The following is a 1,153,433-nucleotide window of genomic DNA, read 5'->3' as shown; positions in this document are numbered from 1 at the left end:
ATTGCTAAAAGTCAGATTACTGGGTCAAATGGGAGTTCCATTTTTAATTTTTGAGGAAACTCCATACTGTTCTCCACAGTGGCTGCATCAGTCTGCATTCCCACCAGCAGTGCAAGAGGGTTCCTTTTTCTCCACATCCTCGCCAGCACTTGTCTTTTTGTTGATTCGTTGACAATAGCCATTCTGACAGGTGTGAGATGGTACCTCATTGTTGTTTTGATTTGCATCTCTCGGATGATTAGTTACTTTGAGCATGTTTTCATATGTCTCTTGGCCTTCTGTATGTCCACTTTCGAAAAGTGTCCATTTAGGTGCTTTGCCAATTTTTGATTGATTGTTTATCTTCCTTTTGTATGTGTTCCCTATAAATTTTGGAGATTAGACCCTTATCAGATATAACATTGGCAAATATGTTCGCCCATGCAGTGGGCTTTCTTGTTTTGTTGATGGTTTCCCTTGCTGTGCAGAAGCTTTTATTTTGATGTAGTCCCATTTGTTTATTTTATCCTTAGTTTCCATTGCCCTAGGAGCTGTATCAGCAAAAATATTGCTATGAAACTGTCTACTATTTTGCTGCCTAGGATTCTTCTAGGATTTTTATGGTTTCCCATCTTACGTTTAAGTCCTTTATTCATTTTGACTTTATTTTTGTGTATGGTGTAAGTTGGTGGTCTAGTTTCTTTCTTTTTTTTTTTTTTTTTTTTTTTTTTGCATGTATCTGTCCAATTTTCCCAACACCATTTATTGAAGAGACTGTCTTGACTCCATTGTATGCTGTTGCCTCCTTTGTCAAATATTAATGGAGCATAATGGCTTAGGTCAATTTCTGGGTTCTCTGTTCTGTTCCATTGGTCTATATGTTTGTTCTTGTGCTAATACGAGGCAGTTTTGAGAACAGTGGCTTTGTAGAATAGATTGATCTCTGGTATTGTGATCCCTCCAACTTTGTTCTTTTTTCTATGGATTGCTGCAGCTATTCAGGGTCTTTTTTTATTCCAAATGAATTTTTTAAGGATTTTTTCTAGGTTTGTGAAATATGCCATGGGGATTGCATTGAATCCATAGATTGCTTTGGGTAGTATGGACATTTTAATGATGTTGATTCTACCAATCCATGAACAAGGTATATTCTTCCATTTGTTTATGTCTTCCTCTATTTTTTCAATGTCCTGTTTGGTTTTCATTGTTTGCCAATAAAGGAGAAAGGTACTTTTAAAATTGTAAGAGTACAGTAAACCACAGTGAGTCTAATATAACTTAGAATGTTAGCATTTATATTCTAGAGTGTAGGTGATATATCTTAGAAAAAGTATGTAAATCAGGTATATATGTTGAAATCAATGCTTGTATATGATTTATATTTAATTTTGTTTCATGTAAGTGATTCTTGAAATTTTACTTCAGATTTGCTTTAAGCAAGTAAAATGTGCAGTGACCAATGTAAAGAGAATGATGATTTTTTTTTTTTTAAGAATCAGGCATGGCCTATTCAATAATTACATTTTATGGGAAACTTTTCAGTGGCAACCTAAATAATATCATTTCTTCCCATGCATAAAAGACTGTCGTTTAAGCATTTCAGAGCTCCAAACCCATAATAACATACATAACTCACTCTATGTAAACACTCCATTAATACATCTGGTATTATTGGTGTACCTATTGCTATAAGAGTACTAATACCCTCACATAATATCTACACCAAAGTTGTAGTCTTCTAACAAATAAGTATTAAAGCATGGTGATGTACATAAAAGAAATAGTGCCAACATACTGTCATTGCAAATACACAATTCATTTTTTATTTTTAAAAGTCAAATATTTATTTAGTCACTTACTTTATCATTTTTATTTTTCAATTATAGTTGACATACAATATTATATTAGTTTCAAGGGTACAAATAGGTAATTAACAATATATAATTTATTAAGTGATCATCCAGCTAAATCTAATACCCATCTGACACCATACGTAGTTATCACAATATTATCGACTAAATTCCCTTGCATCCCCATGACTACTCTGTAACTACCAATTTGTTACAGATTAGTCACCTTAAATGACCTAATAAAATAAAAGAAGGTGCCGAAGGTTGCTATTCCGGAGGATAAGACATTCAAATGCAATCATTTAAACAGTGCATTAGTTAAATAAGACTCACATATTTGCAACATCTGGTAGCGTGCAAAAAGAGAAGACATTGATGTAGATCTATGCTGAATAAGGCAGTATATTTTACTAGATTCAGAGCAGGGGCTTTGAGTAAGACAAATGTTCTTTCCATCCTCCCCTGTTGGAGGTAGGCCAGTTATATAACCTTTTGAAGTCAGTTTTCTAAGGTATAATATGTGAAGTGAATAAAACTAACAAAATCATTAAATTTTGGTGAACATTAAATAAGATAACATACCAGGAATCTGGAAAATATTCTCTCCCATTGTATATTCTCAATAAATTGTCATTGCATATATAATCTTGAGCATAATATTATATTTCTGACCCCAAAGTCCTTAATGAGGAACATGGAAGACATTGATATCTGATATCTCAGGTTCTTGTTACACTAATATTTATAACTTTTTAAATTTACGTTTATCTCAGGCACATAGGACTCAATGAAAAGTATAATATTTCTTATTCAAGTAATATTATGAAATTAATTATTAATTCTAGAAAAAGGTATAGTATTTGTTTTTTTTGATAACTGATTTAACTAGTCTAATATCCTTAAGATTCATCCACATCATAGAGGTTACAGAATTTCCTTCTTTTTTCTCTGAATAATATTCCATTGTAGGTATATAATATATTTTATTTTGTTTATTCATTCTTCCATCAATGGACACTTGGATTGCTTCTACCTCTTGGTTATTATGAATAATGCTGCTATTATCATGGTTATTTATCTTTGATATTTTGTCACAGTTCAAAGTGGTTAATATAGCAAATTTTATGTTATATGTTTTATGCCATAATTTAAATAAAAAGATATATAGCCCACATCAAAATTTATTCTCTTTGTATACTGTTTAGTGCAAAATATTCAAAAGTCTATTCATCAAAAAAGGAATTTGTGACAATGGAAATTTATAAGCATGAAAAGTCAAACTGACTAATGAATTGTTTCTCATACTTAAAAAATATTTACAAATTAAAATCTTAGCAATATGATCATTTTACAGTTGTTTTCAGGATTTAATATTGGGAACTTGATATTCTAGGACTGTTCATAATATTTCAAATATCAATGACACTCTGTGAAAAACTGCATTAAAATATAATGCGATATTCAAACAGTGCGGTAGCCATCTCCTGGGAGGCACTATGACATGTTTGAGATAAGGACTTGAGAGAAGCATTGCTACATTTTTATTTGTGTTTAGATATTTTATAGAAATGACACCTTTTTATATTGGTTGTATCTAATATTAAATAAATTCTGCTATCCAAAGTGTTATGTATTAAAAGTGAAATATCTTCAGGTGGATGTTAGTTGCTTCTTTTTTAAAGTTCTTTTTGAAGATTTTTTCTTAACACCATAATATGGCTGAACGTATATATGAAAATTAAGTTCAATTATTAATATGTATATAACAGGAAAACCTGGGACATTCCACTGATCTTAATAGAAAGAAGGTTCATTTCACCAAGAAATCAACTCTCTTTAGAATAAATGTGGTAGAAATTGCATTGGATTGAGACCCATGGACTTTGGGTTTTTATTTCTACTCAGTCAACCATTAAAGTATATTGTGATTGCTAGCAAATCCCATACAGCCTTGAAACTCAGCTTCCACTTTTGTTACCTTATTTCACAAGAAAAGTTGATAATCAGAATAAAAAATCAAAAAGTATTTGAAACTTCAAAATGTTAGAAATTATCACTAGGGAAAACATGACCCATTTGTCTTATTTCATGATTTATTTGACCAATTTTCTTGTTGAGCAGGATAGCCATTAAGTAATGAGTAACTAAATGATTTCAGAGGATGGTGAGTTAATTTTTCAAAATGTCTTACGATTTTGGTACTTCTTCAGTTGAGTGAATTGGTCATTAGCAAATTCTAAGTAGCCAAAGGCATAAAGCAGAACCACAGTAATTAGCATAATGCCTGAGCATTGTGGGAACAGTGCATTTTTGCTGGACCAATATTAGTTGTAAATTTAAAGTATTTGTATTGGGATAGCAGGTGTAATTTTGGGAGAGTGTAACTTTACAGTTGTTTTGCTTTTGAAGATATAGTAGTGATGCAACATAGTTTCATAGGGAAACAAAACACAGGAGTCAGTGTTATACAGACTTCAGACTGAATCTATTTCTTTTACAAAACTCATGACATGAGAAAATAATTTATTTATTTAGCTCTTACTTATCTACTAAAATAAGAAATGTTATATTTAGAAAAAATATGTAGCTGTAGTGTTATTAAGCTATAAATTGAAAGCAACCATCAGTTGTTTACATCTATTGAAAAAAGTATTTTGTAAAAATATATGCCCATATCATTAGTCGGCTAAAATTTGAGGAAGTCCCTTTGAATTTTTATGTAGCTCTGTTTTTACAATATTCTATCAAACTTATAAAGAGTCATGTTCACGGAAACCGGTTTGGATCAGTGGATAGAGCATTGGCTTGCGGACTGAAAGGTCCCAGGTTCGATTCCAGTCAAGGTCATGTACCTGGGTTGCGGGCACATCCCCAGTGGGAGATGTGCAGGAGGCAGCTGATCGATGTTTCTCTCTAATCGATGTTTCTAACTCTCTAACTCTCTCCCTTCCTCTCTGTAAAAAATCAATAAAATATATTTTAAAAAAAGAGTCATGTTCTAACATAATCCAGTGGCACATAGACAACCTCATCCAAGAGATGAATACTTACATATCAAAAGAATTATTAGATTCTGTTAATTAACTTTTCTATAAATCTTATGAATCTTTGTGGTAATAAACTAAAAGCATGAGGCTGGAGATAAAAGAAGTAACTTTAGATAAAGTAAAGCATTGATGTTGGTGAATTTAACAGAGATTCTAACATCTGGAAGTGGTTGTAAATACTTTTTAAATTGGTCAACTGAAACTGTTCTAACAGTAACCTTCACTAAATAAAGCTAAATGCCAAAAATATTATAAAGGACAAAATGAAAACTCTTTATGAAAAAGAATTCTGATGGATTTAAAATATTCAACCTGATCCCCCAAGAGGTTGATTAAGGATATTCCATTAACTTCCTGAAATTATACCATGATTTTTATAAATTATATTAATATTTATTTGGTATAGACATTATTAAGGAATTAATAGAATATCCTGGAATTATGTGCAAAGAGAACAGTAATCCATAAAACAATACTGCCTCCTTGGAACTTGAAAAGAATGTATACTCTGTAGTTGTTGGATGGATTATTCTATATATGTTAGTTAGTTCAACTTGATTGATAGTGTTGACAAGTCCTTTATAAACTTGATGATTTGCTGTATAGTCATTACATAAATTACTAAAAATGAGATATTTAAATATATAATTATTAGAGGCTTGGGGCATGAAATTCATGCACTCAGGGGGTTCTCTCAGCCCTCCTGTGCCCTCTCGCAGTCCAGGACCCATCAGAGATGTCCAACTGATGGTGAGAGGGCCTAAGCTGTCAGTTAGACATCTTTAGCACTGCTACGGAGGCAGGAGAGGCTCCCACCACCGCTACTGCACTTGCCAGTCATGAGGGTGGCCCAGGGCTTCTGGCTGAGTGGCACTCCTCCTGGGGGAGCACATTGACCACCAGGGAGTAGCTCCTGCATTGAGTGTCTGCCCCCTAGTGGTCAGTGCATTTCATAGACACTGGTAGTTCTGCTATTCGGTCAATTTGCATATTAGCCTTTTATTATATAGGGTTATTATTGAATGGTCTGTCTTTCATTTCTGTCAAGTTTTGCTTTATCTATGTCAAGGACCTCTTTTTAGGTAAGTATGTGTTAAAGATAATCAAATGTTTATGCTTTTCTGACTCCTTTGTCATTGATATATATCTCTTGGCCTCTGGTATTATTTCTTGTTTAAAGTATATTTTTCATAATAACAAAAGTCCCTTAGCTCTCTCAAAAGTGTATAATTTGATAAGTTTTGACACGTGTTTAACCATGAAAGCAACACAGCAGTAAATATTCATCACCTGAAATGTTTCTCACGGTCTCTTTGTTGTGCCTCTATTTGAGCCCTCCTAACTCACTTCCCCAGACAACTATCAATGTGCTTTCTGTTACAAAATATTTGTTTGCTTTGTCTAGAGTTTTACAAATGTTGACTCATACTGTATGTACTTCTCTTTAATTTTTGACTGACATATTTCACTCATCAAAATTATTTCAATGCCCTAACCAGTTTGGCTCAGTGGATAGAGTGTTAGAGTGTCGGCTTGCAGACTGAAGGGTCCCAGGTTTGATTCTGGTCAAGGGCATGTACCTTGGTTGTGGGCAACATCCCCATTAGGAGGTGTGCTGGAGGAAGCTGATCAATGTTTCTTTCTCATCGATGTTTCTAACTATCTATCCCTCTCCCTTCCTCTCTGTAAAAAGTCAATAAAATATATTTTAAAAAATTATTTCAAGAATTATCCATGGTGTTTTTTTGTATCAACAATTAATTTAGGGGGCTGAGTAATATTCTTTTTGTATTGATATTTTTAGAGAGAGAGGAAAGAAGAGGAAGAGAGAGAGAAATATTGACGTGAGAGCAGAACATTGAAGGGCTGCCTCCTGCATGGCCCCGACTGGTGATCCAGCCCACTGCTCTGGGCATGTGTGCCTTAACTGAGAATCCAACCAGCAACTTTTTGATGCTTGGATGACACCCAACCAACTGAGCCACACCAATATTCTTATTCATAATATGGATGTAACATAATTCTTTATCTATTCACCTAATGATGGATATTTTAGTTGCTTCAATTTCTGTCTAATACAAATAAAAGTGATATGAACATTTGTAAACAAGTGTGATAATAGACATATGTTTTTTTCCTTACTCTGATTAATTCTGATAAGGGTGGAATTATCAGGTCATTTGGTGGATGAATGTGTAGTTTAAATGCTTTCCAAATAGGTTATACCATTTTACCTTCCCATAAGTGGTGTATGAGAGTTCCAATTGCTCTAACTCCTTTATTATAATTTATATAATCAGTCTTTCAAATATTAGCTATTCAAATAAATATGTAGTGATACTTCATTGTGGTTTAACTTGTATTTCCCTAGTGACTAATAATATTGACCCTCTTTTTGTCCTTATTTGCCTCCAATATATCTTCTTTGGTGAGTTATCTATTTAAATATTTGTATCCGTTTTTAATTGATATTGTTTTACTGATTTTTTGAGAATTCTTTAAATATTATGAGTACAAGTACTTTATTGAATATATGATTCCAAAAATTATCATCCAATGTTTTGTCCTACCATAACCTTCTCTTCCCAGTGTCTTGGTACTGTAGTTGTTAATTTTTATAAATTTTATTTTAATATATTTTGTCCACTTTATTCATCCTCAATTTAGTTCTCTTATTCTATGTAAAAGTGGAAATTCTTCAATATGTAACTTAGTTTATCTCAGTTGCTGTGTCTTTTCTACAAAAGAAGGATGTACTTCTATCCCAAATTTTCTTTGAATGTTGAAGCTGATGACACCACACGTACAAACAACAAAGATTATTATACAATCTAGGATTTCTGGGGAGAATAGTGCAAGCCTTTTCAGATTATCCAAAAATGGCTTAGGAGAGCAAAGAAGTGAAACTTGCTTGGGATTCTTATTGAGGTTAGGGGTAGGACCAGGGTAATGGTTCCCAGGTGCAGGGTGCCTTGAAATTTGTATGGCTTGATTCTCCTGCTAACCCCAAAAGAAGCAGCACATAAGCTTTTATCAGCTCGCTAAAATATGAAGCAGGAAGGGAATAGGAAGAACAGAGCTTAAAAGCATTCATCAATCAAACATCAAAAATAAATCTATTTCAGAATAATACTAAGTGAATTCCAATTATGATAAAATATATAAGGTGTTTTGCATGTGTAGGTTAATATCATCAAGTTCAGGTGCAAAGCCACCCACCCTTTTGGGAACAAAGCAGGACTTGGAATTTTGTCTCCATTCCAATACAAAACTTTCACCTTCCAAAAAAGGGAAAATGTGAACTAGCACATGTTCTGAGTGCTGTTAATCACCTGATTTAATACCCAACAATAGCTTTTGAGTCCTATTTTGTTTAGAGATGTTAAGGGGATGGAAGATAGGAATGTCAGCTTTGATGAATTTTTCAAAGAAAAAAAAAAAGATGTTCCAAAGACACAAAAGAGCATAGACAGGTTTAAATCCAAGCTACCAGAGAGACTCTTTGATACATATTTCCATTTTTATATCATACCTGATCTCCATGACAAAGGAAAACGATAAAAACAGTTCTTAACATAATCCTAAGTGTATGCAACAAACAACAGAAATGTAAAATATGTAGTGCAAAAAATATTATAGAACTAAAAGAAGAAATAGACAAATTCAAAAATATAGTCAGACTTTTAGCAACCCCTTTAAAGAACTGATAGAAAAACCAGATATAATATTATCTGGAATATATATGGACTCAACCACATAATTAATCTTTGGGATCTAATTAATATTTATAAAATATTATATCAACAACAATAAAATACATATCCTTTTTAAGTGCCCACCAAACATCTACCAAGATAAACTATTACAAAAATCTCAACAAATTTAAAGTAATTGAATAATAGACAGTATGTTCTTTCACACCAAGGAATCAAACTAAAAATCAGTAACAGAATGATAATAGGAGAATGCCCAAAAACTAAAAAATAAAATACACACTTTTGAATAATTCATGGCTGGAAAGGAACTCTGAAGGAAAATCTTATATTATTGTAAACCGAACAAATGAATATACTTATAGAAATTTGTAAAACATAAAAAGATGGTGCAAAAAAGAAATTTTATTATTCTAAATGCTCATGTTAGAAAAGATGAAATGGCTCAAGTATATAATCTAAGCTTCCACCTCAAAAACTTTGAAAGAAAAATGAATATAAACTCAAAGTAAGAAGAAAGAAGGGTCTAATAATGATAAAAACCTTTATAAGATCTACATGAGGAAAATTACAAAGCCATGATAAATGAAATCAAAGAATAAACAATAGAGAGATATTCCACGTTCATGGATAGAAAGGCTCAATAGTGTCACAATGTCAGTCCTTCCCAAACTGATCTATGGATTCAATACAAACAAAATAAAAATCACAGAATTGACAAACTGAAGCTAAAGTTTTATATATAGACAGAAGACCCAAATACAGAATACTTGACATACAACCAAGAATGAAATTGGAGGACTGATGAAGCTATAGTAATCAAGGCAGTGTGATATTGGTGAAAAATGATCAAATAGATGAGTGGAACAGACCAGAGAACCACACAAACATAGTCAACTATCTTTAATAAGAGCAAAGGCAACATATTGAGGCAAAGATGGTATCTTCAATAAATGGTTCTGGAACAACTGGACATCTACACAATAAAAATAAACCCGAACACAGATCTTAAATCCTTCACAAAAATTAACTTAAAATGGGTCATAGACATAAATATAAAATGGAAAATTATAAAACTACTAGAAGAAAACATAGGAGAAATATAAATGACTTCAGTGCCCAAGGTGATAACTTTTTAGATATAAGACCAAGATGTGATCCAAGAAAGAAATACTTTATAAACTGCACATTATTAGAATTAAACACTTTTGCTCTGTAAAATATGATGTCAAGAGAATTGGAAGACAGGAAAAAAAATATTTTCAAATAATACATCTGATAAAGGACTCTTCCAAAATATACAAAGAACTGTTCAAACTAAATAATAATAAAAGAAGTAACCTAAGAATGGGTCAAAGAACTTAACAGGCACCTCACCAAGGAAGATATCCAGATGAAAAATAAGCATATAAATGATGCTCCACACCATCCACATCAAATATCATCAGGGAAATACAAATTAAAATAAAACCAAGAATACTGACATACCAAGTTCTGGTGACACACAAGAACTTTCATACATTGGTGGAAGATAGTTGGCAATTTCTTACAAAACTAAACATACTCTCACCAAATGACCCAGCAATTATATTTGATATTCACCCAAAGGAGTGGAAAACTAATGTTCACACAAAAACTACACATGGATGTTTATAGCAGCTTGATTCATAATTGATAAAACTTGGAAGCAACCAAGATGTCATTCAGTAGATGAAAAAATAAACTTTCATACATCCAAAAAATGGAATGTTAAGTTCTAAAAAGAAATGAGCAATATTACCATAAAAAGACATGGAGGAAACTTAAATGAATATTACTAAGTGAAAGAAGTCAGTCTGTATAGGCTATATACTGCATGAATCCAACATTATGGAAAATGCATCTCAAAAGGCACAACTATGGAGACAGTAAAATGACTCGTGGTTGCTGGAAGGGGTGAGGGGAACAACGAATTGTTAGAACACCGACTATTTTTAGTGAAAATACTCTGTATGCTACTATGATGTCATTATACATTTGCCCAAACTCATGGAATGTACAAAACCAAGAGGAAACCCTAATGTAAACTACAGAATTTGGGTGATTGCTACTAATACTTGTAAATGTAATGAATGTAAGTTGATCAGCTTTAACAAATTTTAAAAAAGAACAATGCATTTGATACTGAAAGGAGGTCAGTATGAAAGGTCATACTGAAAGATTTACACCTATGGAATTGACTTTTCTGCTGGGACAATGCAATGACCTACTAAAGGTTTAGTTATAGCAAACAAAGAGATGTTGGAGTTATATCTTATGAGAACTAGTGTGTATTTTGAACCTATACTCATTATTGCTGTTCTCTTCATGGCCAGAATATGCAGGTCTGGAATTCACACTGGTAGAAGTAAGAGCAACACCTTCTGCATTTTATTCATTTTCATCATCTTTATTGAAGAATAATTTCTGCACAATAAACTGTGCACTTTTATTCCAAAAAAAGCAGAAATCAATAAAATGGAAGGCAGAAAAGCAATGCAGCTTTGCAATGCAGCTTTTCTGTCTGAGGAAACAGTTCTTTGAAAAGAACTCTATATGAAGATTTCTCAGATAACACAAAACAATGATCCATAAAAGAAAAAAAAAACATTAATATTGGACTTTATTAAAATTTTTTAAAAATGACTCATGGATGGTCTTCTTAAGCAGGTGCAAGGTCAAGCTATAGAATAACAGCAAATATTCACTAACTATGACAAAAATCCTTAACTAATTTCCTATATTATGTCTACCCTGGTTTATCCTTAGCAAAGATTATATATTTTTTCCAGCTTTAAAGAAGTTTGCCAAATAAACATTGTATATATCTAGGGTATAAAAATATGTTTTCACCTCTTTCTCTCCTTTGTTTCTTGATTTCCCATTCCATGAATCTTGGTGCACTTGAGCTATTCCACAGGTCTCTGAGTGTCTGTTTATCTTTTCCATTCTTTTCTAAAGCTTGCAAACTGCCTCAGACAGTAAGCTGGGCAAAGTAAGACTCACCTCTTTCTCACTCCAGTATTTTCTACCTGTTGCCAAGTGACAGAACACTAAAACCATAATTTCATTATTTCACATATATTGTCCGATTTTCTATGTGTGGGTGCTGATAGGATAATTCTGATAGCAATTACTGATACTTAGGCCCATTTCTTATTGTAAATATTCTATACTTATCTTCTTTCTCCATTCCAAAACAAGATAACTGTATTATTTCACCAGGAATAAAATACATGCTTCTAGAAATACAAAACAATAACTCCTTCCTTTAAAACAAATACATAACTCCACATTCACGCACAAAAGTATTACATATATAATTTGAGTTGAATTTTAACTTTCTTATGGAAAATTAAGGGTAGAAGCATTATATAAAGGCAAAATTGGCACCTGTGAAATAGGCCGATTGAAATTTCACTTCAGCCCTTCAAGTGAAAAACACACAGAAAGAATAACTGGTGCAAGTGATGTATGTTTTTTCCCCAATGATTTGTGATCCTGTGGCTCCATTGATTTCCTACCATCTGATGTTACCACTCTTGAACATAACACACCTACCATAATGGCACCATAATAATTACATCCCACTGGCTTATCTTACAATGCTTTCACCTGGCTAGTCCTTCATTGTTACTTCCTGCTGAGCTTTTTTTCCCAGCATTTTAAATTCCCCACTGTCTTTATTAAAAGTTACTGAAGCTGATAAGCAAAAATATCACTTCCTTTGAAAAGAGCTTTTTGAGGCTAGTAAAAATATTAAATCTTTCATTCATTTTTTGGGGGGGGCATGGGGGGATTCAAACTAGCTCAATATTATTAGCATAAATCTTTCTAATAAAAGACCTGTTTATAAAATATATAGTAGTTTGAGGACCCAGAACTTTGGGAAACTGAGGTCTGTGTAATATTAACTTACACTGTGGATAAAATAATACTGCATAGAACACAGGAGAATGGCTTAAGATAGTTGCTCATCAATAAAAAAAGTTAGTGTAAGGTGTACCACTATCTAAGTCCAAATCCAGCTTTGGGGATTTATATATTTATGTTCATCTTAATATAAATAAAATATTAACTAAAAGGACAAATCACAAAAGGCCAAAAGTTCTCTTGAAGACTTTCCTGTGAAAAAGGACAACTTACAATAGAATTTTATTCAAGCTCCGGAGACTTTTTTTCTTAAGAACAATTCAGTAATATTACTAGAAAATCAGCAGACATATATAACAATTACTCCGTCCCTACAATGCTATATTCAAACAATAGAAATATTTAGGCATTCTATTTTTTGTAACAGCTTTGTTGAGATATAATTCCCATATCATAAAATTCACATTTTTAAGTATACAATTCACTGTTTTTTAGTATAATCGCAAAGTTGTGCAGTCATCGGAATTCAGAATATTTAATCAACCCCAAAAGAAGTCCTATACCCATTAGCAGTCACACTCAATTCTCCATCCCTCACAGCCACTGGAATTGACTCATGTACTTCCTGTCTTCTATGGATTTTCTTATTCTGGGCATTTCATATAGATGGAATCATACAATATGTGGTCCATTATGTCAGGATTCTGACTTTCAATCTGTCCCCATGTCGCAAAATTTCTACCTACAAAGTATACTTTAATCTTTTCATGTCTCTCCAGCAGTACTACTGGAGATCATTGTAAACATCATAATGTCTTATACAATTCACTAGATTCATCTATTGTATTATTTTGTTTATTATCGTATTTGTTTACAGGCAGTGTTTGGCACTTCCCGATAAGCACAGTGTAAGAGAGGGAGGAACAGAAAGAGGAGGCTGAGGCTTCTCTCTTCCACATCCTGCCAACACTTATTTTCTTGTCTCTTATATAAGAGCCATTCTGACAGGCGTGAGGTGATCTGTATGTTTTCTTTGAGAAAATGTCTATTTAGATCTTCTGCCCGTTTCATAGTGTTTTTTTTTAATTTTACATATTGTATTATTGCACTATTACAGATGTCTCCCACCCCCCTTTGCCCACCTCCACTCAGCCACCGCCCCCCTCCCTTGGCCTCACCACACTATTGTCTGTGATCAAGGGCTATGCATATATGTCTTATAGCTATACCCTTCACTGTGCTTTATCCAGCCTCCCCACAGCCCCTGCCCTCTGAGATCTCTCAGTCTGTTCCATGCTTCCATGCCTCTGGTTCTAATTTGCTCATCAGTTTACTTTGTTCATTAGATTCCCCATATTAGTGCGGTCATATGTATGTGTCTTTCTCTGACTGGCTTATTTCACTTAACATAATAATCTCCAGGTCTGTCCATGCTACTGCAAAGGATAAGAGTTTCTTCTTTTTTGCGGTTACATAATATTCGACTTTATAATTGTACCCTAACTTGTTTATTCACTCATCTACTGGTGGGCACTTGGGTTGTTTACAGATCTTGGGTATTGTAATTAGCGCTGCTATGAACATAAGGGTGCATATATTCTTTCAGGTTTGTGTTTCAAGATTCATAGGGTATATACCTCAAAGTGGGATTGTACCTGCATCATGTGCTACATTGGCTTACACATAAGAAGTGGAAAGAAAAGATGCTGTGAATACATATATGAGTGAATGAATGAGTGGATAAATGATTGCATGCATGACTGGAGGATATATCCAGGCTTACTGATGTCTGTTACCATAGTGCTTTTTCTAAATGTAAATCTAGCCATGTCAATCCCAAGCTTAAAAATCATTGACTTCATGGCTTTGTATATGAAGCCCACATAATTTGGAATAAAAAAATACCTATTGCATCAGTTTCACCAGCCACTCAGATACCCTGTATTTAGCTTATACTCAATCATTTGATTTTTTTCTTAAGACACCATTTTATTTTATTTATGCTAATACAACCATAGCACTTCTTCACAGTCACTTCTTGAAGGAAGTTGAACAGAGTGCATATCTCTAACATAGGCTGTTGATGACTATTATGATTTTGGTTCTTTATTTGCCTCCTCTGCTTCTCTTTGGAAGGTCAACCTTTCCAGGTAAGGATGGAGTCTTTGTATGCCCAGGGTCTTGTAAACTCCTCTTACTCAGTGTATTTAATTTTTTATCATTAACTAGTAGCCCGGTGCACGAAATTTGTGCACTGGGGTAGGGAGGAAAAGGGCCTCTCAGTCTGGCCTTCACTCTCTCCAATCTGAGACCCCTCAGGGAATGTCCAACTACCTGTTTGTGCCCACACTTTTAACAGATAACAGCTCCATTGTTGTTTCTTTCTTATGCTTAAAACCATTGGAATTAGTAGGTATTCAAAGTGTGTGTACATTTTGGGGGGACACCCTGTATATCTCTAGTCAGGGGTGAAAGAAACCAACAGCAGATTTGGGACCCCCAGAAAGGGAACCTCGCTCACTCCCCACATGTCTCTGCACTTCACTTTCCGCCTTCATGGGTAGCAGGAGAATCAACGTTTTCTCTCATTAATTTGGAAAAGCACGTCCTGTCACCCGCTGCCTGGCAGGAGTGCGCTAGGCCCCAAGCAAGCGAGGCTCAGTCAGGGCAGCCTTCGCTCATGGGTGCTGGCACCCAAAGTGCACATTCCTCCTCTACAGTCACCCTGACTATCCCACTGTTTCACTGAGAGGACGAATTCCTCTCCACCTCTGGGATCTTGATCTTGAATGCTAACCGAAGGCACCTCAGCGAGGGCCACCCGCACCCACCAGGTGTGTCTGTCTGCATCTGCTCCCGCCTCAGCACCTGTATTAACCCCCTAAAGGTGATCTCGTAGCTGCACTGGCCTCCGTGGGAACAGGGCATCACAACTCCGCCCTCTCACTGTCATCTCACAGGCGCCCACCCTCAGCAACCCGAACACCCACTCTCCAAAGGATGTGAGCGCATCAGAGGGGATGTGTGCACATCCTGTGGGGGTATTAGGCATGCTGGGTTGATGGAAGTGTGGTGGAGAGGCGGGGGGAACTTGTGCATGCCTTGGTTTGCAACTGTTGCAGGCGCAGGAGGGTGACAGTGTGCTGGGGGATGTTAGCACGCCAGGGGGGGATGTGCACACCGGAGGCCTCTGGCTTTGCAGATCCGCAAACCTCCGTGGTGCGGCCAGGAGGACGTCAGTCTGGCCTTCCAGGGTGGCTGTCCCTGCGATCCTGCACCTTCTGGGCCAGGAGGCGGAGCTTGCGCAGCCACTCCTGGGCACTGATAGCCTGCAGGCACTACTTCAGCTCAGCCTGCAGGCTCCACTTGGCGTGCTCACAGCTGTCAACACCGCCATGTGGGGAGTACAGGCTGCCCTCCGCCGGCCTGCCTCCCCTGTCCAGAGGCTCTCTGTGCTGCTCACCTGCCCAGAGTGACTGGGGCTGGGTGGAAGCCAGGCGTCCTGCCCTGCCCATCCCCGGCCGATCTGCCCCTGTGCGAGCTGCCGCCCCGCCGGGAAGGGTCAGGGATCCGGGTCCCGGGACCGCGGATAGCCTCAAGCACTGCCCCCCGCCTGCCAGGTCACGGATCCAGGTCCAGACCGCAGACAGCCTCAAGTGCTGCCCCCCGCCCGGCAGGGTCACAGACCTGGTCTCTGACCGCGGACAGCCTTGCCTACTGCCGCCTGCCTTCAGTATGCAAATTAGCCTCCATCTTGTTGCTTCAGGGTGGGGGTCCCCACTGGTGTGCCTGGCCAGTCTGGGTGAGGGGATGATGGCTGTTTGCAGCTGGTCACACTCCCTTTAGGTGGGGGTCCCCACTGGGGTGCCTGGCCAGTCTGGGTGAGGGGCTGAGGGCCGTTTTCAGGCTGGCGAGCGACTGAAGCTCCCAATTTCTCCTTTTTTTCTTTCTTTTTATTCTGGGATTTATTCACCTTCTATGGCTGTCACTGGACCTGAGAGCCGGCTTTAGCTCTGAGGCCTGGCTGCAGCTCTGAGGCCTGGCTGCAGCTCTGAGACCTGGCTGCAGCTCTGAGACCTCAGATGCTGAAAACAGGGATCTGGGTTTGTTTGGATTCTATAATTGAAACACTGTTGTGATCCTGCTGGCTGAAGCCTGGCTGGCTGAAAGCAGGTTTCTGGGTTTTATTTAACTTCTATAATGGCAACATAGTTGCTTAGAGTTGCAGCTCAGAGGCCGGCAGCAGCAGGCGGGGAACGTTGGCTTCCTCCATCACTGGAGCAAGCAAGCCTCCTGTTTGCTTCAGCTGCCTGGCTGCCGGCCGCCATCTTGGTTGGCAGTTAATTTGCATATCACCCTAATTAGCCAATGGGAAGCGTGTTGGAGCTACGGTTAATTACCATGTTTGTCTATTATTATATAGGATAAGCTAAGACATATAACACATAAAAAAATGTGCTATTACTCTCAGGCATTTGCACAAGATTTACTTTGGGCTAGACATCATTGAATTAAATGTCTTTTTTTTCTTCTTTTCTATTTTCAAGTATCCAAACAGTTAAATTGTAGAACCTACTGTTGAGTTCCTCTGGTGAATTTTTGTCTTAAAAATCCTTACCCGAGGACATTTTTCACTGATTATAGAGAGAGAGAAGGGAGAAAGATATGAGAGATAAACATTGATGTGAGAAACATCAATTGCCTCCTGTATATGCCCCAACCATGGATCGAACCTGAACCTGGGTTGTGTTCAGACTGGGAATCGAACTTGCGACCCCTTACTGCCTGACATGACACTCTAACAAACTGAGCCACACCTGCCAGGGCTGGTGAATTTTTTAATTTCAATTATGCTTTTGAACCCTAGAAATTTTATATTATTATTTCTTTTAATTTTATGTCTTTGTTGCTATTCTCTATTTGTTGAGACACTATTTTTATAGACATTTAATTTTATAGATATATTTCCTTTAGTAATTTAACATATTTATGATAGCTCTTTAAAAATATTTCTGTAATAAGTCCTACATGAGTGCTTCTACAGGGACAGCTGGCTTAGGTTTTTTGTTTGTGTGTTTATTGTTTACTATTTGCTTATGTTAAGCCATAATTTCCTGTTTCTTTATGTGTCTCTTAATTTTTATCAACTGACAGGCATTTTAAATAATAGTAATTTTCCCAACTCAGAAAAATGTTGATTTTGACCTATTGTTTTCATGTTTCTCATTGTATTTATGAAGAACTTCCAGAAGCCCAACTTATACTAATCTGAAAATGCTTTCCCACAAAGTAAACACTTTAATTGACTAAATTTTACATATAAAATAATTTCACTCAATTATCAGACAAGAGGTTTATATGAAACATTATGTTTCAGATGGATAAAATCAAAATAACATAAAAAAAGAAAAAGATTCTGCTGCCTTTTTTTATGTTTAGTTGAATTCGTTGGGGTGACATTGGTTAATAAAATTATGCAGGTTTCAACTGTACAGTTCTATAACACATCATCTGTATATTGTATTGTGTGTTCACCAATCAAAGTTAAGTCTTCTTTCATCATATTTATTCCGTATTTACCTCTTCTATCTACCCTCACCCATTTCCGCTCTGGTAATCACCATATTATTGTCTGTGGCTATGAGTTTTTTTCTTTTGTTTTTTTGCTTAATCCTTTCAACTTTCTAACCCATGTCTCTCAAACCCCCTTACCCTAACCCTAACCCTAACCCTAACCCTAACCCTAACCCTAACCCTCTGACAGCTGTAAGTCTGTTCTCTGTTTCTATTTCTATTTTGTTTGTTAGTTTATATTTTTTTCAATATATTCCATATATAAGTGAAATTATATGGTATTTGTCTTTCTCTGACTGACTTATTTGCATAATACTCTCCAAGTCCATCCAAGCTGTCATAAAATATACGAGTTTCTTCTCTTTTATGGCTGAGTAGTATTCCATTGTGTAAATGTACCACCACTTTTTTATCCACTCATCTGATGGGCATATGGGCTGCTTCCAAATGTTGGCTGTTGTAAATAATTTTGCAATAAACATAAGAGTGCATATATTCTATGGAATTAGTATTTTGGGTTTCTTTGGATAAATCCCTAGAAGTGGAATTGCTAGGTCATAAGGCAGTTCCATTTTTAATTTTTTGAGGTATCTCAATATTGCTTTCCACAGTGACTGCACCAATCTGCATCCCCTCCAACAGAGCACAAGGGTTCCCTTTTCTCCACGTTCTCACCAATGTTTGTTGTTCTGTGGTGCTGGGGTCCAATCCCAGCAGGTCCAGGGGTTCCCAAAGGTATAGACAGAGTTGGCGAAGAAGGAAGGACACGGAGACAGTGTTCAGTTGATCAGCAGCCTAGCCAGGATCTCCAGCCAGGATCTCCAGCCAGGATCTCCAGCCAAGTTCTGGTCTGGATCTCCAGAGAGGTTCTGCTTAGGATCTCCAGCCAGGTTCTGTCCAGGTTCTCCTGCCAGGTTTAGTCGCCAGGTTCTAGTCAGGTTCTCTTGCCATGTTCTATAGTCAGGTTCAGTCCAGGATCTTCAGCCATGTTCTCTCGCTAGGTTCTGTCTCTAGGTTCTGTTGCCAGTTTCTGTCCAGGAACTTTTGCCATGTTCTCTCCAGCGAAGTTCTCCTGTCTCTAGGTTCTGTGTAGGTTCTGTCTTCTAAGTTCTGTCTCCTGTTGTCTTGTTACATCTGTTTTTATACCAGTTGATTCAATCCTATCAATCTCTATTCCATAGGTTAGGGCATTTCTTATCTCCATTCCAGGGAGTAAAGCTTATGTAGCTTAAGCATGATTGTTCGTAGTTAAAGTGATTAATTACCTGCCTGGCACTTAGTTAAGAGGTTTTATTCTCTCCCTAACTTCAGGGGAAAATCCCTACCTGGGGAAACAACCTTTCTCAGAGACCTTGGTTAAAACACATAGTGCTAAGAAGGTGAGCAAACATATTAAGACCAGTATGCCATATATGCCAGGTCCCTTGAAACAGCAAGGATGGACCGGCTCCTGGCACTGTGGTTTATTGATGAAAGCTATTCTGACAAGTGTGAGATGATAGCTCATTGTGGTTTTAATGTGAATTTCTCTGACAATTAGTGACATTGAGCATGTTTTCATATGTCCAGTGTACATCTGTATGTCCTCTTTGGGGAAGAGTCTATTCAGGTCCTTTGCCCTTTTTCAAATAGGATTCTTTGTTGTTTTGGTATTTATAAATTTTAAAAAATTCTTTATAGGTTTTGGATATGAACCTCTTATTCTCTCATTCAGTCTTTCATCTTTCCATGTTGTTGATGGTGTCCTCTGCTGTACAAAAACTTTTTAGTTTGACGTAGTCCCACTTGTTTATTCTTTCATTTGTTCCTCTTGCTTGATGGAATACTAGTATATCAGAAACAATACTGTACAAGAAATGTCTGAGATTTTATTTCCTGTTTTCTTCTAGGATTTATACAGTTTTGAACCCAAACATTTGTACTTAAACATTTAAGTCCTTAATCCATTTTGTGTATGTTGAGAGAAGGTTATCTAGTTTAAATTTTTGGATGTATCTGTCCAATTTTCTCTAAACCACATGTTGAATAGACTATTTTCACCCCATTGTATATTCTTGCCTCCTTTGTGAAATATTAGTTTACCATACAGGTGTGGGTTTATTTCTGTGCTCTCTGTTCTGTTTCATTGATCTATATGATTGTTTTGATGCCAGCACCAAGCTAGTTTGGTTACTGTGGGCTTGTAGCATAGTTTGATGTCATGTAGGATGATTTCTCCAACTTTTCTCTTTTTTCTTAAGATTGCTGGGGCTATTCGGGTCTTTTGTGGACCCATATAAATGTTTGGAATATTTGTTCTAGTTTTGTGAAATATGTCTTTGGTGTCTTGATGACAATTGCATTGAATTTATTGATGGCTTTGTGTAGTGTGGATATTTTAATGCTATTCATGAACACAAACTGTGCTTTCACTTATTTGTACCTTCTTAAATTTTTTTATTCAGTGTCTTATAATGTTCTGAGTACAGGTCTTTACATTCTTGGTTAAATTCCTAGATATGTTATTTTATTTGATGCAATTATAAATGGGATTGTTATCTTAGTTTCCTTTTCTGATAGTGCATTATTGGTGTATAGAAATCCAACTGGATAATTATTTTGTATTATTCTGCTTTACTGAATTCATTTTTCAGTCCTAGTAGTTTTTTGGTGGAATCTTTAGGGTTCTCTATATACAGTATCACATCATCAGCAAATAATGACAGTGTTACTTCCTCCTTTCCAATTTGGATGTCTTTTATGTCTTCTTCTTGTCTGATTACTGTGGCTAGGACTTCCAGTACTGTGTTGAATGAGAGTAGTGAAACTGCCATCCCTATCATGTTCCTCATCATAAAAAAATAGCCCACTGAGTATGATGTTGGCTGTGGGTTAGTCACATATGGCCTTTATTACATTGAGGTATATTCCTTCTATTTTCACTTTGCTGAGATTATTTTTAACCATCAGTGGGTGCTGGATTTTATCAAATGCTTTTTTCAGCATCTGTTGGTATTATCAAGTGATCTATAGCCTTCATTTTGTTTATGTGGCAAACCACATTTATTGATTTGCATAAATTGTGCCAACTTTGTCTGGTCACCTGTTTGGAGCTACAATGCGAGTCACAGTTTGTCTCTGCCTCTGCTGGGCCTGGGTGTGCATGGAAGGACCAAGCTGCGCACCAAGGCCTGCATTTACCAGCACTAGGCCTGGTGGCAGGTCAGCAAAATTCCTGAGGCTCCCCCAAGATCCACCTCCACCTCCCCCTGCTTGTGTGTTGCCTGTTAGGCTCAGTCACTTAGGGAGCCTCTGAGTTACTAGAGTTGCATAAGATAGGTTCTCAGTGAGTCACCATATTGATACAGGTTTGAACTCAGTGCCAATGCTGGATCTGAGGCCACTCTGCCAGTGTTGATGCATATACCAAGACTAGCGGCCACTTGCTGTGTGCTCATCCACCTCGGTGGTGAGACAGGGTCTCAGGGAGTCATCTGGGGGATTCCAGCAGCTTATCAGGCCCAAACAGACCAAGATTTGCCCGTGTGATCGGACTGCTCTGCACCGTTTGGACATGGGAGGGAAAAATGGCCCCAACCTATAGTCACACAACTCAGTCTGTCCCAGATTCCGACAGGAGGCTGATCTGAGCAGTGCAGGGCTGTAGTAGTTGGGAGGATTAGACTAGTGGCTATCCCATGAAGGGGAAGTGCCAGTCAGTTCAGAGGAAAGTGAGAAATGACCCCCATCCCCAAACCACACAACTCAGTTACTGATACCCTATGAGTCTGCCCTATACATCTACACACCGGCCCAGGGAGATGATTCTTCATCAGGGTGCATGTTCTGCAGGGTGGAGCTACAGGGAGCCCAGAGGGTAAGCCTATTGAATTCTCCCCGGATTATTCTGTAGGGATGAGAAATGCTCCATCCGAGAAAGATGGCATCTGAGATGTCTGAGATTTTGCTTCCGATGGTTTCTTCTGGGATTTGTATGGTTTTATGTTTACATTTAAATATTTTATCCATTTTGAGTTTACAATGGAACAGAACAGAGAACCCAGAAATTGATCCAAGCCATTATACTCAATTAATATTTGAGAAAGTAGGCAAGAGTATACAAAGGCAGTCTCTTCAATAAATGGTGTTGGGGATATTGGACAGGTATGTGCAAAAAAATTAAACTACATCACCAACTTACACCATACACAAGTATAAATTCAAAATGGATAATAGTATTCTATGATTTATTATCCTGACCCTTTCAGGGGTTAATGGAATGTGTTTTATAAAAAACACATTATAGTCATGTTTATAGTGACCCATAAAATGTCTGCTAATCTAATAGAAATAATGACAGGTTCCCTTGCAGTCTACCTAGGGCGTGCAATGCAGTACAATTTAAATTAGTCAAGCAACAGCTGCAAACCCAGAGAAATGAAATCAGATACTGTGCAGGATGATAGCTTTATCTTGATCTGAAGAGCTTAATTGTGAACGTCATTTATTTCTTCAATTATTATATTATTAATGTAGATGCTGCTTTATCAGTGAATTCTGGAAATATCCTTTCCTTCCTTTGGCTATTTTAGTGACCTTGCATCTCAGAGAATGATTCAAGTAGCCCAAGATTCAATTGAAAATCCGAGTGAAGAGAGAGCAACAGGCAAAAGCATTCTCATTCCAGCAATCCTGAAAATCTTCAGGGAAAGAAGTCTTCTTTCATTTCCTAAATACTAACCGTGATTTTTATTTTATCACAGGTGGTATTTAATTCACCTGGCGGTTTCTGTTCTAAGCCAATCTGTAACAGAGCTAAAGCTTCACAAACTGCACAGAAAGGGGTTAGAAAATACTTAGATTGCTATAATTTATGAATACTTAATTTGAGAAATCTCAGAGTAATGTCTTTCTTTTTCTCTAAGGAAAAGCATAGTTTATTATGGTGACTTTGATATTTTTTTAAATACTGTGTTTTTCCTATTTTGATACTGTATATTAAATGAAGATAAATATTACAGCTATATATAATTATAGTATAGTCTCTCTGCTATGTCCCAAGTAATTTTGATGAATTTATAGCTATCATTATATTATCGTAAAGTAGAAATACATATGTGAAAATGTAACAACATAATTTAGATTTATAAAGATTGATTTTCAATGGCTCTGCTTGAAAAATCTCAATATTTTTTATACAACTGAATTAAATCAGCCACATTTTAAGAATGCCATGTATCCAAGCAATCGTGGTGATCAAATGTCAAAATGGAAATCTAAAAGCCCTTTATCGCAAAACTAGAGGCCTGGTGCATGACATTCATACACTTGCGGGTAGGAGTGTCCCTCAGCCTGGTCTGTGTCCTTTCGCAGTCCAGGAGCCCTCGGTGATGTCTGACAGATGAGGAGGCAGGTCGCTGCACTCACCCACCATCAGACGGGCTTGTGGCTGAGCACCACTCTCCCTGTGGGAGTGCACTGACCACCAGGTGGCAGCTCCGGCATTGAGCATCTGCCCCCTGGTGGTCAGTGCACATCATAGCAACCAGTTGTTCTGCTGTTCGGTCAATTTGCATATTATTCTTTTATTATATGATAGCTTGTTTATCCAAATATATGTAAAGTGATGTTGAAACAAATAACACCAGGCACCTGAAAATAACCACAATTGGGAACCTTAACTTTGTCACTATTATCATTTGTCAGTTACTTGGTTTTTGCCAAGGAACCTTCAGATTTTTTACTTGAATCATGGCATAGTTATGCTGAACCTAAAAATATTGACCTAGAATAATAGTTTTGAAGAATAATTTGCATTATTAAATGCATTACTTAAATTAACTAAGAAAATAATTCATTTAAAAAAAAAAAAAACCCTAGAAATAGATCATTCACTCTTCTAGGATCTATTTAATGATATATTTTGTAATTTTAAAAATAAACTTAAATTCAATAAACTTGTCTTTCTATTGGGGAATAAAGTAATTTACTGTTGAAGTTACTAAATAACAAAGCATGCTTTACTTACTACTGTGCTTGTATAGTCTATGCATGTCCATTTTTATTTTTTTGTGTATGTATTGTTAAATTTCATATTAATTAAATAATTGCCTAGGCAGTTTGTGATGATGATGTTTAGAACTAAGTTCATTTCTCTAGATGAGTCAGTAACTAAATTAGACAAATGTTTAAGAAATTCTAAAACTATTTACTAAAAATTACCTTATAGTTGAAAAGGAAATTAAATGAGAAATTATTTCACATCAATTTCAAAATATAATAATTATATTTAATTTTATATATGTGTATATTCACATAAATATATGATACTGTCATATATATGTTTGTTTAAATTATTTACAACTAAACTATAAATTTTTAGAGATTATCAAATTACTGATAAATTATTAAACTAATTGAGAATGAAATTCACCCATAGAATTTATGATCTGAAAATAAAAATAAAACTATTAAAAGTTTTTTTCTGCAACTAGAAATGCTTTCTAAGTCACTTCTGTTACGCAATACAATTTTAAAATGTCCTTATATGTTTCAGTAACAATGAGTATAGTAGTGTGAGTGTTATGTGCTGTTGAGTGGCTCTGACTCCTGGCCACCCTATGAATGAGGGGTGCCCACAACGCTCTGCCCTAACAGCCCTGCTCAGCTCCTGTAGACTCATGCCTGTGGCTTCTTTTATGTGGCCAGTCGCTCTCCTACTTGGCCTTACTCTTTCCCTGCTGCCTTCTGTTTCTCCCAGCATTCATGTCTATTCCGAATACCCCTGCCTTCTCATCATGTAACAGAAGCAGCTCAGCTTCCGTTTTGTCCTTTTTGACTCCAGTGATGTATCAGGCTCAATTTGCTCCTGGACACACTAGTTCATCTTTCTGGTGGTGCAGGGTGTCCATGGAACTCCCCTCCAAGGCCATAATTCAAATGAACTCATCTTTTTCCTATCAACCTCCTTCACTAACAAACTTTCACATCCATAATGGCAACTTAGAGTATGAGGGTGTGGATGGTCTTGGCTTTGGTCTCTAATGACACATCTTTGCTCCTAATGATCTTTCCTGAATCTTCCCTTAAGCCCTTCCAAGTCTTAGCCTTCTCTCGATCACTTGGCTGCAGTCTCCGTTTGACTTGATGACTGAACCACAGTAAGCAAGATCTTGGACATTTTCAGTGTCCTCGTTGACTATATTACAGTTGTTTATTTCTTCTATAGTTATGATTTTTGTCTTCTTGATGTTAAAATACAGTTCTGCTTTGGCACTTTCTTTCGCTTTTATCACAAGTCAATTTAAATCATTATTACTTTTTGCCAATAATATGGCGTCATCTGCATGTCTTAAGTTACTGACATTTCTTCAACCAACTTCCATTCCTCCTTCCTCAGAATTTAGCCCAATTTTTCATGTGATATGTTGTACATACAGATTAAATAAATATGGAGACGTAATGCTCCCTTTGTGACACCTTTACCTATAGGAAACTATCTTGTCTTTATATTCTGTGCTGACAGCGGCTTCCTGCCCACAATGCAGGTTACACATCAGGACAATGAAGTGCTGAGGCACGTCCATTTCTTTCAGAGAAACTCACAGCTTTTCATGATCCACACAATCAATGATATTGCTGTAGTTTATAAAACATAGACTAGAAAAGAGTTGACATCTCTAAATATTTGTTGTGGGGCAAATTTCTTTGCACTAAGATATCAGGTTAAGTACTATATCATACAGAGTTTTCCAGAGAATTAAAAATCAAAGGATAGTAATATGTGCATATATATAATCATAACATATATAATACATATATATATACAAACATTTATATCCTATGCATATATAATACATATGTAACATGTCATATAAATAATATACATATCCTATACTATATAATACATATATATGCATACACATTAGTTTCCTATTGTATCTGAGTATAAATAACCATACATATCTACTCCTATTTTACATGTAATTATGGTTATGAATATAGACATGAATATACATATAGATTTATTTTTAAGGAATTAACTCATGTAAAGTGGTAGCTGGCAAGTCTAAAATTCATAGGGCTGGAAACTCAGGCAGGATTTCTCCTTCTGGAAACCTTAGTTTTTGCTCTTGAGACCTTCAACTGATTGAATGATGACCATCCACATATCAAGGATAATATTCCTTATTGAAAATCAACTCATTTTCTTAAATGCAATTATATGTTAACCATATCAAAAAACAGCTTTCACAACAATGCCTAGACCGTGTTTGATTAAATCACTGGGTAATATAGTATAGCCAATTTGATATATAACACTAATTACCACATGTACATACTTATGAATGTAATGTATCAAAGTCTAATTACTTTAGGCATAGGTATGTTTCCAATCTTAATTATTTACTTTCATTAGATGCTAAATAATTTCTGCAAGAACAGCAATGAAGGACATAGAAAAAACTTTACATTCGTGGTTATTGAGTGGGCCCAAATTTTTTCAGAAATCAGAACATAATACATATAAAGAATAGTATTTAAAGTTTTGGATCAGATATGAGTTCAAAGGTCAGTTCTGCCAGTTGGTAGTAATTTAAGTTTGAACAATTTGTGTGATCTCTCAGAATTTAGTATTTTCAACTAGAAAATAAATAATATATCTGTCACATGATGTGTCCAGCACATTGTAAGTACTTCCTATAATTCATTGGCTGCAGTCTCAATGTTTTTGATTGGGCAGGAAAGTGTTTTATTTTGTAAATTGCATTTAAAATAAACCAAAAGATGTGTTTATTATTTATAATTCATGACCCTTCTACCACTACCTATCACCCCCTACTTTGTCTTCTCTGAATCAGGTAGGTTTTAATAATTGGAACATCAGTTTCCTACGCACAAATGCATTCTCAGTAAAAAGAACTTTTAAATTATTATTAATTATTGGCTTTGAAAGAGCCAGGGCTGAACTAAGTAAATTTGCATGCAAATGAAGGACTAAGCATAACGTGTTTGAAGAGGCTGAAGGCTGAAGCCAAAAGGCTGGAGGCTGGGAAATTGGACTGAAAATACAAAGGAGAGAGAATTAGAAGAGATCAATTTTGGTAGAGGCGAAGTGTTTTATGTGACTTGTTAACCATTATTACCCAATATTGCCTTCCTCTAGAACACATTCTCAGTAAAATTAACAATTTTCACTTGTTCCCCTAGAAAATAGTTTATCTTAGCAGAATAAAGACACCTGCTGAATTATGCTCCAACATTGGTGCCAGGTAGTAATAATGGTCACGATAACAGCCCCTCTGCTTCTGGAGAGGGGCTGCCCTAGCATTTTCATGATAATCATTTGGCCCTGGGATGAAAAGAATTAGGGTAAATCAACAAAGGGGCAGCACATCTAGATACAAACCTGATTGTGTATACAAGAGTCGTATGTGGAAGATGCTATTTCAAATAATTGGATGAAAGCTGAGTTTGTTCAATTCCATCAGAAGAAACAGAGATCTCTTGGGGGGGGGGGGTGACAAAGGCTTATGCCAATTAATTTCAAAATGGATTATAATTTTCAATATGTCATAAAAGCTATCGTAACACTGGGAGACAATCCAAGCATTATAAGGGTAGGAATGTTTTCCTGTCATGTTTATTGATGTACTCCTCATCCTGGAAAAATATCATGCCCAAGATTGGTATTTAGCCAATATTTATTAAATGAATGAATTAACTTAATTAGTAACATCTTAAAGCATACATTTTTAGTTTCTCAGATTATTTATTCTAAAATAAGTTAAGAATAGCCAAAATTTATCCTGTAGCAATTTTTTAACAGCTCCAGATAAAAAGTAAGTGGCTTTTGACTAAAACAATTTCAACAGAATCCACTTCTATCCCATGTTATATAGAAAAAAAAATGTTTTTCTGCTTTCTTGGTCAATCTCTAAGTAATCCTGAAAACAACTCATAGACTCTTTAGAAAAACATAAAGAAACTGCCAAATTTATGGAGTGCAGAGTAAAATTTCTGTTAACTTATAGACAATCTGGAAATTTAATTAATATCATATTCCGTTAATAGACAATTAGGCTAGCTTTTAGTGTACATTTAAAAATGTGGTTAAGCAGGTCCAAGGGGGAGGCTGTGTTGCAGGGCTGGCCGTGGTTCTGAACCGGCCTGGGCAGCCACCCATGTCTGCAGAGCTGCCTCCAGCAAAATGCTCGCGTGAGCCGTTTCACACTGCGTTTTGTTGTTTTTTAAGAACTAGAGTCGCCCCAGATTCTGTCCTTCCGAGGAAAGGGAGGGGAAGGCTAGAGTTTTGCACAGGCCCTTCGAGGAACTAAGCAGCGCCTACAGAGAGGGCGCTACCACTGGTCCCAGGGGACCTGGCTCAGCCCGTGTCCCTGTAGGTGTGTGCCGGCTGCTCAGGCTGCTTCTCAGCTCTGTCCAGGGTAGGACACGGGAGAGAGGGCCCTTGGGCTGCTGGAGCAGCTCGTGCTGTGATGACAGCTTTAAGGACAGGACACCGCCTGGCAGAGCTCCCGTCTCAGGACCTGGAGGCCAGTCTCCTGGGAAGAGCTTTACTGCTCACTTGGTCGCTTTCTGCACCCCCTCGCCTCCATCCTTGGGCCTCACTGTTCACTGGCTTCTCTTTTCCCTTCATCTCCTGAATCTTTACTCTGGAGTCCTGTCCTCACTCTCCTGCCCCATGTGCTCATCTGCTCTGCTCCCCCCCCCCCCCCCCCACGAGAGCTGCTGCCCCCATCGCCCGCTGCCCTGCAGGAGCCACACGCTCGCTGCCTGAACACCTGGGAACCCGACCAGACCCTCCCACCTGATTCGGGGGTCCGCTGCTTGTCTAAAGCAAAAAAGGTTTTCTCATTGTGAGACTCCACAGAACAGTCCTGGATGCTGTTACAAACTCAAGGTGTGCCCTCCTGGTGATCCTGACAGAGCGACAGTGCTTGTTTGAGGAAAAATAAAAACACGGGGTCACCTGCTCTCCAGCCCTTTTCTCTGCCCTGTATTTTCTACTCCCCGCCCCACCCCAATAAGACAGAAAACACTAGAATTTATTTATATGTATTGTTGTAGGTCTAGGTGAAGGAAGGAAATGTCCCACTGCGCTATTTATAGATGCGTCTGACTGACCTGTGCAGGAAGGCCAGGAGCTGCATGTGACCCTCCCTGCTTTCTCCGCCTCGTGTGCCCAGCTGCGGGCGCTTCCCCCCGAGACATTTCCAGCTGGACTCGGGCAGAGAGTAGGCCCGGGCCTGTTGGCACCCCATCCCTTCCTTGGTCTGATTAAATGTAGTCTTTACTGCAGAGGAAAAAAAATAAATATAAAATAAAAAAAATAAAAAATAAATAAAAATGTGGTTAAAATCAAAATATAACTAAGAATGGATTCAATTTTTCAAGGTATGTTTTATGAAAGTAGTAAATTGATGGTCTTAAAGAAAATTCAGAGAGAGTAGAGCATTTCAAAATAGTGGCAGTGAAATGAGAGATAGATAATTAAGGGATGAGTTAAAGTTAGAATTCGGAGCCGTCACTGGGAGCTGAAATGAAAGGAAATGCTGAGCCCTCCCTCCAGGCTCAGCATCATTTCCCAGCAGCTCAGGGAACCAGCCTTCTCACAGCAGCAGCAGCAGCAGTCTCACCTGGTCGCTGTGAGATGAAGCAGTGTTCGGGGTGTGCCCCAAACCAGGGTGCCCTTAAGCTCTGTAAGGATTTCAGGGAGGTTCTGAAACAGGGCAGATGTGCAAATGGAGTAGCCTAATCAAGGAGTTCAAATTGAAGAAGTTATTGCTCCTCACCGAGTTAACTTAGCAGAGAAATATAACGGCAAGCGACATTTTAAAGTGTAAAGCCACTCCTTGGACTTCTGCCCTATCATTAGTGGCTTCTTTCCTTCAGAATTCTAAGGGAAGAGGGTGTGCTTACTGTACAGAAGCCCATTGACATGGGATAAATTTGGGGGCTGGGCTGATATTTGTGTTGCCTCCTTAAACCAGCTTTTGTAATGTTATTGCTTATAATTTATTTAGGATAAAGTAATTTTCTTTAAAAATAATCAGTTTTCTGGTCTCAGTGTGTGTATATGAGGGCTTCTTTTTGTTAATCATATGAAATATCTATACCATTTATAAAAGATTTATACTTATATTTTATAAATTAAATGTATTCTTAATTATATATAACTAGAGGCCCAGTGCATAGATTCGTGCACCAGTGAGGTCCCTCGGCCTAGCCTGCTGGGATCGGGCCTAAACTGGCTCTCTGACATCCCCTGAGGGGTCCCAGGTTGCAAGAGGGTGCAGGCCAGGCCAAGGGACCCCACCAGTGCACGATCGGGCTGGGGAGGGACTACAGGAGAGCTCTAGGGCATGCTCGGCTCATCTCACCAAATTCTGATGGGCCAGACCCCAGCAGCAAGCTAACCTACTGGTCAGAGCATGTGCCCCCTAGTGGTCAGTGCACATCATAGTGACTAGCTGAACGGTCGAATGAACAGTGGGACACTTAGCATATTAAGCTTTTATTATATAAGATTATTAATTAATTTAAATAAACTTTTGAACCTTAAGATTTAAGAAAATAATATACCATGGATAATACAGAAGGCCAAAAAACTACAACTAAAATTCCTCAGATAATTTATGACAGTGTTCTACACTGGTGGGGAATTCCTCCCCACAACACCAAGAGCAGAAGAAATTGCTGGTACACTGCAACAAATAAGTCAAATAATGCTGGTGCTTTTTCTGTCCACTCATCTACTGATGGATAAAATAGCTGTGATACATTTACATGAGATACTATTTGGCTGTAAAAAAAAGAAGGAAATCTTACCTATTTTGACAGCATGGGTGGATGTTGAGCTATTATGCTAAGTGAAAAAAGCTAGCCAGAGAAAAACTAGTACCATATGATTTCAGTTATATGTGGAATCTAATGAACAAAATACATTAACAAATAAAATAGAAACAGAATCACAGATACAGATAACATACAACTGTCAGAGGGGAGGGGATTTGGGGGCCTGAATGAAAAAAGGTGGATGAATTAAGCAAAAAGCAACCAAACTCAGAGACACAGATAATAGTACGGTGATTACCAGAGGGAAAGGGGGCTGGGAGAGATAAAAGAGGGAAAAGGGGGTATCAGTGATGATGTGATGATGGGATAAGACTTAACTTGGGGTGGTGAACACACAATACAATGTACAGATGATGTATTATACAATTGTACATTTGAAACCTATATTATTTTATTAACCAATGCCACCCCAATAAATTAAATAAAAATTAAAATAATGTTTGTGCTACTTTATAAGAAATACATATCTAACTGTTGAAGATGTTTTATATCATTTTAATATTTCTAATATCAATGTATATAAAAGCCCAGCGACCGGAATGGCAGAATGACAAGACGACCAGAATGACCGGTGACTATGATGCACACTGCAGCAGCCAACCAGCCTGATCCAGGCCCTGATCAGCCTTCCAACCCCTGCCGGCCCGACCCCCTACTTGCCCCCAACACCCTGATCTGGGATGTGGCTGGGCTGGCCAACTGCCTGCAGTCCCTCCTCTAGTTCTAATATAAAAATGCCATTTTAAGAATCATTTAAAGAATTATACAACATTCTGAATTTCAATTTGCATTATTTTCTAGTACCAAAAGAAATATTGCCATATAATTATTTTAGCCTTCTCAGTTGTATATACATATTTCTATACCAAATTTCTTTTCTGCTCCTTCAGGGAACCATAAGTTATCTTATTTCTGTAAACTATCATCCTCTATGAATTAATTTGTTATCACTTAATATCAGTGTTGTTTACTTTTCTATTGATTAAGCTGGTCATTTCCTCCCAGGGTAGCATGTTTATTACTAATTTTATTTTCAATTTACATTTTCGTATTAAATCCAATAGTTCAAAAGAACTGAGGTAATTTTTAAAACCAAATACTCTTACTACTGAGAAGTTATGTATTAGTCATAAAAGTTTTGCCAAGACCGGACGAAATTGTAATAGAGAGTTAACTATTTAAAATGGGTTTTTATCATGAAAAAGTTCATGAATATAAAAGAAAGCACAATACGTGTGCTAATTATAAATATTAACAACAAAGACACAATTACCCCATTACCCAATAGCCAGCTTGGGAGATAGAACATCTCTCATATTTGAAGGTTACAGGAGACCTGTCAGGACATTGTTGGCCCCTGAGAGATAAATAATATCTCTAACTTTTAGTTTATTTTTCCTTACTTATATATAGAATATTAGCTTTGTCTTTGTTTGAATTTTATATTCATGAACCCTACTGTGTTTGGGTATGACAGTATATTAAATGAGTATTTATCTTACTACTTAAGCAAATTTATATTTTTTTATAAAAAAGAACTTAAAACTTCAACATTGATCTAAATTAATACTAGTCTTTGGAGAAAATATTCTCATTAGTCCATACAAACATCTGCCAAATACAACTTAATACTTGCTGACATGGGATTGTATTCCAAGTCTATTGTCTAAGGACATCTAGAGTCTTACAGAATTAAATTATTTGGAGTTATAAAAGCATAAGAAAATGGTCAGTTAACTTAGGTGTAAATTGTAACCTATACTGAGGGGTGAGGGAAAGTATGAGGTAGTGAGAAATAATATTTGAGCCCTAGTGAAATGAATTGGATTGTGATTCTACATTTTCTGTAACATAATGAAGTAGAAAAAATAAGTTAATTGCTTTGACTATTATCTAACCCAAGCATGTCAAACTCAAAGGCTAACACGGACCAAATAAACAAGCTTGGCCCCCCTCCCCCCAAAAAAGCTCCAATTTTCATAGAAATGTCGGTTTATTTTGATAGAGACATGTTGGATACAAAGGGCTGAAATAAATGAGTAATCGTTAACATAAAATAATAAAACATTTTAATGAAAACTACTATTTTTTGAACGTTAACCTACCAGACACTGAATAACTGCACAAATTAATAAGCGTAATACAAATAAACCTGTTTTCCATGTTATTCGAAAGCAAAACATTTCCTGTTGCGCACACCAGACAAGTCATACAAGACTGATGACATGGCAATCAGGTGCTAAAAGGTTCGCGGCTAGTACTAGTGGAGAGAAATGGTGCGCTTGCGCATAAGGAGCATAGGGAAATGAATGCAACACGATTACAGTAATCAGTCATTAGCGAACGTTGTAGTTCATTATTAATAATTATGTATAACAGAATATTGTAAAAATTAAGTTACAAAGTTTTTATTGAAACATTTCTAACATACCATTATACTGGCTGGGCTGAAAAAATATTCATTTCGGGCCTCATGCAACCTGCAGGCCACAAGTTTGACATGCTTGCTAACATAACCTGAAAAATTTTAATATCAATAATTGTATTCTAGTATTTAATTTAATCTGAATTATTTATTAAGTATTTTAAATGTAATTCTCTAAAATGTTTATTATGAAATATATGACATAGAAAGGCATAAAGAATGTGACAATGAGCATCCATATACCCACTGCCTAACTTAAAAAGAAAAAAAAACACAGTACATTCAAGTCCCCTCTACCCTCACTGCCTCATCACCTCCTAGTCCTTCTCTCCAGAGTTAATCATTATTCTAACTTTGATGGTTCTTGTATTATTCCAGAATCTTTTCTTAAGAAAAGAAAGAGAAAACAATAAATCTAAAAAGGGAACAAACTTGATTCGAATGTCATGAAGCTGTTTGCAGACATTTGCCAATGGGAAGTGGCTCAATGTGGCGGAAGTGAAGGTGTTTGTCTTGAGAAAAAGCTGAAATGTAGCTTTATTAAGTAGAGGAAAAGAGAATTTGGCTGCACGATACAAAGGTTCTGGTCTGAGCAGATTCCACAAGGTCCCTTCTCTTCTCTGTGATCTGTCAGGGCCAACTCAGGGGGTCTTCCTATCCATGGGGACATGTGGACAGTGATGGCTTCAAGGAGCTGGCTCCTCCTATCCAGCACATGATAATTCCCAGTCAGTCCCAGGAGGCAAGGCCAGAGGGCATGGCTGTACTCACAGAACTGCTACACAAGTAAGCTCAGGTTGACGTTTTCAGGAGTCTCCTACGATTATTTTAAAACACCTGAGCAAAACATAGGACAAAGGGCCGTGTAAGCAGTGTTGTGTGGCAGATGGAAGAAACCTTTCTATGGAATCTTGGTGGGTAACGGGAGTCTTATTAGGTGCTGTATGAAGAAGATGACACGCTGCCCCCATGGCCTGTCCAGTTAGTGTGGATAAACATTCCTGGGTTGGCTAAGAGTTCATAGGTGTGGGCCCAAGAGTAATCAGCTGAGCATGGATCAGGTTGGCTGGCAGCAAATCCTGTCTGTATTCGGCACAGAAGGAAAGAGCAGCGGTGAAGCAGGCCATGGGCATTAAATATTTCTAATATTTTTGAGTACCTCTTAACTTGTAGGTCCTATACTAGGCACTGGACAATCAAACATGAGTCTGAGCCAAAAGGCAGAGTTGGGCATAGGTCTTGCAACCTAGCATCAGAGAAAGAAATTAGCCAAGCAATTATGTAAATAATTATATTCATGTAAACTAGGATTGGATTCTCAATGAGATCTGATGTGAGGTAGTAAGGGAGTAATCTATATATATAAATCCCTAATATGCAAATAGACTGAACAGCAGAACAACCAAACAGCCGGTCGCTATGATGTGTGCTGACCACCAGGGGGCACGCGCAGAACATGGCAAGCATTGGCAGCAGGCGGTAGAGTGTGGAACATGGTGGGTGTCGGCCATGGCAGGATGGTGGAGCAGGTGAACGGGGGTGCCAGACCAAGGTGGGGTACTGGTCACCGTCACAGGGGCGAGCTTCTGGTGGTTCCTGAAAATTCTTTGCTCCTGCATGGGAGTGGCGGTGGTGGGAGCGGGGATGCCAGCAGACAGGGGACCAGGGCTATGGTGTGAGGGGCTGGGTGGCAGTGTGGAGGATGGGCCGAGACCTGCTCCTGTGCCCACCGCAGCCTAACGGCCCACAATTCCTTTCAAGGTGCACAAATTCATGCACTGGGCCCCTAGTATAAAGTATGTCACTAAAGCTGAACAATGAGAGAAGAATACTAAAGTTTACATTCCATCACTGGTGTAATAAAGTATAGAGAATTAAGTTTAGCCTTTTATTCTAATCAGCAGTTTTTATAGTCACCAAAACAAAACACAAATAAATCTCAAACTAGCTATATAGTCTGTTATTTCCTAGGCTTTGAAAACAAAATTATAGGAACATTAAGGAATTATCTAAATAATCCAACCAAAACAAAAAGAAGAAAGAAAAACAGCTCTCAAGTCCTTGTCAGACAATAAAGGGGAAATTTTAATTATTTTTAGCAATTATTATATTACTCAAGACTAGATTTTGATTCAGATCCTCACTCCTAATAAACTTCCATCTCATAAATTTCTATTTATGTCTAAGCACTATGTATTATGCAAAATCAAATAAAAATCTATAATTTGGAAATAATGATAACAAATAAATTATGTTTAGTAAGGCAGTATTAATTACAGACTTGCTAGATGCAGTCATTTAATATCAGTTGAAAGCTGGACTAGAATATTTACATAAACTGAAATCTCAATTTACGGACTTCTCATGCTGTGATCATCACTCCGGGAATGCTCATTTTTCTATTTTCCCATTATTTTCCTGTCCCTCATTGTTCAAGAATATTCTGTAAGAACTATACTATAAAGTCATCTTTTATAATGATCACAGAATGATTTATACATGTACCATTTCCATTTTTGTTACAATGATCATAAAATCAATAGAACCATGTTGTTCTCTTGAAGATAATAATGATAATTGGTCAGACAATTTCAGTATCAATGTTACATGTCATCTTCTTTTAGAAGGGTAAAAATGAGACTCCATTTATTTTAACATTCTCTTATTAGAATCATGGTCAATTCTCAATTTTTTCTTTTCCATGGCAGCAGTAATATTGCAAAAATAGAAATGAGGACAACCATGATTCAAGATTGTGAGAAGGATTTTGAAATGTATACTTCTGAATTTATTAAATATTGACGGAATGATACATTAATTGTAGGATACATATGAAATGTCTGATTTCACAGATGGTAATCAGAATAAGAAAGCTGATTATGTACTTAATTCTTGCCCTGCAAATGAAGAAGAAGATTTCTTTAAAGTATATGAGTTGATAATATTCTAGAAAAACATAAATTCACAAGATAGAAAAATTTGCTTTAGTGTAAATCAATTCAAGAACAAGGTGGTTCTGAGAGATATGCATTTTTTAAATTATAATTTAGTTGACAACAATATTTATCAACTATCTACTATATAAAAAATACCTGTCAATGAGGTATAAAAGAAAAACATAAAATTAAATGCCCCCCTCCCCCCATAAGTAGTCTATGACCTGATACATTATACATGAACAAATAAAATCTGAATCTTTGGGTTAAATAGAGGCAGAAAGATCAGAATACATGAATAAAATTTTGTCACTGTTCAAGATTTTATTCTGTAAAGTCAAGTAAAATTGTCATTATAATGCATTGTTTTTGTTGCCTACATATTTTCTCATTTTATACGCATTAATTGCATACTATATAAAAATTTTAAAATTCGGGAAATAAAAGAAAAATGTGATATGATTGTTATCTAAGAATTGCATGGGTGGAATTTATCTGCTGCTAGCAGGAGTGGGGCTCTTGGGGCACCACTGGAATAAGAATTTCCAGAGCCCCTCCATGGGAGAATAAAATACTGTAGAAAGGTTTATTTGCATGGAATGATGTCCCTCAGTCTCCAATGTCCCATTTCCTTTAAACTGGTCCTGGAAAAGGTGCAGCTAGGGATCCAGCAGAGCTAAAAGCAAAGCCAATGTCCAGTTTCCATTCCATGGTGGAGTTGAGTCTGGCACAGCAGCAAACTAATTGTAGTCCCTCAGTCCATTGTGTGTTGGATCCACATGGCTGTGGGCCACGTGGCTGAGTGTGGAGCATGAGAGCCCTGCAAGCCAGGAGTCAGGTGGGAGCAGCAAAAGCCAGAGAAGCAGGGGACTCCTTGGTTCAGGAGCTTATATGTTTCAGATTTCCTGCCATTGCAGTGGCCCTGTCTATTCTGGCCAATGACCTACTCCCAGGTGTGACTGACAGCTAATCACCTTTCCTACATCATTCAGACCTTACTGGGCATGTGTCTATTCTTTTATTGTCTAGTCTCTTCCCCCTAGGATCTGTGGGGAACAGATCGGGGGAGTGTTAAACTGCAGTTTTCTGGCACAAATAGAATGCCTATATTATTGCTTTCACTTTGCTCCTTTCCTGTGAATTAATTAATAACTTGGTTAATTACAATGGATTCATGATCATGTCATCTAATGAGAATAAAAAGCTTGGCATAAAAATGGAATATTAACTTCCATTATTCATTATTACAAATAATTTTGTTACACAACAGAAGCTATGTTTAAGAAAGAATGACAATGAACAGTGCAATGTATGTCTGATAAACTATTCTATGTATAAGAGATTGAAAACAAAGTATATAGGAGATATAAAAAAAGTAATATGAAGAAACAGAAGTGAATGGCTCACATTGGTTGTGCTATATTCAACAAAATTATTCCTAACAATAAATAATAACAGAAGGAAGAAAATAGAGATGAAGAAAAAAATGCAAAGATAAAAGGAAATAGATGAATTTAACTAAAATGTTTTTAAAATATTTGTTTTAACATTAAGAAAGTTACTTCAAACAATAAATTCAATAAAACAAACATAAAAATAAATTTATGTCAAGTTTCAACTCTGACATGTAAAGAGATTATAAGTGATCAACCTTTTTCTTCCAATAATACAAATCTGAACAAACTAAAAATCAATTACTTTCACTGATATCACAAGGCAAAACACCATGCAAAAATCTGAAGAGATAGGTTCAACCAGAGAGATACAGCCATGATCTTTTTACATGGAGCAGACACTCCAGATATAAGCATCTGTAGGCATGCTTGAATGATAATTTTGATGAGTTGCTGGAGATTAAGTGAGGATTACCATGAGAGTGAGAAAACCCTGATTGGGGGAAGAGGGTAGAGCTGCAGTCTAAGAGGAATTCCCACAATTTCATTGGTTATTCTTGCAGGATATTTACCAGTGAAGTTCCCAAGTGAAGATCTTAGAAAATCTCTTCTTGGTTCTGATAGGAGTAGGGAGAGAATTACAAACATAGTAAACAGCGAGCAAGGACATAGAGAATACTACAGCTAGGGAAAGGGGTAGGTGGTGTAGGTGAAGGTATACACCAAGAGACACTAGCGAAAGTTATAGCCTGAGATGCAAACCCACTAAAAAAATGGATTTAATCATAAAGTTATTGCATGCTTCTCCCCACACCTGACCACCACATCAGCAAGAATCTAATAACATAAAAATAGATTACAGCTGAAAGAGCTTGCGGGAAACAGACTCTCTCTGATAAGTAGTATCCAGGGAAACAAACTCAAAAAGGAAGACTAAAACAAGGCCACTAAGCACCAAAAACTACAGAAAACATTAAGCTTAAATCATAGCCACATTAAAATAAATCCTCACCCCAATTCTCTACTTATCTTAGTTCTGTTGTCCTATAAAACATGCCTGGTTTTCAAAAATATTTACAAGACAATCCAAAAGACCAAATAAAACACAGTGTAAAGAGACAAAACAAATATCAGAATCAGACTCAGATATGATTCAGATATAAGGATTATCAGACAAAAAATTAAAATAACTGTGATTAATATGTTAAATTCTCTAATGGAAATATGTATACATCATGCAAGAACAGATAAACAATGTAAACAGAGAAATGGAAACTCTAAGAAACAATCAAAAGGAAATGCTAGAAATCAAACACACTGTAACAGAAAGGAAGAATGCCTTTGATGGATTCATCAATAGACTAGACATGCTTGGTGATAGGTGAATACAAACTTCCAAAATTTAAATTTAAATTCAAAGAGAAAAAGGAATTTAAAAAAAGCAAGAACTCTAGGTCAATATCAAAAGGGTAACATACACGTAATTGGAATGCCAGAAGGAGAAGAAAGAAAAGTCGAGCAGAAGATATAATGAAGTAAAAAGTGGCTGAATACTTTTCAAAAGTAAAAACAAAGAGCACTCACCCTGAGAGTACAGAGCACCAAGTATACATACCAAAAAATAATTAAATAAATAATACCTAGTCATATCATATTTAAACTACAGAAAAGTAAAACCAAAGAGGAAATTTTGGAAAACAAAAAATATGTAGCTATACTAATTTCATAAAAAATAGATCAGAACATTTATAAGGAATAAAGAGAACTCAGTAGAATGATAAAGGTGTTAACTCCATTTAAAAACACACAACATAATCTTAAATGTGTATGTATCTAACAAAAAATTGTTGAAATATGTAAGTCAAAACTGATAGAACAACAAGGAGAAATAGACAAACCTGCTGATAGTTGGCAACTTCAACACCTTTTTGTCAGTAGTAGTTGGTAGATTGGATAGGCTAAAAGTGTGTAATGGTGTAGATGACTTAAATAGCACTATCAATTAACTTAATCTAATTTAACACCAATACAGTGCTCCCTCTAGTAATAGAATACATATTTTTCTGAAACTCATGAGTAACATTCTCTAAAATAGACCATATTCTTGGCAATACAATAAACCTTAACAAGTTTAAAATAATAGAAAACTTACAAAGTATTTTCTTCACTGACATTGGAATTAACCTAAAAATCAAAAACAAAAGATAGGTGGAAAACCCCCAATTACCTGAAAATCGGACATCAAAGATTCAGAAAAAAACATTACATAATACAACACCCATCCAATCTAATCTACACTAATAAAAGAGAAAAATGGTAATTGGCGTACGACGCTACCCTTTTCATTGGCTAATCAGGGCTATATGCAAATTAACTGCCAACTAAGATTGGCAGTTAACTGCCAACTAAGATTGGCAGTTAACTGCCAACAAGATGGCGGTTAATTTGCATATGTAGGCACAATGCAGGGAGGCGAAAGGGAAAGCAAGAAGAAGCCCCCTGCCACTGACAGTGATCGGAAACCCAGGGGGGAGCTAAGAGCTGGGGGGCAGGGCAAAGGCCCCCCAGCCATGATCGAAGAATCAGGCACCTTTGCCGCCCTGGCCAGTGATAGCAGGAAGTAGGGGTGGAGCCAGCGATGGGAGCTGGGCAAGGTCGAAGTTGGCAGTCCCGGGAGCTAGGGGTCCCTTGCCTGGGCCTAAAGCGGAGCCCAGGATCGCGAGGCCGCTGCAGCTGCGGGTCCCCTCTGCCCGGGCCGGACACCTAGGCCAGAGGCGTTAGGGCTGGGCAGGGGCGGAGCCTGCAACCTCGGGGAGCTGGGGGTCCCCTGCCCAGGCCTGACACCTCTGCCGGAGGCCTCAGGCCTGGTCAAGGGGCCGATCTGGTGATTGGTGATCGGAGGGTGATGAGGGTCAACTCCTCTGGCCGAGGCATCAGGCCTGGGTGGGGGGCGGAGCCGGGGATTGGGGGGATATGATGGTCCCCTTGCCCAGGCCTGAAGCCTGGGTCAGAGGCGTCAGGCTTGGGCAGGGGGTGGAGCAAGCGATCAGAGGGAGATGGGGGTCCCCTGCCCAGGCATGATTCCTGGGCCAGAGGCCTCAGGCCTGGGCGGGGGTCAGAGCCAGTGATCGGGGGGAGATGGGGGTCCCCTGTCCAAGCCTGACACCTCTGGCGGAGGCATCAGGCCTGGGCAAGGGGCCGATCAGGCGATCGGAGGGTGATTGGGGTCTACGCCTCTGGCCGAGGCATCAGGCCTGGGCAAGGGGCAGAGCCAGCAATTGGAGGGGTCTGGGGGTCCCCTGCCCAGGCCTGATTCCTGAGCCAGAGGCATCAGGCCTGGGCTGGGGGCAGAACCAGTGATGGGGGGAAATGAGGGTCCCCTGCCCAGGCCTGACGATCAGGCGATTGGAGGGTGATTGGGGTCAACACCTGAGGGCTCCCAGTATGTGAGAGGGGGCAGGCTGGGCTGAGGGACACTCCCCCCCACACACACACCTAGTGCACGAATTTTGTGCACCGGGCCCCTAGTAATAGATAAACATGGTAATTGATCATACCTTTGCTACACCTCCCATTGGCTAATCAGTGCAATATGCAAATTAACCGCCAACAAAGATGTTGGCTAATTTGCATACTGAAGGCAGGGCAGGCCAGCACGAGCCACCATCCGGGACCCTGTGTGCTGCCTAAGACCCGCCTCTAGCCGGGACCCCCCTGTGTGGCCCTGGGCAATCGGCCCGAGGAAGCTCTATTCTTGCAGGGGCTGCTGGGGGGATCAGAGACACAAACCTGCAGGCCCAGCACCCAGCAGCCCTAAGGCCCACCAACTTGGTGCTGGGGCCTGATCAAAGACACAGATCTGCAGCCCCAGCACCCAGCAGCCCTAAGCCCTGCCATCAAGCTGCTGGGGCTGGTGGGGGTACCAGAGACACAAACCCACAGGCCTGGCACCCAGAAGACCCAAGGCCAGCCACTGTGGTGCTGGGGCTGCTGGAGGCCGGATGAGAAACACAACACACAGGAGGGCCTGGCACCCAGCAGACCCAAGCCCTGCCACCATGGTGCTGGGGCTGCTGAGGGCAGGATCAGAGACACAAACCCTGCGAGCCCTGCACAGGATGGGTGCTCTGCTCCAGGCGAAGTGCTTTCCCTCCAACCCTGCTCTCCCTGGGAGTCCTGTGTGGAGGGTGCTCTCCATGGGAACCCGAAAATCCGCCTCTGGGGCGATTGTGCAGCAGCCACGCCTGGTGAGCCATGGAGAGGGTGACCTACCCATGCGGATGTGTACACTCGCGGAGGCCACGCAGCTGCCATAGTTGAAGTCGTCCTTGCTGTAGGAGCGAGGGTAGTGGGAATCAGAGTGGGCCAGGTTGGCAATGGAACCCCAGCTCCCCACCGAATGACTAGAGCACACGGTCCTCAGTCACTTCCTGAGCAGCAGTCAGCCCCGACCGGGGATCAACCCGAAACCTAAGTAGGTGCCCTGGCAGAATGGAACCCAAACCTTTGCTGTAGCAGAAGAGCTCCAACCCACAGCAGGGCCCAGGGCAGCTGGCGAGTGCAGCAGCGGTGGCAGGAGCCTTCACAGCAGCACTAAGGAGCAGCAGGGCGAGCTGTAGGAAGCAGCAAGCAGTGGGCTGTAAGGAGGGAGGGGTCCCGGACTACGAGAGGGCACAGGCCGGGCTAAGGGACCTCCCACCCATCCCCAGGGCATGAATTTCATGCACCGGGCCTCTAGTTCATGATAAAAACTCTTAGCAAACTAAGAGTAGACAGGAACTCACTCAAATTAATAATGAACATCCACAAAAAAACTATAGTTTATATCATACATAGTGGTGAGAAAGTGGACACTGTCCCTCTCAGATTTAGATTATGAAAATATTTTGAAGATAGAACTAATAATGATTTCCTGATGGATAGATTATGAAATATGGGAGGAGTTTAAAAACAAAGAATTAAGCAATTTTAATTTGGCCCACTGAAAAGAGAGAGTTGCTCTATACTAAGGGTTACCTGTCCACTGAAACCATCAGTTGTCATGACTGTAATCTTCTCTGTTTGTTTAGTCTCTCATCAGGCTCCTCATCAATGTGTGACCACCTTTTCATATTATTTCTTTTTTAAAAAATGTATCTTTAACTCCTGTCTTTATTTATTGGGGATTCTGAAGAGATACTGTGGGAACCATGCCAGAGTATACCAGATGTCCAAGGCCACTCTGAGCATGGGAATCTTAATCAGGATGTCCAAGGCTAAGATATTGTCTGCAGTTGCAAGGACACAGCAATCTAGACTGCGTTAGCATGCCCTTCTATAACCCAAATGATTGATGCCATTATTTGGGGGACAGCATCTTTAGTCTAACTAGTATTAAAATATGTTACTAAGGCTGCTGAGGTGAGTGGGCTCAGCTACAACTGCTATGTGAGGCTGTAGGTCCAGAGGCAGCACGTGGCTGCTCAGATAATGGCTGTAGGGACAGAGGCTACTTCCATGTAGGAAATATGTATTGTTAACTAGCCAGTGTGGCTACCTACTGTATGGGACTTTACTTTGAAAGACTGTTTTTTGTCTAGTAGTTCCTTGTTAGCAATGGCTACATGGCCACTAGCTTCTACAATAAAGACTTTCCTATATACCCACAACTTCTCATGGCTTCTCTGTCTACCACCCAGCATCCAAGAAGGTCCAGCCCCTGGCAGAGGGACTCGGACACAACAGTTAGCATAGTGGAGCAGCATAAAGTAACTGAGTTCCCAACAGTTAGTACAGCAAGCAGGGTTCAAGGAGGAACGTGTTGGCAGGATGGAGCAGTGCACGCTTCCACAGATGCCCAGTAAATGTTTATGCTCATTTACCTTTTGAATTGGAAACTCAGTTGTTTTCCTTTAAAATATAATTTTGTTCATAGATTCAAAAATATATAAACTTGTCAAAGCTCATAAAATTACTAGTAAATACTTGATGTATAAGCATTTTATAGTATGTAGTTATATTTCAACAAATTTTATTAAAATAATCTGGTAAAATAGACAGCAGGCTTAGTAGGACAATAATTATTAAGCTCAAGATAATTCACCAACATGTAAAGGGTGTCCCAAAATTCATGCAAGATTTGAATTTTACACCATTTGTGCTGTAAAGTGCTGCCAATGGAAAAAAAAAAAAAAAAAACATAGCGTGACAGCTGACAGTTCAGGGTTATTAAAAATGGAGGGCTACACGAAAGAACAACGCGTTTTCCTTGTTGAGCAATATTTTTAAAATAATGAAGTTTGGCAGCTACAGGTCGCAATTTTCATGCAAAATATGGTCAGAATAGTGATTTAACTTCATCAACTGTGAAGAGCTTAATTAAAAAATTTAGGGAGACTGGATCAATTAGTGATCTTAAACACTCTGGCCGTACTTCAACAAGTCATTCAACACAAAACATCGAAGCAGTTCGTGAGAGTGTTGCTGAGAGTCCAGGGACATCAGTTCGGCACCGTGCTCAAGAATTGGACATTTTGAGAAGCTCTCAGAGGCCATTTACCCAATATGCTATTCCATACATAATCCTATACTGTATACTTTATGAATCAATAAAAAATTTGCAATTTTTAAGTATAAACATGTGTTTTCTATCAAAATTACTTCTTGCATGAATTTTGGGGCACCCTTTATGTATTGAGTTAGAAGTAAGTTTGATAAAATAATTATCTTTTGCTGACTTCTCAAAAAGATCAGAGTAATGGGTAAAACTGAGGAGTCTCCTCTCAGAATTAATAGAGAATTTCCGCATTGACTTCTGCACAAGAGTGGTAACTGATAGTTCAGATGATACATGGTCACTCGACTTTCAAGGCTCTGCCAACATAACTCAGTTGAGGAACAGTAAAAGTAGTCAACCAGCTTGACTTATTAAATAAATATAATCCAACATGCAATGCTTTAACTTCAAATTGCTTATGAAGGTAACATTGACTTGCTTATGAAGAAGCATACTGGTAGTCAGCGCACGTCTAACTCCCAGTCAGTTGAACTCCTGCCCATGGGGACAATTTGCATATTAGCCATTTATTACATAGGATTAAGTCTTGTTATATAAATGATCCCTCTAATACTATGCAATGTTCTTCATTTTCTTGGATAACAGTCCATGTTCTAGAAGGCTGCTTTGTCTGAAATTAAAATAGCTATTTCAGCTTTCTTTTGATGAATTTTTCTTGACCTCTTTACTTTTAAGCTATCTGTGCCTTTAAATTTAATGTTTCTTGTAGGAAGCACATACTAAGATTGTGTGTGTGGGTGACGGGTGACATAAATCAACAATCTCTGTTGTTTAATTCACATATAGAAACTTCATATTTAAAGTGATTCTCGTAGCAATTAAATTAAAATCTAGCATCTTGCTAGCTACTTTCTATATAGTCTATTTCTTTTTGTTTCTATTCTTTTTTTTCTACCTTTTCTTGGGTTAATTTACTATTTTTAAGAATGCATTTTATCTCTATTTTTTATTCATTGTTGCTACATTTTAAATTTTTTAAATGTTCATTCTAAGATTGTGGAGAGAAGCTACAGCATTTGGACAGGTTCAAGCCTGTGACTAATGAGAGGGCACGATCCTCTTGTGGCAAAAGCTACGTGCAAGTCCCAGCACAATTATAGCCAAAGGCTATAGTTGCAAGCTTGACCTTATGGTCTGAACCTGTAGCTCCATGTGCCTGAGTGATATAGGCTGTGGGAAGTGCAGCAAGTAAACAAAGCTTGATCAGGTGCATGTAATTGAGTAGATTCCAAACTCACAAGAATGTTGTAAACATCTTGACCATGCTCTTACTTTGCCTCGTGGAATCTGGTTATAAAATAAAGACAAGGCTTGCAGGCCATGGCTCTGTCGCTAGCTCTCTATCTGAGCGGACATTGTCCCACCCAGACCCAGCTTTCTTCTCTTGCCTGTCTTTTCTCATTCCTTCACCGCCCCCTCTCAGGCTCATCATGCTGGCGGGGCACATAAGATTACAGATAGACATCTTTAATTAGAGTGTAACTTTAATTACTATTATACTGATTCAATTCACATGTAGTGTGTTTCTCACAACTGAATATTTTCAATTCCTTCTCCCATCCTTTGTGCTATTGTTGCTATACATTTTAGTTTATGTATGCAATAACCCATAACACATTGCTGCTAATTTTGTTTTAGATATTTAATTTTAGAGCAAATAAGAAAATAAATTTTATTTTATCCTTAATTTTTAGTCTTGTTTCTCATCTACATGTATATCTATGTAGATTCAAGTTTCTCTATAGTATGTATTTGCTCTGTCTTAAAAGTTTTATGGCACAAACCTACTGGAAACTAATTATCTCAATTTTTATTTAAGAAAGTCTATCTTTCAACTTTATTTTTAATATCATAATTTCACTGTGTGGGTAAAGAATTCCTTCTGGTTCTTTAAGCAGTTAATCCAATGTCTTCTGGCTTGCATGGTTTCTGACAAAAGTCAGATCTCTCACCAAATTGGTTTCTGTGAGTACCAAGTAGAGTCTCTACAGAAAAGCTGGTAGAGTGTGCAAATTCTGCTTTATTTTGGCTTCTAGGCCTTCCTTTTTCTTTCATCAGTTCACAGTTGGCCTGCACTAATTGTTACTATTGCAGCTGAATTCTTTTTATCATTGCCCTTCTATGTCTCCCAGTTCAGTGGTCATATTCCTGCTTCTCCCTGCAGGTAATTGCCTAATACATTGAGTTAGTTGGTTGCCCTGCATGCTTTTCTCTCAGAAAATATATACTAATTTATATTTCACAATGTGGAAAATTCTATGTAAATATAAGTGGCTTATCAATCCATAATGGGTTACTAATAGAATTCACTAGCACTTGTTATGACTATTAAGTCATTCAGATGTGTCACTTAGCTGTAAAATTTTTAGCAAACAAGTCATTAGTATGGTATACACTCTTGGATGAATGGGGAAAAGTGGTTCTTTTTTGTTGTTAACCCAATTATAAATATGAACTTCATTTTTCTGGATTTTTCTTATTGTTATCATGTAATCAAAAATTATTTTGGCCTTGTTGCACATTCTAAAGTTAAAGTCCAAATTCCTTTAAAATTGGGAAACAAAGGACTCAGCTAAATGGTTGCTCACTAGATACCGAATTTACTTTTCCTGATTCCTTGAAAACTGCTTTTTAAAAAATCAATACCACTGGTGAACTTAAAATAAAACAAAGCTAAACAACTTCAAAAACCCCAGCCACATTCACAACTAAGACAGAAATTTGATAAATTAGTGCTAAACAAAATTACCTACTGAAAGGCGCGCCGCCCGCCTCTCCAGGCGGTGCGGGAGGAGGAGTCTGGCCGCTGGGCTCTGGGATCCCTCCGCGGCCTCCGGCCTCCCCGGAGCCGGTCCGAGTGTCCGGGCCGGCTGCGTGGTGGCCGGGGGCGGGCCGAGGTGTGGGGCCGGGCGGCGACCGACCACGGGGGAGGTCATGGGAGCGGAAGGCCTCACCGCCTGGCTCTTCCCTCCCTTCCCCGTGGTCGGCTCCCCGCTTGCCCGCGCTGGGGCCGGGGGTCCATGCGGCCCTTGGGGCCCGGTCGGGGGGGCTGGGGCCTGCGTGGGCCAGCCGCTGGGCCCCATGGGGGGGCATTGGCTCCCCAGCCCATGGCGGGAGCTCGGCGTGGGCTGCCACCCGCCCGCTGCCCCCCGGACCGGGCCCAGTGCAGCAGCGGCGGCAGCGGAGTGGGGCGCGTGCCCTAGCTCGGGGAGGCCGCCATGCTGCAGTGCACCGGCCCCATGGGCGGGCCTGCTCCGAGCGGATGCCGCTCCTCCAGAGCTGGGCCGCTCCACCGGCCGCACCCCGTTTGCTGGGCCTGTGCCGCCCAGACGCGCTGGAGTCCCAGTCTGCCCGCAGGCCAGCTGCGGGGGCTGTGCAAGAGGGCCATCCTGCCTTGTGGCGAGTTCGAGCGGCAGCAGCAGGAGCCAGACAAGGACTGCGCCCTCCATCTTGCCTTGGGTCCTCCATCTTGGGACAGAGCCACGTGCGCCCTCCATCTTGCCTTGGGTCCTCCATTTTGGGACGGTACCATGTGCTTCCTCACGGGAAGAAGCCGCTACTAGCCACACCCAGGATTTCTCTGGACTAACCAATAATAATCAAGGGAAGTGCACGCCATCACTATGACCGACTTGCGCCTGGCCAATCAGCGGGGCCCACAGTCCCCTCTCCTGCCCTCACTCCACCCCCCTTTAAAACCCCCTGTCCCATCAGGTCTCTCTCTCTCGGCCACTGGAGCTTACCGTTGCATCGGTGAGTGTGGCAGGGGAGCCAAACCTAGGTTTGAAATAAATGACTCTTTGCTTTTGCATCGGACTGACTGGCTCCCTGGGGGTCTTGGGAACTTTGAATTCTGGGCACAACACCTACGTGCTATACTTTTTTTAGAATTTTATTTCTTACCTGTGAATAGAGAACCTAACACTTTAAATGAGGACTTTAACTGCTCTCAAGTATCTAAAAACTCTTTTACATGCTTAGCTGGTTGTCACCTCAGTCTCACAGTGAAAAATGTTGTCAATCAAAACATAGACTGTTTTTTTTTTTTTTAAATTTAGACATTGCTAATAAAAATAGGAATTGTAGAAAATCAAGCTTTAGGCAAGAGATTCTTTCTGAAAGAAAGAAATCATTCCGAATACCTTTTGAAAACAACATGAGCCATGTCTCTGTTATGTACTGCTCATTATACTCTTATGAAATTTCAAGAAGGAAGAGCACAACACTAGATGGAATGAATCCTTTCAGGATTGCTCAATTGAAACACAATTTATAATATGATATTATTGTTGGAATTAATTGATCTTCCACTTCCAGGGAGAAAATAAATGCATCACTGATTAATATAGCATTAGCTTTCTTTGTACTGTTTAGACAATGGCTCTCTTCCACTTACTGAATTCACAGAGATAAAATGAAAATATGTTCAATGTTGAATGCTACATAAAAAGAATTAGATATGATTACAAGAGTGAAATATAGTGTTTCAGAAATGGATCTCATTGTTTCTTTCATTCCCAAATACAAAAATAAGTCTTGCCTTAAGGAATTATCTAAATTAAATATGCTAGGAATGAAGAACTGAAAAAAAAATTAAGTGGAGAACTATTATTATTAATCTACTTTTACTTATTCTAACATTTAAAGAAATAATATTTGATTAATCTGGACACTGTTTCAGAGTTTAATGTTTTGGAAAAGAAATTAAGCAGTCAAATTATGGGTAGAATTTCATAATTGTTATCATAAATTAGGTTTTACAATGTAGTGGACACTGTCTGAAAGGTTACATATGCATTGTTTCATTTCTGTGAAAAGTGTAATATTAGTTCATTACTTTTCAAAGTGGCGAGGGTTCTGGTAAAGGAAAAGGTTGCTATGGCAAGGAGATAATATAGACAATAAGTACATTTGAAGGTGGATGTTGGGAAGGTCAGCATTCTTTGACACTTAAAATAACATGCTTTTTTAGATTGTGAAGGAAAATTGTCACCTCACAAAGGAAAAAGTGCTTCTTTTTTAAAAAATATATTATTTATTGACTTTTTACAGAGAGGAAGGGAAAGGGATAGAGAGTTAGAAACATCGATGAGAGAGAAACATCCCCTACTGGGGATGTGCCTGCAACCAAGGTACATGCCCTTGACCGGAATCGAACCTGGGACCCTTCAGTCCACAGGCCGACGTTCTATCCACTGAGCCAAACCAGCTAGGGCAGGAAAAAGTGCTTCTTAAAAAAAACAATTGCATAAATAACCTAAGGTAAAACCAATTCTCAAGTATTTTTGGGGAAAAAAAAATAAGGTTATGTCTGGCTTTCACATAGATAATATTTTAAACAACTAAAAATTTGATTTCCAATCTGGCATTTTTTTTTATAAGTGAAACAAATCAGGTAGATTAAAATGGTATTTTGCAGTATGGGAAAATATCATGAAAGCACTGTACTCTGGCTTTTCTGATACACACTCATTACCACACCACCTCTTTGAGAGGAATTTTGATAAGTTCTGAGGGGTTACAAAATACTGATCTCTAGAAGTTTGTGTTTTAAGAAACAGACATACACAAATAGATAACATCTTGAGAATTTAAAGGGCAAAAAAAAGAGAGAGAGAGAGAAAGAGGTGTGTGTTTCAGTTGGGATGGCAGAGCTTCACATGATGAATTTATGAAACATCTGTAACTACTATAGATAGGTCCCAAGTGAGACCTCAGAGCAACTGAATGCAAATGTCTGAGCAGAGAGTGCTGTAGGCTCTGTAAAACCAACAGCTACTTCACAGTACGAGGAGTCAAAGTAAATTTCAAGAATAGATAAGAGGAGAAAGAAAAACAGATTATTTTGTTGTAGGAGACCCTGGCAAGGACTTAAGGTTCTAGCCTTGAATTGTATTTTTCTGAAGGTTCTTAGTTGTGGTAAACATATCTAAAGGTTGTATGCTACTACATTTATTTGAAAATTAAACTGAGCTACATAAATTTACTATAGATATTATTGGATTTGAAATGTTTTGGCATATTCTCATTATTGTATCTGATAGATAATTTTAAAAAAATAATTTGGAGAGCTCCATTTAAATTAAAACAGTTTTGTTGTTCTGAAAGAAATGTTAGATTTATGTACAGTGTACAGAGCTTGGCAGCTATCTTCAGGTTTAGTATTTACTATACTCCCTAAAGTTTCACCTATCATTATTCCATGATTAAATTTGTAAGATTTTCAGCTCTTAATTGTTTTTGTTATTTTCGGTTAGTGTTCTAGAACTGTATAAAGTCCAAAGTCTAAAATAGGGTCTAAACTAAGGTAAGAAAATTCCTTAATTATAAAGTATACATATGGGGTGAGTAGAACAAAAATACCTTATTAAGAATATACTCATATTTATTTATGGGCACAATAGGCTTATGAGTTCTGTTCGATTAGAGAAGGAAACTGTACATACACTTTTTCTTTTCTCTTTCACAATCCCTTGGACATCAGAACCAATCTAGATTAATTTTTCTGACTCTCTTTTTCTTTTCTAATGGGGAATTAATTCATTGAGATTGAGAAAAATTCATATTCCATATCATCAAGGAGAGAAAACAAATATATAAAATCATAATTTTCTATTAGAATGAATCAAATCATATTGAAATGCCAACCAAAATTTCATATTTCTTGATTAGCCAGTAAAATAATAGTAATTAAAAAAAAGGTGAAAGTATGCACTATGATTTTAGCTTCCCAGAGCGAAGAGCCAATGCTAATGTAATGAAAGATGGACTCGCAGTCATAATACAGGGTTGAAGCCTGGTATTCTTTGGTCATTGAATGACTCTAAGTCTGTTTTCTCACTTGCATTGTTCACAGCACATCATTTGATACCTTCTTAGTAGTTTCATTGTAGATCTTAAATAAGACATGTAAAGTTAAAGCACAAGGAACCCAGGGGGATGATGCTTCTTGAAAACGTTTGTGTAGGGAAGTGAACATAATCATTTTTGAACTCCTTCCTTTTGTTATTAACATTCATTTTGATTTCCAAATTTGTTCTTATTTCAAGTCTTCAAAATTGGAAGTATAGTATTTTGTTGTGTTTATCTTTTTCTCTTATGTTATATGACATTTATTCATGACTATTTTGCTCTCAAAAAAATTTACAATCTCAGCTAGTGAAAGTTCAATGCAAGTGATACATCTGTAACAATTAATTTTTACACTGCACTGGTAAGAAGATGCACCTTACCACCTGCTCTAGACAGTGATTGAGTATCCTCGCACTACTTTCATATTAATTAGGGAAGTGCTCAGCAAATGAGATAAAAGTAGAAACCATTAAAAAAATGGTTTTATCTGGGATTGGGTCTGAGAATGAGAAGAGATGAGCATGCATTGCTTTAAATTATGTTTTTTTGTGTGTGTGTTTTTAAAAAAACTTTTCCATCTGTATGTGTTGTTACTTTGACAGAAAATAAAATTTAAGAATAGTATGAAAAAGAAAAAAAAATATCTTTCTTATTATAAAACACGACATCAATGATCAAGTGGCTTAGACTCAGCACTTCAAATATTATGTTTGAAAGGGTCAGTATTCCAAGAAGCGTACTGTTTATGGGGAGGGAGGAAGGTAGTTTTGTCACAAAAATACAAAAATTATTGTGAAGCTTCACTGTTTGGTCTTACCTGTTTATATCCTTAATCTATTCAGAAATAGGAAAAGGTGGAAGGATATATATTGAAATTTAACTCACTTTAACAATTTTATCACCTACTATGTGTTGCACATTGTATTTTGCTGAGTGTTAGGGATACAAAGATGGTCCATGCCCCCTAGGAACTTAATAAAGAAAAATATGGGAGCTATGCATTTGACATTTTATCATCTGTATTCCATGCTACCTTCAGAATTCCACAGAAGCTTTTACCTGCTGCATGATAGAATGAGTCGGGCAGAGGGGAACTGTAATAGACGAGATGGTCACAGAAAGGAGAGAACTGATATTAGGGGAGCTGAGCAATACCTGAAAACTGGGAAACTGGCATCCATCTAAAGAACTAAGAGAAGTTTTAAGAGCGGGAATGCCAAAGGCCCTCCCTTATTCAGTAACAATTTTCCTTTCAGGGAAAAAGGAAGACCAGAATAGCAAGTAGTGAGTCAACAGAAGGTTGTTTGAGAGGAAGTCTGAGAGGCAGCAGAGTCAGGCCTTGCAGGACCATAAGTAGAGTAGGTTCAATGTAAGGCATAGATCTACTTTGGCTGTAGGATTATGTACTACCATTCTGGTCCTGCTACTGATAATGGACCCTCCCCACAATACTCCACTCCCTGCCACCCTCTGCTCATCCTATAATGCATCTTTGTACTTCCTAAGATGAATCTTATATATCAGGTAGCTCACTGAATTCCGTCTGAACAAGAGCAGAGGATTGGGTTGTAATTGCAAATAGTAAATTGAGGCCATAATGTAAAAAGCATTGAAGACATAAGCAAAAAGGCATTAATTTGAGTACTAAGCATGTCATAGGTAGGTAGGAGGAAGGTGTCTTTGGTATCCCAGGAAAGATTTTCAAATTGAAATAACAGAGGAGTAATTAAATGGAGATTAACTATAAAGTGAGATAAAAGTAAAAGGCATAGATAGAAGTTAAACATTAAATCAAATTTTTAATCAATTGAAACGGAGTTTAAATGTTAAGGGATAGATCTTTAAGCACATACATGTGTAATTAGATATAAAAAATTTATGCAGGAAGGAAAGTATAATTACAATAATCCAATAATTATAATAAAATGATTAATATATATATATATCATGGAATAGTTTATAACAAATATAAAATATAGTAAGACTTTAACAAGCAGAAGGATGAGAGAAGTAGCAGAAACAGAGTCCCTGCATTAATTAAAACCCAGTACAATGTATTTGCTTTATTCAAATTCACCAAACGGTTATTAAATGGGAAATGATTGCATATAAATGTCAATATAAGAAGCAATATAATATTTTAAACTTGCAATCAAAATCCATTCTTAAATTTCAGAAGAAGTACACATTGCTGGCAAGTAATATGTTTTGTGATCATAAAACATTTTAAAGACTAAATATGATAGAGCACTGGTTATTTATGTCTCTTCTGAGTTTTACCTTGATGCTATATCCCATGTACTAAAATTCCTTGATATCAGAATAAAATTAAGTTGACAGCAAAACAATATTAAAACATCTAACCTGCCGGAACCGGTTTGGCTCAGTGGATAGAGCGTCGGCCTGTGGACTGAGGGGTCCCAGGTTCGATTCCGGTCAAGGGCATGTACCTGGGTTGCGGACACATCCCCAGTGGGAGATGTGCAGGAGGCAGCTGATCGATGTTTCTCTCTCATCGATGTTTCTGGCTCTCTATCCCTCTCCCTTCCTCTCTGTAAAAAATCAATAAAATATATTTAAAAAAAAAAAAAAAACATCTAACCAACTTCTCTTGAGTTATGTGTGGCTTTTTGTTGCTGAAAGTACTGATGTTGCAGTAGAATATGATCCAGTTCCCTTTCCAGTACAGTAGGTAGAGTTTTACTTTATCACCAACTCTCTAGCTTCAGCTGTTTATTGTGAAAAAAATTCCTTTCAATGGCTAGCTTGTGAACAGTCAAAAACCAAGGAACAAAACCAAACAAATTAGTTTTCATGGGGATGAAACACATGTTTTTATTTCTCTCTTGGAAAATTCTAACTAATTAAAAACAGTCATAAATTATTTAATTGAAGTAAGTTCTACAACTAGCTCAGCTTCAAAAAGATGAAGCATAACAAAGGAAAGAGGATTGATTTGGAATAATTTTTGACCGACTTAAATGCCAGAGAAATAATGACAATCTCATGAGTCATTGGAGGGTATCATTTGAGCACACTAGAAAGTCATTAAATAAGTTATTGTATTCTGAAATTTGGTGCACTAAATTCTATTAGAGCAAGGGGACATGTAGTTTCTCAGAATATGTAAGAAATAAATCAAACCAAAACTATTTACTGCAGTATTGTGCTTATATAAAAACTGGAAATTAATCCAATTAAAATGTCTTTTATTTGAAAGTAATATATGATAAAAAAGGAAATAGTGAAGAACAAGCACATTTGTTAAACAATCCTATCTAATAAAGAGAAAATATGCTAATTAATCCTCACGCTGTTGCAAAGATGGTGGCACCCACAGCCAATAAAAAGTGAAAATGGAATCCCAGCAACAACACAGCACTGGTAACTCTTACGCAGCCAGCTCTGGGCAGTGAACTTCCACTGGACAGAGAGGCCCTATAGCCTCAGAGGCCAACCCCAGAACACTGCCACCCAGAGGCTGACCCACAAACTGACTCTGTGCTAAACACAAAATAAGGCAGTCTGGGAAACAAATGCGGCTTGCTTTAAAATAAGGACTGTGGTTTACAACACAGAGGAACAGGGTATCGCAGGGAAACTCAACACTCTCCTGAATACCTGGCAGGTCTAAGGCGAGCCACACTGAAGAATAGAAGAACCAAAGGACCTTCACTACTGCAATATTTTTTTTTTCTTTTTTCACCTTTTAACTAAGAAACCAATTTTTTTTTCTTTTTTTTCTTTTTTTATTTCTTCTTCTTCTTCTTTTTTTTTTCCCCTTCTTTTTTCCATCACCTGATTTTACCCTTTTAATTACTACCTTCTTATTTTTAACCAGCATTATTACTGCTACCATTTTACCATTTTTTTTTAAAGTGCCATTTTATTTTCTCTTTATTTTATTTTGGGATTAGTGTTCTCCATTCTATTTTCATCGTTATATTATTGGTTGTTTCTAGTTTGCATTCATCTCCAGGGAGTTGTTGCTGGAATTTGTTGGGATTAATGGCTGTTCTATAGGAGTATTCTCCTCATATAAAAAAGTCTCTTCCCCTCTTCCACTTCATTCTCTCTTTTCGCTCTTTTTTTTTCTTTTCTTCTCTTTTCTCGCTTTTATTTTCCCCCCTCCTTTTTCCCAATTTCATTTTTGTACTCCTTTTTTTGGTCCCTAATTTTCTTTTCTTTTTTCTCTTTTCTCTTTTTCTCTTCCTTCTTCCTTATCCCCTAATTCTCTTAATTCAGGTGGTCACCTTTATTTGGGGTTATTAATATTGCGAATATATTTGTGTATAGTGCCTGGTACGTGGTGCCTTGTTGTGTTGTATTTTGTGCCTTTAAAACAACGCAGCAGATCCAAGCAACAGCAACCTCCTGAGCACCACACCCTCTGCTAAGGAACAGCAGCTGTACGTGAAACCTTGCCCCACCAGCCAGAAGAGCCACCACAGCTGTGAACAGCACCCACCAGAGGAGCTGCTGCCAACGGAAGAGCAGCTGCTACCGCAACCGCCCGAAGAGCAACCACAGACCAAGGAGTCACTGCCACCAAGGGAGCAGCCACTGAACGACTCAACGTCTAGATATGTCAGCGAGATCAAACATGGGTAGACAAAGAAACCCCCAAAGGAAAGAGAAGGAGGACTCTCCAGAAAAGCAGCTAAGTAATACAGAGGCATGCAACATGACAGAAAAAGAATTCAGAATAAGGGTCCTAGAGTGCGTAAACCGGATGGAGGAAAAAATCGACAACCTCTCCAAGAAGCAAGAAGAAACAGATGAAAAAATCGATAACATATGGAAGAAGCTAGAAGAAACAGATGAAAAAATCAACAACTTAAGTAAGACCCAAGAAGAAATGAAGAGTGATATAGCTGCAATGAAAAACTCCATTGAAAGTATCAACAGTAGACTAGGAGAAGCGGAGGACCGAATTAGTGATTTAGAAGACAAGGAAGCAAAACACACCCAAAATGTACTGCAATTGGAGAAAAAAATGAAAAGACAGGAGGAGAGCCTAAGGGAGCTTTGGGACAACATGAAACGAAACAACATACGAATAATAGGGGTACCAGAACAACAGAAGGATGAACAAGGATTAGAAAACCTATTAGAAGAAATAATATCAGAAAACTTCCCTGAGGTGGGGAAGAAAAAAGTCACACAAGCCCAGAGAGTCCCAAACAAGGTGAACCCAAAAAGACCCACACCAAGACATATCATAATACCATGGCAAATGTTCATGACAAAGAGAGAATCTTACAGGCTGCAAGAGAGAGACGGAAAGTTACATACAAGGGATCTCCCATTAGATTGTCAAATGATTTCTCAACAGAAACACATCAGGCCAGAAAAGAATGGACGGAAATTTACAAAGTGATGCAAAGCAAAGGACTGAATCCAAGAATACTCTATCCAGCAAGGCTATCATTCAAACTTGAAGGGGAAATAAGAAGCTTCACAGACAAAAAAAGGCTAAGGGAGTTTATCACCACCAAGCCAGCAATGCAAGGAATGCTAAAGGGACTGGTATAAAAATAAGAAATAAAAAGCTCAGAAAGAAAACAGCCACACAAAAACAGAAATGGCTACAAACAAGTACCTTTCAATAATAACTTTAAACGTAAACGGACTAAATGCTCCAAACAAAAGACATCAAGTGGCTGAATGGATAAAAAAACATGACCCATACATCTGCTGTCTACAAGAAACCCACCTCATTAGAAGGGACTCACACAGACTGAAAGTGAAAGGTTGGAAAAATATCTTTCAGGCAAATGGAAAGGAAAAGAAAGCTGGGGTAGCAATACTTATATCGGACAAAATAGACCTCAAAGTGAAGGCCATAACAAGAGATAAGGAAGGCCACTTCATAATACTAAAGGGATCAATACAACAAGAAGATATAACCCTGGTAAACATATATGCACCCAATGCAGGAGCACCCAAATTCATAAAAAAACTCCTGGAAGATATCAAAGGAGAGATCGACAACAATACAATCATAGTAGGGGACTTTAATACACCACTGACAGCACTGGATAAGTCCTCTAGACAAATAATCAGCAAAGATACAGCAATCCTAAATGACTCACTAGATCAGATGGACTTAATAGACATCTTCAGAACACTTCACCCGAAAGCCAGGGAATATACATTCTACTCAAATGCTCATAGGACATATTCAAAAATAGACCATATATTGGGTCAAAGGCAAAGTATCCCCAAATTCAAGAAAATTGAAATCATAAAAAGCGTCTTCGCAGACCACGATGGCATAATATTAGAAATAAACTACAATAAAAACAACCCAAAATACTCAAACACCTGGAAGCTGAATAGCATGCTATTAAATATTGATTGGGTTACCAATGAAATCAAAGAAGAAATTCGAAACATCCTGGAAACTAATGACAATGAACACACAACAATCCAAAACCTATGGGACACAATGAAAGCAGTCCTGAGAGGGAAGTTTATAGCTCTACAGGCCTATCTCAACAAACAAGAAAAAATGGTAGTAAATCATCTAACTCTACAACTCAAAGAATTAGAAAGAGAGCAACAAGAAAACCCCAGAGTGAGCAGAAGGAAGGAGATAATAAAGATTAGAGCAGAAATAAATGACATAGAGACCAAAAAAACAATACAGAAAATCAATGAAACCAAGAGCTGGTTCTTTGAAAGGATAAACAAGATTGACAAACCTCTAGCCAGACTCACCAAGAAGCAAAGAGAGAGGACCCAAATAAACAAAATCAGAAACGATAGAGGCGAAATAACAACAGACCCCACAGAAATACAAATGATTGTTAAAAAATACTATGGACAGCTCTACTCCAACAAACTAGACAACCTGGAGGAAATGGACAAATTCCTAGAAAAATACAACATTCCAAAACTCAATCAGGAAGAATCTAAAAATCTCAACAGGCCACTAACTATGGAAGAAATTGAAGCAGTCATCAAAAAGCTTCCAGCAAACAAAAGCCCAGGACCAGACGGCTTCACAGGGGAGTTTTACCAAACATTCAAGGAAGAACTAAAACCTATCCTCCTCAGACTACTACAAAAAATTCAAGAGGAAGGAACACTTCCAAGCTCATTCTATGAAGCCAGCATCACCCTAATACCAAAACCAGGTAAAGACAACACAATGAAAGAAAATTACAGGCCAATATCCCTCATGAACATAGATGCCAAAATCCTCAACAAAATCTTAGCAAATCGGATCCAGCAGTACATCAGAAAGATCATACACCATGACCAAGTAGAATTTATCCCAGGGATGCAAGGATGGTACAATATCCGCAAATCAATAAACGTGATACATCACATAAACAAATTGAAAGAAAAAAACCACATGGTCATATCAATTGATGCAGAAAAAGCATTTGACAAAATTCAACACCCATTTTTGATAAAAGCTCTCAGCAAGGTGGGAGTAGAAGGATCATACCTCAACATAATAAAAGCCATATATGACAGGCCCACAGCCAACATCGTACTCAATGGACAAAAACTAACACCATTTCCCCTAAGAACAGGAACAAGACAGGGATGCCCCCTCTCACCACTCCTGTTCAACATAGTACTGGAAGTGTTAGCCATTGCAATTCGGCAAGAAGAAGAAATAAAAGGCATCCAAATTGGAAAAGAGGAAGTAAAACTGTCCTTATTTGCAGACGACATGATATTATACATACAAAACCCTAGAGACTCCATCAAAAAGCTACTGGACTTAATACATGAATTTGGCAATGTAGCAGGATACAAAATTAACCCCAAGAAATCCGAGGCATTTCTATACACCAATAGTGAACTTTCAGAAAGAGAGATTATAAAAACAATCCCGTTTACCATCGCACCAAAAAAATTAAGCTACCTAGGAATAAACTTAACTAAAGAGGTAAAAGACCTCTACTCAGAAAACTACAGGACGTTGAAAAAAGATATAGAGGAAGACATAAACAGATGGAAGAACATACCGTGTTCACGGATTGGTAGAATCAACATCATTAAAATGTCCATACTACCCAAAGCAATCTATAAATTCAACGCACTTCCCATTAAAATACCAACGGCATACTTCAGAGATCTAGAACGAACTCTCCAAAAATTCATCTGGAATAAAAAAAGACCCCGAATAGCTGCAGCAATCCTGAAAAGGACCAAAGTAGGTGGGATCTCAATACCAGATATCAAGATGTATTACAAAGCCACTGTTCTCAAAACTGCCTGGTACTGGCACAAGAATAGGCATATAGATCAATGGAATAGAATAGAGAGCCCAGAAATCGGCCCGAACCAATATGCTCAATTAATATTTGACAAAGGAGGCAAGAACATACAATGGAGCCAAGATAGTCTCTTCAATAAATGGTGTTGGGAAAATTGGACAGATATATGCAAGAAAATGAAACTAGACCACCAACTTACACCATACACAAAAATAAACTCAAAATGGATAAAGGACTTAAATGTACGACAGGAAACCATAAAAATTCTAGAAGAATCCAAAGGCAACAAAATCTCAGACATATGCCGAAGCAATTTCTTCACTGATACAGCTCCTAGGGCACTTGAAACGAAAGAGAAAATGAACAAATGGGACTACATCAAAATAAAAAGCTTCTGCACAGCAAAAGAAACCATCAGCAAAACAACGAGAAAACCCACTGTGTGGGAAAACATATTTGCCAATGTCATATCTGATAAGGGCCTAATCTCCAAAATTTATAGGGAACTCATACAACTTAACAAAAGGAAGATAAACAATCCAATCAAAAAATGGGCAAAGGACCTAAATAGACACCTTTCAAAAGAGGACATTCAGAAAGCCAAGAGACATATGAAAACATGCTCAAAGTCACTAATCATCCGAGAGATGCAAATCAAAACAACAATGAGGTACCATCTCACACCTGTCAGACTGGCTATCATCAACAAATCAACAAACGACAAGTGCTGGAGAGGATGTGGAGAAAAAGGAACACTTGTGCACTGCTGGTGGGAATGCAGACTGGTGCAGCCACTATGGAAGACAGTATGGAGTTTCCTCAAAAAACTGAAAATGGAACTCCCATTTGACCCTGTGATCCCACTTCTAGGAATATATCCCAAGAAACCAGAAACACCAATCAGAAAGGATATATGCACCCCTATGTTCATAGCAGCACAATTCACCATAGCTAAGATCTGGAAACAGCCTAAGTGCCCATCAGTAGATGAATGGATCAGAAAACTGTGGTACATCTACACGATGGAATACTATGCTGCTCTAAAAAGGAAGGAACTCTTACCATTTGCAACGTCATGGATGGAACTGGAGAGCATTATGCTAAGTGAAATAAGCCAGTCAATGAAGGAAAAATACCACATGATCTCACTCATTCATGGATAATAGAGACCATTATAAACTTTTGAACAATAATAGATACAGAGGCAGAGCTGCCTCAAACAGATTGTCAAACTGTAGCAGGAAGGCCGGGGAGGGTTGCGGGGCAGGAGGTAGGGGGGTAAGAGATCAACTAAAGGACTTGTATGCATGCATATAAGCATAACCAGTGGACATAAGACATTGGGGGATAGGGGAGCCTAGGGGACTGTCTAGGGCAGGGGGATAAAATGGACACATATGTAATACCCTTTGTAATACTTTAAGCAATAAAAAAAAAAAAGTGAAAATGCTAATTGACTGCCACACCCTCACAGATGGCAGTGCCCACAGCCAATAAGGAGGGAACATGCTAATTGACTGCCACACCCTCAAAAATGGCGGCACCCATGGCCCCGCTGGGGTGTCAGGTGCACAACAAGGTGCACAGCAGGCTCCGCATGCCTGCCTCTGGAGTCCCCCAGTCCTCTCAGTCTCCTAGTCACCCAGGGCCAGCCCAAGGCACAGACAAGCTTCAGATAGCAGCTGTCCAGCTACCCAGGGACACCCGAGGCTCAGGTAACCAGGGCCAGCTGAGGCTTGTGCTGCCGGCAGTGGCAACAGCAGAGGTGTGATGGGGGCATCACCTTCCCCTGATCGCCGGGTCACCTCCTACCCCTGAGGGCTCCCGGACTGTGAGAAGGGACAGGCCAGGCTGAGGGACACCCCTGTGCATGAATTTTGTGCACCGGGCCTCTAGTAATAGAATATCAACTTTCAATTGCTCATGTCTGTCTAACTACCTTACAGAGTAGGACTTGAGTTTAAGAAGAGTCCTTGTACCCCCAAAAGCCAGGTCTTGGCACCTGGCCTCTCCTGTCACCTGCCTTGTTCTTGGTCCCTAGTTACGTTCACCTGTGTGGCCCATGAATGTGCTCCAGGCCTGTGGAACTTATCTGATGCAACTAGGAAAAAGAAAACTGGTAAGGTATGTGGAAGATTCTATAAGTTCTGCCCATTTCTTTCAGCTATTGTCCTTTTTTCTAAAGTGAACCCTTAGCCTTCACTACTTTTACATAGCTAGAGGGCAGAAATAGCTCAGAAATATAGATTTTGAATTAGTAATTAAGCAAAGCTTGCAATATTATTTTGGTGAGACCATAGCTTGGGTGAATGGGTTCTAGCGTTTAACATGAATTGTCTTACATATAACACAACACTATTGTCATCTTGTCTCCCCCTGTAGTCTCCTATGTTTAAACTGTTGCTATTTCCATGACAAGTGAGAATATTATCTGCACAAAAAAATTCTCATTTTTAAAGCAAGCACACCTCACCTAGCTAAAAACAATCCCTTCATTTACCTAAAACCACCAGAGAATAAAAATAAAATAGGGTGGATGGGACAATTTGATATTTTGACATCCTACTTGACTCAAGATCCAAGATAACTGAAGATCTGACAGTTAATAAAAGAGTTTTGAAAAGTTGGATAAGGTCAAAAAAATTAAATCAGATGATAATATTTCGAGAAAGTATCAATTTCTGTGGATGGCCATTTATCAGAATGGATTGACTAAATCCAGTGAATATGTCCAGAATATAAAACAATGAAAAAAATGCACAGAAAAATACAATGTGATTGTTGGAAATATTTTTTCAATACATTTTTTTCATTCAGGATATTGGGATAGAATTTATACCAAGAACAAACATTAATGTTGTCACTACTTAAAAAAAACAAACAAAAAACATTGGTTATATTTTTTCTTTTTACTTGCCAGAATCTGAAGATCTTAGAAAATACATTTTATTTTACATTTTTATTCTTCAACTGATTGAAGTGTAGTCATCTGTTCTAAGTTTATAAAACGTATGTCTTTAATCAATATGTTCTTGTTATACATTCACTGTGTGCTTAACACTGGAGAAACATGCACACACATACAAATAATAAAACCTTAGTTAACTAGAATTTTTTAAATTTCTTCCTTAATAAATAAGATAACTTTTAAATAAATGATATCTGTATATTGCTAAAGGGCGATATCTATAAGTATCAACTTTTACAATTCTAGAAATATAAATATGTAAGTTGACTTCATTTAATAGAACTTATAGTGACTGAGCACATTTACTAATATTTATATTACTTCTTTCTTTCTTAGAAGCCAGGAAGAAGAATAGAATAAAATTTGTTAATCCTTATCCAAACCTAGTTAAGAAAATCAGGACAGTTCTTCAAGAAATTTGTAATTTGCTCAAATTTTTAAAAGTTCATGGACAGTAGAAAACTTATATAGAAGTAGAAATGGTTTCACAGAAAAATTCACTGTTGTTGAAAATTTTTCTTGATTTTCTAAGACCTGTGTAATAGCACCCTTTTTCTTGGTATGCTTCTTTTTTTTTAATCAATAGAATTTGGGTTTCTCATATTTGATTCTAAATCCACTTTAATTGGCTATCATATAATGATAATAGAAGGTAAGATGCCTTTTAATTGTGTCATCATTAAATAAAACAGACCACAGACCATCCAACCTCAGAAGGAAGGCGGGAGAGCAGGGGGGAGTAAGAGATCAACCAAAGGACTTGTATACATGCATATAAGCATAACTCATGAACACAGACAGTAGGGGGTGAGGACATGTGCCATGGGTAGGAACGGCCTGGGAGAGGTCAATGGGGGAAAAAGGAGACATAGGTAATACTTTAAACAATAAAGAATATAAATTTTAAAAAAGAGAGAGAGATGAAACATTCTTATACAATAAAAAAAAAAGGGGAGGTTGAAAAACTTCTGGAATCATCCAAATAAAACACTAATAACAGCACTAATGAAATGAAAGGGAAGGAGAGAAATTCAGAAACAGGAGTACTGCTTATGATTTCTTCAAATAACATTTAAGTTATATCTGCTATTAATAGATTTAATTAGGAAGTAATTATTAACAAGCTAGAAAGAATGTGATGCAGTTGTTAAATGCAAGGAGAATTTAGAAGATAAATAAATCACGTATTTACAATGTATAGGAAAAACTACTATAATAAATAACACTTGCAATATAAAGAATGTACAGCCTTAGCTGGTTTGGCTCAGTGGACAGAGCATTGGCCTGAGGACTGAAGGGTCCCAGGTTGGATTCCAGTCAAGGGCACATGCCTAGATTGTGGGCTCAATCCCCAGTAGGGAGCATGCAGGAGGCAGCCAATCAGTGGTTCTCTCTCATCATTGATGTTTCTATCTCTCGCTTCCTCTCCCTTTCTCTCCAAAATCAATAAAAAATATATTTTTTAAAAGAATGTGCAGGTGTGTCTTCTCTTCAGAAAACCGAAATGGCACCATCCTTGGCTCCTGCTTAAGTGGAGAGTTTGACTTGAGGCCAAGGCCACACATGATGCCTCTTCTGAGCTTTTTGAGAAACTGTCTGAGATCATCTATGGCCTTGGCCTTCAGAAGGCTCTTGAAGAAATATTTGAGTGGCTATCAAAGACTATAGTGACTGAAAAGAAAAACATCAGGGACTTAACAAAAAGTAAGAGAAAGTAATTGAAACTAGAAGAAATTGTTTTCAGTAATCCCATGAATGACGTGTTTCAAACCCATCAAAGGGATCTCAAGGTGCAAAATGGCCTGCACATCCCTGGTATCAGTGGCAGAGGCAGAGACAGCTGGAAGTATAGAAGGAGCAGAGATCAGCACATATACCAGCTTCTGTTTACCTGCCCTCCCTCCCCCCAATAATTCTGTGGTCTAATTAGCAAGCCATAGAAAAGAATTGGCTCAGGGTCCATTAAAAGCATGGCAAATAAGTTGATAACCTTGACTTTTGTTTTCTGAAGCTGGTCACCTTATATACTTTTAATAAAGTAAATAAGGTGACCTTATTTAATAAAGGGGTCTTATTTAATTTTTTAAAATATATTTTATTAATTTTTTACAGAGAGGAAGGGAGAGGGATAGTCAGAAACATCGATGAGAGAGAAACATCGATCAGCTGCCTCCTGCACACTCCCCACTGGGGATGTGCCCGCAACCCAGGTACATGCCCTTGACTGGAATCAAACCTGGGACCCTGCAGTCAGCAGGCCGATGCTCTATCCACCAAGCCAAACCGGTTAGGCTAATTTTAATTTTTTTTTTTAACAGAGCTATGTGACTATGTGAAGTCTGGTCTCCACACCTCACCCCTGTCTTGGACAGGATTGTGTTAAGGAATTGAGCAGAAAGAATAAACATTCACAACCCAGAAACTCACTGTAAAGCAAGAGGCACAGGACAATGAAGGAATAGCGGAGCTTCATTACATAGAAAGTCCTGCCAACAGGGTACAGGAAGGTTGTGTTCATGTACTTCAAGAAGAAGAGAAGAAGAAGGAGAAGGAGAAAAGGAAAGCACGGAGGATTAGACACAAGAGGAGGAGGAGAAAGAAGAGGGAGAGAGGAAGAAGAAGGAGGAGTAAGAGCTGAGCTGTCAGAGAAGAAATACAAGCATGAGCCACGCATGGACACTGAACAGAGCACGCACTGTATACGCGGGCGAGGGCATAATGATTTTCATAACTAAAGCAATTAACATTGGGAAGCAGGTCAAAGGCATCTCCTTGCTATTAATAAAGCTATTCATTACCATTTCCTAGGTAGGGAGTTGTAAGGTAAGTACAAGGAAAAGTCATAGGATACTAGGTCCTCAGTGTGGATGGGGAATTTTGGAAGTCAACAAATTTAACCTCCTGCTAGATGCTTGTACCTATCAGAGATTAAACTTGCAGCTCAGTGACTGGAATAAAGAAAAGTCTGTGATTTATTCATGCCTTAATGATTAATGCAACACAATTATGAACTCAAACAAAAGTAGACTCCTCCCTTGTGAGAGCCTCAAGTTTCATAAATTAGAAATATCATAGTAAAATGAGAAATATTTGAACAAGTTCTGTCTGTCTGAATAATCAAGACCTCACTCACTAGTCATTAGTTTGATTCATGAAATTATTTTATGAATTTATCTTCCAAGAAAATTCACATTTCAAAACTCCAAATAATTGATCATTCAGAGACACCCCAATTCAACATAACATGTGAATTAGCAGTGCTTTGGAAAGAATGCATTGCTCCCTGGGCTTGGAGACGTGCTTCTGCCAAATAGACTAACTAAGGAAGAATTCGGAGGGTGAACAAATCATGCAGTAGTGACACAAGGTAAGGCGGCAGGCTTAATTCTCAATATTAGTTAGAAACCGAAGGAGTGGAATTTAAGGTTTGCTGTTAGAATTTAAACTTTACAGAGAATATAGTTGAAAGAAGCTATATTTGGGGGTAATTTTCTGAAAGAAACAATACATCATTCTGCTTTGTGTTATATCTCAGCATTGATTATCCTCAAATTGCCACACACCCTCTCATTACACCTTAGCCAAATACACAGATTCAAGTGCATGCACACCACACACACACACACACACACACACACACGTCCGCATGCTACATACACTGAATTGCTTTAACTGTATTGCTTTTACTGATTGTATGAGGGCATAGGACTAAATTAAGGATTGAAGTGAATCTTGCTAGATTTTATGTGAAAAAGCCACTAAAGTTGAACTGTCCTCTACAGCATTAACTTTATGAAGATTCTTGGGAGAAACTTATTTATGATCTTAGTATCATGAATATTTGTGGTTTTTCATTAGTGTGCTTTAAAGTTGGACACTGTGAATTATATATCTGATCATCTTTCTCTCTTAGCATTGCCTAAAAAAAGCTTAAGATTATTGGGGTTCTACTGTTAGAAAATATAAGTTGTCATAGCTTACATCAACACTGGCTCCATGTAGTACCCGCATTTGTTCCCTACCAAGTTCTTTCCACCTATTTCCAATGTTTGGAATCTTGTGTCATTGTAGCTACATTAAACTCTTATAAACCTACTTTCATTGAAAAACATCTTTTAACTAAAATCAGAGATGGAAAGAAGGCAACTTTTCTAAAAGCAATGTTTTTCATATAATTGATGATGGAGACTGGGAATAATACTTCACACTATATTAGAATACAACAATATATGTAGGAAACACTTTTTACAAAGTCAATTATAAAAGTCAATAACTTAACAGAGTTTTCCTTCCCTTTGTAAAGAAACTAGCTACTTAGAGAAGAGCTTCAATCAAAAACAAATTTTAATTTTTTTTAATTTTATTTTAAAATTAAATATTATTTTGTTTTAGTTTCAGGTGTACAAATAGTGGTTAGACAATAAAATACTTTAAGAATTGTTTTAAAATCTGACTTACGTTTAACATAATTACACTAGAAGTAAACTTATAGACTTATGTTAGACCTATTTTTAATAATTTAGACACAATTTAATTAAAAAGAATATTTCTTCTATGTAAAGCCCTGATCAAATCCATAAGAAGCTCCCTTTTCTTAATTTTAAGTACTCACAAAGACAATGGGTACATCTATTCTGCAACTAGCTTGTTTTTAAAAAGCATTTGCTTACACACATACTGGTATATCAATATTTGGTGCTATTATTTTCGTATTACAGTTAACAGAATGATTTCCAAATAAATATCAGTGAAAACTTGTATTCAGTCTAAACATCCTCTGGGTATGTTTATAGTACTAACTAGAGGCCCGGTGCATGAAATTCCTGCATGGGGAGGGGTGTCCCTCAGCCTGGCTGCACCCTCTCCAATCTGGGACCCCTTGGAGGATGTCCGACTGCCAGTTTAGGCCCGAAATTGGGCCTAAACTGGCAGTCGGACATCCCTCTCACAATCTGGGACTGCTGGCTCCTAACTGCTCCCCTGTTGGCCTGATCACCACCTAACTGCTCCCCTGCTGGCCTGATCACCCCCAACTGCCCTCCCCTGCCTGCCTGACTGCCCCCAACTGCCCTCCCTTTCTGGCCTCATCGCCCCCTAACTGCTCTCCCCTGCCAGCCTGATCGCCCCCTAACTGCTTGCTCCCTTGTGCCAGACTGATCTTGCCCCCTAACTGCTTGTTCCCCCGTGCCAGCCTGATTTCCTCACTAACTGCTTGCTTCCCTGTGCGAGCCTGATCTCGCCCCTAACTGCTTGCTTCCCTGTGCCAGCCTGATCTCGCCCCTAACTGCTTGCTTCCCTGCTTGCCTAATCACCCCTAACCACCTCTGCCTCAGCCTCCACCACTGTGACTTTATCTGGAAGGAAGTCGGACATCCGGAAGATGTCTGGTTGACCTTGTCTAATTAGCATATTACCCTTTTATTAGTATAGATTTTCTAGTTTCATGAAAACTATCTCAACAATCACATTCCCTAAAAGGAGTTTAAAAAACTCTTTATTAGGATACTTAAATATATATGTATGTTTTAGAGAAAAAAGTATGTGGATAATGATGTCTCACATTGCTAACTAAAGTATCTATGATTAATCAAAAAGATTTTCTAGATATGGTAAAAAAAAATACACTTGATAGTGGTAATTCATCTGCTTGCCCTAAGAGTCAGACAGTGTAATAAATTATCATTTGGTAGTGGTATATCTTCTCTAGGCCATGAGTGCACCATATATAAATTTTACTAAAGTAAAAGACATTCTCAGATCTTGTTCATCTCATATAATGAAATTATTTACTGTGTATCTATAGGCCTTTAAACTTCTTAGCCTGACCCAGGTGAAACATTAGAAGACATCTTTCTACCTCACATAGGGCGCTGTGGCAGTAAGCTTATGAATATTTACCAAGTAGAAAAAGAAGATATGGTTTATATATTTATTCAATGTCCACTTGCTGAACCATTGGCCCCATGGACACATAAAATTTGAAAACATGTGCCTTTATGATTTTTTGCAAGAGAAACTTCTAGATATGAAGTTTGACCTTGCTGAGGTTACTTTTCTCTCTGCATTTTCCACCCTTGATAGAGTTAAATGATTGTATGACCCTAAGAGATGATGTCTTAAAGACAAACTGTTTCTCAATTATTACTGTATGAATACATGGCAGCTATGCTCTTTAAAATTACTTTTGCAAACTTTAAATTCCAAGATTTAGAATCTGGCCAGCAGTTGATGCTGACCATGACTACAAAAAGGGGAAACAGCAGACTTGTTTTCTAAGACCAAGAGTGAAGCAGGTTACATTTACTCAAGAATCTGCCAGTACTATAGTGTATGCATTTCGTGGTTCCCTCTTTTTCATTTCTGGAATTGTACTTGCTCTTTGAAAGCACCAAATTTATTCCTCAAGGTGACATGTCTATAAATGATCATTTGATCAGTGGGTGAAATGTCTACAGAAGAGGTATCCAAAAGTTCAGGGTTAACTTAATATGAAAATTACAATAATACATCCAGATATTGGTATTAGGATTCCAGTTTGAAATAGCATTGCACACTCTTACTCTTAGAATATTATGAAACATTAGGCCAATAAATTAACTCATTTATAAAATAGATAATCAAATAAAACAATCAAACAATATAAGGAATATAATCTAAACAACAGATCTCAAAATTCAGTGAAATAAGGAAAAATGTAGAGTTTGGGAATGAAGCAGGGATTGGAAGCTCACTTCAATTCCTTAAATCACCTCAATTTCCCAAAGCGATACTGCAAAGGTGGCAAAATTCTTAGGATTCTAATACAACCGTATTGTCTTTACCTGGCTGCTGTATTTTAAATTTTTTTATTGAAATATATTTGACATATAACATTGTGTAAATTTAAAGTATGCAACCTGGTAATTTGTTACATTTCTATATTTACTATGATTCCCATTGTAGTGATAATTAGTAATCCTATCATATTGCATAATTATCTTTTTAGAAGGAAGCTTTTTAGGTGAATGTCAGGGAGACAACACCAATAAGATTCATCGGTCTCATTGTTTGCTTTCTGGTATTTGACTGTCATTATTTAAAAGACACTGGCTAATATTGCATTCACTTGGACTGGGCGATTGCTGGAATCAAACAATATTTGCAAATAAAGATATCTTACTAACATTTATAATAAATATGCTCACTCTACCATAATTTAAATATAATTTTTGCAATGTGATGTTCTTAAGAATTATTTATAAATCATATATCACAAAAGATTTATGTACATGTGAAGAACTATAATATATCAATAATAAGCAGCAAACAATCTGAAAAATAAACAAAGTATTTGGAAAGACACTTAACAAAAGAAAATATAGAATCTATATACATATATATATATATATATATATATATATCCTATCTAATAAAAGAAAAACATGCTAATTAGCGTATGACTGCTACCCTTCCCATTGGCTAATAGGGCAATATGCAAATTAACGGCCAGCCAAGATGGCGGCTGGCAGCCAGGCAGCTTGAAACTAACATGAGGCTTGCTTGCTTCAGTGACGGAGGACTCCAACGTTCCCCGCCTGTCGCTGCAGGCCTCTGAGCTGCAACTCTAAGCAACTATGTTACAAATATAGAAGCTAAAAAAACCCCCAGAAACCTGATTTAGTCCGCCAGGCTTCAGCCAGCAAGATCGCAACGTTGTTTCAAATACAGAAGGTAAACAAAGGCCAGAAACATGCTTTCAGCAGCGGAGGCCTAGGAGCTGGAGCCAAGCCTCAAATCTAAAGCTGGCCCAGAATAAAAAACAAAAAAAGAAAAAAGGAGTGGTTGGGAGCTTCAGTCACCCGCCAGCCTGAAAACAGCACTCAGCCGCTCACCCAGACTGGCCAGGCACACCAGTGGGGACCCCCACCTTGAAGGGTATGTGACCAGCTGCAAACAGCCATCATCCCCTCACCCAGGCTGGCCAGGCACCCCAGTGGGAACCCCCACCCTGATCCAGGACACCCTTCAGGGCAAACCAGCCAGCCCCACATGTGCACCAGGCCTCTATCCTATATAGTAAAAGGGTAATATGCTTCACAGCACCGGGATCAGCGGGGCCGAGAGGCCTCCCAGCACCGGGATCAGTGTGACAGGGGGCAGCGCCAAAACCCCCTGATCGCCCTGCGGCTCTGTGTGTGACAGGGGGCGGGGCCACAACCTCCCTATCTGCCTTGCTCTGTTCGTGACAGGGGAAGGCACCCCAACCCCCTGATCAGCCCTGCTCTGTGCCTGATAGGGGGAGCTCCCCAGCCCCCTGAACACCTTGCCGCTCTGTGTGTGAAAGGGTGCGGCATCCCAACCCCCTGATCGGCCCTGCTCTGTATGTGATGGGGTAGAGCCATGACCTCCCCATCGGCCCTGCCATGAGTGTGACAGTGGTGGCTCACCAACCCCCTGATCCGCCCTGCTCTGTGCGTGACAGGGGGAGCTCCCTAACCTCCTGATGGGCCCTGCTCTGTGTGTGACAGTGTATGGAGCCCCAACTCCTCTGATGGGCCCTGCTCTGTGCGTGACAGGGAATGGCGCCACAACTTCCCCATCGACCCTGCCTTGAGTGTGACAGGGGATGGTGCCCCAACCCCCCAATCGGCCCTACCCTGAGCATGACTGAGGGTGGCATCGCAACCTGCTGATCCGCCCTGCTCTGTGCATGAGAGGGGGCGGTGCCCCAACTCCCCAATCGGCCCTGCTCTGAGCCTGACCAGGAGCTGCACCTAGGGATTGGGCCTGTTCTCTGCCCCCAGAAAGCAGGCCTAAGCCAGCAGGTCGTTATCTCCCAAGGGGTCCCAGAATGCGAGAGGGCACAGGCCGGGCTGAGGGACCCCCCTTCCCCCCGAGTGCACAAATTTTTGTGGACCGGGCCTCTAGCATATATATATATATCTCCTATCTAATAAAAGAGAAATATGGTAATTAGCCATACCTCCGCTACCCTTCCCATTGGCTAATCAGGGTGATATGCAAATTAACTGCCAGACAAGATGGCAGCCGGCAGCCAGGCAGCTTGAAGCGAACATGAGGCTTGCTTGCTTCAGTGACGGAGGACTCCAACTTTCCCTGCCTGCCGCTGCCAGCCTCTGAGCTTGCAGTTTGAAACATTGTTACAAATATAGAAGCTAAACAAAACCCCAGAAACCTGCTTTCAGCCAGCCGGGATCTCAGAGCTAGAGTTGAAACAGTGTTTTGATTGTAGAACCCAAACAAACCAGATACCTGGTTTCAGCAGCTGAGGACTCAGAGCTGGATCCAAGCCTCAGAGCTAAAGCTGGCCCAGAATAAAAAAAAAAAAAAAAAAAGAAAAAAAGGAGCGGTTGGGAGCTTCAGTCACCCACCAGCCTGAAAACAGCCATCAGCCCCTCACCCAGGCTGGCCAGGCACCCAAGGGGGACCCCCACCCTGATCCAGGACACCCTTCAGGGCAAACCAGCTGGCCCCCACCCATGCACCAGGCCTCTATCTTATATAGGTAAAGGGTAATATGCCTCCCATCACCGGGATCAGCGGAGCCTCAAGGCCTGCCAGCACTGGGATCAGCATGACAGGGGGCAGCGCCCAAACCCCCTGATCGCCCTGTGGCTCTGTGTGTGATAGGGGGTGGGGCCACAACCTCCCTATTGGCCCTGCTCTGTTCCTGACAGGTGAAGGCGCCCTAAGCCCCTGATCAGCCCTGCTCTGTGCCTGATAGGGGGGAGCTCCCCAACCCCCTGATCGCCCTGCGGCTCTGTGTGTGACAGGGTGCAGTGCCCCAACCCCACCCCCCATGGGTCCTGCTCTGTGTGTGATGGGGTAGAGCCATAACCTCCCCATTGGCCCTGCCCTGAGTGTGACAGTGGCGGCGCCCCAACCCCCTCCATGGTCCCTGCCCTGAGTGTGACAGGGTGCGGCGCCCCAACCCCCTGATCCACCCTGCTCTGTGTGTGACAGGGGGTGGTGTCCCAACTCCCCTATCGGCCCTACTCCGTGAGTGACACGGGGGAGCTCCTGAACCCCCTGATCGGCCCTGCTCTGTGAGTGACAGGGCGGAGCTCCCAACCCCCTGCTGGTCTCTGCTCTGTGCATGACAGGGTACAGAGCCCCAACCCCCCTGATGGGCCCTGCTCTGTGAGTGACAGGTGGTGGCGCCGCAACCTCCCCATCGACCCTGCCTTGAGTGTGACAGGGGGCGGTGCCCTAATCCCCCAATAGGCCCTACCCTGAGCATGACTGAGGGTGGCATCACATCCTCCTGATCCGCCCTGCTCTGTGCATGACAGGGGGCGGCGCCCCAACTCCCCAATCAACCCTGATCTGAGCCTGACCAGGGGCTGCACCTAGGGATTGCGCCTGCCCTTTGCCACCCGGGAGCAGGTCTAAGCCAGCAGGTTGTTATCTCCCGAGGGGTCCCAGACTGCGAGAGGGCACAGGCCGGGCTGAGGGACCCCCCTCCCCCTCAAGTGCACAAATTTTTGTGCACCGGGCCTCTAGTATATATATATATATATATATATATATATATATATATATATATATATATATATATGAAAAAGCTTAATATGCAAAGTGTCCCCTCCAGAGTTCAACTGGGAGACCCGGAGTTCGATTGCTCGCTATGATGTGTGCTGACCACCAGGGGGTGGCGCAAAACAAAGGAATGCCCTGGCCTGCAGCCGGCAGCTCGGGAAGGGAGGCCCTGGCCGGCAGCTTCCAGGTACCCTACCCATGCACGAATTTCATGAACTGGGCCTCTAGTAGGGTATAAGCATATCAATTTAAATAGTCATAAAAGAATTGCAACATTCAAACCAAAATGAAAACTATGGTCAAACTCATTAGAAAGATTAAATTAAAAAGATTGACATTACCAAGTGTTGATGAAGATGAGGAGCAAGTAGAAATTTCATACACTTCTGCTAAGAATGCAAAATGATACAACTGTTTTTGAAGTTTGGTAGTTCCTTATACGGTTACACTTCCCAATATGTCTCAATTATTCTACTCGTAGATGTTTAGCTAAGAGAAATGAAAACCTATGAACCCTCAACCTTCTATTTAAACATTCATAGCATATATATATATATATATATATATATCCATTATAGCCCAAAACTAGAAACAGCCCTGACAAACAGCATTTGAATGGATAATCAGAGTGTGAGATGTATATAATGCGACACTACTCAGCAATAAAAAGAAACTGTTCATACACATAACAGTATGGAATAATCTCAAAAACTTATGCTGAGCCAAGTAAGCCTGACATAAAAGAATATATGAATGGTTTCATTTATATGAAACTAGAGAAGAAAATTTTAATGTAAAGTGTCAGAAATCAGATGAGCAGTTGCTTAGGTCTAGGACAGTGATGGCGAACCTATGGCAGGCGTGTAAGAGGTGACATGCGAACTCATTTTTTTTGGTTGATTTTTCTTTGTTAAATGGCATTTAAATATATAAAATAAACATCAAAAATGTAAGTCTTTGTTTTACTATGGTTGCAGAAAACTTCTATATATGACACGGCACCAGAGTTAAGTTAGGGTTTTTCAAAATGCTGACACGCCGAGCTCAAAAGGTTCGCCATCACTGGTCTAGGAAGTGGCATATTGATTAAAAGATAACACGAGGGAACATTTGGGGTGATGGAAATATTTTACATCTTTTTTTGCGTAGCTATGTAAGGTATAAACCTGTCAAAACTCATTGAAATACACCTAGAACATGTGTGTTTTATTATATGTAAAACATATACAAATTTTATATAAAACACCATTTATAATAGCATAAAAACCACAAAATCCTTAGGGATAAATTTACCACAGGGTGTGTAAGACTCCTACACTGAGCACTTAAAAACATTGCTGAGTGAAATTAATGAGGAATAAAATAGATGAAAAAATACAATGCTAATGTTTTAGAAGACTCAGTATTGTTAGGATTTAGATATTTTTAATTGATCTATAGATTTAATGTAATCCAAAAAAAAATACAACAGGATTTTTGGTAGATATTGACAAGCTGATGTTAAAATTAAAGTAGAAATAAAAAAGATCTAGAATAGCCAAAACAATCATGAAAAAAGTACAATGTTGGAGAACTGCTACTACCTGTTTTCAAGATGTAGTATACACATACATTAATTAAGAGAGCATAATACCGGCCAAAGAGAAATAGATCAATGGAAATACGTTGAATCCAGAAACAGATATGTCACATGAATGATCAATATGCAGATGAAAAAATGTTCAACATCAGTCATCAGGTAAAGGTAAATCAAAATCACAATGACATACCTCTATACTGGCACTAGAATGTCTAAATTTTATTTATTACTTGAGGCCCAGTGCACAAAATTCATGCATGGGGGAGGCGGTCCTTCAGCACGGCCTGTGCCCTCTCATAATCTGGAACCCCTTGGGGGATGTCCAACTGCCAGTTGAGGTTTGATCTGTGGGGATTGGGTCTAAACTGGCAGTCGGACATCCTTCTCACCATCCAGGACACTGCATGCACCAGTGGCCATACTTTTCATACAGGTGAAAGGCATCTTATTGTTGTAGGGGCAGCTACAATTTTTTGCCCTGATTATAAAAAGTAGTACAAGACATGATCCTTCTGAGGCAGTAGTACCATTTTCCCAATCTTATGGGTGGAAAAACTGAAGCAGAGAGAAGTTAAGTAATTGGCTTTGTCACACAGTTATAAGTGTCAGAATCAGGGCTGACCACCAAATGTGCAAGCCAGAGTCCATGCATGTCATCGCTGCATCATCCTGTTTTTTTCAGTGTTAGAGTAGCCTTGCCAGGTTTTAATTTTTAAATCTAAGAGACTGTTCCCAATATAGAGGGTAGGGTTCCTAGGCCTGACTGGTGATCAGGGCCGATCTGTGGGGTGACTGGAGAGGCAATCAGGGGACTTCCGCTGGCACCTGCCTTGGCTGGCGGCCTGGTACCACCCGCTTACTGGCCCCACCCCCCACCGCCACTGCCACCGCCAGTCACCTCCCTCTGTGGGACGACCTTGTGTGGGGCAATTGGGGCAAGCCCCACTCACACCTGCCTTGCCTGGCTGCCTAGCATGACAAGGGGCAGCTCCTGCATTGAGTGTCTGCCCCCTGGTGGTCAATGTGCATCATAGTGACCAGTTGATCTGCCGGTCATTCCACAGTTTGGTTGATTTGCATATTAGAGTTTTATTATATAGAATTTTTATTTTTTTAGAATGTCTAAATTTTAACAGACAACACTGAATTGTCCACAAGGCTGTAGAACAACCAAAAGTTCTGATATATTAGTGATAGGAGCATGAAATGTTTCAACCATACTAGAAAACTATTGGGCAATTTTTTATCAAGTTAAACACACATTGACTCTATGATGTAGCCATTCCACTACTCAGTGTTTGCCCAAGGAAACTGAAAATGTATGTCCAAAAAATTCTTGTCCAAGAATGTCCATAGCAGCCTTTATGTATTCTTGAAAATAAATGCTACTCAGAGATATATAAAGAAGAAAATTTCAACCAATGTGCCACAAGAATTTTTAAAACTTGCAATACATGACTAGTCTGGGGCACTGACCTCTTTTCCCTTAGATTGTAAAATAAAAATATAACACAGCCAGCACAATAGCCTTCCTATGTAAATGGATCAAAATTATACCTATTTTTTGTCAGATCGAAAAAAATTTAATGTATTTTTTGGTGCGCCCCAGAATTTTAATAATTAGTTTATGTGCGTCATGAGATGAAAAAGGTTGAAAAGCACTGATATAAAGAAACAAACTACTAAAACATTCAGCCAAAGGGAGGAATCTCATAGACATCATGTTGAGTAAAAGAAACGACACAAATGTTATACAATGTATGCTTCTATTGATACGAATTTCAATAGCAACCAGAACTAATCTATGATGATAAAAATCAGTTAAATGGTTCCCTAAAGTAGAAGGAACTGTGGGTTTTCAAAGGAACACAGGCAATTTTCTGGGTGCAAAGTAGTATCCCAAATCTTAACTGGGATGTTGGTGTACAAATGCGTGTATTTGTCAGTCTGTGAAGCCATACTTTTAATGTCTATGCATTTCATTATCCATTTACACCTCTTTTCTTTTAATAAGGCAATTTTTAAGATTCAGTTCCTTTAGATTAGACCCGTGGTTGGCAAACTGCGGCTTGCGAGCCACATGCTGTTCTTTGGCCCCTTGAGTGCGGCTCTTCCTAAGCCTTAGGAGTACCCTAATTAAGTTAATAACAATATACTTACCTATATAGTTTAAGTTTAAAAAAATTTGGCTTCCAAAAGAAATTTCAATCATTGTTCTGTTGATATTTGGCTCTGTTGACTAATGAGTTTGCCGACCACTGGATTAGGCAATACCTGGGAACCAACAATAGTACAGAATTTACAGCATAAAATACAAGCAGTAAGGGGAGCTGGAGCAGCTCCACTGGAAGTCAGGATGCTGTAACAAAGAGACAGAACTCCTTAAAAGTTGCTGCCTGCCCCAGCACTGCCAGGAAATCACATCCACAGGCTGGGCACCCTGTGGTGCAATAATGAGAGGCAAGATGGCTCATTTCAAAAGGAGCTGAAAAGTAACCCTCCATAAAATTTTGCTGAATTGAAATAACTTTAACAGAATATGAAGAGGAGAAGTAAAGTGAAAACTTAATAAAAGCCATAGTTATGCATGAAATAAAAACATTTTTTTCAGGAGATGTATGAACATTTTTAACTTTCAACTAACTTACGGTTAGTAATCACCTTCAAATGTTGATCTTATTATTTAAAAAGAATATTCATTAACTCTTCCATAATAAATGTTTATCTAATTAACATATATGGATAAAATTGTACACTGAGTCATGAAGAATTACACAGTTACAAGATGGCTTAGTTGAGGGCAATAATAGTACTGTATATTTTATTTTGTTTGGAATTATTTCATTTTATTTATCAAACTCTGAAAGTTTGTGAACCTTTTAAAGTGCCCATGCCTAATTTTTGTTCAGTATTATTATTATCTAGACCCCACTTCCTTTCAATAACTGGAATAAAAGTCATCGAGGCTGAGATTTCCTAAGGGGCAAAAATTAATTCATACATACTGAGGCTTCTCTGTTCTGATGGAATAAATTACCATTTAATATTTAGAGCTGTTGACCAATAGTGAAAATGAAATAAAAGATGAAAAAAGCACTACAAAAATGTGTTATGAACCATAATATATACATTAAGAAGGTTAATATACACACATATATTTACTGTTCTGTCAGCTAGTAGGGTCTAGAAATAACAATACTCCAGTATCAGTGAACATACAGATTTGAATTGTTAATATCATCCTGCAGGAGAAGGAATCAAGGCTCCTTTTAGGTAAAAATGCTGATCCTAGGAATGGGGCGGGAACTAATATGAATTTGGAACTTCTAGTGCCAGAAAATAGGGAATCCCTTTTTAAAAAAATCCCATAATGAGGAAAATATGTCAAATGGACACAGGAACCAACAGAAAGAGCTCCCAATGGCCACAGCTGGAACAATTTGAGCACCAAAGTGAATAAAGTAATATTGGATTGTGACCCAAACTGTAAAAGAAATAGCCATGAGTTCATGTTAACATAATGAAATCATTGAATAAATAAATGGGGAGTAGAGGCAGATTTCTATCAAGAATTCCAAATAATGTATGTACACACACTTGCCCTCAAAAAGAAGCAGCATATCTCCCTACTACATAAGGGTGGGCTGCATACAGAGGCTTCCCTCCAAGGGTGTAAAGTAGGGAAATGGGAAAAGGATGTGACTCTACAGTGAAGAAAGATAACAAACACTCCTTCAGCCAGGTGATCCAGTTTAAGGTCAATAGTGATGAGTCATGTAGATAGTTTGTACCCTTGATAAGATGTGATGCAAATTGCCTTTTACTTCTGTGGTTATCCTCTCAAGAAAACATAACTTCAGTCTAATAAAAACAATTTCAGATAACTCCTAATTCAAGAATATTCAACAATATACCTAACCAGTACTATCTGAAGTTGGTAAAGTCATCATCCCTCCCCACCCAGTGACCAACCCCCCCCAAAAAAGGAAAATCTGAGAAACTATAACAGCCAAGAGGAAAGATATATAATGTGGGATCCTGGGTGGGATTATGGAAGGTAAAAAGAATTTTAGGTAAAAACCAAAGGATATCTGAATGAAGTATGGACTCTAATAATAATATATCAATAATGAATGGTTCATTAGTTACAAATGTACTTTACTAATGTAAAATGATAATAATGGAAACTGGGTGTGGTGTATATGCAATATATCTGAACTCTCTTTGCAATTTGTCTGAGAATCTAAAACTATTTTAAAATAAATTTATTTCGGGGGCGGGGAGAACTAGGAATGCTGCTTTAGTGGGGGAGCTGCCCCATGGCTTGTCCTTTTTCAACATTCCTTTTTGATTGGTTAGTAGGTTTGTGTGCTTGTTTGTTGGTTGGTTTCTCCCAGCTATGGTTCAATGGTAATTGCTCAAGATCAGGTTTTGCACCTTAAACTTTATTTCAACTTATGTGCTTTTAATCAGAATAGCTTATTTTGAATATGCAGAGAGCTTCTCAACCCTGCCTACATATTGGAATCTTCTCTGGAGATCCTAAAATTCCCAATGCTGGGCCCTGCCAAGGCCAGGCAGAATCTCAGGTTGGGTGGGTGGGACAAGAATCATGAGTTGTTAAGCCTGACCTGCATAGCTCAGTGGTTGAGCATCTATCTATGAACCAGGAGATCATGGTTCAATTCCTGGTCAGGGCATATGCCTGCCCAAGTTGCAAACTAGAACCCCAGTGGGGGGTGTGCAAAGGCAGCTGATCAATGATGCTCTCTCTTTATTGGTGTTTCTATCTCTCTCTCCCTCTTTTTTTCTCCCTGAAATCAATAAAAATATGAATTTTTTTAAAAGAGTTGTTTAAATCCCCTATATAATTTCAACATGAATGCAAGAGTGAGAGCCATTGTGAGAGCCAGTATGGTAGATAAAGCTTTAAACCCCTATAAGCCTTAATGTGGAAGTGAAGCTGATTGTATGGGAAATGCATATAGAATTTTGCCTGATCCTAATGGTAAGCTTTTGCAACTCTCAATAAAAAAATTAAAAAATAGCCCTAACCGGTTTGGCTCAGTGGATAGAGCTTTGGCCTGCGGACTGAAAGGTCCCAGGTTCGATTCTGGTCAAGGGCATGTACTTTGGTTGCGGGCACATCCCCAGTAGGAGGTGTGCAGGAGGCAGCTGATCGATGTTTCTCTCTCATCGATGTTTCTAACTCTCTATCCCTCTCCCTTCCTCTCTGTAAAAAATCAATAAAATATATTTAAAAAATAATAATAATGAAAAATAAAAAAAAAATAGCCCTAGCTAGTTTGACTCAGTGGATAGAGTGTCGGCCTGCTGACAGAGGGTCCAGGCTGGATTCTGGTCAAGGGTACATACTTCAGTTGCAGGCTCCTCCCTACCTCGGACCCTGGTTGGGGCTCCTGCAGGAGGCAAGCAATCGATGTGTTTCTCTCACATCAGTGTTTCTCTCTGTCTTTCTCTCTCTCTTCTACTCTCCACTCTAAAAATCAATGGAAAAATATTCTTAGGTGATGACTTAAAAAATAATTAAAAAAATAAAAGAAAATGAAAAAGAAAACAACCCACAAGCACAAATGAGAACAAAAGAAAATGCTCTACCATGTCCACATGTTAAGGGAGAGTGAAATAAGAAATGCTTATTTTAAAATTCCTCTCTCTCTCTCTCTCTCTCTCTCTCTCTCTCTCTCTCTCTCTCTCTCTCTTTCATTACTTGACATAATTAGGGAGCGGTATATGTCTGATTTCTAAAAGAGCAAAAAATCAATCAGAGCTCAAATTACTGAGCCAAGAAGCAAACCAAGAAAGTAGAAGGGAGCACATAGCTTAGTTCTTTAAATCATGCAGAGGAGAGCACATCCCTCAGGTTCTGGTCCTAAATGTAAAAGTTATAGGTCAGTTGTGAAGTTAATAAAAAAGCCTCAGATACTGAATGCCAGGAGTCACCAAGCAGTACTGAGGTTACTCCATCTGAGAAGGAATGAAACTTAAGCTAAGACACTTAGCATTAAAACGGAAAAGGAGGTAAGATAATGAACGATGACATTCAGCTTTAAACAAAATGAGAATTTTAACATATTTGTATAAATCTTTGTAAGTGTGACAATTTGATTCTACACATTTTTTTTCACTGTTTTAATTCAGGGATGACTTGTGTCTGTGACCTTTTCTTAGAAAAATGAGTGTCACTGACTAAATAGTGACTAGAGACACTAAATGAACCTATATTCTTAAAAGTTGCTTATAGGTGAGAACAGAGTTTATGCATATGTACATCTTAGTATACAACCTGCTTTTTAAGACAAAGAGTTTTCACAACCTGTATCTGAAACTTTTTAGCTGAATAATTTCCAGAAATCACTATACTGGGGTTGATGTAGCTAACAAATAATTTATCAGCCAATGGAATCGTCTATTACTATGGTACATTCACTGGCTCTTTAAATGCAGCCTTAAAAAGTGCCAAGAAAAGAACCACTAATTATCTGTAAACTCAAAATGGCCTTTAAACTTTCAAAGTAAATTGTTCTCAGGGGGCACACTTGCCCTTCCAGCTCCAGATGTTCGAAACTAACAAACTGCAAGTGGTCAGGTAACTCCTGAGAAATATGACAAATGGGAGTTAAAATCAGTTTAGGATTATCCTCCCTGAGAATATCTTCTCTCCTTTCTGCTAGGTTTAGATTCTATTTAATTAGTTATAAAAGAGCTAGAAAAATAAGATATTTTTTTCTTTCCTTGGTACATTAGATTGTGATTTTTCTGCCCCAAATCCATTGCCTACCATCCACCCACTGGCTAGGTCTCAATAAATACTTTATAAATTGATCACTGACTGCAAAAATGAACATATTGCTTTCCCTGGCTCAATCTTAATCCAAACTCAACAGTTTGGCAATAAAATATCTACTATATGCCAGGCACTATACTAGGTTCTAGGGATACAGAGTCAAATAAAGGTTTTCTGAACACATTGCAGAAAGCAACTGCTTGCCATAACATATTCATAATAGTTCCTAATCACCAATAGCTGATGGCAAATGAAAATTTCATTTGTACCTACCTCAGAAAGGTACAATTGAAAAAAAAAACAAAAACATTAGAACTGCTTATGACTGATCTATTGCCAATGTCACTATAATGTGCTGGTTAAGAGCAAGTGAGTTCAGATTCTGACTACTTTGCTAGCTCTGTGTTTTTGATCAAGTGTCTCAGTGTTTCTAGTTGAGATTTCCTAATCTGTGAAGTAGGGAGATAAGATAGTGAATGTCTCACAAAGTGACTGGACAATGCAACAGGATCATCTCTACCTAAAACAAATTAAACCCTTAGTAACAGCTAATACTAATATATTCAGTGATAGTGTTAGGGGGAAAGGCATGTAATAAGAACAGAGCCACAGTTGCTGAATAATTACTCACCTTACTAATTATAGATAGGAGGGTTTGTTGTTGTTTTGCAGAAACTGGAAGATGTGCTACAAGAAGGAAATACATTTTAAAAGTGGACCACGGTCAGGGAATGCTTTGACTCAGTTGCTGTTTGGACCCTGACCCCACAACCCCTTAAGGGAGTTTGCAGTGAGAACACTGAACTTCTCTAGGCCCCAGGAATGGCTGAGCTGTTTGTAACATCACAGAATATTAGCCACCTTATTATCAGACTTTGAGCTCCTAAAGGCCAGACTACAGACTCTACACTCCCCTTTCCATGTTACACTTGCAGCTGCAGGTAGCTATCTTCTCCCTCATCCTATGTAATAAAAGACTAATGTGCAAATTGTCCCCTCAACCAGGAGTTCAACCAGGGGGTGGGGCTGGCTGGCCAAACTCCTGTGTCCCTGCTACCAGGCCGGCTGTGCACAAATTTGTGCACTGAGTCTCTAGTCTAATCTAATAAAAGAGAAACATGCAAATTGACCGTACCTTCGCTATGCCCCAAGCAACGCCCACCAGCCAATCAGAGCAACTATATGCAAATTAATCCAACCAAGATGGCGACCAGCAGCCACGGAGCTGGAGCAAGCAGGAGGCTTGGTTGCCCCGGCGATGGAGGAAGACAAGCTTCCCACCTGCCCTTGCAGGCTGTGGCCTCTGCTAAAGGCAACAAAATTTCAATTATAGAAGATAAATAAATCCCAGATACCTGTTTCCAGCCAGCCTCCACTGGGAGCTTGGGTGGCTGGGGCTGTGGCCATCCTGCAAACAGCCATCAGCCCCTCACCCAGGCTGGCCACACCCTCATGGGGTGAGGGTCCCTGCTGGGGGGCTGGGCAGCCTGCAAACAGCCATCAGCCAATCACCCAGACTGGCCAGACACCCCAGCAGGACCCCCCACCCTGAAGGGGCTGTGGCCAGCCTGCAAACAGCCATCAGCCCCTCACCCAGGCTGGCCAGGCACCCCAGCAGGACCCCCCCAACCTGAAGGGGCTGTGGCCAGCCTGCAAACAGCCTTCAGCCCCTCATCCAGGCTGGCCAGGCACCCCAGGGGGGATCCCCACCCTGAAGGGGCTGTGGCCAGCCTGCAAACAGCCATCAGCCACTCACCCAGGCTGGCCAGGCACCGCAGCAGGACCCCCACCCTATCCAGGACACCCTTCAGGGCAAACCAGCCAGCCCACACCCATGCACCAGGTGTATAATAAAAGGATAATATGCAAATTGACCCTAACAGCAGAACGACTGGGAATGACTTGTCACTATGACACACACTGACCACCAGGGGGTAGATGCTCAGTGCAGGAGCTGCTCCCTGGTGGTCAGTGCGCTCCCCCAGGGACCGGGCCTAGGGCAGCAGGTGGACATCCCCTGAGGGGTCCCAGACTGTGAGAGGGCACAGGCCAGGCTGAGGGACCCCCCTGCCCCGAGTGCACAAATTTTTGGGCACTGGGCCTCTAGTGTGTATATAATCAGCCAACTGGTGGGAAGGAGAGCAGATTTTTGTGGGGGACCAACGGCTCTCCCATTCTGCCAGCATTACTGGAATAAATGCTCATTTATGATTCAGCCTTGTCTCCGCTTAATTGGCTGAAGTAGTGACAGGCAGGCCAGATCCTTTGGTTGTCTGGTTACAATAGGGCCAGAATTTCAAAACAGGAGGATTCCAGGGTGGTGATTTCTTTGCAGTTAGATGACACCAGTTTGAGGCTGTGTTTACAAAGAAATTTGCATAAGGTTGAGAAAGTGTTCCTCACATCAAAGATAGAGGGAGAAAACTGGCAAAGCTCATGGGGTATGTAAATGTTGCGTGCTGTCACCATTATTTATTACTTTATGTTACCATCTCATGAGTGAGGAAAATGTCATGCTGAACTCTGTTAGTTGCCAAAATTTCCAATTTTTAATATTGTGAAAAGAGAGTTGATGATGAATATAAAAAATATCTCCCTTCATTCTCCTGACAATTTTAAAGGAAAATTCTAAGGAGTATGAGAAGCCTCAGTAGGAAATCTCACCATCAGCACTCATTCATCCATTCATTTATTCACTCATCCATTTGTTCATTCATATGTAGAAGAGTAGTAATGTCTATAAGGTACATTCATTGAAGAACACACATTCTATCTCACTCTAGTGCCCTCATAATGACCAAATTAAAGCCTAATTTTTGAGAAACCAGATTCTCTTTAAGCCTCCTACTAGGACAGGAAAGAAAAACAGGTTGCTGAATAGGTTGCTTCCTGAAAAATAAAAAAAGACAATGATAAGTCTGTCAGTGAACAGAGACTCCAACAATAACTGTGATTGCATGCAGGGAGAAGGGCCAAGATAGAATTTTAAATTAAACATAGTTTGAGTTTCTTGAATATTTTTAGAATATTTTGCATAATTAAGTATAAATGATGAGGAAGGTGGGAAGGACAAAGACGGTCAGAAACTACAAATCGAAATTTAAAATTAATAACTGCATTACAGACCCAAATGTGGTTCGTGTAAGTGTCCTGTGGCACAGGAGTGTCTCCAGTGGGATCACACCACTGCAACAATGCCTGTCTCTTCACTTTCTAGTTGTGGAATCATCACTTGCCACAGTGTTATATACACAATTTCTGTATTTCCATATACATATATTTAATATATTCTACTAAATACATGTTTTTACAATTTTAAGCTGTCCACATTGCCTTGCGATTCACTTCTGAACCCTATCACTCAAGCAATGAATTATTGAGGATTGCCAGCTTAGAGCCACCATCACCATCACTCAAGTGTACCCGGAGTTTTCCAACATTCTAAACTCACTGTGCTCTTCCCGGGACACACTGTGGGGCCTCCACTTTTAAATGACAAGATCTGAGCACAGCTGGCGCAGCATTTGCAAACCTCTGCATTCTTCGGTGGCTATTTTCCCCTGTTGCCTGCATCTTGTTAGCGCTGTGCCTGCATCCACACCGTTCAGGCAGTTAGCACAGCGGCTGTTATTCTCTGTTACCTAGGCTCCTGCTATGTCAGATCAACTCTGAGAAAAGGGCTGTGCCTCCATTTTATCACCCAGGAACCAAAAATTTAAAAACATACAACCAATTATTTGAAGTCTTTTCCAAGGCTTATAGGATGGGCTCATTTGCCCTTCCCAATTCAGGAATAGTGCTTAACTAAGGAGGACAGGTCAGGTCAGGGCTGATCAAAACCAAAGTTTAGACAGGAAGAACCAATTATGATGACTGCTGGAAGGGAATGCAAGATACCAGGGAAGCGGTTTTTATTATTTTTATTTTTTAATGTGAGAGGATTATAAGTAAAATTGCCTTATAATCCACAATTTAGAAAAAAAATTGTTATAATTTCAAACATATAGCCCCTATGTTATTTCAAACAACAAAACAAAGGTTATGTTTAATATGTATGCAATGTATCAAAGAGTGATACAAATTTATTTAAATTAGCAAGGGAAGATGGAAATGTCTGTTATGGATTTAGATACAGTTTTGATTATAAGAATGTTTATTTTGGAAGCTAGTTATTTTTGTATTACATGAAGTTGAGATTAAATAAAGATCTTTGGAATGTTTAATTAAATTTGAGTAAAGGATTTCACCTTCACAGGTAAAGGTAAATGTATGTTAAACATTAGTTCTCAGATATGGCTGCTGCCCTTTGGAATCATTGGGGAGTCACTATAAGAGTAAAAACACTATCGATTAAATTGTCACTCATCATAAATTGTAATAAGCACCCCAATATAAAAGAGGTTAAATGTGGAAAAATACATCCCGAACTGATAATAGCTGTAATGTTGGCTGTAGAAGTTAGCAGCCAGGGCAAATAATCTAATCAAATATTTTCCAGAATAGAAGAAACGTATAGTATAGTATAGTATAGGGTATAGGAATAGTGAACATAAAGCCAAAATAACTGTGAAGAATCTCATTTGTATCTCCAACTCTGAGGATCTAAAGGAAACACCAATGTCTAACTAAAGACTAAACTAAAACTAAACAAAGGCTAACTAAAGCAATTTTATGACACTATTTAGAGAAAGAATGCATTAATTTGTTGCTTCTTGTATGTGCCTTGACCAGGGATCAAACCTGCACCTTTATTGAATAACTTTAGAAAGAACAAAATATCCCCTTCAAGTCAATAAATCTATTTAAATTATTTAAATAATAATATAATAGTGGAAAATAGGTAGATATCATTATATTTTGTTAAAATGTTACATGCTTGTATGAATGTTATATTATTAAACATAACACAATAATTTAATATCTAGCTAATTCCATTTAAGATGTTAGTTATAAGGAACAAAATCTCCAAAAGCATGAATAACATTATAATAAATATCATAATAACAACACTTTGAAGAAAACAAGCATCAGAAAAGAACTGGATTAATCTCACCCTTATTTAATCTTTCACTTGTACTAACAGTTGGTTAAATGAACCTTTATTTTGTTTTATAAATGCAAGATGTAAATGAAAGGTTCAGAGTGGGCTGGGGTTGCGCACCTGTGGCATGAGGCCATAATACAGTGGTTCTCAACCTTGGCTGCACATTAGAATCACCTGGGAATCTTCTTAAAATCCTCATTTTGGAATGAGGCCCAGAAATCAGGATTTTAAAACGATTCCCAGGTGATTCTAATGTGCAGCCAAGGTTGAGAACCACTGTCATAATGTATCAAAAGAGATTTTATTCCAGACACCTGGGTGCAGGTGGGCTGAAACCGAGAAAGGCATCAGCAAAGTGAGCAGGCAGAGAGAGGTTTTTATTAACTTTCACTGGCTGCAAGCTGCTTTGCTGATGAAAGGGTTCGGTCCGTTCTTGGTTCCTCCTAGTGTCAAATGGCTAGTGGTTATCTGGACTATGCAGTGCTCAAGGCTGCAAGCTTTCTGCAAGATATCTGCTAAGCACAATAAGTTTGTCTCTGTCCTTTTCTATTCTCTTTAATCCTTTCAGTAAACACAACAAGACAACTTGCATAGAATAGTGCAGAGAATTTACTAGTGTTTTTCCAGAATTATAATTTCAAATGTTTAAATGTGAATATCTGAAGATTTTAATAATAAAGTAAAATAATGATTTTAAGTAAAAATATCAGATTTATCCTTATAGAAGTTCACTCTACAGTGATGATATTTGGCTTTGACCTTGGTTTTGGCTAAATATTTATGCTAATACTTGACCGTCTCACATGGGACTTAGTATTTAGAGATCCCTCTATTACCAGTATGTGTGTATGTATGCATATACATATACTTGAATATATTTATATTTAAATGTGTATATATGTTTACATATGATGTGAGTTTGTGTGTGTGTATATATAGAGAGATAAATACATACATACACACACACAGAGACACACACACACATATATATGCACACATAGATCGATAGAGATGAAACTCTGGAAAGTTTTGTAAACTTTGAATTATAAATATCTCTGCAAGGTGCCATCCGTGGAACTTTTGTTTCCAGTATATATATATTTTTATTTTGAGCGTTTTATTTTTAGCGTTTATTGCATGAGGAAAATTCAACAAAGGGAAAGCACGGTAGATTTTGGTTTTAGAAGGTGAAAGCTAAATTCTTCTTAGGGATCTTAGAGCATGTTCACACTGGCGCAATCGTCCAATTAAGACTGAGAGTGAGGTTAAATTCCATTGGGGCAATGATTCAGTTAATGACTCTGTGGTCAGCATAGCCTTCGTTTAAGAAACACAGGACATGAGCCTGTTTCGAAAGGGGAAGGAGGTCAGGGCCATCTCCTCAGCAAACCAATTTAGAAGATTTAAGCGAGCTGTTTCACAAGCCAAGGAAGAATCACTTTTTGAAAAATTAGCATTTAAAAGGAGAGAACACTTAATTAGTACTGGACACGAACCCCAGACACAGACTTAATCACCAGAGAGAAACAGCGCAGTGAAGTATTTTTACAGGAGGATGGCTGTTGGAGTAGTTCAGCATCCTTATCATGCCACGCACAGATTATTTACCAGTCACACCATGCTTTCATTTACTCATTTCTTTAGTCACTGTGTAAATATTTATTGAGTGCCTAATACGACCAATAAAAAGTCTGTCTGCAGTCACCAATACACACACTTTATCGTGTGGGCCAGGCATGAGGAGGAGGAGAAACCAGGAGATGGATGGGTATTTTCTGCAGCAGTGGGAACTGTAAGATCCAAACTACTATTTGCAGTCATGGATTCACACCAATCTTGATTAGTGATCCACAATCTCTTTCCAAGGACTTTAGTTTCATTGTGTTTGTATCATCTTGGCTATTAAATGGCATCTTTTTTGTAAAGCAACAAAACAAAACAACAACAATGAAGCACTACTCAGTCCTCATGCAAAAATCCAGATACTTACTTATATACCACGAGTAGGACTATATTGCTAAGCTCCAGGAATATTTACTTTGCCTCTAGAGTGACACGAAAATCCAAAGCAAGCCAAAGATACTAGTGTTAAATTCTTTGGCTTCCTTCCTTCCCTGACTCCTACCTTATTAGTCTGGCATTGGATTTGCAAGGATAAGCAGGTAAGGCCTTTTTATTATTTTTCTGCATCACTGGCAAGTTCATGGAATGAAATGGATCTGTTTTCCAGAAGAGGAAAATCAGAGCCCTTCGTTTCCCTCCACTTTGAAGCTGCTCACGCATGAGGCTCCTATTGACCGTGCATCTTTCATTGAAACAGCGACTCTGGGTTCATTCCGGCCTCTGAGATACAGAACAGGAGGAGAAACATGCGAACTCTTACCAACATTGGTGATTTGGTTTTTAGCCACTGGATTCATTGTCCTTATAGACTGAAATTAGGTGCATTTCCAGAGTTATATAATACAATTTGTGAGAATATAGATTTGTAATAGCATTAATTCCAAATTTTAAGTTCATTATTTTTAGCTAAACAGTATTACTATATTGAAGTTTTATTGCTACATTACTTTCTAAAGTACTGAAAGTCGTTTAAGGCTTTCCTGGGATTCTGCAAAAGATAAATTATTTGTGAATTGGCAGGCTCCGTATTGATCTACTTAGCTCCATGCCGCTGAAGCCCGTGGAGTAGTTAATCTCTCCCAGAATTTTGGCCTGGCCCCCAATGCTGGAAGCAATCCTGTTCCTGGACAGGAAGATAATAAAGGCCTTTTATCAGTAATCCATGAGATCTGAGCTGCTTCTCCTGCTCTGATGTTCTAACTTCTTTCTAGTAAATGATCTCTTGCTTCATTCACCTGTATCAAAGGGAGTTATTTAAACCTCATTTCCAATAATATACTTGTCTTTCTTATCTCCTTTTATCTAAATAGAGTGGAATATCATATATTCAATTAGTTCATGTAATTTTGATTATGTGTGTGATTTTAAAAAGTACCCTAACTTTTTTACATATGTACTTTCCAAGTATATATTATATATAATGCATATGCTGTACATTATTTTACATATTATCTTATGTAATAAAAGACTAATATGCTAAGTGTCCGCTCTTCCAGTTGGCTATTCAACCAATCAAAGCATAATATGCTAATGATATGCTAAGACCACTCAACTGCTCGCTATGACCTGCACTGACCACCAGGGATCAGACACTCCGACCGGTAGGTTAGCTTGCTGCTGAGGTCTAACTGATCGGGACTGAGCGAGATAGGCCGGACATGCCCGGGAGTCCTCCCATGTTCCCTTTCCTGCTGGCCAACCTCCCTTGTCCCTCCCCAGCCCCAATCCTGCATCGGTGGGGTCCCTCAGCCTGACCTGAACCCTCTAGCAATCCAGGACTCCACGAGGGATGTCAGAGAGCCAGTTACAGCCCGGCAGTGGAATGACCAGTCGCTATGACATGCACTGACCATCGGGGGCAGACCCTCAACACAGGAGCTGTCCCCTGGTGGTTAGTGCTCTCCTACAGGGGGAGCGCCGCTCAGCCAGAAGTCGGGCTTGTGGCTGGTGAGTGCAGCAGCAGTGGTGGAAGCCTCTCCCTCCTCCGTGGCAGTCAGACATCCCCCAAGAACTCCCAGACTGTGAGAGGGTGCAGGCCATGCTGAGGGGACCTCCCCCCCAACCCTCACCCAAGTGCAAGAATTTCATGCACTGGGCCTCTAGTTTATAGACAAAAATCAATGTATAAGGTCATACAAGTCAGTTCATGTTCACTGTATTTTATGAGTTGTATAAGATATTGTCAAAATCAATGTTGACTAATTGAATTTTTGCCTAGTGTGCTGAATTTAGAACCTAACTTGTAACATATCTTCTGTATGAATTTTCTATTGTTGCTATAATGAATGACCACCAATGTACTGGCATAAAACAGTGCATATTTTCTATTTTACAATTCTGTGGGTCAAAGTATGACAAGGACCTCATTAGGCTAAAAGAAAAATGTTTGCAGGCTGCATTCCTTTCAGTACATTCTGGATTGGGTCTGTTTCTCTGCTTATTCCAGCTTCTATTAGTGGTTGCCCACATTCTTTAGTTAACAGCTTCCTAATATCTTCAGAGCCAGCAATGACAGTCTTTCTCCCATTGCATCACTCTGACCTACTCTTCTATCCCTCTTCTACTTTTAAGATCCATTTTAATTATACTGGACTCACCCATGTAATGAATGATCACTTCCTCATCTCAAGGTCCATTCCCATAATGATATCTGCAGAGCCCACTTTGCCATCTAAGGTAACATATTCCCAGGTCTGGGAATTAGGGTATTGGTCTCTTTAGGAGTCATTATTATGCCTACCACACCTCTACTGTATATTTCAAGCAATATAGTTGCTGTGGAAACTGTATCCTGTCTTGCCTTCCATGAGAACTGATGTAGGTCATTGCCCCTCCTCAGCTGAAGACACATTCTCATAGCAATGTCTCTTGTGCTTTCTGCTGAATTTCCTTGTTCACCAGCCTGAGCCACTTCCCAAGGTCTGCTGTTTAGAACTCCTCAGATCACAGACACTGTCCCAGAGGGGTCACAGGACTGCAGATCCTCCAGCATGGGAAGCGATCTTGCTGCACCTCCATTCCTTGGACACTTCGATAACGTGTATTACAATCAACAAGTTTTCTCATTATCATATTCCAAAACTTCTCCATCAAGCTCAAACCTCTGTTTATGTCACCTCTGTCATGGTCACTGTGATGTGCCTCAATTCCTTTTCATTGTAGAATCTGTAGCTCAGCTGCTGAGAGTACGGTCAGCCACCACCATTTAGTTGTCAGTCCCTAATTCACCTCCTGCACTTATGCAAATGACTGATTGACATGAGGGGTATAAAGGCTTGGTCATCTCCGCTTAACTCAGCACTCCTGAACGTTCATCCTAGTTCCAGAGCTCCCCATGGAGCAGGCCAAGGCTATATTTGCACCTCCATCTTGGACTTCACCCTCTATTCCATTTTGCTCCATTGTTTTTGCTTCCATGGGGTTTGACCACAACAACACCCCCTTAATAAACATTTTGCAAGCTACTCTTTGTTTTAGAGTTGGCTTTACAGAAAATCAAAATAGAAAAACTCTCTCAGAAAAAGAGTTACCTCCCATGTTAATTAATATATACTTATCACTGTCATCATAGGTTTCAACCAAATATTTTTTCTCTTTATGATCTTTCATAACCTCTCCAGGAAAATTGAGGTATTCTCCTCAGGCTCCTTCATAAGACGCTATCATAAGAGGTTAAATACTAAATTGGAAAATATTATTATTCCTTTTTACTTACCACAATGTATGTTCTCTGAGAACAGGCATTGTATCTCTCTTTTTTTTTTAAGATTTTTTAAGTTGATTTTGAGAGGGAGAGGGAGAGAGAGGGAGAAACATTGATGTGAAGCAATACATCAATCCGCTGCCTTCTGCACATTCCCTACTGGGGATTAAGCCCACAACCCTGACCAAAAATCCAACTAGCAACCTTTCGGTGCAGAGGACAACACCCAACCAGCTAAGCCAGAGTGGCATTGTGTCTTTAATATCGAACACAGAATTTGGCATAGAGATGCATAATAGATATTTTTAATGATTGCATGAATTAGTAGCCTCTTCTGCATCCATTGAAATCCCATTTTAGGTAGGGTTCATAATATTAGTATTCACACAGAATCGCCCAACATATCAAATATTCATTGCACTAAATATGTACTCCACCCATTGTCTACCCTAGCCAATCATTTAAGAAAATAAAGAGTCCACAGGCCAGGTTAGGTAGATTACAGTTCTATCACTCAGAATTCTTTTTTGTAATTCTTCTACCCAATTGCATTTATGCAGTTTTTCCCTAGTTCTTTCTCACATTGTCTTGCTTGCCTGTCTATAATGGTTGCACTTAGCTTTGGTTCAATAATTGGGAAATGGTCAAAATCTGTAACACACTATCAGTAATAGAAAAGTGGCAGTAAGTATTACTACCTATGAGTAGAACTGGAATTCTTGGCATTCTTAATGGGTCTGCTTCCCTGTAAAGGAATTGTCGGCATGTAATCAGTTAGAGTGGAATACCAGAGGGAGTTCATTTTGCCCTCTTAAAAAAAGATCTCAAGCCTGTAGTTCACTACAACTTTTCTCTATCTCAACTACGTAAGAATCAGGAATTGCCTTCAATTTTCTTATGTAACAATTGACAACACACAGAATAACCACGCCCAGTGTAATTAATCACTGTGATAGAATTCTTTCTTATTATGTTTATCCCCACACCTTCCACTCCATGGCATTACTTAGTTCCTTCTCCTTGACATGCTTATTGTATCATCTGACTTCCACAGCACTGTTAACGCTTTATTGCACTTACCTTGTTTATTTGGGATCTTAAAATGGTGTGTTGAGATCAGGGAAGTTCAGGAAAGCTTTAGTTATCTCAGTACCCGCTATTTTTAAAACTTCAAAATGAATCCAAACTCTAAGCAGAGCTACAAGCAGAACTTCCCTTTTTATGGAAGAGCCAGCCCTTTGTGCGCTTGCTGGCGGCGGCCTTGAAAACTATACAGTTCTATCCAATTAAAAAACGCACCTGGCATGGCATTGGGTGTATCTGAATATTTTCATTCATGATTCCAAGTCTGAGTTCTCCTGGTTGGACTTTGATCAGGCTTCTCTCCTAGTTTAACATGGAATCCAAAGCATCTAAAAAATGTCCATACCAGATATCTGGGAAGTATATGCTCCATGGACTTTCATGTCAATGTTCTCATGGCAGAGCTGTCTTAGTGTTGTCAGCATATTTACCTAAATTGTAGGTGATTATTCTGAGACTAAACTTCAATTCCAGCCTAAGTGATAGCATGTCTCTCTTCACATTGTTCCCAAAGTTCAGGAATGTTGCTGTTACATTTGCCTGTGCATGTGTTACAGAAAAACCGGACAAGAACCAAACAATGCTCTGAGAGTTTGGAGTTACACTTTATTCACCGCGGCAGGCTCAGGGAAATGAATCCAAATTCTCAGCAAAGCTACAAGCAGAACTTCCCTTTTTATGGAAGAGCCAGCCCTTTGTGCGCTTGCTGGCGGCGGCCTTGAAAACTATACAGTTCTATCAATTAAAAAATGCACCTGGCATGGCATTGGGTGTATCTAGTCTCTGGCCTACAAGGTCAGACAGCTAAGTTTACCTCCCCCATTATTCAAGCAGGCTAGAAAGCAAAGTTATTTTTTTCAGAATAAGAGGCCGTCCAAATAATAGCAGAGAATTCCAAACAGTAGTTTTACAGAATAGGGGTTTTCCTTCACACATCGGCATATTTTGAAATGTAAAATGTCAAGCTAAGTAAACCATAAAAAAAGAGGCAGAATAATATGTGTTGGGTAATTTATATAGCATGAAAATAAGATCTAAGATCTACAAACATAATAGAATTTCTTGTATATAACTTAATTATTATATTGAAGTATTACTTGATAACTAAAGTAGCATCAGAACTAGAGGGAGATTTAGGAAAAGTAGAAAACCTAATAAACACACTTCCTATAATGGAATTTATTTAGACAGAAAAACACTAAATTATTCAGAGAAATGGCAACCAGAATTAATATACAAGATTGAGAATTCCTCCAGGTGACATGAAATTATTGTTGTAACATTCAGAGTGTTTGGACAGAGAGATGATTTGTTGTGGAATGAGATAGAAATGATGATGAAGCTGGTGATGAATGATGTGGAGAAATCCTATTTTTCCTCTTTAAAGATGGTGCTATGGATGGTATTACTGACTTCTGAGTATAATAAGGATGGTCTAAAGTAACAATTGGTGACCAAAACTCTCTCCATGCTGAGAACAAATCTGCCTTACTGATTCAGTCTGCTCATAAAGGCTTTGTAATAGGTAGTTTTCTCTTTTAGATTCAGAGACTACATGACGCCTCTTCAAAGCAGACTCCTCATTTATGAATTGTGCATTTCAGAATCGCACAGTCCTGAATTATTGCAATAAGAGTATTCAATGATGTTCTTATATCTGCACAAAAAGAATTTTTCAGCATAAACAATGTTTTTTTTAAAAAATCAGGCATGTAGCTTCAAGTTTGCTTTTGGATTCCTTGTATCATATTCCAGCTTAATTGAACACCCATGATTAGATTTATAGAACACATCAACTTACTGATTTAAAATAAATTCATTAACACAACTAATCTTGTTGGATAACACCTTAGTCAACTGTATCTTTCTCAATTGCTCAAGGACAAGCAACTTGGGAAGCTATATTCACAGTAAGCTGTCTTGGAATAACACAACATTAAAAGATTTTTAAAAAAAAAAAATCAAGATGCACTTTGGAGACATCTTTTTATTATGTCCTCTTAGAATAATAGCAAAGCAGTGGGAATTTAAGATAAAATATTATGTGAAGTTGTCAGTGTGGGTAGCTACATGTTAATAAAGAAAGGGAGCAAAGGATATCAGACATTAAGAAGCCTAATCAACTGGGGAGTTGAATTGGACAATGAGCCTGCTTCCCTAGGAAGTTGTAGCTTTCGTAGGCTCCCCGGGGACCGCTGCATAGGGACCCAACCCTTGAGAAGCAGGAAGGATCATTACAGGTCATTAGCCAGGATTTTAGAGGGAAAGATAAAAACAGCAGGAGAAATTCCACAGCTGGGCCCAGTAGGAGCTAAGATGGTGACCATAGAGGCCTGAAGGTCTAGCCTGAGAAAAGAATCAGATTGGATAAGGGACACAGGACCCCAGAAGATCTAGGAAATGGAATGGTTAGGGGGAGGACCCAACACAAGCCAGTGAAAGATTTGGAAGTTGATTGGAGAGTAGTCTCTAAATCAGGGGTGGGCAACCCCTGGCACACGTGCCAAACATGGCACACCAGTAACTTTTGCTGACACGCGAAACCCTCTCTTATAATCTTCCATTTACAATTTTTTTCTTAATATCGACTTTTTATTTTTCAGATAAATTCAGTGTAGGTGCATCTTAGATAAATAAATAATTTTACATAACATGTATACATTAAAAAATAAATGTATTTTTCATCATCATATACTGTGTTTTTGTCGCTCGAATGAATTTTATTATTTCTTCAAGGTTCTTCACATACGTACACCTTAAGAGACATCAAGTAGGCGTAACATGTTCTCAAAAAATTAGGGTTGGCACGCAGAAGAATTTTGAGTCAGAGATTTTGCTGGTTTTGGCACACACTCACAAAAAGTTTGCCCACCCCTGCTCTAAATGTTAGTTATTTAAGCAAATTCTCTAGTCCTTCCCAAGAAATGCTCTAATCATAGTGTTAGGTAGGAAGTTAGACATGAGCAGCTGGGATGGGGCCTGCGCTGGGGTCCTGACAGTGGTGGGACCAACTGTCTTCAGACTGCCTTTCCATGGGCTGCCCAGCCTCCAGAAGGGGCAGGTTATGAGCCAGTTTGTTCTTGGCGTAAGCTCAGAAGAGAACAACATGACCTCAGTGCGATCTTACTAGGGCCCTGGACTGATTATAATAAAGTTTGCATTGTGGTTTTGACCCCCACCCCCCATATAACCCTTTTCTGTCAATCATCCCTGAATGCAAATGGAAGTCTCCACCTAAAAAAATCCCTCATTTAAACCATATAACCCAGGAGTTGGGGCCATTATCTCTCTCCACTGGCCTGCTCTGCTTGGAGTGTATCTTCAATAAGCCCCACTTTGTTTTACTTTCACTTTTGTTGACCTTTGAAAGGGCGAGGACTACGCCCTCCATCTTACCCTGGGTCCTCCATTTTTGGGCAGAGCTATGTGCTCAGCAAGGCTTCTTTCTGGAAGCCCAAGCCTCTGCTAGCCACACCCAGGATTTCTCTGGACTAACCAATGATAATCAAGGGAAGTGCACGCCATCAATATGACTACATCCTGTGTAACGAGACACCGACTTGCGCCTGGCCAATGGGCAGGACCCACAGTCACCTCTCCAACCCTTACTCCACCCCCCTATAAAACTCCTCTTCCCATCGGGCTAGCCCTCTCTCTGCCACTGGGCTTACCATTGCATCGGTGAGTGTGGTCAGGGAGCCGAACTAGTTCGAAATAAAGGACTCTTTGCTTTTGCATCGGACTCGCTGGCTCCCTGGTGGGCTCTTGGGAATCTTGAAATCTGGGCATAACAACCTTGAAGTATTTTCTGTGTGGATGACAAAGAATCAAGGACTCCGCCGGTAACCCCAATCAGTAACAACAGCAACTGTAATTTTAAATGATAGAAACTAGTCTTGATTCAAGAAAGAAAGGAGCCAAAGGCAACACAGGATTTAAATTATTATCGTTTCCTCAATTTGTATAAAGCATTGCCAGGATCTCTTGGTCAGATACACCTCTTACTTCTAGTTCTAGTCACATTTTATAATTGAAAAAGCTAGTTCTCAGACTCCTCAGTATTGCTTACCCATGTGAAATTGTAAAGGAAGCTGGCTCCGCTCCAATCATATCGTTTTAATAAAATCATTGCAAATAATTTTGAGCTTATATCTCTCTGTAGCCCTCAAAGCAAGGCACTGGTCTTCTCAGACCACAAATCCTATCATGGTTATTGAGTTAATTCTTGACTGTTAACTACCTGCACCCAAATAGAAGAAGTATGTGCCTATCATTTTACATTTTATCCAACCCCAGAGATTCCCCCTCCTTCCTCCTTCAACACCCCCCCTCCAACTTTGCTTTCTCCTAACTCCTTATCCATCGCCAATGGATTTCATGTAACCCACTTACATCTCCTCTTTTGATTGTAATGTATAAAATAAGGTGCAAAACTCCCATTCTCCGGAGCATTATCTCAATCCTCAATCCATTAAGATTCTACTTCCCAGCATCTGTCACAGCTTTTGGCTCAAATAAACTCACAAAAAAATTCTTCACAGGTTTGAATGTTTTTTATGTTGACAGATTGCATGCATTAATGAAATGTAACCATAATGATTGAACCTCTATTAAGTTTTAAGTACTTGACTAATATTATCTCTTGTATTCATCATAACAATATTAAAAGGTTGGTGTTATTATCCTCATTTCTCACATTGAAACAAAACGTTGAAACAAAACAAGACAAAACCCCCCAGGCTCTGAGAGTTTTGACAATGCAGTCAAGGTTTAGCTGCTAATAAATTGTAGTGCTGTCCTGTGAACAGCCCATGCTCGCCCCTCCCCCCAGCATCTGCTAGCTTGCTTTTGAAAACATTGATGCAACTGACAATTTCACTGCATAAGTGCTTTAATTGTCCTAGTGTTGTATATTTCCTCACCCTCACCTAATCCTACAAGGCATGCCCTTAAAGAATACTAGATAATGGATACTTTTACAATCTTAGAGCATTTCCTGAACAATGGAACATTTCCAAGGAGGCTCACAGGCTAGGCTGCCAACACAAACAAGCCTGGGCTATGGTAAATGGATACTATGGGTGCAATTTTATAACACTGGAAATGCCAAGATAAAGTTGAGATTGGCTTATTTATGCCTTCAATTGAGAAAACTAAAGAGATTCTAACAGCACCAAGTGTCAAGAAAGAAAGTAGTTAAAAATGGAATGCAGCGATAGAGGTAAGCATGTTTACCTGTCGGGATAGCTGTGGACACCTCTGTGATATTGCCAACTAATGTGACAGGATTCGACTTTGCAACATTATTTCAAATGAATTATAAGAATTCTATCTTGTAATGCAACTGCCATTAAGAAAAATAAAGGACATACACTAGGTTATTTATACTAGGATGTCTGAAGATGTCTTTAAGCATCATTAATCTATTCATCAGGTACTGAAAGTTACTCGGAAGAGGATTAGACATGATCATATAGTCACTCTGCTTTATGGTGAGGAAAAGGTCAGGGGGTCCAAACCCATGACCAAGGGATATGCTGGGGGAGGAAAGGTTACTCTGGGGGCAAGGTCCTTGTTTTCCCAGTTTTGCCTCTTGCTAGGCGCCAGAGGCTTTCCACCCCGATGAATGTTGTACCTGGCCCATTGTCCTTGCTCTGCTCATGTCTGTCTAACTGGCTATTCACATTATGAGGTTGATGGGGAAAATGAGACATTTTTGGGGGGCTAGCAATATGAATCTGTGACAGTAACCTAATGCACATTCTTGTTAGCCTATAGTCTAGTCCAGGGGTGGGCAAACTTTTTGACTCGAGGGCCACAATGGGTTCTTAAACTGGACCGGAGGGCCGGAACAAAAGCATGGATGGAGTGTTTGTGTGAACTAATATAAATTCAAAGTAAACATCATTACATAAAAGGGTATGGTCTTTTTGTTTTTTAGTTTTATTCATTTCAAATGGGCGGATCTGGCCCGCAGGCCGTAGTTTGCCCACGGCTGGGTCACTGCCCCTTCTTTAATTATCTCGTCCTGCAAGACCTGTTTACCTAATGTACTACCTCCATTTTAGAGAGGCCATAAACCATGAACAATACACAACCCCCAGAGAGAGTTATCAGTGCTGGCACCAGGCCAGGCCTTGAGATGTGGTCTCACTGCCCCCATCCCAGCACATGGGGCTTTTTGCAAAGCCCACGAAAGGTCCGGAAGTATGATCTATATTTGGGGGACAAAGAAGCCAAAGGGTATAAAGGGAAAGCTTCCTCCATATTGGTTTGCTTGGGATTTAGAGAGAAACAGCCTCCCCTGAGTCCTGTACTAGTACGTGTGAAACATCTGAAAATAAATGTGTGTTTTTTTTTCCTGTGCCTCTGGTACTCCTGCATATTTTTCAGTCACCTGGTAAATTCTGTAACAAGGTGAGACAAATTAGCATCAGATTTTTTGAGAGCTACGAATGACTCTAGATAGCATTTGTTATAAAACCCTGCAAGAATAATCCAGGTGTTGGGAAATGAGCGACTACACTAGAGTGATAACAACAGGAATCACAAATCAGGGGGACTAATGCAAAACAGAGAGGTAAATCTGGCATAAATATTAAAACTAATAAACAAAACAGGTCTTGCAAAACAGGTTTTAGGGGCTAGTGCTAAGTGCAAAGGAGTAATCAATGAATTATGTGAGTTTTCAACAGCAATAATAATGATATTGAAATGTAGAAGCCAGGGGAGTTACTTTACAACTGAAATCTAAGTAGTAGTAGTCAATATTCAGTAGGAAGTTTGAAATGTGTGGTCTCACCCTAGGAGGGAGGTTGGCAATGAAAGTACTGATTTAGGAATTTAAAGTAATGGTTACTAAGCCAATCCAGCTGCAGTTACAACAATACAATGTGCACAGCAAGTGGGAAAACAACAGCAATCGCTTGGGAAGTAAGAATGAGGGAGAGAAATCAGAGAGGTCTAAAAGAGCCTAACTAAGCATTGTATCAAGTGAGAAGAGTGTTTCTAACAGAGGCTGGTTGTCCCCCAAACTCACAAGAAGGAGGCTATTCATTTTCAATCATTTATTTTTCCTTATATACATTTTGTAACAAAATAAGGCAAAGAAAGTGGCTGAACTCTGACATTCAATTTGCCCTCCTGGAGGTTCTTTCTGTCTCACTTGTATTTTCAAATCCATCGCCCTGAGTCAATGTTCTCCCTCCTCCTCTGTGTCCTTGGTCTTCACTGAGCAGTGATCAAATAATAAGCCACATTTTGCCTGGCTTTGAAAAGATCATTTATTTATTCATGTAATCACTACTTTGTAAGTCATATAATTAGATGAGGACAAACAGAAGTCTGAACATGCTGCTTAGACTAGACCTCTGAATGTAATTACTTATGATTTCTTGATTATGGCTGTTCTTTTCCCATCTGTATCCCTCCTTCTCTATTGGCCTGACACACAAAAGAAATTAAATTACACTTCAGATAATTGATACCTCTACTTATCTTGGCAAAAGAAGGAGGACATTTTATGTATTTCATTACAATGTGAAAAAAAGGTACTATGATTGAGGAGGTAGAAACTATCTCATCTGGGCTTTCTGTAACTATTCTGATGGTCGGAAAGCCTGTTATTAAGATTTTTCACACATCCAAAATACACACATGCACACAAATATATTTTGTGATTACTAATCAGAATATTCCAGTCTCTAATAGAAAACTAAGACCTCAGTGCTATGTAGTACTTAGGGGACAGATGTTGGGGTCTTGTGAAATATAAATCCCAGATAAGATATCTAATCTAATAAAAGAGAAACATGCAAATTGACTGAACCTCCACTATGCCCAAAGCCACACCCACCAGCCAATCAGAGCGACTATATGCAAATTAACCTAACCAAGATGGTGGCCAGCAGTCACGGAGCTGGAGCAAGCAGGAGGCTTGGTTGCCCCAGAGATGGAGGAAGCCAAGCTTCCCACCTGCCCTGGCCAGCTGTGGCCTCCACTCAAGGCAACAAAGTTTCAATTATAGAAGATAAATAAATCCCACATACCTGCTTCCACCTAGCCTCCACTGGGAGCTTGGGTCACTGGTGGCAGTGACCAGCCTGCAAACAGCCATCAGCCCCTCACCCAGGCTGGTCAGGCACCTCAGCCTGACCCCCACCCTGATCCAGGATACCCTTCAGGGAAAAACAGCTGGCCCCCACCCATGAACCAGGCCTCTATCCTATATAATAAAAGGATAATATGCAAATTGACCCTAACAGCAGAAAGACTGGGAATGACTGGTCACTATGACAAACACTGACCACCAGGGGGCAGACGCTCAATGCAGGAGCTGCCCCCTGGTGGTCAGTGCGCTCCCACAGGGGGAGCCCTGCTCAGCCACAAGCCAGGCTGATGGCTGCCAGTACAGCGGTGGTGGTGGGAGCCTCTCCTGCCTCCTCAGCAGCGCTAAGGATGTCCTACTGCAGCTTAGGCCTGCTCCCCACTAGCAAGTGGACATCCCCGGAGGGCTCCCAAGCTGCCAGAGGTATGTCTGACTGCCAGCTTAGGCCCAATCCCCCGGGGAGCAGGCCTAAGCCAGCAGGTGGACATCCTCCAAGGGATCCCAGACTGCGAAAGGGCACAGGCCAGGCTGAGCCCCCACCCCCCCATCAGTGCACAAATTTTTGTGCACCAGGCCTCTAGTTTATGGTATAGAGAGGAAGGTACCCGCATTACTTGTTAACTTTATGATGGTGTTTTTTTCCTTCACCTAATGGGAATTTATCAACATCAGATGTCTCCTGGTGATATTCAAGTTTATGTGCAGAAAGCATTGAATGTGTGTTTTGATAAATACTGGTTTTTAAATGGGGATTTAAAAATACTTAAAAATGAAGGTCTCCCTACCGTTTCTGGAAGTTCTACCATATCAGATCCTTTCCTTGGGATCAGAGCTTTCTATAAATATAGAGCTAAAAACGTGGATACAATAATGGCTTGGGGCATAGAAATGGCTTCAAATTTCATCTTTACTGGGGAAGCTCACTTTAATTTTTAAATGCCTTTAGGTAAACCACTTAAACACTCAGCCATGCCAATGGCAAGTATCTTTTGAACACACTTTCAATATTTTGTGAGTCCGACCCCACCAAGACAGAAGCCAGAGTTTGCTTAAAAATACCATATGAGTTTGTGATTTAGAAAGCTTGAGAGAATCACTCAAAAAAATAAAAGATAAAAAGAAGAAGAAGAAGAATTGGAAGACCATGGCATTGAACAGATTCCAGGTTGCTGGAGAGGGTGGTGGTGTGTTGTAGCAAAATGAATAGCTTCCCACAGAGCACCGAAGCCCAGCAACACCATTGTGGCCTCCTGACACAGTGCCTGCCCTGCAGCCCGTGGACAGCAGCTCCCAGGATCAGCACGCCACGTGGCTGATATTTGGCTGTGGTTCTTGGTGGCATAACTTCCTAGCCAGATTTTCTGCTCCCCCTACATTTTATGCAAACTTTCTACTACCTTTAGCAAATTGCTTTTGGTAACTTTGTTAGACTGAGTTCCGATGTTTATAAGAAGCCTGACTGAAATACATATTAAGGAACTTGCAGTTTCTCATGCCTGCAGGCTAGCATTCAAATCTCAAATGCCATTGAGAGAATTCTTTTTAGCAAAGTGAGCCCAGTATAATCCATTAGTGAGTGGCAGGGAATTTAATGATGGGGATTTGCTCTACCCCCTCTAGCTATATCCAGCTCTAACTCTTGGGTCACACTGATACACTGGCTCTGGGGTACTCCAGCCTTTTAATTTATGAAAGAAACTGGACATACATTTTATTTATTAAAACCTTCCAACTCTATCAATATTGGCAATTAATAAAAATGCTTTAAATCATGGTAGGATTCAAGAAAACATATCTGTACTAGAGGCCCAATGCATGAAATTCATGCAAGAGTAGGCCTTCCTTCCCCAGGCTGCTGGCACCAGCTTCCCTCTGGCATCTGGGACCTGGACTTCCCTCCAGCCGCTGGCAGGCACCCAGGACCCAGGGTTCCCTTGCAGCCCTGGCTTCATCTGGAAGGTCATCCAGAAGGACATCTAGGAGGACGTCCAGTCTAGTTAGCATATTATACTTTTATTATTATAGATATTCTGAGTGGGGTTTGTGGGCTTCCAATTTATGAACCTAAAACGGTTCTCATGCTATTCCCCTTTTCTGTGATGTTCAGCTGAAAGGACCCCTTCTTTAGGAATTATTTTCCAACCACCACTCCATCAACTGGTAGCAGGCAATGGAAGCCAAAGAACCAGACACAGGAGGGGAAGGTGGGGCAGGATTAGCATTATATTGGAAGACAAACTATAATTCTGATTTAAATGACATTTGATTGTTTTCACATAAAAGTGGAAAGTATGGGTCATACTAAACGTTTTTTTGTAAATGTGAAAACAAAGGTAACATGAATAAAAAGCCTGGAATTATACACGTACATACATACACCCACGCTAGGGGTAGGAAGCAGATGTTGTTTTTCTAGGGTTAAAAATAGAGATTGAAGAAAAAACAAATTTACTACTTCATATACCTGAAGGAGTGCATTAATAAAGAAATAGAGTCCGTATTTCTTGTTGACCGCTGCATCCCTAGTGCCCCCACTGAGTAGAAACTCAATATTTGTTCAATCAATTATCACTTATTTATGAGTATATTTCAGAATAAAACGTGCACACTCTACTGGAAGAGCCATTTTGTTTAGGTAGAATTATTGAACAGTAGTCATTCAGAACCAGAGAAAAACTGAGATATAATCCAGTGCAGCTATACCAGTTTACCTGTAGGAAATGGAATCATAATGAAATAAATCAACTGCCAAAGTCACAAATATTTCCATAGCAAAGCTCGATCACAGCCCTGACATAGCTATAGAGCTGGAGTTTGTGGCATAACTTATAAAAATAAGCTATTTTTTTTTAATAGCCATGTATTTGTATCTTGAACTTAATGGCTTTTGATGGATAATATAAAAGTCAGACACTTTACATATGTGCAATACATTGAAATATACACATACATTACCATATGACTTTTATTTGGGTTTGCTCCATTTTAAGAAACTATTTTACACTGTTAGTCTATGTATTAGGTTTAAACTATTAGAGTTTATCTACATCAATTTTGAAAAAATATTTTTTGACACAAAATGTCTTGTTGGTAAGAATGTTTCAGAGATTTTCTGAAATGCTGTTTAGTTATGTCATACCTGTGCTCTCCTGTTGATTGCTCCTGTTCCAGATGACAGGAAACAATTTCCAGCCATGCCCCTGCTACATACTTGTGCATGAGATCCCACTCTACACAGCCAAGGGCCCATGCAGGTGATTTTATTATATAAAGTCCCCATTGTCATATTCTCCAGGGACTGTAACATCACCTCCACTATCAATTATTTTCACAAAAGTTTTATAATTTTAAGTTGTATATTTTATATTTTTTCCCACATTGCTAAAATCTAGGTAAATCTAGATAAATGCCTTCATATAAAAATTAAACACAGGTTGCTTATTTAAGAAGTTTGCTGAAAAGAAAACATCTTGTGATTGCTTGTTGCTACCAATGATAAAATAACACGATTCACAGAATAGGATAGGTCTTAAAGTTTAAAACTGGTTTAATATGCCAATGACTTGAACCTTGAGCAAATTAATTCTACTCGATAAGCCTCAGTATTCCCAATTGTAAAATATTGATAAAAGTACCAGTATTGCTAGGTTGCTGATACGATTTTAAAAAAATGGATTCATTTAATGGATTCATTTTACTCGTACCAGGAGGCCACAATACACAGGGGATCCCAGTCAGTAGGCAACATGGAGAAGTGGGGGAACCAGGAAAGGGGGACACCAAGCGTGAGGTGGCAATGCCCACCTTCGCCTGGGAGGAAATTCAGAAGCACAACCTGCATACTAACAAGTGGCTCCTTGTCGACCACAAGGTCTACAACATCACTAAATGGCCCAACCGCCATTCCGGGGAGGGATGGGGGGTGAGGAGGGCACCAGGTCATCAGGCACTACAAGGAGGAAGATGCTACAGTTGCCTTCCGTGCCTTCCATCATGATCACGGAGAGCATCGCATGGTTCACCATCTTTTATTTTGGCAATGGCCGGATTCCAACTGATATCATGGCCTTTGTCCTTTCTACCTCTCAGGCCCAGGTTGGCTTCACCATGATGCCAGCCACCTCTCTGTCTCCAAGAAGTCTGCATGTTGCCACAATGTCTACAAGTCCATCACTGGCCCTTAAAGGTTGCCTCCCCCAACTGGTGGAACCATCGCCACTTTCAGCATCATGCCAAGATCAACATCTTCCAGAACGATCAGGATGTGAACATGCTGCACGTGTTCAGCCTGGGCAAATGGCTATCCATTGAGTACAATGAGAAGCTGAAATGCCTGCCCTACAACCACCAGCAAGAGTATTTCTTCCTGATTGGGCCACCGCTGCTCATCCCCATGTACTTCCAGTACCAGATCATCATGACCATGATCATTGCAAAGACGGGTGGACTTGGCCTGGGCCATCACCTACGTTCCTTCTGTGGCATCCTGGGAGCCATCTTTTTCCTCAACTTTATTAGGTTCCTGGAGAGCCACTGGTTTGTGTGGGTTACACAGATGAATCACATCGTCATAGAGATTGACTGGGCGCCTGCCACCCTGGGAGGGATCCAGAGCTATCGCATTTGGAAACCTAGCCCACTAACCAATATTTAGCTTTGGGGCAGCACAGGGCAGGAAAAAGCTCAGAGTGGGGGCCTTTTGGGGAGGGTGTCTTGTCCCCCAGCTGTGGCCAGCCAGGAGGGAGCAGTATCTAGTGTGACAGGCCTTCGGTTTTTCGTGACAACTAGGCCCCTGAGGCCCTGCAGCAGACAATACAGAGGCCCAAGGAGCTACTGTCCCTCCAGAGGCCAATGGATCCACAGAGAAAGAATCTTAATTTTTATCATGTTGTTCTCCTGGCCCTAGATTTTTTGGAAATTAAAGAGATAGTTTTATTCTTAGAAAAAAGTTTAATAAATGCTATTGAGGTTTTATTTCTTTTTTCTTTATGTACAATCAACTACATGACAATCACACTCCTATGTCACACCAGTTCTCTTTTCACACCGTAGTTGCTTGCATCCCCAGCGTCTGTCATACTGTCCCTGTTACACAGCAGCTTTACACTGCAGAGGTATCGATCTGTTCAGCTCCTGGGATTCTGACCTGCCGCAACCTGCATGGAGAATTCAGGATGACTTGTAGGAGGGCCTAAGACACAATGAATACACTATACAATAAATATAAATTTTTCAGGCATGGGAACCAGGTAGAAACCTCCTTCACGAACAGGAACCAAGAGTCCGGGTCCTGTCTGCCTTTTATTCACTTTGAATACACATTTGCCCTTTAGCAATGCATACAGGCACATCAAAGGTAAAGTTTGGTAAACAATGTAAGGATTATCAGGTCAGGAAATGGCCTCGGGCCATCTCAATCACAGCAGGAGCAAACTTGTGCTGATTTCACCCCTGCTGAATAGCAAGGTCCATTGGCCTTCCAATGTCTTTTATGCTAATACTGTTATGCTTTGGCCTCCGGCACTGACCGCACCCCTCCCTGACACAGCAGACAAATTCAGAAACAAGTGTAGTAGAGAAGTGTCTCACTACTTCTGATATGTTGTTAACATGAACCAAACCAGGGACAAAGCAAAAACATGGAAAAGGACCTATGCAAGAGGGGCATAGAGAAATACATTTTAAAATATTGTTGATAAACATTTTAAGCCAATGCATATAATTGAATCAAGGCAATAGACCTCAAGTTGTTTAACATATTTATGTTATTCAGCATTTACACTATTCTCTAATTTTTATGCTTAAAAAAGATTTTGAAGTACATGGTTTTGCCTCTATTCTTTCTTATTGTTTCCTTGAGATTGTTTCCCTGGAGTAGAATTATTGAACCAAAAAATATGAATGTGTTTACAGTCTTGTAACATATTTGCATGGTGCTTCCCAAAACTGTTTAACCATTTATGCCCCTTCTTTTTATGAATGTGTGAGAAAGCTTCTTTCTCTGCATTTTGTCCACATTTAGGAATTATCATTATAAATTGTTTTAAAAAATTAATAGGAAGCCCTAGCAGGTGTGGCTCAGTTGGTTGGGCTTTGTCCCATGCACCAAGAGGTCATAGGTTTGATTCCTGGTCTGGGCACATGCCCAGATTTCAAGCTCAATCCCAGAAGGAGATGTGCAGGAGGCAGCTGATCAATGTTTCTCTTTCATCAATGTTTCTCTTTCATTGATGTTTCTCTCTCTCCCCCTTTCTCTCTCTCTAAAATCGATAAAAACATTTTTTTAAAAAATTGCTAGGCAAGAAATAGTCTGAATCATATATTAGCCTAAAATTCCTTAAGAACTGATTCGTTAGAAAATTCTTAAGATGCCTAGCAATCATGCTTTCCTTCTTTTCTTATGAAAGGTCTTTTCTGGATTTTAGACTAGGATTTTGATATTATGATAAATTAAAAGGTAAAATAAAAAAGTACATCATATAATTGCAACTATGGAAAGCACAGCATGATCACACACACACACAAAAGGCTAGAAGCAAACAGAATTGGGTTCTGTTTGTTTTTCTCTTAAATTGCTGTTATTAAAGCTCCCTTAAACTAAATATTCCATTCATATAAGATTTTCAGCTAAAAGAAATTGAGTAAAACTTTTAAAAGTAAATGTTAACAAATATTGAATTTTATATTTTTCACAAGGCAACTGTGAACATTTTGTAAACCACAACTATTCTAACAATGCTAATTTTATATCACTATCACTACTAATATCAATGACAATAATATTATGATGATGCTGGAACAGTTGTTAAACATTACAACAAATGAAAAAAACAAACACAAAACTGAAATTAAAAACTGCCAGGCAACTGTACATCACACAATTTAAAGGAGGGGGGGGAAATATTACCTGAAGATACCTTGGAAATTAACTACATAAATATATAATATACAAATGAGTTAAGAGGTAATCAGAGCTGAATAATCACTCTAATCATGTATAGTAAAGCATGCTTTAAGGTGCTTAGAAAAGTAGTCAAAGAATAAATTGCAATATATTTGAGATTTTGATATTGAAACATTAAATCTTTATTTGGGCTCTCTAAAAATTTGCATACTAATTATAAAATTGCGTTTAATCTCTATACACTGCCAGCTGTTACCACACAATGCCCACTCCTGTCTACAACCAAAGGGAACAGAACTTACATTTTCTTTTTCTTTTTAGAAATGTTATGTGAGCAAATGATTCATTCCCTCAAAATAAATTTAATGGAATATAGGTTTGATTCTAAAACTGATGTTTCTGGGATTTTATGAGGAAGCATTCTCTCCCTCCCCCCACACCCCCAACCCTACTATTTCTCTTCTAAACAAAAGACTGTTTATTTTAATTATGTTACTTCCTACCTACCAAAATGCCCACAGGTAGGAGATGGGGAGATTTCTGGCAGGAGGGAAAGGAGAGATTCTGAGAAGGAAAGGTAGGCAATTAAGTGGATTTTTGTGATAATGATTATGCATGGATCGTTGATCTCAAAATGAAAGAGACAACAATTGTTTCAAGTAAACCTGCATGAAGCTAATAGGACTATAGTTTCAATAGTTATTTTAGAAAGATGACTTAACTTTCCATGCTTGACTGCTATCATGGCTCCCCAGGACATCACAGGGCAGCACACTGAGCCCCATTTGTCTATTTGAAGAGGAGAACACAGATCTGGCTGCTGGTAGAACTTGTCACATACCCACTGGGGAACCTTAGCGTTTTAGTTATTCCATCATGCATAAAAAGCCTATATGTTCTGAGCAAGAACATAATGAAAGCTCAAAGAAGATTAAAATATTTCACATTTTGAGCCCTTGTTCTAAAGATAACATTTCCCTTGAGCAAGTTTACATACTTAAAATAATTGTGATGGAGCCAGTCCAACTCTAATTAGCAACATAAACCTCTGTTAAGGTTTTATTTAATGGATTGTGCCTAATTCTTTATAGGATGCATTTCCTAGGTAACAGTGAGGAGAAACCTTTAAGGAATGTGTTATTGTTGTTGTTTTTTTATTCTGGTGAATTAAATGAATAAATAACTTATAAACAGAAGTCCAAAAATCTTAAGACATCTATAGATGTAAAAGCCTAACATGCAAATTGTCCCCTCGGGAGTACGACTGGGAGTTTGATAAGAATTTTGTGCACCGGGCCTCTAGTCCTTTTAATAAAAATTTTTAAAAAAATTTTGCTTAGGATCAGTTTAGTCATATTCAAATAACAACCATAAATCATACAAATTTGTTTTTTATATATGCAGTATAAGAAATAAGTATACATAATACATGTCATGACTTCTAAATAAATGTATATCAATGTGAGAAGAAAAGAAATTAGTTGGAAAGGAAAAGGGGAGGAAATGGGGGACATCTGTAATACTGTCAACAAGAAAAACAATTTAAAAAAATTAACAGGAAAGAACACCAAAGATAATAAATCTAGCCCAGTTTGCTAAGTCTATAGCAAATGACCAGTGGCGAATAAACATAGATATAGAAGAGAATAGAGAAGAGCAAACAATATCACAAGGACATTGCTGGACTTGCAACCTAAAAAGTGAAACAGTCATTATCCTTCTAATGTTTAGTAACTTCATTCAAATGGATGAAAAACCCCACACACAAAATCCAGTATATACGTGGTAAGTTTATTGTTTTTGTTTCCTCCTGTGTCTCCTATGTTTAGCATGAACATTTTGAAGTATACTTTATTAGTGTAAAATACTGCTAATTCTTTAAAAAAATAATTTTATTGATTTCAGAAAGGAAGGGAGAGGGAGAGAGATAAAAATATCAATGATGAGAGAGAATCCTCCTGCACGCCCCCGACTGGGGATCAAGCCTGCAAATCTGGCATGTGCTGTGACTGGGAATCAAACTGTGATCTCCTGGTTCATAGGCTGACGCTCAACCACTGTGCCATGCCCGCTGGGCAAAATACTACTAATTCTGTGATAATATCTCCTGTCTACTTGTTTGTCAAGAAGTATATTGCCTACCAAACAAAAACAGAGACAAAAAGAACTGCTGTAAGGTTAAAATTTCTCAGCTGGAAAATCCTCCCTTTGTGAATTTTCATTCAACCTTTTATTTCTTTTTTTATTTGAGCTTGTCACCGTCCACAGCACTCAGAATATAAATACAATCAATTACAAGTAGAAAGACATTCTTCAGAGGTCCTGAAGTTTTAAGAGTATTATTTTTCATATAAATCCCCAGCAGAGTTGATCATTAAAATTAAAAATTTATTTAGATCTAATGTCTTATATTATATGTGACCCTTGAGCAAGTTTCTTCATCAGAGTAACAGCAGAAAAAAAATTTTTTTATGTATCATTAAACACAAATACCAACCCACTTAGAACACATATTGCCATAGTATCTTTAATATTTCTGTCAAAATCTAAAAACAGGTAGTTAATTTTTTTTTGTCCCAGGAAATCTCCAAATGACTATTTAATCCCAGTGGACTGTACTTACCAATTCTAATAATTTAGTAAATATCATTGTATTTTATTTAGCTAGAGCAGTTTTTCATTTTAAATCAATTAACCCAAACAAAAATGACTTTAAATAGGCCAGACCCCAAGAGACTTTACAACCACTCCCATCATGTGTTCCAAATTTGCTTTACATGTGATTATATTTGTGTGTGTGTGTGTGTGGGGGGGGGTTGGACTATTTTTATGGCTGGTGAGTGGATTTTTGTACTGTAGTTCATATGAAGATATTTTGGATATCTTTCATGGACATATGTCGTCTTTATGGAAAAGAGCATTACTGTGATGTTTTTCTGTGAAAGTTACATTAGAGCAGGAGACTGGGTACACGGTCCGGTTTCAGTGTCTGTAAGCCTCTCTCTTTTCTGGGATGTGCTATCAGTGCTTTGCCTCTGGGGCAGGGAATGTTCTGGAAGAAAGGCAAGCCTGACTTTTTTTCTGTGTGCCTTAAACAATTCTTATAACTCTCTTCAAAAAGCATGTTAATGATGTTGGAGGAAGACTTCTGATAATTCATTCCCTTTGTTTTTATCCCAGGGAATAAAATGTTACTTGGTTGAGGCAAGTGTAAGTTTTTCTACAGCTGATGCTTTTTTTTTTTTTTAATTAAAAAGAAAAAAAATGCCTCAAAAACAAAGTGGCTATTTTAATTATGTAGAATTCTTGTGGCTTGTTTCTGCTGAAGTTAAGAGGAGATTCATTCCTTTTAAAACTGAATTCTACAAGATGGGTCCAACAGAATCATGAGTCCTTAGAAGCAGAGAACTTTTCCTAGCTGTGGAAAGAGATGCAGTGATGCAAGGGTCAAATTAGTGCAACATGAGGAGGACTTGACTCACTGTTGCTGGCTTTCAAGATGCAGGAGAAGCTGGAAAGGCCGGGAAACAGATTGCTGCCTAGAGAATCCAGGAAGGACTGTCGCCTAGCAAATACCTTGCTGTTAGCCCAATGAGGCCTAGGCTGGACTTGCAGAACTGTAAGATAACAAATGTGTGTTAATAACTCACTAAGGTTATGGTAATTTCCTATAGCAGCAAAAGGAAAATTAATGCGTAGGAGATCTTGCAGCCTATAAATCCATATGGCAAAAGTGTTATTCGATCAGTGGCACTGAGACAACAGGTTAAATCATTTAACAAGAGGCAAAATTATAGATTTCCGTGTCATGCCTTACAATGACAAAATCCATATCAATTATGAAATACAACAACAACAGCAAAAGAAACCGTACAAATTCGAAGATAGATGTAAAGACCCATTTGTTTTTCTCTTAGGATGGATAGATTCTTTTAAAGCACAACAGTAATTTAAAAAATCATAAAAAAAATAAAACAACAGTCCATGAAATTTGTAAAGACTGGGCATCAAGAAACACTGTGAGTAATACCAAAAGCTAAGAAAATACTGGGGGGCGGGGGATAAATTTTAAAAATATATAACAAAGGGTTAGCTTTCTTTTCTTTCTTTTTTTTTAAATATATTTCATTGATTTTTTTTACAGAGCGGAAGGGAGAGAGATAGAGAGCTAGAAACATCGATGAGAGAGAAACATCAATCAGCTGCCTCCTGCACATCTCCCACTGGGGATGTGCCCGCAACCCAGGTACATGCCCTTGACCGGAATCGAACCCAGGACCCTTCAGTCCGCAGGCTGACGCTCTATCCACTGAGCCAAACTGGTTTCGGCAAGGGTTAGCTTTCTTAATAGGCGAGGATCTTATATAGATGAGTAACATCAATATTCCTAATTTAACATAGTCAGAGCCATAAGTAATTCATTTGCAAAAGAAAAACACTGTGAAAAAGAGTTAATCTTGATTAATTATCAATTCTATGTTTGTGAACTCACCAACTTCCTAACATGTATTTGTAGCCGTAAAATCCACCCGTGTGACACCCTTGCAGTCATGTGTGGCCATGTGTACAGCAGCGAACATTTTAAGTCACCAGGTGCCCATTTACAGCTGAAGTTAAACCGAGTGAAGCTCTGCCTTCTGGGGGGCAGGCAGCTCTCATACTGTAGACAAGCATGGCCCGTTTAGTGCCACATTTTTCACATTTGGGGGCTTTCTGTTGGTGATTTCCCTATTTAACATGGCCCTACAAGCATAACATGGCCCCCAAGTGCTGAACTACTGTCTAGTGTTCCTAAGTACAGGAATTATGTGCTTTATACAGGGAAAATATGTGCGATAAACAAGCTTTATTCGGGAAGGTCAGTTGTAGTGCTGTTGGCAATTTGACTTCAGTGTCAATGAATCTGCAATATATATTTTAAAAGATGTCTTTAAACAAAATCATATAATAAAAAGATTATGTAGCCTGGCCAGTGTGGCTCATGGGTTGAGCATCAACCTGGAAACCAAGAGGTCAATTCCCGGTCAGGCCACATGCCTGGGTTTGGGGCTGGATTCCCAGTAGTGGATGTGCGGGAGGCAGCTGATCAATGGTTCTCACTCATTATTGATGTTTCTATCTCTCCCATTCCCTTCCTCTGTGTCTAAAAATCAATAAAAACATATTTATTTTTTAAATTTTATTTTATTGTTTAAAGTATTATGTCTCATTTTTTTCCCCATTGATCTTCCCCTGGACTCCCCTACCCCACCAGCACATGCCCTTACCCAACCCTCCCAGTGTCATTGAACAGACTGTCAAATTACAACGGGAAGGCTGGGGAGTGATGTGGGGGGGGGGGGGGGTAAGAGATCAACAGAAGGACTTGTATGCATGCATATAAGCATAACCAATGGACACAATAAAAACATATTTAAAGATAAAAGACTTTGTAATGAATAAAAGATTATGTAATGACCAGTTGATAAAAATGTTGTGAGCACAGGCTTGCAGAAAATGAATTTTGTGCTTCCCCCTCAGAGCAGTGTCCCCTAGTTCAGTGTTTGTAACAATTTTATAGAATCAACTACCAAGAACAATGAGAATTGACTGTTTAAACACTAAGGAAAATATCCACTCTCACTAGTAAATCAAAATGCAATTAGCACAAGTAAAACATTTTAAATTTTTGAAATAAAATTATTTTCTTAAATACTTAAACTTATGTAAAAACTGGTAGACAAGTTATGCAGATATACACTGTGTGACAGTGGAAACTGGCAAAATAATTCCATTAAAATGATTACTTATTTACAATAGCTAAAATCTGGAAATAGCCCAAGTGCCCATCCTTAGATGAATGAATAAAAAAGCTGTGGTACATTTACACAATGGATTACTATACAGCTGTCAGAAAGAAGGCACTCTTACCCTTTAAGATGGCATGGATGGACCTGGAGGCTATTGTGCTAAGGGAAATAAGCCATTTAGAGAAAGGCAAACATCACATGATCTCTTTATGTGGAATTTAATGAACAAAATAAACTGATAAACAAAATAGGTCCAGAGGTATGGATGCATGCAATAGAATAACATGTCTGTGTGTGGGGGTGGAAGGGACAAGAAGAGATTAACCAAAGAACATATATGTATAGATGCATAACCCATGGACACTCACAATAGCATGGGGAGGGTCTGGGGTGTGGGTTGGGTGGCGGAGGGAGGAGGGAGCAAAAAAGGAAAAAAATGGGAGACATCTGTAATAGTGTCAACAATAAAATAAATAAATAAAATAATAAATTAAAATGATGAACTAAAAATCTTTATGCCCCATGATACAGTCTAAAGATGTAATCAAAAATGCAGATTAATATAGGCTTCTTTAATTCCAGCAATATTTATCAAAATAAAATTGCAACTTAAATAAATGGTTCACAATAGGGCGGTATGGTACATCTATACATTATAAATTTTAGAGATCAATAGAACATGCCCATTTTATCATTTTAGTAAAAAAGCAAATTACAGACTATACTCAATATACCTAATTTTCTAAAAAATATACATGTAATACATGTTACATGTTTTATATATAACCTAAGAAAAGAAAATATCACAAATAATGATGCTTTAAAAAAATAATGTTATTTATGACTAGTTAAAGTGACTATGAGTGATTTTCTATTATTTTTAAATGTCTGCGTTTTCTAATTTTTCTTCAGTATGCATACATTTTGAAAGACATTCCATAGACCTATTCATTCCTTAATAAGCCGAAGAGTCACTTGTCGGAACATCAATCTGAAGCTTCGTTAAACTCCTGTGGCACTTAGAGAGTGAGCTATCACTCTGAGTTTATCAGGTTTTGCATTTTCTAAGAACTGAAAAGCATACGTGGTGGTATCTACATTATTCTTCCCATTTAAGTATTTCGGGTGATATTCCCTACTGATAATCTGTTATTACTGTTGTTGTTGTTGTGCTTGCTTCTGTCCATCTTTCCCTTTTCAATATTTGGGAAGCACTTTAATTTAGGTATATACGCCACATAGAATTGCTTTTGCTTCATAATCAACCTTGAAAATTATTTTTATTTTGATAGGAAATTTTCACATATACATTTATTAACATTACTGGTAATTTTCTTTTCACTAATATTATTTAATATTATGCTTTTTTTAAGCGTTGGTTTTGAACAAATCTTAATATATGCAAGAAATTTTGTAATTTTGTTATAGTGGTTCTTTAATATGCCATTTGAGCTTTTTTTATTAAACAGTATCTATGTCTTATCTATTATATAAATAACTAGAGACCTGATGCATGAAATCCATGCAAGGGGCTCGGCCCTCGCAGCCTCGGTGGCTTGCCTTGGACCTTGCAGCCCTGGTTTCATCCCCAAGGTCGTCCAGAAGGACATCCAGAAGGTCGTTAGATTGTCCAGTCTAACTAGCATATTATGCTTTTATTTTTATAGATTGTTGAATTAATCTGTCTTTGCCCTCTCTTCTCCCTCCTTCACATCCCATTTAATCAATAGTATTATTTTTCTTTATATTTACCTTTGTATTGTTAATGTGCTTATATCTCTACAACTAGATTTGTGAGCTATCACCTATGAGGCAATCAGGGATATTATCCTTCGGAATAATCCACCGTTATCACTTGTACTATTTCTATACTTGCTGGATTTTATAGCACCTGCATTATAATCAGTTCCCCCAGTGTTTTGTGTTAGATTTGCAGTGAAATATATTTGGACCATTAGCTGAGTTTTCTTTTAGAGACTTCTTGTTTGGCTGAAGTTTATCATCAAGTTTATCTTCTTTTCTAAAGAAGACCTAGTGCAAGCAACATTCCATGAGGTCTTACATGTTCAAAACTCTTATGGTTGTAGCTTCCATAATGCAAACATGAATTGACTTGATATAAAATGCTTGGCTCACACATCCTTTCCTTGAGTATATCATAAGTGTTCTCTTCTGTTTTGATTGCTTATTCTTTTTTTTAATTTTTAAAAATATATATTTTATTGATTTTTTACAGAGAGAAAGGGAGAGGGATAGAGAGTTAGAAACATCAATGAGAGAGAAACATCGATCAGCTGCCTCTTGCATGCCCCCTCCTGGGGATGTGCCTGCAACCAAGGTACATGCCCTTGACCAGAATCGAACTTGGGACCCTTGAGTCCCCAGGCTGACGCTCTATCCGCTGAGCCAAACTGGTTAGGGCTGATTGCTTATTCTTAAGTGTAGGGGAGAGAATCGGATCTATGTTGCCTACAGGTTTATCACAAGCTCTATATAGAAAATTTTAATTTAATAAATTGTATCTTCAAAATAACAAACTATTTCTGATAGAAGAAAAATCACAAAGAAATGCCTCTGACAAGACAATTTCCCTTCAGCCTGTTCTCAGAGGAATGGCTTCACACGATGCTAACAAAAAACATGTATTAGAAGCACTCACAGAATGTGAGCTAAAATCACAATTGACTTTCCTCTATTTAGATATTTGCATGAAATAGTGTTGTCAAAAGAAACTATTGTAAAATTTGACCATAACGTGAAAATTCTGGCTGTATTATCACTTGAAATATGCCTTTAAATGAAATACACTTCTAACAAATATTCCCTCTCTAGCAAGCAAGTTAAATTGTTGTTGTGGCATCATACATTCCAGTAAAAAATTAAAGGTTTCTGTTAGGAACATCTGTTCGTGTGGATAAATTGACAGGCCAATTGACATCTACCCAAGAATTTTGATCAGCTCAAGGGTAAAATTAGGAAACTACTGGCCAAAATGCACAAGTTATCATTACAAACAACTATATTATTGGGGAGGTAGAGCATTTTTTAATCTGATTTTTCATATACACCAAGATGCAAAAACTACTCTTAAAGTAATACTGTGACTTTCTTTCTTGTCACCCTTCCTTTACATGACATTCCTATATTTCAGCCCATACACAATCACAGGAGTTATATTCCTCAGATGTTATTTTGCATATTGAAGCCTGACTCAGAAATCACTTATTGAATAAAAATTAGACTGCTCAGTATTTAATACTCTACTCAGGATGATACCAATCTATTCCTTCAATTGTATCTCTCCTTCTTTTTCTCTTACAGTAGACAGACCTCTTCTAAAGGTCTCATCATTGCTCACGGAACATCTAACACAGTTCTGTCTTTGCTTTTATTCTTTCTTGTTTCCTATCCCTAAATTACTCTTCAGATTTTGTGCCATCTCCTTCCCCTTCTCTCTGTGAATATCCATCATTGAAATGAGCAGCCAGTATAAATCTCACAACTTCCGTGAAATTGTGTCTGTTTTGATATAATACCTTGACATTCTGTAAGTACTGTTGAAAAAACAAATAGACACTAGATTTGGTAGAGAATTACTAAAAGTAGGGGATATTTAACGCTATAGCTTTGACTTATATATTATGCGTCATTGTTTTTAAATTTCACAGGAAAATAAACTATGGGAATTTTACAAGTAGTAAAATTTCCAAGGTTTTACACTTTTATTTAACACTAGAGGCCTGGTGCACAAAATTCATGCATGGGAGGGGCCCCTCAGACTGGCCTGCACCCTCTCCAATCCGGGAACCCTCGGGGGATGTCCAACTACCAGTTTAGGTCCTGCGGGATTAGGCCTAAACCGGCAGTCGGACATTCGTCTCGCAATCTGGGACCGCTGGCTCCTAACCGCTCACCTGTCTGCCTGCCTGATCACCCCTAACCCCTCTGCCTGCCTGCCTGATCACCCCTGTCTCCCCTGCCAGCCTGATCACCCTTAACTGCCTCTGCCTTGGCCCCTGCCACTGTGGCTTTGTCCAGAAGGAAAGCAGGACGACAGATAGATGTCCAGTCAACCTGATCTAATTAGCATATTACCCTTTTATTAGTATAGATTTATTAGTATAGATCCATGGTCGGCAAACCGCGGCTCGTGAGCCACATGTGGTTCTTTGGCCCCGTGAGTGTGGCTCTTCCACAAAATACCATGTGCGGGCGCACACGTACAGTGTGATTGAAACTTCATGGCCCATGCACAGAAGTCAGTATTTTGTGGAAGAGCCAGTATTTTTGTGGAAGAGCCAGTATTTTGTGGAAGAGCCACACTCAAGGGGCCAAAGAGCCGCATGTGCCTCGCGAGCCATGGTTTGCTGAGCCGCAGTTTGCTGACCACTGGTATAGATCATTCAATCAAATAATGGCCAAATGGGTTTATTTTAAGAACCAAAGAACTTATATGCATATAGGCATAACCCCTGGACACAGATAATAATGTGGTGATGGGAGGGTGGGGAGGAGGATGCAGGGTGTAGGGGGCCAATGGGGAAGAAAATGGGACATATGTAATACTGCCAACAATTAAGATAAAATTTTAAAAGAACCAAAGAATTTTTAAATTAAGAAATCTATTTTATATATTTATTTATTTATTCATTAAATCTTTATTGTTGACAGTATTACATATGTTCCCTTTTTTCTCCCATTGACCCCCTATACCCCGCCCTCGCCCTCCACCTCAGGCCTTTACCATCCTATTGTCTGTGTCCATGGGTTATGCATATATGCAGACAAGGTCTTTGGTTGATTACCTCCCCACCCACCCACCCTTTTAATCTTCACCCAAGGATATTTCTTCCACTGATTTTTAGAGAGAGAAAGGGAGGGAGAAAGAGAGAGAAAGACAGAGAAGCATTGATGTGAGAGAGACACATCGATTGGTTGCCTCCCACATGTGCCCCAACTGGGGCAGAGATCTAATCTGCAACAGAGGTACATGACCTTGACTGAGCTGCTATAACCACTGAGCGAGCAATCTGTCCAGGGCCATTATTATATTTTAACATTTCAATAGATCAAAAGATAATTTAGTTATGTCTAGACATACTAAAACAGTTTATAAACCTAAAATTCTGATACTAGCTTTTCCTAAATTAGAAATAGAAGGCCACTTTATTAGCATTTACCTCAAAACAACTGTAGATAAATGTCACCAAAGTTATTGATGATTTCCTGATGGTGTTTCTGATAAATTAGGGACAAGATAAGAATGCTGATAGCACAATTTCTAAAAACATTTTTTTCAGAAGACCTAGACAATGACTTTAAAAGAATAAAAATAAGAAATTAATGTGTCCTAAAGGAGATGATAAACATAACTATTTGCAAGTAAAATAATTTTCTGCCCAGAATCCTAAGAATATTACTAAAAATATAATACATATTAAAATGGATAAGCAAAATGTAATAGCTCTCCATTGTATCAGTGAAAAAAAATAGTTGCAAAATATAGGTTAAAATTTACAATATAATAACAATTTAACACAATTGAAATATAAGTCAATAAGAAAAGTGTATAATAGAAAAGAGTATAATTGCATGAGAAAATACTCATTCAAAGAAAAAAGTGTCAGCTTAATCAAAGAAATATCATTGTTTTGTTTAAGTAATTCTACCCAGTGTGGAAATAAACAGAGATCACCCAATGAGAACAGCAAAGGCTGTTTACAGTGTGCAGAGCTTCCTATAACAAGAAAGTCAGCTACCATCACTTGATTGGTACAGTTAATGATATTGGGCCATGTCCATAAAATAGAATTCAATTGGGCCATTCATGAAGATGATAATTTTGATATAGAAAGATGATCAAGTGAAAATAGCATTATTACAGTGTGATCCTATTTTTTCTAACATGCATATATGTATATCTGTGCGTAGAAAAAGTCTAAAAGGCTATCTATACCAAAATATTACCAGTTGTTGTCTCTGAATGATAGAATTACAAAGTGGTTTAGTTTGTGCTTTCCAGTAAACTACAAGTATCTTTCAAAGAAAATATATTACTTGCATAATCATAGAAACGCTTGTAAAACTGGTTAATAAAAGGCAAATGGTTTTTGGTCTGGGCAGAGCAACCTGGTAGAATTTCAATTAGGAGGCTCTTTTATCTATACCTGGAGTAGGATTGTGGGTTTTTGTTTTGTCCTCTTTATATTATCTATATACACAGGGCAGTATATTTCAGTAAATGCTCCTTCAATCTGGCTGCTAGGTGTAATTTGAAATCCAATAAAGCGTGAATACATAAATAAATGAAGTCAGCAGCTATCACTTGAATTTGGCTGAGACGCAAAGGCAGGCAGGGGAACTGGAAGCTTTCTAGTGGAAAAGAATGGAGGCCTTCAGGCATGCCCTGTTGGAGACGGTTGGCATGAGGAGGTTGCAGGCAGACTAACAAGAAGTGGTGTTTCCTATCCCATTGGCTAGGGCTGCATATTTTGCTTTCTCTAGTTGATTCTGAGTTGACAGCAGGGGCAAAAATTAGGGAAGCTCTCAACTATATTAAGTAAGTCCTAAACTTTTGGGGCCAACTGCTACAAGGTTATTGTTGGGCTTCCTAGGCTGTTTTTCAGACATAGACGTCTGACTTTCTACATGTCTGATTTACAAAGAGTAGTGTGGCTTCCTGGGATAGTTCCTGGGGATTATGGGTCAGAGGTAAATTTTTAGATGTTGCCTGTTCATTGTCTGATTATATATCCAGTCTGTCACCAGTACCACGATATTTGACTAGGAATAGAACACTGATATCGGCAGGCATAAAATCAATAAGGAAGAAAACTGGATATGTTACATTGAAAGCATCAAATCCATGCATACTTTTTGAAATGGTAATTCCACATCAAAGTTATGCTACAGAAATTATTTATGATGCACATATAGGCACACTTACTGCAGCATTGTTTAAAGTAACTAAAATTAAGAAGAGAAAGCTAATGTCCAATAATAAAGAAAGGAGGAGGGTGGGTTGAATAAATTATTAATTAATAACAAAAATAGTATTCATTTACTATTATTATATAAAATTATTTAACAAGAAAATTTTAATGTAAATTTTTTAAAGTATGTCTTTATTGATATTAGAGAGAGAGAAAGGAAGAGGGAGAGAGAGTGAAAAAAAAAATCTGTGTGAGGGAGAAACATCGATTGGCTGCCTCCCATATGTACCCTGACCCCGTATTGAACCTTCAACCTGGGTATGTGCCCTGACCCAGGAATCAAACCAGCAATATTTGGGTTCATGGGATGACAACCAACTCAGCCACACTGGCCAGGGCAAAATGTAAAATTTATAAGCAGTCTAAAAAGCAAACTACAAAATTTCATTATAGATAAAAGAGACAGAGATTGAGAGAGAGATAGTGAAGGGAGGGAGAGAGGAAGGAAAGAAAAAGGGAAGGAAGGAAGGAAAGAAGGCAGGAAGGAAGGATCAAGATTATGTTATGTTCTAAAGAGATAGTAATAATCGTGCATTTTAGTAGATGAAGTGGTTTTACTATTAACTAGGCACTCTTCTAACCATTTTACTTATATTAACTCATTTACTTTTATCACATTATAAAGAAAATTCTTATTTTATAGATGAGGAATCTTAGGCCTAGAAAGATTTTTTTTTTTTCTAAAGGTTTTTAATTGGTTTTTAGAGAGAGGAATGGAGAGGGAGAGAGAGAGTGATATATCCATGTGACAGTGTAACATCAATCAGCTGCCTCCTGGCCGCCCCGTAGCAGGGACGGAGCCCTCAACCCTGGAATGTGCCCTGCCTGGGAATAAAAGCAGCTACCTTTCAGTGCACAGGCGGACACCAGCCAACTGAACCACACCGACCAGGGCAGGCCTAGAGAGATTTTAAAACTCGCCAATTAAGTGGAAAAAAACATCTGTGTGAGAGAGAAATATCGATTGGCTGCCTCTCATATGCACTCTGACCCCTTATTGAACCTGCAGCCTGGGTATGTGCCCTGACCCAGGAATCAAAAAATTAAAGAACAAATAAATAGTGCATTTGACTTTTAATTTTTTATTATTTGACTCTAGATCCTAGCATGTAATTTTTATTTTATTTTATGCTTTTCCGTGTCAACCAAGTGTTTTGCAACTGTATTTTAGTTTCACTCTTCTTTAGAGGATATTTTTTTGAATGAACATAAAGACTTTTCTCATTTCAAATATATTGTGCTAATTAATACTCCTTAACTGTCTATTTATGATAAGTAGGGAGCTTTCTAGAAACATATATTTTAATATTGCTATATAGTGCTTTTAGTATAAATAATAGCTATAAAAATTAAATAATATATAGAATTACACTTAATAATTGTACATACATTTAAAATTAAAGGCCATTTCCCTGAAATATATAATTACTAAAATCATAATAAATGACAAATAATGATTAAATAATAAATGAATAAGTGGAGGTATCTATTAATTAATAATAGTTAACTAATAAACTGATCCTATGGGAAGCCTGTAACATTAACATAGTATAATATTGATATTTATAGCTTTTGGTGACATTTTAAAGTATAAACTATTATAAAATGCAATGGTTTGTACTTACTAAAATTTTTAAAAAGAAAAGCGCATTAGCCACTTGTCCTTGACTTACACATTTTTACGAGTAAATAGGGCAACTGGGATAAGACTAGCAATGATTTCTCTTTATTATCTTTGTCTCAGTTTTGCCATAAATATCAATAGCATTCTAGAGAAATATTACTGCATGCTCTGGGGATCAGAAAAAGGTTAAAAAAATGGCACATGATAAAATAATTATTCTCCAAAATGATAACATTTTAGGAAGAGGGAAAATATACATTTTCAAATACACATACATTTAAGTTTTGTAATATAAATAGTTTAAATTAGATTACTAATTTTAATATGATATGAATGTTTTTATGAACTGATAAAATTTCTGTAATCAAAACATTTTTATTTTTTCTTACATTACCTAAAGAACCTTAAGGGGGTAAACTATTGAATTATGTGTTTATACTAGATAAATTATTTAACGTAAAAACATAATATAATAATCAAACACAAAATTGAAAGAGTTCTAGTAGGAAATAATGTAAAGAAATATCCAATAAAAGTGAATAGCTGAGTTATAAAAAAGCACTGCCTATTTACAATTATAATTTGGTCTTACCTCCATAGGTTATTATTAAGACAAAAATTGGGCATAAATTACATTTTTATTAATCTTAGAATAAAAAAATCAATGATACCAGAAATAATTAACCACTTATTGTTTCAATTCACATTAAAATGACCACAGTAGATCTCAGTTCATAAATATAACTTACGAAATACTCTGACCCTTAGCTTCAATCTCATTCAGGTGAAAGGAAACCCCATCTTGCACTTTTTAGTGGACAATTGAGATGATCACATGGTCTCAGAAAATTGTGAAAGCAAGTAATACAATATTTTTCAAACCTTTGAACAAAAGTTAAATAAAATTTTATTGGAGATATTTATCTTACTAAAGTTGTTCAGCTCTATTAATACATTTATTTTTTCTAATTTAATAAAAAGCTACATACATCTCACATATGCAATGCGTATGACCTACTAAAAATTCCTGGCCCGCGATTTGAAAATTGTTGCTCAAATGGAATTATATGGCCCCGCTGCTATTACAGCATCCCACCTGCAGGGGTCCCTTGACATCCAATGGCCTTGTAGTTCCTGCATTTCTGTAGGGGAAGGGCATATTTGTGGAGGTTCAATCACCTGAAGTATATCATGTAACTAACATCCTTGACTTCCTACTGCCTAAATTCTCAGAATTTTCTGTTTAACGTTTCCTCAGCAGACCAGGGAAAGCACCTTTCCCTTTCCTCCTACTTCTCATAAAACCACTCTGGGCCACAGTTTACAGAACCTGTAACAGGCTCTTATCTTGGGGTTTGACTTTCATAAAACATATGAAACATGACAAATTCCTGAGGAAAGGCATTAGAAAGTAGCTTACCTACTGGGACAGGAAAATATGTGAATGATTAAATTGGAGATATCAATCATAATTTGAGAAATTCAGTCATTTAAATTTTCTACGATTTAGTCTCCATTTTTATTAATGAGGTTCATGAACTCTTTAATAATCCAATTTATAAAGTTTGACTAATTCCTTCATTCTAAATAGCTGAAGAACATATACATAGACATATATAAGAATATATGAATATATATTTTATTTATTAATATATTGAATAATGAATAAATAGCAGCTAACAATACTCACAAATTATAGAATCAGCCATATATATATATGAAATCTTGTTACTATTCATGTAATGTTGAGTCACTCAAGCATTTTGGTGCTTTTTTTTTGTATATGTAAGTTGGGAAAGTATACCTAGACTAAGTGGGTAGTGATTTAGAAGATTAAGTAATATATTATATATGATTCTTACTGTAGTATTTTTGAGCTACATGAATGATAGCCACCTCCAGCTCATCATCCTATCATCAGTATTCTTATCATAATCCTAAACATTTCTGCCTATTTATATAATCAACAGGCTTTTTTCCTAATACATATCAGGAGTAATTAAGATATAGTGAATAAAATTATATACAAAAGGAAAATCTACAATCACAAAGCAAAATATCAATCTATCCTGGAAAGATAGACTACATTTCAGAATGCCTGAACAACACACTAATGCTTAAATCAATTAAACAATAAAGAATTCACTTTTAGGATCTAACCTCTCTAAAGATCTGGCCAGAAGCCTGAGTCTCCATTTACTGAATTGTTTTTGAATGAACTCTAGTCAAGCAAGATGCTCTTAGAGAAAAAAGAGCAAGATTTCCTGATAAAATAAGTTGGGAAATACTGTATTATATCTCATTTGGACAGTAACAAAGCATAGTAGTCTATTAACACTTCTGAGAAATTATTCAGTAAAATACTATTTAATTGTATTTATCCCTATACCATTAAAAAACCATTTGACCTTGAAAATCTTTTTAACAGACATATAGATCAATGGAATAAAATAGAGAGCCCAGAAATTGACCCAAACCACTATGCTCAATTAATATTCGACAAAGGAGGCATGAACATACAATGGAGTCAAGACAGTCTCTTCAATAAATGGTGTTGGGAAAATTGGACAGACACATGCAAAAAAAATGAAACTAGACCACCAACTTACACCATACACAAAAATAAACTCAAAATGGATAAAGGACTTAAACATAAGACGGGAAAACATAAAAATACTAGAGGAATCCATGGCAGCGAAATCGCAAACATATGCCGAAGAAATTTCTTCTCTGATAATGCTCCTAGGGCAATGGAAACTAAAGAGAAAATAAACAAATGGGACTATATCAAAATAAAAAGCTTTAGCACAGCAAGAGAAACCATCAACAAAACAACAAGAAAACCCACTGCATGGGAGAATATATTTGCCACTGTTATCACTGATAAGGGTTTAATCTCCAACATTTACAGGGAACTCATACAACTTAACAAAAGGAAGATAAACAACCCAATCAAAAAATGGGCAATGGACCTAAATAAATACTTTTCTAAAGAAGACAGAAGAAAGGCCAAGAGACACATGAAAACATGCTCAAAGTCACTAAAAGAAGGAATACTACGCTGCGGTAAAAAAGAAGGAACTCTTACCATTTGCAACAGCATAGAGAGCTGTTGGAACTGGAGAGCATTATGCTAAGTGAAATAAGCCAGTCAGAGAAAGATAAATATCACATGATCTCACTCATTTGTGGAGTATAATGAACAACATAGAATGATGAACAAAAATAGAACCAGCGACGTAGAAGCATCGAACTGACTGTCAATCCTATGAGGGAAGGCAGGGGTGAAGGGGTAAGAGATCAATCAAAGGACTTGTATGCATGTATATGAGCATAACCAATGGACACAGAAAGTAGGGGGGTGAGGGCATGTGCTGGGGAGTTGGAGCAGCCGGGAAGAGGTCAATGGGGAAAAAAGGAGACTCATGTAAAATTTTAAACAATAAAGAATTTAAATTAAAAAATATATAATCTTAGTAAGTATTGTACATTGATACTATGAAGGTGGTTAGATAAAGTGAATGAGTAATTTAATCTAATAAAAGAGAAACATACAAATTGACCACACGTCCACTATGCCCAAGCCACGCCCACCAGTCAATCAGAGTCAAAATATGCAAATTAACCCAACCAAGATGGCAGCTGGCAGCCACGGAGCTGGAGCAAGCAGGAGGCTTGTTGCCCTGGCAATGGAGGAAGCCAAGCTTCCCGCCTGCCCTGGCTGGCTGTGGCCTCCACTCAAGGCAATAAAGTTTCAATTATAGAAGATAAATAAATCCCAGATACCTGTTTTCAGCCGGCCTCCACTGGGAGCTAGGGTCGCTGGGGGCCATGGCCAGCCTGCAAACAGCCATAAGCCCCTCACCCAGACTGTCCAGGCACCTCCGCAGGACTCCCAACCCTGAAAGGGTGTGGCCAGCCTGAAAACGGCCCTCAGTCCCTCACCCAGACTGGCCAGGCACCCCAAGGGGACCCCACCCTGAAGAGGCTGTGGCCAGCCTGCAAACAGCCATCAGCCACTCACCCAGGCTGGCCAGGCACCCAGGCAAGACTTCCCACCCTAAAGGGGGTGTGGCCAGCCTGAAAATAGACAGCCCTCAGCTCCTCACCCAGACTGGCCAGGCACCCCAGCAGGGCCCCCACCCTGATCCAGGACACCCTTCAGGGAAAACCAGCTGGCCCTCACCCATGCACCAGGCCTCTATCTTATATAATTAAAGGGTAATATACAAATTGACCCTAATAGCAGAATGACTGGGAATGACTGGTCACTATGCCACACACTGACCACCAGGGGGCAGACGTTCAATGCAGGAGCTGCCCCCTGGTGGTCAGTGCGCTCCCACAGGTGGAGCTCTGCTCAGCCACAAGCCAGGCTGACAGCTGCCAGTACAGCGGTGGTGGTGGGAGCCTCTCCAGCCGCCTCAGCAGCGCTAAGGATGTCTGACTGCAGCTTAGGCCTGCTCCCCGCTGACAAGTGGACATCCCCAGAGGGCTTCCAGGCTGCCAAAGGGATTTCTGACTGCCAGCTTAGACACAATCCCCCAGGGAACAGGCCTAAACCAGCAGATGGCCATCCCCTGAGGGGTCCCAGACTGTGAGAGGGCACAGGCTGGGCTGAGGGACCCCCCCGAGTGCACAAATTTTTGTACACTAGGCCTCTAGTAATTATTTTAATATTTAGTATCTGTATAATTAAAAATGTATTTTTTCCATGACCCATATAAAAAGATGAGTAATTTTATAATGATCCCCACATTCAAGACAATATACAATTTTGGGTTTCTTTTTGTTTGTTTTTTAAATATATTTTTATTGAAATTTTAAGAGAGGAAGGGAGAGTGATAAAGAAGTAGAAACATCAATGAGAGAGAAACATTATTGATAGGCTGCCTCAGACATGCCCCACCCTGGAGACTGAGTCCACGACCCAAGCATGTGCCCTGACCCAGAATCAAACCTTGACCTCTTGGTTCCTGGGTCAATGCTCAACCACTGGGCCACACAGGCCGGGCTGGACAATATAAAATTTGAAACCAATTTAGAATATTAATCCATGGGTTTCATATAGTTACAATTTATAACACTGCTTTAATTACATAGAATAAAGTTGCCAACTTAAACATGACACAACCATGAGGTACACATGACAATAAAGCACATTTATGCTAATAATTACAGAAATTTAAGCACATATGTTTTTATGTGTGAAAAAAAACAGAGTCATTCAGTTTTATATTATCTAAGATTGAACTCATTAAAAACCAATTTCAGCCGATTTTACTTTAATTAGCTTTGTGTTAATATTTATCTTTAGTAGACATTAAATAAAACTGGTTATTTTATCCCTGGAAAAGAAAATTTACAGCAACTCTGTGGTGCTTCAACATACAAATAACAAAACATTAACTATAATAAAAAAAGATTTAAATGTAATCTGGCTTTTTATATAGCTCAGTAAATCAAATGAGATGGACTATGTTGGCAATCATTGATAGAATTTCATTATTTATGGAGTGCCCAAAATGTTGCTGTTTCCAGATGTATATAGACAATAGCAATGTTTATATTTATTTTCCTGTAATTCTTTCACATCTTTTTTTTTAAGGCATGCATGTATTCACTCTAGGAAGGACACACGATTTTTCACAGCTATTCAACTCACACATATGATATCTAGAGCAAAATTTAATTCTTTCACCCGGCCGTTGTGGCTAAGTGGTTGAGCATCAACCTATGAAATAAGAGGTCACCGGTTCCATTCCCAGTCAGAGCACATGCCCAAGTTGCAGGCGACAGCCAATTAATGTGATATTTCTATCTCTCTGTCCCTCTCCCTTCCTCTCTCTGTAAAATTCAATAAAAGCATATTAAAAAATACAATTCCTTCAAACAGGCATAACATATATCTTACATATTTTAGATTATCAAGAACTTGCACTGAAATTCTTCACCAGTGAGTACTTCTTACCTCAGCAGCCTGTTAGCCCTTTCATCACTGCCTTGACACTGAAGGAAAATCAAAGGGAAAAGTGCCACTCTGCTCCTCTGATAATTTCTAGAATTTCCATTAATGGGCAAGATATCTGAGAACATTGTCTCCCACTTCTTCATTATAAGGGTGAGTCAGTGCATGTGTGTGGGTGTGTGTGTGTGTGTGTGTGTGTGTGTGTGTGTTGCCTTAAAAGAAAGAAGTCAGGAGGCATAATTTCCACAACACAAGAATTAAAATCAATCTTCTCTATGAAGTACTTGAACCTTGGACTTAAGTGTAAATCAACATTGATTAAAAAAAACAATTGAAATCCCAAGAGTGAAGAAATTTTGCAAGATCACTTCCCTGCTCTAAATGAGTTGAAGTTCCACCGCCAAAAGAATCTACGCCAGGGCATGGTGGCAATACACAAATGAAGAGCTGTCAGAAATAAAAAATTTTCACAAAAGTAAAGCCAAGAAAATTTTAATTTACAGGGAAAATGAAAAGGTGGTTTCTAAAACAAACAAAAACACAAGCCTGTGAGATTTAGTGCTATTTCTTTAAAGATTTTATATTTATTAGTGTGCTAAGAACACTTAACATGTTTTACCCTCTTAACAAAATTTTAAGTGCACAAAACAGTACTGTTAACCAGACAGTGTGGCCCAGCAGATCTCTAGAACCTTTTCATCTTGTATAAGTGACACTAAGCTGTTAAAATGAATTAGTAAAGTTATAGGTTGTGAGCACTTTGAAAGCAGTAGAATTTATGAAAACCAAAAGCATATTCATTAAGAACATGCAATTTCAGAAGAGGCCTATTAACACACACACACACACACACACACAGACACACACACACACACACACACACACACACACACACACACACACACCAGGGTTTCTAGATTAGTGGATCAAAGAACTGTGGTAAAAACAATTTCTCTGAATTTTAGCAAAGGATTTCACATGATTCTTTAAATAAGGGTGAAGATTTGGTTGAATGCCTCTTTCAAATAAGTGGATCAACAGCTTGATTTACTTAGCAAAGAGGCATTTTTGGGGACTATGTTAGGGCCCATTTTTAGCCTTTCCTTGATCCATTATCAAACAAACATGTATCACATGACTGCTGTATGCCAAGAAATATGCTAATCGCTTAGAAAATGGGGACATACCATGAACTGAGGGAGACTCACAGCGTAATCAGAAAATTACAGTGTTGGGAATGACTACAGATGAAAGTGGGGGGAATTCAAGGAAAGAACTATAGAAAGTCAGCTTCTGGACTGAGTTGAATGAAAGCAAAGTTAGATTATTGGACACTAAGAAGAGAGCCATGGAGAGGGCGAATAAAGCAGGACAGAGGATATACTGTTCACTCAGGAAATAGTGAGGAAGACATAAAGCACGAGAGAGAAGGTGGTAAAGAAAGTGAGCCTAGTATCAAAATAAGAATCTGGAAAGAAAATGTGCAACATAAAGCATGCTAAGAAGTTTACCCTTCATCTTGGAAGCTAGAGGAAAATATGAAAAGATGATAAAGATGGTATCTGTTAGTTTGGAAGATTAATTGGATGGATGGACACTTGAAGATGGGAAGCTGGAAACACTACTTACTGCAGCTGTGCAGTTAGGAAAAAGACTTTGAGGATGGAGGGATGGAGACATGCTTTCAAAAGACAGGTTGATGATTCCTTCAACAAATATTTATGGAGCCCTGACCGGTTTGACTCAGTGGATAGAGCGTCGGTCTGCGGACTGAAGGGTCCCGGGTTTGAGTCTGGTCAAGGGTATGTACCTTGGTTGTGGGCACATCCCCAGTAGGGAGTGTGCAGGAGGCAGCTGAATGGATGTTTCTAACTCTCTATCCTTCTCCCTCTCCCTTTCTCCCTGTAAAAAATCAATAAAATAATTAAAAAATATTTATGGAACATTTGCTATGTGTCCTGGGCTAGGTGTTGGGGCTACAGTGCTGAATATCACTGTTTCAGTGTTCTCATTCTTGCTCTCCCATGGGGCAACACTGCCAGGTGCCAGGTACTGTGCTGAAGGCATATAACACATTATCTATTTTTATTTAATCCTCATACCAACTGTGAGGCAGATATCATAATTCCCAGACACTAAGATGAGTTAAAAGAGGCTCAGCAAGTTAGAAGAGATCTGTTCAAGATCACTAATGATTATAGAGAGGAGATACATGTGGCTCCAAGATTCCATATTTTCCTTCAGATTCGTTTACAAGATGCCAACACAAAGGTTTTGTGAAGCAGGTTTCAGCCAGTAAAAGAGCATTCATTTCAGTTCAATGGAGGGATAACAAATTAGTTCAAAAGGAGAAGCAGAGAACATAGACAATGAATGGGAGGTAGTCCGGAGATTAGTCCTCACAAGAAATTGTTACCAACCCTAGGGCTGGAGGAGCTAGGAAGAGAGGAGGGACCCTTGCACAGCTGAGTCGGGGCTAGCTCACTGGTAGCTGGAACCACTAAGGAGTTACAGCCATTTTTAAAGACAGAGGAGTAGGTATTTCTCTCTTGGCTTCTCCCTTTCTTCTAACTTTCCTCCAATCTTTGCCCCGTCCCCAACCAGTGACTCCTGGTGGCTGATCCTAGCCAGAAGCATAAGTGAGGAAAAGAAGTGTGCAGGATTGCCCTTACACCCACCTCTTCATGGAGCTTGGCCTTTATCCAGAGATGTTTGAGAATGCATTAGTCATTTTCTTAAAATAGTGAGCAGTAGGTTAAGATTCGTGTTTTAGCTAGATCACACTCCAGTTGCAGTGTGGATAGAGGAATTGAACAAACAGCCAGGGCAGCAGCTGGAAGACATCTGTGATAGTTCAGAAAGGAGAGTGGACTCTCCTGCTATAGGAGACCACAACCCAGGAGGGAACAGTGCACAGTTGAAGATTAGGTTGAAAAGAGAAGGCCATGGATTTGAAAAATAATTGAATTTAAGGTGCTCTGCAGAGCAAGAGTCTATAGTTTCAGAGTTGTCAGAAGGGAACATTTATATTTTAAAGTCTTTGCTTAAGATAAATAATAGTTAAAGTCATGAGTGTGGTGGAGACCATTTCGAGTGAAAAAAAGAAATATAATGTCAAGATGTCCCCAGAATTATACAATCAATTCTAACTAGCGTAAGGAAAATCAAGTAATAAACCTCTCCATAATATTTTGTAAAAGTATAGCTTGTGTGAATCAATGGGCATAGAGCAATGGAGGTGAGCTAAGTGGTCTGTGAAGGGCTCTCTTTTGTCCATCTAGTGCCACTAATGGGCAGTGAACTAAGTAAAAGCAGGAAGCTCAGAGAAAGTGGATAAAATCTTAACCTTTTTAAACAGAGACAGGGTAGTACCCAAATATGAGGAGTGTGTGACATATCTATCCTAAAAGAAATAAATTCCTTTCTGAAATTTCTTATTTGAATATGATTCAACAGATTTATATTTCTGTAGATAAACTAGATAATGTCTGTACTTTGTCCTATAGATAAACACATGTTCTATAGATCTGGAGAAATTTTAATTCATATTTTGATAGAATCAGTTAATATAAATCAAGAATTTTATCTATCAAAGATATTAGTATATGTAAAACAGGTGTTAATATATGTGCATATGAATATATACCATTAAAGAAGTTTGCCTAGAATAATAACAGGCACTGATTTGAAATGCCCTACAATAATCTGAGGCAGATATATGCAAAAAGGTATGAAAAAATTATTTCTCATTTCAAAACATTTTACATATCATATATAAGTAACACCTGAAAATTACTGGGGGAAAAATGTAGAAAGTTATATATTTATAACCATAATAGTGAAAACCAGAAATTTATCTATCTGATTACTTGATGAATCACAGAACATTTAAAAAAAATAAAAGGGGAAATCATCAGCCAAAGAAAACACCCTTCCTATCAGAGCAGTTTTAAAATGCACTAATATGCAAGTTATTTATATACACCACCCATACATATATTTTAGGAACTACACAATATCTTAAAAGCAATCACAAAATCATTCTTTAGCTTAATCCTCATCTGCATTTTAATGATTTCAAAATACAGCCACATTATAGGGGTTGAGGTTGCATATTGCTACATTACTAGTTTCATAGGATTGTGGTTTTCTATTTTGGTAGCAATAAATTCTACTAAACAGAGCCATTAACAGCATTTTTATAGGGTCAAATGTAGCTGTGGCCCTAGAAGCGTGGTGCTAAGTAAAATTGGAAGGCTACTGTGTTACGCCCAACTATTTCTTAAGGTATTAAAATCAGGTCTTCCCAGGAATGTTGGAATGTTTTCATGATCTTTTCTCCCTTTGACAGTTCTAGCTTTCATGTGGAAAGTTGGAAAAAAATGGTTACTGAAGCTTTCACAAAGTTTCAAGTTCTCATTAAAATATGAGATTTATAGAATACAGCAATCTAAATTAAAGTTATTAAAACTAGGTGGTGAGTAAAAATACTCATGATCAAATTTAGAAATATCTATAATTATGATTTTAATATGCACAATATATAAAGCATATTTAATTAATAAAATTCTACAAAACTTGTATTCCCTAGTTCTTCAAGAATGTGTCAAAGATGAGTTTTGTCTTAATAAAATGCAACGCCATTAAATATTACACTGTAAAACCATCCTTCAGCTCAAGAAATTGTCCTTTATTCACCCAGGCATCATTTAGGTTATAAAATATGCTATAAGTTTTTTACACATATATGATTTCCATCCATGAGCATAAAAAAATGAAAAACTTGCCCTGGCTGGTGTGCTCAGTGGTTAGAGGGTTGGCCCGTACACCAAAGGGTCAAGGGTTTGATCCCCAGCCCCAGTTGAGTTGTGTGGGAGGCAACCTATAAATGTGTCTCACACGTTGTTGTCTCTCTCTCTCTCTCTCCATCCCTTCCACTCGCTCTGGAAAACAATGGAAAAAATATCCTTGAGTGAGGATTAGCAACAACAACAACAACAACAACAACATGAAAAACCTGTGTTAACTTAAATTCTCTATTTCGACTCTTAACTTGGAGCATGTAAAAAGAACATTCTCCTTGGAAATAGCAGAGCACATAATTATATCCTAAATATCTTACACTGCCAATTAGGCTTTAACATAACTTGGAAAAATACCTTGGGTTATTATTTTAGTTTGCTTAGCAAACTTGTTTTTAATAAGCAAAATGTGTTTATTTAAATGCAAATTAGAAGAAAAACCCGAGTCAAATTTTATATACATGATTTCATAGCTACTGTTACTTGGGATGAGGATAAAGTTAGAATGCAAGTTCTAGAAACCGAGTTGACAAAATAATATTCCTTAAGTAACAGCAAAAGTGGCACACTGATATGATAAAAATCTTGAAGGGGATATGTGAACAATTCCTTCTGCATTATTAGGAAAGAAACTGAGGTTCAGAGAGATCAAATGTTTCGCACAATATGACAAAACTCTTAAGTACAAAACAAGTCAGAATGCCTGACTCCTAGTATAAGTACCTTGAACTACGGGAGGACAAACCACCTCCACACTACTATCTCCTTCATAATTACACTGATTGGAATAGAATGGAGTGTACAAGTTATAAGAGGACAATTAAGTACTCACGTAATTAAATTTTAAAGAAAATTTTAGACATTATTTACAGCATTCAACTCAAAACAAGCAAAATTACTCATAGAATTATAGATACAGACCCTTGTCTAGAAACAAAAGTGGTATGTTGTCTTAACCTCTGTACTTTTTCATTATGAGAGTAGGTGCTCATTTTTTACTAAATTTTGTAAATTGGTTCTTGCATTAATTTTCTTACTAAATTATACTTTAAAGAAAGCATTTGTTTAGAACCTGACTTTCCAGCCCAGCCAGCATGGCTCGATGGTTGAGCATCAACCTATGACCAGGAGGCCAGTGCTCAACTCCTGATCAGGGCACATGCCTGGGTTGCGGGTTCGATGACCAGTGTGGGGCATGCAAGAGGCAACCGATCAATGATTCTCTCTCATCATTAATGGTTCTACCTCTCTATCCCCCTCTCCATTCCTCTCTGAAATCAACAAAAAGATATTTAATAAATAAATAAATAAATAAATAAATAAATAAATAAATAAAATCTGCCCTTCCATCTTTTTACTTCTTTTGTTCTATACCTTTCTTTGCTACTCAAAACATAAATATTTCAAAAAATGGCCAATCTGAACATAATTGACTACAGTTTTCTTTAAATGCATGACTTAAGCATAATGATTTTGGTTCTGCTTATATTATTGATATGTGCTCATTCTGAAACAAATGCAAGACTAAAATTTCAATAGGTGGCTGATAGCATTTGTCCTGCATTTTCTATAAAACTTTTCCCCATGGATCCTAGAGGCATTTTTATAAAACAATTTTAATTTTAAAGTATTTTATTTTTGTGTTCTCTTCTTCAGGATTTACAATAAGCTATGCTTTCATTGTGGTGTCTCTCAGGATATGCTCGCTTTTTACCTCATCATAAATTTAGATAATTCATTCCAATACAGTAGAACTTAGTAGATTTTTAATGTAAATAAAACATTCTTCTCTTTAAAGTCCACCAAAGTCTAAAGTTTTTATGGGTGTTTTATGTGTCTATCTATGAAATCTGTTCTAAGATCTGTTCCCTAAGTCTGATCCCTCTTTGTCAGGGAAAAATATGTTTTATTTGATTAAGTTATATTTACATGTGTCGGGTATATAAAGAAAATCTGCAACCTATTTGCCAATTCTCCAAATATTCCAAATCCAATTTTATAAATTGTTTGTTATGCAATCCCTACTAGTTTCCCCACCTACTTCAGTATTGTAATAATCTTATGTCTTACACACCCATAGCAATGAGAAAGGAGAAGAGAGATAGGATAACATTCTCATCATATTATTTGATTACTGGTTAACATAGCATTTAACTCAACTTTCCAAAATTAAAACGGAGGATTTCAATATAAGATTTCTATCTATGGGCTATCCACAGTCTCTTTCAGGAGGTCAATTAAAATGTTAACTAATTAAAAGCACCAGATACTACCCCCTACCTTTTAGAATGGCTCTAAAACTAGAGTGACCATACCAAGTGCTGGCAAAGATGCCGAGAGAAGATTCATACGTCATGGATGGGAATGCAAAGTGGTACAGCCACTTGGAGCAATAGTTTTTCAGTCCCTTGCGAAGTTAAACAAATGCTTACCATATGACTTAGAAATTCCATTCCTACACGTTTGCCTACGTGAGAAGAAGCCCTCGTTTCTGCCAGACTGTACACAAAGGGCAGAGGGAAATTGGGGGACTTCAAACTGTTCTATATGATGATTATGGTGCTGGGTACTTGAAAGGATGGGTTTGTCAACACTTACAGAACTGTACACTAAAATAAAGGTGAATGTTACCAAATATATATTATAACTTAATAAAAATATGGAAAAATTTATCTGAGGTAGTCTTGGAATTGGTATAGTGGAGTAAGCATAATTGAAATAAGTTCCTGTTTGGACACAGATTCGGCTCTTTGATAGCAGCTTGGCCCCACCAAGTTACTTAAAGTATTTGATCAACTTTCTCATTTATATAAGGATAGGTTTTATTATTTTTCATAAGTTTATCACATAGGCTTATCATGAAGATAAAAACAACATCACAGATGTGAAAGTGTTTACAATGAAGGGAGTACTCAATGCATCGGATTTCCTAAAATAAGATTAGGATGAAGAATCTCTACCATTATCTAGAACCAATACGAAGAACTACGGTGTTTAAACAAAAATGATGGCCTCATAATACATGGCAAATATAAAAAATGTTTTGGTGAAATCACCTACATTTTATTCAAGGGCACCTAATATGTGGACACTGAGTAGAACCAGAAAAGCACATGAGAAGTGACAGTATACACTGAGTGGCCAGATTATTATTACCACCTGACGCAAATTAGCTACAATTTCACACTGAAGTTGCTAGAGGGCCAGACCATTATAAATAGGGAAGCAGGTTGTTTACCAGCACAGTAGAAGTTATTTTTTTCTGAAGATATGGGTAAACAATGCAATTTAACTGTCTTTGAATGTAGGATATATATAAATATAGGCTTAGAGGGGTGGGCAAACTTTTTGACTCGAGGGCCACAATGGGTTCTTAAACTGGACCGGAGGGCCGGAACAAAAGCATGGATGGAGGGTTTGTGTGAGCTAATATAAATTCAAAGTAAACATCATTACATAAAAGGGCACGGTCTTTTTTTTTTTTTTTTAGTTTTATTTATTTCAAACAGGCCGGATCTGGCCCGCGGTCCGTAGTTTGCCCACGGCTGGCTTAGACTAAAATTTACAGGATTTTATTGCAGAAAACAGTTATGCTTTATGTGTCCACAGAATCTGACGCTTAATGTTTTAGAATGTTTATCATCTTTTTCAGAAAGAAATGTCTGTATTCTTAGCTGCCACATGGAAATCTGTATACTAAGTGATTTGCTATTAAACAAATGAGCTGGGCATTCATTTAAATTTTTAATTGCAGTATGTGGTGACCTTTAAGGCTCCCCTTTCCATCAATGTCCGCATGTGTGAAGCCATTGATTTCACCCTGCCTTGCTTCAAGGAAAGCAAAGCAGCCCTGGAGTTCATGATTCTGAACTTGACACAATGAAACTTTTTGTGTTTTCTTGTAGCAAGTTGCAGCTACTGGGAAGCAGGAGAGTGCATTTCACAGCACACCATGTGGCTTCCACTGGTTTATAAATAGCATGTGATCCTGGCATTGAATTTAATATCGAGCAAGTCAAACATTTCATCGCTGAAATATCAAGTGAGTTAATATAGCTACCCCAACATCCAGATTTTCAGTATTTTTAAAAGTTAGCTTAAACCCCCAGTGAGATAGTTTTACAAGGCTTTTCATTATTGTTCCAAACCAGTATGGCCCTGCATCTAAAAATGCATTTAGCAGTTTCAGAAGATACAATTTCAGTGTATAAAGTCTATCGTCTTTCTATATTCTGCAACAAAAATTCATAAATTAAAAAGTTAAAAAATAAAAAGTACTATGTAATTAGAATTTAAAAAAATCTTTAAGGGGATAACTTTAACAAAATATGTGCCATACATGTTTAATAAAATATACAAAATATATTTCTGAGAGAAATTTTAAAAAGCATAAGTAACTGGAGATATATAAAAACATAGATAAAAAACTCAGATGGAACAAATGAATTAAGATTTTATATATAAATAAACCAAATAATTATGAAAAACAGCAAAAAAATTTACACCATATGATTTTAAGACTTACTATATATATTAGAAAATTTATACTATATAATTTTAAGACTTACTATAAAGTTATAGCAATCAATGCAATGTGTTTGATGAAAAACATATATAGGTCAATTAAACAGAAGAAAGAACCCATAAATAGACCCTACATATATATGACCAAAATATTTTCAACAAATATACCAAGGTAATTAATTAGGGAAAGAACTGTCTTTTAAAAGACAATGATGAAACAACTGGTTATCTATATGCAAAAATATAGATAAAAGTACTGACTCTTATCACATAATATTGAAAAATTAGTTCCAAGTAAATCAAGGACCTAAAAATAACTAGGAAAACGATACATCTTCTAGAAGAGAATATTGGAGTAAATGTTAAGTGGCTCTGGGTGAGCAAAGATTTCTTAAGTAGGATACAAAGTGTAAAGTGAAATTCTTCAAAATTTAGAAACTGTATTCTTCTAAGGCACTGGTAAGAAAGAGAAACAGCAAACCACAGAATGAAAGGATGTAATGCAACTATATATCAGCAAAGAACACGTATCTAAAATACATAACCTTTACAACTATAATAAGAATTCAATAATTTTACTTTTAAAATGTTGATTTAAAGAGATATTTTACCAGAGAATATGTAGAAATGGCAAATAAACACATAAAAAGATATTCAACATCCTTAGTTATCAAGGGTATGCAAATTTAAAATTAAAAAATGCCACCATCCACACACTAGAATAGCTAAGATGAAAAAGATTGGCAAAGGCAAGTTTTGGAGAAGGATGTGGTGCAATTAAAACTCTTACACATTGCTGGTTATGAGGTAAATGGTACAGTAATTTTCAAAAACATTTTGAGGGTTTTTTGTAACGGGCTAGATCAGTGGTCGGCAAACTCATTAGTCAACAGAGCCAAATATCAACAGTACAACGATCGAAATTTCTTTTGAGAGCCAAATTTTTTAAACTTAAACTATATAGGTAGGTACGTTCAACTTTAAATTCAACTTTAAATGCATGGTTTTCGTCTTCCATTTTTCTTTGCTTCTTCTTTGTAGCCATCTCAAACAGGACACCTAAAAACATGTTTCATTTTATAATAATGAAGCCACCAACACAAAAGAATTACAATTCTTAAATTGATGACAAAAATACCTCTAGGATTTTCAGCTGGTTGGAAAAATACAGGTAACTTTATGCTTCGAGTAGGTACTTTTGTCACCCTCGCGCGATTTGCTGACGCGACTAGCACTAACCACTGCACTGAGACTGCTGACTGACTGGCTCACTCAACTCTTGCATGAATCGTGAGCCTCCCCCGCACTGCGTATCCCGCAGCCCCGCCTGCACCGCGTCTCCTGTCGCCCGACCTACCGACACCCCCAACTTCTTCTAACGCCACTTCTTCAAAACAGACTCGCCCAGACCGAAAACTAACTTCTGCGCATGGGCCACGAAGTTTCAATCGCACTGTAGTGAGCGCCCACACGTGGTATTCTGTGGAAGAGCCACACTCAAGGGGCCAAAGGGCTGCATGTGGCTCGCGAGCCGCAGTTTGCCGACCACTGGGCTAGATTCAGAGGAAGGAGGGGTAAAAATTGGTGGAAGAAATATCAAGAAGTTAAAATACTCCAACAAGACCATCTTATTGGCAGAAAGTGGCAGTGATTTGAAATAACTTCTGATGAAAGTAGAGCCAAAGTGGATTGCATTTTAACATCAGGAAGACAAAAATCATGGCGATAGAGGCAATACACAACTTTAATACAGACAGCTAAGACATTGCAATTGTTAAAGGTTGTGCTTACCTTGGTTCAGTTATCGATTCAAACAGACAGTGTAGCCAAGAAATCAAGAGAAGACTGAGACTCGGAAAGGCAGCGATGGAAGAACTGGGAAAGATCCCCAGGCGCAAAGGTGTGTCATTAGAGACCAAGGCTAAAGTCATTGAAACCCTCCTGTTCCCGATCACTATGTGTGGATGCGAAAGTCTGACTGTGAAGGGATCTGATGAGGAAAAAATGGACTCATTGGGAATGTGGTGTTGGAGGGCAGATCTTTGGATACCCTGAATTGCCAGAAAGACAAGGGGGTCCTAGAAGAAATTAATCCTGAAACATTGTGGGAGGCAAAATGACAAAACTGAAGCTATCCTTCAGGCAAATTGTGAGAAGGCAGGGTTCTTTGAAAGAGACACAAATGAAGAAGGAATTCTTACCATTTGCAACAGCCCGGATGGACCTGGAGAGCATTATGCTAAGCGAAATAAGCCAGTCCAAGAAAGATAAATATCACATGATCTCACTCATTTATGGAATATAATGAACAACATGAATTGAACAAAAACAGATCCAGAGACAGAGAAGCATCGAAACCTCAGAGGGAAAGTAGGGGAGGGTGGGAGTGAGGGGGAGAGGTCAACCAAAGGACTTGTATGCATGCATATAAGCATAACCAATGGACAGAGACAACAGGGGGGTGAGGGCATGAGTGGGGGGAGGGCAATGGGAGGGGATAAGGACACATATGTAATACCTTAATCAATAAAGAAAAAATTTTTTTTAAAAAAGAAAGAAACACAAATGTTGAGAAAAATAGAAGACAACAAGAAAAGAGGAGGACACATATGAGATGCACTGACTGTATAAAAGAAGCAATAGGCATGAGTCTACAGCAGCTGTTGAGGATAGGACATTGTGGACGTCACTCACTCATAGCGTCATCAAGAATCAGAGCTAACCCAAGGGCCCAGCAGTCCACCACCTTCTCCAGAAATTCCACTGTTAGGTTTTTAATGCAAAAGGAAAATATATTTTCACACAAAGAATATACAGTGGGGCCTTGACTTACCTGTTTAATTCGTTCCAAGACCAAGCTCATTAAGGAGCTTGTTAACTCAAATTACTCTGTCAACTGAATGCAAAAAATCTGCTGAGAGACAGCTGGTATCTCAAAAAACTCGTTAGTCGGGACACTCGTAAGTCAAGGCCCCACTGTAAAATGCTTAGAGAAACATTAGTCTTAATAGCCCCAAACTGGAAAGAATCAAATGCCCATCATCTGATATATGTGTAATCAAATTAGGGGATGTCTAAAAAATAGAACATTACTCAGCAATAAAAAGATCAGACCACTAATAGATGCAATAGCATGGATGAATTTTAAAAGCATTCTGAAAAAGGAGCCAGATGCAAGCTATATGACTCCATTTACAGAAAATGGTACAAAAGGCAACAGGATAGCGATGCAGAGCAGATTAGGATTGGATAAGGTGGGTTTGGTAAAGTTCATGCTGGATGGGAGGAGGCAGCCCTGGAGGGTCACTAGGGAACTTCTGAGGGTAATGGAAATGTTCTGTCATCCTTGCGGTCATGATCACAAGGCAGTACATGTTCTGCAAAATCATTGAATTACATGGTTAACATTGATAAATTGTGTAAATTACACCTTAATAAAGCTGACAAAAACCATCTACACTAATAAAAGAGAAAAATGGTAATTGGCGTACGACGCTACCCTTTTCATTGGCTAATCAGGGCTATATGCAAATTAACTGCCAACTAAGATTGGCAGTTAACTGCCAACAAGATGGCGGTTAATTTGCATATGTAGGCACAATGCAGGGAGGCGAAAGGGAAAGCAGGAAGAAGCCCCCTGCCACTGACAGTGATCGGAAACCCAGGGGGGAGCTAAGAGCTGGGGGGCAGGGGAGCTAAGAGCTGCCCCCCAGCCATGATCGGAGAATCAGGCACCTTTGCCGCCCTGGCCAGTGATAGCAGGAAGTAGGTGTGGAGCCAGCGATGGGAGCTGAGCACGGTCGAAGCTGGCAGTCCCGGGAGCTAGGGGTCTCTTGCCTGGGCCTAAAGCGAAGCCCACGATCGCGGGGCCGCTGCAGCTGCGGGTCCCCGCTTCCCCGGGCCGGACACCTCGGCCAGAGACGTTAGGCCTGGCCAGGGGCAGAGCCTGCAACCGCGGGGAGCTGGGGGTCCCCTGACCAGGCCTGACACCTCTGCCGGAGGCCTCAGGCCTGGTCAAGGGGCTGATTCGGTGATTGGTGATCGGAGGGTGGTGAGGGTCAACTCCTCTGGCCAAGGCATCAGGCCTGGGTGGGGGGCGGAGCCGGGGATTGGGGGGATAGGATGGTCCCCTTGCCCAGGCCTGAAGCCTGGGTCAGAGGCGTCAGGCTTGGGAGGGGGGTGGAGCAAGCGATCAGAGGGAGATGGGGGTCCCCTGCCCAGGCATGATTCCTGGGCCAGAGGCCTCAGGCCTGGACGGGGGCCAGAGCCCGTGATCGGGGGGAGATGGGGAGCCCCTGTCCAAGCCTGACACCTCTGGCGGAGGCGTCAGGCCTGGGCAAGGGGCAGATCCTGCGATTGGAGGGTGATGGGGGTCAACGCCTGAGGGCTCCCAGTATGTGAGAGGGGGCAGGCTGGGCTGAGGGACACTCCCCCCCACAAACACACACACACACCCAGTGCACGAATTTCGTGCACCGGGCCCCTAGTAAAATTATAAGGACTCAACATAGCTTTGTTTTTGTAAGTTAGAGCTATTGACATCCAACTTTTAAAAAACATGTATGTTAATTTATTAAAAGCAAATTTTCTGTAAACTTAAAAGTGCTCTAGAATTAACAGTATATTAATTTAAAAGTGTATGTTGTATACAGATATCACAAAAATAGAGAAAAGACATATTTTGCTATCTTTTAAAAATAAGACTATTATGCTTTACCATAAATATATATTTTATGGCAAAAACTGTATATTTCAAAACAAAATTAATTCCATGAAAATAACATCGTTTTACATTTTTGCAAATCTCTGTAGTGGCTGTCTCAACAGGAGACAGCTGGAGTCTCATATCTACATCTGTATTTAATTTGTTGCAATATGTTTATTAAGAAAATCTAAGTCTCACATACGTATGTATTTGAATAGTGAGAAATATTGCACAGCTTTTCCAAGTGCTAGTTTCTTAAACTGAGTGTCAGTGTGTATTATGAAACCCTATAAATTAACATTCTGTACGGTTGCATTGCTTTTTAAATGGATCTACTACCCATGAAGACAATATCAAATATTGGCTAAGATATAAAGCAATAAGAACTGGTAAGCATTGTTGGTAGGAGAAATAAAATTATGCACACACCCTGGAAACAATTTGGCATTATTCTTTTAAAATTTTTTATTTATTGATTTGGGAGAAAGAGAGAGAAACAGTGATTTGTTTCTCTTATGCATTCATGTGTCGCTTCTTGTATGTGTCCTGACCAGGGATGGAACCTGCAACCTTAGCTTGCAGATCTGGATGACGCTCTAACCAACTGAGAGACCCAGCCAGGACAGACATTACCTTTTAAATCTGAACATGTACAGGACTTAGAAAAATGCCCACACTTATGCCCAAACACAGGTATGAAGATAATCACAGCAGTATTGTTTGTAATACCAAGAAACTGAACGCCTTTCAAATGCCCATAAAAGAAATCCATATTGAAACCATGTAATTTTTTGCAAAAAATCATAATATGCAACATGTAGATATATAGTATACCATGCAATTAATTATCTTTTTTCTTTTTTTAAATTTAAAGTTTTTATTGTTTACTAAAGTATTACATATGTCTCCTTTTCCCCCATTGACCTCTTAATGACTCTATACACTTGTCTGAATTATTGATTCCACATTCTTTCTTTCTATCATTCCATTAATGTCTATTCTAAGCAAACACAAGCCGTGCCTTATTTGAAATATGCCCAGAAATTGTACCACAAATATCCATTCTTGTGAAAACAAATAAAAATCAGAAGCAAACTAATAAAATTATTCATTCTACTCACACTCTTCTCTTTTTTCTTCCAAGTGGCTCTTTTTAGAGCCTTGTAGGTTCATTTAAGTACTGGTAATACAATGCAGCATTTATTTTCATGACTGCCCTATCAAAAGTAGCAATCAGGCAGTAACAAGAGACTCTATATTTTCATGGCATCCTTTCAGGTCATTGAAATATAATAACTTTGAATTCCAGCCTGATTTTCAAGGTCAGATATACAGCTCATGAAAACGACATATTTATAGTTCTGTAATAGAATATTTGATGTTATACAGAAAAAATTACATGTAGGACTTTATAGGGAACTGTCATAGATATATTTTATTTAATAAGATCCATGTTGGTTGTAGAATGATAAAGAAGAATATTATATAATATTCACACAGCCTCTGTGAAATGATCACAATTGCTATTTGGGCAACATTAATGATTTCTTTTTTTATTCTGATTCCCTATCCCTTAATTTTATTTTGTGTTGGGTTAATGTCTCATGCTTAAGACAACTTTTTAAAATAGTTAATGCACCCCACCCTCATTTTAAAAGTGTCTTTAGGAGTCATACATTTTGATTGTAATAATATGCTGTGTTATGTCAAGGATAATTGTCATTGATAAACTAACATTTTTGGAACCCAATAAAAAACCAGTGGTTTTATATAAAGTGCTCTAAAATGAAAATAATATGTGCTCTTTAATGGACAGTACAACTTTTATTTCTTGTGTCTCAATAATAAAATAAGCCAAAATAATTAGAGATTATAATATTTTGCCACCAATAGGATAAACATGCTACCTATAATAAATTTACTGTTATTGGTTATTATTTTTATAACCAAAACAAAGAAGATATATCTAAAATATCAATTTTATATCAAAACACTATAATTAAAACATTATATCATTAAAAATAATATTATTCTTAATTACAGGATAGCTACATATTTTATCTTTGATGATTATAGATAGTAATAACAAATGATAAATTACCTTTATGTTCTCCATACTCAAAATAACTATCCAAATATATTAAATGTCCAATACTAATTATTTAAGACGTATTAAACTTGTGGCCCTTTTGGACTTGACACATGTTGGCCATAAACTAGAAGACTGGAGACCTAAAGGTCGAGAATGACTGACTACTAGTATATCATATAATTCTGAGTCAAGGGGGAAAAGTTATCAGAAAAAGAACGCAATCCATAGTTATTGCCGCTACCTCAAATAAGGAATGATAAGACGCTAACACTTAGATCAGCCATGGGCAAACTATGGCCAGCAGGCCGGATCCAGCCCGATTGAAATGAATAAAACTAAAAAAAAAAAAGACCATGCCCTTTTATGTAATGATGTTTACTTTGAATTTATATTAGTTCACACAAACACTCCATCCATGCTTTTGTTCTGGCTCTCCGGTCCAGTTTAAGAACCCATTGTGGCCCTCGAGTCAAAAAGTTTGCCCACCCCTGACTTAGATGCTAACAATTCTAAAATGTTAAAGGATAATTGATCTACTTCTTACTAATACAACCAATAATCTCAGTCTTTCAAGTTAGGGATGCTTGTTATAAGCTTCCCAGTTCTTCCATGATGTCCCTACAGTTTCCCCTAAAGCAGTGATGGCGAACCTTTTGAACTTGGCATGTCAGCATTTTGAAAAACCCTAACTTAACTCTGGTGCTGTGTCACATGTAGAAATCTTTTGATATTTGCAACCATAGTAAAACAAAGATTTATATTTTTGATATTTATTTTATATATTTAAATGCCATTTAACAAAGAAAAATCAACCAAAAAAATGAGTTCGTGTGTCACCTCTGACACGCGTGTCAGAGGTTCGCCATCACTGCCCTAAAGTATGACTTGTCATCCCTGAGCTTGTTGGAATTCTGGCTTTCACCCAATCACTAGTGGGCACCAGTCACATAGACAATAATTTGTAAACTAAACTGCAGAAGCTGTATCTCAAAGTTACATAAACTAAACTGAAATGGAATAAGGTTGGAGACAAGGTTATAGAAGTCAGTGATTTCAAATTTATGCTTGTTATAATTATGTACTCCATTCTAGGTTTAAGTGAAACAATTAATAATTTCCTCATTAGTGTCACAAAAATATTATCTGAAAAGTAAAGATTTATCTACTAACAATTATGCACTAATTAAAAATGAACAATGTAGATGTGCGTTTTTCTAATTGGTATTTCTAATTTGAATAAAATAAGAGGCTAGTGCATATAATGCCACTACAAAGGTTTTATCTGAGTGCAATCCTATATAATAAAAAGGTAATATGCAAATTGACCCTAACTGTGGAACAACCAGTTGCTATGATGTGCACTGACCATCAGGGGGCAGATGCTCAATGCAGGAGCTGCCCCCTGGTGGTCAGTGCACTCCCACAGGGGGAGCTCCACTTAGCCACAAGCCAGGCTGACAGCTGCAAGAGCAAGCAGCAGTGATGGGAGCCTCTCCTGCCTCCTCAGCAGTGCTAAGGATGTCCGGCTGATGGTGTAGGCCTGCTCCCCCTAGGGGTCCTGGACCTAAGTTGGCAGGTTGACATCTCCTGAGGGGTTCCAGACTGTGAGAGGGCACAGGCCAGACTGAGGGACCCCGCCCTCCCCCCCCCCCCGAGTGTACAAATTTTCATGCACCTGGCCTCTAGTTGAAAAATAAAAAGCTTTAAAATAAAGGCAAAAGAAAGACATTTTTCTGGATTTTTAACTTCTTCATTATAGCCTTCTTTTATTCTTTACTTTTCCTCTCTGCCCTAACTTTCCACACGTGCTGAGTGACAAAACAAACAATTATAAACTTCAAGATATTCCTACACATACATGATAGGGTAGAAAAATGACATAAGGCTGGAGAAGGAACCATCATCTCTGTCTTGATGTAATTCTTACTGGCAGTAGAAGAAGTGCAACATGAGGAATGAAGTCCCAGTGCATACAGAAAGTGATTTTCCAAGTGGGTTACACTTACTCCTGAGTAAACTTCCAGCACTTGACCCTCTGGGGTAAATATGAAAGGTCCTAAATAAAGAGCATGACATAGGAAGAAAAAATAACATGTTTAATTCCTCTCTCATTGTTTCATTTTCTATTTTAAAAAGTAAATACAGTTCCAAAATTCTACTTAAAAAAGAAATTAGAATTTTAAGTCATGTCAAACAGTATTTGTTTTGCTAATAATTTCTTAAATTCAAAGACTTGTATGATGGTGTTTCATCTACTCATTTGTGTGTAGCTTTTCAAAGAGTATAGACTTGCAAAAGTCAAGGCGCATCTTGTGAAAAAAGTAAATAAAGTGGACTCAGACTTTATAATAAGTATATAATTTTAAATAAAAGTGTAAAACCATAGGATACATAGCCATATATTTAAAAGGCCTGTTGAAAAATCATGACAATTGCTAAAAATTAAATAACAAGCAAAACAAATTTCGATCTGCTTATCTTTCACACATTAATTAAATTCTTTGGCTAATTTAGCATACCACAGTAAGTTTTTCTAAAAGAGTATATATAAAATTTGCCACAGAAAGATTTTCCTTATCCCAAGAGACATAAAAATAAAATTTAATGCATCAGTAGAACATATTTTCCAATGGACTTACTATAGCTCCCCTAAGAATAAGGAACAGTTTGATAGCTTAAATCCAAAGACTGGGATGATATCCAAGATGGGAGGATATAGGAAAGCAAGATGTAGGACAAGTGTTTTTGTAGGTTGATATCATGCCAACATCCTACAGAAGTCTCATGTGTTTTTAGTTCATCAGAGCTAGTTCTCCTGATGCTCACAGAAATCTCTGTATCTCTAATCTATACTAATAAAAGGGTAGTATTCTAATTAGACCAGATAGACCAGATTTCCTCCAGACAAAGCCACAGTGGCTGTGAGGGCCAAGGGCCAGCAGCATGGGAGAGGCAGCAGTGCAAGAGAGGTGGTGGCATTGGCTGGTCCAGTGCCACAGCCCCTTCAGCAGAGGCAGCAGGGGAAGGGGGTTGCATGGTCCAGGTCCCAGTAATGCCCTATCCACAGAGGCAGCCACAGAGTCAGCGGAGCTGGCCCAGTCCCAGCACCATGCCTCCGCAGAGGCTGGACGGGGTGCAACCTGCTGTGCCTCAACCTCCCACAGCCCCTCCCCGAGCCAGCCTGGCCCCAGATCGCCCCCCACTCACTAGTGGTTGGGGAGTGGGGCCAGCGCTAAGAAGCCAGGGCAGAGAGCCCTCAACCATGGTGGCCAGCAGTGGCAGCAGCAGCAGGGCGATGGGGACAGCGCCTTCCCCTGATCAGCCTGGTTGCAGAGGGAGGCCAGACTGTGGGCAGCGGGCCTAAGCCATCAGTAGGACATCCCCTGAGGGCTCCCAGACTGTGAGAGGGGGCAGGCTGGGCTGAGGGGACCCCCCCCTCAGTGCACAAATTCCATGCACTGGGCCTCTAGTCATAATAATAAAAGGATAATATGCAAATGGACATCACGCCATGACACTGTAATGACTGAACAGCAGGAGGCTGCATGCCAGGCAGGTGTGGGTGGGCGGGGTCTTGCAGCATCAGTGGGCGGGGACTTGCACCAGTCTGGGACGTGAGGCTGCCTCCCTGCCAGCACCAGGCCAGGGGACATGAAGAGCAATATTAAAATATTTCTTCTAATTAATTCCCTTTTTTAAAAAAATAAATCTTTATTATTCAGATTATTACAGTTGTTCCTCTTTTTTCCCCCCATAGCTCCCCTCCACGCAGTTCCCAACCCACCCTCTGCCCTTACCCCCCCCACTGTCCTCATCCATAGGTGTACGATTTTTATCCAGTCTCTTCCCACACCCCCCACACCCCTCCCCCTCCCCACCCCCCAAGAATTGTCAGACCACTCCTTTTCTATGTCCCTGATTCTATTATATTCATCAGTTTACTCTGTTCACCAGGTTTTTTATTCACTTGATTTTTAGATTCACTTGTTGATAGATATGTATTTGTTGTTCTTAATTTGTATCTTCACTTTTTTCTTCTTTCTCTTCTTAAAGTATACCTTTCAGCATTTCATATCATACTGGTGTGGTGGTGATGAACTCCTTTAGCTTTTTCTTATCAGTGAAGTTCTTTATCTTACCTTCAATTCTGAATGATAGCTTTGCTGGATAAAGTAATCTTGGTTGTAGGTTCTTGCTATTCATCACTTTGAATATTTCTTGCCACTCCCTTCTGGCCTGCATAGTTTCTGTTGAGAAATCAGCTGACAATCGTATGGGTACTCCCTTGTACGTAACTGAATTTTTTTCACTTGCTGCTTTTAAGATTTTCTCTTTGTCTTTTGCCTTGGCATTTTAATTATGATGTGCCTTGGTGTGGTCCTTTTTGGATTCCTTTTGTTTGGGGTTCTCTGTGCTTCCTGGACTTGTAAGTCTATTTCTTTCACCAGGTAGGGGAAGTTTTCTGTCATTATTTCTTCAACTAGGTTTTCAATATCTTGCTCTCTCTCTTCTTCTGGCACCCCTATAATTCGGATGTTGGTATGCTTGAAGTTGTCCCAGAGGCTCCTTACATTATCTTCATATTTTTTTGATTCTTTTTTCTTTTTGCTTTTCCAGTTGGGTGTATTTTAGTTCTTTGTATTTCACATCTTTGACTTGATTCTTGGGATCCTCTTGTCTGCTGCTGGATCTCTGTATATTATTCTTTATTTCAGTCAGTGTATGCTTAATTTCTAGTTGGTCCTTTTTCATATCCTCGAGGGTCCACTAAATTTATCGGCAGTTTCTAGAAAATTCTTGAAAAACCTTATAACAGTGGTTTTGAACTCTATATCCAGTAGTTTGCTTTCCTCCATTTCTGTCATTTGTGATCTGTTTCTTTGTCTTCACATTTTTTATGCTTCCCTGTGTTGGTAGAGTGGCTTTCTGTGCTAGGTGTCCTAGAGGGCCCATTGGCTCAGTCTTCCCAATTACCTGAGGTGGACACTCTTGGTGCAACCCTTTGTGGGCTTTGTGCACAGTCTTGTTGTAGTTAAGCCTTGATTGTTGTAGGTATCACTGGGAGGAATTGACCTCCAGCCCAATTGGCTGTGAGAATCAGCTGCGTTTGCAGTGGGAGAATTTCTGTGCTGAAGACACCCTTATGGGGCAAGACTTGCTTCAGTTGGGCTTTGGTGCTCACTGAATCTGCCCACTGAGTGTGTCCCTTATGGATCTGAGGAGTTGTAATCTGGATGGTCCCATTCTGACCACTGGGTACACAGGCTCTTGGATCTCTAAGGAGGTGCTAATTTAGCCTCTGCCTGAGGCTACCCAGCAGGAGCTATGGAGAGATCTGAAGGTTCCTCTTCCTTGTTTGGGTTTTGGAGGTGCCCAAATGAGGCCCAGCTCGGGTGGGGCGGGGTCTCAGGGAATCAACGGGGTGGAGCAAACAGCTATGGCTGATCCTCAGTCCTGCCCTAAGAAGCCCCGGGTCTCAGTGTCCCGCAGTAATCGCTGCAAGCACCTCTAAGAGAAAGCCACCCTCGAGTTCCGCCCGCTGCCAGACAGTCCAGTTTCTCCCCGTATGAGTCTGGGTCCCCAGAGACTCACCCGGAACTGGAGTCAGGGCCGTCGGGAGCTTGTGCCTCTCTCCTGATTGCAAAAGACACCGGCGTCCTCCATTGCCAGCCTCTTTTCATGCGCTTGAGCCTCCGTACCTTTGCACCTTACTTCTGCACCTCCTCTGAACCTCAGTGTGCCTTTTTCATTCCTTCTAGTTGTAGAATTTCCACTCATCCAGCCTTTATGTGGTTCTGGATGATGTCTGTTTTGTCTTTTAGTTGTATTTTTGAAGTGGTTGTGCGAGGCAGCAATTTCAGGTGTTTACCTACGCCGCCATCTTGGTTTCTCCAGGTTCTGTCTAATTCCCTTTTAATGTGCATGAATTTAATGCACCGACACTAGTTGTTATATAATTGTAGAGGAATATCACTCTGCTTTGATGTAGCAAATGGAATTTTTTCCAGCAAACTCTATATCTGGGTTCAGTTGAAACAGCTGTGCAGCTCTGGTGTGAGCCAGACAAAGGCAGACCTTTAAAGTGTAGACAAAATTCTGTGCTTTCTAAGCTCCTTTGAAACAGAAAAGAAGCACTTTTCTTCCAGATATGAATAATGTGATGTCCTCACAAGGTCATTCTCAATAGAACCAAAAATCAAGTTGCAAGGAGATTTTTTCCACTTTTCTTTTATGACAATCGAAATATATGACTAAAACTGAGCAGAAAAAACATGGTCGTCATCTGTGTTAAACTACACTCATTCTACCCATAATGCCTCTTGCATCATCAATTTATAAAGTCCTCAGTCATACAATACAGACCCTGGAAGACAGGAGGCCCTTAGTAAATATGTGATAACTTATTTTTGGATTACTTTTTAAATCATATTTGCTGAACTAATCTTAAGCATAAGCAAAAAATTATTTCTTTACTTTAAAAAAATATGGATATTATTGAATGACCCCGAAAAAAAAAGATGGGAGAAAATTAGCACTCATATGCCCTGCCTAACAAGCTTCTTGATTATTTTGTTATGCTTTTTAGTATTAAAATTATATCTCAATTAACTGAGAACTCAATTAAGCCACAAGTTATATACTTTTTAGAATTATGAAAATGGATGTAATGCAGGCCTGAAGCCCAAACAGCCTCATGTGGGAGAGAACAAGTATATCATAACATTAGATGACAAGGACTAGAGGAAGGTGTAGGCTGGTCAGCTTGGAGCATGTGTAAGACCTTGAACCAAGAGGTGCAGAGTGTCATGCTGCAATCCATAATCCTAATTAGTGCGATGCAATGAGAACATGTCAATACTAACCTAGAGTGTTGTTGAGGTCTTAACTCCCAACCTGAGAATGTTCATGCTCTCTATGAATCTTTTCTGGAAAAGTTTGTAAAGAACTTGGAAACGAATAGAGCAGTGTTTAACTGGAGACTAAATTTTAAGTAAGTCCTGTCTACAGATTGGGAAATTATCCTCACACATGTCTACTTGCCTGGGATTCTTTGTATGGTCGGAAGGGCCCCTGGCAGGAGGACCTTTTCTCTTTGTAGCTGGGAGACAGGGCACAATTTCCCCCCTTCTATACAGAACAGAGAACTCTCTAGAACTGAATGCATCCATGGAAGGATGGGGAGAAGGAATGCCCACAGTAAAGCAGCAGCTATCTTCTATTGAAGATCAAACGTCTCTATGCAAAGTGACCTTGTTGGAAAGAATGTGTGAGAATACCAAGTCACACCTGTGAGCGGGAATGGGGGCATTTTCCCGGTGGCTAAGGACTGAGAGTTGAGTTCTAGGAGGAGGAGCCAAATAGATAATTGCCAAAGTTAAATGTAACCTTATTTGTACCCGTAAGCTAGTGGTAGCTGGGGAAATTAAAGTTACTTTAGAAAGATTCAGATAAAACTTTATTTCTTTCATTAATTTGCCCAGGGACTTAATTAGATAACTGAAAAAAATGCAGTTGCAAAAATGATATCAGAATACCAAAGGGAGTGAGCACAAGTGGTCTCATTTCATTCACTCCGGGGAGCAGCAAACAGAATGCTTTTCAGAAATAAGCATGTATGCGAGTATCAGCCAAAGAAACAATAAAGTACCTGGCAAATGAATGTTTGCCCTCTTTGCTAAAGAGTGCACACACACACACACACACACAAATAAACTTCCCTAATTCCTTCAATTGGTGGATCTTGACTTTGTAGTTAAAAGGACTTTTATCTCTTTTATTTCTCTTTAAATCAAGATATTAGGTCCAATAGTATCAGATTTTCATACTAAAACTGTCTTTTTGATATTTTATTAAAACAGACTTCCGAGTCATAAAGGATATTTTACAAATTAGGACAACCTGAAAAGTTTTTATTTTACTCAGGATATATGTTTTTGTGGACTAATAAGAACTCACAAAGTATCCTATGGCACTCAAGTTATCACATATGTAGTAAAGGGGGAATTAAGACAAATTATGATGTAGCATATTTCTGATGACAAATACAAAACCCAGTTGTCATCCTCAAACATCGAGCTATACCTAGTATGGCATCTGCAAGTTTTGCCAATCACATTAGTAACAGGCGCAGAAAGATTTGTAAGGAATCCAAGGCCACAAGTCTGAACATCCTGACATGTGAGCATCTCTTTGACAGCTTAGAGGAGCTACCCTTCTCCTATGTGAGCAGATCCTTAAAGCAGCTCAGGTAATAGCATCAGCTCACACACACTCTTCTCTACCTTTTCACCACCTGCAGCCTGAAAGCACCTTTTAACAGCTCCTCCCAAAAGACAGCAAGGGCCACCAGCAACAGCATGCTGCCAGACAACCCATTCACAGGAGAGCCACTCAGCTTTGCTAGCTCTAAGGTATTGATTTCACAGTTATACCCAGAGGGTATTTTTGGAGAAAAAAATACAAAAAGGTAGGAGATGTATGCCATTCCTACTCATCTCCTCATAGTTAAAGAAAAAGTGTACTGAGAAAGAAATGGAATATATGAAAACTTTTAAAAAAGGAGAGAAATAAATACATATAGACATGTCTTGCAAAGGGCAAAAATCCCTTTTCTTTTAAATAAGTGATCAATATGTTATACATATCGCATTTGAGATGCAAGATAGAAGGGACACAATAAGAAAGCTTCTATATCTTTGGTATTGAAGATTCATTAATACCTCCTCTACTTCCATCTTTCATCATGAAAGGAATCTCCAATATATTTTTCTTATAGAGATGGCTACCTCAAAGCATCTTTGGAGTAGTAAAAAAATATTATGGCCCTTGCCAGTTTGGCTCAATGGATAGAGCATTGGCCTGTGGACTGAAAGGTCCCAGGTTCGATTCTGGCCAAGGGCACATGCCGGGGTTGCGGGCTCCATCCCCAGTCAGGGGCGTGCAGGAGGCAGCCAGTCAATGATTCTCTCTCATCATTGATGTTTCCATATCTCTCTCCCTCTCCCTTCCCCTCTGAAATCAATACAAAATATTTTTAAAAAATAAAATATTATTGCAGAAAAAATAAAAATTATCGAGAAATACTTGCTTTGTTTTTTAAATAATCTCTCCTCAAGGAAGAAAGAGGGTCAACATTTATTTAAGACAATTGGAAAGAGCACCTGGCAAAATATTATAATGCTTTTAGTAGCAAAGTTACAAAGAGAAAATGTTCTAGTGAAGTACAAAGCCAATAAAGATCAATGCAATTTGCCTTTATTTATTTGAGGAAAAATAAATCACAGATAAAACCTCCCTTATTCTGTTCTCCTTTGAAGATTTGTATGAGTATTTCATTGAATTTAAACAAGAGGATTTGTGCATATAGGAGATGACATTGTTTAACCACTGTCTTTGTATATTTATAAAAGAGAAATTGGTGACAATTTTTGAGTATCATGGAGGGAAGAATAAGAAAGAACAGTTGCTTATATCGCTTTTTATAATAAGTACTTGGGAGGCGTTTTGAAAGGACAACCTTTCTTTATTAATGAGTGAATATGGTCTAATAAGGTTACTGGAGTCATAATATGCATGCCTGCTGAAAATGGGTAAGCAATAAGGTCCTGATGAGCCATTTTTTTGAAAGAGGTGTATCTAAAGGTCACTGAGTACTGGTTGGAGATCATGTCTATCATAGAAGAGGATAATTATTCACTAGCTTCAGTATAACTACAACTGTTCCTGCAAATGGGCACGTAATCAGAGGCATACCTCTTTCAGAAAACAGAAATACCATGCGTTGTAATAGAGATCATCATCATCATCATTTTCCTCTTCTTCTTCCTCCTCCTCATCACAAGGGCTACCAGGTATTGATTTTCAATTGAGCTAGCACCATACTAAAGTGTTATCATTTTTGTTTTAGTTCATCTCCACAACAATACCAACATCTTAAAATTTATTTTCTTTTTATTTTCTCCAAAGTTAATAAGTGCTGGTCATTGTGGTAACATGACTCCTAGGAGGGTAAACTTATAGACTGACTTGGAATAGTAGATGGAGATCCTGAGTTTTATCTGACTAACACTGGCTGCTCAGTGTATTTCAAGTTGGCCAAACAGGACATGACAATGGCGATTTATATTTAGAGTATTTGTATAGTTAGGTAATAGTTCCGAGATCAGAGTGCCTGGTACATATTGATGACTTCCAGTGTTTTAGCTTGAAAATAGTTTTCTCTTTCTCAGGCACAAAAACATATTGTTTACACAAGCAGTGTGGGTACCAAAGACTATTCCAAATACTATAGGCAGAACATATATGACCAGAAAATTAGTATGTTCTCTTGATTATATACTCACCACAAGTTACTAGGCGGACAACCTAAATTGAGATGCACAGGAAGTACAAAAAGCACACCATGTTTTTAAAATTCACTTTACAAATTAAATAAAAAATCTCATTAATAATTTTCTATTGATTACATGTTGAATGTTAATATTTTGGATATGCAAGGTTAAATAAAAGATAAAGTTAATCTCACCTATCTCTTTTTACTTTTTAATGTGGCCAGTATTTAAAATTAAATATGCCACTCACATTTGTGGCCTGCATCAATTTTTCTTCGACCAAGCTACATAAGCTGGGTTTAAGAAATATCTCAATGGTCCTGGGGGATACATTAGGATGAGACTGCCTAGTTCAAATGATAATATGTAAGTCGTTATATAAAGTCAGAAGTATTTAAATAAATCCTATTTAAGATCATACACATAGTGAGTCTTTATTTAGTCTGCACATTTTTTAGTGGAATTGCCAATAACTTTTACTGCTGGTCTTCATTCTCTGATTCCTTCCTTACACTTTGTAGCCTATCCCCAACTAGCCATTCACAGACATGGGTCTTGATCAGGAAAGAGTGCCAAAGAGAAAAACTAGAAATGCAAAATGTGGTATAGAAATATATATGTGTGTACATACTTATATATAATTTATTAAATATATTTATTATGTATTATATATGTAATGCAAATGTTAAATGTGACATATATATTTATTTTTTAAATAAGTGTTATCTATTGGCTCAGGTGATAAGGAATTTATTAGAAAGCTTGGATTTTAACTGCTTACCTATTCTCCTGAGGTTTAAAGCCCAGCTATTTAACCCTTAAACCCCAGACGCAAATCTGGCCAGTACCTGTGTGTATTTGAGGCGCTCCCCTTATTCTAGAAGAACTTGGTCTCTTAAGAACAACTTATCTTTAAGAGACTTAAGTCTGCCTTTTGCGAGCTATAGGCTCTCATATCCCTGCATCTCATAAGTAACCCCAAACATGAAAACATATCCCACGGGAAAAGTGGCTTTGTGTTTGGGGCTCTCGAAGTTTCATACCTATCATATCATTTCTGTGTAACTACCAAAAGCCTTGATGAGCTTTTTCTCACAGAGACCCCTCTATGTGCATCAAGCCTCAAGTTCACGATTAAATAAAACTAAAGGCTGGTGGTTGTCAGCTCAGCTTAAAAAGATCCACCTCCCTGGAATTTCAACTCCTCTTGTAGTTATTGTTTCCATAACTCTTTGCTGTCTTTAAAAATATGATATCTATAATTCATCAAGCTTGTTCTAGGTATTCCAGGGAGTATGGGTCTTATATCACGGCATCTTTTGTCCTACTCAGAAGCAGAAGTTAAAACCTGATATATCCTATCAAAGCATGATAAGCTGACTTCATCATCATTGAAATCAGAGACTAGATCTTGTCTTTCTTGTTTGGCATGTAGAAGGCATTTACTAAAATCTGATAAATTAATAAATGATTATATGAACAAATAACAAAATGGGCATCCTATTTCTTTAGGACTCGATTTTACGATTTTACTCCAGAATAGAACTGATTTGAATTCTGTATCCTCCAAAAGCAGGGTTGGACTTTGGACACTAATATAACCTCAAAATTTTCTGCTGTATTATTAATACATTTAAGCAGTACTTATGTGGATTGAATGAGAATATTGCATGGTAAAAATTTAGCAGAAAGCTTGGCACGTCACAGGTGCTCATTACTTGGTAGTCATTCTTTTTTAAAAAATATATTTTGTTGATTTTTTACAGAGAAGAAAGGAGAGGGATAGAGAGTCAGAAACATTGATCAGCTGCCTCCTGCACACCCCCTACTGGGGATGTGCCTGCAACCAAGGTACATGCCCTTGGCCAGAATCCAACCTGGGACCCTTCAGTCTGCAGGTCGATGCTCCATCCACTGAGCCAAACCCGTCAGAGTGCTTGGTAGTCATTCTTACTGTCAAGATACGTGCCACTCACTAAAATGCATTAGAATCTTGACAGAATTTTTTCAGGTGAGAGTCATCCACCTGGTCTAATAATTCTCTAAAGTATTCTGATTTTTTTAGCCTGGGATTTAAAAAGTACAACAAATGAGGTTAATACAGAGTGTTAAAATCGATGTTACTAAATATAACATTAATTAAATGGTTAATCTAAGCAATTATTTTTGTGCAACTAGTCATGAATAATACATGGTGTGATGCTAGTATGATTTACTGCATTTACCACATCGCCAACTCCACTTTATAAGCCAGATAAAATCTACCAAAGTCTGAGAAAGGAAAATGTTTCTCTTCTGCTCTAGTTTTTATCTACCTTTTCCTTCATTGCTCATTACTCTTTTTATTCATCACTATGACTCATACATTCTGACAAAATGATTATTACTGTTCATGAGAGTTTTAATATCAATTAAGGGGAACTCAGTCTTTCTGTTTTTCTCTATTTTCATATTTCCAGTGCAGACTGTGCATCAACTGTGCATCAACTGGATACTCTGTTTCTATTTGTTCTTACACAGGAATCATATATATATATATATATATATATATATATATATATATATATATATATATATATTACTGGCTGCAGAGTAGTGGTGAGAAATTCAAGAAAAAGAGGCAGAGTGTGGATTTGAAGATCCACTTTAAACTGTGTGGTTTTTCACAAGTTACATAACCTCTCTGTAGCTTAGTTTCAACATCTGAAAAACCGGCATGAAAATAGTAGCAAGAAATGAGATACCCACAAGGATAGCCCTGTGTTCTGTTGGTGAAAATGTAAAATGGTATAGCAGCTATGAAAAACAGTATTCTGCTCCAAAAAAAAAATTAAAAATAAAATTACCATATGGTCCAGCGATCCCATTCATGGATATATATCCAAAAGAATTGAAAGTAGAATCTCAAAGAGATGTTTGACTATCCATATTCACAATAGCCAGGAGGTAGAAGCAAACGTGGTGTTCATCAACTGATGAATGGATAAACCAAATGCAATGGAATATTATTCAGCCTTAAAAGGAAAGACATTCTGACACACGTTACAACCTGGATGAATCTTGAGGACATTATGCTAAGTGAAATAAGCCAGCCACAAAAAGACAATATGATTTCACTTATATGAGGTATATAGAGAAGCCATTTCAAAGAAACAGAAAGTAGAATGGTGGTTTTCCAGGGGCTGAGGGAAACAAGAAATGAAAGATTATTATTTAACTAGAGACATGGTGCACAGATTTGTGCATGGGTGGGGTCCCTCGGCCTGACCAGCAATGGGTGGGGCCTATCAGGTCATCTTGCCCAGTCCCGATCAGCAGGACCCCAGCAGCAAGGGTTGGAGAGTATGCCCCCTGGTGGTCAGTATGCTTCATAGCAACTGGTTGAGCAGTGATCAAAGGGTCTGCTGATCGATTGGGTACTTAGCATATTAGGCTTTTATATATATATATATAAAATTTCAGTTTGGCAAATTGATAATTTTTTGCAGATCGGTTGCACAATGTGAATGCATGTAACGTAACACTATTGAACTGCACACATAGAAATAGTTAAGATGGCAAATTTTGATATTTGGTTTTTAACCACAATAAAAGTAATTTAAAAAATAGTATCTAGTTCCTGGGGTAAATGTAAATGTTAAGTAATAAGTTAAAAGTAAAGTGCTACGTTAAAGAGTAATTCCTCAAACATTGTAAGTACTCAATGATTATCAACTATTATTACCACTTTAGAACTGAATTTTAGCTATGTGCACCATTTCTATTTTGTCATGGCTTATAAACACTACTGAGAAAATGGATGAATTTTATACAAATTTGCTTTTATAATGGAAGAGTGTTTCTAGGTTACTCCATCCAGGAAGTACTGGCCTTGGCAGACATGATTCATGGCTTAATTCATGATATCAGGAACCTCTCGTTCTCCCACACTTGCATTTCTTTTCCTTTGAGAAAATGTTTTCTTTATTTTCTTAAATGTATGTCAACAGGTGTCAGGGACAACATTGATGGATCTTGAGAGTGTTATGCTAAGTAAAATGTCAGTTGGAAAAGAACAAGAATTGTATTATTTCACTCATATGTAGGGTTTGAAGCAAAAACCAACAAGTGAAGAAATAAAAACAAACTTGTAGATACAGACAACAGAATGGTGGTTACCAGAGGGCAAGACAGGTTCAGGGACAAAGAGGATAAATGGGGTCAAATTCAAGCTTACAGAAGGAGGCCAGGCTTCAAGTGGTGAGAACAAAGAAGAGTATAGTTGTCATAAACTTGTATACACTTGGATTTTTGCTAAATAATCATTTCATTTCTCTTGTGTGTAGCTACAAAAATGCATCTAAACTGTATAAAAACATAACTCATAATATATATTTTCTGTGTGTGTGTTATTTTTCCAAAATCACATTGGGAATTGAACTTAAATGGTCACTTCCATACATTTATCTGAATATTATTATTCATAGCAATGTGTAGATAAGAAATGTTTATTTTGATTTTAATTCCTACTGAGCTATACTACTCTTTTTCAAGTTAATAGTCGTTTTTATTGGAAAAACAATAAAAAGATTAGCATTTACTAGTACAACTTGGAATGGACATAAGTTGTAGTTTCTTAAACAGCAATGCTGATGGTTGCGCTGAAGCCCACAGCCACAGCCTACCTCTTCTGGCCCCAACTCATGGTTTAGAAGGTTTTATAAACAGAGTCTAAGATGCTCCCTTGGTAAAAGTTTCTTTTAAAAAATTGGTGTGAATGGTGATAGCCTGACACCCATTTTGCTCTAGTATAATGCAGACAATGCTAAGCCAACATTGGTAGGGATGCCACCAGGATGTGTCACCGTCACCACAGCTTGGGGCATGTGGAAGTACAAGAGGGACTATCCTGTTGGTGGGGCTACGTCCACACAGTTTATCCTTCACCCATTTTTCTACACACATCCTGAGGTAAACCAATTTTAAATGGGTTTGCTTTCAGCAAACCAGCTATGACAGTTTATACTAACAAACTGAACTAGAACCAATTAGAATAGGTTTTGAATTTGTTTTTTCATTTTTCATTTTTAGTGCAAATGCCTGACTGTGTTCAACTGTCAAGCCACATGCATGAAAAACTGTCCAGGCCAAACAATGCACTAATCATTAGCAAATGGAACTGGAAGGAGTCCACTAAGTTCCTTATCATTAAGGTAGTACAAGGATTTATACTGTCAAACTGATATGTGGTTTGATATCTAGGGGAAAGGACCACCAACCATTTCATGCAGATTTTTTGCATGTGGACTGAAGGTACTCTTGACATTCACTTTTGCTATAGAGAAACAGAATGAGTGAATGATTTATTTATTTTTTTGCAAAAGGTAAGTAAAATATTTAATTTGATTCTTCTGAGGGTGTGGGAGGAATTGAAGTAGGTCTTTATTTTGTCCTCATCATCTGTATGAATTCTTTATAGTTGATTTGTCCACCTCCATCAATATCTCCTTCTCTGATGATTTCATCTACTTCGTCATCTATTAGTTTTTCTCCTAAGTTTGTCATAACATGACATACTTGTGCCGCACTGATGCAACCATTGCCATCCTTGTCAAAAACTTGAAATGCCTCGCGGATTTCTTCTTCACTGTCTGTGATACCATTATAATAACCTGGTTATTATTAACAGAAAAGGAATAAAGAGGAGACTAAGTAATATAGGCATGCCATGCCCTGGCTGGTTTTGCTCAGTGAATAGAGCATCAGGCTACGGACTGAAGGGTCCCAGGTTGGATTCCGATCAAGGGTACCTGCGAGCTTGCCCCCCATTAGGGGGTGTGCATGAGGCAGCCGATCAATGATTCTCTCTCATCTTTGATGTTTCTATCTCTCTCTCCCTTTCCCTTCCTCTCTGAAATCAACAAAAATATATTTAAAAAAATAACCTGCTTATTATTAACAGAAAGTGAATAAAGATGAGACTAGGTAATATAGGCATGCCATGCCCTGGCTGGTTTGGCTCAGTGGATAGAGCATCAGCCTGTGGACTGAAGGGTCCCAGGTTGGATTCCAATCAAGGGCACATGCCTGGGTTGTGGGCTCAATCCCCAGTAGGGGGCATGTAAGAGGCAGCCGGTCAGTGATTCTCTCTCACCATTGATGTTTCTATCTGTCCCTCTTCCTTCCTCCCTTAAATCAATAAAAAGATATTTAAAAATATACATATATACTAGTAGGCATGCCATTTATACAGCTTTGTCAGGAAACTGCAGTTAAGATTCTCTAAGTCCGTCCCCCCAGAATCACCGGGGGAAAGGACTTGATGATAGATACATGCCCAGTAAGATGTGGATGACAAGGGAAGATGCTTACCTGTCAGTCATATCTGGGAATGAGTCAGTGGCCAGAATAGAGTGGTGACTGAGAGCATGGGGAAGATTTGATATTTAAATTCCTGAACAAAGGAGACTTCTCTTCCTCTTGCCCTTCCTGCTTGCCTGTGGTCCTGGGACTCCTATTGCAGGGACCACACTCCCTTGCATTCGCCCATGTAGCTCAGGGCCACATGGGACCCACACAATGGACTGATGGAATGAATCTAGCCGGATGCTCTGCCGACTCAACTCTACCATCAAATGGCAGCTCTGGACACTGGCCCAGTGTTTGGCTCTGCTGAACATCCAGCTGCATCCTTTTCAGGACTGGTTTAAATACAATGGGATTTTACAAACCCAGAAATGTAATTCCACGCCAATAAAAACCATTCACTCTTCTGTGTGGATTTTAGAAAATTCATTTTCTGAAGATATCACAAGAGCCACCCACTGATTGGACCCACTGATTTCTCCCTCAACATCTGTATCTTTCCTTTTTCTAGCCATCATAGTAAAAAATTCTGGGAAGTCAATGGCACCATTACCATCAGCATCCACTTCATGGATCATATCCTGCAATTCGGTTTCCGTTGGGTTCTGACCCAGGGACCTCATGATAGTGACAAGTTCTTTTGCTGTGATGGTGCCATCACTTCTTTTGTAAAATAGGGAAAAGGCTTCCTTGAATTCAGCAATCTGTTCTTCAGTCAGTTGGTCAGCCATGGTGGGAAGGAAGAAAGGAAGGAAGGAAGGAAGGAAGGAAGGAAGGAAGGAAGGAAGGAAGGAAGGAAGGAAGGAAGGGCTGTGGTGCATCCTCCGCCATGCCTCCTGCACTTCCACCCTACTGGAGACTCCCAGCCCAAATGCCCAAGGTATATTACTCTTGACCATCTCCTTTCTCTTTGCTTATACAAGATTGTTTATGGAAAAAAAAAAAAGATGAAATCAAGGTTGAGGTATTTTTCATGTTTATCTAAATTTAAGAAAAAAATGGAACCATCATGCATAGCTGCGATTTCTATCATGATCTGTTATTTTTATATGTAATGGCAGAGTTTGTAGTTTTGTCTTGTCTGCAAGCTTACCAATACTGCTTTTAGCATACAATTGAGAATTGCTTTGCCATCCTTTCCTGTTACCATTTCCATAAAAGTGTGTACTAGCCTGCTGTCACTCTTTAGTCTGTTGCCACTAAACATGTACATTGCTCTGAGATATAAATCTTCATCTTCAGGGGTATAATGGGATGTAGATGGGTAATCTAAATTTTTTAAGATGAAAAAGCAAGTAAAAACCTATTCCATAAAATCTCATGACATGTTGTATACCTGAAAAAGAATTCTTATGGAACCCCTTCATCATGGTAGCAGCTGTGATTGCAATCATTTTTAAATGATGTATTCTACCTAAAGGGGTTGATCACATACTTTATGCAAAATTAGAGTTCCCAAATATATTTACTTGTCTTATTTTGTCACCAGGTGAATGAAAACGTATCTGGTGCTCTTTATAATGGCTAAAACAATGCCATACACTTCATCATTGTAAAACAGCTTCTGCCCTTGAAGCCTAGCCTGAATCGCTATGATCCACACGGTGGATGCATTTCTCCCCAGTAACAAGCTATAACTACATGGAATTGACATTGCAGCTTTTAAAAAATATATAGTAATTCTAGAAGGAAAGTACCACAACATAGTAAAGGCCATATATGATGAACATTCAGCCAATATTATACTCAATGGCACAAAAATGAAAGCTTTTCCTTTAAAATTAGGAATAAGACAAGGATGCCCATTCTCACCACTCTTATTCAACATAGTTCTGGAAGGCCTAGCCAGAGCAATAAGGCAAGAGAAAGAAATAAAGGCATCCAAATTGGGAAGGAAGAAGTAAAGTGTCACTTTTTGCAGATGACATGATTCTGTACATAGAAAACCCTAAAGATTCCACAAGAAAATTATTAGAAACAATAAACAATAAAGCAAAGTTGCAGGATACAAAATCAATGTATAAAAATACACTGCCTTCTTGTATGCAGTGAAACTTCAGGAAAAGAAATGAAAAAATAATTCCTTTTGCAATTGCAAACAAAAGAATAAAATACATAGGAATAAACTCAACAAAGAACATGAAAGAGCCATACCCTGGAAACTACAAAGCATTATTAAAAGAGATTGAAAAAGACACAACAAAATGGAAAAATTCCCATGTTCATGGATTGGAAGAATCAACATAGTTAAAATGGCCATATTACCCAAAGCATTATACAGATTTAATTTAATCCCCATCAAAATCCCAATGTCATTCCTTAAAGAAATAGAACAAAAAAATCATCAAATTTGTATGAAACTCCAAAAGACCCTGATAGCCAAAGCAATCTTGAGAAAAAAGAATGAAGCCAGAGGTATTACACTACCTGACTTCAATTTATACTACAGAGCTATGATTATCAAAACAGCATGGTACTGGCAGAAAAATGGAAATGGAACATAACAAAGAGCCCAGATATAAAACCACATGTTTATGGGCAGAATATGTTCACAGAGTAGCCAGGAACACACATGGAGTAAAGAAAGCCTCTTCAATGAATGATGCTAGGAAAATTGGAAAGACACATGCAAAAGAATGAAATTGGATTACAGTTTGTCCCCATGTACAAAAATTAATTCAAAATGGATCAAATACATAAAAATAAGATCTGAAACAACTAATTACATAGAAGAAAGAGTAGGTACTAAACACATGGCCCTTGATCATAGAGAACCTGTTGTGAACTTGACCCCAAAGGAAAGAGAAGTAAGCGCAAAAATAAATGAGTGGGACTCTATCAAACTAAAAAAGCTTCTGCACAGCAAAGAAACTGACAACAAAACAAAGAGGCAGCTGACTGAATGGGAGATGATATTCACAAACAATAGCTCTGTCTAAGATTTAATATCCAAAATACATAAAGAACTCATAAAACTCAACACCAAACAAACAACCCAATTAAAAAATGGGCTGAGGACCTGAACAGACACTTCTACCAAGAAGACATACTAGTATGAACATCCAATAAGTATGTGAAAAGATGTTCAACCTCATTAGCAATTGGGAAAATGCAAGTCGAAACTATAATGAGATACCAGCTCACATCTCTTAGAATGGCTTTTATCAATAAGACTAGAGGCCTGTTGCAGGAAGATTCCTGCAAGATTAGGGCTTTCTTGGGCCTATTCCTGTAAGAATAGGGCTTCCCTCCCATCTCCGCTGCCTTGGCTATGCTCCCGTGTCCACTGCCTCAGCTCCATTCCAGTCTCCGCTGCCTCGGCTCCCTCCCTTCTCCTCCACTTCACTCCCTTCTGCAGAGCTTGGCTTCCTTCTACGCTGTCTTTAGTCTTCGCTCTGCACCTGCATATGCAAATTAACCATCTTTGTTGGGTTAATTTGCATACTCGCTCTAATTAGCTGGTGGGCATAGTGGAGGGACGGTCAATTTGAATGTTTCTCTTTTATTAGTGTAGATAAGTAAAAGTAAGAGTTGGAGAGATTATGGAGAAAAGATAACCCTCCTTCACTGATGGTGGGAATGTAGACTGATAGAGCCACTATGCAAAAACTGTCTGGCAATTCCTCAAAAAATTAAGAACAGAGCTACCATATGACCCAGCAATCCCTCCCCTGGGTATATGCCTGAAAAACTCAAAAGCATATTTGCATCCCTATGTTCATTGCAGCATTATTCACGGTGGCCTAGATATGCAGACAACCAAGGTATCCTTTGATAGAGGACTGGATAAAGAAGATGTGGTACATATACACATCTGGAATACTACCCAGCCATAAGAAAAGATACACCTTTAGAATATTATGTTAAGTGAAATAAATCAGGCAGAAAAAGCTAAAAACCATATGATTTCATTCATATGTGGGATATAAAACTGAAACCCGTGGACAAAAAAACCACAGGGTGGTGGTTGCCAGAGGGAAGGGGGTGGAGGTGGGTGGGGTGGGGTGAATGGAGCCTAATATAAGGTGACATAAAATGATTTGACTTTGGGTGGTGGGCACACAGTGCAATATACAGATCTTGTAACATGGAAATTCATACCTGAAACTTATTAACCAATGTCATCCCAATAAATTATGATAATATTCTGTTGTTAATAAATTTGAATCAGTATGAGAATGTGATGTGTTTTGCTTTTAAAACATTTCTAGAGAACTACTAGGTTTTCTCTATCTCTTCACTCATAAACTGGAAAAAAATAAAATATTTCTGTTGGGTTGAGGACACTACTCTTTTTTTCATTTTGAAAAATATAACAAGGTAATAAAGGCAATGTGTCTATTACATGTCCAGTCTTTGTTTTGGGGTGTATAACTTCAACAGAGAATGTTCTTGCTGCATTGATAGAATCATAAATTTATTCTGAAAGTGTTCACACTTAACTATGAATACATGATCCACTCCTGTAAGAATGGTCCACATCTTTGCATAAATAAAGTTAAGTGTTCCTATTGCTGAATTTTAGCACTTACTACACTCAATTTTCTTTGGGCCCCAACAACATCTATAATAATAAAAACATAATATGCTAATTAGAACGGACAGCCAAACGACCTTCCGGAGGTCATTCCGGAAGAAGCCGCTGCTGCAGAGGCCGAGGCAGAGGCAGTTAAGGGCAATCAGGCAGGCAGGTGAGTGGTTAGGGACGATCAGGCAGGCAGAGGCAGTTAGGGACAATCAGGCAGGCAGATGAGTGGTTAAGGACGATCAGGCAGGCAGGAGGCAGGGTTAGGAGCCAGCGGTCCCAGATTTCGAGCAGGTGCAGGCCAGGCTGAGGGACCCTCCTCCCTCCGTGCGTGAACTCCATGCATCAGTCCTCTAATAGGTAATAATGTGTCTGTCTTTAACCACATTTTACAGGATGTCTAATTCTAGAAATCCCCAAATACCCTCCTCAAGCACCTAAGGCTTTTTTATTTTTTTTATCACCTACCATACCCTACTTGGTTGGAACCCCAGAATTGCCACTGACTGCTGCCATTTCCTTCTCTGTGATTTGGATTTGGATTTAAATTTGCTTTCTATCCACCCCTGACTCTGACTCTTTATTGGCAGAGAAATCCTGGTGAGAAAGCCTGTGTAAGACAACCATCACCTATAAAACTCTCAAATGTTCAACTGTCACACAGATTGCCTACCAAGCCCTGATTACCCATGTTGCATATCGCAGCTCCCTGTGTGCAGAATGGCCTAATTCTGCTCCTCTTTTGCTTTGCTTCTGATTTCAGGTCAGTTATTTTAGATCTGTTCCTAGAGGCAGTTTTCCATCCTGGTTTCTGATCTTCCCTTCCTGCTAAGTTTCACGGATATGAATTCCCTTCCTACCTCATGCTTACCCTTGTCTGGTGGCATGAACCATAAGGATAACACATTGGGACTGGACTTGAAGTTAATGGTTCTATCATATATTTTATGCACATAGATTGTGCTATTTTGCTAAACAGAAATTACATGTATTTATATTATACTGTATTATTTTTTAATTCTTGCAAAAGGCATATTAATAAAGCAATGAATAGCTAAATTTCCAACTAATAATGAAGTTGTTTACTATTTTTCCTTATAACTTCATAACAACATTCTTATGGCTAATCTTATGTTTTATTAATGAAATCTTTAAGTCTATTATACACTAAGTCTGGGCTTCTAGCAAGGCCTCCGTCTACTAGCCTATTTTAGATACAAATCCCATTTTGTCCTCTTCAAAAGCATCTGCTTTCTATCATCTCTAATTTCATTTAATATATTTTATTGTTTTGTATAAATGCTACATTGCTTATTATTAGAATCATAAAATAGCTATCATTTATTAAATATAAACTTGGTAATACCATAGTCATTTAATTTTCATAACATTAAGAGAGAATTATTTTAAATGCCATGATATAACATGGGGAAGCTATAAAATTAGAGAGATCAATTTCTTATCCCGTGTCACTGGGTCAGATTGCAAAGATCATGCTCCTTCCTCTCTCCTATCCCCTTTTTAAATAAGCCTGGCCACTTTACCCCTGTTTTATCCTGTTTGACACCTATCATATTTATTCACAGAGCGGCAATTACTTCAAATCCGTGTAAGTGCTTCCCTAGTTATTTACATCTGAGAGAATGGGAATGGGAATACACTACAACAAGAACCAGACAATACAAAGAGAAAAACTTAAGTTTGTGCTTCCCATAGTATCACTCACCTTTAGTGTTGGAACCCCTTTCAAACATCAGCACATGTTGGGACCTTTATATTGTGACAATACCGTCAATATTTACAGCAAAAGTCAATGTCTGGCTAAAATAAAATATATATTTTATTACAACTTTCATGTTTGTGTGTTTTTTTGATTAATGTAACGGGGACAGCACACCCTAAAAAGTATTCTCCAAGAATTAACCACTTAGTTCTGTTGTAGGTGTATTTTCTTTAATGAGTCACGTGTTTCTCTCCTAGGGTCCACGTTATTTATGTGCATGTGCATGTGCATGTGGGTGGTCTGGGGCCAGGCATGGAGGAAAGAGATCAACTGCAGAAGGACTGGAAGGAATGAAGATGAGGGGTCTGATTGAGACCTTGATTGTGGTGGTTATGGTACAATTCTATAAAATTACCACACTTAAGATAAATGGATTTCATTGTAAATATATTTAGTACTTTAATTTGAAAATGACAAAATGGATATTAAAATATAAGTAAGGTAAACAGATATGATATAGCTCAAGAACAACATTCAATGGAGTAAATTTAAAGATTGAATTCATTTTATTAGGAGATTCATGCATTGGGCATGAAATAGGATGGGTGGTGTCTTAATCTTCTCAGGCTGCTATAATGAAATATCACCAATCGTTTGAGTGGCTTAACAACAGCAATTTATTTCTCACAGTTCTGGAGGCTGGGAGGTCCTACAGCAGGGTGTCAGCAAGGCAGCTTTCATTCCGGGTCCTCTCCTCTCGGCTTGCAGGTGACCAGCTTTTCCCTGGGTACTCACAGGACCTCTTCTTTGTGAAAATGTGGTAAGAGATCAAAGCTCTGTGGTCTCCTCTTACGAGGATACTAGTCCCATCATATTGTTATCAATGGGGTGCCCGCTGGGTCCCCACCTGTTGCCAGTGGAGGTGGAATTGTGTGTCAGAAGGAAAGGAATTTTCTGAGACTCACATGGGAGGATGAGTGATACTAATTTCTGTGGAATTGAACCCCTGGGTTTCCAAGGTTCCATTTCCCTCCATCCTGCTATGGGAAAAGTCCGATCTTGTCTTCAGCGGGCCTAGGATTAAAGCCACTGCCCAGCCTTAGCCGGTTTTGCTCTGTGGACAGAGCCTCGGCCATAGGAATGAAGGGTCCCCGGTTAAATTCCAATCAAGGGCACATGCTCTGGTTATGGGCTGGATCCCCAGAAGGGGGCGTGTGAGAGGCATCCAATCAATGATTCTCTCTCATCATTGATGTTTCTATCTCTCCCTCTACCTTCCTCTCTGAAATCAATAAAAATATATTTTTAAAAAAACAAAACATAAAAACAAAGCCACTGCCCAGAGTTCCTGCTCCATATTAAAGCCCAGTCCAGTCCAGCATCTGGCTAGTTTAGCTTGTGCTCCCAGCTGCAGTCCATTGTGTGTGGAGTCCACCCGGCCATGGGCCATGTAGCCGCTTAAGGCTCCAAATACAGCCTCAGTGGGCATCAGGGTTTCAACATATAAATTTGGGGAGGACTCAAATTAGTACACAGTACATGTGTCAAAGTGTATTTTTTCCTGCCATTGTTTCGATTTTCTGTCACTTTTTTCTCTTATCTACTTTTCTTGTAAAAAGTAATGCAAAACTCTTAAATTATTTAAAAATTTTGCATACCATCATCTAGCACAGAATATAGAACTTTTCCATATTCTGGAGATTTCACTCATATTTCATTCGGGGAAATTTACCCCCTTCCACAGGCAACCACTTTCAGACTTCAGTTAAGGTAATGTTTTTGAGATACGGCTGTGTTAATGCGTGTGTATTCATATACCATTGTTTTTCATTCAACATAGTGCTATTGACATTCATCCATGTTGCTATGTACATCAGAATACATTCTTCTTCATTGTTAAGTAACACTTAATTGTATAAATATAACACAATTGTTTATTTGTTTTCTAATTGATGGATATTTGTGTTGTGCCCAATTTGTGGCTACCGCAAATAAAGCTAGTATGACCATTTTGTTTCAAGACTTTTTGAAAACATATATATCATCATTTCTCCTGGGTAAATACACAGAAGTGGATGTGTAAGTGTTATTTTGTAGAAATGTGTTTCACTTACAAGAAATTGACAGTTTTCCAAAATTGTGTACCTTTTGGATAAGCGGCAGTGTGTGGGTGTTCTAACTGCTCCATTTTTTACCAATATTTGCTATTGGCAGTCTTTGATTTTAGTCATATTTGTGTATTTTCATTTGTTTTCCCTAATTAATCATGATTAATATCCTGTCATGTGCCTATTGGTTTTGTATATCTTATTTTTTGAAGCACCTATACAAATCTTATGCCTTTTTATGGGGGGTGGGAATGGCTTTTCTTTTTAATGTTAACCTGTGAGAATTCATTATATAGACTAAATACTTTTTATAGACAAATCCTTTGTCAGCAAAATGTAATGTGAATCTTTTTTTTTTTCAGTCTGTGTCTTGTCTATTTTTTTAACGGTGTGTTTTAATTCAATGAGTTGCTTTGTCTCTGGCAGCCAGGTTTAGATTTTTGCCATAGAGTATTAGACAGTGCAAAGGTCTTGGCAGTTTCTTGGGAAAAAGAAGGGCAGGTGAGGGGAACTCGAGGGAGGATGGTTTGCTCCAGATTGATCCTGGAGAGGTGGAATCACTTCTGTTCAAGCTGCCATGGCCTTAAGTCAGTGCTGACCTCCTAGGACTACCCAAGAGACCCTCAGTGTGGCAGACAAATGTGCATACCTTCCGATACTGTTGCGTTACTAATAAGCTTACTAGTGCTAAAGCACTGATAATGAAATGGCAATATTTAGTATTAACTGATTCTTGTATCCATACACTATAAATAAATAAAGTGATATGGAAGTTTGTTTTTCAGTAAACTTATTTCTTTCTTTCAAGTCACCACAGAGAATAAAAGAATGTGAGGTACACACTAGTAGTAAACAATAGATTTTCTGGGATTAGCCTTAGCCATAGAAAGGCTTTTTCTCATGTATAGCCCTGGCCACAGCTGAATTTGCCCTTTGTGTCCTCCAGGCTGGACTACTGTGAGGAATTCTAATTAAGGGTTTCTTTCAGAGCTCCTTCCAAGTTTCCCAGAGTTGCAACCAGAGGCCCGCACAGCAGAGAGCTTGTTACCAGCCTCTCGTTGCTCACAGGGAGCGCCCTGGGAACAGGCGGCAGTGCTGCCTCTGAACAATGCCCCCAGCTATGCAAACTTCCCAATGTGCTTCATCTGATATTAATGGCCGAATCAAAACTCTTATTTACTGAAAAGCCTTCCAGTCTCTGATAGAGAATTTAGAAACTTTCAAAGAAGCCCTTATGGCACCTAGGGCTTTTCCATTTTCTATCTTTTATTCATTTCAATTTGAAAGTCAGGATCAGGTCAGCCTGAAAAGGTAAGCTTACATTTCTCTCTCTCTCTCTCTCTCTCTCTCTCTCTCTCTCCTTTCCCTCTCTAACCATAGTGACTGCTACGTATTTATTCTCCTCTTAAAAACAAACAAATATACCATTAGAACAATTAACCTCAAATAGACATCTCTTTGAAGTACCTACACATGAAGTATATATACGCTTATGTTTAACATATAAATATATATTATCTTATCCTATATAATAAAAGCCTAATATGAAATTGTCCCCTTGGGCAGTTGTTCAACTGGGAGTTTGACCACCCATTATGATGTCCACTGACCACCAGGGGGCAGCGCAGAACATGGTGGCATCTGCAACGCACTGTGACCTCTCACCAGCTACCTGGGGGTGGGGGGTGATGGAGACAGAGGTGCAGTGAGAATGCGGGGTGTCCGCTGAGCTCACTCTCATTCCCCCTACTATCTTCCCCCAGGACACCAGGGCTCGCGCCAGGGAAGCCCCTGCACTCAGGTACTGGGTGCCCCTAAGGAGACCGTCCCGCACCTGCATGGTCTCTTCCAGGTGAGCCGGACTGCAGCTGCCGGGACCACAGGGACTGATGGGGCTCCCCGGGGGTTCACACAGGAGCCAGTCTGCGAGGGAGCTGGGAGAGAACGCGTTGCCCACCTGGCTTCCATGCGGCATCACTGGGCAGTCCCAAGGCCCACACTGCACCCTGGCCCGTGGAGTCTGGCTGCAATCACTGCATCTCCGCATGGGGACTCAGACGCCATGATGCAGGAGGAGGGGGAGCACACGGGGGCTCAGGGGCCCAGGTGCTGCCCAGGGCCCAGAGGTCAGCTGGGACCTGCCCTTCCACACCAGATGCTTGCACTTCGATCACCGGCCAGGCCTAGGGACCACAGCTGTGTAAAAATTTCATGCACCGGGCTTCTAGTGTACACATAAATGACAAATAGTCAACACTCTAAATTATAGCCTCAAGAAGCAGAAATTAATGATGTTGGTCATAACACATTTTGGTATAGCTATCCCATTGAAACTCCGAAGTCCTAGGACACAGACAATTAAGTTAAGTATTTATAGACTATGCCTTGCTCAGCCCTTCTCTGAACAAGGAGAGAATAAATGCAAAGTAAAGCCTGTTCCCTAACAAATATTTTAAGGTCTGCTAACAAGATGTCATGTGCACAGTGGAGTTCTATCTCAGCTCATCGCCTCCTTCACACTCAGTCTGATGCTAATGAGCATTGCAGTGGCCCAGTGTCAGTAGCAGGAGCTGGGAGAATAAGGAGTGAGTGTACTAGATGATGGAAAATTTTGAGTGAATGGTTCTTGACACTCACATTATTACTTGAGGTTGTTGTATAGGAGCACACCCGTATGCTGTTTGCAACAGAAAACGCAGCTTAAGTTAGCGAGGTAGTTCATTTATCTAAATTCACAAGGTTATTAATCTTCTTTGTGCTTTTGAAGTAAACAAAGCATTTTAGCCCACATATAGACTACTAACTAAATAGTATGTCTTTCATACTTTATATTTGTAAAACACATCACCTATGGAATGTCATTCAATCTGCTTTACATTATTTTTTTTTCTTTTTAATGGAGAAAGGTGAGGCTGAAAGAGATTCTACAGGTCTAACTTTTACAAAACTTGTAAGTATCGGGCTATGAATTAAAAAAAGCTTTTAATCTGTATTTATAACTATTTATATAATCAAACTCTATAATATTCAAATAATAATGCTGCTGCAGGAAATGGGGTTCTTGCAGTGTCACAAGGAAAATATTCCAGGAGACCCATGTGTGGGAAATTGTGGCCAGGTAAGATTTATTTGTTGCGCCAGATGCAAAATCAAAGAAGTTCCCCTGGGTTTCCAATGTCCCATCTCTGCCCATCGTGCCATGGAAAAAGTCCAATCTTGCCTTCATCAGACCCAGAAATAGGGCTAGTGTCCGGACATTTTGCTCCATGCCTAGGCTAGTGCACTCCAGCCTTTCTCACCATCCCACTAGCTTAGCTTGTTTTCCCAGCTGCCCCTTGGCTGAGCCCACATTCAGAGTCCACACAGCTACTGAGGCAGTAGGTGACTGCTCATCTCACATGATTGCTATGGAGAGAATACGCTAAGGAATGGGGCAAGTTTGTGTACTGGGTGCACTTGTGTGTGTAGAGGGGAGGGGGTTGAGAGAGAGTGAACTCTTTGTTAGCTGAGATTATATTATCTCAGGATTGGGAAGGACCAGGAGCTTTTTCAAAATGACCAATAAACTTCCCAAGCTTTCACAGGCTTATGATGGGTCCACCCCCCAACCAATCTATTTTATTTCCCCAGGTTACACTGACAGGCTTTCTCGCCATCTTGATTCCCATTGCACATGTATTTACCACCCCCCTGATTATTCTATCCCTTCCCCCAAGGATCTGGGAATGGATCAGTATCTCCCTAGGGATTGTGTGAAGCTTTCATTTCTTGGGGAAGCAAGCAGGCTTGTGCTCTCTAGTTGATTATGCGTAATAATGCCTGATTTCCTTTGTTCCCTTCCTTTATTAATATATAGCTACTTATGCTAACAATAGTAGTGCTGAAAGCTAGGTCTTCAGTAGTTAAGATGCTGACAAAGGGAAATATCAAAAATCAGTGGGTTTGGAGTTAAGAGAACTGTCCATACAATTGCACTGTCCAGGTCTGACAAATGGATTTAAATTCCTGGAACTGGTCAGGTAGATAGGCCCATTTCTAAGAAAGGTGCATTGTTGAGTAATGTGGAGAGCAGCATCCTGGGGCAGGGTGAGGACTGTGAAGGAGTGGAGAGAATAGCTAAGAGTCTGGACCTCATCAGAGGTTTTAAAGCTCAGGAGAGTTTTCATCCTAAAATGATATTAATAATAACTAAAAAAAGAAGTCAATTTGTATGGAAGCTGGCCATAGAAAGTTAAGGAAGGAGAAGGTATTCCACATGCTTCAGTATGAATAGTCGGGAAGTGAGAGAGGATGGGATTTTAGATATAACAATGTGGTAAAGACACATCATTTAGACATTTGTTTCTTAATTTTTGAATCCTGAAAAGGACATCAGTAAAACTTGATTAAAGTTCAGTTTATTAGATTTACTATAGTAAAGGAGAACATAACATTGAGAGTTTTAATGTTCTCCAAATGGGAAGTCAAGGCAAGGCATTTGCAGAATTTCAGGGACTGAGCTGGCTGTTTTTAAGGTGGTCTTAGAAAGACTAGAAATCACTCAGAATTTGGGAGCAGTTAAGACGCCCTAACTTTGGACACATAGAGGCAAGGGTCTTGAAGCAAGTCATGATCACGAAGCTGTTAGCCTCGATAAGTAATTTGTTTAGTTGGTTCATACTCTTATCTTCTAGAAGCAGGTATTTCCTGAGCAAGCAGCTAAATTAATTGTGCTTGGTTCCAGCATAATTTAACATAAGGACAGGGAATTATCTTTAGTTTAGTTCCCATAGCCTAGAAGAATTGAATTCCAATGTGTGTGTGTGTGTGTGTGTGTGTGTGTGTGTGTGTGTGTGTGTGTGTAGGGAGAGAGAGAGAGAGAGAGAGAGAGAGAGAGAGAGAGAGAGAGAGAGTGAGAGCCTCAGGAAGAGGCTGAAAATTATAATTTAATGAATGTGAGCAGTCATCATTCCCCTAATTATTCCTGAAAGTTACTGAGAAACAAAATATGATCCTGATCCTTCAATTATCTCAGTATTGTATGCTGAAGATATGATTCACATATTTAAAGTATTTTTTCCTAAATTCTAAATTATGATGTACAACCATAAATAAATTGATTCATATTATGTTCAAATGAAGAAATAAAAATATTTTTAAACCCTAGAAGGTTTAGGGAATTTTCAAAGACCAATTTCCTATTAGTGATTTTCACCTTGCGTGTTGACCCATAGAACCTCATTCACTCTACCAAAGCATGTGGCCTTGGGCTTCAATGTGCTGCCTACTGTGGTCAAGGGAAACCCAGGAAGGAAGCAGGCATGGTATCTGGCCTTAGAGACTCCAGCTAATTAGATACAGAGAAGGGGGAGATGTTGCCTTAATATGTATAACCATTGTAAGTTTTTGCAAAGAGTCAGACAGAAATTCTTCATAGACAGGCAGATTTAGTTGCATTTAAAACAGAGGTTTCAGGCACATTAAAACAACAATATACAGCATCATACATTTCTCTACATGCTTTTGCTTCTTGCTTAAAAATACATGAAGGCTGTATTTCATTTTTTCTTATGGCTGAGTATTATTCCATTGAATATATGTACCATTCATCTGCTATCTGTGACAACATGGATGGACCTTGAGAATATTATGCTATGAGAAATAAGTCAAGAAAAAAACTAAGAGCTGTATGTATGATTTTACTCATATGTGGGATATAAAACTAAAACTCATAGATGCGGGCAGCAGTGTGGTGGTTGCCAGGAGATGGGGGAGGGGAGAGTGGAGGTACGGGGACTGGAGTGGGGAGGGAGCCAAGTGTATGGTGGTGGATGATGATTTGACTTTGAGTGGTGAGCACGCAATGCAGTGTACAGCTTGTGTAGCATAGAAACCCATATTATCTTATTAATCAATGTTAATAAATATAACATAAACATAAATAAATAAAAATATATGAAGGAAATTTATTGGAAAGTGTAACAAGCACCAACCAAGTACTTGATTGAAGATTATGATGACTTGATATTTTTATCAAGTATTTTGACACTTCTCTGCTAATTGTCCAGGGCTCAAATATTATCTATCCAAAGCAGGGGGTGAGGGTAGGGGGAGAGATAATCAAATATTTTAAACATTATAAAGTGTTGTTGTTTTTTATCCACAGTTGCTTCCTGAAAAAGAAAGAAAAAGCTTTACATGTGCTCTTAAATTAGGAAAACAAGTAACTGGTAATATATTACTTTTATTCCAAAAATAGAAGCCTGGATTGCTTAACTACATTATTTTTGCATAATTTCCCATAGAATTCTCAACCTAGAAGGTTCTAGTCAGAAGCCTTTGTGATAAAATTAGAAAGTAATACTGACATATGTTTTTTAATTAGAACTGTGCAGAGGTAGCGTAACTGCTTTGTGAGATAATGACATTTTGTCAGTAAATTTTGTGAATGAATGACTCTTAATCAACCAAAAGAAATTCCTACATTGAAAGATTGAAGTAGATGACATTTAAAACTCTTAGACTTTCCAAAAGAGGGTTAATACCAGGACTAACTCTCAAATCTTGTTATATAAGTTGGCATGACTTTGAGACAATGTAAGGAATGGAAAAATACCAGGTGGACAAGATTGACTGTGGCTTGACTCGCTCATGCATCTGCGATGTGCTGGCAGGTAGGCTGGGCCTCCCTGTTCTAGGATAACCCATTCCCGTTATTGGTTGCCTGTCCATTAGGAGGATGAGTTAATTGGGCTAGTCCAGGTTTGATCATATGGAGGTGGCAGAGCTCCAAGAGGAAGCAGTAACAAACATGGCATCTGGAAACTGCTATTGCATCACACCTGCTACATCCTATAAACACACGTACATCACAAGACCAACCCGGTATTGAGGGGTCAGGATGTAGACTCTAACCTCTTGATAGGAATTATGACAAAATGACATGTCAAGAAACAAGAACACAGAGAAGGACAGAGTTGTGTTATTCATGCAGTCAATCACAGTGGTGATATAAAAGGCCTCTCTGGGATGTTTAGAATGGGACCACCTTAAAAAGAATTGTCTAGCAAGAGAAAATAGGTTGTATTAGTAGCAAGAGAGTAGAGTGTGGAGACTATTGAAATAGTTGATGTTTGGTTGGCCTAGTGTGATAAAATAGACTTAGTAAAGAAAGAGTAGTGGCAAGAAAAGAAACAAGTGTGCCCAGCCAGTGTGTTTCAGTGGTTGAGCATTGACCCATGAGCCAGGTGGTCACAGTTCCATTCCCGGTGAGTGCACGTACCTGGGTTGTGGGCTCAATCCCCAGTCGGGTGTGTGCAGGAGGCAGCCAATTGATGTTTCTCTCAGCAATGTTTCTATCTCGCTCCCTTCCTCTCTCTCTAAAACATAAAAAATAAAACATATTTTAAAAAAGAAGAAACAAATGTAAAGAATTGGGTAGATATTTGGTTTTCAGAATAATAAAGTGCTTACTAAAATTTATTGTATTTTGTTGAAATTTACTAAATTTTATTTAACTATAGATTTAATTAAAGTCCATTTTAATTGGAAACTTCCTTAGTCAATTAATCTATATTTAAATTTGGTTGACTTTATCATGGATTTAGAGAAGCACTGAATATCAGTCTTTGAAAAAGCCTTCAGGGTCTTCTAATTCAATCTCCTTGCTTATCAGATGCAAAAGTAGCATATACAATTCAATAATACATAGACTTGGTATTATTTTAACCCACAAATAAAGAGCATTGAGCTTAACACAGCAGAATCCAGAATCAGTGGTAGTAGAGACCCGGTAGTTTCCAATTATGTGTTCTTAGAAGTATTGTCAGGTTGTGACTAAAAGGAGTCTACAGGTAATATAAAATTGAATTTTCTTCATTAACTTCAACTTTTTAAGTCTTTAGTAACTGATCTGCCTGTTATCCTCAATTATAATATTTTAGAATGGAGGAAACCACAGGAAAAAATCTAGTCCAGTTGTTTTAAAACTGTTTTTATGGCTTCACAGCTATGCCCTATGTGCTGCAGAGATGGCAGGACTGTGGACTCGCTCTAGAACCTGGAGCAGTTCTCCCATTACCCATCAGACATACAGGGGTCTAGGGTAGGATTTTTAGGTAAGTTTTTTTAAGAGTACAAATGCTTTTGAAAAAATAAATCACACAGTGTCTAGTCCAAGACACTATTACATGAGGATATTAAACAGAAGTATACGTTAGGTCACTTGCTGAAGCTAATAGAGGTAATTGTTGGCAAAACTAAGGCAATGATTCTTTTTTCCAAATTCCCCAACTTCCTCTACTTTGAGGCAGGCAGAAGAGCAATAGAGCAGGGAAAGGAAGAAAGTAATGAATGGTATTCAAAGGCAGAACACAACTCTCAGATGATTGCCTGAGAAATATGGAAATGCGGCAGAAGAACACACATTTGTTATGTAAATAGAGTGTAAATAGATAGATGCAGTTATAAACACAAACCATTGTATGTGAATGTTACTGATCATGCTGAGTGCTCTCATTTTACTATTACAAGATGCAGATCTTAGGATTCAGCTCGGTGAAAAGAAGTCATCTGTGAATCTTTTAACATACCCAATTTGGCCTTATTTCCTTCATCAGATGTGATCAGAGGGTGGCTAATCAGTGTTCTGTTTAATCAGGTATTCTGATTACTCATAGCTGTACATATTTTACAGCTAATTAAATCTTCAACCATTAAAATTCAAGTAAATACTTTCAACACTAAGCCTGTATCAAACAAAATATAATTTTTCTTTGTTGAATCAACAACTCTAAATAGCCCAGGGTTATTATGTTGGGCTTCATTATCATCTTATTGCTGAATTGTGAAAGAGCCTATCTGAGTTCCCAGTCTCCAGAATACCCATGACGGGCAGATTGTGCATAAAAGCAAAAGAACGAGAGAGAAATTTCCCTTTCTGCACATCCTGCATAAAAATTCCTGTTTCTGTTTATAAAATTTACAAACTTACAAATGTTCATTCTGGGTTGTAAATAAAGAGTGAGGAAGAAGCAGCCCATAGCATCTTGGTAGTTAGGAAGGACAGATGGCGTTAACCATGGGAAAATGCTTAGAATACAGAAAAATAAATTGTTACATAGAGAGGGCTCTGTCTAATACAAATGCTTGGTATCATGCAAATCAATGAATTTTTATAGTATTTTTTTTAAATTATCTTTATGTTTATTCTTATAGTACTTTAAAACAGCATCTATTAAAATTTTAGTTACTACGATTTAGGAAATAGTATAACAAAATTAAGTCATAAGCAAGTAAAATTAAATATTCATTCCAGATGTAAACAAAAAGTATAATTTAGTAATTCTCAGTCTTTTTTTTTACTCCTTACCTGAGGATATCTTTTCATTAATTTTTAGAGACAGTGGAAGAGAGAGGGAAAGACAGAGAGAAATATCAATGTGAGAGAAACACATCGATTGGTCGCCTCCTGCAGGAGCCCCGACCAGGACCCGGGCCTGGGAGGAGCCTGCAACCAAGGTATTTGCCCTTGACTGGAATCAAATGCGGGACCCTTCCATCTGCAGGCCGACGGCTCTATCCACTGAGCCAAACCAGCTAGGGCAGTTTGGAACTAAATTTGAAAAAGCAATGTGATCTCAAGGAAGACAAGTTTTATTAAAACTATATTATTCAAAGAAGCAGAATTTCCCCATGATTAGACTATAAGCTGTTAGGAAAACCTCAAGGCAAAAATACTTTTCAAAACCAGTTTCTCCTACGAGGTAGATACAAGAATGATAGGAAGAAGGTTTAAAGGTGGAAGAAGAAAAGTTACATGTCATTATTTTCAAAAATTAAAAACCGAAATTCTGGTGGGGTCTTCATAAATTGCAAAATAAGCTTATGTCCAACAGCATGTCTGTGTGCTCATGCACAAATGCTTATGTGTATGTCTTATGGTGGAGAAAAGGTAGAAAAGAGGGGTTCCATTTTTTCTGTACCTTACATTTGTCCAGAATTACTCATTCACTCAAAGAATGTTTATTGGATGCCCACATTGCGTCAGCACTGTACTCAGCACTGGTATACAGCAGTGGATTTCATTTGTGGGTCAGTGTCGTGAATCAGGTATCAGAGAGGGCTGGATTGCCTTGTGCAGGGGTCCTCAAACTACGGCCCGCGGGCCACATGCAAATACAAATATTGTATTTGTTCCCGTTTTGTTTTTTTTACTTCAAAATAAGATATGTGCAGTGTGCATAGGAATTTGTTCATAGTTTATTTTTAAACTATAGTCCGGCCCTCCAACTGTCTAAGGGACAGTAAACTGGCCCCCTGTTTAAAAAGTTTGAGGACCCCTGGCCTTGTGATTGTGGAGACCTCTGTCGGCACCTTTTTATCCACAGTCATTGCTACAGCTCAATATTTACAATCGGTATAAAAGCTTAATGATTTTAGAAACAGGTTCCCCAGATTAGACACTTTCTCTGTCATCCTCCAGTTAAAGTGCCAATAGGAATACCAAATCTTCTCTACATATAAACACAACTTTCAGATTCCACATAGAGCCTGATATCTTGCTAGTCATTTTTATCTAGGCCATTGGTCTTCACAAAATTTGTTCATATGCCTTCTTAAAAGGATTTTCAAAACCATGTGTCCTCAAATAAATTTAATTTTGAATCCCAATTTTGTTGTTGTTGAGCTTTTGATTTCATACAAAAAAATGTCTCTCAAGCTTTGTGGAGAATCCCAAATTTTTATCACAGGTTTAAATAGTTGTAAAACTTCAGTTTCTTTGGACTTGTACATACATGTGTCACATGCTCCCCATCTACTACAGAGAATTAACACCCACCATCTAACATTTTAAAATATACAAGATTAAATTTCCTTTTGATGGTTACAAATTTTATACCATTTCTTTTTTCTGTAACTCATATTTCTGTTCCACTATATATTAATGTAATACATTTTTATTCTTAAATATTTTTGTTCAACTTAATCATGCCAATGTGTTACCTAACTCTAGTTACATAATATATATGTCACATAATATATATTTTCTTAATTCTCTTAAAATTAAAGTATGTTATTTGAAGTTTACTTTCTTTAAATTTTTCAATTTTACATGACCATAAGGCCCGAATATTTTCAAAAAATTCTTTAGAGGTTGAGTTATAATTACAGCAATCACTAGTGCATGATTAATAAAAACATAATTATATTACATAGTATACTTATTATAAAATAAAACAAAATTATATTGTATATTAATTTTAAGATAACTGGGCTTTTTTATAATAAATGAAGGTGCTATCAATTAATAGTATTAAATTGCTAGAATATGAAAGAGTTCAGTAGCTATTTTATTCCTCCCTAATAATTGCCTTTAGTTGTGAGAAATCTTATTAGCAAAAATAAGTTAATGGGTCTGAAAAGAGTATTGCAACTAAATTCTTTGAATTATATTCCAAATTTCATCTAGATACCTTTTATCAGACTTTATTTTAATGATCTATTAGTGGATAGTTTGATTGGTTCCCCCCTTTAATTCTGTAGAAAAGAATGCAATAAAAATACCTGATTTGGAGCATGATTGTTACAGGTCATTAGACTCATTCAGTTTTTGAAACTAACACTTTAGTGCTAAGATTTTTGTGTGCCTTGAGAGACATGTCTACCTTTTGTGCAATAGGAGAGGATAACCCCAGTTTGGAGACAAGCAGACTTGTCTCTAACTGACCTTGCTCTCTTTCCTATGGCTGCTCTGAGAAGGTATTACTAAATAGGCACCATTAACCCCATCCCTTCCAATATGTGAGAAAACAGTGAGAATATTATTATGATGGAAATGGAGACAACAGAAGAAATGAGAGTGTTTTCAAAGCATGATGGATAGTATCCTTACTAATAAAGGGCTAAGTAGTGGTCATGCCATCACGCCATCACAAGATGTCTGTGGCACACAGCGGGTGCACGCAGGTGGGCCGGGCTGGGCTTGACGCTGTGTGCGCAGCAGGGGACCTGCCTAGGAGTCCCGCCTCCTCCCAGAGTTGGAAGCAGATCCACCCTGGCTGCTTGAGGCAGTCCCTGCAGGGATGTTTCAAGGGACCTGGCGTATATGGCATATTGTTCTTAATATGTTTGCTCCCGGCTTAACAGCTATGTCTTTTAAACAGAACCACCTCCCTGAGAAAGGTTGTTTCCTCAGAGGGGTGGTTGGTCGCTTTGATCTTTGCTTGGAGTGACCTCCTTCAGTTGCTTCCTTGTAGCTTAGTGGAGCAATAGAGTAACCTCTGAATGGAGATGGGACACCCCCTGGCCTTTTGTATAGAATGGATAGGATTGGGACCAAATAGTATAAATACAGATGCTAGATGACAATAAAAAAAAAAAAAAAGAACCTGGCTATGATGATCACCTGAACACTGCCTCCGTGTCATTCATTCTTCACCGACTCTGTCCACACCTTGGGGAACCCCTGGACCCGCTGGGGCTGGACCCCAGTATCCCAGTTCCACGTGCGGCTGGGCCTGGGGACTGAGGCCAAGACCCAGGCCCGGGCCAGCTGCGGTCGGCATGGTGGCTGCTGGGAGTGCTGGGTCGAGGCTCAATGGCAGCTGGCAGTGGCAGTAGCAGTGGCGTGATGGGGGCATCACCTTCCCTTGATCCCTGATGGGCCCAGTTGCCCCCGCAGAAGGAGGCCAGAGGCAGCAGCAGCGAGGAGGTGAGAGGGGCGATGCCTTCCCATGATTGGCCTGTTACCTCCAGCAGAGGGAGGCCAGACTGAGGCTTAGGCCCTCTCCAGTAAATAAAATAAAATTTTCAGCTTTTTTAGCCATACTAACCTCATTTCAGGTACGTAATAGCTGCACCTGGCTGGTGGGAATGGGCGTGGTCAGTGTGGCTGTAGAACTAGTCCGTGACAGCGGGAGAGCTGCATTAGGCAACCATCAAACAGGTGGAAAGCCAGTTTCTAATTTTTGTGCAACAGACATTGGGTTCTTTGTGATACAAACATCGTATGAGAAATATGAACGGTATATGATTCTTTCCTAATAGAAATAATAAACAATTTGTACTAATGATATTACTAGTAACATCTTTTAAATCCATGAATATAATGTGATGTACGGAAAGATGGGATTTTGTAATTTTACCCCAGGGCCTGCCAGTTAATAAACTTCTTAAATTGAGCAATTTACACCTTTACAAATAAGAAAATGTCAGGTCTGTCATGTTTAAAATCAATCTCATTATGTAAAAGTAATTTGTACAAAGGTGTTCCTCTAATATTGAAAAATAAGCAATTAGAATGCATCATTGTAAAAATAATAATGTTAATTTTGACTTTAAGGCTTTAAATTATATATATATATATGTTGATTATTATATTATAATATAGATTTATTTTATTTAGAAATTAAACTTTATGTTTGACATATGTACATATGTTAAGTGAATATTTTGATAAGTTTTGACAAATGTTTGGCTATGTAACCATAACACAGTCAGGTTATAAAATAGTCCTGTCATCCTGAAAGTTCCAATGACCCCCTTTATAGACAAGTCCCAACCAAAACCCGTCCCTAAAGACCATTGCTCTGCTTTATATCACCGTAGATGAAACTTGTTTTATCTGAAGTTTCATATAAATGAAATCATAAAGTATGTACTCTTTTGCATATGGCTTCTTTCATGCAGCATGTTTTAAAGAATAATCCACGTTATTCATGCATTAATAAGCAATGGCTTTTTATCCTGAGTGGCATTACATTGTATAACACAATTTTGTTTAACTATTGAGAAGATGATTGACAGGGTGTTTTTAGTTTCTGACTCTTTATGAATAAAGCTGTTATGAACATTTAGACACACTTTTAAAAAATATATTGATTTTTTAGAGAGAGAGAGAGGAAGGGGGAGAAAGAGAGAGACATTGATTTGTTGTTCCACTTATTTATGCCTTCATTGGTTGTTTCTTGTATGTGCCCTGACCAGGAATTAAACCCACAACCTTGGCTTATGGGATGAGATTCTAACCAACTGAGCTACCAGGCCAAGGCCTGCACACAAGTTTTTAAGTGGGCATATGTTTTCAGAAGTCTTGGGTAAATAATTATGAGTGTGTGCCACGCCAGCATAGCCAAGGGTGACCCTGAGAGGGGGCGGTGAAGAATTAGAAAAGACAGACAAGAGAATAAAACTGGGTCTGGGTGGGACGCTGCCCTCTCTGATGGAGAGACAGTACCACGGACTACAAGCCGTCTCTTTATTTTATAGCCAGATTCCACGAGGCAAAGTAAGGGCGTGGTCAAGATGTTTACAACATTCTCGTGGGTTTCAATCCTACTCATTTACATGCACCTGAACTCTATCAAGCCCACATCACTCAGGCACATGGGGCCATGTGTTCGGACCATAGGTTCAAGCTTACAACTACAGCTGTTGGCTATAATTGTGCTGGGAGGGCCCTGCCCTCCAAGCTGGGACTTGCACGTGGCAATGAGAGGACTATGCCCTCTCATTAGTCCAAGGCTTGAACCTGTCCAAACACTGTAGCCGCTCTCCACATGAGTGGAATTTCAGGATTACATGATGTTTAATTTTAAAGACTATCCCAAGCTATTTTAAAAACTGGTTGTATCAGCTTCATTTTCAACAACCATAGCTGAGACTTACTTCTTTGCAGTGGTATCTCCTCTAGCTTTAATGCACATTTCCCTCAGGACAAAAGAAGACTCTTCAATGCTTACTGGTCATTTGTATACCTTCTGGGAAGTACGTGTTGAAACTTTATATTAGATTGTTTGCCTTATTCAGTCATTAATGTTCTTTATACATTCTTTACCTATTCTGGATTCAAATGGGATATAGTAGTTGTGTAAATGTTATCTCCCAGTCTGTGGTCTGTTGATCATTTTCTGTGGCAGACCTGCAGAGTGTCTCGACTCAGCGGGACACCACCTTGTTCCTCCTGATGCTGGGTGGGTGGCTTTCTAGGAATTAGGGGGGTTAATTCTGAGTAAATCATATCTATTCCACATAAATATTTCTATGTTTATTAAGGAGTTAGAAAAAATGTTTATTTAATTTTCTCTAAAACAAAATAATTCTATAAAATATTGTTACCTATCCAGTTTCCTGAAATGTTCTACTTAGATAGAATTCCCGATATACTTTTAAACCATTACATCTTCATAATTGGATCAATTTCATAGACTTGCATCACAGAAGAACTGTGACTTATACTGCAGAGTTTACCATTAGGGACAATTATACCTCACAGTGAAAATTACAGTAGGATACAACAGGCACTAGCTTTTAAGCATCACTCAATTCACATCATATTAAAACCATACTAACAACTTACAAAAAGCCTAGTTGTTCTTAAAATTTGTTAAAAGTCAAGCCCTGCTAAAACTAATTGCTTGTAAATATTTGCAGCACATCAGTTTTTCAGGCTTGCCATACTCTACAATGGTTCAACTTCATTAAGAAGATATTAAGGTCTCTTTTATAGAAGTAATTAAATTCAGTTCTCAGTTGCATATATTTCTTTTGCAAGATTAATTAAGATGTGATAACAGAATGCTTTTTGAATAGGCCTCATCAGCTCTATATGGTCATCAAGGGACAAAGCCTGACACACATGAACAAAAGCAATAGCTTCCCATCTAGTGTGATTTGAAATGTGCAGAGCAGCACATGCACACCCCACCCCCACTGACTCCACCAGCAGAGCTGCAATCCAGGTGCTACTCACATACAGGGCAGGGCAAAAGTGAGCTTACAGTTGAGAGTATGCAAACCATTATTTAATTATTGTATAGGCACAACTGTAAGCCTACTTTTGCCCCACCCCGTCCCTGTATTCCGTTAAAGAACAAAAGCCCTTTGTGGGAGATGTAAATGTTACCTGAGAAGTTATCATCTTAAGTCCTTTTATAACCATCTACTTCTTTTTAAATTGTTAATTAAACTCTCATCAAGACCTGTGAGATTTGCTCTTAGCAGGGGTAAGTTTTGAAAGGGATAGATGTCCAGAGTCTAGTGGAACAAGCACCTCTGGGCACTGTAGCCATAAAGGCTTAGCATTTAGGAGCAGCTATAGAAGGCCTCTCAGACAGAAAGAACAGAATAGAGGATACAGAAGGATGACTTAGGGACTGCAAAGTAAATGTCCGATGCTTCAAAACTGGGGCATATTTTGCCATTGCAAAGATATTACAGAATTTTTTTTAGGAATGTTTATGGATTCTGATATTCAGTCTATGTATATGTAGGCCAATAACAGTTGAGCAGTTTGATGTAACATTTACATGTTTACTTCATATTTGATTTAGTATTTATCCCATGTTTGAGCTGATGAAATTGCCAGGCCACAGAAGAGATAGCAGTTTGCTATTTCCCACCACAGGCTGGCTGCCCAGACTCTGCTGCGGAGAGGAGCCTCCTGACCCATCTGTTTCTATTACACAGGTATCTTATGTGCTTGACGCCACTTAACACAGATGTGTATTACTGAATGGAACATATCCTTTCTCAATGGCAAACATACACAGTATCGGTATCTGGATGAAGAAGAATGAGACAAATGAGTACAAATTTTGTCTTTAATATAACTTACTTTTTTCAACCAAATAATTTTCTGTCCTTCCTGCTCTGCAGAAAGTTTGAAATGTGGCTGTTGGTTCAAAGGAAAGGCGAAGAGATGCTACCATGTCTGTCTCATTTCCTTCCTCACAGGGCGGCTAAGAAGGGACTGAAACCATAGCAACTTCTGCCAGGACCGCCCCAGGCACAATAATTTCATAAAAAGCACTCACGTGCACAAGCCGCCTGCTCAACCCTCACTCGTGGCCACCCCTCCTCAGTTCAGAGTAAAAGCAAAGCAGCTAAAGTCACTGTCACATTCAAACTGTGTGTTGTACTGAGGTGGGTGAGGACCAGTTTTCTCCCAGCATCACAGGAAAGTGATAAAGCCATGACTTTTTTGGAGGAGAGAGGACTTAGTAGGATTCAATAATGATGTTGGTCATTCTTGTGAGTTCATGTAAATTATGATGCTTTTTGCTATTTGAATTGTAGCATACAGTCAGAAGGTGAAAGAAGAATGTTCCCATCTTCTTTTCCTGAAGGCAGAGTCTTATTATCTGCAGAGTGGATAGGAGAGAACAGGATGCTCTGAATCACTGGGAGAGAAAGACATAACTCGGAAGAACTTTGTTCATCTGTAGACACATTCTAAAGTACTTGTGTAAGCTACTGTTGTTTACAAGCCTAAAACAAAAATTCCTAAAATGCAGTCTGCTCAGTGTGGGTACACAAACTTCAGGATCAGTGGGAGTTTTCTTTCTGGGTGGAGCCCTAAAGCGACAGACAAAATGTATTCCTAGAACAACAAGGACAACAAAAGGCTGTCAGCTGTACAAGCAAAACTTCAGGACAATAAAGCTGCTGGGCAATCTGCTGATGAATATTTATTTAGAAAACTAGCCGGCTTCCTGGGTGTGGCCTGAGGGGATCGGCCAAAACCTGCAGTCTAACGCTGCCTGCCGCTCCTGCCTGCCACTCCCACTTATCCTGGCCCTGCTGTGCCTGCCACGGGCTCCAGCCCAGTCAGCCCCGATGGGGAGAGGCTCATGCCAGGGGTCCTCAAACTTTTTAAACAGGGGGCCAGTTCACTGTCCCTCAGACCGTTGGAGGGCCGGACTATAGTTTAAAAATAAACTATCAACAAATTCCTATGCACACTGCACATATCTTATTTTGAAGTAAAAAAACAAAACGGGAACAAATACAATATTTGTATTTGCATGTGGCCCGCGGGCCGTAGTTTGAGGACCCTGTCATGCCCCCACAGCAACGCTCCCCAGCCATGAGCCCTGGGTCTGGCACCCATCCGTCAGCTGAGTGGCACTCCTTCTGTGGGAGTGCACAACCACCAGGGGGCAGCTCCTGTGTTGAGCATCTGCCCCCTGGTGGTCAGTGTGCATCATAGTAACTGGTTGATGGGTCATTAGGTAGTTAGGTAACTTAGGCTTTTATATATATAGATGTGCTCTGGGAACCCATATTAAATGTGTATAATTCTCAAGATACTGTAACCTCTTAGATACTGCCACTTGGACTCAAAACCTGTTCCCATAGACTCTACTACTCCATCCAGACATGAAGTTGTCAGCCCAATTTAATGAGTCCATCCAAATATAAATGTCTTTGCTCATTTGTCTTTCTTTCTATGACATTCTTCTGGCTGCTTAGGCATGCTGTGACAAATTTTATTGTTAATATTTTTTATTTACTATGTAATGTTTTGCTCTAAAGAGTTTGCATCCATTACTTGATTGTCACAACAATCTTATTAGATAGGTGTAGTTGCTAAGCTCATTTTATAGTGGAGGAGGATGAACAGCAGACTGAATAATCTTGCTAAAGTCACACATATTTAGAAGTATCAATCTGGGTAAAGAACCAAGGATTATTTTATCTAAATTACCACACTTTGCTGCCTCTGTAGTACCAGCCCATGATGGATCAACAAGTAAAAAGTTGGAATATTGGTGTAGTATAGTCTAAGATCCTTACTGAATATGAACATGATTATTCATCTGATAATAGACTCAAAAGACATGTCTAACAGTGACTCCTGTCTGAAAAGAAGTATATATTATGTTTCTTAGGGATAAAGACATCACAACATGTTTTCCCAATAAGGATGAAAACAGAATAGCCTCAAAAATTATTTTGAATGGGAAAAAATGAGGTTTCTAGTTCAGCATGTAAGAATCTTAGAAATCAGCACTCCATCCTAACAAGTAAAAAAAGTGGAATAAATTAAAAAAACAGTATTTTTTCTTAGATGTGTAAGAAAAGTGAAATCACAGGGCAAATTTCTACTCCCCAAATCGGAGCAACTCACAGGTGAATACAGAGAATCCCAACTTAACTGGAGCAGAAACCTAGGAGCAGAAACCAGGATGGAGAAGCCTGCATTGTAATCAATGAGTTGCTGGCAGTTCAGTGTAGACATCGCTGATATTTAAAATACTAGGGGACCCAGACATAGGAGGCCCACACAGTTGTTAGTTTTATCTCCAGGATCTCTCCTAGGTCTTCACAGGGAACATCGAGAAAAATCCCCTTGTACTTCTGGAAAGAAGAGGGGGAAAATGACATCTTAAATTGCCAGAACACCCTGTTCTTCTTAACAAATTCTGACCCCAGGAGAACTATTTAAGCAGAGCCTAGGCTACTGGAGTATCATCAGAGCCTAAATAAGGTGAGAGAAGGTAAATACCCAACTCCACCCAGCCCTAGCCTTCTTATCCCACCTAAACCCAAGGGGCAGTGGACGGGTAAGCACCTGTGAAGCTCACAGTCCTGAATACAGGCTGACTAATTACAGGACTACAGAATAATTTTCCTCCCCTACATCATTAAAGCTATTTACTTACAGCTGCTCCTTTTATTCAGTGCATTATACCCATCTATCAAGAAAACATTATAAGGCACATTAAAAAGCAAAATATAAAGTGTGAAGAGACAGAATAATTATCAGAACCAAACTCAGATATGACTAGAATATTGGAATTATCAGACCAGGAATTTTTTTTTAAAAACCCTATGATTATTATGCTATTGGTAAAGTAAAACAGCGTGCAAGAACAGATAGGTAATCTAAGCACAAAGATGAAAATTCTAAGAAAGAACCAAAAATAAAGGCTAGAGACAAAATATTTTGTAACAGAAATAAAGAATAACTTTAATTAGCTTGTTAGACTGTACACAACTGAGAAAATAATGTGTGAGTTTGAGGATATCTGAATAGAGAACTCCCAAACTGAAAAGCGAAGAAATAAACAAACAAAGGCTAAAAAAAAACCTGGGACAACTACAAAAGGTGTAACACACATGTAATGAGAATATCAAAAGGAGAAGAAAAAAGAAAACAAAAGAAATATTTGAAAACATTCACAAAAGTTGACCTCCTATTAAGGTATAGTAAGTCATCAATTAGTTTATCAAAGTATTTAGAAACTTTTTTCTTAGTTGGATTTATGAATTTTATATAAGGAAAATCAAGGAATTGGTTTTATTGAAGGGGACCTGCAGACCTCTACCCTGACCCCAGCTTGTTTATCCAATCAGATAAATTAAGTAGGAAATGTAAGTACATATTTTAATTCGGATTAAAGTTATTCGAATCTGCTGAGCCAGATTTTTGCTTCATTAGCTGAACACGGAAGAGAATGAGCTTTCAGGGAATTTTGTTTTGTCTCCCCTAAAATGTACCTAAAGAAAAATTACTCAAAGTCATTAAAAATCAAAGGATAGGCCCAAGGAATAAATACTGGGGCAAGGTCGAATACTACAAACTTTGGTACAATACCAAGTTCAAATTCAGAGCAAAACACAGAAAACAGTTTATAAAATTTATGTAGAAAATAGTATAGATGACATTATGTGTTCATGATATAAAAAAAAAGAAGCTAATAACATAATTACAGATCAAAAGAAATGAACAAAGATGAAAACCCTACCATTTTAAAATAATGAATAACAGTGATGATGATGGTGGTGGTGATGATAAACACTAGGAATTAAAAAATATAATTATAAAAAGGAATTATAAAATATTATAAAAAATATATAAAACTTTTCGTCTTAGTTGGGTTTGTGAATTTTCTATAAGGAAATATAGGTCAAGCACTCAAAAATACCTATCATTTAGTTATTGTTCTATATGTGTTGACTTTTATTATAAATTGATGATATAGATGATGTTCACTATGAGAAAGTTGACCATCTTATATCAATTTCTGATTGGCAAGTCTTGTTTCAACTTTCCAACCTTGCTAAGAATCAGAAGTACTTTGATAATTTTTCCAGAATCTTGAATGTGCCCCAAACAGAATGCAGCCCAGAGGGACCTGTTGTTGAACAACAGCATGTGGGCTAAAACAAAGTGGTCGGCAGTACATTACATTTTCCTCCTTCATTCCATTTTAATTATCCAATCCAAACATTGTTCAGTTATACATACATATCATATCATATTTTATTTTTATATCATTTTAGATATGATCCTAGATATTGAGTTCCATGAGGGCAAAGACATTTTATTTTTAACCTTTTATCTCTCACAGTTAACCCAGCCTCCACTAGGAGGAAAGAAATGTTAAATTTAAAGTAAATAATGAATTCCATGTTTCAGTAAGAAGAATAACTCTAACTTGAGAAAAGCATTTGCTGTTTATGAAGAAGATACTGACTTCTACATCTTTATCCGTGTGGTGTGGACTCTGCAAGGGAAACCCATGTGGGGAAAGGTGAGGCGATAATCGCCATAGACATCAACCGGAAGGGCAGGTCTCTCTGGGCTCCCAGCTCTTCCTCCCACCACAATGTATATGCTGAGACTGGAAGATTCAGAGGGCCAGGTACCTTCAAATCCTTTCCTCACTCTCTCTATTTCACCTACTACAGTTCCAGCCACCTAACAAGAGCTTGGCAAATATTAATATGAACAAATAAAAAAAGGAATAAATTCTGACATTGATACATGCATTCCAATTCTCATTCCCAAAATAGGTTAATGTGTCATTGACTCTTTCACATAAGAAGCTAACTTTGTAATTAACTCATCTTTGGAAATACATCTAACTAATAAAGTTAAAATTTGCATTAAGCTCATAGATGAAATTATTTTTTTATTCTCCTACATGTACTATGACACCAACTTATTTGGTCCTGTTGTCCCTCTACTTTAGACTGTTTCATAGCTCCCTGATGCCTTTACCCCTGATCTGGCCCCAGAGGTCATCCTGTGACAGGCTCAACTCTCTGGCTTTTTAGTCCTTGCCACTGGTGATCTCTCTGCTGGAATTACCACAGGTATTTGTAGAATGAGTGAATGCATGAGGTAGGTAGTAAGAATTTAATTTTCTGGTTTTTGTTGTGTTTTTTTTTTAAAAAAAAAAAAAACCTGATCATTCTGTAGGTTTTTAAAATGCCTGTATCTTGAATTTTGCTTATTAACCATTTCCTTGTGCATGAAACAACTTGCACTTCTTTTCCTTTAAGATAAATATTGCAAACACCAATTCTAGTTCATTATGTCACCATGCAATTACCTTTCTTCTTCACAGCCTACACTGTGAAGTGATATTTCAATGCAATTATCAGGAAATGTGAGAGAAAGAGGGAACTGTCTGACTGGGCAACAGTGTGGAATGGAAGGAGTCTCCGGGGATTGTGACTGTGATGAACCTTCTCGGGGATGCTGCCAGCTCACATTGCAAAGGACTTCATTGTGTGACTTTTTTCACTGTTTTTAGAGCAGAAATTTGTGAATAATTAGGACACCAAATATTGGAACAGAACCATTTTGACTTAAACTTCCCATTTAAGGGTAGAAATAAGTTAATTTTGCAAAGCACTGGAATGTGTTTTGTGGCACTTAGTAAGATAAACACATTTAATTAAAGCTTAAATATAGAATATTCATAATTGCCATAAATTAAAGCAAGTTGGCTGCATTTTTATTGTGATAAAATACTCAGCAAGTGCCAATCTCCTGGAGGTGAACTCAGGTTGTAGTACAATGAGCTTATAGTAGCTTGCTTAACTTTAATTGCTATTCTAATTATAAGAAAGAAATATAATGCATGTGGATGAGGCTAAAGAACATGTATTGGTAAAATCTCAGGTTATAGAATCAAAAATGTACATCACTAAATAACCGAGTCCTAGAATTAGATATAAATGTGTCTTTCTATGTAATGGTGGAAACTTGATCTGAACATGGTCCTGATTAACTCTAAACAGCAAAACCTCTCATATATTATTTTCATTAAAGTATAGACCTTATTCTACCCTGAGTTCCACTTACTCATGTATCGGTAAGACTAACAGTCTGTCTAAGCTGAGAATTACCAAGGCTATTTTTTTCTGGTTAGAGGAAGCAGATGAGCGAATTTAGATGATAAGAGTAGTATTAGCAGCAGCAGCAAAAGTTAATGTTTATTGGACATATACCATATGACACTTTTCCAAGAATTTTATAGGTACTAACTTATTTCTTCTGTTATATTACTTTCACAATAATTCCTTGAAGGTTATATTCTTCTTCTTCTTTTCAAGATAAAGAAACTGTCTTCTAATTTGCCTCTGAGTTTGTAAGTAGGCTGTGAACCAGAGTCAGACTCAAGAGCCTGCCCTTTTAACCATTACACTGTAATTGTATCAGCGTAGATATGTTTAACTTGGCCATGAAAAGTTAACTTATTACAGGCAAGTTCATAAGAGAATGATTTGTAATTCAGGTGGTAATTCATTATTGGATAATAAAACATACTAAACTTGTCAGGAAACTGTGGGAATTTGATCAACATGTGGTTCTTTCTGAAGAATTGGACACAAAATACCAAATTAGGTTGAACCCTAATTGCTTTCTGAACATAGAATCAGAACAAGGCAGATGAAATATTACTAAGGATATGCCTATGAAGTTTTAGTAGTACTATCAATAGGACCTTTACACTTGGAGTATTTTAAAAGAAATAGTACTGTCCATCTATTCGTCTATGATGGTTTCCGATAATCTTTTTATAGCTAGTATAATATTTCACCCCTTACAATTATGCATTTGTCTCTTCTGATCTCTTTAAAATAAATAATTAGAGATTTTCTTTTACTTCCTCATTTGTAAATTTTCAATTCTGGCAACAGAATCTATGAATCATTTTTATTAACAATATTTTTAAGTATTATTGTCCTTGACTCTAATTTTCATAGAACAAAAAAAATCAAGTTATGCTTCTTAATACCTTAGAAAGTCAATATAACTCTATAGATTCTGGATGAAATTCAGAAAATATTGAATATGAAAAATAGAATTAAAATTATTCTGAAATACAAAACCAAATAGCTATTAATTATCAAACATTTATTAATGACTTAGTCTCCAAACTTATCTAAAAAGTTAATTAACAGAAATTATAGGAATGCAAAGTTACAAGATGTATCAGAAGTGTAAACAATTCTATTTAGTAGGATATCACCAAATAATGTAAAGCGCTAATTACAGTTCAAAATTCCATGCTAAATTCTGAATCACCTCTGACATAGAGAGCATGTGGTCTAGTAAGAGGAATAGGAGCAACAACCAGAGAAGGGCCAGTAACAATGTTGAGATTATCATTAATTTCTCTTCCTTCTAAATTTAGATACACTTTTCAGAAGCCTCTATGGGCTTTCAGGAACACTTATTAATAATTCTAGCTATTACCTACAACAGTCCTTTCAATGATTGCTTCTAGTCATTGACTTTAACACATTTTGTTATCATTGCCAGGTTTGCACTTTCTGTTTTAACCAATATTTTTTCATGTCATAAAAAATATATCTATTATTTATATAAAACTGAAAGCTTTGGAAAATGTTAAAGTACGAAATTTAAAGCAGCCATATTTCTTTAACCAACACAAAACAAATTCAAGGTATTAATATATTTCCTTTCTTTTATATTTAACTTAAATGCTTGGTTTATACTTCATATATTACAGTTCGGGCCTAAACCGGCAGCCGGACATCCCCCTTGCAATCCGGGACTGCTGGCTCCTAACTGATCACAGGCCTGCCAGATCGCCCCCAACTGCACACCCCTGCCAGCCTGCTTGCCACCTACTGCCCCCCCCCCCGCCAGCCTGCTCGGCCCCAACTGCCACCCCTGTTGGCATGCTTGCCCCAAACTGCCCTTCCCACTGGCCTGATCACGCCCAAATGCCCCCCATTACTGACCTGCTCGCCCCCAACTGCCCCTCCTGCTGACCTGCTTGCTCCCAACTGGCCCCCCTGCTGGCCTGCTCACCCCCAACTGACCCCAACAGTCTGCTCACCCGCAACTGCCCTCCCCTCCTGGCCTGGTCATCTCTAACTGCCTCTGCCTCAGTCCTGCCTTTGTCTGGGTGGCAGCCAAGGAGCCAGCTGGGGCGACCAAGGAAGCCAAGCCTCCTGCCCTCTCTGGCTGGCTCTGTGGCTCCAGCTGGCACCACCATCTTTGTTGCATCAATTTGCATATTCCCTCCTTATTGGCTGTGGGCGCCACCATCTTTAGCATGAAGTGACAGTTAATTTGCATATTACTCTTTTAATATATATATATATATATATATATATATATATATATATATATATATGGAATTGGCTTATATGAACATGGAGGCAATTTGTTTCACTTCTTATTTCAACCTAGACTCTTTTTTATGTCGAGTTGCTAGAATTCTGCTTCTATTTATTCTTTATACCTTAAATGTAACATATAATATGTTAAATGTGTTTAAATTTTACTTTTAATTTGTTTAACATTTTTAATAATTTTATGTGTAGTTTTAATTGACTATATTTTGAGCATGAAGTTCCCCAAGGGAGATTATCTCCATTTTATCCAAACTTTGTAGAATGCGTAATGTCTGGCAAGTTGTCAAAATAGTTAATTATATTCATAGAGTGTGGATCTGTGTTAGCTTCAGTGTTATTTTGTGACACTCGTTGACATTGTCTACATTTTTTATTGAGTCTTTTTGTATTTTTAGCTCCCTGTTCATAGCCTATGTAATCCATGCCACACCAGCTACTTTTAGAGATGACATGGTCAATAAAGGCAAATAAAACTTTCACAGAAAAAATGTGCAGAATTGTCCAGCCATGTGGCTCAGTGATTGAAGTTCAACCTATGAATCAGGAGTTTGCTGTCTGATTCTTAGTCAGGGCACATGCCTGGATTGTGGGCCCGATTCCCAGTAGGGGCCATGCAGGAGGCAACAGATCAATGACTCTCTCTCATCATTGATGTTTCTATCTCTCTCTCTGCCTCTGCCTTCCTCTCTGAAATCAATAAAATATATTTTTTTCAAATGTGCTGACTAAAAAGGATGCTCATGAATGGATATGGACTAAGAAAGCTAGACAAGGGACTAACTAATCTGATAGCAGTTCAACCTACCTCTAAGAAAAGTAAAGGCAAAAATAAATGAACAGGCCTACATTTAACTAAAAAGCTTCTGCATAGCAAAAGAAAGTGCTAACACAATAAAAAGCCAACCAACTCAATGGGAGAAGATATTTGCAAACAGCAGTTCTGGCAAGGAGTTGATATCCAAAATATGTAAAGAACTTATCCAACTCACCACCAAACAGACAAACAATTCAATTAAAAAATGGCCAGAGGAGGACCTGAACAAATTCTCCCAAGAAGACATAAAAATGGCCAACAGATATATGAGAAGATGCACAACTTCACTAGCTATTAGGGAAATGTGAATAAAAACTACAATGAAATAGTACCTCACTCACTTAGAATGACTATTATCAACAAGGCAAGTAATAATGTGTTGGAGAGGATGTGGAGAAAAAGGAACCCTCATTCACTGCTGGTGGGAATGCAAACTGATACAACCACTATGGGAAACAGTATGGAGGTTCCTCAAAAATTCAAAATAGAGTTACCATATGACCCAGCAACCCCTCTTCTGCATATCTATCTGAAAAATTTTAAAACATGTATTAGCAAAGATATATGCACCCCTATGTTCACTGCAGCATTATTCATGGTGGCCAAGACATGGAAACAACCATAGTGTCCTTTCTCAATAGATAATTGGATAAGGAAGATGTACATAAATTCAATAGAATATTATTCACCTGTAGGAAAAGATAAAATACTGCCATTTGCCACAAAATGAATAGACCTTGAGAATATTATGCTAAGTGAAATAAGTCAGTCATATGTGGGATATAAAACTGTAAGTCATAGACAAAGAAAACAGTATGGTGGTTACCAGAGGAAAGCGGGGGTGGGGTGTGGAGGAGGAGTACAGGGAAAAGGGAACAAAGTATATGGTGACAGAAGATGATTTGACTTTGGGTGGTAAGCACACAATACAATATACTGATCATGCATCATAGAAATATACACTTGAAAACTGCATAATCTGATTAACCAATGTAAGCCCAATACATTTAATGTTCATAGCAATGTTATTTACAATAGCTAAGATCTGGAAACAGCCCAAGTGTCCATTAGTAGATGAGTGGATAAAAAAGCCATGGTACATTTACACAATGGAATACAATGAGACTCTGAAAAAAAAAAAAAATCGCTTACCTTTAGTGACAGTGTGGATGGACCTGGAGAGTATTATGCTAAGCAAAATAAGCCAGACAGAGAAAGACAAATATCACATGATTTCACTTATTTGTGGAATCTAATGAACAAAATAAACTGACAAAATAGGCCCAGAGGCATGGAAACATGGTACAGTACCACAGGCCTCAGAGAGGAGGGAGGAATGGAGAAGGGAAGAGATTAACCAAAGAACATATTTGCATAACTTATAGGCACAGACAATAGTGTGGTATCTGCTTGAGGAGGGGCTGGGCTGGGTGGAGGGGATCAAACAGGGGAAAATTAAAGCATTTCTAATACTGTCTACAATAAATACAAATAATTACTTAAGTACAATTTTTAAAAATTTAAAAATAATAAAATGAAAATAAAATTGAGAAGTATCATAAAAAGAAATGTTTTGTGGATAAGCTCAGAGCTCCAACTTACACTGTACCACCATTATCCTGTTACCTATCCACCCTGTTTCTTCTATTCAAGGAATCATCAGAAACTATCTCAAAATAATGTGTCCTTATTGTAAGGAATTTATGTTTAAAAAAAAATTTATGATTCTTAAGGAAGAAAACTTGTACCCGAGAGAACAAATGGAGTTCTATAATAATGTTCAAACTAATAAAATACAGATCGGTCCTTCTGTTTCACCTAATTATGATCTCTAAATTTCTCCATGGGTGTGACTTTCTATTCTTGTGTTTGGTTGTCTGTACATACAGGTGTCATTTGTTGTTGATGCAGGCTGTGTTTACTAAACTCCTATGTGTAGTAGGTGAGACATCACTGGAATTATTATAAAACTAGAGGCCCAGTGCACGGATTCATGCACCGGTGGGGTCCCTCAACCTGGCCTGTGCCCTCTAACAATCCAGGACCCCTCGGGGAATGTAGTAGTGCCTGAAGCAGCAGGAGCCTGGGGAGGAGCTCGAGCCTGGGCTGCTAGATCCCGCTCATCCTGACCCTGCTGCGCCTGCCTCGCTGCCACTGAAGCTGGAGAGGCTCACACTGGTTCACTGACCACCAGGGAGCAGCTCCTGCATTGAGCATCTACCCCTTGGTGGTCAGTGTGCATCATAGCTACCCATCGCTTAGGTTTTTGATGGTCAGTGCTACTTGGTATTTATCCCATTATTTTTCCATAGCTTGCACTGTGCTCTCTGGAGTCACTAGGAAGGAGACATTTTTCACAGCAGCGGGCCTTAGTGAAATTTAGGAAAAGATAGGTCTCCACCGAGGCAACAGAGGACATCTGATCTCAGGGGACAGCAGATTACCTGCAGACCTTCATCTTAGAGGAAAGAAAAAACATTTGAGAATGAGTTCTAATTCTTCTCTTTATTTTATATATTTGCGTTTTCCTAAAGAATATTGTATAACACACTCCATCGTTTTTAAATCAATTAATTGCTCATGCTCTTTCACAAGTCACTGAGACTTCATTCTCTCCATAATATATCTGAAAGCAATATACAAGAACTTTAATTCAGTAGGTATTCCAAGAAAAATGGTTGTTTCCTTTGATGCTTAAATAAAGAACCCAAAGCCAAGCTGCCAGCCCTTAATGCGTACATAAGGAGATAGATATGGCTATAGGAAAGCCAATGTTTGAAATGAGAGGTTATTTATGTGCCACGAATTGATGTTATCAGGAAATGATCCTGCAATAATGCCTCCTCCATTTTATTAATGCCTGACACTTTACCATTAGGCCTCTGATTGTTTTTCTTTTTTAGTTTAGATGGAATAGAAGTTTCCTACTGCCATCAAATAAAGTTCAAATGCCTTGCATTGGCATATGATGTACCCACGATGCAGTCCCTGCCTGTCTCTTTAACCTCCTCATCCATCTATCTCTCTCACATTTTTTCCATGCTCAAAGGAATCATATAATATCCAAACCCAGACATTTATGACCAAAACAGAGTACTAGTGACTAATTATGCCAGGACAATAGGTGTGAACTAGGATGATCCCAGAAAATTCAGGAGATATTGTCACCATGTCTCTTGCTCTGGACATCATGCATCACTCATAATTTCCCAAATGCATCTCTCTGTCCCCACAGCCATATCGCTGATCATGCCACTCCTTAGGACTGAATTGCATAATCTCATCTTTGATTCAACATACCCGTACAGCAAATTTGCCTCAAGTTCTAGTACAAGGGAAGCCCTTTCTGTACCACCACTGTGCCGAATACAAGGCCTTTCAATGAACAAATGCCGTGGGAATAAGTTGTACAGCATCTGTCCCATTATAAATTCCCAATAAATAAATACGGAAATACACTCCATGCATTTAGAATTGTGATTCACCTGTCTCAGAGTTTTGATAAATTGATCTCCTCCATGAAAGAATTTTAATAAAGAGAATGAAAAGAAATGTGGGTTTTAGGTGCCTTGCAGAATAAAGAAAAAGGAGCAACATTTTCAGTGGAAAAGAGTTCAGAAAAATAGCATTAAGCATGAGAAGACTTTACCTTCTTCCCAGTTTCTGCAGGGGTCCGGACCCATCCGAAGCTGTTTGCTAGGTTCCAGGAGTTGGTTTATTCTTAGAATGAAGTGCTTCATTTTAATTGAATAAGCCAAGCACTCATTTTGCATTTAGAATAGATTTCTAAATTAATTTTTTCATTCCCTCTTGTCATCTGAAAGCATCTAAGGTAACACAATTTCCAACAATTTAAAAACAAATGGTTTCAATTCAACTGGCCTATATTTTATGCCTTTTAAAAAATTAGTGGCTATCACAGCTCAATGTGCCAAGTGTCAATCTTATCAAATTTCTCAGTGCCTAAGAAAATGAATGTAATTGCTTCTTCTCTATGATGCGTTGTACATAATTGGTTTCCTATCACAAACCAGCTGGAAAACATTCACAATTCTGAAAGAAGTCTGCATTTGCATGCAGATCATAGGCTGCATGTGTATTTTCACTTTAATGTAAGTTGTGACAAAAATAAAGTTTTGTTTACTATAAGGAAACTAACAAAAACAATACTTTTGAAGATACATATATATACACACACATATATATATAAACATATATACATATATATGTATGAAGATACATATATATACCTATATATATAAAAGCCTAAGAAACTAGAACGACTGGAACGACTGGTCACTATGACATGCACTGACCACCGGGGGGCAGATGCTCAACACAAGAGCTGCCCCCTAGTGGTCAGTGCACTCCCACAGCCAACCTCCCCCAGCCAGCCAACTTCCTGTGGTCCCTCCCTCTGGCTGGCAGGCCCTAATCGCCAGATCTGGGCTGAGCCCCGGGCTGGGACGGGAAACTCGGGGTGGGTGGCGGTGGACATGGACCCTTTCCTGGGGGGGGGGTCCAGCTTCCTCCTTGGGGCCAGCAGCTAACCTCCTATGCCTCATCCCTCCCCCCAACCTGCAGGCCCCTATCAGCCCACTGCCCTCCCACCACAGTGGCAGCGAGGGAAGGAGGAGGGGGCAGGCAGGGAACCGCAAGGTGGCCGGGCGCCAATGATGGTGGCGTTGATGTCCATTCATTACGTGCCCATCCCGGCAACCGTCGCCTCCTCTCTGGCCTGGCCCTGATCAGCCTGCCCCTGATCGGCCCTGATCACGAGCCAGGCCTAGGGACCACACCTATGCACGAATTTCGTATATGAGTCCTCTAGTATATGTATAAAGCTATTGAGGTCAACTATATAATGTTTCTTTGATATTTTATATCTGCAATTATAATCTCATGTTACTAAAAATGTTTTAACATAAATAGGGATGTTAGAATTGAGATTTAGATATTTCCTGTAACCATTTAGAAACACATGTAAAACATGCATTCCAATACTGATATTTATTCAACTAAAATTTATAGAGCACTCGCAATTTGTCAGAATATGCTGAGTGAGAACTCAGACCCTGTATTTACTTAATTGTACCCCTTCCCCCCATCATGTTGACTACTAGTATGCTGGAGAGATCTCAGATCATGACACAGGGGAACCAAATAAACTCACCTGTGTAAAATGTACTACTTATCTGCTAGGAGCAGAAGAGTGGACTAATGGAACCCGCTGCTGTCCCGTGGACCCATCACTGTATTTGTCCAGAGCCATGCTTCACATTGGCTATTTCCAAAAAGGACCTCCAAAATGCCCATGTGGAGACTCGTCCTGTTGAGGACTTGGGTTGAGGGCTCCCCACTGGCCTGGCTGAAGTTTCTTAGAACTCTGCTGCAGTCTTACACACTTCATATACTGCCCTTCCTTCTCCTCTCCTCCCTTCTTCATCACTGCCTATAAGCTCTGTCCATCTTCTCCTGCTTCCTCCCTTTTGTCTTCATTGGCACTTCTCCCAATAAATATCTTAAACATCTAATTTCATTTTGTCATCTCAGAAACCTCTGAAAACACACTGGATTTATATTCCCAAATACTATTTGTCTTCAGGCCCTGCTGAGTGGAACAGAACAAGGTGCAAACCTTAGAACCTTAAGCACCTCTTTCTTTACCTAGATCCCCACCATGTTTGAGCAGTTGCATGCTGTGTGCTCCTGCCTCCGGGCCCTACTGCCACTGTTTACTTCCCAGGTACATCAACATTTTGCAGGTCCATGGCCTTGTTGAAAATCTGGTAAAGTAAAATCTGTCAGAGTAAAGAACACTTGCACACAAATATAATATGTTATGCACATTTTCAGAGGTTTTGTGTGTTAAGAACCTATAACTAAATGTTATTTTTTTTCTGAGGAATAAAAATGCTATTATAATTATGCTTAACTATCATTTTATATTGACAGGATGTTATTAAGATAATTGGTGAAATCTGGACAAGTTATATACATTATATAGCAGTCCTGTATCAATGTTAATTTCCAAACGTTGATAATTATACTGTGGTTATGTGAGAGAATATACTAGCTGATAGAAAGATATATTGAAATAATTAGAGATTAAGGGGTCATATGTTTGTAATTTACTCTAAAAAATTAGGGAAAAAATTGAATGTATGCAAGAGAGAGAGAGAGAGAGAGAGAGAGAGAGAGAGAGAGAGAGAGAGAGAGATGGCAAATATTCCAAAATGGTAATATTTGGGAAATAAAGGGTCCATGGGCATTCTTTGTAATCTTGTAGCTATCTAAAATTTTGTAGCTCAAAATTAAAAATTAAAAAAAAAAGAATCTTAAGTGATAGCCAAAAATGTACTTAGTATCATTTTATTTGAGGTATATGAGACCAATCACCTCCATTCATTACCTTAGCCAAAAATATACATTCTAACATTGTCACTACTGTATTCTAGGACTTAATAAATTACAACTTCAGATAATAATTATAAACCCTTAAATTTGCCAACTTTAAAATGAGTAATTAGAAACAAAAGAACAAATAAATTCACAAGTAAAAATCTCCAATTGCTAATTATGTTCAGATTAATTAAGGTTCTAACTAATAGGCTCATCTTTAATCAGTAAGCATATATGGATGAAGATGATTGTGTGTCTGTGTGTTGAGTATAAGAGAGGCAGAGACTTTGTGACTCAATCATAGCATTTATTGTTCTTCTCTTTCTCAGCTTTTGTTCCTTAAGCTCTCAGCAATATCTCTTGGCACCATGGGGATATCACTGGAACTTTTCCCATGTCTGGCATCTATAAGGCAGATGACTATCAAAATTACATAAATTCAAATCAAAATAGAAAAAGAGAGAGGCCAAAATTGTGGAAGAAAGGGACTGCAGTGTTTACTAAATAGCATGACCTGATACATGAGAACAACATAGGAACACACACAAAGGGCTTGACTGAAGATTCCTGCCTGTTAATTAGGGAGGACAAAAGAACTCCCTTGATTCTAACTGAGGCCACTCTCAAGTAGCCAAAACCTGTCTATACTTATCATTTCCATAGAGAAAATTTGTTCGATTGACACACTTCTCTATGCTCAAATTATACCATAAGTTCTCAATACATATGTTCACACAAACCAATCTCTGACTATTCTTCTTTTGGTTGCTCAAGGGCACAAAGATGCCATGAATTCTGGAAAGAAAATTTGGAGATAATTTAGCCCAACCTCCTCCCAATGCAGGCATTTTATATCAACATGAACTATTGTTACTGAGAATCTACTTTATAATAAAGTTAGAAAGTACAATTTTTACAGAAATACAGGTGTTACAGTGAAACAAAATCAGCCTTTGTCTTTAAAAATAATATTTCTTTGTAGTTAGAATATATATTAAGAATCCTTTTTTAGCCCAGCTGGTATTGCTCGGTGGAAGAGTGTCAACCTATGAACCAGGTTCCATTCCTGGTCAGGGCATATGCCTTGGTTGCAGGCTTGACCCCAGTTTGGGGCATGTACGAGGCAGCCGATAATGATTCTCTCTCATCATTGATGTTTCTATTTCTCTCTGCCTCTCCTTTCCTCTCTGAAATCAATCAAAATATATTAAAAAAAGAACAAAGACTCATTTTGTAGGTGATATAATTAACCAACACCAATCTTTTATTAAGATTTACCATTGATACACACACGCATGAAGAAGGGTGTTCTCAAGAGATTAAATCAGTTATTCTTCAGGGGGAAAAATAAAAGCACTGTTTCTGTGCCAATAGCCCTTTTCTTGTATTTTGCCATCCAGAAAGTAATGTGTCACTCTCCACACATCCTATCTTTGTGGCATTTTGGAACTCTTCAGTAAGAACTTTGAATGTGAAAGTAGAGGTAATGATGGAAGGGCCAAAGTCCATTGATGGTACCAAACATACAGGAAAGCTAGAGTGTAAGATGATATGAGATTCAAGAAAACTCATGTCTCTCACCTCTAGCAGCTTACTGGAAGCAAATACAATCAGTAATCAGAATCATGAGCCTTAGATCAAAGTGAGATTTTTTTCCCCAGCCAATGGTTGAAGAGGCTTTGTGAGAATCACCAGATAAAAAGAGCTTCATAACCACCTCACTTCACCTCCAACACACACACACACACACACACACACGCACACACACACATTTCCCCAGCCACAGGAAGGCAAATAATTATCTGTCCTCCAGTGCCAAAGACCTGATATATTAGAACTCTCTTAGTCTTTTATTTTTCATACCTTAAATCTCTTATTTTGAGAAGTATGTCTTATCCAAAAGAAAATACAGTTATCTTTAAATTTTAATGAGATATATATTTGTTTAGCACCTTCCTAAATAAAGTCCTCACTTATTTATTCAAAATAATTTGGAAATATTGAGATTAGCTTTAATAATTAAGCATGTCCAAACAAGAGATGCAGGGAATTGGAGAAGAGTAGATCAGCGTAACGCAGTTCATTGACATTTGGTAGTCTGGAGATCAGCTCAGTTTCAGTATTGCTATCTGAACTCAAGATTGATTTTTTTGTCTCTCTTGAATTAACCTTCTCCTATAACTCAATTACACTTGATATTCAATATTGTTTTATACAAGTTTCAGGTGTACAGCATAGTGGTTAGACATTTATATAACTCACGAAATGATCACCCCAATTAGTCTAGTACCCATCTGGCACTGTATATAGTTATTACATTATTGTCTATATTCGCCATTCTGTAGTTTATATCCTATGGCTATTTTGTAGTTACCAGTTTGTACTTCTTACTCCCTTCGCCAGCCTCCCACCTCTCCTCCCATCTGGCAGCCATCAGTTTGTTCTCTGTAGCTATGAGTCTGTTTCTGCTATATTTGTGCATTTATATTATTCTTTAGATTCCATATAAAAATGAAATCATATGGCATGTATTTGTCTTTCTCTGTCTGACTTATTTCACTTAGCATAATACCCTCTAAGTCCGTCCATGTTGTTGCAAATGGTAAGATTTCACTTTTTTGAAATAAAAAAAAAATGAAATGAAAACACTAAAACAAATAATAGTCTATTCAGACAATGGACACATAGGAATATTTTAGTTAACTGCCCCATTACTTTAAAAGAAAATATTTCCCTGAAATTGCACATAATGCTAACTTGAAAGAAAAGTGTGGCTATGATGCTTTAGCGAAGAGATTTGTAGCCTAGTGGATAATGCAGATAACACAGATGGGAAAACTAGCCTGCTAGTTGTCTAGTTTTCAACCTCAGGCAAATTTCTACAGCTCTACATGCCTCATTTTCTTTGACTACAAAATTGAGATAATACTGGTTCCTAACTTATAAAGTTATTCTAAGAATTAAATGAATAATGTATTAAAGCACTTAGCCCAGTTCCTGGAACATAGTAAGTTTTCAATCATTGTTATTATCTTTTATTACTTAGCTTAAAGAATTTGAAAATTAAAAGCCATGTTCATATCTGTTCAATAGGAAAGAACCAATAATTATTGAAAAGCAATTCAGTACTTAACCTCTATTCCTTCCTCTTCTATATACAAGACTCATTAGCTCCTTAACACAGATAAAGAAATTGATAACTTTAAAGGCTCAGTAATCTGCCAAAGTATCAGAGAGAAGGTACAACAATGAGGATTCAAACTTAGGTCTTTTATACCATCTCACATTGCTTTTCAAATTATGCTCGAGATCAAGATAAAAATTATCATAGACTGAGAATATTTAAGTGACATATTTTCTTAGATGTGAATTTCAAAGTCATAAATGTATTTTTATATCATCTCCATGGAGTTTTACAAGGGTCAACTCTGACATAACATAGATCCAAGACAAAGGTTGTGTGGCTTCTTTACTGTCATCATTTCTTCCCTTCTCACCCTTTTCATCCTAGAAGAAAACATGAAAAGAAAAAAAAAGAACAGGGAAGAGGTGTAAAGAAGAATAAAGGATCAGCAGCTCACTCTCTGCTGGTGTTGAAGAAAGACAGCCTTCACAGGGGGTGGCTGGACAACAGACAATGCTGGGCTGGGGGATGAGGACTGGCTGCTAGAACCTCCTTAGGGAATTTGCTGTTGAAAATGGTTTATTGAACTGCTCCATCTTCTGGAGGCTTGGTAAGCAGTAGAGTCAAGTTGGTGTAGTCAGACTCTCCTTGGTGGAAATCACAAGCTTATCGGATCCTCCACGCCCTGGTAGTAATCTGGACGTCCTACATGGAGAGACAGTTCTTGCTGTTCTCTCATCCCTCTGCCAGGACTGAACACTTTATACAGGTTAGCTGAATACAGTGGGTGAAATAATTGTACTCTGTGAATGTGCACACACCCGCAGGCATGCACTAACCGCACAAAATAAGGTGCACACGTGCATGTATTTGTGCAGATCACATCAGTATGTCATTCCAAACTCTTTTTCTGACCATTACCCCCTGGAATGGTATTCGGACAATTTTTTTTTGTACACTGTCTGGGGTTTTAGGTACAATGAAATATTTCCCAAATGTAAAAAGAAATTTAAAATTAAATTTCTGTCTGCTTTTTTATTGTTAAATAAATTTTTTAAATATATTTTTATTGATTTCAGAGAGGAAGGGAGAGGGAGAGAGATAGAAACATCAATGATGAGAGAGTATTATTGATCGGCTGCCTCCTGCACGCCCCCCACTGGGGATCGAGCCCACAACCCGAGCATGTGCCCTTGACTGGAATTGAACCTGGGACCTTCCAGTCCCCAGTCCAATGCTCTATCCACTGAACCAAACCAGCGAGGGCTGTTAAATAAATTTGAAACAACTAGATGGATGATGACCAGATTTGCATGGTGTGTTTATAGAATAGGACATGACAGGTGCTCATGACCCTGTTTCAGGTTATCCTAGTAGACACGTCAGAGAAACAAGCTGTCATTTTTCAGAAGATGGAAAATATGCTTCTGAGGTGTGCCTCATGGTCTACAGTGACGTCCATGCAAATCATGATGTCATGGACAGAGAAAACTAGCAGTGATTTCAGCTACAAGCTCCCAATTGGAAGTCTCAGTGGCTGATACTCCAAACTCAGTTGCTGGTCTGTAATTGAGCCTCTCCTCATAATGGACAGGCCTCTACAAAGGTTATGGAAACACAGACTTACTTACGGACGGTCAATGATATTCTCAAGAAAAAACAGGGATCCCAGGTACATGAATAATACAATTAAAGTTTACATAAAAGAAATCATGTTATTTATACCTACAAGTTTTCGTATCTTCCACCATGATGTAAAATATCATTTTGTCGGACACTTTTCTGAAGTCATTGGCTAACTCCCTCCTTCTCACTTCTCTTAGGATTTGTGTCTGGTTTGCCCACTTCATACAGGATCCAATTGAGAAAATACTGGTCAGAAAGGAGAGAGGGAAGCTCTGAATACAGGTATAGTTTGTGATTGTGTGATTCTAAACAAAATAAAGGCACTCTCCAGCTCCCTCTTGACCTACAACTTCGCAGTTTTGCTTCAGCAAAATTAGTTATTGACACCTCCAGAATCTTAGAGTATTTGTGAAGAGTAACGTACATTTTCAATGTAGATTTTTCAGTGCTAAACATCTGCACTTGACAAAAAAACTTCTGAAAATTCCTCTCTAAGTATCTCCCTTCTCCAAAAAGTTTCCCACTAATTGCAGCTACTTGTTAATCGGAAGATCTCCCTGCTTTTAGCACCGCTGTCTCTCCCTCCTTCCCTGCACCTTTGGTAAGCACACAGTCCTGATGCTTAGCTCCTGCGGAGTGTTCTCTCCTGGGCACCTGAGAGAACTGTTTTTCTCACAGTAAGCAGCCTCCTGCCATCAAAGCACTTGTCTCCACCCACATCCCTCACAGTCTCCACTTCTATGGTATTCCTAGTCCTAAGAACATTGCCCTTGACACCTCTTGAGCTAGTTTCTGAAAAAATGCTCTTGGAGTACACAGCATTCTTTGTTTCTTAAATTTTTATTTTTTGCTGGTGAGAACACTTACCGTGAGACTTAACCTCTTAACAGATTTGAAGTGTACAACACGATATTGGTAACTAGAGACACAACGTTTTACAGCAGATCTCTAGAACTTCTTCACTTTGCATTACTGAAACTTTCTACCCATTACTTAGAAACGTCCTGTCTTCCCCTCCCCCATCACCCAGCAACCACCATTTATTTTCTGCTTTTATTAGTTTGATTATTGTAGATGCTTCATATAAATGGAACCATACAGTATGTGTTCTTCTGTGACAGGCTTCTGTAACTTAGCATGATGTTCTCAAGGTCCGTCCATCTTATTACACAGTGCAACATTTCTTTCTTTTTTCAGGCTGAATAATATTCCATTAACTGTATACTTCACATATTCTTTATTCATTCTGTACAGCTTTTAGGTGTTACCACACCGTGGCTGTTATAAATGGTTCAATGAACTTGGGAGTGCTTACATGTCTTTGAGATTCTAATTTCTTTTCTATAGGATAAATATACAGAATTGGTATTGCTGGATCATACAGTAGTTCCATTTCTAATTTTTGAGGAACCTCTATACTGTTTTGCATAGCAGCTTATAAAGCATCTTTTCTATCTCTCCTAACTTTTTAAAATTATGCCATATGACAAATTTACCAATAAGCTTCTAACAGCAAAATGTAAATAAGTGAATGTGTATTATAAGAATACTAGAGGCTCGGTGCATGAAATTCATGCACCGGGGGCTGGGGGTCCTCAGCCCAGCCTGCACCCTCTCACAGTCTGGGAGCCCTTGGGGGATGTCCGACTGACACAGAGGTAAGAGAGGCTCCTGCCACCGCAGCTGCACTTGCCAGCCGTGAGCCCAGCTTCTGGCTGAGTGGCGCTCCCCCTGTGAGAGCGCACTGACCACCAGGGGGCAGCTCCTGTGTTGTGCATCTTCCCCCTGGTGGTCAGTGCACGTCATTGCAACCGGTCATTCTGCCATTCAGTCGATTTGCATATTAGAGTTTTATTATATAGGATAGAGACACCATATATTTCTGTACATTGTTTGTTACATTCATTTACTCAACATGTTAGACTATCAAATATGTGACTGGCACTTGGTAAGATTCTGGAAATACATGAACAAAAATAATAAAAATATCTGTCCTTATGGAACTTCTATTTTATTTGGGGTGTTTAGGGGTGCTGGTAGTAAAATATAAAGGGAAATTTATAGTATGCTAGGGGTGAGAAGTGCTTTTGGGAAAGAGAAAAACCAGATAAAACAAATGCCTTTTCCTTAATGTCTGGTGAGCATGACTACTTAAAATTCCCCTTTGCATTCTCTGATTCAAAAATTGGAAGTGCAGGTCCTTTAGGCATGCTGATATTAAGTTCTGATGATTTCTTTATGAACTAAATACTAAAATGTAGCTTTATTCTTACACTAAGAAATATACCTTATTTTTATCTTAATAACTTAATATTAAGATCAGAGTGTATGTAGAGCATGCTTTGTAATACCTTGAGTGAGGGAAAAAAAATATTCTGTGTTCTTAGACAATCAAGGATTAGAACTTTATTATTCTTCCTTCCTGCCCACCCCACTTATGCTGCATATTGATTCTGGGCACCACTGTCACATATGCTCTCCTCAGTATCCTCCTTCCAGGGTAAGTCTATCTCTTGTCTCACCATGGAAACTCTTTTCCCTGGATTTCTTAAGATCTTTATAAGCTGCCCTTAAACTATCTGAGAGTCCTGCTTATGAAGCTACACCAGCCAGATCTTTCTCTCCCCAGTGAAATCTACCATATTCTAGGTCTTTCCTCCTATATTTGCTCTCTTTAAAATGTACCTGGCTTATCCTAACACTTGAAAATTAATCTAATAAGTTTTCAATAGCTAACATTAGATGAATTCCGCTATGGAGATTGGCATTTTAATCAGAAACCACTATATATACAATTCAGTGAAAAGGCATTTTGCTCTAATGGTGGCATTCCTGCCACCATGGCTGACTACTTGGCAAGATATTACTGATTAATAACCTGAATCACTATGCAGCTGGTTTCCTTGGCAACTAGTGCAGTGGTGCTTCCTTGAAGTGTTTCCCCCAGTCTGAACTTTGACATCCTTGAACAAAATTTGCTTTTATAAAGACATTGGTGAGATTTTCCCTTGAATTTATTAGAAATCTTAAAGCTTAAAGGCACCTTCAAGCTGAAACCGGTTTGGCTCAGTGGATAGAGCGTCGGCCTGCGGACTGAAAGGTCCCAGGTTCGATTCCGGTCAGGGGCATGTATACCTGGGTTGCGGGTATATCCCCAGTAGTAGATGTGCAGGAGGCAGCTGATCGATGTTTCTCTCTCATCGATGTTTCTAACTCTCTATCTCTCTCCCTTCCTCTCTGTAAAAAATCAATAAAATATATTAAAAAAAAAAAGGCACCTTCAAGATCACCTAGTCCAGTGGTCGGCAAACGGCGGCCCCTTGAGTGTGGCTCTTCCACAAAATACCACATGCAGGCGAACACATACAGTGTGATTGAAACTTTATGGCCACACTGAAGGGGCCAAAGAGCTGCATGTGGCTCACGGACCTAGTCTAACCTTTTATTTACAGTTATAGAACTTGAGGCCCAGACAGGTTAGATGACTTACCTGGGGCCCCCAAATTTCCTCATAAGTTGCTTCTTAAACTCTTAGTCCCTCTTTCATGCTTTTTCCAGGTGTAAAAACTATGTAAAACATGGCTTAGATACAGAGCTTCAAGCACTTCCTCATAGTTGCCAATGGAGTAGTGCATGTTCCGAGTTCTCACAGGTGCTGCTGGGCAGCTATCCATGGACTACAGCTTCAGCGGGGCTTGGATTGGACCATGGACAGCTCCCATCACTCAGCATTGCATTAAGTTACACAAGAAGGTCGGCATTTCAACCAGACTTTTAATTTTCAGCAGTCAATAGCCTGAGCTCTCATAGTGTCCAAGAAGTATAGGCATGTAGACCAAAGTTAAGTTCCTGAAAAGTGAGGAAGACACTGAAGGTAGGCTGGTGTTGGGATCAAGGGCCTATGACTTTCCTGCACAAAGAATGCCAGTGAGCCCCTTCCTAGGCATAACAGTGAGCAATGACAGGCCAGGGTTGCTTCTTTCCTGATGTGCAAAATATGCCCCGGGTATTTGTATTATATGAATACAATTCTGAATTACCTAGGCTGCAACTTGTTAACTCAGAGCATTCCACACAACTAATGAGGTCAAGGTCATAAGTTTATTCCTTTGAGGGGAAGTTTAATTTCATTCTGTTTGTGCCCTTTGACTGCACGGGCTTTTTAGGGAGCTCCAGGAGCTTCCTATGACTGAAAGGTAACTGGAGGCTGTGTGCTTTTGTCAGAAAACACAGGATCACTTACAGATTGATACTGGGTTCATTTTGTTCCTGAATAAATCGTTTAATTTATACCCAAAGTTAAGTGAATAGGATGGGTCAGTTTTCCTTTGTTTTAGACAATCATCCTAGTTGTATAAAGTAAACCATCGGCAATAATTAGAAAGAAAAATCTAATTCTAGTTTGTAAGACTACACAAATGCACAAGCATTCATAAAAACATTGCTTCTGACTCCAGGATCACTTTAACACATTTATTTGATGCATCAGAAACCCAGTCAAGATTGACACTACAACTGGATTTAGCAAGTATTTCAGTTCTTTTTAAATGGCTTAAATCAATTGCCGAAGGAGGAGGAAAACAGTAAGATTAGAATCAAAATGAGGAGGAGAGAGAAGGAGAAGGAAAAAATGAGAGTCCCAAACACCTTCTTTTACATTTTCTTCTATTACTTTAGGAGCTTACCTTAAGTTTACCTATAGTTTATCTTAAAGTATATTTCATCTAGTCTCTACTTATGTTATAGTGTTAGGAAGGAAGCCGGTGATATTTAATGACCCAGTTCCCCATAAACATCTAGTAAACTCTCCTGCTAAATTTTTACTTAGCTGTTCATGTGCCTTTTTTCTCCTATGTATATTTCAGAAGTTTATAAATTTTCACAAAACAATCCCACTGAAAAATATACCAATGAATTTCATAAAAATAGACATCTTTATAAAATCAAACTGTACGATTTAAGAGCATGTCTCTGCATTTATTAACATTTACTATAATTCTAAAGTTTTCCTCATTCGCTGTTACGGTCATTCTCATAGTTTGCTTTATACAAATATGTAGGCTTTAATACTTGAATATTACAATGGATTTTCTGTCACCCTAAAATTGCTTTTCAAATACCTGCACACTATTGGTATAATTATTAGCTAAGCAAACTTGGAACATTCTTTGAATAATTATTTGAATGTCTGACTACATAAATGGAGCCCAAGTATAGCTTGCACTCTACTTGGGCACAGCCCCTCAGACACAAAACCAGTACAAAGTCCCGAAGCCTTCACTAAGGCTGCCAGTTTGCATTGCATTTGGGTGAATACTTTATAGCCAAACGAAGAGCAAATATATTTCCTGATAAAATTAGCACAATTTATTGTCTGACAAAATTACCCCTGCATGCAACTGATGTGAAGGTGGCTAATTATAGGTTTAGATAGGGAAAAACATATGCATCTAAATATATTAGAACTTATGCAAATAGAGATAAAGTATAAACAGAGTCAGAAAATTGAAAGGCAGGTGCTCAATACTTTAATATTTGGTGCTTTAATATTTTTTAAAGCAAGCTGACAAAAATGCCTGTTAATTACAATTGGGAGCAAAAAAAAAAAAAAAAAAAAGGATACTTGACAAAAATCAATGCTAACTGAACCTCTGTGGCAGTAAATTTCAAATGAGGGGACCATATAGTGCCGTATCTTATAAAGTGCTTGGCCTTATAAGATAAGCAAAATACATGATTACTGAATTTCTTGAAATAAGCAAAAATAAAAATAGTAAAGATATTCTTCATAAGGAAAATAAAGTCATTATAGAGATGTTAACGTCACAATTTCCAGATTCTAAAAGATAGAAGGCAGTGAAAGAGAGAATGCCCATGGTCCTGGAATGAGCATTTCTGACGTACTTGAGAAATTTAGCCCCTGTTTTCCATCTCGCGTTCCTTTCTCTCTCATTCAGTCTCTTGACCTCCTTACCCACGGCATCTCACAGGCTCAAGAAAACGCAGCGTCAGCTATGCGCTGTACCATGAGGCAACACGTCTGTCCCGAGCTCCTTGTACAGGACTGTCTGTGAGTAGAGAACTGAATTGGAATCCACAGTTTTTGAAAAAGAAAAATAAAAACCTATGACAAGTTATATGATTATGATGATTCACAAACAGCAACTAAACGAAATTGCAAATGGTAAAATGTGTGTACCTCACTGTCACCCTAAGGAGGCATTAGTCCTATTCTTGAATATTACATAACTATTTCCTTGATTGTGGCTAGAAAAATAACCAACTTAAAGGTGCTTAAAGAAATAACAAAAGCAGAGAAAATTTGTTAATAATACAACTGCATTTTAGAAGATAAATGCATTTTAAAACCCAAAAGAGTTTTTAAGTTATGAAACACATCCCTTCACTCTGCAGAACACGCTAAAACAATGTGACTTACTTGCTTCCCACACAAAATACTTCGATTTATTTCATGGTATTACTTATTGAACTGAATAAATAATGAAATGTTATTACCCCTTGGTAAATTAGAAAAGAAATCAGTGTAATTTCCCCCTTTAAAGAGAAGAAATAAGAGCAGTAATGCAGTTTATTAATGAATTGTCTTTATTAGCTTCTCAGAAGGGAGTTCTATTTAAAAATCAATACTATCTTCCAAATTTGCACAATTGCCTGGAAACTAGTATGTTGTGCATGGAGGGTTTTGTCCTAAGAAGTTTTGCCATCATGTAACAGTTAGTGCATAACTTTGGAATCTGACTACACTGTACTCTAATCCTATCGCTTACTTGCTATAAAATCTTAGACCATTATTTTTTTACACCTACATAGGGAAGACAATAATTCATTCAGGTGTTTGGGGGTGTTAAGTAGTGCATACCAAGTGATTATCATAGAAGTTGGGAGATACGTGCTAAATAAGTGACATCATCAACATCATCATACTGACTTTGATACTGATGTCAATATCACTAGTTTACACATAAGGAGAATGAGTCTCTGAGATTAACTGGTCAAATTACATATAGATCTAAGGATAAAACACTGCAGTTGCTAAATTCTTCTACATCCTATAGAGGCAGATTATTAGGTTGTAGTTTGAATAGTCATCTACAATCCACAGCAGCACTTTTTGAGTAAGATATGCAAATTCAAATGTTTATCTGCAAGTGAGCACAATAAGCACCATTTTCTGAGAAAAAAAAAAAAAAGTGACTATGTTATTCCAACCCGGGTTTGTAATACCTTTAGTTTTTATTTATCAGCCCAATTCAGGGTTGAAATGTTAAGTCTCAACTTCCTCAAGTCTCAACTGTCTGCTTTCTCACTTTAAATCTATCATTTAAATAACTGGATAGCAGAGTAAAAAAAGAGAGAGAGAGAGAATAATTCTTTTAATGGGATAATGAGTGTCTTTCCCAAATTAAAACTTGAAGAAGTGCTCGAATGCACCAATGCACCTTTTGTGATGTGTCATGATTCATTCATTTTTCACATTCAATAAATATATCTTAGAAGTCTACTAGGCCCTAGACACACAAAGACTAAATAATGAACAAAAAATCACAATAGACTCAATAGCTCTGTGGTAGAGGTAAGCAGTGTGTTCTACTTCTTTCATGAAGTAAATGTCTAAAGAAGAGCTGTGAACAAAAAGAATATTATGCATGAAGACATACAGATAAGAAACAAAATAGTGTTTCAGAGAAGGGTAAAAATGAAATGGTTGAGAGTCCCTAAATACCAAGTGTGTGAAACAATGGTGGAAACTGACACAAAAGCTATTCTTAAGAAGGGGAGGTCCGCTGGGAGTTCAACCGGGAGTTCGACCAGGGGGCGGGCCAGCAGGCCAACTGCTGGCGACCACCCCCCCCCCCCCCCCCGGCAGCCTGGCCTGATGTGTGCACTGGGCCTCTAGTTTTGTTATGACTATTCAGCATCAAATTAATCACTTTCCTCTATCTCCAGAATAAATAAATTCCTGACAAAATTACCCCAGCCTTTGATCTGCGGGTCAGTCCAACGAACGAGTTGAATATACAATCACATGGATGGGTTGTTAATATTTGTCTTAACCAGTCCAATTTACCTTTGCCTCCAGAACAGGTCTGCTCAACTGCCTGCTGGGGCAATTCTTTATGGAGGAGGAAACGTGTCTAATTTTACTCCAAATTTGATTTTGCCAGGAAATCCATTTAGAACTGTAGATTATTACAGTATTTAATTCACCACTAAATAGTAAGTAGTCTTTATTAAAAAGTAATATATGGTCATTACAAAGGTTTTCAGAAAATTTTAAAGTGTTCAAAAAAGAACAAAATGTCTTTCCTCTACCCACTGCTTCCTAAATTGTTCTACTCAGCTGTAGCTATTGTTGGTAGTTTGCGGTGTATTTTTTTTTTCCAGGACTTCTTCGCATGCATACACAAATAAAGAAAGCATGTGCATATGCTATTTTTAATGTAATTAAACTACATGTAATTTAACTTTCACTTAAAAATATAATTATGCATAATCTTCCTACGGCAAAACCCATAGCTATAGCTCACTCTTCATTAACGGCTCCATAGTATCGCATTGTAAGTATGTAGCTTAATTTATGCATCCAACTCGACATCATTCCTATTGCAATGAAAATCCTTGCATATTTAATGAGCACTTGTGTTTGTCACTCCCTATCAAAATGAAAATCCTTGTACATTGAATGAGCAATTGTTTGAGTAAATTTTATTACAGATTAAATTCCAAGGGACATATATATTTTAGATTTTGAATATCTGCAAAGTCTCCAAGAATTGGTATGAAGCATTTGTATACTTCTGGCAAATGGAGATGATAGTAGTGATTTCCCCATGTTGCAATCACCATGAAATTTAATAAATGTTTATAATATTTGTCAGTCTAGTCGGTGAAAAAGAAGCTAAATTTTATTTCACTTGGCATATTTTAATTAAGTGAAGTGAGTTTTTATGTATATTATTAGTCATTTATATGATGTGTGTAAGATGTGTATGTGTGCATGAGAGAGAGAGAAATAAACTGGATTTCCAGATCCTTTGTCCATTTTATGCAGTAGTTCATGTTTTAAAATAAATCATTAATACTTATTTATAGATTAAGAAAATTTTGCCATGTATTTTGTAAACATTTTTCAGAATATATTGTGTGTGTTTTTAAATTTTATTGACAGATAATCATTTGGAATTTATTTTGTTAAGAAAGATAAAAAATTCATTTCTTTTTCCTCAAAACATACCTAGTTACATTAATTTGTTTTTCCATCTGGGTTTTGAAAACCTATATTTATCATGTACTAAATATCCCATATAAATGGTTCTATTTTTGCCCTCTATTCTATTCCATTGATTTTTCAACCCCTAAGCTATTATTACATGCTTTTAATTAGTACAGCTTAGTATATATTTAACAGGAGAAGTTTTCTACCATTAAAAATATTCTTTGGCTTTTTCTTCTTATGCTTACACATTTACTTATGCACATAAATTTTAGAAAGTTTTAGGAGCTGCAGAAATTGAGAGGAGCCCTTTAAACATTTTTTTAGCCATTAAACAGTTTTTTAATATTAATTAACTCTAATAATAATATAAAATTGAACTTAAGTTTTATGCTCTTTATCTTTCATCACCTGTAATTTATTTTTATTGTATTTATTGCCAAAAATATTTCCGGGAGAAAAAAATTAAAAAAAACTAGTCCTCAGATGGTTTGATGAGCCCTGGTATAGCTGACGGCTATAAGAAGGGGCAATGGGTATGATTCTAGAATAACTCCAGAAAGCTGAGTGTCTATATGAAGAATAAGGAATGGCCCAAGCATGGCAGTGAAGTGCTCAACTCATCTCGGTTTGCCTGGAACTTTCCTGTTTTGGGCACCTGCACTCAGGTCCCAGGAATCTCCTAGGGCCCAGGTGAGAGGAGTTAGAAGCAGAATTAGGCAGACAGGGGGTTGGAAGGAGGAGGAAGCGTGGATGTGACCGTTGGAGCTGAAACCACAAAATGTTTTGCAGAAAAACAGGATGCTTTGAGACAAGGATGCTTTACTCAAGTCAAAATAAAATGTTGCAAAAGGCCAGAAACCAATCAGAGAGCAACACAGAGAGACCACGAGTGGACCTTTAGCAGACATAAGGGGAGAGAGCAGCATGCTTCCAGGGCAACCCACAGGATCCCCAGAGCGGGGAGCCGGTGTTTGCTTGCAATAAACCCCTGCCTTGTTTGAACTCCTCTGGTCCACGGCTCCATTCTTTGATTCTGTGAGAATTCCTGCTCACCGATTCTGGTCTCACAGGCAAACCAGGACAGAAGCAAAGAAGACATCTACTCCACCTTCTTGCTCAATGGTACCAGTTAGGAGGGAGAAAACACAGTTATCACCTTCCAAACTTCTAATTGAGGGATATTCAGTTGTGGGGATATCCCCAACTGGAAGATCAGGTGGCTCCCTTTTTAGTCCCAGAGCACAAGGACTTCCCTTCTGCAGGTGGTCACTGGGACATGCACTTTACCAGGGCGTGCACACCATCTTTTCTCCCCTAAAGATAACAGCATAAGTGCAGTAGTTAGCAATCAAAGTCCTACACTATCACTGACCAAAATATAGCTGATTGGTTAAACAATTAATGTTGACAGACTACTTTAGGTGAGTCCCTTTTAGGATGTTGAATTTGCTCACAACTACCCCTCATCCAAGGTCTAGTGTCTCACAATTTCCAAATCATTGGGTCAGCATGAGAGAGATACACGCCACCCGCATTTTCCTAAAGGGATTTGCAACAGAAGCCATTTAAGTAATTTATAACAAGGACTGTGTTTATGAGCCATCTGGTAAATATATCTTCCTACCACTTGAGAAACTGACCCAAAAGGTGAGTTAAAATGAGAAAAGTTTGCTTGATGAGCTTGAGATTAGAACATAGGTAGCTGAGTGGCCTGAGGCAGCCGGCCGTCAAGCAGTGGTGGCTTGGTGAGACATCGTCTGTTCTAATGGATGCAGCTGTCTGATGGAGTGAATGTTTCTGGGGACTGGTGATGACATCCTGCCCTCTGGATGGTGTTGATGAGACAATGACAGATTTTTACTTTCTAACTTAATTTTTTCTAGACTCCATGGGGACGAGGGACTTGTAGTTTGCATTTGTTATCATAGCATTATCCATTTCACATTTCAACTTACAGTTTCCAAGTTAATCGATGATTTTTTTATCGATTACATTTTCGGATGCATCTTACTCTTACCTCTAAGTTATCTTAAGACGGCACTGTGGTATCAGCTGCCTCTTAGAAGCTTTTCAAAAGACAGGCTTGAGTTGCAGAGATTGGCAGCTAATCCACACAAGCGGTATGGAAGCAGTCTTACAGATTTCTGTCATAGAGAGGAGCCCTGTCTGCCTTGGCCCCAAATTGAATGTCCTATCTTAATACCAAGGTAATTACTTTTCTGTAATTAATACATCCCTATCTATGCCATCCCTGCCCCAGTTCATCTTGTTAAATGGAAAATAAAACTTTAGCATTCTATCTCTCTGATGGCACTTTATGGGTGATGTGGTAGCAGTGCTTCTCAAACTGTAGTATGTGAAGTAGCTGGGAATCTTTTGCAAGCTCATAAGATGTGTTATAACGCACATTCAGTGGAATTGAGGTGGGCCCTGAGATCCACATTTATAATAAGCGTTGGTGATGTTAGTATGGAGACCACAGTTTGAAGTAGCAAGTGTTTCCTAACGCTTTGTAACTAGCACCGTCTCCCAGTATCTGCTTCCTATAGGTTTCACTGAAGCAATGGCTCCCCCCAGGGAAGTTCTATTACTGCTGACATTCCCTGCTGCACACCCTTTCAGTCAGTTTCTTTATGTTTCTTATGTCTTTGAAAAGTTTCTTTTTGAACAGACGGATGGCTCAAGGCAGCACAGTTGTTAGGAATCTGGGCACTGCCATTTAAATGCAAAGTGACCTTAGGCAATTTTTGTAATTAATGTAAAGTCTTCTTTTCCTCAGTTATACAGTGGATGAAATAACAATGATGATAATATTAATTATAAAATATAATTCCTGGAAGTGTTATCAGAATCTGCACATAAAATCCCAAGTATCAATAATTATACATTTTATTGTTATCTGATTTTGCATTATCTCATGAAATCAATAGCATATCTGCCCCTCAATACTTTTCTGAATTCTGAGGCATCTTGTCCAACTCCCCTTGGCTTAAGATGAGGCTTTAGTTCCTCATGAGGCCACACAAAAGGCTTATGTGGTGGTATCTGTAATTAATAAAGAGGTCACTCCCTCTTGGCAATATGTGAATTCCAACCTCAGTTAAACTTGAAACAAACTTCAGAATCTCCTTGACATTCTAGTCCCACTCAAAAGCTTAGGGTATCCATGTGATAAGGGTTAGCTAGCTAGCTCAGTCAGGCAGACAGGAAAGGGGGGCAGTCCAGGGAGGAGGCAAAGCAGCCCTGACCTGAGCAGCTTGGAGAGCCATAAGGCTTAGTAAAACATCTATGGCCAGGACAACTGAGAGAGAGCCATAAGGGAAATTAAAAGCAACCCCAACCTGAACAGATACTAGTAAGATGGATATGTGAAGGATAGAGAAAAGCCACAGGATAGTTGGGGAGAAAGACATACATTTATGGAGGATAAAGAAAAGTCACAGGATACGGAGAAGAAGGAAGCATATTTTCACAGAGGGTAGAGGAATGTTGCAAGATAATGGGGAGAGAGAGAGAGAGAGGGAGGACCCACGTGGGTTTTGACCTTTGAAACTGATATTCTGCAAAAGAATGCCAATCAGAAAAGGCACAGGGTCATAAAATGGGGAAGGGGTCCAATTAGAAGGGAGCATGAAGAGACAAAGAACTGTAGCCTTTATAAACCTTAGAAAAAAAAGGGCCCTGGTTGCTTACTCCCTTGGGACCTGTCCCTACCTGGGAGTTTGTATTTGCTTTCAATAAATTTCCATCCTTTTACTAGCAAGTCCTTTTAGGCCATGAATTTTATTCTTTAAACTTCACAAGGCAAGAAGCTACAAGGGGGAGATCTGCTCCCCGAACCCCATGTTTCACTTGCATAATGAATTTGAGAAATTCCATAATTTTCTAAGGTATAGCTAGTCTGCTTTGAGTTGCTTAGGAAAGCACAATCTTTGCTGACAGCGAACCTGTGATACAAAAGACATGTTTGGCAGATGCCAGGTGGGAGCTGGAAGTTAAGTGAGAGGGTGAGTTAGCACGAGATAATTCTATTTCTTAAAGCGTTTGCCTATGATTAGGTTGATTTTTCCCCCTGTATTGAGCAACTGAAAAAGAACTCTAGGAATGGCTTAATTAATCCCTGAATCATGTCAATTTTATCCTCCACTGGATAAGCACTAAGAACTTGTATTTAATAAAACTATTTTTCTCTTATAGCACCTGCTGAATTCTACCTAATCCAGTAATTTGTATTCTTATTTTAAAATTGTTATAACCAACTTCTAGGTGACTTAGATTAGCAGTCATCCCCAGGTGCAGGAACAAAGAACTGTCTTCCCCTGTAGCCCAGTGCACACTTGTGCTCTCACCGCGGGCAATCTGAAGTTCACAGAGCTGCTTATCTGTGTGCTTCCCTAAGGGCCTCCCTTCATCCAAGGAGAGGAATAGCGTACGGGACCCCAATATTTTAGATGATATGATATTCTGTTTTCTAAAATTTCATCACATTTGGTCACTGCTGTTCCTAGTAACTACAGTGGTCATTTTCCTAAATAAGCAATAAATTACCGGAAACTCAGAGATCTCCCACATCATCTAAAATTAATAACCTACATCACACTTCTTCCCTTCCAAAGACAAATGGAAGAAATGAATATAATTAAATAAGAGACTTTAGAATTTAGGCTGACAGAGCTCACATTGTCTTGATTCATTGAGTAATTAGGGCAATCCTAAAGCAAATGGCTTAACTGTCACAAATTCTCTCTCAGATTTTCTGGGCAACTGATGAAATATGGAGAGAGCTGTCAGCTCATTCATGGGTTAGCAGCCCAACAAATCATTCACATGTAAGATGAAGTGCCGTTTATCCTGCCCTCACCTCCCAGCCAGATTTATACTGAAACCCCACTAGCAAATAAACCCAGGGAAAGGGATTTTATAGAGGTGGGTGTAATAGCCAAGAGAGGAGGCCTTGCCTACTCTTCATATGCAAATGTGAGCTTTGTGTTTGCACCTTACCAAGAGTCTAGCATCCCATTTTTTTTTTTTTCCAAAGGCTGGGAATTCTGGAAGTTAATCTGGTCTAAAACTTACTGTCATTGTATGTATGCTACATAGAACATTTTAATTACTAAGGAAATTTTGGAATCATTTTAGAACAACCTGCAATAATAAGCACCACATTTATCACAATTAGATACCCAGCATATAAAAGGGAGTGTTTTCTTTGGAACCAAAATTATCTTAATGGAAACAGTCATTCATTGTAGAGTTGCCAATAATTTAACTGGCTGCACATTGTTTTCCATAGGAATATTACTGTGTTTTGGAATGTTTTGACCAGCATTTCTTTTTAAGTCGATCGTGAATATTAGTATTCTCTCCCAGGGAAATGTAATTCTTGCATCACTGAAAAAATGTCAGTCACGCCTGCGACTGTGTAGGTACACACAGACTAGTTGACTTTTTTGATGGATTTGTCTACTGTAAGAATTCAAAATGATCCAGCTGGTGCAATTGTCAACACGGCCTATGTATCAAATGTTGTCAGGCCCAATTGAAAAAGAGCACACTTTCTTAGCATTACTAACAGCTACCTTAATAAAGCTGCCAACATTGCCAGATATAGCCTTGTGGTTTCTGAGAAGTCAAAGTCATATGGGCTTTCGTTACACAACTAGAAACAATTAGAGAAATACCACTCAGTATATTATTTGAATTAACTGTTTCCTCATTTAATGCCTGATAAATAATTTGTAAGTATTTTCAGTGCTTGTTCTAGCTTCAATGTTTTGGTTGGTAGGGCAATTTCTCTCAAAGCTGATAACACATTGTTCAACACTTACTATGCAGTTTTTACCATTTCAACATGTGTTGGCTCATACATTGTCTTTTACATTTTCTCTAATTATTACAAATATCTGTTTTTCTTACTGACTATAAGATTAACAATCAGTGTTAATGGCTGTCTCCCACATTCTTTTGTATCCCCAAAGCTTTAAAAAATGTGTTGGTCACAGAGGAATATGAGCTCAATAAATGATAAGTAAATGCAAATGTTGAATGCATTTATGTGTCCTGTATGTGCATTTGCTTCATCAAAGACAACTGCTTGTAATAGTGTACTCATATTCTCCCAGAATACACACACATCCCTGTAAAAAATTACCTAACAAGACCCTTTAACATGCACAGTTATGTTTTTTTATTTAAATAAACATATTGTTTTTCCATGTCAGCGCCTATTCACTTCATTTCATTTAATGGCTCAGAGCATAATATTATGTCAATGTATTATAATTTATTTAACCAGTTCCCTGTCAATGGTCATGATTCCCAGGTATTTTTGCTATGACAAACAACATTATAATGAACATCATGAACATATATTATGGCACGATTTTGCAAGTGTATCTTTAGAGATAATTCCTATGCATAGAATGGCTGGCTCACAGCATGTAACCATTGTTCAAGTTGATGAACATTGACTGTTTGTCCTCCACAACATTTACATACGATTTATGAATGTGCTAAGCGTTCATGGTGCATATATACTCCCCACAGTGCTCATACTGGTATTAACTGTAGCCCAACTAATAAATTAAAAATGTTAGGAAATATCTTTCAAAATATTTCTAAATAGTTCAAATCAGGATTTGATAGAGAAACTTATAAGATTGTATAACTCTGGATCCAGAATTCCTTAAAACTGTATGTTTTTTGTGGGCATCTTCATTTTTCCCCTAGGGATAAAATCTATAGTTTTTATCAGATTTTTAAAGTTTGCAATCACTCCCACCTATACTCATAAAAATTTACCTATTTTTAGGGGGGGGGGGAGAAAAAGAAATACAATAATATGATTTATATATTTTTGCTAATTTAATTGTGAAAGGAATTAATTTTTATTTTTTCTAAATTCTTGATTTTTTTTTTTAGTCTTACTGATAGGAAAAAAGCACATTTCAAGTAAAAGAATCTGACACCACTTTGATCATTATTAAAGGCTTTTTTTAAAACTTAGAAAATGCCAACAATGCTCTTCCCTCTTTCCCTCCATCCCTGCTACAGTCTCCCTTCACAACCACCCATTTTATCCTCCAACCTTTGTAGGTGAGGCTGTGCTTGCTGTTTCCTCCTACTCACTTCTTTTCATCAAAGGTTATGAAAGTATATAAAGTAGACAGTCATCTCTGTGGTATGACTTCAGGATGATCTGAATTATTCAGGATAGGAGGGTTGATGCTGCAGTAACAATAATCCCAAAGTCTCAGTTATTAGAAAACAAGTCCATTCAGGCTGCTTGAGTTTCCTCACTCTTACATATGCCTGTGACCTCTGTGGCAGGGCAACAGAGAGCATGAGAGACAAATGCCAGCTCTTTAGTTAGCGCCTATTGGTTAGAACTCATCATATGTCCCTGCTTAACTGCAAATGTCCTGGGGAATTCAAGAAGCAAGCACACTACTTTAAAGTAATTACTGTCTCAGCCACAAACATCCATCCACCCAGGAATTTCTTAGTTATAAATACCTTACAGTTGTGAATAGCATGTGTCAGATGCTGTTCTAAGAGGCTTGCGGGTGTTACTAATTTAACCCACGTGGAAATCCTGTCAGACATTTGAAGATGGAGTCCCAGTGATGTTGCAAAACTCGCTTAATATCATCTGGAGACTAAGTGGAAGATACAGGCGTCAAACCCAACAGTGTGCCCCCGAGGTCCTGACCTTACCCACAATCCATGCTGCCTTTTTCATCTGTTCAAATGCTGCAGCATGTGCTAATCATACCCTGATCCTGGCCCTGGGAGTCTCATAGCCTCATGAGAGGCACAGGTCACAGCAGTAGGAAGGTATTCAAGGTTAAGAGACTGGCATATCCAAAGGCAAGGAGCTGTGAGAGTGTAGAGACTGGAGTGTAGAGTGTGAGGGGAGGTGTGACAAGATATATGACTGGAAATATAGGCAGGAACCAGAATTCTGAGAGCTGCTTATGCCTGAAATTAGCCATGCCATTTCATTGCTTTGATGAAGTCAAATTCCCCTACAGAAGTAACCCCTCTAGGAATATCATGCTGTTGGCATCCTTGGTGGGTCCCCTCCCTATCAGTCTCCAGGTACCTTCCTTTAGGAAAATACTTTCCTAATACTTCTTGTGATTTTTGGAAATAAATAGTTCTCTTCCACTCGGCTGTCATGACTGAAGGTCACACGTGGGCATGCTCATCTTTCGACCCCCAGCAGGGTGGCCAAAGTGCCAAGAAAGCACTATCTCTTCATTGTTCTGTCTCTTTCCTTGAGTCCCAGGATATTTCCCAAGCCTTAGCTGCCTTACTCCAATCATAAATACTATTATAAAAAAATATCTTCCTTTCTTGCTATTGTAGTTTGGTGTCATGGAGAATACTAACAAGTAAAAATATGCAATATATTAGCTATCCCTTAATCATGAAAAGAAAGATAGTATGGGTAAATAAAGGCCAAGAAAATGCACACTACCTAAAATGCCTATCTCTTTGATTTTAATAAGATTTTGTATTATTTATATATAAAGGAAAGCAGTCTTGTCAAGTTATAAATCAAAAGAATTTTGTAAGAATATGAGGTTGTAGGTGCTTCTCTAAAAGATTATCTCTCGGTGCATCATTAACTGATTTTCTCTCTTACTGCTCATCAATTCCTAAACTGAACACCTTAGCCCAAATAATTAGTGTAAGGAGAAAAAGATTCCCCCCCTAGATATCAGCGTCTATTATACTGGGAAATAGCAATAAGATTTCAAATAAATTCAGAGTTGCAATTTGAATTTATTTAACTTGTCTATTGGCCAGAATGAGTAATTACATTCTCAGAAGACGATGAATGAATACAATTTTTAATAATATCCTTCTGCCTTTCAGGTTTAACTTAATTTTATTCTCTAGTGCATTTATTAAACCACCAAAGACCTAAAAATAATTCTAGTGCATTTCTTCTTCTGCTTTCCAAACATTAAGAACAGCCTGAGCATCTGACCTTTAAGTGCCTGTCCCTGATGCTTTACTCTATGACCTTGGATGACAATGTCACAAAGATGAGCCCTGTGTCATTTGAAGTTTGTGCCAGTCTTTCCTGAACTTACCAGTCATGGAGACATCTCTCTCTGTGGAGCAGAAACCTGAATTGTATTTAGCCTGTTACTTCCAGCCGATGTTTGTGACTTGACATACCCTGCCTTTTATATTGTGCTCTTTGCCTTATTTCTTTTGAACTGTTTGTTAAGAGGGAACTCTGGCTCCCTTGCCATTTTTTCTCTTTTTTTCAGGAGTGCAAACATGACCACACTGTTGGCACCTGGTCTCTCTAAGTCTCAGTTCATTTGTCCAGCGAATATGTCTGACCTTTAGCATTTCTCATTTATATTCTCCTACCTTTATAATACATGGTGAATATATTCTGATCTATGTTACCCACTAAGGACTTTCCAAGAAAGGTCATAAGTGTAAATGCTCAAACTGGGGTATGATTTGGTTTCCTGATGTGTTTCTTCAGATATGAGATGCAACCTGGAGATTCTTAGTGCTGGAAAGGGCTAGCAAATGCATGGAAGCAACAGACACATTTTACAGGGAAGTGAAACATGGCCAGGAGCACATGGATGAATGATACAAAGTCACAGGGTGACTCCAGGTAGAGGTGTACATCAGAGCCCAGGGAGCTAGAATCACTTCCACCTCCACGCCATCCTCTGGAATTGCTCTAGAGATGATTAGACTTTGGGGTTGGCCAGGTTTCATACTCACGTGTGTGGGAATCCAAAGAAAGAAAAGAAGCAGATCCACGGTCCCTTCCAGAAACTGGACAGAGGTTAGACATTCCTGTCCCTTCAGGTCTTATGTGACCTGAGCATGACCAGTCAGATGACTCTGTCTCATTCTGAGGGTTTGAAGCAAAAGAAGGGTCAATGAAGCCTTTTATGGCCCCTGCAGTGGAACGGGAAGTCCCCAGTGGTGTGGTGACAAGGCTTCAGAGGACTAGAGTCCAGCAACAACAGGATAACTAGCGGTGATGCCAGCTACAGCTGTACAACCAGCCATTGGGATGTCCCGCTGTCTCGGCTCGGCCTGGCTTGGCTCTTGCCATAGCCTGTCTCTGACTTCCTGTAGTTTCTGTGAGGTATGCCCATAATTCAACACTAATGTTCCATTTAAGTAGACCAGAGTTCGTTTTCTTATCTGTGACTAATAGAGTAGCTGTGATAAACCCATTAGGGATGCTGCTGCTAGTTTCCTTGGCACCTTGATGGTTTCAGATCTCACTTTTAAAATACATTTTTATTGATTTCAGAGAGAAGAAGGGAGAGGGAGAAATAGAAACATCAATGATGAGAAAGAATCATTAATCGGCTGCCTCCTGCACGCCCCTTACTGGGGGTCAAGCCTGCAACCTGGGCAAATGCCCTGACTGGGAATCAAACTGTGACCTCCTGGTTCATAGGTAGATGCTCAACCACTGAGCAACATTGACCAGGCATGCTTTTTGTTTTTATTATACTTAAATTCCCTATCTATTTCACAGCACCTGTTACTACAGAAGCACTCAAATAGAAATTGTAGCAGGAGGAAATAAAAGAATAAAAAGGGAGAGATGAATAAAAGGGGAGAGGAGAAAATACAAGGAAGAGAGAGAGGAAGGAAAACAGGATCTTCTGTTTTCCCATTTCTAAGGCTAATCCTCCAATAAGAATCAGCAGCTCTGATCCAACAGTTCCTGATTATTTTAGGATCATGTCTCATACTTTATCTTTTTATTATATTTAATTTCCTGCTTCATTGGTTTCTTCCCTATAAACTTTACATGCATTCAGTTCTTTCCCAGTCTTGCAAACAAAGCCTTCCTTAGCTTATCTCCTCTTTAAATTTCTACTTTATTATTTTTTTCTTCAAGTGCAAAGTCTTGAAATATTAATCGATATTTGTGACATAACCATTAATCCTCTACAAACTATGTTTCATCCCTACTATTCTTTCATTTGCTCAAGATGCATTTACTGGGTATTTACTATGATTCAGACATTGTTCTAGACGCTGGGGACACATATCACTCCTTTTTTATAGGTTACTCTGGATGGAGAGAATAAATAAGCAAAAGAAAAGATGCTAATATTCAAAAAGAAAATTCAGTGTCTATACTGAGAAACAAAACTGGGCAGCCCCTGCCTGAGGGGTCAGAAAAGGTCCATATGATCTGATGACTCATAGGCTGTGTGTGTTGTATTGTGAGTGTTGGGAAGTGCCTCATGGAAGCTATGCAATCATGTATAAGGCTACAGAAGTCATCATGCAAGATAGTGTGGGGGTTTTTTTTGGACGAGGAAAATAGCACTTGGGATGGTGAGTAGAAGCAGAATTCAGGATATATTTCAGATATAAAAACCTGAGGACTTAACATATGATCTATCAGATGACAAAATGTGGGAGAGTGCATTCAAAATTACTCCTGGACTTTGGCTTGAGGAACTGGGTGGACATTGTCTGGATGTTGACTAAGACAGAGGAGTCTTGGGGGAAAAGATATTGTGGGTGGCAGATGGAGCACAAACAAATCAAAATTCTGTTTTGTATATTGAGATGCCTATTAGCCACCCAGCTAGCTTTATCAAGTTAGTAATTTTATAGCTGTCTATTAGAAATGCAGTTTATAAATCATTAGCACATAATTTATATCCTAGACCCAAGATACTACATAATATTATCTCTAAGAATAAAGAGTACAAGTATAACACATTTTATTGTGGTATACCTCCATCAGCCAAAAAAGTATAACTTGCTTTATTACAAGGTTCTGGAACTGAGCCCACAATATCTCTGAGGTATGCCTGCAAACAGAAATGGAAAGTGGTCAACACCAAATCCTGGGTACATTTCCACATTTATAGTTGAAGCACAGGAGGTGAGGCCTGCAAAGAAGCCGGTGAGGTAGGAGAAAGATACAGAAGAACGTGGGATCTCAGAAGCCAAGAGAAGAAAAGAAGCCATCAGGCATGTTGAAGGCCAATGAAAGTTCAAACAAGAGAAGGCAAATGACCAGATTACCAGTAACCTTCATTCGCACACACAGTAATGGCCTCCATTAGTGCACTCTCAGGGAGGTAGTGAAGGGAAAGCCTGATTGGAGTGGGCCCAGCAGAGAATAATAAATAAGTGGGAGTAGCAACTACACATCATTGTTAATGTGTCCCCCTAGAGCAGCGGTTCTCAACCTGTGGGTCTCAACCCTTTGGCAGTCAAATGACCCTTTCACAGGGGTTGCCTAAGACCATCCTGTATATCAGGTATTTACATTACGATTCATAACAGTAGCAACATTACAGTTATGAAGTAGCAACGAAAATAATTTTATGTTTGGGTCACAACATGAGGAACTGTATTTAAAGGGCCAGAAGGTTGAGAGCTACTGCCCTAGAGCAAGGGTGGGGAACGACTGGCCCATGGAAATCATTTGGTCTGGCCTTGCCAAGGCATTAGAGGTGAGTTAACTAAATGTTTGACCAAATATAACAGGCTAATCTTTAAGTTGATAATTTTATATGGGCCACAAATGATGTTCTAAATATCCAAACAGCCATTGGCAGAAAAATGGTTTCCCACCCCTGCCCTAGAGTGCGATCTTTGTTGTCCTCCAAACCCTAGCTAAATGCTGACATTTCATTGTCAGTACTCTCTAATATTTTATTTGCAGACTCTTCATGATTTCACCTATTTTGATTTTATGCCAAATTCATACACTTAATTTATGCACTTAATTTCATCTGCCCCCATTAATCTAAATGCAAAGTCTCATAAGCCTCTCAAATATAAGGATATGTCTCAAGGCAGCCTCACACTGACTCTCTGTTCCATGTGGTCCCCATATTGCCCACAGGTAACACTCAAATTCTCTGTCCTGACAAATCTTGGGAGTGGGATGATGACTCATCCTTAATTCAACAATTTCTCCTTTGTCCTGTTGGTTACAGTTAGCTAACTTATCCTTCAACTTTTGCATATATTTTATATGTAGTATATTACACACACACACACACACACACACACACACACACATCCTATATAATAAAAGCCTAATATACTAAGTGTTTGACCATTTATTCAACCGTTTGACCAGTCACTATGATGCACACTGACCACCAGGGGGTAGACATTCCAACAGGTAGGTTAGCTTGCTGCTGGGGTCCGGCCAATGGGGACTGCATGAGGTGGGCTAGACATGCTCTGGAGCCCCTCCTCAGTCCCTCCCCAGCCCTGATTGTGCACTGATGGGGTCTCTTGGCCTGGTGTGTGTCCTCTCGCAATCCGGAACACCTCAGGGGATGTCGGAGAGATGGTTTCAGCACAATCCCCACAGGTACACGAATCCGTGCACCAGACCTCTAGTTAAGAATAAGAAAACGGTCTATTGGGTCTACCACCTCCACTTTCAGGAGTCACTTATCAAATTTTACAAGTGGTCCCAGAGAAGCACCTCTCAACAGTCTTGAGGTGAGGGGATGAAATTCTCCATATAGGATATATTTTCCTCCTTAGTAGTAGTGATGGAGGAAAGGGTGGGAGTGGATCTTATAACACATTGCAAAAATCATCCTCAAAAATGCCCTTTCCCAAAAATCTATAGGACTTTTATACTTAAGATGTGGGGAATGTATTCAAAAGCCGTAAAATCCTGAAATCTTAAAAATATATGTGACTTTGACACCATTTTGGGGTCATTTTATTTTATCTTCGCATCTCAATGAAGATTTTCCTTTAACATTTTTCCATGTCCTGCTTTATAAAGCCAAATTTCTCATTTATTTCACATCCCGGTACTTCTGAGTCTTGATGCTACTGAGCAACCAGCAGCAGAAGCTGAGAGGTAAGCTGGGCAGTATATAACTCCAGAGAGGAAGCTGGATTCAGTACAGACTCTACCACCTTCTTAGTCCCCATACCCGATTAACTATCAAAGTGGGATATTTTTCCCGGAATATATTTCTCAGATTTGCTCTACATCTTTTTATTCAGTCGCCATTGCCCTCTTCAGGCCTTCACTTGGACCACTGACATTCTCTTGACCACTCCCCCCAGTCTCAACCTTCCAAGCCATTTTAACTAGCTTTCAAATTCACATGTCCAGACCTAACTCTCCATCACTTAGAAGTATTTCAACTCTAAACTGCTGCACAAGTTGAGCTGTAATTCTTTCTCCAGAATTATCTCCATTAATCTGATACTAATACTACTAATTTAATCCTACAGTTATATTGAACTGTGGTCTTCATGTAGGGGTAACAGCAGGGCACGTCTTACAAGCTAGAAATAAAGGAAATAAAAGTATCCTCTCATTGTTAAACTATAAAGTCATACCATAATGAGAAAGAGCAGAGAGATCAAAATTCACCTTAATGATAGAGTATGATGATTAATGTGGGCTTATGATGCCAAACCAGAAGAAGTAAAACGGAACTTCTGATAGTAGTGATTGACCCTGTTCATGAGGAGGTAGATTTGCTGCTACATAATGAAAGCTGTGTGGGGTATAGAAACCAGGGACTGGTTCCCTGCTTGGTGCTTTTATACCTGGTGATAACTATAATTGGCCAACCTCAGCAACAGCTCACCCAGGGGCATGCTAATCAAGGCCGCAGACTCCACAGGGATAAATATCTGAGAACTGATGAAAAATGAGGGGAACCTATAATGATTGATAGAGAAGAAAGATGATAAATAGCAATTCCTCAGGAGAAGGTACAGCTGCCCATATAATGTCTTACCCTATCACAGTTTTTTGGGGGGGAGTCATTCTTTCTTTGTCTTTTCCTTTTTCTTCTTTTCTTTCAGAATTTGTAAGTGACCACCAAGTTAGAGTGTCACTCTCAGGACAGATTGGATTTAATGTGGGCCAAAATCAAATCTGAAGGGATGCAAGGGGTTTATCTTCTCTGTCCTCAGTGCTTCAGCCATTACCACTATCCCAGGTCTTACAGTGTCTAATGGACATGTGATCCTACATAAAATTGTCTTGGACCAAGGGGCCTACCTAATGTTGAGGTGGGGGGTCCAACAATGGGCAAAGGAGAAGAGAGCCCACTGGTCCTACCATATGTCCCGGAAGCTTCCAGGCTAGTAGGACACTGGAATGTTTCATTAAAAGTACAATTGAGGCCCTAAATTGTTTGTTTGGCTCAGTGGATAGAGCATCAACCTGTGGACTGAAGAGTCTTAGGTTCCATTCCAGTCAAGGGCGTGTACCTTGGTTGTGGGCACATCCCCAGTAGGGGATATGCAGGAGGCAGCTGATTGATGTTTCTCTCTCATTGATGTTTCTATCCCTCTCCCTTCCTCTCTGTAAAAAAAGTCAAATGACTATCATATTTGACCTTCATTTTTCTTCTTTCCTGTTAATTAATAACTAGGTTAATTACCATGGTATCACCTCCATCAAACTAACTGCTTCATGCCTACTATGGACAAAAAAGGGGGGGGCATCCTATGCCAAGTAACCTCACAGGGTGATCTGATCATAAATTCCTAGCTGGGCAGGTCAACAGGTCTTGTTGGATAGTCACACCCAAAGCATATAACTTTTCCATAAAAGGTTTATATGCGCCTTATGCAAGCTGAACATTGTTTCTGGGCACCTAGGTTAATACACCATTGAAATAATCACCATCCTCAAAAGAGCACAGCATCTTGTTAACTATCCTATCATTCAATCCCCTTCGCTTTTCCCCACCTCCATGTAATGTTCCTTCCCTTCCCTTCTTAACTTTCAATGCACAAAAGAGACTGCAGGACTGTTATTCTCAGGAGCATTTCAGATCTTACATCCCAGCATGTCTTCAGTTTGGCGCAAATAAATTCATAAAAATTCTCTACAGGTCTGGGCCTTTCTTATATGCGCACTTTGCAGGTGGCATGTGGTAGACCGCGCTCCTCTGATTTGAGCCTGGCCTAGCAGTCATCAGTCTAGAGCAGTGATGGCGAACCTATGATACGCGTGTCAGAGGTCACATGCAAACTCATTGTTTTGGTTGATTTTTCTTTGTTAACTGGCATTTAAATATATAAAATAAATATCAAAAATATAAGTCTTTGTTTTACTCTTGTTGCAAAGATCAAAAAATTTCTATATGTGACACGGCACCAGCGTTAAGTTAGGGTTTTTCAAAATGCTGACACGCCGAGCTCAAAAGGTTCGCCCTCACTGGTCTAGAGAGTTTAGGTTCCCCTTTTCTTCTGAAGCATGAGTTCCCTGGTTGTCTCTGTTAAGTCACTCCTACCTTTCTACGTTAATGGAACTGTATGCTGCTCTCTATTACGGTTCTCATCAGGCTGCACTGTCACCCAGCTTGTCTTTCCAGCTACGCCAGGAGGTTTTCCATGGCCTTACCCATCATAGCTTAGCTTAATGTCTCCACAGTTGTATTGTGAATTAAAGAAACCCATTAGCCTTAAGAAGTATTTTCTCCTTTGGTTGAGGCACCTCAATGAAAAAGATGAGAAGACAGGTATGATCCAGAGCATGCACAAGCTAATTTCATTAAAAGGCAGTTCCTAAGCCATCATCGTATATTGCAGACACATTTTTAGAGAGGCGACACGAAATCAAATTACAACAAAATATACGTAATTGGTTTATTGAGAAGAAAACCTGCAAGCAAATTGAGCTCAAAACCCAATATACTTGTGGGCTTGATCTTTTAAATAAAGATTCAATTCAATTACTGGATAGTAACTGTTACTGTATCCCCGCCCCTCCTCCCAGGCTCTATAGTTCTTGTCTTCCTCCTTCAATGCATTTTTCCCTCTAGATCTTATTATTATAGTGTCAGAGCCCCAACTAGAATATAAGCTCCATCCGGACAGCAGTTTTTATGTTTTTGTTTATTATTGAATTTATCAGTGCCTAGAAAAGATTATCTGACTCACAGGGGAACTCAAATACATATTAAAAGATTGAATACATTTAACATGGTAAGCAGCATTCATGTGATGTGGCACTTTGATTTAAGTTATAAAAATAAGAAATAACAATGAAAACGTTAAATATGGTGTTGCCATAGACACGATATGATTTGTGTGTTCAAGGTAACTATTGAGTTATTTTAAAATTAAAACATGTATTCACCCAGTTTTTAAAATAGAAACAAAAGTCACGATTCTTCAAAAAGGATTTGGTACAGGTGCAGTGGTTCTCAACCTTCTGGCCCTTTAAATACAGTTCCTCATGTTGTGACCCAACCATAAAATTATTTTTGGAGAACCAAGATGGCGGCATAGGTTAACGCCAGAGTTTGCTGCCTTGAACAACTACTTCAAAAGTGAAACTAAAAGACGGAACAGACATCACCCAGAACCACAGGAACGCTGGCTGAGTGGAAGTCCTACAACTAGGAGGAAAGAGAAACGCATACGGACACTCAGAGGAGGCGCAGTGCTGAAGTCTAATTCTAAGGTGCGGAGGGCACCATTGGCGTTTTCAATCGGGAGGGAGTCGCAGACTCTGAGCTCCAGATACAGGCGAGTCTTTAGGGACCCAGACTCAAACGGGAGAAACGGGACTATCTGGCTTCGGTCAGAGCGAGTGCAGCTTTCTCTCCGAGGTTTGCAGCGGATGCTGGGACTCAGAGAGGCAGAGCCCCTGGGGACAGGACTGAGAGCCGCCATAACTGCTCTCTCCGGCCCACCCTGTTGATCCTGTGTGACCCGCCCCGCCCAAGCCCTGCACAGAGGCATTTGCCGGATAGCCTCAGGCAAAGGCTAGATTAGCACCTCCCTAGAGGACAGAAGTTCTCTCACTGCAGACACAGCTGATTCTCATAGCCACTTGGCCTGGAGGTCAAACCCTCCCTGGTATTAGCTACAACAATCAAGGCTTAACTACAAGACTGTGCACAAAGACCACTAGGGGGTGCACCAAGAAAGCATAACAAAATGCGGAGACAAAGAAACAGGACAAAATTGTCAATGGAAGATATAGAGTTCAGAACCACACTTTTAAGGTCTCTCAAGAACTGTTTAGAAGCCGCCGATAAACTTAATGAGATCTACAAGAAAACTAATGAGACCCTCGATGTTATGATGGGGAACCAACTAGAAATTAAGCATACACTGACTGAAATAAAGAATACTATACAGACTCCCAACAGCAGACCAGAGGAGCGCAAGAATCAAGTCAATGATTTGAAATGCGAGGAAGCAAAAAACACCCAACCGGAGGGGCGGAATGAAAAAAGAATCCAAAAATGCGAGGATAGTGTAAGGAGCCTCTGGGACAGCTTCAAGCGCACCAACATCAGAATTATAGGGGTGCCAGAAGATGAGAGAGAGCAAGATATTGAAAACCTATTTGAAGAAATAATGACAGAAAACTTCCCCCACCTGGTGAAAGAAATGGACTTACAGGTCCAAGAAGCGTGGAGAACCCCAAACAAAAGGAATCCAAAGAGGACCACACCAAGACACATCATAATTAAAATGCCAAGAGCAAAAGATAAAGAGAGAATCTTAAAAACAGCAAGAGAAAGAAACTCAGTTACCTACAAGGGAATACCCATACGACTGTCAGCTGATTTCTCAACAGAAACTTTGCAGGCCAGAAGGGAGTGGCAAGAAATATTCAAAGTGATGAATACCAAGAACCTACAACCAAGATTACTTTATCCAGCAAAGCTATCATTCAGAATTGAAGGTCAGATAAAGAGCTTCACAGATAAGGAAAAGCTAAAGGAGTTCATCACCACCAAACCAGGATTATATGAAATGCTGAAAGGTATCCTTTAAGAAGAGGAAGAGGAAGAAAAAGGTAAAGATACAAATTATGAACGACAAATATGCATCTATCAACAAGTGAATCTAAGAATCAAGTGAATAAATAATCAGATGAACAGAATGAACTGGTGATTATAATAGAATCAGGGACATAGAAAAGGAATGGACTGACTATTCTTGTGGGGGAAAGGGGTGTGGGAGCTGCGGGAAGAGACTGGACAAAAATCGTGCACCTATGGATGAGGACAGTGGGTGGGGAGTGAGGGCGGAGGGTGGGGCGGGAACTGGGAGGAGGGGAGTTATGGGGGAAAAAAAGAGGAACAACTGTAATAATCTGAACAATAAAGATTTAATTTAAAAAATTATTTTCGTTGCTACTTCATAACTGTAATGTTGCTACTGTTATGAATCGTAATGTAAATATGACATGCAGGATGGTCTTAGGCGACCCCTGTGAAAGGGTCGTTGGACTGCCAAAGGGGTTGCGACCCACAGGTTGAGAACCGCTGTGTTAGAGGGAGGAGACTCTCTTTCTGGGCTGCAGCTCTGGTCTGTGGACATCATCCCTGACCAACTTGCTTCTCTTGAGCCACTGCAATGGGATGAGGTTAGGCATTCCTAGCTTGTGGCTTTAAGAGATTTCTAAGTCGGAATCCCCCTTGAAGTTACTCCTCCTACGTTTCCAGTGTCACACCGTGAAATGCAGCCCAGGATTTTACAACTCGCCGCCAGCTGTGGATCCCACGATTGTTGCTTGACTGTGTCGCTGGAAAAGAGTGAGGCAACTTTTCCTCCAGTCCATCTCCCTTTCGTGAATGAAAGCGCTTGGGTCTCCTGCTTGGTATCATGATGGGTTTGGAAGTACATTCCCCCACCTGAAGCAATCCTGAGCAAGAAATCTGGAAGGGACTTCCGAATTCATCTTTCAGGAAGACAGGGACTATTAGACGCTGGAGAAAATAAATAGCAGTTGTAGAATGCGTGGAGGACTCCAGGTTGGATTAGAGGTGTCAGAAATAACTAAGGTGTTCATTTAAGGGCGACTGGAGGAAAATAAAGAGACTTGAGCGGTTTGTCTTACCTGAAAGCACTTTAAATGGAGAAAGGCAACTCTAACACTTATTTATAAGGTTAGTTAAAGAATTAAATTGAATTTTCATTGGATTCCGTGATAGCTCTTTCCATGGACTTAGCCTATATTTTATTGAATTTCATTCTAAGACCATCTTTTGACCAAATGAGCTTGTCCAATATAAAATATTTCAAAGTCAGCCCGACCTTCTTCTAAAAGATGTTTATTCCTGTTCATTACCATAATGAATAGGTACATATTTCATCTACTTCCTGGGAACAGAGACCCACTGCTTAGCTACATCATAATAATAATTGCAGTTATTTAATGCCCATGTGCTATGCACTGTGGATACATAATCATAACATCATGTGATCTTCACTAACATTTGGGAAAGAGACAATAGTTTCTGCAATTTATCAATGAAGATCCGGGGGGGGGGGGGTGTTAAATGACTTGCATCTGGATAGAAAACCATTTGGAGGCTAAGCTAATGCTCAAAGTCAGAACTGTTTGATTGGTGGTACTCAGTACTCAGGAGTAAGATGCAACCAGGCATATACATCAGAATCACATGCGAGCCTTCCTGAAATGCATAGTTCAGGGCCCATCACAGACTACGTGGGCTCAGGACACTGAAAAAGCTGCCTGTGTTGCTACAGACCTCTGTTGTCTGGGAGGAATTCAAATCCCATCCCTTAAATGCCCATGTGCACAAATACTGCTGAAGGGAGCGGTCCAGGCCATGCATTACTTACCCAGGGCACAGGCCCCCAGGCTAGGCTTCTAGTTGTCCTGTCGCTATTTAGTACACAAGGGGTATAAACGGAAACTATTTTTCTTACCACTAAGGAGTAGCCAGGGCCAAAGGCTTAGGACCACGTTTTGTTTACTCTAGGTGGTTGACAACCAGTCGTCTGGGCAACAGAAGACTCCCAAATGAGAGTGAAAAGGTTATTTTTTGAGGAGACATTAGGTCATTTTCTTGAATAAAGTTCTGGGAAATTAAAAAATGTTAGACTGGTTTCCCTTCCCTTCCATTCCGGAGAGTCACTGGTGCCTGAGCAGCAGACCGAGAGAGGCCATGGTTAGAAGAAGGTACTACCTTCCTGCAGGCGTGCCCTTTGAGCAGGATTCTCACGCTCAGTCACTCTCCTCACCCAGCATCCACCGCCCCAGCTGACAGCAGGAGCAGAAGGGGTGCCCTGAGTCAAGAGTCTAGAAGGCCAGGGACTGTGCGACACCCTCCCCTATCCTCACCTCCCCACCGCCCGGGAGTGGGGCAGCACCTGGAAAGGAACACCCACCCAGACTCCCTCCCTCCCGCCTGCTGACCAGCTGCCTCTGGGAAAAGTCCCAAAGTGTCACATCCCACCGGGATGTGGCAGTGCCTATAGCTCCCCGGGGGGGCGGGGGGGACTGCCCCGGCCCAGCCTCCCTTCCCCCTCACCTGCCTGCTGTGGCCATCGGCCTGTTGGGCTCCTGTCCTGCATCCAGGGTCCTGCACGTGGGGGTGTGAAGTGCTAGGCACCTACGTGCCCACAATAGGGTCTGGAGCCTGCTTTTCAGCACAGGCCGCCTTTTGGTTGGACAATTAGCAGAGGTGGGCAGGGACTTGACCAACCCCACACAGAAGCTTCTCCTGAAGATGCTAAGCTTTCTTGGAAGAAAGGAGCGCCTGTGTTGCAGGGTCTCTGTGGAAGGAGCCTGGGGACCAGCAACAGCCCAAGTGAACCCCAGCTGGAGGGAACGGTGACACGTTTATTCAGCCAGCAGGGATGTTTCCTGCTGATGCACCCAGATGGTACCTTTGAGGGGACCAAGGACACAAACAGCTACTCATCCTCTTCAATCTAATTCCTCTCTCTCTCTCTCTCTCTCTCTCTCTCTCTCTCTCTCTCTCTCTGTGTGTGTGGCTATCCAAAGGGTGAAAGCTCCCTCTGCAGCTCAGATGTTCTCACTCCTGAATGCAAATTTAAGGAATCTGTATTTGAAAACTACTACATGATCTATTCTTTCACTCTGTACCATCAGCAGGAATCAGGCCGAGCATGGTGCCTGAGACCAAATAAAGAAGGCCAAATTATGAAGGGGAACAGAGTGACGAAAAACAAACCCTCATCACATTTTGTACCAAAACCTATTGAGCCATCATGACATGAAACTGGAGAAAAACAAGGGCATTCGAGGAAAGTTCTGGAATACCAACCATGAATGGAGGCAAAGTCATGAATCAAGATTCAACATAGCTAAGAACTCTTTCCTTCGTCCCTCTCTCATCCCTTTCTTCCCTCCCCTTTACCCATTTCCTTCCAATAAATCCACCCATGGAGAGGAAAATAAAATGACTGTGCAGGGAGAAAAAATCTCCCAGGGTGCACTGTTAACAGAAAAGAAAGGTATAAAAATTAGCTAAGCAAAAAGCAGGGAGTCACCTCTGGGAGCTTCTCCCAGGGGAGAGAATTCTAACTAGGGATGACTTATGCAGCCATTGATTTGGTAAGTAAACATTTACTAAGCATCTTCTCTATACTTGTACTATGTCCATAGGAGGCAAAGTTGACTAATTGGCTTAGTTAACAGGGAGGGAAAAAAGTCTTAAAACAAATGGGTGTGGCCATATTTTAAACTGTGGATAATACATCTTGTATTTTGTTTTGTTTTTGTTACTTTAGAGAGAGGCTGCCCATTCCTGGAGGTAGAAAATATATCAGGAAGTAATAAAATAATGAATGCAACAGGGAGGAACATATTGTGCTTCGCAAAACTAGATGATTAACGTTATATTCTCTCAAAGCTAAGGTTTCTTTATGATGGTTGATCAAACTTGTTTGGATGAATCATCAAGCCCAATCAAGAGAAGGAAAGGAAAGGAACAGAATTATGGAACAGAGGTTCTTCTCCCCCTTCCCTGGCTCGAATCATACAACAGGAAGAAGTGACAGGGAAAAGAAAGTTGGGTTCTAGAATTTAAATGCTTGGGTTCTATTCTTATGGTAGCTCAGACTGAGAGTGGGGCCAGGAAGAGTTTGCCAGGGGGATGAAATAGCCTCAATGACTGGCCAAGCTAAATCGTATTTTCAACTCTGTCTGGAGTGGTCAGATACCATGATGGCCAGTAGCACAGTCAGACAGAAGAGGAATGGTTTCCCAAGGAAAGATCTGCAGGACAGATATGGGCACAGGATAAATTGGTGTTAGATGGACAGTCCACCCAGTTGTGGTCTACCACAGCTCTTGCCAAGACATATTAAATTATCTGTCTATTCATAAAAACACTGAAAATATTAGTCCTTTCTAAGGGCTTAGTAAACAGTAATACAATGAATGTATTGAGACTAAATATTAATAGGCATATACAGTAAATGGCCATTCTTAAACTTGAAAATTTTGGTTTTAAAGGAAATTATTTTTTTCAGAAGCATATTAAAAACAGATATAAAAAATTTAATAAGTGGTTTTAGAACAATTGTGTAGCATTCTGGAAAAAATAAAAGTAAATTTTGTGTAGCTTGCAGCATAAGAAAATGGACCAAAGATATAAATGTTGAAATCATAAAAACATGAAATAATTTATGAAAGTATAAAAAAATTATAATGGTGAAGTAAAACCAACCACTAAAAATCTAAAAACGAAAATAAAATGTTGAAAAAATTTAAAAATCTGCTTAACAAAGCTAAAAGCAAAGCCCTCCCAAAAAATAATTTGTTTCTTTCGGAGATAGAGCATTGCCATATCAATAAGAAAGAGTCCATCAATCTAACAGAAAAAAACAAAAAACAAAAACATGGGCAAACAGTTGGAAGAAAGGAGATGGATAGGGAGGGAGAAAGAAGGAAGGGATGGAGGAAGGGGTGTAGGGGAGGAAGGAAGAAAGGGAAAACAAAAAAGAAAATTCCCAGACTAAAAAATGCAAATAATTTTTAAGCACATGAAAAGATTCTCAATTTCACTCACCCCAAAAGTTATGTGAACTCAAGCAAGGATTCAATTTATCTGCTATCAAGAAGCTAAAGGTAATATTAATACCGCACATATTAGCAAAAGTATATAGAAACAGGACTTTCAGACATAGACTATAAATGGACACAACTCCTAGAGAGTCTACTTCAGAAATATTAGTCAAAACATAAAATGCACATTCCCATTGATTGATTAACTCCATTTCTTAAGATGTGTCCTATGCACTTTCTGATATTACGAGAACTGGCACATTTGCAAGAGTGTGCACTGTACTTCTGTGCTGAAGAGCAGAAGCAAAGATTTCACTAGCCTTCAATACATGTAATGATAGTCAAATGGTATGGTGGAATATGAAGCAGTTGTGAAAAACATTTTTAAATAACTGAGTAAGCTCTTTATGTGCTGATATGGATGAGCTATATAGGGGTCACAGTCCCCGACTGAAATGAAATCAGTCTACATGCATCCTCATTTTAAATTTTGTAAAAGAGGCTTGATTTTATTCTGTAAAAACGTGTAGGTTTTGTATGATAACAATTTACATGATGTTAATTTCAAGGTACAAAAGAAAACTTAAGGAAAATTCCCCTTTTCACTTCTATGTCATCTCTCTTCCCTTCAGGCAACCAATATTAATGATGTTATACATAATTCTAGCACTATTTCTAATATATATATATATATATATATATATATATATATATTCTCATTTTTTAAAAAGTAATCATTAGCATTCTATTCAAATGGATATGTATTGTGATGGGTAGAATAATGGCCTCCAAAGATGTCCATCCATAATCCCAGGAATCTGTGACTATGTTAATTTACATGAAAAAAAGGGACATCACAGATGTGCTTACAGTTATGTGCCTTGATTTGGGAAGATTATTTTGGATTATCCACATGGTTTCAATGTGATCACATGTGGATACTCCATGGATTCATATGCACAGTGACATCTGGGTGACTTAGGGAAGGTTCTTGCCTGCCAGCCTAGCCTGGGGAACAATGGATTGGCTATGGGTTAGACCCTATCAGAAGCCCAAGAAATCTTGGAAAGTTAAGAAAAAAGACAAAAGGACAAAGGAGCTTGCTCCCTCATGCTCAGTGACAGGCACTCATCTGTGCGTAGGCCTATTCTCTCTCCACAGCCTGTGGCCTTAAGCAGCCACAAGACCCTACACACAATGGACGGCAGCTGGGAACACAAGCCAAGCTAACCAGATGCTGGACTAGACTGGACTTTAACATGGCAGAAATTCTGGGCAGTGGCCTTAATGCTGGCCATGCTGAGGACAATATTGGACTTCTTCCATGGCGGGACATACAAAGATGGGACATTAGAGGGACTTTTACATCACCAATAAAGCTTTCCACAAAACCCCATCCTCCAGGACGGCCTCAGGAAATTACTTTTCCCACCGCACCCCAGGAATTCTACTTCCACAGATAACATTAGGATTTTCCCAAATGGAACTTGATTATTCCTTCCACTCTAAATCTTTGGATTTCTTCCTCTAGAACAGCGGTTCTCAGCCTGTGGGTCGCGACTCCTTTGGGGGTCGAACGACCCTTTCACAGGGGTCGCCTAAGACCATTGGAAAACATATATATAATTACATATTGTTTTTGTGATTAATCACTCTGCTTTAATTATGTTCAATTTGTAACAATGAAATTGAGGGTCACCACAACATGAGGAACTGTATTAAAGGGTCGTCACATTAGGAAGGTTGAGAACCACTGCTCTAGAAAGAATATGATAGTTAGTTTTGATCTCTGTCCTCCATTATCTCTGATCTTTCTCATTATTTTATTCTTTTCATTCTTTTTAAAAAATTGATGTTAAAGAGATTGAGAGGGAGGGAGGAAGGGAGGGAGGGAGGGAGGGAGAGAGAGAGAGAGAGAGAGAGAGAGAGAGAGAGAGAGAGAGAGAGAATCAATAATTTTTCTTCCTTTTATCTATGCATTCATTGGTTGTTTCTTGTATGTGCCCTGACTGGGGATTGAACCTGCAACCTAAGCTACCCAGCCAGGGCCTCTTTTCCATTCTTGATTAATATAATTGTAGGATAAATTCTGTTGCTTAAAGCTGCCAATAAATATTTCAATTCTGTAACCACGCTTTCAATTCCTTTCAAACCTTTTCTCACTTCTCATTTTATTCCCCATTTATCTCAGTTTTATTGCCTCTTCTTGTGGATTTTCAAAAAGTTCCTCCTGTTGTATTTTCTCTCAGTCTTTCTTTCTCTATGACTTTCTGCTCCAGCTTCATAGATGCCTCACCTTCATTGCCTTACAGCTACGTTTTTAAAGTCTCCTCTAATTACTGATTTACTATTAACTTTTAGAAAGTTTATCACGAAACTTTCACACATTTTGTTGCTCTTTTTATTTTTCTTTCTGTTTAATTTTCTTAAAAGAGATAAGTCATTTGACTATACTCAGAATTTGCCAACTGGGAGAAAAATTGGAGTGCCTGCATCCCTACTCCTTTTCCACTGGGATGTTGATTAAATCCTGTTCTTAGAGTCACAGCTGGGACACAGGTATTATTCCCCTAGCCCAGGTGGCTTGCATGTCCTGCAGATCCACTGGGTCATAATGGAGTCTGTTTGAGCTGCAGTCTCCACCGAGATGCAGGCAACCCAGGCAACCAGGGAAACAGGCTTGGCAGGCTTTGGCAGCACATATTGAGAGGGGGTGACATAAAAGTGGAAAGAAGGCCCAGCTGGCATGGCTGAGTGGTTGAGCATCAACCTGTGAACCAGGAGGCCACGGTTTGAATCCCAGTCAGGGCTTATACCTGAGTTGCAGGCTCGATCCCCAGTGTGGGGCTTGTCGGAGGCAGGCAATCAATGATTCTCTCTCATCATTGATGTTTCTGTCTCTCTCTCTCCCTCTCTCTCCCTTTCTCTCTGATATCAATAAAAATATATATTTACAAAAAAAAAGTGGAAAGGAAGGCAACATAGAAATAATCCCCATAAAACAGAGGAGGACTAAATTGCATGACATTTCTACTGAGTAATCTGAAGATAAATGCTTTTATTTTGATTTTTTCAGCAACTAGCTGTGGAATTTTGGGAATATTGTTTAATCTATAGATTCATAAATTTCTCTCCTTTGGAAAATAAAAATACTTCCCCAAATTATTTTCCAGAATTGTGATCACATTAAACCTAAAATCATAGAGAAAGTAAAATGTGGTTACTTTCTGGAAGTATTGAATCAATAATCATTTATTTCAGTTTTCTCTAAGTGACATCATGTACCAATTTCATTATTTATTTGTTCAATGTCCATCTCTCTTAACTAAAATCTACACTCTATAAAGACACTTTTTGCTGTCTTGGTCTCAAGGCATAAGGGTAGTTCCTGTTCAGTAGTGGCGCCAAGTGTTGAATAAAATAAATGAATGAGCCAGCCTGGGACTGGTTATATAAACATAGTTTATAGTCCTTGACATGCTGAGCCTCACATTAGCCTTAATTCAGGAAATGTAAGTTTAGAACATTTCCTGTAAATGTGTCCAAATGAAAATTCATAAACATAGAGTCATATGTGCTCATTAAGAACATATTCAAATTCTGAGAAACAGTAGACTCAGGGTACTTAGGTCAAGTCCTTTTTTTTTTCTTGGACTAATTTTACTTTGATTTAAGTTTCTAATTTAAAAATCTGCTCAACTACTCCTTAAAAACTCAATGGCATAGTTCACAGACCTAGAACAAATACTCCAAAAATTTATATGAAACCAAAAAGACCCCGAATTGCAGCAGCAATCTTGAGAAAGAAAAAAATTGGAGGGATCGCAAAGCCAGCTATCAAGTTATACTACAAAGCCACTGTAATCAAAACAGCGTGGTAGTAGCACAAGAACAGGCATATTGATCAATGAAACAGAACAGAGACCCCAAGAATCAACCCAAGCCATTACACTCAATTAACTTTTGACAAAGGAGGCAACAATAAAGCATGAAGTCAAGATAATCTCTTCAATAAATGGGGGTGGGAAAATTGGACAGATAGATGCAAAAATGAAACTAGTCCATCAACTTTTAGAAGTACAAATTAGTCATAGTCTATGGACACAGACAATAGACAGGTGGAGGTCTGGGATGGGGTGGGAGATGGGGAGAGGGGGTCAAGCAGGAGTAGTAAAATGGGGGACATCTTAATACTTTCAACAATAAAATAATTTTTTTGAAAAATATGCGTCTTCGCCCAGCTGGTGTGCTCAGTGGTTAGAGGTCATGGTTCCATTCTCAGTCAAGGCACATCCCCAGACTGATGGCTCAGTCCCCCATGGGGGCATGAAGGAGGCAGCAGATCAATGAATCTCTTTTATCATTGATGTTTCTATCTCTCCCTCTCTCTTTCTCTCTAAAAATCAATAAAAATATTTTTTTAAAAACAAATCTTGAAGTTATTCCAACCAATCTTGAAATGAGTATACTAATTAAGTGTATAAAACATATGACAGTTTAATTCCATTTCCCTCCCTTTGTATTCTCATAATTTTAAACTCTACATCTATTTTGCTGTAAACCCCACATATATTACTGTTTTTGCTTTAAATAGTCATCATCCTATGTGTATGTGTATTACAGATGAAATTACAAAAAAAAAGACTTAAATGTAAGATATGAAGCAATAAAAATCTTAGAAGAAACCATAGGTAGCAAAATCTCAGACATCTCTCATAACAATATGTTTACTGATGCATCTCCTAGGGCAACGGAAACAAAGTAACAAATAAACAAATGGGACTCCATCAAAATAAAAAAACTTCTGCACAGCAAAAGAAACCATCAACAAAATATAAAGAGAGCCCACTATATGGGAGAACATATTTGCCAATAATACATCTGATAAGGAGTTAATTTCCAAAATATATAAGTACTCATACAACTCAACAAAAGGAACAAACAATCCAATTTAAAAAAGGGAAAAGGACCTAAATAGACCCTTCTCCAAAGTGACATACAGATGGACAAGGGACATGAAAAAATGCTCAAAGTCACTTATCTTCTAAGAGATGCAAATTAAAATGACAATGAGGTATCACCTCACACCTGTCAGAATGGCTACCATCAACGAATCAACGAAGGACAAGTGCTGGCGAGGATGTGGAGAAAAGGGAACCCTCATGCACTGCTGGTGGGAATGCAGACTGGAAGAGCCATTATGGAAACCAGTATGGAGTTTTCTTAAAAAACTAAATATGGAACTGCCATTTGACTTAGTGACCCCACTTTTAGGAATATATTCTAAGACACCCAAAACACCAATCAGAAAAAATGTATGCACCCTTATGTTCATAGGAACCCAAGTTATAATAGCTAAGATCTGGAAACAGCCCAAGTGCCCATCAGTAGATGAGTGGATAAAAAAGCTATAGTAAATTTACACCATGGAATACTATGCAGCAGTAAAAAAGAAGAATCTCTTACCCTTTGCAACAGCATGGAGGGACCTGGAGATTATTATACTCAGCGAAATAAGCCAGTCAGAGAAAGACAAGTACCACATGATCTCACTCATATGTGAAATCAAATGAACAAAATAAACTGATGAACACAATAGATCCAGAGACATAAAAGCATGGAACAGACTGTGGAATCTTAGAGGGAAGGCAGGTGTGGGTGGGTGGGTGAGTGAGTGGGAGGGAAGAGATCAATCAAAGATCTTGTATGCATATATACATACATGAACACAGACAATAGGGTGGTGAGGGCCTGGGGTGGGAGGTGAAGGCAGGCTAGAAGAGGTTAATGGGGGAAAAAAGAGGGACATATTTAATACTTTCAATAATAAATATTTTTAAAAATAAAAAATAAAGATATATATTACCTGACTCTTGCAAAATTGACTTCCCATATATAAGCTACTGACTTCTTAATGTGCATAATGTTTTTTATGCTTTTCTGGACAAAAGGGACCACATGCTGACCTGACAAGCTCAGGGGAGGCCTGAATGGCAGTCTTGCAAACTCAGAGACCTAAAGTAACCACAAAGGATGGTCTGAAATTAAACGTTAACTAAAGCAGTTATGGTGGGCAGTTACGTCTTAGGCCAGTATCTTCACTGACAAGGTCAACCTTTACCTTAACGGAGCCTATCAGTCTTTTTGCATCTATGATAACATACCCTTGAAATGTCTGGGTAACTTGTAACTTCCTTTTTTCTGGAGCCCCTGGGGTACAACCAAATGTGCTGGGCGCCAGGACAGATACCACAAATTCCTTCATGTTATCATGCTGTTCCTGCACCCACCTAAGTATGTGTCCATCCTTTTACTTTTTATCCAATCCCAGGGGTTCCCCCCGCACCTCCCCCAACCCCCGCTTTGCTTTCTCCGACCTCCCTAATCTATCACCAGTGAATTTCATGCAACCCACCTATGTCCCTCCTTTGATTGCAAATGTAACCCTGCCACTCTCGAGAGCATTATCTCAATTCATTGAGGTTCTGCTTCCAGGCATATGTCAACAATTTGGCTCAAATAAACTCACAAAAATTCTTTACAGGTTTCAATGGTTTTTTATGTTAACACTTTAAATCTAAGAAAAGCTTGAAGATGAGTATCAGACTTACTCTTACAATATTTCACTTTGAGTCCATATCAGAGAGAATGCTTTTGATCTGAATCAAACTCGCCTTAAGTGTAAATGGGTCAGAGTCATTATTAGGCTGGGAAGTTTACAAGTGTCCTTTCCCTTTCTCCAAATCCCACCTGTTCTTTAAGGGAAATTAGGTTGTTGCATATATAAAGATTTAGTAGTTTGATATGACAAAATTATTCTCAAACATAAAGTATCATTTCTACATTAATTAAATAAGATTAACACGTATCATCCAAATAAATAATGTAAACTAACATGTCCTAGAGCCAGATTACTGGGTTTCCAAACCCTGAGCCTCACTTCACACAGTTATTTATTCTCTCTAAACCTCATTCTCCTTATCTGCAATTAGGAATAACAGAGCTTTGCAAGACTCAAATGAGAAAATTCAGGTAAAGAACTATAGCTCAGATACAGAGGCAGAGCTGCCTCAAACAGATTGTCAAACTGCAGCGGGAAGGCCAGGGAGGGTTGGGGGGCAGGAGGGAGGCGGGTAAGAGGTCAACCAAAGGACTTGTATGCATGCATATAAGCATAACCAATGGACATAAGACACTGGGGGGTAGGGGAGGCCAGCGGATTGTCAAGGGCGGGGGGGGGGGGGAGGACACATATGTAATACCCTTTGTAATACTTTAAGCAATAAAATAAATAAATAAATAAAAATTAAAAAAGAACTATAGCTCATCATGATGGCATTTTTGAGTGCTTACTTCCTGTCAGGCACACTTCTATATGACATATGTTTAATCCTTACACCAGTTTTTTTTAAGTAAGTACTATTTCTGTAATCCCCAGTTTACACACGACAAGCTTGAAGCACAAAGGCTTGCAGAGTATGTCCATGGCCAAATAGTAAGGTTAGGATGTGCACGTCTTTAGGGCAGCATTGTTCTGTCTACCACAGGTATTGAAGATGAAATGCAAAGTATTAGTGACTAATCAGGTGAGATAGGAAGAGTACAAGGAGTCAAGGGTGATTCCCAGGTTTGTAGCTGATGGAAATGGATAAGTAGGTTATGACAAGTGTCTAAAAGACAATAAGTAGAGCTATGAGCAAGGGCTGTGGTATCTCAGAGTGAGAAACAATGAACTGCCTGTGAAAATTGGAGCCATTTTCCAAGAGGAAACAGAAATTGCCCTGGGTCTCAAAGGGTTACCAGAAGCTTGCCAGGTAGAGAAATATGGGAAGAATGCCTTAGAAACTAACTGGGTACTGCCAAGGAACATAATGCAAGGTACCAATTCCCTATGCAATTTTAATTTTCTGTTTAATCTGTTTATTCATAAGCCATATTAAAGTGGAGTTTAGCTGGATCTGGAATTCACACTCAAAGCAAATAGTGAGTTATTCCAGGGACACCAAGACCAACATTTCACATTCCATATGCTCCATTTCACTACAAATGAGCAGTTTTACGACCTGACTCCCTCGAGAGTCTTGGAATAGAGATTTAATTAGAAAGCATTAGAGAAACTCATCCTGAAATAACAATGGCAGTGGTAGCCCTAAGAAGACATTACCCTGGTGAAAACTTGGTGCACTGACTGCAGATACTATTAAGAAAATTGATAAATACAAGATTATCTCCTAGCACAATAATTCTGCAATATCACAAGAGGTATTGGAGTATGCAAACTTACCTCAAAATGATTTATTTTTTTAAACAGCAAAAAAGATTCATTCATATTGGGGGGGAAGAGAATTACAATCTGGTACCTGTAGCCATGGCCTTCCATGTGCAAGTCCCTGAGACCAAGAAGGAATGAAAAATATTTTTAAATGTGTTTCGTTTAGTAAAAAAGTAATCTATTGATTTCTGCATTATCTATTAAAAACATCAGGAAGATTGTAGGAGATATAGTAAAACAAAAGTGCTCTACATAAATGATTATTGTTCTCTCTGTAATTATAATTATTTTATTGCAATTAAAATTTGAATTACATTCAATTGCCAGTGTTTATAATAATATTTATAAATATAATATAACTTTTTATTCATAAATGGCTGATATAATTATTGATGATTTGATCCTTATGTTGTACTGTTGATGTACTTTTCTAAGTTGATATGATCTCTTTAGAGCCAAGTATTCATTATGCTAACAGTGCTGATATACATATGTACATGAGGTTGTAATCCTATCTAATAAAAGAGAAACATGGTAATTGGCATACAACCGCTACCTTTCCCATTGGCTAATTAGGGCGATATGCAAATTAACTGCCAGCCAAGATGGCGGCCGGCAGCCAGGCAGCTTGAAACTAACATGAGGCTTGCTTGCTTCAGTGATGGAGGACTCCAACGTTCCCCGCCTGCTGCTGCAGGCCTCTGAGCTGCAACTCTAAGCAACGATGTAACAAATATAGACGCTAAACAAAACCCCAGAAACCTCTTTAGTTCTCCGGGCTTCAGCCAGCAGGATCACAACATTGTAAGCAAAGGCCAGAAACCTACTTTCATCAGCAGAGGCCTAAGAGCTGGAGACAAGCCTCAAAGTTAAAGCTGGCCCAGAATAAAAAAAGAAAAAAAGAAAAAAAGGAGCAGTTGGGAGCTTCAGTCACCCCCAGCCTGAAAAAAGCCCTCAACTCCTCACCCAGACTGGCCAGGCACCCCAGTGGGGACCCCCACCCTGAAAGGTGTGTGACCAGCTGCAAACAGCGATCATCACCTCACCCAGGCTGGCCAGGCACCCCAGTGGGGACCCCCACCCCGATCCAGGACACCCATCAGGGCAAACCAGCAGGCACCCACCCATGCACCAGGCCTCTACCCTATATAGTAAAAGGATAATATGCCTCCCAGCACCGGGATCAGCGTGACAGGGGGTAGTGCCCAAACCCCCTGATCACCCTGAGGCTCTGTGTGTGACAGGGGGCGGGGCCACAACCTCCCTATCCACCCTGCTCTGTTTGTGACAGGGAAGGCGCCCCAACCCCCTGATCAGCCCTGCTCTGTGCCTGATAGGGGGGAGCTCCCCAACCCCCTGATCGCCCTGCAGCTGTGTGTGTGACAGGGTGCAGCGCCCCAACCCCCTGATCGGCCCTGCTCTGTGTGTGACTGGGTGCGGCGCCCCAACCTCCCCCCCCCACCCCATAGGCCCTGCTTTGTGTGTGACGGGGTAGAGCCATAACCTCCCCATTGGCCCTGCCCTGAGTGTGAGAGTGGCGGTGCCCCAACCCCCTGATTGGCCCTGCTCTGTGCGTGACAGGGGACAGTGCCCCAACCCCCTGATTGGCCCTGCTCTTTGCGTGACAGGGTACAGAGCCCCAACCCCCGTCATGGGCCCTGCTCTGTGAGTGACAGGGGACAGTGCCCCAACCCCCTGATGGGCCCTGCTCTGTGCGTGACAGGTGGTGGCGCCGCAACCTCCCCATCGACCCTGCCTTGAGTGTGACAGGGACGGTGCCCCAACCCTCCAATCGGCCCTACCCTGAGCATGACTGAGGGTGGCATCACAACCTCCCCATCGCCCTGCTCTGTGCATGACAGGGGGTGGCGCCCCAACTCCCCAATAGGCCCTGCTCTGAGCCCAACCAGGGGCTGCACCTAGGGATTGGGCCTGCCCTCTGCCACCCGGAAGCAGGCCTAAGCCAGCACGTCGTTATCTCCCGAGGCGTCCCAGACTGCAAGAGGGCACAGGCAGGGCTGAGGGACCCCCTTCCCCCCCAAGTGCACAAATTTTTATATATTACAGAATCATCTAGTTATTATATATTACAGAATCATCAATATGCTCCAGTTTGAGAATAACTGATTTTTGTCTAACAGAAGAAACGAGAGACAATAAATTGTCTTGAATTACTTATTATCATTTATATGATAGGACTTACCTGTGGGCCATACCACTTTGTAATCTTTGTTCTAAACAGCTCTTGCCAATAATTTTGAATTCATAAGCATATTCTGGTGAGGGCCTGAGGCTGACATAGCCTATATTTGAAAAGGAAGTATTTCTCGCCAACTAACCCCTCAATGGCAATTAGGATTTTGTAGGAGAGCTAAAAGGGTACATATAAGAAATAAGGTAGGCTTCTTATGTTGGATGATCATAATGAAAAGTAAAGGGAAAGGATGAAGAAAGTGGAGAGAGGGAGAAAAGTGCAGTAGCACATGCGCACACCCATGACCTATAATACTAGGAGTTATAAATGGCCTTTCAAATTAAACAACTATCTGAGCATCTACTCTGTGCCAGGCACTGAGGATACAACAGTGAGCATATGTCCCTCCATTCACAGTGCTTATATTCCCACTAGAAGCCCAAAGCACAAAATTCCTCCAGAAGGTCATCTGGAAGGACGTCCGGTCTAATTAGCATGTTATGCTTTTATTATTATAGATAGTGTGGAAGAGAGTCAATAACGGGAGGCAATTAGTATTAGGAGAAAAATAAAGCCAGATAAAGATCATAAAGAAGTGAATATTGGGGAATATAGAGCAAGAACTATAACATGAGCTTACTTATCAATAAATTTCACATGTGGAAATATATCATACATAAAATAAACATCACAAAAATAAAGCTTCAAACATGCTTCAGATCAGAGCAAACTGTCTTGCTCTACCCAACTTCACAAACCAAACAATTTTATTATATGATAAGCCATGGGTTACATAAAGTGCTATTTTTAAAATTTGCAGTAAAGATCTATTGTGTTGGTTATGTAGGTCAAGGATCATAAATGCAATGATAAGCCTCCCATAAAAAATATATTTTTGTATCCACAAAGCTTATTCAGTTGACCTTCAGCTTAACCCAAACAATAGAACAGTGAGATTGCTTCTATTAGGCTATATCTTCATGATTTTCCTTAGGTAAACACTAATATCCATCTTGTAGGGAAAATCCTTTAAGGTTTTACTTTAACCCTCTTGAGCTCCTTTACTTTATTCTCATAATGATCTTATGAGAAGAATCACACTCTTAGAACTGTTCCCAGTGAGTTATATAAACTAGTGTAGAACAAGATTCAGAAAGTGTACGTGACACTAAGAACGTATCTTAAACCTCTCGACTTACTAAATTATTTTGAAGGTTAATTGTGATACAATAGATTTCAGTTGAATCAGCAAGAATGATTAATCAAAAGAGCTTATAGTTTAAATTATAGTCTTGTTCCATGAAATATTCCTACAATTTTTCTATGAGACAGGAAAGGGAAAGAGAAGAAGAAAGTAAAAGATGGAATTAGGACTTTTAATCTTAAATATATTTATGTCACTTCCATGTAAAATGCCAAATAAACTTGGAGTTTAAAATATAAAAGAAATAGCCTGGCTGGTGTGGACCAGTTGTTGAGTGTCACCATATGCACCAGAAGATCATGGTTCAATTCCCAGTCAGGACACATGCCTGGGTTGCCAGCTTGATCCCCATAGGGGGCGTGCAGGATCAGTGATTCTCTCTCATCATTGATGTTTCTATCTATCCCTTCCTCTCACTTTCTCTCTGAAATCAATAAAAATCTATTTTTTAAAAATGTAAAAGAAATAATGTTTGCTGTAGTTTTTGTTATGACATATGAAGCATCAAAGTAAATGATTTTTCTCAAAAAGTGAATGATCTAAAGCACAATATAAAGAAAAAAAACATGCATCCCTCGATCAGAAGACTCAGCATCAAAGATCATTGAAAGACAAGTCAGTCTTCCAAAAATCCAAGTAGATGTTTCCATTTTAAATCTCTAATATTAAAAATGATCACTACCCTTGCAAGCTCCAAAATGCTGGATCAATTCTATGGCAGAATGACCTTTTTTAGTTGCTTCAGAAACTCAGGTCAGAATTCTCACCTCATCCATCCTTAACTTTTGCCATCACCATGACAACTTAATGCTGGTTAAAAGGGCAGAATATTAAAGTAATTAGTTCTTCATTTTCCATGTTGAGGTAGTTCCTAATCAGTTCTCTCAGATATGACCACTCAATCATAATATAGTTTTAAATAGATTGGCTGTCTCACTCAATAGAAAATGGGAGTTCAAATGAACCCTATTCCTGTTTGGTCCATTAATAACAATAAATCCACAGCAATATCAGGGACATTATATAGATCCTCCTTGTAAAGAAGTACAATGCATTTCATATTCATTGAAAAACAGCAAAGAGCTGGCTCAGAAGTAACCAATATCATCCAAATTGAATTGCTCAATATAATTATGTCATATAAATATTCTCTCTAGCTAAGAAGCATCTTATTTAGGGCTTTAATTTTAAGCATATCTGATATATTCTCAGGATTAACTTTACTCAACTTTTTCTCACATTAACTTTTTATTAAATATTATTTATCAATGTATATATTTTATTCTCCCCCCCCAAGAAGTTCAGATACAGTATATTAAAGGACTGTGCCTCTTATATAAGAAGCAATTATATGTAGAACCTGAAAAAGCCAAACTGATAGAAATAGAAAGTAGAATGGTGGTTTCCAGGGCTGGGGGTGGGAGAACTAGGGAGATACTTGCCACGGATACAAATTTCAGTTCGAGATGAATAAATTCTGGGTTTATAGTTGATAGTACTATAATGTGTACTTGAAAATTGCTAAGAGAGTAGGTCTTAAATGTTCTCATCACAAAAGAAATGGTAACTGTGGGATGTGACAGAGATAATAAGGCAATGCATAAGTGTACATTGTACACCTTAAACTTACACACTGTTATACAGTCACATGCTGCTTCATGACAAGGATACATCCTGAAAAATGTGTTCTTAGGTGATTTCTTTGTTGTATGACCATCATAGAGTGTGCTTATACAAACCTAGATGGAATAGTCTACTACTGTAAGTGTATGTGATATACTTTTTTAAAATATATATTTTATTGAGTTTTTACAGAGAGGAAGGGAGTAGGACAGAGAGTCAGAAACATCGATGAGAGAGAAACATCGATCAGCTGCCTCCTGCACACCCGCCACTGGGGATGTGCCCGCAACCACGGTACATGGCCTTGACCAGAATCGAACCTGGGACCTTTCAGTTCGCAGGCCGACACTCTATCCACTGAACCAAACCAGTCAGGGCTGTGATATACTTTTATACGATTGGTAGTGTATATAGGTTTGCTTATACCAAATCACCACAAACACGTATGTAAAGACTTATGCTACAAGCTTATCATGGCTACGATGTCACTGGCATTTTTCAACTCTATTATAATCTTCATGCATGCAGTCCATCCTTGACTAAAACACCATTATGCAGTGTACTTGAGATGTCAAGTACATCTCAATAAAGCTAGAATAAAAAGAATCGTTCTTCTGTAGCTACTCAACAGCTTTAAGTCTGCCAAAATCATCAATAATCTCTTTAAATTCTTCCACTCTCACCTCTTAAATTTTCCTCATTAGATTCTACTCCTAGTAGATTTAATAAGGTTTCTCATTTACATCCTAAATGTTTCTGAGCATAATTTTTATTGCATTACTCAATTCCCCCAATGGGTTCCAGTCTGCACTCTATCAATATCTTCCACCACTCCTGCTGAGAACCTTTTGTGGTTGGACCAGCACACCAACCCATTTAGAATGTTCTAATGATTATTGGTCACTTTAGCAGTTTTATGCTTGAAGTCCTGACTTCCAGTCAGATGATAGTTTTTCTTCTTTTCTTTTTTAAATACATTTTTTTAATTGATTTCAGAGAGGAAGGGAGAAAGAGAGAGAGAGAAACATCAATGATGAGCAAATCATTGATCAGCTACCCACAACCTGGCCATGTGCCCTTGACCCCCCTGACCGAGATTGAACCCGGGACCCGGGATCAAATCCAGAATCCTTCAGTCTGCAGGCTATCGCTCTATCCACTGACCCAAAGTGGCGAGGGCAGACGATAGTTTTTCTAAACAGATTTTTACGTTCAAATTTCCAAGGAATCATAATTAACAACATCCAAACTGCTTCACTGGTTTACAGATAATTGGCAATGTAATATAACCTTCAAATTCCAGGCATATAATTTGTTCACTTTGAAATATCAAATTCCAAATGCTTTCTTCTATCTTTATGTATAGTATAGAAGATATAATTCTAGAAATTTACCCATACGTATTAAACCCCTTTCATAGTGCCCTGGCCAGTGTGGCTCAGTTGGTTGGGCATCCTACTGTGCAGTGAAATGCCTGATTCCCAGTCACAGCACATAGGTTTGGGTTGCGGGCTGGATCCCCTGGAGGGGGCATGCAGGAGGCAGCGTATAGATGCTCTCACACTGATTTTTTTTCTCTCATTCTCTTCCTCTATCTAAAAAATAAAAAATAAAAAAATCAATAAAAATCTCTTAAAAATCCCTTTCATAGCTATTTTGTTTTTTTGACTAAAAATGTCAAATACATATATTTAGAGGCAAAAGTCTGCTAAACCAACAATATTACATTTAAGGCAGGTAATATGTTTGCTTGTTTAAAAGTAAATCAATACATATATCACATACATATTCTGGAATAAATATGATTGATTATTGAGGTATCTCTCTGAGTATGTAAGCATTTTTTAAAAGCTCCCTGTCCTGTTTTCCAGTATTCTGACCCATTTTCTAATCTCCAAATATATGTAATTGATTGAGTCCAAGCTTGCTACAGGTGCGTTTGTTGCAAGAATATGTGTTGAAGAAGCAGAAAAAGTCTCCAAATTCAGATTCCTTTATTAAGGGAAAGAATACAAATTATAAACTTAATTTTTGGTTTGTTTGTCACATAGACTTATGAGACTTATGTTTCACAGTTTGGCTATTGAATAGAATTCAATCATAGTTCATATCTGTAGTTGATCCTTAAAGGTGTTTATCTACTCACTACAGAACCGCACATAGTTATAATTCAAACTTCCATAATAATTCCATGATAATTCCATAAGAGCGGAAGTTTATGTTTAGCCCTACCATTCCTCACAATCTATGTTTTTTTCTCTCTTCATGCTGAGCAATTGCTATTGGTTCCTTCCCTTATTCCTTCCTCTACAAATCATCTCAGTCCATTCAGGAAGTGGGATTTGTGCATATTTATTTATTTGGAAACTATAATTGGGAAACTTAAAATGTTCTTTGACTTAGTAAAAATAGTCACTATGTTACCTTCTGCTATAGGCTATTGAACTTAACAAATGGAGGGAGACTTCAACTAAAATAATGTAGCTCTAATAGAGAAAACTTAGGGATTAATAAAGGGGTTAGGGGGTAGGGGAGGAAATTAAAGTATATCCCTCCATCCTTAGAACAAGAAACTTTACTATAAATGTAGCCAAAGCCAATCTCAATCCTACAGCCTGGGACACAAAATACTTTTATTAAATACCTTAGGGCAATTATTTCACTTCAAGCACATTATCATATCTCATGAAAAGATATGGATCATTAAACAATGTCAAGGAATCTCAACTTCATAGATCAAATTTTCACTTGTAAAATGAGGGCAAACATCAGGCATAAAGTAGTTATTATCTATCCTATCTAATAAAAGGGAAACATGGTAATTAGCTGTACCTACGCTACCCTTCCCATTGGCTAATCAGGGCGATATGCAAGTTAACTGCCAGCCAAGATGGCGGCCGGCAGCCAGGCAGCTTGAAGCAAACAGGAGGCTTGCTTGCTTCAGTGACAGAGGAAGCTAATGTTCCCCGCCTGCCGCTGACGGCCTCTGAGCTTGCAGTTTGAAACATTGTTACAAATATAGAAGCTAAACAAAACCCCAGAAACCTGCTTTCAGCCAGCCGGGATCTCAGAGCTGGAGTTGAAACAGTGTTTCGATTATAGAACCCAAACAAACCAGATACCTGCTTTCAGCAGCAGAGGCCTCAGAGCTGGAGCAAAGCCTCAGAGCTAAAGCTGGCCCAGAATAAAAAAGAAAAAGAAAAAAGGAGCGGTTGGGAGCTTCAGTCACCAGCCAGCCTGAAAACAGCCATCAGCCCCTCACCCAGACTGGCCAGGCACCCAATCGGGACCCCCACCCTGATCCAGGACACCCTTCAGGGCAAACCAGCCGGCCCCCACCCCTGCACCAGGCCTCTATACTATATAGTAAAAGGGTAATATGTCTCCCAGCACGGGGATGAGTGGAGCCACAAGGCCTCCCGGCACCAGGATCAGCATGACAGGGGGCAGGGCCCAAACCCCTTGATCGCCCTGTGGCTCAGTGTGTGACAAGGGGCAGGGCCACAACCTCCCTATCCGCACTGCTCTGTTCATGACAGGGGAAGGCACCCCAACCCCCTGATCAGCCCTGCTCTGTGACTGATAGGGGGGAGCTCCCCAACCCCCTGATCGCCCTGCAGCTCTGTGTGTGACAGAGTGCAGCGCCCCAACCTCCGCCCCGCCACGGGCCCTGCTCTGTGTGTGATGGGGTAGAGTCATAACCTCCCCATCAGCCCTGCCATGAGTGTGACAGGGTGCAGCACCCCAATCCCCTGATCGGCCCTGCTCTGTGTGTGACAGGGGGGTGTGCTCCAACTCCCCTATCGGCCCTACTCTGTGAGTGACAGGGGGCAGCGCCCCAACCCCCTGATGGGCCCTGTTCTGTGCATGACAGGGGGTAGCGTCGCAACCTCCCCATCGACCCTGCCTTGAGTGTGACAAGGGGCGGTGCCCCAACCCCCCAATCGGCCCTACCCTGAGCATGACTGAGGGTGGCATGGCAACCTTCTGATCTTCCCTGCTCTGTGCATGACAGGGGGCGGCGCTCCAACTCCCCAATCAGCCCTGCTCTGAGCCAGACCAGGGGCTGCACCTAGGGATTGGGCCTGCCCTCTGCCACCTGGGAGCAGGCCTAAGCCAGCAGGTCGTTATCTCCCGAGGGGTCCCAGACTGCGAGAGGGCATAGGCTGGGCTGAGGGACCCTCCCTCCCCGCCGAGTGCACAAAAATTTGTGCACCGGGCCTCTAGTATATATATAAAACCCTAATATGCAAATAGAATGGCAGAACAACAGAACAACTGAACAACTGGTTGCTCTGACGTGCACTGACCACCAGGGGGTGTGCATGGAACAAGGTGGGCATCAGCTGTGGTAGGATGGCAGAGCAGGTGAGCGGGGGTGCCAGACCAAGGCAAGGTGCCGGTGGCTGTCAATGGGGTGAGCCTCTGATGGTTACTGAAAATTCTTTGCTCCTGCACGCTGTGGTCCTGCCTGATGCTCACACTTGCAGCTGGCACTGAAGCCGCCACTTGCACCTGCAGCCGGCACCCAGTGCTGGTCCTGATCACTCAGTGCCCTCAGCGGATGTGGGCAGTGGCTGCTGGCCCAATCGCCCCTGCGGGCTTCTCCACCTCCCCCTGCTCTTGAGGGGTGATCGGGGCAGCAGCCACCGCTCACACCTGCTGTTGGTGCCACCCCCACTTGCACCTGCTGCTGGCGCGTGTCCCAATTGTTCCTCGCCATCAGTGGGTGTGAGTGAGGCTGGTGCCGTCAGCACTTGGGAGTGGCAGTGGCAGAAGTGGGGTTGCCAGAAGACAGGGCACCAGGGGCCGTGGTGGGAGGGGTCAGGCAGGGGTGAGAAGGATAGGCCAAAACCCACCCCTGTGCCCACTGAAACCTCTTGGCTCACAGTTCCTTTCAAGGTGCAAGAATTCGTGCACTGGGCCCCTAGTTGGTTTAAAAAGATTTAATACGTGACTTTAAAGTGTCATATTGCACAAATGGTAGCAAGGCATGATTCACCTGTCTAAACCATCAGAGTAACTTAAAGTGTATTTGCTTAAGAAAGCATTAGTCTTTTCTAAAGCTTTCTTTTTCACTTTTCACTCTCCCCCTTATTACAAGCATACTTTCGTAAAGTAAAGGAATGTCCTCAGAAAAGTGAAAACAAATTTCTTATAAAAGAAAATGGGAAATAATGAAATGAAAATATAAATTAATAAGTGTATGCTTCTTCACTGATATAGCACATTATATTTCATATGTGTCAGGGAAATCCTGTTCGCTCATGTGAGAGTGATTTCATGAGTGTGGAGGACAAATCCAGCATTCCTTGGTTTATGACCACATCTCTGCCTTGGCAGTCACAATGCTTTCTGCACGTGTGTGTGTGTGTGTGTGTGCGTGTGTGTGTGTGTGTGTGATCTAACCACTACTTCTCCCTCACTGTTATAAGGATTTAAGATATTTAAAGCCCATCTGCATGATACAATATAATCCCCTCATCTTAAGATTCTTAGTCACTTCGGCAAAGATCCTGTTCTTTTTTTATTTTTCCCCCAGGTTGAGGATGTGGATATTTTTTAATTTTATTTATTTTATTTTATTTTGTTTTGTTTGTTTATTGCGAGGGGTGGGATTTATTTCTCAGCTTGCCACAGAGATATATATTGTTAAGATTATTTCCCCAATTCTATGTGGAACCACAAGCCCTACGATTCTGTAATAGAATCTTAGAGTTTATTTCTCCAATTTCCCCCATCTCTCCCCAGCAGAGTTACATACCTAAAATACACCCCCACTTCCTTGCTGAAAGAATCCCACTTTGATTCTGAAGATGATGCACCTGGTCAGACAGAGCCTCCTGCGTGTGGAAGCCAGCCACAGGGCGGCCATGCCCCTTTCCCAGACCTTATGAGTTGCATGGGAGCAGTGATGTAAAGAAAGTCTGCGACAGTCATCCAGGGAAGGACTGTGCTTTCCTAAAAGCAAATCAGCTCTGAAGATGGATGTAGGGGGAGGTAAGAGGTAGGCAAAGGGGGCAGGATTTCAAGTCAAACATTTCGACCCAATTGCTGTTTTTCATTGGATAACACTTTTGAATTAAATTTTAGGGATGTATGATCAAGTTACTGCCAGTAATTTCTTTTGGTTGTGTTTCTAATTTGTATTATTTTTATTCAGTATTGGAATTAAGAGATTATATGATCTTAGCTTTACTCCTCCACTTTTAGCTTGGATATTCTGCCTTGATTTTAAATGGACATGTTTTCCACTGCTTATACTGAGGGGAAATATGTATATCTATGCGATTTTACACTTCACCTAGCTTTGGAAATATGCCTATGTGAACACATATAACTACGATCTATGACAAAGGAGATAAAGAGATTTGGTTTGGATACTGAAAGATTATTTTTATATTACTAAAATTCTAAAGATGGTCCTAAAATTGAAATACCAAACAGAGCTAAATTTTTAAATAATGATATAGTGTTTGTATATTCATAAAGAAATGTGATTTGAATTGTCATTTTCAGAATGAAATCAAATAATAGTAAACTAAAAGATTAAGACAAAATTAAACGCTGTAACAGAGCAGTATGCAGACAACCTCAAGGGAATACAGATACATGCTCTCTTTGTGTATTGTCCTCCCAAAGTTGGATCAAAATTTGGATCAAAAATAATTGGATAAAAATGCAATTATTTTGTATTGCTATGGGATACTGAAGTCCTATTAGCAATCTGGCAATGCTGCTATTTAAGTGAGGGCTCTAGTTTGTGTGACTGAAGAACCATGTCTAATTGAACATGCCTGTTTTGGTTCCTGTTTTCTTTAAAACAATAAAAAATCACTGAGCACTGTCCCCAATGGTAAAAAATCAAATGACGCTAATAAAACAACACTGAAATGACTGGGGACGTCCAGAAATTGCAAGAGAAGCTCCAAAGGGTTTTCATTCTCTGTGTAAGTTGACTGATGTTTAATGCTGACAGCTGTTAAAAATAATGACAAATGAGGACCAAAAATAAGCAGGTAAATGAAGCAAACAAACCGGAGACGCTGAGCTCCTAACAGATGACAAAACATTGACCCAGGTTGAAATCCTTTGAATAGTAAGAAATGCAGGAGGAAGGCTGGAGGAAACGGATTTGCAAATTTCATGAGTTTAAATCCTGAGTTTGTATATCTTTTCCACATTAATATTTTATCCATCTACTCTCCCTCAAGGCGTGGATGAAGTGGCATTAAATCATATACATATTTTTTAGGTAAAGAAGTGTTCACATTTATAAACTCGTCCACAAAACTAGTCTGAAAGGGAAATTGTTCAGTCATATTTTTTAAAACAAGTTTTAGTGCAAACATTCCCAAATAACTGGCAAACTTTAATACTATGCTCCACTCAATCCTGAAACTGCCTAACATCAACAAATACTAAAATTAGAAATCATACCTTACAAGCCTTGAGATTAAAAGAGCATTCCAAGCTTGATTCATATTGAGATGGCTACCATAGCTAAAATGAACGTTGTCTTTCATAGAAATGGCAAAACAAAAGATATTCAGGAGAGCAAATGAATGGTTATATGAATCAATTCAGTATTACAATAGGGATTAGCTATATGCTTCTTCAGTCTGGTCCACATAGACCAGCGGTTCTCAACCTGTGGGTCGCGACCCCTTTGGCGGTCAATTGACCCTTTCACAGGGGTCGCCTACGACCATCCTGCATATCAGATATTTACATTACGATTCATAACAGTAGCAACATTACAGTTATTAAGTAACAACGAAAATAATTTTATGGTTGGGTCACAACATGAGGAACTGTATTTAAAGGGCCAGAAGTTTGAGAACCACTGACATAGACTGTGTTGCCAGGAGAGTGCATCAGATGACAGGTATACATGAGCAGAATAAGCATTTTAATCTGGTCTATTAAAAATAACTTCATTGGAGATAACAACATGTTTTTATGTGCTACATCAAATGTCTATGGCAACACTTACAAGTTTCAAAGTCGTTCTCTCAATATAAAAGGGCCTATGCCACAAATGATTCCTGACTGGTTCCCTGCAGAACCATGAGGAGCATCATCCACTTATCCTAGGTTGCTGAACAAATATTATTATCTATATATATAGAAGGCTAATATGCAAAGTGTCCCCTTGGGAGTTCGACTGGGAGACCTGGAGTTTGATTGCTTGCTATGACGTGTGCTGACCACCAGGGGGCAGTGCAGAAGAAAGGAAGGCCCCAGCTGGCAGCTGGCAGCCAGGGAAGGGAGGCCCCAGACTGCAGCAAGAAGTCCCCCATCAGCCCTGATCGCTGGCCAGGCCTAGGGACCCTACCCATGCTTGAATTTCATACACTGGGCCTCTAGTTTTCTATATATGCCATGATGTCAGAATTGGGAAACCAATAGGTAATCTGATAGAGGATTACAAAATTAATCGACTTCTTCAACAGAACACTGAGTAGCAAGGCCATGATTTGGCTGAGAATGCAAGATTGGTCAGTGCCACTAGTAAGTATCAGTATAATTTATTTTTGTATTTTGATTTTATATCCAACCACCTTGCCTGAAATGCTAATTCTAATAATGTTCTGTAACTGACATTTTGTTCTCTATGAAAAGGATTCCAACACAGCTGATGACAGTTTGGCAGTCTTGTTTTGTTCCTTTATTTTAACAGATTAAGTAGATTCTTTTTCTTCCTAAATTACTAAGCATTTTTATCATGAATGGGTGCTGAAATTTTTCAAATACTTTTTCTATACTTTTTGAGGTAGCAGATTATTTTTACGTCATCTGTTAATATGATGGCTGTCAATTATAGTTTTTTTAAAAATATTTATTGAATTTATTGGGATGACATTGGTTAATAAAATTATATAGGTTTCAGGTGTATAATTCTATAATACATCATCAGTATATTATATTGTGTGTTCACCACCCCAAGTCAAGTCTCTTTCTATGATCATTTATCCTCCTTTACCCTCTTCTACCTGCCCCCACCCATTCCCTCTGGCAATCGCCATGCTATTGACTGTCTATGAGTTGTTATTTTTTTCTTAATACCTTCACCTTTTTCATACAACTGCCCTTCCCTGTCATAGCTGTCAGTCTGTCCTCTGTATCTATGAGTCTGTTTCTACTTTGTTAATTATTTTGTTCATTAGATTCCACATATAAGAAACATCATATGTACTTGCCTTTCTCTGACTTATTTTACTTAGCCTGTAAGTAACCACCTTTGTATTCCTGTAATGTACCAGGCTTGGACATGATATTTAATTTTATTTTCTGTAAGTTCCGAGATTTTTTTTCTTCATATGTTCTAAGGAGTTCACAAATAACTTAATGTGTGTATTGTTTTCTTTTATTTATCATCTTTGCCTATTATTAAAGTTCTAGGTTAAGCCAGCTTCATTTTTTGCAGTCTGCAAGTGTCTATATAACACTAAGCTGACATTTCTGGAGGCTTGATTTATGACCACACGCATGCTCAATTTTCATGCTTGTTTCTTGAATGCTTGAGAAGAACATGAGTTCTTTAAATGTTGCATGCAGGGTTCTGTATTGGGCCATTAAATCAAACTTACTGATTGTGCTGTTCATATATTCAATTTCCTACTAATATGTGCTATTGTTTTTAAGGTGATTCTTGGCACGACAATGATAATGAAGTTGGCAACTTCTCTATGTAGTTTTACCACTATTTGCTTTGTACATTTTGGTCTTCTTAGATATATTTAAATTTAGAATTTTTAAATCAATATAATTGGTTGACCATTTTATTGTTATGTGATTTGTTTCTTACTCATACACAGCCCATTGTAGAAAGTCTTCACCCTTGATTGTATTGTGACTTGGGAGATATAGATTGTTATATTATGGTAGTAACAATTCCTCAATATATGGCTTCCTTGTCATTTCTTGGAGGAATAGTATAAAGGGAAAGATGAAGCTCATTAGTTTCAGCCTGGAAAGGAATAATGCAATTTTTGCTCATATCTCATTGACCAGAATGAGTGATATGGTCACTGAGGACCAACTAGGGTACTCTGCTCTATGCCATTCTCTCTGGACTAGGCACAGGAAAGCTCCTTCGATGAGCATCTTTCATTGTGAATGCATAAAAGGAAAGAAGGAAAATTATATATCAACTTTTAAAGCTTTCGCCTTGAAGTAACACACATTATTTCTACTCACATTTTGTTGGACAAAGGAAGTCGCAGAGCTATGTCTAACTTCAAAAGAAGCAGGGAAACACATTCCTGAGGTGTCCCAGAAAGCAGACACTTCAAAATACTTGGCCAGCATAACTAATGATTAGCATAGTAGTTAAGAAATAATGATTATATGAACTGAGGAAGTGGCAAAGGTGGACATGAATGAGTTCATCCTATATAATAAAGAGCTAATATGCTAATTAGACAGGATTGCGGAACGACCTTACAGAATGACCAGTGGGCAGGGCTGCGGGACCGTGAGGCAGCTGGGGCTGCGAGGGCTGTGCCCTTTGCATGAATTTCATGCATTGGACCTCTAGTTTTAATATATTCCCATATACAAGCAACAGAACCTACTGAGTGATTAGATAATGACCATGGTGACTCCAGTGCTTGCCGGCTGAGATGAGGATAGTGTCAATTGGAGTGATGTGGCAGAGTAGAGAGAAAAATGTTCTGTTCTCAATGAAACAGGAGCTTCAACTTCATCTATAGAAAATAAGGTTAAAATAACCTTGTATCTATTTTTTTTATTCCTTATTCTCATTGGGACCAAATTCATCTTTAATTATACAAAATGAAACCAAAATAATGGGTTGTATAACTCTATACTTGTTTTTAGTTTATGATAAGCATCTGCTTTTAGAAGTTTGGGTACTCAAATCTCTCTAATAAGCTGTAGATAAATAAGAGGAAAAAACCTTAGTTCCTTAACTAGACATACGAGAAAGATGTTTAAAAAAGAAAAATTTCCCCATTGTGCCCAAGGCCACACCAGTGTCTATTGGTGATAATCTTTAGTTCAAAGTCCACTTTTTAATGATTCTGTTAAGAGGTTCTTGTCAGTTTAAATTTCTTGGACGTAAGGTGCAAAGTGACATGTTTTATCTGGCTGTGTCAAGCACATGTTGCTGCTGTCCACAATGCAAAGATTTCAGCAGGGCATGCTTTGCGGAAGACTTCAAGCCAACCAAAAATCAGACTTACCTTTTAGAACAATTCAAATTAAATCTGACAGGAAGTATGACATCCTGGACCATTCAGAGTGCAATTAACTTGGACAATGTTCAATTGACGACAACTTTCACTATGATTATAGAGAGACTCTATTGTATATTAAAACTTCCAGGATCTTAGCTACTCAAAATTTAGGTCTCATTTATCTCTAACTACAAAGGTATATAATTTGACACTTGCCATCAAAACTATTTTTCTTCACATAAAATACACACACACACACACACACACACACACACACACACACACACACAATGTCTCCACAATGCTTACAGAAGAATTTTTAAAAATATATTTTTATTGATTTCAGAGAGGAAGGGAGAGGGAGAGAGAAATAGAAACATCAATGATGAGAGAGAATCACTGACCAGCTGCCTCTTGCACGCCCGTCACTGGGGATCAAACCTGCAACCCACACGTGTGCCCTTGACTGGAATTGAAGCCGGGACACTTCAGTCCACAGACCGATGCTCTAGCCACTGAGCAAAACCAGCTAGGGCCAGAAAAACTTTTAATAAATCCAAAATTGCTCATTTTTTAGCTCAGACCTTACTTTCTAGCCCTATTTCCTCCCACACCAGCACATAGGTAGGTGCACACCAATACAAACACACTGCATTTGGATTTATCTGGGCTTAAACTAACAAAGAAGTTTAGAGTGCTATCAGGACCTGCTCTGTTTCTCCCTTTAGCAATGCCCTCCTCCAGGTGCTCTAATCCAGCCGCCCCTACTCATGGGACAGGCCAACATGCCGCCAGAAGGAAAACATCGCTTCCGTCCCGTCCTTCCGTTATACTAGAGCCTGACATATGTACACCTGACAGTCTGTGAGTCCCATGTTTATGTCACCCTGAGTGACAGATGCGCTCTTTGCTGCACCACTGGAGATAGTACTGCGTTAAGACCTCGGCCGCCTCCTATGATTTTTGGTGTGAATCCTTATTATTCCACTTACAAGATGTGAGTTTGGAAACCAGTTTGTTTGTTTTTTAAATATTTCTGAGCTTTGGTTTCCTCATCCATATGCAATTTTAATGCCAACCTCATAGAGTTGTTAATGAATACTTAATTATTTTTAAATTGTGCTCAAACAGCTACTATTATTATTTATTACAACCACCATGGCCAACACTTGGATGACTATATTTACCACAACTGCTATCACTGCAGGATCATTATCTCATTATAGATTTGGAGAATGATCCCAGTAGCTTTTGTTAAGGTTGATGCATGTGCTGTGTGCCCCACTCTGACTCAAAATTGTATTTGTGAACTATTTTGCCCCTGACTTTTTAAATTCAAATAAAGTTACATTTTAAAAAGGAATTATCATTACAACTCAATTACCCTAGAAAATATGTCTCAGTTTTGTCCTCTTAACTGTGGTACATAAAAGTCTCTCTATTGCATATGCATGCAACTCATTCTGGGCTGCTTTATCTGTATTTCCAGCATAGTTTGCCCTCAACTCCATTTTCAAAGAAACAAATTTAGGGTAGCTTAAAATGAGAAAAGGGGACCAGACGTGAACTAATTTGGGAAGATATAAGAAAACTTTCAATATCTTAACCCAACTAAAGGTTAGGAATGTGTCCAAAAAAAAAGGTCTAATTTTAAATAATGTTCCAATGTTTTCCCAGAAATGGATATTTTAAAACAAAGATAAGATAGAAAATATTCCTCATAAGAGCTTTTATGTAGTTTACATGAAGGGCAGAAAAGCTTAGTATTTTATTTGCTGATATACAGTACCAACACCTAAAAAAAAAAGTCAAATCAATGCTTATACATAGTTTTGCATAATTGTAGAAAATATACCTGAAGTATATTTATTTATAAATAATGTGCAATTGTATTAATGATTTAATATATTAAAATCAAAATTAAAGCTAGAATTATAAAATTATTTTATTGCTTAATTATTATTTTTTAAAAAACATGTCTCTCTTAGACACTATGAAAGAAAATGCTTTAATTTAATTTTGAAAATCAAATAAAACACTTTGTATCCACAAATTAAAGGTTTCAGTCTTAATTCAATTTATATAAATAACTGATTTTAATGGCTGTTGCAGGTGAAAAATACTCATCAGGAGAAGGTTATGTTTAAACTGAAGAAATATTGTCAATTTTGCTTACCCCATCATGATACTAATATTCCAATCACATCCCCAACTTCCGTAAATGTTTGTACTGAAGTTAATCTGGTTAAATTTTACTTTCCTTAATACCAAATACTTGTTTAAAGCTAATCAGTAGATGCTGTCTTTAATATTTTTAATAAGTAAACTGAACAACCATGAAAACATTTATTTAGAAGATTTTTTAATATGTTAAAATTCCACTTGTAAGCTTGAAAATATGCTTTTTTTGCTTTTTTTTTTTCTATGTGTGGCACACGTTTATTTTCAGGAAACAAAACAAAACAAAGCAAAGCATGTAAAGAAACATCACCAAGAAGCCATATCAATAATTTTTATTCCATAACACAAATTTATTTTAAAAACTCCATATTTCCCCATTCACTGTTAAATTTCTGCTGTTCTTTGAAGAGTCAGGTTTTACCTTTAACATTTGCCTGAAACCATACAACCAGATTTCTACATGGAAAACTTTTTGTGGCTCTTATCTGAGTTCAACTCTTGAGCATTTTAATAAAAAGCCGCCAGCACATTTCTAAGTAATAGGCCTTCAAGGTCAGGTCTCATTATAAGATATCTTAAAGATCTTACTCTGTATAAATATTTTGATTTTTTAAAGTACTAATACTGACATAGTTAAGCATTTTGTGTACTGCAGTCTTTATTTTCCTTGCTATGATAGCTTGCCTAAAAGTAATAGAATAAATGCATTTCATGTATGGTGTTATTTCCCAATCTTATCTTCCACTCACTGGGGAAAAAACGGGGTACATCTGTAATATTTTCAACAATAAAGATAAATTTTAAAAAATACAGCCCAGGCCATTGGCCTACTGTGGTTGCATTTACATACATTTTTCTTAAAGCTTTTTTTTGTAAGTCAAAGAAGAATTTACTGTTGAAAATTTATCCAATACAGACATTTTTGAGAGGCTCACAGAAAAAAATCACTTGAATATTTTATTATTTATCAAATTTCCTAAGGTAAAAGTTGTTAGAACTGTGTACTTCCATCCAACAGAATAGCAAAGTCTCCTACTAGATAATTTGATCTATTAGTTGCTTTTTCAAATCTTCAGAAATATTTTCTGTCCCATAACAATATTTTCTGATAAAAAAAATAATTTTAGTTTAAGGTCATATTACTTTTACTAGTGTTGGTGAGTATGTAGAGAAAGTGAACCATCATATGTCCCTGGTGGGAATGTAAAATGAAGAGCACCTGTGGAAAACAATTTGGCAGGTTCAATAAGTTAAACACAGAATTACCATATGTCCCAGCAATACCACACCTATGTTCATACTCAAGAAAATTGAAAGCAAATGTCACACAAAACCTTGTACATAAGTGTTTCTTGAAGCATTATCCATAATAACTAAAGAGTGTAATCAATCTAATACACTCAACTGATAGATAAATGGATTTTTCATAATGTGGCATATCTGCACAATGAAATATTATTTAGCTATAAAAAGGAATACAGTACTGATACATGCTATCACATGGATGAACCTTGATAACATCATGATAAGTAAATAGAAGCTAGACACAAAGGACAAATGTGATCCCATCTATATAAAAAGTTCAGAATAGATAAATCGATAGAGACAGAAAGTAGATTAGTGATTGCCAGAGATGAGGGGCAAATTGGGAGATTTAGACTTTCTTTAAGGATGTTGGGAAATGCCTGAAATTAGATAGTGGTGAGGGTTTTACAGTATTGTGAATATACTAAAAATCACTGAATTGTATACTTTAAAACAGTTTTAAAAACAACTATCTTTGATTATCATCCTTCATCCCTTGTGATGCATTTTCACAATCTTAACTTCAGGAAATATCTCTGTCCAGAGGATCCTGTTGCAATGAAAGATGCTGCTATGGATGCTGAACCATTAAATCCCACCATCGCAAATATAATGAATCAACTTCTCAGAGGAAGGCAATGCTAAAACAGCAGCTGTGAGGATAGAGAAATGACAATGTGGTCAACTCCCAGACATAGAACATCAGTTAACCTTTGCACCAGAAAAATAAGGTAAATGCAGCAATAAGAGGCAAAGGAAAGGTGTTAGAGAAAGAGGGCTTTTTAATAGAAGCAGCACTTAAAGGAATCTTGAAATTGAAGTAAAATGCAATTATGAAGCTAGGAGAGAAGGAAATTAAAAGTGGAGGCAACATCATGAACAAACCTGAAAGAATGAAACTATGAGTAAAGGATATGATGCAAAGGACATAGACTGAGGTGATGCAGGATATGACAACTTCCAGAATGGACTATGAATTTGTAGGAACATCACTCAAACCATAAATTTAGATTAAGTTTCCATTACTATTATTATTATTGTTTTCAGTGTTATTACTATCATTATTATTTTAAGCAAATAATACAAATACTTTTACAATAGCTTTTTTCCTTGCAGAATATCACCATATTTTTTTAAATTTAATTTTATGATTTTTATTTTAACTGAATTTATTGGAGTGGCACTAGTTGACAAAAACATACAGATTTCATGTGTACAACTCAATAAAGCACAATCTGCCCACTGCATTGTGAGCCCATCATCCCAAAGCAAAGTCTCTTTCCATTTCTATTCCCTCCACCTGGGTCCACCTCCACCTAGCCCCGCCCCCTTTCCCTCTGGCTATCCACATTGTTGTCTATGTCTATATGTTACCTATATATGTTTTCTGGGGTGCGGAGGGGGATGACTCTGTACAAGAAAACTAAGATTTTGTTTTTTAGATGTGGGAACCTTAAATTTTTGCAGAATTCCAGGACTTTTATAATTTAAATTCACATCAGTTTTTAGGAAAAACATATTGAATCATTTTGTGTTTTCAATAGAAAAAATTACAGGCAGCTGGGCTTTCTTACCTTATGCTCAACTCAACATCGACAAGATCATATTCTATTTTAGGGAAAAAGCAATTTCAGATGCTTGGCATCCCTTGTTTTGTTTCTCCACTCCCCAGCTGTCCAACCTCCCAGAAAATTATTTACCTTCAAAGTAAGGATGAAACCACATCACTGAACACCTTGAAAGTTAGCCTAAGAAGTCAAATTGTTTACATAATGATATTCAAGAAGATTAAAGAGGAAGTGATATGATTCTACATATGGATCTGCATATACTGACTTAAAAACAAAACAACACAGTTTATCAATGCCTGTTTCAAATGGAGTTCAAAACCACAGGATGTGATAGACTTTGCCTTGGTTTTACTCCTTATAATAATAAAATTGTTATGTCAACACTTTTTCTTTGGGTCTTTAATTCTGACTATCATCAACTGCTTCAGTGCTGGAACACTGGAAATGTAGGTATATCTAAGGCAGAATGATCAGCTGAAAGTCATTTGAAGTCTCTTTTCAAGGCAAAAAATATTACTGCACTATTTTTGTATATGTTCATCAAACAAACATAATTTTGTGTGGTCATTTACTTCAAATCACAGGATTAAATGATCATGCTGTAGCACAAATTAGTCATTTTGGGATGGAGGAAACCAATTGTGTTATAATTCAATGCAGGCTGACAGGTTTAGACCAAAGACTGGTTCCTGAAAATGTTTGCAATTAAGACAATATCTATAAACATGAGACTTGTAATACTTACTTTGAACTCAGCATGGATCACTTTCTCCTGGTGCATATTGAAATGTAGTACTTACTTTTAAATGAATAAATATGACTTCAGTAATTTAGTTCTTGCATCAATGATAATATGCTGATTATTCTTTTAAAATTTTCTTGCTTTTCAATAAGTTCATTAGTTGTAGATCACGGTATTCCTCAGGGTCAGGCACCTACTATAGGCCCCTTACTTTCGCTTTCCTCCATGGTTTCCAATGACATGCCTAAGCATGCCTTGTCATTACAATAATTATGCCTGGCCCCAAGAAGGAGCAGGCTACAGCTTTATGTCCTTTAGGGCAAACTCAGCCTTTTGAAAGTGAAAAGGGAGCAAAGTTCACTAACAAAAACCAATCTATGTCCTTAACCCACATAATGTTCTCCTATTGCCCTGTCCTATTTTGCATGTTTGGTGTTTTAATTAATTTGTTTTTGTTGAATTTATTGGGGTGACACTGGTTAATAAAATTATACAGGTTTCAGACATACAATTCTACAATACATCATATTGTATGTATATTGTATTGTGTGTTTACCATCCCAAGTCAAGTTTCCTTCCATCACCATTTACCCTCTTCTACCTCTCCCCACCCTCACTTCCCTCTGGCAATCACCATACTTTTGTCTTTGTCCATGAGTCTTTGCTTAATGTCTTCACCCTTCTCACCCAGCCCCCAACTCCCTCTCCTCTGACAGCTGTCAATCTGTTCTCCGTGTGCATGAGTCTGTCTCCACTTTGCTAGTTTATCTTGTTCATTAGATTCCACATATAAGTGAAATCATATGCTACTTGTCTTTCTCTGACTGGCTTATTTCACTTAGCACAATACTCTCCAGGTCCATCTATGCTGTTGCAAATGGTAAGATTTCCTTCTTTTTACAGCTGAGTAGTATTCCGTTCTGTAAATGTACCACAGTGTTTTTATCCACTCATCTACTGATGGGCACTTAGGCTGCTTCCAAATCTAGGCTATTGTAAATAATGGTGCAATCAACATAGGGGTGCATGTATTCTTCCAAATTCTTGTTTTGGGTTTCTTTGGAGATAGTCCCAAAACGAGAATTGCTGGGCCATAAAACAGTTTAGTTTTCATGATATTTTGGAATGAAACTTTAACAAAGAGAACATTGCAAAATATTGCACTGTGAAAGGAGCTTTTTTCTTCCGTATGTGTTCTTTAATCAGAATGAACACTTTGAAGCTAGGTAGGAGAAAGTCATGCCCCAGTTTCAACTTGATCTTTTGGGGAAATATAGTACCAACAATCTCCTGAGATGCTGGTATCCAGACCAATTTTTACCCTATTTTATAACACTTACAAATGCCAAGGGACACGCACGGCATCAATAATCATCCAAAGTAATTACATATGGGCATCTAGTACACAGTGCTTTGGGGGGGTGGGAAGAAAGCATCTGGAATTCATATTATCTGTAATTGATACATTCTTTCTTTTTAAGTCATGAATGTATTTTTTAAAACACAATAGAATATGACCTCAAAGGATAGCTTGCAATGCTGGATTGAAGGATTAATTTATAAGGATAAAAATGGGAGTTTTAAATGACTTTGGGCTTATCATAAAGCAGAGAATGAAGAAGTTGGGAAAATAAAAACACGAGGTAGGTGAGTGACTCTGGAAAGACCATGGAAACAGTATTTCATTGTTTATGAACCTCTCTATAATTCTCTGTAAAGAGTAAGCAACTAGCAAAACCCCCAAACCAATGTCCAACATTTACAATCAGCGAGGTGACATTATATCCTCCATGAACTCCAAAATACAAGTGGAGAGAAAACTTCACCAACAGGATCAAGACGTCCGTTTGTATTAGCGGCTGTGTGGGAAGGAGGAAAGAAGCAGAGGTATGTGAGGGATGTAAGCCCAGGAGAACGCCATTCATAATACCAAGGCACTGATGGGTCCTGGAAAGCTCAGCAGAACAGGCTAACGGGCAGGGGCTTAGATAAGTCCAATAGCTTATATAAGGGGTTTTCTGCAAAGTGGGAAAGCTAGAACAGTCTAGATGCTACGAACTCAAAACTGACCAGCAAAGCTCCCTTTCTGAACAGGGATGGACAATGGAAAGAAATTTTGCTTAGTGATTCAAGCAACGGCCCTGCCCATGCACCAAAGGGTCTTGGGTTTGATTCCCTGTCAAGGGCATGTAACCTAGGTTATAGGTTTGATCCCTAGACCCAGTCCTTGCACATGCAGGAAGCAACCAATTGATCTCTTTCTCTCTCTCTCTCTTCCCTCCCTTCTGTTACAGTGAACTACCCTTAATCTCTCCTGCTTGGGTATGTTTTGTAAAATATATATTGTTACTAGAGGCCCAGTGTACAAAATTCATGCACTCTGGAGGTGGGGCGGGGGGTCCCTCAGACCGGCCTGCACCCTCTCACAATCTAGAAACCCTCGGGGGATGTCTGACTGATGGCTTAGGCCCGTTCCCTCAGTCAGACATCCTTAGCACTGCCGCAGAGGTGGGAGAGGCTCCCACCACCGCCACTGTGCTCGCCAGCCATGAGCCTGGCTTCTGGCTGAGTGGCATTCCTCTTGTGGGAGCACACGGACCACCAGGGAGCAGCTCCTGCATTGAGGGTCTGTCCCCTGGTAGTCAGTGCACATCATAGTGACCAGTCATTCTGCCATTCGGAGGATTTTCATATTAGCCTTTTATTATATAGGACTAGAGGCCCATTGCATGAAATTTGTGAAAGAGTAGGCCTTCCTTCCCCCAGCTGCCATCACCGGCTTCCCTCTGGCATCCGGGACCTGGGCTTCCCTTGCAGCACCAGCTTCATCCAGAAGGTAGTCAGAAAGATGTCTGGTCTAATTAGCATATTATGCTTTTATTATTATAGATAAGCCTTTTTCCATAGCTTGGGGTAGAGGGCTGGCAGCTGCAGAAGCAGGATAAGAAGAACTCCCCTTCATCTGACCCACGTCTGCACTCTCCTCTCTTGACTTCCTTGACTGACTCTTGCACCCACATCCTGACCCTATATAGCATACTTTTACCCCATATAAGAGAACCTAACCACCGCCTAGGCTGACACTGACACACTGGTCTCAGCTCACTATGAGAGAATGTAATAAAATTTCTTTTTTTAAAATATATTATATTGATTTTTTACAGAGATAAAAGGAGAGGGATAATTAGAAACATTGTGAGAGAGAAACATCGATCAGCTGCCTCCTGCACACCCCACACTGGGGATGTGCCCGCAACCAAGGTACATGCCCTTGACTGGAATCAAACCTTCAGGCCGATGCTCTATCCGCTGAGCCAAAACGGTTAGGGCAGTAATAAAATTTCTTAAACTCTCACAACGTTTGTTGGGATGGTCCTCTAGGCGTGCAGATCTAAAACCTGCCTCCCTCCCTCTGACTCTCTAAATATCAATGGAAAAAACATCCTTGAGTGAGAATTAACAACAACCAAAAATTCTGGGAATATGATTTATAAAACAGAATTAACCAAATAACTTATGTGCATATATGCATAACCCATGGACACTGACAATAGTTTGGTGAAGGCCTGTGAGGAGGATGGGGTGCGGAAAATGGGGTTAATTTGGGAAAATGGGAACATCTATAATACTTTCAACAATAAAGATAAATTTTAAAAGAAGACAATAGAGAGGAAGGAAGAGAAGATACAGATGAAAGTAGAAAGGTAAAAATGACATAGAACCAGGAAATCTCAGAAAACTATTATAAATAATGCTTCTCTCTAAAGCTGGAGGGAACAAATTTTACAAACACACACAAAATAAGCAACAAAAATGACAGAAGTCAAATCCCATGCAAAATTGTTATAAGAAAAAAATAAGAAAGTTGTTAAAAAAAAAAACACACACAAATATTTTTTAAAATGAACCGGAAGACTTTAATAAATGATACAAGGCATAAGGGAATTTCATTAATCAAAATTTAAAAACTCAGAAATAAGATAACAAAACTCAGAAAATAATTACAAATGAAGGAAACAACACAGAAAGGAAGAATAAATTAGAAAGAATGCAAAGGCAAATGAACACAATAGGTCAGTGATGGCGAACCTTCTGAGCTCGGCGTGTCAGCATTTTGAAAAACCCTAACTTAACTCTGGTGCCGTGTCACATATAGAATTTTTTTGATATTTGAAACCACAGTAAAACAACGACTTATATTTTTGATATTTATTTTATATATTTAAATGCCATTTAACAAAGAAAAATCAACCAAAATAATGAGTTCGCATGTACCTCTGACACTCGTGTCATAGGTTCGCCATCACTGCAATAGGTAATGACTTCAGAGAAGTAAAACCATAAAAAGTCACAAAATATTAATAGTTAAAATGAAATAAATAGATGAAAATGAAGGAAATGAGAAAAATATTGAAGATACATACACACAGATTTAAAATATGGGTAATGGAGGTACCTGAAGAGGAAAATTAAAGCAAGAGCAAAAATACAAAATTATAATTGAAGAATACTTCCCTGAAATTAACACAAAGACATTGAAAGTACATATTCTATTCATACCGGTTAATATTGACTCAGAACGACTAACGCCAAGACATAACTAGCAAAATTATTGGATTTTAGAGGGGAAAAAACAATCACCAAAATAAATACTTTAGTAATGTAAGCAAAAATATTACCAAACTCAAGGGGTTTGCTGCTTTGGGGTGCTCTATAGAAGAAGGACATGTGATTGCTGCAAGGTAGTTTTACTTTCTTGCAGCTAGTAAAAGAGACAGGGGATTCACACTCAAGCTCTGTCACCCTGAAGGGAGGCTTAGCCATTGCTTATATATACTATTTGGCTAATTACTCATTGATTTCTTCTGTGCTGTTGGCTACACTTATCAGCTGACTCTCTGTCAAGCTCACCCTGTTTACAGCTGCATCTGCAAAACACTGTGCTAAATTTTAACATTTAGCAAGAATGCATTTAGTAAGAACTGCCTACCGGTGGTTCTCAACCTTCCTAATGCCGCGACCCTTTAATACAGTTCCTCATGTTGTGGTGACCCCCAATTTCATTGTTACAAGTTGAACATAATTAAAGCATAGTGATTAATCACAAAAACAATATGTAATTATATATGTGTTTTCCGATGGTCTTAGGCGACCCCTGTGAAAGGGTCGTTCGACCCCCAAAGGGGTCGTGACCTACAGGTTGAGAACCGCTGGTCTAGACCTTGAGACCTTTGTCATATCTAACAAAAAGAGTAAGTGAAATAAAAGAGAAAGCGAGGTGTTTGGGCATAGTTTTGGGGTCTAGTTATGTTTTAGGGGCATAGTTATGTTTCTTGGTATGAATGTTAGATATGAGGATGTTGGTCTTATGATAATTCATGGAGCTTTATGTTTGTTTTACTTTTTCTTCTGTATCTGTGTCTTATTTACATTTTAGAAGTAAAAAATAAAAAAAAAGTGAGAGACCCTATAGATCCAGACAGAGCACAGGAAACGGGCATTTTAATATCCTTGACTTTTCTGTCCTGAGTGACATGGTCCCATGCAGGTGCCCAGAACTGAGCTCTTACTTCCAGATCGATTGCCTGTTTCAGTTTTCCTGCTGTCTCTCTAGGCTAGAGACTAGAACATAGTAGGTGCTCAATAAATATGCATTGAACTAATTAGTATCTAGGTTCAAAGTTTTTAACTTCTCTTAACATTTTTATATCTAAAAGATGTTCATGGAATGCTAGCTGAGAAAAACCTGTTCTTTGAAAGATTGAGAAGGGCTAGCCTTGTAATTTGAACTCTTCATCATAAGATACCCATGAAGATGCTTTCATGTATGTGCAGTTCCTACTTTTATGGAAATTTTCCAGATCATCTTTATTATATTACCTTTTGCATACGTAAGTAAAAAAGAACTAATCGTTGTTTGTAAAACTTAGGTACATCAAATGAATACTACTTCAAAATGTCTTTAATTCTAAGCTAAACACATTACAGCTAAAATCCTGGGAAACACACACATTATAGGGTCAGAAAACAACATTGATCAATGGTGTGTAATCATATAATTAAAAAAAAGGAAAATGTCTTATTTCTTTTCAGTTCTATTATGGGAAGATTTATTGTCAAAAATAATGATTTTTTTGATAATCAATCTTCAATATAATGTAATAAAAAAACTTATACAACTAAGTGTCAGGTCCTGCACCAAACAACCACATGCCAGCCGACCTTATTACCTCCAGACACAGTGGCTCCTGACCGCGCGCTCGATGAACTGATGGAACCCACAGCTGAAGATCCAGTTCAGTTATCCGGCAACTGCCAAGATACTAACCCTTTATATCAGGAAATTGAGGAGTTCCTCCAGGAATTCTGTGAGACGCTTGAGTCAACAACTCCAGCTGCACTGGAGCCACAGATCTGCATGCCTCTGACTGCCCGTGGTGACGAGAGCCAACATGCGTCCATTCAGAACCAGGTGATGGCTCCTTCGAGGCCCACAATGATGGTTTCTTCATGTTCCAATATCCCTGGGACAGTCCTTGACCAAAACTCAATAACTCTCCCTGTTAATGCCTTCAATAAGCCCCCTGAAGAACTAAATGAGACTGTCTCCATGGACCAGAAGGTGACCTCCTTTGATCACAGAAAACCCACAGCAACCTCCTGGATGACAGGTGTGACTGACAACTCAAAGACATTGTTCACTGATTATCAAAGCACAACCATCACTGCAAAAAACATGACAATCTCCAAAGAAGGTAGCCAGAAGGAGACCCTCAGTGATGAACAGACTGTCTATGGAGGCCAGATGACCTTCGGTGGGGACCAGACCCTTATGGAGGCCAGATGACCTTTGGTGGGGACCAGACCCGTTATGGAGGTCAGATGACCTTCAGTGGGGACCAGACCCATAATGGAGGCCAGATGACCTTCAGTGGGGACCAGACCCATTTTGGAAGCCAGATGACCTTCAGTGGGGACCAGACCCATTATGGAGGCGAGATGACAGCTCTTAAACAGGGCTATCCAGAGACCTTCATTGGGAACCATACCTTCACTGGGGGCCAGGTGGTAACATACAGCAGTGACAAGACTCTCTATGGGGGTCAGATGGGGACGCTTAAGGGGGGCCAGATGAGAGCCTTCACTGATGACCACACTCTCCATGGAAGCCATATGATGTCATGTCAATCGCCATCATTGCCACACCTAGGATTCCTGTACTGTTCAAGTTCCCATTTGACCCAAGGACAATCCCTAGAAGAGCGCAAGTCAAAACTCAAAGCCCCAAGACATCAGTTCAAGAAGAATCTTGACATTTTAATGCCCTACATTTGCACATACCCGGACTCTAAGAAATCATATTCAAAGGAATCCTATCTCCAAATCCATAACCGCAAACACACAGGAGAGAGGCCCTACAAATGCAATGTGAAGGGATGCACATGGGAATTCGCCCATTCAGATGGGCTCAAGAGACACAACTAAAAGCACAGTGGGGAGCAACCCTACCTGTGTACTCTGTGCGACAGGCGTTTTGCACGATTAGATCACTTGAAGCAGCACCAGAAAGTCCACCAGTGACTACGAACCTGAATCCATCAGCCCATGAGGAAACAAGATTCTCCCTAAGCCTTTGTGTGCTTAGCACCTAGCTTTGTGCCACCACATTGTAGGTGCTTCATATCACTTGTAACCTTTTAAGGTTTTTATTTTTTATTTTCTAAAACATAGAAGAAATAGCCCAGCTGGTGTGGCCCAGTGGTTGACTGTCGATCCATGAACCAAGAGGTCACTAGTTTGATTCCTGGTCAGGGCACATGCCTGGGTTCAGGGCTCTAACCCAGTGGGGTGTGTCCAGGAGGCAGCCAATCAATGATCCTCTCTTACCATTGTTGTTTCTATCCCTCTCTGCCTCTCCCTTTCTTGCTGAAATCAATAAACATATATTTTAAAAAGAAAAAGAACTTATACATGGATATGTTTCTTACCCAGGTGCCATTAGGATTATTGCCATTATTCCCAGTCTATTAAAAGTACATAAAAACAAAGGACCATATACACTGGTAAACATTAACGTTTTCCCTTTATAGTCTCACACTGAAACCTATAACCAGGACAAAATCGTAAGTCGTTCCAATGGAAATACTTACCCCTTTAATAGCCTTGATCACATTCAAAGTTTGGAACAAGTGCATAAATGGATATTAAATGAAAAAATGTTAGAAGCATTTTTTCATAAAGATTAGAAATACTTAAAAATATACCGAAAAATCCTACAAGCTCTAGTCTTAAAATCACTAGAATTATTCAAAGCACAATTACACTTTATGGCATTCTAGGGGGTCCAAGGAACTTAAACACTAAAAGATAAACCTCTACAAGGTGCCTGATCCTCACATAGTAAGCCTTTTTTTTTTCCTCTCCCTAACGTTCATTTATATTTAGATATTGGTTACTGGGTTCAGTCCGAAGATCAAGCAAGTTAAGTTTCTTTCTACAATGAAAAGCACACAGTCTAGGAAAATAATTACAGCATAACAGAAGCCTTTACATGCCTTTGATTACTTACAATTGCTAAAAGGCTGGGAAGGGAAGAGGCCAAGACTAGGACTACCTTGAGTAGTTGCTAGCCTTTGACTTTTCATTCTAAGCAAATTTTCTCTTGCAATTTGTCTCCATCCTGTGTCATAAAAATGATAGACTCACAGAATGACAGCCTGGGGGAAATCATTCGTCTCCTCCGAATGACCGATCCCTTTTAGTAATGTCTTGGCTGTCTGTACATGATTCTGCCGCTTCTGCGGTAGAAAGACAACTCTCATTCTCCCCAGATACCCAATCCACATTTCAAATCTATTAGAATCTGAATTTTTCTGGGATATCATAGATATAACTCCAGTAGCAAAGTAATCGCTGTTCAACTGTATCCTCAGTGAGAATACTGGAACTTCTGATTGACAGTATTTTGAGATTCTGCTTGGTTTTTGTCCCAATTTAGTAACTACCAGCAATAATGCATTAGGTTAAAAATCGCTCCCTAGTGATTTTTCCCCCTGGATTACTTGTTTACTTACCAAATAAATGCGGTCAGAATTCTATTTTGAAGATTGTCAGTGTGCTTTCTGTACTGTATCCTTGACCTTCCATCTAAAGCATCCATCTTTCTGGGCTACATTAGGTTTCTGGGGAACATTTAGAGTAAGAAATGAAGTTATATTTCACGTTTGGCATTCAAAGTAGGATGTTGTGGTCAAGCAATGGTCCTGGAAACAAGGACACTTCCTTAAGAGAAGAGTTTATAGTTTATTTCATTATGTTTAATACATGAAGGGTTAAATCTGTAGGACTCAGCTTACAGACTTCTCTAGTAATGAAGTGGTGGGCTGGGACCAGGAGGTCACCAGGCCCGCCGATCAAAGGGAAGAAAAGGCTAAGGCACAGGTGACAGGCAGAGAAGAAAAATGATAAAACAGCCTCTTTGTCCAAGCCCTGCTATATAAGGCGTAGTACAGCAGTGGTTAAAGAGGCAGGTGGCCAGGGGTAGGCTGATCACACACCACTGGCTTTGGCTTGGACAACTGAACATAGAAGTAACTGAAGGGAAAGGAGGGGTGACCCCACTCCCCATTTCGAACCTGGGGAGGAGGTTCTCCTCATTAACCACATGTTCAGGTTGAAGTTTAACCTATAATATGTTCTGTCGTGTTTCACTCTTCCACAGCTAAGCCTCTCCCATCACCCTGTAGCTCTGATCCAACAGCCAGAACAAGTATTTTAGATCTGTGAGCTTCTGGACTGGTAAAATAAAGAGACTGAGCAAAGTCCTTTGCATACCCCTCGCAATCTAAAATCTGATGAGGGATTCACTTAATTTTTTTTTCTGTGGCTTTAGTTTGATATTCAAACTGTTTCTGCAAAGCCTATATATTCCTTGTATCCCCTTTTTACCTTTTAACAAACAATGGGAGTTAGCTGGATGTATTGAACTACAGTTTGATTTTGTAAGAAAATTATAGAAGTTAGAAAACCATAATTTTTAGTAAAAAAAAAAAACAAATAACATTTCCTCAAGAATCTAATATAGTACAAACATAGAGATAGGTCTAAAATCATATAGACTGCAGAGAAAATAAAATAGGATTTGAGCAAAAATTATATATATTAAAACAGTTATATATGTGAATGTCTAAACATATCTATATCTTACCATCAAAAATGATTTTCCTCTATAAGCCACTTTTTTTGCCATTTGGGGGAAATTTGTCTTATAAGAGCTTTATGAACATAGGGGGAAAGTTGAGTTCCCACCTCTTCCTTTAAAAAAACGCCATTGATTTTATTGATTTCAGGGAGAGGATGCGAAGGGGAGAGAAAGATAGAAACATCAATGATGAGAGAGAATCACTGATTGGCTGCAGGAATCAAACCACAACCTCCTGATTCATGGATCAACACTCAAGCACTGAGCAACACCATCTGGCCTCACCTTTTCTTAATATTGCTCTCTCCATTTCCATGCAAATAAAAGACAGATGGGAATCAAATACTGTTAGGTGTGGGGTTATTTTCTCCAGTCTAATACATTTACTCAGCTAGAACAGCAACTCTTTTTTTCTGAAACTTCTGTATGATTGAATTGTCAGAAATATATATAATCTCTTCACAGTAAGTGATATATTTCACCAAAATCTAAAGGGTTCCTACATAAATGTCTCATTTTCATTTAGTGTTATTTAAGCACATGATTCATTTTCATTATAGCAACAAATGACTCTCATAATGACCCACTTACCTGAAGTTGGGGAACAACTCTGGACTGCTTCTACTATGGGTATAACTCTCAGTCTAATAACATCATTTGTCCTTCTGTTGGACTTGCAAGGAAGAGGAAAAGACAGCTTTCCTGGGGTTGCCATTATCTGCTTCATACTTAGTTAAAATAACACTGTTATCCACCATTTGTCCTAGTCACAGCTAATGTTGATAGAGATATACTTAATTGAAGAAACTGAAGGCAAACTAAATAAAAATTTTATGGAGGAGATAAAGTAGGATTCAAGGTCACAATCTATGCTTGGTTATCATAGAACTTATACTAATAAGATAAAGAAAGGAAAAAACATTAGATAATTTAAAAGAGACACAGCTAATGGGGAAAATTGCCTCTTTTTGGATGATCACCAACAAACACAGGGCATGGTAGAAAATCTCTAGAAATTAAATATTTTACTTACAGGAAAAAAATTAAATAAGTCAAGAAAAGCCATTCAGATCAGCAAAACGAAAACTAATTCAATTATTTGAATGATTAAAAAACAATTACAGACAAAAAAAATTGCTGTTGAAGAAAATTAACAGGCTTCCCCCATATTATCCAGGTTGAGTGGCTGCATTAATCTAATTAATGTATTGATTAATCACTTAGCTGTGTTTTTATCAGCACAGCCTTGGTGTCCTAAAGCCTTAAGCCCTGAGGGGTATACTTTAGTCTCATTCTCTTCAAACTGAATCTTTTAAGCAATTAATCATAGAATGCTTACTTATTATGCTGCATGTAATTATGTCTCAGGAATAATATTATTTGTGATTAAGATGTATTTTTCATGTAAATGAATATACCCAAACTCAACATGATATTTATTTTGGGGTGGGGAAGGGAGTTGGGGGGAGGTGGAAAAGGGCATAGAGGAAATAAAAGGTGATGGGAAAAATAAATAAATAAATAAATAAGCTCAATAAAAAGGACATATTTATTAAATGTTAAGTAACTGTACACTAGCTATTTATTCACTTATGTAATGACCCTTTTTTTTTGAAACAAATTCACTTCAATTTAAATAACTTGTCTGTTTAATCATATATGCCCCTCATTTCCCATTTGTACAGCTTTTAGGGACCATGTATTTTCTATACCCAAATTGCCTTTATTATATTTAATCAGAGAAAGCCAATCCTTACCCCTGCCTGTGTTTGAAAACTCCCAACAAATGCATTTGTATTTTATGCAGCCTGATGATTATCTATCCCCCCTCTACCCTACTAATTCTCTATTCTGCTGTCATACTGTCTCTCTCTCATACTTTGTCATCCTAAAGGACACCAGGCTACTAATTTTAGAAAAAAATTACCAAACTATTGGGATAACAGAAGTGTAAAGAAATACAAAGAATTTATTAAGAATTTTAAAAATGGATATTCCTAGTACCTCTAAATCCTCCTACAAGATAGTGGGCTCTCAAACCCCAATCTAGTATCATTTCAAGAGGCCAGGTCACCAACCACACAGGAGTGACCCCTTCCTTCTGGCCACTCTATCTGAGTTTCTAGCGAGATAATCAAAACATCCACAGAAACCATCCACTTCTTCCCTGCAATCTGCTCTCAAAATTGAATCCAAAATTTCATATTCTGGAGAATATGGAAAATAATAACAGCTTTGAAGATTCTCTTTTTCTTCCACAACTATCCATTTAGACTTCAATAAATACTTAGAACCAGCCCAGCTAGCGTACTCTTAAAGCATTAGAAATTATTTACTAGCTAGCTAGTATCAGTTATTCTTAAAGTTAATAGTTTTATGAATAAAATCAGCAGAAAAGTGTTAAATGAATTTTCATGTAGAGTTCAGTAATATGCCTGAGTTTATAGATGTTTTGCAAGTGTCTTTGCTTAGCCCAATATGTTGGAAATTTAAGATAGATGGGATGTAAAAATTGACTTTAGTTGAATATCGCTGGAATATATGAAACTATTAGTGAGTTCATTTATTATCTAACTGAATATCACATTTAAAGCATCATGTGGGGATTGTACAGGGCACCTTAATTGTTTTAAAGGACAGAAAAATCCTATACACATAAGACAATGAATTGTTCGTTTAATCTTCTTTCCACCCAAAAAAGTAAAAAAAAAAAAATCATAACTTTTGTGTAAGATAGAGAACTGTAATTATTTTAAAACATTAGATGCTTTTGGAAAAGAGCTAAATATGTTGTCTTGATTCCTGGAATAGCATCCATCCCACACAGTATTAAAATTTCCAATGTAGGTGAAAATGAAGTATGGATTATTCAGTGGGCAAAGGCAGAATCTAATAGGGACCCAATCCAAAATTTGAAAATAATTTTTGGTTGGAAATTTTTATGCAGTTATCACAGAATATGATGGGCAAGCCCTAAAACACTCCTGAATGAAATATCTGTGAGAACCCTGAATAGATCAGGTGCAAAGATATTAAGAAAGTATTTATAGAGCACTTGCTTTCTCTACTATGATTATTAGAAATTTTTATGAATCAGATCAGAAAAATGAGGATATTATTAACAAGAAGGAAAATGGTACAGAAAGCAATTTATTTTAACAATGAAGAATCAAAAATGTTTACTAAATATAAATATACTTCTCAAGTATCAAGTTATCTGTTGTGATTGGTTCCCTCAAACTAGTTCACGCTTGCCCATAGTCCACTTCAAGCATTTCTTCTGCTGTAGAGTTACGGTGGATTTTACAATTCTTTTTATTCATGGCTAGGCCTTTCATCTCCCCATATCAAAATTTTCCTGGAAAATAATTTTCCAACCTTGTCCATATCTTGTATTGTTGTGAATAGTTTATTATCCTATACAAGACATGCTGGGATTGTAGCTAGCTTAGTGACAAGCGAGCAAGCTTCCACCACTGCCATACATTTTCTTCGCCCTTACATTTATTTATTCACTAAACAAAAGTTTAATGAATGAGAATGACCATACTGTGGGATTCGTTTTCTGCACCCAGAAAATAAACATGAAAAATATAAGACCATATTTGTTAGGTGGGAGACATCATTTACCAATGGTCTGAATTAGATTATTGATATCTTATTATTAAAGGTATAATAATGTAACACGTTAATGGAATAAATTAATTTTCTCTTTTTTTTCTTTCTATACATTATTTATTCTCTGGTATTCCATCAAATGTAAAATAGGTTTAAAAAGTAGACAGATGTGACTGCTAGGTGGCTGTATTCTGTCATGGCATGTGAGGAACCCAGTACTTAATTGGGATAATCAAACCATCCAGTGCTGTGAAGACATCACATTAGCCCATTAATTGGTATGGCTTACATCTTCCGTGATCTTCAGATTTTTTAATGAAAATTATCTATTAGGTCAACAAAACATCCAGAATTAAGCTGGAACTCCGGGGGAGGTATACTAGCCTGTACACTGGACTATGTGAAACATACTTCAAAGATAGTTAAGATAATAATATGAACTCCTTAATTTGGGAGTCATATCTAATTCTGAGTAAAAGGATAAAATGTGCCACAGTCAAAGGGATGAAATCTTCTCAGTGTAAAATGATCAGAATCACAACCAGGGACACTTACCAAGGATATGATGTCAGAGTGTCAGTGAGATGAGGCTGCTGGGAGCAACTTTTCAGGGACCAGCAGCACTCACTGTGGGTCAGCCACTTTGTGCTGAAAGGTAGACACCAAGAATTTTACCTTAAATGCTGCCATATTGATGTGACAGATTTTTGAATGAGGTCAGTTAAGGATGAAGTACCAGTTATAAAGTGATAAAATATTAAGCGTGGAAAATTGAATGTATGGAAAAAGATGAGTGCAATATCCAATGTATGTCACTTAGCTATCAAAGCTATGGTCTTAGTCCAGAGCCAGAGTGTTCGATCAGCTGGGAGTGGGGGGGGGGGGGGGGAGGGCTGGAGTGGGGTAGGAGGGGTGGTGCAGGTTTCTATAATCTGGGTAAGAATACGTGAGTTCTGCAAATTTAATTTTCTTATCTCACATTATACTCTCATGTTAAAGAAACAGATAAGAAAACATAGTATACCAGTATGTATTAGTATTACAAGTATTTATGGAACAATGGAATTTGCTTAATTATGCATTTAACTTTTTAAAAATCCTCACCTGAGGATATTTTTCTTTTTTATTAAATATATTTTTACTGATTTCAGAGAGAAAGGGAGAGGGAGAGAGAGAGATAGAAACATCAGTGATGAGAGAAAATCATCAATTGGCTGCCTCTTGCACGCCTCCGCCCAGGAATGTGCCCTCACCGGGAATTGAACCTCAACCTCCCAGTTCATAGGTCAACACTCAACCTCTGAGCCACACCTGGCCCAGGATATTTTTCCCATTGATTTTTAAACAGAATGGAAGAAAAGGAGGGGGGGGGCGGAGATAAACTTCAAGGTTAGAGAGGTACATTGATTGGTTGCCTCCTGGCATGCCCCAACTGGCCTGGATCAAACCTACAACTGAATTACGTGCCCTTGACCAGGAATCAAATCCTTGACCCTTTGCCAGAGCTGCATTTAATTTTTTTTATATATAATTTGTTTTAGTAACTACACAACCAGCCATGTTTTACTTAAACCTTTAACATTTTGAAATAATTATAGACTCAGACCTACAAGAATTTGCAAAAACAGTGGAGAGAGGTTGTGTACCCACCACTCAGCTCCCTCTAATGGTGACATCTTACATAAATACTGTTTAGAGCATTGTCAAATCCAGGACATTAATCAGACAGTATAATTAGCTAAACTAAAGACCTTACTCAGGTTTTTGTATTTTATGCACTAATGTGTTGTATGTCTTTGTGATTAATTCTATGACACTTTATTACATAGAATTGCATAGCCATCATTATAATGCAGATACAAAATTGTCCTATCACTAGGGAGTGCTGCCCTATATATTCATATCAGACCTCCTCTTCCCTATCCTCTGCCTGGCAACACTAATCTGTTCCCCATCTGTATAATTTTCCATCTCAAGAATACTGAATAAATGAAATCATACAGAATGTATACTGTGAGAATGGATTTTTTCCCCCCGGTAGAATAATACCCTTAAGATTGAATCAATTTGTCTCATGTATCAATAGTTGACTCTCTTTTATTTCCAAGTAGTATTCCATTGTTTGGATGCACCACAATTTGTTGAACAGTTCACATTGAGGAATGTTTGGGTCTTCTCCAATTTTGGGCTATTACAAATAAAGCTGTTAAGAATATTCATAGACAGATTTTTGTACGAACAAATAAGTTCTCCTTTTCCAGGATAAATGCCCAGAAGTGCAGGTGCTGGCTGGGTCTCATGTTAAGTATATTTTTAACTTTAAAGAAACTGCCAGACTAATTTCTTGAGTGGCTATATCACTTACATTTCTACAAGTAATGCTTGAGGGACCCAGTTACTTTCTAACCTCACCAGCATTTGACATTATCTATCTATCTATCTATCTATCATCTATCTATCTATCTATCTATCTATCTATCTATCTATCTATCTATTTTATTTTAACCATTCTAATAGAAATGTAGTAGTATCTCATGGTGATTTTGATTTGCATTTCTTAATGAATAATGTTGTTGAATATATGTTTCTTTGTTTGCCACCCATATCTATTCTTTGATGATATGTCTATTGAAATCTGCTTATTTTCTAATCGGATTGTTTGATTTCTTACTGTTGGGTTTAGATAAATCTTTATATATTCTGTATATGACTCCTGTGTCTGACATGTGATTTGCAAAATGTTTTCTCTAAGTCAGTGGCTTGACTTTTCATTTTCTTAACATAGTTCTCGTGGAACAAAATATTTCATTTTGATGGGATCTGGTAATTGAGGTTTTTTTTAATGAATTATGCTTTTGGTGTCATGTCTAAGAATTTGTTGCTTAGCCATAGGTCATGCATATTTCCTTCTATATTTTAAAAAAAGTTTTATAGTTTTAAATTTATATCCATGATCCACTATAAGTGAAATTTTGTATAACATGTGGGTTTTATATTACGATTTATTTTTTTGAAATTGATGCCAATTGTTCCAGCACCATTTGTTAAGAAGACTCTCTTTCTTTCTCTCACTATATTGTTTTTTCTCTCTTGTCAGAAATCAACTGGGCATATTTTTTTATGTCTGTATTTTACCAGCAGAAAAGTGAAAAAAGAGAAGAGAGGATTAATGCTCATCCCAGCGACATGGGAGATTGGACATGTGGTCTTTATTACAGGTGGGCATGTGTCCAGATGAAAATTGAGGTGCCTATTACTATATAACAAGAGAATAATGCATATTCAGGGATAACTAGGCATCTCTATCAGAGCAACTACCTTTAAAAACAAAAGCACGCCAGCAGTTTGGCAGTTTTTCCTTCCCATCAAGGGCTGGCAGAGAAATGACATGGCTGAGGTCTCTGGGTGCTGAAGTCCCCCTGTTCTTTGTGCCTGTCTCGCTGTGCAAGCTTTCATGTCTAAGACCAACCCTGTGCCTCTGTCTCTCCTTAGTGATATGCTGATGGCAGTATTCTCGACTGGAGCCTGGTACACCAGCCTCGCTTTCTTTTACGTGATTCTTTCACTCTTGGTTCATGACCTCTACTTCCAACTCAATTCTGATCAAGAGACCCATTTTTAGAGAAAACCATATGTTGTTTTATTTTTGGCATAAATGAGTCTCTTCTAGAACCATTTAATTGTGCGGGAAAAATTTGGCAATTCTACAGGCCTTTGATTTCTTTAGTAACATCTCAGTTTTCTTTTTAACATATATAAATCATTATTTATTTTACAAGGATTAAAAAATGAGTTCACCACATAGCTTTAATGTATTCATACAAGATCCAGCACACTTTAATCACTGTTCCTTTTCATGAAAGTAAAGACACATTGAAATGATCAAAATATTTGCCAGGTGATGCCTCTCTATCCATTGTTCTTGAGCTGCTCACATATTTTGAAATGGGGTGAAAAATATATAAATTACTTCTAGGGTCTTACTGTAATGTTTCAATTTCTCCAGGTAGAAGAAAAACATTCAGACATGCTCCTTACTTCTGCTTGTCCTCTTGCCACATCTATTTTTCTCACTAAAATTTTTTCTTTCCTTTGCCTCCTCATTGCCCACTTTCCAAATATAATATGAAATGAAGATCCAGGCAGTAATTTAGGCAGTAATCAGAAGAGAAAGCTTTATTGTCATCTTATCTCAGACCCACAAAGCACACATATATGTGACTGTCCATCAGTTTTAAAATTGCTTTGTAAACTACTCAACTATTTAATTTTTTATCTTACTGTTATGGTACCCAACACAAAAGCTACCTGCTATAATGATGCATTCATAATTAATTTGCACAGCCATTTCTCCACTGATAGCCTGAAGAATCATATTATTGTTCCCAAAAGCAATACAATGTTTTGCCTTTCACTAGCAAAGTAAGGCAGAATCTACTGAATTCACTATAATCCAATTTACTAATTTAGATACTTTTGTTCCATGACTCCTCTCCCCACCGCTGACATGGACCATATAGATTGGCTATATCTATAGCTCAGGGGTGCCTAGAACATTGGGCAGCCTTCTGTTTTAGCAGAATAAATATTGACAGTGTTAGCATTATCAATAGTACCAAGATGTTCTATTTTGGCAAGGGGCAGGATGACTAGGGGATGAGTGGAATCTGAAATTTGATATTTATTTGGATTGCCAAAATATTTTCACTGAAATCAGATAACTTAGTCTTAAAGCAATCACATCACTTTCTCTACATATTTTTTCCTCTGTTGTAGAGCAACAGGGAATAAGTTGGCTCCTTAGATCAGATTTTGTTGGCTATGGAAACAGAGCTGCCTCCAAGATCTTAGGCTCCTTCCTTCATCTAGAAACCCACTTACAGAGAAAAATGGTCAGTAACCCACCGCTGCGTTTGAACATTGAGACGATTCTGCACAGCAATGTTCTCCTTAGGTCTGAAAATATTGCGATTGATCTGTTGTGAGTGATGCCCAAAGAAGAGTTTTGACCCAAATACTTAAGTGACTATGACCCTCTTTGGCCAATCGGTTTCCTCTTGCTGCTGCTCGGTTCAAACCCAGCCCAATAGACAAGCGTCATCTGTGGGGAGTTTAGGCACTTTAGGCTGGGTCTCAACTTTGTTAGCATTTCTCAGAGAGCTCTTCTTCGTGAACACCAAGTTCTGAATATCGTAATGAGCCTGAAGTTAGGAGCAGATGATAATATAATTTAAGTTTATTGTATTTATACACTGGTGTTTGACTTTGTAGCATTTAAACAAGCTAAGCAAAAATGGGCTTTAAAAACCTTTTTCCTTTTACAAAACAAAGACACATTTCTTTGTTAAGTACTATTAGTAAGTGCTACTAATGTGAAGAGAAATACACAGTCTATTTTACTTAACAGTCTATTTAACCTTGCTATTGCAGTGTTTTTTGTTTTGTTCTGTTCTGTTTCTTGATTTTATTTTTATTTTTATTTTTTTGGTCTTCTGCGATTTTCCAGAAACAGTTCATTTCTTAAATGAAGAGAGAGATTCTGAAAAGCAGTCAGTCCAAACAATCCCCGGAACACACTTTCAAGCTACCAGTCCAAACTATTTGTCACTTTAGGCAATAATTTATAATCCTCCATTAGACCCTGTCATTCTAAATCATCACAGTTTTGCATTTTATCTTGAAAATTGTGTTCGCCAGGGCTGCCATTCAAAGAAAAAAATATACCAAAATGTAGATAAAACCAATCATTCTGTCATTCCCTGTTCTGCATCTTAGTGGAGATGATGGTGACAGATGAGAAGCCTTTGAGAGGAGTATTGCCTCGGCATATCAGCCGAACGCCTCTTGTTTTGCATTGTCAGATAACAATGCCGACTGGAGCCATGGAAAAATAAGCAGGGGCAGGGGCATCAGTGGAAAAGTCCATCACTCAATTTCTACCAATAATAAATAAATGGAGAAAAAAATATATATTCATTACATGGTTGAAAGACCCGAAGCCCATAACATTTAGAAATGCAATTTCCAAACATCCTGTGAGCGTTTTCAGAAGCTGTAGCTGAATATCAATAGGGTGTTTGTTCATCCCCAAAGTCATGTTGTTTTTTTCTCCCCCGTGCTTCAGCGTGGCACATTTCCCTTCCTGACCTAGGTAAACACACACCAGGGCAAGGTGTGGGCCGGAGCTACCCCCAAGCCCACCCGCATATTAGAGAAGAAGGACATTGGAGGAATAAAGCATCTCTCATGGAGAGACCACCCATATTCACATGAGAGCATTTCCAAACCTTCCAAATTAAAGGAGTTTTACTCTTCGTCAGTTGGCATTGTTAAACCAAAATTACCAGTTTTGCACCCATTTTCGTAAAACGTACTAAAGCAGCGGTTCTCAACCTGTGGGTCGCGACCCCTTAGGGGGTCGAATGACCCTTTCACAGGGGTCGCCTAAGACCATCGGAAAATGCATATATAATTCCATATTGTTTCTATGATTAATCACTATGCTTTAATTCTGTTCAATTTATAACAATGAAAATACATCCTGTATATCAGATAGTTACATGACGATTCATAACAATAGCAAAATTATAGTTATGAAGTAGCAACGAAAATAATTTTATGGTTGGGGGTCACCACAACATGAGGAACTGTATTAAAGGGTCGCGGCATCAGGAAGGTTGAGAACCACTGTACTAAAGTGTCCTGGAATGATGGATGTCGGAGAAAGGGTCAGAAAATCATTGAAAATATCGCTTTGCGTTTTGAAGGTTGTATGCTGGGCCTAAATATGTTCATTAACCGCAGTTTTTGACTGAGCTGAGCGGTGGTGGTTCGACGAACAGCTGAGATGGAGCAGTCAGCCTTTGCGAATTGGATCCAGCTCCAAAATCTGGCAACTGAGTGACACATGGAAGCAGAGTATTTAATAGACAGTGGGGACACTTTCAATTTTTACCTAACATGAATGTATTTTCTCTGCCTATTGTTTCACTTTCCTCAAAATGAAAACAGTCCACATGCCTCTCTGTATATCTGTGGAGTATATAACTTTTCCCATCTTAATGTTCACAGCCTCATTCTCAGAACCGTTTCTTACTCCTTGCCGACTTTATAACAAGGAGCAAAATAAAAATTGGCTTCAGGTCTAAGCTCCAGAGAAGTCAGTGGAATCTGGAAAGTAACCAGGATGCTGCCTTTCTGCTTTCTGGCTTCTGTTTGTAACCCCCTCATGGAACTGGGCAGCACACGAACTAAACCTACCTCCCACTGAAGTGAAGGAACTCGCAACTGTGGCGGCGTGGCCAGTTCCACCAGGCCATTCATCACTAAGATTTTCCCAGGGAATGCACGTTTGGAACATTCAACTTGGCTAGCATGTCTGCTGAAAGGTCCTTGGCTTCTCATCTTACTTTTGCCACAAAATATATCTGGGTCAACAGCAAACCAACGGAGAGTATCACAAAATGTTTATGTGTTATTTTCTTGAAGTTTAAGATTAAAATACCATATGAAAGCATTTTTCAGATTAGGCATAAACATAATTATTATTTTCAGTCACCTCAGTAATAGAACATGAGATAAAAAGTTTGTTCTCTTATTTTAAATATATTTTTACTGATTTCAGAGAGGAAGGGAGAGGGAGAGAGATAGAAACATCAATGATGAGAGAGAATCATTGATCGGCTGCCTTCTGCATGCCCCCTACTGGGTATTGAGCTGGCAAGCTGGGCATGTGCCCTTGACCAGAATCAAACCTGGGACCCTTCAGTCTATAGGCCGACACTATTCTCAGAGCCAAACCAGCTAGGGCTGTTCTCTTTTAGATTTGAAGAAATAACAACTCAATTCAATAAGAACTGGACTCTAAATCCCTAAATTCCTTTGCATTAATGTCAAATGTTGGGTAGAGATTTCAAGGAAGCTAAAACTGTGCATATAACCATAGAGATTAGAGAAAGAGGCCCCTCAGAGACCATATGTCTGAAACTCTTTATGGGCGTCGGGGAGGTTGTGAAACAGTCACTTGAGGCACAACTGGGACTCAACCACATTTTTCTCCCTCAAGGAAGCATACCGAAGATATTCATCAGAGAAGAATAGTATTGATTGAGACTCCATTGATGTGATCTTTGTTATCATTTGACCTGGTCTTTATGTAGTTCCGTTTCATGCTACCTCTCAAAAAGCAAAATGAAAAGAATATCAGAAAATATGTTCAACCTACTTGAAAGAACTATTTTAAGTATCTTATCACATTAAATGTGCTGCTGCTTATATAGCCCATGAAATCATGATCTGAAAAGATGCTCTAAGGTCATCTGATTTAGCCCTCTGCCTCTTAACCAGTGAAACACTATTTTATTCATTTTGCAGTAAAACCTGCTGATTAAAAAAGGCTAGCCAGTACCTGAAAATATCTTGTGAACAATTAACTTTGTTGTCATTATAGTTGTTATTATTTCTCTGAGTGTAAGAAGTGTGTGTTCTTAAAGTATCCTATAATTAGGATTTTTCTCCCAGATTTGATTATCTTATCTTCTAATTAGTAGAATTTGGAGAAGTCTTACTATGTTTGTGCCTGCTTTCACTCAGTACTTATGTACAGAATTAGGCTAACTTGTATGTCATTGCTGCTGTATTATATCTATTACATTTAAAAAGGAGTCAGTTTTTGTTTCATAAATGATAAAGGCATTTTTCTCTAATAATCTTCTGGACCTTGCTGTTAAATTATATTGTACTTTATATGAATGACAAGAACCATAAACCTGACATGGACAATATGTTGTATGTTTACAAGATACAGCTATAAGTTAATAAGGTTGGTTGGGTTTGTGACTTGGGAATTCAACTTTATAATTTTATAACCACCCCTCTATGATTATAGATTTATTTCCCCCCAGAGCAGTTCATATTTACAGGGAAAACTGCCCTTTCATCTTCTCAGAAACAGAGTTGCTGTTAGGTAAGTTCAGAAATACAGCACTGCTAATGCTTCAGAATCACCCTATTCCGGAAGCGGGTCAGGTAAGTTGGACTGAACTGGGAGAGCTTTAAGCCAAAAACAATAACAACAAAAAAAGCTGCCAGGGCAGCTACTGATATTTGCTAAGTGATTTTCACTTACTATTCTACATACAAAATCGACCCCTTCCTTATTCAGTCAACTCTCCTCCGAGCTCAGGGAGAGAAGGGTGGGGAAGGAGCTTCGAAGATGTGCTGACCATCCCCATCTCCTACGCAAACAGGCCCTGCTCTACAAAGTGGATTGGAACAATGAGTGGGGAAAAGAGCGAGCATAATAAGTACACTGAGCTCAGGTAAATAGAACTTTAGGACTGTTACCCGGGTATGTGTGTTTAATTGAGTTTGCCTGTGATCAGGGTCTTGGATTACAAAGCAAAGGAGGGCAATGGAGAGTAGCATAGGGAATGGGGTTGGTGCCTCTCGTGGGTGCGGATAAGGCTGACCCCTTTAGCAGAGAGTAGCAGTTGATCACAGAGGATCCTGAGATTATAAAGCCCTGTCTCTGAAGCATCTAAAGTCCTAGGATGCAGGACGCCTTTTCCCTCTAACTGACCTTAGACTCAGAAGTACTTGTTCTGTGTCTGAATACGGCTAGTTGACATCAATATGTTATGGTGTCACTTCACTAATATGGGACGTATTCATGTTAACATTAGGTTACTGCCACCTCCCCACCTCTGACGCTCCCTGGCCGCCTCCAGTTATGTGATGATGTTCTCCATCCACACTGTCCCATGTGGCAGCCATGAGTACATGTGGCAACTTTCAATGAGGCTAGTGCTTCTGAGAAACTGAATCTTTAACTTTAGATTATTTAACATTGAATAGCTAGCTGTGGGGTTGGCCTGGAGAGAGTATTAGTTTGGCAATGTCACAAGCTATATCACTTTGAACTGAGTATAGGCCTCATTGAACCTCGCCTGTGCGGGAATGACAAGAGGGCAACCTGTGAAAATTGACTCCATGAGTGCGTAAGAAATCCCACCTCTAGGGGGAGCTCGAGACCTTCTCTCATGCCTCTCAATTCTCCCCAAGTTTAAAACCAGTTCCTAGTGAGACCCTCCCTACCCAATGAGATCAAGTGTTACTCAGGGTTGAGACTACAGATTAAAGCACTAGCCAGTGAATTTGGAGCAAAAAAAGATAATAGTAACAGCATATGTACTTCTTAATATCCAGAGAACCAACTTGGTAAGGAGGCAATCCATGTCCAATGTCCAGAGGGAGGAGCCTTGCTGGCTATCTCTCACCTCCCACCCCCAGGGCACTCTCTGTATTTTCTTCCCTCTCTGTCTATTCTAGGACAGGATTAAAACATGTAAAAGCTCTAAACACTGAAAGACAATGGTGGTTCGTTCACGTATCGTTATAAATAAAAACATTAGAGATGAAAGAGGGTGAGCAAAGTTTTTTCAAACATGCGGTTACACTAAGCACAATGGTGAGTCTGCCTAAAGGGATGTCTCAGTCTCCATCCAAAGCATTTTTTCTTTTGGTAAATTCTAAAGCTATTGTCTTGTTTTAGAAAGGCCCCTTGGTTTTTTTGGGCAGGCAGCCCAAACCAACAACCCTCCAAGGACAGTGAAGTAAGTGCTTTCTCTTATTCTACCTCTCCCTCTTTTTGTCTCTAACCTTGAATCTGCGTCATCCCCCCTGATATAAAAACCAAAGACTAAGGATAAGCTTTGGAAAAAAGAAAAACAAGTCTCTATAGTTTATGTTGTTCCTTTAAGCCAGTGGTTTTTAAACTTGAGCAGTACATCAGAATCAACTGGAGGGCTTGTTCAATTACAGAATGCGAAGCCCCATCCCAGAAGCTCAGCCTCAGTAGGTCTGGTGTGGGGCCTGGGAATTTGCATTTCTAGCAAGTTTTCAGGTGATGCTTATAATGTCAGCCTGAGGATCACATTTTAGGCCTTGCTTTGGCATTTGCCAATCTCCAGCTGTTAAAGAGATGTTGACTGGGCTCCTTGGCCAACACTGTCTTAGTTGTATGTGTGTGGTATGTGTGTTTGTATTCCCAGGGAACTCTTAGTGGAGCCGCTGTGACTGCGGGCAATAGCCAGCATTTCTGGGTCCCCTGACCAAAATGCAGTCTTTAAGAGAATTTTTCAGTGGTACCCAAGAACAGAAACCAAATACGGCTTCTATTTTCCATTCTCTCTTCTTTCTGTGTTGCCACCTTTCATTAACTCTGCCTTGGTGATCCTATGCCTTTCCATTTTCTGAGCTGTATTGCAGAGTTAGGGATGTTGGCTAAAACAGAAACAATGGTTTCTGTTTTAATGTGTCTGTAAGAGATAAGAAAATAGAACTGTCCCCCATGACATCACCATTTTTTTCTGTGCCTTGAGGAGAGGCAGAACCTGAGATGGTGGTGTGATCTACACAACCAAACTTCCATCTTAAGCACGAAGGAGCTGAGGTTGAATTGAAGGCCTTAAGATGTTATAAAGGATGTGAAGCTGCCCAAGAAAACTTCCTAACTAGAGGAAGAATTAAGATTGAGAACTCAGCGATCACCTGCTCCTGTGGGGATCATCTGTGGATGAGCTGCTCATTAGAGTCCTTTGTGGGGCTTTCTCAAACTTCAGCAGCCTGGGCCTCACTCCTAGAGGGTCTGATTCACTGTGTCTCATTTTATAACTAAGGGACCTCAGAAGAAGTCTTTGATATCACATGTACTGGCGGAGCTGGGTTTGAAATGTACTTGCCTCACCCTAACTAGTTTGGCTCAGTGGATAGAGCGTCGGCCTGCGGACTGAAGGGTCCCAGGTTCGATTCTGGTCAAGGGCATGTACCTTGGTTGCAGGCACATCCCCAGTGGGGGGTGTGCAGGAGGCAGCTGATTGATGTTTCTCTCTCATCAATGTTTCTGACTCTCTATCCTTCTCCCTTCCTCTCTGTAAAAAATCAATAAAGTATATAAAATAAAATAAAATGTACTTGCCTCAAATAACCTGTGCTATTTCCACATCTACTGCCTCTTTTTCAATTAGATGCCACTCACAATCCTCCCCCAAAAGAGAAAAATTCATCTTCATCGCTTTAAAATGGCCACATTTCTGGTGGCTGAGATTGCAAGGGACATGAAATTTTATCTTTCTGACCCTACCACAATGTTTAAAAACTATGGAAACAGGAAAAGTGTATTATGCTTACCTCTTCTATGAGAGCAGTCCACTTTCAAAAACAGTACACATCTCTTAGGGCTCCAAAGACACACTTTATAAAAGTCCAGATGTTCACAGACACTCTGCCATCAATTTCAACCTTGGATAATTGCACTCTTCCTATCCAAGGGCAGTTTCAACAAGATATGATATATTTTGTTTTGGGTTGCTGTAAGTACCAATAGCTCAAGAAGTGCCGTTATAATAACCCACTTTATCCCCGCTAGTGGCTGACCTCCAGGGAGCACAAACATTTTGTTATTAGTCTCTTATTAGTTATCACAATTGAGGTCTTCTGAAGGAGATGGGAAGTCTTTTTACTTCCATTGTACAGATAAAGCAGTCAAGGCCCAAAGGCTAAATGTAACCTCACAGAATCCAGAGCCCCTGTACTTCTGGGGTCAGGGATCTAAGATCTAGAGACAAAAACAAAAACAAAACCCTGCTGTATGAAATATCTGTCCTGTCATCTCTTAACCTAAAAGATAGTGAAACTTTCTTTCTCGCAAATTTGTCAACTTATACTTGACTCACGGAATGACAAAACATTTTTCTTTTTCCTCTCACCTTTTGCTGTGTGTTTTTTTACGTTGCTTTAGGTATGAGCTATTAAATATCAACTTTTAAAGAAATTTAACTTGTATTTTCCTAGGATATAAGTAATCGGCTGTATTCAGAAAAATCTCCTTGGATTTGGAGCTTTGTGAATACATAAATGGGACCTAGGAACTATGCAACTCCACGTATTTCCTCTTTATTCTGTCCTGTCTGGGGGACACGTGTGGTTGTATGTAAACCCTGACAGTCCATAAGAGAAAGAAGCAACTGTAGGTCAGGGCCCTCCAATTTGTTCCCAGAGCACCCATGCTTGCTTCTAACAGAGTGCCCACCCCACCACTCTGAAAGTACCTATTTACTTGTTTGAATTCTTTAAGAGCAGAAATTGTTCCCTTTATCATTTTACCCCAAATACACAGAAAAGAGCCTTCTATGTAATAGATGTGTGTTCTTGATCTATTCCATTTGTCTCTCTAGATGCACTTTCTGTGTTTATACACTGTTCTGTGCCTGGTAGGCTAACCCACATGGAAACCATCAAGCAACTCTCCTGAGATCAACCAGTAGGAGGCATTCATAGGAGATTTAAGGCAGAAGGACAGTGGGGTTGAGGTAGGTCTTCCTTTTTATCTCCCTCTTTCCTGAGTTTCCATGGGTTAGTGCTCTCCATCTACTGAAAGCCACATGACTGTGTTCAAAGACATTTCATGAGAGAACAAAACAAAAAGGCAAACCATTTACATGTCATACGCTCTAGAAACCTGAAATTTATACTAAGCTGAGAGTCAGAAAACTACTTAAGGTAATTGATATAGTTTGCTGTTAAAATACAGATCGATGAGACTTTTTTATTTGTTCTAATGTGTTCACGTTGGCATTTTCACAGTTTATTTTTATTTATCAGTGAAGTATACACATGCAAAGGTGAAAAAGACCTGTTTCAGGCTGAGATTGGATTAGTCATCCTGAGCAGATTAAATATTTAATTGTTCTTTAGAAACTTCCTACAATCTCCCCTAGTCACCTGTACCAGTCTCTGTGGCCAGGGTATACCTGTTAGAGGCACAGGGGACTTCTTGCTATGTAAGATGATTAGATTTCAGGTTATTTAGAGATGACAAATTTTGAATACTGGTTTTATCTTACTCAGTGTCACATTAATAACTGTATGATAAGTCTCAAAGGCACTCACAGATCAAAGATACTTAGATATGAAATACTGCCCAACTTTGAAATCCCACAATATTTTTTAAGCTTTTCTCTAACATCTATTACAGTTGAGAACACAGATGGTGTCTTTATTCCTCCGTGTTTTTTGCAGCCTTTGGCAGGGTGACTGGCATATTGTAGGTACTCAGCCCATAATTGCTGGAATAATCTAAGGGGTCATCTAGTCACACCTTATGATTTAAAGCAAGAAATTTCTGCACATAATTTTTTAAAGATGGTCATATAGCTTCCATCTGAAACTTTGTTATGTTGCAAGGCAGTTTATATCTGCCTTGATAATTTGAGAAAATTCTATCTTTCTTCTAAGAACAGCCTGTATATCTAGCATCATTTATCCTGCTTTTTATTTAAATCTTCTTTTCTACCTTAAAATATGTAGTTATTCTTTTCTTTTTTCAAAATGTCCTAGAGTATAATGATTTCAATTCATGATCATTTTTAAAAGTATGTTTTTATTCATTTTAGAGAGAGAGGAAGAAGAGAGAAAGAAGCATCAATGAGAGAGAGAGAAAAAAACATTGATTGGCTATCTTCTGCAAGCCCCCTACTGGGGATCTGTCCCATAACTTGAGCATATGCCCTAAACAGGAATTGAATCAGCAACTTCTTGGTCTATGGGACGATGCTCAACCAACTGAGCCACACCAACTAAGGCCATCTTCATTTGTTTATACTTCAATTTGTCATTATCTCTCTTTACCTATGACCCCAGATATAAACCTACATATTGGGTCTGATTAGTATAAGATGTGATAAACTCTTTCTCACATGCTCTGAATACCATGATTATCTTAATGCTGAATGAGATTCCATTGCCTCAGAGAGTGAGTTACTACATATTGTCACCTAAATGAAAAGCCAACTCTTAGCATTTTTGAGAATAGAAAGATAGTGGTATACTGAGCCATAGATCATTATCAAAATACCAACCAGAAAAGAGAGCCCTCTTTGAGAGGGTTTATTGAGGTCTGACTTCTTAATAGAGAGAGATTCTGTTGTGTCATAGAGACAAAGTGCTTTCTGGAAAAAAACACATCATAAATATATAAGTTTGTTGTTTTATTATTTGTGAAAAAATGCATTCCAGAGACCATTAAAAAAAAGTTTGATAATAAAAGGAAGTAATGTGGACCAAGAAGAGAGATTATAATATATTTAGGTTTGCATACAGGTCAACATTTTTAGAATGCTTAAAGTATAATTTATAATATCCATAAAGTGGACTCACTTTATATTACCACAAGAGGCCAGGTGCACAAAAATTTGTGCACTCAGGGGGGTCCCTCAGCCCAGCCAATACCCTCTTGCAGTCTGGGACCCCTTGGAGGATGTCCACCTGCTGGCTTAGGCCTGCTCCCTGGGGGATCAGACCCAAGCTGGCAGTCAGACATCCCTCTGGCAGCCCGGCAGCCCTCAGGGGATGTCCACTTACCAGCAGGGAGCAGACTTAAGCTGCAGTTGGACATCCTTAGCGCTGCTGAGGAGGCGGGAGAGGCCCCTGCCACTACCGCTGTGCTGGCAGCCATCAGCCTGGCTCATGGTTGAGCAGAGCTGCCCCTGTGGGAGCGCACTGACCACCAGGGGGCAGCTTCTGCATTGAGTGTCTGCCCCCTGGTGGTTAGTGTGTCATAGTGACCAGTCATTCCCAGTCCTTCTTCTGTCAGGGTCAATTTGCATATCAAGCTTTTATTATATAGAATAGAGGCCTGGTGCATGGGTGGGGGCTGGCTGGTTTGCCCTGAAGGGTTTCCTGGGTCAGGGTGGGGGTCCCGCTGGGGTGCCTGGCCAGCCTGGGTAAGGGGCTGATGGCTGTTTGCAGGCTGGTCAAGCCCCCCCCAGTGGGGACCCTCACCCCATGGAGGTTTGGCCAGCCTGGATGAGGGGCTGATGGCTTTTTTCAGGCTGGCCACACCCCTTTAGGGGGGTCCCCACTAGGGTGCCTGGCCAGTCTGGGTGAGGGGCTGAGGGCCGTTTTCAGGCTGGCCAAGCCCCCCGGTGATGGAAGCTCCTAGCCTCTCCTTTTTTTTTATTTTCTTTTTTGTATTCTGGGATTTATTTACCTTCTATAATTGAAACTTTGTAGTCTTGAGTGGAGCTCAGAGTCAGACAGGGTGGGTGGGAAGCTTGGCTTCCTCCATCGCCAGGGGCAACCCAAGCCTCTTGCTCACTCCAGCTCCGTGGCCACTGCCGGCTGAAATCAGGTATCTGGGGTTTATTTATCTTCTATAATTGAAACTTTGTTGCCTTGTGTGGAGCTCAGAGCCAGCCACAGCAGGTGGGAAGTATGGCTTCCTCCATCACTGGGGCAACCAAGCCTCCTGCTTGCTCCAGCTCCGTGGCTGCCGACTGCCATCTTGGTTGGGTTAATTTGTATATAGTCACTCTGATTGGCTGGTGGGCATGGCTTAAGGCATAGCGAAGGTATGGCCAATTTGCATGTTTGTCTTTTATTAGTGTAGATGATAGCCAAAAGTTAGAATTTAGCAGATTTTGCAAGCCATGTTTACTCCCTGGGAACCCTTGACACGATAAACTATATCTATTTAATTTTTACTCCTTGTTTGACATATAAGGAAAAATCTTGGTGGGAGGAATACCTCTATTATTCATGTGCATGTTTAAATGCAATTCTACTGATTGAATTGGGCTGGAGGACAGGTAGAGTAAGATCAGAGGGGTAGTTTGCCAAACTGAAAAGTAGATGTTATTAGCCCTAGAATTTATTAAATAGAAGTAAATCACCACATGTATAGTATCGACTTCAGAAAAGGCCAAGATAGAGTCTTTATACATATAGGAATGATAAATGGTCATGGCCATTTAAAACTCTTCACTATAATTTCAAAGTTAAAACCTTTATATACGTATAAGTCATCATATTGACAAAGAACTTATAAAAATAGGGCTGAAACTACAATTTAACAAAAACAACAACTGTACTTGAAGTGCATTGTATATGATGGACTATTTACATTAGAGAGTTTCTCCAACTCTACCCTCCAACCCAGTGGTTCCCAAACTTATTGAGCACCAGATCCTCACAGGTACTCATTTAAAAATGCAGGCTCTAAAGCCCCACACCCCGAAATTCTAATTCAGCAGATCTCAAGGAGAGCTTCATCATCTACATTTTAAACCACATCCCTATGGACCCTTATGCAAGTGGTGTTAAGCCCCATATTAGAGACATGGTGGATTAAAAGATCCTTAAAGTGTTTTCATTTAGTTAGTTCTAAAATATCTGTGTCCTCCTGTATGTACCCTTAGTGTGAACTTCTGGGGCTAATGGGTACTAATCAGATAAGAGAGGTGAGGCAGATTTAGGGATTTTTAAACACCTTTATTTTAACCTAATTTTAGGCTTACAGATTTATAGCTTATTTTTAAAGACCTAATTCTTAAATGCTCTTTCAATGATGCTGCAGATAGTGAAATGGTAATATGGGTGTGGTAGGCACATGAGAACTGAGCTTTCTGTTTGCTTTTTGCCTGTCTTGTAAACTATCATGCCCACATCATTTATATAGGCTTTACATACCTTAAGTTAGAAAATGATCACTGTTTATTGATAGCTGGTGTATACTCTTTTGGAGGGGGGAGTATTTTTATCCTTTAAAATATGATGCCAGTTAGCTTAGTAGGTGGAGGGGCCATATCATACTTATAGTATTTAAATTAAGCCTTAAAATTATGCAATCTTAGAACATACTCTGAATATTTACCGTTACATTTTCCATTTAAAAAATTGTAGTCGCTTCTGCCCCCCAGGCCATGGGGCCAGGATTTGGTAGTTGGTCCTAAAGGAAAACCCTTGACTGCATCCTTGACCTGGGACTGTGCCTGGGGTAGCTTTCACTCAATGGTACAGAGGGGGGGAAAAAAGAAAAGAAAAAAATCTGTTGTCTATGCAATTATAAATGGATTTTAGTCAGTCATTAAAAGATAAAAACAATTTAGCTTGTAGGTATGGTAGCAACCTGTGCACAACTTCCAAATAAAATATCACCATTAAATATTTCATTCCATAGTGTGGCTAACATTTGTCCTTCCTGCATATTCAAAATGATTTGAAATATTTATTTAGCTTAATGTGACTTGAGTCCTGCCATGCTGGATTTTAATGTTAACCTTAGAACATATAATGATTGAAAGAAGGAATCACCATATGTATTAATGGTGAAAATTAAGTTAAACTATATTTTAACACACTTGTGAATTTTTAAAGCTAACAACAAGAAGGAACATACTAAGAAGACATTTTCCCTTTATTATTCACATTAAGTATGCCACTTTTGCATTCTAGGCAGAATGAGAGCCATAACTATGGTAATTATGTTTGAATACTATGTAGTTAATATACTTAGAAATTAAATACATTGAAGGTGCTCAATTCTTCTCATTGGTTACTAGTAAAAAATACTTTCTCAACTGAGGACAGCTGTCATCATTAGTTAAAAGTCCCTACTGTGTAAATTGGTATTTAGGTACTTTCTAAAAGGTGAAAAGTGAGGTTTTTCTTACAATAAGCTATTACAGCTTTTTCATAACAGTTAAGACCTATCACATAAATCCTTCTGTGTTCTGATTTACTGATCTACTCCATAAAGTCATTATGGACTATGTTGCCCATCCAGAAGCCCCAGGGCTCCATTAGAAATCTATTTCAGATGTCAGATCCTGCTGATAGAGGACACATGCTCTCAGACCCCAGCTACAATGCATGAATAGGTACAATGATTTTTGAATTTGAAATTTTCAGTTTACAAAACTCAAACTGGGTCTAGTTTTTGCTTCTTAAAAAGCATCCCTTTAGATTGTCAGCTGAATTCTCAATAGAAACACTTCAAGTCAGAAGGGAATGGCATGAAGTATACAAGGTAATGGAAACAAGAGACTGAACCCAAGACTACTCTGTCCAGCAAGGCTATCCTTCAAAATTGAAGGTGAAATAAAGAGCTTTGCAGACCAAAAGAGACTAAAAGAGTTTAGTGCCACCAAACCAGCACTGTAAGAAATACTAAAGGTACTGATGTAAGAAGAAGAAATAGAGAGAAAGAGATAAATATAGGCATAAAGAATATGAATGGCAATAAATTAGTACCTACCAATAATAACCTTAAATGTAAATGGCTTAAATGCTCCAATCAAAAGACATAGGGTAGCTGAATGGATAAGAAAACATGACCCAAATATATTGTATACAAGAGACCCACCTCAGAACAAAAGGCTTACACAGACTGAAAATGAAAAGATGAAAAAAAATTTTCTTTTCCAGGCAAATGGAAATGGAATAAAAGGCTTGGGTAACAATGCTCACATCTGACAAGATAGACTTCAAAGTGAAGGTCATAACAAGAGATTATAAAACCACTTCAAAATACTAAAGGAATCAATACAACAAGAGGATATAACTCTGGTAAACATATATGCACCCTATACAGGATAACCCAAATATATAAAAAAAAAAAAACCTATAGAAGATATCAAGAGAGAGACTGACAGCAATCCAATCATAGTAGGGGATTTTAATACCTCATTGACATCACTGGATAGATCTTTTAGATGAAAAACAACAAGGAAACAACACACTAGATCAGATAGAATTAACTGACATTTTCAGAACATTTCACCCCAAAGCTACAGAATAGACATTCTTCTCAATGACATTTTCAAAGATAGACCACATGTTAGGACACAAACTAAGTCTCTACAAGCTCAAGAAGATTGAAATCATATCAAGCATCTTCTCAGATCAAAATGGAATGAAATTAGTAATCAACTATAATAAAAACACTCAAAAACATCCAAACACATGGAGGCTAAATAGCATGTTATTAAACAATGAATGCATTACCAATAAAATTAAGGAAGAAATAATAACTTCCTATAAACAAATGAAAATGAAGATACAACAACCCCAAATCTATTTGACATGTGAAAAGCAGTCCTGAGAGGGAAGTTTATAGCAGTACAGGCTTATCTCAAAAAATAAGAAAAAGTTGTAATAAGTTATCTAACTCTACAACTTAAAGAATTAGAAAGAGAAGATCAAGAAAAGTTCAGAGTAAGTAGAGGAAAGAAATAATAAATGTCAGAGTAGAAATAAATGGCATAGAGACTAAAAGAGAAATACAAAAGATCAATAAAATCAAGAGCTGGTTCTTTGCAAAGATAAACAAGGTTAATTAACCTTTAACCGGACTCATCAAAAAACAAAGAGGGAAGACCCAAATAAACAAAATCAGAAATGAAAGAGGTAAAGTAACAACTACCTCACAGAAATACAAAGGATCATTAAAAAATAAATACTAAGAATGACTATATTCCAACAAGCTGGACAACCAGGATGAAATGGACACATTCTGGAAAAATACAGTCTTCCAATACATAATCAGGAAGAATAAGAAAACCTGAAAAGGTGATAACTATTGATAAAATTGAAGCAATAATATTAAAAAAAAAACCTCTCAGAAGTTCAGAATAGTTACCTTAAATATAGTAAATTATAAAGCTAAGTGGACATGTGAACTTATCACTAAGTTTTAAATAAGTCCCTCAAGTGATCTTGGCATTTTTTTTTTCTGATTTATTTCATAGTATTTAATTTTTTAAATATTTTTAAATGAGATAAATCATGAACCATAAGTAAAAAATCCTACCTTCTGTATCTGGTCTTGTGATGTACATGAATAACAGATAAACTGCACATTAGAGGCAATTCAGAATAAAAATAAAAACTTCAGCCCAGCCAGCGTGGCTTAGTGATGGAGCATCGACCTATAAGCCAGGAGGTCATGGTTTGATTCTCAGTCAGGGTACATGCCTGGGTTGTGGCCTCAATCCCCAGTGTTGGGCATACAGGAGGCAGCCAAACAATGATTCTCTCTCATCATTGATGTTTCAATCTCTCTCCCTCTCCCTGAAATGAATAAAAATATATATTTTTAAAAACTTCAATCAGATAAAAAAGTTGACACTAACTTGAATTTGTCTAAAGAATAGTTCTCCATCTAAATATGTTTCCCAAAGCTCAGAAGGTTGGATAGCTCTCCTAGTGCAAATAATGCATGACGTACTGATATAAAATACAAAATCAAAGGATTGCAACTTCTTTCATAGCCTTGTGCCTGGTTTCCCAGCCACCGCTATAGTATTCTGTCCTGACTCCCTGTCTGACACCGCAGCTCTGTACAAGCTCTGCACTTATCTGATAGAGGGCTCCAGCAAGTTAACTAATCAATCTTTGTCTTTATCTCATCATCTATAAGCAGGGATAATAATAATAATACCTATTGCATAAGGCTGTTGCAAGAATTATTTCAGTATAATACTTAGCAAGCTGACAAATTAAGAGCTTCAAAATCTTTAACATTATATTTTATAATTATTGTAATTGTTATAATTAGGTGTCTGATCATTCCTCCCTGCTATTAAGCTCTTTGCATCTTCACACAAAAATCAATATATGACTTTTCATATTGCTCTTATTGAAAGAATAAATAAAGGAATGATTAAAGTAATAAAGGAAAGAATAGGGAAAAAAGCAATCCCTTGAGATATAGGGAGATTTTATCCTAGAACACAACATAACTGAAGCAGTATGCTTCTGGGGCCCCTTATTGTTTATGATTTCAGGCCCTACCCTCTTTATTTACTTACTCTCTATTTCAGGCAGAAATATAGTTATGCTTCTTGAGAATGTAACTGACTTTCTTGGACAAAAGGAGAGTCTGATTGGGACAAAGCATTGGGAGGCGGGTAAAGGATAATGTTCCTGGGTAGATTCCAAGGAGCACCATTCACTTTTATTTATTTATTTTTTTAAAGATATATTTTATTGATTTTTTTACAGAGAAGAAGGGAGAGGGATTGAGAGTTAGAAACATCGATGAGAGAGATCGATCAGCTGCCTCCTGCACGCCCCCCACTGGGGATGTGCCCGCAACCAAGGTACATGCCCTTGACCGGAATCGAACCCGGGACCCCTGAGTCCGCAGGCCAACGCTCTATCCACTGAGCCAAACCGGTTTGGCGACCATTCACTTTTAAACAACTCAGAAGCCAAGGGAGTTAGGGATTAAAGTTGATCCAAAGACTCACAGCCATTCTTTGGGGAAAGCAACACAATATCAACAACTAAAACAATAATCAGACAAATTTTTAAAAAGTACTTTTTATTGATTTCAGAGATATAGGGAGAGGGAAAGAGAGATAGAGATAGAAACATCAATGATGAGAGAGAATCATTGATCAGCTGCCTCCTGCATGCCCCCTACTGGGGATCGAACCCTCAACCAGGGCATGTGCACTTACCCGGAATCAAACCTGGACCCTTCAGTTGGCAGGCTGACTCTCTATCCACTGGGCCAAACTGGCTAGGCCTAGGGCAATAATCAGACAAATTTAAAAATAACCACAGAATAACTGAGATAGGGTTCAGGGGGTAGATAAGTGCTGTAGAGATAACCAGGAAGAAAAAGATCAGCTCCGGATTTAGCCTGGAAGGAGCTGAGAGAAGAGAGAAGGGTTTGGTGACATTGGGAGATGACCTGAGGACTGCTGAGCGTATCTCAGAGGGAACAAATGCTTATCCTCATCGTATTTCTTATCCCCAAATTCATCTCAAGATTTATAGTTATTCCAATTAATGATTCGTGTATCTTTAAAAATGTAAACTAATGAGCCTGAGTGGGAAGAGATTTTGGACATTCATACATTAGTATGAACTAGATTCCCCTCCACTCATTCTTTTAGTTCTCCCCATCTCAGTAAATAGCAACACCACCCTTTCCTTTCAGTTATTCAGGACAAAAACCTTGGAACCATCCTTCTCTCCTAGTGTCCATGTAATCTATCAGCCAGTTAGTAGGATAACCTTTCAAAATATGCATAGCATTTAACTACTTTTCACCACTTCCACTACTTTACTCAGCTCAATTCCTGATCATCTCTACCCTGGATCACCCTTATGACTGGTATCTATGCTGCTACCATTGCCTCCTTTAGGCCAATATCTCATTGTAGCACTCAGAAAGGCTCAATTAAAATTAGGCGTCACTATGCAACTCCTTTGCTCAAAATCCTGTAATGGTCTTCCAGCACTCAGGGTAAAATTTACTCCTTTCAATGACCTACAAGGGCTCATGAGATCTTACACTTTACCCTACCCTCCACCTTACCCTGGTCTAGACATGCTCCTGCCATAGGACTCATTGCTATTCCCTTTGCCTAGAATTCCCTTCTCCAGGAGACTGCATAGAACAATCCCTCATTTTCTGTAGGCCTTTAATCAAATGTCACCTTCCCTAGTCACTTTTCCTAAAATTTGAACCCTGTACTTTACTTTACAAATGCTACTTCTCAACCATTTCCTAATCACTTTCTCTAATTTATTTTTTCTCTTCTCAACAGTTATTATCATGCCTTGTATTTATATATTTACCTTATTTACTCTTCATCCCCTACAGGAATACAAATGCCGTGAGAACCAGGGTTTTGTTTTGTTGTTTAGGCCACTATTATATTCTTAGCATCTATAACATCTGCTACATAGCAGGCCCTCATAGATTCTAAATGAAATTAATGGTTAAAGTATCTTAATTATGTGGCATATTGTTTAAAATCCATCTGCAGGAGCTTCTTTAGGGGCTTTTGATATGCATCTTAGATAACTGTGTGTGTTGGGGGTGGGGACGACTTTGACATAGAAAAGCAATTTGGAGTCCAGGCTTCGGTGAAAGGTAGGAAGGTATTAATGAGTCCAAACTGGAAATTGGGAAAACAGTGCCTAGAATGTGTGCTGAGGATATCGGTCACATGGGCAACATCGTCAAGAGGCATAAAGAAATTGAGAACAAAATGAGAAAGAAAAGAAAATTCAATAAACCATATTTCACCTATTTTATAATGTTGCCTCATACAGGCTACTACTTCTTCCTCTTTGCAAATCTGTAAACGTTCTCAAAAGGGACCATTAAGCTGCAGCGCTTCCAATACTCCATTCGGAAGATGGGTTCCATATGGAAAGAGAGTCCCATGGCCCTACACTCACCATTAACCTGCTCTGCAGGCTACAGTGCCAGAGGGAAGTGAGGGGCAGATGGGTTTCTTAAATTCTAGGATATTTGTAGACAAGCAGAGCTCCATTCATCATACCTGTCCCCTCTCCACTCCTGCCTTTTGATTAAGAAGATTTCATTCTTGCTTCTTTTGCCTGGAAGATGCCAGTGGCAGGATCTGAGAACCTTTTTTTTTTTTTTTGGATGGGACAGACTTAATAGACAGTGACAAATAATAGAAGATATTCATGGAGATAGGGTAAATTATCTATGGTTTGCCTTCTTCGGGGATACTCTTAAAAAGGTTTTTTCTTTTTTCTTTTTGGGTTATACTACAAAAAGGGAGAAAAAAATACCCACTAGCGATGACAGTACCGGGGGTGGGGGTGGGGAGGAAAAAGTTACATTTTCACAGATTATTCGTGGAATTGCCAGAAAGGGAACTTTAGCTACCCATTTATTTACACTTACCCTCCATATCACTTATTCAGTTCAGCCTCTGATCTGGAGATATATTAAAGAGTAAAGACAGGAAAGAATAATTAAAACACAGACCCATTCCAGAGCCCTCCCATTATTAACTGGATTATTTTAACATGATTTTAGGTGTATTTGTGATCTTTATTATTCAACTATTGATGATGTAACACTTGAAATTATGGGAAGCAAAACAATGAGCTATCACTCCTCAGAAAAATTATTCAAAACTTGAAAATAGAAAAAATATATTAATGGTTATTCTTTCAGCATGGTTCTGCATTTGAATTTCTATCAACATGGCTACTTTATAGTACAATGAGTAATTTGTTGATTTGTATCCACGAGATTCAAATAATGTCTGTCCAATGGAATAGCCTCAATGTTTATGATTTACTAGAGGCCTGGTGCATGAATTTGTGCACAGGTGGGGTCCCTAGGCCTGGCAAGCAATCAGGGCCTATCAGGGCTATCTTGCCCAGTCCAGATCCGGGGGAGGGACCCCAGGAAGTTGACCGGCTGCGGGGAGGGACTGCAGGAAGTTGTCTGTGGTAGTGCACTGACCACCAGGAGGCAGCTACTGCATTGAGCATCTGCCCCCTGGTGGTCATTGAGCATCATAGTGACTGGTCAACTGTTTGTTCCAGACATTCAGTCGTAATAGTCACTTAGGCTTTTATATATACAGACTAGAGGCCTGATGCATGAAGATTCGTGCAAGGGTAGGCCTTCCTTCCCACAGCTGCTGGCACCAGCTTCCCTCTGGCACCCAGAACTGGGCTGCTTTGCTCCAGTCACTGCTGCCACCCACCTGGTTCCCCGTCAGACTGTTGGTCATTACAGCATTATGGCGTTATGGCCACAGGCCTTTTATAATATAGATTATACTATAAGACACCAAATTAGTTTTATATGTATCTTTAGTATAAATCATATACTAAGTTTAACATCTTACTGGTTCCCTCATTAGTTAATGACTTGAATAAAATCCGTAACTTGTTCATTTTACCTCTGTATGAGTTATATTTTTAACTTTAAAAGTATAGTTTAACAATGTAATACTTTTTGCTAGCATTCAAACAGCATCCTTTATTCTAGTGAACTTCCCTAATGGGACTAACTTCATTGGTAAATGATCTCTCCTTTGCTTATTTTAAAAACTGAAATATTTCACTGATCATTTGTCTTTCCTGTTTTCTATAAACATATCACCCATACATCCAAATTATGATATGGTCAATTCTTGTATGTTCATATGTCCCAATCGATGCTGGCTGTCTTGATGTTGTAACAAGTTATTTGTCCTATTTAGTTTTCCTGAAGCTACTGAATTAAGCAGTAGGCAATTAGGAAAATGTATTTAATAGTTAAAATTTTTTTTTCTAAACTTATCACTCTGAAAGCAGATATAGAAGTCAAAAATGTATGAAACTTTACATTGATAATACACTGAGTTCAACATAAGAGAAAAATATTCTGACTGTCCTAGCAAAGAGTTAAATTAAATGAAATAATGGTACCCAAAAGCACTAACATCATTAAAGGTTATGCTACAAAAAAACTTTAAAAAAAAATGGAAATAGAACAATTATACAAGCTTTGCTACTATGTCTAGAATATGGTACTTTCCAAGAGTGACAGTTGGCAAGGTTCTGAATATTCATAGATATAATTCCTTCTTCAGGGGACCATTTCTTCTAGTTAGGGTCAATTTTTCTTTATTACTCATATCCTCATCAAAGAGAAACCATAATAAAAGCAAAATGAATTATATCTGAAGATTATTACATATGATTAGAGTATTCTACAATTTGTTATTATTTCTTAATTATCCTTTCATGCAAGCTCACTGTTATTTTTAGCTATTTTATTCTAAAAGATGGATAGAAATACTGGCATTAAAAGAAATTAAATAGATGAAATGAGAAAAGTTGGTAAGGTTGTATAATAGAGTTTAGGAATACCATTATTTTTCACTTTCTACTTAATAAATATCAGTGCTGACTAATATAATTTAGAAAATTGTTAATATTTTTCTATGCCATCATTGGTAAATAATAGAGAAAATAGAGGTAAAAAGAAAGAAAATATAAATAACACAAACTTCCCTTCCCAGTGAGAGTTCCTGTAATATGATATTTAATTCAAATAAAAAATGTAAAATCCCGTTCATCTGACATGCCACATTGGTTTGGTAAATTTTTTTATAAACACTAAAAATTGAGGTAGCAATTCAGTTCCTGTTCATGTTCCAATGGGTCATCCCTCAAGTTTAAATTTGTGAGTGTTTTTTTCTTAACAAGAAAATTGGTTTGTGACAGATCAACCATCATTGCTTTAGACACCTTTAAATATTAACTAGTATATGCTAAAAACTTTTAAAAATTGAGATCAGATTTGGCCCAAGGTCACACTAATATATCGCTCATCTTCTACTAGTGACATTTGTTGAATATTACCTTGGGCTACATTTTTAGCATTTCCTCTGGCATGCTGAGATTAGATGTGACATTTCTTGGCCATAATAAAACACAAGGTCAATTCTAAAAAATATAATACTATATTTTCCATGCAATTTTTATTTGCTTATCTATAGTACACAGGCAGTTCATTTTAAAGTATGGGATTTAGGAACCACTACTAGCACATGCTAAATCCATCTCCTTGCCTCCCCACATTGTCACAGCCTATATGACCACCCCTGGAGCCCAGGGCAAAATTCCTGAGAAAGTAACCACAGTGGAGGTCAGAATTCTCCAGCTCCTACAGTAAGAGGCTGAGGGAGTTTATCCTCCCACTGCCTGGGGAGGATTATAGTTTCATCAAAGAGAAAGTTTCCCACTGATATAATGTTATAAAGGATGATTGGCATATGTAAATCCACCACAACTATTATTCGACTCGATTATAAGTAAAATAAGATTTTGAAGAACACAAAACAGGAATCAACTATTTATAAAAGTACTTAGGAAAAAACAACTCATTGGTGAGTTTGTAATAGGAAAAACAATTTTGAAATGCCATGAGTTATGCTCAATATTTTATTTTTTTCCTAAAACCTTAAAAGAAAAAAACAACAACAACCCACCTTTGGCCTGGGAGCCAGCTTTACTCTCATAATCACCCTGTTACCTCCCCTTACCCTGATTAGAGTCAATTAGTAAATGAAAACATGAAAATATACTTGAATTTTGCTCTCTGAAAAACTATGCAAGACTTGTAAAATTCAAGCATTTTCTCAACCAAACATGTATACATTACACTTACTAGTTAAAATTAAGATAAAAATCTTAAAAACCACTAATAATCTCCAATGCAAAGAACGATTACAATTACTTCATGGTACGGCTACTGGTTCTGAGCTACAATGGCACAATAAAATATGCTAAACGTGCAATTATGTTTATTTTCTTTTAAGCTCTTATCTAAAAAGGCACACCTACAGGTGAGCTTAGGACCCTGATTATAGGGTTTATTAACCAGTAATTTGGATTACTGAAAATTTTAAAATAATGCCCTTATTCCTTGATTTAAATATTAACTACAAACAACAAATACTGTTAGAAGAAACTCAACAAAAGGCCAAAAAGCCTTGTCTGCTGATTTCTGTCTGTGTAGGCATCTAGGAAGTGTTACTGTATGTTGAAGGAGTCTGCACTGTGCTACCTCAACTCTCTATTAAATAAAGTGACTGTCGATATTTGGGTTGAAGCTACAGAGCACTTACAGCTCTTTATATCTATAAGGAGAGCAATGAGCCATCCAACCTAACTCAGTGGAGAGAACATTTACTAACAAAATGATTGTAGAGACCCATTGACTTGATGGATTTCTGGGATTGTGTAGAATAGAGGAGCCCTCTATGAAAATGGGAACAGATTTGAAAGCCTTGAACAGGCTCCTTTATCCATCCTAGCATGGTTTATTAGCATGACACAAGCTCCCAGTACTCTCTCTCTCTCTTTAACGACACTGCTCTATGAACCAATGAATGTTTTCATTTGGAAAATAAGAAAGCCCTGACATATTATCTGAACTGTGGTTTCTGTAGTGATGCCAAGAGATTAAATATGCTAATTCTGTGCTTTGAGGAATGTACTGGGTAAGGCCCATTACTTCACCGATTTCAGTGGGTACTGGGCCCAGGTGAGAAAAGATTAATAATACACACCTTGGAATACTTCATGAAGCAAAAGTTCTGACTTAGAAAACAGGAAATTTCAGTGACACTCTGATCTACTTTAAAATGGTGATTTTCATAACACATTTCATCATTTGTTAATTTTGAAACCTGAAGCAATTCCCCTCAAGCTATTGCTTGATTCTTCATAAGAGAAGCCATTATTATGAAAAACGACCACATAAATCTTGATATATCCACAAAATCTTCCACAAATAATTCTCTTTCGTATAGGAATAAAAGGCAGTCTTCTTCATATACACATGAGTGTACAAAAACACATTCTTCACAAAAAAAACGTATTTCCTTGGGCTTAGTTAGGTGACAGCCGAAGTACCAACTGGAGTTTTCCCTGGCTTTAAAACTGGAACGAAACAACTCTCAACATTTGCAAAACATTCCTTTATTATTAGAAATAAATTATTTGTATAAAAAATTGCATGCGTCAACCATTGCATTTATTTTTAGCACAGCCCAGGGCTTCAATCCATCAGCCATTACAAGAAACAGATTCATTGTCTTATACAAGTGAACAATGCGGCACAGGAACAGGAGTTCTCACAATCACAGAAAAATACTTACAGAGTAACATCAGACATGGTTTATTTCAACAGCATTTTTTTTTCACAAGCTAACATTAGTTTTCCGTTTGTGATTTATTTTTAACTGCTCATGAGTAAGCAATACTTTAGCTTGAGACTTCATTGGTTGGATTGTCTAAAATGGGTTTCTTCACTCTCTGTTGTTGATATTTTGGGCTCATGGCTACTTTTTGTTCCTCACAAGATTGACTATTGATTTGATTGACTGTAGTCCAAAGAGATCTCCAGGAGTGAGTCTTGGTGGTGTCATGTTCGTTGTTTGAGATCACATACCAGATTTCTTCATATTGTGTCATTTCCCTGTTTCAGATTGAATGATCGCTGTAGCTGATATATGTTGTCTTGGTAGAGGAAGCTGTTAAGATAAATTAAGACAAATTAATAGTATACAATAATAAATTATTGTTATAAAATGTTTTTAAAATTCAAACTCCATAATGACTATTGTTGTAATATTCAATTTGTACTATGTTACTTATTATTTTTAAACCATGTAGAAGGAAATCAATGATTATAGGAATAAAAATGCTGCAGCAATTTTAATCTCTAAAACAACTAGCCTCACTTATGGTATAGGGATTTAGCAGAAAATTAAAAATGTAACAGTTCTGCTCTTTAATAAACTTGAGTAAAATTTAATTTGTATGTGTATTTTGATTAATAAAGATTTGCAATATGAAAAATGAAAGAACAGATAAATTATCTATCCTGTAATATGAAAAAAACTTATTACAGTCTCAGTGGAATTCTTTGAGTCTGCTTTGATGACCAAAAAGGGTTACTAATTATAATTAGTTGTACTCTGAAAATGAATATATCTTCCATTTTAAAATAATGCTTTTAGACTCTAAAATGAAACATAGTAAAATATCAAGTACATAGAATATTTATAAGTATTAAAGTAAATATGTGTATTGCCAATACATATTTATGATCTGCTTTCATCCAACGGATACAAATGGAGATGTTTAAAAAATAAATAGACTCAAAGAAGGATATTAATATTTAATTATATTAGTACCAACTTACTATAAAGTAAAACTCATTATTGCAAGACTTTTACAAATATATGAATAAGAAAATATTCTAAGTCCAATTTGTACTCATGCTTACATTTCCAGAGAATCTAAATCCAAAGAATTCCTTTGGGTTTTTGAAAGATGTGATGGAATAAATAAATCTCTGTTCTAAAATTCAAATGTGATGTCCTATTTTTCTATGGAATTCTGGAATGAATAATCTGAAGAAGAAATATATGGAAAGAATGCAAAATGTGTATGTGTTTCACTACATAGATCCAATTCAGGATGAAACAGATTTTTAAAGAATAATTTAGTGTTATATGGAGGCTAAATGGATAATATTTATGCTGTCTACAAGAGACTCACTTCAGATCAAAAGATACACACATAGTGAAAGTAAAGGGTTAGAAAAGATATTTCTTAAAAATGGAAATGAAAAAACAAAAGCTGACAAAATAGACTTTAAAACAAATGCTATGTAATAGACAAAGAAAGGCCCAACAATTCCACTTGTGGGTATGTATTCAAAATTGAAAGACGTATACATCTATATGCTCATTGCAGCATTATTTACAATAGCAAAGATAGAGAAGTGATCTAAGTGTCCATCAGTAGATGAATAAAGAAGAGGTGATACATGAATATATATATGACACAACCCTAAAAATGAATGTAATCTTGGCATCTGTAATAACATGGGTGGATCGCGAGGGTATTGTGCTGAGTAAAAGAACTTAGAAGAAGACATTGCCATATGATTTAACTCACATATGGGATCTAAAGAACAAAATAAACAAACAAACAGGAAAGAAACAGACTCATAGATACAGAGAACATTTTGATAGTTGCCAAATGGAAAGGGGTTGAGTGGGTGGGAGAAAAAAGTGAAGGGATTAAGAAATGCAAATTGGTAGTTACAGAATAGTCACAGGGATGTAAAGCCCAGCATAGAGAGGACAGTCAATAATCTATAATAATAAAAGCACCATATGCTAATTAGACCAGACGTCCTTTCAAATGACCTTCTGGACGAAGCTGGGGCTGCAAGGGAAGCCCAGGTCCCAGGTGCCCGAGTGAAGCTGGTGCCAGCAGCCAGGGGAAGGATGGCCTACTCTTGCACGAATTTCGTGCAACGGGCCTCTAGTATAATAACTATGTATGGTGTCAGAGGGGTATTAGATTTATTAGGATAATCACTTAGTAAGTTATGTAATGTCTAATCACTGGGCAGTACACCTGACACTAATATTATATGCCAACTGAATAAAAAATAAAAAAAATATTTAAAGTAAAAAAAATGAATGATTTAGTTTTTGAACATTGAATAAGGAAGTTGTAAAGCTCTTCCTCTTAAATAATTGGCAATCAGGCTCATTCCATTTTAGTGGACATCACTCTGGTGATTGACCAGATAAACTCTTACTAGAGCCTGAGATCATGCCAAGTTCACCATCACTAAGATTAGCATAGATAGCCCAAAGAAGTGCTAATATTTTTGCTATGTTTAATATCATTGAATATTATGAGCTTCATGCCAAAAATAGGTGACATATCTGCTTATCTTATCTATATTGTTCTAGGTGATTTTTGTGGCACAGTGGAAAGGAAGTAGATTTTAGACCTGGTTTTAAATTATATTGTTTCTTGCACAATAAGTAAAAAAAGTTCACTGGTCCTCAGTTTCATCACTGGTCAAAAACATAAAAAATTGTGGTTTTTGTTTTTTGTTTTTTTTGTGAGTATGGAAGCAGATTTGTGAGTATGGAAGCAGAAATAGGTTTGTGGAGGACCAGCTGGTGTCTTAAGGAATGAATACAGAATCCTATTCTACTTATCTTTCCAAGTGAAACATAATAATTTTTATGCTTGTTTGCTTTATTATTTTAATTTCTAATTTATATAATGCTTTCAGATGCCTCTAAATTTCTTAAAAGAAAATAAAATCTTCAACTATGTTTTTGAAGGCCTTTCATAAAACTTTGTAGGCAAGATAAAGAAAAATTGTCATAAGAGTTAGAAAATAACCCTTAAAAAGGTTGTTCAATTGCATGCCTTACTCAATATATTCATCAGTAACTAAAAAATATATAAAATATTAAATTCATGGGTAGCTAGAAAGAAAAATTATGGTTGAAATATAAGAACAATTCCCAGAAAGGTCTTGGGGAAGATGATATTTAGATGTTTAATTCAACATAAAATGATTTAGATTAGACCATCTTTAAGGATAATTCCAACTTAAAGCCCATAGCTAAAGATCCATACTTCATTTTTTGAACTCCTAGAAGTGATCTCCAGGGGAAAAGATGATAGATAGAATTCTATTGAGAATTGAGACTATAATTTACAAAGGGAAAGCAATCTTAAATTTTCTAATGTTTAGAAAAGGGAGTTCAGGGCTCTGACAACCAATGACTTAGTCAACATGAAATCAGTGATAAGCACAAATCTTTCAAATGGCAAGGAACTTTATCCCAGAAGTATTACAAAGTGAAATTGATCAAAGATGTACAGATGAATTAATAGAGAGAATTTTTACAGAGGTAATGAATATGCTTATGTGAGAAAAATAGTTGTAGAGTACAGCAACAATGAATTTCCTGCGCACACCACACTGTGCCCATAAGCTAGAGAAAGCAGATCTACCTTTAGCAGTCGCTGTTTTCATGAATTATGCATGAACATAGCCTAAGGAATATCATGTGACAGTCTTTGTTAGTTGGATACAGTTGATAAAATTCATATATATCAACTTTGTTTCTAGCTCCCTTCCCAAACTTTTAGGAAACAACAGGACCCCTTTTGTTTGGCCTGTAGGATTCTGCAAATTTAGTAACACGGACCTGATGGTCTCCTTTCCAGCCTCACATTACTTATATTTTTTCTGCATGGTGAAGCTTTAAAACCTTAAATATGCGACCAGAATTCCTGCATTAACAAGTCATCATTAGGATGAAGTTTCTACAGATAATGGACTGGTAGAGCTGCTCCATGGCCACGGAGGAAAAAAAAAACCTGCATGCATATCATAAATCCACAGCTAATTTGTCAGGAAAAAAATCCCAAGAATAGAACCATAGTCATAATCATCAAAATCCTCAACATGTTTATAAAAAGAAAGAGGGTTGCTAAAACAACAGTTTTTGAATTTTATGTCTTCTCTTTTTTATTAACCACAGACCAATCTATATTTTCATCGCAACAATGATATATTTACCTTTAGGTGGTGATTTATAGTTTACAAAACACTGTCATGAATGTCACTGTCACTTCACTGTGGTGATTTATCAAAAGTCTGGTAGCAGAAAGTATGAGAATGCAGCAATATGGATGCTGTATCAGTGCATTAATCAGCCCTGGATTTATTGAGAATAGACTCCACCCATTTCAAGAGGAGGTGTTTCAATCTGAAGAGGGATGGTACTAGTTAAATGGCAAAGGCCTTTCTAGTACTTAATTACACTTCTAAAGACATAAGACATACTTTTAGAAGACATATTGCATTTACATATTCATGCTATTGAGACTTTTAGAGGGTTTGTGATTTTAGAAGACTTTTGACCCCATTAAAACTATTGGTACATGTAGTAAAGATAACAGGGACACAGGGGTTCACAATACTAGTCATGTAAGTGAACAAAAGTTAGCAGTGGTTACGTGGAGTGGGATTGTGCAAGGATGTGTGAATGTGAAAACTTTGGGCACAACTTATTCAAACCCAAACTACTCCTATAAAAGATGGATACACTCTCCCCTAACCGATTTGGCTCAGTCGATAGAGCATCGGCCTGCGGACTGTGGACTGAAAGGTCTCAGGTTCGATTCCGGTCAAGGGCATGTACCTTGGTTGCGGGCACATCCCCAGTAGGAGGTGTGCAGGAGGCAGCTGATTGATGTTTCTCTCTCATCGATGTTTCTAACTCTCTATCCCTCTCCCTTCCTCTCTGTAAAAAATCAATAAAATATATTTTAAAAATTGGGGGGACTCTCTCCCCCTCCCCACGTGGGAGTCTGTGCTTGTTTCTCAATAAATTTCCATCTTTTCCTATATAAAAAAAAAAGATGGATACACTCAAATCTCCAAAGTATAATTTAACCTTCATTTAGGTAGTAATTGACTTGGTCTTGATTCACCCTTTAAACTTTCTTTATATTCTAAACGTGAGTATCAACTCCTCAAGAATATTATAGGCTTACCTTCTATACACATCCCACAATTGCAATTTTTCTTATTTCAGAGAAAACAGGGAAATGCACACATGTTATATAATTTCTGTTGATAATGTCATCATCAACAGAAAAAAATGGAAGGGAAAGAAAATATATGGGACTTATTTCTATACTATGGGGTTAGTCTTTAGCAATACTCAACATTTTCCTCTTCAAGAAACCCACTTCTTTTTTGAAAGGTTGGGGAAAAGCTGATGTTTGTTTTTTTCTCACTAGCGTCCAGAGATGAGTCTGAGATCACTGGCATTTTTTCGCTGTATCCTTTGTTGTTCCTATTTGCAACCGTATCATATAAAGCTTTCTGGATTAAGACTAAAAAACAAGCCCAATTATAGATTCTGGTAGATCATAGTGAGAAGTGTCAGTGTTCAAAATGTATCATTGGCTAACAGCAGTTTCCTGGCATTCTACCATAGGTTTTAACTTCCTGCCCTGATGCTTTCAAGGCAGAAAACACAGATAAAATTCTGCCCTCAAATCACAAATATTATACTCTGATTGTGTTGAGAGTAGCTATAGGACATCTTTGGCTAAGAGACCAAATAGGCCCATTATTAGTAAATTGCTTATCTATAATCAGTGATGATTGTAATAATGTTTTATCATAACCCATCCTTGTCATGTCTTTTCTTGCAGTTTCTCAAGGTTGCATATTTGCAGAAAGGTGAATATGTGGGGAGTGTCTGTAGATTTATTAAAAAGTTTATTTCTCTACAAGTGACTACATTTGGTATTAGTGGAGGTAATCTTCACTAGATATGGCTAATAATTCCAAGAAGTCTGATAGTAATTGAAGCCAATAAGTTTAATTAATCAATACTTATCTTCTAAGGATATTTCTGCATATGGGGCATTTAGAGTATACAATCTTTATCTGGAAATATTGATGTTTATAAATCTAGTCAAGACTAGAAGTTGTTATAATAATTAAGTCAGATAAAATCAATTCTTAATCCCTAACCGGTTTGGCTCAGTGGATAGAGCATCGGCCTGCGGACTGAAGGGTCCCAGGTTCGATTCTGGTCAGGGCATGTACCTTGGTTGCAGGCACATCCCCAGTAGTGGTTGTACAGGAGGCAGCTCATCGATGTTTCTCTCTCATTGATGTTTCTAACTCTCTATCCCTCTCCCTTCCTCTCTGTAAAAAATCAAATAAAAATATATTTTAAAAAAATCAACTCTTAATCTTCCCTGAATTTCATGTCAGAAGTACAGAGAATAGGGGATTCAGCCTGCTGGAGGAGTCTGAGATGAAGACGGTAATTTTGCACAGGATTTTAGCCTGAATTATTAAATACACATGTTGTATTCCCAAAAGACAGGAAGCCACTCTAATTCAAATGCCTTAGCTTTTATTTATTTTTGATCTATCTACAGGACTAAGTACTGTGATGTTGGTTACTTTTGTTTGTTAGTTTTAACTATACTCAGCTTTGTGGTATTTTCATAATACAAATCTTCAATCTATTTGCTACTCTTCCATAGGTACCAAGAAGAACTGCATATATCAGTTAAACTCTGCTGGATTACCTTGGTACAAGTGTATTACTATCGTGTGCTTCTTTAGGGCTGAACTGTGGAAGGTAGATGAGGAAGGGAAAAGCACAGTGGTGGTTGTAGAAAAGATTCTATTTTCAGGGTCATGAGGCTTTCAGGCGAGAGCTCTAATTATCTTAATTTATTCAAGGAGGAAAGTCAAAGGAAGCCAAAGAAGGGGACCACTTGGGGGAAACAAGTATTAACTATCATTTAACCTCACATGTCGGTTAACCAGCTTTCATATTTCCCCAAATATCCAAATGACACTTGTTTGTGTAAGATCTTTGATAGTATGTCCCATAAATATTAGGTAGCTATTAATTCTATAAAGAGCAACCAATAATGAACTAGCAAAGATTAAAGATTTGTTCCTAATTATCAAAAGATAATTTTTAAAATATATATATATATATATATATATATATATATATATATATATATTATTGATTTTTACAGAGAGGAAGGGAGAGAGATAGAGAGTTAAAAACACTGATCAGCTGCCTCCTGCACACCTCCTACTGGGGATGTGCCCACAACCCAGTACATGCCCTTGACCGGAATCGAACCTGGGACCTTTCAGTCCACAGGCCGACGCTCTATCCACTGAGCCAAACTGGTTAGGGCTAAAAGATAATTTTTATATTTAGAAGATAGTCCCAAGCTCAGTAATGCCTCCAAAGAGAGACCTGAGTGTCACCCGCTGAAAAGAGACCACGTGTGCATGTTTATGCTCTTCAGAAGAGCCATGAACCTGGAAGTCATTTGGTTAGAACCAAATGGGTCTCACAGCCATGATGGTCTCATGGTGTGCAAGTACCGTCATGCCCCTGGAGCCATGTGGCACAGCCCCCAAGACTAGTAGAAGAATGTTCAACGTACATCTATTAGGAAGTGCTCCCGCTCTTGACCATCGGAAAGTCTACGGATGACTTACTGTTGGTTTCAAGACTCTCACAGAGTTCATTTTTCACCTCGCCATTGGGTCTGCCATTTCCTTTTTGGATCAGTTTGCTTTGCATGGTGGCCGCCGTCACCACAGCCTTGAAGCTCCTTTTGCGTTTTTGAACGTTCTGCTCTGGATGGAAAATTATAATATAAACCTTGGGCATATAGAGCATGCCCAGAGACACCGAAGCACTTAAGCTCATGGACACAGTAAGTGTTGTTGTTTGGATGTACATCTGAAGGGAGGAAAAAAAAGATTAATGTTGGTAAACCTGATCAAAGATAAAGCAAATAACATCATCGTTTTCTGAAATTATTCCAGCTTCTCTGCGAAACTTGAATGAGAAGGTACTTATGGAAATCGCCCTTAATTAGAGTCAAGCATTTCTTTATCCCATCTGCACATGTGGGTAAAGTTGTATTGTTTAGGAAGTCCAATTGTTAAAACAAACAGACAACATATCTAGGATCCTCATTAATATCTGTTCACTCCAATAATACCTCTGAAAATGTAAAGTCGTCAAATTATATCTGGAAAGCCCAGGACCCAAACTAATCATGTCCTTTTAAATAAAGGATCTAAAGACATTCAACTTTGGGTGGTAGAGATGAGTGGAGGTGGAAAAAGGCATAGAGGGGATAAAAGGTGATGGGGGGAAATAACTAAATACACTGTATTAATATTTTGAAATAAATAAATAGAACATTCAACCTCCAGGGTAAATACCTGAACCAGCATCAGGATTGCCTTGTCCTAGGGGAAACGGTTTCTCTTAACAGATCCAAACCATGAGGAGAACTTCAGACACTAGAATGGAGACTGTCCCTGTTTGTGAAATCCTACCACCAGGTTGCTGAGTTTACTGTTCAATTCATCTACCATTAAGGCTGTCTTTTTGCACAAGACCACATCGTGAGCATGTGAATACCCTTCAACAGGTGATAGAAAATATGATTTGTTTCAAAGTTCTCTTCCTCCAGGAAGTCATCAATGATAAATCTTATTGTAATGATAATGTTTTTTTTTAAATTTTACTCTTAATGCCTAATACAATGAAAAATGAAAACAATGGAGTGCTTCACTAATGTGTAACGATGTGATTATAATCATTTATATGAACTTTGCAGTAAATTATATGAAATGTACAACTAGAATATGAACTTTGTTAGAGCCAGTAATCTATATTTTTTCTTATATACGTTGAAGAAACTATCCAAGACTCTAGACAAATAATAACTCAGAAGCTTCTCATTTTTTGGTATGTGAATATCTTCAAGAAAATATGATTTATACTCGATTTGATTTACACAAGTGTACAGAAAATGCTTCCCATGATATTCCACTCTGTCAAACGAACACCAGTAATGGCTACAACACATGGCTGATGACATTTCAAGTCAGGAGCACAATGCGTAGCCTCAGTTGAGCTCATGCATGTTGGGCTCATGCATAGCTGCCTAATAGAGACATGATCCCAAAGCATCTGTCAGCAAAGCCACAAATTACTACATGGCATGACCTCATACTAACTGCCAATAAATGAAACCCGCATTAAATTTGAAAGAAGTAAGGCCTTCCCCCATGGCGACCACGCCTTCCCTGCCTGAGTGAGCTCCTGAGCTCCACAGAATTGGACAAGTCCCTGTCCATCTCCTTTGAACAGGTGGTACCACTGCCCCCTGTCACCATGAGTGAGGCAGGGTTGAGCCTACCACTTCCAGCTCCACCCCACCCCCCGAGTGGGTGCTTGGTCTCCCCCATAATGTGGACATGTGCCTACTGTCTCCCTGTGAGTTTGAGCACTGCTAGGACGTGCCTATGGTGACGGTCCCCACATGCCCTGGCAGCTCTAGTGACAGCAGCACGTCCATCAGCGAGTTCCTGCCCACAATGCCTGACTTGGACCCCCTGCCTGCTGCCCCTGGCACTGCAGACTCAGATGAACACATGGAGAGCTGCCTGACTCAAGGTCCCCAACCACTACCTACCTTGTCCCCCAGCTGCATGGTGGGCCCCCAGCTGCTGCCCCCAAACAGACCAGCTGACAGAGAGCCTAGACCGGTGATGGCGAACCTTTTGAGCTCAGCGTGTCAGCATTTTGAAAAACCCTAACTTAACTCTGGTGCTGTGTCACATATAGAAATTTTTTGATATTTGCAACCACAGTAAAACAAAAACTTATATTTTTGATATTTATTTTATATATTTAAATGCCATTTAACAAAGAAAAATCAACCAAAAAAATGAGTTCACGTGTCACCTCTGGCCTAGACTGTACCCACAAGTCCCTGGCTCGCCCCACCCCCAGCACTGCCAACCCCAAACCCACTCCAGTGATCACTGCCAAGACCAAGGGGATACCTGGGCCAGTCTACCACTCAGTTCCCAGAGCAATCCCAGTGACAAGAGAGATCTGGCACCCCTGCCCAGAAAGTCCCCGGACCCATCCGAGTCAGCCAGCAACGGCCAGGTGGGTTGGAGGCCTCCCCTGGCTACCCTGTCTACCTTGATCTGGCTTACCTGCCCCAGGAGGCAGTGTCTGCCGGTGGGTGAGGAATTCTCAGCAGCAGCCAGGACCAACTCAAGGAAGAGGCATGCATGACTTTCAGGAGACCCTGGTCCCCACCTTCACTCAATGGCCATGTAAGAGTGGTTTTAGGAGACGTATGCCTCGCACCAGGCACTGGACATTAGCCCATGCAGGACAAAGCCTTCCCACTAGCCCTTCTCCCCCACATCCCTCAGCCCACTGTACTGAGTCACTGCATCATAAATAAACGAAGTGCCCCACTTAAAATATTTTTTTTAGAATGTTCTGCTAAACTGTGGACCTGTGGCTTTAAGCCTTATAAATCTCCCTGAGTTTTGCCACCTAATTTTAAGCAACTTATATGCATGCTCATAAACTTTCCTGGGTTGGTTAATCCTCTCTGAATTCCTACCTGTTCTCCAGCTAGCATTGCTGTGCAGCAAATCGGCTGCAGGTAAAGGACATAAAGATAAGGAAAGGATATAGCCAAATATCAACCACACTGGTGAATGTACCAAAGCTGCTCAAATAGGTAACCATCAGCTTGGTCCCAGTAAGACCCTGCAAGTCAATTTAGCTTAAAAACAAACATGCAAAAAAATCTCCAGCCATCAGACAGCCGTGAAATAACAGGAACACCACACCAAATAGCTGGATTATTTTTATGTCTGAATCTGTTGGTCTTGCTAAAATGTAAATTACTAGTTCAAGTAATATATAAAAACACCTTGGTATCTTGTAAATTTTCTCTGCTGCCCTAAATATAAAGGATAATTTTCTTCCATTATTCAACACAGAAATGATTTAAAATCATGTTGGTAATATATGGTAAATTTAATATTGCTAAGTATTAGGCATGAAGAAAATTCTGGAATTCTAGATTCCACATTAAATATATTACTGCAGTCTCTCTTTTCAGCAAACCAACTCATTGGAAGACATAATAAACGTAGACATTAGGATTGAACCGTACTGTGCTCAGTGTTCCAAGCTCTCCATTAGACACGATGCTGTCAAATTACACCAAAATGCTGAGCTTACTGGTGTGCTCTTTTAAAACAGCTTCTGAAAAATTGTAATGTGAATTTAATTCAGGAAAAGCACCTATTCAAAATCATACCCTAAACTCCCAAATCTCACAGTGGCCTATCATTTGTTAGAGGGCCTTGCACCGAAAGTAGATTGAGCTTTTGAACTTCATTTTTGAATGCTTAATATAATGAAAAAGTCATATATATCATAACCCCAATGAAAGCAACAATGACAAAATAAGCAAAGAATAAAAATGCTACCTCCTCTCATTATAGGGGAACTAAATGTTAAATATCATGGCTTATAGGATTCTATCTCCCATATGTATGAAGAAATGGAGAGATTATATTAAAAGATTGAAGGCGAGCACTTAATTTTTTTAAAAAACTCATAGATTGTTGTATACCTACCAAAAATTTTAATTATTTGAGCCATATAAGAAAGAAACGACACCACTTATAGTTTTTTGCTGTTTTGGGGGGTGCGGGGAGGGTGGTTGTTTATATTAGAGATAAAGATGTTTACAGAGACACTTTGGAGTTGCTGTGTGGGTGGTAAGAGCCCCATGTCAACCCTGCTGGTGACAATCCAAACTCTAATAAAACTTCCCTGGCCACTGGACAGCTGTGTGATTTTATTTTCCTCTCCGACCTTTAATTTCTTCCCTATGAAATGGGGGAAGCAATACTTTTCTCATAGAAGGGTTATAAGGTGGAGTGCCAAGCTTTATAAAATGTCTCAAAGGCACAACAGAGTAGTAACACAACAAAAGTATTTGCCCTACGGCTTTGAATCTGAAAGGATGCTAACAGGTATATAGGACCAGAGAGGGGCTTAGAAGCTTGTATCCAAAGCAGACAGTTCTGTTTACTGAACAGCTGACAGCCATCATCTAACTATCTGATGTCAAGAAAAAGGCTTTTGTGATCTTACTTCCAAGTAGGCAGAATAAAATCATGCCCCAAAGTCAATTCTATTTGCTGATGTCAAGGCTATAGTCATGATCTGTGCTACAGTCCTGGAATAACACACTGGCTCTCTGTATCAAATTATAGCTCACTGGAATGTGGGAGGGAACTAGATTAACTCCCTGTAACCAACATAAATCCATTGAAAGATGCAGACAATGGCATCGGATATGTGACTGTAACCTTCTTTCTTCCAATCTTTTTTTTTATGCCCCACCTTCTGCCCCATCACTCCAAAATATTAATACCCGGAGGACGCAGAGTATCTTTTCTATTACATACACTGATGCCCTGCCACGTTCTCTGCCTCCAAGCTCCGTGGACATTTTGATCCTGAAGCAGGCAGATGCACTGAGTAGATTGAAGCGATCTTGGGTTTAGCCAGGGAGGAGCAGGCACAAAGGAGCATGCAAACATGCCATCTTTTCTGAGACCTCTTATAACTCCCTCTTCAGTCTTCAAAGGGTCATCTGTGCACATCCAGGGTCTACGGAAAGCAGGGCATGGCCTGGGTCATTAGAGACTCTAAGGAGAGTGAGGAGGGAGATTATATTGCTAAAGGAGAAAGGTCGGACTTTTATTTAACCGGCCACCTGCACACAGAATTCCATAACTCTGATATTCAAGCTGTTAGGTTTCCAACGCTTTAGTAACTAACTAAGGTAACCAATTCTTACACCTGACACCCAAGGCAGGTTTGTGCCATGTAGTAAGAAACAAATTCATTATTTAGTCTTGACGAGTTCTGCCTGGCCCTGGATGGTTTAGCCTCACTCTTTGCTACAGTAAGCCGGGTTCCATTTGGCTGCTTTGCACATAGTTTCACCAGTTAGAAAGCAGCATTCGTACTTAAAGCTGACTTTCGCTGCTTTTGTTATCTATTCCCTCGTCTGTGTGTCGGCCAAAGTGGCACCTGCATCCAGAAACGATTTTTCCTCTGCTATTCAGCAGGGCTCCAGTGAATGGACTTCAAAACCTCGCTAATTGTTGGAAGTGATTTTATAAAAATTGATAGAGAAGTGTACAGAGAAAGTCTGGAGTTGCCTGATGGGTGGTAAAAGCCCCAAATCAATCCACTATGCAACAGTTCAAACTCTAATAAAATGCCTGGCAATTGGGCATAACCTTAGATGCAGCAACCTGACTCATTTGGCTGAGTCTGGACCCTAATGAACCATCACCAAATCCATATCATATATTTTACCATTGTTTCTCCCTTTCATCAATTCTAAAGGATCCTTCTCATCTCTCTAAAATTTTTACATTGAAGCCTCCAGACATTAGTTTTCATCTATCATCTGTCTATCATCTATCTATCTATCTATCTATCTATCTATCTATCTATCTATCTATCTATCTATTATCTATCTATCTATCTATCTATCTATCTATCATCTATATTACTCTCTTAATCATCACATTTGGAATTATGGCCTTAAACTAGGACCAGTTTCCTGTGTGTACTACCTTTACAGTGGTCCCTTCACTCAGAAGAGTCTCATACTTAGTATAATGACCTACTGTCACTGTTAGGAAATTCTTAATATGTTTTGAATAAAGAGGTTTGTATTTTTATATTTCACTAGGCCCCAGAAGTGATGTAGATAGCGCTGCCTTAGAAACCATTTACCTGCTCGCAGATCCCAGGCTGCCCTCAGGAATTCAACTGTCTTCTTGGTAGCTCCCCTTGGATGTCTGGCAGGCACCTAAGACTAACAAGCATCTGAATCCCATCTTCATTACTACACCTGCTCTTCTAGGGATCTGTCATGTCTTATTAACTCCATCTTTCAGATTATTGAGACAAAAAAACTTTAAAATTCCTTTCTTACAATTGTGATCTATGAAAAATCCTGGTGATTCTACCTTCAAAATTTATTGAGACAGTTCATTTTCCACCACCCCTACTGGTACTACATTAATCCTGCCAATATCATCCCTCATTTGGATTATCGCTATAACGTTCTACTAATTTCTCTTCTTTCACCCTTGTTCTTCTCTGCCTCATCATCTGATTGGTCTTAACACATCAACCAGAATAATCATTCTTTTTAAGGGTCACCCCTACTCTCAAGCTTTACCATGACTCCCTACAATGATGTCCCTACAATGGCTCGTAGGATCCTCCGAACTGATCTGGTTTACTCTTGCCCTCACACTGGCCTCCTGGAACGTACCAAACATGCTTTTACTTTGGAGCTTTATATTAATTAAAGGCTAACTCTGTCACTTCCCTAAGGTCTTTCCTGAACTGTTCTTTTTCAGTGAGACCCTTTCTAAGCACAGCATTAAATATTGTAACCCCCATCCCTCAAGTTGCATTCCCAGCTATATTTTACTCCTTAGCATCTAACATTTTTTATCATGAAAGTCTATATATTTTACTAATTTATGTATTGTCTATTTCCCTGAACTAGAATAAAAACTCCATGAGTATGGGAATTTTTTACCTGTTTTACTGCTATTACCTTAACACCTATAATACTGCCTGGATGATATAAATTTCCTATATTCTTTGAGGTGGTATAGGTACTTATTTTTGAATTTAGTACTTAAAGAAAATAACCCTTATAGTTTTAAGAGGAAGGCAATAAATCAGATTCTAAATCTAGAAACTAGAAAATTTGAGGGCCCCATTAAACCTCAAATCAACATCTAGGTGGAGACAGAAACTCTTTGATAGATAAATATGATGCTCTTTAAAACTGTAAATATGTCAATAATGGGCCATTTTGTTCTCAGCTTAGCAAAAGACAATATAAATTAAAAGTCAGTGGTCTCCACTTTGGTAATATAAGAGCTCTGGGCTCAGCCCTGGATCACTTCCCCATGCAAGAGCTGTATAACTGAGGGTAATGGACTCACACTATTTATAAGCTTCCATGGATTTGCTCAAAGGATTTAAAAAGACAATGCTTGTAATATATTGGCACAGTGTCTGACACATATCAATCAATAAATAATACCTATAGTCATTAATTAATCTTAATCATATTTCTCTATTCATCTTCCTCCATTCCTCACACAATAAAGATTTAACAATTCCGCTCTCAAAATAAGTCTCAAGTATTTTAGCCGTTTTAGTAGTGAGCGTAAGCGTGCGTGGGCGCGCGCGCGGACACACACACACACAGAGGCACAAAGTATTTATTCATAAGTAAATATGCTTTATGCTTATGGGAAACTCTAGAGTCAGCACATTCAAATAATCACAGTCTAATTTCATTCTGGGAAAAATCAGCATCATGAGTGTTGTGTTCCTCCTGTCAGGTAGAAATCAGTGTTGCTAACCCATCCGCAAGTCCTTGCATTGCCTTTCCATTACTGGAGATGAAGGTGGGTTTGCTCTGACCCATTTGCAGCCGCCCATCATGTCACCTTTTGGCCGGGGCACATGTTAGCAAAATAAAGGGTCAAATCAAAGGGAGATGCAGAACAGGGCAGGTTCACAAGTGAGGTTTGAATTCTTAACCTGGGATTTATCGGGAATGGTGGGAACCACGTGCAGAGAGTAATAAAGCATCAACCAACAAGTAGAACGTCAGCTTTGCCGGGGATAGGAAAGGAGAAGGGTAAGGAAATTCAAGATCCTCTAAAGAAGGAAGAATACATATTGGACTTATAATACATGCTTATAATGAAATATGCATGATATTCAATATTTGCATTAATAAATAGTTTATTTTTTTTATTAAAGCCTGGTAGACATTTTATGAAGTAGATGTTTTAAAGTAGAGCATTATTAAATAAAATTTAGTCTACATAAGTATTATTTATAGGAACATAAGAAAAATAATTTCTCAAACAATGATGTTGCCTTTTCTGCTGTGACATATGCAAATGAATATGAGGCCTCTACTTGCTAACTGTTCATTGGTTTCTCTTTTACAGATAATTTTCTTAATGTTTCCTTCTGTGGACTCCTGCTTCAATGCTGCCTTTTAGCTCTTTATCACTTTGCAACAGCATGGTCAGAACTGAGAATAAGAGTAATGGAGATATTTTAATTGTTATGATTTAAATAGTGTCTATTTGAATGGGTACCAAACATAATAAATGGAATATATACATGAAGAGAACAAATAACAAAAGTTTAAATTTTTTCTGAACGAAGCCAGAGAGAGAAAATACTTACTATAAGAACAAACTTTATGAAGTATATAATTATATATGATATATATTACATAGAATTAATATCACTCAAAACATTTTAAAAGTCCTGTGATTGCAGTCGGTTTGTGCTTAAACATACTAATAGCATCTCAACGTTTTCTGATGTTGATTAAAGAGGTAACTTTGGGTATTGTACAATAATTACAATCATAATTCTTACCAGTTATTGAGGATGAAGTATCAGTGCTATGCCAAATATTTTATGCACATATTTCCTCACAATAATCCTGTATCTTAGAAATGGGTCTATTTTGGAGAATTTAAATAACATCTTCAAAGTCACACACTCATGAAGATAAAGCTGAGGTTTTAACTAAGGACTGTCTGACTTGCAAGTCCATATCCTTACCATGCACCATGTGGCTCCCATAGATACACTGAGAGGTGAAAGTATAGGAATAGTATGCCTTGAAACCTCACCAAATCAGAAAATCATCCATTTTCTAATCATCCATTTTCTAATAGAGTTTCTAACATTTCTTAAAAATTTAAGACTCGGTTAAAGCACCTGAATTAACATCTAATTGAGAATTCAGATGGTTCTCTTCAAAACTGCTATTATCAACCATCTACCTTCCTCATAAAAATCCTCACTGTGGATCTTGAAGACACTCTGGTTTTCTTAGAACTATATCTTGTTGAGCTTGCCAGAATCATCTAGTTGGAAATATGAACCTAAAGAGCTGAATAAAGTAATGTTTTAAATGCAGACACTAACAATGAGTTTGCACTGGCCAGATCAGAGAAGTATCTGATGGAACCACTGTCCATCAAGAGGACAGGGGTTCCCTTGAATCAGAAGACACATTGTCAGCACATAGCCACCAGAGAGAGGCTACTGACAACACAGTAGGTAGGCAAACTGAGGACCACAAATACCAAGTGCTGGAAAGACTAATTTCAGTTGCACTGAAGGATCTCCATTCACCCCTTATCCATGGACTGTCTCCGGGAGCCTGACTGTTAACCCTGGTCCCTTTACTAAGGTCAACCCCAAAGTAAGGTGAGTTGGGAGATATGATGTAACTCTGGGAGATATGGTAACTCTGTCTCAAAGGGTGAGTTCCATAACTCCGGGATCATGACTCTCCTCCCTCAGCTGTATTTGTACCTACTCTTGTCACATGCATGCCTAGATCCTGGCAATTCTGACTCCTCACATCACCATTTCTGAGACAACCTATAGAACAGTGGTTCTCAACCTTCTGGCCCTTACAGTTCCTAAGGTTGTGACCCAACCATAAAATTATTTTTGTTGCTACTTCATAACTGTAATGTTGCTACTGTTATGAATCGTAATGTAAATATCTGATCTGCAGGATGGTCTTAGGCAACTCCTGTGAAAGGGTCGTTAGACCGTCAAAGGGGTCGCGACCCACAGGTTGAGAACCGCTGCTATAGAAGGATATCTTTGGGTGTTAGATATTTTATTCTAAAAAATTACATATGAAGGTCAAGGTAGCCAGATTTCTGTGGAGGAAAAACCTCAGAGCTAACATTGTTTTGGACTTTGTATATAGGTCCCCATCATGTCTGATATAGACACATGCGTCTGCCTGAATGCCAGCTATGAGGGAAGCTTCAGGAGAATTAAAACTTTACCCACATATATGATGACCTCCCCAAGTCATCATGCCTACCCAAGGCATGATGCTAATGTCAAACCAGTGATCTGCTGCCATGTGTACTGATCTCGCATTGGCACTAAGTACCGCATGGAAAGATTCAGTCCTTTGTAATAATGATCACTCTCTCATCCTTGCTGTCTAGCACTGGCCCACAGTATGGCTCTCTAGCCCAAGAATGTGGTTATTTTTGATAAATTCTATATTCATGTGCATGATTATTCTATCCCCCATCATTTCCTTAACTTCCTCATTTCCAATGATCTTGTCCTTTACTCCATCTCGAGCACTCACATTCATGACCATAGCTTGGATCTTGAATACTCTTTTTAGTTTCTTATTATAGACTGTAAAAGACTTTGGTTTAATATATTGATTTTGAGTAAGATATATTTTACATTATCTTGTATTTTTCCTTAAGTCATTGAATTTTACACCTAGAATAAATATGGAGTTACGTCCGCAGGCTTCAGTGATGTAAGCATTATGCTCAGGAGTGACAAGTAGCTAATACCCAGAGGGGTGGCTATTTCTCATTTCTCAAACTTCATATTTCTGTGTGGAAATGGCTCGCCAGGCAGCCTAATAAGATACCAGAATTCACGTAAATGTGTGCAGGGACTTTTTGCAACAAAACTGACTTATTGCAAGTATTTTAAATTGGGGCTAACTTTGGCCATACTTTCAATGTGGACTTTTCCGAGTGTGAAAAAGCAAATATTAAATAGTATAACTTTCATTTTACTAAGTAATAAAAAAGTAAATCCAGCTACTATCAAATAAAGTATGCGTAGTTATAATCACTGCTTTATATATTATATATCAACAGTTTAATTAAATATTTTATATTCAGAAAATGACTTTTTATTTCTAGGTTTTTAATGTGAATTACCAAAATCACAACAACAATACTTATTACATTTTTATTGCGAAAATCCTATATCTTAGTTAGATGATGGGTTAAATAGACTTTTATGGATGCCATCAAGACAATTGCCATATGTACTATTGTATGTGTAAAATAATATCTCAAAGACCACAAATCAATAGTAAACAGGATTTTAGAACACAAATTATTCTAAATTTGGAGGACCATCTGGATACTATTATTAAAACTGTGTTCCTAGGAGTAGAAGTAGAGAATTATGTAGACAAATTATTCCATTGGTAAATCTGATACATTGAGTTTTAAGTATGTTCAAACTTTCGATGCTTCAGAATAATTGCATCCAAGTGAAAACTTTAATTGCCATAGAGAAATATCATTATCATTGAGTACTTTCTACTTTAATCTTATGGAAAAATAGTCCTAAACTTTTTCTCTTTTATTACTGCTAACAAACAACTTTAGGTGCCAAGTCATAAATGAAGCAGTTTACTGAGGAGAAAATTAGGAGAACAAAATACTTTTTGTTGTTGTTAATCTTCGCTGGAGGATATTTTTTTCCATTGATTTTAGAGGGAGTGGAAGGGAGGAGGAGATAGGAGGGAGGGAGGAAAAGAGGGAGGGAGGGAGGGAGGGAGGGAGGGAGGGAGAGAGAGAGAGAGAGAGCGAGAGAGAGAGAGAGAGAGAGAGAGAGAGAGAGAGAGAGATTAATCGGTTGCCTCCTGCACATGTCCCAAGTGGGTTGGGTATGTGTCTTTGACTGGAATGGAACCTGTGACCCCTGGGTTCACTGGCTAACACTCTAACCACTGAGCCATGCCAGCCAGGGTGGAAAACACACTTTTAACTGAGGAAATGGGTGTGCATATGTATTAAAACATGTGCCCCTCTTTCCATCTTATGGACTTATTTCTGGGGAGAGCCTAACTCTGACTAAAATTAGTGTAGCCGTTTGACTAGTTTTCAACCAATACAAGCGAAAAAAATAACAAGTGGCAAAGAGTGTTTTCTAGAATTTATTGCAAGAAACCAAGAAGTGTGTGTAATTTCTCCACAAACTCTTTGCCTTTCTGCTGACGGGGTGTTTATGACAGTGAGGTAGTGGAGGGTGGCCAAACCCTATGGAAGAAACAGGGGTTCCTGACTCTATGGAAGAGAGGGCCAGTCCACCAGAAACCTCTTCAGACTGTGATGTGAGAAATAACACTGTATACTCAGAGCTCATACTCTGAGTTATTTTCCTACAGGTGGTGGATTTGTAGTCCCTCAGGCTAATTGCGAGGGTTGGGAAGGGTGAAGGATAATGTCTATGGCAATCACAAAAATGAAGCTGTAATGTTCTCAGACGGATTCTAACAACTGACCTTGTTCAAGTCATTACCACATTCTAACAAAGTGTCTAGTCTATCAAATATAACCGCGAGCCATTCGATTTATTCCTAGGTTCAGTGACCTTGGTCTTTAGTTAGGGAAAGAAAAAACCAAGCTAAGTTTTCTATTAAACTTTCAAGAAAAATCATTTCAGGCACTTTGTGTAATCTTCAGTACCGGAGGGATTCTATAAGAAAGGAAGCTGTATAACACAGCACTTACAAAAGAAAGTTGGGCTGCCAATGTATAGTTTAAAATTCCGCAGTCAGCAACTTAGCACTCGTGCCTGATATACTGCTTTCTGATATGACCTTTTTCCCTCAGCTAGTTCATATCTGACATTGCATCTAACCAAGGTCTTTGACACTGGAAACAAATATTACCAATCTCTGAATACTCTTAAAAATTTAAGCCACAGAATTATCATTGAGAGCACTTTTTCCACAGAGCAAACTTTTGCCAGGTTCTATCATTTATTTATTTTCTTTGAATATTTATACTTTGTTTCTACTGCAAAGCCTTCCCCTGTGTCTATTTTGTTTCATGAATTTCTGTTGTATATTATTGCCCTCAATTACTTACACATCTTTGCCCATGGTCCTGTAATTTTCAGACTCACTCTTTAGGGAATACCTTTCTTCTCTATTCCATTCATGTCAAGGTTTATTATGTGACATGCTTTTTCTTGAACTCTGATAAATTCTTATTTACTTATTTTAAAATTTTTATTTATTGATTTTAGAGAGAGAAACATCATTTGTTGTTCCACTTATTTATCATTCATTGGTTGATTCCTGTATGTGCCCTGATGGGAGATTGAGCCCGCAACCTTGGTGTATTGGAACGATGCTTCAACCAACTGAACTACCTGGGGCCAGGGCCCTATCATTGATAAGTTTTAAACAATGAGCTGTGAAGAGGTATTATATACACAGTGCGTAAGCAGAAGCTTAACAGGATTCAGTGATTGGCCCTTGCTTTTTCTCTCTGCCAAAAGAATGGTATATTTCAGATGGCGGCTGACCTACAGCAACTGTAATCACTGCCATATATTATAGTGGAGAATTAAACCACTGCTGCTTATTACAGCAGCATACACTAGTAAAGGCTGACTAATACTAGTATATTCTAGAGACTCAATGTGGTGCAATTGAAAGGCATTTCTATTTAGAGAGTCGGAAAGCCAAAGTTAAATGCTTGATTTTGGCATACCTGAATGTGGTGATCCCACACCAATAAATTAATTTCTATGAGTTTCTTTCTCTCATATGTAAAACAGGAAAAATTATTCCTGACCTGATAAAGTAACAGGGTTGATTGTGAATAATGTATTTTTAAAAAGTGTTTTGAAAGTACTGAAATAGCACAGGACTGTTGGGTGTTAATATTATGCAGTATCAATATCCTCCCTGAGGTATTTCTGCCTCCAGCTTTTCTGTCAAATACAAGGGATTTAGAAAAATCTTGCTTTCCTGAAGTGTTGATCAGGGGCAAGAAGATGGAATGAAACAAACCAAGCCAGAGAGGTCATTAGATTAGGTCATCCGGCTGAAACCATGATCCGGTTAGGAACTCAAAAGCCCTAGTCAGGCTGGGGAAAGTAAGACCATAAAGTGCTATAGGACATTTTGGAGATGTGATGATGACCATAAAATTTCAATATATTTCCTTATCACTTGCCTAAAATCAAAGAGCAACAACTGTTGCAAATAGAATTAAAAAGCTGAATAACAAGAAAGAGGATAATGTATCTTTTATATAATACTAGGGGCCCGGTGCATGAAATTCGTGCACTGGGGGGGGGGATGTCCCTCAGCCCAGCCTGCCCCCTCTCACATATTGGGAGTCCTCAGGGGATGTCCTAGTGATGGCTTAGGCCCGCTCTCTGCTCCCCTTGGGGAGCGGGCCTAAGCCCTAGTCTGGCCTCCCTTTGTGGGAGGTGACCAGGCTGATCAGGGGAAGGCACCAGCCCCATCACCCCACTGCTGCGCCCACTGCCAGGCACCGCAGCCAGCAAGGTTTTTTCATCAACACAGACTCCAGTCCCTTCACCATGAAAAAATGACAACTTTCTTTAGGCATTTTCAAGATGTGTCTTTCATATAATAATAATTTCTTTATTATTTTTTTTATCCTCACCTGAGGATATGTTTCCATTGATTTTTAGAGAATGTGGAAGGGACAGGGAAAGACAGAGAGAAACATCAAAGTGAGAAGAACACTTTGATTGGTTGCCTCCTGCATGAGCCCTGACCTGGGCCCTGGCCAGGGAGGAGCCTGAAACCTAGATACATGCCCTTGGTCAGAATTGAACTCAGACCCTGCCATCAGCAGGCCAAGGCATTATCCACTGAGCCAAACCAGCTAGGGCAGGATATGACATTTCTTAGCCCTCCAGCAGTGGACCTTTGTTTTTTTGCCAGGAGTGTGGTGAAAAACCCTAGATCACCTTTTTGGATTCTTATTACCCAAGTTACTAAGAATATTACCAGTTGCATACAGGGAGCTTAACCAATGAGCGGTCAGAAAAGGTGTTTCCTCTGTAGTTCACACCAATTGCCGGCTTGCCCACCCCCCCCTCCCCAGCCCCAGGCCTGACGCCTCTGGCCCAGGCTTCAGGCCAGGGCAGGGGGGACCCTCATCTCCCCCCGATCACCAGCTCCACTCTCGCCCAGGGATGACGCCTTGACAAGAGGCATCGACCCCCATCACCCTCCAATCGCCAGATCAGCCGCTTGCCTAGGCCTGACACCTCCGCCAGAGGTGTCAGGCCTGGGCAGGGGACCCCCATCTCCCTCCCATCACTGGCTCTGCCCTCGCCCAGGCCTGACGCCTTGGCCAGAGGCGTCAGGCCTGGGCAGGAGACCCCCAGACCCTTCCGATTGCAGGCTCCACCCCCTGCCCAGGCCTGACGCCTCAGCCAGAGGCGTTGACCTCCATCACCCTCCGATCTCCAGAGGTGTCAGGCCTGGGCAGGGGACCCCCATCTCCCCCTGATCACCAGCTTCTGGGTGGCTTCTGGGGCTTCTGAGGCCGGCCTGCAGCCAGGGATGGCAGCTCACGCTGTCCCACCCTGCCTGAAGTATGCAAATTAGCCTCCATCTTTGCCGGCGGTTAATTTGCATATCGCGCTGATTAGCCAATGGGAGGCGTAGTAAAGGTACGGTCAATTACCATGTTTGTCTATTATTAGATAGGACTGGTGATATATCAGGCTAATTATTTCTCCCTTCCAGTAGTGTTGTTATTATTATCTAAATCTATATTGACCCAGTCCCATGGCTTCTCAATTTCTTGTCATCCCCACTTGCAATAATTTTGTTCTTTACCCCATTTGTCTTAATAATAACTGCACACATGCCAAAGTCTCTTCAAGAATCCCACGCTCTGACCTGGCTGGTGTGGCTCAGTGGTTGTGCATCAACCCATGAACCAGAATCGGTTTGATTCCTGGTCAGGGCACATATCAGGTTGAGGGCTCCATCCCCAGTGTGGGGCGTGCAGGAGGCAGCTGATCAATGATCTTTCTTATCATTGATGTTCCTATCTCTCTTTCATCTCCCTTCCACTCTGAAATAAAATAATAATAATAAAAAAATTCCAAGCTCTGACCACTACCCTACTGTTGCAAGCCTATTCCTTCTGTACAGATGCTAATAATTCTTTGACCTGATAATTTCCTCCAATACACCCATATTAAGCCCTCTCCTATTCCTCTATTTCAGCGACCCCTTTGGTGGTCAACGACCCTTTGACAGGGTCACCTAAGACCATCCTTCATATCAGATATTTACATTACAATTCATAACAGTAGCAACATTACAGTTATGAAGTAGCAACGGAAATAATTTTATGGTTGGGTCACAACATGAGGAACTGTATTTAAAGGGCCAGAAGGTTGAGAACTACTGCATTTGTTCCTTATCTGTCTGAGATTTCATTGTCTGTCATTGAAAACACTGTTAAGCAAATTTCCTCCCCTTCACTATTCCTCTCTTCTATAATTGCTGTGTCCAGATAATAGAATTCCCACAGTTTATATATAACTCACTGCTACTTCTATACCGTTCTCCCGCAGGAAAACTAAAAGTGAGCTTGTTGTAAATTAGCCTCATTATAAGTTGTTAATGATAAGCCTCAACTGCGCCTCAGTGAGCCCTCAATTCTATTAGATTGTCCTCTTCAATTAACTATCCCACTCTTCAAGAACATGAGTAATTCACATCTCTTTCTTTAAAACTGAAATACTTACTCTTCTCCTCACTGTTATCTGATAACTAGTACTTATTTCATTGAGAAAACAGAAAAGATAATTAGAGAACTTCCACACACTTTCATACCACTTTTAGGAACCCACTGGCTTCAGTAATAATTATTCCTTTCTTTTCTCCTATTACTATCTAAAGCCAATTCACCCCGATGCACAAAATTCCATCTCTTTCACCTGTTAAAGGACAGCACTTCTGATAATTACCCTCTCACCTACGTTACCAATTTTACCATTTCTATGGCACTGTAATTGAAACAGGCTATCCTATCCATCTTATAAAGAAAACTTCTCATTCCATAATTTTCAAACATTAAAAAATACCCATATGCATCACTTTACAGTAAAATTCAGTGAAATTGTTGCCTCTATTTGTTTAATCCACTTGCTTTCCTTCTATTCTCTCCTGAACCCACTCCAATCAGGCTCTATAAAAATTGCTCTTTGTCAAGTTCACATCTATGGATAGAGCCCACCACATGGAAGAACATATTTGCTAATGATCCATCCAATAAAGTCTGCTCCAAAATACATCCAAAATATATAAAGTACTCATACAACCCAACAAAACGAAGACAAACAATCCAATTAAAAAATGGGCAGAGGACCTGAATAGACACTTCTCCAAAGTGGACATACTTGGACAAGGGACATATGAAAAATTGCTCAAAGTCACTAATCATCAGAGAGATACTAGTACAAATCAAAACAACAATAGGGTATCACCTCTCACCTCCCAGAATAACTACTATCAAAAAATCAAGAAACAAGTGCTGGGGAGGTTGTGGAGAAAAGGGAACCCTACTATACTGCTGGTGGAATGCAGACTGGTGCAGCTACTATGGAATACAGTATGGAGTTTCCTAAAAAAAACAAACAAACAAACAAAAAAACAAAAAAAACAACTGCCATTTGACCTAGAATATATCCTAAGAAACCTAAAACACCAATCAGAAAGAATGTATACACCTCTATGTTCATAGCAGCATTATTTACAATAGCGAAGATCTGGAAACTGCCCCAATGCCCATCAGTAAATGAGTGGTGCACTATGCAGCTGTAAAAAAGAAGGATCTCTTACCCTTTGAGACAGCATGGTGGGACCTGGAGAGTATTATGCTAAGTGCAATAAGCCAGTCAGAAAAAGACAAGTATCACATCATCTCATTCATATTCTACACAATAAAAGCCTAATATGCTAAGTGTCTGGTCATCTGGTCAGCTGTTCAACCAATCAAAGCGTAATATGCTAATGATACGCTGATGCCACTCAACCGCTCACTATGACGTGCACTAACCACCAGGGGGAGACACTCAGACTGGTAGATTAGCTTGCTGCTGGGGTCCAGCAGATCGAGGCTGAGCAAGACAGGCCAGACACACCCTGGAGCCCCCTGCAGTCCCTCCTCAGCTGGCCTACCTCCCACGTCCCTCCTGATCACGCACTGGTGGGGTCCCTCGGTCTGGCCTGCACCCTCTCTCAATCTGGGACCCCTCAGGGGATGTCGGAGAGCCGGTTTTGGCCCAATCCAGCAGGCCAGGCCAAGGGACCCCACTGGTGCACGAATTCGTGCTCTGGGCCTCTAGTGTAGAATATAATGAACAAAGTAAACTGACAAACAAAATAGATCCAGAGACTTGGAAGCATGGAGCAGACGAACAAATTTCAGAGGGCAGGGAGAGGGGAGTAGGGAAGAGATGAACCAAATAACTCTTATATGCATATATGCATAGTCCATGGACGCAGACAGTGGTGCCTAGGAGAGGGGGAGGGTGCTAGGGGAGGGGGCCAATGGGTGGAAAAAAGGGGACGTTGTAACACTTTCAACAATAAAGATAAATTTTCAAAAATTAAACTAAAAATAGAAAAGAAAATAGCAATTGTTTGCGAGGGTGGTTGAAAAATTGAAACCGTGTGCCCTGTTGTTGGGAATGTAAAATGGTATAGCTGTTGCTGGTGGATGTGGGGTTCTTGTGGTGTCATGAGGAAAAGCATTTCCAGGGACCCACAAGAGAAGATGAGGTTGGGTGGCAAGATTTATTTGGGAAGCAAAATTCATCTCTGTTCGTCTCACCATGGAAAAGCGGGGCCAGAAACAGTCCATGCCCAAGGATCCTGTGCCATATGAAAGCTCAGTCCCAGTCCAGCATCTGCCTAGTTTGGCTTGTGTTCCCCAAGACGATCTGTTGCTGGAGCCTGTGTTTGGAGTCTGGGGCCAATGGCCCTGTGGCTGCTAAGGCCACAAGGCCACGGAGAGAAAATGCGTGGATGCATGAGAGGAGTGCAGGTCACTGAGAGAGAGCGGGAGAGAGAGAGGAAAAGGAGAGAGAGTGAGCTTCTTTGTTCGGCTAGAATTATGAATTTGCAGGCTTGAGGGAATCAGAAGCTTTTTCAAAATAACCAATTAGCTTCCCAAACTTTCACAGGCTTCTGATGGGTTTCATGATCCCTTTCGCAGGTTAGACTGACAGGCCTCCAGGTTCAAGCACCTCCTCTGCGCCCCTGTTACTTTATTGTGCGTATCCTTAGCCCCTCACCCCACTACCCCCAGACCACTCCCCTCCGCAATCCGGTACCTGAGTGGGGAAGGAGGGATGTCACTCCCTTGGAAGGACAATGCTGAGATTCCTTGGGGTGTGAAGCAGTAGCTTCCTGGTGAAGCAAACAGGCCTCTGCTTCCCAGCTGACTATGCTCCACAATGTCTGACTTCCCTGCTCGTTTCCTTCTACTAACTAACTAACTAACTAACTAACTAACTAACTAATGTTGGTAACTTAGCTGCTGTGGAAATGGTGTGGTAGTTCCTCAAAAAGTTAAGAATAGAATTACCATATTGTGGGCAAAAAGAGGCCACCCACTAAACCTGACCAGCCCAGGGGAAGCCTGGTCGGTGTCCTTACAAACACGCAGAGACCTAAACTACCTACAGGGGATGGTGTGAAATTGAGCCTTTCTAACTAAAAGCAGGTCATGGCAGGTAGTTAAGTCCTAGGGCAGTATTTTTCCCTAACAAAGGTCCATCTTCACCTAAACTGAGCCTATCTGTTGTCTTTGCATCTAGGATAACATACCTGGTAAACCTGCCTTTGCAATAACAATGTAATTTCCTTTTTACTAGACCCCTAAAAAACACAACCACCTCACCACAAATCCCCTCTTTGTTACTGTTATCATGTTAATTGCTGACTTTCCTGTCCCCACCTATGTAAAAGAAATATGCCTATCATTTTACTTTTTGTCCAATCCCAGAAGATCCCTCCCCACCCTGCCTGTTTTGGCTTTCTCCTGTCTCCCTAATCTATCACCAATGGATTTCCTGTAACCCTCTTAAGCCTCCTCTTTTTATTGTAATGTATAACATGAAGGGCAAAACTGCCATTCTCTGGAGCATTTTCTCAATCTATAAAGTTTTGCTTCCTAGCAATTGTCCTCAGTTTGGCTGAAATAAACTCACAAAATTCTCTACAGGTTTGAACATTTCTTACATTAATAATATGATCCGCAATTCCACTTCTGGGTATATATTCCCAAAAGAACTGAAAGCAGGTCTCAAAGAGATATTTGTAGACTCATGTTCATAGCAACATCATTCACATTAGCTAAAATGTGGAAACCACCGAAGGGTCCATCAACAGAGAAGTGGATAGGAAAATGTGGTGTATCATACAATAGAATATTATTCAGCCTTAAATAGAAATAAAATTATATGCTACAACATAAATGAAAGTTTGGACATTATGCTAACTGAAATCAGTCAGTTGCAAAAACATAAATAATATAATTCTACTTATATGAGGTAGTTAGAGTAATCAAAACCATAGAGACAGAAGGTAAAAGGATGATTGCCAGGGGGAAGGGTCAATGGGGATTTAGAGTTTAGTGGGTGTAGAGTTTCTGTTTGTCACGATGAAAAAAGTGCTGAGGATGGATGGTGGTGATGCCAGCACAACTATCTGAATGTACTTAATATCACTAAACTGTACTCTTAAATGGTTAAAATGATAAACGGTATGTTATATATAGTTTATCATAATAAAAAACACATTTTTGAAGTTATAAGGGAAAAACATGACCAAGACCAATATTTGTGAGATTACAATTGTGTCTACAAGTTTAATTGCAAAGTAGAGGGTTTTGATAAGTCCAATAAAAGGCTTATGTAGCAATTAATCCCATGACTTTGCTTTACACAATTATTTGACATGGGCTCACATTAAGAAACATATTTGATCCAGGACGTCATAAAATAAAACTTACCGTTAGTACCCTGCACACTCTTTTTCATTCTCTCGTTCAATGCCGGTCGTGAACCAAGAAAGATATTTTGTGACCAATTAAAGGGTCACAGCATCCACTAGGTGACCTATCCAAAATTTGAAACATAAAATTTGGTCCACAGCATACATAACCACACTCATTACCTGTTTCCCAAATTTTCATTTTTCTAAAACCCTTTTCTACAGGGAGCATCAGCCACCACCATTTTGATCTCAGGGACTTTACGGTAGAGTAGTGGTTGGCCTCAACAATAATTACCCTATCAGAAGGCCTCAATTTATCAAGCATTTAGTTACTTAGTGTTTATGATGCACATGTCACAGTTCCAGTACTTGATGGAGAGGAATATTAAATAAGGTGCACTTGTTTTGAAAATAATTCATTTAACATCTCCAAAACAGTGCATAATTAAATTACTGGGTCATACAAATGGATGGAGGCTTTAAATAAGTAACAGCTGGTTACCCCAATGTTGGAGCAACTGTAGGGCAGCCCTTGGCAAGAAATCTGTGCACACTCCACCCACGTAGTATGCTAACAGACCTCCATTATGACTGAGGACAGAGCTGAAATGGAGGGACACTTGGAAAAGCAATCAAACAAGTGCCTGTAGCTTTTAGCATATATTTCAATAGTCTTAATGTGTACACATATGAATAGCAAAAACTCATCTCCCATTCCTGTTGTCAAATGTGTTTCTTGTTTCCAAATGAATTTGAAGTTGGTCATTGGAGGGCAATGAGCATCTTTGTTAGAAATGACCTTATTTTTAAATAGATTTTTAAAAATTAATCCTTACTCGAGGATATGTTTATTGATTTGAGAGAGAGAGAGAAAGATGAGGGAGAGAGAGAGAGAGAGAAAGAGAGAGAGAGAGAGGGAGAGGGAGAGAGAGAAGCATTGGTGTGAGAAAGAAACATCTATTGGTTGTGTCCTGTGTGTGCTCTGACCTGGGATGGAATAGACAACCTAGCTAGATATGTGCCCTGATGGGGAATGAACCGTCAGTCTTCTTGGTGTTTGGGGTCACGCTCCAACCAGCTGAGCCAGGTAAAAATCCCCCTCTTTTTAAATGTAATTACTACTTAAAGACCATATTCAATGCAAACAAGAAATTAAATTAAATTATTAATGACTTTAATATTAGCATAGTGATTTTAAATATGATTATGATAACTGTATTCCAAACCAATCTGATTTTTACTTCCTTAAAACTCTTGAACAGATTTCCATGAAATCAAATTTGCAATAATAACCTTCAAATGTCAGAGTTGGCCTCCATAAAACAAGTGTGCTATTAAAAATAGTAAATAATTGCCCTCATTTTGGAAAGCTGAGTAAAGTTATGTTTACATGGATCTACTGTTAAATGTTTTTTACAGAACTTATTATTGTCACTTGATCCACACGTCAACAATATAAAAGTAAGTTTAATGTATGTACTTTGTTTTATTTTTTATCAGAATTGTTCTCAAGTCATACTGTCAAGCTTTTTGATTTGCAATTTTTTTGAAGGCAGTTATCAGATCAACATTACTAATTAGTCTTTTATTATATAATATTTGGCAATAACTTATTCTCATTTATCAAGCAGGCAACTTTAAATAAAGCAAGCATTTTAAAGTTACAACCATGAATTAGTCACAAGGTCTCTGTTCTCAAGAAGCTTATGAATCAGGAGAGAAAACAGAGACAGAAGAAGAAATGTCACAATGATATGCTACGTGCTAAAATGGAGATCTAGGAGAACAAAGAAGTAGCTGCGTGACCCACAATAGGAGTTCAGCTGGTTTCCTGAGGGAGATATGCCCAATCTACATATTGATAAATAAGTCATACAGGAGAAAGGGAAAAAAAGAGGTATGAAGAGTTTTCCACGCCAGGTAAAGAGCAGAAGCCAAGGCATGAGAGTGTGAAATAACATGGTAGGGTGTAACCTTGGTCCCCATCTATGCTAATAAAAGGGTAATATGCTAATTAGACCAGGTCGACCGGACATTTTCCAGACATCTGACTTCCTTCAGGACAGTTAGGGGGTGACCAGGCCGGCAGGGGGGTAGTTAGGGAGGGACCAGGCTGACAGAGGGGCAGTTAGGGGGTGACCAGGCCAGCAGGGGGGCAGTTAGAGGACGACCAGGCTGGCAGGAGACCAGTTAGGGGGTGACCAGGTTGGCAGGGGAGCAGTTAGGGGGTGATCAGGCAGGCAAGCAGAGGCAGTTAGGGGCAATCAGGCAAGCAGGTAGAGTGGTTAGGGGCAATCATGCAGTCAGACAGGTGAACGGTTAGGAGCCATCAGTCCCGGATTGAGAGAGGGATGTCCGATTGCCAGTTTAGGCCCCAACCCCAAGAGGTCCGGGATTGGAGAGAGTGCAGACTGGGCTGAGGGACTCGCTCCCACCCCCGTGCACCAAGCCTCCAGTCCTATATAATAAAGAGCTAATATGTAAATGGTTGTCACACCCTTGTGCCCTTGCACCAGGGCCCGGGGACCTGAGGTTGTGCCCCCCACCCCAGCGCCGGGCTGAGGGACCTGAGGCTGCGCCCCCCGCCTGGTGGGGCTTGACAGGGGACTTGAGGCTGCCCCCCGCACCCAGTGCTGGGCTGGGGAAACTGAGGCTGCACCTCCCACCCTGCGGGGCTTGACAGGGGTGGGGCTGGCCGGGTCTGGGTCTCGTGCGATTTCAAGGCTCGTGCGGGTGGATGGGGATTTGACTCTGGGTCCTGCGGCATGCCCCAGACTCTGACAGGAGGGAGATTTTGATATACATTTTACTAATTTTCTTTCATCTCTGACATTTCTATTAAAGAGAAAGGGCAAATAGCAATATTAAAATATTTCCTCTAATTAATCCCCTTTTAATGTGAATGATTGTATGCTGTGATGGTTAATTTTATGTGTCGACGTGGCTGGTTAAGGGATGCTCATGTAGTTGGTGACAAGACTTTCTAGGTATGTTGGTGAGTATGTCTCTGGAAGAGATTAGCATCTAAATCAGTAGATCAAATAAAGAAGATTCCCCTCACCAATGCTGGTGGGGATTATCCAATCTGTTTAGGGTCTGAATAGAACAAAAAGGGGAAGGAAGGACAAATTCGCTCTCTTCACTTGAGCTGGGACATCCATCTTTTCCTGCCAATTGAACATCAATGTTTCTGGCTTTTGGGGCTGAGGATGCTGACTTACACCGTTGGCTCCCCTGGTTTTTAGGCCATCAGACTGGAACAAAATCAGACCTTTGACCTTCCTAGTTCTCCAGCTTGTAGATGATAGATTATGGGACTTCTCTGCCTCTGTGATCAGGTTAGCCAATTCCTATAATAAATCCCTTCATAAATTTCTTTACATGTAGATATAGGTATAGATATAGTTATCCTATTGGCTCTGTTTCTCTGGATAACCTTGACTAATACATAAGCTATTGACGATTTTTTCTTTGGAAATTAGAAATATCTCCCAAACTAGATTATAAAATCTCCATAGGTGAGAACTAGCTTATACTTCTTCTGACTTCGTTATAGTACTTAACCCAGAGTTCAGCATATAATAATGATGCTATTAATATCTTGAAATTTATAAATCAATAATTTTAGAGTCAATCACAAATACATATGTGCCTCCATCTATGAAAATGTCTTTATATAGAAAACACTATAGTAGTATAAATTATTTTCCTATTTGGTAATTAATAAACATCAATGATGTACTTAATTAATATGAATATCAATTTATAAAGTGATGTACAAAGTGTAGCATACAGACATTAATGTAGCTGTGTGGAATGGAATGCAAACTGGAGTAGGAGATAGAAAATCTGTATTTAAGTGTTGAACCTAGAAAATCATATGGACCTACAGACACCATAAAACTTATTTGAGTGCCAGTGTCTATAACAGTAAAATGTTCCTCTTGACTGTGATATTTAAATGAGAATTTTATGAGAAATGTTTTTTTAACCAACCAAGCAGTATTCAAATGCAGTATTTCATGTAACTATTACACTGAGGCTTGCACACTAATTGTAAAGCAGTAGCAGGTATAAGATGACAAGATGCACACCATAACAATTAGGAGGACTTAAGACACATAAATGAGACATTTTTGAACATTCAATCTGAAAACAGCTGGGGTATACAAAACTCCATTTAGAGGCTGCCTTGAATATTGGTTAAGCACTGTGTGTGTATATGTCTCACATGTGACCCAGATAAAGCTAAGAGGTTTTATGGTCCAGTATTAGCAGTCTAACTTTTAAAGCCTTAAAGAATAATGAGGCTCTGAAGAGGTGATAAAGATTTATACAGAGCACCACGCAGAAAGATTTCATAAAAAATACTAGAGGCCTGGTGCATGAAAATTTGTGCACTCAGGGGGCTCCCTCAGCCCGGCCTGCACCCTCTCGCAGTCTGGGAGCCCTCAGGGGATGTCCACCTGCCAGCTTAGGCCCGCTGTCCGGGGGAGTGGGCCTAAGCCACAGTAGAATATCTTAGCACTGCTAAGGAGGTAGGAGAGGCTCCCGCCACCACCTCTGCATTCACAGCCATCAGCCCAGCATGTGGGTGAGCAGAGCTCCCCCTGTGGAAGTGCACTGACCACCAGGGAGCAGCTCCTGTGTTGAGCTTCTGGCCCCTAGTGGTCAGTGCATGTCATAGCAACTGGTCATTCCCTTTAGTTCTGACATTAGGGTCAATTTGCATATTACCCTTTTATTATATAGGATACTTCTCTTTCTCCCTTTAACATTGTCCCCTCATCTTCTGTAAGCCTTTCACTGAAAGTTACCCATACCAGCATGCTGTGTCCAATTCTATTCCTCTTTCTCATTCTACCCAAGTTCTCTAATGTAACCACCCCCTCACTTCAGACAGGCCCCAGTAAGAACACTTCTCCCCATTCTGATTACTATTCTCTTAAAATGGTACCACTATTCTGCTGAGTAAAGCCTACCATCTTGTACATAAATTTCTGAAAACTTAACAGTGGAAAGTCAAGCCTTCGAGAGCTTTTGTAGTCAAGAATCACAGCTTCTTAAGAGAGAAAAAGAAAAGTATAAGCAGATGACATCTCATAAGATAAAAATGGGAAAAAGAAATCCTTCCAGACTATGAACTGCACCAGTGGTCAAAGACTGACTCCCATGTTATGCAGATGAATACATAGGGGAGGTAGTTCTACATTTTCAGAGGTCTTAGTGGGAGCGGGGTCTTCATGGACTTCAGACACACCCTTCTCTACCTTGGCTTCCTTTCCTGGCTCATCATGGTATGCTCCCTCACTTATACTTCCAAGTACTTCCTCCCAAAGAAACTTCTTACACTCAAATCTGTGTCTCAGCCTTCTGCTTTCAGGGAGACCCCCACTCAGACACCCACCATCTTTTATGGGACATGCACTACATTCTAGAGCAGGGGTGGGCAAACTTTTTGACTCGAGGGCCACAATGGGTTCTTAAACTGGACCGGAGGGCCGGAACAAAAGCATGGATGGAGTGTTTGTGTGAACTAATATAAATTCAAAGTAAACATCATTACATAAAAGGGTACGGTCTTTTATTTCAATAGTTTTATTCATTTCAAACGGGCAGGATCCAGCCCGCGGGCCGTAGTTTGCCCACAGCTGTTCTAAAGTCTGCATGAGAGGATACATAGTCTTGGATTAATGCTGATACGTTTGGGAAATGGTGATTTAAAGAGATTGACTAGCTTGCCCAAGGCCACATAGCTAACATAGGACAGAACCAGGATGTATCCTTACACTATTCAACTCCAAAGTTGTACTATTTCATCTGTATTATGGCAATGTTGCCAATAATCACAAACATGAATTGAAACATAGTACCCTTAGGAATAATAGTGCAAATGATAAGGGGCATGTGTTTAATCTATATTTAACCTATATATGGTGAAGTTTGAGGTTGGAAGTTCCTAACCAGATTGACTTGAGATTTCAAAAGTAAGCATTGCTCTGTAGGTACTAGTACCATGTTATGGGCTTCATGAAATTATATACCCTTTCACAGAAACTTAATTGCCCTCTTCATAAACTCTACATGATTTTCTCAATGTAGCCCATCTTCTCATTTTATTTTAATGAAATTTAATTCAGGACTATTATAAATATTTAAAAAAAAAAAAACAGGCCTTAAAATAGTGTGCTGCTATTATCTTCATTTTACAGGCAAATATAATGAAATAAATACTGTTGTTTGTCATTTACGTTTTCATAAATATTTTATATGCATCTTAAAGGAGCTTTAGTTTAAGAAAAAGATTACACACAAATTTAGAGTGCTTGCATTCTGTAAGTATGAAAATGTACATGTATAGAATGCAACAACTTTTTGCAAAGACTAAAGTAAGATAATGGTTGGAAATAACTTTAGAAATATAAGAAAGTAATATATCAGTAGATGTGGAAAGATTGTTGCTGTTTCCAGAGCAGCCTTCATACATTTTAGAATATTTTAATCATTCATACAGAGTTTATGTGTTTCCACAAGATCTACTTTCTCATTTGTCTTTTTGAATTATGTCTTAATAGGGAAGTTGACTTCAGAGATGAATAATCAAACAAGTTAATTATGCTGAATCTCCACAAGCCTTAAAATATAATAATTACATAATTAGAATTTATAAAGCATTTTATGTGCCAGGAACTGTGCTAATAACTTTACATTTGTTATCTTCTTTTAATTTAATCCTAACACAACCAGTGATTCAGGTTTTATTATTCACATTTTATACAAGAAGAAATCCAAGATACAAAAGGTGTAACTGACTTGCAAAAAGCAAGTGTTACAGTCAGAGAAAGATAAATATCCCATGATTTCACTCATTTGTGGAATATAATGAACAACATAAACTGATGAACAAAAATAGAACCAGAATCATACAAGCATTGAACACGCTGTCCAACTTATGAGGGAAGGCAGGAAGTGAGGGAGTAAGAGATCAACAACCAAAGGACTTATATGCATGCATATGAGCATAACCAAATGGACACAGACAGGAGCAGGGAAGGGGGGTGTGAGGGAGGGCATGTGCTGGGGGGTGGGGGCAGTCAGGGAGAGGTCAATGGGGAAAAAAGAGACTTATGTAATACTTTAAACAATAAAGAATTTAAATTAAAAAAGAATTAAACTATTCAAACAAATTGGTAATAAGTTTTGCATCAAATATTTACCTTATATTTTATTTCCATATTGATGTAAAATTATAACAGATTTTAAACATACAGAATATGAAAGCCCAGTTCACAATTATAATGCAGGAAGGAAGACATTCCTGGGGGAGGAAAAATCCCCAAGAAAAATTTACTCTATTGATAGTTATGATAGCTCAATATTTTTAGAAAATACTTAACAGCATGTATACAAGTCAAGATTGAAAGTATTCCAAATATTTCAAATAATAAAGTGGGTAAATTTATAAGAAAAAAAAAAAGCTTATGGCCTCCTCCATCCCAGATTTCCTATCTCCTGAAGCCTTGTTTTTGCTACTTCATCTCATGCCAGTTTTTTATTAATATGGTTGGGTATTAGCAACTTTTTGGTAAAACTCAACTATACAGAATTATTTTCATAAAAAATTAGATTTAACCCATCTATTAAACTTAGTTTTATTAAATGACAATCATTAATTTTATAGATCAAGTTGTAGATAGATTTAGGTATTTCTTACACATATATCTCAAAATTGGGTAATTCTGTCAGGTGGTTCTATTTTCCTTGGACAACCTGACGTGCGAACTAGAATTCTGAATGCCCATTCATTAAAATAGTAACACCTAGTGGAAATCACAAGCTTTTCTTTGGAGATAAACCCATCTGAATACTGCCTGAAATGTTTCTCTAACTCCATGAAAATATTCTTGCTAGGATAAATGTGAAACACATAAGAATAGGCAGTCTTTATGGAGAGGGGGAGGGAGCTTTGGGAAGTCTGTTTGTTTATTGATTTTGCTGGACAGGGTTGTTGAGGATTTGTGGTGTGTTCTTTTTTAAAAATTGATTATCTTCATATATTTGAGGAAGAAGCATCTGACTTTAAGAAACCAGGAGCTATGCTACAAAATGTTAACTGCAGGACTAATAGCAGGAGAGACAGGAGCCAATGCCCAGGTACAGAGCACAGAATGTCAGTCACATGGCAAGAGAGGGAAGAACCGAGCAGAGGACAGTGACCATAGACTAAGGCGACCCTGGCTGAGACTGAAGTGTGAGCTCTCCCAGACCAGGAAGAGAGTAGTGTGCACCAAAGGAGTAATAAGATCAATAACGATATGCTGAGAGCAATGATCACCTTTCCCTAAAGAACAGATTTTTTTTAGCAGAAGGTTGCAAAAAATCCCATGGCAGCCTCTGTGTGAAATGAAAATGAGCAGATATGTGCATTAGCTTAGGCTTATAGCTGTGCTGCTTTTGGCGAAGGCAGCCTCACTGAGTGGAACAGGGAAGCTTTGCTCCATCCGTTACTAGATCTGTGACTTTGACGGAGTCCCTAATCTCCTCTCCATCAGGCTTTCTCATTTTCTAAGTTGGAATAATAATGGCCACCTTAGAGTTTTCAACTATCAACTCTCTATGGAGGTCTCCCTAATCTATCTCTAGCCCAGACACCTCCCTCTGGTTGATTCCCTTTGAAAGGAGGAGTGATTTATCTGAACTGGAAGATTAGGCAAAGGCACTAACAATGCACAACTCAGCTACTTCCAGGCTGTCTTTTTGGAATCGGCGGGCTGTGGGAGGCTCATTCTTCTCCCTGCAATTGCTGTCTTGAGGAATGGCATCCCAGGGCGTGACAGACACAGGCAGTCTTAGCTGGCCAGCATGCTCCCTCTCTCTTATAATGAGATTCAAGAACCAGACTCGATGGCCAGCATTCGGCTCTCACATCCAAGCTACATTTTCCAACCAATATTTTCCAGTAAAGAACATGATCATTTTCTTATGTATTTACTAGAGGCCTGGTGCACAAAAATTCATGCATTTGAAGGTGGGGGAGAGGTTCCTCACCCTGGCCAGCACCCTCTCGCAGTTCGGGAGTCTTTGGGGGATGTCCAACTGACAGCTTAGGCCCATTCTGGGCCTAAGCACAGTCTGGCCTCCCTCTGGGGGAGGTGACCAGTGGGATGATCTGGGGACAGCACCAGTCGGCGAGTGGCCAGCCTGGCCCCCCATTGCCCCACCACCACTGCTGGTTGCCTCCTGTAGAGTGGCAAGCCCTGCCCCCTGATCATCCCTCCACTGCCCCCAGTCACTGCCGCCTCCCGATTGCCGTCCCCTCCCTCTGCCTGCTGGCACCCGCCTTGGCTGGCCTGGCACTGCCTGCTCACCAGCCCTGTCCCTCACTGACCCATTGTTCTGCCTTTCAGTTGATTTGCATATTAGGCTTTTATTATATAGGATAATTGTATTAATCTTTCAATTACTTTAGAATCCAGAGAGAGGAGCATGGCTGTGATTATCATACACTAAACAAGTCTTTTGATGGAAAATAGTGCAAGTTATCATTTTTTGTATAAAAAAGCAATCTAACCATTAGCTCAAATAGATGGGCACACTGCTTAGTGTTATGTAAACTAAACATCATTTCCAAGAATCTTAGAGAGTGTTTGCCATCACATGCAGCTTAATTGTCAATGTCCTACACTTGATTCTAATGATTTTTAGGGCACTTTTAATAGCCCCATCCATCCACCACATCTTAAATACTCAAGTCTTTGTGTTCATAATTTATACTTTATCTCTTTAAACAAAATAAAATTAGTAAAATATAAACCTGTTGTATAGGGAAGGAGCACAGTACTTGTTTGCAAATGTTTGAATAAGCCCTCCTGAAGAAAATACTTGGGAAGACAGGTAAATGCATACTCTTCTTGTGTCTCTGTTATTTCAAAAAGCTCTGAGTGCACTGTTCATGCATCAAAAGAAAAAGGAAAAACAAACAACAAAATTCTTCAAAACAGAATTGTACATTTGAATGTCGCTGCCACTGATTGAAAATGCAGAGTTTTGAACTGTGCTTTTCTTTTAAAACATGTTGCTATTCTGCGGCCTAGGTTACTAAAAACCCCCAAATGCAATGTTTAAAAATGTACAACATGCAGTCCCTTCAAAGAAAACTGAACGCTAGGAAATACTATATAGTTGACTGAAATAGATGACTGCTGATGGAAAATATGCTCAATTAAGTTCACAGTATAAATAATTTCCTATGAGCATTTACTAATGGACATTTTAGAATAACAGCAATTAACAATCAATTAAATAAACAGGGAAGTGCAACCTGTATATATTGTACAACTGTTTATTGTTTCGAGTGGATACAACCAATTACTAATAAAAACATTTGCAAGTGGTGCTGCAAATTGGAAGGGACTTGTTCTAACCAGGCATGGAACTCAAAAGTTCTAAGCTCCTGAAATATAGCACGGGTGGGGTGGTGGTGAGGGTAGCAAGTTAGAGTAACACAGTAGCCAGAGTCTTGCCTCTTCATATCTATATTTAATTATCTCAATAAAAGAAGGTAAAAGGAAGGAAAGAAGGGAGAGAGGGAGGGAAAAAGAAAGAGAGAGAAAGTGAGAGAGAGAAGGTCTAGGAAGGATAAGTGACATTTCACACATTCCTGACACAGATAATCCCAGGACTCCTGATTCTTCAGCAACAAGAAGTATTGGGGAGTTCATTTGTATTTTTATGAGAAGAGTTCTCTGAGTTTTTTTATCCAAAAGTTTCAACAGTCCCACTATCGGGAAACCAAGCACTCCTGTAACTTCCATTCAGACGCTAGCAGACTCTCTTGAATTAGGAAGGTTTAGTGGGGCCAATTTTCTTGCAATTTTTTTTAGTCTAATATGTCTGAAAGAAATCACCCAGAGATCTGTTTCATTTATGTGATTTCCCTCACAAAATCTATGATCTTGAATAAGTCATTTTGCCTCTGAGCTTTCTCTTGCAGACTGAGAGGATGGTTGCGGGAGAAATTGGGGCACTTGCAATTGTAGAACAATATTTCTCAACTGCTTTTTCATATGGCCAGTCCCAAGGAACCTTTTCTGACATTTTTTTTCTACTCTCCCCATAATAAAGTTTTAACAACACAGATACACTGTATATCTCCTTATGTGTTGAATTCATATTTGTACTTTATATATAAAGAGAGTACCATTTTTTTCTGCTGCACCAAAAAACAATTTTCACCCCCTAGGATGAAAATGCATTAAGTAGGATGATATTAAATACCAGGTACACAGAAGTGATTTAGTAAGTAAAGACAATAGTGATTATGGATCAATTTCAGCATGAGGATGAAATAAAGAGCAGCCTAATGTCAATATCTCTCACCAAAGAAACAAACAAAAAATATCACAGGATATGGAAAGAATATAGAGGCCCAAGTGGGAAATGTTACTAATTATTACATGACTGTGTACTGTCTGCCAGTGCTTTGAACTTAACACCTGCTATTTCATTTATTTTCATAAGAACCTTATGAAACTCTTTTTTAAAGCTCATTTTGCCCACTCAATACTCCTACATCAAGCAACCAACAATCTGCTTTTATTATCTATAAATCTGTGGGGTTTTTGCTTTTTTTTTTTTTTTTTTTTTTTTTTTTTTTTTTTTTAGATTCCACACATAAGTGAGATCACACAGTATCTGTCTTTCTCTGACTGACTTCCTCACTTAGCATAATGACATCTAAAGTCAGTGCATATTGTCACAAATGGTTAAATAGTATTTTATTGCATACACACTCACACACACACACCAATCTTCACATCTTTATCCACGCATGTGTCAATGGACACTACTTTGGTGGTTCCCATACTTTGACTATTATAAATAATGTTGCAGTGAACATGGGGCACATATATCTTTTTGAGTTAGTGTTTTCATTTCCTGTGGATAAATACTCAGAACAGGAATTGCTAGGTCATCTGATATTTCTACTTTTGATTTTTTTGAAGAACCTCCATAGTGTTTTTCATAGTGCTTGCACTAATTTACATGCCCACCAACAGTGCATGGGGTTTCCCTTTTCTTCACACCCTCACCAACACTTATAATTCTCTTGTCTACATAGATGGTAGCCATTCTAACAGGTGTCAGGGAGTGTGACCTTGAGCACTTTTGATTTGCATTTCCTGATGATTAGTGACACTGTGCATGTTTTGATTAACCTGTTGGCCATTTGTATGCCTTGTTTCAAAAATGTCTTTTCATTTCCTCTGCCCCTTTTAAATTGGATTGTTTATTTTTCTTTATTATTGTATTGTAAGAGTTCTTTATGTCTTTGGGATACTAAGCACTATGGTTTGTGAATATTTTCTCCCAATCTGTAGGTTGCCTTCTCATTTTGTTGATGGTTTCTTAGCTGTGCAGAACTTTGGGTTTGATGTAATCCCACTTATTTATTTCTACTTTTGTTGCCATTGCTTTTGAGGTCAAATCCAAAAAAAATCATTGCCAAGACCGATGCCAAGGGGCTTACTCTGTGTGCCCCGCCCCCCCAGGAGTTTTATGGTTTTATGTCTTACATTCAAGTCTTTCCGTGAAAATCTTTAGAGATGAGAAAATTTGGGTGCAGAAAGTATGAATGAGCTGCTTAAGGTAAAACTGTCCCCAACCCAGGCTCTTTTCACTAGCACACTACTACACAACGTGTTGTCTTTAAGCTGCATCAGTCTGAATTTATTGATTTAGGAAGAGAGATTAAGCAGCCATTCTCATTAGATAGGCCCAGTTGGAATTGCCCTACCTGAGCAGTCTCCTTGGTCTGTTAATGTTCTTGCCCCATTTCAATCATTGTAACAACTCAGGAACTTGTTTAACATCTGAAAAATTCTTCTGGGTGGAATGTTTTGTGTCACTTCTAAACACATCACAGAATTCCTACAATTTGTATATGTGACACTTCTGAGTTTCCACCAGAATGGGGATTAAAGCTATAACTACTGAAGTATAAGTGTGAGACTTAAATTATAGGCAATTGCAATCTCTGATACTGAGAGTTCCCTATCATAAAAGAGAGGGAGAAATGGGCAATCAGTTTAGCCGTGAAGGAGAAACCTCAAGGGGACATTTGCCAGTAGAGCTTACGTGGGGACCTCCTGCTTCATGAATGGAACACAAGTTCAAGGCAATGGCCAGAGTGCAAAACAATAGATTTCTAGATGAGGACCAGGAAATCGAGGCTAAGACGAAGAAATACCTTAATCGTGAAATGTGTCCTAGAGAAGACAGGACACAGATTCTGGGAATGTAAAGAAGTTAGTTTAGGTCCTCAAGTGTTAGAGGATTTCATGATAAGAAGTAAACTTTGAGGTCATAAATATTTTCAGAATTTACCACAGGACACAGGAGAGGTGCGTATAGGGAGGAACAGATTTTATACAGAAGCATGATGAATTGTGTTGGACTCAGTAAAAGGAAAAGATGGTGATCAGGGCCAAAGAGAACCCTAATCTCCTGGTCAAGACCACAAAAGCAGAGTGTTACTGCCCTAGCTGGTTTGGCTCAGTGTACAGAGCGTCAGCCTGCAGACTGAAGGGTCCCGGGTTTGATTCCTGTCAAGGGCACATGCCCGGGTTACAAACTTGATCCTCAGTAGGGGGCATGCAGGAGGCAGCTGTTCAATGATTCTCTCTCATTGATGTTTCTCTCTCTCTCTCTCTCTCTCTCTCTCTCTCTCTCTCTCTCTCTCTCTCTCTCCCCCTTCCTCTCTGAAGTCAATAAAAACATATTAAAAAAAAGCAGGGTGTTAGCACTTTGACTAGTTAGCTCAGACTGAGTCTGAGCTTTGGTGAGGCCTCAGAAGATTCAGCTTTCAGCAGAAGGGCACCTCGCCTTGGGAAGCGCCTTCCTGGCACACCACCATGGGCACTGACAACTGCTCTGCAGAAAACACCGGCCCACGGAGGAGACACAGAGCCACCCAAACCGTGGGGAATATGGCACTATTGATTCGTCTGATTCACAAGTTGTCAACTAATATTAAATATATTTTTAATTCTCACCCAATGATATGTTTTTATTAATTTAGAGAGAGAGGAAAGGAGAGAGAGAAGCATCAACGTGAGGAAGAAGCATTGACCCATTGCCTCCCAGGTGAGCCCTGACCTGGGATGGAACCCATAACCTAGGTATGTGCCCTGACTGGGAATCGATCCTGCAACCTTTTGGTGCACAGGATGATGGTCTGACCAACTGAGCCATCTGCCAGAGCATGTTAAATATTTTATAGCATGAGTTAGTTCTTCACTTTTCCACCTTATTTCTGACCTTTTCTATAGCAATTCATACAAGCTTCACTTTGACAGTCCCTGTAAAAGAAGAGCTCTATAATGTAGTCAAGGTGGCAAACCAGGCCTTTTTCTTTCTTTTTTACATGGAATTCGATTGTGGGTAATAAATTATGTGTTTATTTTGTATTAAGTGATGAAAGTAATTTGCTAATTAGAAGAAATCAAAGTTATTGACTTATAGTGAATCTCTTCTATATTTATTATTGGCATAAAATGGGATATCATGACATAAATACAAGTGCATACTTATGTTGTTCCTAGACATATACATCTTTTTCTCAAAAGTCTCTAGGAAAAAATGTATACCTTTTCTCTTTCAGAAGAGTTTATGAAAAATTAATTCAGAATTCAAATTTATTATCATTTCAGATTATGTAGTTGGTGTCTCCCAGCTCCAAATCCACTCTTCTATGTACTCTGGTTTGTAAAGTTGGGTTCTTGAAATCGTTTTCTTCTGGTTTCTGCTCTGTTGTGCCAGTAGGAGACAGAGGAGGGAGCCTGGAAGACAGGTGAGAGAGGGGACTTTCTCCTTCCAGAGAGAGCTCAGCAATGACTGTGACCCCAAAGGCAACAGTTGGCTGAGGCCTCATTTCTGGTCATCACATCTGGAGGAGCCTCATGTTCCCCTTAGTAAGAACTAGCACAACTGAGCAGCGCTCCTCCTCAGAGAAATGAGCTCCAGGCCCAGGAAACTCTGTTCCTGGCTCCTGAGTTAGCGCAAGGACCCCTCCTCAGAAGTCTGAGTCCCCGCTCTCTGAAGGATCCCTCCTCTGAGTCCTGAGATACCGGCTCTGCCACAAACCTTTCTGCCCTCCCAGGCCAGAGTGTCAATCCTAAATCCACAAGGTCACTCCTCCCAACTTCTAGGTTGTAATAATTCTAGTTTGTTTCCTTTGTTTCTCTAGCCCCAGGGAGAAGCAGTAGCTGTATTTAAACTTATTATTGTATGATATCAGCACTTCTTCAACTTTTTATTGGCCAACATCTTTGTAACCAATGCTCTTTTAATTAACTAATTAATTAATTTTTTGTTCATCCTCACCCAAAGATATTTTTTCCATTGATTTTTAGAGAGAGTGGAAGGGAAGGGGAGAGACAGAGAGAGAGAGAGAAACAGTGATGTGAGAGAGACACATGGATTGGTTGCCTCCTGCACATGCTCCAACCAGGGCTGGGGATTGAGTCCGCAAACAAAGTAAGTGCCCTTGACTGGAATCCAACATGGGACCCTTTCATCTGCATGATGATTGTCTATTCACTGAGCCAAACTGGCCAGGGCTATAACCAATCAACACTCTTTTTTAAAAAAAATTCTCTGTTGTAATATGTAGTATCTTTGTGTAGACCAGTGGTTGCCAAACTTATTTGGCCTACCCCCCCTTTCCAGAAAAAAATATTACTCAGCGCCCCCTGGAAATTAATTTTTTTAAAATTTTAATAGCAATTAAACAGAAAAATATATGTATTAATGTTTCTACCTTTTTCGTAAAATATAGTAAAGAAAGGTGTAAATTAGAAACATTGAAGTTTGAAATTATGAAACTATTTATTGAACTCAGAATAGAAAGGTAATACAAAAAAAGTTAAAACAAATGCACCTGTGGCCATCACCGCCCCCCTGGATCGCTGCAGCGCCCACCGGGGGCGGGGGGGGGGGTAGCGCCCACTTTGGGAATCACTGGTGTAGACCTACACTGAACATAGTATTGAAAGGCTCCCTGTAACATAATTAGATAAGCAATGTCAAAAATTACCAAGTTTGATCTATCCAATATTCAACAGCATTATTGCTGTTGCTTTTGTTGTTGCTTAAAATGGAACTGGGCACAGGACTAAGGTTGGCATTTTTAATAGCTGCCTCCTTTATATCTGGGAACTCAATGGGCCTTCAACTTTCTTTTATTTTTCACTTTTAACTGATATAAAAGGTACAGACCAAACCATATATAGAGAGCATTAACCTTAGATTTTCAGTTCAATTAATTTACACACACACACACACACACACACACACACACACGTGTGTGTGTGTGTGTGTGCGTGTGCGTGTGTATCTCCAGATCAAGATATAGCTCATTCCCAGCACCAGAGCCTTCATGTTTCATAAAAAATCTCAACATCAGATGATTCTTTACAAGGAGAGAACAATGGAGAACAAACTCATGTTAATGCACAAGATATACCCCAAAATATTTAGTGAGGTTAATACTAGGCAAGCAATTTGACCATTTCAAAGAAAAATTATAACTGATATGAACATTCTTCCCTCTCCACTATAAATCAAACAACTTTGCTGTTATTTTATAGCCACTGTTTAGGTACACTAAAATGTGTTATCAAGAGAAATCATGAAATAGCATCATTCTTTTACTCAAGAATGACTTTTAGCCCTAGCTGGTTTGGCTCAGTGGATAGAGCATTGGCCTGCAGACTGAAGGGTCCCCAGTTTGATTCCAGTCAAGGGCACATGCCCAAGTTGCAGGCTTGGTCCCCAGTGGGGGGCGTGAAGGAGGCAGCTGATCAATGATTCTCTCTCATCATTGATGTTTCCATCTTTCTCTCCCTCTCCCTTCCTCTCTGAAATCAATATATATATATATATATATATATATATATATATATATATATATATGTTTTAAAAAAAGAATGACTTTTAAAACTCCTTCTTTGGGCCAAGCATCAGGTTAATTCTTAAGGATATCACAATGACTCTAACATTGTCCTTATACTGAGTAAATCTATACTCAAGAAGCAAATGTATACACCTAAATAGGGGTTCAGATTAAGTTTGCAAGAGATAAGAAGAAGGAAATAAACTAGAGAGTTATGGGGCAATAGGTTTGGTGTTTTCCAGGCAAAAAACAGAGAATATGCTTGTCAGAGAAAGCATGTTCAGCAACAGTGGAAATCTAATACGGCTGGACGTAAGGAGATATGGGTTGAGGAGAGATGGTACTAGAAAGTCTGTACCTAAAAAAATGCATGGGGGTTTTTACTAAATATGGCTTTTCATTTTTTTTCTCTTTTATTTTAGTTTCTGAAGAGTAACACTGGATGCAGAATGGAGGCGAAACTTTAGAGGGCAGAGGAAGTTAATGGCTAGAAGATTGATAGTTTTTTGTTAGTTTAGGTACCAGATAAGGAAGACTTGAACTTTCTGGAGATAGCAATCATGAAGAAATGAGGCCAGATCTAGGATCTTTCTGGAAAATTTTGGAATACAGAGATTTTGGTGATAGAATCCATGTGTGGAATGAATGAGATAGAAGAGGCAAGGGTTCCTGAGGTCAGGGACTGGACCCTTAGCAGAGAACTGAAACGGAAAGAAAAGCAATGATTTTCATTTTTGATTTGTTTTGTTTCAGACATGTTAGTTGATATATTCAATAGCAATTGGAGATGCAGGTGTGGTGCTTGGGGAAAGGGCAAAGAACAAAATAATATGTTTGGAAAACAAGATTCGGAAGGGGGATAAAGGAGTTCCCCCATAAAAAATACTGAGCTACAAAAGTAGAGAACTAAGGATAAGAGCACCGAATTTAAGACTAAGGGAAAGAAAGAAGAGCCAGCAAACGTCACAGAGAAGGAATATTCATAGAGGTTGGATGGTTAAGAACGTGGATCCTGGAAACAGACAAGCTAGGTTTATCTTCATTCTTTATCACCTAAGATTCTGTTCTGTGGCTCTGGACCAGTTGCACTCAGATTCCTCACTACAAAAGGGCTTAATGACAACTACTTCTTAGTGAGACTGTGGGGACTCAGTAAGTTATGCAAGAAAAATATTCAGAACAGTGTTTGGCTCATGGTAGTAAGTGAGAATAAGAATTAGCGATGATGATATACCAGAGGCTCAGTTTTTGCTAGTTATCTCAGGAGGTCTTCCTTGTAAAGATTTTAATGCATTGTAATCTAAATTAACCCAAAAGGGAGTAGACTTAATTTTAATTGTGCTCTATCAAAGTAACATGGTGTGAATGTTGGCTTATTTTGTAGACCATTAAGCTATCTGTTATGTTCTCCTTAGTTTTTGTTTATAAAACCATATTTAATTTTTGACCTTTTAAAAATAAATCATTTTACTACTGTCATTTATTCTGATTTTTTCCTAGATGCTCTATATTCTGCTTATATCCAACTAGTAATAATATACTTACTGAATAATGGTAAAGACTTTGTATTCCCTTCACATACTTTATAAAAGGATCTCCATAAGTCCTGCATGAATTATTTATTTTTAACTGCAGGATACTTAGAAAAGTAAATGCTAGCATTTCAATTTTACATTTAAAAAGAAATGACTATGAAGCTGGAAAATAATGTTTTGAGACTCATAGAAAAGTTGAGAGACCATGGCTTCGTTATGGAGGTGCACTGAAATGTTCACTACCCAAAAATTGACCTTCCGGAGCCCTAGAATATCCAGAATTTTCAGTCAAAGAAATAGTTGATCAGGGAACAAAAGTGTCCATCACACATAGGACCACCTATATCATTGATGGCAAACCTATGACACGCGTGTCAGAGGTGACACATGAACTCATGTTTTTGGTTGATTTTTCTTTGTTAAATGGCATTTAAATATATAAAATAAATATCAAAAATATAAGTCTTTGTTTTACTATGGTTGCAAATATCAAAAAATTTCTACATGTGACACGGCACCAGAGTTAAGTTAGGGTTTTTCAAAATGCTGACACACCGAGCTCAAAAGGTTCGCCATCACTGACCTATATGATCATAGCTGAGAACTGAGATCCCAAAAGTAACAGTCGGAGCACTCAGATTAGTTAACTATGTAGAGCCTAAGAAGCATTGGGAAAGTGGTAGTCAGAGAAAGAAGAAAGAAAGAGAGAGAGAGAGAGAGAGAGAGAGAGAGAGAGAGAGAGAGAGAGAGAGAGAAAGGGAGGAAGGAAGGAAGGAAGGAAGAAAGAAAGAAAGAAAGAAAGAAAGAAAGAAAGAAAGAAAGAAAGAAAGAAAGAAAGAAAGAAAGAAAGAAAGAAAAGCAAGCAAAAGGAAGAAAAGCAAGCAAAAGGAAGAAGGGAAGGAAGGCTGACAGGTCAGCAGTGACAGAGATAATATATATTAGAAGCAACAGTGAGTAAAGTACAGATAAATAAAAGAGGAAGCCCTGTCATCATGGGGCTTGGATGGCTCTGGACCAGGTCATATTTGGTTGGACAAGCTCTAGAGACTTGGTAAATTCATCAGGAGATCCAAATACCAAGCCAGGAAGCAGGTACGAGCAGGCTGGAAGTTGGTGTCAGAGAGCATGACATTCAATAAAAGCTGTCACAAAACAGCAGAATGCAAACTTATTACATTGAAAATGAAACTTTTAACATTCACTGTGAGTTTTCTATTATAGTGATTTCCCCATTGATTTATTTTTTCTGTTCACCATATCTATAGTGATGGTCTATATATACAGATTCAGTGATGACTTTGTAGAAAATGGCTGCTTTAATTTTTTATGTCTCAATAGACATAAAACATTGTTTTTCATCAATCATTTTGCCAATCATTTTCCAATTATTCTTCTAATCATATATATGTAATAAAAATAAACTAATCTATGGCATCAATTGATTTTCTCTAGTCTATTTTTTTCCACTAAAATGTTTACCAGTGTTTATAAAAGAGACATAATTTTGTGCCTGAAATTTTACAAAAGTGTGCTGGGAAAGAGCTTCCAATTTCCAAATAACTAAGTGTTTGTTACTAACCATAGTCTAGAATACCAAATTCACCAGCTAGCAAATAATGATAATGGGCAGGGAGCCAAATTATAGAGGTCTTTCCTAGGAAGAAGGAATAAAATGAAGGTGCTCAATTGTGCAGGTATAGTAATTTTTCAGTTTCAAGATTCTGAAGTGGAATAATGAACATTAAAAGCAACTCGTGTGTCACCAATTAGGTTTCAGACTGATGGATGCAAGCAAACCTTTACTAGCACTAAAATCAATCAGTTATATGAACTGATTTATAGATGTACAAAAACCCACAACCATTCGGCTTTCCTTCTCTCCTCACCTCAATTTATTCCAGTGTCTTAATTATGTAGGCTTATTAATTAATCTTACCACTAATTAATATAAATATTGACTAGAGTGGCCCCAATTCAATACCTGCAGTATCTTCTTGAATAGACATTCAGACTTCAGTTCTTTCCATGAGATTCCTAATAGAATTTATATATTGATATATTTTGTCCACACACCTCCAATCTACCAGTGGTTCCTGCTCAATGAAAGGCTCAGTGGATAGAGACCCCTAGACTAGGGGTCACTTGGGAACCCCTCAATATCTGGGATAAAACCATTGTTCCTCAAAATAAATGAACCAAGAAAGGGGCAAGTGCTCAGCATTGCAAATGGTATCTATAGTTGAAGGTAAAATAGAGCCAAACCGGGAAAAATTAAGTAAAGAGAGCTTCAGTCTCAATCTCTTCTTTCTATGTATCCCCGCCCACTTTCTGATGCTTCTTTCAAACATGTCTCTTGCAGAACTCTTGCCTTGGCAATGTGGATTTCAGATCTTCTGCCTGTTTGACTAGAAACTCTTAGAAGGGACTCTTCTTTCTCAGTCAGCCCATTTCCACCTCTGGAAACCATAGTCATAATTTAAAGCCTCACTAATCCATTTATTCAGGAAACGTTCCTCAATGCCTTTCTGTGTGGCCTCTGCTTAGCAACAAAAAGGCATAAATGAAAGCCAGTTCTCCCTTCAAGGAAATAGCAAGGTGGCGGTGAAGACAGATGCAAAGTGATATGCAGCATATGCAGTAAATTACAAGAGCATGACATACAAAAGATACCACAGAAACACTCGGACAAAGGGGGCTAATTCAACCTAAAGAGGTTCTCAATAAAGTCTTCCAAATTACTAACAGTCAAATAAGCGCTTCTCCCTCTTCTAGTTTGCCCATATAATTTTTCTGTGACACTGCATCATTATTAAGAAATTGATTCTGAAGCCAGACAACATGGCTTCAGATCCCAGCTCTACAACTTGCCTACTTTTGTGACTTCAAGCTTTTTTATATATGAATTTCTCCAACCATCTCATTTATAAAGTCCTATATAATAAAAGGATAATATGCAAATTGACCCTAACAGTGGAACAACCAGTCGCTATGATGCACACTGACGACCAGAGGGCAGACACTCAACACAGGAGCTGCTCCTAGTGGTCAGTGTGCTCCCACAGAGGGAGTGTTGCTCAGCCAGAAGCCAGGCTTACAGCTGGCGGCTGGCAAATGCAGCAGTGGTGGCAGGAGCCTCTCCCGCCTCCCCAGCAGTGCTAAGGATGACCTACTGCAGCTGTCAGTTAAAGGGCACAGGCCGGGCTAAGGGACCCTCCCCCACAGTGCACCTGGTCTCTAGTGGAATAATAATAGCACATAACTTATGACATTAGGTTGAAGATTGATTTAACATCCTATGAGATCAGGGGTGGGGAAACTTTTTACTGCCAATGGCCAGTTGGATATTTATAACATCAGTTGCAGGTCGTACAAAATTATCACCTGAAAAATTAGCCTGCTATATTTGGTTAAACATTTAATTAACTCACCCCTAATGCCTTGGCAGGGCCAGACCAAATGATTTTGTGGGCCTTAATCAAGCCCATGGGCTGAACTTCCTCCACCCCTGCTGAGATCAATGCCTGACATTTAATAAATATTCAATAAATGTTGGGCTACAAATATGTAAATTTTCCTCTTTTCCAATCAGAGATTATTAGCATAATTATAATCTTTAGCGAATTGTAATTTCCTTTGGAGAACTTCTCTTTGTTGGCAAAATACAAACAGTGGGGTCTCAAGAACTGCTTCTTAATCAGTACTTTCTCTGCCTAGACTCCTGGATTCTTCTCTTTTCTGGAATCTAATTTGTTTGAATTTGCCTTCACTCTTAGCAGTCTTAAAGTGCCAGCTTCCCTTTTACTGGGGGCTAGAGCAGTGATGGCGAACCTTTTGAGCTTGGCGTGTCAGCATTTTGAAAAACCCTAACTTAACTCTGGTGCCATGTCACATATAGAATTTTTTTGGTATTTGCAACCATAGTAAAACAAAGATTTATTTTTTTGATATTTATTTTATATATTTAAATGCCATTTAACAAAGAAAAATCAACCAAAAACATGAGTTCGCGTGTCACCTCTGACACGTGTGTCATAGGTTCGCCATCACTGGTCTAGAGTAATGGCCATCCCCTGAATGCAGCATCTGTTCCTTTTAGCCATTCCATCATCTGAGAGCATGCCCCCTCTTTGCAAGAAACATTGCTCTGCACAACAACTCCCTTCTTCTTAAAACTCACCTTCTGTGACCCACCCCAAGTTTTCCATGGTCTCAATTTGTTCACCAATAAGCCATTTGTATCAATTAAGAAAGCTATCTCACCTGGGCTCTGGGTTCTCCCTCTCCCAACCTCACTCCTGAATATGAAATCCCTTGTGCTATCATTGTTTTAGTCAGTGATAGAGAGAAGGTGTCAACATGTGAGCATGTTTAATAAACTTCCATCTTCTATAAGTGAGGAATAAAATTACATTTCCAACTTGAACTTTCCTGCCTAAATTTCATGTTTCAGTGTATCTTCATATATTATATATATATATCTTGTGGTATTATAAGAGAACGAGACTTGTTAAAACTTCCATCAAATAAGAGTTGAGAGATAACTTGGTTAAGTCAAATGAATTGCTTCTCAAATAAATAGCCTAGTATGTGTTTTGAAGAATAGATGACATTTATAAGAGAATGTTTAAAGAAATTTTGTAATTCTCGATAACATGAACTATATGGAATTCTGTGCCACTGAATAAATCAGGAACATTAGTGAATAATGATCAGGTGATAATTGTGTTTGCAAGAAGCAACACCATAATGAATGGAGGGCATCTAAGGAAGTGGCACCACACAGACCTGCCCACGTTGATCTACATATGGTTGTCTTCCCATAACACAAACCTTCATGAAGGGACCTCACATTGCCACTAATTGCTAATGATTCCTAATTACCATGGGGTGGGGTGGGGGTAGGACAACAAATGATGATTCTAGAATAAATTTGGAAAGCATATTGGCTCTCTGAAAATAGAGAAGGAAAGTGAATATTTGAGGTTTGAAGTTGTTTTTAATAATTATTTCTTCTAATTTATGGTTTAAAATGTTGAAATAGATATGTGACTCCTGAATAAAAATGGTGACCTGCAAAAGAAATGGAATATTATGGGATATTTCCTTCCGAAATGTTGCTTATGGTGCCAGAAAGATAGACCCTTGAGAAGACAAGTACATCATTTTGTTGAGATTCAGAAAGTATGTACTTGTCCAGAGAACAGCTAATATGATCATAAATAACTTAAATGGAACATGGCGGGGCAGATGAGTAAAAGCCCACATTAAGTTGTGAAATCAATTTCAAATTGAACACATTGTGAACATAAATGTAGTGTAGAAACCAAAATGTAATGAAGTAATAATAATAAGTATTATTGCCATTCATTGAGTGCTTACTATGTCTCAAGTACTTGAAATATATCTAATTCAATATTCCATTGTCCCTTTGGGGTAATTATTGCTTGCAATACACAAACACAGCTTAATTGATTTAAGTCACTTGCTAAAAATCTTATAGCTAGCAAACGGTGCAAATAGTAGTTGAAATCAGGATCATCTAACTCCACAGTTCATACTATAAACCATTACACTGCACTGCCTCACCATGGTCCCTAGACACTGAAGGATAAAACCTTCTTAAATGACTTCAGACACATCTATACATTGGGCATAGGTAAAAAATACAATAAAATTGTCATGATAATACAAATAAGAATTTGAAATTTGTAAGTGCAAATAAAATTGGAAAAATGGGACAGTTATTCCCCTTCTTGTCATTTTGACAATGACAAGACAGAAAGTTTTCTCACACGCGCGCGCGCACACACACACACACACACACACACACACACACACCACTGTACATTACAGGAAGGAAAGGGAAGTCACCTGTAAATTCAGATGTATTCAGCTGTAGCAGTACTGAGGTTACCCTGGCCAGAAGAAGGCAGTAGAGAAAATGCTCCTGTCAGAATCACAAAGCTGCCACAGCAGCACACGTAGCTCCTGCTGCACAACTCATTGGGCTGAAAGCAGGGGCTTTAAGTTCTATCCTAAGATACATAGCAGTGTTCTAAAGCTGTGAAGGACTAAACAGATAACACTGAACACTATCCACGGGTCAGCAGCAACACATTTTAAAAAGACATGGGCTTTAGTTGAAAATAAGCTCAATATGATTCCAGAGTTGACACAGCTTCCAAATGAAAGGTGAAGTGACTTTAGTATTTATTTAAAAATCCACCCAGCCCTGACTGGTTTGGCTCAGTGGATAGAGCATTGACCTGTGGACTGAAGGGTCCCAGGTTCAATTCGGATCAAGGGCATGTACCTCGGTTGAGGGCACATCCCCAGTAGGGGGTGTGCAGGTGGCAGCTGATCGATGTTTCTAGCTCTCTATCCCTCTCCCTTCCTCTCTGTAAAAAATCAATAATAGATATTTTTTAAAGCAATCCATCCAATCTAGTTTCCTGATAGAACCGACCTATGCTATTCCAACCGTTCTTGGCATGCTCTGTTTTATTATGAAACATTTGGAATGGAAGAAACAATACTTAAAGGAATTTTGAAACAGTGCTTAATGTAGAGACAAGGTTCAGAAAGCCATGGTGGCTATTTTCAAATATGTAAAGGATTGATTGATTGCCATGTGACAGTTGGAGGATTAGCCTTGATTTTTTTTTTTTATGGTCCCATCAGTATAACTTCAATAGAGATAAATTTTAGCTCAACCTAAGGAAAGACAACGAGCTTTTAGTCACAGGAGGTGTTCAGGCATCATGTGGACATGCACTAGTTGGCATCAATTCTTGACAGACAATTGGCTCAGTGAATTTAAAATATCTCTCGATGCTGCCACTGTGACTTGTACATATTCCTTCATAGTCCCTTTTGCTACATTTCGTACATATGAAATAGTTTTACCAAAGTTTGAAACCAGTCTTTAGACATAACTAGTTTGAAGACTTCCATAGCGTATACATGGAGATTGAGCCTATTTCTTGGACTCATTAGCTCCACATCCTCCAAACCTGAACCTCTTTACATAGCCAGGGGCCTCCAGGGTTTCTTTGGATATATTTCTAGAAGTGAAATCACCTGGTCATAGTGCAGATTTTTTTTATATGAAATGCAGTATTTGAGAATGGGTCTCTTTTAAAGTAGAGTTTAGAAACCAGCAAGCAAATTTAATTTATACTATATTAGCAACAAATATTACAACCTTTTTAATATTTTATTCACCTCCTTATGATCATTGTATGAAAGTCTCTAAAATTTATCCGTAATTATTCACCATAGGTGTCTGTGGTATATATATCACACACAACTTTTATTTCACCTGTATGTTGGATTTTGCTTTTGCAATGACTGTGTTTTATATTATCATATATCATAACTGAAATTGGCTTAAATTTGTTCTTCAAAATATATATAGCTTAATAACTGAAATCAGATTTGTAAAGATCTTCCCAGTACCCAAAGTCAGTCTACTTGTAGTATTTATTTTTCACCTACAAATTGGTATATATATCCAAAGGCTTATAGGAGTGTACTAAAGCTGAAGCTTTCTATACTGTTGATGCTAATTTGCATTAATACCAATCTGAGAGTGAATAGTATGATCTACAAAAATGTCCTACTTTTGATTTTATAATTACAAAGAATTATAGGAAAGTTATCCTGAAATAACAATAAAAATTCTGCAAAATGATATATGGATAGAGATTGTATTTCCAATATATTTATAATAGTAAAAATTCAAAGGATGTTTGAAATCAAGATAATGTTTAAGTACACCTGGTATATCACTGTCATCCACTAAATGACATATTTCATAATCTTTTTTTAAAAGTGGTTGAAACCCACTTTTGGAAAAAACCATCCTCCTAAACTACAGCATATGCTTTAGATGAGTAGGTTATAAGTGGTTTTGTTTTTCTTTTACTATTTCCCAATTTTTCTACAATGCAGGTGTTTTATAGTATAATTAAAATATACTTTAGAAAGGAGATTGTTACACTAATGAACTTAGAGACTCCAGAAAGCAATTCCTTTTCTTTTTGTTATATAATTGTGTTGAATAACACTAGTCAGGAAAGAATATAGCCAATCTTGTATGTATTGGGTAAATATCCTATCTAATAATAGAGAAACATGGTAATTAGCCGTACCTCTGCTACCCTTCCCATTGGCTAATCAGGGCGATATGCAAATTAACTGCCAGCCAAGATGGCGGCCGACAGCCAGGCTACTGACACGAACAGGAGGCTTGCTTGCTCCAATGACGGAGGAAGCCAGGTTCCCCGCCTGCTGCTGCTGGTCTCTGAGCTGCTAAGAAACATTGTTACAAATATAGAAGCTAAACAAAACCCCAGAAACCTGCTTTCAGCCAGCCGGGATTTCAGAGCTGGAGTCGCAACAAAGTTTCAAATACAGAAAGTAAAAAAAGCCAGAAACCTGCTTTCAGCAGTGAGGTCTCACAGCTAAAGCCGGCTCTCAGCTCCAGTGACAGCCATAAATCCAAGAATAAAAAAAAAAAAAGGAAAAAAGGAGAGGTTGGTAGCTTCAGTCACCCGCCAGCCTGAAAACGGCCCTCAGCCCCTCACCCAGACTGGCCAGGCACCCCAGTGGGGACCCCCACCCTGATCCAGGACACCCTTCAGGGCAAACCAGCTGGCCCCCACCCGTGCACCAGGCCTCTATCCTATATAGTAAAAGGGCAATATGCCTCCCAGCACCGGGATCAGCGGAGCAGCGAGGCCTCCTGGCCCCTGAAGCAGCACGACAGGGGGCAGCACCCAAACCCCCTGATCGCCCTGTGGCTCTGTGTGTGACAGGGGGCGGGGCCACAACCTCCCTATCCACCCTGCTCTGTTCATGACAGGGGAAGGTGCCCCAACCCCCTGATCGGCCCTGCTCTGTGCCTGATAGAGGGGAGCTCCCCAACCCTCTGATTGGCCCTGCTCTGTGTGTGACACGGTGTGGCACCCCAACCCCCCTATGGGCCCTGCTTTGTGTGTGATGGGGTGGAGCCACAACCTCCCCATCGGCCCTGCCCTGAGTGTGACAGGGGGAGTGCCCCAAACCCCTGATCGGCCCTGCTCTGTGGGTGATGGGGTGGCGCCCCAACCTCATCATCGACCATGCCTTGAGTGTGACAGGGGGCGGTGCCCCAACCCCCAATTGGCCCTACCCTGAGTGTGACTGAGGATGACATCACAACCTCCTGATCGGCCCTGCTCTGTGCATGACAGGGGGGAGCTCCCCAACCCCCTGATTGGCCGGCTCTGTATGTGACAGGGATGGCACCACAACCCCCTGATCTGCCCTGCTCTGTGGGTGACAGGGGGTGGCGCCGCAACCCCACAATCGGCCCTACCCTGAGCATGACTGAGGGTGGCATCACAACCTCCTGATCCGCCCTGCTCTGTGCATGACAGGGGGCGGCGCCCCAACTCCCCAATCAGCCCTGCTCTGAGCCCGACCAGGGGCTGCACCTAGGGATTGGGCCTGCCCTCTGCCACCCGGGAGCAGGCCTAAGCCAGCAGGTCGTTATCTCCTGAGGGGTCCCAGACTGTGAGAGGGCACAAGTGGGGCTGAGGGACAACCCCCCCCCCCCCGCCAGTGCACAAATTTTTGTGCACCGGGCCTCTAGTTTAAATATAAAAAGATAGAATGCATAAAGCAGCTTCATTCACTATGTATATGTAATTACATGTAAATTAAGATATTAAATGTATAGCACATCATCTTAACATACACTTTCAAATTATGCATTTATATATTTTTAAAAGGCTTTTAATATCAAACATATTTATACAATTATTATTATTTTTATTAAGATAATTGGTCTTAAAGAATGTTATGCCATGTCTGAAAATAGCAGAAAATTACACAAGGAGTCCCCCGAAGCAACAATGTACACAGGTTTACCCACTGTATTAGTTTCTTATTGCTATTATAACACATTACCACAAACTCAGTGGCATAAAACAACACAAATTTACGTTGCAGTTCTGGAGGTCAAAAGTTGGCAGCGAGTCTGTCTCATTGACCCAAAATGAAGGTGTTGGCAGAGTTGCCTTCCTTCCAGAGGCCCTGGGGGAGCATCGCTTTCCTTGCCTTTCCAGCTTTTAGAGCAGGGGTGGGCAAACTTTTTAACTCTAGGGCCACAATGGGTTCTTAAACTGGACCAGAGGGCCAGAACAAAAGCATGGATGGAGTATTTGTGTGAACTAATATAAATTCAAAGTAAACATCATTACATAAAAGGGTACGGTCTTTTTTTTCAATAGTTTTATTCATTTCAAACGGGCCTAATCCGGCCCATGGGCCCTAGTTAGCCCACGGCTGTTTTAGAAGCTGCCTGCACTCCTTGGCTCAGGGCCCCTTCCCACCTGGCAGTGGCCAGGTTAAACTTTCTCAGGTCACATTATTGCGATGCTAATGCCTTCTTCCACTGTTTCGGTCCGTATGGTTACATTGGACCAACTCAGATAATCCAGAATATTGTACTCATTTTAAGGCCAGTTGAATAGCAGCCTTAATTCCAGTTGCTACCTGAATTCCCCTTTGCCATATAACATACCATACTCACAGTTTTCCATAATTGGAATGTTCGCATCTTTCGGAGGGCTTTATTCTGCTTACACCAACCATTATCCATGGACTTTTATGTATCTATCCAGGGCACACTGGTCTATCTTGATATATCATTTCTTGCTATTTCAATTATTTGTATTGTTAATTAATGTGTGTTTTTTTACCTTATATATAAAGTTTTATTGAATTATTGTATCGAATAATTTGAAGGCTTTAACTTTTTGTTTGTTTATTTACATTTGTCTTATAAGTCTATTCTCATCAACCTAGTATAGAGTTGCCTGACAAAGTATTTTTAAAAACCTATTTAAATTTTAATTTCAGACAAACAGCAAATAATATTTGGGGATGTCATAAATATTATACAGGGCATATTTACACAAAACAATTATTCATTGCTTATCTGAAATTTAAATTTAGCTAAACATTTGAATTTTTATTTACTAAATCTGTCAATCCTAACCTAATATCATTTTTTTAAATTTTGGAAAACAATGACAATATATATTGAGTAGAAATATAAAATGGAATACTTTTTGCTTATCAGCGCTTCATACAGAAATAGAATACTTTAGTACTGTAAATAATAATTTCCCTTTTACACACATTAACAATTCTAAATTTGCTATACTATCCAAGGGCATTGAAATTTCAGGATGCTATGAGAAAGTTATATTTTAAATAGTTAGCTCTTTTTGAATAATATGTATTTTATTGATTTTTTAAAGAGAGGAAGAGAGAGGGATAGAGAGTTAGAAATATCGATGAGAGAGACACATCAATCACACCTCCTACTGGGGATGTGCCCACAACCAAGGTAATGCACTGGATCACAATCGAACCTGGGACCTTTCAGTCTGCAGGCCAACACTCTACCCATTGAGCCAAACCTGTTAGAGAAATAGTTAGCTCTTTTTTGATATTATGCTATGTATAGTACTTCATTTCAATAATGGGAGAGATGATTTGAAATAGCCCAATTATTCAAAAATAAAAGCAAAATACTGAAACTGTGAAATAAGATATGAAAAAGGGGATTTAAGCTATTGAGAAAATGTGAAATTGAGTCCATTTGTGAGCTGCTCCTCATACACACACGCACAGACTCTACTAGAGGAAACTCTGAATATTGTTCCTCTGGGGAGCTCAAAGAGAATGTGTGGGATTATCTGCTAAGACCTCTCATGGAAAACTATGACCCAAATATGAATGCAATTTTTGATGTAGGAATGGTTTCAAATTGGAGTTTGTTCAGATTTTTATGCCTAAATATAAATATTTAGTTAAAAGGATTCAGAAGGAAGCATGCTGCTTCGCACATGGAACCAAACTAACCATACAGAGTGTGAGACCAGCAGTGGAGTGGAGAAAAAGAAAAATCCTTTGGTAAATTAGCAGATCACATAGAATAGCTTTAAATTATCATAATCTGAGAAAGAGAATATGTGAAACAATTTGGAAAAGAAGCCATGTTTTAGGAATTTACATATGAGGGGTTCTAAAGGAAAAATGTTGTGACTTATATATACCTACTTTAGCTAAGATATGTTGCAGAAATTATATCAAAGTAAATTTTGTTATGTAGAAATATATTTGATTGACATTAGATTGAGGCCATTTTCTTCCAGAAAATATATTGTTCATGCCTTTTTATCAAATATTACAAACATAGCAATATTTTAAGAATCACAAGGTTAAAGATTATTTCCTGATAAAATGTATTATTAGAGTGTGAGGAATAGGAAAAAAAACACTTATAAGGAAATAGTGTTATAACATCACCTTTTCTATTTAGAGTCATATACAGTCATTAAATAACTGCCAAAATAATTTTACTTTAAAGTACAAAATCATGTAATAATTGATATTAAATAAGTAGACTCTATTTAACCAGATAAAAATATGAAACACTTAGTGTCTCTTTGGGGCTAGTCAGTCTATACTAAAATAATAGTTAGGTCAGATTTAAGTAAAATGAATATAGACATAAAATGTCCCAATAATTCAAATGCATCAGCACAAAAAGTAGAGAAGGAAAAAAGTGGGAAATCTCAAAATGATTCAGTGGGGTTGGCCACAGGAAATGAAGACTCCTTATCTCACCATCATCACCATCAACAACACTGGAATAACAAGAAGGACTGATTTTATTTAATACTAGAGGCCTGCTGCCCAAATTTGTGTATGGGTGGGGTCCAGCCAGCCCACCCTGATGGGGCCCGATCGGGGGCAGGGCGGGCCCGGGGGAGAGGCCGCAGGCAGTTGGCCGGCCAGCCTCACCCTCACTCCAGCCAGGGCTGACAAGGGGGAGGGGCTGCCCCCAATTGGGCCAGTTGGCCAGCTGCAGTGTGTGTCATAGTCACCAGTCATTCCAGTCATTCCGGTTGCTTGGCTTTTATATATATAGATTTTAATTAATCTTGTCTGCTAAATACTGTTATACCCATTTTACAGATGAGAGCTGAGGCTTAGAGCAGTAACATATGCCATACACCGCACATAGTCCATGGACAAAGTAGGACTTGTATCCTGGCAGCCAGGCTCCATACCCGTTTGTAACCACTGGCTGTACCCACTAAGTAACCATGCTGCCTCCATGCAGCCAGCCTGAACGCAGTTTAATTGCTCAGGGTGCTATGAAAAATAATGCACAATTCATAACTATTGCAAATTATGGTCAGTTAGAATGGGCCCGAAATTATTTTGCGTTAGAAATACGTGCTTTATTTTTCACCAAAATAAATAAGTATTTCTGTTTGCCCTGTAAGATTTACAACCAACAGGAAGAAAACTCAGGTCACCTACACAGTTTCCATACTTGAATTAAGTTAAACTATCATGAATTTCTTTTCAAGAAAATAACAGTTTTCCTTTTTTTCCCATTGCTAAAGGACTTAAAAACACAAGCTTTCTCCCAGGGTTCACAGGATGAAGGAAATAAGGAAAAGTCAAATGAGAGGAAAATGCAAAGGTATACAAGGGAATTTAACTGGCGCTTGCTATCAGCTCTCTCTATAATTTGTCATGAAAGGGCTGCTTGGTAGACATCATTCCCTTCTGTCTTCCTAAGGCACGTGGCAGAACGATTTATGGTGCTGCATTAACTGAAAGTACAAGGGAAATGTGGTAGAAGGGGATAAGGAACTCACTTATGTGAGGTGAAATCAAAATCAATCTCTAATAAGAGATTACATTCCACATCAACTTCTCTGGAGTCATGTTGAAGTCTTCCAGCCAGTGCCCGTGTCTTTCTATCAGGGATACATGATTCGAATGATAAACAAGAAGTAATGATGAGTAGAATGTGCCAAAGTAAAGCTAGGTGATGCTAAATTAGCACAATCTGATGAACTAGGAGATGTCTACTATCAGCTATACTTTATAGCTCACCTTTGTTTTTTCAACCAGAGAGCAAAAAATTTAGAAATTAATGTGAAGTATTGAGTGCCTTTTTCATTTTCCTAAGATATCTCGGTAAAACTGAAGGAAACATATGGCGTGAGTACATGCCCCATAGGGCTTTTTGGAAAAATAATTCAGACTCTGGAACGTATGTGGATGTGAATGCACTTGATTAAGGTTTATCAGTCTAATGACTGCCCCAAGCACATTTATCTTCTAAAATGCGTTGCACATTCATTTGCATCCTTCACTACACAGGCATAATAATCTTCATGTGCATTTACTTAAAAATTAGGTCATGCCTCTGAGTGGTTGACCATTTCCAAAGTAACTGGCGATTTTTTTCTATAATAAGGGCATCTTAGAAGTAGAAAGGAAATCAAACATCCTGGGGGCCATTACATTTCCTAGGCTCAAATATTCCAAGAGAACCTGGAAGAGAGACAACCATAGAGGCTTGATTACAGATAAGGAGACAGGGAATCAGAGGAGATAACTTGCTTTCTCAACGCCACAGAGATAAAGAGACAAGAACCATTTAGTCCAAACATATTCCTTACTGTTGTCTTTAAGTCACTTTCTGGCACAGAGTGACTCAGGCTTGGCTTGAAATGTTTACCACGTTCCTGTACATCTAATTCAACAAAAACCTTATAGTGAAAACTATTTGCAATGTACTTTGGCAGGTATTATGGGACTGGCAAGAAGTGAGATTCAGGAAAAACACATGAGAATTGAGATTATTATGTCTTCTTGAATAATTTCTACCATATACACAACCATAGATGCATAGACTCATAAATGCCCCACAAACAGCACAGGACACAAATCTGGAACTGTAAATAATGGGTGTCCAGATAGAGTACATATCTGTTCAGAATCCTTAATGTCTTGTAAGTTAGAGAAGAATTCATGGGTTAGTTGATTTGGTTTAAAACAAACAAACATACAAAAAAAACTGAGTTCATTGAAATGAAGGGCTGTGAAAAGACAAAAGTTGAAAAATGTAGGTTTGAACTAATGGTCAATAAAAATTATTTTAGTTTCAGAACCCTTCATATCATATCGCTATAACAATTTTATTAGTAATTATTCTGGAATTATCAGTTTATAATCAGTCTCTTCTACTAGAATTCAAGCTCTATAAAGGCAGGCCACCTCTAGCTCAATGGATGCTGTCAACATCATAGAGTGAAAGTGGTAAATAAATATTGGTTGATTGAGTATATATTTAAAAAGTGATAAAGCAGAAAAGTGTATAGAATATCTTTATGGCAGAAATCTAGAAGTCACTGTCAAGGAACATGTCTAGGAGGTCACCACAGAAGTTCCAACTTAGACTAGGAATTTGACCTTGGAAATGGGAAGAGATTTCACTTTGGAAGTGTGATCTAGGGAAAGTTTCAGATGAATAATAACATTTGTTGACAGAGTATTAATAGGGGTGAAAGGAAAAAGGAAGTCTGTATTAACTCTCAAGTTTGGTTTTCTGAAAAATAGAGATGCCATTGGTAGAAAAGAAGACTTTTTAAAAAGATTAAGCATAATGGAGATATATGAAAGAGCAGCTAAAAGCATGAGACTTACAGTCAAATGAGTAGGTTCAGCCCCATGTATACCTTATAGCATCAGTGGGAATGGAAACATTCTTGAGTTAACTTCCCTGCATCGATAAAATTCATCTCTTCAAGATAAAAGAAGATTATTTATACACAAAGAGCTTAGTCTGATTTGGGGGACATAAGAGGCATTCAATAGTTTCTATTTCAAACATAAAACATTTTGGTTTCAGATATCTTAATTTTACAATTTGGGTCTTGGATTCCTTTCATATTTAGGTCCTGGACTGTTTAAGCTCACATTTTGTACATGTGAAGGAGCAGAGATTAAGAAAGCATGAGTGTCCTTTCATAGCAAAAGCCATGTGAGTGATGAGGACTTCAAGGGAGCGATGCCTGGGAGAAAGGCCAGCATCAGGAGACGGTGAGAAGTTGAGCAGAAGGAAGAGATCAAGGAGACAGAAACAAAAAGAGATTCATAGCAATATGGTTTCCCAGCACATCAGGAAGGGAAAATAGAAGATGGTGGTTATCATTAACAATCATAAATGCATGCATGTTCTCTCTATGGAATACACTATACATACGAAGTGAGGTAGAAATAAGTAAGTTAAGGGCTGTCTTATAATCCTATGGTACTCACTGTCCCTATTCATTGCTGTTTTATGTGCCACATTCTACAAATGTTTCATTGCAAGCGTAATTATTTATTTTGTGTTTGTTATTGTCAGTTCTTAACAACAAGCAGGTAAAACAGCCAACTGTTTAATAAGTTATGGTTTGATTCTATGTTTTAGCATGGGAACAGTGTTTTGTGGAAGAAAGTGCAGAGCTACAGTAACAAGCTGCCTGCTGGTGCAAACACGGATGGTTTTATAACAGGCACACCGTCTACCAATACTAGTCTCACTTCAACTCACTTTGTGTGGATGAGCATTTTAGAGAAAACAGCTGGCAGGAGAAACATAACATTTAACCTTTACTTAGAACATGAAATCAACAGCAGCTATATGTGCATGTGTGTGTTTGCATATACTCACAAAGGTTATATAAAGAGCTGTATGCTACAGAATTTGGGACAACAGAACAGACAGCAAAACATATTACATTCCTTGATATTTTTTCCAGAGAGACAGGTGACTGAACAAATAGTGAATATAAAATTCTGATGAAAACATTTAACTTATTGTCATTTTTGACGTTGAAAGATTTTTTTTCAAAATGAGAATTATGTGATTCTTAAACAAACAAACAAACAAACAAAAACCTACAATTAGCACTGTGAGTTGTTTTTTTTTTTTAAATATATTTTATTGATTTTTTACAGAGAGGAATAGAAACATGGATGAGAGAGAAACATCGATCAGCTGCCTCCTGCACGCCCCTTAGTGGGGATGTGTCTGCAACCAAGGTACATGCCCTTGACCGGAATCGAACCTGGGACCTTTCAATCCACAGGCTGACGCTCTACCCACTGAGCCAAGCCGGTCAGGGCTGCACTGTGAGTTTTGATTGGCCCAATGTTCTTCCTGTGAACAAGATTTAGAGCACTGCCAAGATGCAGAACTCTGCAGATTACCTTATGGACTCAATACATGACTTTTCATAAATAATTTTAAAGAGCAACAATAATAGCACAATTGAAAACTGATTGGTTAATATATTACTCGTATATGCAAGGAGTTCAAAGTTATACAAAAATGAGATACATAGTAAAGAAAAAGATATTAAATGCATCTTTTCATGACCATGACAAGCAGAGAAAATCCAGATTACTTGAAAATTTGCCCAAATTAATAGAATATAAAATCAACATCCAAATTTACATAATGACAATGACAATTATATATTTAAATTGCTTTCTTAATCACTTGAAAATAATTTGACTTAATGTCTAGAGAGTTTGCCTTTTTACTTCAGCGATCAAACCTTATTTGAATATTATTTGGCAGATTCGTTTTCTGAAAATTACAATCCACCAGGTGTTCTTGTCCCTGGATCCTTAACTTTGCTTTTATTTACACAATCTGATTTTCATCCAACTTCACTGTTTTAGGCCCCCAAATCCTTCTCCATACTCGGCTAGCTGCAGTAATTAGTAACTATTTTTTTGCTCTTTTTTCCTTTCACCCACACCAGAGAGAAAGCTACCGTCTTTTTTGTGAAGTCTGATTTGATGGAATCCTTGTGGCAGCCACAGAGGAGGTTCAGAAGCACACGCACAGCCACAGAGCAGACAGTGCAAGCACCTCACCTCCCACTCCTTCTCTTGTTCCCGGTTCAACTGGAATTGAGTTTCTTCTTTCCACTTTCACAGCCATGTGCCAAGCCCCCAATATTTCTGCCTGGATTTCTTCAATAATCTTGTTACTGTCTTTTCTTATCCTCGAACACTACAATTCATGACTCACCATTGACAAAGAAATCTCACAAAACGTCAGTGTAATGAGAATAGAGCCATGCTCAGAGAGATTCAAATGCGCTCATGTCCCTAGCAAATGCAGTACAAACTTGGCATAATACCACAAAATGTCTGCCAATTATCAGATGAGACTTATTTTGTAGATAACCCTATAATTTATTGCCCACACGGGGAAATACTTTTCCAGGGTAAAAGGAGTGCCATTAAGAATGGGAGAAATTGCCAAAGCCGGTTTGGCTCGGCGGATAGAGCATCGGCCTGCGGACTGAAGGGTCCCAGGTTCGATTCCGGTCAAGGGCATGTACCTGGGTTGCGGGCACTTCCCCAGTGGGGGATGTGCAGGAGGCAGCTGATCGATGTTTCTCTCTCATAGATGTTTCTAACTCTCTATCTCTCTCCCTTCCTCTCTGTAAAAAATCAATAAAATATATTTAAAAAAAAAAAAAAAGAATGGGAGAAATTGAACATATTGTCACCCAGCTCTCCCTGTGACTATGCTAAACTCAAAACAATTCTTTGGACACAGGTTTTATACTCAGTGCCTTGAAGAAACCTGCTTTCAGCGGTTTCTCTCCACACTTTGAGGTTTATTTAGTTATTTATATTTTTATTGACTTTTAGAGAGAGAGGAAGGGAAAGGGAGAGAGAAATAGAAACATCTATATGAGAGTGGAACATCGATTAGTTTGCCTCCTGCCCTGACCAGGAATCTAACCAGCGACCTTTTGGTGCAAGGGACGGTGCCCAATCAACTGAGCCACACCAGCCAGGGCTCAAGGTCTATTTAATTCCCACCTCCTTCATGGAGACTTTCTTGATCCCTCAAAGGATATGCTGCCTTCCTCTTTTTGCCATTTCTGATCCCAAGATCTCACAATAGGCCTCCATAGTGTTACTCTGCCTTGTAACAGTCATCTGTGTGCTTGGTTTGCCCCCACCCTATTTGACCCTAAACAACTGGACAGCAAGCTTCCTACTCATAATTGCATTTTCCGAAGCATTAAGCAAAGGTCCTTGCATATGGCAAACATTTGATAGTTTTGATGAAATGCTATCATCAGCTGTAAGCTGATCCTTAAATTGTGGCCCTTAAAAATATTTATTTAGAAACGAGGGGCCGGTGCATGAAATTTGTGCGGGGGCGGGGGGGAAGGGTGCACAAATGCACCCTCTCTAATCTGGGACCCCTTGGGGGATGTCCAACTGCTGGTTTAAACCCGATCCCTGTGGGATCCCAGTGGGATTGGGCCTAAACCGGCAGTTGGACATCCCTCTTGCAATCCAGGACTCCTGGCTCCTAACTGCTCACCTGCCTGCCTGCCTGATGGCCTCTAACCATTCTGCCTGCTGGCCTGCTCGCCCCCAACTTCTCCCTTTGCTGGCCTGCTTGCCCCCAACTCCTCCACCCCTTCTGGCCCGATCGCTGCCAGCTGCCTACCACTGCCGGCCTGCTTACCCCCAACTTCAACCCCCCCATCTTGGTCACCCCCAACTGCCCTCTCCTCCTGGCCTGATCACCCCTAACCACCTCTGCCTCGGCCCCGTCACCATGGCTTTGTTCAGAAGGATGTCCAGAAGGTCTCTTGGAAGGTATCCCAGTCTAATTAGCATATTACCTTTGTATTAGTATAGATGACATTAACCATAAAAAGGAATAAATTCATAAATTGTGATAATCAAAGATTTTGAGTCATTTTCACAATACAAAATCACTCACCTATTTCTGTATATAAAAGGTGTTCTCTGTATACATATATACACACCAAAAGTCCCCAATATAAAAATGTACATTTATATTGTCTGAAAAAAGATTTTCTTGGAACTTTCCCTTAAACCTTTCTGTATGCAATGATTTCTATTTTTATTCTATAGATTTATTAATTAAGGAATTAAAGTTTAAAATTTATTAATTAAAACCCTCTGTCACCCTTTCTCCATATCATGATGCTATTCTATAGAATTAACATGCTTGAACAGGTTTTATGTTTTGTTTTGTTGTTCTTTAAATAACACACATATCTCTTGAGTTAGCAATTTTAGATTATATCTGTGGACAGTGAAAGGTGAATGCTTTCTTGTGTTTGCACAACTCTCTTTCCATTGATCCTACTTAGGTGCCTCCTAATTTCTTAAAGTTATATCAAATTATAATATTTACATTCATTTCAGTAGGTAAATTAACATCTCCGTGTTTCGTTTCTAAATCCCTTCTAACAATGTGAGATCAAGACAAAAGCAATCCTTGTATTATGGCTACTGAATGCTATTTCCTTAGATTCATTCAAGTAGCATGACTGGGCTCACAGAGAAGAGATAAATATAATTATCAAAACTTTGCATTTTAAAGGGCAATTAGACACTAGGGTTTAATAGATTCTTTTTACAGTTTTTTTTTAAACTTTTTTTTCTAAATCATATGAAATCAGTTATTCATTTAATCAGATGTACTTTTTTACTTTATTGGACTACATCTAGAATAATTCATATGTAAGGTATGTAGGCACCAGATTTCTTGAGTCACATACATTTTTAGTCTCAATGATTGATAGTTTGGCTGGCTACACAATTATAAGTTTCAAATACTTTCCCCTCAGAAAGTCTTTGCTCCTTGCCTTCAAAAATCCAGGGTAGCAGATGAAGTCAGCTTTTCGTTCCTCTTTCCCTCTAAAAGGCTTGGAAGTTTATTTCAGTTAGTGAAATGTTACTGAGATGAGTGTCTTTTTAGCCTGTCAGAATTGTCTTTCTTCAGTTTTGAAACTTTTCTTCTAATGACCCAAATATGAATGCAATCGATGTTATTATTTCAGAGCATTTCTTCCTCATCTTTTCCCGTTTCTTCTTCTCAGATGTTTATTAGGTCTTGCATGTGTGCTCAACATGTTCTACCATATCTCCTATTTTCTTTGTATCATTTTAACCTTTTTATTTGTGGTTCTAGCTTTTATTTTACCCTTCAGATCTCTACTCTGCTCTTTAACCCTAGCCACCCTATGTCTCAGTCCATCGGTCCAGGTTTTTATTTTCACATTCATAAGTTTAATTTTCAGTATTATTTTTCTTATTTTTTGACTGATCTTTTCCATGCATGGATGTTCAGTATTTTCTTGATTCTCTTGGAATGGCAATAAAATGTCTGTTTTTTGAAAAATCATCTTATATTTTCTGAATTACCTGTTTTGTTTTGTTATTTTTGTGTGTTTTTAAAATGATGCTATTGGTTTTCTTTTGTTCTCATGACATCTTTGGTCGTTTGTGTATAATTATAATTGAAGGGCCAGGTTTGTTGACAAGGATTACTCGGGACTCCATTTTTCTTGGACAGCAGGACCTGTATTAACTCAGTGGTTGTCTTAACTGACTGGCTGCTCTTAAAGATGCAGGGATGCAGGCAGCCAAGTGACTAGGGCCCACCCCTGGGGGAACTTATTCTCAGAGTTGAGAAATTGATCATATTTCTCTCCTGGACAGAGTCTATCTTTTCTATTTCCCACTTGTCCGTGTCTGTCTGAAATAAAATTACTTCAAATTCTGCTCTGTTTCTCTGTGAAGTGTGAGGTGATTCGACCATCAGGTGATTCCCACTCTTTAGGGTAGAATTCTGTAATTTTTACCTGTACTCTCCTTACATGTAAAGTTAGAGCAGAAAGGGAAAGTCAGGTGCTCAACTGGCCCAGTTATTTTGAAATGTAGCTCTTTAAGTAATTTTCTTGATGGTCACTCCAATGCCTGCTTCAGGTCTGCATGTTGACTTTAGGGTTAGAAATGACTTGGGACTTCCATGGTAAGAACCAATGATCTCTCTTGGGCTGTGCTTTCTCGCTTTGAATTTTTCCAAATCTCAGACTGATTCAACTTATTTTTCAGGGTTTCCTCAAATTGTTTTACCCAATATTGGCTCTAAAACTATTATAGCTTGCTCTCTCTCTTTTTTCTTTCTCTACATTTCTCCATCCGCATTTCCTTCCTGTCTTTTTTTTTCTTTTCTTTCCTCTTTTTCTTTCTTTTTTTCAATTTCATTGTTACCGTATAAGGAAGGGATAGATATGTTTATGCCAGCCCATATCTTGAACCAAAAGCCACATTGAGTTTTTTATGTAGTTCTTTTAATGAGGCAAATAAACATGCCTTACATGTATTTTAAATAGCCTAGAATTTATACTAAATTTTCATTAGCTATTTTCTACATTTGGGGTGAGTAGCACTAACCCATGTAAAACTGCATGTAGATACTTTTTAAATTTTTTCCAACATAAAAATGTGTTTTGGTGATAGCCAAAAGAAACGATTTCCGTGCAATCTGCTCTTGTTGGCACCCTGTGCGCTGCGTGAGATATAAGCATATATTGAATCATGGCAAATTCAACTTGAAGTTATATAACGAAATTAGTCAGTGCATTCTGTACAACCTACAGTCTGCGGTGTCATTAGAGCTCTGCCTATATAGAAAAAATGTAAGTCTATTTGTACGACATTCTCCTACACATTTTGAAATAAAGTAATGGTCCTTACTGATTCTGAACATATTCATGGTTTAGTCTTAATCAGATCTAGTACTTTAACATTTTCAATCATATTAAGGAAGTTAAGCCATTTCAACGAGATATATTAGTTCCAGGACTAAGTTCCCAGGTTGACTAATTGTCTAGTTGATTAAATTATTCTAATTTGGGCAAAAAAATTAAAACCTTGCAAACTCAATTTCAGTTTAAAAAAGATGAATGTGAAAGTACCACATTTTCACCAACAACCAGATGTTTGATTCAAGTAGTCCTAGGCCCCGCAGGCTCCTCAGAGCCCCCAAATCATGGGACTCTAAGGAAAGTTCATTGAGCAAATATTTCTTTGTGCTGTCAAATACGATAGGCATCCCCCAAAAGAATTGCCCTACATGTGTAAGTTGGTATTTTTCTATAGCGGCCAAAGGTATAGCACAACCGGGAACGAAGTAACAAGTGTAGCTAAGGCAACATTCCCGGGAGAGCTGCTTAACAGGCCTGTACTATGTCCCGGAATCTCCTTATTTCCCTTTCCTCCCACATCTTCACAAGCATATCATTTTAACTGAGTGCACACATGAGATGTTTTTCTTTTCCAGTTGTTTTTTTTTTTCTTTTTCTTATTATAAATTTGGTTTTTCCCTTCCAGAGTCGATTGGAACAGTCCAGTATAATGGATCTTGTCAAACAAAAATCTACCGCGATATCTAAGATTGTTCTGTAACTATAGTGGGGCATCATGGACCTTCAAAAAGATCAGCTTCACATGACTGCAAGCTGCCAAGGAAAGGGAACACTATACAGTTCACAACAATTGCAAACACGCAAGGTGGATATTGATCATCATTTCTACCTCCCAACATCCTAAGGAATTAAATGTAAGGAGGCAGGTGTGGCTGGAAACTACCTCTAGTCTGATCTGTTCTGAAAATTACTTCCATCGTTGTCTAGGTCATGTTGACACTCTTACCCCAGGTTTCTCAGGCTGTTCTTTTCTTATCGGGACTATTTCTTAAAGTAGGGGTTTTAGTTATTATTTTCAATGCTTGCTACTCTTACTAGAGTTACTCGATTTTAACTTAAATATTTCAGCAGCTGCTTTCTGATGACATGTTGCTTCTTCCAGTATTTTCCGCTAAAGAGAGAAAGGCAGTCACACATTGCCCTGGGAAGAACTCTCCTTTCTCCTCCTCCTCCTCCTCTTACAGATTCTGTCTTCCTCTCTGACTGCTCTACAACCTCAGGAGAGCCCCTCTGTTTGCAAAAAAACACTTCCAGTTGGGGTGCTGCACAAAAATGGTCTAAATGACTGGAGAAACTGAGGCAATTATGTGAATGAATGTGAATGTATTCTACCATTAAACACATGTGTCTTTGAGAACCTATTCTGGTCCAACTTTCTGCAAGGTGCCCAAGATAAAATGGTGAGCTAACCAAATAAGGTCTCTGCCCTCATGAAATGTAGTCTAATAGGAATAATATCCAACATTTATTAATTGCTTATTATGTGTTAAACGGTCTCATAACTCATACATGTAAAACTACTTTGAGATCTACTATGCAGATACAGCATAATGAGACAAGAAGTGGAGGGTTTTGTTTGTTGGTTTGTTAATTTAATCTTCCTGCCCTTTACTACACTATATGAACTCAAATTTGCTCTATTTTGAGAATAGGGCTGAGTGCAGGTGGGGTGATTGCTCTACACTGTCTACATTCTCTCAGCTGGTTTAGCAGAGCCAGGATTTGACCCCAAGCCCTCCCACTCCAGGACTCATGCTCCTCCTAATTCCACTCATCCATCTGTTTCCCCACATTCTTCTGGTCTCCAGTATTCATATGCAGTAAAAGAACAAGGGAGGGATGACATGGTAAACATATCTGGATAATCACATTAATTCTCCTTTGCTTTGTGTATCTTAGATAGAATTAAGGGCAAGTATAATAATTCCTTTTTGCATTTCTCCCTAAATATTTAGCAGTCCTCTTCAGAATAAATGATTGACAAAATTTTAAAAATAAGTGTATATGGCCCATCATTTAAATGAGAAAATGTATCTTTCAGAAAAAAATCCTGTAATGTGGATCACAATAAGATGTATATATAACATTCCCATAATGCCACAGTCTAACTTAAATCATAAATAAGCATTTATATTATTATATGCTTATTGTGCAAGACACTCCACTCACATTGAATAGGCATCTGTATATTCAGAATGTAGTGACATAAATGGCTCTATATAAAAAGACATATTCATTCAGATATACACTGAGTGGCTAGATTATTATGATCGGCCAGATTATTATGACCATCCCATCAGTACTTCATTGGGCCACCTTTTGCCTTCAATACTGCGGCGATTCTTCTTGGCATTGACTCCACGAGATGTTGAAAGGTGAGGCGAGGAATCTGACCCATGCCTGATGAATAGCACTATCCAGTTCTGTGAGATTTGATGGTTGTGAAACCAGCTGCCTGATGGCTCTTTTAACTTTGTCCCACAAATGCTCAATTGGATTGAGATCTGGTGATTGTGGGGGCCACCTAAGCAAGGTAAAGTCTCCCTCATGTTCTTGAAACCACTACTGCACAATACGAGCACCGTGGCATGGCGCATTGTCTTGTTGGAAGAAGCCATCTCCATTGGGATACGCCATCAACATGATAGGATGAACTTGATCAGCAATGATACTTAGGTATGTTGTGCTATTCAGACATTGTTCCACACGAATTAAAGGGCCCACGTTCAAAGGCTGTTAAATCACGTTTTTAACCATATCTTCAGAAAAAAATCACTTCTACTGTCGTAGTAAACAACCTGCTTCCCTAATTATAGTGGTCTGGCCCTCTAGCAACTTCAGCGCAAAATTATAGCTAATTTGCCTACAAACGTCAGGTGGTCATAATAATCTGGCCACTCAGTGTATTATCAGACAGATGCTGCTTACCCTCTACAAATTTTTATAAAAGATTACATGTAAAGATGAGAGGAGGAAATAAAGGGGTGGGAATAGAGGGAGGAGTTGCAGATGACGCCCAGGTTTCCAACTTGGGCTGCTAGCTAGTTGCTGCACAATCCCTCGGAGGGTGAAGGGAGAAAGGCTGGTTGGGGACATACAGGGGTTCTGACATTGAGTTTTCTTTCCTTTTTCATTTTGAGGGTGTTTTATTTTTTTTCTATCTGACACTGTGTTTAAAGCAATGTGCTCATTGGAGCTTGGCAATGTCATAACGCGTGTCTGAAAAGCTTGGTTTTATGAGACCAATTAGAGATGGTAAAATATGTATTTTAGAGATATTTTCCATCCTAATAGCCCCTAACCATCCCTGAGATTCTTTTCCTGACTATTGCATTAATTATATTTGCATATTTTGTCTTTTCAGTAAAATTATGAGAGTTTGTGTTAGTCCATGTTCATGTCTCAGAATGTACACCCTTCCTTCACACCATTTTTCTATAAGAAAAGAAAAAGTGCATTTATATTATGACCTAGTAGAATGCAGCAGTAGGCACAAAGTTAATAAATTATGGCATAAGCTCTATTGGAATAAACATGATTCATCTTGATTTCAAATTCTGGAAAAAGGGGAATGTGCTAAAATTAAAAGGAGTTTCATCATTGAATGAAGACAGAGAGAGCTGTCTGCCTTTGTGAATGCTACTGAGATCCCTTTTAACTTGATTTTACTCGGAGATTTTTCTGAACTATCTGTCAAAATAATTCAACTAATTCTTCTCTTTATTCCTACTTCTCTTGTAATTTCAGAGAGCCCTATGGGGCTAGATAAGTTTTCTTCTGTAGGCATTACTCTAAGAAGTATAATTAAATACATACTAGAAGAAACTTTGCTTTTCCATTGTCTTCCATGCTATAAATTTGATGTCACTGATGTATAGGATGCATAGCTCTCATCTTTGCTTTTTCATCTCAGATCTGACCCCTCACCATCTTCTCTTGCCCTTGAGTCTGGCACCTTCCTGGTGCTGGCAGACATCATGCAGCATTGGCTGGGAACCAGACCAAGCCTCACAGGAAAGCAGACTGACATGAGCTCAATAATTAGAACAATGTTGGACACAATGCTCAATAAGGATCTGCTGAATTAATGGATGCGTGAGCTACCTATCTGTTGCAAACAATTCAAGTTGATAACGGTGGGGCTAAGCATTATAAGTGCGAATGGAAGACTGACCAGCTCTTTGGTCCTCCAAAGTCAATAAATCTTATTTAAAGCCTTCTTTTAGAGACATAAAAGTTTTATTCACTTTTAATATGTGGCAATAATTTTAGCAATGTGAAAAATAATCATTCTCAAATATTTTGTGCATTATTTTGAATAATAGAGACTTTAACAGAGAATAGCAGCTAGCCAATTTCAATGTGAAGTGTTAGGATGACACATAAGTGTATTATATAATACTAGAGTACTAGAGGCCTGGTGCATGAAATTTGTGCACTGGAGGAGGGGTCCCTCAGCCCAGTCTGCACCCTGCAGGATCAGGCCTAAACCGACAGTAAGACATCCCTCTCGCCATCTGGGACCACTGGCTCCTAACCGCCTTTGCCTGCCTGCCTGATCACCCCTAACTGCCTCTGCCTACCTGCCTGATCACCCCTAACCCCTCTGGCTGCTGGCATGATCACCCCTAATCACCCTCCCCTGCCACCTTATTGCCCCTAACTGCCCTCTCCTGCTGGCCTGATGGCCTCTAACCGCCTCTGCCTCAACCCCCGCCACTGTGGCTCTGTCTGGAAGGAGGACCAGATGACCAGAAGATGTCCGGTTAACCCAGTCTAATTAGCATACTACCCTTTTATTAGTATAGATACTTCAATAGCAAATTCTTAGCTACTTATTATATAATAGCTCTTGATGTAGAGTTGTTATAAATTCATCAACTCTGAAACCTACTAAATAATTTGAGGAATATAGTGTTCTGAAAATTCCTAAAGTTGGTGCTTCTTATTGATTTCTTTAGTCTTTGCCATGTTCATTGGAATAATACAAAATAATTTCCAATTACCATTATTTTATCCTTTGTTTTACAATATGCTTCGTTGACTTATTTTGATTCCAAAAGCTAATAAATAAATGGGAATTTTGTCTAGCCACATTCAGTCATATCTCTACAGGCACAGATTTATCTGTACTCATAAATATACACATTGCACTCAGGTTTACAGATGGATGTGCAGCTCCTGCATCCTCAGCAGCACAAGGCAGCCTCCATCCCTGGCATGTTCATGTGCCCATTTCACCTGAAACTCTTGCTATTTCTATTACAGCTCCTCAAGGGCAGCTGCAACTCTGCAGAGTTTTTGTTCTGAGAGACTATGGTTATTTTTTTCCCAATTATCTTAAGAAAACATATTAGCAAAATGCATGTTTTAACTACAATGATGATATCCAATAACTTGATATAGAACCACGATTTTATTTAATCTAAAAATCTAGGCACTGAAGGAATGATCTAAATAAAAAAATAACGTTTTATTGGTATTGTATTTGCACCTCCCACAACCTTGGAAGTCACAATATGAAAAATTAGAGTGAGCTGTAATTTATAAAAAGTAAAGAAAGAGATAAAAAAAGGAAAGGAAAGTTAGATGTCAGAACTCAGAAGATTTTGTTTGGTTAAATATTTGTTAAGCCAAAGTAAACTACTCAGGGCCCTCTTTAGATAAAACAGTAAATTTTAAAAAGGCATTCATAGGTTCAAATATAAATACCACTTAAACTGTTATTATTATTAATTCACATGATACACATTTCCAGAATCTGCAAAAGCATTGTTTTACCCTGACTAGTACAACTACTAACCATATCAAAACAAACCCAATAGACTTTGCGAAACTTATTTTCCAACTCATACATTCTTTCCTCAGTTAAATTTACAAGTTTTATCCTAATATAGTCCCATCTGCATATGCCAAAATATAATCATTTTCTGTTATTAGGGTTAGAGCCCCAAACTGTCTTTCTTTCCTGCTATATGCTCGGTCCCACATGAAATATTCATGGGCCTCCATTGGCCATGCAAGTCAAGAAAGGTGACAGTTCTGGAACCCACAGAAGTTTGCTCTATTCAGCAACCAGTGTGCTGAAGTACATTTTTATCCAAACATTATTGCAGGCCACATTGATCTAGGAAAGGGTGAGTGCTCATACCAATGAGCTCTCCAAATCCCTACAGAGAACGTTTTCTTCTGAATTATTTGGAATTTTAAGAGTCATGCATGACCTCACTTGGAATGGTAGAGACTAGGGAATTGTGCCTGGGATGTCTGATTGCCTCATGATTTTTGATGGTGGAAGGTGGAACAACATTTAAGTCCTCACTCTGAAAGAAGAACTTCCTCATGTGCACAATAAACTGACGGGCTATTTCCAATTAACATTATTTTATCCTTTGTCTTACAATGTGCTTCGTTGACATATTTTGATTTCAAAAGCTAATAAATAAAAGGGAACTTTGTCTAGCCACATTCAGTCACCTCTCTGCAGAAAGATAGCTTTGCTCTTGCTTTGCAAGCTGGCTTGTCTCTAGCATACTACCCAAACCTTGGATTTCATGGTAACGTTAGTTCTCTGCTTTTTTGTACATAGAACCACATACACACATTTCCGTGCATACTCCCTTCACATGGAGATGTTCTTTCCGTGCAGTGGTTTATGTGGAAGAGGTCAGTAGTGGCAAAAGGAAATTCTTTTGAGAGATTCACCTTCTGAAAAGTTATAAACCACTTTGTATAACTTCCCATTGTTGCCTTTTATCCCCACCATCATCCTCCACGTGTGGAAAAGCAATAAAAATTGAGGCTGAAGAAAAACAGTAAGATGCCTTCAATTTCTTTTTGCTGTGGTTTTACGATAAAACCTCCTTCTGTGACTATAACTATCATCTTTATTAAAGAATAGCTTTAACCCAGAGTCACATTAGAACCAGAAAAAGAGGCATTTGTTAGGCAGTAGGTTATCTCTGGGACACTCACCCCTGTGAATCATGTCTGCCTTTTCTCTCTTCCTCTCTTAATTAACATTGGGAAAAGAACAGTTATGTTAGTAGATAACAGAGCTGGAAAGATAGATCCAGAAAGTGACATGAACTATGTCAATCTCCAGCCTTGCCAAGCAGGAGATTCCCACATTAAATATGGGAAATCAGCCTTAGTCAACACATATTCAATCACATATTCAATGTAAAGCGACCTTGAGGGAATTGTGTGTGTGTGTGTATTTCTAAATAAGAACACCACAGACTGAATCATTTGGGGAGAATATAAATGAGCCAAAAGAAAGGCAGGAGAGGATCTTGAAGAAAAAGTTAAATCCAAGGAAAACTTAACAAATACATTCCTTGCACTTACCTTTTCTGCCGACTGAGCTGTACCAAAAAAGATGGGGATGAAGGCTAACCAAATGATGCAGGTGGTATACATGGTAAATCCGATAGGTTTGGCTTCGTTGAAAGTCTCTGGAACACCTCTCGTTTTAATAGCATAAACAGTACAAGTGACCATCAAGAGGATGCTGTACCCCAGTGAACAAATGAGCGAGAGGTCAGAAATGTCGCACTTGAGCACGCCTCTGGCATTCTCTGGGTCTAGAGTCCGCTGTTCGCCATAGTCAATGATGATGTGTGGGGGGTCCACCACAAACCAGACACACACCCCCAGGAGCTGGATGGAGATGAGGCTGAAGGTGATCACCAGCTGGGATGCGGGACTAATGAACTTGGGCGCTGTGACAGATTTCTTCCCCTGCTCAAATATCCGGTGGATTCGGTTTGTTTTGGTCAGAAGGGCTGCATAGCTGAAACACATGCCCAGTCCTAGGAAGATCCGTCGCAAGGAGCATATGATTGTATCCGGTGCTGCGATCATCAGGAAGGTGATGGAGTAACACAGGAAGATCCCTGTCAGGAGCACATAACTAAGTTCGCGTCCTGAAGCCCTCACAATTGGGGTGTCGTTATAACGGACGAAGGTCACGATCACAAAAGTGGTGGCGATGATTCCCAATATGGCAACAAACACAGGCACCACAGCCCAGGGAGAATGCCACTCGAGTTTGATGATGGGGATAAGCTGGCAGGCTGTGTGGTTGGTGTTTGGTCTCTGGTCCAAAGGGCAAAGTTCGCAGGAGAGCTCATCCACCTGGTAGTTGTAGCCTTCACAGCGCTCACAGTGCCAGCAGCAAGGGACCCCTTTCACCGTCTTCTTCCTCTCCCCAGGCTTACAGGGCAGGCTGCAGACAGATGCCGGGTGCGTGTGTTCCCTGCTAGCCCACTGCATGTCTTCCACCTGTGGGCATAAAAAATTAATGAGCCTTCCATTCTCCCCCATTTATAATATCCTAATCCTAGCTAGAGGTTTGTAATAAATCACTGAATGTTGACAGTACAAATACAGTTTACCATCCTAAGAGCCCAGTTTCTTTCCCTGATATTGACTTGAGGAAAGTGTTAAATGATTGGGTCCAATAAATCATTCACATAATCAACTTGATGAGTGTCATTAGTTTCCATTTACCTACTCAATGTTGACCAATCTGACATTCAGAGAAAGATTGATTGACCCAAACAGTTTTAAAGCTCTGAAAACAACCCCATGGAAAGATGTTTTAGCTCTAATCATAGGTATAAATGCCAGAACCCCTCAAACACCGGATTACGATAGAAACACACATATAAATGAGGATCCAAGTCTTTATACTATATTTTCAGAAATTCAAACCACACTGTCAAGTTTGAAAAGAGATGGCAAAACTAGCTACTTTAATCTCTGACACTCCTCGTGTTTTTATGCTGATAATTCTATTAATATTTTGCATCCATTTAAGTTTGAAATACATTTTTCCCAATCTTGCTTTTCCACACTGTGCAGAACACCATGCTGAATGAGACAGCTGGGTGGTAATGTTTTCCACTGAACAAGAGTAGTCTTATAAGGTGGCATAAAGCAGTGAAAGTGGTACAAATGAGGCAGGCCACATTTGTGCTTAGTATCTGCTGAAGGAACTTAAAGTTCCACTTTGCTCTTTTGGATTAAATCACAAAATATCTCTATTAAAATTAAAATGCTATTTTTAGGTGATTTGCCACTATGTGACCTCTTAGCTTGAATTTGTTTACTAAAGGGTCTGGACCCAGTTCCAACATGTGTGAGGCGGAAGTCGGGAGTCTCCCACACGACCAAGCAATTCTGGGACACCAGCCTGGTATCCTCTGAGTCAGCTCAATTCTGACATTATCTACCTGGAAATAGCATCAGGTCCCTCAGGTTAAGGGCTCAGTCCCCAAGCTCAGTACTTGCAGAGGGATGCCAAATCTCCCCAAGGTGGGGTAGAGAATTCATAACTGTGTAATTTCAAACACCCTTTCTTTTTTCTTTTTAAATAATTTTTATTTCTTGAAGTATTACAAAGAGTATTACATATGTCTCCTTTCCACCCCTCTTGACATTCCCCCGGCCCCTACCCCCTAGTGTCTTGTGTCCACTGGTTATTCTTATATGCATGCATATAAGTCCTTCAGTTGATCTCTTAACCCCCCACCCCCCCAAACCCTCCCCAGGCTTCCCACTGTAGTTTGACAGTCTGTTCAATGCTGCTCTGCCTCTGCATCTACCCCTGTTCATCAGTCTATACTGGTCCCCATTATCTGTCCCAACCTCACTGGAGCCATCCCAACCTCACTGGGGCCGTTTCGTCCAACACCCTTTCTTGAGGAAGTAGACATTGCTTCATGTGTCATAAGGGCACTCAAGACCATTCTATCTACCCTGTCTGTTACCACAGAGGAAAACAATCTATCTCAACCCTACTAATTGACTAGTGGGTTTTTAATGATTTAGAAAGTTATTATATTTCCTTATAGGATCCCAGTATGAAAGAAAAAAGTTAAATTTGAAGCTTCTCTCAGAAATATTGAGAAAAATAAAATGTTCCACTTAGTGGCTAACATATTGATTTTATACCAGTGATGGCGAACCTTTTGAGCTCGGCATGTCAGCATTTTGAAAAACCCTAACTTAACTCTGGTGCCATTTCACATATAGAAATTTTTTGATATTTGCAACCATAGTAAAACAAAGACTTATATTTTTGATATTTATTTTATATATTTAAATGCCACTTAACAAAGAAAAATCAACCAAAAAAATAGGCTTGCCATCACTGTTTTATACTGTAAATGGACTCATATAAGATAATGAAATTTTTTTCTGAAGACTATGTTTTAGAGCTAATTATTATAAAACCAAAATTGTATTTTGTTTGGGGCTTCTTAGATCTATAATATTACTATTAAAAAAGGCAGCAAAAATGTGTTAGAAATATTAAACTTCAAGATTGGTAAAAATCTTAAAGGTCAGTCCTTTAGAAACAATGTTTTAGGCACTCTGCATTATCATTCTTATGCAAAATAGTTTTTGCAATGTACTTATTTTAAACATTCTGCAAGAAAAGCATCAGCATTCAAATCCAATGACCTCCTCTCAATTCATCCCTTTTTTTGAAAGACTCCTTTCTTGACATCTTGAAACACTATGACTATCGTTTCTCTCCAACTGTCATGAATGCTGGTTCCCTCTCTTCTGTTTGGTTCCCTTAATTCTGACAATGGTTCTATCCATAATGTTTTCTGACATATCTTTCTCTATCACACATATCTCCCATTCCCTGGCTTCAATCATCATTGCTCTACTTCAATCCTGCTTTCATTACTTGACAACTAGTACAACATTTCTGATGACCTGCTAATCAGACAAAACCAAATTATGAGCAACAAAGCTCATCATATATATATATATATATATATATATATATATATATATATATATATATATATATATATAATGTTCATTATCTGGCCTAAGGAATTTTCTTCTTGATATCTCTAATTTTGTTCAATTGGGTTTCATATCTAGCCTCAGTCATTATATTTTTACTTTGATCCATCCATTGCTTTGTCCAGCTTTACTGAAGTAATTTCTCATAATGCCATTTTTTGAGCACCATCAAGGGTTTGCAATTGGCTGTTCTTTCTCTTCTAATTCATCTTGCACATATAAATCAGGACCAGATAAAAATATTATAAATATATTTTATTTGTTTCCTCCCCTGATAAAAAAATTGCAAAGACTTCTCACGGATAAAGAGGAAAAATAAAAATTGGTAACCTGACTTTAAGCCCTCAAACCCTCGGTCTCAATCTGGCTCTTGAATTGTATATAAAATGCTCATTCAGGAATTATATGCCACACTCAGTTTTTGTATTCATATTTCTAAAATATATATTTTGGCTTTCTTTCTCTATTTACTCCTGTTTTGCCTCTGCCTAAATACCATATTTCCATTTTGGGGCTATAAAAACACTGCTATTCAGTTTCTTATGCAAGGAGCTTAGACATTGCCACTCCATCTTAATTTACAAGCTGAACAGACTGAGAAATCAACACTGCTTCAAAGATCCCAATCAGAGGTGACAACACAGTGCATACTACTGCCCCCAGGACTGGAGAGACAAAAAGGTGAATAGCATGAGTCACTACTTACAATGGCCAGAGACTCTTCAGCAGGAACGACCTAGTAAACCAGTGCTGGGGTAAGAAAACCTGAACTCTAATTGCTTGAGGCTCAGTGTGGACAACTCTTAAGAGGTAAACTCCAGTGGGACTCAGTCATAGGTAATCCCATAATTTTGTGAGATTTATTTGCAGGAGCTCAATGTTGTTCTCACAGCGAATTTGAGAAAAATCTCATGCTTCCAGCAGGGGGAGAGGAAAAGGAACCATTTTGAAATATGCGAGATGACTCTGCTCTTTTTGAAAAGCCTGCCCAAAGGGAAACTAGTTAACGAGCTGAACCTGCTGGAGTATTATCAGACCTTAACTGACCTAGGGAAGGGAAATACCCAACCCCAGCCCACTCTAGCCATTTTGTCCAACTGAGGGGAAAGAAAAAACAGAAACACTTGTAAAGTTCATAGTCCAGACCGAGGCATCAGCTCATTAAAGGACTGAGACCTAACCGAGAACTATACAACATTTCTCCTCCTCCAACACTTTACCACCACAATATAAAGGCCTATTTACAGCAGTTCCTCTAACCCAACACATCTTGTAAAGCTATCAGGAAAAAGTTGCCAGGCATACCAAAACAAACAAACAAATAAACACACACACACACACACACACACACACAACTTAAAGCAACAGAGCAAGCATCAGAACCAGACATGGCAGGGATGTTGAAATGATCAGATGGGGAATTTAAAACAACATATTAAAATTTAATATGCTAAGAGTGTTCTAATAATGAAAGAAGACAGTATGCAACAACAAATGGACAATGTAAGCATAGAGATGGAAATCTTAAGAAGGGACTAAATATACTAGAGATGAAAAAATGTATAACAGAAATGAAGAATATGTTTGATGGACTTGAAGGCTGAACATGACTGAGGAAAAATTGCTGAGTTTAAGGATAACATTATTCATATGAAAAACAAAGACAACAAACACTGATAAAAACATAATAGAATGCCCAAGGATGTTTGGACAACTATAAAAAATGTACCATATGCATATGAGAATAGTGTAAGAGGCCCCTGGAACATCAAGCATTACGCCATGCACATCATAGGAGTACCAGAAGGAGAAGAAAGAGAGCAAGGACTTGAAACTAACTCTATCTGAAGAAATAATGACTGCAAATTTCCCTATCCTGGTAAAGGAAATAGACATACACGTCCAGAAAGCACAGAGTCCAAAACAAGATGAACCCAAAGAGGCTCAAATCCAAGACACATTGTAACCAAAATACCAAAGTTTAAAGACAAAGAGGAGATCTTAAAAGCAGCAAAAGAAAAATAATTAACTACAATGGAGCTCCCATAAGACTGTCAGCTGATGTCTCAACAGAAACTTTGCAGGCCAGAGGGATTGGCAAGAAATATTCAAAGTAATGAAAAATAAGAACTTACAACCAAGCTTATTCTATCTAGCAAGGCTATCATTTAAAATAAAAGGAGAGATAAAGAGCTTTTCAGACAAGAAAAAGCTATAGCTCTTCACTACCAAATCAGTATTACAAAAAGTGGCAAAAACTCTTCTTTAAGAAGAAAGAATAAAAGATAAAAAAATAGGAATAATTGCCTGGCTAGTGTGGCTCTGTGGTTGAGCATCAACCTATGAACCAGAAGGTCATGGTTTAATTCCATGTCAGGGCATATGCCCAGGTTGTGGGTTTGATCCCCAGTGTGGCATGCAGTAGGCAGCTGATCAATGATTCTCTCATCATTAATGTTTCTATTTCTCTTTCCCTCTCCTTTCCTCTCTGAAATAAGTAGAAGCATATTGAAAAATAGAGATAATAAAATTGCAATAAATATATATCAATAATTATTTTAAATGTAAGTAGGTTAAATGCTCCAATAAAAAGACATGAAGTGTCTGAGTGGCTAAAAACAAGGCCCATACATATGCTGCCTACAAGAGACCCACTTTAAATCAAAAGACCCACACAGACTAAAAGTAAAGAGATGGAATAAAGATATTTCAGGCAAATGGAAATGGAAGAAAGCTGGTGGACACTGAATTATTTACAGATTTAACATGGGTTGCAGCATATCTCTAGTAGTAACCAGAGTTTTACTGTTTTTTCTAGAAGCATTTATTTTAAAAGCTAATGAGTTGTTTGGTTTTTTAAATAATTTATGCTTTTTCTAAAAAGGTTGTTTAACTTATTTAGATACAATGGTCCTTGTATCATTGTTATTAAATGCTCAGCACGCTTCTTAGGTTTGTAGATGTCATATTATACCCCAGTGCTTGGCAGTAGCTGGTTGCCATATGCTGCTCCCCTGGAATGCTGAAGGGGCAGCAGCATTGCCCTGGAGTCAGGAGGCATTCCTGAGGGATTGGTTTTAATCTGAGTAAGTATAGGTGCATGTTATAATTTTGAGGGGTAGTAGCCTATTCAAAGGTCCTTGGCAGTTACAACTGATAATCTGCTTCTGTTAGGGCCTTAAAAGTCTTAAAAATTCCAGTGCATTAAGTGCACAGCACATGTGATCATAGTCCAGGAGTCTTTAATAGCTGACATTAAGCTTTTAAAAAGACCTGTGTGCTTCATGTCACAAAACAAAGTAGCAAAACTGCAAAGCCTCCTGCCTTAAAATCACTCCCTTTATTGAAGGTTTTGAGGAGAAAGAGTGGAAGTTAAGGTTTCACAAATGCTTAGACACGGCAGCCACCCCGTGTTCTGGAGACATTAATCACTGCAGCTTTCCCTCCGCTCTTTTCTCTCGGCTGTTAGGTCTTTGGGGCGAGGCAGAAGCCCCTGACTCCATTAGGGCAAAGGCTTTGGTTTTACGCTTTCCACCTGCTTATAAGTTTTTAAGATGGTTCTTTTTCATACTCAAATTTTTAGCCTCTTCACTGTTCTCTAAACACAATGTCATTACATTCCATCAAAGAATGAATAAAGAAATGTACTTTAATTTAAAAAAAATAAGATATACTACCTTTGCAGTGGCATTGTGTTATTTGAAAATAGACTGAGATTAGTTGTAAATGTGCATTTCAAACTCTTAGGGAAATCACTGAAAAAAGTAAAAATAGAATGATAATGATATGCCAAGAAAGGAGAGAAAATGGAATTATAAAATGCTCAATTGAAACCACAAAGGCAGGAAAAGAGTGGAAGACAAAAATAGGAACAAAGTACAGGGCAACTAACAGAAAGCAGTAACAGATACGGTATATATTAATCCAACTATAACAATTATCACTTTGAATATCAATGCTATAAATACATCAATTAAAAGGTAGCCATTGTCAGTGGATTAAAAAATAAGAGCCACCTATGTAATGTCTACAAGAAACCTAATCCTATCTAATAAAAGAGAAACATGGTAATTAGCGTACGTCTGCTACCCTTCCCATTGGCTAATCAGGGCGATATGCAAATTAACTGCCAGCCAATATGGCGGCCGGCAGCCAGGCAGCTTGAAACTAACATGAGGCTTGCTTGCTTCAGTGACAGAGGAAATCAACATTCCCCGCCTGCCTTGCCAGCCTCTGAGCTTGCAGTTTGAAACATTGTTACAAATATAGAAGCTAAACAAAACCCCAGAAACCTGCTTTCAGCGAGCCGGGATCTCAGAGCTGGAGTTGATACAGGGTTTCGATTATAGAACCCAAACAAACCAGATACCTGTTTTCAGCAGCAGAGGCCTCAGAGCTGGAGTCAGAGCTAAAGCTGGCCCAAAATAAAAAAAGAAAAAAGAAAAAAAGGAGCAGTTGGGAGCTTCAGTCACCCGCCTGCCTGAAAACAGCCCTCAGCCCCTCACCCAGACTGGCCAGGCACCCCAGTGGGGACCCCCACCATGAAGGGTGTGTGACCAGCTGCAAACAGCCATCATCCCCTCATCTAGGCTGGCCAGGCACACCAGTGGGGACCCCCAACCTGATCCAGGACACCCTTCAGGGCAAACCAGCCAGCCCCCACCCATGCACCAGGCCTCTATCCTATATAGTAAAAGAGTAATATGCTTCCCAGCACTGGGATCAGTGGAGCTGCGAGGCCTCCTGGCACCGGGATCAGAGTGACAGAGGGCAGCGCCCAAATCCCCTGATCGCCGTGCAGCTCTGTGTGTGACAGGGGGCGGGGCCACAACTTCCCTATCCTCCCTGCTCTGTTTGTGACAGGGGAAGGCGCCCCAACCCCCTGATCAGCCCTGCTCTGTGCCTGATAGGGGGGAGCTCCCCAACCCCCTGATCGTCCTACAGCTCTGTGTGTGACAGGGTGCGGTGTCCCAACCCCCTGATGGGCCCTGCTCTGTGTGTGACAGGGTGCAGCACCCCAACCCTCCCCCACGGGCCCTGCTCTGTGTGAGACAGGGGGCGGCACCCCAGCCCCCTGATCGGCCCTGCTCTGTGCCTGACAGGGGGTAGCTCCCCAAACCCCTGATCGCCCTGCGGTTCTGTGTGTTACAGGGGGCAGGGCCACAACCTCCCTATCTGCCCTGCTCTGTTCATGACAGGGGAAGGCGCCCCAACCCCCTGATCAGCCCTGCCCTGTGCCTGATGGGGGGAGCTCCACAACCCCCTGATCGCACAGCGGCTCTGTGTGTGACAGCATGCAGTGCCCCAAACCCCTGATGGGCCCTGCTCTGTGTGTGACAGGGTGCGGCGCCCCAACCTCCCCTCCCCCACGGGCCCTGCTCTGTGTGTGACAGGGTAGAGCCATAACCTCCCCATCGGCCCTGCCCTGAGTGTGAGAGTGGCGGCACCCCAACCCCTTATCCACCCTGCTCTGTGTGTGACAGGGGGCGGTGCCCCATCTCCCCTATCGGCCCTACTCTGTGAGTGACAGGGCGGAGCTCCCCAACCCCTCATAGACCCTGCTCTGTGCGTGACAGGGTACGGAGCTCCAACCCCCCTGATGGGCCCTGCTCTGTGCGTGACAGGGGGCAGCACCCCAACCCCCTGCTGGTCCCTGCTCTGTGCGTGACAGGGTATGGAACCCCAACCACCCTGATGGGCCCTGCTCTGTGAGTGACAGGTGGTGGCGCCGCAACCTCCCCATTGACCCTGCCTTGAGTGTGAATGGGGGTGGTGCCCCAATCCCCCAATCGGCCCTACCCTGAGCATGACTGAGGGTGGCATCACAACCTCCCGATCCACCCTGCTCTGTGCATGACAGGGGGTGGCGCCCCAACTCCCCAATCGGCCCTGCTCTGAGCCCGACCAGGGGCTGCACCTAGGGATTGGGCCTGCCCTCTGCCACCCGGGAGCAGGCCTAAGACAGCAGGTCGTTATCTCCCGAGGGGTCCCAGACTGCGAGAGGGCACAGGCTGGGCTGAGGGAACCCCCCTCCCCCCCGAGTGCACAAATTTTTGTGCACCGGGCTTCTAGTTTAAATATAAAGACACATGAAATAAAAAGTAAAAGGATAGAGAAAAATATGCCATACTAACACTAATTAAAAATATAAAGAAAGCAGGAGTAGCTATATTAATTTCAAACAGAGCATACGTCAAAGCAAAGAAAATTTTCAGGGATGAAGGGGCCATTTCTCCAAGAAGACAAGGATTCTTAATGGTGTATGAAACTAACAACAAAGTGTAAAACTATGTGAGGCAGAAACTGATAGAACTGCAAGGAGAAATAGGTGAATCCACCATCATAGTTGGAGATTTCAACAACTCACTATTGGAGATGGACAGATTCAGCAGATAGAAAATCAGTAAGGACATCGTTGAACTCAATGACACCATAAATTGACTGGATGTAATGGAGATCTATAGACTTTATGCAACATTGGGAGAATACACAATTTTCTCAGGTCACATGTAACATTTGTGCCCCACTTCTGGGCCACAAATACACTTTAACAATTTTAAAAGAATAGAAAATATATAATGTCTGCTATCAGATCACAATGGAATTAAACTAGAAATCAATCACAGAGAGACAACTGGAAAATCCTAAAATGCATGAATATTAGGCAACAGACTTCTAAATAACATATGGGTAAAGAAAGAAATCTCAAGAAAAATTAAATAATATTTTGAAATAAATGAATGAAAACACAGGTTACCAAAATTGGTGGCATGCAACAAAAACAGTGCTTATAGGAAAATTTATAGCATATTTAAAAAGAAGAAAGAGCTAAAATTAACTATCTAGATTCCATCTTAGGTAATTAGAAATAAAAGGAATTATGTGGTATACAAAACAAAAAGCAGCAAATAAATAAACCAACTCAGATACAGACAACAGAATGGTGATTACTAGAGAGAAAGTTTGGTTTGGGAAAGATGAAGAGGATAAATGAAATCATATATATATTGATGAAAGGAGACTAAAATTTGGGTGGTGAGCACACAATGAAGTATACAGATGTTGCATTAGAGAGTATACATGAAGCTTATGTAAGGTTACTAACAAATGTTACCCCAATAAATTTAATTCAAATAACCAAAAATTAACATTAAATTCAAATTCAAAGGATCAGATTAAATTAAAAGTAAGCAGAAGAAAAGCAATGGTAAGAATTAAAATAGAAATTAATAAAGTTGAAAACAGGAAATCAACAGAGAAAATCAATAAAATCAAAGGTTGATTCTTTAAAAAGATAATTAAATTTATAAGGTTTTAGCCAGGCTAATTAAGGAAAAAAAGAGTGGGGACATAAATGACTATCAGTAATGAAAGAGGGACATCACTACAGATTCCCTGAACATTAAAAGGATAATAAAGGGATACTATGAACAATTTTAGGCTCACCCATTTGATAATCTATATGAAATGGATTGATTCTCTAAAAGACATAATGTGACAATAGTCATACTCAAAGAAAGAGACAATCTGAACAGGACTACATGTATTATAGAAATTGAATCAATAACTGATAACTTTCCAAAACAGAAAGCACCAGTCCTAGATGGCTTTACAATGAATTCTACAAAACATTTCAGGAATAATCTATTTTGGAGTACAGAAGCAGAGAGAATACTTCTTAACTCATTCTATGAAATCACAATTACTCTAATACCAAAACCAAACAACACATTACAAGAAAACTACAGACCAATACCTGTCTTGAACATATATGCAAAAATCCTCAATACGATATCAACCAAAAGACTCCCAAATCACCAACACAATATTAAAGAAGAATAAAGTTGGAGGACTGACACTATCTGACTTCAAGACTTAATATAATGCTACAGTAGTAATCAAGATGGTGTAGAACAGACAAAGATTAATGGAACAGAATGAGGGCTCATAAATATACCCAACTAAATATAATCAGCTGGTGGTTAACAAAGGAGCAAAGGCAACACAATGGAGCAAATATAGTAATTTTCAAGAAATAGGGTTTAAACAATTGGACATCCACATACAAAAAAAAAAAAAAAACACACAAAAAAAGAATCTAGACATAGAGCTTATACCCTTCACAAAACATTAACTTGAAGGGGTCATAGATTAGATGTAAAATACAAAACTATAAAACTCCTAAAATGGATAAGCTAGATTTCATGAAAATTTTTTTTAAAATTATGCACTGTGAAAGACAATGTCAATAGAATAAAAAACAATCCATAGACTGTGAGGAAATATTTGCAAATGTTACATCTAATAAAGTACTATTACTCCAAATATACAAAGAACTCTTAAAACTCAATAAGTAAGCAAATAACAAAATTAAGAAATGGCCCAGAAAACTTAATGGACATTTCATCAAAGAAGATATAGGCAGGGCAAATATGTTTATGAGAAATATGCTCCATATCACAAGTCATCATGCTAATGCAAATTAAAACATGAATGAGATACCTTTATACACATATTAGAATGGCCAAAATCTGGAATTTTAAGGACAGCAAATGCTGGTGAGGATGTAGAGCAATAGGAACTCTTATTCAATACGGATGGGACTGCAAAATGGTATAGCCCCTTTGGAAGACAGTTTGCAGATTTCTTACAAAACTAAGTATATTCACACCATATGATCCAGCAATTGCACTACCTGGAATTTACGCAAAGGAGTTGAAAACTTATGTCCACATAGAAACCTGCAGAGGGATGTTTATAACTACTTTTCCATAACTGCCATAATGCAGCCACAACCAAGATATCCCTCAGTTAAACAAACTGTTGTACATCCAGACAATGGAATATTATTTGGCATGAAAAAGGAATGAACTATGAAGTTGTAAAAAGATATGGAGGGAACTTAAATGAATATTACTAAGTGAAAGAAAGCGATCTGAAAAGGCGACATAATTCCAACTATATGGCATTCTGGAAAAGGCAAAACTATGGAGACAACACAAAGATCAGTGGTTGCCAGGGATTGGCAGGAGCACAGAGGATTTTTAGGGCAGTGAAAATACTCTGTATAATATTAGAGTGGTCAATATATGTTATACATTTGTTCAAACTCATAGAATACGCACCAAGAGTGAAGTCTAAAGTAAACTATGGACTTTGAGTGACTATGACATGTCAATGTAAGGTTTATCAGTTGTAACAAGTGTTCCACCCGGTGGGGGTTTTGATAATGGCAGAGGCTATGCATGTGGAGGCTGGGGGTAAAAGGGAAATCTCTGTGTCACCCTTTCAATATGCTGTGAACCTAAAACTGCTCTAAAAAGTCTTTGAAAAAATAATATTATTCCTTTAAGACTGATTTCAAATGCCTCTTCCATTCACTTGAATTATAAGTGGTCCATCCCTTCTTTCGCCATATAAAATTCTGTTTATATTTCTACGTATTTTGTTTATTCATACAATGTTTTATAATGTACTTTATGTATGTTATATAAATGTTTATGATAATTTCATTATGCTTATAAATTACAGTTAACTCTTTCAGTGGCTTTTAATATCCTTTCTGTCAGGACCTAGAAAAATATGTGCCTTAAATATGCCTTATATTTGGGATCCATTATGTGTTATTTAACCTTCCATTCCACACAAAAATGAGCACCAATGAAATTGTAAATGTACAATATTAAAAAAATCTATTTATCTCCCAATTTTATTGGCATTAAGAAATAAAGGTATCTATATATATAAAACCCTAATAGACCAAACGGTGGAACAACTGAACAATCGGTCGCTACGATGTGCGCTGACCACCAGTGGGTGCGCAGAACATGGAAGGCATTGGCAGCAGGCGGCAGAGTGTGGAACATGAAGGGCATTGGCTGAGGCAGGATAGTGGAGCAGGTGAGCGGAGGTGCCAGACCAACGTAGGATGCCAGTCGCTGTCATTGGGGTGAGCCTCTGGTGATTACAGAAAATTCTTTGCTCCTGCATGCCATGGCCCTGCCGGGCGCTCGCAGCCCCGCTCACATCCGCTGCTGGCACTGGAGCCATAGTGCAGCTTGCACCCTCTGCTGGTGCCCAGCGCCAGCCCCAATCATTCAGTGCTGTCAGTGGGCGTAAGCAGTGGCTGCTGACCCTGATTGTCCCTCAGGGCTTCCCCACCTTCCCCCGCTTCTGAGGGGCGATCAGGGCAGCAGCTGCCACTTGCACCCACTGACAACACCAGTCCCAATTGCTCCGTGCCATCAGAGGGTGTGAGCGGGGCCAGTGTCATCAGCATGTGGGAATGACAGCGGGAGTGGGGCTTCCAGCAGACAGGGGACCAGGGGCTGTGGCAGGAGGGGTGGGTGGGGGCACAGAGGATGGGGTGAGACCTGCCCCCATGTCCACCAAGCCTCACAGCCCACAGTTACTTGCAAGGTACAGGAATTCGTGCACTGGGCCCCTAGTAATTTAATAAAGCAAAAATGCTTTGTGTACCAATACTTCAAATATTGAAGCCTATGGACTTACTCTTCATCATACAAACTTTCCATGCTTAACTATCCAGTTAACCTCACCATTAAATGTAAAAGAAAATGCATAATGACCACATTTCTGAGTACTTACTATATGTTAGTTTTTGTTCAAAGCATTTTAGCTGATTTGCATATATTCAAAAGTTGCTGTTGGTTTAATTTACATTTAAATATGAAAATGTATCTGTTTTTATGTCATTATAATTTTCTAGTTTCCAATCATCCTACATAGCTTAAATCCCTCTTTTTACTGAGTATTTTTAAAATTTCTATCTTTAAATCAACATTGGGGTTTAGAACCAGATCAGGATTTAAACCTCTGTTTTTAAGTTACTAAATATATTTCTTTGAACTTCAGTTTCCCCATCTTTGAAAATAGAACACCGATATCTTACTTCAAATGATCTTTCAAGGACTGAATGGATAAATCCATACAAAAGCCCTAGAACAGGGTAAGTCTAACAGGCACAGTGAGCAACATCATCAACTAACACCACCCTGCACCCCCACCTCTGACCGGGCACCTACTTGCTCTGTTGGTCATGGTGGCTGCTGTTATTCCTCTTCCTAAAATACGTTTGACATCTACGTTACTTCCTGTTTGAGTGAGATTATTTATTTTCTATTTTCTACTCTAAAATAACTATAATGAACAAATTTTAAAAAAAATAAAACCTCAAAAGCTCTATTCTCTGTATAAAATGTATTCCAGAAAATGTATAGATTTGGTATATTATTGTTATAATGTCATTATTGTATGTTTGACATAGTCTGTGTGCTGTTTTCTTTTTGTTGATATCAATTAAATAAGCTCAATGATACTTCTACTTTAGGTCAAATGACTTCTGTTATTCAGAGATATCTGTACACCTGTTGGTGACACAGCTTTAAAAATATCTTTTTTGTCCTTTCAAAATATAGAATATTAAAATGTCAGCTTTATTACTTTGTGTTCCCTGACACAATATTTTCTTTGACCAAAAGAAATTCTGAAAAGTGAATTTGTCATGAGTGAATCTCAATGAAATATTTTGCTTTCACATGGATTAGAATGTGTCTCCCAAAATATGACATTAACTCTAATACATCCAGTCCAGCCTGGTAATCTGAATTCAGCTCAGATATTAAGCTCTTAGAGGTTAACCCAGTTGTATTGATTAGAATATGAAATAAGACTCCATTACATTCCAGCACACAAGTTTGTCTTACTATCTCCAGAGGTTTGTTAGGTGATAATGTTAGTGAAATTGCACACATTTAACTATGGATATAGCTGGAAAGCAAATCAATGACAGTTTATCAATCAAAATATAAGAGTACACACAAAGTCAAGATAAAAGCTGAGTGCATTTTGAATTGCCAATGGTAGGTCAGTTGATTGCCCTCCCACCCCACCCCCAATTTCAAAGCTTATCTTCCACATGCACATGTATAATCATTTATCAGTTTTATACTTCTAGAAGCATATCATAGATCAAATATTCTCTCAAATGAATAAGATTTAAAATGAGTTGAAACAAATAGAGCTCTCTAAGAATGTTTAAGTTTTTGTTTCAATTTGAGAGAATAGAAAGTTGCATTCTTGTAATCACTGAAGGTATGCGTGTAGACATAAGAATATCAAACAATTTGTAGATTAAAATTAAAATATGTAAAATTAAATTTTGGGGAAACCACCAAAAAATAAATCAAATAAAAAGCGGCATGGGAGAAAAGAACAAAAAAAAACAACAAAACACACAAAACATATTAGTATAATATAAGCAAGAAATAGTTTTCTTCTTTTAAGAGGAAATCAGAATAGAAGGCATAATTAATTAATTTTATTATATGTCTTTAGAAGCAGTCTTTTATTTGTTTCTTTTCTGCTTTTTCCCTTTTCCTCTTTATTATTATATGTCTTATTTTCTAAGGTACTATATTATATAACTATGTTTGAAAACTTTAAGAACATCACGTGGTTAATATTTGACATCCTTAAAGAATTCTTTATATCTTGTTTAAGGAATAATAGAATAGATGCAAGAAAAAAATATTTGTGGACATAGATGACTTATTTTTAGAAGAGCATCATAGAAATGAAGAATACTTTGCCTATAACTCAAAATGAAGGGGTGAGAGCAATTAGAATAAATTATTGACCCCACAACTCAAGAAAACACCTACAAACTAAACAAATGCAAAGAACATTAAATTATTTAGAACAGAAACACCAATAGAACAAAACAGATGCAATTTATCTTTTTAAAAGATTCATGGAAAGCTTAACCTGGCCCATGTGAATAGAGCCAAGTAAGGTACAATTTATAACCTAATCCCATGACACTGTGTCAAGTTGCAAGCAGGTGTCCATAGCTAGATGTGAAGAAGCGAAATGTGCAGAGAGTGAAAGGAGCTTCAGATGAATTGCTAAGACCAGGAGACTATCTTCCTAGCTGGATATAGAGAAGGCAGAATCCAGTGGGATCTGGCTAGGTTTACCTGAGCTCACCACTACCAGTTTGTGCAGGCCTGGAAACAGGTATGAGCCAGAATCCCCATCCTGTCACACATAGAACACACTATAGGATTATATCCATTAATTATGAGGAATGAATAATTATCACAAACACCAACACTGACTACACTTGCTGACTTCATATTATTGTCAATTTTTCAAATGATCAATTTATTGTTTATAATATTTTTTTCTAGTTATTATAATTATAATTAATTTTTATATTATGTTGAAGGAAAATAATTTATTCTGAGAGTTTCTGATATTTGACACTTTGGATCATTAAATGAAGACCCTACTAGCACTTTGTTACTGCTCTTCAGCTTTTATAGTTTTATTTTGTTTTTATATTTGGTGTTTCTTTATTTGTATAGCTGCAAATGCCCAGATACTTTATTCCTCCTGGAGTAAAATAAGGGTGAACTGTAAATGCTCTCAGAATGAATTCCACTTTGAACACTAGGTTTGAGTATTCTCTGCTTAAAATTTGCTAATGCCATGAAAAGCAATTTGATTTGCTGTAAAAGGACATGCTAAGGAAAAGTCCTACATTTTAGTCTCACATTACTAAAATAACATACAATGGCTCTGACTATAAAGAACCAAACTAATCCAGTTGGAAATTAAACATACTCTCATCTCCAAAATACTAAAAACAAACAAACACATGAACAAAAAACACAGAGAAACAAATAGCTTTTGTTCAGCCAATGTGGCTCAGTGGTTGAGTGTCAACCTATAAACCAGGAGGTCGGTTTGATTCCCAGTCACAGCACGTGCCCAGATTGCAGGCTCGATCTCCAGTAAGAGGCTAATGATTATCTCTCATCATTGATGCATCTCTCTCTCTCTCTCTCTCCCTTCCTCTCTGAAGTCAATAAAAATATAGTTTTTTAAAAAACAGCTTTCTTTCCATTAGTTCCACAAATAATAGATTATTGGGGGCTTAGATACATAGAATTGGAGAAATATCCCTCTTTGCTAAAATTACTTGAGTGCAAGATAAAGCACTTGGTATCCATGAAATAAAATTCCTCATGAGAGCAGATGCATGTTTGAATAATTTCAGTTCTCAAAGTGAGGACAGTGGTTAAAAACAAAGTATTTTCTGTGGTTTTCAGATTGGCACCTCTTTTGTGAAGCTGCAGAATGGGGCTCAGGATGACAATGAGCTAGAGTTACAATGGAGAAGCAGTCTTCTTTTTTAAAAAGTACCTGCTTTGATAACTTTTAGTTAGAAACCTTTCCTCACTTTCAGAAGGAACCTCCAGTCTTAGAAACATCAATCATGGTTGAGACTATTAAAAAAGAGATACAAAGAAAAGTCTCTAAACATAATGTGTGGGGGTTTTTTTGTTCCCAAAATTCATTTTGCCTCTAAAGAGAGTGTTCGTTCCATTGCATTGTCCTTGGTGTTTTGCTCTAATCAGCTATAAATGGCAAGGCTCCTCATTGCTATCTTTAGTTTACTTAGAATCCATGAACAGACGTGAACAAATATGCTTCTAACCATACGTATTTTTGAAGAGAGGGGTTAGAGGACAGCACGAAGAAGAAATACAAAGGAAAAGATATAATAGAGCCCTGGGTGGCCGCGCCTGGATCTTCTGGGACATTGACTGGAGCGCTGTTTCCTGACAGACAGTAGGTCTCAGCAGTCCTCCTCATTAGGACATTTTAAAAAAGAAAACTGAAATCTTAACACAGAGCCAAGGCAGCCGCATTAGGGTGAGACTGGGCAGTGCTCAGGATCTGGTGCCACAAGGATAACAAATATATAGAAAACCTAGCACTCACATCTGACAAACCCAGACTCAGATGTCCTGTTGCCACCTCTGTGGAGAGGGCCTGGAGCTAAAGCAAGGCACTGTCATATGTATTTGCCAGAGCAAACCATGGCATGTAAGTGGCATGAGTAATGAGCACAAGGCAGTGGGCTGCAGACACCTGGAAAGGCAAAAGGAGACCAGCGCTGATCTTGAAGGAAATGTCAGCTACTAGGAATTTCAACACCAGTTGAAGAGTTTCAACTTTAACAAGACCGAAACCCCATCTCAGCTGCTGTCATACTGGCTAACTCTTGAATAGATCAAATCCTCTTGTGCCTCAATACCATTTGAGTTCCTTCTACAATGCTACTTAAATGTCTTAACTTATAATGAGACAAATGAGGGAGGAAATGTGTTTGGAATCAGAAGAAAAAATAAAAGCTCAATTGGTTTGGTGAATTCTTCCAACTGTACAGGAATATTTGAGGATAAATTGGGACTTTCAGGGCCCCATGTGGTATGAATGTAAAGCAGTATTTTAATTGGGAACGGAAAATGTCAACATTTTTTTTCTGTTATGCAGGCTCAGTGTAAGAGTAGTGACGACTTCAGTGCTTCTGAAAGTGACATGTGCCTCCATTTGCAACTGGATATATTATATTTTCTCTTTGAAATTCTCTTCAATCAGTCTCCAGCCTTGAATAGCAGCACTCCTTATTGTGTCAACAGACATGATCCTTTTATGATCTGAGAAAGTTGGAGCGACAAATGCATTGCCACTTGAAACTTAACCCACACATAGAGAACTGCATTGTCAGAGGGCAAGGCTAATCTGTACAACAGTTACATCCCGTGCTGCCTTTGCCTCACTTTTAAAGGCATGACTGAACTTTTTCAGATGAGAGGACATAAAAAGGTTGGGCAGTGAAGTTTTCAAACACATATAATTTTTTTTTATTTCTCTTTATTGTGCAAAATATTACAGATGTCTCTTTTTTTTTTTTCCATTGACCCCCTCCATCCTGAACTTGACCTTCCCAGGCCTTCACCACTCTATTGTCTGTGTCCATGGGCTGTACATATAAAACCATATAAGTTTTGCTCTACATTAGTGATTATATAAGTCATTAATTTTTAATAAGAAGTCAAGTTAGTAGCAAGGTTTCTAATTATAATGAATTGTTAATATTTAATCTGAGTTAAACAATCCCAAAATAACATTGATCTAGTTAATGGAATGCTAGAGAGAAATAGAGAAAAATTATATAAAAATTATTGTATTCTTGCTTCATAATTTTAGAAATTTTAGAAATATGTTTACATCTTGAGGTTTCAAACAGCTGGCAAGTGCTTTTAGTCAGCCTTCCATTGTGACTTATAAATGAGGCAGTAAGTAAGTGGAAATTCTGCATAGAGATTATATGTCTATCAAAATAGAAAAGAGTACAATGCTAAAACAAATAAAACCACAGATAAGATTTCCTTGTGAAAATAAGCCATTTTTGGATAAGAAACACAGCATGATGAGTAGTTAAGTCTCATATAAAAAATAGATTGCTTTATATAACAGGTTTCTTCAAGGAGACCAAAAACAGTATCAAGAAGTATTGCAGCCCTGGCCGGTTTGGCTCAGTGGATAGAGCGTCGGCCTGCGGACTGAGGGGTCCCGGGTTCAATTCTGGTCAGGGGCACATGCCTGGGTGCTGGACTCGATCCCAGTACAGGGCAGGCAGGAGGCAGCCAATCAATGATTCTCTCTCATCATTGATGTTTCTATCTCTCTCTCCCTCTTCCTTCCTCTCTGAAATCAATAAAAATACTTTTAAAAAAGAAGTATTGCAAAAATTCTATAAGTACCATTTTAAAGTATTAGTATTTCAGTTTTGAAGATAGGACTTAACAATTCTGGGATTGACAACATTTAAGGATAGGATGAGGATAGCACTATTAGTCAATGAAGATGTATCAAATATATATTGACCAAGTTTGCTAAATAGGAATGTTAATAAACTTTACCAATGACTGACAATCCTGTTTTAATCTAATTATTATAGTGGTCTATGACATAATATGAGCTTCCCCATGTTCTCTCCTTAATGTTAGCCAACTTTTCCTCCCTGTGATAGACTCACTACATGATCTGACCCTACCAGCTGTTCACACACTTGAAGAGATTTCATTATTTCACCTGGTCCACCATAATAACTATTATTGCCACCTTCCATCTTGTACCGCCTTATAAAAAAAATTACAAAACAAAAACTAATTCAGGATGCTATATCATATTATTGCCAAAATGATAATATGTTCTGATCAACTAAACATCTAGTCTATAGAGTCTCCCTCATCAAATCATGCATTTTCTTTCATTGTTCTTTAAAGTGAGTGCGTGATCCTTCTTATTTACAGCTGCATAGTATTCCATTGTGTAAAGAAGGATCTCTTACCCTTTGAGACTGCATGAAGGGACCTGGAGAGTATTATGCTAACTGAAATAAGCCCGTCAGAGAAAGACAAATATCACATGATCTCACTTGTATGTGGAATATAATGAATAAAATAAGCTGATGAACAAAATAGATCCAGAGACATAGAAACATGCAACAGACTGACGGAAAAGGAGGCAGGAAGAGATCAACCAAAGAATTTGTATGCATAACCCATGGTCACAGGCAATAGTGTGGTGAAGGCCTGAGGAAGGCACAGGAGGGGGGTGGAAGGGATCCCAATCATTAATGTGTTTTCTGTTGAAAAATATTATAAAAGTGTACAATGTTTTCCCTCATTTCAGTTAACAATATCTATAATAAAGTTTTAAAATGCCGATCAAGTTAAAAATATAAATGAAACAATTCTTCCATAGAATTTTTATAACATTACAATTAAATTTTAAAAAGAGTGAAGCTAGACCCTATGTTGTGGCTTCAGTATTATGGCAATTATTTGTAGCTCTTTAATCAATGGGAAATCATGACAAAGAGGTTTGGATCTATCTAGGATAAGACAGCAAAGCAAATCACTATCAAGATTGATAATATTAAAATGGAACCCAAGAAGTAAGAGCAGCCCTGGCTGGTGTGGCTCAGATGGTTGGGTGTAGTCCCGTGCTCTGAAAGGTTGTTGGTTTGATCCCTGGGCAGGGCACAAGTTGATCCTTGGTAGAGGGCATGCAGAAGGCGGCCAATCCATATTCTTCTCTTACATCAATGTTTTTTCTCTCTCTCCCTCTCCCTTCCTTTCTCTCTAAAAAAATCACTAAAAATATTTTTAAAATAATAACAGAAAGCAGTAAGAGCAAAACAAGATATATAATCCCTGAAAATAAACCAGAGAAGAACAATACCTCTGCAAATTAGCTGCTAAACAGCAATGGTTGAGCCCCATAGTCATGATGCTTCAAAATTCCACTGTACAATACTTCTTTAAGTTATTCTTTTTAAATTTCTGCCCCAAAGTTTAACTTCTCCAAATGAACACACAAAAGACTCACAAGAATCCAATAAGGAAAATTGTCTCTTTTCTCAAAGCAGTGGGCCATCTAAATACAGAGTAGTTTCATAATCTAGTTTTGTTTTGTGTTTTACATAATGTAGCCAATGTTTCTCTAATTTGCTCCCTACAATCAAGCTGGCAAATGTGCCAAGTAACTATTGTTTGCAAAGATTTCCAAGTTGGGTATTTAACAATGGGGACAGTCTCCACGTAACAAAATTTTTGTTCTCCCAAGGTACACTGAACTTCCTCAAAAAGAGACCAAAATGCTGAGAATTTTATTTTTAATTTTATTCTGCCAACAGAAGAAACACTTTGCATTCCGATCAGAACTGCCAGTCAAACACTGACAGACCAGCACTTCCCAGGCAGTGTTAATGTTTTGTCACTAGCATTTGAATGGAGCCAGGTGAGAGCTCTGTAGGAGGAGGCTCTCCTTAGCTGGCTTCTGTCAGGTTGGCTGTGATGATGAAGCAAGGCCAGGTGGTTGCTCCCAGGAAGGTGAGGGAAAGTGTGTCTTCTCCTGTCCCCTCTGATAACATGCACTGTCCAAAATGCAGCCCCATCCATTCAGAAAGGAAAATGTATCCTATTATCAGCTGCAAAGTGTTAGGACTCTATGCTGAAGGCAGAAAGGCAAATTACAGGCACACAAGTCAACCCCAGATCTGCCAGCTTTTCATATCTAAACGATATCAATCTTAGAAATGATACATTTTTGAATTCCAATCCTTAAAATTGCTTAAAATTGCATCAGGGTTCCAAGAACAACTTACTTCCATAAGATAAAATGTTCTCTCTACAGTCACATGAAATGTGAGTTTATTGCTTATTCACTTGGATTTCATAACCAGAACATCCTGACTTTCCTCATAACCTTTCCCAGGCTCCGGGTTCCATCACCTTTTTCCAATCTCCTTGTTTCCTAAAGTTAACTTGATATTTTCTTTTGGTTTCTATTGGTATGTTTTTCATCTTATTTCTTCTCAATCAGGACTTTGCCACATGCACATGCCTCCTTTCTACATCACATATTCATATTTTCTGACCTTCGGGCATTTTATAATTGACTTTGGTTCACCTGCACTCCCCCACTGGGAGACAGTATAGAATAGAGTTGGATGATAAATACTTGCATCCCTGAGTGAAATATGGATCCTAGACATCTGTCAGAAAGGATTTTTCTTAACTTATAACTTAAGGGTATAAAGCAGTAAGCCACTTCAGCTGCAATAGCCAACTTCATTGTATAAATATAAAATACACTAGAAATTAGACATTCAAAATATACTCCTAGAAAGAAGCCCACCCTTCTAGTCAAGGACTAGAAGTCTCTAAAGACATTTTTATAAGTGGTAACAATGAATAATTTAGTTTAACACTATTACTATCTATTGGAAGATTGAAGAGCTCTTGAAAAACACCTTCCTTTACGTGAATGCCACTGAAGCTAAATTATAAAACTACTAAAACTTCAAGAGCATTCTCTGACATTCACTCCAACAGCCCATAAGAATCACCATGACAACACAGCTTATCCTTACCCCATTCCAGGAAAACCAGACATGTGAAAGAGCAAAAATGCAATCCAGAACTCTTTCTGGAAAGTAGGTGTCCAGATAATTCACATCTTCATTCATAAATATCCCAATGAAATCTTGCCTTAAGAACATATGTTCAGAATAAGGAAGTCTTAACCCAGAACTTAAATAATGTTTACAGACTAATAATAATGTAAAAGCAACCCACCCACTGTCAAGGACTAGAAGTTTGCTTGTCTTCTATTTTTTAAAGTCAACTATGGGACAATAAAAGGGAAGATATAGACAGAATGCCCATGTTAAAAACTTAATCATGTAAAAGTGAAAGTCTGACTCCAAAAAAAAGGATTATATTATATACATAGGAAGAAAGAGCACACCAAAGTATATGTGTTTGAATATATTTTTCTTATAAAACAAGTAGTTGACATATATGTCTTAAGATATATGTTCAAAGGTCAGAAGCAGAAATCAAGGCCTAAGTATGTTTTTATCATGGTCACAAAATTTAGTAGAAGAAAAAAATAGAATCTTAAAACAATACCATAGAAAATAAACACTGGGAGGAATAGAGAGTTAAGGATAGCAAAGGTGAACTAAGTCTTTATCTTTCTTATTATAATACCAGTAAATAGCTTGATAAATGAAGAATTCTAGATATAAAAAGTAGTGCCTGGAGTTCACACCAAAAACAAGCCCCATACAAACAACCAAAAGAGATTGCCTTTCTACACTGCATCCAAGGGTCTGGAGAGGTGGGATCAGATCTTCTTTCTTTCCCTTTCAAGCAGTTTTCTAAAGTAAAAACTTCACAACAAATTAAAAAGTAAAACTTAAAACACCATTTTAAATGACACCACCACCATCACCAATTAACCTGGGGACTAAATTATTATTTCTGGGTACCGTGATGCTGTCCCATGTGCTAACACTGAACAGCAGCTGTTGGTTTAACAAATGAACCATTACATCAAAAACACTGCTATTCTTACTGGCAGGACATTAAACTCCTCACCATCGCTGGAGATAAGCAAATTCCCTGACGTTAGCGAGAACATAATAGCTCTTTACCAGATATCCATAGAGAGTTCATCATGACTGAGCGAAGACACTGAGCAGTCAAGTAAATCTGAGCATAGACTGAAGGGATATTAGAAAAGGAGGTAATGAGTTTGAAGATCCTCACGTTCATCATGAACATATTCTGAAGTTGGATGTCAAACTGCCTTTTCTTAGGAACTAAGGACTTTCCCACCTATCCTCTAGTAACAATAAAGCTATAACTGTAGGGCTGGCCTTTGTTTGAAACCTTAACTGCCTGAATCTCCAGATGTTTTTTTCAACTCTGTTTTCACATTGCCATTTTTCTACAACGTTGAGTTTTTAAGTGCTTTATCATCTGAAACCCCCCAAGGCAACTAGAGTCCAATTTCTTTCATTTTCTTTTTTAATTTGTCTTTAATTAGGAACTCACAAAGTGAAGTACACTATTTAAAAAAAAATACACACACACAAAACAGGCTTCCTTTTTTTGGACTACTTTGTAGACTGTCCCTGAGACTATAGCTATTGTCTGAGGCTATTGATTGACTTGGCTGTTAAGACATGGAATTGGCACTTCCTGTGCAGAGGGTCCCTGATGAATACGGACTCTATTAGGCAAGGAGAGCATAACATGACTCACAGTCTTCTGTCAACCCTACTGAATTCCAAGCTCTGTCTCAGAGCTGGCTCACTTGCTTTCAACTTAAATTCTCTGGTGGTTCTTTTCCCCCAGTCAGCTTTGAGCTACCATACATTATAAATAAAACCCGCTACTCGGCCCATGAGTGTTGCCTTCAATCCTGAGTTAAAAAAGAAAATAATAACCGAACTCTCATAATTGAACAATCAGATATCAATGTGGGACTCAATAACATTATATTGGTTTACAAACAACATACTTTTTGACTTTGTAAGCCTATCATACTCCCACATTTATGAGGCACCAACCCTTTTACAGTAACATTCTATGACCTAAGGTACTATTATAAGTTTTACTTTCTTTCCTTGTCTTTATGCCTCTCTTACTCTGGAAAGATAATTTCCAAGTGGAATTTTAGGTCTTGTACCCAAATATATTTCTTTTGTCACCCAATTATTAGCACCCCAGTCCCAGGCCTCCATGCACTCTTCTCCCAGAGTGATGAATTATAAGAAACATGTTGGAGGCCAGTGGAGGCAGCCACTGTGTCATATAAGTAGCTTGAATCTTGATCAAGTGCTATGGCTGAATAGCCGTGAGTAAACTATTTCTATTTTCTGAGCCTTGGTTTCCTCATTGAAAATATGCTTAATGTTTGTAAAGCCATTCGGGTCCAGTGTTATGTAATATTTAAAAACGAAATTCCCGCTAAATTTTGAAAATTTGTTCGACTATTTATAGATGTCACTCACAAATACCAAGGGAAGACTCAATTCACAGGACAGATCAAAATTTATGAAAAGTCATCTTTCCCTGTCGTTTAACGTCTCTAATACTTGCAATTGTCTTCCTTCTTTTAAAACTCTGCAGAAATGCCTCTAAAATCAGCCCACACTGTTATCTGTCTCTTTCTATCTCCTCTCACCTTTTGGATATTTTCATTTTCTATTCCAAAAACTCAGTGAGGATTCTAACCTCACAGAACCAGGATAGAAATTCCCTTCAATATAAGTGCATAGTAGACACTTCTTTCCTTAGTATCAAGGACTAATTACAGATAAACTTGCACTCCTAGCCTCCATCACCACCGAGCTCCTCTAGCTAGGCCCCTGAGGCAGTCTTCTTCAGAAGCACAGGTTGTGCAGTCTTTGAATCCAGGAAAACACCCTAAAGAAAAATCCTGCAGTCACTGTCCCATGGCCTCCAGGCTGATCACAGCTGTTCTATTTCAGGAGGAAACCCTCTTCATAGCTCCAGGCCTATTTTCTTTCTGGTCTTAAATTCCTGGTATCACTGTTGGTTTCCAAGTGTATCTCCTTAGAGTAGAGTCTCCGTCAGTAGAATAGGGCTTTAAGCCATAAATCAATGCCGGCTTCGGTGCCACGCCTTTTTCCTCCATTCTGATTAGTTTCTTGGCTCTTAAGATAGCTTATATCTCAGGATACAAGATTAAAAAGCTAATTTCCAATCGGCAGTTATCTAAGAGAACTCCCTGGGCTGTCCTAATTCATTCAATACTAAATTTTTAAAAAAGTAATCCATACAGTAATGCAATGCCAGATAGTAGATTATCACCCTGGAACACTATTTTAACCTTGGAGTAGTAGTTTTCTTCCAGCTTTGGTAAAGTGTTCCCAGGATAAACACAGATAACTAGTCATCTGGAAATTTCTGTGAATTTTCAGCACTGTAAAACAATGTAATTTCACTCTAATCTAAGATCTAGGTAATGCTTTATACCAAACACACAAAAAACCCTCCTAGGTCTGCCACTTTATATTCCAACACAGAAAACTCAGCTGGCTCAAGGCACTATAGCATCGTGTCTACATACCCCCCAAAAATAATATGGGAGCAACTTAAATATTCACTACAGTTTCCCTGTAATTCCAAAAGATGAATCTCTATGTAACCCGTCTAATCAAGCACAGCGTCTTATAGGCCTTTTGCATCTCTCTTCAGCACGCTTTCTCCCTGATCTGGAAGGGAGGAAGGTCTCTTGATCTCAAGCATTCTCCCTTTCTCTGTTTATCTGTCTCTCTTTCTCTCTGTGTATATGTATCTTTCACATTTAGATCTGCCTGGAAGGCTTTTTCTTTCTTCTTCCTTAACTCTCAAAAGCTCTTACCAAACCAGTCCATTCCTTACTCTATTCTCCTCCCTTATAACTACTAGATATATTCATTTCCTTCTCTGATCTTCTTGTGTAAATCAGCCAAGCATATGTCAGTGATTCCTGAATACCCCTCATGCATAGACCTGACTATGGACAGCAGAGACCTTTCTCCTCAAAAAGGTCAGAGTGAAAAATTCTTAATAGTCTTATATTCATATGGTTCCTATTATAGACACAGCAATGTCATCCTAGGGGGATGATTTGAAGCTAAACGAAATGACATATTTACACAAACTCCTGACATAGGTTTTTAAGAATTGTTGTTTAAAAAAATGAAAAATAGTAACATGGGAAGCAGGATGCAGTTTGGCCAGAATCCTGTATCCCTCCGGAAGCAGCCCCTCAGTCTCCCTCTCCATCCCCACTTAGCATCCTGAAGAAAGAAGAGAAATAGAGAAAAGAGGATAAAGAGTGTCAGAAAAATGATTAGTGGTTTGATTGAGGACTGAGCAACTGGTGTGGAGAGGAACACAGCGTGGCTTAGTGTGTCTGCTGCTTCATCAGCCGAGCTGCACCTCTGCCAGGTGGCGAGGAGGGCAGAGGCAGCCACAGCGCTCCACACCAGCTGCTCGGCTTCCTTCCACTCAACCCTGGGGGAGTCTGGGCAGTTAGGGCAGCCACCAGGGAGCAGCAGCAGATGGCGACCATGCTCCGAGGTGTACATACTCTTGAATGGTGAGGGCTCCCGTCACAAAAAAAAGCAGCTATCTTTTATGTGCCAATAAATATAACCTACTAAAAGGCTGCAAGATGGCACATTCATGGAAAATTAGCATTTCTGAGTTTGGTCTTTAATTTAGTTCTTTAATTTTAGCAGTCTTTTATTTTATACTAGAGGCCTAGTGCACAAAATTCATGCACGGAGAGGGGGGTTCCCTCAGCCCAGCCTGCACCCACTCCAATTGGGGACCCCTTGGGGGATGTCCAACTGCTGGTGTAGGCCCAATCCCTGTGATCAGGTCTACACTGGCAGTCGGACACCCCTCTCACAATCTGGGACCGCTGGCTCCAAACCACTCACCTGCCTGCCTGCCTGATTGCCCCAACCCCTCTGCCTGCCTGCCTGATCACCCTTAACTGCCTCTGCCTGCCTGATTGCCCCTAACTGCCCTCCCCTGCTGGCCTGATCTCACTCCCAACTGTCTTCCCCTGCAGCCCTGATCTCGCCCCCAACTGCCCTCCTCTCCTGGTTGATTTGGTTCTGATTGGTCAGTTTCTATGCCAGTCAGCGTCTCTGGGCCTATCAACGGGATCTGATCAGAAAGGCAGGCCTGATCCACAGCCCCCTAGGCAGTCAGTGCTGGGTCGGGGGCGCAGAGGCCCCAGTCAATGCTGGGTTGCTATGGCACTGACTTCCGGTCTGGTCAAGCCTTTGATTGTAAAGGTTGTTACAACTCTGGCTCTTTATTATATAGATCTCAGATACAGGAAAACTATTAAACTTAGAGAAAATAGTTTTGAAAAACACATTTCTCTCCCCATCTGGCATTACCCTTATGAAGTAGAGAAGAAATGATCATGTGACAAACCTACAAGGGAATATTTTAGCTTCAACTATATTTACTGAGCACCTACTCTGTGTGCCAATTATAATACGAGCATTTTCCATGGGCATCATCTTATGTGAGGTAGATATAAAAAGTTCTTATTCTAAGTAAGGGGAAAACATTCTGCCTCTCACACACATAAATACACAGAGAAACAAAAATCAGAGAAAACAATTGAACATTAGTTTAGTTCTGTTGAAATGAATGCAAGTTCAATTCTGACTAAATTCATATTTATCTCAAAATATGTCAAAAAGTCTCTTGCTTTCTCATCTACTTAAGCTCTACTTCCTCCTGCTTTTTCATTTATAACCATTTACCGACATCCTCTTGATTCTGTTTCTTCAGTGTTCCTGAAAATATGCACACAGGTGTCAAATACATATGCAGGTGAATTTCATCTGTTTCCACCAGCTAAGTGAACTTAGATAAGAAACTTACTGTTAATCTGTTTTTCTTCTATAAAATGGCCATTCTATAGCCATCTAACTCAGAGTATTATGATCAAGATTCAATGAGTTAATAATGTCAAATTTAATTTAGGTGGAAAAAATTCAACTTAGGGAACATTTATTAAAGGGAGTTTCAAAAAACATTAGTTCCACAGCAATGTGATTCAATCAAAAGGGATTCATGGTTATATCAGTTTATCAAACAGGACATCTAAAGCTCACTTCTCAGTCATCCATGATGTACACTAATATATTTTAAGGCTCTGCAAAGTCTTGTAAGAAAAAAAACAAACCAAAAAGTTGGCCTAGTGCCCTAGCTGGTTTGGCTCAGTGGATAGAGCATCAGCCTGTGGACTGAAGGTTCCCAGGTTTGATTGCAGTCAAGGGCACATGCCCGGGTTGTAGGCTTGATCCCCAGTGGGGCCTATGCAGGAGGCAGCCAATCAATGATTCTCTCTCATCATTGATGTTTTTATCTCTTTCTCCCTCTCCCTTCCTCTCTGAAATCAAAATATATATATATATATATATATATATATATATATATATATATATATATATATATGTAAAGTTGGCTTAGCACTCCTACACTTACTTGACCAGAGTACCTTTGGGGGCATATCTGGTGTCTTTTTAAAATCCTGCAGAACCGGTATTCTGAGGAAGGCGTTTGAGGAAAAGCTGACTTGGACAAGAACCAGTTATCATTTTAGAAGTTATTTTAGTCTCAGGTTTCCAACAGTTTTCAAAAACAATATTTTTGTAAAAGAGTCTACCTCCTAATGTTTAGAGCCATCACAGACTCTCAGAAAAATGAACCAAATTGTCCTGTGGGCAGCGGTGCCATAAGGGTAGTAGCATGGTGTTAACTTTCCAAGGCCAATTATTTAACAATCTCTTAAAATATATGAAAAATGTCTTTCTTTCATGTGATGCCCAGTAATTGCTTATCCAGACAGCAGCAGATGTGAAACTACATTTCAGGAGAAAAAGTTTAACATACAAATATGTGAATATCTGATAAAGGGTAGGAAGAACTTGGGGGAGACTCGGGAAATGGACACGATCACTGCTGGAGTTCCAACACATCTACCTCCAAACTTAATGCTGTTTACCGCATGCGAGAAAAAGGGCAATAAAGACATGTGAAGTGATTGCCTCAGTGTCATAAACTGAAGGCCACCAAATTTTAGATGGCACAGTGGGAAATTTGCAATAATTTCACTTCTCTTTTAATGGGAGCACAAGTCAGACTAGCTCACATTTATTGCTGAGATGTGGCCTGTTCGCTACCATGACATCCCTTGATTCTTCATAAACACAGAACTTAGCTCTCTATCAGCATCAAAAAGTGCTTTTCAAATAAACTAGCACTTCTCAAATCATGTTAGTCATTTCTACTTAGCCCTGTTTGAAGTTACTCTATGTAACAGAATAAACTTAGCTTCCCTACCAGAGTCCTGTTTTTAAAAACATATTATAAAAACATGCTGCTGTGAGCACAAAAGAAAACTACTGTCATATAAATCTTTAACATTTTTTTTACATTTTATTAAAATAAGCATAACTAAAATAACCTGACATCATTAACTTCTTCCTTTTTAGTGATATTTTTTCCAGAGGCTATAAACATAAGCAGTCATGTTTCTTTAAAATAAATGCTCCAAATTAAAAATCAGATGCATTATCAATCACATAAGAAAGAATTCTGAATTTTTAAACAGCAGTGAGATTTACCTGTAGCATCACCTTTGCATAGATGAATAGTTGAGGCCTTAAACTTATTAGACTACTTTTTAAATCTAAATTTAAAAAAATAACTGAACAAACAGAAAAACACATTCTAACATAACTTTTACTATCTGAAGTATCCAAGAGGTAATAAGATATCTGAAAGAAATTCTAGTGGATACCTGTACTGGAAATTGAAGCCACAACTATCCTATACTAGAGACCTGGTTCATGAAAATTGTGCACTCGGGTTTGGGGGGTCCCTTAGCCCGGCCGGTGCCCTCTCGCAGTCTGGAACCCATCGGGGGATGTCCACCTGCTGGCTTAGGCCTGCTTCCTGGGGGATTGGGCCTAAGCTGGCAGTCAGACATCCCTCTGGCAGCCCAGGAGCCCTCGGGGGATGTCCACTTGCCAGCAGGGAGCAGGCCTAAGCTGCAGTCGGACATCCTTAGTGCTGCTGAGGAGGCAGGAGAGGCTCCCACCACCACCGCTGTACTGGCAGCCTTCAGACTGGCCTGTGGCTGAGCAGAGCTCCCCCTGTAGGAGCGCACTGACCACCAGGGAGCAGCTCCTGCATTGAGCATCTGGCCCCTGGTGGTCAGTGTGTGTCATAGTGACCAGACATTCCCAGTCATTCTGCTGTTAGGGTCAATTTGCATATTACCCTTTTATTATATAGGATAGAGGCCTGGTGCATGGGTGGGGGCTGGCTGGTTTGCCCTGAAGTATGTCCTGGATCAGGGTGGGGGTCGCGCTGGGGTGCCTGGCCAGCCTGGGTGAGGGGCTGATGGCTGTTTGTAGGTTGGCCAAGTCCCCCAGCGGGAACTCTCACCCCATGGAGGTTTGGCCATCCTGGGTGAGGGGCTGATGGCTGTTTGCAGGCTGGCCACAACCCCCAGCCACCCAAGCTCCCAGTGGAGGCTGGCTGGAAGCAGATATCTGGGATTTATTTATCTTCTATAATTGAAACTTTGTTGCCTTGAGCGGAGCCCACAGCCAGCCAGGGCAGGCGGGAAGCTTGGCTTCCTCCCTCGCCACAGCAAACAAGGCTCCTGCTTGCTCCAGTTCTGTGGCTGCCAGCTGCCATCTTGGATGGGTTAATTTGCATATAGTCGCTCTGATTGGCTGGTGGGCATGGCTTGTGAGTGTAGCAAAGGTATGGTCAATTTGCATGTTTCTCTTTTATTATATAAGATAATAAAAGGGTAATATGCAAATTGACTGAACAGCAGAACGACTGGTCACTATGACGTGTACTGGCCACTAGGGGGCAGATGCTCAATGCAAGAGATGCACCCTGGTGGTCAGTGCACTCCCACAGGGGGAGTGCCGCTCAGCCAGAAGCCCAGAAGCCAGGCTAACGTCTGGCTGTTGAGCGCAACTGATGTGGCAGGAGTCTCTCCCACCTCTGTGGCAGCACTAAGGATGCCCAACTGATGGCTTAGACCTGCCCCCATGACGAGAACATGAAGGCTGGGCTGAGGCCCACCCCCCCCTCCAGTGCACAAATTTCGTGCACCGGGCCTCTAGTTAATTGATAAAACACAAGTCTGAGGATTAGTGAGAGCTCAGGTTAATGTGACCTCTCTTAACTTATGCATTCAAATCACCACAGAACTTCCTTATGTCCATCATTCAAGCCCTTTTGTTCCTTAGCAACATGGAATCATACCCTATCAAATATTTTAAGGAGACTATTTTTTAAAAATTAGTTGATTATTTGATAAACTAACTTTAAGTATAAAATAATGAGTTGCCCATGTTTAAGGAATTTAGTTCACAGTTGCCAAGCTTAAAGTATGTTCTTAAATAGGAGATGTATAAAACATATGCCCATCTCAGTGTCCCTTGAGGTTCCCCTTAGAAAAATGTTACAAAGAGATTAGCCCCAAAGATTTTATAATGGCTTAACCTAGCAGTCATATTTGATTTTTAGAAACTAAAGAAATGGCCAAAATATGCCTGTACCAACAGAAGTGATAGCTACAAAACTAAGCAAGATGAAAACTAATTATAGCAAAGCCTAGCAGAGCATTCAGACAACTTCAGAAGGATAGAGCAGGGACAACTTGGAGGAAGTTTTGGAAGCGCAGTAAGAGTTTTGTTTTAGTGCTGCAGAAAATTGTAGCAGTGATAGAAAAGATGGAAAGGTTAAGCACAAAAGGAAAGAATGTAGGTCTATTTTCATAGACCCAGGTGGTACTACTTTTACATGAGAACCTTTTCCTTTGGGCACCTTTGCTGCATCTATACTAAGTGTACCAGAGCCAAGGTGTCACTCTATGACGTTCTGAGGGATCCGAGATACTTAGTGTAGCAATAAAGCCTTCCTTCCTTATATTTTGACAATATGCTATATTAAAGGGTTAAATTAACTTCTAAACTGTCTTATAAAAATCATTTAGCTCAGTTCTGAGACAAGACATTTCCCTTCCCTGCTGTTTCTTGTAATTCAACAAATATATGCACTCATAGTAGGTTTCTTCATAATTTCTCTATAGGTGTTTTTCAAAATGTGAATGGTTAAACAAATGTTGGTACATCCACACAATAGAATAATACTCAGCAATTAAAAGGAAGACAATAACTTGGACAAATTTTGAGGGAATAATACTGAAAAAGCCAACCCAAAAGATTATATATAGTCTGATTATATTCTTGAAATGACAAGTTTATAGAAATAAAGAACATATTCGTTGTTGCCAGACACTGGGGGAGGCATGTGGGAGGGAAGTGAGTGTGGCTATGTAAGGGCCACAGGAGGGGTCCCCGTGGTGATGGGAATGTTCTGTTTTCTGACTCCACTGGAGAACACATGGACCTACACAGGTAACAAAATTGCATTTAACTAAGTACACACAAGCACACACACATAAATGAGTCAAAGTAAAACGGGGGGGATCTGAACAATATTGATGTGCTGCATAAATGTCGATTTCCTGGCTGTGATAGTACACTGCAGATTTTTTCCGCCTACTTTATTTTGTCATGTTTAAAATTAAATGCATTGGGGTAACATTGTTTAATAGAATTATATTAATTTCAAGTTCACAACTTTATAATACAACATCTGTACACGTTACTGTGTGCACACCACCCGAAGCCTAGTCTCCTCCCATCACCTTATATCTGACCCCCTTTGCCTTCTCATCCTCCCTCCTTCCCTAACCCCTCTGATAACCACAATTCTGTTGTCTGTCCCTATGAGTTTGTTTTACTTATTGCTTTTTATTTTCTATTCCACATATGCATGAAAGCATACAGTTCTTGTCCTTTTTCTTTTGACTTATTTCACTTAGCATAATACTTTTAAGATGCATCCATGTTGTCACAAATAGCAATATTTCATCTTTTTGGTGGCTGAGAAGTATTCCATTCTATATATGTACTATATCTTCTTTATCCAGTCATCTGTTGAAAGACACCTGGGATGTTTCTATGTCTTAGTTATTGTGAATAATGCTGCAAAGAACATAGGGGTGACTATATCTTTGTGAATAAATATTTTCAAATTTTTCATATACATACCCAGAAGAGGGCTTGCTAGGTCCTATGGTAGCTCTATTCTTAATTTTTTTTAGTAACCTCCAAGCTGTTTTTCATAGTGATTACACCAATTTGCATCCGCACCAGCAGTGTGTGAGGGTTCCATTTTCTCCACCCCCTCTCCAGCACTTATTATTTCTTGTCTTATTGATGATAGCCCCTCTAACAGGTGTGATGTGGTATTACATTGTGACTGGAATTCCCCTTATAATTAGTGATGTTGAGTATATTTTCATCTATCTGTTGACAATCTGTATGTTTTCCTTGGAAAAGTGTCTATTTAGTTTTTAAATAAGTTATCATTAGGGGGGAAGTGGGTAAAGAGAACATGGGTTCTTTCTTTCTTACTTCTTACAACTGCAAGTAAATCTACCATTACCTCAAAATAGTAAGTTTAATTAAAACTGATTTATAACAAAAGAATGAAATAGTAGAAAAATTTAGTACTTTTCTGTGTCCTTGTTGTATCCTTGTGTTCTTGCTATATTCCTAGGTCATTTATTTATGGATTTAAAGAAATAATTTTATTTTATGTCTTAACTGCTGAGCTCCTGCACAACTGCACATTTCTGCAACTTCACTTGTAGATAAGAATTTGTAATCTCAGTAAAATGGTATAAGACTTTGAAAAATTCCAGCTTCTAGCTCTATTTTCCTTTCTTAAATAGTGGGAGCTTTGAGGGAAAATAGCATGTTACATTTTTTATTCCATCAACAGACATGTTAACTTTATTCACTTTAGTTTCATGCTCTTATCAGCTACTGACCTCTACCTATAGCTGGAGGCTACATATTTAATTCACATATAATACTTTTTAATCTTCCTTGTAATTCTTTTGTCCATTGCGGATTTTACATAATGCTGATGTCTATTGAGCTTTTAAAAAATACCCTAAGATAGAGGCTTCACATATATTATAGTAAACTTACCATAAGGAAATGATTTTTTGCCAGTTATTCTTCTATTCGAGATTATAATCTCATGTTCCTAACCTTATTTTAATCTTACTTATTCTGCTCATAATGCTAAAATTGCACTTACTTTACTTCACCCGAGGTTAAAATAATGATTTATATATCATTTATTATCACTTATAAATTTATTTTCCCCACAAAAGTCTAAAGTCCCCATCTTCCTTTACCATTCTTTAACATTGGTATAAAGAGGCATTCTTTTACTTTGTGTTATGTTCTTCTTTAAGTTCCATCTGTATCATTTTAATTATTAGTTATTGAAATAACTGTGAAGCACTTGTGGCTTTTCTATTTTTCATTAATAACCATAGATTATTTTAATGCCCTACTTATAATTTCCCTGATATAAATGCTCTACTGAATTACCCCAAGAGCCTGAAATAGATCCAGATAATTGAACCCAGCTTCTTAGTTCCTAATCAGATTAAATCACATTTTATATGGCATAACTTTGTATGTTCTTAAAATAGTAGCATGATTTTTTTCTTATTGTATTGAATGGCCTAGGTGAATCTATATGTACATATATAGATGTATCTATATAATTATTGTTGATAAAATAATACTTTATTAACTAAAATTTATTAACTTTCTTATTAATTCCATCACTTGTTTGTTTGGTTGGTTATCCTACCATGATAAATATATATATATACATAAGTCTTTTTAAATATCTTAGGGAAATAGGCACAAACCAAGTAGATGAATATATAAGGCAGAGAGAATCTGTCAATTAGGTAAAATAAGAAAGAAAATCATTCTTCTTCGTTGTTGCTGTTTTTGTTAATCCTCGCCTGAGGATATTTTTCCATTGATTTTTGGTGTTTTTTTTAGGGAGAGTAGAAGAGAGAGGGAAAGACGGAGAGAAACACTGATATAAGAGAAACATATCCATTGGTTTCCTCCTGCCTGAGCCCCAACCAGGGCCCGGGCCAGGGAGGATTCTGCAACCAAGGTACATGCCCTTGACCCTTCCTTTGGTCTGAGGGCAGTACTCTATCCACTGAGCCAAACAGGCTATGGCAAGAAATTCATTCTTAATCACAGCCTCGACTAAGTAATGAAACAATCTCTTCTCCAGCCAATCTACATTTAAGACGTTCCCTGGAGTTTAGAGCTGAGCATATCTCTACTGGAAATCTCGCTGTACCCTAAAGAATACCAACGTGTGATCTCATAGTATTTCAGACCCTATAAAATTGAGTTTCAAGCAATCTTTCTTCATTCCCATGATGTCCTCTGCTCAGACTGTCCTCTGTTCAGGCCACTCAGGATCACCCTCAGTCCTTAAGTAAACTGTGTGCTTTCCTTCCTCCATACAACAGCATAGGTAACAATCCTCATCTTAATCAATGCAATTCCAACTGGCATTATGAAGTTCTTGTGTAAGCAGGGTAGGCCTGCCACCCAATGGATATTACTTCTCAAAGGTAGACATCAGAAGCTGCTTGGCAACTACAAAATCCTACAGAGTATAGGAAGATCTACAACAGCACAGGCAAGAATATGAATGGTATGAAACTTCTGAGTGTCGGACTTCTCCTATAAGGCCACCCAAATATTAGAATCTTCCTAACCTATCTCCTTGGGGATATTGAAAACCAGTTAAATCAAAATAGTCCCCAGTTCTCCAGGCTCCAAACCAAGATAGAATGTTTCCTTGGAAGTACCAATCCTATCTACACTAATAAAAGACAAAGATGCTAATTGACCATACCTTCTCTATGCCCACCAGTCAATCAGAGCAAGTATATGCAAATTAACCCAACCAAGATGGCGGTTAATTTGCATATACCGGCTGGGAGCAAAGACTGAAGACAACATGGAAGCGAAGCGCTGCAGAAGGGAGCAAAGTAGAGGTGGCAGAGTCAGGAACAGAGCCAAGGCAGCGGAGGCAGGAGGCAGGAGGCAGGAGGGAAACAAGTCGGGTGGCAGAGCGGGAGGGAAACCAGCAGGGCGGTGCAGTGGGAGGGAAACCAGCTGGATGGCGGTGGCAGAGCGGGAGGGAAACAGCCAGGCGGCGGAGTGAGAGGGAAACCAGCCGGGCGGCGGAGTGGGAGCGAAGCCTGCCTCAGCGGGTTTTGCTCCCTTCTCTGCTTCGCTCCAGCCACAGGAAGCCCTATTCTTGCAGGAATCTTCCTGCAATGGGCCTCTAGTTGGCAATATAAATGCTAATAAAAATGGGCATTTAAAATTGACAAGAATAAACACAGTTGGATGCATTAGGAGTTAATGACAGAGGCATATCCTTGGATTCTGCCCCTGAATATTGCTGCTAACCCAGGAGTGACACCTGGGATTGAATCTGAAATACCTCTAAACCATTCCAGCACTTACCACAGCAATAGCACAATGGAGTCACTTTTTTCCAGAATAAATGGATATATAGATGGATGAATGGATGATTTTTCCATGGCTCATATACTCTTCCAACCATCTCTGGCCACCGAAGTCATTTAAAATCCAGCTTGAAGTTCATCTGTCAAGAAACTTGATCCAGTCCCCCAAGTTGGAGGGAACTATTGTATCTTCCGAATTTTTTTTCTTTAGTCTGTACCTGTCTAATTATGCTTTCATTGCAATTAAATTCAGGTATAGCATTGACTTTAATATATTGCAAATTCTTTATATCTTATTGAATCTTGTATTCCTCAAAGGTTTAGCATCCTGCCTGCCATGGAGCAGTCACTGAATAAGTAATGTGTGTACAAGTAGTCCACTTTCTAATCAATAATCTTGAATCATTGCACCGTATTCAGTCAGCATTTAGAAAATGGCATATTATTAATAACTTTTCAACAAATACTTATTGAAACGACTCTGACTTGGCAAGAATGTAGTTAAAATTTAATAATTTTGACATTTGCTCAATGTGTCAAAAACATGAATTTACCAAATGCTTGTTTTCTTATAAATATTGATAGCAAAAATAACATTCCTGAAAACAATAAATTTTTATCTAATAGACAAATATATAGTTTTAACAATGAATCATCTTGTAACAAGGAAAGGGAGCAGAACAAAATATTTTCAGAATAGTGTATAAAGGCATTTATAATGGCATTTCAAGTTCTATTGGAAGGTAGTGAAAGATCTCAGGGAACTAACTTTATCTTCATGCTTTGTAGGAGAGGGAGCTCTTTACATGATGCTTGTCTCAACATGCACAAATGTTACTATAAAAGAACATTTTCAAATGCAGGCAACTTTGCAAATGGGAAAACAGAGGCAAAGAAAAAGTGCATGGTTTCTGAGAGTCAAAGCAAATAAAATGTCAAGTCTCCCTCAAGCACTGTTTCAACTCCTTTCAATTCATTCCTACTTCAAGACTATTTCAATAATCTTCACTATAGAAAAACTGTTTCTCTATGAAATTAATAAATCTAATGATTTTGGTTAAAAACTTTTGATGTTTATCCAAAACAGTAAATATGAGCGGCAAATGAGGAGACTCAGAAATTCTGCCTTTCTATATTCTGAGCAAGTTGAAGAAACATCAGTATAATATGTATTTGAAAGGCCATCAATAGGTAAACAAATCTATTCAATTAGAATATCATGTTATAAATACCATACTACAGGTACATAGGAAAGACAGTTAAATTCCATCAGAAATTTTGCTTGTTGTCAGCAATGAATTGGAATCCTGGAGTCCGTTGGTTTGTCATACCAAAATAAACATTTGAGGACACAAGTATACGCACAGACAAGCTTTCATGCTGTATGCACACCTTTTGCAGTTACTACCTACTCAGAACATCAAGATAAAGGCAGGAATGATTTTGCGAATATGGTGAAATACCCATTATAGGTGCTCCTTAGTAGCCTACTTATACTGGCAAAACAAAACTATTATTACCATATTTATTTAACAGCGAACGTGTGTCAGACAATGTTCTAGGCTGTTTGTGTGTGCAATTTCCTTTAATTATCCCAAGAACCCTATGAAGTAGTTATGATTGTTTCCAGGTAGGTGAAGAACCTGAGACTAAGAGAGGTAAAAACAATGTGTCCACGGCTGTAAGACTCATAAATGGAAAGTTAGAATTCAGACATCATCTTTCTGATTTGAGAGTCTTGTTCTTGACCATAAGGCATCTAATCTTCACTGATTATGCCCATTTAACAGATGAGAAGACTGAGGCTCAGAATTCAGTACCTATGACGTGGCCCACTCAAAAATTAAGTCAGCTTTGCCAGAAGCTAATTCCAGCATGTTATAAACGCAATTAATGCCAGGGGTCTTAATCCAGCATCTAGAAGGGTTTTCGGGAATCTGGAAGGTTCAATGATGCCCTTCTTCTTCCAACCACCCTTTCCAATTGACACTATATCACTAATTATGGTAGAGGCACCTGTGAACTCACTGTCCTTGACTATGTTTATTTATCTTCAAATTATTTACTCGGATAAAAAGAGGAGAAAACCAAATAAGCAAAAACCCATCGCATTCCTACACTAATGCCACAAAAGTGGCTGTGTTTGGAAGAATAAAAATGTGAGCCCTGAGTTATTTCAGGCTGGTCCAGTAACCTTGATCCACCCTCTCCCTGTGGACTCAAAGCAGCATATGGCTGTTCCTTCTCAGTTCTGGCTTTGATGCTTACTCGGAACCTCTAGGTTACAATATGTTTGTAATCACTAATAAGGACCACCTGTCTCTTGAGAAAATCTGCCTAACAAATAGAGAGACTCAATTGTTCCAATTCACTTTCATGAGTGGACTGAGATTACTGACTAGAAGCCCTAAATTATAACAAATAACTTATATTAACTGATTGTAATCACTAAATGGAGAACATATGTTAGCTCCATAAAAAAAGAAAAAGAAACAATAATATTTGGAATAAAAACTGTTTTTGATAAACTAAAATACCTCATAATTTTTCAAGAAAAAGAAAGGAATAACTTACTTATTTTAAAATTCTTTCACTCCACTAATATACAGTATATCAGGGCAAATTTGTTGTGCTCATATATGCTTAATTATACACTCTCTATATACAAAATCATTCCATGGTTGAATTCAGCCAGAAAAACTGGATCTTTGAAAATAAGTAGACATTAGTCCAATAATTGGCTGATAATTGTTTACCACTGAGAATGTGAAATCTTACCTAATAATAGACAAACATGTAAGTTAACTGTCCCTCTGCTACACTCACCAGCCAATCAGGAGAATATGCAATTTAACCCAACAAAGATGGCAGTTAATTTGCATACGTAGGGGCTAAGCAGCGGAGCGAAGACTGAAGGCTCCATCCGGAGCAAAGGCCTGGGTCCCGGGTGCTGGAGGAAAACCAGTGCAGGCAGCCAGGGGAAGGGAAGGCCTATTGCATGAATCTCTTCGTGCAACGGGCCTCTAGTATATTATAAATCTGGTTTAATAGAATAAGGAGAGATGGAGTATAACGTGAGTAGTACCCTTCCGAGTCCCTCAACAACTCTCACCAGATTAGCAACCACTCTCTACACTGCCCTTGAAAAACCATGCACACACCTCCCTGGCTGGGTGGTTCAGGTGATTGGAGCATCACCCCACACACCAAAAATATTGCAGGTTCAATTCCCAGTCAGGGTACATTCCTAGTTGTGGGTTCAATGTCCGGTTGGGGGGCATACAGGAGGCAACCGACCAATCTCTCTCTCCTCTCTCTCTCTCTCTTTCTCTCTCTTTCTCTCTCTCTCTCTCTCTCTCTCTCTCTCTCTCTCTCTCTCTCTCTCTCTCTCTCTCCCCCCTCCCTTTCGCTCTTTCTAAAATCAATGAACATATCCTCAGGTGAGGATTAAAAAACACACACACACACAACAAAAAACATGCACACACCCTCATCAGTGCACCTTCCTCTTTGCGCTAGAATTATTGGTTTGAGTGTCTGTCCTTCTAGGAATGTGAGCTCCCTGAGCACAGGGACCACATAGTCACTCTAGTCCCAACACTTAGCACAGAATATGTGCACAGAATGAACTTAACAAATCCATTCCAAACTAACCACCTAGGTGACAATAAGTAGCCACACACTACTATAAAAAATACCTGTGTATTTATCTTCCATAAAGTTTACTTTTTAAGTTTAGGTAGATTTTCTAAATCATTAAGGGCAATAGTAAAGGCAGGCAGAAACAGTGAAGTGTGGGGACAAATAATCAGCATTTGAAATGCAGAGATTCTCTCTGAACTTTCTAAAAGCAAGAGCCTCTCCTAATAGGGACCTTCACTTCTCACCACACGCATTAGCAGACCTCCCACTGACCACACAGAACCATGAGGCACTGGGTTAATAACAGGTAATATTTATGCATTTCATGTGTGCCAGGCCCTGGACTAAATGCTTCATTTTACTATTTCATTTAATTCTTATTACCACCAAAGAAGTAGGTGCTAATAATGTTTCCATTTTACATATGATGAAAGGGAGGCAAATCACTTGTTTGCTGCCTTGCCCAAGTTCTAAGCAGAATTTTAATTAATCGATCATTTTCCAAGCACCCTCTACTCCACCTTCGAACAGGTGACTGATCCAACTCCCAAGAAAATTTAGTTTTCTGATAAATTCCAGAATTCAACAGAATTGACATAACCTCTCCCCACAGTCTAATTCACTCTCTTTTCTCCTCAGAGTTTCATTCTCCCTGTTTCAGTAAAACAAGACTTCTATCAAGTTATAAATGATCATGACCGTGCTTGAGAGATAATTCTTACAAATGGTTTTGTTGTCTTTTATGAACAATACTAGTAACATGATATAAAGTTTTATAATAAATATATCACTCACAAATAGATGTGTGTATGTATACTCGTGTGTATAATTATTTTAGGTATCATGGTATTATATATTAGTACACATATTGTCAACCACATAATTTTGTTATGCAAATACCTAATCATAAGACTCTAATAGGCAGTTTGGCATTAGTAAAAGATAAAAAAGTAGTTTCCTATTTAGACCTTACCAAATTTTCTTTGTCATATCTATTCTATTTAACATAAGTCCACTTTCAAAAGGGCTTTTGCCAAAAAGCTACTGCTTCTCAGAAGGAAGGCGGGGGTGGGGAGGGTGGTGGGGTAAGGCGAGATTAACTGGAGAACTTATATGCATAGCCCGTGGACACAGACAGTAATAGCATGGTGAAGGGCAGGGGCGGGGGGGGGGGGCTGGTGCAGAGTGGAGGAGGTCAATGGGAATAAAAGAGGGACATCTGTAATACGTTCGACAGTAAAGATAAATTTTTAAAAGCTATTGGTTTTCAGATTGGTGTCAACAACCTGCAGAGTTGTTGATTGTTCGGATAAATGTCAATCTGGGCTGCAGAACAAGGGGTAAGATTTCAGGAGGCTACTGCATACAGCAAAGTGGAGATACATGGTCATGCATAGTACAGCAGTAGTTGAAACAGAAGTTGTATCTGTGCACTATTCAATGCATAACTGTGCTAATTATCAGGAAGCCATTTCAGAGACAATTGATCCTAAATACCCTAGTTTTGTTATTTTTCATCATCTGCTTCTTTTCTGAGAACATGGGTGACTGATGCTGTATAAACATACCACTGAAGGGCTATATTTGGACACGTGGAAGTGAACATGTATTAAAATGCTAAATAGGTGTCTTCTGAGTAGGTTCACACACATGAAAGTCCATGTGTACATTATACACAGAGACAAGAGTGAACTCCCTCCTACCTTCATTTATGGCATGAGCTTTTACCTTTTAGCTAGGATAAGTTGTAGCTAGGAAATGAACTTCATTATTGATTTAGGAAATGAACTCAACTCTCACAGTGTTATGGTAGCTTTGAGAATCAAGAAGAGGAGATACTTTCATTAGAGGAAAGAATGGAATACAAATTAAGACAATAGAAAGAAGAAGAATATGTTTCTCGTTCGTACGAAGCACTTTAAAAGCATCTTATTGCCTACAGAGGTAACACTGCTGCTGTAGCAATTCCTTGGCCCCAAATTTCTGCAAATAGTCCTATATTATAGATGTAGAAGAGATACTGAATGAAAGAATGCCCGTCCTTTTCTGAGACTACAGGAGGTCCCTACTTTATACCCAAAGAAGCCAGTGAGCACTGCTATGGCATCAGGAGCTGTTCAAATGTGAAATAATTCCCTACCCAGTGGTAAACTGCTCCAACCACCCCCGCACCCTGCCATGCCATCACCGCCAGCCCTGTGCCCTGTGACTTCCTGGGTTTCCTTATCCATCAAGTTCAGGATTGGTTTCCTGCTCAGAGCCCCTTATGATTGGTGGGTGTCAATCAGAGGCAGCTCTCCCCAAAGTCCCTGAAGCCTCCTTCCCTAGGAGAGCCCCTTGGAGATGTTCCAACCAGGAACATCTGAAGAAGTTCCTCTGCCCTTCGCCATCCTGCATGCCACCCCCACCTTGTCCCCACCACACCCCAGCAGAAGACAGAGCTCTGTGGCAGTGTGGCACCGGGCAGGCAAATGCTCAGCCGTGTTTGGCATCATCCTCAGGCCCTGAGGCCCTGCTTCTCCCTGCTCTATCCAAGTTGTCCTCACATGACATTGTGTCTTGACAGCACCTGAGGTAAGACAGGGACAGCAGGCAGCTCTAAGGGCTATTAAACAATAGACATCATGTTGGGCATGTTTACTTTCTCTGGTGTTGCTACTGAAAGATGAAATGTTGCCCTAACCGGTTTGGCTCAGTGGATAGAGCATCAGCCTGTGGACTGAAGGGTCCCAGGCTCGATTCCAGTCAAAGGCATGTACCTTGGTTGTGGGCACATCCCCAGTAGGGGGTGTGCAGGAGGCAGCTGATTGATATTTCTCTCTCATCGATGTTTCTAACTCTCTATCCCTCTCCCTTACTCTCTGTAAAAAATCAATAAAATATATATTTTTTAAAAAAAAAGATGGAAAAAAAAGAAAGATGAAATGTAGATCCAGATCAGGATGCACTTCCATCGATCAGATGTAGTGTAAAGGTCTCCCCTTAGATGTGATAAAGATGAAATACACTTATTTTTAAGCCCCAACTTTAGCATTCATAGAATACTCTATTATCCACTCCCCAATCCCTCCCCCCCCACACACACACAGTGTACAAAGACTTGACCAAGTGAGTCTTTCAGAAAAGGGCAAAATTGCCCTAAGTGTATCTATAGTCAATGAAAAGAAAATGAAGTATTTCATTAAATCCCTACAATCAGCTATCTCTACAGACATTTAAGACTTTCTATCACATTTTAAAGTTGAAGATAGAATCAAATCATACATTTTCTAAAAATGTACTTAGGAGAAAATGTATTCTAATAAAGGTTATATGCTTAAAAATAAAGCATTCTTCTTTGAGAACAATATCCATTGGTGTACATTTATGTTGATACTTGCTTTTAGGTGGAGCTGATTGGTCCAGTGCCCAATGACTTTGTACTCTGTACTCTTGTTGGTGATTTGATACTGGAAGATATCGTAGCGCCCAGGAGCATCTCCATTCTCATTAAAAGTGACGGGTGTCCCAGCACTGCCTATAAATGTTCAGAAAACAATGTTAATAAAGTCTTAGTAAGATAGCCCACTGGGCTTATTTCTCTCTAAGAAAGGAAGGTATATAAAAATATATTGTGCATGGTAAGAGATATGAAGAGTTGTAATCCATATAAAGTCAGTCTTGATAGCATAATATCTTCTACATGAAAAGAGGCCCAGAAGTAGGTACAGAGAGAAGACATGCTTTATCGTGCATGTGAGAAAGTAAATGATGAGTATCCAAGTTAGGCTAACAGTTACATAAATAAAAGTGGATGGGCTGAATAGTCAATACTGGCTGCAGAGAATGACAGTTAATGGAGAAGAGTGTACATGTCTTGGAGGATAATAGCTCTTGTACAATAGAAACTACCAACAGCAACTCAAAATGTGGCAGGAAGACGACCCAGCCAGATTCCCTGGAGTTTTACTTCACTCTGATCTGAGCTCCCTTCTGAAGCAGTTGCCCTCTGCAATTTCTCTTCCAAGCCTTTGCTTCCACTACCTTTGCCCAAGAGCATATCCACGTGGACTGCTGTTGGGAAGCTTTCAGTGTGCGAGGAAGTGATCCCTGGGAAGTCTCAACCCTGCTCAGATCATGAAAGTTCCCCTCGTTCCACTGCGACAAGGGTAAGAGTGGGAGGGCAGCAGGGTGCACGAAATGCCTTCTTTTCTAAACTCCCATTTCTCTCGGTAGCTTTCATCTTTTCTCTGAAAAGCTTCTCACTTTTACTTTCCCTCCGATTAACTTTTTTATAATCACAGGTTTTAAGAGTAGAAAGGGATCACTATCCCCAATGCTTTTCCTGTCCCATGGAGCCTCAGTATCTATACAAACCTTCCTTTTCTCTAACAGCCTTCAGAGACCCTTCCCCGCCTCGTCTTATTGCACTACTCTTTGCTATCGGACAAATTCACCTGACACCAACCTTGTTTCTTTGTGTCTATCTTCTCTCCGCAGGCCCCTTCCCTGACTTTCTTCTCACAGCATACGGAATTTAATTTCTATACTGTACTAGGAAGTGTCCCCTTATTGCAATCTCTTTTCCATATTGTATTCTCCAAAAATGTATACTACTAATTGTTCTATATGCCAACTCCATATATTTCCATCTTAGAATGAGTTTCTTATTCTACCTGTGGAGCTTTTAATTAAAAGCAATAATAACAAAATTTTACTTTTAACTTGTCAAACTAAACGGATGACTAAAGAGATGATTATGTTCAAATAAACACAATCAGAATCACACAGCAACAATTAGGGTACGTTCCTAGTATTAAATAAAGAGATGTCTAACACCCTTTGTTGTCTGGAATCTTCCTAAAATTTAAACAGTGTGAGGTCTCTAATGTGGCCACAGGTACCTGGTATTGGCCATAAAAAGTGGCACAGCATGGAAGAGAGAGCACTGGTCTGAGAGTCAAGAGGGTCGTGTCCATGCTAACTCTGCTTCCCCATTTATTTCCACAATGTGGGCTTATCTCTTTTTCTTCACTTGCCACATAGGGACTTAATGAATATGAACATATTTTGAAATCCTAAAGGAGCTTTATGCATTTAAATTATGATTGATAGTTCATATTGGAAATTACTTTATATAAATTAAGAAAGAAATGAGGTATTAGGAAGTAAAATAGTATCTCTCCAAGCAATCGGTGCTGTCTTAGCTACTCCTTAGATACTCATGGGAAACCCATTTGCCCCCCCTGACTAAAACCTTTTTTAACTCCTAGTGGCCTCAAGAAGGTTAACCTTTCAATCCTCAGTTTCCTTATATGTAAAACTAGGGTAATAAAGACACTTTAAATAAACAAGTGCTTGTCAAGTGCCATGAACAACACTTTGGGTATTTAGATGTGATTCTTATTCATTCCATATGTATTTCAGTACACACCAATGCAGAGAAATAGACAGGATGTTGAAAGTTCTTTAAGTGATATCTAGACAAAGGATTATGGAAATTCAAATGGGAAGGTATTCCTGAGTGGAAAAAATACATGTCAGTTATGAATTTTACATTCACATCATTAACAATTCCTGACACTTATATGTTACTTCAAAAATATCAATGTCATATTCTCCATGAATAAAGGAACATTTTATTTTCTCTAACTAAAATCCCCAATGTTGTCACATCCTTCACTGAATGACTATCTATATATATAAAAGGCTAATATGATAAGTGTCCCTCCGACTGTCCAACCAGTCGCTATGACACGCACTGACCACCAGAGGGCAGATGCTCAATGCAGGATCTGCCATGACGCACACTGGCCATTTACAAAGGAACTGCACTGCGGACCTGACGCCAACAAAGTAACACTCAGCTTCCCCCAATTGGGACACATGCCCCCCACCACCTCAGAGCGACAGCTCACCAAATCGCAGCCAATGCTGCCGAGACTCCATGGCACAAAATGTGCCCCATAGCCCAGCCCAGCCCAGAAATGGTCACTGTGGGTGCCGGGTAATGACGTCATGTAGCAACAACTGGTTTCCTCTCCCTAGCGACTAGCCTCCTTGCAGTTTCTTTAGCCCAGGAACACAACTTGCTTTATAGCCAAGTGCAAACATTTTACACTTTAACCAAATGTCTGTGAAGTGTTTTCACATGCCTCATCTCATTTGATCCTCACAGAAGTCCTGGAGTAAGTAGATAGGAGACTTGGTAGAATCCTATTTTCTTTTCATTAGCCAGAAAACAGAGATTTAGAAAATTTAGAAACTTGACACAACTAAAAAGAAGAAATGGTGGACCTTGAAAATGATTTCAGGTTTTCTCACTGAGAAGAATATAGTCAAACACTGCTACAGTTAAATATTTCATCCTTTGTTCTCCCTGCGTGATCTACAATATAACCTGCTTTGTGTTGATATTTACTGCTATGTTGTTGACAATTACCTGAAAGATAAGTTGGGGTGCTTCACTGAGCTGGAAAAAGTTTAGCTGAATCAGAAAGCAGGTCTAATTAAGCAAGTTTATCTATCTATCTATATATAAAGCTCTTGCTGATGCCAGTCGCAGGCGTGTATTTCCATTTGTCATTGAATTTGGTTGACACTTCTATTATAGAGAAAGGGCGAAGAGCAACATTAAAACATTTCTTCTAATTAATTTCCTTTCAATGTGCAGAAATTCGTGCACTGGGTCTCTAGTCTTCCAAACGTTTTCACCCTAATGCTACCCAGGATGGAAGACTACTACTTGTATAACACATTCTCATAAATGTCTCAGAATTATATATAATTCCTAGTCCCCCTACCCCCGTTCCTAGACTTCTTTTCTCCAACTTGAGAAATTATATTGGAAAGTAAGTGAATGAGAGATGTATTATCACAAAAATAATAATTTTTCAACTTAGATACTTCAAATATCATTATTAATAGCACGTTACACAAAATTTGACACTGCATTAAGAGGCAATATACTAAAGTGGTAGGCGTGTGGGTTTTGGAGCCAGATCATTGGGTTTAAATCCCAGCTCTATTATCTCAAGTCAGTTACTTGATTTCACTGTATTTCACTTGTCTAGTCCTTAAAATGAGCTAATAGTAATGCCCATCTCAGGAGGACAGATGAGGTTTAAAAAATTAATATATGTAAAACATTTAGTATATAGTAAGCATTTAATAAGTATTAACCATTATTTTCTCTACTGTGTTATAACAGTGCTGTGTTTGAGATCCAGTGTCTATACAAGAACACAAGCATTTCTTGGTGAGCATATATGGCTTTCCTGAAGCCCCCTTACTAATCTTTGTTCTCCTCTTTCAACACAATGTCCTGGATACTGAAAATCCAATTCTGTAAATTCACCATGCTCTTTCTCAGCTTCCTGTCTCTGCACATGTTATTTTCTGTAAGTTCCCATCCTCCTTCCTCCTAACCTTTCTTCTCTATATAATGCCTCCCAAATGTGACTTGATGGTCACGCTTACAGAAACCTTCAGCAGAATCCAAGTGTCTCTGCATGTCCTATCCTGCCCTATCATAGCACTTGCTACATACACTCCACACACTTTTGCTATTCATCCCCATACCTAACCAAAACATGTATTTGGCAACTATTTATTGAGAACCTATTATGTGCTCAACATTGTGTGGACCCTTGGACTCTCCCAAAAAACTATGGTCTCCTTAATAAAAGCAGAGTGTAACTCTTATCTTTGTAGGCGCTGCACCAAAGACAGTGCTTGATATTGAGTGAGCAATCAATAAATTAAAGTAACACATGAAAGACACACCAACTAATAATATACAGAAAATCCATATATACCCTCCTCATAACTTCATTTATATCACCTCTCACCTTTTATATTGACCAGTGAAGGAGCCAAATCAGTCCCTTTCACACTGTTATCAGTGTGATGCTAGAAACCACTTTTGTGACTTGTTTACTAATCTGATTTCAGATCCTGAGATAGGTTTGCAGTTGAGTATTTCAAACCTTTCACATGAAAAATGAACTCCATTGGCATATTGGCTCTTCTCCAATGATTGCACTGTGGCTCCATGATCTGGAACCACAAAGAACACCCTTGAGTAGCCATGAGGGGCCATGCTTTTTACTTATTTCTACAAGTAGAAATTTAAAAGGCCACCCTGATATTATATATATTACATAATATATATAATAACTTATGCTCCATTAAATTTTCTTGTTTTGTTTTTTTTCCATCCTAGAGTTTAGTTATTTCAGAAGCTTTGAAGGCAATTAATTCCTTTAAACACTTTTTACTCGATGTACACTAGAGGAGAAATGGAAAGAAACAAGCTGGAGTTGTACGGCAGCTTTTATCAGTCAGGAACTGCTCTCAGAGTCTACACATCTTGAATATTTTCTGTTCAATACAAATTTTATGGAAAATAATATTTTTATCAGGCACATCAAGTACTTCAATGTGTTTTTTTAGGAAAAATGATATAGCCAATGAAGATTGTATGTGAAAATGTTGGCTCTGTTCAGTATTATTCTGGGGAACAGTAGGTATGGCCTTGGGATTCAGGGACTGGAGTTTGGTTTCTGGTTCTGCCAATTACCTGTGTGATGTGGGCGCATTACCCTCACTACACCTGTTTTCTCAACTGTCAAGAGAGCATAATAACCCCACGTGCCTGGGCTCTTACAAAGGGAAGGCACTTAGTGGGTGATGGACACATGACAGCTGTGCAGTGAATGGAAACTCTTATCATCGTTATCCATTCCTTTCCTACACTTATGCTCTTTGATCTACATTTTCTTGTTTCCACAACATGAAAAAAGGAGAATAATTCATTCACCTTTATGTGCAAATATTACAAATATATTTATAAGTATAAGACATTCGGTATATTTTCATGTTTATTACTTTCCTTCTTCCCTCTTGCTACAAAGCATTATCTACTTTCCTTTTCATAACTACCTCCCATATTGGGTAAGCAGGAAAAAATTAAGGAAGCTAAAAATGAAGCTAACATAGTAATTTTGGGGGGCCATTAAAAGAAAAATGAGTGTCTGAGATATGCCATTGACCAAAATGCCATAGGAAAGAGCAAATTTCAACAGACTCTCAATTATTCATGCTCTTCCTCTCCTTATCCAGTTAATTTTATTAAGTATTTATTAGAATCAATAAACAGAAGTATATATGTAAATCAGAATCATATCATAGTTTAATTATTTAGGAATCTTATATATCAGTTACTCAGCCTTTGTTCAGTGAAGAACTCAGCATTTGATGCTCTGTATGCATCTCTATCCACACACCTGTTATCACTTCTCTCCACCTCTTTGTCTACTTGGATGACCCAACAGCCTGGCTTCTGTGTTAGCTGACTCCCTCACTTTCAGTTATCATTCCTTTCATGCCTCTTACCACCCACTATTAAAACCACACTCTAAAAGTGGTCTTGTTGAGTAACTATATTACCTCGTAGGAAACCAACTTTCATTCCTTACCCCTGCAACAATCCTATGAGCCCCTAAATGTACTCATTAACTTATCAGCCCAATTTGTCATTAGACTTCACCCCCATGTAGTTTCTCTTCCCTCCTATTCTTGCATAGGTTCTATGATCTTCCTTCCAAATATTATCTGTTCTCTTGTACATCTCTGTCCAATTTTATTTCAATGCCAAATCACAATCATGATTAAACTGAGTTGTGCATATGTTTTTGCCTACACTCAAGTAGCTCAATATTATTTGAGAAAATCATAAAACTTTACTGTCTGGCAAGGCCTTGCCTAGATTTGGGCATGTGAGCTGTTTCAGGCAAAACTCAGAGTGAGCCCCTCCCTAAATTCTGCACATTAGATGCCCCTCTGGCTTCATTGAGTCCTGACCTTTCTATCTGGTCTTACTTTAAATTCATGACCTCAGACTTCAAATGTTTAGTCAACATTGCTCCTGAATTCTACCAAAATTTCCCAATTAGTCCACTTTCCCCCCTTTTGGATGGCTCACTGTTCCATGCCTCACATATCCAACATCTTTCTTCTCCTGTTGCTTCAGCTTGTCCCATACTTTTTCACACTGAGGAAGAAAAGCAATAAGAAAAAAACTCATCACGCAAAACCTACAATTTCCCTGCATCTACCCTGTCATATTATCTCCTCCTCCTATTGGCACATATGTCCCTGATCCCTTCCCTAGTGCTAGACCTCCTTCCATACACTTCCAGTTTCACAGTTAACTTTTCTTTGTTTCAAATCAACAAACTTAGACTGTCTGCAGTATTCTCCTCTGTTTACAAATGAGTTCTCATAGCTCTCATCTTGAAAAGAAAATCAAGTCAGCAAATCTTTTTACTAACCACACTGCGTCATTTGTGCACTCTCAAAAGTAAAGCAAAACTTTTAATTTTTTTAAATATTCACCCAAGGATATACTTCCTATTGATTTTTTTTTTTTAGAGAGAAACATTGATGTGAGAGAGAACATCATGTGGTTGCCTTTCATACATGTCCCAACCAGGGATTGAAATTACCTGACCAGGAATCACACCTGTAACCTTTTGGTATACGGGGTGATGCAACAGCCAACGGAGCCACACCAGCCAGGGCAAAGCAACATGTTTTTGAGTGAGCTATCCTCGCTCTTTCCATTTGCTTGTCATTAACTCTTCACACCATTTGAATTTGAAATGTAACCTCAGCCCTCCGCTGATGAGTGCACAGGCTTATCCAATTACTTGATCTCTGCTGGGTTATTTGGTATCTTAAACTTTATACATGAGACCTAACACTCGATTCTTTTTAGACTTCCAAACACATTTCTCACAGTCTTTTTCCCCTTAGTGAGCAGCTGAGGGCTGTCCCTCCACCCAATCAACTGAAAAACCTAAGTCAAACCCCACATCTAACTGTGAAGCACGAAGAGTGAATGTAAGCTATAAACTTTAATTAACAATAATGCATCGATATTGGTTAATGACTGCAAAATTGTACTACACGAATGTGAAATGTTAATAATTGGGGAAACTGTGTGTGGGTGGGTGAAATATGGGAACTGCCTGTACTAGCTGAGCAATTTTTCTGAAAATCAAAGTTTTTCTTTAAAGAAGTCCAAAAACATAAAGAAAAAAGATGAAATTATTTTCAGTAATACATTTGATGTAACCCAATACTATATGCAAAATGTTATGATGTCAAAACGTAACCAGTATGAAAATATTAATGAGATATTTTACACTTATTTTTACATACCAGGTCTTCAAAATGCGGTTATACTTTATGCTTACAGATCATTGCAGTTCAGACTAGCCATATTTCAAGTGCTCAGCCTTCATCCGTATTTATCAGTACAGGACTGAAAGATTTCATTTCAGCGGTCATTGCTCCAACCCTCCGTTCATTGGGAAGAAGTCCACTCCTGAGCCATTCTGATTCAGCCTCCCTTCCCCTTCAATTGGACTGAACCCCTTTCACTAGTTTCTCCCCTAAAGAGATGTCTGACCTGGGGCTCAGTGGATGTCAGATCAGGAGATAAGATCCTAAAATTAAATCTAAACTCCTCGGTGGTAGAAACAAACAAAAGCCCACGTCTTAGGCAATAACAGAGTCTATCTCCAAAACATATCCTGGATTTTCCCATTCTCTCCATTTCCTCTTCATCTCTGCTGGCCCAAGCTACTGTGATATCTCCCTGAATTCCTAGCTAGTATCCTGTGTTCACACTGAGCAATGACACACCACTCTCTGTTCTGCAACCACAGTGATACCTTAAAACATAATCAAGCCATATGGCCCTTTTCCTTAAAACCATGCAACAGCTTCCCATTCACTTACAATATAACACAAAATGTTTATCATGGCCTTTAACATCTTTTTATTCCTTTAATATTTCTAATTTCTATACTCTATCCACTCTGGGCTTCTTCCAGTTCTTCAAACACATGAGTTTGCTCCATTCAGGATATTCTCTCTCTCTCTCTCTCTCTCTCTCTCTCTCTCTCTCTCTCTCTCTCTCTCTCCCCCTCCCTCCCCTCCCACCACCCCTAATGTTTTCCCATGCAGTTCTTTGCATGACTGGTGCCTTATCATTTATATCCCAGTTTGACTCTCACAGACAGGTCCTATCAAATCACCATATCCAAATTAGCCATTTCCTCTCACTAACAGTTGCTCTTACACACATTATTTATTCCCTTCATGGTACTTACAAGTATCAAAAATATGTGATTTATTTAACTAGTTGTTATACATTGTTATCAGCTCCATGATTGTGGAACATTTTCCCATTATGTTCACTACTATATGTAGCACAGAACATGTCTGAACATTCCAATCCATATTCTCTTTTTCCCGGGCACATACAGAGTCTACATTTCTAGTCTTTCCTGTACTTAGTTGTGCAGCCAAATGATTAGCTCTAGCCAAGGAAGTGTGAAAAGAAGAGATAGATACTACTTCTGGGCCTCAGTCACTAAAGCTCCCTAAGTGGTCTTCTATGATGCTTCCTCCTTCTGGCCGCTAGAATGGAAATTACATCCTGGGCAACTGGAGAAGCTACATGCTAAAGGAGGAGGGCCTGCACGCTCCTGGATTCCTGTGTGAGTGCTCAGAGGAGACTTGCGTTAGTAATTTGTTCATCCATTCATATATTGAGTACTATTATCTAAGTAAAAAACAAACTTCTTTCTCTCAAAATATCTTATTGTCTTGTACTCACCCTTATTCTTGTGATAATGTGAGATGATAAAATGCCTGCATGATGAGATGAAGTGAGGTGAATGATGTTTGCATTGTGGCAAAGCATTATGCTACTATTGATGATATTTCAGAGGGAGGATCATCTGCTTTGGGTGATCCTAAATAATAGAGCCATGATGATGTCAATGGTTAGATTCAGGAGTAGGGGATGTTGATGGCTGGGGATTGTCGATAGTTCAAGGTATTTTTGCTGAAACATTTTGGAAGAACATTGTAATTGGAAGTTGTTGTCTCCTTTTAACTCATCAAAATATTGCTGTAGAGGTATAATCCTTTGGTGATCACACACCCATATGGTTAATGCTATGTTCCATTCGAGGATCATATTCTATAAAATTCTCCTTAAATGTCTGTCAATTTGAATATCAATTTTAAACATGAGCAAATTTCAGTAATGTCCACATTGCTGGTTCTGCTTCAGTTACTTCTTCATCTTCCTCTTCCTTTATAGATGACTCAACAAGTTCTTCCAATTCCTCATTTCAATATGCTCTTCAATTTCCTTATCAAGTATATCAGCAAATTCTTCTCCACCAACTTTCCTTGCTGCATGGATGATCTTCCTAACTTCTCCATTGATCTCTGGGAAGCCTTTAAAATCATTCATGTCTTTCCTCCATAAGTTTTTCCAACAGGCATTTACAGTTTCTGGTTTTAATTCATCCACTGCAGCTGTGATGAATGTTACTGTGTCAGCAATGGTAAATGATTTCCAGCATTGCATTGTGTCCAGATTAAGGTCTGCATCAATTACTGATCAACATGATCAGATACCAGGTGGATGTATATGGCTTTGGCAAAACAAATGAAGCCCCAGTTAAGGTGCTGACGCATTGAGAGGTATTTGGAGATAAAAATACCACCTGGACATTTTCATCGTCATAGCAAACAGATTCAGGATTGCCAGATGCATTGTCTATTATTAATAGTGCTTTGAACCCAGCCCTCTCTATTCCCCATATTTTTACACTTCTGGGATGAAGCATTGGTGGATCCATTCCATAAACAAGTTGGCCGTCACCCACACTTTCTGACTGTGGTGCCAACAAATGGTAGGATAGTTTTTGTGTTTGAGAGCCCATGGGTTACTCTTTCCATGTCTGGCTCTATCCGATGCTCTGCAATGTTGCCACATCGTACCAGAGTTCATCTGCCCTTCAATGTGTCATGCCCCAGTACCTTCTTCCTACTTTTACAAATGTAGGTTCCATTGGGCCTCTTCTTCCAGGAGATCCAGGTCTCATCCCAACTGAAGACTTGCTTTGAAAGGTATCCTTTCTCCGGAATCAATGTGGCGGCCACTTCCTCCACAGCAGATGTAGCATTTTTCAGTAAGTTTTATATTTTTCAGTCCAAAACTATTCCTGGATCTGTGTAACCACCCATTACTTGCACTAAATGGCTGAGTGTCGCTCATTGTGGGGGACCCTTGCTGTAGTCTTCCTATGGGCTCCGTACTTTCTGGTAAAACACGTTGCTGTCAATCAGAACACAATTTCTGTTCAGGTCTTCCACCCACAAATGTAATGTCTTTTCCATCCTTTTAAGAAATGTTTTTTTCTCTTCCTTCTGATTTTCTTTTACTTAATTGTATTTTTCAATTACAGTTTACACTCAATATTATTTTGTATTAGTTTCATCTGTACAGCATAGCTGTATCCATATTAACTAAGCGCTTATCTCGCACTGTGGCCATAACTTTTGTAGTTTGAGTTGCAACAGCAAAACTACCACAAAGTTATTTTTCCCTCTTCACAATTTCACAGATCAAAGGTTCATTCTTACCATAGATCTTAGTGACCGCAGCATACAATTTTTTTTTTAATATATATATTTTATTGATTTTTATAGAGAGGAAGGGAGCGGGATAGAGAGCCAGAAACATCGATGAGAGAGAAACATCGATCAGCTGCCTCCTGCACACTCCCCACTGGGTATGTGCCCACTACCAAGGTACATGCCCTTGACCGGAATCGAACCTGGGACCCTTGTGTCCGCAGGCTGATGCTCTATCCACTGAGCCAAACCAGTTAGGGCCGCAGCATACAATTTTTATCCTATTATCTTGAGAACGTTCACCTTTGCACTTAAAGAAAGCACTGTATGGCTTCTCTTTGGCATATCCGAATCACTAGCATCACTACTCTTTTTTAAAACTGATTTTTAGAGAGAGAAGAAGGAAGAGGGGGAGACAGAAAATTATGCATGTGAGATCCACTGCCTCCTGCACTCCCCCTCCTTGGGATCCTTGGGATCAAGCCCCCAAACCAGGCATGTGCCCTGACCTGGAATCAAACCAACAACCCTTTGGTGCACAGGATGACGTCCAACCAACTGAGCCACACTGGCCAAGGCAGTGTCACTGCTCTTGTGCTTTAGGGCCATTATTACTAAAATACAGGTCACTTGAACATAAGCCTGCCATACCACCACAGTCGAGATGGCTACTAACTGACGAATGGGCAGGCAGCACACACTGCATGATTACTCTAGACAAAGGAATGATTCACATTGTGGTGGGACAGAGCAGGACAACATGAGATTTCATAGTGGTACTCAGAATGGTGCATAATTTAAAACTTAATTTCTGGAATTTTTCCATTTAACATTTTCAGAACTGTTTGACACAGGTAACTCAAGCTGCATAAAGTGAAACCACACAGAAGGGGAAGCTGCTGTACTCAGATAAGCTGACTGAACTTTCAAAATAAGAAAAGGTCCATTACTTAGTAATACACATCTCAGGATGGCAGGTAAACTAGGAAATTGAAATAAAATCTCTTATTAAAAGAGTGACCAGTAAGACTCATAAAATATCAAAGATTTGGTAAAAGGAAAGAATGGAAAGAGTAAGTAATAATTAGACAAGATTAAGTACTACATCTTAAAAGGAATTTGGTAACAAAACCAAAGTGTTGCAATACTCTGAACTCAGTACATTGTTATTGGCTAACAGGAAAACTCCTTCTTATGTCCTTTACCATTCTTTTTTGGGGGGTATTTAATATCTTATATATTTATTTATATACATGACTTCCATTGCAAGTTATTAATTAATCATCATATCTCTAGTAGGGCTTTATTTTTTTAATTTATTTTTTTTAATATATTTTATTGATTTTCTACAGAGAGGAAGGGAGAGAGATAGAGAGTTAGAAACATCGATGAGAGAGAAACATCGATCAGCTGCCTCCTGCACATCCTTCACTGGGGATATGCCCGCAACTCAGGTACATGCCCTTGACCGGAATCAAACCTGGGACCCTTCAGTCCGCAGACCAACGCTCTATCCACTGAGCCAAACCGGTTTCGGCTAGTAGGGCTTTATTAATAATCGTATATGTAACAGTGATGAGCACATTTATGAAAGAGTGGTGTGTGTGTGTTTGTGTGTGTGTGTGTGTATGTGTTCATATATTCCTGCCTTTTTGAATTTTCTGTACTAGGAGGAAGTCTCTGACTGTTTAGTACAATGTCTTGCTGAAACAAATGCTCTTGTCATCTGGATTTAAAATCATCAATTTTTTATAATGAATGCTTATTAGAAGTTTTTAAATTTTGCTTTTTATATTTTCATTTTTAATCCACCTTTAGTTGATATGAGATTGGGATACAATTTCACATTTCTCCTATATTGAAAATCATTTTTTCAGGAATACCCCCTTTCCCAATTGACTGGACAAGTGCCTCCCCTTTATACATAAGTTATATAGAGATTTTGGTCTTTTTCTGGCCTTTCCCTCCCTTTCCATTAATTCCTTTGTCTCTCTTTGACCCAATGTCATACTATACAAATAGTATTGACAATAAGATATTCTTTCATGGCAAATCTCCACTCCCTACTCCTTTTTCTCAGAAGTGTTCTGATTTCTCTTTGCTTTATACTCTTCCATATTCAATTTTACAACCATCCTGTTAAGTTCCATGAAAAATCTTGATTAGATTACGATAGGAAAATATATGGCATCTATAAATTATCAGGAAAGATTTGACATCTTTACTATATCTTCCTACCCATGAGCATGAGTTGTCTCTCAATTGTTTAAATATTCTTTTCTAAGTTTTAATAAAGTCTTATAATTTTCTTTTCACAGCACTTGACTATTTTTATAGATTTATTCCTAGGTAATGAATATTCTCAGATGCTATTGTAAATGGTGTCTCATATTATCTGCTACTTTATTGCTAGTACATAGAACGGAGCTGCCTTTTCCCCCTATATTAGTCTTATCTCTAGCGGGGGGTTCTCAACTGTCCATCCAGGTATATTTAGCAATATCTAGAGACATTTTTGGTTGTTGCAAATGGGGGTGATGTACCTCTTGTGACTGGTTGAAGAGGCTACGGGTGCTACTAAACATTTTACAATGCACAGAACAGCCACTTACAATAAAAGAAGTATCCAGTCCAAAATGTCAATATTTTTTTAGGTTTAAAAAACCCTTGCAAACCTCTCTTATTATACTTCAGCATTTGCCTCTACATTCTTAAATTTATATGTAAAGAATCATATTATCTGCAAATAATTACAATTTCATTTCCCCCTAACAATTCCTATGCCTCCAATCTTTTTTTCTCCTTTTCTTATTGCATTAAGACATTCAATAACATTTTAAATGAACTAATGACAGTGGGCATCCTTATACTTCTCCTAACTTTAAAAGAATATGTCCCCTCTGGCTGGGGAGACTCAGCCAGAGTGGAAATATTTCGATGCACAGGATGGGGCATCATCCTGTGCACCGAAAGGTTGCTGATTCAATTCCAGGTTGCTACAGGCTCGATCCTGCAGGAGGCAGCCGATAAATCTCTCTCTCTCTTTCTCTCTCTCTCAAAATCAATAAAAACTTTATAAAAAGAAAAAGTATTTCCACATTGGTGCTTTTTACAGTTTAAGAAAGCCCTTTGATTTTAAATACACTAATATTTTTTATCACTAATACATGTTTAATATTAGCAATGTCTTCCATGCACCTTTTGAGATAATTTCTTATTTAATCTGTTACTATAATGAGTTATATTTATACATTTTCTTTTTTAAAAAATATTTTTATCGACTCCAGAGAGGGAAAGAGAGATAGAAACATCAATGATGAGAGAGAATCATTGAACGTCTGCCTCCTGCAGGCCCCACACTAGGGATCAAGCCTGCAACCTGGGCATCTGCCCTTGACTGGAATCAGACCTGGGACCATTCAGTCCTCAGGCTGAAGCTCTATCCACTAAGCCAAACCTGCTAGGGCTATTTATACATTTTCAACTATTATGTCATGGAAGCTTGGGATGGATCCAACTTGACTCAAATTTTTTAGTTTGTTTTGTTTTGTTTTTGCATGGTTGGACTTAATCAGCAAAATTTTGTTTAGAATCTTTACATTCATACTCATGAATGAGTTAGAACTATAATTTTTCTTTTTTATAATATCGTTTTCATGTAGGTTTCAGAATTATACTAGCCTTAGAGAATAAATTGGAAAATGTTCTCTCTTTTTCCATTCTCTGCAAGAGTTTGTATAAAATTGTGATAATATCTTCCTTGAAAATTTATAGAATTCACCCGAAATGATCCCAGACACCCTCAAGAGAGTGAATAAGTCTATTGTGGATATGGAATACTGCAGTCAGAATGAATGAATACAGAGACAGCCATAAATATGGATGAATCATAGCAATATAATATTAAATGGAAAAAGGGCAAAAAATACATTTCACAAAGGTATAAGTGATTAAAATTAATTTGTGTGTGTGTTCAGAATACTCAAAATATGCAAAAATGTATTTTAGAAAGTAGGAATATTGATTGTTCAGGAGGAATGGGCAGAAAGTATTTTCATAGGTACTTATTACACTCTTTGCATTGACTAAATAAATAAATAAATAAATAAATAAATAAATAAATAACTAGAAGTGGGTCTTGCATAAATCAATTATAAGCATGTGGCATAAGCCAAATAGCCAAGAGGGAGAAAGAAAAAAAGAGAAATGCAGATAGAAGGCAGAAGAGAAGAAGAAATGGAGCAAGGGAGCAGGATGAAAGGTAGGGCTAATGAATAAAAGAATGAAAGGAAAGGGAGAGCTCCACATTAAAAGCTCTAAAAAGGATGTGCACATTGAAGACAGCACTTGAACTATTGTGTAATTCTGTGAATTAACTGAATGCTATACTTAGCCTTGATATTATGCCCTTGGAGAGTATGAATCCTCCCTGTAGGTCTATGAACCCAAACAAAATAGGTCACATACAGAATTGCCTTCACCCAATTCTCTAAAGCAGCTTTTCTGTATAGCTTTAGGTTTTATATTAGTCAGCCTTCTGTGAGAATTCTGGTTTATAAAATATAACTCTCTGGAATTAGAATCATATTATATTTTTAAGCCTAAAAGCTTAATAATTCACTTTTTCATTATGAAAATATTTTCAGAAGAGTAAAATAAGGCTAAAATTCACTTCTTACCAGTTGAGTCATCATTTTGTTTCTTGCTGAATGTCAAATTGTTCTTTTTTCTTGTGAATGCATGCCTTTGTAATAATTCATTCTCTGAAATATCTTGAGGTACAGTTTTTCAATGTATTTCAGAATTAATATTTTCAAAATTATTGTGAGCATTCAAATATAGATAAAGATGCTAAAGTAGGTATAGAAATGGATAAAATATCAAATTGAAAGGTCTACTCATTTTTATAATAATTTATGTACTTAATTTAGAAAAGGATACCAAATCATTTAATTTATAATGGACCTGATTTTCTATAATTACACAAACTGTCAATGTATATTAGTTCACTGTGATAAATGTGAATTGTCTATGTTACCATGGTGATTTGAGGTGTTTTCATTCTATGCTGAGTGCAAAACAATTTGGAGTATAATTAAAAGAAACAGCCCTGGCTGGTATGGCCCAGATGATTGGCCATCATCCCATGCACCAAAAGGTTGCTAGTTCAATTCCCAGTCAGGTTTCAGGAGACAGCTGATAGATGTCTTTCTATCACATTGATGTCTCTATTTTTCCTCTCCCTCTCCCTTCCTCTCTCTCTAAAATCATGCAACAGATCTCAGAGTAAAGAGAATATGGGAGGTGGGAAGAGATTAATCAAACAACTTATATGCATATTTACATAGCCCATGGACACAGACAAGTGCAGTGAAGGCCTGGGGTGGGGTGGCGGCTGGGTGGAGGGGGCAGAGGGGAGAAAATGGGGGACATATATAATATTTTAAACAATAAAAATAAATTTTAAAAATAAAAAAAATATTTTCTGTTAAAAATATAAATAATTATCATAAAGTAAAAATCTTGATTCATATGTTTTGACCATTATTTAATAAAACAAAATTTTTAATGAAACATTTTAAAAGTTAAAAGAACACAAACATAGATTTAAAAAATCAAATACTTCTAGACCTGGCCGGTTTGGCTCAGTGAAGCATTGGCCTTCAGCCCAAAGGGTCATGGGTTTGATTCTTGGCCAAGAGCATATACCTTGGTTACAGGTTTGATCCCCAACCTGGTCCAGGCACCAGAGTGAGACAACCAATCAATGTGTCTCACGTCGATGTATCTCTCTCTCTCTCTCTCTCTCTCTCTCTCTCTCTCTCTCTCTCTCTCTCTCTCTCTCTCAAAACTAGAGGACCTTGAGAAAGGGGATAGAGGAAGATATAAACAAGTGAAAGAATATACCGTGTTTGTAGATTGGTAGAATTAACATCATTAAAATGTCCATACAACCTAAAACAACCTACGGATTCAATGCAATCCCTACTAAAATACCATTGCCATATTCCAAAAATTTACATGGAACCAGAAAGACCCTGAATATCCTGAGCAATATTCAGAAAGAACAAAATTGGAGGGATCACAATATCAGATATCAAGTTATACTACAAAGCCACTGTATTAAAAACAGCCTGGTACTGGCACAGAAACAGACATGTAGATCAATAGAACAGAACAGAACAGAGACCCCAGAAATTGACCCAAGCCATTACACTCAATTAATATTTGACAAAGGAGGCAAGAACATACAACAGAGTCAAGACAGTCTCTTTAAGGTGCAGGGAAAAATGGACAGATACATGCAAAAAAATGAAACTAGACCATTAACTTATACCATATACAAGAATAAACTCAAAATGGATAAAAGTTTTAAATGTAAGTCATTAAACCATAAAAACCCTAGAAGAAAACATAGGAAGTAAAATCTCAGACATCTCTCATAGCAATATGTTTATGGATTCATCTCCTAGGGCAAAGGAAACTACAGAGAAAAGAAACAAATGGGACTACATCAAAATAAAAAGCTTCTGCCAAGTAAAAGAAACCATCAGCAAAATGAAAAGGGAGCCCGCTGTATGGGGTAACATAGTTGGCAATGATACATCTGATAAAGGGTTAATGTCCAAAATATATAAGGCACTCAAACAACTTAAAAAAAAGACAAACAATTCAATAAAAAAAAAAAGGGCAAGGACCTAAATAGACCCTTCTCCAAAGTAAGCATACAGATGGCCAAGAGACATATGAAAAAAATGCTCAGAGTCACTGATCCTCAGAGAGATACAAATTAAAATAACAATGAGGTATCACCTCACACCTGCCAGAATGGCTACCATTAACAAATCAACAAATGACAAGTGCTGGTAAGGATGTGGAGAAAAGGGAACCCTAGTACACTGCTGGTGGGAATGCAGACTGGTGCAGCCACTGTGAAAAACAGTATGGAGTTACCTCAGAAAAACCAAATATGGAATAGCCATTTGACCCAGTAATCCCACTTCTAGGAATATATCCTAAGAGACCTGAAAATCAATCAGAAATAATGTAAACATCCCTATGTTCATAACAGGGCAATTTACAATAGCTAAGATCTGGAAACAGCCCAAATGCCCATCAGTATATGAGTGGATAAAAAAGATATGGTACTTTTACACCATGGAATGCTATGCAGCAGTAAAAGGAATGATCTCTTACCCTTTGAGACAGCGTGGAGGGACCTGGATAGTATTACACTAAGCTAAATCAGCCAGTCAGAGAAAGACAAGTATCACATGATCTCACTCATATGTGGAATCTAAGGAACAAAATAAACGAGCAAAATAGAGCCACAGACATGGAAGCATGGAATAGACTGTGGAATCTCAGAGGGAAGGCAGGTGTGGGTGGGTGAGTGTGTGGGAGGAAGCGATCAAAGACCTTGTATGCATATATGCATAACCCATGGACATAAATAACAGAATGGTGAAGGCCTGGGGCAATAGTGCAGGTGGGCTAGAAAAGGGAGACATATGCAATACTTTCCATAATAAAGATTTTCTAAAAAGAAAAAAATGATTGATGATTTTAACAACATAAAATTAAAAGTTTTGAATTTCAAAGACAATTTTTAAAAATTAAAAAAAATCAAACTATAGCTATGTAACAAGGAATTTATATTCTCAATATGCAAGGAGCTCCTGCAAATGATAAGAAAAATATAATATTCTAGCAAATCTGCAAAAAATAACCAGAAATTTCTGAAAATAAAATATAAACTATTACAGTAAGCAAATATGCAATATTCCATCTAGCTAATAATAAAAAAAACCATAAATTCTGAATGTTTACATTTGACCTAAGAATAAATATAATAGGTTAAGGTGGGGTAAAATTAACACTTCTATACTCGGCTGATAAAAAGTTCAATTGGTACAACCATTCTGGTGGCAAATTTGCAAGACTTAAAACACCCTTATTCTTAGATCCAATAGTATAATTTTATGCTGTAAAAATGGGCAGGTAACTGTATAAAGATATATTTATAAATAGGTTAACCGTACTATTGTTTCTGTATTAAGATAATGGGTAAAAAGTTGACGATCTAAATAGATACAGATAGATGAATCTTTAGTTCATTTTTCTTTACTACAAGGAAAATAGAATTAATACAAACATATCAATCAGTGCATGGATAAATAATGACATATCTATACAATGGAATGCAATGTTGCCATTCAAACTGTAATATAAACACATATTTTTTAATATCGAGAGATTTCAGGATATATTTTTAATTTGTAAACAATTACACCCACCCACTATTAACAGGCATGGAGTTTCTTTTTGCAGTGATAGCTTAAAATGGTGAATTTTATGGGATGTGAATTATGTCTTAATGAAAAATTAATCATTATCTCACTTTATACTATATATATATACATATATATGCATATATATATGTAGTATGCTATATAGGTGTAATATGGGTAGATGGATAGATAGATCATGAACAGATGATAGAGGATAGATAGAAAAGAATATTATACATGTTTTGAAAGATAAGCACCAAAAAGAGGTTATCTTCAATTAGTGAAATGAGGTTAAAATAAGACCGGGAGGAAATAAATAAATAAAAGTGTGTTTTGGTAAATACTACACTTCATATCAATGACTAATAAAGGGTGTCCCAAAAAACGTATACATACTTTAACAGCTGATAACTCACTTAATTTTCACGTTTAACTGATTTGAAAGAATGGGTGAAGCCAGATTACGTTTGAGTAAAGAAAATTTATCTTGAAGTGCCCCTAGACCTTTTCTTAAGATAAAGTTTAAGGTACAAAACTGGCAGCAGTTGATGAACTGGGGGCATAGAAATACTGAGCATAATGGTTCTTGATGTTTGCTATTCTACTGCTTCACATTATCAGGAGTGCATGGACCAGAATGGTCATCAGTTTGAAAACAGGCATTGAAAAGAATGGATTTATCTCTGTAGAATCTTTTAAAGTTTGAAAATGAACTGTACATTAATCAACACTGACTTTATAATCATTCAAAGTGTGTATGCACTTTTTGGGACACCCTGTATGCACAGATACATTAGCAGATAGACAGAAGCAGCTCTCAGAGCCTGCTAACAGCAATGTTCTCCCCTACACAGTTGAGAAGAAATATGGGACAATCTAGTTTAATTACTCTGATGTTTGCAAGACTGGAGGTTCCCTGTGAAAAAAAGGACAGGTTTCTAACTAAAAGTTAAAAAATTCTAATTCACCAATGAGTTTAGTTTAGGTGAGATAGGTTTGTTGACCTTTAAGCAGATCCTCACTAGTATTCCTGTGTTTTTACCTAAAAGATGTTAGCACCTGGGAAAAAAAAGATACACATGTTCAATAATTAATACCTATCACTGACATTCCTGAAGGTTATGATACTATACGCTCTGGGTCTGGGTCTGTAAATGTAAGCTACTTGGAACACTTATATGACAAAATATTTTTTTATTAAAAGGAAAAAACTTCTGTACTAAAACAAATGGTTGAGGTTGTATTCTCAACACTAATATTCTTGCCTTATCTTAAGTCTTGAAGACCTTTAAATAGTTAAAACCTGTCTTTTTTTTAATAAGCATTAGGAATTGTTATGTTTTATATCAAAATATAATGTATATTAAAATAGCCTCTGTCCTTTAATAACTATATAATACAATATTAAGTGTTGATATTAACCAGGAGTTTCAGTTTCCACGTTACAATTAGTTCAATTTACCTTTATGTCAACTACAAAAGAACAATCAATTCCTCATATTTTTCTATTATGTTTATCACAAGTATAGAAAGGAATAACTCTTTTATCTTAAGATGGAAATGTATGTTTTAATATACTTTTACATAGTTTCCCCCCCCCAGTATATTACTTATCATAGCTTTATACTGAAATGCCAAATAGAAATTAATTTTAAATAAATTTATTGCTTTCATTTAAAAAGAGAAGTGGTGTATTATTCATGACCAAGAGAGAAATAACCTGTTGCCATTTTCAAGTTCTGTTTTATGGAAATACATTGGATTACAAAACTAACTAAGAAATTAAAAGCAGAAGTGTTTTAAAGTGGTTCTTAACATATCTGTGCAAATAAAAGGTCAGTCCAATGGCCAGGCCATCCTCAGCCATCTCTCTTTTTAGCTACTCCTAGCATTCCCATATCCAAGTCGACAGCAGCACAAAAAATAAGTCATAAGGGATATGTGACCCCCACCTTGGGAATTTCTCCAGGTTTTGCCCATTTTCTCCTTCTCATTCATCACCTGAACGGGTTTCCTAATCCCACAGGCTATGAATCTTGGTTTCTCATTTTCCTTGTTTCCTTTGCATTTCAAAACTCAGCTCCAGACTATTTAATCTCAGTGTTGACTTAAACCCCTACAGGGATCTGCCTCTCATATTTGCTGCTGACTACAAACAAAAATTCGTATAGCTTTATCTCCTCACCTAGACCTCTGTGAAGCAGGCCGCTGTCATCCTTGCCCTTCGTATCCCTGCAGGCAGATAGTACATTATCATCATCTCCACTCACATCATCACCGACATAATCAAGCCAGTTTATTTGGACATTTTGGATATGCACAAGCATTAATCTATCCTTTACTTAAGATGATCCATGAGATCTTTGTGATTTTGTCTTTAAAGCAGTGGTGTTAACACTGATTTTCAAAGATGGAATGTTAAGTTATGAACATGAGGATCATGACCAGGCAGCTATTCAAGGAGAGAAGGGTCTAGTGGTAGAATTAGCAAAGTTTTTAGTTTTTATTATTCTTTAAAAATATATTGTTATTGATTTCAAAGAGAAAGGGATAGGGAGAGAGAGAGATAAGAACATCAATGATGAGAGAGAATCATTGATCGGCTGCCTCCTGCATGCCCCATACTGGGGATTGAGCCTGCAACACAGGCATGTACATCGACCAGGAATCAAATCATGACCTCCTGGTTTAGAGGTTGATACTCAACCACTGAGCCATGCCAGCTAGGAAAAGTTTTTAGAATTAAATCTGCCATAGCTATGAGATCTCTGTCCTTGTTCCCTCTTCTGAATGAGGTGAATAACACCCACATGATGACTAGAGTATTAAAACACATGACATTTGAAAAACATAGTATGTTGTCAATAATTGTATAGTCTGCATCTCTCAGTGCCATGTCTATAAATGTAAAATAAATCAATAATTTTGCTTAGTCAAATAACTAATTAACTGAAAAACCTTTTCCCCAATTGATTTACTCAAGAATGTAAAAAAAAAACTGCCAAGTTGACATTTCATTTTCATCAACATGAATTCCCATTTGAAAAGAGTTAATGCCTTATAGCTATTTATATTAATATTGATGATTAATATCATATTTCTGTATTTCATGCTATATTTAGCTAATTGATAAATTGATCTGTTGAATCCCATCAAATTTAAGAAAATGTAATAATCAGAAGCATTCAACCCATCTGACCTTTTACTTTGAGCTTTATTGCCTTGTGAGGCCCAACTTTAAGAGATGTTCAATGCAATTATTTATTCCTATGAATAAAACTAAAATTTTAGCACATTACAGTAGATATTGCTTCAAAAATAGAAAGGATTTTTACACCAGATAGACTTTGTGCAGTTTCTTTTTTTATTTCCTGTTATACACCCCACATGTTAAAAACACCTCCACCTAAAAACTCTGGCATGTTAACTAGAATGAGCACAGAAGGTAAGGTAGCATCTCCAAATGCACAATAAGTGTGATGCATTTGTTCATCATTTCACGCACAGAGAGGAAACTGGGCCCTTTGGATTGCACTGGTTGACACTGGGATCACAACGCACCTGTTAGAGGACTGTCATCCAGCTCAAGCAGGAGTTGCTCACTCATCTACACTAATAAAAGACAAAATTGCTAACTGACCATACCTTTGCTATGCCCAAGCCACGCCCACCAGCCAATCAGAGCGACTATATGCAAATTAACCCAACCAAGATGGTGGCTAGCAGCCACGGAGCTGGAGCAAGCAAGAGGCTTGGTTGCCCCATTGATGGAGGAAGCAAAGCTTCCCGCCTGCTCTGGCCAGCTGTGGCCTCCTCAAAAGGCAACATAGTTTCAATTATAGAAGCTAAATAAATCCCAGATACCTGCTTCCAGCCAGCCTCCACTGGGAGCTTGGGTGGTTGGGGGCTGTAGCCAGCCTGCAAACAGCCAACAGCCCCTCACCCACGCTGGCCAGGCACCCCAGCGAAGACCCCCACCCTGAAGGGGCTGTGGCCAGCCTGCAAACAGCCATCAGCCCTTCACCCACTATGGCCAAACCGTCATGAGGTGAGGGTCCCCACTGGGGGCCTTGGCCAGCCTGAAAGCAGCCAGCAGCCCCTCACCCATGCTGGCCAGGCACCCCAGCAGTACCCCCCACCCTGAAGGGGCTGTGGCCAGCCTGCAAACAGCCATCAGCCCCTCACCCAGGCTGGCCAGGCACCCCAGCAGAACCCCCCTCCCTGAATGGGGTGAGGCCAGTCTGAAATCGGCCCTCAGCCCCTCACCCAGGCTGGCCAGGCACCCCAGCAGGACTCCCACCCTGATCCGGGACACCCTTCAGGGCAAACCGGCTGGCCCCCACCCATGCACCAGGCCTCTATTCTATATAATAAAAGGGTAATATGCAAATTGTCCCTAACACCAGAGTGATTGGGAATGACTGGTCACTATGACACACACTGACCACCAAGGGCCAGATGCTCAATGCAGGAGCTGCCCGCTAGTGGTCAGTACGCTCCCACAGGGGGAGCTCTGCTCAGCCACAAGCCAGGCTGACGGCTGCCAGTACAGCGGTGGTGGTGGGAGCTTTTTCCACCTCCTCAGCAGCACTAAGGATGTCCGACTGCAGCTTAGGCCTGCTCCCCGCTGGCAAGTGGACATCCCCAGAAGGCTCCTGGGCTGCCAGAGGGATGTCTGACTGTCTGCTTAGGCCCAATCCCCTGGGGAGCAGGCCTAAGCCAGCAGGTGGTCATTCCTGAGGGGTCCCAGACTGCGAGAGGGCACAGGCCGGGCAGAGGGACCCTCCTCAGTACACAAATTTTTGTGCACCGGGCCTCTAGTTGTAATGATATGATGGCATGTTTAATTTTCTGCTTTATTGCAATAATATTAGATTTCCTAAATACATATGAGCATATACATATCACAAACTCATAAAACCAGAGAAATGAAGGGTGGTGTAAGGGGTTGAAAGGAGGGGTAATGGAGAGGGGTTGGTCAAAGAGTACAAAGTTTCAGTTACAGAAAATAAATCAGTTCATAATACTGCATTGTATTTTTAAAATTCCTCGAACAGGGTAACTCTTATAAGTGCTCCTATCACAAAATAAAAAACATATTTTATGAAAAGAAAAAAAATAAGAGGGTCTTAATTGTGGTGACAGTTTCACTAGTATGTACTTATCCAACTCATCAAGTTGTATACATCAAATATGTACAGTTTTTATAAAGTGGTTTTTAAAAACTCACTATAGAAACCAGAAACACTTCTCATTCAGAAAGCTGATATCCAATGTTGATGGTGATGACACTCCAAATTTTTTTAACTATATAGTTAAGTTCTATATGTTGTAAACAAATACCTGATAAGAATGATAACAAAAATATTCTTTGGAGTTTTTATGAAGTTATGTTTTTCTTCCTTCTAAATTGTTAAATTCTTTATCCTTTCTGATTCAAGTGTTTTTTGAAATTGAGCTCTCAGAAGTCAACAGAAGCACTTAACTTCATGACTACAAATCCCTCAGTAACTCATGTAAAACAGATATTTTGTATTTTTAAATCCTGAGACTAGCCTAGAATAGTGTGTATCATATATGCTAGAAAGCAAGATCCTGCGATCCCTTTTTAAATTATTTTCATTTATTTTATTTTATTTACTTATTTTTTATTTCAGAGAGGAAGGGAGAGGAAGAGACAGATAGAAACATCAACAATGAGAGAGAATCATCGATTGGCTGCTTCCTCCATGCTCCACACTGGGGATCAAGCCCACAGCCCAGGCATGTGCTCTGACAGGAATCGAACCATGACCTCCTGGTTTGAAGGTCGATGCTCCTCTACTGAACCTTGCTGGCCCAGCCTGCGATCCCTTTTATCTTTATAAAAACAAAGTTGGAGGCTATCCTTCTGTTTTTCATGTCATTTGAGAGCTTGTAGATATTCTGTCTATATATGTTAGCTACCTCATAATTCATCAATTTATTCCTATACTCCAATTCAAATACAAAATGGGAAGTTAGAAAAAAATAACAAAATCACAATAAGTGAAAGTAGCTTTTAAAATTGGCTGCTTTATGGCTTATCTTTCAACAATATGTAACTTTTATAACTACATATCTTTCCATTCATTTTCAATTACATTTAACTTTTGTCACACTAATTTCCATGGTTCCTCGCCATTTCAATGACAACAATGCTATGGAAACAATCTAACGAATAGGTTTCATTGTTACCTTGCAACAACCAATAATCAGATTATCTCATTGTGGAAGGGGAAAAATAAAGTTCGCATTTTCTTGGTCCACAGTCCAGTCTGTTACATATCAACAGAAGGAAAGCACATTCAAGAGCCTATATTCAATAAGATACACCACATCCATTTATTGGCCTTTTAAAATCAAACTTGGGTAATTATCCATACTTATCATAAAAAATAGGAGAAAGCAGAATATCAAATATCAGATGAAAGCAGTTGAATATTAGTCCTAGAGAACAATGCTGATTTTTTTCTCTTAAAACATTTATTATAGAGATAATCATATGTATTATTAAGGAAATTGGAAAGTAGAGATAAGCAAAAGAAAGAGAGGAGAATGAAAGAGAAAGGAGAATATTCATCCACCATCCTATCACCATTTAGTGACAACCACAGTTATTGTTTGAACTACATTCTTTCTCATTACACCTACCACTATCTATTTAGAAAACAATGAAATCAGATTATCTACGCAATTTTAAATCCCTTTTTTCAAACAATACTAATTACAGAAAACTATCTACCAATAAATAAATATCACTAATATTACTTTACTGGCTATATATTTATTTAGTTTATACATATTCCTTAATTTACTTAATCAATCCAAGTAATGGATACTAATTCATATCCAACTATTTGGTCATATAACAATATTGCCAAAAAATCTCTTGTTTTTTTCTTTGTATTAGTCTATTTTTTTAAATGCCTTCATGTGGATTTCCTGTGGCAAAATACACAAATATTTCAAATTCTGATGCAAATAACATCCTTTTAGGAATTTTACATCTAAATAGCAGTGTCTATGAATAAATAGTAATATTTATGTAACACAAAAAAAGCTTTAAGAATTATTCTGGGATGCAAACACACACACACACACACACACACACACACACACACACACACACACACTGTGTTCTCTGGCCTATGGCCTATTTGTGTGCAGTGCTTCATGTACACACATAGCACTTGGGATATTTTTCAAAGACAGATTGAAACCCAGTGGGTCTGGGGTGGAGTCTGTCTGCATTTGTACTAAGCTCCCAGGTGATGACAATTTTGCTGATCTGAAGACCATGCTTTTTTTTTAAGAACAAAAGCCTGCAAGTCTAACCATGTGGGTCTATACAGCCAACAGGGAAAGTTTCACCTCCACATTTGCGCGTCATGGATAGCTAACCTACATACCATGGATCCCTGAGAGTTCTGTAAATGAGCTTTAGGAAAATTTTACAACACTGTAATGGTTACTAAACAGCATGAATATGGAAATGCATTCTGGAAAAAACAAGTATTTTACCCCCAAACTCAAAGGGGTCATGACACTGAATGCTTGTTGAATATATTGTATTGTGCTGTGTGGGATGAATATGAAGGCTGACCAAACTGTGCTCAGTTTTCCATCTACATGCTAGATCCCTCTTCCAAAGTTTCTTCCAAAAAACACACATCATAGTTAGTGGCTGCCATGGAGCAGCTTCTCTCCTAATGCATTCGTGTGACACAACACAGATAATCTAGAGATAATCATTTATTGGCCTAGGGAATAATAATTTTTAAAAAATATGTGAAAGAAATAAAATTGCTCTTAAAGCATCCCCCTCTGAAGCTGCTATGATGTGTGTCGATGTCGGTTCAATACTGTTGACCAGGAATTGCCATAATTTAACTGACTCATAGTTAAAGAGTTGGCAACACGCTCGTGCAGAGGCCAAGCGTTACCGTGTCTTTCAAATTGGGATGTTAGTTCTATTGGTAATAGTTGGATGCACAACTTACCTTAGAGCAGTGGTTCTCAACCTTCCTAATGCTGCGACCCTTTAATACAGTTCCTTATGTTGTGGTGACCCCCAATTCCATTGTTACAAATTGAACATAATTAAAGCATAGTGATTAATCACAAAAACAGTATGTAATGATATATGTGTTTTCCGATGGTCTTAGGCGACCCCTGTGAAAGGGTCGTTCGACCCCCAAAGGGGTCGCGACCCACAGGTTGAGAACCTCTACCTTAGAGAGAAGCACACATTTTGAATTGTAAGCCTATGTTTGAAACATTCATAAACTTTGGGGGAAAATAAAAGAGAAAGAAAAAGAAAAACACTGTTCTTTAGGTACATGTAATCATCAATACAAACTATAGAACAAAAATAAGGACTCTTCCTCTACAGATGGGTGGTGGTGATGGTTGCACACTATACAAATGTACTTAATGCCACTGTTCTCTTAAAACGATTAACATTGTATATTTTGTTAAATATATTTTACCTCAATTAGAAACAAATAAATAAATTAAACAAGCAAGCAAATAAATAAATAAATAAATAAATATGCTGGACATTTCCAGGTGCCAACAAAAAATCCAAATACAGAAAAGTCTTAAAAAGTTGCTTTGCTCAAAAATGCCTGTTTTTCCTTGTACAGAAAATTAGGAGGCAGGACATTAATAGCTCCCTGAAACATGTGGCTAGGAAAGAAGCATTCATCTGTTGTTTAGTCCAAATTTAATTTGGGTAATGATGTTCTCACTGCCCGGAAGTCCCCTGAAGTCTCTCATAACCCCTGTCACGTCCACACTCGATCTGTTTTCAGCAGGCGGTGTGCTCTTTGAGGAGCATTACCATCTGCCCCCGAGGTGGCTGCATTTCTGCAGGAGGGACATGATTCCCATATTTCAGGAGTAAATAATTATTCCCCTGAAGGTTGATGATGCAGATGTACCTGGGAGCACCTGTGGAAGAAATTTAAACTCTTCTAACAGAAGTCATTGATAGTTATAATATTACTAGAGGCCCAATGCACGAAATTCATGCAAGAGTAGGACGTCCCCCCCACCCCCGACTGCTGGCACCGGCTTCCCTCTGGCACTCGGGACATGGGCTTCCCTCGAGCTGCCAGCAGGTACCCAGGCAGGTACCCAGGCCCTGGCCTCCCTCACAGCCCCGGCTTCATCAGGAAGGTTGTCCAGAAGGATGTCTGGTCTAATTAGCATATTATGCTTTTATTATTATAGACTAGAGGCCCAGTGCACAAAAATTTGTGCACTCAGGGGGATGAGGGGGTCCCTCAGCCCGGCCTGCGCCCTCTCGCAGTCTGAGAGCCCTCGGGAGATAACGACCTGCTGGCTTAGGCCCGCTCCCGGATGGCAGCGGGCAGGCCCAATTCCAAGGTGCAGCCCCTGGTCGGGCTCAGAGCAGGGCCGATTGGGGAGTTGGGGTGCCGCCCCCTGTCATGCACAGAGCAGGGCAGATTGGGAGGTTGCAATGCCACCCTCAGTCATGCTCAGGGTAGGGCCGATTGGGGGGTTGGGGCACCGCCCCCCATCACACTCAAGGCAGGATCGATAGGGAGGTTGTGGCGCCACCCCCTGTCACGCACAGAGCAGGGCCCATCAGGGGGGTTGGGGCTCCTTACCCTGTCACGCACAGAGCAGTGTCGATCAGGGGGTTGGGGAGCTCCCCCCAGTCACGCACAGAGCAGGGTCGATCAGGGGGTTGGGGAGCTCCCCCCTGTCACGCACAGAGCAGGGCCCATCAGGGGGGTTGGGGAGCTCCCCCCTGTCATGCACAGAGCAGGGCCCATCAGGGGGTTGGGGCGCCGCCCTCTATCACCTACAGAGCAGGGCCGATCAGCGGGTTGGGGCGCCGCCACTGTCACACTCAAGGCAGGGCCGATGGGGAGGTTATGGCTCTACCCCATCACACACAGAGCAGGGCCCGCTTGGGGGGGTGGGGGCGGTTGCAGCACCGCACCCTGTCACACACAGAGCAGGGCCGATCAGGGGGTTGGGGCGCCGCACCCTGTCACACACAGAGCCACAGGGCAATCATGGGGTTGGGGAGCTCCCCCTATCAGGCACAGAGCAGGGCTGATCAGGAGGTTGGGGCACCTTCCCCTGTCACGAACAGAGCAGGATGGATAGGGAGGTTGTGGCCCCACCCCCTGTCACACACAGAGCCGCAGGGCGATCAGGGGGTTTGGGCGCTGCCCCCTGTCATGCTGATCCCGGTGCTGGGAGGCCTTGCGGCTCCGCTGATCCCGGTGCTGGGAGGCATATTACCCTTTTACTATATAGGATAGAGGCCTGGTGCACGGGTGGGGGCCGGCTGGTTTGCCCTGAAGGGTGTCCTGGATCAGGGTGGGGGTCCCCACTGGGATGCCTGGCCAGCCTGGGTGAGGGGCTGAGGGCTGTTTGCAGCTGGTCACACACCCTTCAGGGTGGAGGTCCCCACTGGGGTGCCTGGCCAGCCTGGGTGAGGGGATGATGGCTGTTTGCAGCTGGTCACACACCCTTCCGGGTGGGGGTCCCCACTGGGGTGCCTGGCCAGTCTGGGTGAGGGGCTGAGGGCTATTTTCAGGCTGGCGAGTGACGGAAGCTCCCAACCGCTCCTTTTTTTCTTTTTTTTTTTTTTATTCTGGGGAAGCTTTAGCTCTGAGGCTCCAGCTCTGAGGCCTCTGCTCCTGAAAGCAAGTATCTGGTTTGTTTCGGTTCTATAATCGAAACTCTGTATCAACTCCAGCTCTGAGATCCCAGGCTCGCTGAAAGCAGGTTTCTGGGGTTTTGTTTAGCTTCTATAATCATTACAATGTTTCTTAAACTGCAGGCTCAGAGGCCGGCAAGGCAGGCGGGGAACGTTGGAGTCCTCTGTCACTGAAGCAAGCAAGCCTCATGTTACTTTCAAGCTGCCTGGCTGCCGGCCGCCATCTTGGCTAGCAGTTAATTTGCATATCTCGCTAATTAGCCAATGGGAAGGGTAGTGGTCGTACACCAATTACCATGTTTCTCTTTTATTAGATAGGATTAGAGGCCCAGTGCATGAAATTTGTGGGGGAGTGGCCTCAGCCTGGCCTGCACCCTCTCACAATCCAGAACGCCTGGGTGGGATGTCCAACTGGCAGTCAGACATCCCTCTCGCAATCCAGGACTGCTGGCTCCTAACCGCTGGCCTGCCTGTCTGCTTGTTTGCCCCTAACTGCTTCTGCCTGCCTGATCGCCCCTAACCACTCACCTGCCTGCCTGATCTCCCCTAACTGATCTGCCTGCCTGCCTGATTACCCTTAAACACTTGCCTGCCTGACTGATTGCCACTAACCACTCTTCCTGCCTGCCTGATAGCCCCTAACCGCCCCTGCCTTGGCCCCCACACCTGGGACCCAGGCTTCCCCCTCCTCGAGCTGGCCACAGGCACCCGGGACCTGGGCCCCGGCTTTGTCAGGAAAGACATCCGAATGACATCTGGAAGACATCTGGTCTATCCGGTCTAATTAGCCTATTACCCTTTTATTAGTATAGATACCCTGTCCCTCATATCTCCTGAAGTTTAGATTAATCAACACTTTTTCATGATGGGAATATATTTTGGGGGAAAAAAATTAATGCATTTTATAGCACACTTTTCCATAACATAAGTGTGTTTAAAATTATATTTTAAAGAAATTATACATTTATATTTTGAAAAAACACATTTATCAGGTGCTAAAACACAATTTTTGTTTTGTAACTCTGGATTGCCTAAATTTCACTGTTTGATTTTAATGCTTTCCTTCCCTTCCCTCGGTTAGAGCCAATTGCATCCACAAGCAGAAGAGGTGTGCCTTGTATGACCCACATGCCTCCAGGTATCTTCCCACTGCTCCAGCATAAGGCAGAGCATTACCGCTATTAGCATAACTATTTGGATTAAGCAGAAGGTTATGTGTAAAATGAACAGGCTCGCTCTGGGAGGTTAACCCACTAACATTACTATATGTGCACGGACAATTTTATCTGTTAATTAGCTCAGTGCAGGATTCTGATGGCATGGTGCATATGGACAAGTCGGTTTCTTTAGTAAAAAGATAGTTCAGAGAATTGGAAGGGGAGCCTGGGTGGACAAGTACAGATGAACAGCAAGAAGGCTCCACAGAACCAAATGGAGAGTCACAAATAGCGCCAGCAGGGACCAAGAACAATTGATAAGCACTGAGCACTACCATGTGCCTAAGATGACATTTACCTGCTTTGTAACTTAGTCTAACTTGCTTCACTGCTGTGTTTGCAGATAATAGTCTACTTCAGAATAAGTCAGCAACATTCCAAGCTAGACACTCTGGAGCTCTCATTCTTTCTCTGGATATTCACGTGAGTGTGTTGTTGTTGTTGTTTTTTTTTTTGTTTGTTTTTTTGTTTTCGTTTCTTTTAAAGAGAGAAAGGGAGAGGGAGAGAGAAACACAGACGTGAGAGCAAAACATCCATTGGATGCCTCTTGCATGCCCTTGACTGGGGAATGGAGAACGCAACCTGGACATGTGCCCCCCTGGGAATAGGACTGGTAACTTTTTGGTGCACAGGACAACGCTCAACCCTCTAGGGCTCATCTGAGTTTCTTTACCAAGTATGATCTTCAACTTCTGAAAATTCTGACATATATCTTTCCTTCTTTCCAATCCCATGACTGTAGCCCTTGAAACCTGACCTAGCACATAAGCTTTCTAATTGGTCTCTTTGGTCCTCCTTCGATCAGAGTGGTGGTTCTGAAACATAGGTCGAATCATTTTATTCAAAAACCTCTGATGCCTCCCTATTGCCTATAGGATAAAGGTCAGTTTTGTTTAGCTGGCCTTGTAAGCACCCTCCATCCTCCTTTGTACTCTAGTCTGGCCTCTCTGCCTTTTCTAATTCACCATGGAATCGCACTGCACAATCTACTCCAGCCACCCTGTGCACTCCAGCCACACATAGACTCCCAGGTACAGCATCCGCTCTCCTAAAATAGCCCGCATTCTTCAAATAGCCTGAAATGCATGTCTGTCTTTTTTTCTGCTATCAGACCCTTAATCCTCTTTCAAGTTCTTGTCCAAAGGCCACGTCCTCAGTTGCTTTCTTTTTTGCTGCCATTTGGAAATAAGTAACATGAGCACTTTGTTTGCATGTTCTTCGTTGCACCAATTTTATTTTATGTTGAAGTACATCTCCTGAGCATGTAGAGCATCTCCTGTCTCACACACTATGAACTGTATGAAGTAAGGCTCTATCCCCTCATCACATGGCCGAGTGTCTTACACGAAACAAATGCTTAATAGCCATTTATTGAACTCATTCCCAGTGGTGTAGGGTTCAAAGGCCCAGAGAAAAGCAATCTGAAACGAGTAAAGGTGCAAACAGAAGGAACTCAGAGACAATAAGTCACAGGTATTCTGTCCGCTTATCTCTTTGCTGCATTGTACCTTCTGCGATAGTTTTCTGAATAGTCTCATTCCATTAGTAGGGGGTCCATAAACCCTTTGGAAATCAGTCTCCAGAAGGACTTGCTCATTTTGGAGTTATAGCCAAGCAAGAGGGGGCACTGGCAGGGGGCATGCCTTCCCCTCCAAGCCTAGGAAGAATGGCAATCCAAAGGCAAAAGGTAAAACTAGTCTAAATGACAGTAGCATGACAAGGGCACAAATCGGAGACGATATTAATACCAATCATGGTAAAAGGAAGAATGTAGCCATATCTGGATTTTCAGAAGCCAGCTCCTACAGTAAAAACTTCGTGCTGAGCAGGCTCAGAAGCTGTGCTGTGAATGCAACCTGCTGGCAGGAGCCCACCAGAGCTCTCTGGTTGGATGAGGTGAAGGATCATTAACCACATGTTGCTGAAGAACATTACAGGTTATAAAACTGTCATCTAGACCATGCTGACAAGCTCATCTGTATTTAAGGCAGAGTCCTCCCTTTGAGAGAAACACACTCATGTGGCTCAAAAGGGGCTGTGCTTTCAGATGTCAGAAAACTATTCACATGTAACCAGAGCACAGGCGCCCTAAGGGAGCAGCCGAAAGGACGTGGCCAGGGAAACCTCCCAACTGCCTGACTCGGAACCTGATACTCATCAGAGGAGTTCATCCCAGACATACACAAACTTTTAAATAATTTAAAACTATATCAGTAAAGTTCATCAGAACCTAAGATAACCTTTGGCATCACTAATGGCTGAGATTCTATTTTACTGGATGATAAGGATGAGAGGTAAAGATATTCATAATTGGCATTGGATTCCATCGGCCCTGAGGAAAAGGGTGTTTTGTGAGACTTAACCAGGATAACTAAAAATAAAATATTATTTCAAACTGAGATAAAACCAAGGTAGCCTGTTTTCTAGAATCATATTAATAAAACAGACTGCTGTCTGAGAGGAAATGAACTATTCTAACATCAATGCTTATTGATTTATGCATGAAGTGGTGTTTTTATATGGCGTGTCTGTATCAGTGTGGACATATAAAAATTTGTATTAAGATATGCACACAAGTATTTTCTGTAGTTTTTGATCCTAGAGGAAATCACTAATAAACTCTCTGAACTGACTTTCTCTCTCTTCTTTTCACTCTCCTGAGCATCCCTGCCATCTTTTGAAACTGGGAGTTGTTATAAAATAACCTTCCTACACACCTTTTTTCCTTCTCTCTCCTGTTCCCACCATCCTTATTTCAGGAGTATACAGGTAGAGAAAAGAGAGGCACTGAGTTATATTTTCCCTCCCTTCTTACCATATCAACCTCATAATAACTAGGTGAATATACTGCTGGGGAATGTGTCATCACATAGTTTCATGACTTCTAACTGAGAGGGTGTTTCATTCTCTGCTATGAGTCAGTATATCCCATTATTATTACTTTTAGCAATTTAGAAAGAAAATTGGTCTAAATGCACCATGAAATGTCTTATCAAATGCTTTATTCCTTATTACTTTTGTCACTTCAAAAAGACTGCATAGTCAACATCAATTTATATTTAATTTTGAATCATACTTTTACAGTGCTTTCTTAGCAATGAAAGAAACCTTATTTTTTCAGTTTCTCTAGCCTAGATCTTTCTGCTTGCTCTCTTTGTCTCTAGTGCAATGATCTGTGACTATTCAATAAAACTGACCGGCTGCCATTCAGAATCCTAAACAAAAAATAGGTCTGCAAATCTGTGAAATAAATTCAGTTTGGCTTAAGCTCTATATAAATTTCATAATATATATTTTAATTGATATATATGTGATTTTATATATATATATATATATATATCATAAACACACACACATAATTGAATACGTTTGCCACTATTATTACTTTGAACAAATTTTGTCACTTAGATCAATTAGGAATAAGAAAAAGACAAGTAATTATTTGTCCGTCATTTACTCCTTCCTCAATGCTCTTCTTTTCTTTATGAAGGTAGTTTCTGACCTATATTATTTTTCTTCTCTCTAAAGAAGTTTTTTTTTAACATTCCTTGCAAGGCTGCTCTACTGGTAACACCTTTCCTTAATATTTGTTTATCTGAGAAAGTTTTTATTTTCCACTCACTTTTGAAGGCTAATGGATCATTTCTCAAAGTATAGAATTTTAGGTTAGGGAGAGTGGGCAGTTTCTTATCCTCTCAATATTTATTTCACCCTCCTCTCTTCTTGCTGGAACCATTTCTGAGAAGTTGGGTCTAATTTTTATCTATATCCTTCTACAGGTAAGATTTCTTTCCTCTGGTTCTTTTAGCATTTATGTATCTTTAATTTTCTGCAGTTTGAAAATGATATGACTTAAAAGTGGGTGTCTTTGCTGTTGTTTTGTTTTGTTTTATGTGGGGGTTTTTGCATTTGCTCTGCTTGGTTTTCTATGAGCTTTCTGGACCTTTGATTTAGACTCTGACATTAATTTGGGGAATGTTTTCATCATTATTGTTGCAAATATTTCTTCTGTTCCTTTTATTTTTCCAAATGGTATTCATGTTACACATTTTGTAGTTGCCCCAGAGTCCTTGAATATTCTGTTTTGTCAGTGTTCGTTCTCTTTGCTTTTCAGTATGGGATGTTTATGCGGTATTGACATATCCTCCATTCAAACATTCTTTCCTTCTGTCTCCAGTCTACTCACGAGTCCATCAAAGGCATTACTCATTTCTGTTACGGTGTTTTCTAATTTCTAGTTTTTTTCTTTTTTGGTTATTTATTAAGATTTCTTACACATTTTCCATCTGTTCTTGCATGTTGTCCACATTACCCAGTAGAGCCCTTAGCATATTAATCAGAGTCATTTTAAATTCCCTGTCTGATCATTTCACCATCCCTGCCGTGTCTGGTTTGGATACTTGCTCTGTCTCTTCAAATTGTTTTTTGTATTTCATTATACCTTAATAGCTGGACACCATCCTGGGGAGGGGGGTGCGCAGAGGGGGTGCAGCTTGCCGTAAATAGGCCTTTAGTAATATGTGGTGAGATGTGAGTCAGGGAAGAGTTTTATGATCCTATGATAAGATCTCAGGTTTTAGTGTGAACCTCACAAATGTTTCTCACGTTTTTTCCTCCCTTAGGTGGGACAGGGTAGCTTGAATAGCTGGTCTGTGTTCCCCAAGTCGGTTAGGCTCTGGCAATGCCAGCAGGTTAGGCACTTTCCTTCTAGGGCAGCCTTGTCAAGAACAGACTGCTCTAGTGTATTTCAACATGGTTCCTTTTCCTCCTCCCTACACTGATTGCACAAGGGAGTATTCTCTGTTATTTACTATGGAAATCGGGCTGGGCTTCTGGAGATAAATCTCACAAAAATAGTGGGATTCCCTCATGTTTGGCTCCCCCTGGAATTTTAACTCTCTGAGTGTTCCACACTGAGCCTCCAGCAAGTCATCATTTCAGGTTCCCTCCCCTGATGCTGGTACACACCATGGCATCCACTCCCCAGGCTCTGCTTCTGTAAGCCATGACACTCAGTATTTGCCTGTGTGACTCTCCAAGCTTGGAGGCCACAGTTTGCCATCTGCCTCTCTCTCTTTACGAATTGTAGAAGCACTGTCTAGTTTTCATCTGTTCAGCTTTTTATGTGTTGGGAGGGAAGAGTGCTGACTTCCAAGCGCCTTCTCTGTGGAACTACAAATTGAAAGTCTCACAACATGTATATTTAGTCCAATCTTATATAATAAAAGAGTAATATGCAAATTGACCAAACGATGGAATGGCAGGTCGCTATGACACACACTGACCACCAGGGTGGCAGATGCTTAATGCAGGAGCTGCCTCCTGGTGGTCAGTGCACTCCCAAAGGGGGAGTATCACTGAGCCAGAAGCCCTGAGCCAGGCTCACAGCTGGCGAGTGCAGCAGCAGTGACAGGAACCTCTCCCACCTTGCAGCAGTGCTAAGGATGTCCGACTGCTGGCTTAGCAGGCCTAAGTTGGCAGTCAGACATCCCCCGAGGGCTCCCAGAGTGCAAGAGGGGGAAAAAAGCTGAGCAATATTAACTGATTTGGTAAAAACAACAATAAAACATCCATAGTCATTTCTTCACCTGACATATTTTTAACATAAGCTGAGCTTTGCAGCTGAGCCTGAAAGGTAGGTGGGATTTGGGGAGGTGAAATAAACAAAGTATACAGCATGAGCTGAGGCACAAAGGCAAGAGAATCCAAGCCATGTCCAAGAAACTAAAATATATGTCTCCTGTGACAAAATGGTTCCTTTTTGTATGGAGAAAAAAATTTTTCCCAGATCTTACTGTCCTTACTTCTGACTGTACTTATTGGCTAAAACTGTCACAGGAGCACCTTTAGCCAAAGGTTGGGTAAGCACATTGCTGCCTCAAAGGTGAACTGAATTGCATACAAATGGATGGACAGTTGATGCTGGGTAGGCACTAGCATTGTCCGCCACACATACAAAGCACTGAATAAATGGTAGCTCTCAATTATTATTACTGTTTTGTGGAGTCTAAGGAACACGTTTCCTACGTAGTAGCATTTCTTTCATCAGTGTATTTTCTACAATGGACCTTAGGAGAAATGTATGTGGCTTGGGTTTGTGTTGAAGATATTTGATGCTCATCCATGTATCACCATGGTGAAGGTATTTTTACTGGTAGAACCACACGTGATTAAACTTAAATTTTTTAAAATTGACTTTACAGAGGAAGGGAGAGAGAGAGAGAGAAACATCAAGGATGAGAGAGAATCATCAATTGGCTGCCTCCCATATACCCCCTACTGGGGAGTGAGCCTGCAACCCAGGCATTTGCCCCCAATGGGAATCGAACCATGACGTCCTGGTTCACAGGTTATCACCCAACCACTGAGTCATGCCAGCCGGGCTGAACTTAAAATTTCTATCCCTAATTGCAATTTAAAATATCAACAAAAAGATGATGTGATGACATAGCATTCAAGGAAAGGACTGTTATACTGAACAAAATAGCAACACAGTGAAAGGGAGTAATTTTTTTAGAGGCAGAATTACAGACGGTCAAAATACAAGAGCTGGAATCAGAAGCTTGTTCTGGTTTTACCAGTTATTTGCTGTGTGACTTCAAGGAACTTAACTTTATCTCCTGTAGCTCATCAGTAAAATGGGAAGTAAAAAGTTCAGTGTGAGGATTAAATAAGTTAATGCTCATTAGACTGCTTCAATTATGTCTGGTCCATAAGAAGGGCTCCTTAAATGTTGGCTATCATTATTACTAATATTGTTTGAAACAATGAATCACTGTAGGGCAATAAATGCAGTCTTGTAATATCTTTTAAGTTCAAAATCAAGTGCTTTCTAATTTCTAAGAAAAAGGTATACACATGTAATTAAAACTGTGTATATATGTATATGTCTATGTATGTATGTGTATGGTTATTAAAATTAAAAAGTCACTTAATACACACAAGAAAGGATAAAGACAATAGACAGAAATTGTCAAATATTTTGGAATATATTGTAGGATTTAAAAAACTATGAGAAGTTCCTGACAGTCATCACGTTTTAATAGGGACTAAATCTCAGTAACTGTCAAAAGCTTCCAGCTGATATGCAAGAGAATCTGTTTAATATCCAGAAATGCATACCTCTATTATAGAAAAGTTGAAACTATGAATTCAACCAAATAGGCAATGCACATAAGACCTGGTGTTCTTAGATATACTTCAAAATGATTCTGTCAATCCTAAGATAAGTAAGAGGTCAAGATGATAAGTATGGGCTTTGGAACAAGCAAAGGTCTGTGCTGCCAAGGTCAAAGATCATGCAGAATATGTAGGCTGTGAGTACCATAAAGGCTTAGACTCAAATGCTGGTTGCAATATAGAAGAATCAAGTCAAATGAAATCATTTTAATGACTGTATAGAAAAGTGAGATTAGTTAAAAAGTATATTGTACATTCAATGTAGCATTTCTTCTCTTCCAGAAATATGCTTATTGAATCAATGAATCTTACATTAGATGATATCTTGGAAAGATGTTATAATTGCACAGTTAGTCCTTAAGGGTTAGCTGTGAATAAAGCAGCCTGAACTTTATTTTTAGAATAAAACTCAATATTGATGTGTTTTATGTTGTGAATTTAAACATTTTAATCATAAATCACTCTAATTATATAAACAACAGCCTCATTCTTCACTAAGAAATTTATTTTCTTCATCATAATCTGGTTACGTTTTTTAAATGAATGTAGACAGAGTGTGAGAACTCACTTCATCCCTTGGATTTTCTACTTTGGGATCTAATTTTCAAAGATTAAAACTGTCTGGTGCCATGGCCATATGGCAGTATTTCCCATGGATAGAAATGTATATCCCCAAGCGCCAACTCTGCAGAAGATGTTTTTTCTCCTTTTTCAAATTAGTCTATTCGATCAAAGTTTCATGGAAACAATTATTGGTTTCCTGTGTATGGCTTACACTTCAATTGGAGTAGATTGTTACCTGAAACTTCCTTATTCTACAACACTGTATATAATACATGCAGTATATGGCACCATAAATCTGCAAATGCCTTGTAAGAATGGGGAAATAAAAATTGCTAACACAGTGAATTATTTTAGTTTAACATTCATTTCTCAAGACAAACTTCTGGTTGGTAAAGGCAAGCATTATGCACTGATGATGATCTTTAGTAAATGAAAATGTGAACAGATTTCACAAATATTTTCAGTTCCACAGGTATTTTAAAGGTGCTCTCTTCTGATGCTAAACATGTAAATCAAGGCCAAATGTCTTGCTTAATTATCCTCAGGAAAAGGAAAATAAGATAATGGAAATGTTTACTTATTTTTCTTTTTTCTTATTCTTTCCTCTTCTCAAGATATTAGCTGCCACTATTTGTTTAAACATATGTTCAGATTACATTGAGTACCAAGTACTTGATGTACCTTTAAAATGTACCTCAGTATATTCAAAGTAAACAAATCCCTGCTGGTGATGAGGGAACAGGCCTGGATGACTTGCTAATGGGTGTATGTAGGTAGACAGATGATAAAATAAGTGAAGGAAGAACTTCAGAAAGAAAGCTGGCCTGGCCCTCTCCAGTGAAACAAATTTCATTTATTGCACTATAACTACCTGTGCATATTTTTGTTTTTGTCATTTAACCGGGAACTTCTACCTCATTGTTTGAACCATATGTTCTGCACAGGGATAGTCATGACTAGGGTCCATAGGATCACACGGGACAATGTCATAATAGAACCATTTTCCCACAGGGAAGAATTATTCTCTGTGAGGACCCTGATGTCTCTCTTCCATGAGGCTTGTTCAGTCCCCAATCCAAACTCCACACTCTACCCAGCACTGTAGTTTTAAAATATCTTTTGGGGGTGGGAGGAATAAGGCAACTCTTCTGCTTAGTATGACTTTAATTTCATCACCATTAACATTAGAAAAACTTCTCTTTTTGGGTAAATTAGACATTTTGGCTTATTTTGCTGCAACCATGCTTGGAAATCTCACAATATTTCACTTTCAACTGGCTCTCTATTAATTGTGCTTAAAAAATATGTTCTCCTGTACTAAATCTCCAACTATCCCTACCTTACTCTTGCCTCAGCTGACAAATATTTCATTGGAAAGAAATAGAAATCATTTCCAAGGCCAACCTATCAGTATTCAAATGTGCATTACTTTGTTTTATGATTGGGGGAAAGAAGAGATGATGAGGGAGGGAGGAGTAAGATAGGAAGAACATAAGGAAGGATGGAAGGTAGGAAGGAAGGAAGGAAGGAAGGAAGGAAGGAAGGAAGGAAGGAAGGAAGGAAGGAAGGAAGGAAGGAAGGAAGGAACCTTCCTTTAATACCCTTATCTTTGTTCAGCTACTACCTTATCTTTCCACTTCCCTTCTCAGCCAAAGTTCTTGAAAGTTACTTAAGTCTCTCTCCACTCACTACTCTATTCCCCTGTACTCTTCAGTCCTCTGTAGTTTCCTCTTTGCATCAGTATTGGAACTCCCTTTCAAAGGTCACCATTTGAGACACTTATCAGAGGATTTCCATGGTCGGTGTGCTGTACCATGCTTAAGAAATTGAGTTCTGGAGTTTTAATAAGTTGGAATCTCAGTTCTATCCCATACTGAATGCGTTTTATGTTTCCTCATCAATAAATGAGGATAGCAATCATTTCCCTCTTCGTGTGTGTGTGTGTGTGTGTGTGTGTGTGTGTGTGTGGTGATTACATTAGACAATCCATGTAAAGCGCTAGATCTTGTATTGGGCACACTGCAAGAATTCTGTGTTTGAAGTTTGTATAGCTGGTAGTACTATAGGTTCTAAATCTTCCTCAGTGATTCTCTCACCTTACACCTCTTATAACAGCACTCCCAGGGGAAGAGAGTGCTCAGTCCCTTACATGTATGGCTGGTGTTACCTGTGCTATAAGCCACCAGGATTTTGCTCATGAGAGGAAGCATTACTGACTTCTTTTGGGTCATTTTGAGGCCTGTTCTTAATGATTAATTCTGTAAAGTCTTTGAACTTGCACATATGTTTAATAAATCTATTTTGGGGCAAATTAGCTATTTTGGCTTATATTCTTGCAAATCCTGATAAACTAGCCAAATTTTTAGCTCAGCGTATTTTTCCTTCAAATCTTAGGATCATATATTCAACTATGCCTTTGACATCCCCACTCAAATATTTCAGAGCCACCTCAAATTTAACACGTGCAGAACTGAACTAGTGGTCTCCTTCTTCCCCATCCCAAAACGCTGCACTTTAGCAAATAGCAACACCATCCACAGTTGCTTACATCAAGAACCTGGAAGCTAGCATTGCACATTCACTTTGTTGACCTTCCACATTTTCCAAGTGGTCAGTTTTGCCTGAAAAGTACGTCTGAATTTCTCCAGTCATTTCTATCTCCATTTGTTACCTCCATAAATCAAACCATCATTACCTCACAAATGAACCAAAACCTCTTATTCTAAAATCCCTCACCCATTTCCCACTTTGCTCTCTTCCCATGCATATCTCCTAGGAAAGTAAATTTCTCAAAAACAAAAGTCATGTCACTCCTTGACTGAACATTTCTCAATGGTGTCTCATTGCTTGCACATGGAGAAAAAATTCAAAATCCTTACTATCACTTCCAAAGCCCTTAACAATTTGGTTTCTGGCTACTTCTTTAGCTGCATCATATACCCCCTCTGCCGTTTATTTCACCAAGATCCTACCTTCCTGACTTCATTTCGTCTCTTCAAAACAGATGGGCTTTTCTGTGTCAGGACCTTTACATGTGCTGTTTCCTCTGCTGGAAGGAAGGAATACCTTGTAACACTCTTGGCATTTTTTTTAATATAGCCAAACTCCAGAGGGACCTTCTTATCCTGGCAGTGTCAGCAACATGTTCTTTCTATCCTTGCTCGCATCTTGATCCGCTATTCCTTCACAGCACCATCATACCTGGAAATTATTTCTTGACTTACTTATCCATTCGCTCCTTTCTTAGTTTGTCTGATTTTCATAAGGATAGTAACTGGTCTGTTTTGTTTGCCTCTACTACTGCATGCCTAGTGCAGTGCCTGACACACAGAGTTGCTGCTCACAATTATTTGTCCAGTGTTTGAATGACTCATTTCCAATAGTCATGCCCTCAATTGCTCTGCAGCTGGTGGTGCTTCCTTTATGGGTTTCTGTCACAGCTTTCAATCAAAGGTTAGAAATGATGGGACTGTCTGGCAGGACAGATTCCATAGTTAAGTACCCTAAACCCAAATCCCAATTTAGCTATTTTCTCAGATGACTACATGCAATTATGCTTCTGGGTCGGAGATGAACTTGTTGGGTAGATACCAGCAAGTTGAGTATTTTGAAACTCCAGTATCTCAAAAATACAAATAATGTCTGTCTCAAATAGAAAAAAAATACTATGATTTAAACAATATCTTTAAAAAATTCTGAACAAAGGATGAGATATTCGAAACCTGATACTTAGGCTGAAGTAACCCTTCAAAGGAAAACACAGAGAAACACTGCTCCCACTGTAATTGCTGGGTTGATCATCTTTATTCCTATGTTATGCCTATGTTGACAATATAGTTCAGGAACTCCATTTGCAAGTTGCTTACAAAATGGTCTTGGGAAGACAACCTCAGGGTAATAATCTTGGGCTTTTAGAAGCCATGTTATCTTCATGAAATTTTTATTTAAATAAATCATGCTATGTTCATCTATGTATAAAAATGGATCCTAACTGTAAACATCTAGATACACTGACAGAGACGAAGGAGGGAGAGCCATGTAAGAGAGGGCTTGCATTCTTTATTCTACAGGTTCAAGATCAGTTCTATGCACCTCCCTCTTCCCAATGTCAGGAAGCACTTCAGTTGAAGAACAGTTTTCCTGGGTGACACATACTTAGCAGTTAGTGATTGGTCACAGGAACACTGATTTTACCTCACGCACTTCATATCCTGAAGGACAATAAGGTCTTTCTGAGGCATAGAGAGGTGTGCATTTTAGGGAGAATTCTCTAAAATGTGTAAGGATCTGAAGGGTTCAAAAGTGGTCAAGACAAATAAGTGATATGTATTTTATTACATATCTCTCTACAATTACTCATGATGAGTCTATGTATGGATGATGGAAGGTGAACCCCAACAAAACAGGTAATTCAAGTAGGGTGAAAGTCATTCAAATCACTGTTAGATTAAAATAGCCAAATAGTGGCCAACTCTTTTGCAACTGTATTGGCATAACTAATTTTATCTCAAATTATATAAAAAATAATGTATCTCCAACAGAAATAAAGAGATAATTACATGCTCATATAGATAAGAATTACAATACCTAAAGGCATGAAATATTACCATAAAATATTGGTACAAAGTAGTTTATTTATTAGCTGCCTCTATGACTTACAATAAAAATGGATTATGTTACATATGGAAACCACAAAGCCAAATAAAAATTTGTCTAGGGAAAATAATGGAATACCTTGTAACACTCTTGGCATTTATTTTAATATAGTTCAGTTTAATAGGGTTGTTTGCTTTGTAATCAAAGAACAATCTATATTTCTATTTATCTTCCTCAGAAGTAGTAACAGAGCTTATGTTGGAAATATCCATGGTGAGGATGAGGGGAAAATAATTGGACCCAGGGCTATCTTAGATGATGCAAAACATATCCTTTTATAATTCTCAGTATATCTTATAACACAGACTATAAACACTGCTAAATTTAAAAGTCACAGAGGCATAGCCCTAGAGTTCATATAGTAGGATTTTAAGAGGATTGCAACTTTCCCTAGAGTCAAGAGAAAATGTCAACCATTAGAATTAAAGTGAACTCTCTCTATAACCATTTATAAAAATAACCAGAGCCCTAAGCAGGTTCATGTGTATTCTAATACTGCCTCTATATCTGGACTTGAGTTGATATGAAATGACAAGAATGATTTTCAAATCAAGTGTAAGACTATATTATGGTTATAGTGAATGTACCTGGTGACCAGTATGTGGACAGATCCTCCAAAACAACCAAATCCCTGAGTTCTGGGCTGGCTTTGCTACTATCAAGTTCTGCAAACTTAATTTTCCTGGATTACATTTCTGTAAATTGAAGAAAAAATAAAATACTTCATCCTTAAAATCAAACTCTAGTTTCAAATTCTTAATCCAAAAAATTATGGCAGATTTAAAAAAAAATATTTAATGGTCTACAGAATTAAAATCAAAGAGACTTGCTGAGGTAAGCAACAAAATTTGCAAAGGACAATGTAAGGCTAATTTTCTTCTGGATTGGGTGAACTTGTACCCGGTATTTATGTGGACTTAAAAACTATAAGTGTTTTTAATAAATTAAACCTAAAATGAAGGCATTTAAAATTATTAGCTGCTTATCAGCAGTTAACACAAAGAACAATGAAGCATGAGATTTTTCCAGTGAACCTTTTCATTAAACTTCCACTAACAATGCCATCATTTCTTCCTCCCCCTGTGATCACACCATCTCCCGGGCACAATTTTAATTTTAGGTCTTAAAACTAGGCAAGACCAGGAAAGCTGAGCAGGCAAATCAAATGATTAAGTTTTACATTTTATAGGTATTTAAACCTTGGCATAACTTAATTAAAGTTAATGAAGAATTTAAAACAGGAGTGAAGATTAAAGCAACAGTAATTGTTAAAAGAAAAATTACTGGTTAGTTGAAAAACTCCAGAAGGAGACACAGGGAACTGAGGCTAATTGTCAATGATTGGAAAAACTGGCTTTGGCACATGCAGGAATTGACCTAAAGAAACAGAGCAGAGGAAATGTGTGCAGAAAAGTAAGAAAGATAAGTGAAATGAAGGGTGCAACGTAGATTTTATTTTCCAGGCAGAATATTGATTCTGCTGAAATGTGCTTTTCCTAAATTTTACACTATCGAAAAAAAGACAATCAGAATATCCTTTGTTCTTCATATTCATTCACTCACTCATTCATTCAACATTATATTCAAACCTCAGTCCATCTGAACATCTGGTTGAGTCCTGCACCACTAAACTCACTACCCACCTATTGAATCCATCTTACCTAATAATAGACAAACATGGTAATTGACCAGACCTTCGCTACGCCTCCCATTGGCTAATCAGCGAGATATGCAAATTAACTGCCAACAAAGATGGCAGTAGGCAGCCACGGACCTGGAATGAGCAGGAGGCTTGCTTGCTCCAGTGATGGAGGAAGCCAAGGTTCCCCGCCTGCCATGGCCTGCTCTAAGCTACACTCAAAGCAACAAAGTTTCAATTATAGAAGGTAAATAAACCCCAGATACCTGCTTTCAGCCGGCCATGGCCACGGAGCTAGAGCCTTGGGTTGCCCCTGGAGATGTTGGAAGTCAAGCCCTGGCCGGCTCTAAGCTCCACTCCAGGCTACAAAGTTTCAATTATAGAAGGTAAATAAATCCCAGGAAAAAAAAAGAAAAAAAGGAGAGGCTGGGAGCTTCTGTCACTGAGGCGGCTTGGCCAGCCTGAAAACGGCCCTCAGCCTTTCACCCAGACTGGCCAGGCACCCCAGTGGGGACTGCCCACCCTAAAGGTGGTGTGGCCAGCCTGAAAACAGCCATTAGCCCCTCACCCAGGCTGGCCAGGGACCCCAGAAACACCCCAGTGGGACCCCCAACCTGAAGGGCAAACCAGCCAGCCCCCACCCATGCACCAGGCCTCTATCCTATATAATAAAAGGGTAATATGCAAACTGACCCTAACAGCAGAAAGACTGGGAATGACTGGTCACTATGACACACACTGACCACCAGGGGCCAGATGCTCAATGCAGGAGCTGCCCCCTGGTGGTCAGTGCGCTCCCACAGGGGGGGGGTCTGCTCAGCCACAAGCCAGGCTGCCAGCTGCCAGTACAGCAGTGGTGGTGGGAGCCTCTTCCGCCTCCTCAGCAGCACTAAGGATGTCGGACTGCTCTCCACTGGCAAATGGACATCCCCCAAGGGCTCCCGGGCTGCCAGAGGGATGTCTGATTGCCAGCTTAGGCCCAATCTCCCGGGGAGCAGGCCTAAACAAGCAGGTGGTCATCCCCTGAGGGGTCCCAGATTGTGAGAGGTCACAGGCCGGGTTGAGGGACACCCCTCCCTACACAAATTTTTGTGCACCAGGCCTCTAGTTATCCTATAAAAGACAATGTAAAAATCAAAACAACTCATCTTCTTGGTCTCAGTAACTGGTTAGTCATTGTGAAACAGGCTTATCCCTGACTATATATATATATATATATATATATATGATTTTTTACAGAGAGAAAGGGAGAGGATAGAGAGTTAGAAACATTGATGAGAGAGAAACATCGATCAGCTGCCTCCTGCACACCCGCTACTGGGGATGTGCCTGCAACCAAGGTACATGCCCTTGGCCAGAATTGAACCTGGGACCCTTCAGTCTGCAGGCCAACGCTCTATCCACTGAGCCAAAGTGGTTAGGGCAGGCTTATCCCTGATTGATATAGGAACATATAATATTTTTCTGGAATATCTTATTGCAAACATGTATTTGGCATCTGAATCAGTGGTGTTGTCTTAATTTATCAAATAATATCCAAAATGTACAGATAATAGAAACTAAGTAGCTGGTCCAAATCTACAAAAGGGTGTTTTCCCCCTCAATCATAAGAATTACCAAACCAACCATATGTGAGTTAACTGAATCCCAAGGAAGATATATTTCCAAAGAATGACACATAGGAAAAATATAGCATCAAATTCACTTGTAGAAAATAAATATTGTGTTCAGGCATTTCTTCATGGTTGGCAATGTAACATAAATAATCAAATATATATTAAATAGTCTACCAGTTATCAAAATCATGAAACGGAGGAGCTTTTAGCCAAGAGGTGGTGTAGATAACTGTAGTACTGGGGATCTCCCACAACCACATCAAAATTACAACTAAACTACAGAAACACTGCCATTCAGAAACATCTGAAATTTAGCTGAACAGAAGTCCTATAACTGAGGATATAAATAAGAAGCCATATGAAGCCTGGTAGGAGGGGTGGAGATGTAGGACAGGTTGATCCCACACCCACATGTGGCAGATAAAAATCTGGAAGGATATTTTGGCTATGGTGGTCACCCCTGAGGAGCAAGTGGTCCTAGCTTCACACCAACTTCCTCATCCCAGTGTTCCAGTGCCAGGAAGAAAGTTCTCCATAACTTCTGGCTATAAAATCCAGCAAAGATTGTGGCTACTGGATAAGAAGGAGGGCTACTGGAGTTACAGGTGTTTTTTTTTTTAAAGGCCCACACTTACTCAGACTCACTTGCTTTGAGTTCCAGCACAGGGGCAGCAGCTGGAAAGGCACCTGGGACATATGGGGAGGAACTGAATTGTTTGACATTAGTGCAAGAGCTGGAGGGGTAGCTTTCTCCCATATACAGAAATGCTAGCAGAGGTCAATGTTCCTTTTCTGGGATGTCCCCTCTACACATACACAGATTTGGCAGGTGGGTACCATATCTGAATCTCCATAAGCCTGGCTAACACTGTTTTCCCAGCCTGGTGATTCCCTGAGACACTGTCCTATCTAGCTTGCAGACCCACTCAAGCCATTTCCAATGGCTTTTCCACAAAAACAAAACAAACAAAAAAAAACCTTCCTTGGCTCATGCTGACAATTCTCCTATAATCTCTCAAACAAGCAGCATGTGGCCTCTTTATATCTTGTACCTCTTACTATGTGACCATAGGCCCTGCACTAAGGGCAATTGGCCTTGGTTTGCAGGTTGGCCTGTTTGGGGCACCTCCAAGCCCAGCATAAGTAGCAGCCATCCACAGATCACTTTGTAGCTCATGTCATGTGGCCCCAATCAGGGCACAGGAAGCACCTATAATTTGTATGTACCCCCAGGAGGCCCCAGAGCCAGCACACCTGATGGACAGTTTCAGACCATGCTGAAGTGCCACCCAACCACTTCCACAAGCACCACATTCAAGGGGTAGACTCAGCAGGTAACTGAGCCCAGCTGAAGTAAGTCCTGATCCATGGGGTGGGCACCCGGACAGCTGATCCTCCCCAATGGTTGAACCAGTTTTTAAAGCTGATTGGCCTTGGGATAAATCCCACCCACTGATGTGCCAACAGCAATCAAGGCTCAACTACAACAGGATGATGTACACAGCCCAGATGGATTGGGGGGATTCACCTGGAGTGCCCAGCTCAGATGAACAGGGAGGCTGTGCCACTGAACCCTACAGGACACCTACTACAGAAGGCCACTCTACCAAGACCAGGAGACATAGTAGCTTTATCTACTATATAGGAACAAACATCAGGAGACTGCCAAGATGAGAAGACAAAGAAACATGTTCCAAATCAAAGAACAGAACAAAACTCCAGAAAAAGAAGTAAACAAAAGGAAACAAGCACTATACTAGACATGGAATTAAAAATAATGGTTACATGGATGTTAAATGAACTTAGAGAAAGACAATATTAACTTAGAGAAAACTTTAGAGCATAAAAAGGATATGTAAACCATTAAAAAACCACAGAAATGAAAGATACACTAAATAAAATGAAAAATAACTTAAAAGGAACTATCAGTAGATCAGATGAAGCCACCAGTGATTTGGAATATATGGAAGCAAAAATCACCCAATTAGAATAGCAAAAAGAAGAAAAAAAAATTAAAAAAATATTAGAATAGTGTAAGGAGCCTCTGGGACAACATCAAGAATACAACATTTGGCTCTAGCTGGTTTAGTTCAGTGGATAGAGAGCACTGGCTTGCGGACTGAAGGGTCCCAGGTTTGATTCTAGTCAAGGGCACATGCCTGGGTTGCAGGCTCAATCACCAGTAGGGGGCGTGCAGAAGGCAGCTGATCAATGATTCTCATCATTGATGTTTCTGTCTCTCTCTCCCTTCCTCTCTGAAATCAATAAAAATATATTTTAAAGATAAAATAAAAAGGGTACAATATTCGCATCCTGGGGATGCAGGAAAAAGAGAGAGAGCAAGAAATTGAAAATCTGCCCAGCTGACATGGATCGGTGGTTGAGCGTCAACATATGAACCAGGTCAGGGCTCAATTCATAGTCAGAGCACAGGCCTAGATTGTGGGCTGGATCCCCAGTAGGAGGAGTGCAGGAGGCAGCCAATCAATTATTCTCTCTCATCATTGATGTTTCTATCTCTCTCTCCTACTCCCTTCCTCTTTGAAATCAATAAAAATGTATTTTTTAAAAATTGAAAATCTATTTTTAAAAAATGATGGCAAACTTCCCTAACCTGGTGAAGGAAATAAACATACAAGTCCAGGAAGCACAGAATCCCAAAGAAGATGAACCCAAAGAGGCCCTCACCAAGACACATCATTATTAAAATGATAGAGGTTAAAGACCAAGAATCAGTTAGATACCTACAAGGGAGCTCCCAAAAGACTGTCAGCTGATTTCTCAACAGAAATTTTGCAGGCCCATCAGAAAGAATTGACACAAAACACTCAAAATGATAAAATGTGAGGAATCTACAAACAAGATTACTCTATCCAGAAAAGCTATCATTTAGAATTGAAGGACAAATAAAGAGCTTCCAGGCAAGAAAAAGCTGAAGTAGATCATCACCACCAAGCCAGTATTATAAGAAATGTTAAACAATCTTTAAGAATTTTTTTTTAATTACAAAAAATAAAAATAAAAACTAATGTGGCAATTAATACATATCAATAATTACTTTAAATGCAAATGGATTAAATTCTCCAATCAAAAGACATACCATGGCTGGAGACAACAAAACAACATAGATTAACTTAACAAAATATTTTGTTGTTGTTTTTTTACATAAAGGAAGCCATGTGTGATGTGCTCTAAAGAATTGGAAGAGAGGAATGCACTTTAAATAAAGGAAGAAGACAAGAAATTGCAATGGGTTATTTGGAAAAGAGTATTTTTATGCTCCAAATAGTGGAATAGAAAATTAAGGTATTATAATGGCAGTGGGAACATACCTAGGGTAGCATTTTGGTTAAATTAGAAAGTGTATGTGAAAAAAATGTATATATATATATATATATATATATATATATATATATACACATTTTTTTTTCTACCCTGAATATCAACATGACATATGTACATTGTTGAATATTTGGAAAATAGAGGGTAAGATTTAAATAAATAAATAAATATTTAACTTTTAACCTTCCATTTAGAGATGACCACTGTTGGCAGTTTGGTGCACTGAATACCAGGCTCTTTTCATATCTACACCTATGCCTTAATAAAATACAATTGAGATGTTATAAATAAAATTGAGATGTTAATACTTTCTTTTCACTTGCCAATATATTGTGTACATTGTCACTTCATTATAATCTTAAAACATTATTTCACAGGCTACATGGAATTCTATTACTTTTAATAATTTCCCTAAAGTTAAAGAGTGAGGTCTTCAAATTACCACTATTTCAAATAAAGTTGTGGATTAATTTCATTGGTTTTACTTAATTTATTTGGTTACTAGCAAGATTGATCATTTTTCATGTTTTGGGCTATTTGCATTTCTTTTGTGTATTGCCTGAAAGTGTACTGTCATTTTTCTACTGAAATATTAAGCTTTTTAAAAGAGTTCTCTATATATTTGAAGTATTTAAATCCATCACCTGTTGCACATATGTATAATATCATTGATTTCTCATTTCATTTATGGTATTTCCGTACATATAGGAGGCTTTAAAATGTAGTTAAATATTTTCCTTCATGGTTTTGTGTTCTTGATTATCAATTTTTGAATGATCTGTTTACTGCAACAACACATACATACTTACCAATAGTCTTTTAGCTAGTTCTCTAAAGGCATAATGAGTTTGAAGCTTGGAGGTCGGAAGCCATTCCTAACCCTCACCTTAACCCTGGGCTCTATTCTGTTTCCCCTTATCTGAGAGTGAATCTGATCTGTGTTTTAATTTCCTCATGATAAAACATGATTAATATCAGTATTTACCCTTTAGGACAGCTAATGGTAATAAATGGGATAATCTATGTACATGGCATCATGCCTGGAATAGAATAAATAGTCAATAAATCCTAAAGATTACTTAACTCCCTACTACCAATGAACATTACTTTGTAGATTATGATAAAAATGAACCTATATTAAACTTTTCAAAGTTTTTGCGACACTATATTTTCAATAATACATACTGAGTCCCACTAATTTGAAATACCACCACCATTATTCGCTAAATGACTACAGATGTTTGGATATGTTTCTAGACTTTTTATTGAAGTCCATTGATCTGCCTGGCTGGTAATGCAGCACTGCTACAATATTAAAATCAGTGTGGCTGAATAATGTTTTCATTACAATTACAATTATGCAATTATCCCTCCAAAATTATTCCTTTTCCAGAAAATGCCATTGATTAATCAATCAGGCTGCCAAAACGCCCAAATTTCCAAGAGAAAATGAACAAAACTATAAGAAAGTGTCATGTTTCAAAAGAGTATCTCACATGTTCCCTCTGAAAATTTGTAGGGAAAGTCCAAGGTGACCTTTTGTGTCTAAATCGGACCTTACCTAATCACTTCCTAGGTTCTATCCAGTAGAGTATAAGTGTACAAAGGTCAACACCAACTGTCAAAAAAAAAAAAAAAATCAGGTCTTTAAAGCTTCCTTGTAAAGACCAGATTGAAGAATACATGGAATATTCCCTAAACCTAGCCCAGGAGCCCACAGGCCCCTGATTCATCGTTGGATGATGGTCAGCCAGCCCAAGCATCCCTGCATTTTGACAAAGAGTAAAAAACCAAACAGAGCCTAGGAATGGATAGTCCAAGTACCAGCTCTTTCTTGTGGTATCTCTGCCCTGGCCTATGCGGTTCTTACGGGCCTCATTCATTCTGTTGAGTAGGAAGCTAATGATAGTGGAAAGAAAGAGGTGTCAGAAGTGTTACTGTCATGCTACTCCTTCCAAGAGAGTAGATTTTAAATCCCCTCATTATGTGCAAAGCATGTGTTTTGATAGATGACTGGAAAGACCTTGACATTGAGTATTAAAATACCATGTCTACATTCTACTCTACTTGAGTTTATTTCACAACATACACCTTAAGACTTTCCAAATTACTCTAAATTTACATTTTGTAATAGATTCTTCTCGTGTTCCTTTACTTCCTCCAGGTATTGGAGGCTTAAAGGAAAATTAAACTGAAAAAGGATCTCTTAATAGAAATGTGTAAATTATGCTGAAGATAGAATAAGCAATGAGGAAAATGCTACTTTTCAAATTAAGTCCAACCATCAAGTAAACTGGGAGTGTGAAAATGACAAGAACCATAGAAAAAAAGTATGACCTTTTAAGGCTCAGTGAGCTAGTGAGAGGAATGTAAAGATGTACAGAGTGAGGAAGGGAGCCTTTGAAAAGTTCTGATAGAGGGAAGGACAAAACCAAAGTTGATATTCTGGAATGGAGGAAAACTCAAGAGGTTTATTAGGCTCGTCAGAAAGATATTTCAGGTTTTCTTCTGCAAATAATTCAGAAAGCAAAGAAAAGGGTGGGAATTACATCTAAAAAGAGCAATAGGAATCTGTAATGACCTCAAACTTCATGATAGAAGGACAAATAGTAAAAAGGAGAATATTTGTAAAATCTAGAATAAGAAAAACTAAAGCACATAATAAGTTAAGGTTTGAAAAAATATATATGGAAGAAAATATATTCTCCTATCTCCCTCTTCCTCCTTTCTTTTGAAATATATTTTTATTGATTTTAGAGAGGAAGGGAGAGGGAGAGAGAGATAGAAACATCAATGATGAGAAAGAATCATTGATCAGCTGCCTTCTGCATGCCACCTACTGGGGATCGAGCCCATAACCAGGGCATGTGCCCTGACCAGGAATGAAACCAGTGACCTCTTGGTTCATAGGTCCATACTCAACCACTGAGACATACCTGCCCAGCATCCTCCTCCTTTATAAAGTGCCATTCAGTCCACCCTGGCCAGTGAGCCTCAGCTGGTTGGACAGTCAGCCCTTGCACCAAAGGTCACAGGTTCAATTCCCAGTCAGGGCACATACCCAGCTTCTGGGTCAAGCCTCAATCAGAAACCATTTCTTTCTCACATCAATGTTTCTCTCTCTCCCTCTCCCTTTCTTTCTCTCTAGAATCAATGAAAAAAACATATCTTTGAGTGAAGATTAAAAAAAAAATTAAAGTGCCATTCAGTTTAAGAAGTACCAGAAAGGCAAATGAGTTTCGTTCCTTGGGGAATAATCAATGAATGTTTTTGGGAGTGTGGCAAATGGGGTACTTCTCTACTTATTCTTGTCTGTAGTAGAAGACAATGTCCATTAAGGATTGTTAGGACAAACATTGGCATGAAGCTAACAGGTGAGGAAATTGTGAAAGGCAATTTCTAATTATGAATGAATTAAAGACTTATCCATGTTTACTTACGGGTGACCATATGCCCAGGTTTGCCTGAGAAAGTCCCTGCTTTTCTGGCCTACTTATTAATAGATCTTCTTTCTCTTTTAAAATTATCTTTATTTGAGCCATAAATTATATAGTCATTTCACATTTAGTTGCTTTCAATAACCTTTGAGCATCTGTGAGAATAGAATTGGCACTGTGAAAGTTGAGATGAGCAGATGTTCTAATTTTCAATATTGAAAAGGAGTATCTACCAGGGGTGAGCAAACTTTTTGACTCGAGGGCCACAATGGGTTCTTAAACTGGACCAGAGGGCCGGAACAAAAGCATGGATGGAGTGTTTGTGTGAACTAATATAAATTCAAAGTAAACATCATTACATAAAAGGGTACGGTCTTTTTTTTCAATAGTTTTATTCATTTCAAACAGGCCGGATACGGCCTGCGGCCGTAGTTTGCCCATGGCTGATCTAGACTAAACAATATAAACTTGATAATCTGAGGGGCAGATTATCATACAGATTTTTGTGATGAGAGAGAGAGAGAGAGAGAGAGAGAGAGAGAGAGAGAGAGAGAGAGAGAGAGAGAGAGAAAGCATCCACTAAAAGGGAACATGATTTTATAAAGACTAAATTAGGTGAGGTCAGTTAATTCATTTTTTATTCAGGCTACTATAGTGCGTGGATTTTCTATAGACGGATTGTGGATTTTAACAAGACCTCAGACAAAGATCCTCATCATGTTCTTAGAGACAAATATAGAAAGAAATATGGATTTTCACTCAGTTGGATAGTTTTTAATTGGTTGAATGACTATTCCAAATAGTGTCGACTAATGTTCACTAATGAACAACATTAACTCTGCCCTTGGCACTGTCCTTTTCAATATTTTTCTCACCAAATTGGATCAGGACATGCTGATCAAAGTTATATCTGACCCATGGCAATAGCAGATACTGAGCCGACAGAGTCAGGATCCAAAATTATCTCATCAGACTGGGAAAAGGAGCGAAGACTTAAAAATTAAATTTCATGGTGAGAAACAATTTCATAGGGAGAAATTTATTTTCTAAGAACTAATTGCACAAAAACAATAACAGGACATGATATTATATAGTAGCACATATGAAACAAAATAAAGGTTTTGTTGGCTGAAAATCATAGTGTTGTGGTTGGCTACTAAAGCATTAATATCAATAGCAAGAGGGACAGGAGGGAGGTGTATCAATTCTACTCTGAGTCCAGCATGTCACACCCAAAATAACATGTCCCACTCCGAGAACCTAAAGCTTAATCAGTATAGTAGCAAATTGGGAACCATGCAGAGAATAGTCAGGATAGTAAATTGTAACAGGTTTTAAAAAATAATAGTAATAATAATACAGATTTGCAATCCTTTATCTACAGTTCTACATTCCAAAAGTTGGAAAACGAATTAGCTCAACTGTTGCCAACTGAAATAGGAGAGGCATTCTGTTCATAGTCTATCCCAACTTACTAATAGTGGCATATTCACATATTTACTTGCAGAAATATGAGTGTACTTGATTATGGGATTCTGTCCTATGCCCCACGGAGGATATTACTTAATATATCCATTTATCATCATAAAAATCCAATAATAAAAATTTAAAATACACTTGGACTCAACTATTTGGGCTAAAGGAATGCGAATTAATAATTTATACTAAAAAAAGGGTAATATGCTAATTAGACCGGACATCTTCCAGACATCCATCTGGACGTCCTTCCAGACAAAGCCACCGAGGCGGTTAGGGGTGATCAGGTCGGCAGGGGAGAGCAGTTAGGGGCAACCAGTCTGGCAGGGGAGGCCAGTTAGGGGCAACCAGGCCGGCAGGGGAGGGCAGTTAGGGTTGACCAAGGGCAGTTAGGGGTGACGAGGCCAGCGGGGGATGGATGGGTGGTGATCAGGCAGGCAGGCAGAGTGGTTAGGGGTGATCAGGCAGGCAGACAGATAAGCGGTTAGGGGCTAGCAGTCCCGGATTGCGAGAGGATGCAGGCCAGGCTGAGGGACCACCCTCCCATGCACGCATTTTGTGCACCGGGCCTCTAATAATAATAATAACAATAATGATAATAATTACATAATAATTGTTATAGTAATATATAATATGAAGTATACAATATATAATTATGTAATAACATTAAAATAATAATGATAATAATAATGTCTAACGTAAACAGCATTATGTGCAACTCTGTGGTCACAGCATCCAGGCCAATAAGGGCATCACCATGGTAGAGGTCAGGCCCCAAGAGCAACAAGTGGCCATGAAAAGCAAAGCAGTAGGTTTTCAGACTTCTGTCTCTTCTTCACCTGCTGGAAGCAGAGTTCATGGCCCCTGTGAATTAAGTGCACCCTCAACATACTTGGACAATTTAGGGGAAGGGCCTCAAATGGGAAATAATGGGTTTATAAGACATACAAGGGTGCCTTGCAATGTGAGTCCCACTGAGAGAGTCATAACACGCACCCGAGTTTGGGACAAGTTCCATGATGTCACACAAGGAGTTAGCTGTACTAGGGACAGGGGCAACTTTCAAAAATGAGCTTAGCAAAAAGATAACATTCAGCCCTGCCATCCTCACAGATGGGTGGGTGAGGCCTGAGTGAGCTGCAAAATTCACGGTATGGCCTGCTATTTATTTTTCCTTTTTTTAAAAAAAAAAAAAAAAAAAAAAAAACTCACCCAAAAAAACATCAATGTGAGATAGAAACATGGATTGGTTGCTTCTTGTACACGCCCTGAATGGTGATCAAACCTGCAACCTAGATATGTACCCTGACCAGGAATCGAACCCGCAACCTTCTAATGTAGGGATATCCCTCCAACCAACTGAGCAACCTGGCCAGAGCTCTTTTTCCTTTTAAAGGGTAAGCTCTTGATTGTCAAATTTGTCATGGTAGATATTGAGTTTTAATAACTGCTGATTAGTTGTTAATTGGAGTGCTTTAATCCCTCCAAATGTACTTCTCCAAATCCCTACATTCAGAACTGTGTCTTGAACATAAAAGTTTTAAGGTGCATGAGTGGGAAAAGTAGACTATATGACCTCTAAGATACTTTCCAACTCAGTGTGTCTTTGGTTTTACGAGATGCTCTGGGGAAGTATTTTGTATTATTAATATTTCCCTTAATCTTAGTTGGCATTCTATTAGCCTTCTTCACTGATAGTGCACAGCGAATAGAAAACTTAAATGTATCAATACAGACCTTTGTCCTCAATTCTATTAACTTGTTCAGTTGAACATCATTTCTACCTAACTCAAACACTACAATTCAATTTCTGATTCTAATTCCATCTTTCAACGCGACAGCCTCTTCCATTTATTTTTTTCTCTTACTCATGCTTCCGAATCCACACAATCCATATCCCTGCTCTGCTGTACTGCTTCCCAGAGATTTGATAATCCCCAAATAGTAACAGAGTAGATTTATAGCTGTCTGTGTCATAACTACTGACGACTGTAAAAGGTAGAACACTTCTCCCTCGTCATAATCCTTAAGTGCAGGTCGTAATGTTTTCTGCGCCCTATTTGGCATTCTTTCTCCCTAAAATAAGTGGGTACACTGTCTTCCTTCAGTGGGTGCTCATGCCCACAAATCTGTATCTATAAAAGCGTTCACTAAGTTTGTACCTATATTCAAAACATCTTAATGGTTCCAGCTTCACATCAACTATATTAAGTCAGGTGCTGAGAGGGTCAATCTTAGATTTCTAGAAAACTGATGAGGTATTATGCACTGTGTTAGATAATGGGAAAATAAATACAGTCCATGCCCCATAACAACTCAAAAAATATAAACTAAAAATAGCTGTAATTTAATCTATAAGTATAATAAAGAAGAGAAGTGCGAAGAGGTCATGTGACCAGCAAACATGAGGAAACATCATTTGTTCTGAGCAAGTTACTATGGCAGCAAGAACAGCTGCTGTTTAGCCAAATTACATGAGTGAAACCCGTCTAGCAATTGCCATTAGGTTTGTACATATCTGAGCACAAAACCTGGATCAGGAAAAATAATTGAAACACACAAATAAATGAATCAGAGTTTTGGTCCCATTTCTAGGCAGAGATCAAACGTTTTCTACTGTGTGCCATCAATGCCTGGATGGATGTGGGTCCAGCTTCAGGGTGGAGGGACAGGGGGATGAAAAGAACTTCCAGGCCAATCACTGAGGTCAAACAGTCTCTTCTTTTTAATCCTAGTGAGCCATGACATGAATGTGGGCAGAGGGAAGAGGAAAAGCCATAGAAGTTTAGGAATGATTAACATTGAGTTGGTCCATTGATTCACTGATTTATCTTTTCTTTAATAAAGATATCAGTGGGTGTCATTGGTGTAAATTAGCAACAGTGATGAAATCCAAACATGAGCAACACTAAGATATGACATTTGACATTGTGAATTTGATCATGGCTCTTTGAAAACAGCTTCTGTGTTTAGGATTTGCATAGATCTAAAAAATATATTAACTTATCCTATATAATAAAAGGGTAATATGCAAATCAACCAAATGGCGGAATGACTGGTAGCTATGATGTGCACTGACCACCAGGGGGCAGACGCTCAACACAGGAGCTGCCCCCTGGTGGTCAGTGCACTCCCACAGGGGGAGCGCCGCTCAGCCAGAAGCCAGGCTCACGGCTGGCGAGCACAGCAGTGGTGGTGGGAGCCTCTCCCACCTCCAAGTCAGTAGGACATCCCCTGAGGCCTCCTGGACTGTGAGAGGGCACAGGCCAGGCTGAGGGACCACCCCACCCCCAAGTACATGAATGTCGTGCACCAGGCCTCTAATATGTTATAAGATAATAGTTGATAGGTAGATATAGACCAGTGTCCTGAATTCAAAGAAAATAATCAAACAATATTGTGAAGGAATCTGACTGAAGTACCTTGGGTCCTGTTGCAACTGCTGAGCAGCTCAAGCTCTTCATCTATAAAGAGCCATTGAAAGTTATATTTGTGTGAAGTTGGGAGAAAAATGTATTGGTCCTGAAAAATTCTCTGGGCAAAAAAGGAAAATAACAATATTGTAAAAGTAAAATATCTTTTAAAAATATATATATATTTTATTGATTTTTTTAAAGAGAGGAAGGGAGAGGATAGAGAGTTAGAAACATTGATGCAAGTGAGAAAAACATCGATCAGCTGCCTCCTGCACACCTCCCACTGGGGATGTGCCTACAACCAAGGTACATGCCCTTGACCGGAATCGAACCTGGGACCCTTCAGTCCACAGGCCGACGCTCTATCCACTGAGCCAAACCGGTTAGGGCTAAAAGTAAAATATCTTTATCTGAGTTTCTTAGAGCACTTTTAAGAAGCAGTTCTGCTCTTCCTGATAAACCAAGAGCACTCCTTAGAAATATTCTACAAGAAAACAAGTCGAACAAACACAAAAACAACCTTTTATTTTGTAAATAATCTTTTAAGAGGTACTCAGCTACCTGGAAAACTTGAAGCATCTTCGGTGTGCTTGCTGCTGCCTTCTTTCTGACTGATACCCTGACTGTGGCTCTGATAAAGTATCTCAACTTCAGGAAGAGAGACAGTTTTTTTCAAAATTGACTCATAGCGGGAGAGGGTAGGCTTCCCATTAAGCACTAGGTATCCTCCACTGTTTTAAAGTTAGATGATAAAAAAATGCTATTGTAACTAACAATTTGAAAACTTTTTTTAAATTTAGAAATGTCTTTATCCGAAACTCTGTGAATCACTCTTATTCAAGCATCTCATCTGAGTACCTTTATCTTTGTTCCTTCAAATTTCTAAAGCTTGTGCCTACAAAGCACTCTGTTACTCTGTTTCTTCCTATTTCCCTACCATTGTATTCACTCAACCTCTCTTATTCATTCAATAAAGGCCAGCCCGGTGTGGTGCAGTGGTAGAGCATCAACCCATGAACCAGGAGGTCACGGTTCAGTTCCCAGTCAGGGCACATGCCCAGGTCGCGGGCTTGATCCCCAGTGGGGGGCATGCAGGAGGCAGCTGATCAGTTATTCTCTCTCATCATTGATGTTTCTATCTCCCTCTCCCTTCCTCTCTCTGAAATCAATAATAAAAAAATCACACATATTTAATTCAATAAAGATTATGCACCAGGGTCCATGGTAGGAACTAGAATTGAAAAGGTGAGTAAAGCATTAATTCCTCCCCTCACAGGGGCTTATTGCCCAACGGAGAACACTCTGCTAGCCCATCTTTAAAATTAGTTCAATAGTTAATTTTATAAAAATTACCATATAAAATGTGCATACCACAGGAAATCTTTCCCAAACTGATGTTGTACCTACTATTATTTTTGGATGCATGGACAAACAATTTAATTAACATCTAGAAATTCCTCTGATGTAAAACTTAAAATGAGGATACATTAGAATAAAAATCACAGAATTTAGGGCAGGAGGGCTCTATAAAGGTTTTTCAGTGTAATGTTCTTGTCTTACTGATGGAAACACTGGTCCCTGGAGAATGAAACAACTTTATTTACTCAATAAAATATAATTGGGGCGTTACCCATATGCCAGGCCCTGAAGTACAAGCTATAAACTCAGTGATGAATGAGACCCACACTGCTTGACTGTGCAATAAATAATTACACAAATAATTTCACTATAATTGTAATAGCTGCTGTACATGAGAGGAAGAAATGCTGAAAGAGTATAAAAGAGTACAAAAACTCCATCTGTGCATTCAGGGGTTATTTCTCTCAAAGGCTCTCCTTAAAGATGGGACTTAAAGAGCAAGCTGTGGCTCACCCCAGCTTGCATAGCTAGTAAGATGCACAACTGGAAATGGAACCAACATTTCTTCAGGCACAAGGAGCATATCCTCTGCTATTAATTGCCAAGTTCCCTACCGGTTGTTACCTATTGTGCACTGACAATGAGCTTGTCATTAGAGGTTTGTCTATGTAGTTTATATATTCGCTCACCTTTAGTCCTGCCTGGCCAGCCTGCTCATCCTTCACCAAGAGTGTTGGCAATACATATGGCCCACACTTCTCTGATCAAGGAGCGCTGATTGTCACATGTTATAGTTTCCAAATAATTGGAACCCATTTTTGAGTTATGTAACCTTCATGCCTTTTATGTCCAGAAAAAAATAATTATTAAATCAAATTTATTTTGTAATAGATGATCATAGAATTGAGGAAATGCAGCATATACACATACATTAAATATGCATATGTGTTTTTTTTCAGTTATTTCTTTCTGATAATGAGGTGTTGCCTCTCCGTGCCAAATAATACAATACATTGAATGATGCAAAGAAAAGAAGAAGAGTTGTTTAGAGTTATAATTCCTATAAATAACCTATTTATCACAATCATCCCATTTTATCATTCTCTATCTGCCCTGGTGTACCACTGACTAACATTATTAGCAATAGCTTTGCTTAAGAGGCTGCCAGGAAAAACAATTTTGTGCTGCTGGCCCAGAAATATCTGTTGCCTCCAATTTTCTGGTAAAATGCAGGTACCACATGTAATAATGAGCAATCCCTCAATGCTTTTCAGAAGAGGCCAGTCACCTGACACCTGGAATATTTGTTCCTCTTTATAAGATCAATTTCCCCTTATTATTTCCTAGAAAAACACACAGAGAGACACAGACACAGAAACACACATGCATGCATGCACCTCAGCTATACTACCATCTTTTCCCTTTTCCCTGTCTAGTTGCCTAAGATAAGAAGAAATATATTTTTAGGATTTAATGAGAAGTGAGTCTGGAACTTAGAAATACATACTCTGGAATTATTTGAAGGGACAATGAGCAGGTTAGACAGAAAGGTCTTTGACTCCTGAATCCCTATATTTATTATGTCTTATCCTCAGCAGGTTCTTGTGTAGAACAGCCAGCCCCTAACAAGTCCCCCTCCTTATCCTTTTAGGAGTCCCCAGCAGGTGACCGGTGTCTCATTATTTCATGAAAGTTGTTCTCTACTGCCCAGTGGCAGCTGCCTTGCCTTCTTCCTCAGAGAGCTGTCCATGCTCTCTACCCACTTCCAGTGACCCCGCCTATTGTGAGAGCTGAATCTACCACACCTGCTCTCCTGATGATCCCAAAGCCACAGGTGCTGCCCGACAATAACATGTTAACATAACATTGCCAACTACAGAGAAAGTACCACACATACATTTTATCCTGGCACCTCTTCCCTATCAGAGAAAAGAAAGGTAGGATATAACTCAAAGATTTGGACATTTGAGGAGTTTTCTCCAAACTAAAGCCATCACCTGTGACAGAGCAGGGATGTATACTCATTCTTAAGTATAGAGTTCCAGGCCTCACACTTGCATTTACTTCCAATTGCTGGATATATATATATTTAGAAGCAAATATAGGAAGAACCTTCTCAGATGGCAAGTTCAGGGACACATTATCTTGAGTGATTACCCCTCCCCCAAATCCATATTTCTCATCGAAAAAGATTGTGTATCCAGGCAGGTATGCCACAGAGACACACTTTATTTTAAAAAATTCTGGAGATTATAATTTTACTTTCTCCTATATTCATTATATTCATTATTTTTAGTAAATTCTCATGGATAATCCTCCCCCACTTTATGAATGCATTTTACTTAAATTTTATGAGCTATCCCAACCCAATATCCATATATATATATATATATATATATATATATATATATATATATATATAGAGAGAGAGAGAGAGAGAGAGAGAGAGAGAGAGAGATGCTAATTAACGGGGATGCCATAATGGGTCGACTGGACAGGAGGTTGTGTGTCCAGCGGCAGGGGTGGGGCAGCAGGGGCCTCCATGCTCCTGCACTGGGGGAGGGCCTAATCAGCAGCAGCCGCAGCTGCTTCAGGGGCCGGAGAGGGGGACAGGGCCGGACCAGAGGGTGGGTGGTGCCACACGATTTTGAATTGCGCGCTGGGCTCCCACTGTAGAAATAAATTCACAACTACTCTAAGCATAAAAAGCATTATTTAAAGCCAGGACATTTTAAAACTAAACTCAATACACTCTTACTAGTTCCCAAAGCAACTTGGAATTATGGCATCTTTCTCAAAACTGATCTTCTTACCCTATAAATACTTGTACATCTGTTCATTTTCCCTCCTATACTATCTGATCCCTTAAATCAGAGCTAGACATCATGTATTGTTATAATTCCAATTCTACCAAGTACCTGATTCATAATAGGCACTAACTACGTGTCTGTCAAAGAGCTACCTTTGAATGAATGACTAACAACTACAGCTTAATTTATTGAAGGCAGGATACGAATCAGGCACTGTGTTGGACAATTTTTATAAATATCCAATTTAATTCTCATGATACCATAAAGCAGGCATTATTATCCCCAATGTGCTGCTGAGAAAACAATTGCTTAGAGATATTAAGTTACTTGGCAAAGGTGACAAATCTCATACATGACAGTTTTAATTAGAACTCAAGGTTGTCTCTTTGAAAGCCTGCACTCTTATTCACTAGAACAGTGGTCAGCAAGGCTTGCCCTGCACTCCTTTTGCCCACCATTGTTTTAGCAAATGAAGTTTTGTGGCAACAGCCTGGCCCATTGGTTTACATATTGTCTCTGGGTGCTTTGGGACTGGAATGAGAAAGTTTAGTCACTGCAATGGAAATGATCTAGCATGAAAGACTGGAATATGTATTATCTGGCTCTTTACAGAAAAATTGTGTGATCCCTGCCCTAAGGTATACGGAAGAAGCAGACCACAGGGCTGAGAGGAGTGTGAAAGAAAAGCCAAGAATCCTGCCCAGGAGATAGTCTTGGTTTCCATATTTGCTAGCTCTACAATTTTCTCCTGCTCTCTCCACTCCAACTGGGTTATTGTGGGATTGAAAACACCGTGGCAAGGCCCTAATTACATTCAACCAGCATTAGGTTAGTGCTGGTCTTGTCTGTGCTGCTGCCTTCTCTCATTTCCATCCCTGTTTGGTGTAATCGTTAACTCCTACCCAGGGAAGCCTCTGGTATTTCAAGATGAGAGCAGCTAGAGAGCTGAGACTTTTGTTAAACAATTAAGGGCAGAGATAAGGTAATCACATTCTTCAGCTATTAATGTCAACTGTGAAAATAGTTTAGAACTGAGAGAGCCTTTCTCTCTTTTTCTCTCTCCCTGGCTCTCTCTTTCCCTTTTACCCACATCTTCAATTCTTCCCTTCATGTATCTACTTACCCGTTAATATACAGAGCTTACTGAGTGTCAACATTCCTTGTATTAAATAAAAGCGGATGCTCCTTTCTTAATATTAAACTAGGCATTTAAATCAGTTACATGTGATATATGGTACACAGACAAGATCTTTTTGCCAAGGTAAGGGCCTGGAAACTAACCACTTTTGTTGGAAGGACTTAGTCTTTGGATGATGGACATGCAGATCCTTCTCTCCCATTCCTCCTTATGTCCGTGAATGCTGAGTTGATAGTAAAGTCCTCCTGGGAGAAAAATAAATTTGGATTGGATGGCCTTTCCTGTAAGATAGTTATTAAACCATTTCTGGGCTTCCTAGGTAACCCAAAATAAGGCCGGCTGGCAGGAAATTGTGATCCCCATGAAAGAAAGAATGTGTTGAACTTTTCACTGATGTGTTCTACATTGCCTACCACAATGCCTGGCATGTAAATATTTGTGAATGAAGGGAAGGTGACCAGGAAGGAGAAAAAGAGAAAGCATGGAATGTGGGAGAATAAATGGTGGGAAGAAAGAGCAATAGGAGATCAGAGAGAAAAACGTACGAGAGTTTTCAGACCACACGCTCCGTAATGGGGGTGGATGATCTAGGCAGAGCTTCTGGACGTAGTACCTGATTCTTGGAGGGGAAAGCCTGGAACCCCTCCTGGCATCGTGGACTTGAGGAAATGGCCCACTTTGCTTATTATCAGATTTGGCTCCCAGTGACTTTTGCTATGACTGGTTTCTTTCCAATATGACACTTTGGAAGAAAATATCCTCATTCACACTCTGATGGGTGTGGTGTTAGGGAGCGTCACAGAATTTTGCACTCAGGCAACACACTGAAATTATCAGGAAAAGGTGGCTTGGCTGTCCCCCATTGCTGTGAGCTTGTCAGAATTTAACAGCACTGGGATTCCATCAGGGGCAGCAAAAGACAGTAAGTGGCCTGTCGAGGGGCAGTGTCTGAAGAGCGTGGCCCAAGGGGTTCTGTTGCTTTCCAGCACGTGGAAACAGGTCCATGGCAAGAGGATGGGTTCATGGGAAAGTGTGACCAATACTGCAGATGCTCAGGATTATTTGGGTAAAGAAAGTCTGGGTAAAGCCTGCATGTTTTACTGTTTTGAGAACTGAGAACCCACTAACCTTGTGTTCTGGGTACATTGCTAGCCTTATTGTGTTAGTCACAGGCTGTTGAAGTCTAAAAGCTTGGCAGTTTCATGTCACCCATGATTGCCTTTCTACACTGTGATCTCATTGGAAAACAGTGCACCAACAAGGCCCAAGATATGTGACAAACCAGCCAAAAATGTAATTGTTTTCATTGCTGAATAGTATTTCATTATATAGACATACTATAATTTGTGTATCTATTCTAGCATTGAAAAACATATGTGTTATTTCTAGTTTGGGTATTATGCAAACTAGAGGCCCAGTGCATGAAATCATGCGGGTAGGGTCCCTAAGGCCTAGCCTCCTGCGCTCAGGACCATCTTCTGCCCGTTCGCCAGTCCTCAGGCCAAATGCCACCTCCGCCACCAGGCTGTCAGGCCGTTGGGATCACCAGCTCATCCCCGGCTGCTCTGGGGCTCAGGCCTGAGGGAAAGCAGGCACCAGTGATTTCACCTCCATTCGCATGCGCAGTGCTGATGGAATGCGTTGCCCGCTCAGGGCTGCTCACACTGGAGCAGGTAGGTCACAGGCACAGGCACGTCCTGCAGCTTCCATCAGCATCTCAAGCCCCAGCAGCAGCTGCAGCAGTGGCGGCGGTGGCGCCAGTGTGAGTGGCCCCGAGTGGGTAGCATGTTCCATCAGTGGCTGGCCTGGCGCACGTACATGAAGATGAAGTTGCAGGCGTCTGCTTTCCTGCAGGCCTGAGCCCCTGAGCAGCCCGGGATGAGCTGGTGATCTCTGACAGCCAGCCCGGTCCTCCCGCCACCCACCCCAATTCTCCCGTTCACCATCACTGATCCATCGGAGCCTGCGGGCCAGGGGCAGGGACCAAGAGGTCAGCCATTCAGCCTGCTTGCCAGTCCCCAGTCCTGCCCCATCCCAATTGCGGGCCAAGGGGGAGGGACCAAGAGGTGCTCAATGCACCTCATGGTGACCGGTCATTGGTCATCATGGTTGTAACAGACACTGGCTTTCTATATATAGAGATTACTACTATAAGCATCTACACTAATAAAAGAGAAACATGCAAATTAACCATCACTCCGCCCTCTGCTATACCCACAAGCCATGCCCACCAGCCAATCAGGATTGACTATGCAAATTAACCCAACTAAGATGTTGGGGGCCATGGAGCTGGAGCAAGCAGGAGGCTTGGGTTGCCCCGGGTGATGGAAGAAGCCAAGTTTCCCGCCTGCCCATGGCCCTGGGCTCCACTGAAGGCTACAAAGTTTCAATTATAGAAGATAAATAGCCCTGGCCAGTTTTGCTCAGTGGATAGAGCGTCAGCCTGCAGACTGAAGGGTCACAGGTTCGATTCTGGTCAAGGGCATGTACCTTTGTTGCGGGCACATCCCCAGTGGGAGGTGTGTAGGAGGCAGCTGATTGATGCTTCTCTCTCATCAGTGTTTCTAACTCTCTATCCCTCTCACTTCCTCTCTGTAAAATATCAATAAAATATATTAAAAAGAAAAAAGAAGATAAATAAATTCCAGATACCTGCTTCCAGCCTGCCATGGCCTCCACTCGAGGGCCTGGGAGCTTCGGTTGCCAGGGGGCAACCCAGGCTTCCAGCCAGACCTGGGCTCCGCTCAAGGCTACAAGGTTTCAATTATAGAAGATAAATAAATCCCAGATACCTGCTTCCAGCCCAAAAGGAGAGGCTTGGAGCTTGGGTCACCAGGGGGCATGGCCAGCCTGAAAACGGCCATCAGCCCCTCACCCAGGCTGGCCAGGAACCCCAGCGGGACCCCCTCACCCTGATCCGGGACACCCTTTGGGCAAACCAGCCGGCCCCCACCAGTGCACCAGACCTCTATCTTATATAATAAAAGGTAATATGCAAATTGACTATAACAGCAGAACTACTGGGAATGACTGGTCACTATGACACACACTGACCACCAGGGGGCAGACGCTCAATGCAGGAGATGCCCCCTGGTGGTCAGTGCACTCCCACATCGGGGAGCTCTGCTCAGCCACAAGCCAGGCTGATGGCTGCCAGTACAGTGGTGGTGGCGGGACCCTCTCCCACCTCCTCAGCAGCGCTAAGGATGTTCGACTGCAGCTTAGGCCTGCTCCCCACTGGCAAGTGGACTTCACCCAAGGGCTCCCAGGCTGCCAGAGGGATGTCTGACTGCCAGCTTAGGCCTGATTCCCCAGGGAGTGGGCCTAAGCCAGCAGGTGGACATCCCCCAAGGGGTCCCAGACTGTGAGAGGGCACAGGCCAGGCTGAGGGACCCCCCCCCACCCGAGTACACAAATTTTTGTGCACCTGGCCTCTAGTCTATATATATAAAAGCCTAAGTGACTGTTCGACCGGTAGTTACGATGCACACGAACATCAGGGGGCAGATGATCAATGCCCAGGCATGGAAACATGGAACAGACTAATGAATCTCAGAGGGAAAGGGGGAGCAAGGAGGGGGGAAATAGATTAAGCAAAGGTCTTATATGCATACTGGAGGCCCGGTGCATGGATTTGTGCACCAGTGGGTTCTCTCAGCAAAGTCTGCAGGGATTGGGCCAAAATTGGATCTCTGACATCCCATAAGGGGTCCCAGATTGCAAGAGGGTGCAGGCTAGGATGAAGGACCCCACCAGTGCACGAATCCATGTACCAGACCTTTGGTTATTTTATATATGTCCTGCTACAAATGGTTGTGTATTTCCATAGAGTCTGTAACTAAGAATGGGATTGATATGCCTGTCTGGTTTACAGAGTTGTTGTGCCAGTTACACTCCCACCAGCAATATATGAGAATCCTTGTAGCTTCAGATCTTTGCTAGTATTTGATATCCTCCATTATCTAAATATAGACATTCTTATAAATGGATATTGTTATCTTATTATGGTTTTAACTTTCATTTTCTAGATATATATGATTCCATCCCATCCCTTGGCTTGCCTTTTCATTTTCTGAATGCCCTAAATCCAATAGGAAACATTGTTTTTTGTGGACGTTTCTCTAGATATATATTCAGAGTATTGTTTGAATACACAAGATGTGTCAATTAAATCTGGGAGAAATGGGAACTCAGAAAAGTTCAGATGAAGGTAAAATTTGAAAGCATACATTCATAGCTTCCAGGAAATTAAGGGAACTTCTCTGAATAGAGAGAAATGAAGGCAGAGCTAAAGAGAACACAAACAAAGCTTCACAGATGATATTTTGGGAGTAAATTAATTTATAAAGGCAGAATGGATCATAGAAAAGCAAAGGATTAAAATCTGATTGCCAAACTTAGAGGAGCTGTCAAAAAAAAAAAAAAGGAAGAATGAGATAAGAAATTTGAAGCATGGTCCTTGATGCAAGTAGAAATTCAGGTCACGAGGGTATCATTAATAATTTCAACCATACCAGATGTGACATTTAATTTCATGTGTCAACTTGGGTGACCTATGGCATCCGGTGATTTGGTCAAACACCAGCCTAGATGTTGCCCTGAGGCATTTTTTAGTTGTGATTAACATCTAAATTAGATTTTGAGTAAAGCAGATATGCTTCACATATGGTTGCACCTCATCCAATGAGCTGAAGTCCTTGAGAGGAAAAACTGAGATCCTCAGAAAAGGAAGCAATTTTGCCTCCAGAGTGGCTTTGGACTCCAGATCATAGTACCTCTCCCCAGCCCACCTGGTCTCCTGCTGGGCGACCTACTCTGCAGATTTTGGATTTGCCAGCCCCTACATTCATGCAGGCCAATTCCTTCAAATAAATCTCTCTCTACAAATGTACACATTGTATTGGTTCTGTTTTACTGAAGAGCCCTGAAAAATACACAGACAATCCAGAAATACTAAATATACTCATGCAAATATGTGGTTGAAAAGTGTAGGAGCACACTTGGGAATTAAGAAAATTGAGGAATTATGAAGCTTGCATCTCAAAACCCATAAGGAGAAATCATGTGTTTAGCATTAAAGTTATTGAGAAAAGTAAGTATTCTAAACGAGAAAAATGATCCCCACAGGAATTGGGGGAGAGTGGTGCATAAAGATTGCATGGGCTTTTAAAGAAGAATTGGTCCCTTGCCCTAGCCAGTTTGGCTCAGTGGATAGAGCGTCGGCCTGCAGACTCAAGGGTCCCAGGTTTGATTCCGGTCAAGGGCATGTACCTTGGTTGCGGGCACATCCCCGGTAGGGAGTGTGCAGGAGGTAGCTGATCGATGTTTCTCTCTCATCGATGTTTCTAACTCTCTACCCCTCTCCCTTCCTCTCTGTAAAAAATCAATAAAATATATTTTTTAAAAAAAAGAAGAAGAATTGGTCCCATGACAGTGGAATGGGAGTCTCAATGAAAGCAAGTACTATGATTCCTCCTTCTTGTCCTATATGCAGCTGAGAGAACAGTATGCTTGGCTGAAGGTATTTTTGAGAAAGGTATAATTATCATCTATTCAGTGATCAATAGGACCTGGGTACAATTCTACTAAGGTAATAGAGTAAAAGAAGTCTACGATTTTGAAGCATATTTTCCCTTAAATATTCCTCATGTTTTAAGTACAGAAGTGTGGTTGTCTTGAGGCGATATACAGCTCAGCTGGATGGCAATGAAAGTGAGTTTACAAGTTGTGGATAAAAAGAATAAAAGATAAATTTGACACGTATTATAGACAATCAGCTTTGAAGTGAGTCACAGAGATCTGGGTTTAAATTCTGTACTCCTTTCTCCTTGCCCTATAACACATACACACGCACACATGCACACACACACACACACACACACACACACACACACACACAAAACCCATGTGACTATGGTATGTGAAGCAGAATTTTCAAAGTGGCCCTAAATGCTCTCTCAGTCCCCTGAGCAATAAAATTTCTAGAGTTTGGAGCTCTCGCTTTTCTTGTTGCTCATCCCCTTGCCCCTTAAGAAGAGAGAGCAGTTAAGAGCAATGCCCTCCACTGGACAATAAACCCACTACATACCCAGCAGGGGTCTGTCCCTGTTCCATCTCTATGGGATGTTGAGAGGCTCCAAGAATGTGTTCCTCTCTTACTCACATAAGCTTGTAAGATTTCCCAATAAAACCTGTTCCTTTGACCATGTGACTTTATAGAATTTATCTCGAGCCCAGTTGCACAACTGTGAGCTGAGACAGGTAACCACCATCCTTAGCTTTGGTATCCTCATCTTTAACATAGGAATGATGCCAACTGTAATAATGAGTTGTTGTGAAGACTGAGCAAGATAATGTGTTTAAGATGCTCAGCACAGGGCCTATTTCATAAGGCTAATAGAAGAAAATTTCGTTATGACTAAAGTAATTAAAACCAAATAACCTCAATTTGCCAATTAAATGATAATGCCATGGTTCTGGCCTCAACAAAATCACTCTCTAGTTGAATAGAGAGTATGTGTCTGTGTGGAAAAGAGGGGTGACTGGGGGGAAGGGTGGATGGAAAGGATATTTACACAAAAGAGGGTCTGGACAGAGGTAGATCTACTCCTACAAACTTATCCCATAACAATTGTAGATTGCTTTTTCACTTGTAATAATGACCCAATATCTACTTTCTTTATGTTTGTGCATATACATACTTCTTATGGATATTTCAAATATGTAAGTCGAAGTCTTTAAATGATCATGGGTAAATCTGTTGCTGTATGACAACCCTGAGAGGAGGTATGTGTCTATAACAGTTGTTGGATTGATTAAACACCATTTAGGGTGGATGCTCTCCTTTGTTTAAGACGATGAGGATGGAAGCTGTGAGCTAGGAGATTCTCTATAGAGCAGGTTATTATAAGGACAATGGCCCAAGGAAAATATGAAAGATGAACTCTAATCCTATATAATAAAGATATGATATGCAAATGGCCATTCCACTGTAAAGCGTAATGACCCAATCACGGATCAGCAGAAGGGTGGGGCAGCGAGCTACAAGCGGGCAGCAGAGAGCTACAGGAGGGGTCAGCACAGTAAGCTATGGGGGCCGGGGGCCGGGGAGGGAGGGGGGCGGAGGGGAGCTACAGGAAGGTGGGGCAGTGGGCGGAGAGCTACTGGAGGGCGGCAGCAAGCTACTAGCAAGCTACTGGCACACGGATTCGTGCACAGAGCTACTAGTTATGTAAATAAAGTAGTCAAAGTAAAATTGAATTCTAGGCCTCAACGTCTGGTATTGGAGCTGCTTCTGAACTCATTGCTCCTGCTCCAGGCCAGAAGCACTGCAAGTATTGAGTTAAAACAATTTGGAGCAATGAGACTCCACATGGGCCCACTGAGATTCCACCTGTGTGTCTGAAAGGATGAAACCGGGGAACAGGAAAGAGAAGGTGAGCATGCAAGCAGGAGACTAAGAGTGGAGCAGATCAGCTCCTTCTTCAAGAAGAGAGTTGGCCGGGTAGAAAGAAGAAGCATGAAGCCCAGCAATAATTCCTACAGATTTGACAACTTAGGAAATTCTATTTAATCAGAATGTAACCCTGTACACTACTCACATGTGTAGGGCCTTTAAAATGGATCCAAGATTAATGAAAATCTTTTTAAAAATCAACTGCTATTTAGGTCTGAGTGTGAAGAAGTGTGGAAAGTTTTTTCTCCCTGGCAGTTGTGAGGGGAGATGGAGAGAACGGAGATCTGGAATTCTGAGGGACAGAGATACCGGCTGGGAGGGGAGGGAACTGGGGATGGAAAAGACAATGCTGCCCAAACCCAAGGCGGAGTCAGGCTTTTCCTGTGAGAGGACATGGCTGCAGGAGTGGGAGGCCTAACAAACACTCTTAGAAGAGCAGCCAGCCCTCTCGTGCGTCTCTGAAATCATTAAAACACCCCAAACACCAAAATTTTCACTTTTACGTTGCCATCTTTAAAGTTCGGCTACAACCGGGTTAAACTCTGGAATAGTGACAGATATACAGATTGTAGAACGAGCTATAAAAACAATGGCAAGGAAGTTCCTTACTGTTGGTCCCAAAGGCCTCCAGTTTGTCACCTGCCAAGGATAGTGACTGCTAAGGCCACTCTCCATGTCCTCGCTGTCAACATCAAGTGACATGTGTTACAGGTGTTGAAAGGGGAGGTGCCAATCTTTGGAACAGAGCATTACTCTCTACCTGGAAGGTGTGTTCAATATGCCACCCTGGGAAGATTTAACTCTTCCAGCAGCACATAATGGAAAAATACTCTATCACTGAGCAATAAACTGAGAATATTTCAGGATCTCAGAGACCACAACCAACATTGCTTCTTCTAACTGCAGAGTATAGCAGTTTACCCGTTTATGCTGCTCTAACTGGGGGGAAAAACACACAAACAAAAAGAAACAAACAAAAACACTTGAAATTTCTGTCTTCCCTACCATAAAAGAGGTCCTTATGTATGTATGTATGTATGTATGTATGTATGTATGTATTATTAATCCTCTCCCAAGGATATTTTTTCGTTGATTTTTAGGGAGAGTGGAAGAGAGAGGGAAAGACAGAGAGAAAATTGATGTGAAAGAAACACATCAATTTGTTGCCTCCTGCACGAGACCTGACCAGAGCCCGAGCCCAGGAAGAGCCTGCAACCAAGGTATGTGCCCTTGACCGGAACTGAACCTGGGACCCTTTGGTCTGCAGGCCGAAGCCCTACCCAACTGAGCCAAACTGGCCAGAGCACTAACTTTGAATTTATTTATTGTTATCTTATCTTAGTTTTTCCTCAGTAGTTGATTTCTATCAAATGTCAAGTCTTAGAAAGTTAAAATAATCACCTTTCAAATATCAATCTTGTACAACAGGTGTAAGATCAGAAAATTAGTAGGTCATACATTATGGGCAAATTCTTTTCACAGCTAATTCTTTGTTTATCATCCTCATTAAATTATTTTAGCTAAAAGAATGGTGCTTCCCTCTCCCTGCCTGACCCTCAACAGGGAAGAGTTGGCTAGAAAAGTAAACAATTTAATAATTGCCTCAAAGTCCGCTAACCTTAATTAGACACACCACCTCCACTAAAGATCACAGTAGTTGTTTACTACAATAACAAACAAGGAGGCAGGAAACCAAAATGTCAACACTGGTAAAAAGAGTATGCTAATGTATTGGCAGTTGGTAGATATAGGAAGTGTTATGTTAACAACATGCCTTCGTGATCCATTTTCAACCAAATCCTTTCACTAGCAAAGTGTATTTTCCTGATTTTGAAAGCAGTAAATGCCCTTCAGGGTAGAGAAAAAGGAGGTAGAGAAAAATACAGGAAAACAATAATAATTAACAATGAAGCTGCCACCCATGCATACTCATAATAAAGGATCAGCATTTTTCTTTCTGTCTTTGGGTATTTACGTAAGTATCACACCATGTGTACGCTTTGCATTTATACTTATAAAGATGTTCTCTTTATTGAATAATTATAATCTTAGTGGCTGTATTAATTCTATTTTATTGACATTTCTTTATCTTTTTAAAAAACATAAAAAGCTTTAATAGAAACCTGTATGCACAGATATTTTTTCATTTCAGATTACTGTTACAGTTTAATTGCTGGAAGCAGTATTTCTGAATCAAAGGGTAAGAAGAGAATAACGGACAAGTTATTTTCCAGAAAGTTTGCTGTATTTTATAACTTATTTAATCTTTTGCCAGCCAGTTAAAAGAGCACTCTCATCAATCCAAAATACTTTTTTGAATATATTTTATAATTCAATAAGTGAAAAATGATGTTTCAAACTACAATGTTTCATCGATTAACTTCTAAAACTTAATAGTTTTCATAAAGTCTAGTATAGTTTCTTTTGTGAAATGTTTCAATCTGTTGTTGACTTATATTTTAGGATCTTGAGGGAGTTTGTTAAAAAATGGATGACCTTAGTACATATTCAATGTGTTAATTTTTCTCTTATATTTGAAGCAAATATTTCTCCCAGCTTTTTTTTAAATTTTTTTTCATAGTGTTTAAGCTTTTTAGTTAGTTAAATTTATTTTTATTTTCCTATGTAATTTTTTCCAGTTTCTTTAAGTTTAGAAACCCTCCCCTTCTACAGATTACATATGCACTATCTACATTTTTAAAATAATCGATTTATGATTTCCATTGCATACAATATCCTGATCTGATCCCACTGGACTTACACTGGTTTTATGGTTTGAGGTGAGAGTTAAATTTGAGTCTTTTTCAAATAAGAAAATGCATTTCCCCCACTAATTAGTAATACCATTCCCCACCCCCAGAAATTCAATTTTAGTATATTCAGGATCTACTTCTGAATAAACCAGGTTGATTTTATTTTTAATATGTTCTACAGATTTTTAAAAAGTACTTGCTTTTTAACTACTATTATTAAAATTAAATGAAAATGAAGCTTGTTAATGAAATTAGCTAACAAAATTTTCCACTGCTGACCAGATACTATAAAAAAAAATCATTGAACCTATCATGTTTAATGGTGCATAGATTTTTCCCAAGCTGGATAACTGTGAAACAGAGTGTAACTAAATGATTTGAGTATAACTGTGATTAAACTTTCCAATGTTGGAAGACACTTTTAATGGAAGCTATTATCTATATTTATAGCAGTTTCATTTTTCACTTCAGCTGTTCCTCATCTCCATTTTTTAATTCTTTTTTTTTTTTGCAATTGATTTGCAAAATATTCCACTAAATTGCCTCATAACTGTCATACCTATGGACAATTCTTAGCATGACTTAAAGTGATCAAGAAAACTCTTGAGTGTTGAAATATACCGTCTTATTTTAGATCTGTATCTCATCTGGGTTCTGCTTAGGCAAACCTAGTTAGAGTTAATGATGCTTTCAGGCATTTACTACTAAATTATATTAGTCTGAGACAGTCAGACCTAGGAGGTATATTTGCCCTCTAGTTCCCTTGACTGGACTAGATGCCCATGCAATTCTTGTCCAGCTCCAAAGTTCAGCCAGAGGCATTTAATCTGACCAGCAATGATCTCTTGCCTTGATAGTGTCATGTAACTTGTAAGTGTAAGCTTAAGAATGGAGAAACAGATGTTGAACCCTAGCCTTTGCCCGCATCCCTGGTCATGCTTAATGGATCTCCTAGGAAAAATGTCATGGTATTTAAGGTTCTGTCTCTGTTCCTACCAGGACTGCCTGGATGGGGGGTGGGGGGAGTTTTGAATGGGGGACTTTTTCGGGAGTGAGAGGAATGGGGTGGGAGGGGAAAGATCAAGATGTCTACATTCAAAAAAACAACAATTTCTAGGCAGATTGGCACATCACGATCTATCAAAGTACTAGATTAGTAATGTATGAAAATATTTTAAAAGAAATTTTATTTTTTATTACAAATGGAATGCAGGGGAAAAAAATGATAAACAGAATGATATCTTCTACAATTTGGGAAATACCTACTTTGTGTTAAGAAGTATATTATACACTAGAGACAGAGGGTTAAAAGATATAGTCCGTGTTCTGGAGTAGCTCAGAGCATGGTGAGCAGACTGACTAGGAAATAGAGTAATGAGAGAGAAGCACTGAATGATGGGGAGCAGATGGAATGAATGCCCAGCTCACACTACGAACTTCTGGAAGAATTCCTGGAGAATGTAACCTATACACTGAGTGTTAGAGCAAGAGAATATCAGGAAGATGAAATAGCATGTTAGAAGGCTCAAAGCTGTGAGAAAATAGCCCATTTAGGGCACTGAAAGTATTCCAGCAAAGGTCTTAATTGATCAGTGATAAGATATGAGAAAGAAAGGCTTTACAGAGCCAAAAGATTAAGGTTCTTAGGTCTTGCTAAAGATTTTGGATTCTATTCTAAGCCAGTGGGACATATTGAAGGATTGTAAGTAGTCGAGTAGTATGATCAGATTTGCATTTTAGAAAAATGTCTCTGGCTGCAGCTGTGTGAATGCAGAAGGCTGGGGACACAGTGGCATTAAAAAGAACAGAGGACTGTTTCTGCAATTCAGGACAGAAATGATAAGGGTTATCTCACTCTGAAGAAAGGTATTAAAGAGCTAAGGGAGGTAAAATATGATTGTTGACTATACGGTTGAGGACACATGGGTAAAGCATGTCTTGGATGTTCCAGGTTTCTGGTGTTGGCAGCCAGGTAAAATGTGACAACATTCACAAAAATAGGGAGTCACAGTGTGAGGAGATTTGATTAAAGGTAGATGTGCAGTAAGCAGTTAGACAGACATGAGCAGAGTGAGGACGATGGGCCAGGCACAGAGGGTCCCCGGGTGGAAAGCCCCCCAGGTGCCTAGCAAAGGATAAATGTAGGGTGGGATCACATCCCCAGGGTGGCCTTTCCTCCCCTAGCACATGTGCTTTGGACCCCTTGACCTTTCCTCCCTAGAGATCACATTTAGGCCTCAGTTGTATTTCAGCCCCAAGCCCAGAAAAGCAGCAAAACCAGACAAGCAATGTCACCATGGCTGACCTCAGGACCAACCGCACTGAACAATGACCCCCTGCTCTGTTGCCCACCAATCAGTCAATGGAGACCTAGACCCTGAAAGGACGTAGCTGGAAAGCTGCTGAATATTCCATTGAGATCTTTCCCTGGGACCTCCCCTAAAACCCTTAGGATGGAAGACCCAGCATGCTCTCCTTCCTGGGAGCACTCCCGTGCCTTTTCCTTTCTCTCTCCCTTTCCTCTGGCTCTCCCCCTCTTTCCCACTTCCCTCTCCCCCCAGCATTACCATTACCTTCCTCACTCTCCAGCTCCCAGGGCCCTACCGTAGCCTCTATAACCCGTTTCCTCAGCCCGTTTCTTCTATGAATTACTTCTTCTGCCTCTGTAATTCTATAAACAAATGCTCCCTATCATTTGAGCCTTGGCTCTGAACTCTTTCGTAGCCAGAACTCAAGTACTGAGGTTTCTGTGAATCCAGGGCCGGTCAGACCCCCACTGGCTAACACCGGTGCCTTTCCCCACCACCTGCAACAGGTGCAATGAGCTTGAGTTACCGACTGAATGCACAGGTGGGCATGCAGGTCCACTTGTCGCCTGGGGTGAGGTGCGGGAGAGGAGCAAGGCACTCAATTGGATGCAAGTTTTAAGGTACAAAAATCCCTCATTAACCAGGGTAAATATTACTGTAATGGAAAAAAAAAATTTAAGAAAACGAATTAAGGCAAAAATCCATGAACAAAATATCAGAATGTTAAATAAAGGCTATGCCACCATACCAATTCACATTGGAGCTGAAGGGAAGATGGGAACACCTATTCTGGTACCTAATAAAGTGGTGACAACTGGAAGTCCCCATGCCTTAAAGAGCCCCGTGATCCAGAGATCAGACAGTGCCAGCTAGGCAGCAGGTTTAAAGGAGGTTGTTTTTGTGGGGTTTTCTTAGGTTTATGGAGGTATAATTGAGAAATAAAATTGTAAGATAGTTAAAGTGTGCATCGTGATGATTTGATATACACATGCATTATGAAAGGATTCCTCCCATCTAGTTGACTCCAAAAGGCATTTTTATTTATTTCCTTTTACTTTTCTTTATGAGAGAAGCAAGTTGAATATGTTTATTTTCTGAGGTTAAAAAGGGCTGGCTTTGGAGGAAGGCTGTTGGGAGTAGGAAGTCAAAGAAGCATAAGGAGAGAAGAGGGCTAGAGAGAAGGAGGTGGAGGTGGGGGCTACTGTACATAAATCAGTGAGTAAGGGCTCAGAACGAAGGCAGTTTCCTAGTAGGAGTTGAATGTAAAGTATTATTGTCTGAATAATATATCAGCACATGTCCCCTCTGCAGGTAATTCATATTTATCTTTTAAGATGTCCTTTATAACATTTACTAACATCTTTCTGCATTTCTCCTTATCCAAGTGTAGAGTAATTAGTATGCAGTACTTATCCTATATAATAAAAGGGTAATATGCAAATTGACCAAACAGCGGAACGACCGGTTGTTATGACGCGCACTGACCACCAGGGGGCAGATGCTCAATGCAGGAGCTTCCCCGTCATGGTCAGTGCATTACCACAAGGGGAGCACCACTCAGCCACAAGCCAGCTCATGGCTGGCGAGCGTAGTGGCGGTGGTAGGGAATGGGCCTGAGCTGTCAATCGGACATCCCCCAAGGGCTCCTGGACTGCTAAAGGGCGCAGGCCAGGCTGAGGGAGCCCAGCCCTCCCAACCCACCAGTGCACAAATGTCATGCACCAGACCTCTAGTTTTCCTATAATCCCAGTGATTTACGACTACCAATAAGCAGTTACTAATGGGAAGATTTAACAAGGCAAGAATAAAGAAGCATTAAAAACACGATTTGATGAAAATAATAGAAGTGGTGCTTAAATGCTGCTGACATGGCTTCAGAAAAGCTCCTCCTCAACCTTCAGGTGGAAATTATACTCAAGGCTACAAGGGCCAGATCCCCAGGTTCACTGCAGTCTGCACCAGGGTAATTTTCCCAGAAAACAGATCTTGTATTTTAGGAATAAAATATCTACCAAAAGAAAAGAAAAAAGGTTAAAAAACAACGCAAGGAAATGCAGTGAATGCTTGTTATTTGGGGAAGGGAGTTACTCCTATTGTTGGAGCTAAGTTCCAGAGGTTTATGCTAATGGAGTAGATTGCAGAACTGCCCAGAACTCCTTCTGAAACATGCTAAGTACCCAGGCTGCCACATTAAAGGAGTCTCTGAGGCTGGCACTTCTCTGGTCATCTTTAATTAGGCAATTCTCTGGTGGAACGCGTGCAGTTAAATTTAAGAGTTGTTTTTCTCCTACAGTAAATGACCGGGGAATTTTAGAAGTACATGTAGTTCCTTACTCTTTGTTATAGTTTTATTTAGAGTAGTTTATTATGGTTGAAAGAAAACAAAATTGTTGTATTTTCTCCCCATTAAGGAAAACTAAATGAACAAATATGAATTTATAGAAAAATTAATGTAAGGGATGATTATCCTTTATATATAATGTGTTTTATCAATATTCAACTTATATTAAGATTATTTTTTAGTTGCATTTATATCACAAAACAACACCAGGCATATCCAGTGCAGTATTTGCTACTCTAGACAGACTCTAAGCCTTCCCACCTCTGGAAGTATTTGGGAGGGAGAGTGTCATGTTATTTCCTGTCCCTGGAATGTCCCAGACTTTTCTGCCGTTTAACACTTCCTCCATCTGATGTTACCTACTTTACACCTTTCTGGATTAACAAACAGTTACTGATTGCTACAAGTCAACGAAGCAATGAATTAATCAATCATTGTGGGCAGATTCTATGTAGCCCCAGTAGAGCCTATTGTAGTGCCTGAAACATTTGCAGTTCGAATAAATACTTACTGAATTATTAATAACATGTGCTTTGCACAAATTGAGATCTTTATTGTAGAAAGTATTTATTTATATTTCATTTTCCCTACATTATAAATTTAGCTTTTGAGAAGGAAAAGATATATTTCTAAGCATCCTGATCTTTACAATCTGGCACTTTTTCTACAAAGGTAAATTAACTTTCTTTTTTTTTTTTCCTTTTTTTTATTTTATTTTATTGCTTACAGTCTTACAAAGGGTATTACATATGTGTCCCTTTCTTTCCCCCGCCCTTGACAATCCCCTGGCCGCCCCTACCCCCCAGTGTCTTATGTCCATTGGTTATGCTTATATGCATGCATACAAGTCCTTTGGTTGATCTCTTTGGATGTGTTAGGAGAAGCTGGTAGATAATTTCTGATGTATGGTTTTATAACAAGACAGGTTGCTGTCCTCAAGGTTTAGTAATCACTAGAACCTGAGGGACTTTTATCTAATCTTAACCTTGCACCTGACTGTCAAGCAGAGCTAATCACTTAACTTCCAGTGAATTAATGGAATCATCTGTAACACACGATTGCCATCAAAGGACTTGAAAGAAAGAGACTAATGATAGAATGACTGGAATGAGGGTAGATTTAAAGATTCGACAATGCCATCAAAATTCATGGCAAAGCCATTTTCCATACTTTCCCTCAATTGTAACTGTACTGCTTTTATGAGGATTGAATTCAATAAAAATAGGCTTATAAGAGCTCTGTAGTGCTATTTTGTATCTGCTTTATTGATGCCAAATGTAAATCCTCTTGCTTTCAAAAATGTAAAATATAAAGCACTTTCAAAATTCATGATGTTTTCATTAGATGCCCAAAGACTGTGAACTCTGATAGACAAAACACACCTTTATGATTCTGGTAAGACTGCTAAATAAAAAGGCAATCCATACATTCCTTTTTATCACCTTCTTCATCTTCTATTTCCTCTTTTATTTTTCTATTGCGTTTTGAATTTGACTTTTATGTTTTTGCATCTTTGTGGTTTTCAACTGCTGAAGCAATTGGAAGGCTTTTTGCAGGCTCCAAGGTGCCATTTTCAGTGTCTGATGGGGTTCTCCCTTTGGTGTGCATCAAACAATTATTTATAGGCTCCAGATAAAGAGCCAGCGTGCCCCAGAAATGCCCTAAGCTCACCCCCGGGGCTTGCTTGCCGGAGTTGGCTGTACCTTTCTAGATCCAATGCATAGTTTTCAGGGCAATGATAAACACTGGCTCAGAGGAGAGTGATGGAAAGTGTTTCCCAGACACATAAGACCCAGGTACTGAAAAACTTATCTTTCCCCGGGCACTGTAACATCTGTCCAGGGTAAGAAAGCATCATTGCACAGGGGCATTGAAGATGTTAACTGAGCTGGTGTTGGGCCCATAACGAAGGCACACATTGTTCAAAGAGTTAACAGTGTTATTTCATTTTCATTTTTTTAAATTTAATTTTTAATTTATTTATTTTATTTTTTCCATCACCATTTAGCTCCTCTTCTACCTCCACCCACTCCCCTTCCACCCTACAATCACCATACTCTTGTCCCCGAGACTTTTCAGGCGGAACCCCCCACAGCTGATATATCCTTCAGTAACTTCAGCGGTTGCCTGTGGGGCCAGCCAGCACTCTCATGCCTCGCACTTGAGCTTCCGTCCAGTCTCAATGTGGCCTCCTCTTTAAGTCCTTGGTTATCAGAGTTCTCTCCAGCTAGTCTTCAGCTGGTTATTCAGGATGAACTTTCTGTATTTTAGTTGTAATTCCAGTTTGGTCCTGGGAGAATGTCAGTGGAGCTTCCAACTAATTTGCCGCCATCTTGGAACCCCTAGTAGCATTATTTTAATCATCCGATTAACTTTAAACAGTGATTGCATTCTGCAGGATTGTGGTATGTTGGAGGTTTGTACAGAATAGACAGAAAAACTGGAATTTCACCATTTCTAGACCACTCGGAACATAAAAATCTGTTTCATGTGCCAGTACCTCAAAGAAATCATGTTGGACCTAAATGAATCAAGAATTTAAGAATTCAGCCAAAACCGGTTTGGCTCAGTGGATAGAGCGTCGGCCTGCGGACTCAAGGGTCCCAGGTTCGATTCCGGTCAAGGGCATGTAACTTGGTTGCGGGCACATCCCCGGTGGGAGATGTGCAGGAGGCAGCAGATCGATGTTTCTCTCTCATCGATGTTTCTAACTCTCTATCTCTCTCCCTTCCTCTCTGTGAAAAATCAATAAAATATATTTAAAAAAAAAAGAATTTAAGAATTCAACTTAATTGAAAATAGGGCTGAGGGAAGGCTGTAACAAAATTGGATGCAGCATATCCCTACATTCTAGCAATTAATGATTACTTTTTAAGAAAACCTGTTTCTATTTTCGGTGTCTGATGGGGTTCTCCCTTTGGTGTGCATCTTTTCTATATCACAGTTTTAAATATTTCTTAGCATTTTTTCATTCATTAGTTCACTCGATTCCCTTAACAACCTTCTCATAAAATAGTTATAATCGACCTTAGAGAGTTTAAAAAGCTGAGGGGAAATAAATTACCGAATTCATTTATTTCTGGTAAAGGGGCCTCTAGAATGCCAGTCCTGATTGAGTTCACCCTGCCCAAGGCCGTGCTCACATCAATCAGCTTTATCATTTGATGAAATTGAAATGTCTACTACATTTATTTCTAAGTTATATTCAATCAAAAAAGCAGCTACCTAAGCTCTCAGATGCCTAAAAAACAATTTGGCAAATTTTACTTTTTTTGACCAATCATAAAACAGTGGAGGATATGACGTTGTATTTTTCCAAAGAGACTTTAAATGTTTATGTTCCTAAGTCAAAATCCTGACCTAAGAACAGTAAAATGTGTTTCTATGCTATAGTTCCCACATTATCCTTTCCTTCCTTTCTTCCTCCCCTCCCTCCTTCCCTTTTAATAAACATCCTATATCATAAAGAGCTAATATGCTAATTAGACCAGGTGGCAGAATGACCTTCTGGAACGACCTTCTGGAATGATCAGTGGGCAGGGCTATGAGGCAGCTGGGGCCATGAGGGCCAAGCCCCTTGCACAAATTTCGTGCATCGGGCCTCTAGTGTATATACAATTAGTAATTAACAAACATTTACAATGCCCTGGGAAATGTGCTAGGCTCTCCATTACAAACATTTTAAAATACAGTAAGAGAAATAGGAAGCAATTAAATGACTCAGTTGATCCCAGCTGCAGGCCCAGAATGTTGGGCTGGGCCTCCTTGTATTGCAACCACATGCAGACATGTAGGAGCACAGTGACCAGTCAATACACATCACTGGATCATTTATAGCTTTTACCTTCACTGATGCTAGTAATTATATATGTAAAAGTACTTATTAATCCTTTACCAAATATGGAATGACCCTCAGAAACTTCTAGCCTTCTGGTTCTCAAATCTAACCATGCACTAGTAGTTTTTACAAGGAATAGATTATTGGGCTCCACCAAAGAAATCAGTATTTCTATGAAGGAAGTTTAAAAAATGTATTTTTTTATAATAAAATCTCTCAATGATTGCTGAGTAGCCTTTTAAAATTGTATTGGGAAAACCTCAGACTGTAACCCTGCTTTTGATTTTTATTATTACAAGATCCAGAATCAAGTCTAAAGAGTCAGGTTTGGTGAGAAATTAGTCATAGAAATACCACCAGTGTTAGAAATACCACCACTGCCCAGCCATTGAAAGATGACAGAAGTAAACAGAGCAGGTAGGGTCTTGCCTTAGGACTCCCCTGAGGCTACCTAAGAGGATGAGTCGGTCAGAGACGGGTGATCATAATAACTAGGCCGACCGTATACCCTGGTTTGATTGGACAGTTCCATTCCCCATTCCCTGCCCATGATTACAGTGGTTCAACCCTGAAGCCAGCAACTGGGACACCGGCTTTCTGATTCCCCAGCTTCCTGGTCAGGCTCATCTGGAGCACCAGGTTTTGGGTGATGTTCTTGGAGTCACTCTTGGAGGCCCAAATTTGGGCTATTCCCAAGCCCTTCCAAAAAAGTGTAAGCACTAATTTTAATTAAATTAAAATAATTTCTGCTATAAATGGAGTGGTTTTGTTGTCTGTCAAAGAATACTTAGTGATAAAGACCTAAAGATTGAAAAGAAGCCAGGTAACAAGTCAGGAAAATAAAATTTAAGCAGAGAAATCAGCAGTTGCAAAAGAGTAGTGAGTTGAAAAAGAGTATGCCTTGTTCAAGGAATATAAAGGTGACTGTTGCTGGAGCAGAGTGAAGAGGTAGAAATGGGAAGGACGAGATATAGTGGGAGACAGATGCTAAGTGGAACTACAAGGGAGTATGTCTAGAAGAGGTTGTAAATAAAAGTCTATAAAAGAATGGTTTTCCATCTAGAGACCTCATCTAAACCAGGTCAAATTGTTTTAGCACAAGAGTCAGGAAAAAACCCTCTGAGCACACTGCACCAAAGCACATATTTTTTATGGTGGTTATTATCAAAGACCATTGGTAATTCCTCTTTATTAACCCTATAACCTCACCCCCCTGTGCTTTCCCCCAAATTCATGAACACTTCTTCAGATCCAGTCAGGTCCGAATTCTCTTGACTAGCTACCACCAGCAAGTAACTAAATAAGACTTTATGATAATCTACAAGCTTCTTATTATGTGTTTACTTCTAACCTAGGACCATAGCCTGAGACCATAACTTCCAGTCTTCTCACTTTGCTGTACCTAGAGAAGCAGACTTGCTCTTCTTTATAAACACACTAGAGGCCCAGTGCATGAGAAGTCATGCACTGGAGGAGGGGGAGGTGGGGGGAGGGTCCCTCAGCCCAGCCTGCTCACAGTCCAGGAGCCCTCAGGGGTGGGAGGTGACCCAGCCATGGTTACCTGAGCCTTGGGTGTCCCTGGGTGGCTGGGCAGCCACCATCCAAGGCTTGCCTGCACCTTGGGCCGGCCCTGGGCGGCTGGAGGGCTGAGGGTGGATCCGGCCGCACCGTGCACCTGCCTCCCTCCTCGCCCCCGCTGGGCTGAAAGGACTGTGGGACTCCAGAGGCAGGAGCAAGGAGTCCTGCCATCCCTGGCGGGGCTGAAAGGACTGGGGGACTCTGGTGGGGCTGAGGGGACTGACACAGCCATCTTCTGGCTATGGGCACCGCCATCTTTGTGATGGTGTGACAGTCAATTTGCACATTCCCTCTTAATTAGATAAGATTAAGGGCATCACTAGATATCATATTCCACAATGCCAATTTCCTTGGTGTGTTAACTTGACAAGCCTATCCCATATATAAGTTTAATCATCAGAATCATCAACATCATTGTGGTAATGGTTGTTTTTATGATTGTCATAGATTGGAAACTGATTACATCAGTCATTCTTTGAACTTTATCTCTACGTAAATATATTTGTGTGGCTGAAATCTTTATGGAGAGAATATACATGGATACATGTGTTGACACACCTACTTCTATATTCATATGTACATATATAGATAATTGTGCATATGCCTAAACAAATATGTGTGTATATCTATATATTATATATATATTTAAAAATTAAACTAACATTTTGTCATAAACGTGTTATTTGATTTTATAGCCACTAAAATATGTAAAACTTTGAAGATTTTACTCTCTGAAAATACTGGAGATCCTCAAAATACTTAAACATTCAACTTTTAAGATAGCATTATTCACTAAAATAAGATTTCTTATTTCATTAAAAAATAAAAACATAAAGAAATAAATATCTTGGCTTATCTAGTCAGGAAAGGTAGTAAATCAAGTAATCAAGGGACTATTTTATTTATTTAGAAATTTTCATTATATTAACTTCAAACTGTTATTTTACAGATTGTCTGGTTTGTTAAAACTCAATGCAAGTAAAGAAGGCCACATAAATATTGCATATATCATAAGGAAATAAAAGTGTCATTATTTTAAGATAGGCGAGAACACATAATTCCAAGTGTTGATACTAAGTTTAATGCTGCTGACAGTATATTTAGTTGGAAGATGCATGCAATAACACCTGTTTTTTTTTTTCTTTTTTTGTTTCAATATCCATGTGAACCTGAGAGAAATTACCTATTACACTGAGAAAAATTATAAAGTAACTGTTTTAGTCAGGGCTATCCAGAGAGACAGAACCAATAAGATGTATATATTTGTATACACAGAGTTATGATAAGGAATTAGATCATGCAATTATGGAGGCTGACCAGTCCCAAGATCTGCAGGGTGAGTCAGCAAGCTGGAGAGCCGAAGGCTGACAGGCTCCAGATACAGGAAGCCAACATTTCAGGTCAAGTCTGAAGGCAGAAAAACATTGATGTCCCAGTTCAAAGCAGTCAATCAGGAGAAATACTCTTACACAGGGGAGAATTAGTACTATTTAGGCCTTTAACTGCCTGGGTGAGGTCCACACACATTGGGGAGGAAAATCTGCATTACTCAGTCTACTGATTCAAATGTTAATACCACCTAAAAACATCCTCACAGAAACAGAATAATGTTTGACCAAATATTTGGGCACCTCTTGGTCCAATTATGTTAACACATAAAATTGATCATTATAGTAGGCCAGTACTCTCTCAGAATAAAGGGTCTTTTGTCCTTACTCAAAATTCATACTTAAGGAAAAAAAGTGAACATGAATAGTTACTGCCATAGAAAGTATAATCTACTCTAACTCTGGTTTAACAAGTAGCATTCTCCTGATATTCTTATTTCCAGCAGCCCCCATTATTCAAGATGCTCAAACCCAATGTCTACCATGTCTACTGCAGTAGTGGATAAAATGCTTAGTATGACCTTTGTCCTTGTTACTTCATGCCTACCTGGAAGTCCTACTGCCAATCTCTCTTCATAACAAAAATCTCTACATTGCCACATCAATCTTCCCCAACACTGCTATCCTCATAACCTTCCCTTAATCAAGAACCGGCAATGGCTCACCAGAGCAGCAAAGGCAGATTAACTTTCACCCCTACAAAGAGGCAATGGCCATTATTCTATATTAGACATATGATTTTAATTGAGAGTTAAAGTCCCCACTTTCAGAATTTCATAGAGCAGTCAGAAAGATGCACAAACTGGCAACAAGGTGAGTCCTCTAATGGCACATAGGGTGTGCCTTCAAAGCAAATTGTCGGCCATCAAGGTGGTGGTGGGGGAGTGTAGAATCAGGGAATACTTCATTTAAGTGATTTTTATTTCCATCACCAAACACTCATTCAGTTTCTCCTTTGCCCTAGGTCTATGCTAGGCATTACATTAATACAGCCCTGAACCTTAGGGAGCTCAGAACTCACGGAAGATAATCTAATAACATCATCTACCTACAAACTGTCACTGTGTCAGACATTGTGCTCGGCATTTTACATGTATAAAGTCATTGCATTTTCCCAATAGTCCTATCAGGTAGGTTCTCTCATGATCTCCATTTTACACACGAGAAACCTCTGAAACAGAAAAGTTGAATAATTTTCTCAAAATCATTCACTAAGTGGGGTGGGTACCCATGCTTTCAACTCCAGAAAATCCTTTGACCACAGAGCCTGTGCTTTTTTTTTTTCTTTTTAATATATTTTATTGATTTTTTTTACAGAGAGGAAGGGAGAGAGATAGAGAGTTAGAAACATCGATGAGAGAGAAACATCGATCAGCTGCCTCCTGCACATCTCCTACTGGGGATATGCCCGCAACCCAGGTACATGCCCTTGACCGGAATCGAACCTGGGACCTTTCAGTCCGCAGGCCGACACTCCATCCACTGAGCCAAACCGGTTTCGGCCACAGAGCCTGTGCTTTTGACCATGAACTTCTACTATGAAATATAGTAAAGGAAAGTTTGCCCAGAAGTGTATGAGAGCCCAAATGAACAGTGAACCCGGAAGTGACTTCAAGGAAAAGATACTCCCTGCATTTTAAGTATTTGTTTGTCTCCACCCTTATCTCCCCCAAACCAATATTCATATTTAATTAGGCCAGGCTTCTGTCCATATTCCCACAGCTAAAACCTTGCTCTCTCAGGCCGAGATAGTCTAGTTTGTCTCTTTTCTAATACTCTTTCTAGCCCACCCATTGGTTTTTCTATTCCATTCCTTTACAGATAATTTCAGCCAACATTGATTTTCTCTTTTCTGATCACACTCACAGGTTACTAACCTGACCACATATGATCATATGAAGTTGGTTATACTTCAACTCTTTTCTCTAAATGTTTTTACATGTATAAATCCTATCAGATTTTATATAACTTTTCATGAATACATCTGCATTCTCTAGGCAAGCTAGACACATAGTAGGTGTTTAATAATTACTTATTGGATACAATGGAATTGGGTTAGGTAAAACTTAAAATTAAACATGAAAATTGAAAAAAAAAAGTTGGTTTTTCTTTTCTAAAAAATAGCCTGCTTTCTTTTTCAAAACAGGTTTTGTTTTTTCTTCCTCCTTCCTTATCTGTAGTCAGTCTTAAACCCATCCCTGACTTTTTTTCTAACTGGTCTGACTTAAAAATCATGTTGGCGGCAACATTTTCCATAACTATCTGGAGCTATGAAGAACTTATCCATAAAAAATGTATTTGACAGCTAAGTTATTTTTTCTACAAAAATGCACTGAAATTTAAAGAGAGGTCTGATAGGATGGTAATATATACTGTTTTTCTACGACACCATTTGCTCCCCCCTGGCACCTACTTATGTCATTCTCCAAGAGGGCCAAAGGTGGGTGCTGCTAAAGTATGACTTCATGATGCATCATGTCCAATATTCCAGCAATCCTTTCCTAAATGTCCCCGTAGCATGTCAGCTCTCACCTCCACCCTTCGGTCACCCACCCTCCTTTGTCCAAATCTCCTCCTATATTTCCAATTCCATCTGTGCCTGTGCCCAGAAACTCCAAGAGCCAAGATCCTTCATTCTCCCTGAGGATGTTTATAAGGATCATCCTACTCCCAGGCACAGAGAGGATATTTGAGAATTTTTTTAGACAGAAGATAATGTATCAGTGAACAGGGAGAAACTGAAGAAATGGGAGCGATTGAGAAAGGCAAGCAGGAAATAGAAGAAGAATCATGAACATGAGTGGAGGGATTGTTCTTAAAATAAGGCCAGCAAGCTTGTTCCTCCATCACTGAACAGGGGTAATAAACATACCAAGAGAAACAAAACAAAATAAAACAAAACAAAAGGTGAAGAGTTTCTTTAAAATTATTTTGAGGTGGAGAAAAGTGACCACATGAATCCTTAGAAAGTCTAAACATTTCCCTTAAAGGAGTAGAAAGTAAGGTTGTCTGCTTGAGAAGTGCAGCAGATATGATAAGACATGAAGCCACCTCCATGAAAAATGTCTTCAAGCACCTATAAAAAGATAATCATTGCAGTGACAGATCAAAGCACAGGTGTTTAAAGGTGTAGTCACCCTGTAGCTCTCAGGCAATTCTGGAGAGGGAAGAGGTGGGAAGTTGATCCTGAAGGCAGGTAATTGTAGAGACTGGACATGGAAATCATTGGCACGACCCCCTGTGAGGTCCAGGCTTGGTAAGATGGGGGTAAAACAGGAGCCTGCTGGGTCTGCACAGAAACGCACGTGTGCCGTCCAGGGACAAGCGTGACGGGAGTGACGGAGCCCAGCAGACACGGCCACCCACTGTCCTCCTTTATGCTGGGAGAGCAGGTCACACCGAGATATACAACTATGGACAAGCTTCCCCCAAAAACGACAATTAGGAAAAATGAAGCAGGTCAATAGACATGCTTTCTCTACACACATATTCAGGACTTATATTTTTCAATGTAGCATTTCTTTCCATTTGAAAGATTGTGACAACCAGCATTCAGAAATGCATGTTTCCCTCTCTATAATAATAAAAGCATAATATGCTAATTAGATTGGACGTCCTTCCAGACAAAGCTGCAGCTGGCGGGGGCCACAGCAGAGGCGGGCGGCAGAGGCCTCCAGCCATGGTGGTGGTGGGCGGGAGCCAGGGCCAAGGCCCTTGCACTAATTTTGTGCATTGGGCCTCTAGTCTTATGTATTACCACTTTACACATTTGTAAAAAATTAAAACTTATAAGGCAAATCATTTATTCAAACTACTAATAGAGCTTAAGTTACCAGTTCTTTGGTTAATATCTGAATTATTTTATGAAAAATCTATTTTCTTAGAAACCATACTGAAGATATAAATGTAAGATTATCTAAACTATTTTCTAACTTCTTGAAATTACTCTTTTTCATAACCTTGTTGGGTGATCCCTTAATTTGAACAGTGATGCCTTTCGAAATCTCAGTGGGTTATTTCTATTTTCTCATTTTTCCAAAGGGAAGACTAAGCTTATCCCATATTGAGGAGTTTAAAGAAAATGCATTCTTCAAAGACCAAGTGTGTTTATACCTGACTAGTTCAAGATCAGGTTCTGGAACAGGAGAAAAGATTTGATTCACAGAGATTGTAGTTTTTCGTTCAGAAATTCCCCAGCCGAGGCTGAGTCAGGGGAAAGAATTAACCTCAGTTCTGGTGAGAGTTCCTCTGCTGGTTTGAGACAGAGGCCAGGACTGTCAGGGTAATGTCCACACTGGCTACCACCTTCAGATTTTCCATTTCCAGTCTCTAGAATTATTTGCCTCTGGGATCAGCTTTGTCGCTCATGCTTCCTATTTTTCCCTGTCCAGAATTTCCTGAGTGCTTCAGAGTTCTACACTGTTACACACTTGTGCCAACCACTTTCATTCAGGCCCTCACTGCAGTGATTAACTTCTTACAGATGCCCTAAGACATTGCCCATGGAGGAAGCTTCAAGTCTTCTTCATAATCTGCTGCACATGATCTTACTTTCTGCTTCTTTAAAGGAAATGTTTGGGCTCTCTGGGGTCATCTTTCATGTAGTTGCTTTTCTCCACCTCAAAACAAAATGAATGTATGACAGATATTATACATGGTTAGAGAATGGCAATACCTGGCTTTTGGAGTCGAATAGATGTGAGTTCAATATGCAGATTAGCCACGTAAGAGGTTAGGAGGCTTTAGGAAAGTTATTTCACATCTGTGAATTTTTTTACCTATAAAATGGTAATATGTACTTTACAAAGTAATTGTCAATAATAAATCAATAAATGAGATAATATACTTAAGCATTTTGTGTAATTCTTGACATACAATCTATAAACTGTCACAGTATTCATTACTCATTTTTAACTTAACGAGTCCTTGCAATACAGAGGCATATTTTGAAAGCAATTATTTCTAACATAAAATAAGTACATATTTATTTTCTCAACTTTATTAAGTGGTCAAAGTTGAAATGTTTACTCAATAAAGTGTTCATCAGTATCAACAGTTTGAAACCCGTAGCAATTCTGCTGCGATCAAATACCAGTAACCCAGAGGGCGGAGTTCAGGTATTGTACTAAAAGGAGTCATAAGAAAGGTCGTTTCCTGGTACTGGCACAAGAGCAGACATATAGATCAATGGAATAGAATAGAGAGCCCAGAAATTGGCCCGAACCAATATGCTCAGTTAATATTTGACAAAGGAGGCAAGAACATACAATGGAGCCAGGATAGTCTCTTCAATAAACAGTGTTGGGAAAATTGGACAGATACATGCAAGAAAATGAAACTAGACCACCAACTTACACCATACACAAAAATAAACTCAAAATGGATAAAGGACTTAAATGTACGACAGGAAACCATAAAAATTCTAGAAGAATCCAAAGGCAACAAAATCTCAGACATATGCCGAAGCAATTTCTTCACTGATACAGCTCCTAGGGCACTTGAAACTAAAGAGAAAATGAACAAATGGGACTATCAAAATAAAAAGCTTCTGCATAGCAAAAGAAGCCATCAACAAAACAACAAGAAAGCCCACTGCTTGGGAAAACATATTTGCCACTGTCATATCTGATAAGGGCCTAATCTCCAAAATTTATAGGGAACTCATCAACTTAACAAAAGGAAGATAAACAATCCAATCAAAAATGGGCAAAGGATCTAAATAGACACCTTTCAAAAGAGGACATTCAGAAAGCCAAGAGACATATGAAAACATGCTCAAAGTCACTAATCATCCGAGAGATGCAAATCAAAACAACAATGAGGTACCATCTTACACCTGTCAGAATGGCTATCATCAACAAATCCACAAACGACAAGCGCTGGAGAGGATGTGGAGAAAAAGGAACATTCGTGCACTGCTGGTGGGAATGTAGACTGGTACAGCCACTATGGAAGACAGTATGGAGTTTCCTGAAAAAACTAAAAATGGAACTCCCATTTGACCTGGTGATCCCACTTCTAGGAATATACCCCAAGAAACCAGAAACACCAATCAGAAAGGTTATATGCACCCCTATGTTCATAGCAGCACAATTCACCATAGCTAAGATCTGGAAACAGCCTAAGTGCCCATCAGTAGATGAATGGATTAGAAAACTGTGGTACATCTACACGATGGAATACTATGCTGCTGTAAAAAAGAAGGAACTCTTACCATTTGCAACGGCATGGATGGAACTGGAGAGCATTATGCTAAGTGAAATAAGCCAGTCAATGAAGGAAAAATACCACATGATCTCACTCATTCATGGATAATAAAGACCATTATAAACTTATGAACAAAAATAGATACAGAGGCAGAGCTGCCTCAAATAGACTGTCAAACTTCAGTGGGAAGGCCGGGGAGGGTAGGGGGGCATAAGGGGGAGGTAAGAGATCAACCGAAGGGCTTATATGCATGCATATAAGCATAACCAATGGACATAAGACACTGGGGGGGGGGGGTAGGGGAGGCCAGGGGATTGTCAAGGGCTGGGGAAAAAAGGAGACATATGTAATACCCTTTGTAATACTTTAAGCAATAAAAAAAAAAAAGAAGAAAGGTGGTTTGATTTTGTCAAGGTTTCAGGCCACTCCCATGAAAGTAAATTACTGTGGCCTATGACAGTCAACATGTGTGAAAGATGACAATACAGGGCTTTGGAACCACGGAGATACCTCAGAGAGGTGTATTCTTAGGAAGCTTTGTGACAGCTGAAGTTTACCCAGGCTGTGATCCACTACAGGTCTTAGCTGGGCAATTTTCTCTGGAAAAGTGCCACACAATTCATCGGGCCTCTGGGGAGCTGGGAAGTTACAAATAGAGACTTGAGGAGTGGGTGGATTTTTTTTTTCTTCAAAGCAGCAGCTGTTAGGATAAAAGGCAATCTTGAGTCTTTAAAAAAAAAAAGAAACCCAAGGTGTTTACTGATTTCTGTAGCAAGTTCTATTTTTCTCTTCCTTTACTTCTTCTCTTTAAATTCCAATGTTATATTTTTTAAGCAACATTCATAACTCTTACATCTCCCTGATTTGTCTATAAATCATAAATATATCCTCCCTTATATTGTCCTCCCTTCCTTTCCCCCTCCCTTCTTTCTTTCTCTCTTCCTTTCTTTTCACCCATCTATTTACCCCATTGGATCCTCAAAAGCTACTTCTGAAATAGTAGGCGGATATTAGAGCAATTGTATTTCTTATGATAAATTACCTTCCTGACAAGGGTACTACTATATGTGAACATAAATTTGATTTTTATGCAAAGCTGTCATTATATAATTATTTGAAAGGGATAATATAAAAAGAATAACTAAATGACTTCTGAGACCCCCCTACCATCTTTAAAATTCTAAGATTTCGCAATTCTAACTTTAAGGAATACACTGATAAAATATAAAACTTTTAATGGTTATAAAATTTAGGGAAACATTATGGATCCCTTATATAAAACTAAATTTAATATAATATAGTAATACTGCCTTGAGCAAAGGTAATTCTTATCATGCTTGCCTTGCTTTTTACAAATGAGGGAAAAGAACATTTTCCCTGGATGGGCGTGGCTTTTTTATTGGCATCTCTGATAGAGTTGGGGAGACTCAGAGCTTAGAGGTGGCTTTTGGGTAAACTGTTTTGTGAGTGTTCGTTTTGCTGCCTCTCTTCACTTCTTCCCTCTGGCAAAGACAGGGATTAAAGATCAGTGTGTTGGTCATTCCACTGTCATCAAAATATAAATTGTTCTCTGCTCCCTCATCAGCACTAACAGCTTGACCTTTAACCCCAGTGGTATATGGGATACACCGGCCTTTAAAATATTCGGACCAAATTTTATCCACCGTGATTTTTCTTTTTATCCTTTGATCTGTTACTATTTCTTCACAATGTCAAAAGCCTCAGAGCTTGGCTTGAATGGTGAACAAATTCAAAGGCACACAATTTGGGGTCTGATCCTAAATCTACTCAACGAAAAATCTTTTTAGTTCTGACTCAAACTCTGCACTTTGTCTTATGATATTTGATGTGCAACCACCACTAAAGCTTTTTAAAAGTGCACATAATGAGATTATAAAGAAAAGAGACTGATTTCTTGTGCCAAGTGTACTATAATATAATGTACGTCTGTGAAGAAAGTGTCCTTTTGTGACCCCTTGGGACTTTAAACACGTTCTTTGCTGTTGTCATTACCCAAAGCATTTATATGGGAGTTCTTCTTTGGCACTGGCTTAAAAAATAGTTTCTTAGGTCCATCAGAAAATCAGCATCGTCAATTGATTTTCATGGGACATGCAGTTGGCCTAACATTATTTCTTCCGCTCATTTTCTTTTTCGGTGTCTCTCTACTAGGACTTGTCCTCTCAGGCTCTCCTCACCTATTGATTCACTTTCACTTAATGAACATTCATTTAGAGATAAGCTCTAAGTCTGTGAATAGGGCTTCCCTACACCTGTGTTCAATTGCACTTTCAAATAGTTCCTCTTTCTCCTTCCACCCCACTCTCTAACTTTTAAAAAGAAAATACTGGTAATGGAGCCTCTCTTCTTTTCTAGGCTTTACCTCATTTTGTAGATCTTATTATTGTTTCGATCTTTTTTTCATTTTTGAGAAATAGGCCCAAACCTCTATCATCCTAGATCTGAAAGGCTGAGTGGGACCAATGGGCTCCTTAGGAGAAGCATTACAGGACGTGGCTAATTGACACATGTACACCTGACAACACTGTGCCCCTGAGTGGGTATCATGAACTATCAGAAGACACTGGACCATCGAATCCGCATTATACTGTATTTCCTTAACTTCACTCCTGAGTACCATGCTTATTATGTTATTTCCAACTGGACCTTTATCTGAATGCCCCATGAGGAATTCAGATCAACATCACATAAATTAAACAGGTTTTCTCTCTACAGACCTGTTCTTTCTCTTAGTTTAATTATAAAACTTCCATCACTGAAATGATGAGCGATCCTAGACTCTGTTTTGATTCTTCTTCCTCTGGATGAGCATTACCAAGTGCCACAGACTCTATCTTCCACATAGTTATTAAACATGCCCCAGGCTCTGTCTCTCCTGCTGCTGTTCTCATCACTCACTGGATGTTTGCCATAGCATTTTAGTTCTTCTTTTTCCAGGCTTATCTCTCTCCAATCAATCCCCCATGGGGCTGTGAGAATGATCTTTCTCAAAGTCAAACTATTCATATTACTTAATGTCTAAAAAGTCTTTTTTTGCTCCTTATGGCCTTCAAGATAATTTTCAAACTCTTTGCCAGTGCTTATGTTTAGCTAATCCTACCCTGTTCTCACTAATTTAACCAAGCTCAACTGAGAATGCATCCAAGACAATAGCTTCTCTCTTCTTGCCCTCATTCTGTTTTGAGAAGTCCTCTGATGTATTACAATAATAATATGCGGTTTGTTTCTACCACAGTATTATCACTTCATAAATGTTCTCCTGAGTGAATTTTACAATCCTTAGGGACAGGGCTATCACCCAGTTTTTGGTACAGTGTTTGTGGTAGGCAGAATAATGCCCACTCCTGAAGATGTCCAGGTTCTAATCCCAGGATACCGTGGAAATATTACATCACAAGGCAAATGGCAATTAAGGTAGCAGATGGAATTAAGGTTGCTAACCAGCTGACCTTAGAATAGAGAGATTATCCTGGGTTATCCAGGTGAACCCAATGTAATCACAGGGTACTGAAAATGTGGAAGAAGGCAGAAGAAGAGCTCAGAGTAATCAGATGTGAAAGGCACTCCATTGTTGCTGTCTTTGGAAACTGAGGTAGAGAGCCTTGAGCCAAGGCATGTGCATGGCTTCTAAGAACTGTGTAAAAGTCAAGAAGACAGAATTTTTCCTAGAGTCTCCTGAAAGTAATGCAGCTCTACCAAAATCTTGATATTAGTTTAGTGAGGCTCATTTTGGACTTCAGATCTCAGGAACTATTAAATAATAAATTTGTGTTATTTTAGCCACTGAGTGTGTGGTGATTTGTTACAGAAGCCATAGAGAACAAATATAGTATTTATTCATCTCCCCCATTGATTCAGACAATAATATATATTCTGAATACTATTAATTAGTAAATAATATTAATATATTGTAAATATATGCAACTGCTATACATTTTGTATAGATAACATTTTCTTTATTTTAAATTTGTTCATTTTGTAAATTTCAGGTTTACTTAAGGCATTAGACATGAGAGGTAAGATGTATAGAGAATTCAAGGGTAGAAATGTTTATGAATATATTCCCCAATGATTTTTTAAAGCATTAAATAGATACTAGTAGCCATACTACATAGGCAACAAATAATAAAGACAGAGCAACAAACACACAACAAGAATAAATAATGGCATGAAAATGGGTCACAAGATATCTGTCCATTTATTCATTTCAATTCCTAAGAAGAAAATCCATTATAGACCTGAAGCCCACTGAAGACAAGATTGAATCAAAGTTGCCTTTACTGGCTAGTTCTATAAGATATAACAATAACTAATATTTACTGGTATCAAAATCACCTTATAAAGCCCAGTCCAATCCCTCTGAATTAGTTAAGATAAGCTAGACTGAAGAAATAATAGACCCCAAAATTCTTTTGTCTTAAAGAACAAAAAAAAAAGTTTTCCTCATGTAATCATTTAGGGCCAGTGTTTAGGGCAATAGGGCTGCTCGCTTCCACACAGTCATCAGGGACCCAAACAATGATTCTTCGCCTGTTCAATATGTGGCTCCAAGGTCATCCTGTTTTTCAACATCAGTCAGTCAGAGGGAGGAAAAGCATAAAGAAGTATGTAGGGGAGGTTTTTATGCTGAACTTCAAGTGGTATATACCCACTTCCAAAGAAGGGAACTTGGGTCATGGGCGCACACTTTCTTATAAGAGAGTCTGGGAAACAGAGTGTAGCCTGTGTCATACAAAAAAGGGAAAATCAATTGGTGGGCAGCTAATAGCCCCTGACACAGTCCTATAGCATGAAAAAATAGGTTAATGACTGGCACTAGTGCAGAGAAATGAGGTCTAAAGAAATTGGAAGGAGAACACAAACTAAAGAAATTAGTTTCAGGAAGAATCTCTGGCATCTACCTGAAGATTCTTTGAGCACTGAGGGGTAGGATTTTCTCCATTTTCCAGCAGAAGGTTCTAGTAACCTAATTGTGTGAAGAGTCAGGTCTCTTCTGCAAAAGGACACTTCCCCTTCATGTGGAAACTGAAACTGGGATCCTATATGAATGAGTGAAGTTAGGTTAGGCGACCCATCTTGCAGGCCCGCCTTTGAGAGCACTTGACCCCTTATTAAGATAACTTTTACCTTTTTTCCTTAGTAAGAGGTAGATTGAAGGGCTGGCTATAAGAGCTCTTTCCCGGATCCCTTCTAGGGCTTAGATAAATGACAGATGAAAGAGGATCTAAAACTGCTGGTGGCAGTCAAGAATATGGTGGGAAGGAGTGTGGGAAAGATCATCACAATTATGCCTCCTTCATGAAACCTCCTACAGTTCATTTCATGTATTTTTAAAAATTCTGTCAAATGATGATTCCCTTTTACTGTTAACTGTTGGCTTTAGCTGAAAAATTTCTGCATATCTGGAGTGGCAACCAGCAAAATAGGCCAGGGGTGGGAAACGGAGCACCCACAATCCCCCACTACTGAGTTAAAGAAGAGTAAGTCAAGCATTGAAGAGCCTCTTGGATACTAGAAATCAGAATGCCACAGAAGCAGAACAGTGGCCCAGGAATCTGTAGTAATTAATGCTCAGCTTTACTTTAGACAAGAGGATATCAACAGATCAAAAAAAAAAAAATCAAGGGAATTAGTTTTGTTTGTGTTAACAGCCACACTTTGGGCAGCTTTGGGCTCATAGTTGTGGGCCACTGGGAGTGCAGTTACAATGAAAACAGTGGTCTATGGAGGACCTTTAATCCTGTCTGAATGAGGAGAAAGAATGCCAATGTCAGGGGGATTTTACTTTTGAGAGTTTACGAGAATTTTACAATTAACTATATCTTAGTGTGATTCATCTAACCAAATTAATTTTCTCCTAAAATCTACCTAAGTTCAGCTACCCTAAGCAGCAGGTGAAAAGTGGGAACACTGAATAAATTGGGGTAGAACACAGAGTGACAGGAAATGTTGATGAGAAGAAAAAAAACAAAGATATGTTCATTTTATTAAAGGAAGGGCCTATGGATTAGATCAGTGGTGGCGAACCTATGACACGCGAACTCATTTTTTTGGTTGATTTTTCTTTGTTAAATGGCATTTAAATATATAAAATACATATCAAAAATACAAATCTTTGTTTTACTATGGTTGCAAATATCAAAAAATTTCTATATGTGACACGGCACCAGAGTTAAGTTAGGGTTTTTCAAAATGCTGACACGCCGAGCTCAAAGGTTCTCCATCACTGGATTAGATACTGCCTTGGTGTCCAGGAGTTCACATTTACATGGCAGGAATATATGTTTAAACAGGTTTTAGGAAAGGTGGTTAAGTAAATATCTTCTATGTTTCCTCTGCTTGGAGATAGCTTTTATTCAATACAGACCTACTTTCAGGAGTTGGAGAACGGAACCAACTCAGTCACTGGAATGAGTTCTCTTTAATGATACATATCAGACTAGCTTATGATTCACCCAACTGGATCTATTTTTCTCCTGAGTGGGCAGCTCCATTCCCCAGCGTCCATTGCAGTTAGGTGTGGCCATGACTAAGTTCTGGTCAATGGATGTGAACAGAAGTATTGCATGACCCTCCAGGCCTGCCTCTCAGACATCCTGCTGGATCTCCCAGGCTTCCTCTCCTCCCTGCTGACTGGCCAGGGGCAAGATCCGGTAGAGAACCACGAGGCACAGTCATTGAGTGAAAGGAATCTGAGTCCTTGAAAACAGCACGGAGTAAGGTGCCCTCCTTCAGCCTCACTAACCTGCATTGGACTATGACATGTATGAAGAAATACACCTTTATCATGCTAATCCACTGAGATTCTGGCATTGCTTATTACCACAATTGGTTATCCTGACACATGTGTATCTATCAGGATGATATACTTAGATTGCACCCTTTGTGGTTATGAATATGTATCAACTAAAGACATGTTTGCTTAAAGCACATTTTAAAATATGTGCCGAGGAAGAGGGAAATACACACTTTTACATAATAACTTTCTATTTTAGAAAAAAAAATATTTTGGATTTTCATTGTTTTAATACAAGTCTCCTGTAATCATATCTCAAACTGATTTTAAGCAGCACTTTAAAAAGAAATGAAAAATCATTGGGAGTTTACTAGTATAATAGAGATTGGGGAAAGGAAGGAAATAAAATAGAAAGATACACAAATTACTTAAATTGATGCACATTCTTACATGGAGTTTGAAATGGGTCGTACCTCATGTCAGCCTCTATAGTCTGTGGCTTCTCTCAGATGAGATACATGCTGTGAAAAAGAATTGCAAAGGGAACGACAAGAGCAGATGTTGCTCAAGACAACTGGAGGTTTTCTGAAAGCATCAAAGCGCACAGTCTTTAAGCTATCAACAGCAGGGCAGATTGCAGCGAGTCACGCACTTTAGATTTGCATCTTCAACAAAGTTGGCCTCTCCAAGAGTAATTCCATCATACTCAATGATGAAAGGAAGTCTCTGTGTCTGTGCCACCTGTAGTTTAGATTGTAAATAAACTCAGGCATAAATACATAAGGTGTGTGTGTGTGTGTGCATATTTCAATCCAGAGGGGTTCTGGTTACAGTTTGGCGTGCAAAGCACATGCAACAGTCACGCCATTGGGTGTGGTGCTCAGGACCTCAGCACAGCAGCAGAAGGCCTGGCTCTTCTGAGACTTACCACCCCTGTCAAAGGCCTGCATTCCTTATGTTGTGAGCAATATGTCTAGGAGTAAGGAGAATACAAAAGAATTCAATATGACTTACTCCTAGTTTAATGCACTGACTGCAGTGGGAGGTACGCTGGCTTCTGAACAGAGACAGGGAATGACCTAGAACTTCAGGGAGGTGAATTGAGTCAGGAGGCAGACTCATCCGATTACCATGCTGGGCATTTAAATCTGCCTCCTTCTGTATGTCAGTTTCTCCATCTCTGAAATAATACAGGGTGGGGCCAAAGTAGGTTTACAGTTGTGAGTGTGCAAAACGCAGTTTACTTTTGTATTATTATTTCTTAATTATTGTATTATTTTCCGTACTGACAACTATAAACCTACTTTTGCCCCACCCTGTAATACTTTTTCACAGCATTTTTATGGAAAGTAATGTAATATTAATGCACACTGAACAGTTTTAAAAGAGCATCTGACACAGTAATTTGTATCAACTGCTATTATCATCATCATCATTAGTGGGTCATGTCAAAAAAAAAGTAGGGCATAGGGTAGGCCCTGATTTCACTGGCAATCACAGCTCTTGCTCTGTGACTGTTGGAGGGCAGTCAGCCCCTTCCGTGGCTGGCCTGCGGAGTGGCCAGAATGCTCGCAGTCCACAGTGCTGTGACGCCCCCACCCAGGCCCTTTCCCAGGCATTTGGATCCAGGCTCCTGAGAAGGGCACCTTGCATCTCTCAGCTTGTGGAGCTGAGCAGTTCCCTGCTCTGGCCACTACTCTTTGAGCTACAGGGCTTTTTTCCCAGGCAGAGTGATCAGAGTCCCCAACACAACCAGCTCTTTCTATTACTTACTTCCCCTTCTGGGCCATAACCAGGCCCTGGTCCCCTTGTCCTATTGCTGTGACCTTCCTTTGTACCTCCTTTCAGAAATCGATTGCCCTTCCCTGCCACTGGGTCTGGGCCCATTCTAATTCAGAACACGAAGGATGAGTTAGAAAGTATCCTCTCCCACATCCCAGAAGTATCCTTGGGTTTTTATGAAGGTTGAGAATGCCATTGCAGAGCTATACAAAGATTAAAAAAAAAAAAAAGTTTTAAAAAAATACTTAACTGTATGCTAGGCAAACTTCCCACTCTGAAGAAAATTCTGATGAAACCAAGACTGACCACCCAAGATTTACTCCAAGCAGTTTAGAAATAACTAGTTTCTGGTTTGAATGAGTCATGTGTCATCTCTCATAAAAAGTGTTGTCAAGCACTTAAAAATATACATTTATACGTTCTCTGTACATCTTTTTTCCTCTTTAACAAAATAAGATTTCCCCAAGACTAGCATTTAGTTAGCTATGTTCCAATTACTGTATGATATGAAATCTATAAAGCAATATTTCAAATATTATGTACCCAAACATATTTATATATGTTAAATATTTTATTTGATAATATAACTATATAAATATGCACATACATATATATAATTACTGAATCACAAAATATCAAATAATTTAGCTAGCATCTAAATACACTCAAGTAAAATATTTAAATAGTTAAATATTTATGTAAAATATATATTTACATGTTCATAAATGTCAACAAAAAAGTTCAATAGGCAGTATCTAAAATATTCATAAATTTCTCTGGGTTTCAGTATGAGGTACATTAAGAACATATTTTTTAAAAAACTCTGACCTAACCATTGATATTCATAAATTACATATATAAATGCAAAAATAATATCTGATTCAGACTTTTAGTCTTGAAATAATGTACATATTTTTATTCTAAAGCAATTTAAATGAAAAATCTAGCTTTATTGAATTGGCACGAGCTTAAGAAACTCAATAAAATAAACTGTTGTCTAGGTAGATGTCTCAGATACAAACTTTTCCAATTTCCCACTAAAATAACTATAAACACTAAGACAAAATGAAAACCAAATATAGCACCAAAAGAAAGCTCTAAAAGTAAATCTAATTCCAGCCTCTGGAGAGAGTGTCATGTGGCTTCAAGTGGACGGAAAGTCTACCTGGGGGAGTGCCCAGGAAAGAGAACACCTGCTCACCTGAAATGTTGCCCAAAAACCATATCATCATGTAGACACTTGAACACAATTATATCTAACACTAGAGGCCCTATGCACAAAATTTGTGCAAGAGTAGGCCTTCCTTCCCCTGGCTGCTGGTCCCAGCTTCCCTCTGGCACCCGGGACCTGGGCTTCCCTCGCAGTCCCAGCTTCATCTGGAAGGTCCTCTGGAAGGACGTCCAGTCTAATTAGCATATTATGCTCTTATTATTATAGATTATATTAGTGCTTACATTCTGATGTGATTTACTAATTTGGAAGGAAAGTGGTGGTGTAATCCCTAGCACAGTAGGTATTGCACAAACCCCTGTAGACACGGGGAAGTGGTTGTATATGTAATATTTTAAAAGCTGCCAGGAAGAAAATAATTGCACAGCTCCTGCTTTTTGAGGCAGCAAGAGTAATCAGTGTCCCCCACTACTACCCTGCACCCCCACTCACCCTGTCTCCTAACCCCTCCCTCAGCCCCAGTGCTCCTCTTTGCAGATCCAGGGCCCTGCACAGAACTCCTGTCCGTGCCCTGGCCTGCTGCACGCCTCAGGATGCTGTCTGTGCATACCCACTCCTTTCCCTCTACTTCCTGAAGAAATACAGCCCCCAGCTGGCTGGCTCACAGTGGGAGAAGAAGGCACGATCTCATTGTGCAGCAGCAATGTTGCAGGAAAAGAAAGCCCCCCGGACATTAGGAACTGGGCTGGGAGCTTTGTGCATTCCCTTATTTTCTTCTCAGTCTATGAGAGACCAAACAAGGGAGCAGAGAAAGAATCACAAAAGCAACACACCCTCGCTGGCTCTGCAGAGGCTGCCCCTGTCACCCAGATGCACGAACAAGAAAACAAAAACACAGGGTGTCTCGGGAAAACACTCCAAAACCAGGAAAAAGAACTTGATTCTAAAGTCACAGGAAGAGAAGACCTTTGAAAACATTTCAATAGAGGAACTAGATGAACACCTTAGAAAACAGATACTCGGGAGAACCAAGATGGCGGCATAGGTTAACGCCGGAGTTTGCTGCCTTGAACAACTACTTCAAAAGTGAAACCAAAAAACGGAAGGGACATCACCCAGAACCACAGGAACGCTGGCTGAGTGGAAGTCCTACAACTAGGAGGAAAGAGAAACGCATACGGACACTCAGAGGAGGCGCAGTGCTGAAGTCAAATTCTGAGGTGCGGAGTGGCGGAGCGGGCTGGCGGCGGAGGGCGCGGTTGGCGTTTTCAATCGGGAGGGAGTCGCAGACTCTGAGCTCCAGATCCGGGCGAGTCTTTAGGGACCCAGACTCAAACGGGAGAAGCGGGACTGTCTGGCTTCGGTCAGAGCGAGTGCAGCTTTCTCTCCGAGCTTTGCAGTGGGTGCTGGGACTCAGAGAGGCAGAGCCCCTGGGGACAGGACTGAGAGCCGCCATAACTGCTCTCTCCAGCCCACCCTGTTGATCCTGTGCGACCCGCCCCGCCCAAGCCCTGCACAGAGGCATTTGCCGGATAGCCTCAGGCAAAGGCTAGATTAGCACCTCCCTAGAGGACAGAAGTTCTCTCACTGCTGACACAGCTGATTCTCATAGCCACTTGGCCTGGAGGTCAAACCCTCCCTGGAATTAGCTACAACAATCAAGATTTAACTATAAGACTGCGAACAAAGACCACTAGGGGGTGCACCAAGGAAGCATAACAAAATGTGGAGACAAAGAAACAGGACAAAATTGTCAATGGAAGATATAGAGTTCAGAACCACACTTTTAAGGTCTCTCAAGAACTGTTTAGAAGCCGCCGATAAACTTAATGAGATCTACAAGAAAACTAATGAGACCCTCGATCTTATATTGGGGAACCAACTAGAAATTAAGCATACATGGACTGAAATAACGAATATTATACAGACTCCCGACAGTAGACCAGAGGAGCGCAAGAATCAAGTCAATGATTTGAAATGCGAGGAAGCAAAAAACACCCAACCAGAAAAGCAAAATGAAAAAAGAATCCAAAAATGCGAGGATAGTGTAAGGAGCCTCTGGGACAGCTTCAAGTGTACCAACATCAGAATTATAGGGGTGCCAGAAGATGAGAGAGAGCAAGATATTGAAAACCTATTTGAAGAAATAATGACAGAAAACTTCCCCCACCTGGTGAAAGAAATGGACTTACAGGTCCAAGAAGCGCGGAGAACCCCAAACAAAAGGAATCCAAAGAGGACCACACCAAGACACATCATAATTAAAATGCCAAGAGCAAAAGATAAAGAGAGAATCTTAAAAACAGCAAGAGAAAGAAACTCAGTTACCTACAAGGGAATACCCATACGACTGTCAGCTGATTTCTCAACAGAAACTTTGCAGGCCAGAAGGGAGTGGCAAGAAATATTCAAAGTGATGAATACCAAGAACCTACAACCAAGATTACTTTATCCAGCAAAGCTATCATTCAGAATTGAAGGTCAGATAAAGAGCTTCACAGATAAGGAAAAGCTAAAGGAGTTCATCACCACCAAACCAGGATTATATGAAATGCTGAAAGGTATCCTTTAAGAAGAGGAAGAGGAAGAAAAAGGTAAAGATACAAATTATGAACAACAAATATGCATCTATCAACAAGTGAATCTAAGAATCAAGTGAATAAATAATCTGATGAACAGAATGAACTGTTGATTATAATAGAATCAGGGACATAGAAAGGGAATGGACTGACTATTCCTGGGGGGGAAAGGGGTGTGGGAGATGCGGGAAGAGACTGGACAAAAATCGTGCACCTATGGATGAGGACAGTGGGTGGGGAGTGAGGGTGGAGGGTGGGGCGGGAACTGGGAGGAGGGGAGTTATGGGGGGAAAAAAAGAGGAACAAATGTAATAATCTGAACAATAAAGATTTAATTAAAAAAAAAAAGATACAATAAAATGATGGTGAACACACACACACACACACACACAAAAAAAAAAAAAAAAAAAAAGAAAGAAAACAGATACTCAACAGAAGACGAAGGGACAGCATTCAAGGTGTCAGAGCCTAAAATACGGGAAGTCTTATGTGGGCATCTGGACCCTAAGTGAGATGGTCTCTGGCTGCCTGTCATTCAATCTCCCCTGAACTCACCTGCTCCAGCCACCCCAGTCTCCATGTGGCACCTTAAGACGGTCAGACAATCCACAACCTGGAAGGTTCCTGCGTGAGGTTATCATTAGGCTCACCTCCTCACTTCACTCAGGTCTCTGTTCACAGGCGCCCTTTCCAGGCAGGCTTTTCCTGCTGGACAGCGAGTCCTCCCATCTTTATTGCCTCACCATGCTTTAAAGTAGAGTCTTCCCGGCGCTTGAGCACAAAGGCAGCCTTTCATTGTGATTAAGAGCCCGAGTTCAGGTCCTGGATTTACTATTTTGTGCCTGTGTGACTTGAAGCACATTATATACGTTCCCTTTGCTGCATTTTTCAGATTCGGTACTAACTGCGGCCGACTTTATTGGTGCCCCACTCACTTGGCACTCACCACACTCATGACCTCAGAATGGCTCACAGTAAAGCACCTACAGTCTTCATCCAGAAAGCATCCCCTGGCCCAGCGAGCCTCCTCAGCCCATGTGTGGGGAAGGCCAAGAGCACCAAAGGGTTAAAACTCCCGGGAAAGGGTCCCACGCTATGATGAACAAAAATCTCACACATTTCTCAGCTTCCTCACTCCTAGAAGCCAGCTCTATACCAGAAGTCTGCAACTTGGACTAAGTCCCAGGGGCCCACAGCCCATATACCCTATGATGGCTTTCTCCTCCTTCCCTTCCCTTACCTGTCCTTCCCAAGATCCCTTCCCACGTAAACTGTTGGCACTCAAATGCTAGTCTCAGCCTTTGCCTCTGAGAGAACACAACCTATGGTAACTACATTAGGGCGTAACTGGATAGATTAAATGAGTTGATATAGGCATACAACTATCAAGTATTAATTTTATTATCCATTGTTATCTCAGTGTCTAGAACAATGCCTAGTAAACAGTACATGCTTAATGAATAGTTTGAGAAATGAATAAAAAGTGGATAAAAGGACAATAGTCTGAAAGAAAAGGGAGATGCAAGGAATAGGAAACTGTAAAGAAAAATATATGTGGCAGTTTGATTATAATTCAAATTAAAGGATACAAGGGCCTGAAGTGGCTTAAATAACAATCGTGCTAGGATTATAGAAGCAGACTTGAGAAGCTATTCCAGATGTGTAGAAAAGAGAAAGAGGTGAAAGTGACTGGAATAAATATGAAGAAGAGGGAGGACAACGAGCAAAAATCAGAGCTACAAATTATAGGAGTTCCTAAGGAAGAAACCAAAGTTCTCCTTAGAAATGGCAATAATAACCAGTGAAAGAGCAGGCTTGATTTTTTTTTAAGGGGTTGAGGAAGGGAGCCTGAGAGGGGAAAGGCATTTCACTTTCTTTATCCACTTCATAGCTCCCTATAACAAAGCAAGGGCTCATCTGTTTGGAAAAAGCCCAAGATAATCTTTGGCCACAGTTTACTATTGGGAGAAAGGGGTTGGTTCCTGTGCCTTAAAAAAAAGGAAGCCTGCCCATATATTTAGTTCCCACTTCCATGTGGTAGGAGAGGCCTGGAGCCTGGACCTTCAGGGAAGCTGCCATTAGCTGTGCAGCCAGCTGGGTATATGGGCTCTAATAAGCAGATCCTCACTAAGCTCCAGAGAAGTTGTGTTTTCCAGTTTAGAGAGCCCCCACTAGAAAGAGACTGAATGCTGGACCAGCCCTCAATAAAGTGATGTTTCTTCTGTGATCACTCCTCATCTAAGATTTCAGAGAAAAGAATTCAAGTCCTGCCCTGGTTGGTGTGGCCTAGTGATTAGAGTGTCATTTAATCTATCAACTCATTTAATCTATCCAGTTATGCCATAATGTACTTACCATAGGTTGTGTTATCTCAGAGGCAAAGGCTGAGACTAGCATTTGAGCCCATTCAATGAAGAGTCTCAGGGTTTTGATTCCCAGTCGAGGGCACGTACTTGGGTTGCAGGTTCGATCCCCTGCGCTGATTGGGTGTGTGCAGGAGTCAACCAATCCTTGTGTCTCTCTCACATCTCTCTCTCTCTCTCTCTCTCTCTCTCTCTCTCTCTCTCTCTCTCTCTCTCTCTCCCTTCTTCTCTCCCTTCTACTCTAACAATCAGTGGGAAAAATATCCTCTGATGAGGATTAACAACACCAAAGAAAAAAAGATTTCAAACCCTGAAATCCCACTGAACCCCTAAGAATTCACACCTAACCTAAACACTCAGACAATTATTTTTGGAATTACAAGGATAAGAAAGTAAATGTCTGTCAAGTTTTGTAGCAAAACAAAAGACTTTTAATAAAGAGTTAAGGTTAAGAAAATAAAACTATTCTAAGATTAGTTCTACCACATTAAATGTCAGAAGGCAATATAACAAATCTAAACAGTTCTGGAGCAAAAGTCTAAGACCCAAGGGTTTATACCCAGCTAAGTTAAGGGAACAGAAATACAGTCTCAAACATGTAAGGCCATCTTTCTACTGAGAAAGTACAATGGGAAAAACAAAACAAAATATATAGACCAAGTGATAGCTGAATCAAAAGTAGACTTACAAATAAGGAAATAGCAGTATACAAGTAATGTTTGAGTCTCTTCTATCCAGTTCAGATCATGATTTAAGGCTTATGGAACTACTTGAGAAGAGCAATAGATCCAAATATATGTGTCACAGACGTGGTAATGGCAATAATGCACTTTTAGAAGCAGAAAGATTTGGGGGTGATGATAAATGCTCTGTAGCTGAAAAAGAGATTTAGGAAGAAAATGAAGATTGGCCTGACTAGTGAATACAAAATAAGAGTGTTTTTGAAGTTGGAAAATGCCTTAGTCAAGATCCAAGATATGGGATGTATAAGGTCAATTTGTGCAACAGTAAATATACCACTTGGATTGGAAATGTAAGAATCATTTTATGGATATTAGAAGATAAATTTGGAAAAGTGAATTTTGGGTAGATCAGGGAGGATCCTGAATAACTGAAGAAAAATGAGGGCTTTCTCCATAAATAATGTTGGATTCTGGCTATGCATAAATTTAAAAATTAGATGTCTACCTCATATCTTACAAGATAAAATGAAAGTAAATTCAATATGTTATTGCATAGAAAAGCTACAAGAAAATGGATTTTTAATAATTCTGAAAGCACAGTATATCTTTTTGGTCTAGTTTAAAACTCAGTGAGAACAAGATGATAGAGAACATATACTCATCAGATATGAGCAAAAAAAGAGGTTGATTGACAACCACACCCTTACAGGCAGTGGTAAGAACGGGGAAGGATCTCCAACACCAGCAAAGAGAAAGATTCGGGGAGTTCAGCCTTCAGGCAGTGATTGCTGTATACTAGCTGGGGGATGTGGGAAAAACAGGAATGGCATGGAAGCAGGCAACACTAGGTAGCAGTACATGAAAGAGAGAGGCTGGGTCCATCTCACTAGATCAGAGGAGAAACAGCATCCCATAATAGTAATGGAGGGGATCAGGGCACACCCACGTGCACATGCTGGCATCTTTCTGTTTGTCCCAGGGAGAAGGGCAGAGGACTGTTGCCCTGGCTCCTGGAGTTAACTTAGAGTCGCCATGCCTCTTAGAAGTTATCAAATATTCTTTCACAGATTAGCCCGCACATGCACAGTGACTCGTAGTCCCCTAAAATTGCTTCACTAGAATCTAATTACATTCTTGTAATTCATATAAAACATTCATCTTACTTCAAACTATTGTCCTATAGTAACTTTGCATCAGTTGACCTATAACTTGAGGTGCTCAGATTCCAAATAATTTACTTGAGAGTTTGGCGTGCAAAATGAAAGTCCCAATAAATGGTAATATTTTTGGAGAACCCAGGCCTTTCACAGGAGATTTTTCATGGGACAGTCAACACATGTTTCTAGACATAACACAATAACACGGAGTATAAAGAAAAATCTTGATAGATGTGACCTCATAATTTGTTTAAATTGCCGAAGGCCAAGTAAAGCCATATATGAAAGAAAGAACTCCTGAAATAAAGTTGTAAAATTTATGCCTGATGAAGGGTTAATGTACTTAGTCTAAAAAGATTTTTACAAATCAATAGGAAACAGGATTATCACAGAAGAAAAACAAACAGAGTAATGGGAACAAGCAATTTGCAAAAGAATAAATACAATTGGCTAATTAGGAATAAAAACGTTCAAGCTCATTAGGAATATAAATATATACATTAAAATAAATTTTACATTTGATAATGATAAAGAAGAAAAATAATACCTGATTTTGTAAAAGATGTAAGAAGGTAGATAAACTTACCCACTACTACTGTATGTATAACTATGAAGGCAATTTGATAATAGCTATCAAGAATATAAAAGGCAGCAATCTACACATCTAAGAATTTTTCCTCAGAAAATAATTAAACAAGTAAGCAGATTGTTGTCATCTTCATATACAAAGGATATCATAACATCACCCAAGACTCTGATGAATTATTTATTTTTCAGATTGAAAAGCTGTTCAGTATTGTAAAGACCCTGTCCTCACAGTGGACTCAAATCAAGAAAACACAGAGATTCTCTTTTAGATGGCACCCATAATGCAAAAGCTCCAATCACAAGAACAAAGAGAGGCCCAGAATAAAACAGACAGATGGAGACAATGAGTTCCATTTGTGCACCTGCAGGGAAATGGGTTCTCTGGAACACTAAAAAGCTGGAGGCAGAAACAAGGACACCTGGGCACTAACTATCTTTCTTTCCCTGGACGAGAATGAAGCCTTGCGAATGCTCAATTTGATTCAAGAACCAGAAGAGCCCAATATTTATATGCTATATCTTAAACAGAAGCGTGCAGATTGTTAATGTTAAGACCTTCCAGAAGGCTGATGTAAGCTCTGGGTACAAAAGACTTGTGGCTCAGCACAAATTGAGCATTTCCGCACATCAAGCACTACTCTACTTAGTATGGGCAATTTCAACAGCCATTCTGTGATCTATTTGGGAACCAGAGGCCAGAAAGTGCTCCTCAAAATGTGTGTGTTAAATCAGAAATTTAACCCAATTTCCGACTGGTGTGCAGGTATGGTCTCTTCTCACTAATTGGAAATATGCAACACCTTTAAAACTATGCACCTATCGAAATGCTAGCTCATTTTCAATTGCTTAATATATGTGTAAACAAAACTCCCCAAGCAAGGATCAAAAATGTACTAGACTTTGTAAACATAACCTGTTGAACCAAGCAAAAGCACTTCCATTTGCCATATTTGACAGATTCAGTCCATCCGGTAATTTGGATGAGGTCATGCATTAACTATGTGTGTCAGTGCTAGGATTCTGTAATTGCAATCTGAGTGTTTTTGTGTCCCTTTCATTATGTGTAGGAGGTAAAAGTGCCTGAAATATTTCTAACCTTTGCTACATACTCTGAGGCGACATGATGCCAAAATATCTTAATAGAAATGCAAAAAGTGCAGTCTGTCACCACTCTAAATAGCTTTTCTACAAGGAACCCAGTATGCTCATATTTCTAAATATTCAAAAGTTTGTCTGATTGGAAAATACTGTCATCAGAGCAATACTGTCAACTTTGTTAGAGATTCCTGAGAATGTCCCAACTTAGTACCATTTCAATAAAATATAGTCTTTTTCATTTTCCCTCTAAAGATAACTGCTCACATGGTACCAAGTTTAACATTCAATCAAATATTCAGTAGTATTTCATGTTTTCATTCCCTTCTTGATGAAGGGCCAGAATTACAGAAGTATCCAGTAATTTCTTCATTCATTCAGCAAGTATTTATTGAATGGCACTTAGCTAAAAATTGAACCAAGACATGAGAATATAAAGTCAAATAAGTCAGGACTTCTGCCCTCAAGAAAATTATAACCTAGGCAGAGGCAGACAAGTAAATTAGCAATTCAATTACAGTATAGTGAGTGCTACCTACTGATTAGGGGGCATGGAGGAGGAGCATTGAAGTCAGACTATTGCTAATGAGGATGGGTGGGCTCAAGTCAGGACAGGCTTTCCAGAGGTGAATGGAGTTTAGAAAAAATGAAGGAGAAAAAGGTGACATGTCAAAGACAGGAGGGAAAATTCTCCAGGGAAAGGGAACAACAGATGAGTTACCACAAAGATGTGACATATCACGATCCATCCACAGAATCACAAGCCCTGCATAGCCAGAGTAAAGGTCACATGTGGTAGAAAGAAAGAAAATAAGAGCCTTTTCAGGAAGAATGTAATGTTTTATGCCAAGAATGCGGGACATGATGCTGAAAGCTGCAGGGAGCCATTTCATGACTTTCTATGATGAGATAAATGTTTGGAAAACAAGCCCTCCGCCTGCTTTATGTAGGATACGCTGAAAGGAGTGCCAACTAGAGAGAGGGAAATGGGACACTACTGAAATAATCCAGGCAAGAAATGTTATAGCTTCAATTAAGGTAGGAGAGATCTAGGGGAGAGAATAGATTTGGAATGTATTTCAGTACTGGTGAAATACTCTATTCAAGGAAAAGAGTCTAAACTGATTCTAGATTTCTGATTTAGGACTAGGTGATTCTGTTTAACTTACTAAGATGAGAAGTTCAACAGAATGTATAGGTTTGGAGTGAGAGATAATAAACTTAATTTTGAACTTGATGCATTCAAGATCCAAGAAGATTAATGCCTAAAAGAGTTGGATAAGTGAAAATTCTAGATTAGAGATATGGGACTTAACCACATAGACAAGGTAATTGAGCCATGGGATGGTCAAGGTTACAAGGGGTGTGGAGGATATTATGCAGAAGGAGTAGAAGTGCAAGCCTAGAAACCTAGAAACTTGAGAATATTGTGCTAAGTGAAATAAGTCAGTCAGAAAAAGCTAAGAACCATATGATTTCACTCATATGTGGGATATAAAACTGAAACTCATGGACACAAACAGCAGTGTGGTGGTTGCCAGAGGTAAGGGGTTGGGGGGAAAAGGTGACCCTAATATATGGTGACAGGAGAAGATTAGACTTTGGGTGGTTAGTACATAGTGCAATATACAGATTTTGTAACACAGAAATCCACACTTGAAACCTATATGTTCATATTGACCAATGTCACCCCAATAAATTTAATTTAAAAAGAAAGAAACCTGAAAACTATACATACTTAATTGCTAGAAGAGATGAGGAGAAAGAGGAAGAGGAGGAGAAGAGACCCAAAGAGGCTGATGAGAAAGAACTCCAAGAAGGTACAGTGTTCCAGATATTTCAAAGAGGTTAGTTAGGATGAACAGGACAAATGTTTAGCAATGTGGAAATCAGATCTGAAGTAAACTTGTAGGAAGAGGAAGGAAAGAAGAAATAACAGATTCCAGAGGCTAAAGAGAGAAATGGACGGTGTGAACACAGTGCAGACCAATTTTCCAAATAGTTTATCAAAGGAAGGAAAGGAGTATACAGACACATATCACTAACCACTAACTTTAAAGAACTAATTATTACCATATCTAATTCTTCCACAATGCATACTTTTGCAACATCCTTTTCAAATAGAAATGAAATCTTTTGGATATAGTTTTAATGGAATAGAAGATAAACTTTTTTTACTGATGCTAAAAATTATAATAAAAACACAATAGCAGGAGCAGTAGTTGGGAATTAGAGTGAGTCAGTTTCCTTCCAAAGTTACTCAAAATTGTGGTGGTATACATATATGCCATTCACATGAAACTAATGTTATCCTACCAGACTAAATAAATATGTAATATTCACTTCATCGCACTTATATTTCTCTTCAAATCATGGTGTTCTGTTTAGTCACCTAATATTTAACACTACTGTTTTAGATTCATTCTTCCCAAGAGATTTAAATCAATTTTCCTGGGAAAATCTCTTCTCACTAATCTTTTATCAGACTGGTAATTCTCCTACCACCCCTCTGTATACTTATTTTTAGTTCTTACTGATGTTTGTTTCTAATTTCATATCAGCTATAAATTTTTTATAAGCATGGTGACGTACATTTATTGTTCACTCTAAGAGTTCTCAAAGCAACTTTTCAAACTGTAGACTGCTCACATAAATAAATGCCAGGCAACGTTAAGGAGGATGAAAACAACCCATCAACAATTAACATGCTGTTTACCTAGCTCCAGAACAATGGAGATGCCAATATCAATCACAGGAGATGCTCCACTGAGCACCCAGTCACAAGCTGATATCATCTCTGACTAGTGACATGGGCCATTTTTTAATTCACTGGATATAATGCCTATCAAGTGAAATTGAATTCATTTGGCCAAAAAGATCAATGGCTGTTTAAAAATGCTTGAATACATGCAGGTACTTCATGCATACAAACAAACAAAAAAATCTTTTCCAAGATTTTACTGTTAACCAGGGAACTCTGTGCTTCTAGCTGACACAAAAGGTGGCTTCCCAGTCACAAATCTAGATTCAAATAAGCACTCCTTCCATGACTTTGAACATATCATTTGTACTATCTTAGTTTCATAGGTTTGGAAGGAAAACTATTAATTCTCACTTACACTCAGCAATTCTTAAAAAAGAAAAACTGGAAAAATGTATTTGCTATACTTATGACATGAATTCCCTTGATTTATAAAAAGCTAGCATACTTTTTTAACAGAAAGTCACAAGGGTATGAAAAGATAGTTCACAGAAAAACAAAAACACAAGGGGTTCTCAGCTTTACTCTGAAAAAATTGCAAATCAAAACAGTAAATAGTAAAAATGTTGGTAATGCCCACTATTGTTGAGATTAGAAAGCAGGTATTTCCATTCATTATTGATAAAGGAGATTGGTACAATGCTTTGGGAAGGCAGTTTGGCAAGAACTGGCAAATGTTAGATGCACATGCTCTTTGATGTTGCAACTCCATGTAGGAATCTACCCTACAGATATACCTCTACAGGTGCACTAAGATGCACAAAGTTATTCTCTCCAGCTATTTTGCAGTAGCAAAAAGTTATAAGCAACAAAGATGTTCATCATTTAAGAGTATTGATTAAATAATAACACACCAGACTATGAATGAAAGAGTGCAGTTGTTTGAAAGAATGAGGTCAATAAATATATGCTGAAATGGAAAATTTCAAGAAATTAGGTTAAGAAAACAAGGTGCAGCTCAGCCAGTGTGGCTCGTGGTTGAGCGTCAACCCATGAACCATGAGGTCATGTTCCATTCCTGATCAGGGCACATGCCCAAGTTGCCGACTCACTCCTCACTAGGGGGCGTGCAGGAGGCAGCCAATCAATGATACTCTCTCATCACTGATGTTTTTATCCCTCTCTTCCTCTCTCTGAAATCAATAAAAACATATTTTAAAAAAACACAAGGTGCATACTAGTATGTATATTATTATTCCATTTGTGTAAAAGGTGTTGATATAACATGCCTTTCGGAAGATGGGTGGGGAGAATGGAGAACACTTTTTATTCTATACTTTTCCATACTGTTTAAATTCTTCACTATGCATATTTTAATTTCATGTTTTTTACATGTCTCTTAGAACTGGATTAGCCTCGAATAGTATGTCTCCTGTCTTTAAAAGGAATTTAGATTTATTTAAATAAATGAATATATCTACATAACATTCTTACATATGCAATGAAAATTTCTGTAATAGTACAGTGGTCACCTCTGGGAAAAGGGATTGGAGAATTGACAGCTGGTTGGGTGACCAACTGGTTTGTTTCACCCAGACTGAAGGGTTATCAGGACATGAGACTTTTAACTGGGTCAGCCCCATGTAAAAGGGTCACTGGGTCACCATACTTTTCATTTTTACCCATGCCCTTCTTAACCTTCTGCTCCATTTGATTTGCTGTAAATATACATGCATATAAGAATTATTTGAAATCTAATAATTCCATGTTATTTTGAAATGAGTACTTAAACATTCTTGATTGGAAAGATCATGAAAGTGTGCTTTGCAGAGGTGTCTTGGCCTGAAGCCTCATGTAATTTTAGGTATATGTGCAAAGGAGCCATAATAGGTGATAACTTAAAATTTCAAGAAAATGCTAACGCTAAACATTTATCACCCTGATAAACATCTTCCTGGAGTAAAACACATACGACTTTAATAACTTCTACTGTGCAACTGAGAAGTTGAAAGTGAAGAAGTCAGAAGTTGGTGATAAATAAAACCAATAAGGGCAATTGATTAATCCCCCATATACAAAATGACTGCAAGTATAAAGCACGTATGTGCCTATATTGTAACCTTGATTTGTATAGGTTAAAATTGTTAAATGTTTCCTGGGCATATTTTCTCAGTGTTATCTACATTTCAATATGTACTTAAGCTTGATTTTCTTTCAGTTGTTTTGCAAAGATAACAGCGTTTATTGAAACAATTTTAGGAATTACTTTCATTAGTTTCTGCATCTAGAAATTGTGACACAACTAGTCATTTCTTGGGTCAAACCAGTACAGAAATTGACATTCTACTTTTTAATATATCCCAACCTTCCATCTGCTAAGAGACATCATTTTATTGGATTTCCTTTCATTTGTTTTCTTTCCCATCATCATCACCTATAGTTGACTTTCTTTTCAAGTTCAGTTTTCTTTTGTAAATAAAGAAATAGAGATTTTTATAGTTTCGGGAGAAAATCTTCATAGTTAATTATGCTTACTCATTAGCTAAGGAATTCACTGTTCAGAAGCACATGGTTGCTAAATATCACAGAACTTGTAAGCTGCTCTTAAATATAGAAACACAAGTGCTAGACTCGTGAATAACAGAGTCAAGTTTATTATAATCTGTATTTACAGAGGAGAGAAAACCAAGCTCAGTAAAGCTAAGTAGTGTGCTCCAGCCACATATCCAGTCAGTGAGGAGGGCCTTTCAACCAAGGTCTGAAAAATTCCAGACTATCGTGTCCTTTCTTTTACAACAGCATCTCCCAACCAGTCTGGCATAGTTAATGCTCTGAATTCTTGGAACTACTCTAATAAAAACTAGTTTTACTATTGTTTTGATTATAACAATAAATTTAAAAGTCTGGCTCCTAGCTTTGATTTGGCAACTAACCAGCTAGAAGATTTTTAGATAGGCCCTTTAACCTATCTGACATTCAATTTCTTCATCTATAAAAATGAACCACTTGTCAGGTTTGCACAAGCTCCAAGCTCCTGGTAGTCTGTAACAATACTGCTTAAAAGACTCACTGCCTGGAAAGTTGCACGGGTAATCGTGTACAAGTCAACCCTGTACAGTAATTAAGAGTTGTTGTTTTTCATTTTATTAGATCAGATGCCCTCATGCAATCTATATATATAAAAGCCCAGAGACCGGAACGGTGGAACAATCAGAACGACCAGTGGCTATGACACACACTGCAGCAGCCAACCGGCCTGATCTGGGCCCCCAATCAGTGCGCCCCCCCTCCCCAGGCCAGCCCAGCCCCCAATTTCCCCCAACACCCCAATTGGAGGCAGAACCAGCTGGCCAACTGCCAGCAGCCCCTCTCCCTGGCCAGCCCTGGCCCCGATCAGCCCCCACTCTACCCCCATCAAGGGCGGGGCTGGCCAGCCAACAGCCCGCTGCCCCTTCCCCTGCTGATCCGGCCCAATCGGGCCCCCAATGCACATTGTTCACTGTTCATTGCTGGATCCACAGAATTGCCCTGGTTTTATTTATTATAGTTATCTTTCTCACATAACTAAGGTAACAGTGCCTCAGATTCACAAAATTTTCTTACCCATCTCTCGATAGCTCTTTAAGTTATCATTCTTTCTAGGCCAGTGTTTCTCAAAGCAGATTGTACATAATAATCACAGTAAATGGAGAATTCAAATGTAGATGATTAAGTGAGGCACAGAGAGGCCACCTAAGTTGCCAAAGTTGTATGTCTCGGGAGAAAGGCAATGAGATCTGGCTCCAGAGACCCAGCTTTTTACCACTGCACTGAACTGCCTCAACCAAGGAGCTTTTAGGAAGCAGGTCGCTGAGCACCACCTAATCCTGAATCAGAATCCCAGGAACATATCTGTGTGTCTATGTTCAATGTTCCCAAGTTGATTCTAATGGAGTTGCTTCTGATGCATGGAAATTACTAACCTAGACCACTTGCAAACAGCAACAACAAAAAGAAACCCTCAATATTTGTAAATAGAAATCAGTGTACAGGAATCTGGTCTTCTGTTGATAGGACTATCATGCAATAGCTTTGCTTAATTCAGAGATGCACTTATGCCTGCCAGGGCACCCACTTTTGTAACGTCAATTGCTACAAAGTTGTGTGCCAGATTTCCCCCTGAGATTCTAATCTTAAAGGCGGGAGAACTGAAATGGCCTCAGGAAGTAAGACTAGCTAAAGCAAGCTGCCAGCATGATGTCATGAAAAGAAGGCAGGCTTTGGGGGCACAGCAGATACAAGTCACATCCTAGCTTTGCCATTTGTGAAAATATGCAAACACAGGACAATTACTTAATCTCCCTGGGCATTCATTTCCTTATTTATAAATAAGGGATACAATGACAGGAGCCACTTCCACAAGATTGTGGGAGTCAATACAACGTGATGGTTAAGCGTGGATTCAAATCCCAGCTCGGCCACCTGCTTCTCTAAGACTAATTCCTCATCTGTAAAATGCGGATTCCAAGAGTTTCAACCCCAGGAAGTGTGAGGAGGAGTCAATGAGATTATTACTATTAGCATTAGGATTGTCACGATGAAGAAATTATGCCTTTGTAATGAAACTGGCCCAATAAAGGATTTTTAACGTCACTTTCTCATTTTTTAGCACTTTTCTCCATGAAGAATGTTAGCAGAGACCATTTACCCTGTATGTGCTCAGAATCCTGCACACCATCAAAGAGACAGAAAGCAAGGAAAGAGAGTGGTGTAAAGATGTGTCTCAGGACTGTGAAATAGGCCTGAAATTGTATCATTTGGTTCCCCTTGATTTGGGATTTTAAAAAGCCCTGGTGGAAAACAGTATTATGGCTCCTCAAAAAAATTAAAAATAGAACTGTCATAGGGTCCAGCAATTCCACTTTCGGGTATATATCTGAAGAAGATGAAATCAGTATCTTGAAGAGATACCTGCACTCCCATGTTCATTGCAGCATTATTGACAATAGCCAAGACATGGAAACACCCTAAATGTCAGAACAGAGAAAATGTAGCATATATACATAGTGAAATATTACTTAGCCTTAAAAAAAGGAGATTATGCCATACATGACAACATGAATGAAACTTGATGGTGTATGAAATAAGTCAGAGGGAGAAGGACACATAGTATATGTTCTTACTTTTATGTGGAATTAAAAAACCAAAAAAAAACCACTCGTAGAAACAGAATAGACTGGTGGCTGCCAGCAGGGAATGGGGGAATGGGTGAAGGGGGTCAAAGGGTTTAAATTCCCATTTATAAGATGAATAAGTTCTGGGGATTGTCAGTATAGATAATGTTACTCTATTTATTATATATTTGAAAGTTGCTGAGACAGTAGAACTTACTAGTAAAAGTTCTCAATATACACACATGCAAAACTATATGAAGTGATAGATGTGTTAACTAACCTCATTTTGGACATCATTTTACAACATTTACATATAGCAAATTATTACATTGTATACTTTAAACTTTTATAATTATATCTCAATAAATCTTGGGGGAAGAAGACCTAGGGGGAGCATTCCAAAGATTCACCTCTTCTCATTATCACAAATCCTGCCACAACCACCCATGACACTAAGTAAAAGGCACCCTTCCCAGCCACCTCTCCCACTGTGTCCTATGCCAACTTGCCATTAATGAAAAATGCCGATGATTTTGCCCCTCAGTGCCTATACTCCCACCCTTCCTTCTGTCTGGAATGCAACCCACAAACCACATCTTCACACAGCAAAATCCAATATACTCCCCAAAGACCTGACCAATGTCTTTTCTCCTTTCCCTAAGTTCCCAGTCAGAATGCATCATTCTCTCCACTGGGCTCCTGATGAAGAATTACCTGTGTATACCCCTAATATTAATTCTAATTACAAATTCATTCTGATGTATCTTAGTAATTGGTAACTCATAGGATTTGGCTTTCCACTAGATTTCAATTTTCCTGCTGGAAGGGAGTTTAAGTTACATATCGTCATTGTTTTCCACAGAGGCTAAACTACTGCCTTGCATAATAGTAGGTATTAAAAAAGCTCAGATTTGCTGAAATAATGTGTGCACCGCAGACTGCCATGGCCACAGATAGAACCCAAAGCAAACCTCATCTCAGTCACGTGGCACCTGCCCTGATACTTTCGACTCAGTGGATGGCAGACACTAAATGAGAGTGTGCTCTGAATAATAAAGCTGAGAGTCTTTATCTGGGAAATACACTAGAGCAAAACAGCCTGAAGCGTATGTAGCAAGATTTCAGTGAACGGATACAACTAATTGGCAGTATGAAAAGTCATTCTCAATATAAAAATATTGTAGTTTAATGTACTATAATGCAGATCCAATAAAAGCTCTACCATTCGCATTTTTAAATATTTGAAGACACACAGGGTAATGTCCCAGGAACAGACATTTATTTTTAGTGTATGTGCTAGTAAAATTATCTACTTTTCACATCATACCCTATATACTGACCCTTTTGACCAGTTTTTTGAAACTATACTAAATTAGATTGCAATCATAATCTTATAGAAAAATAAAAAAATATATAAAATAACAATATGTAGCTGAAGTGAAAATGGAGAGGAAATCAAGCCATGTAGAAACATAACATTTTCTCTATTTCAGTATTCCTTAAAGAAATTATATCAGATTTTCAAATGAAATAAATTTTGAGCTACTCATCTAGCAGTACAGTTTGCCTACATTTTTTTACAATAGCTTTTTCTCCTCCTTCATACAATAATACTTATGGAGGGAGATTATTTAGAGGAGTGGCTCTCAGAGTAGTCCACAGAGCCCTGGGGTCCCCTTTTTAAATGAGTTAGTACATAAATATTTTAAATTTTTATCGCTGCTAATTTCTAATGCAGACCATCAACAGAACCTCTTTTGGCTCCTCTAGAATTTTAAGGTTAAAAGGGTGCTGACATCAAAGTGTTTGAGAACTGCTAAACTGGAAAATATACCTTCAGAATCTACATAATTTTATAGAAAAAAATTATCTGCCAATGCTATTGTGCATTCTGTTGAGTTTGGAATCCTGATATGCAAATGCAACAACCTATATGTCACTTATTCAACAGCCATTGCTCAGTCCATGCTACAGACCAGGTACAATGGGGAACCAAAAACATAAGACAGGTGCCCTCATCAGGGCATTTGCAGTTTCCATCATTATATTGCGCCCACATATGTACTCCCATCTCTCTTCTGCATTGAAACCTGGGTTTGTGTCTGTGTGTGGGGGTCCAAGTGCCTCCTAAATATCTTTATTTGGATGATCCACAGAGAGCATTAGCTCTAATAGTTTCAAAACTGAGTTTCACATGCACTGTAACATATGCTCAACTAATGGTCATTATCTCCTTATGCTTTGTTTCCTCTCTAATATTAACACTCGGCATAACTATAATTGTCATTCCTTTTACTTTTGTGATGGCAAATCATAGCTGTGAAATTTCATTCCTTTTGATTCTATCCCATGGTTCAAACTCTGCTTATAAACCTATTCTCCCTGACTCAGTTAGGGAATTGAATTTCTTTCTGTACAATGAATTTTTACAAGATTGTTCTTCTCATTTATTGTTTCTCTCCTTCCAAATATTAAATTAAATGTCCTCTACATAATAAATAGCAATGCAAAATATATCCTACATATTTGGGATGTATTTTATTTAAAATTTTGTTGTAATCATTAGCAACTCAGAAACAAATAGTAAATATACATCTTCTAAAAATTATCTTATTGATTTGCATACATTAATTTCCCTAAAGAAAGCTAAGGGAGCACTGCTTATTCAAGTGGCAAAGAGACCCTTTTTATAAAATACTATAATCAGAGGTTTTGTTGTGGTTATCTAACATAGATGAGGTACATACATTTTTAAAATCACCAAAGAAAATATCAAATGAAAAATTTAGAAGAATTGAGACAGATTTTTTAAATATCACACTCCCTGTGAATTATACATAAATAATCTTATATAATAAAAGGCTAATATGTAAATTGACCGAATGGTGGAATGACCGGTCACTACAATGTGCACTGACCACCAGGGAGTAGACCCTCAACACAGGAGCCTGCTCCCTGGTGGTCAGTGCAGCCAGCCAGAAGCCAGGCTCGCGGCTGGCAAGCACAGCAGTAGTGGTGGGAGCCTCTCCTGTCTCTGCGGCAGTGTGAAGGATGTCCAACTGCCGGCTTAGGCGGGGAACAGGCCTAAGCTGTCAGTTGGACATCCCCTGAGGGCTCCTGGGCTGCCAGAGGGTACAGGCCAGGCTGAGGGGACTCCCCACCCCCCCACCAAGTGCACAAATTTCATGCACCAGGCCTCTAGTAACAAATAACCTTCAAAGTATGACCATACCCATAGATATATTTCCATGTTATAGCACAGCATTCATATTACTAAAACTGTATTAATAAATTTAGAGGTATTGAGTGCTGACTAAGATTATAAATTTTTCACAATGTAGGGCTGTAGATTAATCAATATCAAGGAAATTCGTTCACTATTATCTGGAACAGAGAAAATTTTCTGACTTAGATATTATTATTGGGATTTCTATCATAACTACTGTCCTAAAAGTTAAGCATTTTATAATTAGTAACAGAAAGCTAAATTTAATTTTTTTACATCTAAAATGACTCAATAAAACATGAAACATACTGATAAACAGTTGCCTTTCATACAAGGCAGATGCAATCTCAATTATGCTTCTATTTTGCAATTCCACATTTCTACATGCCTTTACTGACAGGCTATAAAAGATACACAGAACACAGACTAAAGCAGTGGGGAGTCAGTGGGGTGTCAGAGGTAATCTTTTCATACTACTGTGTTCACCTTATTATATTTGAATACATGTATCTTAACTCCCATATTAAATACAAATTTTTATAGGGCAATATGTTCATCAAATTATATCTTTGGCACCTCCTAACACCTGATTTTCTATTTTCCACATAGTGTACATTCAATGCAATTAAATGTCAAGGAGACTCATATGTATTAATGTTACTTTTGCAGAGACAGATTATCTGTAATTTGCTGTCATTGTTTTCACTCCTTATAACTGCATCTGCAGAAAGTTTTGTTGGGACAAATAAAATATTTAAATTTGGATTTTAAAATATTGAAAGGCTTGCATCCCTAGCTACTAGCCCCTACCCACAGATTATTCAGTGGTCTTATATCCTGCCAATTTTACACATTTATGCCACCTGTTTGACTAGTCCCTCTAAGATCAAATTCACCAGATAAAGATTTCATAATCAAGGCCAAATAATCCACTTGATGGCAATTCACAAGAAACACAGGCCTAGTAACCCAGCAAGAAACTATAGTGACTTTCTTTGGCCTACACTATCAAATCTAAGTTACTGTGATTGGTTTTTGATAATATCAATATTCTGATGCCAACTTATTAAGCAACATTATTTCTCATTACTCACCAACAAGAATATTTAGAGTATTCATTTCAGTTTCTTTATGTTTATGTCATGTATTTCTCCTGACACTAGTTATTTCTATTTTTTTCCACTTTTGTAAATACTACCTGTTCTTTTCACTTTCCTCCATTTTGTTTTATAAAACAAAACCATACCAATACAATTGAATTATTAATTTTTCCAATCCAATTGTTTTCCCTCTCCCCTGTACTTCCCAGAGGCAGCCAGTATTTTAGCTATTTATCATTTCTATGTATGATTTTATTCATTGTATATATGTTTGTATCTATAAAAATATATAGTATGTATTAATGTTCATATCCTATCTAATAAAAGAGAAACATGGTAATTAGCCATACATCTGCTACCCTTCCCATTGGCTAATCAGGGCGATATGCAAATTAACTGCCAGCCAAGATGGCGGCCAGCAGCCAGACAGCTTGAAACTAACATGAGGCTTGCTTGCTTCAGTGACGGAGGACTCCAACGTTCCCTGCCTGCCTTGCCGGCCTCTGAGCTTGCAGTTTGAAACATTGTTAACAAATATAGAAGCTAAACAAAACCCCAGAAACCTACTTTCAGCCAGCCAGGATCTCAGAGCTGGAGTTGATACAGTGTTTCGATTGTAGAACCCAAACAAACCAGATACCTGCTTTCAGCAGCAGATGCCTCAGAGCTGGAGCCTCAGAGCTAAAGCTGGCCCAGAATAAAAAAAGAAAAAGAAAAAAAGGAGCATTTGGGAGCTTCAGTCACCCACCAGCCTGAAAACAGCCCTCAGCCCCTCACCCAGACTGGTCAGGCACCCCAGTGTGGACCCCCACCCTGAAGGGTATGTGACCAGCTGCAAACAGCCATCATCCCCTCACCCAGGCTGGCCAGGCACCCCAGTGGGGACCCCCACCCTGATCCAGGACACACTTCAGGGCAAACCAGCCAGCCCCCATCCATGCACCAGGCCTCTATCCTATATAGTAAAAGGGCAATATGCCTCCCAGCCCCAGGATCAGCGTGACAGGGGTCAGCGCCCAAACCCCCTGATCGCCCTGTGGCTCTGTGTGTGAGAGGGGGCGGGGCCACAACCTCCCTATCCACCCTGCTCTGTTCCTGACAGGGGAAGGTGCCCCAACCCCCTGATCGGCCCTGCTCTGTGTGTGACAGGGTGTGGCGCCGCAACCTCCCCATCGACCCTGCCTTGAGTATGACAGGGGGCGATGCCCCAAACCCCGAATCGGTCCTACCCTGAGCATGACTGAGGGTGGCATCGCAACCTCCTGATCCGCCCTGCTCTGTGCATGACAGGGGGCGGCGCCCCAACTCCCCAATCGGCCCTGCTCTGAGCACGGCCAGGGGCTGCACCTAGGGATTGGGCCTGCCCTCTGCCACCCAGGAGCGGGCCTAAGCCAGCAGGTCGTTATCTCCCGAGGGGTCCTAGACTGCGAGAGGGCACAGGCCGGGCTGAGGGACCCACCCCTCCACCCCGAGTGCACAAATTTTTGTGCACCGGGCCTCTAGTATTATTATATCTTATAGTATTTTATTATATCATCTTATACCATTCTGCAGCTACTTTATGTCACTCATGCTTTCTAAATTTATCCATGTTGGTACATCATACTATACTTAAACTTTACGTATCTCTATTGTCAAATTGCATAATAATACTTGCCCTCCCACCGAGGACTGTGAGGGCTAATGACAGAATACAGACTATATATATATATGAAAGTACTTCAAATGAAAAGCATTATGATGTCTGGGATTATTATTATAATATGATGAAATTCTAGGTAGTTAGTGCTAAAAAGTCTTAATATGGATAAATTTAAATTTTGTCATCAAAAGAAATCTTTCTTTGAGATACAAAATAAGAAAACCTGACAAATGATTATCAGGGGCCTATAGTTTTTACACATACATTTGTTTGACTATAAACCCCAAATGACAAGATTATTTTCCATCTCAAATACTAATTTACTTTTGACAATTTAAAGTCTACGGGAGGACAGAAAACAATACACAAAAGTTTTAAGCAATCAAAATCTTTTTTCCTAAATACCATACAGCTCATTTTATTTGCCCCCTCTAACTCTACCTGGCAAGTGATCTGAACCCACACTAGAATTATTGGTACTGTGACATCACTGTCTTTGCCAAGAACCTCTGAAAAGTCTTTTAAGTCACAGTGATTAAGCACTCATATTCCCTTATCCACAAAGGGATGTATTTAAAATCTTAGGGAACTATCATAGGGTAATCACATGGCATTTAACATGTTATTCCTAATTTAAACCAAATGTCAGACAGAGGTAAACTAATCAGGTATTATCATTTCAAAGAACTCTGGAAATGCACAGAGTTCATTTGTTATGTTAGGTTGAATCACTTAGCATGGCCCTTTGTGCTATCAAATGTAACCCCAGGTCCCCTAAACTTGTATATGGGCGGTTCAGAAGAAAGAATTTAAAATCTGCAGTAGATTGCTAAAATTTTCAAATAGCACAATACACTAGTCTGCAACCATATCATGTCTAAATTATGATGTCCTAAAAATTCAGGAAAGAATGTGGATATGAATCACAATACTCAGAACATTTCTGATTCTTGCTGCTGCCAATTCTAAAGGTTGAAAAATAATAATAATATAGGTAGTGAACTGGCTCTGGAAACATTTTCTGTCAATGCCAGTCAGTTAACACAAGCTCCAATGTCATTTGGTTTACCCAAGTCCCTGTTCAAATCTATTAAGTAATTCAAATATCCTACTCTTACTCAGTCTCTAGGAAGGTAGAAAATTTAGCTTGACATTGGGAAGGAAACACATCCTTTCTCTCCATAGTATCATTTTATTATTTTTAATTCACTTTCTCTTTTTCTGTGTAAAGGGGGGGGGGGTACTTACAGATATGCACACACTCCATGGTAAACTTAAAAGCTCTTTGTGTTAGAAATTCCCTCTCTAGCTAGAATTGTTGCAGAATTTAAAGCTACTCAGCTGAAATCATCACTGACTTGGCTAAATGTGTTATTTTATTTTCATAAACAGTTTGTGTGTGGAGGTTGCTAGAATTTTATGGACTGGTTATTTTCTGCTTCAGTACCAGTGAAGCACATTGCTATCATGCTTAAAAGCCAAAAGATGACTTCAAGTATTGCTAAGAGAAAAAACATTCCAATTTGAAATGGTATTTGTTCATTCATATATTAGCATATTATTGTCCAAAGTGGTATCATTTAAATTTCTCATCTGCAGCCCAGTTTAAAAGCCCAGATGGTTCAAACTGATGAAGTACACAACCTGTAAAGGTATAAAAAAATATTACATAAACACTGCAATGAAATCATTTTAAATCAATTTCTGATAGTTTATGCCTATGCGGAGAGACCCATGTTTGAGAAGAAAAACTTTCTCACCCATACCTACTAGTTAATCACTGGCTTTAACAGTGGGAAAATGCCATTCCCCTCCATCCCAAACTAGTTTCTGTGTATTAAAAAAAAAGTCAGATTTCTTTTTGGTTTTGATTGAGGTATACTGAGTAGACTCAGAAAGATATACCCAAGTAATTCTCATTTAAATACTACCAGGGGGAAATTTCCTGAAATGTCAGTCTGAAGCTTTTTTACAGAGGCCTGAGCGTCGCTTCAGAAGAGAAACATGGGGCCAGAAAAATCAGAGCACACTGCTTTTTGCAAACAGGTACAATGCGCTAACAAGAGCCCCATCAGTTTTGTCAGATGCCTGTGAGTACTCCAGCACTAACTGACTCTGGAATCTGTGACTATTCTGATATGTTATTATTAATAGCTAAACCATCTAAGCCAAATGAGTTCTCTTTCCTGGCAAAACAAAAGGATTACATGCTAGAGAGAAAAAAAGGATTTTTTTCTCAGACCTACTCTGTTGTTTTGGGCATTTTGGAATTATCCTAGAGAACAAACTGAAAGAGTACAATTTTCTTCTCTTCAGTGTTCAATACAGGGACGGATGGAACCAGGCAATTAAGGAGCATTGTTTCAACGTGCTGTTGACAATGGAAATAGTCATGAAGATGCTGTTTCCTGGAAGGTGAAGTATACCACAGCAGTCATACCCAGTGTTTGTCTGCATGCATCGAGTGGCCAACATCTGGCCAGTATAGAAGTCCTATGTAGCAATACTGTCACTGGATATTTTTTCAACAATTCAACCTGATTAATTTTATTTCCTTCATAATATTTAAATATATTTATACCCGTCAGCCTCAACAATCACAAAAATAACCACCACAATGATATTCTGGATACAAAGAACGTTTGAATTTACTCTCATGACATTTAAACAATTGAGTATTATCAAAAGTCCTTAAGGAGTTACCTAAAACTGTTTTATATAACAATTTTTTAAGTTTCATAAAAAATAATAATATTCTAAATATAATATTAGAATAGCCAGAATCCAAAACACTAACAACACCAAATGCTGGCAAAAATGTAGAGCAACAGGAACCCCCATTCGTTCCTGGTAGGAAGGCAGCTTTATTCAAAATTGGCAAAACTTGGAAGCATCCAAGAGGCCTTTCAGTAGGTGTATAGATAAATACATCCAGAGGATGAAATATCATTCAGTGCTTAAAAGAAATGGACTAGCAAGCTATGAAAAGACCGGGAGTAAGTGCATCTTACCAAGTGAAAAAAGTCCATCCGTAAAAGCTCCATACTGTATTAGTTCAACTACATGACATTCTATTGAAGGCAAAACAATGGAGATAGTGAAAATATCAGTGCTTGTCATGCATTAGGAGTCTGGGAAGAATGAATAGGCAGAATATAGAGGATTTTTAGGGCAGTGAAACTATTCTGTATGATTTTGTTTTGTATACATTTCTCAAAACCCATAGAATGCACGCCAAGAGTGAAGCCTACGGATTTCCAGTGATTATGTGTCAATGAATGTTCATCGATTGTAACAAATGTACCCCTTTGGGACTGGATGTTGTTGGTGGGAGGGGTTGTGTGTAGGTGAGGGCAGTAGATAAATGGAAAGTCTCTGTGCTTTCAACTTAATTTTGCTGTGAACCTGAAAGTTCTCTAAAAGTAAAGTACATTCTTTGTTAAAATGATGAGAACATGACCAAGGATAAGAAGATTCTTGAAGGTAATATTTTCTTTACTTCTTTCTAAGAAATTAGAGGTATTGTATTAAAAATTCAATATTTCCATATATTTTAAACCTCATTAAAAGATATTAAATGTTATTATTTCATAAGGTAATTCTTAATTTAAAAATTAAATACTGAATATCTTACAAAGTAATTTAAATAATTGAATCTAATGTTAATAGAAGGAGATAATGGTGGGAATGTGCTTGACTTCATCAAAAACTGCAGTGAAATGAAGCCAGGCATAAAAGAGTATTGATTGCGTCATTTCATTTATATGAGTACAAAAGTGGGCACCCCTTCTCTTTGCTATGAGAAGCCATGAGAGTGACTTCCTAATTTCATTGGAAGGGAGCATAGGGAGGTTTGGGGATTTGGTTGGGTGTTCTGGATACTGGTTTGGATGTTTCAGTTTATAAAAACTCATGGAGCTGTAGATTTTTTGTACTTTTCTGTTTGTATGTTACACTTTTTTTAAAGGTCAATAAAAGGCAGTAAACATGGTGCTTCATTAAATTTGACTGAAGCAAGGAAGGGATAAAGACAAGGGTATCTGAATTTTTATATAAGCCTACAGTTGTATAAGGACAGAGAAGAACAAAAGGAAGCTAAGAGAGCCTACAGGAGAAGATGGCCTTTAGCATGTATTGTTAAACATACAGGTAGCATTTCTTGGTGTTAGCAATGAGCTAATATACATCTGCATAGCCTACACATCTAACAAAGAAAAACATAAGATACAGGGAAAGTTAAAACTATCTTAACCAGGATTCAGAGTAAATTAAAAATTAATATCTTTCTGAGAGACTTTTTCTATATCCCTTTTACCTGCAAAATGCATATTTTCATTTCTAATTGAATGACTATACTTTGAAAAGTGAATAGGGCTCATGATATTTAACTAATTCTATTATGTGGAGTCCACTCTTGTCTGCTCTGTGAGCACAAACTCCTGAATGGGTTGTGCTTTGGTACAACAGTTTTCTCTCCTTGAGTTGGATGTGATTTTTGACCTCCAGCTAAATTCTTTACACGGGTCATAGATGTCTTCTTCACAGAGTATAAGTGAGTGTACCAAAGAGTTTCTTAATTTAGGAGATGTATTCTCGCACACATTCTCTGAACACTATTTACAGCAACAGTCTCTACCTCTACCTCACAGGTCATATTACTGGGAACAAAATAGATGAGTATGGGCTTTATGTCGTCTTACTTCCATATCTCACCCCAAGATGCTATTAAGAAATGGAGGATTCAGAAAGTGACTGTAAAAGAAAAGAGAAAAGCTAACCTTAAAGAGTCTAATCAACTTTGAGAGATGAATTAAACCTTGAAGAAATAAGAAATTAATTTCAAATAAGACAGTATTACTGATGATAAGAGATTTAGCAGATGCTTTTAAATCTAAGGTTTATAGGGGAATGTACGGAAATGGCTATGTATTCGGGGGGTGTTTATGTGTATATGTTTGAAATTCAGTAAGCATATACAGCAGCTTTATTCTTGTCAGGGGGCAGAAGGAAAAAACAATAGTTACCACTAATTGATTATTCACAATGTGCAAAGTGTTGTGCTAAGCCATTAAGCATGAATAATCTCACTACATGCTCACAATAACAATACAAAGTAGATATGTTTAATACTCCCATCTAAAGATAAAAACATAGAGGGTGCTAAAATTTGAGTGACTTGTCCAAGGTCTCCCAACCTAAGTGATTTTAGTTCACCTATGTCTCAACATGAAAGCTAATACTCTTAAGTACTTACTACTACCTTGATTACTGAATAATCACAAAAGCAAATAGATAAAATTTGGCAAGAAAAGAGGACAAAAGAAGAGGAAAATAAAGTTAAGCTATAAAGGAAGATGAAGTAAGGAAAAGACATAAGTGGAAGAGAGACAAAATATAAATAGCACAGTTAAGAGCATACTAGTAATAGTCATATGTCAAATGAATGTGTATAACATTACACAAATAGATGTCGTAATACACACTCCCTCACTTTTTTAAAAAAAAGTTAAAATTTTATTATTGTTCTCTTCACTTAGCTATAGATGAAGCTTTGCTTATATGGTTCAAAAGAAAAGTTATTTTATAGTCATGGTTTTTGAACACATTCAAAAGACTAAGAAAACCAAATTCCAGAAGTGTAATTATTAGGTACCTGAATTAAAAGAATTTTCTCATTCATATTCCCCACTTTCATACTAACTTCTTGATTAAACTTTCATGTAATTATAAGAGTTAAAACCTGAAAGAGAAAAATAATCAAGTCTTCATTATAATTTTCAGGTAGATTCTTTCTGGAACAAAATAACACTAGAAAATAATTACCCATAATAATATAGGAGATATTCCATTAAATGCTTTTCTTCACTTTTTAAAAAAATGTACATGAGCCCACAACCCAGACATGTGCCCTGACCAGGAATCCAACTGTGACCTTCAGGTTCATAGGTCGATGCTCAACCACTGAGCCACACTAGCCAGGTTACACAGTGCTTTTAAATACATGTCTTTTTTTAAAAAATATATTTTTTTATTGATTATTTACAGAGAGGAAGAGAGAGGGATAGAGAGCCAGAAACGTCGATGAGAGAGAAACATCGATCAGCTGCCTCCTGCACACCTCCTACTGGGGATGTGCCCGCAACCAAGGTACATGCCCTTGACCGGAATTGAACCTGGGACCTTTGAGTCCACAGGCCAACACTCTATCCACTGAGCCAAACCAGTTAGGGCTAAACACATGTCTTTGTAGATTCTCATGTCCTCCAACCTATCCATCTCATCACCTTTTAAGATGATTCAAGTACAAACTTCATTATTCTCTTTTAATAAAATATTCTCCAGGTAGGCATGATACAGTATACCTATCTCTTTATTAAGCACTTTCTATAGATTATCAGCTTACATTTAGATTTCACAGGAACCCTTAAGTGTTTATACTATTACCATCCTCATTTTACAGCTGAAGAAAGAAGGATTTAATGAGGTTTTGTTACTTGACCAAGGCCACAAAGTCGTGAGTGGTGAAACAATTAAATCATGTGCTTCTGATCACTATATAAAAACAAGCCATTAAATATAAATTCCTTCAGAATCTCACCCCAGATCCTCTCTGCTCCTTCATCTGTTTTCCTCATCCTTTATTCACAGCTCATTGCTGCATCCCTGTTTAGACCAGAAATCAGCCCTTAACCCTCAGTTACTGAGTCCAGAGCATCCCCTCTGGTTCTGGGATTTGCCTAATATTTATTCCTAATTTTTGGGCACTAGGATGAAGGAATTCAGGAATTATAAGAATAAAAGAAGCCCAATGTAATAGGTATATCGAGTAGGACCCTAGGAAGAACTAAAGCAACTAACTCCATTGATTTGCCTCAAGCTTTTCTTCGATGCTGGCTCCATCGTGGGAGGAAAGGGGAGTTCTGTCCATGACTATAAAAGAAATTAGACTTCAAAAAATCTGTTTATCACCTTATTCAGTAGAGAAAAAGGGCAGGTACAATTATGCTGCTAAAATTCATGACAATTTAATTGTAAGACCAACATTTTATAACCAGCATAAAGTCTCCTTAGTCAGAAACTACAAAAAAAAACCAAACACCTAATTTCAAAACAGCCTGTTTATCTGTACATATTCAATATCATTATATATGCCATACACTTTTTTAAAAAGGTGTAACTATTTACAGGAATTACTTTACTACCTGCAGATCTACAGTTTCAAGTATAAATTCTATAATGTACTTCTGAATTATTAATAATGTTTTTCTCAATTTTGTTTCAAATGAGGTAACTATCAAAAGAATATGTTTTAATTTAACAGATAATCCCGTCATCACATTTGCCTTTGCTTGATATCTATTTATTAAATAAGTAATATTTTATCTCAAGGAAATTATGCATCATAACTCCTAGAGATGACATTTATGTGAGTTTTTCCATATTTTAATATTTTATATCTCATCTTCTATTGATAAAAGCAGATAAAAACATAGTGTCAAGCCAATTTAATCAATAGAATATGAGCTAACATACTGAATTAGCTCCAATAACGGAGTTGTCACAAAATTACAAAGATCATTTGGGGACGTAAAGGTATTTCTCAAAACCTCTTGGTTTCTAGACAAAGCACAGCGATCAGAACAGAGCCAGCATTGAAACGATTCTGTGTGCCCTTGCTCCCTCTTTTACATGTCTCCATTCCATTTGTACTTTCATTTTCCCATTTCAGGACGATTCTCTCCTGGGGACTATTGGAGCTGTCTCCTAACTTGTCATTCTTGCCTGTAATCTCCCTCCCTCCAGTCTGCACACTGCTGCCATCATTATTTTTCCACAATACTAATCCGAGCACTTCACTGTCCTGCTCAGAAAGCTTCAGTTCCCTGTGGCCTGTGTGACACATTCAAACATCAGAGTTTGGCAGAGATTTCTAACCAGGCCCAAGCTCCTTTCGCCATTCTCATCTCCTGGCTGTTCCCAGGCCACTCACTTAAACTCTTACGCTGTGGCTGCTCAGCTTTCTATAAGGCATGCTTTCCCCTGTCTTCCAGCTACCATCACACTGCTTTGTCTCCCATGAATCCATTTTTCTTCTCTTGTCCACCTTATCTTGTCACTTTCTAATTGTAACAAATCAGATGTCACCTACTATTCCCGGTTGTATTCTTTCAGCCTTATACTGTATTTGTACATGCCCACACCTCTGTCACATCACTTATCAAATCAGTAACATGTTTATGCCCCTCCTCTGTTAAGCTATGATCTCTGACAACTCGCAGAACCACAGTTTATTGATCTGTGTATCCTGATGCCTAGCACCGAGCTGTTTTATTGGGTACTCTGTATGACTCCCATTAAAATGTATATGGGGTAAATGAATGATTCACAAAAGATAAAAATGAATATAAACAACTAAACAAAAACAGTAAGAACACTGATTGGCACTTAAGCTTTTAAAATATACCTTTACCTTTAAAAAAATTTTGTAGAGAATATAGAGCTGGAAGAGGCCTCAGAGATTAGATCATTTTGATGTAATCCTTCCACTTACTAGTAAAAGATGATGCTGAGAAGTCGAGATGGACTCCGAACACAGAGGAAAGTGTGGCAGAGCCGGGATAAAAGCTGAGGATTCCAAGACACAGTCAAGTCCTGCCACATGTGGTTGATGGGTTTTAATTAAAAACAGAACATACTATGATTTTGCTTTGTTGTGTTTTTCAATAAATTTTTGTACATGCAATCGTTTCAAATAATTTCCTTGCACTATATTCCTAGAATATACATCCTGAGCAAATACTACTCAAAAAAAAACTACACCAATATCCTCTCTTAACAAGCATATTTGGGAGAACTAATACAATTAAAAATTACTACTATAATTTTAAATTTTGTAAAATTGGTAGGTGAAAAACAATCTTTCATTGTGGATTAAATGGCCTTTCTTTGATTATTAATGAGGCTTAACCTTTTTTTTCCCCAACTTTTATTCACATTGACAAGTTTTGCTTGTTGATCTCTTGGAGATGTCATAATTTAGCTGACTCTTTTTATATTTGAGGTATTATCCTTTTACACAACAACCCAAATTTATCCCTACTTTATATTCTGTTTTAAAACTGTTTATGATACTTTCAATACTCAAAAGTGTTAAATTTTACTAAATCAAACATGTTTATTTTCCCATCTTCTATATTTTCTTCTATATTTCCCTTGCTTCTTCATTTTCACTTAACTTCAAAATAAAGTCCAAATGGAGAATACACCTCATGTGAAGAAATTATCTCCATTGATTTTACTGTACATAAATAATTAATTAAATGTCTTTTCCCCTGAGTTCTAATTCCATCATTACCATGTTGGAAGCTACCCATTGTCTTCACTATCAGAAATGCGTAAACAAGGAACACAGAAGGCTCGTGAACCTTGAGTACTGGCAAGGGCCAGAGCTATGCACTGATTGTTTAGTTGAGACAATGGTGGCTCAAACAATTTCCTGATCAAATAGTCTCAAAGTAAATCTTTATTAATATTTAAGACCTTTAAGATAGTCTTTCTGTTACCGGAATTGCCTGCCTGACTAAGGGCAATATGTGTACCTAAAATTGAATAAAAGGTTGGCAGGGTCTGGGCACCAGTGAAGTCCTTCCCCTTGCATTGGACTCTCTGCCTGGCCCCCCAATTATTTCCAAGTTATTATTTCTTGTCTTGTCTTGTCATTTGCCTGTGGCCCTTCTCCAGACCCCAAAACCTAAGCCACGCGGGACGTGGCTTCTCACATCATCACATCATAAGTTCATATGTATTTATGTACATATACATGTATAAACATAATTATTACCATTGTATATTTCTGGCTATTTCTATCTGGTTCCATTGACCATATGCCTATTATGGTACTAGTTCCATATTTTATTGATTATTGTAGTTTGACATTATGTTTAAATGTTAAAAATTTGGTAGGAATAATTTTTTCATCAAAATCATTTTAATTACTTTTAATCATTTATTCTCACAATTAAAATTTTAAATATTATTTCAAATTCTAGAAAATATTCCTTTGTTGTTTTGTTTGGAATTATGCTAAATTATACTAAATCTGAATACAGAGTAATTCAGAAAAGGTTAACATTTGTCCTATAATTAGTTTTTCTGTCTATGAACAAGGAATGCCTCTTGATAAAGTTGCCTTCATATGGGTCTTCCATATTTTTAGTTCAATTTATTCCAAGATTTGTTAAGTATTTTTGTGAAGAAAACAGTTTCATTTACCATATATCCATTATTAATTATTTCTTACTAGTATGTAGGAAAGCTCTTAATGTTTTCATATTAATTTTATATTTGACCATCTCCTAAAATAATTATTTCTAATATATTTTTCAATGAATTATCTTGAGATCAAATAATTTGAAAATAATCATAATGCTACTTCATTTTTACTAGTAATTTCTCTTTTTTCATGTTTTATCACACTGGTTAAATTTATAGAGTATTAATAATAGTAGTAACAGGATTAATCCATCTCTTTAATAGGAATAACTATAAATATATAATTGGTTATAGGCTGAGAGAGATGTGCTTTATCAAGTTAAACATTTATCACATTTCTAGTTTGTGTATGTGTTTGTACTTGTAACAGAAATGAGGGTTATATATACGGATTGTCCTGTTTTAACTGCTGATACAGCTCAGTTGATGTTTCTTTCTTTTCAGATTTAATCCATTGGAATTAATAATTATTCAAAGTGTGTATAAATTTTGGGGGGGACAATAAATATGTTATTGATTTTGTGTTTGTTTTTGAAGAGAAAGGAAGGTAGAGGGAGAGAAACATCAATGTGAGAGAGAAACATTGATGTAAGAGCGGAACATTGATCAAAGCATGAATAGGCTGCCTCCTGCATGCCCCCTACTGGGGATCAAGCCCACTACCCAGGCATATGCCCTGACTGGGAACCAAACCAGCTACCTTTTGGTGTATGGGACGATGTCCAATCAACTGAGCAACACCAGCCAGGGCAGCATGAGGGTTGCATTTTAATCAAATGGTTTTACAGAATCTTATGAAATATTTATCATTGTTTATTTGACCTAGTAGAGTGTTTGTAGTACATTTCCTAATAACACATTAAGTCACACTTCTTTTAGATAACTTAAAGATATTTTATGCAAAAAAAAGCTTCAAATCGGACAATAGTAAGTCCATGAAATCAATAAAGTTTCTAAAGAAAAGAAGATGCTGATAAATTCCATCTCTATACCAGTCTCCATGGTCAGGCAAATTTATATTTTCCTTGGAATACTGAGCACAGGGATGATTAGACCACTCACTACCTCACTACTGAGGTTAGAGAATCCAATCGCAAGATGAAGGCTTCGTTAAGTAATTCCCAAGTTGATCCCTCTCTCTCCTAGATTCTCAAAGATTCTGTGTGACTCTTAACTGTCTCCTCTGGCCGAGCAAAAAACTCACCCATGCAACGAAGCAATGAGATTCAGAGACCACAGTATTACCCCCTCTCAGGTTTTTACCTCTCTACTCACTTTCCCATGGCCAGGCCGGTGTGACTCAGTGGTTGAGCATTGACCTATCAACCAAGAGGTCACGGTTCCATTCTGGCTTAGGCCACATACCTGGGTTGCCTGCTGGATGCCCAGTAGGGGGCATGCAGGAGGCAACTGATCAATGATGTTTCTCGCTTATGGATGATGTTTCTATCTCTCTATCCCCTTCCCTTCCTCTCTCTCTCAAAATCAATTTAAAAATTTTTTTTAAAACATTCCCCCTAAGTCACTTATAGAAACTTCTAAAATGTCCCTGTCATCCACAAGGAGTGCCCCATGACGGCTAAGTTTGTACTACTTGCTCTTCGCTACTAATACTTTGGATGAGGTCTGACATCCAACCAAATTTTGCCTAATGAGATTCAAGTTTCCAAGAAATTGGAATTGGGGTGTGTGTGTGTGTGTGTGTGTGTGTGTGTGTGTGTGTGTGTGAAGCTTGGCAGGTGTCCTGAAAAAAACAGCACCTAAGTACTATAGCTGGCCTGTTGCTACCCTACCCTGTGGATCTAGAAGTAAGGAAAAAACAATATAAAGAAAACCAAACCAAACAGACACAAAGAGATTTGGACTTCTGACAGGTTTTTAGTTCTTATAACCAGTTCTTTTCTTAGACCCTTTTATATTCTGCCATGGGTTTCTTGACATACCCTCATAAATTCTTCCTCTTAGCTTAAGCAAGCTTAAGCTGGTTTCTGTTACCTGCAATCAAACGCTCCTGATTAGTATGCCACCCTACCTCCTGCTCTGCCCCGGACGCGAGCTCAACTACAGAGGGAAGGAGTGGGGCGAGATCTCTAGAATCCTATTCAACACTTTTTTATGATAAATAAAGTTCTCATGGCAACAGAAAAATCTTTGATTTCATACAAGATGTACAGTATAAATATTTTATTGCCTATAGACCAGACCAGAGTAAGACACTGACATCGCTGGTTACATTTCTGAAATATCTAAACTCCTCTTCTTCATTTTATGTTTTTCTTTTGATAAATCTTTGGGTTTTAAAAAAAAATCTATAGAAATAGCATTTTGTTCCAATGGTAGCAATAAAACTAATCCTAAAAGGCAGGCCTTTGCTTCTCTCTGTCTCCCTGGGTAGAGATGGGCAGTTAAGAAAAGTTCTAAGAAACACATGAAGAATGCTGGTACCCTCTGACTCAGAGTGTGCTTATGCTTCCGGGTAAATTCTCCCACCAATGAGATAATATCAGTTTGTGCGATCAAATTTAATCAAAGCACCATTGTTCTTTACATCTATGATGACAAACAGTACACTGTAGTTTAATTGTTTGACTGTTTTAGCTTTAACCAGTTGTTTTGTCAGAGAAAAATTCTGGCCCTAAATACTAATCATTCATCTTTCTAAATTCTGATATAATCGTTATGTTGTCAATTAAACAATAAACTGGAAGAAGCATGACCTTTGATAGCAAGTATCTTTAAACCATTGCTAAGTAGTCATGTCCACACAAGGTTACAATCTCAGCAAGACTGAGCTTTAAACAGTTCTCTTTCATTTTTCAGCAGCGGTCTGTGCAGCACCCAGCTGCTCTGGCTGCCTCACCTGCTATTACAAAGAAGGGTCTCCTTCCACACCATGGCTTTACTGTCTCAAACAGAAAAGGGCCACAGAAAGCAATTTGTTCAGATATCTCATTAATGTTAGAAAAAAACCCAGCGTAACAATTTTTTCTACACAGAAATTACACTCTAGGGCAGACACATCCAATATTGAAACCGGGCATTACTAAACAATTCCATCCAATGGGTCAATTTTTTAATTACTTGAGACTGCATTTTGTCACTCACTGGTCCTGGCAGGAAATCTGAAGGCTACACTGTACAAAATTGGCATTTGCCTTACAAATCTCATCCATGGACAACTGGTAATAGGCTAAGAAACTTTCCGCATACAGTACAGTGTTGTTGTCCTGCAGAGTAAACGGCTCAGGATTTTGTCAAGCACAGTCTCTGCTCTCCAGGGGACTGCACTTTGGCCAAGGACCCCCTCACATTCCAGTCTTTGGGAAGTGGGCTGGCTTTCCCACTAGGTGAGACCACTGACCCGTCACCTACACAACCCGCTCACCTGGTATGCAATTAACTAATTAATTTGCTAGGTTCCCAACAGAGAACACAAATTCCCGATGTCTACTTTCAGCATCTGTGAAAGCCCTGCGAGAGCAAGCACATTTAAATCTGTGGATTTGATGTGCCCCACAGAGCTACTGGGACCTTCCAAGGTACTCCCGGGATCGGCAAGTAGCATAGGGAAGTAGAGTGTCCAAGACCTCTACGTCCACGCCTTCAACCCAGCAGTTCTTATTTTTTTTTTAAATATATTTTATTGATTTTTTACAGAGAGGAAGGGAGAGGGATAGAGCGTTAGAAACATCGATGAGAGAGAAACATTGATCAGCTGCCTCCTGCATGCCCCCTACTGAGGATGTGCCCGCAACCAAGGTACATGCCCTTGACCAGAATCGAACCTGGGACCCTTCAGTCCGCAGGCTGACGCTCTATCCAGTGAGCCACACCGGCCAGGGCATCAGCAGTTCTTATTTTAACTGCCTGAAAAGTTAGGTGTCTGAGTAGGACTCTTTTGAAGATCGAGTTTGAAAAACAGTACTCTATATGGAAGATGCTCTTTATTTATTCTTAATAGAGTATGGTAATCCTTATATCATCAGAGCTCAAAAGAGTTGTAAATCTAGATCAAGTAAGATTATCTCCCTCTCCTTGAAAACTCTTTAATGGAACATCCATCAGTGTTACAAGCATCCCAGTCTTAGCTTTGATTGTGGCTACATGTGCAAAACAGCCCAGGAGAAGGCTTCTGCTGTAACAGTTTGTTAAGTAGTGTTGCTTAGTAAGCTGTCAAAGTCCCAGATGATACATTTCTTTCAGAAATAATTCCCAAGAAAATTCATTCTCTCCTGAAAAAAGAGTTAAACTTGGTCCTATCATATAATAAAACTTATGTATTCCTTTAAATGTCCCTTTACCTTTTGGCTGCTTTAGAATCTCAGAAGTCAGTGTGGTTCTTCATGCTAGCTACCATATTTGTTTCTTCCTCCAGTGGTTTTGATGGTGTAGCTCTATTTTAATAGTTTCATGTGTCCTTTTATCATAGACAGGCAAGATATTAAAGATAAATGAACAATTATATATATATATATATATATATATATATATATATGTGTGTGTGTGTGTGTGTGTGTGTGTCAATAATGAAATAAAAAACTGATGATCATCCTAAGAATTACTGAAAGTCAAGAGAATTGTATATTTTATAACAGATTGCTTGTGCTCAGGTCTCTTACCCTGTATCATCAGCTACTGGAACACAGCCAAGTTTCAAGGCACTATCAATAAAGCTCCAAGAAGCTCAAAGAGATACCTTTTTTAGTTCACACACTAAAATCCATGCAGTTTACATGATCCTCCCTTGAAGTATACTTACTCTTGTATCAGACACAGTTCTATCATGCTTCAGTGAGTTCCTGTTGCTCTCAAGATGAAGAACAAATCTTGAGAATGACCTACATGACCTCTCATGGTCTATCTGGCCCTGCCTTCTGCTTCACCCTTATCCCTAACACTCATCTCCTTCAGATTTCACCTGTCCATAACTCCTTAAAGTAGGGAAGTTTACCCTCTTATGAACTCCCAGTCCAGCACACCTCTCCACACAGCATTCATTGTAGATTATATAATTACTAGTGGCCCAGTGCACGAAATTCATGCGGCAGGGGGGGGGTCCCTCAGCCTGGCCTGCACCCTCTCCAATCTGGGACACCTCAAAGGATGTCCTACTGCCAGTTTATAGGGATCAGGCCTAAACCAGCAGTCGGACATCCCTCTCTAAATCCGGGACTGCTGGCTCCTAACTGCTCAGCTGCCTGCCTGCCTGATTGCCCCTAACCACTCTGCATGCTGGCCTGTTTACCCCCAACTGCCCTTGCCACTGGCCTGATCACCCACAATGCCCCCCACACCAATGGCCTGATCACCCACAACTGCCCTCCCCTCTTGGCCTCTAACCGCCTCTACCTCAGCCCCACCACCAGAGCTTTGTCCAGAAGAACGTCCGGAAGGTCTCCTGGAAGGTCTCCTAGCCTAATTAGCATATTACCCTTTTATTAGTATAGAGACCTAGTGCATGGGTGGGGCCTGGCTGGTTTGCCCTGAAGGGTGTCCTGGATCAGGGTGGGGGTTCCCTTGGGGTGTGGGGCGCCCTGGGTGAGGGCCTATGGTGGTTTGCAGGCCAGCCACATCCCCATGGGGTGAGGGTCCCCGCTGGGGGGACGTGGCCAGCCTGGGTGAGGGGCTGATGGCTGTTTGCAGGCTGGCCATGCCCCCCAGCAGGCAACCTCAACCCATGGGGGCATGGCCAGCCTGGGTGAGGGGCTGAGGGCTGTTTTCAGGCTGGCCACGCCCCCCAGAGACCCAATCCCCCAGCCCCTCCTTGAGTGGAGGCCAGGGCAGGCGGGAAGCTTAGCTTCCTCTGTCACCGGGAGCAACCCAAGAGCAACCCAAGAGCTTGCTCCAGCTCTGTGGCCACCGCCATCTTTGTTGGGTTATTTGCACACTTACCCTGATTGGCTGGTGGGTGTAGCAGAGGGACGGTCAATTTGCAAGTTTCCATTTTATTAGTATAGATACCTTATATCTCAGTTCCCTGAAAAACTCTAAATCTTATGTCTGCTTTGACTGTTTATACCAGTAATGTATTTTTAGGACCCATCACAAATCTTAACTCATTCTATGTGTTCAATAAATAGCTCTTGACTAAATCAATGAAATTTTATGTGTGCTTCTCTGTCCATAATGGATTGAAAGAAGCAAATTATGGAAGAGATCAGCTCTAAAAAAATTCACAGCAACATCAGTTTGATCATGTAGAAGGGCAAAAACTATAAAAAGTGGACAGAAGAACTCAGAAATCATTGGAGTCTAGAGGCAAATTGCTTTAATAACGGTTAGACATTAAGGCATGTTTAATAGTCTTTAATAGCATCATTATATTAGAGTGTGATATAATAATTGAAGTCATCAAGGAAAGGTTGGTTTTTTATCTACAGTTAAGATAAAAAAGAAATTGGTAATTCATCTTTAAAATGCTTAAATCCAGTGTTTCTTTGAAAGATTTCCTTATTTTCTACAGGTGAGCTTCAGTTCTTGAGAAAATATAATCATTTGCATTCTTCTCCCCACTTTCTAACAATTTGGATAAATGAAATGTTCCCCAATCTCACGTTAGGATAAATAACCTTATATCGTAACACTCGTCTTTTGCTCAACTTGATAATTGCAAGAAAATTATTTTCAAATTCCCCTTAGGACTGAAACAATGTTATGTAACGCTTCAGGGAAAGTTCTGCTGAAAAGGAGAATACTCTGCATTGAACGTAAACCAAATTTTGTCTCATGTTGCGTGAACAAAGCAAAAGAAGAAGTTTCCACTTGAATTCTAAATTGCGGGTGACCTTGCACTGTTTTGAGAAAGGCTGGCAGCTGAGGTCACTGGAGTGTATTATGATGGACAGTGCAGCGCTGTGCGTTGCTCAGAGGCATGTCCACTGTGTGGACTGCAGCCAAACACAAAGAATTAGACAGCTCGGAGCATTCTATCATTTCATTTGAAAATAATTGTCAAAGTCATGGGCAGCAACCGTTACAGCATTCATAAGAGAACAGCATTCCATAATTCCATCACTTCAGACAGGCTGTTTGACTATTCTCAGCCAAACACTGTGGATCCAGCCTATTCTGAATCAGGTTCTTATGACACTCACAGAAGCGGCATTTCTGCAGGAGGCAAATCCCATCTATACTGCCTTGTATGCTGTTCTATCTTACATGATGCGGCTCATTGCTTCAAATTGGCCAAATCATTGAAAGAAATACAAGGAAAAAGGAGATGCAGAAGCTTAACACAGAACTCTTAAAATGTAAATATACAGCAACTCCACATCACTCACTTTCCTCAAGTCAACGTGCTGTTTAAAAGCTTAAAATCGGTTTCCAAATAAAATGGCCACAATGCCTTCTCTGATAACGACATAAACAAAGCATTTTCAAAACATCTAATTTGTTGTTAATGATTCCAAATGAACCTCTTATGTTAGTTCTGAAATAGCGATGTTTAAGTAGAATATTTTTATTGATAGAGGCTTATTTTTAACTTCTGCTTCTTCCAGGAGCAGATTAATGGTAACACCTCAAAAAAAAAAAAAAAAAAAAAAAAAAAAAAAAAACCACAAAAAAAAACACCTGTTTGGGATTTAAAAGCAGGTGGAAAATTTCAGACTTGATTAAATGGGGAACTTCTATACCTTTGCTTTCCATTCTGCTTGAGTATTTTCTAAATATAAAGAGAAAAACACATCCTGTTTCTTCTAAAATAGAGACCCCCTCCCACCCCCAAAAGTTGTAACTTACCGTTAAAATTTACAGCCCGAATATAACCAAGTAGCTCTTTCCCATCAACGGTGCTCATTCGTGGGCAAAGGCCAATGTATCCAGGGCAGAGATCTTTGTGCATGTTGTGCAGGGCATAAGCCATGGAATACACTGCATCGATTACAAACTGCACCTTTCCTTCCTGTTCGTAAGATGAATCCCGCGCAATTCGTTCCAGCCCTGCACAAGAAAAAGGAAAACCATCAATCGGCACTGTTAGATTTCAGGGAAATAAGGCATTAGGGCCAAGGTTTCCATCATTTGAGGCGCATTCCATGAGACAAAACTATTTGATCTTCTTTCCGATTATACTGAGTAAAGTTTTGAAACTGGGTATTGAATTTTTTATTTGGAAAGAACATAATAGTTTCTGTTCATTAGCAACAAAAACATAGAAAGTAAATAAAAGACCTATAGTTTCATTACCTTTTATTTCCACTTTATTGAGTCATATCCTATTGTACGTTCTTGGAATTAGAGGCCATTTTGGTAGTGACTTAATCTTTAAGTAAAATGTACAGACTTGTTCATTTCATCTATCCCAGCTCCTGCGGCATCATTTAATTAGTGCCCCAAAGTCAGGTCTCTCTCCAACCAGGTCTGTTCTTGTTTTGAGTAAGTTCTATTAGGGAGCCCTGTTTATAAATATTAAATAACAATGTTTCCTGTTTATTTTTAGGAGAATCATTCAATTTATCTTCTTCTTGATCTCATTTTTTTTTCAAAAAAACTTTATTGAGATATAATTGACATATAAGATTGTGTAAGCGTAAGGTATACAAATGCTTAGATATATGTATATCATGTGAAATAATTACCACAGTAAGGTTAATTAACATATTTATCACCTCAATAGTTGCCTTTTCTTTTCTTGTGGCAAGAACGGTTAAGATCGAATCTCTTAGTAAACTTGTAGTATACAATACTGTATTAACTATAGTCGCTACGCTGTACATGAGATCCCCATAAATTGTCTAGCTTCATTTTCTATTAAAAAGATGCAGAGCTCTCAAAATGAATATCATTCAGAATAATTGCTCCTATGTTTAGGCATAAGTAGGCTGAGAATTGACATTGGGGATTATCACTTAATGTGACAGATATCATTTAAAGGATAGAATTAAAAATGGAAGATAAATTCAATGTGAAAATTAAATGACGCATTCTGAGTTACCGTCCAACATTCTCTTTCTGAAGATGAGGAAACTGAGGCACATGGAGGTGAAATTTACTCTGGACACACAGAGCAGGTATGGGAACCATTCCCAGGTCTCAGACTCAAAGTCCAAAATTCTCTCAACCCCCAGAAAACTAGAGATGACAGGAACATTGGGCACATGAGTAAAAGATTATAGAAAGAACACTGAGGGTTACTGAGGGTCACAAAGGGAACGCCTCTCACTTCCACACCCCCTCCCTAACTCCATGCATCCTGCAACACTTAGAGAGACCCAAAGCAAGCACTTTAAACCTTCCCATAGACGCCAGTTAGTAACCTGTAATAAATAGTCTTGAAATGCAACAAATACTTCTTTTCTTCACACTAACTCATCTAGAGTCTGAATTTAGAGAGTGGAATTGAAATGGTTGTTTTATTCACTGATAAAATGTTTTTTACACTCTAATAGAACCAGTGGCTTTCTTCTACACAAAGGTAGTGGTCATTTCATTGATTTTTATTCGTACAATCATTGGACAGTTTCCTCCGGTCTCAATCCCTTGCTCCACCGATCCTATAAACGCTATTGGTCGGTGCTCTTAGTAAACTCCTGTAAGTGTGTCATGATGCTGAATTCTGCTCCTCCTTTTTCCACATGCCTTTGTGAATATTTTTTTTTATGCCTCAACTTTCCATTCCTCAAGGTTGAGTCCTCTTTCCCCCCTTTCAACCTCAGAATCCATTCATTCTCAAAACCTTTACTTATTATTTTTATGGTCTAGAAATATAAATAGTAATGTAAAATGTTAGTTACATGGTCCAAGTCAATTTAACTCATTTTTAAGTCTAGCTTTTTGGAAATTAGTTTTCTAGGACTTTCTTATCACCTAATGTCTAGCCCACATTTCCAGTCGCCTACCTTATCTTTAGGTAGTCTGCTTCCATGTCAAACTCAGTCAATTTAAAACCAGGCTATCATTGTAGAGAATTTATATCAGTATCTCACTAAAACTTTGTACTGGGGGTTTTGCAGTTTGGGGAGCACAAAGAGAGGGGGCAGACCTAACAGAGAACATCTTCAAGATGCCAAAATGTGTATCATCTCCTTCAACCTGCCTTAGCGTCATGATCTAAGCTACGATCCATGCAGGTGTGGGGACACTGTCCTCTCCCTACCTCCGGGCGGCACTTTGTCTCCTGGGTTCTAGGCCAGTCTGCTCATGTCCAGAATGTCATCAGGTGACATCCTGGTTTTGCAGTTTTAACTACAAAATAGACAATTCGTAAATGCATACTGAAGAATGGTCACAGAAGCCAAAATAATTCAATTATTTCTTTAAAGATCTTATCTGGTAACCAATCACCCTGGTTAGTCCAGGACTGTAAGAGCTTCTCAGGATGTAGAACCAAAACCTGGACAATCCTGAGCAGACCAGCATGGGTGCTGATGAACAAAAGGCAAATGGCCAGGACATTTACTGAGATAAGACTCAAATAACTACTTCTAATGGTACACCATCACTGCAAAGAAGGCTATCCACAGGTGAAGTCCAGGGCTGACCGCCCTTGTGGAAGAGGTAAGGTGGTTCTGGCCAGGCAGGCATGGGAAGGGGCGGGGGGGGGGGGGGGCTGGGAGGGACAGCTGGTGACAGGCCCCAGGCAAGGGGTGGCATTGGTGGAAATGGGGAAGAAATTGGGAAAGTAAATATCTCATAGTGAGACTGCTATCCGCGAAGCGACCTTGAAAATGTAGGGAGCAGGAGAACCTCTCCTTTGCCTCCTACTCCTACCAGGGTCTGGCAAGCACTGAGCCCCCAACCTAAGCCAGGCGGTAGTGATGGAACAGAGAAAGGTAGGGGGTGGGGCCATGCAGAGTGGAGTGGTAGGAGGGGTGTTTTCTCTCTCCTGGGGCTCCTGCTGTGTATCACTCATAGGACATGCAAGAGTTTCAGAACCAAGAATCATATAGATCAGTAAAAATGTGGATATATATTTTTGATTAAAAATCCATTTAAAATAGCATTGGACATAATTCATCTATTAAACAATTAGATTTAGGTCTCTGCTCATGAAATTGCTTTTATAGTATATCAGAGCAAATTTGGACTTTCATCCCCAACAAACTTGTTGTTGTTGTTCTTGTTAATCCTCGCTGGGGGAGGTTTTTTCATTGATTATTTATTTATTTATTTATTCATTTATTTATTTATTTATTTATTTTAGTGAGAACGGGGGAGAGACAAACATCCAAACATCGATCTGAGAGAGATACATGAATTGGCTGCCTCCCGCATGCACCCCAATCCTCCCACACGCACCCAAGACCGGGGCCAGGGTTGGAGCCTACAACCAAGGTGATTTCCCTTGAGCTGATTTGAACCCAGGACCCTTCAGTCTGTGGGCCTCCATTCTATTCACTGAGCCAAACTGGCCTGGGAAGTCCCCAACAAACTTTAAAAGTTGGTGGGACACAAAAGGTTTTGCTCAGATCCAAATTCTGTTTTGGGGGAAAAAATTCTGTAAGTCCCTTCTAACCTCTCTAGAGCAGAAATGACTTAGAGTTATGGCGTTCAACCATAATTCTTTGATATCATTTGAGGAAACTTCAGTAAGGAACAATCTCTTGATTTTCTTTGTTTGAACAAAAATAGCAAGCTGGTTCAACTTTGGGACAAATATTTCTTATAAGAACTCTAAAACAAGGGGGGGGGGAAGGTCAGAAGGCTGATCAGTGACTATTGTCACATGAGTCGATGGACATAAGTCTTTTTTCTAAATCAATGTAAGCACCTGGTGACAAATTAAAAGACTGAACACTATATTATTTATAAATTTAAAAAGAAAGTATTTGATTTTTTCTCAGGCTGTTTAGACAATGTATTTTTCTCTTCCTTAACATTGCGATCTCGTGATGATACTTAAAATTTTATAGGAACTAGTTTGTGCCTCACTTTCTATATCCATTTGCCTCTTTCATCTAAATGAGGAACTCAGAAAGCTGACAGTGACTCATCAACTTAATTGGCTGTAAAATTTCATTATGCTATAGTTTCTAAAGTTAGCGTTAATGTATTGCTATAAAGTGCTAAATATTGTCAAAGGCTGTATGTCAGCCATCCATTTAAAATACTGATTGTAAAGTTGTAATGTGTTTTTAGTGTATAGTTTGAAATTAACTGCATGTAGCAAAGTGTTTGTGTGGTGGTAGATGAAGTCAGGCACATAAATTTAATTGCAAGAGTATGTGTTCATTAATAAAATCTAAAACTTCTAACAGTATCTCATGTTCCTGGACACACAGAAAACTCTTACCGGTCCAACCAATGGCACATGTACCTTAGTGAAGGCCTTTCACACATCCTGGGTATCTTCTCGGTTTTTGCTTCCTCTTACTATAGAGGCAAATTTGCTCATCTTTGCAAAGGGCTGCATACATCACAACGTGAGTTCCTAAATAAGCCTGACATAAATTTTAAATTCTTTGACTGACATATAGTTGTTGAACTTTGCTTTCTAATAATTTCTCAGGATACAGTTTAGTTTTGTCAGTTGAGATGTTAGGGGCATTTTCCTCTCCTGAAATTACGCACATAAAGCTTCTAATGTTAATGTAGTGATGGTCTACTAAACAGCTGGTCAAATCAGTGGGGTGAGGGGGAATTAAAGTCACACCAGTCTTTTTATTCCTGGGAGAGCAAACATCCAATTGATTGAATTTTTAATACAGTTTTAGCATGTGGTAGAAATAATCCCACACTCCACTAGTAAATTTGTGTCTTAAAAGTATTTCTTTATTTAGTTCCTCCCTGACTTTTTAAGTATGCAGCTACTGTTTTAAATAATTAAATCATTTCCTTGCAGTTGCTGTGCAGAGAATGATAAGAGGGAAGAAGAGAATTTGTGAGCTGCTATGAAGAAATACAGCTATGCATATGGAACCAAATTGTTCCCAATATAACATGTATGTTATAACTGCATAGCTGGTGACTTTGAAATCAGTGAGAAACATGCCAAGAACTGCATTGCACACTCAAAAGTAATCTCCATCAAGTTAGCAAATATAAAAATCCTCTTTTACTGAATTTAAATGGTTTGGTTTCAAGGACACAACAGGGGGAGGATGGGAAAGATGTTCAATGACACAGGAACATCCCCGAAGCACTAGGATCCCCAAGTGAAATGTGCACACCGCCCAAACTGCAGAGGGTTGAGAACACCGGCCCTGCGGTGAGGCAGAAAGACAGACTGACTGATGAGGCTGCTGCCGCAGGAGAAAGAGGACTGACCAGTGAGGCAGTCCTGGGGTCAGGTGCCAGCTGCCCCACTCATAAGGCCTTGGACACTATCCTGAATGAACCCTGGCCTTCAATTGGGAATGTTTTCCAAAGGAACCTTCTTAACGGGGTCCCCGTTGCTCTAGTCCAGCGGTTCTCAACCTGTGGGTCGCGACCCCTTTGGCGGTCGAAGGACCCTTTCACAGGGGTCGCCTAAGACCATCCTGCATATCAGATATTTACATGATGATTCATAACAGTAGCAACATTACAGTTATGAAGTAGCAACGAAAATAATTTAATGGTTGGCTCACAACATGAGGAACTGTATTTAAAGGGCCAGGAGGTTGAGAACCACTGCTCTAGCCAGATCTGCTGGTTCCCACTTCCCTCTGCTCCACTTTCAGGTCCTGGAGTACAACCTGAGATCCCCAAACCGCAGGGCTTCACTGAGATGTTCACTCTGTAAGTTTCCTCATTCCTTCCCAGATGCCTCTTTAGCCTCCAAGCATCAGGTAAAAGGTCAACTCAAGGTTGGCTGGAGCGGTGATATTTAATGATTTATTTTCAAATTAGCAGTCCAGAGCAGATCAAAAGCACTGTAAAGGCCGGGTTTAAATACTGAATATTGTTCAGTTGGAAACAAAGCCAAGACTGGTATTTAAAATTATTTCTGGGAATGACGTGAAAAGTAAATTGAAGGAAACATAGGTTGGCTGTAGAGATGCAAATTGGGAGGCAGAGTAAACAGTGGGAAAGAAAAATGAGAGGAAATGCATTTCAGATGTCAACTTGACAGTATTTGGACACCTGATTAAACCTGAGCGTAAGGGTTAGAGGTAATTATTAAATATGGGGAGTAAGGACTCTTGAGACCAGGTAGGAGGATATTGACACCATTAACAAAATTTGAGAAATCGGGTCAATAAGAAGGTTCAGTTTATGACAGCTCCCAAATGCGTCAGCACCTGTTAAAATGACTGATTATAATATTCTGTAATATTTATTACCTCCTCTACCATAGTATAGACTTTATTTAAATTTGTTGAATTTTACTTAAATAATAAGTCCAAATATTTAGAGTAATCATGTAATAGTAATATAGTTGGTTACTTATTTATAACATTGCAATAACGTTAGCCACTCTGTACAGGGCTGCTGTAAGACCTGAGAAGTAAAAACCCTGTGCTCTAGTTCTCAGGCTACAAGGAACTGACTTGGTGTCTTTGTTCAGTTCATAATACTTTTGGCAACTGTTTACCTCTCAGAAGGAATTAGAAGATTCAATAAGATGATCAATAAGGATCTTTTTGTTATCACTGGGGAGCCAGGAGAAAGTGGGGTTCTTGCAATGTTACAAGAAAAGGGATTTTCTGTGACTCACATGTGAGAATGAGTGGCATTTATTTGCATGAAATTACATCCCTGAGTTTCCAACATCCCTCTTCCCTTCCTCAGGCCAAGGAAGAAGTCCAGCTGTGTCTTTAGCAGGACTAGGATTAAAGCCGTTGCCCAAAGTTTCCATTCCATATTTGCATAGTCCAATCCAGCATCAGTTTAGATTAACTTGTGTTTCCAGCTGCAGTCCATCAGTCCATTGTGTGTAGGGTCCACATGCCCATTGGCCATGTGGCTTCTAGGAACATGGGCAAATACAAGGAAGCAGGAGCAAAACCAGAGAAACAAGAGAGCCAAGAGAGGGTTTTGTTGTCCGGGGGACTATGTATTTCCAAATGTTCACAGGCTTGCAGTTGGCCCACCCCTCTGTTCCCAGGTTTGACCCTCCCTAGATCACTCTGACTTCACTGCCCATGAATCCATGTTCCCTTTGTTGGACCCCTCCCCCCAGGGATTTGCAGGGAATGGACCCATGGTTCCCTGGTGAGTGTGAAGTTGCAGCTTCCTGGTGAAGCTGCCCAGATGGCCAGGGTTATAATGTCTGGCCTCCCTTTTGCTCCTTTCATATTTATATATATAAAAGCCAGCAACCGGAACACTGTAAGGACTGGAACAACCGATCGGTATGACTCCCACTGTGGCCAGCAAACCCACCCAATCGGGGGTGGGGCCGGCCGGCCAACCACCTATGGCCCCTCCCCCAGGCCTCTGGCCCCAATCGGCCTCCGACCCCAATCAGGGGCAGGGCCCACTGTCCAATTGCCCTCGGCCCTTCCCCCCAGCCAGTCCGACCCTGATCGGGCCCTGATCCGGGCAGCCCAGCCAGCCAACCTCCTGTGGTCTTCTCCCGACAGGTCCAGCCTTGATCCACCCTGATTGGGGTCGGGCAGCTAGACCCCAACTGTGCACAAATTTCTGCACTGGGCCTCTAGTTATTATTAACTAGCTAATTACCACAGTATCACCTTCAGTGTAAAATTCTGAATTTTAAGGCATATTCTCTTGTTTCCTCTTTTCACTCTCTAACTTGAAAATTACATAAGGGTGTAACTGAACAAATACCACTAAGTTCAATTCTCTAAAATAGTTTAGAATATCCAGTCACTTAGCTGCTGTGGATCTGGAAATTTTACACACACACACACAAAAAATAAGTCAAATATCAGCCTAGGTTTTTTTTGCCTAATGACCACATATTCATTATCCTTAGACTTGAGCTATATATTGGGGCTGATTTCTCACCAAAGAGAAAAGTTTTCACTTCTCTGTTTATTTTGATATAATAGTTAAAGAAAAAATATTATAGAAAATAAGATCAGAGAAGTAAAAGTGAAGGAGGACACAAATAATTAAAATGGGTAGGGCACTTTACAAATAGTATCTCTTTACTCCTAAACTATTATTACTCCCTTTTTCACATATAAAACAACTAAGACTTGCCATAATCAGTTTGGTTCAGTGGATAGAGCATTGGCCTGTGGACAAAGGTCCTGGGTTTGATTCCAGTCAAGGGCACATGCCCGGGTTGTGGCTTGATTCCAGTATGGGCATACAGGTGCAGTCTATCAGTGATTCTCTCTCATCATTGATGTTTCTATCTCTCTCTCCCTCTCCCTTCCTCTCTGATATCAATAAAAATATATTTTAAAAAATAATAACAACTAAGATTCAAAAAAATAGAATTTACCTAAGGTCACACATATATGGCAATAAATTTTTGTCAGGTCTGATGCAAAACCTCTACTAGTACGACTACTCTGTCCCTCCTCTGTGAAATTCTATTTAATTAATTCTTCCACCTCAGGTTTAATTTTTGCTTCTTTTAACTCCTGTTTAATTTTTAGCCTCTGGACATGATTGGCTTGTCTCCTAAATTAAGTAGTTAATGAAGATTCTGTGTGTGTGTGTGTGTATGTGTTTATAAAGAGTAGTGGAAATGGAAATAAAATAATATTTTACAGAAACACTGACTCATACAGATAATTAGATATTTGTGGTGAAAGCCAAAGCTAATAAGGCTTATAAATTTATATTTATAAAAATTAAAAATTAATAGAGTATTTTAGCTTTGGAATGTGAGTGTGTGTGTGTGTGTGTGTGTGTTCATAAATCTATAAGATTTCTCCAGGCAAATATCATCAAGTAAAAAAGAGAACTCCATTAATACATAAGGTTCTGCTTTGTGGATTCTACAGTAGGTTTTGTCAAGGACATGTATAAACAGATGTATTGAACTAATGGACTAACTTCAGCCTCAGCCTTATCTATTTACAAAGGACAGAGAAAATGAGAAGATGAGGGTCCTCTGATGAAAATCACCTTCTCTACATTTTCTTCTGTAATTTAACTGTAGTCCCAAGAACTGAAGGCTCTTAGCTGCCTGAGGACACATCAGGAGACATTTGTAAATCAAGCACTGAAGAGTGCTACTACCTCAGCCCACAATGATGTGTCTTCTTTGTGCCTGGCAGGAAATGGAAAATGCTTCAGGCAGGTGCCAGGTGTCCCCTCCAGGTGTTAAATTTTCCATACAATGCCCTAAGGTTTTTAAAACACTGAGAATCCAAAGGTGAGAGGCAAATAAGTATAAGAATGTATTCTTGAGCAACATAAACAGTTCAAAAAACATTCAGAAAAGGAAGTTATTTCATAGCTATATCCCTCAGTCCCAAAACAAACAAACAAAAAAAGGGCTTGATTAAATTCAAACAGTTACATTTTTTCCCATAATTATCTTAGGTCATACATATTAGGGACAAATGTTGATTCACAATAGTGTATAAAACTGTTGATAAATAGAAAACTCAAGCTCTCCCATAAAAGAACCCAATTTTCCCTTCATAATTCCCACGTCAGTAGATAAGACTTCCAATGTCCTCACCCTGACACATTTTCTAGTTATTGCAATCATGATAGCATTATAATTAACTAGTTATTAATAACAGGAAAGGAACAAAGGGAACACCAGGTATTATAGCCATGTTCCCTGCGGGAGGAATACAACAAGGGGAATATTAGACACATGCCCCAGAAAAGTTGGAATGACATAGGGAAGGTGTTTGCTTGTCAATCACACCTGGTGACAGAGAGGGTTGGCCAGAATGGGCATGGCCACTTCAAGGACATGGAAATTTGGGATATATAATCCCCTGAACAAAGAAATTCACCCTCTTGATTCCTTTGGGCATGCTTGGCTCATGGCTTACATTTGGATTCCTGGAATTTTCCCATATAGCCCATGGCTTTGCCAACCCCACACACAATAGACTAATGGGGTGCTGCTAGCTGGGTGCTGCTAGCTTTATGCTGGACTGGATGTGGCTGCAACATGAAATGGAAACTCTGGACATTAGGTCTGATTTTAGCTTTACTGAAATCCCAGCTACACGTCTACTAGACTGGCCTATGGGACATAGGACTTTGGAAACCCAGAGATGTAATTCTACAATAATAAAACTTTCTACCGTATCACATATTCCCCTGTGAGTCTCAAAAAATTCCTTTTCTTGGGATATCCCAAGGTCCCCAACCCCACTAGCAATAGGAGAGGACAAGGCATGATTTAGTCTAGTAACAATGGCTATTACATGGCTTAGGATTTGCCTTTTAAAAATATATTTTTTCTAATTACAGACTTAATTGTCTTAGGAATGTGGTGTGGGATATAAAGAAGAATATAAAGAATATTTATTAGCCCACCATGTTAACTATCATTTGGTTCTTGGTTTATTGCCTTATAGCATTTCTCTTTCTGTCTTTATTTTTAAAAATTAAGATGATTTTGTGTATGCTTTTTAAAAAAATATGCTGTATTCACTTTACCTGTAATGAAAATTCTCCTATATTTTATGAAAGTGTGGTTTCTGGAACTGTAGTTCAATTAATAGATTCTGATTTTTGCATTTAATTCTTGTCTGATACTCAGTGTGATATTTGGTGCAAGGTAGGAATCTGACATTGTTTTCAAACAGTAAAACAATTCTTCCAGACTATTAATTGAATAAATATTTTTCTTCCCATTAATTTATATAAAATCACTTTTAACATATCAAACTCATATATTCTTATATATATTTGGAAATTCTGCTCTAGTCCACTTGTCTCTTAATATGTTAACATGACATTTTTTGAAATTATTGCAGTTTTATAATAAACTAGAGGCCCGGTGCAAGAAAGTTGTGTAGGGGGGGTGGGGGGGGGGGCACTCAGCCCAGCCTGAACATTCTCTAATCTGGGACCCCTCGGGGGATGTGCAACGGCTGGTTTAGGCCCTATCACTGTGGGAGCGGGCCTAAACCGGCAGTCAGACATCCTTCTCACAATCTGGGACTGCTGGCTCCCAACCACTCACCTGCCTGCCAGCCTGATCACCCCCTAACCACTCCCAGCCAGCCTGATTGATTCCTAACTGCTCCCCTGATGGCCCAGTCACCCCCAACTGCCCTCCCCTGATGGCCTGGCTGCCCACAACTGCCCTCCCCTGCCAGCCCAGTCACCCCCAACTGGCCCCCCCTGCCTGCCCAGTCACCCCTAACTGCTCTCCCCTGATGGCCTGATCGCCCACAACTGCCCTCCCCACCAGCCATCTTGTGGCTGTGGGTGCCTCTATCTTTGAGGGCGTAGCAGTCAATTAGCATATTCCCTCTTCATTAGATAGGACTGTACCATCTGTTCATGAAAATTCTAGCATTACTCTTATTTTCTTAATAATTGATTATCATTACAAATAAACTATAGAATTATTTAAACTACTTCTGAAAACTGGAACTTTTTAAAGAAATGCATCCATTTTTAAAATTAGTTGCAGATTAAGCCTATGTTTTCTGCATGCAAAAAAAAAAAAAGGAAAATAACATGGGCTCTGAGATCAGACAGATCAAGGTTTGAGACACTGCCTCTGGATCTCTTATTCTTACTTATAAAATGGGAATTTATATCTATGTTGCTTGGTTGTTGTGAGGGTGAAGTACAGGGCATCTGGCACATTATATAGTGACTAAATGGACACCATTATTTGTCATGAAGGGCTACAAAATACTTAACCTTCTATAATATGCAACACTTTTTCAACTGTACAAATTAAATAAACATATAAGCCATACATGTGTGTATGCTTATTCAATAGACATGATAAAGGCGATTTACATTCAATGATTAGGAACAACCACCCTGCAGCCAGTCTGCCTGGGTTCAAATCTCAACACCACCATTTACTAGTTTTAAGGCTTTGACTAAGTCCCTTAAATCTCCATCCCTCAGTTTCCTTATCTGAAAATTGGGATAATAATAGTATTTGCACAAAGGGTTGTTGTCATAATTAAATGAATTAAAATAATTAAGGCAGTCTGAAGAGTATGTTGAAAATAGTAAGTACTATATAAGGGGATACTTATTAGCACCAGTCGTTAAGCTTTTCTGCTGGATAATTACCATTAGGTAAACTAATACTTTCCTAGTGCCTGATGTCATGGAGTGAGACCTGGGCTAAGATCTAAAGCGTGAGGCAGGGAAGTGGAGGGGAGGGAGCACAGAGTCAGGGTGACAGTAATGGCAAAGGCTCAGGGGCAGAAGAGGCAGAAGAATATGAGGGGCTGAAATAAAGCCAGGGAAGCTGAAGTCCAGCAGGCTCAGGTAAGGCCCGAGAGGTGGGTGGGGCTAGATTAGAGGACCTTTCTGGCCACCTGGAGTCAATCTGTCTTCTTCTAAGAGCAGTGGGAAGCCATTGAAATGTGAAATAGGTTTCCCATTGGAAAGGAGTGCTGGGTCAGAGGAATAGATAGGAAGAAGGAAAACGTGGATGGGGTAGGCTGGATTGGAGGCCATTTTATAATTTGAATGCGGGCATATGGTGGTGTGGGATAAGGTGATAATGCATATGGAGAATTGTAAATGCACTTGAGACATGTTAGGAGATAAAGATTAACAGGGTTTGATGCAACTGAAGCAAAGGGTGCTGTCAAGAGTGACTTCTAGGTTTCTGGCTTCGAGATCTGGGCAGACCCTGCCAAGGCCAGAATACACTGTCCCACCAGGTAACTGTATATCTGCCTAATGGGTGATCAACAGAATGTCTTAGCTTCTGTGAAAACAGGCCAGGGAGATGCCAATGACCTGAACCTCCTGGAAACTGTCTGTACCCGTGGTATGGTGGGCATGTATCCTACCTGATTTGTGGCATTTGGTGGGGATGTATCCTACCTGATTTGTGGCATTTGCATGTTCGTGTCAAGGTTCCATCACTGGGTTTGTATTTTTATTATTACTTATAAACTCCCTAGGATGTAAATTACAGCCCAGAAACTGGAGAAGGAGATGGCACAGGAATTGTTTCTGAGACTGTGCTATCACTCAGCAACTGACTTCAGCCATTCGATTGGCAAGTTATTCATGGAACTCTCGCAGGTATTCTCTTCGGAACAAAAAGCTGAACAGTAAATATGACAGTCCGCATAAAAACACACATAGGAAATAAAACTTTTCTCCTTTCCTCTCTCTCTAGTTCCACCTTCCTTCTCCCCCGTTTTCTCATTGAGATTGTGTCAACAATGAAGTAACGTTAGTATGAGAACACAAATATGAGACTCTAGAACTTGTGTTTAATATAATAGGAATGCTCATACCAAAACAACCCTAAAGGGCATCCTATCTGCTGTTTTTTAAACTTCATGACATAACTTAATAGTGGTTCTTAAAATCAATGTGGTGGGTCACATTTCTGTATTTTTTAAATGAAGAAAATAGAAATTATGTGCATCACATACAGTAACAGGAAGTATTATTTCTTTTCAGTTGTGAGGCATGTATGTACTGGGTTGCCATATACAATAAATTATTAACCCAGAGTGTAGTCAAAAACTGTGAAACTCCTGGACCTAGTTCACTCTTCTTATTTTGCAAATGGTGAAACGTGGGTAAAGGAACACTGAGTAATTTTTCCAGGGCGACAGCTCAGGAAGAGGTAGAGTCAGAGGTAGAACCCTAACGACCTACTCACAGGACTCCTCTCTTCACATCATGCTCCTTCCTTTCAGCTGCCTTTTCTTTCTCTTGGTAATTAAGTTCCACTGAGGTTAAGTACAACTCGAGGGAATCACTAAGTGAGTTTGCCCATGAGGAATGAAAAGCCTTGAAAGAATTAATTAAATGAAGTATGGGAAGAAATTAATAACATGAAAGTGTGAGTTATGGTAACTCTCTCCTGCCAACTTAAAAAGGAGTATCAGTGGAAACTAACATTCAGAGAACCTTGCTTTTTGGTTTAAAATGCCAAAAATATAAAAGCAAATGATTTTATAACAGAAAATTACATTTTAAAGAGAAAAGCAGAAATACCTTTAAGTATAAGATGCATATCCTTCCAAATGAAAAATTTAGGGTATCAGTGTGTACTACTGGGCCAACCAGATGAAAAAGGAAAACAATTGTTGCCTCCATACAATGTGGTCAATCCTCTGGGTGACTGACTGGGTCTTTCACTTTTCTTCCCAATTTTAGGGGTCACAGCCCAGGCGTAGTCTAATGCCAGTGGCTGATTAAAGCAGGCCGCAATCTGTCTGGCAGAGTTTCTATGTCATCCTTCAAAGGGACAGGGACCAGACGAGATGACCTCTCTTGTTGTCTCCCAATTAATTCAATCAGCTCTGCTTCTATCAGACATCTTTAGGGATGCAAGCCATCCGCTCATTCCAAGTCCTCACCAGGAATCAGTAAACACAGAGGCTGCAGACTGTGTTTAATGAACAAGGAGGATTCATCTTTCAGTCTTGAGTTACAGCTTGTTTCTAAATATTATTTTCTCTCCCAATAATCTACAGCCACATAAAAGGCAAGGGTTGGGTCTGCTTCCTTTGAATAACCATCAGGCCTAGTCCGGTACCCAAATACACCTTAGGTCAATATCAATGTGTGTTCAACCAACCAAAACTGAAGGTCTTTCAAAAGAAGGGCATATCAATGATAGTTCCAATTGGCTGTGCATAAAGCCTCCATCCCTTTTACTTTAATATTTTATGAAATGCCACTCTAGGAAACTATTATAGGATAGAATAAAGCCCAGCTGGGAAAACTTTTGTCGAATAAACTAAAGCCGTCCTATATAATAAAAGGTTAATATGCAAATTGACCGGTTGCTATGACATGCACTGACTACCAGGGGGCAGATGCTCAATGCAGGAGCTGCCCCCTGGTGGTCAGTGTGCTCCCACAGTGGGAGCACTGCTCAGCCAGAAGCCCTGAGCTGGGCTTATGGCTGGAGAGCACAGAGGTGGTGGCAGGAGCCTCTCCCACCTACGCAGCAGCGCTAAGGATGTCTGACTCCCAGGAGCGGGCCTAAGCCATCAGTCAGACATCTCCTGAGGGCTCCAAGACTACAAGAGGGCACAAGCCAGGCTGAGGGACCCCCTCAAATGTACAAATTTTGTGCATCAGGCCTCTAGTTTAAATAAATGAACATAAAAGGCAGATTTGGTAAGGGATGTTAGTGTTTTGTTTCTCTCCACATGGACTGGCAGGATAATTTTCATAATATTAAAAAGAGAACATCTAGGACTAACTGTACTAGACAGTGTTGAAACAGCAGATCCAAGAGGAGGGAAGTGCTCATTTCAAAGCACTCATCAATCAGGTACCTGTGGCTGCACTTCATCACTTCCTCCACAATCAATAAGACATCCGTATTCATTAAGCAGAACTTGTACACACCGTCGCCTAAGATTAAAAATTGTAGCTTTTGACTAGGAACATACTTTACAATGGAAAAGCAGATTTGTTTGACAAATTGGGTTTTTTTTTGTTTTTTTTTAAATCTAACTAATATAAGCTGTGATGCCCTTCAAGATTACATATAAACAAAATTACAGCTCATGATTTAGTGCGAGTCCTATCTGGACCTAGAAAACTTTCCGAGACAAAATTGGAATTCCGGCCCTGGACAAACTGATTTAACTACCAAGGATCTGTTCTGGCAACAAGCCCCAGTTTTGCCTTGAGCAATGGAGCGTGACCCATTGGAACTATTGCTCCTGTATGCAAATGGGAAAAAAGTAAAAATATTTTCATCTTTAAACTTTTAATGCAGGAAAATGCAAGAAAATTGAAAATATTTTCATATTTAAACTTTCATCACATGCTTTAACTATCAAAACACATTTTGTGAGAAAATTTATAAATAGAAATTTAATATATTTAGAACCAATGTGAAATCATAGCCTGAGATGCACTTTAAATTTATTTCTAACAAATCTGCTCTTTGGATTCTGTTCTCGGTGGTTTATTTTTACTCACCAGATTATGTTACTAACATCAAGGATGTAGATAGAAAACAGGGAGATATAATAAAGGAAACATTTAGACATAATGGCTCAAGTGTACAAATGTTCATAAACAGCCTTCTTTTTAGAAGCTAAGAGGAAGAGACTAAACATTAATTGAGATCTGTTATGAGGCAATTACCATACTAAACAAGTTGGCTATGTTCTTACATAATTCTTGCAATAACTCTATGAGGCAAGTTTTATTATTCCCATTTTTTAAATAGGAAAACTGAGTCGCAGGTTAAATAGGTTGCCCATTATCAAAGACATACTAAGACATACTAACCCTGCATCAATCAAGGCAGATACTCTAAACTGTATCTGTCTATTCAGACTGGCTTACTTTTTCCATTACAATTCAGGTCTATTCCATAAACAATGTTCCCAGATACAGCACGATGGATCTAGATTAGGTATAAACTGTTACCAAGCCCTTGGGTAGACCTGTCTCATCTAACAACACAACTTTAAGCGCTTGGTAAACATTTGGTCATTGACTTTTGATGACAATCTTGTGTGTTCAGCTTCTGTATAAAGTAGCAATTTTAATATGTGAGGTTTCTGATTGTCTTTTTTTAAAAAAAAAAAAAATGGTTGTAGGAATGAGACAGACTTAGGTATGGGGTCATCTGGTAAACCACCCTCTCTTTCAGAGCCAGGCTTTTTAAAAGAGCATTTATGCTTCCACTTTCTCATTGCAACTCACATCTTGACTCCCTCAGTTTGACTTCTAGCTCAACCACACATCAAGACTATCTAGACCAGGGGTGGGCAAACTTTTTGACTCGAGGGCCACAATGGATTCTTAAACTGGACCGGAGGGCCGGAACAAAAGCATGGATGGAGTGTTTGTGTGAATTAATATAAATTCAAAGTAAACATCATTACATAAAAGGGTACCTTTTTTTTTTTTTTTTTTAGTTTTATTCATTTCAAAAGGGCCAGATCCAGCCCGCGGGCCGTAGTTTGCCCACGGCTAATCTAGACAGAGACCATGATTTGTACCTCAGTGCTAATTCACTGCCTTTCCATAGTATTAGAGCTCATGATTTTAGCAGGGCACATGGCTGACCAGAATAAAGACTTGATTTTCCAAACTCCTTTATATTTAAATATAGCTACTAATAACATGTAAACAAATGCATAGGGAGGCAACATTGGGGAACCTTTCCAAAAAAACATGAGCATGTGACCTTTGCCTCTATCATGTTTCATCTTTTCCTCTCTTCTCCACCTAAAAGGCAAGTGTGATAACTGGAGTTCTACCACCGTGTGGAACCAGGAGGAATTGGATTGACCCTAGAGATGGAAAAATAATAAACTAGAAACACAGGTCCCTGCAGCCCAGTAAAGCAGAGCCATTGCACCATTCCTGAACTGCCCCTTCTGGGTTTATCGGACAGAAAAATAGAGCTCTCATTTAAATGAGTGTTATTTCCCCTTTCTGTTACTTATAGCTGGACATGATCCTAAATGATATACAACCATGAACTCTTTGTGACAAGCCCACTCACCACATTTGGACTTTCAATTGTACCAATTGTTATGAGGTAGTCTGGAACAGTAGAAAAATATAAAATTTAGCCCTCGCTGATGTGGCTCAGTAGCTGAGTGTAGATCCAGGAACCAAGAGGCTACACTTCGATTCCTGGTCAGGCCACATGCCCGGGTTGTGGGCTCAATCCCCAGTAGGGGGTGTGCAGGAGGCAACCAATTGTGATGTTTCTCTCTCATCATTGTTTCTATCTCTATCCCTCACCCTTCCTCTCCCTCTAAAAATCAATAAAAGCATCATATATATATAATTTATAATAGAAACTACTCTACTTACTAGTTCTGTTATTTACGGTAAATGACTTACCTTTTCTTGGCATTCATCAGTGAATGAGACAAAAATGAACCTACTAAATCAAAGTGTTGTTAATCAAATGAAAACTACTATTTCTTGTGTCCTCTTTGACAGGATGCGAGTCATTTGAGATTACAGATTTTACACCTTTATCAGCCTAAGTACCCCTTTATAGTTTTATCTACTTATCAAATTAATGGGCATTCTGGCTTCTTGCAAATAAATCAATTGTTGTTTATAAAATAAACAAAGAAAATGCTCTTTTTTTAACATCTTAGCTTTTACTTGCTGTAGCATATACGTGTGTGCGTTAACAATTTAGTAGACTTTTTGGTTCTATTTTTGGGTATTTGATCTCTTTTCTTCTACATATTTGTAAATCACCATACCCAACTATGGTAAATTCTACAGAAATATAATTTTTAGTAGCTTCCTTGATTTTCAGAGAAATTCCTAAAACTTTCTTTTTGTTATCAATTTCATTTTCTTGAATGAAAAATGACAGCTGAAAATCAAATACAAATGACAAAAGATGAGGGGGGAATCTTCACCTAATTCTCTCTTTTTGAAAGTTTAGATTAGAAAATGCTCTTGCCCTATTTACTTGCTTCTGTGAATCTTTGGTTTAATCCAATAAAAACAGAAGTCATTTAAAATATGTATAGTTATCCTATCTTTCTTTTTTTAATATATTTTTATTGATTTTAGAGAGGAAGGAAGAGGGAGAGAGAGAGACAGAAACATCAATGATGAGAGAGAATCATTGATTGGCTGCTATCTCCAGGCCCCACCCTGGGGATCCAGACTGCAACTAGGGCATATGCCCTTGACTTGGAATCAAACTATGACCTCTGGGTTCATAATTTGGTGCTCAAGCGCTGAGCCATGACAGCTGGGTGATCCTTCAAAAATCTCTTTCAGATATCCTTTACATTTCCTTGTTTCCAAAATTGATAGGCACACCTCATTATATTGTGCTTTGCTCTACTGCATTTTGCATATATTGTGTTTTTTAAAAGTTGAAAGTTTGTGGCAACCCTATGTCAATCAAGTCAACTGGCACCATTTTTCCAAAGTATTTGTTTATTTCTTGTCTCTGTGTCACATTTTGGTAATTCTCTCAACATTTCAAATGTTTTCATTATTTATTATATTTGTTATGATGATCTGTGATCAGTGATCTTTGATGTTATTATTATAATAGTTATGAGGCACCACAAAATATGCCCAGATAAGACAATAAATTTAATTGATAAATGTATATGTACTGAGTGCTCCAATCAATTATTCCCCCATCTTTCTCCCTCTATTTGGGCCTCCTTTTTCCCAGAGACACAATACTGAAATCAGGCCAATTAATAATCTCACAATGTTCTCTAAGGTTTCATGTGAAATGAAGTCACACATCTCTCGCTTCAACTCAGAAGCTAAAAATAATTAAGTTTAGTAAAGAGAGCATGTCAAAAGTTGAGGTAGGCCAAAAGTTAGTCCTCTTGTGACAAATATTTAGCCAAGTTGGTAATGCAAAGAAAAATTTCTTGAATGAAATGAAAACGTCTACCCCTGTGAACACACTCACGATAAGAAAGCAAAGCAGTGTTATTGCTAATATGAAGAAAGTTTTAGTGATCTGGATAGAAGATCAAATCAGTCACAACATTCCCTTAAGCCAAAACCTAGTCCAGACCAAGGCCCTGCATCTCTCCAATTCTATGAAGATGGAGAGAAGTGAGGAAGTTGCAGAAGAAAAGTTTGAATTTAGCAGAGGTTTGCTCATGAGGCTTAAGGAGAGAATCAGTCTCCATAACATAAAAGTGCAAGGTAAAGCAGCAAGTGGTGGTTTGGAAGCTGCAGAAAGTTATCCAGAAGATCTAGCTAAGATAACTAATGAAGGTGGCTATACTAAAAAACAGATTTTCAATGTAGATGAAGCAGCCTCATAATAGAAGACGTTGCCATCTATGACTTTCATAGCTAGAGAGAATTCACTGCCTGGTTTCAAAGCTTCAAAAGACAGGCTGACTCTTTTGTTATGGGATAATGCAGCTGGTGACTTTAAATTGAGGCCAATGATCTGAAAATCCTAAGGCCATTAAGAATTATGCTAAATCTACTATGCCTGCTCTCTATAAATGGAACAACAAATGGATGACAGCACATTTGTTTACAACATGGTTTATCAAATATTTTAAGCTCACAACTTCTCAGTAAATAAGATTTCAAAATATCACTGCTCATTGACAACTCATTTGGTCACCCAAGAGCTCTTATAGAGATATATAACAAGATTAATGTTGTTTTTATGCCTGCCATCACAATATCCATTCAGGAGCCCATGGATCAAGGAGTAATTTCAACTTTCACATCTTATTATTTAAGAAATACATTTTGGTCTGGTTCATGCTCAGTGGTTGAGCATCAACCTATGAACCAGGTGGTCACAGTTGGATTCTTAGTCAGGGCACATGCCCAAATTACAGGATCAATCCTCAGTGGGGGGCATGCAGGAGGCAGAGTACCAATGATTCTCTCTCATCACGGATGTTTCTATCTCTCCCCCTTCCTCTATAAAATCAATAAAAAATATATTTTTAAAAAAGAAATACATTTTGTAAGGCTATAGCTGCCATAGATAGTGATTCCAGTGATGGATCTGGGCAAGGAAAATTAAAAATCTTCTGGAAAGAATTAACCATTCTTTTTTGTTGTTTAACCTTCACATGAGGACATACTTATAGATAGGAAGCGGGGGGGGGGGGGGGAGAGAGAGAAGAGAAAAACATCAATCGGTTGCCTTCAGTACATGCCCCAACCAGGGACTGAACCCACAACCCAGGTATATGCCCTGACCTGGAATTGAACTGGCAACGTTTCAGTGCACAGGATGACACTCAACCAACTAAGCCACTAATCTTCCAGCCAGGCTGTCCACCATTCTCACTGCCATCAGAAACATTCATGATTCGTGGGAGAAGTCAAATATCAACATTAACAGGAATTTGGAAGAAACTGACTCTAACTCTCATGGATGACCTTGAAGAGCTCAAGACTTCAGTGGAGGGAGTGACTGCAGATGTAGTGGAAATAGCAAGAGAACTAGAGTTAGAAGTGGAACCTGAAGATGTGACTGAAATGCTGCAACTTGCATGATAAAACTTTAATGGATGAGGAGTTGCTTGTCATGGATGAGCAAAGAAAGTGGTTTCTTGAGATGGAATCTACTCCTGGTGAAGAGACTGTGAAAAATTGTTGAAATGACAACAAAGGATTTAGAATATTACATAAACTTAGCAGTGGCAGGGTTTGAGAGGATTAACTTCAAATTCAAAAGAAATTCTACTGTGGTAAAATGCTATCAAATAGCATTGCATGCTTCAGAGAACATTGTTTATGAAAGGAAGCAAATCAGTGTGGCAAACTTCAACATTGTCCTATTTTAAGAAATTGCCACAGTCTCCCCAACTTTAGCAACCACCACCCTGTCAACAGCCATCAACATGGAGGCAAGACCCTCCACCAGCAAAATGATTGGGACTTGCTGAGGGTTCGGATGCTTGTTAGCATTTTTTAGCAATAAAGTATTTTTTATTAAGGTATGCACATTGATCTTTTTAGATATAATGCTATTAAAAACTTAATAGACTACAGCATAGTGTAAAGATAACTTATATGTGCACTGAGAAACCCCAAAATTCACAACTCACTTTATTGTGATATTTGCTTTATTGTGATGTTTTTTAACCCAACCGACAATATTCCTTGTGTGATGCCTGTATATGCTTTTTAGCATTTTCCATTCTTATACTATATCTTCCTGAATATTTCCCCTATTTCAGTCACTCAAATATCCTTTATGCCCTAGAATGCAGGAAAAATTTATTTTCCCCACCTATGGCAATAATAGACAATTTCATTAAAGGACATGAATGAATTATATTTTACCCTTCAAATGAGCTTTATCAAAACAATACAGTTAAACATACAATTAGTACCAGATCAAGAAAGCATTTAGCCTAATTAGGCCTTGACTCTGAGAGATGAGTTCACAGATTATGCCTGTGAGACAGCAATCAGGTCGATTGAGTCCATTTAAAACAAAAAAATAAATCAACTCAGAGACAAAAACACACACAAACCACCAATTGTTTTGCTTTTCAGCTGATGGAAAGCAGCCTTAATGAAATACGAGCCATTCTTTATGTGGAAATAGATTGCATGCTGTCCGGAGCATATTTAAAATCTCGTAACTTTGAAACAGGCTTTTCTGAGCTACCTATGTGATCAAGGGAGAGGAGAAACAGAACAAAGAGCAGAAGAACAGCATCAAATATGGTAAGAATTACCACGAATAAGAAAACAATATTTTGTTTCTACTATATACTTAGCTTTTCTTCAATATGATTTATAGCATACAATAAGATAATCACTATAAACATCTTGTATATATTAGAATTATCTTTCATTTCCTGGTTGCCAGAAGCCATACTGAAATCTAAGATAGCCTAATAATGTCCAAAAGACTAACAATAACAAAAAAAACCAGCAATGAACCACAACAGAGTAATTACTATTCAGTGGGGAGAACAAGGGAAGCGTGTTTTTTTCTCTAGGTGTAATCAGTTCATAATTATGGCCCTGCAAACAAGGAGACACATAAAGAAACAGCAAGAAACTCCTAGTCAGCTCCCATGTTACAAATTTATGGTACCTTCAAGCTTTTATCTTCACTGCCCCGACAGGCAATGGAGACTCTACAGTTCTTAGGTGGCTGCTCCCTTCATCAAAACCAGCATCCAGACCAGATGTACAGGTTAATGTTCTGCAGAAGAAGCTATTTTTTTATGTTAAAACCCCATAGAGCATGACAAATAGCACAGGTTCAAAGCATAAATAACTAAAACAAAAAAATCAGAAGAATGTAGCTTTTGGCTTGTGACAAATAGCAGACCTAAAGAAAGATGAAATGCTTTTCTGAAAATATGTGGATATCACCTGATATCATGACTTGCTAAAATTATTTCATTTTAGTGGAATAGAAAGTGTTAGACGCCTTCTGTTACCTCAGCTATTCGCGTTTTCGGTACAGTGACCTTTTAGAGAAGGTTTGCCATATAGGTTATGTCATACAAACTCAGAGATCAACTTATCTGGGAAAGGGAGAAGATGAAGCCTCTATTTTAATTTATTCAAAGAGTTGAATCACTAGCCACATTTTCCCAATGGCAGTTTGAAGTATGAAATCCATTGTTTTATTTAGTTAATTCTAACACTGGTCCATGTAAGAGCATTCCCTTAAAGACGTTGTAATGATACTCAAATTTTTTATAAAACAAACCAAAAAATGCATATTACTGGCATAATCAAAATATGTATTGGCATTCATGTTCATTTAATAAATATGGAAATACTATCTGTACTTTATAGAGTGAAATCTATTTTAATGTGGCTCCATTGATATCGATAGATCATATGCCTATTCAGGCCAACATTTTTTAAAATATATTTTTATTGATTTCAGAGAGGAAGGGAGAGGAAGAGAGAGATAGAAACATCAATGATGAGAGAGAATCATTGCCTCCTGCACACCCCACACTGGGGATCAAACCTACAACCCGGGCATATGCCCTGACTAGGAATCGAACTGTGATGTCCTGGTTCATAGGTTGATGCTCAACCACTGAGCCACGCCAGCAGGGCCAGACCAACATTTTTTATGGTGCTCTATATTTGGCTTTGCATTAGTATTTTTTCATGTGGTTGTATTAGCCAATCTATTCAGCCTTTGTATCAGTATTTTATTTAAAATATTGCTTATTTTCTCATTAAAATTATGGTTATAAGTTTAGAGGTGAATCAGCTATGCTTTCAGATGGTCTGCCAAGGCAATCAGAGGGTAAAAAGAAATTGGCCCAGTCAGAGACCACCTCTGGAGCCAGGCTGCACTGATGGTGGGAGGAACATATGGTAAGAACAGTCCAGAGTCAAACGGGTGAAGGTGAATGAGGAAGGCAGCAGTGATGCCCAGAAAGTGAAGATGCAGACAGGAAGGCAGGGATGACTGGTGATGCGGCAGGTGAGGATTGGGGGGCTCTGAGAAGAATGACTGCACATGAATGTCAGTGGGTGCCACCCACTTAGCTAGACTACAAATTGTGAGTCAGATGCTGTTCTTATGGGGGAGTAAGTAGGGAATTTGTGATTCTCATTAAACTCTTGAAACCACTTGGGTACCATCTGACAAATGACAGTGCCAGTGTTCTAAATGGAGCCCAAGCATCTGCTAGGACAAAGATACGTCCTAAAGTTACCAGCTTGTGAAAGTAGAGTGTTACCTCCACCCAAAATATGTGTCTGAGTAATAACAATTTGTGCCTCTCGTACATGCAGCTATTGCGCTAAAGAGAGAGACAAACAGCCCTAGCCAGTTTGGCTCAGTGGATAGAGTGTCGGCCTGCAAACCAGGGTTTGATTCCGGTCAAGGGCACGTACCTTGGTTGCAGACTCCTCCCCAGCCCTGGCCGGTACTCATGCAGGAGTCAACCAATCGAGATGTGTTTCTCTCACATTGGTGTTTCTCTCTGTCTTTCCCTCTCTCATCTACTCTCCCTAAAAATCAGTAGAAAAATATCCTCAGGTGAGGATTAATAATAACAAAAAAAGAAAACAGAAAAGAAAAGAGAGAGACAGACAGAGACAAAGAGAGCTATTCAGGCAAAGCACACAGTTCTTAAAAAAATACTGTATTACTGCATTCTTACTTTAAGAAAAGAGGATTTGAGAGGTCATGTTTAGGTAATTGAATATCTTCACAAGCTACCAGGTTTCTTTATCTATATCTATTTTGACTTGCATTCATATCACACACCTTCTTCTAGAGTTATTATCTTTCTACCTTCTACACTATATTCATATTTAATATTAATTTTAATTAATATTTAATATTTACTTAAAATTTAACATTCATATCGGCTTTATTGTTTCATATGAGATAGCTTTCCCAGACTATTTTTTAAAAGGCCTGCTATAACCAGGGAGGCAGCCAGCTCAAGGTGGTGAGTCACACATTTTCTGCAGACATTTGATGTAAGTACAGAATGGAGGAAGAGGAACTCTCTTTTCTGCTTGTTTCCGTGCAAGAGAAACCGGCTTGTAATGTCTATTGTCGGTTCACAGGACTGTTCAAAAGCATGGTCCTTAAATAATCTTTCAAAGTATTTTTCTCATAATTATTATATGTCGCCATTAGGTGAAAAATAGCCTCTTGAGCATAGCCTGTGGGTAAAAAAAAGCCATTGTGGTGGTTGACTGAAGTCTATAAAAGACTACAACTCTAAATCCTGGCTGGTGTTGCTCAGTGATTACAGCGTGGGCCCATGCACCGAGGGACCGCGGAAAACAAAACAACATAAACTATAACTCTAAAACAGCTAACCATCCATTTTAATCAGGCTATTAATCACCACGCTGAACTGAACATGCAATTACAGGGGAACAGGCTTTTTTGAAAGATGGAGAGATGGAGACAGAGATACTGAGCAGGCACCTGAGCGTTGCTTTTATTCTTCCTCAACGTGGGTGTAGGCTTGCTGATGCTGTGTGCCTTAGGAACCAGGAGAGCCTAGTGTTAATATCCCTGCAAAGGAAGCTCGGAGATTATAAGTAAAATGATTTAAAAGACTTGCGGTACATGCAAAATGCTGCTATTATTTTCAGTATCTGGCAGCGTGATATCCAGAAGGGCCAGGTTCATGGCCAGGATGTGCCCCTCAGGAGCAAGGAACTGGGGGAAGCCCGAGAGAGACCCAGGTTGCTGCAGACCTGGTTACTCTCCCCGTGTCTGGCCAGTGTCTCTTTTCTCGATGGGAGTTTAAAAGAACCTCACAGTGAATGCTTGTGTTCTCTTTTAAGCAATAGCCATTACCCCCTGGAAACCCGGAGTCATCAGAGCAATGCTTCAGCCAGTGGTTTGCAATGCGTGGCCTCAGGACCAGCAATGGTAGCAGCACCTTGTTAGAAACACTGGCAGGGAACTTGTTAGACAAGGAAATCTCAGGCCCCACCTCAGTTCTACTGAGTCAGAAACTCTGGACTAGGGCCTCGAGATCTGTTTGAACAACGTGATTCTGATTCACCACAAAGTTAGAGCCACTGGTTGAAACTGGAAGCAATTAGGTAGAGTTATTCGATGTTACCCTGAGCTTTAATCATTAATTAATCTGAACCTGGTTGTCTCCCTGACTTTCCATTTACATCCCAGCCTTTAAATTTCAAGCAGCTTGAACATAAAACACACCCACAGTGCTAAAAAAATATAGCCATTTTTTCTGATTTTTTTAAGCCTCTATGTGAGTTAGATAATTTTTCCATTCTAGCCACAAATAGTATTTTCACTCTGTCTCTGCTGCTTCAGTGGCGGAGGGAAAGTAAACAGTATTTGTCAACTGTCAACATAACGTCCAGCTGCAGCCTGTGCCCACTTTCTCTCTGGCCCCTTCCGCACTGCCCGTCGGCTAGAGAAGATACAAGTTCTTTCCTCATTCCTCATTCTCTCATCTCCTTCCCTACTGAGGTCCACTCTGCAGAACGGACAGCATCGTCTTCCCTGCCATGTAACTGGAACTGCAGAACACTCCTTCATGTTCATACCAATCCCTTGGACCAGCTTCCCTTCCAGAAGCAGAAGGAAGTTGGGAGGAGTGGGCCGCTGGAGAACGTGCTGGGTGTGAGGATTTTCATGTCCGTTTTCCTATCCGCTTGTTTTCAAATCTTCAGTTGATTATTTGTTTTCTTTTTCTCCCTGTGCTAAAAAGTGTCCTCTTTCTCTACTTCCTTTCTGATCAATTCTTGAATAATCAGGTAAGAGTTTCCTTGGTAACAGCAGCCCTCCCGCTGCCCTTTTATATTCTTTTGCCTGGTTTGGCCTGCTCGGTAAGAGATGGCCATGATAGAGTGGAAAGGTCACTGCAGGTCAAAAGATCTGTGTTCAAGAAACCATTCCAGCACTTGCAGACCCATCAGCACACGCCACTGAAAACTGAGCCACAGTCTCCCGATCTGGAAACCGGGGTTGATATTTACCCCTGCCCTGCATAGTCCACGCAACTTTTGAGAAGACCAACTTTCAAAGTGTATGTGAAGTCATTATGCACCCTGAAAAGAGCTGTGGAGTTACTACTCTCTGTGAGAGAGCTTACAGACTCCATGTGCAAACACATAAAACTAGACTGAAAAGCCATTACAAGCCTCCTTAGAATAAAGTGGTCTTTAGTCTATAGAGTACCAATGCCACAAACCATTTAGACAGGTTGATCCAATTGACTAGCTAGTAAAATGTTTGTAATAAAAAACAAATAGTAATTGTTTTGCTGAAAAAGTTCTAAGTAGAGAAACTTAGGAAATATTGTCTAAGATAGTTCCAATTTGGAGGAAATTTTAAACAAAAGGGGTCAACCGACCATAGACTACATGACCTACCAGAACCATGGAAAGGGACTTGGGGTCAGTGATCCCATATGAAAATGTTTACCGATATAAAAGAGGCTCGGTGCTTAATCAATAATGCATTAACAAATTATGGGAGAAAAAAATCACACCCTTAAGAAATTACTTTGGATCATTAACAGCAGTATAGCCCTTTAACGTAAAGCATAATTTTTACTTGCCTACCTTTTCTTTAAATCTTAGGGGGAAAATATCAATTAGGAACTCAGAAATCACCAAAATCAAAGAGGCTGAAATAAGACAGAATGCCTTGGCTCTCTTTATTACTGAAGCCACCTAAGAAATGAAAAACAAAACAAAACAAAACAAAAACACACACAAACAGCCCTCAGCACCAGCACTCTTAATTATCTACATTATTTTTCCTTGTTTATAATCTTGAAAACAGTCAGCCTATTAACCTTGCAGAGTGTGCTCTCATAGACATTTGGCTCAGCATGAGCTTACAACCAGTCCCAAATTGTTCATGTCAGTTTCCCATGTTTAGTGTCTCCTAAGGTCACTTTCTTTAGTTACCAAAGACTAGAGTCCTTTAGCAAGACAGGGTCCTTAAAGTCAACACGCTGTCATCACAAAGACCTATTCTCCAATTCAGAAGATAAATGTCTCTTATACAAAAGTTACATAAGAAATGATAAACAACAGAATACAACTCACATTAATTTTTATTTTTCTTCTGAAAAATATCAAATTTATATCACTTATTCTAATCTATAAAAATCAATTGTGCTCATTTTTAACCAGTGTATTATGCTATCCTCTAGAATTGTGTTATTCTGGGATTTAAAAATAACATAAAAGCATAATGGTAATTTTTAAAATATATATTTTTATTGATTTCGGAGAGGAAAAGAGAGAGAGAAAAAGATAGAGACATCAATGATGAGAGACAATCATTGATTGGCTGCCTCCTGCACGCCCCACACTGGGGATCCAGTCCACAACCTGGGCATGTGCCCTGACCAGGAATCAAAACTGACTTTCTGGTTCATAACGATGTTCAACCACTGAGCCATGCCGGCCGGGCCATAAGGCTAATTTTTGTTTTAAGAAGAAACATCAGTGCTTGTTAATATGCCCTAAAACAGTGTTTCTCAATGTGTGGTTCACAAACTACCTGTGACAGAATTAACTAGGATCCTGGTTTCATATACTCTTATTTATTTTCTCAAACATTTCATAGGATTTACTATTTTTAAGTGAGGTACCTAATAAATGAAAGACATCAAAATAAGACTTAGGTTTTATTTATGGAACAATCTACCTTTTAAAATAAAATAGCCTCTTAGGAAACACTTAGAAAATAGTAAATAAAACGGGGCCCTCCATGGTCAGCTAAGAGCTTTCATAGAGTAAGTGGGCATCTACAGGCACAACCCTCTCTCTCTGGATCCCCAGGATGCCCAGTAGGAGAGAATTTAGTAACAGCCACCTCGCTCGATGATAATTCACTTTTTGCTTTGGAGTGATTATAAGCAGCATGAAATTCATGCCATTTCTGTGAAATTTACACAAAACTGAATTCTAATCAGACTAGAGAGAATGTACCTTTGTTATATACCTCTGTAAATTAAAAACAAAAGAGCACAAAAGGATTAATGTGGGAAAGGCACATGCCCCTTATCCTATATAATAAAAGCCTAATATACTAAGTGTACAGTTGTTCGCTCAACCAATCAAAGCATAATATGCTAATGATATGCTAAGGCTGCTCAACCACTGGCTATGATGTGCACTGACCAACAGGAGGCAGGCAGTCAACCGGTTGACCAGTTGCTATGACATGCACTGACCACCAGGGGGAAGACGCTTCAACCACTAGATTAGCTTGCTGCTGGGGTCCAGCCAATCAGGACTGAGCAAGACAGGCCGGGCATGCCCTGGAGCCTTCCTGCAGTCACTCCCCAGCTGGCCAACCTCCCACGTCCCTCCTCGGCTTCAATCATACACTGGCAGGGACCCTAGGCCTGGCCTGCACTCTCTCGCAATCAGGGCTGAGGGACAACCCCCCCCCTCCCCGCCAAGTGCACATGCACTGGGCCTCTGGTTATTTATAGGACTTGGTTCACATTCTAATTTCATGGACTTGTCCTTAAAAGGTATAGGCCCAGTAAACACTTCTCAGCAATCATCTTACATCCCAGAACAAAAATGGAATTTACAGTTATCTTGATACCTATTAGTATAGTAATTTATCTACATCTTCAAATGTGGTGTTTTCCAAAGAAGAAAATATAAATGACCAGGAGATGGTTGAAGTGACCTTCATGAAGTCAAATCTATGACAATAATGATACACTGGGCAAGCCAGTCATCACACTGACCTACATACATGTCTCACAGGTGTAGTGATACTTACTAGTACAACAGCAGCATTTAAAATGATCATGTATTAAGGCTCCTGGTAAATTATTTCCCAAAATCAACAAATTAATAGGAAACTGCTGACTTAATGTTTACACAGCAAAGTCCTTTGAGTTAAAAATAAATATAAATAAGATGCCACCTCGTTTGAGGTTCAAAGTGGGCTTATTTCTCCATTTGGGGGCTAGGGACACTCATCTGTGGGTCTCTGAGGATGCATGGCATAAAATCAGATGGCTAAGGTTCCCCTTTGAAAATGCTCTTCAAAAAGAATAACTTTCCTATCATGAACATTATATTCATTACCAGCAAATAAACATTCAATTCATCATTCCAAGCACCGTTTTTGGGAGGACCCATTGAGTTTGGGCTCAGTTCTATAGTCAGCCCAGCCCTGAGCTCACCATCTTGCCTCTGGTCAAGACACACCTTCAGGGAAGCAAGTGTTCTGTGCTCTTCCCTCAAGGGAGCCAGTTAAATTGAACCTTTTAAAGTTACAATTTGTTTAGTGATAAGAAAAAAAGTTCAAACTGAACTCTAGATTATAGAAATGGTCATTAAATCTGATGGCTTCTAACCCACACCCTATGAATTATCAAAATTGCAGATCATAAGTTCTCCAGATATTCACAGTTTATAATTCTCCTAGCTTTTCTGTCAGTATAAAGGTTAGAATTTAATCAGAGTTACTACACTAAAGCTCGTAATTTTTATAAATACCTCTCTGTGTTGTGATTAGCATTTGTGAAAATGGCTTAACTGAAAGACCTGAGCACATCATTTGTGATTTGTCACTTATTATTTCCATTTTTTACATCTAATCAGGAATTAAGAGTACAATGGCACATATTCTTAATTATTTATTTTAAATATCAATCTTAAATAACATTCTCAATTCAATTTAATTTTTTAATCACATCTTGCACTCCTCTAAATAGCAAGCCATGCACCATGCTCCATGAATATATTCATTAGGTCTGCAGCCAGTGGTGTGCAAATTTATCAATAACTCCTAAGGAACAGAACTGAAAGACTGTTCCAATGTGAAGTCTCCTGACAATTCTCTGAAGCTAAAACCTTTCGGACTATCAAGCACAGATTTATTCGTGATTTTTGACCTTAAGAGATTTAGGGGAAAAGTGCTGAAAAATTGAAGGTCTAACCGTTGGATAAAAACTACATCTAGGACATGAAGTATTATTCCAAAATCCATAACTAACATTAAGATAGTATAAAACAACAAAGGAGCTAAAAATTCTCTGCCCCTTCTCTTCTCTCTTAAACACTGACATGTCTGGCTTGAGCCTGATACTACATGATACACTTTTATGCCTACATTAAAGGTAGGAATAAAAAGATAACAAATATCGGGCAAGGCTATTTAATGCATAAAAGTATATCTAACCACTAACCTCATTAGAAAGGATTGTCTCAGTTGGGGATAAGTATACATCTCCAGAAAAACTGCCAGGGGAAAATACCTCTATGAGAAGAGCCAAATGACATCATAGTCCTCTAAGTTCTGCATTCCGGAACATCTCAGAACTATTTTCCAGATTTGCACAGTGTCAAGTCCACTGTCTTCAATCTGGCATGTGTTATCTGGGGATTAATATTATAGAGTATTTCCTCCCATGTGTAGTGTTCATTGCCTTCATGGATGTGAAGAGAATGGCCAAGGACAGATTTAAAGCATATAACTCAAGATTAGAGAAGAAAGGCTTAGGTGTTTGCATCTTACCAAGATAGAAAAAAGGCATCAGGGCAAGTTCTCATGGGGAAAATGCCGATCCAGACAAGTTAGTCTGGAGGTCTAAGGCAAAGGAAAACTGGGTAAAAACAGGAACATTTTCCACTACTTTGGGGGTAGGGTTATGCCCACCACACAGGGATGGGTCACTTCAATATGTCCCCCTGTGCCCACTCGCAGAGTTCATTTGAATGATCAGTTAAGTCAGAGGTAACTGCAAGGACTGGGCATCGTGTGCACCAGCAGCAGGGATGGTAAAGAGAGCTCTGGCTTTTGAAACGAGGCTGTGCTGGTTATATGTCAATCCCGGCTCCTGCCTAGTAGCACACGTGTGTGGAGAACAAGGGATAAAGCAGTTCACACCAACAAGACTAGTCCTCCTTAACTGAACCTCTCACGTATCTGAGGATGAAGTTGGATGTCTTGTTGCCCAGACTCACTACCAAGGTCTAATGATTATCATGTGTATGAAGATAAGGAGAATTTGAGGGCTGGGGCTGTTGGAAAGAGCCTTACCCATGAGATGAGACTGGGAAGGGCCTCCAAGAAGGCTCTGTTTTTGACAAATGGGGATAAGAAAGAACAGCAGTAATGGTAACTGGGAGGACAGTTTTGTTTAGGTAGCCCTATTGGAAACATTTCAAAGACTGTATGTCTGTCAGAGATGCCGGGTGGAGAGTCTTTTGGAGAGAAGTCATTTGGAGAGTTGAAAAGGAGTGAAATGTGCAGGAGGGCTGAAATGCCAGAATGACTAGCCCTTTGCTACAAAGGTGTGATCTGTGGGCCAGAGCAGCAACGCGCATGGGAGCTCATAGAAATGCAGTGTGGGGACCCCCTCAGAATTCTCGATACAGAATCTGCGCTTTGGCAAGATCCAGGCATAGTTCCTGCACACACTGATGTTGGGAGAATACTGCTCCAGCATTTAGCTTAGTCACCTGGTTTACTAAAGCTGACGGTGAGCTCAGGAACCTCCATTTTCAACAAACATCCCAGATGAGACAAGCAAGAGCTTGGAAAACACCAAGCAGCAGTTCAGGGATATTAATCTGATGAAGATGAGTAGGATGGATGTAAGGGCAAAGGGACAAGCAGGGTCACTTAAAAGACAGGAACAATAATGTAGACAGGACTATCCTTGTGCAGTAGGGTCAGCCACACCCCCTTAAAATTACCTCTTTGAATCCCAGCGTGGCAAACAAAAGCATAGGCTGGAGAAAATATCAAGGAGACTGCCTCGATCTTAGCAAATTCATTCCATAGGTAGCACTGCTGTCTCTTCTTCCTCCTCAGAGACTCAACTACTGGTAACTAGAATGCTGCTTATTCGAGTAAAAGAAATGTTGTTTGGCATGTGGTGGATGTTCCATGATGGGGTGGTGGTGGTTGTTATAATAATAACAATTATTACTAATACATGGTTGTGCTTCCTCACCTAGCCTACCCCCTCCCTATAGGTTGGTTTGTGTTAGTTCATTGAGACTTAGGAACCCAAGTGAGGCAGACCTGAATTTGAGGTAAGCCAGCCCAAAGCTGAAGAATCCGGTCATCTTCTTTCCATTCCAAAGAAATAGAAGCCAGAGAAAGGAACAGATGAGCCCTAACATCTCTTCAAAAGACATACCCAGAATTGGACGAATCTTCTCTTGTTACAAAATTAGCAAGTAAAGACATCCTCTTATTTCAAATTCAATGACATGATCATCCTCAAATACGAGCTTTCGCATTCAAATTGTTTCTGATTTTTTTTTTTTTGTAGATGATAGCAATGACAATAATGATGAGTAATGTTGCTGAAAATATTCTACCTTACCAAATTACTTTGTGGTACCTCAAAAACCATAAGCTCTACAAATCTCATCACATCCTAATGTGTTGTTTAGTACAGACCCAGGAAGGAGTCCAGCCTTGACCATTCATCAAAGTGTCTTTCCTAATGCATTCTGGGTTCCCCTAGAAACCCCTCATCTGCACTTCAGGCAGGCTTCTTTCTCACTCCACTGCTACAAAATCACTGCCTTTAGATCTCCCTTTATTTTTCTTCTTTAAATATTTATAAGTGTAATGTAGCCAGGTCCCAGTTCATCAATAGTAATTCCTCTTATATTTAAGGACAGAGAAATGTGAACCATTAAATACTGAGTTAATGCTTCTCTCAAACTGCATGCTGCTTTGTTTCTTTGGCCTCTGAGCCGCTGTGCACATCCGCCCTAACCTGCTGCCGGCATGTAGGCAGTACTTGGAGGATGTGAAGCGTGAGAGACTATCCAGCTGCCAGAGATCATTTAAATGGAGTCTCAGCCAATGATTTAGGGAGAAACAGTGTTAAATCCTTTTCTCAAATATACACCAAATGAATTCTAGATGAATTAATGATCTTTGTGTGAGAGAAAAAAAAAGTGTGTAAATGAAACAGAGCACTAGTATGACCTTGACTTAAGGAAAAACTTTTCAAAGCATGATAGCAAAGTCACAGACCTTCAAGGAAATGATGGACATATTGAACTGAGTAAAAATATGAAACTTGTGAAATGCAAAGAAACCAAATTGTATTAGCAATATTTAAAGGCAAATAAATATCTGGGGTAAATGCTTGTAATATATGATGAAGGAAAAATAGATCCTTTTATATGGAAAAAATGAAAAAATTCTGAAACAAATTTTAAAAAATTAAAGGCAAAGGCCTTAAAAATAAAAGGACATTCAAAAAAAAGAAGAAATACGATCAGCCAATATGCATACAAAAGTGTTCAACTTCATGTGTCAAACAAATACAAATCAAAGCCACACTATAACACTATATTATTCATCTATTACCATTTCATGGACTGCTAGGTGTAAGCATAAGTTGTTTCACATTTTCTAGAAGACAACTTGCCAATATTAGTTATTATTTTTAATCCTCACCTGAAGATATGTTTTCATAGATTTCTTTTTTTTAAGAGAGAGAGAAGGGAGAGAGAGAAAAACATTGATATGTAAGAGAAACATTGATCAGTTTTCTCCTGTATGCACCCCGACCAGGGATGGAACCCACAACCTGGGTATGTGTCCTGACCAGGAATTGAACCCGCATACTTCTGCTGTACTGGATGATGTTCCAAGCAACTGAGTCACCCGGCCAGGGTGCCAATATTATTTTTAAACTTTAAAAATGTGTATATGTAATGCCATTTGACAAATATATTATTATTAAAAATAAAGCTGTTGTTCATTATAGTACCAACAATAGGGGAGATATACATAATGTGAATCTTTTATGGCCATGAATATTTGTGATCTAAGTCAATACTTATTAACTTATAGTAACAACCTTATTAAAGGTTATTCATGAGATATTGCTATCTTAGAAAAAAACATGTTAATAAATGACATTTTCTTCTTATAACTTATTTTGTGGAAAATGAAAATAATGGTATGCATAGGTTTGCATAGAACACCAAAATATTCAGCATTAATATTTGGGTGGTATTTCATGGGTTATGAATTAAATTATTTCTTGTCTATATTATGCATCTTTTAATAATATGTATGTGTTAATTATTATAATGCATGTTGATTAAAAATGTTAAATGAATACTTACAATTTTAGAAGTGAGAAAGAGCAGAAGCCAGAAACAAAATATGCAGATAGGGGTCCCTTTCTTTGTGCTATGTAGAGAGGCCCTCCTTCAGCGTGACGAGTTAGAGGGAAGAGAGGCAGTGGTGTTGTCTCCGTCTCTCTGAGTCATATTCTATTGCTTGCCTACTTTCTCTACTATTCGAGAAAGTATAGACAGTTAAATGTCAACATGGGTTATAATGGACATCTAGAAGGAGTTTCCTAATGACATTTTAAGCAATATATGTCCATATACTATTTATTTGAGATTTTAAAGGACTGTGATAGCTCTGGATTTCCCTTGTTATGTTAGAAAATCTCCTGTCTGAACCTCACTCTGTGACTTCTCTGGCCGGCCTCCTCATTTGGCCTCCAAGGGCACCTCTTCAGAACTCCCATCCTAACCCCTTCCACTACAGCCTCTCCTACACATGGCCTGTTTTTCTTGAAAACTGGAGCAGATATGACACTATCACTAGAAGCCATGTGGAAAACCAGGATAAAAATCATAAAATTAAAAATTTAAATTAGAAAAGAAAAACGTTTGCCATTTTAGAATACAAGGCAAGCGTTCAAGGAAGAACGGTGCTCACTCACATAATCCAACTATCATGTGAATTAAATTCACGGACTGTGGACCATGAACTTGGTAAACAGGCATAAATTCTCACGGAGTCCTTGGCAGGATTAACTGACCTCGAAAGAGAGATCCAGGCAGATATTTATGGAGGCAGGTCAAAGAGATAGGTTTCCAAATGGCCAATTCTCTGCTGCGCAATGAAAGTCCTTTATGAATACGTTGGTGATTCTCTTTGTGCCCGCGGGGGACCCAAATTATTTTAGCATTTCATTGTGAATGTTTTGGATGTCATGATTTTCTTTCCCTTTTAGATGCCATCTCTGAAGCACCCACTAACTAGTTAAGGACTCTGGAACCTTGTGTCTGCAGTTAATGGAAGCTACCAGTAGATGGCATCCTTAGTTAATTGAGTAATGTAGCAGGTAACAGTCTCTAGCACAGACTATATGTAATGCCATTGATAATCTCCCTAAGATATTTATTTTTTTTTATTTTTTATTTTTTTTATATTTTATTGATTTTTTACAGAGAGGAAGGGAGAAGGATAGAGAGTTAGAAACATTGATGAGAGAGAAACATCGATCAGCTGCCTCCTGCACATGTCTTACTGGGGATGTGCCCGCAACCAATGTACATGCCCTTGACCGGAATCGAACCCGGGACCCCTGAGTCCACAGGCCGACGCTCTATCCACTGAGCCAAACCGGTGCTGGCCCTAAGATATTTATTTTAATTATTTCTAAATACAGAAACTATTTATAAAACTCCGTCACTTAGAGGAAAAAATACAGATAATAATAAATGTGTATATGTACTATAGAAAGGTTATATGAAGCAAGTCTTCATTTTCAATTGTAAATCAAGTTCTTTTTCAAAAAAACCTACCAGTATTTTGAGAGTCTCCCAGTTAGCTGATACCTTATCAATGAATATTTGTAAGTTACATAACCAGAGTTTATATTCTTCCACATCTTAAAACATAGCCATCATTGCCTTTCTCCCAGCCCTGCATGCTCTAATAATTGTGAGATTTAAGCATCATACTATGATCCCCCACAACCAAGTAAACTGATATCCTTAATATTTCCTAAGTGAGGATGCTGACCACTGTGGTCCTAGTGTCACAGCGCCATGGGTTTAAATTGTTCATCATTTAATTGGTCAGATTATTTAATTGTGTTAAGTCTCAGCATCCTCATCTGTCAAATCATGTTAACATGTCCTGACTCATTGGATTCAATGAGAAAACACATGGCTAAAGTGTTAAATTATAGCACAATGCCTGCCACATAATAAGCCCTCATTGATGCTCTCTGTTTTCATTACCCATGATACGTCCTTGAATGGGCACCTTTTTTTCTGAACATTCTGATAGAAAAATGGCAGCAGCTGACCCACCATAGCTGCCTACCTTAATCACAAAGGATGCAGGAGGAGGCTTCCATGTTAGCAAGGGGGCTCGCTCTCCCTTGTCCAACTCACTTCCATCCCCTCTCTTAACTCTTTTCAGCCTGCACTCTGCAATTACAGCTCTTATCAACGTGGTTTTCCATTGGCCTGGTGTACCAGCCCCGTGGCTTTGCTGTCACTGTGCAGTGGGGTAATGGGGGTTTTCTCCCTTCCATTTCTAATCGTGGATGAAATTCTTACTTAGCAGGTCACTTCTTCTTTTAGTTATCTTCCCAAACATATTCCAAACATGATCAAAACATACTGAAATGACTGTACACAAGCATTTTATTTTCTACAAGGCCCCTCCAATTCTATTCCATTTCATTGTCTCTTTCCTCAGTTTCTTCTCCTGCCATAGCTGGCCAGGTCAGTGGGCCAGGCCAGTGGGCCAGTTGAAGTAAACATTATGTCATTAACCTCAGAACCTTCCCCCCCTCCTTTATCTAATAGTCCCAGCTTAAAGAAAATTAGCTGTAGTCCATTTTCATGTCAAAATCCATTCAACAAATAGGCCTGCATTTATTCTCATTGTGAATTTAATATTCTGTTTTACACGCCCCAAAACACTGCAGCCTGAACTAGACATAGTGGCCCTCTTTAGGGCTGCGTTATAGCCACTTGGTTGTAGTATGTGAATTGCCTGGTCTATGTGTTTACAACAAAGTAGAGAAGATGGGATTGATTGAATCAAGTTCCCATCAAGATATACTCTACCTGTTAATAGGTCTTTTAGAATCTTAACCAGCTCTATCTTGCTCTGCCAGAGAGTATTCTACAAAAACCTCCACTCCCAGAAGTTGATCAGTCAGTCAGTCAATTGCGGGAGCAAATTCCTTGTTCAGATGGTGGTCCTCTCTCAACCTGTTATTCCCCATAAACCTGTTCTGATACTCTCCCATCTGAGAGCCTGAGCAGACAATCAGACAATGGACAGACCATAAACAAGGGAACTCTGGGCCACAAACTCCTCCAGAAATCAGCCTGGAAGCCAAACCCAACCTCTACAGAAATTGGCGCACAAAGTTCAGAATTTGACCAACTCAGAAACTGCCTGTTCAGTTTCCAATTTTTTTTTTTGTCCCTGCTCTGCTTCCTACTCAGGACCAATCAAAAAAGTGTAATATACTCCCTAAACCAGCCGTGGGCAAACTACAGCCTGTGGGCTGGATCCGGCTCGTTTGAAATGAATAAAACTAAAAAAAAAAAAAAAAAAAAAAAAAGACCTACCCTTTTATGTAATGATGTTTACTTTGAATTTATATTAGTTCACACAAACACTCCATCCATGCTTTTGTTCCGGCCCTCCGGTCCAGTTTAAGAACCCATTGTGGCCCTCGAGTCAAAAAGTTTGCCCACCCCTGCCATAAACCAATCATAGAAGATGCTCCACCTCTTGTTAGCCTCTCCTCAGCTCCTCCATGCCAAAAATGTCCAATCAGAGCATGCCTGAAACCAATTTTAGTATAAAGCTTTCTCATGCCAACCTGTCTTTGAGTCTCTGGCAAATGCAAGTGATGTGGCAGACTCCCCAAGCACTCAATAAATACCTGTTTGTCCTCATCCGGGTAGTCTTACGTCATTTTCACAGTATTTCTGGACATCCTCTGAGATGCCTCCTGGACTGCCTATTGCTGCTGTACCCAGGGCATCCCTTGTGCCTTGCTGCTTGTGGCTTTGATCTCCTCTGTCTGTGCATTGAGTTCCTCACCTGTTTATTGTATTTGGTACCCAAATTTTGTTATCCATTCCCATTTGTTTGACATCCTCAGCGCCATCTCTATTTGTCCATTTTTCCTTTCTTGTGTGCTTCTTTTTGTGTAGTTCTATCTAAAAGTATTATTTTTCATAACAATACTCAACCACATAAAGCTGTGAAGGAGAAACACAGGGTAGAACACAGTCATTGGTCTGTAAGCCTGTTGTTCTAGCCAGCATCACAGACCAGTGAGTGTGTGTGTTTTGATCGGACCAGCTTCCGTTCAGACAAACTTTGTTGTGGGTCACCAAGAAAATGGGGTGAGGTCTTACTTCCATTTCAGTGTTCTGTTCTGGAAGCTTGGCTTTGATCCAGGGAGAGTGTTATCTTTGCTTTTTGCCTGCCAGGGGTCACAGACCATGCGCTTGGCTTTTATAGGCAGCCAGTAAGGTGGGGTCTGAGACATGAAGTACACAAGCAACACTTTGACGAACCATTGTCAAGTCGCAAGTTTAAATCGTCTCCTCAAAGAAAACTGCTGATTATTCTAGGTACTCTGTGTACAATCCTAATTCTTGGGCATATCTCTCTACGTGTCATGACTTCACCAAGAATAATTTAAGCCTTCAGAGTCCACTCTAAGGAACACTGTCTTGGATATAAAATGTTCATTTGAGAGGTGCCTTAGGGAAAAATGGAACAAGCTATTGTGGGCAGCATCTCTTAAGTGGTGTGTAGACATCTCCAAATAATATTCTGATTCAAATATTGCTTCTTTCCAGGATTATTTGGCCAAGACTAATGAACAATTTGATAAACTTAAGCAACAAAAAGCTGGACTCATTTTCCTGGTAAATCTATCTCCCTCTTGTTCTCCAGTTGCCTCCCTATTCTGTTTTCCTCTTCCCTCTCACTATTCTTCTCCTGCCTTCCACTCCTCTGTCATATCCTCCCTCCTCCTCCCCTGTACAGACTCCCTACACTTCCCAATGATCCTCCTAAGATGCTAAAATGCCAGTTGTCTCTAAAGATCTCTCCCTGCCAGAGCCAGGTAGAATAAGGGAACTCTAGAATTTAAACCTCATCTATAAGCTGAATTAAAAAGCAATAATTAGGAATTTCCCTAAACCCACACAAAACCAGCAATTATTCATAAAATTTAGAATTCTTTTGAGTACATATGACCCATGGATACTTGACCTATATCAACTGAAACACATGTTGATCAGAACTTCAGATGCTAAATCTCAGTGGCAAAAACTTACTGGACTGACCCAAAAGGGGACTGACAGGATCTCGCTTTCGACCATAAACCTGAGTCAAAAACAAATGCAAAAGTAGGGCAAGGTCTCATAAAAACCACCTAAACATTCCAATAAAAGTGATTGGACCATAATCCAATCATGCAAACAGAAAAGATACAAGTTTGGGGCATTTTCAGGATACCTTCAGCAACATCTGGGGGTTTAAAAGGTGCTGATGTAACAGCAAACCTTCCATCTACTTTTGTCAAGGAATTACACCTGAACTTGGAGAACTAATTTATAGACAGAAATTGGAATGGGAAACACCGCTCTCCCTGACTTACAACATCCTACAGGACATTTTGAAAGGGTTTGGGGAAAAATGAGGCAGGATCCAAAATAAACTTATGGTCCTACAGATCAAACAGCGAGGCAGCTCACTTTCTGACTGATCACCTGCTGACAGGGCACTCGCAGATACTGTAACAGAAAGGCCCTTGGAGAAAGATTGCCTCATCTAACAAAAGAATCACCAAGTTGAAGAAAAATCCCTCAGTTCAGAAAAGTAAGGATGCTCTGAGGAAGGAAAAAGCACCCAATATCCTGCCTCCCCTTTAAACACTCAAGATGAAGTAACTGTAAACACAGATGGTCAATCTCTTGATGGACAGAGAGCTACTCTTTCTTCATTAAACCCTCCATCGCTGCACAGGCTCTGGGTCAGAGTAAATATACTACCCAGGTGGTAGGTGTTTCAAATAATGCACAGCTTTTCCCTATTTATCAGTCTTTAACTGGAACCTGGCCCTTGGGCCCTTGAATGAAAAATATTTCTCCCTGCTCAAAAGGAGAGACTTCATGAAATTGTAATATGAAATGTAAACCAGAGGGACTATTTTTGAGGTTGTAGAGGACTCCTCTGTTCATAACCAAGTGTATCTGCCCCGGATAGATCTGTGCCCCTCCTTTCTATTTGATGCATACCTCAGTTAAAGGTCTCGACACATGGGTTATTTCAAATTCCAATTGCTGCTGTAGCATATTACACAAACACAGTGTATTAAAACAACAGACATCTATTAGTTCACAGTTCTGGAGGTCATGCATTGAAAACGTGTCTTCCTGGGTTAAAATCACAGTGTCAGCAGAGCTGCATTCCTCCCAGAGGTTTCAGGGGAAAATCAGGGCTTTGTATCTTTCATCTTTTAGAGGCCCCCTAAATTCCATGGCTCATCATTGGATTTGAAGTTCTGTGGAAGTTGAGATAAATCTGACCCAACAGTTACTCAAACTTCCCTAATATCCCTTGAACCAGAAGCGAAGAAAGGCCTTAAGCCCACAGATAAAAGTGTTATATCCACAGGCTGTTTCATAGCCTGCACCAGTCCTTGTAACACTTGTCTTTCCAATAAAGAAACAAAACAAGAGGCGATATTGATTTTTCAAGACCCCAGGGCCATCAGCATTTTATCCTTTCTTTCCAGTGGTACCTAACCCAAGCACCATGCTGTCATCCACTCAGGTGCAGTCACTCACTGCACTGCTGTGAGTCCCCGCTCTCCCCTTTGCAGTGCCCCTCTAGAACAGGGAAGTCAGTACCTTTATTCCTTCTCCTGGGGAAGACAAGATACCTGCACAGTTATGCCTTAGTGGTTCACCAAAGTCCCCTTCGATTCCCCCCATGTTCTCAATTAATACCAAGGTCTAAATTTCTCTGTGATCCAGCTCTGAGGTAGTATGAACCCTCCCAACCATAAAATTATTTTCATTGCTAATTCATAACTGTAATGTTGCTACTGTTATGAATCGTAATGTAAATATCTGATATGCAGGATGGTCTTAGGCGACCCCTGTGAAAGAGTCGTTCAACCGCCAAAGGGGTTGCGACCCACAGGTTGAGAACTGCTGGACTAAGGCCTCAGAAAGAGATACCCTCCTCAGAGAAGCCAAACATGACAAGCCCGCTGTGACCTAAAAAAGACTCTTTAATAGCTTCCTTCCCTAGGCAGCCTTCATTACAAAAACCCCTTTTACTGATTTGTTCATGAGAGATCTGGACAAGTTGAGGTTTTTTGTTTGTTTATTTGTTTAAATATATTTTTATTGATTTCAGAGAGGAAGGAAGAGGGAGAGAGAGATAGAAACATCCATGATGAGAGAGAATCAAGAATCGGCTACCTCCTGCAAGTCCTTCACTGGGGATCGAGCCCACAACCCGGGCATGTGCCCTTGACCAGAATTGAACCTGGGACCTTTCAGTTCAAAAACCGACGCTCTATCCACTGAGCCAAACCAGCTAGGGCAAGTTGAGATTTTAACTCAACTTCATGAGAACCATGCAAACCCCATCGCTTACTAGAACTGCACCCTTGATTACTGTCAAAGGCTTTACCTTCTTGTCTGAAGGTAAGAACAGCTGGTGCAAAACATGTCAATGCTTCTGCTGAATTAGTTCTCAGTGTCCAATTTGATCTCATGGTCCCTCACATAGCACAGACCTTACTAACTGAGAGATAACATTTTTTTAGCCACTAACTTCTCATGAGATTTGGTTACTCTCTCTTTCTCACATTTCTATTCACACCGTGACATCCTAACCCTGCCACTCCCCTGCCCACCAGAAGAAGGGAAAGTTTATGATTATTTTATCTAAGTTAAGGAATTTTCTGTACTGCTCTCAGATTTGGTGGATACTTCCCTTGAGAACCCTGTCCTGTTACTAGTTGTGGATGGATTTTATCTCAAAATGGAAACTGGAGGTTGTCACGTAGGCTCCTATCATTAATTTCAGTTCTCCTTTAGAATATACTCCTCTAGTGGACATATAACAAGTTCAGGTGGCAGAAGTTATTATGCTTAATAGAGTTTTTCACCTAGCAAAACACCAGAAAATAAACAAATAGAGAGCGCGAGCAGGTATGCTTTTCATAATCCATGAGTTCTGAATGCTTTAGAACTAAAAAAGTTTCTCACTTCTGCTGGAACTTCATCAGAAATGGACAAATTAAGGAACTTTTACATGCTTCCTACGAAGGTGTCAATTATAACTGTTGAAGCTGCTGTGCAAAGAGATACTATGGAAGCAAAAGACAATGCTGTGAAGATCATTCTGCCAAACAGGCAGCCTTCACCAAGGTTATAATCTACTTAAAACCTCAACCAGTAAATCCCTTAAGGGATTCAAAGAGGCCATGATGAAATATCAATGGCATCTTTTATTTAAAAAAAAATTATAAGTCAGATTTTCACCTATGAACTGATAACTTGAAGACCCATTCATTTAGAGATCTCTGATACTATACTTTGACCTGTTGTACAAAAGTATGACAACATACTGCAAACGGGACTCATGAAATATACTCAATCTATCACCAAAATTTAAGGTTACCTCCCTACAACATCTTCCTAAATAGCCCCTTCATGATCTTCAACCAGGAGATTTTGAAACAGACTTCAGAAACCAGTACTTTGGCCTGGCTGCTATGGCTCAGTGGTTGAATGTAGCCCTATGAACCAGGAGGTGTCCGTTCAATTCCTGGTCAGGGCACATGCCCAGGTTTTGGACTTGATCTCCAGTGGAGGGCTTGCAAGAGGCAGCTAATCAATAATAGTCTCTCATCATTGACGTTTCTATCTCTCTCTCCCTCTTCCTTCCTCTGAAATCAAGAAAGATATATTTTTTAAAAAGAAAATAGTACTTTGATCCTTATTAGAAGGGACATTTTCAGATACTCTTAACAAAACATACAGCAGTGAAACTCTAGAGAGTCAATCTTTGGTTCATGTTTTCAACTAAAAGGCAATTCTTAATTGCTTTAAAGCAACACAATTGAAAGGTTACTTCAATAGGAGATCTTAAACCAAAGATTCTCAGATATCTTACAGAAACAACTGGTCTTCAGATAAAAAAAAACAGCTTACCTAAATCAACAGAAAAAGATCGTGACCTCAATCCTCAAAAAATTAAAAATGCAGCTACCTTATGACCCAGTGATTCCACTTCTGGATATAGTATATCTGAAGAAACCCAAAACACAAATTTGAAAGAATATACCCCAACCCTATGTTCACTGTAGCATTACTTACAGTATCCAAGATATGGAAGCAACCCATGAGATGAGTGTATAAAAATGTAGTGGTACATATATATAATGGAATATTACACAGCCATAAAATAGAATGAAATCTTACAATTTAGGACAGCATGAATGGATCTAAAAAATATTATGCTAAGTGAAATAAGTCAGAGAAAGATGAATACTATGTTATTACACTTATTAGAGTCCCAGGGCATGAAAATTCATGCACTGGGGAGGGGGTGGGTCCCTCAGCCCGGCCTGCCCCCTCTCACAGTCTGGGAGCCCTCAGGGGATATCCTACTGATGGCTTAAGCCACAGTCTGGCCTCCATCTGCAGGAGGCGACTGGGCCAATCATGGGAAGGCGCCCACCCATCACCCTGCTGCTGCTACTGCCACTGCCAGCCACCATAGCTGCCAGATCTTGGTCCTCGCTTCTTAGAACTGGCCCCACCCCCTGCCCACTGGTGGGTAGGGGATGATCTGGGACCAGGCTGGCTGGAGGAGGGGCTGTGGGAGGTTGAGGCACAGCAGGTCGCACCCAGTCCAGCTTCTGCGGAGGTGTGGCACTGGGATCAGACCCGCGCCCCTGCCTCTGTGGCTGCCTCTATAGAAGGGGCAGCACTGGGACCAGGACCCTACAGCCCCCTCTCCCACTGCCTCTACAGAAGGGCCTGTGCAGAGGCCTCTCCCTCACCGCCTCTGCAAAAGGGGCAGTGGTGGTGGCGGTGGTGGCACCACCTCTGCTCCCGCTCCCATGGCATCACCACCTCCTCTTCCTGGGCGGCGCCGCTCCTGTGCCGCCAGCCCTTGGCCCTCGCAGCCACTGTGGCTTTGTCCAGATGGACGTCCGGAAGATGTCTGGTCTAATTAGCATATTACTCTTTTATTAGTATAGATATGTAGAATCTAAAGAACAAAATAAACAAACAAAATTGAAACAGAATTATAAATGCAGAGATCAGATTGAGGGTTGCCAGAGGAGAGGAGTTTGGGGGGCTGAGTTAAAAAGGTGAAGGGATTAAGAAGTACACATTGGTAGTTACAAAATAGTCATAGGAGTGTAAAGTACAGCATAGGGAATATAATCAATAATACTGTGATAACTATATAAGGTGTGATAGTACTTGAAATATCGAGGGAACCACTTTGTAAAGCATATTATTGTCCAACCACTATGATGCAAACATGAAACTAATAAAAATAATATTGAATATAAACTGTAATTTAAAAAATTAAACATTTACAATTTTTAAAAAGTATATGACCTCAGATAGCAGGACAGCTTCTGCCTAAGACATCACACCAAGACCTCTATCTAATGCATATTTTATTTTACCATCCTGTCTATAACCATTTTTCTTCTTTTCTATAAACCCTTGTTTGCCATCCACTCATAATGGCCATTTTTCTTTTTTATGTATTAAAATAAAGTTGACATACAATATTATATTAAGTTCAGGTTTATAGCATAAATGTTTATATACTTTACAGTGTGATCATCACAATAAGTCTGACAACCATCTGTCACCATGCAAAGTTATTATGATATTATTGACAAATTTCCCTATCCTATACATTACATCCCCATGACTTATTATTTTATAACTGGAGGTTAATGCGTTTTATTCCCCTTCACCTGTTTCACCTATTCCCCCACTGCCACTTCTCTGGAAAGCATGGGCCTGTTTCTGTTTTGCTTGCTTGTTTTGTGTGTGTGTGTTTTTAGATTCCACATATAAGTGAAATCATATGGTAATTTGCCGTTCTCTGTCTGACTTATTTCACTTAGCACAATACCATTTTTATCACATCTTCTTTATTAACTCCTCTATCAATAACACATAGATTGCTTCCATATCTTGGCTATTGTAAATAATGCTGCAATAAGCATAGGGATGCATATATCTTTTTAAACTAGTATTTTAGTTTTGTTTGGAAAAAAAATACCTGCAATTGGAATTGCTGCATTGTGTGGTCGTTCTATTTTTAATTTTTTGAAGAAACTCCATACTATTTTCAATAGTGGCTGTACTAATGTATAATCCCACCAACAGTGTGGGCAGTTCCCTTTACTCCAAATTTTTTCCAGCATTTGTTATTTGTTGACTTTTTTATAATAGTCATTCTCACACATGTGAGGTGATATCTCAATGTGATTTTAATTTGCAATTCCTCGATGATTAGAGATGTGGAGCATTTTTTTCATGTGACCCTTTTCTCTTTTTTTCCTATTATAATTTTTAAATCAGAGCATAGTCATTCCAATGCCATTCTTAGAGTCTCCCAAACAGTAGCCACTGCCCACATTATAGATGAATGAATAGGTTATCCATACCAGATCCCCTGATAAACACCTATGAGCAATTTTGATCTCAACAAATGACACCATATATTTGCACCCACATAGACAAATCAACTTGTGACTTTGCTATTGTCCCCCCATCCCAGAAAAAGAACCAATTGTTACTATGTATTGGTCAAACCCTAGATAAATATAAACTTAAATTCCATAATCTTTGCTGGATGATGAGCCAATTATTTGCTACCCGGAAAAGAGTAATAAGGATTCAAGTATGTACTTCGGCTAATGTAAGGCCTTGGTCCCAACCTCATGTGATGACAGTTTCTTTTATTTATGGCTCTTCATGTGCCCTACTGGTGATCGTTCCATTTGTGACCAGGATGCTGATTCTGTTTGCCTCATACTAATACTTCATACACTTTAAGTGTAATATTCCAAGACTTTTCTGTTCATGGAGATCCTAATTTTAAAAATTACAAAGGCTTGAAATTCCTACTCTAATACAAGCTTGAAAATGAGGCCACCCTTGATTAAAATTAGGCATGCTACCTAAAAGAACTGACTCATTGTTTATATGAATAATCAGAGAAGTGCTCTCAACAGTGGGAATCATATATCATATAAATAGAAAAGACTGTAAGAAACTTAGCATTAACTCTAGCAGAACTTATTAACAATATCATCTTTGCCCTACATGCAATAAACATCAGTTTCAACTCATTGGAAGAAATAGTAATGAAAAATCTCATTGCTTCAGATTTCTTGTTTGCTCATCAAAATGGTCTCTGTGCCATTGCTAATACTTCTTTCTGTACATGTATCAATGAAACAGGCAAAGTAAAACAGCCGGTACTTTGCCTTGAAGAAAAGTTACCTGGATCTCTTATGTGATCCTCATGCCTGAATCTCTTATGGAATCCTCATGTTCTCATGGCCTGAGTTGAGTAATCAAAGTTCCTGGTTCCAAAGCATCTTATGGGACTGTTAATTGTTCTCACTTTCTTATATGTGTGACATATACATATAAATATAAAGATATATAAACACACATATAATACCAAGCATATACAGAAGTACACAGAGGATATGATAAACCTCCATGTACTCATTCACCCAGTCTCACTAATTATCAACACATAGACATCTTTTTTATCCATAGTCCTCCAATTCTTCCTTACATTTTCATTTAATTGATGTAAAACCCAAATATCATCATTTAATTTTTAATATTCCATTATGTATCTTTTAAAATAAGAACGCTTTTATAAAATACAGGGTGGGGAAAAGTAAGTTTGCAGTTGTGAGTATGTGAAATGCAGTTTATTTTTGTATTAATATTTAATAATTATTCTGTTATTTGCCATATGAACAACTGTAAACCTACTTTTGCCCCACCTTATGTAAACACAATACCATTATCACCCCTAAACTTCCTTAATATTATCCAACACCAGTTGCTTGTACTTTTAATCTATTATGGTGAGGAATTTAATATTGATTTATACACACTTCAATGCTTTCCACACATTTATGGCTCCATTTCCATTCTCACTTTTCTTTCAAATGATGTTCATAAAAATGAATGGTTAGTAATTGAATAACTTCAATTATTTTTGTCAAGAGGAAGGATTTGAAATAGAACTGAATTTTGTCTCTATTAATACTATCCTCGGTACCTTATGTGAGTTTTCTTCATAATGTCTTAGTATTTTAATATTCAAGCCACCCAGAGTATAATATTTACTATTTAGTTCATTTTAATAGAGTAAAAAGAATTACAGCAAAATGATGCTATTGAGAATATGTATGGGGATTCACTTAATAAGAACCGTAAATATTTGTTTAAATATTTTCAAAATATTTTCCAGTTCCCTCAGAAATCAGTTACCTGAGGGATGATGAGTTTTTGCCTGTCTGGTTCATTTATTAGGTTCAGTTTATTTACTGAAGATTATCGATGCACGGTTACCCGTAAATTGAGAAAATATCCTGTAGGTTGCATATTTAAGCAAAGCCTTTGCCTATCATTTATCATCCTCTGAGCATATCCTGACCACTTTGGGCATCATCAGTTTTGAGCAATCGATTTTCAGAAGCAAACATTTGAGAGGAGTGGATGAAAGGGAGGCTGTTTGAGGGCTTCTGTTTTTATGAGTTAATAACTCACTTCAATGAAAGAGATTTAATTTCACCAAGGTAAGTAAAATGTCCTTTTAAAAAGATAAAGAGAAAATACCTTAGATTCATTCTATATAGTTATTTCATGGAATGCTCTTTTTCTTTCCATTCTTCTTGATATTCTTTTCCCCCAAACTATAGTAAATGCCACAGCATCCCAAAATCTCCACAGGCCTTCTGGGGTGAAAAACACCCACCTTCGACTCAGCTAATTCAAATAGTGGATCATGTCTTCAACTCCATTTGAGAAATAACAGCAATGATTAAATGAAACAAAAAGCCCTTAAGAGCTATTTTTTCAACCAGATAGAAGTATGGTAAAGAGAGAAGAAGGCTCTAAGAAAACTATGACAATTTTTACGTCTTAGTAGAAAATATATTAGTCAAATATAATATTAACAGAAATGTCTTATTTTCAGTTGTCAAACAATAGAATTGTCTTCTGAATGAGATATTTTTCTTCCACAAATCTGAGACACAAGTTGAGATCCTTAGTGTAAGCATGTCCTAAAACCAGTTAAATCTAAATTTAATTTTCTGTGGCATTGGTTTGGGGCTTGATTATCTTCTTTAAGTGAATAACATCAACTTTTCTGTTAAATATTTTTTAGGAAGAAATATTGGAAGATATAACTGAAGGATGGAAAAATAATCTTTTCTTGCTTGTTGCTATTAAACTAACATTTAGACCCTTAGTGCCACTGGAAAATATCAAATGCCAAATCACTCAACTATAATAATTCCATTCTTCTCGACTTACTTAGCCAGCCTCAAAAAAAAAAATGCTGTAAAAACGAAGATGCTCTCAGTCATTTAAAATTTAAAAAGCTATAAACTTCACACTCATCAGAATAAATCTTAGCACTGTGATGAATTAAAGTAAGTAAATTTTTCTCTAGCATTAAGGTACTAGAGGCCTCAGCTCCTCCTTCATATGGTGGGTGGGAAGACATCAACCAGTGAACTTGTTTGCATATATGAATAACCTGTGGACACAGACAATGGGGTGATGAGAGGGTCTGGAGGGGGTGCGCAGGAGAGGGCTGGGGGAGGTTAATGGGGTAAAAGGAGGACCTATGTAATACTTTCAACAATAAAGATTAAAAGAAAAAATATATAGTCAATGCCACCTAAGAACTTCATCAGTCTCCAGCCAGTACAACCTACACATGGACGACCTCTCTACTTCCGCTCTAGGCTTCCCCTACTATTGTGGACAGTGTCCCTCCTCAGATCCAAGTCTGTAGTCCCTCCATATTCTGGGTTTCACACTCTATATTCTAGTTTCTTTGTCTTTTCTCTCCCTCTCCCTCCCCTCCATTTATCAGCCTCTATGCCTTAAGCATTTAAACATGCTCAATTCTCTCTGATTTTGAAGAGAATATATAATGCAGAGGCTTAAAAATTCAGCTTCAAATCCCAGCTCTGCCACTTGCCGTATGTGGATCATGTTCTACCTCGTTCATGCCTCCGTTATCTCACTTATAAAAGCGGAGTAACAAGAACAAAAACAGCAACATTTTCTCTGCAGTACAGTTATGAATGCCACATGACAAAATTTTCACAAAGCACTTGCCACATGGTAAGCTCTTAGAAAATAGTATTAAACGTTTTCACTGCTATTGCGAAATTTCGAACTCTCCTCTGCCTCATGTTCCTTCCAGCCACCTCCTACCCCTCTCCTTCTCTTCAGAGTAAAACTTTTTTTTTCTAAATTAGTTATAGACTTACGGAAAAGTTGCAAAAGTGGTACAAAGAGTTCCTGTAGGCCCTTCACCCAGCTTTCCCTAATGTTAACACATTGGGTGACCATGGTACAGTCATCAAACCTGGGAAGTTATCACTGCTGCAACACTATCAAACTACAGACCTTATACATACATTTCCCCAGTTTTCCCACAAATGTCATTTTTCTGTACCAGGATCCAATTCTGGGTCTCACATTACAACTAATTGTTATTTCTCCTTGGTCTCCTGTAATCTTCATCTTCCCTAGTCATGACTTGAACATTTTTGAAGAGAACAAATCAGTTATTTTGTAGAATGTCCTTCAGTTTGGGTTCATCTGGCATTTTTTTATGGTTGCAATTTGAGAAATTCTTGCATGTTTAGCAAGAATGCCACATAAATGATATTGTGTCCTTCTCAAGAATCATGTCAAGAGATTGGTAATATCAGTATGTCAGAGCAACACTTTTGTAAAAATTATCTTCTCTCGCTAATCCTACTTCACCTCTTCTCTGTTGTTTCTCAAACCAGTGTTCAGTCTCCATTAGTCTATTGACACCGAGAACGCTCCAGTTATTCAATTTGATATAAACTTTTGGTCCTTTACTCTTGGACCACACGGTAGCCTCAACACAGTGAGTACTCCTTCCCGACACATGCATTTGCCTGTAACAATGCCACACTTGCCTGGCTTATCACTCACCTTTCTGAAAGCTCTTCTCAGTCCCCTGTCCTTGCCCCTTTTCTAATACCCCACCTCTAAATGTCAGGGTGCTTCTTTCTAGCCATGTATTCCCCGTGGAAGAATTCATCCGTGTCTCTGGTGTTACATACCAGCCATACACAGACAATTCCCTCATTTCTCTCTAATTTTCATGCACATATGTACCCCTATATTCCCAACATCTCCATAAGATAGTGTATAGGCATCATAAACTGAACATATCCCCCAACCAACCCTACCGTAGCCCTAAAGTTTAGCCTTGTGAAATATGATTTATTTTGTATTTCAGGAGGACCTCAAAAACCTACTAAAACACTATAGATATAGTAAACTCAACAAAGTAGAGAGTAGGTCAGGGATGTTGTCTGTTCTTAGAAATAATTTTTATTAATGCAGTCTAAGATTGCTTTTGATGTTATGTTGGCCACATCACATCATTGACATATATTGATTGAGCTGGCTACAAAAGAAAAATCCTTGCAATTTTAATAAATATATTGCTGTAGCTGTTTCCTCAGTCCTGCCGTTATACAGATAAAATTTAGGGCATACTATGTCACTCAGTGAATATGGCCTATCAGTCAATTCTGATATATTCTGAGATCCAAACACAGTAATTCAATCATTCATTAAAACAAGATACACTGAGCAAGCTCAATATTTTGTGAGATGCTTGAGACACAGTAGTGGGACAGACTTCTACTTATCACCTCAAGCCATCCTTTTCTTCTTCCACAGGACTGTAGTTTAACCCAGGTTCCTGGCCACTGGCTAGATGCAACACTGTCCAACAGACATATAATGGGAGCTATATACGTGACTTCAGATTTTTAGTGGCCACGTTAAATGAAGTAAAAGGAAAGAGGTAAAATTCATTTTAATAACACGCCTTATTTAGTCTAATATATCCAAAATATTGTCATTTCAACATGCAATTAATATAAAACGTGTTAACATAACAAGATAGATATCATGTATTCTTTTTTACTCTAAATTTTTGGTTGATGTTTATGTTACACTCAGAGCACACCTCAGTTCAGACCAGCCACATTTCAAGGGCTTATCACCCTCCTATGGTCATTGCTACGGTTTAGAGGTAGAGAGATGTAGCTATGTTCTTGCCAATTGAATACAAATGGAAGGTACACTTGCAATTCACACTTCATTTGCTTAAAAGGAAACTAGTACTTATATTTTGGAGTCTCTGGCAGACAGCTTAAACCTTAACCTAAATAGGCAACCACATTCCAGCCCCTATGTTTGTCATCCCTTCCATCTGCAGAATAATAAGCATGTCTTCTTAATCTTCATGTAAAACATGGAAACCAAATACAATGGGGAAAAGCGCAGGATGGAGCTCTGACACACACAGCTGGAGGCTTGCATATATAGGCTGCAACAATCCATGAGTCAGCAGCCCTCTGTATTGTCATTCAACCAGTTACTAAAGAGAATTGTCTTTGTATTCAACCCACAGTTCTCCAGGCTGTCCTGTCATAATAGCTGAGGAATTAGGAGACATTTGCTTGGCCCCACAGCCTCTCAAGCATATCTCCAGGCATTTCTGGCCATATTCTGCAACCTGTTAAGGAGGCAATCCACAAAAACTCCATAATGGTGTTTTCTATATCGCATTGTATCCCCTACTCTCACCTAAAGAAATGTAATAGTGACTAAACTATTGGGTCACTGGCATGACTACTTACTACTGGGATGAAGATTAATCAAGAATGCCAGATTTTTCATCATTAGTGGTTGGTGCATTTCTAGGATCTCTGTGCAGAGTGTATTTATATCGCGTGTGTGTGTGTGTGTGTGTGTGTGTGTGTGTGTGTGTACAACTAGGCATAGGAAATACACAAGGGAACCTGTCTTAACTATATTTGCATAAAAAGAATAGGTTTTGTTTAGATTCAATGTTACAAATCAAAACATAGGATTTAAAAAAATACCTTTATTTAGTTTATAAGCTGAAGAAATTGTATTCATATTAAAGATATTATCGCTGTTATTATTACTTGGTAGGAGGGGGTAGCCAGCACTCATCCTTCAGTGACTCACTTCATGTTCTCCAGTGGCAGACAGTCTGGGTGAACTAACAGCAAGGGGAAGTTGCAGAGTTTATTTCAATCACTGCCTGAGCATTGTATCATGAATAAAAAATTATTGTTGTATATGCACCACCAGTGCACATAGAAAAGAAAAAAGTCAACGTCAAACTGCAAATCAACAAATAAAACACACTAGTGGCACTTGTCCCAAACATATAGGATTCTTTATGAAATACAGTTTGAGAAATAGTAGGAGTATTTTTAAGCAAAATTAGAAATATAAAATGTTTTTATTATTTTCTTTACCATCTTGGTTAGTGAAATATTTCCGCCTTTATGAACTCTTAGCAGCCCCATTATATTTGGGATCCTTTCTCCCTACCCATAGGTAGTAAAATTAAAGACCACAAAGTCAGCTGAATGAGCATTAGGAACAAAGATTCACAAAAGCTTCTATACTACAGGAGCCTCTCAAGAACCTCTTCTTCCTCAGGAAAACAGTGAAAAAACAGAACTTGGGCAGGCCTGTTTTGTTTGTTGCTGCGTCAGAGTTGACAAAGGAATTACCCAAACAAACATGACCTTCTTTAATACGTACAACGAGTCAGTGAGGCATTATTATTTTCTATGTTACCTTTATGATGCCCGACTAATAAACAGGAAACCTGAGATTTAGAGACATTAACCTACTTGTGCAGGGTCAAACAGCTAATGAGTGGCAGATGACCAGGTCTATCCATTCAAGTCTCATGCTCTTGCCACAAATAGCCTCAGAAGACTGAAAAAAATGCTAAACAAGGCTAGGCTCTGGGAAATAATTAAGTACCAGGACCCGGTAAAAATAAGAGAACCATGCCAAAACAAACTCTGAATGGGTGCCTTTAAATGACAACTTACAATGGAAACCCAAACATTTATGTTAAAAAATCAAAACTTTGAAATTTTACACACAAATAAAATGCCCATAGATGAACCCACCCCCTGTGTGTTTTATATTTGTGTGACTGAACATTGCTGTTTCATTTTAAGAGTTTACATCTCCTGAAGTTTGGTAAAATGGGTACCCTAAGTTCCTTTGCAGTGGAGAAAGCCATCTCAGCAAGTACGGATCTGCATAACCACGCAGATCCATGTTCAAGCATTGGTCCCGTCCCTCCTATGTGCCAAAAGTCCAGTGAGCCTCACACTTGGCTCAGTCATGACTAGAAGCCAGATCATTGCCTCCCTTTGCCCAGAGTGTCCATAAAATATGCTACAGTGAGCAGAGTAGATCCCTGGTCCACTCAAGCCTGTGCTCTGTCATAACAATGGTGCACATTGGAAAGGTTGATTGTTGGAAAGCTCAGAATAGGCGCCCAAACATCTTCCCTGACTTTATGTAGGCTGTTCTTGAACCTATTTGTATACTCAATATCTGAACTCATCTGCATTTGGTTAAAGAAAAAAAATGCATACAAGTAAATATCATAAAGCTGAGTTAGAATAGCAACTTATTTTTTCTTTAATTATAATTAAATTATCTACATTTTTCACTTTTTAACCTATATTCATGTGTTTTGTAATCAGATATAGCCATGATATTAACTGAAAAGCTATTCGATATGGAATCTTTATTATAAGAAGGGATGTGGAAAAGGCTGTGAATTTTCAATTTTGCAAACCACAGGACTGTCCTTCCCAGCAAAATGTTGGGAGAAATATGAACTTCTGGGACTTTCGTTTGATAGAAAATTCTCTTCTATCAGGTCCTCTTCTCAAGCATTTCTCAGTGATTCCTTGGCTAATGGTAATTACCAAGAATTAAAAGCTGCAGCATATGTTGAGTTGCTGTATCACATCATAAATCATATTTACTGCCATTTGTTAACTCACTGTTTTAATTTCAGAAAATTCGATGACAGTTCATGAATTTTTCAGAATCTCAAAAGAAAAGCCTTAACGGCCATGATTTTATGTTGAAGACTAAAGGAATGTTGTTAATTTTAATGTATACTGAAAGGTCACATGATATTCTCAAATTTAATGGTAAAGCAAATTCAATGAACTCTGCAGAAACATAAGGAGTCTTGCACAGTCTCTTGGCTAGCCAAGGGCAGATTAGGAATCAGGACATTTAGGAGCTTAAATCCAACACCTGAGATGTGCTTTGAAATTTTTTCTGCGCCAAATGCAGCTGATGGAAGGAGCAATTCAAGAATTGGCAAAGGAGGCATACAAAGACACTTGATAATAGACAATAGTCACCACAGTAGAAATAGTGAGAGGTCTGCAATATGCAAAAACTGATCTCCGAATAATCATTCCTTGTGCCTCATTCTTCTTCTAAAAGTAAAGCTACCTCTTTGGCCAGATATGGGGAGTTTCCCCTAGGACACTGGTTGTCTTAGTCGGCTTGGGTTGCTATAACAAAATATCATAGATTGGGTGGTTTAAACAAACGTTTATTACAGTTCTAGAGACAGGAAGTCAGAGATCAGGGTTCCAGTGTGTTCTGGGCTCTGGTGGGGGCCTTTTCCAGGCTTGTCATGGCTGCCTTCTTGCTGTGACCTCACATGACAGAGAGAGAAAGCTCTGGTGTCTATTCCTCTTATAAGGGTACTAATCCCATTATGGGGGTTCTATACTCATCACCTCATCTAAATGTAATTACTTTCCACCCTGGCCAATGTGGCTCAGTTGGTTGAGTGTTGTTCCATGCACTGAAAGGCCTCTGGCTCAATTCCAGGTCAGGACACATGACCAGGTTGCAGGTTCAATCCCTGACTAGGGTGCATACAGGAGGCAACTGATTGATGTTTCTCTCTTCCTGTCACTTCCTCTTTCTCTAAATCAATAAAAATATTCAATAAAGAAATAAATTTAAATGTAATTACTTCCCAAATACCCCACCTCCTAATACCATCACATTGGAGATTCTGGATACAACATGGGAATTTGAGCAGGAACAAATGTTCAGTTCATCATACTGGTCATTAAACTTTAGTGTGCCTAAGAAACACTTAGAGAGATACAGGAAAAATGCAGACCACCAGTCCTGCAACACTGGAAATTCTGATTGATTCCACCTAAGAGGTGGCCAGGAAACACAGTAAAGCATCAATACAATGGACTAATTAGGGAGAGGGGGTGTCTGTTAAAGCCAAAATCCCTCATATAACAAAATAGGTTTTCTGAATTCATATGTTAAAAAATTGACAAATTAGTTAGTGTACCTGTTTTTACTTATGCAGGCATGTTTGTGTAATTAAAATTAAGTACATATGAAAAGAATTTCACAGAGTTGTCTGTATGCATTACAGTAATTTTAACTTTATACTGAGTAGGTCTAGCAAATGCATGCATTCACCAGTCACCAAGAGTAAATAAGTGCACACGGCGGGGGCGTGGCTTAGCGCAGGTGGGAACATCAGCCCATACGTGTTCATAAAACCGCTGCAGAAAGTCAGCCCAGGGAACAATAGGACCAATGACCAGCGAGATGCAGTGTGATCACGTGCTAATCATTCCCCAACACGGTTTATGAGCAGTGACGCTTGGGTTTAAATATGTAGACTATAGTTGTCAACATGTAATATTTGTATTTGTTGGCAAAATTACTACAGTATACTTTCCAACATAGAGCCTATTTGCTAATTTTTTAATACCATTGTTTAAAAATATATTTTTATTGACTTCAGAGAGGAAGGAAGAGGGAGAGATAGAAACATCCATGATGAGAGAGAATCATGGATCAGCTGCCTCCTGCATGCCCCCCACTGGGGATCCAGCCCGAAACTCAGGCATGTGCTCTTGACCGGAATCAAACCCAAGACCCTTCAGTCCGCAGGCTCTATCCACTGAGCCAAACCAGGCAGCGGTTCTCAACCTGTGGTTCGCGACCCCTGAAAATACATCCTGCATATCAGGTATTTACATTATGATTCATAACAGTAGCAAAATTACAGTTATGAAGTAGCAACAAAAATAATTTTATGGTTGGGTCACAACATGAGGAACTGTATTAAAGGGTCGTGGCATTAGGAAGGTTGAGAACCACTGATAGGGCATATTTGCTAAATGTAAAAAAAAAATAACAGTGAACAACAAAAAATAACCTGTCAAAGTCATTATAAGCAAATCTTGGATTAAGGCACTTTAAAAATAACAGATGTGTTAATTTTCACATATGACATACGGACCGGAAATTTTGTCCATTAAATCCGAAGTCCATTAAATCAAGGCCCACAAAATCGAGGATTTACCGTACTGTCAAAGCAGCCCAGGGAATTCTGTAAGAGTCCACTGGCCACCCGGTGAGAGATCTGCCCTCGATGAGCTTTGGCAGAAAGGACTGCCCACAAGTCCCTGTGCTATGCCTGGAGGAGTGAAAACAAGTATTCAGAGACCAGACTGCCCTTCAGATGGGGAGAGCGAGAACCAGGAAGTGCCAACAGAGACGCGTCTACATAAATGTCAGCAAAGAGGTGCTTGATCTGAGAAAGGTACTGTGCAATCCGCACCCCCCACCCCCTGCCATGTCCATGACCTTTGGGAAACTATATTTGAGCAGAAGAGAAATTTTTAAAAAGAAAAACCTGGATAGTGTACTCATAACTAACCCAAAGCTGAGTTTTTAAGATGGACTTTGAGAGGGGCAGCAGAGAGAACTGACTGCCCACTGGGGGAACACATCTGTGTGTAGGCCAAGGGAATCAGTGTGGCCAAACAGAGCTCACCTGAGCAAGGAGGCATCTCCTGGACAGTGTGACACCAAGGAAAAGTCCTTTAAAGAGAAACAATGAAACAAATACCTTAAGGATGTTTAAATGCATTGATTCAATTTGCCTTCTCGGCTAAACATGAGGGGGAATCTACGGTCATAAATGTCTAAACAAACAAATATAACATTCAGAAGTCACAAGCAGAACTCACCATTCAATCGTCCTAAGGTAACGTAGTGTCGTCAGATACAATCCCTGAATGGACAAGGCCCTAGTGGAGTTAACTGCTGGGGCTTACCTTTTCAAACACTAGAAATCCCAGGTTTAACAGCTTAGTAGTTTGCCACACATATGATGATGACTTTTTAAACTACTATAGTTCATAAGCATAAAAGAGAGAGAACAAAAAGACACATAATCATAATGCTGAGAAAATGAAAACGACTTTTTGTGTATAGCGTATTTCCCTACAAAAGTTCAAGTTGTCCTCCAAATATGAAACTATTGATGTTTCAAATAAAAGGAAAAAGAATGCCTTCATGGTGCTGTTTGTTATTAAATTATGTATGTCATGGATTTACTCAAGCTATGTTTTAGTAAAAGAACAAGTAAAAATGAAATGTAATTCTTACAAGCCATTTCTCTTTAAAAGTAAAGACCTTGATACGAACTTAAACTGCCTTTATCAGTGATGAGCAAAACTTCCAGGTAGAGGGCAGGGCTGAGGAATTATAATAAAACGTATTAGCGAACTTCCAAGTGCCTAGGAGCTTGTTATCATATCACTGCACATTGTGGAGCAGTTCTATGATCATAAAAAAATGCAATGATAAATGATTATTGTCGAAATTCAATGGAATATTTGCATCTTTTAAAAACCGACTTAATTTCTCTGAAAATGTGAAATTTTCCTAAGATTCAGCTTTAGTGTGGATTTGGTCCCAGTATGTTCTCAAAATGATTCCCTCAGGGAAACAAAAAGTACGTGTTGGTTCCATTTAGGTGTCCTAAATGCCTCTCTAAAACGTTAGGAAAATAATTTAAACAACAGAAGTGTACGTTGTTTTAAAGGAAACAACTTTAAAGTGAATTGTTTCTCTGCTTTTAAGCACAAAAATTCATATCTAAAAGGGTTAGGCCATCTTCAAGGCCAGAATACTTGTTCAGCCTCTAGAAACAGGCTGCTAAGATCAAGGAAGGAGTGTGGAGGCAAGAGAAAAAGTTGACAGTCAAGGGCATCATCCCAGATCTGTAAAGTTAGTCCTTCTTTGGTCAACTCATTTCATTTTAATCCAAAGCATTAATGCAACTACTTGTTTAATACAATAAATAATGTCAAAATCTAAGCTGAATTCCACATTACTGAATTTGACAGAGTGAAACATAATCTCCCGAGAGCCTTGTATTAATTCCCTGACTTCCATAATTACGTTCTTGCAAACGTTAAAAATAAATGCAAGAGCCAACCAACAGATCCAACTGTCATTTATTGATTTTATAGAAAGAAAATTGAGGCACATAAACAAAGACAAAAATAAAAATTAGGCAAATAAATAAAGACAAAAATAAACAAGAATTCTATGTGGGCACCACCAGAAAAAAATAAAAATAAAATAAAATAAAAAGATGGAAACAGCCACTAAACTCGGAAACAGAATACCTGGTTTGAGTTGGATTATGGCATTCCCCCACTTGCCATGTAGTTTACAGGAAATTAAAATTCTGTAACATGGCCCACAAAATGTTGCAGGAGCTACTCACTGTCTTTCTCTCCAATTGCTCACATCTGCGGCCCTCTCCCCAGCCTCGGTCTCCACTCTCTCCTCCTCAATCACATCACCCAGAGCAAGCAAGTCACTCCTTAAATTTAATCTTTGCCCAACTCACATTTTTAATCTGGCACCCATTCTCTCTCAGAGCACCCTTTACTTTTCCTTGGAAACATTTATCACTGTGTGTGATTGTACAGTTGTGTAATTATTCATTTGATTTCTCTCTCCCTTACTAGACCGTGAGATTTCTGAGGGCTTATGTATGGTGACCAGAATGTAGTAAATACTCAAAAAATGATGGTAAATTAATGAAATGGAGTTTTGACACTTACTAATTGTGTTGCATTAGAAAAGTCGTCTAAATTCTCAGTTTTCTTATCTGTAACCTTGTAATCTCTATATAGTTTTAGTTATAGGTACAAAAACATTAGCAAATTGAAAAGTGCTATTCAAATTCAAGATATTATTTATTATCTTTATGTCATCAATATTATAAATCTAATTGACCAGTATAGAATCATTTAGTTGCTATAACACTATATAGACATAAAAAGGCCTCACATTTCCCACAAATAAAGGGTAGTATTTAAAGAATATTATATATTGTAAATAGCAAACAATGATTCTTTATAATTTACAGCTGAAATTGATGCCACATAATGTATATAAAAATTTTGATTAAGAATATCTTCCTTAATACAGTTTGGGCCAAGATGTCACATACTAGAAATTGATTGATATTACATAATTGTTCTATTTATGTAGACCAGTGATGGTGAACCTTTTGAGCTCGGCGTGTCAGCATTTTGAAAAACCCTAACTTAACTCTGCTACCGTGTCACATATATAAATTTTTTGATATTTGCAACCATAGTAAAACAAAGATTTATATTTTTGATATTTATTTTATATATTTAAATGCCATTTAACAAAGAAAAATCAACCAAAAAAAAAAAATGAGTTCGCGTGTCACCTCTGACACGTGTGTCATAGGTTCACCATCACTGATGTAGACTATTTAGGCAGTTAAGAGAACAATAGAGGGTACATGCCAGTTTATGATTCAAATATGCCTTGACATGGGCCACAATTTAAATGTATATGAAAACTGGAAATACTTTATACACCAAAAAAAAACCAAAAACGACTGATGAATCATAAGTGGAATTATTGTCTGAGCTATTTTTCTAAGAGGGGCGATTCATTTATGCTGATCTATGCACAACTCTCATCTCATTCTCTCTTCGAATGGCAATGAGAGGATCTTTGTCTGAGAGCACTTTTTTTTCCTCAGTGTAACAGAGGCAACAGGTGCCAGATGGAACACAACCATGGCCTCATCTTTTCTATACCTTAAGCCACTGGCCTAATGGCCTCAGGCAGTGGAACATTAGTGATGTTAAAAGAATTTACTCCTGTCTGGATATTTTTGGGATTTGACTCCTGTCAAGTATTGCAACAAAGTCAAGTGATTTCAATTTACCAAGCAAGGACAAGAGATGGTTTCAGAAAAACCAAGGTGATGAACTATTGAGCATTCAGTTCATTAGCTGTCATCCATCTTGACATCTTCATCTTTCAAGCAGCACTGCAGAAAATCAAAGACTTGTAGTACTTCCCTTAAAAAATCTGAGAAGGTAGCCAGAACCTCTTAAAGTTAAAGGGACTATGAAGGCTATTTCCAATGGGTTATGAAAAATAACCATTGCCACAGAAGTGAAAATATTGATAGATGAACAATCGTAAATACTACCTGTGACATTAAACATACTAATCTTAAAAATAATATTATTGCCGAACTGGTGTGGCTCAGTGGTTGAGCATCAACCTGTGAATCAGGATGTCACGGTTGAATTCCCACATTGCAGGCTCAATCCCCAGTAGGGGGTGTGCAGGAGGCAGCCCATCAATGATTCTCTTTCATCATTGATGTTTCTCTCTCTCCCTCTACCTGAATTTGCCTGATATCAATAAAAAATAAATAAAATAATATTAAAAATATATACTGAGTGAATTGCTGGAGTATTTTTAGATCATTCTAACTTGATGCATTCTGCATTTAATTTATCATTTTTTAAAATATATATTTTATTGATTTCAGAGAGAAAGGGAGAGGAAGACAGAGATAGAAACATCAATGATGAGAGGAGAATCATTGATTGGCTGCCTCCTGTATGCTCCACACTGGGGATTGAGCCCACAGCCCTGACATGTACCATGAACGGGAATCAAACCACTGCCTCCTGAACCATGCCAGTTGGGCTAGTTGTTAATTTTTTTATCCTTATTTGGGGGTATGTTTTTATTGATTTTAGAAGAGAGGAAGAGAAGGGAGAAAGAAAAACATCAATTGTTGGGCACATGCTCTGATCGGGGATTGAACCCACAACCTGGGTATGTGTCCTGACCAGGAATCCTTCAGTGCATGGGACAATGCTCTAACCAACTGAGTCACACGGGCCAGGGCCATTCTCCATTTTAATATGAAGTAGTGATATGACAAATAACTGACCTTTTAGAAATGGCATCTTAGGGGGTGCGGGGAAAGCCCCAAGAGAAAAATGTGTTTCCTGAAAAATCAGCCAAAAAAACATGGACAATAAGACTGCAGTGACACAGCCAAGTATTGGTAATATCACCTTTCTTCTTTTGTTTCTCTGCTCTGCTTGTTCAGCATTGAGGTGCTGAAACTCCAGTGTTTTTGCAGACTTTTCTGGAATTATCTAGGAATGTAAGCAATCCAAGACACTAAAGAAGTGCTTCATAATCTTCCCCAGCCACCATCCCTTACTAAGGAGAAAGAAACGGGTCCATGTCGCATGCTAGCAATGAAGGTGAGACGAACATTAGGCTGAACTTTTTTCCCCATATATGATTCTATTATTGCTATGAGGCATTGTAATGTTGCACTTGAATTCTCCCTTTTCTGATATACTCAAAGTTCCCCTGACCGGCAGATACTAACAAATAAATAAAGCAAAACAGAAACCCTGTCCCATGTCTCCCCTTCCCGAAAGCTCCACTTACAACATCCAAGTCAGGCTGTGAGAGAAAATGCTAACTCACATCTAGTATCTTGTAGTAACTGGACCACAAAGTCCAGGGAGACATGGACTTTCAGAAGTCTCTCTGGTCTTAAGAGTTGTATGCATGCATATTAGCATAACCAATGGACACAGACACTGGGGCGTGGGGGCTTGCCCGGGGTGGGAATGGCTTAGGGGGCAGGGGGTCAACTGGGGGAAAAGGAGACATATGTAGAACTTTAGACAATAAAAAAATAATAATAAAGTTTACCTAAAGAAAAAAAATAGAGTTATCGGAGGACAACTGAGGAACTATCCAGGTGTTGCTCTGGCTCCCAGGGAATGCCCTAGGTACTAGCGGGTTGGTGGGCTATCTCTGAGGACAGTATTTGGTATCCAAGTAATTTTCTACACCTAAAAATTATTTCCAAGTCCTTCAGCATGAAATTCTCCAATATATTATTAAAACTCTTATAATACCACCACCGCTCCCGCCATACAATGCATGGTTATTGGCCAGTGAACAGGCACTTTGCATAAAGCAACTCACATAACACCTGTGACAATTACATGAGGTGGTCATTATTTTCAACTGACAGGTTGGAGAAAGCAGAGGCAGGTAACATGATCCAGGTTTTTGCTACTTAAAGCCTGGTCTATAGGATAGCAGCTACAGCATCACCTGGGAACTTGTTAGAAGTGGAGAACCTCAGGCCCAAGCCCAGATGACTAAAGATCTGCATTTTTTTAGGATCTGCATTTTAATAAGATTTTCAGGTGACTCATATCCACATAAATGTTGGGAAACACTGTTGGAGGTAAACAGAATCACTGAATTTCAAACTTGGCTCATCTAGCTCAAAGATCCAGATATTAGAATTGTCTGTTCTTCTTGATGCTGCAATTACATCTGAAGAGTAAAAAGCATTGAGTACATTTACATTAAGGCATGGTTTTTTCATTAGCTAACAAAACCTGATACTGAGAATAATAAATTTTGGAGGAGAGAAGGGTGAGCTGGCAATCATAGAGATAGTAGATACCCTTGGTAGAGGCGTAGGAGAGAGCCATTGGGAAAGCTAATTGGGCAAAAATACACTTTGTCCATTTCAGGGTTTGGCTAAGGATGAAGGGCTAACTCTGTTAATCAAACTATTCCAGCTCACCGAAAGCCATCTCTGACATCTGGGAGTCTGACAGCCTCATCAGGACGCTGAAGCAGTCCTTAATTGAATTGTGCACAGACTCACTTTCTCATGAACCAAGGCAATCCAGCTCCTATGAATAAGGATCCAGAGACATTCCTTTGCTGAAAGTATACAGTATACTTTTTCATGTCATTCCATCAGACAATCAGACCAATATCGAGCTCTCTAGAAATACCCATTACCTCACTAAGTCAAACAATGGAAATATGTATATAAGAAAAATTGTAAATGCAATTTTAGTTCTTTGCACCATAGATAAGAAATAAAACTATATTAGACCAATCAAGCATCCATCTGGGATCTGCTTTGATGGAATTCAAGCCTGAGAAGTAATCAAAATACATTGTTTTTATGAAAATTAGCATCTGATCATGAAAAGTTTTCTTAAACCTGAAGTTGGTTAAGCGTTTCTGCTACAGTCTTATTTACACTATCTGACTTCCCAAGCAAATATTTTTGTTTTCCTGAATAGAAAGGCAAAATGTAGGCCATCCACAATTCAGGTTAGCATAATTAATTAGGTTTAGTTCTAGTGCCTTTTCATTAAAAACTAACCGGATCGAGCCTATTATTTTTTTCTTCTGTTTGTACTAAAGCATTTTAGTAAGTGGCTTTCATAGTGTCTACACTAATTTTTTAGCACTTCAATGAGGCTGCATTTTCATCTTTTTTTAAGGAGACTCTAGTGCTATTTTTAAGTATTTTTTTTTCTTGATCCCACTATATTGTGTTATTGTAACCATATGGCATCAATATCTATACTTTTGAGTATTTTTTATTTAAAAGTGAATTTTTGGCTATATTGTTTTTCATTATAAAAGCTTTTCTAAATTATATATCATAACATGGCTAGCTAATACATTTCCACAGAGAGAGAAAAAAATGAGCTTTGTGTGTTTTTAATATAAATGAAAGGGAATACAGGACGACTCATTTTTGAAATGAAGATTATAATTTTTTATCAAACTTTCAGTTTAACAGTGGAAAGTATACACTAATTTTACATCACAGATGAGATTAGAGCTCCTGTTTTTATGATCAATATTTGTTAGATTGCCCTAGCTCCTATCAGAGGAAGATCTGAAAATTTAATAAAGAAGATACATTTCATTGTGTGTAAGTAGCTGTGTGTGTGAAGATTAAAGGCACTGGCAGTGCCTGAAATGAATGCCTTTATTTTCTGTAATAGAATAATGCATGCATTGGCATTGTGATTGCTTTAAAACCTCATAGAATAAGGCATAACCCATACTCTGTGATTCACTTGCAGACCCAGAAATCCATTGGGTACTATTCTGGTCACTTCTTGCCACATGGCAATCTACCCCAAATTTTTGTGGTTTACAACCGCCACCATTTCATAATGTACTATAATTTTATGGGTCAAGCATTCAGAAAGGGCCTCTCTGAGCAATTCTTCTGTGTCATGAGGCATTGACAGACATGACTTGATTGTATTCAGTTGATGGATGGACTGCTCTAGAGAGCTCAGGCCAGCTTCACCTAGATGTCTTGGTGGGCGTGGCCAGAAAAGTAGGCTCAGGGGGACAGTGGACTGCAGCACCTGCATGTGGCCTCTGCAATGTGGTGGTTCCAGAGTAGTCAGGAATCTTACTTAGCAGCCTAGGGTTCCCAGAGAAAATGTCCTAAGAGTACTAGACAGGAGGTATGGTCTTCTTCTGGCTTAGCATCAGAAGTCCCAGCATGTCACTTCCACTGCATTTATTAGTCAGACAAGTACTAAAGCCAGACCAAAGTCGAGAGAAATAAAATTAGACTCCACTTCTCAATGAGAGGAACAGCAAAATGTGTGCATCCATCTTTAATGCACAACAGCTGAACACTTAGAGTTTTAGCCTTTCTTACCCTACCTAGTACTAGTAAGTAGAGCTGGATGTAGAGATAAATAAAAAAGAAAGATGAAGATATGTGTATAAAATGTATAATACAGCAAATCTCCACCTTAGTATGATTTAAAGGAGGCTCCACTTCCTAAATATAACTCCACATTGAGTCCAAGCCTGGAAAATAAGTGTAATAAATAATACAATCTAGAAAATTAGATTATTCCATAGCTAAACATCCACATTAAAAGCATATACACCACCACGACTATCCATTTTTTCTTAATTTCTCTACTTTTGACCACTTGTAGCTGCTTAGCACATCTTTCAGATTATGCTATTAGAATAATGAGATACTATTGCACACCTGTTAAAATAGCTAAAATCCATAAAAGAAAAAACATCTGACAATATCAATCACTGGAAAATATGTGGAGCAACAGACATTCTCATGCATTACTGGTGGAAATGCAAAATGGCATAGCCACTTTGGAAGGCAGTTTTGTACTCTTTATAAGGCTATAAAGAGTCTTATCATATGATCCAGTAATTGCTGAATTTACCATGATGATCTAAAAGCTATATACACAAAAACATACATGTAACTGTTTATGGCAACTTTATTCATAATCATCAAAAACTGGCATTAGCCAAAATGTCTTTCAAAAGGTAATGGATAAACAAGCTGCAGCACATCCATTCAATTGATTACTTATTCAGTGATAAAAAGGGATGAATTATCAAGCCACACAACATGAATCTTAAATGCACATTGTTAATGAAATAAACAAGTCTAAAAATGCTACATACCGTATAAGTCAATTTTCATGACACCTGGAAAAGGTAGTCAGTGGTTGTTAGTGGTTTAGAGAAAGGACGAGTTGAAGAGGTAAAACCCAGGTCTAAGAAATGATTCTGTATGATACTGAGGTGGTGGAAACATAACACTATTCACTCGTCAAAACCCATAAAAATTTATAGCGTGGAGAGTGAACCTTAATGTATGAATTTGTAAAAAATCAACTACGGGTCCAAAGGAACCCAGCAAAAACTGCAAACCGTAACAAAGAAACCCGATTATATGGCAAATGCGTGATACAACCTCCTTGAAGGGGGTGGGAATAAATGGTGCTGACCAAAGTAACTTTGGAAATGACTAAAGACAAAAGGAATTGGACCAAACGACTGTATTCTAGTTGGTGAAGTTGTTTTTCACGGGGTACAGGTCAGCAATTCTGAAAGTGCGATACATGAAATGCAGATGATGAGAATTCACTGTTGGAGTGAAAGGTTACAGATAAGCAAGAGGAGAAGGCTAGAATGGTTCATGTTCTGATAGAGGGTGAGGCATCAGTATGAACTCATGTTTAGTGTAATATTAATAATAAGAATAATTATAGATATACATGTGTACATAGGTTAGTGTATACCTATGGTACAAATTTGCAAGTTCTGTCCACTGACAGGGTTTAGAAGCAACAATATACTAGTGGGAATGAGAACCCCTAGGACCGAAATCTTGGTTTCTAATTTTATTCTCCAGTGAACAGAACTAAAGGTCCTTGGAGAAATGACTGATACTAGTGGTGAGCAAGAAATACATCAGATGAGCCTGGAATGTCTGGTCATGCCAGAAAATGAGGGAGCGTTCGAAAAACAAGTTGATGGTGGTAAGTCAGAGACACAGGAGCCAACTTAAAAAAACTCCCATGGCCAAAAATGGGAAAACTTGAGCAACAAAATCATGAATGTAGTATTGGGTTATAACCCAAAATATAAAATAAATGTTCATGAGTCAATACTGATAAAAATTTATGATTGAATAAATAAATAAATGCAGGAATATAGAAATATCCTGCGCAGAATCCCAAGTAAATTGTGCTCATTTATATTTAATGTAATATTCAATACTTAATATTTAATTAATAATTAAATACATAATAGATTGATAGTTCAGTTTATACTTATCAAAGGGGTGGAGTACAGATTTTTACGCCTTCAGTATGAGCTGTGCACAGTGATTCCTTCCAAAGAGGAAAGTGGAAAAAAGAGTAACTTTATTATGGAGCAATCTGACAGACACCACCTGAGCCATGTCATCAAAGCGAACCTTCACAGGGACCCGTCACGTTGAGAGCATGCATCCTTGATACACTGTGGGGAGAATGGCACTTAACCTCCACGGTCTCTCTTTGCAAGCACAGAGTCCGGTCTAATGAGACAACATCGGGCAGACCCAAATTAAAGAACGCTCAGCAAAATGGCAGTACTCGTCAACTAGCCAAGGCCATTGCAAACAAGGAAAATCTGAGAAACCATCACCCTCCAATGGAACTTAAGGGGACATGATAACAAAAAGCAATGTGAATTTTGGGACAGAAAGCAGTAGGTAAAAATCAAAGAAATTTGAATGAAATTTTGAAAAATGATGCTGGGAGGAAAAATAAGATATAAAAAGAAAGCTCACATACCTACAGTGACAGAAAAAAAAAGGTTACATATGACCAATTGTTTAACCATTAAACAGTTTTCTAATTTCTCCCTAAACGAAAGATACAATCATTTGAAGAAAAACTATAATGTGATTCATGTGTCTATGTTGACCTGGAATGGAGAAAAGGACACTCTCAGAGGGGAACCACAGGTTCCACATGGCAAGAGGAGACTGCAAGTGCACAGCAGCAGACCACGAGCAAAGGCAGGGCGGCCTCTGCAGACAGGGGCCAGAAGGAGAAATGAGCATGGAGGGTGGGGGGTCAACCAAAGATGTTTTAGAGGATTCGGGTTATTGAAAACAGGTACAGGGCTTTATATCTGTCAATCTGACCACTGAAGCAGTGATTTCTAAATCACAAACTGCCAGAAAAAAAAGAGGCACTTCTACCCAAAACAATTCAATAAAAGGAAAAAACCGGTAAATAACACTTAACCTCTAAAAACAAAGAGAGAGAATGAAATAATGGTCCCCAAAGATGCCCTCATCCCTGCAACCTGTGAATACATTATGTTACATCGGGGAATTATGGTTGCAAACAGAATAAAAACTGTTCATCAGCTGAATTTTAAAAAAGGAGATTATCCCGGATTACCTGGGTGGACCAGATATAATCACAAGTGTCCTTAAGTGGAAAAGAAAGAGGCAGAAGAGCCAGACCCAAAAAGATAAAGTATCCATCTGCTCAGGCTGCCACTCACAGAATACCACAGACTGGGTGGCTTGAACAACAGACATTTATTTCTCTCAGTTCTGGAGGACGGAAGTCCAAGATCAAGGTTTCAAAGGGGTTTATATCCAGTGAGAGCTCTCCCGTGCTCACATGGCCTTTCCTCATGCATACAGGTAAAAAGAGACAGAGAGACAGAGACAGAGCAAGATCTCTTGGTCTTTTCTGGTAAGGACACTAATCCTACCAAATCAAGGCCCTACCTTATGACCACCTTTCACCTTAATAATTCACATATAGTCACATTGGAGGTTAGGGCTCCAATATAAGGATTTGAGGGTGACACATACATTTAGTCCACAAGAGAGGGCATCAGAAGAAAGACTTAAATTTGAATGGTCATTATAAGCTTCGAAGAGGCAAGAGGACATGAGCCAAGGAATGCTAACAGCCTCTAAAGGCTAAAAAGAATTTCCCTTGAAGCCTCCACAGAGAAATGCAGTCCTGCTGAAACTTTTTGGTTTTAGCCCAATTGGACCCATTTCAGACTGCTGACCACCAGTACCATGTGATAATGCATTGTGTTGTTTTAAGGCACTAAGTTTGTGCTTATAGTTATAGCAACAATAGAAACTAATACTAATACAATTATGAAAAACTAGAGGCCCGGTGCACAAAATTCATGCTCTCTAGCAGTCTGGAAGCCCTCAGGGGGATGTCCGACTAATAGCGGGGAGCAGGCCTAAGCTATCAGTCAGACATCCTTAGCACTGCCATGGTGGTGGGAAGCTCTCAGTGAGCCCAGCTTCTGGCTGATCGACGCTCCCCCTGTGGGAGTGCTCCTGCATTGAGTGTCTGCCCCCCTGGTGGTCCATGCACATCATGGAGAGCAGTTCAGCAACCTTAGCATATCATTAGCATATTATGCTTTGATTGGTTGAACGGCCAACTGGAAGACCGCACACTTAGCATATTAGGTTTTGTTCTATAGTATGCATGGAGGACTTGAAAGAGAAAAATAAAAGCATTTAATTTGCAAACAGTTGTTTAAGGATGACAAAATGGTACAAGGACTTACAGATACATTATAAAAGAAGATAACTGCCCATAACACATAACACTTGACATAACCCTATCAGATTCACAACAAATGTGCTTCCTGTATTGTTTGGAATGTCTGACCTCCTATTTTGTTCAATGTCAATTTGGGCAGATCTGGATTTCAGTAACTAGCACAGTGCCTGGTACATAGTAGAAGCTCAATAAGGAATAAATCCATTATATGTACTAAATGGGGCTATAAAACAACAAAACTCACTACCACATATGGCTTGTGACAGTGGGTACATTAGTAAAGGAAGGAAGAGAGAAGGGAGCTAAAATTAATTGGAATAAAAATAGAAGTTAAACTGAGATCCAAGCGAATATGCTAATACATTCCTAGTGAGACATTTTTAACCATTGACAAAGCTTTTGAGTCTCAGTTGGGTCTTCATAACATCTTGCAAAAATGCATGGCACAGATACAGCTGAACACCCACCAGCTAAAGCTGGGCTATGATTGTTCTGGCAAACACATAACCCAGAGTAAATACTGTCTTGCACGAAGCTGTGAGGAGGTGGATTGGGCATTGTAATTACCATTGCTGGGTATTCGGCATCCTTTTTAAAGATTTAATCATTAAGATGAGGCTCAGTAGCACTGAAAGAGAAGCCAGTGTTTCTGTGAGCCAGGGAGGGAACAGCACCGGTCTTTTCCTTCCGTTCAGCTATTACTCCTGCCTACGGAAAGTCAACTTCACCTGCTAGCTATTTACTTAAGATGGCACAGATAAAGAATCACAAGCAGTAACTTCCTTCATTTCATTTGCTGGAACACACTATGTTCTCATATATTATTGATCACAAAGCAATATTTAAATAAGGTAGCAATGTAAAAATTACACAGTAATCTTGTTATATTATTTTAATTAATTTTAGGACCAGCACTCAGCCACCGTCCTTTGTGGTACATTTAAAGTATGCACATGCAGATTCACATAGCCAAGGCAGACTCTGATAGCTTTCAGAACAGGACTTCTGTTTATCTTCTCCTTGTCAACGGGCAGCTACTGACATATATTCCTTTCAACTGAGTTCCTGGCAGAACAACATTTGGAAACACTGATTAGCAGGCCATTCCTTTGATGTAGTGCCCCTAAGTGTACAGATAATCTGGAATTCTGGATTCCTGGGCCCCATCAGAGAGATTCTAATTCTCCAGGTCTAATATGGGGTCTGGGAACCTCTACTTTTAACAAGCATTGTGGGAGGCTCTGGTGTATAAGATCAGGAATATGTAACCAGAAGTTTTGCAATCAAATAGAAACCTGGACAATGATATCATTGCTCAAACTCCTTTCTTTAAATTACCAAGCCTTCCTGTACATGCCCTCTCTTAGGGCTCCATAATAATCTGTGATTTAGGTATTATTATTATCCCCATTCTGATGAAGAGACAAAGGTTTAATTCACTTGTTTTCTTAGTCTGCTCGGACTGCCTTAACAAAAGACTATAAACTGGTAGAGCAAACAACAGAAATTTATTTCCCTACAGTCCTGGAGGCTGGAAGCCTGAGATCAGGGTGTCCGCAGGGTCAGGTTCTGTGGGAGCTGTCTTCCCGGCTTGCACATAGCCTCCTTCCTGCTGTGTGCTTATGTGGCTTTTCTTAAGCGGCTTCAGGGAAAGAAAGATGGTCATCTCTTCCTCTTCTTAAAAGGTCACCAATCCTATTGGATTAGGACCCCATTCTTATAATCTCATTTAATCTTAATTATTTCCTAAAAGGCCTGTCTCCAAATAAGTTTTGTTGAGAGTTAGGGCTTCAACATATGAAATTGGAAGCAGCATGTATAGTCAAATTTTTCAAGATATTTTGATGAAAAGAGAATAAGAAAAAAGGAGTAATAACTGGAGAGTGAAGTGGGATCAAAAAAAATTTAAGATGGGAGAAATAGTGATTTTTCCATATTGGCTTCAATAATCAAGTAGAGAGGGAAAACTTATGACCCAGGAAAGAAAGAACTTCAGGAGTCACGTCCTGGGGCAAATGGGCTGGTGTCTACTGCACAAGCAGAGGAGCTGGCTAAGCAGGAGCATGGAGAAGGGAGAGGAGGTGGCTATGAGTCTATGTGGTACACAGACCTGGGAAGAATTGCTTTTCTTCTGATTAGTGTTCAGTGAAAGCAGAAGAAAGATCATCAGCTGACAGCTCAGAGTGAGGTTGGGAGAGAAAGATTGGAGTTAGAGGTTTAAATCCAGGGAGAAGGAAATAGTGGTCTAGAAGAATGAAAGCACAAGGAAATAAAGTTTGATTACCGAGCAGAATGGTGAGTCCACTTGAAGTAAGTACACATTCATTACAGCATTCACTTATCCATGTATTATTTCAGCAAATGTTTACTTAAAACAATCATAATAATAAATGCAGGAGATGAAGCTATGAATTCCTTTGCCCCTCAGCTGCTTATTTCTCTCCACCCTAATTGAGATTTCCCTAAGGTTCTCCCTCGGCTTCCCTTCTTTTCACTCTAAATTATCTTCCTTTGGGGTATCCTCCAACCCCATACTTTCAAGTCTTTTATGGAGGCAGGGAAAATACATACTCTCTCACTGAAACCTCTCACCAAACCATGCACCAACTTCCCAATAGAATTATAATGAGAGGAGCATGTCACTTTACGTTGTCTAGTAGTCACATTGATAACAGTGAAAAGATAAAATTAACTTTAACAACATTTCATTTAACCCAACAAATCTAAAACATTATTATTTCCAAGAATAACATACAAATTGAGAATGAGTATCTCAGCTGCTGAGGTCCCCCCTGAGGAGCCAGGGGTCCGAGTCCCACCTGAAGCTCTCCAGCCCAGAATTCCAGTGCCAAAAAGAGAAGTTCCCATCACTTCTGGCTGTAAAAACCAGCAGAGATTGTGGCTGAGTGAGGGCTTCTGGAGCCCCAGGCATTCTTCTTAAAGCACTGATCTATGGACTTACTCACTGACAGACACACTTGTTCTGAGCTTCAGTGCTGGTGCAGAAGCTCGCAAGGCTCCAGGGGCACATGCAGAGGAAGTGAATTGCCTGGCTTCAGGGCAAGGGCTGGAGGAGCAGCTTCTCCCAGGCAGGGTGCTGGCAGAGGCCACTGTTCCTGTGCTGAGCCATCTCCCAGCAGGGACAGACAAGAGTCTCCATCAACCATGGGCCCATACAAGTTGCTTCCAGTGAATTTTTCATACAAATGGCCTGTGTTGGCTCACGTAGTAGAGTTTTCTAAAATCTCTCAAAGGTTCACAAACCACAAACAGGCAGTTTCTGGCCTCGGAGTGCCCCATACATTTTGTTAAACAGCCTCAAGCCCAGCACTACCAACAGCCACCCTCCGTTTGTAGGTTAGCTTCTCCCAGGCACCTCCAAGCCCAGCAAAGTGGCCACCATCTGCAGATCACTTTATAGCTCATACCAGATGGCCCTAGACATGACACTGGCAGTGACTGAACTTGGTCTGCAACTCCCAAGAGGCCCCAAAGCTAACACATCTAGTAGCCAGCTTCAAACCATACCAGAGCACCACCCAACCACCTCTACAAACAACACACTCAGAGGGCAAACGTGCCAGACACTGGAACCTTGCTAGAGTGAATCCTGCTCTGTAGAGTCAGCCTTTGCATAACAGCTCCTCCACTGTAGTCATGATCAGTCCTCACAAAAAAATCAGTCTGAGAGCCAACCCCTTCCATTTATGTGCCAATAGCAACCAGGGTTCAACTACAATAGGAGGGAACATACAATCCACATGGGGCATACTTGGAGCACCTGGATCAGGTGACTAAGGAAACTGCATCACTGGGCCCTACAAAACACCTACTACATAAGGCCACTCTACCAAGACCAGGAGACATAATAGCTCTACCTAATACATAGTAACAAACACAGGGAGCTGCCAAAATGGGAACACAAAGAAACATGTCCCAAATGAAGGAATGGAACAAAACTCCAACAAAAATTTAACAAAATAGAGACAAGAAATCTACTACATGCAAAGTTCAAAACACTGGTTTATAAAGATACTCAATGATATCAGTGAGAACTTCAACAAAAAGATAGTTAACATAAAAATGGAGATAGAAAACATCATAAGAAACCAGTCAGAAATGAAAAATATAATAACTGAAATGAAGAATACATTAGTAGGAATCAACAGTAGATCAGAGGAAGTAGAGGAGTAAATCAGCAATTTGGAAGATAAGGTAACAGAATACATCCAATCAGAACAGCCAAAAGTAAGAAGAATCCAGCCCGGCCAGTGTTGCTCAGTGGTTGGGCATCAATCCATGAATCAGGAGGTCACCTGTTCGATTTCCAATCAGGGCACATTCCCAGGTTGTGGGCACAGTCCCTGGTAAGGGGTATGTAGGGTGAAGCCAATTGATGTTCTTTCTCATCCATGTTTCTTTCTTTCTATCCTCCATCTCTCTCTAAAATCAATAAAAACTTTAAAAAAAAAGGAATCCAAGGTAATAAGGAGGGATTAAGGGACCTCTGGGACAACATCAAGCATAACAACATCTGCATAATAGGGGTGCCAGAGGAAAAAAAAAGAGAAGAAGAAAAAAACACCTACTAGTATTTGAAGAAATAATGACTAATGACTGAAAACTTCACTAACTTAGCGAAGAATATAGAAATACAAGCCCAGGAAGCACAGAGAGTCCCAAACAAGATGAACCCAAAAAGGCCCACACCAAGACATCATACTTAAAAAGCCAAAAGTTAAAAACAAAGATAGAATCTTAAAAGCAACACAAGAAAGACAGTTAGTTATCTACAAGGGTGCTTCCAGGAGACTGTCAACTGATTTCTCAATAGGAACTTTGCAGGCCATAAAGGATCGACATGGAATATTCAAAGTAATGAAAAGTAAGGACCAAAACCAAGATTACTCCACCCAGCAAAGCTAGCATTTACAACTGAAGAACAGATAATGAGATTTCTAAACAAGAAAAAGCTAAAGGAGTTGATTACTACCAAACTAGCATTACAAGAAACAGTAAAAAGAAGCAAACAAGGTTAAAAAAAAAATAAGAACAATAAAATGGCAATAACTACATATCTATCAATAATTACTTCAAATGTAAATGGATTAAATGCTCCAATCAAAAGGTATAGGGTGGCTGAACAGATAAGAAAATGAGACTCTTGCATATGCTATCTATACTCACTGAAAGATACTCACTGAAAACTGAAAAACACACATAGACTGAAAGTAAAGGGATGAAAAAAGATATTGCATGAAAATAAAAATAAATCCTGGGGTAGCAATATTTAATACAAAACAAAATAACTTTATAACAAAGCCTATAACAATAGATAAAGCAGGACCCAGCAATTCCACTTCTGGGTATTTATTTGAAGAAACCCGAAACACTAATTCAAAAAGACATATGGATCCATATACTTATTCACTGTAGCACTATTTACAAGAGCCAAGATAGGGAAGCAACTTGAGTTTCCATCTGTAAATAAATAGATGTAGAAGAGGTGGTACATATATATACAATTGGATATGACTCACCATGAAAAGGAATGAAATCTTGCCATCTGTAACAATATGGATGAACCTAGAGGGTATTGTGCTGAGTGAATTAGTCAGAGTAAGACAAATGCCATATGATTTCACTCATATGTGGAATCTAAAAAACAAAATAAATAAACAAGCTGAACAGAAACAGACTTGTAGATACAGAGAACATTTTTCCAGACAGAAGAGGCGTTAGGAGCATAGGTGAAAAAGGGGAAAAGATTAAAAAGTATAAATCAATAGTGACAAGTAGCCATTAGGATATAAAGTGGGTATCAAAGGGAATATAGTCAATAATATTTTAATAATTTTATATAGTGTCAGATAGGTACTAGATATATCAGGGTGATCACTTTGTAAGTTATATAAATGCCGAATCACTATGCTGTACACCTAAAACTAATATAATATTGTATATCAATTGTAATTGAAAAATAAAAAAAAATATTTTAAAAATAATCATGGAATTTAAATTACAATTAAAAATTTAAAAAATAAAGGAGAAAAATGGTCATTATGATTCAGAAGCGTGGACTTTCTCCAGCTTTTTAAATTTTTTCCCAAGTACTACTAAAATCTCTTTTTCAAAAGTAAATTCCCTCTCAGGTTTTATTCTTTTTCTGAACTCAAATAATTAATGAAATATCAGGCAAATATACATCTATGGACTTCACTAGTTTGAGTAATTACTTTAAGAAATATCATATCCTAAAATATTTCTAGCCAGTACATCCTTTATATTAGCACTCCATAAATTTGCTGTCACTATTATATCTACAGGGAATGCCTGTAAATTAAAAAATCAAATACCAAAAATAACATTGCCACAATTTTTTTAGCAATTCATTCTGAAGGATCTGTATACATGAGTTGAAACATGGACTTGGAGCTCAAGTGATTAGAACTTATAGGGAAACCAGTGCTATTCCGATTTGCCTTACATTTGGTTTATTTGTTATTCTCCTAATCTTGTCTGGGGTATTTTCATTGGTCACTTCTGTTATATAGTGATATCTCTTTTTATACAATAAATTTTAGAAGTCAGTAAGACCAGTGAATATATTCATAATGCCCAGCCCAATGATGTAAACGAACCAGGAAACATTTTAACTATCTAATTTTGGGGTGACTTCTCTAAGCAAGGATTTAGAAATGGAAGCAAATATATGTAAAAATGCACAATTACCACCTAAACCAGCCAATAATGAAATTCCAAAGCCCTTAGATCATGGGAAAGTTGCCAAGTTCCACATGGCTGTATAATCCTTGTTATGGGGGATATCCTTCAAAGGCAACATATTATCTGCTATAAGATCCACGCATTCTTCCATTCTGCCCTGTCGCAGGCGGTCTTCACAGTTGGGTTAATTAGCTCTCATCTATGGTATTTAGGGAATAAGCATGTTTTATATCCCCTCATTGGAAAAGTTCTGTCTGACCACATTCCTGGTGCACAGATCTTAATGATAAACAAGTTCTTTAAAAATGCAAGGTGCCTTTTACTCTGTAGGAAAAGCAAAATAAACTTTCTGTGAACAGGGAGATCTTTACTCAAAGGATCATGAAACTTTACATAATTACTTACCAAAGGGAAATAATACCTTCTCTAGAAGAAGGGGCAAGGAAAGATACAAATAGTAGAAAAATCCTGTGAATTACCACAACTACATGGGATGATATCTTTGTGCTGACTGCTGCCTAGAGAAGTCTGGCTAAGTTTTATAACATCAGAACCAAAGGAGCTATTGCCTGTGATCCTACAAGCAGAGGTGGCAGCTGCATTTATATGCAACCATTTTCCACTTAGTTACCCAGGTAAAAGGAGTGAAGATGTTGGGTTTTGAAATAGTCAGCAGGAAAAAAAAAGTGCAACGAGTGACCCAATGGGTAACCTTCAATTCTGCTCATTGCAATAAGCCATCTTCTCTCAGCACCATCATTTATGCCCTAAAAACCTATCATTTTCATTCACATACAGAAATGCTCTAACACAATGTATTTAAACACTAAACTCCCAGGCTTTACTCTGCACCCACTTCTACAACATCATTTCTACGCTTTCCTTTAGAGCAGATCTCATCAGGTAAGAGGTAGTACCAGGCCCTCTTTTCTTCTCTGCCTTATTAGTCTCATGGTTTAAATATCACTGTATACTGCTGATTCTCAATTTTTATCTTTAGGCCACACATTTCCTCTGCACTTTCAACTCCTATATACAACTCTATCACTACATGAATGTTTAGTAGGTGACTACAACTTAACATGTTCAGAACAGAATTTTCTACCCTACACACACCCAAATCCGAGACTTCTAAGTTATTTCCATTAAAGAAAGTGATACTCCTACTCACCAAGTTATTAAAGGCAAAAACTTGGTAATTAACCTTCTCCTTAGCCCACATGGCTAAAGAGGTTGGGTCTGTTATATATGTGGTAGTGATAGAACTTCATATCTTGGTGGATTGGATATGGGGATCCCACTGCATCTACTGCTGGTTGCTACAACCCAGTTCCCACAGAGCATTTAGGAGTCATAGTTTCAACATTTAAATCAGATCTCTCCTCTACTCAGAATTCTTTAATTCATTCCTATTACTCTTATAGCAAAACCCAAATTCCTAATTATGGCCCATAAGTATTTGAATGCTTTAACTCTCATCTACCCCTCAACTTGACCTCTTACCTATCTCCTTCTCACTGAGGATGCTTAAGCCACACTGGCTCCTTTCTGTTCTCTGAACATGCCATTCACTTTCCCACTTACTCAAGGCCTCTGCCGGGTCCTGTGCCTCAAGTATGCTTCCCCATTTGCATGGCAGGTAGCCAATATCCATCCTTAGAAAGAGGCCTTCCCCGACCACCACATCCAAAATAGCCTCTCCCAGGGCAGCTCAGTTGGTTTATCTCTCTCTCTCTCTGTCTCTCTCTCTCTCTCTCTCTCTCTCTCTCTCTCTCTCTCTCTCTCTCTCTCTCTCTCTCTCTCTCTCTCTATCTCTCTCTCTCTCTCTCTCTCTCTCTCTCTCTCTCTCTCTCTCTCTCACACACACACACATCTCTCCCAACATACTTCCACCTCCCACCAACCACCCACCACTCCCACCATTTAAAATCTTCTCATTGGTTTGTTTGCTTACTCCGCTCTCTGGTTCACCACCATAGCACCTCCAGTGCCTAGCACAGATTCTGCCACATAGTGGGTTTAAAATTAACCAAATGAATGAATAAAAGCTGGACTTGTACCAACTAAATTTAGTAAAGTGAGACTAGCTCCACCTCATAAGCCCTTTATCAAGCCAACACACACTCCCAGTGAACTACCTCATACTAAAGATTGATTTACCAAGGTAAGTCATACTTTCCCCAAGCTATCTGCACTTTAATAATGGGGAAGAGAGAAACAGGTTTTTTTTAATGTATGTACAATTAACACTTAGTTTATCTTAGTGTGAAAGTTACCACAGATTATCCTCAATAGCAAGGTCTTTATTTTATAAAGGATATTCAATTCATGTGCATACAGTATTTTAGGAGGCCATGGGTACTTTGAGAGTCTGATATAAGTTTGTATGAAAACATCTGGGAAAAAGGACACTTACACAAGAAATTCACATACACTTCGAGTGATACATGAGCTGCCTGAAATCTGTCCATTATGCATTGCTGAAGACTATGGGTCCTAAATAATTCAACCCTCTTTTTACTACGTGAATAACACAATTACATGTTCGCCCGTTGTAAATCTTGGTTCATTGTCGGTTCTGCTTATAATTCTTTCTTAAGCAACTTGAACTTCCGCATTGCCCTTTCAAATTGAAGAGAAAGAATATGTAAATTGCAGGAAATTGTGAAGGAAAGATATACTAACATTTACCGGACATGAATATGTGTCCAGAACTATGCAATACACAATCCACGGATTGCTACCTTTAATTCTCAAAAAACAATCCTATGAGATCAATAAGCTCATTTTGCAGACTGAAAAACTGAAGCAAAATGAGGTCAAGAAACTTCCATGTAAGAAATCCATGATAGAACCTAGATTCATATCTAGATTTTAAATTCATGTTCTCTATGTTATACCATTTATTCATACTTTTAAAATGGCTTGTTCATTTAACTAATAATTTGGACATTCCCCTTAACTCTCTAACTTCATCTTCTATTATGCTCACCTTTGATCACTTGATCCAAGCCACACAGACTTCCTTGCTATTCCTTAAATGCAGTTCCTTAAACACAATTAGGCTATTACAGCAATTAATAGACTCAGTAGCACTGATACTATTGTAATTTGACCTAGTTATTAATAATAGGAAAGGAGCAAAGGGATGACCAAATATTATATGCCATGTGTGCAGCTTTGCCAGTAAGCTGCAGTTCAACACTCCTCAGAGAGGAAGGGACTGGACAGGGGAAGAATAGACGCATGCCTAGTAAAGTATGAGTGACATAGGGAAGGTACTTGTGTGTCAGTCACACCTGGGAACAGGTCATTGGCCATAATAGCCATGGCCACTGCAAATGTGGGAAGATTTGAGATCCTCAAGCTCCTAAACAAAGGAGTTTGCTGTCTTGCCAACTTGACTCTTGCTTTCTTGACTACTGGCTTGTGATGCTCTCATGCTCCTGCATTTGCCCACATGAGCCCCCATACAATGGACTAACAAACTGCAACTAACTTAATGCTAAACCAGACCCAGCTCCACCATGGAATGGAAACTTGGGACACTGGCTTTGCTTTTAGCTCTGCTGAATCCCCAGCTGCACATCTTCCATGAATGGGTTAATGAAAATGGGACTTGGGAAACCCAAGGATGTAATTCCATGCAAATAAAAATCACTCATTCTCCTGTATCTCAGAAAATTCTTTTTCTCGTGATATCGTAAGGACCCAACCCCCAGCACTCAATGGGGATACCCCACTCGCACTAGCAATGGAGAAAGACCATCCACACATTTCCACGGTAACAGTACTACTGTAAAATATAATTACTTATATGTACAAATAAGAGTCTATACCTACTTAAGAAAAATTTTTGGTAACAATTATTTTTAAACGATGATTAGCTCAACTAACATACTTGAAGTACAGATGTGTTTGTGAAATTAAAGTGTGTTATCAATTATGGAGAAATAATTACAAATTAAAATAACTATAATAATAAAAGCATAAAAATAACTTCATTTAAAAGAGCTGATTTTTACCCAGATTGTAGATATTAACTTCAATTTTTTTAAACTGAATTTATTTATGGAAATTACAAACATTCCAGTACTGAGTTCAAATGTTCTATTCCATTCTCCATAACACATGTACTGGACAAAACACATATCTTAAGTTGGAAACACTGGGAAAATATATCTGTGCAGTTTTTCTTTTTAATATATATTTTTATATGTTGATATCTTCTTACTTTTCTAAAAATAAAATCCTCATGACCTGTGAATATTAGTATATAACTGAAAAGACTTCTAAATAATAAAGAATCCATTTGATGTAGTGAATATGCTAACATGGTTCTATGGTTTGTGACTGCAGCAATTATTGTAAATTTTTTATTGGTGAATTTTCCTCTATGGCTGTCAGCCATGCTCAGACATGCCTTTCTCATTCATACAAGCTGTGATTCTGCTGTTTGATCTCAGCAGCTCATAAGGATCTCATACAAGCTGAGACTTTGTTAATCTGAAATACTTCTAGCATACAAAAATATATAGAGGTTATATGAAATACTCACATACCTGCCCCCAAGAATTTATAAGCCCTTCCCTTCCTCCTCAGCATAACCACAATATTGAAGTTGCTACATATCCTTCCCTGTCCATATTTTCATTTTTCCTCATATGCATATGTATCTATTCATAAAGAATATAAGTACAGATGTTCCTCACCCTTTTGATGAGGTTATATCCTGATAAACCCATCATAAATTGAAAATGGCATAACTCGAAAATGCATTTAATACATCTAACCCACTGACCATCATAACTTAGCCTAGCCTACCTTAAAGGTTACTCAGAACACAATACCCAAAAAGCTCTGGCAACACAGTACACAGAAGTGTCTGTTGGTTACTGTGGTGATCAGGTGGCTGACACAGAGCTACAGCTCACTGCAGCTGCCCAGCATCTTAATCCTGCCAGACCTGAGGCCCTGAACCTAACTGTCCCCTGCACCTGGGCTCCTGAGCATTAAAGAGAAAAAACCAACATGATATAGAAAAATGCTAGTTACATGCAAACAAGTGGTTAGAATAAGATGGAACTTGGAGACATTGTAGAAAATAGGTCTACCTTTCATCTACCTTTCATCTAGCACCAATATTCTATCTTTGTGTGGAAATTACTGAAAAATCGGTCCAGCGGTCTGACAGGGTTAAGAGAGTATTGTGTCATATATCCCTAGCCAGAAAAAGATCAAATTTCAAAATCCACAGTATGGTTTCCACTGAATGTATATGACTTTCAAACAAATTCAAAAAATCATGTCAGACCATTGTAAATCAGGGACTGCCTGTATCATGCTGTACTTTTCTTTGGTCTATCACCACTATGCTTTCAAGATTTGGCCAATGCTGATGCATGAAGATCTAGCTCATTTGCCTTAAGTCTTATATAATATACTGCAATTTATTTATCCTTTCCCTGTAAATGGTCATTTATATTGCTTCCAAATTTCAACTATTAATATCAATGTAGAAACGAATATCCAGGGCACATATATGAGAACTTCCCTATAGTGTATGCCTAGAAGTGGAATTACTAGCATAGAATTCCACTATGCTAGTAATTTATTTATGGAAATTTTCCATAAATTTCAACACTGTATATTCCTAAATTACTTTCTGTAGGAAAGAGACTGTTCCATGGTACAGCCACTGAGGGACCTGCCCGCTATCAGGGGTCCTCAAACTATGGCCCGCGGGCCACATGCAAATACAAATATTGTATTTGTTCCCGTTTTGTTTTTTACTTCAAAATAAGATATGTGCAGTGTGCACAGGAATTTGTTCATAGTTTGTTTTTTTTTAAACTATAGTCTGGCCCTCCAATGGTCTGAGGGACAGTGAACTGGCCCCCTGTTTAAAAAGTTTGAGAACCCCCGCCTAGATCCTGGCCAGAAGAGAGATTGCTTCCCAACCTTACATCCCCTGAGAGACTGTGTGATCAATCCTCCACCATGCCCCACAGCATGATGCTTTATGCTGGGTTTTGGAACAGGCCATTGTCCTGGACAAACATAAGATGTTTTCCCCTTAACGGGACTGGTCACACTCCTGTACCCTTATCCGTCCCGACCTGTCATGTGAGCCTCCTGTGTAAGTTCCCTTAATAAACTCTTAATGTAATTTTGAAGTTGTCTGCCTCTTTATTTGGTCTTTTGCTCTAGAAAAAATTTAATACCATCGCATTCGTTTGATCTTCCATATGATCAAAATTTCTTAGAATAGTGTTCCACTTTTTTTTTGCAGCCATGTATAATGACAATACCAACTTATATTATTCAAATATTTACCATGTGTTAGGCACTATTCTGCATAGTTTATATGTTTTAAGTTGTTAGGACTCGTGAATAAGGTACCTAAGCCATAGCAAGATAAAGTAACTTAACCAATTAGCACAGTGAGTACCTTGTGGTGCTAAGATTCAAACTTAGTCACTGAAACTCCCAAATATGCACTTATAGCCCCCACAACACACTGCCTTGAATTCGGTGCACTCTGAAAGAATAGATGCTCATATTTGTTCCGTGTGCAGCTGTATCCACATCTGCCAAATCAATCTTGTTAATTGAGTTACTTAAATTTTTATAACCTTTCTAAATATGTTGGTTCAATTAATTTATTAATTTCTAAGAGATGTGTTAGCATAAACATCTGTGTGTGTGTAGTAGATTGCTTTTTAACTGAATTTTACATTTTACTCAGTCTGAAGTTTTCGGTTTTAATGATTGAGTTTTACTGAGACAAGTGACATTTTATAACTATTTCTTCCAATTTATTTTGTATTACATATTTTTCATCCTTTTGGTCATTTCCTTTTTTCTCCTTTTCTCCCTTCCATCAGATTAATCAGCTTTTCAGTAGAGCATATATTTTCCTGTTCCTAGTGATTTCGAAACTAAAGAGTCTACTTTTATTCTTTTAATTATTAACCTTAACTTTTTAAGATGAACGATCAAAATGTGTTAAGATAATTAATATTTTTACATTTGTTCTGAATACTGCAAGGAGTTTAGGAAGGCTTAACTCCAGCCCCTCAAGCATATCATTGTTGTCTAGAACTTTATTTCCACCTACTTCAAAACCAATGCTAAGACACTTTTTGAAAATCATTGCTTCTTACAGCTAATTGATTATTTCTAGAATCAATTTCCTTCTTTTCAAAGTTAGTAATTCCTTCAGAAAGAAACAGTAAGAGGCAAATTATCTAATTCTTCATGTGACATAAAATATCTTCATTTCCTTTTATTCTTAAATGATAGTTTGCATATAGACTTATAACTGTTCTTACTTTTCCCTCAACATTTAAATATATTTTTCTTCTGTCTTCTTGCATCTATTTGACTAATTAGAACTCTGCTACTTGTCTTAGTGCTGTACCAGCTTGGATAATATGTCTTTCCTCTTTGGCATCTTTAAAGATTTCCTTTTGTGCTTGCATTTCTGTTTCACTGTGACGTGTATACGTGGGCCTGGCTCTTTCTTCAGTCTGAGGCCCCATTTCGTTCTATGTACCTGCATTATTTTCTATTGTTATCTATTTGGCTATTACCTCTCTTTTCTATTCTCTCCTTCTGGACTCCTGCTTTAGAGTTTTAAAGCTTTCGAGCTTACAATTAAGTCCCTGATCATTTTTTAATTACTTTTTTTATATGGTGCAAGCACAGTGGTATTTTTTAAGATGGCTACCACCCAGAAAGGTCTTATCTAAGCATTAAAGATCTTACAGTACAATGGCATGATTTGAAGTCACTATTCAAAATTGTTATCCCAGCAATATTAGGTGAAATGAGATGCCAGCCCCTCCTTGATGTTTTGATCTCTCTCTAAAAAGCATGGAATTATAAAAGCTCAGTTCAGAGATAGTGATTCCTTCGCATATTTCCAGTTTTTCTCTGGATAACAGAACTAAAAGGAGCCTCACGTTGCACCTTTGATTCACAATAAGGAGGCAGAATTGAAGCCCCAGAAATGAACTGCTCAGTGAGCTTTAACTAACTTCAGTCACTAGAATGATGCAGGAATAAAACCTCATTTACACGGGCTGACTTCTTACAGTGTCCAGATGCAGCCTTGTTCCAAATCTCACTGCTGTGATTTGCAAGAAATGAAGGGAAGTAATAAATTGGGCACTTTCTTACCAAAAATCATTGGAGGTTTGTTTGAAATTTAGATGTATTGACTGGGGACTTTTATGAATTACTGGAAATTGATATCAATATTTTCAAATAATGAACCACTGGCAAAGGAGAAAGAACAAAAATGCTTTATAATATGGAAATCCTAGTATGTACTTCTTCTCTGCACTTCTCAATACATTACAATATCAGGAGGAATAAAGAGAGAGAGAGAAAATGAGAGACGTGACAGGAAGAGAGGAAATCCAGAGAAGAGATAGGAGGACATGGAAACCGAGGTGAAAGGAGAATCAGGACAAGACGGGAGGGGCACAAAATATTATCGTCCACCTGTATTAAAAAGCATTTAGTTTGGTAACCAAAAACATGAGCTGAAATGAAATTTTAGAGAAAAATCAATCTTAAGATATGTAAAAGTATTTATAGTGTCTCAATCCTAGTAACAGTTTGCAACAGAAAAATTATATAATCGGGACCCTAGGATACTTATCCATCTTAAAATGTTAATCAGAGAAAAAATGAAATCTGAAAGCAAAGGCATTCCAGCAGGAAGCAGGGTAATTAATGGAGTGCGGCCCACAGCGTCCAGCCCTCTAGGCCTTGGGTGAGCTGAGGGCACCAGGGTGGCCAGGCCCTGAGGCAGCTACAACCCCCATGCTGCCTATGTCCTCACCCTTACGGAGTCCAGCGTCCCTTCTGTCTCCTACTCCAGCTCTGTGGGCAGCTGCTGAGCACCACAGGCCCCAAGGATATGATGTCATTGGACCAAGGAGATGGTGGGCCCAGGAGGATGGCAGTGGCCCCAAGGCAGGTGGGCTGTGAGGTGCCTCAGAAACAGATGCTGGAAGGGGCAGCTCAGTGTGTCTGGAGCTCAGCCACCTCAGCCTCAGGACACGGAGCCACACAGATCCTGGACCTGGACTGACCCCTAGGTCCCTAGTGAACCAGACGCCAGCCCGTTCCACCCCTCCTGACCTTGACATGAGAAGAGAGACAAGGGAGAACAGCATCCCATGTTTGGCCACAGGGAGTGCCCCAACCTAAGGGAAGTTTATATAGAACTGTGTGTATAATATGGAACAGCTGCTCTCAGGTTTCCCCCATCTTTTTAAAGGAAAACGCTGTATTAAATAATTGAAATTTGCTAAGAGAATGAACTTAAATGTTCTCATCCCACCAAATAAGTAAATGAGTAATGAGGGATGTGTTAATTAACTTGATGGGGTGGGTCCTTTCACAGTCCATAGGTATATCAAATCATCATGATGTACACTTAAATATCTTACAGTTCTGATTGTCAATCACACTTCCATAAAGCTGGAAAATTTTTGTCTGATTTTGTCACATCTGGGCCTTCTAGATGTAAAGAAATTCTGACACGTGATAGAAAAATCCCATGTCTTGAAAGTACCTTTTGCAAAAAGAGGTCATAGGAAATAAATGCCTTCTGAAAATGACTTGGAAATTGAATTTTCAGCACAGCTCTAGTGCCCCCAACCTGGCCCACACCTGTTCAGTAGGTCAGAGGAGGTGGAGCCAAAGGCCGTGAAGAGGAGCGAAGTGTGCCTCGCTGTGCACACTGCTCATGCTCCGGAGGCGTTTCATGCCGTGCCCATCTTCTCTGTTGTACATTTTATTCTTCACAGCTCCGTAGCTAGCTAACAATGCTAAGCAGTTTTGTAAGCATATCTATAGATATTGTGAAGTGCCTGTTTTATGTTTCAAGGAGGGACGGTAAAACGGCACATTTTAGAAATATCCTTTGTTAAAATTCACATGCGATTTGTCTTTTGGAAATGGAGTGACCAAACCACCTCTTTGAGCAGCGCACAATGTGTGTGCACTGGCCCAGGCCACGAGGGAGAAGGGAGTAAAAAGGGCTGCACACCAGAGGTTTCTGGTTGTTTTGGGGGTGTTTTTAAAGACTTTTTATTGATTTTTATAGAAAGAGGCAAGGAGGGAGAGAGAAAACCATTGATTTGAGAGCAAAATATTGATTAAAACATGAATCGGCTCCCCTACGAGGGATAGAGCCCATAACCCTGGCATATGCCTTGACTGGGAATCAAACTGGCAACCTTTTGGTGAACCAGAAGATGCCCAACCAACTGAGCCACGCTGGCCAGGCACCAGTGGTTTTATAGTAACACAGCATGAATCACTGTGCTGTATGTTCTCTGCATTTTGTTTTATTTTGCTGTGCATATAACACACGAATACATCCTAATATTATAACTTCTAGATGTTAAAGAGGTTGCCAGTGTATGACAACCATGGAGTTAGTAAACTGTATTGTGCATTTTGTGTTAAAATTTATAGGAAAGACTGTCTTCAGAAAATGACTTGGAGAGTCATCTGCAAGCATTATACTTATACTTGTCCACATAGTAAACACTAGACATGTTGAAGGGGAAGTGTTAAATAGAAGAGAAAATTGTGTGGTTGATCATGATAGGCTAAAATATTTCTAATCCTGCCCTAACCGGTTTGGCTCAGTGGATAGAGTGTCGGCCTGCAGACTGAAGGGTCCCGGGTTCGATTCCGGTCAGGGGCATGTACCTTGGTTGCCAGCACATCCCCAGTAGGAGGTGTGCAGGAGGGAGCTGATCGATGTTTCTCTCTCATCAATGTTTCTAACTCTCTATCCCTCTCCCTTCCTCTCTGTAAAAAATCAATAAAATATATTTAAAATAAAATATTTCTAATCCTTATGATTCACAACATGTTTTATGCTCATGGATCCAAATGAAACTATATTTTATCCTTTGCATGAAGCCTCTGCTACATTGCCAGCTCACACCAAAGGCCACTCACAGAGCACTCTTGTGTGTGCGTGTGTAAGTGACCTGGGTGGTAGAGTGGCCTGTGGCTTGGCATGAAACCTGCTTCTGATCCTGGTCTTTGTGCCTGCATACGATGAGAGGGTGGGGGTGGGGGGCAGGGGCTCGGATGTTCTTTAGTTGTGAAGATCAGCAAACTCTTCTAAGGGTTGTTCTGTCCTGTCTCTTCATTCCTACTCCCCTGCTCTTTAACGTTTTTCCTCTTCCTTCTGAAATGCCAGGGAGGTTTGAGAAGGAGACCGCATGGTCTTGGAGGAAGCCAGCCATTCTCATTCCATTGCTTCTTCAATCCAGACCTGCTTTGTCTTCCATGGAGGCCACTGCCGGCACCAAAAGGAATATTAGGAGCTTTTAACTCTTAACTATGACAATGCTGTGCAGGTCACCGCAAGCAGCAGGACCCTAGCCAGATTCCTTGATTTTAAAATTAAGGTGATACTAGTGGTTTAATCTGTTTAGAACAGTGTAATTAAAGTTGTATGAACAGAATAAAAGAAATCTTCGCATTCTCTTAACATCACGTTAACATTCTGGAAACTGCGCATCATTCTTTACAGTGGATAAAACATTTAAAGCCAGAACTGTACGACAATATCCGGATTCCCGGTGGCTGGTTTGCTGCCACCGAGACCTGAAAACCAGATGTTCCCAGCAATGCACTGCGGGGATCACACAGGTACATCAAAGGTCTCCGCTCCCCTTGGTCCACCTCCGGGGAGCCTTTCATCATCCAAAATAGCTACGCTCACTTGAGCCCTCTTTAATGTTTATATTTTTGATGTTCTGGCTTGTTTTATTGTCACTTAAAAACAATATTTAAAACACAATTATTTTGTAAAAAATAAAAACAAAACACAGAGAAGACAGCCAAGGAAATGGGACCATTTGACAGTTCTGTGGGACATGACTCTAAGGCTCCCTGGAGCTCTGGCCCAGTTTAAAGTGCCAACCTCAGGCCAACACAAGCCTCAAGAGCACACCAGGTGAGGCTGTGGCCTCCTCTCAGGTGCTTTCCTGAACACTTGTGGCATTTGCCCCGTGGAAAGAAACAGGCAGGCCGACATTGTTACAGATTAAATGCCCAGGCCATACCAGTGAATGGAGAGCAACTATAAAATACTTGTTCAGGGCAAATCAATACCTGAAGGGGGAAGTCAGAAGGGACGCCCGCACACCTGGGTCTTTCCTCTTGTCCTCACCTCTCTGGCCAGCAGCCCCTTTGCCATTTTTCCTCTTGGTTTAATAGGTCTTTGGGAGGCCGGGGGTAAGGCGGGGGGATGGAGGGGAGGGGACCTGAGGACTTCCACTGTAGCCCAGGTTTTGCACAGCCCCTGGCTTCAGTGGGAATCCAAGTGCTGGTGGGAGCAGCAGTGTGATGGGGCTGGAGGGCCCAGGGAGTGGGGAGAAGGGGCTGGGGGCTGCATGGCAGTTTATCGGGCTCCCCACCAAGTGTGTGTGGGATGGGGAGAGAGGGTGTTTCCCCTACTACCTCCCCAGCCCCTATCCAACCTTTGATTCACCAAAGAAGGGAGGGTAATCCAACTAGGGGTAGGATGGGGAGCACAGCACGGGCCTCAGCCACTATCAGACCCCACTGCAGAGGGCCCTTCCCATGTCCGCTTGGTAGGCTTTGGTTTTGTATCTTTGTCCTCGAAGGCACTGCTGGAGCCAGACTTGCAGCACTGGGGCCTGTCCAGGGGCTGGAGCGAGCTGCTTCTCACCGGCCCATGGGTGGCTTGGAGAAAGAGACCCTGTATTCCTTGGCCCCGGAGAAGAGGTCCCTGACCTTCATTGTGTGGGTTCATCACAGCTCGCCTGGACTTGCTGCAGAGCCTGGGGAACTGGGGCCTGGCTAAGAAAGTTCCACTTGGTGTTGGTCAGGTTGAGAGGCAGGTTGTCCACGTGCTCCTGGGTCTGCTCCAGAGCCACCGGCCCAGCCTGCTGCTGGGGCCCCTCGGACCCCGCCTCTTGCGTGGGAGGCGTTGATCTTGATGAGCAGGGGCTTGATGCAATGGGCCAGCCGCTCTCCTGCTTCATGCACCCATGTCACAGTATGCTGGTAGTGAACCGGTTGTGGGGGCGTCAGGGCTGGCTCAGCGCATTCGTTGCAGTTTCCTCGCTGGGCTTCTCTCTCTGGAGCTGAAACAGAAGGCAGGACAGGGCCTCTGGGTGCTCCTTGTATTTGAGGTGCTGTTGAGGTGCTGCAAGTTGGTCTCTGGGGCTATATTGTGGGCCAGGAAGAGCTGCCAGGCACAGTACTGCTCAAAGGTTTCCCAGTCTAGGCTCCGGATGAATATGTTAAGAGCTGAGTCTTTTGGAAACGTGACCAGGTTCCCCATAATCACACGGCAGATCAGCTCCTGGAGCTATGCAGAGTCAACAACGGCCACGTTCATGTTCAGCAGCTGCCTGAAGGTCTCAAGGTCTCACCCAGAAACTGTGTAGATGGAGGGTGTGAGGTAGCACAGCAGCCACATTTTGTCCTCCTGACAGGCCTTCATGTTCATCATTAAAAAGGTGAGCCCTAGCCAGTTTGGCTGAGTGGACTGAGCGTCTGCCTGTGGACTGAAGGGTCCCAGGTTCGATTCTGGTCAAGGGCACATGCCCAGGTTGTGGGCTCAATCCCCAGTGGGGGGTGTGCGGGAGGCAGCCGATCAATGATTCTCTCTCAATGTTTCATCTCCCTTCCTCTCTGAAATCAAGAAACATAAATTTAATAATTTTTTTTTTAAAAAAAAGGTGTACAGATTGCCCTCCTGAGTGGCCTGTGGAAGTGACCTATACAGGTTCATTTTCCCTACAGGTTTTCTGGCCCTCCGGTAGTAGAGCAAGTGGTAGCCAATCTTGAACTGCTTCTAATATAGCTCAGCGGGAAGGTCCAGAGGCAGGGAAAAGCTGCTGTTGTCTTCCTGCATCTGGCATAGGTTCCTAAATATTTCACAGAGAGGCTTCCCCACAGATTCTTCCAGGGACTCCTCCATAACCTCCTCGGGCAGCACCTCCCCTCAGAAGTGGGCCTTGAGGAGCTTCTACAGACAAGTACCCGAGGGCAGACAGCTGCTCTGAGTCAAAGTCTCCCTCCAGGACCTGGTCCACAATTCCTGCAGGGCCCTGGGCCGCTGTATCACTGCCTTCTTTAGCTGGAGCACTTTTCTTTTTCCTTAGGGACTCAGCCCACTGGTCAAGGAAAGGGGTGATATCAACGGTCTCCTCTCCAACTGTCTCCTTGACAGGGTGGAAATGAAGCGCTCTCTCCTTTCTTTTGCTCTTGAGATCCTTCCCTTCATCACTGAAGGCTGCTTCTGCATTGCCAATGTAAATCCCATCCTTGTCTGAGACGTGGTTGTCCATCTCCATGGAAATGGCTCCTCACTTCTGATTTCCACAGGTGCGCTGAGTAAACTGCAGAACTCAGGAAGCTTCTCCCTCAGCATCAGCGCAGCTCCTTATCTAATCTAGGGTTGTCAGACTGGGGAGCCAAATGCACCAAGAGCCGTTTCTCCACAATGTGATTGAGGAAGGAAAAGACACCCTGTCTCCACATGGCCCTGCACTGGTGCATAGAAGTTGGGAATGATGCAGCACATGGAATCCAGGAGTGTGGCAGTGATGGCTGGTGGGGCTTCATGGAGTGAGGCACGACAAGGAAGGCTGGCTCTATGTTCATAACGTTATCCTTGTGTGGGTTAAAGTCATAAAACAAAGCCACCTTAGCATCAGAGGCAGCGGCACTTGACATGCATGTTGTCAGCAGCCAACCGGTGATGGCCCTTGGGGCAAGATACCTGAACTCAGCACTTCATGAGAAAGGTGGACAATGCCACCGATGTAGTGAATGAGGTCAGAGTGCAGAGACTGACTGTCTGGGGTTAAGAGGTACTGGTGTTGGAACCAATCCTGGTATTATTTTTGATGATCAAACCACACCGAGGGGTCATGAAGAAGAGTTTAGGCTTCATGTCTGGGTTTAGAAGACATGTTAGGAATTTTCTGGATGTTCTTGACTGAAGAAGCTGCAGGATACCTGTATAGACTCAAGGCCTATGGAGAATATCTTTCCAAAGAAAGTTCAAATTTTGGTATCCTGGCAATTCTCTGAAGTAGTCTTAGGAGGTTCCAGCCAATCATCAAATATTCCATGACCCCTTCCGAAGCAGTGAGATGCAGAAATCCACCTCCTTCTACAGGGTGTGGAGCTGGGGGTCCTAAAGTGGTCCACGGGCCACGGCAATGAGGGTGCTGCTCTTCAACACCCAACCTCTCTGCTCCATCAGGGTGTACAGAACACTCTGCTAACCAGATATCTTCTGCCATAACATCCCCACCAGCAATCTGCTTCAGGAATGCCATGCAAACACCATCAGCTCCCAGAACCCCACTCTTCACTAGTTCTCATACCAAACACACCAACTGAGTATGGCAGGTGCCCTGCAACATCAAGTGCTTCTCTGTAAGCATCTGGTTGATTTTATTCAGGACAATGTTTGCGCTGTCACAGCTCCACAGAGCCAAGTCCCAGTAACATTTCTGGGCTTGAGCAGGTTCAATGAGGACACAGGTGAAGAGGCCCAAGCAAATTTCCTCATGCTGAGACGGGGGCAGGGGTTTGCATACCAGGCATTAAGGGCATCATTAGCCTCACTCTCTGAGACACCAGTAGTCATGGATATCACAAGTGCTCATATATCTCTCCAACCTCTCCCCTAACTCATCCTCAGCATCCAAACTGATTGAAAGTAGCCGCCTCCCCTTCCTGGAGCTCTTGCTCCTGCTCCTCCTCCACCTCCCAAAGCAGCAGTCACCACTGCCCCACTCCCTTCTGTAACTCCATGGCTGCAGCCAGGAGATGGGAAAAGGCCAGGGAGTGGATGGGTGGCAAGTCTTAGAAATGAGGAACTCTGGGTTACCAGGGACCGGGGGCAACAGGGATTAGTGGGGGAGTAGAGGGAGGGTCCCTGACCTCTCCATTCTTGGCTCCTGCCCGATAGGCCACTCTATGGAGAAGGTGAAGGTGGATGGCTCTCTAGGTCCTACCTCTGGAGGGGCAGCGCTGAGGAAAAGCCCTTAGCTCCTAAGTATGCGGGGTCAGGGTCTGCGCCCCCATAGGGAGGGGAGGAGAGGCTTCCAGCCCTGAAGAAGTGAAAAGTGAGCCCCTTCTGGCTTCTGACCCTAAGAGAAGTAGGGAAAACCCCACGTTTTTGCCTCAGGAGATGGGCAAAAGTGGAGTCCTAGCTTGAAGTAGTGGATCAGAAACCTTCCTGCCTGATCTGATGGCCCAAGGTTTGGGCAGCGAGGTCCTTTAGATCCGCACCCCTCCGCCCGCCCCCCCTCCCGGAGTGAGGGTGAGGCAATAAATGCTACAGGAGGGCACCGATGACCAGCTTCTCCCTACACCACACACAGGCACCATGGTGGAAAGGGGAGGGGAAGTTGAGGGGGACAGGGAGGAGGAGGCCCTCTTTAATTTTGAAAATGAAAATGTATACCCATCAGGCATACGTTAGAGTTTTCTGAGGGAGAAAAACTAAGAAAACTTTTGCAAATTTCCTTTTTTAAAAAACCAATTACAAAGCGATCAGATTACAAAAATCTTAAAATTCATTTCATTATTAATAAAACATAATCTACCGAGTAATTACCAAGTGCCTAAATGTTATGCTAGATATTTAGAACTCTTTGCTACAATTAAAAGAGACACATGCATACGCGTACAGTTGTATAGATGTATTTTTCCTCTTCTGACATATGCCACTATTGTATCACCTTTGATAACTTTTATTGAGAACTTTTCAACCCAGATTGTGTCTGCACTCAATTCGGTGTTTGATGAAATTGGCACTTCGGTTAAAAACAACCACATTCACTGTATTTTTTTTATTCTGTACATGAACAAATCTACCAATCATATCAGTTTCCTTTTAAGATAGAGAACATTTTTCTTTTATTTTGACTTGATAAATGCAAAATATTTTAATAACTGAGGGAGAAAAACAGCTGATGCTTATAAACTGTTATTAAATACTAGAGGCCCAGTGCACAAAATTCGTGCATGGGGGGGGGGGGGAGTCCCTCAGCCTGGATTGCAAGAGGGCACAGGCCAGGCTGAGGGACCCCACTGGTGCACAATTGGGGCCAGGGATGAATGCAGGAGGTTGGCCAGCCAGGCAGAGATCCACAGGAGGGCTCCAGGGTGAGTCCGGCCCATCTCATTCAGTCCCGATCGGCCAGACCCCAGCAATAAGCTAACCTATCAGTCTGAGCATCTGCCTCCTGGTGGTCAGTGTACCTCATAGCAACTGGTCAACTGGTCAGCTATCTGCTCCCTGGTGGTCAGTGCATGTCATAGCGAGTAGTTGAGCAGCCTTAGCATTTATTAGCATATTACGCTTTGATTGGTTGAATGGCCGACCAGATGACCAGACACTTAACATATTAGGCTTTTATTATATAGAATTATCCTGTTTAGTATATATTATTTCACTCTCACAAACCCTTTAAGATTAAATAATGTCCCCAAAGTTATATAAATAGGATTTGAAGCTACAAAGTCTAGCTCGAGTCAAATGTCCAATCACTATGCTATACATTTCAACCTCTCCAGGACTGAGTGCATATATAGGGGTATTTCAAAGAATTAGCATTAATTCCAATGAACTAGATGCAACTAAGGGTAAATAAAGGCAAAAGTGTGAACCTGGCAGTTCCTGACCTCCTTTTCCAGGGCTGTGTTTTGCCCTGAGCAGTAGTCTATGTCCAGGCTCTCAATACAGCAACCTGTGTTGCTGAGACATATAAAATGTATCCATGCTCTCAAAACAAACAAACAAAAAAAATGGCCTCACCTATTCTCCATATGTCAAAAGCATTTGCTAATTATCACGACAAAAATATGAGTAAATTCGTATTATTTTCAAATTTTTATATTCCTTCTAAATCAGTATGTTGCAAAAGTGTTGAAATTAACAAAAAAATCTTACTTGAGCATGAATTTCTTACTGGTTTGCCCATATTGTCATTAGAAAATAAATGAGTAAATAAATAAAAAGTGAAATTTTCCAGCATACATTCTTTGTTTGTGTCTAAGAAAGTAACAGTCACTTTCATTCCTTAAATATCTTTTGCATTATGAAATTCCCTTTTTTATAGCTGGAACCTCTTCCTTGAGTTTCATCTCTCACTGCCTGATGGAATTCTTTATCTGGGTACCTAGCATGCTTTCAAAATTAACATTTCACCATTACTGAAGCTTCTAAGTCTGTTTAGATTAAATGTATTCTCAAAGCTCATATAAGACTGCATGACTCAGGATAAAAGTTAAAATGATACATTTTCTGAAAAAAAAATTTAGATGTGATCGTGTTAGTCATCAAATACTAAATCACTAAATTTAGAACTCATTTAATCCACCTGCTTCATTTTCCTGATAAGGAAGGAGACTCAGACCCTGAGAGAAAATATTACTTGTTCAAGATCATCATGAGTTTGTTGCTGAGCTGCAACTAGAGTCTTGAATCCTAATTTTTTGTAATTGCCGTTATCTTTGTACTAGATATGCTATGAGCCAGCCACAGTCACTATTTTACTTGCATTATTTCCTTTAATGCTTACCTGCAATGTAAGTATAATTATCCCCCATTGCAAATGAGACAGGTAAAGCTCAAGGACTGATGTATGCACTGGAAGAGTCAGATTTTGAAACTACGTATATTTCATTTCAAATGCCCTGGCTTTAGTCAGCTTCTGTAGACCAATGTTCCTTCTGTGACAACCACTTCCCTCTTATCAATGCAAATTGCATAAATATAGAAATTCCTTTGACCAGTTTAACCATTAAACACTTCATCATGTAGGGCTTCCCATACTAGAAACAATGTATTAAAATGTGTTAACAACCATACATGTTATACAAATGCTATGAATCCTCAAGTAGTCCCAATTTGTAAAAAAAAAAAAAAAAAAAAAAAAAGTCTGCAAAGCATAAGGTAGCCAATAATTATATTGTGCTTTGTATTCTATTTGTCAATAATTATATGCCATATGTTTGGATTCCATTAAAGATACCCAGTCTTTCTTTTCCTAAGTCACCACAGATATTATCACTATAGATCAGCACCTTTCAAACTTAATTTCATGATAACACAAGCTATATTAAAATATTTTGGTGAATGTCAAAAAAAACTCAAAAATAATTCACTTAGTTCACTTACATTTTGGAAATCTGCATATTCTGTATATTAATTTAAATTTGGAATGGCTCAAGAAGAAATATAAAATAAGTTTTAAACTTATATTACAATTCTAAGTAATGATAGGGGAAACGACGAGATTAAATATTAAAGGGCCAAAATACTAGGAAGAATTTAAATAAGTAATAAGCAATATACAGTTCCTCACTTACATAAAATCAAAGAGTTGAAATAACTACAGAGGCAGCTATGAAAACCTCTATATAATCCTAGATTGATATAGCCCTGAACCAACGAGATAATATTAAAAATCTTGTCCAATAGCAGTCTAATTTAAGCAGTTACTATAGCTATGAATAAGCAATTACATATTCCCCATTATGGCCAAAATACATTATGTGGGCAATTTTTCAGTAATCCAATTCATCTCATTAAGACAACCTTCATATTTGAAAATCAGGTAAACTCTTGTATGGTTATGCCATGCATAATAAAGCACCAACTATTTCTCAAAAATGTCCTTTCCATACTTTCTTTATGTAGGTTTCCTAAGGTCAGACAACATTCCCTCTCACCTGAATTATTGTATTAAGCTGTTATTGTTGTTGTTGTTGTTTCAATTTTAATGGGTCTCCCTATGGCCAATCTCATCAGTCCCCCATTACCCTTGAATGACTTCTCATCACCTTGAGAATAACTAGAAACCACAGTTTGGGCTCTGACCAATGCCTTTGTCTTTAGCCATGCTGCTCACTATCTCATGGGAAATCTGTTTTCCAGCCATATTGAATTCAGTGCTATTCCCAGACCCAACATTACTCTCTCTCCTTCCTTTTAATGTGGCATCTCCCCTCAACAGATAGCTTCTCTTTCCTTTTATCATATGGTTGACTTCTCCTTTGAAACCCTGCTCATACTTTCTTTACCCCAAGTAAATCTTTCATTGACCTTCCCCAAGCTGAGCTACTCCTCTATGCTCTCCTTGCAACATTTAGCAAACCATTTAGTCTACAGCGGCATTTACTATCTCCCCACCCAGAACAATCTCTTGAGACCAGAGACTATCTAACTCATCTTTGTGTCCCAGTATCTAGCTTAGTGGAACATGTGAAATGTTCAAATGACTTTTGTTGAAAGGTGAGTAAATAAAATAGAAAGGTGTTTTCCCAAAGTGCCTGATCAAAATAATCTCTTGGATGCTAATTAAAAATGCAGATGCCAAGCTAATCTCCTGGAGATTCATATTGGCAAGTTTGGATCGGGGCAAAAGATTTTCTATGTTTATCAAATATTTCAAGTGATTTCATGAGGATGAACAAGGAAATGGGAGAATTACTGTAGTCATTTAATCATGAGAGATAAGAAAGTTATGTTTTTGTACAAAATAGTTCTGTCCTTGGTTTACCTCTCTTTGAGGTATCCATGGGGACCTTTATCTCCCCCTTTACAAGTTACCTATCTGTGCTATGCAAGTAAAAACAAAACAAAATTACAGTTTTTCATCATATATAAATGAGGGTATGAAGATAATCTATCCTTAGCTCAGAATATAAATTTAGGAATGGGCTTGGTTATTACTTCAACATTGTTTTTATTTTTTCAGCCAGTGTTTTCAATGTGGCCTAAAAATGTCATGACTCAGAGTAGTTATTTGTAGAATTGCTTCAAAATATTATCTAAACCACTGTAATTTCACACCTGGCATTGAAACTACCAGGTTTGCCTAAAGAATTCCACTTACTGGGCGATTATACAATACCCCCTAAAACTAACAGTGTGTAATAATGTTTTATTCTTTAACTCTAGGAACACAAACTTGTTCAAAGAGAAGATTGTGCTCCATGTCACCACCTACTTAACATACCTCACTCCTTAATTCTTGGGATAATCTTTTCGACTCCGCCACTCAATAGAAACTTTTCTTTTAAGATTACTAATAATTTCTGAATTGCCAAATCTGACATACTCTGTTGGGTGCCTGGTAGCCTCGGTACTAAGAAAAGTAACCCTTTCTTCAGCACTTGTTCCTTGTTGGATTATTTGTTTTTCTACTTCTCTCCCTGCTATTTTTGGGTCTCCTTTTCTAATTTTATCTTTTGCTTCTGCTACTAAATATGTTTGGCTCCATTTTGGAAGCTAAACTTGTTGATCCAGCAGTTAAGTTCTAAATTTGGAAAACTATTCAGGTCTTACCACACAAAACTCTTCCTCCTGAGTCCTATGGTCTAGACCAGCACCAGTCACATGTGGCTTTTAAATTAACTAACACTAAGTGAAATTAAAAATTCATTTCCCTAGTAACACTATCCACAGGTCAAGTGCTCAGTAGCACTTGTACAACACATTTATAGAGCATTTCCATCATGACTAAAAGTTCCGCTTGGCAGTGCTATCTAGGCAGCTGGACTACTTGACTTTCTCACCTCTAAACCTTAGCCCCTTTAACTCCCTCTACCTGGAATGTTGTCCACCAACCATATCTCCTCCTATAGAAATTTGACCCTTTATTCAAAATTCAGTCTAAATATTTACCTCTCTCTAAAAATCTTTATTGGTCTCTGTAGCTAAAAGTGTGACAGCTCTAATATAAACTCCCAAAGTTCTTTGTACAAGTCTTTCCCATGTTGCTTTGCTCTGTCATTGCCAGTAAGAATGTCTGCTCTTCCTAGCTAGAGATTAAAGAGTCCGAAGAGCTGATATTTGCTAACTGTCAATGAATGTTTGCAATATGCTAAGCTAAGTGCTTGATGTTTCTCAGACCCTCGTCCTGAGAAGTATATGGTGTCATACCATAATAACGTTAAGAAAACTGAGATTTAAGATGAAGTGATTGGCCAAATGAAGCTTTCAAGAAGGGAAGTGATTCTTTAGGGTTATAGTGGCAAGCCCTGAATCAGCCCAGGTTGGTATAACTTCAAAGTTTTTTTATTGATTTCAGAGAAGAAAGGGAGAGGAGAGAGAGATAGAAACATCAATGATGAGAATTGATCCTACTGGGATCTAGCCCACAACCCAGGCATGTGCCCTTGACCGGAATGGAACCTGGGACCCTTTGGTCCGCAGGCGATGTTCTACCCACTGAGCCAAACCATCTAGGGCTCAAAGTCCATACTCTTAATCACAGGGACACACTGCTTCCTCCATCTCATGTCCACCCCATGTGCCTGTAATACTAGGCATAGCTCCATTGTTGAATGAGTGAATAGATGAGCAATGCCTTATATGTATTAGGTAATTTACAGTTTATAAAACTTAACAGCAATAATTTATTTCCATATGATTTCCTCAACAGCTCTAGGCAGCTCTGCAGGAAACCTTACCTCCATTTCAGAGAGGCTGAGAGAGTTCAAGGCCTCCTGAAGTCCACAGTGCTATGTGTGACCGAGATAGAACTTTAAGCCCATGCCTTCTGCCTCTAAGTTCCATCTGCCAGGTTCAAAACTCATCAATAATCAATAAAGACTCAAAGTGTTTTATCTCAATATACTTTTTTCTACTTGGCCATTTTATTCTTTAAAAAAAACAAAACATGATAATGAGGTTTAATTGTTTATGGGAGGGGTACAGGCAATTTAGTTATTTTTTTAGTGCTGGTTAAATAGCCACACATTTAGATCTTTATCATATTGTTTTGCCCTAACCCCATTAAAATAACTTGCTTAGATTAAACAAAATTCTGGGAATGTTAATTACCAATTTAGCTATGAATATGCTTGATTATTTTAAGTCTACTAAAAATATGCATGGGTCTTATCTGTAATTATATCTGCATGTTCTTTTTTCTCTCTTTTTCCTTCAGGAAAGTCATTTAAAATGCATTTGGGAAATATTTGAAAAAAATTAATTCTATTACTCTTATTTTCCAGTGTTTTATGGCTATAATTATATTTTCTTCTCAAGGCAAAGCAATATATCACAACATCCATTATCATGTGTGTTGACAAAATGTGAGATTCAAGGAAGTAATTTTATATCCATTAAATAACAGAAAAATTGCCCTAGCTGGTTTTTCTCCATGGATAGAGTGTTGGCCTGCAGACCAAAGGGTCCTGAGTTCGAGTCCAGTCAAGGGCACGAGGTCGGTTCGTCCCCGACCCAGGCCCTGGTTGGAGTGCATGCAGGAGACAACCAATCAATGTGTTTCTCTGACATTGATGTTTCCCTCTGTCTTTCTCGCTCTCTCCCACTCTCCATAAAAATCAATGGAAAAATATCCTTGGGTGAGGATTAAAAATAAATAAATAAATAACAAAAAAAATCAAGTATATTATATTTTCTTCTTTATTACATTAATTTTCTCATGTATTAAAAACAGTTTTGTATTTTGTCTTATATCAGCAATGGCACTTAAGAGTATTATATTTATTTAATATCCATCTTGGAGTCTTTTGTGTTTTTGTATATATGTAAGGTTAGTTAGGGGTGAGAATGGCGGTATTAAACTAATCTATTTGAGTACATTTCTCAGTCATGATGCAGAGTCTTTATTAAAATTATTTTACTAATCTGAAGAGAAGTCTAAAAAGTAATTTGTCCCAGACAACCCTGCCAGAAAGTGGCAAAGGTCTGTTTCAAACCCATGCCTTCCTCATTTCACAGCCCACAACATTTTCAATAGGAATGACCAAATGGTTGAATGGCTAACTAGTAAATAACAGGCCTCTGGGTGAGACACAAATGTGCCTGATACCTACTCACTAAAATGTGTATAGATGAATAAATAAATAAATAAACAAATGAGTTAGATGAAGCTCCATACACATCAGCTCATTTACGTCCCCACCAAAAGAAAGCATTTTCAAGTAAATGTTTCAACACTGATAGGACTTTTATAGGATTACTCTTCCCAAGTTCAATAGTCTTAATGCACAAGCAATTTGCTTAAAGTCTATAATGCCCTTGGATTTCAAGTTGAGGAGTCTGATCATCTGGAAACAGAAAATCAAGGATCTGAACTACTGTTAAATAAATAGATTGAACTGAAATAAGCCTCTTACGACTTTAAGTGCTTCCACATAAAGCCCAAGAGACAGAAATAGGAATGATCTTAACTACAACCAAATATTGCCTTAATTCCAAATTTAACTTCTGCAATTTTATCTAATGCTACATCGAGGCATGTGGGCCCTCCACTTGTGAAGAGTTTACACCAGTTTAAAACAAATTCATCACAGGAGCAAGACTACAAACTCAAGCAGTAGCGATGTTTTTATTTGATATGTTTCATTCCTTGTTTTCCATGCCTGCAGCTACCATGCGAACTCGTCTCCAATAAGTTTATCACAGACTTTTTGAAAAGCTTTGTAACTCTTCTCTTTGCCACTTCCCACTTCCACTCTTTCTCCTACTTCCATGCCTCTTACAAATGGCTACTAGAATAATCTCTCCCCAAACAGCTGTTATCACAAACTCAAAACCCATCACAGTTCTCTGAAGCCTGGTGTACAACAGACTCTTAAAGTCTTCACCCTTCTCACCATCCTCGTCTCTCCTATCTCTCTGAGATTCTCCACTCATTTTTTCTTAACTTTCTGCCATGCCCTGTATGAAATAAAGTTATTTTCTTATCTGTGATTTTTAGCATGCTAGATCCTAATTTAGAGCTTTAGAACATGCTTTGAAAAATATCTTTGCTATATTTTCACATGGGTGTAATATCAATCTGTATATCAGTCAGAGTCCCAGAAGGAAACAAGACTTCACCCCAGATGGTTCAAATGAAGAAAGTTTAATGAAGGAATTTATCTACCAAATTGTAGACAGCATTAAGGAACAAACAAGATGGTGAAGCATCTAGAGAGTAGCAAATATAAGAAGACAAGACTACTACTGGGAGGGATGAAGAGACAAAGAGAAGGGTTAACATTTCCACAGAAGCCTAATTAAACCTGGAGGCATGGCAGAGGGCAGCCTGGAGGCAGTGACAGCCTGAAAGGACAGCAGCACAGCCAGGGCACAGCCAGGATCAGCAGGACGTGCACGTGAAATGCCCAGACCTGTATTTCCCCTCACACTCCAAAACCTTCACTGCCTCCCCCTGGCCAAGCCCAGGATGAAGACAGAGCGGGAGGGAGTCTGGTTGTGCAGTCTCCAAAGGTCAGCTTCCCCAGGCACAGGGAAGACACAGCAAGGTGAGAAGGAATGGGGTGTGGCGAGTGAAGAACACCTGGTGCAGGCCTCAGGCAAGCTGCAGCCTGGTGAGGGGTGGCAATTCCTGAGGTCACCTGCATCTGGAATGAGAAAACTGTAAGACCTCACTGAACTCGCAGCTAGGTGTCACTTTGAGCAATTTTACTTAGAGGTTCAGTGTCTTTACCTTTAATATAAGAATAATACAGTGCTCAGTTTATAGAATTGTTCTAAACATCTAGCACAATAAACACTCAGTAAATGTTAATATTCTTACTGGCTAGATGAAAATATCCTCTAGTAAAGGATCTTATAATAAAAAAGTGAACCATCAAAGATAAGAATCAAGGAGTGCTAGTGGTCACCTTTGTAGCTCACCTCTGTCCCCATCCCCTTGGCCTTCAAAAATATGGCAGGACAGCTTTCGGACTTGGCAGGTAGGCTATTTTATTTTACACTAGTGACTTGGATGCCATTTCTCTTCTTTCCACTCAGTAACAGACGGTGCCCTGGACAGCAGTGACATCTGCAGCCCCAAGGGAGAAGGGTCAGCACAAATTTTAATTTTGCTTTCGGTTTGGGGCTTTACGTACACAAACAGATTATTTTTTTTCTCCCTGTCAGTTTGTATCTAGCTTTGTATCTGACAGCTTTTAATGCTTTATGTATTTAATTTAACCCCGAAATTTATAGCTCCAGGTTTTGCTTATTTTGCTTTATTCCTCTAGTTCAACCTCCTTGATTAACAAAAGGTGAAAGAAAATGTGCAAAAGTATTCAAGCTGCCATTTCTGTATCACTGGGATGTTAGGAAGAGGGCATTCTGCTCTTTTTGAACTTCCTCTCATTATAAAATGCTAACATTTGAATATTTTAAATCACAAGAAACAAGAATACTAAAGATAGCCTCTAAAAATCTGTAGGCAATTTGACTCAAGTAGAAAAAGGAACTTAAAAGCTGAGAGAACATTTATAAAAATTGTATGTCGTGTTCACTGGAAAGGAATGAAATTCTACCCTCATCTCTTCTATGAGAGTAAGAATAAATAAATGAATAGATAGATGGATGGATAGATGATAGATAGATGGATAGATAGATAGATAGATAGATAGATAGATAGATAGATAGATGATAGATAGATAATAGATAGATAGATAGATAGATAGATAGATAGATAGATAGATAGATAGATAGATAGAGGCTTTATTCTTAGGAGGTCAAGTGTCTGCACTGGGAACAATTTGATCCTCCTGAGTTCAATTTCAGAGGAATTTCTGTAATAGGAAACTCTCCTGATGTCTGAATGTTATGGATACATTTATTTGGGGTCATAAAAATTTCCAAATCAGGCATCCCACAGAGAAAAAGCATCTATCCCAATAGTACCCTCATTACTGAGAAACTATCCAACCTCAGTGGGATTTGTAATTTCCCTATGCCCCAGGCAGTCCTCAAAGGTCAAAGAGAACACTAAAGGCTATGTGTATAAGACAATTAGATCAAAATAGAAATGAGAGCTGGCCTCAGGTAGCTATTTCTAATGGGAGTCAGTCACAGGACAATAAAAACTACAGTTCATGCCCAAATGTTCTCCTTGGTCAAGGAGACACTGACTGGATAAAATCAGAACTCAAGGGTCATTTCTGATTGGCCTCAACCCAAACACCACAGCAACACTCAAGAAGCTTCACCCACAAATAATTACACAGCTAATTTAGTTGTTAGTATCAGACAGATCATTCAAAGCCCCCTTCATCTTCTTAGGCTTCATCGTTCTAGACTAGATAAACGAGCTGAATTTACAATAGAATATTGAGCCTCTCTTCAACTATGTAATGGATAAAAGGAGAAAGTAAAACAAACTGGGCCTTTTTTTATTTTGATGCCAGAAAGACAAATAGAATGGTCTACAATAATCATTCAGGCCAGTAAATCACATTAACAGCAATTCACTGTGAAATAACTAGATCTATGGAATTTTTGGTCCTGGTGCTTTTCTCTTACCCTGAGACAGTTATTGCAATCAATTCCAGTTTTCTAATCTGTAAAAAAAAGGGAGTATGGGATAAGTCACCTCCAATATTTCTTCCAACTATATAAAAAAGCTATTGTTTTATGTACCAAACAGGATAAAATATGCTTCTATAACATGTAGGCCTGTGTTCCAATGAGGCTGCACGTTAGGTAGACCTGAAGCAGCCATCTTTGTATTAAAAACTCTCTAATACCAGATAATACTCTCTATCAGCCAGATTCATGCCAATTAAAAAGAATCCAGGTCACAGAAACAAAATAAACCCTTTAAACAAGAAGAGTTCATATCACAAATTATATTGTTGATGTATTTCACACCCATTTGTGGGATATGTATGACAGGCAGATAGGTATATAGATAATAAATAGAGATGTAAAGATGACATTTTTCAACTATATTTTCTAAAAAAGTTGCATAAAAATTTCTACATCCAACAAAAATATAAATATCAGACTAGAAATTACATATATAGTTTAGCAAGAAAAGATTAAAGGTGAATAAAATTACTTAAGTATATCTGTCATAAGAAATTATACAGTAATACAATGAGTTGTGATTTTTTTCTTTTTTCTTCCTAGAATTTAGTTAAAAATCATTAGCCTCATGAGTACTAGTTAACAATATCATATAAATAATTTATTGGTGCTATAAATTAAAAACAAAATACACTCCAAAACTGTATTTAAAATGACTGAGCTGTATAGAAACATTTCCTTAAAAGATGGAGACATGGGAACATTTTGCACAACCAAAAATTGAATGCCATTCACAAGTGGATTAAATAAGGAAAATCAAAGAAAAAAATTGAACAGCCTGATTGAGTGCATAAACCTTCATCAAAGATAGAAATACTGATATGGGAATTTCATGGCTAAACAAAATGCAAACAACCCAAACACTTTTTCAACCAACACCTGGGTTTAGTAACTTAATAAACCTTTCACTTTATTTTTGTGTTTTTTCATCCTTATCCTCTAGTTTTAAAATAAGAAACTGGAGCACAGTATTTGTTGAAGAGTTTGGGCACATATTGAGTTACAGCCCAATCTCTCAACTTCAAAGTCAATTTAGCAACTAGAAATGACATAGGAGAAAAAAGGAGATCGTGTTCTATTGGGGAGAAGTGTCTTTCATTACAGTGTAAACTTAATGAATGTACCACATACCACAGAATTATTTTAGATTCAGTTATTTATTCAACAAATATTTATCCAGTGTCTTCTAAATGTCAGGCACACTGGACACAAAGGTAAGCAACAAAGACACACTCCTAGTCCTCATGGAGCTTTTAATTTAATAGGGGATAAACATCAATGAAACAATCCCACACATAAATGTACAATTGATTGACTATGCAAAGGTGAATATAGTGCTCCATGGGGATATTGCAAGGAGATCTGCCCTAGTTAGGTAAGACCAATTAAAGGATTTATCTCCTATTCCTGGAGTCTCATGTGGGTGAAGGAAGTATTTCCAAGAGTAAAATGTCCTTCCGGACACCCCAAAGTTCTGCCCTATGAGCAGCCACTAACTATATACCTCTATCTCCAAACTCGACTCTACTTTTCAACTGGCCTTGCTGACAGTGAGCTTATCATGTCATGAGAGATGAATCAACACTTTGGCACAAATCCCACAACATCCAACATCTTCTTCAAACCAAAGCAGCACAGCCTTGGTCCTTATTCATGAGTGATGGTTGCAGCACATGGTTGGTTCTACAGAGACCCCAGCGGGACCCATTGCCCCACCTCCAGCATATTCTTAGAGTGACACACTGAGTGGCAATGAATGAACTCACTAGAGCAGCAGAATAAAGGACCAAAAGAAGGGAAGGCTGCATTTTGAAAAGGGAGAGACGCATCCTTCTGAAAATGTGTCCAGACAAGGTAGACTAATTCAAGAGACCGGGGTGATGAAAGCCAGGTAGATTAAGATATATATGGTCCATCAGAGTGTCTCAAAAAGGAAATGTTCAATCTAGAACCTGAAGTGAGGATGGGATACACTTGAGAATCAAACCAGGAGAGGCTCTTTTTTAAAGAATTAGAGTTAGACGAAAAAGATCAGTTGGTGATAGTTGCCTAAGATCTAGGACAGTGATGGCAAACCTTTTGAGCTCGGCATGTCAGCATTTTGAAAAACCCTAACTTAACTCTGGTGCCATGTCACATATAGAAATTTTTTGATATTTGCAACCATAGTAAAACAAAGATTTATATTTTTGATATTTATTTTATAATTTAAATGCCATTTAACAAAGAAAAATCAAGCAAAAAAATGTGTTTGCGTTCACCACTGACACGCATGTCATAGGTTCACCATCACTGATCTAGGAAGTAAAACCTGTAACCAACTTATGCGATTTTATAAGGGCAGATTGAATAACGAGATTGTGTGTAGTTTACAAAGGCACACAGTATTTTCCTGGAGATTTCCTTGAAGTAAATATACTCTCAAATTATACTTGTCATGTTAAAATAGTACTGAGCTGCCTAGAGAGCCATTAACCAGGAAATGGTCCCTGGCCACAGATGGTATGGTCCTTGAGGAACACTGGGACTCTTGTGTGATTAAAAACTCATCAGTGATGGAACATGTTATGTGTGTTTCTGAGAGGAAGAGAAGAGAGGTTGTGATGTGGAATTGTGCTTAGTTGACTGTCTTTTGACAAATATTACTTACTGCTCATCATCATCATCATCATCATCATCATCATCATCATCCATTAACTACTCAAGTCTCTTGTTTATGCTCTTCCAAACTCTGTCTACACTTACCTCCAATACACACCAAAGTTATTAAGAACTGGAAGAACCAAATTGTTTGCCCATCCCCATAATCACCTGTCCTAAAAGGTCACTTGCACAGGTACTCAAACCTGCAGCCCTGGGAGAAAGAATCTGAGCCATGCAGCCAGCACAGCATGCTGAAGTGGGGCTTCCTGTCAGTCTAGCCCAGTGGTTCTCAACCTTCCTAATGCCACAACCCTTTAATACAGTTCCTCATGTTGTGGTGACCCCCAATTTCATTGTTACAAATTGAACATAATTAAAGCATAGTGATTCATCACAAAAACAATATGTAATTAGATATGTGTTTTCCGATGGTCTTAGGCGCCCCTGTGAAAAGGTTGTTTGACCCCCAAGGGGGTCACAACCCACAGGTTGAGAACCGCTGGTCTAGGATGATGCAGACTGATCCCACCAAGGAATCGGTTAACAGGGACATTTTCTGTCATTAGGCAGGGGGAGAAAGGCTAAACAGCTTTCTGGACTCGACTGAATTAAAGCTTCAAACCATTTCATGAAACCCCTCTGGGAAACTTCAAGCCAGAATGCTGGCCATGTATTGAAATGTAAACTAACACGGGTAAAAAAGAGGGGGTAGGCGGGCATCTTAAACAAATATGAATTACCAGTGTTTGTTTTCCTGCTACTTTGGCTCAGTGACACCACTGCTCCCTTTCACAGGTACAAATGCATAAAAGAGGGCTTCCGTTTCCTAAAAGCAGCCCAGACAGGCGACACTCCTCGGGTGCTGAACCCAAAGCTGGCAGCCGGCCTGGTCTCTGCGCTCCAGTCTGCTGGTACTTCACTTCCACGGCTATCAGCCTGCTTCAGGCCTCTGCCTTCACTCCGACTGGGGACAAAGGGACCATCACAGTGGAAATCCTCTGTGTGCTGCTAATAAGCCTATTTAGAGTCAATGAGAAAGCCTCATTTTGCACCAATAAAAGCCTTCACGAGTTCTACTGAATCAGTAAAACCAAAATGTTTCTGTGTCCTCCCTGTCCTCATTTTACACCCGCCTGTGAGGGGAAGCTCAGCAAAATGTTGGACACGATGACCTCTAAGTTTCCTTCTTCTCTAAGGTCTTCTGCTTTTCTGTGGGCTAATAGGATTTGAACTCTATTTAAATCACCACACATTCTTATGGATTCCTGAGCCCTTCTTCAGTTTTTGAAAACTCCACTGTGATCTGCTGAATTGGCGTATTTGGAATCTTGGGTCTCTCTGGGCAAAACATTGAATACTACTCTGATCTAACTGCTTAGTAATATTGTCTATCTTCTTTCTGAAAAAGATGTGGGAAGGAGACAGAGGTAGAGCATGCTCCCACCTCCCACAGCAATACCAGGGAAAGCTTTGGTCACGGGTTCGATTCCTGATCAAGGGCACATACCTAGGGGTGCAGGTTGGATCCCCAACCCAGTCGGAGCATGTGCAGGAGGCAACCAATCTATGTATCACTCTCACATCAATGTTTCTCTCTCTTTCACTCCCTCCCTTCCACTCTCTCTAAAAGTCAATGAAAAAAAATAAATCTAGAGACAGGAAAAATTGAATTTAGCAAGAATTCTTAGAGTTAACTCACTTGCCCAAGATCACACAGCTAAAATTCAGTGTTTGAGTATCGAAGCAATGAAGCTGAGACACAGAAAACATAATAGAAACATGTAGTTCTTCTTAGGTCTTATAATTTTAGTTGATAAAAGTGCATGCATTTTGAACAGGTTTTTACTTACTCTACAAAGAAAAATGCTTAAATTATTGCCTGTCTGGATGGTAAGTAGCATACTACCTTCATCTATAAAATAATATTTTTGTAGACTAGAGGGTATTTTGTTTAAAGGAACCCAGAGATGAATTATTTTGATAAATTAAGGCTCACACTCTAATATGTGTGTTTTATAATGCTGCAACTTACATAGAAATATGTCTCAGTGAAATATTTCTGAAAAGACGTATGGTTGTTTCATTTTATATTCACTGACTGGAAAGTCAGTATTTTAGAAACCTGTGGTGAATCCATTTAATATAAACAATGTGTCTGTGTTGCAAATATTAACCTCCTGATTTATTTTAGAATTTTAATTTGTCCATATCTTAAAATGAGGCATGTTCATGTCATGTTAAATAAATCATTTCCATTTATTGATAATACATTATATTAGTGATGATTATTTCAGCTGCAAATAATAGAAAAGTCTATGCAAACTGGCTTTAAATGAGAGGATTTATTATTATCTCGTATCTCAAGAATGGAAGGGCATTCCAGGCTGGTTAATTCAGAAGTTGAAAGATGTCAGCAGTGACTGAGGTTTCCTCTGCTTTTGTGTGGTGCTATCATCAGCATGATTTCCCTGCTGCAAGGCCAGCCACTCATTGCAGACATAACAATAACCAGAAGAACTCCCCAGCCTCCACACGCTGAAGGGTCCTGTAGGACTTTCCCATGTATCTCCTTGACCAGAACTGCATTAAAAGGTACTCTTTCAATGAAAACTGGCAAGCAGGATAAGGCCACCATAACTGGATCAGACCAATCAGAATTAACTGGGTTACATGGGGTATACAGTAAAACAAATTTGTTGTTCTGTAGGTCTGTCAGCCTAGACCAGCCGTGGGCAAACTATGGCCCACGGGCCGGATCCGGCCCGTTAGAAATGAATAAAACTAAAAAAAAAAAAAGACCGTACCCTTTTATGTAATGATGTTTACTTTGAATTTATATTAGTTCACACAAACACTCCATCCATGCTTTTGTTCCGGCCCTCCGGTCCAGTTTAAGAACCCATTGTGGCCCTCGAGTCAAAAAGTTTGCCCACCCCTGGCCTAGACCTACATGTGGCTATATTGGCATATAGACTGAACAGAGCTGACACATGGAAAGGTTTCTGACTGTGATCAATTTCTTAACTCTGCCCTTCCTGCAGGGATGTGGAGCCACATGTGTCTATTTATATTTGAATGTACACTAATTAAAATTAAATAAAATTTAAAATTCAGGTTCTCAGTTCCCTAGCCACATTTTAAGTGACCAATAGCTACATGTGTCCAGTGGCTACTTCATTGGACAACATAGATATAGAAAACTGTCCTCATCGTAGACAGTTCCACTGGATGGTGTGGACCTAAAGAATGGGAACTTCTGTTGGATAAGTAGGCAGCAGTACCTGCTGCACTCTCTATATAGCAGGCAATGAGCTTCATGCATATTATTTCCTCTAATCTTCCCCAGGACGATTACAATAGGTTAGTCTGGACACTAGGTTGCTAGCTATGGATGGAAAAACTTCATTCGAAGTATCATGACCTATTCCACATCCCTGCAGGAAGGGCAGAGTTAAGAAATTGATCACAGACAGAAACCTTTCCATGTGTCAGCTCTGTTCAGTCTACATGTCAATATCATGCTTCTAGGCCAACTTTCTCCTCAGGGTGAAGAGCCCCACAATCTTCTCAGCCTCCCCTCTCACAGCCTCACCCCAAACTCCCAAGAGAAACCAATCTTTCTCCTTCAGCTTCCTTTGTAAATATGCCTTGGGAGGACTCTGATGATCCAGCGTGGGTCAAGCACCCAGCCTACAACCCAATCAGTGGCTGCAGACACACTGGGGCAGGAATTAGGGCTGTGGAATAGAGATAGGTCCTTAGGGGATATCTCTGATGGATACCAATGGGAATTGAGGAAAATTCTCAGGAAAAGAAAAAAAAAGGAGCCCTAACCGGTTTGGCTCAGTGGATAGAGCATCGGCCTGGGGGCTCAAGGGTCCCAGATTTGATTCTGGTCAAGGGCATGTACCTTGGTTGCAGGCACATCCCCAGTGGGGGATGTGCAGGAGGCAGCTGATTGATGTTTCTCTCTCATTGATGTTTCTAACTCTCTATCCCTCTACCTTCCTCTCTGTAAAAAATCAATAAAATATATTAAAATAAAAGAAAAGAAAAGAAAAGAAAAGAAAAGAAAAGAAAAGAAAAGAAAAGAAAAGAAAAGAAAGAAAAGAAAAGAAAAGAAAAGAAAAGAAAAGAAAAGAAAAGAAAAGAAAAGAAAAGAAAAGAAAAGAAAAGAAAAGAAAAGAAAAGGAATCTCAGGGTCCTATCCTTCACCACATTCCCCAAAGTCTGAATCCCTTAAGCGCTGACTCAGGCCCTGCGCAATTTGTTCTTTACATGCGTTTTGGGTCTCGCTCACCTGACCTTATTTACAGGCTAGTGTAAAGGCTTGCTTTATCTCTACAGCAAGATCTCTTTTCTCAGCTTGAGTCACGTAGCCAACTAATTAGATATCTTTCATATCCATCCACTTTTCTCCATTGTCACCTGGGCCACTGTCACCTCTGGAGAAATTACTATAATATCTAACTAGTCTCTCTTTCTCAATGTTATGCTACAGCCCGAATAATCCCACTAAAATGGAAACCCCATTATGTCACTGATCATAACAGATTTCAACTGCCTCATGAAACATATAAAATCTTACATGATCTGTCCTTTGGCTAGGTCCCTATCCTTCTCTCTTACTATTCTCCCACCTGCTCTCTATTCTAGCCATATTCCATATTAAACTTGTTCAGTTCCTCAAACTATTATTCTTTCTCTAGTCTACTGGCCTTTGTGCTTCCCTCTATCTTAAATAATCATCATACTAATTACCTCTTCATTTTGTCTAAATCCTTTCATACTGCAAATAAATAGCCCTTTATATGTAACTGTTTTGTACTCTTTTTAGGGTTAGGAATACCGCATTTTCCTAATATTGAGCCATCTGTATATTCTTTCTTTCTTTGTTTTAATGAATTGACTCCCTCCAATGAAGTTTAATAAGCACTGAGGGAAAGACAAATTTTTCTAATGTTTCTATACTTTTCTACCCACTGCTTCATCTTCACTGACCCAAGTCTTAATGCTGATTTCCAAATAAAATTATCCAAAATGGTTTGCTGTCACGTGATTGCCAATATTCCCTTTCCATTGCTGAGTCCTTCAGTATAATATTCCAGAGACCATGTTCATCCAGATGCATGTGAATTCCACCCAAACAAGCTAATGCCAGAGTCCACTGTGTGATTTAGAGAAAGGGATGCCTAAACTCCTGAATTCATTTTTACTCTGTAGAATGGTTTTTTCTCTGTTTTAAGTTATTCCCTGAAAAAATGCAAGACTTTATGTACCCTTAAAGCTCCATCTAATCAAAGGTACTTCTTTATGCTTCCACAATTCAAGCAGTATTAGTGCTTCTCAGACCAAGAGCATTGATCTGAGCCCTTAGTAACCAGGGAGCATCACAAAGAGGGGATACTTAACCTTAGATGGCCACTGGAAAAGCATCCAGGCTACCCAGAACAGGACAACATAGTAGAATGGGTTAGTGAAATTCAATCCCGTGTTGGGAAAAGCCTTCAGAACAGGAAAGGATTAAAGAAAGAATCAAGTGTCAAATCAGATTTCAGTCCCTTCATCACCTTCCACTAGCTTTATGGTTTTAGACAACTCACTTAGGCCAGATGGACCTCAATTTTCTTTTCTGCAAAATGAAAAAATTGAGAAAAAATGGTCTCTATGGACCTTTGCAATTCCATCACTCTATGTGCATTTATGACTGACGGTGCAGGATCCATTTAAAGTTTTCAGAATATTCCTGAATCCTGACATGGCAAACTTTGTAATCTAGTTTGCAAATTTTGGAGATACAGGTGCATCTGTATACTATTAACTGAGCTCTCCACTTCAAATTTTTCTAATGAGGAGCACACACACACACACACACACACACATTACTTTATCTTTACCCTTTACCGATTTGAATATTTACTGAAGGTTATACATACAACACAAGCTCTAGATTGTAAGCTTTGCATTTGACAATTTAGTCCTAGTTAGATGATCTACTGTAGGACACCTTTGGTAATCTTCAGCACAGTTGAGTATCTATTCTGTTAATTAAATGTCAGATGCTGTTGCTAACTCCATAAACTAATTCTAATACCCCCTGTTACTCAAAGTGTGGCCCAGAGCCTACACCATCCATACCACCTGCCACTGGTGGGAAGCTCAGAGTGCCTCACCTTATAACTACAAAATCAGAATCTGCATTTTAACCAGGCGCTCAGGTGATTTGTCTGCATACAAGTTCTAGAATGTTATTATACATTATAGTGCTTCCCACACTACTTCCAAATAGGCGGAATTGTTTTCTATAAAGGAGTGGAAAAATGAGCAAACTAACTGTAATTTAGCAAAACGAATGGCTATAACTCAGTGCCACTAGCTGTGGAGTTCTAGAAGCTTGCATTTGAAAGTTTCTCCTGTGGGTTTTTTTTTAAAAAATATAGGCCTTGGTATACTTTTATAAATGGCAAGGGGCCAGGGAACTGGATGAAATGGTTTATTCTGTTCCAGACCCACTTACAAATACTAAATATATCATTAAAAATCAAGGTGAAGAATATTAAAGTATTTCCTATTTTTTATAGGATTCGGTAACAACCAATATGTTATTTTTATTTCACATTACAGCTGGCCATTTTAAAATTCCATAATGCATTGCTGTCATACATAAAATATAAAGAGAAAAATACTTGTCAACTATAAGGTAAAAACTCTGAAATAAGTAAATAATAAAAGAATTTGAGGATATAAGCGTAAAACAAATTCAAATAAAACAGACCAGGATTCTAATTGCAGCTCTGACACTGTGATTTTTAAACAATTCACTGAATTTCTCTGGGTACCAGTTTCTTCATGTAGAAAATGAGAGGATGGTTTTGATTTTACATCCCAGCCGTAAAATTCTGAAATCTAGTTATGTCTGAAATCAATGCCTATTTTGTCATCTCATATGCGTCTATTGGAATTCAATATGGAATATCAGAAGTGGCATAAATAAGTTACTCTGGGATTTCTGCTATTTCACTTGCTAAGAACAGCAGCATGTGGACAAACTGCCACTTCATGGCGCTAATGTAAAGACACTGTCCCCAACAGAGTTTACTCTAGGCAATAGGCAAATGGGGATGACAGAACACATTTTAACACAGGGACAGTTATCTTAGCTTCCTTTCATTTTGACTCACCAACACTAACTGTGTGTATCCCATCCCCCTCCTAACTACCCTATTCACTCATACGGTCTCCAGGAGTCCTGGGTGAACCGGTGAAAGCTCCCACCTTCCATAGTCTCCCAAAGCGTATAGAGGCTATTGAGAGGCAGTTACACCTGAAAAGATACCTCGTTACTCTGGCACTAGGCAGTAACTGGCAGGCCTTTCAGGGGGCTAATTATTGAGCCTCCTATTTGGTTCAGTGACAGAACTGCTTGTTTGTGAGAAGAAACATATTTGTACATTGCTTTTTCCATTACCATTATTTCTATCATCATAAATAAGAATCAATAGGCCATTTCAAGTAGCATCTGCTCACCATCATTTAGCATCTGAGTGTCAGGCACATGCCGGCTAAGCAGCAGTGTCCCAACCTCCTGGCTGAGGACTGAAACTCACCAGACAAGGAAAGCATTTCAAATTCAATAAGACAGTGTCTCTGTGAGCAACTTGAGGACAAGGGTGTTCTGCTCTTTGTCTCTATATCCACGGCACAGTGTCTGCTACAAGCAGGCTACTCTAAATGAATAAACAAGCGAATAAATATTGGAGGGATAGATGGAAGTAGCAAAAGGAAGGCACTAAGATGCTATACGGAACCGACTGGATTTATTGGGTTGGTCAGGGAGCGTTGTTTTAATAAAGAAAGAGCTAGTCACAGCTCGTGTGGGAGAAGTGAAAGTTGAGGCCAACAGTGTGACCAAGGGGGAGTCCGCCTTTGAGGAGCAGCTCAGCTGAACATACTCAAGTCCCTGCAATATTCACTAGTAGGCCTCTCTAACAGACAAAAAGTCAGCATGACAGCCATTACAACAGTTAAGTGACACCTCAAAAAAGCACACAAACTCTTCACTGCCAGTGAGAGTCTTGCTGAACAAAACAATATCAGGGAAGGAACTGACCAGAGAAAAGGTGGGAAAAAGAAAAAAATAAGGCGAGGGGAACAGTGGAAGAAGAGTTCTGGCAGAGGCCCAGCTGGGGAAATAGGTGTGTGAAAAATGTGCCAAGGCGGGGAGGGATGATGAGGACCCACAATTCTCCAGGGAGGGTGTGCGCATCTGTTTGAGGAGTGGGAAGGCATTAAGTGTGAAAGTGGAACAAGGGAGGGAAAAATGGAGAGGTCAGATAAATGCCTCTAAAATAACTCCCATCACCCAATGATAACAAGTATAAAAGAATCCCTTCTTCTTCTTGAGAAGACAAAGGGAATTTTAAGTAGGATTAAGTAGTCCTGGCTTTCAGAACTCAGCAGCTCTCTCAGAAGCAATAATAACCACATAAGTAGCTAGATGGATGGTGGGAATTACTTCGCTTTGGAACTTGGCCAGATATCAAAGTTAACAGTAATATCACGTCTTTCTGAAGGTTTTCCTGAGATTCTAGGGGGAAGATCATCTCAGAAAACGGCGCTGTGTTAATTTTAGGAAGAGGACGCTCCCCACTGCTTGAGGACACTCTGTCTCCTGCAGGCTGAGAGGAAGAAGCCCTGCCCTGCTGTGAAGCACTCTCTTACCCACATAAATACATCGCGAGTATCGCCCCCAATGGAAGAAAGTAATTACGTTCACAGATTACCATCACTCAAGGTAAAATTTTGCTTAAAACTTAACTCACCATTGATGTTCCCAATACAGGAAAAAGGACCCTGTAGGCATCCTGTTTTCACAGAGTTCCCTAATTTTTTGACTCACTGTGGATGGTTAAAACGCGAACCTTGTAAGGCCAAATTTTGCAACTGGCACATCTGTCCACATTCATTTCTGAATTAGATGGAATTGGAAATATAAATTTTCACACCCTGTGCACTTCTTAACTGATGAATTCCCTGCCTCTGAAGTATATTTGACCATTAAGGTGCAAGATCATCTCCACTCTTCCCCCAAAACAGAGATGAAAGCTGGGTGTTGAGGGTCATGTGGGACACAAGTATTTTCTCTCACCATTTGGAAATGTTCATGTGGTGCTATTTGTTGGTTTGCTTGTTTTTAAATGTAAGTTGGGATGTTGCATTAGTTATTTATTTTCTCCCCAGGGACAAGTTATTTCAGTATCACCCACAATGGAATTTGGATGATACTGAAATAATGAAATGTATTGAACCTGTTCCCTAAGGGAGCATTTGCCCTAGCACTTGGAGTAAAACACTATTTCCATTGCACTAGGAATAGTTCTAATTGGACAGATTGCTGCAATTTTAACAGCACCCAAGAAAATCAAAGGAATCTGAAGCAGACATGGCACCAGGTCAGGATCCTAATACAACCCAGGTCAGTGTTTATGCCTGAAATAAGTACCCAATTCATACCATCTACAGCTACCAGAAGGACATCTGTATACATCAACATGGGGGGGAAAATGTGAATGTAGGGAAACTGTATATTCTGATAACAGTCTGTTACAAGTTATGCAATTAGTTAATAGCTAATTTCCTACCAATTTTATTATGTAACATATATTTTAAAAAGTGTATTCATCATTTCATTTACTGGTAGGTTTTCATTAAACAGTCTAAACAATAGGATATGAATGTACAGATGATCAAACACAGTCAGAATTCATAATTAAGCACAGTGTAAAATATATCTGCATGAGAAATACAGAGAGGACTCTGCATAAACTCTCAAATCCTTCTGTAAAGTGGCCCCTCTTTATTTCCCATTATTCCTTACCATGCCCCCTCCTATCCAGTAAGGCAGACCTCTTCATGCTTCCTCACCCCTCTCCACATCCTACTCTCTGTCTCTGCCCTGCTCACCCACCATGTCCATCATCTAGGATGCTCTTTCTCAAATCTTTCTTATTATCAAGCGCACCTCCTCCATGAAGTTTTAAATTTAAAACTTGAACTTACCGTTACACATTTTCTGAAATTCCTTAATATCTACGCCCAAGTTTAGCATTTAATTACAGAATTTTCCCCCTCTGATTATGTGCATGTTTGTCTATATCTTTTTTTTTTCAACTTAGTCACGTTTTTTAAAATAATACCTCCTCCCTCTTCATGCTGCTCCCTAAAATTCCTGTCAATATCCTACTCCACATTTAATTTCTCTTTCTCTAGCTATTCCTTCTGAATGCTTGGTCTATCTGAAATCAGGATTACATGTGCTCTATCCTAGAGAACATTTCTGCACCCCTGCTTCTTCCTCAAGTTCCCCTACTATATCTACTTCCTTTTTCTGCCAAACTTCTTGAACAAGCATTCTTTCCTCCACTTCCTCAAGCCCAGTTCCATTTCACAATGTGAGTTTCCCTATTACACTTCCTATGCCTCAGCCACACCTCTCTGCAGCACTGTGTGCACCCCATCTTATTTCCTGGAGACTGAGAAGACAGTGACCGCCCCGCCCCCGCCATCTCCTTCCAAAACTCACCCGCTGTTTCCTTTTCTAGCTCCTTCCCCAGAGTTTTCAATTGTCATCTCTGCTCAAGCTCCAAGGGCAATTGCATCTCTGCCCTGGTCTTTAACTTCCAGGTCTCCATCTGCCATTCCCTAATACGTATTTTTAGTGAGGAAAGCTCTGTGGGGTCCCAGACCTTATGCTGCCATCTGCTGGGCAGTTCCATGGGGCTACATCAAAACCAAATTCAAGTCAGTGCCTCCAATTCACCATTCATTCTGTCTTCTCTGTTAGGTAGGTACATAGCTATTTTCCTAGATCTAGCTGGTAGAGTTTTAATATTCCATCACTAACTACCACCCCTAGTGCTAGTCACTCCCCATGTAGTATAAATACTACCTACTAGACTTCTGTCCTCTGTGGTCTGCCCCTAACTCACATGTCTTTGTTTAGGCCATAACTGCCCATCGCCAGAACTGGATGGGCCCTAACTGACCCTTTTCCTATCTCATCCCTGATCTCCAATTCTCCTCACACTTCTCCAGAGGAATCTTCTTAAAATAGGCATCTGAGCAATGCCTTGGGTTAAAAGCCTCACGTAATTCTACCCTACAGGTAGGATAGAGTCCAAACTCCTCAGCTCTGGAGCTTCTGGAAAGAACTTCAGAACTTGCATGACCGGGCCCCAGCCCGTCTCTTTAGCTTCATCTGCCCTCATGCTCCCCCTCACTAACTATCCTCACTCTCACTCACTCCAGCCTCCCCTGCACCTTGAACAAAAGAGACTTGCCCTGGACCCTGCAACGGGCTGCCCTCATGTCTTCACGTGGCTGAGACCTTCTGGCTTTTCAGGTCTCATTGCAAATGCCATCTACTTGGTGCAGCCTCCTGTGACCGCACAATCTAATCGCTCCCCTCCCTGCCATGCCTCCTGGTCACCCTTGCACAGTCTCTTCTGGCGTTTCCTGTAAGCACGTCTCAGCATCTGGAAGTCCCTGTTCCCTTATGCATTTACTGATTTAGTGTCTGTCTCCTCACACTTGGATGCAAGCTCTCCTCACCCAGCCCCTCCGCAGCATGGCACCCATGTGCACATCCCCATGCCTGCTCTTCTCACACGTCCGCTCTGGCACTTATCACAGCACATCTTTTATTTGAACAGCTCATTCCAAAAGAAGTGAATAGAGGAAAAGGAGGATATATCAAAATATGGGCATGAGGGAGGCATGTCTGGTTATAAAATACCCGTTCAAGTTTTGTATAAAGGATTTTTGTATTCAGTATAGAGGATTTATGCATCTTTGTTAGCATTACCCATAATGTTTTATGGTTGTATTACCATGCTAGAAACAGTAGCCTTTAAATTTCATTTTTTGTGTGTTAATTTCTTATAATATAATTGTAAAAAGGATTTTTTAAAGTTTATACTGACCTTATACCTGTGACCTTGCCAAATGTACTACTTAGTTCTAAGTCATTTTTAATATTCCATACATAAGATCAAAAAATGGGTAATTGAAAATGTTTAATTCTTACATTTAAAATATGAACATTTAATATTGCTATTGTTTTTAAGCATAAGGTATATAAAATGAAAAGTCAGGACTTTTGAAGATGGCGGCGGTATAGGCAGACGCGTCCCAGGTCGTGTCCCTGAGCAAATGGAGTGAGCAGCTGAAACTAGTAACATCCACCCCGAATTGGCGAAATTCCTCAGCTGGCGAGACAGTTTACAGCCGGGAAGAGCAGAACTCCCCTGGAAAGGTAAAAAAACCAGGGATTTGGGCAGGAAAGTTTGCCAGACCTCTGAGCCCAGAGAGTCGGAGGGAGACCGCGTGGCAGACAGCCGCGTCCCTTGGGACAGGCACAGCCCCTGATGGGGGAAAGGAGAACCGCGGGATTCCTGGCGCTGCCGGGGGAATTGAGAGCTCGGTCTGTGATCACAGAGGACTGAGCCTAAAGGGGGCAGCCTGAAGAGCTGATCAGACCATGCAGTCCCGGTAAGAGAAGAAGCTTACAGAAACCAAGCCTTCCCCGTTTCCGCGGCCGGCGTTTGTTTGTTTGTTTTCACTGAACCCTGTTCATGGGACATTTCGGATACAGACACTCACCTGTGCTGAAGAGAGGGAGAGTGTGCGGAGGAGTGGAATCTGGGGAGAGACTGAGGAGAGAAGGGGGGCCGGGAGAGGTGGCAGCGAATTGAGTGCTGAGACACCCCTGAGCCCACGTCTGAGGCAGCCATTCTCTCCGGAGAGTGAGACTCCTCCCCCCAGCCCCCAGGCAAGGAGCACAGCCACACCCAGATTCCACCCTGTAGGAGATCAAGGATTAAAATAACCTGATCAGTCCCTGGGAGTTAACAGGGTCTGGCCTATAGAGGGATTTTCAATCCCAGCAACAACACAGCACTGGTAACTCTTACGCAGCCAGCTCTGGGCAGTGAACTTCCACTGGACAGAGAGGCCCTGTAGCCTCAGAGGCCAACCCCAGAACACTGCCACCCAGAGGCTGACCCACAAACTGACTCTGCTAAACACAAAATAAGGCAGTCTGGGAAACAAATGCGGCTTGCTTTAAAATAAGGACTGTGGTTTACAACACAGAGGAACAGTGTATCGCAGGGAAACTCAACACTCTCCTGAATACCTGGCAGGTCTAAGGCGAGCCACACTGAAGAATAGAAGAACCGAAGGACCTTCACTACTGCAATATTTTTTTTTTTTCTTTTTTCACCTTTTAACTAAGAAACCAATTTTTTTTCTTTTTTTTTCTTTTTTTTTCTTTTCCTCTTCTTCTTTTTTTTTTCTTATTTTTTCCATCACCTGATTTTACCCTTTTAATTACTACCTTCTTATTTTTAACCAGTATTATTACTGCTACCATTTTACCATTTTTTTTAAAGTGCCATTTTATTTTCTCTTTATTTTATTTTGGGATTAGTGTTCTCCATTCTATTTTCATCGTTATATTATTGGTTGTTTCTAGTTTGCATTTATCTCCAGGGAGCTGTTGCTGGAATTTGTTGGGATTAATGGCTGTTCTATAGGAGCATTCTCCTCATATAAAAAGTCTCTTCCCCTCTTCCACTTCATTCTCTCTTTTCGCTCTTTTTTTTTCTTTTCCTTTCTTTTCTCGCTTTTACTTTCCCCCCTCCTTTTTCCCACTTTCATTTTTGCACTCCTTTTTTTGGTCCCTAATTTTCTTTTCTTTTTCTCTTTTCTCTTTTTCTCTTCCTTCTTCCTTATCCCCTAATTCTCTTAATTCAGGTGGTCACCTTTATTTGGGGTTATTAATATCGTGAATATATTTGTGTATAGTGCCTGGTACGTGGTGCCTTGTTGTGTTGTATTTTGTGCCTTTAAATCAACACAGCAGATCCAAGCAACAGCAACCTCCTGAGCACCACACCCTCTGCTGAGGAACAGCAGCTGTACGTGAAACCTCGCCCCACCAGCCAGAAGAGCCACCACAGCTGTGAACAGCACCCACCAGAGGAGTTGCTGCCAACTGAAGAGCAGCTGCTACCGCAACCGCCCGAAGAGGAACCGCAGACCAAGGAGTCACTGCCACCAAGGGAGCAGCCACTGAACGACTCAACGTCTAGATATGTCAGTGAGATCAAACATGGGTAGACAAAGAAACCCCCAAAGGAAAGAGAAGGAGGACTCTCCAGAAAAGCAGCTAAGTAATACAGAGGCATGCAACATGACAGAAAAAAAATTCAGAATAAGGGTCCTAGAGTGCATAAACCGGATGGAGGAAAAAATCGACAACCTCAGCAGGAAGCAAGAAGAAACAGATGAAAAAATCGATAACATATGGAAGAAGCTAGAAGAAACAGATGAAAAAATCGATAACATATGGAAGAAGCTAGAAGAAACAGATGAAAAAATCAACAACTTAAGTAAGACCCAAGAAGATATGAAGAGTGATATAGCTGCAATGAAAAACTCCATTGAAAGTATCAACAGTAGACTAGGAGAAGCGGAGGACCGAATTAGTGATTTAGAAGACAAGGAAGCAAAACACACCCAAAATGTACTGCAATTGGAGAAAAAAATGAAAAGACAGGAGGAGAGCCTAAGGGAGCTTTGGGACAACATGAAACGAAACAACATACGAATAATAGGGGTACCAGAACAACAGAAGGATGAACAAGGATTAGAAAACCTATTAGAAGAAATAATATCAGAAAACTACCCTGAGGTGGGGAAGAAAAAAGTCACACAAGCCCAGAGAGTCCCAAACAAGGTGAACCCAAAAAGACCCACACCAAGACACATCATAATTACCATGGCAAATGTTCAGGACAAAGAGAGAATCTTACAGGCTGCAAGAGAGAGACGGAAAGTTACATACAAGGGATCTCCCATTAGATTGTCAAATGATTTCTCAACAGAAACACATCAGGCCAGAAAAGAATGGACGGAAATTTACAAAGTGATGCAAAGCAAAGGACTGAATCCAAGAATACTCTATCCAGCAAGGCTATCATTCAAACTTGAAGGGGAAATAAGAAGCTTCACAGACAAAAAAAGGCTAAGGGAGTTTATCACCACCAAGCCAGCAATGCAAGGAATGCTAAAGGGACTGGTATAAAAAGAAGAAATAAAAAGCTCAGAAAGAAAACAGCCACACAAAAACAGAAATGCCTACAAACAAGTACCTTTCAATAATAACTTTAAACGTAAACGGACTAAATGCTCCAAACAAAAGACATCGAGTGGCTGAATGGATAAAAAAACATGACCCATACATCTGCTGTCTACAAGAAACCCACCTCATTAGAAGGGACTCACACAGACTGAAAGTGAAAGGATGGAAAAATATCTTTCAGGCAAATGGAAAGGAAAAGAAAGCTGGGGTAGCAATACTTATATCGGACAAAATAGACCTCAAAGTGAAGGCCATAACAAGAGATAAGGAAGGCCACTTCATAATACTAAAGGGATCAATACAACAAGAAGATATAATCCTGGTAAACATATATGCACCCAATGCAGGAGCACCCAAATTCATAAAAAAACTCCTAGAAGATATCAAAGGAGACATCGACAACAATACAATCATAGTAGGGGACTTTAATACACCACTGACAGCACTGGATAAGTCCTCTAGACAAATAATCAGCAAAGATACAGCAATCCTAAATGACTCACTAGATCAGATGGACTTAATAGACATCTTCAGAACACTTCACCCGAAAGCCAGGGAATATACATTCTACTCAAATGCTCATAGGACATATTCAAAAATAGACCATATATTGGGTCACAAGCAAAGTATCCCCAAATTCAAGAAAATTGAAATCATAAAAAGCGTCTTCGCAGACCACGAGGGCATAATATTAGAAATAAACTACAATAAAAACAACCCAAAATACTCAAACACCTGGAAGCTGAATAGCATGCTATTAAATATTGATTGGGTTACCAATGAAATCAAAGAAGAAATTCGAAACATCCTGGAAACTAATGACAATGAAAACACAACAATCCAAAACCTATGGGACACAATGAAAGCAGTCCTGAGAGGGAAGTTTATAGCTCTACAGGCCTATCTCAACAAACAAGAAAAAATGGTAGTAAATCAGCTAACTCTACAACTCAAAGAATTAGAAAGAGAGCAACAAGAAAACCCCAGAGTGAGCAGAAGGAAGGAGATAATAAAGATTAGAGCAGAAATAAATGACATAGAGACCAAAAAAACAATACAGAAAATCAATGAAACCAAGAGCTGGTTCTTTGAAAGGATAAACAAGATTGACAAACCTCTAGCCAGACTCACCAAGAAGCAAAGAGAGAGGACCCAAATAAATAAAATCAGAAACGATAGAGGCGAAATAACAACAGACCCCACAGAAATACAAATGATTGTTAAAAAATACTATGGACAGCTCTACTCCAACAAACTAGACAACCTGGAGGAAATGGACAAATTCCTAGAAAAATACAATATTCCAAAACTCAATCAGGAAGAATCTAAAAATCTCAACAGGCCAATAACTATGGAAGAAATTGAAGCAGTCATCAAAAAGCTTCCAGCAAACAAAAGCCCAGGACCAGACGGCTTCACAGGGGAGTTTTACCAAACATTCAAGGAAGAACTAAAACCTATCCTCCTCAGACTACTACAAAAAATTCAAGAGGAAGGAACACTTCCAAGCTCATTCTATGAAGCCAGCATCACCCTAATACCAAAACCAGGTAAAGACAACACAATGAAAGAGAATTACAGGCCAATATCCCTCATGAACATAGATGCCAAAATCCTCAACAAAATCTTAGCAAATCGGATCCAGCAGTACATCAGAAAGATCATACACCATGACCAAGTAGGATTTATCCCAGGGATGCAAGGATGGTACAATATCCGCAAATCAATAAACGTGATACATCACATAAACAAATTGAAAGAAAAAAACCACATGGTCATATCAATTGATGCAGAAAAAGCATTTGACAAAATTCAACACCCATTTTTGATAAAAGCTCTCAGCAAGGTGGGAGTAGAAGGATCATACCTCAACATAATAAAAGCCATATATGACAGGCCCACAGCCAACATCATACTCAATGGACAAAAACTAACACCATTTCCCCTAAGAACAGGGACAAGACAGGGATGCCCCCTCTCACCACTCCTGTTCAACATAGTACTGGAAGTGTTAGCCATTGCAATTCGGCAAGAAGAAGAAATAAAAGGCATCCAAATTGGAAAAGAGGAAGTAAAACTGTCCTTATTTGCAGACGACATGATATTATACATACAAAACCCTAGAGACTCCATCAAAAAGCTACTGGACTTAATACATGAATTTGGCAATGTAGCAGGATACAAAATTAACCCCAAGAAATCCGAGGCATTTCTATACACCAATAGTGAACTTTCAGAAAGAGAGATTATAAAAACAATCCCGTTTACCATCGCACCAAAAAAATTAAGCTACCTAGGAATAAACTTAACTAAAGAGGTAAAAGACCTCTACTCAGAAAACTATAGGACGTTGAAAAAAGATATAGAGGAAGACATAAACAGATGGAAGAACATACCGTGTTCATGGATTGGTAGAATCAACATCATTAAAATGTCCATACTACCCAAAGCAATCTATAAATTCAACGCACTTCCCATTAAAATACCAATGGCATACTTCAGAGATCTAGAACGAACTCTCCAAAAATTCATCTGGAATAAAAAAAGACCTCGAATAGCTGCAGCAATCCTGAAAAAGACCAAAGTAGGTGGGATCTCAATACCAGATATCAAGATGTATTACAAAGCCACTGTTCTCAAAACTGCCTGGTACTGGCACAAGAATAGGCATATAGATCAATGGAATAGAATAGAGAGCCCAGAAATCGGCCCGAACCAATATGCTCAATTAATATTTGACAAAGGAGGCAAGAACATACAATGGAGCCAAGATAGTCTCTTCAATAAATGGTGCTGGGAAAATTGGACAGATATATGCAAGAAAATGAAACTAGACCACCAACTTACACCATACACAAAAATAAACTCAAAATGGATAAAGGACTTAAATGTACGACAGGAAACTATAAAAATTCTAGAAGAATCCAAAGGCAACAAAATCTCAGACATATGCCGAAGCAATTTCTTCACTGATACAGCTCCTAGGGCACTTGAAACTAAAGAGAAAATGAACAAATGGGACTACTTCAAAATAAAAAGCTTCTGCACAGCAAAAGAAACCATCAACAAAACAACGAGAAAACCCACTGTGTGGGAAAACATATTTGCCAATGTCATATCCGATAAGGGCCTAATCTCCAAAATTTATAGGGAACTCATACAACTTAACAAAGGAAGATAAACAATCCAATCAAAAAATGGGCAAAGGACCTAAATAGACACCTTTCAAATGAGGACATTCAGAAAGCCAAGAGACATATGAAAACATGCTCAAAGTCACTAATCATCCGAGAGATGCAAATCAAAACAACAATGAGGTACCATCTCACACCTGTCAGACTGGCTATCATCAACAAATCAACAAACGACAAGTGCTGGAGAGGATGTGGAGAAAAAGGAACACTTGTGCACTGCTGGTGGGAATGCAGACTGGTGCAGCCACTATGGAAGACAGTATGGAGTTTCCTTAAAAAACTGAAAATGGAACTCCCATTTGACCCTGTGATCCCACTTCTAGGAATATATCCCAAGAAACCAGAAACACCAATCAGAAAGGATATATGCACCCCTATGTTCATAGCAGCACAATTCACCATAGCTAAGATCTGGAAACAGCCTAAGTGCCCATCAGTAGATGAATGGATTAGAAAACTGTGGTACATCTACACGATGGAATACTATGCTGCTCTAAAAAGGAAGGAACTCTTACCATTTGCAACGTCATGGATGGAACTGGAGAGCATTATGCTAAGTGAAATAAGCCAGTCAATGAAGGAAAAATACCACATGATCTCACTCATTCATGGATAATAGAGACCATTATAAACTTTTGAACAATAATAGATACAGAGGCAGAGCTGCCTCAAACAGATTGTCAAACTGCAGCAGGAAGGCCGGGGAGGGTTGGGGGGCAGGAGGTAGGGGGGTAAGAGATCAACTAAAGGACTTGTATGCATGCATAGAAGCATAACCAGTGGACATAAGACATTGGGGGATAGGGGAGGCTAGGGGACTGTCTAGGGCGGGGGGATAAAATGGACACATATGTAATACCCTTTGTAATACTTTAAGCAATAAAAAAAAAAAAAAAAAAAAAAGAAAAGTCACAGCTGCTAGTGCTATGCAGAATATGGGAGGCAATAGTATTATAGGAGCCATGGATTGAAATAGTATTTTTTTAATCAGTGTCTTATAGCAAATTATTATGATCCATCATCTTTTTAAAAAATATATTTTATTGATTTTTTACAGAGAGGAAGGAAGAGGGATAGAGAGTTAGAAACATCAATGAGAGAGAACCATCGATCAGCTGCCTCCTGCACACTCCCCACTGGGGATGTGCCCTCAACCAAGGTACATGCCCTTGATCAGAATCGAACCTGGGACCCTTGAGTCTGCAGGCCGACACTCTATCCACTGAGCCAAACTGGTTAGGGCTGATCCATCATCTTTACTGGAGAGCAATATCATGTCTTGCTTAGTTGCCCATACTCACCCCCCCCCCAATCTTAATAAAGTGTTCTGCCCCAAGTAGAAACTCAATAAATGCTTTTTTAAATAGGACTGAAATACCCCAGCACCTGGCACATGCCCAGTAAATACTTGTTGTTTAACTGTAAGAACCAAAGAGTACACCTAAGTTTGTTGAATGAGCAGTGTATGCTCAGCCCTTCCGGGAAATTATGACAACAGACAGAAGAAAACAGAAAATACCCTCATAGTTATCCATGTAGAAACACTCCATTTCACAGGTAATGATAGAACAAATGCGCCAAGGAAAACATTTAAGTGGCTACCTGTGCATTTCTTTATATGACTGTTCCTTTTTCCATGTGATCCTAACTTGCATCCAAAATTCTCCTCCCAAAATTCTGCAAACCACACATTTCTTCGATTATTGGCAAGAGTTCGGCTTCTAAAGTATCGATCAAATCCTATTTTAAAGAAGAAAGGTATGATTTTAATATTCTTTCAAAATCAAAACCAAATACTATCAGAGCTTTTAAATGGATTTTATGTTATACTGTGATTATTCCATGAAAAAAGAATGGAGGAGAACCAAAGGCTTCCCTTATGGCAAACACCAAGCAGTCACCATTCAGGCACCTGGCACTAGGGATGAGTGTAACAGGAAAGCCTGTTGTCATCTCAACCTCTCCCTCTGCTAGGTCTCCCAGTGGCAGTGACCAGTGACCTCATGTTAAATAGTCAGAACCAACTCAGACATTCACTCATTCATTCTCTCTCTCTCTCTCCTTTCAAGAGTTAATGTTCAAGACTTCTATGCTTTTACCCACCTCAAAATTTATGTCCTATATGTTCCATTTTCAACTAATTCAATTAACTAATCAGTACTAATATAATCTTCCGAGTCATGTCAGCCTGCTCGGGTAATGACCACATTGAAGGGAGACCAGCTGGAAACAATGCCTTACTCAAAAGGGTAATGGCAAAGGTAGAAATTTCAATCACTGTCAGCAATCACTGTCAGCACCATTGGCAAAGACATTTGGGAGACAAGCTGCCTTTCAGGGATGCGCCACATCTTTGCTGTAGGGTTTGTATCCATAGGGTCAGCCCAGCATCACGTCTTCATATTCTATGAAGCAAGCCCTCTCCCTCTAACAGTGCTATAACCAACAGATATGCCCATGGAAATATGCAAACTTAGAGGGTAAGGTAACATCATGAAAATGGCTAACATCATGGAAATACATAAGGTCAACTATAATTGCCTTTCTTAAAAAAAATCCAGTAGGTACTCTTCTAATAAAAATACATGTGCTAGGTTAAATAGTTACTGTCTTGGCAATGTTGCCATCAGAACAAAAAATTCTTTCCAGAGTTATCAATAATGGGTGTGTTTTATTCATATGCTGATCCTCTGGTTTCACCTTTGAGTTTAGATTTAATTGGAATGAAAACAAATTCTCTACCATGCATCCTTACCATCAATTGATGCTCTTTTGGGCAAAATCGTCACAGCCCCTTCTGCAATCTCCTCCTGCTGGTAAACAGGTGCTATTTTGGATCCCCAACTATCTGAGCCGATCCAGAGAAAATGCCCACTTTGGTTTAATTTTTTTGCAGCTTCCAATATCCTCCTATCATAATAAAAAGAAATAAACATACCACATTTATCAAGAAACACTACAGTTATGAATGTTACAAGATGGCTATATCAAGTTATATACATTCAGTAGGGCACCATTAGACAATCATTCTAACTGCCTGAGTCTTATCATCTTCTAAAGGAGATATATTGGTGACTTTAACTCCAGCCCCTGTTAATTATCCTTAACCTCATTCCCTTCATTCTATCAACCTTACTTGTCTCATTTCTTTCAATCCCCAGATTTTACTCAATAGACATTTCAGACTTAGGAACTCTAAGGCTGTTGTGTCTCCGTGCACCAGAAGGCAATCTGTAAATTGCATACGAATGTTTCAATTCCTGTGAAATCTCACAAGACTTTATATTGAATATGAGATATGTTAGAAAAAAAGGATGTGGGCCACAAATCTGATCCTGCATAAAGAAGAAAATTAATCAGTACCTGATGTCATCTTCATTGGCAAACATGATCACTGCCCGGGCGTTAGGTGTTTCTAGCAGGCGTTTGATAATCTTTTCAAATTCTCCAGGTCTTGGTTCACGTGGGATTTTCTGTGATTGAGCAATGCAAACACCACCTATTTTTTTAAAAAAAGAAGACAGTGACTCAGAAAGGGCATTTATTTAACCAACTTAATGAGGTTAGCTACTTTATAAAAACACATGCTTTGGTACAGAATATTGCTTCTCTCTTTTGTGATGAGAATTTTTAAAGTACACTATCTTAGCAACTTGTAAGTATATAAAACAATATTATTAACTATAATCACTGTACTGTACGTTAGCTCCCCACAACTTATTCAACCTGGCCCTCTACCCCTGGTCACCACCATTATACTTCACTTAGCATACTGCCCTCACGTTCCATTTATGTGGTCCCAAATGGTGGTATGTCTTTCTTTCTCAAGAATGAAATATACATGTATACACACACACATATATGGTCACATCTTCTTTATTTATTTATCTGTTGATGAATACTTGGGGTATTTTATATCTTAAGTATGGTGAATAACGTTACAAAGAAAATGGGCATGCAGATATCTCTTCAAGATTCTCTTTATATTTCCTTTGGATACATAACCAGAAGGGGATTGCTGTATCATATGGTAGTTGTAGTCTTAGTTTTTGAGGAACATTCATACTGTTTTCAGTAGTTACTGTACCAATTTAGATTTTTATATCTTGAGTATTCAATAGTGCATAACGGTTCCCTTTTCTCCATATCGTCACCAACATTTTATATCTTGCCTTTTTTCTTTTTTCTTGAATTTATTGGGGTGACACTGGCTAACAAAATTATATAGGTTTCAGGTGCACTATTCTACAGCACATCATCTATATACCGTATTGTGTGTTCACCAAGTCAAGTCTTTATCCATCACCATTTATCCCTCCTATACTCTCCTCTTCCTCCCTCCAGCCCCCTGCCCCCAGCAATCACCACACTGTGCCCCATGTCCATGAGTTTTTTCTCTTTTTTTCCTTTTATGCTCAATCCTTCCACACCCCTACCCAACTCCCACCCTCCAACAGCTGTCAGCCTGCTCTGTATCTATGAGTTGGTCACTCTTTTGCTTGTTAGTTCATTTTGTTCATTAGATTCCACAATGAATCAAATCATCTGGTACTCGTTTTTCTCTGACTGGGTTTTACTGGCTTATTTCGCTTAGCAGAATACTCTCCAGGTCCATCCATGTTGTCACAAAGGGTAAGATATCTTTCTTTTTTATGGCCGAGTAGTGTTCCATTATGTAAATGTACCACAGCTTTTGTATACACTCATCTACTGGTGGGCACTTTGCTGCTTCCAAATCTTGGCTATTGCAAATAACACTGCAGTGAACATAGGTGCACATATATTCTTTTTGAATGAATGTTTCAAGTTTCCTTGGATAAATTCCCAAAAGTGAAATCACTGGGTCATAAGATAGTTCCATTTTTAATTTTTTGAAGTAACTCCATACTGCTTTCCACAGCGACTGCCCCAATCTGCATTCCCACCAACAGTGCTACTTTATAAAAACACATGATTTGGTACAGAATATTGTTTCTTAAAACATCTGCCTTTCTCACCTATTAAAAGCAGTCATGTTTGTTTGCATTATAATGTATGCATCAAATACATTACATCAATTATTTCATCATACATCATATTTTTCCCCCAAGTTTAAGCATTATTTTTTTGTGGCTGTCTCTAAGAAAACCAAAGCATACAAAAAGTGTGATGAGGGTTAAGAAGTCAAGGAAGAAAGTCCCTTTTGATTAATTTAATACAAGTCAAAGTACAAGTGCCTGGATTAGTGAAAAGCATGAGTAAGACTTTCTTATGCATGAGAACACTAATAGGAAGGTCCTTTTGATACTTTTATTTATTAATAGAGCTCCTTTAAAGTTATTTTCATTTTATATCTCATAGTATGGCAGAAAAATTCTTATGCATTAGCATAATGGCATGTTATGAAACAAGTGGTTTTCATGACTATTTGAGACACAGACAAATTCCAAAGATTCAAACCCTCAGTTGACATATGTCTCCATCATGAAAATCAAAATGGTAGAAATCCCATCCCACTATTACAGAAAGAACTCTTCCTTGGCCTTTCCTTGTAAGGCAAAGAGAGACCAAAAAGAAAAGTTTAAGATAGATCTCTGCCACTGGGCTAGAATAAAAGAAGAAGGAAGGTTTCTTGGGGGCAATAAGAGCAGAGAAATAACATGCTAATATTAGGGGTGTGGAAAGCAATATTAGCAATATGTTTCAGTTCTATTATGTTTTAAGCAGGCTTTTTGAGTCAGTTGAATATTAAATCACCATTCATACCATTGTTTTGTAGGAAAAGGCATTTTTACTCCCAAACCATTAACAATGCATTCAGATACCCAAAAGTTACTGGGTGCCATTATATGCTATGCACTAGGCTGAACACTGGGAATACAGAGTCCAATCCAGGAGTTATCATCCAGTTTGGGAGACAGACATTCCAATAAATTATCATGGAATATGCAATAAATTTCAAAATTAAGAGAATATACCACAAATGGGAGCACAGAGGAATATGTAACAAAACTGTCTGAGAGAGGTGAAATTTTTTTAAAGGTAAGAGTTTCTTCTTTTTAAAAAATATGTTTTTATTGGTTTTACAGAGAGAGGAAGGAAGAGGGAGAAACATCAATGAGAGAGAACCATCATTTGGCTGCCTCCTGCACGTCCCCTACTGGGGATCGAGCCTGCAACCTGGCCATGTGCTCTGACAAGGAATCCTATTGGCAACTTCTTGGTACATGAGAGGATGTTCAACTAACTGAGCCACACTGGCCAGGGCTGAGAGAGATGGATTTTAAAGACAAATACAACAACCATATAGGGAAAAGAGTGGGATATTTCTGAAAGAGGCCAAGTATGAAAGAACCTTGCTTGATCATGGCCTATGATAGACTGGCTGAGGTTGAAGCTGGACAGAATGGCCAGGCCTAGCTTGAGAATCGCAAGCAATTAGGGCTTTATCTTGAAAACATTCATTCATTCCGGACCTATTGAACATTTTAGTTAGTTCTAAGAAATCCATTGAAAATTCATAAGCAGGAGAACTACAGAATGGGCTTTATGTTTTAGGAAAAAACATCAGGTAACCAAATAAAGAGGACATGTCTAATAGCCAGACAATAGATGTCCAATGTATTGTGATCAGACTTAACATGCATGCCAATAATGAATGATTAACATTCTAGATTACTGGAGGTTTATTTTTCTTTACGTTAAAGCAATCAAAATTATCCCTGTAATATCTTTACTAACCTTATAGCATGGCCTTCAGGGGTGGGAATTGCCCATAATCCATAGACTGAGCATGTAGTTAACTAGCCTACTGATATGCCATTAATAGTTGAGATGATGGATTCATTCTTTCAGTAAATGTGTATTGAGTACCCACCATCTGCTAGATTCTATGTGGGGGCCATGGGATGTCATGATGAATATAATAGATATGGTCTCTGACTTCACAGAGTTGAGAAATGTGCATGAGCCAGGCTTAATGCAAAACAAAACACAAAAAAAGCGCATAATTATAAATTATGGCAAGTCCTGTGGGGAAGAGTGAGGGAATTTAATTTAGAGGGAGGAGTATTCAGGAAAAGCCTCCCTAAAGTGATGTCACTTAGTTGAGGTCAAAAAGGAGAGAAAATGGGAGAGGAGAACATGGAAAAGGGCAGGGAAGAGCCAGTGGAGGGCAGGGAAGAGCCCGTGGAGTTCATGAATGATGGGGAGAGAAATGTAAGACAAAGATGAGAGGTGAGTGTGAGGCAAGAGGCCAGATTATGCACGGTGTTCAGGCCTATGGGAGATTATGAATAATTAAAATGCTTAAATTCCTCCCTAAATGTTTTAGTAGCCCATAAAAATATGTCTTGTCTATGCATTTTACGAAAGAAAAATGGATGAGGATTTTTGATGTAGAAGGCACCCTGGAGTGGAAAGAATAGGCGGCAATGAGCCCAGCTGGGAGGTTATGGGGACAGGCAAAGGGGAAACACAGTGCTACCTAAGCTAAGGAGCATCAAATGGAGCTGTCAGAATGTGAGTTCGAATCTGTGGTGCTTTGTACTAGGTTTTACAGCCTATTGAAGTATGATTGGCAAATGAGAATTGTAAACATTTAGGCTGTGCTGATTGATCTAAGTAGGAGGCAATGAGAAACCACTAAGCGTGACTCCAAGGTTTGGGCCTTTGTGACCAGTTTATGCGGTGTCACCATTAAGCAAGTAGGAAAAACTCAGGTAGGAGAGTGAGCAGGTAGGTGGGGGAGAAAAGCACGATTTTGATTCAGGACAGGCTGTCTTTGAAGCACCCATGAAACATCAAACTGAAAAAGTGGGCCTGGAGCTAAGGAGAGAGAAGGGAGATGTAATTACAGTTTTGTCAGATGCTGACACAGTCGGTAGTTGAAGTGTTGGGAGTGAGGAGATCACTCAGAGGAAACACTGAAGTCAACAATAAGAAAAGGCGAACGATGGAGCTAGGAAAACCCACGAGCTTTGGAGAGGGGGCCAGTGCATGAGTCTGGAAAGGAGTGATCACATATTTGAAGGAGGAAACATTTGGGACAAAGTCTAGCAGTAAGTTGAAAACTACAATGTCTTTAAGAAATCAAATAAACACATAGACACAAAACTGTGGGGAGCGGAAGCATTAGGTAACTATAAAAATGTAAGACCAAAACTACAACACTCTCTAGGGAACAATAGCTGCTTCAAAATATTACTGCCCTTTTAATTAAATTGCTGTGATTACTTAAGCATCCCATTAAAGATGCCATATCCTAAGCATCAGTCTGAGATTACTACTGACTTCATAGCCAGCAGATATGAAGGCTGGAAAATTTTTATTAAGACTATTTCATATGAGGCAAACAGGCAATCCAGACATAGACTTCAGCCTGAATGCAATGATTTATTCATTCAGGATCTATTAAACATTTTGTTAGTGAAGTTAGATTTACACAGTCTAAATCCATTTCACAGTTTTTTTATTCCTCTGCCTCACCTAGTATTTGTCATCATGGCCAATTTGTATTTTTCAGGAAAGGGGGACAGCATAATTAATTCACTTCAGCTGAACAAATACTTATGGAGAACCTGCTCCACATGGCACTTTGCTGTTTGGAGCTTGATGGATATTTTATTAAATCATGGACTGTGTTGCTTCTCAAGTGATTGGAGTTAGAAGATTAGGATTCTTTTCTTGGCCCTGATACTCATTCACACTTTCTGTCTTCATATCTGTCAAAAAGGCAGACAATTAATCCACTCATATGTGAGCATTGTCTACCTAGTTTCAGGAGCTACAGACATTGATTGCCTGTCCTCAGCAGTCTTATAATTAAGCTAGAGGCCCAGTGCAAGAAAATTCATGCACTGGAGGGGGGTCCCTCAGCCCGGCCTGCCCACTCTCACAGTTCAGGAGCCCTCAGGGGTGGGAGGCAACCTGGAAATCAGGGGAAGGCGATGCCCCATCAAACCTCTGCTGCTGCCACTACCACAGTGCAAGCCTTGGCTGGCCCTGATTACCTGAGCCTTGGGCGGCCCTGGGCAATTGGGCAGCTGCCATTCGAGGCTTGCCTGTCCCTTGGGCCGGCTGTGGGCAGCTGGGGGGCTGAGGAGACGGAGCGCCACCATCTTGTGGCTGTGGGCACTGCCATCTTTGAGGGTGTGGCAGTCAATTAGCATATTCCCTCCCTATTGGCTGTGGGCACCACCATCTTGGAGGGCAGGGCAGTCAATTAGCATATTCCCTCCTTATTGGCTGTGGGCGCCACCATCTTTGAGGGTGGGGCAGTCAATTAGCATATTCCCTCCTTATTGGCTGTGGGCGCAGCCATCTTTTGCGATGGTGTGAGGGTCAATTAGCATATTCCCTCTTTATTAGATAGGATGACAAGAGGTATACATAAGAAAAGCCAGATAAAGATGTAAAATTTTCTAATGATGAAAGATAACAGCATAAGAAATATTAAAAATACAGTAATAAACAATGTCCTATGACTTCATAAGATGTCATTGTATACTGTTTTTTTTAAAAAAACTGAAATTTATTTGAACATTCAGGCTTAATAAAAAAATGTGTTTTCCTCTAGTGCTCTTTATCTACTGTTTCAATTTTTCAAGAGACTCTCTGACTTGATTTAGACTCCTGGAGTGCGTAGGAGGAAGAGGAGTTGTCCTCCATCAAAGAGCGTGTCTACTGCATCTATTTTCCGTATCTCATTCTGAAAGAGTACTGATTGTGTACAATTCTAGGGGCATTAACTTTCCTATTCTGCAGGTGTGCTCAGTTCTGCAAGAAATAACTTTTAAAGCTTAGCACATAGGGGAAAAAATGTTGTATGGGGGAATTTATAACTGACTGCTTTCTAGAATTTCCCGACTTCCTGACCTATATAAAGACTTTTCCTTTTGATTCCTTAATGACAATTAAAAGACCATTTGTTCAGCTGAACACTGTAAGAGTAGGCACATTTATAACACCTGTGATCACTTCTTCCAGTCTCATTCACTCTATGACACCTCACTACTCCTAATAGCAACCTCTACGCTTGGTATTATCATCTTATTTCTGATGTGGAAACTGAGGAACAGTGACATCAACAGTTAGCAACAGGCTGGGACCCAGATTCAAACCAGAGCTGTTTGACACCAAGTCTAGAATTTTCTATCATCTTTCCCATCAATAATTGACTATACCTGTTGCTTAATGGTTTAGTGGATACAAATAATTGATGAATAAGATAAAGCAAATTTAAAGACTCATTTAAAAAACCAGCAGGCCATCCCTTGTAAATCTAATGGATAGCTATATAAATATAGTACTTTTGTTGAGTATTAAGTACTTAATTAAGATAGTTAGATCTAATGCAGATTACATAATTGACTTAAATTTCTTCAGTATATATGTAATCAGTCTACTGTTGATGAAAAATAAATTAAATAAATTATACCTTAAGTTTGTTAAAATTTATAATGCCAAACAATTAAAAATACATTTTTCTATTAAAAAACAAAAATATAAACAAATCAACAAAAAAGCTTTTCTAATTGCCCCTGTAAATACATGTCCTCAGGAAAATTTTCTCATGGTGTCTATCTTCCACTTCATCTTTGCACTGGAGCAACCACAATAATTGTATTTTTTAAAATTTTGTTATTTGTTTTCACCCTAGACCAGTGGTCAGCAAACTCATTAGTCAACAGAGCCAAATATCAACAGTACAATGATTGAAATTTCTTGAGAGCCAAATTTTTTAAACTTAAACTATATAGGTAGGTACATTGTTATTAACTTAATTAGGGTACTCCTAAGGTTTAGGAAGAGCCACATTCAAGGAGCCAAAGAGCCGCATGTGGCTCGCAAGCCGTAGTTTGCCGAACACGGCCCTAGACTATAAGCTCCATGACTACTGAACCCTGTCTTTCACATTTACTACCAAACCCCCTGACACCTATCACGGTTTGCTACAGAGACTTCAACAAATATTTGTTAATTAATAAATGCAAGACCTGTTATAGATGCTTCTGATATAGAGAAATAGAGGTGAAATAATCCTGCCTTCAAATTCCTTTTAGCCAAATAGGAAAGCAAAAGATGCATGTAAATACATATGTAAAAATAAGTGGCATAAAAAAATTGGACCAGGTAATTTAGAGGAAATTGCCACTGACATGGGCGCTATCTCCCAAAATAGTTTTTAACTGGCTGCTATGAATTAGAATGTTACCTTGGCTTTAGTTTACTCATCTACAGGGTGGCACAATAATTTGCTCTTGTTGATACAAAAGCAAATGTGTAAACAATTCCATTCAATATTTTTTCCCTTTAGAAAGCTGAGACTCATATGTGAGTGGCCCAATGTCTCTGGCCTGAGAGATGAAAGGTTCATTTCTATGTGTTGGTTTCCTAGTGCAGAAAGATGTTGGAATGAGAAAGAGAACAGACTTGGAGCCAAAAGATCTGAGGGTGGGTCCTGTGTGACTTTGAGCTAGTCTCTCATCCCTTAATTTCTTTACCTCTGTGACAGGTTCATAACAACCATCACCCAGGACGTCAAGAGAATAAAATTACAAAGGGTAAAATGATATAAAATTCTACACAAATGTGGCACATTATTAGTAGTAGTAATAATAATAACCATGACCAGATAAGCATCAACACCAAACTTGAAATGGAAGATAATTGATAATCAGACATAATACATGGGATTGTCAACAGATCATATTCTTAAATCCTTCACCATTTTTTGTATAATATTATCAATTATCTTAAATTCTGAGAAGTGATGCCTGCCAATTGCCTGTAATGACTATATTATATATCCATGTCTACAAATGACTAGATTTCACTTTTCACCTCTTATTGGTTATCACAATGTGATAGAAGCAATCTCAATGTGAGAGAATATTAAAAGTTAGTTACATCCATTTCCCCAACCCCCTAATTCCTACCCAAAGAATCCAAGTCTTCTTTCAAAGGAAGTCCGTAAGTATTGCTAAAATCTAGGTTGAAAATTCAAATTTACTCTTTAAAAGAATAAAAGAATGGCAAATACTATTAAACTATTCATGGTGCCAACTATTGAGCACATTTGTTGTGGAAATAGCCACAGGTTCTGTTTCACTTGAACATTTGCCTACAGATTATTAATGGGCCAGAATCTGAAATCTGAGACAATATGGTAGCAGGCTGAGCTCCCCAGAAACAGAGCCTTAGAAGGAGTTTGAAATGCATAACTATCCTTGGCATCCACCTTATAGAGGGCTGAGGAATGAAGTAGGACTGGGTGAGGAGATGTCCAGCTGATTGTGGCCCAAAGACAAACATCCAAGGCCACCGGGGGCTCTGAGGCTAGGATGGCCTCCAGAGTTGTTCCCGAATTAGACCAGGAAGGCAGGGCCATTATACCTCCACATCAATCAGTCATTGGATGTGGGCAGTTCTGGCTAGGGGGGCAGAGACTTTGGGCCAGGCAGCTCTCTGCAGCCAGGTAACCATTCAAGGGCTTACAGAGCAGTCCCTGAGGCAAAAGCAACATGGCCTTCACTGAATGGGGATCTGATCTGAAGGGAGACTGGCCATATATACAAATTAAGATTTACAGAGAAATGAAGATGCATCTCTGAAATAACAATGTAAGTTAAATCACTGATACAATTTTATTGTTTAATTGCAAAACACCTCTTCAAAGAGGACTTAATTGCACAGAGAAAAACAATATAAAAATACCGGTAGTACAAAACTGGAATTGTAGCCACCTTGGAGAAGGAAAACAGGACCATAAACTCCCTGGTATTTAGAGAAGTTTTCTTAATGAAATGTGAAAGGATAAGAAAATCATGTTTTTAGTTATTGCTTATTTTTAAGAACAAAATATCTATTAATATTTGTCCAAGGAGAAAAATAAAACAAAAAAACAATGTCAAAGCACCAAGTTCCAACTGTGGTGAAAATCAAGGATTCAATTCTTAGAATGAAATTACTAACAAAGCTACGCATAGAATATTAAATGTGATTCTCTTTTAAACAGCATGATTACTACCTGTATCTCAAGTTGTTTCAGAGTTTTGGTCAAGTTAAGGTCTAAGTAAATCAGATCAAGTCTCCACTTGTATAAATTGATAGATATGCATGACAGACTTTGATTTTCGGACATAAACAATTCAACATAATTAACTGTTTACCCATTGTTAACGAGAATAACTAAACTATTGGTAAAAAAAAAAGTGGTCAAAAATTTTTATTTACCATAAAATATTGTCTATAATGGACTGATTTTGAACTAATAAAAATGTGATATAGCCAGTCAACTAGTATTTATTTTTTATGAATGTACCTTCAGATAATAGCAGTGAAAGAACAAGTTTTTGTCTTTTTCTTCAAGACAATGTTAACACATAAACTCTTAGTGTCCAGATCCCAGTTTCAATCCAAGGGTGGGGAGCTTTTCCCCTCACCAAGTAATTCTCTGGACACCAACTGTCCTACAATTCACCTCAATCTGTCGCTATCTACCAAGATATAGCATTGAAGTCCACATGTTAGGGGTTTGGCTCTGAAAGACCACCCTCCTCCCCAGCTTGTTACCTCTGGTTTTCCTGGCAACAAGCCCCATTCTCAGGTTAGCTAAAGGCTTTTCCAAAGTCACCTTATTAATATAACAAAATACAGCTCAATCACACGCATCACTTCAGAAATTCCAAAGGTTTTAAGAGCCCTGTGCCAGAAATATGGATAAAGACCAAATATATATTTCTTTTTACAAATCAAAATTCTCCACCCTGATTACCCTTGGCATAATTTCGTTCCATCTTTCTGGAAGCAAAAGTAAAATAACAATTTGGCCTAAAGTCATTGGCCTATTATTGATAGTCGAATGACATTGGTTCTAAGGTTCAAATAAGTGTAATCACGCCTCTTGTAACAGTATTTTCACTTCCTTATGTGGTGTACAACTGGGACTTAGCAGAAAAGTGCATAACATGATGGAAGTGTGTGTTTATCAGTTTAAAGTACACTTTGTGAAAGAGGTTTATCTCACGCATCACAGTAAAAAAAGTGTTCTAACATGGACTTAAAAGAGCAAAATTACACTTAAAGCTGTGCTCATTCATTCTCTCTCTCTCTCTCTCTCTCTCTCTCTCTCTCTCTCTCTCTCTCTCTCACACACACACACACACACACACACACAAACATTATATGTCTTTTTTCCTCTTATCAAATGCCATGTGGACTCTTAAAGGAACCCTAAAAGCAATAAAATAAAATGAGGGAATGAAGCTTCTGCTACAGAAGCATGAGCCAAATACTACTACTTCCTTCTGTATCCCATGAAGAGCAGCAACATGGACAATCCACTATGAAAAGACTGGCACAGAGAATGCTTCCCCTGCCCATCTCCATGGGGATGCTTGGAGAGAGCATGATGCTCTGGAGGCAGATTGGGCTGGGATAGGTTCCCAGGGTCCGTGTCCAGGATCCCAGGCTTTCTAACTCAGCCATAGCTTGTCACAGATCCAAATGTCTGCTCAGAAGAGTGATATGGTGGTTACAAATGTCATCTCTGGGGCACAACATTCTGGCCCTTCACCTGCTGGCTCTGTGACTCTGAGTAAGTTGTGGGACTTCTCTGTGCTTCTGTCCTTCACCTGAAGATTGAAAAAATGCTGGTATCTTCCAAGTAGATGAATAAGGATTAAATAAGTACTTAACAGATCACTTTTCCCCCTAGAAAACACGTTAGTTGTAAATTATTAAAATAAGAATTCACAAACCTCAAACAGATACGGTAATTCAATTTCACCCAGCAATAGCCATCTATACCATTATTTGTAGACGCCTCAAATTTCATTCCCCAAATTCATAGAATAATAAATCTCACTAGAGATTCCAGTCAATGGGGATGTTAACTGCCAAAAGTTAGAAGCTAAAGCTAAACTTCTCATGTGTTGCCTCTTCCCAAGCCTGAAAACTGGAAATCTCTGAGAAGGCATGGGTCTGAGTGAAGGAAGAGAAGAGAAAAGAGAAAGGAAAGGCTAGAACGCAGACTATCCAGACCAGAAGTATCTTTGGAGGTGGGCAAAACATGGCTTCTCTATAGGATCAAACAGTAAATGTGGGGTTAGGAACAGTTAAAGAAGGAATACTTGACTAGTTTTAAATAAGTTTTACTAATGTGTGGTGTGTCTTTGTATTTATTTGGATTAGTTTCTTAGAACTGTCATCGCCATAATTAGCTAACTAATATTAAAATAGGAAGAAAGCAAAGGGGAAGCCAGACATTACAAGCATGGTCATCTGGGCAGCTTCAACAGGAAACAGCAACTTTACACTCCCCAGGAAACCACAGGTCCATTCCCTGCAAATCACAAGGGGAAATGGTTCAACAAAGGGAAGATGAGCGCAGGCGCAGTGAAGCCCAGTTAAGTAGGGAAGGTACTTGCCTGCCAGTCCGGTCTGCAGAACAACGATCATAGCGAGAAGGGCAGAGCTACTGCAAGCAAGCGCCCGAAATCCTAAAGGCTTAATTGGTTAAGTTCCCAGTTAAAACCCTGAGACAAAGGAATTCTCTCTCTCGCTTGCTTGCCCTTACATTCTCTTGGTCCATGGTGGGCACTTGTCTGTCCTCCCTCCATGACCATGTGGCCATAGAAGCCACGTGGCCCATGGCCATGCAGACCCACACACAATGGACTGCAGCTGGGAACACAAGCTATGCTAGCCAGATGCTGGACTGGATTGGACTTTAATACGGAGCAAAGACTCCGGGCAGTGGCTTTGATCTTAACCCTGCCGAAGACAAAATGGGACTTTCTACACGGGGAGACTGGGGGCGATGGAACCTTGGAGGGGAGCTCCCTTAATGTTACATCAACAATAAAGCTTTCTATGATACCTCATCTTCCCCCGGGGGCCTCAGGAAATTCTTGTTCCTGCAGCACTCCAAGAATTGCACTTCCACCAGCACCAGGTGGGGACTCACAGGACACGCCACCGATAACAGTACTCTTCTTGGAGTGTTTGGGGATTTTTCTTTTGTGTTGTCTGTTCATTTGTTTGTTTTGCCATTTCAAAGTAGATTTCCAGACACTGGGGCCAACAAAATGACAGGAAGATTTCAAAAAATAAAACTAATTCCCTGTAAATGCTCAAATGTCCAATATGAACAGACTCTCTGAGAGAAAAGAAATTTCATATTTTCCAGCCCATTGCCTGGAAAAACTATTATGCCCAAGGCTATTGAAATCAAAGTGATCACTGTTTAATTTCTTACTCACTGTGAACAAATATATATATTTGTGTTGGACTTTGAATTAAGCCCATTATAATGAATTCAGAAATTAGTAATTCAGTTACAGATTAGGAATTCATTACAGAATTACACCCATTGATTTAGTGAGGGGGAGGGAGGGCATTGGTGGCATCTACCATTTCTCAATTCTTCAACAAATATTTATTGAGCACCTACTACAGGTCAGATACTTTGTAGGCAGAGCATAGAACAGGGAACCATACAGAGAAGGCCTCTATCTTCATAGAGCTCATATCTATCTCTAGGGTCTAGTGAAGCATACCTGTGGGCATGTGTGATAAGTGAATAAACAAGATGCTACTATTTCATGATATTGTGGGTTGATCTAATAAAGAGGTAATACACACATCCATGTATTAAAAATACCATCATCCAGAAAAAGGCAAAGCATCTCAGCTTCTATGTTTTGCCTGTACAGAGCAAAGCCATTTCCAACAGCATATCAATAGCAGCCATCAGAGCTTGCAAACCATATGCATTCTTCTATCCAGGATGCAAGTAATATCTTATTCTACTTATAAGTTGTCCATATATTGGCTTTTAATCGGTGGTCTTTACTCAAAGCAGCATTTTCAACAGTAGGCTGACATTCTCGATTTAAGGGAGAAGAAAATAATAGCTAAAAAGATTATTATTATTTTAGCTAAATAACTATTTCAAGCAAGAATTGCACCACAACCAATGTACAGTAGTGACTAAACTAAGAAATAGACTTTAGAGAACAAAAATAACCATCAAAAGCCTTTTAAAAATCTTAGGCTTTAAGCAATGCAAGTACTGGTGGTGTTTTTCTAGGTAATACAGCATCATTTTCCACAGCAGGGTTTGATATATGTGTTTGAGATACAAAAGGTTAAAAATATAGTTACATATTAACTTCTTGGGTTCAAATAGAACTAAAAAGAGAAGAGAGTTTTTTGTCGCAAGCTATCTTAAATTTTAGTTATTTAAAGGACTCTTATTTAAAAAATGTAACAACTTTATTAAAATAAAATTGATATATAAAAGCTGCACATATTTAACGTATACAATTTGATGATGAGTCTGCACATACACCCAGGACCCTATCACCAAAATCAAGATAATAAATGTATCTATTATCATCTCAACAAGTTTCCGTGTGTCCCGTCTGTGTGTGTGTGTGTGTGTGTGTGTGTGTGTGTGTGTGCATGCGTTAAGAATACCTAACATGAGATCTAACCTCTTAACAAATGTTTAATTGCATTATACTGTGCTGTTAACTATAGGCACTGTTAACTAGATGTTGTACAGCAGATATCTAGCTCTTCTTCATCTTTCATCCCCCTCCTCCCAGCCCCTGGCAACAACAATTCTACCCTGTTTCTAAGAGTTTGACTATTTTAGAGATTTTATGTAAGTAGAATCAGACAATATTGTCCTTGTGAGACTGGCTTATTTCATTTAACGTGATTTTCTCCAGGTTAATCTGTGTTGGCACAAGCAGTGGGATTTCTTTCTTTTTAAAGCTAACTATCATTCCATTGTATATATAGTCCACATTTTAATCCACACATTTAAAAATGGGTATTTGGGTTGTTTACGTATCTTGCCTTTTGTGAATAATGCTGCAACAAACATGAGAATACAGACATCTCTTCAAGATCCTGATTTCAATTCTTTTTTATAACTACCCAGAAGCGAGATTGCTGAATTATATGCTAGTTCTGGTTTTAATTTTTGGAGGAACCTACATACTATTTTCCATAAAGGCTGTACAGTTTTACATTCCTACTAACAGTGTCCAAAGTTTCCAATTTCTCCACATCCTTACCAACACTTATTATATTTTGTTGTTTAGTTGGGATTTGGGGGGGGGGGGTTGTTTGTTTTTTATAATTGCCATCCTTTCAGGTGTGAAGCGATAGCTCATTATAGTTTTAATTTGCATTTCCCTGATGATTAGCGATGCTGAGCAAATTAAGTACAGACCTCCTGAGTCTAACCCTAATAGTCAAGTATACTCACTGTACTTTCTTATTGTCTCTCAGTAACTGTCTCCATGGTCATTAAATCTCCTGAATATACATAATTCAACACAGCATCAACAGGTAAGTTAGTATAATCAAAATATTGTATACCATCAGGACTAAATAATTTAGAAAAATGCTTTTCGTTCTGGTTGAGGTTAGGTAAAAGTGTCATTCATTAACATCCTCTCCAAAGAGTGTCCTGCAGGTTTCTATTTCCCATGAACCCAGGCATGCCTGCCATTACTCACGGAGCATTAACTGAGCTCTTACTGCATGCAGAGTGCTCTGCAGGAATCTGGAGTTGCAAGATGAATAAGAAGACATGCTCCCTGCTCTTGAGGCATATTTTTTATGCAAAAATAAAACACACAATATGTAAAAAAATACTACAATTTGATGTGAGAGATGCCGTAATGCAGGAAAGCATAGGAACGAGGAAGCAAGGGAATGGAGTCGCCTAACTGTGAATTAGATTCACCGGCTTCTGCCAGTCACCATGGGAATACATGGCCAGAGAAGTGTGAAAAGTAACTGAATGGCACATTGATATACACCAGGACCAACAAGTCAGAAGACACTTCCGAAGTGAGCTAGGATTGCTTTCGCTACCCAGAAACCAGCAAAATCTATTTCTAATTGGCACTAAGTCAGCAGACATGTTCGTTATTTCCCATGAAAATGTGATTGCCATTAATAATTTAAATATGATGTAATCAACACCCAGCATTTATGTGCTAAAGGGGATTTAATTTCACTTTTCCACAATAGGAAACAAACAACTCACCCTGGGGTAGAGGGAACACAGAGAAAAAAATATAAGTAACCATTAAAATGGCCTGTTGAAGGAGAAATAGAAAAGCATCAATTCTAAGAAGGATTTCAGTGGGTTCAATAAATTTTAATCATAGCTAATCAAATTTCAGTTGGGTTCAATAAATTTTAATCATAGCTAATCAAACAGCTATACACATGGCATTATTTATTTCATGCCAAAATATGTCAAAACTTTAGAAAACATTTTTAAAATTTTTTTCTTCCTATTCTTGCGAACTGTGAAAATGTTTGAGCCAGGGCAAAATCCTATCATTTCGGTATTCACTATCAAACACTCTCGCCTAAAACCAAGGAACTTCTACATCTTCAGTGGCACAGGAAATTTGACAGTGTGTTATAACATTCTTCATTACATCATATCATTTATCAAAAGAGGTTCTTGAAAGAACATTAAGCTTTCAGTAACCCCAACGTCATCCAAACACAAGAAACGAAAACCGATCAGAACCACAAATGACAAAAGGATAACAAGGTGTTACCTCATACATTTCTGTGATGTGGTTTCTACAATTTCTATTCATGCTGTGACTTCTGGGTAAAACACATCCTCTCTGCAAGTGCATTGTATCTTAACATATACAGCACGTGAATAGCTACAACATGAGAAGCAGTATGGCTTGTGAAAAAATCCTGAAATATGAATTGTATGCCAGAGCACTGGTTCTATCCTTTTAACAAGTTTGCTTGTGATATGACATAATTTTCTCATCCCTGCATTGGATCAACGCCCACATTTCCTGTCTGACCTTGGGCAGACACAGCCTCGATGGCTATGTTTCCTCGTTTGTAAAAAGAAGTGTTCTTGACGAGAGGATCTTCAGATTCCTTCGAATTTCAGCATTTTGTGTTTCTATGAATATACCACAGACACTACCTCCCATGAGCACTGTGAGTTATGTAAGTTCTAATATGGGAACAGAACATCATGTAAAATATAATAAATCATTTTTAAGAGCCTAGAAGACACACAAGAAAACCTGTTCAATTCAAAATTATGAAACCTGGCTTCATTAGTCAGAGCTTGAAGGGAAATTTAAAAACTAATTTTTATAAGAGTATTAGAGCCTCTGTCCGCTGTTTGGGGTCTGGACACCAGTTTGTTGGAGCGCTGTAGTTCCTGGTCAGTCCAATAAAAATAATATGGGAGTGCCCTAACCGGTTTGGCTCAGTGGATAGAGCGTCGGCCTGCAGACTGAACGGTCCCAGGTTCGATTCCGGTCAGGGGCATGTACCTTGGTTGCGGGCATATCCCCAGTAGGGGATGTTCAGGGGGCAGCTGATCGATGTTTCTCTATTGTCGATGTTTCTAACTCTCTATCTCTCTCCCTTCCTCTCTGTAAAAAATCAATAAAATATATATATTTAAAAAAAATAACATGAGAGTGAGGGTTACGCATAGTCATGAAGATGGGCACATCTCCATGCTGATTTGTCCATTAATACATGTCATTACACTATTCAATAATAGCCTCCCTTCTCTCATCGTTTAATTCCCCTCTCAGATTGCTTTACCTATTCCACATTCCTTTTCTTCTGTCTTTTCCTCCACCCTTTTCAAAAACCAGAAGCTGGTGACAAGTCACCAGCTACAGCATCCTTCCAATGACTTTTGTCCTATGTCACTAACAGGACAGCAGAAGAACTGTTGTGTGGACTAGAATCTGGTTATGCATGAAGAATAAAATGCACTCATGTACCTGTGGCTTCTCCCAAATGTCCAACTACATTGTTGAATATAAAACAGGGAAAACAGAAAGAAATATCACTAGCGTTTTGAAAGCTGAAAAGCAGATAATGGCCCAGTCGTAACTAACTTACCAGAGTAGAAGAAACTAAAGCCCATAGAGCATGGGGATGGGGCTGACACCGCAGAAACAAAGCAGTCACCCCACCTAACACCAGAAAGGACCTGGAATGGAGGCCCCAGGGACTCCAGAAAGTGGGCTTCAAAGTAGAAGCGGGTGGAAATCTTTGTAAGTCCTTTCCCTCCTCCACCTGCTGTCCCTCTGCACAGGTCAGAGGTCACTTTCTGTAGAGAAGGAATTCAAGGACAACAGACACAGCTGAGGACTGAGTTAGTCCCTAAAAAGTGAAAGCCTTCATGCTGAACAGGGAGCACCTGGCCCCCTTCACTGCTTATTACCCAGCAGCATGACTGGCACCTCCCAAGCAGGCATTCGGAAGAGTCTTTTTGCAGAAATTGGCCAAAGGGTAATAACATACTGACACTAATATATGGTTGTCTGTCAACTAAATGACCATGTCTATCTGCCCACTTTCAAGTAAAGCCGCTAGAACAGTGCCACACTTCCCAGGCTTCCAAAGAGCATGCCAGTACCTCAGTCTTAATGTCACACCAGGAAGAAGAAATAAATTCAGAGGAGAGAGAAACCAGACATGAGTAGATGACTTTAAAATTATCATATCTTCAGAGTGACGACACTATGGCCATGCAACAAGAACAGATGGCTATAAAAACACAAACTTTCAGAGAGCAAGAAAGAGCTCCTGGACATTAAAAAGGGATAAGATGATAGAAATATCTCAATAGAGAAGATATATGAGAAAGTATTTCAGAAAGTAAAACAAATGAAAAGTCATCATGAAATTAGAGGACCCATTCAGAAGGTGTACTAGTAACATTCAAATTTTGAAGTTCCTCAAAGAAAATAAAGCAAGGCCATTACCAAAGAAATAAACATGTATTTCTGAGAATTGAAGAGCATGAGTTGTTAAATTAAAAATACCTATCAAATGCCTAGCAAAAAGAAATTAGGAGGAAGAGGAAGGGGAAAGACCATGTGAAGAAACATCAGCACAAAATTTTAAAACACTTGAGAAGGAAAGCAGATTACAAAAAAAGATTAGGGTTCAGAATGGCTTCAGGATTCTCAAGGGTAATACTACCACTCAGAAGAAAATACAGCAACGCCTTCAAAATGATAAGAAAAAATGACTTTTATTAGAGACAAACAAATAACCAGCCAAACTTTAAGCCAGTGTGTGAGTAGAATAAAGTATATTTTGAATATGCAGAAATCTACAAATATATTTATGGCCCAAGCGCCCTTTTTAACTTTTTTGATTTTATTTATTAAATTGATTGGGGTGACACTGGCCAACATGATCATGTAAGTTTCAGGTATGTGTTTCTATGTTACAAGATCTGTATATTGCATGGTGTGCTCACCACCCAAAGTAAAATCTTCTCCTGTCACCTTATATTAGGATCCTCCCCCTCCCTCTCTTCCGCCTGGCAACCACCACACTGCTTGCTATTTGTGTTCATGAGTTTCAGTTTAATATCCCACATATGAGTGAAATCATATGGTTCTTAGCTTTTTCTGACTTCATACCTCCTCCCCGCCGCTAGTGACTGTGTCCATTGGTAATGCTTATATGCATGCATACAAGTTCTTTGGTTGATCTCTGCCCTCCACCCCCTCGCCTTCCCTCTGAGGTTTGACAGTCAGTTCGATGCTTCTCTGTCTCTGGATCTGTTTTCGTTCATCAGTTTATGTTGTTCACTATATTCTACAAATGAGTGAGATCATGTAGTATTTATCTTTGTCTGACTTGCTTATTTCACTTAGCATAATGCTCTCCAGGTCCATCCAGGCTGTTGCAAATGATAAGAGTTCCTTCTTTTTTACAGCAGCATAGTATTCCATTGTGTAGATGCACCACAGCTTTCTAATCCATTTGTCTGCTGATGGGCATTTAGGCTGTTTCCAAATATTAGCTATGGTAAATTTTGCTGCTATGAATATAGGGGTTCACATGTCCTTTCTGATTCGTGTTTCTGTTTTCTTGGGATATATTCCTAGAAGTGGGATCACTGGATCAAATGGGAGTTCCATTTTTAATTTTTTGAGGAAACCCCATACTGTTTTCCACAGTGGCTGCACCAGTCTGCATTCCCACCAGCAGTGCATGAGGGTTCCTTTTTCTCCATATCCTCACCAGCACTTGTCGTTTCTTGATTTGTTGATGATAGTCATTCTGACAGAGGTGACATGGTACTTCATTGTTGCTTTGATTTGGAGGAATTGACAGAAAAGAAACTAAATGAAATAGAGGCGTGCACCCTTTTTAGAAAGCTTCTGAAGGATGTACACCATCCAAACAAAAAAGGAACAAGAAAGAAGGCTCAAAAACCAGGTAAGCAGATAACCCCCCATAGGAAAGTTAAAGAGATTTCTCAAAGTGCTGGTGAAAGGAAGTCAGAGTTAATAGCTGTGCAACTGGTCTATAGATCCTCCAGTTCAGATTAGAGCAGAAAAATAGAAAACTCCAGAAATATCTTCAAGGGGGGAAAAAGAGAACTGGTGGGCAGTTTGACATGTCTGAGTGTACCAAAAGAATATGTACTTTCTGTCAGAGTTTGAGGATGAATTCATAATAAATACAGGGTGTCGCAAAAACACGCATGCACACTTTAACAGCTGATAGCTCAATTAATATTTCCTTCTTTTCAGTCAAACTAAGCTTTGAAAAAAGGTAATTAATCCTTAAAAAAAGTCATCACTTTCCATAGTAGGAAGACCATAAAGATGAAAGCTACAAATTTAGGATAGCAGCATAAGCAAGTGGAAGTGTAAACACAAATACCAGAAAAACAGCTAAAGGAGTTGAAAACAAAGTTCTAGGGAATCAAGATTCAAAAGTGGAAGAAGCCCTGGACAGTTTGCTCAGTGGTTCAAGCACCAACCCATGGACCAAAGGGTAGCAGGTTCAATCCCGGGGCACAGTCAGGCAAGATGATTTTAATCCTATCTGTTCAGAGAAGCATCTCTGTAACTGGGTTTCTCTTAAAAATTTTTCTACATCTTTACACCCGGTCCTGTATTATCTTACCTGATTAAGGTTTTTGTTTGTTTGCTTTGTTTTTTAAGTGGTATTACATATGTCTGTTTAGTCCTTTTAGAGTCAAACTTAGACAATAATATATTTTTGACAAAAATAATAATTAATAAGAATGACATGACAATCTATGTTGTGGGGTCTAAAGCATCAGCTTTCATCTCAGTCGAAGCTAACCTGTCCATAAATTGTTTCATCCCAATCTGCAAAGATTCTTCTCAGATTTATAAATATTTTGTTTTAATGTTATAAAAGATCTATTATTTAAACAAAACCACAACTTATACTTTATCTGAATACTATTTTCAATTTAATTGTTAGATTTTTAAAAATGAGTTCTTATGAGAATAAGGACATAATTATCACTGAGATAATCTTACTTAAACATTTCAAGGACCACACAAGAATGAATATCTGTGGATAGAAGAGAGCACAGGACTTAGAAGTTGTATTTTCAGCTGTGTGCATTGGTGGAGGTTACTCTGGTATCGTAGCTAACAGGTATAGGAGCTTAAATTAACTTTGGTAGGTGTGCAATAGTATTTCATACGAGAAGAGGGTGAGAGTGGGAAATATACAAGTGATAGCATACAAACCCCTTCAGATAGGGCCTGAAGCCCCATTTAGGATGCTTTTAGCAAGATATAAGAAGGTTTCATGAAGGAGCTTATTGGCAATATTTCAGCTAATTCTCCCAGAATTGAAACGATGATCCTGTTTGGAAAATAATCTGTGATTTCAATAATCTGTGATTCTAATACATCTACAGATATACTTAAATACATGTTGTACTCTGAAACACTGGAAATTAATTTGTACCTCATGGTTCCTCAGGAAAGATTTGCAGTGATTTCTTTCCCAACCACAAATGGGTGCCTACCTCTAGAATAGGTGGTGAATGAAGAGGCCCCTCGCACTCAGCACTTAACAGGAGACAGGGGAATCAAGCATCGGTATTGGGGAGAAAGGCCTCGCCAAGCACTGCACCAGGCACGGGGGATGAGAGACCTGACCCCTGATTATCAAAGAAATTAGCATTCAAGTGGTGAAAGAAATAAACAGTATTAGATTCGTAAGTCATTCCATAATTTTAATACCAAATAATAAATATTCATTGAAATCTCATGAGTTTTATAACACCACCACTGGGGCATAAAATTGGGAACAATTGTGTAATGCAAAAGTGTAACTCAAATAGCGTTAAAGCCTTTTCCGGCATCATGTCACTGTAAAACAGGGATGACACCGCATAACCCCTCTCCTGGGTGTGCCAGAGATGGTGATTTATGTGAAATCAGGTTGTTACATAGATTTTTAGTAACAGGTTTCTCACCCTCCATCAACTCATATTGAAGCATCCATCCTGTATAAAAACTGCTGTTTGAAATTTTAACTCTGCTATTTTGGCTTCTGTAAATGCTTGCTTGCTTAAATAATAAGGAAAATAAAACTTCTCCCATTTCAGAGAGGCCATTAAGCCTTTCCCAGATGAAGCTATCAGTGCTGGCAACCAGGCCAAGCCTTTGGTTGAGGTCTCAAAGCCCCAGCACATAGGGGCTCTTTAAGAACGTACAAAGGGGACCGGAAAACCCCATATTTGGGAGACAAAGAGGGTAAAAAGGTATAAATACAGGAAACTTCCTGTGTGACTTGGCCTAGAATTCTAGAGACATTTTTCTCAGGGCCTGTGTGTAATAATAATAATAAATGTAACTCCATCACTCTAAGTGCTGCTTGGTTCTGCTCCAGTTTTCTGTAACAATATCCACAGTACTCACAAGGGTGATATTGCTGCCTATTTTTCTCCCCCACACCTATAAAATGCCATCTGTGATTCATCTTTTTTCATTCTTTTAGAAAAAAATATTTACTAATCTTTGCAGACTTCAATGGTGTCAACAAGAACATGGTTCTTATCGAGCCCTAATTGGACATGGCATTGTACAAAGGAAATTAATGGACATGGGAGCCTCTCAGAGCTTCCAATTGATGTGAGAAGCTGAATGAGGAAAAAGAGGGAGAAAGAGGTCAAAGCCTTTTATAAGGACCAAATCTATAGCTAAAAAAAAATGCAACTTCATGGTACTCCAGGAAAATAAGTCTCCAGCGAAAATCTGTGGGGCTCGGGTAGACAAGGTCACAATTTGTGTGAGAAAAGGAGAAACATGGGCAAAGAGGAGAGAAGAAAAGGGCCACAGCATCTGGATGAAAAGAAGCCATTTCTTAGTAACTTCAAGTGGTATCGATGACAGACAGCTGCAAGACCTCAAATGCAGGAACGTCTTCTCTTGGATTGCCATTGATTGTTAACCATGAAAAACCTCCAAAATAATACTGGGCTCATCATATTTAGAACTCATAGCTTACATGTCTTCTGTTTTTCTGTAGAATGGTTAGTAATCAATTTATTTTTGCAGGTGTGCTAGAGCACAACATGAGCATAAAACTGTGAAAAATTAAACAGTTCAAATAGCCGAAAAAGTGAGGGTGGGCTTCTGTGAAATGTGTGCTGAATAGATTTTTAGAAAGCAGAATGCCGTATTAGAACTGCTGCATGTGTGTTCTATTATTAAATATCTAACTCTTCTAAATTAGGAAGATAATAGCAAGCAATCTTGTGCAAAAGCTGAAGAGCTAAACAATACAATTCTAAAACCAAAAGAGGACTGTTTTGTTATTTTTTACTTTTGTAAAGTATCATTGTGGCATCATAGCACAAAAACATAAAGAGAGCGTCTGAAGAAAAAGATGGAAAAGAATATTGCCCATAGTTTTGCCATCCTAGCATTTAAAAAATTTATGATTTATTTCATTCTTTATCCACATTAATCCATAATTATCAGTTACTACTCATGTGCATATACTTCATGTTTACTTTTGCACTGAGCATTTTGTCATTAATGTTCTTCCATGTGATTTCAAGAGAAGCAACTGAAAGAGCACTGGGTTTTGAAAAAAAAGGTGTGGTGTAAGTCTTAGCACAAATTAGTTCCCTATAGAGTCCTATTAGTCACACATCTTTCATAGAATTGATATCACTGATCTACTTACTCTTCTCCTGTTCTTGAACATTTAGGTATTGACTAATATCTCACAGGTCTCAAATCCACTATAATGTAAACTTCTTTGATATAGCCTTTGATATAGCTCTTTACTTCTTTTAAAGAATATCCTTGGTGTAACCTTTTGGCAAGGTGAATATATTTATACTGGAGGTGCAGTGCACGAATTCATGCACAGGTGGGGTCTGGCCAGCCCTTCCCCCCCCCCCATGGCGGCCATCGGGCAGAGCCAGCTGGGAGGAAGGGCCATGGGTGATTGGCCAGCCAGCCCCGCCCCTAATCGGGGTGGGGGGCAATGGGGAACCCAGTCAACTGGAAGAAGGGGCCTGGAAGGTTGGGGGGGTGGCTGATCAGGGCCCGATTGGGCTGGTTGGCCACTGCAGTGCATATCATAGTGACAGGTCATTCCAGTCCCTTTGCTTTTATATGTAGAGATATGCTTCATACCTTATGGTACCTACCATAAAATTATTTGCCAAAAGATTTATACCAACTTATACTGTTACCAACAATATATGATTATGCAGCAGCCTTGCCAGCATTGAACATTATATGTTTAATGTTTTTCTAAGGTAATATCTGAAAAAGGATATCCCACCATACTCTGTCAATATTTGGTGTTAGCTTTATTACATTTTATGATAATTAAAGGAAGCTGTCAGTTCTGACAGTTAATAAAATTTTATATTCTAACCCATAGTTTTGTAAAGGACTATGGATATCATTTAACCTAGTCTTTCACCCATGGAGAAATTTTTGCACAATATCTTTGATGGAAACATGGTAATTATCCTAGATTTCTCACTGTGCTTAATTGCCCTCATTCAATGTATTACTAAGTCCTATTGTTTCAAACCCAAAATCCCTCTTAAATCTGCCCACTCTTTTCTGTCTCCCCTGCATGGCCTCATTTCAAGCCCTCTTTAGCCCTCACTGGATTACAGTAACCTCTCCTGTAGCATTTCTGTCTCCAATTCAATGATTGACAGTGTGTGTGGTCTAAAATATTAATGTGATGGTGATTGCTACTCCTCTGCTTAAATTTCAAGAGTATCTCCCCCACCCCAGGACAAAATTGGGACTTCATGGCATAGCATACAAGGCTCTTCATAATCTAACTCAGTCTTCAGTTTTATTACTCACCATTGACCCAACACCTATTCAACACCCACAAAAGTCATGCTCTTACAAGCCTTCACCTAAACAACTCTTGTCCTGAAGACTCATCCCAAGGGTCCACTCCTTCAGAAGACTTTCCTAACTCTACATTCTCCAGTGTTGGTTGCTCATTCACAATTCCATCAACAGAGATTAAAAACCTCTAATCAGAGCATTTATTCCACTATATTGTGGTGCCTACTGAGCTGTTCATCTTCATAACTAGCTTATTGGCTTCTTAAAGATGTGCCTTTAACTCAATCTTCTGTGCTCTATAAAGTGTGAGCTCTCAGTGGTGGTGGACAAATGTCTGTTGGAGTATAAATAAATGAATGAACGGCCCAGTTTCTGCTCAGTGACTTTCAGTGATAGTACCCAACTGTGATAGTCCATCTTGTTTGTTGTGACCTTTAAAAACTAGAGAACTACTATCACATTTCTGTTACATATGACTGGGCAAATGTTCTGTTGAAATGTGCAAGGCAGTGTTAAAGTATTTGGTGGCCTGAAAAATATATGAAATTGGTCATCTTGAATGATTTACTGAGTAGAACTCAGAATACTATCTTTGACATGTTTATTAAATGTGAGGTCTACCCTACTAATAGACAAATACATACTAGGAAAACACACACACACACACACACACACACACACACACACACACAATAAAGTGTGAGAGCCTTTAAGGACAATTGAATTCAAGGATGATGCAGAGCCTCTGGGTCTTTCTGCAGGTCAGGAAAGGCTGCCTGAAGGAAGCAGTCTGGAAGGGTGGCATGAGGAAAGGTGTTGACTGGCACATTCAATGGGCTCTGGCAGCTGCTTTCACACATACCTGGTTTGGAAGAATGAACTGAAGCAAGTGAAAGGGGGGGTGGTGGGGGGGAGGCGGGCCAGGGGATGGAGAAAGGAAACATGACCAAATGTATTTGTTTAAAATACAGGAAGTAAACAAGAGAGGGGGAGGGGACATATCCTATTTATTCTATGGGCATGAAGACAATGATTTCAAAATAAGATTGCCCAACATCAAAGTGATTTAAATAGGATGGTGCCTCATTTGAAAGGGAAAACTACCTTTTTTTTTTTTTTAAGGCATGTGTGTTTTTATTTTATTTATTTCTTTATTTATTTTTGCTAATCCTCACCTGAGAATATTTTTCCATTGATTTTTTTAGAGAGAGTGAAAGGGAGGGGAGAGAGAGAGAGAGAGAGAGAGAGAGAGAGAGAGAGAGAGAGAGAGAGAGAGAAATATCAATGTGAGAGAGACACATCAATTGGTTGCCTCTGGCACAAACCCCAACCAGGGCCCAGGATTGAGCCTGCAACCAAGGTACGTGCCCTTGACTGTAATTGAACCTGGGATGCTTCAGTTCAAGAGTCGACACTCTAATCACTGAGCTAAACCGGCCAGGAAATACTACCTTCTATATTCTGTCTAGTGCTGCGCAATAGAACTTTCTGCAATCATGACATGTTCTATTGCTGCACTGTATATCCAGTAGCCATTAGCAACATGTGGTTACTGAGCACAAGAAATGTGGTTAGTGTGACTGAGGAATGGCACTTTTCATTGTATTTGATTTTAATACACATTTAATAGCCATATCTAGCTAGAGCCCCCTTGGGCAGAGCAGAATTCTATACCCCTCTAAGCTTTAAATAGTAAGAAAACGTTTACATTTAAGGAAGAAAAGGACAAGTTTGCCTGTTTGGGAAATAATGAAATGACATTTTTTATCAGTCTTCACAATTTATAACATACTTTCATGTGTTTTATTTAAGAAGACTAGAAGCTAAAGATGAATGTAGAATCTCCATCCACAGAGGCAATAAGAAAAAGATCTCAGGGCCCTGTGTCCTCGCCTGATTACCATGGGTTCCTGTGGAGCAAGGACCTTCCTGAGCCATGCTGGTAGGCAGGGGCGGGAGTGACTGGGAATGCCAACTGGAGCCAGGCTGCCTGTGCCCAAACCCAGTTCTGATTTACCAGCTGTGTGACCTCAGTCAAATCACTTCACTTGTTTGTGCCTCAGTTTCTTCCTCATCTCAATTGGCACAGTAGGAATATTGACCTCATAGGGTTGATATAGTTTAACACACACAAAACACTGAGAGCAGTGCCTGGTGGTTGCACAGTATAGGTCAGCAATTAACCCCGGGATCAGCAGTCCCTCAAATGCTCAGAGAAACCTCTTTTGGAAGGACACACTGCTCTGGTCTTGACTGGTTTTTCTTCTGGGATGTCTTTGCTTTGTCAGTGTCAGATGTGGTCTCAGACAAGGGTTAGACGATATTAAACAGATGATAATAGAGGGTCTTTAACCATGTTTTCCCTTCCTCCTGATAACCCAATTCCTTCATCTTATCAGCCTAATCAGTATTCTATTATTTTTGTGTATAGTCACTTTTCCTTTCAACTTCTAACAGTTAACCAACTAATGTTGAGATTATAATCTGATCAACACTAATTATTAAATGTTTTCATATGAACATAGCATTGTAGATGATCTTCATAGTCAAAATTCTTTTCTAAATTTATTTTTTGAAGTATTTTAATTGATTTGGGAGAGGAAGTGAGAAATAGAAACATCAATGATGAAGAGTCATTGATTGGCTGCCTCCTGCACAAACCCCACTGGGGATCGAGTCCACAACCCAGGCATGTACCTTGACCGGATTTCGAACCATGATCTCCTGGTTCTTAGGTTGACACAACCAATGAGCCACTGCAGCCAGACATAGTCAGATCTTGAAGTTCCCCTACTTTTCAACTTTCAGTTGTGGTGTACTTTGTAGTCATGATCTTGCTCTTGGTTACACCCTGGCCTGTTTCTGAACTTTCTCTGCTTTTCCAAGCTTCCATTGTCTCCCTTCCATCTGTCACTCAGACACCCCTCACCTCTCCTTCCTCCTCTCTCCAGTCAGCTTGCTGCTTAGTGCAGGTGAATAGAAGATTTTAAATTTTTATGGAAAGCTCTTGAGAGAAGTGAAATAATTTGCCTGTAAGTAAAGCTGATGTTGAACACATTGGAATGGAGGTGAAATCTAGAACACCTAATAAGAAACACATTAGTTAATATAGAGAATGAGAAAAAATAATTTTCAGGAGTGATATAAAATATATTCCAGGTGTTACAGAGCTAACAAGCCACAGCATATGACAAGCGTTCCTATAATTGCTAGGAAGAAAAATGCAAGAGTACTTTTTATCCTCCTCCAAATAACAAATTCAATGATGTGCTTTGAGTCAGTGGAAGAAAACACTCAGGTTGCGAAGATGCTATAAAAAACATCCTTAGGGGCTTTATGAATTAATCCTTACCTGAGGCATGCATTTGAATCCTTAATATGAATTCTTCTTTATAAAAATATACTGAGCATAATAGAAAATGTAGCTTCCAACTGGGTTAACAAATAATAGACTAATAGCATTTCGTGTCAGCCATAGATAACTGAAAAGTCAAAAGCCCAAATATATATTTATCAAGAATTCATAAAACATTTGTTTGCAGGAGAAGGAACCAAGTTCTGTCCTTCATTTTTTACACTTGGAAAGCACTGGTGATTACCCCAATAATTTCAGAGGGCAGAAATCTCACCAGGACACTTGAATAATGTAACTACATCTCTGCAATTCTTCATTTTCTAGTTTGAAATTGAAAAACTCATCAGAAGGAAAACAGTCTCCAGCAACAATCTGAGTTACTAATGAGCCCATTGCTTTTCAGACACACTTGTACAATATCTAGACAAATGCTCCAGCCAGCGCTGCTTAGTGGCATCAGCTCACATTGCAATATGTTATTCCCTGACGTGTGTAATAAATCACAAATACTTAATAATTTATCACGGTTTCTCTGAACGCACTGCACAGCACTTAGCATCTAACTCAACAGACAGTCACTATTGACCTCACAACAAATTACAAAGGCCTCATTTTTATACTCACTTTGCTAACATCCCTTTTAATCCTCTTCATTAATTTCTCCTCTAAGTTTCAAAATAGCATCTTAGAAACAATCGCCGGGGTTATCTAAGATCAATACTCTCAATGTAGAAATCACTCCAGCAACCCCGACAAATGGATACTGTTTTCCCCCTCAGCATCTCGGAAGCACTGTTTTGTTCGTCCATTGGTAGGTTGATTACTTTGGTTTGGCTTTGCTTTGTTGTGGGTTTTAAGACTAGGTCACACTTATGGCAGCATTTGGATTTTGTTTTAAGGGCAGTGGGAATTCAAAGTAGGTAAAGGCTAACAGTCCTCAGTGTCAACACTTAGTTAATATCAAATAAAGGGGGTATTTTTATCTTCAAAACTAAAATTGAGGTTGGTACCTCAACTGGTACACACAGAGCAAATCACAGACAACTAATAAAGAATTGACACAGCATTTGTTTTTTAGGAAATCTCTTTTTAGAATTCGGTTGGTCAACACAGGAGACTCTGGAAGAATTATAAAGAAAAGGCATAGTTCTCACCCTTACATTATCTCTCTAGGGAGCATAAACAGGCATGTACATAAAAGTATAATATAAAATTCAAAGGACATCATGTAAAAAACATATTGAAATGCCTAGAGACTTTGAATAAAATGTAATGAATTGAGTTAATAAAAAACACTTTCTTGAAGAGGTATAGGTCTGACAAATTTACACACACACACACACACACACACACACACACACACACACAGATGGAATGCCCTTTGTCCAGGAAAAAGTGAATATTACCAGGTCACATAATGAAAAAAAAATGCAAAAGACTATAAGGAATGAATTTGTGATTAAATTGGGGAGAGGTAGAGATAAATGTCTCAAATGTTTGACTATGACTAGATTTGCTATGAAATAAAGTACAGAAAGCGTGTAAGTTCTGCAGTTGTACAATATCAAAAAGTAAGCAGTTAAAAGCTCTTTCAGGGTTCTGGGGACTCCTTTGTATATCTATACAAGGCTAGACAGAGGATGATGATTTTAACTGTGAAAAGCCCAAGATGCTTTCCCTAAAAAACTATGTCCTGCAATCTCTTAGAAAAGCCCATTGTCCTCTCATGGGTGCAAGGATGAGGACCTCAGAATCACTCCTGGTCACCAAGTACAGTTGCAACATGGGTTAGCCCTCAGCAGGATGCAATTAACGGGAACATACCTCCCTACTTCTTCTCAAAAAAACATCGGAAAAGGCGCAAGCTTCAAAAGCTTTTAAATGAAAAAACTAGAGGGTGCGACTGAATTGTTCACAATGCAGGCAAATCATGCATCCTGAAAAAAGTTAAGAGCATAGAAATTAATGATTGGCCACAGGTCACCTGGAAAATTATTCTAGCCAGATAAAATCTTAGCTGAACACACCAAGTTCTTTTAAGAGGCCAAGTCTCTCTTCTGTTCACACTTAACTGGTGATGTTTAACCATTTTATGTGTTCTTCTCTTAGCCCTCATCTCTTACTTCCAATTACCATCCTGTACTCTTTCTTCTTAGCACTTGTCACAGTTTACAGGTTGAAAAACCTGTACATATTGGTTGTCTGTGGACAAAAGGGGCCACATGCTGACCTGACAAGCTCAGGGGAGGCCTGCATGGCGGTCTTGCAAACTTGGAGACCTAAAGTAACCACAAAGGATGGTCTGAGATTAAACTTGAACTAAAAGCTGTTATGGTGGGTAGTTATGTCCTAGGTCGGTATCTTCACTGACAAGGTCAACCTTTACCTTAACTGAGCCTGTCTGTCTTTTTGCACCTATAATAACATGCCCTTAAAATGTCTGAATAACTTGTAACTTCCCTTTTTTGGATCTCTTGGAGCACCATCTAATGTGCCTGGGCGCCAGGACAGATACCACAAATTCCTTCATTGTTATCATGTTAATTGTTCCTGTACCCACCTAAGTATGTGTCTATCATTTTACTTTTTTCAGGGGTTTCCCCACTTTGCTTTCTCCTGCCTTTCTATTCTATCACCAGTAGATTTCATGTAACCCACCTAAGTCCCTTCCTTTGATTGCAAAGCATAAATATAGATGTAACCCACCATTCTCCAGAGCATTATCTCAATTTGTTTAGGTTCTGCTTCCCGGCATTTGCTGACACTTTAGCTCAAATAAACTCACAAAAATTCTTTACAGGTTTTAATGTTTTTATGTTAACACTAGAGGCCCAGTGCACGAAATTTGTAAACAGGGGGTGGGGGGTGTCCCTCAGCCTAGCCTGCACCCTCTCCCATTTAGACCCATTAGGATCGGGTCTAAATGGGCAATCAGACACCTCTCTCACAATCAAGGACTGCTGGCTCCCAACCGCATGACTGCCTGCCTGCCGGATTGCCCCTAACCGCTTCTGCCTGCCAGACTGATCAATCCCTAACCACTCCCCTGCCAGCCTGATCGATGCCTAACTGCTCCCCTGCCGGCCCAATTGCCCCTAACTGCCCTCCCCTACAGGCCTGGTCACCTCTAACTGCCCTCCCCTGCTGGCCTGGTCGTCCCCAACTGCCCTCCTCTGCTGGCCTGGTCACCCCCAACTGCCCTCCCTTGCAGCCTGGTCCCTTCCAACTGCCCTCCCCTGCCGGCCTGATTTCCTACAACTGCTCTCCCCTGCTGGCCATCTTGTGTCCACATGGGAATGGCCATCTTTGACCACATGGGGGCAGCCATCTTGTGTGTTGGAGTGATGGTCAATTTGCATATTACCTTTTTATTAGATAGGATGTCAATGACAGAGGACAAGTGGGGAAGCCAAGACTCAGCAGTATGGAGACAGTGGCTAGGGTTCTAATCTTGGTACCAGCACTTATTAGCAGTAAATAAATATATTCCCTGCCTCATAAGAGTTACTCCAAAGATTAAGAGTTAGTACATGTAAAGGTGGCAGAACAGTGTCTGGCATGTAATAACTCTTCAATAAACATGGAGCCGCCCTAGCCAGTTTGACTCAGTAGATAGAGCGTTGGCCTGCGGACTAAAGGGTCGCAGGTTTGATTCTGGCCAAGGGCATATGTCTGGGTTGCGGGCTTGATCCCCAGTAGGGGACACGCAGGAGGCAGCCTATCAATGATTCTCTCTCATCATTGATGTTTCTATCTCTCTCTCTATCTCTCTTCCTTCCTCTCTAAAATCAATAAAAGTATATTTTAAAAATAAAATTAAAAAATAAAATTAAAATTAAAAAAATAAACATGGAGTCACTGATCCATAAGAGCAGGGACCTTGTCTAATTCACCCACCACCACTTCTCTGGGACATACTAGTGCTTGAGACATAGGAGGAACTTACTGACCACTTTTTGTGGAGTAAGGAATAATCACTTCATACTCTGTTAGTCATTAAGCATTTAATATATTTGACATTCATTTTCTCTCCTTGTTCTGAACGTACTAAGGGCAGGACATTATTTCTTTTGTATGCCCTGTACAACTGTTCCTAATGGTCATACTTAAACTTAACCAGGTACCTTCCCAATACTCAAGAAGCCAAATTTAGAGAAATGTAGGTAGAGGCAAAATCCCGCAGAAGTGTCAACTATGCTATCAAAATCCTTTTAACATTATAAATACATATAAAAATTTGTAATTCTTGTATATATTTAGGAAAGTCAAAGAGATGTTTAATGCCTCTAACATATCAACTAAGAGACTTTCAGCCACAAGATGTAATTATTTAGCCATGCTCTAAATCATTTGTAAAAAATACTTAGTGATGAGTCCCTACAGCATGCTTGTGATTTTTCAAAATTGATTTTAATAATGGTATACATGGAGGCTAACCCACAGAGCTAAAGTGAACATACCAGTCATTATAGGCCACAGAAAGTAGCAGTGCAAAACAAAAAAATTGAATTGTAAATAAATAAAATGTATCCTCAGGTGGCTGGACACATTAAAGTCAACAGAGAACTAAATAGTATGAGGTTACTCTTGAGGGTCAAGGATAGAAATTCCAGGCCTTCGTTCCAATAGTTAGGGTCAAGAGGGGGCAACTATACTCACATGGGTCAAACAAGACAAGGGAAGAGACTAGAACAGTTGATTGGATGGGACCTATGAGTCATCTTTCCTGTGGTATGATTCGTATGCTTCTGAGAGAGCCTCCCCCTTCCCAATAGCCAAGATATGCAAACACATCAATATCTGTGAATGGATGAATGGATAAAGGTACACACACACATGCATATACACACAATGGAGTATAATTCATCCTGCCATTTGCAACAACATGAATGGACCTGGAGGTCTTCACGCTAAGTGAAATAAGCCAGTCACACAAAGATAAATCCGTACTACCTGATCTCACTTACTATATATGTGGGATCTAAAGTAGTCAAACTCGTAGAAACAGAGAGTAGAATGGTGGTTGCCAGGGGCAGGAAGTAAGGTGAAAGAGGGAAGTGTTGTTCAAAGGGTACAAAGTTCCATTTATTGCAATAGGAATAATTTCTGTAGGTCTAATGTACAGCAATGTGACTATCCTATCTAATAAAAGGGTAATTGTTCCTTCGACTGGGAGTTCAACCTGGAGTTCGATTGGGGGTGGGGCCAGCTGGCCAACTGCCCATGGCCCCTCCCCCCCCTCTGGACCTGCTCCTGATTGCCCCCCATCGGGGCAGGGCTGGCCCTCCAACTGCCCGTGGCCCCTCCCTGCTGCCAGCCAGGCCCCATCGCCCAATCGGGGTGGGCTGGCCAGACTCCACCCATGCACGAATTTGTGCACCAGGCCTCTAATAGTTAATAATTTCGTACATATGCTTGACATTTGCTAAAGGTAGAACTTGAGTTTTCTCTCCACACACACACAAAAGGAAAACAGAAAATAGTAACTAAGTGAGGTGATGGATATGTTAATTAGTTTGATCTTGGTAATTATTTCACAATGTATATGTATATCAAAACATTGCGTTGTACACTTTAAGTATATAAAATTCTTATTTTTTTAATTTTTATACTTAATTTTTATTTGTCAATTATACCTCAGTAAAGCTGGAAAAAAATAAAATAAGGAATAAAAAAATCCATTAACTCAAATCCCACTATTAGAGCTCAATTTCTATGCTAAGAAAATATGTGTTTTTTAAACTAGAATACTTTTTATTCCAGGAAGGTGGAGCCATGTGCCAAAGAGCGTGCAAAGCCACAGGATAAACATGGCTTATTTTCCTGCAAATTAAGTTTTACTTGAAGATTTGAAACAGAGAGATGAATGTTTTAACTGGCAATACTTTAAATCATTTTCTTATTAAAACAAATGGATAAATCACACTGGAGACTTGCATTTGTTTTTTGTTTTTTTTTTAATCCTCACCCAAGGATATTTTTTCCATTGCTTTCTAGAAAGAGTGGAAGGGAGGGAGGAGGGGGAGAGAGAGAGAAATACTTGTGTGAGACAGACACAATGACTGGTTGCCTCCCAAATGCACCCCTACCAGGGCTGGGGAAGTTACAACAGAGGTACATGCCCTTGACTGGGAATCGAACTCACAACCCTTTGGTCCATGGGCTGACACTCTAACCACTGAGCAAACCAGCCAGGGAGATTGCATTCATTTTTAAAACAAAACAGGAAACCACGAAGAAGCATCATGCTTGTGGTTGATCATTTTAAGCTGCCCAGGAGTTTGTGCTGAAGATGGAGGCTTCACTGAAAAAGATTCAGAACCAGGAGGAAAAAGAGGACAGATCACAGAGGCAAAGTTCACAATTTGGCTGAGCCCCAGGCTGCTCAGAAGCAAGGGAGTCTGGGAAACCCAGACATACCAGAACTAGGAATCTCCAACACCCAAGCAGGAAGGAAGCAACTAAAACCAACAAAACACGAGCAAAGTGTATCATCAGTGCCAAGGAGAGGCCTGTGGGGAGTGGAGAGAAAACAATGTCAGGGTCGGGGTGGACAAGGGCCAGAGCATCTGAACCGCAGCTGCTTGTTGACTCTGCAAATGGAGAGGGAAGCACACATGCACACACTCAAATGAATGTTGACAACTGTGTGTGTTGGGGATGAAAGCAGAGTTCAACCAGGGCAGAGAAGAAATTGCTTATAGGTGTCCCGATGAATTTTCCACATCAAAAAACAATGCATGCATACAACTCCCAAACTGTATTTTGCAACCCTACTAACGTTTCCAGGTACCATGCCTACGTTATCCTTTTCCTCACATCTTAGATAAACCTGTTCCCCAAGATAAGCTTGGAAAGCAGTTCATCTACAGGTTGGTTCAGTATTTTCTGAGGCAACAGAAGTTCTAACTTGGGTAAGTGCCACCCAGCTCATTATTTTTACATCTCCAGGCAAGGAAATATACCATACTTGCTTTCATACACACAGGACTACTACCAAGCCTGAAATACTCCACCTGGCCTGGCAATAATGCCAGCACAAAGAAAAGATAAAACCACCAAAATCATGCTGCCTTGAATTGGTTATGACCGCATTTTTCCAGACACAGGAATCCGTTTCCACGATGGAATTACACTGTGGTTGGCTAAAAGGAACTCAACAAATGATGGATATTTGAACTTAAAACAGCTGATCACTTGTCCCCTGGTATTTTTTCTTATCATTCAATTCACATTGTATTTGTAAGAACATAGGGAGAGAGCCGAATGATCAACAAGATCGCAGGGGACATTACTCTTTCCTATCATTTTCCATGATGGATAAGTCTCCTTGGGAAGGAGAACGTTTCTAAGAGCATGCCAGAAATCAGTCACATTTCAACCGCATTTTATAATCAATCAGCAGGACTGTGGTGGAGACTCTGATTCCCCGGTATCCACCCTTCCCTCCTCCTTCTAACTGCAAAATCCCCTGAATTTTGTTTAAGGGATCTCATTCCCATCCCTCTTAGCCCCAGGTTTCCAACTCTGTTCCCATTTTTACATACCCCGGGGGCAGGTGTTTAACACAAAAAGGAAATCTCAATCACCTCACATAAAGGAGGGGAGCTTTAATTCTGGCCAGTGGCACCAAAATAGGGACTCAAAGTATATTTCATTGTATATAGTTAATAGCATTGTACTGTCTAATTGAAATTTGCTAAGAGAGTAGAACTTCAATGTCCTCATCAAAAAATAAAAAGGAAGAGATAGAGAGAGAATATGTAAGGTGATGGATATGTTAATTATTATAATTATTAACTATATCAGAGGAATCTTTTCACAATGTATACATATATCAAATAAAGCACCATGATGTATACTTTAAATATCTTACAATTACACATGTCAATTATACCACACTAAAACTAAACATGTTTTGAAGTATATTTGATTTTATACATGGCATGTACAGGATGGGGAAAGTATGTTGGTTTATAATTGTTTGCCTGGAAAAAGACACAAGTTCTAATTATGACAACAGCTTTATTAACTCTGGATTTCATGTACTCACAACTGTAACCCTACTTTTGCCCCACCATGTATGTGTATTTTTAAAAAATCCAGAACAAAACTAGTTAATGACTGACCCATTAGAGACAACTACCCACACCTCCCTGCCACCCCAGCTCCTTTGCATGTAGGTGTGGCTACAGGACTAATATATATATGTTAAGTATATATTTATTGATTTCAGAGAGGAAGAGAGAGAGAGAGAGAGAGAGAGAGAAATAGAAACACCAATGATGAGAGAGAATCATTGATGAGCTGCTTCCAGCATGCCTTCTACTGGGGATCGAGCCAGCAACCTGGGCATGTGCCCTGACCAGGAATCAAACTGTGACGTCCTGGTTCATAGGTCAATGCTCAACCCCTGAGCCACACTGGCCGGGCAATATTTTAGCCAATGAGCTGTAACTGGAAAGGAAGCTTGTAACTTCCAGGGCATGTTTTCAGAAGGATATTGCTTACCGTCCACTTTGTCTCCCTCTCACCCACCTCCTGCAGTCTGGACCGCGGACATGATGGACATGATGGTGTGTGCCAGTCTCAGTGCTCTAGACGGGGCAGCACCTCTAAACCAGGCTGAGTTTCAAAAAGAAGAAAGCTGGTCTCCAGTTGATGTTTCAGAGAAGTGCTGACCCATCCTGGTTCACCTGCCTACCTTGAGACCATTAGATGGAAAAGAAGTGAACCCCTATCATTTGTGTATCTTTGGTATAGCAGCTTAGCCTGCATCTTAATAAACAGTTGCACTCAGCCAGTGTGGCTTATTGGTTGAGCTTCAGCCTATGAACCAGGAGGTCATGGTTTGATTCCCACTCAGGTCACATGCCCAGGTTGTGGACTCGATCCCCAGTAGGGGGCATGCAGAAGGCAGCCAATCAATGATTTTCTCTCATCATTAATGTTTCTATCTCTCTCTCCCTCTCCCTTCTTCTCTGAAATCAATAGAAATATATTAAATTCAAAAAATGAACAGTTGCTACCTTTATGATGTGGTCTTACCATACCCAAACTGAAACTATCTGGCAGGAGCTTAGTGACCAGGTGGCAGGCGGTGAGGACACAGATACTGCTGGCTGCAAAACTAGTGACCCCTGTTAGTAAAGCCAACCCTTCTCCAGTAGCCAGCCCCGCTGCAAAGATTCTAATGGTATAAGTGTAGCTTTCCCATCCAAGCCCATTGCTTCAGATGACCTCAAGGCAGAAGCCCTTAAACTGAGGGAGAGAGTTAGGAGTGGCTGTGCCCTGAAGGCAATAAGTAAAAATGAGGAATAGTAAAGGGTTATTCAAATGCAACAACTGGAAGCACATAGACTGGAATTTTTGAGGAAACTGAACTGCCCAAGAAAACAAAAGCCTAACTGACAAAACCTGTGACTGTTTAATTACTAAACCACATGCTCAAATACTTAGTACCAAATATCAGCAAAGAAAATCATAGTAGAGAGGTGGGAAGCCTTAGGGGTTAAGAGCTTTGATCCTGAAGACAGATGGACTGATTATGCAGCCTAACTCCCCAAGTCCTAGCTGTCTCACCTTGAACTCTTACCTAGACTCTCTAAGCCTCTACAGCCTGCCCCAGTTTCCTGTGGATTTAATGAGACAAAGCACAACACACTGGGGGCAATACCCAGTTTACTGTAAGATGCCAATGAGTGCTGTCTAAAATCATCACCGCCTTACTGTGAAAAGGTCACTTTCAGAAGCCGGGGATCTTAACCTTCAGTCTTCTTTGAGATTAACCTCTTTCTAAGGTTGGCAATCCACAGAATGGTTAATGCCTTGGGTTTTAAGGAGAGGCAGTATTCCAATCAGTATGTTTGTACCTTACCATGAAGTGCTTGATTCATGTAATAAAATAAGTATACCGATAAAAAGTCAGATTCGCTGATTTTCTGAAAAGCAGCTTCTAGATTTGAAAAGCCAACTTCCATTTCCCCGTGTAGTGCCCACTTTAATAAGGAACAACCGGCCGCGGGACTGTCTTCCTAAATGTGTGATATCAGACAAGTTCCCAGACATCTTGGAGACTCGGTTTCCTCATCTGTAAAATGGAGACAATAACATCCACCTCATGGATTGCTGTGAATATCTGCTGAGATGATACACACAACATGCTTACCGCAATGCCTAGAATGCAGGAAGCATTCAGATAAAGAGCAAGGGAAATGCTCTTATTGGTATAGTAATTGTTAAACAAAACGGCAAAACACTGTCCATATCATCAGACAATGACACCCTCACATGAGTTTGAGACCCACTGGTTGTAGGGCACACACTTTGTGCTATTTTCCTGGTCACACTAATGGGTCACAGTGACCAATCAAGCAGTTCTCTCGCAATCTTCATTGATGCCAAGCCTGTTGTCCAAGGATGAGGTGCTTTGTGAAACATAGTTTCTCCCCTGTGAAGCTAAATGCATCATGGGAGATTGTATCTACAATGTTATTTCTTTTTAAAAAAATATTTTTATTAATTTCAGAGAGAAAGGGAGAGGGAGAGAGAGAGAAACATCAATGATGAGAGAGAATGATTGATCGGCTGCCTCCCGCATGTCCTCTACTGGGGACCGAGCCTGAAACCTGGGCATGTGCCCTTGACCAGAATCGAACACAGGACCCTTTAGTCATCAGGCTGATGATCTATCCACTGAGCCAAACTAGCCAGGCTACAATGTTATTTCTTATTAATGTTATTTCTTATTATTTATTTCTTATTATTTTTTTAAATTTTATACTTAATTTTTATTTGTCAATTATACCTCAGTAAAGCTGGAAAAAAATAACATAAGGAATAAAAAAAATCCATCACAGTCTATGCAACTACTAAACTGAGCACTGCAGACTTAGCTAAGTAATACTGACAGCAGTGTGTGTCACCAGCACCCTCCAAGACTTAATGATTTCACAAAACTGAAATTAAGTTTGCAAAGAAAAAAGCCCTCTTAGCTTTTGGGGAGCTGACTGGACAATTAGTGTCATCAGCTAACCCAACTTCCAGGGTGGAGTGACACCTTTTCTCTTTCACCCATAATGTGGAGATGAACCTGAAACTAAAAAACATGCTTGAAACTGAAGGGAAAGTGAGCCTTTCCTTTTCTGGATTAAAACAGAAATTTCCCTTTCCCACCTGCAATTCCAGTTCCTCATCCCATTTCTATCAGGGCAGAAGATGTTTAGCATGGCTCCTTTTAAGCCATTGTTTCATCTTTATTTTTGAAACGATCAATTTTTCCCAGGCTAACATGTGTATAGTGTTTCCTCTAGCAGGTTTCAAATTAGAGTCACCACCCAAGTCTGACCCAGTTTTCTAAGCTGAATTTTCTCAGCTGTCAAACTTCTTGCTAAGTGCCTTCACAGTTTGTTTGCTTCCATTCCCTAACGCCATAGTTTCTAGAACCATCTTGGCCGCATCTGGTGGGCACGTCATGAAATGCTCAGTACTGTTCCCCTTCCTCACCTGGGCCCCAGGAGAGTGTGCAGGACCAGGACTCACTGCTTAGTGGTGGCAGAACTAAGACCAGAACCCATCATCTGTGTTGTCACCATGCAGACAAGAGCCCTTGAAACTCTATAAATCCAAAAAGAAATTATATTCAAAGATACAAAGAACAGATTGATAACTGTCAGAGGGGAGGGGAGGCTGGAGCTGAGTGAAATGGGTAAAGGAATAATGCAAAAATAACATACAAAAAAAACCCTCATAGACACAGACAATAGTATGGTGATGACCAGCGGGAAAGGGATGGGGAAGGTAGAAGAGGGTAAAGGAGCAACAAATGGTGAGAGAAGGAGTCTGGACTTTGGATGCTGAACACATAACACAATAGAGAGATGCTGTGCTATAGAACTGTGCACCTGAAACCTATATAATTTTATTAACCAGTCACCCCAATAAATTCAATCATTTTTTAAAAGAAAATTCTAAAAAGATCTCAATTGAAGTGTTCCACTGGGTAGCCTCCTGATACACAGTCCAATCCAGGACTCCTGGCTGTGATGTAACACCCCGTAAAGTCTTGGCTGTCTTCTGTGATTGTCCTTTGAGGTCGCTGTTATTTTCTTTTCCTTTGAGGATGTTTTCGACTTTGACCTGTGGGATTGTTTGTTGCTTGGCTGCCTGTCCCAACTAAGAGTCCGGGCTAGTGCGAATGCCCACTGTGTAATCATTGCAGATTATGTGATTGAAAGAGGGCTTTGTATATCATTATTTGCTGGCTTGGCCAGCCTTCAGGCCGTCTGCACCTATCTTGAAACAAAGGCGATAATGAAACACAGACATTTTAGTTCAGTGGTTCTCAACCATCTGGCCCTTTAAATACAATTCCTCATGTTGTGACCCAACCATAAAATTATTTTCGTTCCTACTTCATAACTGTAATGTTGCTACTGTGATGAATCATAATGTAAATATCTGATATGCAGGATGGTCTTAGGCAACCCCTGTGAAAGGGTCGTTCGACAGCCAAAGGGGTCGCGACCCACAGGTTGAGAACCACTGGTTTAGTTCATCATCTCCACAGCAGGTTTTTTGTTGTTGTTGTTGTTGTTTTTAATATTTTTTTATTGATTTTTTACAGAGAGGAAGGGAGAGAGATAGAGAGTTAGAAACATTGATCAGCTGCCTCCTGCACACTTCCCACTGGGGATGTGCCCGCAACCAAGGTACATGCCCTTGACCGGAATCGAACCTGCGACCCTAGAGTCCGCAAGCCGACGCTCTATCCGCTGGGCCAAACCGGTTAGGGCTCCACAGCATGTTTTTATGCAGGCATATGACCCATGTTCCTATTCTACCCACATCCAAACCAAGTCCTTGGTTCCTGCTCCTCAGAGCCTCTGCCCCCCTTACTCCTGTTCCTTCTCTGAACAGCCACAGCCTTCTCCTTACATCTCCATGATTGTTATTTTCAACCTCAGAGAAAATGGTTCACTGTCTCCTCTCCTCACAAAGCTGTTTGAGAGCGGTCTCCATGCCCGCTTAACCCCTGGAGCCTCCCAGGGGCCCACACTGCCTTCACCACCTGCTCAGGAAACTCTGGGCCACAGGGCACACAATGTGTCCCGTGCATCTCTTCAACCTGAGTGGGAGCAAGTCTAATGCTTCACTTTCTGAAACAGACTCTTGCTACAACCAAAGCAAACAAATTAAAGCCCTTCTAGGAATGGCCTAATTTGTATTTATTTGAATCTGAATTATTAAGAGGACAAGTCCATGTAACTTTTAAAATAGTTAATTTTTATGTCCAGAAAAATAGTAAACAAGATAATATTCAAACACAACAGTGGTAGCAGAAGCTATAAACGCCAAAGTTTCTTAGATTTACAAATAATCAATGTTAAAAACAAAAATTGCATCTACCTAGACACATTATTTTTAAAAAAAAACAACCAAAAAATCTGTTGGCATGTCCCTCCACTGTTACATCAGATAGGGCACAAATATATTTTTTCTAAATATGTAGAATAAATGAAAATGCCCATCTTCTTTAAAAATTGAAATTTGATTTATAATTCAGATATACTTTGACATATCTTTCTCCAATACTTTCCTTGTCTGGATTCAAGTAAATATTTGACAGAATTAGTAAAGCCTGTTAAACTCAGGAATTGTTTTTGGGGCAGTGAAATCAAGAAGGTGATTTCTCTAAACCGTAAAAAATATTTATGCTGGAAAATTACTTTCTGGATGTCTTGATTACATGGATCAACAAATCTCCAAACACCCACATTGCCAACTAACAATAACAATATGGTGTTCTATGATTGCTTTACTGAGAATGGGTCTATTTTTAAAAATCCAAAATATCCTGGTAATGAAATAGTCATCATGTGGTCAAGATAAGCACCTTGTAGACCTATATGCTATTATTTTTTTTTCATTCTTCATGTCTTTTATCCTTTCTTCCTTATGTCATTTCCCCATTTCAGACTGCAAAAGCTGTTTGAGGGCTGAGACTGTATTGTCAATAGTTCACTATGATTGGAAGCAGTAGGTGCACTCATTACCTGATGAGGAACATCGCAATAAAAGGCTCAGTTTATAGGTCAGTGCTAATAAGGCCAAGATCCTTGGACCATGAGTGGACATTTGCTCTGCTCCCTGACAATAAGCCAAATCTGTGCTGTTGCTCCCCCAGACTGTGGGCGAGGAGGGGTGGTGTGGATCATGAGGAGTATATGAACACTGTGGTTCAAATGCAACCCAGGTTGTGGTCAAAGTCAAAAGCAGGCACAGTGAGGACAGTATTCATTGGTTCTCACCTCTGTTTTTTTTTCTAACACACGCAAGTAGGAGGCATGCTTCCACCAAGAACACAGACTTCTGAGCACTGATCATCAAACACTGTCATTGGGCAGGTGAAGGGGGGCTATCCCTGTCACTGACTGGTACATTAAGGACCCTCGTTGATAATGACACCCACTACTGAACCGAAATGTAGTCAAGTGTAGCAGAGCATGTGAGTCACTTTGGGATCTTATTACATTTGTTTCTGATTCAGTAGATCCGGTGTGGGTCCAGAGATTCTACATTTCTAATAAGCTCACAAGTGATGCCAAAGCGGATGGATCCTTGGACCTCACTTTAAGTACCAAGATTCAAGCATTTCTCTAGTTGTGTGTGTGTGTAGAAATCCTCCATGGACCTCAGGAGTCCAGATGGTCAGGAAAGATTTGAAAGAAACTGACAAATAGTAGCAAGATCTTACTATTTTCAGGAATCCAGAGGCCACATCCACTCACAATTACAGTAGGTCCTTGGTTATGTCGGAGATCTGTTCCTAAGACTTTTCGCCGTAAGTCGGAACCCACTTACATAAGCACCTACGTCACTCACATGGAGCACATACACAGCAGTAATGAAGTGAAACAGTAAAAAAATTTTAAAGAAAGATAAAAGTTCCTGACCTTTACTTGTGGTAAATACAGTAAATTAAAAAATACCCATAAAGCACATATCTACATACGTCGAAATGACGGAACTTTTTTTTTTTATATAAATAAATGGGAGATTCCAACGTAACCCAAGGACTGCCTGTAGTCAGAAGGAGGGGTCAGAAGTAAATTTCAACGAGTGCTAAGGGTTCTGAGTCAAGTGCTCCTCTCTCTCTCCATTTCCCAGCGCAGGCAGCCAGGGACTGAGGGACACAGGGCAGGCACCTGGCCTTGTGGGCCCTGGCAGAGAGAAGGCACTGCAGATAATGCTAGACCTGTGTGGCGATCCTGACAGAAGGCTGAAGGTGACGGGAGGCAAGAAAGTAATAGGTACCCAGATCTCAGATCCCTGCTAAAAGGCTAAGTCAGAATTACATATCTATTGGCCTAAGTTTAGCACACAGTTTACAAATCTTTTACACAAAAGTTAGTGAATATTTGGGTCCTTGTGGGCAGTCTTCTCCATCTCGAATACATTAAATTATGGCCCTAGACTCCGTTTGACTTTAGCAGGGTGGAACAGCTCTGGGGCAATCCAAGGTGAAGTATTATCCATTTTTCCCTCTCTAGTTGAGGTCTCTTATGTAAAAGGTGGCAAGACAGCTGAAATTAGGCTGAGAGAGACACATTCACAGAAGTGCTACAAATGAGGTGAGTCAGCCGTGAGAGCTCAATAGAGAGTAAATAGATAGAGAAACTTACATTCATGTATGGATTGATTTAGACATTTGTCAAATATTTGCCAAAAGAGTTTTCCCTTGTCTATGGAAGGTGCAGTTCTAATATACTTTTGCTTTCTAAAGGGCTCATTTCATAAGTCAGTTTGATGGAAGTTTAAATATAAAATGCCCAAGCTGAAAACATACATTAACACTTTCTGTACCTTTCCAGATAACTCAGCTGAGCCCTTTCTGGGCTAAGTGCTAATAGCATGCAAACAACATTGAGGTTCTGAGGTTAGTATTAGATCCAAGAGACGCTAATTGTCCAGTCAGAGTCATGACTACAGCTGTGGAACCGCTCCAGGAAACGGCCACCAATATGACACGCTAAGATGACATGAACCTTCTTCTGACCACAGACACACAGAAAGCTGGACCAAACATAACCAAAATGAATATCCTAATGTAATCTGAACTTTAAGGAAAGGTATCAGTTTCTCAGGAGTCATAAGCAAACAGGGAAGTCAAAGTCAGGGATGTAAGCTGGAGGAGTGGTGACACCACAAGGGTATACTAGAGCTCAGCATCTGGCCGACAATGGCTGCCCAGGCTTGGAAAGAGAATGGGAAAATCTCCACCTCATTCAGGGAGTCTGAAACAAAGCGTAGTCTCTCTCCTGAATAGACAATTTATTAAAGATGCTAAAAAAGTAGTAAAAAGGAAATCAGCCCCTGGCCAGTGTGGCTCAGTTGGTTGAGGGACGCCTCATGCACCGGGAGGTTGCTGGTTGGATTCCTGGTCAATGGCACATGCCCGGACTGTGGGTTTGATCCCTCGTGGGGGACATGCAGAGGGCAGCCTAACAATGTTGAGCTCTCACATCAATATTTCTCTCTCTCCCTCTCTGCTCCTCTCTTTCTCTCTAAAAATCAAGAAACTACTCTTTAAAATAAAAAAAGAAAAATTCAAAAGTGATACTTGCCATCAACATCTTCAATTCAAATTGTTCCAGGAAACAGGAAAAAAAATTAGTCTAAGTTTGTATGCCCTGATACCCAAAGGATAACATAAACAAAGTTAAAAGACAAACCACAGACCGAACGAGGATAAGTGAATACACATAAAATGTGGAGTTAGTGTGAAGAATACATAAAGGACTTGTAAAAATCAATAAGAAAAAGCCAAACAATTCCATGGCAAATGAACAAAACATACATCTTGACATTCCATCAAAAATAAGACCTCAAATTCCTACAAGTGTATGAGAAGTTCCTCAATTTAAATAATAATCAGGAAAAGATAAAATGACTAATAACATGATGCTAATTCTTATATATCAGATTGACAAATATTAAAAAATGGGTTAAGAGATGAGGAAACTTTCATACACTGCTGGTGGAAGGGGAACTTGGTGCCAACATTTTGGGTAGCAAATTGGCACTATCTCAGGGAAGATGCACATGTCCCAACATCCAGCAGCTGTACATTTAGGTCTTTACCTTAGCGGAACTCTAACACGTGTGCAGGGAGACATAAGTAGGATGTTCCCTATAGAAGTGTTTGTAACAGTGAAAAAGAAAGAAAACCTAAATGTTCTTAAACAAAGTATAATTAATAAATAAATTTTGGTATTTTCTATTTGTAGTTTTTCATTTCTTTTCCTTCAGAAAAAAAATCTGATGCAATTACATTATAAATAGTATATTGCTCAATCAGGAAAGGGGTAGGCTTTAATTTTTCTGTTTTCTATATTTTTGAAGTATGTTACAATTCATTTTTAAATAAATGTATATTATAAAGTCTATCCAAAGCTAATGTATTATCAAAGAAGGATATATATCCCTAAGACATAGTTATGCATACAATGATGTTAGTTACTTAAAAAATGTTTATGCTATTAACTATTTGGGATAGAATATACATGTGTATAATGTATACATTTAGTATGTATATATTATGTATATATATATACATTATATATTGTGGGGAAGCACAGCACTTGATTGGAATGTCTGAGGATTCTCTGAAAGGTCAGGCCCTCTGAGGGGACCTTGCCGAAGGTGGCAGCCCCTACCTTGACTTTTCCAAACAAGTCTGATCCCCCAGGTGTTTTGCTAGAATCTCTACGTTTAGTCTTTAAGACCCGACCTTGTAGAAGCATGTGCTTTCTCAAGGATGCTTACCCTGCTGATTGTATCTAGAGGTTAATTTTAGTTCAAGCTGTTGTTACAAAAAAAGTCAAAGGAGGCGGGCGAACAGGGCTGCTTGGCGGCGATAGCCAAGTAGTGCCGTAGCCCTCTCTTTCACAGGAACGTGTGTCAGAGCAATCTGTTCATCCGTCGCTCAGGGTCTGCTGGTCAGCCCTGGCAATATATACATATGGGCTTGGAAGAATACAGAGAATTTTTAATAGTGTTAACCTTAGGGAAGAAGAGAGTCAAGATGGAATCTTTCCGTGTTACTCTACCTAATTCTTTGCATTGATATCTTTATGAATATGGTGTAGTATATTGATTAAGTTGAACCCCAATTAATGACTTGTCTCTGTCCACAGCCTTTGCCCTGTAACTTTGCAGTCTCCTTCAATCTGAATGTGACCAGCCTTATGACTGGCTTTGGCCTATAGAATACAAAGAAAATGATAATAAGTCAAGTACAAGCTCAAGTCTCAGGAGGCTGGTGTACTTCTTAATCTTGCATAGTTAGGTTTACATTCTTGAAAAAAGCCTTGACTTGTCTGCTGGTAGATGAAAAACCAGGTGGAGGAGAGTCTAGTTATTCCAGCCAAAGTGATTCTACACCTGCCTACAGAGAGGTAACTGCCAAACACATAAGACCCAGGAAAACCAGCAATCTGCCTACCTCCCCCTCAGTGACTGCGGAAGCCTAATGGAGACCAGAAGAAATGTCCAGCTGACCCACAAGCTAGTGAACAATAACAAATACTTTGGTTTCAGCCACTGAGTTTTGGAGTGGCTTGGTTATACCTGAAGAACTAATACATGCATTCACCAGGCATGCATTTTTTTAAGAGTGGAAAAAGTTCCACGCATTTAAGAAAAGGTGAGCTTCATACCTAGGTACTAAATGTATTATTATTACATCATCATTAAGGTTTGACATCAGAACTTGCTCTATTTTTTTCACACACTGTTCAGTTTCTCCTTTAGAAGATATTTATACTTCATCTTCCACTAAGCTGGAGCCCCACCAACCTACACTCAAGTGGAACCTTTTACCATGTCTTCTACATGGTGTGTCCCGTGCTTTCATGTACCCTTCATGATCCTTCTCTAACCAATGAGAATCAAAAGATAATAAACAACAAATTGTTCATAAAAATGTGCTGCATTTGGCAGTAGAGCCCAAACCAATATAAATATAGAAAGAGCCGTAACCGGTTTGGCTCAGTGGATAGAGCGTCGGCCTGCGGACTGAAAGGTCCCAGGTTCGATTCCGGTCAAGGGCATGTACCTTGGTTGCGGGCACATACCCAGTAGGAGGTGTGCAGGAGGCAGCTGATCAATGTTTCTAACTCTCTATCTCTCTCCCTTCCTCTCTGTAAAAAATCAATAAAATATATTTTTAAAAAATAAATAAATAAATAAATATAGAAAGAAACCGAATGTCTCATATTTCATGAAGCCTACTCCGAACTAAATCAACCATGACACAGACGCACACCCTAGCAGACAACATTATTTTGCATCTTGACTTAGTTATAGATCAAGTACGCGGTGTGGCAGAAAGGTACAAGTCTGACAATCCACAGGCTGAATTCTGCTAAAAACTAGTGTTGTGACTTTAAGCAAGTTACTTAAATTCTCCAGGTCTTTTTAGTTTTTTAATGAAATAAGGAGGTTGAGTGACTTATCTTTTAGGTTCCTCCCAATTTGAAAAATGTTGATCCTATGACAGTGAAACAACCCTCAAGGCCTTCCAATCATCAAAGCAACCTTTTCATTCCACTTTAATCTCTAAAAGGCTTTGTTGCCCTTTCTCTCAGTCCAAATCACTCATTTGAAAGATTTGGACTGAAATGGAGATTTCTGCCTAAAGCAAGCTAAAAAGTAGTTGCCATCAGAAGCTTCTTAATTCCTCATGTTAAACTGGCTAAACATAAATGTCCACCAAGGAAGAGACATTGGAAATAATGGTCAATATCTCCATCTCACAGATGATGAAACCAAGGCCCTGGAAGTTCCTGTAATTTACCAAATGTCAACAGCTCGTGACGGGCAGGGTAAATTGTAATTTTATGCCTTTTAACTTCTTGCCCATCCATTAATTTATGGAACACTTACGAGACAGACACTGTGCTAGGCACAAAGAATAGGAAGAGCACCAAGAGCATTGCCCTCGTGGAGCCCTTAGTCCAGTGGAAAGGAAGAAGGAGGGGTCAGTCATCAAATCCTAACACCTATGCCAACTCAGAGGCATCTGTAGGACCCTTTGAGAAGCCAGAGGAGGTAATGCATCACTCTGCTTAAAGAGACATTGAATGCTTCATGGAGTGGGGTCGGTGGGTTGTGGTATGTGTGTGGTAATTGAGCTGAATTTTGAAAAATGAGGAGTTTGTAAGGCACGTAAGCCATGGGAGGAAAGAGCAGAGAATACAGCAGTGCCAAGGCATTTAAAACACACACACACCTTTGGGAGACTGCAAACAGCTGGATAAGCTTTAACCTAGGATGCAGGTTGAGAATGTCAGGAGACCTGAAAGAAAAAATAGACCAGAATAGGTAATGCTAAGGGGAAAAACTTTGACTTTTGTTTAGAAAGATGAGAAATGAGCCACTTAAAAGACCATACATCTAAATTCTTCTTCAAAACTCTGAAACTTAACTTGGGATTTTCACAGACCACAGTCATGGAGGAAGTGCCTGCTTCAGAATTGCGCCCCAGAGGCAGCCTGAGGCCTCTGTCCAGCAGTTTAGATCAGATTTGTGGGTCTGAAGTTGAAGTTAATTCCCTCACTTTGTAAAATGGACATCACAAGCAAAAACTTTAAAAGCAAGGAACTCATTCCTTGATATTAATGATATCTTTTCTATCTTTGGCAAATGATACATTTACAAAAAAAAAAAAATGTATGGCTGGCTGAATTAAGGGCCCAGATAATTCAAACACCCAGATTTACTGAGGTTTTATTTTGGTTAGTTTGTCCATCTGATCATCAATTTTCTTTCTCATTTGATTGATCAAACCTTAGACCAAATGATATAAATGACCAAATGATCTAACGGTTAGATTCTAACCAATCCTTCAGGTAGGAAGAATAATACTTTAGAAAAATATTCAAAATAAAAATTTAAATGAATGATGCAGGTATGTGGAATACAATGCCATTTTGTTAAAAATATTTCTATAGCTTGTCAAAAGATATACACTTTGTATATAACCAAGGAAAATTACCTGGAAGAACCTTTACTAAGATATCAGAAGTGATTTTCTCTAATGAGCACAATTAGCAATAATATCCATTTTTTATTTATTCTCTCTCTTTCTTTCCCTCTTCTCCCCTCCCCCTCTCTTTGTGCTCTCTCTCTCTCATGCTCTCTCTCCCAGAGTTCCTTTGATATAAAAAGAGCTATTAATTACTAAAAAATACAAGTGTTTTCAGTTGTGTAGATAAATCAAACCATCAAAAACGTTTGCTTAGAGTATACATGAGTATAACATGTAAGAGCAATTGGCAACATAATAATAATCATCATTTCCAGTTTGGGGCTTGCCATATTCCATACAGTGTATTGTTTCCCATTGTTTATCTTTAACCCTGTGAGGTAGACATTCTTTCTATTACCATCCTACAGATAAGAGAAACTGCGGCATCAGGGTTTTAAATAACTTGCCCCAATGCTTACCACCAATCAGTTGCAGAAGTCCAAAACATTTGATGGTACAAACCAATAATGACAGAGACTGCTCTTAATCACCATGCTAATGTTGGAGAGTCACAGACAAGAATCTCCCACAGGGTTAAGCTAGCAAATTATGATGATTGACTTCTGCTTTGTTCCATCTGGACTGATATAAATGCAGCATATACATTTATCAATTTTGCTCAGTTTGCTCCATTTTTTTTACATGAAAAAGAAATGATTAAAAGAAAAAAACGGTGTCACTGCCCATTTGGGCAAAGGAAATATGAGAAGGATTAACCAGAAACTAAAGAGATTGGTTATGTATAGAGGGTGGGTGTGCAAAGGTTAGAAAGAAGGACAGAATGGACAAGGAAAAGGTGACACTTCTCTAGGTATGTTTTTTAAAGTTCTGGTTCTTAGAACCATATTTTTCACATACTCCCAAGCAATAAACAATTAAAACGAACATGGATGAGGAGCAGGGAGGGATACCAATATACAATGCCGATTAACCAATGAATCTAATTCTATCACAAATGAGTCACACAGCCACACGGAAGGGGTGGGGTATAATAAAACTAACCGAAATAAATATGAAAACGGTATCTTGACTGGAGGTTGTAAAGCTAAAGACAAAAGTAACTATATAAATACTATAATTTAGTCAATAAATGTGCTTCTTAAAGGGATATGGGTTCCGAATGAAGTCAGACACTACTTGGGTATGCAATTTTGACTATACTATGTGTACACTAGAATTAAACAAATAAGTAAATATGTTGTAGAAAACAAAAACCAAATTTCTCACAAGTGGAGAAAGACGTTACAAATAAAGGGAGGAGGAAGAAAAGAATGAACCCCGAAGTGACAGTATAAATGTGTGGCTTTAAATATATGCAATGATAGATATCGAAATACAGATGTGCATAATGTGTAGGGTGGTATACATGGATATGTAGGTTGGCAAACATGCTTATTATTCCCTAGCTCTGAGAGGGCTTAGTGCAAGGCCACCTCAGTAGCAATACGCACACCCAGCACCGAGATCTCAATTTCTAAACACCACTCTCCAATAAAAGAAAACTTGGAGAAGGGGTTGATTCCGGGGGTAGAACAGGGAAAATACGTATAGTATATCCCTGGAATATAATGTGAAGGGAAAATAAGCAAGTGCTAAAATATAGATCAGGGCTTGTCAAGAGAACACAAGCACCAATCTGAAGAAGTTCCTAGTAACCAAACCTGGAACCAACTGAGCAAGGAATTACATAATGTCAACATTGGATTACGACTCACACAATAAAGTGAATATCCATGAGTCTGTACTCATGGATATAAGTAATTGATTCTATAGATAGATGGGAGAGCAAGATAGCTCTTCCTTGCTACAGAGTTCTAATTAACAATTGTTGAAGAAAAGAGAGAAATAGAACATCACCATTAAGCGAACACCACAGAAACAATTGCTACTGAACCAAGATCCACTGATGTGTGATGGATCCATGGGTGAAGGTTTGAAGAGAACCAGGATATGCATAGTCTCAAAGCATTTTCCCCAAGATATCTGTTAATGAAAATATAGTAACTGACAAGTGAAGAAACCCAGGAGAAAACATCTTAACGGGCATCATGAACTTCATGATACGATGCACTGAGAAGGACACATTATACATAACCTCAATCCAATCATGGAAAAACACCAGACATGCCCAAATTGAGGCACATTTGGCAAAATAACCAACCTATACTCTTCAAAAATGTGAAGTCGTTAAGGTTGAAGAAAGGTGAGGAACTGTTATAGATCTCAGGAGACTAAGGATAAATAACAACAAAATGTAATATAGGATCCTGAACAGAATTCCTGGAAAACAGTAACACATTAAAAAAAAAAAAAAAACTGGAAAAGCTCTTTAGCTATTGGTATCATACCAATGTTAATTTTTTGGTTCTGATCATTGCACTATGGTAAAGTAAGATTTTAACTCGAGGCGGTTATGGTGGAACATATGGAAACTATACTAATTTTGCAACCTTTCTATAAGTCTAAAAGCAGTTTAAAGTCAAATTGTTTTAAAAAGTATCTTTACTCCAACAGAATTGAAATGCTTTTGAAAAAGCAACCCTCTTTTGAGAGGAAAGACCAAATTTGGCAAAACAAACAGACAAAAACAAACAAAGCAAACCACTCCAATGTAAAAAAAAAAATTACAAGAATAAAACACATTTGGTTAAATTATTCACTTTTTGACAGCCACAACTTAAGAATCTGTATCAATAATTCTATCCCTTGTATTCAGCACATTTTAAACTCTTATTCCTCAGCTGTAATCTATCTTAATTTTCCAGTTTCGGCAGAGAGGCATCTTTCCTTTTCCCAAAAACAAAACAAAACAAACCAAAAAAATAGGAACCTAAAGAAGGTTTTTGTCATCACTTAGCTGTTTACAATTCCAACTGGGAAAGGCCCCTGGTGCATTGAATCTTCACCCTAAAGCAGTGGTTCTCAACCTGTGGGTCGCGACCCCTTTGGGGGTCGAACGACCCTTTCACAGGGGTCGTCTAAGACCATCAGAAAACACATACATAATTGCATATTGTTTTTGTGATTAATCACTATGCTCTAATTATGTTCAATTTGTAACAATGAAAATACATCCTGCATATCAGATATTTACATTACGATTCCTAACAGTAGCAAAATTACAGTTATGAAGTAGCAAGGAAAATCATTTTATGGTTGGGGGTCACCACAACATGAGGAACTGTATTAAAGGGTCGCGGCATTAGGAAGGTTGAGAACCACTGCCCTAAAGGAACCTATAGCTAAGGTGGACAACCCAGGCAGTCGATTTTACTTTTGTCTGCTCAGGACTTACATTTATTTGCTTTATCATATCATGAGGAGAGCCCATTTTGGTTTTCTTTTTTTTCTTTTTCTACTCCTTGGTCCTGTTCTCCCATAGGTAACAGTGTCTGTTTTCTGCAAGTGAATCAGTCAGGGCCTTAGCGCCCAGGAACTTCTGTTACAACAGCAAAGGGAATGAAGCATCCATAATGAAGCCTCCGAACAACAGACTAATGAGTGAGTACCTCTCTCTGCTGTGAAGAAAACGGCCCAGTGTGGAACTCCAGTAGATTTCACAACATTTCCATTTTCCATTGGCTACAAGGATGACTACTTTATAAAATGCATTCCTATCTATTCACTTTTTGACAACACCAGTAGTCATTCAAATTGGACCCCCTGGCCAAGGTCTTAAAAGAAACTTGACTAAGTCAAGTAAATATTTAATATATGTCCTTATATTCATGCCTCTTGTTCCCACCGAAGGAGATGCTATGTGCAAAGAATGTTGGATGTTGCCAGCTCACAGGAGCAGCCAGTAACTTTGACTTGTGGCTTCCTCCTTTCCTCCTCCATGTTTCCTCATGTCATTATTAAAAGAGTGTTTGCAAAGCTTTGCTTTGCAGACAACAATTTAGAAACTAAACAGGAGATAAACACCCAACGGGAAATCTCACTTGGTAGTCAGATGAAAACCTGCTGAGGAATTAAGAGAGACAGCTTGGCAAAGGCCTAACCCTCACTTTGTTGCCCGTCAAGAAAACATGAAAATGTTGACTCCTGAGCCTTTTCTCATCTGTATAGTGAGATGGCCTCAAATGAACTTTCCAGCTCCAAAATGATTCTGCAAATGGTCAAGTGTTCCTGGTGCTGCCAGATCTAGCAAATAAAAATATTGGACGTCCACGTCCTGTGCAATATTTGGGACATTTTTACTCTAAAAATTAGTCACTGTTTATCTGGAATTCAAATTTAACTGGGTGTCCTGTATTTTATCTGGTAACTTCCCTCCCCCTTCTGAGAAATGGATCAGTCATGTCATAATTTAACAACCAGGCCTGGATTTTTTGTTTATAGATCCAACACTTTCTCATTGTGGTGCTCCGTTTCTTTCATATGTCTCTATTTCCTCATCTATAAAATGGAGTAATAATGGTAATAACTTCCTTATAGGCTTGTGAAGAGTACTAGTAAGTCAAATAACCTGTACAGTACATAACACAGTATCTGACATATACTATGTATCCAATAAATGCTTGCTTTTATTATTACTGTGTACATTGAGTAAAATCTGTGTTGGAGGAGCAAACAAGTCAATAAGCAAAGTTTAGATTTTATTGGGAAGATAGAAAAATGTCTTTGCTAGGCAAGATAGAGAAGAAGAGCCGAAACCGGTTTGGCTCAGTGGATAGAGCGTCGGCCTGCGGACTGAAGGGTCCCAGGTTCAATTCCGGTCAAGGGCATGTACCTGGGTTGCAGGCACATCCCCAGTGGGAGATGTGCAGGAGGCAGCTGATCGATGTTTCTCTCTCATCGATGTTTCTAACTCTCTATCTCTCTCCCTTCCTCTCTGTAAAAAATCAATAAAATATATTTTAAAAAAAAAAAGATAGAGAAGAAGAGCCTATGAATAAATTGTGAGTCCCCAAATTACACTGTAAGATTTCCTTGTAATCCCTTAATAATAATTACCATCAGGCTTCAGAATGAGGGAAGCTTACAGAATTGTCTTGCAATGTTTTATTCTTCATTTTACTTCAGAATGAAAGGGGAAAGAACTGAAGTGAAAAAACTGAGATAAGCCCAAACAAAAAAAAATGAAGGAAAGGTATATATGTAAATCAAAAACATACTTATTACTAGCTCTTTAAAATACAAAAATTGACGGTGACCTCTAGTAAAATATTTCAGTCTGGAGGCGGGTTTACAATCGCTTTCCATGATTACCTGTGCCTGGATAACAGCTAATACTAAGCCTTTCTCTTAGAAGTGTCCTATCTTCCTCTTCCACCTTCATTTCCTGAAGAAGTCTCCTAGGAACCCATCAACACCAATACAAAAGTTGTAAAATAACATTTTCCTCTTGGCTGAATGCAAAAAAAAAACACCACAAAAACTGCAGAAAGGTTCTCAATGAAAATTGTTTAAACTACTATCTCCTCATTCTTTTCCTGACTGGAGGGGTAAAAAATCTATAATAATAAAAGTTTAATATGCTAATTAGACCGGACAGCCAAATGACCTTCCAGACATCATTCTGGATGTCCTTCCAGATGAAGCCACAGCAGCGGGGGCTGAGGCAGAGGTGGTAAGGGGTGATTAGGCAGGCAGGCGAGTGGTTATGGGCAATCAGGCAGGCAGACAGAGGCAGTTAGGGGTGGTCAGGCAGGCAGGCGAGTGGTTAGGAGCCAGCCGTCCCAGATTGCGAAACGGATGTCCGACTGCCAGTCCGACTGCAGGGATCGGGCCTAAACTGGCAGTTGGACATCCCCTAAGGCGTTCCGGATTTCGAAGAGGGTGCAGGCTGGGCTGAGGGGATTTCCGCCGCATCCCCACCCCCCGTGCATGCATTTCATGCACCGGGCCTCTAATAAATAAATAAAAGGAGCTCCAAAGTCTCCAGTTTCATCAGCAGTTTCCAGAGACCAGTCCCTCTTTCCCAGAGCCAGGATCAACAACAATTCCATTTCTTTGTAACTAGTATTCATAGATATTTGAGGGTGTGCCACAGACCCCCAAATGAGTTCTTTTTCTTTACCTGGCCTCCAGAGATTAATTATTTGTGTCAATTCAAGTCTGTCTTCCTGTTAACAAATCCCAGTCAGTCTCTTTTCCTCCTCAATCAGATAAATTCCAGTTCCAACATTTTAAAATATTTTTTCTGCATTGCATTGCTGATTATTGCACAGCCTCTAAAGAATAAATGAATCTCTATAAGGTTTTCATTTTTTTCCCTACTATCCTTAATAAGAGACCAGTCTGAGAATGTGGTCAAGTTCATGGGTACTAACTGACATTTGCTGTGGGAGATTTCCCTCATGATTATAGGAACTCTGTTACACACATCACATTCTAGGACTTGAGGTGGCCAAGCTGAGAGCTGAGTAAATTAAATGGCAGCTTTTGCACTTCTATGTGTGACATGCTCAGCAGAGAGGACCAAATTCAGTTCATGTCAGTATATTATCAACTACCTAAATAAATAACACTTTAATGCTATGCCAACAAAAGTGTGCAGGTTAAAGTGTTTTATAAAATCTAAGTTTCTGACTATAAAATTAAGATGTTTTAGTTTAGTTTAGTTTAGTTTAGTTTAGTTTAGTTTAGTTTAGTTTAGTTTAGTTTATTCTCCAGGGGGAGAGAGATGCACAGAAACTCACCTTTGAGGTTTGAAAGTTTCTAAACAGGAAATATCTCGAGAGAAAAGACAATGAATTATGAAGTGAGATGGACCTCACTCTATTACTTCTGTTATTTCATCTCGCTGAGCCTCGGTTTCATGTATAAAAGACAAATAGTAATGCCTACCTCAGAGTTTGTTGTTAGATTAAAAATTATTCTGTATATAAAACCGCTAAGAATAGTGTCTGACAGTTGCTAATTCCCATTATGCTCTTCTTCAGCATTCCCTCTGGAGATGAAAATATAACTGCAGAGGCCACCACTTGATTTCTTTATTACTTCCTCACACATTGTTATTAAGCTGGCAGGGCCGTGAACTGGGGAAAAGAACAAGTGCGGATAGGAAGGGGTCGATAACTTGTGATGAGGAGAGATGAGTCTTGTCAGAATTCACCACGGAATATACTAGGAGCAAAGTTTATTCTTAGGCCTAATTAAACTTGCGAAGTTTATCTTTTCTTCGCTCTCATAATAGAATTCCTCACCCATGACGGAGCCTACTATTACTGTGAAAATGAGTCATGAGGCTGGATCTGGAAAAGAAAAACAACCTATGCGATGGGAGCCCTGCTAATGAGCACATGCATCTTTCTCCGCCCTGGGTAACAAGTCACAGAATCCGAGGCACAGGAATGCGACCATCGTGTGAACAGTTTTTAAAGGTTCCAGGGATGATTTTGGTGCCTGACAGGGGTAAGACACTGCATGGATATAGAGTAGCGGTTCTCAACCTGTGGGTCGAGACCCCTTTGGGAGTCGAACGACCCTTTCACAGGGGTCGCCTAAGACCATCGGAAAACACATATATAATTACATATTGTTTTTGTGATTAATCACTATGCTTTCATTATGTTCAATTTGTAACAATGAAATTGGGGGTCACCACAACATGAGGAACTGTATTAAAGGGTCGCGGCATTAGGAAGGTTGAGAACCACTGATGTAGAGGGAGCTTGTGCCTAGAAGGGAAGGAGGCGCTCAGAGAGTTGAAAAGTAGTAAGCACTAAAACATATTAGCTGAACAAAAAAGTAGAAAACCTGTAATAAATCCACTTCCCTGAAAGAATCAGATAATCATGGGATCTCTTCCTTTAAAGAAAAATCTACATGGAAAAGAGGGTTTTCTCTATTTTCACTCCCAACCCCCCACCTCCTGAAATACCAAATAGTCAGTATGCAGCCGGTTTACTTCTTGAAAAAGTACATTAAGTAAAGCTGTCTCATGCCATAAAAAACTGCGAGGAAGTGACCAGCATGGAGAATACACTTAGACTAGATATTTACTTTATTGACTCCTTAACAAGTTCAGAAACACAGTGAAATTTAATGCGGGCAGATGGAAGGAGGAAATTGGAAGATAAAAGGAGATGAGGCCAGTGAACCTGTACGAGTAACTTTGGGAAAAGACTTTGAAGGAGAGAGGAGGCTGTTAACTCTAATTTCGAGGGTCTTTTCCATCTACAGAGCTTTAAGGACTAGCTCGATTGATCTTTAATTGAAGGTTATAGACCACAATAAGCAGCAGCAGGACCGACTACAGAAAGTGCTGCCAAATGCTACCAGAAGGAAAACTATAGCTGACCAGGCCAGAGATGGCAAGTCCCCAAACCAAAGCCACATCAGAGGCTTAGAAGACAGAGAAAGTGCTGAGGGCAAGATCTGGCAAAAGTGAACTTGAGGGAAAAAGAAAATCATTTAGTTGAAGACTATTTTTGATTCCTCCTTTGAGAGATGACAACATTGTCCAGGACTGGGGGAAATTCTTAGAAAGTTATGTCTTCTTTATATTCTGCTTTGAACCAGTGGGCAAGGGACCCACATTTTGGAGGGAAATGATATACTTTCTGGGGTTGAAAGATCCAGAAAGGAAAAACCTAATGTTTACCGGTAAAACTTGCTTAAAATTATTACTTAATTATTTGTGTACATGTCTTTTTCCTCCAAGGCAGCAATTTTCAGTCCTTTTCATCTCAGGCCACACAGAAACTAATTACTAAAATTCTGTGGCACACCAAAAAATATATCTTTTTCCGATCTGACAAAAATAGGAATAATTTTTATTGATTTTTTAAAAATAGTATAATTACCTACCTTTTTTGCTCCAAAGTGACTTTTTACAAAAACCAGCTGCCTATGCTTATATATAAGGATTTCTGGTATCAAGAATTAACCAATCATATTAGGCAACATGACCAATATGATGCAACTCTATTATATGACCTATATATTTATGATTCAAGACAGGGCATTCACACTGGATGGCTATTGTTGTGTTGGCTGTTGGCATTTTTTAATTTGACAGTCGAAGGGAAAAGAGGTCAGTGTCCCTGACTGAAGAGTCAGGTATTGCATGTTTTAAAATTCTTGCAAAACACCAACATGCTGTGGAACACCAGTTGAAAATCACTGACTCTAAACTTCTTGTAGTCTCCACATCTTCCATGATGTAACAAAATGCCTAGTTCAAATATCTTGAGTTTAATATGATCATAAATCATAATTTGATCAGTAGCCATCTGGTCTGAGTTCTAAAGTCAGACAAACTTAGGTAGAAATCAACTTCATCACTTATGAGTTATATGACATTGAATATATTAATTATCCTCTCTAAATTCAACTTCATCATCTATAATATCTGACTGTTGTGAAGATTAAAAGAGATAATGTGTATAAAGTACTTACCACAGTATGTAGCAAATTATAAGCATTTTTAAAATGGCAATCTTCATTAATTATATTATTGAGCTTTTAATTTTTTTCTCACGCACATAATCCATGGTATCTTATGCTAACATACATCACGCAGCCAGAAACCCATTGAAATCAATAAATAAGAAAAGGACACCAATCAATCTTCTAATTTTTCTACTCTGACAAGATCCTGGCAACTGGTAGTGAGGAGAAGGAAAAAAAACTGCTAGAGAGATGCGTCATCTTTGTTATCAACACAGAGTCAGATGATGCCAGAATTAGAAGTCTTTACAACTGAAGACAAATCCACTAGTACTATGCTCTGTTATTCCACTTATTAAAAAGCTCAAGCAAAAAATACATAAATGAAAAACACTCCCCTAGAAAAAAGTTGAGATGTCTTGGTATTTGAAGAAATGCCGAAAATAGAAAATATACCTTTAATTATAAAAAAAAAGTATTAGAACAAAAATGAAAAATTAATAAGCTAATTAAGAACATTACTATGGCCCAAATGCAAAACTATGCTTAGAATGTTGGTTTAGAATTGAAAATATTTTTTAGTTTTTGAAGTTAAATATTCAAAGAAGATGGTTATCAGGAGGAAAGCAGAGGCAATTTTTAAATGCTTTTGGGGGCAGTACAGAGAAGTATTTGAGCCTTAGACTGGGACCTAGATTTGACTTTGTTCTAGACCCAGAAAAATTATTTGTACACAATATTTCTCAGATACATATAAAAAGGGAATTGAATTAAAATATGTGAATGGCATTGGACTATGTCACTTCAAGCAGATGCATTTCAAAATCTAAACTATTCCTATTTTGAAAACAGTGTCATTTAATTTTGTTCTTTTCCTACTAGTCACACTTTCTATATGAGTTGAGTGATATTCTAAATCCCCCTGCTAAATGGTTTAGCAATACTTAAAATTCAGCAAAGAACCTTCCCACCTCAGGGAGATACGTCTCCCTCATTACTATGGATGACTGACACATCAACAAATGTGATGCCTAGAATCGGGGCCAGTTCTTCTCTTGCAGATATTCACACATCAAACAATTCTCTTTCCTCATTTTCATGAAGACAGGTCGGTCCATATTATCATAGCTAAAGGACAAAGCATATAGCTCTCAAAACTCAATTGATCTTAGTTATCTAAGTCTTACTTTAAATAAAGATAACAGAAATCCTTTCTCTATGTAGAAAAGTTAAGCTTAAAAAAGTGAAAAGATTTTCTGGTTCATTCTAAATAGGCTTTGGAGAAAGAATAGCTAAGTGTGAGACTCCTCACTTACTGCATTTCATTGATCAAAGCATTTTGTAAAACAAGCAAATGCAGAATTTTGAGAGGCATTTAAAAGGCTTGGCTTTTGGAAGTTAATACCCTTTGCTTAATTTATCATTGATTTCCATTCTCCCTTCCTCTCTTATACCATCACCATGTGTAAGGGAATATAACAAGATGCTCGTTTGTCTGGAATAAAGCTTGAATTGTTGCCTCTCCAGATACTTATGGGGGTTGTCACTGTAGGATGCATGAGTCCATTGGGATCCTATCATGCTTATGGTATCCCTACTATGTGCCTGGTTAAGCAGGCTGGTGCTGGCTCTGGCCCTGCCTCTGAACACCACAGAGCGGGTGTTTCTGACATGTCTTCAACTCTGCAGAACGCGAGGAGGGACACTTTGTAATGTTCTGCTCATCAACTACTGATCAGGCAGCACATTAGTAGAGTCCCCGGACCCTGAAGGAAGGCACTTTTCATGGGCCTGCAGGAGGGGTAGGAGAAGTGCTGCTGTCGACATGCCCTTCTTGCTTGGACATTTGCTGATCAAGCACAGGTGAGCCCTGCTCCCCCATCGGAGGAGGTTCATCCAGCTCTGCCACCTCCACACTCATCTGATCAGGTCTTAAATATCTCTCTGAATCTATTACAGAGGAGTTTTAACTCTCCAATGGCTCCAACTATAAATGAGGAAGCTTTCTTGCTGATGCCCTCTTTCTCCCTTCATCAATCTTTCTCCTCTATTCTCCTTCTCTCCTCCTTCCAAATTCCAGGGCTAGTACTAGTAATATTCTTCACATATAAAATACTAATTTTAGTTATAATTTTTGATTATACAAAAATTGTTCAGCTCAGAATGCTTTTAACTCTTATAATAATAATAATCCTATATAATAAAAGCCTAATATGCAAATTGTCCCCTTCAGGGGTCATTTAACCGGGAGTTCAACCAGGAGTTTGACTGCTCACTATGACATGTGCTGACCACATCATGAATAGAGAGATGACTAAAGAATTGAACATAGCTGTCTTGATTGAATACTGAGCACAAAACTCAGTTTTAGAGAAGAGTACAAAGGAACAATTTGACCTGCAAGGCAAGCTGCTGGGAAGAGCAAATAGGTGGGGGGTAGGAGTAAAGCATTTACTGTAGACATAGCTGATTGGGTTAATATATATGTTTATATAAAGGGGTGGCACGGAACATGGTGGGCGCCAGCGACGTGGCGCTGGCAGCAGGCAGCAGTGGAGGTGCTGCCAGCCCCGATGGGTCCTGACAAGAGCGGGACCACAGTAAGATGGTGGAGCAGGTGAGCGGGCAGCACCAGGTCAAGGCAGGTGCAAGTGGGGGCCTGATCGCCCTGCAGACAGTAACCAGTGGCAGGGAATGGGGCCGACGCCCAGCTCCCAGGCTCTGAGGGAGCCGGTGGGGGACCTGGCCCCAATCGATCACCCTGCAGGTAGGATGGTGAAGCAGGAGAGGGGGCGGCGCAAGGCCAAGGTGTGGTGCCAGGCAGGGCTGCAGGGCTGCAAGGCTGGGGGTGCGAGCTGGGGCCCAATCTCCACAGGCCACCCTGAGGGAACCCACCTGTGCACGAATTTGTGCACTGGGCCTCTAGTAATTATATAAAAACTTACTATGTTCTAGGCAATCCACTTTATATTTCTTCCCCAAACATCCCTGCAAGGTAGGTATTAGGAACTAGCAAATTAAGACATGGATAGGTTAAGTGACTTAGCTAAGGTCAAACAGGTCTGTTTGGGTGCCAAAGCCCAGCTTTGCAAAATGCCCCCATACTGCATAAGGTCAAAATGTTGAGAAGCAAAGCAAAAACAAGATTATAGCACCAGGAGTTTGCTGAATAGAAATTTATTTTCCTTCAAGCTTATCAGAAACATGATAAGCTTGCTCAGGTTACTTTTTTAACAGAAGAAAAAGAAAGTATTTCATTCTATTTCAACAAAAGACAAACACTATAGAATAAGTAAATATAGTTTAAACGTGATTTCTACTACTGTCCATAGAACTTATAATTGTTTATGTTTAAATGAAAGCTGGCAATGGAATAGAATATAATGCACCTTAATTGATTTCTGGATACTGTGTCTCTTAATAACTCACAGTTAGCAATTTCCAATTTTAATCAATCTCCTTCAATAAGGGCTTGCTCAAAAACTTAATATCGTTTTATTTGAATACCTGTGGTTAGTGCAAATTTTGCCCGCCATGATAACCCAATCAGCTATGCCTAGAGTAGATGTTTTACTCCTACCCCCACATATTTTCTCTGCCCAGCGGCTTGCCCTGCAGGCCAAATTGTTCCTGTGTACTCTTCTCTAAAACTGAGTTTTGTGCTCAGTATTCAATCAAGACAGCTATGTTCAATTCTATAGTCATCTCTCTATTCATGAAAACCTTAGCCCTCTTTGACCTCAATGTCTCTTCTTAGATCACTTTTCAACCTTTGTAAACATATATATGTTTATATAAATAATTTATTCATCTCTTCTGCATGCAAACAAAGTAAATAATATAGGGTTTTGCTGTTTTTCTTAAAGACCAGATAGACTCCTTTTAAGAAGAATATTTTTACTTGCCTTTTAATGCAATTGTAATGACAAAAAAAGCATTCTATATTCTCAATTCCTCCTTATTTGGGGCAAGTTCAGGTGACTATTTCATCTCAAATAGTTCTATTTCAGTTTTCCACATCTGATACCAAAGAGTTCCTGTTTTATTTGTTTAAACCACTAGTATTATTTCTTTTCTGAGCATAGTAATTTCCACAACTCATGTAATCAATAAATATTAATTGAATCTGAATTATTTTAAATAAATATAGATAGCTATAAAGAGGAACATTTGTACTGGATATTGCACAAAACATGAACACTAACAATTCATTTGCTACAAAGCTTTTATTGAGCATTTATTTTGTTAATTAAATATGCTGTCCCTTCCATTCTAGACAGCGAGATGCAAGTCACAATGTAATTCTAAATTCTCTTGTAGCCCCATTAAAAGGGTAAAAACCAACAGGTGAAATTAAATTTATTTTATCTTTGTAAGTCATTAAAGTTTTTTTTGTCTTGTTTTGTTTTTGTTTTTAAATATATATTTTATTGATTTTTTACAGAGACGAAGGGAGAGGGATAGAGAATTAGAAACATCGATGAGAGAGAAACATCGATCAGCTGCCTCCTGCACACCTCCTACTGGGGATGTGCCCACAACCAAGGTACATGCCCCTGACCCTTCAGTCCGCAGGCCGACACTCTATCCAATGAGCCAAACTGGTCAGGGCTAAAGTTTTAATATAAATTAAATAAATTGTATTTAACCCAACATTTGAAATATTATCATCTTAATACATAATTACATAAAAATTGACATATTTTAGATTTTTTATTAAATCTTCAAATCCCAGTGTGTATATTTACACTTACACTCAGTTCAGACCAGCCACACTTTAAGTGCTCATGGCACATGTGCCTAGTGGCTGCTGTGTGGAGTAGGGTGCAGAGCACCTGTTCACAGCCTCACTGCACATGGGATTGTTTGTTTAGTTTCTCTGTCTGAGAGTTCATTATTGGTGTATAAAAATGCCATTAATTTCTGGGAATTAATTTTGTATCCTACTACATTGCCGAATTCATTTATTAAATCTAGTGGGGGGGTTTTGGTGGAATATTTAAGGTTTCCTATGTACAATAAAATGTCACCTGAGAATAATTAGAGGTTTACTTCCTCCTTTCCAATTTGGATGCCTTTTATTTCTTCTTCTTGTCTGATTGTTGTGTCTAGGATTTCCAATACTATGTTGAATAAGAGTGGTTAAAGTGGATATCCCTGTCTCATTCCTGTTCTTAAGAGAAATGGTTTTAGTTTTTGCCCATTGAATATGATGTTGGCTGTAGGTTTGTCATATATAGCTTTTATTATGTTAAGGCATGATCCCTGTATTCCCATTTTGCTAAGAGTTTTTATCAAAAAAGGTTTTTGGATTTTGTAGAATGGTTTTTCCATGCCAATTGATATGATCATGTGATTGTTGTCTCCCAATTTATTTATGTGATGTATCCCATCTATTGATTTATGAATATTGTACCAGCCTTGTATCCCTGGAATAAATCCTACTTGGTCATGGTGTATGATCTTTTAAATATATTGCTGGATTCAATTTGCTAATATTCTGTTGAGGACTTTAGCATCTATGTTCATCAGGAGATATTGTCCTGTAATTCTCTTTCTTTGTAATGTCTTTATCTGGTTTTGGAAAAAGGTTAATGCTGGCCTCATAGAAATAGCTGTGCATGTTCCTTCCTCGTGGATTTTTTTGAATGGTTTGTGGAGGATAGGTATTAGTTCATTTTTGAATGTTTGGTAAAACTCCCCCGTGAAGCCATCTAGACCAGGGCTTTTGTTTGCTGGGAGTTTTTTTGTTATGCTTCAGTTTCATCAGTTGGTATTGGCCTATTCAAGTTTTCTGATTCTTCCTGATTGAGTTTTGGATAGTTGCATTTTTTCTAGGAAATGTTCATTTCATCCAGGTTGTCCAGCTTCTTAGGATATAGTTGTTCATAGTATTTTTTTTTTTTTTACTATCTTTTGTATTTCTGTGGGGTCAGCTGTTACTTCATCTCTTTTGTTTCTGATTTTGTTTATTTGGATCCTCTCTCTTTGTGTCTTGAAGAGTCTGTCTAGAGGTTCATCAATCTTGTTTGTCTTTTCAAAAAACTAGCTCTTGGTTTTATAGATCTTTTTACTATTTTTTTAGTCTCTATGTCATTTATTTCCACTCTAATTTTTATTATTCCTTCTACTTACTCTGGGCTTTCGTTGTTCTCTTTCCAATTCTTTAAGTTGTAGAGTTATATGGTTTATTAGAAGTTTTTCTTGTATTTTGAAGTAGGCTTGTAGTGCTATGAACTTCCTTCTCAGGACTGCTTTCGTTGTGTACCATAGATTTTGGGTTGTTTTGTGTTCATTTATATTTGTTCCCAAGATATTTTTTTATTTCTTTCTTGATCTCCTTGCTAACCCATTCATTGTTTAATAACATGCTATTTAGCCTCCATATATTTGAATGTTTCTGAATGCTTTTATTGTAGTTTATTTCTAATTTCATGCCATTATAATCTGAGAAGATATGATTTCAATCTTCTTGAACTTGTAGAAATTTAGTTTGTGTCCTAACATGTGGTATATCTTTTAAAATATCCCATGTGCACTTGAGAAGAATGTATATTCTGTATCTCTGAGGTAAGATGTTTTGTCAATGTGAATTAATTCCATATGACCTAGTGTGTCATTTAGTATCAGTTTCCTTGTTGATTTTTTGTCCGGAAGATCTATCGCAGGATGTCAGTGGGGTGTTAACATCCCCTACTATTATTGTATCACTGTCCATCTCTCCCTTAAAATCCTCAAGAAGTTTTGTGGGTTTTTTTGTTTTAAAAAAATATATATTTTATTGATTTTCTACATAGAGGAAGGGAGAGGAATAGAGAGCCAGAAACATCGGTGAGAAAGAAACATCAATCAGCTGTCTCCTGCACACTCCCTACTGGGGATGTGCCTGCAACCAAGGTACATGCCCTTGACTGGAATCAAACCTGGGACCCTTCAGTCCACAGGCTGATGCTCTATCCACTGAGCCAAACCAGTCAGGGCAAGAAGTTTATATATATATATTCCAGTACTGGGTACATATATCTTTACCAGAGTTATATCCTCTTATTGTATCAATTTCTTTTAGTGTTATGAAGTGGCATTCATTGTCTCTTGTTATGGCCTGCACGATGAAGTCTATTTTTTCAGATATGAGTATTGCTACCCAGCTTTTTCTCTTTTTTTTTTCCTTTTGCCTGGGAAACTTTTCCATCCCTTTACTTTTATTCTGTGTGTCTTTTGTTCTGAGGTGAGTATCTTATAAACAGCATATACATGGGTCATGTTTTCTTATCCATTCAGCTACTCTATGTCGTTTGATTGGAACACTTAAGCCATTTATATTTCATTAGAGCAGTGATGGCGAACCTATGACACGCGTGTCAGAGGTGACACGCGAACTCATTTTTTTGGTTGATTTTTCTTTGTTAAATGGCATTTAAATATTTAAAATAAATATCAAAAATGTAAGTCTTTGTTTTACTATGGTTGCAAATATCAAAAAATTTCTATATGTGACATGGCACCAGAGTTAAGTTAGGGTTTTTCAAAATGCTGACACACCGAGCTCAAAAGGTTTGCCATCACTGCACTAGAGGCTCGGTGCACGAAATTCGTGCAGGGGAGGGGGGGCGGGGGGGTGGGGCGGGGGCTGTGTCCCTCAGCCCAGCCTGTACACTCTCACAATCTGGGACCACTGGCTCCTAACCTCTTGCCTGCCTGCCTCATTGCCCCTAACCACTTGCCTGCCTGCCTGCCTGATCACCCCTAACTACTCGTCTGCCTGCCTGCCTGCCTGCCTGCCTGATCGCCCCTAACTGGCTCTGCCTCAGCCTCCACCACTGCAGCTTTGTCTAGAAGGACATCCAGAATGATTTTCGGAAGGTCGTTTGGCTGTCCGGTCTAATTAGCAAATTACACTTTTATTATTATAAATGTTATAATTGACAGGTACTTATTTGTTGCCATTCTTACTCTTCATGCCTGTGTTCTCTTTCTCTCTATTTCTTCTTACACTAGTCCCTTTAGCATTTCTTGCAGTACTGGTTTGGTGGTAATAAATTTTTTCAGCCTTCTTTTTTTTGTCTGCAAAGCTCTTTATTTCACCTTCAATTTTGAATGATAGCCTTGCTGGATAGAGTAGTTTTGAGTTCAGATAAATGGCCATTTAGGTGTGGGGGCATACATGTCTCCCTGCAATGCTTCCAATCCCAGCTTCTCTTCAGGCACCTCAGGTACATGCCTCCCTCTCTGCACCAAAGCCTCAGGTAAGGAGCTACAAATTAAATCTGTGCTCTGGACTGTGGATCTCGGCTCTGGTGCTCAGGACTGTGGAGTCCAGCCAGGGTTTCAGGCCTCTATCTTCAGAGGGAGCAGACCCTGCTGTAGCCCAGAGCTCACCCCTCTCTCAGTCTGCCTGCCTGCCGCCCCTGGGAGCTGGGACAGCTCCTCTCATGACCTCGCCCTTCCCACTGGTCTCCAGGTGTTTTCTGTCCTCCCTTGATATATGTCTCCTCCTCAGTTGGGCCTCAGTTGGTAATTCCAGGTGAATGTTCTCCAATTTAGTTGTATTTCAGTCTGGCCCTGGCAGGAGGTGCACAACAGGTCTGCCTATTCAGTTGCCATTTTCCCTCTCCTCTTCTGAAGCTTTCTTTATTTATCTCAGTAAGTTTACTGCACTGTATTATTAAAACATTATCAAAGTGATTCAATCATATTTTAAAAGAAAAGCATCGCAATTCAGACGTATTCCAAGTTTATATCTTTTTGTGAGATGAGCAAAAATTCTCTTAAATCTGTCCTCCCACTGTCAAATACGCTTTTTAGTTTGATAAATTATTGAGAAAGTTTTCTGCCATATATCTTATTAGTTATAAAATAAGAACATGCCTCCTAAGCCCTCCCTAAAGTTTCTTTTTTCTGACTAACGTGTCCTTAATTCCCTTATTTGATAAGAAATGAGCTTAGAATGTTCCTCCTTCATGAAGCACTCCCTGACTATTCCCCAGGACTCCTCCCTCTGTGTCACCTCGTACACTGTAGACAAGCTTCTTATACTTATTCCTATGCACAAAGAGGCACAAGACAGTGAACTTTTTCTTGCAATATTGGGAGCTTCATGTCTTTTCATCTTCCTATCTCAAGTCTCCATGACAAAGAGTGGCAAGTAGTAAGTACTCAAAAATAATTATTCAAGTTAGAATAAAACAGAGAAAATGGCACTCCCTGGAGCCAAAGCAAGAACCAAAATACATTCCCACAAGAATAAAATTATAGATTTATGCACTAAATAAGGGTGTACAGAGATTTCTTAAAATTGTGATTAGTTCACCTTAAAAGGAAAGGGAAACAAGGAAAGTTGTCTGCTTGTGCACTAGAAATTTTCCTATCAAAAAATACGATCACCTCCCCTTGAAAGAGAGAAATATACATATATATCATGATTTCTACACTGAGGGTTTGAGGAGTGAATGTGTTTTGTTCTAATAGCAAAATAATTTTAGATACTGTTGTACTGGTCAGATGACCCAGCCAGGAAACTTATGATTTACTAAAGGTATCTTCCTAAGTGAAACAAAGATAATTGAAGCCAATAGAAATAATGTGCTGTCCAAGCCTCTCTCCCCAGCTAGTCAGAACAAATAAGTCAATGATAAATAGAATTGCCTTCGGGAAACCAGTGTGACTCTGACCTGCTCTAAAAGACGAAGGACAGGGACAAGGGTGGGAGAGAAAGAAAAAGCACCCATTGTTCACAGACTAGAGCTGCTGGGTTTGCACTGTAATGTTTATTGATGTTTTATGTTGTTTTAAATATTTTTTATTGATTTTAGGGAGAAGGCAAGAGAGCGAATCATCAACTGGCTGCCTCTTGCATGCCACTTACTGGGGATCAAGCTCACATCCCGGCATGTACCCTGATCTGAAATGGAACAGGCAACCTCTAGGTTCACGGGGTGATGCTCAACCAACTGAGCCACACAAGCCGGGGCAGCACTGTAATGTTTTAATGTCACTCTTAATGCCCAAATGTACCATCCTGGTCTCCCCAGGGCATAAAACATGGCAACTTAGATAGGAAAGCCCTGCTCCATGAGACTCCCTCACACTACATCTGCTGTTGGAGCCATTCATCCTGAGACACAGAATGCTTGGGCCATAAACACATTTTACATTGGATGATGAGGGAGGTGGATTTCATATATATGAAAGAGTAACTTGTAACAGAATAAGAACTCCACAAACTAAGGTTATCAGCCAACTTCTTCAATCTACCCTCCTTGGGGGGGAAATACATCAAGATCAGGAGCATTACATGGGCCTTGACACTTCACTTTTGTCTTTCTAGAAAAGCAGCTCTTCCTTTTGCTCCCAAAAATGAATGCATCCCTAAAAATGCCTAAAAGCATCTTTAAAATGTTCAATCAACTAAAACAGAAAGTAGCCTTCATGTTTACCCATGTACACTATTTCATATATTATTGCTTTAATCTAATTGGCAAGTCTTAAGTAGGTCCAAAATTTATATACAGTTCTAATAAGCTTTGAAATAATAGTCATCTCTTCTAAGAGAACAGTACTATTCACAATTAGCAATTGGTTAAGTTTAAACTAATAAATAATAATCAAGCAAATGTAGGTCTTCAGGAAACTGCCTTAAGCTTCCATGACTTTATAATTCCATATTCAGCACTCATTATAAATCTCAATTCATGTGTGTGACTATATAAATATTCATGCACAGTTAACTGTGTGCCTATATATGCATGGGGTACATATGCAGATGTAAGTGTGTTTTATGGTTTTAGTTTATTAAAATGTCTTATGTAGTAGACATATATTGGTCTTGGAGAAACTACCTGTTTTGATGTTATCATCATGGTATGCATTGTATAAGATTTACCTACTAGACAACTCAGAAGTATGCAAATGCTCTAGAACTGAAAAAAAAAGAAGTGAAGCCATTAAATCATAGTCAATGAAGCATAATGTCAGTCATAATCTATTCTTCCAACTCTATCAAGTTTATTGCAATAACTTCCAAAACCATTTACCATGCTGTATCTTCATTATAAGAATGACAAATTGCTTAGATTGGCTGACTGCTATTGCAAGGCTATGCAAAAGCCACACTTTGAAACCAAAAACAATGATTATGTCTATAGAGATGCCCAACATAACAAGCAGGCAAGTCTATTTAACCAGTTCCCCCTCCCCATACATCTGTAAAGAAGCTAATTTCCAAGAGGCAGTCCAAAGAGTATGTTGTAGACAAGGTTCAAGGCTGGAACAAGTGGTCTGGGCTCCCAATACTGAAGTCCAAGCTAGGCAGGGGCACAGGCAGCCACAGGATCAGGGTATATAGAACAGAAGTCTAGAGATTTCACTTAAGGCAGAAAGACTCAAAAGGAAACATCTCTTAGATATAAATCAGGACCCATTTTGAGATTCAAGTCACAAGTCAAAGAAAAGTTAGAAACATATAAAAAGGAGAGCATCTCAGGATTTGAAATAAGGCCCTACCCCCTTTTGCCCAATCTGTGCTAATAAGTGTGTAGTACAAGCGCACAGACGTGGAGACAGGGCCTGCAGATCACTGCAGCCCAATACCAGGTCTTCTAGGCTGAGGACTGCTCATGCTTCTAAAATCTCCACTCCCATGTCCCAAAGGCTATGTGTTCCTGTTTTCCAATTATCACTATCTTCATCCCCATACATGTCTCTTCAATAACAACAATAAGACATCTACTTAGTTCAGTCATCTGGAAAATGCAATGGAAAATACCGTAGTGTGGGTCAAATAATGCATTCAAGAATCAGTCAATTTAGTGGTAAAAGAAAAATCAAAATTGCTTATTTTGCATCATGCGGAGCTAAAAAAATTACTATTTGAATATCATGCTTTTCAAGTAGTTGTACTGATGTTGGGTAGACATAATCATATTCACCAGGCATCTCTGTACTTTGTTGCTTTGGTATATTGCTTTTTAACCTGCCTTTTCTTCTTAGAATCAAATTTATTTATCCTTTTGGGATGCTTAATTCCTTAATGTCAATCAATTTTTTTTCACTGAGCAAGCAAGTTCTTTGTGGGGTTTTTTTCCCAGCTAAATTCTTTAATCAGCTTTTGTTCAGAAACTGTTTATTTCTATCTGCATTACAAATGATTGAGTTAACCAATTTATCAACCCAGAATAATACAAGACAGGATCTTGTCTGTTCGTCCTTTGGTCCAGGGATAAAGATACTGTATTTGGCATTTTTGGAGAAAGGAAATAATAGGATTAGATTAAGATTGAGGACAAGAGGATGTCAGACCAAAGAAAGGCTTCATCTAGAGCTTTACCATTTTACATGGGGAATTGTAATTCATTTGTATTAAATGCTTTGACTATGCTCATTATGCAAATAACGTTAGAGCCTACTGTATTTTGTTACCATAGTTCTGCCCACTGGGAACTATAATTAAAGCACATTTGAGCAAATGCAATTTTATTTGTTATTAAGCAACTAAAAGCTTAGTCAACCTTGCAAATATGGCATTATTTCAGGATTACAGTATGAGCCAACCAGCTATCCAATAAACTTGATTAGGCCCTACCTTTATTAGCAATACCTCCTATACCTAGCGGAGGAGACTTCTATGCTATATAACAGTGGTTGTTAAACTTTAGGTTACATCAGAATAATCTAGAGTGCTTGATAAAACACCTTACCAAGTCCTGCTCTCAGTTCTCCTTCCATAGGTCTGGGGTGGGCCCTAAAACTTGCATTTCTAATATGTCCCTAAGGGTTACTGATACTGCTGGTCTGCAGACCACACTTGAAGACCCACTGCCATATAATGCAGTGGTTAGAGCTTTGGAGTCAAACCCACCTGGCTTCATATCCTGTCTCTTCCTCTAAAAATCTATGTATCCGCGGGCAGGTTACTTCATCTTTCTAAGCCTCAATTTCTTAATCCACATAGTGGAGGTAATAATAATTAACCAATAGGTTTGTTGTAAGTATTAAATGAGGTAAAAATATGGAAAGCTGCTTAGCCCAGCTCCTGGCAGGAGAAAAGTCAATGCATGGCAGTGATCAGTTTATTATTGCTGTTAATTAGAGACATTAGCCAAGAGCTAGTTTAAAGTGTGTGTAACCAGCAGTGTGCATCAGACTCACCTGGAGAGCTTTTGCAAAATTCATACAAAGAGCCACCCTGCCCCTCAGAGATTCCAATACCGTCCATAATTCATTGATTCTAAGATGTCATCGGTTATAAGACACACCATTATTTTATGTACCCGTAAGAAAGAAAATTCTGCAACTATCCCATGCTTAAAGTAATGGAAAGTAATTCAGGTTTCAGAAATGAGGAAGTGTAAAGAAATATGGATCCTGGAACTGGGAAAATACAGTAGGTAGAGATGCGAACTTGGCCTTTCTTCCCAGGTTATTGTGAAGGGCAGCTCTGATTGAAAAACACTAGCTGCAAGAGGGACTCAACGTGCAGATGTATCGAGGCTGAGAGAGCCCCAGGTTGGAAGCCCCATCCTTAGAACTGTTAATAGAGTTCAATATCATGATCACCATATAATTCCATAGGCTGTTAATGAAACAAAAGTATTTCCACTTTATCTCATTCACCATCTAAACTTGGAAAAGGTCTTTCCTACTGAATGCAGATACCCACATGATGAGAACAAATCAGTCTGTTGTTAGAGCCAATCAGATCACAGGGAGTGTAGTACAGTCAGCAGGAAGGTGTCAGACCAAGATAGTTTTTTCTATTTAACATCAATTCCAATGGTAAGATCTGAGGAGTACTGGGGAATGCCTTTAAGGAAAGCAAAACATGGTTTACTTTTGAGGGAGAACAGAGAATGGTAGAAGTCACACTCCTTACCAGGACTTGGGTATAGTAGGTTTTTATTTTCCATGTTGATATTTAAATTGTAGTTTGTAAAGTATTGCAAAAGATAAAAAGCTGATTTTGTATAATCTGATTATCCTATAAATTTATAGCAATTATAATTTCCCTTCACTCTGGGAATTGTGTTAAGGCAAGAGTAGCATATGACCTCCCTCAACCTTTGACTAATACTCTCACACATAGCAAATGCACATGTTTTCTACTGCAATATAGAACATGGCAATATTTTAGGACATTTTTATGTAGAAATTCAGAATTTTCAATCACTTCAATAAATGGCCTCTGGTAGTCACCATGCACATGAATTGATTATAACAAGAAAATAAAGTAATACTCACTTTAGCACCTGAAATTTTAAAGAATATAAATATCTAAGGAAGTGTTGAAGTAAAATCATAGCTGTATTTGCAAATTTTCAACTACAAAAATTTCATTTTAACTTGTTTCTATCTTGAGACTTCCAAGTCCCTCCTTTAATGAACAGGATAACTAACAGCTAACAATTTTCTAGTTAGGTCTCAATCAAAATGGCAAAGATAAGATGTATAAGTCAGTGATTATAAGGGTATTCCATAAGGTCCAAATAGTGATGAACCATTGTAACTATAATTAAAACTGAAAAGTACATGAATAATTTCCTCATTTTCTTACTGTATTGGAAACACACACACACACACATACACACACCACAATCAATAAAACGTATATTTCCAAAAATATTTTTTGTACCTTGGAAAACTCTTTTGATCCTGGCTCATATTAAATTCCTTTAAATAGTTTTATACTCAATATTTACCAGAATAATTTTTAAAAACTGTGATGTTCTTAAATTTTCACATTTCTAATTACAGAATAGAAAATACACAATATCATGAAACACAACAAAAATGTCTACATAATTTAAATACACATGTAGAATATAATTTAATATAAAATTCAGTCATTTGAATATGGACGTTTCAGACACAGTCACACTGGCCATGGAGAATATTTGTCAATTTAAGTGAAGAGGAAGTAGCAATATCTTTCAAGAAAACTGATTCTTGCCCTGACCAGTTTGGCTCAGTGAATGGAGTGTCGGCCTGCGGACTAAGGGGTCCCGGGTTCGATTCCGGTCAAGGGCATGTACCTTGGTTGTGGGCACATCCCCATTAGGGGGTGTGCAGGAGGCAGCTAATCGATGTTTCTCTCTCATCAATGTTTCTAATTCTCTATCCTTCTCCCTTCCTCTCTGTAAGAAATCAATAAAATATATTTTTTAAAAAAGAAAACTGATTCTTGTTTTACTATAGAGAACAGTATTTTTTAACTGACCTGTCTTAAAAGATTTAGTTGCACCATGAATGCAATCCCTATTTTCCACATAAGAAGACAAATACTAATCTTATAATTCTTCAATTTCATCCACTGCGGTAATATCCAACTGACTCATTTGCACACACTTTCCACAAGGGTTTATATTTATTGAGAGATTCTTTTTTTATTATTTCTTCACCTGAGGATATGTTTTATTGATATTAGAGGGACAGGAAGGAGAGGGAGAGGGAGAGAGGAACATCAATGTGAGAGGGAAGCATCAATGAGATGCCTCCCACACACACCCCTCAGGGGATGGAACCTGAAACCTGGGTATGTGCCCTGACCAGAAATCAAACTCACAGACCTTCAGTGCACTCCAACTAACTGAGCCACATGACCTAGGGCTGAGAGAATATTTATGCACCTTATCTATTTTGATCAAAATGTGTATAAACTTCCTAAAGTTTCATGACATCAGTATACCAGATGGCTTTAAATATTTTCAGTCCTTGGAAGACAAAAGAAAAACCTTAACAAATAAGCATTAGCAGTAGTTTGGAGATTCTGATTTGTTTTAACAAAAACATCAATTATTTCAAGTCCTCTGCTGATTAGAAAGTAGTGGATTTCACTTGATATGTCAAAGCATTTTGATATTATGTTTTATATTCCCATAAAATGCCATTATTATTACTAATAATTATCTGCATGCTCAGCTTTTTCCCAAATATTCTTCATTCAGTCTTAAGTGTCTGTTAGGGAATCAGAGGGTGGTGCTTGCTTTAGAAGAAATATACTAAAGAGAGGATGAAAGCAATTTCAGGAGGAAAGAATAACAGTCAAATTGCACCTCCTTCTTTGGTAGAATTCTTAGGATTATAGAAAATGTAGAGGCCTAGCACACATCATCTTTAGAGAGACCTTTAGCATATCTTTCAACCTATCTCTGTGGAGAAAATGAGGTAAGCAGAGCTGAGTGCATGAATAGTAAGGAAAAAAGTAACAACCAGCTATACCAGAGGGTGCTAATTAATGCAGTAACATCAATCTGGTTCTAGGTTTAGAGTATCGTATTCTTTCCTAGGTTCCATTTGCTTCAACATTTTACTCAATGTCCTGAAGGAAAATATAGAAAGGACATTATAAAATTTGTCGGAGGGAGAGTGACCATATTGGTTGACTAAATCAGGGTTGAAAAAGAAGCTGACACATTAGAAACAATGGATAAATCTAATAAGATGAAAAGTAATATAAATAAATTTAAAACGAGATGATTAAATCCAAAAGGACAGTTGTTTTGTACAGAATGAATAGTAGCAATGGTTAGTAGTAATCCATGCTACTACAGCTTAGAGATTTCAGTCTATAGAAAGGTTAATATGAACCAACAGAAAAGGGAATGGTTATTGATGAATGAATGAATGAATGAATGAATGAATGAATGAATGAATAATGGTAATGTAGAATCAATGGGACAGGAAACAAAGAGTGGGAAGGGGGGGAAAGAAGAAAGAAGGGGAGAATGGAGAGGAGAAGAGAATCTATATGAAAAGAAGCAAAAGTGCCACTTGTCTCTGCAGCCCAGACCACACTTGACTTACTGCAGGATAAGAATGGACAAACTGAGTACAGTCAGGAGTGACCTGAGATGTGCAAATACTCAAATCACTGACAGCTAAGACATTTTTGAAGGAATCAGGAAATCTGATAATCATGTTCAAATATCCTAAGGGCTTTAATGGGAAAAATAATTGGAGGTGTTGTTTGACTCCAATAGTTATAAGAAGGTCAGATTAATAAAGGGCTCAACCCAGCAGAAGATTCTGTAAGAGTATCCCAGTGTCACCGTTCTCCCAGGATGGAAAGGCTCAGCTTGGAAGCTACTGACCACCCTCTTCAAATGTTGGAGCTCTTGGCAAGACTTTTGCAAAACTAATTCAAGTATAAGATAGGTAGTAGGACTAGATAATCTTTAAAAGGTCCTTTCAACCTCAAGGCTCCAATATTCAACATTTTTCTGTGATGCAATTTAGGTGTTTGCAAAGTTTTTTTTTCTTATTAAAAAATACACACACAATGAAAACAACTGTTTCACCTCAGGGAGGTGAACCAAATCTTCAGGAAACCTTAAGGTGCAGTGGGACTGAGATGACTTACAAGAGACACTGACCGATGAGCACTTTCCAGCTTGGCAGCCCCATGTCCCTTGACCTACCCTAGCAGCAGTTTCCAAACCAGAGCCATTTCAAGGGACATTGACACAACAGCCAAGTTATTGATTGGGACTGGGACTTCCATGGTCCAAGTGGTTGGCTCTGGGGCTGGGGTTGGGAATGTGTTTGGGAGCCTCCTCATTGGTTATGCCAGGAACTCCTCCCTGAAGAACAGCTCTTCTGCTATGCTATTCTGGGCTTTGCCCTCTGGAGAAGAGGTGGCCTTTCTCATCCTCTTTGTCATGTGAAGGAGCCATCTCTCCTCTCACAGTTCTTTCCTCCATGTCTCGTCTGCCTGTGTATTCCTTTCACTCTACCTTCCCAGGCAGCCTGGGAAAAGTGATTGGCTCAGGGTTCAACAGAGGAGGAACAAATAAAGACAATGAAAGTAGCCGATCTTTCCCCTACCTGAGAATCTGCCACAGCTCCCTACTAGCTATAAAACCAAGTTTCTTTTTCATGAACTTATTGCTTTAGAAAGATAAGGGTAATGCTGAATAATTCTGTTATTAAAGTGACTGTTTCATTTAGAAGTAAGAATCATAGTCTATTTGGTCTATGAAAATGATTTTAGACTTTTCAGGCTGATATACCTCTTGACTCCAATGACCTAGTATGTACCCTCATTTTATCTATTTAAAACTTTTCTAATTATCTTCCTCTCCCACAGTTTCCACCAAACTCTTCTTCCACAACAACACACATACACACACACACACACACACACACACACAGACCCACACACACAGAAGGGAGGAAGCTTTTAGAGATAATTTACCAAGTTCACTGACACAAATTGGAGTCTTAAGAAGTACAAAAAATGATTTCAGCATGTTTGGGCCAATTTTATGTACCTTTCCAATTTTATTGCCACCCACATGAAGCCTACACTATGTCTTTTTCCACAGAGGCCTAAGCTCAACAGCTTGAGTTAGAATGACTTTCTATAAGCAACTTTGGATCAACATCCACAAACTAAAATCAGCTCAGTGCTTGACCAGAAGGCCTAGTAGTGATTAGTAATCTCACCACTGGCTAGGATGATAAAAAATAAAAATATCATACTTGTGATCTTAAACTAAATACTTATCTTCTTTGTATTTTATTTTTTTAACATATTTTATTGATTTTTTACAGAGAGGAAAGGAGATGAACAGAGAGTTAGAAACATCGATGACAGAGAAACATCGATCAGCTGCCTCCTGCACACCTCCTACTGGGGATGTGCCCACAACCAAGGCACATGCCCTTGACCAGAATTGAACCTGGGACCCTTCAGTCTGCAGGCCAATACTCTATCCATTGAGCCAAACCAGTCAGGGCATCTTCTTTGTATTTTAAATGTCCAAAGAGAAAAATTATAATTTGAGCATCTTAGTAGTTAAATGAGAACTAATGAAAGAATCCTTATTGGAATGTTTTTGTTAACTTTTCAAAAATACCTATTTCCTTTTTCATGAGGGCTAAATAGATAAAAGAAAATTCAAGTATTATTTATTATCATAACCTATTCTAGCAATCAAATGAAAAGACTTTTTTATCTTCCTGTCATATTTTATTGCAGTTCAATTAGTTCTTGCAGTTATAATATGTCCTTAACACAATTATACAAGTTAACTGATGCTTAGTTACTAAAACCAATTTTTTTTTGTATTTTTTCATAATAATTACTATTTCTATTACCATAAATGGAATAGACTCTGAGAGGCTATATAGACTTTTACTCAGATCCTTTGAAATATGTTCAAAATTATTAATATACAAACATGTATATATAATATAATATACCCTAATATACATAAACAATTTCCCTAGATGAGACTAGATCCTACCCATTTCAGTACCATTTTACAGAAGCTTCATATCATTAGAATTACCTTCATTGACTTAGAAAAATATAGAAGACATACATTATATCACAGGTCAACTGGTAAATAGTTAATTGTGCTTAAATGCTTCTGTACCTGCCAGGCACTGTTCTAAGCCTTTTATAAATGTTAATTCAGTTAATCATCATAACAGCCTTGTGAGTAATGCAGCATTGTGATCCCCATTTTACAAATGGGGAAACTGCAGCAAAGGAGAGGTTGTGTCTTGCTCAAGTTACTAGAGCTAGTAAATGGCAAATGTAGAATTTGAACCCAGGAGTCTGGCTCCAGAGTATGAGCTCTTAAGCACTCTGCTATGCTGCCTCTCAGTATTCAAAATTATTTCTACATTTGCAATCTCCTTTTAATATAAGGATGTTATAGCTTATAATGTAAGAATAAACACAACAACAAAAGTTTGCCTTTGATATCTGAAATCATTTTGCGACTGCTCCCACAGAAACACTCAAAGTCTCCCTGAATGTCCCCCCACCCCACTGGCTCAGGTGCCCTCCTGCTGTGCACCATCCAGCTGTGCGCCTTGTCCTATGGCAGCACCTACCGTGATTCCTGCATATTAAATACAAAGTTCTTTAAGGTCAGGGAATATGTCTTTTCATTGTTGCATCTCCAACATGTTGTACCTGTGCAGATAAAGTGTCATTATAAATCATTCAGCAGACAAAGTGTTAAATTGACTTCTTATCAAGTTATGACTCCCATAATAAGTATCTTCTCCTAACTCAGGGCAATGCAGAAAAACAGGGTAATGGATGGTCCACTCCCATCTTGGCTTCCAAAAGGTGTGGGCGAGGTGTCCAAGCTTAAAGTCCTTGTTTGAAGAAGTGTTAGCACAGCTGCACTGAGCATTTCAAGCTAAAAGTCAAGGAATATACACCGAGCTACTGTGACAACACCCCTTCACCAAAACCTTGCAGCAAACAGTTGCCAGCAGACATTGCTCTCCAGGAGAAATGACATTGCATCATTTTGTGAAAAGGACATCAAAACAAAGTGTCAGTTTAACAGAGGAGAAGCCTTTCATGTACCACTTCAAGCATTTCCAGGAAAACTGCTATGGAATCTCTTAAGGCACAATAATTTGAAATGAACTAGACTTATTAACCAACATAAACTATAACTTTTCTAAGATGTCTACTTCTTTGTAAGTAGGGAAAACTGTTGGGAAAGTCCTACTACCTCTTGGAAAATAAAGTTCCACATAGAAATGGTGATTAATTTGCTTTCATTCAACAATATTCAATCGTCAAATTTTTAATTATGTACCTATTATATGCTAGGTACTTTATTGGGTGTGCTTACATAAATCATTTTTTCTGTCAATAAAACCAGGTTTTCTAATTGAGTTAGTAATCCTGAGATTTTTTTTGTTGTTGTTAAAACAGCATTACATAGTGACTTCTTTATGTATATAACAAAGAAAAGCTGAATTTTAGTTGACCTAAGTCAGTGGTCGGCAAACTCATTAGTCAACAGAGCCAAATATCAACAGTACTTCTTCAAAATAGACTCGCCCAGGCCGAAAACTGACTTCTGCGCAGGGGCCACGAAGTTTCAATCGCACTGTACGCGCGCCCGCACGTGGTATTTTGTGGAAGAGCCACACTCAAGGGGCCTAAGAGCCGCATGTGGCTCGCGAGCCGCGGTTTGCCAACCACGGATAAGTAATTTTATCTTGGATGGCAGGAATATACATAGGTATGTGTCAACTTAGATGTGTGGAGTGAGTGTTCTGATTAACTGTTCACTTTGTGTGTTTGCCTGATTTGATCAGTCAGTTCACTGAAATAGCTGGATTGGCTTTGGCCTTTCGATAGGGCCAGCCACAGCTCCACAAGATGAGAGAGCCGAATGGACATTGGAAGACCAACTCCCTCCTAGCCACCGGCTCCCGAGGATGAGGACCATGACTTCCATAGATCCAAAACTGGGTGTATTTCCTGCACGGAGTGTGCATCACTATATGATTATTTGAATGAGGGAATGACACCAGGTACCCTCTCTCAAACACATGTAGCTATATCCAATTTATAAAACGATTCCAAAGGTACCAGACATGAAGATGGCGATTTGGTCATTACCCTTATAATATTAACCCTTCCTAAATTCAGAGTTCATATTGAGGCTCTTAAGGCCAAATAATTTGAAACTAACTAACTCATTTAACCAAGACAAGCTATAATTTTACTAGCAACTGTTTACTTCAGTTGGGACTTCCTTCATTCTCTTAACTTTTCATCACTAATTGTTTTCTGTGGGGGGGCGTTTTTTTGTGTGTGTTTTTTTTTTACTGTTTTGTCATCTCTTAGACTATTCTCATTGTTAACAAAATAATAAATTATAACTCTGCTTCCTGGTTACCAGCTCAAATTCTAACAACCCATGATTATTCAAGCTTATCACCTTTTTATAATTTTGATGGTACTGTAATATGAAATTGGCACTGCCAATCATGTTGTCCTATACCCTTTCAATGAAAATACATGTTTACCTTATCTCCCAACTGCATTGCAAATTAGAGCAGGGTCCAGGTTCCCTGCCATCCTCACAGCCTGACAGGATTCCTGCCACTACTGAATCCATTCCAAAGGCATGTGGGGAAAAGATAATAGCGTACTGCAAAAAGGGGGACAGGAGGCAGGAAAAAGCATCCTAAGGCCCTCCACTGGAAAACTGATTAGAGCTTCTAAGTGAAATATCTTTCTTTATTCTTCATATCTTAATCACCACCTTTAAAACCTATATGTAATCAAATTCCACTCGTGCTCAACTGACAGCAGTGGCATTATGTAATATTCATTGTGTCAGACACTGTTGCTTGGCCAACCAAAGAGCCATTCCCTGGCCCAGCCACCGTTGTCAGTGGTTGGGAACACTAATGCTTATTGTCCCTGCTTCACTTGCAGCCAAGGGTGCCCAGGTGACATAGTCTGGCTGGCTATGCCACTCCCCGCTTCTTCCATCCCTGAATATTTGATGCCTGGACCAGCACTGTGCATCTTGAACAATGAAGAATAAAAACATGAAAATAAAAAGCCAACTTGCTGGGCACAGTGAAACAGTAGATAAAATAGTATTGAGCAGCTAAGCCAATGCAAGTAATCCCTTGCCTTCAGATAGCTCGATGTGAGAAAAAAAGAATTTTGTTTGTAGAAGCTACTGTTACAGCCAAATACTGAGACACCAGTTAAGGACACAGTCATCCTGATTCGGGCTTTCAGTAACTGCATAACCACGGGCAAATTTCTAAACTTCTCTAAACTGCAGTTTCTCATATGTAAAATGGGCAAAAGTGCAATTACTACCACAGGGTTGCTATGAATTATTGTGAAAATATGAGAAAATGCATGTAAAGTAATTGATATTGAATTTGGAACATAGTACTACTGCCAAACATTAAAGGCACACATAAATATAAACACTTAGGGATATGTTTATAACGTGAATGTTACTTCTTTTCCCCAAAAAATGCAAATGAAAAGTTAAATATTTAGGGTAAAAGTTAAATATTTAGGGTAAAAGTTAAATAATTTGATTCTTTATAAAATAATTCTCACTCAACATATCAAAACATCTACAATTAGCATTAAATTTCACCAATATACTCATGTGTGATTAAATTAAGTGGTGCAAATACTAACTAATTACTGTAATTTAAATTTTTATATTGTTCTAGTTATTGTCACGGAAGAATATACTATTTCCCCAACCTAGACTGAAATGGCCTGCAGTAACCCACACTTTCTCTCACCACCTCAGGCAGAAACTGAAGGCATTGGGAATATTTTGTTTAATTCATTAGGTTATTTTCAGGATATTCAACCATTTCTTTTGGATCACTGAAGAAAAGAGCAGGTCTCTAGGTTCTGTTTTGTTTTATTTTAGTCTTAAGCATTTCAGCATCACTTCAACAAGATCATCATCCCAAGCTTATGTTGCAAGGCCAATAAAGACTGTTCCCAAGTCTAGAGACTCTCTTTCCATTTATAGCTTTCCATTAAGCCTCTTAAAGGTAGGTATTTATTCCAATTAAATATTTAAAAGGTAGGTCCTTTTATGAAATGGCTTTTTATTAATTCAAAGAGAGATAATTTTTTAAACTTCTAAATTCTTTCTAATAGGATTTGAGTTGACCTACAACAAAAGACATAAATAGATTAAGGTTGTTAAAATAAAAACACACCAAAGCACTGGAAAAAGAGGCTGCAAATATAAAAATGATCATTTTGTGCTTGTGCACAAAATTTAGCTTTGAGATTCATGGAACTAAGGCAAAAATGGAAATACAGTTGATGAAGCAATTCTCATTACTTTACAGAGCAGATCTATCATACTTTTATAAACTAACTAGAGGCCCGGTGCACAAAAATTTGTGTAGGAATTTATCTTATGAACCTTTCATCAAGGACAATTGAATACAAAGTATTTTAATCAATGAGGTGCAATGGCTGCTTTGAGCTTCAATAAAAGTCAATAGCATACTGTTATATCAGTAATTTTTAAATTATTTTTAGTCATGGAACCTGGAAAATAAAATATTATGCAACAGCTTGATATACATAATAGATTTAAAAAAAAGAGCTTGTATAATGAAAACAGATAGATTCTTTTTCTGTGCAGAAGCTTTTTATTTTGATGTAGTCCCATTTGTTTATTTTCTCCTTAGTCTCCATTGACCTAGGAGCTGTGTCAGTAAAGATATTGCTATGACATATGTCTGCTATTTTGCTGCCTATGGAGTCTTGTAGGATTTTGATGGTTGCCCATCTTACATTTAAGCCCTTTAGCCATTTTGAGTTTGTTTTTGGTGTAAGTTGGTGATCTAGTTTCGTGTTTTTTTTTTTTTGTACGTATCTGACCAAATTTCCCAGCATCATTTATTGAAGAGACTGTCTAGACCCCATTGTATGCTCTTGCCTCCTAAGAAATCATCAACAAAACAACAAGAAAGCCCACTGCATGGGAGAACATATTTGCCAATGCTATTTCAGATAAGGGTTAATCTCCAAATTTACAGAGAACTTATACAACTTAATAAAAGGAAATAAACAATCCAATCAAAAAATGGGCAAAGGACCTAAATAGACACTTTTCAAAAGAGGACATACAGAAGGCCCAGAGACATATGAAAACATGTTCAAAGCCACTAATCATCCAAGAGATGCAAATCAAAACAATAATGAGATACCATCTCACACCTGTCAGAATGGCTATCATCAACAAATCAACAAATGATAAGTGCTGGTGAGGATGTGGAGAAAAATGAACCCTCTTGCACTGCTGGTGGGAATGCAGACTGGTGCAGCCACTGTGGAGAACAGTATGGCATTTCCTCAAAAAGTAAAAAATGGAACTCCCATTTGACCCAGTAATTCCAGTTCTAGGACTATTCCCAAGAAAACGGAAACACCAATCAGAAAGGATATATGTACCCCTATGTTCATAGCAGCACAATTTACAATAGCTAAGATTTGGAAACAGCCTAAGTGCCCATCAGCAGATGAGTGGATTAAAAAACTGTGGTACATCTACACAATGGAATACTACGCCACTATAAAAAAAGAAGGAACTTTTACCATTTGCAACAGCATGGATGGAACTAGAGAGCATTATGCTTAGCGAAATAAGCCAGTCAGAGAAAGATAAATATTACATGATCTCACTCATTTGTGGGATCTAATGATCAACATAATTTGATGAACAAAAATAGGTCCAGAGACAAATGGCAGGGGAGGCAGGGGAGTTAGAGAGCAACCAAAGGACTTGTATGCATGCATATGAGCATAAGCAATGGACACAGACACTGGGGCAGTGGGGGCTTGCCCGGGGTGGGAATGGTTTGGAGGGGGAGGGGAGTCAATCAGGGAAAAAGGAGACATATGTAAAACTTCAGACAATAAATAACAAAAAAATTAAAAAAAAAAAAAGTTGGAAAGGGCCTGAAGCTCTGATAATCACTGACTACTGAGTCTGGGTAAGGAAAAGGCCTATGTAGCCAATAAACTAATCATATCAGTTACAAATATAAAAATGTAAATAAGATGTCCAATAGCTAATATCATACTTTAGAGTGAAAGACTGCATGCTCTCTCCATAAGACTGAGACAAGGCAAGGCTATCTATTCATATCATTTCCTTTGAACATTATACAGGAAGTCCCAGCTAGTACAATAAAGTAACAAAGGAAAAGAAAATAGAAGACATATAGACAGAAAAAGGAGGAAGCAAAACTGTCTTTCTTCACAGACAACTTGATGAGTATGTAGAAAATCTTAAGAATTTATTTTTTAAAAGGCACTAAAACTAATAAGTTAATTAAGCAAGGTTAAGAGATACAAGATCAATAGACAGAAATCCATTGTATTTTTATCTACAATTGGAAATTAAATAAAAGTACATTTATAATAGCATCAAGAAAACAAACTACTAGGAAATAAATTTAACAAAATGTGTGCACAGGTAAAACATTTAGATCAAAATACTACTGAGAAAAATTAAAGTAGACTTAGATAAGAAAATTGCAGGGTATTGAATTATGTATATCCCACTAAAATCTGTATATTGAAGCCAAGCCTCCCAATGTGATGGTATTTGGAGGGTAATAAGGTTTTGATGAGATCATGAGGGTGATAACCTAATGAGGTTAGTACTCCTAAAAGAAACACAGAGAGCTTGCTTCTCTCTCTCTCTCTCTCTCTCTCTCTCTCATAGATGATGATATAGGTATAGATAGATATATAGAGATATAGATGATATAGATAGATATAGATATAGATATAGATATAGATATAGATAGATATAGATATAGATATAGATATAGATATATAGATATATAGATATATAGATATATAGATATATAGATATATAGACATATAGACATATAGACATATAGACATATAGACATATAGACATATAGATATATAGATATATAGATATATAGATATATAGATATATAGATATATAGATATGTAGATATATAGAGATGTGTGTGTGTGTGTGTGTGTGTATCCTATATAAATCAACCGAATGGCAGAACGACCAGTGGTATGACATGCACTGGCCACCAAGTGGCAGATGCTCAACATAGGAGCTGCCCCCTGGTGGTCAGTATGCTCCCACAGGGGGAGCACTGCTCAGCCAGAAGCCAGGCTCACAGCTGGCAAGTGCAGCTGCAGTGGCGGGAGCCTCTCCTGCCTCCATGGCAGCACTAAGGACACCTCGTGGGATGTCTGACTGCCAGCTTAGGCCCATTCCCCCTAAGGGGTCCTGGACTGAGAAAAGGCACAGGCTGGGCAGAGGGACCTCCCCTCCCCCTGCCACACACACACACAAAATTCATGAACGTCGGGCACTGGGCCTCTAGTTGAGTCATAAAAAGGAATGAAGTTCTGATGCATGCAACAGGATAAATGAATCTTGAATAAAGTATGCTAAGTAAAATAATCTAGGCATGAAATAAATATTGTATTATTTCACTTATATGAAATTCATAGAGACAGAAATATTTGAGATTATCAAGGGCTAGGAAGTATTGAATGTTACTGCTTAATTGGTACAGAGTTTCTGTTTGGGTGATGAAAATTTTGGAAATAGTGGTAATGGTTGCACAATACTGTGAATGTAATTAATGCCACTGACCTGTATACTTAAACATGGTTAAAATGGCAAACTTTATACTGTATATATTTTACCACCATTAAAAACTTTATTTACAAATATTCCTAAAAAGTTTTTTCATAAAAATCTAGATGTTGATTGTAAAATTACATGAAAATATAAAGGACCTAGAATAGCCAAAATTATTTTGAGAAGAACTAAGTTGGAAGACTTACATACCTGAACTGAAGACTCACTATAATGCTACAATAATCAAGATACTTTAGTATTGGTGTAAGTGTAAATATATAGGTCAATAGGAAAGAATAATAGCCAAAATTAGGTTCATATTTGATCAATTAATTTTTGACAAAGTGCTAAGGTCATTCCACAGGGAGAGGAGTCTTTTAGATGAATGCTGTAGAACATCTGCATATGCACATGAATAAATAAAATTTGACCTTTCTTCACATCATACATAAAATTAACTCAACATGAATCAGAGACTTAAATGTAAAAACTAAATCAATAAGTCTCCTAAAAAAATACTTTGCAAGGGCCCAAAATTGGTCAATGAACTTCAACAAAATTAAAATGTGATCTGCACAATTTCCATTAAGAAAATGAAAAGATAAGCCACAAACTGGGAGAACCTGGAATAAAAAGGTTTATATATATGCACCTATTACATATGCATGTATATATTCACACATGTATGCATATATATGCGTATATATGTAAATGTATGTGTATTTATATATGAATTCATATACATATGAATTGGTATGTGTCAAGAACTTGCATCCAGAACGTAATAACCAACAACTTATAAACAAAAAAAACCCATTTAAAAATTTGTCTAAAGATTTGAACAGATGCTCTCTAAAAGAAAATATACAAATGGCCACTAAGTACATCAAAAAATTCTCAACTACATTAGTCAACAGGAAAATGCAAATTTAAACCACATTAAGATACCATTACAAATCCATTAGAATGGCTAAAAATAAAAGAAGGAAAAAAAAACTAGAGAAAGTGGAAATCTCCTATAATGCTGGTCAACAGTGAAATGGTGCCACTATTTTGTAAAGCAGCTTGGCAGATTCTTAGATAGTTAAACACGTAACTGCCATAACCCAACAATCCCGTGAGTAATTAAATCACATGCCTACAAGAATAGCCATGGCAGATTTACTCACAGAACCAAGAAAAGAGTTTGAGGATAAACAGAATTCAGAGTCACTGGCAGCCCATGGGCCATCTCTCCCTCATGCCCTCCTGGGAAGCGTCCACATTCTTTCCCACCATCAGGGTGCATATCCAGGGTAAACAGTTCGAGAGCCAGAAGAAAGACCAAGAGCATGTGCTTCTGAGAGGATGTCAGGACTGAGACAGGACTCAGCAGCCCTTCGCCATGGCTAGCTCTTCAGAAGTTATATATTTGAGTCAACTACTTCATCTGAATGATGAGATATTTGAGGATTTTTGTCATTTCCATTGCCTTTCTAACCAGGACAGCCCTATCATTCTCAGTCTCCCACCTCAAAGATAGTCCCTTACGACTTTTTTCAAAAACCCTAGTTTTCCACCAGAAATAATTCTAAAACATTGAAAGCATAGCTAAACTAGTGAATTAACATATTTTTCTTTGAGCAGATAAGAGTTCATTCTGCAGCTTTTCTAGATTTCTCAAAGTTCAGGCAACTTCTAATACTCAGATCAATACTAATATTATAGTTCCCAAATAGTTCATGTTCTTAATCCAAATCCTCAGAGGCCCATAATGGGCCTGGAATTAGGGTCCAAGAACCTACATCTTAATAGCTCTCTGGTGATTCCAGCAGAGAAACTTCATACACAATTTGGGAAATCCTGCTCTGATGGGTTCACTGTTTCAGTGCGTTGTCAGAGAGACTTACAGACACACGTACTTTTTAGTCTTCCAGTGACATTGGAAGTGAGTTGATAGACAGGCTAGATAAAAACCAATACATAATCAAAGTCAATTTTGTCACTATATACTTTCCTCAAACTGTCCCTCAACAAAATATAGCATAATTATTTCTGCATGGGGCAATATATAACTCATTGTTGACCTTGCTTCTGTCAAACAAATTTTAAATACCAGTGGCATTGATTTTATAAACAGCAACACCCTAGAAAAACCACCCATAGAAAAAACTTTACATTCAACTTCTAGAGAATGGTGGCACAGATTGCTTTTAAAAAAGAGGGGGTGGGGGGGTAATGAAATAGCTTGCTGTCATAGATTAAATTTCTTCCGAGAAAAGGTGTGATCTCCTACAGGTGGCATCCAGATGGGAAATTAGTCCCTTCCCACCCACGTGAGAAAATTTATAAAACCTCTTCCATAATAGTAGAAGAAAGGGAAGACAATTTGTGCCAAGAAATTTTGCAACTTGTGCATTAAAAGAGACGGCAACTCTTGGGAGTGGTCCACATTGTGTATAGCTGTGCAGTGTCAATCAGGTCACTAAATTACCGAAATTGAGTTGATGGAGAATATGTCAAAGTCTAAATTTTGAACAATGGTAGACAGACTGACAATTTCCCACAACTATATCTGTTTTTGGAGTTAAAAATGACTAACTCAACAAAAGCCAGCATGAGATGCCAAAGATCAATAAATGGAATGAAACTGGTTCGATAACAGAGAAAGGATCACCCATAATCAGCCAGCAAGATGCCTTCTTAGCCTCTTATGGTTAAGGGTGTCACCAACAATTTAATGAGTGAAGTTGAACATTAACTGCAGAACATGTAGCTTTTGTTAGTTTACAAACTCCCAGGAGCTTCCCAGGTGTTGTCTGAAACTGTCCCCCATATACAGAGGGCAGGGAGTGGTGGAAGAAATGGCAGACCACACCAGATGGGTAGGTGGCAGGTTTAATAAGCACAGAAGCTTACTCATGAGGCAGCTGCATGATGAGTAGTTTTCTGCACCTGCTCACCAGAATCTTGAAAGTTTATTTAGAGGACTTAACTGGATTTAGTTACACGCACAGGGGTCCTTAACTGGGTTTATGTACCCAGTCCAGATAGTCTCATCACATTACTAGCTCAAGGCTGTGTCCCTGAGCAGCCTCCAGCATAGGGAAGCAAGCAGAGCACACAGTCCAAGCACAGGGAGGGAACTGGGAGCCCCCAATTGCCCTGGACTGGCTCAAGGGTCATACCAGTGGTCACATCTTCTTGATAATCAACACCAACAGTTATACCAGTATGTAATTTATTTTATATTTTTAATTATATATGCCTAAATTGATTATCTATTTAGTTCAGTTTAAATAGTTTATTTTGCAGGGTGTGGCCTCCATTCTCAGTAAACCCTTTTAAGAACTTTATAACTATACTAGAGGCCCATTTCACAAAAAAATTGTGCACTCCCGGGGGGGGGGGGGATTGTCCCTCAGCCCGGCCTATGTCCTCTCGCAGTTTGGGACCCCTCAGGGGATGACCACCTGCTGGCTTAGGCCTGCTCCCCAGGGGATTGGGCCTAAGCTGGAAATCAGACATCCTTCTGGCAGCCCAGCAGCCCTTGGGGGATGTCCACTTGCCAACGGGGAGCAGATCTAAGCTGCAGTCAGACATCCTTAGCACTGCTGAGGAGGCAGGAGAGGCTCCCACCACCACCGCTGTACTGGCAGCCATCTGCCTGGCTTGTGGCTGAGCAGGGCTTCCCCCATGTGGGAACTCACTGACCACCAGAGGGCAGCTCCTGCATTGAGCATCTGTCCCCTGGTGGTCAGTGTGTGTCATAGTGACCAGTCATTCCCAGTCTTTCTGCTGTTAGGGTCAGTTTGCATATTACCCTTTTACTATATAGGATAGAGGCCTGATGCACGGGTGGGGTCGGCTGGTTTGCCCTGAAGGGTGTCCCGGATCAAGGTGTTGGTCCCGCTTGGGTGCCTGGCCAGCCTGGGTGAGGGGCTGATGGCTGTTTGCAGCTAATCACACCTCCTTCAGGGTGGGGGTCCACACTGGGGTGCCTGGCCAGCCTGCATGAGGGGCTGATGGCTGTTTTCAGGCTGGCCATACCCCCTTTAGGGTGGGGGTCCCCACTGGGGTGCCTGGCCAGTCTGGATGAGGGGCTGAGGGTTTTCAGGCTGGCCAAGCCCACCGGAGACTGAAGCTCCCAGCCTCTCCTTTTTTTCTGGGATTTATTTACCTTCTATAATTGAAACTTTGTTGCCACTCAAGCTCCATGGCCATGGCTGGCTGAAAGCAGGTATCTGGGGTTTGTTTAGCTTCTATAATTGCAACTTTGTTGCTTAGAGTGGATCTCAGAGCCCGGCCGCAGCAGAGAGGAAGCTTGGCTTCCTCCATCACTGGAGCAAGCAAGCCTCCTGCTCGCTTCAGCTGCGTGGCTGCCGGCCGCCATCTTTGTTGGTGGTTAATTTGCATATCTCACTGATTAGCCAATGGGAAGCGAAGCGGAGGTACGGTTAATTTCAATCTTTGTCTATTATTAGATAAGATACATTATCAAGCAAAAGTATTTAAACTAAGTGAACCCAATCAACAGCTACAATTATGATCAGATAATAGTGGTTCTTTTTAATAGTGACTCTTAACTTTTAAGAAAGATTTTTAAGAAAATTCACCATGAGTGCTTTATTCTATAAAATAAATTATATGAATATGAATTTTATTAAACAAGCTCAAGCACCAGATAATAGAGAAACAAATGAGACAAAAAGAAAGATTGCATAAGTAAGGAAACAAAGTGAGGGTTGAGAGAACACCAATAAATTAGTAATATTAAATAACTGAATGGACCAGGTTGACAAAGTACTTGCTAGGAAACATTTGAGAAAAATCACAGTGAATTTGGAGAAAAAATACAGAAATGAAAATAAGCATAAACAGAGTAACATATACAGAAGGCACAAAAGATAGAGAACACAGTAAATTCAACAGAACAATATATTCAAAAAAATTGTACAACCAAGCTTCTATAATATTAAAGGAAAAACAAATCTGTGGATTGAAATAGCACATGCAATTCCAACGATAATTGATAAGCAATGAAAATCTTCAAAAAAAACAAAAAAGCTTTAAGTATTTCCCCAAGTTCAAAAATGAAGAAAAACCAACGTAGCTTTTAATTATTGCTGTCTACTCTACCTACACATATGAGCATAGAGAGATTTCTAGAATGATAATCATCAAATTTATCATTATTTCTAGAACATGAAATTTGATATTTATGTTGTAAATTTACCATGAATGTGTTGTTATAATTAATATAAAAAAGGAAAGGAGGAATGAGAAAAGGAAAGGAGAATATTTATTTGCCAATATACTATTTATCATTTCCCTAGTTATTTATTACAACGGAAGAAGGAAAAGGAGGAGGAAGAGGAGGAGAAAAAAGAGAGAAATAATTCATTTTGTGTTTATCACAAATTGTACATGTGAATTCTTGGGAATATCTGCTTATACCTGATATATTAGATTTTTACTGTCAGTGATTTTGCCTGATATTTGTCTCTAACTTGGAGTATCTAAAAGAGAACTCCATGTTTGTAGAGACCCAACTGTGTTACTGATGAAAAGAGGTATGTATTCCATAAATATTTACATTCTGCTCTGTAAGAGCAGAGAAACAACTTAGTATGCCTGTTGCTTTCTCACTTAAACAGACTCTACTCAACAAAACAATTGTGGATAATTTTCTACATCTAATTATCTTTTCTACCAAATCTCTAGTAGAATGTCAATTCCCTGAAGACTTAGGCTGTGCTTTCTCTGTTCCAGACAATGCGTGGCCTTACATGGTGGAAGTACTACAAATAAAGAATAAAATTGTAAGTTAATTGATGGTTCTGCTGATGATATTGTTTCAACTCCCCTAAGGCTGCCTGTGAACTATCTTGACCAGACATAGGTAATCTCCACTACATTGCAGTTCTAAGTGACTTTGCCAAGCACAATTCTATTTGCAATGAATCTCTTACAATTATCTGCTATCTTCCTAATCACTCACTTGCATTTCATTTAGGTTTTTAGCAACGAGCTCACTGTAAACCTCCCCACCACTATCCTTAATAACTCAGATATTCCATGTTCTCTTTTTTTCCATTGTGCTCATCTCCAAACCCTGAACTCTGTTAAAATCCAACTTCATATTTACTCTCCACTTGCACCACAACAGCTGAAAGTGGCTGGAGAAAAACATTCACTTGAGTTACCTAATCCTGTATAAACTTTTAAGAAAGAAGTTTAAGAAAGTTATTTATTTTCTTAATATAAATTAATGACCACCAACCTCAAGACATCACCACCCAGCATCCTTCTATGTTCTCATAGTAGATTCATTTTCTCACTCTTCCAAAAATGTATTTTCCTCCCACTTCAAACCCTCAATACTCCTTTCTCCTTCTACCTCTCACTCTGGGATGACTTCTTTTGTCACTGAAAAACTAAAGCCATTAGAAAAAAGTCCTCATGTCCCATCACCAAATCTTCTCATCTAGTTGCATCTGACCCATGGACTCTATGTGTCCTCTGATGTGACGGGTGACCGTTCCTTGCCCATGTAAATCAACCCACCACAGTGCATGGGATTCTGTCCCTTCCCACCTATTTAGAATTTTGCTACTGGAATTTTTCCCTTCTTTTCTGTTCCCTCTTCCATGTACCCTCTCAACTGGATCATTTCCATTAGCATGTAGACATGCTATAAAAAGTCGCTCACCTTGAAAAGCAAACAAGCAAAGCAAACTTCCTTGATTCTATTTCCCCTTCAGCTTCTGCCCATTTCTCTGTTGCTCCTTTGGGAAAGTGTTTCCATTTGCTCACATTCACTCCTTAATCGACTCCAATCAGGCTCTATCTCCACCAGTCCCATGGAGCTCCTCAATTCAAGGTCATTAACAACCTCCATCTTGCCACAGCTGTCTCCAAATTACTTAACCTCTGAAAAAATGTTAACTTCATGGATAATAGTATTCTTCTTCTTGACTTACTTCCCTTGGCTGCCAGTGAAGAACGCTTTACTGGTTTTCCTCTTAATTCTTTGGTATGTTTTCTCAGATTCCATTGCTGGCTCTTTTTCCTCTCAATGTTAGCATTCTCCTTGGATACCTTACCTTCTTTATGTTTACTTCTTCCTAGATAATCTCATCTAGTTACATGGTGGAACCAATACACTAATTATTCCCAAACTACATACATATTATATAGTCTCTAAGCTCCACGTTCTAATCTTTGTATTCTATTTCCAAGCTCCCACCAGAGCCCTAAGCTCACTACTCTTGATATCCTACTACTGTCTATTTAAAATTTCCCTTGGAATATCTAATAGACCTCTTACACTAATGAACAACAACAAACAAAACTTCTCTTATTTCAATCTTTAACAAACTTGAACCTTCCCCAGTCACCCCATCCCAGTGCATCTTTTGATTATTTCTAATTTTAACAATAATTTAAATATCCCTTTTCCTCAAACCTGATCTAAAGTATTAGAAAATTCTGTGTGCTTTACCTTCATAATATCACAAATGCAACATTCATCATCACTTCCAAAGCTATCACCCTAGTCCAAACTATGTCTTCTCTCATCTAGACTGCTGTACTAGCCTAGTAAGTAGTCTCCCTGCTTCTATTCTTGCTTCTCTGTAATCTCTTTTCCATTAAATAATCAAATTGAACTTTTTTTAAAAAAAGACTTTTGTAATTTAATTTGAGAGAGAGAGAGAGAGAGAGAGAGAGAGAGAGAAACATCTATGTGAGAGCAGAACATCGATCGGCTGTCCCCTACTGTGGATCAAGCCCGAAACCCTGGCATGTACCCTGACCAGGAATAAAATTGGCAACCTTTCCAGGCACTAATGACATCCAACCAAGCCACACTGGCCAGAACTCAAATTGAACTTTTAAAACATGGATTATGGTACTGGTCTTTCTCTCTCTGACTTATCTCACTTAGTATAACACTCTCTGGGTCCGTCCGTGATGTCACAGAAGGTAAGATTTTCTTCTTTTCTGTGGCAGAACAGTATTTCATTGTGTGAAACGGAATAAAGAGTTTGCAGCTTCTTTATCCACTCATCTACAGTAGGCCTTGGGCTGCTTCCAAGTCTTGGCAAACACTGCCGCAGTGAACATAGGGGTGCATATATCCTTTCTGATTGGTGTTTCAGGACTCTTAGGATATATCCCAGGAGTGGGATCGCTGGGTCAAAAGGCAGTTCCATTTTTAAGTTTTTGAGAAAACTCCATTTTCCACAGTGACTGCACCAATCTATTGCTACCAACAATGTATGAGTGTTCCCTTTTCTTCACATCCTTACCAACATTTCTTGGTTGATTTATTGGTGATAGCCATTCTGATAGGTGTCAGGCTCACTTATATGTGGAATCTAATGAACAAAATAAACTAAAAAACAAAATAGAGACTCACAGATACAGAGAACAGACTGACAGCTATCAGAGAGGTGGGTGTTTGTGGAACTGGATGAAAAAGGTGAAGGGATTAAGAAAAAACAAAAACACCTCATAGACACAGACAACAGTATGGTAACTACCAGAGGGAAAGGAGGGTGAGGGGAGAAAGACTAGGATAAAGGGGTGATAAATGGTGATGGGAGGAGACTTGACTGGGGGTAGTGAACATACAATACAATATACAGAGGATGCATTATAGAATTACACACCTGAAATCTATATAATTTTATTAACCAATGTTGCCTCAATAAATTCATTAAGAAAATGAAATAAGAATAAAAAATGCTAAACGTACAAGCTCACTGAGATGGAGGCAATGTCTCACACTAAATCTGTATGCCCCACACTGCGATATGTGTAAAAGGTGTTCAATAAATACCTACAGGATGGTGAAAAGCAAAACAACAAAAAAAAAACAGGATTAAATTGTATCATTCCCCTGATGAAAACTATAATATGTATCCATTTATTATTGATGAAATTTACCTGCTTACATGGTCCACAGGGCTCCGCAATATCTGGCCTTTATCTACCACCTGGACTTCATCTGCTGATTCCGTTCCAACCACCTCTGTCTTCTTGCCTCCACAAACACACAGAATTCCATCTCTCTTGGGTCATTTACACATGCAGTTTCCTGGAATCCTCCTCCCTAATATTTTCACATCTATGGACCTCTTGCATTATTTGATTATCTTCTTCAATATCACTGTTACAAGAGGCTTTGTCAGATCAGTCTTTGCAAACATTCCTCATCCCATCTTCTTGTCACTCTGTTTCTTTATTCTGCTTTCTTTTCTCCATAACACTTGGCAATGTCTGACATGTATGTACTTGTTTGTCTCTATGTGTTTATTGGCTGTCCTCTCCACTAGAATGCAACCCCTTCAGGTGGTAACTCCGCTGTATTTACTGCTGTATCCTCCTTCTGAAACTAATACCAGCTCCATAGAAGGTGCTTACGCGTTATTTCCTAAATAAATGAATGAATGATTCTCCTTCACCTGATGGAAAACCTGGCTGATTCAGCTCACTGTTGGCCTGGACAGTGTTAAATGACAATTACCCTGTCTGCTATGTGGGGACAGCAGGAACTTGGTGAAACTGCAATGCTCAACCTGGTTATTTTTGAACCACTTTCCTATTTTTCTAATGTCCCTTTGCCCTCGCCCACCATCATTCAGCATTTGCATGCTGCCTGGTAGATGGCTTTGTGTATACAAGACCCACAGCAGGGCCTGTGTTACCTCTAGAGCACCTCCTCCAGGAAAGCAAGTATATTACAATCATGTCATGGAAGATGCCACAGTGACCAAAATGCATCTGCTTCTATGTCCTATCATTGTAGCCCCCCCCCCCCCCCGCCCGCCACTCCTCCCTTTCCCCACTTTGACAAAGAGCTCCAACAACATATGGGTGCTAAAAAAACTTTATGACAGTTTTAATAAATGTTAAAGCATAATGGTGGTGGTTAATTTTATGTGTCAACTTGACTGGGTCACAGGGTGCCCAGATATTTGGTTAAACATTATTCTGGGGATGACTGTAAAGGCATTCCTGAATTAGATTAACATTTGAATTGATAGACTGAGTATAGCAGATTGCCCTCCTTGATGTGGGTGGGCCTCATCCAATGTCCTTGTTAAAGGCAGTTAGACAGACATGAACAGAGCAATGACCATGGACCAGGTACAGAAGGTCACTAGGGTAGAACGCAAGGGGCAATCCTGGGAAAACAAGAGCCTCACCCCCAGGGTAGCCTTTCCTCCCCCGGCATATCCTTGGTTATGCAGTTTAGACTCTGACTTTTCATATGGCTGGTTATGTGGTTTAGACCCCTGACCTTTTCCTCCCCAAGGATAACATCTAGGCCTCAGTTGTATGTCAGCTCCAAGCCCAGAAAAGCAGCAAAACCAGACAAGTGACTCCATGGCTGCCTCACGACCAGGTATTGACTTATGACCCCTGCCCTGATGCTGACCAATCAGCTGAGACAACAACCCTGAAAGAGTTCACCAGGAAAGCTGATGAATATTCTATTGAGACCCTCCCCTGAGACTTCCCCTAAGATTTCCATCTGCAAGAGAGAAATATCCTCAAGGCAAAGGACCCAGTGTACGCTCTCCCACAGAGTCATTCCCTTCCCCCCTTCTTCCCTCTAATGGACCCAACAAGACTTGCAACCAGGGGAGCAATGGGCAGTGGCAGCTCATCCTGGGCTAACCACCTGAACCCGTCTCCAAGGCCCCCTTTTTTCTGACTTAGTGAGCCAAACCAGCCCAGCCTAGGCTCTCCTGTTGCTTTTTATAAGCTAAGCCCTTCTTTGTTTCACTGTCCTGAATGTGTTTTTGCTGCAGTTAATAAGGCCTTGCTTGCAATGCTGTACTTTGTCTCTTGATTGAAATATTTCCTTCAAGAAGACAACAACTGAGTTATCATGGTTCTGCCGGTAACATATTGAAGACCTGAATAGAACAAAACACTGAGCTCTCTCTGACAATCTTGAGCTGGGACACTGGTCTTTTGCCTTCAGACCCAGACTGACTTATACCATCAACTCTCATGCTTCTCAGGCTTTCAGACTACAAATCAGCTTCTGTAATAATTGTGTGAGCCAACTCTTTATAATACATTGTGTGAACCAATTCTTCATAATAAAACCCTTTAGATAAATAATATAGATGATAGATAGATAGATAGATAGATAGATAGATAGATAGATAGATAGATAGATAGATATAAGATAAGTAGGTAGCTAGGTGATAGAAGATGACAGATAGCTACAGGTACCCTATTCTATTTCTCTGGGGTATCCTAACTAATACAATAGCCTTTGTTTTTTGCCTCCTAAAGAGCTCCAGTTTGGAGATGCCTCACCAGTGTCAGTTCTTTCCTTCTTCCTAAGTAACAGACCTTCATTTTACTCAGCCAGCCTGTCTGTAAACCAGAGTAGACACTGGGATTCTTGGGGTAGGTTGATCCCACCCTTGCATAAGATTCTATTTCAGAAACAATTCCAGCTCCTCTCTCTAGCAAATGTGGAGAGCTGCAAACTCTTCATCCCCTTATTTTTCAGAATCATCATTTCCCAAAAAATGACCTCAGACTATGTGTACATGAAGTTAATATAAATTGTGGGTTTGTGTGGTAGGTATAGCAGTTGTTTTCACTTATGAGAATGGGTTGACATTTTTGTTTAATTACCACTCACATCTTTTTAAAGATAGAGAATACATTGATCACTCATGACTGCAGGAGAGGTTATATCTCAATATGGTGGTAAAAAATATAAGAATTTCTAGTACCATTTTATGCTCTATTTCTTAAAAAATGTTTATCCTTTAGGGAAGAATCCTTGATTCTCCCCATCACATTGCTTTACTTATATTAATAACTTTTTAAATTAATTTTACTATTATCTTTTGGCTTCTAGCAATGTTTTATCACTTGTGAATTCTTTCAGACAACCTTAGAGTAATATGGTAAGGATTAACATCTTAATAAAGGAGAATAACTTTTGGGTATTCTTAGAAAGTTTGAGACCAAGATAATTTTCTCATGATCATCATAAAGAAAAACTTTTTCATGGCTTTTATAAAGACTCCAAACAAGACCCTGACTTAAACTATGTTATCAAGTGTCTTCTGAAAATAAATCCATACACATAGCTATTACTTAAGCAACTCCAACAAGATTACAGGATTCAGATGTCAAAGATGCCCCAATTTAAAAGTCACTGTAACAAGGGGAATGTTAAAGTCCCTAATTCCCAGTAGTTTCAGCAGATTTAACACAGTTCAGAGCCCGCCAGGATTCTACTTCACCATCAAACATGTTTTTATACCTAAAGGAGTCACTTCACCAAATTCTTTTAAATTTAGAATAGACACCCCGTGTTTGAAGATCACCCACACTGCTTGTCAGGATTAATTGTTTCACTGGATTTGATCTGAAAGTATAAAGACAATGAAGCAAAGAAAGTCAAACTAAGAGGTACAATCCCTGCCAGTCCTCTCCAATTTTATCTTCCAGGCAGAGGTTTTAAAGATATATTTGACTGTATAATACAAAGCGTAAGTTGCTTCTTTCTGGAATTCCTCATGTAGGTTCAAATATCTAGGTAGGGTTGAATATAACCTTTTAATATTAACATGATAGATAAAAAGAATTGTAACTATAGCTCTCATTTTGGTCCACTTTGCATCTAACTGAATCAAATAATAAGCTTCCCTCTAGAAAACCTTAAAAACATTTGACTATAAGGATATAGGAAGAAGATAAAGAAGCCAAAATTTCAAATGTCTACATTTTAAAGAAATTTGTTTCTAAAGACAGTGCTATTAAAATTCTCCCTCATGCCTCAAGACCTGACTACTAAGCTGTCTGCAATATGTTTGTAAAAAGTATGTGCTGTTTTCTAAATTACTTAAAACTATTTGCACTTTATGTTGAAATTTAATCCCTCAGTGTTTGTTCAGATTAACTATTAAAAGTAAAACCTTAAATTAAGCCGTCTTTTGTCTTATAATACCACTTCTGCTTGATTTAATTTAAATTTGTTATTTTTACATCAATTGGCAGTATAAAAACAATATTCAAAAATTCTAAGGCCAGTGTTATAAAGCATCAATCATCCGTCATGATAGTATTGTCCAGATCATTGTAGGCTGCCTTCTATGTAGCATAAGTAAAAAGTATATCCAAAAAGTCACTGCTTTGACTTTTCAGTCTTTCAAATATACTTCTGCCTACATCACTGGGATAAATCATGTATAAAACTCTAATGGGAAAGCATCACATAACATGTCACCACTATCTCTGAAATTTCTAAATCATATCTTTCATCTTTTTTCTCATTTAAAGTTATCAGACTGAGTTTGAGAGTCACATAGCTTTTCCTGAAGTGACAGGAGAGAAGATGATGCAGAACTTACAAGTTTCCCATCTCTGCACAGTCATTTGACTGATTAAAGTGACTGACCACTAGGGGTTGGTCTGAATTGACAGGCTATTACTTTAACTGTTAAGAAATAAATTCTTTCAATCAAGAGGGTAAATCGGATTGTGTTTCAGATATGACCTAAAATGATCTTTAACAATGTTGAGGTAAGCAGTCCAAAGTGATCACTAAAGAATAAAGTATTTAGAAATTAACACTAACACTTCTCTAACTCATTATCTATTATGACATTAATTTGGAATCTTAACCATTTATGCTTAATCTCCAGATTTAGTTGCATAGGACACTAAAGTGTTAATAAAATTTTACTCACACATATGTCATAACTTCCTCCGCAATACCTAGCATGACATTCCTTACGAATCATTAATGGTACCGAAAGTATAACATGACTTAACATGTGGTACTGCCATAGAAAACCTAACCATTGCTTATATAAACCATTGGGCAGGAAATAAATACATGAAAGACAAATGAAAGCTTCACTCTAATTACGTTCTTAATTTTGTATGTGTTAACTCAAATGCTTTTAATGAAATTAAAAATAAAGAGAATGCTTTTACTTTATCACAAAAATTACAGAGCACTAAAATTTCAAAATTAAAGCTCCACCAATTTGGAATTGTGAGACATCTAGAATCTTTTTTCTTGTTGAAGTTTGCATTTGACTCAGTGTAGAGAGAAGTTATGCTTCTTTAGATTCTTTTTCAATCTGAAAACATGGCCAGAGATAAAAGCTTAGTTCAGTGTCTGTTTGTTTAACACTTTCAACTTTTGATAAAATCTCCTTTTAAGAAAATTTATCTCAGGCTCAGTCTTTCTTGAGGCAACAGAAACTGGCCAAAATTTAATAACAACAATTTTCATTACATTATATTTATTTTTATAGTTGCCTTCTGTTTTCAGCAGCGGATACTGATTTTCTATTCACAGTACTAATAGAAAGTTTTCTGTTTAAATAAATTTAAATTGCAAAGTGAATAAATTTAAAGAAAATATTGAGTAATAACCATACAGGTGGTAAGCATGTACATCTAAAAATCATGAAAGTGGTAAAAATGGCTAGGTGTTAGGAAGTAAATAATATATATAAAACCATACATTAAAAAATTATGTATGAAACTGTAAGAGGCAACCCATCTACTTGGGTGGACAAATTAATTCCAATCCCTTTCCCAGTATTTACTTGCATACAATTGTGTTGATTCTGAATGACTCTTCTTCATTTATTAAAGTGAGGTCCATCAAAACTTTTATTCAACACCATTTTCATAGCTTTTTAAAATGAAAATGTGTTTCTTTATTTTTCTTTATTTTTTATTATTGAAAGTATTACAGATGTCCCCGCCCCCCTCCCCCAAACCGGAAAGCATTACATAACATGGCTGTGCAGAGATGAGAAGCTTGTAAGTTCTGCATCATGTTCTCCCCTGTCACTTCAGGACCCCTTCTAGCCGCACCTCCTCCCCACCCCAGGTTTTCACCATACTATTGTCTGTATCCATGGGTTATGCATATTTCCACAGCTTTTTGTTCAGTACAGTACAAGCTTGAAAGTTATAAAACTTAACCCCTTAGAAAAAAAGTCTAATTCAAAACTTCATTCAACAGATGCTTATCAATCATTCATACATCCGACATGGTGAGCCAGACTGAGGGAGAGACAAAAAGATTTATTTAGCCCTAACGGGTTTGGCTCAGTAGATAGAGCATTGGCCTGGGGATTGAAGGGTCCCAGGTTCGATTTCAGTCAAGGACATGTACCTTGGTTGCTGGCACATCCCCAGTAGGGAGTGTGCAGGAGGCAGCTGATCGATGTTTCTCTCTCATCGATGTTTCTAGCTCTCTATCCCTCTCCCTTCCTCTCTGTAAAAAATCAATAAAATATATTTTTTAAAAAGATTTATTTATTCACTCATTATTCAAAAGCTATTGTTTTAGTTGCTATAAAATTTAAAGCCACATGTTATATAGGACTTCATTAAAGGAAGAGAGGAAAAGAAGGAGGGAGGAGGAGGCAGCAAGGGGAGGACACGGAAAAGAAAGAAGACCGGGAGGAATATAATTATTAAGCAAAGATCCTGAGCTCGGAGATTACCATCTAGTTCATTATTACTTATTACAGTCCTTGAGTTTTTCTTATTGTCCTAGGTACTATTTCATTTTCTCACGTGTTGCCCTTTTTTAAAAATTCAGTCAGAGGTAATATTTAAGAGACATTTCCTTTGAATGTCAGATTCTATGAAATTCAATAACAAATTCATAAAATACAAAACAGCACAATCTTAAACCTGCAACAAGGTTTATAAAATTCTGCAGACTTGGCCTCTCACATATTCTTTGTGAAAGCGGTGATGTTGCCCCAGAAAGAAAAGACTCAGTAAATACATAATTCATAAAGTAAAAAAAAAAAAAAAGGAAAGTCACAGTACTAACTTGAACATATACATTTTACATGAAAAGTCATATGCAAGGCATGACTTGAGATTTAATTATGTAAATAAAAAAAAATGTTTGAGACCAAGCTGCTATCCTTTGTGGTGCTTCCAATTTTTACCAAATGTTTATGCCTCACTTAGGATGAATGGAGCTGTGATGCTGTAATAACATATTTATTAAACTACTTGCACTTATATTTTCTTTCCATCCTCTCTACTCTGTGTCTGGAGCCTTATGAGAATTTCTCCTTCAGAAAAAGACAAAATCTATTTTCTCCTAAAGAAGGGTGACAGTTTTTAAATATGAAAATGGATTTTGATGTTTAGTGCCTAAAGGAGATTTTCATTTCTGAGGTACTGAAGACAGATTTCCAAAAAAAGTTTTGTACCATATGTATTCATACATCAGTAAAAAATATCTTAAAGAAATATTGCAAGATTTTCTTCATACCCTAAATTCTGTGCGGCAGTCTTCTCTGTATCACCTTGGCATGGAATGCCTTTCTAGTGCTTTTTAAGCTGATGATGCAATTTGCCTAAATAGTATGGCTGCTCTCTAACCCGGCTTCACATTTATATTGACTGCCCACCTCTCCCAAAAGGCTTATAAAATAGCTAATCAAGCGAGTAAATACAAATGTCAGAAACCAGTGAATCACTTTTCATTGTTTCATTACTTAATTTCATTGGGTTTTTACTTAATTTGTAAGAAGAGGTAATATTTGGTGTCAAAGAGATGGAGCCCCAACACCGGCCCTACAAAAGTGTGGGTGTGGGGATCCAGTCCTGCCGTCCTCTCCCCTTCACAGCCATTTCACCAGATTCTGGGCCAAATCGGTTCCCCCTGCAGCAAAGGAGGGAACTACAGGTCCAATTATTAGCAAACCCCAGCTCCATCGGAAGCCTACCTACCTCACTTCCAGTAACTGATGCCTGGGCTCCTGCTGCCATGGCCAGTCTGCACGTGGTGGCACAGTACCACCTCTGCACCCTTTCCCGTCTTTTCATCTCCTTCAACACTGACAGGTGTGCCAGGTACTGTGTAGGCAATGGGAAACCGAAAAGAACAAGTTCCCAGAGCAGGGAACTCATAAGTTTCTATAATTTTATATATTCTTCCTCCTGTGAAAGCTTCATCTAATTTTGCTTCCCATAAAAGTAAAAATATTGGCTTTTTTTCTTAATGTGAAAAAGAAACCTTGCAGTATTCCATAATTGCAGTCATTTGGGTCTTCAATTCCATTTAAATAGCATTTTACTGCCTCAGATGTTATAATGAAAGCTTTTTCTTTTTCTTCCTGCACTGTTTTTCCTTTCGTTCTTACTACAGCTTCTGTGAGGGACTTGGGTTGATGGCTCCCTTAATTAACTTCTCATCATATAGAATTGCTGGAGTTACCCAGTAACTGGAAATAAATACCTCAAAATTATTTTTTACCATAAAGCTATGTTTAATATTCCACAAGATGTGCCATTTCCCTCTTATTCCTTAATCCTATATTTAAGGTTTAAAAAAAATGTTTTTACTTTGGGAAAGAGAAAAAAAGGGGCTCTCACCAATAGAGGATATTCTTGGTGTCCTATTATTTAGATCTAGCACAGCCTTCCTGCAGCCAGAAGGGGAAATGCTACTCACACACTGAGGCTGGCAGAGCAGGAAAAGGAAAGAGAATCACTGAGGCCATTGATAAGACAGCGAACTAACTCAGGGCCTCTTATTTCCACACATTTTGCGCAGTAAACAATAAAGATCCTAGGGGTTTACACCACTTTTAATCAGGAATTCTCTTCCCTGCAACCCTAAGCATCCTGCTACGGTCTCAGAGATCTGTATAAGCATGGCTTGGCCAGTTTGCTGGCTCAATCAAGGATGGAGGGAGGGAGTCACGAGATGGAACAAGGAAGGAGGCAGACTTCTGGTGACGTCTGTTCTGGACTTCCCAGCCAGGTGTTCCCTGACAGTTCCTTTAGCTTGGTTTTCTACGGTGAATACAAACTGTCATCCTCTGCTCGGAATGTCAGGACAGCAAAGACATGCAGACTGACACAGTGACCTCACTTGCACCTTTCTCCCTGGTGTAGCCACTTGGCCATGGCCATTAGCTAATCCACAAAACAGAGGTAAGGGCAGTTGCCTGTGGGCCAAAGGAAAGGTTGCAAACAGGAGTGTCCTGCTAAACTGGCTCTCTGTGGGTGGGAGTGGATAGAGGGGAGCCTTGATGTGTCCCCTTGCCAGCTTTCATGGTATAAATAATCCCAGCATAGATTTCAAACTACCAACAGTTGAACAGCAGCTAACAACATTCCTGAATATTTAACAATCAATTCTGGAAAGTCAGTGCCAGATATTAATTTAATGAGTTACTTTTTTTCTCTCTCTCTGAGAAACCAGTGTGTACCAATAGGAGGCATGGTTGAAGGAAAATCAAGCACATAAAAATTATAATACATTCTTCTGTTTATGGAGCTTATAGCCTAGCTGCAGAGTTCAGGAGCATTTATAAGAAAGAACCAAAAATCACTTCTAAGGCAACGTACTTGCACGTGAAAATTAACTTAAAGCAAAGTGACATCTAAGCACCTAAGACATAAGGAAAATGAGTAGAACAGCCCATCTCAGGGTGGTGGGAAGGCCCAAATGAGATCACAGATGAAAAGACGCTTGGTGAGTTATTGGCCTCTAGAGAAATGTAAAGGATCATTCCTCAGTGAATGGAGTGAGGCAAATCAAACAAGGCAACATCTGGGTTCCCAGAACATGGGAATTGATGATGGCAAGGTCAAAGATGGAAAGGCAGGATGCCTAGGGATACTGGAAAGACAGAGCAGCAGAAAGAGCCCACTGACCTCCAAGGTAGTGGAGTGAATTGTGTTCACAGAGCCCAATTATTTTCTTCCACGCCACCACTGCTTTCTCAATGCATCTGTTCTACAACCATGACCAAGGCTTTAATTCCTCTATTGTCTCAAAAGCTGCATCTGCAAAACTGTCCTCAAGGGCTATTTTTAGAATGCTCAGGATAAAGACCTGAATGATCCTCAGAACAGGTTTCCCTAAATTCGAGAATGGACTATGGATGCCTTCGTAGATTAGAAACACTATCTTTGGGACTAAATTCTGACTCTGCCACTTACTAGCTGTGAACTTTGTGCAAGTAACTTAAACTTTTCGTGCCTTGGTTTCCCCATTTATAAATGAAGATGATAGTTTTTAACTCATAATGTGGTTTTGCAGATTAAATGAACTAAAGCATATAAATTATCTAGCACAATACCTAGCACATAGTAAGACTTCAATAACTGATAGATGATGTTGTTATTTATTTTAAAGCATCTCATTAGAAATTTGGATTAAAAACTGCTTAAATAAATAGTGAAGAAATTATAGGCAGTTTCACTACCTACCTTTTAAATCAGCTAGGAGCTTATCTTCTACCATTTAAGGTGTCAATTTCACCCTATGATTGGCCTTCTTGTGATCAAAAGTCAGCTGACCAGCCCAGCCAGTGTGGTTCAGTGGTTGAACGTCAATCCATGAACCAGGAGGTCGTGGTTCAATTCCCAGTCAAGGCACATGCCTGGGTTGCAGGTTCAATTCCAAATAGAGGGCATGTAGGAGGAAGCCAATCAATGATTTTTCTCTCATCATTGATGTTTCTATCTCTCTCTCCCTCTCTCTGAAATCAATAAAAACATTTTTTAAAAAAGCAAGTGGCTTAATATGTTGTGCACATCCAACATGGGAGGGGGTGGGGGGAGGAGAGAGAGAGGGAGGCAGGAGAGAGAGAGAGAGAGAGAGAGAGAGAGAGAGAGAGAGAGAGAGAGAGAGAGACCAAGACCCAAGGAAGAAAGAGGAATAGTCTTTCCCGGCCAGGGGGCTCAGTGCTTGAGCATCAACCTATGAATCAGGAGGTCACAGTTCGATTCTCAGTTGGGGCACGTGCCCGGGTTGCAGGCTCGAACTCCAGTGTAGGCAGTGCAAGAGGCAGAGGATCGATGATTCTCTCTCATCACTGATGTTTCTATCTCTATCCCCCTCTCCCTTCTTCTCTGAAATCAATAAAAATATAATTTAAAAAAAAGACCCTCCAACACATGTCTCCTCCTATTATGTTACATGATCATCCTGAGACAATTCCTGTGGCCAGAGGGTTAGGATATACTGATTGGCTAAAGCCCAGATGTTTGGGAAATTAGAGGTCCAGGTATCAAGAGGAAAAAAAGGAAGTGTACTAGGTGGCAACCTCCAAAATGGCCCCTATAATTTCAAAACCATTTTCTTTACTCATCTGTTGACCTCAAACCATAAGATACAGACCATTCAACAACAGACATGATTTGAACTTTGATGCTTTTAATTCTGGTCAATACCATATTAAAACACAATGCTGGCTGCCATCCACTCTTTCTCCTTATAAACAGAATACCTTGCTAGCTTCAGTATTAGTTTTCACTATACAGTGGGGCCTTGACTTATGAGTTTAATTCGTTCTGAGACCGAGCTCATTAAGGAGCTCGTTAACTCAAATTACTCTGTCAACTCAATGCAAAAAATCGGCAGAGAGACAGCTGGTATCTCAAAAAACTCGTTAGTCGGGACACCCGTAAGTCAAGGCCCCACTGTATTTCTGATAGAGCTAATTTTCCTATTTCACTATAGTTACATATATCAGGGTATAGAAAGTTAGTTAGATATATAAAAATACACCAACCCAACCAAGCTATAAAGGAAGAATTTATTCAAACAGTTTTATTGCTGAATAATGACAACCAATTTGAATGATTTTAGTCAAACGGACTTCCTGAATTATAACCATTTATTTTTAGATGTCCATGAAGATGAGCCTCCCTCCCAAAAAAACAAGGCTCATATTGTTTTGTATCTCTTTTACGCCTTTTACTCACTGTTTTTGTCATACAAACAAGCTTCCATTTTTGACTTAGCACTGTCCCAGTTCTCAAACCTCACGCATCTCCTTATGACAGTAGCTTTTTATTATGATGATGGATGAAAGCCCAAATAATGTTTACTCTAGTCTGTTGGAAAAAAAGAACATGAAAATGTCCAGAGGAGAAAAATCTCTAAAAATAATAAATGAAATACATCCTCCAATAAAGGGAAACAGAATCTCGGTCCCTGGTCTCCGTTTGGAGTGCTATTCCTCCAATGGGAGTGAGACCAGACCATGGCAGAAACCTACACACAAACCAGCACTAGCTGAAATAAATTGGAAAGAAAATACAGTCTTCACGGATTCCATGCATGACACATTTCTCCGTATGTAACCCCCATTATCAAATGGCTTCTTGAATGACAAAGCAAGGGAGAAGGTATAAAGAGAGGGAAATTGAGAATGATGTAAGCCTGTTACTGATACCAGCTGTGCTACTTTGCCTCTGTGCCCTATAGATCTAAACATCTATGTATCAAATAAATATCCTAAAGAACAACTTGATGACAGAGATAAATTTCATTTTGACAAATTCAATGAACTAAAAAATGAGCTATATCATAAACCATTGCTCTGTCTCAATCCAAGCAGAGAGAAAAAAATCCCAAAGAAACTTACATTCTCTATAGAAAATAACTAGTTAATGGGGAAGGTTTTTACTGACTTTCAGAAATACTCTATGGGCAATCAATCTAAAACCATACAGAAATTACCTTGGCACAAAATGATTTTTAAAGTTTCATGTTAAAATGTAGCTTCGTTTGTTCATAGTGTTTTCAAATGCTAGGTTTTTTTCTGACAAATAATGAATTTTAGACCACAAATGATAAATAGAGCGTTCATCAAAAATTTCTACTTTTTCACCTAATCATGTGGCATCCTGGGGACACTGCCATATTCATTTATTCAGCCAATCTATCCATAGGATTCAGTGGTTTTTCTTTAAAATAAAAATGCACATCTTGATTAATGAGGTAATCTGTAAAGCAATTGTGCTAACTTTTCTAAATTTCGGACTTATTAATTTCAATAAGCTTCCACTAATTTCTGCATTATGAAATTGATTGAGTGGGAACATTTAATCTGTCTTTACAAAAAAACCTTTATTACTACAACTATACTGATGCAGGTTTTTTTTAATACCATTTTGTGACCTTTTCATTAATACTGCCAAAGTTAGGCATGCCTACCTTCCTGAAAGGCAATACTGTTTTAAGTAGCTAATCCTCTCACATTGGCATCCCAGGTTATCACACTGATTGTGCCACAAGTCGTGAGCACCAGGACATGATGTGCAAATGAGTGCACTGCGATGTGAACTGGCAAAGCTGCTGTCCTGCCCATGCACTTGGCCAATTGACTACTGTTCCCTTTGGCCTTGCCATGTCACATGTACCAACACCCACAAACCTACACATTGTGTACTGGGGTGGCAGCAACGAAAACGAAGACTAGCAAGAGCTATTTGCAAAGGTAAAGAAAACAACAACTTCATGATATAAATAAATGATGCCATAAATGATGCCAAGATTTCAAGCTAAAGTAAGGAGACGAAGGTGTCATCCCTTTCAGAGACTAAAAAATTGAAATGGGAGCTGATGAGTGTCATTTGAAAAGCGCTGAGTGTGGAGTAATGGAGAGCCATTCCAGGTACAATCTAGTGAGTAGTTGGCCGTAGGATACTGAAACCTGAGGAAGAGAACTGGGGTGGAAATGTAGAGCTGTGAGTAAAGACAGCGTCCATCTGAGGAAGAGGAAGAATAATCCGGGGGGGTGGGGGTGGGGGGGCCAGAGACAGAGTAAAGGAAATATGAACAAATGGAAGGTGAATGTGAGTGCTTAAAGAATGCTAAAAGTTAGAATACATGAGGATGAAAATGGATGCATAAAAAATAAAAGAAAGAAGGCAGGTGAGAGAAGAGCCTCAACATATATTCATTCATTACTAATTCATTCAACAGCTATGTATTGAGGATAGGCTCTGTCCTAGGCCCTGCGCTAGACACTGGAGGGAGGGGCACAGCCTGGTGCATAAGCATGGCCTCTGCCTCATGGAGTTTATAGAGTCTAGTGGAGAAGAGAACAAGACAGCAGACCAATAGCAAAACTACCCCCCCCCCCCCGCCCCTTAACTAAGTACGATTGTGATAAATCCAAAAGGAAGAAGAGAAACAAGGTTCGGGTGCTGGGGGCATATATACAAAAGGGAACTGCCTAATTTATCAGAAGTGTTAGAAAAGGTTACCCTGAGAAAATGACATTACCTGGTAAATCTATGATAATGAAAGTGCAATATGCAAATCAACCAAACGGCCGAACAGCGAAACAACAGTCCGGACATACTTCTGGACAAGTTTCCAGACAAAGCCAGGGCTGCAAGGACCGAGGTAGCCGGGGCTGCAAAGGTCTACTCTTGCATGAATTTCATGCACAGGGCTTCTAGTAAGTAATAATAATGGATGGAAGGAAGGGAGGGAGGGAGGGAGAGAGGGAGGGAGGGAGGGAAGGAGGGAGGGGAGAGAAGTGATCATCATAGAGGGAGCAAAGACATCACAACACTATGGAACAGAACAGTAAAACAATGCACAACAATAAGGAAGGCCCCTTTTCTTCTTTTCTTTTGCACTTTTCATTCTAATCTCAAAGCCAAGTATAAGTAAGCAGTTCAGGGTTGGGGTTGTGTTGCACACTGCTATTTCCCCAATATCTATTCCACCAGTTCTGCCTTACGAAAACAGAAACCTGCGTTTTTTTAGGGTAGCAATGATCCCTGATAAAACATAATTTTGCCAGCTTGCCTGGCAGTTAGGGTTGCCCGTATGACAATTCCGACCACTAAGACCTAAGTGGATGCTGCCGGGATGTCTGGAAAGTTTGCTTTCCAGGTAGCGGCACAGTTCCTTCCTGCGTGACACCGGGGTGTTCCTGCCTTGAGTGGGGCTGGGAGTGAAGCACCAACTTGTAATGTGAGGCAAGCCTAAGAGTAAAAGCCACACACTAAGGATGGCCGGCTGAAAAATAGAGGGCACCTGGGATTTTGACATCCTGGAGCCACAACACCAATTCCAGATTCTCGGCTTTTTTGTTATGTGACTAAAGCTAACTCCTGCCCTGACCAGTTTGGCTCGGTGGATAGAGCGTCGGCCTGCAGACTCCAGGGTCCCAGGTTCGATTCCAGTCAAGGGCATGTACCTTGGTTGCGGGCACATACCCAGTAGGGAGTGTGCAGGAGGCAGCTGATCGATGTTTCTCTCTCATTGATGTTTCTAACTCTCTATCCCTCTCCCTTCCTCTCTGTAAAAAGTCAATAAAATATATTTTTTTAAAAAGCTAACTCCTATTTGGTGAAGCCACTATAGACCAATCTTTGTTACTTTCAGTCAAGTATAACCCCTCACAGATACAGGGTGGTAGTGGAGTGGGAGGAGGAGTTGTCATTGCTAAAGGTGATCAAAGTAAAGATGGCATTGACATAGACAGGACTAGAAAGCCATCCGCTGTCCCGTTTTGCAAAGTAGACACTGTTATTGCCACAAATACACGGGCTACTCAAGCTAGACATTTAAAGAAGTGCTCCCTCATTTAGGATAATGCCTGGGAAAGTTATCCCCGGAAGCTGCTTAGCTTCAAACCCCCGAGAACTGGTATATTTAAAGACATCTAGTTGCCACATCATAACATTTTCTTTAAAAAACTAAAACATTCCCGTCGTTGTACATTAATCAAGAGCCTCTGCGGAAGTAATGGAAGTATCCTGAAAACTCCGCCATGTGCCGTGGCAGGTGGTGGACATTTAAATGGCATTATTTATCATAAGCAGCCTATAAGAGAGTATCTTACGACTCTCGGATTCCAAAAATGGATGTCAATTTGGCAGGAGACCACTGCCTGTTTAGCTCTTAAAGCATAAATAAGTTTCCAACATTTTCCTTTGCCTAATTATACATCGATTCGTCACGACACTCCCATTTTGAAGGGTGTGTGAAGGCAGCTCTGGGCGGCTTGACCAAGAACCGTTACCCTGGCACATTCCCCAGTGTTGTCCACTGCAGCACGAATGTCACGGTGAAGTGTGTCCAGTCTGATGTAGCTCTGAAGGTCAAAAACCTTAGCACTTGAATCCTGCCTCTATCACACGCTCACGGTGCCACCGGAAGCAAGGTCTGTCCGAGCTCTGGTTTTCTGAGTGCCTGCGTTTGTGAGGATGAAAGGAGATCCTTCTACACAACACAGTGAACGCACAGGCCTACACCACTGTAAGCGCCCGGCAAACATCATCATCTCCTTTCTCTTTCGGCCATTCCTACACTGATCTGCACTTGGGGAATTTTCATTAGAGGAACCAGAGCAAGAGCTAGTAAAATCTGTTCCGACAGAATAGGTCCCAACCTAATCGCATGCAGCATGAAGAGAGGGTTCTGACTTAAACTCTGAAACCAAGATTATAAAACATATGGAGAGTGGTCAAAATCGATTGCGCCCATTATCAGAGCATCATGCAGACCATAAAAAGAATATTATAAGGACTGTTTCTGTTTTCAAAAGGCTAAGTTAGTATTCTGTAATCACAAAGTATAAATCGCAAATCACAGAAAAGAATGCTGAAGACTCACTCTCCTTGTCCTATAGACTTGAGGTGGGGAGTGTACCTGGGCACAGCCCTCGGCATAGGAGGTTAAGGATCCTGTGACTCACATTCACAGCTTCGGTCTCTGTCACGTTGAACCAGCACAGAGATACAGCCAATATCTGGGAGAGCAGAGGGAGGGGGGAGCCCCTCACCAAGCACCACCTCCATGAGTCATCTCTCTGACTACTTCGCTCTGTTAGGGTAGTCTAGAGGCAAGGAAGGGACAGCTGAACACTTGTACCTGGGACCCTAGTGATAAAGCAGCAGTCATGTCTGTAGATACTGAGAATTAATATTTTCCTTGAAGAAACGATGAAGGGTAACATTTCCTCGGTCAGGCTCAAAGATGTCAATTCATTCGTTTGTTAATACAAATGGGATGCCTCCTGGGTTCTCTCATAGGCAGGAGGGGGTGGAGTGGGCTGGGCAGGGAGAGGACAACCATCATAATTTCCTTGTAACTATACAGGGATGTTTCATTTTATTTTATTTTATTTCAGAGTGGCCAAATTTGTACTATTCCTCTGTTGCCCTAGTCATCATCATAAATCAGGAAACAAGAATCTCACAGTCCAATTATCATTCATGGTGGATACAGGAAGGATTTAAAGCTCTCTTTCTAAGTGGAAGAAAGGGCAATCCACAGCTTCCTAAGGGAGTGTACACTGTGCTGAACAGCACATTATTGAAAAAGAGATAAGCAATTGTGTGATGTACGGTTGCCAACACTTTCTAGTCTTTCAACTTCAGTTCTAAATGCTTACAAGGAATAATATCTTCACATTTTTAAAAGACTGCTGCAGGAGAAAGCCACTTACGAGCTCTTACATTCACAAGTATTGCAAATACAGCAGTTATTATTCCAAGAGAGACAGAGACCAAGAGAGGCCCAACTCTTGGCTTGGAGACCCCACATCTGCTCCCTTTTAGGATCTCAAGCCAAAGAATTCCTGCCTAGAGAGATTTTGTCAACAGGTACAAACTTCTAAGAAATGTAAGCCTAAACTGTTCGATTATTTTCTCTCCTTAGTAATCTTACTTTTCTGCTAATAAAGGTAGCAATTAAGTGATACCAACTTCCAAAAAAGTCAATTATATAATACTGATCAATTTAGTCACTAGCTAAGCAGCTGAGGGTGGTATTAAAGGAAAAAGTGAATCAATCCAGTTGTTTGGACAGTTCAATCAATGAAGCAAAGTGCTTGATTTTCTAACCCTGTGAAATTATACCAAAAGCAAATATCCCTAAGTAAGTTTTATTTAGACAAATAAAATGTCACGAGAAAATCTACGGCCTGTCATATTTTAACACAGGGACTATTCACAAACACAAACAAACAAAAAAACCAAACCCCAATTTTTGTTTTTACTCATTTAGAGTTCTTTTATTATTTTTTATTTTCTATCACCATTTATCCCCTCTATGCCCTCTTCCACCTCCACCCCCGCCACTATCACCACACTGTTGTCCATGTCCATGAGTTCTCTCTCTTTTTTTTATTTTTTGCTTAATACCTCCACCTTCCCAACACTCACCCACCAGTGCTATCTAATCCTATATAATCAAAGGGTAATGTGCAAATCGACCGAACGGCTGAACAGTGGAATGACCATCCAGGACCATGCTGACACCCACTGGCACCAGGCCAGTCCAAGTGGGTGCGATGCGATTGGTTGGGGGCCTGGCCATCACTCCATGATGGCCCTACAGAGGGAGGCCCAGGCTACCTGCTAGCAGGGCAATCAATCGGGGGGCGGGGGGGGGGGGGGCGGGAAGCTGGTGCTGGCAGCCAGGGGAAGGAAGGCCTACTCTTGCACAAATTTCGTGCATCGTTCTCTAGTCTACTTAATAAAACAGATTAATTCAGCAACATAGTTAATAACTTGTAGTTATTAAGCTTGGTGAACTAAATTCAACCAATTTTAAGGTGGCAAATAGATTATAAGATTAGATTCAGATTTAGAAAGAATACTACAAAACACAATGAAAAGATATGGGCAATTTTTATCTCTCTGGCGTTCAACGAATTTTTTGTTTTTAATTTGTTTCTTTCTATTCCGGCTATGCAATTGAGTTGAATTCTGATAAAACATTATGCCGTCCAAACCTAAGTCCCATGTTTTAGGAAATTAATAATTGGCAACCACGTTAAATTGCACTTATCAGTTCTACCTTCCCTGTCTAGGAATTAGCTGGCTCACAGCCCAAACAATATTAGTAATTCATAATCAAAACTGTACAGTGTTTGGATCCTGTTAGAGTCATAGCACTTATTACCTCTCCTACATTAATGCTGTTTCTTTTTTTCTTTTTTAACATAAATTTTATTGTGGCTTCATTGATCAAGGCATAATACATATGTGAATTTTAAAGAGTAGTTCTTCAATTTCACTGTAACCTATAAGAATTTTCTAGATAATTGGAAAATTAAATGGAGAAGTAATTAAAATATATAACAAAGTTTCTACTATAAATGTCTGTGTCTACTATAAAACCAAAAACAAAGAAAAGAATTTAAATGACTGCAATGACTATCCAAACCAAAGCATCACAGATTGCTCCCGTCACCGTCGATAGGGGAAGAGAAATGAGGCATTTGGGCATTTGGCAGATGGGGTAGAGAGAGAGCAAAGGATTTAGCCCTGGCAAAGGCAACAAAGAATAGATCAATTTCTACGATCATTTCTTCTAGGAAGAAACATGTGAACCAGGAAAGAAAGATATCAGTGACTGAGAATTTCTTTTTTTCTAGTCAATAAAATCCCATTGATTTTAATGGAAGAATATTATACCTTTCTGTAGATTTTATTTCACCAATCACCTAAATCTTACAGATTTTATAACACCAAACAGGCTGATCTCAGTTCAAAACCTAACTTTCTCACTTAATTGCTCTAAACCTCAACTTCCCCATCTATAAAATGGGAATGATAATATCTAATCATGATAACACATTTTGCAAACAACCTGCCATTAGGTAGGCCCTCAATTCGTGGTTAGCAATATAAAGCATTAAATATGAAAATATTAATTGATTTTTTAGAAACCCCTCTGTGTCCTTTACTGCATGTGCTAACTTTTGTGAGTAGCAACACACTCCACTTACGTGCACATTTTTTCGCTAATGCTCAGAAGGAATACTTCTTCATGTTTTCAGTAGCACTTTACCTTTCCATGTACTTTCTTCCTAACAGGTTTTCTCTGTTGTTATCTTGGATGTTTTTTTTCTTTATTTAGAATGAAGCTGAAATGTTTATGAGCTTTATTTATTCATCCATTGTTTGTTCTTATTATAGCAAAACATTTTTACGTCTTCATTATCAATGGGTGCCAACAACCTCCATGCTGTTGTCAGTGGCACACACGGTATCTGTGCTAACACTGAACATACTTTCACTGAACATACTTTCACTGGGCATACTTTCCACGCGGACACAGAACAGGGAGGTTAATTTCCACCCCTGAAAACTGGAAAGAGGAATTTCTCCAAATATTCACAACAGCTGATATTCTGAAACCTAAACCATGATTATTTCTTCTTTAAGTTTAAACTATTTTACATTTCTTTTTAAACTATATCTTTTTAATTGATTTCAGAGAGGACAGGAGAGAGAGAGAGAGAGAGAGAGAGAGAGAGAGAGAGAGAGAGAGAGAGAGAATATGAGAATCATGGATGGGCTGCCCCTGCATGCCCCACACTGGGGATTAAGCCCACAACCCGGGCATGTGCCCTGACCAGGAATCAAACCCAGACCTCCTGGTTCATAGGTCGATGCTCAACCCCTGAGCCATGCTGGCTGGGCTATTAATTTTACATTTCAAATGGATGTTAGCCCAGGAGAAAAAGGCTTTGATCATTTCATCAAATAAAAACTGTAAAACTGAATTCAAGGGATCAAGCCAAATAAAATCTCCTTGGCTGGCGAACATTTCCAATGTTAAATCCATGGTCATCCCTCATTTAATATTTGCCCGGACCCATGGAATCTTCTTTGTTTATTAATGTGACACCCTCCTAATTAGTGGATTCCAATGTGACTTTTCCATACATTATAAATTTTCAGAATATCAAAAATCATGACATCTGAAGGGCATTTTAGAAAGGGTTTGGTCATTTTTCAGAGTTGTGTTCCTGACAATGCCTGTGACTTCAAAATACCTCTGCAGCGAGAGAATATTTCAAGTGTTCCTTTTGATATGAAAGTCTTGTCTCCAAGGCTCAGCCTGTAAATAAAGTTGTTTTTAGAAAAGATGGAATTTAGTCAAATATGGAATTGGTTTTAAATCACTGCACGGCTAATCATTTGCTTGACTAAATTGATTGCTTGTCAATTTAGTTATTAATGGCTGCCACCTCTACTACAGCCTTTCTGGAGCACATTCTCATGAGGATTAAATAAGGTAACATTCATTAACATGCCGAGCACAGGGCATGGACATAGGAAACAACACCAGGCAGCTGTTGATATTTTAATTATTTTACAACTGCTATTAAACTGAGGGAGAGTGACTATGACTTGCATAGTGTTTTCTTGGGTATTTCTTTATTTAGCATTAATGATGACAGCAGTAATTGAGATTTTAATTCCTTTTCCTATTTTAGTTGAGCAAATAGAGCTAGTGGCTGTTGAATTGGTTTCTGTTTTCACTCTTGCCCTCATTCTCTCCATTCTCCACACGTCATTCAGTCATCTAGTATATACATCAGACCACGGCCCTCTCCTGACTGAACCCTCCAAGACTTATCCTCACACTGAGAATAAAATCCAACTTCATCCCATGATCAAGGAGGCCTCCCAGGAACCAATCCCTGATCAGTTCTCATGCCATATCTGCCATATCTTCCCTTCTTCTAGACACACCGGACTTATTTTTTGTTTTGTTTTGTTTGTTTGTTTGTACTGTGTTTTATTTAAAACTTTACTAAGAGTTCACCATTTTGCAAAGTCACTGATAGCAATCCTCTTTTTCTTTTCAATTACAGTTTACTTTCAATTTCATTTTGTATTGGTTTCAGGTGTGCCGCGCAGTGGTTAGACAATCATATACTTTACACAGTAATCCCCGTGATATTTCCTGTACTCACCTGGCACCACTCATAGTTATTGCAATAGTATTGACTATATTCCCTATGCTGTACTTTATTTCCCTGTGACTGTTCTGTAAACACCAATCTGGATTTCTGAATTCCTTCACCTTTTTATCAAGCCCACCAACCTTCTGTCTTCTGGCAACCACCAGTTCAATCTCTGTGTCAATGATTTTCAATTTTTATGGTCCATTAACTTTGTTATTTAGATCTTACATATAATTGAAACCATATGGTATTTATCTTTCTCTGACTGACTTATTTCACTGCACATGATACCACTGCCCTTTTTATGTTCCTTGCCTTGGCCAAGCCTGTTCCCTCCTCAGGGCCTTAGCATCTGCCATTGTCTTTGCCTACAGAGCTCACCACTCTTGTCTTCTTCCTTTCACAAATATTTTAGTTCAAAACTGACTTCTTCTGGGTAACCCCAACCATTCCCTTACCTAGAAAGCTTCTCCCTCCCACAATCACACTGCTGCCCCCCATCCATAATACTATTGCCCATTCTATTTCATTCCCTTCACGTCTGCATATAATTTGTTGTTTTGGAACCCATTTTAGAGAAATCTCCACTAATGGGACATAATTAGGAAACCCCTAAAAGTCCCATGCCAGCTTCCTTTCTCAAGAGGAAACAGGTTCTTCATGGCATCTTTGCCAAGCTCCCTAGCTTTACAGCCACTTAAGGCTGAGAGCAGTCTCATTTTGCTATTTAAAACCTGGCCCTCTTCATTTTCAAACACCCATCTCAACGTTAATTGAAAGACATTCTCTTCCTCTCCCCATCACAGGCCGATGTTAGGATTTATGGTAGAGAATGAAGCGAATTCCACTCTTGAACTTCCTACTCTTCTCCCCTCAGATGCTGGACTCTCGAGGAAGCTCCTCACCCACCACACCCAGGAGAAAAGCTGCACAAAAGAAGATAAAGAAGAGAAAGCCTCTCTCTCTCTGTCTCTGTCTCTGTCTCTCTCTCTCTCTCTCTCTCTATCTATCTATCTATCTCTCTCTCATTGTTTGACTTCTGGGGTACAACAGTATTTTCCCCTCTAGTCTCCTCCTCACATAGTTCTGCTATGTGCTGCTCGTCTACTAGTAGAGATCAAGAGCTACCTCGTGTTTAGTTCACTCATTTGTTTGTGCATTCATTCAGATGAGCAGCCATGTATCATGTGTTTAATATGAGCTCTGGTCAGCATAAGTGTAAACATTTCTTGGACTCTCCTGTATCTTCAACAATCACTTCTCTCTTCTCTTGCAAGGCATATACAATTCACTGGCAGTCCATATCCTGTCCAAAGACGGTCCACAAGATAGCTGGCTACAAGCAGACTCTATTACCTCAGTTCAGCTATATCTTTATAATTCTAAAAAAATAAAGGAGCTAGCCTTGCTCTCAGTAGAAATAGCTAGAACTGCTTTATTTTAACAATTAAAATCATATCAATTCTAGATGACTCAGAGAGACAGGGAGGCTCCTTGTCAGATAAGCTATCATTTTTAATAGACCTTATTTTTTTAGACCAGTTTTAGGTTCTCAGCAAAACTGAGCAGAAAATACAGAGAATTCCCATCTGCCCTCTGCCCCCACATAGTTACAGCCTTTCCCACTATCAGCAAAGAGAACCTTTTGATGTGCCTGGACACCCACTGGTGGTAAAAGGCTTTCTGTGTCTTACTCTGATTCAAGATGGTTCTGACTAAGGGATCTGCTGAGATGAGGAGTGAGGTTTCCTGAGGGAAGCACCCTCTCCTCTAACTTTACCGAGGAGTAGCCATGATACCTTTGCCTTTCCCCGAGTCAAGAATCCCAACTGGTCCAGTTCCTGCACTCGGCTACCCCCCAAATGTCTGCAAGTAGAGCCACATAACCAGCTGGAGTCCTCACACACCCCTTCCTTTTGAGGGCTGTCAGTAACCAGGATTGTTTAAGGACTAGCCTATCTCCCCTGGCACACCACTGTCTAGGTTCTGCCAGTGGGCCTCGGGTCTACCGTGAGACACATCTCTAAACTTCAGTGGTGCACACCAAACACCCACTCCTTAGAGGAGGGTCAGGGATGGAACCTTACTGTTAGGCTCCAATACACTCTCATGAGCTCTTCTCCCACTCTACTCCGTGGCAGCATCAAGAAGGCCTACAGATTCCACCAGGGAATGAGATGCTAGTCCACCATTCTGGCAACACCCCAATATTGGTTCACTCAGAGCCCTGCTTACTTGGCTCCAAGAAGGAGAAAGGACTTCCCTCTTCTTCCTCATGGGGAGAGAAAGAAATAGCCAGGCTCTGAATATACACTCCCTGAAAGGCTGACTCCCACCCCTCTTAGTCTTCTTATTTTGACATGTGAGAGTGGGTTTCAGGGCCTCTCAGTAATCACTACAGGAGGGTGGTTCCTGTGTCCAGAAACACCTTGAGCTTAGAAGTGGACAGCGTTCTTTGGGTCCTTAGCTTTGAGCCCAAGCCCCAATTTCAGGACTAGGAGGGGAAAACAGAATTGCCATGTTTTGACTTATTCTCTGTCAATCTCAGCTCATTCTCTTCTTACTCTCCACCATCTCAGTCTACCCTCAGAACCTAGAAAAGTGTTTAACAACAGACTTCTGAAATTAATCTTGTTGTGAACTTTTCTAATACATGGAGTTAACTGCATCATAATGAAGCTCATACCATGCTGAATGGCACCAGTGATTCAAAATCAAAAGAAACTTACTTTTAACTAGAAGCCCAGTGCACAAAATTTGTGCGGGGGCGGGGGGGGGGGGGGATTGTCCCTCAGCCCAGCCTTCACCCTCTCCAATCTGGGACCCCTCAGGGAATGTCCGACTGCCGGTTTAGGCCCGATCCACAGGGATCGGGCCTAAACCAGCAGTTGGACATTCCTCTCACAATCCAGGACTGCTGGCTCCCAACTGCTCACCTGCCTGCCTGCCTGATTGCCCCTAACTGCTTCTGCCTGCCAGCCTAATCGCCCCCTAATTACTCCCGTGCCAGCCTGATTGACACCTAACTGCTCCCCTGCCGGCCCGATTGCCCCCAACTGCCCTCCCCTGCTGGCCTGGTCATCCCTAACTGCCCTCCTCTGCCAGCCTGACTGGTCCCAACTGCCTTCCCCTGCCAGCCATCTTGTGACCACATGGGGCGGCCATCTTGTGCAAGGATGTGATGGTCAATTTGCATATTACCTCTTTATTATATAGGATTAGCTAAAATGTGCATCCATTTTATTGTATTTCTGTCCAACACAACAATGAAATCACATTTTTTTCCTACATGGCATCCCTTTTAAAGATTCTCAGATAGAGACGATGACCCTGACTCCTTTTCTTCTTATGTCAAATGGTTTCCAGACCCACTGACCATCGTGGCTGCCTTCTCCGAAGCATTAATATAAGTTTAAGATGTGGTCTACCAGTGAAGAGCAGTGACTATCACTTCCTGAGCTGGGCACTCCTTCTCTGTTAATGCATTAGGCTTTGGTTATTTGGTCCTGCATTAGGCTTTGGTTATTTGCTGTGTGGGGTTCATTTTTCAGCAGAGGAACCACATAGTCTCCTCACATTAAATGTGTGGTGAACAAACCTCAGATTTTCTTTCTATGGACTACAGCCAAGTCAGACCTTCACTTCCCACCCTGGCTTAAGTGCCTTTTTCAAATATAAATGTTGAATTTTATATTTAGCCCCATTACATATCGTCCCTTTGTTTTTATCTTTTTGTTCTAGTTTCCAGAGGTTTTTAAAATCTTGATATCATCGTGATATATTACATGTATCATTATCTGAAAATTTGACAAACATATTTTCCATGTCTTCATTTAAGCCATAATTTTTGTTCAATGATCTGTAGAAAATTGAGCCAAGTTAGAGCCCTGGTGAGTTCTAGAGGCCTCTATTTTGACTGGCACTTTTTGAATATGGCTGCTCACCCAACTACAAATCCACCTAATCTACGTAAGGTTGCCCTCAGGCAACCCACATTCTAATTGTGTGTGTGTGTGTGTGTGTGTGTGTGTGTGTGTGTGTTACAAACTCTGGAGCTTTTAAGAAATGCTCTGGTGAAATAAAAGCACATCTACAACACTTCCATGATTTATTGATTAAATCACTTTATCCTCAAAGATATTTAAGTTAGTATGGTATATGCAGTTAACTTATTGTCCTCATTTGAAAAGCATTAATTTATTTTCTAATTGTCACAAATTATCCTGATTAACATCAATACTGTTTCTGTTCCTCCTAAGTCTTTATTATACCTTTTTGAAGATCTGGATATCTGTCCATCTCCAGGCTCCTCTTCAGTTCCATAAATGTCTACGGAACCCCACTATTTCCAGGGTCAAATCTTCACATTCCTTTAGTATTTGGGAAGTTCTATACGTGAGCCTAGAGCACTGACAGTGGCTAGATCTTCCAGCTCCTCATCTGTCTTAGATATTGCATTAGTAACCTCCACTGGCCATGAAAAACAACACAGATTTGGGAGTTTAAACAGCGGACATTTATAAAGTCCCAGATCAGGTTGCCAGCATGATTACATTCTGGTGAGAGCTCTCTTCCTAGCTTGCAGACTGCCACCTTCTTGCTATATCCTCACATGGCACAGAGAGAAAGAGCCAAAGCAACCCCTCCATCTTCTCTTCTTATAAGGGCACTAATCCTATCATAAGGGCCCCAGCCTCATGACCTCATCTCAACCTAAGTATCTCCCAAAGGCCCCATTTCCAAATATCATCATTCTAAGAGCTAGGGCTTCAAATTTGGATCTTGGAGGTATACAATTCAGCTAATATCAGGAATTAACAAATTTTTTACATTATTTATATTATTTATCTGCCCTTTCCCAACTTTAAGATTTTTGCTCTGCTAAAAATAATGAATAGGACATTATTATTTTCTTCCTTTTTCCCATAATCTATCCTATAATACCATCATCTCCAAGCAGTGAGGCTATTCTTTCATTATTACTTATTCTAAATTTAAATCTTTAAAAAGACATTATATGGGCCAGCATTTTCCAGAGCTACAGTTTATTCTCTTTGTGAGCCCTCCTGACACCACTGTGCTCATCCCAGGAACGAGATCCTCACAGACACGCTCCAAAAGATCCCACACTTCCTGCTTTGGCATTTCCCCTAATCCTGCATCAGCTTTTCCCACAGGACTCCTGCCCTGCAACCCTGTCACATTCAACTCATTTTCATCAGTGGCCTATTAGCCTCTCATTTCAGAAAGGGCGGTGCTCCACCTCTGCCCGTTGCCCACCCAGGACACACTCTGCGGCACCTGAGTTCTGCAATCTATCGCCAAAGAAGACTGTTCCTCCCCACCTTTCTAGCAATGCTCCTTAAAGTAAATTAAAGCTCTCTACTTTCTAAAGGTCCATTTACTGCCTCTGTTTGGGGTACTTAAAAAAATCAATACCAATCTTAATTCTCACTGGAGATAAAGAGCCCAAATCTTTAACTATGCATGAACATAGGAAATTTAAGAAGAAAATAAAAAGACTGTTTAGCCTTCAAATCATCTTTTCCCTTCTCAGAACTCCACTTTTCCCAGTCTGGAGGGTATCCAGATTTGGGGATGAGAAAGAAAGTTTTTGTTGTGTTGTTTTTCTATAAGGCAAGGGGGAGTTTTCTATTTTTAAATTTTGCTTTTGCTTTTTTTGTTGCTGCTGTTTTGCTTATTTCCACTGGAGACTAAATTGGGAAAGATATTTTGCTGTACAACCTGGAAGGCTTTTACCTAAAACTTTTCTCAAAGGCCATTCTAAATACCTTTAATCAGTGAGTCTCTAGAAATTGCATTCTTTTCTTGATTTTTGCCAATATGTTTTCTTGCTTTAATTATATTTTCTTGACCATAGTGAGGTTATGCATTTTTTCACATGTGAATTATCTGAATGTTTTTGTGCTTTTATCTGTCAGATGTTTTTATTTTTAAGTTTTATTTATTGATTAGAGAGAGACAGAGAAACAGAAAGAGACATCAATTTGTTGTTCAACTTATTTATGATTCATTGGTTAATTCTTATATGTGCCATGACCAGGGATTGAACCCCCAACCTTGGCCTATCAGACAATGCTCTAACCAAATGGGCTATCTGGCCAGGGCTGTCTGATGCTTTATAATTGAGTGTAGAGGTTATTTGCATAATGGTAAACTTCTGTTTGATGTATGTGTTATGATTTTCATCTCCTAGTTTGTTGCTTGCTTGGGTTATTTTGTACGATGTCTTTCCCACCCCAAAATTGTAAAAATATTCTTCTATGTCAACTCTAATTGCTTTAACCTATGGAAATGAGTGTGCTATGCTTTTGTCAGATTGAAAAGCAATATTCTCTTTCTTCAGTCTCATCCTCTCTGGTCTAAAATCTTAAGCCTTTTCCCCCCAGTTCTATATTTTAAGCCTTATATCATCCTTGAGACTTACACCAAATATATTTTGTGGCCATTATATCAGATTTTATATCCATATCTCTACCAATATTAATTATAATGGTAAGAATAGCAATATCTAAACATTTATTGAACACCTATTATCAACAATGGACTTACCTGTTTATTTTGCTTGCACCATTTCATTTGAGCCTAACAAAAATCCCACTTTATAGATGAGGGAACTTAAGATGAAAGAGGTTAAGTAGTTTGCTCCAGGTTGTACAAGTCATAAATGCTAGAGCCAGAATTCAAACCTGCGAACTTGGGCTTTCTGTCTCTGAAACCCATAATCATGGCATTTTATTGACTGTGAAAATAATTATGCACATTTCTCCAACAATCCTCTAGCTAGAAGAAACTTTCCTAAAAATTAAACCAGAATTTCTAGGTTTTAAAATATGTATGATATATAATATTAGTGATATATAATATATATATACTATATAGTGTATGTACACACACACACACAGTATGGTATAGTACTGATGACCCACAGAACATTCCTCCATATAAATTCTGGATGCATACATGAAAAAGAATAGACTCCATTAATAATGAAAGCAAAAATCACATGTGTAAACACATTGCATTTAACCTATTCAATTATTTCCCCATAAGCACTAACTGTGCATCACAAAGTAGGCTGTCCATAAGACATACCACAAAACTTAAATCTTGGGAGATTCATTTCCATGGTCTAATGGAATAGCTTTCAGAGAATGAAAATTCTAAATCTCCAAGATTAAACGTCCCTAGCTCCTATTTCCTCATTTCGATAATCAAATTGAAGATGGGCACAGAGGCAAACTACACAGGCACACCACTGCATAATTAATTTGTACATCTCTTCACCAGTCACATGTAAATATATTTTTTCTTATGCACTTTAATTCAGGAGTTGCAAACTGGTAACGCTCCATGGCCAAAATCAGCCTGCAGAAAAACCTTCATGGTTCTACACAAATGAGTGTACATTTCTCAGTTTGCCACAGGCATTACTAGTCCCTATTGTATCACACCTGGCCTGGTGTGATTTATTTTTATAACCTGGCCCCATCTCTATAAGCATTTGAGTTTATGGCCCCTGAATAGATCATGTGATTGCCAAGTCAGTGAGACAAAGAAGCCCATATTAGAGACCTTATAATCTGAGCCCTCTATAGGCACATTGCTTCCCAAATAAGCTTATGGAATAAAGTCATTCTCCCACTGTTCAATCACCAACAGCTGCTCTGCTATCCTAACCCTATTCTCCTGGCTCCCACTTTCCCTCTCCCTACCAAGCCCTAAATGGCGAGTTTTATAGTTGTGTGCGTTGTTACTCGAGTTCAGACCAGGACCCTGCAGAATCAGATTACAAAATTGGTAGCACAATCTTCGCCATGGAGGTACATCCCTGACCTTCCACAAATCCAGGGTATTAGCTCCAGGGGATAAAATCAAAATTATCTTCACTCTACCCCTCGAATAACCTTGAGCACTGCTGTCGAGTGGATCACGGAGATGGAACTGTTTTTTGGTGTGTTTTTTTAAGAACCAAAGATCCTACTTTCCATCTTAAAAATAGCACTACTGTAGGAAAGCCCATAAAACTCTAAACTTTTACTCAAGTCATTTAAAAGGTGCTTGGTTAGGGTAGGCGTGGAAAAACATCACAGGGCTTTAAAAGCAGAACCTAGGAAAGTGGTTATAGTTATAACTCAAACAGCTTGGTTTATTTAGATCAGTTCCTAGTGAATGTCCAGGCAAAGAACCTTAGCCTACAAATAGAGTTCTCAATTATACCTTTTTAAATCAAAGAAGTAATGTTAATGTTGAAAATATTTGCAGAGCTGTATTTTAGACAGTGAATGATAGTCCAGAAAAAAAACAATTCTCTTCATACCATGGGACAGACAGTAAAAAAAGGCTAGGCATACTAGAGCCCAGATTCCCAGAAAAGTCCCACCAAATCATTCCGAAGGCAAGAGATTATAGTAATATTTGTGTTGTTAAGGCTGTGTCTATATGATGCCAGGCAAACCCTTGATTAGGTTGATGTATTCAATCAACTGGTCAACTTGGCGAAACATTTACTGAACCCCATGTTGTTTGCCCACATTAACCAAGTGACTGACTGGTTTGCTTGATTGGTCGTTGTGCTGGACCCTGTCTGCTCTCCCATATGCCCTGTGGCCGCGGGGAACAGTCACACACAGCAATCATTTCCCACTTGAACACTCTGCAGGGGAACTACCACTTTACAAGTCCATCTCCCTCACGAAACACTGAGCTCCTGCCAGGGAGAGGCAGCTTCCTGTCCATCTTCGACCTTCACGGCCTACTCCGTGTTGGGACCTATAGAGTAGGGAGAATTGGTCCACGGCACGGTTGTTGGCAAGCTGCCTTTGTGGTGATGGGGATGTCACATGTATCAATCCCTAAGTGTTGGTTTTGTCCTGTCGGGAGGGCCTGATTTTAAAAAAGGTTAGTTAAGTGTCTCCCTAAAGGTGTCACCATTTCCCATCTGTACACAGCCATGCCTGCCCATCTCTCCGGTGGCTTCTCCACTCTGCTCTCTCCACCCCAGCCTTTCCCTCTTCCATTTCCACGTGCCACACCTTCCACGAAGCATTCCCTGACAAGCTAACAGATATTTCCTCCTGCTGACTTCCTCTCCTGTTTACCCCAGATATTTGAACATTTGATGACAAGCTGCTGGCTTGCTCTGCACTCATCACTGTATTTTTGTATCACCTACCACAAAGATTATTGTGCAGTTTGAGATTTGGAGCAGTACACTTGTCCAGCTGGTTTTTTGTGATCAATGAAATAATAAAGGATAACTAACAGTTGTTCAACATTCTACCTTCACTCAATTGTTATAAGGGCAGTTCTAATGCCTACATCTAACATTTCGGAACATCGAAGCCTCGAGGAGTGAAGGAACTTGTTTATGATGACACAAATAGCAAATCTCTCCTGGATCCCGGTGGGGTAGCCTCGGTTCAGGCACATAGTTAAACAAAAGCTATTCCATGTCCCTAAGAAGGTGCTTGCCCTTTCCCCGGCATTCTTATTAAGGCATATGCGTCTTGACACAGATTTTACCAACTTAATGCAAACTATGTCTCAAGGAGGTGGGAAGAATCCTTTATCTGGCAGGACTGCTCAAAGCAAATATACTCTCCATATGCTGGACAATCTTCTGCCCACTGTTCATGAGAACAGAGCAGTGCGACCCCACAGTATCGGTCCCTTACGGAGCTACAGCATTGGCTCTATTACTAACTGAACCAAATGGCAACGTTCCAAGTAGCTAACGGTGTAGGATTCAACAATGGGCCCACGGTTAAGATGCAGGGGTCCTCAAACTGCAGCCCGCGGGCCACATGCGGCCCACCGAAAACATTTATCCGGCCCACCGGGTGTTTTTGCCGCCGCTGTGTGCATAGTTGTGTGCATAGGAATTTGTTCATAGTTTATTTTTAAACTATAGTCCAGCCCTCCAACGATCTGAGGGACAGTGAACTGGCCCCCTGTTTAAAAAGTATGAGGACCCCTGGAAGAGGTTATGAGGACCCTGTTACATTGCAAAGTCCATTTCACTAAGATTCCAGAGAGAACCTCCTGTTGGTCCTGGTATCAAAGACAAAACTTTGCCAAATCAATTGTTCTGTCTTTTCATATGGACCCTCTGGCATTTCTAACTAACCAGGTTTCCTTTTGTGGTTAGAGCTGAATTTGTGGCCTACGCTAAGCAAGTGAACATGTTTTATAGTCACCCTAATCTTGTGTCCGGTTCTATTTAATGACCCACATTTACTTTTCCTTTTAGTTTGCCCCTCCTTTTAATTTAAAGTAGATAAACAACAGAAATAAACTGTCAGAGAAAAGATGGAATACTGCCTTTCCCTCCACTTCTGTCAGCCTTCCCCCGCCCAAATACTAATGCATTCATATCCTCCCCCAACACCATCAACTCAAAAATGGATTTCAGATAGTCATTTTACATGATATTGATAATAGCTTTTATCCATTTTTTAAAGTCATATACCCCTTTACTAAAGGGATAGGTCTCTCCAGAAAAATATACCCCCCAAACCCAAAATCTTGGAGTACATATCCGGGAGCTCTTTAATCTGAAATTGAACCCTGGTCCATGGATTGCAAGGGTTCTAGTGAATGCACAAGGCTCTGGAACCACCCCAGGACTTGCTGAGGCCCAGGAGAATGGGGACTCAATGAATTTTCTCTAAGGCATCCAGTCAGACCCCCAACCCCTCACCCGCACTTCTCTATCGGCCAAAAGACTGAAATGATAGCCTGTCAGACCTCTTGCTATGTCCTTGCCTACTCTGTGCCATAACTGACATCACAACAACCCATCCAGTGTAACTTTTTCTCAAAGTATGACTTTCTGCTGAGTCCACAAGCCCTAGCCTCAGGCACCAAAGTTTTGCTGGCTCACAACTTCACTGGTGGACAGAAGTAAAAAGAAGCAAAGGCTATCAGAACCTTGAAAGTGAGTGGGCAGAGAGGCGGAACAAGGAGCTGGCACAGGCAGGGACCAAAGCACAAGGTTCTAGCCCTGCAGAGCACAAAGTTCCCAAGAAAACATGTCTAGATAGATGCTGAATCCCAGCTCTGTGCGTGTGCGTGTGCGTGTGTGTGTGTGTGTGCGCGCGTGCATGTGTGTTTAAGATCACACTACATATAATTATCACCAAAAAAACTGTCAACGCTAATGATTTTAATATATACCTAGGAATTTCCAAAGAGAAGAACTGAAAACAGGGTTTGACTGTGTAAAAGAAATGGCAGTTACAGTGCTATATAAAATATATTTACCACTTATGAGTAATTGCCAAATGGAAAATAACTAGCCTGGCAGTACTAGGATACTTACATAGCATTACTTTTATTATAAATTGCATTTGCATTGCAGGCTAAAGTCGTGCCCTGTCAGTTGGATCTCCAGATCAGCTGCTCGCCATTTCCCGCGTTCAGGGAGATATTGACAGGAACCATGCCGAGTACTCCTGCTGTTTTTCCCCTATCATCTAAACAACACGGCAAGAGAGGCCTGGGCACGGATCATGTGTTATGGAGACCAGGTTTGGCATACCTTTCTGAAACCACTAGAGAAAAACCCAAGATCATATGTAAGAAGGTTACAGAACATTTGATTTACAGAAATTGGGGGTCGCAACAATGGGCCAAAGTAAGAAAGCTAGGTGAAGAAAGTGGGTTTTGAACTGAGCTTTAAAGAAAATCTACGATATGAATTTAGTAGAAGGGCACTGCAGTCCAGACAGAAAATTGTTTTCTATGATATAAAAGATATTCGAAAGTTTAAAGAGCTCCTTATTTCATATTAATGTACCCATTACATTATAATGAAATAAGACGAGCTTTGAATGCCCTCTTACAAATAAGAACTTTAAAACATTATTTATATGTATTTGCCTACAGAAATACATATTCATATATTGCCTGTTAGTTTAAAAGAAAAACAAATGAAAAATCCAGAAGCCATAAAGTTGCCTATAAAGCTTAAATAATAAAAATAATTTATTGTAAAAATGGAATAATAAAATCAACAGTGGATAACACAAGCAAACTTTATATTCCTTGCTTAAATAAAGTAGTAGGTTGAGGAAAGGAATTCAACTTCTTGGTTTGAACCAACTAAAATAATGACTGTACTTGATCAGGTAACAACACAAGCTAATGACAATTGTTAGTAAACTCATGTAGTCCTGATAACCATAGCAAAACGTACAATATTGTAGGTGACAAAAGCAAGTAAAATATGTGAAAGTCTGAGTTAAAGCTGCAGTTTGGAAACTCACCAACATGACTAGTGGGCGAGGAGCTCACGCTCCACTGGCTCCAGTGCCCCAGGGCTTAGCAAGCTCAGGGCATTGCAACCCGACTCAGAGACCAATTAGGGAGGCTGAGTGTGTTGGTCCATGTCCCACAGGGAGGTTGGCTGACCCTGGAGTGGGAGATCTAAGGTGGTTTGGGAAGTTTGGCCCCAAGATCCCACAGACTCAGCCCTACACCTTTTGAGCCTGCCTTCTTTCCTTTGCATGGAGAATCAAAATTTCTGGTGTATTTTTTAAGCTATGAGCTGTCTAACATGCTATATGAGGAATAGAATAAAAACGGGCATGGAGTAATACAGAATTTGACAGATGCAAATCAGAATGCAGTTAATCTGACATGTAGATTCATCGTTGCATCTCCAATACCAAGCAAGGTGGCTTGGATTAGATGTTCAATTCATGTTAGAGGAATAAATGGCTCACATATTGAATGATAGAGTTTGATGGTGATTAATAATAAATGGAAGTAGTTCCCGTAAATGAATGTAATTAGCATGTCTGTGGAGAGGTAAGTAGCGGGTAAATTACCCAGAGTAGAAAGTGGCATTGAGCCTCTGCTGAAGTCCCCAGAATCCAGAATCAAACCCAAAAGTGGGGAAACTAAATGAGGCCGTGGCCTGGGACCAGCAAGGTTGCATCTGTAGGAGGGAGGAGGCTAAGGGGTTTCATTTTACTTCACCACATAATGCCAATGCAGCGTAGTATTTAGGGAGAGGGAGCTGAAATATATGATAGACAGGCTCCCGCAAACCAGCACCATCTCAGTGTCTTCCTGAAACTGATAAAATGAAAGTTTTTGTCCATTCATTTAGTGCCAGTGATCAGGAACTATCCTATGCACTGGGAAAACACAAATTAATAAATGTATTTTCCACCATTGAAGAGGAAGTTAGACGTATCGTATCAACAGACAATGTTAGCACAATGTGTGAGATGCGGTAATAGACGTTATGTATAAAGAGATTCCTGAGCAAAGACAGGGAAGAAGTGGCTGCAGGGTAAGTAATGGAATCACAACAGGCTGACATCTGAGCCTGGCCAAGTGGAACACGTAAAAGCAAGGGGGCGTATTCTATCCAGAAGAGCAGGGAGATGGAGGTGCAAGGACACAGAGGAGCAGTTGTTTTGATTGAGATGAAGTGGGAAGATATAAGGGACAATAAGGCTGTGGGCGGAAAACAAGAAACAACGTTAAAGATGAAATTCTTTACAAATGGGTGGCTCCAGTCACCTGGAAGAGATGCTGGGTAGCCAGGGGCAGGGTGAAGCACCTGACATTTGGAAGACCATTGGCCCTGATGTTGCAAGAGATGAGGGACACAGGATTCTGAAAAGGGAGTTGGAAAATACCCAAAGCAAGCTTGATTATTTGTCTTTGTCCTCACACACACATATCATGTAAAATTTACATTTCTAAGCTCTTCTTAGGACCTACCCCCTTGCTCAGGGTGGAGGGGCAGCAGGGGCTCTGTGATGGTACCTGTGGGGAGGAGAACTCAGAACTCCCCCTACACTGCCAGTAGCAGCTGCACAGGAGATGCTGTCCCCAGAATCATTAGCTCTCTTCTGAAATCACCCCCTGGGGTGCCATGCTCTCAGCATTCTCATTCTCTCTCTCTCTCTCTCTCTCTCTCTCTCTCTCTCTCTCTCTCTCTCTCTCTCTCCTCCCTCCCTCCCTCCATCCCTCCCTCCCTCCTCTGAAGCAGAAGCAAGTTCAAAAACTAGAGATTTCCCATCCCTCAGTGTCCAGTGGACAGCCCACCCTCTGTCCCCCACCTGCCCGCTCAGTGGAAGGAAGATCAATCTAGATGGCTAACACGCCTGGCCCTGGAGCAATCAAACTCAGAAAGAGACTTTAAATGGAGTCCATTTAAAAGTCCTACTACAATTTAGCTATCAAAAGTAATTAAAATAAATCTTTACCGGCAATTTACCTAAATTATGCACACAGTGTCTCTCAGCAGGTACTCTTTAGAACTAGAGTTTAGCTATAAATCAAGCGATCACCATGGAGTTTAATTTAGGTAACAATGTTTGGCTCAAAACTCCACATCACTCCACGTCCAGGAGGGCAGCAGAGCTAATTCATTGGGGAGTCCAGCAGGACTGGGGTCAGGCGGGTCAAGGGCTATTTAGGGCTGCTGTGGGCCAAGAATGAAACAGGAACAATATTGCAATGATAGCAGCAATGACCAATGTTTACTGATGGCTTCTGCGGGTCAAGCATTTTCTTATTCAATCATTTATTTTAATTTTACAAAAATTACAAAAGAAATTCATATAGCAACACGTATGCACCCACCATCCAAAATTAACAAATGACATTTTGTCATATTAGCTTCTTTTTTATTGCAAAAACTTACAAAGAAGGAAATATAATTCCCATTTCTTTCTCGCCTCAGTCAGCCACTATGCTATAAATCTGGTGCATATTCAGTCATATTTTTATATTTTACTACATTTGTATGTATCTGTATAGATCATAAAGCATTATTTTAGATTTTTATTTTATTTCCTGAAATTTTCTTTTTCCAACTCAAATGTATGACCTAATTAATCTGTTCCATGCACTTATCAACTTTGACCGTGCTCTTAAATTTATTATTTGTTTTGTTTATAATATGTTGTCTTTTTATCATTAGACTATAAAAGAAATAGAGGGGCCCTAACTTGTTTGGCTCAGTGGATAGAGCGTCGGCCTGCAGACTGAAAGGTCCCAGGTTCGATTCCGGTCAAGGGCATGTACCTTGGTTGCAGGCACATCCCCAGGAGGAGGTGTGCAGGAGGCAGCTGATCGATGTTTCTCTCTCATTGATGTTTCTAACTCTCTATCCCTCTCCCTTCCTCTCTGTAAAAAATCAACAAAATATATTTTTTAAAAAAGAAATAGAGGGAATTTTTCTGCTTTATTCAATAATGCATCCTGAGCACATAAATAGTGCCTATCACATAGATGTTTAACAAATATTTGTTGAATGAACAATATAAATTCAGTGAATTATTTGACTGCTAGAACATTCTACTTTATGCATCTTTCAGAATTTATTTATCCATTTCTGCACCAAGGTTTATTTGGATTATTCCTAATTTTTGATATTGCAGACACTATTGCACGAAATCCTGGTATACACATGCAAAAGCCTCTCTGAGGCACTTACCTAGAGCAGAATAAGTAGGTCATGGGATATGTGTAACTTAAACTTTACTGAATACCAGCAAATTCCTCACCAAGAGGCTGAACACCTTTAACTCTCACTGCGTTTCTACTGGGACATTAACACCTGGCACTGTCTTTTTCGTTGTTGTTGTTTTTTTCAATCAGATAAAAGTAAAATGACATGTCAGTTTTCTAGTAATTGACATTTTCCTGATTGCTCACTAGTGTGATGAGTGTGTTGTTTTTCAGACATTGTCCTAGCCCTCTGAGTTTTTCCTCTCTGTGGGGTCTACTCATATTCTTTGCCCATTTTTCTATTTGTCTATTATTTGCCTTTTAAAAAAATAACTTATAGGAGTCTTTGATCTGTTATATATACCAGTATCTTCTATCAGGATGTGGTCTAGCTTGGTTTTAGGGTCTTTAGTCATTCAGAAGATTTCTAATTTCATGTAGTCTGATCCATTAGTTTTTCCCTACCTGATGTCATGAAGCTATCCTCCTATATCTCTATCATTTATCTATCTACCTATCGATTTTCTAACTGCATTTCCTACATACAGTTATAAACTCTTTTTCACAATTGGTCTCTAATCCACCTTAAATTTATTTTTTAATAACAACAAAAAAAATCCAATGAGAGTCCATTCTTTCTGTACTGATGGAAGATACCAAGTCCCATATTGTGTGAGCACTTTCTCAAGCATTTATTCTGTTCTCTTTGATTATATTTGTCTATCCTTGTGCTAATTCCAAATCCCAACTGTGCCATGTACTAAAAATTGTTTTATTAATTAATAAATATACAGGCAAATCTTTGGTTTTTGCTTTTTTTACTTGTTTATTTTAGAACTGCTACCCTTGCTGGCTTGGCTCAGTGGATAGAGCAACGGCCCATGGACCGTAGGGTCCTGGGTTCGATTCCAGTCAAGGGCACGTTCCTCAGTTGTAGGCTGGATCCCAGCCCTGGTCAGGGCATATGCAAGAGGCAACCAATCGATGTTTCTCTCCCCATCCCTGCCACTCGCTCTTAAAAAAAAAAAAAAATCAATGGGAAAATAGCCTTGGTTGAGGATTAACCAAAACTAAAAAAAAAAGAACTGTCTGGCTATTCTTACAATGTTGTATTAGCATATGAACACAAGATTGCAGTATTGAAACATTTAAAATATAAATTTAAATAAAAATGATATTATCTTACTAATAATTCAGATCCTCTTCTCTATATTTCAATAATGTTTACATTTTCTCCTCAATGGTTTCACTGATTATTTTTAATATTAGTCCTAAGGACCATATAGTTTTCATTGACATCATAAAAAGCATTATTTGCTATTCCACAGTAATTGGCTATTCTAGTGCATTAGAGGAAGAGAAACAAATCACCAGTTCTGGGGTCAGTTGACCCCAGTTCCATCACATACTGTCACCAGGGCAAATTCTCTCTCATCTCTGTGACTCCCAAATTTCAAAGGGAATAATAACAGTGCCACCTCATAAGGTAGCTGTGAGCCATGAATAAGTTAACATACACAAAGTACCTGGTACATAGTAATCAAATATGTTAGCTTTTATCATTATAAGATTATTAATTTGCATAAATTAATTTTCTAGCTAGCAGCCTTGCAACCTCTTGTTAGTTCAAATAGTTTGTAGATTCTTTTAAATTTTTTTTAATAATGACATAATCTATAAGTAAAAACTAACTTAGTTTCTTCCTTCTTCCTCCTTTTACCTACAAATATTTCTCTTTCTTGTCTTACTAAAGTCTCTAACTCTCAGAATATCGCGATAAGTGGAATAGGAAAAAGGAATATTCCTGTCTTACTCCCTTTAAAATATATATTCACCTTCAAGATTTATGTTTCCATAATTTGTTGTTAGGTAATTATCGGATTAGGAAAGGCCCATTGCATTCTCGATTTGGTGTAAGTTTTTTGTTTTGTTCTGTTTTTTCATTGTTATTGAATTTATTAAAGTGACATCTATAATAATAAAAGCATAATATGCTAATTAGACCGGACATCCTTCCAGATAAAGCAGGGGCTGCTAGGGCCGAGGCAAGCTGCTGTGGCTGAGAGGGCCAAGCCCCTTGCACAAAATTTGTGCATCAGGCCTCTAGTTGATAAATAAAATTACACAGGTTTCACATGTGCAATTCTATAATACATAATCAGTATATTGTATTGTATGTTCACCATCCAAAGTCAAGTCTCTTTCAATCACCACTCCTTTACCCTCTTCTACTTCCCTCCTCCCCCCTTACCATCTGCTAATCACCATACTATTGTCTGTACCTATGAGTTTTGTTTTGTTTTGTTTTGTTTTGTTTTACTTAATCCCTTCACCTTTTCATCCAGCCCTCTCCAACCCTCTTCCCCTCCAATAGTTGTGAATCTGTTCTCTGTATCTATGAGTCTGTTTCTACTTTGTTTGTTAGTTTATTTTATTCATTAGATTCCACATATAAGTGAAATCATATGAATACAATTAATACAGTTGAACTAGAAAAAATAGGAGACAGATGTTTTCAAAAGCTTCAAAGAATTTTGTGTTATCTGTCAGGTTAGTTTGCATTTATACTCTTTCAGTATGTGCAGAGTTTGCTTTTATTTTTAATTTATTCCAGCTAATGTTCCATTTAAATGATTTATTTGAAAATTAAACATTCTGAGAGGCAGCAGTTGAGGATGGGCTCTTTCCTAGTCCCAAACAAGTTTAGTGCCTCCGGCACCCCCAAGCACACCCCCTAAGACCCCCCCAGACAGTCTCTTCTCCAAAACCCCCTGCAGGCCTTGCTGCTCAGGTCTCTGACAGCTCTCTCCTTCCCTCACTTCCCTGACTTCTCCCTGGACTAGTTAAGCATTGTGACCCCACCCTCCTCCAAACCAGACAGAGGCTCTGCAACTTATGCATCTGTAAAACAACCAGAAAGCATTTTAGAGACCATCTGTGGCTCCGTTTCTAAACCTTAGCTATGGAGGTCAACAGCCAACTCCTCCCTTGCCCCACTCCCTAACCCACTTTTATTCAAATCCATGCACCTGCTACAAACTTCTCCTCCCCCTGTTTTCACCATTGGGTGTCCATTTTAATATTATGTTTTTAAGGATCCCTTCAAAGTAAACATGTTTGTTTAGCCATACTCTTAGAGATGCCAATATAGGTAACAGCATTCCTCATCTTTAAAAAGAAAATGATAGATATTCTATTCTTTTTCCAAATTTCAAAGACACATTTTTAAATAAAAACAAAATCAATTTTATTCTGAAGTGATAGAAACATGCCTCCTTTGAGTTTTTTGGAAAATGCTCCATGTAAAATACACGCGTGGTGATGAGTGTGCAGCACTATCTTAGCCACTTCCATTACATTCGCTGTGAGAGGCAGCAAGACTGCCCCAAGGAGAAATTAATTTTGTTTTCCTTTAAATTTCATTTTTTTAGTGAAGATAAAGAGAAGACTCATGTAGTTTTCAAAGCATTTAGAAATATTACTAAAAAGAAAGAGAAATACAATGCTAATATTTTCTATGGATAAAATACCCTTTTTTAAAGCCTGCATTCATCAGTGATATGACTTTTCTACTGACTTACAAACAAGACTAGTTTGTGTGTATATATATCGCACCTTGAGAAATTATCTGAGGAAGTTGATGGAAATTAACAAATGAACATTTTATTTAAAAATAGTAGCCCATCGCGCAATATCGCACGCAGTAGGCTGCCTGCAGCTACTGCGGGAGCCGCGCTGCTTCCACGGGAACCGTGCGGCTTCCGTGGGAGGGGGAAGCGAGCCTCCGGCGCCCATGGGAGCCACGCCACTTCTGCAGGAGCTGGGAGGGACCCGCGCCGATTCCGCGGGAGGCAGGAGGGAGCCATGCTGCTTCCATGGGAGGCAGGCCTGCCTCTTCTCTCTGGGCGTGCGCTCGGCCAAGGAGGCTGCGGGCCAGTCCCCTCCCACCCCTGTCCCAGCTCCCTCCCCACCCCTGTCCCTGTCCTTGTCCATGTCCACTTCGGCTCCAGGGGGCCGGCCAGAGCCAGGGCGCGATGGCTCGCTGGCCCCCCTGTCTCTCCATCTCCGCTCTGGGCCTCACCTGCATGCACAACCTCCTCCTGTCCAGTGGTGACCCATGAGGGCGTCCAGGCCTAATTTGTATCTATATGTGGAGATTTTAAATGAAGTAATTTGCATCTCCTGGATATGGGTAATGTTTTCCTTTTGTGTTTGACCTACTCCTGACATAGAAGACATGCATTCTGGGCACCACTGCAAACCAGTAAATCTGAGAGTAAGTCTCCTAAAACCTCTGCCTTCCCCAGATCTGTAGGTCAGCCCTGCCCCACAGAAATGTAGTGCAGGACCCAAAAGTGAACCACATGTGCAGGTTTAAATTTTCTAATGGACACATTGAAACAGGAAAAATAAGGCAATATTAACTTTAAAAATATATTTTATTTAAACATGTACTTTTTTGCCAAGTGTTCAATATAAAATTATTGAGACATTTTCAATTTCTTTTCTTACTAAGTTATGACATCCAGTGTGTGTTTTATACTTATAGGGCATCTGAAATATCATACTAATTCTACAAATGCTCAAAGCAATTTGTAATGGCTCCCCTACCAAACAGCATAGTTCTTTTATTTATCTCAAATTTTCAACCGCTACTGATAAATCACTTGACTTAAAATTTACAGGTTTGATCCTGCACAAGCATATAGAGAAAATGAAGCATATAAATGTAGGAAAATTAAATCTCTCTCTTGCTGATGTAAACTATAGATTCTCTATTTGGTTAGATTCAATACCATTTTTTTATTTCTAACTTTATAACATTAAATTTTTGCATGATGCCACTGTGGTTCTATACTAAGATTATCTACTTTCAGATGATGCCACTGTGATTCTATACTAAGATTATCTACTTTCAGATGATGCCACTGTGATTCTATACTAAGATTATCTACTTTCAGATGATGCCACTGTGGTTCTATACTAAGATTATCTACTTTCAGATGCTGCTGTGAACAAGAGTTCTTGAAGTACACTAGATGTTTCTAATTTCCACCATGAAAATTTCTATCATTCTAAAACAAAGTTGAGAGCCATGTTTAAGAGATATAGGCTCCGTAATATAGAAAATAATAGAGGATATAGATTTCACAGTTCCAGGGTCATGTTTTTAATTTGGAAGCCTTAGAACTCTTAGATAATAGCTGGCAAAAAGAAGGTCAACAATGTACCATAAAGAGTACTTAGAATAGCTCATCAATCTCTGTTACAGCGCTCTGGCTGATTAATTCTGTTGTAGCCTGCCTGCATTATGTTTAGTGATTTACTGACTTCCCGCACACTACTTCATTTCTAAGAATCTCTGTTTGTTTGTTTTTGCTATTTTACATTTCTACTCTTCTAGTGATTCTAACTAATCTTTAATATTGGCATCCATCCAGCTTGTCCTTAGAGAATGAGTGGGGTAAATATGTCCAGTATTTTCTGTGTTTATTTAGAAAACATCACTAAGCTATCTTGTCCCAAATTCTGTGATCAAGTCATTTGGTGCTTAAAACATTATTGATTTGAGATTCAATAAAATTAGATGAATAGTAACATAAATGCCAACACTTGGTGGTTAGAAGAACACACAGGCGCACATACGCACGCGCGCGCACACACACACACCTCAGAAATAAATGAAAAGGTTACAAAACCTCTGAAATATATAGTATGTGGTCAAGAAAAACATATCTATGGAGGTCCATGAAACTGAGCATTTGAATGTCCTAACACTCTTTAAGGCAAAGATTAAAATGACTGATAAAATAAATGTATGCCAATTGTGCAAAATGGAATAAGAGAGACAATCTGCTATATGTAGTGTGACTTTCCTCCTTTAAATCTAATAATCCAGGTCTTTTTGTGGCCACACAAGATACAGCACTTAACTTCTGTCAGGCAGTATCATTCCATTTATGGTGTAAATTTTTTTTTCTTAAAGTGTCATTCAGCCTAATAAAAGTAACAGGGTCACTGTGCCTTCAGTGGTTGAGACAACAGTTATAGACACATTTCAACAAGAGATATAACCCAAAGTTATATCTTAAATGCTGTTTTTCAGAAAATAGGAGGTAAGATTAGGGAGTTTATAGGGGTCAGATTTTGGAGGCCCTGCTAGGCTTTAATCTGATGGAAAATGAGGAGCCACTGAAGGGTTTTGAGCAGATTTTAAAAGGATTGCTCTGCCTTTGATGGGGAGGACAGGTCTTAGAAGCTCCAAGGACATTCTGGGGAAGAGTTATGTCAGTTCATCCTCAACAGCTGGATAAGACAGAAACTATCATAATGCCCTTTGTATAGATGAGGAAACTAAGACTGCAGAAGAATAATTTGCCAGGTCACTCAGCTACTAGAAAGCAGAGCTGGGTCAAACCCAGAATCTGTCCAAGGTCAAAGGGTGATATCTGCAGTCAGACCAACTTGAAGTTTGCTATGTTAAAAGAGCTTCATTAAAAACCTTTACTTAATGTACGGTATTATAATAATTTTAAGAATTTCGCAATTTTAGATTACTTAGATATCTACTTTATATTTCATCGATGTTTTGATAAATCATATTGCTTTTTAATACAAACAATGTGGATGCTATAGATCCAGACTCCTGGATTTTGTTCTTGAATCACTTTACCAAAAAAAAAAAAATTAAACCTAGATTTTTAAATATTAGGTTTGATTCAAATAAACCTATGGACCTAGAGATTTCCTTACTCTAGCTCCAGAAATTAAGAGCTCAGAATTATGTTCCTATTCTCCAATAGACTCTCAGATTATATATATTTTTTAAATTCACTTCATTACTTGGGTGCTGAGTCTTTTTTTTCCCCACATCTGCTGATTGATAGCAGATTCCCAGGTTACTGATGGGAAAGATAGTAATAGAGAAGGATTTGCTAATGAAAGGTTTCTAGTTACACTTTGGGGACAAGTTGGGTAGCTTCAGCTACTCAATATAAACCATAAACAACATAAACATGTCATACAAATTTGATCTCTAGTATTGGTGTCAAGTTTTTAAACCAGACAAATTGACCCAGGTTTATAGGTAAATGATGTTGAGAAATTTAAATATATATGTGTGTATATAATCAATATCTTGAAACGTAGTCAAGAATTTAAATCAATGAGCCACAGACATTTATTGTATTTTTGAGTGGCCCCTAGGCAGTAGTAGCTCAAACCCTGGGGACTCAGTGCTGAGAATAAAAGGGCCAGGACCTTGCTCTCATTAAGCTTACAGCCCAGTAGGGAAAGCAGACAATAAACACATGATTAGAAGTATTAGGAGAGCCACGAAGGAGGAGAGAGGGTACAAGACTGCTCCTCACATGGGATCAACCCCAGTGTGTAGAAAGAGGATTGTCAAGAAGCCTGGCCTGTGGAAATGTTCCAGGTGACTTGAAGGAGGTGCAAGGTATTAAGGAGAAGAGCAAAAAGGAGGAAGAGAAAGAACTTTTCAATAAAGAGAAGAAACCGTGCAGAGGGCTTGAGGCAGGAGTGAGTCCAACGCCTTGGGAATGGAAAGGGAGAGAGGCCTGATTGTCTGAAGAGCAGGTCATGTGGGACTAGAAGGTTTGGCTTTAGCTCTAAGAGCAAAGAGAAGCCACTGAGAGGGGTGAGGTGGATTTTTAGCAGTAGAGTGATATATCTAGTTCCCATTTTTGAAAGGTCAGTCTGGCTTCTGTGTGATGGAGCAGAAGGGACCAAGAAGGGAGAGCATTTGAGAGGCTGTCGTCATCCAGACACACAGGGCAGGGATGTGGGCAAAGGTGGAGGCTGGGAAGGTGAACAGATTCCACTCAATAGGGACTGGGTGTGGGCATGAATGAGAACCAGGAGTTAATGATGAGCTCTCGTTTTCTGACTGGTGGATGTTAGGGTCATTCACTCAGACAGGGAATGTGAAGGAGGTGCTACTTCACACCAGGTATGAACCCATACCAAGAGGGTGTTAGAGGTGGAGTTTGGGGTGAAGGTCCATTTCAGCACCCCTTCTCCCTCAAAACTGAACTATTGATTGCAAAGGACTTTATTTCATTGGTCCTTTTTTTACTGAGGGTATAAATAGTGGGTTGTCTTTTCAAATGGAGAGAAACAGATGCCTTTTGAGAAGGGCAGGGGAAGAGGGAGAAAGTTCTGAAGGGAGAGTTTTCCAGAGAAGACTGAGCACTGCATGGGGAGCAGTGGGAAAAACAGGAACCAGAGTAGACATCATGGGAGACACCACTGACCCACAGGGAGGAACGTTCTGATTACTTTACAACTCTGCAGAGGGCTGATAATGTTCTAATCATAACCTTTCCCTTTCTGCTTTCCTTTCTTAGTGAACAGGTGATGTACCTATTGATTACACCATAAAGATAATAGGACAAGGAAAGAAGAACTGCTTTTCTCATTCAATTGTCATTTAGTTATTTAGTTATTTATTTATTTATCTTTATTGTTGTAAGTATTACAGATGTCCCCTTTGTGTGTTTTTTCCTATTGACACCCTCCACCCTGCACCCTCCCCTCCCAGGCCTTCACCACACTATTGTCTGTGTCCATGGGTTATACCTATCTATCTATCTATCTATCTATCTATCTATCTATCTATCTATCTATCTATTTGATTTGACTGGTCGCTATGACACAAACTGACCACCAGGGGGCAGACACTCAACATCGGCGCTGCCCCCTGGTGGCCAATGCACTCCCACAAGCCTCTCCTGCCTCTGTGGCAGCGCTACCCGAAAGGCGATGGCGGCAGGCTCAGTGGGGCTGGTATGAACAGCAGCAGTGGTGGTGCCCAAAGCGGGCTCGGGCTCAGGCTCCGGCTCCTCCCCAGCTGCCTGCCACTTCACCACGCACTACTACATCCCCCAAGGGGTGCCGGATTGTGAGAGGGCACAGGCCAAGCTGAGGGACCCCCCCACCGGTACATGAATCTGTGCACAGGGCCTCTAGTATGCATATAAATTCCCTGGTTAATCTCTCCCACTCATCCACCCACCCTTCCTTCCCTCTGAGATTCCACAGTCTGCTCCATGCTTCTATGTCTCTTAATCTATTTTATTCATCAGTTTATTTTGTTCATTAAATTCCACATATGAGTGAGATCATGTGACACTTGTCTTTTTCTTACTGGCTTATTTTATTTAGTATAATACTCTCCAGGTCCATCCATGCTGTTGCAAATGGTAAGAATTCCTTCTTTTTTACAGCCCATACTATCTCATGGTAGAAAGCACTCTTCCTGGGTCCAAATGCTCAAAAGGGAATGCAGATGTTTCAAATACCAAGCTATTGAATTATAGAATCATATCATTTTTACTTTAAAATTATATTGTAGATTATATGACATACTAATTATGAGGAAATATTTTGCAATAATACAAAGGCATTTGAATAATCAATTGGGACTTCTTATGACTTCCTTGTCAACTCCTACATATATACCCCAGTGGCTCTCAAATGTGATCTCCAGACCAAGAACTTCAGCATCACTGGGGATGCGTTAGAATGTAAATACATGGGACCTAGTAAATAAGAAATTCTAGATGGGAGCCAGCAATCTTATCAATAGCCCTCCAGGTGATTCTGATGCATGATAATGTGTGAGAACGGCTACCTTAGAACAATGCTTCCCAATCTAATCACATCTTGGCAAAAAGAGAAAGTGATCTTATTTGTGGAGCACTTCACATTGAGAGAAAGAGACTGCCAGAGGCCTGAAGCCACCACCCCAGGGGCTCCGCCACCCTAGGCCCAGTTCTGTAGTGCTGGCCCACGCAGCTCACTATACCCTCTCACAGCCCACCAGCAGGACAGTCTAACCTGGAGACCCTCACACCAGAGCCAAAGGAAATGCATACAAATGTCCATTGTGGGTTTGTCTCTAAGAACAAAAGATCGGGATTCACCTGAATATCTATCCACAGAGAAGAATGGATAAATTGGGGTATGTTTCTGCATTGGAATTCCATTCATAGTTAAAATGAATTAATTGCAGCTACATGCTTTAACACAGAGGAATTTCAAAAACAAGTTGAGCAAATTTAAAAAAAAAGTTGTTGAAAAATGCATACAGTTTGATATTGTTTATGATGAACAATATTGGGTATTGTTTTGGGCATGTCTACATGTAGTAAAATTTTACAGCCATGCACAAGCGATGGAGCTGTAATTAGCTCTGGAGAAAGATGGTCAGAGGAAAGGAGATTCTTAAAAATGTCTAAAGAAAATATAGACATTGAAAATAAATTAAGATTTGACATAGGGGGACAGAATACAGGTGTTTCTGTTATGTTCCATATTTTTTGTATACTGATGTATTTTGGTTGGAATCTGCTATCAAATTATCTGAGTTTTAAGGCAAATTGTGACGATAGGCAAATTGTGTTAGGCAGAATATTTTCTCCCTCTGGGCCTCAGTTTCCTCATGTGCAAAATAGAAGAGGTTGAATTCAATGACCTCTGAAGTCCAGCTGCCTCTTTCACTCTCTGTGATCTATTTTGTGCTCAAATAGGAAGTCCCAGGCCCTCCCCTTTCCCTGTCCATACACAGGCTGCAGCCTCCTCAGCCCTTACTCCTTGTCCAGCTGTCCGCCCGAATAGCCCTGTGTTTACAGTAGCCTGGGCAACTGGGACCACGTCTAATATCATATCACAAAGCAGGAATTATAGAACCTGTGTTCTAAGATATATCTAAGGCGAAAAGAATAAAAATAAAAGCAGAAACATTGGCACAATGGTAAGCTGTGTGAGATTTAGAAAATGGCCTTGAATTTGTAAGCAACCTTCCCTTGAAGGAGACTCACCCCTAAGCAATGGATTTCACCAAGTGGGAGAAAAATTTGAATCAACGTTACGGCAACTTTCACTACTTTATCCCTATTCTTCAGACATCACCACCACCTCCTTATCCCCTACACATCCGATAGGATTCAACACAACAAAGTGGCTGATTCCTTCCAGGAAGAAAAGTTTAGCTTCTTATTCTTCATTGATTCTTTTCAGCTTCCCTTAGGTTATGCCTTAGATGGGCAATTCCCCTTCCAATAGGTTTGCTTGTTGATCCTTTGAATGAGATCAGTCATTCAAGAACATGAGCATCATCATATCGATGAACTATGCCTACAAAGGGTGACCAGTTTTGACAAGTTTATTATTTCATACCAAATTTTTCAACTGCACACAAAAAGTATACCCACCACCAAGAGTTATCACATCTTTTTAAGTTTTTCTAATTTGCATATTCAAATCAATAGGCCAAGTTAGGATAGCATTTTCTACCCTGTGGTTTGTGACACCATATCACAAGTTTAAGGGTGATATCCCCCTTTGGAGGAATTTGTTCGGTTTGATATGGTAGAAAATATAATGTTGACTGAGTAAAGAATATGAGTCAAACACAAGAAAATCTGGTTTTAGCTCTAAGACATACTAAAAAAATCTTCTCTTAGTGTCAGTTTCCTAATATGATAAATAAAAATTGCATTTTATTTAGAAGATCCATCCAATCTCAGAAATCCTTTGGTTCTATGGAATGGCCAAATAAACAAATTGTTCTGGTCTTGTATATGTACTCTCAGTCTAAGATTTATACATTTTTGGTTGAAAAAATAATAAATTCATTAATGAGTCATGTGGACTCCAGCTAGTAATATTTACTTATTTAAGTTATATATGTATACACATATATAAAAACAGAAGGAAAAATACACATTGCTTCTCAGTTATTATACAAAATAAATGCCCTGTACCTGGTATATATTAGCATACAGTTAATGCTTGCTGAATTAATTAATAGGATTATTAAGTTCATATTATGTCAGGGACTATGCTGGATACTTATTACAACTTCTCATTTAATCTTTACAAGCAACTCTAAGAGGCAGATACTTCCTACCTGGTATGATCACAATATTATTAAATACCAGTCAGGTTTCTAAGACTGTCTTGGCACATCTCAGTGACAACATTAATACCCCAAAGATAGACACATGAACTTTATAAGAGATTCACCCTTGTGTATCACTCCAGCAACATATAGTCAGTCTCCATTCAACATTTCCTACAACTTTATTCTTCTTAAGTACTCTTGTGACATTTCCTATTATCCATTGCCATGATAATATGTGTCTCTGGTGACTAGAAAACAAAGTTAAAATTATGTGGCTCAGAATGAGAATTAGTCAGTGGGCTCCAACCAGACCTATTCTCCCTTGGATAAATACAGTTGACTTTTACTACCTTGTGGATGATTTATTTGTGAGTTATCTGAGGTACTTATTTTATCTTCAAACTTCTTAACTATTATTATGTTACATAAATCAACTTTATAACTTCCTTTAAGGGGACCATTAGTCTGGTCAGAAAGTGCAGTCAATAATATTGGATTACAACAAAACAGGGCCTTTCATACCCAAATGGAAAAGATGGAGAAATGTCAACAGATACTAGGACAACCAGTAATTACTTGAACAGCTGTACTCAAAAGCCTACTGATTAAGAAAAGAATCTCAACAGGGATAAAGAATTGTGCCATGGGGTTCTGTTCTTGACCTTCTCTTATCCAAATATTATCAATGGCTTAGAAAACAAATGGTAATGTCCTAAACTGTGAAGATGACCAAAAAAATTGAGTGGGCCCAGCTGGCATGGCTCAGTGATTGAGTGTCAATCCATGCACTAAGAGATCTCTGGTCAGGGCACATGGCTGGCTGTGAGCCTTAATCCCTGCTGAGGGGCATGCAGGAAGCAGCCAAACGATATTCTCTCCCATCAATGTTTCTATCTCTCTCTCTCTCCCTTTCTCTCTCTCTAAAAAAATCAATAAAACATATTTTTTACAAAATTGAGTGGGATAATGAATTATAGAAATTAAAATAGACTTAACAGAGTGAAGAGATAAGTCAAGTCAAACACATTGAAATTTAACAAAGTTTACAATTCAAAAAGAAACTTCCTAAGTGCTAAATGTTTAAAATAAATGGTTTGTCATCCACTTTTAAAGAGACATAGGAACTTTGGTTGGTATCAAATTTAATATGAATCAACAATACAGTATGATTACCTGAAAGCGGGTACTACCTTTAGCAATAACGAAATTAAAAAACTTTTCCAAAAACAAAAAGCAATATCTTATAGAAGTGAGGCAATAGGCCTCACTTGGCACTGGTGATTTACTTCCACATTGCATTTTGTTCTTAGTGTTGAACCTTAAAGGCAAACACAAAGTGGTGTTGAAACTTAAAGATGTAGACAAACTGGACATTCAATTTCCCACATCAGAAGGGTCCCGTGTCATATGAAAAGACATTAAAATTAATAACATTTTAAGAAAAATGTATGTTTAGTGTGGAGGAAAGAAGACTAAAGAAGGCTATCATAACTATCTTTAAATGTTTTCGAATTGGTTATGTGGAATTAAAATAGTCTTACTGTGAAGGACCCACAGAGGTCAAATCAGAATCAATAGGTTCAAAGAAAACAGATTTCAGTATAGCATAACAAGGAGATTTATGACATAAGATTATGAGATTGTTAGTCCCTCATTAGAAAGGAAGATAACAGGCTGAACAATCTGTTGAAGGGATACGCTTCAGGGGATTAACACATTGGTGGAAGTGTTGTCTCCATGAACTTTGGGTTCCCTTTAAAACCTGAAGAAAAATGAATTCACAACCTACAAATTTCCTAAAAGAAAGGTAACATTAAAGACTTACTCATGCTACTAATTGTCAAAGCAAGATATGGTTTAAAGTTAAATCTGTTACTCACCCACTCCTTAAATATGCATATACATACACACACGTTAAAATAATAATAATAATAATAATAATAATAATAATAATAATAATAATATGATTCTTGTCAAGGTAAAATAACCAGCAAAGCCTCATTAAGTTCAGATTCTACTATTTGAAATTTTAATAATTCAAATAGGATCAAAGTTTGCCATCTCTAAGGCAAAAATGTTTGTGAAGCAAATTGTTAGTATAAACAAGATTCTGGGCAGAAAGCCTGGCCTTCTATCTAAAGTCAAGAAAACACACCATTAAAAGTAATTAGCTTGTAGGTTTTCAAGCTAGTGGTAGTGTTGGTGAATCTTTCTTGCAGCTCCTCCTAGAACCAAACTGAAAATAAAACTAAATTGGGGAACATTCTCCCTGAATTACCAACTGAAGTCTAGCTGAGGAGGAGACTTTTAAACAAGGAAGGGCAGAAACCACCTCCAGACTGGTAGGAAGGGCAGGGTCACAAGAGGGGCTAGCCAGAACTGGAAGCCTTAGCCACAGTCATCAAAGAAGAAGAAATAAAAGGCACCCAAATTGGAAAGGAAGAAGTCAAACTGTCATTATTCACAGATAACATGATATTGTACATACTAGTAGAAAACTCAAAAGACTCCCCCCAAAACTACTAGATTTAATTAATGAATTTGGCCAAGTAGCAAGATATAATTAATATCTGAAATCTGTGGCATTTTTATACACCAATAATGAAGTCTCAGAAAGAGAAACTAAGAAAACAATCCCATTTACTATTGCAACAATAACAACAACAAAATAAGGTACCTAGGAATAAACTTAACCAAGGAGGTGAAAGACCTGTATTCATAAAACTATGAGACACTGAAGAAAGAAATAGAGGATGATGCAAACAGGTAGAAGCATATACCATGTTCATGGATTGGAAGAATTAACATCATTAAAATGTCCATACTACTCAACACAATAGATTCAATGCAATTCCTATTAAAATACCAATGGCATATTTCACAGATCGAGAACAATATTCCAAAAATTTGATGGAACCATAAAGACTCCAAATAGCCTCAGTAATCTTGAGAAAGAAGAACCAAGTTGGAGGGATCACAATACCAGATATCAAACTATATTACCACAAAGCCACTGTAAAAGCCTGATACTGGCACAAGAACAGGTATATAGATCAATGGAACAGAACAAAAATCCCAGAAATCAAATCACACTTTTTTGGTCAATTAATATGTGACAAAGCGACAAGAGCAAACAATGGAGCATAAAAAGTCTCCTCAGTGTTGGGAAAATTGGACAGGCATATGGAAAAGAATGAAACTAGACCACCAACTTATGCCACACAAAATAATAAACTAAAAAATGAATAAAAGACTTAAATGTAAGTGGCAAAACTATAAAACTCCAATGAATAAAAGACTTAAATGTAAGTGGCAAAACTATAAAAATCCTAGGAGAAAACATAGGCAATAAAATATCAGACATCTCTTGGAGCAATATTTTTGCTGATATGACTCCAAGGGCAAGGGAAACACAGAAAAAAATGAACAAATGGGACTTCATCAAACTAAAAAGCTTCTGTACAGCAAAGGAAACCATAAACAAAATGAAAAGGGAACCCACTGTATGGGAGAACATATTCATCAATGATTCATCTGACAAGGGGCTAATCTCCAAAACACATAAAGAACTTATACAACTCAATTCCAGGAAGACAAACAATTCAATTAAAAAATGGGTAAAGGGCCTAAGTAGACACTTCTCCAAAGAGGATATACAAATGGCCAACAGACATATGAAAAGACTAGAGCAGCCGTGGGCAAACTACAGCCCGCCCGTTTGAAATGAATAAAACTAAAAAAAAAAAAAAAAGACCGTACCCTTTTATGTAATGATGTTTACTTTGAATTTATATTAGTTCACACAAACACTCCATCCATGCTTTTGTTCCAGCCCTCGGGTCCAGTTTAAGAACCCATTGTGGCCCTTGAGTCAAAAAGTTTGCCCACCCCTTGGCTAGAGGCCCAGTGCACGAAAATTTGTGCACTGTGGGGAGGGTCCCTCAGCCCGGCCTGCCCCCTCTCATAGTTCAGGAGCCCTCAGGGGATGTCCTACTGATGGCTTAGGCCCGCTCCCTTTGGGAGGGATCAGGACGATCAGGGGAAGGCGCCACCCCCATCACCCGGCTGCTGCTGTCACTGCCAGCCGCAGCCCTCGCTTCTTAGCTCTGGCCCTGGCCCCCACCCACTGGTGGGTGGGGGGCGATCTGGGGCCAGGCCGGCTGGGGGAGGGGCAGGGGGAGGTTGAGGCACAGCAGGTTGCACCCCATCCAGCCTCTGTGGAGGCATGGCGCCGGGACCATGCCCGGGCCAGCGCCACTGCCTCTGTGGCTGCCTCTGCAGAAGGGGCAGCATTGGGAATGGGGCTGTGCAGCCCCCTCTCCCGCTGCCCCTGCAGAAAGGGCCGTGCGGTGCTGGGCCAGCCCGTGCAGCTGCCTCTCCTGCACCATGGCCTCTCCAGCACCACCGACTCTCCCGCGCTCCACCTCTCCCACGCTGCCTCTGGGAAATGGGGCCATGGCGCTGAACCGGCCATGCCACCGCCTCTTCTGTGCCACCAGCCCTCGGCTCTCACAGCTGCTGCCGTTTTGTCCTGAAGGATGTCTGGAATGATGTCCCGTCTATCCAGTCTAATTAGCATATTACCCTTTTATTAGTATAGATGCTCAAAATCACTAATCATCAGAGAGATGCAAATTAAATTAACAATGAGGTACCACCTCACACCTGTCAGAATGGCTACTAATATCAACAAACCAACAAACAAGTACTGGCAAGGATGTGGAAAAAAGGGAACCCTAGTACACTGTTGGTAGGAATATAGGCTGGTACAGCCACTGTGAAAATAGTATGGAATTTCCTCAAAAAAATTTAGAAACCGCCTTTTGATCCAGCAATCCCACTTCCAGGTATATATCCTACGATTCCCGAAACATGAATCAGAATGAATATGTACACCACTATGTTCATAGCAGCAATAATTACAATAGCCAGGATCCGAAAATAGCCCAAGTGCCCACCAGTAGATGAGTGCACTAAAGAAAGCTGTGGTAGCCCTGACCGGTTTGGCTCAGAGGATAGAGCGTCGACCTGCGGACTCAAGGGTCCCAGGTTCGATTCCGGTCAAGGGCATGTGCCTGGGTTGCGGGCACATCCCCAGTGGGGGGTGTGCAGGAGGCAGCTGATCGATGTTTCTCTCTCATCGATGTTTCTAGCTCTCTATCCCTCTCCTTTCCTCTCTGTAAAAAAAAATCTATAAAAATATATTAAAAAAAAAAAAAGCTGTGGTAGATTTACACTATGGAATTCAACGCAGCTGTAAAAAGAAGGAACGCTTACTCTTTGTGACAGCATGGATGGTCCTGAAGGGTATTATGCTAAGTAAAATAGGCCAGTAAGAAAAGACAAATACTGTAAGATCTCACTAATATGTGGGATCTAATGAACAAAATAAACTGGCAAAATAGAAGCAGAGGCATGGATTCATGGTACACAATGACAGCTGTCAAAGCTGAGGGAGTTGGGGGACTGGAGGAAAGAAGGGGAAGGGATTAGGTAAAGAACATATATGCATATATCCATGGACACAGACAACAGTATAGTGAGGGCCCAGGAAGGAGGGACAGGGCCTGGGTGGAAAAGGACAAAGGGGGCAAAAGTGGGGGACATCTCCCATAGTGTCAACAATCAAGTTTTTTTAAAAATTAGCTTATGGTTTCTATGCAAAGAAATCTTTCCAATTCTTTACCCTACGTCAGGTAGGACTTAACAGTTTTAAGTACTTGTCAGCAGCACTTATTCCAACTACTGTACAAACTTGAAATAATAAAGTATTTTTTTATTGTTAAGGAATTCAGCTTTTGTGTGAACTGAGCATTTTGCAAGTTTAAATTAGGCCCCATTCATTCAAGTTATTTAAGGGACTTTTTTGATGCTACATTGCTTTACATTCTCCCTGATTACAGGATAAGCAAGAAATAATGATAGATCATTATTAACTAAAACAAAGCAATTATAATTTACACAGAAATAAAGAAGTATTTTTAAGTAGTTCAAAACATATTAAAGGATCCAACCAAAGCTGGAGATCGTTCAAATTGACCATAAATTATAGAAATGCTGATTCAGCACATAGGACCCAATGCTGTCAATGCACCACTGGTAAGGCCAGGAGGACATGTCACCCGTGCAGTCGCCCAGGGCCCTAGATTTACAATGGCCCTGCACTCACAATGGTTGCACACTTGGCTTAATATTCATAATTCAATGTCTCGAATGCCTTAGTGTTTGAACACTGAGCCCTACAGGTTATGTAGGTGGTCCTAGAGACTGAGCTACGAAAGGCAAGCAAATGAAATGCATACACACTGGCAAAATCTAAAAATACCTTCATTTATTAATGAGCAACAATATCCTGTAATCAAGACACAGCCTGTTGGTTAACGTTACATAGAATTATGTCGCTTGTTTAATGTGTAAACCAAAGCTAATTAACAAATTTGCTAATTGTCTGTCACTGCTGCAGATGTGAGCAGCCAACCAGTGGAGCGTGAGTATTCAAAAGTAATCAGCCACCATTTCAAACGCCATCCAAAAGTCATGTACCACTTTCAGAAGGCACGAAATTTTGGTACATTTTTACTGGAGTTACAGAAGGAGTGTGAATTTTTTTTAACTTTTTAAATTGATTTGAAAGAGAGAGGGAAAGAGAGAAATAACAATTGGCTGCCTCCTGCATGTTCCCTACTGGGGATCGAACCTGAAATCCAACCCGGGCATGTGTCCTGACCAGGAATCGAACCGGTGACCTCTTGATGCACAGGAGGCGCCCAACTAACTGAGCCACACTGGCCAGGGCACAACTCTGACTTTTAAGACCACAAACAGTCTCCTCTCTTCATTATGGAAAACTGTAAGTAGCCAGGAACCCCTGTAGCACGTTGGGCTTGCACAGTATTCTCTGGATTGTGAACTACCAACGCCACAGGTGAATGGGGAAGTTTGAACCTTTGCTAAAACTACATTCTCCTTGAGGTGAGCTGTACAGCTCCTTTCTCCAGTGAAAAGCATGCACCTTTAAATCCGCATGTGCAGGGCAGAAGGAGTTTCTGAAACGTTAAATATCACAAACAAAATCTTGCATATATCACTATCTTCCTGACTTCGGAATCTAGTTCATTTCTGAACAAATCAATCCAGAAATGAAACCACCAGGAAAAAAAGTCAAGATGAAGTATCAAACATAAAATCCATCTTAGTTTTAACTTAAATTCTTCCCTATTTGATTTCAAGTTCATAGAGTCTATGTAGCTCTGTAGAAGTTATTTAATAGTACCCTAGAGTTAAGATGACATTTATTCCAAGGAGCACAAAGAAAATTCACAAACAGCATGTAATTTGTGCACACACTATCCCTATAAAAATCAGAAAAAGTGCATTAGCCTCATTTTTAAATGGTATCACTGTGGCACAAAATGATAAAAGCTTGCCTAAGAATACCCCCCTACACACACACACACCACATAGAGGGAAAGAGTAAACCATATTTTACAATTTATTTCTACTTTTTAATATTTTTATATTATTAGAATCACAGGGTGAGATTATTATTATGAAATGTTTGCCTACAAAAGATATTAGTTACAATGTAATTTCAATTATAAATCATTTTACCTGCATTATTAGATACTAAATAATTTTTAAGAAATATGTAAATTAAGAGAAGATTACATTTTCTTAAACTCATTCTGAAATTATATTTAAATTTACCACAGACTCATATTTCACAGACAAAAGAAAACTAATATATGGACAACCTGTGATAGAAATAGTCTAATTAATAAAATTATACTTTGATTTCTAAACGGGCCTTTCAAGGACAGGGGTTATAATTTCTGTTAGGACCCATATACAAATTTAAAAAGAGCCATAATTCATGCAAAGGAACATTTTCTAATCTATAATTCACAGTTCAGTTACCTCACTAGCTTGCATTTGAAGCCCTTGATCAGATAATTGCAGATCTTTTGCTCAATTTAAAAACCCTCCTGAAGTCCCATCCTTAATTGGCGTTGTGACATCTTACGTCATGATGTTGCGTCACCATGTGATGACGCTGTGCCATCACACACATCATCGCATATTGACACAATATCATGGCATAATAGCATCAAATTAAATTCATCAGCTCTCCCTCAGCCTGGCCCCAAGCAGGGCGAGGGAGATTAAAAGACTTTCTTTGCTCTTGTCAACATTCCTGGTCTGTAGGTACAGATCAGGACTTCACAGATCATTTCCTGACTCTCAAATTAGGGGTATTTGAAAAGTACAAGGGAGAGTTTATGGGGATAGTTTTCATGGGTTGTTATTTGCTTTGTCCCACAACTAATAACCCCTGAGTCCCATTTTAGAGATAAATTCACACACACTGGTCTCCTTTTTATTTTTCAGGTCAGGTTATAGGATAGCGTTTGGGCTCATAAAAAAGAAACCTGGTTCTTCGACTCCTCATCTCTTGCCCTCACCATTTACCTCCCTCCAATCCTCTTTCTTTCTCCCCCATACTCTGAAATAGCAAGTAATGAGAGGGCAGGAGGCAGATGCAGTCAATAGTTTTGACTAGAAACATGTATGCAAGGTCGGAGGGAATGATGAAAGCTGTGACAGGGACCTTTCGCCATCACCACCTTGGTGTCACACAGAGGATCCCTCTTAGCAGCCATTATATACATGGGCATTTCAATGAGACAAATCTCATCCAAATGTTATCCAAATGATATCTGAACAAGTGTTATCTGAACTTACTTGTACATTCTTCCAAAAAGATGGTGTTCCCAGTCAACTAAATATAACATGCTGTTTGTACTTATGTCAGTACATGGCCTTTCTTGTATAAAGTCAGTCACTATGTACCAGGCACTGTTCTAGGTTCAAGGGCTCAGGTTCAGCAGAAGATAGAGCGTTACTTTGAGGAGCTCACTGAGAGCAGGAAGGGAGAAAGGTAGGCAACAGATTTCAAGACAATCTGAGGAGGGCTCTACTGATGTTAAGACAGAGTATTCTGGACACTCAGGAAAGGAAAGAAGTATCTGAAGTTGCCACAAGGATCCTGCAAGGTTCTGAATCTTGAAAAATGCATAGGCAGAAGAGAAAAAAATCCCAGATTCCAATTTTTTAAAACTGGACATCTGGGAAACTCCAAAGGATTAGACTAATTCATCTTTTTGTAGATGTTTTCACAAAATTATTTGTTCAGGTAAATGTTATTTTGAAGGGTACTCACACACTAATATCGCCATAGTCGTTGGTCTTAATTACAGATAGCTTCTAAATGGCTCTTAAATACAACACATCAATGCACTAGAGTTATCTTTCAGGAGAGTTTTCTATCCATGAGGCTAAATATGCTCTCTTCATAACCAAATAAAAATTGGAAGTCAAAGTTACTTGTGTTTTCTTAAAAGCATTTGACTAGCCACAACAATCGCGGTAACTTCTTTTCTGGGATGGACATAAAGATGGATTAGAAAACTCCCTGCTGATGATTCATCTTTTTAAAATAGGCGTTGAAGGGTATTTGTTTTCTATATACTGTGGAAGAAACACCACAGTCCAGTCAATGGCAAGTGATGACATACTGTCATTTGTTCGCACATCAAAGCCACTGGTACGTATTTTCTGCTGTTGCCATAATCACCAAGAGATGCTTAACACTAGCTTGCCCAAGGAAGTCACTTTGACTGCTTTTTAATTTCAATTAGAAAAACAATTATGTGTATAAGGACACCATGTCTTAGAATTTTGTGACTTTTTTTACAACATATGAATGCGTTTATTAACAATTGTAGTTACCTCCCCCTTCTTCATTTCCGGTATATACATATGTGTTATACCTATATTGCCCAAAAGCAGTCATTTTGACTGCTTGGGGGGGGGGAATTATGACTCTTATTATTGAATTGAGTAAATTTCTTATATGACCAGTTCGGCTCTGTATTGAAATAACAGTTTTCATTTTTTTTCGATTACCGTCACATGATAACATACAAGTACATGATAAATTGTCGATAACTTGATAAGTTGCAGTTGCTCAATAAGCTAAACTAGTACTTGTTATTCGAATCTTTATGCAGTGATACTTGTTCTAATAAGTTGTTTCTTTTATTTCTTTTGCGCCCTAAATTCATGAAAGAAATGTCGAATAGAAGTGAGTTATTGGAAAAGCTAAGGAACATAAGTGAAGGGTGCTCCGATATTATTCTTTCACCATGCAGTCATTTTGACTGCTTTTGGGCAATATAGGTATATACCAAATTTCAGTCTTTCTAGTGTTAAAAACTAGGCAGGACAAGAGAATAAAACTCTAGGGGATTTCAGCCCCAAAAGATTTTCTCCCTCTTCTGAGAATTACATGATGTGGAGAGGCAAGTTTTTAAACAAGTTTCTAAAATATCATTTCCCAGCTAGATAGGCACATGTCCTTTTGGAAGTAATTATTCAAATGTGTACATTATAATATGGCAAAAAGGAGAAAATTAGCATTTAGATTCCCAAAGACATGTTTTTAGTAATAATTGGTGAGAAGAAAATTTCCAAATAACAATTCTCTCTTACATATAAAACATACAAAATGTGATCATGAATTGGATAGTAAAGAAACAAGCTATAATAAGAGATTTACTTGAATATCTGATTCATTGTAGAAAACAAAATATAGAGAATATGGGGGAAAGATCCAAAGAAGATGGGAACCCAAAGGCATACAACTGTAGGCATTAGTGAACTTCTTAAGACTTGTTTCCTTAAGAATTTTAAGTACATCTTTATTTTTTAATTCCAAATCCAGAAAAAAAAACAAAAATAGCAACATCAAAAATTTCTGATTTTGCGGATTTATTCAGATGGCTATTCATGTACTGTTCATCTAAATAAAATTCATTTCATGCAACAGAGACATGTGGCAAATTTTCTTACTTGATTTATATCTTAAAGCAAATAACCTTTTGTAGAATGTCACCCCTAACTTACCCTAACTTGCCTGTTTTACATGTTTAGAGTTCCACATGCCAGCTTTCCCAAATTGGCACTCATTTGTTCAAATCCGTCTCGGTCATTTAGTGGTGGATTGGGCCTGGGAGTGGGGATTGGGAGGTGCATGTGGACTTTTCTGCCTCCAGTCCACACCTATGTGGAGATGTATATTCTATACCTACATCTGAGACAGATCTAACAAACACCTATCCTCATTCTTCCTATCCCCAGACCTTTTCTTCCACTTCTTAAAAACTTTTTGGATTCCCATGAACTAGATCAAAACAGCTCACAGGAAGATTTTAAATTTTATTTACCTATGTGAATAATTTTCTTTAAATTGTTGAATTACAGGAAAGGGAAGAGTAGAAGTACTCCTGTTTATTAAGGACCTACCAGCTACTAGAAATTGTGCTAGGTGCTTTACATGCGTTACTTAATTCAGCCACATCTTTAATGATCTTGAAGAGGAACATGCTTATCAACCAATACAAACTACAAAATTCGGCTGTTTGAATTAAACTGATAGCTCATCATTTTTAAACAATAGATACATTAATATTTTTAAGCTCCTCTATGACCTGGCCACTGTTATTTTAAAATTGACTCAACTTATTATTGTTTTCTGAAATTTCTGAGTGAGTAGACACAGATTAAGTTATCAATTTGATTAATAATCTCTGGCTTTGGAGCCCCTCTAGTGGACTGCTCAGCCCCCACACCCTCTTCCTCTCCCCACACCCTTCTTCCTCCTGCTAAAGCTGTTGACATTTAAGTTCTGCGGTGTCCCCAAACCTACCCCATCTGGGGTGTTCACTGCCATTTCTCTTCTCCCCTTGCTGATGACATGGACCTTATCAGGGCTATCTGGGCTCCCACCTGCTCACTCCCAGAGATCTGGGGCCGCAGACACCAGTGTTGGGGAGAACACTTTCCCCACCAGAATGGAGGTACATCCTACACTGCCATACAGGATGTGCTTGCTTTTTCACAATAGGGAGGGAGGGTCCCAGACTATGACAAACTGAAGAAGCACAAATTGAAGTTGGGGGTTGGTGAACTTCCAGTTTTGAAACACCTACTTGCCCCCCTGATTCTGGCCTTTCCCAAGGTCCCTGCAGGGGAAGGCCAAGCCCAAGAAGCTTAAGTAACCATAGCTAATCAGAGCTGCAAGGGGGGAACAGGCAGTGGCTGATCTGCTAAGCTCAGGTAAGCAGGGGCCCAGCCCCAGTGAATCTGGTGAAACATGCATGACCAAAAAAAAGCTACACCATTGGGGAGTGACTTGATGTAACACCCAATACAGAGCCAATTGCTACTTAACATGAGAAGTCATGGTGTAATGAAAGTTCCCAGTGGTGTATGGAAAGATCCAGAAGGAAGTGGAAGAGGCAGTCATTGGAGTCAGAGTTGCCCTGATACTATAAGCATTTAAACTGGGCCTAGCTGGTGGCAGGGGACATGGGGGAGTGTGGGTCCAATCAGGGACACCTTCAGCAGGACAACAGTCAGTACGTGTGAACATATTGAAAGACAGGTATAACCCCAAGACATTTCAGCATGCAGAAGGGGAAGAATGTTGGGTTACTAACAGAAACGGGATGTCAGGGGCTGTGATGTGGAGATAGTGAGGAGGAAATTAGTTTCATAGATGTCATCAGTCTGAGATGACACGGTACCCAAGTAGAATTCTCATGTTCATTGTCACTTCCATGGTTCCAAGAGCCCACAGGAGAAATCAGGGATAGAGATGGGGGAGGCACCTATTTCCCAAGAAGAGGCTCAACAGAAACCTTTTCAACAATTAAAATTCCTGGCCAAAACAAACCAAACCCATTCATTCATTCATTTAAGAACAAGTCTTTCCTTATGAAAAAGAAGTGGGTTTTTCTCTTTCTTACTCAAAACCATTCTTTGAAAAATGGCTCAAATTATTCACTGGCTGAAACTTTTACTGAAAAGTTCTGATTTGTTCAAAGAAAAATTACTTCAAAAGAGGGACAATTCCTTTAATACTCCAAGTCTGTAACTTGATGACATTTTATTCACAGAGATTCCATTAATTGGATTTTTTTAACATTTAATAATTGAAAAGTCACTACATTGGAGGAACCTTGTGTCATTCATCAGCCTCCTCTCTAGGGCCCTGAGGACACCTGACAATGATTTCAATCAAACTGATCATTTGCCGATCATATAATCATTAATAATTTAATAGAGCAATAGAACTAATACTTAATATAGTGCTAACCTTTTGTAATGCTTCTACCCAGGGAAAGGACTAATATCTGTGTCACAGAATTACTTATATCAGGCCTTAGCTTTCGGAGGTAACACTGTGACTCATGGAATACCTAAACACATGCAATTATAAACCACATTATGGGGAAATAGTTAACCTTTGTGTAGCATTTAAGAGTTTACAAAGTACTTTTTCAGACATTATCTCATCTGATGCTCAAACAACCCTGTGAGAGAATATGACTAGCGGACCTACTTAGAGGCGAAGACAAGGCACAGAGAGAGGCTAGTGACTTGCCTAAGGCTGCCTACCTATGAGTGCTGGAGCTGAGATTCTCCCCCCAAGATGTGTGCTCTGTCTTCTTTCCCAAGATTCTCTTGTGGTGTGGAAAGCACTGATGCCAACAGACTTTTTAAAGCAGGCTCTGTCCTTTGCACACAGCTCCGGCAGCCCACCCATGCTATGGCAGAGCTCCCCTCTTTCTTAGCCACCTCCTGCTGGTGATCAGGGCTCTCACATGAGCTCCTGCTAGGGAAGCATCATAAGCCACCATTTCAAGGGTAGAACCACTTATTTTCTCATGAATCAAGTCACATGCAAGCATTTCTTCAATATATACCCATCCTCTCTGTAACCAAGGAAGTCACACATCTGATAGTACCAGGCGCTGTATTTATTCTGTTTAAAATGACTCCTGCCACATGACAGTTCATGTAAACAGCAAACAGAAGTCTACTCAATCAAGAATTACTTTTTTTAATTGTTTAAAGTATTACAAATAGTAGTACATATGTCTCCTTTTTCCCCCATTGACCTCCCCCCGGCCTCCCCCATACCCCCCACTCCAGCACATGCCCTCACCCCCCTAGTGTCTGTGTCCATTGGTTATGCTTATATGCATGCATACAAGTCCTTTGGTTGAACTCTTACCCGCCCAACCCTCCCCTGCCTTCCCACTGAAGTTTGACAGTCTGTTTGATGCTTCTTTGTCTCTGTATCTATTTTTGTTCATCAGTTTATGATGTTCATTATATTCCACAAATGAGTGAGATCCTGTGATATTTACTAGTATCTTTCTCTGACTGGCTTATTTCACTCATAATGCTCTCCAGTTCCATCCATGCTGTTGCAAGTGGTAAGAATCCCTTCCTTTTTATAGCAGCGTAGTATTCCATTATGTAGATGTACCACAGTGTTCTAATCCACTCATCTGCTGATGGGCACTTAGGCTGTTTCCAAATCTTAGCTAAGGTGAATTGTGCTGCTATGAACATAGGAGTGCATATATCCTTTTTGATTGGTGTTTCTGGCTTCTTGGGATATATTCCTAGAAGTGGGATCACTGGGTCAAATGGGAGTTCCATTTTTAACTTTTTGAGGAAACGCCATACTGTTTTCCACAGTATTGCACCAGTCTGTATTCCCACCAGTAATGCAAGAGGGTTCCTTTTTCTCCACATCCTCTCCAGCACTTGTCATTTGTTGATGACAGCCATTCTGACAAGTATGAGATGGTACCTCATTGTTGTTTTGATTTGCATCTCTCAGATGATTAGTGACATTAAGCATGTTTTCATAGGTCTCTCACCTTCTGTATGTCCTCTTTCAAAAAGTGTCTATTTGGTCCTCTGCCCATTTTTTTATTGAATTGTTTATCTTCTTTTTGTTAAGTTGTATGAGCTCCTTATAAATTTTGGAGATTAAACCCTTATCAGAGATGACATTGGCAAATATGTTCTCCCATGCAATGGCTTTCTTGTTGTTTTGTTGATGGTTTCTTTTGCTGTGCAGAAGCTTTTTATTTTGATGTAGTCCCATTTGTTTATCTTCTCCTTAGTTTCAATTGCCTTTGGAGCTGTATCGGTAAAGATATTGCTATGACAAATGTCTGCTATTTTGCTGCCTATGGCTTCTTCTAAGATTTTTATGGTTTCCCATCTTACGTTTAAGTCCTTTATCCATTTTGAGTCTATTTTTGTGTATGGTGTAAGTTGGTGATCTAGTTTTATTTTTTTGCATGTATCTGTCCAATTTTCCCAACACCATTTATTGAAGAGACTGTCTTGACTCCATTGTATGCTCTTGCCTCCTCTGGCAAATATTAATTGGGCATAATGGCTTGGGTCTATTTCTGGGTTCTCTGTTCTGTTCCGCTGGTCTAAATGTCTATTCTTGTACCAGTACCAGGCAGTTTTGAGAACAGTGGCTTTGTAGTATAGGTTGATATCTGGTATTGTGATCCCTTCAACTTTGTTCTTCTTTCTCAAGATTGCTGCAGCTATTCGGGGTCTTTTTTTTTCCAGATGAAGAATTACTCAAATTCTTAAAGGAGACTTGCCTTCCTATAAGCTAATTTTGTGAGAATTTGTTTTACCCATTCAGTATTTATCTTGAAGTAAGAAACTGTCTGGGATATTCTTCATTAAGTCAGTCAGTGTCTGTCTGTCTGTCTCTCCCTCTCTCTCTCTCTCTCCTTCCTATGATGAAAAGCAATGCTTTAGTTCTACAACCTGCTCTTGAGAGTTCCTCATTATACTGAAATGCCCCCCCAATGCTTAACAGAATATTACCCTGCAATAGATGTAAGCAATTAAAAGTGTCATTAGGTAAACTGGCATTTCTTTTATAGCAAAAGTAAACTCGACCCAACTTAGAGTAATATGCCAAGCCCTTTCTTTCTTTAACTAGTAACATAAATCATTTTGTTACAAGAATCTTTATTTTCACCTCAATCGTGTTTTTTTACTTTTGTGTTATTTGTATAACAACACTCTGAGGACCACATAAAACATGCTTTTCGAATCTCTAGCCAAAGTGGTTTGTGATTTAGGGGGAGCAACAATAAGAGGAGATATGACTATAATTGCGCATATTTAGTAGCTATATGTGCCTGATCCTATTAGATCAGTGAAAGCAAACAACAGAGCTGAACGCTTCCGCACTAAATAAAGCATTTACTCTAATATGGTCCACCTGGAGTTTTCCCCGCCCCTTTCACCTTCTCATATTGGTCAAGGACAAATTTTCAAAATACCTGGTATTAACAAAACTCTTTTATAAATTAAAAAAAAAATTACCCTCACCCAAGGATATATTTTCATTGATTTCTTTTTTAGAGAGAGAGGGGAAGGGAAGTGGGGGGGGATAGGGGTAGAGGATATTGATAGGTTGCTTCCCGATCAAACCCGCAACCTAGGTATGCGCCCTGACCCACAACCTTTTGGTGCGTGGGAGGACACTCCAACTGAGCTACCAGGCCAGGACTTGAATTAAAATTTTAACCACCAAGAATTCAGGCTCAAAAGACATAGGTGACTTTTTCCAATTTTTCCATTATAGTTGACATAGAATATTGTATTAGTTTCAGGTATACAACACAGTGATTAGATATTTATATAATTTACAAAATGGTTACCCAGATAAGTCTAGTACCCACATGACACCATACATACTTATTACAATATCATTGACTATATTCCCTATGCTTTGCTTTACATCAAGATGTGAGTGGTTTGCTCCTCAAAATCACACTCTTTAGGGGAACTTGCTGTCAAAATCCCAAATTCTATGTATTAACACACTCAGCAATACCTGAAGAATAGTTTAGTAATTTAGTCTGAGGATTCAACCTTAGACAAAGCCAATGAGAGCGCCAGGCCTAGTGCCAAGGAGATTCCGGGGACATCATCCACATGGGGGCTTGTAGGCTGAGGGATTATTCTGGGAAGCCCAGGGGCTATGAGATTTTTCCAGAACATGGGACTTTGGGGGCTAAAACTGGGACAGTCCCAGACAAACCAGTTTCTATTCTGTAGATTCAGGTTGAAGGAAAAACCTCCAATGGGAACTGGGGCACATATGGAGGAGGACTTGCTGCTAGGGACAGGGCAAAAGCTGCATTGCAGGAGCCAGAACACAAGGTCAGAGCTAGACTAGAAGCCTTGATGCAATGTCACCGGAGCAATAAACTAAAGCTTTTTATTGACACCCAACCGAGCACAAGATTAGCCCCAGAGCAGGAGACCAGCTGAGTCTGCATTTGGGCACAGATGGCCACACAAGGAGCTTGGAGCAATGTGGCAAGAAGCTATCCAGAAGCCCCACCCACCACGCTTAGCTTCTTTGCCTCTTCGGTTAGCCTGGTGGCCAGCTGTTCTCTTGCTTTCATTTAAATCAGGATGCACCAGTTTATACTTATGTGGATAGACTAGAGCTCCCCGGGTAACACTAACGTAAGGATTGCACCACAGTTATAGGGTTTCCCTGCTTTTGTGTCTTATTAAAAACACAAACTTAGCCCAGCCAGTGTGGCTCAGTGGATGAGCATCAACTTATGAACCAGAAGGTCACAGGTTCGGTTCCCTGTCTTGGCACATGCCTGGATTGCGGGCTCGATCCCCATTGTGGGGCATGCAGGAAGCAGCCAATTAATGATTCTGTCTCATCATTGATGCTTCTATCACTCTCTCCCTCTTCCTTCTCTGAAATCAATAAAAATATATTTAAAAACAAAGACCACAAACTTAGAGCTTAGTTTGAGTTTCTGTTACACTGAAGCGCTTGTCATTGGAAGGCAACCAACATTCTTTTCCACTCTCTCCACAGGCATCCAGGATGCATTGCTGTATCTGTTATAATCAATATTAAGCAACCTTCCCCTTGTGTTTAGGAAATGCTCTTTTGGGGGGAGGGAGGAGAGGAAAGTTGTCAAGACAGGAACCTGAGAATATGACTGGCTGCTCAGGCAGTGGTTGTACAGTCAGATAAGTAGATGAGAAAACCCCAAGGGACAAGTAGAACAGTCAATATTCACCTCTTCCCCTAGAAGGTTCCTCTCTCAGAACTAAACATTAGCGATACTCAGTGTACTGATTTATTTCACTGAAAGAAATGACAACACTCCTGCACCATTGAGTAGCATTATAGTGTCATGACGAGGAGCACCCATTTATTCCATTGTTAAATGCAGGCTCTTGATTTGTCTTTAACCTCTCCTACATAAGCTCTCCTCGTCTGAAATATGGGCAGTACAGCTCACAATTTGCAGGGCTTTTGTGAGAACAAGATAACAAATGTAGAATGCTACCTCTGACACTCGCAGATATCAGCAAATGTCATTATCCTCCTTTCCCTTTTGCCTGTCTGCAAATGAACAAATTGGTCACAAATTTGGGGAAAAAATATTATTACCATTTATTAGCAATCTCAGTCGAAGCATAATAGGCACTAATTCAGTTCATTTTCTTTGTCTTTTACACTGATCTTAGACTTCAAAATCTTAATGTCTTCTTAAAACCTTGTTTGTCAGTACAAATGGATATCTTGTAGAGACAACCTAATATTTACACTTAAAACGTTCTATAATGCACTTGGACAATCAATTCATCTACTCACTTATGTATGTGTTATATCTTTAAGTAAGCTTGTTTCTACACAAGGGTTCTTATATATAAGCTCTATTCTCAGCACCTCAATGGATTTGATTGTCCTCTAAGTAAACTTAAGATTTTTAGGCAAAATGGTGAATACTACACTTAAAAACCTCTAAAGTTGATGTTTACTTATGTCACCAACACATGCATCAAGTCGAAGATGACAGAGTTCACCACCGTTATTGAACAATAATAAAACTCAGGAGTTCTTTCTGTGATGAAGTATAAAAGTCAATACAGTCAATAATTCTTTCCAAATCTTGTCATGCCAAGACTTTCCAAGTCACTATAAACCAGGATGCATCACAGGAGCTTGCTGGAAGAAGGGAGCTAGCACAGGGATCATTTTCCTTAATGCTGATGTTTATTACTACTAAAAATTAAGAGTTATTACCACATGCCAGGGACTAACCCAAGCACGTTAATATCATATTCTTATATTTACCATATATGCTTATTTTATATGTATATACTTATAATATGCATTACTGGTTCAACACTCACAATAATTCTACACAGTGGAGACTAAGATACAAATGAAAAAAATGGTCCCAAGTCTCAGAGCTGGTGACAGCAGAGGTAGGGCTTGAACCTGTGTCAGACTTCAAAGCCCATACCCGTTAGCCATGAAACTGTATATGAGAATAAAGGAAAATTTTCTCCTTTTAGGTAACATTAACATTCTAGAATGTTACTGAACCAGGTAATTTCATTTTAAGGTCCTACTAGCATTAAATGATGTACCCTATTAGGTACCTTGGTTTTACCCTCCAAATTGTCCATATATTAGGATATGTAGACTGTGTTTTCTAAAGAGTTTCTGGCTCTGGATTGTGTTCATTGTCCTACAGAAAATAACATCACTGCCAAAGAAGTTCCTTCTCCAAAATAAGTTCTTGGATTTGATGTAAGCAAATTAAGCAAATTTCCTTTAATGTTCTCTTCCTTATGGCTGAGGAAAGAAACTAAAAAACTCTGGGCTTTATTCACTTCAAAAATGGAATCTCAAAGACCTGGGAAAGTGTTCTTGTTTTCAATTGAACTTGCAAAGGTTTGTGATGGTTAATTTGATGTCCTAGAGCAGTGGTTCTCAACCTTCCTAATGCCACGACCCATTAATACAGTTCCTCATGTTGTGGTAACCCCCAACCATAAAATTATTTTCGTTGCGACTTCATAACTGTAATTTTGCTACTGTTATGAATCGTAATGTAAATATGCAGGAAGTATTTTCATTGTTACAAATTGAACATAATTAAAGCATAGTGATTAATCACAAAAACAATATGTAATTATATATGTGTTTTCCGATGGTCTTAGGTGACCCCTGTGAAAGGGTCGTTCGACCCCCCAAAGGGGTCGTGACCCACAGGTTGAGAACCACTGTTCTAGAGTATTCAAAATATCCCTTAATGAGATTAAAATCAGACTTGTTTCTTACACTCTTCGAATAATAATTTAAGACCATCTCATCCTGCCTTCTCTGTCCGTTGATGTCATTAGGCTCACTCAAAATCAAGCATGAAGGTGAACAGATATTAATTTAAGACCATTTAGAGCTATTTTCCCTGCATCACCCACAACAAACTTCCTTTATTAGCCCCTGATGGGGCCTTCATTAGTTGGAACAGATCAAAAGCAAGGTGGAAATAACCTTGACTGGCCACTCAGACATCTCTCCTGTTCTTATTTGTGCAGGTCAGTTCAGAGATAATGGGAAACATTGTAACTCAGAAGCAAATGTTGTCTCTGCATCTAAATCAAATTCCTAAATTAAAAAATATAATGACAGTTGAAATTCATGGTTGACTTTTTCTAGACTTTTCTTCCTTTGGCAGAAATAAATCACATTGGCCTCTTCTCTGTTCAAGATCTTTCGAATAGAATTTCAGACACACCCCCCCAACTGAAAATAAGTGTAATAAAAATAGAAATATTTGTCTTTCTGTATCAGGATTCCCCCTTTCTGTCCCGAAATGCCCAGCTCTGCCATGAATGAAAAGCCACTGATGCTGCTGATGAATACCTCCTGGACTTATGTACGGGCTTCTCTGCATTCCACTTGATCACTCCACCCACTGAGACTCAGTGAGGATTATGCTCTGTTTCCAGCCTTTTGCCCAGCCGTTCCCACTCTGTCTAATGTATTTGTGCCTCCCTGCCCATGCTCCCCTGCTCAATGCCTGGTTCCGTCAAACACCGCCCTGTACAATCTGCATCTACCCAATCGACCCTCTAGTCCAGGGGTCCTCAAACTATGGCCCGCGGGCCACATGCAAATGCAAATATTGTATTTGTTCCCATTTTGTTTTTTTACTTCAAAATAAGATATGTGCAGTGTGCATAGGAATTTGTTCATAGTTTTTTTTTAAACTATAGTCCGGCCCTCCAACGGTCTGAGGGACAGTGAACTGGCCCCCTATTTAAAAAGTTTGAGGACCCCTGCTCTAGTCTTAGGGAAGCACGCATTTCCCCTTCCTTCATTTTCATCACACTTGCATTGGAAGGTCTCAAAAAGCTATCTGTTTGAACAGGCTTTTAATTCACGTTCTACTGAGCCACTTTCTTCACAGCCACGAAGAGTTCTTTTGTGCTCATTTCATCCAACAAGATGCTTAGAGAGTGCTCACATATCTCCAAACAGGTTCCCATTATCTATAGAATAAAGTGCAATCCCCTGAGCCTGGCATTTGAGGCTTCCCAAAGTCTCACTGTGTGGATTTTTCCCCCACTCACTCGAGATAACATTGATCTTCTTTCTGAATCTTTTTAGTATTTATATCTGTATTATTTCTTCTTGAATTGAATTATTTATTTCCTTGCACTGTCTCATAAGGATTTTATATGTGTTTCTTGCCTGTGCTATCAACAACCAAATGTTGAATCCTTGTATTTCTTTTGTGGCATCTGGCTCAAAACATATCATAGGCACCCAACAAATAATTATTAATTCATCAAGATTGAATGAATGAATACATGTGCTACCTCCAAACATAAAGAAACACAAAGAATGTACATAAAGAGGTAAAAAGTACAATTTAGGGTAGAGAGCTGTCAGTGTTTTTCCAGCTCACATGATCAATCTTACACAGTGTTTTTAGGCTGATCTTGAAGAAGGTGAGATAAGGTCAGAAGCTGTTCTAGTTCCCTTCTTTTATTTTGGCAGGGGACCAGGGAAGGTGAAACTACCCCACCAGTAACTGGCAAATAAGCCATACTTTCTCTTTTTTCTTTCTTTTTTTCTTCATGCTTCAAAAAGTAGTATTCTACAGAGCCGGCTCCTAGAGGAGAGGCGGGAAGGTGAAGGGGGAATAGAAGGAGAGAGAAGTCAGTCATTCATCACTACCACAGCTGAAGGAAGGCAGCTTTTCCTGCACAGAGAGCAGGAACAGAAATCACTGCATTCCAGGCCACTGAGCAGACCTTTGCAAAGATTCAAACTTCTAGGGACTGGAGGGACCTATTAAGGGAGGAATCACTTAACAGCTGAAGAGGGGCAGCCACACAAAAGGCCTTCATGGTGAAATCCCAAATGCCTCTGGGTCAGTGTGACCACATGAACAGGAAGAAGGCAGTAATGGACCAGGACTCCAAAGGGGGCAGATGAGCAAGTGCAGAGAGAGAGAGAGAGAGAGAGACGTCTGCATCCCATCAGTAGGCGTCTGTTCAGGATATTTATGATGGCAACGGGTTTTGAGAAGATGAACACTTTCAAAGGGGTTCAAAGGTTGCTGTTAGCTTAGAAGTTTTCAGACTCGTTCAGGAGAGGCAGAAGTCTGGGCCAAGAAACCTTATTTTGTCAGATTGCTTGGGCTGAATAGCCTGCTTTTCCCAAAGTCTAAGAAATTAAAGCTGACCCAGCAAAAATTGGTTTTTGTAGAAACAGCATGAAGTCATTTGAGTTCAAGCTTAATGAGCCACCCAGGCTCTCAGCTGTCACGAGAAGGGGCAAGCCACCCCATCGGGGACCCAAGGAAAGACCCAGCCTAGATTTGTGAGCACAGCCAAAGTCTCCCCACACATTTCTACGCCTATGATAAGGCTGCACTCCTCTAACTAGGCAGAAAATCCACTTGAGTATGAGTCACTAGCTCTTAAATAATGTGAAGTTTCTGTTACACATTTTTGTCCCTAAAAAGAAAACTCCTCTGCAGATAGGGACTGTAACATGAATAAAACCTGAGCAAACCCAAGGCGTATGCTTTAATTCAACTTGTGTTTTCAATATCAGAGAAATTTTAGCAATGCCAGAATGTTTCACATACAAATTGCTGTAATGTGTCTGGTTTAATAAGACATGGAAATGGCAGTAGTTGCTACTGATAAGTCCAGATGGCAATACAATAGTATGCTGAATTAATCTGATATGCCAAACAATATCATACTTTTTAAATAATAGAAGGTAACAATAAAAGAGTGTCCTGATTCATTATAATCCAGAATACAGGCAGCATTAGTGGGATGGGGAGGTTTTGAAATTTCAATGTAAAACTCAGCTTTTATGCCATTTATGAAAATTTAATTCCATAGAGTCCACTTTTTACATTTCCAATTCTCATTCACGCATCACCTCTGAGCATGAAATTGTGTAATACGGGCAAAGGACAAGGACAGCAGAGGGTCACAGACGTGTGCATTGGCGGGAACGAGGCAGAGTGCTGCTCCACCTCTGGGGACAGAACTTCTGGGATGTCCCCACTTGCCCTGTTCTGGGTGACGATCCTCAGCTTTGTACATCCAGCAACTTTGTTAAACACCTGGGAGCTCATTCACACTAACCGAAGTTCACAAACTTCACTATCATTGGAAATAAGATGATTTTGAGTTGTGCTTCTTGAAATAACATAAAGCATCCTTTCCCATTGTTCGAGTTGCCTTGCCCATTGGATCATAAGATTCATCCAGATTACTGGCCCTCTATCCTAATAGTGTTGAATATACACTAACTGCCTCCTACACACTCTCTTCCCTCCTTTTAAACAGTACATTAATTCCATCTTCTGTTGGCACCTTATTCTCTTGAATGCTAGTACCTTCAACTCTGCCACAGTTTTGAATACACTGTCTATGCCAGGCAGTCTAGGTCACCGTAGAGTCAAGCTCTGTCTAGGGTTATACCCTGATCTCTTGACTGGAAATTCTGAAATTTTAGATCTTCTTTGGGTGTTCAATTTGTAAATACTTTCCCAGGTGAGTTGTTCCATCAGAAGGCTAGCCTCACCTTGTGTCTTTTTTCAAATTCATTTCACTCTCAGCATTATGGGTATATTCCTTGCACTCAGATAGCCACACCTAATGTAGTAATTCCTACCCATTCTGTATGAAGGTTTATTTTATTTTCCCAAAGATTTCTGGGATAAGAAATGCCACCCTAAGTCAAGTTCCTAGTAAAGATCTAAGTGTGGAGGTGAGAGACACGGTGGTGGCAGCCAGCATCATACATTTCCACCAGGTGAGGCTTTAAACTCAATCTATAGGTTGTGGATCCCCAATATGGTAAATCATGGGCCACAAACACTGTTTTCCACAGTAAAACATAACATTACTTGGAGTTAAGCCTTAAGTCCATTAGATTTAGATATTCCCCACAATAGCATAGCTACACTGCAGAAAATGTGGTTGTTCGCAGTTTAATAAAATAAAATTAATTTACTAAAATAAAATTGGTAGAATACAATAATATATTCATTTGATAAATGCATTCACATATCGTTTTTGTTGGAAAGCAATATGAAAAATGTTAGGATAAAAACAGAGAAGTCAGAAATGAACAGGGTTACTTTTCTCATTATCTATGCGATAAATGTAACTTCTTGGTTTTTGGATGGAGTAAGTTGGAGGATGGGAGCAGTGACCTATGGAGTCTGCCAAGATTTTGTTGAATCTAGTTTATGAACATAGTCCTGTCCTATTACTGAGGCAGTTGCCAAAAGGACTCTTCCCATTATTAGCGGAGGAAGGCAAGGGCATGTGAATGGCCAGTACTGGCTAACTGGTTGGGTCATTGCTCATAAAGAAGATGTGATACATTTATATTATGGAATACTACTCAGCCATAAGAAAAAATAAAATACTTGCAACATGGATAAACCTTGAGAATATTGTGCTAAATGAAATATGTCAGTCAGAAGAACCATATGATTTCACTCATATGGGGAATACAAAACTAAAACTCATAGCCACAGACAACAGTATGGCAGTTACCAGAGGGAAGGGGATGGAGGGTAGTGACAGGTAAAGAAGACCAAATATATGGTGAAAGAAGATGATTTGACTTTGAGTGGCGGGCATCCGATGCAATATACAGATCATGTATCATAGAAACGTACCCTTGAAACCTACATAGTCTTATTAACCAATGTCACTTCCATAAATTTAATTTTAAAAAATAATCCTGAAAAACAGAGAGAAAAATAATCGACTCACAGACCCCTACCTCCCAAACTCCCACTGGAGGTCAAGTTGAAAAGAGTAGCAGAACACCTATTCATCCTTATACAATCCAATAGCACCTGGCAGGCCTTACACAGAGAAAGTGCTAAGATATTTATTTAACTGAATTGTATGGCAGCAAATACCAAGCTTTAAAAATGTTAAAAGTCTGTTTGATACATTTGGTCTAGTCAAAAATATTGTATTTAAGAGGCAAAAGCTTGGAAAAGGTGGTTGGGAGAAAGCCAGATTGGCTAACAGACAGTTTGAGCATCTGACAGCTGCATTAAAAGCAGAAATGTGATATTAATGTTCATTAATAATGTTCATTTGTTACAACTGATGAACCTACACTAACATATCATCACCCAAAGCCCATACTTTAAATTAGGGTTCACTCTTAGTGTTGTATTTTCTATGGTTCTAGACAAATGGATAACGACACGAACCCATCACTAAAACATCATACAGAGTGGTTTTACGGTCCTAAATAGCCTCTGTGCTCTGAGCACAAATAGATTTTCAATGTTTTAATTCATGACAGGAAAAGGAACCCTCTACTTCAGTTCCACGCTCAGATCCATCTTGAAAGCACAGCAAACAGGGAATCAGGAGAAGGTCAGCTGTGAGTCATCATTATTAACAAGGAATAAATGCTAAAAGGGGTGCAGCTTCAAGGCCAGGAAAGCAGAAATCACAGAGAGATGCCACAAGGTTGTGAGAGGAGGCAGGAGCAGCTCAGGTGGTTTAGCACGTGCTGCAGAAGTATTTACCTTCTTTTCTTCTGTTCCTCCTGCTCCCTCCTGTGACTACACCAAGATTTGAATGCCCTTTAAGGAGTCTCCAGGGATCTGGTGGCTGATTGAAACCTCAGGCTGAAATGGGTCCCTTTGCTTCATGCTTGGCCATAGTCATCATCTCAAACCTGGGTTTGGCATTCAAGGAGCTGGTCTGGCTCAGGCAATATAAACAAATGTCCTGCTCAAGTGGAGAACAGGAGTCACATCAGCGACGCTTCCGGTTTCTCATGTTAGGTTACGTGGCAAAGGGGAACCATGGTTGCAGGTGGAATTAAGGTTATTATTCTGCTGAATTTGAGGTGGAAGATTATCCTGGTGATCCAACATAATCACAAAGGGCCTTTCATGGGGAAAGGGGAGGCAGAAGATCAGAAAGGGAGAGAAGGCGTAATGAAGGACTCAACTGGTCATTGATGGCTTTGAAGATGGAGGAAGGGGCCATGAGCCAAGGAATGCAGGCAGCCTCTAGAGGAGGGAAAGGGCAAGAAAATGGAATCCTCCCTAGAGGCTCCAGCAGGAACACAGCCCTGCCAACACCTGCACTATAGCCCAGTGAGACACATTTTGAGCTTCTGACCTCCAGAACTGTAAGATAACAAATGTGTGTTGTTGTGAAGCCACAAAGTCTGTGGTACTGTAACAGCAGGATAGGACCTAAACCCCTGCTGGCAGCCACTCTGCCACATTGAGGATGCATGCTCTACCTCAATCATGTTGGCAGGAACGAAATCTGCATGTGGACCGGTAGGCTGAAGACCCATGGAAGAGCTGCTAATGGTGCAGTCCAGGTCTACAGACTTTCTGCTACAGAATCCCCTCTTGTTTGGAGGAAGCCAATCTTTTGTTCTATTTAGGCCTTCAGCTGATTGGATGAGGTTCACCCACATTACGGAGAACAACCTGCTTTACTCTAAGTTCACTGATTTAAATGTTAATTTCATTCCAAAAACCCTCATAGAGACACTCAGAATAATGTTTGACTCTATATGGAGGCACCATGACCCAGCCAAGGTAGGGCATAAAATCGACTATCATACCTGCACACTAAGAGTGAAGTATTCAATGATAATTTTTAAATTATTAGCGCAATCCAGAACATTTCCTTTTATTTTTCTCATTTTGGGTATTAACAGAATTATCCACATTAGTGTCCAACCCAGAAGTTTGAAAATTATCCCTGACCCTTTCATCGCCCTCCCTCTCTACATCCAGTTGCTTGCAAAGACCTATTGATTCCATTTCCTAACAGTGTCCCCATTTGTCACCTCATCTCCATCCTCACTACCACAGCTTTATTTAAGGCCTTGTCACTTGTTGCCTGGACTACTGCAATAACCTACTAACTCATCTTGCTGCCAACAGATAGATTGAATCTCTCTGTCCATCTTTCAACCTACTGTCAGAGGGACCTTGCTAAAACACAAATCTGGTCATACTGCTGCCCTGTTTTAAATCCTTCAATAGCCATATCTCCTTAGTTAGATGAAAAGGTCCTTTACAATCCTGTCCTCATTTTAGTTTCATCTCTTGTCATCCCCTCAAAAAATCCATACTCCTTGTATCTGCCTTACAAAAACATCTGCACTCCTTTAAAAGTGCCATGCCCTTCCTTAGTTCTAAACTTTTGCAAATGTTGTTCCCCTCTGCCTCAAATGCAAGCCCTCTTTCTATCCAAATCAGTTCAAACATAAACATTTTGTGAAAGTGTCTCCTAAGATTTCTGAACAAAATACTTTCATACCTGCCCTCCCAGAGCCTCTTGTTTAAACAACCATCGTAAGTAACTCCCCCTCTAGAATGTAAGACCCTGGAGACAGTGCTGTGTGCTGGTCATTTGCGTAACCCAAACTCCTAACAGCATAATATCTGGATATATGAAACCAGGTATTTTATAAATGTACTAGTGGCCCGGTGCACAAAATTCATGCATGGGGAGGGGGTGTCCCTCAGCCCAGCCTGCACCCTCTCCAATCTGGGACCCTTCGGGGGATGCCCGACTGCCGGTTTAGGACCGATCCCACAGGGAACGCTGGCTCCTAACCGCTCACCTGCCTGCCTGCCTGATAGCTCCTAACCACTCAGCCCTGCCACCATGGCTTTGTCTGGAAGGATGTCTGGAAGGTCTCCTGAAAGGTCTCCCAGTCTAATTAGCATATTACCCTTTTATTAGTATAGATTGGAGATCTTAGCAGAAATACAACCTTCTAGAGATCACATTTGTGGTTTCCCCCTTTGCTTAGTAAAGGAAAAGTGCCTATATTCTCATAATATAATACAGGGCTTAAAAATCAGTGATGATACCTAGAAATAGCAAGTAGCCCCACTTTTCCTTGAGAAGGAGTATAAGATATTTTTTGTCTTTCAAAGTCTAAAAAATTATTTCCCAGACTATAAGGAGAATTGGTAACCGAGGAAGGAATAATTGCTAGAAGAGTGAAAAGGGACAGAGTGGGCTGCTCTTCAAACTTGCAAACACAAGAATCTTCAGATATAAAACAAATTAGGGGGCAGATACTTTTAAGGAGATAGGCTAGCCTATAGTCTTCCTGCTGTCTCCAGCAGCCATGCACTGAGTACTGGAACTGTGGGAGTGGACCAGACAACTCGAAACCATGTTTGTCATAGCGAACAATGCATGAAACCACAGCCACCTCCATTACAGAAGAGATTAGCTTTCCAGTTCTTAATGAACACAATCCATCGATAATCTGGGGAACATGAGGTTGTAATAATCCTTAGATCCTGTAAGTCATTAAAATAAAGCCATAACATGATTGTGTCATGTCTACAGAAGGTGACTGTTGAGGGACACAGTGATTCCAGGTCCCAATCACTGGGGCCAACCCTGAGGATATTAAAAAGTGTTTCGGTCCCTTTGCTAACTTATCCACCCATCCTTGTCCCTGTTTAGGAAACACTGCTACTGATGACTAATGAAGGAAACACCACAGTTCCAAGGACAGTGGCATTCAAACCACTGAATGTTTCAGGCTGAGAAGAGAGTAGTAAATCTTTACCACCATAAACATGGTAAAGTCATGGGATAAAACAGTGCATGCCGAGAATGTCAGAAACTCAGAAACATAAATCCTGTGGATGGAGCTGGTCCTTCTGGACCATAAAATTGAGGTGGAGAAAAACAAAGGCCTGTATGCCAGAAGAAGCAAAGTAATTTTTCTGACTGAGAGTTCCAAAGCACTTTGTGCATTTAGCAATGGAAGTCTGACTCTAGGAAGCACACATTGTTTGAAATGCGAGTATCTGTTTTTCTGATCTCCACCCGTGTGCATCTCCTCTTCCTTCAGTACCTAGGCCAGTGCTTCTCCTCCAGAAAACCCTCCTGCAAGTCCCCGGTTACAACCAGTCACCTCATCCTCTGCACTCACACAGCTCATGACCTGTCCCTCTCTCCGGCATATTTTCTCTCATCTTGGCTCTAAGCTCTTAGAGTCTCACAAATGCTCCACATCCATCTTTATGTCCCTCCTCAGTGCCTATCACAGTGCCGCGCCTACAGCCAGTGTGCAATACATCTTCTCCAGTATGACCGAGGGACATCTCCTGTAGTGGCATAAATAAATTTTTTTTTTTTAAAGTCTGCTCCTGTTCCACCTTCATTAATCAATTCCTACCTCCAACTTTTTGTTTACAAGCAAGGGAGAGAAAAGCTGAACTCACAAGTTCATGCTGTTGAGATCAAGACCCGAAGCATATGTCAGCCCACATGGACGGCCCAATGCCAAAAGCCAAGGAGAAAAAACAAAGTTTCTCCAAAGGAAAAATAAATAGGGGAAGAGAAGAAAACGCCCTCAACGGAGGACAGGTACTGTAGCCATGCCACACCAGGAATACCTCGGCCAGTGCTTCAATAACTGCTGCAGGGTGTTAAAGCAAGAGCATGCGGCTGGGGCAGGGCCAGAGGGCCAGAGAGAAGAGCCAGCCATAGCCCAGCCCTTTCTCCACTGCAGGCCTCCAGCCTCAAGCTGCCCAAGGGGCGGGAGGGAAGAATCTTTCAGTTTGTCTGAATTTCAAAGTTTTATTCCATTGGACCAGGAATCTTAATGACTAACATGAGACTTCCAAATATTTAGAAGTGACTAGAGGACTAAGAGTGTGAGGCCAAGAAATCCTTCAGAGCGGGCAGTGGGGGGAATGGATCATCACACTGAAGAATCAGCAGAAAGAAGAAAAACAAAGAAGTTGCTTAAAATAAAGGACTTGCAATTTTAAAGTCAGAATGTGATTCAATAGAGAACATTCAACATGCCAGTTATATTTATGTGTTTTAAATCAGCTTAATAACTGGGCTTTCCCGGAATGCCTTCACTCTTCAGTACTCATAAAACACATAAAGCTTCCACGCTTCCTGACGGTCCCACAGAGAATTCCATTTTTTTAAAATATACTTTTATTGATTTCAGAGAGGAAGGGAGAGGGAGAGAAAGATAGAAACAGCAATGATGAGAAAAAATCATTGATTGGCTGCCTCCTGCACAACCCAGGCATGTGTCCTTGACCAGAAGTGAACTCAGGACGTTTCAGTCGGCAAGCCAATGCTCAATCCACTGAGCCAAACCGGCTAGGGCAAGAATTCCATTTTTTTTAAATATATATATATTTTATTGATTTTTTACAGAGAGGAAGGGGGAGGGATAGAGAGTTAGAAACATCGATGAGAGAGAAACATTGATCAGCTGCCTCCTGCACACTCCCCACTGGGGATGTGCCCACAACCAAGACACATGCCCTTGACCAGAATCGAACCTGGGACCCTTGAGCCCACAGGCCGACGCTCTATCCACTGAGCCAAACCAGTTAGGGCAGAATTCCATTTTTTTAATTAAGAAATTTAAGTCATTGATTTGAAAACCATGAAGAGATTTAAAATATCTTCTTTAAAAATAGAAGATTCAGCCATGTTTATGACAGCCAAACAAAATGTTCTAGTTCTTGCCTTCTGTCCTGGGCTCCTTTGATTGCTATCCAATTAGCTCAAGGTCAGAACTGGTCCATGGCTGAGAAGCCCTCTTGGGCAGCTCTTTGGTTGTTGTGTGGTGGGGGTGGGCAGTCTACATCTTGCCAAGGACAACTGCTGGGGTACAGACATGGCTCCCGTCAATAAGCAGGAAACCCCTGGGCTCATTGCTTTAGTTTCCAATACACAGAGACTAACAGAGGCAGGACAATATGCAGATCCTTTGCAAAGTCAAGGGAAAAAAACCCAACCTCATATTTTTGACAAATATTACAATTCACAGTAACATTTAAATCTTATTTTGGGGGAAAATTTTAACTACTGCAACTTAATTTAATGTATGTTGGTAGGGCTCTATCATGCCCCAGGCGCCGATAAATAAGAACAAGTTGCTGCTACCCCTCACAAGGTCGTGGTCTAGGGGGGCGGCAGAGATGTCAACAGGCGGATACCACACTGTGTGTGCAGTGGACACCTGTGTGGTTCATCTGCTCGGCAGCCTTTTCTTCTTGTTCTAGACGAGCATCCCAATTTAGCTTTAAGGACTGACCACTCCCTGTGGCTTCAGCCATGTGTTTCAAGTGGGGCTCATCCCACCTTCCTCTCCCAGCTCCAGCGTGACCCAGGCCCAGCCTAAGTGGACAGTGCCTTCCCTAGACCACAGTGGTTGCTTGAGTGGTGGACTGTAACCCAAGATGGGGGGGCCACGCCTGAATCTCTGCTGGAACTAAAGGGAGTAAAGCACCCCCTTTCCACTAACATTGCTGTAGTGGGTCGGATGGTATCCCCCAGGAGATATGTCCATCTGAAACCTCAGAATGTCACCTTATTTAGAATAACGGGTTTTGCAAAGAAAATTAAGGGGGGGGACCTCAAAATAAGATCATTCTAGATTAGCATGGGCCCTAAATCCAATGGCCAGTGTCTTTATAAGACAGAAAAGGAGAAAACACAAACACCCAGAGAGGAAGGCGGTGTGACAGTGGAGACAGAGATTAGAGTTATGCAGCCATAAGCCAAGCAATGCCCAGAATTGCTGGCAGCCACCAAACGTGAGGAGAGAATGGAAGGCATTATCCCTCCATTCTCCAGAAGGAGCCAACACTGCCAACACATTGATTTTGGACTTCTGGCTCCACAATTGTGGAAGAATACATTTCTGCTGTTGTAAGCCACGCAGCATGTGGTAATTTGCTAAAGCAGCCCTAGGAAACTAATACAGTCGCTAAACTGGCAGTAAGCAAACCCATGGCTGCTGGTGGCCACTTTCCCACCATGTGGAAAACACCTAAGGATAAAGCCAATACACAGGAAAGCCAAGCCTAGAGCAGCAACAAGATGCAATCCTATTGACTTCATTTTAAAAGTACTTTTTAAAATATATTTTATTGATTTTTTACAGAGAGGAAGGGTGAGGAACAGAGGGCTAGAAACATCGATGAGAGAGAAACATCAACCAGCTGCCTCCTGCACACCCCTGACTGGGGATGTGCCCGCAACCAAGGTACATGCCCTTGACAAGAATTGAACCTGGACCCCTCAGTCTGCAGGCCGACGCTCTATCCACTGAGCTAAACCGGTCAGTGCTTGACTTCATTTTAAAATGTGGAATTAAACCCAACTGAAGTGAGAGTCACTGCTCGACTTCTTACATATCTGAACCACAAATTCCCTCATTGGCTTAAGTTTAAGCCCGGCCTGAGCCAGAGAAATAAATGCTTTTTTAACCAAAGATGTGTACTAAGGACTGCAATTCAAGAATAGAGCTCAACTAACGCTACTCAAGGGAACCCGGAACAGCTTCTCTAGGGAGGTATCTTTAATACTGGGTGTTAAAGAATGAAAAGAGCTTCAGACAGACACTAGGGATGCAGCCTTCCCAGGAGATGGAGGAGGATCCACACAGGCACAGTGGAAAAGGCTCAGGTTATAATATGTGGCACTGATCACAATGAGTGAGAGGAGAATGGAAAGCTAAGAAATTAGGCTGTTAAAAGAGCATTGTGTCTCTTGGTCCTCCCTGCAGCTTGGCAAGGCAAGAATGGGAATCCTGACAGCAAAAACCAAAGTCTGCAACCGCTAAAGAGAAATAGCAAGTTGTAGTAAAAAACATGAACTTTTGATCAGAGAGCCCTGGGTTTGTATCACTTACTAATCAGGTTATCTGGGGCTGTTCCTACTTTGAGTCTTGGTTTTCCCATCTGTATAAAAGGATAGTGCATGCCTCATGGTATGGTGAAAACTCAGTTAGAAGGTACTTGTAAAGTAAGTGCACTAATAAATATTAGGGTCCTCTCCTTTCAATGAATGATCTGAGGAGAATCTTGGACTTGAGGACAGTGAGAGAGAGAGAGAGAGAGAGAGAGAGAGAGAGAGAGAGAGAGAGAGAGAGAGAGAGAGAGAAAACAGCCTCCATCTTCCATTGAAGCTTTATTGAAGTTAGCCAATAGTCACATTTAATAAAATAGGGTACATGTTGGGATTTATACATCAACAGTAGTTGGGCCAGATTGTAATTTTACATACTGTAACTGAAAGATGCAATAAACCTAATTTTTAAAGACCAAAGTGGCAAAGCACCCATTTCGATGATCCTTAAGGATGTGGACCCAGAGTGTTTGCAGGGGCACCACTGTTTTGTGAGAGCACACAAATGGTCATAAAACTGCATAATGCTTACCGAGTCTTCAAAATGAATCAGTAACACAAGAGTGAAAAAGCAAGAAATACGACTTAAGAGGAAAATGTTCAGACCTATAAACAAGAACTCTAAATTTCAGGAACTCCTAGAACCCAAGCAATAACAATCTCTAAATGGTTTTGTTGAAGAAAAAAAAAGTAACAATAAACTGGGGGATACTTACCTTTTTAGCTCTTTTTCACTGAAGCACTAGATGGAGTGAATTTTGCTAGGAAATAACTCATTTAATTTCCCACCTCTGAATCTCCTTTTAGGGGAGTCACATAGTCATTTTGGACACAGCCATCCCAATGTAAGGCTATTGGCCAACAAATCTTAAAGGAGTTTTGTTTCAATGTCTTAGATCCCATAGCATAAAGTCACTTCATTCCCTCAAGCCTGAGCTTTGATTCTACTTGTGCCTGCACCAGATCACACACCTCTGTGCCTTGTGTGACGTTGACATCACACACCACTTTGGTCCAAACTACACCCACACCTTCCCTGAAATAAACTTCCAAACCATCTTTCCAGTATAATCCAGTTTCTGAACATGATCTCCTTAAAGTCTCAATCGTACCATGGGCTTTCCATTGCTTGAGAATAAAATCCATGCTTCCTGCCATGGCCCAGGAAACTAGTCAGTCCCTGCTCCTCATCTCATATGCTGCCACCCTCTCCCTGGCTGGCTTCAAGCCACACTGGCTTCCCAGCTGTCTCCCAAATAAACCATAATCATGTATTTGTTTCTGTCTTAATATCTAATGATTTATACTTGTTAGCTTAAATGTATAATTATCAGTTTGCTGGTTTGTTTTCTTTTCAAATCAATCTCCCCACTAGAATCTAAGCCCCTTGAAGCCAGAGACCAGATCTGTGAGTTCCCAGCATCTAACACAGTTCTTGAAACTTTGTATGGGCTCTAATCACTTGTCAAATGAGTCATGAATAAACAAGCTGCCCAGAGCCTGAAGTCAGAAGTCTACATATCAGAAGCCCTACACCTGTAGGGCATCTTGCAGTCATGAATGACATCACACGCTTCTATTCCAGGAACCCACGAAACCAGCTGAAAGAGGAATAATACATTCAGTATAGTCACCTACTTTCTGATGTTGCTTCCACCCTATTTGTCAGACCTGGCAGAGCTCTGGGCCTAACCTCTGCCCCACCAGAAATGCAGATCCACTGTCTGGTTATGGTTCTCAGAATCAAGTTTAGCAATCTGGGCATCCAACTTGGTGTCATCTACTTATACTACTGCTTCTGTTTCAACTTACACCTGGCCCTGAACTCTGATTTCTTGGTTCCCCCTCTTTCCCACGTAACTTCCTGTTGCAGACCCAGCCATGCTCCCAGACCCCATGTCCCCCAAGCACCAGCAGGTAGTCTGTGATGCTGAATCCTTACCCTGGGCTGGGTCCGCCGCCTTCCACAGAACAGTTTCATGTGGATTGCTAGCCTGTCCATCTACCTACCTCCTCCTCCGAACTACCTGATGTCCTATCACCAGGATATATTCACCTGCCATGTGTTTATATATTCACTCATTCAACAAGCATTTTTAGAGCACTTTCTAGACCTTACAACTATAACACTATACAAAGGTTAAATTGGTTCTGGTACCATTCCAATATGTGTATATGGGGAGTGGTCTCCACAACAGGGGATTCTGGGGGCACAAGCAGGCATCCTACAATTCAACTAATTCTGACACTAGCTACCCAGAGCTAACACCGGATTCCACAGGTTGAGGACTCAGTCCTACAAGACTGCATGCCTACCCAACACTTCAGATGCCAATCGCAAGCCCTGATTATCCCCTGTGCTGCTGATTGACTGGCTATAGGTTGAGGGTCCCAATGGTCCTCTCCCTGGATGCAGATACCAGTAGCAAGGCCAGGTTGTTATCTGTACTTCTGACTGACTGACTATAGATCAGAGGTTCCCACAACCCCCCTTTGGTTCAATCAATTTGTTACAGCAGCTTGCAATACTCAGAAAAACAATTTATTTACTAGATTCCTGGTTTATTATACAAAGATATAACTCAGGAACAGCCATATAGAAGAGATGTATAGGGCAAGGTATGTGGAAAGGGCTTCCATGCCCTCTCCAGGTATGTCATTCTCCCCAAACCTCCATGTGTTCACCAACCCAGATGCTTTCTTTTTTTTTTCTTTATTGCTTAAAGTATTACAAAGGGTATTACATATGTGTCCTTTTCTTTCCCCGCCCTTGACAATTCCCTGGCCTCCCCTACCCCCCAGTGTCTTATGTCCATTGGTTATGCTTATATGCATGCATACAAGTCCTTCGGTTGATCTCTTACCCCCCCTCTCTTCTGCCCCCCAACCCTCCCCAGCCTTTCCGCTGCAGTTTGACAATTTGTTTGAGGCAGCTCTGCCTCTGTATCTATTATTGTTCAAAAGTTTATAATGGTCTTTATTATCCATGAATGAGTGAGATCATGTGGTATTTTTCCTTCATTGACTGGCTTATTTCACTTAACATAATGCTCTCCAGTTCCATCCATGCCGTTGCAAATGGTAAGAGTTCCTTCTTTTTTACAGAACAGATGCTTTCTGAGCCCCCTTTTTTATGGAGGCTTCATTACATAGGCTTGATTGATTAACTCATTGGCCATTGGCAATTGTTTCAATTTCCAGTCCCTCTTCCCTCCCAGGAGGTTGGAGGTGGGACTAAAATTTGGAAACCTCTAATCTTGGTTGGCTGTCAACCAACCCACATCCTTAGGTGCTTTCCAAATGTCACCTTATTAACATAACAGAAGACATAGTTACTGCTTTCATTCCTTAGGAAATTCCAAGGTTTTAAGAGCTGTGAACCAGGAGCTGTGGACAAAGATTAAAGACATATGAGAAATATATTTCCAGATGTTTATTTCCTATAAATCACAAAAGTCACAAAGTAAAGCAAGGCATGTGTCCCACTTCTGAAGGAAGAGAGAGAATTATAACACAACGTGGTGTAATAGCTGCATGGTACCACAGAAACTGATCACGTGTTCACAGTTGCCCTCATTGAAAGGGCGAGGACTACGCCCTCCACCTTACCCTGGGTTCTCCATTTTTGGGCAGAGCCATGTGCTCGGCAAGGCTTCTTCCCGGAAGCCCAAGCCTCTGCTAGCCACACCCAGGATTTCTCTAAACTAACCAATGACAATCAAGGGAAGTGCACACCATCGATATGACCACATCCTGTGTAACGAGACACCGACTTGCGCCTGGCCAATTGGCAGGGCCCACAGTCCCCTCTCCTGCCCTTACTCCACCCCCCTATAAAACTCCTCTTCACACCGAGCTAGGTCTCTCTCTGCAACCTGCTGCTGTGTCAGTAAGGAGGGTAGGGGAGCCAGACCCGGGTTTGAATAAAAGACTCTTTGCTTTTGCATCGGACTCGCTGGCACCCTGGTGGGCTCTTGGGAATCTTGAAATCTGGGCATAACACTCATCTCACCTTCCATTTTGTCTTGACAAAACTTTAGCCAGGCTTCTCTCCTTCCTAGATGCCTCTGAACACTGTCTGCCTCCAAATCTGAGCAACACTGAAAAATGGACCGTGTCCCTTTGGGAATCCGCTGACCACAGCAGGACACCTTCATGCCAGACCCCACTGGTCCTTTCCTCTTTGGCTACCCAAACTTCCCTTGAAAAGTTTCTTTTAAGCTTTGTTTACTCCTCCCAAAGATATAAAAGAAAAGCATTTTTCTCTTTGATTGTCAATGCTTGCGATGTCCGAGTTGGCAGTATTCTCTCTATTGCAATAGTCTTTCTTCTGAGTAGTCTCTCTTTCCCTAAGTCTGGATTTGTTTTTATGTGAGAGAACACACAGAAGAGAAAACTAACTTAGGTTTCTCTGGGAGGAGAAGCGGGTGGAGATGAAAAGCCTTCCTGGAAATAATCTCAGAACAAAGGAAATGTTAACCCCACCAACATGGGGGAGGGGCAGGAATTCTAGGATGAAAGATGAGTGAGTCTCTTGCCACATGGCAGTCAATTCCGGTTATCACCACTACCATAATCTCTGATCCATGCTCTGCATCGCTAAGTGGAGCTCCTCACCCCACCTGAAAGGGTGTTCCCAAACACCTGCACCTGATGAGCTTCCTCAGTCCAGGATGTCCCAAAAGATGTATATGCACACTTTGAATAATTATAAAACAGTATTTATTAAAATATACTTCATTTTCAAAATTGAGCTTTCAGCTATTGAAGTGTTTATACATTTTTGGTGGACATCCTGTACTTTTTCTTTCAAGTATCTGACCCTTCCCCAGCACCCTATGGGTACCTCAAGAGAACTCTGGCATCTTCACATCACCCATGGGGTCAAGTTGTTGATGGGACAGATCTAGGCCCTCTCTTACCATATTTGTGGACTCCTGGTCCAAGGCATCTCACAATGTGGGTTTAGGTTGAATTCTCATAGCCTGGAGATAGCAAACTAAAAGGACACAAGAAATGTAAGGAAAGAAGAGTAACTGGAAATCCTTACAGGGGCAGGCATCAGGTCTGACTCATTCAGTTCCTAATCCCTAACCTCCTCCAATGGGGCCCCAACACACAGTTGGTGCTCAAATTTTTGTTGAATGAAATGTCACATCAACTTCCACAAACAGTTCCATCTAACATCGGATTCCTTCTGGCAATAACATCAAGCGTCCTTTTGAAGGGGAACACAGGGCTTGCCCTCCATAACATCAGACACACAAGGCTAGCAATGTCCTCAGTACATCCCTCTTTCCCTTAATAGCCTCTTATGTGCATGCCAGCCATGATACAGATGCAAATGTGGCCCCAGAGTCCCATGGCCCTGAGTACCACTGCCTGCGAAGTGCATCTGAGCTGCTGCAAGAGGCATTATTTTTTTTTCACTGCTACAACTGCCAGAAGATATGTTTAAATCATTACTTAAAATTTCTTTCCTGAGCAAACCTCCTCCCAGAGCTGTTAACAAGAAACAAAATGTGCTGACTTGAGTTGCACTTTCTCTCCTTTCCCCTGCCTTCCCTGTGGGGCCCCCAATGAATCACGAAATGGCTCTCTCCAGGTAACATCGAAAGAAGCCCAGTATCTGTCAAACATGCAGATGTTGGAGAACAAAGACTGTGCAGCCGGTTTTGTCGCGGGACATAACCCTGGAAATAACGGCACCTCTTTCAATAAGCTGTTCATCTGATAGCCTCCTGATCGTACTCTTTTTGAGCCCGATATTTTCAAGAAAACTGTAATTATGGTTTTAGTTGATTAAGTTATGAAGGAAAGCACACGAATTCTCAGGTCGACTCTTTGAGGACCCACAGAAATGACATAAATGGGTTCTGCGGTTGCTTCATTTCTGCAGAAGGTGTTTGTACATTATGTTCTCTGTCAACACAGTAAAGTACAGATTGCTCGCATCTAGTTCTGGAGTTTCCAAACAGAATGGCTTTAAAGAGGAAATGACTTTGGGAAGGGAAATAAAAGAGGGCACTTTCTTGGGGCTGGCACAGCAGGCGCAGCACACGCTTGTCACGACTCAGGTGTTCAGTGGGAGGCGTGCACGGAGCAGCTGGCGAGGATAAAGGGGCACGGGGCTGGCTCACCTGGTTACAGAAACTGATCCCACAGACAAACCGGGCAATCAAGACCTAACATCTATCTCCAGGACCGAGACAAATGTGGGTTTTGTTTAGACAGAACTCCATAAATCAGGGCTCAATCAACAGTTATGGCTGGTGTTATAGGCTGAATTCTGCCCTCGAAATTTCATATGCTGAGGTCCTAATCCCAGTAGTTCAGAATGGTACCTTATTTTCTTCTATTTTTTTAAAATATATTTTTATTGTTGATTTCAGAGAGGGAGAGATGGGGAGAGAGAGATAGAAACATCAATGATGAGAGAGAATCATTGATAAGCTGCCTCCTGCATGCCCCACACTGGGTATCAAGCCTGCAACTGGGCATGTGCCCTGACTTGGAATTGAACCACGACCGTTCATAAATCGACACTCAACCACTAAGACATACAAGCCAGGCAGAATGGTACCTTATTTTCATTGCAAATGCAATCAATTAAGGGTTATTACAGATGTGATTAATTAAGTTGAGGTCATACTCATCTTATATGAGATGTTGGGGTAGAGTGGGCCCTAATAAAAAGGAGAAATTTGGATATAGACAGACAGACACACACACACACACACACACACACACACACACACACACACACGACAGTAACAATGCCATGTGAGGATAAAGGTGGAGATCAGAACGAGGCACCTACATGCCAGGGAACACCAAAGACTGTCAGCAAACCCCTGGGAGCTAGAGCAGAGGCATGGCCCTTCACACCCTCAGAAGGCACCAACCCTACCGACATCTTGAAATTGGACTTCTAGCCTCCAGAATCATGACACAACCGATCTATATTGTTGAAGCACCCAGTTTGTTGTACTTTGTTATGGCAGTCCTCGGAAACTTATACATTTGGCAATGAGAGTTAGGTAACAGGAAAAAATAGCTCAGAACAGGGACCACACTGTTAGTATGACAGATCCTAGCCTTACTAAGTATTTGCATGGGAATCCCTGAGAGAGAAACTCAAAGCATCACCTGAGACAGACTGAACTCCCTTATTCTAGTGATATAATACTAGAAAGACATGAGAAATGTAAAGACAACAAAGACAGGCTGGGCCCCAGCACACACTAGGGGCCCCATAGATAGGCTGGGCTCTGCTCAGTGGCATCATGCAGAGTCAGCCCTCAGCGGCTGGGTGATGGTACCGGCAGAGGACAGACACCACCCCCCCGCACCCCCCATCAAATTGAGGGCTTGACCGGAAAGAGACAGTATGTCATGGCCCAAACCTCAGAAGCCAAAGTCCCAGGGGTCCAGAGTGCAAGTCAAGGGTGGGACAACACTGTAAGTTTGCAATAACCTGTAAAGGGGCTCAAGGATCACTCCGGGACCCCCAAGACAGGGTCCATCATGGCAAAAACCAGAGCTCAGAAACGTGTGGGCGGAGGTTGGGGACAAAGTATTGGTCTTGGCCTTGACTCAGAAACTGAACAAAACTGAAGCTGCTGCGAAGGGCAAGTGTGATGCTGGGTGAGAGTGATCAGGGAGAACAGGGGTCACACACTGTAGGGCGTCACACACTGTCTATAAGTGGACGCATCTGACTAGTCATCAGTAGACTGAGAAAAAAGAATTGTCAAAAACTGCTGGGGTCCAACCCCAGCAGGTCCAGGGGTCCCCAAAGGTGTGGACGGAGTCGGCGAAGAAGGAATGACACGGAGACAGCGTTCAGTTGATCAGCAGCCTAGCCAGGATCTCTAGCCAAGTTCTGGTCAGGATCTCCAGCGAAGTTCTGGTTAGGATCTCCAGCCAGGTTCTGTGTCCATGTTCTCTTGCTAGGTTCTCTAGCCAGGTTCTCCAGGTTCTCCAGCCAAGTTCTGTAGCCATGTTCCCTCGCTAGGTTCTCCAGCCAGGTTCAGTCACCAGGTTCTAGTCAGGTTCTCTTGCCATGTTCTATCCAGGTTCTGTAGCCAGGTTCTGTCTCTAGGTTCTTCAGCCAGGTTCTCTCGCTAGGTTCTGTCTCTAGGTTCTGTGGCCAGTTTCTGTCCAGGATCTTTTGCCATGTTCTCTTGCTAGGTTCTGTCTCTAGGTTCTATCTCCAGTTTCTGTCCAGGATCTTTTGCCATGTTCTCTCCAGCGAAGTTCTTCTGTCTCTAGGTTCTGTGTGGGTTCTGTGTCTAGGTTCTGTGTCTAGGTTCTGTGTCTAGGTTCTGTCTAGGTTCTGTAGAGCTGTTGTCTTGTTACATCTGTATTTATACCAGTTGATTCCAATCCTATCAATCTCTAGTCCAAAGGTTAGGGCGTTTCTTATCTCCATTCCAGGGAGTAAAGATTATGTAGCTTAAGCATGATTGTTCATAGTTAAAGTGATTAAATTACCTAAATTACCCACCTGGCACTTAGTTAAGAGGTTTTATTCCCTCCCTAACTTCAGGGGAAAATCCCTACCTGGGGAAACAACCTTTCTCAGAGAGGTGACCTTGGTTAAAACACATAGTGCCAAGAAGGTGAGCAAACATATTAAGAACAGTATTAAACATTTCGCAAATATACACAACACTACAAAGTTGACATCATAGCCTATACTCAGTTTTTGGTGCTGCCTCTTTTTTCAAAAAGCAATGTTTCTGTTGAAGTTACCAAAATTAATTGCTTTCACATCACATGGTATACTCCATTGGAGCTTGAAGTCCACCTGCCACCTTCCACTGCCTTATGCCAGGTCTTTTTGTTACGTGAACTGCAGAAGGTCCTGTCTCAGGCATGGTGTTCTCGGGCAATGCCTCTCAATGATGCCTTCATTAAGGCAAGGGCCACATCCATGTGTAATTATTTGTTTGCATCTCTGCATCCTCTGATACACAGGGACCAGCTAGTATCCTGAAAACCTAGCCCAGTGTGGCCTGATGCATGGTGGTGCACAGTAAATGCTGGCTGAATTGGCTAATATTTAGAAGGTTCAAAAAGGAAGAGGAGCAAGCAGATTTGGTGAGCCAACATTGACTAGTATTTAATTAATTCATGCACTCAATTAGGTGCCAACACTATTCCATGTAGCATATTAGTCATGCTAAGAAAAAAATAGCATAGGATTTGTTACTGCTAGGAGGTGCAAAGCAAGTTTCAGGAATGGAGATGTTGTCTGTCTTTAATTAAGCACTTATTTAGGCCTCACTCTGCCTTCTTATTTGCTCACTGAGCAAACTGGATACAGGCTCAGGGACATTATCCAGTCTCCATTGGTGAAGATGGGCTTCTAACACAGACCTGAGTCAGAAGTTGTTGAGCACTCGCCATGAGCCATCTTTGTAATGATGCCTTCATTCAATTCTTATACAGTCATTATCCCCATCCTACAGATAGGGAAATTGGGGCAGAAGATTAAGCAGTTCACCTGAGGTCTCATAGCTAGGATATGACATATCTAGAACTCAAACTCAGTGGTAAGATGCTCTTAACCATTCCACAGCATTCTCTGGCCTGAGGGATTAGGGGTGGGATGAGCCTACAGATTACAGGCTTTGGTGTTTGCCAGTAATTTTTTAAGTGAATTCTAAGCATTTTAACAGTATGGATGTCCCTTGAGTTCCCACATAGGCTACACATTAGCAAAGAAAATGCAAAAGCCATTGTTGAAAACCTCTCTGACCTTCAGTTCCCAGAGCCGGAGCAAGCCTGACCTCCAAGCTCATTATACCAGCACAACCAGGAATCTGGGGACAATGGCCATTCAACAGATGTTCATGAGGACACTCTGCTGCATACTGGGGGTCCTTCCACTGAAAAAAACAAATTCTGAGGGGAAGACATCTACAGAGAAATTGGCATTACAATCACAGTGACAAGTGGTGCCACAGCCCGGGGACTTACAGGAGCACATCGCTAAGGACAAGTCAAGATAGCCCACACTTGTCCTGATCTCAACCCTTTCACATGGCACTGAATGATCAGACCCGAGCAAGGACAGCTGTCAGGTGACACAATAAGTAATTTTGGTGAGCAGGGATGACAGGAATAAATCAGGCTGGGAGACCTACCACAGTGGTTGTGGAGAACTTAGTAAGGGGAACAGAGAGGTGGTTGAGCCACTCACAATCATCCAGTCTGACCTTTCAGACAGAATATGACCAAAAGTGAAGGTAGTTAACAAATCAAGCAAAGCCCTCTGGCTATTTATCCCACACAGCAGGCAGTACTTCTATGACCTGCATAATAACATACAGCTTTGCCACACACTAAGGGCGAAAAAAATCCATATTCACACTGGCAATTCCTGATATCACATGGCACATTCCAGTTTACGAAGAGCATTTACACGTATTCTTTCGGTTGATGATCACTGAGCAGAGGCCTTCCATTTAACAGACAAAGAAATTAATCCTCAAAGTCTCCTGCTTGAAGAAGAAGAATTTAAAGAAGTTCTTGACTCCAAAGTACGTTCCACGGCATCAAACTGTGATTGTTGACTAAACACTAAATGACAGCATCAGGATCGTAGGTTTGAAAGCATGTATTGAATGCTGTTTGCTGTTTTACATGAACAGCAGCTGTTGCTACTTAGCAGTTGCTAAGTCCTAAATAGTAAGAAAGGTAAGGGTGAAGAACAGCTTTGAAATGAGGCTCCATTTGATCAGGTTCTGCAGTAATTGTTAAAATCATATACACTTTCTTTGGGTCCCTGTGAAGCTTCTGCATGACCATGGCACCTGCAGTTCCAATTTGCAACTTCCTCAGCCCTCCTTTGAAGTTCTTCTTGCCAATTACCTGGTGTTAATATTAATTAAATGTAATTTGCAACTTGAAATGTGGTGTTATCAATGGAACTCAGCTGTAAAAATATAAAGTAAAATTTTCAATTGAATTAAAATGTTTCCTTTCATCCGCAGTATTTTACAACATTAATACTTCTGTCAAATTGATTTTTGCCTGCTGGAAGTCATTTTTCCAAAGCATTGCACATCTGAAGGAAAAGGCTGTTCTTTATGTATTCCTTTCTCTGTGTCATTGAAAATACTTTGTTTTAATCTTGAAATGAATCCATTTCAGTTCATAGAAACGCAGTTCTTGTTTATAACCCAAGAGGGGAAAAATGCTTTCTTTTAATACAGTACTGAGGTAGTTTAAAAATATGATCAGTGGGCACTTTTCAGTTGCATAACAGGAATGAATTTTCCTCATGTTATTGTTTGACCCTCACCAAAAATAATTCACTATTAAACATTTTGGCAAGTGTAATTTTATATACAAAAAAAAATGAATTAAGTAAATTGGTCTATAGCATTAACATTTCAAACAGACTATGCCAATTCCATGACCTCTGTGGTCCCTTCCAAATCTGAGATTTTAAGATTCTGAACACGTGTCAGACAACAGTCAGAAGCTTCCAGCATTTGCAAATTAGAGAGAAAAAGTCACATATGGTTGAAGATTTGACAGAATCAGGTCTAGTCTGCCCCCCATAAAGTGTGATGACGACTTACAGGCCTGTCATCTTCAATAAATCTTTCATAAATGTGATGACTGATTAAAGGAGGTGTTGCCACACTGTGCAAATCCACACTGAAAAAAATATAATGCTTTCACATACTCCTTTTATCTTCAAAGTTCAAGCTTTAGCTTCCTTGCCCCTTATAATGACAGTGGTAGTATTAACATTTAAAAAATAATATAATAAGGGAAGATAAAGAAGCGAAATAACCTGTCTAAAGACTCAAGGAAGTCATTGCCTGAGTCACAAACTACGAGCCCCAGAGCTTAGGATGGAAAAGCATGAGTCTATATTACCAGCCTCTTTATGACAATGCCAAGGAAAAAATCACACCAGATCATTAAAATCAGACATAAATATTGGACTATGGTCCTAACAACTGAGGGTGTGTAAGATGGGTGATAGCTAAGTCTTAACAACCCTCAGCAACTAAGCTCTATCCTTCCCTCAAGCCAAAAGAAACCAAAGTGGCACATAAAGATAAATTAGGCCAGAAAGAACTCTGGATGTCCGTAATTTTCCAGTGTCATCAAAAAGCACAGCATCTTGGAATTACACAAGACAGGGGGTTTGAAGAGCCAGTGCACCACCATACAGGAAGTGCCCATTGTGGTCCTACTGGGAAGCTCCTGACTACCTAGGATCCTGGGAAAGTCAGACACTAGGATCCCACCACTTTCCCCAGCCTGGAACCCTGAATTATCCATTGGATAACCCAGTCTACCCACGTAGTCAGGATTGGAAGAGTAGAATTCTGTAACATGCCAAAGGAACTTCAGAACCGGTTATATTACAGGCTTCTCCATTAACAAAATTCGGTCTCATCTTTATTGCTAGTCTGTTGTCCTTCTGGTCTAACTCCCACCCCTGTCACTGGAAATTATCTCCCTAAGTACACCCTTCTTCACTATTGCCCCCTGTTAATGGGTATTAAAGTGTTTCTCCCAACAAGATATGCTGATATCTTAACCCCAGTATCTCAGCATGTGACCTTATATGGAAAGAGGTTCACCACAGATGTAATTAGTTAACATGAGGTCATGCTAGAGTAGAATGGGTCTTTAATCCAACATGACTGGCATCCTTACAAGAAGAGAATACATAAGAATGGAGAAGGGAGAAATGTGATGACATAGGCAGAGGTTGGAGTGATGTGTCTACAAGCCAATAAATACCAAGTATTAATAGCAAACGCCAGAAGCTAAAAGAGGCAAAGAAGAATTCTCCTCTACAGTTTTCAGAAGCAGCATGGCCTTGCTGACACTGTGACTTCAAATTTCTAGCCTCCAGCACTAAGACCATACATTTCTGTTGGGTTTTGGTATGTTGTTATGGCAGCACTAGGGAACGAATATACCCCCTCACAAGGACACTACTTGATTCTCTGTACCACACACATTCAGCTATTCCACTCATAAAAGTTCCTGTTCTCTTATGAAAATCTGCTCGGTATCCTTGAATTTTTCCACAAGAACTCCTACCATCTCCCATCATGAAAATATTTTTCAAGGGGACTGAGGGCCCTCCCATGGCCATAAACTCATCAAGAGAAAAAAACACTTGCCTTAGCCGGTGTGATTCAGTAGTTAGAGTGTCCAGGGTTCGATTCCAGGTCAAGGGCATGCACCTCAGTCGAGGGTTTGATCCCCAGCCTCTGTCAGGGCTCATGTGGAAGGCAACCAATCGATGTGTCTCCCTTACAGTGATGACTCTCCCACTCTCTTGCTCTCTCTCTGACCCTTTCTCCCACCCTCCCTCCCTTACACTTTCTCAAAAAAAAAATCAGTGGAAAAAATATCCTCAGGTGAGGATTTTTTAAAAAGAGAAGACAACGCTCTGCCACCCTCTGAGCTTTCCATTGCTAAGTCTTGGCCATTATTCCCATGCCTTTTTTTTTTTTCATTTATACCAATTTTATTTTTTCCAGCTTTGTTGAGGTATAATTGACAACTAAATATTGCATAAATTTAAGGTGTACAACATGACATTTTGATATACATAAACATTGTGAAGTGATTATCACAATCAAACTAGTTAACATATCCATCACCTCACATAGTTACTATTTTGTGTGTGCGTGGTGAGAACACTTAAATCAACTCTCTTAATAATTAACTATAGTTACAATTCTGTACATTACATCTCCTACATAACTGAAAGCTTATATGCTTTGCCCAGCATCTCCCCATTTCTCCTACTTAGCAGACTGAGACTGATATTGCAGTGGTCTCTCAACTGGTCCCCTTATCTTCCACTTCTCATTTGCACAATCTTAAATACACATCCTGATAGACCCCTTGCTCCTCAGCATTTTCCTCCATCACTTGGCACATAAAAGATAAAATTACCATCCTATGGGATGAAATACTCAACTAGGTGTCCATGTCAAGCCTTCTTATTGTGTCTCCCATACCTCACTACACAAACTATGCTTCAGTCAAATTGTGCTATTTGCTGATCTCAAATATATTTTGTTGCCTTCTTCAGTGAAAATCCTACAGTAAAGGATGCATTGGGGGGAGACTATAATAGCTAGGGTACCAAGAAGCCATTTGTCTTTATTTGGTCAAATAGCTCCTGTCCCTGTCTCCCTCCGAAGGATCTTGACTAGAGAAGAACCATCACTGGCGTCTCCGTTCATGACCATCACTTACTCATAACTTCGTTCAAGATTCAGGAAAGACCCATGCCCTGCCCAAGTCTCAGGTTGTGTCAAAATGAAAAATGTTCTAATCACACCGTACAAGCAATTTATCACTAAACATATTTTCATTTCACTATATTCCATGATTTGTCTAAATTAATCAGAGTTAAAACATAGGAAGCCTCAATTTACATTGAAATTTCTTAGTAATGAATGTTGCTGAAGGGAGAAATTCAGAACAGAGTACAGGAAAATTTATAAGAGTTGGGAAAATACATAATTTTATTAATAGGCAGACGCTCCAGAAAATAAATTTATTACTTGACTTCCAAGTCAAGATACTAAAATTTTTGAAAACACACTATTAACATGGTGACAAAGATGTCACTGATATTATAGTAAGAGAAGCAAATGTTACAGAACTAATGAATTTTCATTAGAGCCATCAGTTCACTTCAGAATGGGTTAAGTTGCTACCATTTGCCAACCCCATTAATATCATTGTCATGTAAAAGGTTTCATTATCAGCTATTTCTGTTCTAGATAAAATCTTTGTCATTAAAATGAGGGATGATTTTGATATTTAATATATTCCATGACATACTCTAGTGTGATACTAATTTGGCCTTTTCAGCATTCTGCATATTAATTGACAATCCAGCCTTCCTCCATCCCCAGATAAGTGAGAATGGAAATAGAATGGACAGCCAATCAAGTCTCAGAATACTGAAAAGATCGACATAGAAGAAACACATTGCACTCATCAGGAGCATACACAAGGCACTAAAATTGTTTTCTCCTATAATAATGACTAAGATAGAAATGCGAATAATGAATGGCACCATCTGAGTCCTTTGATGTGACAGTGTTACCAAAGTTAGCAATGCTCCATAAAAACTGAAACTAGTATTGCTTTTTTTAGTCAAAAGAATAAAACTACAATCTCACTTAACTTTTAGAACAATGCATTCTATCAGATTCTCCAACAATTGGGTGATTGTGTCCCGTATTTAATTTTTCATAGTCATCTGTTTCATGCACACAAAATGCGTCCTATAGTTGAAGAGTACATAGGATCACCACAGAAGACTTAGAATTTCAATACATACTCTATTAGTTTCCTTTCTCTTGTGGAATTACCATTCTGGTGAGAACTGACATCCGCTACATAAATAATGCATTAATCCTAATTCCAGAAGCTATTATTTTCATTTTAGTGAGCATTTCCTCTAAAGACAAACTTGGCATTCTTATCCAAGAAGGTAATATAACTTGCCAGCAATTAAAGTGTTTTGAATCATTTTTATAGCAATAATGATATAAGTTTAAATTCCAAAGAGCAAACATTATGGCATCGTGAACATTTAACAACAGGTGTGAATAGTTGGCTGATTAAATCAGTGAATCCAATCTGTCCAGCAACACCAGGCCTTTTCGCCTCTTCTAGCTCTTATGCCGCAACACGGCACTGGAACAAATTATAAACATACCAAATAATGTGTAAAATAAATCTTCATGCCCTATTATATGCAAAACAGATCCCAGGCATCTGCAAATCTTTCAAGAGAAGACCTTATTCCAATAAATTATTCCAATAACCCTTTGTCCTTGCTAATTATGGATAAGTCCAAATCACTCCCATGAGCCTTTCCTGAGTTGAAGTCTCCAAGAAAGACAAGAAATCATCAACATAGTTTCTTCTCTCAAGTTCAAAATCACCAATAGGCACTTTCCTTTTTCCACAAAATATTACGCTTACAGGAAAAAATAGGTAAATATTATTCAGTAGTTCTTAAGAGTATTTGTTAAATAACAGTAACATATCTCCCTTCATCGACGAAGGTGTGTTGTTGACCAATCAGCAATAAGGTTTGTCCTCTAAGTGTGTTTTGTGTTGCTGTGCTTCTTTCCTACACAGTGGAATGGATTTACAACCTCATAAGTAAACATGCACCTGGTGAGACGCCTGTAGGGATTTGGATAAGCACCTTGAAAAAACCCAGAATGGAGTTCATCAGCACCTTGTTCTAACCCAGGTTTTCACAGTTTGCCCTTTATCCCACTGTAAGCTTCAGTGTTTAAGGTAAGACTGAAAATGCAAGAAGTCAAATATGACAATCAGAATATCGCTGAAGCATAGCCTTGGGGGCTCCTTCAGTATTGTTTTAAAATGATTACCAGTCTTAATCCCTCTAGAGTTCGATGTAAATTCCACTGCCTTTTTTTTTTTTTATTAATGACTTGCTAATGTAAACTTCCATCTAGAACAATCAGAAAGTATGTCATTTATTCAAATTTACAGTGTCTCTTATGTGCCAGCAAACTCCCTTGTCAAAACAGACAACTTTTAAAAATGTCTGCCTGAGTTAGAAGCTCTATTTCCTGAATTAGCACCAAAGTGTCACCTTGATGGGCCATGAACAACACAAACATTTATGATAAACCCAGCTTCCCCCTCGAATGGACAGCCCAGGTCACGCCTCTGTAGGAGCTCTCATTACTCCATACAGATCACAAAGTGCTTGAAGGTGATAGGACTCCTGCAACCTGTCACCTCCAAATACAATCACCCGATAAATAAATGCTTACCAATCTCCCTCGAAATCTGAGTGAACGCCTCCACACCGCTCTCTCCATAGTTGCCCTCAGAAGCCAGTGTCGACACATAATTCCACCCCAGGGCTGTCACAATGTCCACCATGGCTTGTGCTTGGTAGGAGTCAGGCGGGACCACCCTAGAGAAGAAGTCATACCTGGTGTTGTCACTTAGCTCAGGGGCTGTGGATGCATAGCTGATTTGAGGTATCTGCAAAACAAAGGACAGGGCATTTCAACCCGTGAGGAATCGTGCGGAATGATGGATTGTCACAATTGACTGAATAGCCAAAACTATATCAGAAACCTAGATACAGCAATCTGAAGCTGAAGTAAGGTTTTATGAGCAACAATGTAATTAGAAAGTCTTTTACATTGGTCTGTAGGCTCACTTTCATTCAAAGAACATTTCTAAATAACAAGAAAAAAATGTAGTTTTGCTTCAGATTCCACTGTTTCTGAAAGCAAGGCAAAATATTTATGCTTGTTATTGTTGTTGTTGTTGCTTTTTTGTTCTGTCTGTGATAAGATCTGTGCAGAAATGAGGCAGCAGTGAAGGTGTAGACATGCATCAGAAAAGTCAACCTCTGACATTGTTTTAGCTTTAGAACAGAAAGGCTACACAATGACGAAAAGAGACTTTAATATGAGATTTTTGTACACTCAGTATTTCAGTTTTAAGATTATATTTTTGGTAAATTACCCTAATATATAAAAACCCTGAGTCCATCACTACCGGAGGCTCAACCAACCAGAAGTCAGTCCTGCAGTCAGGGCTGGGCTGCCATGCCAACCCAGCACTGACTGCTGAGGAGGCTGCAAATCAGGCCCAGAGAGAGGCCTGAAGAGCAAAGCAGGGTCTTATCTGTAGCCTGTGTGGCAGCTGTTGATTAGCACTTGCCTCTCTCTTTCTCTCCAGGCTGGGCCAGCAGCCACGCCTCCATTTCTCTCCAGGCCTCCACTGGGGCTGCCTTTCTGATCAGGCCCCATTGACAGGCCCAGAGACGCTGACTGGCATAGAAACCGACCAATCAGAACCAAATCTGGGTCAACTGTGAGCAGCCAATGGCTGCCTAGGAGGCAGAGCTTTTGAAACTGACTGGCATAGAAACCGACCAATCAGAACCAAATTGGCCAGCAGAGGAGGGCAGTTGGGGGCGAAATCAGGCCAGCAGGGAGGGCAGTTGGAGCGAGATCAGGCCAGCGGGGGAGGGCAATTAGGGGTGATCAGGCAGGCAGAGACAGTTAAGGGTGATCAGGCTGGCAGGGAAGGGCAGCTGGGGGTGATATCAGGCCAGCAGGGGAGGGCAGCTGAGGGTGAGCAGGCCGGCAGGGGATAGCAGTTGGGAGCAAGATCAGGCTGGCAGGGGAGAGCCATTGGGGGTGAGATCAGGCCGGCAGGGCAGGGCAGTTTGGGGCAACCAGGCCAGCAGGGGAGAGCAGTTGGAGGCAAGATCAGGCTGGCAGGGGAGGGCAGCTGGGGGCAACCAGGCTGCAGGGGAGAGCAGTTGGAGGCAAGATCAGGCTGGCAGGGGAGGGCAGTTGGGGTGATCAGGCAGGCAGGCAGGCAGAGGGGTTAGGGACAATCAGGCAGGAAGGCAGATGAATGGTTAGGAGCCAGCGGTCCCAGATTGCGAGAGGGATGTCTGACTGCCAGCAGTCGGACATCCCCCAAGGGGTCCCTGATTGGAGAGGGTGCAGGCTGGGCTGAGGGAACCGCCCCCCCCCCATGCATGAATTTCATACACCGGGCCACTAGTTTTAAATAAGTAGCTTTTCAAGTCTATTCACTGATTATTAATATAATGATTGAGTACCACAAAAAGTTTTGGGGATAGCCAACCATGTATCTTTTAATAAAAAACTTTTCCAACTTCCCAAAAGAACATTACAAAACAGAAACCCATACAATAATTTCTTTAGGAAAACAGACTTCCTGATATAAAGGGGGTGAACTGCTAGAAGATTTTCAAAACTAGAAATCCCAGGTCGTTTCTCCTCACTATATTCAAACCGAGTAACAAATTAACCACGTGCCACAAATCTCCCCCTAAAAAACTTTTAAAATGTAACATCCATTCATATATCCAAGTGAGGACTCTCAGTCTCACTGAAGAAAACATGATGCTAAAGAAGTACAAGGAAGCACATGAAGTCCGGACGGGGTACAGGAGATGCAGGGAATCTGGCCAACAAGGCGGGACAGGACATCACAGCCACGGGAACAGCATCTCCAAAGGCACAGAGTGGGCTAAGGCATGGCAGACCCAGGGACTGCAGCTTTTCAGATGGCAGGAAAGTAGGCCACCAGGGCAGGACTGTTGAAATAAAACTGCCAAGCTGATTAGAAGCTGGGTGATGAAGGGGGAAAGGAAAGGTGTAGAACCTATATGTATCTGAAAGACAAGGAAAGGTGCAGGTGGGGAGGATAAATGTGGAAAGACTCTCAGTTGTATGACTTTGGCCACTAAGATCCCTGATATTTTCTGTTTACCAAGATAGATTTTTTTTTTTAAAGGAGATTTGTCAGACACAAAAAAATAAGTTTAACTTTTTATTTGCCTCTTTTGAGATTCTTGTGAGATGAATGAAAGCCTCTAAATAGTGGGCAATAATATTGGGGGATCTGCAGTTTGAGTGTCTTTGGGACTGAAGGTGAAGATAGGGGGGAACACAGTGGAGGTGGTAGTTAACGTGTGTGCTCACCCAATAAAACTATAAAGAGTAAAAGGAGAGAGCAAATTTGGGAGGGGGAGCTGTGCAACTGTGTATCCCATCACCCCTCTGCCACCGTGCTGAGGTGTGAAAGTTCAGAGGCCAAAATTACTACAAGTGCCCTAACTCAGGGTGCTTAATTGAAGATGCAAGTTTGGCTCATACATAAAACAATTAACTTTGCTCTCTATCAGATCCCACAGCCAATGTCAGTGCCCTGATGTCAGAGAGCCTGCAGTTCCATCTTCCCATACAGGCCTGCACACTCTGGGATCCAACCCTCATCCACCACCCCCTGGCCAATGATTCCCAATCCATAAAACGTTTTGATTCTCCTCTTCACATCTGTGTAAAGCTCTCAACATCTGGGTTCCTTTGATCTAGAGCAGGGGTCCTCAAACTACGGCCCACGGGCCACATGAAAATACAAATATTGTATTTGTTCCCGTTTTGTTTTTTTACTTCAAAATAAGATATGTGCAGTGTGCATAGGAATTTGTTCATAGTTTTTTTTTAAACTATAGTCCGGCCCTCCAACGGTCTGAGGGACAGTGAACTGGCCCCCTGTTTAAAAAGTTTGAGGGCCCCTGATGTAGAGTCCTGCTCCATAATGGTGGCCAGTGAAGTGACACTGAACTTCTCAAGATTTAAAAAGCCCGAGTTACAAAGGAAGCAGAAGTAAAAGAATGTGCTTGGAGCTCTCCAGGGTGCTGCAGGGTCCATCCAGCTCCTGTACAACCTGTATCTCTCTATATTGACTATAACAATGAGTTAGCCTATGTAACCCCCAATTCTTCCCGGTCCTAATATCCTAGTGGGACCAAGTTCACTTGCTTGTTAACACTGTGGGTCCACAAAAAAAACGAGTCTGACCTGCCTCCTTTGCTTTCTCTGCCAGATACATTGGCCACCTCTCCGCAGGCTATTCCCTTGATTAGTCTTTGTGCCTTTGTAATACATGACTACTCAGCAAGGACACACCTCCACATGTCTAACCACATACCAAATCTTGGCCTTTTTCACCTTTTTTTTGCTTGCTTCTAGAGGACCTTGGAAGTAGACAATAGATGACTCAGTGAGAGCTACCTCTCACTAGGTAAAACTTTCCCAAAGATCAAGAGCATGTGCATTTCTGTGTTCCAATGAAACGTATTCAGCAGCTTGACCTTCACTTTGGGAGGGATTCTGTGAAGATGAATGTGGCATGTGTGTGTGTGCACGTGTGTGTGTGCATGTGTGTGTGTGTGTGCACGAGTGCATAGGGGAGCATTCTATAGCAAATGATATGGCATCTTTCCTTGCCATGCCTTTTCTTCCCTGCTTGCTGCATGTCCTAGGAGTGCCCTAGGACTGTAGCACCTGGGTCCCTTGCCTCAGGCTCTCGGTGAGTCCCACAGGAGTCAGAGCACTGATTTCCCCATCTCCTTCCCCACCAACCTGGTGTTTCTTTACCTAAACCCTCATCCACAGCTAAAGCTCTTGCCAGGTTCTGGGGACCACTCTCTACCCTGTCCCTTCAGGTCCTGCCACTGCTGCTGGTACCTGAGTGCTTCCTCACCCTGACGTGGTTCCTTTCACTGTGCCCACATCTTAAGAATCATTCTTTTGTTAACCTTCCTTGAATTACCTTTCACAGAGGATTAGTCAGAGTCCAGTAGCCAAGGAGCTACTCAGAGTCCATCAGTGAAACGCCTTACACAGCCCCCACCCTGACTATAATAATGAGCCACCCCTTTCTAAAAAGGAGCACAATGTGTGAAAATTGAGTGTTTGAACCCAAAACTAATTATCTCAAATTACTACCTTCAGTCAGTCACTTTCAGGGCTGTTTAATTAGCAGTCAGCATCGTGTTTAGGATTAATTAAACAGGTGTAAAGGGGGTATAAAATAAAAGTGCAGATAGAAGATGGTTGTTTGACTAATTGGATAAAGGACTTTCTCCCCAAACTCTTGAAGTGTTTTCTCTTTGCCTATCATCTTGTGGGAAAAGTGGTGTGAGGGTATGTGTCTATGTTTCCACTTGTTCGACATTTGCTGTGTTGCCATCTACAATAATAGACATCAGGGTATGTGGATAGTATTTTAAGACAACTTTTCAAGTTGTCATGAAATCATACCTCACTCTTATTTTATTGTGGCTGACCATGAAGCATTGGCTCCTTATGCACTTTAGTCTCTGCGCCAGCATCCCCAATATTTCCACCTCCCTCGAATTAATGCCCTACTGGCAACCCAAGTGGAATTTTTTTATAAACCTAGAATGTTTCTTTTTCTTTTCCCTACATTAAATCCATCCTAATTAATCCCTTCGCCCTGGAGCTTTCCTCTCCCAGAAATAACAACACTAAAAAGGTGGTGGGTGGGGAACAGAAGTAGAGAGGGGAATGATAGGGAAAAGAAAAGGTGTTAGGGGAAGCATTCTGCATCAGCGCTCCCATCCTTTGGAAGAAGTAACATCCTACATAAAACTCTGTTAACTCCCACTTGCCCACTCAAAGGATAATATCCAAACTCCAGCCTGGCTCATGGAGTCCAGATATCAGACTCTGTCCCATCCTCATTCCAACCTCACGTCTTCCCTGCCACACCCTGACAGCACCCAGGCCCTGCAAGTCCCTGTGTTGACTGTCTTCTCTCCCTCGCTTGGAGATCTTCTGCACAAAGCAATGTCTACCTCCCTGGGAAGCTTTCACTAGCTCTCTCAGACAGCCTGGCTCCCATAGCCTCCATCATGTGGCATTAGGAACCACAATGGCTTATGAGCCTCTCAGGAACAAAGTCTCTGTCAACTGCCTTGGTATCCCCAGCACCTGGCAGAGGACATGCTCAATGACTGTCTAGAGGCAATTAATTAATTAAAGTGTGGCAGGAATTTTGGTACAGCCTCTTTCCCACAACCTCCTACCCTGCATTCCACCAAAACACTGCGCAGGCTGTATTCTGTGTCCCTCTCGATCCTTCTTTGCCCTGTTGTGTGTCCTAGGAGGTGCTCTATGACTATAGCACCTGGGTCCCTTGCCTCAGGTTTTTGGTGAGTCCAGCCAGTGGGAGACAATGAGAAACTGGAGAGAAGGAGGAGATGGGAGTCAGAGCATTGATTTCCCCATCTCCTTCCCCACTAACCCAGTGTTTCTCTGCCTGAACCCTCATCGGCAGCTAAAGCTCTTGCCAGGTTCTGGGGACCACTCTCTACCCTGTCCCTTCAGGTCCTGCCGTTGCTGCTAGTGCCTGAGTGCTTCCTGGCCTGTGCTGGTTCCTTGCACTGTGCCCACCCCTTATAAATAGTTCTTTTGTTAAGGTTCCTTGAATTACCCCTTGAGTGTACCAGAAGCCTAATGATATACCCTCTCCTCCAGGTTTCTGTAGAAGGGACATTGTTTCCATCCTTCCCTACCCTCAAACTTGCCCTAACCTCTTAGCCCTTCTCCATCCACTGTCCCACCCAGCCTTCTCTGCCACTGTCCTTACACGATGTTTTTCCTTTCTTTTCTCTTTCAGTACATTAAGGCATCCACTGCATTATTTGAAAACACCTGACATTTTGCTCTTTTTCTCTTTAAATGATATTTTTATTGATTTTTTTAGAGAGGGGGGAAGGGAGAGATAGAAACATCAGTGAGAGAGAAATATCAATCGGCTGCCTCCTGCACATTCCCAACCAGGGATGGAGTCCACAACCCAGGCATGTGCTCTGAGAACTGAACAGACAGCCTCTAGGCCAGTGATGGTGAACCGATGACATGCGTGTCAGAGGTGACACGCGAACTCATTTTTTTGGTTGATTTTTCTTTGTTAAATGGCATTTAAATATATAAAATAAATATCAAAAATATAAGTCTTTGTTTTGCTATGGTTGCAAATATCAAAAAATTTCTATATGTGACACGACACCAGAGTTAAGTTAGGGTTTTTCAAAATGCTGACATGCCGAGCTCAAAAGGTTCGCCATCACTGCTCTAGGTGCACCGGGCGACACCCAACCAACTGAGCCACACTGGCCAGGGCTGCTTTTTCTTTTTTTTTTTTTTTTTATTTCTTATCTTCCTTGTGCTGAGGTTTCATAATATGATGTGTGCTTAAAATAAAGCCATATTTCCATAACCCAAATAAAGCATTTTTGAGGCAATTAATTGCCCAACTCAAGATACTCATCAGCATACCCTCCTTAAAATTTTGCTTTAGCTTCTACTTTTCTGATTATCTTAGTTATGAAAAACTCCTTCTCTTACTACGTTTTTACTTCAGCCCACAGAAGAGGGGATTCCTCAGCCTTCTGGGGCAGTTCCAGAATGCGTATTTTCTACCTAGATCTCCACCTTTTACTTAGGGGAGATCAGAGCTCTATATTTATTGGGCAAGAGCGCTGACCACACCCCCCAGGCTTCTTTTCTCTACAGGGAAAGACCAGGCAGGGCCTCCGTGTTAGGAGGTACCCCACCCCACACCTCTCCATATTCCACTACAATCAGGTGTGTGAGAGAGGCCTGAAGCCCTGGTCACGGGGTGAATGAATGGACTTGAAGTTTTCCATGCAGGCAGAGCGGGCCCCGAGGTTGAGTAGTGGTGTGGGAGTAGGAAGCACCCTTTTTACCTCAAGTCCACACTGAATTCTTTCCACTACAGTCTTTAACGGACAGCCACATGTCTGGAGAGTTATTTGGTGTTTGCTCAGCTGCTAGTAAAACAAATACCTTGATCCACATTTAGTTAGTTAATCTGTGAATCTTGGACTTAAAACTCTGAGAAAGTCCAAAAGTCTGACTTGGAGCTCAAGGAAGCAGAAGTTCCATTTCAAACGAAAGAAACTCATTTATAGCCACTTGACTATTTTGATAAATATATGTGTGTGTGTGCGTGTACACAAATATAGATTTCTACCAAAAAAAAATTATATACACACATATATACATACACACACACACACACACACACACACACACACACATACACTGTGTGTATATAAACATTATATATATATATATATATATATGCTGTGTGTATATAAATGTATATACTTGCCAATAAAATATATTTTTAATAGAAGTTATTGTCCTCTAGAGCTCTCTACTTCTAGATAGAACCTAGATTTTTATCTAGGGCTTGGCCACACAGGAGGAGACTACATTTCCCAGCCCTTCTTTGCAGCTATGGTCATTAACATGGCGGTGAGTGTAACTTCTGAAAAGTGTCCTTAAAGGAAAGGACATGCCTTTCTCAAGTCCCTCCCTCTTTCCCACTGGCAAGAACTGGGCCATGTCTATAGTTCCGTTAGCCATCGCAGGCCATGCCCCAGGGATGGCAGAGCAAAACGCCGCACTGCAGTTGAAGGCACTGTGATATCTGAATTTCTACAACCACCTAATAGTTCTTCCTGTTTCCAGTCTTGCCCCTCTCAGCTCCATTCTACACCAGTAACCGAACTGATCTTATTAAAGAAAAATCAGTTCATATCAAAATCTTGCTCAAAGCACTTCACTCATTTCTCCATTGCTCTTAATGTAGAGAAAGTTGCTCTTAAAATACAGCCCACACCTTTTGCCACAGGACCCTTGTATTTGGCATCTGGCTGCCTTTCCCCTCACTCACCAGGGCCAGCCACCTGGCTTCCTTCCAGTTCCCTGATCTGGCCACGCCCCTTTTCTTCTCCACACCTCATGCCTATTGGTGCATGTTTTTCCCAAATCCTTCCAGGCTTCTCATCCTTCATCCTCACCTCAAATGTCTACTCTTCAAACAGGTCTTCCCTGACTACCCCACCTAACACGGTCTCCCCACCCACATTAGTAACTCATCACCCTACTTATTTCCTTCATTACATTGATCTCAACCTGTGTTAATTTGTGTCTCATGTTTCCCCTACTAAAATGGAGATCCTACAGGGATCTTCTTTGTGTTGTTTACAAATGTAACATGGGCTTCTAACACATAGTAGGGATTCAATAAATATTCATTGAAAAAAATTGGTCCGTCCATCAATCAAGGACCCCTTTTATTATTTTCCTCCATGCAATGCAATTTGGAAAGATTTTTCTATAAAACAATTTAAGCAAAAAGTCACACATTTCTCATTTCTGCATTATTAAAAAAGCTATCCATTTGCTAAAGCTTCTGATCAGCATGAGAGATCTGTTGTTGCCAAGCTGAGGTGACAGAATTCCAGGCCAAATCAAGTAAGGGACATTCAGTGACATCCATGCAGACACATCGCAGGGAAGCACACAGCTGCCATGGAGATCTTTGAAATGCTGAGCATGGCCAGGAAAACTTCATGACAACCTTGCCAAACACTTTGACAGCTCATGGCCTTCAATCTGTCTCTGGAGACCAAAGTTACAGATTCTTTCATCTTTATCTGTGCAATGGACATTCTAGACAGGGCCGCAAGTTCTCTCTCCCTTACACAGGCTGTTTCTCTCTTTTGCTGCCAGAGTGTGACTGTACTCGACAGGGAGGATGAGACGGAGTGTAACTGAGATATGAGGAGGCGGGGGACTTTAAGACACCATAAGTACTCAATCAGTGTCCAAGAAGGTCCCGGTTCCACTCCAACTGCCTTTCTAAGGCTTCCTCTTGTTTTGCATTAAAACATTGTGGTACATTTGAAACTTTCTGTGTTTGCTCTAAATGGCACCAATCTTGCATCCATTTCCCCCAGTTTATGGTTTGCCAATGATCTTTAAGAAGTCAAGACACCCCTGATGATCAATGAACCACCTAAAGCACATCTCAGAGGAAGCCCCTCAGAATCAGAGTAAATGTAAGACTTCCTGTAAGAAACTTGCACACATCCGAAGACAGGTTTGCAGACAGAAGACAATTTAGACCTGAGTGACACACATCAATCCTGCCAAAAGGTATTTGTGCTTCATTTATCTTTGCAAACAACCTTGTCCATTGATTGTAAAACTTACTGGTGGAGGGTGGCAGGGTGGGATGGGCATGCTACTCAATAACACCATTGGTTTTCTCCAGCGAAAGATCAGCTGGAAGCTGTGCTTTTTCCCCCAGGGGGTAGCGCTTGCCTGAGCACTCCTTCAGTGCTGTTGGCCTTAGCAGCAGCAGCCATCACTACCATAGCTTCCTGCCACCTGGTCCTGGGATTGATTTGTTGTTGCTGTAGACTAGAGCTACATCCAGAGAGAATGATTATAGCCACTAACTTTGTCCTTGCAGACTTGACTGCTCTCTGGTATTAAAACTACTGGTTGCTTGTGGAAAAACATGAGTTGTAATCAGAAACTAGATAAGGATAAGGAGTCAGACCTCCTGCCTCCAGAACCAAGACCTGCTGAAAGCAATCCCAACTGCACAATGGACAGGTAGTAGGTTTCCTGTCTGCTCCAAATGTGACATTCAGTCCCTGCCTCTCATCTTCTCAGTTGAATTCCCACAGTTGATTCAGGGAAGAACACAGATTTTTGTATTTTGATATATGGTATTGAAATCATGCAGGCCATGGAGAAAGAGACAGAGATTTCCTTGTACTGTATTTTTTTAATATATTATTTTTTATTTCAGAGAGGAAGAGAGAGAGAGAGAGAGAGAGAAACATCAATGATAAGAGAGAATCATTGATCCACTGCCCCTTGCATGCCCCACACTGGGGATCAAGCCCACAAACTGGGCGTGTGCCCCAACCGGAATCAAACTATGACCTCCTGGTTCATAGGTCAATGCTCAACCACTGAGCCTTGTACTTTGTTGTTATCCTTCTTCCCAACATCAGCTCATCCAGTATAAGCTAACTCTCCATACCCACACTAAATGGCCCTGTGGTTGGTTATGCTGTAGCTGAGTGTAGCATAATGCTAGAAGGTTTAAGGTAACAAGTTTAATTCCATTATGCAGACTGTACCCCTCACTAGAACCTTCCTCCTAACAAATGCACAGCCAGTAACAAAGCCAACCAGAGAGAGGAGAATCAAGGTTAATTCATTCTCATCACTAGGTAAATAAATCAAAGATGGCTTGCTACTGATGGTGAATCTGAAATTTCTGCATCAAATATGAAGAAAATCAAGTCAGAGAAGGCACATTTTAAAGCTTAAAGAGTGTGTCTTTGTACATATGTATGCCTGAAAGTACAGTATATAAATATGTTATATTTATGAAGTCATTTCTTGGTTTCAGATAGTCCATTTAGATATTCTACTGAATTGTAAAAGGACATATTTCTCACAACTTTTCAAGGGTATTGTATGAGTCAGGGAAATGGTACACTCAAATTAGGATGACTGAAGGAGGGCGCAGAAAGGGACTCTTTTCAAATTGTGGCAGTATTACAGTACAGGGAATGGCAGCAGAAAGCCACAGTCCAGTAAAAGTAAGAGGGGTGCTAAGGAGATGGGAGAAGGAGTCTTGAACAGAAGTCATCTTTCTCTTAAGTAACCACCCTGGAGGGACAGAGCCAACCCCACAGGGAGGAATCAAAAAAACCTGTATCCTGACTTCTCCTCCTCCCTGACCTCCTGCTGGCTCTCCCTATGACCAAACCCACTGGAGACCAAGGGGCAAGGGAACATGTTGTTGTCTGGATAGTTGCCCCCCAGGGCCACAAACAAAAGGCAAAAAAGAGAAGGTAGATTTGAGGGCAGGCAGACACTATCTGTCCGGCATCTCATTTATGATTGACCATAAGACACTTTAAATACGTCGATGAATGGCTGTACAGATCTCCAGTTTCCTACATTATGTTGCTTTTTTATAACTTGATCTCAATACTTTTGGCAGAATATCTACACTAAGACATTTTGGTTTGGTTATGGGAATTCCCCCTAAAACTAGGTCAACTGACTAGAATTTCTTTGGAAAATAAAATAATATCCTTCCTTTTTTAAGAGTGTAATGATTTTAATCAAATTGGTAATGATATTTGACTTCTAACCTGTTTATTTAAAATGAAAGGCAAGTAATAGTAATCTGTGACCATGAAAGAATTTACATGTAAACAAACATAATTATACCCAATAAGATTCATAAGCCTTTTTTTTTACAACTCCTAATTACATTTTACAATGAGAAAGCACAGCAGCTCCTAAGGGAAAGAGTTGGTATAATTGATCAGGTTGCTAGTAGTGAGGGAATTTTTAAGCCTAACTACCCGGCATATATTTATTCAAAAGTTCTAATAGCAGCCCTAACTGGTTTGGCTCAGTGGATAGAGTGTCGGCCTGCGGACTCAAGGGTCCCAGGTTCGATTCCAGTCAAGGGCATGTACCTTGGTTGTGGGCAGATCCCCAGTAGGAAGTGTGCAGGAGGCAGCTGATCCATGTTCCTCTCTTATCAATGTTTCTAACTCTCTATTCTTCTCCCTTCCTCTCTGTAAAAAAATCAATAAAATATATATTTTTAAAAAATTTCTAATAGCAAAAAAAAACGTTCTAATAGCAACTTGGGTTTAAACTCTTTAGCTTGTAAGGAAAAGACTTCAATATTTCAACTAATTCTAGTGACTTTGAGCATGTTTTCATATGTCTGTTGGCGTTCTGAATGTCCTCTTTTGAAAGGTGTCTATTTAGGTCCTTTGCCCATTTTTTGATTGGATTGTTTAACTTTCTTTTGTTAAGTTGTATGAGTTCCCTATAAATTTTGGAGATTAGGCCCTTATCAGATATGACATTGGCAAATATGTTTTCCCACACAGTGGGTTTTCTCGTTGTTTTGTTGATGGTTTCTTTTGCTGTGCAGAAGCTTTTTATTTTGATGTAGTCCCATTTGTTCATTTTCTCTTTAGTTTCAAGTGCCCTAGGAGCTGTATCAGTGAAGAAATTCCATCGGCATATGTCTGAGATTTTGTTGCCTTTGGATTCTTCTAGAATTTTTATGGTTTCCTGTCATACATTTAAGTCCTTTATCCATTTTGAGTTTATTTTTGTGTATGGTGTAAGTTGGTGGTCTAGTTTCATTTTCTTACATATATCTGTCCAATTTTCCCAACACCATTTATTGAAGAGACTATCTTGGCTCCATTGTATGTTCTTGCCTCCTTTGTCAAATATTAATTGAGCATATTGGTTCGGGCCGATTTCTGGGCTCTCTATTCTATTCCACTGATCTATATGCCTGTTCTTGTGCCAGTACCAGGCAGTTTTGAGAACAGTGGCTTTGTAATACATCTTGATATCTGGTATTGAGATCCCACCTACTTTGTTCTTTTTCAGGATCGCTGCAGCTATTCGGGGTCTTCTTTTATTCCAGATGAATTTTTGGAGAGTTCGTTCTAGATCTGTGAAGTATGCCATTGGTATTTTAATGGGAAGTGCGTTGAATTTATAGATTGCTTTGGGTAGTATGGACATTTTAATGATGTTGATTCTACCAATCCATGAACACGATATGTTCTTCCATCTGTTTATGTCTTCCTCTATATCTTTTTTCAACATCCTGTAGTTTTCTGAGTAGAGGTCTTTTACCTCTTTAGTTAAGTTTATTCCTAGGTAGCTTAATTTTTTTGGTGTGGTGGTAAATGGGATAGTTTTTATAATCTCTCTTTCTGAAAGTTCACTATTGGTGTATAGAAATGCCTCAGATTTCTTGGGGTTAATTTTGTATCCTGCTACATTGCCAAATTCATGTATTAAGTCCAGTAGCTTTTTGATGGAGTCTCTAGGGTTTTGTAGGTATAATATCATGTCGTCTGCAAATAAGGACAGTTTTACTTCCTCTTTTCCAATTTGGATGCCTTTTATTTCTTCTTCTTGCCTAATTGCAATGGCTAACACTTCCAGTACTACGTTGAACAGGAGTGGTGAGAGGGGGAATCCCTGTCTTGTTCCTGTTCTTAGGGGAAATGGTGTTAGTTTTTGTTCATTGAGTATGATGTTGGCTGTGGGCCTGTCATATATGGCTTTTATTATGTTGAGGTATGATCCTTCTACTCCCACCTTACTGAGAGTTTTTATCAAAAATGGGTGTTGAATTTTGTCAAATGCTTTTTCTGCATCAATTGATATGACCAAGTGGTTTTTTTCTTTCAATTTGTTTATGTGATGCATCACGTTTATTGATTTGCAGATATTGTACCATCCTTGCATCCCTGGGATAAATCCTACTTGGTCATGGTGTATGATCTTTCTGATGTACTGCTGGATCCGATTTGCTAAGATTTTGTTGAGGATTTTGGCATCTATGTTCATGAGGGATATTGGCCTGTAATTCTCTTTCATTGTGTTGTCTTTACCTGGTTTCGGTAATAGGGAGATGCTGGCTTCATAGAATGAGCTTGGAAGTGTTCCTTCCTCTTGAATTTTTTGTAGTAGTCTGAGGAGGATAGGTTTTAGTTCTTCCTTGAATGTTTGGTAAAACTCCCCTGTGAAGCCGTCTGGTCCTGGGCTTTTGTTTGCTGGAAGCTTTTTGATGACTGCTTCAATTTCTTCCATAGTTATTGGCCTGTTGAGATTTTTAGATTCTTCCTGATTGAGTTTTGACAACAATGAGGTACCATCTCACACTTGTCAGAATGGCTATCATCAACAAATCAACAAACGACAAGTGCTGGAGAGGATGTAGAGAAAAAGGAACACTTGTGCACTGCTGGTGGGAATGCAGACTGGTGCAGCCATTATGGAATACAGTATGGAGTTTCCTCAAAAAACTGAAAATGGAACTCCCATTTGACCCTGTGATCCCACTTCTAGGAATATATCCCAAGAAACCAGAAACACCAGTCAGAAAGGATATATCCACCCCTATGTTCATAGCAGCACAATTCACCATAGCTAAGATCTGGAAACAGCCTAAGTGCCCATCAGTAGATGAATGGATTAGAAAACTGTGGTACATCTACACGATGGAATACTATGCTGCGGTAAAAAGGAAGGAACTCTTACCATTTGCAACGTCATGGATGGAACTGGAGAGCATTATGTTAAGTGAAATAAGCCAGTCAATGAAGGAAAAATACCACATGATCTCACTCATTCATGGATAATAGAGACCATTATAAACTTTTGAACAATAATAGATACAGAGGCAGAGCTGCCTCAAACAGATTGTCAAACTGCAGCGGGAAGGCCGGGGATGGTTGGGGGGCAGGAGGGAGGGGGTTAAGAGATCAACCAAAGGACTTGTATGCATGCATATAAGCATAACCAATGGACATAAGACACTGGGGGATAGGGGAGGCTAGGGGACTGTCAAGGGAGGGGGGGAAAAAGAACACATATGTAATACTCTTTGTAATACTTTAAGCAATAAAAAAAAATATTTCAACTAATTCTATAATTTCTTTAGTTTATGGCTTCTCCTGATCTTCAATTTTTCCTTATTTAAAAAAAAAGTGAACACTATTTTTTATACTTTCCTTGCATTTCAGAACTCTGTGATTTCTAGAAAATGATAACCAGTACCTATGCAATCTTACAACCAAATTAAAAAGGTTAATTCAATACACGCACTTTTTCTGGTTGGAGGTTAAATTGAATGTAATGTCTTTTTAATGTTTACTTTTCGATTTATTCATTCAACACATTAGCTCCCACTATGTGCCAGACACCATAACAGGCGCTGAGGATAGGGCAGTAAACACATGGTCCTCCCACCCCCGCCATCCATATGGTCAGATGGAAAAGACAGGCATTCAGTACACAATCACCCAAATAAACATGTAACAGCAGTTGTAATGACTGCTGGGAGAGAGCAGTGTGGGCTGATAGTAACCGGGTAACTCATCTGATCTGGGGGGGGGGGGGGGGGGGGGCGGGGAGGCTTCCCTGGAGAAGTAACATTAAGCCAACACATGAAAAATGGAGAAAAGGGAACGAACACCCCACACCAGCCACACATTGCCTCTCACTTCAGACTTCCTTCAGGTGAGTAAACAGCCCAAAGTGCAGAAGTGAGGAGGAGGGGTGATTGACTGACAGGTCCTTCCTTTTAAAAACTTGCCCCAGCTCATAATAATATTAAAGCAAAGACCACCATTCCCTGTGCGCTTTTTACCCACAGCATTTTCAAGTGGTATATGCATAATTTGGGTTCTCATATTGGAACTATTTCAGAAAACAACTGGGTAATTATCAGCAGGAAACTGCATTGTGTTCTCATAGGTCCTGAGGTTTGTAAGGGTCAGGAAACATGAACAAACGAATGGACAGGTGGGGGATGAGAAAATGAATGAATGCAGCAGAAACTAAGCCTATAGAAGAGAAACAACTTTTAAGGCAAGAACCCAGCAAAAAATAAATGTAGACTTTATATTACTTATAAGCTAGTTGTTTCCTTAGGAAAGTAAAAAGTGATTGAAAAGTAGAAGGAAGCTCTCCATTTTTACTCAGGCTGTGAAGGCTTCTTCAGATACAATTTCAAAAGACATGAGAAGCAGGTTAGAATTAACTCAGGAGAAGAATAATGTGGCCCCCTTTTTAATGAGATAATATACATTTCCGGCACCTCTCAGGAAGAGAGAGAAATAAATGGATCTGTCCACCTCTAAAAACCCTGCCCAATGACCCAGCAACCCAGAGGGACAAGGAGCACGTCATTTGCTGATTTTATTATTTCTAAATACTACTGCCAGGATTCTACTGCATTCTGGAATAAAGATACTTCTTTGATACCTTCTGAAGAAAGTTTTTAAGCAGCTTGGGATTTCAAAATAAAATCTATCTCTAAGTATTTCCTAAGGTAGGAAAAAGCTTGCAATGATTTGCTTAGGACAGTCAAATTTTTCTATAAAGAGGTTTTGGTGGGTTTTTTTACTTGGGTACAAAAATATAATCAGTTACCATTTGTTATATTAGAAAAAAAACCAAAATGATGCTGGGGCACATTCTTAGCATCATTTGCTAAATAAGCCACTTAACATATTAACTCTCCCACCCACTCAGTCCCATCACTGCTGACTTCAAACTAGCACCTAGCATCTAATTTTTCTCTTCTGCTGATTTCCTTGCTGTGCAATCACAACTGTGGTTCAATTTTTCCTCCAAGCGTGTCAGCACTAAAGCATGAAAAAATGTGCTTTGCTTTCCTCCTATGTGATACACTGCTGTATGGCTTCGGTCTGCCTTGTCTGGTCCTCATCTTTCTTAATCTTTCATTGGCCAGGTGAGCCACAATAAATGAAGACTTTCTAAAAATTAAATTTGGGTCCAAGTTTCCTTGAGAGGAAAATAATTACCCATGTGTTTTGGTATGAAAGATAGGTTCATATTGCAAAAGATCAGTTTACCAGCATTGACTACAGTTTCTTTAGGAATGAAGTTTTCTCTACAACCTTGCAGCTCAATGTTGCCAGCAAACCACATTATCAGCATCCCCTGGGAGCCTCTTAGACCTGCAGGACCTCAGCCCGGATGTACTGAATGAGAATCTGCATTTTAACAAGTTGTCCAGGTGATTCATGGGCACAATAAAGTTGGAGAAGCACTGCGCTAGTCTTTAAAGCATTGAATGCATCCTCAGGAACCCTGTATTTTCTTTTGAAAAGTTTCCAAATCATGCACAAAGGCTTTCAGTGCATTCATTGCGAGGATTATTTTGGCCGGTCTAGATGTTGTCCTCACGAGGAGATAGAAAAGTTTCAAGTTCACTTTCTGACGAAGTTGGTGCCTTGAACATGATGTTCACTTCCCCTAAGGTGAACAACATCTCCTGATAGCTGGAAATTTCTTTTCAAAGATATTCCACGACTCAAAAATTATAATCATACTTTAAGTGTATTATGTTTCAATTCTTGGCATCCAATGCTGACATGAAGTTTATTTTTAGTGTCATGGCAAAAGACTAGTGAATATATCACATACTGTGTTGAGTCAGTAAGAGGTTTTTTAATATGTTTCTTACTTATTTGGAAATAATATATGACTCTCTGGAAAATAAAAATTTGACAAAGGCCGCATGACTGAGTATCAATATAAGATGCAATATACCTTGTCATTAATATATTTCCTATAGTATTCATATGCAAGATAATTTAGTGAGATATTCATTTTTATCTGATTCTTACTGCTGTAGGCAACCTGTGAAAAATATTTTTCGCTTCTTTCTCTCATGTGTGTGTGTGTGCGTATGTGTGTGTATGTGTGTGCATGTGTGTATGTGTGTGCGTATGTGTGTGTGTGTGTATGTGTGTACCCTCCACAAGAGCAATCAAGCTTGTGTGCCCCAGAGAATGAACAGTCCTCATATTGCGAAGCCGACGCCTGCAGACACTCTACAGCTGAATTATCTACAGAAGGAAGATCACCCAAGGTTTCAGGAGGAGGATTTGTAAATGGAAGTGGAGAGAGAACGGCGATCCATCAGGGACTGGGAATGGTGGAGCTCTTCATTTTGCTCCCTTCCAGTGCCTAGGAATCCAGAAACCTCATCAAATAAGCCTCTTCCTACACTTGCCTTTGAAGGATTGGAGGGAGTCACCTATAGTGAGCATCTCTGCAGCACACATCTCTGTAGCATTGGAAACAATGATTGACTTTCTTGACACTCTAGTCCAGTGATGGCGAACCTTTCGAGCTCGGCGTGTCAGCATTTTGAAAAACCCTAACTTAACTCTGGTGCCGTGTCACATATAGAAATTTTTTGATATTTGCAACCATAGTAAAACAAAAACTTATATTTTTGATATTTATTTTATATATTTAAATGCCATTTAACAAAGAAAAATCAACCAAAAAAATGAGTTCGCGTGTCACCTCTGACACGTGTGTCAAAGGTTCGCCATCACTGCTCTAGTCAATGTGGCTCAGTGCCAGAGTTATCTAATATAGAAGAAAAAATTTTCTTGCACTCGAATTTTGAAGATCAAATTCATTCCTTACACCTACTCCCTATCAGAGGGTGGGCTTGAGAGCTGACTCTGGGATACACTGCTCTTTTGTAGCAGACACCAGGAAAGTACTTTGTATACAATACATGACCACATGTGTTATTGATTAACTGCCTCCTAGTGACAGTAAAACAACTCAGAATTTCTGACTTATAATATCTGCAGACTACCAGGTAAAACTGCTTCTCAAATGCTTCCCACATTTTTGGTGCTTAAATGAAAATATACTTTACTTTTTTTATGAAGAGCTAACGCCTCTTTCATAGACCATAACTTAGATATATGAAGACATTTATTGTCTTTCCAATCCTCTCTAATTTTCTAAATAGTCTAAATATGTAAATGTTTGCATAATGGTTTTCCAGAGACTATGCAAATATCATTGGGCTCTCTTTAAAAACAAAGCAGCAAAAAAACAAAACAAAGCAAAACCCTTGCAGACACTCCTGTCTTTAACAAAAAATACTATCTCAAACTTCCACTTGATGAGACATCCCTCTTTAGATACCCTTTACTTTTTTTAATTCTAAGAAATAAAATTTGAGACCGTTTAAAGCAGCTCAAGATAGCATTTAATAGAATCTACCTTAAACTGGGATGAATAATACTGAAAATGTAGGGTTTTTTTCTTTTGTAGACAAATAGAGAATGGGACAACAGGGAGATTCAAGGTGGCTTTTTTAAAAAGCAGGAGAACAAACACATAATAGGAGGAACTGAAAATGCTGAAAAATGGGGGGCAAGGGGGCAGGTAGGGCGCGATTTTCAACAAGTAATGAAGAAACTATTTTCAGGAAAGGGGCCCTGAAGAGTGAGAAGAAGGTTAAATACTGGGTGAGAAACCAGGGAAAGAAATAAGGCTAAAGACTGAGAAGACGATGAGTGGAGACAGGATTGGAGCTCGAGGATTGAACATCAGAAACAGGAAAAGAAACCAGGAAAGAGGAGAGAGAAGTAAAGTCTTTAGCAGGGCACAGAACAGGCAAGACATTACTGATTTCTCTCCAGTTTTCCACTCTTGCTAATCATCTCCAGCCATCTTTCTGGACTGGGTTAGACGTTGTTCAGGGTGGTCTCATCCCACCCCTACTAGTCTCCTGGGTCCCTGAGTCCTTTCATGACTAATCAACATGATTGTTATAATCAATCATGTCTGGGCTTACAGGAACTTCAATGCTTTATTCTGTCCATAGTTTCTGATTAAACTTTACCAAATTCTCTTTAAAAATTTTTCAGATCTATGTCAACATAGTGTTAGTTCTCACCCTCCTGGGGCGTTTTCCGGGTATAATCTGAAACTGTCCCCCATCCACAAAGGGTATGGAGGAACCAAAGAAAGAGGCAGACAACTCCAGATCAGTAGGTGGCAGTTTTAAAACACAAGAGAACTTATAATAAGGCTTGTCTTGAGCAGTCGTGAAACGAGTAGTTTTCCACACACACCCACCAGTCTTAACAGTTACACAGAGTCACGTATACTGTCCAGATGGTGTCAACAACACACTGCTTCCTCAAGGCTGTGTCCTTGAAAGTGGCTCCCTCTGTGGAAACGGTGGGGAGAAGGTACCTTCCAAGCACAGGGGTGGGGCTGAGGAGACCCCCACTGCCCAGTCCAGTTCTGGGGCCAACTGTCACTCACATCTCGATTACCTCTTGCAGCAATGGGTCAAGTATTTTTCAAACATTTTGTTAGAAGCATCTTTTTATTCCCCCTAAGAAATAGACACCATCAGTTAAAGAAAGCTCTCAATTTCCCACCACCAAAATGATAAACGTGACTTCCTGGGCACCCATTCTCTCCCCTCTCCTTCTGTTATAAGAAAATATATCGTTTTTCTAAGATCAAGTCTCAACTTATACACACAGCAGCCTGTCTCCTCTTGACTCTAAAGGTGTTCACCTCTCTCTCAAATCATTACGCTCATACTCTCAGCCAGGTCCTTCCTGCCAGCATTTCTATGTATACAAGCCTCTCTTATTTAAAAAGAAAATACTTCTAAAAGGAAAAGAAAGGAAACTATTTCTAAAGCTCTCATCCAGCTTCAGATCTCAAGCTTCCAGTTCACAACTAAACTTTTTAAAAATCATCTAAACCTTCCCTCTCCCGTGTCTTACCTCCCACTCTCTCCTCGGCATTAAATATGGCTCCCGGCCCAACGCTCTCCTGAAACTGTTCCAGGCAAGGCCACCAAAACTTTTCAAGTCACAAATCCAATGGTCAAATTTCAGTCCTCATTTCACTTCACCAACATCATTAAAATCTTGACAATTCTTTCCCTGGCTCCTGCAACGTGATCTCTGGGTTTTGTTCTGTTTTGTTTGTTTCCTGTCTCTGTTCCTTCTTTGTCATCTCCTCTGGTTCACTGTTCTCTGCCTGGAATTTAAAAGTGTAGCCCCAAGCCCAAATTTCTTCACCTACTTTCATTCTCACAAGGTGATAGCATCCAATCATGCCTAAAATGTTGGGGTCCAACCCCAGCAGGTCCAGGGGTCCCCAAAGGTGTGAACGGAGTCAGCAAAGAAGGAACGACACAGAGGCAGCATTCAGGTGATCATCATAGCCGGGTTCTCTTGTCAGGGTCTCCAGCCAGGCTCTGTAGCCAGTTCTCCAGCCAAGTTCTGTCTAGGATCTCCAGCTAGGTTCTCCAGCCAGGTTCGGTCGCCAGGTTCGGTACCCAGGTTCTTCAGCCAGGTTCTGTCTAGGTTCTCCAGCCAAGTTCAGTCACCAGGTACTAGTCAGGTTCTCTTGCCATGTTCTATCTAGGTTCTGTCTCTAGGTTCTTCAGCCAGGTTCTCTGGCTAGGTTCTGTCTCTAGGTTCTGTGGCCAGTTTCTGTCCAGGACCTTTTGCCATGTTCTCTCGCTAGGTTCTGTCTCTAGGTTCTGTGGCCAGTTTCTGTCCAGGATCTTTTGCCATGTTCTCTCGCTAGGTTCTGTCTCTAGGTTCTGTGTGGGTTCTGTGTCTAGGTTCTGTGTCCAGTTGTCTTGTTACATCTGTATTTATACCAGTTGATTCCAATCCTATCAATCTCTAGTCCAAAGGTTAGGGCGTTTCTTATCTCCATTCCAGGGAGTAAAGATTATGTAGCTTAAGCATGATTGTTCGTAGTTAAAGTGATTAATTACCTGCCTGGCACTTAGTTAAGGGTTTTTATTCCCTCCCTAACTTCAGGGGAAAATCCCTACCTGGGGAAACAACCTTTCTCAGAGAGGTGACCTTGGTTAAAACACATAGTGCCAAGAAGGTGAGCAAACATATTAAGAACAGTATGCCATATATGCCAGGTCCCTTGAAAGAGCAAGGATGGACCGGCTCCCAGCACCTAAAACTTTTGATTACCATCGATATTACTAAAATTCCCAAATTTATCTCTTCAACCCATAGTTCTTCTCTAAAATGCAAATCTAACACCAATAGGGTAATGGACCTCCATTTAGAATTTCAAACTTACCTTAAATTCAGTATGATCAAATCTAAACACAGTAGGTCCTCTGTTGCGTCGGAGCTCTGCTCCTACGGCGCCACGTAATGCGATTTTCACCCTAAGTCAGAACCCACCTACATAAGCACCTACATCACTCACATGAAGCACATACACAGCAGTAATGAAGTGAAACAGTAAAAAACATTTAAAAGAAAGATAACAATTCCTGACCTTTACTAGTGGTAAATATAGTAACTAATAAAAACCATAAAGCACATATGTACATACGTCGAATGACAGAACTTTTTTATATATATATAAATTAACTACAGGCCCGGTGAACAAAAATTTGTGCACTCGGGGGAGGAGGGTGTCCCTCAGCCCAGCCTATGCCCTCTCGCAGTCTAGGACCCCTCATAGGATGTCCACCTGCTGGCTTAGGCCTGCTCCCTGGGGGATCAGGCCCAAGCTGGCAGTCAGACAACCCTCTGGCAGCCCGGCAGCCCTTGGGGATGTCTACTTACCAGCAGGGAGTAGACCTAAGCTGCAGTCAGACATCCTTAGTGCTGCTGAGGAGGCAGGAGAGGCTGTGCTGGCAGCCATCAGCCTGGCTTGTGGCTGAGCAGAGTTCCCCCGGTAGGAGTGCACTGACCACCAGGGGGGAAGCTCCTGCATTGAGCGTCTGCCCCCTGGTGGTTAGTGTGTGTCATAGTGACCAGTCATTCCCAGTCATTCTGCTGTTGCATATTACCCTTTTATTTGCATATTACCCTTTTATTATATAGGATAGAGGCCTGGTGCACGGGTGGGGGCCGGCTGGTTTTCCCTTAAGGGTATCCCGGATCAGGGTGGGGGTCCCGCTGGAGTACCTTGTCAGCCTGGGTGAGCGGCTGATGGGAGTTTGCAGGCTGGTCACACCCCCTTCAGGGTAGGGGTCCCCACTGGGGTGCCTGGCCAGCCTGGGTGAGGGGCTAATGGCTGTTTGCAGGCTGGCCAAGCCCCCTGGCGATGGAAGCTCCCAGCCTCATCTTTTTTTCTTTTTTTTTTATTCTGGGATTTATTTACCTTCTATAATTGAAACTTTGTACTCTTGAGTGGAGCTCAGAGCCAGCCAGGGCGGACGAGAAGCTTCGCTTCCTCCATCGCCAGGGGCAACCCAAGCCTCCTGCTTGCTCCAGCTCCATGGCTGCCAGCCCCCATCTTGGTTGGGTTAATTTGCATATAGTCTCTCTGACTGACTGGTGGGTGTGGCATACGATGTAGTGAAGGTACGGTCAATTTGCATGTTTGTCTTTTATTAGTGTAGATGGGAGATGGCGACATAACCATGACACGACGTACGACGTACAACGTAACTCAAGGATTGTCTGTACACAGACTCATGCTTCGGGCCATGATGGAATAAATGGGACTAGATGCACTTCTCCGACACTCTATAAACAACTAGAAACCTGGACAAAACATATGGAATAACTATTTTTAAATAGGTAGTTCAGGACTGTGATACCTGAGCTGAGCCTTATGATGTCCTGGCTTTTTGTATGTAAGAACCTTCTGAACTGTGGAGTAGGAAGGGTCATCTCAAGCAGAACAAGGTGAGCCCATGGAATTAAGAAGACAGAGTTTAAAGAAGCTAAAGCAACAGGACTTTGTTGAAGGACCAGAGAAGAGGAAGCTATGCAGAGAAAGGGCCCCAGATCCTGCAGAGGCTTCCCCTGGACTCTGTTGCTAAGTTCTAAGTACATCGTACACTTTAAATTTATTACAATTTTGTCTGTCCATTATACCTCAGTAAAGCTGAAAAAAGAAATTCACCTGAACAGAAAAATACAGAGAGGTGAAAAGTAAAAAGATAAAAAATATAAACCACAGAAACACTAATCTTAAGGAAGCTAAAATAGCTATAACTAAACAAAGGAGACTTCAGAACAAAGAATACTTTCTGATACAAAGAGACATTTCATACTGATAGAAACATAATAAGAAAACATAATCCTACATTTGTCTGAAACCAAGTATAGCATATAAAAATACATGAGGCAAAACCGGACAAACCTCAAAGGAGAAGCATATAAATCTATACTTATAATTGGAGATTTTACCACTTCTATTCCAGGAATTAATGGAACCAGACATAGAAAATCAGTTCTAACATGGAAGATTTGAACAAGACTATCAACCAAGTTGACTTAATTCACATTATTAAAATGCTCTGCTCAAAAACAGCAGAATACACATTCTTATGAAGTGGATATAAAGTGTTGACAAAGATAGACCATATGTTGGACCATAAAATATGTTTAAAAATGTTTTAAAGAATTAATGCTATATCAAGTCTGTTGTCTGACCACAATGATATTAAATTAGAAATTAATAATTGGCAAATATGTGGTAAATTCCTCACATTATTCAATATTTAAATGCACACTTTAAACAATCAATGGGTCAAAGACTAAATCTTTGAAAATTAGAAAAAAATTGAATTAAACTAAACTAATAACACAACAGATCATAATTTGAGGGGTGCAGATACAGCAGTGCTAAGAGGAATTTATAGCTTTAAATGCTTACATTAGAAAAAAATAAAATAACTACCTCAAATTAATTAAGTTTTGGCCTTATGTTGCTATAGAAAAGTAAGAAGAAGGAAATAAATAACAAAGATATGAGAAATCATATCTTTGGGTAGAAACATAGAAACCAAACAATAAAGGCAATCAATAAAATCAAAAGCTATTCCTTTTTAAAACCCAATAAAATTCATAAACTCTAGCAATACTCATCAAGAAGAAAAAATAAAACATCAATTACCAAAAGCAGGAAAGAATTAAGGACATCATTATAGACCCCACAGTTATAAATGAATAATAAATAAATATTGAGGAGACAAATTATTTTTTTAATTTGAATAGCAAAACATATATTAAAGAAATTAAAGTTGTAATTTAAAACTTTGCCATAAAGAAAGCTTTTCCCCTAGAGTGTGTACAGGCAAATATGTCTATCTTACCACTTCTACTTAGACCTAGATGCTTCATTGGTAAATTTTTGTAAGCATTTAAGAAATAAATAAAACAATTCTACACAAATTCTTTCAAAGAAAATGGAAGGAGAAGATATTTATTTTACAAGGACAGCATTATCTTGATACCAAATCAAAGACATCAAGAAACCAAAACTACTAATAGTCTTTATAAATATCAGTGAGAAATTCATTAACAAAATATTAATAAATCAAATCCAAAAAATATATAAAAAATAGTAACAAAGAATGACCAACAAAGTTTATCCCAGGAATACAATCAATTCGCCATATTAACAGATGAATAGAAAACCATATGATCATCTTAACTGATGTAGAAAAAAGCATTCTTGAAATGTAACACCTATAAACAACCTAATCAAAAAATGGGCAACAGACCTAAATAGATACTTTTCGAAAGAAGACAGAAGAAAGGCCAAAAGACATATGAAAACATGTTCAAAGTCACTAATCATCCGAGGGATGCAAAACAAAACAACAATGCGGTACCATCTCACATCTGTCAGAATGGTTATCATCAACAAATCAACAAACGATAAATGCTGGCGAGGATGTGGAGAAAAAGGAATCCTCATGCACTGCTGGTGGGAATGCAGACTGGTGAAGAACAGTATGGAGTTTCCTCAAAAAACTAAGAATGGAACTCCCATTTGACCCTGTGATCCCACTTCTAGGAATATATCGCAAGAAACCAGAAACACCAATTAGAAAGGATATATGCACTCCAATGTTCATAGCAGCACAATTTACCATAGTTAAGATTTGGAAACAGCCTAAGTGCTCATCAGCAGATGAGTGGATTAAAAAACTGTGATACATCTACACAGTGGAATACTACGCTGTGGTAAAAAAGAAGGAGTTCTTACCATTTGCAACAGCATGGATGGAACTGGAGAGCATTATGCTCAGTGAAATAAGCCAGTCAGAGAAAGATAAATACCACATGATCTCACTCATTTGTAGAATATAATGAACAACATAAACTGATGAACAAAAATAGATCCAGAGACAGAGAAACATCAATCAGACCATCAAACCTCAGAGGGAAGGTAGGGGAGGGTGGGGGTAAGGGGGAGAGATTAAACAAAGGACTTATATGCAAGCATATAGGCCTAACCAATGGACACAGACAACAGGGGGGTGAGGGCATGAGTGGGGGGTATAGGGGGTAACGTGGGGATAAGGACACATATGTAATAACTTAATAAAAAAAATTAACACTGATTCATGATATAAAAATGTTATTAAGTAAATAATTAATAAACTCTCAGCAAATTATGACTAGATAGAAAGCTCAACATAATAAAGATGTCTATTGGAAAAAACACATCTAACATGATATCTAGTGCTGAGAGGCTCAATGTTTTTCCTCTACAAGTGTATATACAAGGCAAAGATGTCTGTTTCACCACTCCTATTCAACATTACGCTAGAGTGTATGTAGCCAGTACAACAGGAAAAGCAAAGGAGGGAGAGACAGAAATGAGAGAGAGAGAGAGAGCACACAGGTTAGAAGGGAAGAAGTAAAACCTATGTTTACATGCAGACAACATAATCATCCACAAAGAAAACTTAAAGAATCTACAACACAGCTAATAAAAGGGTAAATTTATCAACATTAAAAAAGAAATGTTTAAATATCATTTATGACAGCATTGAAAACATAACTTAGTGATAAATTAACAAAATAACATACAAAACATATATACTGCAAACTACAAATATTGCTGAGAAAATTTAAAGAAAATATAAGTAAATGAAGAAACACATGTTCATTGATCAGTAAATCAGTACTTTTGCAGTATCAATTATTCCCAAATTGATCTAGAGGTTCAATGCAATCTCAATTAAGATCCTAGGGGAAGTTGACAAGATGCTTCTAAAATTTATATGGAAATGCAAAAAATCAACAATAGTTAAAATAATTTTAAAAAATAAGAACATACTTGGAGAACTTATCTGATTTCAAGACTTACTATAAAACTACAATCAACAGTGAAGTCTTGGCATAAAGATAAACATATAGATAAATGGAATTAAATACAGAGTCCAGAAATCGTGGGTTTGAGTTTCTACAAAGGTGCAGAGACCCAAAAGAGAAAACAATCTACTCAACAAATAGTGGTAGAACAAGTGAATATCCATATGGGGGAAAACGAATCTTGACTCTCATACTGTCCATAAAAATTAACTAAAAGTGGATAATAGGCCTAAATGTGAAGGACAAAACTATAAAACTACCAGAAGGAAACAAGAGAAAATCTTCACAAAATTTGTTTGAGCAAAGATGTTCAGATAGAACACAAAAAGCACACTCCATTAAAAACATTGGTAAGTTGGACTTTGCTGTGGTCTGAACGTTTGTGTCTCCCGAAATTTCATTTGTTGAAATCCTAACTCCAAGGTGATGATATTAGGAGCTGGGCCCTTTGGAAGGTAATTAGGTCATAAAGACAGAGCCATTATGGTTGGGATTTTAAAAGAAACCCCAGGGAGCTAGCTCATCACTTCCACCAGATGAGGTTGCCATCTAAAAAGCAGGTCCTCACAGACACTAAATCTGCCAGTGCCAAGATCTTGAAATCCCCAGCCTCCAGCACAAATAGATGGTTGTTGTTTGTAAACCACCCTGTTTTTAGCATTTTTGTTATATCAGCCCACATGGACTAGTTCTTATTTTAGTCATCTTATAGGGTAGCCACAGTGGCCTTTCTTTCAGGCCTCAAAGTCCCCATGTTTCTTCTCACTCACTGTGCTCTATGCTCAAATACCCCCATCACCTAAATCCTTACTTATCCTTCAGACTTCTGCTCCAACATCACTTCCTCAGGGAAGCCTTCCCATCCCCCTTCCCCAGCAGGTCAGAGCACCCTGACACAGTCACTCATGACACTCTGAATTGCTCCTCCACAGTACCTACTTCTATTGGAATAGTTATATTATTATTTGTGTAATTTATTATTTAGTGTTTAAATCTCCCGTAGAATTTACGCTTCAAGAGAATAGCAGCCCTACCCATCTTATTCACCACCATATCCCCAGTACCTTGTATTTAAAGGTTCAACCAACAAGAATAAATGAATGAATATAGCCTACAACAAAGAACAACGTATAACCAAGTGGGTCCACAGTGATGACAAAGTGGCAACAATGACTTTCTCTGAGAGTAAGTACCTTCTTTGATCACTGACCATAAAAAACAAACAACAACATCCTCATAGACAGTCAACAGCATGGGGATTACCAGAGAGAAAGAGAAAGGAGGGTAGGGGCAGGAAGAAGAAGGTAAAGGGGGATAATGGTGACAAAAGGAAACTTGACTTGGGGTAGTGAACACACAATACAATATACAGATGATGTATTATAGGATTGTACCCAGGAAACTTACATAATGTTATTAATCAAAGGCACCCCAATAAATTCAATAATTAATGAATGAATTTATTAAAATGAGTCCAGAGGAACCTAGAACTCAGAGTAGAATAAACAAGCCTATAAAAGGTGAATATCATTTGATGTTTAAGGGCTTATTTAATTATTCATTTAATCTCCATGCTGTAAAATCTAAAATGATGGACTCATCACCTGAGAGGGGACAATGTGCATCAAGACTAATAATAACTAAAATGAATGTAAATATATAATAGTGCATGAATTTATAACAATATTTAAACATTCATTGGTCACGATTAGAAGAGGCTTGGGCACCAAGTCATTACACTGAAAACTGATAACAAACAGGGGAGAAAATGTAATAATTAATTTGCCTTTTCAATACTTCAGAGTAATTAACTAGTGAATAAGGATAAAGGCTTTATAGAATTCCATCTAATAAGTACAGAAGAAATCATTTCCATGATGGTGACCCCAACTTTGTTTACTACTTTAAGCCTAATTTGACTTGGTCTCACCACAACACATTTCAAATAGCCCATCCCTCAAGGCAAAGTCAGGGATGGTTTGTATGATGAGAGGCTCAACACAAAGTTAAGTTTGGGATATTCTGTGGAGAATATTGAAGGGCAGCACAAAGAGTTTGTGCTTAATTCATAGGTGATGGGAGCCACAGATTTTCTTTCTCAGTGATGGGGTGACATTATCAGGGCTGTTTTATAAAAATTAATCTGACAGCATGTATTAAAATAGACTGGAAAATGGAGGGACCGAAAGTGGTGAGAGAGTTGTGAAGTTATTGCATAATCTACGGAGCTATCAGAATGGCCTGAAGTGGGAATGGTGGATTCAGAAGCCAGAGGGGAAATATAATTAGACAAATGCTAACAATCATGATTAAAAATGAAAAGCATAAATGTATGTAATGATTAATAAATGACTTGTGATAATGATGATAATGGCTGTCAGTATTCAGTTTGCAAGCTCCAAGCTGTCAAAATTCACAGCATTCTGTTGATAAAAGAAAATTTTAAATATTAAGCAACACTATTACATCAGAGGCTAACCAAGTAATATAAACTACTTGAACATTTAAAATAGAAAGACTATAATATAGGAAATTAGTTACACATGTAATAGGAGAGATGAGAACCCAGAGGACAGTGAGACAAACCAGAGATGAGCACCAAGGGGAAGCTACTACCATGCCTAAGCCAGAGAGAAAGTGGGCACTAGAGCCAGGGGCACCCAATGAAATCTGAAAGGATGGCAAGACCTACAATGGCAGCTGAGGCTTCAGAGGAGTCAGCTACTGCCAGAATTTTCTCAAGGCATATAGAAGGGGAGAAATAATTTTTTAAAATATATTTTATTGATTTTTTACAGAGAGGAAGGGAGAGGGATAGAGAGTTAGAAACATCAATGAGAGAGAAACATGGATCAGCTGCCTCTGCACACCCCCCCATTGGGGATGTGCCCGCAACCAAGGCACATGCCCTTGACTGGAATTGAACCCGGGACCCTTCAGTCCGCAGGCTGACGCTCCATCCACTGAGCCAAACTGGTCAGGGCAGGGGAGAAATAATTTCAAATCTCTCTCCTTCCCATATGTCGGTCTTCTTCCAGTGCACCCTCCGCCCCCCAGAAAAAAAAAGAAGATCAACGGGAAGCTAACTGACAGGGGAGCGAGGGAAATGCAGGCTGCTGGGGTCAATCTCCCCTAGTACAGGGCAAACCAGAGGCTGCGTGAAGAATGCATGTAAGACCAGATAGACCAAGGGCCAGCGCAACTATGCACATGACAGTGCCAGCCTTCAAATGTCCAGCATAAGACAAAAAAGATAAAAATCTCTTTAAAGTATAAAATCAAGCAAAGTCAATAAAAATTCTGTAAGTTTAAACTTGAATCAGAAACATTATTCTACAGTCATGACTGATTTTTAAATTTGTATTTCCTAACCCTATCTCCTGAAAAGGCAAAACACAATAACAACACAGTAGCAATGAGCTCCCCTGACACTGAGATTGTGGTCTTTAAACACCTTTCCCCAGTGACGTAAAGCAAGGCTCCTTCTAGGAATCACTGATTCTAGATATACAGCAAGATGAACCTGGCACATCTTGTGCCAGAAAGCAAGGACATTATCAATAGCTAATAGGTTTGTGTAGAGGGACACCAGAGACCTGAAACCTGAAATGGGACAATTTTCATCACAAAGAATAATAACCGCAATGAATTAGAACACATCAAAATACAATAATCCAAAAATAAATTTAATCTGAATTGAATCTAGCCTTTATATCAAATTACCAGTTTATATTAAATGCAAAGACAGAGCAACAAGTTAAATGACACAGGAGAAAGTACTCGGTCAAATCCAAACTGTGGAATACTTTACAGTATGAATGATGCAGTGTCTCCAACAAATCAGTGATATAAAAAAAGAAGATATTTAAGGGGCATTTCAAGCAAAAGCAATATGTGGACCTTGTTTGGATATTTAAACAAACCTACTGTAAAAAGACATGTTTAAGACAATTTGGGCAATTTGTATATTTATGGGTTTTAGATGATGTTAAAGAGCTATGTTGCCCTGACCGGTTTGGCTCAGTGGATGGAGCGTCGGCCTGCGGACTGAAGGGTCCTGGATTCGATTCCAGTCACGGGCATGTATCTTGGTTGCAGGCATATCCCCAGTAGGGGGTATGCAGGAGGCAGCTGATCGAAGTTTCTAACTCTCTACCCCTCTCCCTTCCTCTCTGTAAAAAAATCAATAAAATATATTTTTTAAAAAATAAAAAGAATTATGTTAATTTTTTTCAGAGTGGAAAGGCATAATGTTTTGGTTTGGGTTTTTTTAAGATAAAACGTTTTAATAATAATGTGTAGCTACTCACCCAATGATGCCCCAAGTTGGTCTGGCAGAGCTGGACCTGACTTTTTTTAAAAATATATTTTATTGATTTTTTACAGAGAGGAAGGGAGAGGGATAGAGAGTTAGAAACATCGATGAGAAAGAAACATTGATCAGCTGCTTCCTGCACACCCCCTACTGGGGAATGTGCCCACAACCAAGGTACATGCCCTTGACCGGAATTGAACCTGGGACCCTTCAGTCCACAGGCCGATGCTCTATCCACTGAGCCAAACTAGTTAGGGCTGGACCTGACTTCTAAGAAGTGGTTCCTAAAACTGCTGGTTATCAGACTCGCCCAAGCAATTTTAAACAATTCACACTCTCTGTTCTGCGAGGACACTAAGCAGCTCCTCCCACCATCCTAGAAGTCATCCAGTTTTGGGGTGTCATACTGTAAAGACAATGGGCCTCGTTGGAGAAAAGTCCCATTGCCAAGCCCTTTAAGCTGAACCATTTCATTCATCCCGCTGTTTCTGTACAGCCGCAACGCTGGCCGGCCAAGCACAAGGTTATTCACTCACTCTTACCAAAGAGATCTGTCTTTAGCTGAAAGTTTTCTTCAATGTATTAAAGTAACAGGAATAGTATTTACCATTTATCCTAAGTTTTCTGGGCACACTGAACTAACTCTAATTTTAAAACAATGTTGTAAGGCAGGTATTATCTCTATTTTATAGATAAGAAAACTGAGGCATAGAAAATTAAATAACTGTCCTTTGACTATGTACAGCTGATAATAAAGGGATAACATTGAAGCTAGACTCTGTTGGATTCCAAAGACCACATTATTTCCACGATACTATAGTGTAACTTCTCTAGGAACAAGCAGGAAAATAGATTTCCTGCCATATGCACTGCTTCCTTTATATTTACACTCAGAATTTGTTCTTCCCGATCAGCTTGGGGATGGCAGCTGCCGCAGCAGAAGACCCAGGAAGGGCTGAACAAGAGCTCGTGTCTGAGTGAAAGGAGGGAAAAAAATGAAAGAAAAATCCCACATGAATTAAGGTCCTATAATAACTGTATTATCAACATCAATCATATGACTTCAAAATGACTCCTTTTTTCACCATATCTCACCTAATTAATTGGAATTATTTCTTCCTACAAATAAATGGTATGTGTAAATGTCCAGAAGTATGTCAGAATTTCATGCATGATGCATTTCATAACAGGAACTTGAATGAAAAAATGTAAAGGCAACATTTTCAAGTCCTGACATCTTTAATAAATCTATAGAATCATAGGCATAAACAAAAAATTATCATGCTTTCAGTTGAAGCATAAACAAGACAACACTTTTATTGACCATTCCCTGCTGCAGCAATTAGCGAATAGCCTGACTTTATGAAAAAGATACTCATTTCCTCTGAACTGCTTTCCCCCATATCAAAACAGAAGTAGTCAGTATTTTTGAGAAACTAAACTGCTGGGCATCAACCCAAACTCCCTGTTCTTTAGTACAATTTTAGCACTGAAACATACATATACAGTGGAGCCTTGACTTACGAGTGTTCTGACTAACGAGTTTTTCGAGATACGAGCCGTCTCTCGGCCGATTTTTTGCTTTGAGTTGTGAGCTAAAATTCGGGTTACAAGCCAGCTTCAGATACCCCACCACTAGTTGGCGCAGCGAACATCACAGTGAACGCCACAACATCAGCCCAGCATCACATGTCTCACTCATTCACTTTTTGATTTGACATACGAGTAATTTGAGTTACAAGCTCCATCACAGAACGAATTAAACTCGTAAGTCAAGGCCCCACTGTACTCATTGTTGGTTTACAACCCTGGGTGAAATCTGAAACTGGCCCCAGTACATGGAGGGCTAAGACTGAAGAAAGAGGCAGCCCACTCCAGCTTGGTAGTTGGCAGGGTTAGTAAGAAAGGGAACTCACATATGAGGCTTGTCTGGCTGGGGTGTCTGCAAGACGAGTAGATCTCTGCACCCACATCAGAATCTTAAAAGTTTTTATATATATAGAGGCCACCATCCAGATGGCCTCAACAATGCCTTACTCTCTCAAAACTATGTCCTTGAAGCAGCTCCTACTGTGGGAATGGTGGGCAGAATGTACCCTTCAAGGACAGGGGAGAGGGTGAGGAGCCTCTGACTGCCTGGGCCCAGCTCACCAATCAACCAGCAGTCACGTGCTCCAACACCATCTCAATTAAATATTCAAAATAAGCAAACACTCTGGACATCCCCCAAAGTCACAGAAAATTGACATCCCTCCCATGGAGTTCCTCAGTATGGCATAGAATCTAAAAATACTTTTTGGAATGCTTAGCACAAATCAGGATATTCTCATAGAGTAATGCGAGTGTTTGTATCTTATTATTGTTGTTGTTGGATTATTATTATCCCACATGCTGGACACAAGGATTCAGGCACAGATAGTTTTTTCAAGAGCTGACTCCAGGAATGCGGGAGTTGGTAAGGTGAGACAGAGACGTTAAAGGATGTCTCACCTGATCATCACTGTGAGAATCTGAGGCTCTGCAAGTGATCTGCAGGAACTATATGAGATGTACCTTGGAATTGTCCTTCTAAAAGATAGGACTCTGAGACAATTATTTGGCAATTTCTCACCCCATTGGTTGGGTCAATGCCCCCAAGCCACTGACTCCCCCACACTCCCAGACTCTGTCTATCCTAGGGCACGCACTCCTCACTTTAGAGAAAGTCCTGAGAATTTATATTTTAACAAGTTCCCAGGCGATGCTGATGTTGCTGGTTCTGCACCACACTCTGAGACGTCCCCAGAGAAATGTCTCAGGCATGCCCACAACCCATTTGGTCTTTGGAGTAAGTCCAAGGCAACTGCCCTATCTTCCCTTCTGCACTGGCTCCCACTTGTGAACATCCACCACTGCCCATGAAACCATTAAAAGGATGCTCGCCACTCCTTCCCCTGGAGTGGTACCCACCTCAAGAAAACCCATGACTCTGTTCTCCTAATATTGCCAAACCACTGCCCCAAGGTTCCACACCAACTCAGGATGCCACTGTGTCATTTGGGGTACCAGGAAGAAAAGCTGGAATCTTATCTTACAAAGTTTTACACAAATCTTTGCATTCTGTCAGCTCAAACCCAAGTGATCAGAAACAGAAGATAACATGCTACACCTTCATTAAATCTAGGGTATCCCCTTCTCCAAAGCCCCTAACCAGACCCCTTTACCTTATTCAAAACAAGGTTTCTCCAAATAGTGAAGAGTAGCAATGACCTGAGAGGAAGACTGCAAGACTAACATCTGAGCTACCACTCAGCCTGTGAAAGTTCCCTTCTTTGCTTATGTCTCTTTGTTTTTGTAAGAAAGTATAATGGATATATCTATTCCCTTAATCATGGTGATGGTGTTCATATATGTCCAGACTCATCAAATTGCACATATGTGCAGTTCTATCAATTATCCTACATAATAAAGAGGTCATATGCAAATTAACCCTCCCACCCTCACAAGATGGCTGCCTACGACCAGGCCGGCAGGTGGGTTCGTGAGGGATGACTGAACAAACAGGCTGCGTGGAGTGACCAGGCTGGCAGGAGGGGTTAGTGAGGGACCAAACAACTGAACAACAGGCTGCGTGGGGCGACCAGGCCAGCAGGGGAGCTTTGAGGGGTGACCAGTCCTGCAGGGAGGGCAGTTGGGGGCAACCTGGCCAGCAGTGGGGGTGCAGTTAGGGGTGACCAGGCTGGTGGGGGGGGGGGAAAATTTAGGGATGATCAGGCCGGCACACAGAGGCAGTGAGGGGCAATCAGGCCAGCAGGTGGGGCAGTTAGGGGCGACCAGGCAGGCAGGCAGATGAGCAATTAGGAGCCAGTGGTCCAGGACTGTGAGAGGGATGTCCAACTGCCGGTTTAGGCCTGATCACACAGTCAGATATCCCTTGAGGGGTCCTGGATTGGAGAGGGTGCAAGATGGGCTGAGGGATTCCCCTCCCCCATACACGAATTTCATGCACCGGGCCTCTAGTACCTTAATAGTACTGCTTTTTAAAATCCCCTTCTTAGTAATATATAAGCATAGAAACATTGATCTCTTTCTTCTAAACTCTGAGCAATCTCCGGAGCAAGCTTTAGCATGATTGTGGTATCAATTATCTATTGCCGTATAACAAACCACCCCAAAACTGAGTGGTATAAATCAATAGCATTAATTTTATTCAGGAATCATTACATTAGCAGTTCCTTTGTACTTAACTCCTTTCAAGTTGATTTTTAGTTCTACAGACACAGCCTTTATATAGTGAAAAAAAAAGAGTAGTATATTATGATAGCTTGAAATGTGTCCTCCCAAAGAAGATATATTGGTGTCCTGACTCCCAGGGCCCAACCCCCAGGACTTCAGCATGTGATTGTATTTGGAGACAGGGTCTTTATTAAGATAATCAAGTTAAAACGAGGTCCTTAGGGTGAACCCTAATCCAACATGACAGGTGTCCTTATAAAAAGGAGAAATTTAGACAAAGAGACAGACATGCATAGAAGGAAGCTGATATGAAGAGACGTGCACATAGGGACAGATGACCACAAGCCAAGGAGAGAGGATGGGACAGATTCTCCCTCACAGCTCTCAGAAGGAACCAGCCCTGCCAACACTTTGATCTCGGACTTCTGGCCTCCAGAACTGTGAGGCAATTAATTACTATTATTTAAACCACCTAGTTTAAGGTTCTTTGTATGGCAGCCCTGGCAAACTAACGCATGGCTCAAACCGTTCTCTGAATTTGAAATGCTCTGGTAGCCAATCAGGATAATTTTGAATCTCCCAATCACTTCTTAGCAATAGGATTAGGTGGCAGGATAGAAGGTTTGGGTCTGGGAGGTGAATTATAAGTTATTAATTGTCCGAGCGATAAAGGGATTGTGTAGTACAGCAAAGTTTCATAATATGAAAATATTCACTAATCCATTGGCCTTTGACCTTTGGGAGAGTTAGACCGAGTAACAAGTACAGACAAATCTAGGTTTCAGAAGAAATTGCTTCATAATTTCTGTTTTGATTTTTAAAATAAATCCCTAATCATGTGTTTTGTTTTGCTCTGTTTTACTGTTTGCTTTGAAAAGTTGGTTCCCATTATAAGTAGATCCACACTGAAGGACCACTTTTCAGACCAGGGACCTTCAGTTAATGAGGGCTTCATGTCATTTTCTCAATGCCTACCTGCCCAGGGGGACACTGGTTTAAGGAATCTAGTTTAAGGCATCTCACCACCCAAATTCCTAATTTTCTTCTTATATCAGATTCTTAAAATAATTATATGATTTACATATTTTTAGGCACTCAATTTACCATAATTCTCATTTTTGTGTCTTTTCATCCGGGATTTAAAAATGGAATTGATTAGTCACATTCACAGTGATTTTATGGTGAAAGGAGATTTGTCAAATGTCTACTATTTCTTTTCATGTTACTGTTACAATTTAACATTTCCTCCTGTATCCCTTATTTCCTGTTATTTATGTGTAATTATGTTTTCCTCCCTAGACCTATACAGCTCTGAACTCTTAAATGCAAAAGAGTGATCTCAACAGTGTGAACTTAATTTTTAACTTGAATAATAACATTTTTTTGTAAATGAAGAGAGCTATTTTAAAACATGCTATTTACTTTGAATTCGTTAGTCTTAGAAAATCAACATAGGGGCAAACTATAATCTAGTGCTGAACACACTTAGCCTTCTCTGGGATACAGCACATCTGAGGCCTGAATGTGGAGTCAGCGTCTTGCCTTGTTAAAAGAATTGACCAGGGCCCTCGCTGATTTGGCTCAGTGGCTAGAGCGTCAGCCTGTGGACTGAGAGGTCCCGGGTTTGATTCCAGTCAAGGGCATGTACCCAGGCTGTGGGCACATCCCAAGTGGGGGGTGTGCAGGAGGCGGCTAATCAATGTTTCTCTCTCATTGATGTTTCTAACTCTCTATCCCTCTCCCTTCCTCTCTGTAAAAAATCAGTAAAATATATTAAAAAAAAAAAAAAAAGAATTGACCAGGGACATGGCTGTTTCTCAGAGGACAAGTTATGACTCCCTTGTTTCCAAGGGGAAAGGAAAGTGTATACTTGATATACTGAGGAAAAACCCCCCTACCCCCGACCACCCTCTGGTGCTACCCATCCCAATGCACTCTGCTCAGGCTCTAAATTAAAAAGTTACTTTCAGTGCATTTTTGTTCCTTTCAACTACGGTATTTCTCTTTTTTTCTTCAAAGATTTCCTATTCATTCAGTCAGTTCTAAAATATGCAGTGAGCACCTTTTACATGCCATTCTGCTCAGTGCTAGAAACACAATGATATAAGGACAGACTTGGTTCAAGAAGCTTAGAACCCAGTGACAGACACAGGGAACAAACCGAGAACAGCTGATGAAAGGCTGGCACAGGAAATAAAGAGGGTGGGGGTGAGATCATAATGAGGAGAGTGCCACCTGAGTCAGGGCAGGTGTCCGACAGGGCATTTCTGAGGAGTTGGCACTTAAGCTGGAATTTGAAGGACAAGAAGGAGCCTGGCTTTGCAAGTACCAGAGGAAGGGGCTCTGAGTGAAGGAACGAGCTGGTGCAAAGGCCCTGAGGAAGGATCGGTCTGAGTCCTCTGTGGCCGCAGTGGGTAGATGGGCAGCTGAATCCTGGGGGTTCACTGCAGAAGTCGGAACACACAGCATGATTTGTGCCCAGACCCGACATTCCCCAGGAACACCTTGTTGGAGTAGCCGAGAGATTTCAAAATCAGAATTCCATTCATCTCTGCCAACTTTGAAATCATCAAATAAACTGACATTTTGTTTTTGCGTTTGTTTTGCTTTTTCCTTTACTCTTTTTTATGTGTATGCTAATGAATAACCATACAGACAAAAAGCAAGCGTTACTTTCTAATGCTGCAAAGATTGGAGCCATTTTTCAGTTTATGTTGGGTTGCTTATTAGGACATAGTTACATCCTAAAGTTCTAGCTGGCTAAGGAAGGAAGCAGATGTGACTGTTAAGCACATGGATTTGGGCATCAGGAAGTCTGGGCTATGGCCTCCTTCTACCTCATATTATTTATATGACCTGGCTATTATCTCCATTCATCTTCACAGGGTTACCCCTTCCTTAGCTTCCCCATCCAAAAGAGGCTTAACTATAAACAATAAGTGAAATAAAATATGTAAAGCATTTAATACAGAGCCAGGTACTGGCTGGGTATTAGCTGCTGTTATTATAATATCATTTTATTAGCATACAGATACTCTATTAATGATTTAACTGGCAGGCAATCAAGAACTCATCCCTTAGTGCATTTGTACTCAGAAAGTTTCTTTCCTTGAGGAAAAAAAAATGACAGAAATTCCTGAGAAAAAAAATGGCTGAGATAATATTGATAATGTTACAATAGATAAAGTTGTTCAATACTTCAAAGATCAATTTAAAACATAGTCACATCTTACTACAGATCTCACCTCCATGAAATACCACCTCACTTGATAAACCACCAATTACATAAATTCCAATGGGCCCAACTTAGCCTTAAAACCTGCTATGAATTCAGTGAAGGAAGTGTGAGAATCAAATGGGATTATTTCAAAAAGGATCTATAACATTTTGCTACCAAATGTAAAGATGGCCAAAATAGAATTTGAAATTATAAGAAAGTCAAAATAATTTTAAAGAGGAAAAAATAAATAAAACGCAATATTGTTCAGCTTCCTACTATAGTATTTTGAAACACTGTAACTGTCAGAGCAATGTTCATGACATTTTCTTGTCTGTTAACTGATAAGCATTTTCTTACATATGAAAAAACCACCATTATGCTCTTAGCTATAAAATGTAGATAAGATATGTATTTTTTTAGACATATAAAATATTTCAGCTAAGTGAAGAGACTATCCAAATTTCAGTGAGCTTTCCTCTGGTCTGTTAAACATAGATTTCAAAATTTTAATTCCATTTAATTCACAAAGACCTCATAATAGTCCAACATGTCTGAAAACTTCAGAAATAATTTTTAATATTAAACATATGACTAATGGAGAAATTTAATGTGATAAAAATTTAATAGGCAAGGGAAATTTTTTATTTTTATTATTTTTTAATCTTCACCTGAGAATATGATTTTATTGATTTTTAGAGAGAGGAAGGGAGAGAGAGAGAGGGAGAAGAAGAAAGGGAGAGAGAGAGAGAGAAGCAAAGAGAGAGAAACATCAATCGGTTGCCTCCTACATGCATCCTGATCAGGGATCAAGCCTGCAACCTTTTGGTGTACAGGATGATGACCCAACCGAGCCACCTAGCCAGAGCAGGGATTTTTATATTTGACTCATCAATGGTATTACCTGTTATATTAAAGAAAATCACTGGTTCCAATTAGAGAAAATGTTGGGTTGAGGTGATGCGTATGTTTTTAGCATCCATTTTTAAAAGGGAAATTTACTCAGTACATTAATAAGGTGGAAACATTTTTAGGAAATAGTATTTAACCCATTCAAAAGAAAAAAAACTATTTTGAGGAATCTAAGCTTGTCAATTTCTTTATAAATACATGTGAATATTATTGAAAATAATTATAAATCAATGTTTAGCTATTCATTAAAGACATAATGAAATAATGACACTAACTTCTAAAATATCCATAGTAAAGGGTTTTTACTAATTCCAACAGAGCTTTCCTCCCCCTTCTCTCCAGAGGCAGCTTTGTTCTGCAGTTCATGGTGAGACTGGGCCAGGGAATAGATGAGAAGAATTCACTTCCAATGTCAGAATTGGAAAATAATGAATGGTAATTTATTTTTTAAATGAAGCAGGCATAATACTTTTAAAGTAGTTGGATAAAGAGATTCTATTTACATTCATCTAGAATTGTTGTACTTATTCCCAAGGAGAATTTAAGTATGACAAGATATGTCATTTTCCCCACCTGACTAGCTTGAAGGAGGTTGCCCCTCTCCAGCAAATGACAAGAGAAACCCCATACAGCACTCTTGCCTCTTATTATCTCAGGAGGCAGTAATTTCTAGAGAGAGAGGATTCATTCTTTTTCCTACTCTAACTACATTTTGCACAGTGCTCTGCACATCATAGGAATCCCTCAAAAGTTCAGTGAATTCCACTGAAACTAAGATTATTCACTCGTCTTACTAGTAGATTCTTCAATGCCAAAGTATAGAGATAAAATTAGACCAGAGCACTGAATTCTGAACTAATGCCATCAGAGTCATAAATTATGAAGTGCTTCCACCAATATACTGGTTAAGTACAGGTACCTAATTTTAAAATGACTTAATTATTAAAGGACAAAAATAACACACATGTCAGAGAATTTCCAAAGGAGCTTTATAATTTGTATAAGTTGCTAGATTAGGGTTATCAAATTTAATATGAACAGCTTTCATCAAATTTGGATTTAATGAATGCAGTTGTGAAATGGGCAAATTCAATATGCTGCAAACAGCCCAACTCTTAATTCATTCCGTAGATATGATTTACCCCCTAATAGCCAGAAGCATCACTTCTAATAGCTCATGTTATGGCAGAATGGATTATGTTGTACTCATTCTACCTCCAGGAAGAAAGCTAACATCCATAATAGTAGCATTCAACCGTGTGCTATAAAGCACAGCCCAGCAAAACCTTTATAACATAAAGTGTGAAGATATTTAAAACATAAATTTAGTAGGTTGTGGAAGATTAGAGACTTCTCTCTTCCCACTAAAGGGATGTATTTTTGATTCACATCTTTCAAATCCTAGTAACTGAGATCAGCTACAAAACTTACCCAGGACTGTGGGGGAAAGTGTCAACCCCAGAAGTATACTTCTGAGGCTCAACGCACTGTTTCTGTAAACATATATCTGCAAACACAATGGACATTTCTACAAAGAACAAATTTGTTGTTCACTTAACATGGAGGATGTGTCTGCATTTGAGAGTGTAATGGACAGTCACACTTCCTCCTCCAGAGAAATGTGTACTAGGCAGTAAAGCTCGAGTTGAGAGTGCCATGAATTCTAGCTCTCCTTTTTAATATTTCACTCCTGGGAAAATCCCCATCGTATGTAAGCAATTTCTAAAATATCTGCAATCTAAAGAGGATTCCAGATCTAGCTGAAAAATGAATAATCTCATATTACCTTGACAGAAGGTGTACAAGAATTCGATCAGCAGGTAAAAATCAGCGTAATAAGGAAGAGATTTCCAAGGCATTCAGAACTCCAAGTTCAAATCTCAGTTCAGATAAAAACTACATGATCTTAGACAACTTAATCATTCTAAGCCTTGAGTCTTTCCTGTGAAAATGGGGGTAAAATTTGGACTATTGTGGAAGTTGGAGTTTGCACACACACACACACACCCCATACAGGTCATTCTCCAGCACAATCCCACAGATCAGGCACTCTATAAATTATAGCTACACATGCATAAAAACGTGTGGACATCTCCACAGCCCCATTTCCCACATTACAGAAGCATTATCTGCTCATGTTCTCTCCTCCTCCCTACATTAGGAGCCATTACAGGCAGGAGCTGTGTCATATTCAATTCTGTATGTAACACACGCCTCGCATAGAGTAGAAACCAATCAACTGCTACTTATATTTTGTTTCTCCTACATGTTAACAGATTTTATCAAGTAAATCAAACAGAAAATGCAGAGTGTTCATTCTTAACCTATTGGTTCTCTCCCTCTGATTTTGTTAAACTTAAGTAGGTGAAAACAATCAGCTGTTGTTTTTCTACTTAAAGTTTGAAATTTTACATTTCTGCATTGCTTTAGTATCTTTGGGTTCATCTGGGTACCTTTACAACAATTAAATGTGCTTTGTTATTAAAAAATAATAATAACAACAGTGTCTGGCCTGCATGGCTCAGTGGTTGAGCATCGACCTACGAACCAGGAGGTCATGGTTCAAATCCTGGTCAGGGCACATGCCTGGGTTGATCCCCAGTAGGGGTTGTGCAGGAGGCAGCCAATCAATGTTCCTCTCTCATCACTGATGTTTCTATCTCTCTCTCTCCCTCTCCCTTCCTCTCTGAAATCAATAAAGAGATCTATTAAAAAGAATAATAACAGAATTGTGGGTCCTAAATATCAGGTGAGTCTCCCTCTCTATTTCTCCCTCCCTATCTTTGGTAGGAAGGTCTTGAATTTTTTTCTTGATTTTTATTATTAAAACTATTACAGATGTTCCCATTTTCCCCTGCTCTGCCCGCCTCCACCCAGCTCTCGTACCCCCTTCCCTCTGGCCATCACCACACTGCTATCTATGTATATGGGTTATGCATATATGTTCTTTGGCTTAACCTCTTCGCCTTCTTTCATCCAGTCCTTCCCTTGCCTCTCCCCTCTGACAGCTGTCAGTCTGTTCTGTGTGTCCATGCCTCTGTTTCTCTTTTGTCATCAGTTTATTTTGTTCATTAGATTCCACAAATAAGTGAGATCACATGGTGTTTGTCTTTCTCTGGCTGACTGGATTATTTCACTGAGCATAATACTCTCCAGGTCCATCCATGCTGTCACAGGATTTCCTTCTTTTTTACAGCCACACAGTATTCCACAGCTTTTTTATCCACTCATCTACAGATGGGCATTTGGGCTGTTGCCAATCTTGGCTATTGTAAATAATGCTGCTATGAACATAGGGGTGCATATATTCTTTCTGATTGGTATTTCAGGATTCTTAGACTATATTCCCAGAAGTAGGATTTCTGGTCAAAAGGCAGTTCTATTTTTAATTTTTTAAGGAAACTCCATCCATACTATTTCCACAGTGGCTGTACAAGTCTACACTCCCACCAACAGTGCACTACGGTCCATTTTCCTTTCTCCACATCCTCGGTCAGGGCACATGCCTGGTTGCAGGCTCAATCCCCAGTGTGGGGTATGCAATGATTCTCCCATCAATGATATTTCTATCTCTCCCTCTCCCTTCCTCTCTGAAATCAATAAAAATATATTTTAATGCAATAAATTTTCTGGGTAAAATTTTTAAATAACTGATTTCTACCTAGTGGCAATATTCCTGTTTATAATTATGTGTTAAAAAGTAAAATAATAACAATAATAACAATAACTTCTTGCCATTTTGAAAACCCAGAGGAAATTTACAGATTGAAGTTTATACTATTCACTCAAGATCATTTTCTTTCTAAAGATGAGATACTAATGTTTAACAACTTGCCAAGATTGCAGCAGTCCATTTGGCATAAGTCAGATCTCTCTCTCCTCTCTCTCTCTTCCATGTCTCTCTCCCTCCCCACCATCCCTCTTTCTCCTCCAAATTGGTGCTCCAATCCCAGTTAGAAATATAGGCAGCAACTACAGTCTCCTCTCCATAACATGTGCCAATAACAGGTAGCGCCAAAGAAGTTCCACAACCCAAATTTAAACCTTCCTGATCCCTTCAGTGCAGAGCTGCCAGGCCCCTTCTTCGATTTACCTTTTCCAAACAAATAAACCCTGTAGTCCAATGCTCACCCCCATACACACCCACTCTCCTTTTGAAATATTTTTCAAATATTTTTAAATTTTCTATGACTAGTCCCATATACCCAGAGGCTTGAATATTTCCTATGTCCTGTATCTGTTCGAGTCCAATCAGTTAGCAACCTGCAGAGCCTCTATATCCCCCGCCTGAGCGCAGGAGCCTGAGTTCACATGCCCTCCAGGTGATTCCGATGCACAGTCAAGGCTGAGAACCTCGGCTCCAGCTGTTCGCCGTGAGCACAGCCAGGCACTCTTTCTCCGTGGCTCTTCCTTGTTATAAACATGCTGAAGGCTCCCTCCCGTCCCTGATCTCAGGGCCAAGATTGGAATGACTTAGTGTTTAAGCACAACTCTGAATGGAGTCACATTTCCATTTCATAATAACTGAATAAAGCATTTGTCTCTTGGATTTTGAAATAAATTTACAATTTTTATGTGTAACTCATCCACACATACCAAGGCAATTTAAAGGAAACCCCAAAGGAAAAAGAAAAATTCAATATTCAATCAAGTCTATCTATCTTTAGTGGAAAAGGCACTAAAGAGTGTCCAACAGCCCCACATACCTAAAAGCCAAGCCTCAGCGCTCACACTCTACCTTTAGCAATAAGAAAATCAGAAGCAAGTGTATGGATGGGTCAACACAATTAACAGTAACAGTGATCACAAATAATCAACATTTATTTTGTCCTTACTGACACAGGCACTCTGTCAAATGAGCCACCACATATATTATTCAATCCTCACAACAATTTCCCCCATTTCACAGATAGGGACATTGAGTCACCGTGATGTAAGGCCATGGCCAAGGTCTTAGAGATCTTAAGTGAAATGGCTAGGACTCCAGCTTGGGTATGTCTGGCCCGAGCCCACAAACGCCAATTAAGTTTCTGTGCTGGTTTCCAGCCCATCAGCCCAGATTTGGAGGAAGTCGAAGAGGAATGTGTTCTCATAGTTTCTCGATTGTGAGTTATCCAGAAACCACTCCCACGAACCAGGACTCTGCAGCTGGGATGCCAAGTTTGTTGGCCCATTGAGGGGCTCATTTTCTGCCTTCTTCAGGATAAAGATTGCAAAATGTAACCTGAGACCATCAGATGACTGTAACTCACAATGGTCACTTCCATATGGTACCATCTTGAATAATGGAGGCAGTCATGAAAACAACAATATCAGAAAGGAAACAGTAGTGAGCAAGCTCCTGATAATCAAGTCTAAATAGACTCATTGATTAAGAAATAATCCTGGGTATATTCTTCAAAATATTCACTAACTCCAGGACAACAAATGTAGGTTTCAGCTTTAGAATCAGCTGCTTGTTTTAAAGTTGCCAGACTCTCTGGAGGGAATTATCAACCCCATCAGCACCCTCCATTGCAAGAGCTTCATCACTATTATTTTTCCCCTTGTCTGCACTAAATCTCTGTAGCTCATGGGAAGTCCATGTCAGAATAGGCCAAGGTTGGAGCACTGGGCAGAAGTGTCTGGGGTGGAAAAGGGTGAGAGGAGGGAGGGAGAGTCAGTTCTAACTTTAGATTCTTTTCTTTTTAATATATTTTATTGATCTTTTACAGAGAGGAAGGGAGAGGAATACAGAGTTAGAAACATCGATGAGAGAGAAACATCGACCAGCTGCCTCCTGCACACCTCCCACTGGGGATGTGCCCGCAACCAAGGTACATGCCCTTGACCGGAATCGAACCTGGGATCTTTCAGCCCGCAGGCCGACGCTCTATCCACTGAGCCAAACCGGTCAGGGCCTAACTTTAGATTCTTAATCATCAGCAGTTACAAAGAGGACAAAAGTCAGAGTGACTAGAAAGGTTGAGTAACCCTAGTAAACAGGACACAAAATCACATAGATGCCAGGCCACAAGGGGGGGGGGGGGCAGCTTGCCATTCATACTGGAAACAGGTTCTCTCATAGGCACATAAATTAATGTTCAAATGCTACCTCCCTGGCCCCACCCTGCCAGCTGTGGGCTGCTCTGCACCTCAAGGGCGACATACTCCTACTCATACTTACTCTCTGGTAGAGTCATGGTTTGCCAAAAAACAAAGTTAGAACTAATTTAGGAACACTCCGAAATATATTGTATTGTTCATAAAAATTCAATATTCAATCAAGTCTATGTAGTAGGATCTTACTTTATTTTAGGTTTCCTCAGTCTCGGCACTATTGACATTTTAGACTGGATAATTCTTTGTTGTGAAGGGCAATCCTGTGCACAATAGGATGTTTAGTAGCATCACTAGATAACAATAGCAAACCCCCTCCCATGTTATGAAAACCAAACAAATGTCTCCAGACACTGCCAGTGTCCATGGAGAGCAAAGCACTACTAGTTAAGAATCAAGGCTCTAGTTTAGTGATGGTGAACCTTTTGAGCTCGGCGTGTCAGCATTCTGAAAAACCCTAACTTAACTCTGGTGCCGTGTCACATATAGAAATTTTTTGATATTTGATAATCTAGTAAAACAAAGATTTATATTTTTTATATTTATTTTATATTTTATATAAATATAAATTATATTTATATTATATTATATTATATATAATTATATTATATTATATTATATTATATTATATTATATTATATTATATTTATAAATTATATTTAATATAAATTATATTTTTTATATTTATTTTATTTAAATGCCATTTAACAAAGAAAAATCAACCAAAAAAATGAGTTCATAGGTTCGCCATCACTGCTCTAGTTGCTCAATTCGTCCCATACCAATGGTCTTTAAAAGGCAAATGTAATTCTATGTCCTATAATGCAACTGTTTAAAAGATATTTCATATCCCGCAATACTATGAGTCTCTGTGACTCTGACTTATTTGGGCATCAAGTGCCCTGCCTTTCTTATACTAGTGTTGTTACTTGGATGACATGCCAGGCCCTGCCTTGTTTCCATCTTCCCATCTTCCCATCTTCCTTTTCCAAACACCTGGAACCCTTAACTCTACCCAGCTTTAGACTCACCTCCAACCTCATCTCTCAAGGAACAATCTTGATTTGACAATACAAGTGTTCTCATTATCAATATTCGGTTACTCCAGCTGTTTGTCATTGAACCACATCCTTGTGACCCAGGCATGTGCCTTGAACAGGAAATAAAATTCCCCACTTGCCACTTGATGTTGACAATGTAAGTTCTGTCTTGTTGCTATACTTAATAAGCAGTTTCAGAAGCCATGATTCCCTAGGATCAGGACTCGGAAATTTTCTGACCAGTCCTAACAGAATTTGTGACTGAGGGCTGATGGAATAGCCCAATATTATTTTGTCTGCTCCTTGCAATTCCAACTATCACCTCCTCCTGAGTTGGCCATGACTGAAATTCAATGACCAGCCAACACATGCTCATTAGACATTATTATACCTACAAGATGCCAAAGACTGCATTAGCTGCTGCCACCTGCTATTTCAGCAACCTCTTTGGATGCCATCCTCAGCCTGTCAGTTTCATTCTGTAACCCTGCCAACTGCCCAGTGTCCATTCCACCCACACAACTGGGGGTTTCCAACTCCAGGTTTTTGCTCATGACATTGTGGGTACCTTGGGTAGTCTGTGGCACTCGGACCTAGAGTGGGCACTAGAATTAATATCCAAGTAGCTCAAGACAGCTTACCTAAATGTGACTTAAACCTTAAGCTAGAATATAGTTTTTCTAGTTGCATTATCCCAAAGGGGGTGAACATTAGAAACCTAGCATTAGAAACAGATTCTCCAGTGCTCCTTCCCGAGGAATGTAATATTTGAATACATTATCCTTTTTTACTCCCACATATTTTTCTCAGGAAATGAAAGGCTTTTGCATTTCCCATTCCCATCAAAACACTTAATTGCATCTAAGCTCTCTACCTCATCTCCTTCGTTCTTCATAACTCCGGTGAATATAAAATTTAAGTACAATAACTCAGGAAGAAATCAGAAACAAAGATAAAGATTTTAAAAGTGTCAAAGTCCACCAAGTAATTAATTTTATCTTCAGCATCTACATGGACTATACGGGTGCTCATTTTAGAGGGAACCTTTATTGGTCACTCTTTCCAGTCCTCTACCTTTGTGGAGAGCTGCATCCAAACCGTTCTAGACAGGCATATAGACCCTGGCTAGGCTATCACACTACCCAACAATTAATAATTACATAGAGCTTCATCAAAACAAGACCCAGGAGAGTGTGGCAAATATTTTCAGAACTTCCCAGAGCCCTCAATACTAGCTGACTATTCTACCAGCCCGCAGCATGGTTAGGGTGAGTACCCAAGCCACAGAATGGGGAAATACACTCCAAATAAGGCATTGTGACAGCAAGAAAGATAATTCTCAATGACATAAGCCAATTTACACACAAACTCAAATTTTCCCAATAATAAGCAGTGCTTTTCAAATTGTAGATCATAATCCAAAAGACTAGAAAGAATGACCTATTAAAGTTCTCTCTCCAGTGAATGTACTGAAATTAATTTCGTAGGTCTTTGGCTACATTTTTTCTTCTTTTTATGGAATGGAATAGAAAGTTTCAGAATGCACTGCAAGCAAATAGTAAGTGTAAGAATGTTCCAGAAACTTTTTTCCTAGGTAGATAGAAGATCTATTGATTGATATGGATACAGATAGTCAACACCTCCCACGGACCAGGTACTTTTCTAGACACTTAAGATACATCAGTGACTACAGCACATACAAACCCCTGCACTCATGATGCTTACATACTAGCAGACTAAATAGAAATGTAAATGTATTTCAGTGTGCTAGAGATAACTTTTAAAAGTGAAAGCCACCGTTTATAGTACAGAGATGCCCAAGCATTCTTTCCATTACTCCAACAAGGGCAGACCCATCCAATAATTTCCCTGCCACACTGGGAAGCCCTGGTCAGGGGTGAAGTGGAAAGAATAGTCCCAGTTACTCCCCTCTCCCCTTCCAAGCCTGCCTTCAAAGTCTAGCATGGCTTCTTGAAGCCATCTTCTCATTCCTCTATTTTGCATCTTCCCCTTTAATTGTATCTCTTTCCTACAGTTCTAATAGATAAAGTTGTTGACAGGGAAGGAAAACAGCAAAGTGAACCAGCTCTTGGTGGTTATTCCCCAGTAGTATAACAGATGGAGAAGTTTCATTTTAACTTTTAATAAATATTCACTGCTAGTAATAGGCAAATCATTGAAATTGTAATAGCCTATTCTCTTAGGCCAGTTAAACAACAATTCTACATATATTCTTCCTAAATCTCTTCAGAGATATCCTAATATGTTTAATTTAATACTTCTCAACAAAATGATTTGCATATTTAATTTGTAGCAGCTGTAGCTCACATTCACTGGATGTCTAGTATGAGCCCAACACTGTGCTATGTACTTTGTCTTTCGACTTCACAGCGACCCTGTGAAGGAGGAATTATTAGCTGCATTTTGTTATAGAGGTTAAATAATTTGTCCATGATCATTTGACTAGTGAGTAGCAGAGTTGAAATTCTAGCAAATGTCATGTAGCTCCACAAAATTACTGATCCTATCCCATTAAGGGCAGAATATTTATTATGTATGAAAATTATTAACTCTTAGAAAACTTATATTACAAGCCTATGCTTCCCATAGTTGGCTCTTAATCACTCTTTAATATTTTAATGGTCGTTCAGGAAGATTATAAATAAACCATTAGGCTTAGAACTGAAGTGCCAACACAAGTACTTTCTCCTACCTTTGATGCAATAAGTTTAAATATCTGGTCACTCAAAATATTTTTATATTTCTTGCATGAAGCCCTTTATTTAATATTGGTAAAGATAGTAGGAGGCTAAGAGGACAGACTCTGGGTCCAAGAATGTCTGCTCTTAACTCCCAGCCCTACTGCTTATCAACTGTATGGCCTTGGGAAAGCTTTGCCTCAGTTTCCTCATCTGTAAAATGGGAATGGTAGCACTTAGAGGATTGTTTTGAAGATTAAATGAGATATTATAAGTAATGCACTTAGAACAATGTGGTCACTAAATAAACATGAGGTATTTGTTATCCTTATGATTATTACTTCCTAAAAAGTACTAGCTTACCTAATTCCACCAAGCCTGAAAGTCTTGGAGTTTATCAAAAGACAAAAGAGTAAGTTCTGGGGGAATAAAAACATCTTTAAAGTCAAATCTCTGTAAAGACAGAGAATTGTATCTATTCTATCACTGTCCCTCATTCCCCAATTGCTTGGGTTGCTGATTGGTGCGCAGTGGATGCTATTGCCTAAATGACGCTGTTTTTGGAAAGCATTACACTTCATAAATTATTTGAAAAGGAACCCATTTTGTTTTTATGCTGATATATGACATCTTTGCATTGCAAAATACAACTGGCATGTTTATTTACTGAGCAGAGGTCCGGACCATAGGTTTGCATGGGAAAGAGAAATCATAACCATTGTTATTAAAAAAAAATTCAAACCAATTTTACCCCGTAGGCCTTTACGTTGTTTATGAAAAGGCCAAGTGTACATCAATATAAAAAATGCAAAGGTTTTCATCATCCTTTAGCCTGTTCTGTTAGTGAGGCAAGTACATCTCCTCATAATCAATTTCTCTATTTAAAAATGTCATTCTAAATGGACATTTACTGCTGGTTAACTTTTGTCCCTTTTTCTCATATTCAAATACAAGACCAAAAAGCATGCTTCTGGCACATTACCTTTCTGCTGATTACAGCGATGATTTCCTGCAGATCTGCTGCTATCTACAGCCCTAGCAGAAAACCGATCTTTCAAGCTCTGCTCCTAACATGGCTTAAATATATTAGTCTTCTCTCCAAAATATTCACGTGAACAATTGAGCGTTTGAATGTAGAAAGTAGTAAACACTGCCATTTCCTTTGTCAAAAACTCAACAACACGTTAGATATGCTCCACATCCTAATGTACTCAATTAACATTTTAATTAAGGAAAATAAACAATAATTAAACAGATGACATTATAATTGATTTTCTCAACTGTAAATAACCTAATGGAAATTATTGTTAAATCTGATTTAAATATTTCTCCTTAAAAAAACAGTGACCTCAAACTACCCATGATCAGAACTATCTCCCTTTCATGGCACTTAGGGAATCATAATGTCATGCCCCTAAGTAAGTTTCCCAATAAAGTTTCTCAGTGTTATGAGTCTTATTCTCATGTGGTATGAAAACAACAGCATAGTCACATAATCATCACAGGTTGCAAAGCATTTGTTTATGTCTTATGCAAAAACATAGAGCTGATGTATTTAAAGGCTATATTCCATAGTTAAAGATTCATGCTTGGTCGTTAAATCCAGATAAACCATTTTGCCCAGCTTGGCAACCCTAGTCCATGATACCCAATTTTCATATTGCCATCAGTCAGTGAGATCTGCCCCTGGTTTTGCAACACACTAGCAGTAATTAATTGGGCCAAGTGGCATTTATTTCTCAAAGCAAAATAAGTAGGTTTAATTCATTTTATTTTTGACAATAAATATGAGCCATTCAACACTTTGCAGCAGATTATAGTAACATAAAAAAAATGTTAGCTAAGACATTAGCAAACATTAAATTGTCAATATAACAAAATAAGCCTTGCTCTCAGGGTTGCCAGATTTAGGATAGTTAGATAGATAGATAGATAGATAGATAGATAGATAGATAGATAGATAGATAGATAGATAGATAGATATAGATAGATAGATAGATAGATAGATAGATAGATAGATAGATAGATGATAGATAGGTAAGTCGATGATAGATAGATAGATAGATAGATAGATAGATAGATAGATAGATAGATAGATAGTTTTTTGCTTTTTTGTCTCCTATTGATTGCATGGGCCATGTATTTCTACTAAATGATTGTTCATTATTTATCTGAAATTTAAATTTAACTTGGTGTTCTGTATTGTACCTGGCAACCCTACTTATAAAAAAGCAGTGTCTGTAAGATAAACTTACCTTGAAAAACATTTTCGGCCTCCGATAGAGAGTGAGCTATTGACAAAAAGGAGGCATTCGGTGGTAGATGGTGCTCTGGGCCTGGGAGGGTCCCAGGATGGGCCCTGAAGCACCATCAAGAAAGGTGTCTGGCCCTAGCTGGTTTGGCTCAATGGATAGAGCGTCAGCCTGCGGACTGAAGGGTCCCAGGTTCAATTCCAGCCAAGGGCACATGCCTGGGTTGTGGGCTCGATCCCCAGTAGGGGGCGTGCAGAGGCAGCCAATCAATGATTCTCTCTCATCATTGATGTTTCTCTCTCTCTCTCCCTCTCCCTCTCCCTTTCTCTCTAAAATCAATAAAATATGTTTTAGGAAAAAAAAAAGAGAGAGAGTGAGTGTGTCTGGGAGACAAATACTTTATTTAATGTCATACCTGAAGTTAAGAAGTTATTTCCCTGTTGTTTAATCTGCTTTACATTAACTGCTTTTGAACTGAGAGTAATAGATGGGCCTGAGGGACAGCAAGCTGTGTGGGGGCGCCCTGTCACTGAAGGCTTCTTGTGAGGCAATCCTTGGATGTGCACACAGGTGTCCGAGGAACAGCTTGACAAGACTTACAGCTGTTCTGAGTGCCACGGGAGCCTCCGATAAAAGAGTGGGGGTCTCCTGGCGCAGGAAGACAGGAGAACAAGGAGACAGAGACATCCACAATCTGAGACCAGAGAGGGGAGAGGGAGGAGAATGAATTCCAGCTTTGGCAGTGAAGTGTTTCTTCCCAGCTGAGAATTCTGAAGGGACATGAAGATCATCTCCTGAAATCCCTGCCTTTTCAACAAGAGGATTAGAACTGAATATTCTAATTATATTTTCCTGATATTTCACCAGAGAGAAGTATCAGTTCCAATAGGACATAACGAGGGCTAGTAATCCTCTCTCATTCAAAAACATCCCTCTGTTCTCCAGTTATTCAACACCCAATTATATAATTTTGGAATCACTCATTGCACCGTAACTCTCTACCCCTCTGCAATCCCTACATCTCTTGTGAGAAACTTCCATGGCCTAAAAGGGTCTCCAGTTTAAGAGGGGCGGGGGGGTTGCTTGGAGAAATAAAAGTGGAACAGAAACTAATCACCTAACACCATTGTCTACCTGCAATGTAAGAACGTCTTTGGCAGGCATGGGAAAGCATGCGCCTCTATGTTAGATGCTACTTTGTCATATGCTGTTGTTATTGTTATTTAATTGTGAACATGCAATTAAGGCACTACTAGCATGAAGTTCAAATATACTAGGCACTCAATTCAACAATACTGAATATAAGAATGGATGGATCATTTGTGGAATATAATGAACAACATAAATGATGAACAAAAATAGAACCAGAGTCATAGAATCATTTAACAGACTGTCCAACCTATGAGGGAAGGTGTGGGGTGAGGGGGTAAGAGATCAAGCAAAGGACTTGTATGCATGCATATGAGCATAACCAATGGACACAGACAGGGGAGGGGGTGGTTAGGGCACGTGCTGGGGAGTGGGGGCAGCCGGAGGAGAGGTCAATAGGGGGAAAAGAAGACTTATGTAATACTTTCAACAATAAAGAATTTAAATTAAAAAAAAAAAAAAACAGAATGAATGGACCAATGAGTCAAGGTTAGACAGTGCACAGAAACCCTCAGAGTTGATCAACATTTCCCAAGAGGCCTAAAGGCCTTCCCCTCTCCTACCAGGCAAAGCTGGAGTTGAAGTGCTTGGCAAACGTGCAGAGAGTAGTCGGGCTGGTGTGGCTCAGTGGTTGAGCATCGACCTATGAACCAGGTCATGGTTTGTTTACCAGTCAGGGCACATACATGCCTTGGTTGCAGGCTCAATACCCAATGGGGGATGTGTAGGAGGCAGCTGATCAATAATTCTGTCTCATCATTGATGTTTCTATCTCTCTCTCCCTCTCCCTTCCTCTCTGAGATCAACAAAGATTATTTTTTAAGTGCAGAGAGTAACGATGCTGACTTCCTACTGCTGTGGATGAGGGTCCTCAGACAGGCCCTCTGCCACAGGGTACACTTTTTAAAGAGATCTTTTACCTAATACACATTGTCAAACTTTCTTGTAATGTTCTATGCAAGCTTGACTGGCTAATTCTATTAACTACAAATCAGCAGCAGTTCTCTCTTGGTCTCAGCTCTAAACAAGTCCCTCCCACCACCATTTGTTGGCTGTCTCTAGGGGTAAAATCCACCCACTGTCCCTTACAAGTGCACTGACTTAGCATATCTGCAATATCCTCTCATCTACAATTGCCAGATCTTTCAAGCTGGGCTCAAAACACCTCTTCTGGATTAACTCACACAATCTACTTGTGCTGTTTTCTTCTTTTATCTGTAATTCCTGAACGCTTATTCACTTATGTCAAGCATATATTTTTATGTTATTTGTGCAAAGAAAGAATGTCAGAGCTTTGCATGTTATTGGTGCTTTAAACGGTGGCTAAGCAGCCCTAACTGGTTTGGCTCAGTGAATAGAGCGTCAGCCTGTGGACTGAAGGGTCCCAGGTTTGATTCCAGTCAAAGGCACATGCCTGGGTTGTGGGCTCGATCCCCAGGGTGGGTGGGTAGGAGGCAGCCAATCAATGATACTCTCTCATCATTGATGTTTCCATCTCTCTCTCCCTCTCCCTTCCTCTCTGAATAAAAATATATTTTTTAAATAAATAAATAAATGGTGGCTAAGCAAATGAAAATTCATACAGAGGAGCACAGACAGCTCTGTTGTTCTGAGACATAATGTGTCTCCTCTTGCCTATCTTGGAACTCAACTGTTCAACACATTAATGCGGCCCACCACTTGCTACTCAGACTATGGTCTGTGTACCAGCACTCTGGCAACTTTCTGGAGGCCCCACCCCAGACACACTGAATCAGAATCTGCATTTCAACAAGACTCCTCCATCGATCTGTATGCACAGTAAGTTTGAGAAGTACTGACTTTCCCATACCAGACATGAAAAAAATCTACCAAGAATATCTCTTGAATGACTGTAACAGAACAGTCAACACAGATGTCTCTATTTTTGTCCAATCAAACCGATCAATTTGGAAGAAGTTTAATATCCTCTTCTTGTTGCCTCAGTAAAACAGGAAAGAAAACAGACCTAGAACAGAGGGCTCAGATGAGAAACGACAACCCACCTCCTGGAAAACCATTGATAAGGAATTGGTGCTTAACGTTGGAGGCTTTGCAATAGCAGGGACCACGGGGTGGGCAGGCCCCTGAAATCAGGGAGTGTCCTTAGTGGAACGGGAGCACACAGGTACACAGGAGTGCCCAGCAGGGCTGGGAGTCACCAGAACGAGGCCAGAAAAGAAGACAAAAGTGTAGACTGCCCAGGTCTTAATGGGGAAGAACTGCAAATTTAAATCTCAGCCCACTGGCTCTTCTGTACCTAGCGCTGGTGTGCCAGAAACTAGACTAAGCACTCCATTCTTTGTCACCTCATTTGACCACCACTATAATAGACAACAAGTATTGGTATCCCATATCACAGGTGGGGTATCCGAAAGCCAGAGAAGTTGTGAACCTCAATCCAAGATATACAAAGAACTTAAAACCAGCCTGGCTCCCAGACCTGCACTTGACCCTCCACGCTCTACTGCCTCCTCCTGTTCAGATGAGTTAAGTGCTTGTGGTTTTCATGACATAGGGTGAACTCAATCAGCCCAGTTAACCCTTTGGTGGCCTTCATAAAGTCCAGAAATGAAGATAAAGCCCTCCAGATATTACTACACACTCACATCTGGAATAGGTAGACCTTACCTCCAAAACAAGGTCAGCATCTCAGTGAGCTTAAGGAGCCTGGCATTATGAAACGCTGCCTTCACAGGGTGGGTTCTTCTCTTTCCCAGCTGGCATTTGTTATATATTACAACGAACATCGGGTTTTAGCAAAAATAAAGCACCTTTCCTTCCCTGGGGAATAACAAATGCTGGCATGGCTAAGTGTGTGGCCACCTGGTCCCTTTGTGGGAGGTCATATGTCACTGTGGCAGCACTAGAGATTATACTCTGAAGGTCTCTCTGCCTGGATGGGGGTCTGTTTAAGTCCTTGGAGCATGTGCTACCCCAGACTCTTCTCCAGCCCAGACCTGCCTAAAGAAAATTATATCTTCCACACTTCTACAGTGAGCTCAATTACCCAAGGGTTCTGGTCACTCCTGTGTATACAGACCACTCACCTTCAGAAAATGCCCCATGACCAGCATCTTGGTAAGAACTAACATCTCCTCCCAGGATCTACTTGAGTCATAAAAGAAAAAAACACACCACCCAAAACACAATTACAGGAGGTTGTGAAAATCCACATGAAACTAAGGGGCCATTAACAACATTTTCAACAAAAAACACATCAGGTAATCTTCTGAAAGGTGTTCAATCACCTTGCAACTTCTGTCCTTCATCATCACTGTCAGCCCATATTCCTTGGGTCTCTGAGTTTATAGCTCTCTAATGGACTTTTAAGAAATATACATAGACAATTTCAAAAGTTGAGCTTGTGTATTTACAAAGGCTCTCGGGGAACTGGCTCTTCAGTGTGATGAGAAGCCTAGGACGCACCTGGAGGAAAAGCTGCTTCCGTTTAGTTTACAGATAACAAACCTGGAGGGGTCTTGAGAGAGCTAGATGCCACCCTTCTCTTCTCTTGGCAGTAGGAAATGTAGATTGTATCTTCCATTCTGAGGGTTAATCGGTTCCTCGTTTGCATGGAAGCCTTTTAATTCTACAGTTCGAAAAAAAGTTCTAGCATCGGATGTTCCTAGGCCACTTTTAAGTTACTCTCACTATTTCTCACTTGCTAATTGTTGAATTTTCATGTTTATTTTTAATCTTGAAAAAAAGGGAAACTGCTATCTCTCCTCCGCTTCCATCACCTTAGGAGAAAAGTGAACAAATATAGTATAGAAACTACAGGAACAGGTTAGAATGGCGTGACCCATGGAGGAAATAGGAGAGAACAAAGTAGTTATTTTAAGTCATTCAAGCCCAAGTTGCCATGCAAGTTTTACCACTTACTGAGTAAAATTGCATGAGTTCATCAACTTCTATAAACTTCATTTTCTCCATTTGTTAAGTAAGTATAAATAAGAGACAATGGAGGTAAAGCACTTGGCACAGTATAAAAATTCAAATTACGACAAAGGTGACGGTGGTGGTGGTGATGGTGACCACAATGGGCAAAAGTGATAAGACAAAGCAGAGTGGGTGAAGGTAGCAAAGTGGGAAAACAACACTGGATACAGTTTATCCTAAAATATAGAAATGATCAAGAGTGAATACCTATAACAAGGTATTCTACCAATCTGATTAACAACTTGATTCTGCTTTGAAAGACCAACTGAACTGTAAATTCCATTGGGATCCAATCTGACTGCAGTTTATCTGCACATTCAAACTCACAGTAATCAATCATTGATCCCAGGGGAAGGTGGGCCCTACCGTGTCCTTTGGTGGCTTTTTCCTTTGCAAGTTTGCTGCTGAGCTCTTTTTTTAAAGGAACACAGGTATTATGAGGCAGAAATCATTTCTTGACATTGGAAGCACAGCTGATGACACTTGGAGAAAACAATTAAAAGATCCCTGAAGAAATTTTCCAAAGAGGAAAACCATGAGTTAAATTGTTTTTCAGACATGTTTTATAGAACTAGAGTTCAAATGCTGGGTGATACTTAACAGTTTGGAACCATTTGTCAGTCAAAAATTAAATTGTACACATTCCAGCCCTGGCCAGGTGACTCAGTTGGTTGGAGGGTCATCCCATATACCAAAAGGTTGCAAGTTCAATTCCTGGTCAGGGCACATACCTAGGTTGCAGGTTCAATCCCAATAGGGGTACATACAGGAAGCAGCCAATCGATGTTTCTGTGTGTGTGTGTGTGTGTGTGTGTGTGTGTGTGTGTGTGTCTCTCTCTCTCTCTCTCTCTCTCTTCCTCTCTTTAAAATTAATAAACATATCCTTGGGTGAGGATTTTAAAAATTGTAGGCATTCTCTTTGTAGAATAACAAATTAGTCAATCTTATTAACATGAATCACAAAAATCTTCTTAACGATCTTGGGTTTCTTAAGGCGTTTAACACCTCCCATTTTCTCAATGTGAACATCAGGTCACATTAATCACAAGACCATAGCCCACTTACTTAGAGGGTATAGCACATACAAGTTTGCACCACCTGCTGTGAAATACTGCATCTTTGGCATTTGGATCTCCTGGGATACTGGAAGGAAACATTCATTAATGAAGTGTGAGGCTCATTTTATTTATAGTCCACGGGAAAGGCACATTTCATGACCATCAGAAGCACTTCCTCAGCCAAGAAGTCACACTTAACCCAAGTGTCATGCAAAGCTAGTGCGAGTCCAGTCTGGAGACCCAGGCAGTCAGAACCACAGTAAAAGAAAGAGAAATTCTTTTTTATTTTTACTTGATAGCAGAGGGACTATGAGAATGGGGGAGAAGGTCAAATCTAGATGACCGCTGGAACTTTCAGAGTAGGAACACCTTTGCTACCACAACAGGGGGGAAAGCGTAAAGGTGGATTTGGCTGTAGGCTGGTTTGGGGTTTGGTTGACTTTGAGATGGTTCTGGGCAGATTATCTTCGACGTTCTCTGTGAAGCAGTAGAAAGTCTATTGTTGAGGGTGGGAAGGAGTGTGGAGATTTGAAACAGTCACTGTGGATGTGGTAAAGCGAGTTAACTGGGACACGGAGTCCGGTCAGGCAGTCTGAAGTTGGTGAGTCTGAACTAGGAAGATGGCTCGGCCCACTTCTGTCCCTTTCTCCTGCAAGTCTGGACTCCTGGCTGCCTTCCCTGGTGCAGTGTCACCGGCACCTAGCACAGCTCCCGGCACAAAGCAGTTACTCAGAAATGTTACGTGAATTCAATTAGATGTAACAAATAACTGATTGCCTGAGCACAAGCAAACTTTTTAAAAAAATACATTTTTATTGATTTCAGAGAAGAAGGGAGAGGGAGAGGGAGAGAGAGACAGGAACGTCAATGATGAGAGAATCATTGATTGGCTGCCTCCTGCATGCCCCCACTGGGGATCGAGCCCGCCACCCAGGCATGTGCCCTAGACCGGAATTGAACCTGGGACCCTTCAGCTAGCAGGCCGATGCTCCATCCACTGAGCCAAACCAGCCAGGGCGCAAGCAAACTTTAAATACTAGAATTCTTTAAGTTTACAAAATACGATTGCTTTGTCAATGAAGTCCAATATACACATGAAGAAAAACCCAAGTCCTGGACTTTGCATTTGAGGTCAGTCAGTGGTGCAGAGGAGGCCAGGTGAGAAGAGGTTCAAGTCCAGGGACCTGGGGAACAGGAGTGTGAACAGTACTTGGCTGCCCAGTCACCTCTGAGTGTCACCTGAAGGGCAGCTGAGTTCCAGAAACAGGATCAAGGGGATCAGCAGCAGCTCCATGTGACCCTGGTTCTCTAGGAAACTTATGCTGGGATTTGGAGAAAAGCTTTGAAGGAAACCCATCATTCTAACAGTCCAGCTTTCTAGTTTTACAAAGAACTCAGAAAAATAATAGAGCGTGTCTAGTTCTTGTTCTCACCAAGCACATTACATTCCAGCTACTCCAAATTAATTCCTGGTTTAAAATGCCTCCTGCTTTGTTAAGTTTCAAGCTTTGTACAGGATGTCCCCTCTCACTAGGTCTTTTTCTTCCCATCTCATCTATTACAAACTCTGCAAAGGCTGCCTTTCCCATAGTAGAAAAGCCTCTCCCCCCCCCCCCCACCCCGTTCCATCTCATTCCTTGAGCATACCTTTGGGCATGGAAGAAACCACGTTGGATTTAACCTTTCCTCCCAGTGACTTGAAAAGTACTGGCACATAGTAAGACGCTCAGTGCGTGTTTGCAGAATTGAGTTTTCGCATTCATCTACCTTGCAAACAAATGGCAAGTTCTTAGGTATTCATTTTGACATTTCCTTTTTCCAATCAATGCCCTAAATCATTTTTTCTCCTTAAACTCATTTGAGAACCTCATACTATACACTATTGGGTTTTGAATAAATTCCTGAAAGAGAAAAATATTTTAAACGAATACTGATTCATTTACTTTGTTCTATCAGGTGTGTGGTGTGTGTTTTTTTTTAACTCAGTCTAGAGACAGGAAGTTGGTATTGATTTAAAGATGCCTCGAATATTACTAAAACATAGAGAGTTACAGAATTAAGAATCTGCTCATTCTCCAAATTCGGAGATATAAGAATTAGAGGCAGCCCTAGAAGCCAGAAGAAGGTAGCTTTAGAATAAATAAAAAGAGTGCTACTTTACACAGCATGTGGCAAACATGAAACTCTTTATTCTGAGACTTGAAAATATAAGTAGGTTCCAAGAAGGATTTAGCTATCACCTAGGATGATGATTCCAACATGTCATTGAGTAGAAATGAGAGCTATTTACCTTGTCAGCAGGATGCACCCACCCCTCGCTTACCCACCAATTGCTATGAGCATCCTTGTCATAGCTATTCCACTGAGGAGAATACATCCAGTTTGAGCTGATCTAACCCAGCCTGGCATTTCTGGTGCTTTCACACTCTCAAATCACAACTCTGTTGTTTGGGGAAATTTACTTTCTTAGAACAAGATGCATTTCTTTCTTTGATTCACCCTATACAGCTTAACTGCCATTAATCATTTAAAATAAAATACCTTCGCCCTGGATGGATGACTCAGTTGGTGGAAGCATCGTCCCATGCCCCAAAAGGCTGTGGGTCCAATTCCCCATCAGGGCACACACCTAGGTTTCAGGTTTGATCCTAGTCAGTATGTGTATGGGAGGCAACCAATCGACATTTCTCTCTCATCTCTCTCTCTCCCTCTCTCTCTCTCTCTCTCTCTCTCTCTCTCTCTCTCTCTCTCTCTCTTCCTTTCTCTAAATAAATTTATAAAAACATATTCTTGGGTGAGGATTAAAGTAAATAAATGCCTTCCAATATAGTTACTTCATTGAACAAGTACACGAAACCGGTCAAAAAAGGGTGTACCCAAACCAAGAGCTGGTCTTTCTAAACCAGTGATGGCAAACCTTTTGAGCTCGGCGTGTCAGCATTTTGAAAAACCCTAACTTAACTCTGGTGCCGTGTCACATATAGAAATTTTTTGATCTTTGCAAACATAGTAAAACAAAGATTTATATTTTTGATATTTATTTTATATATTTAAATGCCATTTAACAAAGAAAAATCAACCAAAAAAATGAGTTCGCGTGTCACCTCTGACACACGTGTCATAGGTTCGCCCTCACTGTTCTAAACCATCTGGACTTGGGGAGGGAAACACTGAGTTACCAAGTACTCTGAAGGAGGTATTTGGTATGCTCAGCCATATTGCCTCATGTAGGAAGCAAAAGGAAAAAGCAGGAAGATGTTATCTAGAACCAAATGTGAAGTTTGGTTCACAAAAGTTTTATTCACAAATTTTGCCCTCAAAATTTTACTCAATGGATGTAACGTTTATCAAACTGCATACAAATGGCTGGGATCACATATCAGAAATATTTAAGGAGGTAGAGAAAAACAATAAACCCTGGCCAGTTTCCTCAGTGGTTAGCGGGTCACAGGTTCCATTCCCTATCAAGGGCACGTACCTGAGTTGCGGGTTCGATCCCCAGCCCTGGTCTGGGTGAGTGTGGGAAGCAACCAATCAATGTGTCTCTCACATTAATGTTTTCCTCTTTCTTTCTTGCTCTCACTCTTTCTCATTCCCTCCCTTCCACTCTCTGAAAATCAATGGAGTGAGGATTAACAAAACAAGAAAGACAATGAAATCAGTCCTGTCTTTCTTATGCGTGTTTAAATTTAACTGGGATCTGTGCAATCCGAGGAAACACAGGGATCTCTTGGCTTGATAACGTGGGTAACAAGAGGAGGAGCTTACGGCTCAGCCCGGGAGTGGAGGTGGTAGGTGATCTGGCACTGAGGCACTCTTGATGACTGACACACGTCAGAGCCCACCAGTGCCCATTGTTATAGGATGTGGCTCACTCTAGCAGGGTGACTAATGTTTATAGCAGGAGTCCTCAAACTTTTTAAACAGGGGGCCAGTTCACTGTCCCTCAGACCGTTGGAGGGCCGGACTATAGTTTAAAAAAAAAAACCTATGAACAAATTCCTATGCACACTGCACCTATCTTATTTTGAAGTAAAAAAACAAAACGGGAACAAATACAATATTTGTATTTGCATGTGGCCCGCGGGCCGTCGTTTGAGGACCCCTGGTTTATAGGGTTGCCATGTTGTAACAGGAATGTCTGAGAAAAGGTAACCATTTACTAAGATTTTCCACCCTTCACAAGCAAAATCTTGTATTGGCACATTTCAGGAATTCTGTGAAATGGCTGGTCCTTTCAGCATGCAAGAGTTACTGAATTCTTCCCCTAGCCCAGCCCTCGAGAAGCCACAACAGAAAAGTAAAGTGTGTGAATCTAAAGACCTACTATAAAAATTACGAAGAAACTCTGGGGAGAAAAAGATGGGTGGTAACCAAGTGAGGAGGAAAAATGGCTACCAGTATGGAGGGGCAGGGCGATGTGTGCACAGACAGGCTGGGAGGATGCCTATGAGTTGTGTTCTTTTCACACTGTAGAACCTTCCTTGCCCGTTACTACTCCTTATTACTCATGGGAGAGCAGATGCACCTGCCCACCCTGCCGCAGCCGTGGGGTAACTTCAGGGCAGAGCTACAGTCAAGCTGGTGTTGGAAGGAGCTAGTCAGCCTGCTCCTGAGCGGCCCCTCCACCTGCCTGGCCCTGTACAGCCTAGGACTGCACAACCAAGGTAGAAAAGATGTAGAAAGAGAGAGGGCTCGGGGCAGAAGCACAGAGAAGTTCACCCAGCCAGTTTCCTAGTGAGGTGGAGCAAATGTGAAGTGCAAGTTCAAGCTTTTGCCATGAACTCTTATTCTAAGGCACCTTATCAACCTCCCTCCTTTTTTAAAAAATATATTTTATTGATTTTTTACAGAGAAGAAGGTAGAGGGACAGAGAGTTAGAAACATCGATGAGAGAGAAACATCAGCTGCCTCCTGCATACCCCCTACTAGGGATGTGCCCGCAACCAAGGTACAAGACCTTGACCTGGGACCCTTCAGTCCACAGGCCGACGCTCTATCCACTGAGCCAAGCCAGTCAGGGCACAACCTCCCTCCTTAAACCCACCAGAATGACACAAACTAGGAACTGACATGGGTTAGTAATATGTTCTCCTTTATTGATGATTATAACAAGATTTAGTGGAAGGTCTAATAACTACGGTAGTTTTCTAACTGAGCCACAGCCAACCTACAACAAGCATGTAGCATGAATAAGAAAACCTGTGCTGTCGCTGACACTGGAACTTAAGGAATTGGTTGTAACTGCAGCCTAAGCAAACATTAATGATACATACAACTACATGGATGGAGCTGAATAATAAAAGTAGAAAACAGAGCAAGAGTTATAGTACAATGTCACTGATGAAAATTAAAAACACATTCACATGCAAAACAACACCGCAGACTTAACAGGATGCACACATATTTCAGTCACCATACATTTAAGACACCAGAGAGAATGCTAGGGAGAGGAAGGAATTGGGGCAGTGATCAGAGAAGATGAAAGAGAAAGAAAATAAAACAAGAGGTCTTTGCACTAATCATTGATGATGATGCATGATGAACTAAAGCATAAAAAAAGAAGGAAGTCTTACCCTTTGCGACAGCATGGATGGGCATGGAGAGCATGACGCTAAGTAAAATAAGCCAGTGGTTTCACGTATCAAGACAAGGACCACATGATTTAACTTATATGTGGAATCTAACGAATAAAATAAACAAACAAAATAGAAACAGACTCATAGATACAGAGAACAGGCTGACAGTTGTTGGAGGGAAGGGGGATTGGGGAATTGGGAGAAAATGGTGAAGGGGTTAAGCAAACATAAAAAATAAAACACGCTTAGACACAGACAACAGTATGGTGATTACTAGAGGGAAGGGGGGTTGGGGAAGGTAGAAGAGAGTAAAGGAGGGATAAATGGTGATGGAAGGAGACCTGACTTTGGGTGGTGAACACACAATACAATATACATGAAGTATTATAGAATTGTAGACCTGAAACCTATATAATTTTATTAACCAATGTCAGTCACCCCAATAAATTCAGTAACATTTTTAAAAACAAATAAAATAAATCTTTGGAGCAGGAGATTACAGGACTGATCCTTGTGGTATATTGTACTACTTAACTTTTCTGCTAAGATGCTACAGCCTGAGATTTTATCAGTTAGATACCAGCTTCAGTAGTTTTAGGTGGTATTAACCCTTTAAATACAAACCATTTTATTATTCAGATGCATATTTCAACATTTTATTTGATCTAGTATTTTTAGTTATTCATGGTTCAGGAATGTTTCACTCAGCTCCTTTATTTTTTCCTGAATAAATGCTTCTCACTATGCCTGAGGGGGGAAAAAATTTACCTTATTTCTCTTTACCTGAAATCTGATTAAAACAAACACCATTACAGATGACTGGAGGTTGAAAGTAAGACATAATTGGCATGTATTATAATAAATAGGGGGGAAAAAGTAAGAAAGCAACTAAAGAGCTTGTACAAATAAATACAGACCTTGTCAGGTCGAATGCTCCTAAGGTTGCTGTTTTACCCCATCTCAATACAGTATCACATTTAGGCCAGGTCAGAGATAATCAATAGCCTGATAGTCTAAAGGACACGGGACAGTACTCAGAACTGGCCTCTGAAAGGCTAGTTACAGATTGTCTTTTCCAGCTCAGATATATGACACCCTCGCTGTTTATTTTCTTGCCGGTGGAACCCAGGGCAGACTCAGGAATCCAGTGGTTGTCCAGACATTTGGGTACAGACAGGACATCGCATCCATACCCAAATAGGCGGACTGTACTCTCCTAGTCTTTTCACTGCCCCCTAGCGGTAGGCAGTGGTAATAAACAGCTGGTTGGCATCCTCCCTTCTGCTGCTTTCTGTATCTGTGCTGCAGCCTCCCTGAAGGGCCTTACCCAAACTAGAGTGACAGCAATCCGAACTCTCCAAGCCCTCTGGGTCCCAAACATGCCATAAAGCACGCTTCACAGTAGAAAGGTCATAAGTAAATCATGCTGACACATGCTTTCGTGCACTTGGGTTTGGCAGCAGTAAACACTGGACCATGGGCAAGTGCGAAGAGCTGCTCAGCTAGGGGCAGACCACGGAGAAGGGAAGGGAAGCCCATGCTCCAGCTCTCCTGGGCATTCCTCAAGGCAATTTTTTGTGAACGAATAATAACAGATCTAATCTACATACAGGTTCCCTTGTCTAAAATTACTTATCTACGTTAAGTCTTTGAGCCACTGTTTGATCATAAGAAGCACAATAAAGTACTTGTGAACACAGAAAACTAATGGGAAGGAAACACCATCTGAGTGGATGCTGAGTTTAGCCACCAGAATCTATTTTTAAAGATGACCTAATTAGTTGTTACATAGAATATGGGGAGAAAAGAAACCCAGGCATAGCTTTAAGACAAACCCACCAGCAGTTTTAAGTGTATGGCATTGCTGGAGCCGTTCTACAAACGCTTATGGCATGATTTTAGCACAGTTGTCAAACACGTCAGGATGAATACATGAGAATAGAGGACCATGTAAGTCACTGGGGTGGGGGGAGAATAGGACTGAAAAGTGACTGTAAAAATATTCTTTCAGTAGTTATTAATCTGTATGTATCTCCTACCCTAGTCCTCATTTAGTAAATCAGATTGTAATCATTTTGCCACGGGTCCCCCCACTCCCCGCCCCCCACTGTACCTGTGTGTGGAGTCACTGATCTTTCCACTGTTTTTTTGTTTCATTTTGTTTTGTTAATGAGAGTTAATGGTATTGAATGGCAAATAGATCAAAGGTAAAGAAGGCTTGCCTTTTCTTAAATTAGAGCATTCTAAAACTTCAACAAAATAACCCAAATGCTGGATTCCCCTGAAGGACTGGTATTGCACATCGGTGCGTTAAAACATGCTTGAAAGGCTAAAGCACACGGCTTTATTATTTTGGCAAATAAAAGATGATTATGAAAAATTGATTTTACTTCCACAGCTGGAAAACAAAGCTATACTAAAGAACAAATACTCTAATGGAATATAAGAGAACAGCATATGTAATAGAGAGATTTTATAAAAGCATTGGCTAAGCATATGAAAACTAGAAAATGGTATTTTAAAGCCTACTAACATAGATCTCTTTCAAGAAAACACGAACCTAATACTATAGCAAAGAAGTAGCATATATACCCTTCCCCAGCCAACACAGTACACTCTCCGATACTTGCAGCTCATTCTGGCAGGAAAAGGATGGGTAGTGAATTTTCCAAACTCTCACTAACCTGGCATGGACACCTGCCAATGGAATGTCCAAGTTTGAATAACAGAATAAACTGGCTCATGTCATTTCCCTCTACCCAAACTTAATGACACGAAAACTCATTTAAAAAAAAAAAGTAAAACAGAAATTGATCAGCACATGGCAAACAAAGAAAAGTCTACAACCTAAGGTTGTTACTTCAGAAAATAGTGAGGAAAGAAAGAAGATTCGGGGGTGGAGCAAAGTATCACTGTGTAAGGAGTTTCACACACACACACACACACACACACACACACACACACCCCACATACGCACTTCCACACGGCCCTCGCACGTTACACTGGGGAGCTGCAAAATCCTGAGGCCTCGCATCGATAACAAATCTGGGGAATGGCAAGCTGAGTGGGCTGCCCCTTTTTCCCCTCCAGGGAGCTGGAGAAAGGCTGCTGGCAGAGGACCTGCAGTTCTCAGGGAAAAGGACGCCTCCGGACCCCAAGCTAAACCGGGGAAGGACCTTAAGCATGTGGAGACACCCCTCTTGGGATTGGAGCTCACCCCCCAACCAGGTAGACATTTAGCATCACCTCGCTCAGAAGCGAGAATGGAGTCCAGACAATCTAACCACTGCGCCCACTCAGCTGAGCCTGCCTGCCCCCTGCCACGTTCTCAGGGTTTAATAAAGTGGATTCAACCCCCCCCCAAAAAAAAAACAAAAAAAACACAAAGCCTGAGCTGTCTTTTCTTAGTGGAAATAAGCAGGTCTCATACATGAATGCTGGGATTGGGGAGGTTGTTTTTACTTTCTTCTCTATACTGTTCTGATTTGCTTAGTCTTTATAATGAACTTGAAGTTTTTGTATAAGACAGAAACAGGTTTAAAAATAATAATAATAATGAAAGCAAGAAATGTGACTGTGGTATTTATCTCACCACAAATTTTTAAGAACCAGGAACCTGAGAATATAACAAACCGTATAATGTTCCCATCTTTATCAAATAAACCCAGCCCATTTGGTACTTTGATCTTTGAGAGAAGAGGAAAGAGGAGGCAAATATCAAGATTGGGGGGGGGGGGGGGAACAAACGAGAAAAGCAAAGGAGGAAACTGATCTGTGAGGCATGGAGAGGGAGGCCCTTCCTAGAGCAGTTGGGGGCGATCAGGTCTGCCAGCTGGTCCTAGCTTTTCCCTCCCAGCCCACACGCCTCCACGTGACTCTTCCATTACCCAGTCAGCACCAAGCCCTGACATCCGGGTCCAGTCACCTGTGGCCAGGGCAGCAATGCAAGGGGGCTGAGCGAGAATTAGGTTTCTGTGAAGCGTGTGTGTGTGTGTGTGTGTGTCTGTGCGTGCGTGTGCGCGCGCACATGGTGCAGTTTATGCAGAGCAGACAGACTTGTTCCAAGCATGAAAGGCCACTACCTGAAAGAAAACATACAGTTCTTTACTGGAGTGTACTTTTTAGACCCAAAAAAATGTATGTTAATAATTCAAATTTAAAAACTAATCTGTGAGATGTGACCAAACAAGAACCATGATGGGGGGCGAGGGGGAGAGGGGTAAGAACCATGATGATGAGCAGATTTAAAGGGAGTGCAGCAGAATGATGTTCTGTCACTGTTGGCCGCTTGTCATCATCTTTCAATGGATCGCGGATTAAACGAGGCGCCATTATTTTATGTGCCACAATGTAAGAAAAAATGTTATCCGCTGAACTGTAACTCAATCCCTTCTTATCACATCCACTGCAGGACAGTTCTGAGCACAGGGATGCTCAGAGGGGTATCTTAGAGTAGACGAAATGCAGTATCACTCAGCCCTCACACACCAGCATCAGTTGCGTGAATCTTGACAGAGCTCTTGGTCCTCCTGGTCTGTTCTGCAGCTACAGCAATGAGTTGGACTTTTATCCTTCGTATCATTGGTAAGATTCCTTTGCATTGTAAAAATTCTATGGTTCCGGATCTCTGAGTTTCTCCCCAAATTAAGGTTCTCTGGGGCCCTGAGGCCTTTCAGGCTGTGAGGAGCAGGAGCTCTGGGTGGGTTTTGCTGCTCAGAGAGCCTCCGAGACTTTTGAGCTCCCTCAGGTCAGCTCCTCCAGGGAGGCAGCAGGGAAAAGGCAGCCACCGCCCCTCCTTCATCCACACCTCCATTCCAGGCTGGTCCCCAGCTACTCTGGCCTGTTAGCTACTTCCTGGGCCCTTGTCTCCCAGGCCAGAAGAGAGGGATGCAGAAAGGAGGACTCTCAAGGCCCCTTTCTTGCATCTAATCCAGACTCAGGGATGGCTTTCTTCCAGTCAGGGAATGGTTGCCTTGGTAACCAAGTATTAACAGGAAGTAATTCCTGCGCGAGAGAGGTGTCTGTCTCTCTCTCTCTCTCTCTCTCTCTCTCTCTCTCTCTCTCTCTTTCTCTCTCTCTCTCTCTCTCTCTCTCTCTCTCTCTCTCTCTCTCTCTCTCTCTCTCTCTCGTGTTAGACTAACCATTCTTCTGATTCCTCCCTCCTGTCTTACTAGGGAGTTAGTAGTAAAAGGATTTATTTAACCAGACTCTGTGTTTTATAACCCCTGCCAGTTTCCAACAGCCAATTCCAAACTGTCTCTTACTGGAGGCTTGTCTTAAATGGACCAGAACTATTTTTCTCATCTAAATATTTTAAACCTAATTGGAATACAGCAAAGCCAAGCAAGTTCAAAAAGCAGTTAGAGTAGCTTCCTTGGGCCTTGATCTATCACCGTCTGGGGCTGCTGTGTGGAAATATAGCTCCTGTTTTACCGCATCAAGATCGGCTGAAAATAGGAAAGCTTTTGGAAGGGAAAAGGGAAAGGACTTTCTTTGCCAAAATATCAGACCTCACTGGCGCATCAGTGTTGACAGCACAGATGATTTTCCTTAGTTATCTGGGCAGTGGGTAGGGTCCAAGGTAACAGATCCAGGGTCTGGGTACAGCAAGCCTCAAAAGCATCTTTGGAAGAAGGTGTGTGGCATAGAGGGAGACAGGCATCGCTAAGTAGGAATCAATTGCAGTTCCAAACCCCATTCTCTGACCTCCTCCATCCTGCTGTGTGCCTGGAAGGTTGACTTCTATGAACCATACCAGCCTGCCCTTGCCCTCTGGCTCCTATTGAGTTTAGGGGACGGCAAGGACTTGCCGGGGTGAAAAGGTAGACACAGAGTAAAGCTGGGTTGCGGTGGCTGTTTCTCTGCCCACAGCCACAGCTCCTGTCAGATAGAACTCGCCTGCAGCTCCAGTCCCCGTGGGTTTCAGGGATCTCTTCAAGCCCAGAGAAAGGTGGTGGTGGCTTCCCACTGTAGTTAACCTTCGGCTACCTCACCAGCCCTTGTTGAATTCCCTCAACCCATAACCTTTTGCACATAGACCCTCCAATCACAACTTTCTTCAGAACTATTCATTTCTTTGAAAGTAATGATAACATTATGATTATTTTTTAAAGAATTTTTCTCTTTGAGAGATACATCCTAAAAAAACTTAGAGATAAAGATATTTCAATGAAGCATCTTTGGCCACAAGTTGGTCACCGTTTGAAGCTAAGAGACTGGCAGATGGATATATGGGACTTATTTAAAATTTTCTATTTTTGCAGATGTTTGAATTTTTCCATTGAAAAAAGATTTTAATGGAAAATAAACTCCTTTTAATCACCACTGTTGGGTATGGTACCAGTTTCCCATGGGGACCTGGACTGATACAGGAATAGAGGAGGAAGGACTAGAGAACATTAGCAAGTCAAACACGGCTCATTATACAATTTTGCCATGAACTATCCCCCAAAAGTAAAGGTTCCAAATAACGTGTTTGTGGTCCTTTCTAAACTGGGAATATTCAGTAAAGCCTCACTAATTCACCTTAATTAGGAGAACTATTCCATCTAACTCAGAAAAGAGCTATTAAGAAATTTTATTTCTAATTGAGTAATTTATTTACTTACAACCTCAGGCTGGCCTCCATGCACTCTTCAATCTTATCTCACAATGCACCTTTTTGCAAATCTTTATGGGAAAGTTCTTTTATAGCCACATTAGACAAGCTTTCCTCACACTAACATAGGGTTCCTGACCCTCTTCTCTTCACTTCATAGCTCATTCTTCTCAAAATTCAACTTGTTTTAACGCCTTTAAAGACTGCCTTGACCATACTGGCCAAAATGAACTCTGCATCTTAGGGATTACTATTTCTGCTTCATCAGTCACTGAGTGACTTTGGGCAAGTACATAACCTCTCTATGCCTCAGTTTTGTCATCTGTAAAATGGAGCTCTAACAGTTTGCACTTACTAGGATTTATATGAATATTAAGGGCATCTTTTGGGGATTGGCTGATACTAAGCATTCAATTAATGTTAGCTACTATCTATCATTTATTCAATAAATGTCTATTGAGCTTCCACTATGTGCCTAATGTTTTTTTCTGAGTTATTTGTGTCCTGAGGATACAAATAACAAACTTAAGCCCCTGCCCTCATGAAATTTCCTTTATACAGCAGAAACAGATAATAAGCACCTAAACAGATAAATTTTAGGGTTTCCAATAATGCTAAGTGCTATGAAGAAACTAGAACAGAGTAAAAATGGTAGAAGATATTATTATTAGACTTAGAGACCCGGTGCATGGATTTGTGTACCGGTGGGGTCCCTCGGCCTGGCCTGTGCCCTCTTGCAATCCGGGACCCTTGGGGAATGTTGGACTGCCAGTTTTGGCCCAATCCCCACAGGCTAGGCCTAGGGATCCCACAGGTGCCGTGCACCGGGCCTCTAGTATGCATATAAGATTTTTGGTTAATCTCTTCCCACCCTCCTCCCTCCCCCCTTCCCTCTGAGATTCATCAATCTGTTCCATGTTTCTATGCCTGTGCATTGAGTATCTGCACCCTGGTGGTCAGTGAACATCATAGCTACTAGTCAAACGTGGACCGGTCGAATGGCTGCTTAGGCTTTTATATATATAGATGAGGTGATCTGGAATGGCCTCTCTAAGCAGGGGATATTTTGATGAAAAGGCACATTAGGAAATTAGTTATTAAGTCAGTATCACTGCCTAAGAAAAACTCTTAGGAAAATATCAAAAAACTGCAAATATTTTGGCACTATATGTTTCCCAACTAAGTAGTAATGATAATCCAGAATCCCGACCTGGATTGGTAGACTTTTCAATGGACAAATTCACGAGATAGACCTAGTATCCATTTCCCATTGCTGTTAAATGTTATCAACTTCCTGTGTTGTCTTTTTTATACTGACCTAATTTTTCAAACACAGGGCTTTGTCATCACAAGTTTTTCACCCTGTTGACAGATTCTTCTCTTGGTGCTATTTCACAGACTTGGCCTTTTAATTTCTTCACCTTTAATCGTTGCCGAAGAAATGGCCTTTAATCTGAATTACAGCAGAGACAGATAATAAACACATAAACAGATAAATTTGGGAATTTCCAATGCTTTCATGCTACCATTCATCTGTTTTCCTTTTATATCAAAGTCACTGTCACAAATTCTTTCCTCTCCTACTTTTTTACTCTCTCTTCTTTATTCTCTTCACTCCTATATCTAGCCAAAGGGAGAGGAGATTCCAAAAGAAGCTGCCAACCCTGAGTGTGAGTGGGGGGTATTGGAAGGAGAGAGAGGAATGGGTGGGGGGGTTGGAGGGAGGGAGAGGTGTGGGTGGGGGGTGTTGGAGAGAGAGAGAGGTGAAAGGTTACACTGGTGGAAGAAGAGGATTCAGAGAAATTAGATGTGGGTGGGACAAGGTAGCATCATTGGAGAGATCCATCATCCTTTTCCTGACAATTTCAGGTCTGAGAATTAATAAAATAAGGATTTGTATTAGAAAGTGTCAGGAGATTCAGGTAGATAAATACGATGCTGATGCCCACCAAGGGGGAAAAAGTGAAATGAAAATTGTCTCCTGATGAGTTCTTTGGAAGTGGGTTAATGGAATTATTTTTTAAACTATTTCTAGCTACACAAAGTAACAGTGGACAGTGGAAGCCTGAGTCCCCGGGCTTTTCCCACTGAAGCAATAATCGCAGGCACATAACTGTCTGAAAATCCTTCTTTCCCTCCTGCTCCTTTGCTGTGATTTGCCCCTCCTTCCTACATAGGGGCCCAAGTCATTCAAAAACAGAAAGCTTAAGAAGCTAAAAAATTAAATTCTTCAGACTGACTTCTAAGGAATTCATGGAGACCACAAGAATGTAGAGCCTTCCCTCTCCAGGAGCTCTCTGAGGTTGTGATAAATGAGCCACACAAAGCCGCCTGGTTTCCATGCTGTTGCATGTCCCCCGTGAGTGCTGGGATCCGATGGGGGCCACTGTGCGGAGGGTGGCTCATGCCCACAACATCCCGGTACCAGGGAAGGAGACTGGCTCCGTCTGTGTGGGCAGCACTCTAGCACGGGCAGCACTGACTGTTCTACATACGAAAAACAATGATCATGTCAGGAAACACGGCCTGCTTTTCAGTGATAATCAAAATACAGTTTCATTATCTCTCAAGTTAAACTCACAGAGAAGAAAAGATACTGAAGGCCCAGCCTTTTGCTCTCTCACATCCTTATACGCAGATTTCCCTCATGAAAATATCCTGCATTGTCCTAATTTAATGGTTTAAGGATTTTTATAATTCTTCTTAAATGACATGTTAAAAATGTACGTTGCTTCACCTTCAAGCGGCCTCTGGTGTGACCCACTTTCATCTTTCCGACAATGCTTGACCCTGATCAAAGGAAAGGATTTTTTCCGTCTTTTGTGTTTGGATTAAAAACTATAGGCATGAGTTGAACAACACTGAGAGTTTACTAAAAGAAGAAACTCATTACTTGAAACATCCTTTTAATCTGAAATTTTCAAAAAGAGTTCTGGTGTTTCCAGCAGCATCCTGAAGGGGCCAGTTTGACAGCGGTGTCTGTAGGAAATTTTAGAATAATAACTAAATTGACTAAAAAACGGTTTCTTTTTTTCTTATCACACATGCCAGCAATTCAAAATAATGTAAGTGACAAAATACTACTCCGTAGAAAAAATAATAAAATCCTATATAATAAAGAGCTAATATGCTAATTAGACCGGACAGTAGAACGACCTTCCAGAATGACCAGTGGGCAGTGGGTGGGGGCCACAGGGCCGAGACCCTTGCACGAATTTCATGCATCAGGCCTCTAGTAATATATATAGTTGTATATGTCCTAACAATTGCTATGGTTATAGTTGGATTTGAATATATGTGCATAAACTTGAAATAAGCAGATTTTACTACTAATTTTTTAATGTATACTATAGGCTACAAGTAAGTTAATTCAGAGAACCCGCAGTATGGAGCTAACGCCACACATATGCAGTCTCAATACACATGTTCATTCCATAAGTTCATGAAGACTCAGGAATCATTCCAGCTCACTTTGGGTACAGTTTGTGTCTCCAACCCTGCTGATATTCTATTCTTACATTTAAACAATAGACTTGAAATAAACAGTAACAGGATATTAATTATATAAGAAGTGTTCATTTGAATCATCATCCCATGTGATCACTGAATTTTTATTTGTGTCAAAATATAAAACCATGAAAGAGGGCTAATGTGAGATGTTGTATTTTTAATTGGAAAGTACAAATTTTAATTTACAGACAAATTATTTTACTGAATTGCAATAATAGCTTTAAAATTGAAACATTATTTTCAATTATCCTTATTTGTCACTTGATTGATATTAAACTCTATTAGTATTCATTATTGCCATAGACCAATGAATAAGTCTTTACCCTTTTTTCAAAAATTTATATTAATATTTTGAGGTGTAACAGTGTATTATTTTTCTCTTTTGTGTAAATAACACTTATTTTATATTCCATTGTTCACTTTTTACGGGCATAATTATATGTATAAAGTCCAATAAAAATATTTCTATCATCTGCATTTCTTTTATGGCAATTATTATCACACATTTAATTTCATATGAAGTAATTTTGGAGATAATTTTGTCACACAGTGGAGAGGAGGGTTAGGAAAAATGGTCTGCTCTGAGTGCAAGCATGCTGTGCACAGCGCTGGCTTTCTGGGGTTTTCTTAGATTCTTTATGACTTTCTAACTTTCATCTGAGTCTAGGTTCTAACACAATTTTGCATCAAAATTGTGAACTGGCCGGAGGTTTTGGATTCTAAGATTGTTAGAAGAAAATAACTCCTAGGGAGGGATAGAAAAGAGAGAAAATGATGATATGCATTCATGGATTACTCCTTTGTGCATTCAATAAAGAGCGAGTAAGCATCCAGCATTGTGCCAACAATGGTTTTGGCACTAAGACTACAGGCTGGGATCAGACACGCCCCTGAGAACTTACATCATAATGAAAAAACACAGACAAATAACAAATATAATGAACACGTAAATTACATAGTATGTTAGAAGGTGAGAAGTGCTATGGAGGAAAGAATAAAAGCAGCATGTTGTAAGAGGTCAGGAATGCCAGGAGGTTGTAGTTTTAATGGGGGGTCACTGATAACATGCCTTTTGATCAAAGACTTGAAGGTGAGAAATAGGTGTGCCCCTCCTTGCCCCTGACACTCACCCACAGGGAAGCGAATAAAGGATGCCTCTTTGTAGGCTAATTGAGCCTCCTGGTCCCTGAACACGGTTTTTTAAAGACTACTGTTACATTTATTCTGCTTAGATCTTCTTTTCAGTAAAATTTCTTAGCATTTCTCTGTCTCCCTGCAAGGCTTTTCACTTCTCAACTACTTTTCTGTAAGTATCCTCCAGTAGTAGCACTGTCAGAAGCGAAATGGAAAGAATCAAGATGGGTACCACTTTTTACCCACACGTCCCACTGGAAGTTGAATTTGAGGTCAAGATTGAACGAACATTCCAAAAAATATTATTTCCTGACACTGTAGAAAAGGCTGTTTAAAAGTTTTCTCTCATGTTTGCTAACACCAAGTGTCTTGCCAGTGCTCACAGCGCTGAGCTGGTGTGTACTACAGGAACCCAGACTGGAATGGTTGCATTACAAATGCCTTCTTTCCCTTAGGACAGTCAGCTATGGACACCCAGGGAGCTTTGTATTGAGTGTAATGTATGAGCCTCTTTTTCACTCTTGATGGCTTCTACCCCAGCGAGTCTCATGAGCAGGAAATGGCAACTCCCTACTGGACGTAGTTTAAGGACACTAGAAAGCTTGCCTTGACGCCACCACCCACAAAGTTTCCCCACCCAAACACCAGTGACGTAACATCATTAACATGGGGCAAAGATTATGCAAAAAGAGTTGACTATTAAATGTAAAATCAATACACACAAGAATGATTGCTGACATCTGGTCAAGATGGTGAAGTAGGTGAGCACCCTGCTCACCTCCTCCCATGACCAAAACTATAGAACAAAATTATAACCAAACTGTAGAACAACTGTCATAGAGAACCACTTGAAAGCTAGCTAACCAGAGCCCCTATAACTAAAGATATAAACAAGCCACTTGGAGACCGGTAGGAGGAAGAGAGACAAGGAAAGGGCTGGCCCCACACCCACATGTGGCCATTAAAAATCAGGAGAGCCCTGGTGGGTGTAGTCCAGTGGTTAGAGTGTCCGCCTGCGCACCAAAGGGTCACAGGTTCAATTGCCGATCAAGGGCACATATCTGAGTTGCAACTTCATTCCCTGCCCCAGGTCAGGGCACATGCGGGAGGCAACCAGTCAATGTGTCTCTCTGACAGTAACATTTCTCTCTCTCTCTCTCTCTCTCTCTCTCTCTCTCTCTCTCTCTCTCTCTCTCTCTCTCTCTCTCTCCCCCTCTCTCCCCCCCTTTCCCCCCCTACTCCCGCCTTCCCTTCCTTTCACTCTCTCTTAAAAAGTATCTTCAAGTGAAGATTAACAATAACAACAACAAAACATGGGGAGAGATGTGAAATATCTCCCCTGCAGGGGTCCTCCCTGAGGAGTGAGGAATCCTAGCCCCACACCAGGCCCCCCAGCCCAGGGTTTCAGTGCCAGGAAAAGAAGTCCCCATCAAATCTAGCTGTGAAAACCAGTGGGGATTGTGGCTGAGCGAGACAGAGGGCTGCTGGAGACTCTGTGTTCCTCTTAAAAAGCCCAAGCACTCTGACAGACTCAGGCTGAACTCCAGTGCTGGGGAGGCAGGTGGAAAAGCAAAAGACGTGCCAGGGACATATGGAGCAGGACCTGAATGGTCTGGCTTCAGGGCGAGGGCTGGAGGGGCAGCTTCCCCCCACACAGAGGTTCTGGCAGAGGCCACGGTTCCTTTGTTGCGGCCTCCCACAACAAGCCTGCAGGCACAGGCAGGCGCCAAGTCTTCATCTCCATCAACCTGGCTAACACAGTTCCCCCTGCCCTGGTGATTCCCGAAACCAACCACCCCATCCAACATGCAGGCCCTCCTAAGTCACTGCCAGTGGCTTTTCTATACAAACAGCCTGTCTTGGCTCCTGCTGTGGACTTTACTAAAATCTATTAAAAGTTCAGATACCCCAAACAAGCACTCTGTCCTCGGCATGCCCCAAACATCTTACTAAGTGGCCCAAGTACGGCACTAGTGGCAGCCAATTTGGATTACAGCTTAGCCCCTACCAGGTCCATCCAAGCCCAGCTCAAGCAGCGCCATCTGCAGATCACTTTGTAGCTCATGCCAGGTGGCCCCAGGGCACAGAGCTTTGGCCTGCACCAGAACCCGCCCCCCCCCCCCAAAAGCCCCAGAACCAATACACCCAGTGGCCAGTTTCAGACCACCCAACCACCTCCACTTCTTCCTTTCCAATTTGGATGCCTTTTCTTTCTTCTTCTTGTCTGATTGCTGTGTCTAGGACTTCCAGTACTATCCTATGTAATAAAAGCCTAATATGCAAATACAGTGGGGCCTTGACTTACGAGTGTCCCGACTAACGAGTTTTTTGAGATACCAGCTGTCTCTCTGCCGATTTTTTGCATTGAGTTGATAGAGTAATTTGAGTTAACGAGCTCCTTAACGAGCTCCTTAACAAGCTCAGTCTCGGAACGAATTAAACTCGTAAGAACTACTGGTCGCTATGACATACACTGACCACCAGGGGGAAGATGCTCAATGCAGGAGCTTCCCCCAGCTGGCAGGCCCCAGGCCAACCAAGGCAGGTGCTACTGGGGGCCCCCGATTACCCCACCAGTGACTCTGCAGAGGGAGGTGCCCAGCGATGGTGGTGGGGTCAGGGCCAGCCAGCAGGCAGTGCCAGGCTGGCCAAGGTGGGTGTCAGCAGGGGGCGACCCCTACCCCACCATCGCCCCGCTGGTCGCCCCACAGATTGGCCCTGAGTGCCCGCCAGGCCTAGGGATCCTACCCATGCTCGAATTCCACGCACGGGGCCTCTAGCGTTAAATAAGAGTGATGAAAACAGATAGCCCTGTCTTGTCCTGTTCTTAAGGAAAACACTTGGAGCTTTTGCCTGTTGAGTGTATATTGGCTGTGGGTCTGCCATATATGGCCTTAATTACGTTGAGATATGTTCCTTCTATTTCCAATTTGCTGAGAGTTTTTATCATAAATGAGTACTGGATTTTATCAAATGCTTTTTCTGCCCCTACTGACATGATCATGTGTTTTTATCCTTTATTTTGTTTATGTAGTGTATCGCTTAATGATTCACAGAGATTGTAGGTGTGGGTATTTTAATCTTTCACTCTTCCACACATGAAAATTTTTATCCATTTAATCATCTTAATAAATATTTGTCTCTTATCATCTTTCTCATTATGTATGCATTACTATCTACTTCACTGCCGTATTTTGAGGTTTAATTAATAATATGTACTGATTTGAGCCTTAAGGGGAAAAGAGCTAAAGAAATCCCTTGTGTATATATTTGTATTATGGAGAATATAGTATCATGATAGATATGCTGTAGCAGCATAAAACAAACAGAGCTCTGGGCCGGACAAGTGAAGGGGGTAACCTGGGGAACGGAGACATCAAAATCATGTAAACAATGGCTACAGAGATGAGTGGGAGACATATCTACGTAAGAAAATTTAATTAGATAAGCTGTAAATCAGAAATACGCTGAGTTAGTATTATCTTGGGGGAGGGGGGGAATGGCCCTATATTTTCAATTCACAAGGCCACAGATGAAAGTTCAAACCAAGAAATGCAACAGGTGTCATGCTAGATATTTTCAATACACTCTCCAACCTTCTCCACCCTGCCCCAGCTGGCTGACCTTTATGGTCTCCACTAAAAGGTGCCTGCACTATGTCTTCACAGAAGGCAGGAGGAGAGTGAGACAAAAACAGTTCTTTCCTTAGCTCCCTCTCTGCTATGCTGTGGGTGGGAAATGGCCACATTTCTCTACCAAAGGCCACAGCTCCTGGCAGACCACCATCTCCTACAGTCCCCCGCCCCAAGGTGGTACAATTCTATGGCTTTGAGTCATTTCTTATTGGCTTCCCTTACCTTGTCCACATCTTTGAAACAGTCCCTTTGTTTACTTCTCCCTATCTATTACCTGCCTACGTTGATTGGTACAGGTATAAAATATGTACACACAAAGATACTATAAAATATAATGACTTGCTGACAAGGACTTTTCAGTTTTAATGAAATAGATATTACTTACACAAAAGTAGTGTAACTAGGATTTGCCTCCTCTATGGAGCTCTCTATCCCAAGCATTGGTTATGACTCTATGTTCTCCTTGCTTTGTTGTTGTTGTTGTTGTTTTTTGTTTGCTAATCCTCACCGAAAGATATTTTGCCATTGATTTTTAGAGAGTGGAAAGGAGGGGGAGAAACAAAGAGAGAAACATCGATGTGAGAGAGACACATCAACTGGTTGACTCCCACAGGTGCCCCAACCAGGCCCGGGGATCAAGCCTGCAACCAAGGTACATGCCCTGGACCAGAATTGAACCTGGGACCCTTCAGTCCTAGGACCGATGCTCCATCCACTGAGCCAAGCTGGCTAGGGCCTCCTTGCTCTGTATACTTAGTGTATAATTATTGTGGAATTGTAGTGGGCCAGATATGGGGAGACCTTTATTAAGTAAGGGATCTGAAAAGTACAGGAACCCTTGAAGTCCGACAGTTGGCTTCCACATTTGTACACAACCGAGAGGTATCAAGCATTGCACACTTCAGTGAGGCCTCTTTCAGTACATCTGTATTGTCAGTCAGATAGGGCGATCAAGAGGAGAGTCTGCATCATCTTTTTTAATCCCAGTTCTAGCCCACTGCTCAATAAGCATCTGTTGGTCTCCTACTCTAAGTGTGACTACACAATAAGGACACATCAGCGTTTATTAATGAACTCAAAAGTACCTGCCAAGTTGTATTCCCTGACAAGTACAAGTTGTTTAAAAGATTTAATATCAAAATATCTAGTTTACAATAACCCCAACATAATGTACCTTGAGACGTTATGTAGACACTTGTGGGGGGTTTTTTTGATTGCCAAGACAAACTATTTTGAGAGAGGGTTTTTGTTTTTGGTTTTTGTTTTTTAAGAAAATGCTCATGTCAAAGCAAGCAGGAGTGGTTCTTTTTCATCAAAGAAGAACTGCAAGTCTATCTGCAAAATCAAAGTGAGCTGAGAGCCTGTGAAGTCAGAACATGACACTTGGGGTTTTCTATATGAAGAGCAGACAGGAGTGCACCCAGATGACCTCCAAAGCCATCAGCTAATGGACCGGAACTGGCACCAACTCCCTTGTCATAAATCTGCATTCGGTGTTCTATTCTGAATCCTGAACTCCTGGACCTTCCTCTTCGTGATCTTGTGCATGTCCCTCCTTCACAGCCCCTGTCAGTCAGGTCTCCCTGCCACAGGCCTTGCAGCCCACAGCTGCTGCCCTCAGTTTCCTGGCTCCTTTCACAGTCACACTCAAGCCCATTTTTTCTCCAACACAACATGTTCATCTCGTTCCCCTGTCTGCCAAGTTCAAATGGCTCAGATCAACATGAGTACTCCAGCCTGTTGTCTCATCTGCAAAATGATAATAGGTTAAAACTAAGCAATATCAATAGGCTCTTTTAGCCCTGATCTTATTATTCCTCCCTGCACTCCTCTGATCTCATGTAATAATCCTCTGCGTGTTTGGCCCCCTGGTGTCAGCCATTCTTCACACGGTCATCTAGCAACACTTACTGAGGGCCTGCAATGAGAAGAGCAGAGTGCTAGGTGCTAGGAATACAAAAAGTGTTCCTGCCCTTGATATGTAAAGCAGTTACCACTTCTGAGCACTTATATCTGGGATCTTTAAACAGGGCTCACTGTATCTTCATATCAACGGTATGACAAGGCACTATTGATTGACCCCATTTTACAGATGAAAAAACTGAGACACAACGGTTAATAATATGGCCCAAGTCATGTAACTAGTAAGTGGAAGAACCAAGAATCAAACCTATGTAGTTGGGCTTCAGTAGTAATACTGAGTAGTTCTTATACTATCTAATAAAGAGGGAATATGCAAATTGACCATCACACTGTCAAAACGATGGCTGCACCCACATTGGAGGCCGAGTTCCCGTAATGAGCCTTAACGAGCAATCAGCAGGGACCTAAGGCTGCATGGTGCTGGGCCATGGCAGGGGACTTGAGGATGCACCCCCCCCCCCCCCCGCCCAGCAGGACTTGACAGGGGACCTCAGGCCATGCCCCCAACCCCAGCGCTGGGCTGGGGGACCTAAGGGTGCGCCCGGGGACCTGAGGCTGCGCCCCCATCCGGCAGGGCTTGACGGGGGACCTGAGGCTGCATCCCCCCACCTGACGGGGCTTGACAGGGGACCTGAAGCTGCGCTCCCCACACCTGGCAGGACTTGACAGGTCTGGATCTTGCCCAATGTGGGTGGGGCCAGCCAGGTCTGGGTCTCATGTGATTCCAAGGCACGTGCGCTTGAGCGGGGACTTAACTCTGGGTCCTGTGGCGCACCCCAGACTCTGACAGGAGGAAGATTTTAATATACATTTTACTAATTTTCTTTCATCTCTGACACTTCTATTATAAAGGGCAAATAGCAATATTAAAATATTTCTTCTAATTAATTCCCTTTTAATGTGCATGAATTTCGTGTACTGGGCTACTAGTTTAAAGATATGAATAAAACACCAAACAGGAAGATCTTAGCTCTGTTAAGATTTCCCAGATGAGGGACTACATGAGTTCTAAGATGCTTTTCACCCCACCCCATGTCAATGTCTTGGTCCCATCTGGAATTGTCATCACATACTTTTAGTCAAGTCATTTCCACCTCAAGCACTGTGCAAAGGCCCAGCACTCACCTCTGAAGAGCCATCTTCAATGAATTAACTCCTATCTGTGCTTTATTATTTTGTACATAATGAGATTGTTAGTTTGTAGAAATGCTACATCTGACATCATTTTTTTATAGCTTGTTCTCATTGCCATGTATAATCTCCCCAACCAATCTTTCAAGGGCACCTCCAGCCAAGCCTGGTACAGTGCATATCAAATAGCAAGCAAAGTTTGTTAATAAATCAAAAAATTCATTTTATCCAGGGAGTCAAACCGAAGCCATCCAGACCCGTCCGAGGAAGATGGCTCACCTTGACCTGGCAAAGCCTCCCCATCAATCCACGAGGACAAAGTTGACAACATTTCTCCAATCAGTATGCCACACTCCTAGCCCGTTGACTTTTATCTTGTCTTAAATGATAATATAAACACTGAGCCTCCAAAACAGTGAAAGTAACTTTTATTTTCTCATGGTTTCCATTGCCCAGGCATTAAGATTATATTGTAAATCCAAAACTGTCATAATAGTTAGAAGCCTCAAAAGCACCTTTAGGGGAATTTGGATTGTGGTCAAATGTCTACCCTCAATGTTCTCTTTCCAGTGGTGGAATTTCCTCCCCTACCAGCCAACACTAGTGCCCAGGGTTTGTCAGGAAGACTACTTTTCATCACTCATCACTGTAAATGTTGTGTTTTAACTGTGGAGGATTCTTAAGCCCTGCCGCTGGTGCTGTTTTCTGTAAACAACAGTAATTCTCAAGTGCCTTATCATGAATGCAGTGATTCATCTCCGCACAGAGAAGTGGCTTTATTTAGAACTGGCCAGGGGGGGAGGGGCATCCCTGTATTCCATTTGATAGAGGATCTGCAGAATTCTCTGCTTTGCCTTGTTTAGCAGGTCTAGTTTATTCCTTTTCCAATAAGACTTGCATCCTACATATTAAGCAAATACCCCCAAATTGATGATTTACCTGAACTATTTCTTCTTAATTGGTTCAAACAAAGTATACTTTGCAAATCCCCCCTCAGTAGTTTGTGTGACCCCACAATAACTAACATATAGGAGACAGTAAATAAATGTTTCATTAATATTTACTAGCAAAAAAGACAAAAGGAAAAATAGAAGCAAGAAGGAAGGTAGGTAAAGTTGGTAACTGCAGCCCTAGCCGGTTTGGCGCAGTGGATAGAGCGTCGGCCTGCAAACTTAAGGGTCCCAGGTTCGATTCTGATCAAGGGCACATGCCCAGGTTGCAGGCTCGCCTCCCAGTGGGGGGTATGCAGGAGGCAGCCGATCAATGATTCTCTCTCATCATTGATGTTTCTATCTCTCTCACCCTCTTCCTTCCTCTCTGAAATCAATTAAAATATATTTAAATTTTTAAAAATAACATTAAAGTTGGTAATTGCAAATGAAAAACAATCAAGGTCATTAACTACATCTCTGTCTGGTTCATGAGCCACTGTACCTTACAGGTTTGACACCTTTCTGTCACTTCAAGTGCTAAACGTGGCTTCCACCCCTTGAATTTTACTACTAGGAAAACTTTTAGACAGCAACCAGCTTAGAACAACTGGTCTCCACTGGAAAAATACAAGTCAACATATTTTGACCTCCAAAGGTAGATCAGCATTCATAATATCTCAACTATCTACTGACATAATAATAGCAGCCAAACAGCTTCAAAAACCTCAGTAGCATTCAGCAATAAGTATGTATTGCTTATGTCTGGGTCAGCAGAGGCTTCACTAGATGGCTCTGCTGGTCTTGGTCAAGGTTGCTCACATGCATGTGAGCCACGGACTGTAGGTGAAACCAGCTGGCCTTGGCCAGGGCAACTGGGATTACTCAGCTCTGATCCTAGGTCTCGGATCCTCCTGCAGACTCTGCCAGGCGTGGGTTCCTGGCAATAGAAGGGGAGCTTGCCATCAGAATAACAAGGACTCGAGACCTAAGCTCAGAGCTCAGGTCTCACCTCTACCTCAATTCTATTGGCCAAAGCAAGTTTGTGGCTGAAACCAGGGAGAGGGAAGTATGTCCTGCCTCAGTGGAAATGGACTGTAAGGTTCAATGGCAAAGGGAGTGATACAGGGAGAGCTGGAGAATTGAGGCCAATGATGCAGACGACCATAAATATATTCACCTGGAAATAAAAACTAGGGTACTTTTAATTCAGAAATGGAACCCAGGCATATTTACAAGTACTAAACTAGGAAACTAATCTGAAAGAAGGTGCTTAATTTTTCTAATAAATATAGAATTCAATCATTATTTTTTAACTCCATTCTTATTGAATTATAATCAGTTAAATATTAGCTTGGGGTAGGCAACATTTATTCTGAGAATTAATTGATTTCTTTCTTCTACAGGTATTCTTTATTCCAGTAGCCTGGTCAAACATTTTTATGAGCTAATAAAAGCTTTAAACATTTTTTTAAGTCTATGAGAAGGGCAAATTTTTCTAATTTTTAGAGAGGAGAAATGAAATATCTCATCTGATATAACAAAGATTATGAATAAATAAGACACTTAGTATTTAAATTTAATAAATACTTTCATCTAACTGTTTGACAAAACAAATGCAAAATCTGATTCTTAGATTTGTATTTCTCATCTGATTCAACTAGATAAGTTTATATTTTGGAAATGTCAAGTCATTCACATCAGGACCAAGACTAAGTCACTCTGCTATATCAGAAGAAGCTTCAGATAAAAGAAGGTTACAATGAAATTGCATCTCTGCAGAAATCAGAATCTCTATTTCTGGGTCCACTGCATTTGACAGTTTAACTACCTACATTGTTTTTATCATGTGAAAAAGAGACTACTTTAATTTCACATCCCTTAACCTTCTAGCAATGAAGCAGTTCTAGAGAATATAATGAATATAAAAGGAGTCTGTGTTCACACCACATTCGTTTATAGTTAATTGGAAAGTTTCTTTTGCTGTGGAAGACAAGGGCCTTTTCACCTGTCTATCTATCAGCTGGTAGCTTGTACTCTGATGCCTCAATCTTCAAGTGGACATTCCCTTGATTCAATACAATTATGGTAACCCATAAATTAATGTAGTCCCATAAGAGATATGCCATCATTATCCAGATTCATGGGTAGAACCACATTCATTAAATTTAGATAATTGCTTGTGGATTGTCAGCCTATTTTGCCTATTAATATAAATAATATTCTCAACATTAGCTTCCAAGAGGACAAATTTCTCATAACTGACTTTGTACTTAATTCTGTTGCATTATCTCCTCCGCAATTTTATGAAGAATATATGGTAACAATTCTCTACAACCTTTGTGTTTCTAGTGTGTTTTGGTAAAGAAGCTCAATCTCTTGTTTGTTTGGGATTGTTACCACATTAAATTGATTTAGGGACACCATCTTTCATTCTTCTGTCTTCCATGCTCTGTTAACTTATGTCACATTTATTAAAAGTCACGGTTTTTCACGTATTTTTCAATTTGTGGTTATAAAGTGATGAATCACATTTCTCCTCTCTTGTAAAATAGTGCTGAACAACTGCTGCTATCATTAATGAATTACCACACCGCAAGTAAACTCAACATGAAAATATCTGCAGAAGATTCTGATTGGGAAATGCTACCTGGGGCACAGAATATACGTGAAGTGCGTTTTCAGATAAAAACATGAAGGACGTAAATAGGTCAAATGCATAAAAGAGGAGCATATGTTTTATGCTACCAAATTATGCATCATTATTGTGAGTAGCTAACCAAAGTGTGTTGTAGGTACTAAAGCTCCATTTAAATTTTAGGCCATTTGTAGTTTTTTTCAAATTCCCAAGGTGCGGGTTTAGGAGAATGGCCTCTTTAGGGAGCTGAACTTGACAATCTGTTTCTGGGAGACACTGAAAACCATGATCTCAGATTGCAGACTGCTCTAAACAAAGCTCCATATTCCTAGACACTAATGTGACATACCTGCATTCACCCCCTGGGTCTGCACTTTATCACTGGTCTCAGAGAGCCCAGCAGGGCTTACAAAGGAAAGGCAGTCTGAGAGGCATAAAAAAATACTTGACACCAAGCCAGGGAGCAATTTAGTGTATGTGCCATAAGAACCCCTGGAACTCCTGAAAATGAAGGTCATGGTCTGCATAGGGACAGGGACAGGGTTGTCGTCCTCACATTCTTCATGTGGTTAAAACAATGTCTAATCATACGTGAAGTTTCCCAGAGCCTGTGTTGGAGACGAGGCATCAGGCTGGGACACAGGCATGTACTTACCTCCTGCTCGCACTCCCCCGTCCCCTGGGAACACTCACCACTCTGACCTACTCTGTCCATACTGGCCCACACAGTCCTTGAATGTATCTTGGGTTTCCTACGTTCAAGCCTCTCATGCCTAAACTTTACCCACATTTTAAGGTCCAACTCATTTCCCACCTCTAACCTTCCCTGAATACTCTGATCCTAAGTCAATACTCTCCCTTTAGAGCAGCGGTTCTCAACCTGGGGGTCGCGACCCCTTTGGGGGCCGAACAACCCTTTCACACGGGTCGCTTAAGACCATCGGAAAACACACATATTATTACATACTGTTTTGTGATTAATCACTATGCATTAATTACATTCAATTTGTAACAATGAAATTGGGGGTCACCACAACATGAGGAACTGTATTAAAGGGTCGCGGCATTAGGAAGGTTGAGAACCACTGCTTTAGAGAAATGCCAGCTTTTAATGTTGTCTTCCATCCAAATATCTAACCTATGACTTACGTAAATATTTACAGTTTCCCTCATAGGTTGCACATTGAGCCTTCTTCAAGGTAAATGCATAACACGCATTTGTTGTTTATGCTTTTAAGATTTTTTATATTTTGTTTTTTAATATTTTTCTTCTTACAAAAATAACACAGTGTCATCCGGACATACAACTTCAACTATAAATGTGAATGTAAAAGCCATAACTTCCATCCATGTCCATTCAAGAGCCTTAAGTTAATTAGTGGAAGAGGAAGAGTTTATACCCTGAAGCTGGCAGGTGTTTCAGGCTATAGTGGTTTGAAATTTTCATCTCATCTGTTGAAAGGCCCAATTCAACCAAAACCTACTTTCCCTTCAAGGAGTGGATCCCTAAGTGGGTTAACGCCACAGGACAGAACTTCAAAGCGAATGTGAGATGAAATAAGTCCCCGTATTTGAAGCCACGCTCCCAGGGCATTCCAAGAGGCTCCACGTCTTCCTGAGACTTCAAAACTAAGGGTAGCTTTTCATACCCTGGGTAAGAAACAGTGGTGACAGAACCTACCCTCATCATCACCTTCTCAAATACTACATCCCTGCAGAGAAGATGAAGGTAATGTAGTCTAGGGGCTGCTTCTATAAGCTTCTGCGTCTCTAAAAGCCCAGAGCCTAACCCATCTGGAAAGCTTGCTCTGCAATATCTGTTTTCAGGAAACATTTCCATCACTGATGCAAGTTATCAGAAAGCAAACAGAGAAAGAATACAACTTAGTTAAAATACCATTAGTATTAACATCCATCCCTGTCAGAACATCAAGCACGAGAAAGTCATGTGAGCCCCCATCTCAAAGATGAGCAGCCCCCACTGGTGTGACAGCATCTGGGAGGAGCAAGACCAGCTTTGACCACCAGCAGGCCCACAAGCTCCAAGTTCCTCCAAGGATGCTCAGTCTAAAAACGGAGCTTTACCCCAGCTCTGTTTGCTTTATGTTTTATTGTTCACACGATTACAGATGTCCCCCAACATCCCCCCTTTGCCCACCTCCACCCAGCCCCCACCACCGCCCTGGCCTTCACCATACTGCTTGCCCGTGACCATAGGCTATGCATATATGTTCTTTGGCTAATCTCTTCACCTTCTTTCATCCTGTCCCCTTTTACCCCCTCCCCCCTGACATCTGTCAGTCTGTTCCATGTATCCAAGCCTTTGGTTCTATTTTAAAGGAGGATCTCTTACCCTTTACCACAGCATGGTTGGACCTGGAGATTACTATGCTAAGCGTAATAAGCTAGTCGAAGACAGACAAATACCATATGATCTCACTTATATGTGGAATCTAATTAACAAAGTAACTGACAAAAAGATATTTGGGTTTTTTTATACACTTCTGTCTTCCCCAGTACCTAAATAGGACATGGTACAAAAAAACCCAACATTCAATAAGTGTTGGATAAATAAATGAGTGGATGGCAAATAAATAACAAAAAATACCTTTCAATTAAAAAACACCTGCATTTGTTAAGTCTCTCTTTACATTATAAATTCTTAATTAACATATGCAATGACATCACCTACAGTACCAGCAGCAAAATAAATAAAAAATATAAAGAATGAGTGCTTTAATAGAATTTAATCTGCTTTAATTTATCGATGAAGAAATAACATGGCATTTAATTTGGGGGGGAGAGGGAATTCCCGTCTCCTGATACTACCACTTTGTTATTGCATAATGCTTTTCAAACCCTGTACCTACAAATATTGTGTATCAACACCTTATGTATGTACTTAACGGCCAAGTATGTTTGGCTATTAACACAGTACAGGTGTTGTATATGATCCATATTATCACACTTACTTCACAACTGTCATCTTTAGTGTTACCTAATAACCAATCTAATTCATCGTAATTGGAAAGCAGTACAGTGGATGCTTAAGAGCACAGCTTCAAGCAAGATGCCCGGTTTGGAATCTTAATTCTATCATTTTGTAGCTGTTTGACATTGGACAAGTCACTTCACTTCTCTGTGCCTCAGCTTCCTCATGTGCAACACAGGAAGGGTAACAATAGTGCCCATTTTATGAGGTTTGGGTAAAGGGTAAATGAGATCATGTAAAGTGATTAGAATAGTTGTTTGCTACATGGGAAGCATTCTAAGTATTTGCTTTATAAGAATTATTATTCTGATTCATGACTATTATTGGTCATTTAGATGGCTTCTAGATAGTTTACCTATTTCACAGTAGCACTTTGAAGCATAAGGACTTGAGGATATTTATCTGATTCACTGGTTGGTTTTGCTTCAATAGGATTACTTCCTTAGAACAAATTCCCAGAATATCTAGCCCATTTCCAAAAGGGCTTCTAATTCAATTTCAAATAATCAAATGCAAAGTTACTTAATTTTATATACTTACTTAGAAATCACTCTTTAAGAAGGTATTTTCTCAAAACCTCAAAAAACTGTGCAGACAGACAATTGTCATAGAAATTGGATGAACCCAAAACATTGGTTTTTATTTTAAGCTTTTTATCTCAAAGGAATCATTAATCAACCATCTCTATGGACATGAAAGAGAGAGAGAGAGAGAGAGAGAGAGAGAGAGAGAGAGAATTGTAACCAAAGAAACAATAGTACTTATTTATAGTACTTACCTCCTAACATGCTTCACAACTCAAAATCGTTAATTTATGTATGTATTTGTTGTGCTTTGTTAGGTGTTTTTGTTGTTGTTTTTGCTGTCACTAAACAAAAAGTTTCCTTTATTTCCTCAATGAGAAAGGAAAGATGTTTGTCAGAGAAAGAAAAAGGGGAAAATAGCAAAGGGAAAGCATCATTCAGAGAAAGGAGCAAATAGGAAGGGAAGTAAGAAAACATGCCAGGAACTTCCTGATACTGCCCATTTATTTGTGGAAAGGCAGAATGGAATGTGTTGGCATAACTAAAAGGGACATTATTTGTCATTGTTCTTATTTAGAGGCATCTAATATTAAAAGATTTGGGTGTCTGGACAGAGTGGCTCAGGTGGTTGAGCACTGTTCCATGCACCAAAAGGTTGCCAGTTCAGTACCCAGTCAGGGAGGGTATGAAAGGCAACCGATCGATGTTTGATATTTCTCTCTCACATCCATGTTTCTCTCGCTCTATCTCTCTTCCTTCCACTCTCTAAGCATTTCCTTGGGATGAGAATTGGGAAAGAAAACACACACACAAAAGATTTGGGGCATAGCCCTGGCAGGGTACCTCAGTTGATTAGAGTATTATTGTCCCAGTACAGCTAGGTTGTGGGTTCAATACCCAGTCAAGACACATACAAGAATCAACCAATGAATGCATAAATAAGTAGAACAACAAATTGATGTTTCTCTCTTTCTCTTTCTCTCTCTCTCTCTCTCTCTCTCTCTCTCTCTCTCTCTCTCTCTCTCTCATCAACCAATATGGCCTTATTTGTTGAATTTCCACTCAAGATTAGGGGCACAGAAAGTGGGCAAATTAAACATTTTTACTCAGTAAATGTATTTCCTCTGGACAATAATACATGTAGGCTCTGGACCATTACTTTAGCAGAAAACATTTGAAATCCAATGCATACTACATGTGTTTTGATTTCTACATGTAGAATCACCAGAAGAGATGTTTGTGCTTATCTGGGCATTGTGAGGTTTTCCTTGGCGCTTGACTATCAAATAGTTCATTTGGTTATGCAACATTTATACTATTTCAGAAACAGATCACAACATGATGCATGCAAACTGGACAAAAATCAATAGGTCTGTATGTCACAGTGAGCACAAGTATGTGCAGTCGGTGCTGAATTTGAAACCTGTATCTTCTCTGAACCAACTTGAGCAGCAATTTCCTAAAAAGTGAAAGTTGCAATTGTGGTATGTGTCTTTGTATATCTTCTGAGAAGATTAAATGAGCTAATTCATGTAAAGCAGCCGGTGCCTAGTAAGCCTATAATAAATGCTAGCGCCCTACCTGGTTTGGCTCAGTGGATAGAGCATCAGCCTGCAGACTGAAGGGTCCTGGGTTTGATTCCAGTCAAGGGCACATGCCCAGGTTGCGGGCTCAATCCCCAGTAGGGAGCATGTAAGAGGCAGCCGATCAATGATTCTCTCCCATCATTGATGTTTCTATTTCTCTCTCCCTCTTCTTTCCTCTCTGAAATCAATAAAAATATATTTAAAAAATAAAAATAAATGCTAGCAACCATTACTGTTTTTCTCGCTGAGATACTATATAGAATTTTTTTGGTCCACTATCCTATTCTAGGATTTAACCTTTTATTTATATTGTCTGGTACTAAAGAAGTATGTTATTTTTCATTTCATATTCTCTGCTGGATTTTCTACTCAATCCTGATTAAAGATAGTTAATGGATAACATGTTCAATCGAGTAGAAAGTAAAATTACTTTCAAATAAAATGAAAACATGTCATAGAATAGATGAAGAAAGTCAGGCCTATTCCAAGTTTACATACATGACAGAGTAACAGTGAAAACCCTGCTAGCAGTTGGTCCGTTCTTTTACAGGTGTAAAGCTCTATGGAACATGAGAAGCAAGGCCTCCTCTGTCCTAGCAGATGTCACATGTGATAAAAGTCCGATTCTGCTGGTTTGGATGGTGATCCTCCCTTCAGGCTGCAGCCACAGCAGTTCCAGGTCTTGGTTTTTAAAATATGTTGCCACATTATGAGAGAAGAGGCACATGAGGACAGGACTGCTTCCCACTCTGTCCTCAAACCATCCCTCCCTCATTCAGCACCCTTGCCTGAAACCACGCTGCCTCAAATTGTGCCTCCATTTAGGAAAGTGCAAACTATCCCTTGTTTTCCCAAGTCCAAGCATTGCACAAGATCTAAATTAGCCAGAGGAGCACAATGAGGATGGGGTGGGTGCCTATGTCAAGCTGAAAGATCCTCTAAATCGAGGGGGGGGGGGCGGGGGGCAGGCTTCAGACATAATACTATTCAGTTTGTTATACTATTGATTTTAAGAATATTTAACGTCAGCTTTGCTTTTTTTGTGGGTGTGGGTCAATGACCCAGGGGTACTTTAAGTTACATGTGGAAGTGATATCCATCATGTGCCCATTTTTCTTAGTGAAAAGAAAGAAACAGCTTTGCTACCAACTAACCACAGCCTGCGAGCCTGAGCTCGGAGAAACATGGGAAGACTACACGGACTGAAACCTCACCAACGCCTGTGCATTACTTTGGTCTTCTACATTGAACTCAGACTGAGCAGTAATTGAGATGTTGTGGTGTAATTCCCACAGAAGGTATCAACACAATCCCCTATATCCAACCACACATCGACTCAACCAATGTTCCCCAGAGGCCTGGGGGAGGCCCTCCACTTGGTTTAAGGGGGGTGCACCAAGAAAAAAATAAAATCCCTCCCTACAAATGCTAGCACAGTCATGGGCTACACTTGCCCAATTTCCCTGCCTTCTGCAGCCTATCTGATAGCCCAAACTTGTTTGGGAGGTAAAATAGAAACTTCAGATCAGTTATGTGGCCGTGATCAGAATACCCAATATGATTTTAATTTTTTAAAAAGAATAATTTCATTATGAGAGTCTCCCTATCAAGTTTCAATAGACTCCCTCTCCCCGATCCCCCATCCTTTCTCGTCTGTGTAAGTTTACCTGTTTAGCACTTGGGTAGGGCTGACTCACTGGAAGCTCAAAGCTTTGCCCCAACTCAGAGTTCATCCCAATTTCTTTGGTGGATTTCCAAAAATAATCAATATTTTGTGAGCTATTACATGTAGATGTCAGATTTAATTTCCACTTGCAACAGGATTACAGTAAAGTCTAAGATCTCTTACTTTATTTTAAAAGTCTTTCTTTTCAAGCTAAAGCAACATCCAAAATCCATTGTCAAAAGATGACATCCTGAATCTGATGTCTCAGGAACAAACTGGCAGAGAAAATGTGTGTCTGTGTGTGTTGTGTGTGTATATTACACTTAATCATCATTTCTCTCTCATACATATTATAAACCGGACTACAGAAACAGAATTCTCCAGGTTCTTAATGCACAATTTACTTGTTTACAAATAAATGTTGCTAATAGCAACCATCTTTTAATGCCTACTGAGTACCAAAAAAAAAAAGCACTTACCGTATATATTCCTATTCCTTACAATAATCCTAAAAGGTACTTATTACTAATCCCCCCATTTTACCAATATAGACTCCAAGAAGTTTAACTAGTTAGACATTCAAGGCCTAATAAATCAGATGAGCCAGCATTTGGACTTAAGTTCACATAACTCCGAAGCCTGCCTGCACACAAGTAAGATGTTCACTCATTCATTGATGTAATTTGTGAACCTCTTCAAGTATGCCCCGTTTCATCCTTGCCTTCTTAAAAATTAATCAGCCATCCTCTTCTTTTGAGATTCCCTCTGACCTAGCAGTAATTAACACACAGAGGGTCAAGAATCCTCATCTTCAGAATACATTTTTCTTTTTAGCTCAGTGAAGCCAGAGCTTTCGAGCCTATACTATTTTGACGATTTCCTCACATCCAGTTAGAAGACAGATCTAAGACTTGTCTTAGAAGCCAAATGTTACATATCATATTTTCACCATAAATTGCATTTCAGAGACATGGTTTCAAATCCATATTATAGCTGGACATCTAACAGAGATTCATGTTACCACTGAAATTGTATTTATTCTATTGATAGGTAAATATTATCAAATATAGTTCTACATTTTTGTATTAAATAATGAATATTTAAGAAAGCAAGTGATTAAGCTTGGAATTTTAAAGGTTGAAACTGTGCATGATTTTGAAACAGAAGAGTGCAAGAAGGAAGGAGGAGGAGGACACTAATCATAACTAGAAAAGGAATGTCCCAGTTGTATAATTTTTAATTGTTTATTTTTATAAAATTATTTAAATGTATGTAATTCAAATAGAGGGAGATTAAATGGAATGCTTTTTAAAATATAACACGCTAAATATGCGTCGTGGTCAAGAACGTATTAGAGTTCTAACTGATTGTGCACTTCATTCATTCATTGACATTTTCCTGGCATAAGAGAATGTGGTAGCCAAGCCATGCAGTTAATGTACGTAACATTCCCTGAATTGTAAACAGAAAGAGCATAAACACTATAAAGCAGCTTTTACTATTTCGTAATATTCTTTGTCAAGCTGTTTATGCAAGACTTTATGAAACGCAGTACATGGCATAACAGTCTCCAATGCATTATTACACATATCTGACTCTCATCTCTGCCTCAGACACTCCCAACAAAGCACGATAGCTTCGCAGTTTTATCATGCAAAGCAGTGTGGTCGGGAAAGCAGCTTCCCAGTTCCGCAGAAAGGCATAGAAGGGCCAGGGGCCCCACTGAGGTTTACAAAAGTGCAGCAGTTGCCATTAGAAACCTCCTAGCCCTCGGATGTGCGTTTTAGAGAGTCTGGAAGGTGATAAACAGATCTTTTACTTGATTTGCCATCTGTGGGTTTTAAAGCTGTTAAGACACTTTTCAGTCTTTATTTCCTTGATGCCCCTGATCACATTTGCTAGGTAGATGTGCTCACTAATACATTTTTCCGTTCTATTGAGAAAACTGTACTGATGCATCTCTGACTTGGCATTAATGCAGGCTGCTCTTCCTTTTTAAAAATAATATATCAGGTAAAATAAACCAGCTTGAAGCTCTGGCCTTCTGGGGTGCTTCAAATAATTATTTTTATTTCTTCATGACCAATGGCTTGCACTAGAAGGCTGTTCATCCATTTGAATAGAATTTGTGTTCTCAATTCAACCCACACCAAGAATGAAAAGACATGAAGAAGAAACATGGCCTTCCTGGACAGCCTGAATCAATAAGTTGTTATTCTTTGGCAAATGTAGCTTATGTACAAATGGCTTCATTTCCATTCCTCTTTGCAGTCTGTGGCTGGACAGCCACTGTTACAGGAGCTACAGGATCACACTGACAGCTGTCACACAGGCAGTACCCACTCACTGTCAATAACCGTCGCCTTTCTTCACTTGTTGGTTTTGTGAAAGACAAAATTGTGCTGATCCTGATTGTATGAGACCAAACCAAAAAATATTGGATTTTACCATGGATTTCATCGGTGAAAATGCTGCACCACAGTATAGCTGGCCTATATGTTATATTTTCAGTAATGAAGAGAGAGTCACTCAATCAATTCCATTCATATTTATGGAGCATCTACTATGTGCTGCATAATTTTCTAGTTACTTATATAACAATGAACAAAACCCAGCTCCTGGCCTTGTAGAGCTTTCATTCAAGGGGGTGGGATGACAGGAAACCGAAAAAATATGTAAACAAATAAATAAGACTGTGGTACAACCTTGGCAAAAACATAGCTAAGGCTTGACCAGGTAATTCTTTGTTGCGGGGAGCTGTTTTGTGCATTACAGGATATTTAGCATCATCAATGGCCTCTGTCCACTAGCACCCCGGCATCCCAGTCGTAACAGTCAAAAATGTCCCCAGACATTGGCAAATGTTCCCTGGGGGTAAAATCACCCTCGGTTAAGTGCCAGTGGGATAGACCAGCCTGGGGAGGGAAGAGGGATGAGTGACAGTCTTGCAGGAGAGGTGACTTGAGCTAAGACATAAAAGATGAGAAGACAGTTTCAGGATGATTTGGAAGAAGGGTGGTTACAGTACAGGCACCAGTCAGAGCAATGCTCTGAGATGAGAGTGAGCTGGCTCCTCTGAGGCCTGTGTTTAAGTACCACAACAAAACCGCCACTCAATTCCTCTCATTATCAGAGGAAATGCCAAAGATGGAGTAATCAAAGACACAATTTATGTTGATATCTAATCATAGAACTGAAATTTCAAAACTTTCTTTAAATATACACTACTAGAGGCCCTGTGCACAGATTTGTGCACTGGTGGGGTCTGTTGGCCTGGCCTGCAGGGATCGGGCCAAAACTGGCTCTCTGACATCCCCCGAGGGGTCCCAGATTGCAAGAGGGTGCAGGCCAGGCTGAGGGACCCCACCGGTGCAAGATTGGGGCCAGGGAGAGACAGCAGGAGGGCTCCAGGGCATGTCCGGCCTGTCTCGCCCAGTCCCAATCAGCCAGACCCAAGCAGCAAGCTAACCTACCGATCGGAGCGTCTGCCCCCTGGTGGTCAGTGTGTGTCATGGCGACTGGTCAAACGGTAGAACGAACAGTTGGACACTTAGCATATTAGGTTTTTTATTATATAGGATTATTCAGATAACTATATACCAGTAGAACTACTAATGTATTTGGTGCAAAACTATAGTTAAAATGTAATTATGTACAATTTTAACTTGCTATGAAACCAAGTCTCAAATTATTTTTTTCTATCTCACCTCTTCCTCTTCCTTTTTGCTCTGGAGTGGTTAAGTCTAGGGCCCAAGAGTTCCAGATACAGTCTTAAGTCTGCCACCAACAGGCCCAGCATCACAGAGCCTAGTCATTTCCTGACTTTTGTTCTGACTTTAATTTGTAAAGCATGGGGGTTGACGTAGAGTATTCCTCAAGTTCCTTCTTGGGCTAACAATTCTGTCATTCATTTGTACATAAACAAGTGCTAAGTAATTTTTTGTCTCACGTATGAATGCTATTAAATAGAATATTACCATATCATTTTAGAATTAAGGCAACGTATATATTCCAAATATTGCAAGTTTCACCAGCCCCTGAATACAAATGTAGTCACATTTTCATTAATGCCCACACTACGTGGCTTCGGGATTCCTCTGAAGTCCCCCTCAATTATGTGGGGGCCCTATCAGATGTGGCTTCACATTCAATAAGCACAAACTAAACACTTATGTCCCTCCACCCTGGCCTTTTATCTACTCTTGTCCTCCTGAGCCAGGTGAGAGATCCGGTGGGTGGCCATGTCTCCAGAGCTGCCATGAGCTCACTGCCTCTCAGGAGTCGCCCTCTGCACTGCTGCTCTCCATCTCTCCAGTGTGCTCAGCTCGGGGCACCAGAAGCATCCAGGGTATCAGTCTTCCCTGGGGTCTATGGCAGGTGAGGAGAGAAAGACAGAGGCTCACCCTCTTGCTCATGTTGCCGTTGGTCACCAACAGCTCTTTCCTGCCCAGCTTTCACGTGGTCTTTCACCAACGCTCCTCCTCTCTCTTCTGAGCTTTAACTCTCTCTAGTTAGGCTCTATATATTCCCCTCAATTAGCACCTCCAGCCCCACCCCTCTCCAGGCACTATGCACGAAACAGGTCCCTCCTTTTCTGTCAGACGGAAGTGTTTACGACAATCATCACACACAACTATATTCCCACAAGAGTGACTGTTGTGATGTTCAGAAAACCACAATCCATGTTGGATCCCATTAGGAAGCCCTGCCAGATATGATGGACAGGAAAACTGAGAGCCATGGCATCAAGGGCACCAGCACCAGAACCAGTCTTTAAACCACTCAATTCAATTTCCTGACAAATGTACTTTGCCACCCAGCCACTGGATATAGTATCTTCCCCCACCTCCACCTGCAGACTTAGAATAATTGGATCTCATGGGTGAGGTGCAGGCAATGTGCTTTAAAATTCCTTACAAAGCTGGATTCCCATTCTAGTAAGGCTGTCGATAATCTTGCCAAATGTGCTTAAGTCATCTCTTAGAACAGCTGATTTGAGACTATTAATCCATTTAACATGGGTTTTCCTAATCAGTATAGAAACTTTTAACCTCTGAATTCTGAAAGACTGGTTCTATTGTTCTAAGTGACTATTCCTGCCTAAGGGAGGGCATGTGGGCTTGCTAAATAAATTTGGATTAAATAAGTTATGTTTCTTTAATAGACATAAAAATGATATCCCAACTTAGTGAATTTTTCCACAGGTAGATCTCCTGTAACCCTGAGAAATCTTACTGCCTTGGAATTAATATGCCTCCATAATAGCAAACTTCAGAAAAACTTCAAGACATGTGCACCTCAAATGCATGTCCCACTAGCTTCAGCAGCAGTATTCTCACACGTAATTCAGTAGGATAGAAAGCAAGAACTCCAACATTCTGCAAACCCATAGAAATCCAAGCTGCTTAAATCTTTCAGAACTCCTATTGCATGACACTGGAGAGACTGCCAGCAGGAAGTTCAAGCATTGGTTGCTTTGGACATTCCTAAAGACTTTGCCTTAATTTCAGTCAGGGCACTATGACATTAATTTAGACAAGAGATGCTAGTAGCTGGACTAAGGCAATAATAGCAGAGATGGACACAAAGAACAGATTCAAAAGTTAATCAGGAAGTGAAATGGACATGACTTGTGTGTCCCTGAGCATGGACGGGTGTGGGGAGTGAGGGAAAGAGAGGAGGCAATGATGACTCCCCAATTTCTGGCTTAGATGTTGGAGAGAACGCTGCCACTTTTCATTACGCACAGGAAGAGGAGCAGAGCTGGAGAGAAATATGACTAATGGCACACTACTCTATTGTATTTACAAAATGAAGCATATGGAAGGGAATATATTTTTACAAAATGCTTATTATATTCTTCATTAAGAAAAAATATTTGTATTTACTATCTATGCGTTGGCTCCTTCACTATTTTCATAACTCCAAAGTCTTGTATGTCTTAATAGGACATCAACTCTATTAACCAGTAAGGGAGGGAAGAATTAAATAAAAATAAAACTTTCATTAAATCACTGATCATAAATGCTCACTTATTTATTCAACAAACATTTATTGAATGTCAACTAGAGCCAAGTACCACTCTGGGCTATAGAAACAGATGATAATCATAATATCTAACAGGTAAGAAGTACCAGCCACCGTGCTGAGCATTTGATTTGCCATTAGTGATCCCTGCCATGACCCTGTGAGGAAGGTGCTACTGCAATGGCTGTCATTTAGATGATGAAACTGAGGGAGCAGCCTGTGTGTAACTTGGAGAATGAGCCAGGAGCCAGGATTTGTACCCAATACGGAGACTCCAGAGCCAGTCTCTGCTGTGCCCATGTCCCTCAAGGGACTCAGGATCCCTTCAGGAGACAGAGTGTAAGTAAATAACCATAAAGCTTTTATAATGATCACCATGCTTGTCCACCTTAAATCTCCCAGACCTGCCATTCTCCAGGCCTCTACCACTTGATTTATGCACCTGACATGACCTATGATTACCGGCCTCTCCGCCCCTCTCTCCGCCTGTAATTGTAGCAATCACTTGTTTTCGGTCATTTCATTAGAGAGCGACATTGAGTTTTCCAGCTTGCCTGAATTTCTGTTTCTTTTTCCTGTTACTTGAGTTTTTGCCTTGAATGCCTGGGGGATACCTAGTCCCCAATTCTATTTCCCACAGAAGTTTTTCCCTGGAGGGTCTACTAGTGTGTGTTTGTTTCAACATCAGGGATACAAATACTTAAAATAGAGGTTCTGCTTGGTGCTGCTACGCAGCTGGGAGAAAGCAAGACCAGCCAACCATGAGCCCAGGGGCTTAGTGTGCTCTTTCAAATACAGCTCGGGTTTCTCCCCTGGCTCTACCCGCAAAAGATTTAGCGCCTAGAACAAAACACTGCACCTTCCGTTTGCGTTCCAATCCTATGGAGGGAGTGAACTCACCTGGAGACTTCACTGGAGAAGGAGCAGGGACACATAGCAGCTGCTGGGGAGAAATTACCCGAGAAACAGGGCCAAGTGCTAAATCAGAAAGGAAGCTCATTAAAACCCCGCCAAAGTCAACAACATGCTGTCCAGTATGAAACTTAGCCAAGCTCTCAGCTGTTGGGTGTTCAGTGAGAAACGCTGAGGTAACAGAAGGGAGCCCACCCCCAGAAACCCTGAGAATTCTGCAGCCTCTGCCTGACTCTTCTGCTCTATTTGCCACACTCCTCCCTGCCTAGGTCTAAATTCCAAACCTTGAGAGCTGGATTCAGCTTCCAGGGTGGTAGCAGTTACGGTGAGCCACAGGAGTTCCAGCATCCTGCACAATGGCTCTTGTAGAGACACTGACCAGCGTGGGGGATTAGGGAAGATGGTGAAGGAAGTCCTCTAGGAATTCTAATCCGCCCAAGGGGAAATCCCATTGAAGTCCAGGTCCAGGTCACCTGGACCTCTGCATCTAGCCTGGAATAGCTGCATCTTCACTGAGGGTCCTCTGCCATGACACATCAGAATGAACAGGATATTAAGGGCTTCCTAAGAAAAACGGTGCTAAGCACTAACCCTGAACTCTCAACAAATACGAGCTGAATAATGAGTGACTACTCTATATAAACAGGGCAGCAAGTCAGGGACACACTATGGTTGTAGGATCCCATTGGCCAGTGGCATTCCCACACATGTAATTCACCCCCTATCTCCACCCCCTAGAAAGCTACAAGGCTCTCAAGTCCAGGCAAGCAAGCACCCCATTAAAAGTAGGATCATTCCTAACAATGTTCAGAGTTTGAAATGTTAGACTCTGAGGATTAGAATGGAACCAGCTTTTAGAAATGTGAGGGCTCCTGGTCAACCTAGAGAGGCAAAATTCTTTTTCCTACTTTCAAGGCCAACCCACAGAGCTCAGTGCCTGGATTATGAAGCCACACCACAAAGATGTTGATTCTTTCAGTTTGGGGAGGTGCTGAAAGGAAAGCAAGAATTTGGGCATTACAAATTAGAGTAGATCCACTCATATAGTTTAAGATCAGTAAAACAGTGATACGGATTTACATACTATCCTTCTGCTTTGTTTAAAAAATACTTTCAGCCCTAACTGGTTTGGCTCAGTGGATTAGAGTGTCGGCCTGCGGACTGAAGGGTCCCAGGTTCGATTCCGGTCAAGGGCATGTACCTTGGTTGCGGGCACATCCCCAGTGGAGAGTGTGCAGGAGGCAGCTGATCGAAGTTTCTAACTCTCTATCCCTCTCCCCCTCCTTCTCCCTTCCTCTCTGTAAAAAATCAATAAAATATATTTTTTAAAAAATACTTTCATATTCATGATATTTTACTTGGCCCCTTAGGAGTTGGCATTGGCTGAAAAGGTTTGCCTCGGTCCAAAAGAGAATGCTCTACCGCCGTGAAATACCAAGCAATGGAGCAATCGGTGTAGTAACCTGTGGTCAAGCATACAAACCAAACCTGGTTGGTCATATGTCATAGATGCTTTAGAGCAGTGGTTCTCAACCTTCTGGCCCTTTAAATACAGTTCCTCATGTTGTGACCCAACCATAAAATTACTTTCATTGCTGCTTCATAACTGTAATGTTGCCACTGTTATGAATCGTAATGTAAATATCTGATATGCAGGATGGTCTTAGGCGACCTCTGTGAAAGGGTCGTTCGACCGCCAAAGGGGTCGCGACCCACAGGTTGAGAACCGCTGCTTTAGGGAGTTCTAGTGATTTGGGTATGAGGTGAGTATAAAGGACCCCTAAGATTTCTCTCAATCCTAATGTATATGAGGAATCTTTTTCATGGCAAAAGCACCCAAAACTAAAGTGATTAGTGACTTTCCCCTCGTCACACAAGTAGACAGACACTCCAACTCCTAGCATGCTTTCTACCAGATGATCACCAGTCAACTCAACCCCATGAGTTTGCAGGAGGAAGCTGGCATTGCCCTAAAAAAGACAATGGCCACAAATAAGAGGCTCAACATCTGATAGATATGTTTCCACATATTGTGCAAGATGATCAGTTTAATGTAGGTTCAACATTAGACTGAGACTGTTTCATAAACTTCTGAAAGCCAATATAAAGAATATCTCAAAGTTAATACATTCTAGAACACTATATTCCAATATTTGGCATAACTGGATTAAACTAATAATTCCACTGCTAGCATAATGACGGCACTTATTTTTCCCATAGTCTCATACTTTGACTGTGGGAAAAACAAGAATTTTTTTATCATAAAGATCACAACCTTACATAATGCTCTTCCTTGCATAATAGTCACCCCCCCGACCCTATTTTTGGACTAGCAGGGCTGGCATAAAAGGTGTTATCATTACACAAATAAATACATCACTTCAAAGGTGTTTTAAAGGATAAAAATATGTTTTCAATTTTATTACTGCTCTTCAAATAGCAGAGGCTACAGAGTTTCCAAGCACCTTGCTTCACTGCTTTTGAAGCTGTTGCAATAGTGACGCAACTGACTACAGTCATGTATCTCACCCAAACACAGACTTTCCCAGGATGTCTGAGGTTATTTGGGTCAAGTGCATACGGTTTTTTATTCAGAGCCTGCTAATATAGCGTTTTTGTTGTATGAGCACAAGAGGACATGGTGCTATCTTTTAACTGAGACATAAAAATCAAGGTAACAACCTACTTGTATTCATTTTCAAGTTTTTATATCATTACAGCCAAAGAAATGAAAACCACTTCCAACCTGCCTGCTTCATTAATACACACGGTGCACTTTGATGTAAATGTCAGACATGCTCACTTTAAGCGTCTGGTCAAACTTGCATGAGGGTAATTAAATTCTGACTTTCCAAATCCCCTCTCTAAATTTAACAGATATATTTTTCTTCTTGTACTAAGCTATTGTTTACTATTGCTCCGAACTACTCAACAGCTGTCCTGCTGCAATTCAGTGGGTGTTGAAGGGTATAAAAGTATACAGAGGGATAGGAATGTGTGTAAATCAAAGCTGATGCCACCCCTGTGGTGTTACACTAACCCACATTCCTCCTCACAACACAGCCCTCTGCTTCAACTAGCTCACTTCTCCAGAGATCTGGTGACCTTCAGTCAATTTCTCTTCCCTGTACACCCTCATTAGTTAAATCTTCACTGTCTAGTGTGACAGTCATATGTGAGCACTTGAGATGTGGCAAGTCTAAATTGAGATGCTAAGCGTAAAATTACACACCAGAATTTGAAGACTTAGTATGAAAAAGTAATGTTAAAATATCTCAATAATTTTATATTGATTATCTGTCGAAACAAGGATGTTTGGGATATGTATAGGGTTGAACAAAACATATAGACAGGAAATTTTAAATGTCTATGTGTGTGGCTCACATTTTATTTCTCTACTGAACAATGTTAGATACTTTTAGGCTATCTTTCTCTGACTCAATTCCACTGAGCCTCCTTCACTTAGACATAAGCGGAGTCTTCTAATTTTATCCTTTGTCTCTTAATCTCTTTTTTTCAACCCTTTTGTCTTTCTGTGCTGCATTATGGGTAATTTCTCATTTTATCTTCCAAATCACTGATTTTTTTTCTTTGTTAGGTCTAACCCAGCCGTGGGCAAACTACGGCCCGCGGGCCAGGTTCAGCTGTTCTATCCGGCCCACGGAGCCGAAAGAGCGGAGGGTTCTCTTGCTCTCCCCTCCGCTCCTTCACCAGCAGCAGTGTTAACATGGCAATGTCGGGAAACACGGCCGCAGCTCCTTCTTCTGAGTTCAGTTTAAGAACCCATTGTGGCCCTCGAGTCAAAAAGTTTGCCCACCCCTGGACTAACCTGTTGTTAATCCATCCATTCCATTAGATTTCGTATGTTTATTCTGACCATTATTTTGAGTATGGTCTTTCTTATTTGTTGAATTTCCACTCAAGATTTCACCTGGATTAGAAAAGTTTTGGAAACTGTTATAGTTTCTACAAATGTTGGACACATGCATATTCTATGACCTAGCAATTCCCCTGTTAGATAACAGCCAAAAACTACCCAAATGCCCATCAATAGTGGGATGGATAAATATATTGTGGTGTATTTACACATTGGCATACTATCCTATCTAATAAAATAGTAATATGCAAATTAACTGTCACTCCATCAAAAAGATGACAGCACCCATAGCCACAAGATGGCGGAGCCCAGTCCCCTCAGCCCCACCGCTGAAATGTCCAGGCCTGTTGGCCAGGCAGATGGTGGGGGAGGTGGGGGGGGGGAGGCCAAGGGGCAGAGTCAGCGATCAGAGGGTGCAGGGATGGAGCCAGCTCCAAGGGGAGCAGGGAGCAGGCCTAAGCAGTCAATAGGACATCCCCTGATGGCTCCCAGTATGTGAGAAGGGGCAGGCTGGGCTGAGGGACCCACCCCAAATACATGAATTTCATGCACCCTAGTATTAAATAAGAAACAAATTATAACTATACTAGTAGCCCGGTGCACGAAATTCGTGCACTGGGGTAGGGGGGAAAGGGGCCCCCTCAGTCTGGCCTTCACCCTCTCCAATCTGAGACCCCTTAGGGAATGTCCAACTACCTGTTTGTGCCCACACTTTTAACAGATAACAGCTCCACAGGGTCACAGATCCAGGTCTCGGACTGCGGACAGCCTCAAGCACTGCCCCCTGCCCAGCAGGGTCACAGATCTGGGTCCCAGGACCGCGGACAGCCTTGCCCACTGCCGCCCGCCTTCAGTATACAAATTAGCCGCCATCTTGTTGCTTCAGGGTGCGGGTCCCCACTGGGGTGCCTGGCCAGTCTGGGTGAGGGGCTGAGGGCCGTTTTCAGGCTGGCGGGCTACTGAAGCTCCCAACCTCTCCTTTTTTTCTTTTTTCTTTTTTTTTTTTTTTATTAGTATAGATTTATTTTTATTTTTTTTTTTTTTAAATATATTTTTATTGATTAAGATATTACATATGTGTCCTTGTCCCCACGTTACCCTCTACCCCCCAACCCCCCGCTCATGCCCTCACCCCCCCCCCCCGGTTGTCCGTGTCCATTGGTTAGGCCTATATGCCTGCATGTAAGTCCTTTGGTTGATCTTTCCCCCTTACCCCCACCCTCCCCTACCCTCCCTCCAAAGCTCGACAGTCCAATCAATGCCTCTCCGTCTCTGGATCAGTCCTTGTTCATCAGTTTATGTTGTTCATTATATTCCACAAATGAGTGAGATCATGTGGTATTTATCTGCTCTCCAGTTCCATCCATGCTGTGGCAAATGGTAAGAGTTCCTTTTTCTTCTTCCTCTTCTTAAAGAATACCTTTCAGCATTTCATATAATGCTGGTTTGGTGGTGGTGAACTCCTTTAGCTTTTTCTTATCCGTGAAGCTCTTTCTCTGACCTTCTATTCTGAATGATAGCTTTGCTGGATAAAGAAATATTGGTTGCAGGTTCATGCTATTCATCACTTTGAATATTTCTTGCCACTCCCTTCTGGCCTGCATGGTTTCTGTTGAGAAATCAGCTGACAGTCGTATGGGTACTCCCTTGTAGGTAACTGACTGTCTTTCTCTTGCTGCTTTTAAGATTCTCTCTTTGTCTTTTGCTCTTGGCATTTTAATTATGATGTGTCTTGGTGTGGTCCTCTTTGGATTCCTTTTGTTTGGGGTTCTCTGTGCTTCCTGGACTTGGAAGTCTATTTCTTTCACCAGGGAGGGGAAGTTTTCTGTCATTATTTCTTCAAATAGGTTTTCAATATCTTGCCCTCTCTCTTCTTCTGGTACCCCTATAATTCTGATGTTGGTACGCTTGAAGTTGTCCCAGAGGTTCCTTACACTATCTTCATATTTTTGGAATCTCTTTTCTTTTTTCTTTTTCAGTTGGGTATTTTTTGTTTCTTTGTATTTCAAATCTTTGACTTGATTTTTGGGATCCTCTTGTCTGCTGTTGGATCTCCGTAGATTATTCTTTATTTCAGTCAGTGTATGCTTAATTTCTAGTTGGTCCTTTTTCATGTCCTCCATGGTCTCACTATACTTATTGAGGGACTCATTAATCGGCGGTTTCCATAAAATTCTTGAAAAACCTTATAAACGTGGCCTTGAACTCTATATCCAGTCGTTTGCTTTCCTCCATTTCTGCCATTTGTGACCTGTTTCTTTGTCTCCGCATTTTGGCTGCTTCCCTGTGTTGATAGAGTGGCTTTGTGTACTAGGTGTCCTGTAGGGCCCAGTGGCTCAGCCTCCCCAGTTACCTGAAGTGGACACTCTTGGTGCACCCCTTTGTGGGCTTTGTGCACAGTCTTGTTGTAGCTATGCCTTGGTTGTTGTAGGATCACTGGGAGGAATTGACCTCCAGGGCAATTGGCAGCGAGAATCAGCTGTGTCTGCAGTGGGAGAACTTCTGTGCTGGAGACACCCTTCTGGGGCAAGACTTGCTTCAGTGGGGCTTTGGTGCTGAGACTGCACCCTGAGTGTGTCCCTTATGGATCTGAGGAGTTGTGATCTGGATGGTCCCCCTCTGACCACTGGGTACAGTGGCTCTTGGATCTAAGGAGGTGCTAATTTAGCCTCTGCCTGAGGTTACACAGCAGGAACTACGAAGAGAACTGCAGATTCCCCTTCCTTTTTTTTGGAGTTTGGAAGTGCCCTGATGATGCTCAGCTGTGTAGCAATGCAAGCCGCTGTGGGGCCTTGGGCCTTCTCTTGGAAGCTCTGGGTCTATCTGGCCCGGCTGCGGTTAGGTAATTACAGGTTGCAAATGACCGGGGCATTCATATGCAAAAGCCTCTGCCGAAGCCTGGGCGGGGCGGGGTCTCAAGGAATCAAAGGGCGGAGCAAGCAGCTATGGTGGAGCCTCAGCCCCACCCTAAGGAGTCGCGAGTCCCAGCGTCCCGGCAATGGCTGCAAGCACCTCTGAGGGAAAGCCGCTCTCAAGCTCGCCTGCTGCCAGACAGTCCAGTTTCTCCCCGTATGAGTCCTGGGTCCCCAGAGACTTCCCGGAACCGGATTTCAGAGCCGTCGGGAGCTTGTGTCTCCCTCCGGATTCAAAAAGACAGCCGCGTCCTCAGGTGCCAGACCCTTTCCGCGCGCGAGCCCCCGTACCTCTGCACTCCACCTCCGCAGCTCCTCCCGCTCGCAGTGTGCTTTTCTTTCCTTCTAGTTGTAGAATTTACACTCAGCCAGCCCTCCTGTAGTTCTGGATGATGTCCACCTTGTGTTTTTGATGCGTTTATCGATTGTTGTGGGAAGCAGCAATTTCCCGGTGTTTATCTATGCCGCCATCTTAGTTTTCTTCTTTTTTCTTTTATTCTGGGATTTATTTACCTTCTATGGCTGTCACTGAAGCTGAGAGCCAGCTTTAGCTCTGAGTCTCGGCTGCAGCTCTGAGACCTCGGCTGCTGAAAAGCAGGTACTGGGTTTGTTTGGGTTCTATAATTGAAACACTGTTGTAGTCCTGCTGGCTGAAGCCCTGCTGGCTGAAAGCAGGTTTCTGGAGTTCGTTTAGCTTCTATACTTGCAACATTGTTTCTTAGAGTGCAAGCTCAGAGGCCAGCAGCGGCAGGCGGGGAACCTTGGCTTCCTCCATCACTGGAGCAAGCAAGCCTCCTGTTCGCTTCAGTGCCTGGCTGCTGGCCGCCATCTTGGTTGGCAGTTAATTTTCATAGGATATGCTGATTAGCCAATGGGAAGGGTGTCAGAGTTATGGTCAATTTGTATGTTTCTCTTTTATTAGATAGGAAATATATGAATGAATTTTATATTTTTATCATTTTCATATGTTGAGGATAAGGTCATATACAAGAGTATATACTATATAAATTAATTTATTATACTATATAAGCTAATTTATATAGTATATAAGTTTTTGTTTTTTTTTAAAAAAAAGGCAAGCTAGCTATAGTATTAGAATTCAGGATAGTGGTTGTTCTTGGAGTGGGGAGATTATCTGGAAGAGCACATGAAGGGGGTTTCTGAGATCTGATAATGTTCTGCTTCTTGAACTGAATACTAGTTACATAGCACATTTAATTTGTGAAAAATTCATCGGGCTATATACTAATGACTTTTCCCTTTTCTATATGTAAGACTCTTTTAACAATATTCTAAATTCAAAACCTTTATCAGATTTTCAAAAATATATATTTGATGGTTAGACATTTTTTTCTCTTTGAGTTTCTAATTTCAAATATAATAGTCTTTATTTCCAGGATTTCAATTTTATGCTTTTTCAAATTCTACCTAGTCATTTTTAATAGCCTCTTATTCCTTGCTCGTGTTTTAAATGCTATCTTTTATTTCAGTAAACATTTAAGGATACATAATTTATATTATACTCTGATAATTCTTATATTGAAGTCTGAGGGAAGTCTAACTTTAGATTTTGTTTTGATTTTTGGCTGTGTGCTGTGTGTAATTGGTAATTGTTTTATTGTGAGCTCATGTGGCTGACCTCAGTCCGCGGGAATCCTAAGGGCCTCAGCTGTGGGTACATTCCTCCAAAGAGGATTCTCATCGATTTTGCCGTGCACTCTGAGTCTCCCTCACACTAGACGCATCTTAACGTAATTCTTTCACTTGATGGATCCTGGACAGCATAGGTAGGTAATGTATATTTAAACCCCAAATATTCATGAGGTCAGAATTCTCAAGAGAATTTTTTTTATTTCCCCTTAACAACTTTTCAAAGCAACTTTGCCAGATAGATGTTTCTAGTCCATCTTTTCACTAAGGGTATAGATCTTCAAGACTCCTGGTTTTTGCGGTCTCTTAATCAGTCTTGACTCCCCATCTTGTAGTTCCCAAGACCTTTTCTCCCATTTCACAACCCACTCTCCAACCCACTCTCACCTCCAGTTGTGTGGCAGTTAAATACCAAGGTCCAGGATTCTGTTACCTTCAGACACCCTCCCAAGGCAGCCCATAGCTTAGGTGCCCACTCACACCCTAATGTCAGCTCTCTGTTCATTTTCTGACCTTGTGGATATATCTTCCATTTTAATGAGCTAAGCTACACATTTTTGTATAATATCCAGCATTTCTCAGTGTGTGTGATTAGAAGAGTTTCTCAAATTACTCAGCCTTTCATGATGCCAGAGGGAGAAGTCCTCCAGGCCTTCCCTATCTGAGGCTGCAAGGCTAGTGAGACAACACAGCTTAACTTCAGAGGCTTTGGAGGGGCTCCACTCTGTCACCTCCCAGTTTGGCTCTGCCTGAATTTCAAGGAACTAAAAAATGTTTGAAGTGAGCGGAGATAAGCTGGAATATCAACCAATTAATTCCCAGGATGTGCTACCACCTACCTTTTAGGGGACTTGCTAAAAAAAAAATCACCTTACAGAGAGAACCATGCGACTTCTTTATTCCAAAGGACAAAATAATTGAGAAGCCATTTACTCATCAAACAAATATTCACCAAGAGACTACTCTTTACCAGGCACAGTACAAAGTTCTCGGCAGAAAAGAGTAATTAAAACATGAACTTGTCCCTCAAGGAGTTTAGCAAGAATGCCTAAAAAATATTTCATTTTCCTAAGTACAAACTGATCAATAAGGAAAGATTGCCTGATGTATTGTGCTAAAAATATGAGGACGAGGCAAAGTTCAGCAGATAAAAGTGATTAAAAATGGGAGTTTTACCAGGCCACGTTCCTGCTCCAGCACCTCTCACAGCTTCCCATTGCCCCTAAACCATAATTCAAACTCTTGGTGGTCTCCAAAGCCCCAAAGATATGATCCTGCCTGTCTCCCAGTCTTCACCTGCTCATTTTAGCTCATTTGCACACACTCTTCCTTTCATCTAGAATACTCTTCTCTCACATCTTTATATGGATCCTATGTCTCATCATCTGGGTCTCAGCTCAAACAAGAAACCCTTTGAGAAGATCCTTCCCTGACCACCAGTCAAAAGGAAAGGAGTCCCACCAACGTATTTATCTATCATATCACCCTTTTTTTTTCAGTTTTCTTCATAGTGCATATCAGTATTTTACATTACCTAGTTTTTGTGTATTTTCTCATTTATTAAAGCCATACTGTGCACTTCTCCGTGTCCTCTTAATGAACCTGGTATATATAATGGGTGCTCCATTCACATATGAGAATAAATGAATGAATGGCCAATGATGCCCTACACGAGTGAAAAATAAGAGAGTGGCGTTAACTTGTGTCACCTGATTGCACCCCAGGAAATAAGTAGCAGAAAGTTTTAATTAAGTGCAAAAAATGCCAGAAGGCTCAGTAGTGGCTAAAGAGGAAATAATGAACTCTGTTGGGAGCAATTATGGAAAACAGGCAGAGAAACTGTCCCAGAAAAGGCAGCTTCCAAAAGACCTAAAGAATGAGTGGCAGTGAGTGGTCAGACATGGCGGAGAAAAGCCACGGGACAGAGAAAGCAAAGCAGGTGGTGAGAGACTCCAGCTTCCTTTATGCCAGTGGTTCTCAACCTTTCTAATGCCACGACCCTTTAATACAGTTCCTCATGTTGTGGTGACTCCCAACCATAAAAAATTATTTTCGTTGCTACTTCATAACTGTGATTTTGCTACTGTTATGAATCGTAATGTAAATATGTGATATGCAGGATGTATTTTCATTGTTACAAACTGAACATAATTAAAGGATAGTGATTAATCACAAAAACAATATGTAATTATATATGTGTTTTCCGATGGTCTTAGGTGATCCCTGTGAAAGGGTCGTTCGACCCCCAAAGGGGTCGCGACCCCCAGGTTGAGAACCGCTGCTTTATGCCGTCACCCTAACTCCAGAGAATGTCCACCTTCCCAGAGGGTTCAGGTTTGGCCCCTTGTCCAGAGGGGGCCAGGGTACCCACCATCAAAGCCCTTTTGTGAACTTTGCTGCCCAGTAATTGCATGGTTTTTAAGCCAGTTACGTCACCCCTCGAGTCCTCACTTTCAGCATCTATAGAACCAGCATGTGACTCGGGAATCTCTGAGATCCCTTCCCGCCCTAAAAGTCTCTTAGTCCTGTGTCTGCTCCAACACATTCTGAAACTGCCGATACTAAAGTAAAACATAAATTTCTTTCGCTGGTTAGTTTTTTGCTGGGTTTTGTTGTTGTGTAATGATTAAGAGAGAGTCTACAGAATGGGTTTCACTCCACTGCTTGATTATGGCTCAACGCATAAATACACTGCGAACTGCAGCTCTGGATTTTGGTAAATTCTAGGCTTTTGCACACTGTCTGTGGCCTGCCAGCCTTGCCAGGAGGGGAACAGGGCCGGGAGGCTGACTCAGACCCGTGACTCCCACACCACAGAGCTTCTCAATGTGGGCTCTGCAGACCACCCTTTTCTATCACCTACAGTCCTTGTTAAAAATGCAACCAGCCACCATGCCCCCAGACCCAACAGAACTAGCATCTGAGTGGGGCCCAGAACTCGGCGCTGTTAATAAGGAAAACCCTGGTAATTCCTTCTTATGCACCCTCAGGTAGAACACCAGCCCTCTTAGGTTCACGCTGTTCTGTGACAAAAACAAGACATTAACAATAACAGCGACTAGCACCTATTGAGGGCGTATTATGCCATGAACTGTAGCAGGCTTCTCCGACTGACCTCCTTTCTTGCCCCAACACTGATGCATAACTTACCCAAGTTCACACAGTTGGAAGGGAAGTCGGGACCTGAGTCCTGCTTTCCTGACTCCAGAGTCCATGTTCTCGACTGCTAACTAAACTATGGCTGGATAAAGTGCTTAAGAGCTGCCACCCTGGCATCACCCGCGATGAGTTCAAATCCCAGCTGCACCATTTAATAGCTGTGTGCCCTTGGGCAAGTTCTTTTTGTAATAAGGTGGGACTAGTCACCGATCTACCTCATCGGGTGTGAAAACGAACAGAGGGGATTGATACGAAGTGTTTAGAAGGGAGCCTGGCGTATCACAAGGGCTCAGTAGGCATTAGCCATTACAGTCCAGCCTCCGCTCTCTCCAGCCTGCAGGCTTCTCGGTGCTTGTCACTGTCCCAAAGGAGATCGCTGGCAAGCCTGGGGAGACAGATCTGAAAAAAATCTATCCCGTCTGCTGAAAAACAACCCATCGGAGCACACGCTCCACCGACAGTGGGTCAGTAGTGTGATCTTTGGAGATCAAGGACCTCGCATTATTTGAACTTAAATGTTCAAAGGGCGCCAATTCCTTGCTGGCGCAGAACGCTTTCAGCCTTGCTGCTTGTCTTTCTTTCATGCCTCTTAGCTAATGGTTCTGTCTGTCATTATGAACACTTCCGTTCTGCTTCCACAAAGCACAAAGGGATCCCATCCTTTAATCCTCAAAATAGTTTGTCTTTACAGTTTGGCAAGTAAGAGTTGGTGGCCGTGGTAACTCATGAAGCCTGACTGTCATTATGCCAAGAACTGCAATGTGTTGCTGCATCAAAGCGTGAGCGATAACAAATGCTTTTGGATGGCGAGAGGTGCTCTTTCCAACCTGCCTTCCAAGTGCCCTCTTGACATAGAACTTTTTTGACTGCCATCAATCATCATTAGTAGCAAACGGTGGTATCTGTCCGGGTGACATCTCCGTCAAGGAAGAAAGCTTCATCCTTAGAATGTCAGCTACAGCAAGACTGAAATACGGAATAGAGTGAAGACGTTTTTCTTCCGTGGGAAAAATTATCCCATAAGTCATGTTTTTCCTAAATCTCCCACGAAGGTACTTTAAATTATTCATTTTCCTTTCTAAATGAAAGTATTTTACAGTCATGCATGGAATTTCAAATAAGCCACTATTTATGACCGAAAGTATTTCAAGCACCCAGAGTCAGCAGAAAAAGCAGCCTTACCACACTATCCTCATATAGGTCCAGTGATGTGCCTGTAAGCTTCCACGTCCACCCCAAAGCTCCACCCAGGGAAACAAGGCATGGGAGATGCACAAAGTCCCAGCACAACACGAATCTGCCAACCACGCAGCAAACTAACTCCTCCTCCTTTGAAAAAGTCAGTCTACTAAGCAACACCCAAATGGGGCAAGACCCACACAAAGAGGCAAACCCACTTCTTGGCAGGATTTCCTTTTGTTAAACCAAACGGAGACCTTCCTCCCTCTGAAAGGGACTGAAGAGCCCTTAGAAAAATGAGAAAAAGACACTGGTCCCGTAAGAACCCAGTCATTTTAATAAGAAATTAACCAAGATGGAAAACTTTAAAACATCCAACTCTACGTAAATGCTTGGCTTTCACCAAAAGCCAACATAGGTTAACAGTGACCAAAGAAAAAGCCTGCTCAGGGTTCCTTCCCTAACCTACTATGAAGCCATTTGGCTTAAGAATCATCTCCCCTGTGACCTTGTTTCCAGCCTGGGAGGGTTCCGGGAAGAGCTAAAGTTTGAGGGGTAAGAGGTCTGCAATCAAAGGCCTGCATGAAAGAAGGGGCCTCCTCAGAAGTTTATGTTGATGGGTGTTAACCTGTGCTCAAACAAGTCAACATCCAAACAAGTTTCGGAGATCAAGTGAATATGCCACTATTTCCGCAAGAGTAACTAAGCGAAACATTAACCACTATGTCATACAACAACGAAATATTCTCATTAGAAACTTCTACTCTAGAGAAAGACACAGTTTGCATTAGAAGGACAAGCTCCACTATCCTGAGAGAGTCCAAGGACTGACATTACTGAGGTTTTCACTTCATTCTCCTAATTTCACCTGCTCTACCACTGCCAACAGCTGTCCAGTTCCTGCATCTGGGCACATATGAAAATGCAGAAACTTCTGCCTTTTCCCCTGACTAGGCACAAGCTACAGTTATGAGCCAAAGAATGTTGCAAAAAATTACTAATAATGCAACCAATTCACAAAAAGGGCTCTTATTAGGTGGACGAAATTAAAAGCAAGAAAAAGTCTATAGAATTCAATGAGCTGAAGTCCAGATGCTGAACACATTTACCCAAACTTACCAGAATCCCATTGCAATCACTCAGACACGGAACAAGGACCCTTGGTTCCTCCCAGAATCTGCTTTGTAGACTAAGTCCCTGTTAAGGACTTTCTTGCTGTCCCCTTGGTCGCCAAGCCACACAGACCTTCTGTCCGTGGTCTTAGGCTTCTGCAGGTCTAATTCGAGTCCTCAGCCCCAAAAGTAAAGATGCCTCCCTGGGCTTCAGGCCATGGGGCAATAACCTTGCCGTTGTCTCCTTTGCTGTTCTTGAAAGTCCCCATAGTCCATAGAGCAGGAGGCCAGGTCTTACTAAAACCACTATTCTCAATTAACTTACCTGAGTCAACCAGGCCTAAGAGTCCATGGGTGCCAATTCTTTTTTTACAGGTAAGGCAGAGAGGTTGAATAACTTGCTCAAGGTCACATAGCAAATTAGGGAGAAGCCAAGCCAACGGTTTTCACTTGGCGTTAATGATAAAGCCTGGAGCTATAGGGGCTCTGGAGCCCTGCCTATATTCCCAAGGATCCTTCTTCCAGCTACTGACAGTGTCACTGCTAACCTCCCACCTCTAACCTTGTCTGAAGAATTGCCCTTGGATGATAGAGCCATATTGCCCAAATGTGCCTGGGAATTACCCCTGATTTAGGGCCGGACTATCCCTAGCTAAGGACTGATTGATGCAAGGGTCCAAAGCCTTCACTTCTTTGCCTCTAGACCAGCGGTTCTCAACCTGTGGGTCGCAACCCCTTTTGGGGTTGAACGACCCTTTCACAGGGGTCGCCTAAGACCATCGGAAAACACATATATAATTACATATTGTTTTTGTGATTAATCACTATGCTTTAATTATGTTCAATTTGTAACAACGAAATTGGAGGTCACCACAACATGAGGAACTGTATTAGGAAGGTTGAGAACTACTGTTCTAGACAGAACAGGCTCTGATGCAATGGATGCCATAAGGTATTTCACAGGATCAGGTTGACACTAGACTTCACCTGAAACCACATTATTTCTCCTGAGGACTCTTTTTAATCGCTTGTGTAGGAATCCCCTGTCCAGGGAAGCAGACGTAATCCTGTGCTTCTCCACAACTGTTCCAAACTGACATATTGGCTCAGCCTCCACAGTGGTCAAAAGGCCTCTGTGAAATATCTTCATCCAGATCCACCCAGATCCAGCGACTCAGACAACCAGGAATAGCCCCTGGTCCTTTCTAGCTTAGAAGCCCACCCTTCCTTCTGGGAAAAGCACAGAGTCCCTCCTCCTGCCCTCGCAGCTTTCACCTGACTTGTAGTCAGGAGCTGACAGACATATCTTGAAGTCCGTAAGCAATCAAGCTGAGGTTAGGAGCAGCAGAGCATTGCCTAAAATACCGTCATTGATTCACTCTCCCTGTTCTCTTTAGGGAGCAGAGAATCCCCCAGGTCCCTTAATTTGCTTTGTGCAGTGTGAAATATTTTAAAGAAAGAATAGGGCCCTAACCGGTTTGGCTCAGTGGATAGAGCGTCAGCCTGAGGACTGAAGGGTCCCAGGTTCAATTCCAGTCAAGGGCATATACCTTGTTTACAGGCACATCCCCAGTAGGGAGTGTGCAGGAGGCAGCTGATCGATGTTTCTCTCTCATTGATGTTTCTAACTCTCTATCCCTCTCCCTTCCTCTCTGTAAAAATTCAATAAAATATATTAAAATAAAAAAGAAAGAATAGGGCCTCATCACAGCATTAATATTAACAGCAAGCCACCCATTGCTTGACTGTGCCTCACTTCCTTAGCGGAATCTTTGCGCTTGCTCCATGTCCCAAATGATACTCTTATTGGGATGTAGTATTTGGGATAGAAAGACATCATTTCTGGGGCTTATTATTTAACTATAACTTCCTTATATAAAACAGGCCCCCTTACTTTGTTTCTTTCCTGGCAAAGGTCATATTATTGACAACATAGCTAGAGAATCTGTAATCTGCTTTATAAAAATAACAGCTATTCTTTTATAGAACTTGATTATGTGCCAGTTACCAGAAATATGCCACATCTAATCTTCACAACAGATAGGACTGACAAGCTCTGGGAGGTTAGATGACATCAATGTCCTGTAACAATTTTGTGGTAGAAATAGGATTTGAACTGAAGTCCATCCAACTACAAAACATAGGATTGGGCCACTTCCTCACACTCTCCTTGCCATTGCTCCAGCGCTTAAGGCTGGCTCTACCCTGCAGCGGTTGCTGGTCCAAGCTAAGCCTCCTTCAGAATCATTGGATGTTCTTGAAGATGCACCCTGTTCTCCTGTTCTGACCTTTAGAGAGTGAAGCAACATAAACAGTGTCTAGTGTAGATAATGATAAGGATCAAAGAGGCTTTCACAGAAAGATGCAGTAAATATATTGGCTCCTATTCCCCCCACAAGATAGCTAAAACAAACACAAGAAAACTCTGAAGGGTAGAGAAAAGTAAGGAACATTACAGACCTCAGGACCCAAAAAATGACATGGTGGTGAGTTCCTAGATTTTCTTTTCTCCTCATGTATCCCAGACTAAATACTAAAGAAATAGACAATAGGCATAGACAAAAAATAAAAACTCCATTCTCTATCCAAAGAACCAAGAAAGGGACAGCCTAGCCCCTTTCAGATAGAAAATTTTTAGATAATAACCATTCTATTCCAGTGAAATACTGCAGGTGGGTGGGGGGACTGCAGTCCCACTCTCATCTCAACAGCAAAGGCCTGGTAGAAAACGTAGACTATACTGAGGTTTCCCAACACCCCCACCAGGATGGTTCTGAGAGGACTAGGTGGGGTTTCTGGTATTGGACAAGCCTAGTGGAGAGTCCAGAGCTCACCATCACCACTCAGCAGTGTCAATCCCCAAAAGTCAGTCGAGACCACAGGGTAGCGTCATCAAGGCACCCTTCCTTCTCTTAGCCGGAGTAGTGCCAGCTTCAATGATCAATTACAAACATTCTTAAAACAAATGAAAAACTACGAAGATTTAGCAAAGAAGTAGGAATTCTTAGCAAAGAAAGAGAAGATGTTAAAAAAGAAAAAGTGAAAATTTTGGAACTAAAGTATACCATTACTGAAATTTAAAACACAATGGCAACTCAATGGATGGGTTCAGCAGCAGAGAATTGTGGGATTAAACAAAAGATTATAAAAGCTTAAGTCATCTGATCCCCCAGGAGAAGAGGGAAAAGAAGGTGGTGCTGAAAAAGTATTTAAAGAAATAATGGCTGAAAACTTTCCAAACTTGGCAAAAGAGTTTTAAGAATCTCAGCAAATGCCAAACAGGATAAACCCAGAAATCCACATCAAGACACATCATAGCCACACCTGTGAAAACCAAAGATGAAGACAAAATCTTGAGAGTAGCCAGACACATGATGCATTAACTACAGGGAATGACAAATTCGGTGACAGATTTCTCATAACAAATTAAGGAGGCCGGAAGGAAGTGGTACAATATTTTTCAAGTGCTGAAAGAACAGAACTGTCAACCCAGGATTCTATGTCCAGAGAAAATATTCTTCAGAAATGACATTCTCAGATGAAAGAAAACTAAGAAAATCTATTGCTGCTAACAGACCTACCCTAAAAGAATGGCTAAAGGAAGTTTTTTAAACAGAAAGGAAAAAGTAAAAGATGGAACCTTGGAACATCAGAAAAGAACAAAAATATGAATAAATACAACAGACTTTACTTCCTCTCTTTAGTTTTCTAAATAGGTTGGTGATTAAAGCAAAAACCATAACACTGTCTCCTATGGTTCTCAAGGTATGTAGGGAAAATATTTAAAACAACCATAAAAGGAGGGGGTAATGCGAGGTTTCTACTCTTCAACGGAACTGGTAAAATGTTAATACCAGTAGGCTGTGATACATTATCCTATATAATAAAAGGCTAATATGCAAATCAACCAAACAGCAGAACGACCGGTCGCTATGACGAGCACTGACCACCAGGGGGCAGAGGCTCAACGCAGAAGCTACCCCCTGGTGGTCAGTGCACTCCCATAGGGGGAGTGCCGCTCAGCCAGAAGCCAGGCTCACAGCTAGCGAGTGCAGCAACGGTGGCAGCAGCCTCTCCCACCTCCATGGCAACGCTATGAATGTCTGATTGCTGGCTTAGACCTGCTCCCCACAGGTCCTAACAGCACTCGGACATCACCCAAGGGCTCCCAAGGGCTCCCGGACTGCGAGAGGGCGCAGGCCAGGCTGAGGGACCCCCCCGCTCCACAAGTGCACAAATTTCATGCACTGGGCCTCTAGTATAAATATAATACCTAAAGAAAATAGTAAAAACACTGTATAAAGAGATACACGCTACAACACAATAGATAAATCAAAATGGTATTCTATGAAATGTTCAAGCAACCCACAGAAAACAGGAGAGACTGAAAAGAAGAGAGTGGGGGTGGGTGGAGGCATCTCCACCGCTATGCCAGGGTCACTCTAGAGCTAACTAGACCCTTTTCATAGGGAGCACTGTCTATCTGTTGGGAAGGGGACAGCGGAGGAACCCCCAGGCAGTTCCACAGAGCTTTGCCACAGGAATCACAGAGTTGGTGAACGTTTGCACTGGCCTGACCTGCCTGCATGCCCCATGGGCTCCTTGCCAAGACTTGGATGGCAGCTAACCTTCAGCACAGTGGAGACTGCCTCCAGAGGGGGGATGGTACATTCACATTCCAATTACAAGAGTCCAAAGCCTCCTTTCCTGTGCATTCTCTACTTCCAGGAAAATAGAACTAAGATGCCTTTGATGAAGGTCTGATGCAGTTCAGTCAAGGGGAAGGAGCAAGCATGATCCCAAATGCTTCAAGAAATGAGCTGAGTTCAAAATCAGTCAGCCTTGGTAAGCTCTCCCTACCAGATATAAAAACCTATTTTAGCAGGCATCTTCAGTCTTAGAAAGATTAAGAAGGAAACGAATGCTGATTTCCAGAGTAGTTTCACCTCCTTTTAATTTTATTGAAGGCAAGAGCCCTGAATACTTCCAAGTATATGGGGAAGCTCTAATCATATATTAAACCATTTCATAGGACCTAATGGCCCTGCGTTTCTGGCCCCCAACCCTGTCTCTTAGAAGAATGCTTCTGAAAACTTTCCATTACAGTTGTTCATAATTTTTATGCCTTAAAAAGAGCAAAAAGCTATCTAGGTAGGGTATTTATACATTACACATCATTCATTACTCTAAATGTAATTTTAATCAGTTCAACATAAAAGCATCTTAATAACCTCAATAACGGCACTGGTAATTTTAAACATTAACATCCACATTTGGGAAAAGGAGAATTTGATTCATTTTCTGCTTCCAAATAAGCACAATCCACTAGGCACACACCTGCAAGCTTCCTCCCCAGTGCCCTGTCCTGTTCCCTTCCCTCTGTCTTCTCTCTCCTCTTGCTCTGCTCCCTCATGAGATAACAAAGAACAGGGTAGTAGGGGCAGAGTCAGGGTTGACCCCCAAAATCTGATTACTCCCTCTCCTTCCACTTACTCAGAAACCCAAGGCTTTTTATAAAAGTAGTTCTATTTCTCCCAGAAAATCTCTGCTTTTATGTCTGCCCTGTCTTTAGCCAACTCTAATAGATTTCTCTATTGAGTTCTGTTCTGTACCCCAGATTCTGAAAAGCTGTATTTGCAGACAATACCGAGTAGATTCCCTTGAGCTTTGGGAAACAACCTTTCTTCCACCAAAAGGCAAATAGCCCAAGGAAGGCTCTCATCCACCTCCTTTCTCCTCCATCTTTTATTTCTTGGCACTTGAAAAGAAATCATGAAGATTGCTGGAAATTCAGAAACAGGGATCCGTGGCTTCTTATATACTACTAAATTTGAAATTAATGCCTCAAGTGAATTTGGCTCTCTCTGCCTTGAGCTGATTAGTGAACACCAAATTTCATGCGAATGTTCCCAAACCATTTGCCTGCGGGACTCACTTTCTAAATTCTGCTGATTGCAATAAATTATATATATATATATATATATATATATATATATATATATATATATATATATATAAATGTAATTTTATATATCTTCTCATCACTTCATGACCATGGTTCTGAAGGTTCTGAAGTGTTTCTATCAGGCTTGCTCTCCCCGAACAGGTAGGATGTTTATTGTGTTAGTTCATAACGCTCCAACTTTCACTGGTATACAAAGCTAGTGGTTTTCTAAAGTAGACCTGGAATCCATTACCATGGAAACAAAGGTATAAAAGCTGCTTTTATCTAATAGGAAAACCTAAAGGGACTCTAAAAAGATCAGAAGTGTTTGTAAAGTAAAGATATAACAAAATACATTCCAGCTTAAGTTAAAGAAACCTTCGACTGAAATAACGAGGAAAGTTAACAGAGAAAGAATGGACAAAAAAAACACAAACTTTTTGTTTTGGCCATGATTGCCATGGTGCTGGGAGGGATACAGTTCTGGTCTGGCCTTCAATCCAGGTCATCAGAAGTTTCCCCAGGTCTGATATAGCCCTTCTCAGATTTGGTTAGTCTCTGCCTGCAATGAAGCAAGTCCTTTAACAGCTTCTATCTCTTGGTTCTTGTTCTTCAAGATTGCAGCGATGGTGGAATGGGACATGCCTGACTGGCAAGCAATAACATCACTAATTTTCCACATTTGTAGTCCTTAATCATTTTAATTTCATTTCCAGGTCGATCACTCAATGTGGCCTCTTACTGGCAACATTAGCACTGGATTTTTTATGCTTATGGAGCCATGATGAACAAAACAAGATTAAATCAAGCACAAGAGAAAAGGATACAATCAAGAGATGCAGTAAACACGAGATATATGAGGCTGCTGCCAGCATAACACAGCATATTGTTTTACAGCAAACTTATTTTGTAAGTGTAGAAAGAGTAGACTCTAAAATGAGAAAAAATATAGCATGTAATCCTATCCAATAAAAGACAAAAAGGGTAATTAACCATACCTCCGCTATGCTTCCCATTGGCTAATCAGCAAGATATGTAAATTAACTGCCAACAAAGATGGCGGCCGGCAGCCACGCAGCTGAAGCGAGCAGGAGGCTTGCTTGCTCCAGTGATGGAGGAAGCCAAGGTTCCCCACCTGCCGCGGCCCGGCTCTGAGCTCCGAAAGCAACAAAGTTTCAATTATAGAACCCAAACAAACCCCAGATACCTGCTTTCAGCTAGCCGCGGCCTCAGAGCTGGGAGCGCCAGTGAAAGCAACAGAGTTTCACTTATAGAAGGTAAATAAATCCCAGGAAAAAAAAAGAAAAAAAGGAGAGGCTGGGAGCTTCAGTCACAGGCCAGCCTGAAAACGACCCTCATCCCCTCACCCAGACTGGCCAGGCACCCCAGTGGGGACCCCCACCCTGAAGGGGGTGTGACCAGATGCAAACAGCCATCAGCCCCTCACCCAGGCTGGCCAGGTACCCCAGCGGGACACCCCCCTGATCCGGGACACCCTTCAGGGAAAACCAGCCGGCCCCCACTCGTGCACCAAGCCTCTATCCTATATAGTAAAAGGGTAATATGCAAACTGACCCTAACAGCAGAAAGACTGGGAATGACTGGTCACTATGACACACACTGACCACCAGAGGGCAGACGCTCAATGCAGGAGCTGCCCTCTGGTGGTCAGTGCACTCTCACATGGGGGAGCTCTGCTGAGCCACAAGCCAGGCTGATGGCTGCCAGTGCAGGGGTGGTGGTGGGAGCCTCTCCTGCCTCCTCAGCAGCACTAAGGATGTCCTACTGCAGCTTAGGTCTTCTCCCCGCTGGCAAGTGGACATCCCCCGAGGGCTGCCAGGCTGCCAGAGGGATGTCCAATTTCCATCTTAGGCCCAATCCCCCGGGGAGCAGGCCTAAGCCAGCAGGTGGTCATCCCCTGAGGGGTCCCAGGCTACGAGAGGGCACAGGCCGGGCTGAGGGACCCCACCCCCCCACCCCCAGTGCACAAATTTTTGTGCACCGGGCCTCTAGTAACTACATAAAGTGGAAACATCATTATTTATTATCATTATCAAGTATTACGTATTGTACATAATTATATTCACTATACTTTTATATGACTGGCAGCACAGTAAGTTGTTTACATCAGCATCATCACAAACACAAGAGTAAAGCAATGTGCTATCACATTTACAACAGCTACAACATCACTTGCGATAGGAATTTTTCAGCTCCATCTTAATCCTATGGGGCCACCATCATATGTGGTCTGTCATTGACCAACATGTCGTTATGTGGCACATGACTGTATGCAGAACACACCATCCATAAACAGCAGAATACACATTCTTCAAGTACACATGGGACATTTTTCAGGACACATCATTTTTTAGTCCACAAAACAAGCCTCAATAAACTTAAAATGACTGGAATCATAGCAAGTTTCTTTTCTAACCACAATGGGATGAAAGTAGAAATTAATTACAGAAGAAAACTGGAAAAAACACAATACATGGAGGCCAAACAACATGCTACTAAGCAATCAATGGATCATCAGAAAAATAAAAGAGGAAAAACCTTATCACAAATGAAAATGAAAACACAATGTTCCAAAATCTATAGCAACTACAATAAGGATGTTTATAAGCAATACAGACCTACCTTAGGAAACAAAAAAAACTTCAAATAAATAATCTAACCTTACACTTAAAGGAATTGGAAAAAGAAGAACAAACAAAGCCAAGAATCAGTATAAAAAAGAAAATAATTAAGATCAGAGTGAAAAAAATGAAATAGAGACTAAAAAAAAAAATAATCAATGAAATTAAGAGTTGATTCTTTGAACTCAGCCTGGGTGGCTCGATTGGTTGATGTGCTGTCAGTACACCAAAAAGGGTTGCGGGTTTAATTTGATTCCAAGTCAGGGTACTTACCTAGGTTATCGGTTCAATTCCAGGTCAGGGCATGTGAGGGAGGCAGCAGATCGATTTTCTCTCATATTGATATATCTTTCTCTCTCTCTCTCTCTCTCTCTCTCTCTCTCTCTCTCTCTCTCTCTCTCTCTCTCTCTCTCTCTCTCTCTCTCTCTCTCTCTCTCTGTCTCTCTCCCGCTTTTCCTCCCTCCCCTTCTCTCTAAAATTGATAAACATATCCTCAGATGAGTTGATTCTTTGAAAATACAAAAAAATTGATTCATAGGTAAATTCTACCAAACATTAAAACAAACTATCATAAAAAAGGGAAGAGAAGGGAAAGCTTCCAAGCTCATTCTATGAGGCTAGTATTAACCTATCAAACCAGACAAAGACACTATAAAAAAAGAAAATATTCCTGCCCTAACTGGTTTGGCTCAGTGGATAGAGCATCGGCCTGAGGACTCAAGGGTCCCAGGTTCAATTCCAGTCAAGGGCCTGTACCTTGGTTGTGGGCACATCCCCAGTAGGGAGTGTGCAGGAAACAGCTGATCGATGTTTCTCTCTCATCGATGTTCCTAACTCTCTAACCCTCTCCCTTCCGCTCTGTAAAAAATCAATAAAATATATTTTTAAAAGGAGAAAGAAAATATTCCTGATGAATAAAGATGCAAAATCCTCAAAAAAATATTAGCAAGCTGAATTAAAATATACATTAAATCAGTGGGATTTATTCCAGGGGTGAAAGGATGTTCAATATCTGCAAATCCATCAACATGATACACCACATTAAACACCCAGAGACAAAAATCACATGATCATCTCAATAGAAGCAGAAATAGCATCTGACAAAATTCAATAGCCATCCTATCTAATAAAAGAGAAACATGGTAATTAGCCATACATCCGCTACCCTTCCTATTGGCTAATCAGGGCGATATGCAAATTAACTGCCAGCCAAGATGGCGGCCGGCAGCCAGGCAGCTTGAAGCTAACATGAGGCTTGCTTGCTTCAGCGACGGAGGAAACCAACGTTCCCCGCCTGCCTTGCCGGCCTCTGAGCTTGCAGTTTGAAACATTCTTACAAATATAGACGATAAACAAAACCCCAGAAACCTGCTTTCAGCCAGCCGGGATCTCAGAGCTGGAGTTGATATAGTGTTTCAATTATAGAACCCAAACAAACCAGATACCTGCTTTCAGCAGTAGAGGCCTCAGAGCTGGAGCCAGAGCTAAAGCTGGCCCAGAATAAAAAAAAAAAAAAGAAAGAAAGAAAAAAAGGAGCAGCTGGGAGCTTCAGTCACCCGCCAGCCTGAAAACAGCCCTCAGCCCCTCAACCAGACTGGCCAGGCACCCCAGTGGGAACCCCAACCCTGAAGGGTGTGTGACCAGCTGCAAACAGCCATCATCCCCTCACCCAGGCTGGCCAGGCACCCCAGTGGGGACCCCCACCCTGATCCAGGACACCCTTCAGGGCAAAACAGCCGGCCCCCACCTGTGTACCAGGCCTCTATCCTATATAGTAAAAGGGTAATATGCCTTCCAGGACCGGGATCAGTGAAGCCGCGAGGCCTCCTGGCACCAGGATCAGCGTGACAAGGGGCAGCACCCAAACCCCCTGATCTCCCTGCGGCTCTGTGACAGTGGCCGGGGCCACAACCTCCCTATCCGCCCTGCTCTGTTCATGACAGGGGAAGGCGCCCCAACCCCCTGATCAGCCCTGCTCTGTGCCTGATACGGGGGAGCTTCCCAACCCCCTGATAGCCCTGTGGCTCTGTGTGTGACAGGGTGTGGCGCCCCAACACCCCCCCCCCCCACGGGCCCTGCTCTGTGTTTGACGGGGTAGAGCCATAACCTCCCCATCGGCCCTGCCCTGAGTGTGACAGTGGCGGCACCCCAACCCCCTGATCGGCCCTGCTCTGTGGGTGATAGAGGGAGGCGCCCCAACCCCCTGATGGGCCCTGCTCTTTGTGTGACAGGGGGCGGTACCCCAACTCCCCTATCGGCCCTACTCTGTGAGTGACAGGGGGGAGCTCCTCAACCCCCTGACCCTGCTCTGTGCGTGACAGGGAAAGGAGCCCCAAACCCCCTGATGGGCCCTGCTCTGTGCGTGACAGGGGGTGGCACCGCAACCTCCCCATCGACCCTGCCTTGAGTGTGACGGGTAGGTGCCCCAACCCCCCAATTGGCCCTACCCTGAGCATGACTGAGGGTGGCATAGCAACCTCCCGATCCACCCTGCTCTGTGCATGACAGGGGGCGGCGCCCCAACTCCCCAATCAGCCCTGCTCTGAGCCCGACCAGGGGCTGCACCTAGGGATTGGCCCTGCCCTCTGCCACCCGGGAGCAGGCCTAAGCCAGCAGGTCGTTATCTCCCGAGGGGTCCTAGACTGAGAGAGGGCACAGGCCGGGCTGAGGGACCCCCCCTCCCCCCCGAGTGCACAAATTTTTGTGCACCGGGCCTCTAGTTTATTATAAAAGAAAAATACTGAACATAGTGAGTATACAGGGCATACACTTCAACATAATAAAGGCCACATACAACGAATCCACAGCTAACATAATACTCAATGGTAAAAAGCTAAAAGCTTTTCCTCTAAGATCAGGAACTAGACAAGGATTCCCACTCTCAACATTTTCATTCAACATAGTATTGAGAGCCATAGCCACAGCAATCAGGCAAGAAAAAGAAATAAAAGTCATCCAAATTGGAAAGGAAGATATTACATCAAGAAAACTTTAAAGACTATACCAAAAAACTATTAGAACTAATAAATGAATTCATTAAAGTTGTAGGATACAAAATTAATATACAGAATCTTTTGCATGTCTATACACTAATAACAAACTACCAGAAAAAAAGAAATTAAGAAAACAACCCCATTTATAATTGTGGCAAAAAAGAATAAAATACCTAGGTATAAATTTAACCAAGGAAGCAAAAGACCTGTACTCCAAAAACTATAAGACACTGATTAAAGATATTGAAGGTCACACAAAGAAATGGAAACATATACCATGGTATAGATGCTAAGAATTAATATTGTTAAAATGTCCATACTACCCAAAGCAATCTGCAGATTCAATGAAATCCCTATCAAAATATTAAGGCAATTTTCACACAACTAGAAAAAAATATTTCTAAAATTTGTATAGAGCCACAAAAGACCCTAAATAGCCAAAGCAATACTGAGAAAGAAAAACAAGGCTGGATGTAGTATGCTTCCTGATTTCAAATGATACTGCAAAGCTATAGTAATCAAAACAGCATAGTACTGGTACAGAAACAGACATCTAGATCATGGAACAGAATACAGAGCCCAGAAATAAACCCACACTTATATGATCAATCTTCAGCAAAAGAGGCAAGAATATACAATAGAAAAAAGATACTGTTTTCAATAAAGGGCACTGGGACAGCTACAAGCAAAAAAAATAAAACTGGACCACTTTCTTTTCACCATACACAAAAATAAACTCAAAATGGATTAAAGACTTTAATGTAAGACCTAAAACCATAAACTTCCTAGAAGAAAACATAGGCAGTAAACTCTATGACATCAGTCTTAGCAATATTTGAGGGGGGAGGGCACAGGATTGGTCTCCTTGGGCAAGGGCAACAAAAGCTAAACTAAACAAATGAGACTACATCAAACTAAAAAGATTTTGCACAGAAAAGGAAACCATCAACAAAATGAAAAAGCAACCTACTGAATGGAAGAAGATATTAGCAAATGATATATCTAATAAGGGCTAATATCCAAATACATAAAAACCTCATACAACTCAGTATTAAAAAAATGAACAATCCAATTAAAAAATAAGCAGAGGACCTGAATAGGCATTTTTCCAAAGAAGAAAAAGAGATGGCCAAGAGACACATGAAAAGATGCTCAACATCACTAATCATCAGGGAAATACAAGTCAAAACCACAATGAGATATTACTTCACACCTCCTGGATTAGCTATTATCAAAAAGACAACAAACAAGTGCTGGCAAGAACATGGAGGAAAGGGAACCCTTGCGCACTGCTGGTGTGATTGCAAATTGGTGTGGCCACCATGGAAAACAGCATGAAGGTTCCTCAAAGAACTAAAAATAGGACTATCATACAATCTAGCAATTCCACTTCTGGGTATGTATCCAAAGAAATAAAAAAACACTAATTTGAAAATATATATTCACCCCTATGTTCATTGCAGCACGATTTACAATAGCCAACATATGGAAGCAACCTAGGTGTTATGAATAGATGAATGGATAAAGAAGATGTGACATATAAAATGAATGCTAATCAGTCATAAAAAAAGAATGAAATCTTGTCATTTGCGACAACTTGGACAGCTGTAGAAGGTTTTATGCTTATTGAAATAAGTCAGACAGAGAAAGACAAATACATACACTGAGTGGCCAGATTATTCTGACCGGCCAGATTATTCTGACCACCCCATCAGTACTTCACTGACACGTCCAAAAATACTGAATACTGAAAACTTCCCAAGCAAATACTCTCAAGGTTTTATTATTATAATTTGCATAACTAATTCACTTCATTGTACTGATGGGGTGGTCAGAATAATCTGGCCACTCAGTGTATAATTTCACTTATATGTGGAATCTAAAATTTAAAAAAATGGAAGAAAAAACAACACTGAATCAGACCCATAGACATAGAGAACAAACTGATGGGTGCCAGAGGGAAGGGAGATGGGAGTGGGGGTGGGGAGACATATAGGGGAAGAGGGTTAAGAGGTATAAGCTTCCAGTTATAAGATAAATGAGTCACCGGGATGTAAGGTACAGGATAGGGAATACAGTCAATAACAGTGTAACTCTGTGTGGGAACAGATGGTTATAGACTTATCATGGTGATCATGTCAAAAGGTATGTAATGTGGAATCACTATATTGTACACCTGAAACTAATATAATATTGTATATCAACCATTCTTCAAATTTGAAAAAAAAAAACCTTACTATAACTGTGTTCATTTTATCGTAACACCGCTTGATCTAGAACTTGATCCCATGTGTTGAGGAAAGGCTGTCATGGATCATGTTTCAGTGTGGGAAAGGAGTGGCTGCAAACCACATATATTTATTTTGATGTTCTCAGTGTTTTCCTGAGTAATTTCACCACATCCTGCCATTAACCTCAGAGGATAATTTTGGATGCATTAGTCCTTCCATGGAAAACTTCCTGATACATAAACTGCTCTGGCCATCTGTAATCATACAAATTCTTCCCACCGAATATACGCCTCAAAAAAACATCTGGAACGATAGGAAACTCCCATCAACTCTTCTAAAGGGATATACATGTTCCCAACATTTCCCAGGGAGACATGTGGCCACTCCACAGGCAGGGACGGTGCATGGGGTCATGGGCACACAGACTCGATCTTGGTATCAGGCTAGCCATTTGCCATTACAGCCACTTCGACACTGAGAGTGTGCGGCTTACAGAGCTGAAGCCCTCGGTGTTGACTTGCCTGCTCAAAGGCAATCTTTCAGAATGGCAAGGAAAAATGGATTTGCTTAGAACAGAGTTAAATTAACAGTAGGAGTGTGTTCAGGGGACGGACGCCATAAGACAGAGGATTTGAAATCATACTGTATGAAAGGCTGTACAAAGCAGGCGCTGTAAGCATAAGCTCTAGCATCTGTCAGACCAAGATTTGAACCTGGTTTGGCCACTTACTAAATTCTCTAAGAAACTTTAGTTAAGCCTCATTTCCTCATCTGAAAGCCATCTGGTGAAACTGTGAGGATCAAACCAGAGCAGACATGCTAAGTGCTTAGCACAACTCCTGGCCTATAGGACGCGCTTAATAAATGTTAGCTCTTGTGCTATTACTATAAGGAGAAGGTAATCCAATAGAACCTTTAGCCTGGAACACTCAAGACTCACCAACAACTGGGATCTTTCAAACGTGTGAAGGACAGTCTCATGAACAAGAGATGCATCAGAGACAGGAGCAGGACCAATGGGACCAATGGGTGGAAGCGACCGACCACAGCACCTGGTCCCCTCTTGAGCACCAGCATTGCTTCCTCGGGTCCAGCTGGCTGAGGGAGCTTCCCCACCCTTTTTGGAATTAAAGACATTCCTAAAACTTCAAGGGGGATGAATATTTCAGGTCAGAATGAAGAAGAAAAATGAATGCCATTACAAAATGAAGAGGCCAGTTTGTGAGATTACTGGCACCCCATCTCTGACAATGTTTAAATGAATCAGTCCTGGATGCATTCATTTGGTACCAATTATGGGACTCTCGGGGACATGGAGATGAGTAAGATATGTTTCTTGCCTTCAAGAGCATTGTGCTCTAGGCTGGGGTTGGGTGAAGACATACGTTTAACACAAGTAAGAGGAACAAAGGCAGCACTGAATCACTATAGATCAAGGGTTTTAATAGGTTAGATTTTGCTTTGGATGAAAGGCTATCATAGAAGATCTCAACAATTCTTTCCATCTCTAAGTTTCCATAATGCCCAGTATTGGGAGAATTAGAAAAAACAACTTTTTAAAGAAGTAACTACTTTGTGCCAAACTTCCTAAAACATTTTGTGTTTATGATATTTAAAAACAGTGGACAGGTATCACATGATCTCACACATGCTTAATCTAATTAACAAAATAAACTGATGAATGGAGTGGATCCAGAGACGTGGGAGTATGGAACAGAGTATGGAACCTGGGTGGGGAGGGTGGAGGGGGGGTAATTAACCAAGAACCTTGTATGCTTATATGCATGGCCCCTGGCCACAGACAATGGGGCAGTGAGGGCCTGGGGGGTGGGGGAGGTGGGCTGGAGGGGGCCAATGGGGTAAAAAAGGGCACATGTGTAATACTTTCAACAATAAAGAACTATTTAAAAAATAAAATGTAATTTAAAAATAAATAAAAGAAAGCACAAAGGAAAAAATAAATAAATAAAAATAGTAAAAACAGTGGAACTCTGCTACTGAATTTAATTGAGTTAATATAAAACAAAGTACAATGGAAAACAGCATTTTTTTCTCATAAAAAACCATTTTCTAACTGAAGATAGATTATTTAAGGGTAATTCTCATCATGTAGATGTGGTCAGCATTATTTATATGTTTTACACTTATTATACTTCGAACCCTAAATTTGTACCACTTCACTAGAATGAAATATTAATGCTATTAGTTTAAACATCAAGAAATTTTTAAAATAAGATGTTAAAATAATATTTATTCATCAAGCTTGGAACACTACAATATTTTAAATCACTTGATTAAATATCTATTTTTTTATCACATGTTATGGCTGAAATTTAACTGTAATTATGGGCCAAAAATACTGGTTTTCATTTTAGTTCCTCATAATTCAGAAAAATACTTAAGGGTAAATATAGGTGTGACGCTTAAAATCCCAAGTCTCCCAGCATGTGCTTAAACCCACCCTGTTTTACATGCAGACCCTTGACCCCCACGCTACCCCCAGCCCCCGGACAGTGTTGGCACAATCAGCATGGAGGTGACAGGTGGGGCATTCAGCTAAGGAGTGATGCTGAGTTATTTTATTTTTGTTAGATAAGGAAGCTGTGGGGAAAATATCCTCTACTTAATCTATTTTATTTTCAGCAAGGTGTCACCTGTAAATATTAATGTATAAATACACAAAACTTAACTAGGTACTTTAGCTGCATAAAAACAAAATAAAGTAATCCAAACAAAAAAAAATGGAATTTCTAGTATCTTCTTTCCTCAGGCACAATGAAAAAAATTCCAAGGATTTAAAATTTCATCCCAGTGGTTTCAAAGACAAGAAAATACATCACATCAAACTCCCACTTAAATTGCGGGTTATGAGAGTAGAAATTCCAAGTTCAAGGGCCACAGCATTAAGAAAAATAATCGCTTATGCTATTTACAATACAAAACCTATTTCCAAATCTCTCAAAACACTTCATATTTAGAATATGATAAAGCCTCCAAGTCTTTCCCTTACCGAGATCTCTGACCACTTCGTCAGACAGAGAAAGTGCACATGTGATTGCTCCCAGTTTACTCCAGGTCAGGAAGACAGAAGGAAGCAAGTGTGAGCCCCTCAAAGACGGTGGCTTTTCTTATTGGAATAAAGCAAATAAAATCGATTCACTGATCGTGCATTTAATTTCTCTCTCGGCAATTAAATTGTGTATCCATGTTTAATGAGAAGAGAATAAAAAAAACAGGATATGCAAGATATGCATGTGGCAAATGAGAAATGTTTCTTTTTTATCTGAAGCTACTCGATTTCCAAAGTGCAAAGCATGGGGAGCTGGAGGGCTTCTCCTGGATCCTTTTCAGTGGTTCTCAACCTTCCTAATGCCGCCACCCTTTAATACAGTTCCTCATGTTGTGGTGACCCCCAATTTCATTGTTACAAATTGAACATAATTAAAACATAGCGATTCATCACAAAAACAATATGTAATTATATATGTGTTTTCCGATGGTCTTAGGCGACCCCTGTGAAAGGGTCGCTCGACCCCTAAAGGGGTCGCAACCCACAGGTTGAGAACCGCTGCCTAGCTCCTTCCTTGAATCCCACAGCAATTCACCTCCTTTATCTATTCCTGCCCCTGAATGGGAGGGCGTAGCATTCTGCCCTTTGGATGCTCTGTACCCACTTGCTTGGATTTTAACTGAGGCCTCGAGTTTTGTATTCAGTGACAGCTGGGGACACAGCCTTCCAACCTTCCTTTTGAATTCTCCTAGGAGACACTGAAAGTGATCCTTTCAAGTTTTGTAATAGGAGAGATGCCATGAGGGAGAAATGAGGTTTCCACTTCCTTCCATGTTCACATCCTCAGGTCCAGGACGCAGGGATTTCCCTACACCTGGAAGAGCCCTTCTCCTATCCTGGCCTCTTGGTCTACACCCTGCTACCCATCTAGGCCAGGCCCCCTCCCACATGACCACACAAAGCCTTCCCTGATCACTGCAGCTTCCTGAGGTGAAGCTGGTCTTCTACAGCCTGGCACCACACTGTAGCCTTACATGGTTTTGATATTGTTCATTGTTATTGTATAGGTGTTCATGGTTTCTCCCCAACTAGATTTTGAGCTTGGATGTGAAGGCTTAGAATCTTCTACTTCCTTCATAATTATCCCCTACAGTGGTTCTCAATCTTCCTAATGCCGCCACCCTTTAAATACAGTTCCTCATGTTGTGACCCAACCATAAATTTGTTTTCGTTGCTACTTCATAACTGTAATTTTGCTACTGTTATGAATTGTAATGTAAATATCTGATATGCAGGATGTATTTAGACGACCCCTGTGAAGGGGTCGCGACCCACAGGTTGAGAACCGCTGCCTAGAGTGTCAAACACGACGCATATGCTCATGGATGCTGACTACATACCTACTGGGGAATTGATTATTACCTATCTAAGTAACGAAGGAGAGTAAGTGGATAGTATGCTGGCATTTTTTCATCTTATTCTGCTTCTCTTGGTGGAAAATAAAAAAGAGATTTAATACTTACTGAGCTAAAGACTATCCCAGGAATTGTTTAGCATTATCTCACAACACTCTTGATAGGGTTCTGCACTTCCTAACCAGACCACAGAATTCTACGTTGTGAAAATATCATTTCTCCTTCCCTGTGAAGTCCTTTTACACTGAGTACATTATCCATAGTTGCTTACAGTGAAAATTTAATGGGACATAATTACAAACAGATAGAGCAAGATCAGTCCCAGTGTGAGTCAAAATTGAGTATTTAGGTATCCCCAAAAAATGTGTATACATTTTAATAGCTGACAGCTCAATTTTGAAAATGAAATGTATTTTAATAAATACTGCCTTTATCATTAATCAAAGTGTGTATACTTTTGGGGGGACACCCTATATTTTTCTAGTTGTCTGAAAATGAATGTGACTTCTGAATTATTTTAGAGCTTACATTCTGACATCTATACCAGAAGGTGACAGGTGTAAGTGTTATGTGGTCGATCCCTGGGAGAGAGGAAAATTATTCCCTCAATACAAGGACAGTGTTCTTTGTCCAGAGGGGGCCTGTGTTAGGTCATTGTACCAAACACAGCGAAGAAAGGGAATTCCAACCCAAAAGACTAACGTAAAGGCTGCCATCCACACTTGGGGTGAGGCGGCTGCTTATCCTCATTCACAACTCGACCTCTTCTACCATCAAACTGGGGTCCTGGGGAAGAATCCACAGGAGCCAGAATTTTTTGTTGTTGTTTCAAAACTGAATTCTAGTGGCACTTTTGTTTGGGTGTTGGAACAGCACTGAAATTTAGCACAGCTTTTCTTTGGGTCATCCGTTCTTTCAGAAAACTCTTAGCACCGAACAACAGGGATTTCAAAAGAACAGCGGTACATGACTTTCTTAGCTCAGTTGGCTGCAACATGGAGTTCGTGAGGTGCCAGGCTCATGTCTGGCCTTCGGACAAACAAGATACCCTTGCTCCCTGCCAGAGCCTATTTGGACCTATCAGTTGCGCTGTTTCTTGGCCAATGACTACACCTTTCATGCTAATCTGCCATTGTCCATAAAATAAAGCAATTCGCTAAGGATGTTGAGAAACTGGAGAGGTATAACTCCAAATGAATATCCTACTGATGGTGACCATCAACCTCCTCCTCCTCGTTCTCATCATCAGAACAAACACGGGGCTCTGTGCCAGGGACCTTGCTTAGGACTTCATGCAATTTGTCTTATTCATCTTTATTTAAAAAGATATTTAAAATCTTATGAAGGAGGTGCTATTATCATCCACTCTTCAGATAAGCAAGCTAAGATAGAGACAGATGAACTAGTGTGATTAAGGTAATACAGCTAATAAGCATTACATCAAAATCTGTAGGCAGTCTGACTACAGAGCCCAACCTACTTCATATAACTCATATTCATCTGTTTTATTCAAAAGAAAACCAGCACCACTAGATAAGTATATTATAATAATCTATAATTTTAATAGATAGCACCTGATGATAAATTTCGATAGGCCACAAATGTCTATGCAACACATCTGCATAAGGATGACATGCCATTTGTTCTATAAGCAATATAAATGCAAATATTCTCAGAACTGAGATGAGAAATAATTTTGAGAACTCTAATGTACAGAATTGTTACAATGTAAACCCTTAAAGGGTAAGAAACAGTACAAGCACTAATCAAAGCTAGAGGTCACACTCCATCCACGTGAAAGGAAGCAAGGTGAGATGCTGGAGCAAGAATATGTCACCATCTTCACATCCCTAGGGAGCCCAGAGTGTCACTATGTGGGACACAGAGACACATCCATGACTTCTCCAAAGCGGGGAATAAATCATAGATCTGAGGCTACATTATGCCAAGGAACCCAGCCTCCCCAAGCTCAGAGGGAGACTGGGGGAGTTTTGGAAGACTGATGGCCAACATTGAGGACACATGCCTATTAGCTTGCTGGGCCTAACGGAGTAAAGCAGCAGAGATTGGCCTCATTCTGGAATCAGATAAAGGTAGCTTTGAACAATGCTATGCCTGGACCCCTTCCCACACCACCAGCCTTCTGCTCATTATGTATTTAAAATACATAGAGATGACACATATATTTTTAGGTTATTCAGAGTGCTTAAAGAGAGGAAAAGTGCCTAATTACAGCTAAAAGAGATGTCTCTCTTTTGCCAGAGAATGTGTTTCTTCAATTAAATGGGTAAATAGGCCGTTTTCCCCACTGTGGGGAAAGCAGCGCCTCTTGTGACCCTCTATTGATGAAGACTGCTGTGGAATGCCATTTGCAATCTCGTTGCATAATGGAAATCAGGAGGAAGCTGTCATGGTTTCTGAAGACAAATTGCTGGAAGCTGAGACAAATCATAGCCTCTTCCGTCTCTGACTGTTCTCACTTTCCAGCTAATGTGGGCCTTACAGTCTAGGTTTCTTAAATCAGTCAGCTCTACTGTCACAGGTAGTCAAAATGGTCATCTGAGTGACTCTGCTTTAGAAATTGTGTTCACGTAACCATCACACTGACCATTATTCCTGAGCCATGCATTATTTAGTAAGAAACACAACTTCCAAAAGGGCACACAATTAAAAATAGGTCCATACAGCAGCTGCTGTGATTATGACCAATACAAACAGAAATCCAACCAGGCATGAGTCAAAAGAAGAAAGACTGTGCCAGACCGAACATTGCTCAATCTCATTTTTGCTTTGTGTCCTTTGACTTGCAAAGTCAGCCAGCCCAGCGAGCGATTTGCAGGGAGCAGGGGTTCTCAAAGTGTGGTCTGCAAAACAGCAGTGTCGGCATCACCTGGGAACCGTTGGAAATGCAGTCTCAGACCCCAACCAGACCTACTGACTCAGAAACTCTGAAGGTGGGCTCAGCAATCTGTGTTTTCACGAGTCCTCTGGGTGATTCTGATTCATGCTAAAGTTTGAGAACTGCTGGGCGGGAGCCCAGGGGCAACCTTCAGACTGTAAGACTTCCTATCTTCAGGAGACTCTGGGAGGAAACCTGTCCTGAAACCAAATAAAACCATCGCAATCTTCAATTTTTTTGTAGACTTAAAACTTTCTCTAAGAAAATTAAATCTATAAAATCTTTTTTAAACCACTGCAGTCTTTAGGGTGAATGAGTAGAAGAGCACATGACTTTCCTGATGCGAATTTGTTTCTTTCTCTATTTACCTACACCCAGATTTCCTCTAGAAAGGTTTTCAGACAACTACTTAAACAAAATATATATATAGCATCCAGTCACTCTTGGAAAGACTCCTCATTATTCAAACAACCTCATTACTTAAAACACCCACAAGATAGGCATTAATCACTAAGTAAGCTCTTGAGATGTCTCCAGTATTCACTGTAGGATTTCAGACCTTTCAAGGGAAAAGAAAGATTCAATTTCAATTCACCTCGTTAAAAATTTGTTCCTTCTCCACCCAATAAGAGTTGCGATGCTCCTTTAGCAGTCTGAGCATATGATCACTACACTGATTCCGAGTTACTACATGGCATGAGGAGCCACAGCCTGTGTTGTGAGTCAGCCTTATAGCAAGGTGTTAGTGGTAATTCATTAATTCAGCCCCTTTGCTGACCCAAGAAAGGGCTCTACCATCGCAAAATTCAGAGCAAATAGTGCTTGAATGAGCCTCTAGCATTGTTTCCACTTTTTTTTAATATATTTTATTGATTTTTTTTTTTTTTACAGAGAGGAAGGGAGAGGGATAAAGAGTTAGAAACATCAATGAGAAAGAAACATTGATCAGCTGCCTCCTGCACACCCCCTACTGGGGATGTGCCTGCAACCAAGGTACATGCCCTTGACCTGAATCGAACCTGGGACCTTTGAGTCTGCAGGCCTACGCTCTATCCACTGAGCCAAACCGGTTAGGGCTCCACTTTTTTTCAAATGATAAATGATCTTAAGAAATGAAAGGGAAGTAAGCTATCAGTAAGGGAATTATTGAATAAATTAAGGTCTATTCCAGTGATGGCGAACCTTTTGATCTCGGCGTGTCAGCATTTTGAAAAACCCTAACTTAACTCTGGTGCCATGTCACGTATAGAAATTTTTTGATATTTGCAACCATAGTAAAACAAAGACTTATATTTTTGATATTTATTTTATATATTTAAATGCCATTTAACAAAGAAAAAATCAACCAAAAAATGAGTTCACGTGTCACCTCTGACACGCGTGTCATAGGTTCGCCATCACTGGTCTAGTCTTATAATTAAAAAACAAGCAGCTGTTAAAAATTAAGCTTTATAGTTCTCAATCCTGGACAAATGTCAGAATAACCTGGTGATTATTTAAAATATACCAATGCCAGGGCTCCACCCCAATTTTGTTGGTCTTGGATAGGGTTTGGGCATCCGCACTTTAAAAAAAACAAAAAACTATCCACATGAGGCTGATGTGCCTCCAGGGTTGAGAATTGCTGAGGTAGGTCTATATTAACCACCATGGAAATCTCTCCCAGACATACTGTTACATGGACAGAAAATCATAAGACACATATCTATTAATAAAATTCTGTTTGTATGTGTGTGTGTGATTTTATTAATAGATATGTGGTTTCTTCCCATTTTACACTATTTACTTATTCATTGCTTATCATTTTAAAAATGAAAATGTGCTTATGTCTTTTACTTATTTAATTTATGTTAAAAATCTGTTTGAGAAAATGTGAATTGGTTTTTTTTAAAGTGAGGAAACACATGAAAATGGGAACTTCCAAAATATATTATGTTTCCTTTTTCCCCTTTTCCCTCCTTCTACTAATATTCCTCTTTTTCTGAGTATAAAAGTAAAATACACAAAATTCCACTTCTTTCCTACCTGCCCAAAGCCTATTATTTCCAGTACTTGGGATAGGAGAAATATGGTTCATTCGTTCATTTCTTCATTCATTCATTTAACAGACATTTTGGAAGGTTCCCAGACAGGTCGACACTAAGTGCTGGAAATACAACAACAAACAAGCTATACGTGCCCTCATGGAGATCCTGGCGATCATGCTGCCCTTGTTGAGTTTTGTTACATTAACAAAGAAAGTTAATCTGCCCAGAGAAGTGAAAAAGGGCTTCCCAAAGTACAGATGGACCTTCATTCTGGAGGTAATGGTAGCCATTATCAGAGTTCTAAGAAGGGGAGTGACTTTACTAAGTCTGCTTTACAAAGTTAATTTAGAGCTTGCTGCAGTAGCAAAGAATTGACCGAAAAAGTCTATCTTTCAATTTCCCATTTATCTATTTGCCATCAAGTAAGATTTGACATCAAATGTTACCTCCTGCTGAGTTTATTGACTGGGCTCATTTATCTGTCCATCTCACTTGGTGAGCTTGGCTATGGAAGATTTACCTTTTCAGGGTTTACAGTTAATAAAGCCCATTGTATGCAATAAATAACTCACAAAACGTTTGGCTTTATGGAAGTGGTTGCTACAATTAGCAGAGTCTCTTGGAAGAAAATACATCTTTGTAAACATAGCCAGGCAGGCAAAGGCTTCCACCAGGGTAATGGGGTGCCTCAATGCCTCATTTACTTACACAAAGGTCAGTGTTAGCCAGTTATAACCAGGACACTGCCACGTAGGAAGAAATTTTCTAACCCACCCACAGGCAGACTTCTATTTGAAAGACTCACTTGATTGCTCTGGGAAGTATACACTACAGACTATCCTTCAAGAGTAGAAAATTAACTCCCTGGGTAAAGTTGACTAGGAAAACATGAGCGAGAGAAATTAAACCTGCCACTGTCTTTTTATAACCCCAATGCATCTATGTAGACATTAATGTGCATCACCTCCAAGCACCGATGTGCTATTTTTAACATGGAATGTTCGATCTTTGCTCAAAGTCAGAAAGGTGTTTTGAGGAACAGATTTGCTCTAATTTGAAGGAGAGAGGTGGAAATGTTCTAGAAAATGGGAAAAAAATCTGAGCTCCTTATAAAACATACGCAAATTCCTCCAAACAACTTAATGAAACAAATTTAAATTATGGGCTTCCCAGTCAACATTTCCAAAAAGGCCTTCTCATTATTTTTTTTTTAATTCTTTTCAAACTGCACCAGCTCTGAGAGCAGCTTCCTCTTTTCCTCCATCTCCCTGCAATCCAGGAGCCACCACGCTGGCATTTCCCCTCTGTGTGGGATGGAGCACTTCTGGCTTTGCGGTTCTGCAGTTACATGTCACATTATCATAATTGATAGTACTATTATCTAAAACCATTAACTTGCTATAGAGATTAAACAATCGCCCAGGTGACCACTCTGCCCCCATGTTAAGCTATATATAAAGGGTGTGTGAGTGAGTGCGTGTGTGTGTGTGTGTGTGTGTGTGTGTGTGTGTGTGTGTGTGTGTGTGGAGACACAGTCGTATTTCTAAAAGATTCAGTTCATTAAAGTCTTGTTCTGTAACTCTCAAATTTGTTTTCGCTCCCAACTCACCTGGGAAATGTGAGACACTTCAATCATTAAAATGGTTCCTAGAGAGAGCCTTAGAGGCAGGCACTCACTCACTGGGTCCTGTCATTTGCTACGCCACACACACCACCTGGAGCATGAGGAGAGTCCTGTGGGCGCAGACCGACCGCAGGGCAGCTTCTGCACCCAGAGGTGTCCGGCTCTACCCCCCTGCCCAACTGTCCTCCAGGTGCAGTCCTGGGAGCGAAATGAACCTCCCCCCACTGATGCCTGGATCCGCTTTACAAACACAAATTATTTCATTCAATATTTAGTGATCCTGCAGAAGATAGAATCCTCCTCTGACTTCAACACAGACATACTATATGCAGATGACTGATAACCTTTCCGGAAACCAGACTTCAATTAAGAGAACATAGAGGGATACAAGGACAGGCTGCCACAGGAGGGGCAAGACTGAAGGATGGGAAGATGGAGAGGCCCGCAGATTGACTCCTTCACAAGTGAGCCCACACTAAATTACTGCATGCCTTTACCAGACTGTCTTAAAAAAAAAGGGAACTGAGAAATCTGGAGATTACTTACAATTTTAGCCCAAATATTTTCTATACAGTTTTAAACAGATCCCAGCTGCATTCTAAAAACCCCCAAGTAACATTTATTGTTGAGCAGGATAGAGAGTAAATGTATTAATCAAGACCTTGCTCACATCCCTTATCGTCAGGGTTAAATATTTGTATATTTTCAAACCAAGATGCTCTACCTTCTTTAACTTCATCAATCCAGGAATAAGTGGCAATATACTGATACCCATGCATCACTGTAGATTCTGTGGGTCTTAGGCTGTCCTGGAGGAGCCCAAGCTCCATAAAACTGTCCTAAATGTTGACCTGTATTCAAGTCAGAGCACTTGACTTAATAAAATTATTAATTTTTAAAATGGAACTATAGGCCAATCCCAAAGTGTTAATTTTATAATTATAACTTTAATAGCTATTCTAATATTTCATGTCAGCCCCAGCATCTGTGTGTTTAAACAGGACATATTTATATATTAATGGAAACATTTTCTAATTCTAAAGTGATCATCATCATTTCATAATTAATATTATTGTGAAGTGCTGCCTGGAGGTCTCATAGAAATCATCAAAGTAAATCAAAGTAACACAACAAGTTGTAATTTTCACATTCATGTGGCTTCATGCTGAGCTGAAAGATGGGCTGGGCACCTATATCCTTTCCCTTACTTTTAAAAGACACAAATTTTTCAAGCCTGGTAATTTGATTGATAAATACATTCACTTCTATAAATTAAATGGTCACTCGGTGCCAGAGTACTGATCTTCGTTATGACATTTACCATAACCAATGTCCCCTCCAGGCGAAAAGTCCTTCACTCCTTGTGCTCTTGCCCCTTTATGCGCGGACCATGTCTCAGAAATTGGCTGGACCAATTCCCGAGCAGGGTCCATGGGAATTCTCCCACTGGGTTACCCAAAAGAGTAAGGAGAGAACCGGCCAGTCCATAGGGGAAGAACAGAGCAGAAAAGAAGCCAGGTCCAGACTGCATAAAAGCAAAACCCGCCCTTCAGGTGGCCGGAGGAGGTGCCCAGGTTCCCTTTGGCAGTCCAAGGAGGCAAAGGACATGGCCAGATCCTAGCAGAACCCTTCACTTGCATTTTCTCATTAAATCCATCCAAAAACATAACACAATGTTAATATCCCCATTTTACAGATAAGCTGATTCTGTGCCACAATTGATGTAAACAAGCTTTGAGAATCTCAAATAAGCACTTAACCACTTCCACCCCATGCTCAAATCCTTGCCTAATGGGGCACAAGACTACAGGAAGAAGAAGGATTCAGAGTATTTCTGGTGGGATGGATGGGAACCAGAATTAGCCCATTAGGGGAAGGTAACAGAAGGAAGGGAGAAAATCTTCATGAAGGTTTACCTCTTCTCTAAAAGTGATCGTCGTTGGGCCATAGTTGCTGAGTTGGGAACAGAAAGAGATGCTCTGGAGAGAGCAGGGAAGGAGATCAAGTCAGAGAAGAGAAGTGGGAAGGTGGCTGGAGTGGGACATCACCCCAGCAGAAAATGCCATGTGGCTCGGAGTGGGGACTGCTGGGAGAAGTCCTAGGTCCCGGGATGTGAGGAAACCCTGCAGAGTCCTGCTTCTGCATCTTGCCTCTGGACAAGGGGTCAGCTAAGCCCAGGATAAATTATTAACAACTTGCCAGTTTGCCTTGAAAGTTTCCAGAGATGAAGAATTAGAGAGCCCTTAGCGGCCTGTTTTAATCGGTGTCCTCCTCCCAGCATGGGGCTCTTCCTAACGTCCTGCTCAAAAGTGTCAGAATTCCCCAAAGCCTGTTTGCACCTCCTCAGACACAGAGCTGCTTCTGCTCAGCAGCATCCTCATTTGAGAAAATGTCATCCACCTGAAAAGACTCATTAAGCTGCCTCTTAGCATTCTCTTCTCCAAACTAAGGGAATTCATTCACAAGCTGGACAGCCCCTTTGGGGGTGAAGGGTGTTACAGAGACGATTACAGCATACGAAGTGAACCACACGAGATGGTCCTCCAAGATATCTTCCCAACCAGAAAGCCTTTGATTCAATTCCTTTTACCTTTATTGTGAAGCAGGTTTTCCATCACTTTGCTCACTTTTGTCACTAGATCTGTCACCTAATTCTCCATATTCTTTTAATATGTTTAAATGTTATATGCATAGGAATATTTTCTCAATACCAAGCAAAGCCTCATTAGTTCAGAGTGAGTTGGAAAAGGCATATTCCAGAGTAGGAAATCAGAATGAAAAGTATTTTCAATTTTAAAAATTGTCATTACAAAAGACTACATAATAGACATTAACAAATAAAATGAGAAAGTTAATGAAAGATAGTGAGTTACAATAACTATTTTTATGGCACTTTATACTCTCAAGGTGTTGTTACACACATCATTTTATTTTGCCAATTTTATTCAATACGTAAATGTAATTTATAGGTAATAGATCATCTGAATAGAAATCTAAGTCAAAAAGTATTGAATTATCTTGCTAAAGTTGAACTTTTAACTCAATAAGAATTATATATAATTATCCCAAGGCTGCATCAGGGCAGTCTGAATTAATGAGGTTCTGCTCTTCTGTAGCCATAATAAACCTGACAATTTTATGGCCCCCTTAGCCGAGAGTGTCACTCCCATCTACACATTAGTAATAAATACTGTTTCTTCACACAGGAACTTTTGTCATAACAGAGCATCCCACTTTAAAGAACTTTCACCAAGTAAATTATCTAATATCTCAAATACCATAGCAATGCTTCCTATGCTAAATGTGTGAAGAGTTCATTATACTCTCTAAAAATACTTGCTTTGATTTTAAATGAGCCTCAGTAAAGAAGATATTCCAGGATGTTGAAGACTCAACATGTCACAGAAATTACCATCTTTCTGTTTGTTCAGAAAAAGAACAGTCATGATTAGTTCTAAATAATGGAACTACATTAACACGTGTAGAAACCCAGACACAGAATCCTCTATTTGGGAAACCCAGTGTCCCTGAAGGCGGATCAATGAGCACCTTCATCATCTTCACTTGCTTCTTAAACCTGCCGTTGGTGTCAGAACAATTTATTATTCTTTCAGAATCGTCAGAAAGACAATGCCTTTACCTACCTTAAAAAGTCTTAAAATGTTAGCAACCATGATGGACACGGAGCTGGCTGCAGCACCTATGACTCCAGATATCTTGTCGGGCTTGGTGAAAATGGGTGGGTCTCCATTCGCACACTTCACATCCGAAGCGTCTTTCTCTATCAGCGCCTGCACAAACGTCAGGGACTGCTCGAGAGCGTAGGTGTCCCTGGAGCATGTGTCAAGGATCCGGACACCCAGAGTGATATTCGAGAGGAGGTCAGGGTCCTTATTAATCTGGTCGATGGCATAAAGCATGGCCTCCAGTCTGTGGATCCCCTTTTCCTTCTTCAGCTCCCCACAAGGCACCCCTCTCTCTCCCTTTGCGTGGACAGGGAAGAGACCCCCCAAAATGATGTCCCCATCCACGCGTATGGAGTGGGCATACTCCTGGCTGTGAGTTCTTTGCATCATCGTGAGGATCCAGTAGAACTTGGCGGTCAGGAGGAAGAAACAAGGGCAAGAGGCTGAGCGCTTTCCCTCGCATACCATTTTCTCCACAGGTGGTGTTGCAATCCAAGACCCAAAGTTTATTCTTGCCACAGAAGAAGGGGGACCACCTGAGGCCGCACCTTCTGGAGGCTACCATCAGGCCCCCTGAGAAAGGCTCTGTGGGCTTCAGCAAGTTTTCCTGATTGGAATGTCACAGTGAATTTCCATCAGACCTCTAAGGTTCAATTTTATTTCCATATAAAGTCAACTTGCCTGGAATGGTGCAAAAATCAGAATAACCGCTGAGGTTCTGGTGTTGGGATGAGGTCAACAATCCATGTCCTTGAAATCAGCCCTGCAGCAGAATTATTCCTGGGGGGCAGGAGAAGGGAAAAGGGGGTTCAGTTCAATGGGTCTACATTTTTCATAGTTTTAAGCCCTGTTACACCAGCTTTTGGGGGGGGCTTAACTTCCCCTATTCAGCAAGAAGCTAATTCTTTTTGTCCCCCTATGATTCTGAACACCTGGCTGCACTGCATCTAAACAGAGAGATTGATATTACTTTTGGGGGGGGGAGGGAGTATCAGAAACTAGGTTGATTTTCCCAAGCCAGAAAGTATTTTTATTTACCAGTTTATTTCAATAAATCTAATTTCCGTGAAGGTAAAAATCCTGTGATTGATGGCATTCTTTCTTTTCAAATCTGTTTGTAGTTTTTATAGCTGTCTGAATTTAGCATTTAAATTTTGACCACAAAATCATCATGAAAGGTTCTTTTCTGTGATGTATTCAACAAGCCAGTTGCCCGTTAATGACATTTTTTTGGTGCCTCAGATTTCCCAGTAGAAAAAAAAGTGATTATTCAATCACACACACACACGGAAGAAATCTATTCCAGAAACCCACAGTGTGTAAGTTTCATAGCTTTTCCATCAGCAGATGAGTGGATTAGAAAACTGTGGTACATCTACACAATGGAATACTATGCTGCGGTAATAAAAAAAAAAAGGAACTCTTGCCTTTTGCAACAGCATGGATGGAACTGGAGAGCATTATGCTAAGTGAAATAAGCCAGTCAGAGAAAGATAAATACCACATGATCTCACTCATTTGTGGATTATAGAGAACAACATAGACTGATGAAAAGGGACAGACCCAAAGACTGAGAAACAGTGATCAGGCTATCAATCCCCAGAAGGAAAGTAGGGGAGGGCGGGGGTAAGGGGAAGAGATCAACCGAAGGACTTGTATACATGCATATAAGCCAAACCAATGGACATGGACAACGGGGGGATGGGAGCATGAGTGTGTGTGGGGGGGAGGTTGGGGGTTAATGGGGGGGATGAGGACACATTTGTAATACCTTAACTAATAATAAAAAAAAAAAAAAGTTTCATAGCTTTTGAAAAGATTTCCCATACAATGTCAGTTATTTCATATAAATTATCTTATTGCTCTGTGATAACAAAACAAAGACTTGAAAATTAAGCCCATAGGGAGGGTTATGGGTGAAGATATTCCTATTACCACTGTGGGAGTTTCCAATAGAATGTGTCAGGGTGGAAGCAATGGGCATGTTTACAGTCCTAAAGTAAACATTCCTTGATCCTAGAATCACTAGGAGCAAATCAGAGCTGGAGATCAATTGAAGAGCTTCTTAATTTCATCTGACTCCGTGGGGAAAACAGTTATTTCATCAAGACTGAGAAATAAGCTGGAGTGAAAACGTCTACAATCAAATCAATTAAAAATAAAGTTTATTCTAGGACCTTGGCTCTTAAAGAATTCCATGAGATTCTTTCAAAGGACTTTTGAGGAGGTTTAACTGAAAACTAGAACTGACCTAACATAAGGGAATCAGATATTTGAAACACACGCAATTGAGAGAATAAACAGCACCGACTTATTTTGGCAGGATGGTTAAGCTAATGCTCATTTCTAAACTACTTGCAAGGAGAGATTTGAAACCTGAAATTTTGACAATTTTCCTCTACCCTAGACAACCAACATCTGCTTGTATTTTCCATTCATATGTTCAATTTCCAGTTCATAAAATTTTCATTCCATCCTTCCTGTCCCAAAGGAAAGGATGGTGCCTCCCTATAGGACAATGGAACATATGTCCAAGAGCCTTCGGAGAAATCTGCACTTTCTCCACTTTCAGATGAGAACAGGGGGCCCATCACAGCCCACTGGCCTGGATTTCCGAGTGGACACCTGGAGGGTATTCAGACATGCAGCCACTCAGCTGAGATAGTTCTATTCTGCCTACGACAGGCATTCCCTGCCTCCTGGCATATGCTAAACCCTAGATTTCCTCTATTCTACCCCAATCTACTTAGTCCTTTCCTGATGTTTCTCACATGCAATTCTCCTGGCAGCTGCTTCTCCTTCAGAAAATCTGTAATTCAACAACAGCTTGACCTCAGGCAGTCCATCCACAAAAGGAAACACTTAGAAAGTCAACTTGACTTTCTGGCTGAAACCATGTAAGCGATGGACCGTAAATTGCACCGACCACAGGGAAGTAGAATTGTGTTTTACAGTTTCACAAGGAAGATCAGTTATAAGATAGTAAAACCTTATTAACTCGGATCAGTAATTCAGAACTTGAGACCAAGTCCACATGGCTGGGCTGACCCTTTGCATATCCTTTCTGACAGAGCACAGAATAAAAGAATACGTGAAGGAGGGATCTTTATGGGGGAAAGGAAGTGGGCCTATTGTTCTCCAAAGACCAGTCTTTCTTCATTTCATGGGGCTGCCTCCCAAGTACTTAAACCACTTCAGAGCATAAACGATTTCCAATTATAGGCGAACATAAAAACAGTCCATCTGTTAATTACAAATCATCCTTACATACTCACATGGCATTAACCTACTGCCTTTGCTATACAGTCCTGGAAGAAATAAAATTGAGTTTCTTTTCTAAGTATTTGTCTTTACAATCATGTTCAGTCTCTCTAGCTTCTCATAGGCCTGTTTAGAGCTTTAAGGAAAGGTTGAAGGATAAATAGCAGTGAGAGAGGAATGAGTTATATTAGATGAATGCCCTTAAATGGAAAACAAGAGGTTCATTTGGCTTATTATTTATTGGACAGCTCACTTGAAGTTTTGCCTAAGCTCCCTCCTCTGCAGCATGGAACTAATGGCACATAATCTCTCTAAATAAAGCTCGGTCTTCTTATCTGTAAAGGGTCGAGGGAACCTGCCAGAAAGCACAGTACCTGGCACAGGGTGAGTGGAGCGACTAGTGCTAATCTAGTCTGCAGCTCGTTTTCCACTGAAGCAGAGCAACTCTTTCCATATTTGCCCATTCGGTGAGGTGTTCCCTGAATTCGCTCACTTTAAAATTAAAATCAGAGCTACGTATAAGATATTGAGCTTATTTCAAAATCTGATACATTGTTATAAAAATCACAGACTCTTGACAGCTAGAACCTTTAGTTTCCCTTTTAAATTCTAAGAAAAAAATATATTTGAAAGTTTGTAAAAAAAAAAAAAAAAAAAAACCTACATAAATTCAGCTTCATTGTATAATCTTATGCTGCCTAACCTTGCTCTTAGGCAATTCTCATGAGCTTCGACCTGAACTCGTCCTAGTTAAGGAGTTGGTGAGTTTTAAAGAAATAATGACCATTTTGTGCTACAAAAGCAAATAGCTCTACTTCCTGTTCCGTGCTTGGCTTAAAATAAGACAGTTTTTCCTCTCAAACTGACCTTCCTCTAGGGTTTGCTACAAACCTCACCTTTGCTGATGGACTCGTTCAAGGAGGTGCGAGGTCTACACTCCAGAAACCTACCCGTGGGGAGAGGAGATGCCCTGCACTATTTCTGAGCCCCCAAGAGGTGCTTCCCAACCCTGGAGGAGGCTTAACTCTGCCCTGGAGCCTTCCTGGTCACTCCCTCCCGCCCCAGCCTCAGTACAGGTACATCATATGTCATTAGCACTTCCAGCAAGTCTCTCAGACCTGGGTCTGCTGGGGAGCAGCTCCCCCACGCCGCCTCTACACACACTGGAACTTGATTCTGTGGCTCCCTAACAACTTCCCTGAAAGGCCAGTGGTAAGAACAGCTTCTCAAGGGCCAGGGCCTTGAATTCTGCTTTTTATTTTCCACGTACCTTCTCTGTACCAAGGTCCCAAGTGCCTAAGAGAGTATCTTATTGAATTTTCATTCACAGATTAGCTTTTGTATAAATAAGAAGGCTCAGAAAGGTTGAATATAGCCCAAGGTCCTGAGCTAGTAAATGGCACCGCAGTCCAAATCCTCAGGCCCCAAGGACTGAGAAAGTCCCCAGGGCTGCAGAGGCTGGTTATGACAGTTCACATGGAGAATAAAGGCCCTGCTTGCCCACTGAAATCTTCCAGAAATGTGTATATCTTCCATGGTTAGCTCTTTAAGAATAATTATGTACTAATTAAGAGTACACTAGACAATCTGGGCGGGCAGAAGGCATTTCCAGGGCAGGGTGATTTATTTATTAAATAATTCTTTATTGTTAAAAGTATTACATAGGTCCCCTATTTTCCCCTATTGAGCCTCCCCAAATCACCCCTCCCCGCCCCCCCACCCCAGGCCTTCAGCACCCTATTGTCTGTGTCCATGGGCCATGCATGCTAGTATATGCATATAAGGTCCTTGGTTGATTACCTCCCACCACCCCCCACCCCCAAGGGCAGGGTGATTTATGAATCTCTCAAAAAATTGAGACTATCAAATACAGTTTGTCTAAACTTGGTTCAAATCAAGTTTCCTGGCCTGCCTAATGCCAGTGAGAAGAAAGCCTTCAAACCATGGAGGATCTATCAGGGTCTGTCGTTGCACTTGGCACCTGCTTTTAAGACATGATATGGTAAAATCCTCACTGAGGAATAACATTAGCCAAGAATTGTAATTTATTTTCTCATAATGGGCCAAGCAGCATCTCTATACTGGATTCCACTCAGCTCTTTAACGAAAAGGTTAAGCTGTATGTTGTCATCACTCACAAAACTGCAAATCCAGCAGTTTCCCTTGAAACTGCCCACATTTGCAGCTCCTTTGGTTGTTTTAGAAAATGCATCATATTCGTCTATCATCTCCTACCCCAAAACGTGTGTGCATGGCCCTGGGATCTTGGAGGGGGCAGCGTGAGGGCAGGCCAGACAGAGCGTGAGGACTGGCAACAGAGGTCTGGAAGTGCATCCTTGCCTGACAGTCACTGGCTGGCGTCACTGGACATGACACTTTACCTCTGTGTGCTTCTAGTTCCTCATCAGGGAAATGAGAGAGATGGACCATGTGATGGGATCTCTAAGGTGTCTTCCAGTTTCCCATTCTGAAAATCTATTATTTAATAATAAAGGAATATGAGGTTATGCTCAAACACTACAGCAAGGCTTTGCCAAATGAACACAATGACTGATTTTGTTTGCAACCTGAGTGACTTTTCCATCAGTGAGAGGGGGTTCGGAAAGCTCTTCTGTACAAGCAAGCCTCATATTAAGAAAATCTGATACATGAGACGCTCAACTTACTAAACAGATAAAGGAGAACGTGATTATGTGCATTACAACGGAATTCACCATAGATTCCCTATAAATAGCTAAAACCCCTGTGCACTTAAAATATAATCTGATTTAGTAGAATTCAATTTTCACAGGGTTTTTTTTTTCTTCAATATTACAGCTATTGCCTAAAAAGACCATATTTAAAGTAATGAGAAGCCATTTTTATAGTGTGTATCAGATAAGAAAAGGGAAAAGGGGTAAAACCAACTTCTATTGAATGCCCACAGTGTGCCCGGAGCCTCACACACATTACCTCATTTCCTTCACAAAATACACATATGAGGTTGGTATCGGGCCTTCGTTTTGGGATACAAGGAAGCTAAAAACAGAAATGTTATATGAATGTGTCTAAAATCTTGAGCCAAAATTCAAATGCAAAGTGCTGCTGTGTTCTTTCCCTTCATCACTGGGTCTTTACTCCATGCCCTTGTGTGCAGGACAGCATTGACGGATATGGGGCCAACCCTGATTTGATAATGTGGACTATGAGTGTGGCACCCTGGGATCTGCGAAGTCCCCAATTCCAAACTCACCCACCCCAGTCCTCACTACATGGCACTGGGCAAGTCACTTCACCTGGGATCAATTTCTTCTTCTCTGAACTGAGGAATGATGTCTGGCCGCCTCCCAGGGTTGCAAAATAAAATGATAAAATGTATGTAAAAGTATGTAGATACATTCAGAATGTATTGGGGTACTATTTTTTTAAAAACAATCATTCCTAGAACTCACATATTTTGCAGGTGCATTGTGCTTGGAATAGCTAAAAAAGTCACTTTTCCCATCACACTCAGGGCTAATGAGATCTTAACAAGTCATGTGTCCAAGAAATCAAAGGAAAACTGGAAAGGACACAAGAAAATAAAGTCAATAGAATTGCAATACCTGACCTGGACAGCTGGGGTCATGGACACTTAGAGCATCCAATGTCTATGCTGAAGGAGGTGGTGACAAGATATTCTTCCACAGTGAGAAGAGACAACAAGAAACCTTCCTAAGTCTTATGCAGAATACAATGCAGGGCGTCTACCACTAAGGGTCATTACCACTGGAAGCGTTAGTCAATAAGCAGCCAGCAGATTTCTATCTTTAGGCATAACCTTGTCTGAAAAAGCATGCAAGTGGCAACGCAGGTGCTCAATAATCTCCACGAACTCTTCTTGGCCTGTCCCACATCGTCCACTTCTGCTCACCTGTTCCTTCCTCCCCCAGGTGGATCTCCTCCCTCCCTCAGTGCTAATGTGTCCTACAAGTCATGATCTGAAGACCAGGTTCTCTCATTCCCCTGGCCCTGCCTAGGGAGTGAATAGATTCACTAACAGGTATCAAAATCGGCAGATGCATTAATATCTTCGCCAGTTAGAACATCTGCATTGGTAAGATATTTTCCAGGAGATCCATCATTTCTTTACCAAATAAAAGTCTCTAATAATGATAAAGACTTGCAATGTAACAAGCCAAAGCTGGGAATCACCATGAGTCAGGAGCCTCTTCACAGCGGCCCTGAAATCAGCGGGTCCTGGGATGAGAATGCATCATGCTCAAGGTTCTTAGTCAGTGAATGAGTTTGTCACAAGTTGTCAAAACAGCAAGTAGAAATGAAAATCAAAGAAAACTCCTCTCAGAGCCAAGTAAAAAGGAAAGAAGAAAGGAGAGAGGGAAGGAGGGAGGGAGGGAGGGATCTAAATTCCTAGCAGACAGAAAACCCCCTCTTGGGATAAAAACAATAGGATCCAACTGGCTCTCTGTTCACATCCTCTCCTGGAACAACATGGAGTGACTGTCCCTCTGAGCAAACTATGTGTGTGTATCTGGTGATACAAACTCCCTGGGTTCTATCAGGAAAACAGTAACAGCTTCCTGAACCTTGGGAAGCCTGTTCAAAAGGTGGAGACATAGCCAGGTCTTTGCTGTGAGTCCAGTTAAGAGACAAATCCAGGCAGCATCTTCTTAAGATACTGGGACAGAGTAACTCCACTCCTCAGACTACAGCAAGGTCCCCTTCACGTTGGGCACTCTAACTACAGGAGGAAGACGTTGGGAAGGAAACTCAGAAGGAGAAACATCATTGCTGCCAGAAGTGTCTGTGTGTGTGTGTGTATGTGTGTGTGTGTGTGCACAGTGTTCTGTGCCTCATGCCCTGAAGACAATGGGACATTTTCCCACAAAGATTGGCATGTGATACTGCCAACATGAACGTCAGCTGGTTGTTTGCTGCATACACACCAATTACACCAGCTCTGTAACAGCGCCAATCTGCGCAGCCAACTCTGAAAAGAGCACACCGCTCCAGACCTCTAACTTTCTCCTGCACTCCTTGATGCTTTCATCTGTTCCTTTCAAATTTAGAAGTTTTCGGAATTACTCAAGTCGTCATCATTTACAGCGGAAGCAGGGAAGGGCAGAGCTAGCTAACAAGCCAAATCGACCACGTCAAGCCCACACAGAACAATGCAACTGTGTTCTCAGCATCTTTTTCCTTATTCTGGGCAAACCCTCTCCCAGAGAGCCGCCCCTCCCTCGGCTGTTCCTCCCCGACTCCCCGGTTTAAAGGCAAGAGTCCTCTGTCTCTATCTCAGGTAGTTGAATCTGAAATGAGAAAGTGACATTTAAAAACCTTAGCTCGTTTTCCCCGATGGGGATGGCTTTTCTCTTCAAAATTATCAAAGCACCTATTTTCAAAAAGCAGGCAACGAGCGTCACCCAGCTGGTTCAGTCTCCTCCGGCGATCTCCCAGGACATTGCTCACAAGCAAGGGACCGAGGGGAGCTGAAGTGGTTTCTGTAGCCATTTGCAATTATTGACAAACAATTTCATAACGGAAAATGGAAATTACGGTCAAGTGCAATAAGCTGTTTATCCAAGATCTACCTGCTGGCGGCTCTTTTTCTCTTTTCTTTCAAGCAAAATACAAGCTATCATCGGAATGTAGTTCTCCGGTTTATGATTTTTCCTTGTCAGTATTTCCACCACCAACCCTGCTTTCCAACTCTGTTCGTTGGCAGGACTTGTATTGGACCCGGGTAAGTGGTGGAGACCGTAACATATTCTTGGGTATGGTGAGACTCCCACGCCGCCAGGCCGGTGGGAAAGGATCACCCCCAAATAGCAAGCAGGCCAGCCCCACCCGCCACCCCGGGCGGGACGAGCTGCGAGGACTAGGTTTGGGTTTCTGCGGTTATCGGGTGGGTCTATTTTCACCCCACATCCTGGGTGCGCAGGCACCCTCTGACCCCGGCTCTGCAGTTTGGGCCCCGGGGAAAACAATTCCATGAAGAGTGGGGTGCCGCCTTGCGCACCTGGGTGAGTCGCAGGTCCCTCTGTATTTCATTTGGACTAAAGGGACCTGTCAGATGGACGGTTTGGGGGTGAGTGTGAGAGGGAGGGAGGAGGGCGGCGGGAGGGAAGAGAGAGAGAGAGAGAGAGAGAGAGAGAGAGAGAGAGAGAGAGAGAGAGAGAGAGAGAGAGAGAAATAGAGAGAGAAGGGGGAGGGGCCAACCCTCGCCCCTGGTGTTACATTTTCGACAACTGTACAAACCTCCAGGGAATCTCGGGTCTTGGCCGAGCAGATGGACCGGCTCTGGGCAGGCTCCGAAGGTTCCCTACCTCTACCTCCCTCTGAGCCCGCAGCCACTCACCCGGCCCCGCTCCCCTCCTCCCTGCTGCACCTGCCTTCTTCTTCGCAGCCCCTCCGGGGTCTCGGGAGAAGTCCCGGGCGACTCCTGCCTTTCCCACGCCGCCCGGTCCCGCGCCCGGAAGCCGGCACCTGGCCTCCCCGCGCGCCCACGCCCCGCGCGCATCTGCCCGACACGGGGCCGCTGGCCGCAGGTGCTCCGCAGGTGCTCCCGGGGAGCTGTCGCGAGCATCTGCCTTTGTTTCTTAAACTCGAGATCCTCAAAACCATCCCTCCCCTCCCCTCCCCCAACAGGACAGGGAACTCCAGTGTTTTCCCGAAAGCCTCAAAAGGGGGGCGCGGAAATCCCAGCCCCGCCGCGCTCCCTTGGAGAACGCAAACTCCTGGCAGGCAGACGCTGTGCGGGGACGCGGGGGTCTCCACGGCCCCCAAGCCGCCGGGCTCGCCCCGCGACCCCCACCTGCCCTGGGTCCCGGGGAGGCATTCATCGCCCAGCCCCACACTCCTGGAGACCGGGGCTACCCCCACGCATCCCCACGCATCCCAGCAGCCTCTAACTTTAGGAATACCACCCGCTAGATTCACGGAACGGAGGTACCTCAGCATCCCCGCGGGCGGGTCCGGTTCCGCCAGGGCCGGTCCAGGAGGTCGCCGGGCGCGCCCGCCGAGTAAGGGCGCCTGAAACGCCGCCCCACTCTCCGGCCGAGCAGCCCGGGCGCGGCCCCCGCCCCTCGCCCTTCAGGCTCCCAGTCGCCGGCGAAACTTTTGGGGGATCACCTCTCCAAGCCGTGGGAGTTCCGAGCTAAGCCTCCCCCTTTTCTGAACCTCTCCACTGGAATGTCATCACGGGAAGACAAGAGGGGTGGCTGCCTGGCTCTTCGCAACGTAGGATCAACAGACACCCAATCAAGCTCCAATGCCCGGCCAGCCCTCGCCCCCCGCTGCCTCCGCCCCCGCGCCCCCCATTCCATCACCTCTGCCCGCCAGCTCTCCCCCTGACTCTGGGCGCGCAGGCCAGGGGGCTGTGCCCAGGAAAGCGCCTCTGTAAAGTGGTCTGAGCGGGGACCGTGCGCCTGGCCGGCCGTCCACGGAGCGGTTTGAGAGAGAAAAACCGAGAGAGGGGTGAATTCGGGGGGCGGGGGTCTCCTTTTTCCTCCAGCACCGCGTTGCGGGACAGCTGGGGTGGGAGCTTTCCCCCTGTGGTTCGGCACTTGCTCTCCTCTCTCCCTGGCTCTGCCGCTCGGCGAGTCTTACCCTGCTCCCCGCAGAGGGCGCGGTGCGGAAGCGGGCGGGGGGCCGCAGCTCCATGTCCGCGCCGCCGCCACCGCCGCTCGAGGCGAGCACCGCGGCGCACTTGTGGCTGGGCTGGGGCTGCGGGGCTGCGCCGGGCCGCGGGCGCCAAGTCTCTTCCATGTGAATAACAAATCCTCCCACCCGCGGCCGCGATTGGTCTGCGCGCGGCGCCTCCAGTCCTCCGCCCGCGGCCATTCACCCGGTGCGGCGCGGAGCCGCCGCCAGGATCGCGCCCCGAGTCGCCAATCGCTTCGCGCCAACCAGTCACCTCGGGAGCAGGAGGGGGCACCCCGAGGGGCGGGAGGCCCCGGATTTCGGGGTCACCGCGCTGCCCCGGCGCGGCAGGGAGGCGGACGCTCGCCCCGGCGGAGTCCCCTCCGCGCTACATCGCTCAGCCCTCGGCGACGTGGGGACCAGAAATGTCAACAGTTCTGATTTTAAAATCACCCCACCCGCCTACGGAAAAGGGAGGACCGAAAGGCGGCGGGAGGGGAAGGAGTGGCGGGGAGGGGGCGGGGAGGAGCAGCGTGGCTGGGAAGGAGCTGAGCCCGGACCCGCGTGGGCAGGCGCTGCGCGAGGCCACCCACCCGGAGCGCGCTGTCGAGGCCGCGAGCCCAGCTCCGAAAGGGTCCCCGTGAAGAAGACGTAGCGGAGCGCAAGGGTCCCGCCACCCGTTTACTTTCCGGGGATGTTCCCAGTAGAGGCCACCGGCCGCGCGGTGCCCTGCAAAGTTGGCCCCCCGCCGCGCCCGCGGTTCGGCCATTGGTCCGAGTCTCCCCACCCTCGACGTCGAGACTCGGGGGAGGGGGGGGGGCTTTCACCGAGCTTCCGGCACTCGGGGTGGACCCGAGGCGGTCCCGCTCGGGCAGGGCACGCAGGGGTGCGCGCAGTCGGTCGTGGTGACCGGCTTGCATTGAGCTGATCAAGGAGCCGCAGGCGCGTGCAGGACCTGCGGAGGACTCGTGCTCCGAGCCTGAGGGAAACCTCGGGATTCCCTTCGCCTCCAGCTAATGGAAACCCTCCGGGCTTTTGACTGTAGAATCATTCCGCAGCCCTCCCCGCGAGTTACAGCCCAGGCAACCCGTACCTGCCCCGGGGAGAGCCAGAGCGCCCCGCCTCCCGGCGCCGGGGCAGCCGTGGCCGGGCCTTGTGTTGGTGAGAAAGTTCCATCTAGAGGCGGCCGCGCGCAACTGCAGCGGCGCGGGGCGAGCCCGGGACCCCACGACGCCTCTCCCCTCCGCCGAGATGGAGTGGGAGCGCACGGGGAGACAGGGACAGCCCTGGGGAGACAGAGCGGATGGAGAAGGGAAGACAGACCCCTCGCAAGGCAAGTCCTCTTTCCCCTTTCGGCATCTCTGCAATGAACTTCAACTGCCTAAGCATCATGAACTCCGTAAAGCGTCACAGCAGTATCTTGCACTATCCTGTACACTGCTTCTCCTGTTTGGGCTTTTTTTCTTAAAAAAAAAATAATTTTTGTGAGTTCATTTGAGCCAAACTGTTGACAATTGCCAGGAAGCAGAATCTCAATGGATTGGGATAATGCTCCGGAGAACGGCAGGTCTTCAGCTTGTTTTGTACATTACAATCAAAGGAGGAGACCTAAGTGGGTTAAAGGAAATCCATTGGTGATAGATTAGGGAGGCCGGAGAAAGCAAAGAGGGGAAACCTCTGGGATTGGATAAAAAGTAAAATGATAGACACATACTTCTTTGACTTAGGTGGACAGAGGCAGGATAGTTAACAGTCAACACTTAACATTATAACAATAACAATGAGGGAATTTGTGGTCTCTGTCCAGGAGCCCAGATGCATTTGGTTGTGCCCTGCAGGGTCTGGAAAAAGGGAAGTTACAAGTTACCCTGACATTTCACAAGGATGTTATCTCAGATGCAAAAAGACAATAGGTTCAGTTAAGATAAAGATTGACCTTTATCAGGGAAGATACTGGCCTAGGACATGACTACCCACTATAAACTGCTTTTAGTTAAAAGTTTTAATTTCAGACCATCCTTTGTAGTTACTTTAGATCTTTGAGTTTGCAAAACTGCCATGCAGGCCTTCCCTCAGCTAGTCAGGTTAGCATTTGGCTTTTTTTTTTTTTTTTTTTGGGGTCCACACTTCCCCCTTTTGGTCATAAATGAATCCAAAGGATGCATTGATGACCAACTTTTTGGTTGGTTCTCACACCAACGCTGTGTTTGAGACACAGCTGGAATGTGTCAGAAATCAGAGCTGCCTGGCTTCCAAACCCCATGCACCCTTCTTCCCTGGGATTGTAGCTTTCCCCAGGCTGCCATTGAGGAGCCAGCCCTCACTTTCCTAGTTTCATAAAGCCACCCTCGCCCTTTGACACAGGAAAATCTACAGGTTTCCGGCCCAGGGAACCTCTTCCTTTTTCATCCCCTTCTCCTCCACAGTAGGGGCTTTTTGATTGTAGAGTCATTATTTTATGGCCACAACCACCTAGAGGTCGGAAGAAGGGCTTGAGAGAGAAAAATAGGCTGGGTCCCCTGTCCTCAAGTCCCTGTTGAGGGAATCTCCATTCACTGGGAATGAACAGCACAGCCTTGATGGGGGTGACCAGCCTGGAGCAGGGAAGGTGCAAAGACAGAAGAACCCCTAACTGATGCAAAGACAGGGCTTAGTGGCCTCATTGGTCACACGACTGCACATGAAGCTTGGGGACTTTCTTACCAACTGAAAGAGCTCCCTCCCTGTCCCCCAGAAGCGTGAGGGCAAGTTCAACAGCCTGGTTCCTATGGTAGACAGCTCACCCCAAACTGCAGATTGGTGACGCCTATCTCAGAGGAAATATAGGTAACACGGGTATATGAGTAAGTCCCTCTAAACGCTTCACTATATGTGCATTAATACACTGGAGGGAATGAAGGAGAGGACAGGCAGAGCAAGCCTGAAAATGTCCTGAGCCCACAGACCTGCTGGCCACACCCTGGTCTTCAGGTCTCCTACAGGCCCCGCTATGGGCCGACTAAGTGTTCTTGCCCCAGGGTGAGCAGGAGGGCAGCACTCTGGCACTCTGGTGGGCCCATTTCAGTAAAGAGGACAGCAGAGCTGGTTGTGGCTGGGGAGGCCTGACAAAGCTAAGTGAGCTGCTCAGGGGAGAGATGGCTATTGAGCCTGTGTTTTTCCTTTCCCTGTCAATCATCACCTGAAGAGAACTACAGGCGCCATCACTGCCTCTTCCAGTGCAGCTCCCTGAGAGGTGAGTAGAATTGATCTCTCCTAGGGAGAGTATAATTCTGATGTTTGGTTTTGCATCATCTTTAACTCTTGAACCACAGAATGGGGCCTCACCCCACTCCTATGTGGAATCTGGTCACTAGGGACTAGATCCATTTGATATATTCTGGACTGTTTCCAAGGACTTTACCTGGTGGCCCTTGAGCAAGTGGCATAAGCTTATATACAGGATGCAAACGATCCAGAATGCTAGCAGCATCAGGGCATAGAAAGAGAGATGTTTTCGTGTCTCATTGGTCCCTGTCAGTCACACATGAAAAAGGCACCAGGCTGGCCAACACCTACTCCTCCAGCTCTAGTCTTACGGCTCTACTTGCCCTCTCTGCTGCAGCCTGTGTCAGAGGAGAGGGTCTGAAGCTCAGCCAGTCCAGATACAGGTGAACCCAGAATCCTCCACCAGGTCTCTCCTTGGCCTACCACACCGCAATATGCAGTGTAACTTTGAAAGGTGTCTAACCTCATCATCCATCCCACCCCAAATATTTATACAAACCAAATATATTTCCTGGTGGTTAATCCTCCAAGAAGATTTGCCTATAGTCTTCTCATATTCAGTTGACTTGAAATGTGAGAAGCTGCCCGTGTGTTAGAAAATACAGAAAACAATGCCATATGTTTAGGGTCCGTTTAACTCAAGCTGTTATATGTATTTCACACATGGAAATTTATGCCACAATTTCTGCTTTGGGGTAATCGTTAAGACTCAGAACTTTTGAAGGCTACTCACACACGGGGAATACTGACAGCATGAAGCTCCCACATGGAGCAAAGCTGACAGGGGAAAGTGGGAATGGGATTTGTTTTGTTTGCAAAATAAGACAAGATTTTTGTTGCTAAGCCATCTGCAAGTGGTGGTAAGTGTACCATGTGGGTTTTGCTCAGTTTATTAAGGCACTGGCTACTACTGAACGCAAGAGTGGACATATGACACTGACAGACAGGACCAATGGGTTCATGACAGCACTGTGCCACTCACCCCCAGCTCACACTTCTATTTGCAGGAGTCATGGGAAGGATTTCCTGAAAGGGAACATATGGCACAGTGTACATGCATTCCCGCTGGTTTTGATACAGACTTTTTAGACTGGAAACAGGATTCTTTGTCCGCCAGAATCGAAGAATGAATCCATGGATAGAAAGTGGTATAGCAGAGGTGGAGATTTATTGAAGAACAAGTACAGACTCCCACATGGGGAGAGGGAAAGAGTCCCACAGAATGGACTCCCAAGTAGGGAGGGGAAAAGAGTCCCACTGAGTTCCTTTTCCCTATGGCTTATAAAGGCTGCAGATCCTGGTGCCTTGATATCCCCTCTGATTGGTCACTATTCCCTTGGACTGGTTACTACAGTAACTCCTGGGCTCAAAGGTCGGACCTCACATGGGACATGTGAGGTTCTCCCCACCTCCTTCCTTATTGTTTTCCTATTCCCTTTGGGCTTTCTTTTTCTCATTCTAGATGAAGGACTTCTTTCTCTTTATTTTGTAACAATAGACCTTTTGCTCTTCCCAGCTCCCTCATTCTATGGAAATGTACCTGTTGCAGCTTTTCAGCTTCCCTATTCTATGGAAATATACCTTCTGCTGCTCTGCAGCCCTGTGCTTCCTCCATGGTCCCCTTAATTTCTAAAATTTCCTAAAACCTGTCTTTTTCACCCCCCAAAATTCCTGTTTCAGTTTTGTTTGGGTTCTCCCAGAAGTAGAGCCTGAGACAAGAATTCAAGAGCAGGTAGTTTATCTTAAAGGTGAAGAAAGCCGCAGTAGTCGGATGGGGAAGTGAGCCAATAAGAGTGTACTATCAAGTCAGCTGTGGGCACCCAGAGCTTAACCCCAGTGGAGAACTCACTCGGGAAGCCAGGGTAGAACACACCACAGAGTTGCCCCAACCTAGGGGTGAGGGAGCTGAGATATCTAGACACCCACTGCTTTCAGTTGGTAAGAACTGCTTCCAGGTGGCTAATTTTCCAGCAATTCCAGCCTCCCATATGCACATACATACCCGTGCTTAGCAGCATTTATGCACCCAGAGGCACAGGGCCATGGCCATGCCTTCTGAAACCCAACCCTCCCTATATTCGGCATAGCCTGGCCCAAGAGAAGGAAAAGATAATGCAGTTCTCCACATCCCTGTGGTGTTTGCCTCCTCCCTGATAGCCACTTGCTGGGACCAGGGACATCTTCAACCCAGGAGACTATACTGATGAGAGAATACTTGCTTTTCACTTTTTTTTATATGACCTATTTCAAGTTCATATATATATGTATGTATATTCTTTTGAACTAGCTACCTGGAAAGAAGAAATTATGCTTCCTCGCACTGCAATATACTCATTATTTCTTCTCTACCCATCCTTCCTAGACCAGCTCAGCCCCATCTTTTCCTCAAAACCCTTCCCAAACTTTAGAGCACCCTAACGTGACCTACACAACTGAGCTACTGGTTGTTTATATTCTTACATCTTCTCTCTTGCTGCACATCCATCAAGCTGGACTGTACTGTTGAAAGGGCGAGTTGTCGCAGGGCCTGACCACGCTGCTGGCGGCCTCGGGCACCGACTCCCCAGCCCACGGCGGGAGCCCAGCGCAGGCTGCCACCCGCCCGCCGCCCCCCGGTGGCAGCAGCAGCAGCGGGGCGGGGCGTGTGCCCTCGCCCGAGGAGATGGAGGAGGAGGCGATCGCCGTCGCCCCCGGGAACGAGATGGAGGACATGGACTTCCTGTCTGGGCTGGAACTGGTCGATCTGCTGGACCCCCAGCAACCGGACTGGCCCCTGGAGCCCAGGCTCAGCTCGCCCTGGGCGGGGGGGCTAGGACTGCGCCCTCCATCTTGCCCTGGGTCCTCCAGTTTTGGGGCGGCCGCCATGTGCTCAGGAGAGTGCCTTCTTTCCGGAAGCCCAGGCCCCTGCTGGCCACGCCCAGGATTTCTTTAAACTAACCAATGACAATCAAGGGACGTGCGCGCCAGAGAGATGACCACATCCTGTGTAACAAGACCCGACTCGCACCTGGCCAATCGGCGGGGCCCACAGTCCCCTCCCCTGCCCTTACTAGTCCCCTCCCCTGCCCTTACTATAAAACCCACAATCCCATCAGGCCTCGCTCTCTTTCGGCCACTGGGCTTACCGTTGTTGTATCAGTGAGTGTGGTTGGGGAGCCGAACTAGTTCGAAATGAAGGACTCTTTGCTTTTGCATCGGACTGACGGGCTCCCTGGGGGTCCTGGGAACCTTGAAATCTGGGCACAACACTGTCTTCTGTTTTAGTAGCAATGACTTCATTTGGGTTCCTGGGCATATACAGTAAGTAATCCTCAGTGACTTGACTGTTCACCTTAGAAAGAATCAAATAGCCACCACCTCCATTACCAACCCTCACACACACAACTTAGCTCCCTCCAAGGCTGAAAGATAACACTAGAGCCGTGGTTCTCAATCTTCCTAATGCCGCGACCCTTTAATACAGTTCCTCATGTTGTGGTGACCCCCAATTTCATTGTTACAAACTGAACATAATTAAAGCATAGTGATTAATCACAAAAACAATATGTAATTATATATGTGTTTTCCGATGGTCTTAGGCGACCCCTGTGAAAGGGCCGTTCGACCCCCAAAGGGGTCACGACCCACAGGTTAAGAACCGCTGCACTAGAGAAAGCTTAATATATATATATTTATTAATTACTTTGTAAAAATTGCTGTGTGCAACTCAAGCCCTAATGTGACTTTGATTTATATATTTCAGTTCTTTAATATTAAATAGTTTTTACACCTTACTCTTTAATTATTTGTTAGATTTTTAAATCTAAATCTCAGAAACCTGTGTTCTTATAGAAAAAAATACTTAAAACAGTGTTTAGCAAGTAGAAAGAATGTGTTAGCAACTAGTTTCTATTGTCCAGGAAACAATTTGTATTACATTTCATATGGGCTTAAATTCATAACAAAAGCTTCTTGTGATAATCTTGACAGAAAAGAGCATGAGTTCATGAGACTTCCAGTGACAGTTTACGTTGGTTTGTTTTGCTACTTGTCATCAACTGGCCAGGTATACAGATGCGTATGAAATCAATATTGAGTCCAGATAAGCTATTTGATTCTTTCCAAGATTAATAATCAAGTAACTCATGATTACTTACTTGACCCAGGAAATGAAGTAAAGGCACAGCCACTACATCAGACAATTATACAGTCCAGCCTTTGTAATAAAATTGATAAAATGCAGGAAATAAACCACTGATAGCTAAATTATATATAGTTCAGAATGGGCTGCTGTAGGAATTTTGGGAGGTTTTGAGAAGATACGGCCAAGCTGGTCTAAGAAGAATGGGTAGAGAAGAAATCATGGCTATGTTCCAGTGCTTGTGGGAATCACAGCCTTCCCTTCCCAGGTAGTGCAAAAAAAAATCCCACTAAAATATCATTTTCTAGCCCTAACTGGTTTAGCTCAGTGGATAGAGCATTGGCCTGTGGACTGAGGGGTCCTGGGTTCGATTCCAGTCAAGGGCATGTATCTTGGTTACAGGCATATCCCCAGTGGGTGTGCAGGAGGCAGCTGATCGATGTTTCTAACTCTCTATCCCTCTCCCTTCACTAGCAGTGAAACTGAGTCACACAGAGGTTAGATAACTTGCCCTTGAGCACACAGCTAGTGAGCACAGGGCTGGGTTTCAAACTCAGGCACATTGGCCCAGAGTCCATGCCCTTATTGACTATATCGGCAAAGAATACATTTAAACTTCCACATCTGTCATCTCAAGGATTTCCATCCTATTTGAACACTGATACAAATAATTTAATAATAGTGAGTGCCAATGAAGATTACATTACAATTAGAAGGAACATAGAAAGGGAAGTCAATTAGAATATTTGACCTGGCTTAATTCAATTTTCCAGACAAATAAAAAAAAGGAAATTAACACAGGGAACTATTATAGTGAACTCATCTCTTATTAGAAAAACATGTTAAAATTGTGCAATTTTGTCATTGTGGGATATAAAGTTTTAATAGTTAAAGCACCTATGAAGATCAGCATGCAGTTGTAATGGAACAGCAAACCGAAGGTGGATAGCTCAAGGTCCCCCTTCAATAGCCTGGCATTTATCTGTCCCAAGGGACAAATTTTATTTTATTGCACCATTACACTTTATTCATGCAATATTAGCAAGTACAATGCTCTGTAAAGAAACATTAACTTTCGATAAAGAGATCAGAAATGAGGTAAAATACGGAAAGTTAATACTCTTGCTGCTAAGATCCCTAAAATGTATCACAAAGTCCTAGTAGTAACATTTATTTGAAATGCGTGATGCTCCGTGACAGGGCTTTTGTGGAAAAGTAAAAAAAATAAAAATAAAAATAAAAGATACCCTTTTGCCCTTGCTGTTTTTGAATCGATTGAAGATTGTGTGGTTTCTCCTAAAGGCCTGCCTATTTCCCTCACGCACAGATCTAACATTGCATCACCTCTCATTTAACTATGCAGAATTGAGAAAATGCATAATTTATAAAATCTTTCACTAGAATGTCAAGTGGCCTGAGCTGTGTGACTAGAGCTGAATTTTCCTGTCTTGCACAGGTATAATGGCTCATGACCAGAGGTTTAGGACCGTTGGTTTTTCTTCAGACCCCGCTCTACGTCTAGGAACATAGGTTTGCACCTAAATACCAGCATAGGGTGGGACTTGCCTGGGATCCAGGTAGGGCTGGCAGTAGCATTTAGGTCAGTGGTTCTCAACCTTCCTTATGCCATGACCCTTTAATACAGTTCCTCATGTTGTGGTGACCCCCAACCATAAAATTCTTTTTGTTGCTACTTCATAACTGTAATTTTGCTACTGTTATGAATCGTAATGTAAATATCTGATATGCAGGATGTATTCTCAGGGGTCGCGACCCACATGTTGAGAACCACTGATTTAGGTATTAGCATGTGCACACACACGCACATATCCATGCACATACGTACACACAACACACACACTCATCTCCAGAGATATCATGTTTAAAGATTATTATGCAACTGTGGAAGAATCCTTTGGAAAATCTGGTCCTGTTTTTAAAGTTCTGTTGTAAAGAATAATCACTATAAACCCAAGCAGAATCTATTCCCATTGAAAAGGACTCATCTATTACATTCTCTTAGATGTGCTAGTATAATTGAAGTGCATCACCTCTAATGATCGGTTAGGAATATGATCTCATGTCATTCCTTTGTTCAACACCCTGCGGCCACTCTGCCTTTCACCCTGAGTAGACTTTGCTCCAGCCATTTCCTCCTGGAACATTCTTCCTCTGGCTCACGCCCTTCCCTCCATCAATTCAGCTCACACCTCACTTTCTCAAAGAAGCCTATCTTGACCTGCTTCCCACTCCTGCAATTCTGATCCTATTTACTCTGCCTTTACCGCCCCACCACCCCCCCCCAAACACACACATTTTATTTAGCATTTCTACCCTATGCTAAAAGTTACTTATTAACTTTATTTGTTTACTATTTAGCCCCTTTTTCTAAAATTGCAGGTTCCATGAGGACCCATCAAGGGCCTAGAAGGAGTGCTAGGTGCACAGTTGGTGCTGAGGAAATATTTGTTGAATGTATGAATGAACTAATTGAACAATACATCACTGACATGATCTGTAGTCCTCTTAACAGTCCCAAGCACCATGATTCACACTTTCTAGATGAGGAAACTGGAGCTCAGAGAGATTATCTTGTCCAAATAAAAGGAGTTACCAAGATCCAGCGACGGGATTAGTGACAGGTCTGCCGGTCACCAAAGCCACTGTGCTTTCTTCGGTGCCAGCATTATATCCTCTGACATGGGATTATAGTTGATAAAAACAGACTGAGTTATGGTTTATCATGATATGATGAAGGGAACCCTATACAAATAGAGAGAGGCTTATGGGTGTGTTTTTTGTGTGTGATTCTAAGCTTGAATATGATTTTTTTATGCAGTTTTAAGGTCTTGAGGGGTGAATTTGAGGATCAGAGGGACACGATGATCCCCAAAAACTGAATTACAGCATTCTTGAATTTACATGTAAAAACTAACTTAGAGAAGGAGAGAGTGTCAGTAGATGTAGGTCGAAAGGACCTGTAGTGAATGATTCGGCGCTCAGTTTGGTTTTACTGTTTAGGTTCCTATTCACCCAACATGTCTGATGATACTATATCTCAAACCTGAGTAGGCTTAGAACTTGCTGGGAAGTGTATTAAGAATTCAGATTCGCAAGCCCAACTTCAGAAGCACTGGTCTAGGAAACCTCTTGACCCAAAAATCTGCGTTCTCAACAAGCTCTCTGTGGTGTCAAAGTGGGTGATCCAAAGAGCACAGCCAGAAATCTGTCCCTTAGGCTTATAAGTGAAAAAATGACTTTAGACACTTGTCAAATCCCTAAAATATTCAATACTTCAATTTTCATCTCTTTCTCTAGAAAATGGAGGATTCTGTCATATTAAGACATTCAAATTGGCTTAACTGCTCTCTAAGGAGCCTTTGCCATTTGGCTGGTTAGTGACTGGAACCTCCTGACAGAGATGGTGATTGAAAGGCACAGCTCTTGGGTGCAACGCACCTTCTGAAAATATTCATACCTTGAAATGCAAGTGCTCTTCAACCTCCCTTGAAGAGCTCTCTATAAATGAAATGCAGCAATTATTCTCACTACTGTCGTTAAGTTTAAATGTTAATGTCTTAAGCGTCCCTATCCCTAGTCTGCTCTCCCAAGTTCCGCAACTTATGAGGTCTAGAGGGGCGGAAGCATTGAATCAGTGCCTTTCACTGTATAGAAAAATCCTTTTTTTTTTTCTTGAAATATTTTCGTTGTCACCATACAGTTGGGAGCTGTGCCTCAACAAACACGTGATTAAAAGAAGCCTCAACAATGAGCTTGTTCATAGTATTTTCCTGTTTACAGGTAAATTTTGGTTCAAGCCTCCCACATGTACTCGCACGGCAGGTAAGGCTGTGGCTGGCTGGCGGATTTAGGTAGAACTTTATGGGTTGCACCTTTGGAATTGTGTCAGTTTATCCCAGGGTGACATCCTCACTTTTTTTTTTTTTTTTTTTTTTTTTTTTTTTTATATATTTTATTGATTTTTTACAGAGAGGAAGGGAGAGAGATAGAGAGCTAGAAACATCGATGAGAGAGACATCGATCAGCTGCCTCCTGCACATCTCCTACTGGGGATGTGCCCGCAACCCAGTTACATGCCCTTGACCGGAATCGAACCTGGGACCCTTCAGTCCGCAAGCCGACGCTCTATCCACCGAGCCAAACCGGTTTCGGCACTTTTTTAAATTTATGAAATTAAATTTGTCACTTCATGAAGCTTAATGTGCCTTGGGTTGATTAAATCAAGCTGGATTCATAGGATGCTTTCTTAATAAACGGGAATCCCAGTTTACTTCATTGCACTGGAAGGGCCACCTGGTCCAGGTCGTTGGATGGCTAGTCTGTTCTCGGATGCTATGGCTGCTGTTGCTGCGAATGCTGTTGGTGAGCACAGACTTAAAGTGAGAAAAGAAGCTGACGCTAAGACGACATTTGATTTAAGTTAATATTAATTGCTGAGTGAGGCGTCTCCAGCTTAGAAATAGTTTTGTCCTGATTATTTCTATTTAGGTTACTCTCTTCTGGGCTGAAGTTATATGTACTCACTTTGAAGACCCTGTTGTGTTTGACCCATCTATCAGGTACCCCAAACTTTTACTACAGCATAACCTCTTAAAACTTCTAACTAATTGTCTTATTGCTACATTTCCGTGAGTTGCTTTCCGAGCTTTAAGTTTTAAAAAAAACTTAAGATTTTTTTAAAAATTTATTAAATTTATAGGGGTGAAAGGAAACTTAATATGCCCCTTCCCAGGTGTTATCTGTGGTGTCTGTGGGGGCTATACAGAGTGGCAGACCCTGGGGGTCTGAGAAATAGAAGTTAGAAATGGCGTTACAGCCCTGACCAGTCTGACTCAGTTGATAGAGCATCGATCTGTGGACTGAAGTGTCCCAGGTTAGATTCTGGTCAAGGGCATGTACCTTGGTTGCAGGCACATCCCCAGTAGGGAGTGTGCAGGAGGCAGCTGAATCGATGTTTCTCTCTCATCAATGTTTCTAACTCTCTATCCCTCTCCCTTCCTCTCTGTAAAAAATCAATATAAAATATATATATGAAATGGCGTTACAGGCCCACCACTCTCTGGCACCATGGCAGAGTGTGAGTCCTGCCATTCCCAGAGGTGTGGGTCACTGTTGAAATGGACCAAAGTCAGAAGGATGTGCAGGTACACATGTGCTCTAGAGACACACATGGTGGCCACTCACTGAAAAATGGTTTGTCCTTTCCCTCCTGGGGGTTCTCGGCCCCCTTCCTCTATCTGGCACAGTCTAATCCAGCTCACACATTACCTCCTCAGAAGGGTCTTCTGCCTGGCTGGGGTGGCTCAGTGGTTGAGCATCAACCCAGGAGCCAAGAGGTCACCAGTTCGATTTCAGTCAGGGCATGATCCCCAGTGGGGGCGTGATCGATGATGTTTTTCGTCAGTGTTTCTATCTCTGTATCCCTCTCCCTTCCTCTCTCTCTCTAAAAAATCAATAAAAACATATGTATTTTTTAAAGAAAGAAAGGTCTTGTTCTGGGCATAGTCAACCTAATGCCCAGAACAAAGGCTGGCACAAGATAGAGTGATAGACAGCTAAACATAGATGAGTGAATGAACTTTCTCTTCACAAAGCCAAACAGTGCTAGCCAAAAAGGCATAAAGCTAAAAAGACAGTCTTTATCATCTTTTTGTTTGTAAGAATTTATTTTGCAACTCCGTTTTCAGAAAACTGTTTGCTGTGCAAAGCAATTAAATATAAAACCTGTAGATATGCCCATGAGCACATAACCTTTCTAGGGTTTAGGACATATTGGGGAGAGACTCGGAGACACACCTGTGTTGAGCTGTGGGTATTTTTATATTTAACATCAGTGTGAAAATGAATTTTAAGCACAGAAGACTTCTTAGAACCAATGAACCACTTTTAACCTTTGATCATTTCCTGAAACTACTGACATGGATAACAAATCACATTGTCCTATGTGATTCAGATCTAATTATGCTGTTTGGGCCTCTGAAGGCAACATTCCTTATTTGCTACCCACTCAACTGCATGAAGCCATGACTGCCCCCTTTCTTCCTTTCCAGGACACTTTCTTTTACTTGTCTTATCCTCCTTTTGGGGGGCGGGGGGAGGGGCAGTGTGCTATATCAATCTCTACCCACTACGGATCTCTACCTATTTTTTTTTTCAATTCTCACCCAAGGATATGTTTATTGATTTATTATTATTATTATTAGAGAGAGAGAGAGGAGGCAAGAGAGAAAGAGTAAAAGAGAAACTTTGATGTGAGAGAGAAACATCAGTTGGTTGCCTCCCATACATGCCCCAACCAGAGATTGAACATGCAACCAGATATGTGCCCCGACCAGGAATTGAACCCAAAACCTTTTGATGTACAGGACACTACTCCAACCAACTGAGCCACCCGGCCAGGGCTCTCCCTGTTTCTTTCATCCCCATTTTCAGGTTTTCAACTTTTACAAAATTTCTTTCAGGGTCGCCCATGCTTAAAAGTAATGAACCACAGAATAGGTTAGGACCAGTGCTTTGTCTTGGAAATAGGAATTATTTCTAAATTAACTGACTTTTAAAGTCAATACTTTCCCACCTTGAAGCCTATTATGCAAATGAATAAAACTATAGAGTAATGGATTAGAGATAATTTTGTATTTTCTAGTGCTTGCCATATTTGACTCATAAATTTTACATTTAAATAAAAGAAGTTGGGGATGAAATAGAAAACTATTACACAAGGAAAAAAGAAAAGCACTTAATAGAAGTTTAATGATCAAGGGCAGGTACATTTTTCTTAAAAGGAAAATAGATTACTTTTGACAAAAGTATTCAAAAAAGTGAATTATGACAATATTAGTTATGCATTTAAATATGAAAAATTTTTGCACACACAAGTAGTAAATTGCCTTGGAAAACTTAGGGTTTTTTCCCCAACCTATGGCCAACTGAAATGAAGAGTATCCTTTGCACTTTTTCTCTAACTACAGGTAGGCTTCTCTCAGACAAACTAGATGGAGATATCAGAAAATGTAACTGTAATTTTTAAAAATCTAGTCAATATTATATTTTTATATTACAGAAACTAGATATATATCATCCTATATAATAAAAGGATAATATGCAAATAAACCGAACGGTGGAACAACTGGTCGCTATGACATGCACTGACCACCAGAGGGCAGACGCTCAACGCAGGAGCTTCCCCCTGGTGGTCTGTGTGCTCCCACAGGGGGAGCACTGCTCAGCCAGAAGCCGGGCTCCCAGCTGGGGAGCACAGCGGCAGTGGCAGGAGCCTCTCCCACCTCAGTGGCAGCGCTAAGGATGTCTGACTGCCGGGGAGCAGGCCTAAGCCAACAGTTGAACATCCCTCAAGGGCTCCCAGACTGCGAGAGGGCACAGGCCGGGCTGAGGGACAACCCCCTCCACTGCACAAATCTCATGCACTGGGCCTCTAGTTCATATATAAATATATTTGCATATATTTTTCAAAGTAGAAACTATAGAAAGCAAACCAACGCCTAACAACATTTTCTTAGATGGAAGAAATATGCAAAATACACTTATTTTTCAAATGGAGGTTCACTCATGGGAGGGGTATCAGAATCTCAGAATAAAGGGAGAAAAATATGCAAATTTTTTATCACCAACTGTGGTGAAGGAGGACTTTAAAGGGTTGAGCAATATTGGCATAGGGGAGATAATAAGAGTGTGAATGAATATTGGGGCTGTTTGGGCTAAAGAAGTGACCCGTCTCTTCCCTAGCTCGTTTGCTCAGTGGATAGAGCATTGGCCTATGGACTGAAGGGTTCCGGGTTCAATTCCAGTCAAGGGCATGTACCTCAGTTGCAGGCTGGATCCCCAGCCCTTGTCAGGGAGTGCAGGAGGCAACCAATCAATGTGTCTCTTTCACATGTATGTTTCTCTATGTGTCTCTCCCCGTCCCTTCCACTCTCTCTAAAAATCAATGGAAAAAAAAATATCCTCAAGTGAGGATTTACAATAAATAAATAAATAAATAAAGTAAGTAAGTAAGTAAGTAAGTAAGTCTCTGTTTGGGCTCCTGCCCTGAGCTCATAATCATAGCTCTAAGAGCCAATATTTTGACCATCACTCTGTGCTAGGCTCTAGGCTAAGCACTCTGGCACCATCTCATCTAACTCTCCCCTGACCGTCATTGTACACACTATTTATACCTCCATTTTATAAATGAAGGAATGGATGCTTTGAGGGCTCAAATAACTTACCCAAGATCACACAGAAAGTAAACTCAAAGCCAAGCTTTTAAAAGGGACATTCATGCTCTTGATCATCTTACTCTAGTCTACTCTACTGGAAAGAGCTGATGTTCAACTCTCATCAAAACATTCATCTCACTATATTTTACTGTAACAACCTTATACGGTCTCTTCTCTTAAGCTGTGTCATTTCTTAAGAGCTATATTCTAAAATTATTTGAGTATTGAGCATAAACTAGTAGTCATGGCTTGTAAATTGTCAAATTACTAACACTCTACAAATTCGTTCTGTTATGAAAAGTATAATGAAAACTCTTTTGTCTAATAGGATTAATAATAATAGCTAATCATTATTGAGTATCATGTGCGAGGTACTGTTCTGAGAGCCTCAAGTTTATTAATTGGCATGGATTTAATCTACATAACAACCCTATGAGACAGGTAATAGTACATGTAATTTATGGATGAGAAAACTGAAATTGGAGGAGAAACCAAGATGGCGGCATAGGTTAACGCTGGAGATTGCTGCCTCGAACAACCACTTCAGAGATATAACTAAAGGACAGAACAGGCATCATCCAGAGCCACAGGAAGGCTGGCTGAGTGGAAATTCTACAACTAGGAGGAAAGAGAATATCATACCCAGACTCAGAGGAAGCGCAGTGCTAAAGTGAAATACTCAGGTGCGGAGTGCGCGCGCGGAGCAGGCTGGTGGCGGAGGGCGCGGTTGTTGTTTTCAATAGGGAGGGAGTTTCAGACTCTGAGCTCCAGATCCGGGTGAGTCTCTGGGGACCCAGACTCAAACCGGAGAAGCGGGACTGTCTGGCTTCGGTCGGAACTCGAAGGCAGCTTTCTCTCCAAGGTTTGCAGCAGTTGCCGGGACTCTGAGAGGCAGAGCCCCTAGGGACAGAACTGAGAGCAGCCATAACTGCTCGCTCCGCCCGCCCTGTAGATCCCCAGGGACCCGACCCGCCTGGCGCAGAACCATTTGCCGGATAGCCTCAGGCAAAGGCTAGATTAGCACCGCCCTAGAGATCCAGCACAGAAGCTCTCCCACCGCAGACACAGCTGACTCTCATAGCCAGTTAGCCTGGAGGTCAAATCACCCCTGGTATTACCGACAACAATCAAGGCTTAACTACAAGACTTCGCACAAAGACCACTAGGGGGTGCACCAAGAAAAGATAAAAAAATGCGGAGACAAAGAAACAGGACGCAAATGTCAGAAATGGAAGATATAGAGCTCAAAACCACACTTTTAAGGTCTCTCAAGAACTGTCTAGAAGCTGCCGATAAACTTAGTAAGGCCCTCAAAAAGACTGGTGAGACCGCCGATAAATGTAGTGAGATCCTCAAGAAATCTAATGAGACCCTCGATGTTGTGATAAAGAACCAACTAGAAATTAAGCATACACTGACTGAAATAAAGAATATTATACAGACACCCAACAGCAGACCAGAGGAGCGCAAGAATCAAGTCAAAGATTCAAAACGCGAAGAAGCAAAAAAAACCCAACTGGAAAAGCAAAATGAAAAAAGAATCCGAAAATACGAAGATAGTGTAAGGAGCCTCTGGGACAGCTTCAAGCGTACCAACATCAGAATTATAGGGGTGCCAGAAGATGAGAGAGAGCAAGATATTGAAAACCTATTTGAAGAAATAATGTCAGAAAACTTCCCCCACCTGGTGAAAGAAATAGACTTACAGGTCCAGGAAGCGCAGAGAACCCCAAACAAAAGGAATCCAAAGAGGACCACACCAAGACACATCATAATTAAAATGCCAAGAGCAAAAGACAAAGAGAGAATCTTAAAAGCAGCAAGAGAAAGAAACCCAGTTACCTACAAGGGAATACCCATACGACTGTCAGCGGATTTCTCAATAGAAACTTTGCAGGCCAGAAGGGAATGGCAAGAAATATTCAAAGTGATGAATACCAAGAACCTACAACCAAGATTACTTTATCCAGCAAAGCTATCATTCAGAACTGAAGGTCAGATAAAGAGCTTCACAGATAAGGAAAAGCTAAAGGAGTTCACCACCACCAAACCAGGATTATATGAAATGCTGAAAGGTATCCTTTAAGAAGAGGAAGAAGAAGAAAAAGGTAAAGATACAAATTATGAACAACAAATATGCATCTATCAACAAGTGAATCTAAGAATCAAGTGAATAAATAATCTGGTGATCATAATAGAATCAGGGACATAGAAAGGGAATGGACTGACTATTCTTGGGGGGGAGAGGGGTGTGGGAGATGCGGAAAGAGACTGGACAAAAATCATGCACCTATGGAAGAGGACAGTGGGTGGGGAGTGAGGGCGTAGGGTGGGGCAGGAACTGGGAGGAGGGGAGTTATGGGGGGAAAAAAGAGGAACAAATGTAATAATCTGAACAATAAAGATTTAATTTAAAAAAAAGGAAAAAAAGGAAAAAAAAGAAAAAAAAGAAAAAAACAAAAAAAAACAAAAAAACTGAAAGTGTGCATATAAAGACCTATAAAAATATGTGACTCCTTCAAAGATATGAACAGAAAACTGCAAAATAAAAACAAATCCTTAATAAAATGTCTACCATATATAGCATTCTATAGTTTCTATTAATTATTGAATCTAATGTTTCTAAATCTTAATTATATCTAAAAACAACTTGTAGGAAAAAATTTTCTCACTTGTAGGAATACCTGAGTGTTTATCTACTGTGCTTGCTAAGACATTACTGCCAATTTTGAAGTTAAATGAGTTATTCATAGCCAAATAACTCAAGAACAAAATCATAGAAATCTCTCAAAATTCTTACAGAAGAAAAAATAGAGAGAAACAATGGGAGGGAAAGATGTTGGGGGGTTTCTTGGAGAAAAGGAAAAGGCCGCTGAAGGGGTTAAAGCTGCCCTAGTTTGTATTTGAGATGGCTTAAGGACGCTGGGAAGAGCTAAGCGACTTTGCATTCACCTTGTTCAAGTTCACTCCAAGTTTAAGTTGCACCAAAGAACCATGAAATATTAAAAACTGGTGATCCTTCTCTGCTCCCTGCTGGCTGTGTGACCCTGGGCAAACCCCTAGCAGCCCTGTGTTTCATCATCAAACAGGGCTGCTGTAAAAATTAAATTAGATGGTAAATTGGAAAGTGCTTTGCCAACTGTACTGCTCTGCAGACGTCAATATAGCTGTTCATTTCAGCTACACAGTTTTTCTCTCACTGAGGGAAGGACGATTAAAATTCTAAGATATTTTAGAAGAAATGTTGCTTCCTTACCATTTAAGTAAATGCAATAATCAAACAAAAATGATGTCAAGTAGATCTCTGCCCTTGGGAGTCTTTCTATAAATGGCTAAGAATAATTAGCCTATTGACTTTCTGCAAATGAGCATTTCTTGGATGCCAGAGAAGTTTATTTAAGTAGTTCCAACAGCCTCTCTGAAGTCTTACTTGTGCCTGCCAGATCTCATCAAGGTATTTTGGACATGATGGCAGTCACCAGCCTCTGGGGGAGGTGCTGGAAAGACCCAAAGACAAACGTCTGTTCTTCTCAAAGGCCCAAGTTCTGAATCTGCCTGTTGGGCTGCCCTGGCCTGGGTGAGCTCCTCAGACACTCTGCCCTCACTCAAGACCTGGGCCGAAGCGCAGCAGACACAGATGGACCTTCTTTCCTCAGCTCTAGTGAGGAGATAGAGCGATCTGTCAGCCAGAGATTTTTCCCTGGTGTCCCCCCCCCCCCCCCCCCCCCCCGCCAAAAGCCATGGGCACCTGCAGGCCCATCGCAACACAGAGGGCAGAGGAGATAAAATCAGAAGAAGCAGAAAGAGAAGAATGACGGAATCCAGCGATATTCCATCTACAAGCCAATTAATTTCGACAATATTCTCACCTGGCTGAGTGGAGCCTCCAATACTGGGTGCAGCCAACACCTCCACTCTCCTCCTAAACTGTCTACCCAGCCCAATACTTGTTTCTATCCACTCATATGCATTATGCATAGCATTAATGTTTTCTATCCAGATAAGGCAGAATGGGAGTGATGAAAGGGGAGAAAAATTGAAAAGAGAAGAGAAAGGCCCAGACAGCGTGGCTCGGTGGTTGGGCCGGGAGGTCACAGTTCGATTCCCGGTCAGGGCACATGCCCGGGTCTTGGGCTCAGTCCCCAGTGTGGGCCATGCAGGAGGCAGATGATCAATGATTCCCTCTCATCATTGATGTTTCTCTCTCTCTCTGAAATCAATAAAAAATATATTTTTTTTAAAAAGAAGAGAAAGGAGCAAAGGGTCGAGTATTTATTCTGTCTCTGCCTCTCACTCCTCCCCTCCATGCTCAGAGGGAGATAAAGCCAGAAACTGATGGGGGAGTTCAGCAGAGGCTTGGTGTAGCCCCAGACCAACAGAGCTGCTTCCATGGCCCAGAAGACACAGTGCAGAGCAATGGGGGCCATTATCTCAGCCCCTTTAGGAAATCGGAACACCTGAGCCCCAGAAGCAGGAGAAACATAGGGGAGTTCCTACTAGGGAACTAATAGCGAAGATCCAAATGGAAGGCGAGGTGACTACCAGGCTAGTCGGAACGTATGGCTAAAGCCATGGTAAGGGCAGCGCCCAGAAATAACACAACTGACCTTGAGTGGCCACTCATGACAAACGAGCCTGGGACATCTTGGTTACATTGAGGACATACTCCTCTCACTAATCAATCTCTGCGTCTTAGCCCTGACCCACATCACAGCTCCCTTCCTCTCATGGAACTGGGGGGAGCAAGCCTTCTGCTCCCACTGGAGACTCACTGTGGCTCCACAAACCCCTCTCACCGTGACTTTAAAAAAAAAAGCCAATTCAACTATGTCTTTGGCTCTTCATCAGAAATTCAGAACGAGGGGACAAGTTTGTTAAGTTTTCTATCTAATAAGACAAAGATGATAGAAATTAGGCACAAATAACTTGTCTCATCCCACTCTGGCACCAAGGTGGGCTCTGTAGCAGCCGATCTGAACCTGCCAGGCAGCCTGCCTTCAGAAAGACAAGCGTTAGGTCCACACTCACCCTGAGCCTCTTTGGGTGCTCTGGTGGTCTTAAAACATCTCATCCCATCTTCCCAGGACTGAAATTATGAATCACTGTTTCTATAATTAAATGTTTGATTTCTTATGACAGTAAAGCATAAACATTGCTGCATTTAGCATGGATATATACCCTAAATTTGTGGCTGTGTTAGATACAATATCTTTTCATAAAAATCTTGGATATCAAACTACTTGCAAAAAGGTGCCTTTTTCCCAGTTGTAGACAGAGAGTGGGAGGAAATATCACTTGGTATTAAAATATCTCTTGCTCATGGAATAAAAACTGAAAATGGAAAGGCCAGCACTCAAGTAAAAGAAAATAAAATTGTACAGGTGCCACTTCGATGATTTTCATTGTTTTCTTTTTTCTTCTCAAAAATTTTTTGCAATGGAAAGAAATGGTGTGTGGCGGGGGGGGGAGGGGGGGGGGGCCCGGGACGGAGAAAGTCAAATTAGGTGATTCCTATTCACCTCTGTCCATGACCCAAACTGTTCTAGGGAAAACTATTCTCAGTGACAACAGAAAACGGTGAAAGAAAAAAAGAGGGGGTGGTGTGGATACAGCTGTCCTTCAAGAATCTTGGAAGACACAAAATATTAAGGAAAAGGATTCTGACCCTCAAATGAGATGGCAGGATGGAATCCCATGCTTCCGCTCCAATTCAGGCGTTATCTCTGTGCTCACTCCTATTAATGTTATTTAATGGGCCTTTGGCTGCCATTTGAAACCCCCTTAATAGAGTTGCTCGTTCTGGTTTTATATACTTATTAATGTTTGCACCTTCATTCCCGTGTTTGAGGCAGCTTCAAAATGGGTACCATTTAAGCTCTGGCCAGGTGGGCTCAGTTGGTTGAAGTGTCATCCCATACACCAAAAGGTTGTGGATTTGATTCCCCGTCAAGGCACATACCTAGATTGCATGTTCCATCCCCAATTGGACTGAGTACAGGAAGCAACTGGTTGATGTATCTCTCGCACATCAGTGTTTCTCTCGCTTTCCTTCTCACACTCATTCTCTCTCTCTTTCTTTCTCTCTCTCTAAAAATCAATTTTTGAAAAACCATATCCTTGGTTGAGGATTTAAAAGGGGGGGGGAACAACATTTCAAAGTTCAAAAATAATAGAAATATTACTCTAATAATTAATCATTTACTTTAAAACTTACACTTTTTTGTCTAAATCTTACCCATTTGGTTCAGTTATAGAGTTGCATTTAGTAGAACAAGCCTTGCCATTTTGTTGAGTATCAAGTGTAGAATATTTATTGGAACAAAAGAAAATAACTATTTTGAGGCCATCTTATCTTAGAAGTGGCACATAAGACCCCATCCCAGACAGCTTGCTTCCTCCTTGCGTGTATCAGGGGAATCTAGAATGCTAAGTCCCCATTTGTGGGGAACACTCGTAGCTGCATATACAAAGGATGCAGGGACCAGGCTCTCACATTCTCAGGGTTGTTTTATTGCTCTTCTTTGTTGAACCTCAGAGCAGAGGACTGAGTCCATCATACTCCATAGTTCATGGCACATTGTTTTCCTTGACTCCAGGAAAGGCCTATCCTTTATTTTACTTTTGACTTTAATCCCTATCCCCTATTCCTGTTTCCATCTCCCTCTCCCACCACTGGCCATGTTTCTAATGTATTTTGTATCTATTTCTTTAATGGGACCACTCCTACTCTGTGTCCATACCTCCTCCCAATCTCAGCACCCAGTCCCCGGGGCCTTCTCCCCATCTGACCACACCTTGATGCCAGTTCTGGCACCCCAGTTTACCTGCCCCTCTGTTTCCTCATTCACCACTTCATTCCCTTTATTCCCTGCTGGCTTAATGTTGCCATGACTACGATTAGTAACTTTTCTCCTGGGCTCAGGGCTGTAGCTCTCCAACAAGGACAACCCTGGCAGGAATAGCCTGGGCCTTCCAGGAAGGCCTTTGACTCCCCAGAATCTACCACCAGGGAATCTCACCTACTGCTAACCAAAATAACAACAATAACTCTTCTGGAAGTCCGGTGATGTGTCACACATACTCCTAATTCAGTTAGGGAATAAAAATATCGTCATCAATGACATAAGGCTTTACTTGAGGAGAATTTGGAAAGTGCAAAAGGAAAGAAATGCCTGTTTGTGCCCGCTCTCTATCATGGTGGGTGCTCCTTAGAGTTCACTAGGCAACCATAACATTAAGCATTGACTAGCTCTCCAGAATGCAGTCAGAGTGTGATCCCAACTCTTCAGAAAAACAATGGAAAAATATTTGGGTTTTTTGTTTGTTTGTTTTGTTTTGTTTTGTTTAGGGAGAGTGGAAGAGAGAGGGAAAGGCAGAGAAACATCTATGTGAGAGAAACACATTGATTGGTTGCCCTGACCAGGGCCTGGGGCAGGGAGGAGCCTACAACCAAAGTACGTGCCCTTGACCGGAATCAAACCCGGGATCCTTTGGGCTACAGGCCAATGCTCTATCCACTGAGCCAAACTGGCTAGAGTAAGAATACTGTTTTTATAACACAATAAAGGGTAAAAGGAACCATGGTCTACCAAATAACAATGTTCATATTTGTGCTACTGGCTGGGGCCTGTTGCTGAGCTGGTATGACAGTGGGCACTGCTATAGATTGAAGGAGTTCTTACATGTCCAAGGAACCTCTAGTCACTACTGTTCTTTTGGTAGAATTTTCCATGGCAGGCATATCCTAGAGGTGGCTTGGCAAAGTAAACTGCTAATAATTGTGTCCTTCATGAAAAAGGCTTCCAAACATGCAATACCATGGGAAGTCTTTGAAGCCCAGTATAAATCTTCAATCTGGCAGCAGTGTCAAGCAGACAAAATGTGGAGGAGCATATGCTTTCAAGTATCTCACAGCTGTCATCTTAAAAGCTGCAGACATCTTTAGTTCAGCCAACATACTCATTTCCTGCGAATAAAGGATTGAACAGACAAATACCCATATCTCTGCATTCAGAATGCATGTGCTTGAATGCTATTCTTCACTTACATGTAATACTATTTTATTTGCAAAGGGCTTCACAATTGTCCTGGTTACTTACTCCATATGGCAATTCTGTGAGTTGCATTTTCTAAATTGACAGACCAGAGAACTAGAACACGGAGATTATGTCACAGGCTGAGGGCCTGCCCCTCCTGGGTCCTGCAGCTCCATGCTTTAGGGTGAAGAGACAGTGAAAGCTGTGAGTTATGTTCAGAGATCTATGACTCTCTACTTCCTATGCTAAGTGGCTATTCCTGTTTGGTGGTGAAAGCTCTCCTAGTTGGCAGTGTGAAAGCAATGATGGTCTACATTTTATGATTCTTTTCTCCTACTATCTTTCAAGATCCTTTTCAGGTAATAACTCACAAATTGCCCTAACACCTCTGCAACATGTGTGTGCTGTAGATATCTCCATTTTAGCAACGAGAAAGCAATGGAAGCATAGAGTCATAGAGCAACTTGGAGCCTAGCCTTGCTCCCAGGTAGCAGGTGGATTTGGCAAAGGACCATGCATATAAGTTTAGTGAAGAGCATTTGGACAGAAAAGACCTCAAACATGCTTACTCACCAGCAAGAAGACAAAGACATCATTAATTGTGTTAAATGTATAACAGAATTTGTATTGGTGATTCTCAATAAATATTACATTATTGCAGCAACAATAAGAATCTGGTTATTCTATGCTTAGGAGCCCATTCCAAAACCCCTTTGGCCATTTACTCTTCTTCTAAGTTTATTTAAAAAAAAAAAAAAATATATATATATATATATATATATATATATATATATATATATATAATTGATTTCAGAGAGGAAGAGAGAGGGAGAGAGAAATAGGAACATCAATGATGAGAGAGAGCCACTGATCGGCTGCCTCCTACATGCCCCCTACTGGGACCCAGCCCATAACCCAGGCATGTGCCCTGACCAGGAATCAAACCGTGACCTCCTGGTTCATAGGTCAATGCTCAACCACTGAGCTACACTGGCCTAGCTCAAAGCCAATAAGTTCTTATTAAAGTATTTTGTTCACCTCTAGTCAGAAAATAGAAGCCCCTGTTGTTTCTCTGACAAAAATTCAACCAAAAAAGAAACCTACTTATGAAAGAAACAAAAAAGAAATGGAGCATGTCTTGTTTCTGTGACACATAATTAACCAGGTACTTCTTTGCATGTGTGTGTGTTCATCCATTTGATTTTCAAGCTCTCTCAGGGATCCACATGCAAAATAGAGCACTTGGGAACAAGTCACAGACTTACCAGGCTCTCTAGGGAATATGAGATCTATAAACTGACACATTAGCCTCATCCACAGACGGGGTGTAAAGTATTTTTACTGCCACATCATGAACCACAGCATTCCTACTCCAGAAACAACTTGGTGTCAGTAACCAGCACAACATTGGCACTGAAATGTCCTTCATTTCCCTTAACTGCTTCCGACCCACGGAAAAGCAAATGCAATTGAGTGGAAATTGCTTTTCAAGGGGTTGTGTCCACACTAGAAATGTGAAGTGAGGGACTGAGAGCCCATCTCATCAAACCAGGCCCAAGACTGAGCTCTTTCTATTTGAAAACATGAAAGAAAGCTCCTAAGGCAGCTCCTTGTGTTGAATTTATATAATTGCAATGGAATTACATACTAAATACAGTTTTTACAAACCAATAGTCAGGGGTACAAAAGTATAACCTTTACCTTTCCTGTAAGTGAACTTAACTTCTATCTCAAGCTCTCAATCTTCTGTGTAGCAGAAAAGTTAATCTTCCTAATTTAATTCAAACTAGTGATTCTTCAGTCATTTCATGGATAAAATCAGATAAATTAGGGCTCACCCTTCCCCTTGTATTGTCTTGAGATGGCAGCGAAATGCTGTGGGGCAGGGGGTGGGGTTGGGATGGTGTCGTAGCACTAGGGAGGCATCTGATCAGGGCACCTCCACCAACTGGTCATTGGACATTGGTCTCTATGTCCACAGTGTTCACCTGCTCTTGTGTGTGGGTCCACTATGGCCTCTGGCTTTTCCATGCTGCTCCTGCTAACTGTGAATCCTCATCACAGCCTCTCAGTCATGTCCACAACCCTCTCAGGGACAATGAAAAATCTTGTGGGCTCTTGTCTGGGCTGCAGGAGACTCAAAATGGTCAGATCCTTCTTGCTTAGATCGGCCAGCTGCCATCCCTGCTTTGTTGCTCCAGTGCGTCCAGGAGGTTTGCTGCACACTCAGGCTTCACCCAGGAAGCAAGGCACAGATCTCCCCTGCTCTTGGAACCCCCCAAAGCAAGCTGAGCTTCCTGTCCTCCTCACTGGGGTTTGGGCACTGCCAACCCAGGAGGATTCTAGAGCAGTGATGGCAAAACCTTTTGAGCTCGGTGTGTCAGCATTTTGAAAAACCCTAACTTAACTCTGGTGCCGTGTCACATACAGAAATTTTTTGATATTTGCAACCATAGTAAAACAGAGACTTATATTTTTGATATTTATTTTATATATTTAAATGCCATTTAACAAAGAAAAATCAACCAAAAAAGTGAGTTCGCGTGTCACCTCTGACACGCGTGTCATAGGTTCGCCATCACTGCTCTAGAGCCAAACTCTTTGTGTTCAAACACCGGCTCTGCCACTTACTAACTGTGTGACTTTGGGCCCGTCACCTGCCCCTCTGTGCTTCAGGTTTCTCATCTGCAAAATGGGATCTCATAAGGCTGTTGGCAGGATCCGTGAATTAAAATATGTAATGCGCTTAGAATGATGCTTGGCAGTAGAAAGTCCTAGACGTGTTGGATAGTGTTACTGTTGCTGGTGCTTCCTGGGGGCTGGGACGGGATATCCTGCTCCTAGAACCATACCACTGTCCACCACTGTCATCAGTGCCAATTCAACGCCAACATGAATCCCCAATGTGGGGTGCGGTGAAGAAGCAAACTATTCAGTGCAGAATAGCTCGAGGGAAGCAGCCCTGGAGCCAGGCCCCTCTCTGAGTAAGCAGCTCTGCTCTGTGCTGGCCTTCTCCGCTGTGCTCCAGCAGAACATCTTCTGTGTTGGAAGTTCAAAGTCAAGTATTAGTCTTCCACTTTGTCTTTCCCCTCAGGTAGTAACCCCGAGTCCTGTTATCGGGTATATATAGTGGGAAAATTGTGAGTTAAAAAGTTAGCTGGGTAGCTCAGTTGGCTGGAGCCGTGTCTCATACACCAAAAGACTGCAGGTTCGATTCCTAGTCAGAGCACATGCCAAGGTTGTGGGCTCAGTGCCCAGTGGGGGGCATGCAAGAGGAAGCCAATCAATGATTCTCCTTCATCAGTGATGTTTCTATCTCTCTCCCTTCCTCTCTGAAACCAATACAAATATATATTTTTAAATCAATAAAAAAAATATATCCTCGGATGAGAATTTTTTAAAAAAAATTTTTTTAAGTTAGCATTTCTCTCAATTGAACTACTAGTCTGACCATTCTGTGGGGAGAACAGTAACTAGGCTGGCCATGCCTCTCCCATGCTTTAAATATTTCTGGTAATCGTGAGAGCCGTTAAACTTTAGCCAAGGCAATATCCTGCTAAACTAATTAGTTGAGGCAACTCATGGAAAAATGCAAAAATACACTAAAACAGGTGTGCTTTAAGCACCTGCACAAAAACAACTCACACCAACAGGAGTCAGCTGCTACTGCTACTATCAGAGCAATGATGTTAATGGCTTCACAGAAAAATTAAGATCAGTGATCAGTGTGTTCCCACAAGAACTTTGTTCTGAGTATAAATGGCATCCACACCTTGGGAGCTGGTGGTTCGCCGATCTGAGGAGAGGCCTCTAGAAATGTATTTAAATCAAAGCTTTCCCATTGAGATTTTCCTCTTAAGCTCTAAATATGTTTTTGGTCACTGAACCAGATCCTCTGGCATTACCTACATCCTCCGTGCGTTCGCAGAGATAGATTGCCTCTTCCAGGCCACAAGAGCAATATTTGATGAGTGATGACCCAGGCTGCAGGGGATATTACTCACACTGAGTCCCCAAAAGCATCTGTTTGGCTCCACAGGCTCTAATGTTACAGCTTCAAGTCAAGTCTTCAAAGCCTTTGTAAGCAACGGCTAAAGGTCACCACCAGTCATTTTAAATCAACCCACGTTCATTTGAACTTCAAGTGATCAGACTTTGTGTGAGAAAAGGTAACACATTTTCCTCAACAGCTGTACTCGACCGCAATCCGGGTCCTTCCACCTTCTGATCCTCTCCATACACGTGTTTTAAATGTCAGCTTTTCAGACACTAATGAACCCACAGATTCAGCCCAGTGGTTACAACTGAATTAATTTTGATATATGAGAGGCAGGATCCTAGAAGGCCCCAGGCAGGCAGCTTTTAAAATTTCAGATTCATTTATGTATGTAAATGGAGCCTGGTCCATGTTTCTGTGAAACCACAAAACTATTGATCATTTTCATTGGCATCACTTCCATTATAAGAGCCTCAGACTGATATTAAATGTGTAATTAAATGACTGCCCAGTTGTTTGGTCCCAGGTCATGGTAATAGCTCATGCGTACAGGGTGTGTGGGGGAAGGGGGGAGTATTATGGCCTACTCTACTTAAGACAGTGGTTCTCAACCTTGGCTGCACATTAGAATCACCTGGGAATCTTTTTAAAATCCTGATTTCTGGGCCTCATCCTCTGGAAATTCTGTTTGTTACTAATGTTGTTGCCCCACCCCATAACAAAGAAACAGAATTTCCAGAGGATGAGGCCCAGAAATCAGGATTTTAAAAAGATTCCCAGGTGATTCTAATGCGCAACCAAGGTTGAGAACCACTGACTTAAGAGTATTATCCAATTTGGTACTACAAACATTGCCATTTTCCTTAAGCCTCGTGAAAGTTTGGGAACTTTCCTAAGGTCACACAGCTCACGAATGTGGAGCTAGAACTACACTCAGGTCTGTCTAATTTCAGAGCCCCATTCAACCCCCACCAGGCCATACCACTGCCTTTGCTACATACTTTAATCAAAAATTGAGACCGCGTTCTCTACTTCCAGCCCTGATAAAACCAAATATGATTTTTGACCCTGAATAGATGTTAGATTTTCCTCTTTGAAATGTCTTTTCTTCTTTCCCTCCTTTTAATCTTTTTGCTTCCTTTCACCTTAAAAAATCTCTGACCCCTTTTAAATGCCAAAAGTCTCAAGCTCCTTCTCACAGAATGCCTCTACCATAATACTGATATCTACAAGGAACTTGGAAAACTAAAGCAAGTCTTTACAAAGTATGAATAGCTATATAATGCTATAATAATTCTTACCTTTTTTATTTAAATGTAAGTCATGAAACCATAAAAATCTTAGAAGAAACCATAGGCAGCAAAATCTCAGACATCTCTCATTAGCAATATTTTTACCGATACATCTTCTAGGGCAGAAGAAACTAAAGAGAAAATAAACAAATGGGACTCCATAAAAATAAAAAGCTTCTGCACAGCAAAAGAATCCATTAGCGAAATGAAAAGAGAGCCCACTACAGGGGAGATCATATTTGCTAATGATACATCCAATAAGGGGTTAATATCCAAAATATATAAAGTACTCATACAACTCAACAAAAGACAACCAATCCAATTACAAAAATGAGCAAAGGACCTAAATAGACGTTTCTCTAAAGTGGACATAGAGAAATCCAAGAGACTATGAAAAAATGCTCAAAGTCACTAATCATCTGAAAGATTCAAATTAAAATGGCAATGAGGTATCACCTCACACCTGTCAGAATGGCTATCATCAACAAATCAACAAACGACAAGTGTTGGCAAGGATGTGGAGAAAGGGAACCCTAGTACACTGCTGGTGGGATGCAGACTGGTGCAGCCTCTGTGGAAAACAGTATGGAGTTTCCTCAAAAAATCAAAAATGGCCCAGCTGGTGTGGCAGCTGGTGGTTGAGCATAGACCAGTGGCTGGCAAACTCATTAGTCAGCAGAGCCAAATATCAACAGTACGACGATTGAAATTTCTTTTGAGAGCCAAATTTTTTAAACTTAAACTATATAGGTAGGTACATTGTTATTAACTTAATTAGGGTACTCCTAAGGCTTAGGAAGAGCCACACTCAAGGGGCCAAAGAGCCGCATGTGGCTCTCGAGCCGCAGTTTGCCAACCACGGCAAAGTAGCCCAATACTCCTGGCTCCTGGTGAACCCACACTGTTGAGCTCAGGCTCCTGGCAGAATCTTAGACAAACTGAGTTCTGTTCGCACACCCAAACAGTGCAGAACCCACCCTTCACAAGGCCAAATCTTGGTCAGTTTGGGCACCTGATTAACCCTGCTGGCCTCACCCTGATACTCCTGAGAATCCGCCCCACCACAAAGGTGTGCGGGAACCAGGCAGGTGGCAGCTAGTCCTGGAATACCCTGGGACATTTGTTGAGTGGCCTCAGACCCAGCACTGGCAAAGACTTGAAACCTGAATCAACCTGGTGAATACCATTCGCCCCTACCTCTTGACTCACTGAGAACCTACCTCATACAACTTGAGTACCACCAGGGGCTCCTTCAGTGACGGAGTCTAGCAGGCAGAGGCGGATCTTGGGGTTCCTTAGTGTGGAGAGCGGCTACAGTGTTCGGACAGGTTCAAGCCTCGGACCAATGAGAGGGCACAGTTCTCTCATTGCCACGTGCAAGTCCCGGCTTGGAGGGCAGGGCCCTCCCAGCACAATTATAGCCAACAGCTGTAGTTGTAAGCTTGAACCTATGGTCGGAACACGTGGCCCCATGTGCCTGAGTGATGTGGGCTTGATAGAGTTCAGGTGCATGTAGTTGAGTAGGATCGAAACCCACGAGAATGTTGTAAACATCTTGACCATGCCCTTACTTTGCCCCGTGGAATCTAGCTATAAAAGAAAGAGACGGCTTGTAGTCCGTGGTGCTGTCTTTTCATCAGAGAGGACAGCGTCCCACCCAGACCCAGCTTTATTCTCTTGTCTGTCTTTTCTAAATCCTTCACCACCCCCTCTCAGGGTCACCCTTGGCCGTGCTGGCGTGGCACCTTAGGACTTTTGCCAACCTGCCCATGGGCCTGGTGCTGGTAAAAGCTGGCCTTGGTGTACAGCTTGGTCCTTCAAGAGCACACCCAGGCCCAACACTGTGGATCAGTTTGTAGCTCCAAACAGATTTCCTACCGGAAGTCACAGGTAGTGTTTGACATTGGCACTAGAGTCTGTCCCAAGACCCCCAGAACCACCCGCCAGCTTCAGACAGGAGAGCAGCATCCAATTAGCTTCACAACTGGCATATCCAGAGGGAGACCTCAGCAGGCACCAGATCCTGCTGAGGCAAAGTCCGCTTCATGTGGGCAGCACCTGCACAGCAGCTCATACACTGCGTGCAAAAGCCAATGAAAATGTGCGTGCGCACACAGGAGCAAGACAACCCAGATGCCACCCTCGGATGCCAGGACCATTGCCCCCTGGGGATCACAGCCAGGGAGAAGGGGAGGAGCGGAGGAAGAGGTCTCTATTGATTGATTGCATTACCTTGAATTGGCAAGATTACCTTTGCCTTGTTGATTTTTTTTTTCTGAAAACCACTAGATTTCTTTTTACGCTTGAATTCTGTAAGCATGTGAATATCATGCTTACCACAAACCAAATGCTCATTATGTATTTCTCAGGTGTCTCTTCCCCGATTCCCACCTCTCTTTCAGCCGTAAGCTCGGAATTCCATAATCAGGGACATTTAACCTTGAAAGACTTCAGACTTTTGCTTTTTAACTGTGGACGTTTCCTATTTCTTTTACTCAGTCTGTTCTCATAGAGTGATGAGTAGTATATTTTTTAGAAAAACCTAGTCACACATGGTTGTTGAGGAAGTGGAAATAAAAGGGATTAGTAACCAAGTTGTGTTCCTGATCTGCAGCAGGTGACAGAGAACCAGTTACCAGCCACGGATGTCCAGCATGATGGTGAGGGCGTGGCCAGTGTTCGAGAGAAGACTACTTCATCACAATCATCCTTGAGGGTTGACCCTGGAGATCTTAGTGATGGAAGGACCAAGTTCTCCTAGACCGCATGTCCTCTCCCAAGGTGAGAGTGATTTGGGTAAAGTATGGAGTCCACAGTGTGTGTTCTTTAAGGAACAAAATATGAAATGTTTCATTTTATGGGTTTACTAGAGGCCTGGTACACGCATTTGTGCATGGTGGGGTCCCCGGGCGTAGCCTGCGGGGATCAGGCTGAAATCGGCAGTCCAACGACACCTGCCACTCCTGCTCATCCTGGCCCTGCTGCTGCTGCACCTGCCACCGCTGCTCTGTAGGCTCACTGCCACTCTGCTGCAGTCTCCGGGCTGCAATGGTCAGCTGTGAACCCTGCATCTGGCACCCGTTGGTCAGCTGAGTGGCGCTCCGGCTGTGGGAGCACACTGACCACCAGGGGGCAGCTCCTGCATTGAGTGTCTGCCCCCTGGTGGTCAGTGCGCGTTATAGTGACCAGCCAACAGGGTGTTCGGTCACGTAGGCTTTTATGTATATAGATATTTAATCTTAACACTTCAAAATGTAGATTCTTCCTGCAAATTAGTAGTTTAACTCCCTGCTCTACCCGAGTGGTGGCTTTAACAAAATTCAGAGCCTTTTGTATTACCTTTCTCCTTTCACATAACCTGGCACTGACATCACATGCTCTGTGGGGTTGTTTTAATAGTAATAGTATTTGCTAACACTTATTGAGCATTTCTTATGGCAGGAACTAGTCTGTAGGCTCCATATAAATTAGTTCATTTAATTCTGGCAACTCTATGAGACAACTGCCATTATTAATCCCAATTTATAGATGGGATAACTGAGGCATAGACAGGTTAAATAAGGCCAGTCAGCTGGTGAGTTCAGAGCTCATCTCTAAATCACACTAGTCTCATATTTAAGCTGGTCTTTAATACTCTATAAAGTTTTAGGAATTGTCTTTTATCCCTACTCCCTAGCACAGTGGTTCTCAACCTTGGCTGCACATTAGAATCACCTGGGAATCTTTTTAAAAATCCTGATTTCTGGGATTTTTATCTCCACCCACAGCCCCATGCTTTTTTTTCTTCCAACTACAGCTAGTGTTCTGAGGGGACTTGGGGTCCCTATATCATCCTCTGGAATCAGGATTTTAAAAAGAGTCCCAGGTGATTCTAATGTGCAGCCAAGGTTGAGAACCACTGCCCTAGTACAATAGGCAGAGTGCAGGGAACAAATAAAAAATTATTGACTTGACTTTTAGGAATAATAGGGGAATTGTGCTGTCACCAGTCTTTGGAGCTAAGACAAACCTTCTCATTTATAGCTGGTGGTAATTTTGATTTGTTGGTAGATTTGTGGGCTTTTGTTGTTGTAGTTTTAACCAAGGCCTAAAGCCTGCTTGCAAAACAAGTATCTCCTAGGGATAATTTTTGCCATATGTGATATACATTTATTACTGAAAAGTTGAATGTAAACTGACTCAAATTTTAAACTGCACTTTGGTAGTTTGTTTCTGAAAGATACTCTATACTGAATCTTTTATAAATGAAAAAAAATTTATATTTGTTCCTTTTGTAAACCTATATAAATTACACCTGTGTCAAATTAATATTCCCAATCTGACGCCCTAGCAATGGTAGTCATGTAACTAAGGTGGCCTTGTTTTAGCCTTGTAATGTCAGTTCGGTCTTTGGCTGACAAAAGAATGAACGCCTCCTCAGACTGATCACCAGAGAAGTTCTACAGTGTTTTCCATGAGGCTCTTGTTGGGGTCCCTTTCAAAATGGGGTCACTTTCAAGTTCCTGGCCGAGGCATTAGAATTTTTTTAGAAAGCAAAGAGGTGGTTGGGATGGATTGACCCCTGCCTCACGCTCTCTGCTGCCTGTTCCCACAGCTGCACCACCGAGAGCCTCCAGCTGTAAACTCAGAAAGTGTCCAGAGCTGTGCTAATATCAGCATTAGCTGCAACCCCTCTCTCTCACTGGGGCATGAGATTGTCTCACTCCGAATCCAGCAGCCTCGCTACAGGCTGCGGGGCTCTTGCGAACCATCCCTATCTCCACCCCCAACCCCATGCTCTCTTTTCTTCCAACTACAGCTAGTGTTCTGGGGGGACATGGAGTCCCCATACCTCCCAAGTTGAAACACAACCTACCTCCCAGCCAAGGAGCTTCCGCACCAGCCTGACAAGGCCTCGCGAAGGACCCAGTGGCTGGCTTGCTCTAATGTGGCGTTCCTTGGCCTTGGTGGTGAGACCTGAGACTTGGAAGTGAGTTCAGAGAAAGAGTTGTCTTTCTGCCTGTCCCAGTACTAGATGCACAGCTGCCTCTTATGGCTCCAGTGGAATCCTGCACTGGGAGGTCTGGGCACCAAAGTCATAACGGGTGCACACTGGCAGACTTCTGCCCCCTGTGCCCATGTTTCCCACAAGTTCCCTGAATTGCTTCAAGACAAAGTTTATCTATATCAGGGATTCTGATCAAATACTACTAGTATCTTATTTTCACTCATGTTTCTAGGTCCCTAGCATTCTGGAAAATTGGTTATTATTTATGCTATAAATATAATTCATCCGTTGGGATAAAATTGTACTCTCTGGCTTCTAAAAGTCCTAGTTAAATATGTCTAATTAGTATAGACTATTGGGTAGCTGGAAAGCAGTTCATGCCAGGCTGCTAGATTCTGAGACAATCTCATGCGGCACTGAGAGAAGGGTTGCAGCTAATGCTGATATTCACACAGCTCTGGACACGTTCTGATTTATTTTTAATTGCATTTCTCTAACTAGATTAATATTCTCAGTTGTTGTTTTTTGAAAACTTGCCCTAGCTGGTTTGGCTCATGGATAGAGCATCGGCCTGTGGACTGAAGGATCCTGGGTTGCAGGCTCAGTCCCCAGTAGAGTGTGTGCAGGAGGCAGCCGATCAATGATTCTCTCTCATCATTGATGTTTCTATCTCTCCCTCTCCCTTCCTCTCTGAAATATATATATATTTTTTAAAGAGTGAAAACTAAAAGAGATCCTATCCTGAGAGCTGAGGCTGATGGGGACTTGCCTACATTTCTGTGGATTGATTCGATGGGGATGGACATTCATCATCAACAGCCTGAGGTGATTGTCCAGTTTTTAGTAAGAAACTAAAGTAAGAAAATATCTCCGATGGTTCCATTGATCTGTTCACTCCATCCTCAGACTCCTTGTTACTTCTTAATAATAGTTCATTTTCTCCTTTCTTAGGAAGAATTGATTTTTCCGTTTAGTCCTCATGATTCACAGAAGAAAGAATATGAAGATCTTTGCCTTTAGAAGATTATGAAGAGAATGTGAAATTAAAATGAATCTTTATTTTTAATATGATATTCTTCCTGAAAAATTAGTATGGCGAAAAATATAAAAGAGCAGCTTCCCCCTAAATTACTGCAAATACAGCTAGCAAATCTAAATCAGAGAAAAACTATTGAGGTTTATAACAAAATATTCTCTACAAAAGAGAACAAGAAACATGAAGACTTTGGAGGAGTTTTGCAGCTAAATGTATTCATGGTAGCTTTCTGGTCTCCCCCAGTGGAAGGAGAAGGAGAGTACAATAGTAACAATAGCAGTGACAGTGGTGGCAGCTAGCATGGGAGTGCTTACTAGGTGTCGGGACCTTGCGGTCTGTACTTGCTCTATTTAATTTAATCCTTAGGGAAATCTCTAAGAGGTAAATAATTATTGTTATTATTATTATTCCCATTTTGCAGATAATAAAACTAAGGCTTCAAAAAATAGAATTTGCCTAAGTTCACATGATGAATACGTGGTAAAGTAGGGTTTGAACCCAGACCTAAACAACTGGACTCAGAATTTTAGGATTGAAGCAATTGTACATGATCTCTAATCCAACCCCTCATTTTAGAGATTATGGGGCTGAGACCTGAAGTGCAAGTGATTCATCCAGGGTTGTAGGGCTAGAGTTAGTGGAAGAAAGAGCAGGGGGAGAAATCAGGCCTCCTCCCTTTCAGACTGGCGTCCTTTCCACGCTACAAAGCCAATGGACCAGCCCCTGTCCTTTGTGGAATAGATCACATATTCCAATTCCTAGAGGAAGAAAACAGATGCTACCGTGTGTAACCACATTAAGCACACATTGACACACATTCATCGAAAAGTGGCCTTGGATAGTATGTGGAATAACTAGAGCAAACTCCAAGCCTTGTAGGAACCCACAGAGCCACAGATCACCCACCCGAGTGCCCACGAGAAGTGCACCCAGTTCCAGGAGTCACTGTGCCACTCATTCGTCCAATCGGCCAATTACTCTTTAGTGGGCCATTCCCTTCCACCCAAGGGTGCCTGATGCTGTGCTGGACTCAGGGTTCCAGAAAAATGAACGAATTTCACAAACTCTAAGGTGCCACTCTTTCATGTACTACTAAGAAATAGAAAGCACTGCTTTCTTATCATTTGCAATTCTTATTTTATACTTATTAAAAGAATTATTTTTGTACTTAAAGGCGTCAACAACCTTTGCTCCCCTGATCTTGACCTTTCCATTGCATTAACAGTATAATTTCAAGACACATCAAAGAACGCCTAAGTTTTATTCTTATTGTCACTTTGCCTCCACTCATAGTTTAACTTTTCTCCCTCAACAAAATCACATTACTGGAAATTAAGGAGTTTTTACTCAAAGGCGGCAAAAAGTTTCTCATAAACGCACATTTGATGCCTTACCCACAGACCTGCATTAGGCATGGCGGACCCCACCAGCCTCTCTCATTGCTTTAAAATTCTATCACCTCTCCCTAACCAGTTTGGCTCAGTGGATAGAGCGTCGGCCTGCGGACTATAAGGGTCCCAGGTTCGATTCCAGTCAAGGGCATGTACCTTGGTTGCGGGCACATCCCCAGTAGGGAGTGTGCAGGAGGCAGCTGATGGATGTTTCTCTCTCATCGATGTTTCTAACTCTCTATCCCTCCCCCTTCCTCTCTATAAAAAATCAATAAAATATATTTTTTAAAAAATTCTATCACCTCTTCTGAGGGATGTGACAAGTTAGGATTTGGGCGTGGCCTGCGACGGGGAGTGCTTTTGCACATATCTTAGAAAGAAACATACCATAGCTTCATTTGCATGAGGGGACTTCCTGTGTTAGGTACCTTAGAACACACTTGGTTTTGCTGTACAAGAAAGTATAGAATTACAATTATTCCTCCAACAGTGACGATCTGCTTCACTAATATAAAACGTATGCTATATTGTTCTGTTTCTATGCCTTTCTTTATAGATTGTAACTTTCAATGCTGAATCATAGAGTAATGTTTTTGAAGACTGTTTTTTAATCAGTAAATTTCTTGGCTTAAAAAAAGATCGCCGTGGAGAATTGAGATTGTGTTGGTTAGTTGAGAGAGATTTTAGGACACTTCCACCTTTTCTTTTAAAATCTAGATTTCTTGTTAGAGTTCTCTCGTGTAGCAGCATACACTTTCTAATACACCTCTTCCAACAGGCCCGCAGTTTTCCTTTTAGTATTAAAATAAAAGCATCGCCCATAATATGTTGACCATGTACTTCCACGTGTGGAATTTATTGTCTTCTGTATCGTAACCAGAAAATCACTTGGTACCTGTGAGGGATGGGACACCCCACATCCTGAGCTGCCTCAGTCTCAAAAATTTTGCTCTCAGCGGTGGTCTGGCAAGGCCCACATCTGCCCAGCACATGAAGGCAGAGCTGACTACCAGGCGTTTCCACACTGCATTCCTCTCCAGCACCTGCGCTTAACTTGGCCTTCACAGGCCACGCCCACTCCTGAGCCCTCTCCTGCAGCCTGGCTTAGAAGCCAGCTGCCCCTGCTTGGGGAGTCTGTGAGCAGAAGCAAACTGAAAGTCGGCCTCCACTGGAACCACAAACTGTCCTCCTGCATTTGGGTGACATGTACGCCTTCATGGATTACAAGTGCCCTAAGGATGGGGGCCATTCTTTCTCCTCCTTCTTCTAAACTTCAACTGGTATCTCTTGACAGCTGTAAAGACCTTTCCATTTCCATAGCTTGATACTATGCAGGCTTTACAATGCTACAAAGGGAAATGTCTTTTTTTTAATCTTTAAATTCTTTATTAGTTAAGGAATTACAAATATGTCCTCATTCCCCCCCCCCCCCCATTAACCCCAATCCTCCCCGTCTCCCCTCCCCCACCACTCATGTTCTCATCCCCCTGTTGTCCCTGTCCATTGGTTTGGCTTATATGCATGCATACAAGTCCTTTGGTTGATCGCTTCCCCTTGCCCCCTCCCTCCCCTACTTTCCCTCTGGGGATTGATAGTCTGATGGGAAATGTCTTCTGTTTGAAGTAAACTCAATGTGTAGAGCCAACGATGTTCATCACATGACTGATGACAGGACTGTTTGAAAAGCAATGGTCACGTTTGTGCTGCAACACCAGTGACACTGCAGCGCCATGGCCACCAATGTCAGGGTGTTCACGAAAGCCTGGCCTAGAAATGGATGAACATGGTCAGGAACAGCCCTGATTTGAGGAAGTAGCAGGGCTTATCTCCTCCAAGTCTACAAACTCTCTGAAAAGAGTGCAGTCAACCATCATTTCAGGGATTTTTATCCATCAGTGAAAATCATCTTTAAAATTCCTTTTTCCTATTTTACAGCTAAAATGGGAATAAACTTAATATACAGGGTGTCCCAAAAATGTATGTACGCTTTGAATAATTATTAATCCCAATGGGTTAAATCTGAAAAGAACAAAACATCAATTGACCTATCAGAAAAAAGTGTGTATACATTTGCGGGGGGGAGGGGGAAACACCCTATAGATTGACACTGAAAGACTAATACCAATATACATTGCTTGAAATAATAGTGAGTCCTATTTAGACTTTATTCTTCTGTTGAGAATGCATTTGTTAAGGGGCTACTTGAAATGTGATTTCTGGTGGCAGCCTGGAAAACTACTGACGACTTGCATTTCTGCAAAACAAAGATGAGAAATTTGAATCTGCTATAGATATTTAAACTTATTATCAATTACTCCAGGTTTATAAGTAATTAAAAGGAAAAATATTGCCTAAACTAAAAGATTAGTCTTGAAACTAGAAGTATGAACAGTACCCTAACTGATGAATTCAAGGTTTCATTTTGCTTTTCCCAATTGTCAAGAGCCTTCTTTCCAACTTTAAAAATAATATGTAATGTAGTTGAAGTTTCTATGCCTCGTTATGTTGTCCAAGTGTTCACTTTTATTAACATGTTTTCCAAGAACACGGAGTTAAATGAGTTCCACAGATTCCACTTTATTTATAACCAAGAAGTCTGCACCAAAAGCCAAAATTAGTGTTTGTGGCCCAAACTATAAGATGTCAAGATTCATGACTCAATCTTTTGCATGTCCTATTAAACCACACTTTCTTTTCAGCTATCCTTCAATTCAATTCTCTTCATTCACTTCTATTAACTTATTCAAACAAAGTGAACTGAGTGTCTTTGATGGGGGGCCCAGAAGAGTGACCGCTCAAAAGCAAACCATTTCTCCTCTTAGTGCCTTTATCATCATCTTTTCAACTTACATGAGAACCCAGAGGACGAAAAGAAAAACATTTAAAGAAAGCATGACATTTTTAGAAGTTCAATTATTTTATAGCATCTGCTTCAGCCAGAAAATCAATCCTTTTAAAATGGATTTTCTCTAGATACATATCTCTAGTTCTTCATTCGATCCCTTTGATTTTTATGTAGATGATATAGTGTTGATGTGGGCAACTACTGGAAATAGTATATTCCAGAGGATGGTCACCCAATTACTTAGAGATATTTCCTGGGCAATTAATCAAGAGAAATAATTTCTGACATCCCGTTGAATTTAATGTGCTGTCTTACATTTTAAATAGTCAGTGAATGTCTACATTCTGCAGTATGAACAGAAACATTTCCGAGGGCTGTGAACTTTCTCTTGCCCTTACTGTTCTTTCTTCCTGAAACTCAGCCTACATTTACTAAATACAGAATTTCTATTGACTTAAATAGAGCTATATAACAGCTGAAGTATTTCCAGAAAATTAGCATCAGGCCATTGTGTTTGATTCATTATGCACAATGATAAATAATCATATACCACAGAATAGTGAAAGTCAGGTAAGTAAAACAATAGCCAACTGCTTTTAAGTGTTGTTTTATCCTAGGAAACTTGAGTTTGCATATATCATTTTCAGATTTCTGCTAATGCTAAAACAAAAGCCTACAAAGGAGGATTAATTATATTATTTGCATGAAATCTAATTTCTACAAAGCACTTTATAGTATTTGGATGAAAGAAAGTGTCAGAGAAAATTATCAAAGCAATCAAATAAATTGCTGATTGCATATCCCTTTTACTTAGAAACAATGAATGCTGTTAAAGAATGACATAAAAGTAAAATTGCAAATTTAAGGTTTGTAATTTGGGGAATAATTTTCACTCAGCTCAAAATTGATAAACCGGTCATTAAGCACTGCCAGTTAAAATCAAGGCTTTCATTTCTCGCCCTGGCCCCAAACAAGCAATGAAACTGCTTCAAAGGGAGTTACGTCAAGCATCTAAGCATCATGTTGTTTAAAAATAAAACTGAGCCTTAGCCAGGTGGCTCAGTTGGTTGGAGTTTTGTCCCATACAACAAAAGGTTGAGGGTTTGATTCCTGGTCAGGGCACATACCTAGGTTTTGGGTTGAATCCCTGGTCAGGGTGCATACAGAAGACAACTGTTTGACGTTTCTCTCTCTCTTTCTTCTTCTCCTCTCTCTCTAAAATCAATAAAAATGTATCCTCGGGTGAGGATGGAATAATAATAAATAAAAGTGAAATCTGACTTGTGACAAGTCAAAGTAGAGGGGCTTTAAAGAGACCACCCAGTTATTATATGTCCCTACAAATTTGGGGCTACAGTGAGCTGGGGTCTGACTCTTACTTGCCTTAGTTTCCCGTTGCTACTGCAACAAAAAACACAAGCTTAGTGATTATCTTACTGTTCTGGAGGTCAGAAGGCTCATTCGTCTAAATTCTAGGTACCAGCAGGGCTGTGTTCCTTATGGAGGCTGTCAAGGAGAATCAACGTCCTTTTCTTTTCTTTTCCAGCGTCTAGGCTGCCCACATTCTTTGGTGCATCACTCCGACCTCTGCTTCTATCATCACATCTTCTCTGGCTCTCCTGCCTCTTCTATTTTATCTTTCTGATTACATTGGGCCTGGAGAACCCGAGATCACCTCCCCATTTAAGATCCCTTTTACACGGTCCTTTTTGTAAAGTAAAACGTTGGTAGGTTCTAGGGATTGGGTGTGGCATCTGTCAGGTTCAAGGGCTCATTATTTTGCCAAACACACCTGAGGGGTAGCTGCTGGCTGGCAACTGAGAGATGAGCCAGAAGACGCAGCCCCATTGGGCAATCAGTGCTCCAAACCAGGTCAGAGCAAAGGCTGCTTTGGTGTTTTCAATGGAGCAAATGATGTGGGCAACCTGAGTAAGAGAGAAGGGAGCTCCAGGCAGTGCCAGGGGCAGACAGGCCTCAGAGGTGGCCAAATGGAGCCCTCTTCAGGCACCGAAGGAGCCAGCAATGAGCTCTTCAGTGTGAGGACTGGCTCTGCTCCACGGGCTGTTTGTTAACTGTAAACAGCTATCGAAAGTAAGCTTTTAGAACATTTTATAGCAGTTTGACAGAGTAACTTTATGTCCGTAGGATGTGATCATTTATAAGGTGTTTATATTTTGTTTGCCTTCTTTTATTTCATTTTACTAGAAATTCATTTTATTGTCTATTTTCAAAACTATCCATCGGTCCATGGCAGATAGGAAAACATTGAAAAATGACTGTTTCCTTTCTCTTTCTCTTTCCTTAATGCCCAAGCAAACAAACCTGGTTCTTCACCACGATTGTTTTTCAAGAAACCCCGAGCTAGGGGAGGAGGCATGGCTCACAGAAGGGAATTCCAGGCGGAAGGTCCTCCAGGAACACCCAAGCAGCCAGCACTAACTGTAAACACCTCCCAGGCCAGTGACTTCCTCACCAACGCTGGGCACTATCAGTCCATTAAGAACTTTCCGGACCCCTTGCCCTCCTCCTACCTCATGTTCCAACCCCAGATTTGGCAAGCTAGGGAAGGGTGGGAGCACTAAGCCAGGGAAGGGGAAGAAGACTGTTCACATCCCGGGCCATCCTTTGGACACCCTCAGGGCCTAGGAGTGCTCAACTGATGGCATAATAAATGGACCTGAAGAGGCTCCAGAAAGCTGTTTGGATTGAGAATTCTGGGTCCCAGGCACCCAGAATGTAGACTACATAACAGGACGCAGGGTCCAGGTGGGCATAGTCCCGTGGCTCCTCTGACTCTTCACCCTGGCAGAGCAAGAGTGGCCAAAGGAGGGGCCTCTCCTCACTGGCCTGAGGGTAATCCTGAGATCAGATCCTCAGCCATGCTGGGACCAACTTCTCAGTACACAATGATAAGAGGCACAGAACACCAATTTATTCTAGATGTTAAGTCAATTCAAAGTTATACTATCAATACCAATTCAATGACATAATACTGAGGCGTGGAAGCCAAGCAAAAGGGCCGTAGGATATTGCTAAGCTAATAAACAAATCAATGTTTCCTGAAGTTTTATTTAAAAAACATATTACCAGGCTCTATTAAAAGAAAAGTTTTCTCTAATGAAATATTTCAAACACATATTTTAAGGCAAACTTTTTTCTTTAATGGAGAACTTCTCAGAGACTTTAATATAAGGATATGGTTGCCCTAGCCAGTTTTGCTCAGTGGATAGAGTGTTAGCCTGCAGACTGAAGGGTCCTGGATTCAATTCCGGTCATGGGTTGCAGGATCGATCCCCAGATGGGGGCATGTAGGAGGCAGTTGATCAATGATTCTCTCTCGTCATTGATGTTTCTCTCTCTCTCTCCCCCTCTCCCTTCCTCTCTGACATCAATAAAAATATAAAATACATATTTAAAAAAAAATAAAATGCTTTGAAAAAAAGAGTATGGTCTATGAATCTCCAAATAGGCAAATAAAATAGGTGATATTTCCCAAACATGTACTGGAGGAGAGGGTGTGGTATGTGCCTGCACACACATGCATAGTATGTCTCTTGGCACAAGAATTCTGAAAATACTATCAAATAAAACAAAGTTACTATATCAGTCATAATTGAGTACAAGTGACAAAAACTATTTATAACTAGTTTAAGGAACAAAGGAGTTAAATGGATGATTATCAGGGGAGTCTTCAAGGACCAGACCTGAAAAGCAAGCAGTCTCAGCATAGAAACCACAGCACAAACAGCCCAATGCTAATGTTACTAATACTGAAATAAACCAATTCCCAAACATCTCTACTTCCTTACATAATAGGGAAATACTCGCAAATAGTCTATAACAAAACAAAACCATGGTACAAAAGAATATGAGCCCAATTTTGTCAAAAAGAAAGAATATTCTACAGAAACAGTTCTAGAAGGAAATACAACAAAATGTTAAGTATGTGTTTTTCTGGATGGTATAGTAATAAGTAATTTTTATTTTATTTATGTGCATGAATTACATTTGTAATTATAAAATTAAGTATTTTTAAAACTACCTTTGTCAAGTCTAAAAGAAAAGTGTTCTAATGCCAAAATTTTCTGATTAAGTCCATGTTCACAATTTTCAAATACTTCCTGAGTTGGTAAACTTTTTAAAAAATATATTTTTATTGACTTCAGGGAGAGGAAGGGAGAGGGAAAGGAGGATAGAAACATCAATGATCAAAGAGAATCATTAATCAGCTACCTCCTGCCCACCCCCTACTGGGGATGGAACTTGCAACTCCGGCATGTGTCCCGACTGGGAATCGAACTACGATCTCTTGGTTCATGGGTCAACACTCAACCACTGAGTCACACCGGCCTGAGTCAATAAACTTTGATAATGAGTTTTTCTAATTATTAGATGATTATTTAATTCTGTATCACCGGGGGTTTTGATGCAAAAAACGTTTTAAAAAATATTTTTATTGATTTCAGAGAGTAAGGGAGAGGGAGAGAAACATCAATGATGAGAGAGAATCATCGATTGACTGCCTCCTGCATGCCCCACACTGGGGATTGAGCCACAACTCCAGGTATATGCCCTGACCATGAATCAAACCATGACCTCCCCAGTTCATAGGTCAATGCTCAACCACTGAGCCATACTGGCTGGGGGCAATAAACATTTTTAAAGCTCTTTCTTGTCTTTTACTTAAGTAACTAGGACATTATATAGAAATCACAATTACAGTAAATTATAATTCCAGTAAATTGTCGGGAATTAGTATATCACCACTAATTGGCACATTTAATTGGCTCTTGTAACAAGGAACTCTAGGTACTGCTTGTATATAAATAAGTTCAGATAAGACCACTTCACAGATAACTTCACTTTTTCCAAACATAATTAGTTCTTTATTAAAATAGCAACATAAATATTAATAAATTTATTCTTTATTAAAAAGGAATCAGAATTAATAACAAAAACCTCCCAATACTACCTAAATAAAACCGATCAAAAATGAAATAAAAACAGTAATTATAATCCATTGTTTTAAATAGCAACAATTAAGAGACTACATACCAAAACTTTTGAGATGCAAAGCTGTGTTGAGAGGTAAATGTATAGTCTTATGTGTCCTATTACTAAAGAAAAAATTAAAATAAATGAACTAAGTCATTAATTACAAAGAAACATTCAGAAAACAACAAAATAAACTTAAGAAAATAATAAAGAAGAAATTAATAAGGAGTAAAAGTTATATTAATAATGTTGAAAATATAAAAAAAAATGTAATTTCTAAAGTAGCTAAGTGTTGGCTCCTTTAAAAGACTGGCAAGACTAAATTTTTTAAAAAATGTACCTAAAAAGGTTAGAAATGAAAAAAAATTTATAACTACAAATATAGACAAAATATTTTAATTACATATAGAAATCTACTAATAAACTTTCAAATTCTGTAAAAATGCATAATTTTCTTTAAACATTATTTTTTAAATTTATAAAGCATTAGTAATTAACCTGTCTAGAAATTTATCTTCAATATAATCTGTTTTCAGAAATTTATCTTCTGCCCTTAAAAATAGGTTGGGCCCTAAACAATACTATGGGTGAGTTCCTCCAAACTTTCAAATAATAGGCAATTTCTATACTCTATACCAATCTAGAGGATAGGACATATTCTGGAATCTGATAAAAGAAGAATATAAAAATGTAAACTATACTCAAATCTTATTCATGAATATAAATCTAATTACCCTAAATAAAATTTAAATTAAATTAAATTAAATGTAAAAAGCTGAATTCAATATTATTATACTGAGAGAAAAAAAACAACTTGCCATGATGAAAGAGGATGCATCTCATGGAGAAATAATCCAATATTGAAAAATCTATTAAAATAATTTATTGTAATAATAGGTCCAGGGAATAAAACCATGCGATAATTTCTAGTTTCCAAGAATATGTTTAATATAATTCAACAAAAATTTTCAGTAAATGTTTAGCATACTTGAACCAGGAAACCACCTCCTTCACCTGGTAAAGACTTCTATTTCACTCCAACAGCTAACATTAGAAACTGATGAAATATTAATGGCATTTCTTAAAAGTCAGGAAAAGAGGAAAATTAACACCATCATTTATTTAATATATGCGGTATAAATATTGTAAAGAAAGAGAGAAAATTATCATTAGTTACACTTCAAATGATAGTCTACCTAAAGGAGAGTCAACTAGCAAGATTAATGAAAGAGTTCACAAAAGTTGCCAAATACAGAAATCAATACGTTGACCCTGTAAGGAGTGACCAGTTATAAAACATAATGAGAAAATAATCCCAACAAAGATATGAAATACCTAATAATATTAATAAGAAATATGCAGGGTCTACAAATTACTGAGGAATATATAAAAAGCCTTCAATAACCTTGACATGTGACAATTACCTGAATGGAAAAATTAATATTACAAAGATTGCAATTCTACCCCCAATTAATCTATAACATTAAAGCAAATCTAAACAAAATGTCAGTAGAATTTCTTTTGAAACTTGATGAAAATATAACTAATGTTTATCTTGAAATATAAATGTACATATATAGCTAAAAATATTTTGAAAAAGAAGAATAATGTTTACCCCATTATAAAGGTAATCACACAATAAAGCAAATTATAAAATCACAGTATAAAATGACAGCATGGTTCAGAAATAGAGAAGGGTATCAAAAAACAAACAAATAAAATCCAGAAGCACTCCAAGCATATATAAGAATCTAATATTTGATAAACATGAAATTTTCAAAACAGTAAAGAGAGTTTTCAATAATTAATGATGCAACAACTAAATAAATATTTAGAGCCTTAGTCACATCTATATGAAAAATAAATTTCATTTAAAGATTTAAATTTAAACATTTTTTAAGAAAATAGACAAATATTTATATAACATTGAGATGGAGAAGACTTTTAAAAACATATCACCAAAAGCAGAAATCATGAAAGAAAAGATAAATTTATCTAAATTAAAAATGTAATATTTCTGTATATCAAAAACAGCATGAATTAAATTGGTACATATATGATAGGGGCAAAATGTTTGTAGCATACAGAACAAATGGTTAGTGATTTTAATATATAAAGAGCTCTTACAAATCAATAAAAAGTGAATTCCCAAAAGAAAAATTAGCAAATGTGTTTATTCATTCCTTCAACAGTTACTTATTATGCCCCTAATATGTGCCCAGTTTTGTTTTAGGGGCTGGGAAAACATTGCTGAAGAATCTAGACATCCAGACATAGTCTCTTTCCTCATTCATTCCAGTATGGCAAACTGCTAACCACACACACACAGTAAATAAAATAAATAATGTTCCAAATTGAGATAAGGAATTTGAGTAAAGAACTGAACAAAGGACAGGAGAGAGACTACTTTCAATCAATGCTCTGGGCAGGCCTTTCTTAAGATGTTGTATTTAACTCTAGCCAGTTTGGCTCAATGGATAAAGTGTCAGCCCATGGATTGAAGAGTCCCTGGTTCGATTCTGGTCAAGGGCACCTACCTCGGTTGCAGGCTCGATCCCCAGCCCTGGTCAGGGTGCTTGCAGGAGGCAACCAGTTAATGTGTCTCAATCTCTCTTCCTTCCACTCTCTCTAAAAATCAATGGGAAAATATTCTTATGTGAAGATTAACAAACAAACAAACAAACGGATGTTGTATTTAACCTACCTAAAGGACAAGGTTGGGATGGGGGAAGAGGATAGCCAAGGAGAGCAGCTTAAGCAGAGATACAGCATTTACTAAGCCCCTGAGGTGCAGAAACGATCTCGGCATGCTGGAGGAACCAGTGTGGCTGCATCATGGGCAATAAACAGAGGAGCGTACATGGGGTTCGAGATATAGGTAAGGGCCAGATTGTGCAGGTTCTATGATCACTGAAGGAGTTTACATGTTATCTAATGAGAACATTTTACTCAATTTATGAGTAAGGTCATTGTTGCCATTCTATCAAGAAGTGGGTCTTGGGTCAAGAGTGGAATCAGAGAGACCAGGAAGGACTGGCTGTCAGTTAAGAAAAAAATATTCATCAGGATTAACTGATGGCATTGAAAATGGAAAGAAGCAGACAGATTAAAGATATCTTTTGAAGATTAAACTGATAGCTTATGATGGTCTATTTGATGTAAGAGAGAGGTCATGAAAAGAATCAAAGATGATGCCTAGGTTTCTAGCATCAGCAATTGGTCGGATGGTGGTGCTATCTATATATATAAAAGGCCAACATGCAAAGTGACCCCTCCGGAGTTCGACCAGGAGACCGGGAGTTTGATCGCTCGCTATGACATGCACTGACCACCAGGGGGCGGCGCGGAACGAAGGAAGGCCCAGGCCAGCAGCCAGAAGGCCCGATCGGCCCTGATCGTTGGCCAGGCCTAGGGACCCTACCCATGCACAAATTTTGTGCACTGAGCCTCTAGTTTATTATAATAGGGGGAAATGAAGGAAATAAGTTTGGGGTGAGAATGAGGACACGTTAAGTTTGGGAGATCTGTATCATCCAAAGAAAGATATTGAGCAAGCAATTAGACATTTGAGTCTAGAACTTAAGGAAAGGTCAAGGTGGGAAACATACATCTAAAACATACACTTAAATCTCTAGAAATTGATATGATCACCCTGGGAAAGAACGTGGAAAGGAAAGAAGGGCCCAAATGGACGTGAGAAACCTCAACTTTTCCAAGTTAGTCAGGAGATGTAGCATAACACTGAGGAGCGATCAGTGAAGCAAGAAGAAAACCAGGAGAGAATAGTGCCTTAGATATGAAGAGAGAAGATTTAACGAGGCAGAGAGTGATCAAGGCGGGGACAGGAAAATACTCTTTTGGGGGTAGGGTAATATGGAAGTGACTGTGACCTTAACATGGACACTTTCAGTGCTGGTGATGGGGAAGTCACATTGTGGATTTTAAAGTGAATAGAAGATTAGAAAATAAAAACAATATAGGTATAAGGATAATTCCATCAAGGGATTTGGTTATGAAGGACAGCTGAGAACATGGCTCATTGATGAGAAGATGTGCACAAGGGAAGGTTTGGTTAAGATGAGGGTCGCTGGAGCATCTCTGCACTCTGGTAAGGATTCATTCGAGACAGAGATTGATGATGCAGAAGAGAGAAAGGGGTAAGTTCTTGAAACCGCAAGAGGGGAGAGGACCCAGAGCTCACGAGGAGGAGCTGGCCCGCGAAGCCTTCTCCCCAGCCACAGAAAGAAGATGGTTACCGAGGTCGATGGGTTGGAGGCGGGGTCTTGCGGTGAAAAGATGAGGAAGTGCGTATGTAGTGTCTTCTATTTTCCAAGGGAAATTGGAGTAAACCGGGAGGAGGGGGTCAGAAAACGTTGAGGAGATTAAGAGGTGTGAAGAGCCGCTTCAGAGGAAACTGGCGCTGCAGAAGGAACAGTGGCACCGATCTGAGGGTTGAGGTACCAGACTGAAAGCAGTACTGGCTGGCGGCCCTGTGTGCTTTTCTTGGAGAAAATGTTCGATTGCCCCAGTAGGGTTGGGATTTTACAGAAAAGTACATTGGAAGGAATTCAGGTTCAAGACTGCTGAAACTATTGTAGTTCAAGGAGGTGACTACAGTGATGGGCCGTGGGATCTCGGCTAGGAAGGAAGGGAGGAAATCCAGGAAGGGGCTCCTAAGGAGTGGGAAAATGAAGTCTGTGAAGTAGCTGTCAGTGGACCAAGGATCGGGCAGGATAGGACAATGGTGATCAGGGTGGAATGTCTGATAAGGTGTCCGCTCAGGCCCTCCTAGAATCAGACACCGAGGCGGGGTTCGGCTTGCAAGAGTTTTATTGAGGTAACACCAGTGAAGGGTAAGGGAAGGAATTAGAAGCAGGGAGGGGGCGGCCTTCACACCAGAATGCAAGTCCGACGCAGGAAAGGAGACAGGCACGGGCAGGAAGGGCTTTAGCCTCCGCGCAGCGGTTCCAAGCAAGTCCGGCCAGGCTGCTGCCGCCCCCGCCCAGGTCGCTGCTGGAGGGGCCCCGCGTCTCACCGGAGGGCGAAGGGCCGTCCTGGACACCTGGCCGCGCTCAGCCTCGGCGGGGACGGGACGGGCCGGGCAGCACCCTCGGCCACCCCCGCGCAGTGCACTCCCCGAGGGCAGCGGGCAGGTGCGGAAGGGAGCCGGGCTGACTCGGAGCGGGAAATGGCCACTGGAGAGGAGGTTCCCAGCAGGAGTTCGAGGCCCACCGCAGCGAGGCATCCGCAGCTGCAGACCGTGCCGATCGCCGGGGCCCTGGGGGTGTGCACACCATGGACACCATCGTCGGGCTCCGGGCAGGGCTGGCGGTGGCGAGGACTAACGCGGGGTCTAGGCTTTGAAGAACTAACCAGAAGAACTGCTAGGAGTCGATAAATTACGTGGAGGAGGGGGAGGACGGCAGCGCCCGGGGCAGGGTTCTCAAAGCCAGGGGGGGGCAGGCGGGAGGAGGAAGTCCTGCTCGCGAGCGGCACCGGCGGCGAGGCCTCCTCCCCCGCCGCCCTAAGGCACAGGTGCTCCCGGGGCTGCGGGCCCCGCTCCGGGGGGAGCCCGGGCCGTCGGGGCGGGGGTGGGTCCGCGAGCGCGGCCGCGGAGCTCGCCGAGGGGAAGGAGGGCCTGGAGGGCGGGACGCGGCGAGGCGCCTGAGGTATCGGAGCTGTGCTCGGGGCTGGCGTCGTCCCGCCGGCCGGCGGCGGCGCTGGCTCACGGGGGCGCGGGCTTGCGGAGGCCGCGGGCGGCGAGCTGGCGCTCCCGGGCGGCGCCCCCGCGGAGCTTCGCGCGGCAGCTGGCGGCGGCCTGGCGCGTGGTGACGGCCGCCGACGGGCAGCGGCTCCCCGGGGCGGCGGGGCGCGGGGCGGCGCTGCGGGGCGACGGCTTCCCGAGGCTTCGGCCGGGCGGCAGCGGTCCCCAGGGAGAGAGACAAAGACACGCCGGTTAGAAACGGGCAACGCCGGCGCCTCCCGCCACCAGAGCCGCGACCCCAGCTCCGCGCGCCACTCGCGCCCAACAGGCGGTCCGGCTGCCACTCCGGCCCGGAGGTGCACCTGTGCCGGCCCCGGAGGTGCACCTGTGCCGGCCCGGAGGTGCACCTGTGCCGGCCCCGGAGGTGCACCTGTGCCGGCCCCGGAGGTGCACCTGTGCCGGCCCCGGAGGTGCACCTGTGCCGTCGGGACCGAGTCGCAGGCGGCGTGTTCCAGCCCGTTAGGAACGTGTATCCGCGCCCTCGCATTTGTTAGTGCCCTTTGCCCTAGAAATTCCAGTTCAGGATTTTCCCTTCAATAATAATTATGAATGCATACAAAATTTTCACCCGGGGTATTCGGTGCAGAATCTATAGTGATGAAAAATGATACCCAATCATCTGGGAAAGTGTACCACATGGAATAAAAAAAAAAAAAGTTTCATCCCCGATTGTGGCGTGTGTATGCTTGTGTGTCCACGTGTATACATACACAACACACCACACCTGTATAAAATAATGGAAAGACTCCAAGATGTTAACTGCTTATCTCCGGTGATGAGGCCGCAGGTAACCTTTATTGCCCAAATTGTAAACAATAAGCATATTTTATTTTTATAATAAAAATACAGGCTTATGCTGTACCTCAACTCTAACTGAAAAATAAAAAAATATTAAAGTAAATAAATTTTAAAAACAGGATGATTCAAAGGAATTTTTCTCTATTCTTATATACTCATTCTTTCTCCCAATTCAAATTTATTAAAATAATTATTTCATGTTGTGTAGCAAAGTGATGGAAATCAAAAGATTTTAAGGATTAATGAATGTCCTACAGAACTAGTTTATCTCCTCAAAGGTTCTAAGTAATCACAATATTACAGAGCAACTTATCCCTTAACCATTACAGTTTATCAAAACCATCTTTTTTGAAGTTCTACCTCACCTTTATTAAACATTTCTACTTTGGGGAGAGGGGAGGGAATGCTTTCTGGGTTTCTAACACACTTAATTTGATTGTTATCTCCACAGACCTGGGAACACAACGTTTGCTAAAAACAAAAAAATGACCATATTTTAGAAATATTTAGATAATACCAATGTTTTAACAATGTATTCAATAATTTTTCTCTTTAACTTGAAAGAACTTAGTAGGAGCAAAACTAAAATATTACAATGAACTAGAGTCTGAATTTAAACATCTTGGTCTTCCAAACATAACAGATTAAAAATTTGGGGCAGGGAATCTGTTTAGCTAACCTATATTCCAGGAAAATACACAGGATGAAAATAAAATTATACTAATATGACATGGGGGCAGGGTTCCAGGGCTGTTATTGAATTGACAGAAGATCCATCACAAGTTCCAGTGACATTTCAAGCCAAAGTGACCTCAGAGCTGTCAGGTTGGTTTAACTTAATGAACAAATCTAAACTCCGATGTTGATTGGAATGTGACTTAAACCACACCATCCTGCAAGTTTCCTTCCCTCTGAAGGTACTGAATAAAAGTTATCATGTCTAAAGGCATACATTTAGTAAAAAAAAAAAAAAAAAAAAAAAAAAAAAAAAAATATCAGAAATATAATTTATGAAGATAAAATCCTAAGAGGCCAAAAGTTTGTGTTAACCAACTGCTCCTGAACAAAAAGAAAGCTGTATGAACTTTTTTTAAAAGCATTTTCTCCCCTAAAACCTTATCACCAAGTGATTTATCATAACAGGTTTGAAACAGAAGAGTATTTATTTGGGGGGCTATCGCCCAACTTTCTATCCATACAGCAATTTGTTTGACATTTTGAGTGCCTATTGTCGCAGACATTTAAACACACACACACACACACACACACACACACACACACACACACACACACGAGCTCAATCTAGAAAATTACCTTCAGATTATTAGAATAACTCAGATACAGGGGCTAACCTGACTCCCTAAACCATCCCACCCGAGTCCTGCCAAAGCTCCCCTTTCCACCATATTCTTCAGATGAGCTAACTTCCTGTCATTCCTTTGCTCAAATTCATCCCAAGCACAGAAATGCATACACAATGTACTTTATTTTACTGCACTGGAAACTGACTTCCTGAACATAAGAAATAAATAAAAACATTATTTACAAAGGATTATGCCTCCCTCACATTTTCCATGAAAAATAGAGGTGACTTCCTGAAAAAAATAATTAAAAATACTTCTAACTGCCCAGTAGTAAATTCCAGTGAATTTTGGCCCACTGAGTTGAAATTATGATATGGTCTTTGAGACAGCAACGCATACATCATTTCTGATAATCAAGTGTAACATTTTTTTCCGTGGCAACAAGTGTTGAAATCCTTGACTCAAAGGTACATAGAACAAATGCAGAATTCCACAGCATGCTTTGTCAGGTTACGGTAGCCTCTATACGGAACACTACATTCCCCCAAGACTCTCAGGTTAAAGTCACATTTTTTCCTCTGCCTTCAAGGTCAATTAAGACTTCTGGAAAGGCAGCAAATTTCTGTCTGGGAGAGAAAAATATCATATTCTGTTCCTATTTCTTGGTAATACCTCTTGGTAATACCTCTGGTGACAGCTGCTTATATGGAAAATAAAAAGACACAATGACAAGTGGCTATCCTTTCCTCATCAAAGCAGGAACACCATGATGTGTCCTTAATGAACATCACCAGGTATACATCTGCCCCCAAAGTGCCACCATTTTTTCTCCTGTTTGAATATTTATTGAGAGAAAAACAAGAGAATTTTAAAGATGTTGACACTCTTTCCCATTTCCAAAAAACATCGTAAAATGGAATTCTTTGATGACATCAGAGAGCACATGAAAACATGAAGCTTGGTGCACTGAGAGGCATCAATACTAGTTTCATCCAGTCATGTGCTGAACAAAAATGGCATAGCGCCCACTTTTTCCAACTCCGGAGTGAAATGACTTAATAGAGGCACTGCCGTAATTCTCCTTCATGGACTGTATTTAAGAACCTTCGCACCAAATTACTTGACTCTCCCCTCTCCCTACATACAGTATTATTTCCCACCTGATCCTTTGTTCTTGGCATTTCACCCATCAACAAAATGTCTTTTCCCTCCTATCATCTAGTCAAATGATGTCCATCCCTCAAGACCCAGACCAAAGCCATTCTGATAAGCTTTCCCTGAATACTGCAGTCTGAAATGATGTATCCATTTTCTGAACGTCCACAATGTTTGCTAAGACTGTTCTCAGAGTGTGGTTCTGAGACCACCAGCTTCAAAAATGCACTATAATCTGTATTTTTACAAAGACCAGAAGGAGCTCTGGCAATTTTCCCACTGTTCTCACAAATCTCCTTTGCCACTCTTAGAAGAATAAGTAATCGCCACATCATGGAGAGGGGAAGGCTGACAAGGCTTATTGTTGCTGGAGTGATCCACGGACTAATCTCAATTATTCCTTTCTCTTCTCATTCGCACACAAAAAGTTTTGATTTGTCAACTGTGTATTTGTCAGATCTGTAATGTCACTGTTGGCTGCTGAATTCGCCATCATCAAACGTCCACCCGTTTCTCACCCATTGCCTCCCAGTTCCATGGCCATCCCCCTGTGCTGAGGCTTCAGCTGCTGCCACCACTTTCTAAATACCTTCACACTCTGTGAGAAAGAATGCAAGCAGAGCCTGGAATGGAGGTAAGCATGAGTAGACGGAAAGGACTACAACTGACATCACTTACTAAGATACAAAGGTATATTTTTCCCCCTAGGGCGGAGCAGTAACTTGAACGTCATCTCTTTCATTAAATTCACATTACAGATAGGGGAACTATGGGGAATAGAGTATTTTGAAACAAGAAACTAAAATTCTGAAAAAATCAAAATGTCAAAAACAAAATAGTAGCAAAATCATGCAGAGCCAAAACTGACTGTCCTAATTAGCTTATGGATTCAATATTAAGAGTAAATGACATTAAGGAGTTAAAAAGAATTAAAGGATAAAAAAATGTGAAAGATGAGATAGATCAATCATCTATAGAAATGGCATAAAAGACTGTCTTTGACATTACAAGTATCAAGATGACCTGAATTCAACACCAGTTGCACTTATTAATATTAGTTATCATTTATTTACTGATATGCCAGGAATTAGGTTAAGTGTTTTACATACATTAGCGCAATTTTAATAAACTCTAATGGGAAAAAGTACTAAAGGAGACAGTCTACAGCAGGGATCCTCAAACTTTTTAAACAGGGGGCCAGTTCACTGTCCCTCAGACCGTTGGAGGGCTGGACTATAGTTAAAAAAAAAAAAAAAGAAACTATGAACAAATTCCTATGCACACTGCACAAATCTTATTTTGAAGTAAAAAAACAAAACGGGAACAAATACAATATTTGTATTTGCATGTGGCCTGCGGGCCGTAGTTTGAGGACCCCTGGTCTACAGTAACTCTGTAAGAAATGAAACCAAAAAAGTAAAAACTGGCCATGTGCCTGCACCCTGGTCTAATAGAAAGGATAACTCTAAAAATTGAAAAATATCTGGTCTGAGTGGCAAGTACAGGATGGGACAAAAGTAGGCTTATAGTTGTGAGTACACAAAAGAGTTTATTCTTATATTATTTACTATATTATAGTCTATACTAACAATTGTAAACCTACTTTTGCCCCACCCTCTATCTTCCTATGGGAAAGATGAACGTATCACACTACCAGAGCTTCCTGATATTGATCAGAGAGCTGACCCAATGCTCATCAAGCAACCTTATGAATGTAATTTAGTTTTCCATGTAGATTTGTCCACTAAGAAAATACATTGAACCATAAATATGAGGAGTGAGTGTGCCTAATACTTCTCATTGCAAATTTTAAAAACTAGCATTGTGGTATTTATACACCAGTATCTACGAGGCTAGAGTGACAGTCCTCTCCCACCCAATCACCTTGCCAGGTGAATAATCAGGGCCAGCCTTAGAAAGTAGCCATGTCGAAGTTACCTGTGAGGCCTGGCAGGGAGGCAAGCCTGCCCTCTGTCTTCCTGCTCACCATCCTCAAACTACATGGTTATGTGACTTCAAATATGCACACCCACTCACGTGCACATACACACATGCACAATAGAACCATTTAATTAGAAATGGAAATGATGGGAAAAGGAGGAACAAAACATAGTGTTCAGAGAAGTTGAATTTGTTTTTTTAATGGCACAAATAAGTATTTGTTTCACTTATCAAAAGGATTAGTCACCTAAACAAAAAGTTCAAATAGAACTCAGACATATAAACTTTTACTAAAGAATAAATATCAAGACATTTCCGCCCTGACCGGTTTGGCTCAGTGGATAGAGCATCGGCCTGTGACTGAAGGGTCCCAGGTTCGATTCCGGTCAAGGGCATGTACCTTGGCTGCGGGCACATCCCCAGTAGGGGGTGTGCAGGAGACAGCTGATTCGCTGTTTCTAACTCTCTATCCCTCTCCTTCTCCCTTCCTCTCTGTAAAAAAAATATATATATATATCAAGCCCTGACCGGTTTGGCTCAGTGGCTAGAGCATCGGCCTGCGGACTCAAGGGTCCCAGGTTAGATTCCGGTCAAGGGCATGAATCTTGGTTGCGGGCACATCCCCAGTAGGGGGTGTGCAGGAGGCAGCTGATCGATGTTTCTCTCTCATCCATGTTTCTAACTCTCTATCCTTCTCCCTTCCTCTCTGTAAAAAATCAATAAAACATATTTTTTTAAAAAAAATCAATACAATATATTTTTAAAAATATATATCAAGACATTTCCCATGTCCATAAATATACACAATATGCAGTTACTTAGGGTGTTTTGTTTTATCCTATTTGGAGTGTTTTGCTTGTCATTGTTTGTTTTCTGATAATATCTCCATAGGAGAGAGACCTATAAGTACAGCCAGGTCCTAGCATGACTTATCACAATTCTTGACAAGATTTTAGGTCACAATCTTACAATCTTACACCAAGAATTCCAAAGTCAGAGTACAGTAAGAAACAATAGGACCTCATGTCAAGAGCTGAGGATAACACACACAAAAGCTGCACTAATGCTACGAACCTCAAGGATACAATCTTACTTGTTCTACTACTAAATTTTAACTATTGTGACAGTATTATTAAAAAATACTTTTAATCTGATTAACTTTTTCTAATCAGTAATGAAGTTATAATTGATACTATTTTTCAGAGAGAAATACTCAGTAAATTATTAGGGAGAATGCTGGGTTACTGAATAATTAAATTATTTAGCCCAAATATAAATACTTAATCTCTACTCTATGAATCCTATCATGGACATTTGGCATGGGACACTTTTTAAAAAAGAATTTGTCATTTTTTATACAGTTTGATGCAAGAGTGCTAAAATCAAGGAGTTCTAATAGGTATCAATAACTCTGAAAAATAAAGCAATTGCATTGATAGGTAAGTTGGCCAAAATAAATCCAAAATGATCAAAATTGAGGATATATTTTTATACAGATTATTAATCTTACCAAGAACATTAAAAAATAGTTAAAAACTGATTCACTTAACAAATAAAAATTTATTTCTGTGATTTTTTTATATGAAGGTGAAGATTTTAAAATTTAGAAGGTAAACATTTGTGGTTTGATATTTATAAAATCATTGCTTTTCACTGGCACTGAGATATTAAACTGTTTTTGCACATAGCACACAGGTTTTTACACAAGTCTAAAGGTAAATTACTTCCCTAAAAACTTCACTGCCATTTCTTTATCTAATGGAATAGCAAATATTCCAATCAGCTATGTTTTGTAACTAGCAGTAATTATTATATATATTTCACTTATGATTTTTTAACTTCAACCTTAACCATAGAATAAATCAATGACCATGATCTCTTTCTGATAAAAATGTGGAACACATTATATTGCACATGTGGTATTCAAATTGATATGCTGGAAACAAAGAACAATTTAACACTTTATTTCCACTAGCAAAAACTGGATGTCTGAATGATAGGCAATATAGTAAAAAATGGAAAGTTCATGGACCAAGGAATAAAAATACCTGGTTTCTACAATTTTCAGACATATTGTTAAAACAAGATAAAAAACGAGGTACAGAAAAGTATGTACAATATGCCAGCATTTGCGTGACGAGGAATGACATTTATATGGGTACATATACATAAAACAGCTCTTGAAAGCCCAAGAAACTGGTAAGTTCTTGACCTTGGGGAAGAGAATGAAAGAAGTGGGAGATGGGGTAGGATGAAGACTTACCTTTCACAGTACACCTTTTTGTACTGTTTTATTTTTTTACATGTACATGTTATCACCTACTAAAGTAATCTTTAAGAGATAGGTGGCCTCTATTCCTGACTTCTTCATTAACTACATGTGTGACCTTGTGCAATCACTTACCTCAATTTTCTCCGTTTTAAAATGAGATTATACTAAATCTCTAGAGTCCCATCTACAATTCAACAGAATTATGGCTCAAAAGAAGGTATATACAAAATGGCAGGTGGCTAAATAAAATAAGCTTTACTTTGTAGTGACATATATAATATGATATTATAATTATTTACATTTCTGCCTGCTCTGTTCCCATCAGACTATAAAAGCAACATAGTAAGCAAGAAGGTATGGGAAGAAAATGTATTTTTATGAAATTGATAGTTTTTCTTCTTTTTATTCTGTACCAAAAGTAAAAGTCTGGTTAATCCTCCTTTTTTATATATCCAGACTATTGCTTCTAAGATATATAGACTGTCAAAACATATTTTGACAAATGAATAAATATTATTAGAAGGAATTATAAAGAGGTAAGAAATGTTGTGGTAGAGTTTAAAAATGAATCCCGAGGTAGAAAAAAAGCTAAAAAAAAAAAAAAAAACTCCCCTGTATTCCCATAAAATTACCCCAAGAATCTCCAAAAATCATCCATAATCTTCATAAACACAAGATACTAACAGAATCACAGTAGCCAAAAGTTGAGCAATATGAAGTTTAGACCAATAAAAGTAGGGCATGAGGAGGACACTGAAAAGAAACCAAATGACTGACTCCTCAGGAACAGAGAATGGGGACAGACAGGCCTGGGACCCCCTCATTCATAACCTACTGCTACAGAGTAAAACTGTCAGTCTTGGGTCTCAAAAGGCTCTAGTCTAAAAACGGGGACACTGTGATTACACAATAATGCTACAATAACAAAAAATGAAAGCGAAAAATAAATGGTAAGTGTTTTAAGTTTATCAGAGGAAGAGGTCAGCATGGTTTGGAGCAGTCAAGTACATATTCATAGGAGAAACAGCACTTTAAAATCTGTGATAAGCAAAATGACAATGATAGCATGGACAAAACAAAGTCAGCAAGGGAGTCAGTTCTGGTAGCAGGATGATAAATTTAGACACAGTTTGATTTTAAATAGTAACTTGGCAAAAATGTTAGAAATATTTTTTAAATACTGGGTTGCCAAATGTTCTTCATAGAATACAAAGGAGTGATGATGACATGCTAGTAATATATCAAAAGTGATTGAACAGGCTCAAATACAAGATCAATATGCATCTAGATGTAATTTTTAATTCAAGAGGTGCCAGTTTTACTTTTCCATTGATTAAGTCTGGAATTGGGTCTGGTTAATGAAATAGAGTGCTATGGATTGCGCTGTACAAAAAAAAACACAAGTCAAATCAGAACAAAGAAAACTATCCTCTATCTCTCAGTGATCTTGTATGCAATATAAAGGAATTCATTATCTTATAAAAATTGTGTTTGTGTTTAATTATAACACTGATAAATCTTGGAAGAGATTTCTAAATAAAATTTACCTGTAAAATGTTGGCATGGGATGAGAAAGAATATTAACAAATATAAAGGAAGTTATTAAGCAAATGAAGTCCTCAATGTGGAAAGTATATATTCTAAACACATTCCACTGTTCATTTATGTTACAATCCTTGAAAAACCTAAATATAGATATTACCTTTATTCAATAACCTCTTGGTGATTTACTGAGGTAAAAATGGGTATAAAGAGGCTTGCTAGAGCCGAAACCAGCCGAAACTGGTTTGGCTCAGTGGATAGAGCGTCGGCCTGCGGACTGAAAGGTCCCAGGTTCGATTCCGGTCAAGGGCATGTACCTGGGTTGCGGGCACATCCCCAGTAGGAGATGTGCAGAAGGCAGCTGATTGGTGTTTCTCTCTCATCGATGTTTCTGACTCTCTGTCTCTCTCCCTTCCTCTCTGTAAAAAATCAATAAAATATATTTAAAAAAAAAGAGGCTTGCTAGAAAAAAAAAATCAATGTTTAAAAAACAAATTATTTAAAAAGAAGTATTTGATACAGGTATCAGTTAAGTTTTGATTTAAAATGATTCTCGCCGAACCGGTTTGGCTCAGTGGCTAGAGCATCGGCCTGCGGACTCAAGTGTCCCGGGTTCGATTCTGGTCACGGGCATGTACCTTGGTTGCGGGCACATCCCCACTGGGGGGCGTGCAGGAGGCAGCTGGTCGATGTTTCTCTCTCATCGATGTTTCTAACTCTCTATCCCTCTCCCTTCCTCTCTGTAGAAAATCAATAAAATATATTTTTAAAATGATTCTGTGCTACAGCAATGCGCCTTGTGTTATTTTGACATAGATATGAGGTTTATGCTAATGCCTATTAATTTGAAGTTCAAAAAAACAAAAGGAAACCATTTTCAAAGCAAAACAGAAAACTTTAAAGGTTTTTCCTAATTTTACTGTACATTATAATAAAATGTTGTTTTATTATTGCTATTCCCTTCTAGTTCAAGTCTGTCAGCTCTTCTATTATTGACTTCAGTTTTCAAGGGTCATAAGGTACCCATATAATTTACTCTATAGAAATTTGACAGTCTCCTTGGATTATCTCCCCTTTAAAGGCATATTTTAAGTTAATCAAAAGTTGGACAGCTCGGATGGGATACAGACCTATGCTTTCAGTATTAAATTAATGGTTTGTATCCTCAACAGGGCTGACTTCTTAAAAGTCATTTTGCATACCCTTGTAAGTATCCCTTGGCCCGGGCAGGGTAAATAGGCTGCTTCATTTCAGTTTCAAAGTTGACAAAAATCTCCACTTGAACTCTGGTGGTTATCTAGATGGCAAAAATCTAGTTTTATTGTTAGGTTCTCCCTTCAAAAAGGGGGTGAAAGAACACAATTTCATTTCTGGGAATTTATCCAAAGAAACCCGAAACACTAATTCAAAAGAATATATGCACCCCTATGTTCACTGCAGCATTATTTACAATAGCCAAGATTTGGAAGCAGCCCAAGTGTCCATCAGTAGATGGATGGATAAAAAAGCTGTAGTACGTTTACACAACTATTTGGCCATATAAAGAAGGAAATCTTACTCTTTGCAACAGCATGGATAAACCTGGAGAGCATTATACTAAGTGAAATAACCCAGTCAGAGAAAGACAAATACCATATTATTTCACCCATATGTAGAATCTAATGAACAAACAAGCAAAATAGAGACAGATTCATAGACAGAGAGCAGGTTGGCAGCTGTCAGTGGAGGTACAGGGGGTAAGTGGTGATGGAAGGATACTTGACCTGGGGTGGGGAACACGCAATACTGTGTACAGATGGTGTGTTGTAGAATTGTGCACCTGCAACCTGTATAATTTTGTTAACCAGTATCACCCCAATAAATTCAATAAAAAGAAAAAAAGAAATTGGGAGGGTCACAGAAACATGTATGACAATGCAGAACCTAGTTTTTATTTACTGTTATTTTAAATATGCACTAGTCCAAAAAGTGCAGCTTGACAAAGTAAAATTAATATATTTCAATCATCTGTTCAATGTTTAATAGCATACTGTTTTTCCTATAGAATCGGGCAATGGATACTAAATTACTTAAATTTATCATATATATTGTCAGATTCTATTAATTTACCCAGATGGCTTTCTTCTACTTTTCAGAAATAGTTTCTGCCTTGGTCAGAGGCATAGGGAAAAAGTCACAAACAATTCCTGGACAGATCACAGTTATGGGATTCAACAAATCTTGCCAATCCAAGAAAACTAATAGATTGTTTTATCTTTGAAAATTAGATATTTCCTTTTTAAATAAATAATCTTTTAAAATAGGTCTTAGTCTTTTTAAAAGCCCTCTAAAATCAACACATAGATTGGCCCACATTATTATAACTTAACTATCTAGGATGTCTTAGACCAGCGGTTCTCAACCTGTGGGTCGCGATGATCGGAAAACACATATAGCATATCAGATATTTACATTACGATTCATAGCAGTAGCAAAATTAGTTATGAAGTAGCAACGAAAATAATTTTATGGTTGGGGGTCACCACAACATGAGGAACTATTAAAGGGTCGCGGCATTAGGAAGGTTGAAAACCACTGTCTTACACTATTATCAATATATGTTATTATAGATTTTATACATGTGGTGGGTGCAGAGGGTGGGAGGTAGAGTGGGGAAGGAGACAGAGAAACCCAGTGCTAGCCAAACATCATTTTCAAAATGAAAAACTAAAATAGGAAGACACTGAACTAAATTACATAACCTAAAAGAATGTGAGAAGTGTTAGGTTATGTTGTTTCTATTTATTCTTCCCGGTAATGTCTTCGAAACCTATGGCTGCAACAACCACATGGACAAAAATGACTCCTAAATCTCCAGCCCCACGCAATCTCTCCTGACCTCTAGTCTGTATAGCCTACTCCTACTAAGCATCTCCAATTAGATGCCCCACAAGCACCTCACCTTCAACACATCCAAACTTTAATTCATTATTTCCCCCTAGAAAGTGTTCCTCCTCCCGTTTCCTACCTTAACGAATGGTACCACTCACCTGCCCAAACAAAATGCCCAACCCTGAGAATCACACTAAATTCCTTCTTCATCTCCCGTCGGGGAAATTCCACTTCTGAAATACAGTACAGTATCTGTATCCATCTCCATAGTCGCATTGGCATTACCTACATTTAGGCTGCTATCACTTAAGATTTCGGAAACTGGCTTCCATTTTATTTCCCCACCACAAATATCACCCTCTGCCTCCACTCCAATTCAGTCTCCTCAATGCTATCTGATATCCCTGCTTAAAACCCTACAACAGCTACCCCTAATCTTGAAAATATAATTCAAACTACTACTTGGTACATAAGCTCTTTCTTGATTTGGCCCTTGCCTTGCCTTATATTCCTCCCCTTGGTCTACATGTGGTCTCATGTCTCTGAACCTACTTGGAAAGTTTTTCTGCCCAGCTAAAGTGAAACTTGACTCAAGAATGAATTTAGGAATCATGAGAAGCCTTCCGTCAGTGTCAGGGAAAGCTTTTCATAATTAACATTCCACTGCTGTGTATCTTATAATGTATCTTTTCCACCAAACTTGAGAGGAGGAACTGCATGTCTTACCTCTGTAACCCGAGCTCCTAATTCTGTCCTGTACAAACTAGAAGCTCAACATGTCTACTGAATGGATGAAGCAAGTCAGCCTAAAACAGTGAAATCTGAAAAATACTCATGAAATTCTTAGATTTTTGACACCTGAGCAGGCTCAATGGGAGGGGGGGGGGGGGAATTTGCTTATTATTATAAATCTGTCCCTAGATATTTTTAACAACTTATTTCATCTTCTAGCAATAAAAGTTTATTAAGATGAAATCTTCAATCCTTAAAAGGCAAATAAATACCTCATTTCAAACACAACTTGTCCTACAAGTAATAAACACTTTAATTAGCATATAGTACAAAGGCTTGCATCACTCTAGAGACTAAAGGAATCTGGGTTAATGCAACCTAGCTAATACCTGTTTGGTGGCATGTCTATGGTACCACCTATGCATTAATTTAACAGATAAACAAAGCTAACTGCCACCACCAAGGCCCCCTAATCAGCTGGTTACATCAGCATAAGCATGAGTGTGGGGTAATACAGTTTTTGACTCCCATCCTCATGGAAATAAATGCAAAATGCAGAAGGGAGAGCTGATTACTATTTCAGAATAGCTAGAACACAAACCAAGGACTCTGAGAATGTAGGAAGATTCCAGGACCCTGCAACTTCTCTCTCTGCCTTTGCTATCTCCTGCTTGCCTATACTGATAAGCTATCTATCATCTATCCACTCATTCAGCACATGTTTTTTAAGCATAACTATGTCCCAAGCATTGTGGTACACACAAGGTCTACATAACTCTCCCTAGTCTTTTTTTTTCCTCCTCCCAGTCTCTTACATAAATCTCTCCAGTGGGACGAGACATTGAAGAAAACAATGCACAGATATAAGCATAATTACAAACTATGTTGGATGACAATAAAGAAACATGAAAACTACAAGGGAGATGTAGATTAAATTGTCTTTCTTTAGAAGTGACATTTAAGCTGAGACCTGAGAATGAGTAAGTTTAGTCAAGTGATGAACAAAAGCGATGAACATACAGTAATGATAGATCTGTTTTAGGAAGATAGTTCTGACAGCAGCTTGGAAGCCAGATTAGAAAGAGGGTCAGTAAAGAGACTATTGCAATGGTGTAGGAAAGAGATAAGAGTCCAAACTAAACTACTAAAAGTGGAGATGGCAAGGGAGGAGCCAAATGTGAAAAACCAAAGGTAAAATGGACAGGCACAGATCACTGATTAGGTAAGAGTGTGAGAGAGAGAGAGAAGTCAAAGTATTTCCTAGGATCCTAATTAGCCTAGGTATGTAGGAGGGTAGAGATGTGAATAATTAAGCCAGGAAACAAAAACAACAACAACAAAAAGACAGGAAACAACCATAAAGGGAAGATAGTCGTATTATTGAGTTTCTGTTGCATTTAAGATATTGGAGAAATATCCATGCCTGAGATGCAACTTTAAAAACAAGTGCTCTATTTTTAAAAAGGTCTTAGAATCAGAAAAATAAGTCTGGGGTATCTTCACAGAAGTGGTAAGTGATGTTCTGGGAGTGGATGAATCACTGAGAGAGTATAAAATAAGAAAAGGACTAAGAAAACTTTGATCCATGTTTAAAAACCTAGTAACAAAATAAAAGCCAGTGGCAAGAGAGGAAGAATCAGAGTTCACAGGAGCGTGAGTTCAATAAATATTTATCAACATCCACTACATTCCAGATATGATGCTAGATACTATATAAGTAAATAACAGGAGCTCTACCCCTTAAGATGCTTCTAGCCTAGAGGAGGGACACAAATAGATCATTTCAATATTGCTATAGGTGGGGCACTCCAGAAACACACCAGGGGGAAACCCAGCTGAACCCAAAAGTTCAAGAAATACACACTGGAGGACATAGTGTCTCATATAAGGCTTTAAGATTGATTAAAGTCATACAAAGAAAGTTGGTACAGGCAAACCAGATGAATCAAGAGGATATTCCCAGACTTCTGGAATACTGAGCAGGAGCAAAACAAACAAAAACCTGGAAGAAACTAAAGGGATTTAAACTGCAAAGAGTGAGTTACTCTTTGAAGAAAATAAGAGACCAGAAGATGAAAAAAGTGGACAAGGGGTTTTTTGTAGAAAATTTACAGGTTTGGGGGAAAAGGTTACAGAAGAGAGATTGGAGGAAGCTGCCAAACTATATGAGAATTTGGGAGGAGAGATGAATAAAGAGAACTTATATGACGTTTGCTTAAGTTTTATGTAATTGTACTTTTGGACCACCTTAGAAGATTTTTGTTAACAGTAAAAACATTCATTATTTTCCAAAGATTTTTGAGCCTGTCTGGTTTTTTTGGAGGTAATACCATGTTGAGACTGGCCCAAGATGACCCAGTTATAAGTGAGCATGAAAACCTGGGAAAGGTATATTTGCAAGCATTAATGGTTGTAGAAAGGTCAAACATGATGAAAAGCAAGAAGCCATCAGATTGAGCATTTACATGGTCAGCAATGCCCTTCACAGGAACTTTCAATACAAATGTAGATAGAAAACAATTGCAGATGGTTCACAAGTGAATGGTATAAACATGGCCTATATTGTTCATTCATTCAAGGAATATTTACTGAGTGCCTATGAACTCTGAACTGGGAACTATCCTAGGCCCTGGGGAATCAACAGTGATCAAGACACAGATCTCCTAAAAAAAAAAAAAATCTTTAAAATAATTATTAAAAAATCACTAAGTATATACCCATATAGTGTATAATTGATTGTGGACTAGTTATCAGGGGATACAGTCAATACGGCACTCCCATGAGTTTGAATCTGTCACCGGTTCTTAGTAGTAGCCATGAAGGCAGGTAACAGAAGCCATCAGTAACAGAAACAAAGAGGAGCTTGCAGATAGAGAAGCAATATATAGAGTGTCCCCCCAAAAAGTGTGTACACACACTTTGAACAATTATAAAGGCAGTGTTTATTGAAGTACATTTCATTTTCAAAATTGAGCTATCAGCCTGGGCGGCATAGCTCAGTGGATGAGTGTCAACCCATGAACCATAAGATCACGGTTCGATTCTGATCAGGGCACATGCCCAGGTTGCGGGCTCGATCCCCAGTAGGGGGTGTGCAGGAGGCAGCCTATCAGTGATTCTCATCATTAATGTTTCTATCTCCCTCTACCTCTCCCTTCCTCCCTCGGAAATCAATAAAAACATATTAAAATTTTTTGAGCTATTAAAAGTTAAAGTGTGTCTACTTTTTTGGTGGATACCCTGTATATTAGATGATGAGGTACTGGGAAAAGAAGCTTAAAAGCAAAAACATATTGTGGACTAATGATAAGCCTTAATAATAAGATAACTGATGTTAATGTTCCTGTCTTCCTTCTTTCCTTCCTTCAACATGCTCTTAGCACCTGTTATTTGCCAGGTATACTGCAACGCACTGGTGAGACAATGAGAAGACATAATTCTTGCTTGTAAACGCAGAATATGTTCATGTACCCATAGCCTAATGTTTATTAAAAAAAAAAAGTGCTCTGAATTTCACTACCTAAACTATGCATTGTTCTATAAGACATTAAGCACAAAAAAGCAAAATTATATCAAAAAGTTCAACAAATCCTTCTGTAATTAGTCAAAGGTGCTGCAAAAAAAAAGGCAACATATTGAAGACCCATAAAATGTTTTAACTTAATAAACTGTGTATATCTTGGCTTTATCACAGATGTTACATCTGACTTTTCATTAAACATTTGGATTAATGCCAACAAAAAGGCAACGAACATTAAATGGCAAAGCAAGATAACCAGAAACTAAGTTCTAGAAAGTATTTCAGCAGCAAAGTGACAACAATTTTAGTGATCACTACAACTGTAATACATATTTATTGAGCTCGTACTTAAGCCAGGCATTGTGCTAAGTATATCATATACAATATATACTTAAACTTTTATAAATTCCCACAACAAACATACCTATAAGGTAGTTTCTAATATCATTTTACAGACAAGAAATGTAAAGCTTAAAAAAAATAATTTACTTGCCCAAACTACACAGACAGTAAAGGAGTCCGATACTTAAAACACCACGCTTTAACCACAGTAGGATTCTGTATCCCTAAAATGGAATAGTGCCAGGTACATGAAGGACACTCAATAGTGTCTGCTGTTGAAGGAATTGAGATACAAAATAGCTATTGCAGAGTAAGCCTAAATGTGGAAAGTACATGTAGAAAAGCAGAAGCAATATTTTAAGGATTCACTAAATCGCCGACTCAAACTGTGCAGCATAATTGTGGATGTCTGGAAAATAGCAGCAACTGACAGAATGGCCTAATATGTTGTTACAGGAAATGTAATGGCTTTTTCTCAGTGAAAACTTCAGGCTGTCCATGAATCTGCAAAGCCAAAGATGGAAACAGCATCAGGCAGTTCAGGAAAGGAGCTGCAGGTGCTGATCAGCAAACTTTTTCTCACATTTTCTCAGCATGGAAAGGATTGTTGGTGATGCATTGATATTAAAGTCAAGCCCACAGGTTACCTTTAATTCTATCACCTTTAAAATGGAAGAAAGACATGTACTAGAAAGATTATTACAAGGCTATCCAGAGTCCTTCTGTAAAAGATTCCCACTGAAAAGTTCCTTTGCCCGGCCAGTTGCTACTGGCTGAGCTCAACCTATGAACCAGGAGGACACGGTTAGATTCCCTGTCAGGTACATGCCAGGGCTGTGGGTTCAGTCCTCAGTAGGGGACGTGCAGGAGGGAGCCAATCAATGATTCTCTCTCTTCACTGATGTTTCAATCTCTCCCTCTCCCTTCCTCTCTGAAATCAATAATATATATATTTTTAAAGGACTCCTTTTATTGGGCCCAGGGCCATGTTTTACTCCACTGACTCTACCACCATGATCATCAATGACAGAACCAACGAAGAGCACCTGTTCCAAGAGCAGCCAATCAATGAAAAACAGCCTATGGCTAGCAGTCTATAAAGAGGCCTGGCATAGGAGCTTTGCCCAACCTTACTGAACCAATCATACTTTCTCTTACAGGAGTCTGAACTCAAGCTCTATGGGGAGGGAAAGTAGCTGAAAGACACAGAGAAGATATGCAGCAGAAGCAATGAGGCAGTAATAACCATACTGAGAAGGCATAGAATATGGTCATTGTTTTTTAAAGAAAAGTAAAAGCAGAGTCTGAAAAGGGCCAACAGCAGCAGAGAAGCAATACTACTGCTGCTGCTAAAAGGGCGACATCCAATCACTAGAACTGCATTTTTTCCCCGGTCTATGAAATCTACATGGTGAAGCCAGTTTGAACTAATACTCCTAGATTCCTATAAGGCCTGGCCACTTCTATCTCCCTTATTTCCCCACATAAAACCTTCCAATAAATCCCTCCTTACAAGCTACAGACCAAGTAACTCTGTTGTTTGCAACCAAAACAAACAAACAAAAACAAAAAAACACATCAACAACATAGCCCAGAGTTTGTATACATGAATGCATATGCAGTCACACGCCTGCAATTAGAAGACTTGGCAAATTGTGTGGTGGCTGGTGATCCAAGCCACTGTGGGTTTTACTAGTACTTCCATCTTGTAGCATCTGTGGTTTAAAGATACTGTGCTACTTAGATCTAGTTAACTGGTTGGAACTCAATAAACATCTAATGATCAAAAGGCATGAAAATGACATAAACACTCTCCTACAGCTTATATAAAACAACCCTAACAAATTATCTCTCAAAAATTCAAAGAAACTACATAAAAATCCTTTCCCTAAGTTTATTTTTTCCATATCATTCAGTCACTTGAGCACACAATATTCCTAGTGCTTCCCTGTTTTTTCTTAGAAAAGTATTTCTTGTTTTTTGTTCCCATCCAAAATAAAAGCTACCAGTCACAACTAGCAGGTACTTTGGGGTTCAGATCTACCAAAGCACCCAAAACAGCCTCAGGTTTAAAAAAAACACACAAATTTTGTACAGCTTAGAAAGTTTGACTACAGTCACAGTTCCACTTCTCAGAACTAATTTACTTTTAGGATAATCCCACAGATAGAAGGGATTAAAAACCTGGGTTGTAATGAGTTATATGCACTTAAGGTTCATTTTGATGTAATTTCTCCTCTGAATATCATCATTACATACTTTTGTAGTGAAAGTGTTACCAGATTATGTAGAGCAGGGCACCCAAATACATTGCAAGTTATTATTGCTCAAGTATTCCAAATGGGGACTTTTTGTTTATTTTGGTCTGGCCATTTTTTCAACTACACCATTCTATTGCTTAAACATTACAATATTCCGTGTGCCAGAAATATGCTCCAAACACCAGACCCAAGTAGTTGAATATCAGATTAAGAAGCCACACACTTGATCTGAAGTTCAGGATATGAAGGTTCATCCAAACCTAGAAACAAGGTTCTCCAGTGTTGCAAATTATACCAGTCCCTAAACACTAAAATTTCTAAAAATCATCATCTTATTGTTAAAAAGGCAAGATCAACCCTGGCTGGGTGGTTCAGTTGGTTGGAGTGTCGTTCTGTGCACCAAAGGGTCATGGGTTCGATTCCTAGTCAGGGCATGTACCTAGATTACAGGTTCGCTCCCCAGTGAGGGCTTGTATGGAAGGCAACTAATCGCGTGCTCTCTCTCTCTCCATTCCTCTCCCTAAAAAAACATATCCTCAGGAGAGGATTAAAAAAAAAAAAAAAAAAGCTAAATCAATAACAGTCAGGTGTGTGGGTAAACTCTCTCAGCAGATAATTTAACAGTACTTGGGCCTCAGTTGAAATTTGGAGTACTGCCACTAATGACTACCATTGGCAAGACTGTTGAAAAGTGTCATTTCTTCTTATCTTTTCATGACACATTCGCCAAAGAAACTCCTGACTTAGCCTAAATCGTGCTCTTCTGAAGAATCCATACTTTCCATAATTGAATGCTTTCTCTCAAATAATACATATCTACTTTTGTTTTACAGAAATATTCCAGCTATGTTAATTTGTATTCCGTATCAATATTTTACACATGACCAAGAATAAAATATTTGTGTGACAGAAAACATATAATGAAAATTTTAAGACAGGTTACTCTGGGGAGTAACCATAAAAATAAAGTGTAGCCGAAACCGGTTTGGCTCAGTGGATAGAGCGTCGGCCTGTGGACTGAAAGGTCCCAGGTTCGATTCCGGTCAAGGGCATGTACCTGGGTTGCAGGCATATCCCCAGTGGGAGATGTGCAGGAGGCAGCTGATCGATGTTTCTCTCTCATCGATGTTTCTAACTCTCTATCACTCTCCCTTCCTCTCTGTAAAATATCAATAAAATATATAAAAAAATAAAAAATAAAAAAAAAATAAAGTGTAACTTACAATAAATGTGCTTACAACTTACAATGAATGTGCTTAACCTTTTGCAAGACAAACACTTATGAGTAAGAATAATAAACTAGTAATATCTGATTAGAAAAGAACTGATAGAAAATTATATAGTTATCTTCATTGTCTCAATTAAATAAAAGCAGGAGTTAAAATATGATGTGTAGCAATAAAGTTTTCTCTAAAACTTTCTAAACTTGCCCTAACCGGTTTGGCTCAGTGGATAGAGCCTTGGCCTGTGGACTGAAAGGTCCCAGGTTCGATTCCGGTCAAGGGCATGTACCTTGGTTGCAGGTACATCCCCTGTGGGGGGTGTGCAGGAGGCAGCTGATCGATGTTTCTCTCTCATTGATGTTTCTAACTCTCTATCCCTCTCCCTTCCTCTCTGTAAAAAAAAAAATCAATAAAATATATTTAAAAAAAACCAACTTTCTAAACTTAAGAGGTAATAAAAAAATTCCCACATTTTGATCACTTATAGTAACCCTAACATTTATTGTAACATGCCACGCACTGTTCTAAGTATTTTAAATGTGTTTTTCATTTTATCCTCGCCACAACTTAAGAGGTTAAGAAGGACTGGGACCCCTATTTTATAGGTGAGGTAATTAGGGCACAAAATGGTTAAGTAACTTGCACAATGTGTGCACAATGTCACACAAAAAATAATTTGTGGATCCAGAAATTTCACCAACTAATCTGGCTCCAAAGCATTACACTAAACTGCCAATCAGGTAATGTCGTCAATGTGCTTTGCAAATGGTAAAATGTGCAAATGTTAGGTGTACTGATCAAGGGCACATGCATTGTAGTCAGACTTAGTGTCAAGTCTCAATTCTGTAATATACTACCGATGTGAACTTGAATAAGTCACTGAACTTCTCTAAGTTTCAATTTTCTGTTCTATAAAAAGAAAATAGCCGAAGCCAGTTTGGCTCAGTGGATAGAGCGTCGGCCTGCGGACTGAAAGGTCCCGGGTTCGATCCCGGTCAAGGGCATGTACCTGGGTTGTGGGCACTTCCCCAGGGGGGATGTGCAGGAGGCAGCTGATCGATGTTTCTCTCTCATCGATGTTTCTAACTCTCTATCTCTCTCTCTTCCTCTCTGTAAAAAATCAATAAAATATATTTTAAAAAAAAATGAGAAAATGAAGTCACCATTCTTACTTCAGAGGGCTGTTGGTGAATTCGGGGCACTATGCATGTAAAGGATTAGCAGAGTGCTTGGCATACAATAAGCACTCCATGAGCATTCATTATTATTAGCTAAGAATTCTCTTTATTATCATAAACTCTCATTTTAGTACTGGTGATATTTTCTAAAATAAGTGAAATCTATCAATACTGAGATAGTAAAAATTTATGAACTTAAGACCCAAAGTGTCAAAGTATATGACAGTGATGGCGAACCTATGACACATGTGTCAGAGGTGACACGCAAACTCATATTTTTGGTTGATTTTTCTTTGTTGAATGGCATTTAAATATATAAAATAAATATCAAAAATATAAATCTTTGTTTTACTATGGTTGCAAATATCAAAAAATTTCTATATGTGACACAGCACCAGAGTTAAGATAGGGTTTTTCAAAATGCTGACATGCCGAGCTCAAAAGGTTCGCCATCACTGGTATATGACAGCATGGTTTTGAGATGGAAAAGGCTACTGCTTACTTTAATATCATTATCAAACATTTATTTAAATAGCCTCGTATACATCAAATATGCTACGCACTAAACAAAATTATCAAGACACAGACTCTGACTTCAAGAATACACAATCAATCAAATTAATCCTGTTGAGTGGGCACCAATAGCAAAACCTCCAACTTTGGGCATTTTCCCAACCAGATGCACCTGTGTTCCCCTGTTTGTGGTGCACTAGTGGTGAATATATGCAGAGGAAGAAATCTAAAATTAAATAATAAACCTGACAAATAGAATGTAGAACATTAAGATTCAGGAGGAAGTGAGCTGACTTCACACCTCTTACCTTCTCAGAACATATCTTAGCTATCTTGGTTCTAAGATCTCTTGTTAACCAGAAGAGAAAATAGGAAAGATGAGGTGGAATCTCAAAACATGAGTCAAAGGAAAAGTCTACAGAAACATATTATAAGAGAGGAGAAATAAATCTGGAAAGTTAAAAAGGCAAAATAATTGTGAGTTTAAGTGAAACATGTTTTATTCTGCATTCTATCATGTGCCTGATAACTTAGAAACCAAACAACTAACAACAGTTCTTAGACTGCTGATCCCTACTCCTCTTCAATCCTGAGGTTTCCATTAGTCTTAAAGTAAGAGAAGAGGAAAAGAATAACAGAGTACTGAAGGATTTTGTCTAACAGCACAGCCACCAGCACGCTACACATATCCTAGAGCAGTGGCTCTCAACCTTCCGGCCCTTTAAATACAGTTCCTCATGTTGTGACCCAACCATAAAATTCTTTTCGTTGCTACTTCATAACTGTAATGTTGCTACTGTTGTGAATCGTAATGTAAATATCTGATATGCAGGATGGTCTTAGGTGACCCCTGCGAAAGGGTCGTTCAACTGCCAAAGGGGTCGCGACCCACAGGTTGAGAACCGCTGTCCTACAGCATGGTTTCAGATCAACTAACAGAACCATGGCTAAATCATAATTCTGGTAAACTATGGAGTCTATTAGATAAGTAACTTCTAAAACTCCTAAGGATCTGGAATACTTCCACAGGCCACTGCAATAAACCTGGAAACCTCATTTCCAAAGTTTTAGAAGTATTTCTATCTCATCTTCAGTGGTCATGCTATTTGAAGAGATCTTTTACAACTTCACAACAGTAAATGATATCCACTTATGCCTCTCTATCTCCATAACTAATTGTCATAACACCTACTGGGAAACTCCTCTTTCTATACCCACAGCCTCAAGCCATAGCAAAGGAACAAACCCTTCCCCCGCTACTGCATCCACAGGCTCTTTAAAACAAAATGAGAACAGCCTATTGATCATAAAACAACATAACATACTCCTAAAAAATGTTGAGGTACTTTTAAAAAATGCAAGCAATCCGTGTCAACAGAAAACTTGACTCATATATACAAAACCAAGCTAAAAATTAAATATGGGTAATTTATATATTTTTCAAGAATATGTATATATTCTTCAAGAAGGTCTCTTGAAATAGGGAATAAAGAAGAAAAAATAAGAGACATGAACCAAGTCATTGTGTATTCAAGGTACATCTGTAATGAATACCCGCCCAATGTCGGCCATACCTCATCCAGCCCTCACTTGTACTATTCAAACTTAGGAAACTGAAGTGTAAGCCATATCTTTTGTTTCTACTTTTCATCACACTTAGGAGAGGACCGTATCTTCAGGAAGAAAGATGAGTTAAATTCTAGAGAAAAACTCTTAATTGAGCAAATAGCAGCAAAGGTGGTTATTATCTGTAGCCAGAGATACGTCTTAATATACTATAAGCAGTTTCTGATGGTTCTTTTACCTCCCTACACCAAGAACAAAAAGTGCTATCAATATTTGTTTATATAGCATACATGCAAAATGGCTTCCAGCACCAATTTCCTAGGCTTCTTCTCAAGAGGCTCAACCCTAAGCCTCTGAGATGACAGAGTTCAAGATTCAAAATAAAACCAAAAAATAAGAATGAACACCAGAAGGGAATAGGAAGAACAAAGAGTTTTAAATCACTTCTTACTTGTTCATTCTACCTTTTTAAACTGGTCCCAGTTTAGCCACTAACTTCTATGTTTGCCATGATCTGTTAGTTTGGCTATTACGACAAATATTCCTAATCTCTCTAGGCCCTTCTAATGTAAACCAGTCCTGACAAAGTTCTATTTTTTTCTCAATGACCCACATATTTTTGACAGTCCTTGAACCCTCTGTCTTTCCTTTTAAATTCCTGCTGTGTAGCCCTAGAGTTATGACAGAGAAAACATGTGGAAACAGGTGAGTGAAGTAAGAAAATTCCAGCAATTGGGCTCCCCTCTTTCTTCCATACACTATTTAAGAAGAAAAGCAGAGAAAAGACTGACATACAGATGAAAGGCTGTAGTAAAGAGCTAACCCAAGCTTTTTAAGAATTCTCTTATCTTTTCACTGATTATAGGTACTTAAGTCTGGAAAATATCTTTGGAATATGTCTTGTGTGTAGGAATGCATAAAAGATAACACTTTGCAAAAGTCAAACATACATGTTTAATAATGTGCAACTAATGAAGATGGTTTATAAATGAAATACCACCTACACATTTAGTTCCCTAAATATATTACACTATTAATCATTAAAGTTAGACCTATAAGTACAAGTTTTCCATATGTGGAAAAGTAAATCTGTATTTAAATTAAAGAGAAATTATAACTCTAATTTTTAAAAATAAAACTATCAAGATATAATTCAAGTGTAGCTGCTCATAGTCACTGAATAAATTTAAATTTGATAATAAAACATTTAAGTTTCAACCAATGCACCTTTGTTGAAGCACATTTAGCTGAAATAACTCCAAGTCTGGTTTATTTCCATCACATATAGTACATTTTTCCAACAAGAGCATGTACATTCAATATAGAACATTTCCAGCAACAGTTACAGTCTTTCTAGTTTCCTTTCACAGTATATTTTAGTGCAAAGCACTGGGAAGGGTAAATGTTTCTCTAGCTATAGAAGTATTTTATTACGACCTTGTGGATCTTCAACATTTTAAAATTTTATACAAAAAGTATATAGATGGACAGGGTCCCTCCTAAGTACAGGTATGAACCTATATAAAAACATGGTATATTCTCTGCTGTACCTTTTAAAATTATAATTTGACAAAAATTACTAAAAAATAAAATATTCCCTAAAAAGTACAAAAGATTGATACACAAAACCTGTCCAAAATTTCATAAAGATAGGTGTACTTCTGTTTTTCCTAAAATCTTGATTATAAAAATGAACAAGAATTCATTATTTTCCAAATTTTACAGTAGGAATCAAATATCTAAAGTGGTCATTTCAGATTTTACTTGGGAGAAAAAAATCAGGGTTTACACCCCCACCTGCCTTTTTTAGCAATATTTAAAGAAATAAACTCGTATCATAAGAAGTGGTTGTGCATGGATTGTCTGCATCCATAAAATATCGGTAAGCTATTTACTACCTTCATATTAACATTAGTAAATGTGTGGTCTTTTAAAAAAATAGAAACTGAAAAATTAAGTTGCATCTATCATTAAAGTGCTTTGTATAAAATTTAAAGAAAAATAGGGGAATGTTAAATTTTCATAAAAACTTCAGATGTTTACAAATGAAAAATGTAATGATCATGGGTGAAAATGAACTGGAACTTTCCTGTAAGTATATATTTTCGAATGAAACTTCCAAACATTTAAGTGCTGGAGAACGAGTTAGAAATAAATGAATGTAAAAATAATTACCGATAATTAGTAAGCTAAATATGTATGTGTTGGTGCTAATTTGTCTTTTGGTCTTAACATCCACTCACTAGGAAACCAGGTATCTGTACAATCCAGATGACAATTTTGCCAAATAAAGTGGAACAAAACTAAAATCACTAAGATATCAAGTCTTTGTCAATTAAAAATCACCAGTGGTGATTATTTTCTTCAGGCTGTTGATCGCTTTAATCAACAAATTGTTTGAAAAACAAAATTTGCAACATTTTTGTAGACACTGGTTAGCTGATGTACTGTAATGACAATATGTAAATATCACAGCTACTTGAAAGTGCTGGAAAAGGCAGTGCCTTTGAAACAGTGGTTAGATAATTATCCTTTTAGTGAGAAAACAGCAGTTACAGTCAAATATTTATGAAAATGTTTTTCTTTTTTTTTTTTTCCTCATAGTACCATTTGAAGACGTTTAGTGGTTCTAACACCAATTTAAAGTCTTTCCACAAATATGAACTCCAAACCTTTTCGTACATCACTTGAAGTTATCTGAGGAGAAATGGAATAAATGAACACTTTTGAGTTCACCAATCAAAGCTTGTTTTTAAAATTATACAATAGTAAATGACTTCTAAAGAATGGTTTCATCACAAGTTTTCCACAAAAATAGAAAAATGTTATAATCAAACCACAACATTTAACCTACTCAGCGCTCTTTATAACCTGAATCCAAAACTAATTTAATACTAATTAAATATATTAATTGCCTTAACTCAGGGGACACAGATACTGAAGGTAAACTTTAAATTAAAAATATAAAGAGACTTGAAAAAACAAGGACAGGGAATCTACTCCTTATTTTATATTGCCATTTTAAAAATTTACATTTGTTCCAAAACCTCCTAAGTATTATTTTTTCTTTCTTCCCAACAGGGATTTCACTTTTCTTGCAACGCACAACCACACACACAAAAAAATTTTTTTAATCCCTATTTAATAATATTAACTATATTTTTTAACTGATCACCAAAAAGGTTATTTAAGCAAAAAGGGAAAAATAAGAGGATTTGGGATCTAAGTAATCATTCTTCTCATAGATCAAACTTAAAAATGGTAACTGACACATACTCCCAAGGAGAAGGAAAAAGAAATTCCAAACTTTTATCGTTTCCCCCTTTGCCTAGAAGCACTATGTTAAATGTAAATAATAATGCTAATCATTTTAAATTCAATTTGGGGAGTTTTTTTCTGAGTGCAGCACTTTATTTAGCTGTCACAGATTAATTTTTACAATAATTACAGTGCCTCAAAGGACTTTTTTCCTATAATTATCGCCTTCACAAATTCATTCTAATATATTTAACTTTTCTACAATGCATTTATTAGTAGACTAAGTCACTGAATCAAATTAAACCTGTGCAAAGTTAAACAGAAGACTTCTACTGTAAACATAAGCCAATATAAATGTACTATTTTACAACATAGAGAGGAAAGCACTGACCCTGTGCCATCTACCTATTAACTATATTGCATTGTCCTGTGGAAGATAAGTTCTGAAGTTAACTTTTGTTCCCAAGCCACTGGAATAAAGGTCACTGAAGAGGAAATGCAATATGTGCATCACTCTTGCAGTTCCCATTGCCATAAGATATATGGAAGCAAATGTGTTAAAATGGAATCAGCTATAAATTATGGTCAAATGATTTTTTTAGTTCGATGGGGAGAAAAAAGCAAAACTCTGTTAACTGTTCCTCACCAGACAAGAGCCTTAGATCTTGTACTTCGGCCTTTGGTTTTGTTTCCTTCAGGTGAATTGGAAGCATTTGCCTTATGAGTTTTCTTATGATGTTCAAGATAAGTCTTTTTGGCAAATGCCTTTCCACATTTATTGCATCTGTGAAGAGAAAAGTTTTTTGTGACTTTTACTTCAATACCAACGTCAGCTACTTCATACTTTTTACTAGGAGAGTTAGAAGTGCCATCATGTTTTGAATCGCTATGTTTTGCTTCATCCCTCGAAGGGCCTCTTTTTGCCACTTTATTTAGAACAAAATCAATGGGCTTTTTTATAGCTCTGATCTCCAAACTGGCTGTTATTTTCCCAAGGTAGCGGGATGACTTTTTATGAACCACAGTTATATGTCGTATCACATCGCGCTTCCGACGAGTTTCATAAGTGCAAAGAGGGCACTTGTAGAATTTAACATAAATGTTATTCCCATCTGTGTGCAACTCAATGTGTTTAGTCAAGTTCTGTTTGGAAGTAAACTGACGTTTACAAAGTTTACAGTAAAGTTGCTTAAAGTCAAAGCCAGCTGAAAGTTTTGGTTTCCTGGTTTTTTGCTGGCCACCTGCAGCAGACGGACTGGCTGATTTAGGGCTTTCAGAGTCTTGTTTAACTGTATTTTTCTGTGCTGCCGGTGTGTTCTTTTTTTCATTTGAATGATTTGTTCCCTTTAATTCATTCTGTGGAGAATGGGTAATGGAAGGGGGTGAAGATTCTACAGAATCTGCTGGTTCAACTTTAACTTTTATTTCTGAACTGTTGGCAGTATTATTAGGGCCTTTCTCTCTTTTAGAGTTTGTCCCAGAAAGAGTAATCTTGTGGGCCATTTGCATATGTCTTTTAAGCATTATTTGTGAACTATATTTCCTCTTGCAAAGGAGGCATTTGCATGCGGTTAAATTGTATTCAGCCTTTGAAGACGACTTTTGTTTTCGAGTCTTAAAAGATTTTTTAGGAGAAACAGAATCCAGGAACAAAGGTTGCCCAGGCTTTGTTGCTATATCAGGAGTAATTGAATCCCTCCTTAGTCCTCTATGAACTTCATCAAAATGCCTCCTTACATTCGCTTTTGTAGCAAATGATTTACAACATACTGGACAACTCCTACTTAATGGAACTAGAACATTCTTACTGCGTCCTTTAGAGGTTTGGTTTGGATTCTTTCGTGTCTCAATGTACTTTTTTAATTCTTCCATCTTTTTCTTATGTACTTTTCGAATGTGACGACGAACACCTCGTCTGGAATTAAATTCTTTTCTACAAAGACAACATATCAACTGGTGACCAAAATCAGAATTGTCAGAAGTTTCTAAGTCAGCCTGTGATTCCTGAGGTTGTTCATCAGATGTGGGCGCAACTTCATCTGTAACCATCTCAACAGGAGGGGGCTCTACAGTTTCCACCTCTGTAACTGTAACTGGTACTGTTTTAGAAGGTTCAGTGTCACTTTCTGGTATTTGAACTTCAGTTTGTTCAGGAGTAGTACTGCTTGACTCTGTGACTTCAGTAGGATTATCAGTCCTTGAAATATACTGAAACACTGCATTTTGATTAGTTTCTATGGGTTCTAGCTTAATAATATATTCTCGCTTGTCCACATTTGGATATATGGCTTCTAGGAGATCATTTATGGCTTGGCTTTGTTTATCATTTACATCAGGAAGGTCTGTTAAGAAAAAATAACAACATTTTAATCTGGAATAATTAGCCTGCTATATATAGCCTTCTAATATTTTTTAATGTATTATGAATGGCTATCTTAAAATTTATATTTCTGGTTCATGTTCATTTTCATTACAGCAATATCTCTTTTCAGTATTTTATGAAGATAAAAACTAGTATTAAACTAAAATTTGCTTTAAGACCTCAACATAGTATGCAAATGATAAGAAATAGATGCAACAGAAGAGCTACTTCCACTTTTAAGTGCCCTTAATATAAAATATATAAGCACATGGGCATCCTAAACAATAAAATATTTCATATTTTTAGGCAATCAAAGTTCTCATTACCCAAAATGGATAAAACATAATGAAGTATGTTACTACATATAAAAATAATTATTTTAGAAAATATAACAGCATTCCTATTAAACTTATCCATAACAAATTAACTATTCTAATTGCATGGAGACATACTTATGGAAAGGAAAAAGAAAATTTGTAGGAAAATATAAAAACATGAGTAACATGATATATAGAAGTATTTGCTAAACCCAGCCCTATTATGTGTCTCCTTAACATGAACCAATTCTATTAAAACAAATGATTAAAAACTATAGATTTATTCCAAAAACAGTTAGTTTTATTTACTTGTACAATAATTACACCCTCTATAGGCAACTAACTATTACTATTGGAACAGAGTTGTCTTAACACTAGTTAGGTTTCCACATACAACTCTAAATTCTAGCTGTTACTTATTAAATATAGCATCAAATTATCGGTTTAGAAAACAAGATATGATTCAATATAGCTCTTCTCATGTACTTCCCTTATAAAATGGATGAAGTGTCTACAAGAAGAATAACACTTTCACAACAGTATCTCTAGAATGAGTATTGCCAAGAAGAGAGCACAATAATCCTGTAAATCCATTTACCTACAGCATTTGGCCAAAAGTTGTTTGTTGGAAATAATACAATAATTAATAAATAATAATATAATAAACTCGTTTCACATACTCGCAACTGTAAACCTAATTTTGCCACACCCTGTATTTCCCTAAGTCATACTAAAAAATAAAAAGGATTAACTACCAGAAAATTAATCTATTTTTAAATATATTTCACTGATTTTCTACAGAGAAGAAGGGAGAGGGATAGAGAGCCAGAAACATCAATGAGAGAAACATCAATCAGCTGCCTCCTGCACACCCCCCACTGGGGACATGCCCACAACCAAGGCACATGCCCTTGACCGGAATCAAACCTGGGACCCTTCAGTCCGCAGGCCGATACTCTATCCACCGAGCCAAACCAGTTAGGGATTAATTTATTTTTAATGGTACTTTAATTAAAAAGTTAGATTTGAAACTAGTGTTTATAGACTTTTCATTTATATCTCAATGATATCTTTTTATAATCTTTTCATTTATGTCTCAATTAAAAAATAGTATGTAGCTCTAACAGCAATATCCAAATATGAAATTCTTATTTCACTTATGTCTTATAATGCTTTAAATCAGTCTCATGCTGATATTTGAAGTTTGTATTTCAATCCCATCCCAAAAAGTTTAAGTTGAAAAACGCACAAAATCCATAATGCAATATAGTATCACACTGGCAAAACAAGTTCTATATTTTGTAAACCCACAAAGAGTTAAATCCCTGAACAAAAATTATGAAAGTAAGCTATTACTAAAATATTTTAAGGAATTTACATGAGTTCTTTAAAGCAAGAAAATAACACCATTACAGCAACCTAATTATACAGGGGCAATACACTTAATTCAACAAACGTTTGGTTCCACAAACACTTTATTGGCCTACTATCTGCATTCCTCACATTAAGCTATTTCAGATCTCAAGTTAGTCCATAATACAATCTAATTTCTGGTAAAATGACTGATCTAAATAAATTTCACAGAGAACAAAATTGATCTTCAAATCAAGACCCAGAAAACAGTAGAAAGATTAACACTCCCATGAAATCATTAACTCATTCTTTCTTTGCTCTATTCCCAACCTTCTCATTACTTAAGAGGAATCTTAGTAAATTATCAGTCATATCTGGTAACAAGATGTTAAAGAAGAAAAATACCAATATTCCCTTCAAGAATTAGTATTATAACTTACATAAATCCTGACTATAAACTATATGATCCATATGAACATTCAAAAACAATATTCACTATTTTAATACAAATAAATATACTCATAAATCTAACCTCATATATCTATAGGAAAATTCAAGTGGAAAGCACAAGTATAAAAGTCCATATCTAAGAAACTAAATATACACTGAGTCATGTATTTAATTTTATTCTCTATCATTAAATTATCCATAAATGGATATCCATAATTTAACACAAACGTAGTTGTAATATAAGAATACTTAATTGTAAAATGCATAAGTGAATAAATGACTGAAACTTACTGTCATCCATCTGGAGACTTGGTGGGCAGTAGAATTTTTTGTGGGTAATTAAATTTGGTAATCCTCTGAAGAGACTTCGGCATAATTTACATTCAAAGATAGTGTCCACATCTTTTAATAAAATGTGTTTCAGTTGTTTAGTTCCTAAGGAGGGGGGAAAAAAGAAAACTTTACACAAAAGGTAACTTCAATATGTACTTTTAAACTGAACAACCATTGTTGAGAATCCAAAAGTGCAATTTTACTTGTTAAAAATGTTATATAGACATTTCCAATTATTACCACAGTGTATTATTCACAATTTATTTATAAACTAAGTTTTATGCAAAAATCCTTCTATCTTTTCTAATAAAGAGGGAATATTCAGCCAAAACCGGTTTGGCTCAGTGGATAGAGCGTCAGCCTGTGGACTGAAAGGTCCCAGGTTCGATTCCGGTCGAGGGTATGTACCTGGGTTGTGGGCACATCCCCAGTGGGGAGTGTGCAGGAGGCAGCTGATTGATGTTTTCTAACTCTCTATCTCTCTCCCTTCCTCTCTGTAAAAAAATCAATAAAATATATTTAAAAAAAAAAAAAAAAAGAGGGAATATTCAAATTGACCATCAGGCCATAACGGTCAAGATGGCTGCACCCAGAGAGGCAAAGATTCCATAACACAAGATAGCTGCGCTCACAGTGGAGGCCGAGTTCCCGTAATGAGCCTTAACGAGCAATCAGCAGGGACCTGAGGCTGTGCCCCCTGCCAGGTGGGGCTTGACAGGAGACCTCAGGCCATGACCCCCACCCCTGGCCCTGGCACCAGGCTGGGGAACCTCAGGCCACGCCCTCCACCTTGGTGCCAGGCTGGGGGAACCTCAGGCCACGCCCCCCACCCCAGTGCTGGGCCAGGGGACCTCAGGCCGCACCCCATGCCCCGGTGCGGGGCCGTGGGACCTGAGGCCACGCCCCCCGCCTGGTGGGGCTTGACAGGGGACCTCAGGCTGCACCCCTTACCCATGGGGCTTGACGGGGACTTCAAGGCACACCCCCCATGCTAGCCTGGGTGACTTGAGGCTGCACCCCCCGCCTGGAGGGGCTTGACAGGGGACCTCAGGCTGCTCCCCTCGCCCCGGCACCAGGCCAGGGGACCTGAGGGTGCGCTGGGGGACCTGAGCCTGCGCTCCCCGCCCGGCAGGGCTTGACAGGGGACCTGAGGCTGCGTCCCCCACCCAGCAGGGCTTGACAAGGGTGGGGCCAGCTGGGTCTGGATCTCACCCAGTGAGGGTGGGGCCAGTTGGGTCTGGGTATTGTGCGATTTTGAGGCTCCGCGAGTGTGCGGGGACTTAACTCTGAGTCCCGCAGCACTCCCCAGACTCTGACAGGAGGAAGATTTTCATATACATTTTACTTATTTTCTTTTTCTGACACTTCTATTATAGAGAAAGGGCAAATAGCAATATTAAAATATTTCCTATAATTAATCCCCTTTTAATGTGCACGAATTTCATGCACTGGGCCACTAGTTTGGATATAAGGACAACTAAAATTGATGCTATTTTTCTAATTCTGAAGTCAATCAATTCTTGGGATATCCCAACAGTGGTCCCAACATCTCTTTGTTTGATCAGCAAAATGACCTGGGAATAAAGATGTATGTGATCCACCCTCAGAAATTCTGATTCTATAGATCTGGAGTGGGACAGAAAAATTAAATGTCCCCATCCCCTCCCACTCTCTGCCAAAGTTTTGCTCTGGTTCTTCAAGCTTACTTCGGCATTAGGAAGTGAACATGGAGTTTTGTAACACATTTTCCCGATTCCTTAAAGAAAGTCAAAACTGCCCAGCCAGCATGGTTCAGTGGTTGAGCATCGATCTATGAACAGAAGGTCGCAGGTTTGATTCCCAGTCAGGGCAAATGCCCAGGTTGCAGACTCAATCCCCAATGTGGGACTTGCAGGAGGCAGCGGATCAATGATTCTCTCTCATTGTTTTTATCTCTCACTTCCTCTCCCTTCCTCTCTGAAATCAAAATTTTAAAAAAAAAAGAAAAGAAAAAAAGTCAAAACTGTGTCACAGGATTGTCTGTGACTTTTCTTTTTTAAATCAGCTCAAATTACTTCAGATTCTGGGCCAACAAAGGATTATGGCCATTTAATGTGAGAGTAGATCTTGTCCATAATTTTGAATTTTGGTTAAGCCTCTTGACACCACTATAAATTTACTCAAAACCTTTTTCCCCTCAAAAAGTTACCCCAATTGCAATTAATTCAATATTGACATACTCGTTTAAAGCCTGCCTTTCTCCACTAAGATTATAAACTCCAAATCAGCCAAGACCAAGTATGTCTTACTGATAACTACAAAGTATTCAGCTCTAATAGTGCTCAATAAATATTCGTTAAAGAAGTGGCAGTGATCTAGGGATTCTAAGCATTGTGACAAAATATCAAAAGGCAGAGAAAAAATAAATGGCAGCAAGCATCTAATCTTTAAAATAAAAACATCCACCAGGAATAAAACACAACTGGAAGGTCTTCTGTCACTACTTCCTACAGGTCATTGCCATAGATAAATTGAAAAAATTGACCTACAATGCTTTACTAATTAACGAGCCTTCAGTTTTCTCAAATAAAAGGAAATGATAATATTGATTTAAATTAAAAACAAAAGTGTCCTGAGAAATACCTTTAAGACCATCTAGGTGTAAAGTGTTCTTTCATTCAACAACTATTTGACTCTCTGTGTAAGCTCTGGAACTACTAAAGAGTAAACACAATCTTACTAATATAATTAATATTGGCGGGTCCATAAAAATATTTCTGATTTAACCTTTGCAATCTGTTTACATTTAATTTTCATATCATAATTTTGTATTTTATCATCATTTTGAAAATAGACCAACCGTCAAAATTCTACTGAAAAAAGATTGATTAAGCACAGTGGTTCTCAACCTTGGCTGCACATTAGAATCAACTGGGAATCTTTTTAAAATCCTGATTTCTGGGCCTCATCCTCTGGAAATTCTGTTTCTTTGTTATGGGGTGGGGCCACAACATTAGTAACAAAGAGACAGAATTTCCGGAGGATAAGGCCGAGAAATCAGGATGTTAAAAAGATTCCCAGGTGATTCTAATGTGCAGCCAAGGTTGAGAACCACTGGATTAGCAGATTATCAGAACTTTACCGTCTTTAGAGGTTCCAATTTTGATAGTCATGTGACCTTAAAGAGCTGTATAATCTTTGCACGTTGACTTATCCATATTTAAAATGAACAAACCAAACCTATCTTGGAGAAATTATTAAAGCAGATATGAACCTAAATCCACCCCAAATTATACATTTGGGTTTCTATTGGAAAAAAAAAAAAAAAAATATATATATATATATATATATATATATATATATATATATATATATATATATATATATATAAATAACTAGAGGCCAAATGCACGAAATTCATGCATGAGTAGGCCTTCCTTTCCCTAGCTGCCAGCACTGGCTTCCCTCTGGCACCCAGGACCCAAGCTTCCCTCGAAGTCCCAGCTTCGCCTGAAAGGTCGTCCAGAAGGATGTCTGGAAGGACATCCAGTCTAATTAGCATATTACTCTTTTATTATTATAGATGAAATAATTTCCACCCCTTCCCAAATCTAAATTAATGTTTATTCTACTAGACCAGCGGTTCTCAACCTGTGGGTCGTGACTCCTTTGGGGGTTGAACGACCCTTCCACAGGGGTCGCCTAAGACCATCGGAAAACACATATATAATTACATATTGTTTTGGTGATTAATCACTATGCTTTAATTATGGTCAATTTGTAACAATGAAATTGGGGGTCACCACAACATGAGGAACTGTATCAAAGGGTTGCAGCATTAGGAAGGTTGAGAACCACTGTACTAGACCATATTATCACAAAATCAGAAAACATAAATTTAGAAAGATTCAGAAGATAGCCTGGGTATTATTCTTTATAAAAAAGTAAATTCATATGTGTGCGTGTGTATGTACATACATACACACGTATTTGCATAGTCCATTTCACATTACAAAATATATTGGCAATAAACTGCTACTCTATTTCTAGTTCACAGTTAAACTCCTAAGTGGCTGACAAAATATAAGTGGTAGACTAAAAAAAGTACTTTATATAAACTTCTCTACTAATCTACATAAAGTTCTCAGGAAGTATTGCTGAGTGTAGTACCAGTAGGAAGAACACATAAAAACTTTTTGCAGTTTAATTCTAATTAAAAGACCTTCAAGACCTACACTAAAGCCGAAACCGGTTTGGCTCAGTGAATAGAGTGTCGGCCTGCGGACTGAAGGGTCCCGGGTTCGATCCCGGTCAAGGGCATGTACCTTGGTTATGGCCACATCCCCAGTGGGAGGTGTGCAGGAGGCAGCTGATTGATATTTCTCTCTCATCGATGTTTCTAACTCTCTATCTCTCTCCCTTCCTCTCTGTAAAAAAATCAATAAAATATTTTTAAAAAAAAAAAAAAAAAAAAAAAAAGACCTACACTAAAGATCCAACTCTGCCTTTAACGATAGTCAAAAAGGACTGAAGAGGAACACAAAAATAACCTGAACTAGGTTAACATAAGAATTCAACTGAAGAGTTACATAAAAAGTACAGGATGAGGTTATACATTTTTAAAAAGCTACTTGTAAAAATATAAGACTGCATTCCTACTAGTAAATCAGACATATCACTATCTACCAGGCTCTCAATCGACCATTAAAAAAACCAATACCAATTTCTCATATATTTCTAGTTATAGAGTAATATGCAGTTTAGAGTGCCCAATAAGCATCCAAAACCAGAAAAGTATTTGGCTCTAATTAATCAACCTTAATTATTGATCACAAAGGCTCCCCTACTCCCACCTCCCCCCACCTCTGCACACTCACACATACAAAACAGTTGTGTTGATCCAGGCATACTAAATGTCTTTCAGGTTGACGGATATACCAAATTCTATCTCTCTTACTTTTCAGGCCTTCACCTTTTTTTCTCTCTCTTATGAATTCTTCCATTTCCCTGGTCTGACTCACTTGTAATCCTTCAGATCTCAGGTTATATGTCACATTCTCCAGGAAACCTCTTTGACCCCTCCTATTACTTTTGTGAAGAATTTTTCATCTATACCCTCATAGTATCCTATACATCGATATTATTACCACCCTACCTTATAATTAATTACTTTTCTGTATCCCCATTTACCTGGAAGCTCTAAAAGAACAGAGAAGAGATCTTTAATGCTCACCAATATATTCCCAGTTGAAGAGCTTTCTTTATATGTTTAAGAAAACCATCTATTTATATAAAAACCCTGGGTGTAATGCCTCACATCCGAAGCTCAACCAACCGGAAGGAAGTCAGTCCTGCAGGGGTCATCTTGGAAACAGCTGTGCCCTCCCTGAGCTGTTTCCCCGCAAGGGTGAGGTTTCAGGCAGGAACCCACCCTCAGCGTGTGGACGCAACTGAGTCCTGGGTCCTCTTAGCAACAGCTGTGCCCTCCCCAAGCTGTTTCTAGTAAGGGCGAGGTTTGAGGCAGGAACCGGCCCTCAGAGCATGGACGCACTGAGTCCTGGGTCGCCTTGCCAAGGCTGTTTCCCAGGAGGGCGAGGTCTGAGGCAGGAACCAGCCCTCGGAGTGTGGAGGCATATCTTTATAAAGTTTTAATACATTATATGAGAGGTCATGGTGGTACTGTTTTACCCACAGCATCTACAGGAATTGCTGCAAATTTACTTCTTGGTGGAAGGATCTTTCATTCCCAATATAAATTACCCATTCCATAAATGAAACTTCAATTTCTAGACTCGATATAAACAGTGAAGTTGCTAAAACTATTTAAAAGGCCCAACTTCTCATTATTGATGAATACACTATGGCATCAAGTCATGCTATAAACGCCATAGACAAGAGAAATTATGAATTTGAATGTTGTATTTGGTGGGAAAGTTCTCCTTCTTGGAGGGGATTTTCCACAATGTCTCAGTTTTGTATGGCATGATATGCAATCGGCCATAGTACAAACGAGTTTAAAGTATTGCAATGTTTGGGGATGTTTCAGAAAGTTGTCTCTTACAACAAATATGAGATCAGAGGAGTCTGCTTATAGTGGACGGTTAGTAAAACTTGGAGATGGCAAACTTGATAACAGTTTTCATTTAGGAATGGATATTATTGAAATCCCCTGTGAAATGATTTGTAATGGATCTATTATTGAAGCTACCTTTGGAAATACTGTATCTATAGATAATATTAAAAATACATCTAAACATGCAATTCTTTGTCCAAAAAATGAGCATATTCAAAAATTAAATGAAGAAATTTTGGATATACTCGATGGAGATTTTCACACATATTTGAGTGATGATTCCATTGATTCAACAGATGATGCTGAAAAGGAAAATTTTCCCATCAAATTTCTTAATAGTATTACTCCTTCGGGAATGCCATGTCATAAATTAAAATTGAAAGTGGGTGCAATCATCATGCTATTGAGAAATCTCAATAGTAAATGGGGTCTTTGTAATGGTACCAGATTTATTATCAAAAGATTACGACCGCTGAAACCGGTCTGGCTCAGTGGATAGAGCATTGGCCTGCGGACTGAAGGGTCCCAGGTTCGATTCCGGTCAAGGGCATGTACCTGGGTTGCGGGCACATCCCCAGTGGGAGATGTGCAGGAGGCAGCTGATTGGTGTTTCTCTCTCATCGATGTTTCTAACTCTCTATCTCTCTCCCTTCCTCTCTGTAAAAAATCGATAAAATATATTAAAAAAAAAAAAGATTACGACCTAACATTATTGAAGCTGAAGTATTAACAGGATCTGCAGAGGGAGAGGTTGTTCTGATTCCAAGAATTAATTTGTCCCCATCTGACACTAGCCTCCCATTTAAATTGATTCAAAGACAGTTTCCCGTGATGCCAGCATTTGTGATGACTATTAATAAATCACAAGGACAAACTCTAGACAGAGTAGGAATATTCCTACCTGAACCCATTTTCGCACATGGTCAGTTATATGTTGCTTTCTCTCGAGTTTGAAGAGCATGTGACGTTGAAGTTAAAGTTCTAAATACTTCATCACAAGGGAAATTAGTCAAGCACTCTGAAAGTGTTTTCACTCTTAATGTGGTGTACAGGGAGTTATTAGAATAAGTTTAATCACTTTATCAGTCATTGTTTGCATCACTGTTGTTGTTATATCATGTTTTTATTGTTTTCATGTTTTTGTTGTTTTTATATCATGCCTCTGTTGTTATATCCTTTTATTACTGTTTATTTATTAATAAATTTATATATTATTTTCATATACATTTTACTAATTTTCTTTCATCTCCCACACTTCTATTATAGAGAAAGGGCAAAGAGCAATATTAACCCTTTGCGGTCCAATGTTATTTTTGGAATTCAAACAGTCTGGTCCAAATTAATTGAAGGGATTGAATGTTGAACTTTTTAATGTTCTTATTGCTCGATATTGGACCTGCTCCTAGCGCCTGGTCTGTCGAGTCAGCCTCGAGGTTGAACCGAAAAGGGTTAAAATAATTCCGCTAATTAATTCCCTTTTAATGTGCACAAATTTCATGCACCGGGCCACTAGTCTCTATAAATAAGATTTTTCTAGTCTATGTAGAGTGGACTAAAAATCCAAAAAAGGGACCTAAAAGATTTTCTAATTCTATTTAAACATTTTTTACCAATGAGAAAAATACTTTTAATTTTTAATTCCATAAATACAGACAAAAAAAAAAAAACAAAAAAAACACACAACGTTTTCCCCAAAGTTAGTTTCAGTAGCCATTTAAGGTTTTTTGTTTTTTTCCCATGGGGGTATAATAACTTTATTTTAATCAGCTACCATTTTCTAATTGCTCTGCTAATAATCAGACACAGCCAACCATTGTGCCTTTGTAAATAGCTAAAACCTGAGACAACAGACATGGTCATCTAGACAGCACCATAAAGTTCTTCCACAGCTCTTGATCCCAGAAAAGAGAAAGCCATGGTGCCTTCCTCCTAATTATTCCTTTTCCTCCCTCTTTCTTACCCTAATTATCTTAGAAATCACTATATACTACTTACACAGATGACCAATCAGTATTTTTCAAAACACCAGTCCTCCAAAAGGTATAGTTTTTGATGCCTAGAAATAAACTAATTAGTGTATATTTCCGATTCTCACATAATAGGTGTGTAATAAAAATTAATTAAATCTCATCAAGGGTTTATCTGGTACTATTCCTTAATGCCAAATACATTGTATAAACTGGCAAAATAAAATGGTATACTGCTGGCTTTACTGTTGACTCACACATGAGCTCAGTCTTCAGAATATCATCCCAGCATTGCAAGCAAATCTGTAACTTCTGTCAAACCTTCTGAGTTCCAAGACAAGCATGAAAGAAATTTGTAACTAATCATGCCTTAACAGAAGTACTTAAAGGTAAAAAGTAGAAAAACTTAAGGAAATTAAAATTGTTATCTTAAAACTACCACTTACAAGGCTTGGTTAAAAAAAATCACGAGGGTACCCAACTGGCATGGCTCAGTGGTTGAGCGTCACCCTATGAACCAGGAGGTCACAGTTCGATTCCTGGTCAGGGTACATGCCCAGGTTGTGGCCTCAATCCCCAGTTGGGGGGTGTGCAGGGGGCAGCCAATCAATGATTCTCTCTCATCACTATTGTTTCTATCTCTCCTTCTTCCTTCCTCTCTGAAATCAATAAAAATATATTTTAACAATATGTAAAAAAAAAGAAAAATTAAAAAATCACAAGGGTAATTGTGGAACACTGCCACATACAATAAATTTATAAATACAATAAAATTATTTTAGTGCCTAATTGATGAATCTTTTAGTTTAATTTAACAGGTATTTATTGAACACCTATTAAATACCAAGTACAATGTTATTATTCACTGGAGACATGAAAGTGAAGGGTATGATCTATGCCCCTGAGAAATTCCCAGACTAATATAATGGCTGCTCTCCTAGGAATGTAGCCCCAAATAACATGCTTTGAAGATGAATTCAAAAAACAACAAATCAAACAAATCTATTTTTTTATTCATCCAAAAACTATTTGATCTTTAAAATATCTAGATTGCAAATTTCCTAAAATTGCTATGTAACAACAAACAAAAAAGGCACTCCCTTATATATCTCTGATAAATCACAATTCCTTTGCTTACAGAGACAGGACTGAGGCGTCATGACCCAGTCACATCTTATACTAAACTGACATTAATGTTGCTTTAAGTAGGAAAAAAAAACCTTCAAAGAAGGAAAATGACAATAGCAAATATACAAAGCTAATTCTCATTTTCACTACAATTTATTCCTCCTTAAAATTCAAAAAAGATGTTGTGCCTTGTACATAGCTGTATTGTATTCTGTAGGCAGAATCTTTTTCCTATAATATACATTATCTCTTTACAGTATTATATATTTCAAGAATTTAAAAAGTTGTCAACTTCATATTAAACCAGTTTTAAATACTGGACAAAGTTATTATCCTTCTCTTTCTCCCTATTTTTCTATTTCTAACCTTAAGATAATCCATAGCTTTCCCTCTACCATAAGACTAAAAGACTAAGAAAGAATATTAAATCCATTTTAATAAATGTCTCATGAAAGTATAAGTATTTTTATTTAAATATTTATTTCAGTTTAGGGAGAAAGCTCAGGAAGGAAGGAAGCTAAAATACAAGTGTGAATAGAAAGGAGGGAAATTTGAAGACAGCAAGTTACAGAAGTGATCCTAGAGCAGCTGTGGGCAAACTACGGCCCGCAGGCCGTTTATATTAGTTCACACAAACACTCCATCCATGCTTTTGTTCCGGCCCTCCGGTCCAGTTAAAGAACCCATTGTGGCCCTCGAGTCAAAAAGTTTGCCCACCCCTGTCCTAGAGGATAACAGCCAAGGCAAGGCTCCAGCAAAGAGCAGGGTACAGTAAAGGTGGTACTACAAGTCAGGGATTCAGAGCAAATGACATGTCTCCAATCACCCAACCATCAGGGATGTCAGAGTAGAAAATCTGTATATTGAAGCAAAACAGACAGTTTTCTAAAAAAAGAGAGAGAGAGAGAAAGAAAAAGAGAGAGAGAGAGAGAGAGAGAGAGATCTATGGACAGATGTCAAACAATAGTGGATTGTATTATTAATAAAGCAAAGATATATAATATGCACACTTGGCTACCATTTATATTATGAAGAAAATGAGGAATTTATGTCTGTATATGCACAGAAGGTCTCTGGAAGAAGACACAAACCATGTAGCAGTGGTTGCCCGAGAAAAAAGAAACTTATTTTTATATATTGTTTTTTGTACTTTATTTTTTTTAAGCCACAAGCACAATTCCAAAAAAGAAAAATCTATTCAAATTAATTTACAAGTCAAGCACACTGAAATAAAAAGCTATCAAAGGTAAAGAAGGATTTGTAATTTAAAGCCAGAAAAAAAGGCTAAAGCAAAGCTGAAGTGTGAGGCAAAGAGAATGGGTCAAAGTTGGTCATGCAGTCAGTAGTACAGCACACATGGGGTTGGGTGGACCTAAAAATGAGTCAACTCCTTCAGCCTTTTATGAACTTCCAGCTTGGATAGGAATTAATACCAGGTCAGACAGCCCAGTGTAGGCAGGAGAAGGTGAGTCACTTAAATAGAGATGATACCATAGCTGCAGACAATTACCTGAGCTTGAAGATAAAGGTAGATATTCTAATATGACTACTGCCAACCTGACTTAGCCTCTAGGGTTAACAAGAACAAAAGCAAGGACTTCAGAGTTTTACCTTCAAATATCTGTCAGATATATAACACCACCATGATAGTTCTTTAAATGCAATGTGTGTGACCCAGCTTACTGCAAAGAACCTAGAAAGAGATGAGTTACTCAAGGCGGGCTTGGGAGTAGAGGCACTGGGAGGAACCTGCAAATCTCAGGTTGGGAAGAGATCTCAGTCCCTCCAAACTTCCATCTTACCCTCCCAAGGTTTTAGTCAGGCACAGCTTGAACATCTCAGTGCTAAAGAAGAGCTACCTCCGTAGATTTTAGATTATCCAGATATGTAAGAGATTATCTTGAAGAAATTAAAAATGCTTAGCTATGAGATACATTAATAAAGTAAAAAGTTCGTTTTTATTGATTTCAGAGAGGAAGGGAGAGGGAGAGAGAGAAAGATCAGTGATGAAAGAGAACCATTGATTGGCTGCCTCCTGCACGCCCCCTATTGGGGATCCAGCCCCCAGCCCAGGCATGTGCCCTTGACCAGAATCAAACCTGGGACCCTTCAGTCTGCAGGCTGACGCTCTATCCACTGAGCCAAACCAGCCAGGGCTTAGAAATTCCTTTTTAAATCCATAATTAGTTTCCTTATATCAGTCAGCATATTTCTAAATCACCTCTAATTTAAATTATTGGGTACTTAAAGAATTAAAATTATAGTATTTTCACAATTTGCCTAAATAAAAAATAACTGAGAAGGCAAATCTGTTGGGGATATTTTATTTTTATATATATTTTTATTGATTTCAGAGAGGAAGGGAGAGGGAGGGAGAGAAACAGAACATCAGTGATGAGAGAAAAATCATTGATCGGCTGCCTCCTGCATGCCCACACTGGTGCTTGAGCCCCCAACAGGGGCATGTGCCCTGACCAGGAATCAAACTGTGATCTCCTATTTCATAGGTTGATGCTCAATCACTGAGCCACACCAGCCAGGCTGCTGGGGACATTTTAAAAGGAACATACTACAAATTTCAGTCACTTTTCTTTAGCTTAAACCAGTGGTTCCCAACCTTTTTTTGGCCACGCCCCAGCCTAAGCATCTCTAACATCCTGATGCCCCCCTGTGACACATAATTATTATTCAAAAAGTGAACTCCTATTCACGTGAAAGAAGCCTAAAAGGCCATTAACTTGGTGTAAACAAGCTTCCAAAGAACATGGCATCCATGAAAGAGAAAAATAAAAGAATGAAAGGACAGCTGAAGTATTGAGGAAGAAATCACTAAGAAATTGTTTAAAAAAATAGTAAAAACATGAAGTGATATGAAAAATAGCAAATAAAGTTTCAAAACATATAATAGAGAATGGAAATGCATAAATATGTCACAATATATATTTACATACTGTGTTATGAGGCCCCTAGAACCATAAGAAATGCAAAAAATTCACTGTTAACTCATTCTCGAATTGCCCCCCTTAAAAATCAAATTGCCCCCAGTGGGTCATGTGCCCCACATTGGAAACCACTGGCTTAGACAGTAAAGAAATGCCAAACACAGAAAACAGATATGACCACAGTTCAACAAGGAACAAATAATTTCATTTATATTCATCTTTCAAAATTTAAAAATATATACTTTTTGAGTATAGGATCTTGCCGAAAAGGTATTTTTTACAAGACAAAGCATTTATGAATGAACCAATTCTAACTTCTTAATCAAATAACACTATAAAACTGAAGTGATAGAAAGTAACCTTATTAATTCCATATTATGAATTTTTAAAAAGCAAGGAATATTGCTGAGTGTGAAAAGCTATTACCTTCATTTCCATGATATAAGAACAGAAAGAAATTTTATTGCTATACTAAAAGTAGCTAACAGAAACTCTTACTACAAACAGAAATTAACCATTCTGTTATGCCAGAAATATATTTAAATACAGTCCCTAATAACTAAAATTTTAATTGTATTTACCATAGGAGAATTTAGTCTATCAATTATTACTGTTAGCCAAGGGTAATTATCAAAAGTAAAAAACAACAAGAAACACCTAGGTTATACCACTAACCAACCTGAGCACAGATATATGGTATATACACAATATTTACTAAATTAAATATGCATAAAAGCAATACCATGAGGACTATAGATGAAAAGTATAATGGATCTTAAAGAGTCAAAGAAAAAAACTTTTTAGATTAAGAAACAATTTATTTCTTAGAATCCTAAAATAAATTAATATGTTTTTCCTTAACAATGTTTTAAAAACAAGCACATCAAAAAAGTTCTCATCAATACAGAACATGTGGTTGCACATAAATTATCTTTTTTTTTGAATCTCAGTATATTTTCATTAAGATAAATATTAACATAAGTTAGTATTTACCTTAATAATTTCATTAAGATAAATAAAATAACAAAAGATAATCCTTTAGGTGTCCATCAGTTTGCTTGTTCATATTTGACTCAATAGTCTACAATGTCAGAGAAGCCAAATCCACTCGAAGTGAACAAGTGAATCATAAGAATCACAGCAACTTAAGATCTTACTGATAAATAGCTCTCAATCATTTATATGTAGTAAGCAACATCTCCTTAAAGCAATGAATTAAAACTACACAAATACACTTATATATCTAATTATTATAATAATCTAATGGAAAGAAACACTAAACAAATGTAGCTGACTTATTTTAGCCATCTTGTGCTCTAATATAGATATTAAAACTCTATAAACTCCAGGGTTAAGCAGAAGAAGGTGAGTCACAGAGATGATAAAGTAATTAATCTAGGACAAGTGACATCTGAGACATCATGAGTAAATAACCCACTCTTCTAAAACTTATAAAAACCCAATATAATTTACTACTGCCCTTTGAGAGTTTATCAAGAACATGTCAAAAAATAACAATGAATCTTTAAGAGGAAGAGGCACTTTATCAGCAGATATACCACATAATGTATTTCTTTAAACCATAGTAAATAAGTTTATTTTAAAAACCAATATATAATATATAGTACTGAAAAAGAATCTCGCCGAGACCGGTTTGGCTCAGTGGATAGAGCGTCGGCCTGCAGACTGAAGGGTCCCAGGTTCGATTCCGGTCAAGGGCATGTGCCTGGGTTGCGGGCATGTCCCCAGTGGGAGATGTGCAGGAGGCAGCTGATCGATGTTTCTCTCTCATCGATGTTTCTAACTCTCTATCTCTCTCCCTTCCTCTCTGTAAAAAATCAATAAAATATATTAAAAAAAAAAAAAAGAATCTCTAGATCACATATTAATTCATCCACTTTTTAAAAATACATTGAAAATATATTTTAAAAGTGTGTACATTTTAATTTTAAAAAAATTATTTCTAAAGATTTCTAGGTAGTTTTTAACTACTATGTGAAGATTGAAAAAATACATACTAAATCATTCATACCTGATCGAAAGCACTCAATTATTTGTTGAATACCAGATTTGGATGTCTGTAGTGGTTGCTGTAACAAAGGAGCATCTCCAGGTTCCAGGATATAAACTACATGGAAGACAAACACCCACCCCAAACCCCACAAAAAAGGGTTATTTAAATCATTTACTATTGAAGAAAAACAATGGTTTGCTATAATCATGTAAAAGACAATCACACTTGTATATATTTCACCATCATCTTTGTAAGACAAAATGAAATAATGGGGGAAAATAACTAAAATCATTCTCAATTCAAGGCTAAAATAAGACTACTTAAAGCTAGATAATAAGTTTAAATGCAAAGATTGTCCTATCCTGGTATTATTTAATACATATTTGGCATGTTTGCCTTTTTATTGTCCTTGAGAGGAACCACTATATTTAACCAAAGTTTTAAGACAATGATGGCCTAACCACACCTCATAAACCATTCCAAAACCCTCTGGACAATTTAGTACAGCTCTCTGGGCAACTGTGAGAGCAAAATTCAAAGACTACTGCCTAAGGCAGTGATGGCGAACCTTTTGAGCTCGGCGTGTCAGCATTTTGAAAAACCCTAACTTAACTCTGATGCCGTGTCACATACAGAAATTTTTTGATATTTGCAACCATAGTAAAACAAAGACTTATATTTTTGATATTTATTTTATATATTTAAATGCCACTTAACAAAGAAAAATCAACCAAAATAATGAGTTCGCGTGTCACCTCTGACACACGTGTCATAGGTTCGCCATCATTGGCCTAAGGAAAGAACTGGTCACAATGATAGATGTACAAGAATGTTCACTGCAAGATGAGTGATAAAAAAACTGTGGTACATTTATACCATGGAATACTATACAGCAGTAAAAAAGAAGAATCTCTTACCCTTTGAGACAGTATGGAGGGACCTGGAGAATATCATGCTAAGTGAAATAAGTCAGTCAGAGAAAGACAAGTATCACATGATCCCTCACATGTGGAATCTAACAAAATAAACTGATGCACAGAGTAGATCCAGAGACCTGAAGCATGGAACAGAGTGCAGAATCTCAGAGGGAAGGCGGGGGAGGGTGGGTGGGTAGGAGGTAATCAACCAAAAACCTTGTATGGGGATCATGGGGGGGGGGGGGACATATGTAATACTTCCAACAATTATTTATTTAAAAAGAATTCACTGCAGCACTCTGTAGCACTGTAAATAATTGAGAAAAATTTCAAACAACCTAAGAGTCTCAAAAAGAACCAGACTAAGTAAACTAATAAACATCCATACAGCAGAATCTGATTACTGTTAGAAAGCATGAGCTAGATCTACATATACTGACAACAAAGGATGTCAATAATAGATTATTAAGCAACAAAAAACAGGTTATAGAACATCTCATTTATATTAATATATATTTCAATACATACACAAAGAAATAAATTTAACATATACATGTATATATAAACACAAAAGGTCTGACGGGTTACCAACAAAACTTAAAGATCCTGTTAAGGTGGCAATTTTCACTTTCTGCCTCACACTTCACTAGTACTTCAGAGTCTGGGCTTTTATACGTGTGCATTTGAGAAAGTATACATTTTTTGTAAGAATTTTTTTTCATATAAAGAGGTTTAGATGATCCCTGCTTTCCAAAATTCTCAGATTAGCTGTATAAATATGCAATAAATTAGATGATGTTAATATGAAACAACGTAATGAAAAGGAAAACTGAATTTTCTATCAGATATCCAATGAAGAGAGATGGTTATGTTGGAGAAAACCAGCCACTTTAATTACCTCTTTTTTTAATGTTATAATGTTTTAATCAACTATTAATTACCATGTTCACGCAGGTCATCTGCTCAGCGTGGGGGATACGGAAGGTTACTTCAGTCATGTGTGCTGCTACTACTTCGGGCCTGGGCTCAGACAGCATTTAGCTCTCTGATAAGGGGCTAAAGCCTGCAGTCCTATGTATATAGACTCTGCAGCCTTAGATTCTCTTTTAGGCTTATGCTCAGTGTACACAAATGGGAGGAACGATGTCTCAAAACCAAGCCATTTCATTAAGCAAAATTGTCCTAGTTTTAAGAGACAGTATAGGGGTATTTTAAATGAATTCAGAACATACACAAATACAACTCTTTTTTTTTTCTCATTGATTTCAGAAAGGAAGGAAGAGGGAGAGATAGAAACAATGATGAGAGAGAATCATTGATTGGCTGCCTCCTGCACATCCCCCACTGAGAATGGAGCCTGCAACCTGGGCATGTGCCCTTGACCGGAATCAAACCTGGGACCCTTCAGTCCACAGGCTGCCGCTCTATCAGCTGAGCCAAACCAGCTAGGGCCACAAATACAACTCTTGAGAACATCTGACACTGTCACTAACTGCACTGATTAAGTCTCCAGACCTGGACTGTGTTGAAATTCTCTTTCTGCCATTTACTACATACAACCAAGGAAAATGAAAATCTCTGACCACTCTTTTCTCATCTCTAAAATGGGGATTGTATGAGAATCAAATTAGCTAATAGCGGTAAACTGATCAAAAAAGAGCCTGGAATATACTTAGTGCTCAATAAATGTTCTATCCCCATCATCACCACCACCACCACCACCACCACCACCACCATGTGCAAAATCAATTGCTTTCCTGACACCAAAAACTGAAATCTTTTCCAAAATCCAAGAGAAGTAGAATTCAACCCTTAGAGAACCAGTATCAGAAGTTTGTAAATACACTGGTAATACCATTTATTTGGATTAGATAGATCTCTTTCCAGTACTTGTACTTTATAACTCATAACTGTTTTTAAAAAGAGTAATAACTACACAAGAGAAGGTAAAAATTGTACAATTGTAAAGAACCAAAAGCTTCAAGGTCTGGCTCTGTGGCAAGAATTCTAGAAAGGGAGAATGAAAAAACAGCAATAAATAAGGGGAGGATAAAGAAAAAAATGGAAACTTCTCCTTAGAGCCCCCTCTCATCTAGGTACAAGCTCCAGAAAACTTTCTATAATACATCAACTTCCATTCCATGTGACAACATCTGACTTTAAAGCTAAACTAAATTTTGTTACCCATCACCTTCGAACACTGCTATCACCAGAACATATATACCTTTTAAGATACCATTCAAAATAACCCCAGGATTAGCTTAGTTACGCAAGGACGCATCCACTTGTATACACATCTGTTCCCATTTAAGAAACTAGTCGTTCTTCATTAATACAAAAACTTTATTAATATTTTCATAAAATTTTTTACATATCCTGTCATCCCCTCCCAAGATCAGGTTATATAACCATTTAGGAAAAACAAAACAAACAACATCTCCCTCCAACCAAAAACCCAAACCCTCAGAAGTTAGCATCTTTCTTTACATCCTTCCAAGAACACACTTTCAGAATAAAAATAAAAATAGAGTATTGTCTCCTACCTTAAAACAAGCCCCTTAAAAGATCCTTCTACTAATCATGTCTGGGAGTTGCTTTCAAATAATAGAGGGTGCCGAAACCGGTTTGGCTCAGTGGATAGAGCGTCGGCCTGCGGACTGAAGGGTCCCAGGTTCGATTCCGGTCAAGGGCATGTACCTGGGTTGCGGGCATATCCCCAGTAGGGGGCGTGCAAGAGGCAGCTGATCGATGTTTCTAACTATCTCTCTCCCTTCCTCTCTGTAAAAAATCAAAAAAATATATTTAAAAAAAAAATAATAGAGGGTGTTGGAGCAGTTGGAGGGTAAGGTAAAGAAGGAAATCATGGGGAGGGGAGAATAGAGATGAAAAGAGATTGCCCATATATTGATAACTGATGGGAGTTGTGCAATGGTTATATCAGGTTCCTTATACCATTCTCTCTACAATTGAATGTTTAAAATTTTCTATAGCAAAAAAAAAAAAAATGGTTAAAATATAACTAAGGCCCTGGCCAGTGTGGCTCAGCTGGTTGGAGCACAGCCCTGTACACCAAAAGGTGGCAGTTCGATTCCCAGTCAGGGCACATAACCAGGTGTGGGTTCCATCCCTGGTCCTGTGCATACGGGAAATGACCAATCTGTTTCTCTCTCTCTCTCCCTCTCCCTCTCCTTTCAACTCTCTAAAATCAGTAAACATATCCTCGAGTGAGGATTTTTTAAAAATTTTAATTAAAAAAATAATAATAACTGCCCAGTAGGTGTGACTCAGTGGTTGAGCGTCAACCTATGAACCAGGTCACAGTTCAATTCCCAGTCTCCCAGTGGGGTACGAGCAGGAGGCAGCTGATCAATGATTCTCTCTCATCATAAATGTTTCTCTCTCTCCTTCTCCCTTCCTCTCTGAAATATATATATATATATTTTTTAAATAACTAAGAAAATACATACACTGACAGGCTTACAATACCACCTTTCACTACAAACTGACCCATCCTATCAAGGCCTCCTCAGAAACCACTGCTCTCATCCAAGGAACTTACCCACTATTCATAATCCAAACCAGGACAGACTTCTCAGGAGAGCCAATTAAAAGAATGTTTCAAACATCATGTCATCTTTTATCATAATATATTCCTCTCAGTGCTGGAAACATCCTCCCACTCAGCACCTACTTTCCTCTGAAATAATGTCAATTAACTACTCTCTAAGCTAACAAACTTCTAGCTTCCACTGAACTAAATGCTCAAAAAGTGTTTAATTACTATAACTAAGAAAGCAAAGAAACACCAACTACTTTTGACCTACTAGTCTGAAACAAAAACTGCATAGAAAGCTTAGGGTAAAAGAAAGTTGAAATTTTTTAATTAACTCAACTTGTCTCATTTCTTGTTAATACGGGGGGAAAAAAGAATCACAAAAGTTCTAATACAGATTTAAAAGTTCAACTCCAGAGCCCTGGCTGGCACAGTACAGTGGTTAGAGCGTCTACCCGCCCAAGGGCACATACCTGGGTTGCAGGTTTGATCCCAGGCCAGGTCAGGCCTCATGCCAGAGGCAACCAATCAATGTGTCTCTCTCACATCGATGTTTGTTTCTCTCTCTCTCTCTCTCTCTCTCTCTCTCTCTCTCTCTGTGTGTGTGTGTGTGTGTGTGTGTGTCCCCTCTCTCTTCCACTCTCTAAAAAAAACAACAGAAAAAAATAACTTTGGGTGACGATTAACAAAAAAAGTTCAACTTTGGAAAGCACCTTTAAAATGACATTAAGGTCTCTAGAAAACTCTAATTACCAGAATACACTAAATAAGATATGGTCATCTTTTATCTGTCTACCTCTTTCCACTCAAAAGTCCTATAAGGGAATGACCTTATCTGTTTTGTTCATCACTTCTATTCCCATTGCCTGGAAAGTGTCTAGCCACCTAGCTGGTGCTTAATAACAACCTGTCAAGAAAATGAATCAATGAACTTCTTCTTGAATAAGATTATTTCATTTATTAGTTCAACCTAAATGACTTGAAGTACTCTTAAAAAAAATAAATAAAAGGTCAGTGGGATACAAGGCATTCAGAGCCTTCTACTTCAAAACTAGTAAATTCCATTCAACACTTGCTAAAACATATCTTCACTTCAAATAATACACAAAATATGCAGTGTGAAAGGGTGCTGAGAGTTAGGATAGGTAAGGGGACAGGCGAATAGAAACTGGATCCCGTCATGGGATTAACTGTTATATTAGCAGAGGTGTTACTGATTTTCAGCAAATCAGTGGGGATAGCGTCATTGCACACATTTTATTCTCCAGTGTACCAAGGTTTTCTGAACGTGGAAGTTCTTCCCCTTTACCATGGCCAATTTTTCCCATTAAGCAAAAGAGTACTCTAAACTCTACTGTGATAAAAGTACATTAAGACAGTTGAAATTCTCCAACAAAAAGCAAGCAAAAGTATAGTGTCTTAGTAACTTTTAGGTCAAAAATAATAATACCTGTCTTTAACTAGAATAAGTTAGCATTTATTGGGTGAGGAGGTGGTGTGTATTCAATGATTCCTTTTAAGTTGTACCTGTTTATGACAAAGCACATCAAACTTCTAAGTTGAAAAACTACCAATAGTTTACAGACCACATTTGTCAAATTAAAGTTTTCTAAGTATCCTTCACGAGACTACAAAAACCAAAGTGTTCATTTCACAAATTCCACTTTTGAAAGTTCCACTGAATCAAATGTCCTAAAAATACTCATGCATCCTATGCAAATAACCAGGTTTTTATTTTTATTTTTTTGCAATACAGTATGTTCTGTCCAAGAAAATTTTTAAAAGGTTGCATTTGGCAAAGCCTGGTTCTCCCAATAAGTTGAGTTCAACCAACTTTTTCTCGCTCAAACTGAACTCATGTGTAGGCTTTAAAGCGCTAGCCCCTGATCAAAAATGCCTACGAAACTTAATTTTTTCAAGTTGAAATAAAACAACCTCCATGAAGATAAATACTAACTAGTGTGCTACTATTCCCCCCCCCCCCCTCCTCTTCCATCCTAAACATTTACAGAGCATAGGGTACACTAACTGGAGGCTGCCCTGAAAGAAACGGGGGTAACTGATCTTGTGGAAAAGATTTAAGGTGACACCCGCAGTGCTTTTTCAGGGGATCGGAGGGGAGACCTCCTGTTTGCGCAAGCAGTTAGCTTCGCCACTAGCTCTATGCTGGGCTGGGAGGAAATTATAGCCTGCTTCCTTGGGCAGGGCTGCTTGGGCAGGAGGAAAAGCGAGCTGGAAGCAAGCAGCAGGCGGAGCGGCCCTGGGGAAGGACAAAGTGACGGGAGGAGAACGGGGTAGGTACCTGGTTCACAGCATCCGTGATGATGGTGGTCAGTCTGACAGTATTTGTCCCTTAAAGGCATTTTCAGTGGGTGCGACCTACTTTCCTTTCACTGTGAGCAGCTCTTCATTGCGGCTTGGCTGCGGGAAGAAGCACAAACCAGTCACTGGCCCTGAACTTCCTGGGGGGCCTTTGCCAGGCGCGTCCCCTGCGCCCGCCCTCCGCGGTGCCTCCGCGGGCCCGCTCCTTCTCCTGGAACCGGGGAAAAAAAAAAAAGGAAAACGCACGAAGGGCTTCCCGGGGCCGAACCCCCCGCACAGGTTCCTCGCCCGACCCGGAAACGCAGCCCCGGGCGCGCAACGCAGGACGCAGGACTCGGGCCTGGACTCAGGCTGCGCGGGCGGCGGCGGCCTCGCCGGCCCCGGCGGGCGCGCGCGGGGACAAGGCGCGGAGCGCGGTGGCACGGCCGGCGCCGGGGCCCGCGGGCGGCCGGGCGGGGGGCGCGGCGGCAGGGGCGGCCCGGGGGCTGCTCCGCCGCGGCCGGCCCACGGCCTCCCGCCTCGCACGTGCCTCGGGGTCGCCCCGGCGGAGCCCCCCGTCCCCACCACCCAGTGCGCCCAACTTACTCAACTCCGAGGGCGGGCCGGCGGGCAGGCGGAAGGAAGCCAGGCCGGCCGGGCGGCCGCGGGGACAGCCCGGCGTGGGAGGCGGCTTCGGCCCCACCTGGCGCGGCCTCCGCGGACCGCGCGAAGGGACCCGCGGTGCGGGCCCGACGCGCTTCCAAAGAGTCCCCGCCGGCGCCGACGCGGAAGCGCCACAGCTCACCACGTCCTCCGCGGCCCGCGGCGGCGGCGGCGGCTCACGGCGTCCCTCCGCGCTGCGCGGCTTGGCGGGCGGCGCGCGGGCGCAGACAGTTGACAGGAGGAACCGCCCCGCAGCGGCAGCCGCCGCCACCGAAGGAGCCGGAGCCGGAACCGGAGCGGGCAGGACCCGAGGAGCGCCTCACCGGGGCAACGG

General features: G+C 39.7%; 4 protein-coding genes and 3 pseudogenes across 8 annotated transcripts; 3 read left to right on the top strand and 4 right to left on the bottom strand.

The window, feature by feature from the left end:
- The first annotated feature begins 104,436 nt into the window (after nucleotides 1-104,436).
- LOC118665786 lies at nucleotides 104,437-105,420 on the top strand (annotated as a pseudogene).
- A 54,498-nt stretch (nucleotides 105,421-159,918) lies between these two features.
- On the bottom strand, nucleotides 159,919-161,573 carry LOC118665751 (calmodulin-alpha-like). Of its 2 annotated transcripts, XM_036327046.1 has the most exons (3): nucleotides 161,331-161,573; nucleotides 160,946-160,947; nucleotides 159,919-160,123 (listed from the first exon to the last, which is right to left on the bottom strand). In XM_036327046.1, the coding sequence occupies exons 1-3, from the start codon at nucleotides 161,571-161,573 to the stop codon at nucleotides 159,919-159,921; spliced, it is 450 nt and encodes a 149-aa protein (XP_036182939.1). The 2 variants fall into 2 exon arrangements, with proteins under 2 accessions (XP_036182939.1, XP_036182938.1); XM_036327045.1 differs by lacking the exon at nucleotides 160,946-160,947 and having other exon boundaries at nucleotides 159,919-160,127; nucleotides 161,315-161,573.
- A 73,470-nt stretch (nucleotides 161,574-235,043) lies between these two features.
- On the top strand, nucleotides 235,044-237,664 carry LOC118665785 (annotated as a pseudogene).
- Nucleotides 237,665-276,083: 38,419 nt separating this feature from the next.
- Nucleotides 276,084-277,150, top strand: LOC118666516 (Kruppel-like factor 18). Its single transcript, XM_036328962.1, has 2 exons — nucleotides 276,084-276,465; nucleotides 276,504-277,150. Exons 1-2 carry the CDS (start codon nucleotides 276,084-276,086, stop codon nucleotides 277,148-277,150), a joined length of 1,029 nt encoding a protein of 342 aa, XP_036184855.1.
- A 35,435-nt stretch (nucleotides 277,151-312,585) lies between these two features.
- GRM8 (glutamate metabotropic receptor 8) lies at nucleotides 312,586-1,040,185 on the bottom strand. Its single transcript, XM_036328793.1, has 10 exons — nucleotides 1,039,385-1,040,185; nucleotides 898,428-898,644; nucleotides 705,157-705,292; nucleotides 704,549-704,703; nucleotides 703,396-703,533; nucleotides 576,568-576,768; nucleotides 434,719-434,855; nucleotides 389,948-390,883; nucleotides 320,515-320,761; nucleotides 312,586-313,144 (listed from the first exon to the last, which is right to left on the bottom strand). The coding sequence occupies exons 1-10, from the start codon at nucleotides 1,039,892-1,039,894 to the stop codon at nucleotides 313,095-313,097; spliced, it is 2,727 nt and encodes a 908-aa protein (XP_036184686.1). The 5' UTR covers nucleotides 1,039,895-1,040,185; the 3' UTR covers nucleotides 312,586-313,094.
- LOC118666536 lies at nucleotides 665,941-683,445 on the bottom strand (annotated as a pseudogene).
- Nucleotides 1,040,186-1,099,319: 59,134 nt separating the features above from the next.
- Nucleotides 1,099,320-1,153,182, bottom strand: ZNF800 (zinc finger protein 800). 4 transcript variants are annotated; one of them, XM_036328788.1, is made up of 6 exons: nucleotides 1,153,043-1,153,182; nucleotides 1,152,438-1,152,556; nucleotides 1,145,684-1,145,779; nucleotides 1,131,521-1,131,664; nucleotides 1,127,394-1,129,089; nucleotides 1,099,320-1,100,413 (listed from the first exon to the last, which is right to left on the bottom strand). In XM_036328788.1, the coding sequence occupies exons 2-6, from the start codon at nucleotides 1,152,496-1,152,498 to the stop codon at nucleotides 1,100,233-1,100,235; spliced, it is 2,178 nt and encodes a 725-aa protein (XP_036184681.1). In that variant the 5' UTR covers nucleotides 1,152,499-1,152,556; nucleotides 1,153,043-1,153,182; the 3' UTR covers nucleotides 1,099,320-1,100,232. The 4 variants fall into 4 exon arrangements, with proteins under 4 accessions (XP_036184681.1, XP_036184683.1, XP_036184682.1 ...); XM_036328792.1 differs by lacking the exon at nucleotides 1,099,320-1,100,413 and adding an exon at nucleotides 1,124,425-1,126,186; XM_036328790.1 differs by lacking the exon at nucleotides 1,131,521-1,131,664.
- Nucleotides 1,153,183-1,153,433: the final 251 nt, after the last annotated feature.

The sequence above is a fragment of the Myotis myotis genome, unplaced genomic scaffold (assembly GCF_014108235.1).
Source record: "Myotis myotis isolate mMyoMyo1 unplaced genomic scaffold, mMyoMyo1.p scaffold_m19_p_11, whole genome shotgun sequence".
In the NCBI taxonomy this organism is placed as follows: domain Eukaryota; kingdom Metazoa; phylum Chordata; class Mammalia; order Chiroptera; family Vespertilionidae; genus Myotis; species Myotis myotis.
The sequence above is the reverse complement of the archived record's forward strand: the minus strand, read 5'-3'. Positions and strand labels throughout refer to the sequence as shown.

What these genes read in the sequence shown, in the direction of transcription:
- LOC118666516 (XM_036328962.1), top strand. Translation starts at nt 276,084, where the DNA reads ATGCCTCTGACTGCCCGTGGTGACGAGAGCCAACATGCGTCCATTCAG. An exon ending in TGAACAGACTGTCTATGGAG is followed by an intron (nt 276,466 to 276,503) that starts GCCAGATGACCT and finishes ACCCTTATGGAG; the next exon opens with GCCAGATGACCTTTGGTGGG.
- GRM8 (XM_036328793.1), bottom strand. Translation starts at nt 1,039,894, where the DNA reads ATGGTATGCGAGGGAAAGCGCTCAGCCTCTTGCCCTTGTTTCTTCCTC. An exon ending in CAAAAGAGCATCAATTGATG is followed by an intron (nt 703,534 to 704,548) that starts GTAAGGATGCAT and finishes TCTTTAAAATAG; the next exon opens with GATTTGATCGATACTTTAGA. An exon ending in CCAATCAGCTCCACCTAAAA is followed by an intron (nt 390,884 to 434,718) that starts GCAAGTATCAAC and finishes TTATGCCCACAG; the next exon opens with GTGGAAGACATGCAGTGGGC.
- ZNF800 (XM_036328788.1), bottom strand. Translation starts at nt 1,152,498, where the DNA reads ATGCCTTTAAGGGACAAATACTGTCAGACTGACCACCATCATCACGGA. An exon ending in AATTGAGTGCTTTCGATCAG is followed by an intron (nt 1,131,665 to 1,145,683) that starts GTATGAATGATT and finishes CCCCCTCCTTAG; the next exon opens with GAACTAAACAACTGAAACAC. An exon ending in AAGTCTCCAGATGGATGACA is followed by an intron (nt 1,129,090 to 1,131,520) that starts GTAAGTTTCAGT and finishes TTTTCTTAACAG; the next exon opens with ACCTTCCTGATGTAAATGAT.
- LOC118665751 (XM_036327045.1), bottom strand. Translation starts at nt 161,573, where the DNA reads ATGGCTGACCAACTGACTGAAGAACAGATTGCTGAATTCAAGGAAGCC. An exon ending in AGATGTTGAGGGAGAAATCA is followed by an intron (nt 160,128 to 161,314) that starts GTGGGTCCAATC and finishes ATGGTATCACAG; the next exon opens with ACAGTGAAGAAGAAATCCGC.